Source organism: Chiroxiphia lanceolata, chromosome 2, assembly GCF_009829145.1.
Source record: "Chiroxiphia lanceolata isolate bChiLan1 chromosome 2, bChiLan1.pri, whole genome shotgun sequence".
Lineage (NCBI taxonomy): Eukaryota > Metazoa > Chordata > Aves > Passeriformes > Pipridae > Chiroxiphia > Chiroxiphia lanceolata.
This window is the reverse complement of record NC_045638.1, coordinates 85,254,581-86,348,066: the sequence shown is the minus strand read 5'-3', so window position 1 is coordinate 86,348,066 and position 1,093,486 is coordinate 85,254,581. Positions and strand designations below refer to the sequence as shown.

Below are 1,093,486 nucleotides of genomic sequence, written 5' to 3'. Positions count from 1 at the left end.
TACAGTTAATCAAGTTTAGAGGAATATATTTAAAACTAAAAAATGTGTAAAAGCAGCAATTTAACAGAATAGATGTGTGATTATATATTGTAAACTAACTGTAAAATGCTTGGATAACAACTTACATTGTAGCTAATCATCATGATAACTAAATTTTTCTTAAGGAACTAGTTTTTCTTATGGTAAATTAGACAAAAAGTCTGATTCTTAACAAATAGAAAAAAAAGAACCTAAGCACTCTTTTATCATATCACTTCCCTGGTCATTTGTGTGTGTGTGTGTCATGTTTCATAAAACTGATGGTACTACTGTCCAGCTTCATTCACCAGTCAGTGTTCTGTAACAGTACTGGCTCTCCATTCCATCTGGTTTTATGTTGTGCTTTAAAGCAAATTTAATTCCAGAAAAGAGAGTAAAGGGCTTTGAAAATGTAAACAGTGTACAAGTTGCAGAGGCTGGAACTGCGAAAAAGGAGACTGAGCAGGGGAGGACATGACAAGTCACAGAGTAGAAGAGGCTGTAAAGGGAATAATTGTGGTTTGCTTTACACACTGACATCTGGAAGACAAGCAGTTGTCCTGATTTGTAACAAAAAAGATGGGGATTATGTAGTAGAAAAAGCTGCTAGAACCTTCAAGCACTGAAATCGGATGGTGAGAGATCTTGTGGATATGAGAGGTTATCGGTGCAGGTAGACAGGCATCTGTGGGATGGGTGTAAGCCTGGGTCCTGCACAGCACAGAAGTGAACTGAAAACCTATTAGGGCTCCTCCAGGCTCCCTGTGTCTGTCTGTTCTGCTTCTCAGAGAATTCAGCTGACACATCATGGCTTAACTCCTGCCCTTCAAAGCAATGGCTTGCAGAGCATTTAGCCCTCTGCACTGCATAGTCTACACAAGTCAATCTTCTGGAACAAGAGACTGCTGTGCAACTTCTGTGGTTCAGTGGCAGCCTTTGCATGAGCTATTTGGAGCCCAGAGACCTGCAGTAACACAACTGCAGGTTAACACTGTTTAGTGCAACTGCCTGTCCTCCTTATTTTAGTCCAGTTTTCCTTGGCATTTGCATGTCTGGTTTCCCCTTAACATACCTGAGCATATAATATAGCCTTGTTCTGAGAAATTTGCTGTTGTACCTGTGTAGGAGCTCTCTCATACTGTCTGGCCCATTTCTTGTCTGCTAACAGCATAGAGGTCTAGAATAACACACAACTGAACTGTTCCTAAATTTGTGTTTGCAGGAAAGTAGTCTGTGCAGAGAATTCACCAAGGCTACAGTTAATTTAGGGATGTCACACATTTTACAGTTAATGGAAAGCGAGGGCAACTCAGAATGCAACATTTACTTTAAATATCGTTCCTTGAAAGACTCTCCATTGGCCCAAGATTAATCTTCACAATGTGTTGGCCTCCCTTGTGTGCCAGTCTAGTTGCTAAAAGCTGTAACCCCAGAAACAAACCTGCCTGGTAATCCCTTAAATTATTAACCCTTCCTTTTTTTGTCCCTCTGTTTTCCCTAGCAGGATAGATGATGGGTTTAGGTGTCATGCCTAGTCTCAGGAGCTGTTATTTTTAACCCTTTTGCTTGTTTGTTGTGAATGCTCCTCACACCGGGTGATCGTCACATATGTAATGCCTTATGTTTTTTCCTGAAGGTTGCATAACCATATGCTGCCTTTTCTTCATAGTTCCTTAAAGTCCTATTGCAGATATGAAGAGCCTGAGGTGCTGGGAGCTTTCTGGTTTGTACAGGGACACACATTCCCTGCGTGCTTTCCCTCTGTATAGTCTGCTAGATTAATTTGTGTCTCATGTTGATGTTTATATGTAAATATTTTATGATTGTCATTTGTCTGATAGTTCTCAAGCCTTTTGAAGCATGGGAGCCTACAGCTTGTGTTTTTCTCAACTATCTTAGTGTACTGTTTCTTGCATTTCTTTCTAAAATTTAATTGGCTTTTTTGCACCTCCTCTGTGTATACAGAGCATTGCATATTAGCAACATTTATTTATGTTTGCTGTTGTGTGTGAAGATTAGGAAAGGTAAATGAGTTACTGATGGCTTTGGCTTGGATCAGTCCCAAGGCAGGTTGCCTTGAAATTTTTTATGAACTACTGCATGCCCTCCTGCTTATGTGTAGCAACTTGTTTTAATTTTTTGAGCTTTCTGGAGCAGAGAATCAAATCAAGACAACTTAAAATAATAGAGGCAGAGAACAGAAATGTCTGACTTTTTTGTCAGTGGTCATCTAAACAAAGATGTGAACTCTCCAAAAGTAGTTTTTGAGGTCCTTTTCTTCTAAAGTTACCAAAATTCACTGCGAACACTTCCCTTACTCTCTTTTGTGGTGCTCTGGTTCCATTTCTCACTTCTGTTCTGGCTTCGGTGGTTTATCTCTCCCATCCTTCATGCCTTTTCCAGCTTCAGTGCCCTACATTTTCCAAACTCTGGTTGTCAAAAACCCAGAAAGGGTCTCCTGAAATCTGTTGGTGTGTTTTTATTTTAAAAGTCACTTATGCAGCGTACTTTGCAAGTCAGAAAAGAATCAAAATACATCTTAGGGAAGGGAGCAGATAAAATTATGGAAGAAAAAAAAAGATTGAAATAACAAACCCCTTCATCTTATCAACTCAGTTAGGGTTTAGATCTCAACTAATGTTAAACATCTCTCATTGAAGAAACTATGATATTTTTCATGTAAGTCAACATTTTTCCATATTATTGCACCCCGAAAGTCTTTTCATTCACAAATGCCAATGGGGGGAAAGAAATGTAAATGTCATCCTAAACTTACTGACAGACTGTGGTAGCCTTGATTCCCCGAGAGCCACTGGCTGCCTGATACTGCTTTGTGCTGGTGCAGGACACTGTTAATCAGCTGACTGTGATTTCTTCCAAGTACAAGGCTGAACTTGCTGAGTTTGGAATCATACTTTCATTTTTTTCTCTCCATCTTCTGAGCTACCTTGCTTTATAGCAGGAGATAGGTGACAGGATCATACTCCCATGGAAATTAGTATCAGATCTCAGCAGACTGTGGCTATTCAAAGCATAACAATTTGAGTGCAAAATCAGTGACTAGTCCTGGCTGGTTTCATATATGGGTCCATATAGAGTTCAACCTATATGGCTTTATTGTGGCTGGAAGGAGCTCTAATGTCTTGAAAATAGCCATATATTCATATATATAGCCATAGCAGCATCTGCCTGAATTACCTGGAGCTTCCATTATCTGTTTCTTTGGTTTGAGTCATCATCAATCAACATACCCTGGTCTGAGGACTTTTGAAAATGGAGCTACTAGGAGACTGGTTTTGAATCACTTTTATCTTTCTTGTATAGTTTCAGTTAATCCTGTTAGTCAATTCTTTTCCAAATTAGTTATTGAAATTTATGTATAAACCTATATTCTCTTCAGATATAGTATCTTTAGTTCATCTAAAGGATAAATGGTTTGAATAACATCTGAGAGATGTTTCCTGTATCCTATAGCTGTTTCCTGTATCCTATATACTGTTTCCTGTATCCTATAGCTGTTCCCATAGGTGGCATGCTGTGTGACCTGCCATGTGCTGTGCCATCCTCAGTCACATATGAAGGCACAGTACATATCAAAGATTTTTTAATCAACACAGTCTCCGCACCAACAGAGCTGCAGTGTTTCAGCTCTACCAGGGGTATACTGTAAATGCTGTAGTGAGTAGTTAGAGGAACTCAAACAGCACATAAGTGACCTACAATCCTGCTGCCTTCAAGCAAGTGCATGCAGCTCCCAGGGGAGTTTATGTTTTCCTTAAGTAAATAGTTGAGCACTGGGTCTGCAGTCAAACTAGGGTATAGGTAACTAACTCAAAGTGCACCACAGAACTTGTTCCTCTGTAGTGCTGCAGCTGTGGAGTTTTTTAGACTAGTGTAAAAAGTGTGCTTCATATACTGACATTTTGATTTCACAGCATTTGCATGCTTTTCCTTACTCGGCAGTTGTATGGGTGTCCTCACAAGCACCTGCACCTTTAAGCCTTTAACTTGGTTTCTGTATACGTAACTCCTGTAAGATTTCCAACCATCTAAATCCCTTCATCAAAAAAAAAGTGCTCACCTGTTACACTCTTGCTGAAAAAAGTGAAGCTCAGTTTTTTCTGTCTCCTTGCCTATATGGAGTTTCAGTGATTCTAAAGTGTGCTTGCAAAACGTGAAAGCATGGCAAAGACCCAGAAACAAACTGGCAGAGGAAGGGAATCTTTCTGCTTAAAGGTACTGATTAGTATTGCAAGGGGCTTTCAGATCTTGGATATGGACCCTGAGAAGTAGACAGAATTGATTTTGACATCATTTTATCAAAGTAGATGGGAAATTATTTGCAGAATTAATTTAAATATGTGTAATTATCAAATTTAGTCTTTCTTATGTGAAGCTTACATTTTAAGAGCAATGCTTTAAGAAACAATTTTTAATTGGTGATAATTTAATTTTTCCTGATATATAGTGCACCTTACTCTGTATAGGCTTGTATGTATGGCTTCATTTCCTGATGACAGTATCCCTGGAAAATTTTTTGTCTGTAAGGTATACTGAAAGCTACATTTGGTTAAAATATAACTTGGATTGTATTAACAGTGGATTTTCTATACAGTTTTTGTATTTGTTTCATCAGATGTATAAACATTGCCTCAACAGTTTTTTTTGTTCTATAGCATAAATGTTTACTTATGGAGCTTTAAAAATTGATATCACAGAAAGTTTGTGTCTATACAGTGTGGAGACTATAAAATGTGGAGTATTCTCTAATGTCCCCCTCTAGAATAATAATTCCAAGGAAAGGATCTGCCTTTTTTTTGAGTCTTACATAAATAAATACATTATATTAAGCAGACACTCATTCTGTAGAAGAAAAATTAAGTAATTTCTTATCTGGTAACACTTAGATTGAGAGAGGAAGCAAAGTTTTCCAAAGAAATCCAATAAGCAAAGTTACTCTACAGTTTTGTTTCAGTTTCACATATTTCTGATTTGCTGTATTGTGGCAATTAACCATTCCCTGATCAAAACATAAACCACAAACATTCCTGAACTGGTTAAAAATTATAGAGTGATAAAGCAATAAAATTTACAGAATTATTAGTTAGTTTGGGTTAACTGATAACCTCTTGGACAAGATACTGTAGGACCATAAAAGCCGTTTTATTCCTAAAGAAATTTTTCTTATAATAGTATTAAGATATTTTGAGTATAATTTATTTAAATAATAATTTAAATTTACTGTCTAGAATATGTGTGAGTTTTTGTAGGACTGTATCTTCTGAATGGTTCTTGACAAAGTCATCTTTCAAAGTCGGTAGGATCACTTAAAAATTAGTGTCATAATAAGCAGTAAAAAAACCCTAAAACTTTGTTCAGCACACCTCATGGGGCACAGCTGATATTGACTTTTCAGTGGTCTTTTGTTCACAGACAAAGGACCTACTCAGGATCCACACAGATCCCCACCACTTGGGATTAAGTTGTGTGTTCAGTGGATTTGTGTTCTTACTTGAATTTGGTTTTGGTATCAACACTGAAGAATAGTGTATCATAGAACAAAGATTTTTGGTCGCCTTTATGATATACTCCAACTGTAAGGTACAGGACTTATTTCAGCTGCTAAAAATTAACCGTGTGCTTCACTGGATATTGTAACCCCATTCATACAGTAATCCAGTCCCTCTTGAAAGCCACCAATCTCCCATTCTTCTTGATGAAAAGAATTTGGGGGAATTCAGATTAAGAAACTTCCGTTTAATTTGGGTGGCAGGGAATATGGTTCTTATTTGACTATTGTGCTGCAGTCCAGGCAGTTCATTCTTGAAGCCAAATAGTATTTTAAGTTTTGTAGCTGTCAGACCCAAAAGGCAAAGTACTGAATGCCCTCATCTGCTTTGGATAACGGGAGTTGACAATGGTTATTATCTTGGGGAGAGTACTTAGCGTTCTTCAGACATGCTGTTTCATTAGATTATTTTATATTGCTCTCTGTTGTGCAGAGGTATAAATGTGGTGTGCTGGTGCTGAATAGGATTATGCCCCAGCATGCTAAATACTGTAAAATATGAAGATCTAGTTCTGAGTAACTTATAATCAGGAAAGTTCGTCAAGAAGGGTGAAAGTTGCTTTTTTGAAAGCATAATCTGGTGCCAAATTGACTGGAGGTTTGAATAGTCTCCATAAACACCTTGGCTTTTCAGGAGTGCTCCAGTAGCAGTGGTTACACAGCTCCCCCCCGGCAGGCTAAATATTTTTGGTCAAGATATGATTCCTCTTGATACCAGAACATCAGTGGTAGCTTCCAGCAGAAGCAGGGCAACTGGGGGATCATGACTGGATCTCTGAGCACATGCAACCCATCACAAATTGTTTGGAAAACTAGATACGCTGCTGACGAGGGAGATTGCGTGGGAAAAGGCTGTAACTTGATGCTGGAGCTTAGGGATGGAGTAAAAATTAATGTATCCTATTAAAGCTTGAGAGGAAAATGAGGCAAGGAGATCATTATTTGATCTGGGATTTATCTGGGATTTAGATTTAACACTAGAGCTGTGCTCTGTTGCTGGTTGTTCAGTTTGTAGAGTTTAGGACTCTTTTGGGGTCAACCAAAAGCAGACTTTTTCATCTTGAGGAATTGAAAAATAATGATTTCAGTGAAATAAAAACTCTGCTCATACCCCTAAAGGATACTACTTTTTTGTAGCTGTTTTTTTAGATAGGAACAGTACACTTTAGGAAAGGAGTGCTTAATGAAGGAGGGGGGATTCAGCATGCTTCACCAAGTCACTGAGAAAAAGGAATTGGTATCTCTGGTGTGGAACAGGCGTTCAAATCCCATTTTCCTAATTTCTCAGATAGTCCACTTCTAAGAAATGTTCTCAGTATGGGATGCTTTGCAATGGTTTTCCACCACTCTGCTGCTTCACTGTAATATAAATAATCTTGTATTCATTACGTATGCCTGTCTGTACTTGGGGGAAGGTGAATGACTGATTCCAAGCCATGATTTAAGTTAGTGACTAATTATTCTGTTGAGGGCAGCCAGAACTTCAGTGTATCAACGAAAGTACAGGTGTCACAGGTGAGTCAGGCACAGTCATGAGGTCAAAGATACGACGTGATTGGAATTTTCATGGCAAAAGAAGCTGAGCTCACATGCAGAATTAGTTCTTTATACCCAACCATTTGTGGGGGGTACCCTAACCATATCCCAACTGGATCCACAAGTTTTGATTTGGATGATCTGTGATGGGAGCCCAACCCAGGTACTGGCCTTTAAAAGACCTGGCCTTTAAAAGAGCTGATCCCCCTCTCTCTCTGTGGGTTATAAATGGTCCTAATAGCACTGCTGGCTTTAGGTGGAAACAAAACAATTGCCTAACCCTCAAGGTGGGATTGAAGCAGAAAATTGTGAGCTCCTTCATTATATAAATATCTACGCTGCTATGCTCCCTAATCTTCCTGTGTATGTGATATAACGTAAGGTTGGACTCTATGATCTTGGAAGTCTTTTCCAAGTGTAATGATTCTACGATTCTATATATTTTATATATGTGTGTACACATAATTAAGATGGTGATATTTGGATTTCATATAATTTTTTATGTCACTCATGCTCTTGGCAAGTGACTACACAGAGATAACAGCAGCAGCAGAAACAGAGCTCTGTTTCTCTGGGCTCTTACAGAAAGGCTGGATTGCTCCCTTTGAGCCAGCACATGGATGAAAGTATGCTGTCATAGTCTCATTTAGCAAAGAGGTAGATAGCAATATTATGTATTGAGGGAATAGAAAAAACTCATCATGCTCTTGGACACCTGCCTTTCAGATATGCTTTTGTTATTCAGAGGAGAGAGAATTGAGTTCTGCAGATGCAAAGCAAACACTTTCATGTCTTCTCTGAATATGTTTTAAGGCCAGTTTTCTTGCATGGGTATCCATAATGGTTATTGTCTATAATTTTGTAGCTTCTGCAAGTTGTAATTTCAGCTGGTTTTGGACAAATGAAAGTTGATGCCATTCAAAAGATTATTTTCCCTTTGCAGGGAGATCTCAGATGTGCTGTTTTGTCCAATGTGGCAGTGCCCTAACAGAATGACTGTGAAATGTGGTGATTGGGGACATGGTTGGTGTGGAACATGGTGATGCAGGGTTGATAGTTGGACTCGATGATCCTGTAGGTGTTTTCTAGTGATTTTATGATTTCTATGAACATTTGTTGTAAATGTTCCTACATTGAACAGTGCTGTTCAAATGGTGTTAATATTCGAGAATTTAAATACTTTACAGAGCCAATAAAGACGCTTTGTTATACTTGTTTGTTTTAGATACTGACGAGCATTTTAGTGCTAACTGGAAGAGTATTGTATAAAACTACTACGGCAAGCAGAAGAGCAACACTGAAGAAAGGTGAGCAAGAGGTTTCAGGCACTTCTCGGTAGGTACTAATGTTTAATACTAGATGCATGCTCTTGGAGGCCAGAGCTAGATCAGACCTAGTAACTTTCTTGCTAGTCACTGTTTAATTTGGGTTTACAATGAACAGCATGTTGAGATGATCCTTCCAGGTTCTCTGTGGGGAAACTCATTGTCCTGATATTTCAAAGGTGTTTTCTTACTTATAAAGACAGAAAGAGTAACAAAAAAATCATGCAAGATAAGGCATTGAATTGTTATTCCTAAACCTTGCTGCTTTCCTTTGTTTAATGGAAGATACTGAACCAGAGTAGGATATTTATGCAAAGGAAGATGAGGCCATCTCCACAGGTAAATAGACAAAGTTTCATTGATTTCACCAGCACCAAGTAGCATTTAATTTTACATTAAGCTTTTGGGAAAAGTGTCAGCAAAGAAACTCTAAAACGAGTCAAGACAATTGCTCCATGACACAGTTGAAACTTTGGCAGGATGTTCCCATTCATATGATGTTGCAGTGTTCAAATAGGTGTGCTGGTGTATCGCTCAGTCTTTCTTCCATTTACTTGAAGTTTCCCATTGCACCTTGTAAATGATATTAAAATCAAGTGCTTGGCATTTTGGAGCTTCATATAAAATAATATAATAATATTATATTTTTGAGGTCATGAATGTACCTGGTTGCTGTAGCATCCCTGTTGTTCCTTGTGCCATGCTTGAGCTGCCAGTCATGGGAAGTGGTGGGAGCAACTGTGCATCACCCTTGCTCCACCTTTCTCAGCCCTCTTGCTCACATTGCATTGTCCCCTTGGTGTTTTATTCCTGTACATTTTGTGCAGAACTAGTTTGAAAGGCACATTTCTAAACACAAATGATGTTTGTGGAAGCACACATGCCTTCAAAGTATGGCCATTTAAAGCCAGAGTTTCAATAGTACTTCTTGCAGAGCTACAGTCAGGAGCAGTTAGGGAAAAATTTTGATTATATGTCATGAAAGTAGAAGTACATCAATAATGCACTGTTATTTTGAAGACGATGGAGGTCTGGGAGTAGTTTCAGGAATTTATGAAAAATGTGTGCTACCAGTCTCTTAACATTTCCTGCAACTGGAATTAATTATTGCTAGCGCTATTGTAACTTTTCCCAGCTTCTTTAAAATTATTAGCTTTATTTTGTAAACCCTACTTAATTTTGATTGCTGTATTTGCTTTATAAAAGAAAAATGGATTCATAATTGAGTGGTGTTTACCAAATAGTTGTAAATGGATTTGAACTAAAGAATGAAAAATAAAGATGGGACCTTTCTGTGTTATTTTTATGAAGGTGTCTGTGGATATAGAAGTATGTGCTGAAGAAATACACAGTCATGGAAGTGACATTAGCTGTACATTTACTTCTGCACTACTTTGAAGTATTCCTTCAAAGTGTTCTAACAACATGTGTGCTTTGTGTGTGGCTACACTGCAATATCTGTATATATATTACATATGTCAGAAATGAAAAAGTGATTATAGCTACATTAAGGTTGAATCCAAAGAAGAAATTACATCCTTTGATTTCTGCAATACCAGATTGGAATATGGTGTTATAGAAGTTAGATAGCATTTCAATTTGTGGGTCTTTGGATGTCTTTTCCTTGTTCTAAAATGCTTCCTTTTATAACAGAGATTTGGGAATTCCAAGATGTGTTCAAAGTCTCTCAGTCTTATGTTTGGTTTGTTGTTTGGTTTGTCTCGATTCTGGAACAATACTAAAGAGTGACCTCTCACCAGTATTTTAAGTGTGGTAGATGATGTTATTACACAGTTAATAATGAGATTCTTGCATAATCAGTATTTTAAAAAACCTTACTTCCATGACATCTGTTTTAGCTTCATGTCATACTTTCTCTATTCGCTTATATATCAGACCACTACACGAAATACCTAATGCAGAGCTTCTGGTCTTTTTAAGTTCTGTACTGCTAATTTTTCCTTTGTCTTTTATATTTACAGAATGTCTAATGGTCTTGAAAGCATACATTTTTCTGTGCCTAATCCTAATTAATCTTAATTTTCAGAGTCTGAATGTTCACTGCTTTCCAAAACTCTATCTCATTTACAGCTGTCAAACATTGTTTTTATCCAGAATTTATTGACCTTTTGAATATTTAGGCTGTAACTACTAATGAAAAAGGTGATTTTTGTACAGAATCGTTAACCTGGATGCAGAACTGCACATTCCTACCAGGCATAAAGTTAACGTAATTTTATGTGCCAAATTCAGTTTTTGTAGGTCCTACAGCTTCAGTAGAATTTGATTCCTTTGCAAATAAATTCAGCTATTGTAACCATCCCTGTCCTTTAAGTGTGTGTTCAATTCTTGTTACCTTCCAAAAGGCTTTAAAAATCAGTAGGATGTCTTAAATTGAGTATAACAATAACAGATAAAGAAAACTAATTATTAATAGAGGCAGTTTTCAAATCTAGCATTGTCTAGTTCCTTTTATTCTCAAATTTATGCTTGTGTGATGTGATTCAGCCATCTTTGAACTTGAGTTCTCAGTGTGTGCAAGACTATTTTTATCTTCAATGTGTTTCATAAATATTAAATGCTGACTACTGAACAGTGGAGTAACAGAAAAAGAGGATTCAATATTTTTCATATGTATACTAAACATGCAAGAAGCCACTACAATTATGTAAGAAAAAGTTTTGTGAGAGATTTGCAGAAGGATTATTGAAGGATTGTCCTTTTACATTTTAATTTGGGTTCAAAAGCATTTCTTTCTCCCTTCGGGCTGTTCTTGTTGCTGGACTTCTTGCTAGAGTCACTGTGTTCAGTTACAGCTGAGTTAGTTACTAAGAGGCACTTTTTCAAAGTGACATGTAGAGCTGCAGTCTCTGGAGTCTCATTTACACTCTAGTGGCCCAAACACAATGCTTTGAAAATCCAGCCCTAAGAGGAGGGAGGAGGAGCAACTCTTCAGAAGGAGCATGCAAGGGGAAGAATGTGTTATTGACAAGAAGATATTGACATTACTTTTAAGTTAACCCTGGATTTTTTTCACCAAAAGGGTCTTACCAATTCTTCTCTGTGCAGTGAGGAGCTATGCTGTTGTTATGAGCTTGTAAGGATTTTTGTAGGGTCATCTGTAGCTAGATGATATTAAAATCACAAGGTGCTCTCAAATTGTAGCACATGTTGTTCTGATGTGAACATTTTTAAAACCCAGCAAAGAAGAGGAAATGAAACCTCCAGAAATCCAAATGCCTCATTTGTTGGGATTGTCTCATAATGGGGCATCTTAGAGGCATCGTACTGAAATAAAAAAGGGAAATCATGAAAGACAGTAATAATAGTCATCTGGATGTGTCAAAGCAACCAAACATTTTTTGTTCCAGTTCTGTTCTTCATGAAATTTAATCAGTTTTTATAGTGCAATACGTAGTTTAGTACAATTTATTTCTGGAGACCTCTGCTGTATATTTGTCTAGACTTCATTTCATTAAGACAAGTGCATGATTCTACAGCTTAGAAGGCAGTTCTGTGGAATGAGAATGGATGAAAGAGGTTTATGTCAGGGTTGTTTGGGGTTTTTTTTTGTAGATACATCTCTATAAAACATCATTTTGTTTCTAGCAGGAATTAAAGTGCCACAAATAACTGTAATCATCTTATGCAGTATTAGGTAAAAACTAATCTCAATAGGTTTTTCTAAAATTCGGATAAACCCAATCTGCAGTGGATGACGTATTTCCTGAGGACTTTCAAACCATGTCTTATGTTTTTTTCTCCCACTTGCGTAACTTTGCCTGAATTTTAAAATGGCATATTTTCAATTAAAATCTGCATCACCTTCTTCTTCTTCTTTTTTTTTTTAATGGTATTGTACCATTTCTGCAAAATAATGTGGATGTTCTAAAACTGTCGATCTTAAAAATTGCCATACTAAACATTACATTTTTGCACTTTGATGAGAAAAGTTGAAAATGTTGACCATTTATCTCCTCTCATGGCTAGAAATATGTGTCTAGTTACTATAAGGGTTATAGAATTTACTGATCATCTGTACCACAGCCTGGATTTAGAGACTTAGGATATAATTTTGCATTTTTAGTAAGAGGGATTTTTTAGACTCTTCACCTCATTCAACTCACTTTAAATAAGCCCTGTTATAACAATCCATTTTAAAAGAGTGATAATGTTTTTTAAACCAAAAAAAAAGGAAGCCAATTGATTCTTCTGCAATCACATATTAATTTTCTGTTAAAAGTTTCTATAGATGAAGAGACGGTATAACTAATAATGTTATATTGTTATCCAAACTTCTAGCGATCTAGTTAAATCTTGTGATCTTCCATGTTACTGTAAGGTGCTATAGGACAGATAGGGAATATAACGAGGACATTTCAGAGACCCAAATCAAGTGCTTTACTTTAATTATTTTAGGATATATGTATCTATTAAAAAGTAGCATAGCTTTTAAGAAATTCAAATATTTATTATAGTAAACATGAATCAAGCCAAAGTGTGGTTTCCTATGAATTTGTTTTGGTTTGGTTGACCTTGGTGTTTACAAAGCTGTGAGCTGGAACTGGCATTCTTTTATAGTCAGGCCCATGGTTAAATTTCAGGATAGTTTAGGTATGAATAAAAAACTGGAGAGGAACCTATCATAGGAGTAATGATGGGCTGGAACATGTCACTGTCATAAAAGGAAAACACTAAGAATGAAGAATGGGAAAGATTTTGGTAGACATAGCCAGGCATGTCAGCTAAGAATAATGATGAAAATGTCCCCCTGCCATTTGTAGACTTCAGTGCTGAGAAGAATAATTATGCTGTTGACCATATAGAGAGAAGAATGTAGAGGCAATTAGTCGGAAGACAAGGAATTTGTTTAGGCATGTTGTATTTAAGAAGAAACTCTTTAAATAGTGACAAGGAAATTTGAGACTAGAGGGAAAGGAGGTGAGTCAGGACTGGGGAATAGATGTATGAAAAGCAGGATAAATGGTGGGAAAAGCACACCTGCATCACTGTCCTGGGCTGTAGATGGAGCCTGCACCAAATCGGGTGTGGAAGAACAATTGTAGTTGTCAGAAGAAATGTCAGGATCATTCAGCACCTCAAAAATGCGGTGCTAGTCATACATGGTAGCACTGAGATTTGCACAAAAGGTATAGAAATAATCTATAAAATACTGCAGGTTGTTACTGTCTGCTTCTGTGATCTGTCTTTAAGAAACACTGCTATCATATTTTCAGGCTTTTCTTCACAACCACCAAGACCTCTTTTGTACTTCTTCCTTTGAGCAGACCTAAGATTTATCATTCATGGCACCACAGAAAACAAGGCAGTGTCCTGTTTCACAAGGTTCCTGATAAAGGTGCTAGTGTTGAGGATATCTAAATGGAGAACATGGTTGACAATCACCTTTCTGAGATTATGATGACCTTTGCTACTACCCATCTTTCTCAGTCCACAAGAGGAAGCATGTTTCAGCACATGTATCAGTGTTTCAGGGACCAAAAAGATATGAAATGAATTACTCTGCTGGGAAACCTTTCAGCGGGAAAGTACAACTGGGTGTTACCTATTCATACTTGCCAAAATTGCTCTCGGTAGATGTTTGGTGTGCTTAGCTACTTGCTGTGTAAGGTCACTGATCTCCTTTGTCATCACTCTCTAGACTTACCCTCCATGAGCTAGTTTCTTGTCATGTCAGGCTATTTCACCTCCTGTAACAACGCTGAATTCCTCGTGTGTTCATCCAAGCCAAGCCTGTGCCCAGCACAGGGACATGAGGCAATCCTCTCGCCAAGGGCCTGAGTCCAGCATTCACAAAGAATAGAACCCCCCATTGACTTCACTTGCCGGGGATCATGTGTTGGAGTCATTCTTCCAGAGATTTATATTCAAACCTTCCCTGACTGAGAAATAAAGATTCTTCTATAGCCGTATCTAAAAATATTGAAACCCTCCCTGACTATTAAAAAAGTCAAGGAGCAAAAGAAATGTGCAAAACCTCTTCAGCGTTCTGTCACATTTGAGAGACGCTCAAATGACATCTCTGACAATGGGGAAGCCTGTTATTACTCTGAACAGAGTCCTACTTTCCCAAACTGGCATCTTTCTTTGTTGTGGCATAAATTACAGCAGAACTGAAATTTAAATTCAAGGGCAGCTTTTGTTTTGCCTGAAGACAGCTGCAGCTGCTTTTATTCTTGAAGTCCAATTCTCTTAGTAAGCAAATTTGTGCTTTCTCTCAAAAGAGCTAAAGGTAGCAGTGCTGGATCTTTGGAATGGTTTGAGATGGTTTGAAGCTGTGTGATCTTTTTTTTTTTTTTTTATGAGCTGGGGGCTGGATTGCAGCCAGTTTGGGGAACTAACCCTCACGGTTCTCCAGTGAAAGTTTGGTCACGTGGAGTGAACCATTTGCTGATAAAAAAGAAAAAAGCAGATCTGTTGTAACTGGTTTTCAGTGGATTTTGGCCCACTGCTCTTTTTGCTTCTGTGGCAATGAGATTTCTCCTGCATTATCATAATTTCTTTCAATCTCTTCTAATTATTCCCAATCCATAGTACCTGTGAATCCTTTGGAGGAGATGAGGCTTCTTCACTTCTATCAGGTTACATTGGCATTGGGCAGAGGGTTCAAAGTTAGCTGCTGAGAACTGGCAGGCAGATGCACATGCAAGAAAAAGACAGACGGACATCATGTTACTATAGAGAAGTCTGAAGATACTCAGAGAGGGGAGTTTCACAGAATTACAGAATGGGTAGGATTGGAAGGGACCACTGGAGGTCACCTAGTCCAACCTACCTGCTCAAGCAGGGTCCCCTAGAGCATGTCACTCAGAATTGTGTCCAGACAGCTTTTGAAAATCTTCAGGGGAGGAGACCCACAACCTCTCTGGGCAATGTGTGTTTCACTGAGGTCTGGAACATTACACAGTTTTTCTTAGCTGTATCTGTTGTGGAGGAGCTGAAATATTTCTCCAAATATCTCAGAATTAGGCTGAGATAGCTTTAGCCTTTGGGACTTGCTGAGTGTTAAGGTAATGTCTTTACCAGTTAGAGATGAGGAGCAAATAGAAGAGACAGGGCATGGTGCTCCCGGTTCCTTCTGGCCAACCTGGATGTGGAAGCAGCCATCCCACAACAGCTTCTTAATATTGAAATAATTTGATTATTTTCCACCTTGAGGGAAGATATATATGCAAAGATGTGGATACCCTAAATCAGTTTTTTTTTTGAAAGAATTTAAATGTTAAAAGTTTGTGAATTACCAGAAAAGACCTCAACCCCAAACCTAAACTTTGATACCTCTTACATTTATGAGTATGAATGCAGATGAACTCTGAAAAATACAGAATCCCAGCCCAGGTCTGTATCTGGATTCTCAGCCTGTCTGTGTACAAGAAGAAACCGATTACAGCACTGATACAACCTGGGTAATACATAATCACTTGTAATCCTAATGCAACCCTCTGCTCATGTTTTGTTGCCTTTTAACCCATGAATGATAGCATTTACATCTCAGACAAGGAATTCAGAAGCTTTGGGGACTTACTCAAAATACAAAAGCTGTGCATTGGAAATAAACCATTTTTAATGTGGGCAATGTGATAATTGTTGAGGTTGTTGGTTTTCAGTATCCGGCGAGGAATAAAAGCCGTTTTTTGTTCTGTAGTTGGGGGGGGGATTTTTTTTTTTTTTTATTTAATTTTAAAGTGCATTTTGGCCATATGGATCCAGTGTATAATTAGAATTAATAAAATGCAGTTGCAGCAGCTGTTGCTATGTGGCTGCTGTCCCAGTGTGAAGCCTTTCTTTCTCTTTGCATTAAGTAGGGATAGCCCTTTATTGTTGGTTGGTGATGAGATCTGGAGACAAATTATTAAGAAATTCATTTAGATAATCTGGTTTTATTTTGAATAGTCTCCTTTTTTAAGATGACCGAATATAAAAGAACAATGAGATAGTTGATTTTTTTTGTGTTGAAGGAAGAAAATCTGGATGTATATCTTGCTAATGTAGTTTGTACATCTACTAATAAAATGGAAGAAAATAATCTGGAGCAAGCTGTTCCATCACTAATCCCAATGTTTATTTTTGTCTCTAAAATAGCAGAGCTGTTCTCCCACTCTAATGTTTTGATCTGCAGAGTCATTTTAGGCTAGACTGTGTGTTTTTTTGTTCAGCGAATATAACTTTTTAAGAAACTGCATGGTAATTCTGAAATCACCGAAACATGTTAGCCTTGAAGTGTATTATACTTTATGTTTCTCAAAGCTGTTATAAATGAGCCAAATTTATTTCCTGGTGCCACCTCTGTGGATCATTTAGAATCTCAATACTCTTTTTTCTTAACCCTGTGCTTCCAGTGTCATGGGAATCAGTGAAAAAACCACTGATTTAAGTGACTTAAGTGCAATTGGGATTGAGCACTAAATAATAAGATGCATGAAAGTAAACTAGTTAATCTTACGTATACATACCTGTATATATTTGTGAATATATATATGTCTATATTTATAATACTTATATAAATTTATATGTATATTGTAATAGGAAGCCATAGATATCATATTTATCTCAAACTTCTACTGTAGTTTGTTCAGGTATTATTCTGTACTTTGGAGCTCTGTTAAATATTAAAGTATGTGTTGCGAAGAAATGCTGCAGACTGTGTTGTTCATTCCCATAGCCTGTTTATTCTGCCATGTGGTCCATTTTCTGTGATGGTGTTTGTGCTCTGTCACCTTGCTCTGCCACAGATAATTACATGCTATTTGCAAAGAAGACTGAATTTATGTCTTTCATTTGTTCTTTCCTGTCTCCATTTTGTCATCATAGTTGTGTGGTTTTGAGTTTCTGCTGATGAAGCTGATTAATGCACTATTTCATAAAATCCTAGGCATTAGAAATAGCAAATAGTTTTTGCAAGAATTAGCATTATGTTATGTTACACAGAAATGCTGTAACAGTGTGAAAAGAAGTGATCAGAGGGCAGTGCTATAACTAAGTTGACTTCTGCGAACTGAATTCAATTCCTGTGCATACATAGAGTGTAATACTTCTTATTTATTTAACCTTACACATTTTTTCTTCAAAACTCCTGATTCATCCAGTGAGCAGAAGGGGCAGGACTCATGGGCAAGTGTTGAATTTAAGCTTTTCCATTGTTATTTACTCTGTAATGAAGTGGTTGTAGTTCTGTGTGGCAGAGGTTGTAGTTCTGTGCTGAAGCTCTGAGAAACAGAGGTAAAAATATCTACTTATTTTAAAAGCCTGGTTGGAAACACTTCTGACCTGATACATCACCACATGCACCACTTCTAATGCCTGATCTCAGCTCCAGTTGCAACAGGGAGTGTCACTATTTCATCAAGGCTGTCCTAGTGTCTCATTTTGGGTACTTAATACATGAGGATCATTTGATGGGTAATCATTTTTGAAAAATACTGCATATGTGACTTCTTGACCACAGTGGAGCGGTCAGTAGGAGTCGGGGGTAGGATCTAATTCCCAGGGTAGCATTTAATGCTCTTAAGCTAAAGAACCTTAAAGAAATCTTCTTATTGCTCTCAGCCTTTCAGCTCCTGAGATAAATGATGCAAAGGTTGCTCAGACAGCTTTCCCAGAGCAGGCCCATTCTGTATACTGAACAAAGTGTCAGAGCAGAGGGAAGAACGGTCTGTGACCATATACCTAAAGTATGACACTTTCTAACTTGGAGCTACCTTAACAACCTTATCAGTGTTTTGAAGTTAATTTCTCATAGTGATTTCCTAGACTTTAAGGATAGTAAAAAGAGCTTTTGTTCACAATTTCTATTGTGTGATCATACCGATAACACACATTTTAAAATGAGATCAAAACTGTTGAATACTTTCACATCAGCTTTCTCTGCTTGAGCTGATGGGATGCTAATGCTACCAATAGTACCACTTCCTTTCTCTTAGATCAGATTTTTGTTGCAAATGGTAGGTGGTTTAGATGAATTATGGCTTTCTACTGCAAAATAAGTGTTTTGAAGGCATATTTCTTGGAGGTACGGGGTTTGGATCACTATCATTTTTGATGTGCTATTGATAATAGTAATGTCAAGAGTAGATGGTGTTGGAGCAGCTTTGCTCAGAGGAACCACTTCCAGATCCTGCTCTGCCACTTGCGTTACTGCACACTGGACCAGTCCTCTGCCTGCACTGCAGATATGCCCCTACTGCTTCTCCCACCAAAATTCTGGTGTTTTATATAATATTTATATTTAAAATATTTACATACAAATGACATATATTCACAATATATATATGTGCATATGTCTCTCTATGTGATATAACTGCATATGTCTATCTCGTATTGGCCTCATTAGCCACCAGCGTGCCTGTAATAAATGTGGATGGAGCCTTCCTTAATCTTCGTTCGCGAAGCCCAGCCATGATGATGAATTTACCTATATACATATTCATATATATGGATATGGGAATATGTTAGGAGATTCACTGTCTTCCAAGAATCCAACTACCTGCAGGTAGTAGGAGGAATAGTTGTGGGGGAGTATCTTTTCAAAACAGATAGTATAGATAGCAGGAGAACTCCACCTAATTACTCTGAGACAGAGGGATAGATACAGAGCTGAAATGTTTACTGGCTATTTTCTCCCAAGTCTTGCATTTTCTTGAGTATTTTTGATCTCCAGTGTTGAACTGAACTGTACCTTCATCTTTTTCTCTTTAACGTTTCAAACAAAAGGACTGTTCTGTTTTTATTCTCGTCATCATTTCGTACACAGCCTGCCTTTTGCGGATTTCCCAGTGAATTTTGATGTGGTAGACTGCATTCTCAGTTTATTTTTAACATATAGCAATAATTTATAGTCTAAGTTGTGTAAATGCAATATGGAAGAAAACAATATACTTGGAAAAAGTAACCTTGAACTCTTTTAAAAGCTGAAGTAGTCGAACCCGTCCTCTAAATAAAGTTTAGAGGACATCTTGTGGTAACATTGATTTCAAATGTGTATATCTGTTGGCATTATTTGTTTTGCCCGCAGTAAGCATAGTGGTTCTCTGTTTCAAAATGTAATGAATTCCTTAGGAGAAGTGTATAATGACTTCCACTAGGGCTTTTGTGAGATCAGAGAAACATTGCTATGTGTCATAAGGGACCCTATAGGTATACTTTGTCTTTTACTGCATGAAGTTTATACTGTATACCTGTGAGTTCCCAGTGCTTTGAATTACAATTCAAGATGTTTTAATGCTCTTCCAGCCGTTGACTCTCTTTTGGAATTGCTCAAGAAGTTTCCAACTAGCCATGACGCCAAAGCAAGCGGGAGCACAAATCACTCCGCAACTCTTGTGCCAGTTCATTAAACTATCCAAAGATTTTCTTAGTTTTAAGTAAAGATAAATAGTTTCCTCAGGAAACTAGCATGGAGGATGTGTCCAATGAAGGAATGAACAAGCCCGTTTATGATCCATATCTGCAGTAGTGTATGTGCTTGCCACTTATGAATCAGTTTCCAAGGTACTGGGTGGTGTAATACACCATCACCAAACCTTATCCAAATGCCTAGCACGTGCTTAGACTGCAGTTTTGTTCAGTATATGTAAATGAATACAAATCTTTTCAATGCTAGGTGGGGATGTAGAATGATTTTGTGCTCAGAAGCTTAAAGGACCCAGGAAAAACATGTAAGATTTACTTTCTCTTTTGGGAAACTCTCTGCAGAGATGAAGCAATAGTGGCCCTAGTGAGAACTTTGATTGAGTCCAGGAATGTATTGCCTGGTACAGTCTCTCAAATCAGCCATATGAAGGTCTGTTCCCATTCCTCAATATTGAAGAGGAGAAAGATGCTGATATTCTGGTAGGTCAAGTTTTAGCTACATAAAATGGTAATTAATGTCTCATAGTGCCCCATCTGGCAGCTTGAATACCTGATTGTAAAATTATCTGTTCAATAAAAGATGCTTGACCTTTCTAAGAAATAAATCTTTTTAGGAGATCCATTAGTACATGTCAAATGGAAAGTCCCTCTACCACTTCTTTGTGGTGCATCACTTGCAACTGTGGTCCCAGGTCTGCTGTCAAGTCTTGTGACCATGGGAGGCTGGATCCAGGAAAGGACTCTGTGGCTTGTGAAACTCAGGTTTTTGTTAGAGGTGTTTTTGGTACATGTGAGGGTGCCAGCACTGAACAAATGATTCATGTGATGTGCTGGCAATGTTGAGGATTTTTAGCTTTGTGGTAAAGCACACAAGGAACATAAGACCAGAGAAGCCCAACTCGATGATCCTAAAAGGGCCATCTGGTGACCCTCATTTATTATTTAATGAAAAACAAAGACACAATATTTTCAATTAAGATGGATGTTTGGCTCCCATGCCAGGATTGGTTTTGGTGGATACATAAGTACAAATTAAGCTGTTAATATAATCCTAATACTGAAACTGGAAGCACTGATATAGATTTGATATATCAAATCAAATCAAAAACAAAGCAGGTTATTTGGAGAGCCTCTCAGAATGGTCTATCTGGTTACATTTCTCAGATATAGTTTAGGAAAAGACTGTAAAATTTATATATGAAGTACACAAAGTGTGTTTAAATGACATATTTACTGGGATAGTTCTGGAAATTCCTTGGCAAGTGCCTCCATCCATTCCAGCAGAGGCTATGAACTAATAAAGAAATTTGTAGATACACTTAGGTAGCAAAATAATGCTGATATCTTTTAAATGCCCTCTCTTTTTGTCACAGCAAGAAATGACTGGTGATGATGTTTCACGGCAAAGGAAAGCTGTCTGCCTTTTCTCTTTTATTTCTGCTGCTCAGACAGCAATGTCCCTGTTGCAGTTTTTGAATGGCTGTTTGGCAGAATTTGTCCTGTTATTAATTGGAATCTTCTCTAATAGTTTTCATCTGCCCAAGAAAGAACTTGCTTTTCATGCTGAGACAGCTAGATATTAAGTAGGTGATGCAATGGGAGACTTTGTAAAGAGGTTTCCCCGTAATGCAGGACATGAGGCTGAGATGGCATATACAAACCAGTTTTTTCTGAATTGTGACTTTCCACGTGGTGAATTCTCTGCACTGGCAGGAGATAAACCCATTGATGCAACCACGAGGAGAATTTGGGGCAGAAACCCTGTGCCAGCTGATGACCATTGCTCCCGGGTATGGTACTCCATACTGGATGGGATGTGTGAAAAGAAGGGCAGTGTTTGGGTGGGTGGAATAGCTGTTTGAGGGCTTAATTATTGAATCCTTTGAACTCCAAACAGCTTCTTTCAGCAGCATAACATCTGACTGTGCTGTGATCACACTTAAGTCCCCTGGCTCATTTTGTCAGAATAAAAAGAAGATTCTGGCCATTCTGACCCTGATTTTGTGCCAGTGTTCCCCTCACTGCAGTTCAGAGGTGACAGGCTGCCTGCAAGGTCCTCCAGTATTACTGAAAGCCACAGCAAATTTAAATTTGAAGTGAAGGTGACTGAAGAACAAATTACCTGCAGAGTTTGGGGGCCATGCTTTAAGTAATTGCTATCTACCCAGGTAAATCCTCTGGGACCTCTTTGGATTAAGTATTCCTTACTCTTCTCTAAAACTCTTGTTTAATATTCATGTATGTTGTTAAACAGGCTACTGCATCCTGGTTCAAGAGCAGAAAGAGGGAATGCATTTCACTACCAAACCAAGTGATACTTAAATATATCCCTTACCTACTTCAACACCAGCAGTATGGAAGTTAATTAATATTTATCAAATGCACTAAAGCCCTTGAATGAGAAACACTATGGTTGTGCAAAGCATTGTTATTTTTGAGCTCTTACCTGGCCATTTTGGACCATTTAGTAAATGCACTTTCAGAGCAAGCACATAAAACTTGCTAGAATGCTGACTTGATTTCTCGTCTTTGAATGGGAACAGAATCAGGACAGACTTTCCAAAGGTATAATAATTACAGAAATGTAGGTGTTCTACTTAACCTGAGAAAAAAGCTCTTCACTTAATGAGTTGCATGGCATTTTTTCAATAGATGGTAATATAAAAAGGTTGTATTAACACAATGCAATATAGAGAGACCTTGTTAGATTTTATTACATTTTCTACTTGGTAATTTATTACAATTAGAAAGCCTCATTCTTTTGCTTATCTTGTAATTATAGCAAGGTGTTTATGAGCAGGAGTTCCAGCTGCTTTTCTGTATAGTCTCTCATTAGATGTGGAATTAGAAAGCCCTTTTAGACTGTTAATTTTTGCTCATTACCCAGGGGGCATAAAGCATTCTAAAATGGATGTTATTATATGAGGTCAACATTATATTTTGTGAGTTGCTACCAGAGTTTCAACAAGGACAACAAATCTCATAGATTTAGATGGACTTCGGAGAAAGGCTTCTTTATTTTGCAAGCCACACCTTCAAGACCCTCCTCTAGAACAGGGAGGTAACTAATATTCCCCATTTCATTCAAAAAGCAATTTTAGGTGTCTGTGTGTACAGTGCTCCCTATCCCTGCATCTGGCTACAGTTCAGTGTTTCCATTTGACACCTAAGTGTGTCTGGTGAGAATGAGATGCCAGTGTCCATGTCTAAATAACACAGAGGCCCCTGAGGAGTTCCGTCCTTGTGGTGTGCTGCCCTGCAGACCATGGCTCTGCAAAACCCAGCTGAAAAAAAGCTTTAGAGACTGACCCAAGTCCTTGTAGGACACTTGTGACTGAACACAGAGCTTAACTGAGAAATCCAAAGCTTACATCATATCATAAGATTGTCCAGATTTATGCTGTCAGGCTCAAGTTATAATGGAAAGCATTGCCTGACTTCATTTTCTTGGAGAGAATTTAGGCCAGTCAGGTCCTCTTCTTATTCAGATTTATCTTTGCTGTAGAAGATGGGATATGGTATCCATCTAGAGCAAGAGTGAGCCAGAAAATGGCAGGCAGCAATTAGAAATTGGAACATTTGAAAATAAGAGCACACATTGAGCTATTATTGATGTTCAAATTATTAGTAGTTGTGTGACTCTGTATTTTTACATTGTTCATGATAAATTGTTATTTTTACAAGTTGTTTAATTACTGGAAATAATTTATTTTAACAGTTTGCACAAATGAATATCAGTGGATTGAACTGCCATCTATGAGACTTTTCACTGCCAGTCTTGTTTTGGGTGATACTTGCTCATAACATGAATGATTATGATTGAATAAATAAGCATCATGGACTCTGATGCAAGGATCGATATTTTAATGAGAATACAAAATTGAAACCAGATACTTTATAGATATTTTACTAAACTTGTCATTATCCCAATCCCCTGTGTGTGAGCATCCAGTGATTTATTAGTTCCCATTCTTTAGTGTCTTTTTGGAGAGGAACTTTTTATAAGGGCATGTAGTGATAGGACAAAGGGGAACTGGCTTTAAACTGGAAGAGAGCAGGTTTAGATTAGATATAAGGAAGAAATTTTTTACTGTGATGGTGGTGAGGCACTGGAACAGGTTGCTCAGAGAAGTTTTGGATGCCCATCCATGCAAGTGTTCAAGGCCAGGTGGATGGGGCTTTGAGCAACTTGGTCTAGTGAAGGTTCCTGCCCATGACAGCAGGGTTGGAATTAGATGATCTGAAAGGTTCTTTCCAACCCAAACCGTTCTAGGATTCTGTGATTCTCTGAGCTAAGCTAGGAGCAGAGGTCATCTTAGAAAACTGTAACCAACACTTGTGCATTATCCACAGGCCCAAAGAAACTGAGGGTGAGATTCAATCACATAATTTACACTACAAATGGGTTGGTTTTAGAATGAGGGTTACAGCTCTAAATAAAAGGCTCTGTCTCTCTAGGCAATGGAAGAAGTTGGTGCCATGGAAAGCAGGAGATCCCTTTTCAGCTGAGATGGCCTGGTTAGATTGGCTGAATTCTGTACTAAGAATTCAGGCAAAGCAGAACAATAAAACCAGCAAAAATACAAGAATAGTGAAAACAACTACTGCTTTAAAACACACTTTAAAAAAATCTGTTCTGTGTGGAGCTGGCTTTGTTTCTGAAATATATTTATTTTTCAGAATAGACAGTCTTGAAGGAGAAGGAACCATTTTTTGTCTGGAGGTCATATCTAGTTGTGCAATGGATTTTTTTGCATCAGTTTCAATATTATTTACTTAAAGAACCTGAGCTGGAGACATATGAAGCACCAAGCCTCGAAAATCTGTCCTGTCTCTGGTGCAAAGGTTGCATGTCAGAAGGAAGGACAAGATTGTTTAGAAGCTTTCTTGGTTATTCCTGGCAATTAAGTGAGGTGTCTTGGTGACAGCATAAGAATCCCAGTTGTTACTCCACACAAATTAAATAAATACATATTTCATTGACTATTTGTCTGGGACTATAACCATTGCTACAGTAACCTAAAAACAGGACTCTAAATATTGGATAAGAACATCTAGTATTTTAATGAGATAAAGTAACTGCCAGGGCTCTGGGGAACATAAGGGACAAGCACTCTTTGTTCAGCTTTGCGAAGTGTATGTTTATCATGTAAGGCCTTTTTGGCTTGGGAATTACTGCCAAGCCCCAGTTTCCCATTGGAATGTCTTTCTGTTACTCTTATGTCACTCATGACCTTTGCTTTCAAGATCATTTCTTCCTTTTAAGACTTTCGTTAGAGGAGAAAATCAATTGAAAAGTTAGTAAATTTATACAAGAGATTGTGAATTAAGTATCTTCTTCACTACATTTTCACCTTTGGCCTCTGCAGCTGATATGGTAGGATAGCATTTGTGCCTTTTGGGGCACTTGCCTCTTCTTTGACATATTTTTCCTCAGCCCCCTCAGGATGTCAGTTGTCTCCTGAAGTCCCAGAGTGCTGAGGGGTTTCCTTCAGCACTTGCCTACAGAATTTGGTGTAGCATTAGGATATATTTGAAGGTCCCTGTAATAAGGCGTCTCTTTATACCCTGTTTTTTTGCAGGTTGGCTTACTTCCCCTAAAGAAAGGCCTTGGAAATGAACTCTGGCAGTTTGTCAAACACCAGATTTGTATTTATTCTTTTAGCTTTGTGTATTGATTTTCAGTTGGTGAGGAGATGGATCTCTGGAGAAATAGGGATGACGTTTTGAGGTCCAGTGTAGTAATGCTGTAATATTGTTATGCAAGGTATATTTTGCATTTAAATGGGGAGCTGGCATTAAATAAAGACAATCATAAGGTAGCGAACGACATTTGGGTAAAAAAAGGGCCACTCTTGAACTTTGCTAAACACTGTGGGTGGTAAGTAAAGGACTAGAAATGAAGACAAAGGAATGCTAGGACATGTATACACAGTTCTCAATGGATAAACACATTTTCAAATTGGATTACAAATTTGAATAGACTTATAAATACCTTTTAATAAGAATTGTGTCATATGGTTACACCAGGTTTGTGAGGTAATCTGTGCTGGCAAAATGCTCTCATCCAGCACCACTTTTAAGGATAAATACAAGAACTGCAAGATTTCTCAGTCTAAATTCGTATTCTGCAAGCTGTGCACTCAAATAATTTAGATGTGAAAGTTTCTGGAAGAACCTTCCTTTGATACAGGACTTGTTTCACTGTGGAAGGGAAACACGTGCTAAGCTCTGCCAAAGTATTGGAGATATGGATGTTCCTGCATAAAAATCTCTTCACGAAACTCAAACACATTTTTTAGGATTGTGATTCATTCAAATTGTCAACTTCCTCTAGTGTGTTTAGTGCCAGTTCTCATCATGTGTTTGAAGAACAGTAGTACAAAAAGTCATGATAAAAAGAAAGATGTTAGAGTTTGAGGTAGTTGCTCTGCCAGACATTTTGTTTTTGCTGCAAAACAGAGAATATTACAATTCTTCTTCATTGCCTTCCCTGAAAATCACTGAAAATGAGAGGTATGGTAGTCACCTATTTCAAACCCATTGCTTGTCACTTACTGCTACGTACTAGAACTGTGCCACAAACTGCAATACTTTTTCCCAAGCCAGAAAATGATTGACAAGTGTTTGGCAAAGAAGAAGTTTTTGGGAAGTCTTTCACTAAGCAGTAGATTTACAATAATTCCCAGCTAACGCTTTTTTGCTTGGAAGTACAATTTCCATAGTACAGTGAAAAGACTTCAAGAATTTGCTGTACACAGGTCATGTCCTTAAAGGCTTTTGATGGCACCATGAGCAAATTACAAACCTTTGGTGGGTGACTGGACAGCTGAGGGTGATTCTCTAATCCTTCCAAACTGGATAATACTCTCATAAAACAACATAAAGTGGGGCAGATCTCACATGGAAGCAGTATATGCAAGTTCTGGGACCGAACAGATGGCTCACAAATGTAGAAGAAGCTGCAGTCAGCAGATTCTCAGTAATTTGCTTCAAGTATGGTTACATGACAAAGTTCCTGCAAGACAAGCAGGAAGTATGGGTTTCCTGTAAGTTAATGAACTGCCCATGTGCACACTCTCACTGTTCAATAAACCACTCTCTAAGTACGTACTGAAATCTATTTGGAAATGTCTTTATTAGTGAATTAATCTGGGAACACACATATTTCCAAATGGGGGACTTAATCATCTACACAAAAAATAGCTTGAATGGTTTCTGACAATGTTTTGGCCCTTCAGACTCTTCTTCAGATGTTGCAGGTTGTCCCCATTGATCTTATTTAAGTCTATCATCTTTTATCTAGCCTAAATAATATATCTGATGACAGATACTCAAAACCATGTTTTTGTGGCTAAATTTGACTTTAGTGGATTCAAATAGATCCACTGGCCTATTAGCCTCTGTGGACAAACATGTTTTCTGTGAAGAACCCTGGTTAACTGCTAGTCAGTACATAAAAAATAAAGGCTTATAGATTCTTAACAACTACACAAAAACCAGAACCTTTGGATAGTTGTTATTCATCCTTTTAAAGAATGATGGCTCACAGTCTGGAGTGAAGCCTCAAGGCAGCCCAGAAAGCCAACTGTATCCTGGGCTGCATTAAAAGGAGTGTGACCAGCAGGTTGAGGAATGTGATTCCCCCTCTTTTCTGCTCTGGTGAGACTCCACTAGGAGTACTGCATCCATCTCTATGGCATCAGCACAGGAAAGATGTGATCTGCTAGAGCAGGCTGGGGGAGGGTCATGAAAATGATCAAAGGGATGGAACACCTCTACTATGACGAAAGACTGAGAGAGTTGCAGTTTTTCAGCCTGGAGAAGAGTAGGCTCCAAGAAGACCTTATTGCACCTTTTCAATACTTAAAGGGGGCTTATAAGAAGGATGGGGACAGACTTTTTAGTAGGACCTGTTGCAATAGGGAGGGGGAGGGCGTGTGGTTTGGAGTTAAAAGAGAGTAGATTTAGCCTAGATATAAGGAAAAATTTTTTTTTTATAGTGAGGGTGGTGAGACACTGGCACAGGGTGCCCTGAGAGGTGGTAGCTGCCTCATCCCTGGAAACCTTCAAGGTCAGGTTGGATGGGGCTCTGAGCAACCTGATCTAGTTGAAGATGTCCCTGATCATTGCAGGGGGATTGGCCTAAATGGCCTTTAAAAGTCCCTTCCAACCCAGATAATTGTAGGCTTCTATGATATGAATATTAGTGTTATTGACCATGAGAAAGCTCTCTGGTTTGCACTGGTTTAATTTCCTAAGCTTGTGCAAATTCCTTCCCTGTCAATCCAGTGGGCGAATAATTTGAAGAGCCACTGCTCTTTTCTAATCAAAAGATAAAGAGCACGGCAGCCCTATATCTTTAGACATGGAACTTCGTCTTCTGTACCACCATTTCAATATCATAAAAATCTTCATTTGACCTAACAATCAAATCTGTCCTGACTGCATTATCTCCAGTTCATTAATCCAAGAAATATCATTTCTATTAAACAGGAATACTTTCATTAGGAATTTTCTATATACTGTGCAAAACTTCAACTTTTACAGATAATTTTAGTGTTCTATGGTTTTTTGATGATCTTTTCCCTGCTTATTTGCTGTGTTGAGACCAAGCATAAAAGCTGGCTTTTTCACAGCATCTGCACCACTAGAAAACTTGAATTATTTTAAGGAAGTAAAATCTTCCCGCCCCAAATGGCTGTAAAAGTCCACTTTGTCACAGCAATATCACAATGATGAATGTTCAAGGGCAAAGCTTTGATTAATGACAGCTGCAGTTTGGATTTCACTGATTTTGTATCTCCTTACAGACAGCTGCATACTTACTGCAAGTATCTAACTAGACATATTTATTATGCTAGTTTGGTTAAATAGTCATATAAATGAAGCATATGGATACTTGTAGCATTTGCATATGCAGTGCGTGACTGTTATATGAAGTACGCTTCTAAGAGAAGAGTATCCATCATTCAGCTGAGATATTTCTATTTTGTTAAATTAAGGAAGTCTCTGATTAGGTTACATAGAAGGGAAATTCCAATCTGTAAAGGGTCCTGGGAGTAAATGGATGCAGTTGTTCTTTATTTAAGAGTACATTAATAGACTGAAAGTTGTCCGGTATTTTCACCTGCCCTTTTGAAGTGCTGAGTTGGGCAAAAAATTAGCAAATTTTAGGTAAGCATAACAAACTGTAAAGCAAGTGTACTGCCTTTAAATAAGGTTGTTCTATTAAGTGTTCTCTTTTTTATAACTATGAAGGACTAGTTGGCATTTGTGCTGCTGAAGTTGTTGTGCAGTATTGCAACTGTAAATAGGGAGGGTACTGTGATAACCAGGTAGGAGTAAAGCTGTGGGGAGATCCTAAAATGACTGGTTTCACCTGTAACCTGTTATTGTATTGTAATTAAACTGGTGGTTCTGCAGTGATTGTTGGGAACTTGTATTTCACATAAAAGCAAAGCTGTAGAGAAATAATCAATATGATCCATAACTTGCATTCTGGCTATTTTATTATACAGCTGTTGTAACAACTCCCAGTTGGGTGACGTTAAGCATGTCTTTCTCCGCTTTATGCCCAGGCATCTCCTACAAAATAAAAGCTCCCATCTCCATTACTGTCCTCTACCCATTTCATTAAATATTAGCTTTTTAAGGCTATCCATTTGTAAACTATTTGTTATTTTATACACAGTCAGAAAGTAATATAATAAGATTGATTATACACATTGGCAGATACTAAATAGGCTTCAGGTCTTTGCTGTGCTACATTGCCTGACCTTGTCTCTGACTGAACAAGGATTCCAGCCCTTCTTGGCATGACTGTGCTTGCTCCCTCCTTGCAGTAGGTAGTCCCCCACCAGGTACTGTTACCTGCAGCATAAATCTTAATTTATCTTGAGGAAACCGGGCGAGAGTCTAATCATGCAAATGGAACCTCCCTCTCATTTTTTTTTTGTGATTGTATTCAGCAATGTTGCAATGCAGAGAGAGATGCACAGACCAATTTATGGCTTCAGAAGTAATTTCTTTTGTGAGTTGTTACTAGCAGGTAAGGTGCAAAAAAGCATGTGCTGAAACAGTCGTTTTTTGTTTAAGGACTGCAGTCGTGGGGGTAGTAAAATCCTATGAGATGGTGCCGGAGTCTTACACACCACTGCAGTGAACAAGAAGGTTTCGAGCTAGACAAAGTGCCCTGCTCCCACATCTTCAGCAGATTCTGATAAATTAGTGTCAATTCTCCCTTTTTAATTGGTGTGTTATTAAGTTTGTGCTCTTCAGAAGCTAACAAATCAAAGTGTGTGGTAGTGTCTAAAATGAAAGTATGTTAAGAAATATTTTATTTCCTATTGTTTATTGTTCCTTCTGTGTGTACAATACACTATGCTCCTTAGGACAAGTAATTAATGCAGGTGATGTGGTTTTGGGGGGGGTTACCCTCGAGGGCATGTTTTATGAATTTTTTTTTTCCTTGATTGACAAGGGATGGGAACAGCAAGTAAGACTTGTCACCAGGTGGCACCATTAACCTAAGTTATGTTTCAGCAAGGCGAATGCAATAAAGTTTATGTTCAAAAAGAATTTAGTAGAAATATTGCTCTTTTCACCTCTCTTCAGAGTCTAAGTAAACACACAGCATACAGAATATACCAAGTAATTCTTCTGTTCACTGGCACATTTAAAATTATTTCATGCATTTGCAGTGCTATAACGTGGTAAAGAATCTTCCAGGCTTTGTGTATGGTAAGTAAAATGCATGCCTATATTTCTCCAGAAACCCCCTGCCTGCTTATGAATTTTGCAATATACTGCACATCTGGTGCATCCAAAAGCAACATTTACCCCAGAATCCCAGAAAAAGACTAGGGAATTCTCATATGAAAATGTTTGTGTCTAAATATTGTTTGACCATTTTTAGACTATATTCTATGAACCTAAACAATAAGAAATTGATTTTCCTTACTTACAGTGAGTAGCACCATACGCCTTGCAGGGAAGATGACAAGTCCCATCTCTGGCTGCTGTTCAGAAGCAGTGGTGGTGCTGGTGGTGGCCCCCTCCACATCTGCTGCAGCCTGTATCTGCTTGTGCTGCTTCTTGGCACTCACAGGATGGTGTTGCTGTCCTCTGAAGCAAAGAACAAAACTTTTCCCCTTGCAGACATTTAAATAGCATTAAAAGTTAGGGTTTGTTTTGAAAGGGTTGGGTTCCTTTTTAAATGGCTTTTGGTGAATTTCATCAGCTTGATCCTAAGAGGGTAAACATGTTGGTTTTTTCAGAACAATGATATTAACCTAACGGTAGGAAACTAGAGTGACTTGGGAAACAGCAAATTCTTGTTCTTCTGAACAGGTATTAAAGAAACACATACCATTAACCAGTTCTTTCTGAATATGCTGGAATATTTCAAGTGAACAGTGTTTTAGCTAATGACCTTTAGGATCCTTTAAAACATGTTTATAGGATGCAGGTTGTAGTTCCTACTTATCTCATAAAAGTAAACATGAAACTAGAGATTTATGCTTTAAAGGATTATTTCATTAAATTGTTATTGGAGTGAAACCATGAAATAGATATTGTTCATGTGAACTGTGAATTGTAAGGTCACATTAAAGTAATAGGTTGCTTATACTAGGGTATATGCTGTGGTTACAGTGTTTGCTGGGGCATTGCTAGGTAGGATTCTATTGTACTAAACTGCAAGTCATGCTCTAATTTAAGTTATACATATTTTATGTGTTTTTTTTGCCGTTGCTTGCTTCTCTGGTCAGCTGTGAAAGTCACTGATTATGCAGTCTTTGTGTCAGCATCCAGTTCTTTTGTTGAACAGAGGCAGTGGAGTCTCGTCCTTGGGGATTAAAACCCTGAGCGAATTCAGCTCTGAGGAACTTGGTCTAGTTACCCCTGCTTGGGCAGGCAGGCTGGAGTAGGTGGTCTCCAGAAGTGCCTTCCAACCTCAGCCACTTCCTGGTTCTGTGTCTATGAGAAGAAAGGTCTAGGCAAAAAGAACTTTGGAATTTCTCTGACTAAGCCTGTGAAATGCTCCTTGCGGAAACTGCAGAATTGTTCTCAGGTAGACTCCTTGCTGGTAAAGATAAGAGCAATATTCAGAGCATTTGGAAAGAACAATTCTCTTGAGATTTGCATTACTGTGCAGTTTTCTACTGACGTTTACCCATTACAACACAATAGATACTGTAAATGCCAATTTATCTTCATCCCCTAACAAAGCAGAAAATGTGCATGGTGGCATAGTGAATAGAAATTGGAAAGATTCAGCAATATTGTATCTTAAAGAAAATGCCATTAAGAATCTGGCAAAAATATTGTCAGTTATAAACCCTCAGGTATGTGTGTGTGTTCAAATTTCAGTGAGCGGACTCAGCGAACATTTTAAATAGCAGCAATAATAGTGTTATTACAAAGATAGTCTAAGAAGGAACGTGAGGCAGGGCTTGTAGAGAGAACAAGATCAGCCAAGTAGAGGTTTTCTGACAAAAGAGGGTATTATCTGGAAGAGTTTCTCTTCAATGTTGATTATATTGATTTGTGTAATAAAATCAATCAGGAACAGTGATTATCAAATGCATCTGTGATCCAAAAAATGTTACCTTTTTTAACTGTTTGAAGGATCAAAATGGTGTATCAGGTAACAGGAATATCACTCCTAAGTCACAATACTGTAGTTGTTTATTGTTTTCCAGTTTCTCTCACTTTTAAATGGAGACATGGACATGGCAGCAAAAAATAAATAGATCTGATATGCAGATAAAAGTCTTCATGCTGCCTTCAGTAGAAGTCAGCACTAAAACCCTCATTTTTTGTAATAACATAAATTCTAAACATATATCCTAAAATCCTTGGGGTCATAAAACACTAGCAGTACTTTAAACCATTTGTTTTCACTATTTCCTGGGGGGTTTAATTTTTATTTTTCTTCTTTATTTATTTCTCCACATTATTTCACATCTCTTTGTGTGGTTTTGGTTTTTTTGCTTTGCCTTTTTTTTTTTTTAATTATCTGTGGTCAGTAGCAACCCATTGATTTTGTACAGGGGTATCATCTGGATTTCCAGCAAGTACCGCAAGGACCCGAATGTTTTCTTGGGTGTGATGCTGCAGGCAGCTGCCTGTGCATATAACTGATTCTGTTCCTGACAGCTTTAAATTATTGCTGTTTGCTTGCCTGCAAGCCTTCACTGAAAATGAAATTCTTGTACAAGCCCTGATATATCAGGAAAACTGTGGGCAAACCATATGAAGAAAGCAATTTATCCATCACTGACAGTCTAGCAGTGCATAACAATCTTTCAGTGGCTTGTCAATGGTGAATGGTGGCAGTGGCTGTTCCATTAGGTGTGATTTCGGGTCAAAGTGTCTGTATGACCTGTAGACCTCCATTTGCTTTTCAGAAGTATATCTACACATATACAGACAACCCATGAATAGTTTATATTTCTTCTTCTGCTAGGAGTTTGCATATATGTTATTATTTATACATTACTCCTCTGCAGTGTAGCAGAATTGACAGGTGGTTGCTTTAACTGAAATGCAGTAGATCTGATTTAAACTAACCATAACTTTATATAGGGGGTTTTCAGGAATTCTGATCTGGATTAATTTTTTTGTGAGTCATTTTTCTTTTTTTTCTTTTTTTAAGTGAATCAAATAACTCATGGCCAGGCTTCGCGAACGAAGATTTGGGAAGGGCTCTACCCAGGTTTGTTGCAAGCGCGTTGGTGGCTAAAAGGGCCGATACGAGATAGACACGTCCGGTTGCAAAAGGCACAGCAGAAAGACTCCTTAGGTGGTAAATTCTGCAAGGCACGATTCTTTCTGCGTTGTCTTTTCTCCTCAAGAATGATCCTGCGTGCTTTCTCAAAAGCATCAGCAGTGTTATAGATGGTGTGTCTCCAGACCTCCCGATTGGAGGCCAGAGTAGACCAGTTATGTTGATCAATATGGCCAAGGCTGAGATGTTGTTTCAGGGAGTCCTTGTATCTTTTTTTCGGGGCTCCTCTCTTGCGGCAGCCAGTGACAAGTTCACCATAGAGCAAGATCTTAGGGAGGTGGTGGTCCTTCATCCTTGAGACGTGCCCTGCCCATCGCAGCTGTGTTCTCAGTAACATGGCCTCAATACTTGTGACAGCTGCTTGTTCTAGAAGAGATGTATTGGTCACAAAATCTGACCAGTGGATGTTTAGGACTGTGCGGAGACAGCGCTGATGGAAGTGTTCTAGGAGATGCAGGTGGTGGAATCAAATAGCTAAAATATTTATAAATGGCATTTGTATTTGGCAAGGACTGCTGACTGCAAAAGAATCACAGAATACCTCAAGTTGGAAGGAACAATAAGGATTGCTGAGTCCAACTCCCTGCTCCTCACAGGACTACCTAAAGTAAACCATATGACCAGGAACATCATCCAGACATTCTTTGGACAGGCTTGCTACCCTGACCATAGAATCATAGAATTATAGAATATTAAGAGGTTGGAAGGTATCTTAAAGATCATCTAGTCCCAATGCCCTTTGCCATGGGCAGGGACACCTTCACTAGACTAGGTTGTTCAAGGCCTTATCCAACCTAGCTTTGAACACTTCCAGAGTTGAGGCATCTGCAGCCTCCCTGGACAACCTGTTCCAGTGTCTCACTATCTTCAATGTAAAAAATTTCTTCCTAATAGCTAGCCTGATTTTCCCCTCTTTCAATTTGTAGATTTCAGTTTCCTTTCCAAATACTTGTGGAAAAACATATATTACTGAGCTAGGCAGTAGCTGACTAATAGTTTCCTGTTTGGGGGAATGAAAATATATGTACTCACTTGTTTTCAGTGCATGTTACTGACCAAGCTACCAAGTGACTGGCATAGGTTTTTATTCTACCTCTTTCTGAAGTTCGAATTTTCAATCATCTCCTTAGCTTTAAGTTAATTAATCCAACTTAACTGAATTCAATCAACTGTTTTATCATTAAGTGAGATAGAATGCAACAATACCTGACTCATTCTTGCTTACAGTATGTTTTGATATAGGTGTAAATTATAAATTTGTGTATTTTCTGCTTTATTTATCTATTAGAGATATCGAAAAACTTTCTGGACAAGCACACTTGTAAAATATTCACAGGCATTTCTGTGACTTTAATATCATTGACTTGCTCTCAGTCTTGATTAAGACCTAAATCAAACTTGAAAAGGATACTGATCATCCAAATGATTGTGAAAGTATTTTTCCATGGCTACAGCTAAAAGAGCTTTTAGTATAATGTAAGGAGAGATGGACAGTCCAGGAGAGGCAGGCTCTAAAGAAGATGCACAGAAATGTGGGCACAGTAGTGTTTGACCACATTTTCACAAGATCCAAATCAGTTTAGGCTTATAAATGTGCCAGAGGACTGTATCTTCCTCATGAAAGTTAATAGTTAGTTTGAGTGTTGAGAACTCAGCTACAGTAGTACACAACTATTTTCATGTGGTTACAGAGCACTGACTGTGCATTGAGCTAAAGGGACAATGCAAAGTCAGTCTATGCTCTGCTGGTGCTATTCCTCTTACCGCTGAAAACTGTGTCAAGGGCAACCCCTGGAGCTTGTTCTTCAGAAAACTCTTCTGAATTTGATTCCTTCCTGTGCCAGCAGACATCCTTTCAATCAAGGAAAATATTCTGTCGTCCTTGAACTATTAACTTCTGAGATGGAATAGCCAGCTAGGTGTGTTTGTGTAAGTCCAGTTCTTAACAGTCAGAGGCTGTTTTCTTACCTCCCGGCCAGGATGACTGCTTCTTATCTGCTCTCTGCCCTATTTGTTTTGTTTTACTTGCATCTCTGCTACAAATGAAATTTTCCATGAGTTTAGCTCTGAATTGCCTGAATACACAAACCTTTCTGGGTGTAGTTCACAGGGAAGATCAACACTATAACTGAAAATAAATTAATTGACCATAGCTGCCTGTGTTTCTGATGTGCTGCCCGAGTAGAAGCCAGGGGCAGGTAAGCATGTTCATTGAAACAGATTCCTCTCCAAATTGGATTTGTTAGTATAACCCTAACTATGATGCTGTCTGTGCCACACAGGTAAGAACTGGATAATTCTGTAGAAGCTTGGTAACAACAATCACATCTGTACAGCTATGGATGCTTTCTGTGCATAGTGATTATTTGATGGCTATTTTTCCTCAGACTTATCTTGCCCTGTACTTCTTTACTCAATATATTATATTTGGTCAACATAGACCTATCAAATGAGAGGGCAAAAAATTTTGTCTGTGGTTAACTGGTTCTAACATTCAACATGTCATTTGGAATATGTCATAAGGAGATATGTCATTTAAGCATCTCTGTTTTTAAACAACCTGTCTTTAGCTGAAACACTGGTTTAATGGAGAAACCTAGAGAATGAACGCAAATAAGCCGAAAAGTCCTGGGAAATAAGAGGCAGTATTGCTCTTCTTTTCATTCCTGTTGTCTGCTTCTGGGAATTGGTTAGATTAGGACTTAAGAAAGCCTAAAAGACAGGAGAGGAGAAAGAAAATGAAATACATCCAAAATTTATACTTACATTAAAGGAACAATACCCTGAAAGGGAAATCGTGCCAAAAGTTGCATCTGTGCCTTTTGAAAGATGGTGATAAAAAAGCAAAAGAAATTTCTTCATTTTCAAGATAGCTTCACAAAGAAACCAACCAGATATGGAAACACCCTTCATCACCAGTGGCTCTCGCATGCGATGTCCTTGGATGCCCAAAAGATTAGTCAGTCTGAACCACCTGGCTCATGTAACAGGGATCAAAGACATTTCTCCATCTACAAACTTAAGCTCATGGTAAGTGCATCCTTTCACTAAATCACACGCTATTTTCATAATAAACAGTGTTAGATCCTTTTTTTTTAATTATACTGAAGTACAAGGTTGTTTGCATCTGCCAAACAAGTTGTCATGAATTTGGTAAATGAAGGCTGTAACACTTTGTGATAAATATATCACAAAGATATATTTGTGAAGGCTATTATCATGAAGTATGAGAGTTGATATTCCTTTCTTTTCTTTTTCAGCTCTCTGAAAGTGAAGACGACAAATTGAAAGTTATGGTCTAAGAAAATTAATAGGGACATGTGACTCTTGAGGGGTCAAAATTGTGGACCAGTCCTCTCATGTGGCAATGCACTATAAGCAACAAAAAAGGTATTTAAAATTACTTCATGCTCTCAGTATGAACAGACAGAACACATGCCAATAGGAAATTTATATCCACTTTTTATTTTCATAGATTAGGACTGTTAAAAAATCACACACATAGAGCAAAACAATGTATATCTAATCTGTGACTTGATAGCCTCCATATATTCACCAGTCTGGATTTTCTTCTGCAATATTTTTATTGATTTAATCAAATGACAATTTTTATATGGCGAGTGCATTTTCTTTCTCTCTTGAGGTAAAAGCATTTGTACTCCCAATTACTAAATCTCAGTTACAGTTCATTTACAGTAGAAAGTCAGAAATTGGATGAAGTTTCAGTGTCTCAGTGGTCATTGACTAAGGAGCAGACTAGGCAGAGAATAAGGTCATGTTTTGACAGCTGGAAAGGCATCTGATTGTCAGCTACAACGTGTGAAAGATTAACTCAAAGACCTGAAACCAAACAAGTGTTTTGCACTTGACTGGTGTGAAATTTGTGTTCATGTTTCGGTCTGCTTTCACAGACATTAAATGAGAGTCTACATTTGTAGTGGCACATAGTCAAAATCACTCTTGGCCAGCTGGATACCACATGCCTTTCTTGAATTCAGAGAATTATTACACTGGATCATTAAACCTCTAATATAACACTCATTATACCTGAAGAAATTATTTTCCTCTCTTGGTACTCTGTCTTTTTCTTTTTTTCTTATTGCAAGCTTCATAACTACCAAGCCTTATTGTCCTCTTAAGAAGAAACAACTGGTTTTAATCTAATGGAAAACATGTATTCTTGAGAAATCAGTAATTCTGTCATCTTAAACATGCCATCATCAACACTGAAGGTAGAATTTGATCTCATTTGGATTTCTGAATTACTGAAGGTGTGTGGTACTAAGGTGTTTTCTCTAGAGGCCAAACAGACTTCTTCAGTCTTTTCTTGCTGACTTCTCACAAGTTGTCTATTCTTTATGGCCAGGAAACAGTGGTCCATGAGATATCTGTGCTGACTCTTATTCACAGGCTGTTGGCAGGGTACAGCAACAGTTTCTTAAATTCTTCTGTATTTTTTCTGAATTGTAAGGCTGGCATTTTCTGGATGTATCTCCGTGTAGGCACATCTATATCTTTACTAGTTTCCCATCTGAATGTCTGCTCAAAGTGGATTGATAGAGGTGAGCGTGAATCAAGCACACTACTGAGCACTCCTCATACTCTTCTGTACCTCTAGATGTAGCTGACTGTCATTGTGAAGGGACTTCAGTACTCTTTGCAGAAGATTTAGCCTCTGCAAGAAAAGGGTCACATTCTGAGTAATGAAAAAGAAATCGTCTGTGTGCAATGGGAAGAGTGACGTGAAGATTTCAGTGGCTCATGCAGGCCTTGCTAGAAAGTGGGAGTTTGGGAAGAGCCTGAAAATAGGATTGAGATGCATGGTGATAGGGAAGGCTTGTGGTGCAAAGAGCCTATAAGGACACTGTTACAAAATTCCTGTAAGGTTTTTCTGGTTTAGCTCTTCTCTGTATTGTCTTTTTACATGTCAAAGAGCCTTCCTGATTACAATAATTTTAAGATACTTATCTTTTTCCTACAGCACTTAACATGACCCAGTGCCTCAGATTGCATCCTTGGGAGAAGAATACTCTTGGATAACATGAAAATAAAACTGGTTACTTTTGGATAACATGAAAATAAAACTGGTTACTTAAGACCAAGTGGACTATATAGAAATGAATGTTTTTACAAACCTAAGTGAAGAAATAAAAACAGACTTTCCTCTTCTTACACCCAGATTAAATCAGAAAGGTCTTTGTCTGCCTTTTTCTTGCAGAGTTGATCTAAATGCTTTTGTGATGCACACCTTTTATGGAATTCTTTTATCTGTGCAGGTCTTACATTTCAGGTTTACATGCATCAAAGGGAACCTTTTCCTAGCAGAAAGCATTAGCTTATCAGAGCTGATGTTTAGCAAGTCCCTCAAAGGATCTAAATGGGTTTAATCTTTACCCTTGACACGTGTACTTCTTTTCTTCTCATACTCATTCAATATATTTTCAGTCATTTAGCTTAAATGAGGGGTTTTAATATCTTAGATCAAGTATTATATCCTGCAGTACACTGACTATTCAATAGCTCTTTGACTTAAGGAAGATTACCTTCTCTCTGATTCAGTGTCTCCGTCTATGTAAGTTTATATTTTATATTTCATTATTTGAGCAGCCTGGTCTAGTGGAAGTTGTCCTTGCCCACAGCAGGGGGGTTGAAACCAGAGGATCTTTAAGGTCCCTTCCAATCCAAGCCATTCTGTGACTCTGTGTTGAATATGCTTACATCTAAATGGTGCAGGGGTATGCAGGTCACTGAGAGCAGTTAGGCTAGTAATGAAATAGTTTAGATATCATCATAGATTTGGGATAACTAAGCCTTACAAAATTTCTTTTCCTATGTGACGGCAAACAGCAGAAATCAGATTGGGAGACATTCCTGGGGAAATACTCTCAGAGTTTTGATGAAGGGTACTGGGAAATCACAGAAAGAAGGGCAAAGGAAAAGAAAGCAACGAAAAAAGGTTAAGACAATGGCTCGAGGAAACTGAATTCAAAATTATTCCACTGAGGAGCAGAAGAAACCATGACCAAATTAAAAAAAGGTCAAAAGTAGAAAAGCATAGAAAGTGCAGGAAAGAAAACTGATATCATTAAAACTTTGAAGACGAATGTCCATGAGAAGAGAAGGAGAAAAGGGAAACAAATAAGTGAAAGGAGGTAATAAGAATGATTATATATAAGCCTCAGTTTAGATGATTTGTCTTTTTCAGATTTTTTCTCATCTTTATCTGCAAGGAAGCACAACTTTGTGAAGTAAGATTGAGAGTAAAGAGAGATTCTCTCTCTATATGTGTGTGTAAATAGTCTAACTGCCTTTGGACAGGGTGGAATAATGATGGATAGTGAAGGAGAATAGTATCATCCTGTCACATTATGAGTTTTACTCATAATTGATGTATTTTGAAGTTTGAAGAATATTCAGATTTTTCATTATAGTTGTTTTACATTCACTGTGTCAAATATCAATATCCTATTCCCCTCCCCTGAGACACTCTTCTTGACTTCCTTCCTGTCTTTCTTTTAACATAGGAGACTCAGTAGGGATTCCATTCTTGCAGCTCAGCTTAACAGAAAGGAGAACTAGGACAGGAAAGCTACTGAAGACACCTTGGATAGTATTATATGATTTTCTTGGCATTTAATAAAATTCCAGAGATATTGAATATACCTATTTGTCTAACTGCAGATGCTGCCAAAATCAGATGCTGCCAAGCTCCTTGGTTCAGGAGGGCTGCTTCTTTCTCTCTGAAAATATTTTTTAAAAATACACAAATACTATAATGGTTAAAGTTATTTTGTGAGTCTCTACAGCTTGATATGTTTGACTGACAGTCTGCTTTGGATATTGCCAGAAGCTGGCTGAGCTTAAGAAATGCCAGTTTCCTTCCTCAAGGAATCTGAATGGGAACTGTTTCCTGAGAACACCATCAGAGCTCTTGAGAAGGTTTTTGGGGCCTCCATTGCATCTCCTGTTTGATTGGGGTGCTGGATGTCTGGAAGCTTTCAACAAACAGTGAAAGTCAATGACAGAATAAAAATGGCATAGGAGTATAGCTTACCCTCCTCCCCAACAGTAGGATAGACAAGGATGTGAACCAGACTGTATTTTATACATTATTATTTCTGCTAGAAATCCTTACATTCAGCCCTTCAGAGAAAAATCCATCTTAGTTAAGCACAAGATAAAGTGAAAGCCAAATTTCTGCATTTGCTTGTGACAGAGTTCTCTGTGTAAATCATTCTGGCTTACACTCTCTCTTAATACATCACTTCAGAGTTGTTACTTTTTGTGATGGGTAAAGTGCATTTGGAAGATACAGTGGATTTAGTGTCACAGGTTGTTTGCAACTGCAAAAAGAAATAGAATGTTGCTTCCTTACAAGACTTTTGAAGTCAGCATAATCCTTTGTCGTAGTCCATACTGAGTAGTGGAACATTCACAGTCATGAAAAAGAACCAGGTGTCCCTGTCTCCTATGTTAGTATTAATTCATATCATACAGAATTGGATGTCTGCAGTAAGTTTCTAGATTCTTGCTTATCCCTGTCCCCTTGTGTCATACTGGGGTCTGCCGCAAACCTTCAGACTGCCAAATCACATGCCTCAATTTCCCTAATTGCAATATAGAGACCAAGATACCTGCCTCCCACAGGCAGTGTTGTGGTGGGTGACTGTTTGCACTGATAGCCAGATCTCAGGGATTTGGTTTGCCTGTGTTGTTACCAGAGGTAGATGACAGTTAAATTCCAAGTTTGGGTTTATGGAGAGAATGCCATGAAGAATTGCTGAGGAATTCCTCACTATTGCTAGTGAACCAAGCAGTATTTCTTGAGGACTGACTCCTTCCAGACCCTTCCCTTTATCCCACATTTTTGTGACTATTCTAACTCGGTTTGACCGTGAGTTCCCATTAAACACACATGGGACCATTGCTGACTTTCCATGTTCAACCCTATCCACCTCTTTTCCATTCAGTCTCTGGGATATGTCATCTATAATAATTAGGAAAAATCAGCTAGCTATAGTCCCCCATCTACCTCTCCCTGCTTTTTGTGAGAGTTCACCCTGACCCTTGGTTAGGTGTAACCTTGATGGTTTTTGAATAACTATTTGATGTGAGTGTGGTGGCTCATCTGTTGTGGGGTTGATGAGAGTAACAACGTCAGCCCTGCATGTTGATATAAATGCAGATGTCAGTTTTTACCTCTGTGCCTATGTAGGCTATGGATATATTTTCAGTGTGAGTGTCCTTAAACTGATATTTTCACTCTCTGGTTGTAGCTGGAAATAGAGGAACAAATCATTGTCTCCCTTTATAGTGATATAAATGTGGAACAAGTTCCCTAAGTGCAGAATTACTTGGCATGGGTGACACTGCAGCCTGCACTTGTATCAATTCATCCTGATGTGACCTGCTCCTGTGGTATGCACTATGCTCTTCTCACCAAATATTCAACACTTGGCAACATCAGGCCTTTGATAATTTATTTTTATTTTGCATCTATGTATCTGTTTGCTCAACTGGATGCTCCAAATGGGTGCAACCTTGACATTTTAAGTAATTTAGAGAACATTAAAAATCTGCAAGTGCTTTAATTATTTTAAAACACTTTCTGATTCAAGACATTCCGTTCACATATGCCTACCCCACAGAGATGGAAAGCTCCTTTCAAACGAGTTACTATACTTTTGCTCTGCTATTGAATTTTGCTTTCTGTGATTGCTTTTTCTTCCCTTCAGCCATCCCTATCTTCTGTGAGCCTATTAGTCTTATACTTATAATTCTGAACGTATCCCTCTGTACATTGTAAGTCAAAGTGGCTATGCTCTTACTCTTCAAATGTCCTTTAGTAATAATATATTGTGCTCACGTTCCCCCTGTGTCACTCAGTGCATCCACCACAGGCGGAAACAAAATACAACAAAGCTTGTGCCAGCATCTTCCTGAAAAGATCTTGAAACTCCCTGATAAAATTTGTATGTGGAAAATTTAATTTATCTGTTTAATTTCTTCTAAAAACAACTGAGAACACTATTAGCCACTGTTTAAAATGTCAGCATTTCCCATAACTAGCATGTGATAGTGCCTTGCATTGCCAGAGTTTTCTATTGTATTCAATAATTAAAGCCTGTTAGTGGAAGAGATGGTTCTACTTGGCATATGTTGACTTTTGCACACTTCCTACCTTATCTGTCCTGAGACATAGCTGTTTGCCAGCTGATCATCACTGCCTACCAGCGCCGGTCTTCAAATTGAATTAGACAGATTTGTGCGTCTGTACCGTGTCACAGGGAATGTTTTTCATATCTCACCCTTGTCAGAGCATATGGCTTTGACCCCGAATCTGTTAAACTGGAGGCACTGTGTTGAGTCAACAGTTTTCAAAGTTGTAATCAGGTTAACCAAACACAAGTTCAGTAAAAAAGATTTCGAACCGTGTCATTTACATCTGGGATGATGCTTTATTCTTTCTGAGTCAATCTTTCATGAATGCTAATGATCCTCTTGCTAGTAGTAGACACAATTCTAGTAGTAGGCACATCCCATTGCTTCTTGAAGCTTTCTGTAATCGTGTTATTTCTGTCTCCTGGAAGGCCCTTCTTTACATCAGATTTACATTGGAAGTAGTCCGTTCTTTTATAGCCCCAAAATGGTGAATGACCCTAGAAAGGTGCAGCAAAGATGGTTGCAATACAGGGAAGAGTATCTAGTTGTGAAACTCCACTTTGAAATGAGGTAGCAGCAATGATTAGGCTTGACCAAGTTCAGAAATTGGTATTTCTTTCTGAAAGCCCTTAGAAAACAGAGGATAAAAATCTCAGATTAAATATTCTGGAAACGCTTCAGTTACTTGAGTGAGGCACAGACCTGAGCCCTTTATGAAGTTCACTCTGGACCAAACCAATAGATCATCTTTTCCATTCCACCTCTCATCTGAAAAGTGTCATCTCTGATTGTGATGTGCTCCCTCAGGCAGCTGTTTGCTACTTCATTGTATAGAAACCGTCTCTCCACTCCATGAGCATCCGGAAGCAGTTTGATGTGACTCTGCTCAATCTAGTTCAGGCTGAATTCCAGTGAGGGTCCCTAAACAAGACAGAGCATCTACAAACTTGGTCAGTTAATAACTAACCTACCTGATACTTCGCACACATCTGAGAAACAAACCTGGAGCAGTTCTGTGCATTTATTGTTACTTTGTTATGACAAAGAACTTTGGCATGAAATAGGAGTTGTAGGCCAGATGTACAAAAATACGTAGCTCCCTAAGTGCCACTAATTTAAGCTTAACTCAAGTAGATTTGTGGACTAAAGACTTGACATCTTACATATTTACAGCTTCTGGAATTTTTTGCCTTATAACAAATCATGGCGTGATATATATTGTCTCATAGCAACCTCATGGGACCTCAGTGCAGACTGATGAAGGTGTCTAGGCACTTGTAGGAGGCAGGAGGGCATATACTAGAATCTATAAAATATCTGCACACACTGACTTTTGGTGGAATTTGAATTCTTAAGGTTTACATATGCTTTGGTAAATCCCACTAGCCATATTGCTTGCTTATTTATGTGCCTTCAAAAATTTTGCCTAAGGATTTTCAGTGTAACAAGGGTCATAAATTCCTGCATATATATAATTCCACACCTGTATATATAATATTAAATATCACTGAGTCTACCACTTTGTTCTAAGGGGATATCAGACCCTGTTCAGCCTCGTAATTCAAGTAATCATTTACATCAGCACAAAGCAGGCCAGCTTTTCTTGGTTAATAGCTATGATTTGTCTATTTAAAGACACTAACAAAGCAAATCAGCTTTAAATTCAACTTAATCAGCCTGTCAAGATGCTTTTATGTGTGCTTTAAGTTTTTGGAAGTGCAAAGAAGCTGGAGCATTATCTGATCTAACCATGTGAGCACAAAGGAGGTGAAAAATGCTACTTCTGGGACAAGTCCCTGAGAATTTTAGTATAATCGTGTCTATCACTCACTGCACAGGTTCTGTAGCACTGGACAATGAGTCAGCAGTTCAGGTAGGGAGTGGATAGTGAGGGCAGAGTTAGTCTCTTGACTAGAATTGTTGTCACCCATCAAAAGAATTTCCTAAGCAAATTAAGCACTCCTTTACAGCCTTCCAGTGGAGCTGATGGAACAATGATCCTGGGCATCTACTGTACCCTTTTATTTCTAAATTTTCGGACTGTGGAGAATGTTTTGTGAAGGAAACATCCAGCCAGGCTTTGCTTAATCTTTTCCTCTGTAACTGCAATGCTGTTAACAACTCTGACAAATATTTCCTCACCTGGATTTTCATTGCTGTCAAATACTTGCAGAATTACAATTTTGTATGTATTAATGACTTTCACTAGAGTTTATGCAGCATGGCATATCATTCAGTAAAGTCTCATTCCCATGTTATTAATGACTGTGTATTACTTTATTCTGTGAGTGTTATTATTACATGAATATTATTGCCTGTTTTTTGCTTTTTTCCAGTCGACTAATTTTCATCCTAAGTTTCAAAGTCATGCTGAGTCTGCCCTGTCCACAACTCAGTAAATCAATATAATTATTTCCATTGCCATGATGCATGATACTGCACTTTTAGAATATTATTTAAGCAGTATGGAGGACTCCTGTGCATGTATCATGGTAGAGATAATTAAGATTGTATATAATGTATTGTAGTATTTATTTGTAAGTCATTGTAATATATTCCCTTCCCCGCATTTTGAGTCTGGTGTGGTTGTCTGGAAAAAACCCCACATCTTACACTAGGTTAAGATGTAAGAGGGGGTTTAGACTAGGGAATTAGATTTTGAGAATCTCAAACGTGACAGCATGTGTGATGTGTGTGTGTGCTCTGTGTTTCTTTGTCACCCAATAGTCCTGTCCTAGTCCTAGGTAGTGTTGGGCTTAAAATGGAACAAATAATGCTAGGCTTTATTTTTTCTGGATCTGGTTTATTTATTATTTATTATTTAATTAAATTTATTATTTAATTGAAGTAAGCATGATTATATATTATCTCGTTTAAGATTCAGCTTCTTCCATCAGATGCCCGTGCATAATATCCGAGAAAATTAAGCAGAAACCCCATTTTCTCCTTTTGTTCTCTCTCCCTGTCTGGCAGCTGCTCTTCTTTTGGTAACTTCTAAAAATTTAATTAGGGTACAGGTGACATATCTTTCAGCTCATCTATAAAAAAATAGTATGCTCCAGGAATATCCAAGTTCATTCATCTAGCTATACTATTTTTATATTCTTTTGTACTCAGCTTCTTGATCTATTGTTAGATCAACCAGTAAGTCTTTTGATCAGAATGCATGGGTAAATTCTATATGCTTGTTGCAAATCTTTCCAATTATTCCATAGATTTGCTCTGCTGAAATGTCAAGTTTAAAATAAACCTGTTGCCTTCCTTTCCTTCCCTCTGCCTTGGAAATTTGGATCAGAAAAGCAGAATCTGTCGATAGATTCAGCTGGAGCTGAAGTGCCAAGGACTTGCAAAGTCTGCTCTTGGCACAGCCAGGTGTACAGTTGTAAGCAGGGCCCTTCTTCGTGCTGAACTTTGAAGGGGCCCCAGGCTGGACTGGAAATTTGCAGATATGGTTTTGTCCTTTTACTTAATTGCCTGTATGTTTTGAAGCCTGTAGTGAATATTGGCTTGACTGGCAGCAATAATCAAAGTGCTGAAAACCTCTCATTTGTGTCTGCATCTACAAAGCTGCACCTGCAAAGGCCTCTATAGAGCTGGTTTTTTCCAGTTTCCAGCACCACATGAAAGAAACAAAACCACTTTAAAAAATAAGCTATAAAACATGTTTCTCTCATGTAAATTGGGGGTACAAAGAAACATCTATTTAATAAAGATATTGTGAAGATTAAGTAGTTAAATATTTAAAGATGTTTGAAAGCATCTGTAATTATGTTCAGTGAGTACAGCTTAAATATTTTCTTAGTTCTAACAGGAAGCAGAAACTCGAAGTAGTTACATGTAGCCTTCTTACAAACCCACTTTGTTCCCACTGTGTTTTAGACATAATGCATTAGTAGCCTTCCTCAGGAAGAATCCCTGTTTTCTTTTTATTATTTATGACTTATGAAGAATAATTAATGTTAAATATGTGTGTTGGCTCCTGTTTATTACAGTTACTGATCTGGCAGTGATTAATAAAAGATATGTTACTTTCATGAATAATATATATTAATATATATTATATTATAAAAATATGTAATAATTCTTTCACTCCCTTGAGCTCTGCATTATACTTTGCTCCTTGGTTAAGTGAAATTGTTTACCTGGCCTTCCTAGAGCAATGATTATTGATACATGCATGGGTCAGGGGGTGTTGCTGCCCTATCCAGAGGTAAATTTGCAATTGCAGTCTCTTTACAAGTCAGAAGTCTCAAGCCTTACTTTCCTGTCTCACTCTTGCAACTTTTAATCTTTTCTTTCTCCCTTTCTCAAAGCAAACTGGAAATGCATTTTTTGCCTTGGCTCCTCAGAAAACTTATGAATGTGTGCACTGCTGTGTCCCTTCTAAGCAAGTCGCATTAACAGTTCAGTACAAACAAAACAGCTATGAGATTATTTTGTGATAGTTTGTACCACATATCTAAACATCATTCTTTCAATGTTTCTCGTCATCCAGGCCAAACCTTCTAGTTATTTCCTTCTTATAGTGTCATTTGCTTTTTCTTTCTTTTTATATTTTCTGATGGAAATTGTACACTATATTCTTTCCTTAGGTCTTTGCTTTAAAAACCATCTTCTAGGTATTTATCTTCTATATTCACTCAATAAAAGCTGTTAAATCTGGGTCTTCTTTCTCCTGCCTCTGTACAAAATCAGAGAATTAGTGTTTTCAGGAATTAAAATACAACTCTCTAAGAGGCAGGGGTATGTCCCACTTAGGTGACATCCTATTCACTTCTTAGAAAAGACTACATCTGAAATATTAATCTTCACAGAATTAGAAGAACCTGCTCCAGGAAAAAGTATTCTTTCATTTTGTCTCTTATTATTTGCTTACTGATGTGACATCTTGCTACAGTTCTTGAACACTCACTGTAACTCTAATAGGGTTTACAAGTCCACCTAATTTAAGTCTTCCAGTTGCACTGAAGAGAAACGAGAAGGTCAAATATGCTCCTTCAGGGATGATTGGCAAAACTTTCATAGGCATCAAGTCGTGATCTCATGACCACATATCAAAGACAGTGTCCTATGGTGACTTTCCAGTGACTGATTTGTAATTTTTAGTGGTTTGATATCCACACCACTGAATCAAAATGGCAATAATTGGGGAAGTGCAGACAGAGAAAAAAAAGATGAAATTGTCTTACAAAGTGATCTACTGTTTCAAATCTTTTCCTTTTAATCAATGCTAAGACACATCAATAAGGCAGAATATGGAAACTTAATCCACCTACTGTCTAATATATTCTGTGGCAAAACGAGATTAATAGTCCTGGATTTTTAGAGTACTGAGAAATTTGTATCACATAGTGAGAACAGCTGGATACTGAGAAACACAGAGGTGGGAACAAAGGAGGTAGAAGGTTTTAGGCACTCTATTACTATGTGAAAGAGAAGCAGAAAAGGTCTCTTGAAAAAAAACCAAGCATTTTTCTGTTACCTGCTAGTGCTTGATTTTAGGTGGAGCTGTTCCTCAGAGAAGACTTGTTAGTCAGTGTAATATGAACAGGAAAACATCTTGCTTTGTCTTACTTGTTTGATTACCTTTTATACTTTAAATTCAGTTCTTATCATTCTTAGTAGAATGATAAACTCTCAGGGGGAAAAAGCTTCTTTTTATTTAACATACAGAGTTATATTTGTTAAACTTTCCTCTGTAAGGCACTGTGGTAATTTGGCAGATTAGACGTTTTACTTGTGTTGCTATCTTGGGTTATTTGGCTGGACTATGTCAATGTCATATCTGAGGATGCTCAGTGCTGATTAATTTGTCAGTAACAGAGTGTTGATTATTTAAAAGTCTTTTGTTAGTTTGGCCAAGGTTTCTTCACAAGGCCCTTCACAGGAACAGCAGAGGTCTCTGGTTGTTCTTATGGTATTGTTGGAAGCTCTCCTTAGAAGTGTTTTTCTGGAGCAAGATGGTTGTCTATGCTGTTTGTGTGACTGGAGTCCTAGAAAAAATGGTCTTATCCACCAGGTTGGTTTGAAGTTTTCCCAACAGGCAGACGTGTTGGTGTCACCCAATCTTCTCCTCCTCCTTTCTAAGATTTAACAGGTTTTCAAAGCAAGTATTGAGTGTGCAGGAAGGGATGGATACAAGCATGTGAAACTACATTGCACAGGAGCTGTCATTCATCTTGGGTCAAATACAATTAGTTTCAGAGAAGGGTGCTTAAATTCTTACAAGCTGAGAGAGACAAAACATGTTCCCTCCTCCATCAATGGACCTACCTTTCTTAGGGCAGAAGCACCCTTTTTCTGTGACACACATGAGTGCCGAGCAGATAACTCTATCCCATGACTTGTAAAGCCAAATTCCATTTAGGAAGCAGAGAAAAGGGAGAATGGGAGAAAGCAATGGCTGCAGTCCTTTCCTCTCACAGGTTTGCGGGAGCTTCCCAGGGCTCAGTCCCTTTTCTGAGGTTGCATGCTTGCCAAATGATCTGGTGCTTTAACATGACAATGGTCTTAGCAGTTACTGTCTGAACCTTGCTCTTTGACTGAGGATGAGAAATGAATAAACTAAATGGGAAGAACTTCCACAAGCAACAACAAAAAATAAGGGTGTTCTTTCTGTTCTGCTGGTGCCATTGACTTTCCAAATGATCACTGAAGGTCTAAAGAGGAGGGAGAAGGACCTGTTTTTCATTAGAGCAGTTTTAAAATGGAAAAAATCCTCATTTAATAATTATAAGCATTATTAATCTATTTAAATACGAAATTGTTCCCCTCAGTCAAGTTTCCTATTTTAATTGAGTAGTTTTGGATGTAGCCAGTAGGGAGGGATGGACAACTGGTTCAATAGTCTATAAAGTCATCTTTGAAGAAAACTCAGACTTTTATCCTATCAGTTTTCAGAAAGAATTATTATGTTCCCAGTTCTCTTTCTCGTTCGCACTGCCATAGTTTTATTCCAAATTGGGATGTGTCAAAGTATCACATGAATTTTTTTTTTTCAGATTCTGTCTTCCCAAGTTCATGTAGATTGTGGCTTCTTAGGAAGATGGGGTGTAGGAATCTGGCTGTGGTGTTTCCAACCCTTCTCAAAGAAGGTAGAAAAGGAAGATTAATTAGGAAATAAATATTCTTTGGCTGCAGAAGTCAAGACAACTGTTTAAAAAGGGAATGATTAAATCCTCTCTTAAATCCTATTGGAGCTAATAGGATATAGGGGGTCACAGTAGCACTGAGCAAGATCATCTCATTACCTTGTGAAGTTTAGTTGCTAGGAATAAGTACATAGTGTTCATAAGGGTTTGATAAGGTCTCCTGTTTAGCAGTCTTAGTGGGTTGAATTCCTAGTGAATGGCTTTTTTTTACATAAGATACTAAAATAGTATGCATAATTTTGAATGAACTTATCATATTCATTCTTTGACAGGTTCTTCTACACTGGTATTTTTCACAGTTCAGCTTCAGTCATCAGCCTGCGCCATAGGACCATTATTGACCACTACAGCTGCATCACTTGCACCATGGCACTTTTTGACATCCAGGAGAACTCAATACTTCTGCTGTAAAGAATGTGGATATGAAGACCAGCCTGTATGTTTGTGTTCTTGAATGTCTTCTACTTGAAGAAAAAGCTATGTGCTATTGGATAGGGTCATTTAAAGCATCAGAAGCAAAAAAACCCAAACATCAGGAAGTGGGAGAAAGACATGCTTCTTGAACATTACTCATTTGAATCATGGAGCTGTATAGAAGCAGATATTGTATGATGCAGTTGATGTGTGACAGAGTACCAAACAGACATTCTTCAAGAAGTCAGTTCTATCTTCCCTAAGTCATCAGTATTCCCTTAGTAGGCCATATTTTTTAGGAAATCACTCAGCATGTGTATGAGCTCTCTCAGTCCTAAATTCTTCCAAGCTGCATATTTCTTCTGGCGTAAAAATTTGAGACAGTGTATCCCATGAGTTGCTGTGAAGGCATTGAAGCCACATTCCTCATTTTTAAGGGGCTGGTATGGTGGCATACAGGAATCTAATGTTCCGTGCTATTTATGATTTTCTGCTTTATTGTAGAAATAATTCTGTTTGTAGTTTTTATAAACTTCAAGTCTTGAATGCGCAGTACTGCCGGTCACAATTTTGTTTGTCGGCTGTTCCATCTTAAATGAAGAAATATTATATGTTGTTAACACCCTGATCTCCAAGGGTTTGTGAAAAAAAATAATGGTGTTTAAGTTAAAATGTGATTTTAAAATGTCGAACATTTATTATTAAAATTTCTTCTGTTTAAAAAAGAAAATTATCAGTTTTGTGAATTAATTCTTGTCTGACAGACACTAGAAATGTTTCTCCTGAAAGAGGAATATCTTTAATCACAAGCCTGAGGAAGTGGCTTGCACTATAGATGGAGGGATGCTTTGGATAGATTTGCACATATCTAACTTTTCCTCAATGAAAAGTCCTGCCTGAAAGGTAGAGGATTCTGTATGTAACTTACACGTGAGCCTACATGCTCATACAAGCAAGAAAACTGTCCTGCTGTTATCTTTGTGTCCACAGGGTAACTCTGAAACTTCTATCCTTCTTTGTTCCTGGTGTTGTAGTGGCTGAAGTAGGAGCCTATAATTCCTAGGTTCAGTTCTCAGAGCCCTTGCTGACTTATTTTGAGACCTCAGCAGGATGTGTAACTGCTGTGTGTGATTTTCCAGTCTGCCATAAGAGGTGAATAGTATCTATCTTATGATTGCACTGTGGGACTTCATCCAGTCATGTTTGTGCACTGCTTGGAAATTTTTCTGCTGAATGTGGTAGTACTGTTTCTTCCAATTCCCAATTCACCTGTGCTGCAAAGTAAGAGCTTCTAAAGATCACAGTTACTTCCCTAAAATGCTGTTAATCTCCTGATTGAGATTTAGTGACTCATTTACTGATAGTCAGTTTTTACAAGTGGATTGCCTTAATAACCCACAGACCTAGAAAAATTGTTTTACATCTTTGCCAGCCAGTGGTAGATTATATGTATTCCATGTACTTCAGTTTTTTTCATAGGGGAATTCAAACCTTAGAAATGAAACTTCCTTTACTTTCACTCAGATCTGAGAGAAAGACAAGCTGGTACGCTTGGTGAGGTAGGCTGTTCTTCTTTGCCTAGAGAAAAAGCTGTTTGGTTTCACTTTGTGCCATAGCAACTGTTTTATTTATTGCAAATGAAGGAGGGACAGAATTTAGAAAACACCCAATGTAAAAGATTTGCTTAAATAGAAACACCATTATTTCTGTCTATTTTAACAGCACTGTAACATCTGTGCAAGAGCTAGGCTTTGGGGCTGGTTCATTAGAGGAAGAAGAGACTTTTATGTTTTTGACCTTCCTCTCTGGGCCTCAAAATGAAAATATAATGGCAATGTACAGAAGTGAATTATCTATATTTCAATTTGTGCAATAATTTCCATAGAGACCCTATAATGGACTATTTTGAATTTGTTGCAAGGCAATTAGACAAGCACAATCAATACCCTTAATCATAAAGATGGTTTCTGCCTTTATTAGTTTTTAGTCCCATGCTGAATGTATGGAAATCCTGATATCTTCATAATAGAGGCAATGTAGCGAAACTTCTCTCCCTGTAGCTGTGGTCCATGAAGCTGATAAACAGGTTTGAATCTTTATGAGTGCTTGGAAAAACAGTATCTCTCAGAGATGAGCAAATGAGAGGATACATTGCTTTTCTTTGTGCAGAGATATTTTGTTAGTCCTTTCTGGTCAAGATCAGGTCAAGGTGTGAAGGGATAAATCATAAGCTGTAGGCAAAAGCCATTTGTTACTGAGTACTTATGTTGAAATAATTAGTGTGACTAAGTTAGCAGTCTTAAGTCTACTCTTTATAACAGTAAGGATACCTCGGACAACCCTGTCCACCTATTAGGTAGGCTCAATCCCTTAGCTTCAGTGGTCCTCTGCAATAGATGATGCAGATTCCTAACACCTGTTTTCTCCCAAAGGAAGGGACTGGAGGGCAGCATTAAATGTTGCTTGGGTTATTATGCTTAAAATCTTGTTTAATGGCCAAGAGCAAGCACATGATATATGTAAGTAAAGCCATTGTTAGTATAACTGAACTCTTGAGAGTCTAATCATTATTAGGCTATATTTAACGGTTTAATAAAAAAAAATTAATCAGTTTCAATAGTTAGGCTTACATTTTTTAGTTTCTACCCCTTTTCCTGGTGTTTTAGTCTCCTCTGGGCCCTAGGGTTGGTAGTTTCAGTCTGGTTTTGGTGCTGAGGAGTGCTGGATCTTATGAAGAACCATTAGCATCTGGAATGGTTCGTTGAGAGGAATATGATGTTTATGTTGATGGTTTCTTCTTCCTCCCTGTAGGGTCCTCTTGGGGTGTTTTATGTTTTCTAACACACTTCTATGCCTTTGGTCATTCTTCATTTGCCTGTAGCTCCATGTTATGTCCAAATATTCTATATCTGATGCTCTTTTTTTATCTATTTTTGCTTTATTTTTTATATTACCTCTAAAACCAGATTTGTCCAGTTTTTCTTCGAACTGAGCATGGATGAGTTATTTATAGTGATGAATTCTCCAAAGCCAGCCTGTACCCAATCTCTTTTCATCCCCTGCCTGTAATCCTGTATGCCATGTCTTGTGTCCCCCTTTCTGAAAGTCTCTGCTATTGTGCCAGGCTTGTGTTTCTCTATACCACATCGCTGTGTTAGAGCCATAAATATCTCACTCCAGATGGACTATTTGCTTGCTATTTCTCTCTCTCTAAAACTGTAGTTGTACCACATGAAGATAAACGTAATTAAAACAAATTAGCCATAGACACCTGACCAATTAAAGGAATTGCTATGTCGGCTAAACCAGACTAAAATAAAACTTTAGGCAAGTCAAGAAAAGTTTGGTTGGAGAAAGAGACAAAGCTCAGTCCTGAGGCCTTGAGAACTCAATACAAAGCTAAAGGCCTGTTGCTAGATGCTCTGCCACCTCTGCATATTGTTTTTTTTTCTGTGTTTCCCATTCGTCTTTATTTCTTCTATTTCTGGGTGGGACTTATTGCCCACCCTGCTAGATCTGTCATCTGCTTTTCTTGGCCATCTAGAAGAGGGATATATGCCTATTTTGAAAATATCCAGAGCACGACACAGACTTTGAAAACATAATAGGAGATCAGTGGTAGTACTGCCATTATTCATTCCCCTGTTACAGGTTGGGTCAGCATGGAGGACACACAGTCAGCATTTTGAAGCCTATTAAACAGTAATATTACATGACACATGTATGATGATATTCACATGACAGATCTAAACATCTAGGACCTGGATTTTGCTTTCAGTTTCCTAATGTCTCTGTCTACATTAAAGCCCATTTTCGGTCAGGGTTTTTTGCAGATGCCGAAGCCTAAGGGCTGTTTCTTTACGTCTGCTGCATTGTAAGTACTAAAAGAAAATTGAAGTTAATAGGCAAATTCATTTTGAGAGTTGGCATTAAAGGAAATGTTAGGACATTATAAATATATATATTTTACATTGAGAGTAATTGATGGGTCAGCGATGCAGTTCTGCTTCCTGAGTGTGATTTCCCTTTGATTAGGTTAAGCTTTCCAAATAAAATGTTCTGTAAGGTAACATGAGACATGTCAAATTTCATGTTGTTTGGTTTTGTTAGAAATGGAACAGAGAATGAAAAGTGGGTTTAAAATTGTCCAAGTGAAAGCTTATACAAGTGATTAATATTTTCTTGTTATTTCTCAGCAGGTTGTTGCAAAGATCTGTGTTTCCATTGGGGCAACTGCCATTGAGTCTGAATTCTCTAAATGCTAACAAAGAAATGAGTTCCTAAATATTTATAGATGTAACAACTAACAAATGCTGTTTCACCCCTTCACCCTTCTCACTCTCATTTATAGAAGCCTTTTCCTTTTGAGATTTGTGGCAATTATTGCCATACAATGGGGTTTTTGCCAACAGTTCCAAAAGGAACATGATAGAGTCCACGGGAACTTATTGTACAACCTCAATCACAGTTGTTCCTTTGGCCCACTACTCTGTGAATCCCAAGTTCTAGTTAATAGATTTATAAAGCAGAGTGCCACAAGGGACCATTAGCTTGTCTGGCCTGAATTGTACTTTATACAGTACCCTTTACTAAGCCCAGCAGTGTTTATGTTTGGATAAAGAATCCTTGCCAAAAAGGATTGGCTTCGACACATCAAGGTAGAAAACATCAGCAAATTTCACAGTAGTCTGTATCATTAATCTCTTGGTTAATTACTTTCCTGGCTAAAAGACATGGCTTATTTCTGATTTGAAGTTGTCCAGTTACACCTTCCAGACATAGCTAATTGTCATGCCTTTGGTAAATTAGAATTTGTTTACACCTAGCTTATTGTCACCAGAGACCTTACCAAAGAAAAAGCAGGGTTAAAGGAATGACTATTTAAATAGAACAAACTCTTCAGTTGTCTCTCATTGAAGCATTTCTTTGACAGTCAGTGGTTGTTCTGGCAAACCTAGGTAGTCTACCCTACCTGTGTTAAAGTAATGCACCTATGGCTCCTGCTTTCCTGGTGGAATACCCAACTTGATATAAAAAATTCATGTACTTTCAGTTCCACATCTAGAGAGTTTTTTTTTCAGAGCAAACAGTCCAAATCTTCTGCTGTCTTATTCATGGAATTATTTCAGAAAAGATAATTTCAGTTTTCCTCTTCTAAGATCTCTGAACTCTGCACACTTTAATTTTAGCCAATTTTCTGGTTTATTTTTCCAGACAAGTCAATGGACTTGCTGAGAATTGGATAATGATTTAACATGTCCATCCCGACTGATTTGGCCTTCTGCTTCTTTTTGTTGTCTTGCTTAAACATCACCATTCCAGTTTCTTCAGCTTCTTTTGTCTTTAGTTCTCATTAGTCTATGACACCAGCCTCTGAGCATGCTTGTTCAGGAAATCTTTGTTAAAATATATGGGATGCAGCATGAAATTATAACATAATTTTCTTCCCAGGTGGGGATACATTAATATCAGTGCAGCTCTGTGGGATTGAGCACTTCAGGTAATTCAAGCAGGATCATTTCAGTATTTTTAGTCCTTGGTCCTGCTGTTTGTAAAATAAATGGATATCACATATAAAGTAACTTAGACTTTCGTCAGAAGAACTGAATCACTAATCATAAGCTATTACAAATAAAGAGAAACAATTTATGTCCTGAAAGAGAGAAACCACAGATGGGAGGAAATGTAGTGGTTAGCATAGCAACAATTCTCGAAATAAGTGAATTGAGAAATAAATGTGGAAAATAAAACCATTTGCACAGATTTAAAAGAGTAATAAAACAAAATGGGAGAGAAAAGCAAAGCAAATTTGAAATCAGGAGTTATGGGAAGTATTACCTATCTATGAAAGATGAGCTGAACTATTTAGACATATTCTTTTCAATATCCAATGAACAAGGACTTTTTAAAAAGTTGCCTAATTCTTAATTTCATAATTTAAAATTTATTTTGTATTATTTTCCTTATTCTATATTAATGAACTGGATGCAAGAGTGATGTCATTTATGAGATAGTAGGATGATTATGTATTCTTCAATAACACAAATTGCTGAGTGAACTTGTTCTTGGAAACAAAATCTCTCCTGCTCATCTGATGATGATGCACTTGTGCCCAAGAATTTTATTTGTAGTATTGCCAGTTTTGTCTCACACATGAATACAAGAGCTACCATGCTGAATCAGTGCAATGTCCTATTCATTTCAGTCCTGCACTTAAAAATCAAACAAATAACAATCCTGAAAGAATTGTTTTAAACAAAAATCTTCTGTTTTGTTTCACTGAGCCAAGATCTACAGCTCAGCAGTGTTTTGTAGCAATGAATTTCACAGTCCAATTCTGCTCTATTTAGATTTTTTTTCCTCCATTGTGGAAGTACCAATTTCCAGTTCCAGGCTGAACCTGTGTAAGGTTCATGTGAGTCACAAGAATCCAACAAAAGCTTTGTCCACAGACAAGAGAATATAGTTTTAATTTATGTGAAGTTTCCAGAGGAACCAGGGAACTTACGAAGACCAACAAAACTTGTATGACTGCTGCCCTCAGTGCTTACAGTTTTGCCTTGAAGAACTGTATCAGTGGTAGAGGGTTCCCTTCCCTGGACCTGTGAACTCAGAGTATTGGTTCCTATGTGGGATATTTCCTATTCGGAACCGAACAGAGAGTTCTGTCTTTTCACAGTCTGCTAGGAGAAAGGTATAGATAGTGTCAAGTCTGATTCTTTTTTGAGAAGCAGACAGTTTAGGGATTTTATATTGGCTAAAAATATTGGCTGCATTCTTGAGAAGCTGCAATGGGACATCATGACTGACTCACCAACCTTAGCATATGCTCTTGTTGGGCTGGGTGTCTGCACAAACCCAGACTGCATTCCTGTCCCCTCTCCTGTTGGCCCGTGTAGCTTTGTGGGTAAATGGTCTGGGCCACAGAATGGGGAGGAAGGAAGGGAAAGGGAAAGGGGAAAAGCGATGTCCAGGAGACTCACTTCTGTAGTTCTTGTTTCCATAAGCTGGCTCTCCAGCAGTTGTCTGTCTCAGATATTGCATGAATTGAAGTGGACAGAGTGACCCAATACCTCTTCTCCACCTCAGTCATTATCTTATGTATTTCTTCATGCCTCTTCTTATTTGTTCCTCACAGAGATGCACAGTCCAAACATTTTCATCCTTACCAGCCTTGCTGCCCTTCTTTGAATATTACCTTCTCTAGTTCTGCTGTGTTCCTCTCCCTGAGTGATGAGAGTTGCACACAGTGTTCTGGAGGAAAGAGAACAGTGATTTATATAAGGGCACTGCAATACCTTTGGTAATATTCAGAGTATTCAATATCTGCATCCAAAGGACTATCCCTCCTATCTTAGAGTCCCTGAGAAGTTCCCAGGATTTAATGATGTGGTTCATACATTGCCTGCTTAAATGTGCTGTAGCCCACAGATGAAAGACATCATTTTTATGAGTATTGTGTCTTCCCTTCCTTCTGTCTCTTGTGCCTAATACTGATATGGGGCTGGAAAAAATCTCTTACTTGGTTTTAGAGTTTCCATCCCTGGCAGCTCCAGCCTCGTGACTATGCTCCCTTAGCCCTGCCTCATAGCTGGCTGTTAATCACAAAATAGTACAACTCTGACCAGCCCTGCATGATCAGATCTGCTGAGGGGTCCCTGTGCCACCATGGAATTACATGGGTTTTATATTAGTTCTCAATAACTTCTGCAGTATAGCTCCACATATTCAATGGGAACACTTTTATTGTCAGTATGGAAAAAGGGGCATTTCCAAGGTGAGAGGCATCCACTGTTTCAGGTGCAGACTTCAGAATAAGAGCAGTTGGGCCTCTGAAGTGCCTCTCTTGGACACATTCACACTGTAGATGTCTGGTAAGATGAGTCCTGGTAAGATGAGTCCTGCCCTGACTCATGATCTCCATCTGAATTACTACCGTTCTCTCTGTCCTCCTTTTAGAGTGCAAATCTTTTATTCCTGCCCAGCTCTGTTGTTAAGGTGCATTGGTTTTCATTGGGCATATAGATATAACAGGTATAATGCAGCAACAAATAAGCAATCAAAGCTGACCTTATAGATTTTACTTTTACCTTGTGTTAATCTTTTCCTTCCTGACATCAGGAAAAAGAGATAAATGACCACTGTTCTCTCTCTTTGCATCCACTTTTCAAGTAATGTTGGCTGATTTCATTACCCTTCCCTTTTTGAATATTACATCTTTTTAATAAATTATATTTATTATAAAAGCAAGCAATTAAAGTAGCATCAGATATTTTGTATAGATAAATATGTATACAAAATATGTGTATTTTGCTTTGCATTACTGTCATGAAAAAGGGTATATTTTATGTTATGTTGCTTTCTTAGGGCATTCCTAGCATACTTGTTATCCTCATTTACCTGACACTGGAGATTTCACTGGAAATTTAATTTTTTTTTTCCCCAAGGGATAGGAAAGGCAGTCCAAAAAGCTGATGCAAGATGCATTCATCCATCACATTTGGCTGCTGGAGTAGCTGGCTATTTCTCTTCAGATCTGTAGCCCTTCAAGAAGTCTTATGCTGTTAGCTCTCATTTCAGAGCAGCTTTGTGTCTGGAAAAAGCCAGAAATTCCTGAAATACAGAGGAAGAAACGTGGGGGTACATTGTCTGAGCCTGCAGACATATTTACTCAGTGATGTATTTTGCTGCCCAAGCACATTTCTTAATTTCAGCCTTTTTCTTTCTTCCCTCAGCTTCTCCAAGTTTTGCTCCAACTCCTTCTCACCCTTTCACTGTCAGGGGTGGTCCCCAGCATTACAGTGGGCTTGTACTCTCTTCTTTCTCATCAAGAAACTGAGTTCTTTCTCATCATTCATTGAATGCACACTCAGCAAGTTTGCAGATGACAGTGGAAGTGTTGGTCTGCTGGATGACAGGATGACTTTACAGAGGAATCTGGACAGGCTGGATTGATGGGCTGAGGCCAATTGTATGAGGTTCAATAAAGCAAAGTGCTGCATCCTGCATTTGGGTGACAACAACCCCAGGCAGTGCTACAGGCTGGGGGGGAAGAGTGGCTGGAAAGCTGCCCAGCAGAAAAGGACCTGGGGCTGCTGGCCGACAGCGGCTGACTATGATTCAGCAGTGTGCCCAGGTGGCCAAGAAGGCCCAGTGGCATCCTGGCTTGTATCAGTGATAGTGTGGCCAGCAGGACCAGGACAATGATTGTCCCCCTGTGCTTGGCACATCTCAAATCCTGTGTTCAGTTTTGGGCCCCTCACAACAAGAAAGACATTGAGATGCTGAAGTGAGTCCAGAGAAGGACAACGGAGCTGGGGAAGGCTCTGGAGCACAAGTCTTACGAGGAGTGCCTGAGGCAGCTGAGGGTGTTTAGCCTGGAGAAAAGGATTTCACATTTGGTACCAACAGTCAATAACTGTCTCTAGAAAAATGTTAATTGTTAATCATTCTGGGCAAAACTCAGAAATACCCAGGACAGCTTCTGGGAACAGCTGAAAAGCGACAATTTAAAGAGGAGCTTTAACATGTCTTGTGCTTCTGTGTGGTGTTCTCAGCTGTTGTGTGGGGGTGGTCATCTGCTTCCAGTCTAGGATGATGGGAGATTTAAAAAATAAGTATTTAATACCTTTACTTTAAATCAATGTTGTACTTGAAGGATTTGAACTCTATAACTTTTGTTGTCTGCATCTTTATTTATATTGCTCCAAGTACCTCTTCTGTCTGACCTACCCTGAGAGCAGCTAGTAAGAAAAATCTCTCTTCCTTGGCTAGGGACCATATGGAGCAAGAGAATGAAAACATATGAATAACACTTGAAATCAGTACATCCGGCCTGTCTACCAAAGCACTGACCATCAGTGCTGATGGGAGTTAGAGGAAGATTAAGAAACATCTGTGGCCTCATTGACTCCAATGGGAGATTGTGTAGAAATAGTGAGTATTTCTAGAAAAAAACCTATCTCACGAAGGAGAGCTTTTGATTCATTGAATCACAAAAACAAATTTAGGAGTTCTTTTTGGCTTAGAGTACTTTTCTGCTGCCTGACACCATCAAGGAAAGTGATAAACAGAGGGAGAAATCATAGATGGGAAGGAGTAATGGAAAGAGACTACTGGGATTTGTGTTTCATTTTTGTGGAGTTGCTTCTCTGGTGAGATGTAACGAACTGTAAGAAACACAAGAAAGACAATATCATCTCTTCTCCCATACAGATGACATGAGTGAGCATCTGTAGTTAGCAGGAGGAGAAAAGAGGATCTTGTAGATGCATGTAAATATCTTAAGGGTGGTTGTCAAGAGGTTGGGGTCAGACTCTTTTCAGTGGTGTCCAGCAACAGGACAAGGGATAATAGTCACAAACTGAAACCCATGGACTTCCATTTGAATATGTGGAAAAACTTCTTTACTTTGAGGGTGAGAGAGCGCTGGAAGAGATTGCTCAGAGAGGTTATGTGGTTTCCTTCCCTGGAGATATTCAAAACTGCCCTGGATGTGATCCTGTGCAGCCTCTTTTAAGTGAACCTGCTTTAGTGGAGGGGTTGAACTAGATGATCTCCAGAGGTCCCTTCCAACTCCAACCATCCTGTAATTCTGTGTGATTCTGTGTGATTAGCTTCTATGAGGCAGCTCTATTTCCTTCACACAGATGGGTTAGCAGTCGCAGGGAGTAAAGAGTGGGAGAGGGACCCCCAGCTTTAACCCTCTGTTTCTCTCCAGCATGCCAAAGAGAAGCAAGGACCAAGCATAGAGGGAAAAATAATTTTCCATGTATCTGTAGATGCTAACAGATGCCTCTCATGAGTGAACAAATTGTCAACTTCAAGGGACAGTTCGTTCCTGAGTTTTCTTTCTGCTCAAGATATATTGTATCCCTAAATGAGTGGAGTGTGTTGCCTTGCAAGGAGCTGGAAAGATTAACGAGAGTGGTAGAAAGGATATTAAATGTTAGAAATATGGAATAATAGTAACAGAAAAGTTCCAGCTTGGAAAATGCAGTCTCTTACATCTGGGAAAAATAATTGGAGACTCAGCTGTTCTGCAGGAGAGAGGCACTTATAGAGCACTAGAAATGAAAAAAAAACCCTAGAGATAGCAGTAGGAAACCATTTAGATGTGGGCTTATATTGGCGCTGAAGAGTATGATTTTGGGGCTACACACAGAGGTAAAAACATTATCTTCTGGGGAGGTGATGATCCAGCATGCAGCACAGGTGGAACAGTGTCTCTGGCTCTGGCATATCAATGCCAGACTGACATAGATGAATTGGAGGGAATTCAGAGAAAAGTGTCATTAGAAAGAAAAGGGCTGGAGAGAATTTTATATATATACATATATACATACATATATATATGTATATATATATATAGAGAGAGGAAAGATTAAACATGTATTTTGCATGGCTTGGAAGTGATTTGAGTTGGAAAGAAGAACATTCTACAAAAAGCGTGAAGGCAGTAAATAGCAAGAGGAAAAAATGCATTTAGGGTGGCAGAGTAGGTATGTGTGTATAGGGTAAAGAGGATCAAGGAGCACACAGGCAAGAAAAAATTGAGGACAAGACCGAGATATTTCTGATTGTGAAATACCTCTAAGAGGGAAGTGGTAAATGTCCACAATGGGCACATTTTAGTATCATCAGAAGCATGCAGAAATGCACAGGGTAACTTGAGTGCCATAATAAGTCTGGTCCAGCAGCACAGAGTTCCAAGCAGATATTTCCAAGCAAGACATCTCTGCTGGTGAGCAACAGATGCTTTCTTTGGTTCTTAACCCTTTAGGGGCTTTGCCCCTAATCATCTTCTGGGTGTGACTGCTTACTCATTCATGATTCCTTATATAAATGCAGACCTACCTCTCTTCTTCAGAGTCTTTCAGGTGAAGCCTGATTTGAAAGAGGACATAGAGGACAAGGGTGTCCTCCTTGCAAAGCTACCTGTCTGCTCTCTTCCCTTTGTTTCAGATCCCTTTCTGAGTTGTGCATCATGACTTCTCTTCTGCTTCTTCAGAGAGCAATCCTTCCCTCTTTCCCGTGTGCTCTCTCTCCTGCTTGTACTAAGGCCCATAGAGGTCCTCTGTTTTCCAACCAGGTGGCCAGTCTTCTCTTTTCAGAATATATAAGCTGCTGCTGTCTTTGTCCTGATGAGAGCTGTGCTTCTTCCCCACCTGCCTCCTCAAAACCACTCATGAGCATGAAGGCCTGGTCTCACCATTCAGGGCTCTGTTTTCCCTGCACTGATGCTGTTCATCAGTAATATTTCTGTTTTCCTCAGAAGCACTGGAGGACTCAGTGTTATGTTTGGCACAATTGCGTAAATTCTCATCTTTTGACTTTGCCACTGCAGTGGGATTAGAGACTGGTATCCTACAGCATCTCTGGGGCAGGGACTGGTGGACACAGAAAGGGCTGAAAGGGGGTCCTGGGCCACGGGGAGGGTGGGGGAAGGCTATGGGCCACACCCACAATTCAAGATTTTCAACCAGAGCCCGTTCTGTTATTTGTGATATCTATGGAGATTTTTTTTCAGTTGTTTCTATGGAGACTATGATGCTTTCTTTGATTGTGACTTTTACAGGGGGATTAATAAGAATGTGTGGCCTTTCACTGCAGCTCAGGGGTTGAGCTCCATCACAGTGTAGTAAGTGGAGGTCATTAACATCTGCTAGCTGTGCAGGGACCTTTGTATTATTCAGCAATTAGTATTCTTCACTGATACCAAACCCGCAAAGAACAGTAGAGTATCACTTGGGGGATGAGCAAATTAATGTCATGCAGACTTTAGTGTACTGTTTATCAATGAATGGCAACCCATCTCTGTTTATGAGGACACAATTATTTGGCTCTGTTTCTCCCCTGATCCTTTCAGTCTTATTTTATAAACAAAAAAAACCCACCAACATCCCACTCAGACACAGATTTGACTTTGGCTGCGAACTTGTGGGAGCCTCTGAGCTAAAGCTGATCATGGTAGGGTATCCAATTACTTAGAGGCATGAGCTGGGTAGGGGGCTCAGCCCTAGCAAACAGATCTAGCCCCATTTTGAAATAAATTGCACCCCGAACCCTAAACTGCACTGCAAAGCCCCAAGTATTCTCTAGCAGCAGTGATGGAGCTGCTCTTGACTATGGAAAAGTATGAGCTGGGAAATGGTCAGAAGATATTTCACAGTAGAAAATAAAATACCTCTTGGGTACATGTAATGTTTGTTTCAGAAAGCGTTGCCTGGCTGCTGCAAACAGACCATTTCACTCCCAAAATCCACAGGGTGGAATTTTTCTGTTAAATTTTAACCATGTGACACATTCTGTAAGGCACAAATGAGCAACACAATTATTACAACACATTAAATGCTGAAGCCCAGAGTCAAAAAGTCAGAGCTATCTTCCTCTTCTTCTATTTTTGTACATTTAAACTCCAGTTCTTCAGCAGCACAAGGTCCCGTAACACTGCAGCACACTGTGGATGTTCATTGTGGAGAAGACAAGATGACAGTGTGACACATGTCACCAGGAGGTCACCCACGAGCCAGCCAAGTGGGAGCGTCTGGTGCAGCTTGAGGAGGCATAGAAGAAAATGTGGAAGTTGTATCCACTTTGTCCTATCACACAAACAGCACCTGATGCTGGTGGGCTACAGGATCCACACTGCAAGTATGGGGCGTCGCTGCTGGCAGTGATCTCCACCAGTCTCCTGAGGTAGTGCTTGGCTTTGTTCCCTGTGGCATGAGCAACACACATGGGACAGCCTGGTCCGTGCTGCAGCATCTTCAACAGCACCTCACCTGACAAAAGGAATGTGTACCACTGGATTCGTGAAACCTCGAGTAGGTCATGCTTGTTGTTGCTGCTGTTTAATTAACAGTTCAGAGCTTGACAAGAAATAAACCATTTTCCTTCTGCATATGGGGAACCAGCTGCTGTGGTTGACCTTGACTGGACATCAGGTGCCCACCAAAGCTCCTCTATCCCTCCCCTCCTTGGCTGGGCAGGGGAGAGAAAATCTAACCAAAGACTCATGGTCAACATAAGAACAGGAAGAGATCACTCACCAGTTACCATCACAGGCAAAACAGACTTGAGGAAAATGAATGTAATTTATTGCTAGTTAAATCAGAGTAGGGTAATGAGAAATAAAACCAAACCTTAAGACACCTTCTCCCACTCCTTCCTTCTTCTTAGGCTCAACTTCATTCCTTGCTTCTCTACCTTCTTCCCCCAGTGGTGCAAGGGGACAGGGAATAGTGGCCACTGTCAGTTCAGCTCAAATTGTGTCTGCCACTCCTTCTTCCTCACTTTCTTTCTCTGCTCCAGCATGGGGTTCCACCGATGGGACACAGTCCTTCACAAACTTGTCCAATGTGGTTCCTTCCCACAAGCTGCAGTTCTTCACAAGCTGCTTCAGTGTGGATGCAGGGAAATCTCTGTTCCGGCACCTGGAGCACTTTCTTCTTCTCCTTCTTCACTGACCTTGAGGTCTGCAGGGCTGTTTCTCTCACACTTTTCCCTCCATTCCTTGCCCCCTCTTCCCGTTCTTAAATATGTTATCCCAGAGATGCCTCCACCATCACTGATGGGCTTGGCCTTGCCAGAGTCAGGTCCATCTTGCAGCTGGCTGGCATTGACTCTTGGAAATTGGGGGAAGCTTCTGGCAGTTTCTCACAGAAGCCACCTTATTGTACCCCCACTGTCAAAAACCTTGCCACACAAACCCCATGCAACTGTGAAGAGTAAATGTGTTTTGGGAAGTATAATCTTAAATGCTAATGTGAAGCCAGCAGCTGGGCAGGTCCTAAACCTTGTGATGACATAATGCAGCTTCTTCAGTCAGTGCTGTGGGATTAATAGTAGATTGCCTAGGCTTTGTTTGTTTTTTTCTTTTTTTGAATATTAATGCATATTAGAGACTTTCAAGGTGTTCATTACAAAGACTGGAAATCATAGAAAAAGTAATTATTTAGACAAGTAAAATCCCATAGTTGCAATTGCAGCCATTGCTTGGCACAAAGCCCAGTGGTCATTAAATAGCAGCTTGTATAACATTTTGGATAGATGGGAAAACCTTTTTCATCCAAGTTGTTGAACTAGGTGTTGCTTAGGTCTGTGGTATCAGAATAAGCAAACCATAGTATCACCAGTGATACTGTAATGGAAGAGCAGGTTGGTTTAGGAAGTAGTGGAAGAGGAGGACCTGCTACAGACCAAATGCAGCCCTGAGTACAAACAAAGACCCTCACAGCAGCCTGAAGTTCAAGAAGATACTGATATGGGTTTCCTGTGTGCAGGCTGCCAATTGCAACTATCTGCTCCAGGAAATATGCATGCAGCCCGCTCCATACTTGTAAGCATGGTATATAACATTTGATTAATGAAGAGGAGGGTAAGGAAGACTGTCTAGAGTTTGATTTTTTCTGAAAAACACTAGCCAGACTTCTTGATCCTAAAAAGCACAATGTTTTCCAGTATTTTAAAGAAAAAAAATTAAAAACTTTGATCTGTAATGACCAAAGATAAAATTTGGTTATGTCAATAGTTGTCTTTGCATTGGAATAGCAAATAAATATTTTCTTAGTCACAAGAACTGTACTTGTACTCCTAGATGATGCTGATTTTGGTGACAGGCATCTTAGCATTCATTTTGTTCAGTTTGCAATGGAGCCTGGGGCAGCTGACCCATGAGCTATTTTTTGCTTTGATAAATCCCATCCCTGTGTTCCTCTGTTTTGAAAATAGATATAAAAAGAGATAGGCAGTAATTTAACAAATAGGAACTGTAAAGCAGAGGTAATAGAAGGAATGACTTGAAAGGTATTATTAGTGGCATCCCTGTGTCCAAAGTGCCAAAAGGGTTCAGTCAGCATTACAGCTGTTAAAGCAACGGCCAGGATAGACTTGGCTTCCTACAGCCTTTGTATTCAGGAGCTGTTAGTTCTCAAGCTTTTTCTACCCTCCTCTCAAACATCCTTCGGGGTCCGCAAGAACTGCATATTATTTTAGATATATTTTGTTTTGTCTGTTGCTGTTAGAAAAGTTCTGGATGCAAACAGCATATTATGTTGCATCCAAGGTGCGCAAATGAGCATGGGAAGAGTGGCATTGGTAGGGATCCTTTAGCAACTGCATCTGTGTAAGGACCAATGGATTGACACAGTTTATGCAATGCTGACAGATTTGTAACTATGTTAGGGTTTGCTTTTTGGAGTAGCGCTAAAGATTAGCATAAAATAAAACTGGATGTAAATAATTTCAATTTAAATTCCGTCCATGGCTCCAAGTCATAAGGTATTTACCCTGAACCTCCAAATGATCCTAAATTCTGTGGCTTCAATTCTGGGAACTGTGTTGGAAGGAAATTTTGCAGCTGAAGATCGTGCTGCTCAGTTTCTAGTATCTAAATATTTCTCCATTCAGCACTTGATCTCCTTTGTAATTCTGATCAAATTTTGGAGAAGTCATTTAAATATTTAATGGGTGCTTATAGAAGAATCAATGGAAAACATCAGATTGGGCCAAATATGCTTAAAACCCCTTAATAAGGATTGGAATCTTGTGCCAGGCTCCTGTTTGAAAATGTTGATTAGTAATAAAAGTGACCAATAATACCTTTTATTATGGATTCCAATACTGCCTGCATACACAATCATTAAGTAAACAGATTTTTTCTTCCCGTTATCTTAATCTGAAAGAGGACTGAGCCATTAAACCAACCTAAATAATAACAAAACATGTGAAACTCCCCATGAAAGTGTTTGCAGCTGTGTTCTTCCATCACACATACCATGAGAATTCCATTATAGTAAATTGGAGCTGTTAGTGTCATAATATTGCCATCATTACATGTTCAAAATATGAGTCAGATCCCCAACACTCGTTGATGTTCTAATATCACAAATGTGTAGTGTTTTACTTTCAGATCTGGTTTCTAAGCCTTTAGAGAGGAATCTGCCTGTCCCAATAGAGTGTAAAATTTTAAGGGCCTCTTCTAGCTGCAACAGTGATGCAGCCACTCTCCTCCTTCCTCTTGACCACTGGTAGGGATTCCATTTACCTTCACCTTCAGGGTTTAATGGTTTTCCTCTGAGCTTCCATTTCTCTGAGCCTCATCAGCACTGCCTGCTGCACTTCACCACTTTCTCATCCCTTATAGTCTTTTCTCCCCATGTCCTAACCGTGATTCAATCAATTTCCTGTATGCATCTCTTCTGTCTGTGGCCCTGATTCAATGTGGGAGGCAGTGGTGACCCCCTGTGCCACCTCCTGGTGGACTCTGGAGAATAGCAACTCCCTTTCTGGCTTCAGCTGTTTTAATGATGAAGTGAAATGGTGATCTTGAGGGAGGAGCAACTCATGAATTGATAGCCCTTCATACTGGTACCCGGTGAGACGTAATTGAAAGACACACAAATAGGCAGCTTCTGAGGCAGTGAACAAACTTTATGCTTCCTTTTGTATTAAAAGACTTGGCAAATAGGACTTTGAGCAGGACAAACATGTTTTAGCAGGTACTTTTAGATGTCCTCCTGACTCTAACTTCCCATTACAACTGTTTTCTTTGCTGCTTCCCTGGTTAACAATTAAATTAGTACCTTTCATCTCTGTAGCAAGGGCAAGTCTTTTTGTTTTCCTGTTGAAGGAATTTCTGTGCCATTTCTCAACCAATATAAATTAGATACATTACACATATGTATAGATAATAGATATACATTTGATTAGATATATAAACTAGATATAAAGTCTGCTTCTGAAGGTTTCCTGCAATCAGTGTATAAAAATTAATCAATCAATGAATCAATCAATTGCAATCAGCTCTGGAACCATAACCATAACCATCATAACCACATCTGTATCTGAAATGTGATCTAAACAAAGTGAGATATACAACCATGAGATATACAACGTGCAACTGATTTAGTGTCAAATTCACTACCCAGAAACTATCTGAGGGTGACATGACAGTCATGGATAGTTCTATGCAGAGGGCTAGAGAAGAAGAAATTGGAGCAACGAGCTCATACTAGTGCTTACAGGAATCCTGTGCTGATGGTTTGCTGCATATATCTCTATAAGTCATTTAACTTCCAGGCATGTCATCCTACTTGGACAAGGAAAGGACAGAAAGGAATGGAAGGGGATGCAGAAGATACTCGGATGGCTACTGAGATTAAATCAGAGCATTTGCAAACATTATTTTGTTTCTGATGAAAATTGTCAGTTTCTCCATTACTAGCATCTGAGAAATTAATTTTGTGGTTATCTCTCTGACCACTCCCTTAAATAGAGATACACATGGGATCGGTCTCCATAGACTTTGGTGGCAATATTTAGCTTTATATGAAGTACATTAAACTTTGAAAGACCTTAGAAATCTTATGGATTCGAGCTTCATTCATCTGTTGGGTCTTGTTCTTTTGTCAATGAAATCTCATATCTATCTGATAGAAGTTTCCACAGCCATTTAATGAGTATTTTATGGTTCTATTATGACAGGGCTGTCTCAGTTAAAGGCTTGTCACATTTAAGAAATAACTTTTAATTGCCTATTTGTTCTTGCAATATTTTTCCTTTAATATTTCTTTTTTTCTATCTCAGAAAAGCATTGGTTTCTGTGTGCTGTGAGCACCCACGCTACTTTAAGACTGTAGTGAAGCGAACACTTATTTCTATGAACCATTAAACTGCCATGGTGAGAACATAATTGTAGGATTGCATAGCATTCCTTGCTGGATCAAAGCAGTCCCAAGGGCCCTGATTCATGATCCCCTCAGGTGCAGGTAGGATGCTGATGTGATTCCTACCTCCAGGTTGCAGCTGCTGGAGGAGTGGCTGAACAGGACATATGTATGGATGGAGTATATGAGCTGCAGATTGTATCCCCCCATAGAGTTTGCATTAATGCTCAATGTCTGAGCAAATGATACACGTACTGTTTCTGGCCATCTCTGCTAAGGGGCTTTAACTCTCTACAACTACTTGAAAGGAGGTTGTAGCTAGGTTGGAGTCAGTCTCTTCTCCCTAGCAATAGGACAAAGAGGAAATGTCGTCAAGTTGCACCAGGACAGACTAAATGTTACAAGAAATTTCTTCACCAAAAGGGTTGTCAAGCACTGGAACAGACCTCCCAGGGAAATGCTGGAGTCACCGTCTCTGGAGGTACTTAAAAGACATGTAGATGCGGTACTTAGGGACATGACTTAGTGGTGGACCTTGTAGTATTAGGCTGATGGTTGAACTTGGTGATCTTAAAGGTCTTTTCCAACCTTAACAATTCTATGATTCTGTGATTATAACCTATGAGAGAAGGATGGGACCTGTTGTTCCTTTCCCTTCCACATCTGTGTCTCCTGGTGATCATTAGTAAGACCCATTACAGTTTTCATCTTGACGTTTTTTGTAATCGTCACAGTGTCCTATTCAGTGTATCTGCATACAAAACACCTACCACCTTTTCATCTCCTTAGGATCTAAGGCTCCATTTTCATTGTGCCTACTTATGTCTTGTGAAGTAAGCAATGGATCCTTACATTGAATATGCTTAGTAGGTGGGCCTGTGCATGTGTGAGCATAGTAGATGTATTGCACTGCAACTTTTTCTGTTCTCTGTTGTCCTTTTTGCATATACATTTCTCCAGTGACTTCACTGAATCTTCTCTATGTTTACATCATTGCCAACAGCATGCCTACCATTGCAAACTGTGTGGATTATTAATGGAAAACCAGCTAAGGACTAAAATATAGCTCTATTTATGTTGGAATGGGGGATAATTCTCAGCATTTCAGTAAAGTGTAACACAATTAAGCCTCTCAGTTGTCAAGAACTTAAAGGAGTGGTGTTTAAAAGGGGTACTAATATAGCAAGGGATCCAAGCTCTGTGTTAAATTACACTCATGCCAGTCTGTGGTAACTTTAAATGAGGTCACCTGTACCAGATTTACGCTTCCAGACCTAGAGCAGGATCTGACCTAATCTGAATGAGTGATGCACATCATTGGTGTTGGCATAAAGGCGACTTGAAAAGTGATTGGAAAATAGCAAGAAGTATTTTAAAATCAAGTTTCTGAGCTGCAAAGGTCTAAGGAAAACTGAGATGTGAGAAATATTATGTCTACAGTCCAGGAGTGTTTTACACTATAATACGAAGTTACAAATACTTTCCTCTTAATATTTACAAAGGTTGTGTACTTTCTTTTACTTTTTTCCACTTTAACTTACAAATGCTCTAATTTTGGAAAACATTGCGTACCACACTAATATATGAAAAATGAGGTGTAAATTAAAGGTGTTTGGAAAACTTTGGCAAAATGCTTATATTTGGTCTTTTTTTCTTTACCAACTACAGGTTCAGGTCAACATGGACTGAAATGCAAACAGTCTAAACAGGTGTCAGTACTTTAGATAACTGTGTAACTGCTGTTGAAATAAGTTTTTTCACCACTTTTTTTAAGCAAGTTTTACATAAGAAGGAATGTAAATTCAGACTTGGTGCACATTCATGAAGAGAGCTCATGGCAGTGTTTGTATCAAGATTTATTTGTCGTCATCTTTACTTTTACTTTTTTGAATCTACTGTAAGCAAAAGTGTTAATCAAAAAGAATTACAAGTATAGTGAAAGTACAGAGCCAGTTTTGGCAGGCAGGTTTGTTTTTTTTTTTTTTTTTTTTTTTTATGTAGACTGATATAGTTACCTTAAGGAATTTACTTTTCTAACATAGTTACTGAACATCCTGTTGTGTCTTACTCTACTTCTGAAGCATATAAAGCAGCTGTGTTTCATTAGCTCCAAGTTATTACGAGGGTAGAATATAGTCTTGCTTCGTGAGTGGGAATTATGAATGTTCAACAAAATTTGGTGCCTGTAATTTGCTTTTTTTTCCCATGTAAAACGATATTCCCATTCTCATTCTGCCTGTAGACCTTGTTCTGAAAAATGAATACACAAGATCTATAAATGTTGCTGTGCTGTCAAATGGATCTCCTCTAAGATCTACTAACTTCCTTTGCACTTTGGCATTGTAGATGTTAAGGTTTTCTATTAATAGAGCCTCCATGTCCTAAAAAATAGGGTTATATTTAAACAAACTCAAATTTTTAAGCCCACTTCCAGTGATTGTACGCCAGCTATCAAACAACTGGCAGTGAGAGAAAACAGTTTGTTCAGAGTTGTAGTCAGTTAATGGACATCACTGGGAGGAACACATGAAGTTAGTTCACATTGTATCCTATCCATGAAAAAACCACGTGCAGTGGGTATTTAGGCACGCATTCAGTGCAGGTAGCTCAGGGTGCAGCTGCAGTAAGAGCTGCAGGTTGAGTTTTGGGGGACAGGAGCCAGACCCGGAGACAAGGAGCCGTGAACTGCCGACCCTTTGCATAACAAGGGACGCGAAGACCTGTGGCCCGTTCAAGTGACTGGACACTGAGAGACACATCAGGAGCTGATTACTCCAGACTTTCCCAAACTTAGACTGTGAGGAGATAAAAGCCCCCTCCTCGGAGGCACCAGCTCGAGCTACTGTTTAATTGTTAAATTATTTTAAGGATCGAGATGTCTAGGACTCTGCTAGCCAGTGAGGAAACCTGGTATGACTGTGTGAGTGTGAGGTGTGTAGCTGTGAAGGGGTCTCGATCCCAGCTCAGGTGGTGTGAGTGTGACTGCCAGAGTGGCTCCGGAATGGTCGGACAGGGAATTTTCCTTAATAGTGGATATATCTGTGTGGTGGCTTGGAAGCTATTGTGGATACGTGTTGCTTAGATGTGGAGATACTGTGTGTGTCATGTACTAATTCACTCTCAAAAATACAGCCAGGAGCAGCGTGACCTCTCCTCAAGGTAACTCAGTACTGTTACTACTGCACTGCATAATCTGCAGTACCAAGTGTAATCTGCGCTCCCCACTATTGCCAACTCTGAGGAGGGCCTGACTCCATCTTTTTTACACCCCCAACAGCATTAAGTAGCTGTAGATAGCAGTGAGATTTCCCTCATTCCTTCTACCTTTTCTTACGACCAAGTAAATCTGGTTCCCACATCCTCTTCTCATATCCCATGTCCTTCAGGCCCCTGACTGTCATGATAACCTTCCCTGGATTCCCTCCAGTATATCAATGTCTTCTGTACTGGGAAGCCTGACCTAGACATATGAATCCAAGTGAAAGTCGTGAGAGACTTACAATATTACAGCTAATTACAGTCTTACACCTGAGAAAAATGCGTGAACAGTAGGTAATTCTTGACTGCAGAAATGTTACCTTGGGGGTTTACTGATTTCTGTCACTTTGCAGGCACAGTGAGATAAATAATGAAGGACTGAGATGGGCTTTCAGTGGGTTCATATCCTAAAAAAGCATGTATATTTCATTTAAATGAAGGCACTTTTATTTATCACTAATTCTGCATTTTATATTAGCTATACTTTGAACACTCAAGCACTGTCCTCCATGTCAGTGTTAAAGAGCTAAACCATGGGATAGCAGAGGGCAGGTAGTTAGATCTTGGCTGAAGGTGAGATGTGGGTGAGCCAGGGGTGGTGGCTGGAGAAGGAGCATGGTAATCCTGACGTCTCTGCTATAGGGCATCTTGAAGTTCACCATATGTCACCATACGTAGAAACATAAAAAGGTTTGGGTTGGAAGAGACCTTTAAGATCATCCAGCTCCAACCCCCTGCCATGAGCTCCACTAGACCAGGTTGCTCAAAACCCTGTCCACCCTGGCCTTGGACACTTCCAGGGATGGGCCATCACTGTTGCTTGCATAAAACTGTAATATTAATCAAGCATTTGGAATTAATTAATTAATCTAAGTAGGCACCATGCACTGAACTATGAACCATACCTTGGTTTCTCAAAAATATGTATCATAGCATTCTTACTGGCAACTGAATATTTCCTTGCAATCAGATGCTGATTTAATCAAATATATTGATCCTGTAAACAGCGACTTTTACCAGTCTTCAGTGGTCAGATTTCCTATCACTTTCATGGGTTATTCAAGGAAGTCTTACACTGCATGCTGTAGGATACTGGAAATGACTTGATACCTTTTCAGAAAACAATATCTTGTTCATTCAGGCTTGCAGATATACAGAGAATAACAATTTAATATACCTGATATATATTTGTTGGAGTGAGTGCAAGGATGAGATGGTGAAATACAATGTCCTGTAATATACAGCAGGTCAGGCTAAATGATCTAATGGTCCCTTCTGAATACAAAAATTGCTGGGCTATGTGCCAGAAGCCAGGCAAGCTCCTGGTGTTTCCACAAGTCACTATATTCATCTACCTCCCACTCCTGAATTCTATGGAGAAACATCCACTTGCATGATTTAGAGCAGGATATTGGTATGGGCAATTAATGCTAAAATGAAAAGTGCGACCTCTGGGTTGGGAACCTCTGAAGTGCTGGATAAGGGTGACACAGCTAAGGCTAAATAGATCCCAAATCCTGCTAAACTAGAAAGTTTGCTCTAAGGTACTTATGCTCCCTGGGATCAGTTCTCTTGCTTTTTGCTTCTCAGCTGCCAGTTCCTGGCAGCTCTCTGGCATGAGACTGCCAGCTATGTCTTGCACTCAGCAGTGCACTGTTGAGCAGGGCTTTCTCTACTCTGCTTGGAGGGGCCCCTCCTGACATTGCTATTTGGCACTGAATAGCATTTGCATTACAAGCTGCAGTTTCAAATTCTGATTCAGTTGATCCTTCAATCCCTGGCAGTATAGTTGTCTTCTCCTGCCCCCCTGCTCTTGTGCCAGCACTGCTGCTCCTCTGGATCCACAAGTAGACAAGTTAGTTATAGCCAGAAAATGATTCACTTTTGCTCCAACAAAATAGGCCCTGTGTCAGCTCACCTTAGGGTTAAACCTATGCCAAGGCTGGTACAAGGAGAACAGCAAAAATATAGGACTGTGATTGAGAATAGGAACAGGATTGCCCCTTTTGCAAAGAGGCAGTTGATTAGGCTAATTGTACCATGAAACTGCATTTTCAGGGAGGGAAACTAGTGATGAAATTCCATGCAGCGAGACTTGTGGTAAAAGTGCTGCACCAGGCTACATTCAACTTAGTTGTGTCACCCAGTTTCCTAATTTCTAAGGAGTGTTTCAGAGTTGGACTTGACTTTATTCATTAGGGTATAGGGAAGCAGGTGGGGTCTTTATTGACTTGAGTATTTTTTTCCACTGAAAGTCCTGGTGCTAATGGTTCCAGTCCAGACATCTCTCAGATGTACTCTGAATACAAAATTTTGGCTTTGTATGATTAACTTCAGGCTACAGTTGTGCTGTCTTCTCTTTTGGAGAAGGGGCTGTGACAAACTAGGAACTTTTTATCAGGCATATTTTCCCAGAAAGCTGTTGTGAAACACAGGTGGTTTCCAAACATGTGTGCTGTCCTGAACACAGTCCTCTCTGCCCACTTTGATGAGTAGAACCGCACAATAGTTTAGGCTGGAAGAGACCTTTGAAGGATCTGGTCCAGCCCTTTCTCAAGCCAGAACCAATTTAGATCAGGTTGCTCAGGACCTTATTCACTGGAGATTTTGCATACTCTTGGGTCCCCCTTTTGAGTATTTGACCACTGTCATGGTGATTGCATTGAGTAGGTGTTTCCTGCAGCGCTTTCAACGTGTGAGTCTGAGAGGAGTCTTGGTCCATCCTCTTTCATAACCTTCAATTTAGTTGTTATAGGCAGCAATGAGAGTCTTATTTAGCCTTTTCTTTCCAAGGTTGAAAACCCCAAATCTTTCAGTCTGTCCTTGTAGGGAAACTTACTGTAGAGATATTAAGGAAACAGTAAGCCAAAGTTCAAACTGTCCAATGTGCTTCAGGGAGAATCTTCAGTTTTATTAGAGATTTTTGATTCACTCAGTATCTCTATTTTTCTGGAATTAATATCAGCAACACTAATTTATAAACTCTTAAAAAAATGTATTAAATTTTATAATTTTTTTAACCAAATACCCTTTCTTGTCTTTTACAGTTATCTTTTTTCTGACAAGTATTTTTAAAAGAAACACTGTTTTATTCTGCATAGAGTAGGAGATACAGTATGCCAGGAAGATAAGCATTTCTTCTGTTTATACTGTTCAGAAGACTTTGACTGGGAAAGAAATTACTTTTGATTTCTGGTTTGTTTTTTTTTTTGTTTTGGTTTTTTTTGGGGTTTTTTTGGAGTTTTTTGTTTGTTTTTTGTTGTTGTTGTCTTTTTTGTTGTTGTCTTTTTTGTTGTTGTTGTTGTTGTTTTTTTTGTTTGTTTTGTTTTGTTTTTTGTTTTTGTTTTATTTCCAACAGAAGACTTGATACACTGATAATCTGAGGTGATGAAACTGCTCAGGCATGTTAGGTCTTTGCCAGCTGTTCCTTGTGCAGCTGCTGTCAGGGCTGGGCTCTGTTCTGACTCAAGTCATGGTATAAGATAGTTCAAGTTTTGCTCTTGTTTTCCAGCTTGACAAATGTTAAAATGCTTGACCTCATGTGACACATCAGAAATATCTGAATCACTGCTATGCTTCACTTACAGATATTGTATTTTTTTCTCCTGAAAATACTTGATAAGCCATTCTCTCCAGATTTGTTCACACTGACTTGAATACCTCTAAGAACTTAAGATTTTTACCTCTTCCAGGGCTTGTACATACAAACATTTATTCTCTTGGATCTCTGTTTTTCTTCCCTCCAGTTGTCTATTGTTTACTGTATTTTATTTTTCTTGGGAGCAATATATAGGACTGCAGCAGTGTGGTGGATCGACACCTCATCCACAGCTTTACTGAGAATTTTTACCACTAATTTTCCCTATTGTTTGGTGAGATAAATATTGTGGATGCTAATTCTGTTTGAGCTGAGCGCAAGGTAACTGCATAACCAGTCACTGTCCATTATGCTTTGGGTTTTCTCTGGGTATTTCAGTCTTTTGTACGGAAGGGTGTATTTACCTGTATGTACAGAAAGGTAGCATCTTACTTAAATAAATGAATAATCACTTATGAACTATTAGAGGGCATCAAGAAAACAGCCACACAGATAATGAACGGTCCAGAGGAGCAGCTGTGTGAGGAGTTGTTGAGATCACTTGAATTATTCAGTTATGAGAGGAGACCTCGTAGCTGTCTACAGCTTCCTTGTGAGGGGAAGAGGAGGGGCAGGCACTGATCTCTTCTCTCCAGTGACCAGCAATAGGACCCAAGGGAATGGCCTGAAGTTGTGTCAGGCAAGATTTAGGTTGGGTGTTAGGAAAAGGTTCTTCACTCGAAGGGTGATTGGGTACTGGAACAGGACTCCCCAGGGAAGTGGTCACAGCACCAAGCCTGGAAGAATTCAAGAAGCGTTTGGACAATACTCTCAGGCACAAGGTGGGACTGTTCTGTGCAGGGCCAGGAGTTGGGTCCCTTCCTACTCTGGATATTCTGTGATTCTGTGTGTGATAAAAGGGTTTAATGAATTAAGATACATTTCAGACATACAGCTGAGGCTCTCTGCTGTTGAGGCAACCACTCGTTTCTGACCATACATGTTGATTTTGGCATTCATTGGTCCCTTGCTGGAGTAATTTGACTTTCTGAGCTACAGGAAAAGCAACTCCCCCCACCGAAGTGTATAATTTTCTGCCAAATTAATGAGTTGAATTACCTCAGAAAAATGCCTGACAAGCATGAAAGGTGTTGCAAAAAATGAAGCTGGAAAAGGTGCCTGGTGTGAGGGTAAAGAAGTGTATGGAAAGACAGAATGGAGGAGGCAGTCCACTTGTTTGGGTAGCAGTGAGCTCTTAGGTCAGCTTGAACTCAAACATTGACCAAGTAAAACTGGCCTCTCATTTTTTGTTTCACCAGGTTTCTGCCTTGAATAGGCCAAAACATTTATATATGCATGAAGTTTGCAGATTCACACAGGCTGAGTGTGAATGACTGAGTTTTATTAGTTGTTTTGTAGTAATATTAATATAAATTTCCTTTTTCTTACAAAACCTCCAAAGATACCTTCACATTTCCCGTGCAACCACACCTACAGGCAATACTCTTGCTGTGCATTATTGATGTATTACATACAATCTTTCCAAAACAAATGTCAGTATTAATATATGAATAGTGATCCATCATTTCTCTCCAGCAAATGAAGCACAAATGATCTCATTCTGATCTTGCTTACCCTGGGATAAAGCAGAAGTAATTTCACTGGGTACAAGCATTACACCAGTGTAAAACTGCTGGAGTTAGATGGAAACTGGCATTGACAAAGAGTAATTACAATAAAAAGGCACTAGATCATCCTCTGAATTGTAGAATATTAAAAGGGTCTATTATTGACACACAACTTTTAGCTGATGAGTGTTCAAGCTTGGTGGCCCCCCTCCCCCTGTCAGTATGGCACATATTTGAGAGGATCTTTGTCTGTGCACTGGATTAGTAATCAGCTGTCATTAAGGAGCAATTTACAGTGTAAAGGGTTCCTGGGTGTGATGGTGCACACAAGAGGCAGCTGTGGGGATTAAACTGGCTGGTAGCGAGCATTTGCATTTACCAGTCTGGTTAACTTCAGATCAGCCTTCTAAACATTTCCATGGAAACGAGGGAAGTTTTGGTTCACTGTAAGTGGCTTAATTTACTTTCTAACTGTATTAAAAATAGAATACTAAGCACAGGCAAAACTAACTCAGAAACATATTTTTGATAGTATGATTTTAATAAGTCATGGCATTTAGGGATTGTTTTTCCATGCCTCCTGCCTGCAGTTATAGTGAAGCTTTCACTGAGCAGTTGCTGCTTGAATCTGCAAGGACAGGAATAAAATAAGTCAGGAAAGGAACTGTGGAATAGTTGAGGGTCTTAAGCCTCTGGTTGTGGTAGAAAATAATGTAATGTCTTTCTTGTGTGCTTTCCTGTTTTTTTTCTACATGGCATGAAACTTGAGAGTTAGGAACGTGCTTACATCCTGGAAACTTCTTATATATCTACTATTTTACTGGAATGATGTGTAAGTTTTGATATGACAGAATAGTCCCTTGTGCAGTCAAAGAGATAAACAACATATTGATGTAACATAGAGAAATGTACTAAAACTATGTTTTCCTCTAGCATTGCTGTCTTTAAAGTCACATTATAGACAGCTAGCTGCAAGTAGATTTTTTCCTGGACCTCTAGAAAGAATTTCAGATTTTCATGCAAATAGAGGTGCATCAGACTGGAAATATCCTCAACATGTAAACACCAAAGTGAGGGGAACTGTAAGCTGCCCCACATGGGTGAGGTTCTTGCTCAAAGTGCCTGTCTGTCTCTCAGCACGTATACACCCAATGGCAAAGAGTTCCGATGACTCAGGAGGTGTTTTCCAGTAAAAGTGATTCTTACTTCTGTAATGCTGGTAATTGGTAAATGTGTGAACTCCTTGAAAAAGACCCTAGCTTTAATTATACATGAATACCGATCAGTCTGGAAATCAATTTGGCTGACTCACATTCGAAATTTAGTGTTCTTCTCTGAATTTCAATACCTCTGAATTTTTATCTAAAGTTATATTCTAAGAGTAGTCAGAGGCAGCAGGGAAATTGGCTTTGATGTTTATCTGAGCATTGAAAATGAGTACAGTCTTGCAGCTATAGCATCAGGGAGATGTTCTTTCTCTCCATGGTGTGGAGCTGACAGTGCTGTCCATACTAATGCTCGAGTTCTCAATGGGCATTTGTGCATCTGTCAAGTGGTAAGGTCACCATTTTTCATGTGGGACATTGAGAGAAAGAAATGCTCCATGTTTTTTTCAATGTCACAAAGGCTTTTTGCAGTTGAGGGAATTACGTTCATGTTAAGCTTGATCTCAAGCTTAACTTTTCGCACCTTTCCCATTGCTCATCACTTTTGTCCATGACAGATGAGCTCTATCCATCAGGTCTGCCTAGAGAAGCAACAAAATGTCATCTGCCAAATTCCAGGAACATTCTGATAATAAACCATAACAAAGGATTTCTATTTCCATAGAAAATACAGTCAACCTTAGTTATTAAAATATGTTGTAACAGGTGGCTGAGGTTCCAGCTCTTTTCCATACCTCCCTGGACAGGAATGTGTGCAGCTGACTGGAAGCAGGTGTGTGTGAGCTTGGGGAACTCTGACCCTCTGGCAGCTCTGTGAGTGGCTTTAATCAATAGCAGCAGTGGACGGAGAAATGCAAAGACAATGTGACTGAAATACTCTCCTTGGTAACTACAGAATTTGGAAGAAAACCACTGATGGTATGGTGATATATTTTAAGGCAGAAAACCTGAACAGACTGGCCTCTGATCCTGCTGACATATGCTTTAGAGTGAGCATGGAGTGTAATGCTTTAAAGTAATTTGAGTTTTTGTGTAAACTCTCCTCCAGTTATTGGAGTCAGAGGAAATAACAAAGAGACATTGAGTTCTATGTGAAATGAAAGGTAGGATGCTTGTCTCCTTGAGTGCAAAGAAAAGGTTTGCAAATGGAAATGCAATGTAGAAAAAAGCTCGGAAACCAGAAATCTATAGTGTGCAATGACACTGTGAGTATCTCCAGATGGGATCATTCATGTGTTTAAAAGATACAAGCTTACAGACTGAGACCCATATTTTTTTAACAAAATTTTTAATAAAACATTCTCTTCCCTTCTCACCCCAAAATATAATTTCTTATTTTTAACCTGTGTTGCTATAGTGACTTGTTTCTCTGTTAAATCTTCTTTATGTCCTTACAGACTGAGATCCTAAGCCTTCCTTGATAAGTGTGTGGGTTGGAGACAGAAAGAAAATTATTTTCTGCATGCCACAGTCGTTTGAGCAGTGCTGCTGATGTAAAGGAGAGAGATTGTAAACTTTCATTGTTAAATTGTATCAGAAGCAAAGCAAGCTGAGGAAACACTCTGAGTGGAACAACAGAGCACTGAAAAATTATAGCGGTCCTCAAATAGTTTGGAAATAGAACAACCAGGGAAGGTTTAAAATGTGTGGGGTTTTCTGTGTCAACAACAGGTGTGAGCAAAACGCAAGGCAGTCGGAAGGTAGCTTTGTTCTTGATGATGCGTTTTGGAGGCTGTTGCAGTTTTAATAATATCCAGATAGGCAGGGGCTGGCTGTGAAGTTGTTATATGGAAATCTGAAGTATATCAAGCTCCAAGGGAAATGACACTGCCACTGGAAGGTTTTCTTCCACCCAGAGCAGACCATGAGCTGACAAGAGCAGAATTAGACATAAGGGCTTTTGCATATCGGCAAGGGGCAAGTTTGCAGTTCATTTGGTGAAGAGATAGAGCTTATGTTAGTTTTAAGTGGAACACGGGTAAATATGCAAATGTAGTGGATTGATGAAAAAAGAGCCACGACTGCAATGAAGGTGTACAAAGAGAAGTTGGGTACTGGTTTGTGACCTTACAGAATGACTCTAAGCATCAGGAGTCTTCAGAGGACTTTGTGGTGTCCAATGTCAGCATGGGAAGCTGGATGGGAGAACCTGGGTGACTATGAGGTCTGCTTCTCCTTGTCCTCATCCTCATGGCTCTGGGCAGCCTCATGGGGCACCATCCACGGCTCCTTGGAGACCTTCGAGGAACAGAGGATGCTTTTATCTATTGTCTGCACTCTGTTTTCCTGCCAGTCTGTTTTTGAGACTATAATTTTGAGCCTCTTCCTTTTTTTGTTTTCCCCAGTTGTTTCTACTAGTATTAGTTATTCTTTCTGCTAATGGCTTGTTTTCTATTTAGCCTGCCTAGAGGGGCTTGGAGGTTTTTCTCTGTGAGAAAAGTGTCTGCCCAATTTGCTAGGCATTTGTAACCAAGCCCACTGCTGGTTAGTTCTCATTGTTGATCAAATCAGTAGATCATCCACAAATAAATAGAAGATTGAAACACCTTTCTTTCCTAAATTGGTTTTTGGGATTTTGTCTACTAAAGGAATTAATTTCTGATGGCAATTATTGTTCCAATTAGAAATAATTAGCTTTATCTTCTACTTAGAAAATATAAATTAGGCAGCTCTCTTTGACTGGATATTCTCAAGAGTACAGGCAAGCTAAACTCACTGGTATTGAGAAGATTTTGTATTTATTAGCTTAAAAACTACTTCTGTAATCTGTCTAGGGATGTCTGGGGAAAAATAACAATTTATGCTTATAGAAACCGTATATTTAATTTATTAACAAAATGCATTATTTGATTCTAGCTGACTGTAAGCATGGATTTCACAAGCATGGATCTCAATGCTTTATTTCCTTTTTATTTCATTTAAAAAGGCTTTTTGTTGTTGGTCTCTTTTTGCTGTCATCAAGTGAAAGCACAGCTCTTCTGATTCCCTGCTCCCAGTATGAAACATACTCAATCGTACAGGTCCCCGAATAGGTACAAAGTAAGCTATTACAAAAAGTAAAAATCATGTTCAGGTACTTCAAAGACTTCTTTAAATTTGTTTAAATGTTTTGAGAGCTTCTTTGACACAGGAGTAACCTCTGGCAAAATTTATTAACCTTTGATATACATTCCTCGTTTGATTTGCATTCCTCTTCTAAGTTATCAGTTTCTAATCTGGTTTTTCAGTTTGAACCTCTGAAACAGAGATATGGGGCCAGACGCTTTGCTGATGCAAACTGACTTGTGTTAGTCGCCAGCATCTGAGAATCTGACTTCTTACCTCTTCTATAGATTTTCTCAAATGAGGTGTTATTTTTTTTTTGTTTTAGAACTATATTTTCAGTTGTATTAGTAACATCTGGCATTAACTTTATCTTTCTGTGAGAGGCAATTGCTAGTTCTGAATACATCTGGGAACAAGCACAATACTGTTCACTTCAGCTGAACCGTGTTTGCTTTTAGCATGGCAAGCTGTCAGCGGAGAGTCCAAAAACTGATTTAGGTTTAACATTAATGAGGTGATATTGTGTGTCACTTCACAGCTGAGGACTTTTCAGACAGTATTAGGAAGCTCCTACCTTCCCCACTTGTGTTTGCAAATTCTATAAGGCAAAACAGTCCATCCTTCTTGCCTCTGAAAAAATGGAATAATGCCAAGAAACAGTGAGCTAAGACAAATCTGACAAATATGGAAAGTCTTCTCTCTGGAGGTCTGTCTGTATTAACCATTAATGCTAGTGGTCTCTGCTGTCGGGAATGGATCAGCATCCCTTTAAAAGTCATGACTATACTCAGAAAAATTGCCTTAGGGAAAAAATCAGCCAACAAGCCTTCTTCATAGTACCAAATCTTGTATGTTGAATCATATCTGCCAGTATCTTTTTGTCTAAATGGTCCTGCCAGCAGGAAAAACTTTGAGAGAGGAAACTGAGTTCTAGTTTTTTCCATATTCTGTTAGTGAAATATTTACTAAGTGTCAGCTGCAAGGCCAAGCATTGCATCTGGAAATAAACCTTGATGGCATCAATGGCCCTGTTAGTCTTGCATGGAAGGGATGCAGCCTTATTTGGACTGTGTGTTGAGTTTCAGGACTGACTTTAAAACCAATGGTACACAGTTGTGAAAAGCAAAGTGAAGGACAAAGATGAAAATGTTGAGTAAACATGTGAAGTGATCCCCCACCAGTCACTGACTGCTACCCATGAAATTTTGCTGGGTTAGGTTGAGATGGAGTGAAAAATGGAGTAAAATGGGCAAGTAGGAAGCCCAAAGAGTTAGAGATGATGATCATGTTTTAGGGGAAAAATGAAAACTCAGATAGGGAACATGTACCTAATTTTGTAATATTATGTCCGATATAACACTTGAGGTTTCTTTTTGGAGAAAAGCGATATTGTAGCATAGCTGAAAGTTACAAAACAAGACCAGATGCCCTGTGTGAAACATCACCACTGGAGCAGCAATCTTTACCAAGGATTTGGGTTTCTGTGACATGAAATGGAGCCTGCAACCACTGGTCTGTGGTGGGCATATCCCTAGCAGTGTAGGCTAACTCTGGAGCAATTGAGCCAGGGTGACTTTTGCCAATGGAGCCCCTACAGTCACCCTACAAGTTCAGAACTGAAGTTTTTAACTTAAAAGTATTTTCCCTGTTGCAGTTAGGAGAAGAAAGATGAATGTCTCCTTCAAGCTCGAGGCCTAGTTTTGTTCAACAGTAGGTTTAAATTAACCTCATTATAAGTGGGAGCTTGATGGCTTTTTTAGTGCAGGGATTTATCTGTTTAGTTAAGATGGCTTCTTCTGTTCAACTGCTGCAGATTAGCATCCATCATTAACTGGTCCAGAGCTTGCAGCTCTATTCATTTAAATTATTTTTAATGGGAACTGCACCCCTTGAGACATTGGGTTAAATGTCAGTTTAATGAGGGTGTGTTCATTAGTTCACTGTAACTGAAGCTCTGCTCATCTGTTGAAATAAGTAAAGGTTTCTCTACATTCTCACCAAATTATTTGCTGAAACTGTGATCCTGAGTATGTTCAATTAACAGAAAGCCCATAAACATTAGAGGAATCCATTAAGGAGGTGGGAGTAATAGACAAATAGAAGAATAATCTTTCAAATTAAATTAGTAACGAGCATAACTATTTAGCTGTTAAAGCTGGTTTCTTCTAAAAGGTGCCATTTCCACAGCTCTAGAAAATGAAATCTTTATCCACTGAGGCAATGCAGTGCAGAGAAGCAGCACCACAACTGTGACAGCCTCTGGCTTTGAATGACACCTTGCAGATTGAACCAGGGAGTTCCAGAGTTGAAAGCAAGAGTTGCTACCACATGAGCAGAAGACATTGCCAGCTTGCTTTGCCTGACTTCACAGTGCAGAAGCAGTGAATGACACAAGATCTCAACCTTCCCCTTGATGAAGCCTTACCTTGATGGTGTGTTCCCCTGGAGAGCAGGGGCAGTGTCACTGCCTTGCCACTTCGGCTGCAGTGTTTCTGTAAGGAGTCCCAACAAGTGGCAGTGGGCACATGGCAACTGTATGGTAGCATTTATCCAGCCACAGGACCACAATCCCAATACTTCTTCTCCATCTGTACACTTCTTAGGATTTATATAAGTAGGAAATTGTAAGTGCATGAAGCCAAAAATATGAAAGAATACAGAACAGATGAAGTGAGATATTTTGTCTTAAAATAAAATTTTCTCTTTTGAGTCTGATTTAGACTTTCTTCAGTCCAACTGGCATTTTTATCTGCCTTCAATAAAGTCTGCAGGAGCTCATACCAAGTCAAGTATCTGGATGTGCCTCTCCGCTCATTGACCTTCAGCTGCTTTTGATGCCATTGACCCATTTCCCAGGATGTTCTTCCCCTTGAGTGACTCTAATATCTCTCAAATTACATTTTTTGGTGATCTTATCACATTTGAAATAACGTTTGACCATGTTGTCACATTTTTGCCACATTTTGAATCACATTTTGTCATCTTCTGACCCTTCTCCATCTTTCTGTGAGAATGCCACAAAGGCCTGTCCTTGATTTTCCTTTACCCTTTTTTCCCCTTACTTCTTGGTTCTGTTGTCCACAAATACAAATTTCTCTTATGTCTATGTTGGTGGGACACAGACTTGCCTGCCTAATGCAGGCCATTTTTATTTTGTCCAAACAGTGGTCAGGGGTTGCTTTTCTGATAGGTCTGACTGACATCTAGAGATCAATTCTAGCCACCACTGACACATGACTTGTGCTAATTCATAGAATCATAGAACTGTAGAACTGTTAGAAAACAACCTCTAAGGTCATTGAGTCCAATCATTAACCCAGCACTGCCAAGCCCACTGTGAAACCATATCCCCAAGTGCCACATCCACATGCCTTTTGAACACTTCTGGAGATGGTGATTCCACCACTTCCCTGGGTCATTGATTCCAAAGCCTGACCACCCTTTCAGTGAAGAACTTTTTCCTAATATCCAACCTAAACCTCTCCTGGTACAACTTAAGGCAATTTCCTCTTGTCCTACTGATTCCTGGCTACTATCTCCTTTCAGGTAGTAGTAGAGAGTGATAAAATCCCCTGAGCATCCTTTTCTTCAGGCTAAGAGGAATATTTTCCATTGCTGTCACTTTTGGTCTCTTTTTGAGGGTAAAGTCATGAAAGGGAGCTTTCCTATATCCAGTTTGGTTGGATCTTGGAAATCCTTCTGCATACCTTCTTTTAAGGATGTGGTGTTTTTGTAACTGTAACATAGCTAAAAGTCTTATCCAGGCTCTTGTCACCTGCCATATTGCTTAAGGCAATCTTCTCCAGCCTTCTCTCATTTACATTAATTCAAAATTCATGCTCAGGGACATTGTCCTATTGCAGTACATTGACAACATCACCTCCTTCCTGCATTGTTTCATTAGTTCCTCTGTCTTTGTTTATACAATGTAATTTCATTTTCATTTTGAACAATCTTCTTGTCTCATCCCCACATGGCTTGTCTTCTCTTGTTCGTTTTAAATGTCAGCTCCCATCCTTGATGTGCTGATGATACCAGCTCCCTTCCTCTTGTTTTTACATCTTCAAATCATCACCTTTCCCATGCTTACCCTCACATTTGGAAGGAACTCTCTGAAACAGCAACAAAGCAACTTTCCAGTCATTTTATAAGTCTTTTTTTACTGTGATGCCTTACAGAAACAAGCTGACAAGTTGATAGTGTGCCAAGGCAGATCCTTTTCATGCTGACTGATAATTCTTGTATTCCCTGGCTGTCTGGGAGCCTCAGGTGTTTTCTGTTTCAAACAGGGATGTTCTTTTTGAGTCACCTACCTCAATAGGGCCCTGGTCCATGATCTGAGGGACAATGTAATAAGCACTGCTTCGTTCTAGGCATAGATGAAGAACCACCTCAAGCCTGTGCCACTCTGTCTTTTTCCTTTCCTCCTCTACCCTAGCCTGCCCTAACCTGCCTCTTCATCTCAGCTTCGTAATATTGATGATATAATTAAGAAGAGGCCACATCTCCTAGAAACTAGCAAGTTGGCCATCACCTAATATAATTTCGGTGATAACAGTATTACCAAAACAAACAATACAATTTGTTTGGTAACTGTTTGCCATGGTTTCAATTGGACCCAAGCCAGACACAAGTAAAAAATGGGTTTTGTAGAACAGCGAAGAAGTCTTTGTGGCTTAACTGATCACAGTAAATGACATAAGGGACTGGTTCCTGCAGAGCTGGTTTTCACAAGGACCTTCATCTGCTTGTTCTCCAGATGTGGGAAAATGGGACCTGAGCACTGGGCACACTGTGTGCAGCTCAAAGATAAGTTATTTTCACAAGGTCTGTAGTTGTCCCAAGCAAGCAGAAAAGCAGGACTGTGAGGCAGATAGATAACATGCACCTTGAAAGGTTGACTGCAGAACCAGAAACCCTTTATCTTTCTCATAGAAGAATATAATGGATATAGAAACCTTGCATTTTGTCATAGGTACAATTCAAATACCTTTTTTCCTCAGGTAGCTCTAGCCAGTGATGAGTCTGTCCCTAGCAATCTGTCAGCAGACCCTCATTTCATGGTAGATGCCCTCAACTTCATCGTGTGCTCAAAGCATTCATCCAGGCACGTGTTGGTGGGTGCCACAGCTGAGGGTGTCTCACAAAGGTGCTGATCACTAAAGGTCTAAGGCTGAATGTCAGGATGTCATATTTTAGCCAAAACAATTTCAAGGGGAGCTGGTTTTATAGAGGTTGTGAAAGGAGGGAGGCCTTGATTAGGATATTTCACTAAAGGAATTATAGGAAAAAAACTCCTGAAATTGATACAGAAATACAGCATATGATTTCTGACTGAAGTCAGTGATGAAGAGACTAAATGTTGAAGTTAAAAGAAAGTGCTATTAAAACTGAACTAGAAGTCTTCTTGCTTATTTAAAGTTAAGTCATCTCTTCTTTTTACCTTCAGAGTGACAAAGCCATTTGGGTTTTATTGACCAGTGTGTCTTGATCTGCCTGATGACATTTCCCAAGATTAATATGTCTGTTACTCAACAATGCATATGCTTCATGATGCATCACAATTAACCACTGCTACTTGGTATGACAAGGAGGGACTCTTTTTATCTGCATCTGCATGACTTCAATCTGCATTTCAAATGACAAGTAAACAGACAGGTCCCCTATCTAGTTCTCTCATCTACCTTTTTGAAATGAAAAAAAATTGAAATTCATGCTTAGGTTCCCAGTAAGATGTATAATATTTTGGAAAGGAAATTGGCCTGGAAATATAAACAGGGGAAAAGAACAAACCAAACCCCACAACGTATAAGATACAGAACACACAAGCATCTCCCATCGTTATAAATACTTGACTTTGTAGCTTTTATTTATTTGCATTGGTAGAAATGTCAGATTAATATTTATAAGCTCTCTTTAGCACATTTATAGGGTTCTTTGTTTGTTTTCAGTATAAATTACCAGGCTAATGCTGTTATTCAGGATTGCCAAAGTAAGTGTGTATTTTAAACTCAGTGGGAATTTCACAATTTGACCCAGTTTTTCAGGGATGTACTATTGTGCTTAACGTGAAATTATGAGTGATCCATTTGTCTTTAACATGACTCTTCATATGTGTAAAGTTAAACTTGTGTGTGTTTGGCTCAAGCCACAGAGTTTTTGTTGTAATAAATTAACAAATATCTCAGGAACAGGCTCAGTTAGACAGTTTTACTGTTTTGTTTAAACTCAGTAGCTGAACATAAAACATTAATAGATATTAAAATTTACCTAGTAATTGTTTAAATAATTTTGGCACAATTTCGTATTTTTTGGATATCATATGACATAAGATGAATTTTGATTTGATCAGTGCTTTGTTCCTTTAATGAGATTGCTAGCAGAAGCAGCCACCAGAAATATAGTGTCTTTGAAAAACAGACATATACAAAGTGTCCTTGTGAATATGTCTATTTTCTCAAAGTATTTTGGATGCTGATTCCTCGACTCGTGTTATGGAGACCTCCAATAACTGGGAGATTTAACAAATGCTTTGAGCCTAATTTTGTTAAATTATTTTCTTGCTTTCTTCTTTGTTTCCTCCCATATATTCCCTACGGCCCTTGGTAATTTTATTTGCTTCTGGTCTTTATAAGGCCCCTTGCTGACAGCCAATTTTCCCTTCTTCAGGGATTATTTCAGCTGAAGCTTGGTATTGTGAATGTGTGAAACGTATCTGAATATTATAATCTATGTCACAATAAACCCCAAAAAATGTCGCAACTGGTACGTCTTTAGTAGGCAAGGACATGGCTTCATTGTAGAAGGTATAATGAAGACTTCTGCTCCATGCACATTTGTAGTAAGAAAAGTTGACAGATTGAGAGAGTTCCTAAAAAATGGGATGGTAAACAACACAAAGGTTTTTATAAAGCCTTTTAGATAAATCAGTTGATGAAGCCTATTTTAATGCTGTTCAGGACTGGCCATTTTATTGCAAAAATGAGATATCAGAGCTCAAGTAATATCATATTGCTGAATGAGGTGAAACACTCTGATATGCATAAGGATTGAATCAATCGAGATTTTTCATTTAGAAACCAGATGAATAAAAGTGAAATAAGCGAAAAGATCCAAATAATGGAAAGTGGCCACAGTAAGAAATAAAAGCCACATAAAGTAAACAAAAAGTGAGATTGCATAGCTTATGTGTGCATCACAAACATCCAGTGTTACTATTGAGGGAAGTGATCTGAAATTTCATGCCTCATGGCTTGAGCCTGCCACCAGCAGACACAAGGATGGGGATAGTCTATGCCCCATCTGCCCAACAAGAAGTTCTTATTCTTCTCCCTAATGCGTCTCTGACTGGTCACAGTCGGATGCAGAGTCAGGACTGGGCTTGTTGTTCTGATAATGTATTGTAGTCCCTGGGAATGATTAAAAAGGAAATCCTTAATGTGATGTACAGCTGCTTTAATTGAGTGCTGAAATTTATTTTCCTGTGTTATAAATTAATAAAGGAAGTGTATGTAAATTATTTATTATTTTTGACTGGGTGTCAGGACAGCCCTCTTCTTCAGATAAATAGAAACAAACAAAGTCTTAAACTTTTATTGCAATGAGTTCACTTACTGCTCTATTTAACCAAATATTAAACTCAGAATATATATTCTAAAATAAATAATGCATTTATTTGATCTATATTTTCTGTCTCTGAGAAGTGAGATATGAAGACAAGAACTTAAACAATCTAAGTTCCAGAGCTCCTGAATCTCAGTTCTACCATTGTCTTTTTTTGAAACTTTTTTGAAGCAAATTGCTTCATCTTTGGGCCTGTTTCCCCATGACTTGTATTTCTGAGTTCCAGAATCAAAGACATTGCTTTTTAAATTCAGTATGCCCATTGGAAATCTAAATATAAGTAGCCAGGTGCTTCTTTTTTTTTTTTTTTTTTTTTTTTTAAGCATCCTTTAGGCGATTTTGATATCTTTTCCCAGAAAACCATTACATTGTGGATGATCTGGGTTCAAGGTAATGTGTACAAATATTTGCAATGTATTTAAACTCAGAACAGTTCAAATTGTGACTTTTTATTTGTTATTAGCACATCTGGTATGCCAGCTTCAGGATTTAGTATGTAAAGTCTTTTACATTCTTATGTACATAGGTAAGGATGGAGATTTCATTTTCATATTTTCTAATACTGTTTCTATATAGTGGAAATAGTAATTTCAAGTGAGTGCATAAATATTTCTGGCATGGATGAACACCTTAATATCTGCATAGATCTGCAATTCTTGAATTATCATAATGGTATATATTGTCAGATTGTTTCCCTTATTTTTTCAAGTTTCACGTCAATCTAATATTACTTATTAAAATACCACCTACAACAAGAAGTTCTTTCAGTATTCTTAGAGTGGTTATGATTACAATTAATCGAATAAGGTGTCAATATCTGGTATTATTTTTGGAAGGTCTCAGCTTGTACTGTAGCACTGGCAGACAAAAGCACCTGTGATAGGAAAGTTTTCTTGGCCATGTATACGTGCATTCACCAGTCTCAGATGTTCATTCTACTTATTGGCATTTGTGTCTGAGCACTGCAGGGACATTTGTAGGAACACTTAGGAAAATTCAGTTTCATCATGGAATCCTAGAATGGTCTGTGTTGGAAAGGACTTTAAAGATCATCTGGTCCAACCTTCTTGCCGTGGGCGGGGACACCTTCTACTGGATCAGGTTGCTTAGGCTCTTATCCAACCCAGCCTTGAACACTTCCAGGGATGGAGCATTATCCTTATCTTATATTCTGTTGACAGCTTTCCAATACCATTAAAGACATCACAGAATTGATTTTCTACCCTTATAGCTTCTGTCTTACATCATAAGCTCTCATAACGAGCCTGAGCATTTGCTGTGTTTTCAGCCCTTGAATCAATACGCTCTTTCCCTGAAACAATTACAAACCTTATCTTTTCAAGATTTTTCTTTATCCTTATGTCAAGCTCCTCTAAACTTACAGCTTGAATCATTTCTCCACAGTATAATCTGTGGTTACTTGTCTGTATAGAGTATGCAAGTATGTCTTCTCTTCAGGTGGTTTCAGCTATTGCATTATACCCCCCTGCCATTTTCAACTAATCAGTAAAAGCTCTCTGTGGGTGCTGGGTGAAAATGCCCCTTCAACAATGGCATGGTAAAATTTGCTTCTTTTTAGTATATTTTGGTTTCTGTTTCTCAAAAAATATGGAAAGACTTTCCAAAGGTGACATATTGATTTTATAACTGGTTTTGTGTCTGTTTTGGTTCAGCCCTCCACACTGGTTTTGCAAATTCCTTCTACTTGAGTCTGCAGGTTCCTCTTGACAGATTTTTCTAATTGTGTCTGTTTTGTCTTCTCTTCCTTCCAGAACCTGCACCTGGTTTTTTTCTTGTGATCTAAAATCATGGAATAGTCCGTCTTTTTTTTTTTTTTTGACTTTGATAAATCCCCTTCTCCTCCCATTTGGAGCTCTTGTTCCCAATTCAATCTGATCTCCAGAATTAGGAATTTCACAAGTCCTCCAAAATTGCACATTTGCCTCAACAGTATCAAATCTGTTATAAATTATTCAACTATTTCCTCTTTCCTCCGAGTTCTGTGATGAAATGTATCTCCCTCAATAGCTTCATTTGTGTCTAGGAGCTCAGTATTCATGTTGGTGCTGCACATTCTGATAAATGATTTTCTCAGTCTCAGTCACAAGCTAATGTACAAATCTAGTACATCTGTGACTGAAGTAATCCAAAGAAAATCTTCCTGTTCTTATCTGTGCTTGCCAAACTGGCTTTAACTTCTTTCTGTTTCGTCCTGCATCTCTGGAGAGCTCCAGTTGCTCAGGAATTTTTACAGCTTCTTTTCTTATTCACCACTTGTCTTACATGTAATCTTTAATTTCTGTGGCTGTACATCCAGTGTCAGGTTGTTGGGGGTGCATGTGTCATAAATTTTTAAAATCTGAGTTAGGCTCTTAAATACTAAATACTTAAATATAACAAGAAAGTTAATAGATGCCAGAAAATGTTGTTTCTGCAGAATTAAAAAAGGATAATGTATGGGTTTATACCATACACAAATCAGTCTATATGAGAAAGTGTGTCATGGATGTAATTTCTAACACTGAAAAACTAAAAGGTACAATTAGCAGTGCAAAACAATAAAATGGCAAGAGAACTCTGTATTCATTTTTAATTTGAAATTTTATTCATGGTTTTAAGCAAATCTGTTCATAACATCAAGATTAAAGCTCTTATTCTTACACAGAGGAATTTCAAGGAGAAGTCAATAGTAGAGAGCAGACTTACAGGGAATTTTCAGGAAGGAAAGCTTTTTCTTATAGAAAATATTCATTAGACAGGATCCTGATGAACCAAGTGCTTACTGCTCTTAACTCTTTTCAGCTTAAACAGCACCTATCTATGCATATATTCCCTTCCTTATCTTCCATTTGATGGACAGCAGCTGATACCCAGCATGTTTCCTTGTGTCGCTCACCAGGTTATTCAGCAGGCAGCTCATCCACTATATGATTCCTACTATCCTGCCCAAGAGGAATCAGGGGACTTCAAGGGATTGTGCATTCTACCTGCAGGACAGCAGAGAAGCCAAAAACTGGATTTTGAACCTACAGAATCACAGAGTGCTTTGGGTCAGAAGGGACCTTAAAGATCATCCAGTTCCAACCCCCTACCATGGGCAGGGACACCTTCCACTAGATCAGGTTACTCAAAGCCCCATCTAACTTGGCCTTCAACACTCAGTTATGGGACATCCACAACTCTGGACACCCTGTTCCTGTGTCTCACCACCCTCTCAGTAAAGACTTTCTTCCTTTTATCTAATCTAATCTAAACCTGTCCTCTGACAGTTTAAAGCTATTTCCCCTTGTCCTATCACTACATCCCTCTCCAGCTTTCCAGTACCCTTTTAGGTACTAGAAGGTGCTAGGTAGTCTCCCCAGAGTTTTCTCTTCTCCAGGCTGAACAACCTCAACTCTCTCAGCCTGTCTCCATAGCAGAGATGCTCCAGCTCTGTGGTCATCTTTGTGGCCTCCTCAGGACTCTAATAGATCCACATCCTTCTTATGTTGGGGTTCCCAGAGCTGGATGCAGCACTCCAGGTGAGGTCTCATGAGAGCAGAGGGTGAGAATTATCTCCCTTAACCTGCTACCCACACTGCTTTGATGCAGCCCAGGTCTCTGTTGGCTTTCTGGGCCGTGACTGTGCATCCCTAGGCCATATTTAGCTTCTTCTCAACCAACACCCCCACACCCTTCTCCTCAGGGCTGCTCCCAATCAATTCTCTGCCCAGCCTGTATTTTTCTTGGGATCACCCTGACCCATGTGCAGGACCTTGCACTTGGCCTTGTTGAACTTTATGAGGTTCACATGGGCCCAGGTCTCAAGCCTGTCCAGGTCCCGCTGGATGGCATCCCTTCCCTCTGGTGTGTTGACGGCAACAAATAGCTTGGTGTCACTGTCAAACATGCTGAGGGTGTCCTCAATCCCAGTGTCTGTGTCACCAACAAAGATGTTAAACAGCATCAGTCCTAGTGTGACCCCTGAGGATCACCACTCATTTACATTTTGATTTTCTCTTACTCCCAGCAATATTCTGGCAATCAGATTTTTAGTGTCTTTTGTTGTGAGAAACCATTGCATGTGATGATGGATTTCCATTTTCCAGACAGCTAAGTGCGTGATTGGCTCTTAGAAGCTGTATTTATGTTCTCCCTTTGGCAAAATATTTTGCAAACATCTGTAAAACACTATTTCAAATGTCTGTTTTTTGGCTCATTAAATATGAACGCCTTTGCCAAATTTAAACTGAAAAAACCCTCAAACAGTTTAGGACACAGTAGATTTGTTTGCAAAAAATCAGAAAATATTTGCCACTATTGGGTCCGAAAGAGATTCATGTGATTTTGTGGAGAATGAGAGCTTTTTACACATATTTCTTAAAAAAAAAATATCATGTGTGGTTGAATCATCTTGTTGAATGCTTCCATTACATGGCAGAGTGCTGTTTGACTTATGGACAGTCACTGACACCGCATTTAGAAAAAGTTGCTAAAGAAAAATCTCTTTTGAAATATGAATTGAGGGCAACTTTCAAGCCATAGTTCTAATAAATGAACAGTGTATGTGAAAGATCATGAACTGTTAATAATATCGTATACATAGACTTTGCTGTTTTTCATCTGAGCATGTTTCCAATGCTGTCAGTTTATATTTAACAAAGAATTTTGACAGCTTATCTTTTAGATCACATTATTCTAGAAGAAACATATTTATAATGAACATGATCTGAAATATTAAATGTGTGATAACACCAGGAGTTTTGGAGATTTTGAATTGAGTCTGAAATAGTGGCTAAAGAAGAAAAATAAATGTTATGACATGCTCCTTTTCTTAATAGATACGTTTTCCTTGTCCTGAATAGGTCAGTAAAGGGTCACATTCTTTGTAGGATCAAGGCACACATGAAATAAATTCAGATCTTCAGAGGGAAGAGAAGTGACCACTTATCCTCTCAATTAACTTTGTGCTTTTGTTAGTGCTTGAATTAATTCTGTCTCAGCTCTATTCCAGAGATTCTTGGATTTACATGGCTGCTGCACTAGCACTGACATTTCCGGTTTAGTTTGGAAAAGTAGAATCTAGTGTTAATTAAAAAATTACCAGTTTGCAACCTCTTCCTGCCCAATTTCCTTCAACACATTGTGAATGCTCAATTTTTTTTCCCTGTGGCTCCTCTACAGATGAGTTCTTCCATGCTAAATGTACGTAGTGCTAAGACTATTAACTTTTATTTTTAATCTAAGTAGAACAGCTTTGCAACCCTTTCACAAGTTGCAGGGTTAGCTGCATCTCTTATGCATACAAATGCAGTTCTGTGCGCATTAACCTAAGGGCATAATATAAAGATTCTCCATGGTTTTACTCAGACACTGCTGCCTTATTGATATAGATCCCCAGCAGGATGGGTTTCCTCAGAGTGAAACAAGATTCTGCTGAAAGAACACGTCAAGGTTTACTGATCTATTTTTATAAGTTTAAGCATCACAAGCCCTTTGCGTGAATACTGAATGTAGTTCGAAGGAGCTCCCATAATATTACAGTTTGTGTCTAAAGCCATAGCTTAGTTTACTTAAGGTAGTTGAAAATTTCCCAAGGATTTAATCTTATAAAAGTGAGTTCAGGCTGATAATATTGCCCACATGCACAAATATCTGTTATAACTGAGCCCTAAGATAATATAACGTCAATGAAATGCAAAAGTTTCTGCTATTCTTGTTATTTATTATGTCTATCTCCTGTGGCATAGTTCATAAGTATACTGTGGAAGTGAGGGACCCAGGTTGTGTTAGGATTTGTTTAAAACAGACCCCACCCTCCACCTTTTATCTGTTTTAAATTTCTAGCCATTAAGGCCTGCAAGCTATTCCCTTTTTTTAGCAGGGTAAATCCATAACTTCATTAATCATTCAGCAGCCATTGGTCATGGCTACGGGCAGGCTGCTCTGTGTCACACTATTCTCCTGCTGCCCTTGATTGTTTCCCCAACAATATAAACCTGCTAATATTTGAAGGGGTCCGCTGGTCAGACTATGTGACTAATACATCTCTTCTAGAACAAGCAGCTGTCACAAGTATTGAGGCCATGTTGCTGAGAACACAGCTGCGTTGGGCAGGGCACATCTCAAGGATGAAGGACCACCGCCTCCCTAAGATCTTGCTTTATGGTGAACTTGCCACCAGCTGCCACAAGAGAGAAACCCCAAAGAGAAGATACAAGAACTCCCTGAAACAACATCTCAGCCTTGGCCATATTGATCAACATAACTGGTCTACTCTGGCCTCCAATCAGGAGGCCTGGAGACACACTATTTATAATACTGCTGCTTCCTTTGAGAATGCACGCAGGATCACCCTTGAGGAGAAAAGACAATGCAGAAAGAATTGTGCCTTGCAGAATATACCACCTAAGGAGTCTTTCTGCTGTGCCTTTTGCAACCAGACTTGTCTATCTCGTATTGGCCTTTTCAGCCACCAGCGCACTTGTAACAAACGTGGGTAGAGCCCTCCCCAAATCTTCGTTTGTGAAGCCTAGCCATGAATGAATGAATTTGAAGGGGGCTGAAGTGGTTCCTTATAAGCATGAAAAGTCCCGTTTTCGGTTGTAGTAAAGCGATGTCTCCAGTTTCACCTCTCTGTCAAAGTTTCTTGGGGCTCTGACTCGAACAGGCAGCTATAGCTGGTGGAGATGAGATGGTTACAACCTGTAGGCATGTCCTCCTGGCCCTTTTATCTTCTGGTGAATGCCCATGGGGCAACAGGATGAGATCTGCTCCTGATGGGCAGACAAATGGAGCTGGCAACCCCTTCAATCATTCTGTGTAGAACTTCCCTGGTTCATACCAGGAAGGTGTTGGGATTTTTGCAGGACTTTCTATGCGTGGTCTTCTGGCTTGAAATCTTGCTTAACAGCTACTTTGCTTTTGTGTCGCATCAGTCAAGGCTCCTGAGCAGCCATGAGGGTTTGCCTGATGGCTCTGTTGAACTTGTTCCTTAGTGACTGGGATTATGGCACTTGGTGTTTGGCTCACCAACATCCACTTTCAGCTATGGCTTTTTTTGAGAAACAAACCACTGAGAATAGCAGTCCAACATAATGCACTGCTTTCCATAATGTCCATTAGGTGTCTCCACATGCTGGTGGCTCGTGGGTACTTTAATTACATCTTCTCAATTAACAGCGGTGTGCTCTGCATGCATTCATTTAATGGAGTCCTAGATTTCCATATTGAATATAACACTGTAGCTCTTTTACTCTCTGCAAGGAATTCTCATTACTTGGAAGAACTTGTGCACTTGCAGACCACTATTTGTCAGTTGCCGCATCTGAACCTTAATTAATGTTGCATTTTTAAGTAGATAATATATACAAAATGGTAATTCTGAGTTGATAACCACCTGGCACATTCTTTCCTACCACTGTGCAGCTACTCTCTTTGCAATGCAGAACAGTAAGAGAGATTATAAGTAAATGTAATATACAGGCATAATGCCATCCTTCAGCTTTCTTGTTTGCGGCCAAAGCCACTGCTGGATCCCTTGTTAGAGCACTAAGTTTTTTCCACTTGTCTAACTTGTTCTGCCCTGGGTTTGTAAATATGTCTACGGATTATTTGCTGCCTGAATCATTATCCAGTCTCAAAGGGAGAAGTCAGCTTCTCACAACACCAAGGACAGATTTTTTATGTTTATGTGTGTGTGTGTGTGGTAATAGGAATAATCTCCATCTCCTTTCCTACCTTCCTCATTTTTGTGATCACTTGACCTTTACCCTTACACTGTTGATTAGCATCTGCAGACCTCCTGACAGCACCACATCTGTACTCTTCTAGCCTAACTCACCTTTAAAGGCTGGTTTAATGTGACAAGACAAGATCCATTTTTATTAGTTATAGATCTGTAAGTTAAAATGACAAGCCATCATAAACAGGTGAACTAAATCCAAATTAGGTCTCATTACTAGAGCTTCACTTCATAATCTTCCATGCATTTATCTGCTCAGTATACCTTTGAGACATCCCCTTTTTTAGACATAGTCCAAAAAGGACGTAAGTGTCCAACATGGGTTTTTTGAAGAGTTCGTTGTGCAAAATACTGCCTTCACCTTGGCCAGATTTGCATATTAGCCCTGTAAGATCTTGTAAAGTACCTGCACACGCCAGGAGGTTTGAACATGCACGAGTACAGCCAGTGAGGCAACAGCCTCTTAGAATGTCATAGCATCATTTAGTTTAGATCACTGAGTCTAACTTTTAACCCAGCACTGCTGTGTTCATCACTAAACCATATACCCAAGTGCCACATCAACACACTTTTTGAACAATTCCAGGGATGATGATTCCACCACTTCCCTGGGCAGCCACTTCCAATGCCTGCCCACCCTTTCAGTGAAGAAATTTTTTCTAATACCCAATCTAAATCTCCCCTGGCAGAATTTGAGGCTATTTTCTCATTTTCCTGTCACTTGTTACCTGGGAGAAGAGACTAACCCCCACCTTGCTACAATCTCCTTTCAGTCAGTAGTCTTTCATTGGCAGCCAACGGTGGCACATTCAGCCTTACTTCTCTCAAGACAGGAGGTGAGAATTCTCACCTAGGCAAGAGGAGGTGAAATGTAAATTAAAGCTTAAGCAGGTTCAGACATGAATTCCTGTCACTGGGGAGAAGCTCTCAATTCCCAGGCTACAGGCAGTTCCAGAAGGAGGCAATCTTGTAATGAGCTGCTGGAAAGAGTTCCTCAGTGCATCTAATAGCATACAGTGTCGTGGTCTTGTGCCTTACAGGGACATTTTACTTCATCTCCCAGATGACATACTGTGTTAGGACAGCAGGCAAGGACAGTAACTCTGTCCTCCACTCCTCTGAATGGCATGAAGGGCATTCAGCACCCCAGAGGCGACCACTGAACATTGAACTTGGCTGCAAGGAGCTAAGACTACCTTAGCAACAGGGAGAAATATCTGTATGTTTCTCCATAGGCCTTTGTGAATGTTTTACACCCCTTTCCCAATGCTCTCCATACTTCTGGGAAAAGTGTGGTGCTGTAGGTATAGAAGATCTATCTCTGCCAGTGTCAATAAAGGAGACAAAAATCTGTTGTTGCTTTAAAATTTGTAACCTACACATAGTGAACTTGATATCTGGATACAAGTTTGCAAGTTCTTGTTATGTGTGTCTCTCCTTGGGGAAATTTTCAATAATTTATTTCAGATAACTACTATTTATTTTTATCTTCTTACATTGGTGATATAATTTGAAAAAAATTGCTCTTAATTTTAAAAAATGGAGTTCAATTCCTGACATGATTTTAAATAATGAATTTAATTGTACTTTCTGACAGGATTTATCATTCCAAGAACTGATAGAATATCATTATCTTATTAGAACAGTGCCTGGCTTTTTCCTACAGCAAGCATAGCAAAAGAAATATAATAAAGCAGCTCAGCCCATCATGTTTGGTTTCATCAAAACATGGTAAAAATAATAGAAAAATGATCTTCAGAACTTTAATATCCACAAAATAATTACCTATAACGCATCAAGTGAAATATTAAGGACAATAGAGGGAGTTAGTGTCAGAATCATTGTCAATGCTCTGTTTCCCTGTTATCTGTCTACTTTGCTTTTTTTAGGGACAAAAAGTATTGGTTTTGTGTCAATATTTGCATTGTGCTAGAAACAATACTCAAGTAAAGTTCATTGTTTTTCATGTTTTATGAGTGTTGTTCATGTTCCACTCCAAAATTTAAGATTGTTTTAACAGTAAAAAGAATTAGCAGCAGACTTCTGTAGGTGTACCTGCACTGCCTGTATTGTCCTCAGGCTCCAACTGTGACTTCACATCGTTCATTCAGAAGGTGACTACAAAAATTGTTTTAAAATAAAACTTGCAAAGTTAATTTTGTTCAACCATATTTACTGAGAAGTTGATGTTTTCAGAAGGCTGATTAACAACGGTTATTCTTTAAAAGATAATCCCACATTACTGCAAAACTTTGGAAAGAGAAGACCTACGACACTGAAATTGTTCCTAGATCTTTATGTACTAACAGAGAAAACTAACCAATAAAACTGTGAAAAATAATGCAAATCTGACCACCAGACCTTTGCCCAAGAACAAGTTCTGACTGCAAGGAAAGAAATGCCATCAAAATTCCTTGAGTCCACTCAGGTTTTTAGTACCGCCTTCTTACATGAGGGATGCTCAGATTGGGATGTAGTTCCAGTTTGGGACACCTATGTTTAGTTGTACACATATGCTCTGTTTCAGCTCCCATTACAACCTCTCATGAACAGAGGTTGAGTGAACACAGTTGGCAGAGTAACTGAAGTGTCTGTGTTCTCAGAGTCAGCTGGTTCATCCTCTACCATCCATGTAAGTCAGGAGTCTCATGTCATCTTAAATGCCTACCCAACCTACATTCTCATCTCCAAAAAGGCCCAACTGTTTGTAAGCCCAGTGCCGTACCTGCCAACCTGCTAGCTTTAGCACATAATAGTGCAAGCCAGTCTGCTTCTCCAAATGTCAGCATCTGTGATATCCAGCAGATGAGACAAACTTACTTTATCTCCAGAACACAGTTCATAGCTAGGCTTGATAGAAGTCCTTAAAGTTTTTGTCCTTTGCTTAATTCTCTGGCTGTTTTACTGTCAGGAGGTTGATGATGTTGGCCTTTCTTGCCCCCTCCACCCACGCCCCTCTACCCTACCCCTGCCAAGCCAGCCTGATTTAGCATTTTTATATCTAATGTAGTTGCTCTGAGCTCCTTCTATGCCTTAAATTGAGATCTTCCTCTGTCAGCACTGTTAGCAGACCACCATTATATGGAGCCATATTAATTTTTTCTTTGTTTTCTATGATAAGACACTGGAGCGTATGATATGCCAATTCATGAGCTGTGGGTCACTTCTTCCATTAGCATTTATACAATGCCCTTTAATTAGCATTTCCCTTTCTTCTTCCTTGGGTTTTCTTGTCAGACATTTTAAAAGATGTTGCACTAAAACTTTATGAATTATTTCCCTTTTAAAAAATTGTATTTTGTTAATAAGTACAGTACTATGCTTATAACACTAATCATCCTGTGATAAAGATCAAAATTTGGTATAAAGAGTGGTGAATTTGGGAACATAATTTTTTTTGTAAAACAGTTCCTCCTGCTATCCTGATATCTTCTGTGAGCTTTAGAGCTGAGAGCCCCTCTTTGGGACACATCACAGTATTATCACCCTAGAATAATCAGTGAAAAAAAATTTGCAAATTTATTTTGTCTCTGTCCACAGCAGAGCAGTTGCACTAGATGATCTTTAAAGGTCCCTTCCAACCCAAAACACTGCATGAGTGTATGATTTATGAATAAATACATAAGTTCATACTGAATGACAACCTAAATTACTGAAGTTTAAAAGAACTTATACTGAATCCATAAACTAATCAATTACATGAGAACAGAGATAATGAGAACAACAGAGAGATTTGTGACCTGTAAGAACTTGGATAAGGGATACAAGAGTTTCTTCTTCCAATGGAGACCAGCAAATGTCTATGAATTTGCATGAAGTCTTTTAGCTGTTACCAAACCCGTGGGAACATAAAGTGAAGCAAATTCAAGCATGACCAATGAAGTCTTTTGATGTTCATTGAAACCTGCAATACAAGGTTAGACCAATTAGTGCAATGACTGTAAATGTTAAGTGTAGACAACTAAAGTCGCAGTCACTCCAGTGAAAGGGTTCATTTAAGTTATAATTTATTATATCAGAGTAGCCACCTTAAGGATTATACCACACATTGTGGCAAATATGTTTAAGGATCATAAGCCAGAGTTGATGAAAGTACGACCTGTAATAATTTAAACTTGCACAGAAACATTCATTATAAGTGTTTAACAAACATCAATTAATTAAGCTGTGTAATACCCCACTGTGACCCTATGGGTAAGTCAAAGCTTTTGTATCTCAGTTTTGCAGAAGGTTAAGCTGAAATGCAGAGAGATATATTTGCCTGAGGTCACACAGCAAGTCAGTGGAAAAACTGTAAACAGAATCTGCAATCTGAAGTTCTCATTTCCCTGTTTTCGCCACTTACATTACACTTCCCACTAGTAAAATGAAGGGGAAGAAAGAGGCAACTGAAGTGCTGAGACTTGGAATATAGTTAACCCAGTTTTCTACACGTGTTCTTGCTTTTTTTTTCTTTTTTTTCTTTTTTTTTTTTTCTGCATCTTAGGCACATATCAAAGGAGTAGGTGGGCTTTAAATTATTTGAAACTTTAATTGTTCTCCATCTATGTTTTGTATGCTTTATTTTAGGTGCAAACCTTGAAATATTTGATATCTTCAGCATTAAATACAGTCGGGCAGTAAAAGGCAACCCTCTTGAGTTTCAGGCATGCAATTTCACGCAGTTAGCTTCCATCCCCTGCAGCTCTTGTGATGCTCTGTGTTTGCCCACTGCATGGACATGGGTCCTTCGGTGTGCTCCTTGTCCTCGCTTAGCGTGGCTTGTGGGCGGGCAACCATCTGCCTCAGGAGTGCAGGTGGGAGATGAAGATGAAGAATGTAGCCCCATAGTCACATATGTTTGACTTTACAAAACGCCTCACCAAAAATGAGGACTGAGTTGTTGCTTAGTGACTCTTAAGTTACCTGGGATTGTGTGCTTTGGTAGCAGAATCAAGCTGGTGATTGAGCACAGAAGGTGATGCCCTGCTAAAAATGCAGAGCCTTGAGCTGAGCAGATATGTGCTCTTCCACTAAAAGGAGACTGTGAGGTGTTTGCAGTGAAAGGGTAAGAGATATGCAGAGTGGGAGATGTTCCGAGGTGAGACCTCAAATTGAAAAGATTAAATGAGATAAAGAGATGCTCTGGTAGGTGAAAGACTGGGAAGAAAGGCTGTATTTTAATGTTTTGTCTTACCTTTATATTTAAAGTGGTGTTCAAAAGGGGTTGTGTATGAAGATGCTTCTTTGTAAGGTGAAGAAAAAAAAGACAAAGGACAGGAAGAAATTGCTATTAATTCCTTATAGGTTGCCATGGGATTTTCCTAAAAATGCTCATACATTGCCTTGGGAAAGTGTGTCTGAAATTTCTCTCTGGTTTTTAGAGTTTCAGCAAACTGGGTGCTTTTCGGAGATACGTGATGGAGCGGGCCCTGGCTGGGTTGCTGAGTGTCTTCAGCTCTCTCAAAATCTACAAGTCCCAAGACATGTGCTTCAAGTATTAGATCTTCCATCTAATACTGGAAAAGCCTGTATAAAACTAATTTGATTTAGGATTATAGAATGACACACATTTTCCTGGTTCTGGTCTGATATACAGCATTTCCCTCCATACTGGGAAATTGGCTTGCAGTTGGGTCCTTCTCAAGATTAAAAAAAAAAAAAAAGGTAAGATACAAAATGATTTTTTCTCTATTGCTCTTGCCTCGTAGATGAAAACATACCTGCAGTTTTGATTTGGCATTTTAAAGTCAAATTTTGTCAATTTTTCCTAATTATCCTTATTTAAAGAAAAAATATCTCAAACACTCGAGCAACAAACAAAATCACACAATAAATAAACAAAATATAACTGAACAGTTTCCAGTATTTAACTCAGTTGTTTAAGTACATGTTGAAGCCATTCAGAGAAAAGTCTGTTCATAACTTCTGTGATACAGAGGCTGTGAGATCCTCTGATGGGGTCAGAGTTGCACAGTAACAACTGTTAACTGCTACACAGAAATAAGGGATAATCTCTCCAGCAATGGCTTTGAATCCAACTCTCCACACAATGAGTAAAACCTCATCCTGAATGTATATTATTATTATTTTTCTCAAGCACTGGAACAGGCTATCCAGTGAAGTGGCTGAGTCACCACTTCTGGAGATACTTAAAAGATGTGTAGATGTGACACTTGAGGACACGGTTTAGTGGTGGACTTGGCAGTGCTGGATTAGCAGCTGGACTTGATGACCTTAAAGTTCTTTTCCAACCTAAATTATTCTGTGATTCTGTACTACATGCAGAGCAATACACAGTGCTAAAAAAAAGCTGAAGGTTTCTATTTAAGCTTATAGGAAAACTTGATACAAACATCATTTTTCAAAGAAAACTGTCATTTTCTGAAAGATCTATTCTGAAGCACAGGAAACCTTTCCTTGACCTCTTAGTACTTTCTTAGCTGTAAGTTTTGAACATTTAGTAAAATTATCAGCATTTTCTCTTTGCATAGTTTTCCATCAGAAAATATCCTGGAACAGGTTCAATCATGTGCCTGGCTGTCCAGAGGTACAAAGCAGCCAGTGTGTGCTCATGATCCTGCTCTGACTCTCACAGATTGTGCATTGATCTGCAAGCCCTGGAACAACACCAGCTCTCTCAGCCTGTCTTCATAGGAGAGGTTCTTCATCCTCTGATCATTTTTCTGCTTTTCTCTGGACTCGCTTTAACATGTCCATGTCTTTCTTGTGCCAAGGACCCCAGAGCTGGATGCAATACTCCCAGTTGGGTCTCACGAGTGCAAAGCAGACGGGCAGAATCACCTCCCTCAACCTGCTGGCCATGCTACTTTTTATGCAGGCCAGGACACAATTGGCTTTCTGGGCTGCAGGAACACATTTCTGGGTCATGTCCAGCCTTTGATCCACCAGCAACTCCAAGTCCTTATCAGCAGGGATGCTCTTCATCTGTTCATCCCCCAACCAGTATTAATACCAGGGTTGCCCCAACCCAGATGTGACACCTTGCACTTGGTCTTGTTAAATCTCATGAGATTCCCATGAGCCCACCCTTGGAGCTTGTCCAAGTCTCTCTGGATGGCATCCCATTCTGCAGGAGTGTCAACCACACCACTCAGCTTGTTGTCTGCAGACTTGCTGAGATTACACTCGATCCCACTGTCTATGCCATTGATGAAGACCCTGAATAGCAGTGGTCCCAGTACAGACCCTTGAGGAACAGCACTGTTGTCCATTGAGACACTGACACCTGGGCCTTCACCTGGCTGTCATGACTTTTCAAATATGATGGAGGGTGGCTTGGCAACTACATCAGCCAATTCTATCAGGACTCTGGGATGCATCTTGTCAGGTCCCGTAGACTTATGTATGTTTAAGTTCTTCAAGTGACCATGAACCTGATCTTCTCCTGCAGTAGGAGGGACTTTGCTCCCCCAGTCCCCATTTTGCAGGCCATCTACTTGAGAGGTGTGAGAAGAGACAGTGCCTGCCGGTGAAGACTGAAGTAAAAAAAGTTGTTGGTACCTCAGCTTTCTCATTATCCATTGTTACTCGTTTGTCAGTCTTGCTCATTGGGATGGGGTGTGCTTTCTTTGACCCTCAATCCAGACTGCAATTCTTATTTATGAGAAAGTGGCTGGAATGTGTAGGCAATCAATATCATCACTGAACAGGCTTAAATGCTGACTTTACTCTCTGACTGATTGCCTTCTAGTTTTCGCTTAACATAAGCATTGCTCACATAGAAAGGGCTGAAGCAATTATTTTGTCTTCTCTGTGCATAGGTAACTGTGTTGAATATTTTATTCTCCCTGCATTTTGGACAGCTGCCTTTGAGGCACATAGTCCTTGCTGAGATTTTTTGGAGAGCTCTGGCTCTATTTTGGGTGTATTACAACAAACAAGCATGTTGTTATTGTACTGCAAAGTCAGAAGTACTCAAAGTATGTTTCTTTTTCATACATCTAAATATCTATTGGACATTAATTACTAACCATTTAATTATGTATTACAGCATGTAGAGTGTTTCAGAACTTTTTTTGCTAAAAAGATGTAATTTTGCTCAGGTATGTGCCTACTTAGTAATGACACTTGCCTCAAAGAGCTTACATCCTAGATGTACAAAGGATCATGGGACCACTGGATAATTCAGGTTTGAAAAGACCTCAAAAAGTTATCTAGGCCAACTAAAAGGGATTTGCTGAAGCTCAAGAATCAAGATAGGTTAATGTCAGGAACCGTATTTCTTGCTGCCTACTTTGGTACATGTTCTACCAGAGTATGCTGCTTTTAATAGATTTAGCAACATTTATCAACTGTAGGAAATTGGCAGAAAACTGCTTCCCTGGCTTGCACTGCACTGTTTCACTGCCTGCATGGAATAGAGAACTTGTTCTCTCTTTCTGGAGCAACTCTTGCTGTTGGGTTGGCACTTATGTTTCTCACACACCACAAGCTTATGTCTGTAAACCTTACAAACAGGGTTCCTAAATTTTTTTGACTTGAAATATCTTTGTGTTACCTCTGCCAACTAAAAAAATAAGCCTTGAGCTTTTCCTTTGTTGTCGAATCTCACTCCACCTTTATTAGTGCACACCCAAGGCAAATATGTGTGGAGCCTTGGGAATGAGATACAGATGAAATGGGAAAGGTGTTTTTGACTGCTGCTGCACTGAGGGATGCTAATTGGGGCAGGTTGGAGCTCCCCATGACCGTGAAGCTATGTACCAGCTTGATAACTGGAGCTCTGCCATTTCTCACATGGGTCAGTGCCTTAGTCCTGCTTTAGCTGAAAATTTGCCCAATTTCAAGGTAGCTTTTTACTTCTCTTGCTTTTTGTCTTCTCTCTCTTATAGTGGTTGTTTTTCTCAATATGAAAATATTTTTCTTGAAAAAAACCCCACAACATAATTGCACTGGGTGAAGTATGTTATTTAACCTCTCTTTGGACTGCTTCCAGCGGCAGGGCCACTGAAGCCCTTTACTGGCAGACTGGTACCATCTCTGATCACTTCCCTGCTACTTCTACTCCCTGAATCAGTTTTCCTTCTTGAAAAACATCCTGCACAATTCGCCTTACTCCTACCTAATAATTCAGACCAGATGGCTGAAGCTGACCCAGCATAATCTGCTCCCCAGGATATAAATGATGCCATTTAGACGTACACTGTAATGTTCCCTTAGTTAAAAAAAGGACTTACAGCAAGAGCCTGCAACAACTGACTTTATTTTGATTCATAGTGTTCTGCCAGACAGTAGTTATTTGTGCTGTTACAGAACATTAAAAGGTACATATCAGACACTATCCTACACATAGACAAAAAGGCTGTCCCAAATTTCCCAGAAAGGGAACAGCTTGTGTTTGCGTGTTGCCTTAGACCCCCATTCCACCTTGTCCCTGAATGCCCTGGAAAAACAGATGGGAGTTATACTGCAAAGCAAGTCAGGGCACTGGCACAGTATCGGAAAAATGAATTCTATGGCTAAGGACCTCTAGAAGGAGGAGGAAAAAACCCAACTTTCTTTTTATCCTACAGAATAGTTGTTCCAGTTCCCAATTTGGTGCTATAGGAATATGATGCACAGAGAGCTCAATCCTTATTAAATGGCATTCTATGTCGTTAATGCTGTTACAGTTAATTGCAAAATTGGGCAGCTATCTGCAGCAACAACAGAAAATTACTGCAGATACCAGAATATTGATGCCATTGCTAAATCATCTCAAGACATAAAGTGAAGAGGGGTGGTAGCAAGATGTATGTCACAAGGAAATCCTCCATCATTGCTAAGCACAGATAAAGGTAATAGCTTTTGGAATAGCCCTCAGCACAGCGTACTGTCTTCCTGGAGGTCAACCCATGCTGTAGTGGGTAGGTGTCTGCAAATTCAGTGAATTTTGGATAAGGTTTCGTGCATGGAATAGTTTGCATTGCTCTGTTACAAGTGGGCACATGTACTGTCAAGTCGCTGGGGAAGCAGCATTTGCTGACACATGCAGTACAACTTCAGTCTAAGCGATGTACAAGATTATCCTTTTAAGCTTAATTGTTTGTGTTCTATAAAATATAGATGGTATCAGAAAGCCTGGCATTGTCTTGTTTGTTACTGGAATATAGTCTTTCCTCTTCTTCCCCTTACTTTTTTAAATGCAAAAGAAGTAAGAGATTTTTATCTCCACTCCTGCTCTGTTTTCCTTTGTGCTCCCTGTCTTCTGAATCCTGAATTTGGTGTCTTGCAAATCTATCCAAGGCCAGGTATGATGGGGCTTTGAGCAACCTGTTTTAGTGGGAAGGTGTCCCTTCTGCCTATGGCAGAGGGGTTGGAACTAGATGATCTTTACAGTCTCTTCCAACCCAAGCCATTCTGTGATTTCACCCTCGCCTGTATAGCTGCATTGTAAACCTGCACAAGCTCAAGTTGAGGCTCTCTGCATTTTGGATTTTATTACCTTATTATCTTATTACCTTTATTATCTTTTGATATTCTCCCTCCCTAACCCTTTGCATCAATTTGCATGCAAAATGCAGCTACAGGTCAGCTGGTATTAAAGAGATATGCTGGGATAATCCCAGCTTCTTGGTGCACTGGGATGCATGTGCCTTGATGGCTACATTTCTGAATGTGCATGAAAGTACTGAAATGCATTTGGTACCTGCTAGTGCTTCTCTGTGTAGGTGGAAATCGTACAGATGTGAAAACTATCTCATGTGCCTTATCCAGCCTGGAGGCTACCTGCTGATTAGGCTGATTTACACAGCTGAAGGCAGGTCAGTAGTAGAGAGGGTACCAAGATTCATGAATAGGAACAAATCCTGATCACCTTTCTCTTCTGACTTTAAATCACACTAGTACATATCTTGAATAAAGGAGAAAGCTTGTAGGAGTGAGAGGCTGCTGTCTTGTTCCTAGTACACTGGAGAATCATTCCCAATTTGCTCGTGCAGCTGCCACTACATTTCCTTGCAAAAAGGACTTTTAAAAATGGAATTATGTTTTCCTGAACCCACTGGTGATTCTGAAGCCACAGTAAATGGGTTATTGATTACAAAGGGCTGGACAGACCTAGTGTGCTCATCTGTGGGCCTCTGCAATTCAAACCTGCTGGTTTGCTTCTCTTTGAGGTCACGGGCAATTTTCTCAGCCAACACTATATGCTTGTTTTGCTTTGAAATGAAAGGAAGTATTGGATGTTGTGTATATTGTTATTATGCTCTTCCTTTAATCTTTGCTCAAAAGTTAGACCTCTCAGACCTTTAATCATCTGTCTTTGTCTGACTTCCCCTCAATTTACTTCTATCTTTCTGGTCCTTGACTGCTTACAGAAAAATGAGAAATTGTATTGCTTTATCTCATTTTTCCCTTATTAGAATGCTGGCAAAAACCCATGGTCACAGAAAACAGACCATAGTTTAGGCTATTCAACATTTTTGTCTATTCATATTATTTAGCCCATGTGCTATCAAGGCTCTAAAATGTTTCTATAACAAATGGATATTGTGATGCATGTACATTGGGACAGGAATTGCACTGAAATAATGGCTGTAGGGCTGCAACACCAAACACTCAAAAGTGAAAAAATGGCAAGTTTAGGCAACATGTTTAGCTCCGTCTAAACACAGATTTTTTCTTTCTATGTAGATGCTGTCTGAAAAGAAAGTCACTCATCTGTGTAAGACATCGTGTCTTCTCCAGTTCTTACCCTTTTCCCAAATTATTTTTGTTTAAATTTAAAAAAAAAAATGACATAAGAGTGAGCACAACTCTAACTTGAGCCTAAATGTTGTTTGGTTGTTTTTTTTTTTTTTTTTTTTTTAAACAGTAGTAAAAACACCAGGACTTCAGACTGAGAGGTGTATTCAGCTTTAGTAATGGGCAGTGCTTCTGCTTATATCTATAAAGGTTAGACTCTGCTCATTCCTGCACAGGTCTGTAAGAAAGGAAAAGTCCTTGGAGCCTGCCTGCAGAGAACAAATGCAGTGATGTATGATATACCTGTCCATGGGCAATTGCAAAATGATACTGATATGTTCTCTACTATGTTGATGTAGAGAAAATTTGTTTTCCCACTTCTCCAGTGAGGGAGTTATCCAAAATAAAATAAATGATGGTATCTTTAGAATTACTTCGTATTAGAATATATATATAATTTCTTGTCTGCAATTTATCTTTATGTAGCAGAACTGACAAAATATTTTGGCTAGACTACAGGGAGAGCAAGCAGAATTTATTAAATAAAGTAAGTAATCTCTTAAGAAGTGAATGAACAAATTCTGTTGGACTGGAAATCCAGTGGGGTTCACTGACACTTTAAACAAACATGCATTAATTGCTGAACAAAATGTTTGGAGCAGTACAGAGATTCTAGTTGTTCATCTGAAGAGGTGTTTTTTACTCACAAAGTTAATCAGTAATACTATTGCCATTTCTAAATGAAATCTGAACTTGTTTTCCTGGAAGGGAGGGAGTATAATGCCAAGAAATACTAGATGCAGATTTAATTTGTGTAAGAAATGCCCCATCCCTGGAAGTGTTCAAGGCCAGGTTGGATGGGGATTGGTGCAACCTGGTCTAGTAGAAGGTGTCTCTGCCCATGGCAGGGCAGTTGGAACTATATGATTTTTAAGGTCCCTTCCAACCTAAGTCTGTATATTATTTCTATGTTTTCTATGATAAGGTTTTAGTCTTATTGTTGAATTATTTTCCTGGAAAACCCCACTGGGAGACAGACTGTATTCTGGCATTTTACTTAACAATTACCATGTTCTCATAATTACTTTTTATGACCTTGGTTCTAAGCTTGATTCTGTAGCTGCTTACTCCCATCACCTCCTTTACACCTCTTCTTCCATCCTAAGTAGTATTCAGCTCTTTTCTCTTCCTAGTATGATTGCACCTCTCACGTAGAGGAGACTACTTGATAGGGCATGTTTTACTCAGAGCAAATTACAAATCCTATTTTCTGCTAACCTTGACTGACTGCAAATTTCTGGCTGCCCTTGTTCCATAGAAATGGCAATTTTAGCTTATGGAATAACAAAGCAACTGAGTGAATCCTCTGTTCTTTCTTCTATGACTGCATAAGTACACTGAAATGCTCTTCTCCACACACCAGTGATCATTATTCCAGTGAAAGCAACCCATGGGCTCCTCAGAATAGATAAGGGCCTTTACAAAGAGACTGAGGTTTTAATATTTATTTTGCACATGTGCATACACTTGCAAATGTGGCTCACACATAATTTTTAATGAAAACACTAGGGCAAGGCAGGCTTTAAAGCTAGGACGAAAGCGCTGTTCTACTGTTCCTTGACTGACTACTGTCAACCCAATTAATACTCTGATAATAACAGCGATGCCAGCTGAATGCCACTGCCAGAGGGCAATTTCTAGCTTACTTCTGCAAAGTATTTATCTAGAGATAATTACATATTAGCCTAATATGTTTTACTTGCAGTTGCAATACCAATTGACCTGGCATCGAACCATATATTACAACTGTTTGCAATTGCACTATGAGCATTCAAAAGAATTGTAAAAATGCCCCACATCAAGAAAGCAGAAACTTCCATTCTCATTGCAACTATCCTGTATCTTTTAATTTTAAAACTAGGCTTTAGTTTTAATGGTGGAATGAAATGTTCTTAATTATATGAAATATAAATTCTTACAAGTATATCTGTGAAATAGAAGTTAGTGTGGCAAGGTGGGGATTGGCCTTTTCTCCTGGGCAACTAGCAATAGGCAAAGGAAAAATGGCCTCAAGTTGCGCCAGGGGAGTTTCAGATTGGATATTAGGAAAATTTTCTTCACTGAAAGGGTTTTCAAGCATTGGAACAGGCTCCCCATGGAAGTGGTAGAATCACCATCCCTGGCAATGTTCAAAAAATGAGTAGATGTGGCACTTCATGGTATGGTTTAGTGGGCATGGTGGTATTCGGTTGAAGATTGGACTTTATGATCTTTGAGGGCTTTTCAAACCTTACTGATTCTATGATTCTTTTTTTCCTATTGTACATGACAAACAGAGTACATAATGAGTTGGAAAGTTGTAAAAGGAGTTAGAAGAAAAGTTCAGCTTCAGTTGTTACTCAAGAGAGGGAAGAGATTCTAGAGATCTGGCCAGATCACTTAATGTGAGGACAGGCAAAGACCCTATAAAAAAATCTCTCCTCTGAGGTCCCAAGGCGTATCCAGGTAGATGCAATCTCTTTCTTTCATAACAAGGAGAAAGGCTGTCCATTGTTATTAATTAAAATAATGTGAAGTTTATTTCTTCTTTGGCAAGTCAGTTATCTCGTTAGACAATATGTCACCTCTTGTGTATGACTATTGGACTAAAAACTTCTTGTCCAAGAAAGAGAAACACTTTTTTCCCCTCTCTTTAGGTCATTATGTGCAAAGGTTTCAGTAAAACTGTTTTTATTGATGGATCTTTTATTTCTGATCATACCCCATGGAAATAAATGTGATAGAAAAATCTGAACATAATATTAAGACCTGGTTTCTTGCTTACTCTTGGTTGAAACCAAACATTAACCAGCCACTTCTGAATAGCAACAGGTTGAAGTGATGAAGCCACAAAGTCTTTCTTCAAGCTGTGCACCCCACTTGAAATATTCCCAAATGCACCTACAGATAGGGCTGAGAGTGATTTAGGTACATTGGATGGGTGTCAATAAGTTTCTCTTAAGGTATTTCATATCTGCAAATTTCTGTTTTACTGGTTAAAACAATCTGTGGCTTACTTCTCTCTGTATAAGGGTCTGTTCTGCCTATATTGTTCAGGTGTGCATGTAACATGTTCTTTGCATCTCTTCTTATAACGCTATTCATTTACATTTTTGAAATTATTTCTAAAGACCTCTTTAAAATTGCAATATGCCTCAAGAATCTCATTGAAATTTTAGAAAAAAAGTTGTGTATTGATGCTTTCTACTAAAATGTAGTAAATGTTTATCATTATAATAATAACGTGTAAGCATATATTGGCCAAAGGAAAACACCAGGAATTCAAAACCAATAGGACAAATAATGCCTTTTACTTGTTCCTCTTTACAAACAGATATTCAAGAGTTTTATGAAGTGACCCTGCTAAATTCCCAGAAAAGCTATGAGCAAAAAATAGAAGAAGCAAATCAAGTTGCAGAGAAATGGGAGAAGACAACACCTGCTACAGACTATGAAAATCTGCAGAAAAAACAAGAGGTAATTTAACAGATTAAGAATTAAAATATATATAATGATTGAAATGTCTCAAACCTGAGAAAAGCCATGCAATGGTGTATATAATTGAAAGAATGGGTTAATTAAGGAATTATATTAGAATGTGAAGGATGTATAGCGTTGTCCCTCTGACCTTGATGATGTTGTTAACTTCTTCATCCTTTCAAAGCTTTTCTCTGTCACCACTGGCTCTAATCTGCCTTTGCCTGCCTCCAGATTATTATTAGCTAAATTAGCAATCTAAACTAATTGCCTTCTCCCAGATTTGTACTTCAAAGGCAAAACAAACCCCACAGAACTGAGCTATGAATTGCTCTGTTCTTAAACAGTGAGACAGAAATAGAGTGGGCATGGACTGCAAACTGCAAATCTCCAGACCAAAATCGAAGAAAATGGCAATGTATAAAAATTTCCATTGTTGTTATGGTAAGAAAGGCATTTCAAGTTTTAAAAGTTGTTGGAAAGAACTTCCTATAGGCATGACTATTTTTAAGAGCTTTCCTTTTAAAACGTGTAAAACCCAGAAAGAAATCGTAGTTCTACATGGCATTTTAGATGTGATTCTTTATAAAGATAAATCAGAATTGCAGTCAGCTAGAACAAAACTCTCTGAAGAAATGAAGAAATTTATTGTGAAAATTAATTAGCAAAAGAACACTTGCAGAATTAATGAGAACAAGCATTCCGATTTGAGTGAAATCAGAACAAATGAGTCTTAACATTAATGTAGGATATATCCTGTGAATGATTTAACATTTGAGTCACAGTTTGAGGGCACAGCCAGCTAATATCTATCTTTTTTTTTTTTTAGCAGAAATCTGTATGCTTTAAAATGGTGAAAGTGTATTCCAACCTGTTTTGTCTCAAAGCATCTGACAAAGAAAGTGAACACTCTTTATTCCAGTCTCGTCACAGTATTTGACCCTCAACCCCATCTTCCTTAAACTCATTGCTATCTAAGAGGTGTGCTGCTGGTCTTGTCTAAAGAAATTTGAACTTTAAATTCTGTACTGAGAATAGTAGCATATACAGGGCTAACTCCAAACTTTCCTCATCTTATGAAAGCGATGTTCAGATTTAAAGGAAAACAACAGAAAAATGTAGCATAGAAACTGGCATAACCATTTCAAGCCAGGGTGCTGGCAGTCAGAATCCAGGGTACCCTCATTTTCAAATTTGCTGTCTATCCATAAATTTCATCAGTGTAATGGGAGAACAAAATATTTAGTCTCTTTAAAAATCATATATGTTTTAAGTGTCCAACTGCAGGCAAACCAGACTGAAAGTGTAGGCTTGTTTTTTTTTCCTTTTGACAACACAACATACTATCAGCAGTTCCGAGTCAGAACTGATTAGTACATGCTGAATGTACCAGCTGCTGTACAAGTCCAATACAGTCCTTTGCTCTCTATGAGAAATTACCTTATGAAAATGTAACTGGATAATCTAATGCATCACATAAATTCTTATTCATGGGCTGTTCCTTACGGGTAATGATGGTTTTGTACTTTCCTTTTCCATCCTCAATTACATGTCCCAAATTTGCAAAGAAAAAGCCTCCCTTCTTTCATAGAATCATGAATCAATGAATGGCTTATGTTGGAAGGGACCTTTAAGATCATCTAGTTCCACTTCCTATGCCATAAGCAGGTTCACCTTCCTCTAGATCCTCAGAGCCCTATTCCAACCTGACCTTAAACACTTCCAGGGATGGGGTATCTACAACTTCTCTGGACAACCTGTTCCAGTGCCTCTTCATCCTCACTATGAAGATTTTTTTCCTTATATCTGGTCTAAAGCTATCCCTTTTTTCAGTTTAAAGCCATTCCCCCTTGTCCTATCACTTTGTCCTTGTCAAAAGTCTCCAGCTTTCTTGTAGGTTCCTTCAGGTACTGGAAAGCTACAATTAGGTCACCTCAAAGCTTTGTGTTCTCCACGCTGAACAGTCCCAGTTTTCCTAACCTTTCCTCATAGGACAGGTGCTCAAGGATCTTCATGACCTCCTCTGCACATGCTCCAACGGGTCACTGTCCTTCCTGTTTTGAGGATCCCAGAGCTGGATACAATACTCTGCAGTGAAGGCCTAAGGATAATCAGTCATTCCAGAGGCCATCCCCCTTTCATGTCTTCCACTTGAAACCTTCCTTGACTGTCTGTATGTTATTTTTCTTTTTCTTTTTCTGTATTTGTTTTCCAATTTCTATTGTTTATAAAAAGGAAAGCAGCTTTTACTGCCCAGGTCAAGTGTCGTGTGATTCTGCCTTTGTATGGATGTATCTGCTTTTCTGAAAGTGTAGATTTTTAGATAACATAAAAGGTCTTAGGTTGTTGTTTGCAATACTGTACAAATCTGCCACCTTGCATCTGTGACCACCATAGTTTGTTTGTAGAAAACTATTGCTAGATCTTGCAACATACTGGGACTGGATCTTCATCACTTAATAGAGATGAAAGGGTCATGACTCATGATCTCCCATCATTCTCAACCTTAGAAGAGAGATGTCTCTGAAACTCAGAGACTGTAATTTTGAGTGGCCTTTGCAAAAGCAAGTGAAAACTCAGTTGAATATAAGAGCTCACAATATGTGTTTGAACCAGTTGCATCCAAAGTTATAGCATGAATTACTTCATATAGCACCTCATGGCTACAAACAATGGACTTAAAATGTATTGGGGTTTTAATGATAGTTACTGCTTTTTTCTGCCTTTTTTTTTTTTTTTCTCCACAGGTTTGTTAGGTTTTTTTTACTTGTATGCTTCTGTGCTGTTTAGGTTTAGACCGTTAAGGAGCTCCTGAACCACATGAAATCAATAAATGTTTGGGTATGGCCTATGCATTTAAACACCACATCCTTGCTTTTTGCTCCACTGTAGGTCATTCAAATAACCAGTGACACTAATGTTTGCAGATGCAAAATGCAATATTACCAACGATCACATTATTATTGCATTTCACTCTGTACAGAAACTAAATATATGTGGCAATGTATCTGGTGGAGCTGTAAATATCATAGACCAAAATAATTTAAGTGAGTGGGTGTTAGTGAAAAGGAAGAAAGAAGGGCATATATGAATGGGTTTTTTGTGTGAATTTGTCTGCGTGGTTTTTCCTCCTGTAAATGCAACTTGACAAAATCAACTTAAGTTTGTGGATGGTTTCAGAATCCATGAAACAGTTTTTGGGCCAAGTTCAGTATTCACTAGAAATGTTTACTAGGTTCTATTTGGAAAAGGCTCTTTTTTGTTTCATATATTCATATAGGAAGCAGGGAATGTGACATATTAGGCACTAAATGAAAAAGTCTAACAAGTTTGTCGTGATGTAGGAACTCTAGAACATAACTCTGAAGAAGTTCTAAACTATCCCTGTTGTCTATTCTCTTGCCCTAGGGCAGATCAAATGCATTTGAACTGTTCCTGACACGTTTGTCTAGTCTGTTCTATAAAACCCACAACAGAGAGTCAACAACTTCTTCAGGTAATTTATTTCCTCACTGGTAGAAAGTCTTTCCTGATAACAACCTGGTTTCTCTAAGTGCAAGTACAACCTGTTAGATTTTGTTCAATTAGCAGTAGACATGGAGGACAGTTTATTTAGTCCTGTTCCAAAAAGCATTTCAACATATCACAGAATCACACAGAATCATAGAATGGTACAGGCTGGAAGGAACCTGAAAGATCATCTAGTTCCACCCCCCCCTGCCATGAGCAGGGACACCTCCCACTAGACTAGGTTGCTCAAAGCCACCTCCAACCTGGCCTTGAACAGTTCCAGGGATGAGACGTCCACAACTTCTCTGGGCAACCTGTTTGAGTGTCTCACCATCCTCATCATGAGGAATATCTAATCTAAACCTGCCCTCTGTGAATTTAAAGCCATCATCCCTTGTCCTATCACTACATGTCCTTGTAAATAGTCCCTGTCCAACTTTCTTGGAGCCCCCTTTAGGTACTGAATGAGGGCTCCCTGTTGCCATCTCTTTTCCAGGCTGAACAAGCCTGAGTCTCTCAACCTACCTTCAATAGGAGTGGTGCACCAGCTCTCTGAGCATCTTTGTGGCCTCCTTTGGACTTGCTCCAACAGAGCCACATCCTTCTCATGTTGGGGACCCCAGAGCTCAATGCATTACGTCCTCTTGTAAAAAAAAAAATGCTGGGTTGTAATGAAAAATCTCATCTTTTGGGATAGAAAATATTTAGTTGTCTTAGACTCTTCTCAAAGGAGCTCTACTTAGAGGCGTGAAAGATTTCAGTTTCCAAAACAAAAATCCTTGAGGCACTGTGGAAGGCAATTAGTCTTGACAGCACAGTCACTATATGTCTATCTCTATGACTCCAAGTATATAAAAAAAATTATGGAAACTACTCTGGAAGATTTATTTATTAATGAAAATACTAACTCAGGGTTTGGGAACTGCAGGTTTTAATTCTTTACTGTTCTGTGTACTTCTTGAAGGACTGTATGTGAGGTTTGAGAAGAGAACCTAAGAACTGAGTCACAAAAGGGAACTGGGAGTTACAGTGTCTGAGGTATCTCACCATGTGCAGATATCAGTTAAGGACCATATCTTGTGGTGCACTGCATGGGGAGAAACTGATGTTCAGAATTAAGGTCCAAAAAATGCAAAATACACCTATAAACCATCAAGTAATGAATTAAAAACATGGGACAAGATGCCACTTCCTTAAAATGTGCCTCATTAAGATGTTGATACCTTATCCTGATTAAGGTTCAGAATCATAATCTTGTAAACGATTCTGTAAATAAGACCATAGGTAGATATCTCTTGTAATGTGTGTAAAGGCACTGCTGACACAAATTTCCTTATGAAGAAGCTATTTGGTTATAGTGTTTTCTGAGGATGTGGTAATCCGTGTTCAGCTCCCTTCTTGACCAGAGAAGATCTGCTTGTGCTTCTCTTCTTACCCATAAGAGTGCAAAACAAATTATGCTGCAGGTATTATTTAGCTTTTTTTTTGTTTGGATGTTGTTCATTTATAGGGAATAATTAAATATTTATTGGGTCAGAGTGCTGATGCATGACTCTATAACCTATTACTGCTCTTATGAGTATTGAAGTCTAGCATGTTTTGTCTTCTTCAGCACACCTAAGGGTGGAACCCTCCATCTCCAGAAAGCACCCAAACATCACACATGCAAAACCCTTCTCCCAGTTTTCTCTCCATTCTTCTGCACCTCCTCATTGTCACTATCACATATATTCAAATCTGGAAAGGGAAGATTAACAGAAAAGATTAGGAACTCAACTTTAAATGCCCACTATGTAAGGCACTGTCACAGGATTCCTCTTAAACTGAATTTAAGGGATGTGGGGCGCTGTGTTTGGTAGGAGGGTTGATGACACATAGGAGGAAGTGTATCTGGAGATCACTTAACTGAGCACATTGTGAAGGTATGCCAGGAGCATGTAGTTTGTGGATGCTGACAGTGCTTAGACATTGGGCTGATCAATATGGTTCAGACAAGCTCATTTTGGGAACAAATGCCAGATTCGAGAACATGGCTGTACAGAGGTGACACTAAAAGATAACATACCTCCAGAGTTTCTGAGGATCTCAACGACTTTTGAGCTGAGTTATTTCAAATTGCAGCAGTAAAGCATGTGCATTGGCTTAAACCAAGCAACAGTTACCTTGTCCATGTAACCTGGTATCTGTCTTCCAGTGCGGGCCAGGATCAGATGCTCAGGGAAGAGTATGAAGAGACTAAGACTGTATAATGAGTGCTTTAGCTGTTTTGCAAGTCTAATCTTAGTTTGTTTGGACTACAAGCACAGAATGTGCTTAGTGCTGGGAAAGTCAGCATTACCTTATTTTATAAACATTCAGCATGGTATTCACTGACTGGGGATGTGCCCAGTCAGCTGCTGGAAATCATGAAGACAGGGTTTGTTTGTAATTTGATCTCTGCCAAAAAGCTTCATTACTTCTTTGGACCAAGATTTATAAGACCAGCATTCACAGCTTGAAAGCATTTTCTTGAAATTAGGGCTCTTAAATTGTCTCTGTTGGACAGAGAAAACTGATTTCTTTTCACCCCTAGAAAATGTTAGATCAGGATTGAGGTGAAAGTAGTTTAAATTCAGATCTGCCATGGCTTTGAAAAGTGCTCCTTCCATTCCCAGTTCCAAATAATTCTGGGAAAAGGTGTTCTCCATCCCTGCTCTCTGTGTAGCTGTTAGTGGGTTCCTGGAGGCTAAGAGTGGTTGGGTAGGTTTGAACCTGGCTCCTCAGCTTAGCAAATGGCCACTAGCCTAGGAAAATTTTTTCTTCCCTCCCAGGACTCTCTGCATTGCATTAAACAGTCACTAAACTAGCTAAAGGATGTTTCTTGCTCAAGTGTTATATAGATAGATACAATTAAAACTGTGAGATATTCAGAAAATACAATAATGGAGCACATAAAAGTACCTAGATGGAGTTATCCTTCTGGTAAAACAAAAATTTAATTGCTCTTTAGCTATGGTAGTAGTAATACTGCTTGAAGCCACAGGCTTGTGTTCAGCTCCAGACACTCATTAAAAGACATGATTCTACCCTTATTTTAACCTCTGTTTTCATTAATTTGGTCTTCAATGCTGCCTATTTCTGTTCAGCATTTTTTTGACCTTTATCCTGGTGGAAAATTGAGGTGAAGGAAAAGAACACTCTGCTATTGCGCTTACACATAAATCTGGTAACCAAAGGTCTGCTTGTTCCTGTATCATAGCATGAAAAGACTATTTACTTATAGGGCATATGGTGCAGATACTTTTGGCATATTGAATGAAAATCATTTGCAATTACTGTGCAAGTTTGGTCATCACACCCCGATCTCACATGCACAATCTTCATTCAGCTCAGTGTGTGATCATTGCTTAGACATGGTCCCCAAAGACTCCAGTTCTTCACTTAATTTCTGTTCCATGCATTTCTTATGCTTAGAGGCTTATTTTGCAAATACAGTAAATTGCAACACACAAAATTAATCCTCCTATTTCTGTTTGCTTCAAGAATGCCTGCTATCCTTGTACCCAGCTATTATAAACATTGTAATTACTTCTCTGTCCTTTAAGTGCTGGCTTGTTAAAAGTTCCAGTAGTAGAACCCTTACTTAAAAATCTTCTGCCTAGAGCAATTAGCAAACCATTAATATGTTTCACACTAACAGCTTGTCAAAAACGTGTGGGCCTGCAAGACCCTTCTATATACGCCTATAAAAATTTGGTCTCTTCTCTGGAATTTTGTTCGTTTTCTTTGTTTGTAACTGAGTACAGCTTAATTTGTATGGCTTGGTTTACTCCCAGGAGCCAAATCTGATTTTGTTTAAGTGATTATACTTAATATGCAAGAATCATTAGGTATGATCAACTGTAATGTTTCATTAGAAGAGTTCAAAACACTGAGTTTTATGTGTCTGTTTCTTCACTAGATTTAGCTCCTAGAGTATGTATTTATCTGATCAAATGAAGTTTGTGTCTGTGGGTTGATTTTGTACCAGAGCCAATTCCCATGTAATTCTATTTGGCACTAAGTTCTCCTTCAGGACAGCAGCAATCTTTTTAAGGGGTACAGTGTAAGGGACATCTTGGTTTGTGTTCTTCTAGATATGTTCCTTTGACACCCAAGGATGTGTAAAAACTCTGACTCAATATTTGCTGAACAACAATGCTGAAGCATGACTCCATTTTTTTTTTGTGATGGTGGTGTTTATTTTTAATATACACTAGCTTTCAATTTTGTATTTTTTTGCATTAATAAGGTTTTCTTTACTTGCAGATATTATTTTATACACTTGCCTTTTCAGCTGAGTTGACTAATGTTTAGATATGGGTAACTTCAAAGTCACTGTGTTATTAAAACCCTTATTTATGACTAGCTGCAGCTAAATGACTTTTCCATACTGGGTATCCATGCTGGGTCTCTATTTATAAATTTGTTATTTGTTCTGTAGCTTGTCAATAACTTGAGTGCCAGTGCATCTGTTAAATGTCATTTTAGAGTTTCTGAGTGTGTTTTAATGTGGTCAGGCCAATGTTTCCGTTTTAAACCAAGTTGTATCTATGTAGAACAGTGTTATCCTGGGGATAGAAATGCTCCAGGGTGCAGTGTTCTGGCCTCCATATCCCAAATCCCTGTAGCGCAGTTTTCTGAAGAAGTCATGATGCTGAGAGGAGAGCAACATGCATGTCACACCACTCTCTAAACAGACAATTTCTGTCCCCCTGGACAAGTCTTGGAACTAGACATCATTCTACTTGTGCCATCATCTTGTGTTTGCATAGAGTTAGACATGCTTACATAAAAAGGTTTTGCCTTTGTTTCCTCTCACTTTTCCACAGTGCTGAGGAAAGGGACCTTGGGGTCCTGGCCGATGGCAAGTAGAATTTGAGTCAGCAGTACCCTGGCAGCCAGGAGGGCCAATCATGTCCTGGGAGCATCAGGCAAAGTATCACCAGCCAGTCAAGAGAGGGGATTGTCCCGCTCTGTTCTGCACTAGGGCAGCCTCACCTTGAATATTGTGTGCAGTTTTGGGCACCACAGTATAGGAAAGATATTAAGCTCTTAGAGAGTGTCCCAAGATGGGCAATGAAGATGGTGAATAGCCTTAAGGGGAAGCTGTGTGAGGAGCAGCTGAGGTCACTTGGTCTGTTCATCCTGGAGGAGACTGAGGGGAGACCTCATTGCAGTCTACAACTTCCTCTTGAGGGAAGAGGAGGGGCAGGCACTGATCTCTGTGGTGACCAGTGACAGGACCTGAGGGAATGGCCCAAATTTGTGTCAGGGAAGGCTGAGGCTTGGTTTTAGGAAAAGGTTCTTCACCCAGAGGGTGATTAGGTACTGGAACAGACTCCCCAGGGAAGTGGTCACAGCACCAACCCTGTCAGAGTTTAAGAAGTGTTTGGGCAATACTGTCAGGCACATGGTGTGACTCTTGGAGCTGTTCTGTGCAGATCCAGGAGTTGGACTTTGATGATCCTTGTGGGTCCTTTCCAACTCAGGATATTCTATGATTCTATGATTTTAGCATCATCATTATATTGGTGTGCCTTGCATGAGAGTTTAGAGGACTCACTGATTTGATATGTCCTTCTGACAGGGAGATTTGATTTAGTTTAACAATAGTTTATTTAATTTAATATTTGATTTCTCCTGACATTGGTGGGATGGATCTGAGATGTTGGTATTAAACAAACTATACCCAATCAGAAATGATGAAAGAGTCATATCCTCCACAACAGGTTTATTTGCTTTTATTTTTTTTTCACATTTATATAATATGCCTATCAAACAACTTCTAGGTACTTTTCTAATCTGTGATTTGTTATTTCATCTGCAAAGGATTGGGAGCAGGCCAGAACAGCTGTTAGGGATCAGAAACAATAATTTTCCCCAATGAAAATGTGCCTGAGTATTAACCAGCATACAGAATTAGCCAAACTTTTAATTAAGCAGTGAGTCTCTATTATGATAAGCATTGAGGTCAGACTATTGTGTAAATTCTACTTGTATGTCTCAAGGTGAAAAATTATAGATCTAGTTTGAAAATATAGCTTGACAAAAAGCTCTTGCAATTTTAACTTATTTTTTCTAAAATAATTTTCCTAAACCATGATATGTTCTAACAAAGGAACACCAAGTAATCTGAAGAAGTTGCTAGCATAAAAATATCAGAATGTCCCAACAGGTTTCTTCCACAAGCTACCAGTTCCTTTAAAGAGTATGTGATATAATTCATTGTTTCTAATAAGATTCTGAGAAGTTCTATTTTAACCACCTGCAAAAACAAATACATCAACTCTTAAAATAAAGCTGTAAGGGTTCTGTAAAATTGATATTCAGGGACAAATGTACTCTAGTTAAGATTCACTTTAAAAATATTTCAGAGCAATTTGTCTCACACGTTTATTAACTCTGATTCTTCACCAGTCTGAGCAACTGAGCAAGAGAATTCACTGCCATCTATGTGCGAAGAACACAGGTCTCCGTAGAGAGGTTTAATAGTCCATTATATATTTTTGCACTCTAGCAATACTTCTTTATTAAAATGCTTCCTAACTAGTTCCCAAGAGTAAAGAAAGATATCACCCCAAGACTTCTGGATCATATAAAGGTCACCCTGGGAGTGATTTTCTGGATAGATGCATGTATCTTTGCTCAGTAAGATAAATATATATGAAAGAGAAAATTTCCATCCTCTTTAGTTTTTTATAAACCGGCACAGATACTTGCAGGTTTTAGCAAATAGTAAAATACAGTTCCAAAAGTAACAGCTTGGGAAACTAAAAGGAAGCTGTTTCTCTCCACATTTTTTGATGTATAATACAGTTACAAATAACAATACTAGAAACACAGGACCTTATGCATTTTCAGTTTGTACATTTTACAAGTTTGATTGTGCTTGATTCTTACTTGTACCACTTTGATCTGAACAAGTTATACTGAAAGCTGCCCCTGGTTTAGAGATGAGAGAATTTACTGCTTATTTGCCATTATAATATTTGGCTGGATCGTGAATTAAGCATTCATCTAGACCTTTGTGCACTGTGAAGGAGTGAATTTCATCCTTTGCCATTCTTCTTTTTAAGCCTTTAGGAACATGTTTCTTTTTCCTCTGTAATCTTGATCCATTTACTCATCAAAATGGCTTTTTATAGAGGTCACTTTCTACACTTGTTTCTCTAACTATTTTCCTTGCTGGTGGAAGCCTCTGTTGACTTCCACCTTTCCACCATCTTAACACCACCATTTGTCTTAGTCTTAAGGTCTGTTTCCTCTCTGCATGTCTACTCCTGTACCTCACTAGCTCTTGACCTCCCCATTTGCTTCTTCAGCTCTTCAGCACATATTCAGTGAGGAACTTTCTTGATATTGCCACTTTCAGTGCTCAGAAGCTCTTCAGAGAGAGCTAGTGCACTAGCTCTCTGTTTCATCTTTAAAACTGTGTTTTGTCTGAAAAGATAGGTGGTTGCAGCTGTAACAAGCATTCCTGGTGTGATATTCTTCTCCCGTTGATCAATACTCCAGTTCTTTCCAGAAGTGTAGGGGAGCCTACTTGGTTTTCTGAAATACTGTGCCCTGTCACTATATATATATATATATATATATATATATATATATATATTAGCTCAGAACTTTCAAGTAGTCATGGTGTTGCTTTCTGAGAAGAGACAAGGCAAATAGCTGCTGTACAGGTTGGAAAAAAAATTGAATTAGCAGTAACAGACATAGTGGATCTGAAGTCCATTTTTTCAGAAGGGCTTTTGAAACTCTGATGTAAGCAGCAATGGTAACTTTTAAATTTATGTCGTTTTAATGAACCACTAAAACAAGTTTGATCTATGTGTTTTGGAATTTGTTAATTACAATGAGAAGAATTTAAAAGATCTGCTGAGAGATTTCAGGTCGGTCATTACGTCAGACTTGTGTCTTTTCTCAGACATTTTTTGGTGTTGCGGTGAGTTTGTAGAAAACCAGAGGTAACAAAATGGACAACTTTTTGTCTTCCTGAGGAGTAGGAAGATTCATGACAGACATATGCCTTCACTTATGTAACCAGTATTTTTTTTTTTGAGATATCTTGTACTTTTTTTGACTGTAAATACCCCCAGCGCACCCAGTGGTATCTCTGCTAGGTCAACAACAAGCCTGTAACTACAGCTTTCTGTATTCAGGATGCTGAATAAATTATTACCTGAAACAGTCCATCTTCTGCTGTTAGAGGTGTATTTCTTAATGCTGCTTCTTAATTCGGTATCACTTTATGTCTTGGCTTCCTTGCTTTTTTTTAACATCTAGGGAATATGCCTGATATAAACAGATATCTTTGCACTCAAAGTGTACACTTCTGTTACTTTTGAGGTTTAGAATCATCATATATTACTCTTCACTTGCAATTTGTGATGATCATTTTACTCTCGGACAAGGACCAAAAACCTCCTTATACTGGTGTTCTGTTCTACAGATAGTCATCACAGAGAGGGGAGGACTGATCTGACATCCTTGCTCAGTGCTGAATAGAGAGGAGTGCTCAAGTTGTAGTGAATTTGGAAAACCAGTCTTTGTGCCCAGCTTCACAGTGTTTTTTTGCAGCCCAGCCAAAAGACAAAGAAGGCTTGGATTGTCTTCATGAAGGGTGATCAGGACGTTTTTCACAGATATTCAAAAGAAGATTCCTTGTTAACTGTAGCTAAGAAAATAGACATTGTGATTTTTCCAAACTGTGAAATTACATCACTGATTACAGGTATTTGTCTTAATGGTAAAACTGCATTTTTGCTAGTAGCCTTTAAAAGTGCAATGTTATCATTTACCATCTCTTTTAGGGGCATCTCTTGTGAGCCCTGTTTTACTATGTACTGCACAAAAATGTGTCAAGAGGATGATCTTGCCTAGCTTCATCTTTATTTATAAGCTAGTGAAATGTGAACTTGACCTTGTGGTAGCAATAATGCAATAGGTTGTCAAGAATGGGGCTGCTGTTGTGGTTTAACCTGTCAGGTAGCTAAACACCACACAGCCACTTGCTCACTCCCCTGCTTCCCTGTGAGATGGGGGAAAGAATTGAGAAAAAAAAAAGTAAAATTTTTAGGTTGAGATAAGGCTGTTTGACAGAACAGGAATGGAAAGGAAAATAATAGTAAAAAAGAATTTGGATATACAGAGCAAGTTATGCCTACCAGCCACTGACCAATGCCCAGGCTGTTCCTGGCCAGCAATCCCTGGCCAGCTTTCCTCTCACTTCACATACTGAGCATGACACCACATGGTATGGAATATCCTTTGGATCATTTGGCGTCAGCTGTCCCAGCTGTGTCTCCTCCTAGGTTCTTGTGCCCCTCCAGCCTTCTCCCTCATGGGCTGGTGTGAGAAATAGAAAAGTCCTTGGCTTGGTGTAAACACCGCTTAGCAACAACTAAAACATCAGTGTCTTATCAACATTATTCTCATCCTAAATCCAAAACACAGTACTGTACCACGTACTAGGAAGAAAATGAACTCTATCCGAGCTGCAACCAGGACAGCTACATATACAGAATAGCACACAGAGCTGTGTTCTGTTGGCATTAACAAACATTGATGTTTTTCTGAGGCTTCTGAATACAACCAGAACTGGAATTTGAGCCCCTGCTAATGAGAGGTGAGTAGAGTAGAGTAGGACATACAGTAGATTAGAGTAACTAGGACATAAAGGTGATTTGGGATGTTTCCAGCAAATATTTTCAAATGGTTTCATGTTTTTCATTTGACATTCTCCCAAGCCTACACATACATCGATACTCAAACCAACCTCCTTGATGAGAGATACATTCCAACAAAGGGAGAAAGACTTACCTAAGCTGTGCAGACACATGCAAATGCATAAAGTTGCAGGCAGCTTTAGCATGAGGTGTTGCAGAGTTGACAGTTTTTGTAAGACTGGATTTATTGCCTCATCCAGGCTCCCCTCAATGTCAGTGAGCTGTGACAAGGGCTCTGTTTCTCAAGTAAAGAACTATCAGCTTCAGCTGGTACCTGTGAAGAATTCCTGGTCCATGTAGGAACCATATGGTCTGCATAAGGTAGTATGCATGGAAGAGGCATTATATAGACTGGGAGACTTCCTCCCTACCACCCTTGGCACTGCTTGATACATGAAACATTTTCTCCTTCTCTCAGTGTCAACTACAGTTGACAGTGATATTTATTTAATGGGCTTACAGCAGCCCTTACACTTCTGTGCTTCTACAACCACAAGCTCACAGAAGCTGAAATCCCTGTATGGTCCATAATTTTTTAATAACCTTGGTCAGTGGCTAGTGCTAATAGTTCTTGGAGTCCTCATACAAAACCACATATTTCTACTATCTCTCCATTAGGCAGTGGCAGATTCTTATCCAGCATGGAGGTCAGGACGGCAGTCACAAAGGAAATCATAGAGCATTGGCAGATCCATGGAGCCCTAACTTTCTGCAAAGTATTTAGTGAACGTTTGTTTTCCCTTTCACTTCACTTTGTTGTCTGTTTATCAACATTTAGGGAGTGTGATGATGTATTCTGCAGTTTAATGACCTGATTCATTCTACTTAACTTTTGAGTCCTCTTCCTTTGATATTTTGTAATGCTTTGTAGGAGTGAAGCTGGATTAAGAGATATGGCACTTTGTTTTGCCAAAGGTTTTGTTTAGCTGCAGCCCTTTTTGCATGTCAGCATGAGTATATCAAATTGTCTAGCTCAGCAGCCATGACTTAGCAAGGCAGCTTGCCACTGTAATGACAGCAACTGCTTACTTCCCCTCCCTATGGCTCTGGCTGAAACAAATATTCTTCTACACTAAGGTTTAGGATGCTTCAAGTAAAACCATCTTGAGAAGTAAAAATCATTACAATATCCTTCAAGGCTTTGATTTTATGTTTTTGTTGGTGGTTTGTGTTTTTTTTTTTTTTTTTTTTTTTCTTTTCTTGTCTTTAATACAGGCTTTATGTTCTTGTATTGGTGTAAAACACCTTTGGTCTTTGTGAGTGTCACTTTATGATATATCAGTCCTGTTCTCAAAATAGGACTAGTTTTATTATTGCTATGGAGTAGACTGACTTATTTTCACCATTTCTGGCAAGAACATGCACAAAATTTAATCTTAAGTGAAACATGGATAGTTTCCTCTTCTGTATTTCTCTGGAGGTGTGTATAAATAGGAAGAGACTGTGTGGGCCAGTAGTGGAGACAGGAGAGTGTTTCTGTTCTTGGATTTGCTATGGACCTGCAGCACATCATGAGATAAATCAGAATTCAATCACATTATCTGAGTGACTTCTTATTAAAATATATTTTATACAAGGTTATCATGCAGTATATAGCACTCTTGGATGTTACTCCTATTTTGAGTTGTTAGAATCATTAAATGGTTTGGGTTGAATGGGATCTTAATGATCATCTAGTTCTAATTTTCCTGACATGGGCAGGGACATCTTCCACTAGACCAGGTTGCCTGAACTCCCATCCAACCTGGCCTTGAACACTTATAGGTATGAGGCATCTGCAACTTCTCTGGGCAACCTGTTCCATTGCCTCACCACTCTGACAGTAAAGAATTTTTTCCTGATAACCAATCTGAACCTGTCCTCTTTAAAGACATTTTCCCTTGTCCTGTCACTACATGCCTGTGTCAAAAGTCATTCTCCAGCTCTCTTGTAGCCTTTTTAGGTAGTGAAAGATGCTATGAGGGGTAGATCCCGTCATAAACTGTGTGTGGTAACACACATACACTCCTTTTCTCCTGGGAACTAAGAGGAATACAGTCCTTTGAAAGCAACGATCATAATTCTCCTGACTGAAATAGATACTATTATATTTAGCAGTAAATGAAGAACTGCCTCCAGAAGCCAAGGCAGCCCATAGGAGCCATTGCAGTACTCCTTTTCCATCAAAAACTCTAACGTTACATTCAGAAACGCCCTATTATCTCTAATCTGAGGTCACTTCATGACAGATATATGGAACAATGGTTACCAAGGAGTTCCTCATCTTGCACCTTACTATAATTGTTATTAATTAATACAGTCTCTCTCATTATGGTTGTTACAGGGGATCAGATAAAAACACAACATCAGCAGTTAAGTAATTACAATTTAATTGAAATGGGCCCTTTTGAAGGGGTGCAGAGCTGGGAAAGATCAATAGCCAACAGCAGCCTGTGGTCTGCTGGAAAGAAGGAAGGACAAAGGCTATCTTCCTCCTCCCTCTTCCCTCCATCATGGTACCATTTGATTGTATCTGTAAAAAATGGAGGCCCCAAGAGTTTAGGAATCAGTTCTCCTCCAGGATAAAAGCGAAACTGAGCTCATCTTGTGCTACACCGTGGTGTATGGAAAGTGGAAACTACTCTGTAAGATCCTCCTGACTTGAGAACACTGCAGTGATTTACTTAACTCTTTTACATCTCTGCAGCTATGTTTGCTGCCTGAAATCTATTATAGCTATGCACCTTTCTGAAGAGTCTAGTGCTCATTTAATTTATTTCTGGTTTTCAGGGGAAAATGCACCAAGTAGGGGCTGTTACTGTGTGGGCCTTCTGTTATGATCTTGACCTCAAGCTGTATATCCTAAAGAGGACTACTGGAGTAGCAGTTTGAGGTAAAGGGCTGTATGTATCCTTGGGATTTCTGACAAGCCCAGCACTGAGCCCTGAAATCAGTAGTAAAATTCCCACACTGTGCTAGGAACATCTTTGGAGGAAAATTATATTGGTTTTAAGAAAAACTAAATGCGAAAAGAACAATTAAAAAATACTATGTTATTGTAGCAACCTAAGCAGTTGGAGTTTTTTTTAGTTGTTAAAAAAAAAATAAATCCACACTGATGCAATAAAAAATGACACAAGAGAATAAATGTATTGAGTTGTTATGGCAACTGAAATATGTAGGTTGGAATTTATGTATCCAGAACTTCTATGTAAGTAAAATAAACATTATCCTTGCTAATTAAAACAGCATGCAAATATTATTTAATTTAAAATCATTAGTCATGTTTTCCTTTACAATTAATGACTTACTTTCTGTTTTCTGTTTCCAAGTATTTGCATTTGCTTCCAGCTGTGGTCTGCTTGTATTTTCAGGGCAAGAATGTGATTTCACTAATGTGGGCTTAAATGTGGAGGGACGCCACTGAAGCTAATAAATAAAATATGTGCAGGTGGGCACAACTGGAATCAAACCATGTGCTTTAACATGTTATTCTTACTGCAACTGACCTTTCTGCTTGCAGGGCTTTTGGCAGGTGTCATTACTCCATGCTTGAAGGGACCTCCCTGTGCAACCACATCTCCCTGTGTTTCCCCTCAGCTTGATACAGTGCATATGGAGCTCCTTTCGGAGTCTGTTTCTGCATACAGCATGCTCTCTTCAGCTGTAGATTTAGCCTCCAAGATGTTTTATGATAGCCAATTCTAAATGGGCATTCATTAATTATGTTCAGCCTTTTAATTTTTCTAGTCCTTTTCCTCCAGCCTTCAGAAGAATTCGGTAATAGCTTCTGCTTTATTTGAAAGAAATAGAACTTTAATATCCCCAATTACTCTTTATGTTTCATCTTCTTGATGCTCAGCAAAGTGCAGGCTGGTGTCTGAAAGGTAAAGGAATGGGGAGAATGATCTGACTCTGATCCTAGTGAGCTGTGAGAAATGCATTTATTTGTTTAACATTTTAATCTTATTAATTCTTATGTTTAAAGGCATCTAAATTTGCCTTATGGAGTTTAAAAACATTGCTAGCAAGAAGGTTTTGGAAAATACTCTATCAGAGTAAGAACTCAGCCATACATAAGTTAGTTGTCTCCGTTTCTTATGTGGGTATGCAGCTACAGCTGGGGTGGGTCTTTGCCTGAAAACTGCAACCAGTCTGTCCAGTCTCATTCTTTGAGTGTCATTCTCATGCATCTGAACAGTGAATTATTTACCTCTTCATCCTTGCAGCACAGTTCATCTTTACAGTGGTTTTTTTGCTCATTTTTCCTCTTTGCCACAGCAGGTCGTGCCGCCCACCAGTATTTGGTGTGCCAGGTCTCAGCAGCGGAGACTGTACCCAAGCAACAGCCCTTTCAAGGCTTGTGTTTGCAAGGACTCTGGTAGCTGCACAGTACCCTGATCCCTCTCTGCTGCATGAACCATTACACATGGCACAGTCCAGCACTGCATGACCTTAGTGACTCTGCTGCCTGGGAAAGGAGACACACCAGTGCCTTGGTTTGTACCCCAGCTCGAAAATAAAGCTCTGCATGAGCTCTCCTCTTTTCTGCTGCTTTAATCCCCTCTCCAGAGATCCCACCTAGAGTACTACAACCATCTCCCAACACAGGAAGGATCTGGACCTGTTGGAGTGAGTCCAGAGGAGGGACACAAAGATGATCAGAGGGCTGGAGCATCTCTTTTATGAAGACAGGCAGAGAGAGCTGGAATTGTTCAGCCTGGAGAAGAGAAGGCTCCTGCGAGACCTTAGAGCACCTTCCAGTATCTAAAAGGAGCTTTTAAGAAAGTCAGGCACAAACTGTTTAGCAGGGCCTATTGTGACAGGGCAAGGGATAATGGTTTTGAACTAAAAGAGGGTAGAATTATATTTATATATAAGAAATATTTTTTTTGTTTTAAATGAGGGTGGTGAAATGCTGGAACAGGTTGCTCAGAGAGGTGGTGGATGCCCCATCCCTGGAAACATTCAAGATCAAGTTGAATGGGACTCTGAGCAACCTGATCTAGTGGAACGTGTCTCTGCCCATGGCAGGGGCATTGAAACAGATGACTCTTAAAGGTCCCCTCCAACCCAAACCATTCTATGATTCTCTTTTTTTGATGATGAGCGACACTGGAGATGGAGCCTGGATCATCAAGATGAATCCTGTGTGTGTCTTCAGGTCGGTCACAAGGCTTGAGTTTGTGGAGCCAGCTGACTCTTGCCAGCTTCATCTGAACTCTCTATCTGGGAGGACAAAAGCGGAAGCATGAGCTAGTGTCTCCTCCCTGCCTGAATTTCCTGCCTGGAAAGTGAGTCGTCTTGCCCCAGACCAGAGTCACAGTGCAACTGGACAATTGTGTGAAATGGATACTCAGGGAGATGGGGTTTGAGTATAGGTTTTGTGTTAGTTCAGCCAAAGTGACTACTCAGTAAGTGATAGCCTGGATGACAGCTTTTAGTTGGATGATCAAATCTATATCAGGAAGGAGCAAACGCAAAGTTCACTAGTGACATTCTGACAACCAGAAACACACTGAGAGCAAGACTTGCTCTTGGGAGGGTGGAGCAGCATTAAACTAGATCCTGACCTTTCCGAGACATAAGCCCACAGCCAGATAATTGTTCCTGAGCTATAACAGTCTTTAAGTCTGTCATAAAATTTTCTGAGAGTTTGAATCCATATTAGCTAAAGTGGAATCATAAAAATCCCAGGGCAAAATAAATATTGTTGTGATATTTATGCTCACTTCCAAATACAATAACTTAAAAATTAAAACCTTGTGATGTGATTTATACAGTAGATTCCATGCCCAAATTTGTATTTTTGTTTTCTCTGTTCACATTTACTGGTCATATTGGGAAGACTGGTGCAGAAGAAAGTTTGATGACATTCTTACAGAGCTTAGCCATGAAACTTCGTAGTGATCTGCAACATCACCCTGACTTAAGACAGCTGCAAAGTCTGAGCTAATGCGATGTGATGTGGAGCAAACCTTGATGTTGTCAATGAACCAGAAACCCTAACATGGAAATGGAAATAAAATCCTTTCTGATGTCTAAGTCTTTTTGCCTTTCTACAGGACTTTAGAGACACTGAATTAGGCATCTTCTTTTTTACAGGATTTTGTGGACAAAAAGAGAGCTCTGTTATATTATTTCTGGACTGAAATTTAGGCCCAGCTGAGGCAAATTAAACTGCCTGACTTCTATGGGATTATATTTCTGATTTTAGTTTCTTGCATGGCCTGCTCTGGGATTGTCCAGGTTTTCAGTCATCTGTGATATCGATGAAACTGATACCCTGTCAAAAAATTTGCTGAATAACATTTCTGCCTAAGAGGCATATAAATAGGACTAGCAGGGTACAGAAAGAGCAAAGCACATCTTAGAGTATCTGCATGGCATTGCAGGAAAAACTCCTCAAACCGTCAGTGATGCTTTGTCTCCCACAATCTGTCCAAGATGTACAACTTTTTGTTTTTGTGGTCCAGTGATGCTCACAGCACATTTGGGAGAGCTGTCAACTCTGCCTAGATATGGCAGAAAGGTACAGGCCATGGAGGACAGATCAGAGGCACAGAAGGCATTCTTGCTGTTGCTGGCATGTTGTAACAGATGAACTTGACTTGATTCCAGTTCTAGTTCATACACAGCTTGAACAGAGTGTGAGCAGGTTGGCTGTACCTGGGGTAGAGGTGTGCTCTGTTCTGTGCTAGTAGCAGCATCCTGCTGAGCATCTCAGTTCAGCTCAGGTTGCTTGAAAGTCCAGCATAGCTGCGGAATGAATTAATTTACATCAGTGTCCTGTAAAATAGATAATTCCAGCATATATTATTTTGAAATGTAGCTTTTTAAATGTTCTAATGATTTTCAAATATGCTTACTCTAGAAAAAGTTAATTAAATAAAAGCAGCATCTCTCAGCACTATATGTTCCTTGGAGCATTTGGTTACCAAGATGATAGATTTCTTGACAGATATTGGCATCCAAAAGTTAGCAGATCGCTGAGGTTTTTTTGTACCTTTCCTCTCCTTATGTAAAGCACTTGGGGCAAGCAGGTATTTATTGACAGGCTCTCATGGGACAGGAGCAGAGCTACCAATTGGTGATACAAAATGGCAAAAGACTGATTAGCTTGTGTTTTGAATTTCTCTTGCTAAAAGCATACAGGAGAGTGTTCCCTAAGCTGCAGAAGAAGGCGCATTAGCTCTCTGAACCCTGAGGCAGTTGCACACTTATTTGGCTTCTGGGCTGTAGCTCCTCACACTCCCACCCACCCTCCCATTCCCTTTGTAAAGCTGATCAGCGTTTTCTGGCCACAAAGCGGTGCATGTTTCTAGAAAATATCCCATTCAAGTGTGTGTGTGTGTGTGTGTAAGTATATTCAAAGATCTGGAAGCAATATCCTAGAGAGTGGAAGAGCAGAATAATGTTTGCCTATATATTTCTTGGTGGGTTTTTTTAATATTTTTTATATTCTCCATGTTAAGCCTCACCCCGGGAAGTAATCGTGATAACTATTGTGGATGGCTACAAGCACCTCCTATTGATGTATATATATATTTATATCTAAATCAGGTATTAAGTCTGCAACCTTACAATAGACTGGAGAATTCATCTGCCATTCCTATAGCTTGGCTGCTATAGGAAGACTTTCCATAGAAACTCTTGGAAACCCCATACACCATAATTGCCTGTGAGGGCAGATGCTCCTTCTGTCTGGATGCTGGCTCAGACATAAACTGGAACATGCTGCCTACTGAAAGTGGTATCAGTGACAAGTCTTTAATAACTCCGAGCTATGTACTTTGGCAAAAAATAATCAGCAAGAATTCTGTTGTTGGTTGGTTGTGTCAATTGTATGTGTCCTAATAAGCAATCGCAAAGATGTGTTATATGCACAGAAAAACTTTGCTGAGCACTGTTACAATTAGATAAAATTATCAAGGTAGATAATGTGCTTACTATTTTATTAATAAACATTTAAATAATGCTGTAAGTTTGCACAAAAAAAGAGACATTGCCCTGAAGAGATTACAGTCTAAATAGTACCTGTTATTTATAACCTACATAGATTAGTGTTGATTATACACAGAATTACAAGGTTGCTTTTAGTGTGATCTACAATGCTCATGGTTACTGCCCATGTGAGCAAAGTTACCAAATGAAGTTTTGATCTGCTTATGCAACATTTACTTGTAAAATCTCTTCTGTTTCTCTGACCAACTTGAAGAGAATAAGATCATGTTTTCTTCTGTGAAGAGGAAGGTAGAGTTGTTCTAACTCCCAGCCCTCTAGATACAGGGGTCTGATAAAAAGTCTTTGGCAGCAGTTTTACTTCAAGCTTGAAGTCATTACTTCCACAACCTCCTACAAGGATGTACAAGCGTGGTGCATGTTGTCCACTGCATTTGTACTGTGTCACGCTGGGGCTGCCCATTCTACATCTCAGGTCATGGGTCAGGAATAATGAGGTGTTGTTGAACACTTCCTTTGCATGAGAAGGCAGCTTTTGGCTATAAAGTGTACAGATAATTTTAGACAGTGTAGGCTTTTACTTGGCCTCTAAAGGGAGGATTGTATGTAATCAAGAATAAGAAAAGACTCAGATCAAAGATTGTTAGTTTTTAATAAATCTATCACAACACACAGCAAGTATCCTTTTTGCCCCTTGGATTATACAGTCCCATTTATTTCATAACACAAAATTAAATATCTCTTCACATTCAGAGGGATTGTTAACATATACTTTGTTTCAGTTTGGAAACCATATATTATTTTGCTAAGGCTTATTGAACCTTAATACGCTGGAACAGAGAGATGTTCCTGAGTTATTACAATTACTCTTACTTGAGCTGTTTGAACCTGCCTAATGTCCTTGTTTTGCTGCTCTTTACAATGAATCTGTGACCTGTTTCCCTAAGGAAAACAATGGAAACATTTCATAGCATCTTATGATATTGTTTTATGTTCTTTCCAAATATTAGAGTCAGCTAATAGTGAAAAAATTGAGGAAAAAATATGTAAAATGTAAACAAAGTAAGTTCCTTATCCAATTTTGCAACTGCACTCATTTGATAAATGCTCCCATAGAGTATGTAGTTTTTGCTGAAACTTGTCAGACCCCTTTTGAGAAGTTGCAGAAGCTGAGCTCCTTTAGGATCAGGATCCTTTAGGTCTTGATGATTAGAGAAAATAATAAAGTATTGATTTCCAGAATTTATATTGTTGTGTGTAAATAATAACAATGGAAACCACTTATGTCAGGTATTCAAGGAAAGAAAAGATGAAATGAAATTTTTTATGCGTACTTTTTAGCTCCTTGCAAAACCAATTTTCCGTTCCTGAAAGAAATACTTAGGGAGTTGCTTGGATTTTCTGTAGGCTCAGAGGCAAAACCTGGGTTCAGTTCCCTTCTGTCCTGCAAAATTTTGGCCTGGTTTCCTCGCTATCCCTTCCTCCCTTCCAGATTACAAATGGGAAATAATTCAACACCTTTCGGTGACTAGAAACCAGACAAAGGAATGCATGGTTCTCCATGTGAGAGAAGCTGTAACCTTAGAGAGGACGTGCATGGAGTCCTGTGTACTCAGCCTCATGTAATGCTGAGCTGCTGGGCCTGATCCAACCTTTAAGCACAGTCTTTACTGGAGCACAAGGCTTGTGCCATTGGTTCTAGTGAAGCTAAAAGCACGTGTCTAAGTAGTTGCCTGGATTAGGGCCAGCATTCAGTCTTTGCTGGACAGAGCCCTAAATAAACAATCTAGGATCAGAGGAGAAAACATTTGCACATGTGGATGTGATTTGGCTGTTTCTGTGGCAGTGGCTTGTTGTTTTCTAAGTTGTACTGGCAATGGCTGGTCTACTTAAAATGCTAACAATTTCTTGCCTGTTGTGTTAAAATTGACTGCACTCCTGTTACACAGGCTAAACCAGGATGGGTCTAAAACACTCTGACTGCGTGTGATGCTCAGCACTGACAGATACAAGACACTCTACTCTACTTGAATCTGCCCCAATTTCCTGTTCGTGCTCTTGCAGTGCCCAGAAATATTCTGAGATCCAAGTGAGAGGCAATCATCATGTTTCATTCAAAAGCTAACTCTTCAAGCACATTTTTACAGGGCAGAGCATTGTAAACAGAGATGTCATTTGTAATATTTACTGTCTTAATGTAAAATCTACAGTAATGTATTAGATTTCCAGCAGGAAAATTGAAAAAACAAATACAGCCTTTTACTATATCGTCTGCCAAAGATATTATTTGAAGAAATACTATGTGTTTTATGAGGGTATTGTGTAAGCAATGTAAGATAAAAATCTGTATAAATGAAGGAAAAATAACAAAAAAAAGCATTTGAATTTAAGAGATTTACAAATATGGCTTCTAGACAAGCATGAAACTCTTTAAAAAAGTGTCACCTATGAGAATGTAATGAATTAGAAATAAAAAACCAAATCAGATAATTGAGTTGTTGTCGTGAGGAGATCTATTATATGTTCCTGCAGCTACTCCAGATGAGAACCCCATCATGGTCAGCAGGTCTTTTGGTCAAGGCACTGATTTCCTTCCTTATCTTTACATTCTGATGCTGAGAGCTGCAGAGCACCTTGAACGCCTTCTGAAGTCACCCAAAGATTACGATAAGCATCATTTTGTAGATTTAACCTCTTAAGACTTTCACAGACTTCCATGAGAGTACCTGTAAGATTAAACCCAGAAAGTTTTGCATGACAAAACATTGAAGGGAAAATCTTATGTATAAGCCACCTGATATTTATCTGAATTCAGGCTACCCTTTTGTATGTACATGCTAATCTTTATATTTAGATGTAATAGAATTATAGTGCACATCTCAGCTCCTTTATTTGATTTTTCTTCCCCCCTGCTCTCTAGCCTGCAGCTTCCAATGGATCAGAAGGATCTGGACAATGTGGTGAACACAACAAGGAGAACCCAACTTTTGAAAATTATGTGATAGACATAAAGACAAAGGTATTGTCCACTCTTTTTTGTGATGGAGAATGAAATCCTTATTTAGTGAAGTTTTGCTGGAGGTGAATTGTGTAGAACATATTGAATTTGAGCTCCTGGATTTATTTTTTGCTGCTTATTGGCTGCATGTACATTACCACATCCTAATGAGGCTTATAGCTGCAATTTATTGCTGTTTGTTGCTAGCCCTGTTCATTTTGTGCTGACCTAGGCAGGATATAATTTTTATTTTTATGTACAAATATTTTTAATATTGGTGATGGTTCTACAGATTTACTGATCTGAAGATGGTTTCATTTCAATCTATTTTTGAAGTCCATGTTGCACAGTTCGTAAATTTTATTCAAGGTGTTTTCAGTCTCTCGTGTGTTGTAGTTTCTTTTAGGTTTGGAGTCAGTATGGCGGAATATAAATGTCAGCAAACTGATGGTTTTTGTATGGGCAGTCTAATGATACCTATCATAAAACTATGTTGAACAGTGTAACTTCATGGCTATGGTAAGGGGGTATGTTACATTTCTCCGTCTTGCTACTTGCAACAGAAGCTAAGATATTACTGTGTAGACTTTCAGCCTTGAAGTCATTGTGTATTTTTTCTTTTTGAAGTGAAAGAAACTTAAGTTTTCTTTTAAAGTAAGCAAGCTGGAAACATGATGAAAAAGACCCAGATATTAACTGAGTTGGCGTGCTTGTGTGATGCCTTGTAGACTTCAGCAAATGTTTCTAATAGTGGAAACTTGCAGAGCCTTTTCCATGAGATTTGTTTCCAGATCTAGATTGATTTCTCTGTCCATTATATTTTCAAAATCTAAAGATTTAATTGTCTAGTATGATTTTCTGAATTTCTTGTGTTGTTGTGTTCCCAATTTTTTCAGAAAAACTTTGGTACCATGTGGGACTACGGTGGTACTTAGAAGTTGAAATACAAGAACGTGTATACTCACTGAAATTTGTCTTTATATTTATGAAAGATATTATTTCCCCAAAGCAAGGAATTATCAAAAGCTTGATATATATCCTAAATACATTGTGTCCATGAAAATATTGTAGAAATCATGGGATGTAGTGAATCTCATCCCAATTTCACAACAAAATTTATGTTAGGAATGCTCAGCTGAACAATGCACTATCTTCCCTACTTAGAGTTACTGCAAACTACTGGACAGAATGTTTCTCCATCAACAATTCTATGAACTAAATTTTCGTGCTGTTTGTACTCTCCAGGACAAAGTGTACCTGAGAGTAAAGCAGTTATATTGCCAAACTCTGAAACATTCAGAGCTGTGAGTGGTATTTTCTTCAGTTCCCAGTACCATGGGATAGCAGATAGCAGATGTTTTGTTTTCATTTCCAGGAACTTGTGGTTTAGTGTGTCAGTTCACTTGAAAGAGTCATTTTGTCTGATTTCTTTTTTCAAGTGAGTGTGCTTGAGTGTTAGTGTCATGCTCCTTTGACAGTGACACATAGCTATTTAGGAGTGGCTACATGTTTAAACATATGCACCAGAGCTTTTCAGTTGCTGATGATCAGGTGGTTGTTAGATTTACTTCCCCAGACAGAATGCTCAAGAATTAGAATGAACTCTTCATTCACCATTGATCTTGAGAGTTGAGAACAACTTCAGGACATACTGTCCTTGAGTACACTGTGATTCTCTTTCAGAGTATCCCAGCCCACATAGAGCAAGCAGAGCATTTGTAACTGAAGCATTTCTATTTCATTCTGAATAAGGGATTTGTGGAAAATGAGAAAACAATTATGGCTTTGTATGGGAAATAATAGATACAAAAATCATTAGGCATAAGTTTTAAACTAATGAGGGTCGCGGAGCTTTCAAAAGACTAGCTTATCCAAGGCTCTTTAGAGCTTTAGGATGGCTCTAGGGACCTGTCCCCATCCTCTGCCCCAGACCCTGTGATGATGAATGTGCATTTCCTACAACTCTACGAATCATATTGTGTTCCCAGCTTACCTCACTGCCTTCTTTCTCATAGGTCCCCGAAAGGGTGAGTTTGTGACAATGAGACTACTGGAGAGGTTGTATTGTTTCCATCTGTTGAGATTTTTAAGACTAGACTGGATAACAGCCTGGATAGCCTGGTCAGATCTCACTGCTGAACCTACTTTGATTGGGAGTTTGGAATGTGTACCTTCCCATGTCCTTTACATTGTCACTAACCCTGTGATCGTCTGTTTACATTGACTCCTGGAGGGGCAGAAAGGCCACTGCATTGCTGTCTGACCAAGCACCCTTGTGCAAATGCATTTACACTCCACTAGGTACAGCAACCAGAGGCCAGGTATTACATACAATAATGCCCTCAGCAAAGTGGGCCAGTGAAGTGCCTAGTGGATTGTCTATTAGAAAAACAGAAGTAGTTTTTTTTCCTGCTTTTCTGGGCCATGCTTGGCTAAAGTGGGGCGAGGTCCCATATATTACATAAAAGGGTGGTAGGCTGGGCATGTGTTTGGGGTAAGAAGAGACAGAATCCCCTCCACAACTGTGAAGAAGAAAAAACCCTTTTTTCTGTGGCTGTTGAGCCTGGGGACACCATGGCCACCTGGGTGCAGAGACCTTGTGATGAAGGAGTGGAGCTGCCTGTCCACCCTTCACTTCTCCCTTCACCCATTTTACCATCTACCTGCATGACTCTGAGTGGCAAGGTCTGCGCTTCCCTACACAAAAGAAAATGGTCTGTTTCTTTTCACTAGGAAAACTACCATCTGGAGAAACTGGTCAGGACTCCAACATCAATTGTGCTAAATAGCAGTGAAATTTGCCATGCATGGGTGAAGGAATTATTTGTGTTGGAGACTCTTCTGGACCTGAGGCCAGTTGCAGAGCTGCTGCTGTTAGGGCTGCTGCAGTCAGGAGGGGTAGAAATGCTAATCTGGTGATTTTTAAATTAACACCAGCGCTCCTGAGCTTCCGGTTCAGCCTGGGAACTACATTAAAATTCTTAGTGACTAAGGTATACAGAACTTCATTCCTTCTGAAATTTGTATTAACTTCTCTTCCTGGATGAAAAGGAAATTATTTTGACATTTCATCTGTAATACAGCTCCTTACTATATAACCAGGATCTGCAAGATTAGTAATTTCTCTCTTTTTTTTTTCCTTCTACCATATACTTACTCAGATAACTTGTATCCTGGTTAGCCTACTAACTAACCAGTTGTGTTGCACAGGAATGGGGTTCAAGTGGTATAAATGAGCTCTGACTGTAAGGAACATAAGTTGCCAACTGCACAAATTGCCCTCTTGGAAGACGTAATCAGGGAAGTATTTTTTTGTAGCTTATTTGGGTGCAATATGGAACCTGACAACAAGAAACAAAATATAACCCTATGCAAATGACTGGCAATGTAATACCATCAACAAGAACTCCGTAGTACAAAATTTAAGATACATTAGGAGTAAATAAATCTTTCTCTGTATTTGTAAGAGCATGTGTGTGTTCATGTGTTCTATGTGTAGGTGCATAGAGCTCTAAATAGTCACTGGCTAAATTTTGCAAGATGCTGACATTACTAATGCTGTGTTAGCAATCTGGTTAGATGCCTTCTTTCTTAGTGTCTACTCTAAAACTTGGAGACCTAGTACTCTTGTTTTTCTTAATTTCTACTGTGTCAATAAAAGAAAATAAGCAAGTTTTGCTTTTTTTAATAACCTATTTTTTCTTTACAGATTTTGCTCTATAGTTTTTGGGTTTCAAAAGAATTTAAGAAATATTAAAAAAGGTGCATTGTGAAAAGTTAAAAAAAATAATCAGAGAATCTTTCCTAGTGGTTTTAGCTTTTACAGAAGCTTGTTTTTACAAAAAATTGAATTCAGCTGGATGTTGCAGGCTCTGGTTCTAAATATAGTGGCCTAATTAAACCCTATGCTTTGGTTATCCAAGTGGAAGTACCTGGATACAGTGAAGACTTTAATGCCAGAAAGGAGCATTAAATTGTCCAGTGTAACCTGCTGCATTATAAAGACCATCACATTTTACCCACTCACCTCATATTATTAGTTTTTGTGTGACTTAAAAACAGACACCTTGGTAAAATCAGAGGAGAAGGAAGCAGTCACCTGGGTAGGTGGTTTTCACATGGTGATCCAAGAGCCACTGGTGTCATAGTGGGAAATAGCTGTTATTCTTCCTATATTAAGGTTTCCCAAGAGTCAGAGGTCATCACAGAGGTTATTTTTTACCATCTAAATTGACTGCAAGCAACTATAAACCATGTCTTTTCACCCCAGATGGCTGCTCCTCAATTTGTTTAGTTTTTGGGTCAAGTCTTTGTATAGTAGACTTCAGTCAGGATCATATGTACAGATAACAAGAAGGCTGGAAAAAATAGAACTAAGCAGTAATATGACCTCCAGAAATTAGAGCAGAAGGAGGTGTTGCTAATGACGAGTAAAGCAGTGCCAAGGATTTGAAAATCTTAGTCTTGGGGACAAAAAATGAATGGAAAAAGTATCGAGTTGGAGAAAGAAAATTCAAAAGCTCAGTCTCTTTTTGGGGTTTGGGGTAGGTAGTTAATGGAAATGAGGAACTGTATCTTTTGGAGAAACACTAGAGACCCATTAGCAGTCATCTGTTCCCAGTCACCGATAGGTGTGTGTTAGAGACTTACCAGGAGCCCTGGCAACCAAAATGAGTCTGTGGAAGGATGAAGCTGGGGTCTGTGTCACCAAAAGCATGGCTGTCTTCTGTCTGGGGCTGTGGGAGATTTGGGGGGTAAAAAGTAGGTGGTGATGTTTCAGGGAGCATGCTCCTCAACGATGTGTTAAGCTTGAGTAGCACATGTGCAACTCATGCCCTGTTGAGTGTTCAGTGTTGTATTTTATAGAAGGAGGTGATAGTCAAAAATTGGAGGAGTCCAGGAGGAAGCTTTTTGGTACACTGATGGAGTGTACCAAACATGTAAACATCCCCAAAGGGTTAGAACCCTCTGTTTTTCATATCAACTGTAAGTAGAATCATGAGTTCACTGTGACTATCTCACAGGAGTAGAGTTACTTGCAAATAGAAGCATTTAAAGATCATACACTTAGAGATCAATTTCAAAATATATCTCCATATGCTAGTTTCAAGTCTGAGATGAAATTTTACCTCCAAGTCATTAGGTAATAATACGTATGAAATATTTCACACCTTACTAGATCAGCTTGACTCTACCAATTAGAAAAGAACAAACTGTTGAATGCTTTAAATGCAAGTGTTAAAATATCTACTGATTTTAGAGTTGACTGAATTCCCTTTTACCCTATCATGCTTAGAGCACAAGGGTGGCTTAGGTTAGACCTTATTAGGTTAATTTCTTCTTAGGGAGATGCTTAATTGGATCTTACTTCAAGGATGTTTGAAAGTTCCTCATTTCTTATAATCTATAGCTTAATAAACTTGTCTGACTGTTTGGCTACTGGATTAAACCTCAGCAGGGAGAAAACCTGCAGGTTCTAGCACAGCCTGTAAATGCAAATCACGTTGTTTTGTGCACATGTGGTTGCTCAGAGTGAGTTAAAGCCTTAGACAGAGTTGTAAGCGCTCTGGAGACTTTCTCTTTAAGATGTTATATCCACCAAGACTTTAATAGTTGGAGGAGGGTTGATTGCTCTCTGACCACATATCTGATTCACTACGGATTTTGTAACTTTGGTAGCAGTGACCTCATTTTGGCAAAATAATATGTGTCATTTACTGAGTGTCTAACTGCTCCAGCAATCACAGGAATATTAGGGTTATAACCTGAGTAATTTATGAAAGAGTGATGACTCTTAAAAAAATCTTTTATTTTCTTTTGGAAAGGCTTATTTTATTAAAAACATATTTTACCTCTGAGTGAGAATGAGAGATCCTCAGCAAAGCACCCAGGGGGGTTTGTGCTGTCCAGTGTGTTGAAAAGGTGAATTGTAATGTATGGGTGTCTAGACATTTCCTCTTGTTGCTGTCAACAGTCCAGTTGGCTGTATTTTTTTTTTCCAGTGAATAGGAGCATTGATTTTCCTCTCTCTTTGGCCAGAGCTTTCATTTTACATATCTTTCTCCTTCTCTGTCTCTTTCTCTTTCCCTCCCTCTTTCTTCTCTCTCTCTCTTCCTCTATCTGGAAGAGAGGGAAGACCATAAGAGCTAACAGCAAGCTTTCTAACTCAGAATGATTCGTGTAAGACACCTGAAAGGCAAGCTCTGCACCAGCATCACTGCAAGAAAGGTAGGGCTTTGGGGGCTAAACAGTCTGTAAAACTGAGCAAAACATAGAGAACATGAGATAAATCAATTAAGTCTGTGGATCTGTCAGTGATGCAAGAAAAGTTTGGGAGAAAACTTTAAGAGTTTTTAAGCTCTATTGTTCAAGGTGCTTTCTTTTTTAATTAAAAGTTTGATGTATTTTTCAAAGGTGGGGAAAAAAAAGGTTCCCCTCCATGACTTTGAACAATGTGTATAATGTAGGGTTTTTTGTCATGGGTGGTAAACTATAGTTGTGTCACTGTTGTTCTTGATGTGCATGTGTAAATATGCAAATCCTGTTTCTTTCCCCTGACTGATTATTTGTTGTTATACTTAAAGTTCTCTTTATCCAGCTGTTATTTATATTCACTTCCTGAATCTGAATCTGACCCAGTAATTCTGAGCGATTGTAGCTGTGACGCATGAATTCTCACACACACCTTAATGTTTCAGTCATGCACTTCCAGCAGTATGTGTTTGTAGGAATCATGCTCTTATAAAACCCCTTACGACCCAAAGCAGTTGTTTTGGCAGAGAATATTTGGCTGTTTTGGACAGCACTGTGATAGATGGGCCCGATAGTTGTGCGTCTTGTGCTTGCTCCGAGTTAGTGGAAAAGAGGAGGGAGAGAGCAAGTGAAAGGGGGGAGGAAAAAAAAGACAGGGAAGGAGAGAGCGAGAGAGATTGAGAGAGAGCGAGAGAGAGAGAGAGAGAGCGGGGCTGAGAGAGAGAGACTTGGCAAGGGAAATCTTATGGGTATACTGAAACAGCAGATCAGAATTGTGAAACCAGAGCTAGGGCTGAAATGTGATGCTTTTGCTCTTTTGTGCTTGTTGTGGTTCTCATCTTCCTGTTTAGAGGGCTGCATACCATTCAACAGCATATTTTGATCACAGATTGAACAATGCAGCAATCAAGCCTGATAAGCCACCTGGAAGTTTTGCTTGAGACGATTTCTAGTGGGTTTACTGATCCCTGTGAGCATCATGCCTGCCTTTAGCATTGTGGAGGAGGACTCGAGTTTCTTATGAGGGCCCACTTGGAAAAGCCGGCTGTGCAGATTCAAGCCTCCGGTTCTGTTCATGCTATTCAAAAGCCTTTCCTCACCCTTGCTGATTTATTTCTATGATTTACATACACTCCTGTGGAGATTTACAGAATGGATTGTCTGTGCATTGTCACGACCAAGGTAGGACTGGAAACATTACTGTTCTGTGTATATATTTCTCTGCTATTTTTCTGTTCCTGTAATTAAATAGATTGAGCATGCACTGTGTCAGGTTGCAAGATAAAGTGACGAATAAGCTTTACTTCCATGAGCATTTTGTTCTCTTTATCTGTAGATTATGCAGTTTGTTTCTATATCACTTCATAAATGATATGCTTTTTACTTATTTTTACTAGCAGAAAGAAAAGGATTTTATCTTAGCCTATGCTTGTGTCTATTAATATCTCTAGCAACTAGAGCACTTTCAGAATACATGGTTTACTGCACATATATTTTCAGCTTATCAGTTTATTCTGTAAACTAAAGAATAATAAAGAAAGAGGGCATTATATGGGTCCTAGGATTTTAAAGAGGCCAATCAGATGTAGTTTAGATAGTCATGGTGTTTCTGATTGGAGAGATACAAGTTTCTTGTGGCTTATTGTGGCTTTTTTTGGGGGGAAAAATCATAGATTACTTTGCCTCTCTAGGCCTGAAAAATAAAAATGCCTAGGTCCCGATTCAGCACTCTTATACTGATGTTAGATCTAACCTGACTGTTTAGAAACAGTCTTTCTAAATAATTCCTTCCAAACATGAATATAAAGAGTATCTTTTCCCCAACATCAGCAGCAGGCTAAGGACCTTAGGGTTAAAGACACTTCCCAACTTAAAGATCTGGTGTAGCGATAAGCTGAACAATTCTTTAAGATGTCCTCAAACTTTGCAAACTAACTTAATATTAAATGACAGGGAGATGATGAGGGAACTCCCCTTCTGTTGCTACAGAACAGGCAGCTCAGCACATGTTTGGAACTGCCTTTGCACATGGTGATAGTATTTATGAGGAGCAGTTGGCAGGGGAGGTCTAGACTTTGGGGTTCAGCACAGGTGCTCCCTGTTCTGCTTTATTTTTGATGAATTCCATAATTTCCATAGGACTTCCAAAATGCCTGGGGTAGCCAGAACACCTGAAGGCTGCATAAATGAAAAGGCAAAGCAACGGTTAGCACAGTTGTCATCCCTGCTGTCATTTTTTGCGTCATAGCCACGCAAAATGGGGACAACCATCCGTGACATGGAGGTGGGCAGGAAGACACACATTGGGCACCCATGGGCAGCAGCGAGGGGTGGTGGATGGCCACTGCAGAGAGCAGGGAACACAGTGGAGCCTTGGAAACAGATGCCAGCTGTCATTCCCATCTTGCTGGTGGAGAAACCCATACGGGAAGAGAACAGGAGGTGAATGAGGCCACAGAAGGAGCATAAATTGGAGGAGGCTGTGGCCTCATTCACCTCCTGTTCTTTCCAGGTCCTTCTGGCTTCCACAAGCTGTGCTGGATCTGAGACTATATCCTCAACCATCCCTGGAGCAGAGCAGAGGCACTTGTGGGTGCCTGTTGACGCAGTACCAGTGAAAAGCTCTCAGCAGCGGAGGTGCAGCACTGCTGAACAAAGCTGGGATGCAGGATCATGCTAAACATGCAATTTACACTCCCAGGTGTTGCTTTCCAATTCAAAATAAGGAGAATATTGAAAAGAAGAGCTATGATTAGCCCTACTTCTGGGTGTTTGGTGGTGCAGTGGGGACCTGCAATTGCAACCATCCTTGGCCTAGAGAGTTTAGGAAGGAGGTGTGTAGGAACTGGATTTGGGACAGGGAATATGTTTAATTTTAAGGTGGTATAACTGGGAGAAGAACGTGTCCCAGTACCTTTTTTTTAACATATCGAGAGACATCACTTATTTATTTTACAATTTGGTGATGAAAGTTTCCACTGAATATTTTCCCAGGGCCTTCTGGGAAATAACAAACGTGGATTCACTGCTAGCTCACTACTACTGCTGCCTTGAACAGGGCTCCCAACTCCATCTACATACAATATTTTTCCTTTCAGCTTTTCTGTCTCTTGAATCCAATGCTGAGTGGCTGAAATGATCTGAAAGTCAAGCATGTGAGTGAGCCTCAAATATTCAACTCCAGATATTCAGTCTTTGCTGCCAACATTGATGTTGGAATGAGATGCAATTGCAAATTGCACATGACCTGCTGTTTGGATGCAGGCAGGAACAACATAATATCATATGTAATTGAGTTGAATAATGGCAAAAATCTAGTTTCAGAACACTTTCATATTGCAATGGCTTGAAACCAAATAAATTACAATTATTCACTCATTTTACTTGTTGCTGTATTTAAATAGCTGGACTAATGTTATATTGTATTGATCCATAATCTGCTCTTACTTATTTTCATTGGAGTAACCCCACTTTCCTAAAACCAAAATTTTTTATGACTTCTATTTATGCCCATTTTCACCAATATAATAAGAGCAGTCCTTTTTCAGAACAATTGTGATTTTTAAAAAATTAATTTTGCTAAACATGAGTTCTACAGAGCAGCAGTATGGTCATTTTTGGCCTCAGATCTGTTAATTGTCCTTATTTAAATAGTCATTTGCCTGATTTGTGCAAATAATTGTCATTCTTTGTCTTGAAAAAGTGGATCTTGATGTCAGAGTGAGTAAACACATCAGGTTCATTCTTCAGATCTTAAGTAATAAAAAGGGAGTAAAAGGTAAATGCTATTTAAACTGCAAAATAGGAAGAGTGTTTAAAGAATTGACATTTTTAACACATGGTCATTAAAGTTAGATTATTATTATCTGGAATTTAGATTATCATTAGATTGTTATTGTCTGGATTTTTTGATATTTCTACTGTATAGAAAATGACATAAATGTTGTGGTAGAGTGAAAATGCCTTTCTAGATGATGTACAGTGGACCTACAGATCCTGCTTTGAACTCTGTGTGGTAAAAGATGTCATCTAATAAAATTAATTTCTGATGTACCTTGCCAAATCTTAAATCCTACTAACATTTTTTTCAGCCAAAGTGCAAAATACATTTAAGATAGATTTAAGATATTAATTTGTAAAAACTCTTCCTCTCTTTTCCATTTCCTTTGTGTTTCCATGCATTTCTGAAACCAGGACTACAGAAGTGCTGAACCATCAAGGACAACTTCTTGTGGTCTCCTGGTTTATTTTAATTGATCATGTTTGCAGCATAGCTTCTTTCTTTACTGTCATACAAAGCATGTTAATTTGTGGCATTATTTTATCATTAGGAAGAATTTGGTATAAATAAAGCTTAGGTTGAGACTCCATCCCAGTGGGAGCACCAGGAGTTTTTGAGAAGGAAGAACATTCCACTGTGCCCCCCAACATTTTGTCCTCTCCTTTAGCCACCAGCCTTCCTTCCATCCATCTGCCTTTTACAGACTTATGAATACAATGGTAGCTGCCACTGGGGAAAAAGAAAATAGATAGCTCTGTGTTGCTCACTATAACAGGGGCTACTTCACTGGAATCTTGAGTTCTTGGTGTTAGGTGGTTCAGAAAAGATGATCGGCTTTCCCTGGAAAAAATCCCCAAGGCCTTTCTGGAGCTAGTTGCTAGAAAGAAGAGCTCAGAAGTGGAAAATTTACAGGTCTTAAACCCAGAAGGACAAATGACAGGGTCAGCTAAAGACCTTCTCCCATGACAGAGATTTTAAAACTTCTTGTGCAATCTAGTCTAGTGTTTTATTATCCTTAACATTAGTAACACCCATAAGAACTGTCAATGTTGGTTGCCACTGGTGTCACCCTTTGTTTTGTTTGGGAGTTGTATTCTGAGGTTTCCTTAAGATCTCAGATTTTATCACCTGAAAGTTTCTGTGTTTTGAGAAGAGCTTGCAAAGATGAGATGTACACAAAGAAAAGACACCACTTAAATAATGCGAATTTATTCACAAATCCTAAGCCACTTGCTATTTGTGCCTAACTCTAAGTTCTCAGCACTGAGCACGAGTAGCAGTAGGGTTCCTGTGTCCCAGAACCGTGCCCTCCAGCTTGTAAAACAGAAAACTGGCCTTCTTACCCAGGGAGAACATCCAGCTTGAACTTGGTTTGTTAGCTACAAAAATAAATTTCTGTCATCAAAATATTGAAAATTCTGCAACATTTACTCCTTTTTACAGATTCTCATTACTTGCTTCTGATTAACTCTGTAGTGATTTAAGCCTGATCACTCACTACACAGATTCTAAATTTAATTGAAGTGTCACTGGTATCTGTGGGAACAAATAATAGAAAATATTATTGTTCATGTGACTGAAAAACAGTAAGTTGTAAATTTGGTTTGGGTTTTTTTGAGTTAACGAAAGACTCAGTTCATTCTACTAGTGAAGAAGCTTGGCATTTTTTTTCTATTTTTTTTTAAATTAATTTTTTAAATTTAGTTTAGTTTGGAAAATTAATCTTTCTCCTTTCATGTCTGTCCATCCAGCACCTCTTCCGAGAATTGAATTCAAGTGTTTAAAAAAAATGAAATAAAACTGGAAAGAAAAAAACTATTTTGTAATGGTGCTTGAGAGCAAAGCAGTAAGCTTGTTTATGTTGGTAACCTATACTAAAGTTGAATGTGTACAATTCTGATTGACAAGGTTGCCAGGAGCCAGCAACATCTGTCTATCCTATTTTCTTCTGCTTATCCAGCCATGTGTGTGGAACAGGGGACACCACTGTATGCACTTAAGGCAAAATTCTGAACAGATGTGTGATCAGAACTCATAATATGCATGATGGTCATGGAAAATAAGAAGCCACAATGGTCAAGTACAGGACAAATATCTGGCTTAGACCCTGGATGTGGTATGACTTTTCTATAGCTCTCTTCCACTCCGCAGACTCATCCCCCCACTTTGCAGCATGAATTTAGGAGTAAAGCAGAGAAGAGATATAAAATTTGCACCTTGTCTTTCTATCAGTTTTAGTTTTCCTTTCCCCATAGTCCCAACACGGAAGATGAAGCAAAATTCAGATCTCATCCTCCTCATTAGCATCACTGTGAACCTGAATGAGGAGTTGCTGTAGCCTGGCTATTTCATTTTGAAATTGCATTAAATATGTCATTATAAATCCCTGCTGATAGTGTGCTGTACTACGGAAAGGTCTTGTGTCCCAGTAGGATACTGTGGATTCTCCAAGTAAGGGGGAAAATATCATTCAACACTTAAGCCCACAAAGTTGGCTTCCAGAACCAACCCAGTTAATTTGAAAGGGTGTTTTTAGAACATGCTGAAGAATAGAAAAATGTGGAGGTGGCACTGCTGGAGTAACCTCATTATTACGGCCTCTCTAATTTGCAGTGGCAACAAAACCAGCCTAAGATACTCTGAGAAGGGCAGAATGGTAAATGAGATCAGCTCATCTGCTGGAGATGGAGAGCAGGTCCACACACTATGTGCAGCTATTGGTCTCACTTTGCAGAGGTGAATCCACTAGAAGGTTAAGTTGAATTATCGATTTTTGGGGCCTGATACCAATGCAAATAGCTAATATTTATTTATGTTGAAGTGCCTTTGTCATAGGACTGTTCTACTCCCCCCTCCCTGTTATATTAAGTTAATCTAAAAAACCTCAATATAGATATTTAAAAATGCATATACTTAGAGAATGAGGTTCAGTTTGTAAGACTTCCAACAAGACGATCTGTGTGTGTCTGAGATGCTGTAGAGTCAGTCCCAAAATTAGGAAATTATAAAGCTAGATATGGATACTGAGATTAACCAGGACCTCAGGTGTTATAGATTAGTATAATATTACCAAAACTAGCAGAACTGTAGAGCGCCATACTGCAGGAGGATCTGACTTATATTAGGTGGATATGAAACAAACCAACAAAAACCCCCCACATTTTTAGATGCCTGCATATTGTTAATAGATCTGAGTAACATTTGTTGTTTTTTCTTTCCAAGACTTCAGGCTTTGAATCGTTGCAGTTTGGAATCATAAACTGGGTAGCTAAGTTTTTTTATGCTGAATTTTCTGGCTATAACAAACTCAAAAGAAAGGAAACATAATGATTTCCCCCCCCAAGATTTACATTCAGCTAAAATCAAAATCTTTTTCTATACTCATTATTAGGTGCTGATGAGCACTTCAAAATGTGGTATTTTCCTGCCAGACCCTAAAAGTGTAATAGTGCTGAATCCCTAAAATTTACATATAATTTAGTAAAGTCTGTTCTAAAGTGGTACTTCAGGACAGCTTTCATGACTATGGGTTGGCTGCTGGCTAAACTACACAGTCTTAGAAGAGTAGGAAGATCCTTTCTATGATTACCATTTATCTTAGCTGGAGAACATACTCAGGGATGTTTGACAGATGGGGAGTGTATCTGAGTATTTATTTCAAATCTTTATTTATCAATGTTAAATTTTAGAACAATTATTGTAAGCCTCTAGCGTTTGGATTTCAAACATTATGAATGTAAACTGATGAGGCACATGCTGTCTTTTCTAGAAAAATAAAATCATTTGGGGGGGTAATCTCAAGAAAATTACACAGAACAAACTAATGTGCATTGCATATGTAATGTCTGGTAATTATATCTTGTCAAAAGCTCAACTTTTTTTCTCCTTTATTCTTTAGAAATATGGTAATAGTCCCTTTTCCCTTGTAGTCAATTATAAATTTCAGGAAGAATTAAGTATGCTAAATCTCTTCTTCCCCCTCTTTCCCCTCCCTTGGTCTCTATGGCAGCAGCAGGAATGGAAGGGAATTACTTTGATCTCCATTTCTGAGTGACATTTCGGTTTTTTTCAGAGCATTGACCTTGTTTAGTGCAACTGAAATTTTCAATAGATTTCATTAGATCGTAATTTGGTGATCTTAAGGAGATGTCTTTATTAAGATTGGTTTTAACTATGAAAGGAGAAGGGTGATTTGTTTCATAAATCTATGAAGAGCTCTATAAGCTGAGAAAAGAAAATGCTCAATTAACAGCTGAGGCAGATAAGGCTGGGGCTGGATTCTGCACAACAGTGGCGAGCTGTAGAGGTGAAGGAAGGGGGAAGGTGCTGAGCAAGAAAAAGGAAACAAGAAAGCTTGATCCTGGCTCAAGCCAGGCACTAGTAATAGTGCTGCTTAATGATAGCAGAGCTGTACATCCTTAGCAGATCCCTTTTCTGATATTCAGAGGACCTGGGTAAAGGTGGGAAGACAATTTCCCAGTGGCAAAGTCAGCTGCAGTTTTATTCATTTCACATGGCTGGAGCTGACCAAATAAGTTCTTTGCAATGCCAATAGGCCACTAAAAGCAGAAAAAATCTGTTTTGTGGCTTTCGTGTCCAACATAAACATATATTTCTTTTCTGTGTTAATCTGTTTGATGCTACCGTGCAAATTTCACAGAATCACAGAATCACAGAATATGCTGAATTGGAAGGGACCCACAAGGATCATGAAGTCCAACTCCTAGCCCTACACAGGGCCATCCCCAAGAGTCACACTATGTGCCTAACAGTATAACCTAGATATTTCTTGAACTCTGTCAGGCTTGGTGCTGTGACCACTTCTCTGGGGAACCTGTTCCAGTGCCCAACCACCCTCTGGGTGAAGAACCTTTTTCTAATATCCAACCCAAACCTCCCCTGACACAACTTCAGGCCATTTTTTTGGATCCTGTCCCTGGTCAGCACAGAGAAGAGATCAGTGTCTGCCCCTCATCTTCCCCTGACAAGGAAGTTGTAGACTGTAATGTCTCGCCTCGGTCTCCTCCAGGATGAACAGACCAAGTGACCTCAGCCGCTCCTCAAGGCCCTTCATCATCTTTGTTGCCCTGTATCCATTCACCTGATAGAAGACTTGTGGAAAATGAGAAGATATGTGCATTCAAAGAGAAAGGAATATGGTTATTTACGAGTGAATAATTAGATTGGGGTATGACCTAGTGCATTATATTTTGCTCATTCTGAGACCTCTAGTTGAGCTCTACTATTTTCATTTCTCCAGAGCATCAGAGAAGATAATTTGCAAGGATGTGTAGGAGTAGCTGAGTATGTTCCACTGGTTCTGACTTCAGCCAATGCTTTTGCTAATGAAGACCTCACTCAAGGATTTGTATGCAATTTCTTGTATATATATTCTTGGCCATTCTAGTGGATACAAATGGAATCTTACCTGTGAATTCTTTGAACTCTGATCACCAATATCTTGTCTGAGAAAGAATATTAGTTCAGATCTTACAGGCTGCTGCAGTTCAGTGAGCCCTGAACCTTTGTATTCCTAAAGATCCTCTCTGGATTTTGTTACCTCTTCAAATTTGGTCTTGATATTGATATTTTGTATGTATAAAATCTCTCCCTGCCTACGAGAAAGTTGCAATAAGCTATACATACTTGCTTTTAAAGTCACACAACACAAAAGAGGAACTCTTCATTGAAATCTTACCCAGAGCTTGCTGATGTGCATCTCTGTTACCTGAAACCTCTCTTGTGCAGCGCAACAAAGCTCTCACCTTCTGGTTCAGTATTCAACATGCACTATTTCCCTCTGCAATATTGCAGTGGGCACTGATGCATTACCACTCTGCATTGAGTTAATGCATCTTGCAGATGCATTATACTGATGTTTCTAACCAATGCTCATAGCTGTCAGTTATTTTAACACCTGACTAAGAAAAGCACGTGGGAAAGAAAGTTACTTAAAGGTTGCAAGCTAGGAAGGCAGATGCTGTGCATGCACTCTGAAGAGATTGCAGCTTTGGTTTTCTTTCCTGAGTTTGGTGCTTTTCTATCTCCTGGTTACCTGTGTGGTCTGCATTTCTGGATGTTTGATAAACCTATTGATTTGGGAATTACATGTATCAGTTCCTCCAGAGAAGAAACTTGACTGTCTCTAACTGAATGTGAGGTTAGCATCTCTGACTTGGTCATCGCTTCATTGCTTACTGAGTGTACTATTGCTATGCAATTTTTAAAGGATTTGAAGTGTCAACCCAGAAAAAAAGCTGTGACTGATGCTGAATTCAGCAATGAGAATTGAAATTATGCCTTTGCATCCCAAGGTCTCTTTATATAAAAATTACACAAGCTGAAGATCTTATTGCATGTTTTGAAGGCTCTAATTTCATTAAGCTGTGATAAAGCCTATGCCTGGATGGCTGTGTCTATAACCACATTGGAGCTCTCTCAAGGGTGAAGTTAAGTGCAGGAGTCCAAGTATCCTCACAGAAAAGGAGTAAAACAAGACTGAAGAAATCACTCATTCATAAGCTACAGAGAAATGTTTTCATTTGAGATGGAGAAGACTTTTATTGGAACATATTCTTCCACACAGTGAGGCAAGATATATTTGCATACCAATTTAGTGAACATGAAAAACCAACTAGAGGTGATTCTGTCCTCCCTTGAAGGCTGTCTGAAGAAAGATGATTTTGAATGATGGATTCTCATCCCTTTAAAGATTTTTAACTTTCCAGTGTAGTGGTGGACCAGGGTCTACAGTTTTATCCTTACAAAACTCCTAAGCTGAGGAAAATGTTAGCAGTAATAATCAAATGGAATTAATTCCTTCTACAACCTGCAAATATTTACCAATATATTTATTCCTGTGCTTACTTGTATTGCCTATGCTTGCAGAATACTTTATGTACCGTTGACCTTTTGGCTAAATTTTTTTTAATTAGTGTCTCTAGATGTGACATGTTAGAGCTTTTGGATATTAAAAAAAACCCAAACTGAGTACTTTTATGAAGAAAAATGTTACCAGCAGGCTGATATGCAGCCTTATATCTTAGAATTGTTTCAACTAGGTGAGGGTGTAAGATATGAAAGGTATGAAAAGCATTGTTTTTTACACAGTACCAAAAGGAGTGATCCCTCAAATAAGAAATCAGCTGTAATTTTCAAAAAGAATCCAATGCCAAGTCCTCAAAAAGCTGTAGGAGAAAAGTGTTCAGTCCTAGCCCTTGAACTACATGCATTTCTTGGACAATAGCGGTGCAATGTCACGTTACCAGCACTGTAATTCAAATATCCAGCTGTGAAAGGCCAAATGCTGCAGGTCACTCTACAGCCCAGACAAACTACCAGCACAGCCGTTGTCCTGGAAAATTGGCATCTGCTACCTATGAGCAATTCCCTGTTACCCCTGTCTCTCTGAATATGCACGTGTCATGCGATTCTGAGCCTTGGCGCAATTTAGGTATGAATCTCGAAGTCAAAAGAACTCATACTGTATTAGCCCCTCCTGCTATGAGATCTGGGGCTTTCATTTTGCAAAGTATCCTCTTTAAGAATGTGAGGAGTCTTTTTGAGGAGTCTCCTGACAAAATTATACATAGTTACCTCTGTAAGATCAGGCTTTTCAATCAGAAAAGTATTTTCAGTCCAAAACACATTATTAATTTTCTTGCCTTTAACTCGCCTTCGAATAAAGACTGAAAGCGTATAATTGTTAAAGGAAAAAATAATTACTAGTATTCCATGCAGTCTTTTGATCCGAATTCATTTATAGTTTTATTATTTTGAAAGGATTACATCATTTGCTATTGCATTCATCCCTTCCTTACAGGAGATAATACACACCTGCAGGATACTACTGCTATGATAGCAGTGACTTTTTCAAATACTTTTAAGCAAGGCTTTCTAAACTTTTGTCTAAAAGCACAATGCTTCTTGCTTGCTAGGTGTTTTTCTGAATATTTCTTAAAGTTGTCTAAGTGAAAATTAAAAAGATAAACAGTTTTATGGTTTGGAGAATACAAAGCTGAAACTGATATCCACATTTTTTCCTTTTTAACCTGTAAAAGTAGTATTGCACTGCTTTACAAATGTTTGCTTTTTGGAGATAAAGAACAAAGAACTAATAGTTCTCAAATTAGACTTCCAACTGAAAATCACGTGAAGTCTAATCATTAGTATTTGCAGACGTTGCTCTCCTTTACTCTCAGCATGGAGAAAGGTGTAATGTGGTTGCTTGTGATATATCTGGCTTAAATGAAAATAAAAAGAAGAAAGCTTTTTTATTTTCCACATAACTTCCAGCTTCAGGAACATACATGATTACAAGAGTCCTCCAATTCAAGGAGCTAAATAGTAGTTTGACTCTTATGTTGAAATGCTGAGAGTAATGGTGGCAGACAGCATAATTTATTCTGAACTTATCTTCAGGGAGTTTGACCCAGTCTACTGTGCAACTCATTCTGATGGGCTCCAAACCTTGGCTGAAATGTAATTGAATCTCAGCAAATGCAAGGGAAATTGCAGGAAGATCAGCCTAAAGGCGTGATTGTTGCATCTTGCACTGCCATGTGGAACATTAGACTTTAAATTAACCCCTTGCTCTTTTTGTTCTGCAAAGTTTCAGGAAACTGCAGGAGTCTTGGGTACTTGCTTATGTTCTCCAGTGACCAATCTGGGGAGCAAGCAGAGCATTCTGCTCAGAAAAGAAACACACCCTACAAATTTGGGACATACTTTCTCCTCCTAGAAAGTAGCCCTGGGAGTGTCTTAGGCTGCAGCTATCAGTAGTTTATAGAGGACATTGTGGAAAAATGCAGCCTGTCATGAAATGGGGGAAAAAAAGCCAATTTCTACCTCCTGACTAATGCTCTGCTGTTCTCTGAATGCTCTAGTGTGGAGGAAAGGCAGATGGCACATGCTTGAGGTTCAGAGTGGATGTATGTTCACCCATGTAACTGAGAACTTGAAAGCAAAATTAATGGATAGCTCATGAGGCCATTTTGGTCCTACAAACTTCAGATTATTTCCCATACATGACAGTGGAAAATGACTTTGTGAGGTGTGATGCATACTAGCAAACTTCTAGATGCTCCGTATGGAATAGAGTCCATTGCGCCTAACGATTGCAGCACGTACTGTGTTGTGTATAATGCCATTTTCACTTATTTGCAGCAGAGCCATGGCAGATGCCCATCTCACAAATGCTCAGTCGAAACACCTGCCTGGATACCCATTCAGCACTCTACCGTAAGTTTGAGCCTTTTAATACAAAGATTTGAGAGACTGAATGGTAAGTCTCTGTGTTTGAAGCAGCCCCGGTCGGGTAATGTTTCCATACTCAATGCATTTGAGAAAAAACAGAAATAAGTCCTAAGGCTAGACTAAGCTACTTGTGAAGCCTGAACTGTTGAAATGTTGAGTAGTAGCTTAGCAGGGCTTCCAGAAGTTCAGGTTCTTCAGGAATTTAATTCATTCCACATGGAGCAGTGGTGATCAGTGGCAAGCATGGTATAGTTGGTGATGGGGTCCTGCTCAGGGATTGTGGAGTTACTGTTGATTTCTGTAACTGGACTCCAGCTGACTGTGATGACTGGGAGCCTGCTATTTTTGCCTGATCATGGACAAAGTTTGAGGGAATTCATTCATAAGCTTCTGCAGAGTCTACCAAAAAAAGCTGACATTTAAAGCTGGACCAAGCTGTCTCCAGATCCAGGTGGCGACACAGGGAAGAGGAGATGCACCTTTTCTTCTCCACCTTCTCTTAGAAGAAAGACTGATGATTCTAGATGCTTTTATGGACTAATAAGTGGGAAAATTTGCCCAGTATAGGTAACAACTTTTGGGGTGATGGACAGTGAGTGAAACTTGGTCTGCTGGGTTTATAAGAAATTACTGTTGTAAATGCTTTCCTCCTCTTGCAAGTTAGATGACTTCAGTGACATTTGCTTTTAACTATCAAAGACAGTAATATTTGAAGAGAAAAAAGCCAACTGTGGTCAAGTTGACACTACATTGATTTATATCTTGTCTGAACATAAACTGTAGATTGAGCCAGATCCTTGGATGCTCTAAGTTAGAGGGCTGACTAATAGAGCTGTGATGATTTATTGCAGCTGAAGAGTTGGCAGGATTTAGTTGACATTTTTGTTGGCTCTAGATCATAGCATGATGTTGGTCCACAGCTATTAACTTGTCACGTTTTATGACTAGATGAATGAGAAACGAATTCAAGCTTTCACTCTCCCTCAATCTCTCACTAATCTTGCGAGTGATTGTAAGCTCTGTAGTTTTGGTTGTCCTTATAATATGTCAAAATTAATTATATAATTGTTTATCTGTATTAAAAGAGACCCACTTAAAAGTATTGTTTGAATAGTTGAGCTACCCAATTTTTTGCCAGGGGAGGATCTAGGCTAGTAACTAATTAGTAATTCTTTCTAACTATTAGTTTCTGTTCTCAAAGTATTTGGATCAACTTTCTGGTGTGGTTTACATTGTTTTGTGTTTAATTAAGAGGGTTGTAGCATGAGCACAAGTATGTTAGTGTGGTGCATTTGAGAACTGGAATTGGGCATTTGTAGCAAGTCAAAAGCAGTTGCACTCAATGATTTCCACTAGCACCATGACCTGACTTTTCACATAGTGGCTTTAAATGCCTTTGTATTTATTAGGATATTTTTTGCTTAAACTATAAAAAATAAAAGCATTTATCTTGAGTATTCTTTGTTTGTCTCATTACACCAGATATGTGTACATGCATAGGTAACATCAATAATCCCACTATCTTGCAAACTTTTATATTGTCACAAAAAATGGTAAACTGAGGATTAAACTTCATTGTCTTGGTTAGCATGATTAATTGTCTAAGATCAGAATAACTTCAAGAAGTGTTATTTTTAAACTATTATAGTGAAAACTGGTTCTTAGACCAATACTATTTAATATCTTAATCAACAAATAGACAGTAGGATTGAGTGTACCCTATGCAAATTTGCAATGACACCAAGCTAAGTGGTGCTGGAGGGAAGAGATGCCATCCAAAGGGACTGTAACAGGCTTGAGAGGTGGGTCTGTGTGAACCTCATCAAGTTTAACAAGGGCAAGTACACGGTCCTGCAGCTGGGTCAAAGTAATCACCAGCATTGTCACATACTGTGAGATAAATTAATTGAGAGCAGCCTTGAGAAGAAGGACTTTGGGGTACTGGTGGATAAAAAATTGGACATGACCTGAAAATGTGCACTTGCAGCAACCATATCCTGGGCTGCAGGTTGACAGAGGTGATTCTGACCCTCTACTCTGCCTTCATGAGACCCCACCTGGAGTGCCACATCCAGCTCTGTCGTCCCCAACATAAGAAGGACATGGACCTGTTGGAGTGAGTCCTGAGGAGGCCACAGAAATGGTCAGAGCACTGGAGCACCTGTGCTATAGAGACAGGCTGAGAGAGCTGGACCTATTCACCCCGGAGGAGAGAGGGCTCCAGGGAGACCTTGCTGTGGCCTTTCCCCATTTAAAGGGGTCTTCTAAGGAAGATGGGGACAAACTTTTTAATAGAACCTGTTGCAATAGAACAAGGGGTAATGGCTCTAAACTGAAAAAGGGTGGATTTAGAACAAACATAAAAAAGTTCTTTACTGTGAGGGTTGTGAGGCACTAAACAGTGGCCAGGGAAACCGTGAGTGCCTGGAATTGTTCAGGATCAGGCTGGATGGGGCTTTGGGCAACCTGATCTAGTGGAAGATGTCCCTGCCTGGGGCAGAGAGGGGTGGGACTAGATGATCTTTAAAGATCTTTAAAGGTCTTTTCTAACCCAAGACATTTCTATGAGTCTATGAAAAAAACCTCAACTTACTATTAAAATACAGTTCAACCATTCACTTAGTTGCTATTTTTTTTTGATTCTAGAGTACAACATGTGGTCCTTGAGGTAATTGCCTACTTGAAGCTTGCTATTATGTATATTTTTTCTTGATTATAGAAGCTGAATGGATTGAAAGAAAATAAGTTGTAATTTCCAAGTACCTCTTGCTTTTTTTTTTTTATCAAACAATTTTCTATGCAGCCAAACAGATTTTTCTGTCTATCTTATCTGTATCAGATATTTATAGGCACTTTTTACTATACTTCAGTAGACTTATTTTCTTGGTAGACTAATGCAGACAGTTGGGAAAAATTAAATCAGACAGAAATTAACTTCTAAGTGGTTCCAATATTTCTTCCCATCTGATTTCAAAAGTGTTTTTTAACTGCCTTGTCTTTATCAGAGAAGAATATCTATGAAACATCAGCATTTTGATAGAAAGCTTATTAATGAAATGAAAATTTCTAGTGACACATCAAAGCATATTACCTTCTATAAAAGGATTGTGGGGAAAAAAATGAAGCAAATATATAGCCAGTTGTGAAAACTCCATTAGATGATGACAGCATGTGTTTGGATGTCTCTTAACAGTGGTAGAGGGAACAGTGTCAAACAATGAAGGAAAACCAAAGTGTTAGAAAAGGTATCCTCTTTCATCAGTTTTGCTGTCTGTGTCACTCAGGATGGCATGAGCCTGGGCTAGGTTTTTCTCTCCTTTTTCAGCATTTTTTATAGAAAACACTGTGTCCTCTCTCGGGAGTGCAAAACAGGAGATCTGGCAGCATTGTTGTTATGTAACAGTCTGACTTTTGCCATCCCTTTGCCTATCATTCTCTTTGAATTTGCTGATGATTCTTGCAATTAAGATTCTCAGTTCTGTTTGTCAACTCACCATCTGCAAAAGAGGCCATAAGTGAATACTGCCTTTCTGTTCCTTTACAGTGTCCTTAATTAGATTTATTTTAAGTCTGAGAGGTTTTTTAATCAAGGGAATTACCTAAGGGTGGCTTTGTCTACACTTGCACTTTTAGTTGTGTCTTCTGAAGGATTTTAGTGTTTGATTATAAAATCCTCCAAAAGGAGTTCACTGTACTACTCTGTAGCATACTAAACCTCTCTATAGCTGGGGCTGCTATCTAGATCCATTATGTAAAGATAATGAAGTGTCAGAGACTGCATCTGTGTTGCAAAAACATTCGAGCTTGTCTTTTCTTCCAGCCCCCTTGACAGCTTTTCTTGAGTTTGGCATTCGGGACAAACATTCACCTTAGATCACCCTTCAGCATTAATAGGATCCCTCTGCATTTCCTTGCTGCAGTCTCAGCAGAGCTCTTTGGCCCACTGTCCTAGCCCTCTTCCACCGAAAAATTCTCTTTGGGGCATCATCTGCAATGGAGAAGAAGCAGGAAGGAGCAGTAAAGGGAGTGTGGACACAAAAGGTAAAGGATCTGGCACATGCCTTAAGCAGAGCCTCATTCAGCATCAGCTCTCCCCTCAATGTGAGGAAAAGGACAGTGACTTTAAGGGAAGGTGAACCAAAGTGAGGGTTCTCACAGGGTAAATGCAGCAGCTGTACATGCTGCCATAGCTCATAGGCTGCAGCTTTACATAGGTGCTACGTTCTGCAGAAATTTAGTTGAGATCTTGGGTGCCAGGCTGCTCTGCAGCTGAGCTCTCAATCGTTCTGCCCCTCAATTTACCTATATGCATAGCACAAGGAGAGCAAAAATCACTCCTCTTTGAACCTGCATACATGTGCAGGATTTTATTGCTCTATTTACATGGGATAGATCAGTGCACAGAGGATATAATTACTCTTTCTCTTCCAGTTTATTTAGAACACTGGAGGGGCAGGAATACAGCAACGCCCTGCACAATTCTGATTTTAGCCTGCCTAATCTGAGAGTTAACCCATAAACATTCTTGGTTCAAACAAATCAAGTTTTTTGTATTCAGAGTCACTTTACAGGAGTTGTTTAAAAGAAATTCTCATTTTCGGAGGATGACTGCAAGTTAGTTCTGGTGGTTGTGCTCTGTGTAAAGAATGTTCTGACATGATATGGAGCCAAGCAGAAACATATTGAAACATGAATATTCTGATTTGGCTTAAGGCTTTGAGACTGGAAGAATTGTTTCTGAAATCAGTCTTGCTCTTGTTAAACTTAAACCAGATAAATGTTTCTGTTAGGCTAGAGTCAGCTCTCTCCTGGGACTAGGGTTGTGCCTTGTCATGATGTCCCATCCTCTCCTGTGTAGATGAGCTCTATAAAATAAATAAATAGCTTTGCACTCCAAAAAATACCTTTTGCAGGGTCTCTAAGCTTTAAATCTTTTTCTGTTAAAACCCCATTGGCTAATAAATTTCTCAGACAATATGGGTGGCAGCTAACTTGAAAAATTTTGAAAACAGAGCTATTAATACAGAGCTTCTTCTGTCACCTTGGTGCTGATGGTAATGGAAAATTCTGAGTGCTAAAACTCAGCTTTATTTTAAAGGAAGTATTAAAGTAATGCCATATATATTTCTACTGTATTCCTGCAGATCTTCTTCACTCCAAAGTCTCCTGTACCCTTCCTTGCTCTGTTGCTCAAGGCAGTTTATTGTCCACTTCTTTATGGTTAAAAAAAAATCTATCTGGACCCTGCAATGCTGAGTCTGTCACCAATTGCCAGCTACGAAGCTGCCTTTTAAAATAGCCACTTAAATCTCCCTTCCTCTGGATAACTCTCTGATTCTTCCTTCTCTTTTTCACTACCCTCACCAGCCTTCCCTGGGGAAAAACATGCTGTTTCTGTTGTTGGCAGTAGCTGAAGGTGCTGAAGAGTCTCTTCTGTAATCTGATTTACGGATTCAGTGGGGAAAATTCCAGCTAGACTAAGGCAGTGTTGGATTATCAACAAACCACGGCACATTCCAGCAGGGCAGCAAATGCTTCATGCTTGGGTAGATATAGACAGAGGCTAGCAGAGTATGTGTAAACAGAAGGGATTAGGCTTAGGAGCAAATTTTGAGAGAAATTAGACAAAAAAAGCCATTTACTTCTCTACTTGATCAAATAGTAGGGAAGAAAGGGGAAAGAAGTTTTTTAAAAATGGCAATAGCCCTTTGATAAGGAAATATATATACCTAATTTATAACACATATAGTCCTTCCTCCCATTTCAGTTCATGTGATCCCAGTCAAACCAGTGAAAGATTTTGCAATTGCAAAATAAGCTCAGAAACCCTTAAGATAAGGTGATAATTCATTTAAAAATTCTGTCTGATAAACATTAAGCTGCTCAAACCCATTATCTGCAGACTGACCCACATATCTGCTTAACATCATCATCAGGAAACATTTTGCATGAGTTTTTTACAATGAGTAATCTCATTAAGCACACATTATATATAGGATCTTTATTGCTTTATTTGTTTTATGGAAAGCACCACGATGTTTCTACAGAAGTCTCAGTCACAGAAGTGCAGCAGTGCATAATTTAGAGCAAAATATTTCTAACTTAGTTATAGAAATTTTCTTTAAGCTGAAATTTGGTATTGATCTTTATGAGAGCAATTACTTAAAGGTACTTTTATGGAAAAGCAAATATATATTTAACTACTTAAAATGATTGCAACTCATGAGGTTTATGAGCAAAAAAAATTAAACAACATTTAATACTCTTCTGGACACTATTTTAAAATTCTGTTTTAAGTGCTTATTTAGCCAGGCAGCATTTTGACAGTGTTACTGAAGTTTAAAAACAGTGTACAGATTCAATTTCTACAGTAGTTATTATTTATTATTCCCAGAGGAAAAGCTCTATTTGAGTATAGTCTTTCTGATAGCATATACATATCTTGGGGGTCATATACCAGGGATATTGCTACTCAAAAGCCACACTTTTCTGACATGGGAAATTCCATGCTAAGGTTAAACATGAGTGATTCAAACATTCTGAGTTTATGGTAATATACACAAAACCAAAGTTAGCTCCAGTCTTTATTTACAATGTGCAATAACCAGAAAATATTGTTATTATGACTCTTTAGAAGTGTTTGTAGTCCCTATTAAAGTGAACAAAATTGTTTTTGTTATTTTTCTCTTTGATGTACTGCAACATAAAATGAGGCAGTGATTTAATGTTTTTTTTAGGAAACCAAAGAAGTTCATCGTATAACTTAAAAAAGTGTATGTGTATGTAGCTGACAGGTGAAGGGCAGCTCAAGTGGAAAAGTAGGACAGTTACTTATAGGTGAGTGACTCATGTCATGATATCTGGAAACTGCATGTTAACAATTTTGCCCGATTCTATAGTAAAAATCTACAGAAGAAACTTGTGGGGAAAGCAGTTGTGGAAGACAAAGGATAGAAATTATGCCTTGTTCAGCAGTATTTGATAGTGATGCTGAAAGTGAAATTCATCTATCCATATTTATGTCGTCAGACAGCTATAAACACTTTGGAGCTTACCTTTACACTGGTATGTATGAATTGGCCTATTGAAGGTTGTGTTTCTCTTGACTAATGACAAAGGACACCTAGGCAACCAGCTCTGACACAGCCGTTTGAACTGAAGAGGTATCCCATGGTTTTCTCTGTGTTGCCCAGGTTTGTGGCAAAGTGTTGTTCTACAGCAAACACTCAGGTACAAGACTTTCCTTCTAGGCTACCCCAAACAAGCAGTTTATTATAGTTATCCTTTTGGAATCATAGAATGATTAAGCTTGGAAAAGCCCTCTGAGATCATGGAGTCCAACCGTTAACCCAACACTGCCGTGTTTACCACTTAAACCATGTAATGAAGTGCCACATCCACATGCCTTTTGAACACTTCCAAGAATGGTGATTCCAGCACTTCCCCAGACAGCTTGTTTCAATGACTGACCACATTTACAGTGCATAAATTTTTCCTAATATGTAGTCTAAACCTCCCCTTGTGCAACTTGAATCCATTTCTTCTCATTCTGTCACTTGTTAGTTGTGAGAAGAGATCAATCCCTACCTGGCTACAACCTCCTTTCAGGCAGTTGTAGAGAGTGATAAGGTCCCCCCTGAACCTCCTTTTCTCTGGGCTAAACACTCCCAGCTTCCTCAGCCGCTCCTCATAAGACTTGTGCTCCAGATACTTCCCTAGCTCCGTTGCCCTTCTCTGGAAATGGTCCAGCACATCAATGTCTTTCTTGTAGGGAGGGGCCCAAAAGTGAACACAGGATTTGAGATGCAGCCTTACCAGTGCTGAGTACAGGAGGACGATCACTGCCCTGATCTGGCTGGCCACAGTGCTGCTGACACAGGCCAGGATGCCATTGGCCTTTTTGGTCACCTGGGCACACTACTGGCTCACGTTCAGCCACTCTTCTCTCAGCCTGTATTACTGCCTGTGTTTGTTGTGACCCAAGTGCAGGACCCTGCACTTTGGTTTATTGAACCTCATACAGCTGGCCTCAGCCCATCAGTCCAGCCTGTCCAGATCGTTTTGCAGAGCCTTACTACCCTCAGTAGATAGGTGGAACTGCCACTGATTTCCAAGCAAACTGCAAATGAAAACAGGATTGGATCTAGATATTATCACATCTCATAGAACCTGGTGTTATACCTACTGCCTTTTTCCTTAATACCTTGAAAAGACATCTGTTTAACCATAATAGACCATATGGTTTAGTGACATTTTCATTGGTACTTTTAGATTGCAAGTCCTATTATTCATTCAGTACATACATACTGTATAATATCATTTGCACTTAAAGGGCTATGGGAGCCTAAAAGTCTCTCTTTATCACATAAATGGTGATAAACAACCATCTTAGCGAATGTGTTCTCCAAAGATTTACTCTTGGAAAGTTCTGAATGTCTCCTTTGAATTGTTTGGGGGTCCTCCCTTTGACCCTGTTGGTATCACTCATATGCCACTCTAAATGAGCATGGGAATCCTGCCCTGAGACTAGGCAGCTTATACGTCGGGGAGGTGTTGCACAGGCATTTCAGAAGAAATGGATATAAAAAGCTTCTTTAAAGGCTGATAAAAATTACTCTTCCCTGCAGAACACTCATTTCTCTGCTGTTGGGAACATTTTTTTTTTTTCGGTTGTGAACAGTCATGCGAATTGTGTTTGTTTGCTTTTTTTGTTTGTTTTGGGTTCTCTAAGGAAGCGGGGAATAATAAATGGGAAAGTGCCTGTAAACCATAGAATTGATAAGCTGTTACATGTCACAGGAAGAATATTAATTATAGGTCTAAATATCCTGTGTTTTCAGGGGGTTGAAAACTAAAGCTTCAATTGTCCATGCAAACAGAACTTTTCTGTCAGAAAACAGACCAGTTCTATCATCTCTTCTGGGATTTGAGCCTTGCCAAACCCCAAAGGTGCTTAGCTCTGTTGATGACTCTTGAAGCTTGTGTATACATCTCTATGGGCCAGTGACACTGCATGAATTCTTCTGGGTAGACATCTGCCTTTTTTGCATCAAGAGTCACCATCTTATATGAAGTCACAGGAATAAACATGTACTTGAAGTGTTTAGCATTAATTATGGATTCAGATGCATCCTGTCAATCATTCTAACAGTACCTATTCATCTAAACCACAGTAGGCCCATTTCTTCTCTCCTACCTTGGATGCTTCCCCGTGTTCCCTTAGTGTCTGAGCATCTCAGGATATTAATTTGGTTTCACAAGATCTTTGTGAAAAAGTTGGTAAAAGATGTTATCTCCATTTTAAAAATAAGGGTGAGAAACAGAGAGGTGGAGGAGACAGCTACATTGTGCAGAGACACACCGAGCATGTCAGCTCTGGAACAAGTGCTGCACTCAGGGTAATTAACCCAATTAACCCATAATAAAGCTAATAGTTCAAGCATGATATCACATCTTTGTATTTTACTGTGCCATGCAACTGGTCAGCTCTTGAAACAGCCTTGGGACTTTGTAACAAAGCAGTGAATGACAGAACAAAACATTAGTCTTTTGTGGAAAGGGAAGGGACATTTTTTAAAATATTCATCATCACAGGTATATCTTCAGGAAATAGTTTTGATACATCAATTTGGCATCCCGGGCCACCCCTTTGCTAGATTATTTACCTTCAGTTTGTGAGCTGGACTCTATCTGTAGAGCAATAGGACAGCCACAGTGTGTAGGAGCCGTGAGATCTGCAATCTGCTCTGCCATCACTGTCTTTGCTCAGAGCTGAGTTTCAGGGGCAGCTTCATTTAGAGGCTACACATTCTGTATTCCTCTGAATCGTTTATAATGTATGGTGGAAACATCTAAAATAGGATGCTGTATAATTAAAGAAAAAGCAAAACCACCAAAAAGTTAAAGCTATTCCTCCCACAAGTATATACTATGTATATGTATTTTTACACAGACACTTCAGTATCTCCTTTTTTATGCCTCTGGTATCAGCTCCTGAGCTCACCCCAGTTGTACTGATCTCTGCTGCATAAATAAGTCTCTGTCTCCAGTTAATCTAAACTTGTTAGTGTTTAGCTCCTATTCTTTTTGCTGTGCCACCTGCCTTTCAGTCTGAGTGCTGTGTTACTCTCTTCACTGCCACCAGTCTCAGATTTCTTGAGTGAAGACTGGGTCTTGAATTACTTTGGGAACTGAAGGATGGGTAAGGGAGTGCTCTTCCATGTTTTGGTGCTCTCTTTTCACCCACATAATAGCTCTCACATTTTGTTCTTCCCTGCCATGTCCTTATTTCTGAAGTACTTAGAGAGGGATATTTCTATTCGGATAAACATTTACTATTTTAAAACTGCTTATCCTTGGAGAATAAGTAATCAGAAAAAAATAGCCATGAGTGAAGAAAAGTGTTTTCTGACACTGGATAGCCACCTAGAAATACTTAAACGACATGGCAGTACCAGAATGGCAATATGGGATTGAAGGACAAGGAGTAAACCTTGGCAGATTGAACCCAGTCATCTGCTGTTACAGGAAACACTGTCATGTAAAACCTCACTTAAGAATTTGGAAATGATTCACTGTCAGACACTTCTGGCTTCTGCTGTCACCCTGTGTTGGTCTCTGCTACTGCATGAATGGGATAAGATAAAGCACAAACCACACTATTTAAAGATTGATTTCAGTAAAAACACCAGGTGAATAACTCACCTGAGAATTTGTGGTCTACCTGGATTTGCCTTGCTACTTTAAAACAGAACTGTATGTGCTGACCTGTTGCATCTCTGCAAAGTGGAGCCTTTGATTCTAAGCTTAGGCCAGGTCTGCCTGCTAAAAAGCCAATTTATATCACATTTGGTGTTAGCAGAGTCAGTCACTTTAAATGATTCATAAAACTTTAGGCTGGCCACAGAAAAAAAGAACAAAAGTCCCAAAGGAACTCTGTAGCTCTGCAGATGGTAGAAGTCTGTGGTTGATGGTTAAAGTGTGGTAAGATGTCAAGTACCCAGTGATATTTCCCTTGGAATATCTTTCTTGCTTCCAGCAATCAGGAGTAGTGGCTTCTTAAGTTTGAGATTACAGATGGGCATACTTCTGGTAGACCAGAACTCCTTAAACTATGAATTAGAAAAGTGGAACAAAATTATGCTATCAGAGAACTAAATCTAGATTTGCACCAGTGGAACAGGGCAGAGTTTAATTTCTCATTCTCTTCCTTTCTAGTAAAAGCAATTAAACTTTGAAAGTTCAAACCCTCTCCTGTATGTTTTTTAAAAAAGAACTGGTTTGATAATTGATATTTACTTTATCAGTTTTTAACTATAGTAAAGAGGTTTTTACTTATCAGGTATATGCTTATCAGTTTTCTAGTATAGTATATATTCTACTTTAGTAATATTTGTTCAGCTATGCATTTTCTTACCCTCTCTATGCATGAAGAGTGCCTTTAAAGATTTAAGGGGTGATTTGAATAATGTTTTTTTTTCAGCTATCCTTCATTGAATTCAAATTGCCACTAACTTTCTGTGACATCAATTCTATAGAATGTCAGCATCGGCTACAATAAAAAATGTCTTTGAGCAGATCTTTCCATTTTCTCCTTTATTTCCTATTGCTTTTTGAGTATTTTTGTTACATTGTGGCTTATATGAAGTTTTGAAGCTCTTGTAAAGTTATTCACAGTATTTCTGTTTGAATTAATAGTAGGTCTTTAGATAAGACCTCCTTTTGTTTCAGCAAAATCATTGACAAAATTGATTTTGAAATGAAAGTAGAAAGGTGTCCTCAGTTTATCATCTCTGAAAATGAAAAAATTTGAATTCATAACATTCACAGCAGTAGTTTACCATATTGCATGTTTATTAGGTTCTTAGATGTGCTTAACTGCAGTTAAGCAGTAAACTCTGAGAAAACAGAGCTTATTACATGGTCTATTTAATAAACCAAGCTTGACATCTTTATTCATACACATCTGATTATGTTGCCACCTCCAAATGGTATTTTGGACATGAAGGTTGGGTACTATTTTTTGGTTTTACTTTGTTTAGTAGGGGTAGCTTTGTAGGAGAGTGAGTTATTTTGTGTTCTGGTTAACAAAATGATTAACAAAATTGTCAGCTAATTTCGGAGTCCTTATTACTGTGAATTTACATATAATGGACAACATCATGGTTGATCTGAGGCAGAATGGGATTGGGATAAAGGATCTAGGAATTACTCCAAAGGAAATTTTGAGTTCTGGCTTGCTCTCAACATACCCTAGGAAAAATCACCCTGTCTGTTCCTTGGCTTACACCAAGCTAGATATACAAATACTTACTACTTTCCTTGAGATCTCAGATTTCCGTGAGATCTATTATTGTGTACTGTACAACATAACAGTATGATATGATTTCAAATTCTACATTTTATTTTCCAGGGTCAGCATTAAAACCTTCTTATCTTGAAACTGAGAATGAAAAAAAAAGTTATTGAAAACCACATTTTTTTTATTGTATTAAAAAAGCACTCAATGTTTGAATTATTTTTTAAGTGGGAATCCAGACAGAAGGTAGGAAAAAAGCTTGTTATTTTGGAGCTTCAGTTTTTGGGTGCAAACCCCAAACATGCAAAATAACATATTTTATAATTGAATTTCAGAAAAGAGCTTCAGGAGTCTATGCATCCTAGATACAGGTTGAAACTATCAATATTCAAGGTGGCTTGAATTTCTTTGCCTCAAATTAACATGGCTCAAAGGCATAGAAAAGTAAACACTAATTATTTTCTTTAACAGATGTTCCATAACCTTTTATTCAGCCTTTTATTAAATTGCTTACTACTGCAATCTTTATATCTTTGCTCTTAACTTACTTTTTCTGTTTATTCTGACTAAAGATACTATCACACCTACACCTTAATTTGTCTTACTTTCTGAACAGGAGCTAGAAGACCCCAAATCGAAATGTCATGAAATTGAAAAGGCTGGTGAATGCAAACAGCTTCTTGTTCCCGCCTCTGTCCTCTACTCAGGATAAGCTATCATGAGACACCCTCTCAAACTGCCAGTCTAGCAAACATGGATGCATCATGGGACTATGAAGTCATGCATCCACATAAGCAATATAGTGACTGAAATGTGTGTTGGACAAAATTTAAGTTTCCAAGTCCAAGTAGGCAGTTCATAAAGCCCGTGTCCATTCCCATCCCTCCCTTCCTCCCTGCTTAGATGTCTCCAAGATTTCAGGGATCAGGCTTGCCAGAAGTACAGTTCCCATCCGTTGCTCTGAAGCTTCCTTCATCTTTCCATGTACAACTGGCCACATTTTGCAGGGAGGATGGAGACTTCCTCTTTCTGAACCTTATTTGTTGCTGCTGGTCATAGAACTCTCCTGGGAGGTGAAAATGTGGATTTGACCTCCAGAGTGAAGCATGTGCTGAACTCTGAGTTTCCACTCACAAGAATGCAATTATATTTAGAGCATCTCATCTTCCATCCACCTTTTGAGGGAAAAGAATGAAGCAATCTTCTCTCCCAAAAGGGACAATTTAGGCATGTAAGTAGGGCTGAGAACGTTTCGTGATGTATTGTGATTTCTTTCTGGTGCACTGGTCAAGCAGGCACCTCCAGTAGGATACAGGGGATTTGAAAAATATCCTTTTATCTCCCTTCTTACTGGCATTTGCCCCTGCTTCTAGCCAACATACTGCTTTTCCCAAATTTTATTATTAGCATATTTTCCTGAACTGCATTGCAGGAGCCAGTACCTAAGGTCCAGATTAGGCAGCTCTTCGTGTCACCACACTTTATGGATCTGCAACCAATTCCATTGTGCTCTTCCCAAGGTGTGGCAGAAATTTTGATGACAATATGCAGTGTCATCACCTTACAGGCACCAAAATTCCCCTACCTGTAGAATGTAATTTAATGTACTAAGTGTAATAAAATGGTAGACAGAGGTACTGCTCATGGACTTAAGTTGCCATTTTTTCTGAGTTTTTTTTAAGATACATTACATACAAAAAAAAGGTGTGAACTCCACCTGCAGTGACAAACTGGATCAGCAGCAAGAAACTGAGTTGGGATAGACTTAAGTTGCCATTTTTTCTGACTTTTTTTTAAGATACATTACATACAAAAAAAATGTAATGTATCCTGCAATGACAAACTGGATCAGCAGCAAGAAACTGAGTTGGGATAGAGCCTAATGCCTTGTCAGTCCAGTACAAAGTGGTAGGACCTTGCCTAAGCTTTTGCAGATGGACATTTCTATGTTTGCGGAAGAACAGAGTGAGGAACTACATTAATTAAATTGCATTACTCAGTAAAATCAGGGCAGAAAGTTAGGAAAGGTAGGTAATTTAAAATAATTTGGAAGGCTCAGCAAACCCTTAACATGGAGTTTAACTGAACTGTAGCTCAGTTACTTTCTACTCTCTAAGTATAGTAATATACATTGGCAAAAATAGTCTATTTTATACTGACTGATCATCTTCATTTGACAGATTGGCTGTGAGAAAAGATTTAGGTGTCACTGTGAGTAGCTCATGAATTTGATTTCAATTCCTTATAAAATAATTGAGTAAATAGCCAGAGATGAAATCAGTAAAATGTAGAGGGTAATAGAAGTTTGAGTAAACAAACAGCATGATTTTTATAGGGAACAAATCATACAAGACATACTTAATTGCTTGTTTTTATAGAATTGCTAAATTATTAGCTGCTGCTTATATTTTTTAGAGATAGACTTTCAAAACATCAAGAGCAGTTAGGTGCCCAACTCCTGCTGATTTTAAGAGTTTGCTACATTATCTCCTGAAGTTTTAAAGAAAAGTTCATGCTAATTGCCTTGGGGCTTAGTGTTGCCAGCGACTTTGTAGACCCCCAGGAGTGACTGTTCCCAGATGGATACATACCGAATTGCAGAAGGATGCTGGCACTGCTTCCAGCACCAATATTGTATGCAGACTTGCTTTATATTTTCATTAATGACTGAGAAACTAGGCTCAGAGAAGCATGCCAATGAAATGTAAAGGCAAAAAATTCAGGAAGCCATGAGCATTAATATGATAATATCGTCCTGTAGAACGAAACTCTCTCTGAAACACCTCATCAATCCCTCTGCAAAACAAAACCTAAAGTAGAACTTTTCATGAGAACAAAGATCTTAAATAGTTTTGGTGGGAAATTCCACATACTACCTGAAAAAAAGAGATTGGACAACTCTTGACTAACAGTGGTGCTCTGAAAATATTCCATTATGCTGAGTTTTCTGAATTCTTTCAAATCATCTAGTTGCTCTGTGGACTGAAGCAAATTTAGGGGCTACTAATGCAGATAGATAGAAGACAGACTGTTGTAGCACTCACATCTAACAACACAGCCTCCTAAAACAAATCTTTTGTACTGGGAGATTGAAGAGAAGCCAGAAATTTGGACAAATAAATGCAAATCAGTTAGATCACCTTACGTGTTGGAACTCCTTGTAACTAAATATGGACACTTTTTCTGCCATTGTGTAATTTAAAGCTTTCCAAAGGTGATGTATATTGTATGTGTTCTACTGGAGAAAAGTTGAATTATAGATATTTTTAAGAGGAATCTGAAAGGAAGGGAGATAGTGTAGCTAAAAGAAATGGCAGGAAGCAAGTTTGGCTGAAGTTAACAGCATCTGATTTAAAACACATGTCCTCAGACAGCCAGTGGTCAAGACTGGGAAAGACATGAAAAGAAAATAGGAAGGAGGTGATTCTGGGATGTTCTGTGGGGAAGCAGAAAATGTGTTTAAGAGAGCCATAGGGTTGAACTGGGATCAATCAATCAATCAGATATACTTACAGTGGGAACATAGGGAATGGGGTGGAGAAAATAAGAAGCCCTTGAATGATGAGGGTAGGAGGCAAATCACTATTGCATGGGTGACTAGTGAAAGAGTTTGTATGTGAGTGCCTCAAGAGTTGTGTTTTACTGCTTGACAAACACCTAGGAGTCACATTAAAAAAAGAGAGATACTTATAAGAACAAATTTGGCAGCTCTCTAGGAGCTAATTAAAAAAAGCAGTACAACCCTCCTCCCCGCCCCTTCCTCCTCCCCTTCTTTCTCTCCCCCCCCAATATTTATGCTGTGTCTTCTATAGGATCCTATTTTTGGTAGAATTAAAATGGATGAAATCATGAACTTAATGTAGTCACTGTGAATTGAGATCAGTAGGAACAGGAATGATGCCACAAAGAAAGTAAAGAGCATGAAAAAACCTTTAAGACTGAACTTCAGACATTGAGTTAAATGTCTTATTTTCCAGGCTTCTACTCAAGGGAAAATAAAAGACCCTATGGAGGGGCAGAAAAACATAAAGTTTTATTTTTAAATGAGTAAAAATAATCTCCTCTATCAGTATCATACTCTTAATGAGCTGAATTTTGAAGATGATGTGTATGAGCTGCCAATCATTGATGTAAATCTATGTCAAAGTCATCCAGAAAAATATGTATTAGCTTGACAAGTGTCCTGAAAGGAAAAATTATAGGTAAATATTTTCATACAGTGTTTGTGTAACAAAAAAACCCCCTCAAAAACCCCCCAAAAAACTCAGGACATAAACAAAGGTTTCTTAAAAATTAAAAAATAAATATATGTGGAACTATTTTTGAATAATCATTATTCATTTAAAGCCCATTGTTGTATACCTGTTGTTAGGATTGTATTAATTGATATTTAATTTCACTGAATAGGATAGAATGCCTTTCAGTTGCCCAGTTGTGTCTGAGACATCCCTACAGAAGGGCTCAGGGGGAGATAGTATGTAGCTCTCTTCAAGAGATGTTGCTTGAGTAAGGGTATCTGAAAACATGGAAAGGACTAAAGACACATGATTAAGCAGGTGAATCCCACTCTTTATTGACAAGAATTAGTACAGAATTACCCAGCAGCCCGAGATCCATGTGTGGCTTTACATGCTCGATTTTCATTTTTGTTACTGTGGATAACTCAGTATCCCCATCAAACATTGTCAGCTCTCTGTTATCCTTTTTTCCAGATGGTTTGTGACTATTTGAGTTACATAGGTGCCAATCATGATTCTAAACAGACTTCACTGAAATCTTTCTTCTACAGTGAAAAAGTACCTTTTATTTCTAGCCTGTATTTTCAATTCTTGTCAAGCTGTTAATTCATTGGAGGATCTGTCCTCTTACCTCCTGAGAACATAATTTCTTTAAGAGACTTTGGTAAAGGGTCATTTTCACTTTTTTGGAAATTGAAGCAGAATAACCAAGCTCATCTGTGTGCTTATGGTCTCATCTCAGGAACAGACTTCAAAAGCTTGTGAACAATATCTGTGATGTGTTAAATCCACCTTGATTTTTCTCTGTTTTGCCACTTCTTTGTACTCCATCTACTAAATTATTTCCTTGTATAGTTTCTGTCATTTTATTTTCCAGAACAGAACACAGATTATGTACTCTGTAGCTCCTAAGATCCATCCAAAACCTTTTTAAAAGTTGATGTGATGGCATCACTTTGCCCTTTGCAGTCAAAGCATCAGTTAAGTGATGGGTAGACCATGGTAATTAATATTTTACTGTGTCATATTTGATTTTCTTCAAAATGTTTGGCCTGCCTGACTGTTTAATATGCATTTTATATTTACTACCAGCACTTCAATTTAGGATAGTTCTTTTTAACTGTGTTATGTTAATATGCAACAGGTACTGAAGAGTTTTGGAAAGGACATTAATCCTTATAACAGACAATAGTTATTAGATATTTATGAGATTACAATCGGTTGGAGTTTTTTGGTAATAATGAAAAGTTGAATAGTTTTTAAATGTCTTATGAAAGCAAGGAAGGCCACTATGAAAAAACAAAACCCACCATCTCCCCCCCAGAAAACAACAACAACAAAAGAAACCCCAAAACAGGCAGAAAACTGAAGTCTGAATAATCCTTGGAGCATATATATAAAAAGAAGTAGTGAACAGCCACCAAATGGAATTAAAGGCTGTATAAAATCAAAGAGAAGAGCATAAAGTTATGACAGAAAATAGCGTTTGTATTATACATGCTCATGTCCAGACTCTGCTGTTTGGTCTGAAGTGTGTTCAGTCTACCAGGGTTAATTGCGCATATCCATATCCCAAGGATGATGAAAGCACGACTAAATTGCAGTGTTGCTTTTTAATGAGTGCTCAGCTATGCTAGAAAAACTTCTATTTTCCATTTCTTGTCATGATTGTACCTTTTATTGAAAAACACCTCGAAGCATAAGAGATACAAATATAATTTGCACATCCAGATATTCACTGAGTTACTCTTATACTCTTGGTAAAAACACCTTCAACCTCTCCACTCTGATATATACAAATTATATCCACCTTGTAAGAGAGCATTTTTTTTTTTGTCTGTTCTGGTGCTGAGTGATTTATGCAAAATACACTTGTATGTTATGCCAGTATGTGCTGAAGTTATAACATCATTCTTCAAATCAACCTTTTTGAAATGGTTACTTCTACAAAGAGGGTTAAAATAAATGCATAAAGCCCAGTTCTGCCTGTAGGTATAGAGAAAGAGTCTCAGTAGAGAAAGTTTTATGGTAACACACAGTTTTTTGGCCATTAGCCCAGTGCTGTTACACTGATTGTTATGTTCTTGGGAGGAGAGGCTCGTTTTCCCTCAGATATTTTGTCAGACATTAATTTTAAACCCTGCCTGTTTGGAAGTGCTGCAGCAGTGTTCAATGAGGCCTAAGCACATGTGTGATACCACTTATTGATCCCATTGCTCCTACATACACAGATTTGGTCTAGGCCCTCTGGAAAGGCAACTTCTGCTGTTACTTTCCCACCTTTTATGTTTGTGCAGGTTATATACCAACTTTTATTTAAAAAAGGATTCTTTTTACCTAGGTAGTCCCATGTCTTAGGTTCAGTAGGTGTGAACTCCATTGTTACCCTGTACATGGGCTGACCTAATAAAAAGGGAGATAAGGATTCTTTGAAGGTCTCTGCTAACTGTTTCAAAGATGCTTCACTTCAGTGCAGGAGGAATTCTCTAGATTCCTAAGGTGAAAAACATGCAGAAACAAGAAATGAGAAAAGCAAGATCATCGACTCATAGATTCTTTAAGGTTGGAAAAGACTTCCAAGACCATTAAGTCCAACCTTTGGCCAAATACCACCATGCCCACTAAACCATATCATGAAGTGCCACATCTACTAATTTTTCGAACACTTGCAGGATGGAGAAAATTTAACAGGGAGAAAGAAAACAGAAAGATCACAAGTATATGATGTGTAATTCTGCTGCTGTTACTTGATTCTTACTGCATCTACAGCTTAACAAGTAATAGTTTAATGGCTAGGTAAAGACTATATTTTACCTTGCATTTTATTGTGCTGGCCTCCCATTGATGTTTCCACTTCAGAATATACTGTTTCATAGCTTGATCTGGGAAAGGTCACTAAAAATAGTTGTGGTCATCTTTTGTAGAGTTGTTTGATCCTTTGATGAAAAGGAGGTACCTGCTTACAGGCCCATTAAGGTTAGACATGCCCATTGCAGGACATTCTGCTTGGTCTCTCATATATGGGCAGCTTGAGCTGCTGAAGTGATTTGGCTTCCCTGAAGTCAGTATTTTCTGTAAGTAATACAGAGATACAAGAAGATGTAAAATAGATTAAAACTCTGCAGCTACTAGTATTTTAACTATAAACTGGCTCCAAATTGAATGTCAACATGAAATGTTGCTGTTTACAGATGTGAAGTACTGGTGCATTGGTAAAGGTTTGGAGTGTTTTTACATATGAAGACTCATTATACAGAAGTAAATCTCTCTATGTGGACTTATTCACGATCAAAAATCATAGCAATATCACTCAAATTTGTATAGAGTGAAGTACAGATCAAATACAGGATCTATCGTAGAGTGAGGCTGGGGAAAAGTGTGCTTTTATTAACAAGGAAACTTCTTCTGGCCCATTTATTTGCAGAGAACTCCTTCTTGAGGCAAATAAAAGAGAAAGAAATGGAAGCATCAATGCTGAAGTCATTGAGAGAAGTCCCTCAATAAATTCTATTACCGCTCAAAGCTTGTTAGATAAAATTGCAAAAATGAGATGTGACCAGAAACTATGAACTTCCAGCATTCATATGGAAGGATAGACTGAATAGGTCTTGGCTATTACTGTTTTCTAAAATGTTTGTGATTGCATACTTCATCAATATTGTTACTAATGCTGAAAACTTAGGTAAGACTGATATTTCAGATTTATCTAATGGTGGGTCTTGTAAAACTTCTTTTTGAATCCGTTCCTGGTTCTAAGATTCATCATGGGCCCAACAGTTCTCCCTAGTTACTTAGCCAGTACTTCTCCTTGCCTGGTTCCTGAACCCCCACTTATATCCTTTTCATTGCCATGCATTCCATATCAGGTAGCTGATAATTATATCTGTTAAACCATATATAAATGCTATATAGAGATAAATCTGCATGTGTATGTGAATGTGGGATTCTCTCTGTTGTTGTTGTTGTTGTAATTGTTGTTGATTTTTTGGGGGTGTGTGTTCTGTATGTTCCTGGTGGGCAATGAACTTAGGTAGGAGACGGTTTTATTAATGACAAAATGGTTTATATCTATTAGTTACCTCATGCTTTTCCATGAAAGAGAGTGCTTTAGAAGTAAATATATTTTTCTTAATCTATTTATTTGTTTCTTGTGAATTTCTCCAGAGATTAATTACATTGACTATTTAGTTTATTTGTGCTTTATGTTTTTAATTCTTGTAAAATTGGTAATGTCTTTTTGGAATGCTGGATGATTCAATATAACCTGCTGCCTGTGTGAAGAAGTCTTTCACTTTTTGGTGACAGTCCAAAAAAGTGTGTACTGTGAGTGCTCAGTCCAAATTGTGTATTCTGTTTTATATCAGCGCTTCACATTGGCATTTATGCATAAACATTGTTGTAAAATAATCTGAAGAGTTTCTCAGGAAGATGAGATCATTACTTATACTATGTTGAGCAAAAAATTATTGCAGCACATTTGAGCCTTAATGGTCTGATTTTATCCATTTTATAGAGAAGGACATGGCACTCTTGTGATGGTCAGCGTAACTAAACCACTAAATAGGTAATCCTTTGTTTAGGTTACGTATGGAGATGTACCAGAAATTCTCTTTAACTGTTTTACTCAATTTTCTAAGAAATACCAAGCCCTGGAATACAGGAGAGTGTGCTGGCATGGACACATAACCAACGCGAATCCATAGATCTTGAGGAGGTGGCAAGGAGAAGTCTAAGAGATATTTAACATAGCAAAAAAAAAAGATCTTTTTGTTATTAACAGAATTTTTTGATCCACATTTCCTGGAATGGCAGTAATACCCTTTACGTATTCCATGCAGAATACTCAGGAGACATTGTAAACACGTACTGTAAACCCCTTGATACATCATATAGGACAAGGTCAATTTAAGTGAAACCTGTACATGTTGGTAGAGGCAGGATTAGACCTATTGGCTCCTGGGTCTCATTTCCACGCTTAAATACTGGAAACCACTCTTCCTTAAGGATATTAGACTGCTGAACCCTTATGGAGTCCTTTCCAAGCTTCCCTAATCTCTCTGTGGGTGAAGTAGTTTCAGGAGTTCTGCTCATTTTCATGAAAGTAAAGTAATTGAAGTTTTCAAACTTTAGATTAGCCATTTAATGTATCATGACCCTTGAAGAGAACGACAACTACACATTCTGTCCTGCTCTTCCATAACTAATTAGAGAGTCACTCTGGGTTTCAAGACCTCTCCAGGGATCACAGAACACTAACTTCTGCTGAGAAAATGAGAGCTCAACCTATCACTAGCCAGGAAACAGGAAATGAAAGCCAAAAGTCTGTTTGGGACTGGGAATAAAATAAAATTTTCCTCACCCTGTTTACCTGTTCTCCCAAAGACTATCAAAACAGTATTATGGAATAGTAAACCAGCTGTGGTTAACCATATTAATTTCAATTTTCTGCATAGTCATTACTGCTCTGTGTAAAAGTTTTGCCTCTCTTATTGATCTGGGAAGTGCTCTCTGGTCTGATCTAATGTTCCAGAGAGGATAACAGAACATTCTCCTAGCCATATGAGGAGGTAGAAGTGTTTGACAAAAGACACAGTGGTGTTCTTCTCAATAGGAGGCAGGCAGTGCATGTGCCCTATTTTTCCCACAGGAAGATACCATTAGTTTCAGTAAGCTGCTCTACCTTACCTAAGGAGCATGGGTTCTCCCTCAGAGGTGGGGTTGGAAATTCAGGGAATTCACATCTCAGATCTTTGTTAATAACCACACGTTTCTCTGCATTCTGATCATAGTTATTATAAAACAAGGCATTTGAAAAAGTTCTTAGATACAGGGTTTTTTGCTTGTTCCATTCTGATTAGCCCAGAAGTGCTTGCACTGCCCTGCAGCCATGTAGAGCACGAGTTGCCATCCAAGCCCCAAACACATGATCTTGAGTTTCCTTCATTATAGTGCTCCCCATTAGCTCTCAGAGATGTCTTCAGTGAGTTTTTTTTGAGAAACCTGCTGGGCTTGCTTCTAGATATCTTAAAAAGGGAAAAATGAAGGGGCAGTCAAGGTGGGTGTGCAGAAAGGAATTATTTAGGCACTAGTTCCAAGAGAGGAGATGCCAGATGTGAGTCTCAGTCTAAGCTGGACTTCTGGGAGAAGCTTAAATCTCAGATAGTGTGAGAGTTTGAACATAGACTTTATAGGACATATTGCCCATTCTGGTTTCCTTTTGATCAGGATACTGGCTGCTGTGATTCCCAGCTTAAATGCTTCACTTGTCCTGATCACAGCTTGTGGATTAAGTGTCTGGTTCTGGGAAATCTGTCATCTGAGACCATGGATGTGATAATGCTGAGTGTCACCAGTCACTTCCTTTTCCAGGTATCTCTCCCACTATATAAGCAGATTTAACAGAAGAGTGGCAAAACCCAAAGCAACTCAAAATAGTTCTGTGTATCAGTAGATCCATACATTATTTATCCATGCTTGAATTTTAATGAAGAGGAATGCCATTTACTCATTAGTTTAGAAGCCAAAAATATTCACCACTTACATGTTGACTCTGGGCTGTCTTTTATTCCAGATATTACATTTTTCTTCCATTTCCCAGACAGAGGATATTAAATGTCAGTGTTTGACAGGCATTATTTTTGCTACTGTACCAGTAAGTAATGCAGATCAGCAGTTACTGTAAGGGTTGACTGTGATCCAGATAAAAGGTTCTTTTTCATAGCCCCACTCTGTGATATAGTGAAATGAGTTACAACACAGTGTGATGTGATGTTAAAAGTTTCTAGTCTCACTGTCCAGCCAGGGTGCTACAAAAGGTTTGAAGATAATATTGTAGGCTAAAAGACCCTTATCCTACTATGTTTGGTGAGCAGGGAAGACTCAAGAAGCTTTTTCTCTGAGAACAGGATGATGAACATCTGTATGAAAGTGCATCAGAGATGCTCATATATAATCTAGTTCTGGATGAAATAAATGGCAATATTTTCTTTGGCTTTAGATCAGGATGTTACATTCTAGATTCATTTCTTGTTAGGGTCATTCAGAGTATAGTTCCTTTAGAGCATCTGGGCTACTTCACTCTGCACCAACCAAATGGTTGTGATTTTTCATGGAGCAGTTCATCCTGATTTATTTAGCACAAGAGTAAAAGTTGTACAGATAGAAAAGTATTCTAAGGTGAGGCTGAAAAACTTTTACACAATAAGCTGTCTTTTGTTAATCAGACTTGCATAACTTTTGACAAGCTGAATGTTTCATTTTTAAAAACTGAAAAAATTTGTTGTGGGTAAAATAGGCTTGCCAGAGGTAGAAAATCTTCCTTCTAGCTTCAGACTCACTGTGTTATAAGAAGAAAATACACCTGGGATTTCTTTTAACTTTTCAGTAGAACGTCACAGACTGCCAGAGTGGCTGTCATTATTTTGTATATACATACATAAGTAGAAAAGTATATATTAGACAAAGCAATGGTGAAGTGACCTAGCAAGCACGTAAACCCACTCTGATCACTGCAACCTACAAAGTTTAATTTACTTCTGAAATGAAAATTCAAGGTAGGTCTGTATCTAGTATGTTTAGCTAACTGAGAAAATATACTTTGTTCTTGGAATTCTACGATTAGACTTCTGCAGTTTTTAAGCCACTTGTTACTGTATTTCATTGAGTTTTCCACTTAAAGCACAATTAAAAAGGTGATTATTGCAAATAATATAATATAAAAGTGTAACAGGTTGGTTCAGGACTAAGAGTGAAGGGATGAGTCATTCCCGCCCTAGGCTATGATGGAAGTATGAAAAAATTAAATATTGAGATAGGTAGAAAAGGACAAGATGTCATAAAAAGCATAATGAAATAGATGAAGAAAGGGAATGGAAAGGGCAGAAAAAAGACTGGAAATTAGAAAAGAAATGGTTGAAAGAGGCTAGAGGGGCAGGGAACAAGGCATTTCTATAAATAGCTGATATCTCTTGGGAAGAAGTATCTGTCATCTTGTTATCTCTCTAGAAATTGACACTTCTATCACAGCTACTGTCACTGATGTTCAGCAAATGCTCCACTGCAAAAAAATGTTAAAGACATACTGATGAAAATGTTGTTTTCTAAGTACAAGGAAGGATACCAAGGTTCAACTCCCAACTGCTTATAAATCCCAAGTCTTAGTGGTTCTGTCTAATTTCAATCGCAATATTTATTACTTTGGGGTGAATTTTGAAGCCCTAAGTGTCAAAGTATTGTCCTGAATGAATCCTAACCAGAAGCACTGCCAAGGTCTTCCCATTAAAAGACCGTGGATTTGGTTGTTTTTTACTCCAGTATTTCCCATACTGAATTCCTCAAACAAAATTTCAGTATTAGCCAGTGTGCTGGAGAGGAAGGTATTGTCCTTCCTGAGAGGAGGCTTGCAAGTGAGTACACATCCTGCATGGAAAAAGTTGCTTGCATGGAAGCATGGATTCGGTAGTAATCTAATATCTGAGTATTTGACTGTGTGGCCTTGCTGTATTCTTAATCTATTTTTTTCGTGTAATATTTATATCTTTTTTACTAACTCTTCTTCTATGGAATTCAGATGGCAGTAGGTTCTTTTTACATCACATTAGTAGATTATATATGGAAAACTATGGCAGTTCCAAAAGGAACTGTTTTGCTACACAATGCAGCCTTACCTGAATGAAGTTAAGATCTACTGCCAAAATTGAGTAGAAATTGTATGAGCAGTAGGGTCAGAAGACTCATCAAAAAATTTCCATTTATTTTATGATTACACATTAAAATGGTCTGAAAATTGTCTCCGTATTAGGTATGTTAAAATACTTTTGAATACGAAATGCTTTTGCATCTGGCCATTTGATCATGTAGGTTCATATTTCCATTAAGGAAAGCAAATGAGACCATGCATTTCAGTGTGGGTATTTCATGATTCAGATCATCAGCTCATTTCCTCAGACTGTTCTCTAGTTAAATACAGTCTTAAATTCCACTGCTCAGATTTTCAAGCCGGAGGTTTTGTGTTTTTTTCTGGAGCTGTATCAATTTCGTGTGTACACTTTAAAATATGCCAAGCATCCCTTCCTCAATTATTTGCATGATTGCATGTAATTCTGTTTCAAGATGAAATAGATGTATGAGCAATTGTTTTTTAATGCTGCTGCTTTCTGACAGGCTTTCAGAGACATACTAGTTTTATTAATTGTTACAAAAAGGACAACATACTTAAGGTAATTAAAATCAATGGAGTAAGTATACACAGATAGTGCATATATATAACTTGTGTCAGTTGCCATTACGTGTTCTCAACTAGATATCTTTGAAGATGTAAAACAAGAATTGACAGCATACGAAGTATGAAGTGTTTTGTTTCAGATGGGACAAAATGGAAGAAAAAGAACACTGACAGTTATCATCAGTGAATTGAAAATTTCTGTGAAAACGTAGAAAATAAACACTGTTGCAGGGTTATGCTGATCTTTCTTTTGTTTACTTGAAGTGAGCTTAAATTTTATTGATAAATTATCCTTTTGAATATGCTGAACTCCGTCTACAGTGTATTTCCGTAGTGCAGCACATTAGAGCAAGAACAGTTTGCAGTATTTACATTAAGAAAGGATTGCCAGAGGGAATGAATCCAAATGGCACTAAAATAGTAAAGTTCTTAGGAAACTTAATGTTATAGAAGACAAGTTATTTTGTATTCTAGGCTATGTACTGATGGTAAGTGCTATCAAGAATCTGGAAAAGAAAGAATACAAGAATGCAGCAAAAATACAGATTTGGTACTTAAATTAATTGGAAAAACATGGACACGGTGCTGTAACTTAATCTTTCCTTAGCCTACTCCATGCCTTTTAACTCAAGAAGTAGACTGAATGCTGAAGTAGGTTGAAAATATGTTAGAAACTTTAATTTGAACTGCTAGGGGAATAGATTGTGTTGTGCATGCTGCCCAGATATTTGCCACAATTCTCATTGTTGTCTAAGCACATGCCAGCAGTGCATGGCCATACTGAGGAGAAAATTTCAGACTCTAGGGCCACTTTTTTGAGCATGTCAACTCCTTCCAACACACCACTGACTAGTTCTCAGATATGACGTTTCCAGAGTCTCCAATGCAGTGGTAAACAGGATACTGAACTTAAAAACTGAAGAACTAGCACTATAGAGAATTGGATTTAGGAACTAAGATTGACTTCCAGCAGCACCTCCTTGCTCTAGGACCTCTCATTTTAGCTCATGATGCATAGGCTAATGGATTCCTGAAGAACTCAGTCTGATCCCTATTGTAAGACCCAGCCCTGAAAATCAAACAAATCAAAAAGCTGTAGAGTAGACATATAAAAAAATATTTATCTGCTGTACTATTGGGAACTGTATGACAGGGAAGCACCTTGCTCCAATAATACTGTTATTTCATGATGTTTGGTCCACTCCCGCTTCCACATCAATGTGCTCCGGTGGTTTCTTTGATAATTTCTTTTCTTGCTGTGGACAGTTTTGTGTTAATCTTAAGTCTTAATGTGGATGAAGTTAAGGGTCTAGGAGCACAAAAGCTTTAAGCAGTTTTCCTATAGCAGTATTTCAGGTCACTATGGGTCTGTCAATATCTGTCCCAAACTGGTGCCTCTGAGAATGGTGCCAGGAGCCACAGACACAGCCGCGGGAGAGCATCCAACTGGAATGGCCTAATATCACCCAGCACAGCTGCAAAACACTGCAACAGTTTAGAACATAGTCAAGAACCCTCATGTTCTCCTGCTAAGCTGTTTGTACTTGAATTTAGTTCTGTTCTACTGGCACAATTAGGACTGGCTCAACTTGCTGATGTAGAAACTGGAGAAGCTGTGCAAAAGCAGTATTGTGTACCTGGCAGCAATTTTTACTTTCAAAAGCTCTCAGTACTAACTTTAAATACGTTTTGTTGAATAAAGTCACTGCAACAACAATCTGAGGCACTTTAAGTCAAATATATTCAGGCAAATGCTGTTTCATAATAGCTTGTTGTGCGTCACTGAGGATTTTCACCCAAACATTTCTCTTAAATGGACTGTAGGCATTATAGGCTGACACTCTGATACCGACCATTAATTCTAAAGATGCTTTATTGTTACCTGGGCTAGTTATGCATCCTTGGCTTTTATCTCCTTTTTTTTTTTCTTTTTTTTCTAAGTCCAGAGCCTTTTTATCATTTTTCAGGCATATTGACCTTCAATCATGCAGTAAGCATGCCAAATTTGTTCTTCTTGAGCTAACACAATGTGTCAGTTGTGCAGACCACTCTTCCTTATTCTTATTTGTAGATCAGTTTGTCCTCTGAGATGAGATTTGATGTCCTACTGTTATTTTAAATCTTCTTACCTCTGTTCTGAAGTCTTTACCTGCAGTCATCCTTCCTGACTTTAAAACTAGACAGTAACCCTTCAGTTTGACATTTTGGAATCAACTCTGGAGAAACAGAAGCAAAGTGCTTAGAAGGATGTACTGACATGATTATTCTATGGTAAATGAACCATCCATTCTCCATGCATTTTACATGGTATATATACATAGTATATTCCAGGAAGGCAATACTTAACCGCATATGAAAATCTTTTAAAAAGTGTCTGTGGAGTTGAAGTCAATATATTCTTTTTGCATGTAGTTTAGTTATTACTGACAGGGTGGAAGTTGTATTGTTTGCCTGCAAGAATTAGGAAAGGATGATAAAAATTTGATGTCTTTTCAACTTTTGATAAGTATGGTAAACCTTTAGTCTTTATGACATTGGAAACTCCCGCTATTCTACATGGTGCACTGTTGCTTGCTTGGTATTGCTTAATCATTGTATTGTTAATGAGATTGTTGAGACTAAAGGGGTGTTTTGGCTTCACTATGCTAGTCTATCAATGCGTAACAATATTTTAGTCTTCTACAAACCTATAACAGATGTATTAAAAACATCATGTTGTTGAATCACCAGAGTGCTATTAAGATTTGATAGATTTAGTTTTTATAAAAGAGTAACACACCACTTCAGTGCTGTACAGCAAATCCCAAGAAGCAGTCACTCAGGTCTATATTCAGGCAGGGTTGGGTATCAGTCTGGGATGGAACTATTATATTTAAGTTTAATAGAGTGCTTGAGGACATTGGCTGTGGAGGTCACTGGAGTCAGTGGAGGCATGTAATTGCCTCTGAGAGTTTCTCCTTTAGAAACTTATCTCGAATGTCATCCCTGCCTCACGGCTTCTGCTTACCAAGTGTGTAAGAAACCACATTTCATGGCCTTGAAACAGGTCTCTTGGTCTTAGATGCCCCAACTAAACTATCTGAATGTGGCCATCAAAAACCACATGCCAACCTAGTCCAACCCATCTTGCTCTTACACAAAAGTAGAAGGAGATTACAGTCCTTCCCATGGAAAAATTTAACCCTCCCTATGCAAGCAAGGCGTGTTTTGTAACAACATGCTGGGAGGAGAGCTGGGCTATCCCTGTGGCTGAGAGATTTGCTGCTTGGTAGTTACTCAGAGCTGTTGAGACACTGTACAGGAATTGAATTTATTTAGAATCTGATTTCCAGGCTTGCATTGTGTGAGATAACACTACAGTAAAATAATGACAGCTTTTAAAGTGGGTATTTATCAACAGGGCAAACAATGCTGCAAGGAAGGGTTAAGAGAGTAAATGTTGCATTTCCATCCAGTGCCGGGAATGTGAGAAAAATTTTATGATCCTTGTCATTGAGCATGTGAGGGTTGTGTACCCATTCATCTATGTCTTTATAATTTTGGAGCTGCTTTACCTATGCAAGTGAAATCTAAAATTTAAATTAGAATTAAGTGTCTACCCATGTATCCTGAAGGACCTCAGATTATTTTTGATTCTTTCTAAAATAATCAAACTCAGAATATTTTATAAATATTGAAGTGTAGACAAGGCAAATTAGACTGCTAGACAATAGATTTCTTAAATAATAATGACTTTGATTTCCAGTTTGATTGCAGTTATTCTTGGGGCTTCACTGGGCTAGAGTTAGATATCTTTCAGTGTGTCTGTAGCTACTCAAGACTGCATTTTACCCAAAACCCATTAAATATTGGAAAACTCATGGCAATAAGGAAAAAGAGCTGAAAAGAGAGAACATAATAGGAGTTCTCCAATAACTGTGTAAGTGACCTCAGCCAGGTGGTCTGAAAGAGCATTTGCACCTGCCTCCTGTCTTGAACAGGAGTTCAAGTGGCCAATTCACTTTGTGCAATCCGGATGGTGTGAAAGGAAGTCAAAGAGGAAAGCACAGCTTTAAATGTTTGTTGTTCTCTGGTAGGCTGTTAAAAGGCTATTTTTGAATAAACAAATTGTCAACATTTTTGTGTGAAATATAATTTAAAATATTTTGTGCATTTTGCCTGCTTACCACATTATTCTGTGTTTTATAGGAGAATATAAAATTTTGCTTCCTACTGCATTGACCTGCATGATACAGGAAAGAAAATAAAATAAAAAACATGGGCAAAGCTCTCAGAGTCTAAATTTTAATAATTTTCAGATTGTCTGTAAAGGAAAATCATAATTCAGATACAGGAACATGATCTGACCCCACTAAAAATATATTTTTTTTTGTGAAATGACTTGTCACACAGCACAAGGGCAACTTGAGATGTGCGGTGTGGTTCACAGATCCTTTTCTGACTGATTGTTCTCTGTGCATTTGCATGGCTTGATTTTGCATTGGTCTCTTTCTTTTTTTTCCCCAAGCAAACACACTTTACTTGCTAACAGGATACCAGCTGCTGATCTAATTTAGCACTGAGCCTGCGTCCCAGTTTCACATTTGTGATATGCTAATATAAACTTAGCTGTGCTTCTCCGATGCACATACAGTGGAAAGAAATCTTGTTCCTTTTTATTGGGTTATGTGTTATTATAGTCCTGCAGCTCATACTTCCTTGAACACATATCAGAATGTTGTAGAATATTTTTTACTGATAATTGACAGTGCTAAATCTCTTGTTGCATATATTTCTCTTTCAAATAGCTATTTTGTTTTATTCTGAAGTGTTTACTAGAGATGGGGAAAAACAACCTGTCATATTGATCTCTAATGTATATGATTATATGAATATACTTCACTTTCCTTAATTAGTGCTTTGGAGATCTGTTAGATTTTGTGTTGCTGCAAAATGAATGATCACAGCTTAAAGACATATCAAAATTATTAAAATCAGTAAAAAGAATCATTAGTATCAATGGTTTGTCTTTAGCTCATCCTGCCAAATTGTTATTTTGTAGTGCAAGTATATGTAGGATGGTGGGAAAATATGTAGCACACTTTCACTTAATACCCTTTTGATATGCCTCCTACATCTATTCCCAACTTACAAGCTGTGGCTAAGGAATGGAAAAGTCTAAGTGCTCTGACGTCTGGAATTAAATCTGGCTATAGATTCAGGTTCCTTCCCTTTTGAAAAATAAATGTTTTTAATTGTCCTTGGAAATAAATGTTATTTGTTTTTAGACATATATGACACTGATTGATAATGGTAGGAGTCAGGCAAGAATTCATAAGGTAAGAAAGAAATAGATGAGGTAGGGACAAGTCGGATGCCCAGAGATACATGGTCTGCAGTAGGGAAGCTGCAAAATGTCATAGCTAGTGGTTGCATAATGCAAGTGGGAATAAAACTGGAGGAAAAGGAGAACTGTAAAGTTTTACAGTGTGGACACTAGCATGATTTCCAAGCCATTACCTTAAGAACAAATAAGCAGAGGCTCGTTTGACCATGTGTCCTCTTACTCCATCTTTCTTCCCGTGCATCCAAAAAACCATCAAAGTGGTGCTTGTTTATCTCTGGCTGGCATGTGCATGAAATGAGCTGGTGTGCCTTGCCTGCAACATCCCAACCTGCTTTAGCAGGTGGCTTAGTACAAAGTCAGACATAAGGGAGGTGGGAGCAATTGTGAACTGTGAACAGACATTGAATAGGGAAGAACACTAGGCTTAGTTTTTAGTTTGTTTTTTTTAAATTTGGCTAGTAAAACCATTGTAAGGAAAGGAAGCTGTGAAGGCAAAACTGTTAAAAGTGGGAGTTGAGGAGAGTAATCCAGGAAAAGCTTTCTAAAGGCCAGATCTGTCAATTATATTATTAACATGACATATGTACCCTTTATGAAAAATTGTCAGTTGTTTGGAACTAACAAATGTAATAAGAGGGATGTATAGTTGATGCTTCAATGATCCACAATTTTCAAGTGTTGCAGCAGTCATGAAAATGTCATAACTTCTAAAGAAGCTACTGATACCAGAAGGAAAGTGTTAATTATGGGATAGAAATATGATTCAAAATTCAAAGACCTTTCTGACTGCAGCGTACGGGAAGTATGCTACTTGTACTTCATACCTCATTGCCCAGGGTGCAAAGAAGGGGACGACGCTAAGATAACACATACATGCCCAGATTAAATGCTGATCCTTCAATCGTGGGATAAATGAATAAAGATAAAAGAAGATTACAAAGGTCTCAAGTGTATGCACAAAGAAAACCTTAGGACCACCTAAATATACAGCAGAGCATCAGAGGAGGAATAAAAGTTCAAGATATCCGTGCATAACATACATGTTTAAGCATGCTCCAGGACCATGTCTCGGTTTGTTTTGCTTTTTTTTAGTAAAATGGGCATTTGTCTTTGAATTAGTGATCTAGAATCCTTTACAGTCCACATAGGGAAACAGAAACTTTTTGTGCCTAAACATCATATTAAATATGTTCTAGAAATGCCCATTTCTTTTACCAACCATGAATGGAGCTGACAATGATCCACTCTCCCACTTAGGTGAGACAAATCCAAACCCTTGTTTATAGTACTATGATCAGGAATTTAATTATTTGTTTTATAAAAGAAATGCTGCTTTATTTTATGCCCATCTAATGTTTGAAGCAGTTTGAATTAAATCTGTCAGGCAGAGGGCACCCTGTCTTCTTGATGGCTATAGTCAAATAAATGTAGGCTGCATACCAAACTTTGCGGTACTTAAACCCAAAATCATGTTACTTGTTCTAAAGATCAAATTCTCATAATTATATTGGACCTTGTGACCAAGGCATTAATTGTCTCATTAAACTGCATTTGAAATGATAAACCCAGAAGAATAGAGCAGGACTTCTGAGACCTGCCTCCTGTGAAAATCAAGAACTGGTACTGTCAACAACAAGAGAAAGAAAAGACACCTGCTGCGTCAAACACTGTTAAGTGTCCCTCTGCCAAAGAGTAGACTGTGAGGAGTGAGACCCATCTTATCTTAGAAGTACAGAGTCAATTTATAATATGTGGGCTGTTTATTAAGAATATTCTGTGTCACTCCTTAGACCACAATATGCTCATGCTACAAGTCAGTTTGAGGTGACTGGTAAAAAAATTTTGTTACAATACTTTAGACAGACAGTGGATTAGAATACAATGCATATAAAAAGAAGAAAAAAAAAACCCCACCTAGTGAAAAGATATTGAGTTAAAATAACAAGAAAACAACTGCAAGAAAATAGAATCTTCTTTCATGGAATAATTGAATCGTTTACAGGGAGAAACATAACCACAGTCTTAACATTTAACAGGAAGCTTAGAGCTTGCAGAAAAAGAGTCTCATTTTCTAAGATTTAGAAAGCTAGTGACTTGTACTGAGTGACTTGAACAAAAGAAGTATTTTCACAAAAGTTTTCTTTTTAATGAATACTTCTGCAGATCCTTCAGTGAGTAGCACATGAGCTTATAAGCTGCAATTCAGCCATGCCCATTCCCTTTGGAGTAGCATGATGGAATTTTTACACTTCAGACAGATGAGAAATAAATGGGTTTGGGAAAGGCACATGAGAGATCATACAGTACTTCATCTGTAGCTGCTGGAAACTTGCAGGGAAATGAAAAGGGTCTGGCTGAGATCTGACTCTGCAGACCCAGAAGTCTTGGTAAATGGGATGAAGTAGATCAAGCCGAAACAAAGAGCAGGGATTTCAGTTGTTCCTCCTGCCAAGGGGGAGAGATTCTGGATCATTGATTTGTCACTTGTTGCTGTACTTGGTTGAATCAAACTCCTCTAAGATGTGCTTAAAATTTTAAGCTTGGGGTAGAATAAGTTCTTGGTGGCTTTGTGTGCACATGTGTGTGTGTGTGGTTGGTTTTAAGCTTACTTTGGGTACTGGCTGCATTTAGAAAAACAAAAGTGTATTTCTTTCTGTGGTCTCTTTCAAAGTCTTGGGCAGACAAGACTCTCCAGCCAGACCTTCCAGGGACATATCAAGTTATCTCTGTTTTGCATCTCTGAAAATGTAGGCCAAGACATTTCAACAGAAGAATAGAAATGTGTCTTTGCTTGTGCCTTCCCTCTTCTCAGGACAAGTGACTTGATCTGGTATTTGACCCAACTGTCTGTAATTCATATCTGATTTTTACACCAAAAACTTGATTTTACCTTTGACACATCATCTTCTCACTGTGGCAAGAAATGTGAGTTGTTATAATTTTTCACTGATCACAATGAGAACAAGAGCAGAAGGCTAGACCTGATATTACAGAAGCCCCTCTGTTATCTGTAGATAAAAATGTGGTGAAAGTGTCCATAGCAAATTTGAAGGTACTCAGTTTTTCCAGGTTTTCAGCTGACATCAGGATGTGAGTAGAGCTGTGCCAGACTTTCTTTGGAGGAACCACTGTATTGACCTAGTCTGCGGTTGAGCATGAAAGATGCATACAACTAATTTTTTTTTTTAAGGACCACATATTCATTTTGAGCCTAAATAGTTTGCATCTGGAAAACATTGGTGAGATGAGTCAAGACTAAGTGGCTTTAAAACTTTAAATTCAAGCTCATTTTTCCCTGGGAATCTGCTGATGTTTGAGACTTTTATACCACTTGCTTTCTTAAGAGCTTTGTGCTGCCACCCACAATCATAGTATTTAATCCCAGATTTATCTTGACATTACAGCATGTGTTTATTGTGTGTTCAGGGGGGAAAAATAAGCTGCACTTCATCAAAGACATCTGCCAAGTTAGACAGAAATACCTAGCCATTGTATATTTACAGGTCCTCAAAATATTGATAATTGCAATCAAGAAAAATTAGGAAAAATAAATACGAGCACACATTCTCCCAACAAAGCAACAAAAGAGAGTTGAGGCTGTCTGAAATCCTTTTTTTTTGCAGAAAACTGAGAACAAAATGGCTTGATGATTGTACTGTGACCAAATCCCTTGTAATGACCACTTTCAAACCTATATTTACACATGTTCCTGTAAAGGGAAGGGCTGTCTGACCTAACTGTGCTGAAATGAAAATACAAGAGTAGGGAATTTATTTTTGTTTTGAAGTGTTTTCCACCATCTATCATGTCTTCTTTCTTTCATCAATACCAACGCATTTTTCAGAAATGTTTCTTTTTACTTTAGACACCGGTTTTTATCTATAAAAATGGAAGACAGGACAGAAAAGTTTGTTATTTATAGAATTTTTTCATTCACATTAAAATAGGTAGTTTGGTTTTTTAACCTTGACATCCTCTAATCTCTGTTTTTACTTTAGCAGTTGACTGCCTTCTAAGTGTAACATATTTTTTATTGCATTCATCCCAATAACAGCCAGGATTGGGTGGCTCCAGCATGTTGCTGAGAACAAGAAGATGTGAATGTAACCAGGAGCAGGGCTGCTACAGGATGCTGAGAGGAAAGGATATATCCTAACACATTTTTAATCCCCCATCCAGTAATCCCTGACGGTTGATTAAGGTGGGACTTTCAGGGCTTGACCACTTCATTCACTGCACACAGTCCAGAAAACACTTTTATTGGAGATGGAAACAAGACCTTTCTAATGGTATAGGTTTCTAGGTTTTGGCAAAGAAAGATGAAATTACAAATGAATCATGAAAACATTTTGCTGGATCAGTAATTTGCCTTTTCTGTAATTTTACTTAGCCTCTTATTTTAAATAGCTTTTGTTCCAAGTACTAGAGATGCTTGCTTAGTTATTCAGCGTGTTTGTGCTCTGAGTGCCTCTAATGATTTCTTGGCTTCAGACTGTCCTCAGGAAGCTATTCATAGCAATTCACACATCAAGGACATTCCTCATCTTCAGTTAATTTGAATGTGAAAACAGATTCTAGATTGCACTTATTTATTTTAGTAGACATTTAATGGTCTTCATATGTATTTTATTATTATGTCTCTCTTCATCAATTCATCCACTTTCTCATCAAGTGTACACCTCTTAATCTTACACGCACAGATGCACACACCAAAACATGCTCACGAATGCATGCAGTGTATTGCTTACACAAAATTCTTTTCTGAAGCATAAACTCAGAATCAGACTCTCCCATTCAGACCTTCCCACTGCAGAAAACCAGGTTCAGCAAAATGGTTTTTCTCTTTTATGCGGATATTGTTACTAAGCTTCTTGGCATAACAAGATTGAGATCTCAAGACTCTGTGTCCTTATCAGAATGATTAGCTAAAGCTGATAATGAATCTTCCTTGCTGCCCTGTTACCACATGTGTGTCTTATATTTAGTCAACACAGATAGCAATTTATTATTCTCTTCTTCCCTCTGGCAGCCACTGACATTCTAACAGTAGATCCGGGAGTTTGTGATGACTGCTCTGTCACTTCATTAGATCCCCAATTAGGTGAACAGAGTTACCAGCCTGCTGACCATGTGCCTCAGAGCAGTCAATTAATGAGTAGACATAGGAAGAGTCACCAATTACATGTAACGAGATCAGTCTGGAAGTTGATATTAAGAATATAATCATAAACTGAGTAATTTGGTGTTTGCCAAAATGTTTTCCATTCAGTTTCTTTGCATCCCTCTCCTCACCCCCATTACTACACAAGTTTCTAGTTTTACAAAGAATCGGTGTTGTCACATACTTGGGAAGAATTTTGCCGATTATCTTGCCTCTCTCCAAGGGATACAGAAAGAAGACAACTGTGATTCCTGAGACTTCTCAAGGGATAAGATGCTTGAATTGCTGTTTTAAATGAGTATTTTGTTATAGGTTACAGAAATAGGATGCAAAACAAACTCTTATTGTAAAAAGTAGGAAAGGTAAAAGTCTCCTAGAATCATGACAAAATGTTTTTTCCTTTTTTTTTGACTAGGAGCTTAATTGTATTGTTCTCACTCCCTGGGAAATGCCATAACTTGCCAAGTGAGATATCTGATGTGCAGTTTGCTACCCTCTTTTATACACATAGTTCTTCCACGGTACCTTGATGATACAAAGTCAAGGTAGAAAGAACCCCTTCCACTCTGCCATTGCTTTCTCCATGGTATATGACTTCCTTCACTGTCTTGGGATAACTTTGAGCCATAAAGAAATATTTTCTTTGACTTCCAGGTGATTTTAAGACAATGGATATTAGGCTACTTGGTTGCATAGGTATATATAAAAATATACTGGAGTATTTTCATCAAGAAAACAACCTCTCTATAAGACACCGAATTTCTTGAAATACTGGATGGAATCTGATAAATAAACCTGGGTACTATTTTTTTTAGTCAGTGAGTAGTAGTGAGGCTCTTGAATTTTATTTAGAGGATAAATTAAACAGGAAAGTATTATTACGTATATTAAATTAGATTCTAATTGATTAGTTTGTTTCTGTCCCCAATTTTTTTCCCTCTAAATATGCTTTTTGGCTTCATGCCTCCTACTGCACCCAAGGTGTATTATTATGCCATAATACTGCACATCCTGTTGTGCCGTATGTTCCAGCAGATGTTCTTGGGACTTATTTTTGCACCATTTGAAATTAATTTCAGTTGGCTCCTCAATTACCTACTTTTCAAATTTTCTGCAATTGAAAATGCAAGTCTCCTATGATTTGAATATATGTATATTTTATATATACATACCCATGATTGCATATTAATATTTATGCCCAGTGTCTCTTTAATATTAATCCATAGTCTTGTGATAAACAACAGGAGTGAAACTAGTGGTTAAGCCAAGATCTGTAAAGCAGTAGATAGAAAATATCCAGTATGCCACACTTTAGGCTTTAGGGGAATATTTGTTATAAGTGATCTTATTTCATCTGAACACTTATCAACCCTTTTCATGTTTGATACTAAAGTTAAATTCTTGGATGAATAGAGATAAATAGCTATTTCTAAAGGAATTTATCTTCCAAAAAAAATTTTTTCAAAAAAATACTAGCCAAAATTATGTATCCCAATATACTGATTCATATATTGTTTTGATACTGATTTGGTTGCTTTATTTACAGAAGTTTTAGGCATATCTTTCTTTATTAGTGCTTGTTCTTTTTTTTTTTTCCTTTTACTTTGTTTTTCTTTCAATAGAATGGAAACATTTTGTTATATCTCTTTGGAGAGATTCAAACGTTATTGGTTTATTGGCCAAAAATAAGAATTAACTATAAAAATCTGGTTAATATTACAGATTTTCTATTTTAATAGACAGATATTTATTAATGCAATTTTTTAAGGGTCTTATTCAAAACTCATGGAAGCAGAGCAGAAGCTTTGATGGGCTTGGAGCAGAGCTTAAAGAATAATGAACATATATGGTTCTGCTTAGTACTGGCCTTGCTCTTGTAAATGTTTTACTGGTTTATTACAAAGGAAATCTTACTAAAATAAAATTAATTAAGATCTTTTCTGAGTCTTTATCTGTGATCACAGTCTTCTGTGGAACAACAACTATTTCCATGAAAGGGCAGGCAGTGGGATTATTCTGGATGGGATTTTGGTTTTATGCAGATAGGTTTGCTAGCAGCAGACCCCCAGAAACTAAGTATTGGGTCCCAGGAATAACGCAGTGACTTAACCTTCGTTATGCCTCTTATGAGATGATACATTCCTTGTTTGTCTTTGGGTTTCGAAGTTTTTTGGGCCACCACCCTTGTGTTTTCCAAATATTTTGTGTAACCAGGAGAGCTGGAAAATTGCTTTTATTTATTCATTAAGATGGAAGTTGAAATTCTCATATACTCTATGACTCAAAGGTCTGAGGTTCTGGAAAAAGCTCTTCATATCATGAAGAAATTGCAAGACTTGGCAACTTTGCTCAGGTGAATCATAAAGCTCAAGACTCAACTTTTTTTCTAAGAAAAATATGCTGCCACTTCCCCTTGGATGTACAGACAGCTGGCAGAAGTCTTCACATTATTTATTTAAGAAAAAACAGTTAAGGAGCCTGCTCCTGTTCACCTCAAATGTGTCTTTGCACTGGACCAAAAACCTTCACAATTCCTCATCCTAGGAAATGTGGGAGACCTAAGGCAGAAAAATAAGCTACCAGAAGTAATGTTCTTCTCTGGAAAGCTTCAGTTGTCTTAGTCAGGTTATGCTTTGGGTACCAATGAAGCTCAGAGGTGAGTTGTGAAGGTTATTTCAGTGATTGCTTGCAAACACTATAAACCAATCACCGTATCTGGTGTGCTGCGTATTTCACATATATTTTCTGCGGTGAGGATACAATTTCCCAGTCTTGTTTTTTAATTTGTTATGGACATTGAAAATTCTGCGATTTACTAAAAGTAGCTTTCATACATGCTAGTGATGTTTTCCAGCTTCCAGTGTCTCAGGTGCTTTATTGGCAATGAAGCAAATTCTGTATGTCCCACTGGGAATCCGAGTTTCTCCCTCTGCCGGTTGTAGTCTTGGTCTCCTTTCTGTAGGTGTTTGGTTAATGAAAATAAAACCATTGCAGATTGCAAACTACAAAATTAAGTTCTCAAATTGCTGACAACTTAAATGCTGTCACATGTTAATGTTATTACATCACTGAAAGTCAGAGTTGTCTGTACCCAAAAGACACATTAGATTGTTTGTGCTTTGCTACCCATCTGGAGAGTAGCTAATTATTTGGACCCCTTCCAACAAAGTCCAACAAACACCTGGCAGAGGATGTGCACGTTTCGTTTTACCATTGCAAAGGAGTGTTACAGACCCCTTTTTGGTTATCATTGTTTTATTATGAAATTACATCTGAATGGCAAAGTGAACCTGGGCCAATATCTTGAATAGCACTGTGGAGGTTGGTTATCTATTAAATATAATGTCCCCAGGCTCCCTGTATCATCAGCAGGAAAATGTATGTTTCTGTAGGCAGCCCCTCAATGGATTGGGTCCCTGGGCCCAAGTTAACATTTGTGATATCTCCTTCTTTTGCCGTTATCTAATCTATCAGCAGAATTATCTGAAACACTAGCTGTAAGCATTAGAGCCCAGTCTTACTGATTTTCAAGGCGACTTTGGTTCTGAGTTTCACATTAAAAGATGAACAGGGTATTTACATTTTCATGTCAGTTATACATCTGCCTTGTTCCAAATTTTGTGCTGAAAGAATAATTTTGCAGTTGTTCATCCCCAAGTATTACTTTGAGTATAAATAACTTATACAAAATGACACAAATTCTCCTGGCAGCCAAAACCAGCCCATGTGACGATTCTCTGATTCTTTTGAAATATTTTTCTCCTGTGTAGGAAGATTCAGGCATATGTCAAATGCCTTCTAATGCACCCATGAGACTCCACGTGCTTAGGTCCATCATGTACAACCAGATGGACATCCACAGAAGAAGTGGATTGTTGAAATTGTTGTTGGAGGGTCCAGTTTGTTTTACAACTGACTACCCATGGCCTGATGAATTTAACATCTGGGAATAGATAATTGAAAAGAATGAACTATCCTGTCTAAGAGAGAATGGCTTGAATAATGCATGTCTCAAACACTGTTCATTCAGCTTCTTGATGCAATCTTATTCGTTGCATTTGTGTTTGTAAAGCAAGAGGGGTTTTGTTCACACTATGATTTGGGATTCATATGAATACCCATATTTGCATGTGGACAAGGCCTTCTATCAGCTATGGACAGTGGTATGCATAAGGTCAAGTTAAATAAAACCACTCTTTTAGTCTGAAAAAAATCTACAAAATCTCTCCCAAATGCTTCAGAAATCTTGTGAGGCAATGGGAAGCACACCCTGTGCCTCACATGAGCAGCTACATGCTGTGAATAGCAAGTGCCCAGTGAGCAGTTAAATTGAACTGTATGTAAACAACCCACAAGGTGAAATTTCTCTATGTAAACTGCATGCAAAATGATTCACAAATTATTTAGTAAATAGGTTGTTCTATCATCATCATATCTAATAGAGCCTGTTTGTTTGGTTTTTGGTTGGTTTGTTGTTTTTTCTTTTTTTTTAAGGGTGGCTGCAGAGAAAGAGTTGTTTTGATTTTATTACCAGGCATTAAAGAATTTCTGCTGCAATTAATTCATGGGCTGATGACCAGCTTGCGACCATACACTGGTGGAGAGGTCAGCTGCTACCACCAGAGAAGATGGGCAGTTTTGACTCTTATTTTTCTATTAACCACAGAAATAATAGCATCTGTCCCCTTTACCCAACCATTTATCTTGCTGGAATCTCAGTTGAGTGGCAGACAATACAGTATCTTACAGAATGTGGAAAATTTATTCCATCAGAATGGCACACAGCACATCTGTAGTGCAGCTGTGCCAGGCTGGCTGGTGAAACATCACAGCTGAAAAGAAAACACAGGGCAAGTCTCATGTGTGTCTGCCATATGCCACTAATATTACAACAGTTTTTCACATTTGGTTTCACAAAATTTCTATTTGTATTAGTGGCACTTGCCAAGTGTCTGGTCTCCCTAGTCTTAAATGGTGTCAGTTTGTTGAGCCCTCATAATTGAGAACAGAATTAGGCCACGTGTCTTCAAAAAGCCAATGTGTGTATTGAATGTGCCCCTGTATGCATCCATTTTTCCTAAATGACATAAAGATTGTCTTGCCTTTCTTACATATGCTATGTGTTGAGTATATATCTGCGTTGCATATGCATAGATTACCCAGTAGCATCAGTTCACAAAGTGCTAATGCCATTTATCCAAAATATCTGCTGACACAGAGTATTTCAGACCTCCAAAAGCATATTTTCGTCATAGACATTTCATAAGCTTCTTTGCTATTCTGTCAGTCGTAAACCTTAATATAACTTTGGGTGACCAACCTCCTGCTCTATGGTCCATTCTGTTTTTATGCAAAAATCAAATTGTGTCTTCCATTTCTAGACTTAAGGGCTGGTTTATGTGATTCCAGCTATTGTGTCTTGCAATCAGATGGAGCTGAATCTGAAGAATATCTAATCCTCTTGGATCAACCAAAGTTTCTTCCCATCTGTTGCCGAGGGGGTGGAATGATAGTGAGTCATAAAGAAACTCTGGTTGATGGGAACTGAGGAGCAATTTGTTAAACCATCTCTCGGTTTCTCTTGACTATTCCTATATTTCCTCCTCCTTCCCAATGCAAAGCCAAGCAGGTAGCTTGCCCTGCTAGTGGAAAAAGGCTCACACATGATGCACAGTCTGAGCTCTATGGCTACCAGTGCCCCTGTGTGGAGTTGATGCCTACTCCTCTCCATTTCCATAAAAAGTCAAAAGGGTTTCTTTTAACCTTTTATTAAATTAATTGTTCAGAGGTGGTGAAGAGCTTGAAACCACTGGGAAATCTGAATTTTTAAGAAGAGGTCACAGCTCAATTTGAACATATTCATGACTACCCTTAGGAAGTTGCAGTCAATACCTAAACATGATATGTCTCCAAGTGCTTCTTGGAGAAGCACTGTGTGATTTTTTTTTTTTCCTGAGAAAAAAATGTATAAATCTGGCTATTGTTTCCCTAATCTCCTTTCATGCAAGATATTCTTTCTCTCCTTTCTCCTCTTATCCTCTTTTCAACTTCTTTGGGATCAAAAGTGATTGTTCTCAGATATGGTTCAGAGCATTATCCAGTCCAATCTCCCCTTCACAACAGCTGAGTATGAAAAAACAGCAGCACTTCAGTCCTCAGAAATGGTATTATTAGGACTATCATCAGGAAGAATCCTTTCAGATACACGTACTCCCTATTTCACCATGAATTCAATTTCATTCTTCCTCCTACATCTCTTTTTGTCCCATTCTGAGGGAGTGCAACCCAAGTTATCTCTGTACAAAATCATGGTTTGTTTTTAAGAACACCATCACACTGTCAGCAGCATTGAAAGAGAATAACCATAAAACTAAAAATTTATTTCTAGTTTATATTGCTGGTTTAGCTAATAAAAGACTGAGATATTGCTTCCTTATGGTACAATAGCCTACTTCTCAAGAGGAGACAAGTGTTCTGAGATGAACCCACTGCTTTTCACTGTTATACAACATGTTGGGTGTAACAACAACACTTAAAAATCAAAAATAAATAAATAGTAAGACTCTTTGTAGTCCCATTGCACACAGACTTTTGTGAACCTCAAGCAGCTACTTATTTTTCTGTTAGTAGGGCAGCATTTTTGAAGTCCAAACCCCTCATTCTCTATGTAGAATATTTTGAAATCAATTCTATGTTAAAAAATGAAAACAGTAAATTAGGTGACATACCATGAGTTTGATAACACATATTTCTAGCTTCTTCTTCTTTACGTGACTCATTATTTTATCTAAAACTGGAATATATAAGAAAGAAGAATAGACTATGGGGTAAATGATAGAAAATTCTCCCTTTCTGTGTGAATACAGGAATATCTGTGGCATTCGGTCAGAGCTGTGAAGACAGGTATGTGCCTGAGGCATTTCTACTATAAAATACTAAAAATGAATATCAAACACATCTGATGACAAATTTTGACTGACTTGATTTTCATTATGATTGAAAGGCCTTCCTGAAGCAACAAATATTTATCCAAATATAGCTTGTTCCCAGAAAACATGGATCTGGATTTCTCCTGATTGACTTTGGTCACTCAGCTGAAGTAAAGTAAGAGCACAGATCCCTCAAATATGAAAAAGGAAGAGAGACACAATCTGTGGAAGTTCCTCCTCTTTCCATCAGTTACCAGAACAGCAGAGCAGTATCCCAGTGAAGGTGCTAAATAAAGGTGTGTTGAGTCCCAGTGCTTATACTAGGAGATGTTACAATATGGCTTATTTAGGGGTAAATACTCTTTTAACTAGTAGGAGTATGTTGGAAGAACAATTTGCCAACTAGGACATATAAACGGAGTACTCAGAGCTGAAATAATAACTTAGATCCTTATTAAGTGTCTGTTTTGCATGCTTCATGGCTGCTTTGAGCAGCCATGTGAAAAAATTAGATGTTCTGCTGGGGAACGTGCTACACAGACTTAGCCTTGAGAGTCCAAATACAATTTTTTGTGTATGTTTGTGACTAATAAATTATGTACATAGATACTAGCCTGCTAATTTACATATTAATAAAAGTGAGTTATCCTCAGATTATGTACAATCTACTGTGTCTAGGGGTTATAAAGAATGTATGTAAATATATGTGTGAGAATGAGCTTTGAGGGCTTCAGAATTACAGCAGCAGAATTTGCGCATCCTCATAGGTTGCTGCATAGAGCAGAGTTCTGTTTTTATGTACATAGCTTCTCACTTCTGATGCACTGATGTGCATTCAAACCCTCTGCCTTTTTCTATCTGCTGGAGTACCTTCCAAACCTGGAGGTTCCCAGATGATTTGTGGATGGGATAAAGGCTTCCTGCATGAAAGATGCTTCCCAGGATGGCATTCTTATATGTTTTGTGGGGGTTTTTTTGCCCCATGGCTTTCTGTTGGTGAGACTCTTTGCTTCCACTTGGATACAGAGAGATAGTAAGGCTAAGAGTCAATGGCCTAGATATTCAAAATTCTTCAGAATTCTTCATTGGGTTTACCTGGGAGCCTAAATCTTTCTTGAGTGAGGCCAAAGGGCTTTATTTTCTACCTGAAATGTACCTACAAATCCTCTCTTCTTCTAGCCTAGACAACACACTGTCTTCATGCATTTTGTTGACTAATATGCTTAAATCAAAAGTTAGTTTAAATTACCATAGACATCGGTGTATGCCAATCTCCATGGTGTCTTTTCTTTTTTTAGCATGCCATGAAGCAAAATTACAACTTCCTTTTCCACTCTGTTCAACAGAGAGGCATTTGGCTGTGCTCATCTGGCATTTGTGTTCTGAAGTAGAGCCTTCCAGGGTTATCAACACAATTTCCTGGCTTAAGGAACCCTGCCAAAGAAATATTAGTGTGCTGATAAACAAATATTTTTGTTTGGGTGTATCAAAGTGTTAAGGTTATCCTGTCAATTTGCCCCTTACTTCATTAGTATTGAGTTAGACTGTATTACTTTGGGGGCTTAGATAAGTTCTTTTATTAATTCATCAGGCTGGTAAATTGAAAATAATCATAACATTTGCACTGTATAAGATTTTTTATTTGTTTAATATTTGACTTATAAATATTTTTGAATGTATTGTAAGAAATCCCAATTTTCTACCTCCAAAAGACTTTTAAGTCCATTACTGTTTCACCTTCTTGATATAAAAGAATTACCTTTCAGTGGTTTAATTCTATGGTAAATACCCTAAATATGTTTGTGTAGACTGTATTCTAAAACAAGGAGGAGTTTAGACAAAAACCTTTGGGTTTTTTTCTCAGAGTTCGGTAAAAAAAGTTTCTGGTTTCAACAGTACTGCTGGAGTAGTTGGAAATATGTGTGTATGTGCAAATTTGTGTGTACTTCTTTGCTACTGATTCCAGAGACCATGAATCACTGCTTGTTAGACAGTAAGTTTGCTTGAATAGAGGGTTCGTGTCTGATAAAATTGACCAACTCTGTGTTAGGAAACAATTACCATACTTGGACCTAAAATCCAATCTGGGAAACATTATATTGCATACCTCTATGCTGTTGAGATTTGCCCTTGGCCTGCAACAATTAAAATGCATCACAATGGGTTTCAGTTCCAAATGAATGCCTGGATACATGTATGGGTCCACAAGCATTTAGTACATTTAGGAGTCTTCATGCCCTGTAGGTGCATAAACTCCTCTTGTTGATGAAGAACTTGTCAGTATTGACAATGCTGTCCACCTCTGAAGAAGAAACCTAAGGTTTGGTTCAGGTGCACATACATGACTGCTCAGTATAATCTGAGGTACTCTAGCATGCTTATGACCTGCATGGAGGAGATATATCTTTTGGTGTCATATGAGAGACCTGTGTGGCATTTACAAGTCAGCCAGATAATCTTAAGGTAGCTGGCACTAGGCATCTACTTGTTGGTGATGGAGTGAGAAACCCAGTGGCTGGTCATTTGAATTGCTCTTTAGTCTGTAAACACTGAACTCACAGCTCCATGGGATGGCACATCGTGATACCAATCCATGAAAAACATATTTGCTTAATCTGGGAGTTTGGTTTTCAGTCAGCTCAGTGAATTAAACCAACTAACCCCAAAGCTGCACAACCACAGTATTCAAAACAAGGTCTGAATGGGTAGTGGCAGGGAACTGGAGAAGCAAGGGAAAGTGCACTTATTCCTTTCAGCAGCAACTAGTTGTTTCATGATGTTAAGCACAGTGTGGAATTACACTTTCTACGGTTTGACTAAACTGAACTCGTCAGCCTTAGAGATGCTCCTGCCAATGCTGGAGAAGAGAAAGAACTAGAATGGTAATCCAGAGGCATCTGTGAAGCTTGTTTCAGTGTTTCTGTTGCTGATAACAGAGGATGGATAAAAAACAAATGAAAAGAATAGCCTTATGAAAAAGGCCAAGGCTTTGAAGTTGACTGTTGTTACATATTTCTATCTTTACTTTCATAGAAAAATAAAATGATAGAATATTAGAGTGGTTTGGGTTGAAGAGACCTTTACAGGCCATCTAGTCCAGCCCTGCTGCAATAAACAGTGTTATCTTCAACTAGATCAGATTGCTCATAGCCCTATCCAGCTTCATCTTGAATGTTTCCAGGGATGGGGCATCTACCACTTCTGGGCAACCTGCTCCCATGTTTCACCACTCTCATCAGAAAAAAAATTCTTCTTTATAACTTTTCTGAAGGTACCTTCTTTTAGTTTAAAATGAGTACCCCTTGTCCTATTGCACAATGCCCTGTTAAAATGTTTGTCCCCTCTTTCTTATAAGCCCCCTTTAAGTTTTGAAAGGCCACAATAAGGTCTCACCAGAGCTTTCTCTTCTCCAGGCTGAACAATCCCAACTCTCTCAGCCTGCCTTCATAGGAAAGGTGCTCCAGCCCTCTGATCATCTTCATGGCCTCCTCTTGACTCACTCCAACATGTCCATGTCTTTGCTGTGATGAGAACCCCAGAGCTGGATCCAGCACTCCAGGTGGGGTCTCATGACAGAGGAGTAGCGAGGCAGAATCACCTTCCTTGACCTGCTGGTCACAGTGCTTTTGAGGCAGCCCAGGATACAATTGGACTTCTCCAATTTCTCTCTTTGATTGTTTGTATTTCTTTTGTTCATTATCCAGTATTTGATAGGGAAACCATACATACAATACCGAGGATATAGGTTCGCTTAGCAACAGCCTCAGGAACCGTCTCCATTTCCTTCTAAAAGAAGGCAGTTTTCCTCCATCTCTGCTTGCCCAGTTGCCAACGTCAGCTCTCTTACCATTTATTATTAATAAGGGAAGTAGTTCAAGGATTTTTCCTTAACAAATAGGATCTCCAGGGCAAGAAAAGAAGGAGTCAAATCTCCTCAGGTTATCAAATGAAGATGGGTACCAAGATACTTTGCGAGATAAAAATAGAGATTTTCAATCAGTATCTTGCTTCAGGCATTAAAAGCATAGAGAAATGTCAAGACCATGTCAGAGTAGCCTTTCAGTATAGACAGTGGTTTCAAGAAGAAAAAACCCTTCCTCACTGTCATACAAATGGAGACATTTTCTACCTTCAGCTGGTTGCTTATCTCATTCACTCTGTCACCAGATTGCAGGGAAGGGTTGTTAATGTGGGTGTTAGGGCATGTCTGTATGCTTATGTATATGCTGCTGTACACTTGTAAGCTACTGGTGAATCAGTGTTTGGCTGTGTTAGGACAGCATCATGCCCAGAAGCTTTGCAAGTGGTTTCTGAAAAAGATTTGAAATGCTATCTAGCCCTCAGCCAGGATTAAATTCCATATCGTTTGTCTGATACAACAGTGTGAGCTCCCTGTACCAGGAACTACTTCTGTATTATCTTTCTTTCTGGTGGGCTCCAGGTGACACCACAGTAGGAATATAACCCAGCAGGCAGCACATGATGAGTTTCACAGGGAGAATGTGTCTCCCAAATGTGAGGACAGAATCACCTGAAAGAAGGCAAAACCATAGCTCATTCAGAACATTGACTAAACAGGCTATCAGAGCCTGCCAAGAGGAAATAACAGAGAAAACAAAGGTCCATGACCTTCCTGGCTCTTGGGCACAGAGAGCTCTGAGCTAGCCCTGACCCAAGCAGACAGTCAAGATGGTGTGAAGGTGCAGGTCGGTGCTGCATAGAGATAACCAGTTTGGCTATGGAAGCTATTTCACATTTTTTTATGTGGCATCCTACCTGAGCTACCTGTACAGGTCGAGGACTGAGTTAACTTCCTTGGAAACAGCTCAGGTATTTTCACATTGCTCTTCACAGGTCATAAAGGCAGAAGATAGAAATTGTACAGAGTACATCTCCACTCCTACTACAGATAATATACTTGGCTGTGATCAAAAGCTGATTGCATTATCTCTCTGCCCAGAGAGGGTGTGGAATCTCCCTCATTGGAGATATTCAAGAACCATCTGGACTCATTCCTGTGTCATGTGCTCTAGGATAACCCTGCTTGCGCAGGGAGGTTGGATAAGATGACCCACTGTGGTCCCTTCCAACTTGAACAATTCTGTGATTTCAAAGACAACACTGTTGTTTTGTTTCGGGGAATTTTAAGTTAAAAATGCTTCAGAATTCAGGATTTCCCTTTAATGATGAATTGCATTTCATGTAGATTTTGCTGAGTTTTCCTCTTGAATATCACTCTGATGTTAGAGAAAATCATTTGACATTGCCCATTCTTCCTTAAGGACCATATGACAGTCTATAGGAAAAGGAGAATGAATGTTACGGGAAATTAACTGCGTAGTGGAGTTGTAATCACAGGAATCCTGTCACCTCCACTGTTATGACCCTTGATTAATCTTTATACCAGAAAGAAAATAAGTACTAATGAGTTTGTTTATTAGCATTTACATAATTTTATGGTTGCATTTAATTCTTAGAATGTTAATTGCTATCTGTGATTAGTCCCTCTCATGCTGAAAAGTTTTTACTTGCGGCTATATCTTTAAGACTTTGTGTTGATTCATGTGTAATTTAAGTTGACAAGGACTCCAGCAGTATAAAAGGGAACAAAGAGCCTAGTTTCAATGTCTAATTTAGTTGTGGCAGCACTGACTGGATGTACTTTGATGGTAATATTAAATCTCACCACTCCCTGAGTGAGGATTGAAGTAATTAGCAGGGCTTAGTGCCAGAAGGCAATGCAATTCACCATGGTTGAACCTAATTCAAGATTTATGGAGTGCAAATTTCAGTTATTTGTGGATTTTTAGACTACTGATTTTTCTGCTTTGAAGGCATTCTGATAACCTGTTTATTTTCTTTTATGTGTTATGTTTAACATATACAGTTTCTAGATGGATTCCTGAGACCTCTGAAAGCTTTTGTATTGCAATGTGAGGAGGAACTCCAAAGTTCCAGCTATCTGTTCACTAAAATGTATGCCATGATTTTCCATTCTCTTCTGTGATGGCAAGGAAAAGTAGAGACAGCAGCACCCATTCATGGAAAGACTTAATTTTTTTTTCCTTATTATTGCATATTTTAGTGTATGCTGTATAATTGTTAACAGCAATTTAAAAGTGCTTCCCACAGCTCTAAGAGCCAGTAGGAATGAGTGGGCAGAGCCCCTGGGTGATACTGCAGGTAAAAAAGATTTGGTTACACTAACATCTATACTAGAGCCCATAGAGTGCTGACTCTGCCCTAGCAGGAGGGTGTGACTGCTCAGTTCAGTTTAGTGGCATGCAGAATTCTTGCTCCTAGGGAACTCTGACACTTGTGTGTGAAACAAATGTAGATGTGAAATTTTGCAGTTTCCCAGTAAAATATTTTTGCAAAGCATACAATTCTGGAAATAACAAGAAACCTTCATCCAGGCACCCTTTTTAGTTATTTAAAATACAATTATATAGATTAATATAATAAGGAAGGCTCTGATATTTTTCTGAAAGTCAAAAGAAATTGAAATGATGCCTTTACACTTTTAAAAATCATACTTTTTGTTCTTTTTTTTTTTTGAAAGCATGAAAGAAGTCCATACATTTGCATATAATATTTTTGTTTTGTTGAAGCACCAAAAATTTAAGAACTACGTCCTGAAAAGGATGAAAATGGACACCTGTGCTTAAACAGCTCTGTGGCACCTTTTTTTAACTGTTTGCGAGGTTACTTTCCTAGGAGCCGTGAATGATTTTCCTTCCACATACTTATACACGTAACTACTCAAACATGCAACTAAACGTGACTACAGGAAAATCAATGTGCATATCTTTCAGGGATATGAAAGGAATTTCCATCATCCATGGATTTGGGATTATTTGTGTGATAATCTTCCCACCAGTCAGATGTACATGTGCATTGCTGAGTGATTTTCAGATGTGAGACAGCAGCAGGATTAGGCTTTGTACTAGTCTGTGGGAAAATACTCCTTTGGCTCATCTTTGAGAGCATGTAGGGTTTGATGTAGGGTTATTTGCTTAGAGTCCAATACCTAAATTTTCAAAGATACTTTAGATCAGGACATCCTTATGTGTTAAGTGCAAAAGCTTTTATTTATTTAGCATGAGGCAGTGTTAATAGCATTTAGCTCTGAACAAGAAGGGAGTGGAAAAGCCTGTAGGGAATCTGTACAGTTGTGTGTTGCTCTGCAGGGAAATGTTCCTGTCTTCCCACTTTAAATTGTTGAAGTGCACATCCCATTATTTGGTTGATCAACTAGGATTTTTGGAGTGGAAGAGCTCAGCTGGAGCTCAGTGTGAAGCTGCCGTTTGGATTAGCTCATATATATAGTGGGTATAGGAATATCCTCATGAGAACTTGTGAGGACTATAGCAATTTTGAAAAGTTTTCTTTGAAATGCAATATATCTATTCGAAAATAAACAAATTATGCAAGTCCAAGATGAAATTTCCAGTCCAAGATAAAGAGAAAAACCTATTTCATTAAGGTAGAAATTTCTTTATAGCTGGTTCAAGTCATACAGAGCAAGCTGTAAACACTGGTCTGCAGCACTCAGACCAAATATTCACGAGCTATTTGGGGATCTTCCTTCTTTCTATTTCTCTTTCTTTTAATAAAAGTTTCAGTTTCTCAAAATTCTTACAACTTGAGAATGTGCCCTGCTTTCTCTCTCACCACCATCTAAAGGCATTTGATCTCTCCCACCCAGCTGACTGTAAAGCTTGGTTCTAATGGTTCTCTTTCTGAAAGCTGTTAAGTAATTACAGGGAGTTTGTACTCAATTATGGAGCCAATAACCCAGATTCAGCTGACCTGACTTTTGCCTTCAATCTTAGGAGCACTTATTCCACAGTTATGATTCCTTCAAAAGCCAGTGCAAATGGAAAACTGCTTCCAAAGGATGATTAAACCTATCCAAACCCAGTTACCACCAAGGGAAGACTGTCTTTCTACTCACTATAAGGAAAACCTAGGACTTTAAATGAGAGTCCTAGCTTTTAGATATTGAAATCTAGATGAGTTCTTTACCAAACCAAGATTTCTCAAGAGAGGTAAAACCTTTTAAACTAGCAGAGAAGGGTGTTGCAGGACAAGTAAGTAGCAGGTTAATCTAAATTCAGGTTGGAGATCAAGTTAGCTGATTCAATCCTCCTTCTGAGGAGCTGGTATGTATACTAAGCATAGTAATCTATTAAATAATCTTATTACACAAGCAGAGATAGGAGTTTGGGAATTGATTCGTAGATGCTTAAAGGCAAAACGTTGAAATTACCATAAGGAGTTAAGGGCTTGTAACGAATCTGCCAACTAACATTTCCAACATACAGAACAATGCAGCATTTAAATCTTAGCACTATGATTTGAGAGCCTTCTGACTGAGATGTAGCCCTCCTTCTCAGCTGTTCCCTTCCCTAAGGCTAGGGGGAAGTAAAATTGAAGAAAAATATGGATATATATACATTTATAGGATCCATTCCTGATTTTTCTGCAAATATTTATTTTAAAAAATATTTTTAAATTATTTTGTGCTAATTCAGTAATTTCCAGCCTATGGCTGGCACAGAATTGAAATTGATTAAAATAATTTTTTTAAATCTTACGTTTCATTGTAGAAGGTTAAATTATGAGGAAATCTTGGATAGTTTCTCATATCTAATGAACAAATAATGTATTTGAAAAATAGTTTTTCCATTAAATAGTCTTTTGCATTAAAATTTTTGTGATCAACTAAGATAACTAAGGGTTTTTTTAAAAACAAAACAAAACAAAACCAAACCCACACCTTAAATATTGTCTTGATTCTTTTTATTGTTAATCAGAAAAAAGATCACCTGACTATATCTCAGATGATTTTAGCTGTGTTGCCCTACGTAGGTATTTCTGCATTTAGCTGGAATGTGCTTTTTTACCTCTGCGTGTAAAATTAGGTGAACAAATTAGACACTGTCTTAACTCTGCTTTCTGTGTTTCCCTGGCTCTAGCATCCCTACGACCCTGTGTATAAGAAGCGTCATCTTGTGTTTGTGTTGTGGGGATGTAATTAGTGCACTAAACTATGAAAGACTGGGAGCTTATTTAAAATTAATTCTATCAAAATAGCATTTCACTGGAGTGAGGAAACAGATTTTTATATCTTGAAAAATCTTTAGCTGAAGTAAAAGAAAAAAATGTTGCTCACTGCATTCTTTTACCTACAAGCAAAATGCTGCTTCTTTCATTGACACAGACTTATTTTAAACAGAACAACAGGCTTAAAGGTTTTTTTTTCATAGTGTCTTAGAAACACTGGGCTGTGTCCTGAACACACTGAAATTGATTCTAGAAGTCCGACTGTGAATTATGCTTTAAAGGAGTAGTAAATAGTCACGCTCATGGAAGATAAAAAACATATCTATGTAATGAACCATTCCAAGAAGTAATGGGATTTTAATGGGATTGATGCCGTATACCAACTTCATACTGTCCTCTTTATGGGATGTATGGTTTATTTTATAATTGGAAATACATACATGTGGGACCTGGTGTTCAAATGAAATCAGGAACTGCAACTGGATCCTGTAAAAGCAGCTTCAGCTTCTTTACTGTGGCTTTCTACCCAGTCATATATTAAACAGCAAGACCTGCTGGGTACTGCAGACTTTTGAAAACCTGGTCTTAATTGTGGGAGAATTTGGAAAAAAGATCTGTTTGTAGAAGAGGTGTACAAGAGGATGCATAATCTTCATTGACATTCATGAGAACTGCTCCACTGCAGAGCAAGGGACCTAGACCATGGGTGGAGGAGCTCCAATTGCACAGTTATTACATTAGTGTGAACATTATGACAGCAGCCCATTTCTGTCTGTCCCAGTGTGGCAGCTGGGAGAATCACCTGAAATGTTTTACAAGTGAAACAAAATATACCTGATGTCTCATTGTTTTTACAGACAAGGGGGAAACAGTCTTTATTTTTCTACTTTATCTGCAGGCAAAGCTAGCAGGTATATTTCGAAGGTGATCAATCTTTTTATTATGTTTTTCCTTGTGTCTCTTTCTTCGACAGCTTGCATCTCCTAAACAGATATGTGCTATCCATCACAGTCTTACAGAGATAGGTGAGCCGCTCCATTATTCATTTGCCTCATTTTCATGTATACTATGGAGATGAGTAAGGTTTTTTTGATCCTGCCTAGTCTTCAAACGAAATGGAAGCTGGGAATAAAAAGAGATGAAGAGGACTTACTTCTTACTCTAGAAATGTATCATCCCTGGAGGCAGTGCCAACAGTTTGATCTCTCTAGACATTCACTCCCCTTCATTGTGAGAACCTCTGTTTCTCAACACTTCAATAATATCTGAAGGTGTAAAGCAGGTTGCAGTATTAAGCTTAGATAATCTAGCAACTTGTATTTATTTCCTCATTTTTTCCATTTCTCAATACTAATTTATAAGCCTAGAAATTTATTTTGTAAGATAAAAATCACAAATAAGGTAAATATAGGACTATATGTTGATTCTTTCCCCCTTTTAGTCATTTGACTGTGCCAATCTCTTTTACTTGCTTCTGTCAGACATTTTTGGGAGAACTAAGCCTTTGAGCAAAGCTTTGTGCTCTTTCTACACCTGCTGCTGGCATTTTCTGACCTGAAGTTCTTGTGATTTTTCAGTGCAATAAACCGTTCTCAGGAATATAATTTCGAAAGTATCAAGTGGGCTCATCTGAAAGGGAGCCAGTGAGTTCAAGCAGCATGGGTGTAGTGTGGGACTGTGGTCAGAGACCCAGAATCAAATGTGTAACAAAAGCAATTTTTTGGGCAAGTGTTCTTGACACTGATCACACTTTGGGACCATCTTTATTTTGAAGTTACTCTTTGCTTGGAACTTCTGTAATTCAAGTATTGAAGTATTTCGTAAAAACTCAAATAAAGTAGTACAAAAAGTCTGTTGTGGTCCTGCCCTTTCTCTTTCACCAGCTTTCTGACTGAAATTTCTTTTCTACTCTAGATTTTTTCTTCTTACTGAAGTCTCTTAAGCTATACTAGGACTTAGCACTGTTTAATACAAGTGTTTCCTCCTAAGTTAACTCCTAGAATCATGCATTAACTGCAGATATTAAGACTAAATTATAATAATATTAAGGAAATAAGAGGAGCATTTTGCCCAAAGACTGTTGTTTAACACTCAGTTCTCCATCTGCAGATGCAACAAGACCCCCTCTGAACTATCTCTCTGAAAAATTGGTCAGATTCACCCTTAACAGTGCTTTGTGATTCTCCACAACTTTGGTTATTGACAAGCATTTGGACTTCTGTTACATATGTAGCCGCTAGCTTAATAAATATTTTATTGCATATTCTATACATTTTTCATGTATATTATTTTAGTTTTACTATGATTTAGTAATTTACTGTATTATCTGTTTAAGATATTCATTTACATTCTTTGAAGTCTCTATCTTTTCAGTCAAGTTATCTTTGCATTTCTTCTGATTTGCCTTCATGATAGCAGAACAACAAGATGGTCTTTATTTGACCTCTGGTCTTCAAACCAATCACCATCACTTTATAGTGTTGACTTCCTTTCCTCATAGAGTTAGAAAATTCTGGTGGAAATATTCAGTAACAGTGGGTTTCATGTTTTGATTTCTAAAAGAGATGAAATCTCTTTGAGAAACAAATTATAGTTATTCATGTTCTCCAAATTTATGAGACTATGGCATTCCTGGAGAGTTGAGTATAACATTAATTGCTTTAAACTTTACCAATCAACCTAATTTTGACTAAATTACCTATGGCATTGCATATCTCTCTGCCATGCTTACAATTTCATGTTCTGTACCAAGATGAAACTCATTCTTCTTGAACTACAGTATTGCTCTACCAGTGACAGATAACTGATGGGCTTTCCTGCATTCTTTTAAAAAAGGTTCTTTGAATAAAAACTCACAAAACCAAATTCAGACACATCCACTCCTGGTTTGCATTCTGGCTCTACAACTATGTTCAGCACATTATTATTCAGAACATTTCATGTTAAATCTTTACTTGCCTAAAAGTTCTCCAGTGTAACTTTATTACTAACACTAAGAAATAGTTTATCTTCTAAACTTTATACAGTGTTACAATAATTTTTACGAGTAGTTACATTTTCACAATCTCTAGAAATTACAGTTTTTTCAGTACTAAGATCAAAGACATTTCAATGGAGGGGAAGTGGCCAATTGCATTAGAAAATCTAACTATTATCCAAGAAAAACAACATGCTTCTAATTTTCTAATTTTAAATTCATTTTGATCTACCTTCTATTGAGACCAACCCTATGCTCAAATCACTGACAATGACTGCCAAATTTTAACAGGGCCAAGGGTCACAGGACAAAGACTGAATGCTCTGGGAGGAAGGAAGGCAGAAAGGAAGGAAGATGGTAGGACCCATGTGTCCTGTCCTTCCTACTGCTCAGAGGAGCTGGATTAGATGTGCAGTTATTTTGGGGGAGATGCCAATGCCAGCAGCAGATGCAGCCTTGCTTCGTCCTGTTGCTGGGTGCTGCACTACCTGCACAGCATTGAGACTGGTGCCCAATCAGTTGCTCGTGAGCTGCCTCAGTGCAACTACTTGGTGTTTGTAGGTTGAACCTTGCTGTTGACATCATGCAGAGAGGTATATTTTTCCCAGATTTCATAAAGCACTTATCCTTGGTCTGTTCACAGCCTCAGTGGGAATTCCCATAACATCTTGGGTCAAGGACTAGCAGCAGTACTGATAATAGTCATTATGGGAAGGATTAAAGGCCAGTGTGTGCCCCCTCTGTTCTTTCTTCTTGTCTACCATCACCCAAACCATAGATGAAATTTTAGGTTAGGGGGGGCATCGCATTGCCTCCACTTAGAAACAGAAATTACAGCAAATCACACTTTTTCAGTCAAAAGTATACCCTATTACAGTCAGCACAGACCTCCTGTGAAGATGCAGGGAATATATGGCGGGGGAAACACACAGCAGCGATTGCGGGTGTTGGCTGTGTCTGCAAAGCAGGTTGGCTGTAATCAAGGAGAGGCAGCACCCTCTGCTTGATGTGCAACCAGAAACTACTGAAAATATTCAAGTGGCTCAGAAGCATCAGTAGTACTGGGCGATGCACTCAGATCAGCTAATCCTAAAAGGTGTCATTCCCAATCCCTTAAATCAGCTTGAGCCACAGTAGAAATGAACTGCTGGGTGGCCATCATGCCAGAGGACTCCTCCATCATCCCTGTTGCACCAGCCCTTGACCTGGCCCTGCTGCTGTGCAGCTGCACAGGAATCAGCCTTGTGAATTGACCTGGGAGAAAAATTTACTTTTTGTTTTTCACTTTTTCCTTTCCAGCCAGATCTGTGTGCAGCCCTGCTGGCTGCTCAGGTACATGGACTCTTGTGAAAGCACGGCAGGGTGGGTGGGTGTGCCAGGCTGCTTAATTTGGTGTTGCTGAGTGCAAACCATTTTCTGAGTGAACCTGGCCCATTAGCTAGCAAATAAATGATAGTGTGGCAGATCCTCTTGGGATCAGAGAGAATACTTAGGCTTTTTAAAGCAAAAGACTCCTCTGAATATGCCAAGCTGTCCCACCCTTATGCATTATTGAAAAAAGCTGCTTTTTAACACTAGTTTCTGTTTTATCCTTTCTTTGAGCTTCCCATACGTTTTTGAAATATCCCATGATCTGGTTTCCACTTACAGTTTGTTCTTCACTGTAGAGAAGTGATTTTCAATAATCACCCAGCATCAAGGGAAAACAGTGTGCTACAGCTAAAGCAGATTTAATCTTTGGCCTTCTCCTTCTGTGGTTTTTAAAATAATTGGCATTTCTGGAACAGTATCGTTATCTGTAAAATGTATCATTTGTTTAAATAGAAAACTTCCTAGGTAATGTCCAGCTTCCTGAATAACCTCACATAAAAACGTAGCACGATGGGAGAAAAGTTATATCAAAAAACAATCAACTGAAAGCTGAAGCTGTTCGTTTTATCATGGAAAATAGTTTTCATATCTGTAGGATATTCACAATTGTCAAACTGTATCTGAGGTGTCTGTATTCAGGGTACATGGCAATATGTCCTGTGAAGACAGACTGATAAGAGTTAGGTTTGTTCAACCTGGAGGAGAAAAGGCTCCAGAGAGACCTTTTAGCATCTAAAGAGGCTACAAGAGAGTTGGAGAGGGACTTTTGGCAAGGGCATGGAGTGATGAGACAATGAGTAATGGTTTTAAACTGACAAAGGGTAGGTTTAAATTAGGTGTTAGGAAGAAATTCTTTACTACAGGGATGGTGAGATACTGGAACAGGTTGCTGAGAGAAGCTGTGGATGCCCCGTCCCTGCAAGTGTTCAAGGCCAAGTTGGGTGGAGGTCTGGGCAAACTGTTCTAGTGGAAGATGTTCCCGCCCATAGCAGGGGGGGCTGGAACTAGATGATCTTTAAGGTCCCTTCCAACCCATGTCATTCTATGATTCCATGTATTGGCTGTATTCTGCAGCTGTATAAGCTAAGGCAGATGAAAAGTATCTCAACTGGAATGTAATCAGCCCAGAAATTCATATCAACCAGCCATGATATCTGTTAGCCTGACTCTTCATTAAAGACAAACTCAAGCTTGGCTCTGGGGGTCAATATCACAAGCTCTGTGGAGATGGAGTACCTAACATTTGAACTGGTGAGTGCAGAACCGCAGGTGAAGCTCAGTTAACTCGGAGCAGTCCTTGCCTCACCATCCCACAGGGCTGGGTCAACTGTCAGTCTCCCAGACTCATTTGATTTTAAATACTACTTTTCTTTAGCTGATTTTTAGTGCATTTTACCAGTGTTCTGGTGGTACTTTTTTTGACCATGAGTTTTTACTAGTCAATGACATAATTCCTTCTTTTAGCAGTAGATATAAGACATGCCAGGCATAGCATTTACATGCACTGTGTACATACCTATGCACGCATACACATCAGTGTAATAACGTAATGGGCACTGTAGAATGGAATGAGGTACAGAGGTTCCTGAGCCTTCTCGTGCGGACTGGCCATGCAAGGAAGGGAGGTTTGGCTCCTAAGTCTGAGTAGCTGAGTGAGGTATAGCCTGGCAGAGGGGTTCGTTAGAGGGGACAGCACCACACCAGCACAGCTATCTATATTCAGGAGATCTCTGCACTGACATAAATATATTACTTCTCATTCCAAATTATCTCAATGTCTGCTAACTCAGCATCTCTGTATTGTCCATTACAGACAGACAAACAAAATCCCTCCCACAAACTCTTGGAATTGTGTTTTTTTGCAGTATCACTACTGCAAAAAAATTAAAAAAAAAAAAAAGTGTCTGTGACTGTTGCTGATAGAGCAGCACTTAGCATAATGCCTTCCTTGGCTGGCAATCTCAAGTGAGCAGAATCTGAGAGTGGAGGGAGGCAGTGATGAAGATGCAGAAATTCTTCATCTCTTTTCCAAACTCCAAAAACAAAGGAAAAATGAGAGCAAAACTTTTTCAGTAAAAGAAAAATCAACAAGATGAAGCACTGAGTTACCACTCTGTAATAGTGATAGCAAAATATTCTTCCTTCCCTCACCTCAAAAAGTCTGGAAATAAAGCATGATTTAGAGAGAAATCCAGCAGGACTGAGGGAAGAGGTGGAAAATTCCCTGCGTAGTGCATGATTATCCTGTGGGCTCCTGCTGGCATATAAGGCATCTATGTGTCTCCCAGGTGAGCTTCTTATTCACTGCGGTTTCCCCAGCTCCCTGCAGCAGCCCAGTCAAGCAGAAAAGTTCATCCATAAGACTTTTATAGGTCACCTGGTGCTTGGGCTGCTGAATCCAAACGACCTTAGTGCTGATGGAGAGAAATAAATATGGGTAGGTTCTGCAGGAAAGAATAAAAGGAAATGCCCCATGTGTGGGCATCTCATCATCATATATTTGCAAGAAGGATGGTTCTTTGGGGGCAGGTGTACCCAAAAATGATAGGACATTGACCACAGGTAGGAAACAGAGGCAAATTTAGATAAAATCCAAGCATTCATAAAAGGAGGCAGCCAGGCCAAAAGTATAACTGTTTCTAAAGGAGATCTAAAAATTGAAGGGGAAACTACTGTGGAGGAGAGCCCTAAGAGTCATAATATAATCCTTGGCATTAAAAGCATTGGAAAGACATAAAATCATGTTAGATAAATAAGGTGTATTAAGAAGTAACATAAGAATCATCTGCTTAGGATTGAAATGGATAGAGTTCCATAGCTTCTCATATTTTCTACCTTAGACATCTACTGTAGCCCTGATGCCCATGAGTCTGCAGGTTTGGAACTGGATGAACATTCTAGTTGAGGCAGCACAACTCTCTTCTGGTTATGACTTTGTGGGATTTCAGACATGACTAATGAGAAAAAAAACAGATCATGGACTATATTCCAAAGGAAATTATGTATCATTGGTTCTTCATAAAACCTACTCAGGCTGCAGGAGTACAGAACCTATCAATTATGAATGAATAGATTGCAGTTCCATTATTTACTATAAAAAACTGTGCTCTGTAAGTATGCATAAAATAGCAATAAATAAAGGAAGCCTGGGGAAAGGCAATCCCCGAGCTAAAAGAAATATAAAGGAGCTAGCAATAGGGAAGGTCCTTCCCTGGGTATTTTTAACAAGAGAGTGGACATCCTATTTTGTAGTACCCTGAGGAGATCGACCTAGTCACTTCTATGAGTCAGGGTAAGTCATTCAGTGGTCATTTTCCACTTCAGATCCTCACAATTCTATTAAACCAGAGTATAAATGGTTACCTTTAGGGGTATGATGATGGATGAAATGCCTCTTGTGATGTGTGCTCCTCCTCGATAAGACTTCTGGCATGTCATTTCCCAGGGACTTCACAATAGGCACGTTGAAATAGATTATGTACGGAGAGCATACAAGCAGTGTGGACAATTGCTTTTAGGAATAAGGTTACAGTTAAACATTTATGTCAGTATTAGGTAGAGATTACCCACAGGCAGCACAATAGAAATGAGCCTTCAGGGAGATCTTAATCAAAGAGGTGGCAGAAATCTTGTGACTCAATTTGTAGTCAAAAGAGTGAGTTAGGAAACCAAAAGTTCTTTATATGCTCTACTGGCAAACAATCTGGTCAAGAGTGGCATGGAAAGAAAAGCAAAGGCAGCTGGGGGGAGATAAATAAGAACAGAACTCCACAGGGCTTTGAAAGATACTAGAATGTAATGAGTTAGGGGAGAAACTCAAGGGAATGAGTGACATAATTAAAGCAATAAGAAAAAAAAGTGGCAGATGCATTTCTCAGACCTGGAAGATAAAATGAGAGGTCAGAGAAGAAGATGCTATAGCAGTCAGGACCTCACATAGAAATTTAACTCTAGAAATAGGTAAAGACAGTGAATTTCAATAAGTCTAGGAAGACAGGTAGAATGACTCTGAAAGAAAGATCCCTTTCAAGCTCTCTTTAAAAGGATGGAAATTTTTACTTGAAAATTATTTTTTTGATCTACATATTACAGCATTATTCTGAAAAATATTTAGAGTCTGGAATTCTGATTGCCATAATCACACCAATCTACTGAGGTCAAGTAAGTTTAGGTGGACATGGAAGAAGAAATGCACGTCATGATGTGTACAGTTACTAAGGAAGATCTCAGGGTATTCATGGATGATTTTAGTAAAGATGGTGGTTCAAATGGAGCTCTGGTTAAATAATCTGAATTGAAACTCTGTATTGCTGTTGTATTCCTAAGATGTGGAAGGATAGGGCTATTTGTTTTCCCATGAGAACTGTGAACCTATTTTCCTAGTATTCAGCCTTAGAATTATAATAATGCAAAAATATGACTTTTAATGTACCAGCATAGCTTTTCCTTACAATTCTCCAAATTCTATTAGTTCTACTCCATGGCAAGAGTAAGTGAAAAGCTCATGAGTTGATGGCATAATGCACTATCACTGCCAGATTGTCATAGCTGTACTGCAGTAAAAGAAAATCACAGTCAGTGATTTATGAAGTTACCAGTCTTTTCGATTTACACTGATTACAAAAAAAATAAGAAATAGAAAAATAAAAACAGTAAAAAACCCCTCCAAAAATGGTTTTAATTCTACAGTGTATTCCACATAAAGACAAAAATATATGTTAACTCAGCAAGCTGTATCACTGTGGGGGTTTAGTTACCACCTTTTTTTTCTCATTATGTTTTCCTTAGCCTCTTTTTGTCTGATACCATTATACTGTGGGCATTTCTATAACTATGGAACCACTTTTATGTTAGTTATAGCTCCTACTTTCTCTGCCAAAAAGAAAAAGATGCATATCACTCAGACCAAGGCAGCTGAAGAAAAATGCATCTATTATGAATGATATAAAAGGAATATTAGTCTCACTTTGAAAGGTCCACCTTGTTATCTTTCCAATAGTACAAGTTACTTTGTTATTTACATTATAAATGAAGACTGTTTGGTAATTTTTAACTAGTAGCTGCTTTGTTTTGTTACTTATTGTACCCAGGGAGGAAAGGTTAATATTTGGGCAGGGCACGCAGATCTGAGGGTCAAAGAACCTTTAGTTGTGATGTAAAACAATTAATAGCAGTGGCATAAAGCAATTATTTTAAACTCTGAGTACATTCTTTTTTTTTTTTTTTTTTTTTTTTTTTAGGTTTTGTCAGTGAATTATAGAAGGGACAATATAGGTGGGAAGAGAACAACAGGAGCCGTGAATTAACAGGAGCAGAGAAAGGAGCAAGTGAATGACAGATGTGTTGCTAGTCACCTCGAGGACTTTTCAAAGTTATATTCTTTAGGGCTTGTCTGAATTATAACTAAGCTATTGATCCATACCTAATCACCAAGAGACTCAAGTCTGAGCTCTCCTAGAATGGTGAACTGTTTACTTCATACTCTATAAAGACCTTCTTTGTTTTGATGGGTATGAAATAGTAGTATATATTGTTTAATGTGTTGTCTGCTTCCTCTGATTCTGTGAATTCATAGTTTCTTACAGTTCCCACCTATATTTTTCCTACATTTATGAAACTCATTAAATACAGTTATTCAGTGTCTAAATCTTATATAGGAAGTTAAGGCATAGGGAAATCTGTCCCATTTGGAAGGACTATGCTATTGGAAAGGAAGCAAATCAAGGTCAATTCTACTTAAATCTCTTCTCTAAGAGCATTAACTAATGTTTATCCTGCACTTTTATCCAGTATGATTTTAAAGTTGCATGCATATTTGTACTTTATTTGACTTATAAAGAGTTAAGTAATCATTGTTACAATGAAATAGCCCTTTACTTCTTATCTCTTTTCTTCTTTTTCTCTTCCACGAAGAAAAGAGGAGAATTAGGGTAGATATTGTTGCTTCACTGGAAATTGTTGATCTTTTCCTCAGAAAAGAAGAGGATGTCTTTCCCTCTTTATGGAATAAGCTTAGACAAACATAAAAGAGTAAGGAAAATTAGAAAATACTTTTTTCCCCCCATCTTTTTGTATTTACATAGTTCAATAGCTGCTTAGATATCACAGAGATTATAACTGCATAGTTTGATTTTAATTATGAACAGATGAGTATTTTTACAGTAAATTTCTTGTTAAGGGCTGACCTTTTAAATTAAATGCTCAGAAAGCCCATACTACTGAGTAGCCCTTTTTTTTTTTTTTTTGTAGCTTCTACAACCCAGAAGATTTTGTAGGGGGAGGAAATACATGTAAGCAATCAACATTTTCCCCATTATTGCTAGGAAACTTTTTTTTTTTAAGTATGAAGCAGCATTTTCAGTGGCTAGGATCTTCTGGTGAACTCCTTACCATCAAGCTGTCATTTTTTATCTTGCTTTAATGAATTGTCAGGAAAGATTTTAAGTTTCTTGAAAGTCTAGAAGTTTGGTCTGTGCTTAACAAGAATAACAGAGTTTCTTTATTTCATCAACTTTTCTTTTTCATCATCCATCTCCTGGAACACTACAAAAGATTAACTAAAAAGCACTCTCAGCACATGGAACCGTCATAACACCTCCCACGCTGGCTTTTGGATATGTCGCTTCCATTGTCTCATATCGGTTCTCTCTTTTGTGTTCTTGGTATCATACTAAGTGCTGAAGGTAGATAAATGCCCAAAGCAATATTTCTGCAAAATGTTCTGTATTTTGAACTCTGTGTTTTGGACTGTTAGGAGCTCCGTCCAGTGTTGTTCATAAATGTGGAAGTCATTGTAGCAGGTCTGAGCTAAAAGGAAACCTGTTCATTCCATTCTTAGGAATATCATCTGTACTCAGAGTGGTCCAAGTGTTTTCAGTTTACAGCTTCAGCCATGGGTATAATTAGCCATCATGTGCTATGGCCTAGAAAGCTAGTACATTGCATTCAAGAGCTCTAATTATTTATTTGTATCTTCTCTACTTTATTACTTCTGGAAAAAGTAATTCTTCCAGATGCTCCTGGGAGAATGGGCACATGCAGTAAACAATAATTTTAAGTCTAGCCTTGGCCTGGTCAATATTTTTAGATCTTATGGTCCTCACCTAATAAACTAAGAAGATAGTAATGCCTTAGGATAATGACTTCTAAGCTATAAAATGGTTAGAAAATTTACTTTTCTATTACTTACCAAAAGAGCAGTTGAATTTCCTTGTTGCTTACAATAAAATTCCTGATTTCTTCAAACTATCCTTGTGTGTAGCTAACTATCTTCTTAATACAGGCTAGTCAAAATGTCACAGAATAAAATAATAATAAATCAGAATCAGAATAACAAAAATACCAAGCATAATTCATTTCCAAAACCTGTGAGTCAAGTAGTCCAACTGTGACAGAAGGAGGTTTATGCGGAACACGAAGGACTGTTAAGGTCGAAGGGCTGAAGAATAACGTAAAGGAGACAGAGAATGTGTATCTGGATAAATAAAGAGACAATTTGAGCCATCTGGGATAAAAAGTTTCCAATCTGGGCAGAATGTCTTCTAATAAGTGAAATAAACTTGGTGGTAAGTTAAAAAATGGAAGGAAATGAGATTGTTTTGATAGTAAAGGACAATTGAAAGAGAGATTAAAGAACTTTTATAATGGGAGAGAAGAAAGGAAAGCATACCTCCCCTTTAGTCTAAGTTGAGTGTGTTGTGCTACAATTGCTTTTTCTTACTCACCTAAAGCTGTGTTAATGTTAGAAAGCATTGTAACTTTGTGGGAAAAGTCCTTTTGAAATCAGAATCCCACAAAATAATGTACTAACTTTTCCCTGGATGCCATGGCAGTATTTGAAGGTTGTATTCTGAGTTCCCCAGAACATACACTAAAGTAAGAATATTATTGTGACTGTCAGAAGAAGGGTGATCAGAGAAGACTGATCTAAGTTTAATTCAGAATGAGTAATGAAAGTAACATTTTAGTTTACTTTAGAAACAACAGATGGACTCATCATATGCCTGTTAGTGCTGATTTTATTGTGGGAGGACTAGTTTCCTTGTGATTGCTCCTCTATGTGACACTACTGGACAAGTCACCTCTCAGGAGGTCTTCTGGGATATTTGGAGCTTAGGGCCTGGGACACCTCAGTGCATATGTAAGCCCAGCTAAGAATGAAACTGACTCCAACTTTCCAAGCCCACCCTGCACTCCAGACAGTATTGAAACCATCAAGTTGGTTCATCTTGGTTCTACCCCTCCAGATAGAACTGACAGCACAACTACACCCATGTGAGCTTGTGTATACTTCCAGTGTTGAATTTGAAGACCCCATTTTGACAATTCTTTGGTACCAAAATCTTTACTGAGCACATAGAACACAGTTGTCTTTTGAAGACACACTTTCTGAGACATTTATTGTCTCCTCAATTTTGTCTCCTTTTACACATCAGTGTGATTTTCTATATCAAGGAACCTAGAGAAAAATAACTGCTGTGATGATGAGATTTGTGGATGCACATAGCTAACTGGTTGACTATATTTTATACTGTTCATCTGTTTTTTATTCATGAAAGAGTACTTCCCAAAATAGCTCCAACTTTAGTTTCAAAGGATGAATTTCATGAGAATGTCTATGCAGTCTCCAAACCCTCACAATAAATCAGAATACTTTCTTCAGTGTCTGCATCTTCATAGAGTCCACATGATTTATTTATCTGGAACTGCAAGGTTTCAGCTCCTTAAAAGGCATTCTATTTTGTTTGTGGTCCATAAAATGCTTCTACATGTTCATTTAACACTAAATAAAAGCGTGTCCTTCAGGGGTTGCTAAGACTTCAAAGACAGGAACTTTTTTTTAATTGATAACTCTGTTTCATACTTTAATGTGTATGTCAGAAAGTTGCCTATGAGAAGCGGGGTCAAAGGCATGGATCTAGTGAAGGGTCAAAGGCATGGAACTAGAATGAACTAATAGTTCTCAATCTTTTCTCTCTGACAAAAGTCAGAATGGGATGGATTATCTGACATTGTTCTCTAAGTCAAGTAGATCCTTCCCAAATTCTCATCCTCTGGGAGCTCTTTCTTTTCTGCTCTCTTCAGGAGGCCATCTTCATATCTAAGAAGTTGTTTGCTACTCTTGTTGTCCAAAGTTTACGTGTCCAAACGACTTTTCATGATCCCATGGATCAGAAACCTCTCAGATTACTACTAGTATTCTACCTCTGTCATAAGCATCTGGGAATTCAGGACCTGAGTTATGCTGCATTTTACCTGTGCTCCCATGCAGAAAAAAAAAAAAATGTACAGATAGTGTATATTGGAATGTAGCCCTGCAGTCACTGAAACTCCTTTAGTTTTGAGTGAGTCCAGCACCTTCATGCTGCCTTAACAGAAATATCAGGAGTCTGAAAAGGAATGTGTTGTAGTGCCCACAAAAGGCTGATTGGGACTTTCACAAGAAAGAAAACAGAGGTGCCCGTAATATACTCTTAGTGTCAATGCTGTTCCTCTGTACTTGGGCTAGGCATCTCTAAGGATTGGCAAAAGGAAGATAATGTTGCGAAGGATAGATTTAGTTTAGTGATAGCAAGAAAACAATGGCAGAAAATTTCCAGCCTTCAGGAGACTGAGAAAGGGCAACTAGGTCAGAAGCTGAGAAGAGCACAAGGTGGTGAACTGGACAGGGATAGTAGATTGACAGCTGTGACAGAGAAAGACAAGAACCCAAGAATGAGAGCCTCTGAGAAAAAACTTCCCTGTAGAGTTCTGATTATTTATTGACACAGCAAGTAACCGTGATTGTTTGTAGAAAAGTATTTGTCTTCATCGCTCTCCCAACTGATACACATTGTCCAAGTGGCAGGTGATAGTGGTACAGCTCTAATAGCTTTTAACTATGGTGATGAATCGGGGAGGAAAGGAAGTTCAGTACATTGTGATGTCATTTTTCCTTTTTAAAATTTTTAAAAGCTGATACTGTGAAAAGATAGAGCAGAACCATACCAGAGAGATTAGTATTACACATTTAGATAGAAGTACCAATATGATGTTGATCAAACAAACTTGATTTTGACAATTTATCATCTGAGTACTTAAACTTTGGAACTCGCAGCAACTGAAACAAGAGTACTTTACTGAATTTCTCTGTACAACTTGGCATTGCTGCAATGACTTGGGACTGAGGAGGTTCAGATCTGGTCTTACTGGTAGATTGATGCAGAGAAGAATCTTATACTTTTGTATCTGCTTGCTGTTAAGACCTTATACTTCTGAATAGTTACATTTTTCATAGACTTACTCTTGGGGATTTTTGGTTTTTAATGATTAATGTGGCTCTGGATCACAGTCAGAATCTTAATCCTGAAATTTCCACCTGTTTTTAAGGAAAATTCAGACCTGTGCCTAAATTGTGTCCTGTGTCTCTGACTTGTTACAGGAGAGACAGAGAATGCCATAGTCCATCCAAAGTCTGGAGTTGGTTTGCTTGACCAGAATCACTGTGAGACCCAGAATTTTCTCTGTTGCTCTTGCCATTCAATTTTCTCTCTCTCTTTTTATTTGTCTCTGTCTGCAGCACAGGTTTGTAATACACAGGGCAATTTCTTGATGTGTCCAGCAATCTTTTCTGCCTTTCTATTCCTGTCAGAATGCATGTTCCTTGATCCTTGTGGGTCACTAATTACAAACCCTCTCAATACCAACCAGGTAGGTAGTAATGGTTTGGAGGGATTTTTCTAGAGAGGTGAGGATAAGTGGCTCTCAAGGATCTGTGAAAGGATGGAGAATAAGCTGAGTTTCAAGACATTGTTGTCACAGGGATGTGTTTTAAAGCTTATTGTTTTCCTTCACAAGTAAAATCAGGAATTTTCTTACTCTTTCAAGGAAAGAGAGGGCCCTGTTTCATCACTTGTGTGAGGCTCTGTGATTCCAGCTGGGGTCTTAATGTGCTTTGCCATACAACTGGGCACCAAGAGAAATTTCTGAGGGTGAATGGTTTCATGTATACTGAATTACACATCAGGGAATATTTCCTTTTTCATTGTACTCATGATATGAACAGATGCTAAGAGGTTAGTATACTAATGAACAAATAAAAATGGCCAGCAACCATTTTCTGGCCCTGACCCAGTCTGCCACAACATGGTTTGCATCTAAGTAGTTAAGGTCTTTTACCATCCTGAGACACGGTGACGGTAGTCATGTCCAGACAGCCCAAGTTGGAAGTGGTCTGTGACTCATACTAACTCCCAGGTCATATCCAGGCTGTGTTTGGGAGAATTGTGGTTTGCCAGAACCAAATGTGTAATTTAATAATTGATCAGTATTCATGTGTTTGTGTGGACATGAGCTCCATTTTAATTCCTGATACAAGCATAGCCTGAATAAAGTAGTTTAGATCTGGAAATTATGGAGTCATTTCCATATAGGTATTCCTCACATGAGTGTTCTTCACTATTTCACAAATTTTAGATAATCCTATCTAGCCCCCAAAACAGGAGATAACAGAATCACAGAATCAGCCAGGTTGGAAAAGACCTCCGAGATCATTGAGTCCAACCAATGACTCTACCACCTCCCTTGGCAGCCCATTCCAAAGTCTGATCACTCTCTCTGTAAAGAATTTCTAATGTCTAACCTAAACTTCCCCTGGCACAGCTTAAGATCGTGCCCTCTTGTCCTACTGCTGGTTGCCTGGGAGAAGAGACCAATGCCCACCTGGCTACAACCTCCTTTCAGGCAGTTGTAGAGAGTGGTGAGGTCTCCCCTGAGCCTCCTCTTCTCCAGGCTAAACAACCCCAGCTCCCTCAGTCTCTCCTCATAGGACTTGTGCTCCAGTCCCTTCACCAGCCTCGTTGCCCTTCTTTGGGCCCTCTTCAGCACCTCAATATCCTTCCTGAACTGAGGGGCCCAGAACTGGACACTGCACACAAGGTGCGGCCTATCTAGTGCTGAGTACAGGGGCAGAATCATTGCCTTGGTCTTGCTGGCCACACTGTTCCTGGTACAGGCCAGGATGCCATTGGCCTTCTTGGCCACCTGGGCACACTACTGGCTCATGTTCAGCTTCCTATGGATTAGAACCCCCAGGTCCCTTTCTGCCTGGTTGCTCTCCAGCCACTCTGGCCCCAGCCTGTAGCGCTGAAGGGGGTTGTTGTGGCCAAAGTGCAGGACCCGGCACTTGGTCTTGTTAAAGATCATACCATCGGATTCAACCAATTTATCCAGATCCAATGTATCCTCCCCTCCAGCAGATTGACATTCCCCTCCAGCTTGGGTCGTCTGCAAATGTGCTAATGGTGGACTCAATCTCCTCATCCAGATCATTAATAAAGGTATTAAACATGACTGAGCCCAACACTGATCCCTGGGGGACATCACTACTGAGTGGCTGCCAACTGAATGCAACATCGTTCACCAGCACTCTCTGGGCCTGACCCTCCAGCCAGTTCTTAACCCAGCAGAGAGTGCCCCTGTCCAAGCCATGGACTGCCAGCTTTTTCAGAAGAATGCTATGGGAGATGGTGTCAAAGGCTTTGCTGAAGTCCAGCTAGACACATCCACAGCCTTCCCCTCATCCACCAGGCGGGTCACCTGATCATAAAAGGAGATCAGGTTGGTCAGACAGGACCTGCCCTTCCTAAACCCGTGCTGGCTGGGTCTGATCCCTTGTCCATCCTGTAGGTGCTGTGTGATTGCTCTTAGGATGATCTGCTTTGTAACCTTACCAGACACTGAGGTCAGGCTGACAGGCCTATAGTTTCCAGGGTCTTCCTTTTGGCCCTTCTTGTGGATGGGCATCACATTCGCCACCTTCCAATCATCTGGGACCTCCCCAGTGAGTCATGACTGTTGGTAAATGATGGAGAGCGGCTTGGCGAGCTCTTCCACCAGTTTCTTCATCACGCTAGGATAGATCCCATCTGTTCCCGTAGACTTGTGAGAATCCAAGTGGCTCAGCATGTCACTAACTTCTTCCTCCTGGATAGCAGGGGGTTATTCGACTCCCCATCGCTGTCTACCAGCCCAGGAAGCCAGTTGTCCTGAGGACAACCTGTCTTCTTGCTGAAAAGTGAAGCAAAGAAGGTGTTAAGTACATCAGCCTTATCCTTTTCTTTGGTAACTGTTCTCCTCCATGTCCAACAAAGAATGGAGGTTTTCCTTACCCCTCCTTTTGCTATTGATGTATTTATAAAAATGCTTTTTATTGTCCTTAACAGAAATGACCAGATTAAGTTCAAATTGTGCTATTGCCTCTCTAATTTTCTTTCTACATGACTTAACTACATTCCTAAACACTTCATGAGCTGCCTGCCCTTTTTTCCAAAGGCTCTCTTTTTTTTCCCTAATTTCCTGCAAAATCTCCCTGTTCAGCCAGGCCAGTCATCTTCCCCACTGGCTCACCCTTTGGTACATAAGGACAGCCTGCTCCTGCACCTTCAAGATTTCTTTCTTGAAGTATGTCCATCCTTCCTGGACCCCTTTGTTTTTAAAATCTGTTTCCTAAGGTACTCACCAAACCAGCCTCCTGAATAGGCCAAAGCCTGCCCCCCAGAAGTCTAGGGTAGAGGTTTTGTTGATGCCCTTCAATACTTCACTGAGTATTGAAAACTCTCTCATTTCATGGTCACTGTGCCCTAGATGGCCTCCAAGAACGACACCTCCCACCAGCCCTTCTCTGTTTGTAAACAGCAGGTCTAATGAGACCCCATCCCTGGTAAGTTCATTTATCAGCTGCATTTATCAGATGGACCTTGTACCAATGCTATAGAAACTACTTACAGGTCTCATATTAGTGATACTGTCTGTGATCCACTAGTAGGGATGCACATGGTCTGAAAACTTTTTTTTTTTTTTGATTCTTTTAGTACAAGTCAACAACTAAATCTTTCAAATTTACCAGAGTAATATCAGCCATTAATCCTCTGGAGTCCAGTCTTTGCTGTTTTGTATGTTTTGCTTTCCGTGTTGCTGTTTCCACCAGACTGATGGAGAATAAAGGATGGGAACAAGGTTTAAATGGGAAAGAGGGTCTCAGGCATTCTGAGTTGTATATGGGTTTATTCTCAGGTCCAGACAAAATTGTATTCCTCTGGATCACATTTAATATTGTCATGATTTAATCCTGGTGGGCAGTTGAGCCCCACAACTGCTTGGTCTTTCTCCTCTGGTGGGATGGGGGAAAGAATCAGAAGGGTAAAAGTGAGAAAATTCATGGGTTGAGGTAAAGACAGTTTAATAGGGAAAGCAAAGGGTGCTTTTCAAGCAAAGTTGAATAAGGAATGCATTCACCATTTCTGATGAGCGGGTATGTGTTCAGCCACCTCCAGGACAGCACAGCTTCATAATGTACAAGCGACTTGGGAACAAATGCTGTCACTCCAAATGCCCTTCACTTCCTTTTTCTTCCATTGCTGAGCATGGTACCATATGGTCTAAAATACCCCTGTGCTCAGTTTGAGTCAGCTGTTCTGCCTGTGTCCCCTCCCAACTCCTTGTGCACCCCCAACCTCCTCACTGGTGGAGCGGAGTGAGGAGCAGAAAAGGTTCTTGGTAAGCCCTGTTCAACAATAGCGAAAGCATTCCTGTGTTATCAACACCGTTTCCAGCAAAAATCTAAAACACAGCCCCATATAAACTACTATGGAGAAATTTAGCTCTATGCCAGGCAAAGCTAGTACAAGCATACAGATGCTGAATTTTTTTACCAGAGTAGCAAAACACCTAATAGACCCTAATAGATTATGTCCATTTACTTTGATTTGAATTTTTATTTTTCTTTAATAAATAAAGTTAGGATTCCATTTAATTTTTAAATGGATAACCTAAACTACTGAAAGAACCTTTTGTGCATTACAATTGTAAACATCTCAGTATAATTTCCTAAGCACAGAATCTAAGTGTTTTTCAAGCTGAAATCAATAAAGGTTTAAGAAGAAAACCTTTTCTCTCTCAGCAGAAGGGATGGTAATTTTCCCTGAAGAACTCCTTCAGTCAGATAAACAGAAAGTGTTTGTCCTGTTACCTCCTTTGGTGGTTGTGTGGATTTCACCTTAGCTCACTTGGAGCTGTGTTAGGAGTCAAGAAGAGAGCCAGTGTTCAGAGTGACATGTTTTTAATTTCTGGTAACAAAATCAATACAAGAGACTTTGTCAACCAGCTGCTGATGTGCTAATGTGGATGAAGAAGATAGTTTACCTCTGATATTTTGAATGTTAAGAGTAGCCGAAAGCTGGTTTGACTCAATAATCAGTGGCTGACATGAAGGACAAGAGATCTTCCTCCTAGAGGACAACTGTGACTTGTGCAGTGCCTTTCAGATGGCTGAAGGCTGTCTTGGTCAAATTTCCTGCTTCTGTAAAAGGCAGAAGTGTTGCTAAAATCAATGGAATAGCTTCATTTCACATCAGTAAGCAGATTCAATCCTACACAGTATCTTCCTTCTTCTGGTTGCTCAGAATATTCATTCTCCCTTTTCATGTCACAAAGGTAGAGGGAAATAGCCCAGAGGAATGAACTGGCTATTGTGTTGGCATTGGAAAAGGAGAAAGTTCTTACATTGAATGTACAATTTTCAGGGACTCATCAGCCCCTGAAAGTAATGTAATGGCCAAGAAACGCTTGATTTTGCAAATCTTTTGGGGTGGATGGGTCCCTGTTTAAGTCAGTGATTGTAACCAACACTAATTATATTTTTTATGTACAGGATCTCCTATCTGAAATCCTCTGGCACCTACTGAAGTTATCTCATAATAATTATAATACAATATTATCCACAACAAACACTCTAACAAATAACATCAATAACGTTTATGTTTGGAAGACAGTAATGGAGAACTGAATCTTAAATACAGAAATTAAGGGAACTGCTGGTGGGTGGGACAGATATTTGGGTATGAGATTGCTTTTCTTTCTGTGTTGGAAGTAGGCAGTCAGAATCAGAGTATGTTGAAATCTGTAGGCTGAACAGTCAAGGCTGGTGAATGAGAATGTCTCTGGAGGTGGCAGTGATGCAGTGGCATTCAGAAGAAATGTTACCATGGTATTCACAGACTGATGTGAACATATAAGACATATAGAAGAAAGAAAGCTCTGAAACCAGTGCCAGGATATGGACAGGAAAAGCAAGAGGATGCTGAAATCTCTCATTATCCAAAAGTGGCATTCTGCCATTGTGTCTTAGCAGTTTTCTTTTCCTTCACTGCAGTTTCTGTGTAATGCACTCTTTGGCAGTGACACTCAACCATTTTCAATTTTTTTTAGTTATATCTTCAATAAAAATTGTTATTCAAAATTTTGTCTTTTTAGTATGAAATTCAATAGCCAACTTTTGGTCATTAACATGATAATATGTGTTCATTTCTCTAGGTCAGGACACTCAGGTACTGTATTGCATCAAGGTTTGATTTTATGTGCACCTCTAAGGAAGTTCTGGATGATGATGCAGTAGGATACTGCATCTTGTAGGATGATAATGATGTTGTAGGATACAACACCAGGAGTGCTACAACCAGGATAGGCAAACAGGTCATGGCACAGCAATTTGCATAGGAGGATGTGCAGGATGGATATATCTTCAAAGGAGACTTCGAAGTCTTCTACTGGCCAAGTGGAAAGACTTGCAGTCCACATAACCCAGCAACTGGGTACCACTCTGTGACCACTTGTGCAGGCCAAGGGTGCTCATCCTACCTGCCTCTCAAAGCAGAATGGTGGGTATTCCTCTGAGAGCAAAGGCAAGTCTGAGGGGTCTGTACCATCTACCCCAGTGACAGCTGATCCTTCACACAGGTGGAGATGCAGTGCAGACCTCAGACTGCAGGAATTACCTGGACCTTTCTTCTGGTGCAGGGACAGACAGTAGACCTGCCCACAAAAGGTGTGCCCTAGTGCAGGAGCTACTGCTGGACCACCATTGATAAAACCAGGAGCAGCCTGAGGAGTATCAGGAGGATTACAGACCCTGGGAGCAGTGATAAAAGACCCTAAAACACTACATAACACTCGTTATGACCCATCAATGTGTGCTCACAGCCCAGAAAGCCAGCCATACCCCGAGCTATGTCAGAAGCAGCGTGACTAGCAGGTCGGGGAAGGTGATTCTACCCGTCTGCTACACTGTCATGAGACCCCACGTGGAATACTGTGTTCCCCTCTGGGGCCCTAACGTAAGGACATGGACTTTTTTGAGCAAGTCTTAAGGAGGCTGTGAAAATGATCAGAGAGCTGAACCTCCTCTTCCGTGAAGACAGGCTGAGAGAGTTGGGTTTTTTCCACCTGGATAAGACTCCAGGGAAACCTTATAGCACCTTCCAGTACCTAAATAGGATTACAAGAGAGCCCCATCCCTAGAAGTGTTCAAGGTCAGGTTGAATGGAGATGTGAGCAAGCTGGTCTAGTGGAAGGTGTTTCTGCCCATGGCAGGGGAATTGGAACTAGCTGATCCTTAAGGTCACTTCCAGTTGAAACCATTCTATGATTCTGTGATTGCGCTTTTTCCAGGAAGATACTCAGCTGAAACATCTTGCTCAGTCTGCTTCTGTAGCAGCTGAAGAAGAAAATATGCTACTTGCTTTTTTTGAATTTGTCTCCTATTAATTTCTGGAAACGTCCCATTACAAGTACTGTGTCTTTATCTCATATTGGTACCTGCATATACAGCACCTGATACAAAGGGTTGTGTTCTGTTGTTGGGAACTGTAGTTCCTGCAGGCATACAAATAACCAGTGCTACTGGTCATAATAATCATAGTAATGTTTCTGGAGTTCTTGGGGAAAAATAGGAAATATATTTTTTGCCCGAGATAATATTCCCATCTTAATTAAAACATTTATTAACGTCTAGGTTTGGTTGCTAGCTATTAGTGAGCACATTGTAACTAAGAATCCCTCATAAATATGTAAAGCACATTGGATTACTCCAAGTGTGTCTAGGACTATAAAAATCGTATTTTCTTAATGGCAGTACTAAAATGTAACGTGTTCATAAATCTGTTTATATGAAAAATATGCAGAAACTAATAAACCATCCAAAGCATTATGATTTGTGAAATTCAGGCCTGCCATCTCTGAAGGCACCAATTAAATGAAATTGTGATATGATGTCTATGTTATCACAAATTACATGTGTATCACTCATTCTAATAAAATTATTGAAAGTGTATTGAAAATAAGAATAAAATATCCTGAAAAATATACCATAGCATGTTTTTCTCATGCATCAAACTTTTACATTTCTGTGCAAAGGTGTATCTCACCACAGTTACAAGTAGGTCACACTTTTTTTTTTGCAAAAGTCATAGAATTTGCATCTCAGATAATGTCAGTAAGGTAATAATTCCTATCTGAAAGTTGTTATTAAGAGAAATAATTTCTGAGGGTGTAAAAATATTTGAGATTTCATATTTATTAGACTGATGTATCTTCATATCTCTAGTTTTGATTAACAAGTTTACACAAGGATGGAGCATGTGAATTTCTGGGGTATTTTTAGTGACTGTAATGATCTTTGATAAAACCTGTCCTACAATGCCATCATTGTTATATATAATTCATCTGATAATCCTTTATCTGACAGTGAAAAAAGATCCTTTAAAGGATTGCATAAGCATTTCAACATTTCTAGCCTAAATATATATAAAACTACTCAATTATATAAAGTATTTAACTGATATACGGATTATAAACTCTTTTCTCAAGACTGGGAAAACATAATTTTAGCTGATAAATGCTGTATTCCCTCAGGGATTCATACATTCTATTTACAGGAGTTTCCTATTGGCCCCATAAGAGTTGCATTGCAAAGCTAGACTATATATGAAAAACAGCCAAAAGTGATTGTATGTTGAGCTTAAACATTTTAGTGTTGATCACTAAGAAAGGAATATTATTTTGGATAGTTACAGCCTAACTATTGTCCTGTCCTATTTACAGGACAAATACAGGATATTTGTCCAGCTGCTAAAATGACTCAGATGAATTAGGAAATCTTCGCCATTAGACAAACAAGCAAACATAAAAACCCAACGAAAAAACCACAGAGAAATCATAGGGCCAAGCCCATGGCTTATTTCTTAGAGGGAATAAAAATAGTTTCAGCTAATTAAATTTGGTCTTATGTACTGGAAGAAACTTGGATAGATTTTTATGTAAATGTAATGGGAGTGTCCTCTCCTGGTCATTTGGCCTGGGTGGGAGCTTCTCTGAAGATGAAAAACATTAATGAGGAAGAAGCAGCAGCTTATGCATAAATTAAATCAATTTTCTCCTCTTGCCTTTGTCATACTGAAGTCTCTAGGCATCTAATGGCCTTTCACTTCCTGTCCTCCAATTTTTTATATATATATATATAAAAATATATAAAATTACAATTAAAAAGATCAGGCAATTTAATTAGTTAATGTTTATAAATCTCTTTCAATATGAAAAGAGTTCTGTAAGGGGCATGCATTATTAATTGATATTAATATTTGCTCAGAAATTGAAATTGGTGACATCATTCATGTGCATAAATGAGCTTTTTTTAGTTTAATGTATTTGTTAATTGGCTTTTCAAACAGGAAAGGAAGTTTTTTGCTGTTTTGGTTTACAAGATTCAACTTTTATCAGCTGACAGTGAGTAAATGAATATGTTATTAATGCAGCCCAGGCAGTCAGAAGATATTGGGTATTACCACCATCACGGTGTCTGGTCTAACTTAGGGGAACTCTGTAACATTTCCAATAAGGCAACATGGAAAGAAAATGGTAGAAATTTAGGTGAAACTGTAGCACATCTCTAGCCATACCTAATTCAGGAACTTGAAGGGGGAAGGAGGTGGAATAGAAAATTCTTTCCTCAAAGTGGTTAAAAGTAGATGTCTCTATTGTTTCCAGAATTAAGTTAAGGAACTTGGATGAAGTTTGTGGGAATCTTTATGAAAGAGTTCAGGATTATAAATTGTTCCCAGGAAGGACTTTTATCTGACATTAATATGTGTTGCCTTAAATAATGACCTTTGTGATCACATCTTTTTTTCTCATTCATCATATCACTGAGTTTATGCATTGTATTTTCTCCTGTGCAGTGCATTAGGAAGTAATCTGAGTCCCAAATAACTTTGATGACTTCCATTCTATACCCACCTGATTCACCTCCTTAACATCGATTTCAAAAATTATCAGGACTTCGCAAATGCCCAGTGGTATGTGACACATTGGCCAGCTCCACCTGGAGGATTTGCTTTTTTTTTCCTTGCATTTATACATTTAAAATTGGTACATATGGATGTCTTCCATGGGTTTGTCTCCATTTCTGGAATTGCAACGTATGAGTGCTGTGCACACTTTAAGGCCCTTGAACATTTTCAGGACATCCCTTGTTAATGGGCAACCTGGGGATTTGGCAGCGACATAACACAGGGATTTCTTTTACCATTTGGTCATTTCCAAGCATGTGGTCATTTCCAAGAGGAAATTTAAGTATCCATGCCAACCACTGCTCACTAGTAAACCTAGTTAATGGAACCATGTAGGCTGATTGGGTGGAATTGGAAGCACAATTAATTTCTTACTGTGTCTGCATGTTACTGTTTTTGTTAACTTTTTGAAGGCTGAATGACTCATAAATGGGTTAACTGCTAGAAAATGACCACTTATTACCAAGGAGGAGTGGCAAGACAATTGGTTGTATGAATAATAGGCAAAGAGATGATTTTGGAAGAAAGTAGGTGCCATGGAGCAGTACCTGCTTTGAACTGTAAGAATTTGACATATATACTTACATACTTACAAAAGTTTAGGTTGAATAGGGCTCTGTGCAACCTGAACTAGTTGAAGATGTCCCTGTTCATTGAAGGGGGATTGGACTAGGTGGCCTTTAAAGGTCTCTTCCAACCCATACCATTCTACAATTCTATTACATGCAGTATCTGAGAGAACCTCGCTGCAGCTTGAGATACAAGGATTTTAGCATTCTGTCAACCAATGAGACATCACTGGTTGGCATCCCAAGTGATGGTCATGAGGGACATGATCAAAGATATCTTGTATTCCCTCTTGGAGGACTCGGGAATCTTTTTTTGTTTTTAGAAGTGTTTTATTTCCTGATATATCTATAACTCAAAAGTCAGTGGATCTGCTTTTTCTCCTGTGTGTATTGACATAGATTAATTTGTGAATATTTTAGGTGGGAGAATTGTGCTCTCACCCATGGGTATGTTTTGCTTATGTTTTGGATAACTTGGTGATGCATTTTAAGGATAAAGAGTTTTCTTTTAATATATGAGGTTTGGTTTTGTCCTTACTGCTCTTTTGTTCCAAGATTTAAACATAGATAACTGAGAGGACATAATTGTTGGACTTGGGACTAGTCTTAAGCTTAAACTTAATGCAGCTACTTTCTATGAATTCTGTTAAAAAAAAAATAAATCCATTATAGTGGAAGAAAGATACTTTTGAAAGGGAAGGTTAAAAATGTGAATGCCTGGTCTAGAAGTTTGAAAAAAATAATACAAATATTGTAAGTGAAAAAGAGTGGAATTTATAGAATGGTGAACATCTGGACAGCATGACAAAAGGAGGAACCTTTAAACTCAGGATGAGAGCAAGAGGCACTACTGCCGTTCCCATCCTCCCATTTTGCCCTCTTCCAAAAGTAAACTCAATAGACATGTAGTTCATTACCACAGGTAGTTTAATCCACATTTAAGTGCCTTATCCACCTTTAATTACTTCCCATCCCATCTTCTTTGCTCCTGTTCTCATTGAATATGTTTGGTATTTTTCCTCTTCTTTACAGACTTACTCCTACCTTCTCTCCTGTGGTGTCTCACCCACCTTTCTTTAGAGATAAAAGGTTTTTTAAATTAAAGTAGCTAAATAAGCAGGAAAGGAAATTCAAATGTGTAGATTATAACGACAGATTTTTATTCCGTATTTTATTGTATATTTATAAGAGCTAAAGTGTTGTGAACCGTCTGCATTGCCTATAAATACTCACTGGGCAAATAACCACATGGATTCTGGCTATTTGCTTTTCACTTTCATGTTTGTTTTCCAGTTATTCTAGCAAACATGTTTACTAGCAGGAATCCCTAAGAAATCCAGCAGTTTTTTGAAGGTTGTTAGGTTCCTCATTAGGGAGTTGATCTTAGGAGTTAGACCTATTCTGCTTATAAACAGAAAGTAACACTCAGTCAAAATTAAGCACTGTAGCTAAAAGGTGATATTTTAAAGATTTACAGTAAACTGCTGCTGACTCTTCACAGGTTAAACAAATATCAGCACAAAATATTCATTGTGCAATTGATGTAGAACAAATAATTTGTAGAACCACGTAAGCAATGTGTGGGCAGTTTCAGCAAAAGAGACTAATTAATCAAAGAAGTAATTTGCTACTAAATTGCTGCCTATCCATAACAGATTCAAATCCACTGCTACTCTTACCATAAGAAACTCTTATGAAGACATGGTACTGCTTGGAAGAGGTTGTGTGCAATTGTAAGCCTTGGCAAAGTTTTAAAAGGACTTGAGATTCAAAAAGATTCAAATCTAGTGTTCCATCTATCATGTCACACCGAGGAGATGAGACTAATAAATGATGTTACACTATTTGTCATATATGGCCTGTTCTGTGTTTTGCTTCTGCCTCAGTACAAAAATGATGAGAAAAACCTAGTTCTAATGATGATGTTCTTTTGAGGACTAAATGTTGCCTAATCATTTTACAGGTATATTAATATTTATAGGGTTGTGCACATATGCACTGTAGCCTACTTACAGTGTCTATTTAAACACTTGATTACACAGCAGAACAGTTTGTCCAGTCTAATGCCTTTCTGTGCTGCATGTTGTCTTGGCTGGTTGGAGACCCCCAGGGAGAATGTCATCGCAGGGTAGGGGAAAGCTCAACCAATACTGAATTTACTTATTGCCACTTTCTGCCTCTGGTATGGGACATGTTAGGGCTGAAATGAGCCGCAGAGATCAGAACTATTACATTTCAGTTTCTGAGAGAATTTTTTCTGACATTGTACTGGACAGCAGGGAGGCACAGTCCTGCATGTAAATTGCAGTCAAGGATATGTTTGCTGTAGGCTGATTTATCCACTTGGGAAGAAGCAGTTAACCTGTGGACAACACCATGCTGTTCAAACTAATTCCAGTATATCAGCTAGTTTATATAGAGCTAGAATAGATACCAATGCACTACCCTACAGGCTGCAATATCGACGTATGCTGGAATGTGAAGTCTGAGGATCACTGGCTGAAAGCATACTTCACTTCTTAATATTTCTGTGAAATGAGGCTGCTGGATCACAGCAGATATAAAGGGGTATGTGAGACTGGGAGCAAGACTGGAATGCCTGTCTGCACTGTGTCCTGCACAGGACTGGGGAATAGAGGGGTGGATGAGAACCTGCTCCCCAGACCTTTGAGCCTCTGAAGGGCAGCTGGGTCCTGTGGAGCAAGATGGGTGCAGAAGTGCTGCTTTTCGGGGAGCTGATTGCTGTGGACCACATTTCCTCCTCTTACATTGTCAAGTGGGGAAGGGGCTTGAGGCAGCATGCTGAAGCGTGGGTGTCTCACTATGTTCTTTCTGGGTTTGTGGGAAGAAAATGTCAGTCCTATCAAACTGAAGTGTAATCAAGTCATTAGTTTCCCTTGCCTCTGGGAATACATAGCCAGAAGAAGAGAGAAGAATAAATAGAGGAAGGTATGTTAAGGGTTGGAGAAAAAACAAACCACTGTGATATTTATATCTTGCTGCAGTGATTTGACCACAGAAACTGATTTCTTGATTTCTTCACTGTCTGAAGGGAGATTTGCCTTGTATTTTCATGGTGGATAAATTCACCATGTGGATTTCCTTTCCCAGGAAGTTTTAGAACCACCAGATTTATCTTACAGCAGACTGGTGGATACTGCTTCAAAAAGTGTGTTATATTGGTCATTAGAGTCAAACCTGTTCTTTTTATTGCTTGTGACACCAAAACATAGATCAGTACATATCTAGCTTAATGCTTGAGAGAGGTCAGTTGATTCTGTAAGCTGACCTGGTACTTAAACCAAAGCTAGAATCATTGGAGTCACCATCATATTTGCTTTTGAAATCAAACTGATTACTTAAAATCTTCCCATTAGCATTTGATGTCTCTTTCTAGCTTGATAATTTGATTTTTATATTTTATTTATTTTTATTATTTTATATTTCTTATTTATTCATTAATTTATACAATATCTGTTGCAACTATACCTGGAAGCTATTGCTACATATATGTCTTTTTTCTGGAAACAATCAAGCCTGGCCTCTGGGAACTGTTGATAATGCATCCACAGGAGACAGTTTATGACAAAAGCGGTAGAGGATGAAGTTTCTCTTGCATTGGAAGGTGTTTGGCATGGCAGATATGTGTTCCCTTGCCTTGCAGAGAACTTATAGAGCAGTTATACTGGAAGGCACCCCAAGGCTGCTTGACAGAGGGGTTGAAGTGCCTGGAGCGGCACTATACCCTGACTTGTTTTTGTCGAGCCCAACCTTGTAAATCCTAATATATTAAGAGTGTTGGCTATCTTATCACAGTAGCCACTATGTCTTATAATATCCAGGCCAATTGTGCCTAGAGACATGGATAAATTCAGCAAGTTGCAAAGGTGATATAAAGACAACTTCTCCCTTTCCTTCCCCATTATAGGGGGCACAGTCTAAGTAAACCAGAGAAACAAGTAAACCAGAGAAACTGCTTGAAACCAGTGAACTTCTCTAAGAAGCTCATTGAAACAGTGCATTTACAGATAACTGGAGTTCTCAGCTACCACAGCGTATGCAATTTCACTAGTAACTAGCTCCCAGGCAATACTATTGAGTACTTCAAATTCAGAATTGAAAATTTAAAGTTTAGGGCTAGCTATGTGACCCAAGAAAATTACTTTATCTCTTACACTTATTCCAGCTGTGTTAAACATTGTAAGATACTGGGTCATCATATTGCACATCTACTGAAGTTTCCAAGTATTTGCCGCAAGCAACACCAAGTAGATTGCATTGCAGAGATCTGATCTGATATCTATTGAAACATATTTAGCTGACATGAGCCTGAGTAATACTGTTAAATGGCATTGAAAAACTGCTGTGCATACATTAATTTCAGACAATGTGCATATTATCCTTAAAAACTCCCAGTTCCAGAAAAGAAGATTACATGAAAGATTATTCAGCACTGTGATGAATGATGATGCTTTTCCTGCTTTTGACATGGAATAAAAAGATGGACAAGGTACAAAGCCAACTAACATCGGAAAGATATGCACATATCCTGAATTAATATAGGTCCCAGGCCTTGGTCATATTGATCATCATCACTGGTCTACTCTGGTCTCCAATTGGGAGGTCTAGAGACACACTATCTATAATGCTGCTGCTTCCTTTGAGAACACATGCAGGATCACTCTTGAGGAGAAAAGACAACGCAGAAAGAACAGTGTCTTCTCGATACCACCTAAGGAGTCTTTCTGCTGTGCCTTTTGCAACCGATCTTGACTATCTCGCATTGGCCTCTTTAGCCACCAGTGCACTTGTAGCAAATGTGGGTAGAGCTCTTCCCAAATCTTTGTTCGTGAAGCCCAGCCATGATAGGTCCCAGATGGGTGGTAACATCTACATAAAGACCAGACCCCAGACATTCAGTTGGATGTCTAGGATGTGGTTTTACTAAAGAATTTGAACATTTCTGGCTTCCAGGACATAAGAGACTTTTTTTCACCTAGCAGCCATTGGGTTCCTGAACTGTCATGGTGACTGTTTCAGCCTTTTCTGATTCATGGAAAGTCTTTATTGTCATGACTTTTGAAGAGACAATGAGCTGAAAATGCTCCTGAATGACTCTTCTTGTATATGCTTAGGTTTTAATTTAATGTTTAACATCCTTCTAGTCAAGCCTGATGAAGGAGTGCCAATTACATTCCTCATGGTTGTCCACTCTGTTAGCCAGCTGCTGAGCTCTGCACTCTGGCAGTTCATCACAGGCTGGTTATCAGGTTTCAGGATTTCCCATACACAAATTCATTTTTTTTCTGGTTTTCCATTTTCTTTATCTATAAATCTTGTCTATTTCCTCTCAAGGTTAGGCTATTTCAGGCTATGGACTGAATATCAAAAGGTGACTGAGATTTTGCATTACTAATGGAAAGGAGTTGCTTCAATCCTTTATCCATTTTTTGTAGCTATCTGTGAGGAAAGAAAGAGGATGAATCACATTTTCAGGGAGCATGTGTAAAGATGGGATGCAGTTTTGATTAACCTTCCCTGCACACTTAAAAGAGGTTTTTTCCTTCGGATTCATACACCAAAAAGATGACATTATATGTGAATTAGATTGGTCTAATTTCTATGGAGGAGATTTAATTTATTGAAATTTTGTTTTATTAGCTGAAAACATTTTTGGATTGCTGTCTGTGGACTTAGTAATACAGTTGTGCGTGACTTGTGCCATATCAATAAATACTTCCTAGCATGGTTCCATCAGTTGCATTCAACCTAATTCCAGTGCTTAACTTGGGCAGTCTCCCAGTAAAATTTTTGGCATCTGCTTGAGAGGAGAGAGGATGGCAAGTCTGCCTATGATAACGAAATTTCTTTTCCTCCGCGAGTAATGGGGAACCATAACTAAAATCTACCCACTCCACAACTGAAAATGATGGTGAGTGATCCAAGTGATCCCAAGTGAGTGATCCAAACACAAGGATCTCAGGTGAAAAGATGGCATAATTTTTGTTGCTGCACCACTATCATGATGTAATGGTAGTGTTGACCTCATCTAGATTTTATACTTCTTAGAGATAATTGGACAGAGGTCAAGGAACAATTTAGTCAGGGTTTAAGTGTCTGTCTCTCTCTAAATATGAGCTTCAAGAGGGTTTTAGGTTGGACATAATTACCAGTTTATTAGAATACATGCTTTGAGTATGTATTCAATTCTAATCTTTAATTTAAAGATGATGACAACTTCCAGACTAAATCAGGGGAAATAAATTAATTTAGACATCTAAAACTTCAGAGAACCTGCAGAACTATCAGACTGGGTGGCTCTTTGAGGCTTTAGATAGGTTTTAGGTGTCAGGTGGTGCCCCAAATTAGGTGGGATTAGAGGAACTTGATTTAACATGGCTTTAATTGTGGTTATTTTGGTAGCATCTGATACCAAAACAGTGTTCGAAAACTTAGTCATGCTCATGAGCTAATCTCCATATATAAGATCCTGAGATCTTGTAGGTTGAACATCTTGCTCTTTATCACACTGGGGTGCCTATGGCACAGCAGGGGGTTAAACCAAATCTGAGGAGCCACAAACTGATGCCCAAACCAGTGAACTTGTGACCTGCAAAGGGCAGCAAGCAACTACTGCCCCACTAAGATTTTTCTTATGCAGTTCCTCTTTTTCATGGAATTAAAGTATATTACTTTACTAGTTTCTTTCTGTGTCCTAATTCTGCAGCTGAACCTTCTGACATGTTACCTACATAGCTCTGAATTATGTATCAGGCACAAAACTGTCAGAGGCTTCTTCTGAAAATTTGGCTGGAAGGCATAAATTCCCTTCCTCTCTTCATGCCTTTCACCTTGAACTTGTTTTCTATGGGGACTGTAGAGTAGCTGAAAATAATATAGTAAAATACTATATGTAAGATAATATAGTAATAAAAGAAAGAGTATGGCAGTGAAAGATTCTTCTTATAGGCAAGCTGAAGACAGCATTGCAGGCTTATTCTTTGGTTGCTGCATAGCTACCTTTGGTGACTATGGTTCAGTGGAATGTAAAACCCCATACCAGGAAAACATTAACACAATAATTTACGGGTTATTTTAACAGAGACATGAGTATGTTGATGGTGTAATCTAGAGAGAAGTCCAGAAAAATATTAATAAATGACATCTCATTGATTTTGGTATTTGACTAAGAATATAGAAGTGCTAGAAGCTTGATCATTTTTTTTTTACCATAGAAATATGAGGTGCCAACCCAGAGGTATCTTCAATATGTTCTAGGAGGGTTGTGAAAAAGATCAAATTCCATTCTTGAAGTCAGTTATGCTGCTTGTGATAGAGGAAGGTACAAATAAACGCATTCACATAGGGAAAGATACTTTGGGAAATACTCTAGGTGGTAGAGTTGTGGGTTGTAGAGCACAAAGATTCAATGAGCATGGAGATGTGTTTTCTCAGATTAAGAAAATCAAATATTTCAAATCAATCTCTAGAAGTGACTTGAAAATATTAACCACTGTTACTTTTATTTGTCATTCAAAGCTTTGCACACCAAAGTGTGTCCTTACTGAAAGGTAATATGCAGTTGCAGAGGAGCTAGGATTGGAAGTTGTAATAAAGACACTGACATTTTGAGAGTGATTACTGAGAATGATACTGTAAATACCAGTTTGCAGATGAATAAACTGAGGGGCAGACCTGTTTACCACACCTGGTAAACTGAAAGAGAGATCTCAAGAGTCCTGGCTCTCAATCCAGGCTCTGACTGCTACTAGCCTTCTAGTATAGAAGAACATTCTAAGTTACACTATTTGCTATGCAATAATGTAATAATGAATAAACGGACTTTCATGTAGTAGCAGAAGCCAGGAAATGAAAAGTAAACTGTGGTCTCTTTTGGTCTCAAATGTTTCCCAGTTCTATTTAAGCAAAAAACGTTTTATCTGTTCATATTGTGTAGGACAATATGTAGGCAGAAGATGCTTTATGCATGAACTTCTATTTTCATTCTGATTTTAACAATTGGCATTGAATTCTGTGTTAATTATCTAAAAAAAATTCATAGATGATGGTAGAAATATGAGATCCATGATAATAGGAACATGTTGCCATAGACACAACTGTTCAATGTAACATTGGGACACTGCTGCTTAAAGAAATCCACTGAAGTTGTATTTCACAATGCCCTGAAATTATGCAGTTGTGAAAAATTAATTATAATCCTTTCACTGAAGTACTAGGGTGTTGATTCTAAAATATTTGACAAACTACTTCAGTGCAGAGGGCTGTCAGATGACAGAGAAAGTCAGTGTATAAGAATTACTGAGATATATTTAAAAGTTTTAATTCTAGCAGGTGACCAACATTTTTGAGTATTGGATAGCTTCATTATGAATTTTAACAGCTTCAGTTGTAGCTTTGGAATTTCTACATCTCTTTCAAAAATCCATCCCATTAATTGGCATGAAATGCCACTATTTATAGAAAATATAGGGGAAGAAGAAGAGAACAATGCAAAGCAGAAGTTTAAAATGAGGGCTTTCTGTTACAGGCAGTAACAGGTTTTGGGGTTTTTTTTGGTGTGAATTAGCAGATACATCTGCATCTGGTCCAGAAGACCTTAGCTATCATCTAGCCTGATTTCCTGGCCAGGACTTCACTGAAATTATCAGATGTGTATTTTGTGGTTTGGCTGGTTTTTCAAGAACATCATATACAGCAGCAGCAGCATCCATTAATAAGCAGATTTCTGATGAGTATTTAGAGAAATACATTCTTATCATTACAAAACTAAACTTTTGCATGCACATAAACACACTCTCTGCCAACCATTAAATTTAATTCTCATTACCTTATTACATCACAGGTTTTGTGAAGGACCAGGAGTCATCAAAGGTGGGGAGATGAGCTACATTCCTGTGTTGGTTTGGTGGAGGATGGAAAAAAGCCCTTCCTATGGTGTATGTTTAGTTTATTTATTTCACTTATTTCTTTCTCTTCAGACTAAGATTTTTAAAAAATCAATAGCTGTATTGCATCTCTCCAGCTCACAAAAGACTAACCCAATTGCATTCTTCTGTTTTCTAGACATGAGTCACCTCTTACAACAGATCCTCCTATCCTCTTCCCTTGGGAGAATCTTCTTATAGTCCAGTTTGACTTGTCTTAGTGATTCACTAAAAACTCTTAGTGGCCTTTCCTTTGTTCTCACTGATAAATACAAGCTGAAATATCTCTTGCCCACATGCCCTTCAAAGGTACCTTCACTGAAGACCCACACAGTGTTCAGAATACTGTTTAATATCTGCATGATGCCCTTACACTGTATCCACCGTCCCAGTTATTGTGACTGGGCAAATATTCACAAACATCTCTTACAGAATATTTCAGTAGTGGATTCCACTTTGAGTGTGGTGATGAGCAGGGGATAGAAAAAGATACTTTCAGACTGTATTACTCTACTTTTGTAGAATAGCGATAGTAGCGCTGATAATCTGCCAAAAGAATAATAGGGAGGACCAACTCTTTATAACTGAAGTTTACATATAAACTCAGTATTATAGCATGTGCATTTAAATTTATTTCATACCTTAAAAAATATCAGTGAAATTCTAAGATGGATTGTTTTAGAATTGGCTTTAGTAGACATAGATTTTCATTCAGATATATCATACTTTACTCTGATTTTATTTATTGTTTGGACCAGATTCTCATATTTTATAGGATGGTAAATATTTATGACCCTGTTGGAATTAAAAGGTTACTGGTATTATGATTGACAGTAGACTCTGGCTTTGTTTTTCTAAGAGATTTGATGTTATTTTTAGTTAATATGTGAAATGGGGCATGCTATAACTTCTTTGGGTCAAGGGGACTGCTATTTCTAGAACTATTTAAATAAAGTATTAAGAGAACAGAAAATATTCCTCTTGGATAAATATGGCTCTAGTCAATTGATATTCTGCTGTCAGAATGCATATCTCATTTAGTCTTGTCCTCCATACAAAAGAGATATTGACCCTGTGTACTACACTGGGAGTAATTTTGCATATAGAAATAATAACAAAATGTTTATAGGCAGCCCCATAGCCAGAAGGATTGCCAGAGATTTTTAGTTTTTTTAAATAGTTACAGTGCTAAAGTCAGTTTGCTTGTGAAATATCATCAGATTATAGCAGTAATTTACATTTTATAAGATATTTCAACTGAAGACGTTCTCTGAATTTATCTGATCTCCACTGCATGTGACTCAAAGGAGTATTGAAGTAAGAGAACATTCATGGAAGAAATGGGCGAGGCATGATGTTTTAAGAGGAAACTTAAACTACCTGGAAATAATAGAACTCCTTAAATAATATCAGTAAAAAAGGATTCGTTGACTGCTGTGAAATAATAGATTACTATCAGTGTAAAAAGTTTCTATTCCTATGTAAATTGTGGAAAATATTTTTTTGGGTTGTGATAAAATTTTCAGTGATAAAATGTTGAAGTAAACAACTTTGACATTCTAGACTAATTTTGATTATATCAAAATCCTCTGTTTTGGTGCTGTCATATACATTTGCTTTAAAATATTAAATTACTATTACATTTCCATATTCTATATATTATTTTTCATATAGTCTGCTTTTTTTCTTTGCAGAAAAAAAATCTTAGTGGGTTAAATTGAAAAAGCTCCATTTTCAAATGGATTTTGTGTGCCAAATTCTCCACAGCTAAAGTAACTGAAAAGAGTTAGGTTTACAGAAAGAAGTAATCATGCTTTAACATAGCATTTGAGGTATTTCCTTGAACCTAGAACAGCAAAACATGACAACAGTTGTTCAGTCAGTACATCTTGGGCATCACTACACAGTCAAAAATAAATAAATAATAAAAAAATCCCTCTTCTTTACCATGATGCCATTAATTACAGCCCCTAAGGAGATGAGGTCTGACTGCTGGGATTGGTATTTTCAGCAGAAGTTTTCAGGAACACCACGTGAAATTCTCAAAAGCAATGGTGGATTCAAAACCACATTGCCTGATTAGTTGGGCATGATTTAGAGAATGTGGATTTTTCCACTTGTTGCTCACGAGTACTTTTGCTTTAGGAATCCTGTTTGAAAGAAGATATCATTCGCCTTGTTTTAACAATTTGGAAATAATATTTCAACTGATGTGTAGGTGGCATAGAGGGATGGAATGGAAAGAGGGATGAGAACAAACATCAGTGCTCTTCTCATTATGGTATTATGAATGGAAATTAACATCTTAATGGTTCCAAAAAGTTGATTCTTATATACATAGTTACTCCACCTATATACACATATACATTTTCCCATTTTAGTGGTGCCTAAGTTTTAAAACTTATTCTGAGTGCTTAGTGGAGACAAGTAAAAGAGCATTACACCCACTGTAAGACATCAGCAATAGCAGAGTGATATCAATTTGTAAATGACAGAAAGCCATGAAAGATGAAACCTTTTTCTCAAGTCACTTGTGTTCCTGGATGCCTCACTTGAACAGGGCAATGCAATTAACAGCCATCAAAGAGATGTTAGGATGACATGCAGAAAAGGTAAGTGAAAGACATAGGTAAAAGTGTTTCTGAGAAAGACATACACCCTGAGAATTGGCTATAATTAATCTGTATTTAAAAAATAAGGAACAGACCTATGGTACCAATGGAAGGGCAGTCATAGAATCGTAGAATGGCTTGGGTTGGAAGGGACCTTAAAGATCATCTGGTTCCAACCCCCCCTACCATGGGTAAGAACACCTTCCACTAGACCAGGTTGCTCAAGATCCATCCAACCTATCCTTGAACACTTCCAGGGATGAGATATCCACAATTTCTCTGAACAACCTATTCCAATGTCTCACCACCCTCATCATAAAAGATTTCTTCCTTATGTCCAGTCTAAACCTATACTCTTTCAGTTTAAAATTGTCCTGTCACTGCAGGTCTTGGTAAAAAGTCCTTCTACACCTTTCTTATAGGCCCCATTTAAGTACTGAAAAACTGCAATAAGGTTTTCCTAGGGTTTCATCTTCTCCAGGCTGAACAACCCCAAGTCTCTGAGCTGGTCTTCATAGGAGGTGTGCTCCAGTCCTCTGAGCATCTTCATGGCCTCCTCTGGACCTGCTTCATCAGGTCCTCATCCTTCTAATGTTGGGGCTCCAGAGCTGGATGCAGTACTCTAGCTGGGGTCTCTAGAGAACAGCTTAGATGGGGATAAAATCACCTCCCTTGATCTTCTTGCTGTTCATGCTTCTTCTGGAGCAGCCCAGAATATGATTGGCTTTCCAGGCTGCAAGTGCACATTACTGGCTCATGTTATTTTTTTATCCACCAGTATTCCCAAGTCCTTCTCCACAGGACTTCTTTCAGTCTATTATTCCCTTATACTGGTAATTACCCTGATCCAGATATAACACCTTGCACTCGGCCTTGTTGAGCTTCATGTGATTTCCATGGGATGACTCCCCAAAAACCTTTTTTTATGGCATCCTCTCCCTCTAGCATATCAATTGTACCACTCAGCTTGATATCATGTTTCATAATTTCATAATTACACTGTGTAAGCCACTGTTAAAGATACTGAACAGTACTGGTCCGAGTATCGACCCCTGTGGAGTATCACTTGATAATGACCTTGATTTGGACATTGAGCCATTGACTGCAACTTTTTGTATGTGACCATCCATCAAATCCATAACTCTCCAGTTTAGAGACAAAGATGTTGTGTGGGACCCTGTCAAAGACCTTACCGAAGTCAAGATAGATGATATCAGTTTCTCTTCTCTTATCCAGCAGCACAGTCACTCCATCACTTCATTGTAGAAGGCCAGCAGATTATTTAGGGGTGATTTGCCCTTTCTGAAGCCATATTGGCTCTCTGTAATCACCTTCCTACCATTCATATTCCTTGATATATCTTCCAGGAGGATTTGTTTCATTATCTTACCAGCCACATAGGTGAGGCTGATTGGTTGGTAGTTTCCATGGTCCTCCTTTTTGTTCTTTTTGAAAACTGGTGTGATATTTCCCTTTTTCTAGTCACTGGGTACTTTGTCTGACTGCTGTGACTTTCCAAATATGATGGAGAGTGGCTTACCAAACACATCTGCCAGTTCTCTCAGGACCATGGGGTGCACCTCATTGATTCCTGTGGAGTTGTGTATGTACGGCTGAAAATAATATAGCTGAAAATAGTTTGACTTGGTGGCTAAAAGAGGAGCTGAAGTAAGGAATGAAATAATTGGTAAAACTCTACAGGAAGAGTCCCAATCAGTCACAGGAGTTTTTTTGCTGAGTTTATTGTTGCTGCCAGGATGTTTTTAATATCTTTGTCTGGGTATTATTTTTATGATTTGAATAGTACTAGATGAAAAAGTATCTAGATTGGCCAGGTGTCTTCAAATGTTGGGGGTCAAAGGTCCCAGAATAGATAAAGGTATAACATGCATCACCAGTTTTCACAGAGGTTGGTTGACGACACAAATTTTTGTAGCATTGTATGAATAGTTGTAAAAAATGCCTGATTTATGCACACTTTTCTTAGATTCTATAGACAAATTGGCAAACTGTATTTGTAAAAGCTCTGATTATAAGGGAATCATGTATTTACACCTGTGGATGTTCATCATCCTGGTTTATTTGGCTGTATTTCAAAGAGATTTCTCTGTATTAAGAGATTTTTTTCCTCCTTCATTTTGACAATATACTTATTTTAAATAAATTTTCATTTTTTTTAAAAGAAAAAAAGATCATTATATTCAGTACATTATTGGAATAATTAGATTATCTGTCTATTATTTACTGAACTTTTTTTGGTTTTGACTCATAAGACTTCTAGAAACTTCTTGATTCTTCATTTAAAATCAGTAAAACATAGGAAATACACTAATTGCCTTGTAAATAGTTTCATTAATTATCCTTTCCTTTCAAACTCTCTGCAGGTTTGAAATAACTTTTCAAGAACTGGTTAAATTCAAGCATATTTTTAAAACAAGATGTTTATCTCACTGATCAGATTTCTTGTTGAGGTTTGTTAATATATTAAGCTAAAAATTCTTATCAGTGTAATGAAGAGGAATGCATGGCCAGTAAATGTCCATGTACTCTCTGTTGTAAATTCTAACAATTTTTTTGTTTAATGAAAATACTGGCTACATCAAAAAAAACCCCCTACACTTGTGTTTTCATGGAAGCATAGCTTACTTCCTCTGCTACACAATTTTATATCATATTTCTCAATCTAAAGTTAGGTTGCCTTGAAATAGTTTCCTCAACTAAAATCACAATGCAAAAAGTAAAATCCTATGAATTTTGACACACATGGGTCTTCATTATATACAATGCAAAATCAAGTTGTTCATATACAAATTTATAGTAAGAGATTTAATTTCTTTTTTTTTTTTCATACAAAAAGACTACAGCAATTTCCTCAGTGAAAATTGCTGGAGTTTTATTTTTAAGTACTGTTATAAATGCAATTGAACTTTGGAAGTTCATTCCTTCTTCATTCATGCTGTTACCATGGAAATGTAGATTTTATGCTTAAATGAATTAGCTTAGTTCATAAATTATACTTCATAAATTATAAAAGTAAAATGTTAATTCATAATTGGGGAGTGATGGCAATCATGAAAAGATAGACATCAATTTCCCCAAGTTTCATTTTCCCCCAAGTTTCATTTTTCCCCAAGTTTTTCAAAAAATCATGGTAAATTAGTTTTTGTGGGGAAAATAAGCATAGTCTCCTAATCATTTAAGCTTTTTAACTTGTATTGAGCTGGGGGTGTTTAGTCTGGAGAAAAGGAGGCTGAGAAGGGACTTTACTGATCTCTACAACTATCTGGAAGGAGGTTGTAGAGAAGTGATAGGACCAAAAGAAATGGCCTCAAGTTGCACCATGGGAGGTTTAGATTGGATATTAGAGAAAATTTCTTGACTGAAGGGCTGTTAAGCATTGGAGCACACTGGCCAGGGAAGTAGTGGAATCACCATCCCTAGAAGTGTTTAAAGCACCTGTGGATATGGTACTTCAAAACATGGTTTAGTGGTCGACATGGTGGTGGTGCTACGTTGATGGTTGGACTTGATGGTCTTAGAGGTCTTTTCCAACCTAACGATTCTATGATTCTATGATTTCCATATTAAAAATAATTTACCACCTAAAGCAAAGACTGTATTCCCTTCATGAGAGACTTTGAAGAACAGATTAGACAACCATTTTTCAAGAACAGTCTATGTATGCCTAATCTTCCCTCACCAAGAAAAACAGCCTAGATAATCTGCTGGGGTTTCAGGTTGCTATACCCTTTAATATGACCGTGAATGGAAATACCTTTTTGGAGGAGTTATTATGAGAAGAATGGCAGCTGTCCTCTCATAGTCACAAAATGAAACGCATTATGGAGACATGTTAGTAATCAATTTGAGTGAAATCCAGGAAATTCAACTGTGGATCTTCAGAGCCAAAAAAGTCTTTGCATCCTGGGTTTCTCGACTGAGGCATTAAAGGGGTTATGTCTTCTCCATCCGTCAGATAGGATGAGGTATAAAATAAACTTGATCCATGGGTTACAGGTAGAGGAGAGGAAAAATGAGATTTTGAGTAACTCAAGGTGAAACTTAATCCAATTCCTTTTTATTGTGCCTCTGTTCCTAGTTTTGCAGTATTTTGTTTTACGGTCATCATGAACAATGAGGAAGCCTTTCCTGAGAAATTCACAATCATAGAGAAGACACAGAGGATTAGGATTGTTCACTAATTTTTTATTTATTGTTTGGCCTTTATTTATTTATGTTTGAAAATTGCTTATTATAAATGGTTTTATGGCTGTTTTGAGATACTAATTTCAAAACCTGGTTTATAAAATATGTATAAATTTTAATCTTGAGAAGGAATTATTTTCTAAGTAAATTATATGTTTTTGTTATATATCTGACCAAAACCTTCCTCTGTGCAACCACATAGGACAGTAAGCAGAGAGCTGGGACTTTAGGCGGAAAAGTGTTAAATGCTCAAAAATCAGACAAATGTATTAACAAGATTGTGCAGGAAAAAGGGAACAGAAAGTTTTTGGGAAAAACTGTGGCTTAAGTTAAATCAGACCAGGGCAAGGTCTTTGGCGTTTACTGGCCTGGAACTGAGAAAGAATATTTGACACAGCAGTTTAAGCATCAGAATGCCAGGATGGCAGAGAGCTGTTTACAGCACTGGAGATGAGAGTTTGTAAATAGGCTTCTGAATAGATATTCAGCCTTTTTCTGAAAATTTTGAGGTTTTCTGAGCTCAAGCTGCTGATGTAGTTCCTTTGTCTGTTATGATTTACTAGGCTTTGCTGTAGTGGACAGCCTAAGAAAGCCTTCTTCCCAATTGTGGCTTTGTTCCACATTCTTCTTTCTGCAGTTGTTTCCAGGTACCCCATAGATTCAATCCACTCTTTGTAGTCAACATTTGCCATCTAGAAATTGTAGACTATGGTACCCCAGACCTGTAGTTCATATCAATACTTCCTTCAATATCCCACCCTGCAATGTGGATATCTTCAGAGTAATGAATTTCTTGTAGCTCTGGAAAATAACATTTTTTATGACAGTTTAAAGTCTTATAAATAGGTAAAAGAGTAAAATCACTGCAGTTTATAGCTCTTGTGCTGAAAACATAGTCATTTAGGCAAGGTAGGACTAGTGTGCTCTATAGACTCTATCACTGCAGTGTGCAAAGACAGGGAGTGATGGAGCATGACTGTAGCCATAGTGCCATGATTGCACAAGCCAGTACCTCCAGCATCACTGGGAAAAGAGGGAGAATTACACCCCTGGCTACTGAAAGTCAGTGGTGCGGATTGTCAGTGTTGATGCTGATAAATGTTGCATAGCCAGACCCTACAAATAGCTTTGCAAACCTCTGCCATTATGCCCAATCTCCTGCAGACACACCTGCTCTCCTCTCTTTTGGAGGACAGGAGTGTCATTTCTCCCTCCATCACTGAGAGAGCAATGCACCCTCTTCTTCAAACCTTTCCCCCTCTATTTTCTGTTTTTTTCTACCTAATCTTTGCTTTCTTTGTGATCATCAGAGGGTGATCACAAAATCTCTCTCATTGCAGCGAGTCTTTTTAAGACAACTTACTGTATTTAACCACCAACATGCTGCTTAAGTAAAGTGGGGCACATTGCACTGTCATAGAGCAACACTGAAGAGTGTTGCTTTCATTACTGCATTTTTAGTCTATTGCTTTTATTGTTACTCTCCTTTAAAATATCACCATCATGCCTGGGGGAAAAAAAACTAACAAAACCCAAAAAAACCTCAAAAATACTTAGGCAGCCGAGGATGAAAATATTATTCTGTAGTATGGTTTTGGTGTTCCCCCTAGAGAAGTAGTGGTTGCCCCATCCCTCGCAGTGTTCATGACCAGGTCAGATGGGGTTCTGGGCAACCTGGTCTAGTGGATGGCATCCCTACCCTGGCATGGGAGTTGGAACTATATGATGTTTAAAATCCCTTCCAACCCAAATCATTCTATGATTCTGTGATACTGTCTACTTTATGCATGGCATAGTGGCAATCTCAACCACAGCTTCAGGATACAATGGCAATAGGGCATTTTTACTACTAGTACTACTCCTATTATGCTACTAGGTCCTGTTGCTCTTCTTCTGGACATATGCTGCAAAGGGCTGTCCTTTCCTTGCTCCTCTGAAGCCGATTGGCCTTGGGCCCTCATGAAATCAAAGTCTTCCAGAGTAGCATGTTCCCTCTGCTCTCTTTGAACCTGTGCAGACAACCAGGATTTCCTTCCAAGTGCTCCCTTTTGCCCTTCTGAAGGCACAGCAGCACAAAGTAACAATGAAATTTCACAGCCCAAGGTAGTGGCTCCACTTTCTGTCATCTAAGAATATTCAGGTCATAAGTTTTTAAAGAGGGTCTGTAGTACAGCTGCTTTGGACTACTGTCTCTCTACTGGTTTTGTGTTTAACCTTTTTTTTCCTTTTTTAATGGAGTAACTTCTTTCATCTCTGGGGTTTTTCCTTATGGGGTTTTTCCTCCTATTTAAAGAGGCCCTGAGCACCTCAAATGTTACGCTGTTTTTGGCATGTCTGGCAGACTCGGGCAAGGCTTTTTCCCCCTCATTCTTATCAACTCTATGTCTTTGACTGTAAATATTACAGTCTTTGTAAATGTGATGCTCTTGAGTACCTGTTAGTCATCATAAAAAGATTGTATGCCTTTTATGAGAATGTTATCTTTAACAATTAGGCTGCTGCAATAAAAAGTGTCTTGACAGAGGTGAACAAGCCCTGCAGGGATCTGCTTGTGTAGATTACCTGAAGTAGCCCCTGATAAATGGGTTAGGTTGGTCTGCTAGCAAATACCTTACTGGTGGTGCATAGGTCTCAATTTTCCAGCAAATTTTCATATTCCCCACAGTTATTATAGGAGGCAACTGCCACATGGATGGGGATGTCTCTTCCCTTTTTTTTCTTTCTTTTCTCCTTTCTTTCTTTTTCATAATACTTACAGTGGGGGTTCATAATTACCATGAGGGTTCATAATACTTACAGTATTATAAGGGTCAGTCTGTAATTTCCTAGGTAACTTTTTCTCCTAGGTGCTCAGGAGTCATGGGAGTTTCTTCTGAATGAGGACTTTGAAGTGTATTACTTCTTGTTTTCCTAAATGAGTCTGAAGTATTTTTATCCAGGTGATCATTCAGGAATCGTATCGTTTCTCAGCCCTGATGTCTTTTAATGGCATTTTCCTCATGCTGAGTTAGTTTGCCTAAACCCAAAACCATTAACTTTTTTATGATTGGGAAGAAGAATGTTGTTTCAAAGACTTTGCTGACTGAAACCTTGTGCAATTCCTTTGGCAGAAAGGAAGCTTGAATTTGATTCTCATATGCAACTACATGCTTTCCTGAGCCTTGCCTCACTTTTCAGGACTGTGCATCTTTTCATCTTTGCTTTTTGAATTGCATTTCTGGTGGATCAGAACTCTCCAAGATCTGATATTTTTTCAATGACTAAGACACTTAATTTTAATTGTTAATGTACCGTACTGCAAAATAAACCATGATTCCTTTCACTTTCTGTTCACTTGAAGAGTAACAGAAAAATGCATCAATTAATTCTCCCATGCTTTTGCTGAGCAACACGTTACTATGTTTTAGCTTATTTGATAGATATTGCTGCAGACAAAGTCTGAACCTTCATAAGTTTGGGATATTCCAGCTTTATGATGGCATCTAGACCCTTGTTTCATTACTAACAAAAATGGGAGAATTAGATTTATAAACAGGGTTCATCTCTTTTGTTGTGGAAATTATTTTTTGTGCCAAAGAAGGTTGTGATTACTAATTATTTAATTTGTATGACAGATGGAGCTGGGGATCAAATTAAGTAGCTGTCTTAGGCTACATTGTAGAGCAATATCTAGCTTTAAACACGACTGCCTTTTTCGTTCCTAAAAAAAGGCACAAACAATGACAGGCTAAAAATAGCTGTTCTCTTGGAGTTGACGACAGTTTTTGAGAGCTTGTCTTTAGGAGGATGTCGGAAAAAATCTTGCCGTCTTTTCCCCTCCCCCTTATTCATCTTTAAATGCACGTCCTTCTGTTTAAGCTTCTTCACCCCACTGCCCACAGAAAGATACCCACTGACTTGGATAGGACTTCATTGTTTCTGCAGATTTCTAAGGGAGTTTACATAAAGCATTTAAAGAAATCTTTAAAGTCACTGCAGATATTTCTGTTAAGTTGTGCTTATCCTACACAAATTGCTCTGTGCTGATAGAGAAGGAGGTAGTAAAGCCTCTTCCACTCTTTGCCTCCCACAGCATCTGCTGCAGTGGAAAAAAAAAAAAAAAAAGAGGCTCGTTTCTAGTTTTATTCCTGAAGATTACTTCATAGTTCAGTACTAATATTAGTGGTTTCCGGTGCTATAAACAAAGAGTTGAGTCTTTGACTTTGCGTTCCTGCAGCCTAGTAAACAATCAGTTAATTCGCAGCATCCCAGCGGTTGACAGGAGTGAGAGAAGTGGTTTGATTTTATTTTTGTGCTTGTGAATAAAAGCTTTGCCTTCTGGCTAGGTTCTGAGTTCCTTCCTTCTGGAAGATATTTGAGCATTTTGAATTCAGAATATATAGTTACGAATGTGAGTGCACAGACTTCTTCCAGGATTTTTCTGCTTTCATTTTAATTTTTCTCTGTGTTTCTAATCCCAACAAGCAAGAGAACAGTTTGAAAACCGTGTCCAGTGCCTGAGCTGGGAGCAGAATGCAATTCAGGATCTTTAGAACTAGTCCACTGCATTTTTATTAAATGAGAGTGAAGGAGTAGGTGGGACTTCTTATTTAAAAATAGATTAGCACAGGGGACTGAACTTGCATTTGAGGAAACGTTAATAAGCCCCAGCCATTGTCCTTAATCAGAGACTGTATTTGTAAGTAGAACATGTTGAATCTGTCATGATTGATGACGTTGTCTTTGTTAAAAGGGTTGCTGCATCTTTAACAAGAGCAGACAGAAGCAGTGCAGAATCTACAGTAAATTTGAGACTTGGAAGAGAAACCTTTCTTCATTTTTCTGTGTATAGCGTTTGTAAAATATTGAATAGGCAAACATCAAAGCCAGGGGGAAATATAAGTAACTGTCTGCTTACGTTTTAATTCCTCACCTTTCCCCTCTGGGTGAGTTCCCCCTCCTTTTTCCCCCCTGAATTTAAAATACTGGAAGGAAAAGCAACAGAGGTCCAAGTTGCAGATGCTGAATTCTCTGCTAATTGAAATTACCGGGCATATTTCTATAAATAGTCGCTGAAGAGATATGTAGCTTTCACTCAGTGCCTTCAAGACATGTCTTTTTGTAGTCAGAAAACAGAGATCAATGCATTTTCAAACTGACAGAGGGAACGGATGCTCCTTAGTAGCACATGCTCGGGATCGTGTGTGTACCGTTTGTGCAGAGCAGAGACGCTGAATACTGGTCCATATGCTCCTTGTTTACTGCAATGTTTTTTGCATGTTACTGTGCACTCCGGACTAATGTGAAGGTAAGAGGGGACGAGACAACAATTTGGCAGGAATGTACATGTAAAACCAGCTGCAGAAAATGTCTACCTTGTGTTGCTGAGTACTTTGGAATTGCTGGCTGAACAGGCATATTATTACAGGTGGTTGTAGAGGCTTTGTTTTATCGTTCTCTGGGTGGCTAAAGCATAGAAGCATGTTTGGATTTTACAGTTTAGTGACCTTCAGTTTTTAACTGCTTGCAGTTCAGGTTCTGGGCTTGTATGATCTGATAAACATATTTTGCTGCTGTCCAGGTAGGCCAGAAACAAGATGCCAAAGGCTGTTTGTGCAAGGCTACATAGCTTTATATAGGATAAGAATTCCTATACTCGAGTCCCCCATGCATCCTCCCAGGGATGCTGCTTGCATGCTTTCTTGTTGATTACTTGTCTGAAAACGAGGGGTCTTGCTGCTGTTATCTGGGTCATTTTTTTGTGCTGATTTGTTTCTAACTTGAACCAAAATGCATAAAAACAAATTATAAACAATGTTCTAAGAAGTAAACAAAGGGTTATTACTGCAAAATGCTACAGAAAAATGCCAGCTGGCTACATCGGTCTCATAGTAACTATTAACCAGCATTTGTCACTTATGTCAACATTTGCTTGCTTTGTTAATTAGTGTCAGAACTTCAATATAAGTTGCTGGATATATTACCTTCTTTGCAAGTAGGACAATATTAGCAGACAGGTTCACTGGCATTGAATGAGCTCTCAGCCAAGCTGTGGGCCAGCTGTGGGAATCCAGTTGCATAATTTAAATGAATTACAGTGCTTAGCTAACATATTGGGGAGGTACTTTTGGCATTCTGGCTTTTCCAAGTTCAAATGACTGTGTCTGTCTGGGAAGGAAAACAATTGCAAATGACGGATAATCATAGTTAGAACAGTTTTACCTGGAAAAATAATTGCAAAGGACATTTTGCTTTCAAACTGCTTTAAAGGTGCCTCTGAATTAAAGTGAGTTTTCTGTATTTGCACTTGATTTGCTAATAATGAACTTCATATTTATTTATTAGGTCAAAATATTTTTTGCCGTTTGATTAAAAAATATTTTGCATTAAAAGTTCGCATTCTAAGAGCCTGCTCCTGTGTATATGCTCTAAGTCTATACTGCTGATTGCCGCACTAAATTGTTAAGCTTTCACATCTTATTACCCTCACATTAACTTTTGTAATTCTGATCCACTTCTGAGGAGGAATTCTTTGAATCTGTGAATAACAAGCCAAAACCCACAAGTTAAAACTTTAATGCCATTCTGTCTTCCTAAAATGCATACATTATCTTTTCCTTATGCTTTCCTGTAGTAGTTTTGAAGGTTAGTAAATTATATCTATTTCATATTGCCTGCATTCTATGCAGTAAATTGCCAATATAGAAATGTTTTGATACCAACCATTCTTTTTTGCTCATTTAGTCCCCCAGCCTGCAGTACTGTACTGAAGGTCTTCTGTTGTTGAGATACAATTTCTCAGTTTAAATAAGAAAAGGCACAGGAGAAATTTCAATGACTATTTTTACAGTAATTTCCATGAGATACTTTATCAGTAAGTACCTCACCAATTGTTAGGAGTCTCATGGGTTTAACTTTTGAAATGTCTTTGTTCCCATTCATAGACACAGAAAAAAGTGAGAGGTTTGTACTAGTCCAAATCTGGGACTAGTACTATCTATCCAAGTTTGGATAAGATAGTTTTAGTTTGTTGGAACTTCAACTGTTAAGTATTTCTGGAGTAATTGTGTGATATGTAGTATCTCTTATTTACATTATATTGTTGTAACGATGTTAGCTCTAGTTCTAATTTCAGCAAGCTCATACACTTTCAATGTATACTTTGATCTTCTAATTTCCAAGCTCTGCATTAGGCTACAATAATGTAAGAAAACAATAACAACTTTGCAAATCCCCCCAGGAACTGCTCAAGTACGGCAGAACCAGTACTTGCATCTTCAGTAATACCCTTTTTCCTTTTCTGACGTTGAAGTTTGCATAATAAATAGGAGTTTATTGAAAGGTTTTCCCTATGCCTGGTCATTGTATAATATGTAGCATAGTGTCTCTGAAGAACTCTGCTGCTTTTAACTTGGTTGACACTAACATAAGCCACAGATTTATGGGTGGCCAAAATAAATTAAATACATTATAAAACATCTGTTTTGAGTTTTGCATTTTTTCCCTTTATGGGTGGAAAGATCTTAGTGGTTCTGAAATATTTTAGTCTTTAAGTCATAAGATAGAAGGAAACTATAAGTGCATGCTGTAATGGGAAATAGATTTGCTTGCCCTGGAAAATGCAAAAGAAAAGCAATTGGGTCTGTTTCTGATGGCAGCTGCACTTTGTGGCTTTAGAGAAAGCAGAATTTCCAAGTTTAAGGTAAGACTCTCACTTCTTGGTTGCCAGTCTGTCTGAGGCTGCCCATTGTGAACTTAGCTGGCATATGCAGACTTATCTAAAGAAAAAGAGGTCTACACCATTCATTCTTAATCAAAGCTTATTTTTACAGCTAACTAAAGAATAGTACTGGCCATGTACACGTTCCTGCCAATGTGGATGCTCATTTCTTCCTACCTGAGCAGAAACAAAAACAGTGGTTAAAATAGGCGAAAAGATGTCTGAGAAGTTAAAAGCAAAATATCTTTCTCTGGACCTACATTTTGAATTAAAGGAAAAAAAATGGAGAAAAGAGTAACTATTGATTACTATTGCCTGTTTACTAGATGCAGTGTTATTAAAATGGTATATTTTTGCCTTATCTCTTTCTTACTCTCTCATGTATGCATAATTTTATACCACAGTGGAAGAGACCACAGAAGTCAGGGAATTAAAATCTAAAAGCAGTGCCTCCAAAACCAGAAGTGCTCTTGTGGAAATGTGCAGTGTGCCTGAAAAAGTGAACTCCTGCTGTATGCAGTAGTTAAATATACTGTTGTATTTTCAGCATGAGTAAGTCTCAGGAGCACAGGCTAACTATGGCAGGGGGCTGCCTAGTGTCAAATGTTTGTTGTTTTAATTGAAAATACTGTCTCTATTTATATGCAAGAGATTTTTTAGAGGTTGTCATTAAAAGCTTTCTGTTCTTGGTTTAGGCAAGTATTTTAAATTCCCTAACTATTAGCTGTATTTCTTGTGAAACTATGGGAAACGTTGCAAATATTTAGGTTCCATAGTCTGAGCTAAGCTTTAAAAACTTTTATGTATTGGCTCTGGCTTTTCTTAAAAGTTCTCAGGAATTTTGCCTTCCCCTTGCCTCAATGAACTTATGTGTAGTTCTGACAGATTTCAGCATGAATCTGGGCTTCTGTTTCTGTCTGACTGTTTGAGAGTCTTACTAGGGGCACTGCTGGTTCTTCTGGGAATTTGAGTAGCAGAGCTGATGTCTTCCATTTGTACTTTAGCATGAGACTAGATGTGCATGCTGGGCTCTCTCACCTTGAAGCATCTTCTCATCAACAGTCAGCACTGGCTTTGGGGTCATCAGAGCTTCATGTAATGAATGTTATGAATTCAGATCCAGACCCTTTGAAGTGCCAAACGTTTCTCAGGAGGTTCAGAGTTACTTCAGCAGGAGTTCAAGGCTTTCTTCATATTAGTGGGTAGACTGGGAACCTCACAGAAGTGAGTTCCTGCCTGAACAATGGGTTAATGAAGAGCTTTTCTTTGTTATGACTGCTAACTTTGAGTCACTGTGCTGGTTAGAGAATTCTTCTACCTATCATGGAATCATAGAATATTCTGAGTTGGAAGGGACCCACAAGGATCATCGAGTCATACTTTTAAGTGAATGGCCCATACAGGGATCAAACCCACAATGTGGTGTTATTAGCACCATGCTCTAACCAACTGAGCTAATATGATCCCTTGTATCTCCTGTACTTCAGCTAAAAGATGCTACCTGTGTCAAACAGTAAGCATGAAGTGATTTATGACTGAAATTTTTACCTATGTATTGTCACTTTTTGAGGCTCTCAGATGATGCAGAGGACGTGTTGGGGTAGGAATGAAGCATGGCCAGGGCCTGTGGAGGGTGTTGGCAGCTGGAATCCTTTAAACACTTTCGCTTTCTGTGTTCATCCTCTTTTTTTCCACATGCATTTCAAAAATAAAAATAATTATTTTAATCTAGAAGTTTTCAATTGCCACATAAATTAAGGATTAGAAATAAAGGCAGAGGAATCATAATAGCAAACAGCAAAATATTTCATTGCTCAAAGCTGTAAAATGTCACACATGACAACCAAGCTTCTGATTTCTGTCTACATTTTACACACAGCTGTAATTCTTCCTCTCTGCCACTATATATTAATGATACAATTGCAGAATTAAGTAATATATATCACAGATTTTACCACCTGTACCAAGAGTTGGTTTGGTCTTCCAAAGGAAAATAGCTTATGGATCTTTCAGATTTGGGCCTGTATTGCCAAAATGTGTCCTGCTGTAGTCTTCTTATATTCTTTGCAAACGGGGGATGAAGGCAGAAAGGATTTGGACTTTCAACTCTCACAGACTTCCAAACATGATCCTTGGTTTCTTATGCATATTTTCTTCCTTTAAATGTTCAATCATGCACCATCATCTAGCACTTCTGTATTAAGTAAGGAACAGTTCAAAAGCCATATGAATTACTTTGATGTATCTATTTAAAAGAAGAGGGAAAGATTGGTTTCTCACTTTTCCTAATGTAATTAAGAGTAGATTCATGGGTAATTTTTATTTGTGTTTACTCATTTTTTGTAGTTCTGATTATGTCTGACACTCTGACTTACTTTAGTCATAACTGCATAGACATAACTACAAGTGGCAGGTCAAAGTACAGTCCCTCTGCTACCTTAGGATACCAAAGCAAAATGTAGGTTAGTACTAGAAAGCAAAAAGTTGGTGTGGAATTTCTTGCCTAAGAGGTTTGGGGACAAGGTAAAGGACAGTACTATATAAGTTGTGAATATCTAGTTGCATTTCTGTAATATATCTTGTCATCTGTTTATAAAATGTTTGCCAAGGCTATAAAATAAGCAAGATCTTGAACTTTTTAAGGGATTTATTTAACACCTGTGGGATCTAGTTTCAAGAGATAAAAGCAGCTGAGCTGTTTGTATTGCTGTCTTCCTTTTGCTAAATAAGATGGAATTTTAGTGGAGGCATAACTCATTGCAGAAAAAGGGGTTAATTATCTCTTGGACCAACTTCTACAGAGAAAGGTCTCTCAAAATTACAATGACATAACACCACAGCATTTCTTTCTTTTGGTAACTTGCTGTACTCCCTATGATCATGCTTTGCAGAAAGTCAAAGTTCTCATTTATGGCCTAGTTTTTGCAACCACACCACTGACATTAATAGTTCATCAGGAAATCTGAATCCAGTTTGATACTGTTCAAACAATAGTTCTGTCTGAGTAAGTACATTATTTGGATTTTGAAGACTGATTTTTCCACTTTTGAAGTGGAACTTCAGCAGATTTATAAGCATTTTTAATACCTAAGTATATACTTTACTGCTCCACCCAGATGCAAGTGCTGATTTACAATACATGATCATAATAAGTTCTGAATGAAAGTGGTAATTAGAATGGATTAATAACGCAGCAGCAGCTCTGGTTTTCTAGGTGTGATAAGACTGGGACTATATTTAACCTATAGCCTAAACTAATATTCACTTAAAGGTCATTATAAATATGTGAATAGGTACAGAGATGCTAAAATGACAAGCACAATGTAAGGAATTAAATCCACTACTAAGATTCCTTTAAGAACACTAAGCAAAGATGAATATTACACTATGGGGATAAGGGGCACTTTTCTAAAGTTAGAAGAATTGGTCACAAAAATACTGGTTGGAAAGTACAGAAACTGGGCACTGATTTCTTCATTCAGAAATTTCTGGATAGATATCACTACCAAGAAAAATATTCCTATTTTGTGTCCCCCATTTTAATGTGGGCTCATTAGAGACTATCTGATGAACTATTCTTATCAGAGATATATAATTGTCCTTTTCATTAGAGGAGAATTAAAAAGATCTAGGACTGTAAAAGTGTTTAAATTTGGTGGGTTTTAAATATATGCAAGTAACTAGAATATAATATCATGTCTATATGTGACAATTTTATGTTTACATAAAAATGGTGAAAAGTTAAATCCTCTGCCATTAAATCACTGCTGATTGGCTTGCCCTATGTGCTTAAGATGCCAGTGTTTGTGTGATTTTTATGAGATTGTGTAGAAATTAGATCAACAATCCTGATCACAATGCTGCCTACAAAATGGCAGTAGACCCAGGCAAAAGTAAGGTTTTTTCCTTTGGGAAACTCTTTGACTCCTATCACTCGGATGGGGAGAAGTGCAGGAGACCACTAACTGGTGATGGATGGAGTTGATAATAGGCTTCCACAATTAAAGGCTGCCCAGAGATCTCTCATGGTTGTCTTCTATCTACATTCACTTCTATCTTCATCTGTTTCTCCTACCCTGTTTGTTCATGCTAAGTTTGATAAAGATAATGTGTGGTTGAGTGGCATGTTGTGTCTTCTAAGGCTAGTCTTCACAGGTGTGTACTCTCTTAATGCTACTGCTACTCTTTGTATTTTGGACATGTATATTTTGGACATGCTGAGATGTTTTGTTCCCATGTTTTTGGCATGGGATGAATGTATGAAATGCTTATATCTGTTTTTAGAGGGGCAATCCCCCACTCCTTTCCTTCCATGATATCCTTACAGACAGCTGGAGACAAGGAAAGTGTCTTTTAGAAGTAAAGATGCAAAAGAAGATTCCAAAACAAGAAACGACTTTTTTTTTTCTTTTGTGGACTCACATCGAAGAAATGAACTTTGGAACACATTCAGTGCAGGCACTGCATTCCACCTGTGTTCAAATGCCAAAATAATATGATAGCTATGGATTAATGGCTAATAGAGAAGTTACTGAGTGAAAAAACCCTGTTATTAAAGGCATAGCAATCACTGTTTTCTCAGAGGAGGAGGAAGAGGTGACTGATTTTTCTCTTTGCATCTCCCAACAGATCTAAGTGTTTGAAATAGTATAAATTCTCCTGATAATTGAGTAGCTTCCAGACTTCTGGAAAGACACGTAAAAAAAATCTGAATAAAAGCAAATTTTTTTCAGTCTCACTTTCACCAAAGAAGCAAACCCCTCAAATTTCAAACAGAAATCTCTGCAGAGAAGTAATTAGAAAGGCTTTCCTGCCTTTGATAGCACAGAGGATCATTAAAATCTTTCAAAAGGAAGATTGACTGGAAAAGGAAAACTCAGATAACATGTTCATCCAAGTTGCAGGACAGATGAAGACAGATACTGTAGATACTTCACACATATTAAAAATATTTTGGACAGGATTTTCAGCCTGTTCCAGATTTGTTTTCAAAACTTCAGTTTTCATTTGCAAACAAAAATAAGTGGCCAAGTATTCAAGTGTGGCAGAACAATCACAATTAATCTAGTCTGTCAGCACAGACTGTAAAACTGTGAACTGTTGGAGGAAGGATCCATCTCTGCCATCTCTGCCCTACCTTTTAGAAAAACATTCTGTTTCTGTTGAATAATTTCTGATGAGCAGAACCTCTAACACCTTTACAAATGTATTATTCCAGGGGTTAATTAGTCTGTTGGAGATGTGTGCCATATTTCTAGTCTGAATTAATCTCGTCTCAGCTTCCAGCTTGTGAGTGGTCTTCATTTTTTTACCTCTTCCTAATCTTCCGGACTGAGGATCATGCTGCAAAGGGTTGTGCCCCCATCAGTAGCTCTGGGCTACAGCCAAGGCATCATCTAATCATCTCTTTGATTAGGAAAATACACTGAACTCCTGGCATCTCTTACTGCAAGGCATGATTGCCACGGGTCTCATCCCTCTCATGACCAGCCTTTGAGCTTTCCTCAGTTTCACACCAGGAATCCTGAGCTGTGTCTGCCACAGTTGCATGGAGCTTCAAAGCAGTTGCAGCCCTGTGCAGAATTAGTAAATGTCCTGGCATCCACAAAAGATGCCATGTGTATGTCCAGGGTTGTGCTGGCACCTTTAGCCGCATGGCTGCACTGGGCATTCACATTCAGCCCCATAGACAGCAAGACTGCCATCTGCTTCCCAGTGGACCTTTCTGGAAAGTGCTCATAAGGAAGAGTTGCTTTATTCCCAGAGTTAGGACTTCATTGTGGTCTGTGTTAAAAATTACATTGACCTGTATCAGTGACCTTTCTTCTTCCGCATCATTTGCCCCAATACCTTATTTCTGTCACTGATTAATCTGGGCAGTAGTAAGTGACTGAATTTCCTCCCAGAATGCTCAGCATTTGAAAAGTGTAAGGCCAGGATCAGTCCCTGAGGATCCCACCGAACACAGCTGATCAGCTGTCCCATTCGTAGTTACTGCCTAAATCCTGTCAGTTAGACACTTTTTAATCCATTTAATTTCAATTTTTTTACTAATAAAATGCTATGCAGTGCTGCATTAAATCATTTACAGAAGTCTAAGCATATTATATCTATATTTTTACCAGTGACAGCCAAATTTATAATCTCATCTGAAAAAAGATATGATGATATTTACCTTGACAGGATCTGTTTATCATTGACCTGGCATTATGTGTACTTCTTTCCTTCAGAAATTAATATCTACTTTGCCAGCAACTCCATGCTAAGTGCTTGGCTTGTTGGCCATGAGTAGAACAATAGAAATAGCTAGCTCTTTAAACCTAGTCCTTGTTTAAGTTCCTATTTAGAAATCCATCTCTAGTTGAGCAGTAAGGAAAAGTCAGGAAGAGGGTTGAACTTCTCATAAAATAGAGATCTCCCAGTTAAAACGGAAAAGTGAATTAATTGTGAGCTAAACAAAGATTGAGTCGAAGAGATGGTTTCTTTTATTGCATCATTTCCAGTGGCTGAAAAACAGCAGATGTGCTTCTGGGTACTCAAGGTTCTTTGATGTCACTTATATCTTTAGATTATTATGGTGGTAGTTAGCATCTGACTGACTAGACACTATATAAAACATGATTTTATTAGAAATTAAATTGTACTGAATAGTTCTTTTAGAAAAGGGAAATGTTAAGATTTTGAAAGATGATTTCACTTCTACTAGATGACTTGTAAAGTCAAGAACCTGAATTCTTTCTGAGAAGATGATGAAGATCAGTACTTTCATACACTCTTTGTACAGTGTGCTTTGGAGATATTATTTATTTCTTGTGAAAACCTACTTTTATTGTGAATCACATGATACATTCATACATCCCTTGTGGTGCTTGAGCTATTAAAAATGGTGACACAAAGGTCACCTGCTGGTTTCCAGCCACGTGTGTAAACAAAAGTTGATTATAAGGCATTTTGCCTCTAAAGCAATAAATAAATCTGAAGAGCTCAGGTGGCATTCACCTCACTTAGCTTCAGACATAATATATAGATGTAATCATCTATATCTAGTGATTTCAGGCTCCCTTTTGTGTCAGTAGAGAGGAATTGTCTCTTCTAAGGCATGATTCATATGACCTAGTTTAAATATCTACATGGGGATGAGATTAATTGTGTCCTGAAAGTGCCAGTTTCTCTCCATTTGCCAGAGAAGGCTTAGGTGACTAGCTGAGATGTAGGTCTCTCTCTTCCAGACATTTCCATCTGGTAAAATTAATCCCATCCTTCCAAGCAGAAAAGATGGGATTTTCAATACTAGTCAGGTATCTTTTTTTCTCCTTTCCTTTTGCAAGTAACAAAAGGAAGACATTAAAATGTGGGGAGGAGGAGCAAGTTATTGTGAAGGGTCAGCCAAGGTGCTCTCGAGATGAGGCAGGAGCAAGAGCTTGAGAGACTCTGAGATCATCCAATTTGTTTTCCTTTGTTTTTGTCTTGGTTCTTGCTTCTAAATTACTTAATTAATATACAAAAAATAAGCAGTGAGCAATTGAACTGAGCTGTTTGCAGCATGTTTCCATCTTGCCCAGCTGGTAGATTGGCCCATTATTTAAATGATGCTCAATTGCTGTATTTTATTTTCATTGCTTTAAAATTATGAGAGAACAAATTAAGGGCTGCATACTTGTGTCTGGTTCTTTTCTGAGCACTTTCGCAGTGTAGGCAGGTGCTGCAAAGACATAAAAAAACAAAAAAGAGAGAGAGCACTTAATACTGAGTATTTTTGTTTGAGGCAGGGGGATCTTCATCTGAGCTTGGTCCCTATCAGCCAGCAAATCTAGATAAACAAGAACAAGGAAGAATGGTTTTAAATTAAAAGAGGAGAGATTTAGATTAGATGTTAGGAAGAAGTTCTTTGCTCAGGGGGTAGTGAGGCACTGGAACACGTTGCTTAGAGAAGTTGTGGATGCCCCATGCCTGGAAGTATTCAAGGACAGTTTGGATGGGGCTTTGAGCAACCTGATCTAGGGGAAGCTGCAACTAGATGATCTTTAAGGGATCTTCCAACCCAAACCATTCTAGAATTCTATCAGATACCAGTTCAGCTCACCCTAGATTAGACACACACAGTTGTCCAGCTGAATAGCTATCTCAAGGGTAGGCTTGGGTAGAAAGAAGAAGAAAGACTGAACATGAGCCTAGAAGTGTAGGTGTGATTCTGAAAGACCTGAACTGCTGCCACAGATTCACCAAAAAATGACAATATAAGTAATAGAGTCACTAATGCATCTTACGGGGATGTTTTCTGAGAAATAATTAACAAATATTTGTATAGTACATCCACAGTAAGTTTGCCATATCTCTATAATACATGGTAAATTAGCAAACAGTTTAAGTGTCAGGGACTGTTTAAGATAATTATCAATTTTTTAAAAGTTAGGAGCTGGTTACAGAGGATTTGGGAAGAACTAATCACCATTAGCCATCTGACCATAACAGATGACTTGATCCTGAGAATTTCTCCATGTAGATTTAAATGTTGATGTGATCCTGTAAGCAGATCAAATTTCACAAAAGTTTGCACAGTTAAGCGAATATTTATTTCACACTTTTTCATACTGAAAATGCAATACTTCTCAACCTAAAGACAAGCTCAGATTTACTTGTAACCTTTAGCTTGTTGCTATGTAATTGTTTTTAACAGTATTAAACTAAGGGAGAATGTTTGCTGTCTTCTGGTTTTAGGGGAAGTGATATATTTAATACAGGAAAATGTTTTAAAGATTTCTTGACAGACTAATAAATCATGAGTGTGTGGATTGTCTTCCATCAGGATATAGTTTCACACAGGATAATGAAACAAAGATGCAAAAAGATTTTTTTTTCTGTGATCTGTAGTTGGTGGAATACATCAGCTCTAATGGAAATGGTAAAAAAAAGAAATGAGAGAAAAGAGAAAAGAGAAAAAAATTTTCCCTAGTGGTCAGTCAGAAGGAGAAATTGTGGGTCTATCCCCAGATAAGCATTCACTTCTGGGTATCTTCTCCAGTGCATAAGGTGTTCCCTGAATACCTTTTCCAAAGTAATTTCGTAGATTCTTTGGGACCTTCTCAGTTTCTCCCATTAGTTCTTCTTGCTGTTATGCCAACAGAGCTGGCAGGAGCACTCCTTGCTCACAGCTGACAAGCTTGGCAAATATACCTAATGAGGAAAAAATGGCTGTCTAAAAGACTACTTTTACTGGTATTATCTGCTAACTTCATTTTAATCCCTAGCACAGGATTTAGGGACTAACCAAACTTTAGGGACTGAGTGGCAAAGGGTGAGTGAAAGAAAAAGGAATTGAAATGGCGAAAACCGAGGGCTAGAGGTACCGCCACAAAAACTGGGGGGTACGTAGGTGAGATGTGTCTGTGGCAGAAGCTGACTACAACATGGTACATGAGAGCTTCAAAAGGAAAGCCCTGAGCATTGTACAGATTAAGGCAATGTGCAACCAATGAAGAATGTTGTGTTGGGAGGAGAAAAAAAGAGAACGTAATCATTTTTCCTGCTGGATGACTATGCAGACTGCTTAACCCTCAGTGGACAAAGCCCCTTGGCACTGATCTTGCAATTGACTGGACAGAATACCCATTCAGCCTGCCCGTTACCCCCAGATCCCCAGTAAAAGTACCTCTTCTCTCTCCTTCCTAACTGTCAACAGCAATGAATCACTTCTGGGTTTTCCTAGTTTATTCTGGTCTTACTTATTTCTGTTTTATTATGCCTAAATTGTATCTGCCATTATTCTGTCTCTTCTTCACTCATGTACAATCTCTCCACTGCAGTTATTTGATGCCAGTTCCTGGCTTTGCAGCAAACTTATCTATGTAGCGATACTTTTCAACATGGTTCCTGTGTTTCTGACTCCTCCAGTGATATTTTATCATGAAATACTGCCCGTTTCTCTTGCAGTGCACATCTTTTAGTGGGTACCTTGAGACACAGCTCAAAAAAATTTCTAGCCTTACTGTTTCAAGTCTTCCAGATCTTCTGTCAAGTTTTTTTTCCCTTCTTTTCCTTTCCATGGCTCTCAGAAGATCACTGCTATACCCTCTGAGAGTTTGTCTTTATACAGTGAGTTTAAGGCAATGCAATATCAAAATAATGCTATGTGAATGATACATAATCATATTTGCATAGAAGCAAAGGATAACAGAAAGACCAAGAAAATAATAGGACCTGATTTTGGACCTACACAAATTGCAGGGTGATTTCCCACCACTGTAGTGGTGTTCTCACTGTATCTTGTCTCCATTCTTCCCATTTCCAAATATAGACTCAAAAGTACAAATTAGATAAGTTATTCTATTGTTGTTCTAATTTCTTGCTCCTTCTTTGGAAGCAGCTGGTACTCTTCTCTGCCAGGCACAATTTATGAATAAGATGATTGATGGTAGTTTTGTATTACATGTTTTACTAGTAATTAGGAAAAAAGGGCACCTTATAAACACAGTGCTGAAATTTTATCCTTTAAGAAAGGCCTTATGAAATGAAGGTTTGGACTCAAGGAACAGAGTCTCTCTTATCTTCATTTCTCTGAGGGAATTTATAATCCCTGATATATTTGACCTAAGTTTATCTTTATCTTTCTCCTGTATAAGTATCTGGCAGAGAACTTCTGAGATTTATTTACCTACCATAACCACAATTGGTGAAAATATATTCCCAACCATTAGATTGGATATTAAGAAAAATTTTTTCACTAAAAGGATGGTCAGGCATTGGAATAGGCTGCCTAGGGAAATGGTGGAGTCACTGTCCCTGGAAGTGCTCAAAAAGTGTGTGGACATGGTGCTTAGGGACATGGTTTATTGATGGACCTGGCAGTGTTGGGTTAATGGTGGCAGTGTAGGATTGAATGATGTTAGAGGTCTCTTCCAAGCCTAATGATTCTATGATTCTAAGAAAAATATGCTATCAGTAGGAATACAAAAGAACATGAGTTAAATGTAAGTGGCAGTGTAAATTACTTCAGAGAACAGGCAGGCTGAAGGTGCATTGAATATTCATTGGATGCCTCTGAAGAACTAACTGTAAGTCCATTAAAATAAAGACAGCCAAAGGAAGGCAGGTCTCTCACCTGGAAAAGTGGAATTTGCCTTAGGAAAAAACAGGCTTTCATGTGACAATTATTGAAACAGTTATAATCTGAATGATGTTGATAAATCACTTTTCTTTTTCTTACTGTTGCTGACCATCAGATTTTGCTCAGGCTACTGTACAATACTTGTTCTCTTAGACATTTTTGAGTGGGGTTATATTGCGAGATAGCAGCATATATGGTCTGAAGGCAGACCAGCACTTTGCACATGATTTTAGTACACAGTTTCACACCTGATTTTCTAGTGTGGGTTATTCTGGAAACTTAAATTTAAGGAAAACAATGGGACCTGCATTGCTAACCTTCTCTCCAAGAGAAACCTTTTTTTGTACAGTTTTCAGGGAACCATACTTCTCTCACACTATCTGTGAGAACAATGGTAAAGGAAGTTCTGAATTAGTTCTCTTTCAGTTACTTGAGTAAACCAGATTTTTCCTGCGTTTTCTAAGGCTTGGGGACAGAGGTTTGGTTACTTTATCCAATACTGGTTTAACCACTGATTACAGTGGTCACACAGCATTTTAGACTACAGTAAGGTAAACAATTTATGTGGAAGACATTAAAAGTCAACATCAAAAACTTAGGAATATGGAGGCGAAAAAAAACCAAACAAGCAAACCTACTTTCCTTCATCATGCAGTTCCATGTAATGACTTAAGTTAAAAAAACCCTTTCTAAAAAAACCCTTTTCAAAACATATATTTAAAAGTGACTAGGAAACATTCATGATGGAAACAGTAAATTGAAAGGATTTAACCATAAAAATGCAAAAATCTGCTCTACAAAAATAGCAACAGGTTTGGGAATTAAGTGGTTTGACACTCTATGTAAAGAAATAATGCTTGTAAAAATTATCTTCTCTTACTCTCCCAAATCTTCCAAGGGTCTTCCAAAACATTATGTACCAGTGGAAACTTTTAAAACTCTTGAGTGTGACATCGGTTGTGCACACACATCCACACGTACTTCCGAAGAGCCCAAAATGTTGAACTGGGAGCCATAACACCTTTGCTCATGTTTCAGCTAATTTGCTGCTTTCTCATTAAATCACTAGGGTTACTTTGACTTCGTCTTCTACATTCAGAAAATGTCTTTCTGAAGAAGACAACTAAGACTGTTCTGATCCTTGTAGTCTTCAAATGAATTGCCTTTGTTCTTAAACTAACACATATAGTGATAGCTGTAATTTATGTAACATTTCTATCAACAGAAAAGAATGTTAGGATCAGCCAAACAGTTTTGAGAATTAGAGAAAACAGAAATCTTTCATAGAGGAATTACATGTTTTTGTAGGTCTTATGTTACTTTTCCTGGACCTTGTTCTGTCAGCAAGGTCTGTGTCCTTACATAGCCCAGCAGCAATTATTACTTTTTTTCTTGTAGTGATCTAATCCCAGGACACCTTCTACCACCTTTTACCAGTAAAACAACCATAAAAATGGTAGCTAAACAGAAAAAAATATGTCATGGAAAAATGAAAGCCAAGTGGTGAATACTGACAACAGCTGTGAGAGCCTTTTCAGTTGGAGAGTTTTATTTGGAGGCAGAATCCATCGACCCAGATGGTTGAGATGGGCTATGAAAATGGATTAATGTACTTGCTGCAAGAAATGACAGCAGTAGAAAATGCTCATTATTTGTCTGGGAGAAGATGAAACAAGATTATGTTTGGATGGAACACAAAGCTTTAAACTGTTATCGTGAATGAACTATACAGATCAGCTCTAGAAAACGTTGATAGTAATTGTCTATGGGGAGAGATAAAGATCTCTCTCTGCTAACCCATTTGGTAGATTAACTCCAGTAGAAATAAGGGTGGGTACCTCTAATAATAAGAGTTTAGTTTTACTCAATGGGAAAAATGCCAGTTGTTCCTCAAGTCTGAAACCTAGGTCATTATAATTTTATGAAGAAATGTTCATGAAATTAAAATAAGCTCTTCACAGAGAATTCAAGATGCAGTGTTTCTGTAGGTAAGGAAAAAAAATCCTCTGCTAACCTTAACAATAATTTACTGTGTGATTATAACATCTTTTTAGTGACTACTTGGGTGAGATCTTTACCCTCTCTCTACTTCATAACACACAAAAATGCCACAAATGTTACAAAGCCCTCAAGGCTTTTTTCCCCCTCAAAGCCTTTGTAGAAGACAACTGTAAAGTTTGCAGAAAAACAACTCTCAGCCCTGCAAAGATTTCCAGTAAGTGGTGGTGCATCCTCCACACACCCTGGGCCACTGGGTGGCCGCTGTATCCTACCAAATCCAAGGCTATTAGTTACACCAGGCTCTCTCCAGCACTTTGAGCAGCTTATAGAAATATAAATGAAATCTGCTTTATTGCCCTGATGCTCTTGGGTTTCAGTTCCTAGACTATACCTGTTACAAAATTGGCACATGTTGCTATAATATGTAATTTGCAGTGCTTTTCATTTATTCTATTTTGTATTATTTTGCCTGCTCTATTAGATAGAACAAATTACTGATTTGTCATGAATATTACTGTAACATGCTTCCTATTTTTTATTATTTACATTGTAATTGTTGTATCATAGCTATAGATATACAGCGCTTCACATAATTAATTTCACATGTGACCATAATACAAACAGAAGAAATGAACATAGCCACATGCTTTTTTCAGAACTATGTCTTCTCAGCAGAGGGGATTTGTTCAAGTTCTTTCTGTTCCAAATGTGCATGATTTCATGGTTTATTCATGATGGTTATTCACACAAACATGCCTAATTGTTATGGAGAATGTGTGTAATTCCACATTCCTAATCCAGAAAACGGGAGCAACGAGGACTTATAAGCAAAGTTGACTCAATGGGAATGATAACTTCTAACCCAAGAAAGCTGCTGCTTTGATATGTTCTAAGTAACAGCTGCCCACTTCAGTGGTGCAAATCCATTTTCCACTGCTTCTTGCTCCTGTTAACCTGCTGAACCAACACCAGTAAATGAGAACGAGGAGACATCTCTGCTCCATTTTTCACATCATCAACAGAATTGTTTCCTTCTGTAAATTCCCACTGGAAACAAGGCTGAGACCTGGGTATCACTGAGGCTTAAATGGAAGTTTTTGGGATTGCTCTGGTGTTGCACTGAAGACCTGAGGCAGACAGTAGAACATTTATCGATGAGGTTGAGCCTCAGAGGCCTGAGCCAGAGACAGAAAGTGATTTTCCCCTTTGCAAATGAAGCACGTCTGCTCTGGAGTCACTGAATAAATCATATGGTGATACCACAGCATTTTGTGCAGTCACTTTTCATAATACTTTTTTTGACCTTTTGAAAACCACAGTTTTTTCCTTTTTTAAAATAAAAATATCTCAGTGATTCACTCCCTCTTTTAGTTCATATTACATTTTGAAACTTACTTTTAAAGGTTTAAATCATCATTCATACAAGATGTGTTAGTTAGATAAGTAAATCAATGGTGATAACCATCAATGGCATGTAACAGGATTAGGAATGATGAACATTAGTAGCACAATTTATACATGATTTCGCTTGTGTACCTTGTAGTTATGCCAGATTGAATCTTCCTTAGGATAAGTAATTACACTATGTTTATAAGGTAAGCAATGTTTTAAACAGTCTGTTGTTTAAATTCGTAGCTGTAGGGTAGGCTGAAAGGCAACTCCATTCAACTAATTGCTGCTATGACTCAGACCTTGTAACAGACATGGTTACAAGGTTTGGTTTGCTTTCAAACCCCTTTCAAGCTCCAATTTTACTTATAAGAGAATGTGAAGAGGAGGAAAGGATGCTCTTGATCTGAACAGTAACATCCAGAGCATAGGGAGAATAAATGAAGGGAAACTTTTACACGCAGTACCAGTGTTTTAAGTGAGAAGTTTACACGTGCATTGAAATGACTATATTAAAGAATGTAGGACTATTCAGCAGTAGGACATAGAGTTGTCTGTATTTCTTAAAACTGATCCAATCTGTAGCTTACTATCTTAACTCTCTTCTGATTTTTTTCACTACATTTCTCCCAGAATTGTTTTAAACTTTAAAATTTTATTAAAAAAAACCCAAACAACAAAAATCAAAGCCAATTATTTAAAATTTTGTTCCTCCTGCCTCAGACTTGTAAAAAACCTTACCATTCAGCTTAACACAGTGCTCAGAGCATATCCATTAGTTTTATTCTGTTTATTTTTTCCCTCTGGTTTTCAATTTAAGGCATATTAACTTTGATTCTGCAAATTCGACTTTAGTTCTGAAATTCACTACGAACTGTCCAACCCTTCTGCATTAGCAGTGAAGGAGATTTGATAAATTGAAACTTAACCTTTCAGTTCCGTGAGAAGAAAAGGCAACTCACTGCCCCAGCCTGGGTACGTTCAGCAATGCCAGCAGTGGCTGAGCATTTTTTACTCAGCAGCTCAGTTTGACACTAGGAGTAAATATACTGAAAAAAATATTCTTTTCACCTCATGCATATCTTTGTATTTTACACAGTCCTTGTATTTCACACAGCTATACCTTGGGTTGCATCAAAAGCAGCGTGACCAACAGATCAAGGGTGCTGATTGTCTCCCTTTGCTCTTGTGAGACTCCACCTGGAGTGCTGCCACCCAGCTCTGGGGCCCCAATATGGAATGATGTGAACCTGTTATAGTGTGTCTGGAGGACTCCACAAAGATGATCAGAGTGCCAGAGCATCTCTCCTATGAAGACTGGCTGAGAGAGCTGGAGTTGTTCAACCAGGAGGAGGCTTCGGGGAGACCTTAGAGCTCCTTCCAGTACCTAAAGGAGCTACAAGAGAGCTGCAGATGGTCTTTTGACATGGGCATGTAGTAATAGGACAAGGGGGAATAGCTTTAAACTGAAAGAGGGTAAGTTTAGACTAGATATTGAAACAAATTCTTTGATTGAGGATGATGAGGCACTGGAAGAGGTTGCTCAGAGAAACTGTGGCTGCCCCATCCCTGAAAGTGCTCAAGGCCAAGTTGGATGGGTCTTTATGCAGCCTGGTCTAATGAGTGGAACCCCTGCCCGTGGCAGAGGAGTTGGAACTAGAAAACCTTTAATGTCCCTTCCAACACAAACCATTCTGTGATTCAAATTGCCACATAACGAGCTGATTTTCCCCTTGCTATAATTTCTGTACAAGCACCAAACTGCAAAATGAATTTCTGACTCTTTTTGAAAACTTAGTAAAATGTTTCCAGTATGTAAATCACAATGGGTTTAGAATTTCCTGGATTCTTATGACTATCTTAAGGTAAATCAAACTCTAGGAGACAGTTTATACTAGACCATAGAATGGATAACATCAGGTTTCTTTTTAACTTGGACTTCTCAATTAAGTCTCTAGAGGGAGGTTGAAGTAATTAGGTTTGTTATCAAATGTTTCCCTTTCCGAACCAAGACCTGTCATAGGAAGGTTCTCACTCTCTCCCTCTCAATAAGAGGAGTTTGTGAACTCCCACAGCTTTTGTGTTTCAACTGGATTCAGGCATCACACTTCAGAGAAATAGTGTATTGGTGCCTGCAGCTGCTGTTTGCTTCTTTTGCATTTGCTTGTTTATGTTCTTGTGAAAAGACAGAGCATCAGTTTACACTATGTACCGTGTAGCAAAAAGGAAGCTCCTAGACAGTGTCTGAAGAATTTTGTAAAACAGTATCCACAAGGAAGACAAGTTACAGGGTATATATTTTTTTTCTTCTACCTGTGATGGTTTGCTGAAACTGTGGATGGAATCTGAAATGTAATTTGCTTATTAGGACCAGCTGATGAAGAAAGTTCAGATTCATTTTGTGCAAATGATTCTCAGTGTCTTTTTTGTAAGAAATAGATGGTTATCCCTATGTCATTTTGTTTTGCAAGTGATTTAACATATTACATCCTGCAAAAAGGAAAAGGAGATGGTACCTTTCTACAAAGTAACTTCTGTAAGATAACTAATGCTTTTTCAGGCACTTTGTTCTCCAAAATGAGACTGTGAAATGGAGTAACTGGCAATTGAATTCCCAGCTAAGGGTGTAGCAGTAATTCACTAAAATACAAACCTAAGAACAGATGCACATGATTTATAATTAACAGAGGAAGACCTATTCAACAAGTTCTTGTGGTGGGTGGACCCTGGCTGGACACCAGGTGGCCACCAAGCCACTCTATCCCTCATCTCAGCTGGACAGGGGAGAGTAGATATGTTAAAAGCCTCTTTGGTCAAGATAAGGACAGGGAGAAATCATTCATCAGTTGCTGTCCTGGGCAAAATAGACTAGACTTAGGAAATTAGTTTAATTTATTACCACACAAATCAGAGTAGGATAATGTGAAATAAAATGAAAACTTAAAACACTTGCTTCTCACCCCTCCCTCCTTCCCGGGCTCAACTTCACTCCCGATATCTCTACCTAATCCCACCCAGCAGGGCAGGGGAATGGGAGCTGCTGTCAATTCATCACTCTGCCAAAACTTCCTCCTCAGGGGGAGGATGCCTCACACTCTTCCCCTGCTCCAGCATGGGGTCCCTCCCACAGGAGACAGTCCTCCACAAACTTCTGCAGTGTGGTTCCTTGCCATGGGCTGCACTTCTTCATGAACTACTCCATCATGAGTCTCTTCCAGAGGGTGCAGTCCTTCAGGAACAGATTTCTTCAGCCTGTGCTCGTCTCTCCACTGGTCCACAGGTCCTGCCAGGAGACTGCTCCAGCGTGGGTTTCCCTCAAGGTCACAGCCTCCTTTGGGCATCCACTTGCTCTGGCATGGGTTCCTCCCTGGATTGCAGGGACACAGTTGCCTCACCATGGTCTGCACCACGGGCTGCAGGGGAATCTCTGTTCTGGCATGTGGAGCATCTCCTCCCCCTCCTTCTTCCCTGATCTCAGTGTCTGCTGTTTCTCTCATGTATTCTTTGTACTCTGTCTAGGTGCAGTTGCTGGTTTTTTTCCCCTTCTTAAATACATTATCCCAGAGGCTCTGCCAGCATTTCTGATGTGTCCGTCAGCTGTGTTGGATTTGGCTGTCACTGGCTCTGTTGGACATGGGGAAGCTTCTGACAGCTTCTCACAGAAGCCACCCCTGCAGCCCTCTGCTATCAAAACCTTGCCACACAAAACCAATACAACTCTTCAACAGAAAAAGGTGGAAGACTTATGGACTTCATGGTGGCTGGTTTTTATTGTAGTCTATCTGCAGGAACTGCATGTGAACTAAGCCACGCTAAGCCACTAAGTACTTATTGAGTACAAGTACTGCTTGCATTCAGGACCTGTTGTGGCTTTGGAAATGAGTCCTGTATACTGTTTTGACAACACAAAGAAATTAGAAGAGACACAGCAACAGGCTACTAGAGGAAAACTGAAGGTGTCACCCTCTGAAGGTGATGTACATGAAGGGACAGTCAAGGCAGCATCACTATGTGAGTGCCCTGCTGCTCTTACAGCTACACTGTTTTTGAAGCAGTTCTTAAATGGCTGCAGTTTTCATCCAAATGTTTAAGGAAAATTAGTTTTGGCTTACATTTTTTGGGTCTGAGCTGTCACAGGCTTGGAGTTATTGAAAGAGAAACTCCACAGCCTGTGTAGTGGATTTGGGAGAGACAGCATCCTGCTTGTAAATTGAAGTTAGTGAGTTTGATTTGGTTTTGGTTTGTTGGTTTGGGCTGTTGGTTTTTTTTCCCAGAGAAAAGTATTCCAGAAATAAAATACCATTTCTCTGTGTCATTTTCACATAGCAGTTGTGGGTCACAAGACTAGTTTATTTTAAGGAAAGGTAGAGAGTCTGTATTCCAGAGATTGGGCTTTTGTCATCACCTATGAATGCCCACAAATAGATGAAAAGCCATCATTATCAGATATCATCTTCATGGTAAAAATAGCTGCTTGATTTTCTTCCACAGTGAAAACAATCTGTTGAATTAAATGAAACAAAGCAAGTGAAGTGATATCAGCCTTATTAATGACATCACCCAGTTATGCTGGTCCTGCATACAATCTTTTTATAGAAGTCATTTGCTTTTAACGTTTTTTATGCATTATGAAAGTCAGATTTACTGCTGGATTCACAGCATGAATTTCAGAAAGTAGATGAACCCAAAGGGTATTTTCTCTCCTGAAGTCATCAAGTGGGGATCCACAGCATGCTCCCACTCTTTAAACTGCTACATGCCAAAGTTCTCCTTTCTTCCGCCTACATTGAGGCTGGTGCCGTAGGATTAACCTTTCCAGTGATTTGCCTCCAGTAATTAAAACAACTGCAGCCAAAACCTGAGGACAGCTCTTCTGCTTTGTTTGTTCCCTTTCTACCTATCTCTGCAGGAATAGTCGGAAAAGAGGGATAGTGCTCATCAGTCATGCAGGGAATGATTCTTTCGTCACCCACTAATGACAGGTTAATTCAAACCATCTTTTTTTTTTTAATTTCAGAAATGTGGTTTTCCAAGCATTTATTATTAACACTGCTATCCCCAAAGGTCATGGATTAGACAATTTAGCCATGTTTGTTTTGTCTTTGCTCATTTTGTCTAAACTTGGGCTCATGGGCTGCGTAGAGCTCACAGCAAGGGCATCCACAGTGACTCTGGGTGTGGGGTTTAACTTCAGAGATGTCCATTGATTTCTCTACCTTGCAAGCAAGCTTTCTAAAGCCTTGGGACACTGCCACCCAAAATGATAGCCAAGCAGTCATGTTCAGGAGAAAATGCAAGCCCTGAGGTAAAAGGATAAATGAACGACCAAACGACACTAAAAAATTGTAGAAGATATTGGTGTTTATCTGGAAGGCAGACACTGCCTGCAATGAAAAGGTAAAAAGTGAGAGGTGACAGAATTTCTCTGAATCTTTGATAGAGTACTAGTGTGCATTTCCTCTCCAAAAGTGAGCCATAAACAGGTGTCAGGAATACGTGCATTTTCCCAAGAATGTCTCTAGTCCAGGTCTTTATGGGAAGCTGAAACACTTTCTAGAGAATTATTTTCCTTTAAAAATGAGGGAGGGTGGGACTGGTGTACAGCACACAATTATCTCAATTTTTTTCTTTCCTAGAATAATTTTCTGTGGATAGTAATCTGCTGTGGATCATTCCCTGCCAGCCCATGAACAATTATCTGTCAGCTGAAGATTTTTCTCTGCTTGACAGACAGAACAAAAACATCTTGAACTAGGTGTCCACTTACCTTGAGGCAGGATTTGGAGCTTCTTGTTGTATGAACTCTGTGTTACTGAGCAGTGTGTATCTGGAAAGCCTTCATCTGACTGATAGGGCATGTCTGAGCCTTGGAAGACAGAGAAGGATTTGGATTGCTTTCACACTAGGATTACCAGATGGTCAAGGCCTTGTACCCACAGCTATCAAGCAGCCAAAATTGAATTCCTGTAATAGACTTGATTTTTATTGTGGTTTTTTTTTTTTTTAAATATAGAAGCATTTAAGCAATCCTTTGGTTAAATAAACCATAAATAATATTTTTGAAGTTTGTGGAATTACAATAGAAAATCTGTGTAGTGAACTAGGACCGTGGATTGCTCAATATGATATATGCTGCTCACAGTGAGAGTCCCAAGGCCTTATACATTGAGGTTAAAAGAGAAATCAGCTTAATGGCAACATTTTGCATCATCAGTTCATAGGACCGTTCTCTGTTGCAAATACATACTGTTTCCCTTTTTTTCTTTCCTGGTCTTTTGGTGCTGTCTCTTTTTTCCTCACAAGCTCTGACCGTTTTGTAGAGATTGTACTGCTTTTTTATAAAAAAAGGAAGGTGAATGACTGAAATTAATGGCTTTCATAAACATAGACAGAGCTAGGTTGAAGTAATATGAATTTACTTCTAGAGATGAGCTGCTCAGCAGTCTAGAGATGACATGAGATGTGGTGTAATGCAATCTCTGTATCATATGTTGCTTAGTGGTACTTTTTATTAGGTTAGGAACTTGGATATGCAGCACAGAAGTTACAGCATTACTGTAGTAGAAAGCTGGGGAAGGGCACCAGTCTAAGCTGCATCCCCAGCTTTTATGAATGTCAGCAGAGTCAATTTACTTAAAGGATTTGCTATCCATCTGCCTCATTACTTAATGAGGAGATGCTGAAAAAAAAACTCAGACACAGAGATGGATTTTTTAAATGGAATTTTGCAAATGTATTATTTCTTACCTTTCACAGGTGGTGAGAAAAGCCCAGTCTACCTGGCAATTAATTTACACCTGCTCCTCAGTTTCTTAACCAATCCCATGAGCAGGAGGAGGATATCCATGCAGTTTTTCTGCCCATGCAGCTCTTTTTCCCCTCCTCAAGGCTCTACTAGTCCTGGTTGCATGAGCACTTGTAGGAGTTTTCTCCTTCCAGTCTTAAATGCTGGACGTTGATTGCAGACTGGACAACTTTTCAGTCCTGTTCCTGCTGTTTCTTAATTTAATATCAGGCCACCAAGGGGCTGCTGGTGAGTGAGAACATTAAACAGAACCCTGCTCATGAGAAACTGTGACAGCCTTGCCTGGAGAGATAAATTGCTTATCCCAAAGCCAATGAAACAGTCAGACCAGCAGCATCTGGGAGATGGATTTCAGACTTTCTGCTCGTGGTAGGGCAGGGGCTGTGGTTAAATGATCTTGTACAATGTCAGGACTTCCCAAGGAAGGTGGGGACCTGGATGCAGGTATGTGTATTGAGTGTTGAGAAGAGGATGGAATTAATGGCAATATCTGTCAGTATTGCACATGTGCTCTCAGACTCTTAATCTCAGCTATTAAAGTAAGCAAGCAGAAGGACCTTAATCTTTTCATTTGGTCTTAAATTTATAGGCGTATGTCATTCCATCTCTTCCCACAGGGAACAGACGGTAAAAAAGACATACATGATGGTCTGGCTGCTTCCTCAACATCCCTTTGCTTCCAGGGTGTCTCAGCTTTCTGCTTTGAGAAGGCATGAGCCAGAGGGTGCTTTCTCAAACCTTTTGGCTTTACAGTCCCTACCAAACTTTTACACAATAATATAGAAGGGGAGAGGCCAGCATCAACTTACTGAATGTCAGCATGGCAGGGAAGTGCTAAAGGCGGGAGTGGGATGGAGATCCTCCAGCAGAGTGCTGAGTCCTGTATTGCCAAGGAAACACTGTGAGGCTATGGGAAATTAGGTACTGTTGTGCTCTGCTGTTGTGTGAAATATCTGCTTTTTCTGACAAGAGTCAAATCATACAGTTTGGCAAATATGAAGCCATTAGAGCTAATTTTCTATTGCACTGAACCTGCATAGATGTTTACCCAGTAGCAAATGGATGTTAAACCTAATGCTGAATGTAAAGCCACTTGGCCCTTGCTCTATCGTGGTATAAACAATTATGCCTGATGTAAGGCAACAAAAGAATTAAGACTGCTGATTCTGTTTTTAATCCAAGAATAATAACCTCTTCAAAGCATGCTATGACTAATGCTCGTGGAGTCAGTGGTGCCGGCTACCTAGTAATTTGGAGCTAAATTAGATTTTACACCTGCACTTAAGAAAATGTGGTGAAATTGCCAGTGAGGAAGTGGAATCAAAAGACACAGTGAAAACCTTATCATAAGCTTTCGTCATCTTCTGTTTCCCTTGGTTTTGCCTTACTCTTTTGAAGAATAAAAGACTGGGCTTGGTTTAGCATTAAAGAAGAACTTGCATGCTTTCCCAGACCATAGCACTGATTTCAGTCTTGCATTTGTTTCTCTAATAGGACATAGACAATGTCTTCACAACAACCAATATGGATGTCATCTCTATAGGTTCTGTTTTGCTTTCCTGTGTGTATGCTTTCCTGTATATGCTTTCCTACAAATATTTTGCCCCAGCAATCTTTGAAGGAGGCAAGCTGCCATTTTAGCATGTTTTTATGTCCTGTCTATCTGAAGGACTCTGTTTTCTATTTGTTGTGGTTTAACTCCAGCCAGCAGCTGAGCTCCAGGCATCCACTTGCTCACTGGCCCACCAGCAGGACCAGGACCATGAGAGAATTGGAAGGGCAAAAGCCAGGAGACTCATGGGTTGAGATAAAGACATTTCATAGGAAGGCAAAAACCATGCATAAAGCAAAGAAAAAAAAGGAATTAATTTACTACTTCCCACATGCAGGCAGGTGTTCAGCCATCTCCAGGAGCGCAAGGCACCATCACGTATAACATTTACTGGGGAAGACAAATGCCATAACTCTAAACCTTCTCTTCCTTCTTCTTTCCCCCATATACTGAGCATGAAGTCATATGGTCTGGAATATCCCTTTGGTCAATTTAGATCACTTGTCCCAGCTGTGTCTCCTCCCAGCCTATCATGTATCCCAAAATTCCTTGTCGGTGTGGCAGTACAAAAAGCAGAAGAGGCCTTGGCTCTGTGTAAGCCCTGCTCAGCAACAACAAAAACATCTCTCTATTATTAACCCTTTGTTCAGCACAAATCCAAATAGACCCATTAACTCTACTCCAGCTGAAACTAGCACACCATTTTATAAATATATGTTGCAATTGCTGGTAGTGCCACTTTTAACAAAATTTATCCATCTTCAGTCTTTCATACTACCAAAATGTGGTGAGAGCTTTTGATGAAAACTTCTGTTAAAAACTCTCACCTTTGTTTAAGGCAATTGCCTTTGTTAACAGCAATTCAACCTGAAGTTCAGAGACGCCCCAGGTTTTGGTGTTGACTGTTTTTATTAAAGATGCCTTGTTTGTAACAGGTTGTATCAGTCTTAGTGTGCAGAGCTTTCTGATCACATATCAATAAATGTCATCAAACATGGCTCTGAAACTTATGATAGGGAAGTCAGTTATTATGTAGACCTTGATTTTAACCCTTAGGACTTCAATTCAGATTGGTATAATATTGCTCTTTCCCATCTACATACTGGTGTAACAGCTATGTATCTCTTACTGCCCATTTCTATTGTATTAGCATCGCCTGCATCTAAACCCGTATCACTATGGTACTTTTTCCATTCCCATTTTAGAAGAACTGTTTAAAGAAAGCCAATTGGAAGAGAGAGCAGTGCTTCTTGATTCCTTTTCCAGCTGAAATAACTCTATCATTTAATTTGCAGCTGAGATTCCTGCATGTTGACTGATATTCAGGTTGTGAAAGAATTTATTTAGATGATCTGGAATTTTGGTGCCTTCATGTCTCATCAATATTTTGCCATCTACTGCATTGATGATATCACAATTTGAGAGAGATTTTTTGGGGTGAGTTTTTGTAAATACTGAGAGTGAAAAAACTCTTTGCATTCTCTCTTGCAGTGATCTAATTCTGCCCTCTATTGACATATTCCTGCTTATTGTCTCCCACTATATCTCTTGATCAGGATACTGGTGTTCCTCTTGTGCAGTCTCATTGTGATGTCTTCTTAATGTAAGTATTTGTACTCCAATTAGTTGCTTCTTCATGCATCATTTGCTGCTGTCTACAGGTCATCACTTTGTTCCAAACCATCTGTATCTGCAGTGTTTCAATGGGGAAGAGAGAGGCATGACAGTGTTTGTTTTCATCTTGTTTTCTACTTCTGTGGTCATAGTTTTGGGACTGATTGGTATGTATTGTATTCATCACTGACTTTTGAGTTTGTACCACCTTGAAAAAAAAAATAGTTTACATATGTTTTCTTCACCAGGATGTGAGCTACAGGTATTCCATCTTGGCAGGATTTGGGGATGTTTGACTCCAGAAGAGTGATATCTGGGAAGTCTTCCTTTTCTACGCTCTACTTCTTTCTTCCTTATAACTGTTTGGCCACTTTCTTCAGTTAATTCCATTAGATTGGTTGTTTGTGACTGATTCTCTCTGAGTTGGTTTGGAAGGGTAGCTTTTCAGTCAGTGGACTGAAAATCTGGTTGCTATAAGCTGCTGCTGGATTTTTGGTTTGAGCCAGACCTCCTTCTTTTAAAGCATACTTAGCTTGAAAGTCATCTTACAATTACCTCTTGCGTGTTTTACCTTTCACAACCTCTTTTTATAGTGGTGCTAACTATTGAGAGTTCAGACTGCAACACCTTGTTCTGAAAGCATTTTCAGTAGTTCTTTTTGTTCTAAATAACATTTATAATGAGGCAAATATTCATAAGGCTATTCCAGCAATGAGGTCATCTTCTTAGAACTCCTTATTTTATATTTAAGATATAGGATGTAGTAAAGATTAAAGGTCCATATTCATTTTCTATACACGTACTGACACTGCAAACCATTCCTGTTTGTTGCTGATATTCACATACAAATAACAGTGCACTGCTCACATAAAAGTACAGAAAATTGGAGTGTGAGAAGACCATTAGAAGAGGTGTTCTGGATTGAATTTTTCTCATTTTAAGTCCTTGGAAGCTCATAAAAATTACAGAGGTACCATGGGTTTAAACTAAATCAAAGCTTGAACTACTGTGGTGAATTACTGTCACTCCTTTGAATATATTAGTTCTTCATAGGTAAGATCTAATGTAGCAGTGAAAGATGGGGGAATGGCTCCTCAGCTGCATGGCCAGTCCAGACCTAACAGTGTGTGGGTCAGGCTACTAGCTTCTTGTCCTCTTCCTCAGAGTAAATCTGCCCCTAATTTGGTTAGAGTGATTTTGCTGTGCTGAAATGAACATGCCCAAGGTTATGAAGGCATTTGTATTTGTGCATAGAAGTCCTACAGAATTCCATAAGATCTCAGTGTTGCCTATGACTCATCTCATGTAGAGAGGGTTCACTTTCATTTATAGCTTTCTCAACTTACTTGGATCTGCTTGCATCTCCTTTTGTGCCCGAATTCAGGAAGAGAGAAAACAGCAAGCATCATGCCCCCTGTGGTGCTCGCAAATTTATGCCTTTGTGATAAATTGCAATTCTCTGGGAGAATGATCAGGAAATAGAGCAAATCTTCTGAAGACACTCTCTCCCGCATCAGGAGAGGAACAAAGAAATCCTCCCTATTATCTGGTAAGAAGAAATAGAGGCACTATCAAATGAAATAAATATTTAAATGAAATTATGAGGTAGTAATAATGATGGCCTGGAATACTTAGCAGTTTATCTACCACAGTGCAACATCTCTGCATGATAATTCAGAGCAGCAGTTGCACAGAATCAACAAATGTCATGATGTAATAAAAGGATGTTTTAGTGTAATTATGTAGTGATACCATCTCCGCCCATCAAAATGGTCACTCTTCCAGCAGTTAAGGCAAGCTTAAAAAATCAGGCAGTGCATTTGCATTTGAAGAGATAATCAAAGTCAATCAATGTATGTATTATAGTGCATTCACTATAGCTGTGAACTAGTTTTAATTCTGAGCAGGAAACTACACACATAACAGTCTCAATATACTCAAAACCTATCAACATCACCTATAGTAAGTTGATTGCAGGAATTTGCAATGGAGCTTAATGGACCAATACAAATGAGTAATGTTGCCATTCTGATATTCATTCCTATATAGATTTTAATTTCTACATGACTTCTTTTTGTTTCTGAGTAGAACTGTATCTACACAATATTTTGTCCATGTAAAATCCAGAGTATCTACAATAACAATAGCCCCGTGGATTGCACTTCAAATATGAGTGTAGACAATGCATTTCTTCTGACCAGTAGAACATAAAAATTTACAAGTCAGAACTGTTGTACCCCTTTCCCTTGAATTTTCTGTGGACTTCAATGCCATTTCTTAAAACGTATCAGCAAATGTAAAACTGTTTCTATGACACCAAAAGAGTATTATAGTGAAAATTTATATGAAGAATAAAATTCAAGCACTGAACAGCAAAATGTAAAAAGTAACCAAGATGATAAATGTTCTTTCCAGCCTATACAGCCTATTTAATAATTGTTTAGGATGAACTCAGTCATTCTACCTCTACTTTCTTGTCCTGCCTGTGCTAAGAGTTTACTTACACCAACTCACAACTGTGCATGTTAAATATGGTGGGTCAACTATCACACTCATACATCTGCTGTAGTTCTGCACTTAAGTCTTGTACCCCTTCCAGTTCTGGATATAAACCAAATCTACTTGTTGCTAGTTTGTTGACTGCTTTGGGAGTCAAAGTAGAGCATGAGTAATTGTAGCAAAGTTTGACACTGAATGGTAAGTCCTTTCAGACCTCCAGGGATAAATAAATGGACAAAGGAAATATCTGTTTCAAAAACAGAATGGTAGCTTTCACTTCCTTAAAGTCACAGAACAAGCAACTGCTTGAACCAAGAACAGAAGCCTGGGGTTCACAACTCCAGTGCTGAGTTTAAATCATGCCTAAGTAATACAATCTTGTGGGAGTCATTAATCACTTGCTTTTCTTTCCCCTCAATTTAGAACCCTAGAATATTTGAAAATAAAAGTTATATTCAGGAGTATAAAGGATTAAATTGGAATTGCATGGCAATTAAAGAACTGCAAATAAGATTTTGTGTTGCAACAATGTTTAATGAACTGTGAAAGATCACTGAAGTGTGGAGAGATAGCTGAAAGGGAAGTATGGAGAGATAGCTGAAAGGAGACAGAGTCTTTTGGGGGGCATAGTGGTAATGAGAGCACATAGGAAAGTGAATTCTATGAACCATCCTAATGAAAACTATTGCTGAAGAAGTAATCTTTGTGAATAATGACCTTGTGTCATTATTGGTTTGTTCAATTTTGAAAATTTAGTGACAAAGGTCATGCCAGTAGATTTGCTGGGATTACCATGTGCATCCCACTTTTATCTTGCATTTCCTGTACTTTTTCCAAAGTTTTCTTCACCCTCTTGCTCATCTTTCAATTTCCGTTTTGTAAAGATGGTTGATTTTCTGTCTCAAGGAAAAAAGTAGACAGTCACTGGCTAGGCGCCTTTTCATTATAATTTATGTGAATCTGAGTTTACACTGAGTGTATCGCTGATGAATATTCATGTAATCTAGTATCTTTGAGGAATTGTTATCCTGTTAATCATGCTTTAAAGCTTGTGATCCTCTTCCTGTTGATAATGCTTCTTAGCATATTTCCTGTTGCAGAGAGACTGAGCCACGTCAAAGATGCTGAGCTTATGTGGTGATGTTGGGTACCATGCAGAAGTGGGATTGTTTTCATCCGTTGTGAGACCTGAGGCCAATAAGATGCCTGGCGTTGTCTCTGGGAAGCTGATAAGATCAAATACTCCCTGATGTGGGAAAGCAAAATAACACCATACCAGGTTTTTTCTCTGCTATTAGAGGGCAAGCCTTATTAATATTTTAAGGCAATGTCACCTTCAGCAGCCACTTTCCTTGTCACTCAGGTCAATCTCTAAAGCAGGAGTCCGGCTGTTCTCCAATTTCAAGAATTAATCTTTTGTGTAGGGGGAATTTAGCAAGCAGTACTGAAAGAGCTTGGACCAAATTGTGTTTGGCTTAGCCTAGTTGTGCTGAATACACAAAAGAGCCTCTGTGCCCCTTACCATCCAATTGCCTCCAAGTAGTAATGAAGCTAATTACAGTATCCTGGTTGCAGCTTCTGGGAGTTTCTACATCTCTGTGTGCACACGGTGGAGTTAAGAACAGGCAAACCAGAGATGGGATTCAGATTCTCATGTTACAGAACCTGAATATGATCATTGAATATCTATACTTTGGTACAAGACTGTTGCACCTCTTAGAGCAAAATAAATTCTAGAATAATATAGTAAATATATTCTATATACTATTCTATTTTATAAATATATTCCATAGTAATATATAAACCAGAAATAACACATCACCCCAGGATTTTCAATTTCTTCATGTCCTCTGAAATAGTATTTTTTCTTGTTCTTATAGGTGTTCTATGGGATTTTTTCTGTTAGCTTCTTAGAGGGCTCACGCCTGAAAAATGAACTCATATATGCAAATATTGATTGTTGGAAGACACTTGTTTTGTATCTCCCTGGGAATATTGCAGACATAGGTACAGAAACACAGTTCTAACTTTACTTAACTGATCTCTACAATTCAATATGTGGAGGAAAAAAAATTCCTGATGTTACCTTGGTTGTGTTCTAATAGTTCCCTTGTGCAGTTTCCATTCCTGCAGGCTCACTGTTTACACGTACGCACCTTTTCTATAGCTATGTCACAGCATATGTTTTGTTTGCTATGTGATATACCACTAGTGGGTACAGGTAGATTTTGGGGCAAAACAGTTCTCCTTCAATTTGTCCTTCCAGTAGCAGCTGTACAGAGCTGTGTATTGCAGGAATATTTCTTAAAATTGATAAGGCAGAAGAAGTTCTTATCTGTGACCACCAATCACTTTTAAATCAGTCAGTGTTTTTGTGTAGACGCTCAATCAATGACTACTTGAAGATGAATTAGTGAAGTGTATTTATTCCTCAGGCACTGTACAATGTCCAGACATGGTATTTTTTTATGTTACAGGAACATTGTAAGAGTGATGTGGGATAGCATGCCAGTGTTGCAGGGACTGTAGCAGGAGGGGGCATATATGTCCGATTCCAGCTTTCCTTTGGGTACATACCATTTCTTTGGTAAACAAAATTGAAGGTTCTTCTACTTGTGCTTCTGTTATTTTGAACTTTGGTTAAAGCTGGAGTTTCTGGTGGGCCATAAATACTTTACATAATGATTTCCCTTCAGACTCCTTAAAAGACTATACAGTAGTTTTTCTTGGAAGAAGAGCATAACCCTCATAGCTTTTCTAAATTTGTAAAAAATGGGAATGTTTTAACATAATTTTAAAGCATCAATATTTTTCAGGGTTAGAAAAAGTTATTGCCTTTTCAATTAGCACTTACTGTGTCACAATTAACACTTAATCTCTCATCTCTTTTTTTTTAGGATTATTTTACTTCATAGCTATCTGTTAAAGAGTCTTGTAAGGTTGATGACTGTGATTTATACAGGATGTTTAGATTACTAACTTTTTCCCCCCCCTCTCCTTTACACACAGGACCTATCTGAATCTTCTGAATATTTTAAGGCTAGATTTGTCATGTCTTCTCAATATCACATGGATTTTATTAGTTGATTTTGGCTGTATTAATAATCAATTTTGCAAGAATAACATTAGTCGATTAGCCTGTAAATGTAAATTGGATTTATGGATGGGGATGGGGAGAAGAGACCAATCAGCAGCATGAACGTCTGTTCATAGAGTAAAGGCTGTGCTGAACATTTGGCTTTCTAGTTCTTCTTGGGAGATAATCAAATAAATCATAACAACTCCCCACTTTGAGCAGTGTGATATGTAGGAACGAGAAGAAATTACTCCATTTCTAATGAAGTTTTGGTCCTGGTATAGAATGAAATTAGATTCCTTACTGTAATGGGTATAAAGCTATAGAAGACCAGGAGTATTTTCCATTGCTAGCTCTTTGCTCAACTATTTATATTCAACCATTAAGCGCTTGACAAGATATCTGAGTACATCCATCCCACAGTCATTTAGGAGCCACAAAGACACCTCAGCTTCCGTTGAAACTGGAGAAGTAGTATTTTTGAAAGGAAGAACGTGCTTCTCTGGAGTAAAAGTTTGGCATTCACATCTATTGAAAAATATTCTGTTCTGTCTTTATGTAGTATGCGATGCTCATTACTTTATTGCTCAAGTATACAAAGAATTGAGACTTGGGTGCTGACCCAGATAAGAAATAAAGTTGCTGGTCAGTTCCATTTCAAAATTCATTTTGCTTGATGTAAAATCTATAGAATTGATGATGCCAAATATTGATCTCTTTTCCTCCTATATTTCCATATGTTCCTTCTTCTATTTCACCTAATCTTTCTTAAGCAGATGTAGAATTTGAAATAAAATTTAACTGAATGCTAAGATTTTTTTTTCTTTTTCCTCCTCTGCAGTAATTGTATGAGAAAGTGAATAATTAGTTGAATTGATCATAGGACACAGAGCCAGGAGCTTCCTGATCCCTGCTCTATTGTCAGACACTTGCCTTGGGAAGTCATTTAATTTGTCTGTTTTAAGTGGAAAACTGTACTTACTAATTTCTCAGGAGTATACACAGCTAATGTTAGAAGAGGACAGGGAAGATCTATCCTATTCTGCTTAAGGATGTACCCTATGGCCAGATACATTAGGTCCTTTTCTAAATGCTGGGTTTCTAGCCATTTTTGAGCCTCTCTACTTCCTGCCATGACCTCTCTTGACTGGACGTGTTTTTTTTTTCTCCCAAGCTTGGGGCTCCATGTTTCTGCTTCCTTGGTGTTGTGTCCTGACAGAGTTCTTCCTTCTCAATATCTAGGAAGACTCCACTTAAGTTCTGTTTCTGACCTAGGATTTTCTTTTGCTTGCCCCTTGCCATCCTTGCCCCAGGAGTTTTCTTCCTCTCATTACCTCAAAGATCTGGAGTGCCTGGCCTCTACAGCTGCTAATTATATACTCATTCCTGAGATGTCCTTCTTTCTTTCAATTATTTCTCTGAGTCCTTGTCCTCATTCCTACGAAACCAACTCTCAAGCAAGGTCTTGTTGCTGTTTTAATGACACAGCATCCCTTCACACAGACAATTCATTGGCATTATCAAGGAACTTATTTACATGAATAACTTTGGCCTAGTAACTGACAGACAATGTGACCAATGTTCTTCAATACACTTGTGAAGCAATACATACATGATAACATCACTGTGCTAAACACTATGTACATAGTTCCTTAACTAGGGCATCGCAATTCACAGAATGTACTTGCTTTCTAGTCCCAGGACTTGGACTGGACCAAGCTTCTTTTATTATTAATAGCATCATAGCTACATGCTTTTGAGTTTCCCTGACCAAATATTTGCATAACTGGTGCCTCATTTTTAAAATATCAAAGTACGTTCCCTTCTCTTTTGCCTAAAAATATATCTATAGTCCTTTTCTTAGGGGGCTTCCTTATATTTCTCTATGAAGCTGGTCTACCTTAGCTTTCACAGTGTCCCATGAAACAAGGCAAAACTTGTAGTCATAGTTCACAAAGTACCAGTTTTTCTGACACCCATCTTGGCCTACAGTTCTGTGTCTTTTAAGTTTCCTTTCTAGATAGAAATTTACCTAATCTGTTGTCATGGATTTCCTGCCACTCCAGGTACTGGAGTTGAGATCTTCACTTGATGTGCTACATATACATGCCAACCAGGGGATGATGGGTGACTTCTTATCAGTGCTATCCTTTTTCCTTCTTTTCCCCATGGTGGGAGAGGTCTGCAGATCTTGTAGCAATGAGGAAAGTAGTGATTATTCATATGGAGGGGATCTACAGAGAAAGGGAGGGCTCAACAGGAAAGGTGTCCTTGTCCATGCTTCCCGGTGTCACATCTTCCCTCACCTCACAAAGCTACACCTTGGTACCAGTGATTTCTCTACACACTGACTCTCCACAGCTCTTACTCAGTTATTTAGTCTCAAGCAAATATAAAACCCCACATCTTTGAGTCAGGCATATTGTGAGGAGCACTTTGCCGCATCCAAACAGAGCTCTTGAGACAGGGGTTCTGATGATTTTTGCATTGAAAACTGTCCCATTGAGTGATTTTTCTTTGAAGAACTGCTTGAATTTTATTTGCCCTTCTTATCTACCTTCCTTCAACACATGCAAGGAATAAATGGCCTTACAAACTGCATGGCCTTGAAGGGCCACTGTGAAGCAAAGCTTGCAAGAAATTGGGCACTGTAGAGTAAATTAAGTTTGGATAACAAATTTGCAGACTCCTAGATCTTTTTTCATTACCTATGGGAATATTTGGAATCTAGGCTTCTTCCTGGCATGTTTAGCTATTTTACTTAGTTCAGTTTTACAGAGAAATACTAGTACTCTCTCAAGCTGATTTATGAAGAAAATTTTTCTCTATTACCGAAGCTATGATATCTAATGGATAAGACTGTCCTCATGTTATTAAAAAGCTGGAGGGTAAACTAATCTCACAGTATAACCTTTGACTACACTCTTGACTTCACTGATCTCTTACAGGTGTCACAGAGCAAAAAGTAAAACTGCACAATGTTAAGTGTGGTTCATATGTTGAAATATGCTTTTTCAGAGACTCTATTAGCAGTTGGTTAATTAGTGCACAATATGCACTAATTAATTACAATCTAAAAGAAAAATCTGGACAATTAAATATATGGAGCCATTCATAAAAATCCTAGAAAGGCCAATTTTTTGAAACACACATTTGCCTATTTTCTGTCAGCATGTGCTCACAGACACACAGATGGTCTACACAGGAGCGATAGGTCTGATCCTTCCTAGAAGCATCAGTCACTGTGCAGACTTGATGCTCAATGCATCTATATCTGCTTCTGTCCAGAAACTCCCAAACAGAAATATACTACTCTCACTGGATGCAGCTGCTCACCAGCAGCCCATGATGTACCTGAAAGGTACCTATTTATCAGGATTTTTTACATGCAGTTGGGAGTTTGGTTTTGCAATACACTTTGCAACTAGGTGCCCAGCTGTGCATTTGCATATGGCAACTTCTGATTTCTAAAAGCATGGCCATGGTGAAAGAGAAAAAGGAAGGAAATACTTAGTGCAGATGAGAAGGGTAGAACAAATTCTAAATAACTTCTTTCCTGAAAGACTTCTATGAATATTATCTCTGTTGTAAGTGCTCCAATAACAGTTGAGTTTGAAAAAGTGAATAAAGTACTCCTCTAGAGAAGAAGGGGCTATTGGGGAGGATCCAGAGGGCCAAGGTGGATGTCCACCATAAAGGGCCAATAAGAATAGCATAACATAGCATGGAATAGAATATAATTGAATATTGGAAGAGATCTACAAGGATTATCTGGTTCAACTGTCTGACAAATTCACGGCTGATCACACGAATGCATGTTAGTAAGGGCGTTGTTCAAGCGCCTTTTTAACAATGTCAGGCTTGGGGCATCGACCACCTCTCTAGAAAGCACTGTTTGACCTCATAATCAGTAAAGAAATGCTTCCTTATGTCTAGTCTGAATCTCTCCTCGTGCAGCCTTGAACCATTCCCACAAATCCTATCACTGGATCCCAGGGAGAAGCGATCAACACCCCTCTCTCCTCTTCTCCTCCTCAAAGAGCTGTAGGGAGCAATGAGACTTGTTCATATGCCCTGGGGCAAGACTGGATGGAAAGGAAAATGTATTCTAACAAGTATCATCTGACCTTGTTCTTCAAATGACTGACTCATTTTTATGGTTTTGTTTTCTTTTACATTAGAAAACACAACCTTTTAAAGTTACACATTAATTTATGCCAATTTTTAGGCAGAAGAGCACTGCCAGGAAGAGATTTTCACCTCTCAGACAAAATTCCAACAATTTTAACACTTCAAACCCCTTAGGTTTTTCCTAGTTGAAGGAAAAATGAAGAAAACTGCATTGCTGTTTTCAGTCTGGTAATAATATAAGGTTTTTCTTAAATTATCTGTGCAGATGGCTGTCAGATTTATTGGGTCACTTACTTGCTACTGTATCATCAGTTCAGGTGTCAGAACTCCATGGAAAAGGAAAGGCATGCCCTGTTAAAAGCTTTCATACAAGTTGCTCAGCAATGGCAGTTTATCTCATGCTCAGCTACCCACCACTGCTACTGCTGAAAACCTCCTTTTGCCACACAGATCCTGGTTATCTTGGAGAGGCACATCATAGCATCCTGGTGGCATCTGATTCAATGTGTGAGGCTTGGAAGTCATCACTTCCATAGGAATGACCCTCTGTGAGGAAACAAGATCTGGAGCACTGCAGATTTTCTGGAAAATCCCTGCATTCTCTGGAGGGGAAGGAGGGAAATAGAAAACAGATTAGCCTGTGTTATAAGACTCAATCCTTCTATTGATTGCCTTTAAGGGATGCTTTTCATGGCAAAATTAGCCCCAACTTTAGATGTAATTTTTTTTTAGGCATTTTTAAGCCTGAGTTAGCAGTAAAGCACACAGTTGCTGTCAGCATTTAGGCCAGAGTACAGAAGCACTCTCCAGTCCATCCTCATCTGCTGATGCTGCTGATGCACTAAGTCCTTCTGTGACACTTGTGCTTCTGGTAGAAGTGTCCTCACTCCCAGCACAAAAAGTGATCTTGAACATATATGGGCCAGTAAAACAGTGTAGGTTTGCTGTGGAAATGCTACTTTTAGACTAAGTAAGTGGTTGAGATTCATATTATATGTCATCCACTAAATGCTTTCAGCATGAGACTGTATTGTTGACCCATAAAGATCTTCAGTGAGTAATAAGACACAGCTCTTTAATTCTTCTCTGTAAGGAGAAGCAAAATGTCTGCATGAAGGGGAATGAATAGGTTTGGAACCTCTCTCTGTAAGTAATGTGCCAAGAGTGGGACAGGCTCCTAGACATCCAGGCAGCTGGCAAGCAGGGTCTGTGCTGCATCCCCTGTTGCTGTCTTCCAAGCTATTAGGGGAATTAGTCAGAAAGGCCACCTTAGGATGGGTTGGGCTAGACAGTATCTTACATTGCACCTTGCTTCTGGACAAAGCATTTAGATGGTTGCTATATAGTCACTCCTGATTAAACCTCACAAAACATTAATCTTATTAGTATTTAATATTTATATGCAAATTGCAGTCGGCCAATTAGTTTTCTCTGCAGCCTCAGCAGTTTCCCAAGAGGCTCATGCTTAAGTACCTTAATTTGTCTTTATGATGAAGGTGAAAGTGTTAAAAGGAGTTTTAATTTGTTTTTTAGCTGTCTTTCCAGGGTTTGTAGTAATCACTTGAAAGATTATCAGATGAATTGTGTTTATTTTTCTTTTATTTCCTTCAAAAAGCAGTTAAAATGTTGATATTGAAGCAAAGACAAAGCTTGATAGTCTAAGTAGGTGGTCTTGCTTTGTTGGCATACTTGCGCCTCCCCACAAGACATTTTTCTCTCTCGTAACTTTGAATTAGCTGCGGTCTGTATTAATACATTGCCTTATTGTGTGTAATTACCTTCTACCTATATAGAGTCAGAAGTTAGCCTCTTGCTAATAGCTAGTGTAACTTTTTGCTGTTGTTCAAGGTTATGATTGTAATTTTCTCCCTCATCAGCTTTGGAGCAGATTCAATGCATGATAGCATAGAACAAAGTGTGTAGCAAAATGATACTGTGATCAGACAAAGCAAAAAGTGTGCAGTTTTTATCCTGAGATTGGATAGATGATGTAAAAAAACCTAACAACCCAAGAAAGTTGTCTTTTAAAATACTTCTTCCATCTGGATGAAATAGTTATTTGACACACATCACACTTAGATCTCTCAATTTGCTGATGGTTGCTTAAATATCTGACACAGTGGGAAAATTGGCAGTACTTTTTTTAGTGCTTCATTGCCATAACTACAGAGTTGGCCATAGTCTGTGTGTAATATGGTTAAAGCACTGATGAGTACTGCTGAGAGCAGATTGTACTTACTGTGCCAGCCAAACATGTTGAGCTTATGGCTCAAATAGTCATTACCAAGTTTGATCAGTGCTTTGAGCACTTGGTGTTAAAACTTTACACCAGCACTTTCTACCTTTCTAATGAACCTCATCCCCATTAAGGTACCTTTGTTCTTACCTTCATTTTCTTGCCACCGAACTTCACTTTGCCTCTGATGAGCACCTATCTACTGATTACAGAACGGATACATTACAGAGCTACCACACCCTTATCCATTTGTTTTTAAAGGGCATTAAATGGTTAAGAGGTTATTTGTTGGGCTGTTTGGTTTTTAACTGTTTCAAAAACACAGGCAAGGCACTGCCAGGTAAGGTGCAGAGATTCCTCTACAGACACAAATCTGTTGTCCTCATGTATCACTTGCAATTGCTCAGAAAGCTGTAGTAAAACATCTCACTGTGGACAGGTTACATGACCTCTCTTCAGAATAAAGGCAGAACAGCTTCTGTATATTGTTGATCCATACAGAACAGGGGAAAGAACTGTCAGTGAGGTGCCTTGTTTCATAGGACTAAGTACATTAAAGTCAGTGCTTGGGTAAAAATAATTCATTTTTAAATGCTAACCCATTTCTTGGCTTTTTTTTTTGATATTTCAAGTAATTATCAAGATGCTAGTTTATGCCCTGTTATCACCTATAATTTCTCCTTTGTCTTTAAGGCATAATGTAACTTTTTAGGGTTATACTTGGACTTGCTCAACATATTGTCAGTCCCAGTCCAAATTCAACCTGACATCCCAAATGCAGTGAGGTTAGTGGTTTCATTGTAGCCTCAAGTGCACAGTAGTATGCTGCTGCACATGTAATTCTGCTAAATTTGAACTGTAAGGGGGCTCTAGCACTGAGTTACTATGGAAACAGAATTCTTCTTTTCTTTAGAAAGAAATTCCCCCTAGGTTTAGTGGTGTGAAAAAATTCCCAATATTAGAGCCCTGCGACGGTTCTCTCCATTATCCTTTTGTGCCCACAATTTCTTAATAAGAATTTAAAGATTATTTTTTTGACTTGTCCACTTAATATTCAGTTTGGTCAGTGAGTTTTCGTGATATTTAATCTGAAGGAAAAAGCAGAGCTCTTCTTCCCCCAAAGCTGTTTGGATAGCTATATGTATGAGTGCTGAGGATTTATAGAGGACTTGGCAGAGCACAGACACTCTGTTAGTAGAATATGTAGAGATAGGAAGAATGTCTTTCTAGCAGGTTATCACATAAAGGCTGGAATGGCTCTGCTCATGACATTCACCATTTCACCTGGATCTTGGTATGAAAGATTTTATAATAGAATCCAGATAAAAGATTTGCAAAATGGGAAACAGGAGTATTTACCATCCATGGAAGTGTCCAAGGCCAGGTTGGATGGAGCCCTGAGTAATGTGATCAAGTGGCTGACATCCCTGCCCTCAGCAGGGAGGCTGGAACTAGAGGACCTTTAAGATCTCTTCCAAACTAAACCATTCTATGATTCTATGACTCTATGATTCTTTGATTCCATGAATAGAGAACCATGTCTTCTGCAAGTCAGACAGACTTTGACATAACTACTTTTTCCTCAAACTGTATTTACTAGAAATATTTTTGAGAAGCGGGTTTAGGAGGGGCTGTGGGAAAGTCACACAGGAAGAGAGCTAAGATAAGCATGAATGGAAGGTGCCATGGTATAGAGAGACAGAAGGAGGCAAAACAGGCTGTGTGTATAGGAAGAAACTGTGTAAGAGCACGTAGCATGAGGGAGCAGTGGTGAGGGCTTGAGAAGAGAAGGGAATTAGTAGTCTTTTGAAGGAGAAGGTTTAAAACTTCATTTAATGTGAGGAATAGCAGTACAGGGAAGTGTAATTGTGTTTGGAAATGTGCAGTTTGCCAGTGGATAGACTGAATAGCCGAAGGGTACTCTTCGCTCATGTGTCTGAATGTAAGTGAGGGGGAAAAAAGAGAAATTTTCCAATTTAGTCACAGCTTGAAATTGCCAGTTCTTTTTAAACCATTACTAGTTTGAGCATAACTTTAACTATATTTTAGTATAAATCCATCAATTTTTTTTGTGGTCTTTCAAAGTTTATCTCATCTCCTGTAAGGATCACTAAAGATGAATATTTTTTTTAAAAGCTGTTTTGTTTAAGTAGTGAAAAAGTGCTGAAGAGAAGTATTGAAACTCTTTTCATATAGTCTAACTACTTTTCAATCACAATGTTTACTCATCTTGAAAAGCTAGGTTTGTAATGCCATAGAAAGTAAAAAGAAATGAAACAGTTACACATTTACACTCTGTGAACAATTTCTCTTCATTCCTGTAAATACAAAGCAAATTTAACATTCTTGTATAATACTTACGTAAGGGATATGTGGCACAGAGCAACAGTGCATCCTTGGAAGAACATTAGCATACATATTTTTCATGGATAGAGCATAGACAATGTTCCATTTCCATATAATATGGGGTGTAGAGCTTATGGCCAGGTTCTGTGTGCTGCTGAGGGCATTTACAAGGCTCAGAGGTGTCTTTTCCTTACAAAGGGTGCTGGGGACAGAAAGACAGTAGAAGTAGCTCTACCTCCACCCATGGATGTTACCTCATGAGTAGGTACCTGGTTGAAGCGGGTCTGTTATGAGGCATGAGAGAAGCACTGTATGTTAGAGCAAGGTCCTCTTCTCTTGTTCCTCCTCTACTATATTGTGACATACTAGTAGTGAGGATCGCAATAAGCACTCCTAACTTCTTATGCTTATCCAAGGCTGAATTTCTGGGTGCTGCTGCACACACATATCCTCTGTGTCATGGGAAAACATTAGAGGATGGGAATTGGAGACTCATACAGAGGATTTCAATTATTTGACCAAATCCTGTGTCCAGCTGATGCATCAGTCCTTACCCTTTCTGAGGACTCTATGTTACTAGTTTCTCCAACTAGAGGTTGACTATTGCTGCCTCTTCCAGATTTGGCACAAAAATGTTTTGAGAAACTCACCTCTTCCACCCTACCCCAGAACTTGTTGCACAGTCAAATGCAAATAGAGACATTTGGAGAGATTTTCAAAGATGCAACTGGTACATAGGTGTCGATTTTTCATTTACTAATGATAGTGAAAGACACCTTCTTGTGCTGTTGGTTTTATAATAGCAACAATGTCTAGGACTTTGTGGTGTTTCTGACTCCACTTTAAAAATGGTTTTAAACAATATTTGGAAAGAATAAATCTTTGAAATGACATGTAAGCAGTTAGTGTTCTCTGGCAGTAACTCTGTCACTCCTTTTCTCTTACTGATCAAAGGCAGAGAGCTCTACTTTAACAGGGCTGTACAGTAACCCTGGGGAAAATGACAGATTTAAGAAATTTAATTATTGTAAAAAATGAAGGTGGTTATTATAAATGCTACACTACAGATAACAGGCATTCTTTGTCTATAGAAGGTCTTAGTTTTATTTTGGAAAAAGACCATGAGTATGTTACAGGGTTCCATGTTGCCAATTTATCAGAAAATTGCAGAGGAATATGAGCTTATATAAACTGATTATACCTCTTTTGAATTTACCATTCTAGATATACTTTCTGAATCCTCCTAATCAAGACTTTATTAACCAGAAACTGAAAAAAACATTGCAGTCATAGATATGTGGGTGGGGTCTTTTTTAGCAATGACACTACTATGGCTGTTTAAAATACCATGTATACTAAATTGACTTTTGAAATTAATTTCAGGGATATTAACTTCCAATAAGTGCATAATTTAATTTTGATTCAAGAGGAATTTTGAGGAAGTACCTACCAGAAGTTTTATAACACAGTTCTTTTGAGCTTCATGAAGCTTAGCAAAGGGGTTAGAGGGAGTCAGTTGGATGCTTACACGTTTCAACACATAGTAATTTGCAAAACTTCCAGAGACACTGTTGCATTAGTAGTAATCCAAGTACTTTGTCCACTATGAGTCTTTTCTAACACATTTTTTGAAAATCCTTGGTGTGTTGAAAAATCAGAGCTTAGTCCTACAAGCTTTTGTGCGACAGAAAACCTTACCAAAGGGTATAGATACACCGTCAGCAAAAGCAGTGTATCAGTATAGGATACTACCAGACAGAAGTTACTCAAAACTAGACTAAAATCTTCATTCAGAATCCATTTCTATGTTTCCCACTGGATATTTCCTACTAAATGCTAGAAGACCATTGTTACTTCAGCAATATACACTTCTCTGTATGGCTAGTTGTTGAGCTGAACAGATATGCAAAAGTGACTGTCCCTATAAAAATGGTGTAAGTCACAGCACACAGAGCAGACAGTGACAACTAGAACATCTAGTCAAGCTCCATGAAAATCTGTAAGAACTTTTTTGACTTTCTCAGAGCCAAATAATGATTAATTTGCTTGCAGTCACAGAAGGTCTGTGTCAAAGGAAAATACTTTGGAACCCAATGCCTGAGGATTATTTGGATTAATTACTGAAGCCAGGTCAGTGCCTTTGCTACATGATCATTCTTTTTGTTTCCACTAAGTATGATTTACACGTTTTCTGTTTATTTGGCAGCAGTTCTTGGTACTTTGTAAATATCAAGCTTTGGATTAGACATCCTGAAATAAAGTGTAATGTGCTTAAAAACCTTCAGCATAGTGAAGTGATTGATAATATGTCACAATATGTGCCTAATTCCCTACTGCACTGAGCCAGCTGTTCAAGCATATCTGGAAGAACCGGAAAATGTTGGACTTTCTCAGAAACTGGCCATGAGAAGGTGTCAGAGTACAGAGAAAGGTTCAGGCTCTTACTCTAAAATATCATGACTTTCTGTTGCTCTGTTCTTTAGCTAATTCATTTCCACACTTGAATGGGCTGAAAAAAGGAAAACACACCTGGAGATTTCTTGGCTCTCACTCTCCCCTTGTTCTTATCCTGTGATGCTTAAAGTTGTCATTCAGTGTTTTTCTGCTCATATTGCCATAGCACCCAGGGAGCCTGACAGAGGCATCAGAAGCCCACAGTACAAGCACAGATCAGAAGGCTGTCTCAGTGTCAAAGACCTTACAATAGAGGTGAAAAGCCTGGGAAAACAAAGAGAGACAAGTGCGTAGATGAGGAAGAAAAAAGAAATAAGAAGCTGATGCTTCCTAGGCGGTAGAACCAGCATGCAAGGAGGCAGAACTGGGATTTTTAAATTATTTTTCTTAATATGTAGTGGAGGAAGAAAATTTTTTTGAGAGAAAAAAAGGAGCTGGTTTTCAAATGTCAAGGAAACTTTCTCCCTAACATTAGATACAGCATGAGAAAAGGCACAAAAGGATTATCTGGAGGTTTAGCACTGGTCATTCAGAGGGAGAACTTCCCTGTGTTGCTGAATTAGAGATAATGGCTGAGGAGAGTGCTGACAGTGTAGACAAGCCTCTATTAGATACAGCAAGGAAGTGAAAGCTCATGCTGGGAGTGTGGAGAGAAGGATGATACTGTCCAATTGATGAGCTGGAGAAAGGATCTTATGACAGCATTTAGAATGGATCTGAACAGGCGAAGTTAGGATCTGTTATGGCCAAAGAGAAGATAGTACTTAAAGAGATTATGAGTTTTGAAAAATGATTATCAGTATTGATGGCTAGCACAGACTTCACCTTTGAGACATTGCTCATGGAGAGTTTAACAAGACAAGGGCAGGAAAAGATTTAAAAAGAGATTTAAGAGAGAATGCAGTTTTTCTAAGGCACTCAAAAATCAGTAGCATATTCAAGAGCAGGATTTAGGACTGCTGAATTCCAGCACAGAGCTCTGCTTGCTGGATCATCCATTGCTCGGGCAACAGCTTATTTTTGTAGCTTTGTGAACTTAGTGTGAACTTTGCATGTTTTTACAATACCATAATTTGCAGAGCTCCAGACTGAGAGCAGATGAGTCACATTGTTTAGGCAGAGAGGGATGTGCTACAGAGCCACTTCTGCAGCACAGAAAATCTCCTTTCCCCGAGGACGAAATCCTCTCTCCTCCCACAAAACAGCTAGCACGTTTCAGAACTCCACATCGACTGGCAAGTACATGGCTTATTTTGGCATTTAATTTCAGCATGACTGCTTAAACATAATACAAAGCATTAAGGCTGTCAATACTTTTGAATGACAAAGACAGAACTGTAACTATTACTCTCTTTTTCCCTTTCAAGTGACAAACATAATTTGTGTTATATATCGAGTGTAACTTACTGTACTACAAGGAGAAACCTTTCCAGTTTGCTTTAGCCATATGCCCATGCAGACACAGTCTGTGTTTCTAAACATGTCTTGCAGCACTAGGAGGCCCTAATCCTCAAACCAAATTCTTTTACAGTCATTATTTTGAAGTGATATTTTGAAGAGTAATAGAAGAGGATGACAATTTTAAGAGCCCCTTTAAGCCTCAGTACAGCATAGCAATTCAAGCTGGTGCATTCTTTTCATCTTTTTCCATTGCTTCCCTACAGCATTCTCCTTTTAAAGACAAGTAGGAATTTTCCAAGGAATTGAGCTTTCAAAAATAGCTTTATCTTTGTGCAAGTAGGGGCAGGTCAGGCTCAAGTGCAGAGCTGATGATTCTGTGTGCAATTTCGCTCCATCCTTTCTATCTGGTCAGCTTGTACTCTCCACATCACATACTACCCACACTTTCCCATCTTCAATACCATTCATGGTTTGAAGTATCAACCAGAACAGATCTGTCATCATCAGAAACACAGTCGCTATGCTCAGTGTCTTTCCAAAGGGTGTAATGCTGTGTAAAGCTTCAGTGTGGCAAATGCAAGTTTAGAAGATGAAAAAAGAAGCAGCATATCCCTTGTGAGGTAGAGGATATTGTGGTTAGAGAGGTATACTTAAAGCAAGGAAAGAGGTCAAGGAGGAACACTAAATGATGGGCTCTAGTAAAATACATCTACATCTCCAAAAGGTAACTGTTAGTTTTCTCCCCACCTCTGTTTGCACCATTACAAATATTTTTTTCCCAATGTGAAGCTGATCAGGAAGGGATTAAGCCCAAATGTGAACAGTAGCCACTTTGTGCCACTTGGTTTTCAGGATTGGTGCCTGCCTCACTTTAATTTGTCACTACAGACATAAACACAGAATTCATATCATTATTTAGATGATTCCATCCTGTTATGTTTGATTTCTTGCTCCCAGTCATCCAGTGAGGTGAAGGGTTCATTCTGCTACTACAGTTAGAAATCTAATTTTCAAACTGAATGATTCATAGTCAGATAATATTCTGTGCCTTTTTCTCCCAACTTTTACTTTCACTGCAACTTTCCAATTTGAAACTCTTGTTTGAAGAAAGATTAAAACCATTGTAGTCAGTCTCTTTTATGAGGTCTTGCCAGCAGCATTAGTACTGCTCTATTCTCTAGAACTGTCTTGCTGAGTGTTTTATAGGACTATGATTACCTTCTCTCAAGACTTCATGTTGGAGGTTTGCAGTCAGTCTATAATTGACTTATACACCATTTCTCCTCCTCCCTCATTTTTATCAATCATCCAGTGACTTACAGGAGACATTTTTTTATTAGTCCCTAAAGTCTTGTTTTCCTTTCAAATAGACTTTTTTTTAATTTGTATTTTTATAGTGAAAACTCAATCAGAAATCTGATTCCCATTTTAAAGTATAATATTAATGTTGAAAGCGGTATATGGATCAAGCAGCATTGCTGACACAGCAATCTGATCTGTGAAGTACCAGAAAAACCCTGGAAGAATCACTAACTTATTAAAAAAAAAAAATAGATGAATGAATAAGTGTAGAAAAACCAGCAAATCCCAAATAATTTTCTTGCTAGCCTTGCTAGTTTATACTTTGCTGAGCTACTATTAAGAAAGAAGGAACATGTTGCCAAAACACTGGAATAAAATAATTTAAACATCTTTTAGAAATCTGCTGGGAATTTACAACTGCACTTTGCCTTTTTGAGAGTAGCACATACTTTGACTGTCATTGTGTTCTTCAGGTGGCTGAAGTCACTTCTCAGAACATGTTTACATTGCAGTGATCTCTCACTGTGATCTATTGCTGTACTGTTATCTGCTCTATTCTTCTTCCAGCAAGAGTTCTGCTGATGAGGGTTTATGTGGCTTTGCATTTTTGTGTGACACATGGGATGTACAGATCATCAGGATAACTCTGGAACAGGTTGAATGTTGTTAATTCCCATGGGCAGGTCTTGGAGGATTAAGTACCAAGTAGTCCTGGAAGGGCGGAAGATCAGGGGAGTGATAAAGGAGGAAAAGTAGTTTTTTCAGCAGATGGGAGCATTTGTGGACACAAATACATTAGGAAAAACATGCACTTGACAAAAAGTCTATTTACAATGAAAGCCATCTATGTTCATCCAAGTTTCTCAAAAGTGATTTAATTTTCAGAGATTCATTAAAAGCAAGGGGATGCATTCTAAATATCTGCTTAGCAATAAGGAATAGAAAAAAACATGTCAGACTAAGAAAAGCAGAGATCCATATGAGTGAGTGATTGGCTGATGGGTTGGGCTCAAATAGTTATGGTAAATGGCATTACATCAGGCTGGAGACCAATCACCAGTGCAGTTCCCAAGGGCTCAATTTTTTAAGTCCAGTGCTCTTTAATGTTTCTATAAATTATCTGGATGCAGGAATTGAAAGTACATTAAGTTTGCCAATGACCCAAAATTAGGAGAAGCTTTGGGCTACTTTGAAGGTAGAGAGGCCCTACAGAAAGATTTGGATATACCAGACGACTAGGCAATCCCCAACCATACAAAATGAAGAACAGCCTTGCAGAAAGACATCTGAGGGTTTGGGTTGATGGCAAATTGAATAGGAATCCAGTGTGCCCTGCCAGCCAAAAGGACAAACTGTGGCCTGGGGTGCATCAGGCAAAGCATTGTCAAGGGAGGTGATTGTCCCACTCTACTCTGTGCTGATGCTGATGCAGCCTCACCTTTAAGTCCTGCATGCAGTTTTGGGTGCTACAATACAAGAAAGTTATAAAGCTATTAGAGTGTGTCCAGAGGAAAGTGTCCAAGATGGTGAAGGGTTGTGAGGGCAAGACATGTGAGAGGTGGCTGAGGTCATGGTTTGTTCAGCTTGGAGAAGGCTAAGGGGTGACTTCATTGTGGTCTACAATTTTCTCATGGGGGGCAACGGAGGAGGAGTTGGTGCTGATTTTTCTCAAGAGGATCAGCAATAGGATATGAGGAAAAGGAATGAATCTGCATGAGGGGAAATTCAGACTGAATATTAGGAAAAGTTTCTTCACTGAGTGGAGGGTCAATCACTGGAACAGGCTCTGCAGGGAAGTAGGCACCACACCTGTCAAAGAATAACTGGATGATGAGCTTAGTCCTATGGTTTACTTTTAGGTAGACCTGCAAGGGACAGGACTTGACCCTTAGGGGTGCCTTCCAACTTGAAATAGTCTATAATTCTACATAGAGCAGAAGAGTGAATAAGCAAAATTACACTAAGCTGTTTGCTTTTCATCAGAAATACTGTAAGTAAGAATAGCTCAAGATCTCTTGACAGTTGTGTTTGTCAGATGTTAACCATGCTGTTCACAAAGAAAATACATACTGTGGTTCCTTCTCTATATCGTCATGTTGTCATAAAAAAAACACATATCAACAGAGAGGTAGCCATGACTATAGTTTATAACAACAATCACCATCACCTTGTTCATGTTCCTTTAGAACTTGATTATTTTATCCAGTTCTATAGGACAGAGAAGACAATGGACTATCTAGTGCATAGGTTTAGGACAAACTACTTAGCTTCTTGGTACTTGTCTTCCCAACCTGTGAAGCAGAAACATCAATATCTCCCAACCTCACATAGCATCATGAGGATCAACATATTCACACATTATGGTAGTGAGATCAAAATGGTTATTGTATATAGGTGTGAACCCAGTGACAGCTTGGATTTGCTGTTACTGCTGCACAGTCAGTAAAAGTCTACCAGATTCTTCACAGTTTTCTTCATAATTAACCATTTGGTAGTCGTAACATTTTGTTGCTGAGTTAAAGTGATTCTCTAGTTTTAAGTTCAAGGAATTCACTGTTAATTCTATTTCCTTCAAAACAGACAGTAGGAGGAAAACAGTACTCTTTCCTTTGGCTTTAAACTATGAAAGTCTAGGATAAAAATTACTAAGAGGTGGGAAAATCAGAATCCTTCAAAGCCATACTCTGTTTCAGGCTACAGCTACATTCTGATATTACATTGCAACACTTCTATAAAATGCAGTGCAAGAGAATGTTAAATACTAATTTGCCAGTGGAACTAAAATGTAAAAAAAGTAATTTGCTATTAATAATTTTACCTCTTTGAGACAAAAGATTGTAGGCAGAAGTCATAGAATAAATGCCAGATTGACTGCAAACTAATATTTATTACAGTTCACTGACCTTCAAATTTTTCTGAGTTTTCAGTATTTTTCAAATCCGGTTGTTTCTTTAAATGAGAGAAAGCATTTAACCAAGGATATTGAATGAACTCTCTGCATGATAAGATCAGGACACGTCAATATTTGAATTTTGAACATAGTAATGTGTGTTATAATTTGGTTTCATAAGATGGATCTTATCTATTAAAATAAACACATTAATAAAATGTGGCAAGAAGGATATGAATATATGAATATAAAGCCTTGATAGACATTTTTCTATTGCAAGCTGTTTATTTCTGGAGATCAAGCCTTCAAGATGATTAAACAATGCTGAAGAGACGTTTAAGCCAAAAAACTAATAGGCACAGACTTAAGAAGACGCTGATAGGATAAAGGAATAATAGGAATGCTGTAAAGTAGCAAACAGAGCCAGATTGCCCTTGGTCCTTGTGTGGATGTGCAGTAGACATGGCAGGAACATTGCAGGGAGTCTGCTTTCTTCTTGGGGCTAATGTCCAGGTCTGAGGCAGCTACTGCTCAGGCGTAACACAGGGTGATCCCACCACATCTCAGTATGGGAAGGGTAGGAAAGGAGGTCCTGGATCCCCAGGAGTTGGGGGATCTCAAGTTACCCTTCTTTATGCTGCTGTAGGTCTGTGCAATCCACACAGCCCTGTGAAGAAATTCCTCAGGCTGGACCCAGGGAAACAGCAGCTACAGGGAATGGAGGCCACAACAAGGGGTTCTGCAGAGCCTGTTCTTGTGCTGCATGTAAGCCTGGTCTTTGCACATCAGTGTTCTGCTCTCCCTCAGAAGCACAACATTTTGTTTTTTCATTTGTGAGGATTTACAACAGTGTGTCTTTGTGCCTATCAGACAGTGCACCAGGAGCCCTTGGCGGTGACTTCGCTCCTTCAGGACATCAGTGGGTTTCTTTCTTCATTCAGCCAGTGCCAGAGCGAGATCTAGCACTTTATTTTATTTTTTTTTTTGAGAAGTTCATTATAAAATAACGAAATGAGCTTGAAAAATTCGATGTAGATACTAAGATGTACCTAGTGCTTTTTTTCACCTGTGGTTATTAAAAGGTAAGTGAAAAAACCAGCAAAAAATAAAAAATGTTTTTTATAATTAAATGTATTTGCTTTGCCCAGTAGGAGTTCTTATGTATTATCGCTTCCACTGTACTTAGTTTGTAGTCCTGCTCACAAGCAATCAAAGTCATACATTTACCCTCAGAATCAAAACCAGAGCTTTTTGAAACATTAGACTTTTAGATTTTTCCATTTGCATGCTAGTTAAGAATTGGTGGGATACTTTCATGTCACATTTTCAAGCTTTTCCCTTTAATCAGAAGGGCTATAAAATGTGTCCTTTGTTGGCTGAAAGCCTAAATGCCTCAAAAAATGAGGCATTTCCAGGAGCTAGTTTTAACAAAAGTATCATATGTTACTAAAGCCATATCATGTTACAGGTGTCAGAAATTACTATGCAGCATTAGATTATTAGAGAGCTTGGGGGCATCACTGCAAAATTGAGTCAGTCCTGGGTCTCTGTTAGCGATTCAAAGCACTACAAACAGATTGGAAGATCAAAGCAGCTGGTATGGAATTCCTTAAATCCACACAATAATTGTCTCAAGAATTTTACTTGGGACTAGACTTTGGACCAAAGGTCTTCACCAGATACATAGTTTAAAGGCTGTCAGCTTGAGAGGATATGAATGAATAAGGAGCAGAAAGGAAGTGAGTAGTGACACATGCTAAAAGGGTCTGGGATGTATGCAATTTTGCAATTTTGAAAGAGAAGATTTCAATCATTGTTCTCAATTGAGTCAAAACAGCTTCTCTGTGAGAACCCAGTAACTCAGGAGACAGTTGCCTTTCCCTGGAACTTACTCACTGAGTGCATGTGACAGATATAGGACTTTCCTGTAATAATTTATGAGTACCATATGCTGCCCTGGTTATTTTGGTTTTTGGTACTTACAGTATAAATATATTGTGTTATCCAACAAGGTGTTATCCAGATACAACTGGCAAAAGAATGAGTTGAGATGCTTCTCACCCACTCCTCCAGAGCAATCTAGAGTCCACAGGGGGCCATTGTTTGGGTTTGTTTGGTCTCTAGGGATCCTTCAAAACTGAGAAGTTCAGAAATAGTTGATTCAGCAGACAAAGAAGGAGAAAGAAGTGATGTGGGATTTTAAATATTGTTTTCTGGTGAAGGAAACATCACCAGAGAAAACCAAGGAGTAGGCTTGGTAGATACCTGAAGAAGACAGTCTTGCCTAGGTGAACGCTATTGCGGGGGATAACTGCTCAATTTACCTATAATAAATCAAATCAGGATTGCAGTGGTGTATTGATCTATTAATGTTTTTTAATGAACCGGCAAGCAATAAATTACATGTTCAGGATCTCTCTCAGCAATGTATGGATAAGCTACAATATTGGAAACTTAGGAAACTTTACTATACACCTAGAAATTTCTATACACCTAGAAATTTCTACACACCTTTCTACAACTATTTCTATAAAAATAAGCATACACACGTGCACACACACACGCACACACAGAGTCACTCACAGTCACAGACATACACTCACACTGTCTTCCTAGACAGTGGGTCCCATCCTTGCACACTGTTAAGGCACGGATGCTCGAGCTTCATGGCAAGCCATGCTTCCCTGGAAATCTGCTAATCTACCAGTCAATGAGAAAACCACAGACACACTGAGTACTCACACATCCCGGTGAGGGCACCTGCACTGCACTACAAGCCCACAGTTGGGTGCAGGTTCTTCAGGGTGTCCAGGAAGGAGGATATTCTTCAGGGCACATATGGAGGTTAGGAGATGTTGATGGGACATCTGTCAGTGTCAAATCTGTTTTGTCTGATGCCCTGTACCCATGGCTAAGTCTCTCACCTCTGTTATGGATTTTCATGCTTCTTTTAGTCTTCTTTTCTTTATGACTCTTTTATTTCAAAAGGCTTTGTAATTCCTTTTCTTCCTCCTTCACATGATCCGGCAAACACCTGATGAGGTTTTGGGCGCTCCTTTTACAGAGGCTGTTTATTGGCACCCCCCCCCCCCCGAGGGTGACACATGGTGATCTTACAAAAAGACAAGAAACTCAGTAAGAGAAATGTTTGTGTCAACTCACTGAATTTTTTTTTTCTTTTTAAAGATTTTTCAGCTGGCTAAAAATCTAAATAAGTACATATATAAACTATTATTAAAATTATTTTACTATCATTTGACCTTACAAATATTAATGTATATATACATATATGCACACATACAAAGGATTCTAGAAACTATCAATTCCATTTCCTTCAAAATTCTGAAGGGAAAAAGTGAAGTGAGATAAATTTCATGAGAGTGAAATAAACTGATATGAAGGTTATTAACCTCAAGTTAGAGTTTAAGAGGCCAAGACCTGAGGTAAGCATGCTGAGATATGCTAGAAAAGAGGATAGAGATATAAATAATCCTGGAACCACAGCATAATGAATCTTTCTAACATATAGCAGGATATAAAGGCCTCCTAAAATGAAGTTTGTTGTATGCACATATAGAATAGAATCATAGAATCGTTAAGGTTGGAAAGGGCCTCTAAGATGATTGAGCACAAGTATTAACAATGCCAAGTCCACCACTAAACCATGCCTCTAAGCACCACATCTACATGGGGTTTTTTTATGTGGAAGCAATGACTCTTTCAGGCCACGAACGTCAAAGGAAGAGCAAAGGCACAAACCCGGTAGATTAATAAGTTGCCATTTTATGGAGTCAACAGTAGAGCTTTGGGCTTGCATCTTGTCTGGGTCTCCACAGAACTTTAGACAGCATGATTTGTGAGGATTAGTAAAGTGGAGAACTGTTGGCAAGGAGGATAACATGACCAACTCTGCTCTCACTTGGCTACTGCAAAACTTACAGTAAGGGAGAATATTGTGTCTCAGTGGAAAATTCTGCAGTGCAACTGTGAGTGTTCATTCCAGCTGTACTTCATTATAAAGTTTGCCTGATTATTGCAATCACTCTAAAGATCTCTTAAATGTCCGAAGTGACTCTGTCATTTGTGATTTGTGGCTAAGAGGCAATTTTGAAGTTTCTAGAACAAACAGGAAGGAAATTATTTTTATTTTAGGAGTATGACTCAGCAATGGATCAGCAAAACCGAAAAGGCATTGATTTTTCTAGTCATCAGTGAAGCAAGAGGTGGAGTTTCACTGAAAATTTTAATTTATGCCCTTGTCTTTTTTTTCTATCACAGATACTTTTCTTGTGTTGATATCTTAACATTGGCCAAAATAGCATCTAATACCAATGTAAATAATAGAGCAAGGAAGGTAGTATCGAAATTTCAAGATGTGCAGTAATTTGGTTGTAAAACACTCTTTTCTTTGCTTGTAGAAAACTTTCTTCTTTCTCTAAATTTTCTTTTATTCAGCCTTTGAGACTAGAATAAAAAAAAAAGAATATACAGGGACCTAATTATCTTCTTTTAAATGCTTAAAGACTTTAATCTACATTATGGGTTATTTATCCTGCCCAAGATAAACAAATAAACAAAGCATATCTAAACCATGCTATAGGATTTATATAATTAGAAAATATTTTTCTGGTTATCCAGTAACAAGATCATAAAAGTGGTATAAAAATAGAAATACCAGTTAGTTGGTATTGTTGCTGTTGTTCTGTTTTTTAAGTCCATGTTTCACAATGGAAGCCAAGGTGCATGTAGAAAGTTTTCAAAGAAAAATTACTTCTATAATATGAAATTTGTTATTCATAAGTTATTAATCAGTAAGTCTAGGGACAATGTATATTAGGTAAAACATTATTTTCAGTTATGGAACATATAAAATAAGACTGAACACACATTCACTAATTGTATTAGTGATTTTATTGAAGCCATGTCCAATGTTTAGTGCATGGTGATAAACAGTAGATTATTAAGTTGATAATAACTCACAGAGAAAGTTTCCACAGCTCCATTTTAACTCCAAATTATTTTTAAAAGTCTTTACATTTTCTGCAGATGATAAATCTTTTATTATTGACAGGATCTTGTGGAAGCTGTACTGCAGTAATGTCGTGTCTCAACTATTTTCTTTCCTGAAGCTAACATTAGGTGGCTCGCATTTGTACATTGGATATTTAGACAATGAGAGAACTGAGCTTATCTTTAGTTTTTTAGTCATCCAGACTCTTCTTTAGTGATCAATCTGAGAACTATTCCATTATGTCATCCTGCAGCAACTGTTTAAAAATCTTTGTTGAAAATATGGACCTGGCTAGAGAGAGCACATTTAGTAATTTATCTCCACTTCCAAAAGTATCAATTGTGAGTCTATTTTTCAGATGCTTTTGATATGATTAAAAATTGCATGAGTGACCCTTGAAATCTTCACTTTGATCTTCCTTATTAAATTATTACTCTGCTGTTTTAACACTTTGTATACTGCGTTGTAGGAGTAGACAGCTGTACTGCTCACAGCTGGGCTGGAAGCATGATCTGGAAGCATGTAACAAGGCTATCCCCAAATCTTCATTAGAGGAATAAGCAGGAAGGCAAAGTTATATTTGGTGCTTTTTTTAGGCATTACAAATATGTGAAATGTGTATTTGTGCATTCCACCAGTCCTACCACTATCTCTAGAATTTATTCTTCTTCTTCTCCAGAAGATGAAAAAGAAATGAAGGGGAAGGCAATCACTTCACAGCAGCCCTCCAGATCAGTTTCAGATGTCATTATTTGGATTTTCGTCTTGTGAGCAGCCCCGTGTCCCTTTTTCCAAGACTCACCTAGTTTGATTGCTTTTAAATCTGCATTCAGCAGTCACAGCCTGACAGGCTTAGCACTCAGAATGAGATTTGGCAACTCTTGCACATTACCTCTTTCTGTATAACATCTGTGCTAAGCTCATGATTAACATGGCATAGGCCATCTATGAAATTTTAAGTGCTAGCTGGCAGCAGGATGGCCACACTTTGGCTCGTGTTTCTTATCTTTGACACACAGAATGACAAAGTGATTACAGAAAAACAGTGTTATATTTAGAGAAAGATGGAGGGCTTATTTCTGTGTCGGAAGCTTCAAAATCATAACAGCAGGTCTTATCCCAGCGGAAGAGCAGTCTCAGAGCAGATAGACTGTAGAAGTGCTCTGATCTCTGTTGGACAGTAAGTGGAACAGATTTCAAAGATGCAAAGACAAGACTGACTAAAAAAAGTGTTTGAGCCATAAAGATAAAATTACCTTGTCATTCACAAGGAAAAAATATCTATTACTTAAATATTTAAACTTTAGTCTTATGTTAAAAAAAAAAATAGAGCAGTATTAATGCACTTCAATGTTTTATATCTTGCTGAAAGATGTATGAAATGTATGAAAGGGTATGAGATGGGTGTTATCGATTTCCTTGTGCATTCTGTAAACTATGCCCAAAAGAAAAGATTCAGATGGAAACAGCTGCTCTTCATTAACAACACTTAGGGTACGACTGACATTTGAGGATAAATCCAAGTAAAAGCATGCAAATCCCTCTCAGCCGTAACATATATAGGGTGCTTTATTGATAAAGAATTCTGGTAGGGTTCATACTGAATCCTTTTGATTCCTGGGTCATTTCTTCTGCATGCAAAAATTATTAGTCACATCCAGAAGAACCACACACTCTAGAGTCAATGTCATAGCAAATCTGAAGGGAATGCTCTTAGTTTTCCAGCTGCTGGAGTGGATTATCCAGCTGCATGTCCAACAGATTAATGTGAATTTGCACAAAGATAAACATGTTTATGAAAAGAATTCCTATGGACTTGAAGAAAGAGCATTAGGAAGTGGTCTTAAAAACAGAAATACCTTCACTTTACTGGTTGGGAGTAGCATGGGTCTCCTTTTAGCTACATTCTGGTGTTGAACTTTGTCATGTCTGAATTTGCAAGTGTTACACCATTTTCTAAAACTATGATTAAGTTTTGAGTATGTGGGAGGTAAAGCTTGATCTCATTCATTCATTTTTTCATTTGATTAGTACTCAGTCTTTTCTAATACAATTATCCAATTTAAGATGAGTTAGAGAGACCTGTTTATTCATTCAGTAGGTAAAACAAGACAACTGATTCACAAATATTTTAGCAAATGTTAGATCTGAATGTGGCAGGCTAAATTTTGCCAGGTTTGGTTTTCATGAATATACAACAACTGCTGTGTATTTCTGAAATGGCTTGGGTCTCCAAAAGCTTACTCAATGAGTAATTTGTACTTGAAGCATATGGTTAGTTATTGATTTCACCTTTGTCATCAGTGACGAGAAACAATATGACAGGATGTGTAATATTAGGTGATGTAACACAGAGCATGAACAAATCTCTTGGTTTCTCCTTTGGCTTTTCTCTTTTCTGCAAGTCTTCTTGGCTCATGTTCCTTCGTGTCACTTCCAAACTTTGGGGTACAACAAATGTTTGACTTCACTTCTCTAGTTTGGAAGATAGTAAGCGGCTGACAGCAGGTGAAGGTAGCTAGTACATCGCTGCCTAAGGTAAATACTTGCAGAAATTTCTTCCTGAAATCATTACCCCGACCTGTAGGAATTGGGTTCCTATTGTCTCTTCACTGAGGAAGTTGTCCTTGGTCCTTGCAAGCTTTTAACTCATAAACTAAGGGACTCTTCTTCCCACCCCATTCTGGTCCACTTTACTCCAAATGATACCTGCTATACATAAACTAAGTGAAGACTGCTAAGAGTCTCACATAAAACAAAATCTTTTGACACAGTAGCTCAGAGGAGTGATCCATAACAAATTGATTTGCAGGCTGAGTCACTCAGCAAAAAAAAATAGAAATATCTTCTGGCCACAAAAAGTAATACAAAAAAATGCCACTTTACTGAGAGTTAGAACCTGCCTTCTGTATCCCATCTCTACCTGTTCACCAGGTGGTGGAACTGAAGGATCAAAAGACAGAGGGCTTGCACTGCAGCTTCTCCTTGTGTAAGTATCCATACCAGTCTTTGGTGACTGTCCTCTATACTCTGTCCTGTCAGACTCCCACGTGACTGTTTGTTCCATCATTAATAATTTTGATCATGGGATACATTTTATGTATCCCATGAATTTCTAAGTGCCGAAACCCCAGTTTCCTGCCTAATTGTTGGTGCCTCTAACATCCTCCAGACAAGTTCTATAACTATCTTATAAATTTTTAATTAAAAAAAATCTTCACTATCTAGAAATATAAAATTTTTAAAGGCTGGTAACCTAAAACAAACTTAAATTAAATAAGACAGAGGTACTTTACTCTCTGTATTGTTTATATTTAATGAAAGAGAACACATTTCCTTAATTTATCTGAAGCCAAAATGTTCTCCTGTCTCTTGTACTGCAATGTTGCAGAATTTAGGTCAAGTATATCAAGCTGTAAAGGGGGGTTTGCAAATAATCACATGGAATAGTTCACGAGAAATAGCCCATAGTAATTGCATTAATCAACCACGCTATTGTTTGGCTCCGAATGTAATGCAGTATATCCCAAGGTTCCAAATATACTCCATGCTGTGTGAAGGTGTAAGTAAGTCTCTGATCCAGCAGTTTTAAGGTTAACAATGGGGCCAAAACCAATGGATAAATTGAGAAATGTAACAAGGAGGTGCAAGATGGAAAGTTCTCCAAGGAGAATAAGGTTTCTTCACTGCTGACTGGGACATGCTAGAATTTGACTAGCTCAAGTTATATATTCCCCTGTATTAAAACTCAAATACATGTAGTGGGTTTTGAGGTCCCAGTTCCAGGGGTGATGGGTATTGCATGCTGTGGGATAGATAGTCATTGATCAACTCCCTCCCACTGTTGTGTGTCTGTGTTTGCCAAGAAGCAGGATGCTGCAGTCACTTGCAGCTGCAGAGCTCCTGGACCAAACCTGTCTTGAATCAGACATAGCAGAGGGAGGTCAGATCTGCCTGCCCTTCTCTGTGTGAGCATATCCTCTGATAGAATAAAAAATGCAAACTAGCCATTTCTCATGTCTGATCACTGCAAGTGCCACTAGAAACATCTCAACATCACAGGCAAAACTGAACATAATCTCCTCCTGGATTAAGGATGGGAAGCTGAAATCTTGTCCTCCTGCCCTGGGTAGCCCAGCAGGACTGAGACAGGAGAGAAAAGAATTACAAGATTTGGAGTTTCAGCTTCCTGTTATCCAGGTTAAGCAGCAGCCATAGATGGTCCGAATACTCTATATCTTTCGTTTCACAGCAGCAGTATTTTCCAGCTTGGCCATGTAGAGCTTTGGCTTGGTCAAAATAAATGGAAGAGTCATGGTTATTTTGCCATCTCTTGGCACTCTGTTGTCCTTCACAACTGCTTGTAGGGTCTGTGACTGGAGCTGGTCCCAGTCAGGCTATGTGACAAGACCAGTGTGGGTTTTTTTTTTAAGGGGAAAAAAAAAAGAAAACCCAAATAACTGACATCTTTCAACAGTTGTATTTACAACCTTATAACTATTTCCAAGAAACCCCATGACATCTCTTATATTTACAAAACAGATTGATTTTCATTTGTTACACAGTTGCTTAAACACTCCAGTAACTGAAATAAAAGTGTCCACCTAAGGTGTAAAAAGATGTCATGCTAAAAGAATATTTCAGGTCAAATAACATAGTATGAGAATATTTGCTCCAGTAGAAAACATTGCTCATTTGATCTGCTAGAACTAACAGGAAGGTCTCCTATACTTCCCAATTCCCCCCTAAACGGAAGTGGTCTGGTACAATCAGATTTTAAAACCACTTTCTTTAACCTCTAATTTGGTAAGAAATGCAAAATATTCCTCTCAGTTAGTTTCTGATGCCAGTTTCTGTCCTGATATTTCTAATAATTAATGAAGTAGTCCTCAGGTGTATCAAAGAAGAGATGCTGAAAAATGAACCACTGTGACAGCTATACTTCTTTGGTCAGTACAGTTTGCAAACAGCAGACCACAGGGCATGTGAGCTGTGCACAGAGGGTAACTTGGTTATGTCATGAATCATGTAACAGAGGTGGTATGCAGGAAAACCAAGAGTTTGATCAACAACAGGAAATCCTCCAGAGCCTTTCTTTTGCAAGAAACCCTCCACTAGAAGAGTATCATGACACTGATTCTCTGTTTTAGCCAACAGCAAAAAGTAGGAAAATAATAAAATGAAAAATATTGAAATGTGAAAGTATACCCTGAGCAGATTTCTTATTACTGAAATGGAGATATGCCAGTCATTTCTTAAAATCCATCATGAATATTAAAACCATTATCAGTGCTATGTGACGGGAGCTCTGATAGGGCTTGATGGCTAGTGATATAAAACAAATAGATCATTATGGATAAGGCAAGCCATGGTGATCTTTAATGGAGATGCAAAAATTTCTGCTAGGGTTATAATGCAAAAGTAAATCCTCAGAAAGGCCAGGTCATATCTGTCACTCCTCCTGCTACTTTTAACCCTGTTTACCTCTCTTCTGGTTCTGCTCTGTCTTTGGATTTACTGAAGGTCTTTTTTCCAAACTCCAGGTTTTTTAGAAAATGATGTCTGAGTTTGAAGAGACTCTCGTTTGTGATCTGTGTTAACACACGGTGGCCTGATGAAGTGTCTGCCAGGTCTTGCCCATGGTCACACTTTATTATCTCCATGTACCTTCTAGGACAACAGAGATTGTTTCAAAGCCAACTGAGCCTCACTCCATTTCCTAAGCAGTGGAGCGTGGACTCCCTCTAGCCTCTCTAATGATTTCTGCAGCAGAAATACATTAATTCAGCTTCTCTGAATTTTTATATCTTGCTTGGTTCATTTTCCAGCCTGCACCATGCTGACCCCTTTTCTAGCTTTAGGCAGCCTCCTGTGAGAAGTGGGTTTCCAGGTCAAAACACTGCTCTTACTGGCAATCAAGAGTGGAAGACTCTCTAGAAAAATGCCATCGTTTACAGCATTGTGCATTTTTGGAGTTACTCCCTCAAGGCCTGGATCTGGCCAACTTGAGAGCATTCACTAACAGGATGGGCAGCCCAGCATTTCAGCCTTTGTGATGCTGAAGGCATTACTCACAGCTGAGTATCTCTAAACAGCTGAGCCTTTTGGTTAGGAGAGATGTGCCACACTAGCTCAATTCTAAGCTCAATTAGCAGATAAAAATACCAGAATGACTCCTATGGCTGCCTGGAGGGCAGAGGCTTTTGGCTTGGACAAAGTGCTGAGCAGAGGAAGAGATGGAGATTCTGATTGTCTCATCTCCCTGTGTAGAAATGCTGTTATCAGAAGTTGGAAAAGGCATAAAGAGGTATACAGCCCTTTCAGGGAGGAATTGTGCCCTAGGGGAAGTGATGACACAGTTTGTCTCCCCAGCACCCCCAGACAATCCTGGTGCACTGATGTACACTGGGATAAACTGTCATCTCCACTTACACAAGGATGGTGCTGGAGACAAGTGAAGCAGCAAGCTGCAAGCTGAGCACCAGGAACATCTCACAGCTACCCCAGGCAACTTCTAATGCCAGATTCAATTCAAAGCATTTCAGCATTCACACAACTGAGATGTCCTAGGACACCTCAAGAGGTGCCCTGGGACAGTGAGAAATCATCCTAGCTTTGCCTCAGAAGGTGTTGTTTATGGACACTGCCTATTCGCCTTCACTTTTGCATCACAGATACACTCAGAGATAAATCAAAATGCAGTTTTTAAAGATGCTCTATGCCTTGGTGCTTCAGGGTGAGCTGTCAGGGTATCCTGTTTCCAGCCTTATGGGTTTGCAGAGTGCCTCAACCCTTGAAGTAAACAGGAGAGATGCACTCAGTGCTCAATGCTTATAACTGGGCCACTTATTTAGTTACTTAAATTTGAATTGAGGTATTTAATTTTGGGAACTCAGGCTCAAACATTTGATCTAAAATGTCCAAACCCAGATGCTAATTGTGGTTTTAAAATATTTCTTTCTCCTTTTTTTTTTTTTTTTTTTTCTGGAGCTCCAAATATGCAGGCATTTGGCTTTGAAACTGTGATGTGCGTAAATTTGAAAATACAGCCCTTGTCAGGTTGCTTATGCAACATCTGATACCGATGTTGCCATGGTTAGTGGATGCTTTGGGTGAAGGCTGTGGCAACTAGTCACATATGGTATTTGTGCAGAGCTGTGCACAAGAATTGCATATTAAATGACAAATTTAAGTGAATATAGTCTGTGTCTACCAGGAACTGAATATGCAAATGCTTGGACTGAATTGCCGTTATCCCAGGGTAAATTCCCAATTAGTTCATTAAAAATTTAACCATGCAGCACACTGGCTCCTGTTCCTACTGTTGTTAACAGAGAACAGAGCTAAGTAACAAAGGCTCTGTGCAAAAGCAAACAGAAGTTTCATGGTGGTGTGGAGATATTATAAACCAGCATATATATCTTACAAGGTTATGTAGAAGAAAGTCACTGTTGGTGTCTTTATTTTTGGAGTTTTGCAAAAGTTAATGATGTGGCAAGGAAACTACATAGTTCAGAAAGAAAAGCAAGATATTCAAAGAACATGTGTATGCTGTTTCTATGGGCATCACTTAGGTTTCTTCTGTGTTTTCTTTGTTCTGTACAAAAGTCTGATGGACATAAACTGAACTAAGATAGGCCAGTTGTGATTTTTCCTAAAGAATGGGTGCCTAAACATTGCCTCACTTGAATATCCTTTCCCATAAGCTATGTGGATGCATCAATTTTTTTTAAAAAATATTTTTTTCCAGATTTAAAGAGTGAAATAAATACACAGACTTTCAAAAAACAGAATTATATTTCAGTTGTGAAAAAATGCCTTCTAAGGGGAAACTAATGAATCACTGTCTTTCTGAATTAGCAACTGTAGCTGAGGGAAAAAAAAGTATCAATGCACTTTTTTTCAAAAAAAACTGCAGAAGGGCAAGTATTGAACAACTATACCATAGATAATTAGAACTATGGCTTTACTTACAAGGGACTTCATGGCAGCAATGTTTGAGAAACTCTGCTCTGTGTGAAACCAAAAGCACAAGAACACATATGGTGCTTTAAAGTATGGAAAATAATTTCCATGTGTCTTATAGCTTTGATTGTGATACTGCAACGCACAGCTCAAAGACACTGAGTTATGCTGATTTTGTTAATCTTTGAACCAGGGGTGTGGAAACAGGGCTGCCCCCACCTAACCCTGTGTTTACGCATAATTAGCAGCATGGTAATGGGCTAAGTGGAAGGAGAGAGTCCAGCTCGTGCTTCAGCATTGGTGAAACTCCTTACCACCAGCACTATGAGAATTTCTGGGCCCCATGATTTAAGAGGGATGTGAAGGTCTTCGAGTATGTTCAGAGAAGAGAAAAAAAAACCTGAGGACAGGGCTAGATGGCATGTCCTGTGAGGAGTGACTGAAGATACTGAATTTGTCTATTTTGGAGAAAAGGGGGCTAAGGAGTGACCTCATTGCTTTCTGCCATTTCCTGAGGAGTGAAAGAAGAGAGGGAGTGAAAGAAGATTCAGATCCCTTCCAAATGATATTCAGTATAGGACATGTGGGAATGGTTCAAAACTGCAGCAGGGAGATTCAGACTGGACAATAGGAAGGATTTCTTTACCGAGAAGGTGCTCAAACACCAGAACAGGCTCCCTACAGAGGTGGTCGATGCACTAAGCCTGCCAGTGCTTAAGAGGCATTTGGATAATACCCTTAACAACCCGTTTTAACTGCCCTTAACAACCCGTTTCAACTGATGGCCAGCCCTGAATTGGTCAGACAGTGGGACTAGATGATCCTTGTATGTCCCTTCCAACTGAAATAGTCTATTCTATTCTAATTATAGCAGAGTAAAAAATGGAAGTCTTGCCCTGCTGAAAATAGAAAGGAGGTTCAAGGAAGCAGCTCGGGGTATACTTAGGATGAGCTGCCACAAGTTTTGCAGGTTCTTCAAGAGTAGCTGAGGTTCTCTCACCACTCAGGTCAAGATCTGTGGCTGAGGGATAGATCAAGTATCACAGTAGCCTAAGGCAGCTGCTACTGCGGCACGCTTATTTCTGAGTGCCAATAAAGATATCTGTTTTGTTAAAATAGGCATGGCTGGAAAGGTCTTCAATCTATTGCCAAAGGTTTCACATGAAACAGCCTTCTCTACTGTTGACTATCCATGCTAATAAATTGCATATGCAGTAATAGAAATCATAAAAAGAAATTATGATAGGACCAAGTTAGGAAAAAAAAAAAGAATATTCAGAGTTCACAGAGAATCAGTAGGAAAATTTTGACCAACATTGAATTTTAGTTCTCTTTTTTTGAATTTCCTCCCTGTGTGATTGATAAAAATAGTAGATGGAAATGTTACTATAAATTTGCAAAATTTTATATTGCCATGTCATATTTCTTAAAGTGTGCCAAAGACATTGACCTGTATTTTAAATTTATAGCAGATCTGGAATTGAAACAGAAGCTAGAAATACTCTCTGAGAATACAATTGTAGCATAGAAATGGAATTCTAATTTGCCAAAAAATTCCATGCAGAATTTTCCAAACTTTCTTGGCAGGTTTTGCCTGAGAAGTCTCTTTGCAGAGTCTGTGCACTAAGAAGGGAGGTGTTCACATGGCATCACATTCCTAGTCCTATCACTGCTACTTGATATGTAGGAAGAGTGGCTTTGATATACGAGACCAAATCTTAGACATTTATTTGAGCTCTATAGCATTTTGAAGCTAATTTAGTGATGAATATGTGAAATTTATGCGGCAGGGCTCACATGCAGACTATTTACTTTGATGGCTATGATATAAAAATTATAGCAAATGGACCTAAATCTGTTAGAGATATATTCTTTTGTTCCTATTAGAGTATTGCGAGATATTTGTCAGAGATGTGTATAAATTAACTGTGTATAGGTTACTACACTGTCTTGTGATCTAGATGCTCTATTTTCAAGTACGACTGGGGAATCTACACCCAAAAGAAAATTTTCTTATGCAAATTTTAAATACTATGACAGGCATTTTTCCTTTTCTGTGAGTGAGGAAATCTATGAGTGAGACAATAAGGTTACTTCTATTTCAGTCCAGTGGCTCTCCCTCTGCTTAATTTTACAGCATCGGCTATGAACAGATGCCATGGTTTGTGGAGAGAGCAGAATGCTTTATATATGCAGCAGTGCACTTGCTGAGAAACAATATTTATTAGCCTGGGTGGGTCGCAGCAATGGTCTGTGTATAGGGCTGTGTTATGCTTTGTAGACACACTGTATATGTGTGCGATGGTAAGAGGTACTGAATTGAACGTGGGGGTGAGCAGCAGAGGGGAGGATCAGTCTGCCATTGAAGTTATGCTTGTGCCAAAAGGTTCCAGAACAAGAGCTATTCTGCAGGAGTGACTGGGAGGAGGAGGTATGGTACAGCAAGCTGAGAACAGCCAGATTACAGCTGAAACACTCAGTAATTAACAAACAGGTTGCAGACTTAACGAAATTTGTATTTTTCCTTTCATCTGCTTTTTGATTTTTTTAATCAGATTGAACTGAAAATGAGCTTTAGCAAAGGCTTCTTAAAGGATTGTCTCCAAATAGCTGGAAGAATATCCACTTGCCCTTTAGGGCTTCTGATGGTTGCATAGGCTAAAATATGCAAAATTAGTAAGTTTGAACTGTCATTGTTGCACTGAAAATATTCTGATCTAGTTTATTTCATTATCACAAGCTTATTAAAATGCTTATTCAAAATTAAGCCAAAGCTTCAGAGTTTTCCCTCTGTTGCATTCATTTTTTCCTTTTTCCAAGCTAACTAAAATTTTATTTCCAGTTTCTTCTGTTCTCTTTTTGTATGAATATTTATAGCTGCTCCCAAAGATTAATTTTATTTATTTATGTGCCTTAAATGCCATTTTCAGGTATTATTAACAAAGGGACTAAATAAGACTGAACTCAATACCTGGACAGGTTTACTTCTCCAACCTTCTCCCAAGGCCTGGCACATTGCCTCTCATCTTTGCATTAGATATGAACAGAAATTATTTATTTAGATTATACACTGTAGTCTTTACATTGCAAGGTAAGTTGACATGAAACTCTACATCAGTTTACTAAACTCAGATGTAAGAAATAGCCTCAACCTAACTCTGAGATGACACAGTTACATGAAAATGTGGATTTAGTCCCCTGCAAATATATTTCATTATGGAAATACTGAAACTAGACAACAAAGTATGGTGGAAATATACAAGCTACAGGAGATCCTGTCAATACACCACTGTGGTTAAAGTGCTGGAAGTACAAAGAAATGGATAAGGGAGAATTGGAAGATGACAAGTGAGAGAAGGAGAGGAACAAATATGAAGAACACTGAAAAAGTGCGTAGTGCAGTAATAACTGTAGCAAGGAGCAAAACAGTATGCTCATAAAACCCCTCTATCAACATCCTGGCTCTACAGTAAATGAGAATTTGCCACCCCTTTAAAAAGGCCACTTGTTCTCACCAGAGGCTGTACAGAAAAGCTGCAGACAGCTCATTCCAGTAGTGTAAACCAAAAGTTTATTGATGGGTAGCAGTGGGGAAGCCCACAATGTGAACTAGAGTGATGATCCTTTGTATACCCTGTCACACTGTGCATTTATGAAATGCCGATCATGTCACAGAGTTAGGTGTCTGAACTTAGTTTTCTACTTTCCTGGAGGCAGCCCAAGTTATTATTTAGTATTGCTGTTCACATTTTTTTCTTCTTGAATAATTTCCTTCCTGTCTTGTTTTGTTCTTTGGACTTTTCTCACTGCATGACAGCAGTGGGAAAACTCCGTGAAAAAACAGGGAACCTCTCACCTCTCACACGTGTCTCTTCTGCAAGGCCATAAAATTTATGGCCTGACACCTGTCCTGGTGCTCAGTGTCCTCTTTGAAGTTGAGTGTCAGAGCTCTGCTCAGAGGAGTTTCTCACATTTTTTAAGGCCACCCCTAAGGAGAAAATTGAAAATTAACCTTTACAGCTTGAATTTTATCTTAGAGGCCTTTTCCAACCTTAACAATTCTATGATTCTATCATGCTATTCTAATTTGATGTGATATTCTACAGGAGCCCAGAGTCTGGAGCTCATAATTAGTGGAACAAGCTCATTGCCTGTGAAGTTGTTAAGCCCAAAACTCTTTCAGATGACACATAGGTTTTTGACTAGGTGAAAAATAAGAAAATCAAAACATTTGGAGTGGGGAATGAAGTAAAAAACAGCATTGAGTACCTAGCTGGAGCAGTTGGGCTAGCTAGTAGCTGAAGGGTTGGACTAAATGATCTTTAAAGGTCTTCTCCAACTCAAACTAATCTACACTTCTATGAGTAGGAATTCAAAACTGTGGGTCCCATTTTTGCAAAATGGTCCTGGGTTCCTATTAGTTCAGGATAAATACTTACTAAATCTGCTCTGCATTTTTATTTTCATACCAAAGTCACCTGTATATTTTTAAAGCTTGGTGGCAGTTCCAAATGCAGAAGGGACAAGCCTCAGCAACTGCAAGTGATCTTGAAGAAATCAGTGTCTTGCTGCTAACATGTTTCCAGGGAGCAAATGTCTGAATATGGCAATAGCAGACTGCTGTTGATTTCTGCTGGTTCTTTATTCCCTAGATGTTAACTGACTTTAATATTTGTTTAATTTTCCTAGAAGTAAACTTGCTGGATCCTTACTCCCGAAGCACAAAATATTCTTTTTTCCCCCCTTTAATCTTCATTCATTTTGGAAACATCAGCAAATAAAAGAGAAATATTTCAGAATATATCCAAATAAAATTATGTAACAAGATTGATGTATTGAAAACAAACACAATGAATATTTCAGTGACTGAAATGGAAACTTGAATGGTGGCCTATTTATTACATTTGCTAGGGTATTTAAAAGGTCTTATTTCAATGTATTGACTGATTATTACCCACCTTCTTTCTTTCCTTCCATTTAAGAACCCAGTTTTTCATGTAGAACAGTGTGAGTAACTGAATTTCAATGTTGCTGGCCAATGAAAACAGAGTAAATGATGATTTAAGCAGAATAAAATTTTTCATGTGAACTGAAACATACCAAACAGCTTTAGTGCTGTTTTACACTTCAGTTCATAACCAAAGCCAAAAACCTTTATTCTGCAGTCTTTTAAAACAAAATCTTTCCGTTTTTCTGGATTTCTTTAGATTTGATTGAAGCAAAGCTTGGCCTAAAATTTGTCCTTAAATTCTCATCTATCTCTGAGTACAGATGTGAGATATAAAAACACAACTGCAGGGTATTTGGAAGTGACAGTCGAGTTATCCCTCAGGGCATCTGGCTGGGATACAGCATTTCTTTGTAGCAATCAAAAGAAGTGGGACCAGCAGGTTGAGGGCGGTGATTCTTCCTCTCTTGTCTGCTCTCATGGGACCGCATTGGAAGTATTGCATCCGGTTCCGGGGTCCTCAGCAAGAGACAGACCTGGACCTGTTGAAATGAGTCCAGAGAAAACACTAAGTTGATCACAGGGCTGAAGCACCTCTGCTATGAAGACAAGAGAACTAGCGCTGTTCAGCCTGGAGAAGAGAAGGCTCTGGGGAGATGTCATAGAATCTTCCAGTGCCTAAAAAGGATAAAAGAGAGCTGGAGAGGGACATGGGCATGTAATGATTTGATAACGGGTAATGGCTTTAAGCTGGAGGATGGTAGATTTAGAAAAGAAATTAGGAAGAGATTCTTAACTCACTGACTGGTGAGACACTGAAAAAGATTTCCCAGAGAAGTTGTGTCTGCCCCATCCCTGGAAGTGTTCAAGGCCAGGTTGGATGAGGCCCTGAGCAACCTGGTCTAGTGGAAGGTGTCCCTGCCCATCGCAGGGGGATTGGAATAAAATAATCTTTCAGGTCCATTCCAAACCATTCTGTGATTATATGATTCAATTCCTCAGTAGTACGTGGGGTACACAGACTCAAGTTTTGCTGCCCATTTCCAACTTGGCAGAGTTTCAGATGCTTTCCATAAATTCACTTTTTTGTGTTGTTTTCTCAACACTCACAGCTAGAAGAGGTGGATATGAAAAGGAAAAATAAAAAATAACCAACAGTCCTAGAAATAGCCAAATCAGTGGGATTCAGCCTCTGCATGCCTTTCTCCTGGCAAGGGAAATTAACTCAGAGTTTCATACTGTCAGCTTCCTTTCAGTTTCCAGGCTACATGTCTAAAGTTCGATCTGCCATTCAGACATGACCTTAGTTTTTTTTAAATTGGTCCTGAGTTCCTAAGCTACTTGATTGGTTTTGAAAATTTTGCTAGAACTCTAAAGAGAACCTGGGGGTAAAAAAAAGCAGGTTGTGGTAGTACCAGTTGGGTTATACTTAGCTGGATAATCAGAGATGAAGCCATTGTAAACAAATACACATAGCTCTTTTTTTATTATTACTTATAATCTTACTTCTGTTTGGTTAAAGAAGCTTATGTTTCCAAAGTTGTCCCAACTTAGTTGTTTATCTTCCCTTTTCAACTGCATTCATTTTATGACTCATAGGCAGAAAACGTGTTGCTTTGGCCAAGTTATTAGTCATGCAAATGCTATTGGGGATGCAAGAAATGTCAGTCCAAATTAGGAAACTTTTGAAAAGCCATCCAAGAGTGTAACAACTCATAGTCCAAAAATATTTAAATGAAGCGGCATTGGCAGTTACCTCAGCCACCAGTGCCTTTTTATCCATTAAACCTCTGGAATTCCTGTTTCAATGATACTGTAAGACTTCATAGCTCTTTTCATGTTTTCCATTCACTATTGCTTGAGGCAGGTTGTTTGTCTCTGCTATCAGCTGCTAGCAGTGTTAGTGTGACTTTGATAATTTCTAGTTGCTTTTGAAAGTGTTCTGAGGTTTGGTCCAGTCCTCTCATTTATGGTTTGTCCCACTTCTTGCCCGTTTTGTTCAGGTGAGATTTCCTGGTTGAGCAGGTCTTTTGGGTTTTATTTCTTTCCATTGAAGTGGTCTCTACCCCTTCAAAGTGTAAAAAATGTATGCAACATCTTCGACATCTTCGTGTGATCATTATGAAATCCCCATGCACATCCCTTCCTAAAGTAGGAAAGGGTTTCCAAGGGTGTCCACTGGCTGCTTGTACTTACTTCATGGTACGTCCAGCATGGAAACTCAGGACAGATAAAATTGCATTCCATGACTTGTAATTGATGTTATTCCCAAGAGTCACAATTTTCCTACAGTACCAGAAAGGAGTCTACAAGAAAGATGAAGAGAGACTTTTTACAAGAGCATGTAGTGATGGGACAAGGGGAGTGGATTCAGACTGAATGAGGACATGTTTACCTTTACTGTGAGGGTAGTGACTCACTGGAACAGGTTGCCCAGAGAAGTTGTAGATGCCACATCCCTGGAAGTGTTCAAGGCTGGATGGAGTTCTGAGCAACCTGTCTAGTGGAAGGGGGTTTGGAACTAGATGATCTTCAAGGTCCCTTCCAAACCAAACCATTCTGTGATTCTATGATTTGATGATTTGCTGATGATAGCCCAGTGCATTCAATGCTCTGCTGTTACAGACAACTATTTTGTGTGATCCTAACCATAAATTTCCCTAAGCTTCTTGTCCTCACAGAAGAGATCCTTCTACCTGGGATTTGAAACACCATCATTGCCAACAGTTGCTGCTTTGATATGTGCTTTTAATTCCGTTATAACAAAAATAGTTCTTAAGAATCCAGTTTAATTATAGTTCAAGGGAACAATGTATCTAGCAAAAATTTAGACTTTTAATACTGGAAAAGCAAAAATTAGCTTTATTTTGCAAACCAAAACACTTAAAGGCACAGGGCAAAGAGTTCCACAGCTTAACTAAGATTTTAAAACCTGCAAAATTGCACCAATGTCAGCAATCTCATTCCTCAATAGCATTGAATGTCACCATATAACACAAGAAAATTTTAACTGATCTCTGAGAGATCACTAATTAACAAATATAAAGTCAAAAATATCTTCTTACATATGGCAGGATGGACTCTTCACCACTGTAGCTTTCTCACTGCTTTTGAAGAGGGTCATGAAAGTCACCTAGCCACACTTCCTAAGGAGGCATGGATAAAAGAATACAGTGATGAGAAGGTCAAGGACTGTTATGGAGAGGGTTGGAAAGCAGTTGTGGGCGACACAGTTGGCTGACAGAGAGACTCAGAGCCAGCAATAGGGAGGTAGGTAAAAATGCCATTTGGGAAGAGATGAGGCTTCAAAATTTGTGCCTATCCCATGAAAAAAGTGTGTGTGAAGATGAAATATTTTTTCCTTGTTCAACGGGTGGATGAGCATCAAGAAAGAGATCTCGAAGAGTAGCTAAAGCAGCTGCTTCTTGCCCTACCAGACCTTTTGAGGACAGATTGCCAGTAAATAACTGGACATTAACTAATGAGGTCATTATCAAATCTAGTCTGGGGTTTGCACCTTTTAGAAAAATGCACCAAGTTTGGTTCAAAATCTAACTTTGGGAAAGCTTTTCAGCATACAATTCTGATCAGTAAGGCAAGTGCTAGATAACATTCAAAAATAAGAAGAACAGGAAAAAACCATGCTACACCCTGTCAATTCAACAGTGAAAAAATACAGATCTCTTGTAGTTCTTGCTTGTGAGTTAAAATTCCACAAAAAAAGGAAAGATTATAGATCATGGTGAGTGTTATTATTTGTCTGAAAATACTGTACTTTATTACAATACAATTTATTTCAGTTTGAGTCAAATCATACCAGCAGACTTATATCAGATAATGCTAGTGTAGCCAAAAGTAGAAAAAGGTTCTGTTGTCTAGCAGACATCTTTCAGAGAAAATGAGCATGTGGGAGGAGGTCTCAGTCAGGATATACCTTTCCAAACAGGCAGTGCTTTTCTTTTTTTTGACTATTGCATGGGGTCTATGATTGTGTTTATTTTTATATAGAACTTTTATTTTTGTGCTGAAATAAATTTCAGAAAGGCTCTGAATGTGACCTCCACACAAATCTCACTTAAATTCAATGAATAATATCAAGTAAAAAGGGAAATTACTGAGAATCAAGGGTTTTTGTTTTAAGGCTGTCAATTTTTTTGTGAGATACAGGTCTTTGTATGATGAAAAAATGAATAACTGCTCCGTATTTATTGCCTCTACAAAGCAAACTAAAGGAAATAAAATAAGAGACTGCTGGCAGTTATTGATTACAGTCCCTAGCCCAGTGCTATGGTCCCAGGCTGAAAAGTTTAGAATCACAGAATCATAGAAGAGTTTGGGTTGGAAGGCATCTGTATTGCAGCCTTTCAATACATAAAGCAGCCTTACAAGAAAGATGATGACAAACTTTTTAGCAGGGAATGTAGCAAGAAGAGAGGGGTAATGGTTTTAAATTAAAAGAGGGTAGATAAATATAAGGAATAAATTTTTTATGATGTGAGTGGTCAAACATTGGAACCAGCTGCCCAGAGAGATTGTGGATGCCCCATCCCTGGAAACATTTAAGACCAGGCTGAATAGGGCACTGAGCAACCTGATTTAGTTGAAGATGCCCCTGCTCATGGTAGGACAGTTGGACTGAATGACCTTTAAAGAAGCCATGGCACCACCTACCTGATAAGTCATTTCCTGGTTTTCTACTTTAAATTTCATATTCTGTTTTAATATATGTGTCTTGTGCAGATAGTCAAACTGATTAGCAGCTAATCTTTAGTAACTGCAAATAAAGAATATTATGAAGCTGTACTCAAGCAGTCTACCTGGAGAAGATGCTCTGTTGCTGCTTTACAGGTTTCTGCAGTGCTGTAGGAAAGCTGAGCAGTTGCCATCTAGTGGAAGATGAATTCAAGACTCTGAACTTTCCAGCAGCTGCTGCTCCCTTCTCGAGAACGAGAAAACTGGTTATGCGGAATTGCGAAAACCAAAATAGTGCTATTTTCAGCAAGCAACTGGATTGGAATATAAAACATGAACTGATCAGATTTCATCCATGAGTTACATGGAAACCTAAACTATATTACATTTCTATGTCCAGTGTTTCCCACTTTGACTTAATCTCTATTATTTTCATACATTGCAAAAGTTCAACATAAAAAAAAAAGCTTTATTCAGAAGCACTATAAAGTAGAGTAAGTTTAGTCCCTTTAAAAGCCACACAGTTGTTTTACACTGCATTTTTCACCTGGCTCCTTTTTACTGCTGTCCTGTCCTACTTCATCTTTTAAGGACAACACCTGATCCAACACATCTCTAGCAGTGCCAACACTCACTCTAAGAATACAATTTCCATTTGGCAAATGCCTAGTTATCCCCTTTTAAGGGATTCAGCTTCATTAACAAAGCAAACAAGCCCTGTCCTAAACAGAGGACAAGATCCCCTCTGAACTTGGCTGGGCCTCGATTTCCTCCTTGTGGACTCCTGCCAAATAACTCTATCTGCACACTCCCTTATGCCCAGAGAGGCCATGGGTCTTGATGGGTTAGTAAACCCATATTACTCTGTTCTAGCATGATCAACATCTGGTATAGCGATGAAGTGGCACAGGTTAGTTCCACTGAGACACCCTCTTGTCTCCTGTGCTGATTTCTGTCCTGGTGAACCCCAGTCCACTTCTCCTCGAGGTGTCCAGTCATTTTCTTACTGGATGGAGAAGAAGGAAAGAAAGCTCTAATAGAAGAAAAATGTAGTGAAAAAGACAAAAATAAGCTGCATTTTCCCCTGTCTTCAAGGATCGGTTTAATTAAATTCAGTGCAAAACCTTTTCTGGGGTGGCAGAAGGTGAGTACCCATTTGCAATGAGCATTGCAGTGAGTATCAAACATCCTGAAGTTTGAAAAAACTGCCTTCTCCTGGCTGTTCCTTGTGTTTGAGTGTCTATCTGAGTCTACATTTTCTAATCTGTAGCCTGACACTGAGGCTTCACTTTTCCATTGGTAGTTCTGTTAGAACTAGTCCCTATCCTGTGCTTTCACATACTACATGGTGCAGTGGAGCCTCAACTTCATCGGGAATCAGGAGACGATGTGGAAGAAATAAGAAATAATATTTATATAACAGATATAATATGAACTACAATAACATCAAGACTATTTCTCTTTTGATCCTGTCCCAATTGCTTTTAGACTACACATCCACAGAGAAGAGTGCTGAAGTGGCATTCCCTGTGTGGCTTTGTTATCACTAATGTTTAGGGTGGGATTTGCCTTCATGTTAGCTGTCTAAATAATAAATGTCCAAATCTGTCTGTAGTCAGTGGAGATACAGAGAGAGAAGAAAGAGCATCCTAGAAGCCTACTTATAATTCAAACAGGTGCCCAAGTTAGGTGGAAAAATTGCCTTGTGGAGATGCCTCTGTCTCTTCATTGATTTTAGAGGAGCTGAGAGTAGATGTAACTAAAGAAGCAGACCAAGGCTGTTCTTTGACCCAGAGCCCTAAGCTGTGGAAGAGTTTATAGCCATGCTGTGAAGCTCTACTGATGTCCAAAGTGGTTAGGATGAGTCTAAACTGCCTATGGGGAATGGGACTGGTCTGTTCTATCTACTGAACTATGCCCAGGGATTGTCCAGGCCAATTTGACATGGGTCAAAACCTTGCGAGCAATTTTCATAATGTGACAGTATAGTCAACTGTTTTCTATAATCCAGAAAAATTTGGTAAAGCTGTTAAATTTACTCACGAAGGTATATCCAACGTGACTTTAGAGTGCAAACTGGTATTTTAAAGAACTCAATTTAAATAAGGTTAATTTTACGATTAACAATTGTCATATATGGTATTCTTTGTCTGTAAGTAGAAATGCGACTCTGAATATAAATGTAAACCTATTAATCACATATCTTCGGAGTCAAACTGGGCTCTTTTTTTGAATCATCATCAGGTGCGGAAGCTGCCCAGTGCAAAGATTTCTTTCAAGGACATACATGTTCTCTCATTCCTTCTAGCAAGGTTTTACAAAACAATTTGTTGAGGTTTTGATGATGCTGTACAAGAAGGACTATGATATAGTTGAGATGATAAAGATCATGTCAGTAATCCCACAAAATAATGAATAATCCACCATCTCTGGTAGAAACAAATCTATCTCCAGTTGGCTCTCATTTTTGTGGAAATGGATTTGTTTGTTTCACTCTTTTTCTAGAGGTGAATGTTACCTCATCCCCATGCAAGGAAGGAATCACTAACGTTATTTTTTTTTTCTTTGTGTAAATGAAAAGTCCAGACAGATGTTCCCATGTCATGCCTAGAGGAACAGAGTAGCTCAAAGGTGAGATTGCTCAGTGTCTCAGTACTCCCAGTGCCATATCTCAGCTTTCTTTATCAGTCTTTAAAACCTCTCAATTCCTGTTCTTGGTAATATCTTATAAAACTGAACTGTACAATTAGATCTCAGCTTGATTCTCCCCCATTAAAAGCATGACAGTTGAAGAAATGGATTCCCAGAAAAATTGTGGATGGACCAGCAAGAAGGGAAATAAATACCTGAGTCTCACAAAGATCTAAGAGATATACCTTCTCTTGTAATAACTCTTTTAACCAAGCTTCTACCTTACTAAATCAAGTTCAGTTAAACAAGTTTCATCTTGTTTAGAAAAACTAGACCAAATCTGTGCTTATATATTTACCAGTGGGTGAGCTGGTTTGTTATTATCATGGAATACAGTGGCACATAAACGGAATTTGTTTTCTTTCCATGTCGTTCAGGTTACCAACATGTAGGGGCAGTTCCTGGCTCTGGAGCATATGGACAAGTTTTCTTCCTTTGAGGAAAATTAGGTCAGGAATATTTAGCGATATTCTCCACTTGGCCTAACAGAAAACAGTTCAGTTGATCACTGTCTAGATTATAGCTTAGGGACTGAAAATTTGATAATGTTTTTACCTTCACAGTTCCAAGTTTAGAGATACATTTTCTGACTTTTATTCTTTCAGTGAGTTCATCTGTATTACTGAAAAAAAACAACTTTCAGTGAAGGAAACTGAAACAAGATAAGCTTTTGGGTTTTTTTACAACAGCTTCTGAGTGTAGCATTATAAAAGTTCAGCAAAAAATGGCAGCTACTATTTACTTCAGAAAAACTATGAGGTTAATCTATAGTTAGTCTTTAAAAAACCCAAGCACACTTACACATATCTGTGCATTTATGTTCCTCCCAATGGGCCAATTAGCATCTGCTTCTGCCAAACACTGTTCACATCCTACAAAAATGAATGATCTTCTCCTCTTTCTGACTCTGGTGGAAGTTGAGGGCACAAAAACCCACTATCAGCATCTGGCCCTTAGAGATTAATGGCAGTACGCAAAGAGTATTACTAAACAATATACAGCACAGAAGGCATTTTTGGAACACTGCAAAAATAGAGTTGCTTTTTAAGACTCTCATTACTGTCATATAAAACAGATGGGAAAGATTTGAAAGTTTTAAATTATAGTAAAATAATATTCTGTGCCAAATGCAACTTCTCAGAAAGTTTGCAATAGATTGACAGGAACTAGATTAAAAAAAAAAAAGGCAAGCATTGCAAAAGAGAAGACTGCATGGAATGAGATAACCAGAACTATGGTCTAAGAAACAGCACACTCTGTAAATATCAGAAATATGGAAAAAAATGTTTTACTGATGCTTTCATAAAAAATCAAAGGGAAGGATTATAACTTAAAGACAAATGCAAAATAAGGATCAGAAGCAGGCAGACAAACATTTGCTATTTTTATACTTTGTCCTCTGCAAAACTGGAGTCACTGAGGTCTTGGATGAAAAATTCCTGCAATTCTGTATATTTGTATTTACTTTTTACACTATTGGGGTCCAGGAAGTAGAAAGATATAGAAAGAGTCATCCCTACTTAAATTGTGTCATATGGAAATTTGGTTGTATGATATTAGACTTTCAGTCTCTATTCATTGTCTGAATGAGTGCACAGGGATAATGATAAAGCAGGGACTCATTTTCAAATGTCTGTGCATAAGATTTTGTGACTAAGTCTTTTAAAATGAATACATTAGGTATACATTTTTTGTCACTCACCTCAGCAGATAGACTAATGTTAATTACCTAGGTTCAGATACCCAGGCTTTAAACGTGGGTTTTTATTTGCCGTTCCAATTAATGGACTCTAGTTCTGAATTGCAGGAATTTTCCTTTCTTGACAGATCCTGTAAAAATGACAGGTCTATTTCTGTGTTCAAGTACCAGTGCCTGGTACAGTGTCTGCTTATGCATCTTTCATTCTCCTGAGCACAGGTAATTTGGCTTTCAAAATTCATTTGTAATTAAAGTTTTGGAGAACATTTTTGTCTGCATGAAAGTTGCCAATGCAGAAAAATTCACCCAAACTGTCTGAAAGATTGTGTCCAGTTTTCCAACTTGAGTGGCAGAGGAAAGAAAAACCTTTGCACATTTTAAAGGCGTTATGACAAACAAGCTACTATAAACGGTGGAGGATGCCAACCTGCTTCCTCAGAACCACTGACCCTCCAGGGCCACACTAACTCTTTTCTTTGACCTTTAAAGTTTACAGCAATGGAGGCAAATGACAGGCAGATGGTACCAGAGTCAGCAGCAAAGTCAGTTTGTCGAACATTCTTATTTTCACAGCTCTTAATGCAGATCTAAGGGGTTTACCAGAGCAGATGGAAAGAGGAGTGGAAGGGGAATAGATGGGAGAGCAAAGTAAGGGTCATCCCTCTCTGAGAAGAAAAGTTTGCAAGGTGGGAATGTAATGGTTATAAGAAGTAGATTTCTCAAGGAAGGAGTAGCTCAAAAACATTTCTTCTTTTAGTAGTACTCTCTGTGGGGCTTGAGTTTTTTTCTACCTACTCTTACTTATTACATACTTGGAATGTCTGGATGAGCACGTAAGCTGACTCTCTTCTGTATGAAATTTAGCAAGAAAAAGTGTTTCTAACAGGATAAAGGTACTAAGACATATGAATGGAGGGGATATCATACATTTTAGACAAAGTTTTTTAGAAACGTCAGAAAATCTTGAGAAAGAAGTTAAAGCTGCACAAACAAATGGCTCTTTCTAAATTCAGGTTTCAAAAATACACAGATAGCTTTTGTTCAGGAAAAAACCTCTTGCAAGAATCAGGGTGAGTGTTGGGTTTTCCATGTGTGCTAAAATAGAGGGAAATTTGGACAGAGTTCTTCATGAATTTCCAGGTTATAAGATGTACAAGGTTTTTATTTCAGAGCTTGACAGATAGTATCCAAATTGTTTCATAATTCTTTCCAAGTTATTGATGTTTTTGGCATTGTAGTTACTGCAATCAGCGTTAGTAAGAGCTTTATAAGCCCTAAACTGGTCATATTAAGAATTTTCGATTTTCACTTAGCTCATAGGCTATATTAAGACATTGCTGTTTCTCAACAAGGCCTTAGCAATCCCCACAATCATTTTTAACAGTAAGATCTGTGCTCTCTGTTGGTCTGACATCTCATACAATCAGCAAGGGTCTAGTCAACATTCCATTTAACATGATAACACATATGAGTTTGAACTGCTACTGCCATGGTATTAGTGATCTCCTTTTGTTGCTTAGAAAGCCAATGTGCCCAATATGCTTTCCTTCTGAGGTCAAATCCAGCTCAGTGTGTAGCTCCCTTGGCACATTTGCAAGGATTTAGTTTGTAAATAAACAAAAGAAAGAAAGAGGGAGTGAGCGGGAGAGTGACTTTTTGCACAGGCATGTAGTGATAGGACAAGGGGGATTACCTTAAGGTCACTTCCAACCCAAACAGTTCTCTAAAAACATAGATCTCTCTTTATGCAGTTATTTAATGTCAGAGCATAGCATACAGTGAAATATTAGCAATTTGCATCCCTGCAAAGGTCTACATTCTGTGAAAGCTGGTAAGAAGTGAACATACAATGGGTAGGGTGTCCTTAGGCTGGGAATACCTACTAAACTGAGGGGCATTTTCATCTGTAAAACAGTCACACTGCAGCAAATGCTGTGGGAATCATGAAGGACTACCAACCCCAATGTTTAGCATCTTTCTGATACTGAGGAATTTACTTCTGCATTTGACTTAAAATTCTTGTGTTCTCCATTTTTGTTCAGAATTCCGTGTTTGAAGCAAAAACATGGAATTTTTGCTTGCCATTTACCCCTTTCCATCAAGTATTGTCAATATTTCACTGAAGGAGCTGAGTCATTGGAATATTGGCACTGACTTCCCTGGAAGCACAGCTTGCAGCTGGGAGCAAGATTTATAGACTTCAAATTATCCATTTTTGCTATTCCTATGTCAAAAGAAAATCATGGCTGGGCTTCGCGAACGAAGATTTGGGAAGGTTTTATCCACATTTGTTACAGGCACGTTGGTGACTTATGAGGCCAATACGTGACAGACATATCCGGTTGCAAAAGGCACAACAGAAAGATTCCTTAGATGGTGTATTCCGTAGGACACGGTTCTTTCTGCGTTGCCTTTTCTCCTCGAGAGTGATCCTGCGTGTGTTCTCAAAGGAGACAGCTGCGTTATAGATGCTGTGTCTCCAGGCCTCCCGATTTGAGGCCAGAGTAGACCAGTTATGGTGATCAATATGGCCAAGGCTGAGATGTTGTTTCAGGGAGTCCTTGTATCTTCTCTTTGGGGCTCCTCTCTTGCGGCAGCCAGTGGCAAGTTCACCATAAAGCAAGATCTTAGGGAGGTGATGGTCCTTCATCCTGGAGACGTGCCCTGCCCATCGCAGCTGTGTTCTCATCAGCATGGTCTCTACACTTGTGACTGTTCTCCATCAACCTGCACCTCAGGAAGTCCCCCATCATCCCCACACCACCACTGGCCAATCAGAGCTCAAATCAGTCCAGCAGTTTAATTACCTAGGCAGCCTCATCTCCTCGGATGGTAAGATTGACGGGGAGATAGACAACAGGTTGGCAAAGGCATACAGTGCTTTCGGAAAGCTCCACAAAAGAGTATGGCGTAATAAACACTTGAAGAAAAGTACCAGGATCAGTGTTTACAAAGCCATAGTGTTGTCTACTCTCTTGTATGGTTCTGAATCATGGGTCATCTACTGCTACCACCTGCGTCTCCTAGAGCGCTTCCATCAACGCTGCCTCTACAATCTTAAACATCCACTGGTCAGATTATGTGACCAATACATCTGTTCTTGAGCAAGCAGCAGTCACAAGTGTAGGGTCAAAAGAAAAGAAAGTAGACCAAACATCCACTTCCAAGCCACCAGCCTCCGCCTTTGTGACTCTGGTGTCAAGGTGTCCTTGCCTCCTTTTGCTTGTGAAAATGAGATTTTATTTATTGAGGGATTTCTAGTAAAGCAAGATTGCTTTTGTAACTTCGTTTGTTCCATTTCTCTATTTTAATTGAAATGTTAACCTTTCTGATTGTTAAGTATCATTTTCCTGATGGCAATCTGTTTCTTTTCTGTTCTTTTCTTGGGGTACGCTGGCTTTTCCCATTATTTACTCCCTGTCCTTAAACCAATGAACAGGCTGTAAAAATGGTGTCATTGACATCTCCTGCTGAAGCAGGAAGCAGATAAAGGGAACTTCTGTGCTTCTGACACCTTGATTAGGAAGGGACAACAGCAGCTCTCTGCCAGCACCGCACACCAGGCACTACTTCACTGTGGCTCCAGTGTAGCAAGTCCTAAACCACTAACAGAATAGATATTGATGGTGTTACTTTTTGCACAATCACAAACATTGTGTGGGAAAATGTATTGTACTGTCTACCATAGCTAGTGGTTTTAGTATTTTTAGATTTTTTTTTCTTCTTGATTTTCCTATATTTTGGGATGACATTGAAATCAGATAGCACTCCTCCAGAAATTAGAATAAACTGCAGATTTTGGCATTAGTGTTTTGTGGAAATTAGCAGGCATTGTTACATGGCATTTTAGTCCAGCACAATGCCTGGATGCCTGAGTACAAATTCTAGATGCTCAGTTTCTGTCTATATATGCAGAAAGTGAGGGCCCCTCAGCTTCCAAATATGTTCAGTTCACTTCCCAGGAACTCAAGTTACTGTCTTATGAGGAGCAGCTGAGGGAGCTGGGGTTGTTCAGTCTGGAGAAAAGGAGACTGAGGGGAGACCTTCTTGCTCTCAATAGCTACCTGAAAGGAGGTTGTAGGGACGTAGAGGTCCCTCTCGCAAATAGCAAGCGTCAGGACAGAGGAAATGGCCTCAAGTTATGACAGGGGAGGCTTAGATTGTATATTAGGAAAAATTTCTCCCCTTAAAGAGTGATCAGGCATTGGAACAGGCTCCTCAAGGAAGTGGTGGAATTGCCATCCCTGGAGGTATTTAAAAGATATGTGCATGTCACACTTGGGGCCATGGTTTAGTTGTGAACACAGTAGTTCTGGGTTAAGGATTGGACTAAATCTTAGAGGTATTTTGCAACCTTAACGATTCTATGATTCAACAAGGGATTGTTGATTGCTTTTGTGACACAAAAATGGTTAATTGCTGAACCCAGTTGCCTTGGTAGCAATAATAATGGTCTGGCTATATTTATACAAACAGAATGTCACATCAATGAATAATTATTTTAAAGGAATTATTTATCAAAGATTAAAATAACTCCTGGAACATCTGTGAAAAAATAATATCCTTCAAATAGCAAGTTTTAGGATAACTTGGAAGGGCTGAGCACCCTCAAAGTCGTATCTCAGAAACTTTAGAGAAAACGGCTTCCTACCTGAAAAAAAAAAAAAAAGCAAGCCAGCCAACCAATCCAAATAGACTAAATGGGAATGCAAAGCAGTAAACCAGAAGTGATACAGACCATATGGAATAAAAGACAAGAAATTTGTAGAAGATATGAAACTACTGTTGTTAAAGGAAGCTAAAGGCAGCAACACAATATCTATGACTGAAATGAGAGGCAAAATGTGAATAGATGGAAATGCTTTATACACACTGGCATCCGTGGCAACAAAGGAGCATCCTAGTTTGGATACATGGATGCAAGTCTCAGAGAAGGATTCAAATAACACTATAAGCATTTTTTCCTAAATGTTGTTCTGAGTGCAATACTGTGACTAGCAAATGTGATGTGACCCTTGGGTAAATAAAAAAACTAAATAGAAAGAAATGGAAATGTGGTCTAACATTAGTGTAGCATTTATGAAGTTATGTAGCATTAATCAGATACTTGCTAGAATTTTATTTAAGTCACTATTTTCAGACAGATGTGGAAACAGTGGAGAGCCTGAAAAAGAAGGTGAAAAAATAATCCTTCCCAAAACAGACTAAAAGAGCTCAATCTACTCCATTTGCTGAAAGGGTGGAGGTGATTTGATTACTGGACTCGTGTTCCTCCATGTATGGAATATGAAGAGTTTTTCCCACCCACTAGGAAAGGTTTAAAGTAACCCAATGAGATGAAAGCAGAAATCAGGTAAGTCAGTACAACTTCACAGTGAGAGTAAACATTAGGGCACCTTACCAGTTCTTAAAATGAGATTAGAAAACCTTCTTTAAAGATTTGCCTTAAATGTGACCCCTAGGAGACATCCTGAGCCTTGCACTTGCAGGGGTCTGGCTGCTTTGTTCTTCCTGACCTTGCTGTGAATTAAAAGATGTGTCACATTTACTTATTTTATGGGTTGTAGCCAGAACAGGGTAAGATCAGCATTGCTTTCAACATGCTCCTAATGCTTCCTGGTCAATATGAAGATAAGGATTTTCATCATTGTCTTAATGACTTGTCATCAATAGCTATAATTAAATGTTCATATATATATGTACATATATATATGTGTGTACATATATATATTATATTATATTTTCCATCCCTCCATGGTAGGGGGTCCGGAACTAAACAATCTTTAAGGTCCTCTATGATTCTATGATTCTATGATTCTACGAATGGGCCAGGTTTTTGTTTTTTTTTTTCACATTTAAAAATTTAGTGTATACCTTATGAAAACATGAAGTACCAGGTTTTAAACTAAGAATCGTTGCTCCTGACAGAGTGCATAATTAGACTGCATAAATGTATAATTATAAATATTATGCATTTATGGAAGATAAATCTATCAATGGACATTAAACACTGTGTCGAATTCAAGAAAATATTAGTTTGTGAGAACTGGGACAGTGGTCCAAAAAGAAAGATTATTTTATGTATATATATATAGCAAAATCCTTGCCAAATATTCATTAGCAGTCATTGTAAGAACCAGAAGACTAGATTAGGTGTTTCTGTGATCCAGGACAGTAGCTGTTCTGCCCTTAAACCTCATATTTTGAGCTCCAGTTGATCACAAGGTTCAGGAAAGATTATTGTACTTTGTAAATAAGCTGAATATGTATACTTAGATATTGATACTTTTTTTCCTTTCCCTTAAAACATCAACATTGGATGCAGCTGTAGAAGACATGCCAGACTGAATAGGGGTGAGAGGGTATTGAGGATCCTCTGCTTTAAGTGCTTGGATGGTACATCTTAACCAGCTAGTGAGGATTAAATTTATCATGAGACTTGGGGACAGTGCTAAGTTTTCCACAAGTCAGATTAGAAGGAACCTTGGGGTTTTTTTCAGGTTTTGTTATAGCTTGGAGTATGGATCATTTCTCACCCAATCAATTCTTTGTTATTGTTGAAGCCTAAGGTAACATCTTGTTCTTTTCTATTTCTTGCCTATGGCACTTAATAATTTAGTTTTTCATGGGCTGAAATTATGTAGTTTAGCTCAAATTACTGGGCTCAGTACAAGGTAAATGGAAGAAAATTATTGTCTTGTGCTACAGAGATCAGTTTGAGTTGTCTAATCATTCCTTCTGGTATTAAACAAAAAACTTTGCCTTAGCAAATTAATTTGGTCTAAAAAATCAAAAGTGGAAGGAATTTTAGATGGGTTGTGGGGAGTCTTCCTGCGAACTTTGAAAAAAATGTCTGTTTTTTTGGTTCTATTCTGTGACTAACTCAGTTTGAAATCAAAACTTTTCTCAAATGTTTTCTGTATATTTTTCTTTCAAATTTTTCCTGTAGTTAGTTATACTTGAACCTGTAGGTTCAGAATGTATAATGGAATGAGAAAAACAGTGTAGTTTGGATTTGGAGTTCATTTTAGGGATAATTTGGGACTATCAATGATTGAAGAAGAATTACCCATCTACTCCTGGAGCAGTTACTGCCAATTTAACCACTGCATATAAGTGGATAAGTTTTATCATTGCTGTCTTTCTCTGCCATGACAGTATATAGTTATCATTATTTTGGAAGGGAAGTCCTTGGATACCATAATATTAACCATGCTGACTATGCCTACGAAGTAAAGAAAACCTTGCCAGAGGGAATCCTTGTTCCCAGGCTTGGTGACACATAGTGCCTGACTCCCTAAAAGCAGGTATGTCATACCCACAACTGCACACCCAGCTATTTTCTGGACCTGATGTATCTTCTCTGGGGACCTAGAACGTCATCTTTTTGTTATTGGTTTTTTCAGTACAAAATACCAGTGCACACAGTGTTGTGGTCCAGCAAGCTGAGTCTGTGTGTGGTGTGCTCAACACGTGGAATGAGCTGGAGGACACAGCCTTCTGGCATAATGCTAGAGACCTGATCTAAGATGGTCCTAGCTGAAATTTGAATTTCAACATGAGGAGAACAAATAAGGTTTCCTTTTTTTTCCCCAAAAATTCTGTGTGATAGTTAAAACCTTATAAAATCACATTCTGAGACCAGCAAGTCAGCAGAGGAATTAAGGTATTTAGCAGTAGAGCAGTAGCCAGTGTTGATTGTTTCCCCACTTGGATGCAGGCGACAAGCAGCTGGGGAAGCAGCAGCATTCAGAGATTGCTCAGGTCATGTTTTGGGTTTTGTTTTAATTTTTCTTTCCCAGATCAGGAGCTAAATGTCATATGAGAAACTCAGTGGTGGGCAGAAGTTCTTGGCCCTCACAAAGACCAGTGGCCATCTCACAGTTTGCAAATATTATCTCGATCCTGTATTACAGTGTACCACAGTGAAACACCTTCGCCCACCTTTGCTCCCACTCTCTATCAAGAAGGCAAGCACAGTTTGGGAGGTCAGCTCATTCTCTCTCCATTGCTTGACTGTGAATTTGAATGAAAGTACTAGCTCCAAAATAAAGAGCAATGTGTTTTGGAAGGGAAAGGTTGGAGTTCAAGCACTGGTGTATTGTTCTATTAGAAAATTGCAATGGTTTTGCATAAACAATTCCATTTTAGGATGGACCAAAGAAAGTTATACATCAGAATTGTAATGTAATAGCTAAAAGTTGAAGTACTTTGGGCTTCTATAGCTGTTGTATGAAGAAAAAAGTTATACAGAGTAAATATTTAGGGAAAGAACTATTTATTCTGTGTCACTTCGGAAATATTTGTCATCTTCCATTCTGAAATAATAGTTTGAGCTGGCTGGCTTTTTTGAATGGGAAGAACTAGATGGTAGAAAGTCACAATAGACTGTCTTCTTCTGTTTGAACTCAGCAGTAGAAAAATCGGAGGGGAGAAACAAATCTAAAAGTTCCCATTCCTGCAGAGCATAGGCACTTCCCTTTACAAAGTGAGCCACAGCATCATCTGCTCTGCTGGGTCTGGGCTTCACCCTAGCAGTCCTGAGCCCCAGGATCAGGCAACAAAGTCTGCAACAACTCTTTATTTCACATCTATCTTACTAGAACATGCTCCAGAACCCAGGAGATGCTGCATTCCGTCTCTAAAGGGTAAAAAAATGGAGAAAGGGACATTAAGCCGCATACAGTATGTCAATGTGAATATTTATGAGTATATAGGTATATAAGGCAGTTTAACTCATAATCACTAATCTGTGTATTACTTTGGCAAGGCACATCACCCAGTCCAAGACCAAAGAGTTAACCAAGCTGAGATACTGAATGGGGGCACCTTTTCTCTGCAGACTCCTGCACCCCATGTCTTGCCAAGGTAACTTGGATACCTGAAGGAATTACTTAGAGGAGTCCAGGTCTGTCTAAGGCAGAATGGAGGTATGAAATAAGTAGGTGGGCTTAGTGCAGCATCTAGTGGACAAGTGTCCACATCACAAAAAAACTCGTGTTTCTGGCTGATTATTGCAGGAAAAATCAGCAAAGGACCAAGGGACTGTGAAGAAGAGCAAAATCCCCTTCAGCGGTAAGAGGCATCGCCCTTCCTAATGGGGCACACCGGCTAATGGAAAAAAATCATCCTAATATCACCCGTTTTATAAATATGAAATAGACAAAAATAGGGAACCCCAGGCAATGTAGATCAATTTAAATGAAAGTGAATTAAGTCACTGATTATAACCATGAATTAAATCAAAAGCTGAAAATCTTCAGTTAAACTGTGATTTTTTTACTTTGTTTGCATTTTATGTCCTAAGGAATCTTTCTCAATGACTAGTCCAATGACTTAATGCGGTGATGTGCACACAGACACAGCTTTTAAAAATAACTCGGTTCTCCTTGTTTCCTAGTGGGAAGGATGCACTGAAAAGGATGTGTGATTCTTACACATTCCTTTATTAAATTTTATCATTTATAAGATGTTTTCTGTCTTAATTTTTGAATTTTTACATTGTATCTGAATATAACTGGTTGCTAAGTTAATTAGAGAGATGGTTGTTTGAAAATCTGATGTGTTGGTGTGTAATAGAGCACAGAGGTAATCAGTGGGATTTTCAAAACCACCGCATAGCCAAGCACTTCACTTTCAATAATATAAGTGTAGCTGATCTAAAGCAGAATTAGGACTTAGTCTTGGTAGATATTTTTTGAAGTCTCACATTTTTAGGTACTTCAAAAAGCTGGTCATGTGTTCTTTAAATTTTAGTCACTGTACCTCTCATATTCTCCTATCTGGTTTTTTTTTGTAAATTAGAAGAGGAGAACAGCATGTCAGCTAATTCATTTCTGATTCATTTTCTCAGATTTCAATAGATAATTCACATGAGGAAAATATTCCTGCTGCATCTGATAATAAGTAGAAACTCAAAGAAATGAAGGCAAATGTTTATTCACACAATAAAACCAGAAAGTATGGCCTTTGGAAAACATGTAAATATTTGCATTCAGTCTTTTGTAAGAATTGGAATACAGGATGACATTTATGAAGATTGAGCTGTTCTTAAAAAAGCAGCAATTTCTCAGTTTCAGCTCTGTCATTATGTGTAAAGGTAGCACTCCTTAACTCATTAAAATCTGGAAATGAATTGCTGTTGCAATATACTTTGTTATATCTTTAATCAGATGTAGTAACTTTAGTAAGTCTATGTTTAGCATAAGCTGTTGTGTCTGAATTTTAATGCTTCAGTTTTTTAATGTTAAAATATATTAAATTTGAAATCTTAAAAAATCTGATTTTTAAAAGTTGTAGGGTTTAGTTTTTTAGTATCAAAAAGTGTAACAGCCCTGCTGAGCACTGGGCTGTTATGGATCAGTGCCTTCTTTGCCCCATATCTTGTCCCTGGATGTGAAGCTTCTCCTCACCAGAGCCCCAAGCAAACACCAGACACCATCACCAACGTCCCCCAGCCATGGGCATACACGTTGTCTAGAAGAGGGAATTTGATGATGGAGACTCTATGAAGGTTGAGCCCTGTTTCCTTTCCCTCCCTCTCTCACCTGTGAGTGAGCAGCAATGAGTGATGTCCACTGGTCTATTGGGAACCTCCAGTGAGCAGGCTGCTGTTGCAAGTGCCCTGCTCAGGCTGCCCTTCTGGTTCCTTACCAACATACTTTTAATTCTGTGGCACTTGTACCATTTTTCTTTTCTCATTTTTGCCTTCACCATGCCCCAATCAGTTGATTTTCTCATTTTTCTCTTCTCCTTTTATCCTTTCTCTCCCTGGGAGTTCTCTACGGTGCAATAACAGTAGGACAGTTTGTTTTAAGGAGAGAGCATGTGACCATGGTTGCTTTCTATGATCTTCCTGATCTCTACAAATTCATCCTGGATTCCATTCTGTTCTTAATCCAGCTTCTTCTAGGTCATCCAAACTATCATTAAAATGCAGTGGTGTCCATAGGATTGTTTTTATTACGTCAGACAGGACTATGGTTGCCATAAATCTATGATAAAATTCACATAGCCATGTGAATGAGAAATACCCATGGACATAATTTATTCCAACTCTAGTAAGACTTTTGCCATGCCTCCTCTTGTATCCAGGGTTAGGATGTTAGTGTTTGGATGGCTGGACAGCTAGATGAGAAGCAAACCAGTTGAATGATCAGACTTAGAGGGCAGTGGTTAGTGGGTCACTCTACCTTGAGACTGGTGGCGAGTGTATCATAGCAATCTATTCTGGAACCTTTCCTCTTTATCAGTTGATCTTTATCAGTGTCTGGAGACGAGAAGCACATGCTCGTCAGGTCAGCAGACACTACAATGGGAGGTGAAGTTGACATGCCCAAGGGTGGGGCTGCCATCCACAGAGACCTGGATAGTCTGAAGGATGAGGCCAACAGAAAATTCATTAAATTCAACATGTATGAAGAGGAGAAGAGCCCGACTATCGAGGGAACTGATTAACTTCCTCTTCTCAAAGCTTGTTAGACCCCATGCACTTTCCAGCACAAGGAAGATGTTGATAAATACAAGCAAGTTTAGAAGACGCCCACCAAGATGGTCAGAGCCAGAGCACTTTCTCTTTGAGGGGAGTCTGAAAGAACGAGACTCATTGAGCTTTTGAAGGGATGGCTTCAAGGAAGACCTAAGCACAGACCAGAATGGTTACAAGTTTGTCCTCGAGGAGATGGAGCCAGGCTTTTCACAGTGGGACATGGTGGAAGGATGAGAGGTAACTGGCATAGATTGAAATGAGAGACGTTCAGAACGGATATAAAGGGGAAACATTCACTACTGCAACAGCCAAGTAGTGGGTCAGGTTTCCCAGAGAGCCAGTGCAGTGTCCATCCTTGGGATCTTTCAAGACTTAACTAGAAAAAAACCCTGAGAAACCTCTTTAGCATTCTTAGTTGATCCTGCTTTGAGCGGAAGTTTGGACAGGAGGCTGCCTGAGGTCCCTTCCAGCATGAATTATCCTGAGATTCTGTGGTCTAAATTTCTTCTCGTTAAATAATGCATGGCATAGAACATTACTTGCTCCAAGTAAAAACATCCCAGTCTTCTGTCTTCCTTTCTGTAAAAAAAAAGGAAACATTTTTAGAACTGTCAGATTTTCTTATGGTATGAGAAATGTGTCTGCGCTGAAAAATGGCAATTTATTCTGTTGTGCAAGATAGCTGTAAGAAACCTCTACAGAAACATCTAGCATCAGGAATGGCCAGTTCATAAGAACTATATTTCTTTGTCTCAAGATATTTTTCTGTTTATCTTTCCTTAGAACAGAGTAGTCAAAAAGTTAAAATTAACCCTCCTTTGGTTGCAGGACGTTTCTAACTCACCTAGTGGCAGAGAAAAGCTTTAAAATATGACCCCTGTGCATCCTGATATCTCAGGAGGCTAGTTTCCACTTCTGCTTGAACTCCTCTATAGGGTCAAGTTTCAACTGGTTGATACCTGCCCAGGAACAGTTGATGGGAGACTCCAGATGGACATTTCTGGTTGTGATACTCATAATGGATCAGCAGCCACAGTAGTAGATATAATTCTCCCACAGCTACTGAATCCTGTTCAACTTCTCCTCTTTATGTTCTCGTGCCAAGATGTGACACAAGCTTCATGATATTCTGGCAGAGATGGGATGTGCCAACAGAGAGGGAAGAACAGACTGCCTGGGACATGGAGGGATGGGTACAGGTGGCAGGAAGGAACAGTTGACAAAGCCTCAGGATGTCAACCTGTGTTCACATGACTGCACTATCACCTGCAGTTACAGAAGCCCTGCAAATAGTTCTCTTAATTTAAAGACAGCTCAGGTTTACAGATGTAAAGACCTACCAGATGATTGTCACCCATATGTAGGACGTGAAGTGGTAGGGAATTCTAGGGGTAACCAGTTCGTCCTAGAAAATTAATTTTTACCAGTAGCCAGAAATACCACATGCATGTTAGAGGGAGGTTCATCTGTGGCTTTACAGTCACAGATGAACTGCCTTGGTGATAAGGCAGTTTTCCACCTTCTGACTCTTGTCCGCTTTCCAGCATGCGCCTGGCTCAGCCTGACAACTCCATTTTATAGAATAGCACTCTCTAAAGTTGGACAGCACTTAGTTTCAATCTGGCATTGGTACATGGAATATTAACAAAAGTAATTTCTATTAAAACCAAGTATAGCTGTGTTTGTCTCTGGTAAATTGATTGAGGATTTGACCGTATGAGCATCCTTAAGCACTGAGGGACTACATGCATGCTTCTTGTTGATATTTATTCTCATGTGCTGAATTGCTTACATCTGTTGTGAGGGGAAGCTGTATTTTGGTGTTATCATTAGCAATATTCTTCAAAGAATATAAAAGCATCTTTTTGTGAGGTACATGTACAGGCATATAAATTGTGTACTAATAGTTCAACAATTTCTTTATTAGTTCTCTGCCATGACTATAAAATAACTTGTATATTGCATTAATGCCAGAAAGAAGCACAATTTCAGGTCTAAGTACTCCTCCAGGAAATTTATATAACTTTAGCTCCATCCTATGGTTGAAAATGCAGTAGTCTGCATTTCTTTTTCTTGCATAATCTTTTTATATTGTCCAGACACCAAGTCTCACCTTGATTTAATTACTTAAAAATTCATCTGTATTCTTTAATTTCTATCTAGAGCTAGTGTTTAGGTCAATAGCTGGTAGCAACAATATGATAACCACCACATCTGTAATTCAGAAATATCTCTAGAACCTTCTGGGTGATCACAAATCCATGAGTTCTTTTGGTGATTTTTTTCTGAATTGTACAGTACTTCATTTACAATCATTCCTTAAATGACTTTCATAGTCACCTATTCCATAACAATATATTAGATAGAGGAAAAGAGGACATAACATTTTCTCATTATTCCCATAAAGGAATAATTTACTTAACTGAAAAAAAATGTAGCTGAGACTCTAAGTAATGTGGTTCTTAAGAACCAACCCTAATCTCCACCATGAAGTGATAAATGGTTGCTAAAGGCTAAGTAGATTATCGTAGGAAAGTCTCCTTGAAAGTCATTTAACAGCTAATCATATGTTAAGGTCAAATATTACCAGCTTCTCATAGCGGAGAAGTAGACATCCTACCTGATTTTCCTATTCTGAAACAATGTCCAAATTCAAGGATTCTGAAAATGTCCCCTGAGAAGTACCCCTTCTCTGTCACTTTCCCTGATTTTGATTTTATCTGAATTTGATTTGGCCAGTATCTACTCCAAGGACAACAGAGGCCTCAAATATTTGGGAGAAAAAGGGCACATTGTTTTCTTTTTTTTGGCTCACATGAAGCCTGACTATAGCACCTCCACTGCTCCAAAACAGTTTTGGTTAAGGGGGAAAAAGCATGGAACTCTGAGATACCAGGGCACACAAGTGGACTCTGTTCAGTCTCTAGATCAGTCCATCTTCACTTCTTCAGTCTCCTTAAGCTCTATACTAAATATAACCTGAACATACTTACTTACTTCAGTGTGAAGACAACCTGGGATAACTGTCCTGCAAATTTTAAGCAACTCTGTGAGGGAAGTCTACAGTCTGAGGAGGTGATTTGGGCAGTCATGGAGGCGTGGCTGGCAAAACTGGTTTTCCTTCTTAACTTACTTTTCCACACTCCAAAATATAGTCATGCCTCAGGGAAATCATATTTCGTAACAAGAAGCTGAACACTATAAAAGAGTGTGATTATATCATAATACGTCTTGAAACCTATTTTTTTCTTTTCGTGAATGAAAGCGCTTTCCTTCCAGAGTGGAAAGGAACACATGAATGTAGGCAAGATGATGAGTCACAGCTATAAACTCTCTCACATGCATAACATTCATGAGCACGAAGGTCTGACTGCAGTCAGCATGTGGCTGCAGCTCTTGTAGATGTATGTGCACAAGCCAGTTGTGGCATTGATAATGCTTTTGCTGAGGCAGTCCAGTGATGAGCATAGGCTGCAAAACCTGCTCAAGCAGCAATGCAAGTTTTGGGTGGCCAGCCCTCACTGAATGATGGTTCCCATGTCTATGTTGCTTTCTGTACTTGGATATAGGCATCTTATCTCCCCAGATTGTACCCTTTTTTTTTGCACTGTAGTGATGACTCTGACTGGTACAACTATATTTTCTAAGGTTTTGTTAAAAGATATATTTGACAAGTATTTTGGTCCAGATAATATACAAGTAAGAAGCAAGTGGGAGTTCATGACTTTGCAGAGCTGTGAAGTGGGGCAGGTGGACACCAGAGAAAAGGGAAGTGGGAGTGAGAGAAGAAGGATACTACTTCATCCCTTTTAAAAGCAAATGACAAAATTCTTCACCCGTTTTCCAGATGAAGGAAGGAAATAGGTAGTTTTCACATTATAGGAAGCTTTTAAAATGACATATTTAATCAACAAAGTAACCTTAGGAATCTGGAAAGGAAGAGTGGCATTTTCTGTCTTTGCTGAGGTGGAAGAAGGAGCTGGAAGACCTGCCAGAGTTAATGAAGATCAAACAAGCCATTGCAGCCAGCTAGGTTGTTGTGTAAAACCACATTAAACCACATGGACTTTTCTGTCACACTGTGAGCTGGTCAAGGCAAAGATGGTTGCTTATTTATTTGTTTATTTACTCAATTTTCAAGAGGCTTTGGTCAGCACACTCCCTTAGGGCACGTATAATAAAAACAGTGCATCAATTAAATAGCGATGCTTACAACATTGACAGAATGCCTAACAAAGGACTTTGAATTCCTTCAGGCCTGTCCCTTTGGAGAATACTCAGCCTGTAGCTTTCACACATCTGGAAGGTTTGGAGGGAAAACCAGGCTGCCTGAATACATGGATGTACCTTGAAGCACATTTTGAAGGACAACAGGAACTTCAGCTGTTGTCTTACAGCTGTAAGAGAAGAGAATTCTCCAGTTTGAATCCATACATGAGAGAAACCTGAGATTTTAAAAGCTATTTATGTATCTAAAATTGCAAGTAGGCACTAGTGGGTGTTCTTACTTGCCCTGTTTTTTAAGTTTAATTCCAAACTTGTTCAGCCTACAAGTAAAAATCCCATGAGGTACCAGACTGCATCTACCTAACTTTAAAAATCTGGGCCTTGGTGGAGCATTGCTACAGCATCAGCACACTGGGAGAGAGTCAGCCTCTGAGGTCTCTTTTATAGCTACTCGGTCAAGAACACTTAGAGGTAAAAACGTGCTCTTTATCAAGCCTCTGCCACAGAACAAAAATATGGCCTGAAATAATAAAGAGTAAACCAAACAAACATCCCATACCACTCAGTTAACATCTGCTTCCAGTTAGGTGGCATGCCCCACATATCTTCCTGTTTGCTATCTGTGTTCCCCATTTTCTCTGTTTTGTAGGGCCAATGCAGAGTTAGAGTAGCCAGTGGCTGTGGAAGGATAAATGCCACACTCAGGACAACTGTCCTGTTTTCCTAATGGCGTATTTGTAGGATGGTGGTGGATCCAGACAGGGTGTCCCATCTTGTCCTTCAGTTGATGCAGAAAAAGTGGTCCTGGGGAAGAAAACTTTTGTTTTCCCTCTCAAACCCTGACTCTCTGCCAACAGGTCCGCAGGAATCCATGGGGAGGCCACAGGAAATGGACTGTCTCGATGTATAAAAAGAAGCAGAGAGAGAAAGTCTGATTAAACCTGACTCTAGACTTTTCTTCTTAGATATCTTTAGACATAAAAGCCACCATTATTCTAAGGCTTGGTGATTTGGGGTGCCTGCTTTTTGGCATTTCCAACTTGAAATACCCCTGAGGTTGGCTTTTAAAAACAGATGTTCACTCTTATTCACAAGTGGATTACAGAGATTCTGTGCTGTCAGAGTCAGACAAACCTGCAGATGTTCTGCAACTACAAAATCAGTCCAAGAGCCTTTTGGTCCAGGCACTCTAAAATCATGGGCTACTTCTGCACTAGGTGACATTACCTCAACTTATTTTCTGTGCCTGTAAAACCGGAGGGATGATGTTTAATTGTGCAAAGGGCATTTGCAAAGATCAATTAGCTAATACCTATAAAGTGCTCTGCACACATCCAGCACAACTGCTGCTGGGGCGTAGCACTCCCCTTACTCGCCATGCTCAGTAGGAGCACTGTTGCTTTAAAAAGGGAGCTTGTCCAAGCTCTCCTCCTCCACTGGATCTAAGATGGATGCTCCTGCTGCAGCACAGCCTGTGAGCAGACTTTGCCCAGCCTGCTTTTTTTGTTTTTCCTGGAAGCTTGCTCCAGACAAGTCAGCTGCACTGCAGACTGAGCAGAAGCAGGAGGGCAGCTCTCCCCAGGTAAGCTACCACTGCCCCAAAGCTGCTCATTCCCATACCTGGTCAGGGCAGCACCAAGGATGCTGCCATCCTGAAAATTATGGTTCCCTCCATCCATCTCTCTAGCTGACTCACAACAGCTCTCAACCAGGCAAGAGTCAAACAGCCCTAGGCTTGCACTCTCTTACACTCCTTCCCTGGCTGACTGGGAGTTACAGGGAGGACAGGGAGACTCCTGTTCTGCAACCAAAGCTGAGCTTGTACCTGTTCCTTTGCGTTAGCATCACCTTCATGGAGGCACTTCTGAATGGCATGGGAGCTGCCTGCGGCACTATGGCCCTAGGGCCATGCTGGGCCTGGCAGCAGACGCTTCACTCCATAGTGAGGAGGCGGTCTTCAGTCACTGCAGAGGGCCAAGGGGTTGGCTCAGAAGGGTTCTGCAGGTTCTCGTAGGCCTGCAGTCACGGGGAGAAGTTTAAGCTGTGTTGGCTCCTTTCCCTCAGAAACACATTGATTTTCCACTAAGCTCCTCTTTGAGGCATTAAAAATGTCATCTTTAACAGACTGCAAACTGGGCACTCCAATAACTCTCCAAAGTTTCGCTTTATTTCATCTTATTATTCCCATGGACCCTTTGGAGGACACATTCCCTCTAGATAGTGTCATTTTAGGAAGGTTTTTCTTTTCCCCCACCCTGGGGTGGGGGTGCATTGGAGGTAGGAGACATTCCCAACCAACACAGAGCTGTAAGTGTGCTTTTCCTCGATGACTTCAATTTACAGGACTGTTCTGCTCAGCCAACAGTAACAGACCCCGCTAGTACCCCCCAACCACCAGGACAGAGAGAGCTTGGGCAGTGCTATCGGGGTGAAAAATCCCTGGCCTGGCTTTTAAGGGCATTCTAGAAACAGAAAGGTGCTGTAAAGGAACAGTGGTCAGTGCTGACCAGGAAGAAGCAGAATAGGATTGTTGCCACTAGCCCTATACTTCTCCCTGGACATGCTCCACCAGAGAGGGTTAAGCCAGAACTGTGAGCATCAAGGGAGCGCTGTGCCTGAGACTGCCTGGTTCAGAAGCTCCCATGAATGAGAGAATTTATAAGATTCCCAGGATTAAACTCTCTTCTTCTCCATCTTTTTTCTGTGAGCCACAAAGCTTTACATCTTGTATTTAAAACCATGGTGATGGGCATCAGCCCATAGAGGCAGAGAGAAGCTGCTGTCTGTGCCACAATATTAAACACACAAAACTGACACCCTTCCAGCTTTCACTGGGTTTCACTTTTCCTTTCTCACTGTGAAAAACTGGTCAGGCTACAGAGCAAGATACACAGGAACTGCTGAGAGAAGAAAAACTCTTTCAGAAACATTTTTCTTCAGCCAGTTGGAATCTCTCTATGGGATGGAGTCAAGGGCAGCTCCACCTCCAAAAAGAAAATCATGGACGTTGATGTTTTTTAAATTGTTGACAATGGTTATTTCCCAGATGTGGGATAGATATATCTAACAGAGGGATCTGAGTCTTTTCCCCAAATTTTACATAGGGGGATCGAATGTCTCCAGTGTGTCCAGAGGAAAGATCCATGGTCTGTCCTAAGAATGGTGGGGTTAGAAATGCCAGCCAAAGCAGATATTGTCAGACAGATGTTTTTGCTACAGTTTTGATGGAAAACTTGATGTAGAATTTAGCTTTGACCACAACTATATCTCTTATGTGTGAGTTTTACTTGGTTTGTTTTTGGTTTTTTTCATGGGATGGGAATTTCATAGCTGACAAACCATTGAATACTAAAAATCTGTGAGAATAATGGCATTTGCCAGAAATGAACACAGAATTTCCTGTTAAAAGAATCTGAGGAAAATCACTGACAATCTTCCTGACTGCTGAGAAAATGCTCACTTTTAACAGGAACTGGGAAAATCAATACATTTATACATAGAAAAAATTGGGGAAAAAAATTAAAACATCTGGTTAATCAGGACTTCCTTCTCTAGGTGTTAGGGAGAATTTCTTAGCAAAAGAAAAGCAACACAGAGGAAACCTAAGGTGTTTTCCTGCTTCTAGCACACGTGGTGACAGCCTGGGTTCAACTCTGACATGAAATGTGTGTCTGGCTCTCCCAGCCAGGATGCCTGCACCCTTAGCCAGAGCAAATCTTGAATACAATAATATGGAGCAAGTAATGTAAGACTTTACAGCATAGGATTTGGTTTTAGGCCCAGTCAATTTAGTTAGTTAGTTAGTTAGTTAGTTAGTTAGTCCACCTGCAATTGTAGTTTAGTTTAATGATGTTTTGCATTCAAGGTATCAGAATTTCTTGCAAAGTACTAGTAATGTTGTGAGAAATTCGTTTCTCCAAAGTGCCAAAAAGCCCGACCTTCCCATGAATTGTGATGCATCATCAGTTTTATTTTTACTTCTACTTTCATCAAGCACTTTTTCTTTATGCTTAATATTCCTCTCTAAGTAGGAGTACCATATAACACAAGAAGTGAAGGCTAGTTTCTGGTGGTTCCTTTTTGGAGGTTCCAGCAGCAATCTGAATGTCTCACTACTAGAGATGGTAGTATAGATACTGGTTTTCCACTAGAAGTCAATTATGGGAACCACATCTGAAAATTGATTCCAGGCCCCTATGAAACACTTCCAGGAAATGGTCAAGGTAATAGTAATGATTTTTTTTTGTAGTTTTATTTGTTTTTGATTTTGTTATTTCTTCTGTCTCCCAGCTTTTATTTAGATCATAATAGGATTTCATGTATGACTCTCATAAGATAGACTCCTTACTTTCCTTCAGCTGGGTATAGTCCCCATTGACTTCCCATCTATATGGGCCATTAATGATCACCAAAATTTTAATTCTGTGTGATTTAAAGGCTATGAGGTCTAAGCAGTATATGTACCTTCTCAGTAAGAGAGACATTCCTTGAAAGCGGACTCCCTGTTTGAAACTCTTTTGGGGGATGTTACACTCTGTGCTCCAGCTAGTCTAAGTTCCAGGAAGAGTTGCTTCCAAGTACTTTTTATTGAGGTCATATCCTCTGACCAGAAATTGTCAGAGGAATGGCACGTGTAAAGTTCCACATAAATAAATGTCCTGAAAGCAATAACATGAAGTACAAATATAAAGTGTTTCATGTAGTAAAGGATATCCAATTGCGGGAATATCAAATGTGTATTGATTAACCAGGAAGCAGAGAAGGATGGAATTGGGTAGAAATGAATCCCGGAGTGAGTTTCAATGAAAAATGGGAGGCTATTGCAAAGCTAATGTAAAAAACTTTGACTATATTTAGAGAATTACTGTAAGTGAGAGATGGAAAGAATATTTTGCAGGGCAATGTCACAGTTTGGATGCACACTTTGAGGGGGATGGAGAGATTTTAGAGGAAAACATCAAGGACATTAAGGATTTTAGTGTATAAGCTAAATTTTGAAAGAGTTAAGTAGAACAAGGTGGGATAATCAGTAATCATCTTCAAATATATAAAACCTGTTGTTATAACAATGACTGAGATCTATTAGGCTACAACTTTTCATTATGAAAAAGAGACTAGTGAGAGAGGGTGCAGAACTGGTCTATAAAATCATAAGTGGCATGGAAAAGATGAATAGTTAACTATTCCTTGCTCCTTCCATTGTAGAGACAGATGAAAACGATATCAGGAGCAAGGCTCAGAATAAAAAAAAAAGAGAGAGATTGCCATATAATATGAAGGCCAGAGGAACTCCTCACCAAAGAATATTATGGAAGTAGAATGGATTCAAGGGGAGACATGAAAACAAATGGAAAATTACTACCAATTCCTACTGCTTCTTACTGAGGGAGTCCCACTTGCACACAGCAGGAAGGACGTGCATGCACAGCTGGTTACCATTCGGAGGACAGTGGCCAGGCTTATATCTCTATTCAATGCATATCACAAATATGTGCATGGTGCAATAACTTCAGCACATTGACATAACTGAGCTAGATAGTTTCATGCTAGCAACAGTGTGTTAACACAGAATTCCATGTAGACTAACCCCTCTTTTGCCCCAGCAAATACTGAAGCTCTTAGGCCTTGTTGAGCTGTAGCATGCGGTGGCTAAATTGATCACTTCAAGCTCATTTAGGTGAATGTGTATTACACTATAATCACTTGAAAAAATCAGTACATCTACATAATGACATTCAAGTGGGGCATATATTTTCTGAACATGCTGTGTGCATATTTCCACTCTGAGTCAGCAGGACCAGGCCTTTATTTCAGCTTAATTTGTCATAGAAAACCTTCAAAATTCTGATACAAGGTATAAATAGGAATCTTCAGATAAGTAGAACTGTTTTGTATCTATTGAGGACTGACAGCAATATAGTTGCTTTTTTTCTTCCAACTGATATTTAATTCAAGTATTTTTTATCCTCTCTTTCATATTTCTCTTTTAACTTTTTCCTGGCTAGAGAAGTTACTTAAAAAAAACTATATGCAGTTGGTGACTTTGTAAATGATTTAACAGATCAAAATCATTTTCATAAATAATTCAGACAGTTTTTTACTAGTTACAAATGTGAACTGTGCTGGTAATGTAGCACTTTAGAATGTGTAAACACTTGTGAACATGAGTACTTTTTGTAAGAGTATTACCATTAACTTAAAAATCACTGCTTATAGGATTGCATACTTAGAGATATGGGCATTTAATTGAAAGGCATTATCTCCATCTTCAGGTGGAGAGATTGAGTCATATGATGTTCTCCAAGCTGCCTACCACATCCGAATTCTTGATGCATACAGTTTTTTCAGAGCATCCGATCTGTCCTCTGCCTATCTATCTGCTTCTATGCTGTGATTACAAGGTGCTTGAGGAGAACTTTCTATCTGCATGAGTTTCCCATGTCTTTGTCAGCTCCAGGTGAAGCAATCCAACTCTGGATCTGCCCTTGGCAGGAGCCACCTGGCAACTCATTCCTGTCTATATACAGTGATTTGCGAAAACCAAGTCAGCTGCCATAAGCCACCATGTGAGATGTGGCAGCTGCTGCTCGTGACAGTGGAATAGATGGGTCCCAGCAGTCACAATGGCATCTCACAGAAGTGACAAATCTGCCTCTACCCAGATGTCCCTGGGGCTCTCTGTTCCAGCTCCACCCCAGTGGCACTATTCTTCTCCTTCTTATGGCAGGACTGGCCCAGACCTTATCTACTTCTTGAGCCTTTGGACACAAAAAAAAGTTGCCTTATTCCTATTTCTGAAAGTAGGAGTGAAAATTTAATCTCATATAACCCCTTGGGTGGACGTCAGTGATGTGTGCTCACAGGCCAGAAGATATGACTGTATCCTGGGCTGCATCAATACAAGTAGGACCAGCAGGTTGACAATATGATTCTCCCCATCTACTCCACTCTGGTGAAATACCACCAGGAATACCTGGAGCATCCACCTCTGGGATTCTGAGTGCAGGAAGGGCATGGACCTGTTGGAGCGAGTCCAGAGGAGAGCCCCAAAAATGATCAGAGGGCTGAAATGTCTCTCCTATGAGGAAAGGCTGAGAGAGTTGGGATTGTTCAGCCTGGAGAAGAGAAAGCTCCAGGGAGACTATTGCAGCCTTTCAGTACTTAAAGGGGCCTATAAGAAAGGTGGGGACAGACTTTTTACCAGGGCCTGTCGTGACAGGGCAAGGGGTAATGGTTTGAAACTAAAAGAGACTATATTTTGACTAGATATAAGAAAGATTTTTTTTTTTTTTTCCCAATGAGGGTGGAGAAACACGGGCACAGGTTGCCCAGAGAGATGGTTCCCTTGTTCCGAAGGGAAATGGATTTTCAGGCAAAGTAAGCCCAGGCTTCTGATACTCACCAATAGGCAAATATCAGCAAAATAAAGGCTTGACATCTCCATTCTACTCCCGAAAATGACCAGCTTGTAGAAAGTGTAGACATAGCTGAGGTCCTTGAAATGCCCTAAACATGGTCCCTCCAAATGACAGAACAGCTGTAAATACTTTGGTTTAGAGGTGTGAGACTGTTTTGTTCTTAAGGAACATGTGAGACAGTTGTGTACAATCATTTCTATTTTGAAGGGGGATCTTTCAAGTTTGCTTTTTATTTAAATTTTCTTATTCTTTTGTATGTGCTACCTGTGGTGCGACAAGCCTTTTCCCTTTTTCTTTCATCTAAAACGAGTCTTTGAGAAGACAACTTCTCTTTAATCACTGTCAGAGACAGGTTTAGTTTTTAGGAGGCTTGATTAGCATTCGGGGACTTCTGAGAACAGCTGCAAAGAAAGTGATTTTGAATTCTAACATAAGATTAGAAGAAAGTTAACAATCATATAGGTTGGCTGAGGGTCTATAGATAATCATGATCTTCTGGTATCTAATGGATGTTGTAAGGGTTAGAGGAATTTTTAATGGAACAAAAAGTTCAGTAGTTAAAACAGGGAAGGAGAAATGCATAAATCTATACTATAGTACCAAAACTTAAGCAGTTTTCTCAATAGAAACAGCAGAGAATTAAAAAACTTAAAATCCTAATAGATTTTAATAGGGTAGATACCTAAAAAAAATCTTTGTTACTCTCTAGGTCTTTTATTTTTATTTTTACTCATATTGATATTCTTGATTCTCACATAATATTGGTAGGTGCAAGAATAAGTGTTGCTATTTGAACTAGCTCCAATGCTGTAGGGTGTATATACACATTAGGTGAGGAAGTACCCTGCAAACATGATCGTAATACTTCCTGAAGTGTAACTCAGTTGTTCCAAGTTAATTCATCCATTTCCACAAAATAATGCGCTGTGAAAGGCGGACATTGTTGGAAAACCTGGAGCTGAAAAGTTGGCAGCTTCCAGGGAGGCCAGTAGAGCAGGAGAAATCTTAGCAGCTGAATAGCCAGTGGCTGTGATCAAGTAGTTGGATCAATGCATTCAAGTCCAAAGAAAGCTGGTGGACTCAAAAACCTGAGCAGATCTGTGGACTCTCTTCTCATACAGTAACACCCACGATGTATTTTCTTCTGCGTATCCCATTAGTGCAAAAATGTGGACATAGATTTTCCAAACCATTGCTCTTGCAGTTTGACTGTGATTTAAATGCTTTTCCTGGCAAGCGGCAATTTATTTCTGCGCCTGTGATGAGTGCTGTTGTAAAAAAAAAAAAAAGGTAGAGAAGGATCTCTGAGCAAATGCTTTCTTATGGCATTTTTCTATATGTGACTGTCACTTAATGGAAATAAATGTCTTGGCCAATTGCGAAATGAGTTATTATTCAAATCTGTCATTGAAATAAATCTTTTTTTTCTGAGATTTTCCCAAATGACTGTGGGTCAGGTAACTGTTTTTCATCTGAAAGCAACTATTAGTTTAGGTGTGAAGGGATGAGTTTCGTACCTGGTGCTTGGTGTTTGCTGCATCTTAACTCTGAAATGAAATCACAGGTGAAACCTGTTCTGGTTGAAAATCTGCAATAGTGGCAGGGACTAAGGAAAAAATGGTAATTTTAACATACTCCCTTTTGAGAGCACAAGCCAGCTGAATGCAGTCAGATCCAAGAGGCTAACTGGCTTATTGGCTTTCCCTTCTTTGAAATCTGAATTTGAAAATAGTGTAGGTGATTTTAATTAGGCCCTATACATATTTATTAGAAATCACATTTGTGTGATTATGAATCCAGTTTTCAATCAGGACATTGTGTTTAAAACATTGAGAAGTACAGATGCAATGCATTCTTCTATTAGAAATGCTAATGATTAGTACAGATTGGGAATTACTGATCACTGAAATCTCTAAGATAGGTGGATATTAGAATAGCCAAAATAGTTAAAAGCACAGTTTTCTGGCATTTTATAGTAGCGTCTCCTAAAAATATTGCTATGTCACCCTCATCCCAAAATTAATGCTTCTAAGGCCAGTGATGTAGTGTGTGCACACCTTAAGGTAGCACTGTGATTCATGTTTTAATGATAGTGGCTGCTGGCTGTAACTATGGAATGTATTGTCATGGAAACTACACTTTTCTATATTTACACCAGTGCTGGTTATGCGAGAGACAGTACTTGAAAGAAAATCTGTATAATATATAGCTTAATAACAAGATAGGCAAGCTAGGAATAAACAGATCAAAGATTCAGCAATGTTACAGCTGGTGTTTGTCACCACAGTGCGTTTCTAAACAGGCTCAGTCACTGTTTCAGGTGATAACCAGCACAGCAAGTCCAAAAGAAGTGCTGCTGCGATGTCACTTTGGACTCACAGGTCAGACAAACTTAGATTATTGAATAGCTACTGAGGGGCATCCACGTAGTGAACTCCCATGGCATATAATGCTCATGTCCAGGCTGATAGAAAAATAAGTGTGAATTGAGTGAATAGAGGAATAGAGTGAATAGAGCTTATTGTTTGCAAAAAATAAATATTCAGAAATGGAACTGGGTTGTAATTCTAACTGCAAAGCAGTTCTATCTACCACTTCCATCTAGAAACTACTGTAATTTTACTGAACTTGGGCTCTTGCGAGCTGTAAGTTTAAAAATAGAGAGTGAGAAACAATAATCAGAAAACATTATACCAAGTTGAAATTTAGCCACACACAAAATTTGGTTAAAAATAAAGTGTATGGTGCAATAGTAGGATCAAAGCTGTTCAAGAAACTGGTTCTTTTATGTTTTTGAGCTTTGCAAAACAAAGGTAAGTTATACTGAAAAAATTCTACTTCAAGTTTAGATATATGCATACATGCAACACACATGCACATATCAATATTTACATAAGTATAAAATCTTAATAGAAGAGGTTGCCTAAGTTAGGGTCTGCAGTTTCAGGCAGCTCTTTTTAAAAATTCTGTACTATTCACCCTCTCTACTGCTTGATCTGGCTGCACACAGAGACCTCCATTTCCCATTTTCTCTGTTTTGTTGTATAACATATTTCTACTTTGGATTTATTACAGAAAATTGTTTCAGTTGTGACTTAAGAACTCACTTGCAATTGCCAGGGAGACAAGCTGCTCTCATTTCTTTAGAAAGAGTTTCTAATTTGATGGGCAGAGCTTAGTGAGTCACAGAAAAGCAGGGTCAGGGCATCGTGAAACAACTACTCAGCTTACCTTGCTATCAGCTGTGGAATCATTGAGGACATCACTTTACTTTCTATATCATAGCCTTTTCATTTTGTATTTGTGTGCCTGCCATGACCAAACCTAAAACTGGGGGATATATTAATCCAACTTTTGATATAAATAATCCTCTTAAAAAGCACAGCTAGCGATTTGCTCATCCAAGTGCTTTATTATGCATTTTCAGCTGGTGTTGCTTTAACTGAAGGAGCAGCGACAGCTGTAACTGAATCCAAACCAGCGTTATGCTTCCAAACTTCTTTAATTATTGCATTTCTGGAATACAGCAAGGCATTTGCAGGTTGCAGGATAGTGCTACTAGCTAGAGTGATTAATTATAATACCTCAGAGTTTAAAGAGGGTTGAATTTTTAGCTTCATGCTGGTGCATTTTCCGTGTAACTTCATATCTTTATTCAGTGTCTCCTGCAATCCTTCAACCTGTCTATTTGTAAATTTGTGCCTGGAGAAAGCTCTCATGTGGCAAGCCAGGATTGGATAAATGTTGCTTGTATTTCTCTTATTGCACACTCCCAGCATCTGGGATTTTCAGCTTTGAGTACAGTTTGTTTCATGCTGAGATTCATTTTTTGGGGGAAGCAAAGGTCATCGCTTCTTCGGAGTTACAACTGATTTGATTCTTTTTCACGGGGAGGCGCTGGGAAGGGAATCCTTACTGGAATGCATATTGATAAAGGCTGAGGATTCTGGCTTCTTAGATAAGTAATTTTTTTTCTCTTCTCTCCACACCATGACTATGTATTGCAGCAACTCACTGGCTTTTTACCAAATCAGGAGCTGCAGTATTTTTCTTCCGATGGAATAATTTCAGCCCACTTCAGCTAGCATGACAATCTTATGTGATTGTTATGAGTAGGCGTTTACATCCTTTTACATGCTAATACTGCCACACCTGCTAGTCCCCCTCATTTCCATTTCTCTTTTTTTTTCCTTTTTTTTTCTTTTTTTTTTTTTTTACCCGATGTGAAAACTAATTTCCCAGTGGAAGGGAAATCCTGAAAATCGTGATCAATGCTGCATCGTTGATTCATCAACAAAGAAGGGGATGGCTGAATGGGACCCAGGTAGAGATTCAAGCAGGCTGCTTCTGACCAGCAAGAGAAAAGCTAGCTGTTGAGCAGCGTATGTTACCACTCCATGTGCTGTGTTAGCTACTTGTTTTCAGCCTTCAGTAGGCTGCCACTACTGCAGCACTAAAGGAATGTGCCCTATTGTTAAAAATACTGACTGCTTTACACCAATGATTTGCCACTGCAAAGTTGCATGCACCAACAACACTTTATCGTTGATGTTTGGATGCAAGGTAGGATGTGGTTAATATATTTAAATGCATGCTGTAACTCCTTTGAATATCTGTGCTGTTTAATTTCATGTCTGACTAGAGATTTCAGTGCAAATTATGATCTGTTGGCTATATATTAGGGCTTACAGCTGGTATGTTTTAAATGTTAGGAAAAAAGAGATCACAAGTAAATCTTTCTTGTTTCCCAGGGTTATATGAGTATAGATTTACATGGGAGAATCTAACGGATTATGAAGCATTTGTTTTAGAGTTGATTGTATACTTAGCCAACAGTGCTAAGATTGCTAAACCACTACTCTGCCATTTGCTTGGCTTTATTGATTTGGATGTGTATACTGTTATTACAAAAGCAGAATCCAGTGAGATTGAATATATTTTTTCCATTTATATTGTTGACATGGTTTTTAACCAGAAGGGCAATAGTGAAGTATACAACCCTGCACTTCTCTGTAAGAAAGAAACAAAGTAAGCTCCTGAACCCATTTTTAAGTCTACAGAAATATCTTTAAGTGTGTGTTTTCTTCTTGGGACTGGACAATCATTTAATTTTTCATTTAAATTTAAATCATAAGGTGGCGCAGTTAGCCAGAGAAGTTTCTTTTCTGGCTGTGTAATGCAATCCCATCCCACTTTTTTTTTAACAGAAGTGCTGGATTGGACTATATTTTTCCCCATATGCATAATGACTTGATATTTGAGTATAACCGATGTTGTTTGTCATTTTACTGAAATAATTAAAAAGTATGACATGTTTTTAAAACTTATTGGTTTTGGGTAAACAAGTTTGGTTCTTGGATCACTGGATCAATTCTAATGATTTTACAAGGGGCTTGCAGATTTTGTCCCAGTCCTTTTCTTTGCTATCCTTAGATACTGGATGATATTAAAACTGTTCCTATATTTCTAAATAGAGTAGGAAATGAGCAGTTATATATATATATTAAAAAAAAGAGTGATAGTAATTATTTTAAATAATCTGTGTAACTTTGCTAATCCTCAAAAACCTCTAAGCTGCAAAAATCAAATTCTAGTTATACAGTCCACAAACTAGGGAAGACAACATGATTTTCTGATTTTCAATGTGACAGAGTAACCTAAATAAAATGAAGAAACTTTGTGAAATAGGTTATAGATGACTTAATGCTCCCTAAATGTGGTTCAACTATAAGTTAATGACAGATCATATATTGCTTCATATAATCCACTTTAACTCAAACTAGGTTATAGTCAAACATATACAAGCTATTTGTCTACATTCTGCTTTTCCTCTAACTATGACCTGCCTCCATCTCTGGTTACTTCAGACTTTCCTGAACTAAAGTTTCTTGTTTCTTCACTTCTGTTTTAAACAGGCAAATATGTGTTCTATTAGTGAAAAGGTTATAATTTAATTGCTGTGTCACGATGCTACTAGTGATATAAATAGCATAAAGAGTTTAACAGTTTAGAAGCTTTTTTAATTTGAATTTTTTTATAAGAACAACTTAATTTTTTTTTTACTTTAACTTTAAAAACTTAAATCCTCTTGTTTTCAAATGTTAAATTCTAATTAATAAAGATGAATTGTTAGTCAGAGGGGAAATTAAATGCAAGCCACCCTTCTACAAAGGTAGGCCAGTGACCTAGGGACTAGTATCCAATTTGTATTCCTGCCTGTGAGCGTGATTTTCAAAGGATATTCTTTGATGAACTTAAGTTCTTTCATGATTTTCAGATCCTGTTAGGAGGAAGTAAGAGAATAAAAATCATAAATTTCAAAACTTTTTCCCCTCCTCTTTCTTTAGTGCTTCAGGCTCATTACGTTAGTCACAGTCGATGTTTTATCTTCTTGTGGTGGTGTATGAACTACTTCTCAAATGAAAAGTGGATGTGTGGGATAGTGATCATTTTCAGAGAGATGAGAAGAAGCATGAGTGAACTGATTTATCTTGGGCTGGTTCAACGTGTAAGATTAGTACCCTTTGATACCATTATCAAGCACGCGTGAGCTACACCGGTATGTGTACGGAATAACACCTCACTTCAAATACCTTTTCCTCATTTCTGTTTCTTCTGCAGCCCATATCTAAATACATGACTTTTGCTTTGGACAACATAGGGTTATATTTCTAGATTTATGGGTGCAGATCCATTGTTAACAAGGAAAAAAGTGTCAATAAGAAGTAAAAAGTGTTTCTTTTTAGGAAATCTTTTAATTACGTGTCATGAAGTTGTGGATCTAAGCATGATCATAATATTACGACTTCTACTAACATGTGGTTCTTGAACTCAGGAAAGGGAGTAATATCCTGAAATGACAGTTTATATTATGGGTGACAGAGGAGAAAATAGGTCCTCAGAATAGGAGAGTTTTAAAGTACAGACAGTGGAGTAGACAACAGAGGAATTCAAAGTACAGGCAAATATCTCCAGGTACTAAAATAACCAGGTCAGGTTATTAACTGGCTCCTTCCAAAATGACAGTGCAAGATATAGGAATGCAGTATTGCTTACACTCTTGATTTACAGTTTTTAATTTTAATTTTGTGTTAAATACAGACTTCTATTCCTATGAGCACAGGAGTGAGAGAAATGCACCACATCAGAACCATCACACCCATTTTAATCTGTTCTTCATGCAATAATTTTACAGTCTTTTCACTCCTAACAGGTGGTTCCAGGGAGTTAGTGTTCATGTCTTACTACACCATATGTTGCAAAGAAGGCAGTGGAGGAGCCCTCACTGTGCCTGTGAGAAGCTTTCCTTGTCAGCTTGATTTCCTGGAGTTAGATAGTTGACCTTGTCCTGGACTTTTCCTTTCAATGATGTCCAGTTTTGTGATCCTTGACCTTGAAATTGCAAATAATTCAGAGTAGTTTAATTTGAAAGACAGGGTCGTGTCTACCTGAAATGCCACAATTGCACTTTAACACACTTGAACACTTTTCCCATTTCTAGTAGGGAAGTACCAGGGTTCCCATCACAGCAGTACAGAGCCGAAGAAGAGAGAGGATAAGCAGGTTTTAAAATATGTCCATCAGGTGTCAGGAGATGTATTGCAGAACTATCTTGTTCATAATCTTGCAGGACTGTCACATGCATGTATATTCCCTGAGTCCTAGGGATACTTCACAGCTACCGGACAGATTCATGTCCATACATTGAAGGATGACTTTTGTGTGAGATAGATCTACATTCACAGATCTCTTTTAAGAGGAATGCCCAGACATATATCAGATTCTCACTGAAGATGCTGAAACTTAAATGCATGCTAAAATGTCAGTATGTGCTTACTCACTTTGCTGAATTTTTTGTTCAGTATTACAGAAGATTTATCTCCAGGCTCTTAATATCCTGTTCATTTTGCTCTTATTAAGAGAGCCAGGAAGGGATTTCAGATTGACTGACATATTTCCTAAATTATATTTCAGCCACAATTCTGACTCTCGTATGGAAGTGTTATTCTGTCTTACCTCTTTTACTTCTATATACTGAAAATAGATATTCAGGAGATTCTACTGAAAGATGAATGACTTCTCTGTTTGTTGACCTTGACCAGCTATTTTGATAAATCCTACTTTCCTTTTGATTTAGGTTTATTTTTATATCTGTCCTAGCATAATTTAATTTTTTTTAAAAGGGGTAAGATATACTTACCTCTCTACCCTGTCCCCTTTTTTTTCCTCCTAGCACTTCTATCTCAACAGGTCCTCCAGCACAATAGCTGGTTTTGGTAGCTTTTTTTCCTACTGTTTCTCAGTTTTAGTTGAAGCAGCCAAATAGTGACATATTCCTCTATCCAAGGTGAGCATGCAAGTATGCCCACTTGTTTCTTCAACTGCCAAAACTTCTATGCTTGACATTCATAGTCATTATTTTTATCATTATCAAACTACTAGAAAACTACTAGTTTTCTGTACTGATATTATTAGTCTCTTGAACAAACTCTGGTGTGTTACATAGTTCTTAACCGAGAATAGTCTCTATATTGTCATAGTCTAGAGCTGGTTATTGTAAGAAGCAGCAATTTGAGATGACTGAAAAGTACTTCAACTAGGCATGATACACTGCAGTCCCTTCTCAAGGCCTTCCATGCTTTAGTTTCTTATGTATCCACATGAATGCAAGCACAATGGATGCAACTAGTTGGAATATTCATTCGAATTTTTTTACATTAATCCCTCAGCCCTACCCATGTGTCCCAATTTATTTTGCATTACAGAGTAGGCTTGGAGTGTGAAAACAGGATGCCTTTTTGATGAAACTAAGCAGAAAGATTCACTCCAGAAATACACCAAGTATTCTGCAAAAATCTTATGTATATTCAGTTTATAAAAACAGATTAACACTATTTCAAAGTATAACAGAAAACATATGTGTGATGATGTGGTTGAGTCCTTCTTACCAGTTCTTCATTTTGTGGATCCACCCCTGCTGCTTGCAGATGTGGATATAACCTCTGACTCCACTGATGTATTTAATTTCTGATTTTTTGGGGGCCTGAACTGGAGAGGTGTAAAACTATCGTATATTCATGATTATGATGACTTCTGTGATCCATCTACAGAGACCAATATATTGTATAGGGTTCCAGAACCTTTGAAAGAGTTTGCTGCCTATTCATAGACAATCAGCAGAGTAAGTCAGCTGGAACATTGCTGATATTTGCTATGCATAACATTGACAGTGGAACTGAGAAACGTACTTCCACATATTATTCTTGTTAGGCTACTGTGGTGTTAAAATAAAAATGCTCAGCAATAGAAGGAGCTGCAGAGGAGATGCAGCATTGCCATTGGCAAGAGACTCTGGGTATGATCACTTGAATCACAGAGGATTTGTATATTAGAGTACAATGCTCAAGGCAGGGAGAGTTTTCTTCTCTGGCATTGCATCTATGCAAGCTAGACATGAGGTGTAAGCCCAAGCAAATTTATCTGACTGTATCTTTTTATTTCTGTTAGGCATTCCCTAACCTCCTACAGTTTAACACTCCTGGCTGAAGAACAACTACAAGCTTGCTCCAGCAGTTCCCACCCGTCATTAATGAGTGTGGGAAAAGAACTACATATTGTACTCAAAGGCCATCAGTCTGAGATCTTCTGAGGCCAAAGTAGCAGGTTATAAGGGACCTTGGGACCTTGCCAAGAACCCTTCCAGTATTAAAAAGTTTATAAAGATGCATCCTACTCTTCAGAACTTCTTGTTCCCCACCAGTGAGCAGCATTGCACTGGTGAGGTACTCTGGTGCCAGAGAGGAGTTGACAGTGACTTTGTAAGTCGATCCCGAGTTTATCTTGAACTCAGTGTGGGTGCTGCAGAATATTACAGGAGACACAGGATGGCAGAAGCCTAAGGAGAGGTAGGAGGCAGCACCAGGAGGGTTCTGGTGCAACAAAAGGAGGTAAAGGCATGGGGAGGGACGATGTAAAGTCAGCAGCTTAGGGGTAAGATAAGAAGGCAGTGGCCTGGGCAAGGGTCCTGAGGAGGCAAGAAGAAAAGGAAGCAATACTTTTAAGGTCTGGCTAAATTGAAAATGTAAAAAGGACCTATGTCATGAACTTTCTGAAATTTTAGGCCCATCCCCTCAATCATGCAGGACTTATTCAATCACTGGTTAGGGAATGCAAACAAACGTTACCCTTTTGTCTTATTTGGAGTGAGCTCGCTTGCCAGCTGTCACCCACTGGCAATGGCTAACATCTGAGGGGGAAATGTCAAGGAATGTTTCAAAAATTATCAAAATCAGATGTTAGAAATATTTCTGTTTGTATGAGAGTACCATGTCTCATCTTCTGCCACTACCCTGCCCACGAACTCCCGGCATGCTGTGAAGGAGCTGGATGGCTGGTGGGAGATTCCCTGAGACAGCTCAAATTAAGAAAATAATGCTAAAAGTGGCTTTTTTAATTAAGGTGTTTGTTTGTTTTTTTGTTTTTTTTTTTGTTTTTTTTTTAAATTATACACTGAAGGAAAGTTCTGTTGAAGGTGAGATCCTCAGTCCCTACATCATTTTGAATCACTGGCCTTTTTTCCACATTTTGCCAGAGTATCTTCTAGGTGCCATCAGTAGCTGGACACTGGACTGGATGTCTCACAGTGCTTGCTACCATAGAATCATAGAATTGTTTCTGCTGGAAGGGATCTTAAAGACTATCTAGTTCCAACCCTATCTTCTTGTGATGCTTCTGTCACTGCTGAACCGGTAGTGCAGCAGTGGAGTCTGATTTTCACCACTCTAGATTACTTAAAAATCATCTGAAACCAAAGGACACTATGAATACCCTCTGTATTGTACCTGTGAACATATAGCCATAGTTGGAAATGGGTTTCTTTTTTAAGCTAGTAATAAAGAGCTGATGTGGTTCCTAAGCACTGCAATAAAGTTTACCTATGGAAAAAGTAGGACAGGAGGCACATAGCTAAGGGTTACTGAATGTTTTGAAGAAGTTCAGAGTTCTCTCAGACACTTACTTTTTAAAATATATTTTTCCTTTAAATTATACAAAATAATTACATAAAATGAGGTACTTTCAAATAGAAATTAATTGACGCACAGCTACTTGAGCTTCTTGATTTTGCAAACTAATTATTGACTAAGAGAGGGCTATATATAGATATTCATTTTAGCAGTAAAAGATGTCATAGAAGAGAATGGTTATAAAGAAGTATTATATAAATATATTTAAGTGATAATAGCAATAGAACTGAAAACTGTCACTGAACAGTTCTCCTGATCTTTGAAAAGGAGCTTTTATGTTTCCAATGTAGCTGTCAGAAATATTCTCATTATTAAAATATATATATTTATTACTTTCACTTTTCTGATTATATTTCATTCATCTTTAAGCATTTGATACTAATAATCATTAAGGACAGGATTTTTTAAGAGAGCTTAGCTGGGGGTTGTGCTGAATGTAATGGAAACCTGAATGAGAAGAAAGATTACTGATGGGATTTCCTCTGACTCCCTGTAGAAGTTAATGATCTATAATCCCAGGAGAGATGGCACAGAATGATCTGATGAAGTATTAAGGCAGTTTGTGCTATTCTTTTGAGTCACTTGGCTATTGACTGTACTGAGAGTATCATTGAGAGGTAAAAACCTTCACAGAGCTTCAATGAAGAATTGTACCCATTAGCTACTCAGATGATCCCCACCAAGTTGTACATGACCAGAAAGCAGGTTTACTGGGAAAATGTCTGATGCTCAGTGGAACAGAAAAGTTTTGGTTTTCATTTTTCCTCAAACTGACATTTCAGAAACCTTGATTCTGAGAATCCTGACACGTCGCTTTAAGGAGATTTCCTTTAGGGGATGCTGACAACTATTCAGTGTAATTAAGATGGAATATGCCAAATATGAATGTTCAGAAAGATGTAAGCTGGTGTCAGCACTGAAGTCCACACAATGAATCACCTGGAGGCTCTGTAGTTGTGACAAATGTGGTACAGAGCCTGTGTCAACACATACTTGCCGGACAAGGAATGTAGACACCTCATTTATTTGGAAGATGTGAGCTCATCCCCTATGGAAACAGACCTGTAACTGCAGACCTTGGGCTAGCTGCAGAAATTTTAGAATATACCTATATTTCTAAGTAAAAGAGGACTAATAAGTATAGTCAAGTACTCAACTCCCAACATTCAGTGTTACAAAATTGTTAGTTTTTTTCATTAGCTGTGTTTTGGGCTGATCCCAAGCTCTTTCAAGACAATTTGTAGGCATGGCTTGAAGGATTGTTCATTCCAGAAACTCTTTCCAAGAGGCAATATGGATGGGACTGCATCAAGGAAGATTACTTGCAACCTATCTTCAAATGCCTCCAACTGCCGCCCCTTGCCTTTTTGTGATATTTGGGAGCCTGCAACACACTTCAGTTTCATTGAATAAAAATACCACTTTAGTAGCAACATGGATATGGATATAAGCTTCTCTCAACCACTTGGTCCAGGAACCAAGGATCATGCTAAGAAACATATGTATTTAGCACAGTACATGTAGTATAAGGTCTCAGTCATGATTCCACATCTCAGACTTTAAAAAATCTAACAAATAGGACAGAGGCCATAACAGCTCTGTCAGGCTTGGTTCTTCCTGACCTGCAACCACCGTACATGTGACAGTCCACCTGGAATGTACCTAGGTATATTGAGTTGGAGATCCAAGCCCAAAACTGCAAGAAACTTGTGTTGAACTCATTCAGAGGCAAGAGACCCCATGTCCAGCACAGACAGGTACTCCGCCCTTGAATACTTCCCACCACCTTATATCCATTTACCCTTTACCAGCTACGGGTCCTTTATGTAAGAGAGGAGTTTAAATTTAGTACATTAAAGTGTTTCGTAGCTATAAAGGCATTTAAATTAGTAATACAAACTTGCCTACCACCTTGTAAGACTTATATGGCTTATAACAATCACCTGTTAACAGTATGTTGTTAAACTCTGTTATTCCTGGCCCTTACATTGTTTATGAGAAGTATTGTCAGCTGGCTGTGAGATGACTTGGAATTCTTATATATCCCAGGGAAATCCCGGACTGTGTAAAATATAGTTCCATAACAGGATAATCACCTTCATAAAATATCACAGAAATAGCCTCTGCCAGAGAGGGTTCTGTGACCTTGATTTAGGACAGGGAATGGGAACTCCTTATTTCTATTTCTGGCTCTCACATAGAATTCCTGTTGTGGAATTTTCTGAGGAAATCTGTGCCTTGCATCTCTTTCTAGAAAATCAAGTTGATAATACCTGTCTCAGTGGAATATTGAGAATTAATAGTTATTGTATATAAACAGCACTGAAATGAAATGAACAGTGTAAGTACAATGCACCATTGGTTTAAAGGATCAACATAAAGCAAAGATCAACATTAGGCAAAGATAGGGGAGGATATAAGTGAAAATAGAATGACATTAGTGAGAATCAGAACATTTCCTCCTCCTCCTTTTTTTCTGTCCATCCCTCTTCCCACAGTATTTATTTCAGGTGTACCTTGAAATACTATTATTCATCCATTTTTAAAGTTCTTCCTCTAGGTCTGAGCTTTAACATCCCTTTTTTGTTGGTGGGGATTTTTTGTTTGTTTTTGTGTTTTGTTTTGTTTTGGGTTTTTTGTTTTGTTTTTATTATTTGTTTGTTTGGGGTTTCTTTTGTTGGTTTGGGTTTTTTTTCCCTAGCAAATAGTTGTAGATGAATTGCAAGTCCCTGAAAAAGTGGGTTTGAAAAGAAAGTGCTGACAGGCTTTTATCTCCACCCATCCAAGTAGTGCTACTATCACCTAATTTATTATACAAAATTGCTGAAGGGGAGGAGCAATTTCCAGAACTCTGGTTGAGTTTTTGTTTTGTAAAGATTATTTAAAAATAGTCATAGGATACACGAGGAAGGAAGCTGACAAGCAGATGAACATACACCTGTTGTAAGGAGGCAAATTAGTAACTGCATCACGCAAATCTTGTGAGTGTTCAGGAATTGTGGTTAGGCTGATTGCTAGGAGGGACATTCAGCCCAGTTCAGAGGGCCATATGGCTCTAAAACTACACATTAAATACCAGATTCTGCAGCCTACAATAAATTAAGCAAAGCATGGTAGAGTCCTATCAAATCCAAGGCACAACAATCTGCAGAGCTGTGAGGGAAGGTCTTTTCGATGTTCTTGTAACAGTGTTTTGCATTGTACCTCTGAAATAAATTTATACTTTTCCTACTCATTACATTCCCTTGCTGTGTTAGTATTTGCCCTTGGATTCCTAGTCCTTAGCATAAGATAATAAATTAGCTTGTAGGAACTAATCACTTGATAGCATAAGAAAGCATATGAAATTTTTGCACTGGAAAAGTTAACTGAGGACTAACATTCCAAACACAGTAGTTTGGGATATAAAATAACCAGGACAATATGTTTTCATAAGATAAAGTTTGGTGATACATTTGGAAACATGTATTCCCTCCCAGAACAATTAAGAAAACTCAGGGGAGGAGGCGAGAGCAGAGGAGGGAGAAGAAGATGACCTAGAAAATGCACTTGCGGGTCTAATTTTGTGTGTATGTACGTATTACAGAGGAGACTCTTGCACCTCCTCCCTTAAAGCCCTGGTGTTTTGCGCTCTTTTCTGTATGCATCAACCCCCACGTGAGTTCCAGACATACAGATCTTTAATTTTCCAACATTAAGGGCATGTCTTTTCTGTGTCTTGAAGATCACAGCCCTGTAAAGGTGTTGGAAGCGAGCAGAGAGAAGGAATAGAGACTGTGAATTCAGGGGATAGCAAGATCTGGTTATGAATAAGTAGTTTTTGTATTGAAAGTGTTATTGTTGCAGGGCTTTCATGCTTGCTTCCTCAGGTCAGGTGCAGCTGTAGGGACAGAGGAGTGTCATCTTCCTCACAGAGCTGGGAATTGAACCTCAGGCTATTGCATCATATGCTGAAGCCAGCTTCCTAAAACAGAGGTTTAATTTGCTGTCTACAATTGCCTAATCTGAATGGAACTGATGTATAAAACTCTTACTGATGCTGGATTGCAATGCTTTTTTACAGAGCATTAGCAACTACTACTTTCCCGTGTAATTGGAATAAAAACATTCAGTGTGCTGAACCAGAGAAACGGAGATGCTCTCAAAGTAATCCACATTCTGCGTGCAAACACCAGCTGTTTCTTGACTATTTTTATTCACCAGGAGGGACAGCATAGGGCTCCATGAGTTAATAAAGTTTCAGTTATTAGATGAGACTTAGTCGTCTGATGATTTTTCTTCCACTGTCTTCAGTTATTCATAAAAGAAAGAAGCCCCGATAGGAATGGGTCAGCTCACATTATAAGAATGCATACAAAGTAATCACAGAATCATAGAAATGTTGATTGGAATAATGACCTCTATAAAAGACCTCATCGAAATTTCACCAAAAGCAGAAGAAATGAGAGGTAATTTAGCATGCAGCTGTACACCTCTCTTTGCAGAAGAAATGGTTTGGGTTTTAAGTAATGTCAGGTGAAATTCCTCTTCAACTAGACTAGAAGGAAATATGGAAAGCACAATTCAGTGTTTAAAACTAGGGAAAGGAGGTTAAAAGTTCTGAATGTTAGTCTCTGTTCTTCAACTGATCCAATAGAACACGTGTAGAAAGTTGATTTGGCCTCTTTTGATTAAAATTGAAAGTGTTGTCAGGAGCCACGATAGTAGTGGCTACTGTCACAGGGGTAGGGCTTTACCTTTTATGCCTCAGTTTCTAAGTAAGTTTCTAAAAATGTTCGGGTAGTGTTTGTGAAACTCTAAGGTCAAGATCCTTGAGATAATAAAATACCAACCCCCTTGGCTTTTGATAGGAATTAAGTACCTTCTAAAGATCTGCCCATGCAGCACTTCTCTTCAGTGCTTCCTTCATTCAGCCTATGCCTTATCTCCTTTGCTTTACTTTGCTTCTCTGATATACATATATGCCTTCTCTGCTGTTCCTGGCTCTTACTTAAAATTCTCTGTTAGACCCCAGGTCAGTGGATGTGGTTAGAAGGTTAGGGAAGTTAAGAGGGCGTTTGTAGAGCAAATGGTAGACAGGAACAGGGAAATGTGTCCATACCCTCTTACGTCTGTGGACATGCACACAAACAGGTCACTAGACTCTGCACTTACCTGTCAGATTAGCAATACTCCCACTCTCAATTCTGAAAATTTGTTGACTGTAGGCCTTGGATGCAATGGTGAGTGGGTGGAAGAAGTGGAATGTCTGTTTAAGGCTGTAAACTACATTTGAAAGTGTCAAAAATGTTTGTGATGCAGAGGTCTATTTGCCTTATATAGAAAGTGCACATTGTCACATCCCTGAAATTTCTTATGCAAGAGTGAGAAGTCAAAGAGGTGTTTGAATGCTGCAGTAAATAATAATATGACTTGTTGCCAAAACTCTAATAAGTTAAATCCTACTAATGTATTTAAAGCATTTCTTTCTTAAGAAGGTTATAACTCCTTGAATTAATTGAACTAAATTTAAAATAAGGCAAGAAAAGGAAAGAAAGCAGATTCTGCTTTGAACTTCCTGCACAGTTTATTTCCCTAGTTAGATGGTAAGAAGCTGATGCAGAGACTCAAATTAAGACTGATATCATATCATAGTGACATACCTCCATGTTAGTAATTTCAGATTTGACTAAACCTTTTAAATGATTGATTTAAAGACCAAAGTGCAGTACTTAATATGATTCTATCCCTTGGTGGAGTTTAGCTTCAGAAACCAGGGTTAGGGCTTTTTATTGAGGTGCTTTTCTCAGACCTCAGTCAGAGTTGGTACCTAAAGAAATTTGGTTATTTGGTCTGAACATATTGCTACCTTTTTAAGGGGTGCAAGGCCCCATAATATTGGCTTCTTTTGCTTTTCCTATGATTAAAGAGCTCCACAAAGCATTAAATGAGTATTTAGCACAACACTACAAGTGGTCCCCTGGTATCTGTTGGATTTTAGTTGAATTTAGGGCCATCAAGTTTTGGCACAAAATTTACCGGAGGTGACTAAAGTAGTCATGCATTGGGTGGCTTTTTAAAGTACAAGTTGCAAAAGAGATAAATTAGAGTAAACACAGCATTTCGTTGGTCTTCCTTACCTATTATATTGTTATCTTCTGCATGTGAATAAAAGTTCTGATAATCTTCATTCACCAGCTGCAAAGTAAAATTCATTTTCCTGGTGTGACTAATAAGGAATGGTTTTTTTTCATTCAAAAAGATTACTGTGTACTGCAAAGAAAAAGAAAATAATGAAGCTGTAGCAGGACAAAAGAGAAGATGCTGAAAAGAGTTGTTTTTGAACTTGTTAGTCTACAAATTGCATTTTCTGTGTGTGAAGTTTTGAAAATGAAATTAATTTCTCCTCTTTATAGTAAGTTACTTGAACCTATGGTGTGCAAGTAAAATTATTCTATGTCTGACACACACATGATTATGTATATATTATGTTACAATGCCATTCCCAGAAGTGAAAGACCTTCTAGGCACCTATCATGTTTATGGTTTAACAGATGACATCTCAAAAGAATAGCGAAGCTCTTTATTTTTATTTTTTTTTCATGTGTTATCACTAAATATTAAAAGCTATAAATATGAACAGAGACACCTGAGCTTGACAGCTTTTTTGGTTGGAAAGAGCCACTCTAGGTCCTGGTGACCTACTAGCAGCGTTTGCTATCAACTACAGCTGTTTTCATCTCTTCTTTGACTGTAGATAACCCATTGGCCTTGTCTACAGAGTTGATACAAACAACCATTTAGCAGCTGGCTGCTTGACCCCTAAGATGGGTCCAGACTACTTAGAGACACATTGACTTGCTGCTGTTCCCTGTGCTGAAATGCACCATTATGCTCTACTGCTGTCTACAAAGATCAGGTTCAGGTGCAATCCCACAACAGAAAACACATTTTAGAACAAATGTGCTTTGAAAAACTGGTGAGTGAAAAAGGCTCTGATTTTTTTTAAGGAGCTCTGTAACTGTTGCTGTATATTTTTTTGGTCTGAATGTTTTCATTTTAAAAAATCCTTTAATAAGTCTATTGAGAACTTCTAGTCACTAACCTTAGGGCAAAATTATATTGAGCTGCTTGATATTTGTGCTGAGAATGCCTCTGGAAGTGGGCTGTCCCATCTCTTTGTCACATACATGGTGTGGTTTGAACTAAGAGAAGACAAGGGAACTTGTCCTATGTGTCTTCGTGACGGTTCTTTCCTTCTTCTTGTCTCTCACATGAGTGTAGGTGAGCCTTGAAGAGAGATCTCTGTTTGGGCTACCCGGCTCTTTCAATCCACAAGTCCTGATCTTTTGAGACTTTAGGAACAAAGCCAAAAAGTAAGGTTTTCCCCTTCAAGTACAAAGAGAGGCTTTGACTTACCTAGAAACAAGGTAGCTGTACTGTTCTCAAACGCTTTAGAAAGCCTCATATGAGTAGTATAGAGATAGGGAGGTCTTCAGTGGACATGAAGGGAGAAATATGAAACTGGGGAAATATTTCTAGTGTGGATTAACTTTCTCTTGATTTCAGTTGACAGTTTTGTTGGATTCCAAAGTTTGGTACAAACTGCTCAATGAGAAGCTTAAAGTCTGGGTTTTCCTACCAGAATATCTTTCATGGAATGCTTTTCCCTGTATGTGAAAAACAAACATGGATAACAGTAATGACATTAAAAAATACCTGGTGTAGCCCTTGTATGTGGGTGGTTGATTTGGTTGTGTTTTGTTTTCCTGGCTTGAGGAACTATACACTTCTTCTTTTATCTCAAAAAAAAAATAAAATTTACAAGAGCTCCACTTCCTAAGATACAGTGTATTGTTTTCAAAATAAACAGCTCCTTTTCTCTAGAAAACTTTGCAATGTATTTGAAAACCCAAGAAACCCATGACATTTTCCTATCTTCATCCTATGACGGAATAGTAACCTATGTTCCTGTGCATCCACTTGATTTTTCACGGGCTTCAGTTGGATACTCAAAAGCTGTAGAGCCATTGATTGTCATTTGACCTACTGTGAGTGAAGTCATATTTGTTGTTATTGTATCTTTCAAACTGACTGAACTAAGCAGTGATGTGTGACTGTTTACTCTTAACTGTATAAAATGTTAACCCTTGCCTCAAGGAGACATTAGAGCTCTGATTTCTTTTATTCCTGGCCCTGCCACAGACTTATTCTGTGGCTTCAGTGTATGACTTGTTACTATATATATATGCCAGGTATTGTATTATTTAATGCTACTATCTAGTTCTATTTTCAACATCATGATTGATGCTTGCAGGTGATTCAGTTTTATGCTGATTTCGCCAAAAGCAGTAGCAGTATTGTCATTGTGTGGGCACCCAGGTGAGATTGTATTAAGCAAGTAATCTACTGCAAAAATATTCTTTCAGTCCAGCCAGTAACAGAGGTAGGAACAAAGCAAACACAAAGCTAAGTGAGGAGGTCCAACCAGCACCTTTTACCCCCCAAGTTTCCAGGCTTAAACATCCCCCCTACTAAAAGTATTGCTGATTATCCCTTTAAGGGAAAAATGTTAATATACAAGATCTAATTACCTCTGTCTAAGCTGATACGCCTACAGCACCTTTTACATAACCCAAACACTTGAGTTCCAATTATACAATTATATTTTAACATGTATTAAGTGCTATTCCTTTAGGGAGGAGACTTATACTGAATATTTCAACTAAATTCCTTCCTCAGTGTGGGCAGATATATGGTAGAGTCTGATTTCATTACAATGCCAGAGACTTGGGGGTTTTTAGTTCCTTTCCCCTTGAATAAACCAGCTGGCTGTTCAGAAAGCCCATTTTCCATGTCTGCAGCACTGACAGCAGTATCTGTACATGTATATCAGTTGCAGGCTATGAAGCTCACGTTCTTTGGGTCAGCAGTGGCACTGTTACTGCAATTAGATGTATAATGATCTGTCTGCACTCAGTGCTAGTATACTTTCTTTTGCATACAGCCTGTGGCAAGGGCCACATCTCTAGAGGAAGCGACCTGTTCAAATGTGGAGGAAAGGCCACTGTTTTTTTTTAATATTATATCTTGGTCTAGAGATTGATAACACAATAAATTGTGTCCCTTTACTGAAAAGATGGATGACTCCAAGGACTAGTCTCCCTTTCTGATATCTTCACTCAACGTCTGTAAGGCACAAAAGCCTTCATCTGGATAACTTGTTGAAGGAAGGCTATTTGCTGCACACTTTTAATTGTTAACATCAATGAGGTTTGTAGGTCACCTCTTCTGGAAACCCAGAGCCTAAGTTTAGAGTGAGGAGTCTGAATGTATTCCTATGCTCAGAGCTAACTCAAGTTTTTTTTGAACATCCGGGAAAAGTTGGGACTTAACCTGAAAGAGCACAGGAGAATAAAATAGATGAATCAAGAAAAAGCGAGTGGAGGGAAACCCTAGCAAGCAAGGCTGGGGACTGCTGGTGCTCCCTGTGGTGGATTAAATACTTGTGGGGTAATGGCTCTGTTGGAGGGGAGGAACCAGGTCCCAGAAGTGTTCTGCTTCCTTCCATACCTCAACATCAGCCTATGCCAAAGCTGGAACAACCTACAGTGCACCTACAGAGCTTGTGCTAATTTCATCACTACCATGGAGGTTACCTTATCAGCAGCTGAACCACTCGGTTTAACTCTGGTGCAGCTATTTCTATACTACACTGTAGTAATTCCCGCACAGCGATTAAGTTTAAAATATTCCCTGCTTAGAAAACCAACTTCTGGAAAAGTTGAATGAAGTTATCACATTGGGCTGTACCCATCAGATAAGCTGGGTTCCTGTCCAAAGAAAATGTGAACATAATTAATTACAAGCTAAAACTAAATTATTAAAACATCATACTTATTTTAATTATAAAAATCCAAAAAATCTGGTGGTAAAGTTCCCATGGTAACCTTAGCTCTGTCTCCTGCGCTCATTGGATATGAGTGGATGTTTGTGTAAAATAGGAACACTCATTATCACGGTCAGAGTGATTTATGACTTGCTGATCAGGAAGATGTTAATCAGACCAGAAATCTCATTTTTAAAAGTGATTTATTTTTGCTATTTCTCTAGCCAAGCGTTGCAACACAGAGAAGATTTTTAATTTCTGTCCAGTCTGATAACTATTCCTGCTAAAACATAATGCCTGAACCATCCATATCTTGTCGTAAATCTGATCTATCATTGTTCAAATTTAGCTATGATTGTGACAGACACCCTGCAGTCATAAATCTCTAGAGCAAGTAAGATGAAATTGGCATCCATTTTTTTCCAGTGAGCTCACTAGTATCAAACATTTGATTACACACTGCGCTGTGATGCTAACACTTAATACTGTAGAGCTAATTTCACTCATAAAGTTTTCTTTAAAAGGGTTAGGCACTGTTTGCCTATCCATCAAGGATTATGGAGGATGCAGTGGTCTGATGACGTAGCAGAACTGTCTCCAGTCCTCTGATATTATGATGGCATTCCAGCAGGCATTCCCAAGAGACACTCCCTTAATCTGTTCATTTCCTTCCCCTACCTCCAGTTTTTCCAAAATGTCCACATCAGCCATCACTCTCTGACAGAGCAAGGGAACCAGTGATCAGGGAGAGGAGGTCTTAAGTGCTGATGTGGGGAGAGATCAACAGCTGTAAGAAACTTGAGCTATTTTGTATAGGCAGAGTAAATAAAGTTTTGTGAAAAAACCTCACTTGTGAAACGTGTCTAGATGGTGAAGGCATTAAAGGGTACTATTAATTTTTATTACTGTCATGAGATTCTGTGAATGGCATGTTCCTGGTAGTGAGCTTTACAAGTCTTATGTAAGGTACTTTTCTAAACTACAGCTTATTCTTTTTTTTTCTTTTTTTTTTCATGTGGTCGCCTGTAACACTATTTTCAGTGTGGTAGCTCAGAAAGAGGATTAATACTTTAGAGGAAGAACTGAAGGTGTAAAATTTTTCCTGTACAAATAAATAAACATCCTTGCATCTACTGAATATGACTATATTCTTGCTAACCTGTTGTGTAAAGTCAAAAAAGACATTATATATACATAGCATAAGCATAATGTATCTATAAACATATTCTGAGCAGACACATAGAATAATAGGATCTACTGTTTCTAAAGTCCCCAAGACATAAACCTAAACACAAGTTACAATTCACTGTATTGAAAAGCTGTGAGTATATAAAACAGATGTAAGTATCAACTCACTAAGAATTCATCTAAAGAGAATTGAGAAATATTAAGAAAGAAACCTCAGAAAAATTCTATTCTGTTGTCATTGAGGGGATGGGATTAAATGTTAGAACAATTAAATTTCAGAATATCTTCAGACACTGAATTGCCTTTAAATATAGGAAAGCTGGACATACTGAAGTAGAGCAATAATTTCAATGTTTTAAGTACACATTGTTTTACTGTGAGTCATGAGGTCAAAGTCTAGTACTTAGCATCCTGCTAAAATTAAACAACATAGAGATTTTCTGCCAAAGTCTTTCAGAATTTGTATATTTTATTTATTCAGATATAGCACAAAAGGTAAAATATATATTTATGCCCCTGAAGACACTTGAAAATACAGAACAGTTATAATCCCCAAATGTCCTTCATCATAATTACTTTTCTTTTGTTTGTAGCAACATTTGCTCTATTTTGTTAGAAGGATGGGCTTGAAATTAAACTTTAAAATCAGTAGGAATATATTTGCAATAAGCCTAATGGCAAACTTTTTTAGATTAGTTCTCTCTGATAGAACCAGTGGATATCTCTGTGCTCATGTCAGTAAGACACAGTCTCTGGGTTATGGGAGGTGACATCAGATTTCTGTGGTTATTCCCAGCTAGATGTAACCAGGCATGAAAGAACCCTCTTGCAAGTGCTGTCAGAACAAAGGGATTGCTGAACAGGGGGCAGAGGAGGAGTTAAAAGGAGCAGAGGATATACACAGAGAGTGAAACACTTCAAAGCCAGCCTCATCAGGGCTAGAATTCTCCAGGAAGGTGGAGGATAATGAAAGCAACACTACTCTAGTCTTCCAACCCCTGAATGACAGCCAAATGCAGATTCATTGCTAACATTAATGGGTTGAAAATCTCATTATCTTTGATAGTTTTTGTTGCCTCAGACAAAAAAATTATAGAACTGGAGCAAAGAAGGATAAGGAATGCTCTCTTACCCCATAAGCGTGAAATATGAATAGCAACTTTAATCAGAGATATAATAGGCTGCAGAAACTGTGAGTAGAATATCTGAGGGGTTGAGTGTCTGATGAGAGATCCTGCTGGTTACAAGCACACTGAGACATAAGCATAGTCTGCTGTGCCCCCAACACGACTGATCCTCAGTGTGTACCACAAACATGTGCTGACTCTGTATTCTGTATTACATACACCCTGTGTTTGTTTTCTGCCAGTCATTCAGTTGGAGCTCTTCCAAGAGCACATCAAGCCTTCTTAGCTTTTCTGTGGCAGATAATAGTGGAGGAGGGATTAGGCGTGCCCAAGTCACATCCCAACACAGCTCTTATGACTGGGAGGGTAAAAAAAATGCATGAACATCACTAAGAATTCTGAAAGGAAAGATACAAGAATTTGACAAACAAAAGAAGGGACCAAGTCCATACTCAGAGTAGTGGGTGGACAATTATGTCCTGATTGAGATCCTCAACACTGTAGGAGAAAAGTGTGCAGCATCGCAACTCTGACTGCAGCAAAAAGCATGTGGAGTTTGAGGAGCAGAGTTAGTTAACAGAAGCCAACCCACTGGGTGTCATTAAAGGAAAGATGTGAGAAGGAGGATGGATTATATCACTTTGCAAAATTTGGCAAGAGCCAAAATGTGTGTTGCTCAGATTAATCCTCACAGGAACAATGATCAGCAGTTCATTTGTAGATAAATCCACTATTGAACTGGAAGTAAATGGGATAGTTATGAAGTTGGACTTGGTGCATATACTATTTGTTGCCAAAAATAGTTGTTTTCATTGCTAGGCTAGTAAATTTACTACTCACAGTAAAAGAGTTAAGTGCTGCACTTATTACCATTATAGAAGCACAGACACATCAGTGTGCAAAAACTAAACAAGGAGAGGGGTCTCTGAAGAGCAGAGTTTGCTTTGGACTCCCTACATTAAAGAAGTATTGAACTAACTGGATAATCAACACGTTTCCTTAGTCCTGATCTTTTAATGATACTAAGGAAAACATTTCTTTTACTAGTGGAAAATATGAGAGATCCTTTTCATCATCAAGAAGACTCCTAAAAATGAAGGAAGCAGAGTGGAGGTTGGAAAAATATTCTCTTCTCCAGGAGTAATAAACCTCCCAAAACACAGACATTTATCAGCATTTTAAATGTCATAGGATGTCTGAGACATCCTCCAATATGTCTGTGGTAGATATGTCACCACACCTATAGGAAACCCATGACTTTGTCCAGTGACAGCTGAAGGCCAGACAGGTCTCTCTGGTACTAAAATGTCATAAACACCATCATGTCAGCTGATGAGCATGGTTATAGTCTCCAGAGGCATCAAAAGAGATGACAGAGACCAAGACACCTCCATTTCACACATTTTGGTAAAATATCCCTTCCCTAAGGAATGTGAGAGTAAGCCGTTATTAGCTTTGTTAAAAAAAAAAAAAAAAAAAAGGAATCATGTTTCAGCCAAATTTTATGCCAGATGTTTTAATGAGCTTGATATATCAATAGATACCATAGAAAAACAGTACATTAATGCTTTTTCCACCCCTGGAAGATATTCTTTCCTTACATGTCCATTTGAGATGTGCTGGACAACCAAACTATTTCACTAGGAAGCACCTGTGATATCCTTACAGGCAGTAGGACCCAGAAAGATTAAAAAACCATGACTAGATGCTCTCTGGAGCAAAGTGGGCTGCTGGGTCAGAGCTCAATTAAGTTCTGTTGTATGATATATTTGATTTTTGGGGATACTGATAGTTCATAACATGTTGATACCTGTATCCTCAATGCACATGGTTTCTTTGAGGGAGAGTAACAGAGGGACACTAATGTTTTAGTCTTACTATAGAGTTTGGGAAGCTGAGAGAATTAGAGGATCTTATTTGACGTATGATCTCCATAACTGAAATGCTAAATTTCTTTCAATCCTCTTATTCCACTCTGTGAAGCCTGGAAATGGCTTTGGCAATACAGGTGATAAGGACTGAATAGTTTGTTGCAATACAGAAGATGACTTTCAATTGTAGTTGCAAATATTTCATGCCCCTATTCCTGGGAAATCAATCTAAGCTAATATTGATCACAAACTGATGGTTTGGAAAATCCTCACTTTTGCATAAATAAAAAGCTTTTTGTTGTTGTTGGTAAAATGTATGATTCACAAACTGAATATAAACCTGTAAGAGAGCTGCTGTTTGTAGACAAACCCTTTCATGCATTTAACCAAGGTTTAGTAGAAAAAATTGTCCTAAGCCTAAATTTGTTTCCTAATAACTGAAATTTAATAACCAGTCTGGTCTACCAGAGCATACTCAAATGAAGACACTGGAAAATGACTACATTTGGCAGTGGCATGTATTTAACACATTTTACTAATTTTGGGAAAAATACCTGGAGCACATAGGAGCTGGGCATTAGAAAGATCATCTGCAAAATTTTATGGAAAAAAATATATTAAATTGAAGGTCATTTAGAGTGAACAATCCATGAAAGATGGTGCAAAATATATTAAATTTTCTTCAGCTAAAGAACAGTATTGCTGATTGAAGTCTTGCAGAAGGTACAAGTCTATAAAATACTAAAGAGGCTCAAATTGGTTGGTTGGCTTATATTAGAAAAAAAAAAAGGCTTGCCAGGAAAAAAAAAAGGCCTTTATTTCTTTATCTTTTCAGAAAAATCCTACAATCCTCTGTGTGGCACCAGTTCTGGATCCCTTTCCCCACCCTCGGCGTGGGGCGGCCCAGTTCTAGTTCCGTTTCCATCTGATGTACCATTCCGACGTCTTGAAGGATGGGGAAAGGGAACTCCAGGGGTTTTCTCAGGGTTTTCTTCTGTCCCTGAGGCTGGAGGGGAGAGGTGCCCTCCCCTCCCCCCACGCACGTGGTCCCATGGCAGGCACAGAGACAGCACACCGGCGTGGAGAGGAGGCAAGAGAGAGTTTATTGTTGGAGATGTTACATTTATAGGGTTTAGGAGGATTCACAGGGTAACCAATTAGAAGTCTCAAGGGGCTTACAGGAACACCCAATCACAGGAAGGGGTTAACAAAGGCCAATGGGAAACACCTCAGGACACCTTCCCAGGACATTCCTGCATGGATAACATTACCGTGGGGGGTGTTGGGAAGAAGAAGCATGTGTTTGCAAAGACCACCAAAAGCCATTTTAAGACACATTTAAACAACAGATTTCCCATATAATGCAGATTTACTGCCACACCTTTATTTCTTTATCTTTTCAGAAAAATCCTACAGTCCTCTGTGTTTATGCTTGATGGTTAGCCTTACTGTTTTAGAAAATGCTCCCAGGAAAGAGGAGCTCAAGTATCTCATCCATTTTTGTAGCAGATAGTACAGCTGGCTGAATAATAGCTGAGAACAGATCTTAGTTTACTAAGAATGTGTTTAAGTACTTTTTAATAAAGGTTAGTTTTTAATCATGTAATCTCTCATCCCCATAGTTCCCTGTCTGAATGGCTGGTGGAAATAATGTAACCCTCAAATGACTATTGCAAAATCAATCAGATTTTGCTCCATATTCACTATTTTCAAATTCCAGTATGGCTCTAGTGAAGTGGTCGCTGCTGATAGCTCTGATTATTAGAAACCTGAAAACACATATATTTACATTGCCAGAAACCACATCTAAAATCATTGGACACTTTCAAATGGGAAAAGAAAAAATACATAGTTGATATAATTTGAAGTCTTGGGTGCTCCTACTTCAGGTAATGGTATTGTTCACCTCTGTAGTAGAAAGTGGTAGAAAGTCTGCATGGCCCAACAGAAGGTCTTCTTGCTTATGTCCACACTACTTAAGTCTGACTCCTTCTAGAGAAGTTTTGGCCTGGAAGGGGCCAGTTGGAGTGACCCAAAACATGTAACATCTAATAATGAGGATAATGAGTGTCCAGGGTTGAGCATGTTCCCGAGCCTCCTCTTTTTTTTTTTGCAATACAAGCATTTCCAGAAGTAGTAGTATTACAGTATTCCGGCAGATCAAGCTAACCAGATTGGGGAGCAACCTGAACTTACTATACTCATCATGTTTTCTAATCATTCATTTTGTAATGGGAAGAAAAGGCGTGCTTTGGGGAATGAAAGGCATGCTTTGAGGGCTATTGCTTTAGTGGCTGAATTTCCTGGACAATAGAGCAATCTCATTTCTAAGCCTTGCAGTAGGTACCAGACAAGGGATAAAAAAACCTCTTAGAGGATCTCTGGGGAAAAAGTAGTCCCTGGATGCCACATGAGCATCAGTGAACTGATTTAATTTTATCCATTTTATGAATGGAGTATAATATTAAGATTAGAGAGAAGTGTATTTCCAATAGTTGTATCAATATTTGTTTTTATGGAGAGAATTAATTGGAAAAAGAGGTGGTTTATGGGATGACAGTATAGAAATCATGATTTGCTAGAGTAGCAGCAAAAAGTAGTAGGTTAGCAGCAGAGTAAGCCTATATTTGGTAACCCATGTGAAGGTTCACATCTATGCTCTGGTCTGATACAGTTCTTTCATTTGGTTCCTCACCTTTTCTATCACTTGTTCCCCTACTACTCCCTTTCCCTCCAGCTCATCCAAGACAGTATTAAGCAGATACTGAAATTACAGAGTAGCTAACCAGAATCATCCTTGATATACCTAAGCAAGGAGACACATAGTGTAGGTGTGAACTCCAGAGACTTGGATCCGGTGATGCCCTTTTCCACAGTTCCTCACCAATGCTTTGTCGTAACAGAAGCAACTAGATTAACAGGAGACAGCAGCAGTGATTTTTTTCTGTGTTTAATCCCAATGTAGATTTGTTTACTCTGCCAGGTGCACTCTTTCTTTTGAACCCTTCTCTGTCTGTGCCTCAGTGCATAATTGTGAGTTTAAAAGTTCCAGTTTCATTCCATGTCACAAATATCTGTCAGTCAAGTATAATAATACATGGTAGCAAGTGTAGAAGCTTTAACTTAGTCATAGCTGCCGCTTAATAAAGCCAATTTCTGATGGATTAGGAGACAAATCAGAACTGTTTTAGGTACAAACAAAAAAATTGTTGCCTGTTTTCCTGGGCCTTTGAGACTTCACTTTTGCTTAAATCCAAGAGGGCACGAGACATGGAGGCTGTCAGATCATGACTGCAGAAACACTAGATGCAGTACATCATCCCAGTTCCCACATCCAGATCAAGAATTAGAAAGAGAGGAAATTCCTAGCATGTTTATTATGTAAAACATATTCACAAACTGAGGCATTGGGTACACTGGCATAATTATCCACTGCTGTCAATGGATATGCTGGTGCTGAATGTGATTAACCTGCAAGCACAGCCAAGAACTATTCTTGTTTCAGAAAGCCCATGTTAAACCTGCCTGCTTGTGAAACTGTGCTCAGTGCTGCTGTAATTGCATCCATTGCTGGCACATGTTGTTAATAACAAGCATTTTTGCTGTTGTAGACAAGGGTAAAATGTAAGGATGTTGCAGTGAGCCAAAGCTTGAAAGCCCTCACTTAGCTTGTATGCTCAGGATTTAAACTACTGGGGAAACTTTATGTTTCTGGCTACTTATCATTACATACAACATGTTCTTGGAAACCATGCGACATTTAACAGCAGTTAAAGCCATCTGCTGCTCCTGAATTTTCACTTCATTCACAAGCCTGTTTTAAAAGTATTTTTGGACGTGTCACCAATGTGCTATCAGCTGTTTATTATTCTGTTGTAAATTGATAAGAAGAATTACCAAATTTTAAAAGGAAATTGTAGCCTCCTGTATATTTTTGAGATTTTCATTGAAACTTGCCTTTGTCTCATTGTCTGACATAAATGAAATTTTTAGTTTAAAAGCAATTATCCAACATGAAAGTTCATCCTCTCATGCTAATTGCTGATTTAAGTTACTATTAATTGCATAGGTGTAGATTCTGCAGAATTCATCTATAGTAATTACATCACTGGCATAAGGAACAGACTTGAACTTAGCACTGTGATCACAGATACTGTTCAGTAGATTGAAGTTCCTGTAATTGCAAAAATTTTTCATATCTTTCTCTGTAAATACTATTATAATTTTCTTTACACATGTTTTCTCCCTATGTTCATGTTTTATTACTATTACTTTGCATAGCAGTACTTCAATGCTTTCTACATAGGATTATCAGGAACTTTGATTTTCATGATGTCTTCTTTTGAAGACTTTTTTTAAACAGAGAACTTTATTTTCCTCAGTTTTATTTGTGTGGCTTTTGGTTTTATGATACTGCATGATATTCTAGTATGAAGGTAATTATTGTTGGGCCATGTGACTTCGCAGTATTTCGTAGGTGCTATTTTTTTTCCATGGCAATAAACTGATCCTTCGTTAATCTACAGATTAGCAAGGCTTTCCAGATGATAGGTGTATTTAAACCCTTGTAAAAGTGGAGTACTTCGATACTGAAACTTGTTTGGCTCTAAGTCTTGTGTAAAACTTTTACTGGATTTGGGATTTTGGATATTTAGATTTATGGTAGTTCATAACATTTAAAGTAGCTTGACTTTTTTTTTTTCTTTAATTAAAGAGCAGGAGATTTAGATTTGTCACGCAATAAGCACCAATTTTTATATTTAAACTATATTTTTGTATTTAATAATAACTACTATAAATGACAATGTCTCCTAGAAAATAGAATATCGCCTTAAAATAAAAAGGACTTTTGGGGGTGAGATTCAGTTGTCTAAGATAGGACATTTTAGATGTCCTATAAGATCTGAGATATGCATATGGCTGTCAGAAATGCCAGAAGGAAACATGTACCATTCTGAAGAATCAGCTGGAGACAAAATGATACCTTAATGCATCTAATGACATGAGACGACTCTATTTGGGAAACTCAATCTCACCTTTAAAGTTGCCACATTTGTATTATACAGTTTGATGCTTAAGAAGAATGCTGTTTTAAATGCTACTTCATTTGCATTTGAGTTCATTCAAAAGACTATTTTTAAAAATGAGACTACATTTCTACATCCACTACATCCACTAGTGTCATTTCTAAAATCTTACTTTGGAAACAAGTGTGTATTTATTTTATTTTAAGTTATCAGAAAGGACTATGCCTTTTGCTGTTAGCTGGCTGTTAATCATCTGGTTCCAAATTAAAATTGCTAAAATTACTGGGGAATAAACCTCTCATGGATGAAAGCTATAGTCACAAAATGTAGGACATGGAAAGGACTGAAACTTTCAATGTTTTAGCACCGTAGTAGTTAAGGGGTTTTTTTCACAGCAGCAAATTTATAGTGATTTCTCTGTTTTTTCTCTCAGTGGAGATAACTGATCACTATCCCTATGTAATATCCTGTTTTCAGTCTTTCTTAGGTTATGAGTCTCTTCTTGTGGATTTCTTTTGGCTTTTTCAGTGTCTATCTGAAAACATAGTGCTCCAAAATGATACAGTTCTGCTGGTGTCTTTTTATCAGTGATTACAGCACAATAGTTATAACCCTTGTCCTTATACACAGCAATCATTCACATTTTGAGGGAAGGCCATTTTATAAGAGAACCTCACTCCTGGCTCCTCCTTAGTTAATGATCTCTGCAGAGGTGTTCCTTACTCTGTATTTTTGGGATTTCCTCTGTCAGGTAAATGCTTACTGCTCTGTGTGCATTTATTCTGTCTGTACTTATGGAATTACACATTTCTTTTGTTCAAAAGTCTCCAAAACCAAGTATTCAAAATAAACTACATATACACAGAAACTTACCGTGGACAAAGTGCATCAGCTCCAGCAGACTTGTACATAAAATGCTTCCCAGCTGGCTTGGTGCTTATATTAGGGAATCCACAGCCACCCATCACACTGTAAAAGAAAGTACTCTAGGCGTTTTTCATGTAAAAACCCTGTCCCTATAAGCTCAATTGAATATTCAGACCTCAATTCATCCCACTTCACTGAGGTGAGAATGTATCCTCCGAAGAGTGACTCAGTGCATTTAAGTTCTGAACCATTCTCAGGAGTTTCCTGCATCTCAAAGGACTCTGCTCCTAGCTGACACATCTAAATGCCTGAAGACTGACAGCATCAATAGAAGCCTCAGTTCTTAAGAATATTGTTGTATGATGGCATTATTTCCTTTTAAGCAGAGCCAGAAGTCCCTTTTCCTTAGACTGTACTTAACATTAAAAAGTCTTACACCCTGAGCTTTTTGACTATTATTAGCCTTTCTCTATACCAACAGTGTTTCAAGACTTCCCTGAATGTTAGCCCAATGGTTTCATGCTTGCTGATTTTTATGCTAGCTATTAAAAAAGACTTAATCTTGCAGCTGAGAGTGAAAAACTGTTACTTTTTATACATAAAAAGAAGCGGTTTTATACCTAAAGGGTGTCTACAAGAAGGCTGGAGTAGGTACATTTTACAAGGGCATGTAGTAATAGAACAAGGGGGAATGGCTTCAAACCATCAGAGAGCAGGTTTAGATTAAATATTAGGAAGAAATTCTTCACTACGAGGGTGATGAAGCACCCAGGTCGCCCAGGGAAGCTGTGGATGACCCATCCCTGAAAGTGTTCAAGGTCAGGTTGTATGGGGCTTTGAGGAACCTGGTCTAATAGATGTCCCTGCCCATGGCAGAGGGGGTTGGAAGTAGATGATCTTTATGGCCCTTTCACACCCAAGCTATTCTATGATTTCTCTTTTTTTTTCTTTAATTTGTATTAAAACAGAAACGAAAAGTCACTAAAGTAACTTAGTAAAAGGTGAGGATTAGCATTACATAAACATCATAATGAATATGACCTTTGTAAAAGTGCTTTTCAGTTCCTTAGGTATTAAACATTGTGTAAAAAAATGCTATTGGATGCATAGCTACAGACATGGTAGTTTTGCTGTCAATAAAAACAGATCCTGGCAACAGGTCTCTCCTTACTGACATGGCTCTTTGATACTGTTGTTGCTTGTTAAGAACTCCTGTGTTTTCTACAACGGCATTGACTCATGCCTATGTGGGAGACTGAATTCATTGCAGATTTTCTGTTTCACAAAAAATGGAAACCTGATGTTCAATAAACGCAAATGTATAGCCTCCTTCTGTTAGAACTTCATAAATTTGTAGTGATAATTAGAGTGGGTTTTAAAATTAAGAAGCAACAGGGTTGTTTCTAATTTTAGCTAGAAAGAGGTGGGCTGTCAAGAGAATGTTTATTTATTCCTTATAGCCTTCTTTCTTGATTTGCTAATAATTACATGAGATTGGTAGATGTTACATGCTAAAAATAAACCTAAATAGAGTAGTATAGTGTTAATTCTTGTAAAGAATACATAACGTGCTTTTTCTGCCTTCAAGGATAAATAGCTTTTCCATATATATTTATAATCAGTAATATGCACTCCCATTTTTAATACAATATAATGTAGTGCCAATTAATTTTTGTTATAAAGCCTCTGGGCAATTCAGCGTGTGTTAACACCAATTTATGGCTTCGAGGGCGTGAGTGAGCCCCCTCCCCCAAAAAACAACCTGAGAAGCAAACCCACACAACTGAGCACCATATGCAAAGACAATGAAAAATCTGAGTTTGGAACATGTCCTGAGTAGATGTCTCTATGTACTTCCAGAAAGGCCAAGAGGAAGAAAATCCCACAGGTAGAGGCCTTCAGCTGGGACCTTTTCCTGAAATGGAATGGACTAATGCACAGGTGAGAGTAGTGAATTTGGCTGTGAGAAATAAGTGAGGAAAGCAAATAGTTTCTGAATTGCTGCTTCATAATTTTGCCAATTTTTCTCTGCCAATGCTTCCCTAGATCCAAAAACACCCATTTCAAGTTAAAAAAAATATTTGCCTAAATGCTTCAGTAATTACCAAGATGCTGTGGCACATAAGAAGCCTCAGCTGGTAGCCAACAGAGAGACTTGTCCCGAGCGCAATTCTTTTAACCTGATTTGGATGTCTCTTTTGGATGGAGATGGATCATGCCCTGAAAATGATTGGCTCTCTCCTTTGTCTAGACATTTTTTATGGTCAAATAACTTAGATCTAAGTGTCTAGACTTGGCGATCTCATGCAGTAAGGAAAATTTCACTTTAGATTTTTGAAATTTCTTTTTATTGCCTGTTGGTCCGGCAGAGATGCAATCAGTCTCTGCGTTGTAATAGGCAGGACCAAACTAGGATATAGGACAGGAAGATTAAGTATATTTATGGACCTGAAGAGCCTGACAGACAAAAGTATTGTGGAAGTTGGTTTTGGTGTGGGGTTTTGTGGTTTGTTTTGGTTTTTTGTTTGTTTGTTTGCTTTTTTAATTAAAGGGCTTTTCCAGTAGAGGAGTAGCCATTGAAACAGTAGTACAAAAAACCCCTTTAGGATAGTAACCTCTGTAAATTTCTGTTATCAAAATATTCAGTTTAGTTTATGTTGCATTTGTGTTCTCAGTTTTCAGTGTATGACCTCCTGCCATTATAATAATAGATATGTGAGAAACTTGATATTCTGCCTGTTTGCCAGCTGGGTCCTTTGCAATCTCAAGAGGAAAAGAATGCAGTTTAAGATATGAAGATAATGCACACTAATGGAATATTTCTTGTAAAAGTAGTCTAAAGTGATATATTGTTGATGTACAAATTGCTATCCTTTTTATCCAGAGTTAACAAGACACTGGGATAAACAGGACAGATGAGGATTCTGAGTGATCTTGCGCAGCTCTGTGCCAGCTGGACATCAATTTATAATGGCTTACGATGTCTTAATTATCCTTAATATAAGGGCCAAAAATATATAGTGATTAAGGCAGCAATTCAGGATGAATTCAGTGGCAAGCATAATGGATAAGAACTCATATAGTGTATGTCTGGACACTCAATTTCTGCCTTCCAAGATTCTGAGAAAAAATTGATAAAGCTTATTTCTTGGTTTATTTTGGATGTGAATAGCTAATTTGTGCTGCTTTTTTGTAACGCTAAAATGAAGAAGAAATGATGCCAGTCAATCACTGTTTAATTAATTGTGTCATTTATTCATGCAAAGATGAACAAAAACTCTGATACCTCTTCAATACTGAGTGGCACTCAGTAGGAGGGAAGTGCTGTTTGCTCCTTAACAAGCCCATATGGTGGTAGGAGATCCAGTGTCCCTACTGTACAAACAGCACTGAATCTTTCAAAGCATGTTAAACAACATCTGCCAGTGATAAAATAAGTAAAGCAGAAGGCTCATTACTTGGTAACTTTCACCTAAGAGCTTTAAAAAAGGATGCTGAAAAGATCTGTTGGAGAGTTTTTTAAATTCTAGAGATATGGAGTGTGAGTGTCATGCTATTATTTTCACTTTTTTTTTTTCCTAAATAATGCTATAGAGCAGGTTAGTTATATTGCAGAACTGGAAAAAATATTGGAAAGACTAATCAGGATTTAGCTAAGAATGTAAGCATGAGAATAAATTAATGATGGTCAGCATAGTTTTAAAGAAAAGCAATTGTGTTAGATAAACTTAATTCTAGAATGTGAATTTGCTTGTTGAATGGTCCTAGGTTTTGTTTCAGCTTTTGTAAGGCATTTATGTAATTTTATATTGTATCTGTTATAAATAAATAACAGTGTACTGTATCAAAATAATATTCCTTAAGGACTGACATCTCAAAGTACTAGTCAATGAGAAATGACCCTTGCATAAAAATCTTCAGGGCTCATAGAATCATAGAATAGAATCATAGAATGCCCTGGGTTGGAAGAGACCTTAAAGATCACCTACTTCCAAACCCCCTGCCATGGGCAGAGACACCTTTCACTAGACCAGGTTGTTCAGAGCTCCATCCAACCTGGCCTTGAACACTTTCAGTGATGGGGCAACCACAAGTTCTCTGGACAACCTGTGCCAGTTCCTCACCCCCCTCACAGTAAAGATTTTTTTTCCTAATAGCTAATTAAACCTACCCTCTTTCAGTTTGAAGCCATTCCCTTGTCCTGTCACTGCATCTTCTTGTAAATAGGCTCTCTCCAAAGTCTTCTAGGATTTAGAACTGAGTGTGGAAAACGTATTTCAATACTTTCACAAATCATTTGGGAAGCAGCATGAATTCTTGGATGTTGAAATTTGAAAATGATGCAAAGATTGAAAAAGTAGGAGACAAGGAGGACACAGTAATCAGATAGTGCCACTGAATTACAATCTAGCCTGGAAAACAGAGGCCATTCAAAGAAAATTGTCATTACTGAGAAGTATTACACAGCCAGAGGAAGCAATGCCAGCCATACATACATAGAGGCCCCCTACAGCTGAAATAAGTGATGCTAAGAATGTTCCAGAGGAAAGAATAAAGGACTCAGTGGGTCCTGTACTATGAACTTTGAGTGTAAAAAGCCCACTAAAAATTAAGAACGAGGAGGTGGTTTTATTGGCTGTGCAACAGTGAGGCTATGGAAATATTGTGCCAAGTTTTGGAGTATATAATTTATAAAGGTATTAAATATATATCAAAAGAGAGAAAAGAGACTAGAATAGAGAAAAATTCTTCCAGAGAGAGACATGACTTAATGACAGTGTATTTCTGTGGGATGACTGGGAATAAGAGGATTCTTCACAGTAGCAGAGAAAAGCAGAATGAGTACCGGAGTAAGACCAAACCAAGGCCAGGCAGGTGTTTTTAGAAGTGAGAAAATAGGACAAACCATTAATTAAAGTGGTAGATCTCAATCTTATTATATTTTTTGGATTAAGTGTTTTTCTGAAACAGATGCACATGTTTCAGTTCAAGAGAAACTGTTGTCAGTGTTATGCTTGGCAGCACATTAGGCTAACCTCAGTGATCCAGTGGTGCTTTTTGTCTTGTACCCTGGATCTTTGAGGTGCCTGTTCTTTGCTCTAGCCCAGTAAGCAAAAACCACTTACCTGAAGAGACTTCTCACAAAAAGAAAAGGGACACCTGCATTCTTAGTCATCCCCACTTTTGTTATTAATGTCCCATGGGGAAAAAAAAATCACAGTATGTTATGATGTTCTTATTTTTGCTTTGTTGTGCTTTTTTTGAGATATGTCTTCTTTCTTTCTTTTTTTTTTTACTTTTTAAATTTTTTTATCTCCATAATACAACAGATCATTTAAAAAGCTCAGTACAGCCACCTCCTGGCCTTCACACATGTGTAAAGGATGAAGTTTGAATTCTTCTAGATCATGAATTTCTGAATTAATTTTCCTTCATTGATTTTCAATCTGGAGTCTCTAAATCTTGATTGAAACAGGAAGGTTTGGTTGAGAGGGCTTGATGTTTTTCAGTGCTGTCTGTCTGACATCTACATCTCAGTGATATTTGCTATAACTGGTTGAAGATTGGGTGGTCTTCAAAATGAGATTCTAGACATAAGATATGTTTTGATTTCTAGTCTCTTGAGTCGTGTTGGACAGCTTGCTTCATTCTCTTTCGTTTTGCTTTCCTACTTATAAGAGAGTGATAACATTTCCCCTTCTTTTTTAAAAGGGTTTTGAGAAGTATTGTAGTGGCTCAAGAGTTTTTAGACTTTTTCTATCTGTTTTACATAGTACTGATTCATTATTATACTACCATTACACATATTCTCAGAGCAGGGAATTATATATTCTTGTCTGAAAACACTCTAGAACCTTAGAGGTAAGAAGAAACTGCAACCCTCTAGCCTACAAATCTGTAGGTGCACTTACCAACGTAGAGAAAGTATAATTAAAATGAGCTTCATTTTGTCCCTCCACTACACTGCATTATAACATTTCTTTTTGAGCTCCCTGCTTTGATTTGCACCTAAAATAAATTACCTTTACTGATTCCCACCTTACTTACCCTATATCATTCCCTGGGAGAAAGCTGCTCTCCTGTCTGGTTAGGCAAGGATAGAAGGGTCCATTGTTCAATTGTGAAGTCTTTCAAAAAATATTTTCGTGCTTTTTGCTCAATTCATCAGCAAGGTCTGTCTTTGTCTTAATGTCTAAAAAACTTCAATGTGTCAGTAATGAGGGGTCTAAAACTGGTGAAATCCTAATGAGAACTGTTGAGGAATGGGTTGCATCTCTTGTCTCCTGTTTTATACTCAGCTTGGGAACTCTCTAAAGCTTGGATGCTCCATTTTTTTTCATTCTGGATTTGCTGAAAGCCTTCAACAGTGGAATTGAAGTCCTCAACACTGGCACTGGGATGTTATAGTTATGGATAAAGGGCTAATCAAAAGTTGGCATTCTTTGAATAATCTTAACATTTTGAATGGGAAAAGAGAACTGTGGTCCTGTGCCCCTTACTGGAATTTGAAAAATGCAAGATAAAATGTAGGAAGAGTTTGAGTCTTAAAACCTGATTGTATTAAAATGGAATTTCTCTGATATACAGATCCAATTTTTGTACTCTCCTGAGGGATGTATTTATTAACTAACATAGCTATTTACCTTTATCCACTGTTAAGTTTTCAGAAATAAGTCTTTGCTCTTGACTATATACTCCTATTGAATTATTTCTCTGTGAAGAATTTTTTGAGCTGCAAGTATTGCATGGGCATCAGAAAGTCTTAATTTTGCCTGCAGTACCTTTTCATCGCTTGTACATGTACACTCGTGAGTAGTAGAGGAGTTGTTTTCCCTGTCTTTATTGTGTCAGTTGATGTTCCCTTGTGGTATCTCAATGGGCTTTGTCAGATACTGCTCAGGCACTCCAACTTATCAATGCTATGTAGTTGCCCTTCCAATCTCACAAGCTGAGCAGAAGAATTTGCTTTCCCTCCCACTCAAGCTAACAATAAAACTTCAAAATGTTTGATTTCATCTGAGATATTGCCCAGTATTTCTAGATGAACAAACGCAAGGGTCAACAGCATTTGAGAGGCTTTGTTACCAAATATCTTTCTTATGGCTTGAATTCTGCTGAAAATTGTTGTTAAGAAACAGAAATTTATTGATCTCAAAAAGGGACTGTATTTGTGGACAATCCTTTCAAAGTGAAAGTCTTTAAATTTTTGGGTGGCTTCTATTGAAAATCATCCTGGATATTTCTTATAGTATTAGAAATGTAATTAGGTAAAATGCCTGCAATGACCCCTGCAGATGTATTTTATCTGAAGTGATTTATTCCTATGTTCCACTTTCCTGCATAGAAGAGTGTTCACTAGAGCTTCAAAACTGAAGCCTAGAGTCTTAAACAATCTGGTATTTCCTTTCCAGTCAGCAGCAAAGGTGACTACTGTTTTTAATCATCAATTAAGTAATTCTCATATGCTTCCCTGCAGAGGTTGAGCATTAATATCCAGAATATGTAAAAGAAAACTGAATATACAGATGGTAATTCTGTTCCACAAAGATGAGGAAAATAGTGGTAACATCAGTATTCCATATTTCTTGCCCATGTTATGTAGGGTAAAGTGAGCACTGGAGCTTGAAATAAATTTTAAAACTAGTTATTCTTGGCTTTTTTCACTGCTGTGGTGTAATGCAGCATGAGTTGTTTAATTTACAGCAACAGAATGATTTAGGGTTAAATGTTGTGGAGGCAATGAAGAGTTTGTTCTGCTTTTAATTGATGCTGTGACCTACATTGTTCCCCAAGGCAGCACAGACATTTTTCAGAAAAGTCTCCTGTTAATTATAATTGTACTCTGTGGTGCTGGGTCAGTTGTCATTTTCATTATATAAACTTTAAACTAGAGGGGGTTAGTTCAGTTATTTTAACTCACACTAGGTAAAGTTGTTCTCTTGTATGTAACTGTTTTCTGACATCATGTTGACTTCAGTCTCACAGTCCCTTCTGGACAATTTTGTGGGCTCCAAGAGGTACCTGTGTAGCTGTGGAGTTGCTGAAGGCACTTCTGGCATTCTTAGAAAATGAAGTCAAAAGTTCTGAATATTTGTGTCAGCCTCCTGTAGATCCAGTGTGTGGTCCTGCCCATCCACTAACCCTGGTTTCTGGAGTAAGCCCTAACCTCACTGAAGTACTGAATATACTCCATATTTCCTCCAAGAGGTGGCCACATCCATGGGGACTGTCATGTGGTCCCTATACCATCTGCCTCACAGAAACAGGGACATGTAACTTGGATGAAAGAAGGCTTATGCTCGTGTTTAAAAGTCGGGCCTTTTCAAAGGAAAGAAAATTTATTTCTTATCTCTAGACAGTAAAACTTAAGGGTTGCTGAATTTAATATTAGAATTTCCTGCTATGATTCCTACATTTCTTTTCTTTTATAGGTATGTCATGTGGTCAACTTGCAATATCAGACTGTTCTTCATTTTCTTGAGAAGTTTTCTTGTTGGTGGTTTTTAGTTGTTGGGTTTTTCCCGCCTTCATGGCAGACATAGTATTTATTTTTTTTATTATTATTTATTTAAATATCAATTTTCTCTTGATAGAACAGAAGGTCACTTACCTCCATTACAACTTGCTTACTTGAAACATTTGGGATTTCCTGATTGTTTAGTTATATATAGTTGCTGTCTACAACTCCCAGGCAATTAGTGACAGGACAAAGGAAAATGGCCTCAAGTCATGCCAGGGGAGGTTTTGATGAATATTAAGAAAAATTTCTTCACTGAAACAGTGATTAAGTGAAGAAGCTATCCAGGGAAGTGATGGTGTCACCATCCCTGGAAGTGTTCAAAAAATGAGATGACAGGGCACTTTGTGATATGGTTTAGTGGGCATGGTGGTATTCAACTGAAGTTTGGACTTGATGATCTCTTCCAGAATCTTTAATGATTCTAAGATTGTATGATTTTACAGTAGACTTAGGTTGAATAAGCAGCTAGCCATCATGAGAGCTAAGAGTGCTTCCCAACCCTGAAAGACTAACCCAGCGCTTCTGAGGCCAAAGGCTCAAAAATCAGCAATCTTTGTAATCTCGCAAGTTATTAGACAATCTTCAAATAATTTTGTGAAGTCATCATTACACAGCAGTAAGGAACTGAGAAAGTCAGCTTCTGAAAAATTCCAGAACCTGAAGTCATAAAATGAATTCACAACCTTTTCAGATATTTTCAAAATTTTGCAGCTAAGGGTAATTTTCTTCAAGAAACTTAAGAACTTTTATTGCTTCTGCAGACATCATGCAGATTAAATATATTAAAATCCTATTATTTATTGAAGTTGAGGAGTTGGGATATCCCTGACCATTGGGAATGATTGATGTAATTCTTTTATCTCTAAGCATAAATTCAGAAATTAATCATAATTCAACTTGCAGCTTAAAATAAAATAGCTTTTGCAATGGCATAATCTTTCTGAAAACAGAAGTATATTGTATCTTAAAATGTACTTCTATGTGACTTTACATTGATGCCTGCTGCCTCTGTCAACTGTCCCACTTGATTTTTTTAATGTATGCGTTCTCCAACTAAGGGATTGAAATTATTTTTTTCTTTACTTCCTGCTACAAATCACCAGTTCAGAAAAACACAAGGAGATTGTGAAATATGAGCTATATAAACAGTGTATTTAATGTTATTAGTAATATATGCTCTTTCTGTAGCTGTCTCAAAGCCTTTTGTTTGTTTATATAAGCAGTTTATAGAAGGTTTACAGCTACAACTGAGATTTTTTTTGTATGATATTTGAAAAAATATTTCCCCAGGATAGTAGTGATCAGAGTTGTGTTTCAAGGAAACTTGTATAAAATATTACTTTTCTACTTTTTGTGCAATAGCAATGTAGAATTTACTGTAACATCGAGTGTCTATGTCTCTAAGAAGAAAATGTTTGGTTAAAATTTCATCTCAGTTTTGGAATCTAGTTAAAAACATATTTTATTCAGGTACTTTATTCAGTAAAATACTGAAAAGAGATACAGGCATTAGTAAGGTAACTTGTGGAAATTTAGAGAATAAAAAGAAAGAGTAAAATTAAGAGTAAACTTTTTAACTCACCTGGCTTCAGCTTTTACCATGGGAGAGTTTTTTCTACAGTCTTTTGCACTGAACCCTCAGTAACAAAAAAGCAACACTTTTCTCTTGCTTACAAAAAAATAGTTACTGCATAAATTACAGTTACATACCTATAATCTTACAGTTGCAAGCAAAATACAGCTCATTCTTAAATTCTGTCCTATAATCAAAGGGTTTCTGTCCCTTCTATTGACCTCTGAAAGCCTCTGTCCCTTTAGAACTATGCAGCTAACTCATAACACTAGATTTCCAATAATCAGATTCTTACATTTTGATTAGAAGTTCTGTCAAAAGAGTTATGCTTTTCTTAGCTTAAATTGGCATTTGGCTTAAATCTCACAGAAGTTGTGGATACAAAATTTTCAAAGTTCTTTTTGAATATTTCTAAAATAATAAGGACTTAAAATTATTTCTAAAATACTATAGGCCCTGAGACACCCACTTTAACTTTGAAGTTAGTTCTACTTGGAGAATGAGTTGGAGTATAGGAAACACATCCAGGTCACTTCCAACTCAAATTGTAATTCTATAACTCTATAATTCTGTGAATTTAATTGAAATTTATTAGGGATTGATTCTGAAGAGGGAAATTATAGACTCAGAACTAAATATTGCAGGCCTCAAATTTTAAAATCTCACTTTTTGTTTCCCAGACACATCTCTGTCACTCTTAATGTTTAGTTCAGCTTTTCCTCTGTTTCATTTTCACTTGGTACTAACAAAGTGTGCAAAATCAACTCCTTCTTTCAGGTACTTTTTACCTGTTTTCTTTATATCTGTTGTGAAAACTGGGAACTAGTGTGTAGGGTGATAGTGCCACCAAAACACAGAATGAAAAGACAGGCCCTCTCCTAAATAGTTTCTGAATTAAGTAGCGGAGAAAATAAGAATAGGTGAAGTAAGACAGAAGAGGTACAAAAACACATTAAGAAAGCACCAACTACTGATAATTTTTCATAGAATCACAGAATCATAGAATGGTTTGGGTTGGAAGGGATCTTAGAGATCATCTAGTTCCAACTTTCCTACCATAGGCAAGGACATCTTCCACTAAACCAGGTTACTCAAAGCCCCATCCAACCTGGCCTTGAACACTTCCAGGGATGAGGTGTCAACAATTTCTCTTTTTAAATTAATTATTGTTGTAAAGAAAGATGATAAAGAAGCAGCTTTGTGGGATGTGTCACTGTCAGATTTCAAGTGCCATTATTGGGAACCTAGTGGGAAACTGAATCTGCAGAAGATCCAATTTTATTCTTATATTTGGGAAACATCTGACATCTTCTCTCACATGGAAAAAGATTCAGTATTGATTTAAAGAAGGGGCCCAACAGTACATACTGAAAGTGGCCAAAGGACAGTTTCATATGACTTTAGTGCACCAGATGCTTTGGGACAAAAGGCATAAAACTTCTTCCCTTTTGATTCTAAAGTACTTTTTAACACTGCTTGTACCTCTACAATGCAATCTTATGGAGAAAGACAAGTTCTTCCACTGTGATAGATATAAGTTGTATTCCCTAGGTAGGCCAAGAGCTGATGCACTAGCCTGAAACTAAACCTGTTCTAAGTTCTCATACTTCTGGCAATAACTACTTTTAATATAGTCTGTGATTCTGTGATATGACACAGAGTCCCCATAAACTGCAGAAATACATATATTTTTCATCCTGGCTTAATGTTTATATTAGTAGGCAAACAGAAATTCTCTGTGCCCTAGAGTGGTGTTTGTTGTGTAAATTGTCCTTCCTACATCTTCATATGATGTAACTAATTTTTTTAATAGTCTTTGATTATTTTCAAAAAACAAATTCTCAAGGTAAAAAGTATGTTTTGGAAGTGGGGGTTCAACATGTACTCAGCAAAGGTACTGTATCTGAAAAATAAATATACTGAATATTTTTATTAATTCTGATATTTTATGAATTTTCAGATCTCCTAAACCAGATTGCTTTCCATAACCATGGCCAGGCATCTCAGATTCTGGTTAAATAGCCCAAAGATTTCATTATCAAATCAGTTGTCTGTGGTTTTTCAGTAACGGTGAATTGAAGAACTCAAAACTGATGTAATTCCTATTTTTAAAAGTATATAAGAACTCAAGTCCTCGAGATCGACTTTTTTGCTTTTCAGTGGGTGTGGTTTTGGTGCACAGGCTATGTCAATGTAAGGAAACATTTTATTTTTTTTTTTTTTAATTTTTAATGCACATCAGGCCAAAGTTCTTAGTAATGGAGAGAAATAAGTGTCCTTACAGGCTTGCAGACTATTGGTCAGAGACACTCCTAAGTTAGGCTGACTCTTTCTGTTGACTGTGTAGAGAATGGCTGTTCTATAGATGAATCAATATATAACCTTGTACTGGTAAAGGAGTTGCTTAGTTCAGCATAATTACTCTGATAGGAGAGGTCAATTTGGGGTTCAGTCCAGCACAGTCTTTACTTGAGACTGTCATCTGATGAAAGGAGAAATAATGCAGAATGATCCAGAGCCTTTTACTGATTAATTTTCTCTTAAACAAACAAACAAACAAAACCAAACCCAAAACAAACAAACAAACAAAAAAGCAAATTATGTTTTGAAAACTGTGACCTGAAGTTTATTCATTAATCAATTCTGTGCGTTTGAAACCGACAAACTAAGTGACTAAAGGCTTGATCTTTTTAAAACCTAGCTACTATAAGTCATCTAATCTTATGCCTGAAGCATTTGTCTTGAGCTTGTAATATGTCCTTATTACAAGCTTATATTGCAGAAATTTTCTACTGCACTTCATTTACAGATCTGAGAATTTGAAATCAAATGAAGAATTAAATGGCAATGAAAATGATGGGAAAAGATGTGACTGTAGGTATTACTTGAACTGCTTGTCTTAGGCTAAATAAAGCTCAGATTCTGTTTCCAGGTGAAAGAGAAAATAATCGTTTGCTTTCTTGAAAGATGCTTAACTAAATGTAGCTGTTGACCAATAGTTCTAACCATAGTTCTAACCATAGTTCTAACCAACAGTTCTAACTCGTTCCAGACTTTTAGTGAATTGTGGAGCACAAAATGACATTGCATGTGCACAAACCATCTGTTTGTTGTGGCTGAGTATAATATGTCTCTAGATCTAATGGCATAACACAGTACATTCAGAGGAAGGAGGTTCAGAAGTAACTTAAGAAATAAGATGGGTCAACTTCATAAAAAAAACATGGATTTTCTATTAGTTCATCTTTTTTCAGCTTTTGTATTTCTTAGATTACTTTTTTTTCAGGAAGAGAATCTGGATGATTTTCTTGCCATAGGGGGAAATCTGAAGAGACAAAGCTAAGAAGGGGTTACCTATTATGAAAACCTGTTTGTAAAAGACATCCAGAAGACTGAATTCTCTTGCAATTCATCATGATGAAAAATAGAGTCTAAGGCTTTGGACAAGTGGTGTCAGTGTCTTAAAGGAGAATTCAGTTTTAATCCAAATTAATTTTATGAACCTTTGGCTTTAAATCCAGATTTACCAGGTGAAAAAATGTATTTTTAGAGGTAGGAGTGTCCCACAGATTAAAAGCAATATTTTTATGGGTCCTTGAGTATTTAATGTGAAGGAAGTATAGATAGTTTTGTGGAGTAAGCACAAATTTTACACTATGCACTAAACTAAGTTCAGTGGAGTGTTGCTGAATACTGCAGCTTTGCTAGTTTACAGCCATAAACTGTTCATTTAAAATTAGTCACTGCTGTCCCAAAGCTTAAGATTTTCATACATACTATGTAGAAAGAGATTAGGACCTTCCAACTGATGACTAATTCTAGTCTTGTCCTTTGTTTTCATCTTATATTAATATGCTGACATTGGTTGTTCTAAATATCAGTAGAGAGTTGCACTGCACTGAATTCAGTATTTACTTAGTGATTACTGCACCTCTATTTCTGTACAAAATGACTTACTAGTCTTTAGAAATAATATTTTGTTTTGTTTTAAAAAGAATATTCAGAAAATGGTACCGTGTTAAATATCTCATTCCCAACAGTCTCCTGGAGAAAACTGTGTACCAGAGCCAGGGATGAGAGTGATGCCATTTACAGCACAGCTTTCTTAGAGGTTTGCACTTGCACTGAGCTAAGAAAGCCAGGTCACCTTCCATGCCACTAACCAGGACTCTCTGCAGCTTTTCCTTGCCCACTCATATATCTCATTCCACTTGTTAGCATACAACAGCATTCTTGAGTTATTTTAGCATTGCTGATGTTCAGCTCGGTAAAAAGAAATATATTTCACTCTGGTGAGGTGATCAAAACAACCTGGGTGAAAGCATATTGTGAAAGTGAAGAGGTTAAAAAAAAAAAAAGAATGCTAATTCTGACATCAAATTATATACAGATGCAGAAAAGGAATCAAAGTAAGTCTTTTCTAGCACCTCAAAGCATACTGATATAGCGTCTGCTAATGAAAATTGGTCTAATAACTTTAAATGCATACATATCAAATGCGCATACGCCATGCACTAAAATATTTTAACTAAATGAAGTTTCTGTTGGAAATTTCATTTAATACCTTGTTAAACGTGTTGCATTTTCAGACAGATGCACACTGTTTAATCTGTTCCATTGCTCCACTGGAGCAGAGGTTTTCGTCTTCCTCATAAATTACACTTTAGATTTCGATGAAAGTATCTTCCCAGATTAAATATGTTCGTTGCCCATCTCCTTGTTTTGCTTGAGAGCAGAGCAAACTGTTTCTCATTTAGTTGCGTTTGGGTATTGCTGCAATTTTTTTGGTTTCACATACTGTAATTAAAATAGCAACAAACACTGATTATGACAGACTTATGACCAAAACTTGTGACAAAATTCTTATTAATCCCTTTTCTGCTTACTCAGAGAATTGGTATCATTCTGCCTAAATACTGGTATATACAAATTTGCTCAGCTAAATAAATGCTTAATTTTTATATTGGTTATAGCTGTACAGATGCCCAGGATTTAGTGTTCTTTCATCAATATATTTACATATTCATATATTCATTGACACCTCTGCATATATTATAAAAGAGGAGCGGGATGATGGTGTCCAAATTTGTCACAGAAGACACATGTTAATATTCATTAAAACGTTCAAAGAGCAATATTCATCTTAGCCTCTATATTGACAAGATATCAAAGCAGCTCAGCAGTGTGTTATGAGCATCTAATTTGAAATTTCTTCTCCCTCTTAGTGTCATTCTGTCTTTGAGTGAGATTTTGATCAGCTACAAAATCTCACCCAGACTTACTATTTCTTGTTAATCCTGGGAAGGCACTCAGAATGCATCACTTGTGAATGCTGTCTGTTCATAGTGAAAAAGTTCATAAAAACCACACACCACCAATTCCCCAAAGGATAAGTCAATTAAAATATTTCTAATTTGCTACTGTTGTATCTATTGGTTGAACTAATGAAGATGTATGATTTAATATTAACCTTAGTGCGATTTCAAGATTAAACTAGTGATACAGCTTCTCAGTCTAGTGGCTAGACCAATTTATATAATATATCAAAAACTCCATGTGGTTCCCTAATCCAAGACATAGAAATAAAGTTTTAACACTTTTCAAAGCATCTTAAACATAGAATATTCTAACAGCAACCTCCATCCAGCCTTCAGTTGGTTACCTCAGGATGCCACTGCATTCTCCTTTCAGTGTTGCTGCCAGAAAAACTGGGACTACTATTTTAACATGGTTATGTTAGGCACATAATACTGAGAAACAACTGTGGTAATTAATAAACCCGAACACTCTGATATTTTTAGTATAGTTTATATATAACTATTCTATGGTCCAGAAGAAATTAAAATATTAAGGCTTTTACCCTGAAAATATTTGTGGAATTGGACAAAATTTCTTCTGATTTGGTGCGACTTCTCTATTCCAGTGATTTCTCAAAGGATCTTCCACCTGTGTGAAACATTTTCAGGAGATCTTAGTGAGAGAAACTTTCTTAATGTATTAGTCAGAGAGAAAGGATGTGATGCTGCCAAAAGGAAATAGAATGTAACCTGTATTTGAAAAAATGGAGAATAGCACAAAAGTGCAAGAAAATCGGAATGCAAACTCAACTACAGAAGTGTTCATTGTACTAACTATCTATATGATGTATCATTGTAACTGGAAACATGAATTCCTTCAGAGTCTTGTTTGCTTTTGCAAACAGTGCTTTTTTTTATTTCCTCTTTTTTTTTTTCCTTCAGACATTCCCTTCCAGTATCCATAAAATAGATAAACTCTTTGTACTAAATTTTCTGGATTCCTATTAGCCAGTCTCTGTAATTAATAGACAATAGAAAAACATAGAGAGATACACAAGTACGTGATTAATCTTACTGCGTTTTCTTCCCAGAAACTTGTAGGTGCATCATCCCTGGAAGTGTTCAAGGCCAGCTTGGATGTGGCATTGAGTAACCTAGTCTAGTGGAAGGTGTCTCTACCCACGGCAGAGGAGTTAGAACTAGATGATCTTTAAGGTCCTTTCTGACTCAAACCATTCCCTGTTTAACTTTTGTTGTCATTTTCATTAAAATGAACAATTTTAATACCCACGTAGAATTTAAATTCACACCTTTTTTTTCCTATCTACCTCCTAGCACACGATAATATAATTGAAATCTGCTTCTGTCTCTCTGAGTTACTGCATACTAACAGGTGATGTCATCAACACAAGAACTTAAAGAGACATAAGCATATCTAGAATACTTTTCCAGGCACTGAGAAGCATCTGACAGACATCTCAGGAAGAATCAATCAGCTATTTGAACAGTGCATACAACTCATAACAAGAAATAAGAATAAATGAAACTGACAGGAAAATTAACCGATGAAATTTAAATTTTAAATTAGTATTACACAGGACCCTGGGATTAAAATGCCTAACCTTTCAGAAAATGCTGTTCATTTATTTTAGCAATGCTAATGTACAGAATTATGATGCTGTCCTCAACATCACATTAAATACCAGTCCAATACTGACAGAGGAGGAAGAGACTTCTACCTGCTCAATTGTCATCTCCACCTTCTGTATCTCCTTGACAGTTCTTGCAAATCATCCTGATCTGGTGATCTAGAAAGTCTTCTCAGACGCAAACTGAAGGGTTTCTCCTCTTGTCACTGTTCTGAGTGCTCCTTTGTGTTTGTGTAGATGAATAACATAACCTAGCACTGCTCATCTATCCACCTATAATCTTCATGGCAGGCTTTTGATGTGGTTTTGTTCACTTCACTCTTTGGCACATGCTGCTAAAGCACCAGTTTGTCAGAGAGTCTGTTTAAATAATTTTGGAAAGAAATGTATCCCATGTAAATTAAGGAACTTGGTGTCACTAGATCTTGTGGTAGAAGTGCAACTCAGGCAGTACCTGTGTACTCGCCTCATCTTTATTATCCACTCATCAATCCACAGGAAGAAAGACCCAGGAAGTTTAAGGCCAGGAGGAGCTATAATAGCAGACTGCTCGAAGAATTGTTAGATTTAGTCACATTTCCTTAAGCCTTAACTTGCACTGGAACAAGGTATGTTTGTATTTCAAAGTTTTATATCTCCTTGCAAAGTCTTTAGTCCTGAAAGGTATCAGGTAAGAGAGAAGCCATCCCTTCCTTGGGAAGTTTATTCTGATGGCTCCTTTTCCTAATATTGGTGTGTGCCACCAATGCCACCAATGCTACCAGTGTAGCATTGTTCAGCAACAGTTTACAGTCAGTGGTTCTTGTTATGGCATCTTCTACTATATAAAATACTGCATTCAAATAATTTCTCGGTTGTCAGATGGAAAGTTAAACAGCTTAAGCTTTTAAAACTTTTACTGAAAGAAAATATTTCCCCATCCATTGAATATTTTCTTTTTGCTGGTCTTGATTTACAATGTCCTTATTAAAGTGTAGACACTTTCATTTTATGCAGCATCCCTGGTTCACTATACTGAAGTAAAATTGCTTCTGTACTGCACTTTGCTACTAAATGGATTTATTGCTCTTCAAATTTATACCTGGGAATTAAGTTAAATTTTTCCAAGATAGGCAGTGAATCACAGAATCAAAGAATATGTTTTGTTGGAAGGGACCTTTAAAAGTTGCCTAGTTCTAATGCCCCTGCTCTTGGCTGGGACAACTTCCACTAGGCTAACTTGCTCTAAGCCTCATCCAACCTGGCCTTGAACACTTCTAGGGGCAGGGTATCCACAACTTCTCTGGTCAACATCTTCCAATATCTCACCACTCTCACTATATTTTTTCTCCGATTTTTAATCTAAGCCTACTCTCTTTTAGTTACAACTGTTGCCCTTTGTCCTGTCACTACAGGCCCTGGTAAAAAGTTTGTTCCCATCTTTCTTGTAAGCCCTCTTTATATACTGAAAGGCTGCAAGAAGGGGTCCCCATAGCCTTCTCTTATCAAGAATTAACAACGCCAGCTCTCTCAGCCTGTCCTCATAGCAGAGGTGTTCCACCCCTCTGATCATTATTATGACCTCCTCTGGACTCAGTCCCACAGGTCTGTGTTCTTCCTATGTTGGGGGCCTCAGAGCAGTATGCAGCACTCCAGATGGGGTCTCATGATGGTGGAGTAGAGGGGCAGAATCACCTCCCTCACCCTGCTGGCCATGCTTTTGATGCAGCACATTGCCGGCTCATGTCCAGTTTGTCATGGTTTTCATGTTTCATAAATGCGGTAGGAGTTTATCACAAGCCTTCAATTATTTCCAGAGATCCCATTTTCCGGTATTCAACCCCTCTTTGTATAGACTTTATGTATTTCCTTTAGTTCTAAGTTTGCAACTTATTTGTACTAAGAAAAAAAATTGAATAGGAGTACTTTCAACTAATTTCATGAGTAAGCCTGTGTTTTCTTTCAGAGATGAGAAATAGGCACTTTTTAAGATGTTAGTAATCTGAATTAGCATAGGCATATAAAGGTGCCTATTTCTTTCCTTTGGCTAAAAATATTAGGTGGCTCTTACAGTTAGCCAGGTATCCAAAGATATCCACAAACCAGGCACTTTTGTTTGGTCAGGGAATCCTGTCCCTTTTTGAGAGAATAGACATCTACAACCCAACCTTCAGTATTCCTATCTACACCAATCCTTATGTCATCCAAAATTTTCATCAGAAGTGCCTTTATGTATCTCAAATGATTTCATGAAATGGTTCAGTAGTGCAGGATGTGCTGCTATAGCTACAAATCTACATTAGAGACATTTTCATTCCAATCATGTTGCTCCACTTTTGACTACTTTTTATATTTGTCGTCTAGACAGTTCTTTGTCTGTTAAATCTATGCTTTAATGCTATTTAATAGTGCTAATTTTTTAACTGGTTCAACCTTTCAGATCCTGAATATTTTACATTTGACAGCTATCTTTGTCAGGCAAAGTCAACAGAGGGTGCAAACAGGTTTATCAAGACCTGTTTTCCATAAAATCTAGGGCAAGCAGTTAGCAACATTTGTCTTTAATTTCTGTTCAACTGAAAATCTCTACTTTCTATTGATGGGCTTTTTTTAAATTTCTGAAGAATGACCAGATATAGCAATATACTTATTAAGATCCTTCACATAGTGATCAGCAGTTTTTATATTCCACTATGAAATTTCTAAAGGTTCCTAATAGTTCCTAATCTGAACAGAAGCTGTTGTGACTTGTATTCTTACTCTCAGAGTTCTCTGTAAAATATTTTGAATGCTTGGTATATAAAAACGTATTTTACCCTTTTTCTCAAAACTGTCAGGTGCAATGAGGCATCTTCACTTTTTCTAATCTATTAGTCCAGGTGATGTTGGAGTCATAGCAGCAACTGGTAATAACTGAATGAAGCCATACAGAACAGATATCTCTCCACTTGATTCATCCAGACTTCCTTACTTACTCCATTATGGTTTGTGTTCTGAAAACACCAAACTGTAATGACTCATTGATTTCTATGGCTTGTGAGCAATACCCTTTATTTTTCTTGACATCAGGTTTTATACTTCTGACATCCTTATGTAATTTCATGCTTATGACAAAATTGGTTTTCCTTATTTGCCAGCACAGGTAGATCCTGTTGCCCAAACAGCTGAGTTGTGTGCCAGGGAGAAATTACCTAATCTGTGAAAGATATTTAAATATTCTTCCAAAGTTGCAGAAACAAGATTTTACAAATAATTTATTTTGAGTCTGTGAATGGGCTTCATGTTGGAAAACTATTCAGATCTAAATTCAGCTTTATTTGGTTTGTTTAAAAAACAAAATGCTTTTTTAATTGCTTACTATTCATGTTTTCTCTCACTCTGTAAGATTTTAGTGGCTATTAAGGATTTCTAAAGTCAATAAAAATGATACAGTTATATTATGAATATATGGGAATTGATTTGCCTAAACTCCCACTCCTCAATCAGCATCTCAAATGCAGACCTTTGATTTTTTTTCCTTCTTTTAGGCACAGAGCTTATTTACCATTTCTGAGAAGTGCTTTACAAGTTGTGGCTATAAATACTGCTAGCACTTCCGTTTTCAAAGCCAACACATAATTTACATCTACTTTCTTTCAATGCAGAAATTTCAGTGTGGTTTTTATTTTTCACCATGGTCATATGTGTCTCAGAACTGATGAAGTGGAAGGAACTTTGTGAGGTCTCTGTACCAACCTGTTTCTTCAAAGTAGGGTCAACACTGAAATCAGAGCAGAATTATCGAATTACATCCTGAAAAATTCCAAGAGCTGAGATCCCACAACCTTGCTGGACCCTCTTCCCGTTTTTAATTAACTTCATAGCGATTTTTTTTCCCCTTATATCCAGATAGAACCTCCCCCAGTTCAGTTGATGAAGCACCTGGGTTAAGAGATTGGCTTTGTCTTCTTGGTTACCTCCTTACAGGTATTGAAAAGCAGCCCCTAAAAGTCCCCCTACTCCTTTGGCTGTTCCAAGATGTATATCAGTTTCTCTGCTTTGTTAGACATTTTCTTTATGCTTATTTGCAACCTAATTTGCATGAGGTTCACACACTTGCTCCCCAACCTCCCCCCCAATTATGCTACAGAATTCCATAATTTTAGTTACTTTGGTTTTGTTAAGTCATATAATTTTTTCTTGGAGCTGACAATATTCTAAATGAGCCAAGATTTTCAGATCCTAAATTTTATTACTCATCCTTTAATAGAGCATCTAGTTATCATGTTCTGTTATTCAAATCTTCATTTTGCCTTAATAGCGTAACAAATTTTGGCAGTAAGATGTTAATTATGCTTGCAATAATTGACCTCCACACCCATAAAGTGCAAGTAGGTGCATATATGTAAATTAAGACTTATAAATGTGACAGAATGCCAGCAGCATTTGACACCAACTATACACCTTCTCTTTTTCTTCAGCGTGTTTTGAGCTAATAAAGCAGCTGTTTGACTTGGGCCCATTTGAGTTAAAACATTGCAAATACAAGTGTTTTTTTTTGGCTTAATTACAATGAATATATTAAACCACAAAACTCAAAGAGGTTTTTACTATGTTCCTTAATATTCCACTTTGAATCTGGACCCTTCTCCTTCTCCCTTAGCAATAACATTTTAATTTTTTTCCTTATTTCCTCAGAAAATGGAAATGTATGATGATTTAAGAATTTTTTTCCTTTTAAAGGAGAACTTCTACATACCATAACTGCATGAAAAGACAATGAAACCATGAAACAAAACACCAGTAAATGCTGTTTTGTTTTCATCACTGTTTTTTGACATTTCTGACTTGTTACATTATTTTTAGATGTGGATCTTTTTCTAGTATTAACATATATTAAATAAAAATATCTATTTTATGCATTATTTTTTTCAATTTTTTGCCTGCAACAACCTAGAGAAAATGGCTTATACTGGGCAATTAAAATGGCAGTAATTGTAAAAAAAAGGATTCTGAATATTAAGCTCCTTTCATTTCTATGTTATTTAAAATAATGAATGGAAGAGATATGGCTAATGTTCTTTCTTGTGGCATGGGAAATGCTGGCTTCTGGAGATATGAAAATGATTTTCCCAGTGCAATCAGCTCCTCCTTCCCACATGGCAAAGTTCCAGGCTTTACACTGACAGCAGACTGAGTGCATGGAAACTCAAGCTAAGAGATTTCTGCCAGATGGAGCTAAATGTCACCACCTCAGACATGGATTTGCCCACTGTTGGGGAATCATGGAGGAATTTCATGACAGAAAAATCATGCTAGGGCTACCATCTCCCTCTTCTTCCTCATGCAGCTTGAGCTTTTGCAGAGGTCATTCCTGCATCACACCGTGCACTTCTCTGCCCAGCTTTTCTGGAAGTGCTCCATAAAACGGTCCAGCATTAATGCAATGCCAAACTCAGTGTCCAGGGGTTCAGATGGCTATTGGTTTTCTTCCACCATCAGGTGAACTTGTATAATGAAAAAGTAAACACATAAATTCATTAAATCATCTCTGACAAGAACTGAGACTGTATTCTGGGTAGGTCTGGTAGTGGTTGGCAATTAAATGTTGTCTGCACCAAGGAGGACAGCTTTTGTAATCTGGAAAAGAGAAGATTTGTCTGTGGTGCAGCAAATGTTGGTTATTTGTACCATTGGTCACTAAGGGCATTTTGGTAGCTCAACAAGACTCTCTAGCTCCAGGGCTAGAGAGAAAACACAGGACTCACATTAGATTGAAACTCTGTACATTAGGGAGTTTCATGCATTAAGGCTGTTCCCTCCTTTATTCCTGTCCATACTTTTATTCTCACTGGTTGCATTTTATGTTTGCAGTTTGGTTTTTCCCAGAAGTTAGCGATTGCAGACTGTCACCTGGGCTCTATATTGTCCATCAGAATTGGTGCAGTATGAGCCCCCATCTAAATAGGAAAGAATCTGACATCTATAGGCTGCATTGAACAACCTTCAGCAAAGAAAGGAATATACAGTGTGCTCTGGCCAATAGATGAAGTAAGCTTCTGTAATTCATGATAACACTCTTCCTTCTACACCAGTTCTTGTATGGAAATCTGGATTCAGGACATCTGGGAATTGAGGGAAGTGCTGCATCTGCTTTACAAATATCTGGCTTGCCACTGTTTCTCTGAGGAGATTTTGGCTACCCTGAAAAGCAGTGGTGCAAAGCCTCCATGCTCATTAAGTTGCTCTTGTGTTCAGAAATGGAATTCACTGACTGTTAAAACAATCTGCTAAACTTTGTTCATAAAAGCGACTCATTCTACAGGAGACTGTTTCTTAGGTTTACGTTTTATGTGAAGCCTAGCAGGATATAATTTATGCAAATAATATTTCATTGTTTCCTAAATTTGGCCGGACTGTTGAAAAATTTGAATATCAGTATTTCCAGTGACTCAGAACAATGCTTAAAGTAACGAGAATTTAATTTTTTTCCTCTAATTTTTTTATCATAAAATTTTTTTGTCTTCATTAATATTTGCTCTGCTATGACAATATCACTACCGGTGATACTATGGTAGAAATATATCTATAAAGGATAAAAGGAGCAATGAGTCAAACTTGGAAATATTTTCAGATTTTAAATTCCACTGACAAAGATTTTTTTTCCTAGGATGATGAGGTGATTTTATAACATTTCCCTATTAAAAAAAATTACCAAGTCTATTTCGTAAGGCTAGAAAGACAAATTAAAATTCTTCTTTTCTGAAAAATCCTAGCATTCTATAATAACGTAGGTTGAAAGGGATCTCTAGAGGTTGTCTGGTGCAATGCCCAGTCAAAGTAGAAACAACTTTGTATTCTAAAGTTACATCCAGCTTCAAAGTTATATCAGGTTGTCCAAAGCCTTGTCCAGTCAAGTGTTGAATATTTCCAAGGATTGGGACTTCACAACGTCTCCAGGTGAGCTGTTCCATTTATTGACCACCCCTGTTGTACTTTTTGTCTGACGAATTATGCATTTTTACTCTGCATTTAGGAGATGAGTCTTCCTCTTTCTTCTCCATCAACTCCCATCAGGTAGCTGAAGGCCAAGTTTCCTTCTTTGTCTTTCTTTTGTCAAGGCAGTGAAAGCTCTTCTCTCAACCTCTCTATATCATGTGCTCTGAGCCACTAATTATCTTTTTGGACCTCCACTGAGCTTCTTCCAAGATCTTTCTTGTGGGACATACAATAATGAAACATAATAGCCAGATGAGTCTCATAGCTATCAGGTGATGGAAAAGGTCAAAAGGTCATTTCTTCAGAAATGAGCAAGAATACCTTTGGATGCTGCTTCAGTTTAGAGATGTTTAATTACATTATTATTATTAAAAATACAATGACCTTTGTATATTGTAATCCTCCATTAGTTAAACAGATATAGAAAATCCTACACCTGTGAGAAGCTTTTGGTCGTTTATCTCATGATAATAGAAAATGCTGATGTCAGTTGTTATACTTGAATGAAAAGTTTCTTTTCTTTAATTATCATATAGGTATATATAGGTCCTTCGCTGTTGTTTACAGACACACAAAAATTTTTTTTGTGTGTAGGATTTCCTTATCTCAAAGAGTTTACAAAGAGTGAGCCATACCAGGAGCAGCTGAGATCACTTGGTTTGTTCAGGTTAGAGAAGACTGAGGGAAGACCTCATTGCAGTCTACAACTTTCTCATGAGGGGGAGAGGGGGGGCAGGCACTGATCTCTTCTATCCGGTCACCAGCAAGTAGGACCCAAGGGAATGGCCTGAATTTGTGTCAAGGGAAGTTTAGGATGGATATTAAGAAATTATTATTAGGATATTAAGATATTATTCTTCTTCACCCAGAGAGTGGCTGTGCACTGGAACAGGCTTCCCAGGGAAGTAGTCAAAGCGCCAAGCCTGACAGAGTTTGGACAATGCTCTCAGGCACATGGTGTGATTCCTGGGGCTGTTCTGTGTGGGGTCAGGAGTCAGACTTCAATGATCCTTGTGGGTCACTTCCAACTCAGGATATTCTATGATTCTACAAAATTATTTTATACTTCTTTCCAACAAAAGTTTTTTAAAAAAATCAGTGTTATTCTAGTTGATGTTTAGTCTAATTTGTCTTGTGAAGTCCCGGGAAAAGATCATAAATATCCTTGAACAACTATTTATGTAACATTCCTACTGCTATTTGGTGCCATGTTATCGGCAGTTAATTAGTGCGGTTAACTGAAAACATCTACAAATTCTGCTCTGAATTTACCTTAAGACATCACATCAAGTACAGATTTGAGGAAGTGATATAGTATGTTCACATGTTTCTAACATAGTGATAGTTGGGTGCTATTTTACAGAAGCTGGAACTTAGTGTTAGTTTATATCTTAAGGGGTCTGCAGAAAAAACCCTAAATTATTCCTAGTAGGAATCTTATAGTTTTTGTTTTCTGCCCCTTGTGACTGTTTTAATGTAAGTTATCCCAAATAAGCTCTGATTGCAGGTACTCAGCCTACCGAATTAGAGGAACTGAATCAGCATTGCAACAAAAAAGCAAACTAAAGGAAGATCTTTACTGCACTTTGTACATTAGTCTGAAACTACACTGAGTGTTGATGTCAGCTCTATATAAAAGCAATAAGCATTACTTCTAACTATTGAGTTAATTCAGTCTTTCTTTGGGCAAATGGTGATTCTAATGAGAGTTTTCCTTCTTTCACACAGCAAAATGCTGCCTCAGATAAAGATATGTTCATACCATCCTAGTTAAACATTATTTTCCTCTAGAAACGTTTTAGGGAATTTGCCATCCTGTTAATACTGGACATAAGGTTCCTCTTAATTGCAAAGGAGACTTGAAAAACTTCAACCTGAGAAGTGAGACTTTTGGGCAAAGCTCAGGAGTAATCATACCATGAAGCATTCCTCTAATCTCTACACAGTTTAGAAGAATTAAAAAAAAATAACACCTCTTGCACTGAGTAAAAATTGAAGTGTCAGAAGTTGCACCCTGGTATTTGCACTTCAGATACAGTCTCCTCAAATGCAGCTGATGATTCATTGTACCTCTGTTAAAAGTTGCTAAATATAAGTAAAAACTAATTCTTTTATTTCTTCACCACTTCTGCAAACTGTAGGTGAAAGATCAAAAGACTGGGTATTTTACTTTTATGTGCATTATTATCAGAACTTTTTGTAAGAGACTAGGAGGTTTTCTGTGGGTAAGGTGAAGAGGGGCCAAGGAAACTGCAGCCCAATTTACTACCTAGCTGTCACCTCCTTAAGTAAAGAGTCATACTCTGGAGTGTTCAAAGATGTTTTTCAGCATGTTTTCTTGCTGCTGAAGATGACCATGCTCCTCCCAGATATACCTTGAGGTGGCCTATGCAGATGGCTTTGCCTCCTTAACAAGTGTGTGAATACCAGATATATTTCCGTACAGTTTCCCCTAAGTCTCTATCTTAAACAAACATGGGTTTTTTAAGCCTTTGGGTGAATTCTCTGATAAACTAAGTGTAGCTGACTTTCCCTTAAATATCCCAAGAACACAGCTTCATCTCAAGCATAGGACTAGACACTGTGAAAGGCAAAACACTCGTCAGAAACTAGGTGGATTGTGTCTTTTGACCTGGCTGCTGAGTCATCTCTCTCAATGCTGAGTCTGAGACTGCAGGAGGACCTGGAACAATATATCTGTCAGGTTGTAATGGTCACAGACCCATTAAATTATTAGTTGGAGCGATCAGTAGTCAATCTACAAGTAACTCAATCAACAGAAGACTTCATAAATCAGCTAATTTGTTGAAGCAGCAATTTTCTTGACTGTAATTTCCAGGAATGACAATGTCTGTTGGAAAGCACTTGAGGAAAATTTGAGTATCACATCATCCATTTAGAACAAGATAAGCTCAGAAATAAAGTCTCAACTGCATCACCTTTCTCAGTTACAGAGCTCTGACCATCTTGCTTCTTCTGTAACACAAGAATGCTTTAATTTCTCAATATTTTCTTATTAGAAGCCTTCTATTTTTCTTTATTGTATCTTGAATGTAATGTTTAATATTTGCAAAAAGAAAGCATCAACTTTCCCACACTAAGGAATCAGAGCAAGGGAAAAACATCTGACATGATTCCAACTTGCTGATATGTGTGCACGTAGAGAATTGTAGAATCATAGAACATCCTGAGTTGGAAGGGACCCACAAGGATCATCAAATCCAACTCCTGGCCCTGCACAGAACAGCCTCAAGAATCACACCATATGCCTGAAACCATTGCCCAAACACTTATGAACTCTACCAGGCTTGGTGCTGTGACCACTTCCCTGGGAAGCCTGTTCCAGTGCCCAGACACCCTCTGGGTGAAGAACCTTTTCCTAAGTCCAACCTAAACCTCCCCTGACACAACTTCAGGCCATTCCCTTGGGTGCTATCACTACTCACTACAGAGAAGAGATCAGGGCTTGCCCTGTAAGGAAAATACTTGTCTACAAATTTTCATTAAAAAATCAGACATAAAAGTCTAGGGCTTCTTTTGTTTGTTTGGTTGGTTGGGTTTTTTTCCTGAAAATTAGAAATATTTTATTTAATCTCTTTCAACCTAAATTGAAAATTGAAATTGAGAGGGATATTTATGAAACGTAGCATTCTGACCCAGACAGACCTGTGATCTAAGGAGACTTTGGGGAATTTTATTTAGCAATTAAGATAGTTCAACATTTTAACTACCTCAGAAGTAGCCCAGCCAGTCTGTGGGGCTCTGTGCCTTGACAGACAAACTCTTGTGTGCAGATTTCTTTTCCATATGACATGGTTTGCCTTTTTCGAATGCTACGTACAAAAGAGGACAGTGAGGGGGTTGTGAGCTGTATGAGCCTTTTTAATGGCCTTGATTTGGTTCATGTGTAATAGGTTGGCCATCCTTGAATTGGTTGGTCATTCCTGTCTGACTGTACTCTGTGTAATTGTCAAGTTCTGCTTGACTTGTGCTTAACAGGCATGTAGGGTGTGTGAAGGTTTTTATGTATGAACTAAGACAATATAGGTGACCTTATGAGAAAAGAAACACATAAGCACATTTTTGGGTGAAGGTGTTGGCCCTGAGAATTCAAGGTATAGCTGAGGGGTAGGGGTTAAAGATCCTTTGAATTTTAGTATTAATTAACAATAGTCATGGGGAAGGTGAGACCCTTTCACCTAAAATAGCAGTATAGTCACTGATAAGATGCTTTTGAAGGACAGTGACTTCTGTAGCCTGAGTCTGCTGCTGTTCCAGGTCTCTGTTGCAAGAGTGTGGTTCCTAAACAGATAATTTAGGTAAAATATAGTAGAAAAAAAGGAACTCCTGGTCATCTGCAAGCTGGAAAGGAATTTGGCTCCATGTCTAGTTTTTTAAAAGAATTTTAAAGGTATTTAAATTCAGCTCCATAGGAGAAATAATTCTGCTTTGTTGTTCTATGGAAGGTAACTCAAAGATGAGAAAGAAAAGCTTGTGGCTGTTCACCCATAATTGTGGAAGACAGTGGCTTTGGGTTTTGTTAATGTTTCAGAATTAAAAATCATTCAGACTAGCTTGGTTAGGACCATGTTTATTTCAAAATTACTTTAGAATGCTCAACAACAATGAAACCTGATAATGACCCAACATAAAAACTACTAAGAAAAGAAAGAACCTAGAGGACAAGTGACAGGTTATTTCAACAAAATCTTGCAGGATGTAAAAACGAATATGAAGAGATAAAGGAGACCTGACTCTAGGACAGTGTCTACTGGCCTACTTTTCATTTAATTTTAAAGCTCTTATCCAAAAAATATTAAAATTACCAAAGAATATGGATAATCAACAAATTTTAAAATCTGAAAAGCAACCCAATGTTCCTGAATCTTACCACACTTCTTAACTAATTAAATCTGTCTAAGCTCGATGACAGTATCTCATGCCAATGTAGTGTTGATTCATGTAAAGAATAACAATCTGCTAATTCTATCAGCTCTTCCATTATTTCAAGAAACAAAGGTCTAAAAGCTTCCACTACTCTGAAAAAAAAGACTTTAACATGAGTGATAGCCCATTTTTCTTTTCTTTTCTATATGTTTATATTGTGACATTTATTCATACAAATACTTTCTAAGCAAAATCCTTGCTTTCATAATTCTGGAAATATTTTTCGTACACCTTATACATAAATTGTCAATTGAAAAATGATGATTTTTTGTATACACCATTTTCCTGTCACACTTATTTTTATTGGAAAAAACCCCTGTATTTCTTACATAAGGCTAAAAAGATGTATTCCAAGACATTTTATAGAGCACTCCTGTGAGTTTGGAGAAACTGAATGAGCATCATGGAATGAGAGATATTGCTGACTATTAGTGACATCTTCCTATGGAATTAGAGAAACAATATATACAAGAGAGATACTGTCTTGCTGACCTTTACAATTTTTTTACTCTCTCCCTTTTTTTCAGATTGTGATCAAAAGTGGTAATAAACTCCATTGATTTATCTTTTCATATACTTGCTCTTCGTTGTACATTTGGGGTTTAAAACTACCAAAGGTTCAAAGCCTTAAAGAAATAGAAGGAGGAAAAACCCCTCAGTGTAAAGTTAACAGCTCCAAGCAGTTACACACAGTGTTTCAGTATGAGGAAAGAAAAATTAATCAAATTTACAGATATTTAGGTACATTAAGTCAGATGTGGAGAGACATTTCCTAGGATTTTAGCAAAGACAAACACATCACAGAATTTTTGTTCAAGCTATAATGTGTCCTTGCCAACAGAACCAGCACCTCCTTGGGCATCCAGCTATGATGTCAAGTAATTTGCCAGGAATGTGATCTTTCTCAGCAAAAAGACAATGCAAGACAAGAGAAGCAACTGCCATAGGGAGGGTCCAGAAAAAGTGGCTATGAGAAGTGGGAGGCAGACGGGGCAGTGAATTTCAGCCCGCAGAGAGAGGAGAGAAACAGAGATCATTGTAACATAGCTATCATGGCACAGTATTGGTTAGCATTAACAAAAATTAACATGTATTATTGAGGATCGGGTATTACTGGCTAATTCTGTGCTCATGTGGGGATGTAGCCTTAGGCCATTGCCAATGTCCATGGGCAGCCAATGGGCACAAGGGCTGTAGGAGAGGTTTCAAGTCAAAAGGTGGCAACTGTAGGGCAAGTCTGGGTTGGGTGGATGGAGGATGCCACAAAAAAGCCTAGTACGACCCACTACTGCAAAAAGTTAAAAGTTAAGGATCAATCCTGTAATAGCACAGTTTTTTGGCTGATTGTGACACAGCCTCACCCCATTTATGAAACAGGTAACCCAAAAAACATTGTACCTTAGACAACAGCCTGTCCTCAGGCTTAAACTGTACCCACAGTAGTCCATAACATTAAATTAGAAGAGTCCTAATGTCCTTACTTTCATGCCCATAACAATTCATTTTCACAAAAAATTTCTTTTCGTTGTCATGATGACCAGGGGCTGGACTTGGAACACTAGTCTTCCAATATGCATCTCTTTGCTTGTGTGTATGTAGAAATACACGCACATATATATGACAGAACTTTCACATTCCTCAGAAAATTAATATTCTCCTCCAGTTTTTCTTGCCTACAACTTCTAGTAATGCTACAGCTTCTTCAAGCCTTTCTTCATCCCACGTAATGCTATTTTCATAAGATGCTGTGATGACTAGACAGATAAAAAAGAATTGTAGACAAGCCATCTTTATCTTTCCAGACTTCATATATACTTATTAAAACAATTCATGGCAGTCCATTCTTTCTAGGAAGCCTGATCAGAACATAACTAATTCTAGTGTTAGCAATCATATTAGTTAGCAGTCTTATAGTGTTTTAAACCATGTTTTAGACAGGAAATTTGTTGGGGTTTTTTATGTATGGCTTAGGATAAACAGTTTATCTCTTCATTGAAATTTTCTTACTTTTCTTCTTGATTTACTGTTACTTTCCCTCTGCAACCATTTTTTTAGTTCTTTACAACTGCAAATAAATAGTAGTTTCCATTCTGTTCAATAAAGTCTAAATAACGTACCATAGTTTTCCCTGTTCAAAAAGAAAAATGGTAAAATCTGTGTAACAATTGAAAGAAAAATTGCAACAACTCCTTCCCATATGTTGCACAATAATTTCAGTAAAATACCACATATGTCTCTATAGATTGATTGCCAATGTGATTGAAGGTGCATTTATTCTTTCTTATCGTAGAATGTTTACACTAGAGTTCTTTTTATAGCTAAATCATTATGTTCTATAAAAATTCTTTTTTTTCATAGCCAAGTAAATAACAACCTGTGCCTCATGGCTTTGGATAAATGCCTCTGACTGTATTTTCTCTTTTTCCCCCAATCTCTTTCATCTTTTGAACACTCAAGAGTTTCATTTTTTAAAATCTAAAAGTATGCCACTCATGTTCAACTTTCATAAAAGCATTTTAGCTTATGACTTTTCAATACTCAGTGGATAAGATATAAAGTCAAAATCGTGCATTTCATGACAATCAGAGCTGTCTGTTCACTCTTTTAGATTGATAGTAGTGAAAGAACTGAACAAACTAATGGTTCTGTCACTTCATGCCCAATTCAGAGCACAGACTGCAATAAGCCTTTGCAGTACTTAACTGCAGTCATTGAAAAGCTGAGATGTTGCAATAGCAAATCAACAACCATGCTTGCCCTCGTTAAATTAATACTCATGACTCTTAAGAGTGACTCCTCTCAACAAAACTGACTCATACAGGATAAAGTTAGTACAAATGAAATCGGAGTTTGATTCAGAGACTCCAGGAATCCCATGGTGCCGGTGCCATTTGGAACTGATAGCCTGTCACCACCCCTGTTAGCAGTTTTGCACTGTTACGATAAGCCACTACCATGCCCCTATAAAATTCATAATTGGTACAAATAGATCACCATGGAATACCCTGGATTTTAAAGAGTAACTTACTACAAAGGATTTTTGAAGATCCATTCGTATAAGGATTATGTATTGCATACCTCAAAGAGCACAGATAAAGGGAAATCTGGTGCACTTGATTTAAATATATCTGAGCCAACAGAGTTCCATATTTTTGCCCTAAATGTGTATATTTCCATTAACAATGGAAAAAAATTCAGCTCATTTTGTCTGTTAAATAACTGCATTTTTTAATACATTTATTATCTGGCAAGGCTTCACCTTAATTTGTTTTCTGACATTCTTTGGGAGGTAAAATAGAAATGTTTTTACCAGGAGATGTCTAGTTTAACTTGGCTCATAAATCCATTTACCTGATTTTTTTTAACCCACCTCTGTTGTGTTTTTAGAAGTAATCTGATGCTATTGTATCATATTTTGAACTCTTCTCTGGGATCTAAAAGCTTTGCTCTTGTCCTTAACTCTCTCTCTGTATATATTCCATTTAGGATTAATTTAAGCATGCTTCTGGGAGGTAGCATCTCTTTCCAAAAGCAAAATTTAAATGCATTTCATTGTAAATACACTGAAAACACATTTTCATTGTCCTCCAATTTTGAATAATTTTTCAGTTTATTATTTTCTTTAACTTGTTTCTATAATTGAGGAAGCGATAACAAATACACAATTTCTGTTTGCATAGTGGTGAGATACCCTCCCAACATGAAGAGTACAAAAGCCCTATTAAATAGTTAAATCCTGACTGTACTTAAGTAATATATAAGTATTATGTAAGTTACTGTGGGTTTTCTCCATTGAAATAAAATTATCCTTAGGCTAGCAAACTGGTAGCCTAAATTTTTCTTTGTAGGGATTAAATTGCTTACAATGCTACAAGTGAGTCTTTTACTGTGTTATGAAACTACATTCAGCTTTAAAGTTCAAATAAATATTCAAACCCAGAGATAAGCAGTAAGAGAAACCAGGGAACCACAGATGCAATCTTTTATTGTAACAATTTTGGGGCAATATTTGATCTAGTAGCTAGCTTGGACTTCCAGTCTTTTTTTTTTTTAATTCTGCTGAGTCTATGAAGCTGTATATCAGAATGCAATTTAGAGTTTGGTCCCAGTGATACATATTCTCGTTATGTTTTATGCATTAGTTTTTCAGTGGCTGTGTATGCACTTGATATAAAATTTAATCTACTACAACATAACCTTTCAGGCTTTTCAGTGAGCTTTATAGATCTGCAAGTAAAGAGCAGTTACAAAGAAATTTTATGTTTTACAGTCTAGCTTTTAAAATTCCCATTCTATAAACACCTGCTGGTTTCAGCTGGAATAGAGTTTATTTTCTTCCTAGTAGATGGTCTAGTGCTGTGTTTTGACTTTAGGATGAGAATAATGTTGATAACACACTGATGCTTTTAGTTGTTGCTAAGTAGTGTTTATTACTAGGTCAAGGGCTTTTTAGCTTCTTGTGCCCCTCCCACAAGGAGTTGGGAGGGGACACAAGTCAGAACAGTTGACTCCAACTGACCAAAGGATATTTCATAAGATGTAATGACACACTCATTATATAAACTGAGGGAAAAGCTGTCTGGGGGACTGCTGTTTGGGAACTGCCTGGGCATCAGTATGTGAGTGGTGAGCAATAGCATTGTACATCACTTGTTTTTTATATTCAAATTCTATTATTATTATTATCATTACCATTATTATTATTCCCGTTATTTTTACTTCCTTTTCTGCCCTATGTTTGCTGTCTATCTCAACCCATGAATCTTCTCACTTTTACTCTTCCCATTCTCTCCCCCATTCCACTGGGGTGGGGTGGAGGTGAGTGAGCAGCTGTCTGGGGCTTAGTTGCTGGCTGGGGTTAAACCACAATGTTTTGACATTATGTTCTCATCAAATTTCCATTGTAGCTGACTTGCTTCATATAACTTTGAAAAAAACGGAATACTGGTTGTCTATTATTGTATTTTAAAATATGGTCTTCCCTGGATCAGGCTTTATAAAGAAATAATACTTTAAAATTTTTTATTTGTTTAGATATCTAAAAGTTTTGGCCTGTGGCAATCTTGTATCCCACATGAATGAAATATTTTAGAATATTTTATTCACTGTGTAGACTATGCATCCTGCCTTCTTAACAGAGAGGAGTGCAGATACCTTCCACTGTAATTTGTGTATTTCAATGTCTGCAATTTATGATGTGCTTGATTTGTTTTGTTGAGTTTTAAAATCATCATAATCATCAGTTATCTATTTTAGGCCTTTAACTGTGATGATTTTAAAAATAGCATTCAGTATATGTGTTGTTTCCTGTTTTAAAGGCAGAATTTCTTAGTTGTTTGCTGCCATGGTGGAGACACAGAGGATTCCAAGATCCTGGAGCAAGTTGCTGCCTGTGGGAGATACATTCACTGTTTCAGACCTGTTTCTCTGTAAAGGAGTGTGATAACAGCAGCTTGGACAGACCTGAGCTGCTGAAGTGGAAAGGCATTTTAGAAGGTGCCGATAGCCATGGCCTCTTTCATAGTTTCAGGTTCCAATATAGCATCATGATGTGATGAGAAGAGGCTTTTCATGCCGCTTTTTCTTCTTGTTTGCACTCTTTGCCTCTCACTTCTCATGCACAATGTGTCGGTTATGATCATGATGTTGGGTGAAGGTGTAGTAATCATCACTGTAATCTCAGGAAAGCTTTTTTTTTAACAAGATTTATCATTGTAAATGATTGCATTCCACTTGAATTGTAACACATTTATTTTTTTCTGTTCAAAGTCTGTACATACACTTGTAGCTTCATTTACCATTGGTTTGATTTGGGAAGAATTTGACAGTGATCGGCAGAGCAACTGTAAGCAAATGAAAATTGTTTATCAGCTCTCTGCTGAGAAGAGTTTTATTAGCAAGAAATAAGAGCACAAGCTGAGGCAGATAGACACTTACTTTCATTTTATTGCCAAGCCATTGTGGCTCATAGGTACATAATTTCACACAGAACTGAACAGAACCCAAACATAACAGTCTGAATCAAGCTTAAAGGAAGGGTTTAACCTTGGACAACTTTGGACACTCGAACTTTTTGGTTACATCTTTAGCTTTCATGGAAAGAATTGGTAGCTAGTTTGTTTTTATACAGTGTTGCTGAGGTCTTTTTGTCACTCCCTGCTTATACTTCACAAGGATCATCCTTATTGGTTTCAGTTTACAAGAGGAGTGAACCAATTAGTCTTCAAGAGACAGAGATGGGTGAGCCAGTAACTATTCATCCAGTGAGTATAATCGTGTCACATTTGCAGGAAAAGTGAGACAGATGAGAGCGGGTATCCTTGAGTAACCTTGAAAAGCTTCACATTTAATAGATTAACAGCCTAGTTAAGCTAATCATTTGAGCAATCACCAATTGCTTTCTATAAACCTGTGCATTTTCAAATTCTAGTTGGCAATTTATTGTCATAAATTGCCATTTATTTTTTGTGCTGGCCACAGTACCTCTACACCCCAAATTATGCTAGACTACAAGCTACATGGAAAGATAGAGTTCTGCATGTGGTAAGTGACTCTACTGTTGTCTAGGGAGCAAACCTGACCCTTCCACAGTATCTCTGTGTCATAGCTTTTCCACCTGAATAGCTCTTATGCTCTACTGACTCTAATATTAACTGCACTCCTTGGATAACATATGGTGATACTCCAGGTCCAGAGCATCCCACACTTTACAGCACTGGATTGTCCTCAAAAGTTTGTCAGAAGGCTTCATGACACTCTATAAACTCTCATGTAATACCTCTCCTCCAAGAGGGACAGCACTTATTAGTCTGCAGGGCCAGGGGACCATGATATTCCTCCACTCTGCCTCTGGGAAATGAGATGGAGAACAGGAGGGCACTGCTGGCAGGAGGGCACCGGCAAGGTGCCAACAGGTCATCCAGAGGGCCAGAAGTTTTCCCCCATCACTTCAAACAGGCCATAAATCCCACACATCATTGCGCTGCAAAGTCAAGAGGAACAGTTAGAGTTTGTCGTCCAGATTGCATCCTCGATGTTCTTCAATGAGGCTGGAGAAATTTGATAGATTTAGGTGTATAAGCAAGACATTATGCTGTCTTGCTTCCTCTATTAAAGAAATCCCATTATTGCAATCCTCTGACAAAATTTCATGCTGACGATTCTTTTCTTGCTCATGTTATGGCTCTGCAATGCTGTTACCCCAATGTTTTAATAACCCTGAAGTAAGGCAGTTATTGATCAGATGTGTAAAAGACAGTTTTTGTAGTAACACATTGAGTTGTGCCCCTGAAGTTGCTGCGAAGATAGGAATAGCCACGGTTTGCACAACTATGATGACCCTTTAGCATGAAACGTGCAAGGATTTGTTATAATAATTATGTTATAAAACTTACATGACTGATTCCCTCAAGTCCCTTTGGACAGTCTAACCTCAGTTCTGCACAAATTGAAGACCTCATCACATAGAGTCATAGAGGAATTCATAGAATCATAAAATGGTCTGAATTGGAAGGGACTTTTAAAGGACATCTAGTCCATCTCTTCAGCAGTGAGAGAGCTGAGGTACTTCAGCTGTATCAGGTTGCTCAGACTCCGTCCAGCCTGACCTTGAATATTATCAGGGATGGAGCACTTACCACCTTTCTGGACAATCTGTGACAGTGTTTCACCACTCTCATCATAAAATTTTTTTCCTTGTATCCAGTTTGGATCTACACTTTTTTAACTTAAAAACATTATCCCTTGTCCTATTGCTACAAGCCCTACTAAATTGTCCCAAGTTTCTTATAAGGTCCCTTTAAAGGCTGCAGTATGGTCTTCCCAGAGCCTTCCCTTCTCCCTACTGAACAGCCCCCATGCTCTCAGTCTCTCTTCATAGCAGAGGTATTCCAGCCCTCTGATCATCTTCATGGTTCACTCCAACAGGTCCATGTCCTTCTTATGTTTTGGGCCCCAGAGCTGGATGCAGTGCTCCAGGTGGAGTGTCATGAGAATGGAGTACAGGGGGAGAATCACCTCCCTTGACCTTCTGGCTACGCCGCTTTTGATGCAACCCAGAGTCCAGCTGGCATTCACCATGAATGTCAAGATTGCAATGACAAAACTGTGTAAATAAAACCACTATTTTGAGTCATTCTTTAGAAATATCTGTATTATCATTTGACATTGAAGACGTATTTAAGTATAGTATTCTAGTCTTAAATATATATATATATGCATAAAAATAATTGTCAGAGCATTTAAGCTACAGAATCAATTGGTGTTTTGAATATTGTCAATTCTAGGTCTCAAATAATAGCTTTTTGTATGAGTTCTCAAAACACAGAGGTATATCATTGATACAGAGATGTAAAAGAAGTAGAAGTGTAAAACCAATAAATTTAATTTTAAAAAATCAGCTTTTCCGTTTTTTTAGTAAGTTCGGGTACACAGAAATGATACATGTAGTTGTAGTTAACAGTTGTGGCTAAGTCTAAAAAGCCAAATAAAACTGATTCTGGAATACGCTGCTAAAATTAAAAAATTGGTTCATGTTATTTACCATGGTAAGATTTCAGTGCAAATGAGTAATATGAAATCATTATATATTTCACTAACTTGCAAATATCAGAACATTGGAACAATGTCATATTCATAATCATACTTGACCATTTTCAAATTTACATTAAAATGGATATTGTCAGTGGCTATCGAAAAACAATTAAAGTAAAAATGCACTCACTTGATCACCATGGCATATGATATGAAGGGAGGTGAAATCATTCAGTAAAACACAGTTTGTTGACTTTATTTATTTTTCCAAAGTATTTTTTGTTGAATTGAAAACAAATACTGTCAAATTATTGTCTGTCTATTTTATCACTACATCATGGCTGGGCTTCACAAACGAAGATTTGGGGAGAGCTCTACCGACATTTGTTACAAGTGCGCTGGTGGCTAAAAAGGCCAATACGAGATAGACATGTCCAGTTGCAAAAGGCAATGCAGAAAGACTCCTTAGGTGGTATATTCTGCAAAACATGATTCTTTCTGCATTGTCTTTTCTCCTCGAGAGTGATCCTGCGTGCATTCTCAAAAGCATCAGCAGAGTTATAGGTAGTGTGTCTCCAGACCTCCCGATTGGAGGCCTGAGTAGACCAGTTATGTTGATCAATATGGCCAAGGCTGAAATGTTGTTTCAGGGAGTCCTTGTATCTTCTCTTCAGGGCTCCTCTCATGCAGCAGCCAGTGGCAAGTTCATCATAAAACATGATCCTGGGGAGGTGGTGGTCTTTCATCCTTGAGACATGTCCTGCCCAACGCAGCTGTGTTCTGAGCAACATGGCCTCAATACTTGTGATTGCTGCTTGTTCTAGAACAGACGTATTAGTGACATAATCTGACCAGTGGATGTTTAGGATTTTACAGAGGCAGCGTTGATGGAAGCACTCTAGGAGTCGCAGGTGGTAGCAGTAGATGACCCATGATTAGGATCCGTACAAAGGAGTAGACAGCACAGTGGCTCTGTAAACACTGATCTTTGTACTTTTCAAGTGTTTATTTTGCCAAACTTTTTTATGAAGCTTTCCAAAGGCACTATATGCCTTTGCTAACCTGTTGTCTATCTCTCCGTCAATCTTACCATCCGAGGAGATGAGGCTACCTAGGTAATTAAACTGCTGGACTGATTTGAGCTCTGATTCGCCAATGGTGATATGGGGATGATGGAAGACTTCTGAAGTGCAGGTTGATATAGAACTTCAGTCTTCTTTAAGCTGACTTCCAGCCCAAAGAGCTCAGCAGTGTCTGCAAAGCAGGATGTTAAATGCTGCAGAGCTGCTTCTGTGTGGGTGACGAGGGCGGCGTCTGGGAGAGCTCCCGGACAAGATGGTTTAAGGTCTTGGTGTGGGCCTTCAGTCGCCTTAGGTTGAAAAGGCTTCCATCAGTATGGTATCGGATGTAGATACCGCCCTGATCATCGAGGTCTACCATGGCCCTTTGGAGCATCATGCTGAAAAAGACTGTGAATCGGGTTGGTGCAAGAACGCAGCCTTGTTTCACACCATTAGTTATTAGAAAGGGCTCAGAAAGTGTGTCGCCATATCTGACTTGGCCATTCTGATCCTCATGGAATGAGATGATCATTTTAAGGAACTTGGGGGGCCAACCTAAGCGTTCCAAAATCTGCCACAGACCTTTTCTGCTCACAGTATCTAAAGCCTTGGTGAGATCAACAAAGGTTACATAGAGACCTCTGGATCCCTTTTCCCATATGGTGTGGGGCGCACCAGTTCTAGTTCCATTTCCATCTGAGGAACCATTTCCGACAGCTGAATGGGGGGACTCCAGCACCAGGGGTTTCTTCAGGTCCTGAGCCTGGAGGGGAGAGGTGCTCTCCCCTCCCCCCACCCACGTGGTCCCATGGCAGCCACAGAGACAGCACACCGGCGTGGAGAGGAGGCAAGAGAGAGTTTATTGTTGGAGGGGTTACATTTATAGAGTTAGGAGGATTCACAGAGTAACCAATTACAAGTCTCAAGGGGTTAATAACCAATAGGAAGGGGTTAAAAGGGGCCAATGAGAACACCTCAGGATATCTTCTCAAGACATTCCTGCATGGGATAACACTTGTCATGGGGGGTTTTGGGAAGAAGAAAGCATGAGTTGGCAAAGAGACTACAAAAAGCCATTTGGAAACATGTTTAAACAACAGTTTTCTCATATACTGCAGATTTACTACCACAGAGACCTTTGTTCTGTTCCCTACACTTCTCTTGCAGTTGTCTGAGAACAAATACCATCTCTGTGGTACTCCTGTTGGCTCTGAAAACACATTGGCTTTCAGGTAGAATACCTTCTGCTATGGCAGGTATTAGTCTGTTCAAGAATACTCTTGCCAGGATTTTGCCAGCAGTGGAGAGCAGAGTAATACCACGGTAATTTGAACAGTCTGATTTAACTCCTTTCTTCTTATACAAAGAGATATGACTGCATCACGAAGGTCTGATGGTAGTTCACCTAGTTCCCAACAGCGCACCACAAACTTGTGAAATTTAGCATGGAGAGCAAGGCTCCCGTTTTCCAGATTTCAGGTGGAATTCCATCAACCACAGCTGCCTTGCCAATTTTCACCTGCTGTATGGATCACTATACAGTCTTTTTAATATATTCTTCTAGTCTTGATACAATGGTAATGATGTAGGAAGATTTCCAGTCCTAGTTCAGTTATGTTATCCATAAATTATTTTCCTTTAAAACCTCTGTAGTCTTCCTAATTTTGTAGCAAATGATCTTTATATACTCATCACACCTGAATTTCATGAGTCAGTGCTTCAACAGATCAAGTGTGTGTGCTGAACCAGAACAAATGTTGTGGCTTCAAGTTATGACTTTCAAGGTTACAAATATATAACATGAAAAACATTCTTGAATTTTCAGCCATTGAATCAGTAAGAAAACTATCCTCATCATTGCTATTAACCTTCTGCTTCCTTCTGAAGTCATAAATATTAATTTTTAATTCCCAAACCTTTGAAAATAAATTAAATAAAACCTAGACACTAATAGAATAGGGTCAGTTTCTCAGCTGAAAATGCTTATATAGTGTTGGATTGTGGAAAAAAAAATTAAGCGACTTACCTTGAAAGTATTTAATACATAAAATAAGAGGATTTTTCTTCTATTTTTGTGGATGCATCTTTGTGATCATATCATGTGAATTAAACTGTGGTCCAATCTTGGTTGAAGTTTTTATGCATTAAAGTATACCTATTTTGGAGACGATGAATAAATGTCTACAAATAGCAGTTTGCTTTTGCTACAATGAAAATGTAGCACAATGAAGGTTAAAAAGCTAATGCTGAAAGCCTTCCAGTATTTGAAAATGCTTATGGTCTTGGTCACAAAATTGACCAATAACAACTAAAAAATATTTTAACTTTAAAAAAGTGCAAAAATTGTATACATATTATGTTTTACAAAAAGTCCTACTCTTTAATAATAATATGAAAGTGGAGTTTTACTAAAGTATTTGAAAGACTTAGGTAAGATTCTTCATTTCAATTGTGTGTCGAATCTAACAGATCTTTTATAGTCTCTATACTTTATAAATACTCATGGCTAGCTTTAGCCTTGAACAAGAACAATAACTCATTTTTCAGGAGATTCACATCCATGTACAGTTCTCCACTGTTACAATCTACGTGACAGATTGCACTCTATGCATGACAAAAGAAAAAATGTTACCTGTCAATGTTAGAAATTTTTATTTCATGAGCAAGACTTTTAGAGATAATTTTAGAAGGAAAACCAAAAATTATTATGCTTTTATGTGTTAAATTGTCTTAATATGACATTGCATTCAAAATCCTGAATACATACTGTTAGTGTGTAACAGATTATAAAAGGGGAACAAAGAGGAAAAAAATCAATACAGATGTTAAAGAATAGCATGCCTTAGTATATATAGTATATATTTGTATTTACTTTTTGAAGCATGTCAGCATTATCTCAAACTAGGAGAATCTTAATAAAGCAGCTGGAGCCTGGAGGCCTGCCCATGCAGGCATCTGGAGGAGAAGGAGCGTGGAAGATGGTTTTTACCCTCCTAAAGTAATGAGCACAACAGAATTATGACTAAAACAAAAGTATTATCCTGTTCCTACACACAGTAAGGCCAACACCTCAATGCTTCCAATCTTACTAGAGCCAACCAGATATTTGTTAATCTGTGACAACAGATGGATATAAGGGTGGTAAAGCACAGACAACCCAATTTCAGCACCAAGCAATAAATGAAAACCTTGGGAAGGACAGTGTAACCAATTGTCCATCATACTGCTAGTACTGTCTGCCACGTACTGGAAAACCAAAGACTAATCAGTATGTGACAGTAGTTTTAGGAGGTTAGGGTATCCATGGGAGTTATTAAAATAGATTATAATCAGTTTTGAGGTAATTGCTTGTTCTGGGGACTCCACTGTGCTACATCTACAGTGAAAAGTGATCATGAAAGTTACAGTCACAGGGTACGAAGCTCATAGTTGTACAGAAGGTCAAAAAATTGTATCTAAAACATGAGGAGTTCCCAATGCAGTTGTCACCCCCTGTACTAGCCTGATTCAACTGCAATCTACTGGATATTTTCATTTTTCATCCTGTCATTTTTCATCTTAAAATATGAGTGCGGTCATGTTCTGCAATGGAAGTGCCTAAAACTCAAGCAGATATGAGATCCTTATATGCTTTGTAAACTGCTGCCTGGGGATTTGAATTTTTCAGCTCTAGAAATCTTCCAATAGACTTCCAAGGCAAACTCGACCAATCCCCAAAGATACTGTAAATCTAAAGAGGTCCTGCTCACCATAAATGGAAAGAGATAATTAGAAAAGTGGTAGAAAAAAATGCATTAAATATAATTATGTGTTTTAAGCACTTTACACTGTATTATTTAGCCATTTAATAGATTCTAAGCCATTGCCTGCTAAACCTAAAGTATTTAAGGTATGCATATTAATAAATGGATGTCAGGAAAATAATAAACTTGGATACATTTAAGTACTGGATGTATTAAAAACAGCTTTCACTGGTAAGAAGATAGAATATAAGACCTGTGAGACTTCATCATTGGCATTTTCCAGCAATTATTTAACATAACTTTAAAACAATGGAATATATCAAAATAGACTAGGGGTTAAATTCATCCTTTAGTTGCTGGCTGTTGTTACCTGGTGTCAAATTCACATACCACATTTAATATCCTATTAATTGCTAACTGATGATAACAGTCACTGCCTTACAGAATCAAGTTGCACTGCAGAAAAAATGAGTGAAGAAACACTGTATAAATTAGAGTATTGTGGTACTTGTTAGTGTGATGTCAGCATGTAATGCAACATTTCTGATGGATTTTTGCCATCTGAACCTTTCAAATTAAAGGAAAACTGGAGCTAGTAGAGCTTTTTCCATTCTCTAGCAGATAACTATTTGTTATAAAATTTTGTCTCTAGGAAGGGAAAAAGAACTCCAAATCATCTAAATGCCTACAAGTATGTAAACCTGAAAATCTGTGTTACTGAGGATAAAATCCATGAATTAAAATTTGCCCTGTACTCGCACTGGCTTATGGCACCAGTACATGTGTATATATACTGATAAAGAGACTTCTGTGTGAATTACTCATTAAAGTAATAACACAGGGGCTGCAAAATATGTTTACAGTGTCACTTAAACCCACAAAATAAGGAAACATTTTCCTAAATACAGTAAATTTCAGTAATGTGACTTGGCCACTAAAAAAGAAAGATCTGGCACTAATCTCTTTACTGGAGTAATATATTTGTCGAAAACTACAGAGCCTTGGGAAATTCTTGACAATTTCCTCTCTATCCATATGAAATGAAGCACATTACAAAAACACACTGCTGAGGCTCTCAGCATCACATGACAACAGAAAACACTGCCATAATTATCTCTGCAACATAATGCATTCTGATTACCTATGTACAGCAATTATATAAAATAACAGAGCTGTTTATGTGCTATCACTGAATCACAGAACTCTTGTGAATAACTTATGTAGAATGAAATACAAAAGTGCCCTCTTTTAATTAAAGGTAAACTCTAGAACATTCTCAGAAGAGTAACTCCAAAGATTAAAGTTTGCATCATAGAATAGAGTCATAGAATACTTTGGGTTGGAAGGGACTATTAAAGGTCACGTAGTCTTGCTCCCTGCAATAAGCAGGGACATCTTCAATTACATCAGGTTGCTCAAAGTCCCATTCAAGCTGACCTTGAACATTTCCTGTGTTAAGGCATCCACCACGTCTCTGAGCAAACTGTTCCAGCATTTGATTCCTTCTTTTAACTAATTTGGGAATATATGCATAACTATGGCTTTTCCCTTTCTCTTAGGGGCTACTGAACATGTGGTTCTTGCCTTTCTTTCTTTAAAGAAAATAATATATGTGGCTTTTTAGACAATGTAAAAATGTTTGGTTTTGTTTCCTGCATTATGTGGGTTTACTAGAAAAGCACTACATGTAGGCTTGTTTGAAATAGATCCTACATTTTACAGGAATTAGTTGAATGTCTTGTCAGACTCCTTTGTTCAAGAAAGCCATAGGGATTGAGTGCACCCCCAGCAAATTTACTGATGACACCAACCTGAGGGTGCAGTTGACACGCCTGAAGGCTGGGTTGCCATCAAGAGGGAGCTGGACAGACTCTTGAGAAGTGGATCCACGGGAATCTTCATGGGGTTTAATAAGACTAAGTGCAAGATGCAGCACCTGGGTCAGAGCAACCACTGGTATCAATACAGGCTGGGGCATGAACTGATGGAGAGCAGCCCTGCCAAGAAGGATCTGGGGATGCTGATGGACTAGAGGCTGGACATGAGCTGTCAATGTGCACTTCCTGCCCTGAAAGTCAACTGTGCTCTGGGCCACATTAAAAGCAGTGTGGCCAGCAGATTGAGGGAGATGATTCTGCCCCTCTACTCTCCTGTGGTGAGACCCCACCTGGAGTACTGCATCCAGCTCTGGGGCCCCCAGCACAAAAAAGACATAGACCTTTTGAAGTGAATTCAGAGAAGGGCCACCAAGATGATTAGAAGGATGGAACACCTCTTGTATGAGGAAACACTGAGAGAATTGAGTTTATTCAGCCTGGAAAAGAGAAGGCTTCAGGGTGACCTAATTGCATCCTTCCAGCACCTGAAGGGAGTCTACAAGAAAGATGAAGAGGGACTTTTTACAAGAGCATGTAGTAATAGGACAAGGAGGAATGGATAAAAATTAAAAGACTGTAGGTTTAGGTTAGATATTAGGAGGAATTTCTTTGCTATGAGGGTGGTGAGTCACTGAAACATGTTGACCAGAGAAGTTGTGGATGCCCCTACCTGAAAGTGTTCAAGGCTAGGCTGGATGGGGCTCTGAGCAACCTGGACTAGTGAGGGGTGTCCCTGCCCATGGCAGGGGGATTGGAGCTGGATGATCTTTGAGGTCCCTTTCAACATAAACCATTTTATGATTCTGTGGTTTTATAGTTAGACAAATCAATTTTCCTCTTATGAGGGACAAATCTATGCTAAAAGTGCATTGGTTCTCCTTGTACCAGATCCAGATCAATAAAAGCTTTGGAGATAAGGACTGAGTAGTTGAGGCACTTGTTTGTAGGGAGCAGTGTTGAATAACTGGGACATGTACCCAAAGCTTTCATTGTCTGAATTCAGGTATATCCAGGTACAGATTTTGCAAGACATTTCTGAAGATTAGTGTTTTTAAGCCCCTGTCAGCTGCATTTCTCAACTATCTTTACTGAAAAGGCAAAAGCAGGTACTACAAGTACCTCTGCCCCCCATTTTAGCATATTTTTGCACTTCAGTACAGCCGGTTCAGTACCTCTATTTGTTCATTGCTTACAATTCTTTCAAATTAGACATGAAGTTTGAACGAAAGTCCAAAGAAATGAAAGTCTTTCCACTGACTTTAATAGGTTTTAGGTAATTTCAGAAGTGCTTCGTTTTCTTTTGATTTGAAAGAGGATCAGTTCATCCATCACTACCTCATTATAAAAATGAGGTCCCAGGTTTACTAATGATCATAGGCTGAGTTAAAATGATCAGATTTGCCAGAGTTAGAAACCTAGAACAAGAACAAGTAGCTTAGAAGCAGGCAGCTTTTTCTTGCAACTGACAATGCAAATATAAGTATGTGTTTCTAAATATTGTATCAATTCTGAGCAGTAAAAGCTTTGTTATTCAAATACAGTCTCTCTTAGATCTGGCTGACTATTCCCTTTTCTTTATAAATGCACAATTTCTTTGAGACTAGAGCATTTCATAAGAACATACCCATTTTAATTACCTTTTCCCTTGGGACATGATTACGTTAATTTTTTTACTGTTGTTTCTTATTATATTTACTTAGTTCTTCTAACATTTTTAATGTGTTAATATATTTTCTATTTAACAGTATTCTAATATTTCAAGATTGTAAAACATGCTTCTGGATAATTTTTTGTCAAATTTTATTCAGTGAAAAATTTTTAATTTCCTTCTTTCATCATTCCGAAATGCAGAGTAATGTCTAGAGAATTTCTAACTCTAAACAGTGAGAATTGTTTCCTAAATCCAAACAAAAAGTTTTAAAATTAAAAAAATAAATTAGATTCAGGGGAAAAAAGTAGCTTCATCCTCTGAGAATTTTGAATTCACATTTTGAAGACGCCTTCATAATAATAAATGGGATTTTTTTTTTAATTGGAAAATATTTCAATTTATGAAATGGTGCTATAGATACGTGAGTAAAGCCTTTATGCCACTTTCAGAAAAGAGTCCTTTTTTTTACTTGCTTCTGCTTTGCAGGTGGACATGGGCCACATAGTTTGCCGTGTGTTCATTTTTCCTCATGAAGGAAGCTGATACAACTGACCTCTAAAAAGAAGTCCTTTTAGCTTGTTTAGGGACAAGACTACAGAAAACAATTAAAAATATTTGAGTCTCTATTTTATTATTTTATTCAATATTTTTGAATTGAATAATAATAACCTGAATCCCTTAGCCATGCTTTCAGTAACAGGAAATTTCATAGGAGCTGAGAGAACTAAGATCACCCTGCAGTGAGTGCTAGTCTGATGTTGAATCATTGGAGCTACAATAGCTCATAGGAGTTTCATCAAAATCACAACCAAGGGCTGTCATCTTTTACTGTCTCAGCATTCCATTTCTAAACATTACTAGTGCTCCAGTGATTCAAACCCCATATTATTACTGACAATTTGGGAAAGAAAATACCAGGTCTTGTTGAGGTTCTTCAAATAATGTTGAGAAGAGGATGCTACTATACAGATTTTAAAATTAGGTTATTTGCAGATGGTTTCCAGAATGGTTTTTACATCCAGTAAAATATAAAAAGGCTCATTAGCAATGTAATGCTTCTTGTACCCTGGAGAATTATCTGTGAGAAACAAACAATAAAAAAAAATTGGAGTGTGCTCTTTGCTTTGCAGGAAATGTGTTAGGAATCCTTCACAGACAACAAAGCTTCCTTCCTTATTTGTTTATGACCTCATAGTTATTTGCATTAAGACTCTTCAGTCCACCTTTGTCACCATAAAGGATTGCTAAGTTGGGTGAAAACTATGCATTTCCCCAGTTAAAAATCTTCTTGCACGGGTAGCATGTTATATCACCAGCATGTAAATGAGAATTAGGTTCAAGTTAATGAAATTTGTGTTATCACTGTCTTTCTTTTTTCCTCTTTTCTTTTAACATGCATTTAATATGTTAAGACCATTAGGTTTCATCTGCTGAGAATTTATTTCAAACCAATAATACCCAGAAAATAAATTTTCTTTTTGAAAACTCATGACTAAAACCTAATTCAAACAATCCTTCCTTCACATATTTATATACAGTCAAAATACATTGTTTTCACAGTGTTGATAATAACTTTTGAAGTCAGAAACTGATTGCAATCCTACAGGAGGCAGAAAATAGTTGGTTATTTGTATACTGTTTTTAAAGAGCAATGTTGGGAATGTCCAGCAACACAATTTCCCATCATTAGCGCTATGGCTGCCTTGTGGAAAACCTCTGCTTTCCACCTACGCACATCTAAGAGTTCTGCTATTATCCCAGTGGTATGCTCGAGTGCCAGATTCATACTGTTAGGTTTCCAGATCTTGAAAAAACTGGTAGATATTTTCTAGTCACTTACAGAGTAGTGCAGCGTGATGGCAAAGTTTGTGGCCTGTAGGAGCAAGAATATCACACCAAGGACAAAAATAGCTGCTTAAAATGTGAGATGCCTGGCTGCATGTGCCACTTCCAAGGAAAACTTCCTCCTCCCCATACTCAGTATTTTTTAACAATCCCATCTGAATGTGCAAAATGCTCCTTTTCCTTCCCCATTTCTCTGGGCTTTTTTTCCAATTTCACAGATCCTTGTGGTTCTAAATGTTACAGCTCACGCTTACAAGTGAATTTTTTTGGCCCCTCTCTGTTCACAGATTTTCTCTGAAATAAGGAAAATGATGTGCAAAATGTTGTGCTGCTTATTTCTCCGTCTTCTTTTACCTTTCATTATTTTTAATAATGGAGATATTTTTTCTCTTGCCCACAGCAGAACATTAGGTATTACCATGAAAAATATTTCATTGTGGATTTGAATTATTTCTTTAGGCTTTAAATACAGTTTCTTAGAGTTCTTTTCTACAATTTTATTTTAAGTAAACTGCAACCTACCCATGTTCCCTTTACTAATAATGTCCTTAATCTCATTCCAAATTACAGTGCAGTGCCTGTGATTACTTCCATAGTAAGACTCCAGTGAAATGCAAGTGTAAATAGAACTTGAAGAAAAGGAAATGCATTGATTGGAACTTAAAATGTCAGCTTTGCTTTTTGTGCAGATGCTCGTGGATTTTTGTTTTTAATGTCACCTTTCCAATTCCCTGTTCAATAGGATACAAAGCTGTGTAGTGGATGGACTTGGGTTTTCAGGCAAAGATTCTAGTCTGTTGTATTTACTGGTGTAGACAGGCTTGCTATTAAAACCCTAAAATTTCAAGAACTTTTCAATGTAGTACCTTCTTTTTTACTTTTTTGCTTTCTTTTACCTCCTTAAAAGGAGGTGTCTATATTTACATTTTCAACAGATCCAGGCTCTGGATCATGTGCGTGGCATTAGGAATTTGATTACTTGAGACCTTATTTACCTTTAGTAACCGCAGCGGTAGTGGATCAAGGGTTGGACTTGATGATCTCGAAGGTCCCTTCCAACCCAGCTGATTCTATGATTCTATGATTCTTTCCTCCCATGATCTTGAGTGAAGAATTTTCTGTGAATAAGCATTAGTGTATGATTTGGAGACTTGGTTTCAAATCCTTGCATTGTCATAGACTTTTTTGATGATAACAATTGCAGTAACTTGAGGTATAAACTTTGGCTGTAGGCACTAAATAGCACTTTCTAGGGGCTGCAGCTTTGAACTTTTTCTTTTAATTTGCTGAGCATTAACAAGATTTTTCAGCCTCCAGAAGATACTGGAAAATAGCTTGTTATCCAGAGATAATGAGGAGAACTGAAGGATGTTGCAGAACAGTGGAGTCTCATAGTAGTCTTGTTTCGTTTCTTCCAAAAGCTTTACTTCTGTACTGAAGGATTTGGTTTGTCTTTCATATTTTCGAATTTGTTTAACTTAAGAGATAGATAAAGTTAAAATATAGAAAACTAAATGCTAAGAGAGAGTTATGCAAAATAAATACTCCATGCTTGTTCCTAGGTTTGAAAACATCACTGGTCTCATGAGTATAATGATGTGAGACAGAAAAAGTATAAATACTGTTGATTTATCCAGACTGACCCCTAAATGCTACCCATTCTTTCTTTAATGGAAAACATAAACAGATGAGCTGTAATTATAGGAAGAAGAAAGAAACCTGTTTATAGAAATAATTTCTGTTAAAAAAAAAACATTTAATTTGGTGAGGCTGGTTTCAATTTACTTGCCAGAAGAAGGATGCTTATCCTATTGCTGCTGTTGATACCTGCAAACCTATCAAACCTCTCATATATTGGTATATTGAATAAATATCCCCGGCAACAGAAATATGCATTGGGAGATGCAGGTGTGGATTTAGGCCTGTCACAGATATAAAGTAAAATGGAAGTAAATCCTGTTTACTATTTTATTTAATTTAGAGAAATTTGGTTACAAAATCATCACTTGATACTGTTGTTAATTCTCAACATCCCCACCAAACTGATGCGAGCTTGTCATTGTGAAGTGAAATATTTTTCTATATGAATAATGTTAGTGCATTTGGTCATTATGATCCCACTCTTTTGAATAAACCAGCTATTCCAAGCTTTAAGTTTTGCAATAACAGCATTTTTCTTCATTCTTTAGAAAATACTTTGAATGTCTTAGTGGAACCATTTTTGCTATGACAGTGTAGTCTTCCCTCTGCCTAAGAAATGATAAAGTATCAGGAATGACAGAAAAGTTACAGTTGACATTCCCAATCACTTTTCTTTTCAAATTCAGTAAGATAAATCTACTAATATCCCTTTAAGGCCTTTTTCATGCTGTGTAGCACTGATGTCCATGCAGGTGTTCCAGTGCAAGCTGAGCCTGACAACTTTGGTTAAATTTTAAAATACTGTTCATATGTATTTGTCTGCATATACACAAACAGCTGCTCTGTTGTAAACCTTTTTGGTATGTCAGAACCATAGCATTTCCTTAAGGAGAGAGACTCCCAATCTTTTGGTTTTGGCAGTATTACGTACACTGGTCATGGACCTCTCTGGCCATGTCTGTCTCCATCAATGGTAATTTTTTATATTATCTCCCTATTTCTTACCATTGACAAAGGCATTTTCAGTATTACTACTTTAATTTCCTTTTGTTCCTATGTCAACATAGAGCAATGACATATTTCAATTCTACAAGCCCTGGCTTTCCTCTTGCAGCTCTCCAGCTTCCTCTGAGATTGTTACTGCTATTATAGATGTTAGTATTCCCAAGAGTTGCAAATCCCTTCATCTACTCACCAAATCATGAGTTGTTTATGAAAGACTATATTGAATAAAAAGTACTTGAGTGTGATCTATTTTTTTTTCCATTTCTGAATTCTATTTGACCATTCATGTATTTGTGAAATTTCTGGGTTATATTGCTAGCTGTCTGATGATCTTCTGCCCTAACTCTTCGAGTAGTCTGTACCTCTGATGCAGAATTTAAAAATGTTCAAATCCCAGTGCCTCCTTTATTTGGGATGTGGGAAGGGAGTCTCTCATATCCCCTCCCTGTCTAGCTCTGCTTCTCCCTAGTGATATTTACACCTCTTGGAGGCATCTCAGGCAGTGCTGCAGGGCTGCAGCAGGGCAGAAAGCAGCATAACTCATCTGTGAGGGTCGTTAAGAGGGCTGGGAGCACACGAAACCTCTCTCCATTGGCAGTGATAATTCATATGATGTTGATCACAAATGAGTATATTTGCTGGACACAGCACTGTCTGGGGACTTACTAATAAACCTTGGGAAATTAAGAAGATAATTTCTGCAGGAGAAGAAAGTTCAGCACTCAGTGGTTTCTGCGTATCCGGAGGAAAAGATGTGCTCTCAATGTTCAGTTTGCCACTTGTGTTATTAGTCCTCAGCTAAAATGACCATTTATAAGGGAGAGGGAATTGGGTTCACTGAATATTTCACGTTACTGAAATTAATTGTCACTATGATGGCTTTTGCAAAGCATCTTGCACAAAAAGGTGAATGTAAACCATTGACTATTAAGCCTGTGCATCTCACCTTAGAGTTGTCACATTTTGTGAAGCACATTTCACTGGAAGTTTCACTGGAAGAGAGAGAGTCATTCTTAATCCAATGTGTGTGCTGAATTTCTCCACTTAATGAATTGTAGGTGGCTTAACTAACTTAGAAATAATTTAGCCCCTCCTAAAAATTCTTTTGAAACTTGGAAATATAAGGGATTGCATAAGATATCAGAGAGAGGTTCAAGAAACTCTGCAGTACGCAATTGCACTTTTAGGATAACTATGAATTCCTTAATCCCTGGGGGAAATGTGAGTTTTAACATCATCTCTGAACTCCCTATTTTTTTTAGTTTTGCTTTATTTATAATTCTCTCTTTGAGACTTAAACGGCAGACAGATTATGAATGTCTAAAGATAAAAACAAATTTAATTTCACAGAATGTGTGCTCAAATATTTGCCCACGGTTCTTCAGCTATAGTAAAGCTCTAATAAATTACATTGTTATCCCTTCTTGAACTTCAGGTCTAGTGAATAGTATTGATCTCTTTTCTAAGCCTTCTTTTCTATCATTTTAATATACAGAAATCTAAAATAAGTACTTTAAAGGGATTTTAGGTGAAAATATGTATAGAATGAGCTCTTTTTTGAGAACAGGAAATAAACAGAAAATGAAATTTATGTGAATATATATATGTAGGCTGCTTATGTGATTTGATGTAATGCTAAGGTAGTTGAAACTACTTTAGTTTGTGATAAAGCTCTTTTCCTTTTGGAAATGCTTCATAGGAATGTATCCATCTTTATTAATGGTCTTAAAAATAATTAAAATCATATTAGCAGAAAAGTTAATGTATTTCAAATCTTCCTTTTAATTTTGTTTTGAATTATGTGTTAATATTCTTTTAAAAACTGTCACTCCAGCTAAAGTAAAGCAACTGACTGAGATGTTGATTTTCCTTAGTTTGTTTTTTCAAGGCAATTCTTCATTTAATTCCCTCTGAAATCAGCTTAAGCAGATTTTGAAATAGTAGTATTTAATGTGGAGTCCCAGTGGGTAGTGGTATAAATAAATATAGATACTAACATTAATTCCACTTGGGATATCTTTTGGGTTTTTTATCCTTTTCATTGTCTTTTGGGACTTTTCTGCATACATTTTCTTACCGGTAACAAGTGATATATATTTGACATCTTACTAATGAGGACCAGATAACGATTTCTGATATATCCTAGAAAAAACCTCAGCAAAAATATAAAAATAAACAAACACATGACAGGATGGAAATGTCAGATATAGACTTCGAGAATTCATGTTTTGAAGGAAATGGCTACCCTTTTTTCTTTGTTATATTTTAAAATAATTTCAAAGATGAAACCTGGCAATGGCACCTTTTGCAATTTCACATTTATAGGATACAAAAAAGGCGCTCCAGTTTTTTTTGTGTAGAACTGTAAATATGTACCATTTATATATTTATAGTTTGTTCCAACTCAGTGTGTTTTATATAAAAGTACTACTAGAAATCTGAAGCACTCTGAAGCTGGAAAAAGGAACAGAATGGGTCCAGAATACCTGATTAACCACTTATGCATATGAGGCTGGCTAGTACAGCTTGGCAACGTGTAGCAAATTGCAGGTGTTCAAATTATTTTACAGGCAGGTCAACTCTGAGAGTGTGCAGGGAGTTGTCAGAAGGGATGCAGGGGTATTGGAAAATTCAGGCATCTGACCTATTTCCAGGTGAGAGCTGAATACTTGCAAATGAGTCACACTGATGTGAGAAAGTTAGTGAGGTGGGAGGGACTCATGAACTTAATTTTCATGTGATTGGCATAATAACTGAAACACTTCAGAAATTTTGGTGCAACAGTAGAATAACCTTCACTTGGAAAACATTGGCTCCAACAAAGTTCTTCAGAAGCTTTGAGAACAGACTTTGTCCTGTCAATGTAATGTATTCCAGGGGTCTTATTCATCAAGCTTTTTAAGACATAAACTTGTACTGATTTTATTTGAAAATGCAGTGTGATAAAAAACAAAGGAAATATTTTTACAGTGGTTCCATGACACTTATTAGTTAGAAATTTCAAGAAGAAAAAGTGTTAAGATCCATACTTCTACTAGCTATTTTATTATAATATTTTAAAAAATGAGGATAGTCAGTACAAAAGTGAGATTGTCATCCTACATTTGTTCAGACAACTAACAAATATCTTATAACACTAGTTAATTGTTTGTAAAAGAAATTCTTCAAGACATTTCCTGCTGCAACATTTAATCACTACTTTGGTGGGTAAAAAAACCTATTAAGGACGCAATTTTAATAAACTAATAAAGCTGAAAAATATCTCTGAGAACATGGATGGATAGGGCCAAAATATTGCCTAATGCTATGTTCAGTGTTGAGTTTAATGGTTTGCATGGTAGCAAGGGAAATGAGATGATGCAGTCCTTCCTAAATGAGCTGCAGAAGAATCAACTTAATTTAACACAACCTGGAGATTATCAGCTTTCCAAAATACAGATAGAATCATAGAATCATAGAATGGTTTGGATTTGGAAGGGATCATAGTGATTATTCAACACATAAAGATAATGCAAGGTTGTTAAAGAAAATTATTTTTATATTTTGGTTTCCACAAAAACTTCTGAAGTAATGAATAATCATAGAATGATGGAATCATAGAATGGTTGGGTTGGAAGGGAACTTAAAGGTCATCTTGTTCTAATCCCCCTACCATGGGCAGCGACATCTTCCACAAGCCCAGGTTGTTCAGAGCCCCATCTGAACTCTTTGAACACCTTCAGGGATGGAGCATCCACAACTGCTCTGGGCTATCTGTGTGCGTGTCTCACCACCCTTACAGCAAATAATTTCTTCCTAATATCTAATCTAAACATCTAATCTAGTTGTATGTTCACACGTTGTGGCAATTCCCACATAAGCAGATTTCACTTTGGTTTAGTCACCTAACATTTAGGACAAAGTCAGCACACCAAAAATTAAACACACCTCTCAAAGAAAAGCACACATCCACTGTTTATCTCAAAGTCTGAGAGCTGGAGGAACTTCTGGATGAGGCTCACCAGTGCCAATATCTCAGCTTTTGTGTAGTTAGTGTCAAGCACCATTAAAGGGCAGCCCTTCTGGAGCAGCAGAGATGAGATGAATCACGCAAAAAGATACATTTTCCTTGGTGTGGATAATCATTCACACAATTGTGATTAATGTTGCCAGAACTGTGCTCATGCAGACATGTTTTATAAATAGTAAAATGTGTTTTTCTCACTCTAGACATGATAGTTTGATGTGAATAATGTTATATATATAGCCACTGACTTTTAGATCTGTGATCCAACTGCAAGAAAGGTCAACAACAAGTGAAAGTCATGCTTTCTTTCTCATTGTCAAGATAAAAATGAGCTGTAGCTCTCAGTTTGGTTCCCAGGAAGCGTTTCTCTTCCTCAGCAGAAACTCACAGCTCCAGACTCAATAAACTGTAATACTTCTTGGTATTATCAGCTGAGTAGCAAAGGATTGACAGAAAATGGAGAGCAACTTGTCTGGTCTTGTAAAGGTGATTTATGCAGAGAAAATGATGTGATTTTTACATGAAAACTTTTATTTTGGGGAGTTTAGGTTGCTACTTCATCAGAAAAACAGACAGCGATATAGGTCTTTGGCTATCCATCTAGTACTTAGTCAAGCACTAAAAAAGAGATGGAAAATGAATAATCAAATAGCTTTAAATAGGCTATATTTCCAGATAGATGTTGCAGATTTGGCCCACTGCATATATAAAGTTCTGAAAAATATTGTTTTATATAATCAATCAATCCATTTGTTGGGTCAGGACTTAAAAAACCCTCTCTGCCTAATAATAAAACTGCTGTGTCTAGACCAAGCTATTTGCTTGGGATTGTCTGAGCTTTGTTTTGGGTATAATTTTATCATAATGTCTTTCATTCCAAAGTTAAGAGTACCTCATGATTGCCTTATGATCTGGGCTGAATCTAATTTTAACTGGGATGAGTTTTGCTTTGTCCTAATTTTCTAACAATTAAGAACACAGAAAATGTACCATGACATTGTTATTCAGCTGACAGTCATTTACCCAGCCTTCCTGAAAGCTAGTCATTGGACCAAAGGAATTTAGATTTTGTTTTCTTCATGATATTTTATAAAAGAAATTTACTTTCTTCAGCTGAAAACATAAAGAAATTGAAAAGAAAGTTGTTACAGTATCTAGACTTTTTCAAATAGAAATTCTGATTGAACACAGTAGTGACTTAACCTTTTAATTAAGCTTGCATTGTCATGAAGAAGGATGGCTTTGAAAATTGATAAGGTCAGTTTGCCAGAAAGAAATTTCTGTTGCCTCAGAGATAACATTACTAACTTCTAAGGTATTCAACCTTCCCCTTTGTCTGTCCCTGCTCTTTGCAATTGTAATAACTACCAAAAAAAATCAAGAAAGGCACAAAATTCTGTAGAATTCAGCACAAAGATAGGCAGGCACAATGGTGAGACACAGTAGTTGTATCCAACAGAAGAGTCAGGTAAAACTTTCAAAAGCAATAAAACTTGAGGTTTTCCAGGTTAAGACATGTAGAGTTTTGATTTTCAATGGACTGGTAGTAAATTTCCATCTAAGTCATTGTCTGATGCCCTCAGAGTCTTCTATGCCACATATTATAAATTTGTATTTTATAGCATTTTTCAGCTCTAAATAACTTTTCAGACATTACTAACTCTGCCAAATATACACTATAACATGGTACAAATCAAGTGTCTGATCACTCTCTGCAACTACCATAAAGGAGGTTGTAGCTAGTGGGGGTCAGTCTCTTCTGCCCACGTAACAAGTGACAGGATGAGAGGAAATTACTTCAGATTGCTCCAGGGGAAGTTTAGATTAGATATTAGGAAAGAATTTCTTCATGGAAAGGGGTGGTCTGGCATTGGAATAGGCTGCCAAGTGAAGTGGTGGAATCTCTATCCCTGGAAGTGTTCAAAAGACATATGAATGTGAGATTTGGGTATATGGTTTAGTGGCAGATACAACAGTGCTGGGTTAAGGGTTGGACTCAATGAAGACAGAGATTTTTTCCAAACTTTAGGCATGGACGCTAAGTTTTGGGAGACCGAGAGCCCAGTTTGCTTATTTAAAATATGAGTGCTTAAATCACTTAAAAAAAAAAAAAGTGCTATTCTTCCAACTTGACTATGGAAGGAGAATCCCAGATAACATTAGCTCCAACAGAGAATCACTGTCTTCACCCAGCAAAGATTCGCACATTTAAGCTCAAATGCTTAATGTGAAAATGTGAAAAATGCTTCCCTATCAAATTAAGACAAAGGCAAATTGCAGGTGTCTGGATCTACATGTTCGACAGATAGTAGACATCTGTGCATATATCCCGTAGTTTTCTGAAATTTTTCTTGCTACCTGCAGTTCTATTCACCATGACCCACTCACTGCCTTGGTTCAGGCCCTATGGGACTCAAAAAACTAAGGAAGGCTGTGCTGGCAGGCTTGCTTGGCCCTTCAGAAAATGCAGATGTTATACATTTGTTAGCTTATTTTTGAATAGAATAAATAAATATGATAAGATGTTCCCTCTTCATTTCAGGTAAAGTATGGCCCAAGGATGATAAATTCATTCCCTCTGTGGGCTCAAAGGATGTCAACTCAAGCAATTTTCCCATTACATTAAACTTACCTGCAGGTAGTACAGTTTAATGGGATACTCTTTTACTGCCCAACCCATGACCGGGGACTACTTTTACCCTGATGTGTTGCCATCAGATCATTAAGCTGAAGGAGCTTCCCCTGGAACCGTAGACTCCTTAGATCAGGAATTAGGTTGCTGTGGAGAGGTGAAATGTGAAAATACTGCTTTTTACAAGAGCCTCAGTAAAGCAAATATTCCCTTGCTCATGCAATAGCTTCATGTTTCTCTGTATTCTGTTTACAATGACAGCTACTTTGCCTGTTTGTGCACTAAGAAGGACTTATTAAAGTATCTGAAAGTGCAGATTATTTTACCACAGTTATGCTGTTCTGAAAGACTGTGGAAGTATTAAGACCCAAAGGTCCAAAGCTGTTTTTTCAGTAAGCACTCTACTGTTGAAATGTTTATCTCAATTTTTAGGAGTGTCAAGCACATGCAAATTCACCTGACATAAATGTGTTTTGCTGGCCTATTGAACATCTAGTTAAAATGGATTAAATCCATCTTTCTGTTAGTAAAAATTCATGACTTTTCAAGGAGGGCACTGATAAGAAGACTAGATATTTGAGATTTGTAATAACTTTTTCAACACCAGCATAAATTGGTTTGGTACACAAAGAACGTTATCTTCAAAGCTAATATTCTGGGTTCATTAGGGTGACAACAGTGAGATTGCCAAGTTTATGTACACAAAGAATTTGTATTTTTATTTAAGAAGACCCGGTTTTCCACAAACACTGAAAAATACCTTCTTCACAGCAGAGGAAGCAGGAATGCTATTAAAGTTTATGGGGTTTTTTTATGTGTGTATACATTGTGTTCAAAGTACAGTTAAGGGATGGCAAGGTGATAAAGTTAACCACTCAGATTTAGGAAATGCAAGAATTAAGATGGCCTGAGCAATTTTATTGCGGGCCCTCTGTGGCCATATATTGCAATGTAGTATTATAACATACATCAACACCAATACATTTTTAATTATAGAGTTACTTTTGTTTTCATGGGCTTTCTTCTTCTTTCATACAGAGTGGTACTTCATACGGCATTTTACATTCAGCATATATCTTCATGCATTATTTAATGCAAGCAGTTCAAACTGCACTCCATTATTAGTTTTTTCATTGATTTTCCTCTTACACGGAGGGGACCTTATCAATGTATCTGAAGGGAGGGTGTTGAGAGGATGAATCCGGGTTCTTCTCAGTGGTGCCAAGCAATAGGACAAGAGGCAACAGGCAGAAACTGATGCACGGGAAGTTACACCTGAACATGAGAAAATTTTTTTTTACTGTGTGGGCAACCAAGGGCACAGGATTCCAAGCTCAAGGAACATTTGGACAACACTCTCAGGCACATGGTATGCGCAGGTGTCCTGTGCAGGGCCAGGAGTTGGACTTTATGATCCTGATGGGTTCTTTCCAACTCAGTATATTGTATGATTCTATGATTTTGTGATTTCTTCTGCACAAAGCCCAGCTTCTCCTGATTTCAGCTGAAGAGGCTGTTGCTCAGCACTTCTGCAAAAACTGGCTGTCTGTGGCTACCAAGACCTTTCAAAATGGGTAATATCAAAGTTCTACACCTGTGGGAAGTTAGGTTTTGTGAAAAACCTAGCATTACATGAGAGTTCTGTGGTAAAAGCAAGAATAGAAATAGTTATCTACAATAGCATTCACCCGTCTTAGCCTGAAAACATCCTTTTGCCTCATAGAGCCCTTGGCCAGAATACTCTAATTTCTGTAAAAAATTACACTGGAATCCCACAGACACACAATTCCTGTGTGAAGACAGGGGAGGGGGTTTCAGCTGCAATAGAGAAATGGCTGACTGTGTCACGTGCTGCTGGACTAAATTAAAATGTAATTTTTTGGTACAGAAAATACAAGAGGGGCAAGCCACTTGTTCTGTGATTTCTGTTTGTTTCTCTTTTATCATTTGTTTCAGGTAATAATAATAATATATTATCTATTTATTAAATCACATGATTTCTTCGTAATCTTCTGATGTAAGCCTAGGATGGCTGTTTTGCCATGCTGCATTCCCACCGCAGCCTCAGTGGCAGGGAAACTGAGACACAGTAACTGACTACATTTACCAGCCTCTGCCTCTCCAAATGCTCAGTCGTAACCTCAGCACAGCCATCCCACGCCAGAAGCTGCTCTTCAGGGCAGGCAAGGGGTGGAAAAGGAGAATGTGTGAAGCTCAGTGCCTCCACTCGGAGGAACTGCAACAGCAGGATTAAAGGAATCAATGGGCACTTGTGCATCTAGGTCTGCATGGGGAGCTGCAGGGGAAAAAGGAGGAGCTACCAAGGCATGAAGACTTCTATAGTGGTTGTGGGAACATGGACATACAAAAAAAAATATTTTGAGTGGAAGAGTTGAAGACTATAAAAAAGAGTATACAAGTGAAGTTATTACAGGACAAAGGGATAGAGAGGTGGCTACTACCTGATGCTGGTAAACGGTACGGTTTCACCCACGTTTTTCCTTTGCTCCCCTTAGATAAACAATCAGTATTAGCTGGATTTTCTTTTTTTCTTGTTACTGATTTTTATAGTCTGCAGCCACAGTCACCATTTAATCTGAGCAAAGCCGCCCTCTTAGAATGTCTTTTTTTATATTGGCACTTCAAGTTAAAAATCTATTTTAAATTATTGGATAGCAAGTAGCAGCCTCCAGAGGGCTAAACTGATGCTGTTAACAGGTCCAAAATGTGATGCAGCATATGGAGCTGAATACCTCACGGTACAGATTTGCATGCAGGCGGTTTTAATTAGGATTTAGAATTCCTGGAGGAATGCAGCATTCTGGGCTAGTCTCAATATTGTCAATACATAGTGGTTTTGTTCATGCTAAAGCTCACAATAACTGATAGGTTCCTACTTGCTTGTAATTTTTGAGACTTAAATGATGTGTTAAAACTTTTCTCCAGCTGCCAGCTTTGTGTATGATCATTACCTCTATATGTATACTTACTGTAAAAATTGCTGTCTTTTTTTTTTTTAATAATAATTGTATACCAGGTCAGTTCAAAATAAAAATAGTTTGAAGTTTTATGACGTTGCATAGATACTTATTTTTTCCTTGTATCACTTCATAGTTCAAAGTGAGAATATGCTTTAATTTTATGGTTACAAGATGGTGCCATCTTGTGAGGAAAACGTGCAACTGCCTCCAGCTAATACAAGGAAGAGGTAGTTTGGCTGATGTCCATCTCATTTTTTCTTTATCATGAAAAATAAAATTATTTAACATTTCAAAAAACAGATGAGGATAATACTGTAAAACATATTTGTTCCACTGCATTTTACTTTCTTTTTTTTTTTTTTTTAATAAAATGAACATGTATTTCCTCCAATGGACAAAAAACTGATGCTTTCAATAAGCTGAGATAAGAAATCATAGTCTTTTTTCTCTCTCTCCTAAAAAAAAATAACTTCTTGTTGTATTAAATGGAAAATCTATGCAAATTCTCAGTATTTAGCACTGATTACATTTTTTTCTGTGAACCAATTTGACTCTTACAGGAAATCTCGTCTTCTAAAATTCACTATGTGTTTCTCCAAGAAAGCACACTGTAACTTACCCAAAGCACTGCGAGAAAATTAAATTACAATGTTAGCAGCAAACATACAACCTTGTTTTTAAATAGTAATAATTATTATTGCTATTAAAGTCAGTGTAGTTGCACGTGATCCTGGACTTAGAAGAGTAGACTGGGAAAATCTCCTAAGTTCTACTACTGCTTAATCAACTGATTTTCTTTGTGACCTTGAGCAAGTTGATGTATTTCTGTGCCTAAATTTACCCACCTTTAGATGATGCACATCAACAGGATGTTATCAGACTTGACTACCACTTGTCTTTGCGCTTCTTGGATGAAAGGTATTGCTGTGATATAGTGACAAGCTTCTTAGAAATCTACTTGATAAGCAAAAGAGCAAGTAATTTACAATAAGTATAATTATTCAATAATTTAAGCTTCCTAATCTACTTCCACAGTCTTGGCAAGCAGATTGTGATTTCTTCCATTTTATATAATGAGAAGAGTATTTTTCTTCTTTATACTCTATAGATTGATTGCAAATATTCAGAATTCAAGCTGTGTTGCTCATTTGCAATCAGTTGGATGAGTAACATTATTTCTACTCATGATTGGATGAATGCCCAATGAATTGTGTGTGCAAATTGTAAAGTTTGTTTTCTGAAGATGCTCATTGGTATGACATTGAAATTTGCTGCCTTTGAAGAGCAGTGACAGTAAAATTCAACACAATGAAGACCAAAGAAAAGATGACCACCAAAGGAAGACAAGGTGACATTAAGATTTTTTAGTGGGACTTTGTGGATTAAATGGTTGTCTGAATGGCCCAAGTCCCTTATGATTTTAGTTTTTGTCGTTTGCTGATACTGTGAATGGTTTGGGTTGGAAGGGACCTTAATCTAATTCCAACCCCCCTGCTAAGAGCAGGGACACGTTCTTCAAAGCCCCATCCAACCTGGTCTTGGAGACCTCCAGGGATGGGGCATCCACGACTTCTCTGGGTAAATGCAGTCTATTGAGTTCTGAACCTAATATCATGCACAAGTTGGGTGATGCTTGAACCCTGTTCAAAGGTAGCTCCCATGACAAGGTTGCAGCAGATGACTAGCAGTGGGGCTAGCATACATGGGAGTTGCAAAACAGCTCAAATCCCGGTTCAAGATAAAAGGCAAGTGAGTGTGAAATAAGAAGAAAGTAGTGTTGGGACCCAGTTGCATATGTTGTCTGTTTCCAGATTGCAATGGGACAACTGGATTTGTAAAAGGTCACTGTTTCATGTGGGAAATTTTCTGCAGAAACTCCTTTCCCTCTGGTCTCAAAGTTATATGGGTTATATGAAGCCTCACAGCTTCTAAGGTGCAGAAGTCCAGCCCCTCCCGAAGAGGACTGTAAAAGAGAAATAGTATTCAAGACTTGAAATGCTGATGCGTAAGAGCTAAAACTAGTGGTATTGCTATTGTTTCCTAAGACAAAACATAATATGGTAGCCAGAGTATTTTTATCACACTGGCTTTGAAGAGAGATTGGGAGCAGAATCCACACATGAATGGGTTATCCTCTCATAGTGTGTTGCAGTGCCTTTTTCCACCATTAATATCTATCAGCTGTGTCCACTATAAAATTTCAGCTGAGTGAAAAGCACTACCTCTTTTTTGCCTGTGTGTCTGTTGCATATGTCAGGGTTTTTTCTAGTAGGTCAAGATTCTTTAGACCAGGATTCACTGATTGCTCTTATTTCACAGGACGCTGTAGAGCCTTGTGACTCCTAAAACACTCTTTGCTCCCTCCTTTTGCAGCCCTTCTATTGCAAGCAGAAGTAATGTGTGATGTATTGGAGTGTGGTCCAGCCAAAAAGCCATGTAGAGAAGAACAGGGACATGTGCTTCTAGATGGCAAGTCCAGTCAGACCACATTCAGCAGCTTAGGATACAGGTCAATTCCAACTGATATAAAATGCAATGTTCTATTTGCATTTTCTGCACAGCAAACAGATGGCAACTGCAAAAAAAAAAAAAAATACTGAGGACTTTTGTAAAAAAAACCAGCTCCCTTCAGCCCAAAATTGAATGACAAATTCCCAGCTATCTTAACTCACTGTCGATCTGTAAAAGCAGGTTGTAAGAACATCTGTATTTCCATTCCAGTGCAGTAGTCTGGTTATTGTAACTTAAGAACTACCTTTGTTGAAATTTAAGGCTTTTGACCGTTATGTCCTGCTGGATTCATGTCTTCAGTCGTGTCTAGCTGACATCTCTTTGGCAATCACAGCCTTAGAAATGCTCCTTTAGAGAGTACAATGTGAAGAGCAGTGATGCTGTAATAATCTCACACTGTAGAGAGAATGATCTCTTATAGAAGTGCATGCTCATATTAAAAATTCACAGTAGCACACTCCATTCCCCCATTATAGGTAATTACAGAGGATTTTAAATATCTGATGCTAGTTGGCAGTGTACAATACCCTGTCAGCAGCAGGCTCTGATTTGTAATTTAATTATCATAAGACATCCACCTGTTCTTTTGTCAAATGAAGAGTAGCATTTCCGTGCAATCATGCTTTTCCCTCCAAAAATCTGAACCCTTAGAGAAAGGTTTCTAGGGAATGGGGCAATTTCAAGGACATTTGCAGGACCTCATCAGGGCAGGGTAATTGAGACTAATGATGCATTTCTACAGGAGAGTCTTAATTCTGGTTTGATATTTTCATCCTTACCACTGGCTTTTTGCTGTGTCAAACCATTTTGGTTCACAGCTGAAAGCATTTCAGTGAAGAGATGCTGTGGGAGGAAAGATGTATGAAAATCAATGAGTTTGGTGCTAAGAACATGAGGCAAACCCATAACAGGATTGACCCAGAAATGCTCTAGGCTCATACCTTGTGAAGAAAGAGAAAGCTGTGCTTGGGGTGGGAGGGAGACAAAAGCGAATGAGAAAGTGGAAATCTGTTCTGTAAACTTTCCAGTTTATGGCCCATGAACATGGATATTACTGAATTTGTCCTAGCGATATGCAGTTATTGGATAAATAGATCAATTTAAATTATAAAGGAAGTCTACCAGCAGAGATCCATGCAAGTGTTCTGCTTTTCAGGAGCACAGGACTCGGGGTGAATTAATTTCCTCTGGGGTTTGACTCCCATTTATGCGACAACTACGCTGCAGTGTGGTGATGGGGAAGGGGCTAACTACTGGTCAAAGAGATGTTCTCTCTTTAAGGCCACATCACACTGCTTCTCGTGATGTAAAGCTACATGGATGATCTGGACAGAATAGCATATATGTTTTGTAAATATTTTATATATATATATATAAATAAGCATACGATGTCATAGAATGAATCATAGATTCATAGAACAGTTTTGGTTGGTAGGGACCTTAAAGGTCATCTAGTTCAAACCCCCTACCATGGGCAGGGATGACATCTGTTAGATCAGCAAATGTGATCACCTTAACCCATCGCCTTATACTTTGACTTGTTGAACTTCATGAGGTTCTTGTGGGCCCACTTCTCAAGTTTGTCCAGGTCCTTCTGGATGGCATCCCTTCCTTCTATTGTGTCAACTGCACTGCTCAGTTTTGTGTCACCTGCAAATTTGCCGAGGGTGTACTTGATCTCACTGTCTTTTGTCATTGATAAAAATATTGAAGAGCAGCAGTCCCAAGACAGAACCCTGAGAGACACCACTCATCATTGTCCTCTGCCTCAACATAGAGCCATTAACCACAACTCTCATTCTGCCAATTCCTTATCCACTGAATGGTCTCCCGAACAGATTAGGAAATCTGATAATTATTGTCTACTGTTTGATACTTTGTTATTCTGTAATTATATTAACACATATGAATTGTCTCCTCAAAGCTTATTTGTTCTTCCTTTCTATTTTTTTTGTCTAGAAATATCGTTATCAAGATGAGGATGCTCCACATGATCATACTTTGCCTCGTTTAACCCACGAAGTGAGAGGCCCGGAGCTTGTTCACGTGTCAGAGAAGAACTTGTCTCAAATAGAGAATGTCCATGGATATGTGTTACAGTCGCACATTTCTCCTTTGAAGGTAGGATCGATACTGCCCGCGGCTTTGGTCCTCAAATATGAGAAAACATGTAGCATGAAATGCTTGGGAAACTTATTTTGTTGTCCAAACAGACAAGCTGCTTTTTGAAACGTATCATTGCAGATTGATTGTCCTGTGATGGGTTTTTAAGGCTTGCTGTAGTGTAACAGGTATAGTTGACAAAGCTTTGTGCTGAGATGTGAGCTTTTTGCTTTGAGTGGGGTTTTTGCTTGAGCAAAATAATTCCTGGCAAATAAGCCTATTTTTCTCTACATTGGGAAAGGAATAATGCAGGTTCTCGGCCTCAATATCATCGTGATTTTGAAATGGCAGACTTCTCTTCCTGATTATCCTTGTTTCCTTGTTCAGAAACTGAAAAAAATATTATAACTGTATCCGTCTGATGGAATCCTAGTTTTTTCATCTCTCAAAAAGCTGTATCAAAGTCACAAGTTATGCCTGAAAAAGGAGCTCATTTGACGCTATTCATATCCTTATTGCTCAAGCACTTGCTATTTTCCGTGAAGTTTGATGCAATTCAGAGTGCTGTAGAGATATCTTTCTTTTAATTAAGCCAACTATTTTTAAAATATAGAAGCTTTTTCTGTATGTATGTCTGGTGTCCTCTGATATATCTTCTTGTGCAAAAATGTTCATCTTCTTGGTGAACCTGTATAACAACCAAAAAGAAATCCCTTTACAAAAACTTACATTTGCTCTTTCATAAGACTGCAATAGTTCGAAAATATTCCTAAAATTTCTCTAATGGAAGGAACATAAATGCAGTGATGAGCATAATGAATTTCCTATTTTATTTTCTACTAGGCCTAGGAAGGGGAAAAAAAGAAGAATATTTTTTACTAGAGGCAGTGACCTTCTGGGTAATGGTTTTATTCCAGCAATTAACTAAGCAGCAAACAAGGCAGATGGGCTTTGCTCCTTCTGGTGCTCAAAGCCTGTGAAATGGGCATTGCTTGCCTAATGGAGTGTTTACAGCACGGTTACAAGTGAAAGGAAATGTTTATTATTAAAGATTGATGTGAATACAGCTGGTGTTTATTGAGCCTTCATGGAATAGCCATGTGAATTAATCTTTGTCCTCTGCTCTTGTTGGTCCTGTGTTTAGTTTGCATATTGTTTGTCTTCTCTTGTTTTAGCAGCTTTCTGGGTTACTTACCTAGCTTCTACTGCAGAAGCCAACAGTACCAAGCAAGGATATATCTTATGCTGAGGTTATCACTTTAGTTATTTGGAAGCAACTACCTCCACCGGGCCTCTGTGTAACATCAGGGGACAATCACAGACAAAGCAATTTCTTGCCTGGAAGGGAAACATCCCTGTTCCTCTAGGACTTCTTTAGTATTATGATTACAGTGGTGAAAGTCAAAAATAGATATTTTTCTTTACATTTTGCGACTTTCAAGTAAGGTTATGTAATCCAAGCTGGGGGTATAGCAGTGATAATAAAAAGCTCACTGGGAAGTGAGGGGAAAGGTATCCCCAGACACTTACAGTTCCCTTAAAACAGCTCCCAGTCTAATTTGCTATTGTTACAGGAGAAAGTTGTCTACTGCTGTTTTCTGAAGTGATGGGAAGAGAGGAGCCATATAGTATTTCCTCTTGGAAATCAGTGTCTTCTGCAAGTTCTCTCCTCAGTCTGAGGATTTTTATCTTTGACCCTGTCCCTTTTCTTTCCTTCAGATTCAAAGTGTCTTATGTCTGCCACTTAATAGTATTTCATGCCTGCCATTTAATCTAAATTTAGCAATTTGTCTCTTCAAATGGCTTTGAAGTTCCTGCTTTCTCTCCTCTGCAGTCTATGTCACGTAATTTAACCTTCGGTAGAGAATTACGCCAGAAGCTGGAGAAAACCTACTGGAGCTTGTGGCACTGTGGTACCCTTCCTATCTGAAATATCTGCTTTGGATTCACTTCTGTTTCTGGGAGTTGACTGAAATTCCGGTTCAGAAGCTTTTTATCATAATGATTTCCACATAGTTGAGAAATAGCATTTCAGTACTCCAAAATCTAGTCAGAACTGGTTAACATCTTCAATTACAGACTTTCCATCCTATGATATCATTGAGTAAAAGCCCAGGAGTTCCTTTGTTCAGGATTCCTCCTCAGAGGCACCAGCTCAGGCTGTTTCTGTGTTACTGCAACGTGAATAAATTGCTTTATGGAACAAGACATCTGAGACTCTGCTATGGGAAACCTGGGGTCAAACTAGTAAGGAAACCTGCTCTGCCTATGTGTGAGTCTGCAGGGGTGTGCAGGGGGTCAAGCAGAAGCACCCGTTGGAGCTGGAGCTGCCTGCTGTGAGGGGGCTCCGGTCCTAGCAGTGAAAGTCTCTCGCGCTGGGAGTGTGACTGCCAGAGAGTCTCATGAATGTTCAGATCAGAGTGCAAAGTTTCCTTGACACCGAAACAGGGATCACATTATCTCCTGTGCGTCCTGTGTTTAGTGGCTGCACATTGACCTGATGACAGGATGATTACCCCAATATTTCTGTGTGAAATAATATCATAAAAGAAAAATGTTTGAGCATAAAAATATTCTAGTTAAGATGCTTTGGAACCAAAGTGTTGTCCCAAGACCAAGTCACATGTCCATCTCAATCACCATCACTTTTCCTAAGTGACTTGACTTTGGAAGAAGAAAGAGTTACTTTTTTCTACATATTTGTGTTCATTTGGAAAGAAATCTGCAAAGATCATAAAATTGTAAAGCTTCCCTTTGGGATGGCTGACTCCAGCCCCCTGCAACTGACCAGTGCCCACAGCCATCTCTGGAAGCCATAGATGTTATACCTTGTCAGTACATGTAGACTGGTTGCTATCATCACCCTGCTCCCACATTTTCAGTGAGCATGTCCATTTCTGTCCATAAACCAGCTTATCAGCTTGAGGAAATGCTTGCATCATTGGTTACAAATTTTGAGGATGGTGGAAGTTCAGGCAGAAAAACCACAGGCCTGTCCAAGTAAAACAGTCCAAGGATTCTTGAAACATTTTCTAACACTCAGGTTGGAAGGATTCAGGCCATCTTTTTTTATCATACGTGATTCAAAATGCCTGATATGGACCAAGTCGCATAAAAACGAAGTATCTTATATTTTATATCAAGTTGAAGTACACAAACTTTTAAAGAATTTGACTGTAATTTCATATTCCAGATTCTGTGGTTTGATGTAGTCCAGAAATACCCTAGTGGAAGTTATAATTATTGGATTATTAGATTGGATATTAGGAAGAAATTCTATACTGTAAGATGGTGAGACACTGGCACAGGTTGCCTAGTTGTGGCTGCCCCATCCCTGGAAGTGTTCAAGGCCATGCTGGATGGGGCTTTGAGCAACCTGCTCTAGTATAAGTTGTCACTGCCCGTGGCAGGGGGATTGGAACTGGATGATCCTTAACATGATCCCTTCCAACTCAATCAATCTATGATTCTATGATTCTATGATTATGGATTACTTCAGAAGGACTTTTTGGGAAAGCAAAATATAAAAATAATTTTCTTTAACAACTTTGCACTAATTATATATGCTGAATCATAAGAAATCCCATCCTCAGCCATTCTGAAAATCTCTGAGACACACAGATACTGATTATGATAAATACTGTTTCGAAATGTGAATAGATTTGCTGAAATTAAAGTTTGATTTGTTTTTTCTTCCAAGTACCTAAAATCTAGTATGCACTAGCCAGATTACTCCCTTTCAGAAGATAATAATGAGCAAGAGCAGTTGTGCTGAAAACCAGATCGTCTTTTCTCTGTGTTTTTTACTTCTGCAACTGACGTGTATTTTGCATTAACTTTGTTTTTTACTCTCCTCTAGCATTTCATGTACACTCAAGTCAGTACTGGAAAATGCTTAATTTTTGAAAGCTTCAAACTTTTGTTAAAGGTTGATCTGCTTATTAGTGTGGAGAAGATAAAATTTTCAACTGCTTAAGCAACTGTGAATGTCAAACACTGAAGCTGTAAAGGAAATTTTCAGTTACATGGCTGTATTAACATTTGGGAAAATGCTAACATTGGAGAAGTTTTGTTAGAGCTGCCAAATTAAGATGATAAATGTTATTTGCAATTTATGGAGGTGATGAAATTGTGTTTTATTAATCTGTTAAAGGAAAAAGTATGCAGTGTAATGAAAAGAGTTTAAAATAATTTTCTTGCACTTCCCATCGTTTGACACGAGATGGTGCAGTAAGCTCAGAATCCTTTGGTCTGCATCTATAAAGCTTCATTGTATACTACGGAGGTTTTTCTTAAATGGCTTAGAAAGTACTAATTCAGTAAAAAGTGCTTTGTGAATCTCTGGTGTTTTAGGAAATCTGAATTCAACACAACTGTACCTGACGTCTGTACTCAGACGTGCAAGTTCTGTCTACAAATTAAATGTGCACCTCTTCCCCTTCATCCTAGGAATAGAGCTAATCAGTGTTCATTAAATGAATTATAACTCTGGGCTCCTAAATGAACCTTATTAGTATTATTGTGATGTTAGATTTGCTTTTGCTTTTTAAGTATATTCCACTTCTTTTAGATAAACCGAAAAGTAAAAATCCCCGTAAGAATCTTGTATCTCCTTGGTTGTCAGAACATTTTAAATGTCAGGCTATTCCAGGTATCTTCATTTCCTAATTTAATGCCAGGTTTGACTGTAAGTGTCAATGACAGATGTACAAAATCAAGTAACCAGGTAAATTACTGTTATTTTCTTAACCTAAGTTATTTTCAAACAGAGATGATCAGGAACAAACCTCTTCAGCTGCCTCGTCTTTCATGGCCTCACTTTCTGGAAGGAGACACTCTAGCTATTCCTGCTTTTCTTTCTGTCCTGGGGCATTGTCCTGCAGCTCAGCAGGATTGATGGAATGACTATCCAGTGGAGAAAGGGAAAAAAAAACATCTCCACATGGAGTAAATGGGCTTGGTGGTCTCCAAAGTTACGGTTATCCATGAATTGACATTTGTATCAACTGCTTTACAGAAGGAGGTTTGCATCTCCCAATGCCACAGAATGTTGATTTAATTTCTTCTTTTTCCTTATGGATGGCAAAAATCCCTCTCTTTCTCATTACTTGAATTAGAGAATCACAGATTCATTTAAGCTAGAAAAGAGCTCTGGGATTATCAAGTCCAACCGTTGACTGATCACCACCTTGTCAACAAGGCCATGGCACTAAAGTTCCAACCACATCCAGTGGTTTCTTGAACAATTCCAGGGATGGTGGCTCCACCACCGTCCTGGGCAGTCCATTTCAATGTTGAACAACCCTTTCCATGAAGAAAGTCTTCCTGAAGTCCAACTTGAATCTCCCCTGGTGCAGATTCAAGCTATGTTCTCTTCTCTTGTCATTAGTTTCCTGGGAGAAGAGGCCAACTCCCACCTTTCTGGTAGTTGTATAGGTCACCCCTGGGGATAAAATGGGTCACCCCTTTTTTCAGGTTAAACAACCCCAGCTCCCTCAGCTGCTTCTCATAGAAGTTATCCTCTAGACCCTCCCCCAGCTCCATTGCCTTTCTCTGAACTCATTCCAGCATGTAAATGTGTTTCTTGTAGTGAGGAGCACAGAAATGGACACAGTACCTGTGGTGCGGCCTCACCAGTACCAGATACAGGGGGACGATCACTGCCGTGGTCCCGCTGGCCACACTATTGCTGACACAGGCCAGGATGCCGTTGACCTTCTTGGCCACCTGGGCACACTGCTGGCTCATGTTCAGCTGCTGTTGACCAGAACCCCCAGGTCCTTTTCTGCCAGGCAGCTTTCCAGCCACGCTGCTCCCATCCTGTAGCACTGCATGGGGTTGCTGTGACCAAAGTGCAGGACCTTGTAGAACTTCATACCACTGGTTTCAGTCCATCAATACAGCCTGTCCAGATCCTTCTGCAGAGCCTTCCCACTGTCCAGCAGATCAACACTCCCACCTGACTTGGTGTCATCTGCAAATTTACGTTCAGTCTCCTCATTTAGATCATCAGTAAAGACATTAAACAGGACTGAACCCAATACAGAGCTGTAGGGAGCACCACTAGTGACTGGAAGATTCTCTGAAATTCTCTGTATCTAGTGGGGGAAAGATGTTTTCTGTTTGCTCTAAATCTTCTGGTAAGTGTGTAGTATCCTTTGCATGATTATCATTCTTCTTTTTATTTACTTAGATGCAGGAAGGTCATTTTCTTGTGAAAGCTCCTGGAGTCTGACAATCTTTCTTTTCTGTCCGTAATGGTACAGCTTTTTTACCCATCTCAGAAGCTTTCCCTGTTCAGGTGTGAGTCAGATCTCACTACAGTGGTTGCTATGCTTGTCCAACAAGTTAACAAAGATGGGGAAAAAGAGGCTCTGAAAATGAGCCTGGATGATTAATAATTCTGTGAAAAATGTATTAGCCTGAGCTTCCTGGTAACTGTCATAAAGAGTAATTTTTTATGTCTAAAAATATAGATTAGGCAAGAGCTATTTATTTCATGAAATAACGTTGACTTAAGAAAAATTGGGTTCTAGAGACAATTTGGATAAATAAGGTCAAAACATCCAATAGCAATTTTTTTTTTTCAGACACAGAAGTCCCATTTTTCAATTCAACAAACTTTGGGACTATAAAAACCAAAGTCATGCACTAGTTACAGGTACTGTGAAAATAGCAAACTCGAAGACTCTCCTAATATTGCAGTGGATCACATGAACTGTAAATTAACTGGGGATATTGCTGCACAGAGCTGTAAAATAGCATAAGGAAATACACTCAACAGACCTGTGTAGCTGTTTTAAATTACGGAATCCCAGAATGGTTTGGGTTGGAAGAGACCTTGCAGATCATCTAGTTCCAACTCCCCTTCCTTAGACAGGGACACCTTTCACTAGATCAGGCTTGAGCAATGGCAGGGAAGTCCCCTGCTCATGTAATTGTAAATATCTCTAGTTTCCAGGGAACCAGATTTACACAGGGAAAGGTGGTTACTGCAGCTTTCAGCATTATCATGCCTGATACTCCTGTGTAAATGTAGTTCCTAGTGTTTTTGGGGTGATAATCTAACTGTGATAAGAAATCACATTTATTTTTCCAGAACTGCTGAGACCTCTTAATTCATATTACTAGGGAAGAATGCTATGTTATAGGTGAAGTTTGGATAAGGAAGAGAAAAAGAAAGGGCTGGATTTGTTTTAATTTCTGTCGCTGAGGTATGACAGAGTTGAAGCAGTGCCACAGCACAGGCTATTCTTCCAGAGCAAAGATGCCGCATTTCAGAGGCTCTTTAAGAGCTGTGGAGGACTAGGAGAGGCTGAGGCTTTGTTACATGGCAGGAACAGCAGTCTGAAGCTTTCTCTTGCAGTTATAAAATTAATTGGGGTTATATAGAGGACATATTAATGTATGCATGGATATATTAGCAAGCCATCTAAAATTTAATCTCGCATCCTTTTCTTTGCTTACACTGACTACATGTTATAAGTATAGCTAATCTGCATGAAGCATTTTTTATCCCCAGGGTGGCTCAGCCGAGTAGCGATGATCTTATAAGGATGCTTTTGATCTCTGCCCTGGTAGCTTCCCAGCTTTTGTGTTTTGGAGTTGGTTTTGTTTTGTCTCCCCCCCCCCCCCCCCCCCCCCTTTTAGTATGCAGTTATTGGCAAAGCCCCATGCTGCAGTTAGTCTGTTAGAGAATTCCACTGAATATTCAGTAGGTTGCTTCATTAAGATACAACACTTGTTACATGTTTAATCATGTACTACTTTTCTCTATCTCCTACGGTAACAGCAGATAAGCATATATCATAGATCTGTGTCTGTGATCTATGTTTTTTAATATAAAAATGAAATCAGATTAAAAAGAGACAAAGGAAGCTCACAAATGTGCCTGTGTCTGTTCCTGCTTACAGAAGTGGCTAAAGTAGCTCTGAATTCTGATTTTATTTCATTATGTTTCAAGTCAAAACAAGCAGTTTATAAATTAGCATTTTGAGTAATATTTTGTGTTTCATTTTCACGAGGTCGGGAATGTCTTCCATTTTTGAGTCCTTGTCTTACTCTAAAGAAAGTCCTAAAATGGTGCAAAATTTGAATGTTATAGTGAAGAACTGTTATTAATAAAGGATACTTTCTGTTGGTTTTGTCCTCTTAGCTAAGTCCATTGTTTCGTGGGCTTAATGTTTTACCTTGGCTTTCTGACTGATAGCTTTTCACATGATTTATGTAGTTGCAGGAGAGTATTTTTTTATCTTTCCAGCTTCTGACAGAATAAAAGAGAAACTAAATAAAATTGCTTTTGTCAGTGGGTGATTTAATTGGAGAAATCTCAGCAAGTTAACGTAAACCTCAGGCATTGCAATCCTTTATTTTTTGGCAAAATAAATGATGGCCTCTGATGGACACCAGCAAAACAAATTCTGACAGTATCTACTAGTCCATTATATGTTGTTAGACTTGTCTGAATAATGAGAAGAGGAATTTTCAAAGGAGTTTGAAAATATTTTCAGGCTATGGACCCTGTTTACTTTATATGGGCCTCCTAGGTATTACAGGTCTTTTCAAATGTTAATCTGAATTGCTGTTTCAGGAGATTTTCTCTTTTCTTGATCTACTGGGTCCTTTATCCATTAGTATTAATTAACTGCTTTATCTTTTATTCTTTTTGGATAGCAGACTTTGTTTTAAGGATAGTCTTGTTTCTGAGTATTATTTTTTGGGGAAAAAAAAAAACCCTGATATATTGCAAATATTTTTGGCCATGTCTCTCACTTACAATCAAAAAAATAAGAAATTCCAAGAATCATTTTTTCTCATTATCTTTCTGTAATGTTTTTCATAGTTATTCCTTGCTTCCCTGTAATTCACTGAGCTGTTATTATCTTGATGTGTTAATCATATGAAATACTCACAGAATATGAAATAAATAGATGGGCTATTATAAAGGGGGAGGTTCCATCTGAAATAAATAAAATATATGCAATAAATCCATGGAATAACTACTAGATGCTGCAAACATAAGATCTGTATGTTCTGCCAGTTCCTTTCTTCAAGGCTAGAAGTACCAGAATATCAGTATATTTGTAAAGTATCTGTAATGATGTTTGCCACCTTTCCAAAGTGTTTTGTGACCTACTGCTGAAAAGTGCAATAAAGCATCTTGGTGTTATTAGTCAGACTGTAACAGAAGGGATTTTTCTCAGATATGTCAGACAGGTTTCACACCAGTTGTTTCCCTAAGCTCAGTAGCTGAAATGCCCTTCTGTCAGACTTCAGCTACTGCTGACACTTGGGAATGTACTCAACATTTTAAATGAAGCACTAAACTGCCATAATCCCTTTTCACTGAGGAATACACTGATAATTCACTCACTCAATAGAAGACATATGTGTTTATACATGCAGTGATGTGACACATCAAGAATGTTCTGGCTTTTGTCAGTATCAGGTGTAAAAGCAAACAGAAGTTTACATTTCCAGGAGCTCTGAATGAGTGCAGCCTCCAGGATGAAGAGGACAGAATCTCTCTAGTCAAACTTTATGAAAGAATATCTTGGCAGCCAGACTAAGAAGTGCTTAAGCTAATACAAATGCTATTTCCAACATTTTTAAACTCCTGTTTCTCCTGGCTCTTATTTCATCTCACTGTAATGTAGTTTTGTGGACTGTGGAGCTGTGAAAAAAACAACAGAATCTGGACATTTCAAAGCAAAACACAACTGGCTATTATTTTCCAAATCTTTTTCAAGAATCAAGTGTAAATAAGAGTTTTTGAGATTATTATTGTGCAACATCTTTACAATCTTATTATTGTGTGATATCATCTCTCTTCCCAGGACAGGGGCATTGGAACGAGATGATCTTTAATGTGCCTTCCAACCCAAACCATTCTATGATCCTACAATTCTGCGATCTTGGGATCAATAGCTAATTGAGACTTCTCAAAATAATTTTAAATGCTTTTTGACATTTAGTTCCTTTCAATCTCTCTATTTCAGAAGATCATGTTACTAGCTTTCTAAAAATCTTTAAATATTGCTACTGAAGCTGATGCAATTGGGGTAAATGTCAAAAAATAGTCAGGCGTAATGACTCAGGTGACTTTTTTAAGATCTGCACTGTTTACTAACTTGATTTCTCACAGTACTGTCTTTCTCATTCCCGTCATGTTGTTCCTCTTTTCCGTAGTTAATCAGTGTTCCTTTTTCCTGTTCCTTTTTCTGAATTACCTTCGGGATCCATTCCTGTATTTCTCCTTTTCTTACTTTTCTCTTATATCCATTCCTACGCCTACACATGGATCTTGTTAATCCTACAAGCCACCCATGAAGTACAAGTTTGTACCAGGGAGCTGTTAACGTGTAACGATTGATGGCCTCGTGTACAAGACAATTGCACTCTTATTGATTGTTTTGCTTTTTAGCTCCTTTAGAGAACAGGAGACACAGTTCTCCCTGTCTCTCCTTTGTCATACATGGTCTTTATGGACAATTTCTGTTATTTGTCTTGCTGCTAAAAGATGGGTTCTCCCTGAACAAAAGCAATGTGAAATATAGTTGAATATTATCAAGTCTAGTGGATCTCAGTTTCCCACTGAAATGGCAGCACTCTGGGCAGCTTTTATTCTACTAATACTTACAGAAACTCTGAGCCACATAAAATGCAATTAGTTTTTTCAGCCAACAAACTCAAGCACACCAAATTGCATCTGTTATCTTCCAGATGTGAACAGAATCAGACTTTTCAATACACAAGAGCTAGAAGACAGCTTTTTAGGTTAAAGTGTGTTCTATAGAAAATGACTGCATTCTCAAAGAAAGTCTACATAGCTGATTTTTCCAAAGCCTTCCTTCCTTTACAGTTTTAATAAGCATCTGCCTGAATTGCTGCACTGGATCTAATCAGCCCTTAGTGGTTGAAGTTGGTGCTTCCAAATAAAAAAAATCATTAAACTTGATAATAGACTTAATAAAATTATTATAATTGATAACATGATATTGGAAAGGCTAAAAAGAGTATTGGTGTTTACAGCAAAAAACAAAATTTTTACATTGAAGTCAGTGTCACAAATCGTGTCTTTGATCAAGTAGATGAGTAAATACCAAGCAGGGAAATAGAATTTTCAGTGATAGTACATAGCATGTGAATATAAAGACTTATATTAATTACTGGGAATTGGCCAAAATAATGCAAAGTTAACAATTTAACCCTCTGGGTCACTTAGAGTCATCAACCAGCTTCTGAAGGCCACACTTACATATGGTTTCACATTCAAATTGCTGCTATTTCCTCTTCAGCAGCCATTAGGCAGTTTCTTTTACTATTTTGTAACAAATCTGCAGATTAAGGGGATCTGAACTGAATTAGAGGTTTCAGCAGAAACTGGCTTATTTTCCTAATTATTATTTTCATAATTTTATTTCTGCTTAGAAAAGGCATTATTTTTTCAGTATCCTTGAGATGTTGATATCTACTTAAGGCACATGGGAATGAGTACAGTAGAGTTAAGAAAAAAGCATTTCTGTATTGCTTGTACTTTACTAATACCTGTAATGTTGGAGAATGTCTGAAAAACTGGCTGAAATCACTTTCCTGGGAAGCCTGTTCCAGTTATGTTTCTAAATAGAAGAGAAGCAGTGCTGGGCAAAGTGGTAGAGCATCAATATGTAAGTCCATTATGACGGCTAAACTAGTGAAGTGTTGGGATTACTTTGGAAAACTTTGATTACATCCCCTATTCTCCTTCATCACTTTGTGTACTGGGATTTCCACATTTATACCTTTGAAGGACTGTGTTTCTTTGTTTACGGGCTGTACCTTCCTCCTGTGGAGACTGCAAAGTCAAACTCACTTTACAGTGTAACTGCAGAGAAGCAGGATAGGTATTTCCTAATATTTGGATGTTAGTGAAAACTTCGCCACTGAAAGAGTGGTCAAACATTGGAACAGGCTTCCCAGGGAAGTGATAGAATCACTATCCTTGGAAGTGTTCAAAAAACATATAAATGTAGTACATAGGGACATGGTTTGGTGGTGGACCTGACAGTGTTATGTTAATATTTGAACTCGATGATCTTATAGTCTTTTCCAGCCTTAGTGATTCCATGTCTCCCAGCACAGATTTATCTTTCAGACAAGAATGACTTAGAAACTCTCTGTACTCAATTGGACTATAGAGAGCCATAGGAAACATACATCTATGGCTTTCCACCTTTCATAGACTGACCTTATCACCACACCTTTTCTTCTCATACTTTCTTGCTGAAGCAGGATGACTCAGCAGCTGACCTCCTATGCCAGGTCTTTGTCTCAAACCAAGGAGGATCTGAGCCAGTTTGGAACTACATGAAATGCATCAGGGTAGAGGAACAGGCTGAGGAAAATCTAATTTGGACTTTTCCTCTCTCACTCTGACTGTCTCTGCAATTTTTTTCCTTTCTTGCTTCCAGTACAAGTTTTTTGTCAGAAAATTTATTTTACAAAGACTTTGAGTGTGAGGAACTATGAGAAGGAAGTTTTGCAGTCAGTAGCTGAAGTGCACATAGATATGTGCATCTGGGGGGAAAGAGGAACAAAATGTTAAAATAAGAGGGGTATTTGAAAATAATTTAGAGCCTATATTTTGCTACCTTACAACCTTATTTGACTTTGTAATTATTCAGCTTCTCACACCCGGATCAGTGGCATATCTGCAATGTTGTTTAAATATATTTCTTTTGACAGTGTGGTAATCCTAGGGGCGAGTATAGTAATATTAGGGATGAATAGTAGAGTATCTGCCATAAACCTGCTATAACATGCATAGAGATCATCTTACCTTTTCTGGTTTTTAACTCAGTTATAACTATCTTAATATAGATAATTCTGGCAATTGGAACCCAGGTTTTACTCCAGTTATTCAATTAAGCTGAAATTGCTTGTAATGTAGTACCATAATTGTAGGAGAGGCATCATTGCAAGATGGTAAGTAGGTGAGATACTAATTAAATTCTTCTGAACTCCAGTAATTTAATATTCAAAGGAGGCTGAGCCCATATAGTAGCTGCTCATTGCATTGCCTCTGGGGATGACAGAGGAAAAAACCTAACAAAAATAGCAACCCCCAAATGATTTTTGCTGGACTTCTCTGACTGAAATTTTGATTTTTTTAGTATTACTCCACCATTCTAGATACAAACACAGTGGGTCATATCCCTCTGTGGGTGAATGCTGTGCAGACTTCACTTGGATCATGTGTGGGTGGATAAGTACAAAATTTTCCCAAACACTGCTAAACCCGGGGGTGGCGGTGGTGTTTATATATAATCTTGAAAAGCTTTTATATTCAGGCTTTTGGGAAAAGTAGGTTTCAGCCTAATTTAGGCAGGAGTACATCTCCCTTTGATTTTCAAAGAACTGTAAGTCACAAATCCTTTTAAATTCTTTTTGAGAATCTCATCTGATAATAAAGTGAGAGGTGTGGGAGAGGATGAAATTCATCCATTCTTGGAGTCATCATCCTGTAGCACAGCTCAGATTATTTCATCTTTGCTACATCAAGTTATTGACCAGGTTAGTGCAGTCCTTCCAGTTCCTGAATACATCAAAGCAGATATGCCACTGTCCTTCTCATTATAGCTACCAGTAATGATCTAAGCAAGACTGGTCTGGAAATTCCCCCCTAGATGCGTATTCTTTCCAAGCCTCTTAATTCAATCTGAATGATGATGATGATAATTTAGGTTATAGTATTACCAAGGGGCTGTGATAGCAGTGCAGGGTTCCATTGTCCCAAGCATTACATAGACAAGAAAAAGCTTTAATGTTGTGATACCACAGAGTTGCCCAGGCTAAAACCAATTCAAATGAGCAGAAATTAATAGGAATCCCTGTGTATATTCAAATCTTATCTAATAATCTACCTATTAAAATCAAATTATATCTTTTTAACTACTGTATAATTCCTTTGTAATTTCTTTAGCTAGAGATGTTCATATCTTGAGGCTGAATTACAGACCAGTGCTATCTTGTTACATTTATTGGCTTTTTCTCATCAGCACTGCACTGATGCTTTACATCTCACTGAGTGAGAAATACATGGACCACTATATATTTTGAAAAAACCCCAAAATAACAATCCTTGGTGGATGGAAAATTTTTCTGAGAATAGAGTAATTTTTGAACTAAAGGGACCTAAAAAGTAAGAATCTGCCAGGATTACCTGATATAGAAATTAAGCCCCTAACTAACATACCACCACTTACTTACTGTGTTAATCAATTAATATCCTTGATTTAATTCTCCACATGTGTTTAACTGAGTTGATGAGTGTTACTATACTTTAAATTAGATTAATCATAATGGTTAGTATAAATGAGTTTTCTTAATTATGACAGGGTGAATGCTTTATTTAGAGGCTTGAGATGTAATATAACAAGATTTGGCACATCATCATGGGGACCCTTTTTTCTCAGGGACACCCATCTCCACCTCTCTTCTCACAAACTCCTTCTGTTGGCCTGCTAGTTGTGATACTGAAGACCTATGATAAGTAGACTGTCAAATTCAAATTCTCCATAATTTTATTTATTTGAGTATTCTAATTATTGTTTAATCTGACACACTCTTCCTTCTGAAAGGACTGGTGAATAGCATCATGGTGTACTCTAATTTTTCTCTGTCAATGTCTTGGGGGCTGCAGTGTCATTTTAACCTGTGATAAGATCTTATTAAGATGAAATAAGTTACCAATTTCATACGTAAACAGAAAAACCATTAGGGCAACACATTATGTAATGTTGAGATGCAGAAGTTGCAAAAAGTCCTTATACTCTGGAAATGCTTTCTCTTCTCTGAGTATTGCCTGTTTCTTTGGTCAGGCAGTGTCTTTCCCAGCTTTCCTTTCCCTTTAACACATGTGGTCTGAATGACTGTAGGTAAGGAGAAGACTGATTTGCTGAGGGGCATAGTGGCTACCCAGGCAGCTGCAGCTGCATCTGTGGCAGTCTGGGACAAGAATGACCACGTGAGAAAAAAATGAAAAATGTGGACAAGACTGGAAATCATAGTTTTAATGCTTTTAATCCCACCTCCATACCCAATTTAGCTTTTCTATGTACTGTGTCCACCCTGCAGCTCCCACTTCACACTCTTTTTGCGAAAAAAGATGGAGAAAATAGTGAGGGAATTGGAAAACAATGTTTTGCATTGCTAACATTGGTCAAAGACTAATTAATATAGGTGCAGTGCTAGACCATGTAGACCCTGGATGTTCCTCTTCCAGTGCTATCTATTTTTCTGAAGTGTTAAGGTCACAGAGTAGGAAACTATCACCCACTTGTCCTTGTTGTATTTATTTATATCAGTGTCAGCTGCTCTTTTGAAGATTTGGGTGGGTTTCAGGGGTGGTCTAAATGATTTTCCCCAGAGTTCCCAGAACTGTGGATATGTTTCAGGAACAAAACGTTATCCTAGGGGCAAAGAACTCTATCTGCTTGATATAGTCTGTTTTCCACAGATACAAGTAAATTTGCAGTTGGTGTAATTTAACTCTAGATTTTTATGAGTTGGTGGTGGTGTTGTATATTTGCAAAAGCAAAAAAGTAGACAAAAATCTTTCTCTCTTACGGGTAGTATTAATTAAATAGAACAGGATGGCTGATGGTTAGTTAATAAAAACATGCAGTGTCACAGCCGTTCCATTCAGAGGGCTGGATGGCAGGAAATATTCATCTGTCTTTTCAGAAACTCTAGGGATGATCTTGGGAATTACACATTAAAAAATCTGTGCCAGATACCTTTAATGAGATAAACGTAATGGGATTTGAACAAACAGGAATAGTTTCTGTAAAGGAAAAATGGATTTCTTTTAGCTTAATGGCATCTCTGATAGTGACAGTAAATTAGTAATAAGTGGAAAAGAGGCTGAAGTAATTTATTTGTACTTACTAAATAACTTTGACTAAGTCCTATCACTCTAAGATGCTAAGGAAAGAAAATACTTGTGGAAATAAAATACTAGGGAAGATCAGAGTGTTAGTGATCACAACAACTGAGAAATGAACGGACTACCTGGAATATGGCAGAAGGCTTATGGCTAAGGTTATTCTAAGACAACCTGGACCAGGGAAAATCTATATGCATTTTGAAATCTGTCATAGACAGTGCTATAGAAATACAAACACGGTAACTAGCTAGAGAGACACAGGGAAATTTTCAGATGACATACAATTATTTTGAATAGTGGAAAGATGACAAAACTGTAAAGCATTTCAGTTGAATTAAACAGAACTGGAAGAATAGGTTGATGATAAAATGTAATTTTGAAAAATATACATATATACAATGGAAAGGGATATATAAATTACTCATACGTACTTAGGTAGCTTAGTGTTTTAAGGATTTTGTGGCCAAATCTCTAAGTGACTGAATTCACAACCAAAATCTTTACAAATGAATGGCAAAAATTTGGAACTGAAACATTGAAAGCATTCTCATGTCACAAGAAGCTCTATAGCATAAAGCTTTTAGAAATGGGTAAAAAAGAAAAGGAAATATATGGATTGCAATGGGAAAAGTAAAAAAGTCTTTTTTTATGTTTTCTGGACAAAATACTGCATTACATCATGATGCTAATTTTTGCCACCTTCTCTGACTTTCTTCCCCTTTGGTTATATTGAATCAAATCTGAAAGGAGTCAGTGTTTGCAGAGCAATTCCTATGACTTCCATAAAAAGAGGTAACCAAACAGAGGAAAGATACAGAATTACCTCATCTGGTATAAATGCCAGTGAATCAATACCACCTAAGTATTGGGATTTTTTAAGAGGTGGTGGAGTGAGAGGTAAATAGTAAATGTAAAATTTCACTGCAACAGAAACTTATGTTGGAGCTTATACCTTATTAGCCATCAGAATTTAACAACACAGCTCAAAGCCATAAGAAAAGATGTCTTTTTTTATTCTGCTGCTTATGGGTCTATATATTTGGAATCTGGAAATATTCATGAGAGAACATGAAAAATCAGGACCTTGTAGATAGGAGATTAAAAAGCCGGAAACTGTTTATCATATGGAACTTTGCACATTGATAGGAGATTATAATTTAGGAAGGTTTTCAGTTAAGACCACAATGCATGTTGCTGTCCCATAGTTCTCTGCCTGATAAAACAGGTCTGTGTTTAATAGAACATGATAACCTGTAATACATAACCTTTTCAAGGTTGTGCAGATTGGAAACTCCAGAAATCTGCTAGCTCAGGGGTAATTTCTGGAACCTGCAGAAGGGACAAAAACCAAGCTGCAATGTTTTAAATTCCTTCTTAAGAGGTGACTTAACACTTGGTGACATGTGCTTAAAAGTTGCAACCTGTTATGAAATAATGAAGATTTCTTTTATTTGTTTTACTTTTGATTCCTGGACTCAAAGGTCTTATGGCAACTGAAACTATGAGAATATGTTACCCTGTGAAAAGACTATAACTATATGCCTCTAGATTACCAGAATCTATAAACAAACAAACAAACAAGCAAACAAATAAATAAATAAATGTTGTATTGGTGACGTTATGGTATTTAATGCTTCATGGAAAGGAAATATGATGTATTGTTTTCAGTTCTTTACAATTCACTCATATATAAGACCCTCCACTGCTATTTTACTTTATGTTTTTGTAGCATAAATACATGCTCATTGGATGTATAATCAAAATAAAGTGTTATAGTGCGTATCATTTGAAATTTTACATGTGAATTTTATGATGTACTTTCATCATGCTCCTAACAAACCTTTAACCTTTTTCTAACAAATAGATCATTGAGAACATTTGGATCATTTGAAACATTTCTGTTACCTTTCTCATCATTGACTGATGAGATCAAGTATTGGGAGAAACAAAACATATTTTAGTGAAAGTAGTTTGGTTGTCTACTAATTTCATTTTTATAAAAGCTGGTGATAATCATTTTGTTGAGTTCAAACCCCAAATAAACGGAAGGAGGAATTTTCAGATGTCACCTTAGGGGTTGCACAAGTTAGTGCACAACTTCACTTGCTCCAGAGTTACTGCTATAGAGCATATAAAATTAGTAAGGTTTTTCCTATTGGTTTATAGTCTCAAGAAAGACAATCAAACAAAAAAGCTGATCCTACAAGATGATGGTATCTTGTTGGTTTTGCTGTACAGTTTGATGCTTGCTCCAGAAGCAGACTGATGAAATTAGTGAACATTTTGTGATCTTTCTGAAATATTTAAGGAATTGTATCATCTTTAAATGTGGAGAAGAAGTGATTTGTTTTTCTTGTTTTTAAGTGACATGCCTGCAACAAAACTATACTTTTCAGTACAAAACAAGAAAAAAATCAGAGGTGCATATTTATTGTCAGAAATTATAGCTTTAAGCAAAGAATCTAACTACATGTAATGTTTACCATGAGTACAGCTGGTGACATTTTTAGCAGCAAATTTGACACAAAAAGCTATTTCAGTGTTACCTTAAAACTTCCCAGTCAAAGTCAACAAATAATTTCATCTGAATAAAGAAGGAAAAAAGATCAGAAATTACAGGTTTTTTATTGACATTTTTAATGTAAGGTCTGTTTTGAAAAAGTCAAAACATTTTATTTAAAAGATGCAAAATAATTTTGAACTTGTATTTTTAAACTACCATTCTGAAATGGAACAAAATATCCAAAAGTAAATTAGCAAAAGAAGTAATGTTCCCTCTTCCAGACAAAAACTTTTGTATTAGATTGAATGAAGTATTTCAGGTCTAGCTGACCTGATTTCTGTCTTTGTTCTGTTATTGAGTGAATAATCCATTATTTGCACAGGCAGGTTTATGGGGTGTATGTGACAAAATATGTACAGACTTTCTTGAAATACTTTTATTTTGTAATCTTTCTTTTGATTTATGAAGATAAAGAATAAAAGTTACCTTCACACTTTAAGTACATACAATTTCCACATGAAGGACTGTGAACTCTAGAATAGTAAACTCCGTCAGAGTATGCAATGAATCATCTATGTCTGACGGCAAAATATGCAGTTTTGCCGCATATATGCTGCATTCCCATTCTGCTCTTGGCAGGATATGTTGCGTTATTTGATAAATGTTCATAAGACAGCCCCCCCCCCCAGAAGAACAGCCAGAGACTCACTTATCTTGTCACTGATGTTTAAACCTGATTTTGGAAATGCTCAGGCTGTTTAGCGTTCCCCATCTAACAGGCTTTCTAAGGATAAGTCATCATGTGTCCTTCCAGCACCACAGTCCAAAGGCTAAAGATAATATGGCTTGGAAGGGAGAGATCAGAAGTGCCATTTCTGGCTTTCTACAAATCCAGGGGAAGTGGAACAAGTCTCTTGCCTCCAATATCCTCATAAATAATAGCACAATATGATTAACTGGTTATTTGGGAATGCACTTTAAATATATATAGTTTTAAATTTTTCAGTCCTTAAGTTTTGCAGCTCAGGTATCTGGTGTGCTGACAGCCAGCTCTGAGGTCAGGGTGATATTGCATTCAGGAAGCGCGAAAGCTGTGTAAAAGTCCCTAGTGGATGTCACATATGGTGTACTCCACTGTATCTTGAATCCAAATCCTGGAATTACCAATTCATAGGTCTGTGCACCTCTGTTATGCTGCAATCTACAGTGGCTGCAGTCTGTCTCTCTCTATCCCCACTCACCCCTCAGCAAATGCAAAAAAAGGCAGGATTCAGTCCACTCTGAAGGGCTTTCTAAGGTCCAATCTTCTGTGAATGGTTCTACATACAGTAGTTTAGATATTAATTTTTTTATATTTAGAGTCAAAGTAAGTGACAAAACTTTTATTTTTACATTTATAACATACTGTGTAGTTAATTAGAGAGGATGTAGACACTATTCTCTAACAAGTACTTTATAAAATGTCATTCATAAGCTATTTGTCTGAGTCATCTTTCGTATACTTTGCCTTTCTAAATAGTTTGTTGATTTGCTTTTTTAAAAAAAAATTCCCCTCTATATGATAATCTTTATACGTGCCTGATCTGTCATGACATTTTGAATTAACAATAATAAAGGAAAAACCAAGAATCAGACAGGCAAAATATAACTCTTGTCAAGTGTGAGCAAGTCATTTTGGAATGTGGGGAAAAAAGATGGTGAAACACCAAGTGATGAAAGCGGCATACCCAAAATGTTTAATATTGTGCTTTGCTGTAACTGTGTGCATGCATAGCTGCTATTGGTCATATCTGTATTTTGGCAGAAGTCCTGGTTAAGTCGATGGGGATTTCAGCCTAAAAGCCATGTTATTGTCCATTACTTGGAATATTGTTAAAATTGCATAAACAGTGTGCCTTTTTAATCAGGCATGTGGTATAAAATAGAGTTTCAAAGGGAACTGTACTGATGTGTTTTAGATGAAAAAGCATTTATTGCACAATAGTATATTTTGTTTAGCTACCTTTCACTTTTTATAGATAAGAGAGAAAAAGGTTTAAAACTGGGTTGTCCTGATGGAAAAGCTTAGGAGGATTACAGTTAAGGGTCTTTTATAAGATCTATTTTATATGAATGATTTGGAAAAATGGTGAAGCACTTTATTGTGTTTCAGCTGTGACTTCTTAAGCATTATTCTCAAGTAGCATCCTGTGTTATGTACATGATATTGCATATAATTTATTAAGAATTTCCAATGTATCATCATTTTCAAATGAATGCACAATTTTATTTCCGTCTTTCAGACAGAAATCCCTTTATTTGTTCAAAGCTTTCTATCTTTTCTGACTTCATTAGGAAGGCTAAAAAACAGCTGATAATCATATTTATATATGTGTGAATGTATATGTATTATATATTTGAAAAAAAGTCTAAAAATCTTATTAAAAATATCATAAAATCATAGAATCATTTAGGTTGGATGAGACCTTTAGGATCATTGAGTCCAAATGTAAACATACTGTTGGAGCTATACATTTCTTAGCTTCAGCCTTTAAAGATAATCCATTTTTGTCCTCATTACAGTGCAGTATGTGTTTCTCTTAGCTAAAACAGTTAGATAAGTTTCTTCAGAGACATATTTAGAAAATATACTTTAATACGGTAACTGCTGTAAGGTAGAAAGGAAGGTAGTAGGTAACACAAGATACAGGGGGGGGTGAAGTCTTTTAAAAAAATGAATTAACAGTAGATAAAATGAAAAGAGACTGGAACAAATGAGGAATTTGTTATAAACACTGAGAAGAGAATGAAGAAATTGTTGTGAAGATGAAAGAAGAGATGAGGCACATATATGAGCACACTAGAAGTATTAAAAAAGTAACAACTTCATGCTACAGTTTTAGTTCCATCCTTCTTTACTCCTTCCATCAAAAACCTTTAATAGTTGGACTCAATGAATTTAGAGGTGTTTTCCAGCCTTTATGATTCTATGATTCTCTAGTCTAGTACAGTTTTGATTTTGAAATCTAAATTGGATAAAGTGTATCTTTTGGATAAACATCTTAAATAGAATGAAGCAAAAAAGGAAGTTTATTGTACATTTCCAGCTGAAACACAGCTTCACAGTTTTCCTTTCTTTTGGGGCATTATCTCATTTAGTATTTCATGCAGTAGAATTATGAGAGCACAGTTCATCAGTGAATTACACCAATGTGTAATAGAACTTCCGGTTTCAGATGCTACAAGGGAGGACCATATCCCTATTTCCACAAGCAATATTAATTTATTATTAAATATCAAAAGGGTTAATGACCTATCATATCTCTGTGATTTTATGGCAAATAATCCTGTGATAGGATTATTTGCCATAAAAAAATTTCATAAATTCCGGAATGTGGTGAAAGACCATATAGTTTGCTCTCTGTATCAGCTGCCAAAGAAAATTCATCTTCATTTGTATACTTGCAACATTCTTGTTCAACTAGTGGAGTCCAAAAGGTCTTTCACATGCATTTATGTGAAACTTAGGCTGGTCCTTCACCTATGATGCTTTTCTGTGGTAATTTTTCATAGGCACTAGTCCCTATTTTATTTTTGTAGATTGGCATTCTAGATTAAATTTGTTGAGGTAAGCAAAGTGAACAAGAGATACTCTAGATTTTATGAGGCAAACAGTGTGAAGAGCAGTCACCAAATTAGGAATGTCAGTTTAAGTAATAATAAATAAGTATATTGAATAACTGCATTGACTTACTGTGCAAAATATCGCCTTAATATACTCTAACTACATCTTTTCCAAGAAATTCCAATGTTCAGAAGGCTTAGTTGCTCACTTTAAAAGTGAATTAGACTAAACCAGAATGAAAGTATGCTCATAAATGCTAAGTTAGCTAAATCTGGATGCATAAATTTATGGACACTTAATGGGACCATATAACAGAAAATAAATTTTCGGGCTAACTGCTGCTGGCCATTAAAATTAATATGCTATATATTAGCTAACCACAACACTTGATTTTAAGAATGTTTTAAAAATAGATTTCTAGTTAGTTGATCTCACAACACCACTGCGTAGTAGCTAAGTCTAATGGCATCAATCTACTGGAGGATAGAAAAGTAGGAAATAGAAGTCTGGAACAGACATGGAGATCTTAAGTGATTGGTTAATGCTCTTGATGAAAACAGAATAAAGAACAATGCTGCAAAAATTCTTGACCATACCTTGGCTGGTCATTATACTTTATACAGTGGGCCAGGCAAATAATACACAGATTTGAAAGTAGCACCATACAAAGGTTATTCTCCAACACAATCATAATAGTGACTGTAACCTTTGATTAGGGTAAATCCATTCTCCCCCTTTCAGAGCAGAGGGAGAGTCGAGCACATTAAAAAGCTCATCGATTAGATGTCTCTGAGACACACACTACTGGGTGATATACAAACCTCAGCAAAAGATTTCCCTCTGTTGGAACACTTGGTTTAAAAGATGGTATTTCTAATATAGATGTTTGTTATGAAAAGCATATTTACATTTCTAGTGTCATTGTATGTTGTAATTTAAGAATTAAACTCAAATTTTTTTCTTAACTTTGTCTGTTTACTCTGTGAAAGAACTACTGATGCAGTGTATCCAGATTAAGATTGATTAACAATTCTGTGAATTTTGCCCAGCAGCTATAATCGTTGGTTGCCTTAGCAACTTGGTAGATTAAATCATAAGCTAAAATCCAGGGGGTTCAATTAAAAATTCTTGTTGAATTTCAAATTTTTTTGAGATTGAAAGGACCAGTGATTGAATACCCACTTGAGAATTCTCAGGGTTGGCTCCTTTCTCTTCATTGTATTTTATTAAAAATGAAGCATAAATCTAATATGTTGTTGGGGAAATGTTTGCCTATTCCAATTTACTATTGGTGCTGATACATTAGGACTAGTGAAGCTTTGTGGTTTTGTTGCACAGCAAAGCCCAGGCTAAACTTTATCTTACTCAAAGGATAATCTGATTTATCATATTCTCTAGGCTATTTTTCTTGTATTTGATACTGGACAGAATTTATGCTAGTACTGGTCCTACACATAATTTAAAAAGCAGTACTTGTTAATATTAATTTTGATTATCGTGCTAGGACTTTAATTCTGAAATATACTCCTAAAGGACATTGGTTTGTTGAATGTTGAAACTACCCACTGTCCAGTTTGTGACTGCAGAGTAGAGCCAAGGTTCTGCATTCTGTTCCTGCAGCTCCAGTTTGGATGTTTTCTGTAATACTTTGGTGAACAGCAGGGCCTATTCACCTTCTTTTGACCATACTGATTGTTCTGCTACTGATTTGCTTGTAACTGTGCTGTCTTTACCTCCAGTACCCTGATGTCCATTAGTTCGGGATGCACTTTTCCCACAGTGCTCTTGAAGGAAGTCTCATTTTTCAAAGGCTAAGATAAATTGGGATTTTTCAGCCCAGAGAAGAAAAGACTCCAGGATGACCTTATTGGGGCCTTTCAGTACCGGAAGGGAGCCTACAAGAAAGCTAGAGAAGGACCTTTTACAGGGGCATGGAGTGATAGGACAAAGGGCAATGACTTTAAACTGAAAGTAGGTTTAGATTAGCTATAAGAAATAAATTATTTATTGTGAGGTTGGTGAGGCACTGGAACAGGTTGCCCAGAAAAGTTTCAGATACCCTACCCCTGGAAGTGTTCAAGGTCAGGTTGGATGGAGCTTTGAGTAACCTGATCTAGAGGAAGGTGTCCCTGCTCATGGCAGCAGTGCTGGAACTGCATGATCTTTAAGGTCCCTTCCAACCTAAATAATTCTATGATTTTGTGATAAATTGTTTGTCAGCCTTTCTCAGAAAAGTCTTTGTGCTCCAGGTATTCTGATGTGATGCCAAAAAATATCGAACCATTAACATGGAGATGCTAACTTCACAGAACTCTTGACTTTTGTTCTCCCCCTTGCACAAGAGAAAAAAATAATACCTTACTGCTTTCTATCTTCACTTGTCCTAATGAAAAGGGTTTTTTTCTACTTATCTTCCATTGCTTTGGTCTGGGTCTCACCAAGGACAGACTACCTGCTCAGACACTAAATATATTCCACCACACACAAGGGTAAGCAACATTTTGTGGTTTCTTACTTTCATCCTCCTTAAAGACTTAGCACCTCTTTTTCCTCATTATGTAGTGCTGACTGTCTTTGTAGACAAAAATGAAACGATGAAGATGAGAGGAAAAAAGGTGCTTATTTTTAAAAGAATTAGATAAACAAACTAAATAAAAGAGAAATAAATAGCATAAGAGAAACATAAACGTTCCTGCAATGTTCCAGAAACACAGAGAAAAACAGTGTTGGCCGTTTAGTGTGGTAAAAGAAGAATTCAACCCTTTCATTCTCTGTTTAAGTTGCTCCATCAGATTTTGGGTTTTGGTGCATATCTTACATGTTAGCAAATCTACAGAAAGATACTCAACAGTTATTCTGCAATTATATCAGAATTGTGCTGAATACTAGTGGATTTCAGAGATAAAAATTATACTAATCAGAGAAAGGAAAGTTGATATAAAATGTGATATATTGTATAGATAAACGACCATCACTTGACAGTTGAATATAAAGACAAATCTGAATTCCTTTGGGCCCTCCATCAGCAAGAAATTTTTGAGTTATATTTTATTCTAAAAATTATCCCTTGAAATCTTTTTAATAATTCCAGCAGTTATAAAAAATTATGTTAAATTACAGAGTAGGCCTAAAGCATGATCCTAGAAACCTCCAAATTCTGCATCTAGTTTAAGACATAAAAGTGTAGCTCTGGGAGAAAAAAAATATAGCATAAAGTATAGGAATTAAAGTGTAGTAAGATAAAAAAGAAGCTTGTGACTAGAAGATAGTTCTTTCACATGTGCTAAGTAATCCTCTTAATTATTTTTTTCATGTGAAAACCTTTTTATATGTTCTACCTGGGTGAGAGGAACTTCTGATCATTAAAACCTAGTTAATGAAGTTCAGTGAAAATGAAAGTTCTGCTACCCCTTTCTCTGGAAAGTACTTCCTGGCTTTTCAGTGTTAGTTTTATATTCAACATGTATTTGCAATTTGAGAAACTCATTATTTTCATGTTATTTATTGTTTATAAAGGGTTTTGCAATCCCTACACAGAAATCTTTTGCAGATTTTGCAGAAGTACCCCCAGTAGCTGCACTGAAACGTAGCTTTGCTAAGCTTTGCTGTTGGTGTTGGTGAGATATCTGTTCTGTTGCTGTGTTATCGACAGAGCTGTTCTGCACTTTGAGGCCATTCTGAAATTCCTTTATTTGGTTTTAAAGTCTTCATTCTGGAATCACAAGTGTAAAACTCATACAAGCTTCATCTGTGCTCTACATTTCTTAATTTCAACTACTAATTTAAAATTAATCTATTGGGAGTAGGTTAGAGGGAAACTGTCATGGTGAACAAATGGGTTTCTTTCTTGATTTCTTTATCCTAAAATAGGAGAAGCTGAAGGGAAACAAGGGAGGAGGTTTACAAATAATTTTTTATATATTCTTGGAAATTTAAGAAATTACTATGCATTTATGCATTATGTCCTTTAGATGTAATTAATGCTATAGGGTCTTACCTTTCTTTAATTCTATTGGACTATAAAGCAGTTTGAATCTGCATATTGGAAAGGCTCAGTAGGGATCAGCATTACCACTGTCTTATGATTTGATGAAACAAAGGCATGGAGTGGGGAAGGGAATTGCACAATTTCACAGCTGAGTCAGCAGATCAACTCAGTTTCTCTTTCAGTGCCTTAGCAATTCTGTCCCATCACTAATAATCACTATTGTGCATAAAAAACAGATCTTTTTGTTCCAAAGTAAAGTGTTTGCAACAAGTTAGAGATGCTTTCATAGGACAGGAGGACTTCAAGCATGATGGATGAGTGCTGAAGGAGTCACGTTACCAGACATTGTTGGGAACTTGTCTGTCCTAGCAATAGGGATCACATATTGTTGGAGTGCCTAGTTTAGGAGTTTGGGTAACTCACAAGGCAGACATTTTTGAAATCATATCTACAGAGTGCATGCATTATTTTAATGCAACTTAAAATCATAGAATCATATAATGGTTTTGGTTGGAAGGGACCTTAAATATCATCTAGTTCCAGCCACCCTGCCACGGATGGGCAGGGACACCTTCCCGTAGTTGCTCAGAGCCCCATCCAATATGGCCCTGAACTTCCAGGGATGGGATATTCGCAACTTCTCTGGGCAACAAATGTAGATCTCAAAAACAAACAAACAAAAAAACAATCAAAAAACTCCTTATGTAGAAACACCAGCAGGGGAGGCATACGATGGATTGCAATATTAAATATTTTCTGCTATACATGAGGATTTAAATGAGAGTTATCTTAGCAGATTGGTGAAATACCCAGGCTCTTCAGCTTGCCTAGAGAAATAGCTGGGTAATGGTCATCCAAATTATAACAAAATATATAGTTAGCTGAGGTAGAACCAAGTAGTTTTTCATTTTTGTGCTATTCTGCAAACCTGTAAAAAACCCTTCTAAATGAAGAAAGCATAATTTAAAAACTTGTGTGTACACCTCAAGATCTATTGGCCAGGCTAAAGTAAGGAGATGTGCTGAAGGAGAGAGATCTCTCTTTAAGACAGCTCTCAATGAGAAAGGTGTTAGGAGGAGAGGAGAATGGGTTTGAATCATGCTGTGGACTTTTAACAGATTGCTTTCCAACTGCCTACCCCAAGCAGAGCAATTGCTGGCATGTAGCATGTAGTGAAGATGGATATGTACCACACTGCCTGGCAAGCGTACAAGCAAATAATTGTATCAGCAAGCCAGAAACATGATTTTGATCTCTAAAGCAAGGAGGTAAATGAGGAAATAATTTCAGTTTTTATCTAGGCTGACTAAAAGATTTGTTCACTAAATTTTCTCCATTTTCTATATCCTGTCTAGCTCCAGGTTTTTAAGATATAAATTAAAGACTCAGAAACTTTTTTTATTGAGATTACTGTAACAGAAAAACATTTGGGTTTGGAGGCTTGCTTTCAATTCTCTTCACAGAATTGGTATTAGACTGACACTTTTTTTTTTCCTGTCAAATATCTCTCTGATTTCTGTAATTATAATAACTTCTAGCATTAATGCATAATAAATTCCTGTCTTTTGCATATTTCAGATCAAGGTTTCATCTTAATACTAAAATCCGGGTATGAGTTAATAAAGTGCAGCATCCAACTTAACTATTTCATTGCCTTTTTAGATACTTTTTTTTGAAAAATGAATAAATCAATGCTAATAACCTTCACTAAGATATCCTGAATATATCCTTTGAGATAATGTATAATATCATGGCAGAAAAATCTAGTCTGAAGTCTTGATTCTGCACTAACTGATTCAGAGTTCATGTGTGAAATGAATGCTAATATTGGAAATATGTTTGGTATTGACATGTTTTATAATGCCTTCCTTGAAGCTTGCAAGAGAAAGCTCTGTGGGCTTCTATTCAGCTTAGTGGGGAAAGAAAAAAAGTCTTATGAAATTTTAAAGCAATGCATTTGGGGATGATAGGGTAGTCTGGCAGCACATTAATCTTTATGGGGGTTATCCATCCCTAGTGGAAAACACATAATAGGGTGTCACCCTTTTGAATCTCCTCAAACTGTAGGGACAGAAAGAATGGTGAATGTTTGAACCACCAAGTTCCTGTAGAACTTTAATTCCTAAATATTGTGACCAAGGACAAACTTTAAATGAGACTATCCTGGGTATTGTCAAGTAGCATCTTCAAATACGTGATTACACTTGCAGCCAGACACACTGGTGAAGAAAATAAAACTGGAGGCATGATTTGATTTACAATAAGGGAGGCTTATATTGATGGTCCTGCATAAGGAAAGTTTTTTTCCTCATTAGTTATTGGAAAGTCCAGCAGAATTCCAAAAAACTGTTGGTAGTGCATGGCCCTGGAGCATGAATGTATACTTTGATTTTTAAAAATATATTTACATATATTTAAAGTACACTGGGATGATCTGATGCCTCTCTTAAGTCAACTGAGCATCCATGTCTGTGAAACACAAGCCTAAATATTTTCAACTCATTCTTTTATAAAGCCAGTGGAAGCAGGAGTCAAAAACATATATTGAGACTAAGATATCTTTGAATGTCACCAATCTTATTAAATCAAATGTTCTTCTGAGTGTTACTCTTAACTATCATAATTAATTGTACAGAAGGGATATAATTACATATTCCTGTCAACTCCTGAAAAAATTGCAAGTGAACATTTTCTGTTCAGTAGTGTAGGAAGTTTACAAATGCTGTGTCAAGGTGTGATTTGCCTGGCTCTTAGACATCTGAAAGTGAGGTATCTCAATCCAAGCTTGGTATCACAAGTCCCATGATAGTGGAAAAAAGTAGTCGTGTTGTATTGCTGGTTTTGTGATGGTTAGTCTGAGATTATGTGAGCTCTCAGAAATCCCAGAAATTCTGCATTGGCAGGAGATGGGGCCTGGAGTGAAGCTTATAAGTGCTGATGCATTTTCAGGGACAATGCAGTCCACATCAGGTCCCAGTCTGGCAATTAGGATGGATGTACTACAGGGTGCAGCATCTGGCAGGCATTACTGGCTTTGAAGCAAAACAGAATTTGATTATTCAGGGAGAAACAGCACCTGAAAGAATCTTGGTCTAGGGGTAAATTGTGCAATTTATGACAGCTAATTGCTTTGCAAACATTTCTGAAAATTATTTTGCAGCTATAGCTTAAGATCTCCATCTGTACTATACAATACTGACATGGTTTGAATAACTGTAAAAATACCCAGGAACAGACTAATATGGGCCAAATAAGAGCTCTTCTGGCTTCTTTCAAAAACAAAACAGAAAACAACAGAAAACAAGTAGTAGCTCTCTTGTCATGGCACTTTTCCCAGTGTCATCCATGACTGTCAGCTCTACTATAGTGCTTGAACAGCACTGTGGGAGGTACTAACCTTCCCAAATAATTATGATTTTTACAGAAGGCAATGATCAGGAAATATGCAATAGCAAGGCCTGTATAACACACTAAACTGGCATTGCTTGGTTTGGAAATAGTGCCAAAGTGCTGTAATACTGGTTTATTTTCCTGCACAGTGCTGTATCTGTGTCTTTGTGTGTGTGATTCAGCAGTTGACAAGACAATATTATTGGAAGAATCTTCATAATCAAAACATTTTTAAAAACTAATATTTGTTTAGCAAGTGTAAACTTATTTAAATTTTTAACTAATTTCTGGCGAGGAAATAAGGGGTGGGGATTTGGGGAGGGGGGGTTCCCACATATTCCCAGTATTTCCTTTGGAGAGGAGAGTATGAAAATGCACCCTATGCAGTCAAAAATAAAAGTGTACTATTAAAGCAAAGGAATGTCCCCTCATCTGTTCTTTTTGGATTAATTCTATGTGTCAGGATGAAGAATTTTTGAAGCCAGACTCTCTTTGGTTCCTGCGTCACAGACATAACACATTCTCTCATGAACTGAAAACCTCTGAGGTAGAATGAGATGTTTAAAGAGTGCTTGAAAAGTGACAGATCTTTAATGAATTATAAATATGATATTGACCTTTTTTTTTCTTTAACAACTTAGTTGGTAGATGTTTTGTTGCATTTCAAAAAGTTACCTACTTTCTACTTCACAAAATATTATTGCTTAAGTCTTACATGGTGGAATTACAGGCAAAAGAGTTTGGAGAATAAATGCCAGATAACCTTCTTCAGCTGTTGCGAGGGATCTGTGCTTGAGTGAGTTGGATAATAAAGGTGATGAAGTAATGAGGTGTGTTGGGTGGAGAGGAACCTAATGAAGTTCAACAAATACAAATGCAGAGATGCACTTGGGGAGGAATAACCCCATGCAGCAGTAAAGGTTAGCTGCTAGAAAGCAGCTCTGCAGAGAAGGATCTAAGGAACAACAAACTGTTTATGAGCCAACAGTGTGCTCTGGGGGCCAAGGAGGCCAATGGTATCTGGTGTGCATTTGGAAGAGCACTGGCAACAGGTCACAGGAGGCGACCTGTTTACAGGTCACAGGAGGCGCCCCTTTACACAGCTCTGATAAGACCACATCTGGAGTGCTGTGTTCAGTTCTGGGTTCCTCAGTACGAGACAAGGACCTACTGGAGAGGATGTAGTGGAGGGCCACAGAGATGATGACAGTATTGGAGTATCTCCTTTGTGAGGAAAAGCTGAAGGAGCTGGGCTTGTTTAGCCTGGAGATGACCAACAGTGGATCTCATCAATATCTCAAGGGCAGGTGTCAAGAGGATGGGGCCAGACTATTTTCAGTGACATCCAGCAATAGGGCAAGGGACAACAGCCACAAACTGAAGTGCAGGAAATTCCATCTGACCATGAGGAAAAGCTTTTTTTACTTTGAGGGTGACAAAGCACTGCAGCAGGCTGCCCAAAGAAGATATGGAGTCTCCTTCCCTGGAGATACTCAGAACCCTCCTGGCTATGATCCTGTGCTCCCTGCTCTAAGAGTCTGCCTTAGCAGGTAGGTTGGACTAGGTGATCTCCAGAGGTCACTTCCACCCCCTGCTGTCGTCCTGTGCTTCTATGATTTATGAGACCAGTTTGAAAGGAATGCCACTGTGTCCAGTTTGTATCAAGCAGAAAGACATCACAAATTAAATGAAAAATAAATAAATACATAAGAAAGAATAGGAAGTGAGTAGGGACACTGACAATTTCAGATAGGCAACAGAAAAGAGCACCTGGTCTACACATTTGTAACGAGTTTGTTTTACATGGATGAGTTTGAAAGAGAAGTAATACACGTCAACCTGTCTTTGTAGAATGCTCCATATTGTGTTTCATAGCGCTAATATGCTGCCTATGACCCTAATGATGGAGGACTAAGGAAGAGGAAAAGGAAGGTGGATGCACACTTAAGAGATGGTCTGAACGGAGTTCAGTGACTGGGGACAATTGTCCCTGTTATAGCAATGCCAGGAGCTGTCACCTTGGGTATTATATATTTAATGTTTGTGTATTAAACATAGTAGAAAATAGTAACAATCTATGATATTAATTGAACAGGTGGAGAAGAAAAGAGAGTCATAGTAGCTTGAGACTGTTTTGAGGCCAGGTTAAATGGGGCTTTGAGCAACCTGGCCCATGGCAGGGGAGTTGGAACTAGATGATCTTTAAGGTCCCTTCCAATCCAAACCATTCTATGACTCTAATTTTATGGGTTTTTTTCACATTGTGGGTATACAGAAAATGCTTTGTTTTTCATTATTAAGCCTTTTTGAGTGAATTTCAAATGTAGATTTCCTTAAAAAAACAAAATTAAAATTAGAAGATCCAGCTTACACATATTCTTGAAGACTACAAAGCAGTGCTATTGTGTCCAGAATATAGAACCAGCAGCCTCCAGAAAGGAGAACTTCTTGGAAAATTCAAATATTTTTGAGCCTTTAAAAAATGTTTCAAATTATTGTCCAGACTGACACCTTGTAATGCTGACACTTTTTTCAACAGTGCTGTGTGAGAGGTCATGACATCTATCTTGTGCAGTAACTTAGAAAATAAAGTGACTCACAACTGCATATCTGACACACCCCAGTTTTTGGCCTCTCTCTTTCTACTCCTATTGCCCTGGTTATCTTGCCAGACTGTATAAATTTGTCTTGGAGACAGATTGCTGTTACATGTTGGTTCAACTATTTTATTGTCGTTTTCTTTGATTTTTTTTTTTTGTCTGAGGATGGGTCTATTTGCTTCTGATTTTTGCCAAATATAAGCATTTGAGAAGTTGATAGAAGTTCTGGGCTAGTTATGTGTGAGGCTATATAAACAAGCATAAAGTAATAAATTGAATAGTCTCCTTGGACAAGCAAACCACTTACATTTCTGATTCCTAAAGCAAAATTGATATTTATTAATCAACCTGTCTGCCTCTATAATAAACTAGTATAGCTTTCAGTGTGTGGCCTCATAAAATGTTTTGTAAAAATATGCTCCTCCCTAAGAGATTTGGACCAGCTGTTAAGCAAGCCTGCTGAGCAGCTCTGCTCAGTTCCAGTCTAATTAGAGTTGTGCACATTACTGAATTTTTGCTTTTCAAATGTTTTAGATATAATGCTTCAGTTCACATTAAAAATGTGATCTAGAATCTCTGCTATCTCTCCAGAAATGTTTTATCATATATGAGGATTAAAGTTTGTATTTTAAAAAATAATAATAATGTATATGATAACACAGATGTGGAAAATTATTTAATTGTAAAAAAATATGTGAGTGCTTATAGGAAAAATGGCATCATTCAGATTGTTTAATACCGTGGTCTATGCTCACAGCTGAGCAAAGGAAAATTGCTGGTTCCTTCATAGTTTATCCCCTTTAGGATAAATTACATCAGAGTTAATTCCAGAATCAGTATTTATTTATAAATTAATTTAGAGGTTTTATGGTTGTCGATATTTATTTCCATTGCCCTGTAGTACACTTCTAAAGTACTTTCATGTGTATTGAGAAGCCTAATTAAGTGAAAGCTATTACTTGTTGTGGCTTTCTGAAATATTTTAGGCTTGATGCTTTTTAAAGAAATTAGGTTGGATGAATCAAATGTGCACGACTTTTGCAGTCTATATTTCGACCTTTCTTTCCAACTGAAAAATTATTTGCTGGTTATTTTCTGATGATGACAACAGCTAGATATATTTTAAATGCCTAAACCATTTAGGAAACCTTTAGGTTTTGTATCTAGTACTGTGTGGAACATGGAAATAGTCAGGCTCCCTCTTCAAAGTGAATATTCAATCTTTTATAAATTCTTGTATAGTTTCTAAAACTCTGAAATACATTTAATCAGAAGAACAGAGGCTCTACCACAATGAGAGAGAAAAGATGTCATTCATTAGGCAAACCTCCCATTTAAATCAGTTGAAGAAGAGAATTTAACTCTCAGGAACTGCAGGGGTTTTTTATTTGACGTGAAACATCCTAGACACCACCAGAAGTATAACTTTATCCATCCTGTGTATGAATATGTCTATTTCTTTAAATGATTACTGGGAAAATTGTGGGGCAATCAATTACAAATTTTACAGTAACTAAACCTGCATTAGGAATATACTTCATCTAAAACAATGTTATATAATATCATAGTGGGTTTGAGTCATATTTTACTTAAAATTCTGATTTTAAAGCCTGCCCAAGAAGGACACATAAGCAAAACAGTTATTAAAAATTATATTCAATAGCATTTTAAGACTCTATTGATTGCTCTGACTAGAGCCTATCAATGCACATAAAGCAGACAGGCCAGATGTTTAAATGTAACTCAGATTATATTATATCAGTTTTAACAGCCTCCCTCACACTATGCATAGAAAAGCATTGGGGGAAATTACCTTGCTTTCTGAAGGCCAGAACTTTGTGAGTAATTTGTAATAATGTTTCTCTCAAGCTTTCAAATTTTGGGCCAGTTTCACTTAAGTAACTTCGTTTGCATATATTTCAAACATTGCTTGAAATCAATTTCTTTTTTTTTTCTCCAACCTCTTGAATTTACATTTGTAATGTAGTTTGCCTTGCCACTGCCATATTCAGTGCTTTTGTAACTAAAAATACAGATCTTGTTCAGCAAGGCACATTGCACATTCCGAAATGTACAGCTGTAGAGGCTAAATCCTAGGCAATGTGCCCTGTCCTAGAAACAGCTGAAATCGTCACTTCTGAAGTACTGTCTGGTATTCTGTGTCTCTTTGTCACTTGCAAACAATTGTGAGATTTAATGTGTAACATTTATCCATGATATATTGCTTGAGATGTGCATTAAGCATGCAACCAAAGCCAAAGGATTAGCATGCTCTTCCACACACTTCTCCTGATGAAAATCCCATAGGTGGGAATACTCACGTATTGCTGTGGAGATGTTGCCTTGAAGAATACCAAGGTTATGCATTCATATCACACATTTGTGTTATGATGTTCTGTCCTGACCTTTAATCGTCGTTTACTGTTACAACAGATGAAATAATCAAGTGGTATATTCCTTCAGTCCTCTTCAGACTGAGACCATCTGAGACTGAAAGATTAGGCTGTCTGCTTATCTCATCTTTAAATCACATCGAATTACCAAGACATTTGCATAATACATTTGCAGTCTACCATCTTTTTGTTGTCTTCTACAGCATTACTGTAGGCAGAGTACTCAATAAGTGAATAGTACTTAATCTGTTATTTTTAAGGAACTACAAAGGCATAAATGCCTATTATGTTCTTGAAAGGATAGGCCTGAAAGCAGGAAATAGGCATGTCAGAGGGTATTTTAACAAAATAACAGTTTTGGCACTATTAAGGTCTTAAATGAGTATAATGAGTATGGAAGTGCTAGGCAGCTTAGTGCCAGGTAGGCAGGCAACTGGGAGCACTTACCTTATTATCCACTGCATGTAGGGTTTGGTGTATTAAGGATCTAATCTGGATCAGAGCTGGTGCTCGCAATCACCTAGACCAACAGCCGTCTTTAATAATAAGACTGGTAGGTTGTGACAACCAGCAGTATCTGGGAGCCTGAGCCTGCTAGGATAAGGGACTACTTAGAAGTCCAGGCCCTTTGATGACTTTCACCTTCACTGAACCTTTCAAGACTTTGAACGGCGAAGAGGGGGAGCACGGAGAGAACAGATTGTTTCTCTTAAGATCAGAGCTCTTCTCCAATGCTGGGAATGGGATTTTGGCACATTGCTCATTATTTAATTCTCTGGCTGGAGGCAGGAAGCATTTTAGAGCTTTCAGTTCAGTTCAGTGTAGAGCTGACTCCCCCAGAGCCATAGAAAAATAACTGGAGTCCTTGGAGATACTTTTTCTGGGGCATCACCCTGTGGAGGGCAGAGACATGTTGTGCAAATCTGGGTATATTAAATCTTTTCTGCATTTAGCTGTGGAGAAACAGTACTTCATTCAGCTTTGATTATGCTTCTGGGAGATCTAGGCATGAAATATGGTGATTCCCAGCATGCTTGAGAAATGCAAAGCAGTGAATTGCTTGCTTTTGTGGCGCTTTCTCTCCTAATGATCTTTTCTATAAGTTCATGAGTTCATTCTAGCATCTTCATGTTGTCTCTATGACAGTTGAGAAGACAACCAATATACCTGGCTAGGCAAAATTCAACTTGCAGAAAGGTGTGGGAGAATCTTTGAGGGTGCTGGATCCATGAATCATGGGCAAGTATTTTCACTGAGTTGTGCAGAATAGAAAATTTAAAAATATCTGTTGACTGGGATCCCAAGGGAAAAGAAATATAAATGTAATTTAGACAGCAGTATTGACAGCCCTGCAGAAGGATGAAATGTTCTAATTTTTGATGAAAAAGAAAGATAAATATTTTGACAATTTCAAGGAACATTTTCTCAATTTTCTACTGGTTAGAGAACTCAAAAAGTTTCTGTTTTCTTGAAACATTTAGATTAAATTTTAAAACTTCAAAGTGTTTGGAAAGATGCTATTTTTTATTGTTGTCCTAAAAAACTATCATAAATTTTGTGCGTTTTTTTTTATCAACTCTAGTCCATCTGTTGTCAAAGTATATCTCACTAGCTGTATGCAGCCTCAATTCTTCCCTTGGTTTTTGAAGCGCCCAAATCCTCTGCAACAAAAAATTTCCCTCCACAACTGTGTTTCTCATGTTTCTCCTAAGGGATGGGAGTAAAATGAACTGGGCTTGCACTCGAGTGGTATTGATTAGGAAAACATCGTGTGACAAATTTTCTCTTATCCTTTGTTAACATATAATTGATTAATTAACTGAAATAGGTTAGATAAATCCGTATTTTAGATTTTAATATTTGCTAGATATTTTTTTCTACTTCTGAAGATCTTCTCACTGGTGTAAGAAGAATAACTTCTTGTCCTTGACCTCATATTCCTTTACAGTTCCTTTCTCTTTTGGTCAAAATGGGTATAACACCACCCTTTATGACTGTTACTGCTGAAATGGACCTTTTCATATGTCACATTACAATGAAGCACTTGTGTAATCAGGTTTGGTTTGGACTCTAACAGACCTTTCAGCAGAATTGTGTATGATTCTATATCAACCAGTGGAGGGGTAGATGTTCTGCTTTCTATTATGTTTTCTATCACATTACTTCACATTTGTTAATACTCTTATCTTTAGACTGTCCCAGCGCAGTAGAGCGTTACTCTTTTCTGTTCAAGAGTTAGCAGCTGGCTTGCAAAGAGTAATTAATCTCATGCAGAAGAATTTTAGTAGAATTAAGGTCTGCTGTCCTCCCTTTGCTTTGCTTGAGCAACAGAAATGTGGTGAGTCAGTTTGAAAAGCAAGGAGACGTCTTCCTTGTCTCTGTCCATAGAAAGCAAGAATTGCAGGCAATCCTGGATAAAGACTTCTGTCTTCCTATCACATACTTAGTAGTAGAACATCTTATATTTGGATGAATTAAGTACATCCTTTTCCTTCATGTTTCTTCTCTTTTTCTTTTTATCAGGAATGCATTACTTTGTTAAACCTGTGTTCAGCATCTAAAGTGTTCAGCAATGTTGTCCTTAACAATTTGCCTCTGACATGATTTAACTTCCCAAGTGATATTGAACTGTTGAGCTATAGGATCTCTTCCCATGAGCTGTAAGGATCACAGCCTAGAAAAGCTGAGGGCAGGAATAAAGAGCAAGAACTGAAATGAAAACTGGCAGAAGCCATTATCTGTTGCATTGGTTTTGCACATGTGAGTTGTTCTCTTACAAGCATTAAAAAGACAAGCAGGAACCTCTGGAGGGGAGGGACTGCTCATCTCGGGTATAATCCAGCCAACTGTAGAATATGGCTGGAGACAGTCCCAGCCAAGAGTGAGGACCTGCTGCTTTGGTAAAGGCTTGGGAGAGGGAGAAAAGGCAGTCCAGCCTCTGAGCTGTCTAAGAACAGTGTGCATGGCGTGCAAGTGGACTCTGCTGCCGTTCAGAAATGTGCCACTGAGTGGGCTCAACCTACACAGGTATACGTGCGTCTGCCTGTAAGGAGATGGTGGCATGAGGTTAGTTGATAGCTATCCTGTTAGACCTCATCACTTGTGGTTCTTTAATGTTTCATAATTCAGTGCAACCCAGCTTCATGTACATGAGAGTTTTCTGGAAAGCCTGGACAAAGACAAAGGCTAGGTACACTCGCCTCAAACTGTTAAATGATGCTGGGTTAAAGGAGTCCATGTGATTCACTGATACATTGCCTATAACTTGCAGTGATTCTGCTTAAACTGACTTTTTAATTTTGCTCTTGGGGCTGATAAAGCAAAAGTGAGATTTAAGGATGTCTTTGAAAGAAAAGACATCTTGTCATCAGCAAGGAATAAAATAATGTTTAAGATAGGATGATGTATATTCCCAGGCTTGTGCTTGCAACTGTTTTGGGTGGTTCTTTTGTGATTAGCAATGAGATGAACAGCTCCTTAAAGGCTACCTCACTTGCTGTTCCTAAAAAAAAGATCATATGGAAAGTATATATCTCAGTGGTCCTTGTGGGTTGGTAAATGGATGTTACCAGTTCTGTTTCTCCCTGGATCTGGACAGAAGTGCTGTGACTGGCATTGGACTGAGTTATAGAGAGTGCATGCCACCTCTGCTTGGCTTTGGCCATGGCAAACGTAGTGGTCACATGCTGAGATGGAGATTTTGGGCTCCCAGTCAGTGTGCAGATTCATTGATTTCTCCTGTGTGTATGTTACCAAGTCACTTTGTAGCTTTAACTTTACCCCTTTCTGAAATAAAGATGAGTCCACCATCACACAAAGTTATTTATTAGTACAAAGAAAAAAAATTTGCTTAAATACTACAGGATGGGAGGAATATACACAGAGCTCTAAGTGTTTCCACACTGAATTCAGTTTTGTTCAGGATTATATTTGGCAAGTCCCTTGCAAAATGTACTGATGACACATAAGCACTGCTTGCAGTCTGTAGTTTCTTCTTTTTTGCCCGTCCCCAAGGATAAATTTTGTAGTTTATATTATTTCCCGTGGGAGTACTTGCCATGCAAATGCATAACTGTGCTACATACACTATGCTGTGATTTGATATGAGTCTGAGCAGCATAATGGCACATCTGAGGATTTTATACACAGTTTTGATTGAGATATCTTAACATAGCAGGAAGAAATTTAAAAATTTCTATCAGAAAGGTGAGGTAGGAAGCAATTTGTGCTGAACTAGGGACAAATAGGGAATAAAGTGGCATTTTTCAAACTTTTATTTATTTTTTTAAGGCTGCTAATTGTTGTTATATTACTGCTGTGACTCGCTGGAGTTTCCTATGTACCAGCAGAAACTAAAGTGGAAAATCAATTTTTAAAATCAAAATTAAGTGCTGTAATTAGGTTTTTCTCCATTCCAAGACTTAACAAATAAAAGAGGAAAAAGAACTGCCTAAATTTAAAACATTGTCTGTTGTGCCATTATACTGTAAAGTGCTAGAATATATCCCTGTGTGCAGAGATGTGCTGAGTCTCAGTGTTTAGCATAGCACTTATTTCATTTCCATTTCCTGTCCTTTCATAGTTAAAGCTCTATTTCATGCAGTTGTGTAGCACACTACCTCATCCTCTCATCTCTTGACCTGTTGCACCACAGATAGCAGACTGAGTGCCATCTACCCTATCAAATAACAGAAGAGTAGAAAAATAGCAGTGATAATTGCATGGCAGAGTGCAGGCACACAATGTTTGGGGCCTCACACTTTAGGGAAACCACAGGAGAAAATGCTTGCATTTAATTTCTTTACTGCATTGAAGTCCTGTGACGTTGGGTATGAAATTCTTCATGCATTCTGCTACAAGACGGTTCTACCATACATCAGGAAAGGTGACGGAGGGGATGTATGTATGCATGCAGTATCTTCTGTTTTAAGGGGAAATTAGACCTGCGGCAAACTTGTAATGTCGCATCTGGGTTTCTGAAAGCATAATTTCTAAAGAGAAAAGATTTGGCACGAGAAATATTAAGGGAGTAGAAAAATTTCAATTGGAAGAGAAGAGCACGAACCTCTGTCATCCTTAATATGCAGCACTTCATTTTCACTTTTTTTTTGTCCATTTTTATCCCATCTTTCTTCATCTTCTGCTTCTTTTTTTCCCCTCCAGTTCCCTTCTCTGCAACATTTCCTCGTCAGGATAAGTGACTGTTCTCAGAATCATTGCACTCTATTCTTGCCATTGACTTAGATGTTCCAAGGAAACCTTTAGCTTTTAAGCAAGCCAGGTTTCATCTTTAAAACTCAGGGCCAAGTGGTAAAATTTTAAAATTTTTATTATTAAAAAAATCTTTTATGAAACATCATAACTGGTAGAGAATATCATAAGTGGAAATTTACATACTTGGCACTGATGAGGCCACACCTCAAATCCTGTGTTCTGTTTTGGGTCCCTAACAACAAGAAAGACATTGGGGTGCTGGAGCATGTCCAGAGAAGGGGAATGGAGAAGGGGAAGGATCTGGAGCACAAGTCTGATGAGGGAGCTATGTTTGCTTAGCCTGAACCTTGTCACTCTCTACAGCTACCTGAAAGGAGGTTGTAGCCAGGTGGGGACCTCAAGTTGCACCAGAGGATGTCTGGTTGAATATTAGGAAAAAAATTCTTCATGGTAACCATTGTCAAGCATTGGAACAGACTGTCCAAGGAAGTGCTTGAGTCACCATCCCTGGAGGCAGTTACGACTCATGTAGATGTGGTGCATATGGACATGGTTTAGAGGGATTGAGCAGTGCTGGATTAATGGTTGGACTCAATAATCTTTTCCACCTCAGTGATTATATCCTATGATAAGCTTTCACCTGTATTGTATCTGTAACAGAGTGGGTTCTACCCTGGCCAGAAGAGAAGTCTGAACACCTTTTGGTGGTGCTGACGAGGGTAACCACCCCTTTTGTAAGAGTGGCTATGTGTTTCCTATGAAAATACTACCTGTTGCATTAGGAAGAGGAACATTAGTCCATTTGCCTTTATTTAGAGGAAAGAATGAAAAATCAGGTCCTTAAAAACATGGGGACTTCCATCTACTTGAACTACTGTAAGGTCTGACTGCCTAAAATTTACATCTTCTGCATGGAATAGCAGACATTAAGGTTCCTGTCTTTCTTAGTATTCTGGTCATTAAATAGTATGTCTTGGCATCATGCAACCGTGTAAGGTAATTAATTGTACAGGGGATGGGAAATGGTTGCTTGTACAGTCAGTCAAATCAATATCTGTTGTTGCCTAGTAGTAATAAAAACAAAGCTAGATACCTTAGTTTCTCATCAGCAGCTCTATTCCTGTACCCAGAACTGTGCTGAGTGTTAACAAATAAACCTTGAAGCAAAGTGATTGTTTTATATCTTAAGTATTTCATTTTTAACTTGTTCCATCTCCTGTCCATTTCACTGCAAACAGAGTTCTGCAAACCTTGAATGACTAATTTCCATCCATCTTCCCATTTTTACAAGGAAGACATTATTTATGACTGAACGTATTTGTATTTTAAATGGCCCTGTCATCACGTTTTATGACTACTGTGTGTATATATTCAGACAGAGGTAGGAGACAAACAGAATCTACAGCTAACATCTATCTTCACCACAGGTGTGTGAGGGGGAGGTTGACTCCCCACGTGTGTGCTGTGAGAAGTTATCCCTTAACAAGAGAAAATTAATACCTTGTCTAAAAGCTAAGCTGCGCTTCTTCCTATGTGCTGCTCAAGTGAAACTGCAATATTAAAATTGAAAAAGGAGGCAAACTGTCAGAAATACTGGTGATGCTCAGTGCATACAAACAGTTGGCAAGGTGTTGGAAACAACCATCTGTTTCAGTACTGAGCATCAACTGCTGTTGCTTGCGATGTTGGGGAACCATGTCATAAAAATAATAGGATTCAATAGTGTGCTTGTACCCATGTGTCCACTTGTGGTAACACCAATTCTTCTCATAGAGGCACAAGAATTTGGCATTTAATGTATAGTTTAGATGTGGTTTGGTTTACTGAAAACCACCCATTCGTCTGCGGAAAGAAGCTCCTTGTAAAATCTACTCTTAACTGAGTATCTCCTGTCTGTGATAATATTGTTGCTCAGTGGCATGCATCTCTCTGTCCTTGTAATGTAGCAGTTCAGTGAGCAAGCTAAAGTATATAATAGTCCTGTGAGCAGACAGCAGCTGGGAGTTTCAATTCTTCTAAAGCAGCTCTGCTTGTAGCATTTCTGTAAAGTGCAGCCTTCGTTATGGTTACAGTAAAATATTCATAATCATAAAGTCCCTCAGTACGAGTACAGAGCTAATAAACCTGCTATTGGCAATGTATGGCAGACTGCTGTGTGATGAAGCTGTAAGGAAATGGCTCATAGTCTGGACATTGCTGTACTTGGGGGTTTGGACAGATCTGCAAATGCATGCAAATAGTTAAACTGCATTTCTGATTAGAATTAGAATTAGGTATTTGGCAAGATTTATTCTTTCTGATCTAACATTTTCAGTGGGTGGAGAAAATTACCTCCCTATTGCTTTGTCATTATTTCTTAAATGAACAATGTATTCTATTTTTTTCCTTTAAGTGGGATGAATTGTGGCTTTTTATTACTCCCTATTTTTCTTGAATAAATAGTTCAGTAAAGCTGCTAATGTTGATGCTAAAAGTCATAAAAATGAGGTTTTATTGTTTAATGAGTATTTCCTTCAATTTTCTCAGCTTCTGAATATACATAAGACTATATAAATAGTTGCTTGGGAGAATGTACCCTTTTTTGGTTGTAGTGCAATGATTTCAAATCATACTTATTCTCTTCACAAAAACATGGGAGCAGAGTGGGAGAAGTGTTCTACTGTTTATGCATATAATATGTAAGATTTTTTCCTGTTCTTTTAACATTTATTGTGTTGTTTAAGTCGTGTAATGATGTTGCTTCTTCTTCTCTGTACTTTTTTCCCCCATGATTTTCCTTACAGTGATATCCCAGCTAGAAACAAGATCTCTATTTTCTTCCTAGTTTTTTCAGACCATCTTTCTACCCTCTAATCTTCCCTTCCCTCCATGATATGACACTGTTATCTCACAAGTTGTGAGGCTGCTGCATGGCATAATAAAGGTTTTCTCATCTTGGAGAATCCATTTTACTATCATCCTAGAGTTCAGAAAGTTGGAGTGGTGTTATGGACAGGTAGCAATCATACTCCAGATGAGACATGATTTTACTGTATCTTGTGGTCTTAAAACTTTCTGACTCTCAGGACTAACTAAATATCTGAACTGGAAATAGTTGGAAACTATTTTCTTCCCAGAAATATCACCAGTTACCAAATATTTTGTCAGAAGTTTTCAGATGTCAAGCAAAAACCAAACACACACCTTGGAGTTACCTTGGCAAAGAACTCTCACTGTCTAAGAGTTTCAATTTAGTTAACCAACTTGCCATTTTAAAAGATGTTGAATTCTTTATAATCTTAACAGAATTGAGCAGTATGTGCCTTAAGGCTCAAAGCTTGGGCAATGCCATCCAACTACAGTAACTTGGATGTTCTATGCAAGTTATAAGTGGGAGTGGAATATTTTCCCTTTTGATTTCATGTACCCTGGAGGAAATAGTTTCAGCCATTCTCTGAAAATCCTGGGGAGGGGGGTAAGTGTTTCCTTGGACTCAAGAGCCCCATACTAAATTGCTATGACTGTATTTCCTTTGCTGTGCATCTATTAATTTTGGTTTGCTCTTTACCACAGAACAGTAGAGCAGAAATTATTCTTGCATGTGTGCACCCCAAATCCAGTCCTGAGCACAGGACAGCAGCAGTTCTCTCGCATGTTGGTATCTCCAGTTGTAGGTGGGAGGGAATTGGGCAGGATTTGTCCTATAATACAAGTACTATATAATACAATACATAGGTGTAAACCCGGTAAGTTTACAGCTTTGATACTGTGTCTGACTGGGTGGAACATCTGGTTAGTCATATATATGGAGGCAAAAGAGTGTGTTTCTGCTTATTGTTTAGAGATTATAACTGAAGAGAAGTGCAGGGGTTAAAGCTGAAGTACATGACAAAAGAAAAACAATACATTGCTGTTTTGCTGCAAAAATTGGTGTTCAAAGGTACTTCTGCACTCCTAATGCAGAATAGCTTGCAATTAAAGGAAGGGGGAAAAGCATGCTTAGGTAGGACAGAAGTTTGAAATTTGAAAAAAAAAAAAGATCTATCAGGTTTCTATTTCATGAAGCCATTATCAAAGAAAAAGAGAAGCCCTTGAATGAGTCTTAAATCCTTCAGCAAAGCATGTATGACATCAGCAAGTGAAGTGAGCAGCTATGATGCCTGTCTGTTGCGAACTGAAACTAGGTAACAAAAATACCTCTGAATAGATCCCAAACCACGAGAACAAAGTAAAATCAATTTTCCTTTCATATCTTTATTGCACTGAAACACAAAAAACCCCACCTGTTCCTTCACCTTAACAGTTAATACACATTTCTATTTTTGGCACTTCTGTACCCCTTTGCTTTCCTGCAGCTCTGTGTATCTCATATTTGAACTGCTGCTGCTTCTGTTGCATGCTGGCAAATCAAAGAGAACCAAAGAGTTAAATTTCAGAACAGGAGAAGAGGAGGTGAGCTGTCTGCTACAGTAGTTTACTGCAGCTTCCTTTCATACTGACACATATGTAGTTTGTGGTGACAGTGCTAAAGAACTGCAGACAGGCACTTAGCAGACTGGATGTGAGCTGGATGCAAAGATGCCTCACCCTGGGCTTCCTGCTGGCAGTATGTAAATACACCTGCAGACTGGCCACACTGGGTGGTTTGTTTTTTTTTCAGAAGGCAGCATGAGAGAACCTGACAAAGCAACAGAATAGTTGAGACCTTAACCAGCATTAGATCTGTATCTCAGTTGTGGGGGAAGTTTTTTTGGTTTCGTTTTTTTGGCTTGGATTTTTTTTTGTGTGTGTGCTGCATATTCAGACTGAAATCTTCATCACTACAATGTTTGCCTCTATCTGGTATGCCAAGAAGCTGGGACGCAGGTTTGTGCATAACGCCAGGAAAGCAAAAGCAGAGAAGGTACGTTCCTAGTGGGAATATAAAGCCTTATGTCTCATGCAAGCTGCCTGCTAGCATCCCATCGTGTGTCTGCTTAGCTTTTATAAATACCATGAAAAACGACATAGTGCTTTTCCTGATTTCATGCAAGAGTCCTTCGATACTTTGCATATTATTAAATACCAAGGAGAAGATTCTTTCAAAAAGTCTTTCTACCCTCTTTTATTTGTTTTGTTTTTGGTTTTTTTTCCCCCAAGATAAACAGCTGTACATCTGGTATGTCGTGTGTTAAAGGAGCACTCCAGTGAACTTGTTGCTGTGCTGCATTATTTTTACTAGTACCATATTACGCTCTTAAACAACCGTTGATTGTTTGCTGCTTGTATATTTTTTCTATTGTGGGACCAATGAGGATGTAATAACATGTTAAGCATTTATAATGTTTGGGAATTTTGTTTCATGTTACTTGTTGAAACTGCTTCAGCATGAATCCTTTTTATTTAAAAATATATAGGTATATAAAACTGGTCAGTACTATCTTTCAGTACTTTTCTCCTCATAAAATTGAACTGTGTTTAACCAGTTGTTTTCTGGAAGTCCTTGCAGGTAAGATTCTTTCTCCATAAGCAAAACTTAAGTAGTTTTATAATTTGCAGTAATAATAATTAGGGGATATCAAGACAATTGCCTTATGTTCCACGTATAGAAAACATTTAGTTAGTACACCTGCATTCCATTTTCATCTACATTAACATACAAACCATTTTCAAAATGGGACTAATTCCACTTTTATAAACTCAGCTTTAGATTGGGGGGAAAAAACCTTCAATATAATGTGATAAAGTTACCTCATTAGTCTGGTAATGATGTCGTCCTCTTTTTTTGCTGTCTTTGATGTAGTCAAAGACTTTCTAAATGGGTTGCTTTATTATTTCTTTGATATGTTTTATGCTGTGTAATATAGCCACCAATCCACTAAGTAACTATGCTCTGCCTGAATTCCTCTGTAACTGGAAAAGCTCTTCACCTACAGAGAATTATTATCAAAAATATATTTTATTTGTGGTTGGGGAAGAGAGAAGGGGGATAGATTTGGGTTTTTTTGCAAAATATTCCTAGTGGTTAAAAAGGTACTCTGTGGTAATTTTGAATTTAAATATGCAAGTCATTGGGAAGTTATTTGGATAATAGTAATTTAAATATTTCACATAATATATATAGCAGGAGATAGAAATGCAGATACCTATACATGGGAATGTCAAACTTTCTTTGTCGTTAATCATATTTCCATACAGAGGGCATCTTGTAAACTCTCCCACTGTCTGCGTGTTGCTATGGGAGGAAAAAAAGTTGCAGCCTGGATCTTCATTAGTCCTGAGGGGCTCCCTTCAGAGGAATCTTTGCTCTCAGGCTTCCTCCAAGATGACAGAGGCAGGATGAGTGGACACATTCCACTCCTGACACAGTGGGGCTCACTCAGCAGCTTTAAAAACAGATTTAGTATGCATTGCTCAAAGTGTGTATGGTTAAAGATTTTTCGAATAACCTTGAAAATCTTTATTAAGCAGTGCCAGAGTATTCACTAAGAAAATGTTTTCTTCTCTATGTAGTCTTGTTACACTGACTAAAAGAATGCTTTAACAATTTTGTCTCTTTCTCCTTGTCTTAAGGTATTTGAAATATTTCTGTATAAATCTATCTACTTGTTCAGCTCTATAGGACTTTCAAAATAACCAAGACAACTCAGGTCCATGCTATTTAAGCTTTCAAACCATATATCACAATTAGTACTGAAAAGCTTTTTCTGATCATTGCTTGAGCACGATAATAGCATATTTGTATGGGAATTTTATTTTTGTCAGAAGACAGTATGTATGCAAGAAACACCTTGTAAAATGTTTATTTACTTTCTTATATCAAAAATAAAATTTCTTTCTTGGAGATGAAGCAGCCCACAAGTAGGGCTCACTTTTAATTTTTTATTTTTTTTCCACAAATCAATGATGTACTTCAGCAAAGGCAGAAAATCACATTCTTAGTAGAATGCTATTTCAATAAGTGCAATTGATGATTGGAAGCTGATCAACACTGACATCTTCAGTACAATACATTGGTAACAGAAGAACACAGATAGAAAATAGGTCTATCAAAAAGTAAATTAAAATAAGATTTAACTGCATGCCCTGTCTTATTTTTGTCTGTTATTCATATTATGGTTGAATAATCAAATTATTATGCAGTTTTACCTTTTTTTTGGAAGAATAATTAGAGTTTTTTCCATGTGCATGATTTGAATTAAATAATGTTTTCTTTCTGTGCTTTTAGAGGTAGTAACATACAGCAAAAATTTCTAACAGCATATGGGTGCAAAAAGATTTTCTTAGAGTTAAGATCTGGATAGTGGGGATTAGAAGACCATGGCTCCAAAAGAGAATTTTCTATTATGCTTTACTTCTTTGAATGAGTACAAGTCTAGAATTTTTTTAAGGGGTATTTCTAAGAAACAGAAATTTTGCATGAGTCTATTTGTGTTCTTAGGATGAGGAGGAAAGTGGGGAGGGTCACATGACAGAAGAGGGTTGTAACATGGACTGATGCTTGCACACATACATATGCACAATCTGACGGTGTAGCTCCTCAAAATGTCAGAAGTTTGGGCCTGAATTGTGCAGAGAGAGGACTTGAACTTGGGTCTCTCAGGTGTCTATTTAGGAAGCAGAGTTTCCAAGGTGACAAGTGGTGCCAGAGGGTGCACACAAAGGCAAGGGAAGGAAGGTGTCCCTGCCCATGGCAGTGGAGAGGGGTGGAACTAGATGATCTTTTAAGTTCCCTTCCAACCCAAACTGTACTATGGTTATATGGTGACTGGGGAAGTCCTTGGTGGGAAGAGCTAAGGTGGCATTAATGTGACAGCATGGTGCTCCCCTATGCATGCTCTGCACCCTCATGAGTATGTCTGGTTGTGGTGATATGGGTGGGCTTGGCCCCCAGTGTCTCCAGAGCTCCCCATCTTTTTTGGAAACTTTTCTGGAGTTTCCTCCACTATCCCTTCCACCTCACCATACCTTCCCACTCCTCATCTGATTGCCATCTGAATATGGCAATCTCTGCTCTGGAAAAGCTGGCAAACAAATTGCCCCAAAATGAGTGGGACCTGCTTGTTCTTGGTACTTTGTGACCGCAGCATTGCAGCTGAGGACTAGGGGCTCTCAGGAGCCAAGGCTTGGCCTGTGCTGGAGAAGTGATCTTGAGCCTTGTGGAAAGGGAAGGGGTAAAGGGTACTAGTAAGCAGCAAAGAGTTGGGAGACTAAAGGGAGGAGGTGTTTGGTTTTTTTTCCACTAAGATCTATGGTAGCTCCTGGGCGCTTTTTTCTGATTTCCCTAACCAGTACCTACTGTTGAGTGCAGCACTGCAGCTTCTGTCCTGCCCTTACAGTACTTGTTTCCCCTCCAGCCTGACATCTCCTTGGAGGGGTTTTGGTTAGATGAGTTGGACCCACTGGAAAAGCACTATCTCTTTGACACTCACATACAACTTAAGAATTTCAGTGTTCTAAGCCAGGTTGGAAGGCCCTCTGAGCAACCTGGTAGAGTGGAAAGTGTCTCTGCCTATGGCAGAGGGGTTGGAATGACATGATCTTTAAGGTCCTTTCCAACTCAAGCCATTCTAAGATTCTAGCATTGTGTGACTTCCTATCAGGTATTAGGCTTCTAAAAACCAGACATGAATTCTCACAGAATTTTTATCGGGAGAGTAAAGAAGACTTCAAGGGGAAGAGGATGACAGGCAGCCATAGGTGTGTTAAGCATGTCTTTGGAGTTGAGTAGTATGCACCAGTTTTTTTATTTGAGTGAAATTTTTATGATATATTAAAACCCCTTATTTTAATTCAGAACTGGAAGAAAATATTTTGAAAAACCTTAACGTTTGAAAAGTTGAACTCTTTTTTTCCAATCATTCCTGTCTAAATCTTCCTGTAAGTAGAATGAGATAATGGCTATTAATTGCTCTTTATGTTCTCATTTTGCCATGGAAATCTTAAGCATGTTTCTTATATTTTATTGTTTTTATTAGTATATATCCTAAACTCCTTAAAATATATATTACACTTTTTATCTACAAATTCTATCTCAGTCTGGTTGTCTTGGCTTGATTGTTACTGTTGCTCTTACCCTCAAGTAGTGAGCTATTTAGTGCACCGGGAATGTTGTCACTAATATTACCCGAAAACAACTGAACTCCTTTTAAGTCAGCTCCGCTCTTACCTTTTTTATTAAAGTTATTAAACTGCTTTGAGTTTGTCACATGAAAGGATTATTGTTATGAGAGTAAACGTAATCACTTGAACATTGGAACTAAAATAACTTAGGGCAAAGATTGATGTCTTGAGTTTTTCTCATTAAACCACAATCAAGCAGATATCAAGAGATGTTAACTGCATGTGGTTATGCTACAGAAATAAGTATTCTAAATGATTGGAAGAGGTACAGAAAAGTAACTGAGCAATTAATCATGTTAGTCTGAGAGAATGAGCTAAAGAAGTGTGAAAAAAGTTTCTGGTAATGCTTCACTCTATTGACAGAATTTGGTTTTCAAGGGTCAATATCAAAAGTAGGGAAAGACTTGCCAAAGTCACCAAATCATTTAATTTCAAAGAGGAAGTTCAGTGCTCAATTTTTTGTGCTTGTTCCAACATGGAATGTATTTCAACCATGAGACCCAAATTATAAACACTGTAGGATTAGTCATGTTGGTAGGTTTTTACATCTGAAGATAATAGTCACTTACAAAGGAGGTAGATTATTTTGGGGGAGTAAAACAACAAGGTCCATGTGAAATGTTTAAATGAGTTAACTTTCTCTATTCTGTAACAGAATAACATTTTTAGAATTCTCTTTCTAGCTTTTAGAAACCAAATTACTCCCAAGATGTTATCAGTTTTAAGAACTGATGTCCTGTATTTGAAAATATATAACATTTACCTCATAAGGTTCAGTTTATCCTTTCAGTTTAACTCATTTATTAGTTTAATGATTCAAGACAGAAGCAATTTAACTTTAAAAAATAGGTCTGTATGTAATGATACAATTAGAATGTAGTTTCTGTACTACCCATTGTAAATAAAAATAAAGATTACCCTAAGTCATATTCACAAACTGGACAGTATAATTTTAAGTGAGTAGTTTTAAAAGTACTGTAGTAAAGACTAGATAAGTAGAACATAGACCAGCAAACAGTTTTTCATTCTGTGAACCTGGCTTTAGAGTTGTTTTGGGTAAATCAAGTATCCTTGGCAGACTGTCAGCCTACAATGAAATATTTGCAAAAAAAAACCAGGAAAATTTGCCTTAAGAGGTTAACAAAACTGCCATGTATAACAAAAAGAAATTGTCTATAAATGTAGGCATATTTAATCATTTTTACAAAATTGTCCTGGCAATAACAATTAACTCTTCATATCAAGATGACACTTGATTACTAGATCATTCACATATCTATATTTTAGCACAGCTAACTGCAGAGTGGGCTGTTCTAGGCTGTGTATTCTTGTTTCGTTTTTACTTTGTTTACAAGTAGCTACCCAGTAATCTAATTTGAAAGAGATAAGAAGTTCAACTGAAACTGTAATTACTCACAACATAGAATAGAAACGCTGTGATTAAGAAACCATAAACATAATACCAGATAAATACATTTTTCCTTACTTTTTTTTTACATATATATATATATATATAATTTCAAAGAAGATAAACTCTCTCTTTCAATATTTGCGTGTCTACCTTAGATTTCTTATGTACTGACTTTCAAACCAAAGCTTACCAAGTTATTTACAGTCCACTGGGGTTGTGATGAAGTGATAAAACTTGCAGGTCTAGTTATAGCCTTGGCTAAAGGGGAAGTGACTGCTTGTCTAAGGGACATCTCATGTAGCTACCATAAGCTATAAGGGCAATGGGCAGTTTTATTTGTATTTGGGCAGTGGAGGGCCCTCATTGACCAGGTTCAATGGGAATACAAAAGAGAGTCACTTATTTGCAGAATTACCTGTTCAAACAAATGCTGGAGTTATCTCAGACCCCTGGAGGAATCTTTTCAAATGAACTTTCTAAGTGGTCTATTTTACAGTTATGGAGAGATCTTATCTTTTCACATATAACTGTGTGAAGAAAAATATGCAAGTGTTCCCGTATCCAGAGCTCGCTGTATCTTTTGCTTTAGCACAGCTCAGTTGGAATTCTAAGATATTTTCTTTTATTGTGATTTGATCCAGAAACATATAGCTACTCAAGACTTTTTTTTTCCTCTTTTTTTCTTTGCAGTTGGTTATAATCCCATATGCACTACGATTAATATATAACAGGAGGAATAAGCTGCCTAAGTAGAGATTTATTTTAACTCACAGCCACGTCACAATCACCATAATAGTAATAGTAAATAAATTCAACTAACCTTGAAAAAATGGAAGAATGATGTTTTAAAATAAGATACGGATCAGCAGTAAAGTCCTGAAGTTAATCCTTTGAAATTCTTAATTTTGAAATAATCTTCTTTTTTTATCTGTAATCTTTTTATTTTTTTCATCTGTGAGGATTTTGCTTTTGTTTTGCTCACCCATTGCTTCTGCACAGGGCCAGCACCTACCTATAGCAACTAATGAGCCATAAGGGGCACTTTTGATTAAATTAGTTGGGGTTTTCTTTCATTAAAGAAATATCTGTTAGCCAGATATAGGTGAGCTCTTTGAAAAGAACAGAATATCTTCTTTCTCTCCAATTTAATCTAAGAGGACTCTAATCTTAGCTGGCTGCTGTGCATTGGTGATGCTTCTTCCCTTTCCCCCATGCATTATTCTGGCATGTATTTGCCTGTCGGGTACAACAGAGCCTTTAATTCCTGACCCATGGATATCTGTAGCGTGTCACTGAAAACAGTTTTTACTTGCTGATTTAGCCAGGGTTGTGATCATTTTAGAAACAGGTTAAGTAACTTTTTGGGTTAATTTTCATCTTGCTGTCTTCAAAACAAAACCAGGATGGACAGGAACGTTCAGAAAATGACTGCCACAGTGACTGTTGCATTAATTGCTGCTTTGAGTGCTCATGCTGTGACTCAAATGCAATCAGATTGGGCCTGGCTCTAAAGAATAAGTGTGTTTAATATCATTGGTTACAAGCTAAGATGCTTTTTCAAAGAAAAAATTTTATTTTCTTTTTCCTGTTTTCATTCAATATCAATAAATAATTTTTCATTTCTCCCTTTTTTTATTTTTTAAAGAGAAAAAGTAGTACAACTACTGTATTTGTATTTTGGTCTACATTGTATATCATGTTCTGTTAAATCCCAGTGTGTAGCAGTGTGAATATGATATTTAACTCGTAAGGTACTCACTATTTTATTGAAATAGTTTTATTTCTTTGCATTTATATACAGTGTTCGAGTATATTGTAGAAATGGCTCATGGGATGTGCAAGCCTGATTTCTTTTTTTTTTTTGTCATTACTTGCCTCTTTGTCCTGCATATGCAATTCAAAACAGCTCAAAATAAAATAATTGTTTGGTTTGCGTTCTGAACTGCATTTGGCATCACTTGCTGTGTTTGTAAATAAAGATCAGTTTAAAACACTGACAAGAAACACCCTGTTCTTTGGCATTGGAGTCTCTGGGGGAAACTGAGATGAAAATTCTCACACTAGTTACTAAGATAAATTATCAAATAATTCTCTACAAGTTTTTAATATCCTATAAGGACCATTACACCTGGTACATATGTAACTTGCTCTCACTTTAAGGTACTGTGCCAAACGTGTGTGTAAACAGCTTTAGTAAAATTTAGAATTATTGTCATGTCATATGATTCTCAAGACAGTTTATTTTAAATGAGGCACATTTTTCTATGGTGAAAAAGAATGTCTCTGCCATACACCACTTAAAATGTTGGTGCATATTAGAGAAAGCTAATATATGTTAACAGTTTCAGATGAGTAACTGGAAAGAACCAATGGATTAGCTACTACGTGCAGTCTGAGAGGTTTTATCATCAGGAAGGAGGCCTCAGTACCATGTGAAGCATTTGCAAACTGTTCTGAAGTCTGAAGCTTTCTTTTTCACAGCAGCTTACATATACCTCAGAAAACAGCAAAACAAGGTTCCTCACGTTTCCACCACTCCCACCTTTGCAAGTCTGTTCAGGAATGACATTGTTTAGACACAGAGAAAGTGTGTCCAGGTACATAGCTGGCACAACTCAGCTTTTCTGAGATGAACAGTGATGATACTAGCACTATGCTGAGTGCCTCATTATGTTCAGCTGTTCTATTAGTTAATCAATTAATTAATCTTAGCCAGTATAAACTACTTCAAGGCTATCACATGCCTTTTGCAAAGCTCAACATTGCAATAACTTTGTCATTATTAAATTGGATTTGGATTTCAAGAACAAACTTTGCATGAAAACTTTATTTCAATCCTAGACTGAGATTTTTTCAATTTGCTTCAGTCTGTCTTTCATTAAGTTCTTCCATATTTCATGCAGCAATGTTTAAACTGAACATGGATTGATTAATACCAGTGATATCTCTAATATTCCGTTTAAAAAGTTTACATTGCAGGTTCCTTTGGGAAGCAAGGTATCATTAGGATGCTGCAGTGTAATGAGTGACATCCTACTAAGTGTACACTTTATTGTGCTTAGAGGCTTGAATAGCTATAGTATGCAATTTTGTAAATCTATGAAATATTCTTTAGCCTTGAGACATAAGGAAGATGTATAAAAATTGTTTACTTATACTCTAAATATAATATTCTTATACTCGAAATATAATATTCTTATACTCTAAATATAAGATTCTTTTCCTGTTAGCTGATGCATTGTGTAGCTGTGGTTTTCTTAGCTAACAAATTTTTTTAAGATTTTAGGCAAATTATTTTTGAAAAGTCTGTCATGTATTCTTATAAGGTAGCAAAAGGTCAGGATATTCTACATTGTTAATAAAATTAGCATGCTGGTTAAGTATCAGTTTGCTGTTTTGAAACAGATTTTCAAGATTAGGTGAAAGCAATCCTGTTGCTACCCTTTATTTTCAGGATTACACCTTTAGCCTGATGATTGCTTTGTTTAGTGTAATATTCTATTGAACAGACCTTTCTCCTGAAATGGGACACACCATTATTATTCTTCCTCCAGCCTATCTAGCTTTGCTCTCTCTATTCTTTGCATTCATCACAGTTCATAAGGGTAAAAAACATCCCTGCATTCCTCTTCTAAGGGCCAAGTTATCTGAGAGAGACAACAGGAAGGAATAGTTTAAAAAAAAAAATAAAAAAAGAGGAAGAACTACTCATTCTCCATCTTGCTACACAGTTAACAAAATCTGAAACAATCTGCTACATTTATTGAATATCTGTTTTAGAAAGCTCACCTTAATTAGACATGTTGCACGCCAACATCAGTTGTTCAGGTTCAACACTGGAGGGGATATGTTTATCTTGAGATGGCTTTGCAAAACATCTGTGTTCAATCTCCTAAAGTGGAAATATATATATATATAAATTTTTATATATATAAATCTGGATGCATAAATACAAGTGGATTTAAAAAATGTACCTGGGATGTTTTGAAAACTGAATGTAAAACAAAGAATTGCTAGGTATTCAGAGGAATGTTAAAATACCATTATTCTAATTAGAAATGGTACTGTTAGCAAGGAAAGCATTGAAGCAAGACTACATTGCAAATGTAGTGCCTCAAAGTGCGTTATGTTTTCAATTAATTTAATATGCTAGTTAAAAATCATTTATGTTGAAACTACAGGAGGGAACAGACCTATCAGTAAACAGTAGTCTGGATAGCCAAGTACATGATTCTTCACTTAACTGGTAAGGGAAAACCCCACAGAAAGGAGCAAGTTTCCTATCTTGCTTTCCTTCCTTTTAGAATTTTACCACTACTACCCACAATAAGATTTCTACTGTTTAAAAGATTACTTAATTCCAACAGAACACCTTCAGCTTTACTACCATTTGTAATTAAATATTTAGTTGTGTAGCAAATTAAGCATGTCATGATCTCTGCAAAGTGGTTCTCCGTTTACTGCTGCATAAATGTTTTACAAGGTACTGTATTGTTTCTAGTAAATTAATAATGAAGATTTAGATTTTAACTGATTAATATTCTAATTCACTGTTTAGGAGGAATCTAATTTAGGACTGGAAACAAAATTGAGGTAAACATCTTTGGCAGTGATCTCAATTCCCTAATGAAGTCACCAAGTGATAAGAAAAAAATGAATCATGGTAAAAGAAATTAAGAGGTTGGAACTTCCAGGACAAGTAGCTCTTTCTTGTGAAAACTGAAAATGTTCTCTAAACTGCAGTGTACTTGGACTTGACTTCTCTTGTCATATCAAATCATCAGTACAAATTTTATACAGGAAAATTTCCAGGAATTTGTAAGATAAAGAAAAGAGAATTTGTCATAAGCAAAGAACTACCCAAACTACTGAGATAAAGTAAATTTTGGTGGGATTGTAGAAATATTGTAGTAATCTCTAGAATATTGCTTCTATTTTTGATGACCATAGAACAACAACAAAAAACACATTATGCAATATTCAAAAGTCGAGTGAGCTGGGTAAGTCATTGTGAGGTGGGATGAGAAAAAATCTTCATAACAAGATTAGGGTCATGAATACCTGTGCTGTTGCAATTAGATGTTGTGAAAATATGGAAATGAGCAGGCTATTGAAAACTGTGCATTCTAAAAACTGGTTGAATAGGCTGAGGCTGATCAAGTGTAATGTCAAAGTCAGGTACAGAGGGCAGAAAAGGAAAATTGATTATTAGAAGCAGCTAATAAGGAGAGATGTCTCAAATCTTGCTCTTCCTTCTAAAACTGGATGGCTGGAGGTTGGGCTTGTGCAGTTACAGGATCTGAGAGCCTCCTGTTTTGTGTCTTCTCTAATGCAGTTTGCATTGAACAGATCTGGTTTTGCTGTATGGAGCATATCTTCACTTAAAGTTCTGACTTGAGTCCCTGTAATTAGAGTCAACACTTCGTAGTTTCATCTGGTTACCACCTGATGTTGAGATGAAATTCTTCTCCAAGAACAACTGGCAGTGAGGGTGCAGATTTTTTTCTTGTATTTAGCGTTTTTAATTTTTACTTTCCAAGACATTTTCTGTCAGTAGTCCACTTGTGTCAGTTGTTGTTTTCTGCTTTTAGGAAGTAGAAGTCTATTCCAAGAACTGAAATTCTCGGGTTTAATTTGGGATGTATATAGGAAACATTAAGGTTTGTGTTTTGGAAGATTCCCCTAGGTTCATCCAATAGTCCTTTTTGGCCATTCTTCTATTATGAAGTAATTTAAAGTAAAAATTTGGTTCTTTCACAAATTTTCTGGTAAGAATGACTTAAGTAGAAAAACCATGGTTTATCAAGGATCAGAACCTGTCCTGCTGTGTTTCTTTGTACAAATAGGTCATGTTTGTTGAGTGGAGAGAAGATTATTTTAATTGACATAATTAACTTTTCTTGTGATTATCTTAGGCTTGAAAATGCATTTTACTCTTTCCCAATTACGACTTTTTCTCTGATAGAGTTATACATGCTGGGTGTAATAATGAAGGTAGTTTTGGAAGGACTTAATGTATATAATTGGAAACTAAGATGAGGAAGTCTTTTATCAGCAGGAGGGTAGGAGAGCTGGGCTGTATAATTGAAGTACAGTGTAATGGGATTACCTACAAATTTTAAACATTGCTTTCATTAAGGAAAATAATAAGCATATTTATTAAATATAGCCTCTGCTTGGGACAATATTTGCTATTACGAAAAAGCTTTTGTAATTAAGCTTGGGTCTAAAAATGTATTGAAAACACTACATCAGTTTCTAGAAAATGGTTTTGTGCACGAAATTTTACTGAAATAGAAAGAGCTTTCACAGCAGAGGCAGTTAGCCAGATATTAGTGCAGCTCACTTATAGCATTGACTGTAAATTTTTCTATGTGCTTTCAGTTTAGTCAAGGTCAAAGCAAAGCAAAGTCATAGTCAAATATGCTTAAACATTTATCTTTTTATGAAAGCTTTAAATCAGTCTACTGTTTTTCATGGTTACACTTAGTGGAAATAAAGGCTAGATTTTTTTCTAAGGGTATTTTCTTGCTGAAGCTACCCAAATATGATGTTTTAGGAATTATGGGATGGGTAACTATGACCCAAATTTTGCAGACTGCTACATAAAATTCTCCTAGGAGATCTTCAGATCCTTAAATGTGCATCTATGACAATCTCCATAATAGTAGAAAGTATTTTCAAACCATTTAGAGCATTTTAAATGTGACTGCTATGTTGGTACTTGGGATATAATATGGTGGTCCCTGTGGGTGTGCTTTACTTTCTCTTCATTGTCACTTTCCAGGATTTCTCTTCAGAAAAAGCCTTAAATTAAAGCATGTAACCACTTTCCTTAATCAAAGCCTATATTGAAAGGAACTGCATTCAACAAATGTTGCAAATGCTCCTAGATTACTTTTAGGAGTTCTTCTATGGTGGTGCCTACCACACATTATTTATAGGGCAATAACCTATTTCTTTATCTAAAGGACATATATGGATTAGGATTTGCCTATACCGCAAGTGTGTATCTTAGATTTAAAATTTCTTCTGTCATACTGTCCATATATAAAAATGCTGCTTCTGTTAATTTACAGAAAGAAAGTTGACAAGGTTTCGTTAGTGTACGTTAAAGCTAAATGGATAATGAGATGCTAAGACAGAAAGAGAAAGAGAAAAAAATTAGTTCTGAAAGTTCCGATATACTGCTGTTGCAATTGAATTCTTTTTCCTTTGAAAAAGGTGAACGTATGCAGGAAAGGACAAAAAGAGAGAAATTGCAGCAGAATAGCAATATGGATGAGGTTGGAAGGGATGCCTGGAGATTTCCAGTCAGCATTTTAATATCTCCAAGGATGGAGACTTCACAACGTATCTGGGCAACCTCTTCCAGCGTTTGAATGCCCTCACAGTAAAAATGCCTTCTTATGTTTAAGGGAAATTTCTTGTGTTTCGCTTTGTGCCCATTGCCTCCTGTCCTGTCAGCAAAAGCTACTGAGAATACTGTGCCTTTCCTCCTCTCCTCCTCTGTCTTCCCTGCTCCAGAGCTTCCCATCATTTTCAGTGTCCTGGGATTTCTGAAGGCCAGTGTGAACAATAAAGAGTAAGGTGAGAAAGGCATCGACTCCCTCAGTCATTATTGTGTCCACTATCACTGGGACCCCTGCCACATTAAGAAGTGTCCCCACATTTTCCCTCCTCCACCTCTTCCTCCTGAACTTCCCACAGAAAGCCTTCTTGTTGCCTTTCACATTCCTTGCCAGATTTACCTCTGAATGTCCTATGGCTTTCTTAACCCCATCCCTGCATTCTCAGTGTCTCTATATATTCCCCAGGTCCCTTTCCCTACTCTTGCATGCTTCTTTTTTTATAGCTGAGTTTTGTTGGGAGCTTCTTTTTTATCCATACAGGCCCCCTGCTATCTCACTCAACCTCCTCTTGTTGAGATAGATCATTCTTGAACTTGGGGAGATGATCTTTGAAAAATAACCAACCTCCCCAGACCCTTGTTCTATCCAGGATTTTACCTCATCGTACTCTTTCAAGCAGATCTCAGGAAAAAAACTAGTCATAGGTTTGGCTTGTACGTGGTGCTCATTTTCAAGTATTTTATTGCTAGAGGATGTTCAGGTCCAATCTCCAGAATATTTTGCCACACTGAGAACTGACAGAATGATGCCAACTCATATAAATCTGTACAAGTTGTTCTTGAGGGGAATGTATAAAAATGGAAAATCTAATCTTGCATACTAGGTAAAAATGTGAATCTTTAATCACAGCTCTACCTGGTGTCTTCTCAGATGCAGATTTTTTTCTTTTTTTCTTTTTTCTTTGTCTTTCTTTTTTCTTTTTATCTTTTTTTCATTACGGCCATGGATGATTATATCTCATTTAAGGAAAAATCATTTGGAAGTAGGAGGTGAAGAATTCCAAGAAAATAATGTTATCTTGTGTTCTCGTAAGAGAAGTTATAGGACATCAAGAAAGAGGGAAATATAAGAACTGGAATATGTGGTTTAACACTGCCTCGGTTTTAACTGTCCTAGCTGCCTTTGCCTCAGGATTGTCTCTTTGCCAAGACCTCTCACAAAGAGCCTTGCCTTCATATTTGTAACTTAAGAACAGTTTGCAAAATTTGGCAATACTACACTCCCCTCCCTTTTCCCAGGTGGAAGGTTGTTTAATATTTTCTATCCCAGCTTTCAGCAAGTTCTCCATTATCATGTGCTTGCTAGTGACACTCCTATGCATCTTTTAAAAGTTTCTTTTACTCTCCTGACACTTTCCTTCCTTTCATTATCCTCACATAAATTTGACCAGTAAGACCACATGGTAAAACTTTTCTATTTTTCCTTTTGTATTCAGATTCTGATCGTGGCAACAGAGTTTTTTTTTCCTCTGTTGAAAAGTGTGGAGATGTTCAAGCCCATATTTTAATGAGAAAAAAATGCAATTTTGATTATGGTAAAATTAATGAATTGGCTTTTTTTTTTTTTGACACAGGTTAAAAGTAAGTTATAAAGAAAATATAATGTTGTTGATTCTAGGTTGTAACAGAATTAATGAGGGCAATAGGTCTCTAGTTATTTATCTTTTCTACTTTAGTCATGATATTGAAGGACTAACAACTTTTTATGAAATTCAGTGTCTTAGAAGAAAGACCATGAAGATGGCTTGCAGCTGCTTGACTGAAGTTTGTTCACCCTCCTTCCTTCCATTCTTGCTAATGAAACTCTCTATTCTGACAGTTCACTGGCCCTGATTGAAACACTGCACCCTCTCCCCAAAATAATAATAAATAAAAAAAACCCACAAATTTTATAATATTTTTCAACACATTAGCCCAATTTCTGGGGTCAGATTCTGGCTCTATCAGGAATCTTAGAGACCACTTATTACATCTGTTTTAGTTATCTCCAGCTGGAAGATATTATTTCATGTAAAAGGCTGAAGTGAATGACTTCTGGCTTTCTAGTGTAGGCAACAGTTTCCAGCAGGCTACTGAGTCTGAGAAGTTTGAATGGGTCATGTGAAGGAAAATGAGATGTTTTCAGTAATCAGGGTGAGACAATCCATTCACTGACAAAATATTTTTTTCTAAAAATCTCAGATATCAAAGATGACAAATAGCTGGAATTGAATGAAACACTGACAAGATAGGAAAGATCAGAATGCAGAATCAAACTCACTTGACTGATTATTTCTTTGGATGTGGGGTTTGTTTTCTAAATTTTTCTTCCTCAGTATGAGAAAACATTATGTTCAGGGGTGTAATGTACAGCTGTCGATTGGCCAGATAGTCTCCCCTGTTTTGGAAGCATATTTAGACAGTGCAAACAGATAATGTTTCTGGCATCTGTGAGAGCTGAATTAAAATGAATAAAGTAAAAGCCAGAAGTTAGGAATGGGAAAACTGAGCTTATCTTTGGAATCATGCCAGCTAAATGCAATTAAATAGATTAGGCACTAAGAAGAAGACACAAGACGTTCACTATAGATGGCAGCTCAAAGAACAGGAAAGGGCAAAATATAACCAGGGGAGATTATACAGAAAAGAGCGAGAAAGAGCAGGAATGCTGGAGCATAAATAAACCACGGGAGTAGCAAAGACAGGTAGTCACTAAGGGAAACTGGAAATCCGTAAGGTAGGAGAGAAATGCAGGAAAATGTTTCTGAGAATAAAGATTCTGTGTAAATGCCCTTATATTTATAATGTAGGAGGTTTTTAGTAACCTGACAAAGTAAGATTAGCGAAATTAAAGGTTTGAAACTCCCAGCCTGGGAAGAGCCATGTTGGATCTGTCTGAGGGGAAAGTGAGATGCTGAGAATGCACAGCAGGATGCTGGGTTTTGGGGCTGGTACGTACAATTTCAAATAAAGGACTAGTCAATTCTTATATTAAATTGATTTCTTAATTTTTTTTATTATGACATTAGTTATAACTTTTTAATTACTTATTAATACTTGTTTTCCCAGATATTTAAAATACATCTAAAGAAAAACTTGTAATCCTAAGGAAAAAAAAATACATTTCAGTAAAATTATAAGTAATGATAAGTAATTTTCATGAGTTATGGACAACAAAATTGCATGATTAAATAATACTTCATCCTATATGACAGAATCAGAAACTCCAGTGAGTGAAAGACACTCTTCAATAATTATATAACCTTGTGATTGTTTCCCTTTCCCCTTGATTTTCTGAGTAGACTTAAGTGCTTTTGACTACTTTTGCTCATCATTTAATGGAACAAATGTATTAGAGAGGCTCAGTGATCTTGCTATGAATCCAGAATACAAACCTTGATCTGAGCCTATGCCAAAAAATTCACCCAGTTTGCTGAAATGCTTCTGGGTCTCTCTTCATTTAGGCTGGGCTATTAAAGGACAAAAAAGACCATTGCAAAGATATCCCAGTGCCTACTTCTGACAATAGATTCTGGCCTTCCTTGGTCACAAGAGATTGGGGAAAGATCTTCGTTAGTTATTTTACAGATTATTTGTCACTAGAGATAGTGATTTTAAAAAAGCAGCTATGCTTTGAACTTGACCATTTACCAGATTAGCAAAGTGCTTGCTAAGCAAAGTTACAATGATTGTAAATTGTCATGTACTTCAATTACTTCCACATTCTGATTTGCAAATATCTTCAACAAACCACTTTTCTGTTAAAAAAATATCCTGGTAAGTGTTTTTATTATGTATTATTAGGGTTTTTCCTATAATATTTCACAAGTAATTTATTGAGGCTACTGCTCTGTTATTGGAAGCATCATCAAGAGTACCATGCTGTAGTTGCTGCGAGAATCTGTGATTCACAAAAATCATGTTTCATTTTGGCTTGGAACAAAACCAAATTTTTGAAAAAATGTCTCTTGACAGATGGGATTATTCTGGAGCCAGCTGTATTGAGTAGCAGGATGCCACGCAAGTAAGTAGGTGAATGGTGCATGGTAATGCAGGTCTGCAAGTGGAGTCAGCTGATGAGAACAAATCAGTCAGACCCAATCTGGTGTGCTGCTAGCTTGAGACTCCCAGGCTCCAGCAGTACCTGTTTGCTGACAAGACTTCCTCTTCTGTGCACAACATAAAAAGTAAGAAGTTATTTCTAAAGGAAAACTTTGACAGCTAGATAATATCAGTATGTAAAAGCAAAGGTTGTGGAATTTTTCAGTTCTGTTCCACAACTGATAAACCATGTTTCTGAGTTGTTATCAGGAATATATAGAATGTTGACTGCCTAATGATATTTTCTTACAGAGTGATTTATCACTATTTAAGAAAAGAATAGAATAGACTACTTTGGTTGGAAGGGACCTGCATAGATTATCTAGTCAAACTGCCTGACAAATAACGGGCTGACCAAAAGTTAAAAGATATTGTGAAGGGCATTGTGCAAATGCCCCTTAAATGCTGACAGGCTTGGGCCATCAATCACCTCTCTAGGAGGCCTGTTCCAGTGTTTGACCACCCCCTCAGCAAAAAAACACTTCCTCATATCCAGTCTGAACCTTCTCCACGGCAGCTTTGAACCATTTCCACGCATCTTGTTACTGGATAGCAGGGAGAAGATATTTGCAATAACAGTTTGATCATCCCACCCAGACGTCCAATTCTGATTTTATGGGACTGGGGCAATAACATTTTAACCTCAGCTGGTATCTTTAAAACTGAATAAATATCTTGAGTGTCTGCTTTTTAGGGTTTTATCCTGAAATGCTGAAGTATTGACTTTCCAGAAAGACAGATCCTTTGATGTCATTTACAAGATACTTTGCATTACAAAATGTAAAAGCCAAAAGATTTAATCCCTGTTGGAGCAGGTCGGGTTAAGTCAGACTTAGGAGCTGTACTGTGATGTGAAAAGAAAATTAGTATGAGATGTTACAACTTTTTTTTGTTCGAGTTCTTGTATGATGACAATCAGCAATATAAACACTGGAAAATCTTACTTTAGTAGTGCTTTGTGAAACTATGAACCTTTATGCATCTTTCTTTCTGATAGTTGTCGTGTGCTTTCCACCATGGTACAGAGTAAGTTTTCACTGAATTAGAGATTTACTGAGTTGTCCCAGGCTTCCTGTGTTTTTTGTCTTGCCAGTGCGCCTTGATTCCTTCTGTTTTTTTTTTATTATTATTATTTGTTTGTTTGTTTGTTTGTTTCTGGGGTTTTTTGTTCTTAAAACCACAGTTCATACTACAAATAGCAGAGGTTTTCACTTTGCAGATAATGGAAGGATCTTTAGTAGTCTTGGCACACACTAAAATGTGGGAAGATGAATAGTACTGTCTTATGATTAATCAAGATTCAATAAGAAGACTTGGCATGAGGCTGTTTTCCATAATTGCTAATAAGAGGAACACCAAATAATAATTCTTATTAATAGTCTTATACAGTTAAATTGTGAGCAAAACTTAAGTTTGTTTAATTGATAGAATAATACTTCAAATATGGTAAAGATAGTTACCATTGGATGGCTCTCTTTAATGTGCAGGTATATTTTTTATATATTACTGTACAGAGATAAAAATAAATCCATTATATGGATCATTCATCACTCATCATTTTATTTGCACTGTCACCATTTAAAATTTCTCTTTGCAGACTAGATAATAGGCTATTAGTTAGTAATTTAGGATGACTTCTATCCTGAATGATCAAAATTTCACATAAAAGTTTAAGACTTTTTTTTTTTTAATATGAATTTTGCCATTTCCTAGATAACAAGAGCTGAAATAAATGGGACTCAACATAGTTCTTATTTAAAAAATCCAAATCTAAAGTTGTTTGATATTATAATCAAATTGTTAACGAGAAAACTCACACTTAAAAAGAGTATATATATATAACTATTCAAATCTCATTCAGGTTCTTTTTCATTCAAGTTTATTGTAAACTCAATTTCCCTGTGAAGATCTCATTAAAAAGAAAAAAAACTCCAGACCAAAAGAAAACCCTGAAACATTTAGTATACTTACTGAATTTAGCAAACAGACTTCATTGATTTTATTCTAGAAAATAATTGTCAACATGCAATGCATATGTGCTCACAGATATGAAATGTCAAATGCAAACTTGTGCTAAAAGACTTTACCTGTTGCTTACAGTGAGTAAGAGAAAGACACACTAAGGATATTTGGCAATATTAATTGCACTAAATTACTCTATACATAGGCATCCCTATAATAAAAAACTTACAAGATACCCATTTCTTCCTGTTGTGATTTTGGCACAGAACACAAGAAGCTCAAAATTTGTGTTTGTAAATTTGATGTACACTGGAGAGGCAATTGGTGATGGAAGACATCTTTGGATTTTTCCATCATCCTCTCCAGGTTCTCCTCTTCCATGTCCTCTTCCACTCCTGAGTAGCTATCTGGGAGTCTAGCTTCTAGCTCTTCACAGTTAGAAGTTTCTGTACTGTGAGTCCTCATGATCTTGTGGATGACTACACCTGCAGCTCTGAGGGATTACACATAGAATATGTATTAGCATAAAAACACCTTCATGGCATAAGTAGCCATATTTTATTTAACTAGTTAGAATTAGCTGTTCTCTGGTCACAGGAGAAAATTGTTGCCTGCACACACACTGCTTTGGTAAGATCTGCATAGCTTCATTTTTAGTCACGGACAGCAGCATAGCCTTAGGTATGTGTTCGTCTCAGCCTTAAGGTGGGAGCCCAGTCACACTGGACCCATCAGTGCAGGAAGTTACATTCAGGTATGATTCATATTTACATATGTGGAATTGTTCACTGGAAATGCTTTATTTACCATATGGAGAGGCAAAGTTGACTGGGCTCCTAATATAGGCAATTAAATTAACTGTAATCTGTCCAGATCCTACCATTTACATCTACTCCTCTTTAGGCTCTTTTTTCTTCCTCCCTCACCAAGATGAGACTGCTACAGAGAACATTGTGCTCCTCTGCAGAATTTGGCATAACTCCTGCTGAGCAAACTCCCACCTTTCATGAAGGTTTAGATTCTGAAGCCTTTTATAAAATCACACAGTACTTCTAAGTGCCTGTATAACTAATCCTGGCATACATGTGGTAGTAGATCTTTGTGGTGAATAGTGGGAATAATCTTTCAAACTGGGTTTCCTTTAGAACAAACCTATGTTTTATGACTGTATTTTCCTAAAATTAAGAAGAAAACCCTAGGAATTGATTATTGGTTAGCAGAAAGGCAAAAGGCCAATAGAAAATGTGTTAACATTAGTAAAAAGTGTATATTGGCATCCTGATATATGATGCTGCATTTCTTATGGTACCCACAGAAAATAATGTATTTTGTACTTCAGATAAGGTCATAAACCTCAGCCATGCTGTTCAGTGCTTCTTCAGCAGTTCGGAAATAGGAATAATAATTAGTAGTGAGCTAGATGTTTGTATTTAATGCAGAATTTATTCCACATCTTAGACGGTTTTATACAACTGAACTATTGATTTTAATTGTATATGTCAGAATTTATCTGCTCAGTCACATGTGTGATATACCTTAATCATTTGTAGGCAGGTACATGCCTCTTTAAGACTCATTTCCTCTGTAGATAATATACTGCAGTTCCCTGGAGTTCTTATATGCATATCACAAAAGCCATCAGAAACAGCGAGCTTGCTAATAACAAAACAAGTGATTAATATTAATTCCTATACTCCACTTCTGTCAAAGGTTTTGAAATTTACTTTTTTTTGTCCTGTGAGAAGATAAAATAGGAATACAAATTCTAGGATGCCTATGTAGCAGTCTTTATGTCAGAGGTTGCTAGTTTTTAACTTGCATAATAAAAAAGGTTTCTTCCCCCTCTTGTTTTACTCTTAAAAGTTTTACTTCAAGGAGGAAAAAATATGGCATTATGTAGTCACTACAGATAAGTTGTAATAGCTATTATAGTATATTTTTAAACAATATTTAATAATGGTAGTCAACAAAAATATGTTCTTGACCTTATTTTTATGTAAAACTAACCATGTGCCAAGACCCTCTCATTTCCCATCTCGTTTATTGCATTGCTTCTTTTTTCCTTATCTGGAAAAGTCATCAGCGTGTGACTGAGATGAAAAAAGATTATGTACTCTTGCTACTTGATAAGAAAGGGGGTTTAGTTTTGTAGAAGCATTTTAAGAGCTAATTAGAACAAAGCAGCTGACCTTTACTAAAAATAACGTCTTCAAATATTGCAGTGAAAAGTTAGGTTATACTTGCTGAATGACCATCTGGAAGACTTCCCGAGCAGCACAAATGCAGTATCAAAAGAAGGGTTTGTTGTCATTATGATTTTTAAAAGAAAGAAATAAATACATTATACCCTCCAATCTCAACGAGGCTAATACATAGTTTTCAGCTTGCCAATAGCTTATCTTGTCAGCTCAGTATAGATGTCAGAATCAGCAACAGTGGAAATTCTAGAATTTGTTCCAGTGTGGATCTGTTCCTAAATATTTACAACTCTTACCATCCAGTGATTTTTTTTTTTTTATAGTAAATTTAGCGATTTGGAATTCCCTTTTTATAAACTCATAAAATGTCTACTAAAACAGTTTTATATCCATTTATGATCATGTTTAGCTTTTGATGTCTGGAAACAGTGCTATACACCTCAGACTTTCCCTAATTCTTTAAGTTGTGGATGCCTCATCCCTGGAAGGGTTCAAGGCCAGGTTGGATGGGGCTTTGAGCAGTCTAGTCTAGGGGATGGTGTCCCTGCCCATGGCAGGGGGTTTGAATTACATTGTCTTTACAGTCCCTTTCAACCCAAACCCATTCTATGATTCTGTATTTAAATGTGATTTTCCAGGAGATTTTCACTAACGGAATTTTTCAGATACATTTTTTTTCTTTTAGTGACTACTTTGGAGGGGGGGGGGGGAAAGGGATGTGAGGAATTGAATTTATCTTGTATGAATAAAGTCACTTCTGACTTTTGAGTTGAAAAATTTGGTCCTCAGTCCAGATCATTCTACCGACAGTTCATTGGTGAGCTGAAACCTACTGCTTTTTAGGTGCTATTCTAGCAATTACTGACTTGCCCGATATATCTACTGATACCTCTTTTCTCATTAACCTTTGTTAAAACGGTCAAGTATTATGTGTTCCCTGATCACAGACTACTTTTCATATAAATGACTTCTATAAGGTATTTATACAAAGTACTTGAAATGTAAATTTGAATCAATTATTTTAAAACATGTATAAATTTTTATATCATCTGTTCATTAATTGAATGTAACGCTTTAATGCATGTGGAGTTTAAGTCAATATTGGATCCTGAATTCTTAAATGCTCAGTTGTACAGAGAACTGTACTATTGTAAAGGAAAATCCTTAATTCTGGTTCAGTTGTGAATTAGTCCAACTGCAAGCCAGGTTCTATTTCAAGATCTCTGTATTGGTAATAGCTGACAAGAGAGCTCAAAGTACACACTGTAGACTTTAAGATCACAAAAGCTTTCCTGAGAATTATGTGGGCGTAGAGAATGGAGATTAAACTTTGATCATAAAGCTGGACTTGTTAATAGTTAAAACAAACTTTTTATGCATGGTAATGGAATAAATATGGAAATTGAAAGGGAAGATGAATGCTGAATAAGAAGAAACATAATTTTTACTATTTTTTCCCTAAAGTATAAACATACTAAATTATTAAGACTATAATAAGGGGAGGTAGCATATGAAATTATATCTCTAAATCCATCCATACTATAGTTATGTGGAAGTTATAAGAGCTGAAAGCAAAATCCCATTAGAACAGTATACTAAATAGTTTGGAATATTTGTTAATCTATGGAGTGCTTTAGTTTAGGGTTTTTTTTTTCTTTTTCTTCCCACTGTTAGAAAGGGGGGAAAAAAGCACTGAGAAGGCTTTTATTAAGTACTTGCAGTATGGTATCTAGACAAACAGCTTAATTTTGCATGGTTCACAATAGGTTCAGTCATGGCTACCTGTATTTTACAGATTATTCTTATATTTAGGGTAATGAATATGTAGTAAACTGTTCAGGTAATGAAATTTTGTCAGCTGTGATATTCTGTGGCCTCTACTGGCCTCTTACCAGACTTTTTTGTTCCAACCATGGAGCCTGAAGCAAAACTTTGGCTATTACTGGAAATTTTGTGTCCTAATGACACAATGCAGGACTGTATGTCTCCCTCCTGACCTGGCACAAAGGAAGATCACTGCTATGTTTGCAAAAAACTGTCTTATAAAACCAGTTTTGAGCATTGCATAGTTCATATCAGCCAGGAAATTTCATTGCAATATGGTTGCATTTTAGCCTGTCCTTATTTTCACATTCCTATCTGCATGACATTCAGAAGAGAGGTTGCAGTTTGCAATTTATCAGTACCGTCCTTGGTTTCTAACTCAACTTGTCTTTTAAGTGCAATCCCACTTACTAATGGTAAATTGGTGGTCAGAGAATTTAATGACAGAAGTGATGTTCTATAACTAAGCAACACCAACTGGAAATAGTTGGCAACTGTTTTTTATTATTTTATTTTTGCTTTTGGAACAGAACTTTAAGAAGAAAAAATCTGTCTGACAGCTTATTATCATTATCAAGAAATATGGCTTTCTGATGGTGCATTACTTACATGAGTACAACTTTGCTTTATGTCTGCTCAGTATGTTTTCCTATTGATTCTTGTTGGTACATGATCTGAGAAGAACTCCCCAGATCATTGCAATATGCTTCTCTGAGCATAGCTACAGATATTGGGATTGGAAATATGTACCATGGTGTCCAGCTAATGCTGCAGAATTGGGGAGAATGATCCTTAAGTTGGTACAACATAACATTTCTGTGGTGCTGAAGTTTTCCTTCCTCATCATACTTATCTGTTGTTTCTGAGAGACCTATGATGCCCGTCTTTCTCCTCTTAGAGACCCAGAATATTTTTAAATTTATATTTTTTGTCTGTCCACTTGTTATTCTCATGGTTAAGATTTCTGAAAGCATTGTTTTTCAGAAATTCTTGCCAATATAGAAAATTTGGCTGCATTACTAAGCCAGAGTTTTAAATTCTGACTCTTGCCCACATCATTTGGTGAAATATAAGAGGAGTCAGAAATCTAATCTTAAATAAATTTATTATTATTAGTAGTATTATTTTTTTTCCTTAGAATGCCACAAGCTGCCCACGTTCCTTGTTTTACTGTAAGGAATGCAGTGCTTCTATTACAAGTATTGAATGTAGAGCATAGGAGACAGTTGAAAAGTATTCAACCTTAAAATACTCTCAAGTGAAGTTCAATATATAAATGAATCACAGGAGTGTTTTGCAGGTGTCCTTATCCACCTTTGATTCATTCAGAAGTTTTCACATGCTGAAGGTGAATAAAATATGGCATACTTAGAGTAGCTTAGGATTCTTTTTTAGTAAATAGGTTACTCTTCTCAAGTATGTGATAGAACACTGTCTAATCTAGAACAGGTTATCTAATCCAGAACAGATCAAGTTGGGTTTTATATCTGTAAGAGCTCAGATAGTCCTTTTCCAGGCTGACTCTACAAGTATTTAGTCCCAAATGCAGCCTTTGATACTGAAAAGAAGTTAGAACAAGCTAAAAAATTCACAGGACTGGGCCAGATGGCTCCAATACAGAAGACAAGGTATAGGTTGAACACAGGGAGATGTATGAACTGAACATATTCCCACCAGGAGCATGTGTGCCTAAGAGAATTTTTCCTGATGTTCTGACCTTTCCCTAATGTCCTGTAATACATGGCTGGAAAGGAAGGATCGCCAGACCTAGTTATAGTTTTCTGTTTGTTTGTGTTAGAGCTGAAACGTGGAGGAGATGAGTAAGCAGAAAATTCTGGGTTTTTTCCCCTCCCATTCTATTAAAACCCCCCTAAATACTTTACACTTACAAATGTATAGTGCCTTACATAGTTGCCTTTCCATTAAGTAACCTGCATCCAAAGAGAGAAATGTAGTGTGAGATTTACACTGGAGTTTTAACAGTATTCACCATCTCTAGATAACTGGGAAGAGATGAAATTTCCTAATAACCTTGTGAAGAAAGCTCGCCTCTGTCTGAGGGCTGCCTTGCTACAGCCATCTTTTTGAGCTACAAGCCTATTTCCCCACCTTGCGTTTTCACTCTGTTCTTGTTTGTATCTAAGGACTTGTATTAAGTGCTACTAAAATAAATTTATTAATGAGACGTTCTACTGCACTAATGGTGAAAGTTAACTTTCGCTGCTCCCTGAAGGGGAAAGCATGTCAGTAACTGAGGCATTCCCCTTGCTGTTTTGTGAACCTTGCGGTGGTGTATGAAAGACATCTTGAATTATTCAGTGTTCCTTGTTAGTTATGTTTCTCCTTGGTTTCTCTGTGTAGTTGATGTAATTTTTTGAGGTGAGTTGTTTTTTTACTGTGTGGATAGAGCACAGATTTGTGAAAAACATCCCCTTTTTCATTTTTGTCGTGTCTGAGAGGTAGCGTTTAGTTGCTGACATTTTCTCTTTGTCCACCTTTTAGGCTAGGAAATGTTTGGAAAACTTTGGAAAATGAATATTACTTTGTTTGTTAACATTCCTACACTGACAGAAAAAACTTGCAGTACATTACAATACTGCTGATGCTTGCAGTCCTAACGGTAATTTAATGCTGAGATCACAGAGAATGCTTAACAGGATAAGCATTCAGAGTCTGTTTTATTTTAAATGACCTCTATGTAAAGGTAGGCCTATTTCTGAAAATCCTTTCTTTTACGTTTCACACTTGAACACACATCCATAAAGACTTTGTTTTCATAAGAGTAAAATGCACACACATACAAACACAGAGTTTTTATTTAAAACTGTCTTTTTCTGGAGTTACCAGGCTTCTCTTAGTTTGGCTAATCTTAGATTACTACTAAAGAAAAATAATGAAAGAGAAAGAAAGAAAGAAAGATTGATTTTATATTAGTTACTTAATCCTTCAGCTATCTACAAGGAGGGGTATCAGTGGCCCCAGCTCATATATGCTGTCTCTAAGTGCTGTAGGATAAGCTGTAAGAACAACCCATTCTGGTATGAAAGTATTTCATTATATAAATGTCATGAAAAAAACAAAAAACTTGTCATTTCTGTGAATATGATCTGATTAAATCTTTACTAGTCTTTCAGCTTTGAATTCCCCATCCCACAGGATAATAAATTCTTTTTTTAACTTTAAATAGCTGTGCAGGGTTTAAATCAGAGATCACAATGAAAATGCTGTTATTTTCTATTATGGTCAGTCAGTACCAACCCCACTGGTGTGAACAGCAATATGGCCTCACATTGGTACTAAGCAACAGGGAATGTACAGTTATTTTTGGAAGTGTTTGTCTTTCTGGTTGCTTACCTCATCACAGGTGGAGTGAATGTATTTTCCTGATTTGTCAAGAAAGGAAGATGTGATCATATGCTTATAGACCTTAAGGTAAAGGACAGTGAAGGAACACTTTTCTCATCTTTCAAAAATGCAGAAAACATCCCTGTGTATGCTAACACATTTTTTACTTCTGTGTGGTTTTCTGAGCACCTGGAGGACAAAGGCAGGTTCACTAGGGTGGCTAATCCACTAGAATACATGGAAAAGAAGGCTAAATTTTACCTTTAGACCATTCTTGATATAATCTGAAAAGACAAGAAAACATTCAGTTCTGTAAGCTGAATGTTTCCCAGTTAAGGAAAAAAAAACCCACTTTTGCCTCTTGGCAGACAAAAATATTTCTTGCAGTATAATTGAGCATATTCATCAGTTCATAAAAGATTGTTATAATTGAAAGTCTTATTTCTATCTTTACAAAGTCACCTTGGTCCCTAACAGTGAATTGCAAAGAAAGCCAAGAGACTGAAACACTATTCCCAGATTCTACCAGTGACCTGCTTTTGCAAATTATCTCACATCTCTTTACTTCACTTTTTCATATATGTGTGGATATTTTTACTGTACAATCTCTTGAAGGTAAGATTTTTGTTTTTGTTCTGTTCACTACCTTCAGGCTTGGTTTGGACTTCTTGGGAGAGGTTCAGATATATGTAGAGGTGTTTGCATTTTATGTTAATTTTTAATAGAAAAACTTTTGTGAAACAGAGAAATGCATAAAATCCATGGCTTTGGGCAAAAATCTCAGCTATCATTCAAAGATAAATTCTCCTCAAGTAAATGGTGTAAAGCAACTCTTCTGTTTCAGTCTTAACTTTTTGTAATAGCTAACATTGGCAATCTGATTTTATTATTTTTTTTTAATCTTAGCACTTTTTTTAAACATTATACATCTTTTTATTAGAGGTTTTATTGCATTTCTAATGAACTTTCATCCCAGTTTGTGCCTTCATCTAGAGTGATGATTTAGCTGTATTGATGTGGTAATAGTATGAAGTTGATGTAGAGAGATGTAGGTGTGCCACACTTACTGACGCTGGTGTAAATTGCTTAATTAATGCCCTAAATGCAAGGTTGAGAGTATCCCTTCAAATTTAGGAGCTTACCAGAACAAATTCTGAATCAAACCCTTTTAATTCTTGCCTGGTTAAGCAATTCAGAATCCAAGAGATGTGCAGAAATTCAAATCTTGAAGAAATGCTTTGGAATTTTGGTACAATTGGGTTGAGAAGGAAATAGAACTTTTGGGCCAAAAGGTCATAGAAACCCCAAAACACATGCACATATTTTTCAACCTAAGAAAATAAATTTGAAACTACCCTTTGTCCAGAGAGATATAAATGAAGTTCTGAACAAAAATGCAGCTGCTCCATCGTATAAATGTCTCTACAACTCTGACTATCTATGCTAATAAGATTGAAATCCTCATAAAAAAGTAAAGGACAAATCACTATTGAGGCTCATTCCACGTGAGATGGCTGCATGGACCTTGATCAGTAGTTCACAACCTCTCTCATTACATTCTGCTTTTTATTTACCAGGGAACTATCATGACTGTTTTTCCCTTTGGCAGTAGGGTAACAGCTTCTGGTACCTGCCTCACATTGGCATTTTTAGATGTTTATCCCAGAGGAAAGATGTGTCCCAAAATGTTCCAGTGTTGTAACTGCAGCTAAATTTGGCCAGGCAGCTTTACAAGAGCGAGGTGCTAATGAAAAATGAAAAAAGATGCTGTAAATTACAGGCTATTTTTATGAAAGTAGAAAGTAATGTTCAAATATTTCTATGTCCCAAAGTCCTGAGGCTGCAGAGAGCACATTACAGTATAATATTCCCATTCTGTAATGGAAATAGAGGAAAATAATTTTTAGGAAATTATTACTTCCTTAGACTTTTCCATTTATTCTTTGTGGAGAGACTGTTTCAAGCTACAATAAACTTTTTTGGATGAAATATTACTACATAATCTACTATCACAGGATTGTAGGCATTTTAGAGCATGTTTGATTACAGATATTTCTTTCTCTTATTTATTCTGCGTGCCTAAGGATAATTTGAAATCAGAAGGTGGTTTCTTATCATTATTTGGAGTCTCTTATGAAACACCTTGGTTTGAAGATGCCTATTGTGGTAATTAGCATTATCTACCAATGTGTAAAACAACTGCATTAACTGCACTTTTGATTTCACTCTTATTTTTGAATCTGTGAGAAATAGAGGAACTTGAGCATTCATCTTCAATTCTTACTTTTCCAATGTGGATTTATACTTGTTGGGCTTTGATTATCCTTGTGGGTCCCTTCCGACTCAGGATATTCTATGATTCTTGGGAAGATAGAAACATATGTCTATGACTATCTGCACAAAGGTGGCTCAATACAGAAAATTAGCAAAAAACTGCAATTTTAATAATGTTGCCATTTTAAGCACAATTTCTTGTAAAAGATGAAGTAAGTTAGGCAGAAAATACATGATATGAACACTTAAGGTTGACATTTCAGTTCAAGTTAGAATTTCTGTGTAAGATTGCTTTCTTAGAAGACTGTGGTACTTAGTAAATCAAAGGAACTTTTGAAGAGTAATTTGACACGAAGAGCAATGTGTTCATATTCTGATTTTACAAAGTACAAAAATATCAGTTATCAGAATGGTGTTGATTACATTTCACAGCTGCTTATGCTGATTCCAAGGAAGAGAGTTGAGGGAAATTTTTCCATAGTATAAATCTGGCCTCTTTGGTACCTTTTTAGACATTTTAAACCACTACAAACAAAAGGATTGTCAAAAAATTTTAAAAAAACGAGCCCTTGAATTGTGTATAATTTGTGAATTGAATATCAATGGATGATTTAAGTTACATTGTAATATAACATGCTTAATTATGACAGTCATGAGCACTAGAAAAATTTCTAAAACCTAATATAATGTACTTGAAATAATAATGTAATTAAAATCTTGTGAGGATGAGGACATTAATCATGTTCTAGAGATAGAAGCTGTGCATTTGAAACCCTACATTCCTGGCTGAGGTCTTCATGTAAATTTTTGTGACATATTCAGGGGGTGATGCACCCCCCCATTTGGCTACTGATAATACAAGAATAATTTCCTTCTGCTTTCTAGAGAATTAAAAGGATGACTCAAGGTTTGAGTAGCCTTCACAGTGCCCTATCTACTAAGAATTTTCATTTCATTACCATGGAAATAAATAAGTTCTTATGTGAAATAAAAATTAGTAAGTATATCAGCCAGCAAGCAGTTTACAGAGCATGCACTTTTGGGAACGAAGATAAAAAAGAGTAAAACCGTTTTCTGTCACTGAAATACAAGAAATGTAGCTATTATAAAAGCACAGTCTTAATTTTAAGTTGCTCATAAAGTGCTCTTTAATAGTTGACAAGGACCACTCATTTTATGTGGTTCTTTATACTCTTTGAATACTTAATATTGGGTTGTTTAAAAAGCATCTATAGGATAAAGTCAGTTTTATAGCACCCCTGGCACAATTTGTAACTTGGTATATGCAATTCTTCAATTAAATTATTAACAGACATAAAGAATTATTCATCCTGTATACTTTAAATGTTGGAGGAACCTGCTAATGTGTAAAGTGGCCCAAAATTAAAAAATCATTTAATCAACAGCTTAATTGTTCTGTTGTCGCCTTTTTCCTTTTTTTTTTTTTTTTTCCTTCCATTAACCAAAACTCTCTGACAGAGAATAATGGAAACTCTGTAATTATGAATTGAAACCAGAAACTGCTCCAGTCACATATTCAGGTAATGATCTTGCCTAGAGATTATCAATAATTTATGTGTTAAGAGAAAGGTATTTGGAAGATATGAATATATTTTAGGAATAATTAAGTTATTATCAAACCTTCTCTTAAAGGTATAACTAGAGTCTGTAAGAAGGATGTTCATGCTGGTAGGGTCAGGAAGGAAACATCACACTGAAATTGTAACAGCATTAAATAAAGATAGGTTTCAAAGGAAGGGGAAAGGAAGGGAAAATTTTTCTTATGGCTGTGATCACTGATAAGGCGAAACAGTGGGCAACATTGTGAGAAAAGTCTATCTGTGGGATATGCAGGAGCTCTGAAACAACTCTCAAAAAAAAAAAGATCAATGTTTTAATAGTGATGTTGACTTTGGAAAATGTTCTCTTTAATCCTCTGGAAGCAGAAGGGTAGAGTCTAACAAGTGAAGACAGAGATTCTTGTCTTTGCTCTGAGAACAGGAGAGCAGATGGACAAATTCCAAGTGCAGTCATGTCCAACCTGTTACAGAAGGCTTTTCTGTGTTCTTTTCTTTCTTTTTTTTTTTTCCTCTTTTTTCTTGTGTCTATTCTCTCTTGATAAAGTAGGAAAGAACATGTCAGTTACACATAGAATTTTTATTCATACTTGAATTAGTTAAAAGAAAGGCTACAATATGTCTGTCCATGGGGTCCAATTTGTTCAGTGTCCTACCAGGCAGGTGGGACTTTTACCAGAATTGAGAACACTTATGTGATAGAATTGTCCCAGCCTCCAGCTTTTCAATAGAGAGAATTACTCTGGTTGAAAACAATTCTTTTATTCATTGTTTATTTAATTTTATTTAATTTCCGTTTTTCCTCATTTTTACTGATTTACATATTACCATCTCTCTATTAAGATTTCCTAGAATGGTGCAGAGAAGATCAGGTTTTCAGAGGCATTTTTCACTTTGCGCCTCTGTGTTTTTCCTATCCCTGTGACCTTTTTATTGATTACTTTTCTCCTAAATTAGGGACATATTAACATACTTACCCTAGCTGGATTTTATTTACATGTCTTTGATCTTCCAACTTTCTTGAAAAACTTGTAGGAACTGGTTTCCAGTTACTGTTGGAAGGTGAATTTATTACTTTGCTCATTATACTCAAGAGGAGTTTCTTTCATCTATCTCTTCTTTTTCCCCTCTCTCTTTTGCTTTCTTTTCCATGCTTATTTTAATTTCACTAGGCAATCAAAATTTCTGGTGACATTAACCTTCATAAAAGTGATTTCAGTTACTAATATTTTAGTGTATTCAACTTTAACAGGGACTCAGAAGCTCACTAAGGAATATGTCAGTACTGGTTTTGTTCATTGCAACAGCTTCTGGGCAAATTAATGAGTTTAACACAATTATGCAGCTGTAAAACAGACATAAACTGCTTAAGGGGTCTCAGAACATAATTGGCAAAATTTAGGTGTCTAGGCATCAGTTTCTCATGCATTTTAGGTACCTTGGAGAAACTAAGACATCTGTATGAAGTGACAGATATGACACAGGACCTTTAGAAATCTGACCTTTTACAGAATGGCAGCTCTAAGCTTGGCAGAATACCCTAGGGCATCTGAAATGTTACTACTCTCATACACAGAATCAGCTGAATTCCACCCCAGATCTTTTGCTTCATGTTCTTAACATGCTGTAACACTTTGATGCACAGTCTTACTTATCTGCAGTGTTTGCAGTGTTGTGCACCAAAACTTGTATTTTGGGAAATGTTCTCTTGTGTTTTACCTAATAGCTGGGGTTATCTCAAAAGGTCCTGTTTGCTTTAAGTGTGATACTGGTTTTTTTCTGGTCTCTGGGATGTATATATATACACATTATCTCAACCACTGCCAGATTGTGAGAGACATAATACTGCAATCTTTCTAAAAAAAACTCCTTAATGGTAATTTGACAGTTTTCAAATTCCTATTGTGTGTACAGTGTTAGGCATATTGAACATCAATATCTTTATGGATTTCCAGTTAAGTAGGAAATTAAATAGTGACACCTGTTTTGGAAAAAAGAGTGAGATTTTAGTATCTGTATTGCTTTAATAAACTGTCTTAAGTCTGTGATGCTAAATGTCTAATTGGAGGAGTGGGGAGACAAGCCTTTAATTGTTCTTTTTAAGAAAGTGTATGTTTGAATTTTTATTTTTTTTTTAGAGAAGAAAATAAGTTACTAGTAAGTTGAAAGTAAAAGAAATAAGATAGGAATAACAAAAAAAAAGGGTCACTTTAACCTTTCCCCTGATTCAACACAAGATTAGATACTCCTGATAGATGTCTTTCTAACACACTCTGGAAATTCAACATTTTTCTCTGGTCATGTAGGCAATCTCCTCCACCACACTTCATATTTTTGAAAGTTTCCTTTCTGAATGTTCATTGAAATTTAAGGACTTTGCCTCTATTAACAAATTTGTAGCTCCTTCTTACTACAGCCATCTTTCTCTTTAAAGACTAGTATGCCTCTTAAAGACTCCTTCCCTCACTAGTTTAAATAAATCCATTTTCCACCCATATAATACATTTGCGAGGCCCCTGCTTCTTTCTCTTGTCTCTCTTCTGGACTCTAAGTAGTCATTTCACAGTTTTCTTGCAGTCTTCAACTGAAAGCTCAGTTTGCAGCTGAAGTATTTCAAGCTCTGATTTGCTACTTCTTGTCCCCAACCACCAGCCTTACAAAAGTATCTCACTGAACGTTGTGTAAGTGCCTAGAGAAAGTTCATGAGAAGACTTTTTTACTTTGCACTTGGGGATATTATTGGGAAAGGAAAAGAGAAATGGGAGGCACCACCTTAAAAGTTTGATTCTGACTTAAATAATGCTCCAATGATGTAATCCATGACCTTCTTTTCGCTTTACTGCAAAAATATAATTTCTTATGCTAAAGCAGGAGAAATCTTAGAATTTTCTCAATTACACAATATTTTACAACCAGCATGTGAATTTACTGCTGAAACTCAGCAGAAAATTATTTTAGAGAGTTAAAAAAAATCAATTATACAAGTGTTAAAAATAATGAAGGCAATAAAACACTTTAATCAAGCCTAGTGCTGTGCAAATCATGACAAAAATTAGCTAAGCAACAAAATTAATTTTCCTTTGGACTGTTTTACTTCTCTTCTGATAATAATGACAAAGTCAGTTTGTGCTACTTGACAGCCATTATTGCTTTTTATCTGTCTAGATGCAAGAGAGAGCTTCCAGCTGAAAATTATGCTTTGCTTTAAAGGATAAGTAGAATCTTTCTGCCTTGCTTGCAGTTTCATTTCCAATAAAATGGAGCTGTGATGCTACTCTAGAACAAATGGTACTTGGACATGACAGTCAGTCACATATAAGGTGTATATCCTCCCCAACCCTCCACCCCATGCCTCTGCCAAAACACCAAACCAAAACCCAAACGTATCGTGCATTATAAAATCCAGAAACACCCTTTTGGTACTTCACTCACATACCTTAAATATTTCCTAGTTGTACTGAGTTTGTTTTCTTTGTGGTTCTTTACTTCTAATAATAGAAAATAAGTAAAACAACTGGCAGAATTTCATTTCTGATAGACTTCACAGATTCATAGAACTATAGAATGATTGGAAGAGACCTTAAAGATCATGTAGTTCCAACCCCCCTACTGTGGGCAGGGAACCTTCCACTAGACCAGGTTGCTCAAAGCCCCATCCTACCTGGTATTGAGCACTTCCAGGGATGGGGTTTCCACAGCTTTTCTGGCCAGCGTATTCCCATGCCTCACTACCATCACACTACAGAAATTCTTCCTTATATCTAAACTAAACCTGGCCTCTGTCAGTTTAAAACCATTGTCTCTTGTCCTGTCAGTACACACCCACGTAAAAAGTCCTTCTCCAGCTTTCTTGGAGGTCTTGGAGATCTTTGTGGTCCCTTCCATCCCAAACCATTCTCTGATTCTATGAAGAACAATTCCTGATTAATGATAAATGTCAACTTGACTTTTAGAATATTGAGTCAGAGGCTGCAATTTCTATTTCCAGTGTGTTTGAGGGTGCAGAGGGGGAGAGAAAGGTCAGACAGATTTTTCAAAATTGCGACTTTAGTAGCTATAGCTCCTGCTTTAAGCATTATTTTCATGTTATTGCTTTGGTGTGTAGAGATATGTGTGTCCTTGCATGGGATCAGGCTTGCATGATTGATTTAAAAAAAAAAAAAAGAAGAAGCAGTTCAGTTCATACAGCAGCACTCACAGCCCTCTGGCATTTAATTATGTAGCTCTGCTAACTGTATTCAGGAAGCTTTTTTTCTTTTTTTTTTTTTTCCACACGCTTTTCATAAAGCTACTACATCTTTATTGGCTACATTGAATATGTGTCAATGGAGTTGTTTTCCATGCTGCATGAGTGCGCTGATGCTGTGATATGCATTTGGCAACTCTAAAATAGAAAGCAGTAACATCAGTGCAATACGAGAACAGTTCAGGACAGACAAGTGAGAGAGAGCAGCTACCACATTGCCTGTCTCATATAATAGCTGTTAATAATGGATTAGGATCCTCTCTGAGGCTCTGAGATAGGGCAGATAAAAATGATAACCAATTTTGTGGCATGTACATGACGTAAACTCAGTTTGAGGTTGCGCAATTAGTAGCATTAAGTACCATAAACTACAGCAAAGTTTATAATTTAGAGTACAGAATGCTACTGTATGCAGAAAACAAAAAGACTTTCATGCAGCTTTAAAAACAGATGTGTAAGGGAAACTTTTAAAATACATTACAGGTATTTTGGGATTTTTTGTTTGGTTTTTTTTTTTTAAGTAAGAAAACAGTTATCTGTTTTCAGAAGACTAGGGTTAAAAATGAACTATCTAGTGGTAAATAACTCAGCTTTGATGAATCACAGAGGAAGTGTGCCTAGTGTAAAAGCAGCATCTCATGAGGTTTTGTGCCCACATTACCAAAAAAGGTGTTCTTTGGATGGGCAGAAAGGGAAAGCCCAACAGTCAAGCCAACTGAAGTGGCCATCTCTTCTTACTATTTTTAAATGGAGACAAACTTTGGAAGAGCGTCTACTGAAGAAGCACAAAACTAGATTGAATTGTTTTCAGGTAATGTCTCAGTTACAGAATACCTTGGCTCTTGTAAGTAATATGATTACACATAATCAACAATTGCATATGGTTGTGTCTAAGAGATTAACATTAGATATGCCTGTCATATATTGTTCCTAATTTGTGCTATATTTTCGGAAACTTGTTAGGAATATGTTTTCAGAATTTTTGTTAGTGCGCAGCCAAGAATATGATGTTTTAAAAGGCTAATTCAGTTGTCACTGATGCTTTCTGAAGTGTCAGCATGTATAATTTAGTAGGTTTTGCTGAAAATCATGGAGTCTTTGCAACATCTCAGATGAGAGCTCTCAAATAAGGGATAATTCATTTTACATATAAATATGGATATATGAATTTTATGGTCAATATAATGACTGTTATGTAGTATTATATTTCAGAGATTACAAATGAAGTCTTATTTGCTCTACATTACATTTTTTCAGTTTCATATTTGATTAAAAGCAAATTGAAAATGAAAATGTTTACAATAAGCATAGCAATTTTTATAGAAGAATGTTGACAGTCACTATGTTTGCAAGAGTGTGTGACTTCTCACCACATTTCAACCTCACGGTTTGAAGTCCCACAGTAAACTGCATGAAATAAATATAGATTTGGAAACGGTAAAAATACAATAAAAATGATATCTCAATAAGACTCGGTAAGAATTTCATTAAAGTCAAAGTATTCTGCTAACTTCAGTGCAAGCAAAATTGCGATAATAATCTTTGAAACATGCATTACTAGAAAAGTTTGATATTAATATATCGGACCATATATAATGCTGTTTATATCTGTTTTCAGGATATTGTGTAGTGAAAAATTTCTGCTATTATGTTGCTGCTCTGATTTAAAAAAATTATTCTCGTTTATGCTGTCACTTGCAGTTGGACAGTTATAATTCATGGATATAATGACATCTCATTCTAAGTTAACCTTGAAGCAGAAATCCTTTTAAACTTCAGAAGACAAAACTTAACTGTACAAAAGAGTATAAAGCATTTTTAATGAGGACTGGATTATATTATGGTTCTGGTAGTAGTGCTTGAGTGATAATGGGAAATGGGTCATAACGATCATTCACAATTCCGTTCTTTTCAGAAGTCTCCTTTTTAAACTTAAATGCAGTAAAGGCTTTAGTAGAGGATTATTTTAAAGAATTCTTGTACTTTTCATTTGCAGAATAATCATTTATAGAATGAACTGCTTTGTACTCCTTTGACGGTGTTAAGCAGCAAAATCAAAACACCCTCTGCAGAATTCTTTGTCCCCCAACATTTTCTTGCATCTCTCTTTGAAAATAAGAAAATAAGACCCCAAAGTAAAAAAAAAAAAAAAAAAAAGATAGGAAATAAGATAGGAAATATTTTAAAATGCACTTGTCAAGTTGTCAAGAACTTAAACATAATTCTATTTAAATGTTCTGTAACACACATGACTTTGATTAAAACAAATATGTAAGTGTTTAATCTTTCCAACATTAGTATGTGGTAGTGGAAGGAAAAATTGTTAAAGGAGGCAACTTTGAGTAAATAGAAAATAGAGAGATCTAATGTGTTATCATGCTTAACATAGAAAAATATATTGATACTTAAATACAAGTAGATTGCCACTACAATATAAACAAGAAAAACTTTATTATGTTTAATATTTATTTTCATATTATCATATGTATAAATGCTTTGCAGAATTTGTGTACCAGCTTGGTGTTGACTTTGAGTGTAGGTGACAGATTCTTAGGAGGGGGAAAAGGAGCAAAATACCTTTGTTGCCTCATTTGAGTTTGGAGTGAACAGTCAAGAATTATATTTATTAGGTGATCCTAAACTGCAAATTTATCTAGCAAAGAAACTCTGTGTGATGAATCACAAAAGGATCTTAAAAAACTGTGAGATAAAATGGTTGATGAAATTTAAAATGAACAATCGTAAATCTGTGCATGTGGTGGCAGAGTATGGGTGAACACTTAATAAGATGGGCTTTGTATACTCAGGATAGAGATCTTAGTGGTGGTCATTCCCAGATAAGGTCACCTCAGCTGAAAAGAAAACAAAGACAACAAAAATCCAAACCCCAAACCCCTTCTCCCATACTAGAAATTATTAGGAAAAGCAGAAAGCACAGAAAAAGGCCATGACCAGAAATTAAGAGAATGGAAAACGTCAGGCAGGAGTTACCCTTTTGACGGGGTAACCATGAGAGACAAGAGGAAATAGGACTATGGGGATTTTCACCTCTTGAAGCAAATGCTGGGGAGATGCAGTAGACAGGATATCTTGAGGGCAGTGCACACATAATGGGGGCTACATATCCAACAGGCCATATTCCAGAAAGTCCCTGAACTTGGTGAAATCAACTAAGAACATCCTCAGATGCAACAGCCAAAGAAGAGTCCTGCCCAGTCTAGAACTATTAAGGTGCTCCATCCGAGTGTCTCCGCTGAATAGGGACAGATGACAGAGGTGCACACTTAGCGTAGCTATGTTTTGTGAATAAGTTTAGAGGGCCAGGTGGTAGCACTGAGGCAGCACACCAAACTGTAGAGAGAGATGCTGATCTATTCACCCTGGTATGCAGTGAAAATCCAATATAATCTGCTTTAACCTTTGGTCAACCCTGAAGTGGTCAGGCAGTTGGACCCTGTAGGTCCCTTCCAACTGAACATTACTCTGTTCTATTCTACTCTGTTCTGTTCTAGGTATTTTCATACTACTTGGGCTTGAGGAAGGCTCCATTTCCAAAGTTTGATGTCTGTAGTGGTGCAGGTTAAGGAATTGCAGTAGTGACCTTTCTTTACTCTCCTTTCTGCTTATACAGGAGAGTAGGAGATGAGCTTCTAGAGCAGGAGTCAGCACATCCAGCTATAGAAACTGAGTGACAATTGTCCTTTTTCCTCTTCTGGCTACTTTGGTACATGGGATCAGTATCCTATGTAGATGGCCATTTGATCCAATTGCTATTGCTGATCTTATGTTGTTACATTTGGTTGGGAGGTGGTATCTCTGACAGATTTTTGAGGTTTTTTGGTTTTCTGTTGGTTTTGGCTGGTGTAGAGTTAATTTTCTTCATAGTGACTGGTATGGTGCTGTGTTTTGAATTTGTGATAAAAAGGGTGTTCATAACACAAGGATGTTTTTGTTGTTGCTAAACAGTGCTCACACAGAGTCAAGGTTTTTCTGCTCCTCACAGTGCCCTGCCATGGAGTAGGCTGTAGGTGCACAAGGAGTTATGAGGCTACAGGGCCAGGACAGCTGATCCCAACTAACCTAAGGAATCTTCCATACTATATGCTTTTGTGCTCAGCAATAAAATTTGGGGAAAGAAAAAGGAAGTGGAGAGATTTGGAGTGATGGTGTTTGTCTTCCCGAGTCACTGTAATGTGTGATGGAGCCCTGCTGTCCTGGGGATGACTGAACATCTGCCTGCCACGGGACACGGGGAATGAATTCCTTGTTTGGCTTTGCCTGTGTGTGACTTTTGCTTTGCCTATTTAATAGTCTGTCTTGCAACACATAGGTTTTCTCACTTCTATCCTTCCCATTATCTCCCTCATCCCACAGAGAGGGATGTATGGGCTGCCTATTGAGGTTAATAGTTTAGTAAAAAAACATAGTTAGTTAGTAGTTAGTAAAAAACAAGAGTTTTTTTAGCAGATTATGGATTATATAATGACCTATAATACCTAAGAATGGAAAATTAAGTTTATTCCAGTTTAAGTAAATTTTTTTTAAAGCTTATAATATTATTTGCAGTAGGTTTTGAAGAGTATGAGAGAAGCAAAACTTAAGAAGGAAAAATAGAGAAAATGTTAGGTGAAAAAAGAAACAGGAAGACATAAATAGGCTCATCGTGCCTTAGAGAAAGTATGCGTACAGTCCAACCAGCCCTTTATAAAGATTTCTACTTAAGATTTGTTTGGGGAAGATCATATTGTGGTAGGTGATTTGATTTATTGCTTTGGGAACCTTGGTTAAAGAGCAATGATTCGGATGGGAAATGCACAGTGAAGTTTAGTCTGCTTTTCTAAGACTGGAACAGCTACTTTCTGCTATTTGTCTTGCCTTTAGGCCTTGGATTAGCACTGGAGACCCATGAAACAGCACAAGTGGTGTAATATCTCACTAAACTAGGTTCAGCCTCAAAACTGCCTTAGCATCATAGAATCCTAGAATGGTTTGGGTTGGATCATCTAATTCCAACCACCCCACCATGAGCAGGGTCACCTTTCACTAGACCAGGTTACTCAAAGCCCTGTCCAACCTGCCCTTGAGGCCTTTTAGTGTTCTCTTTCCAGTGGTTGGTTTGGGGTGGTTTTTTTTTCCCCACTGAGCAAGAGAAATTACTATCATATTGACAGTCAAATGAGACTGATATTAATTGTGCTTCAGAATGAGTCTGAAGCCTTTCTCACCTTTCTCCATAGGCCTTTATTACTTGTGCATGTTCAATATGTGATGTTTAAAATTTCTTGAAGTCTGAGAAACCTGGAAGTCCTTCATTGACTAAATTAGGTCCCTTCTGAACCCTTTTACTGATGAACCAGTTTTTTCTTTCACAGATGCTATCATGATAGCATCAATTGTGAGTTAAGGTTCACATGTACTGTGTACATGTCATATTTTTTGCTCCCTTTTCCAGTCTTTAGCTCACCTGAGAGGTCAGTATTCCCCATGGAGAGTGTCACATATTTTGCATCAACTTAAACCAAGAATCTGCCATAAATATTTTGCAAGGTGTAATTTCAACAGAGAGGGGGGAATTAAGCACTTTCCTTTGCATGTAGCTTGCACCGGCTGCATGCTTTCTACTATGCCACCAGTTGTGGACATGTATTGGGTCTGGCTGAGCTGGAGCTCATTTGCCCACAGCAGCCCTCACAATGCTGTGCTTTGCATTGGTAGCTAGAAGGGTGTTGTTAACACACCAGTGTTTTGGCTACTGCTGAGCACAGCATCAGCGCTGTAACATTCCTTCCTCAATCAAGGGCAAGATCCTGGGAGGGGACCCAAGTAGGCCAGCTGATCCAAACTGACCAAGAGGATATTCCATACCATATGACATCAGTTCAGATATAAAAGCTAAGGCAAGGAGCAGGAAGGCAGGCATTCACTGTCTCCAATGGCTCCCTGCTGAGGAAACGTCATGCACGCTGAAGCCCTGCTTCTGGGAAGTGGCTGGACATCGCTGCTGATGGGAAGTAGAGAATAAACCACGTTATCTTTTGCTTCGCTTTTGCACAGGCAAGCTTCCGCTTTGCTTCTGCTTTAATAAACTGCCTTATCTCAACCCAGGAGTTGTTTTCCATCTTACTCTCCCCCCTGTCCAGCTGGAAAGGGGAGTGATAGAGTGGCTAGGTGGGCACCTAGTTTCCAGCCAAGGTCAACCCACCACAGTACAGAAAAAGTCTGAGCTGTTTTGAGGGTGTTCCATGTAAGTTATGTTTGCAAGTAGCCAGATGTAGGTCTTTTCTTCCAGCTATTCCAGTTTCTTGAATGTTATTGTCCCTTATGACAGAATTGAATGAAATAAAAAATATATTCAATTTCTTAATGCAATTTTACTCTAATTAGATACAGAAGGGAAACTACTATCTATAATTGTTTTACTGCATAAATTTTTCATGGTCACAACAAACCCTTGAAGGAAGAAATATGGTCTTCCTTCCCTTTATTCCTGAGTCTTCCCCTGCTGTCATTGCCTTTCAAAGGCAAAGAACAAGAGACAATAAAAGAATGTTTCTTTTGTTTCACACAGATAAAGCAGTTATCTTCTACAGTCTGAAGTTCCCTTAATAACTGGTCTTAATCTACTATATTGAGGTGATTAATTATATAGATATTTCTGGACTGCTTCTGGGCTAAATGAATATAACTCCATGTTACTGTACACCTGTGTTAACACCATTAAGAATGAAGTGAGAAACTGGGTAATTGTGAATAGTGTGCACCAAGTGATTTTCTAAATACTTGTGTTCCCATACCACTTGATCACATACAAGTTGCTGGTGGACTTTAAGAATTGATTCTAGAAAACAATATAATAACCCTGTCCTTTCAGAGTGCAAGAGTTCCACTGAAGAGATTAGAAAGGGTAGGACTGGAGAACAGCGTTTAATCTCATGATTCTCTTCTCTAGTATATGACTGCAGCCTGAATTGTATAAGACAAATTTAGCTTTTAAGATTACTAGGTTTAATAAAATCCCAAACAGAGAAATATTCCCAGAATGGAAAGAAAACACAATATAATTTTACACAAGCTTAGGAATATTAATAAGGAGTAGAGGAGACTGCTCTGGATTGAATTGGAAACCATCTTTTAGAATCCTGTCACTGTGGTAGATAAGCACCACATAAAATGTAGCTTTAATATCTGAAACCTAGAAACACTGCAGCTCAAAAAGATTTTATTATGGAAGCTGGAGTATTGCTTTCCTAGCTCACTTGAAAGGGGTTTATAAATACTTCTCATAATTATATTCTTTGCGTTAAAAGTAAAATTAGCCTGCAAAACACTCAGAAGAGACATTTGGAGCTTTATAGTCAATGTTTATTAGTCCAAAAGAATATCTTGGTGGACATTCTGGTCTAGTGTGAACTATGGCAGAGGCAAAGCTGGTATTTACTTTAAAATTTCTCATATCTCTCTTCTTCAGGACACAGTTTTCAGTGTGTGAAACTGGGATAAATGTGATACCAAACCACTGCATGATGCCAGAAAGTGTGTCTAGAAAAGCTGAAGGAGGAGTTCACACTAAGGAAGGCAAAAAGGATTGCAGAGATGTACTAAAGCAGAAAGCAGTCACTGTCCTGCTTTCCACCCCTCCCACCACTCCTGGTTAAGAGGTGTTTGTTTCGTTTGAATACAGAGTAAAACTCTAGATCTAGCCCTGAAAAGTATAATGAAATAAAATTATTTTTGTTTATCTCAAATATGAGCAGGATTTGGGAATGAGGTCGTGGGAATGGACGTGACTGTCTGCTCATATAAAGTTTCCATGGAGTTGTTCATATCACTTGTCATATTTCAGGTAGTTTCCATGGAGAAGAAAATGTGTTCACAAAACATCAATTTTGTTGGATATTAGTGGTGCTGTAGGACCGAGGAAGACGTGTAGGATTCCTAAATATTGCCTTAGTGGTGAATGCATTTGATAAAAGAATTTGAGAGCTTGGAAGCAAGTTATAGACTATATTCACTGGGATTTACATGTTGTACCTGTGTTTTGTTCATTCCGATAGTTTTACAAATCTGTTTTATTTGTTATAAATAGATTATATTAACCAGAATAGGTCTGTGAGCACACTGCAGTGGGCTTTTAGGTAAATATGAATAATATTTCACTGCCATGGTATGTGTATCCACATAGGGGATGGAGATGAGATTGATGTCCTTGAATTATCTTTTTTCCTGAAACTTCAGTAGTTGCTACAATTAAAATCTCAGACTTTGCAGTCAGAAAATGGAAAATGTTTGTTGTTAAAAAACCCAGACTAATAAAGTTATAGTAACTCATCCTTCTGATTCCTAACACAAGTTTTTATTTATACTATGAGAATTAGGGCACAAACCATGTGCCATCTCGTGGCTTCTGTGGTCACTGCACTTGGCTTAGCAGAAAGACAAGTGTTGGCTGAAATATGTTTCATGCTCTTTCTTTTCGAATGATGACTTGCACACATACCCTAGTTGAGAGAAGAAATGGGACTCTTTTTGGAGGGGAATAACGTTGTAGGCCACTGAAAATGTATTGAGACGAAACTTGGAAATTGGAGAATTTTTTTCTTCCTTCTCCTCATTTCCATCAAATAATGTCATCCTTGAAGCAATTTGCTATAATTGTTCATCACTCATCTTTTCAATGGTGAAGTCAGCTCCTCTTTTTGTATTCTACTTGCACTTTGTAGTTAAAACAATTAACACACTGGCTGCTATGTCTTTTAGATGGAAGGTTTTAGCAGTGTATAAACAGAAGGTCACAGCTTAACTGGATGCATTGTTTTACTTGACTAGTTTCAATATAGACAATAAAATACTTTATTTTTTTATTGCAAACAATGTAGCAACGATCAGGTTTTACCTGCATTATGGAGACAGGCAACATAGTAGCATCCCTCCCAAAAAGAAAAAAAAAGCAACAAAAAATGAAAACAAAAAAGCACACCACCACTGACAAAAAGAAACAACAAAAAAAAGCCAGGAAAAAAAAATCACACAAAAAAACCCCAACAAACTAAAGCAAACGAAAAAAGCATACCACAAAAAAACCCCCCAAAACTGATAACAAAACCAAAACCAAACCAACAAACTATTATTTTGCAGCTCTAGGTCATATTTTTAAGAAAACCTTTGTCCTCCTGGTGATTAATTTTTGGCATATATTGGGAGTTTACCTATGCTATGGAACTGTGAAATAGAATCTTTTGTGGAGAATTAAAATGTATTTTTAACAGAAACAAGGAATTATAGCCAGGAAGGCTCTAGTACAGTGTCAGGGACATACCTCAGATGTACCACAGCAGCAGCAAATGGGGAATGTAGTGGGGCATTTGTGTGAGCAGGAGTTAACCAACAGATCAATTCATCTATTAAAGAACATGCCAGACCACTTTCTGCAGAGGATCTGCTGTTTCCAGGAGAAAGGAGGAGAGATACCATCTGCAGTGGTTCTGAGTATTGCAGAGAGCACAGACAGAAGTAACAGTTTAAAAAAACAAAGGAGGTTGGTAGATGTACGGAAGGACGCAAGCCATGTGCAAGGCAGGGGTTTTGTTCCATACAGCTGCCCCAGAGGCTCTGATGACAATGACCAGAAATACAGCTATGGGGTCCAAGACCAGAACCACTGTGACGATACTGCAATTCTAGGAGATCACCACCTCTTCTAAGTTGAAGCATTTCCCTTGCTTTTAACAGAAGTGGTATATCTGAAGTTGGTGGGTTTTGTTTTATTTTTGTCCTTTTTGAGGTGAGGAAAACCAGCATACATCAGAGAGATAGTGGTGCCAAAGACATAGACCACACTCATAACTGGAAGGACTTACTGATCATTTTTTATGCTTTTTATGCATCAGCTGCAAATTTCCTGCTCACACAATCTCGCCTCAGGTTTTGCCTGTACAAATTAGCTTGATTCACAGATGAGCACTTTTAAGTAACTTTGATTATGTTATTCAGTACCTGCATCCATTCTTTGGTATAAAAATTAACAGGTAACATAGGGAGTAGTAAAATAACTGCTTTATGAACTGACGCTGGGACTTCCAAATTTCAGCATAAGCTGTAATCTATCAACCCTTGAAATGTTTGTAACTGGCAATAATTTATTTTCCTATCAAGGTTTATTTGTGTTTTGTGTTCTTCATCTATAGAACACCTGAATTACAACTTTTTCTTTGTACTAAAATGCCAAATCAAAAAATTCTGCTTGTTCAGATTTAATTGTATGATAAAACTTTGTGTAAAAGGGGTGGGGTTTATCTCTTTAAATTTTAACCAGATTAAGTCATTAGTCTTCCTGTTTACTAAAGCTTTATCATCTCTTGTTTGCATGTTTGGGAAAGTTTGAAATTCATAGTTTAACTGATCTTCTTGGGGAAACCTATTAGAACACAGACTTTCAGTTGCTAAATATTTGCCTTATTTTGAATTTGTTTTTTTGAAGAGGTTGTCTAACAGGTGTATGATGGAACTGTGACAGGTTATGGAGAATTCATACTTCCATGACTCTCAGCAATAAGTTTGTAGTCTCATTGCTTGAAATCATAGAATCATAAAAATATAATGGAAATATAAATAAATAAATACTTATATACTCACAAAATGTTGAATGAGAGCTGAAGATCTATATATATTCACGCTTCTAAGAATGATCCTGTTATGTCGGATCAGAAAAGTAAAATTGTAGGGTAAAGGAATGTTTTCTACCTGTACAAATACTTTTCAGAACTCAGAACTCTGTCTTGTATGCAAAGAGAAAGCATGTTGCACATTTTCAGTCATTCAAACTATTGTGCAAGCACTGGCCAAGTCAGAACATAGTTGGATCTATCTTTGTTTCAGCCAGAATTGAGCACTAAAATTCTTCTGTCTGATGCTTTGACACCTTTGTGTGACTCCCTAGCTAAATTTCTTCTGGATATGTTTTTAATCAGATATCATTTCATTACTGCTAAACAAGAAGGTTGTGAGCTTTCAGATATTAATCTTGAAAAAATAGGAGCATGATTTGGCCTTTATGAACAAATACAATTTCCCTTTAATCTCTGTATTGAATTGAAACACAGAGATTATTTGCAACGCATGCTTCAGTACGATACTTAATATTTGAAAAAAATGTTCTGTCCCAGTGATCATAGTTTCACCTTTGAAATTTTAAAAGGAAGTCACACAACTACTGGGAAACAGAAAGGTAAACTTGCTTATACAAAATACTCGAAAGTACAAAATACAAAAAATTGCATGTAATGAATGGACAAAGAATTGGAAAGTACTTGAGATGCAGTTCAAGAATTTGTAGTCCAAATCAGCGTCAGAAAATGGAAAGAAAGCAGAAGGACAAATATTTGTGTAAATGTTGGAGAGGGGAAAAAAAAAGAGTAAGAGAGATTTAAAAAAAAGGAAAACCAGCAAGGTATAGAAATATATAGATGAATGTATAAAGGTTTCAAGTTCATATATTGGTATTTAAGCTTCATAGCATAAATACACAGTTGTTTAGATTTTAGAGCCCTCCTTGGAAGGACTCTAGTCCACACTCCTGCTCAAAGATGAGTCAGTTTTGATTTCATAGGAGTCGTTGTGGGCTTTGTCCAACCTGGTCTTGGAAATCTTTAAGAACTAAGATCACAGAGCCTCTCTGGACAACCTGTTCTAATGCTTACATTCCTGTAGTCGCTGACAGGATGACAGCCATGTGCTTTTTCTTCTGATTTTTTTCTTTACAAATTTCAGTCTCCAGTTTGGTCCAGTTGGTCCTAGTTGAGCCTAGAAAAGAAAAAAACTGTTGTGAGATTGATATTGAAAAAATATCATTGCTCTGCCATTTAACATATCCCATATATTTTATTGAGTTTATCTAGCCATTTTTAGGCCACTTATTATTATCTTTTCTAATTTATTTGGCATCATTTTTTCTCTGTTGTTACTAACTGGGAACAGATTTCACCCTTCCTTGCACCAATCTACAATGCTTCGCTTAATGTATATTAAGTTACTCTTACCCTTTTTTTTCTGAAGATACTATGTAAATGCAAGTTATATTTAGCTCTTTTGTAGACTTTCCTTTTTTTGAACCACATGCCTGATCTCAGCATTTAACTTCCAAAACCCACCATTCTTGGTTTAAATCTTGCAGGCTGTGAAGGAGCAAGAAGTGAATATAGACAATGTTGAAGCCAAGTGAGGAAATGTAGGAAACAAATTAATAATTGCCCAGTTTATTATTGAGAAAGTATTTAAGAATGTGATATGGGTTTCTAAATTGCTTAAATGTTTTTCGAAATATTTCTGTTACTGTAGAGAGTGTAGCAGTTTAGCAGGCAATCATAATCCAAGTCCAAGTTACTATACTGAAAAATGCAAGTTGATTTTGCTTAACTTTTAATCCTGTTTTGTTTTTTGTGTGTATGTGTGTGATTCTTGTAGTGCTCTGTATTCTGTACAGGTACCTTTTCAAGTATGCAATCACTTGCAAATTTATTTTAATAATGTATCTGTTTTAGACCTGGTTGAGTGTCTGTTACAATCAGTGAACATTAACAAAGGTGACACAAGCTGGCATATGCAGGTATTTATATATGCAAAATTAAATAGACAAAATCGTTGTCCTTTCAATGTTATTGAAAAAATTCTGTGTATTCATCAAAACTGTTTAAGGAGGCTGATAGACTGGTATGAACCTTAAATATTCACATATTTTGTTGACAGGAGAAACAAAAAAAGGACTCTTCAGAAGAGGGGGAAAAAAATTGGCTCACTCATTACAGACACTTCTAAAATAAATTTATAGCAAAGAAAAGTGTTAGGTTTTATATTTTCAATCATTTGAAACTGCTCCTAATGAGTTGTTATATTTGATTAGTATTTTAAAAAATTTATTCAGATTTGTTGTATCCATTATTTTGAGTACTACTTCAAGGCAGGTTTTTAAAATGTATTTGATCGGAAAAGAAGTTCAACAGAAATTTAAGAGTCGGTATATTAGCATTAAAAATAATGAAAGTTGCATTTAAATAAGGTAAATTTAAATGTAAATGCACTTTTTGTAAATAGAACTGTTAATAATCTGCTGTAATTCAGTGACTGGGATCAAAAGAATTTAAGATTACATTTGCATCAGGCCTTAACTGTTTTATAGTAAGGAAAAAACAATTTTAGAAGTCTGGTCTTCAAAGTATTCTTAAATTTCTTTTGTGCAAAAAGCTTGCTTGATATCATGTCGAAACTTGTGTACTACAAGTGCGATAGGCGAAATTTTCCAATTTGATTTTGTAGCTCTTGACTCTGGGTTGACAAGTAACCCTCAGAACTCTGAAAAAGAAAACAACAAGATAGAACTGGTAAAAAAACCCTTAGAATTGATTACACCTACTACTTTTAGAATTGCTTGATTCTGCCTGTACAAAACTCCATATCACTTTTAGAGGGGACAGCATTCCACTGAGCTGTGGAAGTCTGTGAGATCCTAGCGTTGGGGATGCTTGCAAATCTAGCATAAGGAATCTTGCTGAAAGCATGGCTGCTGGAGATACTGATGTATTAAAGTACGTTATCACACACCCAGCATCGCTGTGATCTGCAGGAATTACATGCAGTGTCACTGTCCATAGGATATTACTGCACATGGCACAGATTTTTGCTGTACCAAGGGCTCTGCTATGAGAGAGATTGAATTTTACTGAGGCTAAGTCTTGACCTTATTAATTGTGTCTCAGAGAACTGGGAAACAGCCCAAAGAAGCTCCTGCAGAGTGCTTGGCTCCTTACAAGAACAACGTCATGCCACCTTCCCAGTGCCCTTCTGCAGTTTCCCTTTGACAGTGGGGTTTAACCTGGATGTACAAAAACACTCAGGACAGAATGACACAGGGAGCCAGAGCCAGGCAATTATTGTGCTTCAGATTTCAGCAGTAGCTACTTTTAATGATGTCGGAGCAATGCAGAAAATCTCTCAGAGGCGCAATAAAGGCTTTCATCTCTTGTTTTGTTCTATATTTGCTGAAGTTCAGCTTGTAACACCTACTACAGCAGAGACTTCTCCAATACAGTCTCATTAAATGAAACAACTCTTTGTTTGGAAATGCATATTCCCTTGTTTATTGTTTTTTGTTTGTTACTAACAGCACAATAAAATGAAATCTAATGATGTTGTCATTAAGAATATTCAGTAGGGGGAAAAATTATCATCATTCAAGTGTACCAGTTACAATAACAGAGGCTCATCTGTTTATCTTAGATTGAATTGTAGCATTATCATTTTGCTCAATGTCAATGATCAGCTAGAGTGGGTGGAGCTCCAGCTGGGGGAGCTAACAGGTCAACACAACAAGGCATTACCATTCCAGGAAATTGCTGGAATGCATTAATGATAACTTCCTTCTCCAAACAATAGACAAGCCAATGAGGAGAGGTGCTGTTCTGGACCTTGTTCTCACCAACAAGGAGGGGCATGTGGTGGGGAATGTGAAGCTCAAGAGCAGCCTAGGCTGCACTGACAATGAAATGGTGGAGTTCAAAATACTTGAACGAGGAGGGCAAACAGCAAGCTCACTACCTGGGACTTCAGGAGAGCAGAATTTGGCCTCTTTTGGGTCCTGCTTGGTAGCATACCACGGAATAAAGCCCTGGAGGGCCCAAGAGATCTGGTTGTTATTCAGTGATCACTTCCTCCAAGTTCAGGAGCACTTCACCTCAACAAAGATGAAGTCAGGCAGAAAGGCCTGGAGGCCTACATGGGTGAACAAGGAGTTCATGAGAAAACTCAAGCCAAAAAGGAATCCTAAAGAGGGTGGAAGCAAGGATAGGTAGCTTGGGAGGAATACAGAGAGATTGTCCGAACAGCCAGGGATCAGGTTAGGAAAGCTAAAGAATCAACAGAACTATATCTGGCCAGGGATGCCAAGGGCACAAGAAAAGCTTCTACAGGTATGTTGGTGGTAAAAGGAAGACCAGGGAAAATGTGGGTTCTCTCCAGAAGGAAATGGGAGACCTGATTACCCAGGATATGGAGAACACTGAGGTACTCAATGAATTGTTTTGCTTTAGACATCACTGGCAAGTGCTCCAACAACACAACCCTAGTCACAGAAGCTGCAGAAGGCAAAGGAAGGAACTGGGAGAATGAAGAACCTTCAACTGTAGGAGGAGATCAAGTTTAAGACAATCTAAGGAACTTGAAGGTGCACAAGTCCATGGGACCAGATTAGATGCATCCACAGATTCTGAAGGAATTGGTGGATGAAATTGCTAAGTCACTCTTCATCATATTTGAGAAGTCTTAGCAGTGAAGTTCCCAATGATTGGAAAAGGGGAAATGTAACTCCTGCTTTTAGAAAGGGGAAAAAAGGAAGAGCTGGGGAGCTACAGGCTGGTCAGTCTCATCTCTGTGCTTGGCAAGATACTGGAGAAGATCCTTCTGGAAACTATGCCAAGGTACATGGAAAGTGAGGAGGTGATTGGTGACAGGCACTATGGCTTCACTAGGGGCAAATTGTGCTGGACAAATTTGGTGGCCTTCTACAACGGGGTTACATGGTGGATAAGGGAAGAGCAACTGACATCATTCACTTAGACTTGTGTGAAACATTTGGCACTATCCCACACAACATCCTCATCTCTAAACTGGAGAGACACAGATTTGACAGATGGAGCACTCAGTGGATAAGGAATTCACTGCATGGTTCGCACTTAAAAGGTATCCGTCCTGGTTCCAGCCAGGACAGGATTAATTTTTGTTGCAGGCAGAAGGGGCATGGCTAGGACCCAGATGTTTTTCTATACCACCTCATGTCATTTTCTGGGAATAGGGGAAGGCCTTACTTCTGGGTCAGTACAGCATGGCAGAGGGAGTGGTCAGGTATTGTTTTCTGTGTGAATTGTTCACCTCTTTCTTGTATCCTCTGTCATTGCTATTGTTGCTGTTGCTGTTCATTTTCTTATTTCTGTTTCCAGTAAATTGTTCTTCTCTCAGCCTGTGAACTTCACCCTTTGTGCCTCCAGTTCTCTCCATCTTGCCCCAGTGAAAGGGGAAGAGGGAGAGTGAGCAAGCAGCACATGGTTTAGAGAGTCTTAGTGGGAACACTTAACTGGGGAGTACCATCCCTAAACCACAGCCAATGCCATCAGTGGCTTGATGTCCAAGTGGAGAGCAGTGGCAAGCAACATTCCTCAGGGAGCAAATAATAAATCTAAAAAAAAAATTGGGACCAATGCGATCTAATATCTTTGTCTGTTCCACATGGATACTGGGATACAGAGCACCCTCAGAAAGTTTGTCACAACACCAAGTTAAGTGGTGTGGTCAACACACTGGAGGGAAGGGATACCATCCAGAGAAAGCTTGACAGATAAGCCTGTACAAACCTCACAAATTTCAACAAGGCCAAGTGAAAGGTCCTGTGCTGGGATCAGGGCAATCCCAAGCACAAATACAGGCTGAGAGAAGAATAGATTGAGAAATTCTGGGGAAAAGGACTTGGAGGTTTTGGTGGACAAGAAGCTCAGCATGACCCAGCAATGCACACAGCTTGCAGTCCAGGAAAGCCAACCGTGTCCTGGTCTGTATCAAAAGCAGCATGGCCAGCAGGTTGAGGGAGGTGATTCTGCCCCTCGACTCTACTCTTGTGAGACTCCAAATGGAACAAAATTTTTGGCAGGGCCTCTTCCAATAGGACAAGAGAGAATGGTTTTAAATGGAAAAAGGGTAGACTTGGTTTAGATATTTGAAATCAATTCCTTACTGTGATGGTGATGAGGCACAGTAACAGGTTGTCCAAGTAACCTGTGGATGCCACATTCCTGGCAGTGTTCAAGGCCCGGTTGGATGGGGTTTTGAGCAACCTGGTCCAGTGGACAGTTCCCTGCCCATGGCGGGGGGGGGTGGGGGGTGGGGTGGAAACTAGATAATTTTTAAGTTCCTTTCCATTCCAAACCATTATAGGATCTATGATTTTAAGGTTATTTGATAATGTGTACTTAATGTCAACCATCCTTTATTTGAAGACATTTGAATGTATCTTTAAAAAAAGTTATATTTTAAAGGCTGTAAAAGAAATAATGAGTTTTACACTTAACCCATGTTTACTTATCTGATGTTTTCATTATTATGCACTTTATCTCACTACTTTTAATTTCAACAAGAGTATAATAAATGAAATTCTGTGTTAATTTGGTTCATACTGCCATTAAGATACTCTGGACTGTTACAGGACAGGAATGAGAAGTAAAATTGAAGGCCTGTTAAATTGCAAATCCTGGTTTCTTTAATGAAGTACAAAAATTAATTAACATGAATTTGCTAGATCCAGTCATAGATATACTTGTGACTAGTGGCTGGTTTCCGCTTTTCAGCACTATCCAAGCTGTGTTTAAAAGTGTCTTGGTGAGCATATCTTCCTTTTAATATGTTTATCAACTCTCAGTTGGATGCTGAAACATTTTGTAATAGAACTGCTAACTTAGTTTTCATTAGAGAATCTCTTGGTGAAGGTATGATAATGTATTTCTTAGTATCTGAAATATTGTCTAAGTGAGAGAAAGAAGGAGGCTTGGGAAGTACCTTTCTCTTATGATGAAAATACTTAAAACAGCAGAAACACAATAAATAAAATGTGAATGTCATGATGCCTCAGCCAGGGGAATGGGAGTGTAATCAGAAACTTCATACTGGAGGCTGAAACAAGCGTATGTGGAGTGAAGAAGGGAAGGGTGAAGGTGGAAGAGAGCAGAACCAGTTGGTGTGGCCACAAGGAGGACAAAGAAACTGTACCTCATGCGGCTCTGTCTGGAAATATGAATCAAGTGGATATAGAAAAAAATCAACATTTCTTTTTGTATTACCGATGCTATAACAAAAAAATATATTTTATATAGGAAATCTTATTATACGTGTATATAAAGGAAAAAGTCTGAGATAAATTATAGATTTAGTAAAGCCAAAGATATTTAACTAGAGAAAGTTATTATAATTATTACATCATAACTATCACAGCTGAGTGTGGTATTGTCATGATTGACCAGAAGGCAGCTGAGCACCACCCAGTCACTCACTCCCCCCACCCCATGGGATGGGTAAGAGAATTGCAACAGGCAAAGTGAGAATACATACAGTTTAATAGGTAAAGCAAAAGCTGCTTGTGCATTTAAAGCAAAGCAAGGAATTCATTCACCACTTCCCTTGGGCCGGCAGGTGTTCAACCATCCCCAGGACAGCAGGACTCCATCATGTGTAAGGGTGACTTGGAAAGAGAAATGTCATCACTCCAAATGTCCCCCATTTCCTTCTTCTCCCCAAGCTTTATCTGCCGAGCATGACACCTTATGGTCTGGAACATCCCTTGGGTCAGTTGAGGTCAGCTGTCCTGGCTGTGTCCCCTCTCAACTCCTTGTGCACCCCCGGCCTCCTCGCTGGTGGGTGGACTGAGAAGCAAAAAAGGCCTTGACTTTGTGCAAGCACTTCTCAGCAGTAATGAAAACATCCCTGTGTTATCAATTCCGTTTCCAACACGAATCCAAAACACAGCCCTGTACCAGCTGCTATGAAGAACATTTACTCTAGCCCAGCCAAAACCAGAAAAGGTAGGCAGAACTGATAACATCTATTACTATTAGAAGTGCTCGATTCTATCTATACAATAATTTCTCAGTGTGTAACTTTGAAAAAGTTTAAATGTTAAAGTTTTCCATGTTCTGTGTCTGTCTCAGATTGATCTGACTATTTTTATCTAGAATAATTTAGTCATTTAAGGACTGATATGAGGGAGTAAATAGGCACTATTTATTTTCAAACATAATTAATTACACCTGGAATTCTTTCTTGTATTGCTGATATTTAAGCACTTCTAAAAGAGACAGATTATTTTTTTAATGGTGATGCTTCTGAAAATGCAAGCAAATTTGGCTGAGTTACAATCCAGAATTCACACAGGCTCTCCATATATTTGCTAGAGATAATAATTAAGTCTTCAAAGAGCTATTTTTCTTGCACATGCTGAAGGTTCTCACTGCTTCTACTGCTAACCAAAGTGCATGGGTATTGTTTTCCCAGGGATTAAGCATGATTAGCTTCAAGATGAAGACAGCCTTTTGCTGTAACAAGTCACTCCATTCTTGGATGTGTTTATGTACTGGAACAGAAAGATCAAAATCTTTCTTTTTTATTTCCTAGAATAATAAGCCCAACTGAGAAACAGACTGTATTAGTTTGGGAACAGCATTGTGTTCACACAGCTACATTTGAGTCTAGGTAGCTTTGAAACTGGGCATTAGTGGTTATATGAATCCATCTGTCTAGGTGCATTCTGAGAAAGTGCAGCTGGGAGCCAGGAAGGGAGAGGGAAAACTTAACCACTCAGATAATAAAATCTTGGGCAAATTGGAGCACAGGGAAATAACAAAAGACAAACAAACAAAAAAACCCCCAAACCTAAAACCTAAACTCACCTTCACACTAATCTTGGATGCTTGATTTATTTGTTCTTGATAATTCAGGATTTGCTCAGCCTTGTGAAGCACGTGAAGTGTCTAAGAAAATTCATGTTGACATCAGCTGCATTTTTTGGTGGGTTTTTTGATCTTACTGCAAATTAGACCTGAAGCTTTCAACTTCAATAGTGAGAAAATTAGGCATATGCAGTGACCATGGGTGACAATGTTATTTTAAATGGCTTCCCCAGTGAAACATAGAAACACTTTGGCAGAAGTGGGGGTCAAAGCCAGCAGTCACAGGAATGATTTAAGTTTTTTAGCCATAAGATCTTCTTGATTATCTGCACGCACTCTCTCTTGTGGTGCAGATGAGAGAGAAGTCTTGAAAACCATTTCATCCAGATAACCTTAATTCGAAAGGAGAATGGAAAAACTCCCATATTCCTAGTCATTCCTGAGATATCACGAACTGTATATTTTCTTCAGATCAAGCAATATACTTTGCCCAGTTAAAAGTAGGTACATATGATGTTCCATATGGGTAAGTGACTCTAATGATCATTCTGAAAAGCTTAATCAGATGACAAATATAACATCTGTTTACACATCTCCATTAGAGATAACTAACATTCTTTTCAAAGTCACCCTCAGGGTCTGGGAAGATAATATCATGGCTCATTACTGGAGAAACTGAGGATCATTCTTTTTGTAGTTAACATCAATAACTATAGAATTGCAACAGTTCTTGTAAAATATGGAAATTACCATAATCAGAATTATTTAGAATCTGATGGGATCTGGCTCTAGAAGTAGAAATGTGACTGTAATGAAGATTGAAATACTAAGGACCAGATTCTGAACTGCTTTTGACTGTTTAAATATGTTGTTTATTTTAAAAGTCAGAGCAAATAGAGGCTTTTCCTCTATGAATGAATTTTGCTTATTATAAATTGACTAAGTGGGTTTTAATGTCACACCAAGTTTCTAGATTTAAACAATGAGATGAAATTAATTACTTTTCAGGACTGAAACCTAACTGGGTCTAAGTTGTTACCTCATGAATGCTATGATATGTTTACATTTTACAGGTGAATTGACAACTTTTGTGAGCAAAAAAATGTAATTGAAAATAATTGTCACATTGGCAGTGTTGGCTATCTTGTGGGGACCATTTTCCTTACATGTTAGTTCCATTAAAATATCACAGTCCCAGACAAAACCCATGTGATATTTATTCATCTTTTTGCTGTGTTTGAGCCCATTGGTTTATGCTGAGCCCTCTAGGTCACTTGTGAAACAAAGTTCTCTCCCTAACCTCCTTTGTGATGACTGTAACCTGCTATTACAGTCATTCTATCAAAATTCTTTCATGTATCCTGATATACACCATTTCCAAAGTGCTCCAGACTTGTAGGTTCATTGTTTCACAGTTTTCCAGATGTATGATAGTCAAAACAAAGAGATTTGAACATTGCAAACGAGATTTATAAAACAATACCTTATTTTAAGCTACACTGGCATCTATTTCCTTCCCTCAACAAATGAATACCCTGATCACTCAGTTGAGTCCTATAGTGACATTTCTTATTTCCATGCTGGACCCACACTGAGAGCAGAGGTTTGTCACAAAGTTATTCAAGTAATTAGATGGGAGATGAATGGCATTCATGAATTGGCTGCAGAGACAGAACAGGTGGTCCTGGTGAGCACCAGGTTGACCACAAACCAGCCTTTGCAGCAAAAGATGCCAACAGTCTGCTAGGCTGCAATAAGCTGAGCCAGCAGGATGGGGGAGGTGATCCTTCCCCTCTGTTTAGCATTAGCTGGTTCCTTCCCACCCCAGCTATTTAGGGATTCTGTGAATTGGGTCTATATGAAAGTATGTGCACTGTCTTTGGGTTGCTGACATGGGTAAAACAGAAAAGCATAGCAGCTCAATTGGAGCTCTTTTATTTGTTTGGTAACTTGTGAGGTTTCCGAAAAGCATATTTTTGACTGCCCTTGAACTATTTACTAATTTCAGTAGATTTTGCTGAATGTTTTTTAATCTGGAAAAGGTTCTGGAGGTGCCTCAGTTCATCACACAGGCAGAGGTTCAAGAAAACCAGACAGTGACACATTCTATATATCGACTGCCAGTCACCTATCCACACAGACACATAGAAAACAAAGATGTGTGCCCAAGCATTTCTTGTACTACAGTAAGGACAAGTCAGTTTGGTGACTTCAGGTTGGAGATGAAGTGCAAAGTAAATGTCATGGAATTTATTGATGTTACTTGTTGTACCTAAAGAAGTATAGTAGATTCTGAATCTTCTGTGGTGCTATTAAAAAAAAAAGTCTATAATGATGAATCAACATAATGATTACTGGAGTTTTGATTTGTTCTTTAGTTTCTGTCAAAACTGAAACATATCTTACAGTATTTATTTGTCTGTGTTTTGATGCTCAGAGAAAGAAAGAACATGAAACAACTTTCAGTCTCTCTTTTAGCGAAGCAGTTATGGTAGGAGTCAGATTCTGGAAGATGTGTGTTTGAGAAGAGGAAATCAATGTAAAGTGTGTTCAGCTTTAATTTAGAAGTGACCAGGACCATCAACCTTTGGTTTAAAGATTTTTTTTTTTTTTTTCAGGATTAACATTTATAGTCTCAGAGCTCTGCTATCACATTTATTTGACCTCTTCCATGACACATTTAAATTAGAGTCACAGGCAATTCAATCTATAAGGAACTTTTATCAACCAAAAAGAAGCTAGATAAATTCAGGGAATAAGCATCTGATTGCTAGGCTATTGCTATACTAAACAATTAGTATTAGCAGTACTAAACAAGCTAAAATCAGTTTACGCTAAGATGAACCCAGGCAAGACATCCTGCACTCACTGTCAGACTTTTCCTTCTAATGGTGAGATCAGGTTTTTTGTCTGTGCTGTATCCACTTCTCTTTGAGGACAGGCATTTCAGCACAAAGGGTCTCATCACTGTTGGCTGGGATTATCTGTTTTTGCTGGACAATTTGAGCAGTATTCTGGACTGAGATACACTGAAGAGTGAAAAGACTTGGTTTTAGGTCTAGATAAATTGGTCGAGTCACACCTAGAGTAAACTCAAGAGTGTCTGTTAGATTCCATGGCAACCTTATCTTGGGTGAGAGCCTCAATACATGAGCTATTGTGGATAATGACATCCTACTCCCAGTAGTTTTGTAGATATAGCTTTTATTTTGCTTTCCTTTTTTGAACAGGTAAATCAAATACAATCTGAGTCATGTGTTAGTTGAAAAAGAAGACAGTCTATTTCAGTAAGAAAAAATATTAACTTTTAATATTGATTTAATATGAACCTCTGTTTTAATTGGGTGTGTAGATTACTTTTGGATGGCAAATACATATATATTGGCAAAACACTGCTGACATATCTTTACAAAAGCCGTCTGTCCAAAGAAAAGTGAATCTCAAATGCCTTAGAAGATAAAAAATAATGAAGATGAGTGAAGGTCATAGAAGACATTCATTAGAGAAGTTACTTGCCTGGCTTTATGTAGATAATTGGTTTTTGAATTTTGCTGCCAAAAGTCCATCTATACACAAATTATTTTATGCCTCTAAAAGTTTTGTAAATTATTTTGCTATGATGAGACAAAAATCTCTGAATATTTTCTATATCTACACTGGTTACTTTCAACTTGCAACACAAACAGAATTTGTAACTCAAAAGTGTGCACGTGTGTCCTCAAATATCACAAAACACATGGGAGCAGGTTTGAGGAATACATTCAGTGCAGTAGCTCAGGGTTTGGCTGCAGTGCAAGCTGCAGGTCAAGCTCTGGGGGGGTGGGAGCCTGAGCCCAGACTAGAGGCCGTGAGGTGCCAACCCTTTGTGTAACAAGAGGCACGGAGACCTGTGGCTGATCCAGGCAACCACACACCCAGAGACACAGTAGGAGCCAATGACTCCAGACTTTTGCTGCTTAGACTGCGGGTGGATAAATGCCAGGGTTTCCGTGGTTTGGGGCCCTTCCTCAGAGGCACCAGCTCAAGGTGTTGTTTAGTTACTGTACGATGATTAAGTTATTTTAAGGTTCGAGTCATCTGACACTCTGCTATGGGAAAACTGGAGTCGAGCAGGCAAGGGAACCTGGTCTGACTGTGTGAGTGTGGGGCGTGAAGCTGCGAAGGGGTTCACATCCAGCTCAGGTGGTGTGAAAGTGACTGCCAGAATGGCTCTGGGATGGTCAAACAGGGAAGTTTCCCTAACAGCAGGTCATCCAGGAACTGTATTCATGCATTTCATTCCCTGATTCCTTTAATTTGTGGGTCATGACCATGACTGGGCAGAGCAGATCTGTAGTGGAACTGAAGACCATATACAGCAGGGTAGGCCTGAAGGCTGGACTTGTGGCCCCAGACTGGGGTGAAATGGAGTCCTAGGCTGTGTGGAGAGTGGGAAAGGATGTGAACAAGGTGGACAGGGACAATTAGGCCTCAGAGTCCCCCTGGGCCCTGACACTTCTCTGAGTTATAGATTATTGGTTATAGTTATAGATAACTATAGATATAGTTATAGATTATGGCATTGTCCTGCAAACCACTCCGCAAAGAATAAAGAATTTAGAAGACTAAAGACATTCAGTTAAAACTTTCACTCTGTCAAACAAATACTTTGTCAACACACTTTTAATCCCACGACAATTTAAAACAGCTGCTGACACCAAATGTATTATTTCTTTTCTGAGAGAGAATGGACCATCAGTATTTAATGCAAACTGCTGTTCTCTTTTGCCATGTTGGGTGTCCTAGGATAATTAATTTGAGACTGATTTATTTTGGATATTTTTTAATAGTTTCTTCAGTTTTCTCACATTCTTTTGGCTTGTTGGCAGATCCACACTATGAATTTTCCAGACTGAACTAGTTTATCTTCACCTGCCATGATCTACAGTCAGTATTTTTAAAAAATAGTTGGGAGGAAATAATCAGGTAAATGAGGCTGCGTTGACTCTTGCCAACTACTTAGTTTTGGAAATAGGAAACAATTGCCCCTTCTATGTAACAGCTTAATCTACATTAAGGTAATTTTCTCATGCAGTTTATACTAGCTGGGTGCCTCAAGCAGATACTAAAGAATGACTGACCAGTCAAACATCAAAAGATGTGCTCTACAATAGAGGACTTGAGCAAAGGAAGCACTTGCAGCACTTGTAGAAGCATTAGTGGTTTTTATAAGCTGGGTAACCTGTTCCTATGCTTGATCACATTCATGGTGATTTTTTTTTTTCACTGACATCTAATCACATTTCCTTTGCTGCAGTTTGTATTAACTTGCCCTTTTGCTGCAGAGCTCTGAAGAGTTTGGTTTCTCTATAACCATCCATTTAAGAAGAGGGTCAACCAGATTTGCCCTTTAGAATCTTTTCTGGCCCAAAAGACATCACATGCTCCAGTCCACTGACCCTCTTGATGACTCTCCATTTGCCTCACTTCAGCTTGTTCATATCTTTCTTTTTCTGGATATCCCAAAACAGACACAGTACTTCAGATGTGTTTTCATAATACTCAGTGGAAGTGAGGAATCACTTTCCTTGATATCTCTTCTACACTCTTACTAATGCAGACGAGTACATGGTTTACCTTAATTATTATAAGGGCACACTGCTGATTGCTGTTCAACTTGTCCATCAGGCCCCCCAGTTCCTTCTCTGCAAGCCTGCTTCCAGCCAGTCAGTCCCCAAACAGTTCTGTTGCATAGGATTATTCCTCCCAAGCGCCAAACTTCACATTTCCTTCCTTGAACTTCATGAAGATTCTTTCAGTGTACTTCAGTATACCACTATTTATGGTTTTCAGTTATCAAGATGCCTCCTGACACCATAGTCTTTCAGCAAGGAGAGAGGTCTCACTACAATCCTGTCAAGCTTCCTAAGTACTTTTGGATGCATCCCATCCAGTTCCATGGACTTTTGTGCATCCAATTTACTTAAGTGATCTCTAGCTTCATATTCCTTTGTTGTGGGCAGCACTTCCTGTCCTGGACTGCACTACTCATTGTAGGGACTAGGGAGGCTGGAGAGCCGACCTCACCTATGAACACTGAGAAAGCAAAGTCACTTCACGACAAAGACTCTTCCATGTCTTTGTCATTATGTTCCCACATTTCCCTTTGTCTTGTGGTGCTGCTGCAACCTTTCTTGTTACCCATCATGTCCATCTCCAATTTTAATTTAGGCAGCACTCCAGTAATTCTCTTTCTAGAGAATTTAAATAACAAAGAAAACAGCTGTCAAGTGTCTTTGTAAGTAACACTATATGCTCTGTTCCATTATTCCAAAATATTTTCTGAGAAGCACTAAATATTAGAAATTTCAAGTAATAGTTCCTTTTTTTTCCTAATGATAAATTTTCATTGAACTCTCCCTCTAAAACTTTCTGTATTGCTTTCAGAAGTCAATATATTCTTGAACTGAAAGAAATCTGAAACATTGTTGTTGATATATGCTCCTTTTTCCTGTTGTAATTTTTTGCAGTCATTATATCTATTTAAGAACATATTTAGAAACAGTTATTTTGGCATAAAAGCAAATCACTAATCAGTCATTAGTCATGAAGGAACAAAATTATGTTTGATTGAAATGGTAGATGAACATGTCATCATGAACTAGTTAAAAATACACTTTCACATTTCTGTAAAGTTTTATTTTTAATAAAGACTCATGCACTGTGTTTGGTGGTAGTGGGACAAAAAGTCACAAAAAGTGCTGTCCACTCTTCCAGAGTTATCTGCCAATAGCACTGTTTATTTTTCTTAGGACCATCCAATCCATATCTATTTGTTTGTTTGTTTGTTTGTTTATTTATTTTAATCTCTTCAGCTATAGTTATATATACATTATAGAAGAGTTATAACCATAGCTTCTACCAAGGCTGCCAAATTAAGTCTTGTTTTATCTACAGACAGTGAGTTTTGTGAACTAACAATGCACTTTAGAGGAACATTTTTTATAATTATATTAATTGTTTACCATATTTTTTCCCATCTCTTCCTTTGGTCTTTCCTTGAGACAAGTAATATTATTCTGTTTATGGATTACAAGTAATATGTACATATAAATTATTTTTATGGATAAACTGGAGTCCTTTGTATAAATGAAGATACTGGTGCATCATACTTTTAGGAAATTTAGTACAAAGAAGAAAAGCCAGAGGATATTTCTGTAATCTGCATAGGAATGATGTAATATAATGTTAGTAAAAGCAAACCAAAGATAAAGTTCTCAACATGTATTAAAATGAAGTAAGAAATTCTATAGCATAATATGGTATCAGAAACACACTGTTAACTGAATAATAAAGTTGTGATTTAAGGTGTAAAAACTGATGTTAAAAAAATCAGAAAATTGCACAAAGGTTCTCTTAAATTAATCCTGACATACCCCATGATATTCAGGAAATTAGTTTCCCAAGAATGGTCTTTCAAGGAGTCCAAAGTTACGTGGACTGTTTTTATAAACTTGTTTTATCAATATTCTATGGGCTGTTCATTTTCTTTGGTTTTGGGGTTTTTCGTGTCCTAGGGTTCGGTCACTTACCTATCCCTAACAGCCAGCTATCGCACAAACCTGCAAAGGTCTAATACTCTTTAGACTACAGAAGTTGAAAGAAAAGAATGAAATTATTATGGAATGGAGCTGACTTATGAGGGACTAGTTAATAGACTGGATAAACAGACTAAAAAAACATGGGACCATTTCATTTGAACTTAATGATTTCTGAGAGGGATAAAGAATGATTTAAAGTAAAATTAGAGAATAGAAATAAATTGATGAAAACAAGGAAATGGAAGTTGAAAGTAATTCAGGTAAATGTTTCTCAGAGCGAGAGCTATTTGACTGAAGAGCAGTGTTTTTGTCTAAATGTTGGAATTTGTTGCAATAAATGATGCAAAGCAAAACAAAAACCTTGCAATACACATCATTGCCACTTTTCAGTACACCGACTACTCAACTGTTCCTTGATTTGCTCTTATGTCTCCTTTAGTAATGTAGGCAGTAGATCTGTCACACAATCAATTAGGCTGTAAAAGATCTCTGGGATCATGAAGTCTAACCTATGACCAAACACCACCATGACAACTAGACCATAGCAGTAAGGGCCATATCCAGTCTCTTCTTAAACACCTCCAGGGATGGTGACTCCACCACCTCCTTGGGCAGTCCATCTCAATGCTTAATCACCATTTCTGTGAAGAAATTCCTCCTAATGTCCAACATAAACCTCCCCTCGTGTATCATGAGACTACATCCTCTCATCTTGTTGCTAGTTTCCTGGGAGAAGAGGCAGACCCCCACCTGGCTACACCCTTCTTTCAGGTAGTTGTAGAGAGTGATAAGGTCCACCCTGTGCCTCCTTCTCTCCAGGCTAAAAAACCCCAGCTCCCTCAGCTAATCCTCACAGGACTTACCCTCTAGACCCTTCATCAGCTTCGTAGCCCTTCTCTGGACATCTGGAAATCAACCTTGTCTCCTAATTGTAGAGGTATGGATTTGACAGATGGACCACTTGGTGGATAAGGAATTGGCTGGATGGGTGCACTCAAAGAGTTAAGGTCAATGGTGCAATGTCCAAGAGAAGAGCAGTGACCAGTGGTGATCCTTAGGGGTCACTACTGGGACCAACGCTATTTAACATCTCTGTCAGTGATATGGATACTGGGATACAAAGCACTCTCAGCAAGTTTGTCACAACACCAAGTTAAGTGGTGTGGTCAGCATGCTGGAGGGAAGCAATGCCATCCAGAGGAAGCTTGACAGGCTTGAGAGGTGAGCCTGTGCAAACCTCACAAATTTCAACAAGGCCAAGTGAAAGGTCCTGTGCTGGGATCAGGGCAATCCCAAGCACAAATACAGGCTGGGAAGAGAATAGATTGAGAGCCATTCTGGGGAGAAGGGCTCAGGGGTGTTGATGGACAAGAAGCTCAGCATGACCCAGCAATGCACTCAGCTTCTAACCCAGAAAAGCCAACCATGTCCTGGTCTGTATCAAAAGCAGCATGGCCAGCAGGTTGAGGGAGGTGATTCTGCCCCTCTACTCTACTCTTGTAAGACTCCACCTGGAGTTCTGCGTCCACGTCTGGGGCCCCCAAAACAAGAAAGACATGGACCTGTTAGATTTACCACTTGACAAATATATAACTCTTTTTCCATCAGAAGATAATGTGCTTTCCTTGTGATCATGTCATATAGACCAGATTGTTTTCCTAAGTGGTTCCAAGAGAAGTCGTGTATTTTGTAACTGAGGATTTCTTTCCTGGATTTTTTTTTTTTTTTAAATAATCATCCTTACAATTAGGTCTTCTCTTCCTAAAACTAGCTATGAATAGCAGGCTGTGTTTAGATCCACTGATATAGAGAAACTGCTTTTTATCTTAGCCATTAACTTGCTTTCATTTAAATGTACACTGCTAGCCACACAATTGTGGTTTGTTTAACCTGTTATAATGCAGATAACACGCACTCTAGAATTCTACCCAGTCTATCCCACATTAAGTTCAATAACTTCTAACTGTATCAAAGCAAAGAACAATGTGTTCAGACCTTTGAGGTCACTTTGAGGTGCAGATAAGATGTAATATTATAGATACTCCAAATGTCAATAGATGGTTTTTACTCTTCCAAGTAATGAAGATTGATATTAAGAAAAAATACCCAAAATATATACAGGCATCTTATGTCTAGAGTGACTGTGTTTATGGGTAAAGTTCATTATAAAGCCCCCAAGGGTTCATTTTGCTTATATATCACCCTTTCTTGATTCAGGTATCATCCTTAGCTGTATATAATTCCTCTACAAAAACACACCAGGATACTTCTGTGTGAGAAATATTTTTAGACATTGTTTTCAACTGAAATGAAATCTCTGGGGTGGACAGACATGGACTGTAGAGAAACAAGACAGATTTTCATTGTTCTTTTAATATCCATCAATAAGTTATATCCCAATCAAATGGCTTTGCTTTTGTTGTGAAGTTATATTAGTTAAAACAAGTCTTGGTTTTCCAAAGGCTGAAGAGGGAGGTTAGTAACTTAAATTCTTGGTAATGTGTGCTATAAAGTTTCTCTTTTTTGGCTGTGCTGTGTGATCACATTTTTCTGCTTTCCATTCATCTGCAGTAGAAACTTCTAACTGGTCCATAATAAGGCAGTGCCAGAACTGTGCCAAACTGTTTAAAGATATATTACAAACATAACACAAATAGCTTCATAGGGAAGAAACACTTTCTCATTGTTTGCTCATAAATTCGAGATAAGTTCTTTCGAAGTAACTCTAATAGAAAGTAATCAGTTAGAAAGAAGATATTTTAATAGGCACTGTACCTAAAAAAGACTGCCTAGTTGGCTAATTGACATTTTTATTTTCTACATGGATAGCCAGCACTGGAATAAAAATTCTAACTTGGTTATATTGTCCCCTTTCTTTATACAGTTGATCAATACATGTATTTTTATGTGACTGCAATGTGACTGTAATAAAAACCCCTGATTAATTTATTCAGTGGATATCTCCTGGGTTTTTATGGGCTACTTTTCTGCTTATGTTGCTATCTGGATGGAGACCCAGCATAGTTGAATTTCTCTTTCAAAACCAAAAATCACCTGTCATAAATACGTACACCCCCAGACTCCCTGCCATCATGGCAGTACAAGGAGGAGAAAAGGACTTGGCTCTGTGTAAGCATGGCTTAGCAATAACAAAAACATCTCTAAATTAACTCTATCCCAGCCAAAACCAGCACCACACCTCTACCTGAATACAGCAGGTCCGGTAAAGGAAGTCTCTGTGTGGCCAAGGAAATGCCCTTGTATTTCACTCCACTGAAATTTTATGATTCTTTGATTCACTTGGATGTGAAATTGGTAAACCTGCTGCCCTGTTCTCCACCAGCTTTGACATGATTGACTTTGACTTAATATTCCCAGATGAGGGTTGTTTTCTTCTCTTGATATAGTTCCCTTCCAAACCCTTGTCATTTTTCTTTTCCACTGTACCTTGATTTCTATATTATTGTCCTTATGTTAACCCTAGGACATGCAATGAACACTGAAAATGGATATGTTTGTGTTTGTAACTCCTTAAGATTTTCTAGCCTCTCCTAAAAATGAAAAGAACATGCTCTTGATCATAGAGGCTGATCTGTTGTGCAGGGAGCTGCCTCTCAGGGCTGTGCTGGTATTTTTGTGTAAAACTTCAAAGATTGAGACCCATCCTGTTGTTTAAAGGATATGGGGATCATATAACTTTTTTTTTAAGTAAACAAAATATTACTCTTAAAAGCCATTGATAGATCTCCAATGAAACTTCCTTAATGGTGAAATTTTTAAATACCACCTTTTATTAAATATTTCTTCTGCTGCTGTTTTATTTTTGATTTTGTAGTCCTGCATTCCTCTTGCCTTGCACACCTGGAGGAAGAGATGAGTAGACAGTCCTGAAATAGAAACTGAGCTGTTTCGCTGTTTTATTTCAGCTGTGTTCTTCCCCAGCCCTTATGTTCTGGTTTCAGTTGAGTTGGGTTTTTTTCATTTTACAAATGAATAATTATGGAAATCAAATTATATGTCCAAGATTTCCTGGGAACCCTGTGACAGCAATGAGTTGTATCAGGTCAGTTGGCTCCTGGCCTCATCTCGGACTAATCACAACCATTCCTTCTAGCCCATGTCACCACTGAGATTGTTATTTCTATACAAGTGTAATTGTTCTTCAGCAACCAACCAACAGACCAAACAAGTTGCAAAGAAATTGCATTTGACTTATATCAGTAGCCTTGCTATCATGTTAAAAATTGTTCTCATTATTCTTCTTTCAGGAAAAGTATTTGGAAAAATTTAGGATCGCTAAATAAGTTGGTCCACTCTATGTTTATTACTCTTATTCTTCTTTTATTCTGTATTTTTATGGTTGCATAACATTGCACTATTGGTTGGAGGGAAAAATCTGTTACTATATCTAAATCATCTTTGCCCATGATTCTAGCTTCCCTTCCAGAACTCTATTAATAATTTTTGTTTCCCATATGTACTTTTTGTTTCCCATATGCACATTTTTGCCTGAAGCAGACTATTCTCAGCATTTATTTTTGGTGTATGTCCAACATTACTGTAATCCAGTTACAGTTATTTACTGGTAGAATATCAGCTAAACCTATTTCCTCCATTTTGTTATGCCTACTTAATATTTGAAAAAGAAAATTAGTGAGATTTTTCCACAAAAGTACTGGGTCAAACACAGTTCACATCGTGTATTGTACAATATTCAGTTTTGCTTTGTGCACCAGTTACTATCAAATTAGGATGACAGTTGGGCATGTGGATTTGAGCCATGTGTTAATCCAAGTTCATCCAGAGGTGCGTGCCATCCTCTCTAATACAATGGCTCAGTTACAGTGGATGAAATTGCATTATCTTTTGAATCCATCTTACCATGTTGTCTGGCAATTAGTTGCACGTATATATCCCATATTCAAGTGTTTTTGTCGCACATAGGCAGTGACAACCTTTAAAAAAATTGCTGAGAGTAAAATCATTTATTTATAGGATTTTTTTCATTACAAATTTTATAGTGTGCAATAGCCTAGAAATGTTGGGTAGGTTAAGGGTAAGTTAAATGGTGTCAAATTCTTTTGAAAAAAAAAAAAACTTTTTCCACATTCTGATAAGAGGCTGTGTCAAATATACTGTTTTAACAGTGTACACATAACTGTTACAGTCAAGAGGATGCCTTTGCAGTTCTACATTGTTCTGGGTGGGATGCAGTAAGGTTGCTAAAAGGTCATCTACTGCTTTAAAATATAGGGTTGGGGGGGGTTGTGATAGGCATTTTAGTGCATTTTAGTGGTACAGATGACTTTAGCCAACATTTTGTGTATAGGTGGCCTGCAGACTGTGTCTGGTCACAGAATGTGTAGATTCTTTCCACTCCTCAGCCCTGTTGTAGGTGTTACTTGCCCTTATATATATATATATATTGTTTTGAGTGACCTTTTTGAAATTTATATGTGAGGGTTTTTTTTCTTTAATTCTGCAATTATCCAGATTTCTCCAAATAGCTGTATAGCTATAGTATATATAGTATAGCTGGGACAAGCGCCTTGAATGAAAATACAGTTAAAACAGATAGAAGTTTCACATGTGGCAATTTGAATTACAATGTTGTCAAAATATTTCCTCCATTGTTAGAGCATTGCCATAATTTTTTTTTAATCAAGAATCACTGACTGGTCTTATTGTTATGTATTTTAGCAATGTCTAAGCTTTGAGGAATTTTAAATTAGCAGTTTTGGAGGAATTAAATTACTGAATCAAGTTTTTTGCACCAAAGCATTTGTAAAAATTGATTTATCTCACGTGAAATTATATTTGCAGATTGTCATAGTTGTCTCTTTGAAATCTTTAAAAGTAGATTTGTTTTAGACTTTGGAATGGTAAAACTATGTATATCACAAATCTATTTTAATATTTTGTATACTTAAATCCTAGTTGTACACCACTAAAGTATTCTATCACACAGTATTGTGTTTGTTTTTAAAAATCAATTAATTATTTTCTGTGGTTAAATATACCTGAGATATGCTTAAGGTAAAAGAAAATCTAAAAAGCCCATACATATATATGGGTCCAAGATCCACTGAGTCTTAAGGGCCTAAGGACCTATATACCTGAGCCTAAAGAATACCTCTGAACCTCTCCAGATGCTTGGAACAACAAGCCCAAATTTATACACTTTACACCCCTGTCACTTCTATGAGCAAAAACTAAAAAGAAAATACTTACAAAAAAAAATTTCAGGAAGATTCAAGGAGAAGAGATTGTATTAGTAAGAAAAACCGTAGAGGGAACTTACAGAAAACTCTGTACAGAAAGTTGTTGGCAAGCAACAAAGAATTTGTAAGGGGTAAAATACAGAGGAAAAAAATGATACATCAATCAGAATCTTGAAGACCTTACACACAAATAAATATATTCGCATCTACATATATAAGATGCTGGAGATTTGTTAATTTGTGGCATAAATTCTTTCGAGGTGGCTTTATTTTTAAATTCAGCCTCTTGCTCTCTCTGTTATGTTTACGCACATTGGTTTATACACATTAGCACATACCGACGTTCATGCTGTGGTTTAGCATTTAGGGCAGATAACATTCCTCCCGAACTTGTCATTTGCATCTTCTGATGCAATTTTGTTGACAAGGTCTTTTCAGGCATGAAGGGAAAAAAAACACTCCAGCGTCTGTTTGGATCATTGGCAAAGGAGTATCTTTTTCAGCACTTTGTCTAGATGCTATTTTCACCAGAAAGCACTTTGCCTGTAAAGCTTATACATATAAATGTGCTTCAGCAGGGTGCCTGTGACTTGTGTCAGGGTCAGCTAGAAAAGAAACTAAATCTTCCTGAAAATTACAAGAGTGGTTTTGTCGGATTTTTTTTTTTTTTTTTCTTCCCGTGGTTTGTCATCCAGAAAGGGATGCAGGCGTGCGTCCCAGCCACGCAGAGCATTGATTGCTTCTGCCTGCAGCGGGGATGCTGTCAAGTCTCTGCGCGAGTGGAGTCCGGTATTGACACAGAGCTGCCCAGCGCTGCCCAGCAGCAGCTCCCGCTGCTCCCTGCTCCCGCCATGCCCTGCCGCTAGCTGCTGCCAAGGGGCTGGACAGGCCCCGCCACAGGACCTCACCTCTGCCAGGAGAAGCACTTCCATGCCAGGTGGCCAAAGGCAGCCCCGGGTGCGCCATGCACGCGCACCTTCCCAAGCAGCACAGCTGCGGCAGGGGGTCCGAGGGCTCGGACGGAGGCAGGAGTGTGCCTCCCGTCGCCAGGGATGCCCACTGCGCCTGCCGCTGGCACCAGCATCCTCCGGGCCTCCAGTGTAGCTCTCAAGCGCTTGCCTCCTGGGGACCTGGCAGTGCCAACCAGAGCAGGAGCAAGTTTGTCCCTTTGTGGAACACGGTGCGGAAGAGCCCCCCTAAATCCCCAGCCAAGCCCCAGGGCAGCCCTGGGCAGTGGTGGGCAGAGTGCGCCTGTGCCCACGGCTGGGCCCCCCCCGTGCAGGTGAGCTGATTCTTGACTCTCCAAGCGACTTAGAGGATGCTCCAGGGAAAGAAAGTGAGGTTTGGTAGTGTCGACAACTTTTTGTGATATGTTTTGATGTGTGTTTAGTGGTTTATTCTGGAAATTTTATATGCAAGTGTAAGCTGTTGGGTGGTGATCTCTGTGTTTAAGTATTACTTCTCTGTCACCTGTGAAAATTATGGGGTCCTCCTGGAAAGGTTTTCTTGTTAAAGTGTTTTGGTTTGTGCCTCAAGGTTCTACATACTTTGTATTCCATTATGCTGTATAGTAATGATGTGTGTATCTCCCCTGTGTAATGGATTTTGCCTGCTTCTGTAAACAGCTTGTTTTCAAATATTGCATGAAGTTAAAAAAATATTTTAAATAGATAACATGGGAGAGGGTTGTTAGATTTACTGATAAGAGAAAGTGTGACCTGTTTCTCCTCTTTGGAACTTCAAATGTAATTGAAATCTTTAATAAACATGAAATAGCTCTTTAGCTTTCTCAAATCTATAGATTTTTATTTAATGTCAAGGCAGTGTATTTTCAAATATAAACCATGCAGGGTCTATGATGTGTACAGATACCTTGTAAGCAATGAGACTGAAAATGATCACACACCAGGTAACCCAGCACTGTGAAATAGAAATCACAGTGACACTCGTATGATGGTTAATATTAAAAAGCATTAACGCTACCTGATGCATGTTTTGATTTCTCCCTTAGAAAACTTTAAGCTCATTCAAATGCTTTTGTTACAATTTCACACTAAAACCCAGAATTTATTGTTGAAATAAGTTTTTGAAATATATTTTTATGTAGTATACACTAGAGTTTAGCTAGCCTCAGCCCACACTGAACATGTGCACCCTCTCTGGAGATCAAATCAATTTTCATGGAAATGGTTTTAATATATTTTCACTGTACAGAAAAGCAATATGGCAAAGTATTATCAGATAATGTTGCTGTACTTTATCTTGTCTGATGGTCTAAAAACAGTGATCCATTAGTGACTGAAAATGATTGTTATATATAAAAAGCTTCATTTTTTTTTGCCTCAAATCTAGTATCAGGTGGAAAACCTAACCTTTCTGTTATATTTTTGAGTGACCAAAATGTTGCATGTGATTACAGTAGATTTTATACATTTTTTTCATATACAAAGCACATATAGCCATTTGTGTTGGCATAAAGCCAATGTTAAAATAATATATAAAACATAGAATTGGACTTCATTCCAATTTGAATTCTAAAAAGCTCTAAATATTTTCTTAGGCTCTGAAGATTTTTGATTTGGAAAAACCTTGAAGGAAAAAATACCTTCAAAGAAAGAGTTCTGTGGTTTTCAAAGGTATAGAATTTATAAAGAGAAAATAAAGGAACATTATTAAAAAAAATTAAAGACCACTTCTAAAACTACTTTGATGTCTATGTTATAGATGTATTGTAAAGTTATTTCAGTGCCTTTCTAATCACATCCATATGTGTTTTGATAATGTGAAATTGTTCAGGTTTATGTACTGTTTTATGTATAATTTAGAGCTCTGCTTTGTAAACTTTCTTTACAGTATGTTCAAAATGACAACTACCTTATTTTGTTTAGGAAAGTCCCTTTTTTGGATTTTGACTATAAGTAATCAATTTACCATCAATCAAACTGATATTTTCTGTCTAGGGATGGACTGATGTACTTTGGGATATACTTGGTAGTTTCAGTGTCATAGAGCTGAGAGATAGTTTGTTTCAAATAATCTATTTTTCTCTGTTCAAACTAAGCATTATACAAGCTATGGGAAGAAAGGGAAGAGTGTGTATGTGTGTATATACATTGTTGTATGTACATACACTTAGACAATCATTTTATCAATTATATTGCATAGAAGCAATAAGGGAAAACATTATAGAGCTGTTCTTACTAATTTCCCTTACTTCAGGGATACAATTTGATGTCAGTAATGTTTTTTGGGACATATGTTGACTGACATATGTTCCCTTTCTTACTAAATTAAGGAGAAATAGTGAAACAGTTATATTTGCTGTCCTAAAAAAAAAAAAAGGTGAATTTATTTTAAATGTCTGTCTGATGTGTAAATGTGATAACAAATAAGACACTGACAGTTTCAAAGGCAGAGGGTTTTTTCCCATAAACTTCTGTAAAGATTTTTCTTCTGATTTACTTTTTTGGGAGAGACTACTTCCTTCAAGCACAGGAAAGACATAACAGCTTGTAAAACTGCTTCTTGATCACTACCGTAGTACCAAATTTAATGCACAGGTCCTTCATTCCTAGAATCAGTGGATGTAGATCACAGCTCTCAGTTCAGCATCTTGCCTTGGATTGATCCTCACGCTGCATTCATAGAAGTGAGATCACTGAAACATTGTGAGCAATCTGTGCAGCTGCCATGTAATAGACATGCAGAAGCAGAAATACAAAAGCTATTAGCATGTTCCTTTGGAAGATCAGTGATATTGTTCTAATGATTCCTGTATCTGGTCCCACTGACTGACAGAGGACTCTGAAAAGTTTACAGCGTTCTGGGTAGCATTCAGATCTGATGCTCTCCCAGGACAGCTGCTTTAGAAAACTTTATGCTTGTGCATTCATGTTTAACCTATTTCTTCTACCAAAACCAGGAAAGCATTATTTTTACTGAATTCATAGCATTTAGGTTATGTTTGACCTAAAAAGGAGGTCAAAATTTAGCCTTTGAGTCCTCTGTGTTGAGTCCAGCAATTCTCTTAGTGATGTATGGAACACTCCTGGTAAGAAGTAACATGACATGTGGCATAACAGCCTTTCCAGGGAAGTGGTGGAATCACCATCACTGGAGGTATTTAAAAGACACAGAGATGTCGTGCTTAGGGACATAGTCTAGTGGTGGGTAGGGCAGTATTAGGTTAGTGGTTGGACTCAATAATCTTTGAGGTCTTTTCCAATCTCAGTGCTTCTGTGATTCTGTAATATTTGTTTGGAAATGCGTTTCCGTAGTGTAATGGCTGTTTATGTGACTGATGAATGGTATGCAATGAAAAGACCAGAAACTAAACATGCTGAGGCACATTAGGACTATCTCTGTAACATGAAAGGTCCTTTTTTTTTAAAAAAAAAAAAAAAAAAAACGAAAAAAAAAACCCCTCAGTGTCAGTCATGAGGCTTTGTACTCTACAGATTCAAGAATCAGTCATTCCAGAATTTCCAAAGTGTAAGAAGGGGTCATTTAGCCACCTCTGCCTTGATTGATACTGTGGCGTTGCTTTGTAAAGGCCACTGGGAGTAAAATAAAAGTGAATATTATTTTATTTTGTTTTAATATATAATATTCTTTCTCCTTCTATTAATGTATCAGGTCTTTCCACAGTGTTTTTGATAATACCTATTTTTTTGTTTAATGCATAAATAATATTTTTCATAATACATAATTTTAAGTGTCAGTGAAGACAGTTAAGAAATAGGCAGGATTACACAGATCATGACAGTATTTGTGTGCAAGATGTTCCATATATTTTCATTTAAATACTGAAATGGATATATTATGTACTGTACTTACCAATGATAGTAATGATTTATAGTTTAACTACACGTTATTTGGCTCCTGCTGATTGTTCAGTCATAAATATGTTAATGCATAATTTGCATTTGTGGCACCATATTTAGAATTGCATTTAATTAAACCCGTGTTTCAAAGTTTCTCCCCCTAGATGCCTCGAGAAGCCAAGAACATTTTCTCCCCTTGATATATAATTGGCTTCTGGGATTTTCAGGGTGGGATGAAAGGGGGCATAGAAAGGGAATTGTAGAATTTGGACAGGGATTGTTTGTAGCATTGGTAATTGGCCAAAACTGCACAAGTGGTCTGATAGTCCTCCTGCTATTCATAAATTTCTCTAATACTTGTTTATTCACTTGTTTATTCTCTAAGACATGTTTATTCACCCGTGGGTAAACTGTTCATCATATTTGAAAACAGAGGGGCATTTCTCTAGGACCAGAGTGGCAGAATCCAAAAGGATTCCAAACCTTTTTTTTTCCCATCACTTTTCCCATATTCTGCTGTGTAATCCACTGCTAGGAATTTCCAGGCATTTTCACCTAAGTATATCCTTACCATTACAGGAATTTACAACACAGGAAAGTCCTTGATCTTTCCTGTAGTATTCTGATGGCACAGGCCACACAATAGAATTTTAGTCTTCCTGTCTCTTAGACTGACTTGTAAGGTTATATATTGCTGGATCTCTTTTGTGGCATGTCAAAAGGATTGATAAACTGGATGCCCTCTGTACTAAAAGGAAAAAGGGAAAAAAAAAAAGGATTGCCTTATGGCTTGCTTAATGTGATAGGAATAAGCCTTGATAAACCTGGTTGTGTTTTGTATCTAATGCTCCACTGCATTTACATTAGGCATGAAAAGATGGGAAACCTTTATAGCAACTGAACAAGATGGCTTTGGTCTAATCCAAATAGAAGCAATGAAGGATGATGCCTGACAGTTTCTAGCTGGACACTGAGCAATGGCTCAGACTGAGAACGAATTGGTCTCAGCTGTTTTGGCATGACTTGAAGGTACAAGCTGAAAATTGATTTCTCTTTTGGAAATGACTATCCCTACTGTTCTGGGGTATGAAAACATCAGACTTCTCTCCAAAAAAACCAAAAAACAAAAAATGGGGGGTTTCTAGTTGTAGTAATGACCAGATTCACAGAGTTTGCCACTTTAGCTCTCTGTTTCCTCATGTCTACATGTGGCTTTTGGATGAAGGATAATAAAAATAAAGCCAAAAAAGTAAAAAAAATAATTACAGATTCAATTACTTTGCTTTTAAGAACCGTGTTTGTTTTGAAATAAGCCATAGGTTGTAACAATAGTGTTTATAAATTTAATAACATATATCCATTTACTTTTTTGTATATTTTATAAATTACTGCAGTTAATCAGATTAATTGTCTCAATAATGGCCTAATTTCAAAATCTCCCATCATTTTGGGAGTTAAAAGTAAAGGAATGAAACAGGAATTCTTTATGTATTCAAAATAGAGGTTCTGTAATATCTGAAATGAATATCAGAAAAACAAAAAAAATAATCCTTTTTGTAAATTCCAGTTCTTTCTTTTAAGTCACAGGAGCCAGCTATGTGACTTACTGTGTGACAGTATAAGATCCAGTTTAGCAAAGTAGGATCTGGTTTTGGTTTAGATATAGTGTACTTTTAATACAGGGTTTTACCTTTTTAAGTATTTGTACAAGGAGAAGCAGGTTACTTCAGCAGGTGAAATTGTTAATATTCACCTGGTCAAACAGAACATCAGACGAATTATTTTCATTATGCATTCCAAATGACAGCAGGATGGCGAAGTGTAATAGGATTCCTGTAACTGACACCCTAGAGAAAATATACTGCACCCAGATGTGAAATCAGTTCATACTGAACTGCTATTTGTTGCATTTATGGTCACAGAACATTTTTCTATTTATCCGTGTGCTGGTTTGTCCAAGTTTTTATGTTGCGACCATCACTCACCTGGGAGCTGAACCCATTAATATTAATTGAAAATGTGAGTAAGGTCTAAGCTCTTTTTTACTTTGCATCGTTCTGTAGGGTCTACTTTGTGCAGGGGGGGCAGGAGGGGGAAGGTGTTTGAGAGACAAAAAGGTGTTTGAGAGGCCTATTTCATGGCCCAGTTGATGTCCACTAGCACAGCTTCTAGTGCCAGCACAAGGCTGAGTGCAGAAGCATGTGACAAGGGACACGTCCCAGAAGATAGGGCACAGCTTCCTAGTCCAAAGGTAGTCACACTTAATGTGCAATCTGATGTGTGCAGTTTGGTTTTGACAGTACAACAGTGCTTGGGGACATACCTGTGCTAAGTGCAGAAACTTGTTATCAAGCTCTTTGCTACCTCCAAGAATTCCGAGATAATAAAGTTTCACTTAGGAAATGGAGAGTTCTGAGGACGCCTTGTTGCCTTTCTTCCTATTCTCACTTTCTGCTCAGCAGACATCTGGGTTCTATCAAAATCTGTCCATCTTGCAGTCATGAGCACATAAGTCACTTGTCATGGCTCTGTGAGTCTGCAGTTGGGCACACAGGATCGAACAGCCAGACGATACTTTGGAAGAAAAAAATCTCCAAATTCTTATCGAGATATTCAACAAGAAGGTAGTAAAAATATCAGATTCTAGTCTCATATTCAGTCTGGGGCCGATGCTACCACATTTGCTGTTGTGTTCTCAACGATCTCTTCACCACCAGCTTGCTCAGGCATAAATTTAGAGGTTGGCACCTTAGACATGCTTCTATTGTATTATTTTTCAACAGTTGACTTCTCAAACACAACTTTTTAATGCAATGTTAGTAAGACATAAGTTAGAAAGCAAAAAAAACACTAATCAACTTCAGCAATTAAAACTTACACTATATAGTACTAAAATATTCATCTTCAATGAGTATGACTCCAGTTCTGTGCAGCAGTTTTGTGGCTAGCTGGTATTTCTGCTCTATTCATAAAATGTCTCACTCCTATGATATGAATTCTTTTCAATTTTTTAATTTTATGTTTAAACATAGAAAAAGGGTAACATTGAATGTGCACATTTAGAATATACAAGACATTTATACATTCATGCTTAAATGCATGTAATGTTTTAATACATTTATAGGTAAATTATAGTCTTTTATGCAATTAAGCACAAACTAAAGCAGAACAGATATTCAGGTAACATTTTATAATAATGGGCAAAACAAGGATTTTGTTTTGTTTTGTTTTGTTTTTTATTCCTAGTGTATGGAGTTAAAAATAATGGAGTTTAAACATAAAAGACCTAAGCAGTTTGATCAGCATCATGTTTCCTCAATAGACATCTATCTCTTTATCTTATCGGAACTTAGTGCACAGCTCCTAGTTCCAGACTTGGAGTGATTATAGTACATTCCTCTGTACTTCTTTCTGATATACAGAAAAAACATTTATGGAAGTAAAGCCAAAAGGTTAAACATGAGTATCCATAAAATGTGAGTGAAATCCAGGTTCCACTGCAGCTTATTAATATATTTTTCTTTCTATTTATCCTGCTAATTTCTGTATTTGTATATTAAATATATGAAACATTTTGCAGTAATTAAATTCATTCAGTTATTGACAACTGTATATCCTCAGTGCTCAGTGTTTTAATTAATGCTTTTTAGCATTGCCAATTCAGAGCAGAACAACAGTAACAGGAAAGTGGTTATTGGTAGAAATTGTCTGCAGGTGAATAACTAGTGAAACCTGCCTAGAGATGTAGTCATGGTAAATCTGGGGAGGAGGTGAGAAAGTGATGGGAGAAGAGGATGCCAGATCTTTATAGTTTGAAGGAATCTAATTTTTGGAAACACTCATATACGCATCTACTGAAAATATTAATCATGGAATCATAGAATAGTTTAGGTTGGAAGAGACTTTCAAAGGTCATCTGGTCCAACCCTCTGCAGTGAGCAGGGACATCTTCAACTAGATGAGGTTGCTCAGAGCCCTGTCCAACATGACCTTGAATGTTTCCAGAGCATCCACCACATCTTTAGGTGACCTGTGCCAGTGTTTTACCACCCTCACTGTAAAAAGATTCATTATATCTAACCTAAATCTACCCTCTTTTAGTTTACAGAATCACAGAATATGCTGAGTTGGAAGAATTATTGAGTCCAACTCTTAGCACTGCACAGGATCAAGAGTCATTAAACCTATTACCCTTTGTCCTATTGCTACAGGCCCTGTTAAAAAGTTTGTCCCCATGTTTCTTATAAGCCCACATCAAAGGCCCCAATGAGTTTTCCTGGAGCCTTCTGTTGTCCAGGCTGGAAGAGCCCAACTCTCTCCAGCTGTCCTCACAGGAGGTGTTCCAGCCCTGTGATCACCTTTGTGATCCTCCTCTGGACTCACTTCATCAGGTCCATGTCTTTCCTGTGCTGAGGATGGTAGGCCTGGGTGTAATGCACCAGATGAGATCTCATGAGAGTGGAGTGGAGAGAGACAACCACTTCCCTCAACCTGCTGGTCATACCTAGAATCATAGAATTATAGAATATCCTGAGCTGGAAGGGACCTACAAGGGTCACTGAATCCAGCTCCTGGTCCTGCACAGAACCACCCCAAGAAACACACCATCTCCCTGAGAATGTTGTGCAAATAATTCTTGAATTCTGTCAGGCTTAGTGTCATGATGAATTCCCTGGGAACTCTGTTCCAGTGCCCAACCACTGGATGAAGTTCCCTTGTGTCCTGTCACTGGTCACTAGAGACAAGAGACCGGTGCCTGCCCCTCCACTCCCCTCAGGAGGAAGCTGTAGACCACTATGAGGTCTCCCCTCAGTCTCCTCCAGGCTGAACAAACCAGGTGACCTCAGACTCATATGTCTTCTCCTCTAGGCCCTTCACCATCTTTGTAGTCTTTTGATACTCCCTAATAGCTCCTTTTGATGCGGTTCAGGATACAATTTTCTTTCTGGGCTGCAAGCACGCATTGCCTTTCATCCACCAGTTCCTCCAGACCCTTGTTGGCAGGGCTGCTCTTAATCCATTTCATCCCCTAAACTGTATTGAAATCAGGTGTTGCCCTGATCCAGGTACAGGACATTGAACTTGGCTTTGTTGAACCTCATGACATTCCCATGGGCCCATAGGGCACTTCTGAAAAACCTGGCCCATAGGATTTACAGCAACTTAGAAAAAATTTATATATTTATATAAAATTTATAATTATTATTACAATTTTTAATAAATATTATTTAAAACTTTAATTTTTTAAAGACATGAAACCCTACAAATGCATGAGGAGGAGCAAGACCAGTTTGTTGCAGCCTGATTTGACTGTAACATACTTTTTCTCTATTGTGCCACATGTACATCTACTACACATAACAAGCAGAGTCATGATATACTGCACTTGCCTCTGGGGCAGTTATTAGCTTGCTCAGCCACCGCAAGCATAAAAGTAGAAGCAATCTGATCACTTCTGCAGGCATAAATCTGCAAAAATATTGTCTTTTGTAGTTCTTTTTTTTCTTTAAGTTGTCATGGCAGTATTCTCAGTGGATCTTCTCTTTTTACTAAGATGCATTTAAGTCTATGTAGTCAGCAAAAACCTGGAATTCACACGTTACTTTTCAAATAACTCGTGCTGAAAATTGAGGTGATTACTCCCTAGTTATTTTGGTTTTAAGCGCTGGTTGCTGTCTATCAGCTAAACTAATTCATATACCAAGAAATAAAACATCATGTTAATCATACAGAGTACAGAAAGGAATGAATCAGCTCTTTGTAGTGGATGAAAATGCAGAATTGCAGAAATGTTTTGCTGGATGCACAAAATCTAAAAAACTCTTCAGATTCATGAGTCTTGGGTCCTTGCATCTTCTGATCGTAGGCCTTGTCACATCTAACTGAAAGGTTGTCTTTTGCTCATTTTGTGTAATGCCCTTTCAAAACACATGTAGGTACTGGGGAAATTTAGTATCTGTTTTCCTTCTCACCTTTGCTCCTTTCTGTCCTCTTTTTTAAGAGTTCTATTACTTCTACATTATTTTTCAAAACAACTCATCTGTATTTTCACATTTTTGAATGGTTGCCAAAACAGCAGTGGAATTACTGGGTTTACCTGTATGCTCTTTGTCTTGTTTCCAGATGGAAGTCTTTTTTCTTGTGGTTCACTTGCCAGCATTTGTCCTCAGGTGATAATAACCTTAATGTACTTTCTGCCAGTTTCTATTTCATCATGTTACCTCTTGTACTTGAAGGTTCAGCAAATCTGACAAACCAGCAAAATGCAAAAGACAACAGAATTGCCACAGCAGAAACATTTCATGGCAAGAGGATAAGGGATAGAGGAGCTAGGTTTTGGTGTTATTAATAGTAAAAGCAATAATAAAACTACAAAGATGCAGGAAATTCTTTTTGCAGTCTGAAGTATTAGTTGGTGTTCAATAAACAACCAGGGGCAGAAGAGGTGATGAAAGCAAAATTGATCCTGTTTGTTTTCACCAGATGTCACTTACTGCCTGATGTCTTGACATTTCTTAAAGCACCTCAGAAGGAACAGCTATATGATTCTTTTGTTCTCTGATACATTTGTGAGTTAGGTCAATGTTCATTTCATTTCAGACTGGGAAGGCTGAGGCCTGGAGGTTGACAAACATTTGTTGTGGATTGTACATAGAACAGAGGGGGCCCTTAATTTTCAACCCCTTTGTCTGAGCTTAGTCCTACAGGCAACAGCTGGACTGAACCTATCTGCACCATTTGTTGACGGAGTGTAAGTTTTAACTGGTTTATGTTGGTTTTGATTAACCCATATATGTGGAAGGGTATATGGAATCTTTTCTCATTGGACATTTATGGGTCCTTGCTGCTTGTGGCCACCACTGAGGGGTAGCATTTTCAAAGTTGAATATATCAAATGCCTAGGAAATGCTATTCTTGTATTTGTTTATAATTTTAAATTTGTCTTGTAACCACAGTAAAAAAAAATGGCAGACAAGACGAGGAAAGAAAATTACATTTTTGTAGATATCTTGCAGTCAAATTCAATCCAACAAAGGAGTTTAGAGGCCACAAAAGTAAAAGTTAATTGCTGAAATGACTGATCTTTACTACAGTACTAATGAGAAAAGTAGGGTTTCAGTTGATCTCAAAGTATTATAAAGCAGTATTACTGCCTCTGATTATTAGATGCAAATATTCAGACATTGCGATGCAGGAGTTTTGGGCTGGGACTTAGCCATCACTGTTCTATCCTTACTTTCCTTTGATTGAAAATTCAGTAAGAGTAACTAGCAAAGTCTTTCAGACTTAAACAGCCCACATATTTCTACAACCATAAATAAATAAACCTGTACGTAGAATTGCATGGCTATGTTGTACTTATTCTTCTAATGTAAAATATTTCCCAAATCAACTTCTCAGATATCTCTGTGCTTTGTTCCTAATGTGTTAGAGGCTTGTAAACAACTCATTGACAAAACTCCAATGAAGCTTTATAGAAGCTATTTGCTACTTAAATGTATTTTAAAAATTAAACATCTTAGTGTTTCATAGGAAGGCAGTAATCCAGTTGGAAAGGTTTAAAAAGGTGAGGTACAGTTAAGCAATTTCTAAAATTCTCTGCTGGTTACATAGTGGGCTATTCCCAGCTGATCTGTTATATCACCTTATAAAATGTAATCTTACTGGTTGAATTATTTAACATTTACTTGATTGACAGCAGTGCCTGTTTTCATAGAAATAAATATGTGTTATAAATGGCATTACACATATAAGTGATAAAGGAACATGGAATGCTATTCTTCCTATAAAACATAAAGCCAAAACTGGGAGAGTTCTGTCTTTAATGTATAAACTGTATGAGCTTTTATATGATGTAATTACATCACCTTTTGTGATATTTGATCTTTGTACCATATGAGTTCTTTATTAATGTTTTATCATCGCTGTCTTAATCTGAGTTATTACATGTCTGTAGTGGTTTTTCAGAGATACTGGAAAATCTTTAGGTATTCCATAAGATCATTTTTTTAAATATGATTGAAAGTCTCTTGAAAGGTGCTTTACTTGGAGGACTGGTAGAATAAGTTGTGGTAAGTTGGCCCCAGCTGGCAGCACCCACACAACCACTCACTCACTGCCCCTGCAGCAGTGAGAAAATTGGAAGAACGAGAGTGAGAAAGTGCATGTACTGAAATCTACAGCTCTGGTCCTGTTATTCCCTCATTCTCTCCTCCTTGGCATTTTCTGTCCTTTATTAAATATGTTTTCACAGAGGTGCCATCAGCTTGGCTGGAGGGCTCAGCTAGGTCTGTCACAGTCCATTTGGATCTCTCAAATTTACAGAATAAGGTACTTTGAAAATTAAACGTTATTTTATGAGCTCATTAAGAAATACAACAAAAAACCTAGTTGCAACCATTTTCACAACAAGCGATCCCTTTTATGTCCTAAAAGATAATGGTTTAAACATTAGTTACTCAAATCAATTGGCTAATTATTTATACTCTCACTTTTCAAGTCTTCTACTTTTCTTAGAAACCAATGATACTGATCATGTTGATCCAGGGAAACCTTATAGCACCTTTAAGCATCTAAAGGGGCTACAAAAGAGCTGGATAGGGACTTTTTACGAGGGCATGTAGTGACAGGACGTGGGGTAATTGCTTTAAACTTGCTTTAAACTGAGAGTAGGTTTAAATAGATATGAGGAAGAAATCCTTCACTGTGAGGGTGGTTAGACACTGAAACAGGTTGCCCAGAGAAGCTGTGGGTACCCCATCCCTGGAGGTGTTCAAGGTCAACTTGGATCAGGCTCTGAGCAATCTGGTCTAAAGGAAGGTGTCTAGTGGAAAGGGGTCAGAATTAGATGATCTTTAAGCTCTCTTCCAACCCAAACCATTCTAGGATTCAATGAGTTGATACAAACAACTGTACTGTGTGAAACTAAAGGTTTATTCAAGCTGTTATACCAAATAATGTACTAAGTGTGATGGAAGGAGTTTTAAGGGAAAGGAAAAGCAGCCTGCTCCTGGGTGTATATAGTTTATGTATTTCAGAATTGCCACTAAATGAACATGTTCATTTGGTCAAATAAGATATTTTCTGAAATATGCTTTACAGGGATACTGCATTTTAGTTAATGCTGAAGTGTTTATATAACATTTAAATTAATGTAGGATTTTCTTATTAGCCAGCACAATAGTAGGTGCAGGGGAGAAGTAGCATTTGATCTTCCTTTCCTCATCTCCACTCTGTAAAACTGCATGGGTTTTGTTGCAAAGTCTTCTTTGGGTCTTTTCATTAATTGGTTTTCTTAAAAAAAAAATGCAGTTTTTACCTTAGGGTGAATTCTTTTTCTTTCTTTCTTTTTTTAAAGAATCTGTTCATCCAAAAGGTATTTATGTTGCCTTGTGTTTTATGGCTTTCATGTTTTTTGAAATACTTTCTTCTAAACTAGGCAAACCTGTAGGATTTTTTAATGCTGTCTTTATTTTCTTTTTTTAAATCAGTGTTATTTTCTAAACTTTGCTCAATATGACAATTATTTTGGTCCTTCTGACATTGTTTTTCAATTAAATTTGGTCATGAATGTTTGGAGCCCTAAAATGGACTGTTAGTAGGAGACAAAACAAAAAAGTTTAATACACAGGAAATGACATACTGTTTAAGCCCACTTATTTCCTTGTCCCTTATACTAGGAGTTTTCAATCTCTCTCTTCTCACCTCTTCTTCACAAATAATTACTTCCTACTTCCTTTTGGACATCCATTTTCATGAGAAGGTGATGAATTGGGGAATATAAAAGTTGTTATTTCCTGTATTTCATCCTTCATACCTGATATTTCCATTTCATTGTGACTATGTAGCAACTCTGACATTCGGATTTGCTTTGGAGCTTCTTCAGCAAAAGATGACATCTAGTTCCAGAAAATTTGTGTCATGTCAGTCTTTGTGTGACTTTTCTGAGCAGACAGCCTACATATATGCTATATCCTCCTCCCAAAAAGACATTGTCGCTCAAATCCTGACCTTATTGAAACCTTCAAGATTTCTGTGGGCTCTGGATTTTACCACTGGGTAAAACAGACGTGTCTTTCCTCTGAAGGATGGAAGCCCTTTGATTTCTACAGTACCACCCATAAGTGGAGGGAATATAAACCTGAACAGGTAAAGGGAGCTCTCAGCTGTACTTTAGAAATGGAGGCTGGAATTGCATCTTTTGGGAGAGATAAGAAATCATCTATCAGCTATTCTGTGGTTATTAGGGTAGTTTTCTAGGATGTAGTCACATTAAATGAATCCTTGTAGGTTGATTCTTATGGTTTGTCACCTAAAGTCCTTGTAATACTTTTTTTCACCAATTCTGTATTCAGTTCCTTTCAAAATTTCTCCCTTTCCATGAAAATATTTTGGCTGTGACTTTAAGGAGGTCTGAGATTTGGGTGCTCACTGCACCAGAATAGAAATATAGAAAGGTCTCCTGAGTTCAACTGAGGAAAACAAGCTGTAAACAGTTTAGTCCAAAGTAACACAAAGGGAACACTTTAATTTTCACACATATATTTTCACTTCTGAGTAGTGGAACAAAATCTAGTTAGGCAGTTGCACGATTGTCCCAAAGTGAAACAGCTGTCTCGGCTCTAATCTTGCCCTCTTATTCTTCCAATGAGGCTTTTTGATTAACTTTTTATTCTTAGGATAGCAATTTGTACCAAGGATCTAATTAGAACTTTATGTAACACAGCCAAAGTCCTCCTTTTGCAAGTCTGTCTCACCTCAGTCCTGCTAATCTTGCAGCTTTCAGTATGGAGCATTCTGAAATATCTGATATTTCAAGCTATCTCCTCTGGTTGAAAACAATTTCATCTATTGAGAATCGGGAGCAGGGTTCATTTGATTCTTTTGTCTCGGTAAGGAAAACTGTAACATATCTTTAAAATAAGGCATGTTTTCAAAATTTAAGTTCTGAGGGTTAGGCTTCTTTTGGGGGGAAAATGGCTTAAATTGAATTCTGTTGAGCTGAATGAACTCAGATCTCCGACCATAGGTCTCCTGTGTTTCTTTCTGATAAAAGGATGATGGATAAAGAACTGTCTTTTCTAAAAGCTGGTGATTCTGGGGAGGGAATGTATAGTTCTATATAACTGGAGTTAAGAGATAGTGACAATATTTCAATTTTATCATTACTTTAATGATAAAGAAAAGAGAGAGCTACAACTTGAAATTGAGACATAGCTTTTAAATGAAGCAGTATTTATCAATTGTATATAGTGATATAAATTGAACATACGGGTATTACTGCTTATCACCAAGTGACATACAGTAATATGATACTGTGTATCATGTATAAAATAAAACAATTAAATAAATGATCTCTTCTGTGTTTACATCAATATGTGTTACTAATTTTCATTCAAAATATTTTGAGAAAACAATTTATCTATGTTAGTGTCATGTGCACTGGAAATATTTTAATAGCAGATGCAGGATGATACTTCTGGTGACTGGGTTAGGTAAGCTAGGTGGAATGTGCTAGAAAGAAAAGAAGAGGGTATCTTTCTTCCATGAATCTTCATTTCATGTGAAATATAAATTTAATGGGATTATTTTAAAATGAAAATATGCTAATATTTTGTAAAATATACATATATCTAAACTGTCAAGTATGTTATCAACAATCTGAAGAATTATTCAGTTCTAACTGTATCAGATTAGTATTGAGCTAATAAGTGAGCAAAAGTGTCTTCAATACCAGATGGGCTGATAACAAAAGATGCTTGGCCCCCTGCTTGTGTATGAGTAGAGAGCTTATACTGTAATCAAATAAGACATTTCAAAATGTCTCACAAAGCTTATAGTAGCATGTGAAGGATGGGCTGACTTTAACTTTGGAGTCTCTTGATTTCTCCTTGTTACGGCTGCCCTAAAAAACTTTGTGCTTCCCACAGATTCTGTTCTTCTTGCTGTAATATTTTCTATGTCATTTTTCTCCCATTCCTCTGAAGCACACGATGTTCCCATTTCTTGTCCTCCCAGCCAAACATTTATTTAGTATCAGGGTCAGGTCTGCAGTGGGGTTTTATATGTTAGTACTCAGAAGTGGTGCACCCGCCTGTGAAGTTGGTTAGCTTTTGGAAAGGACCATCACATTAGGTGTTAATTTTTCCCAGACGTCCTATGGCGAAAGTCAGGATTTACAACAGGCTGAGAATGGTAAATGTGATATTTCTGGCAGGCATCATGATTTACTGGATGAGGGGGATATTTTCTTTTGGAGGGTGGGATTGGTGCCTAAAAGATAGGGTAGGAGGAGACTGGATCTGTCCAAAGGGTTCTGGGGAAAGGCTGCCTCATGTCTGAATGTCAGTTTCTTGTAATGGATGTTGAACTGGTTTTGAGGTTGAAACACTGCTGTACAATCGCAAGAGAAATCTGAGTTCCTGAAGTTGAATATTTTTAAAACTGCGCTCTTTGATTCCTGTATTCTACTTACCTCCTGCCGTAAGCAGACAGCTCTGTTTATGTTACTAAATGCTATGCTTAGTCCTTTTACAGGTGTTGTCTCCTAGCACCTGGTGTATAGTGCATAACTTCCACTGCTTTTTTTGTCAGGAAATCTTTTCTTTTTTCCTAACAGTAATCAGAGCTTATTTCTGAAAGTCCTTTCCTGGAACTTTTCCATTAAAAAAAGAGAAACAAACCACCATCATATCAGAGACAGAGGACATAACCAGGAGCTGCTTATTATTGTTATTATTGCTGTTATTACTATAGGAAGAGGCTACCTTGATGTTATGAACCATTTAATGTTCCAGTGTTTTCGGGGATCATGTTAAATTCATGAAGGGTTGCTGTGACATTTGAAGTTCCCCTAATTGATCTTGGTAGATCAGTTCTGACAACTTTTAGGTTTTGTTTCTCTGTGATTGTTGCATCTATTGTTCGATACAGTGACAGTGAAAGGTCAAATGTTGTCTTGTGTACAAGGAAGGTTGTTTGTGGGATAAGTGGCTTTTAATTATACACATTCACACAGCAAATCCAGAGAGCACAGAGCTTTCCTAGTCTTGTCTGGATCACCGCTAATAATGTGCACAAATAGCAGCATCCTAAATGTTTGTGTTTTACAAAGCAGAAAATATGTCTTTATATCAGTAACTAAAAGGCATCTTATCATCTAAGAACATTCATATTTCAAAGTGGTGACCTGTGTTACTTTTTTGCCTGCCTCATAGAAAAAGGGCCATGTTACTTGCTGCTAGATAAGTCCCCGTTAAAATTGCGACCGTCTATTTTAATTCAGTTTAAGATAATTTTTTACTCAGTGTTCCTTTATCCAATTCTAGCCACAATAACACTGTTCAGAAATGACAGAATGCTAAAATGTAATGATGGGGAAAGACCTCATAGGTCACATCACCCATCCGTCAGAATGTGAATACTACCTATGGAACATATTTCAGTGCTTAGTATAAGTTTATACAAGGGCAACAAGGCTTTGATGTCTCCTATAGAGAGACTATACTATAGTTTGTTGAACTTGCCGCACAGTTATATCTGTGTATAAAATCTGCTTGGGTACCCTTCACAAGAAACTGAAAAATATTCCCATGTTAAAATTAGCAAAATATTTGTTGAAAAGCATGCAAGTATAATTTTCCATATATGGATTGTTTTTCAGCATCATTCATAACAGCAAAGATTTGTTGGGGGTTTTTTTACATTTCTTCCTTTTGCTTTTAGTTCAGCTTCTGAAGTCTGTGTTTTTAGTATTGATTCACCTATTTGCACCTATAATCTAATTCTTTTAAGTCCACAAGGCTGCTCTTCCCTTGATTATTTCTTGACAGGAATTACCTTCTTTTTTTTCCAGGCCTATAATTTTGATTTAAGTAAGGTGTATTTTTAAGGTCCGGTACAACTTCTTTGAAAGACTGTTGGTCCTGCTGTACTCTCCAGTCATGTTGATTGTGTTTCTCAGACTTGCAATAACCCCTGGCACTTTCTTTACTTAAGCCATGACTCTATCTAGAGCTCCTTTTGTGGTGCTGTTACTTCTCATCTCAAGTTCAGTCCCTTTACATGGTTTCATTATTCTTCAAACTTATCGTGCCATGTTGTGTTGATTTTGTGTTTTGAAATTTTTTGCTTAATGCTATTTCTAGAGGTCAACAGCAACACATAGTAGACTATATGTTAGGAGAAGAAGGTGTAGCTTTCCTTCTCCATGGAAAGCTCTCAATAGAGGATATGTAAGGATATATATAAAAGAATATGCTACTTTATGTGTTTCTGTTTTTCCACAATAACTTTCCTTGTGGCTGTAGCACTGCTTCCACTTCTTTTTTTATTGAGAGACTTTATTGTGGCCTTGCAGTACTTGAAAGGGTCCTATAAGAAGGATGGGAACAGACTTTTTAACAGGGCCTTTTGTGATAGGGCAAGGGCTAGTGGGTTTAAATTAAAAGTTGATTGATTTAGATTAGATATAAAAAAGAAGTTTTTCACAATCATGGTGGTAAAATACTGGCACAGGTTCCTGGAGAGGTGGTGGATGCCCCATCTCTGGAAATGTTCAAAGTCAGGTTGGATGGGGCTCTGAGTAACGTGATCGAGTTGAAGATGTCCCTGCTCATTGCAGGGGGGCCTAGATGGAGATTAAACATTGGTTGGCAAGCCCCATAGTAAAGTACCAAATAGGTGTAATTCATGTAACAGAGCATCTCCATTGAGAAATGCATTTTATGCCACACAAGGTTAAACCATGTAAAATGGCTGATTCCCCCTCAGCCCTGGGTAGCTGCACTTCACATATGAATGTTTCTTATATTTTGAACCGATGTACTGTGGGTGCAGGGGTCCTGCAGTGATTTAGAACCCCTAAATGATTGCTGAAACAGGTTGTCAGCAAGCGATATATTTGGAATTATTTTGTTAATTTTATTCATCATGTAATGATTCTGGGACATAAAGGGACACTTTGGGACATCAATTAAAACTTCTCCAGAGGACGTTAGTTTAGAAACTTACTTTCTCTGACATAAAAATCAAAACATTCTTTGCTCCAGCACAGATGAACTTAATTTTGAGTTTATTGCAGATATTCAAAATTGAGTTTATTTCTTCAAGATCTTCCTATATAGTTAAATATGTATTAGTTCAGTGAAAGCATTTGGCAAAATAGCTTTACCTCTATATATACTTAGCCAAAATCCATGAGTTACTTTGTTGGATTTTATGAACCACAGTAATCCCCTGCTCTTCTTGTGGCCAATTCAGTACTGAAACAAGTTCAGTGGTGATTTTGTTATTTGTAGTATTAGAACTTTTCCAAAACTCTCTCTTTCTTTTGTATTTCTTATTCTTTTCTCTCTATGGAGAGTTTTAGCTGTGGTACCAGTAAGTCTTCTTGTCTTCTGCTATTGGCAAGCAGAGTTGATCAGTCTTTGGCACTGATTCCATTCTTTCTGGGCTGCTGTTTACAGTGCTCAATGTAATGGATTAGTTCCTAACAGCATGTGTTTCATTCTTTGAAATTTATGTTCTGATAAACCTCTTGAACAGCTACTGAATTCTGTTAAAGTAATTCCCCTATTTCACATTTAGTTTTGCATTCTCTTTTTTTCTTCTCTTCATCTGCATTGTAATTTTTAGTCTATTTGTTTCTGTGTTTTTGAGGCTGGTTATAAAACCTCCACGCAGAAATAAATGTTACACTCAAACTTCAGGTATTTCAGGATGTAGAAAGGTAATGGAATAAGATACTGGATAACTTCTCTGTAGGCTTGGTGTACCATGATTTTAAAAACAAAAAGTCATATGGTGGACAAGTCAGCCTTCGCTTTTGAAGAGAAAGGAGGGAAAGTCAAAAATGAGAAAATACCATAATTAAGGTTGCAAGTGCAGTCCAGATCAAGCCCTTCCATCATTTGTGTTGGGATCACACGTGCATTTGTTTTCCCTCTAGCCCCACTCAGCATTTGGAGAAAGTGTTGGAGTATTTGTAGGTGTGGCTTAGTGGTGGCCTTGGCAGTGCTGGGTTAACATTTGGACTTGACGACCTTAGAGGTCTTTTCCAGCCTAAATGACTTTATGATTCTGTGAAAGAATGGCTATAGTTTTTTGCTTTGCTTTTGTTTTTCTCTCTTGGGAAGGAGTTTTATATTTGTGCACACCAAGGCTGAAAGAAAAAAGGAAAAAAGAAGCATGCAGCTGGGTTAAATAGGGTGCCTAAAATCACAGAATCATAGAATATTCTGAGTTGGAAGGTACCCTAAAGAATCATCAAACCCAACTCCTAGCCCTGCACAAGACATCCCCAAGAATCACACCATGTGCCTGAGAGCATTGTCCAAATGCTTCTTGAACTCTATCAGGCTTGGTGCTGTGACCACGTCCCTGGGGAGCCTATTCCAGTGCCCAACCACCATCTAGGTGAAGAAACTTTTTCTAATATCCAACCTAAACCTCCCCTGACACAACTTCAGTCCATTCCTTCAGGTCCTGTCACTGATAGCCAGTGCTTGCCCCTGCTCTTCCCCTTATAAGGAAGTGGCTTCCCCTCAAGGCCCGTAATCATTTCTACTGCTCTCTTTTGGATGCTAATGTTTGTATGCTTATGGATATCTATATTTATACATATGTACATGTCCACTTGCCACTTAGTTATGATCATTTTGTAAAAGATTAAAATCCAGTTGGACAGAAAAACTATTTTTAAAAAAATGTAAGAAGTAGTCTACACTCACGGATGATGCAACACATTAATATACTAATCAGGTATAAAGAACTTGACAGGTATTTGATATGTAGTGATAGGACAGTGGAGATAGAGCAGAGATCAGAGCTGAGATCTGTGTCATAAATTAATGTTATGCCCCATTCACTTTCAAAAGGCCAAGAATATGTGCTGAAGTGGTATATGTAAACACAGGATTTAGGCCTAGATTTCTGATCAAAGCTGGACCACTGGTGTAAGACACTGCATCAATTTCTTTTGTGAGTCAGTAGAGATGTGATAATGAGACCTCTGTGTGAGTCTTAGTATGGCACTTGGCATCCTAGATTGAGACGGATGGATCCATCCTGTCTAGTGATAGGAAGGTTGTCACCTCAAAATTTAATGCGTAATAACATTTAGTTGAATAATATCTTCACTGGAAATTTTGATGTACCATAATTATCCCTCATTCTCTATAGGGCTTTTCCCATTGACATTTCTGTGTCCTTCACTGGATCTTATACTGAGCAAAAAGTTACCTACTATGTTAATCATTGCTAATTCAAATTGCTAACAGGTAAGAGGAAACCTCCGGGGAAACTTCAACAACTGTAAAGTAGGTGCTTTCTTGCCATTCCCTCTGATAGCCTATGGATCCACACAGAAATGCAAGGTTTTCCTTGGGTCTAAATATTTTTTTAAAATTATGTCAGATAATACAATTTTAAACAGCAAATAATTCCTACATATTAAGTGAAAACCAATGTAAACCCAAATCTGAAAATAAGGCCACCTTCTTTGAAAGGTATAATTTATGTTTAAATTAAGTTACTTTATATAAGGTTGCATTAGATATGTAGGGAGTGGTCTTGAGGATTTCTTGAGGCACTTTGCTTCTATTCTTGACAGCTGCAGCCTGCAAGCAGAGCTGCTTTTGACTTCTGTTTTATGTTTTTAAGTAAAGGTAGGATTGTCTGCTGAAAAGTCATTCTTTAGATGTTCAAAGAGGTTCCCTATCTTTTACATTTTCTGATTAATAACAAGGAAATGACTTTTTATCCTTCTTAGTCTTACAGTTTGTAATTCAGTGGTAAATACAAAAAAGGTTCTGTGTGTTCTGTGATCTTGAGGCCTCATAGCATGCCAGAGAATTACTGTTTTGACATCTAAATTGTCATTTAATCTGTCGTGCCATTGTGTGTAAATGTAAATCTATTTCTTGCAATTGTGAAAGGAAACTGTTGAAAATATGAAATGAATTTAAACTAATTCAGCATTGCTGTCTTAAGGCTTAAACAGACTGACACTATGTATCTGAGAAATGCAGCATGCCCTATTCATGTACAAATATAGGGCCTGCTCCACTTTGTAATATTAAGACACAAAATGCTAACATTTTGAAGTCAAATAAAATTACAAATGTATATTCCAGAGAGTGGTTTAGAATTTAGGGGTAGCTGCCTGGAAAGATAAACCCTTAACTCTGATGTTCACAGAGTCCACTGTCTGCAAAAGATGGCAATAAGCCACTGACAACGCAACTTACTTTTAAAATGGTAATACGTACACTGTTGTATTACTTTAAATTTCATGACCTCTTTATTTTGAGTTTACTTAAATGTAATAGTGCAAGTAATGATGGTGATTCCTTAACAGGGAAATGAGCAATATAGAGTTCTGAGTCAAATGTCCTAATGGCCTCAAGTTGCACCAGGGGAGATCGAGATCGGATATTAAGAAAAATCTCTTCACTGAAGGGTGGTCAAGCATTGGAACAGGCTGCTCAGGGAAGTGGTGGAATCACTGTCCCTGGCAGTGTTCAAAAAAAGGTAGATGGGGTAATAAGGGACATGGTTTAGTGGTGGACCTGGCAGTGCTAGGTTAATGGTTGAACTTGATCTTAGTGGTCTTTTCCAACCTTAATGATTCTATAGTTCTATGAAATTAAAATTGCAGTGAGGAATAAGCATAAGTGGGCAGTTTCAAAATGATCACATACTTGATTGTGTTTTCTAGTTAAGAGGTAGTGTGCTGTGCTCATTATTTATAAAATAGTTACCACATAACTATGCAAGTGATTTCATGGTCTGGTGTTGAATACAGCACTGCATAGTAGGAACAGTTAAAATAAAGAGTTATGAATGCTGAACAAAGACGGAAGTTCAGTATAATATGGATAATCTCTACATCTGTGAGTGCTATAAGCCAAACCAGTCAACCAGGATAACGCTAGCACTTGTGGTAAAGTTCATCTTGTCTGAGAGGCATGAGTCATGTCATACACTTGTAGAGAATTTGGTAGCAGAGTAAATGTTCATGAACTAGACCATGTGCCTTTTTGTTCTCTTTCTGCTGGCTTCAAGTGCTTTTACTCTGCTTCTGAGTTGTGCTTTTGGTGGAAAAGCAACTAGACTGTCTGAATTGCTGCAAGCAGAACAATCTCGTGTATATTTGTGGAAGCAAAGTCTGTTGTGCTCAAGTCCTTTAAGAAGAAAAATAAAAAAAATCTTCCTTTTTACTTTTTTCCCCAAAGCTATTCTAGTTTTGTCTCAGCTATGCCAATCTGTCACTGCAGCTGTCAAGTGTGATGCCTTTTCTTCAAAGTACAGAGATGGTTCAGCTGAAAGCGCTGCTTCTAATCAAGGACAAGAGAAAGGTCTGTGCAGGGAGCAGGAGCTATAAGGCTGACAGCCCACATGATACATTATCAGTTTATTATAATACTTAATATCAGGATGGGGGCATAAAGGAAAGTGAATGAGGAATGAGGAAAACAGGGTCACTCAATTTACTGTACTCACTAATATTCACTCTTCTGGTGATTGGTTTGGTTTTATTTTGCAGCTAGGAAAACCTCAGTAAAGTGTTACTCAATGTCTTGGTTAAGACTGAAGAGCAGGTCAAAGGGCAGAGCTAGGAATAAAGTAATTATTTTCCAGAAAGCTATTTCTTCTTATTCAGTCTCAAACCTAGATAGAGAGTATATATGTATGAGTGGGTATATAGATTATGAGAGATAAGAGGCAATGCTGTCTCAAAGACACAGTAGGCAGAGGTTCTTGAGAGAATCTAGACAATTTTTTGTATGTCTTTGTTAATTTATGCACAATTGGAAGTAGTATAGATACGTTGTGGTTGATAGATTTCTCAGTGTTCTCCATAAGAAATACAGAGATACCTAAGTATCTTTTTCGAGAATTTGGTGAACTGGTACATGTAGCATATTTTCAAGTCAGCATAGATACAGACACATCATCCTGGAAGGTAAAATCTTTCTGACTCTCTGTCAATGCTGATTGTCTCGATTTATCCCTTCAGTAATTTCACTGGGATTACAGGACTATTTTGTTGCCAGTGATTGCAAACTGCCTTCTCAACTTTGCATGATTGAAGTCTCCTACTTTTCTTTAAAGTATGAGCTACAAACAGGGCCCAGCTAATAAAATCATCTCCATTTCCTACACTTTAATCTGATGTTGGAGCTCAGGAGGTCAGCATTCTTCAAATTACCATATGTCAGAGAGACTGAAGGAAAATGTTTTTATTAAATCATTTTTGTCATTAAAAAAAAAAAAAAACAAACACCAAAAAACTAAAAAGACAAGTTATCACACAGATGCACTGTCCCACACATGCACACATACAAACACATGCACAGATATAAACAGGAGGAACAGAAAAGGAAAATGTACTGATGGTATTAGTTGTGAGAGTGGTTGTAGTCACTATATCCATCTGAAACTATTGCTCTGTGAATTTTTTCATGCCCATCTGTCTGATCAGGATAAATGCCTCAGTAGCAGAAAATAATCAGTTTGATAGTTTAGTTCAATTCTTCCAATCAGTAAAAAGTATAATAAGAACAGTGTTGAAATGAACCCTGAGAAATATTCTAGCTTGAAAACTAATTCTTTACCAGCTGTGTAGAAGGGCCAATCAGGGAAGGATCACACCATTCAGAGCAGCTTCAAATTCTCTGATTTTTACTGTGGAAGGGATGACGGACCAAGTGATAACCTGGGGATCAGGATTAGGTAGGAAGCTAACAAATGGAAGCATTCTGGTGAATGCCTCCAGGAAGTCTTATCAAGGCTCATGAAGGACAGAGGAAGGTGATTACACAGAGGGAGGTCAATTTACAAAGGTTAGATTTTGCCTTGCCAACCTAACAACTTTCTGTGATGAGAAGACTAGCTCTGTGGATGAGGAAAAATCAGTAGCTGTCAGTTGCCTTGATTTTATCAAGGCCTTGAGCATGAATTCACAGTTCAGCCATATGAGAGAGAAACCGAATGGATGGATGCACTTACTAGAAGATGAGTGGGACACTGACTAAACCACCAGATCCAAAGGGTAGTGATCAGCAGTTCCAAGTCCAGTCACTGATGGCAAGTTTCTTGTTTCATACAGAGTTGATACGGGTGCTAGTGCTGTTTAACGTCTTCATTAATAACCAGAATGATTACGTGAAGTGCACTGTCAGCAAGGTTTGAAATCATACCAGACTGGGAAGAGCAGATGATACATTGGACAGTTGCTTTCCAAAGAAATTTCAATAGACAGGAGAAATGGGCTGAGAGGAACATCACAGAGTTCAATAAGCAGGAATTCCTGCCCCGGGACAGAATAAAACCCGGAGCGGTCCTAGCCAGGCACAGTTCAGCTAAGCTGCAACTTTATGGAGTGGAGAACAAGTTGCACATGAGTCAGCCATGTGCCCTTACAGTGGTTAAGGCAAATGGCAAATTAGGCTGCACTTAATAACATCTTGGGCAGCAGTTTGAAGGACATCTCCTCATCACCTGCCACACTGCACGGGGAGCACTGTATCCAAATCCATATTCTCCACTGTGTTAAAGTGTGTGGAGGATAGCCAAGATGGTGGCACACACAACAGTAAATGAGTCTGAGCACAGAACGTTCAATAGAAAAGTTCATCTACCTTGGAAAAGAATAGTCTGTGGAAAGAATCTATTTGCTATCTTCAACCATCTGAGGATGTTTAGAGAAGGGTGCAGGATGAAGAATGTGCAGGTTCTGCATCTGCTTATAAGAGGAAGGAATAACTGAGTTTTCAAAAGAAATTACAATTCTCCTAAATGTTATTTTTTTGTGGTGTTTCTACATTTGCTAGTTTCCTATTTCTTTAACTTTACTTCAGAAAATCTGATAAAGATATAAGGCTTTGTTCCTCAATCGGTTAGAAGAGATTGGTGATAATATGATAGTGCTTTGGAAAATTATTTATGAAATATGTTTTTTATTTTAATAGGTTGGGGTTTTTTTTTAAATCAGTGGAAAGATGCTTTTATTCTGAAAATTCCAAGCTTTGTTTATCATTGATAATAGACCAACACAGTTGGTAAAAATAAAAAGAAGGTAGCATCAATACTATAAAAAACCTCAAGCTTTTTATTCCCATAGCAAAGGTAGCGCTCTTTAAGTGTATGGAGTTAAATATTCATGAAAGTCAAAACTATGATTCTAAAAAGGAAATCCTTTGTTAACCTTCAATGATAATGCAATTATAAATAAATCCATATACCTGAAGCAAAAAATATTATGATCATGCAGCCTTCAGCTTTTACATATCACTTCAATGTGTCCAGTGTTATGGGACACAGTGAGAATAACTGGGTATGAGTGTGTAATGTCTTTTCAGATACTAAGCATTTTACTATCAAATTGGACCTTACCATGACAATTGGTACATGCCATGAAATGTAGATACACCAAATTGTATGCATTTCAGTTTTTATTTGTGGCTTACACCGTTGTATAGAAATAATGGCATTAATCAGCAGTAGCTGTCATCCAGTAACATATAATTTCTTTGAACATAGAATTATCTTTCAATAATTGCACAAAAACTAGAAAAAAAACCCTGTGATATTCTCACAGGATTTGAACTGTTGCTCCAATGTCACATTCTTAATTTGGATTTTTACTTAGGTTTTGAAATCCTGCAGTGAATATTTGACAATAGAAATACCATTAGTGTTTTCAGTAGTGCCGTGTTCATGCCTACCATGCTCAAAAAGACCCTGTGGTCTGTATGAGTTTAAAGTACAGACAGTCATTCATTGACAAATATGCACTGTAGATAAATAGAACTGTGCCAAGCAGTAGTATTTTAACCACCCCATGACAGTGCCTGAAGAGTCTTTGCTGCCTGAGCAGGCACTAGTCAAGCAGAGAAGGGATGCCTTCCATCACTTTTGTACAGCACTGACTACATGTTGATCCTTCTCTTGAGTCCTTGAGTTATTAACAATCCCATCTCAGCAGTCCTGCCTCAGTTTAACATTTTAGTGATGGTGTTTGCCTCTGGCCTACACTTTCTCACAACTCTGTAGTTTTCTCCAGTCAGAGCCAAGATTATGCAGCTGCATCAAATCAGAGCTCAGCCTTGGATCTGTACCACGTGGGAAGAGGAAGAGGTTAGGGCACTTCAAATGGCTGGAAACTAGCCCGAATATGAGTTTCGTCAATAAATTAAAGATCAGGTTGGGCAGCTTTGGAGATTCACAAATCTTTTTAATTGGATCTGTATTTCAATCTGAACCTCAACTGAGTGCATATGAACCATCCAGAATATACAGCCTTGACATAAATGTCATGGTACATGTGCATATACATATACCTTGTAACCTATAATACTTCTAAGTACACATTAAATGTTGATGTTTATCCTCTGTAAAGATCATGGTTCTGCCCACACACAAAAGATGGAATTGTAAGGTAGGGAAGCTGAAACCCTCAACCCCAACATCCCCTAATTGTAAGTTGAATACATCAGGTTTCTTATAGTTCTACTAAAAAATGAATGACTGGTATTATATATTCAGGATGTGATCCAAAGCCTAAGAAAGACCACAGTGAGCTGTGGTTTGGAGGCTGAGAATCTATTTCCTTCATCCTTAATTGATTGAACAGTACCCAAATTTATGTACTGCTGTACAATTTGAATTCAATGGGAAGACACGCTTTTAGACTTTTAATTTAATGTATCATTATGGTTATTTCAATATTAATATCAGGTCTTTAAATTTATTTTCCCTTTTTTTTTTTTTTTCTCTTTCAGGCAAGCCCTGCCCCTATAATTGTCAACACAGACACCTTGGACACAATCCCTTATGTAAGTATTAAAGTTTCGTTTATTATTATGCGGAGTTTGTTTATTTTCATATAGAAATTCTGTTCAGTATCTCATAGAAGTTATAAACAGATCTGAAAATTAAGCATGTCTTTTACAGTTACAGAGTTAATTTTTTTTCTAGAAAAAGAAATCAGGAATGAAAATTGCACTCAGGTGAATTATAGCATATTACGTGCACATAATTTGTGGTTTATACTTGAACACATATACTGTAACTTACTAAAACTTGGTTTTCTTTGGAAAAAAAAAATTATTTCATTGAAGCTGTCCTCCTTACCAGGGACATAAAGTAAGAATATTTCTTTTTAGAGCAGTGTGCACCCTGCTAACTTATTAGAAAGATATCTAGATGCACAGTGTAATATTAAAATGATGCAAACAGCTCTTCATTTGTCTGTCTATACTTCTTTTGTAGAAGAAAATTGCTCATGATAAATACCAGTTCAAACTAATTGACTTAATATTTTCTTATTAATGTCTCTTCTTTTGTACTACTTCTAGGAAAAAAGTTGTACTAAAATAAATGCATGTTTTGATTAGAGTTAAAAAAATCTGTTTTTCTAGAAGTGCTTGATATTATTGTCATTTTAGACTGTTAAATCAACTATAGTTGAAGGTAAAGGACACAGAGAAAGACAAAGCAAACACATCACAAAGAGAGTAACAGGATTAAATGACTGGAGGGAAAAAAAGCAAGTAGCACAAAGATAGACTGCCAGTGTCTATTCTTTCTTCTTGCATCATCTTAGTTATCTTTTTAAAGCTCCTAATTAATGTCTCTCGTCTGTCGTGTTTTGTCCACATCTGTTTCTTATGATACCAATGCATAGACCTAATTATTTATCTACCTACACCAATCATGTTACTGGGTTCTGTCTTTCAGAAGACTGTTGATGATGGAGTTTAATAGGGGTTGTCATGACCAGTTTGTTTGTTATTGCCAATTCATAAAACTTAGAAGTTATGGTGCAGAGCACATGTAAAGATCACAGCCAAGAATAATTTAGTAGAATAACAGTGCCGTAAAGCAGAAGAGAATTAAATCCCTTTTTGGGAATATCAACCATTGGAAAGGGTGGAAAAGTTGAATAAAATTTCTCTGTTAATTTGCATTCAGCTTTCTTAAAAGGTTTCCTATCATTTCTGTCTCAGTTTTCTGTCCTGACATCAGAACCATCTGCTATGGTCTCACATTCAATAGGGCCATCTAGCTTTTCTCCTGTTTTTTGATGAAACATTTTATACTTAATGTTCTCTAGTTCTTCTGAGGGATACGGGGAACCACAATTCTCATTTTCAGTGCTGGGCCTGTGCCCAGGATACTCTGCAGCTACAGTGTTAGAATTCCTAAATACAGATGCAATTCCACTAGTGGCAAGATGCTCAATCTATGTGATTTATTCCCATAAAACAGTATATCAATACTTACACACTTTTATACTACTTTTTAGTGGTGTTCCTTTCTCTTAAATAATGAAGAACAAGTAACCAAACACATTCAAGAGAAATATTGACAGTAGACTGAGAAGTGTCTGTGGGCTATTTCAATCTCCAACACATGATTTGAAACTAGATAAATACACAGAAGGTGCTTATTTTAGAAATAGAGAACTCTGAATTAGTCACCTTGCTCTTACCTGATGCCTGGGAAGAATTATTTCTCTTGGATATGACACACAGCAGCGCTATCATAGGACTTACTTAGACTAGCCAATAAGAAAGGTCAAGGTGAAGTGTATCTGCTGAGCCCAGGCCACCATAGTGCCCCACAGGACTTTGGGTCTCTGCCTTACAAATAGGCATTTCCTTATGATCAGTATTTGTATGCTTGAATGTTCTCCAAATGAGACACAAAGACAAACTATGATCAAATTACCTCTTCCTCCAAACTAATATTTGGGAGAGTGGGCTGGGAGACCTCTGTTTTCCTTCTTGCTCCTAGGAGTAATTCAGTTTAATTTATTTTGATTTCATTTTGTGATGTTTCCTTTGCTAGAAAGATGCTGTAGTCACTGGGCCAGTTACGTTTGCTTGTTTGTACATCCTCTCCTCACCCAGGGAACCTTCCCAAAATGGTTTAGTGACAGCATGTGGTGGATTGACTCTGGTCAATAGCCAAACACTCTTTTCACTCCTCTCTGATGTGGGTCAGGAATAAAAATAGATGGACAATCAGAGTTATGTATTGAGATAATGGTAGTTAAATAGGGAAAGCAAATGCTGCATATGCAGGTAAAGAAAAATAAGGAATTCATTCATACTTCCCATAAGCAGGCAGATGTTTAGACTTTTCCTGGAAAGCAAAGTTTCTTCATGTGTAGCTGTTACCTGGGAAGACAAATGTCATAACCATGACCCCTTTCTCCTCCTTTCCCTGAGCTTGTATTGCACACCACCATATGATCTGGAATATATCCCTTTGGTCATTTGGGGTAACCTGTCCTGGCTGGATCCCCTCCCAACCCTTTACTCACCCCAACCAACTTGCTATTGGGACAGGAAGGGAAAAAAATGGAAGGAGAGAAAACCTTTGGCAATAGCCAAAACACTGATGTGTTATCAACATTGTTTCAGCCACACATCGAATCATAGCTTTACATGGGCTACTGTGGAGAAAATAAATTCCATCCCACCAAAACCCAGTACAGCCTATAATATTGTGTGGGTCCTGCAATACAGCCTATTACATCATGGGCTGTTAGGGAGGTTTTCTCTCTCTTAAATATTTGGAAATATAGAGACAAATTTTCCAAACCAGATGAGCTAAGTGTGTGATAATGCAGCCATCATCGTACAATTTATTTTACAGGAAATATAATTTAGCAGATATGCCCTAAAATATTTTTTCTGGACAGATCAGTTCAGAGAGATAACAGAAAGCTAGATTTAATTATGATTTTTGCAACTTGAACATGAGTCAAGCAGCTACTTTTTCAGCACTGTCAGGACTTTCACACATGCCTGGCAGAAGACTGGGGACATCTTTGGTGAGTATCCTTAGTATCCTTAAGTATCCTTAGAGTTAACTAGCTAGTTATTAGCACTTCTGAAAAGTACTATTGTTTTTTAGTTGCCATAAAATAAACATCCAACACTATTGGGACGAATTATTTTACGGATCAGAGAATCCAAGTTAAATTAAAATATTTTCTGTCCAAAGCTAAAAGAAGCCTTGATGTAAATGGGCATAGAGTCACTGATCCTATCTCCTAACTGTAGAGCGTCTAAAACACCCAGAAATGCTGATGTTTGCGAGTATAGTAATCTTAGATCCCTGATATTCATCCCTGATATTCAGCTCCCATTGTCCAAGTACAGATGGAGTCCAGGAATACTGAGGGGAAGAACCGAAAGAATTTTTTAGATCTTAATAATTGGGTCATGTTTCCAATGTTCACATTCTTTTTTTCATATCCTGTCTTTCTCTAGTCTTAGATGGTTGTCCTTTAATTCTTTCCATTGGATGTGCCTTCCAGAAATCTGAGTAACGTTTCTAAATCAACTTGTTAAATAAAATTAAAAGGCAAGTGAATGTATAAGCAAGTGATATGTCACCAAAAATTTCTGACATAATATTTTTTTGTTTCTGACTGTTAGGTTTTTATAAGATGCTTTTCATGACAACTAGTTAGTGCTTTCCAGTCATGTATTTGCAAAAAATAAAATAAAATGCTGCTTTAAAAAGATAAAATATATAATTTTCCTTTTAAGATCTATTTTTTCTTAAATAACTGCAATTTCCATTGTGCTTACCATAACAAAATTAAATAATCCATTTTATACCACGTAGAAATTATTTCCAAATAAACACTGTAACAGGCATGTACTTTCAAATTTTAGTGAATCAAAATGGTATTTTTTTCTGACATTACTAGCCACAACTAATAGCCTGATAAATCCCTAAATAAGGTCAGGCTATTTTTAGTATTGTTCCATGCCAGTTGGAGAGTTCTCATGATTTCATTAGACTGTTGGCTCAGCAGCATGAGAAACCTGTCTTATTGTTTCATTTTATGCAATGTACCTATGATGCATTTCCATTTCATTAACAGCTCTGCCCATCCTTCCCATCATCTTCCTCCAAAAATTCCTGAGTGCTTTTGAGGGAGACGCCTTGCAGTAATGATCAACATTCACAAAGCATGTTCAAATGTCATGTATCCATTTGTCCGCCAGAGATATATTTCCTTTTTACAGTTGGTATACAACTGGCAAACTGAGTAATTTGTCTCATTAGCACTCTAATGATTTAAAATCACATTATTAAGTGTTTTGATACTGTTGACATTCTTCAAACCTTTCTACTCAATAGTTCAGAAAAAAAATCATCCTTTGAGGAACTGGTTTTCATCAGTAGGCTTTTCTTAAATGGGATAAAAGAAAAGGCCTTATTCTATTAGAGTGTATGTTATTCCTTATAATTTGGGCCTGCAGCGAATAACAGAAGAAACAGTTAATTAGTCTTTTCTTAGGTTCAGTCGTTTGAAAACTTTGGCTCACCAAGCTTGGGGAATAAATTTGATAGGAAGCTTCGATGGTACAAAAAGAATTATTCTGTGGCATTTTAAGCACAATTAAACATTTGTGGGAGTTTGTTTGTTCTCTATTCTCTGGCTGTAAATTTTAGATTTCTTTGTATAATGAGAAGCATTAATTTAATAACATATGAATCATCTCATTTTCTCTGTTGCACAGAATAAGCCTTATTTATTTCTTTTTTAGTTTTCAGAAAGCTGTATAGTTCACTAGAAGTAGCTATAATGCTGTTTTTGCTGTATCACTTTAGGAAATTGAAGGGGACCTTTCTATTTATTTCATGATGGAATTTTATTTTCTTTTAATCCTAACAAAAGATTTAAATAAATTCACTCAGGTACCATGGTTACCCTTTCCTCTCCCATCTTGTCACAGTGATAAGATTTGGGGAATATGTACTTTATTCTCCTTTCAGTCACAATGATTTCCTCATATTTCTTCAATCTCCCATTGTTTTTCCAAGTAATTATTATTTTATTATTACTATTTTATTATGAGTTATTGTTACTTTATTGCTGGTTTGCTTTGCTAACCCTGCCACCTATGCTGAGTTCTGTGCAGATACACTCAAGTTGTTTTTTGAAAAAAGTAATTTTCAAACTATGTAGGTTATGTTCTCATGAGTTGTAATCAAATCTTTGGATTGTTTTACACATACCTGAGCGTGGCCATGCAGATGGCTGTGCAGCTGTTTTGGTGCATCACTGCTTAGGGACACTGTGAGCTCAGACCCTTCCTGGAGTGTGACAGCTCCTGCTCAGGCAAGGGAGGTGGGGGCAGGATGATGCCAAAATGGAGAGTTTAGAAAAATTTTCGTCTTTCTTCTCTATCATCCAACCATTGCACCTGGATTTAGCACATTAGAAGGAGGTACATGATAACTTAAAGAAAGGCTGAAAAGAAAAATAAATTCTTCCTGTTCTGATGTCATGGATGGAATCATGCACTTCACTCTCAAGTAAGAAGAAATATTTTATTGATATAAGAGAGTAAGTTAATGAAATCCAATAGTAAATGTGGCAGTAGTTTAACAAGAATCAATGGCAAGGTACATTTGAGTATTTGCTGCATGGAGAACAGAGTCAGATAAAATTTTCAGGGAGATCCTCCCATGGAGTCATGAGATTCAGAAAGGACCCTGTTCCATTCCAGACTTCTCAGAGGGAAGTTTAGGTGCAGCTGGATCCACACTTAGTCTGAGACTTAACTGATGGTTTATGTCTAAAAGATTATGTATGTGCAATCACAGAATCACAGAATCAATTAGGTTGGAAAAGACCTCTGAGATCATCGTGTCCAAGCTTTGACCGAACCACCATGTCACTAGACCATGGCACAAAGTGCCATGTCCAGTCTTTTCTTAAACACCTCCAGGGACATTGACTCCACCACCTCCCTGGGAAGTCTTTTCCAATGCTTAATTACCCTTTCTGTAAGATTGCCAGGTTTCAGTGTGCTTATTCCTAATTCGCTTAGTGAGTATCTGATGTGACAAGGAATCTCTCAACCTTGAGGAGTAACCTTGAGAGGCATCCCAGCCATACAGGAGGGTTCAACAGTCCTTGGGCTGTCCGCTATTCTTGGAGTAAGATGATTGACTCATAGTCATTTTTGCACACTGGCCCAGATGTTACTTTCTTCTAAATTTGCCTTGAGTCGGACATTGACCAACATTTTGGTTGCCCAAATTAACCCTTGGCTATTGTGTTGTTAACTGTCACCCCAAACCCACTTTGAGCCAGATTCAGCCCTCAGGTCCAGATACATCCATGACCGACCATCACTTGTGGTGATCACTTGAGCAGGGTTACTGCTATGGAATATAAAGGTCAGGCTGGGAGGGAGGAGGGTGGAGCACAGAGCCACATCTGACTATAAAAAGGATAGGGAAAATTTGCAAATTTCTGAGAGACACTCAGTGCCATAAGGGTTTTTATTGGATGGTATTAATGTAGGTGCACCCTAGACCTAGATAATATGTTGGAGGAGGGAGGTGGCCTTATATATTTCTTCAATAAAGCATGTCTTTTGCCAGTACGTAATGAATATTAAATGTAATATGTGATTATGGCTGATGAGCAAATTTTTGAAGACAATGGTAATAGAGGAGTAAAAAAAAAATTCTGGTCTAAAAGGGTAGAATCTGATTTTTTTACAAAAGTAGGGAGCACATGGAGTTGGGGGGTTTTATTAATAGTACATTAAAATATATAAAAATATCATCATATAGAAGTATATATTTTTTCCCTTTGACTTCTCTTCAGAATAAATTTGTTCCTTCTTTCTTAATTAGTTTGATCATAGTCTTGAAAATCAGATTGCACATCTTATTATCTCAAATGACTCTTACAGTTTCCAGATTGTTAACAACTAGTTTTTGTTGGTCATTGTTTATACTCATCTTTCAGCCTGTCAGTTAATGTGGATTACAATGGAAAAGCTAAATCTGATAGAACTTTGTGCTAGTTTTTCAAAGCTGCATTGGCTTGTCTTCTCTGTTTTGGCCCTTGAATTGTATTACAGCAATGTTGTTTGCCCTGGCAATCACTGCTGTGTTCTGCATGTCATTGTTTCTGCAGTGGGATAAGAGGTTTTTCTTTTATAATAGCAGTATTGACAGGATTGATTTTGTTTATAAAATATTTTGTGATCATTAGTGAAGAAGGTGCTACACAATACAAGACTAATGGAAATAAAACAACTCCCCTTAAACATGCAAAAATAGAAAATTCTTCATTCTGCTGTTTGATGATCTAAATGGATTCTGGTATGATGGATCGCAGAAAAAATATGCTGCTTCTGTACAGCAAAAGTACAGAAGGGATCTTATGAATCTGATTTATTTTACCTCTATTTCATATCGATTGTTTTTCTACCTGAAAAAAAATATATTTCAAACCTTGTCCTTTAAAATATACAATTATACCCTTTTAAAAAAGGGTCCAAGTGGTATTGAAGTAAAAATGTGATTGTTTTTAATGGGTTTCTCTTTTAAATTCTGCATGTAGTTTTTCATATTTAAGCCTCATCAAAGACATAATTTTTAACTAAGGGAAAAAGCAAATAAGTAAATTACCTTCAAGATTCTAGGGCATTACTTTTATTTTTCCCAAGAATGAACACTATTTTGCATATTTGATATTTTGATTTTTTTTATATTACATAAAAAATCAGAAACCCTTTATTGTGTCTGGATGTAGGTAGAATTATCAACATCCTGTCAATTCAACAAGTAATAACATCTTTTGGTCACGTATCTAATTATTCTTTCAGACTTCCATTCTGCAAAATTATAATACTTTCCATTTTCAATTGCCTGTGAATAATGCTGGACTTAAGATTCAATCAAGAAGTTCTTTCTGTAGATGTTTGAAATGTTGTCATTAGCAGTCGGAGAGAGAGAAGTTTATTGAACTTATGTAGAGAGCACATCATACCCTCATTCATGTCCTTTGCTTCAGGTAGACACAGCATAGAGAACGTGTAATGCTTCATGCTTTTTGGATTTGGACTACTTGGAGCAGAAATACTTTAGCATTTCAGTCCAGATCATGGGTGTGCTTGAGAAGCAAATTCCCTACATTTACCAGTCTTAGTTAACACTGTGAGGTTTATGAAGCAAACCTTTTGACAAACAACTAAACCTGACAACAGGCTTCTGGATACCCTCTACCCACTATCAGGCAGATGGTCCTTTCAGTGACAAGGTAATACACCCCTTGAAAGAGGTACTGTGCTTTGCTTTTGCAAGTCTATTCTTGTTGGGCCACTCTTTTTATCCTTGTAGCCTCTGCTGTAGGGAAGCCAGACAGGCATTGCTCTATCAGGTATTTTTATCACACTAAGAAAAATCATATATGCTATATACACATGGGAGTAGGGGAGTGTGTACATACCCCTCCTCTACACTCAGCTATACTTCATTTTTAATTTGTCCTACAGAATTTTTCCATGACATTGGCACATACTGCAGAATGCAGAGTATGTCTCTTAAGAGTTGTTTGAAGCACTTAGAGAACTGAGTCAGACTAGGATTATATGGCCCCAATTGATCTAAATTAAATGTAGTTTGAATTTGGTTTTTTTTTTCTCTCCATAGCCTTCAATTAGCTTTTCTTTTAGTGTAACTTTTTTCACTACAGACCCACTGCTAATGTTACTGGATGTTTTAGCAGTAGGCTAAAATAAGTTGAGTTGGTAGATTTGCAAACATCCAGTGGCTAACATATCCTCTTGAAAATAAGCTTTTATAATGCAATCCATGGAAGCCATCAAACCTGTTGTCTTTTGCTTAAAATGCTTCATTAGAATATAATTAAGACCCATGGCAGCTGGATTGGAACTAAATGATCTTTAAAGTCCCTTCCAACCCAAACCATTCTGTAATTCTAAGAAGCTGACGAAGTTCTTCAAGCACACAAGACTATTGTTCCACAGTGATATTTTTATTTTGACTTACATTGTCATGAAGTCACAGCTCTGGACTGAATTGGGAAACAGCATAAAGAGTACAAGAGAATTAAGTCTACAGACTTAATGTCCTTGTGATTCAAGAAAATGGCACTTGTAGGTAGATTTCACTGTATTAGAAAGGTGTAGAACTTAACTGAAAGTAGTTGTCAAAAATTAAAGAGCTAGCACAGATATCACCATCTTAATAGTTTCAATTATGCAAAAGGAAGAAAGCTCTCCTATTCCGTAAGACTTCATTTTGGAGGATTTCAGATTAATTAGGCACAATTTAGAGTGCTGCGGTCAGAGACAGACATGTTCCTTTGACCTTGGATAATCTAAGAAGTAAAAAGAAAGTAAGTACTCAGTATTGAAAAGAAAGTTTATTTTGATGAGAAGTAGAAAACAAAATATTGCTTTCATGTATTATTGGAGATAGAATGGTTTGATTTCAATGGTGTTTCATTCCTTTAAGGTGTCTGAAATTTATTTTATAAGAACTCTTCCTTGTAATTTTAAAAATATTCTGGTTTTTTATGTGTAGAATTTTTTTATATTTTGCTTTGCAAGCTACCTGTTAAAGTTCAGCCAAGGCAAAGTTGTTATCCTGGCACTACATAAGGCATCATTAATAATAGCATTGGATAGAAAATATTTCCTTCCCTCATTGTCTTTGATGTATTGCTCTTAACATTATCCACTGTGTTTTTCATAGAAGCATTTTTCATATTATTTATGTTAACTTTTAAAAAATTTGTCTAGCTACAGCATGTTCTTACTCTTTTCCTACAGCAATATAAAAAGATCTAAATGAACACCATTATCTTTTAATAAAAATGCAAAATTAGCCATTTAAATGCTCTCTCATTTTCTTCCATTGTTAAACTATGATTAGCTGATCCATGCTATAAAACTAACACAACTCCAGCACAGTTTCAGCAAATATTTGAAAGTCAAGTCCCTACTGTTGCAAGTTGTGAGTGTAGACTGTTTTGGAATATGACTAATTTCATCCATATTTTACATAATAAAACCCCATGCTACTTTTAATGCAGTGATCTGGTGAATGAACCTCAATAGTAAATTACATTTTTAATCAGTGTTTAGATGACCTTGCTTTCTGCATAGAGTAGAAAACCCAAATATGCCACAGATAATATCTGTTTTCCTGATCTTAGAAATCGCAGCCCTTATTATTTTCTATAGAAGATTGACTTGGTTTGAGGGTAATATAAAGTAGAGATGCCTAAATGAGATAAATTTCCACTTTGTTGAGATTATTAATAGAAGGAATTGACAACTGAAGTGAATTTCTTTTTGTATCTTGCATTAACATATTCAATCAGCTGTTGAGTGATTCGTGCCTGTAAATTGTTCTGTATAAAGATGACAATAGTTTAAAATTTTGGATTCTTTTTAGTCATAAATTATTTGTCCTGAATACAAGATGTTTTATGTTAGCTAGGCAGAAACACTTTATTGGATATTGGCAGGTGGGATTATTTTATTTTTTTCACAGATTAAGTGAGCAGTAATGTGGTCATAATAAAATTAATCTTTTCTAATGTCCAGATCCAGGCCTTAGACTTTGCAAAGGTTCTGGAAAGGTGAGCATAGCACACTGGGGGTTTATCTTGGTACTAACGAGCTATATCAATTTTTCAAATAATGTGCATAGTGCAAGGTTGTTTAATCACTCTGATTCCAACATAGTCTTTCTCTTTAGTAGAAGCAGATATCTGGTATCTTAATAGTGCTCTTTCTTATTCTAAAAATTGTAAAAGTCTTCAACAGTCCATATGACCTTTTTGTTTTCCACCCAAGGAGAAGTGTAATTTGCAACTGGTGCTTTCATTACTGTTTCATTTCTTTTTAGAGGCATCATGTGTTAATTAGAAGTTGGTTTGTAAAATAAGTCAGAGAAGCGCTCTTCTTTCATTCTCGAGGCATTTGATTTTCATGTAGAAGGGCAAAAATATTTTTTAGTTTATAAACATTTTTCCATATATGTTGACACTGTTGAAAGATGTTAATCTTTCTTTCAAAATAAAGACCAATATGCAGGAGTCATTCTCATGTCTTAAGGAGACTGATCTCATCAATAAGATATGTTGATCCTTAGTCAGGACTGGGCACCCCTGTTTCAATTATATGTCTCAAATGAAATTGATTTCTATATGCAGATCTATTGAAGGAAAATAAATTATACTTGACTTTCTCCCCAGTTCTTGATTTCCACATCTTTTTGATTTTTGGTTGTAACTAAAACTTAGTTAATTTATTATTTGTAGACATTCCACTGCTGTAGTAAAATTAAAGCTTTAATGTTGTATGTACTTCACTATGATACACACTTTGAGTACATTCTTATTTCCAGATCTCTTTCTAGTCACTGTTCTTTCCCTGCTGCTTCTTCTTAGTGAAGAATGATTCAAAAAGATTGTGAGATAGCTTTTCTTGTTACATTTTTAGTCTTTCTGCTTTGGTGAAAATAGGAGGTACGTAGCAATAAACATGAGCCTGCAAAGTTAAAGAACTTTTTTTCAGTTTAGCATCGCATAGTGTTGTAGTATGTGGTAGTAAAAAATGCTATATTTGCAGTACGTGTGCATGAATTATTACAAGATGTTAGGGAGTTGCTAAATTTGGTAGCCTGATAGAGGCAAGGCTGTTGCAACTCCATGCCACAGAGCTCAACAGTAGCAAGGCTGAGCCTGTATTCCCAGTAAGGACATGCACAAACAGAACACATATACAAGTATACACATTTGAACAGAACACAGCAGTCAGTGTTCACACAAACAGAAGCACCACCAGTGGCCTCATAGTGTCCACCTCCCCCATGTGTTGCATATATACATTTTTACAGTGTGAAAACTGCCAGTAGCTGGATTTAGACTCAGGAGAGCTGGCCCCAGATCCTTACTGTCCCAGAAGGTGTTCCCTGGGTATGCAAACACTTGAGGCTGCAACCCCTCTCTAGCTGCTGGTACAGACCACTTTGCACAAACCAACATACACACACCCTGTGGGTCTATGATCCCTCTAGCATGATTCTTCCAGTAGCAGAGCTTATACACGCATTCCATCCAGTAGCTGGCCCTGCATCCTTTTCTTACTCCTGTACAGTAAAACACGCACACATGCACACACACACACACAGAGGTGTCTCAGTCAGACACTGGATCCTAAAGTCTTTTGGGCAATTGCCATGGAACCCATGTCCCTTCAGTAGCCAGCTTCTTCAGTTGTCTTACTTCCAGTTACACACACCTGTCCTGCCTTCTGATTGCTTCACCTTCCCCTGCAACTAGTCCAGCTTGATGTTTACTGGCAACCACCCACTGCTACATGCACCCACATGCACTCCAGCTGCTGGTACCACAGACCCTGACATACACTCAGAATAGAACACCTCTACACCAAAAAATGGGTAGAAATGGAATTTAAAAGAAGACATGACCAGAAGATGCTCAGATGGCACAGGGCTTGGACAGAGAAGTGAACTGAAAAACTCTGTCTACATGTTACTGGCCCCTTCTCTCCACTTATCCCTCTGTTTTCCTGTGCTTCTTTCTCTTCAAACCACTTCTGTCCCTACTTTTTTCACACCTTTTGTTCCTCACCTAAAAATCTCCTGTCTTCTTACAGTCCCAAGATGTTTGTTCCCTGTGTCCTGCAGTGTGTCCCACCTTCACAGGCAGTGATACCCTCCCCAGGCTGTAAGGTGCTCTCCAGCTGACCCACAGTGCTGGATGTCACTCTGAGCCCACAGGACTGAGGCTTCCCAGGGAGGGGATGGATTTGTGACAGGTGGGTTCTTCCATCTGCCCTTGTGCCTCTGTGCTCATATGTGTGCACGTGCACCTTTGATGGGCTGATGGCTCCTGTGATGAACCCAGGATGAGGCAGAAAAAGATTAATCCTGAAAAATAATTTGTCTGTGGAACAGACATGCTAGAGCATGTACAATGTATTAAAGGCCAGTAAAATATCTGTTTAGTGGCCCTGTGCATATTAGAGAATCTGATGTCCAGGAGATAATTTATACACAAATCTAGCTATGATGGTCACTGACCGTTAACTTCATTAAGTATTGTTGAGATAATAACCAGCATATTTTCCGTATCTCTGCTGCCAAATAGTTTAGTTTTAGATGTGGAAGTTATAGGTTTCATTATGTCAGGAAACCTATGGAGAACATAGTAAAAGTACTTCATATAACTGGTAATATATACTCTACTTCTGGAGAGAGATGATGCGATACTTGACACTTTAAAGTAGCATTGCATGACATTAAACATTTTCAAAGTACTTCTGGGTTGCAGTTGTGCATTTTAATGTCGTAAAAATATTCTTAGAATGTTTCTTCTACCATAGGTTTTTCCAACACTGCTTTCTTAAAGTGAAGGAGCTTGTTGTGCACTGCAACTTTTTGTGCTTGTTTCAAAGAGCATTATGTGTCAGCATTTTTCTCAAGCTTTCTTTGGCTTTTTCCTCAGTGCTTCAGTAAAGCATCTCTCATCTCTTCTGTTGTATGCAGTAGTTAATACGTAATATTAAAAGGGTTCAGTTTTTCTTAGAATATTGAGGCAATGCATAGAAATTATTTGCAAAGTAATTGTCAGGTTCAACTTTCAATATTTCATTATTATGTTGGAAATTAGACTGAAGGTGGATGAAGTGGTATATCCCTCTCTCCTTAGATTTAAGTTGAAGAAATTTTTATGAAAAACTGAAATTCTCTCAAACTGATGCGAACCAGTTTTTTCCTACCAAGAAATCTTGAGAAGCATTTGGAACAGTTTTCTGAATGTTGGCTAGGTTTAGATTGTGACTGGTGATGGTCAGTCAGGCTGTATTAGCTTCTTCTTAGGGTTAATCCCTGTGAACAACAGTTACATCAATTTTCTTTCTCGGAGCTTAGGATGAAGAGTAGAAAACCAGCAGCAGAATTAATTGGGCATGAGGGAGCTGTTCTGCTCTGGTTTTAATTGCAGAGTGCAAAGGACTGTGGCTCCCTTCCTGTACATACACTAAAGAGTCTTCCAAGATTTTAAGAGAAATAGTGAACCTTTCTGCTACTATAAAAAATAAAGTGAGTCAGGCATAAAAAGATTGTCCTGTGGAATACATAAACATTTATTTTTAAATGCACATGTACTTTATGTACATGAATAATCTTTATTATGCTTTCTTTTTTAATTCGTGCAAGTAGTTTGTTTAGTTTTTCAGGGCTACTCCCTCCTGCTGGTGTAAGTACATCCACAGATGAACAAATGTTACATCAGTTAAACTAGTACAAGCCCAGTGACACCAATGGGGTTGCACCAGTGCTACTGACAGTATAGTTTAGCCTTCAGTACTCTGTCAGAGTTAACATATGAGAACAAAAAAAAACTAAGAGAATTCTTTGATTATGTTTGAGTTTTTTTCATGGAGTGAGAGAGCAGTGAAAGGAGTATTAACTCTCAAAGCTAAACAAGTGTTCTGGGAGACAATTTTAGTCACAGAAACATGAGTCAGAGTATGTTCCCTTTTAGCAAATTGCAAGAGATTAGATTATGTTGGTTGCATATTTATTTGTTGAGGAAATGGGGCATACCTATTAGATCTATTATATATTATTTTCATAATATCATTGCCACATAAGCATGTCATGGATATGAAAGAATGAAGTCAATTAGTGCTATTCTTTCTTTGCCTAGAATTTTGCCAATTAGTATGCTAGTGATTTCTCCCTAAAGCTGAGACACAATTTTATCTTAAGTGTTTAAATGAATCAAACTTAACCCACAGTTTAATTTAATAATTTTTGCCTTTTCAACCCTCTAACTACAGTTACTAACTTTTAAAATTAAGTCGTGCAAATTTTAGCATTAAAATTATTAAATAACCTTATAAGTCCCGAGTTACAAGTACTTTATAATCTTTGTTAATGGAATAAGGTCAATCAAGTAACAGCAATTTTGCATTTTTATGTATCTTGTGCATAGAGTGATAGATTACACAGGAAAATAATTTCTGGAAATGTATGAACTGTTCAAATTTTTCATAGGTTTGATGGATATTCTTCTAAAACTGAAATAGAGGAGAGACAGAAGAACCTAACAAACATTTATGATAACTCATATGTTACCATGTCAGCAATGGCAGAAGCACATTAGAAAATGAAAGGCTAAGTGACTGTGAACTTCTGAAGCTGTATAGTAAATGACCTGAATTGTACCAGAAAGAATGTGATTTTGTGGAAAGAGATTACTGGATCCAGTCTTCTGCTCTGATGCATGTTCTAAATTTAAGATAAAAAAATATAAGGAATTTTCATAGAATTGTAGAACTGCTTGGGTTGGAAGGGACCTTAAGGATTGTCTAGTTCCAAATCCCCTGCCAAAATTTTAAGAAACAATTTTTTAGGATGCAAACCTGGAAGTCTAAAGTGTCTCCATGTAGTCAGTGGGCAGACACAGGTTCTTCAAATGACAATTCCATCCTCTCTCCAGTTCCTGTAAAAAAAAAAAAGCCTAGATGACTGCTTGACTTAGATATCTACTTGTTAGACAGTTAATATAATATGATGACATATGAATTTCTCTTAGCATAAGAGAGAAGGTTGTAAGTACCAAAGCTGAACTGTGCATTCTTCTCTTTTGTTAGTACTAATTTTATACAAGTTGGAAGTGCTAGCCTAAATGGAATTTAACATGGATGTAATTTCATTTCCATTTACTGTGAACCCTGTTTGAAATCATGATCTCTGCTTTGATCTGCTCCATGTGCTATGCTTATAAAACTGGGAGTTTTGTGTTGGGTCTGCGTTAGCTGTATCAAGTGCTTACACTTACAACAATATGGGCACTTTTCTTCTGTGGAGTGTATGGCCAACATCAGAATGTGGACGAAACAAAAAGATGAAGGAAAAAGTGATGGCTCACATCATAAATAACAGTATGTTATTACAAAACATGTGAGCCTCATAAAATAACAAGAATACCTAGGAGGAGGGTATCAAGATGTTTGTTTTTCATACTGTTGAAGGTGTCAGTTCAATGGTGACAAAACTGCTGGAAAAAAAAATCTAAATTTTTGCTGAATAGTGAAAAGGACTGTGGAGAGTGAGAGAAACAAGTAGGAGAAACAAGTAGAGAATCCCTTATTTTGACAAGATTTTGAAACTGTAGTTAAGCAGGTGAAACATTGGTGAAAAGAATCAAGGAACATGGAGTGTATGGGTGACTTAATAGGAGTCATGGGAGAAGATTGTGTTTAAAGTTTAGTTGGAAAACATGAGAAGGCAGAAAACTGGTCATGAATAATGCTTTGGTTGAAAGGGGATTAGATAAAGTACGTTTAAATTAGTACATGTGTGTGTCCATCTGTGTATGAGAGAAAAACAGAACAAATTTGGGAGGTAATAAGAAGGAAGAAACAAGTAAAAAAACTGAAAGGAATTAAAATCAGAGAAAGCAGTGGAGGCTGAGTTGGAGACATGAGAAGTGATTAGAGCTGGGGGATGGTAATTCACAATAGATACAGGAAACATGATTGTTCTGAACAAGATTTGAGGAATGAGGTAGACTAAGATAAAATTATAGATTTGGGAATCAATCAGAGAAGACTGATAATGGCTACTTTCCAAATGACCTTTTTTATTAAGGGGACGAAAACAAGAAAACCAAGAAAACCCAGGGTAACAGGGAGGGAGGTAGAAAGAGGAAACGATGAGTATGGTACACGAACAATGAAGAAGAGGCTAAAAATTAAGTCCTGGAGGATGTAGGAGACATTTAAGAAGAAAAACATGAGTAAATAAAGCACCCTTTGAGCAGAGCACAAGTTGATCATGACTGCACTACAGATTTTTGCAGGTGTTGACCAGAAAGCTGGATTTGGCCTCTTGGAGCTCTGCTTCTTGTGTGTTGAGGTCAATATCTTCCCTAAAGGGTGTACAGGGATGGGTGGTTGAGTGCTCTGTAGGCATCTGTGGAAGGATCCACAAAGACCTATTCCTGATAAAGTATAATTTTCTTTCAAAATCATATGGTCTTTTCACTCTTCATACCAGAACAGTTACATTATGACAAGAAAGTTTTAGGTTATGGTAAATTTTGATTCAAGGAACTTAACATATTGTCCTTGTTGCCTAAAGGAAATATGGATAAAAAGAAGGAAATGGGTTTAGTTATGCACTGTAATTAAAAATAGATGTGGGATATCTTACATAAAAAGTCCATAAAATGTACTCGCTCAGATGAAGAACAGTAGCATGAAAAACTTTCTGGTAGCCTTTTTAGGACAGCTTGAAAACACAAAATCATCACATTTAAAGTCAGAGAAATCAGGAGAGTGTTTTCTATATGTTTATATACAGTAAGAAAAGAAACTTCTAATGCTTTTGGAAAGTAATATCAAAAGAACATCAGCAGCTTTCCTTTGACAATTAATGAAGAAATAACACAAATCTAGAGATGCAAAAAGTCTAAATAAGGATCACTGTTTGGTCTTGCTGACAAAACAGAAGTTGTGAAGGGCTATTTAAATCTTATACTTGTTAAATTACCCAAATGGCCTTGATGTTTCTGAAATGTAAAATAACATGGTCTAGTGAAAGGTGACCCTGCCCCTGTCAGGGAGGTTGGAACTAAATGATCTTTAAGGTCCCTTCCAACCCAAACCATTCTATGATTTCTGATTCTAGGACCATCTCTAAATATACAGCAAATTGGAAATTTTTAAAAGACAAATATATCCTGGCATTACTTTCCCAACAAGAGATTGGCAATCTTGTATTCTGCTGGGGTTTGGGTGATTAGACAACTGGTAAAACCATAAAGCCAAAGGAATAAAATTTGCATGTTGAAGGGTAGTTATCTTCCTATGTATATAATAATAGAAGTAAAAGCAGTCTTCTTTCCTGAAGATGGCTGAAAAACAATATTCAATTAAATATGATTAAAATGAGTTTTGCTTGTAATAAAAGTCTACAGATGTTATTTTCAATCTCTTCTTGAAAATAAGGCTAAGCATAACAAAGAGCTCTAACGACAATTTTTATTAGAAAGGAAAGGGGCAGTGGTTTTGAAATATTGCAGTTGTATAAATTGTACATGTTTTGATGGTGTTGCCACTATCATAATACACTGCTTATCATTAAAATTCATATGATGAAATCTATGTCTTATTGAGTGGGTGGATGCAGTTGAAGATGGGTAGAAGCATGGCAAAAAAGAATTATGCAATGCTTTACTTTTTGAGTGTAAACAGGTCCATCAAATCAAATAATTGTAAAAGTCAAAAAAAATATCAAATTATTATTATGTGGAAAAAATATTATTATGTGGAAAAAAATCTTAAAAAGTCTCCATAAAATGTCACAGTATGTGGCAGAAAATGAAAAAGCCAACAGAATGTTTTTCTCAAGTATTTTAGGAATGTAGCATCTGTAGAACTGATTTTCATTAAGGGACTACTTCAGATGCTTATGTCACCCTTAAACTACTGTAAAGGAGAGACTTCCTGGAAAGTCAGAGTACAAGTCTTCCCATAAAGGAACAAACAAATCTCAGTTTGTCAGGTCTTTACTTAGGTGTTCTGTGTGCTAGGCTTTATTTCAGATTTTTTACAAAATAGTATATAAAAAAACTCTCTTTACCTGTTCCTTATTTTTCATTCTTCTAAAAGTTAAGTGTCATTTGAAGATGACTAGAGCTTTCGTCTTAGAAAGAGAAGAGAACACTAACAGTGAAGAGAGCTCCACTAGGAAATCTCTCTTGAATAATGAAGTCTAGATAGTTACCATACATTACATCTCTTTCTTAAAGACATTTTCTTGTAAAAGTTAGGTAGAGTCCTCCAGAATAACAGGTGCAGCTGTAAATGAAAGGCAACTGTTACCTTGTTTTAAACATCGGCGCTTAATTAAATTACGGTAACTTATTCTACAAGGGCTGGATATTCATCACTCTCTGAATCATGAACATATGTAAGGTCAGGAGACTGAGAAACTTCTTGCATTAGACCTGGATGTTGGCAATGTAACAGAGGCCCTCAAAATTACCTCAAGATTTCATGCAGACCTGCTTCCATGTAGCACTTCTATGTTTTGTCCTGGTCAATAGTATCTTTTTTTTCTTCTGCTGAAAATAAAAGATGTTCCTGGATGAGACACATTTTTATTCTGGACTCTGTGCCTTGAAGAAGGGGTGCAGTTGATGGTGTCCTTCCACGGACCTCATCTAGTGCACCTCTTACCCACTCTTGCTGGAGTCCTGTGGGCCCATTACTGTCACAGGTGGTGTTGAGCACTCTTTCTCAGAAGAGTGGACATCAGTGTCCCAAATCAGAGAGGGAAGCCACAAGCAATGTATCTTGACTTTGAGCTTTTGGAAAAGGGGAAAGACTGAATTGTTCCTGGTGGATATCCTAACTGTTGGGCATGTGGGAGCAGGTGCTGAATATCATGTCATGCATGAGCTGGCAGTTACGGGTCCAGACAAGCCCAAAAAAGCAGTCAGGAAAGCTGCTTAACTTGAGATCTGGTCTTTCACTGGTGTATAATTATAAAGGACATACGGCATCCCTTAAGCAGAAATTTGTTACAGTCTATAGCCAGGAGAAATGCAGAGAAAACAGATTTAAGGCAAGTGCTCACCAAACTTTACATGCCATTTTTAGACTCTGTTTGTACATAGTGAAAGGAGACCTCAGGGCACAATTCATCTCACCTACCTGAGATTTCTAGTGTAGGATGAAATGAATTAATACCTCCATGTGCCTGTTTTTTTCTCACCTGAGTATAGTGTTAGATGACTGCCTCACATTTCAGAATTATAAATACAAAAAGTTACTTGAGATTAAAGATATCTGTCATGTTGAACTTGCACTCCTGAAAGATGAGAAAGAATTTTCCCAAACATCTCGAAATGCTGATGATTTCTTTGACTGTGTAGAAGAGAAAACTATATGAAAATGTTTGGAATTTTTCATAGGTATCTAAAATCATGCAAGCTATAGTAAATTTTGCTGTGTGTTCTTACTGTAATCTGATATAAAAGCAGGATTTAGAAAACTCATATAAGAGAGACAGAAGAACAGGTTCCCACTACTTGCAAGAAATGTAAGTTGCCGATTCAGAGAGCTTGTTTAGTTGCATTGACAGGCCAGAGACTGTCAAATTAAAATGTACAAAAACAGAGGGTATGTCCATATGCTGCTAAATGAGAGGACAGTCAAGCAAGTTCCAGGGCTGGAGCCATGATTCTCTTCCTGCTTGACTGTTGGCTCACTTCTTGGCTATTTGCTTCCAGCAGGCTCCAGACAGAAACAGCCTTAAGCACTGAGAATTGGCTGAAAACTGACTATAATTTAGCAGTGTAGGTGCAGCCAGAGAGTCTGAATATGAAACAAAATGGTGCTAGCAATGAATGGTACTATATACAGCATTGTTCCACCTGCTTCAGGTAGGTGCAATATTTTATTAGATCCTTTACAAAATAATTGGTCTGCTGAACAACCAGCAGGGCAAACAGGGCCGTGAACTGTGTATGCAGACATATATGTTTAAACAAAAGGAGCTGGATCAAGATCAGATTTTTAATTCATATCACCCTTGATGCTGTGGAACCTGATAATGGAACTCTGCTGTGATTAATCACGATTTGAATTGAAGGCATTTTCAGAATTGCAAATATGGAGGATAATAGAAACCCCTCAGATGATCCTAAGCAATATATCGTTTGTGTGTAAATACAAATTGAGTATTCAGCTTGTGTTTTGTCCTTTCATCTTTATACAGAGGTTGCTCGCTTCTCATATCCCTCTTTTTCCCATTTTGCTGCACTAACGAGTTTTTAATGCAAAGGAAAAGCGATTATAAGCAGTGAAGCAAAGACAGCTTTATAGAGCAAGACTGAGGAATTGAAGACATAGATCAGAGCTATCCACCAACTAAGATGAAAGAGAAGTTTATGAAAACAGAGACATATAGATGGCTTTGATTTCATTATCATTAGACAAGAAAGGATGAAAAATGAAATATCTATAAAGCTGTTCGTTCATACCTAGTCAGTTGCCTATAATAATAAAAGACTCAGTGCAGAAAGCAATAAAGTGATAACATAGAACAGGAAAACATCCTGTAGTAAATTTTTTTCATCTCTGGTTTTAATGTAGTGTGATGTGATCACCAGATCATAATAAGTAAAAAATACAAATTTTATGCACATATTAAATACTTTATTCATTGATGCTATCTTTTCATTTCAATGTTAAGCATGGGTTGTTTGTTTGGACTTTTCTCTCTCTTTCCTTTTCAATACAGATTCTGGGGATTGGGTTTCTGTTACTGATTTCATGGTTTATAAGATCTTGAAATGCAGGCAAATTAAATAGTTGGTGGATTTTATAGAAAGCTTTTGTTTGGTAGATGCATGTACCTTGTTATAATATTAATAAGAGAAGTACCTAATTACATTTGAAAGGTGCTTGACTAGATAAAGAATGATTTATGTACAATGTTTTCTAATTACAGTTAGAAATCTAATATAGAAAATTAGCAGTTGGGAGTGGGGAGGCGTAATAAATGTTCTTGTTCTGAGAAATAACAAATCTATTCCTTGAAGATCATGTCAATCCTAATGCTTTGCTTCAGTTTAGATCTTGCAAAATATTTTTTTCATTAAGTAAAGCACTAAAGCAAAACTAGTTTCCAGGACATAGCCTATCATCACAAAAACTGAAGTGTCATGATTCATATTTTTTTTTTAGTTAATCAATACTTTTTGGCCAAGCCAAAAAAATGCTGACTGGTTGTAGCTAAGTGATGCTTTGAAATTCTTCTAAGATTTTAATGAGAGAAGTATTTTCATAGCTCTGCAGTTTACTTACAATATAGTCAGCCTTTGTGGCTTTCTCAGATGTGGTACTCTACCCATTTAAGAAACGACAAAAGTAAGGGATGTTAAGTGACATGCCTAGAGGAACAAAAAAAAATCCATATCAGACTGGAACAAGGTTTCAGAATACTGCTTAAATCAGTGTCATGTCTTCAGCTGATAGATTTCTTGTCCAGTGCAATCCATTTTGGTACTCTACATTTTGTAGCTTAATTTATTTTGACACTGAGACTCAGCATAAGAATTACATTAACATTCTATGCCTTTTTGCTATTTGGCTGTCTATTTCAAAGGTCCTCTGTCATGTTCTTGCCCTAGGTTAATATAATAAACAAGATCTATTTCAGTCTATGTATCAGTGAGTGATTTTTACATAAGTACTATGAGTTTCAGGTCTGTTTTTGTATTGCAGTGTAAATTGCAGCTCATAAGACAACACATGAATAATCTTTCTTCCATTTGTGAGAAAAATTTTTAGAAACAGGTCTTCCATTTTGACATGAAACTATTACCTTGGAACCTATTTAAATATTTGCACAAAGTCCACAAACACATTATGTCAAATATCAATCGCATTACATAAGGGACTTACATATTCATTACATTCTGAACTTTTACTGTTTTCAAGTTTATAGGCTTGATTACATGCCATCCAAGACAAAGGGAGCTAAGTAGTCTACAGTTTAGAAATCCTCACCTATATGTTGAAAAATATGCTTCAGGAAACTGATGATACTGGAAGAGCTGTACAGCATGCCTATGAAGTTACCTTCCATGTGCATTTAAGGAATTTTCTGATTTTATTTTGTTTAGGTCAATGGAACGGAAATTGAATATGAATTTGAAGAAATTACTTTGGAGAGGGTAAGTATAATATATGCTCTCTTACAGGAGAACACTGCAATAAAAATAATGCAATTATGAAATTGAATGTGATTAGGAATAAAATTTTTAATAAAGGTGGCCACTGTTTATTATAAACTATAAAAATGTGAGTGATATGACAGGATAAACCTTTCATGATATTAAGATCTTTGAGGTGTAGATACTTGCAGACAGTATTCAAGATACTTTTCTTCCTCATAACTCTGTCAGTGCTCAAGTAGGCATTTGATTATTCTGAAGAGCCTGCAGGACTTGGTAACTCCCTTTTTAGCTTGTCAACTGGAATTGTGGCATCTTTTCCCTTTAAAGATCTTAGTTTTCCTTGCATATGTGCATAATAGAGGACATGTAGTGTAATGCTATAAAACAAACATTTCAAAAGGGTTTTTAATGTTTAAGTGGCTACATAAAAGCTATAGACCATATCTATGTGTAAAGGATGTGTTTTCTGAAAGGCTGAATTACCTGAGCTATAATCAGGGCTTGCAGTGAAGGCTTTCTTTGTGGTGTGGTTTAAAAGTAGCACCAAAAAAGATATTTAAAATTTGTGCTGCATAATATCTTCCTGGATTTGGTGTTTTTTCCTTGTGTTTTGGTTACATAGCTGCTGTCTTTACACTGTGGACTTTGTTTGACACCAGATCAAGACCAAATGGGCTGTGTATGGGGTGAGAAAGAAAGTCTGAGCTTTGTTATGTGCCATAGTGCTTACAAAGATTTTTAATGGATGCAAGAAGGTCATCACTGAATTCCTTCAGTATTCTACCAGCATCCTGGTAATATGAAGTTTTTCCATCTTGAAGCACAGTTCAACTCCTTCTTACATAAAATGATTGAATGAAAGGCCAGATTTATCAAGATGTGACTGACACCATATGAACAAATGCCTGTAAGGTAGCAAATTACCATTAAATTAGATTCTTAAATTATATAATTCATTGCATTTCTTCTGCATGTTGTATTTTTAATTGTCCAGGATAATGAATTCCATAACCATTCAACTTAAAGGGATACAAGTTTATGTTCTCATTGATTTTGCTCTCTCGGGCAAATTATGAAAGAGCATTATATCTTTTTGTCATAGCCATCCTCATAACAGATAACATATAAGGTTATAGGCACTTTTTATCTACTGCCTCTCAACTTACTCGCGCATCACTAGTTATTCATTGGACTAGAGTTTCCAAAGGTCACTGAACAGAACACATGCCTCCTGGGTGATATTTTGAAACCACTTTATTTTTAACAGATGTGTAAGTTATCGGTGTACATATTGCAGAATGAATGTGATTTACATCTCCTGTACCTGTCAGATGCAGATAATTAGTTGTTCATAATGCAACATGATATCAGTTAAAGACTGAACAAGGATAGCAAAAAGAGATACAGATCTTAATGGAGAATAATTCAGTTGTTTTCTGGATGCTGCTGGATCTGTGGCTTCTGATTATTACTGCTCGAAATGTTCTGTCACATGTATTAGTGTTTTGTCTCAAAGGCAGAATACTGTGTCTGCTGGTTTTTGTGTGAGATATAAAACACAAGTGATTGCCTTTAAATAGCTGTCATTTATGTCAGACTAAAAGCGTTTTCAGAAAAAAAGACATTTTAGATGTTGATTACCCATTTTCTTCCACAAAACTGCTTTTAGAAATTAGATGAGAATCTTCTCTCTGTATTTAATGGCAAAACTGCAAAATGTATTAAGGTTGCTGCTGTTGAGAGAGAAAAATGTAGTTTGCTCATACCAAACAGTTGGTAATAAACTTTACATTTTACTCCAGCTATTCAAGTTACAGGATTCTGCATCCCCAAACCCACCAAATATTTTCTTCATGACTTTTTATCCACATTTTGAAATGGTCAATATAATTTAAAGTATTTTATATTAAAAAAAAAATGGTTGAGGGTGTATTAGGCCTTTGCACTCTTACCTGCTTTTTTTAATAACATAATGAAAGGGGAGGTGGTAAAGGATTCATGAATTCAAAACACTTTGCTGTCTCTATAGACGCCATTAATTTAATTTTAGGAGATCACCTTCATCCATAGGTGACATGAATTTGTGGGATCTACTCCTGAAGAGAGTTCCTGCCTTTGATATGAACCTTGCCTCAGGGTGAAGAGATGTCTCCGTCCCTTGGGGAAAAATAAGACTACTGTGTGCATGTTGGTAGAAAGTGTCCCATGTGGAGCTGAGGAGCAGATTAGCAGAGTCCCAAAAATGCCAAGAGCAAACTCTGCTAATGTTCTAGAGGGAAGGATAGTGCAGAGCTTGCTGAGATCCAGCTGGTATACCAGCAAATGACTTCAAGGATACAGTGAGGAAAGCTTTTTTTTTTTTTAATTTTTGCTCTTCGAAATAATGTTGTTCAGTTGTTTTTATTTAAAATGTTGTGTCTCAGTTTACTGTTAAAAGGCTTCAGGGAGAGCTCAGATAGACAATGAATTTGAGGCAGATCCACCTTAAATCTATGATCAGTGCTGTTCCACGAGTTAAAGAAGTTGTAAGTATACCTCTGCCAGCCCTCCCTGTAGTGAATGCTCTTATCCTCTTCTTCAGTTGTGCTAGCCACTTCTCAGGTACCTTCACCAATCCCTGAGCCCACAAAGACCAGTGTTAAATAAGCATTTCTCATTTAGAGCTCTCATAAGAACATACTTGAATAACAGTTCAGAGTTAAGACAAATTAAAAAGACCAAAGAAAAAAATGTGTGTGAGATTCTTTGCTAACTTACAGGCATAAAATGCAGATCCAGGTGTCCAGGTGTAGACTAAAACTTCATGATTAGTAAAAACCTACAATGCGTAAATGCACAATCAGAAAAATTTCTTTAAAATAAGCCATTTGTTCTAGCTTGAATATTAAAGACATTTTAAAAAGGAAACTCTACATAAGATGATTCATATTAGCGCAGTTATGTTAGTCTTCCATTACTGCAGGACTTGAAAAACGTATCTAGTGCTATCAAGAGACCTATCTGCATTTGTAAATCAGTGTTCAGTGTAAGAGATAATCAAATAGACTCTGGTACAAAGGCTAGCCTAACATCCCTGAGCTGGAGGAAAGTTTTTATTGATTGACTCCTTGATACAGTACCATGCTTGGAGACATATGCTGAAGAGAGGATTTTACTAGAGGTTGATGGAATATCAGCCAATATAAATAGTTACCTTGATGACAACGAAAGAGAGACAGTGGACCACTTAATGATTCGTATTGGATTTATGCCAAGTTCAACATCTGAGTTCAAATCTCAGTACTCTTTTGCTCATCTAACCTTACCTACTCTTTCGATGTTAGGAAAAAGGAGGGCAGTTATGATTAGTAAGGCTGTTTTCATGTTCAGCACATATTTTTTATTTGGTAGCTGTATAAAAGGAAAATTATATTATTTTTTGTGGAATAGACTGCTTAGAAAAATTAAATTCTACCAACACTGGAAGTAAAGACATCTAGTTCCCAGATCATTTACATCATGAGGTTGAATGACCTTGGTATCTGAACAGGTCCACCTCTAACTAAGAATTTTCCAAAGGTTGAGACATGCAGCAAGTGTCTCTACTTCTTTTTCTTTTATACTCCTGTGGATTTTCTGGCTTGTGGTAACAATTCAGATTACACGGCAGAATGTTCCCATTTTTTAATAAACCACGTCATTTTACAAAGTGTTCAGGAACTTGTTGTTTTGTTTCCTGTTCACTTTTTCAGTTTTTCAGATTGGTTGCAATTGTTATTGGTGTCACTACAGCTGAGGGAGAGACAGACATGGATGCTCACATAGTGTAATTTTTTCCTTAGAAAATCAGGTTAAATACATTTGTAGACTCATATTCCAAAAGAGTAAATTCTCAATGATGATTTATCATCTTTGAATGTGCTGTGATAACCCTGATAAATTTAATTCTCTATCCACCACATACCCTGTTCAGTGGAGAGACTAAAAATCTACTCTGCCTCTTCTTTCCTTTGACTTGATAGTTCGGTGACGTCAAGCACCATGAAAAGATTTAATTTTTCTGGTTCAAGATTATAGGTCTCTAAAGGGTAAGTTGTTCACATTTTACCAAATAGAAGGATCTATTCAAATCTCAGTTAAAAAGGCTATAACTAATCATAAGTGAACTTTTAAAATTGAAAAATTCTGAGGAAACAGAAAAAAAATAAATTCTTGCACATTTCAGTAAAGAATTTATTCCAGGCCTGAGTTTTTGTTTACTTTAGATACTTGTAAACCAAAGAAACTGTTTTCATCACTAATTTCCTTTGTGCAAATGTAAAAGTTTGCAAAAATATAAACAGGTGCATTCCACTGAACACTGAAGAGCAGTGAGAATTAGATTGTATTCAATGACTCAAGGATTTAATTTGACTCCATGTCTTATTTTTTAATACTTATTTATATATCTTGTTTTAGTAGAGATCATAGAATCATAGAATGGTTTGTGTTGAAAGTGACCTTTAAAGGCGATCTAGTCCAAGCCTCCTACAATGAGCAGGGACACATTCCAGTAGATCAGGTTGCTCAGAGCCCTGTCCAACATTGACTTAAATGGTTCCAGGGATGAGGAATCCACAACTTCTCTGGCCAACGTGCTCAAGTATTTTACTACCCACGTTGTAAAAAATGTCTTCTTTAGATCTAGCCTAAATCTACCCTCTTTTAGTTTAAAACAGTTACCCCTTGTCCAACAGGTACAGACCCTGCTAAAAAGCAGTCTGTCCCTATGTTTCTTATAAGCCCCCTCTGAGTATTGAAAGGCTTCAATAAGGTCCCTGTGGAACCATCTCTTCTCCAGGCTAAACAACTCCAGGTTGCTCAGCCCTCTGATCACTGTCATGGTCTCCTCTGCACTCAACAGGTCCACATCCTTACAGTGGGGCCCCCAGAGTTGAATGCAGCACTCCAGGTGGTGTCCCATGAGAGCAGAGTAAAGCGGGGGAGAATCAGCTCCCTCGACCTGCTCGTCACCCTGCTATTGATGCAACCTGGTAACATTCATGCCAGGTCATGGCCATCCTCTCATCAACGAAGATCACCTTTTGCTGGTATATGTGGGAAATAAGGTTTTCACTATTAGTCAGTAGTGTATCTTTGTTCTACCTCTTTTTAAGGTGTTAGACAGCAGTTGTACATAAATCTTTATGCTTTGGCCTCTCAGGAATGAGGCTGTAGGACACTGCAGTGCCAGGAAAGCTTTCCTTTAAGTGTTTCAGAAGTAACAAACTGGAAGGGAGTGGTCAAGAAATGGCCACTAGGAAAAAGTATTTTCAAAGTTTAAAAGCATGTGCTGTAGACACATGGCTTATGAGAACCCAGAGTGCACAAATCAATATTCAACCATCAACAGACCAGTGGAGTGGTCTGACATCTTCCAGCAGGAGAAAGTAAATCTCTTAAAGTGAGTGTCCCTCAGGTACCTGCCAAGCTCCTCCAAATGCAATGTTGCTCTCTGAGTGTTTATTTTTGCAGAACTGTAAATGATTTCTTCACAGTTGAAAGCTTTCTGTGCGCCCTTATTACATTTACCTGCTTCCTAAATGGTAGTTATTCTTGGAGCCTCAGACTGAAATAGATTATAATTCAAAGGCAGAATCCTTCTTATTGACTAGTTTATACCAAATTCATAGTAGAATACTGACCTATACGTCTATTGCTATAAAGCTCACCCACGGGATTTTTCTCCCAGAAGATACCTACAGGAAGAGACAGAAGTATCTGGGTATGGAACTGAGTTATCAGTAAGCAGAAAATGAGAATCCCATATTTTTCATTGCTGTGCAGACAATTTGAAATACTGATTTCTTGAGTATCCATATAGAGTCTCTGTAGTGTATTTCTCTGTATGTATATATAACACAAAGTTCTATAAAATGAAAAAAATAAATTAGGAAAGATCCTTGAAAATAAATGTGTAGTGGATGCAATCACTGTGCAGGAAATTCTCTTCTGTGTTCTAATTCCAATCACAACTTAGTTTAGAGTTCAGACTGATGGGCAATTGTGTCAATGGCTGTTTTTTACCTTCAGAGAGGTTTTTAAGTACTGGAAAGGGCAGTTGCCTCTGAATGCAGTGGCTGAAGCAAGGTCTGTCTCCTTTCATCTGTTGTATCTTACCAGATTTTGCTTTGACCTGAGGTTGTGCAGGAGTGAGCTGATGAAAGGAACTGAAGGAGCCTGCTAGCAGTCCTGCTAATGGAATACTGAAATGCCAGGTCAACATTTCCCAAATCAACTACAGAATTTGGTTGCTTTAGTTCCATGACCTAAATTAAAATTCCTTGGAACAGTCTGATTTTTTTTAATATTGCTCACCCAAATCATGTGACTTTCACCTCAGAGCAGCCCTAATTTGGTACCCAAAATATAACTAATCTCTGGAAAATTTTGTTCTTTGTTCTTATTCTGTCACAGAGTCATTATGCTGAAACTATTCCTGGTTGTAGAGCAGTGCATTTCTTGTGGGGGCCTGTTCCACCTGTGCGTGGTAGAGGTACAAAATATGCCAGTCCGGAGTATGGGTGGAAAGACAGAAGAGCTGGGAGATAGAGGGCTGTGCTTTTTGAGGCACAGAAGCTCCTGCCTGGTATTCTTAGCTGTCATTCTCCACATTCAGTGTCTGGGACTGGAAATTCAATAAACCCATGTAACTGTCTTACTGAAGACTAATTGCAGTGATGGAACAGCTATTAAATATTATCTCTCTCTTAGAGATGCGAACAAGATATTTGTATGTATTGTTGTTGCTGTTAGTAGTTATATTGCTAAGGAACAAGGTGAAGCAGAACAACTGAGCTGCCCACAGCTGCAGCATTGATACTATCCCAAAAAGAGGGACAGGGATAGGAGGACTAGTCTGATATACAGATAGGGATGGTCTGGACTGCTTCAGAATCCATGCTGCCAGAAGAATTTGATTTATCCAGGGCAAATGCTAAGAAAGCATGTGGTTTTCCCTTGAATCTTTGTTTATGAGAAAGATTTTCCCTATATTTCATCATTGCTACAGCTCTGCAGAGTGGGCATCTTTTTTCCCAGCTGTGAAGTTGCACCACTTCTGATCTCAATAATCATGACAGGAAATCTGCAAAGCTGTGAAAGTGAAGACAATGGAGAGGAAAAGCTGTAAGTGAATAGGCAAAAAAAATTAACTGCTACACTGTGATTAGGAAAAGAAACTGAAATAACTCTATGTATTTAGGTCCCTCTGGGAAGGATTCAAAGAAATGAATATTTTCATATTGTTTTCTTAGAATCCTTCTTTTAAATCTAAGCATCTGAAAAACACTTCGTGGGTGCTAGCTCGGTTAAATCAGAATAGTGTGTTTATTTGGATGTATTGCTTAAATGCTATTTAAATTCCTCTGAGGGCATTATTACAGTGAAGGATGTCCCCTCCCTTGCATGTGTGTTAGTTTTATAATTCAGAGTAAAAGAAAATACATAATTTGGATTTACACTTGATGATTCAAGCTTTCCAAGGCAAAGAATATTTGTATTACTATGAATTAATTAAGCTTTTATTCATCTGTGTATGTAAATTTGACTGTCTATGTATTCACTGATTTTAGTAATTCATATAATAATTTCTGAATATTTCTTCAGATGAGGGGTTCACATTTGTTTCAATGAATCTTCAGGTCCACAGAAGATTATGGGAGTTGAGTGAGAAATTTTAATTAACTGAATATTCTGTTATGAAAGCTCACTGTGGTATTTTAGTGGTTTCAAAATAATTTGAAACTTTGAAGAATGCTCAAACAGATAAAGAAAATTTGAGATTGTTTGCCATATTTTTTTAAATTTAATTAGGGTCACTTGAAACACTGAGCTATTTTGTTCCCAAGGGAGTAGATTTCATTCTCCAATATATTGAATCTCAGGCCTGAAGTTACTTAGATTCTCTGCCTTGAAAACTCACTGGGAATTTGTTCGGGGAGAGCATATCAGTAGAAAATACAGATACTAGAAAGAAGACACAAGACACTAGAAAGCATTCTGAAAGTGATAGAAACAAAATTAAATTAACTGGAAAATATTATGTGTATCCCATATCAAAAATGAAGAAAAGTCAAAAAGTTAAACAGAATTTATTTAAGAGTTTAAAACCTACCTAAGTGAGTATAGGAAAAAGAATTATTCATGTTCATCTCTACTTAAATGTTTTATCCCTTTAATTTTGTCAAGATCACTGAGACCTTGAGTTACCTATTATTTGAAAAGTTACTTCATGCAAGTCATAGCTGCCTTGAGGCAATGTTCTGCTGCTGTTTCTTTTAAATTATTGTGATATTGACATTTTATTTTTCAGGTAATATCGCTCATTTATTAATTTTCTCCCATTTCCTAACTCACTTGCTCTCTCACCAGATAGTTTGCAGGGATTAATTCTGCTGCTTTTTTGTATTATTTACGACTTTACATGAAAATTGCCTTTACTTCAGATGTAGCTCTTTAGGATGTGGCCTTTCAGCTTATTTACTCTATTATCTTTAGCTCATGAAGTACAAGCTATATATCACTCCTATTCGGTGTTTGGAAAGTGAGCATCTAGTGCAGGCTGGTTTTGAAGCTACCTTGGCAGTGAAGTCAAACCTACAGAATATTCCAGTTTCTGAAAGGAATACTTCAGTGTGCTGTAGTAATGTTGGTCTAAGGGAAGAAAGCTTTGTACTATGAAACAACCTTTGGAGCTGTATCCTAGTCCTTCAGTCTGATGCAGGATAACAGACCCTTCCCTCCAGCCACTGTTAGACAATAATTTTGCCTGGAAATAATTTTGCAGGAGTTCAATCCAGATTTAAGAGTGTTCTCAGTGCTTGGATTTTATCCCAATTTTCAGGAAGTGCAAACAAATCGGTGTTATATTCCACACAGTGTGACTTTTCCAAACTGGCATAAATTAGCCTTTTGGAACAGGCCCATGGAGTCACCATCCCTGGACATGTTCAAAAAGGAGTACATATGGCACTTTGTGGTATGGTTCAGTGGACATGGTGGTATTTGGTCAAAAGTTGGACCTGATGATCTTGGAGATCTTTTCCAACCTTAGTGACCCTATGATTCTATGAAAAGGCCTGCCAGTAGAAATCAGTCTAAGTGTACCACCCAAGCAAACCTGGTGTCCCACTCTGCGATACTCCACATCAATCAGCACTAGTCACTAACAAGCAGAGCTGCAAGTGAGGCTTCCAAATAAACATACCAGTTCTGAACAGAAACTTCAGAAACACTAATAGGAGGGTATGTATACATTAAAAAGTAGTTATATGTGTGTCTGAGATGCTTCTTTTCAAAGAAAGTATGTGGGAATCTTTTTGCATAAAGACTGAGAAAACAGTACAGAAAAAAATATGAGCTACAAAGCACTGGTCTGACTCAGTTTTCACTTAGTTTTGCAACTGGCATTGACAAATAATATGTAGATTTAAAATATGTACATTTAAGTAAATGAGAAAAATGAACGTCAATTTACTGGTAGAAATGAGTCATTCTGGAGATGATAATAATCACCTTGCAACAAAGATGGTCATTTTCAAGGCAGGACTTTAAAAAGCCATCTCTGATATACTAGATTTGTCTCTTAGAAAAAGCAATGCTTTGCATTGCAGAAAATTGCTTTTCATTTTTGTTATAATTTAAAATCAAGTGTAATGCATAAATTAGGGCTACACAGCCTTGAGGAATCAGTATGCCATTTTGGTAGGGAGTGACACTACAAAGATGAAGAGGAATAAGGGGGGAAAAATTTGCTATATTACCCAGACTGAATTCCACAACTATCATTGCTGTGCATCTTAACACAGTATCACAATAAAAATCTCTGATTTGTTCTTTGGATGCAGCATTGCAATTATTTTCTGTTCATATGCATTTGTATTTGAAGCAGTCACAAGATCATTTGTGTTCCACTTATAACTACCATCCAGTTTATCTTTGACTCTGTGAAGGGAAGAAAAGCTTTTCCTTGTCATAGGAGGGCTGAGAATTTATCTGATATGCTTTTTTGCAAAGTAGTTTTACAGGAGCAATGGCCTACTTTGTAGCACGTAAAAGTTCTTCAAAATTATATGATGTAGACCATTTCCTCTCAAATTTGTCCCTATGCTTAAAACTGCAACTAAATGTCAAATGGCTAAGGTACCACCAAGTATTTTGAAGTCATAAGTAGATGAAAAGCAATTGTATGCTGCTTATGCACGTTTTATATTGCAAGTTATTGCTTTACCCTAAGAATTTGACCTAACTGGTGAGACTCAAGCATGGCTTGAAAGTCACCTTATGCAACTTAATGTGATATATGAATTCTGACTGAATTCTATGAATAATTCATTTTTTGAGTGGTTTTTAATTTTGCAGAGTTAACTTGTTCCACATTTCCTATACCTCACCTGCAAAGCAGAAGAGAGCTCCTGGTAGCATATTGCCACTGTGAAAATTTAATAAAAAGATTGCTATTAAACGGAATTCATTTATGTAGCGGGGAAGAAAACAGAAGCCACTAAAATAAATTATGAGCTTGTAATTTTAATCCTTACTAATGCTGAATAAAATGCAAATCTTTTTCTTAACTGTAACAGTGATGATGAGGAGAAGTATGATAATGTACCTAGTGTTTTTGTCATATTTCATGATGGGGAAACTTAAAGCACATAAAAGCAGGCCAGCTGTAAAACTAGCATGAAAACATGCATATCCTAGGATCTGTAGTCTAGCAGCCTCCTTTTTGAAGTCCACGGTGAAAAGTACCTATTCCATTGGTATCAAGGACCTTAATAATACTGCAAAATTTACAGAAGTTTAGGAAATGTGGGAAATAAGATAGCATTTTTGTACTTTTATAATGTCCTTTGAATTTTTAAGAAGGCTAAAATATGTGTACTTACTACTTGTCCATCCAGTATTTGTTTAGGAAAGATAATAAATATTTGACAAATAGATACTTTTATTGTATTTCCAAAAGCAGAAATAGGGCTACATTACACAGTGAGGTACATGTTTTTGTCAATAAACATATAATTGAAATACTGGATATTGAAATCTTAGTTGATTTTTTAAGCAAGAAGAAATGCTATACCTATGCAACTCATTCGCGAAGACTGGCCATACATACATTATAACGAATATGCGTAGAGATTTCATATTAAGCATTCTCATGAGAGAGCTAGAGGTCTATTGTTATAGTTCAAGTGGGAGGAATACCTTTCTGTGAGGAAGCTTAGAAAACGAATATGACATTTTTAGGTGTATTCACTATAATGTGTTTTAGGGAGAAATGAGTGAGTTGAGATTGTGTATGTGTATGTGTGTGTGTGTGTGTAGACCTACAGTAAAAAGAAAATGTAACTGCTTCGGGCTATAAATTTTGAGCTAAAGCAACAAAAGCCATTAAAAATCAATGTCTCCCCTGATTTTCCACCTCCAAACAATGCCATTACTCATTTCTCCCAATAGCAGAGAAATACCCATCAAAACAGGCTGAGGAATACCATGATCTTCCTGAAGCTTCAGTTCTAGTTTAACTAGGTGGAAGGAAATCAGATAAATTCAAATATGGCAAGAACTAAGAATCTAATGTAACTGTATATGAATAAAGCCCCAAACTATCTTTAATTATGGGAATGAGCGAGGACCTTGATTTTCCAACCCAATTTCTAAAGGAGTTAATTGAAGAGCATCTGCATCTGTTACACTGAGTTTTCAAGTGATCTTTGAGTACTGAAGAAATTAGAACATATTGAAAGAGATCTAACACCCTGGTGATGTTTAAAAAGGGTAAATAGATGGAGTGATTCATTATGGTGTCTGTGTAGGTCAGAGAAAAAGGAGTGTCAGACTGTTCTGGGTAAAACACGGGTATTTTACACTGGCCAAATCTGAAGTCATGTGTCAAGAAAGAGAATACAGCCTTTGTATGAAATCAAGGACTCCTGCCTCAAAGCAATGAATCTGCAAAAACGTCCTGGGCCTTATTGGCTGTTATCAGCCAAACACAAATTTTCAGTCCAGTGTTGGAACCAAAGATGTAGTGAAGGCCTACAGTGCGTAAATAAGAGCTTGTAGAGTAGAACAGGGTTTGGGATGTGGAATGTAACAGGATTTGGGAGCTAATGTGTAAAACTTTTGGAATGTCTTGCTTAATTCTACTTGAAAAAGATACTGGTAACAGAAGCGTCTCTAGGGGGACACCTTGAGGGTTATTGTGACCTTGGGAAACACACTCTTTTAGTGAGAGGCCCAGGTACCTTCATAAATTTATTTTTTTGGGGGGAAATTAGGAGGTGATTTGGTGAAACATGCACTTACATGAGAAATAACCTTCAAGAGAATGTTCTCCGTCTTATCTGGAAGGCGATAACAAGAGCTGATGGTTTGATGTTGAATTTAGATAGGTTGAGTGCAAGAAGACAGATGTGTGCTCAATTTCTGTAAGAAGGGGGGAAAATGCAAGCCTATCCTGGCTTTTGTCTCCTTTTTACAGTAATTGCTCTATATAATGAAGAGACATTGTGGAATTATGTGATATTTTTCTCCTGAGATGACTTAAGTAGGTCCTATAGCCTATATTAGGTAGGAGTTCAAGGTAGATGATCCAGTTGTTTCCTCAGTCTTAGATTAACTTTGAGGCATTGATTACCTACTTAGACATAATTAAAAAGGTAACAGTTTTCCAAAACTGTAATTGTAAATTAAATATCTTTATTTCCTTGTTCTGAGGAACGGGGTATTTCAGATGCTATAGCATAATGATTGTTGTTAAATGCTATCATTTTAATGGGGACCCTAGGGTCAGTAGAAGTCAACCCTACAAGTTTTTAGTGTTTAGCAGATGATATCAGTGTTGCCACTGAAAACCAGTCTCCCATAAATGAAGACAGAACTCTTTTTGGCCAAAGTGATTTTTAATAGAATTTTTTAAACCTTCAGGAAAAATAGTCTTTAGCTTGTTCAAATTTGCTTAGGATATAGTGGAGGAGGGACCATAATGTATTTGTGAAAAATACATGCTCACTGAAAACAATTGCCAAGAAAAAATGGGATTGAAATAACACACACTTGAAAAAAACCAAAATTCTAAAATAGAAATAAGCATTAGACAAAAGCAACCTACATGAAGAAGAAATAAAAACAATTACAGCTGTTATGGGACACAATTGTATACTTTGGAAATTGTCAGATTTTCATTCCTGTTATATTATTCTGCTATGCTTAACAAACATATTGCTTGTATTATCTCAGGTAAATCATCTCTCTAGATAGGGCTAACTAGCAAAGGAAATTTATAGATACAAAAGCTCTTGGTTTGCTGAAAAACAGAGTATATCTATGAAAAATGCACAAGTCAAATTGAATAATGAAGCACAGTGCAGCAACCAAGCTGGATCCTGTAGGCTAGCTGCATTACAGAGAGCACAACCACATTAACTATTTCTGAACAGAAACATGTGCAACAATACACTGACAGGACTATGATGCTAAATTCAGTCAATATACTCCTTTGTATACTAGAGAAATAATGTTAGTTTGAAGTTCTTTGCATAGCAATACATTTGAAGTAAAACTGTGTCCAAAAAAACCACAAAAAGCCCTAGCTGTCAGGTGTGCAGTGAAAAACAAACTCATGAATATGTTGTTAGGACATAAAAAAAAAGCTCCAAACCAGGTGGGTTTAATTGAATTTTAGACTGCACAGAGATCTGCAACCTACAAGAGAGAAAGGGTTTTGGAGAAACTGAATGGTAAACCATTAAAGGCTGAGTTGAAAATGGAACTATAGCTGTAAACATTATTATAAAAGCAGTAATTTTATCAAAATCTTAATGGCCCCAAATGCTTTTTCCATCTTCAAATTTTAGAAATATTTTTATATTTAGAATGATGAAAAATGCCCTTGAAAATATTATCAAAAAGTAAACACCACATTTTCCTGTATTTCTTCTATATCCAGTGAGGGTGTTTAATTTTTTCTGGTTTTACGTTTATCTTACTGATGCTTTTAGAAGTCTTTAAAATCTGGTGATAATTGCTTTCCTTCCTTTGGTAAGTTTGTTGGTTTTGGTTTTCTTTGTTTGTTTGTTTGTTTTAATATGTCACAGTGTAATAATTACCTATATAAATAACTTTAAAAATAAATGAAAAAATCAAAGTTATGCATCTATGAAGATACCTGGCAAAGCAGTTATCAGAATTAGTGAGCGCTGGGGTTTTTTTCCATTTGGTTTAAAAAAAAAAAAAAAAAAGAAAGAAAGAAAAAGGGCTGGTTCACTGGATAATATAATAATGATTTTACTTCTCCACATTTGGGAGAAAGGGCGTTGTCGCCTTCCTTTTTTAAGGTGGTATATGTGACTCAGATTCATAAAGGTACTCAGATGGCCGAAAGAGCTACATAGATGAAATGCAGACCTCCAACTCTAACATTGTCCCTGACAATTTAGGCAATACCAGGTCTGTGTGCATGTCAGAATGTGCAGAAAATGATGCTGGGGATCTTAATTCCACTCTCGTGCTTTTCTGGGAGTGTTGCTGCTCATGGATTACCACTTGTCTTTCAACTGGCACCATTCATGAACATGATGTCCCTGGGTTTGGATCACTTAAGAAGTTTAATTGCCCATATGTAATCTGAGCCTGCTCATTTACTGGGGAGGGAAGAAAGGAGATGTGGTGGCTCTTCCTACTCCACCACCATTCCAGTGGAGACATGGATGATTAAAATCTCCTTAACCTGAAGAGGAGCTATGAATACAGTTTCCATTTCCTAAGAAAGCACTTTAGTCACCAGGTAGTTTGCATCCATAGGATACAGAGATGCTTGACTCTTCCTTTCAAAGGAGCAAGAGGAAAGAAAAGCTACTGTGGAGTCAGAAATTCATGATTTTGAGTATCAGGAAGACAATAGATTAGAGGCAATTTGTTTCTGTAGCCTAAGGATGTTGAACTTTCCCAAGGAGACTGGGAAAGTTGTATTAGGGGACTACTAGGATATTTTGCATTTTAAAAAGTTCAGGTTTGCATTTTAAAAGATCTAAAATCCAGAGACAACCCTAGATGTGAACTCAGTGAGTGGATATAAAACTGAATCTCACGTCCCATTATATTTCAGCTGCAATGGATTGCCTCTTCTTAATGTTCTGGGTCTTTTTAGTACTCCAAATATTTGCTTAATGTTATTCAGAATGCTATTTATGATACTCAGTTTACTGACTCCAGGTTTGATATAGATAAAGGAATATTACTTTGTTTTCATTTTGAAATAAGAGAACCTTCATTTGCATCATTGCCAGAATATAGAAGTATCAGCTGGACAGCTAGATGTTTTAACAGGTGGATTTAAGTCTTTCTTTTTGACATTTCTAATATCCCAGAACATATCTGGGAGACTGTTCAGTTTAATTTCAGAGTTTCTGGCACTATCCAAGCACTTTGGGGAAATTATATGAGTTCTTGCATTTTTCAGAACAACTGATCCAAACCTTTCCTGCAACAGCAAGTCCTTTTAAAAGTGCACTGCAAAGCATTTCAGGGATTTGAAGGTCACAGTGTTTGCATCATAGACAATGGTGTGTGCTTCAAAACAAAAGTAGTGCAAGGAAAGCATATATGAGTTCTCTCTGGATGTAAGAAAGGGCGGCTTATCCCCATCACACAACATTTGGGATCTCTAACATTTCTACTGTGGAAAATCCAGTCATTAGACATATATCATTTAATTAATCAATGGCAAGAATGATGTTAACATCAGTTTGAAGAGACTACTGCAGAAAATGGGAACTGATTTTGTAAGTTTTTTTCTCATGGATTTTGAGTCAATATCTGTGTTCTGCAAGGTAGAGTTTGAATTCCATGGACTGCTGCTGGAAAGCAGGTTTGAAGGCATTAGGCACAGGCAAGACTGAATGAAAAAGTAAGTCACTCCTAAATAATTCTGTTGTTGTAGCACTAAATTGTTTGAGAAAACAGTTTATTGCTCTGAAGATACTGAGAAAGAATGCATTAATCAATGAACAATTTAAAGCAGTATTCAAACTTAAATGGATGGAGAAACCATTCTTTCTAATTATTTTGTTCTAGTGTCATAAGGCAAAGACAAGTGCCTGTATCTTCCCTTCCCTTTCTTCTATTTTCATTTGTTTTCTCTATCCTTTCTTTTATCTTGTAATGTATCAATTAAATAGTAAAGCACTTAGCAATAAAGTTTCCTTGAAACAAGCCTAGTGAGGCAATAGTATTGTTTAGTGCTGAATTATAAATAGCACTGCTATTAAACCTGACAAAAATTCACTTGATTATTCTTTGTTGGTGTTTATATGCTCACCAAAACCAATGTCCTCTCATATTTGAAGGAGAGAAGACTGTTGCTGATTGCTCTGTCTTATCTTGTAGTATGTGACTATTTAACAAACAAAAAGGAAGCAAGCTATAATCTGAGAATACTATGAAAATGAGCTAGAGAAATGGTAGCAACCAGTACTTTTTTAACTTAGAGGGATAGTGAAGAAAAGAAGGTTATTGTAGCTGGTGAAAAAGAAAATGTAAAGAAAAAAGGAAAAGGCACCCAGAAGAAATTCTGAAGGAATGGGTAGAGAACAGAAATCCGACCATTGGAGAAAACAGATGTCATGTTCATTTTGCTTTAGGCTTGCACCCATAAACTGATCTAAAGCTTCATGGAGTCAATAGGAGGCTCTTCACAGTCACTAATGGATTTTGGATCTGGCCCTAACAAAGAGGGTGATATAAGCTAATTCTCTTACTTAGTCTGCTGATAAAGCTGATAGATGTATTTTCATAAAAGCAAACAAGTCAGAAAGATTTTTAAAGTCTTTCAGCCAAATCTCTACAGGGTGAAGAGATCACAGCAACCACATCAGGCAGAGGCTTTGTTCTGTCTTTATTTTGTGTTTCAATCAATATAATTATTTGTGTATTCTTCATCTTTATATGCAAATATTTTATAAATAATAAATTTAATAATTTTGTACATACAATGGGAAAAATGGCCCATGGGTTATTTAGCTTTTATGCACTCAGGCTGTTTCTAGTGCGTTATTGATTTTTAAAATACACAGACTAATGTTAGTATAGTAATTATTTTCCCATCTGTATCACCCTGACTTTGCTTATTGATATTCCCTTATTCTCACTGAATTTGGTGATGCTCTCTGCTTACTGAAAGAAAGGGACTGTACAGGAGACACAGCTTCTCTGTTTGGAGGACATGTGATGCTAATAACATATATTAGAAAGACCTGGATTTAGTTGACAATATATTTCTTTGCCAAATTGTAACTGAAACAGAAAGAATTAGTAATATTTAAGATCTCGTTAATAAAGACCTCATAGAAGATCTGAATTCAACAAAGAACTGAGGACCAAGTCATTTCAAATCAATTGTTTAAATTAAAAGAAAATGTTTGAATTGAGTTTCTCTTTGTATAAAGGGAAAATTCGAGGAAACCAATGGAACAAATTATTCAGCTAAGGTTTGGAGGTAAACATTTGAAATGGAGAAGACTTTGAAAGACTTTGAATGAGTTTTGCAACTTAGTAAGGAAAAAAAATGCTGTAAGGAAAGTTCCTTAAGTGGAGGAGAAGATACTTCTGACAGAATATTAAGACTAGAAAAAGTGTGGCAAAAAGTATATCTGAAAGGTCAGTATTTAACAAAGAATGAGACTTGGGAAAAGTCAACTGAAATAGATCTTTAAAAAAAAAAAGGAAATCTAAATGGAAAAGGAACAGGGAGTAAGTTTTGGAGCACTATCTAGTGAGAAAATAGTGATTGGGTTTGTACCATCTACAAACTAGTATTTTGACTCCATGTTTCTTAAGGACCGTAACTTTGAATATCTTGAAAGGCAAAGTAGCAAATTGTTTTAAAATAGAATATATGAGTGAGGAAAACTTCAAGAACCCCAAATTAATTTAAGTTGTGGGAGGACAGGTGATTTCCTTTCTAGAATTTTAAATAAACTGAATGAAGTTTTCAATCCATTCATCAAAGCAGTGGTCACACATTTGAAGCAGAATGTAGAATATTGATGTAATGGGAAAAGAGACAATTTGTTACAGCCCATAGTTTCAGCTGGTTGCACCAGAGTAATTTGATAGCTTTTTATTTTTGTTTTTTAACTGACTCCCTAGGAAAAGAAAATCTATTCTCCCTTTCTTGACTCAAACATAGTAAGCATTGTCCTGGACACTAAGGGGATTAGTAAAAAAGCTCTGAAATGGATAGTGCCTGTTTTTATGGGAGATGACAGATTGCTCTAAAGAGGTAACTGTCAGGTTAGAAGATAATTAATGAGTCCTTCATGATGGTTCCCAAAATGCACTCTGCTTAGTAATGATCTTAGCACAATCATTTCTGCTTGATGTTCTCAGTCTCAGTGAAATTACCTGATGTCACAGCACTGCAAAAAGTTTTCAGTATAGGGAGGATGTAAGTGTTCTAAAGAGATCAGTGGGTAATCTCCAGGACTGATGTAAAAGAAAGATAATTAAATTTAAACATGCCAAGTGGTATGTTAAGTACCTGTAACTAAGAACAAGAACTTGTGCTATGTAACCACAGCTCATTAACTGACAGAGGTGAAAAACACTTTCATGAAGTAGTTTTGTGTAAGTAAATTTATGTTCAGTGGTTGTAAAAAAAGATAAACTGAAAAAGATGTGCAGGCCTAGCAATATCAAAGGAGGTGTTTCCTGTAGATATGAAGAGATATGAAAGCTATGTGCTCAAGTATCATTAGATATAGTGGAATATTGCATTTGTAAATGAAGACAGGTTCAGGAAATGGCTAATAGAATACTGTAGGTACTAGACTGGCATCTGAAAAGACTCTAAAAACTTATCCCATTAAGCCTAGAAAAGCAAAGTCTGAGAGGAGATACTATTGTCATCTATAAATGCAGCTGAAGGTAAAGACCAGAGAGGGAAGATAATTAGCAAGATTAAAGGACATTGTTGATAGAATAAGAAATGAGTCTGAATTGACCCTCTATAAATTTCAGCTGAAAATAGAATAAAGTTACTAACCTTCAAAGCCATTAAGCTTCCCTTCTAAGGCTGACTTTGTGGTATAGTCTTCCAGTAAGAATCATTTTTTAAGTGAAGCTTGACTAACTTAGAGAGGTAATTATTCTATACAGTTGTCCGCAACAGCCGTAGAGCTCAACTAAGAAACGCAAGACCTCTTCCTGTGATTCTAAGGAATGTGCTCACAGACAACACTGTAAGATTCCTGACTCGAAAACCTATCTAGACAGATAAATAAGGCAGATCAAATCCTCATTTACATGCAGAATGTGTCATATAGTAATCTCGTGCTCCAGGGCACCAGGGCACTATGATTTTGAACCTACATCTGCTCGAGATGCATTAAAGCATCCCCTACATTCCTCCTCAGGCTATGCAGAACCATGGTCATACTCTGTTGTCACCTGAGCAGGTGGTTGGATTATGCATTCATAACTTCAGCTGCCCTTACCCACACACCACAACTGAATGATGAAGCAATACAATTTGCCTCTAGTGTTGAAGTGAGGAGAGGAGCGAGCTTGTGGTGCATGAGGACTATATCTGAGTGTTGTGCTTAACACACCCCCACCAGCTCAGGACTGTGCTGAAAGGCAGCGTAGGTGTATCAAACTGTAGCTGTACACGTTTCCCCAAGTTATATTATGCTGCTCTCAGCACCTTGGAAGTGTAATCTACTTCTGTGTTTGCAAAGTGCCAGGATAACCAAGATCTGCTTCGTGACTAGCTTTCCTGGAGATAGAACAATACAGAGGATAAATGAATAAATTGTTATTCATCCAGTGATGGATTCATTTATATATAGCTGACTAGATTTTGCAGAACTACTGGTGATTGTAGTTTTGCAGTATTTCACTATCATTTCACTAATGTTTCTTAACTTGGAAAAGATGTGACAGCTCTGTTCTAACTAGTTTTCTCCATGGCATGCAGGTACTAGATCTGAGCTTTTCAGTTAATGCTATTTTTCTAAATAGTTATTAATGGACTTGAGATAACTTCAGTTATCCCTGAACTATATTTATCAAATAATGAAAACAAATGTCCCTTGACAAGTATAGAGCAGGAGATCATCAAAAGCATATACCGCTTCATTCAAATGCTTTCACTGGATGAACAGAAACATGATTTATTTTTCTTCCTACTTTTCATTTATGTAATTTTAGCTACATTCAGAGAATCCCCTTACTTTCTCTCTAGTCCTCACCTGGAATGAGTGCAAGCGATCAAATCCATCTTTGCCATCGATCATTCTTCTCTCCTGAAAAGGCAAATAGAAAACTAATAGTTTGAATTATGCTTCTGCAACTAGGTATTAGTTATTTTTGAGGCATATTTCACACCTCTCACTGTGTATTCTGTCACAATGATTTGTCCTTGACCTGGCTTATTTTTGCCAGAGATGTTTTTTATCCCATTGCTGTTTTATTTCTTGTCTATAAGTACAAAACAAATTTTTTCTTCCATTAATTGCCTCAGTCATCACTATCTCCAATGCCAAAAATAATGGAATCTTCTGTATGCCCAGAATTTTATTAAAGTTGGTAGAATCACACCAAATTTCAGTGGTAGTAAGATAGTTCCCCTTAGTTCTCACTCTCTTTGGTTAATTTAAAAACTCTACTTCATGTGAGTAGAATTAATTCAATTTATCATTCACTGTTTAGTACATTAATGGACATTTTGGGGTTTTTTCACTTTTGTTTTTTTCCTAATTCCAAGCAGACAAGGCATCACATGTCAGAAATCAGATATTGCAAAATGTCAAATTGGGAGCTCCCTTTCTTGAACAGACTGTTGCAATGTTGTTAACAATATGAAGTTATGCAGTTTTAGCACACAGCTCAGTGCAGCAAAAGACTGTGGGGCTACAGAAGTGCCAGAGCCCAGAGTGCTCACTGTGCAGCAGGCAAGGCTGGAAGAGATAGGGGGGAGGACACTGAGAAGAGTTAAAGCTCACCTCTGCTGATTTATGCAGGATGAATATTTCATTCTGGAAGTTTTCATATTTTATAGTTGAGGAGAAGACAGTTGTGATGAAATTTCCTGAAAGTTGGTGTTAAGTATGTATGAGTTGATTATCCTGGAAATTACCAATAGTTTTTTTCACCACTTACACCAAAACAGGATTGCATCATTGTGCTCTTCCAACTTTGTGTTTGGCATCACTTGCTCAGTAGCACATCCCACTGATTCTGTATATTCATTTGTTTGTTTATACTATCAGTGTTCTATACATTTTCTTACACTTATATTGTAAACTTGTTTGGGATCTGTGTTTGCACAGCACATAACAGAAAAAAATTACATTTAAAGTGCAGTACACATGAAACTTCCCTAGTGTTTATAGTTGTATCCCAGCTCCATAATCCTTTCTCTTTCCTTCCCCAGATGGCTTTTCCATCTAGCAATCTCACAAAATAGAGGAAAGCAGGACGGTGGAAACAACCTGAAATTAGACAATAAGGGTTCAGGACCCTGTGCCTTTTCACGCTTAGGGGACGGTTTGAGCATAGGATTGTAGAATCATAGAATGGTTTGGGTTGAAAGGGACCTTAAAGATCTTCTAGTTTCAATCTCCCTCCCAATGGGCAGGGACACCTTCCACTAGACAACATCGCTCAGAGCCCCATCCAAGCTAGCATTGAACACATCCAGAGATAGCGCATCCACAACTTCTCGAGGCGCAATTTCTCCAATGCCTTACCATCCTCATGGTAAAGAATTTCTTCCTAATACCTAATCTAAACCTACCCTCTTTCAGTTCAAAGCCATTACCCCTTGTCCCATCACTACATGCCCTTGTCTAAAGTCCCTTTCCAGCCTTCTTGTAAGCCCCTTTTAGGTGCTGGAAGGTACCGTAAGGTCTCTCCTCGGAGCCTTCTATTCTCCAGATGAACACCCCCAATTCTCAGACGGTGTCCATAGGGAAGGTGCTCGAGCGCCTGATCATCTTTGTTGCCCTCCTTTGTGCTCATTGCAGCAGGTCTGTGTCTTTCCTGGGCTGCAACACTCCAGTGGGATCTCATGGGAGTGGAGTAGAGGGAAGAATCACCTCCCTCGACCTGCTGGTCACGCTGCTTTTCGTGCAGCCCAGAACACAGTTGGCTTTCTGGGCTGCAAGTGCACATTGCTGGGTCATGTTGAGCTTCTCATCCACCAAGGCCTCAAGTCCTTCTACCCAGAACTGCTCTCAATCCATTGTCCTCCCAGCCTGTATTTCAGTTTTGGATTGCCCTGACCCAGGTGCAGGACCTTGCACTTTACCTTGTTGAACTTCAAGAGGTTCACAGAGGCCCACCTCTCAAACTCGTCCAGGTGCCTCTGAATGCATCCGGGGTGCATCCTTTCCCTCCAGCTCAGTGTGGTTGCCAAGCTTTCTGAAGGGGGAATGGATCCCACTGTCCATGTCACCAACAAAGCTGAGCATCACCGGTCCCACTACTGACCCTTGAGCATATCCATATTGTTCATGACTCTTAGTACTTTTACTGTATGCTAAAAATTGTGGTTAAAGCAGTAAGCAATGTATGTGCAGCAACAAAATTAGGACCACTGAAACAGAAAAGACAATAACAAAATTCCCCCTACAGAACAATTTTACTGGAAGGCTGTGGCACTGTTCATGGGGGTACAATGCTAAGCTCTCCTTTAATTAGAACCAGTTCAGGAGAAGAATGTAGTCAATAAGTAATGAAAGGAAAGCCTTTCAGTTGCCAATTAGCAACTTCAGATCATGCATATTTTATGAAATTCTGAAAACCTGGGTAAACATGCAGCAGCAAGTGTATTAAATTATATTAAATTAATGATGGCTTCAGGGGCAGATGAGTTTGGCTGGCATTTAATCATGTGTTTATTTTGTTATATAAATATATTGCAAGCCATTTTTACACAGACAAGCTTTTATAGGTTTGATTGTGTGCGGTCTTTCATTTGCCAACTGTGTTCCTATGTTTCACCACTTTCTGTTGAGTAATGGTTCAAATGAAAAGGAGTTCCTGATGTGACAAGTTGAGAAAGAGAGGACTATATTTTCCTGTACGCTTATGTGAGAGATCTCTGAAGTGCTTTTGCAAAAAAGAGTTTTCCAAGGGGAATTTTTTCATAAAATTTTATCTATGATACCTCCTATGAAATATTTTACATTAATTGTATTTGCCATTTTGTTAGATCAGAAACATTTTTTCTGATGATTTGTCCTGAAAGCAACTTGCTTAGATAGTAGCATTTCTCCTTGACAAAAAATTTTAAATTTTATCAATTCTAATTTTTGCTAAATCTTATCAGGAGGTTTTCCCAATACCGACTGTAGCCTAATGGCATCCTAGTAAATAAAAAAAATATATATATATTCTTTATATTAATCTCTTCTTATTTTCTCATTATCCTCAACTCTTCTGTGTGCATCATAGCTCAAAATATGTTTTTTAATTCAACCAGCAATAAGGATACCACACAATTTTTCTTCATATTTCAACTGCTTCCTGAGACTTGCTGAACTCTGTAGACAGATTTTTTCTTTCTCTTCCTATCTCATACCTAAGTATCAAACAGAAAGTTATCACTGCTTTTTCTCTCTCTCTCCCTTACACCATTCTTCTCTCCTCAATTTGTTTTATTTCCCTTGATTTAAATGCTGATGTCAAGTTCCTCCTTTTGTGAAAGATGTGGAAGCAAAGGCAATATCAGAAGAGGTTTTCAGGATTGGTTCAGGTTTTTTCTGGCAATATGCCCCTGTTGTTTTAAGGATCAGCTCGGATAAACAAAAGTAGTGTGGTTTCCAAAAGAGGATATTTCTTGGCTTGTCTCTTGTTACACCAAGTTGCCACTTGTTAATGACTGTCACGTTGTAAATGTTAACACTCATAGCATCATTCAAAAGCCTCAAATGGAAGTGGTTAATCTGAGGCTTGCTTATTTCTACAAAGAAAAAACACTAAAAACCCTTCTAGCACTGAGAATTACATTCTTCAATCCTTTTCTCTCAGCTTCCTGATGTCTCATAAGTGACACAACACTCCTCCCTACCTTCTGTCCACTCTCATCTTCTTACTTGCTTTATTCAGCTTCCCAAAGACTTCCTCAGGCTTCTTATGAGTTCACTTCCCCTCTCTCCGTGTGCCTGTGTGTTCATAAATATCCTCTTTGTCCCTCTTTACCTCATCTAATCAGTTCAGCCTTGTGCAGCATCTGATATCCAGTATGTAACCTATTTTGGGGAAAAAATTCCCTTTGCAGGAAAGAATAAGAATTCTCTCTTGGTGATTTTATGGATATGGCTTTAAGTGTATGTTTGTATAAGACAGTCTAACCAGAAAATGTCCAAAGCAAAAAGACTTATAGATATTTTCATTGAATATTTATTAAACCTAAGACTCTAAAATTTAACTTTTTTTCTTAGATTCTAGTTTACTTAGCAACATTTCAAGAGCTGATTGATCTGACCAGATGTTAAGTTCCTTTAGATTTCTGTTAGATTTAATTATACAGGGAATGCAGTTTCTTACGTTATTTTGACACCACAAGAAAGCATGAATTTATTAAAGTCAGTATCAGATAAAATAAGAAACGCAAAATAGAGTAATTGCAGGATTTAGTAGAGAGTTGAGAAATAGAAATATGGTAATGAAATGCTGAAAAATGTTCAAGAAAGCAGAAATATGTTTGTTTTGTTTTTTAAAGGAAATATGAAAAAAAGAATCATGGGGTTATTGAATTGAAATAGTGATACTACAGAGGGTAAGCAAAGAGCAAGACTAAACAGAGAGTCGAGAAGTGCTGCAAGGAGATAAAGAACAAATTAATTTACTTTTCAGAAATGGTTAATACCTAGGTTTACTTTATCAATGGGCAGTAGGACTGGGATTAGGATGGGATTGCTTTAGAACTGAGTGGCTCCACTGCCACCGGTGGCACACCAGTGGGATATGAACAAGAGATGGACCTTTTTAGGAGCTATTAATCATTCTGTTTTCACTTTAGTACTATGACATGCACCTGGAGCATTGTTCTCCCACCAGTGTCCTTTTTGTCGAGGCAGTGCAGTACCTCAGGTACCTCCTACTATTCCTCACTTCTGCCTCAACACTCCTGTTAGCTTCTCCATCCTCTGCTGGAAAAACTCATAAAAAATAGGAGTTGATCTCACAACCTGCTTTTGAGCTGTGAAAGCAGAATGTGACCCAGTATTTTGGGTAAGATAAACTTATAATGGGAGAACTAGAAGTCCTGGGAGAAGAGAGACAGAGGTGTGGTGATATACTCTCTTTCATCAGCCGTCCTCCACCAGGGAGAGTCCACTGCAATGCCTCTAAAAGCTGCTCTCTCTTCTGTTGAAGTGAAGCTGAGCAAAGGAAAAAGTTTTCTGAAAGGTAAGTTCACACTGAACAGTTGTAGGTGCATTCTGGTGTCAGTTGTACCATCTGGAAGAAAGACTTATACTTTTTTATAGTCACTATGAGTTTTCTAAACCTTAAGAGGAAAATCATCATTTTGATTTCTTGCATTATTTGGTCAGAAGAGTGATTTGTTCTTCCACAAGAGGATGTGTTTTAACTGTAGGGTAACTGCAGAAATGCTAATCGAAAAAGAACGCCATGGAAACAGCACGTAGTAGTAGGATTAACTTAGAAGACAAAGTATAAAACTAAAATCTGAAGGGCCAAATTAGTTATACAAGTTGTCAGATAAGATTTCTATATGACCTCAGATAGTGAAAAAGAGCTGAAGAAGGAATTCAAAGCAAAGTAGAATTCTAACTTCTAAATAAAATGAAAGAAGTAATCCTCTAAAAGAAAGAAAAAAAAAAGAAAAAAAAAAAAAGAAAAAAATACTAGAAAATAACCCATGAAAGTATTCTGAGAATAGGTGTAATAAGAGCAAGCTCAGATGAACTAATCTTCTGATTTTTGGTGTTAGAACTACTATGCAGAAGTTGATTGTTTGCTATAAAGGAAAAGTGAAAATAGTTGCAGGCATGATGAAGAAGAATGGACTGATTAAGCCAACACAATTGTCTTTTTAATCACTGGGGAGAGTGTAAAAATTTTGTAAAGCCTTATCAGGGAAAGGTAAACAGAGCTGCAGGCTAACTGTACACTACTGATCAATACTAACTAATCTTGAATTTGTCCTGCTGAGAGAGTAGGTGGGATGCTGTGTGTGTGAAAGATGATATTCATTGTAGGAGCCTGATCCAGAATCTTTTCACCTGCGGAAAATCAATACAATTACTCTCGACAGAAATAGTACGTGTGGAGTAAATAAGTACAGGATTCAGTCCTGAAGATGGAATACCTTTAAGCAGTTTCAGTGAACATTCTGGCTACATTTGACTAGGAAATGTGGTCTGTCATTGATTTAAGTATTCTCATGAGCTTATAAATTTCAGACTGGCTCCATTGAAAAGCTGGCTTACTGTATCCTTGTTGGGTGGGCAAGGGAAAGGCTTTCTGAAAGTATAATATTAATATGGAACCAGGATAACTCATCATTTAAATTAATTTCTTCATTTTTTCTCTATTTTGTGACCACTTTAATAAGAGCTGAATTTAATTTTTTATACTGGGCAAAGCTGAGAAAGAGGGCTATTCTTTTCATCTGTTTGGAGTGACTGAATTTGATATGAAACCTGGCAGAAATCTTTTATGTTCACTGTGGTGTCGTTCTTTGAGATAGTTAGGGATTTAGTCATGTTTCCATGTGCTCATATTCTTCCCTTTCAATTTCATTCACACCCCCCCCCCCAAAAAAAATCCCCCTTTCCATTCAGTGCCTTGTTTGGAGAAGTTTGCAGTGAAATTAAATGAAAACAAGTGAGCCCTTTTATATTATTTCATAAGTTAACACAGTAAATTTAAATTTGAAAAGTTTTATGAAATATAGTTATGAGAGTCTTGAACAACAGATGGTAGATAAACACTCTACACTTTGAAATTTGGTATTCATAGCACTTGTTCTCTTTGAACTGTGGGTTCACTCTTTGTGGATGACTCATACACAAATAAGCATTCACAGAAAAGGCAGAACAAACTTAAGTTCAGATCTGAATTTTTCTTGCTTTCCTGACTGTGTTGTCTAAATGTTTCTAATGAAGCAGTCTGACTTGCTGCTTTGTGTATGCTGTGCTGCTTCATTGAAAGGAAGATGTTTTGTTAACTGTTATAATGATTTTCATTTTTGTGCAGGCATTTAAAAAAAAATCCTAATAATAAAGAATCACTATGTGAAGCCAGGGTGATAGTGAGAAAAGATTAATTGGTTCTTGCAAGTCAGTAAGTTTTAAAAAAGCCATTTCTTTGTGAAATTAGTTATGTTTGCTCAGTTTCACCAAAGTGCTCTTTATTAATTATTGTTAAATTTCACTGGGAAATAATATTTAAAAAATAATTTAAATATTGGTTGCAGAAAGATTTGAATCTAAATGAAACAAAGTTCTGTAAGCGTCTTGTCTAAAACTGAGTACTGAGCACTTTGGGAGAACAGAAGGTGGATGGTGACACCAAACACGTTTCAGTTTTTCTTTGATGTTGGCACATGTGATGGTGGTGTAGGCTCAAAGTTAAGGCATTTGTAAAATTAGGCTTCTTAGAAAGGATCAAGTCAAATACTTTTGCCTAAGTGCTCAGGCATTCAGTTTTGCTAGTGTAATATTAATTTGCATGTAAAATTATATCTCTAAAATCTCAGTATCATGTTGCAGCTTTTGGCACAGATCTAACAGTTGCTTGAGGCAAAAGCTGAAACCTCATCTAGTAGAGTCACTTCTAAAACTTCTAATTCACTTTCAAAAAACTTTAATTCATTTTCAAGAGCTTCAACAATTTATCTTCTATTATTCCAAATTCTCATATAGTTTTTACATTTGTAAAATGTAAAATCTTGAATTCTACAAATAGTTTCTTTGTAGCCACTTGTTACATTAATTGTAATGCACATTGTGGCATATTAGTATTTTTGTAAACTACTTCAATATTGAGTAACTACGTGTCTGTGACACTGAAGTCTAAATCATATTTAAAATTTACTCTCTGTATAACTACATCATTATCAAATATTTTTTTTCTAATTTTATATTTCAGTGTCTTAAAAGTGTTAAATCATTAAATGCATTGACATCTAGTATCCCCTTTGTACTGATGCATATAATTGTAATAATTCAGAATAGGCAAAGCCCATGATGTGTTTCTGAATCTTGAACAGGTGAAAGGGACAGGCTAATACTTGCCCATCATTTTGTGCCATTGTCCTCTTGTACTAACTCCATGTTGTAGGAAAGAAAGGTTTTAAATCTTGTAAATCCTCATGGAAGTGAATACAGGAGGGAAATATCTGAGGGAGAATCATATGGATCAGGATTCTCTAAGTCGTTACAGCTGTATTGGCAAATGTCCCACCCAAATTTTAAAGGAATCAAGAAAAAAGGGTCAGAATATGTTTTACTTACATACACACAGCCACAACCACACATGCCCACACCCCATATTTTCAAATTTCTCATCATAGGAAAAAAAAATCTTTGACATTAATGAGGAATTTTATTTTCTTTTATGGAAATCTTGAGTACACTTGATGTGCAATAACGCTATGGATCATTTCAGACATTACTAAAGCATTGACATTGCTTCATAGAGAAAGCTGAGGCAGCAATTGAAATGAATTGCTACATGTAGAACAGCCATCCCCTTTCCTGTTCATTCATCCCACCACATCTGACTACTGAGAAAACAAATATATTTTAGAAGTTTTTTTCCTCTTAAGGCTAGCCTTTAATAGGCATTTCATCTATCTGCTGAAAAGCTGGTTGTTAACTCGCCGATTGTTACTTTTATTCAGAATCTAAATGCTTCTAAGAGTGTGAGCTTTGGCATAAAACAAGCATGTGCACACCCCAGATATTTAGGCCATGTCTTATATTACCACTATGACTGTACATTCCACATGCTTCCTGTGTCAAAAGTACTGTTCAATGGAGAGATTCTTTTGATTATGTTTGTATGTATCACACAATTTTCTCAATAACAAAAGTCTGTCTTTAACTTTCACATGGATCTTGTTATTTGTTGGATACCTTTGGAGACAATGATGGACCTTAATAGATGCTAAAAAATCGACGTGATGCTTACAATTTTTCTTTGAAGGTATTCTACCTTTCACATGTATTTGTTAAAAAGTAGGTTACATTGCAGTGACAATGTGTAATTTATTTTCTGGCTATAGAGTTTTAATGACAAATCTTATTTCAGCTGGAAAATACAGTCACCTCGTTGGTTTTTTAAGGAGATTGCCATTACTAGCAGTAGATTTATACAAGTATACTTAGGCATGCAAAATAAAATTCTGATACTGAACAGAGTTTTGGATTTTACCAAGTGTAAGGGCAATTTACTGTAGAAGAGGTATATACATGTTTGACTTTAAGTTGATTCATATCAGCAAAATGGGGAGATGCTTAATGCTTAGAATGACCATGTTTGTGCTTTGAATAGAATTTTACAGAAACCTAAAAAAGAGAAAATAAATATTTAATATATATTAATGAAAATAGCACAGATTCCTTATGTTAAATATTTTGGGGCAATACCTACTATCTCTGTAGTGAATTTCCAGAAGGAGTTTTGAGAAAAGCCAGCCAAAGTACCAGCAGTGGTTTCTCCTAATTGTTTCTGCCCTTGGCTCTATATCACTGATGGCAGCATGAGAGTGGGATGTGAAATGTTGTGTCACCAATTTTTTGGAAGTATCTTTTTTTTTTTTCTACCTCTGCTGTACACTGGCAGAAATTTTCTTTCATAAGTTTTCTTGGGGGAAATACATAAAGTGAAAGGAAAAGGATTCACAATCATAATAAGAATACTTATCCAGGGTGTGGGAAAATGGGATTGACATGCCTCCTCTGCCTGAAATGTAGTAGAGATTTGTCTGTGATGAATGCCTAGCTTTGCTCAGGTGTGTCTTTCTCCTGTTGGACCTGTTCCGCTTTGAATATACAATTATATATTCACTAGATCAGAGATAGTGTGCCTAGTGATTAGGGCACTCCTTTGAAATGTAAACCCCAGTGGTGCCTGTTCAGAACAGTAGTTTGGTTCAGGTTTTGCAGCACAGATGAGTTCCTCATCACTGGCCTGTTGGTTATTCTGATCTCATTCTCTCTCTTTCTTGCTTTTTCAAACCCTTTCTTACCTCAATTTTCTCTCTCATTTTAGAGCACAAATTGCATGCAGGACTAAGAAACTATTAAATGAAGGTTGATTGCAACTGATAAATGTATGTGAAACATTTTGACTTGCGCCAATTTGCATGTTGATGAATTGCAATGCAGAAGTGTCTCTTTCTGTACAGCATAGAGAAAGGGTAGGTATATGGTGTCCTTACCCTAATTGAAAATGTTCTACTGAACATGTTTTAAAAACCTGGTAAAATGGATGCCACCTATTTTGTACAGAAAACCCACAATCATCCAAAAAAATGATATGATATTTCCTCATTCTTTCACCTCCATGTATTCTGCTGATATTACAAATCAGGATTTTAGAGGTGTTATTCCTTACTATTTTAGTATGTTGGCAATACTCAGTGCCTCTCTTCAAAACCCACTACAGTTCCTTAGCTCTGAAGGGGATGTGAGAATTCTCTTTCCTTTAGGAGGAGGATATGGGAATTAACAAATCTTGAAGTAGAAATAGTTAATCTGCATGTTCATGAGTAAAACAGAAAGGGAAATCTTCACTGCTAGGGGTACTTATAATTTCTGAGTTAGTTATTATTTCCTTTTCAACTGAAATTGCTTCCTTCTCTGAATTTCTCTAATATCGTTGAAAAGTAAAGTTAGTTTAGGAGGGCTATAGTAACAGAAGCATCCTGCTTGTTTTCTGTGAGTATTTTACAAGTAAAATTTCAAATACACTTGCGTTGCTCAAATACAGTCCCAGTGTCACATACGTCTTTTCACTTTCTGAAGGGTTATTTTCTCCAGGTCTCATTTTGCTTTGTTACTGTCTGGATGATATGTGGAATACATTCCAGAAACACAGTAGAAGCCAACTTAATGTTTTTCATGCTGTGAATAACAGGAATTTGTGCTTTATTTCTGAGTGGCTACCCGTAAAGTGAACCAACACAATAGGTCTTTAGTGACAGAAAAATACTGCTAATACTAAGAGTACTAGATCTGAAATATTAGGAATTAAAATAAAAGATTGAATTTACAAAAAGTGCTTACTTGTAGACTGGCTGTTTCTTTTGAAACAGGTGGCAATTCTGTCAGACATCAGAAGGAATAAACTGGTTATTTTGAAAATTCTGCTCATCAAACTTATTTACTATACTTAAATGGACTTGTCTGTGTGTGAGCTGCATCTGTGTTTGACCCAGTGGCATTTTGGACTGTGTCTTTCCATAGAGGCCGAGATGAAGTGAAAATGTCTTTGACTTATGCATTTCTTCTTAAAAAGTGTACACTGGTCACTTCTAGTCTAATTTCCCTTCTTCTGGTAGGAAATTTGGCTTAACCTTTGCCTCCTCCCCAGCCTGCCTTCCTACCACCTCCGAAAAAAGCAAAACTGGCATCTGTACATCTGGGGAGGAATCACAAACCCAGTATTCTCTGTCAGTGAATCAGTGACAAACACCTTTAAAAAAATGTAACTAAACTTGAAAATTGCTATTAACTTATCCTTGGTATTTTTAATATGACATCAGAAGTAGGACATAGGAACTTTAGAATTCCTTTGAATTTCCAACAAAAAATAATATCTGATATTATGTGTTATTAGATGAATACTGTTGGGGATGGTAGTCTAGTTCTGTTGCAGAGTGTTCTGTGTATTTATTTATATATGTGCCTAGTGCATTCAGAACACTACCAAACATTTTACAAGTGTTGACATAAGTAAAGGAACAGTGAGTCTTGCCTCACCTGATTTCTAGAAGGGCAGGAAAATATTGCCTAGGGAAAGTTTTAGGCAAGTTTGGCAAACACAGACCTGGTAAAAGATTCCTCTTCACTTCTTCCTGCCAGAAGGACAACTGTAAGATTGATTTTTCTAATGTAAAGAACTGTGTATTTCTAATTTGACAAAATTAATTTGTTTAGTTTTAGTATGAAAGTTACACAAGGTAGAGTTTTAGACATGAGTTTCATCTGACTTTTATAGAGACCATGTTAAGCAAGTCTCTGTACTTAAGAATGTACAGGTATAAATCTTGGAAAAGGAATTTTTGTGATGACATATATAAAATATTTCAATATCACGTAATTGTTAAGATAAAATTCAGAAGGGAAGTGTTTAGTGACAGAACTATTCATAAGATGGCAGCAGATTTTGAAACGTTTTCTATTTGTGACTCTTGTGTTTCATAGAAGTAAAGAACAATTCATTTGGGAAGGAATTTGTGGAGGTCATCTAATCCAAGCTCTTGCTCAGAGACAGACAGCTTTAAAGCTGTGTCAGATTACTCAGGGTCCTAGAAAGTCAGGTTTGCTAAGAATAAGAAACAAAATGGACACTGCAATGAAATGTTACAATAAAGTAGGGTTAGCACAAAGTTGGGAAAATGATGAAATTTAGATGTGTGTCTGTGAAAAACAAAGAAGAATGAATTGCATTTCATGTTATTAATCCTTCTTTGTATTTCTTCTCAGTAAAATCTATAATTGAACATCATGGGGCCTGAAAGAAAAGTCTTAAGTGTTATTCAACACATGAGTGTGTTTCAAAAGTTTGCTTTAATTTATAACAAAAAAGTAGGTAATGCTCAGCTCTGCATGCTTAACCACTGGAGTAATGCAGTGATGGCAAGGTAAGTGATACAACAGCAAGAATACTCAGTCATTTGCCTCTGGGATTTGTGCTTGAATTTGTAAGCCCTAAGGGCCTTTTGGTTCATTAATAATTTAGCTTTTTATTCTAGATTACATGCCCTGAAGATCATGATTTTGAATAAGGTGGCAAATTAAGAGTTTTATTCATGCATTTCCTTTTATGTGAAATTGAATTGGAAAGAATTGAATTGTGAGAGTTGGAAAGAAAATATCAAAATCTTATAATGGATGTAAATATTTCAGAATTTTAACCTTAATGATTAAGCATATATATATTTCAGTAAAGAAATATAACCCAAGAAATTGCTGGACTAAAATATGTTAAGAATATGCTAAAAAAAACCAAATTGCAAGATGAGAACAACTAAATATACTCATGTGAATATGACAGTCAAATGGAAAAGAACAATAGCTTAGAGAGCAGCTTAGAACTTGGGTTTAGTCCAGCACTTGTGATACTTCAGGAGTCTCAAATTCCCCTAAGTGCTTTCCACAGCGATGCTATAGTGATCATACAATCTGTACAAATAAACTCATTTAGGCATGCAGCAGTTTTCAACACAAAGACTTAGAGCTACAAACTGGTTTAACCAAGGAGTTTCCACATAGTCCCAAGACATCCATCAGGGTTTTCATAGCACTGAATTATCAGCAGAAAGAGATGAGAGGTGTCATCATTAGAGAGGAACTAAAGTCAGCGCTAGGAGTTTTCTTCTTTTCTTTTAATTGCTAGCACTATGTGCTGAAACCCTGTTGGTTTCTGCAGCTTCGGTAAAATCAAGTTTCTGTTCCCTAAGTCCTTGTACAGAACGTGACTGTCTACTTCTGTCACAGAGTTACATTTAAACATACATTAATTTCCTCAGTTTTTGCAGATAATTGCATTGTGAAAGTTTCAGTGGTGATCATGTCAAAGTTTTATGAGTAGCTTGTCTCTTGAATAAGCTTTGCTGTTCCTTCAATTCCTTTTAGTGTTTTGCTCTGACTCCTGTTCTTTCCCACCCCCCTTATGTCAAATCACTATTATCACTTAGTGGGTGCTTTTGTTTCCTTGATCTGACTTTTTCACTTTTGATTGTGTAGCCCTGGGAGCCAGGAAGCCTGGTTGATGAGAAGTCTAGAGCTGGCCTGTAGTGACATAACATGACAAAGAAAGATTTTTTTCAAGTGATGCAAAACTTTTTACTCCCCGGAAGAACATTTCTCTGCTCCAAAGAGCATGAATCTGTGTTTTGATGAAAGATTTTGGATATTTAGTTTTCTCCCATACTACTTCTCAGCTACTCATCAAACTGCTTTTTGTGACATTTGTTTGCTATCACTGTATGTAGCCAACTAAAGAAGGACATATGTTGCCTCACTTCTCTCTCTGAGGCAGAACAGGCAAGGTCATATGCTCCCATGCTGCTGGGACAGGCAATTCCTACAGATAACACCAAAGTAGGACAAGAAATACTTTGAAGAAAAAAACTAGGCATACATGTCTGTCACAGCTCAGAGACTGTTAATGAGAGCTTAACAGAGGTATAATAGTGAAAAACAAACCTGAGGAGAGTTCATATCTGTTTTTTGCATCAATCTGTGCACAGATAGAGGACACGCTAGCACTTTTTCAAGAGTTGCTTCAATTTGGAAGTGGTTTAATTCTGTGTCTAGATTTTCTGTTTTACGGTGTTGTAGATTTCACATGTATTATGAAAACTCAAATCCCATGGATCTTTTTCAAACTTCATCTTGAATGCTGTACTTCATCTTTGCAGAACTGAGAGAACAATATCACTCTACAGCTAATAAGTGAGAATAAGCACACAAAGCAGTTGTAGTCAAAGCAGGTGTAGCCGTATATTGTGGTTTTGTAATGAATGTGCTGAACCTGATAAGGGGCTTGAAAACAACAAATGGTGCCATGAGAGATCTGAAATCTGTACCATATGGAGCATAATATAACTATGGAGTCTCAAAACTCTGACTCTGAGGAGTGTGCTAGTGTCTGTGGGAGAAGTGAGAATTTCATGAATTATGTTACTCTTGAGTAGATTTGAAAGTACAAAAGAGTTCAACAGCACTCTGATAAATATGCAAATGTTCTCTGAATGAAACAGAAATGTGGCTTTGATGTTTGGGCTTTTGAAACTGGAGCTTTGGACAAAACACTGGAGAGGAAAAGCATAGTACAGGATAGCATGAGCAAATAACTGAAAACATTGCTGGAATGATTGAAGTCTAAAGACGGGATTAGATGTGGCAGGATTGGAAAGTTTTATTGTTAGAGTGGGAGATGGCAAAACAACCACACACTATGGCAGGAAATGGTTCAGTTATTTAGCATGTATCACTCTTTCTCCAGAACAATGCTAGTATAAATGCCAGATTGTGAAAGAATTGTAAAGCAGAATCCTGTCTTAAAGATCTTAGTGTCTTGAGTAGGTGGGTTTAACAAACATTTCTATCAAAATCCTGAATTAGATGGAAGTGTTTTGCATAGTATAAAGTCACCTGTTTGTTTCAGTGGGATGAAACATTAACTTGTTAAGATGTTTGCGATATGGCTGTGTGCTGTTGAACTGGACACTGTTGGGTGACGGGTAATACCCCAGTATATATCTGATGTTAAACTAAGCATGGCTTAGTGAAAGGTAGAAAAAAATCCTGTATAGCTTTGCTGTTGAGTGAATAAAGGAGAGTTGTATTTTTTAGGTGAGAAGTACTTTGTGGAGAAAAATCTTACAGATCAAAGTCTACAGAAGTACTTAGAACCCATTAACCATTACAGCAATCTCACATGATCATCCTCTTTTTCTGCTTGGTGTATCTAGCGATATTTCCTCCATATAACCATCTTAGATGCCAAACTAAGGAACCTTATCTGCTTTAACACAGAGAAAAAGAGAAGCCTATGAAAGATTATTTTAGTGCAGCAGCAAATTCTAGTCCATTCTAATCCTCCCATGACTGCCAATTAGGGTCAGAGTTTTCAATCTTTTGTCTAATTTGTAGACTATGTCACTTGATTCACTCTGCTTGCCCACAGCATTTAGTATTTTTTTTCTCCTTTCTCTTGCCAAAAATATTAATTCCCCATTATTTTCTGAGCTTGTCTCATTCTCAGCTTTCACTTTCTCATGCTGTTGAGTACTTCTTGGAGAAACCTTGTCTTGTAGAACAAGGGTGAATATATGTTTTGGAAGGAGGTGTTATTTTTATTTTTTTTCATGGGAGAAGGTGATATCTTTTTCATCTGAAACGGAAGTATCCTGAGGCAAGCATCCTAAGCCAAAGCTGATAACAGCCTTAGCCAGCACTCAGGTACTGCTGTTCTGTAACAGTTTTTGTTATTTAAAAGCTACCCTGTGAGATATTAATTTTGTACACAAAAAAAAATTTGCTGAGTATTCCAGGCAAACAAGTATTGGTTTCATATTTTACTCTCTAAAAGACAGCTTTGGAAGTATGACTTCATTTAAGCAGAAATATGAAAATTAAAAATGAGTGAAAATGGATTAAAAAGACTTACTAAAATGTATAAAAACCATCAACTTTCAGATTCAAGCGTCTCAGAATATGTTTCATAGTGCAAGGGACATTTTTTCTACCACCTGAAATAAACTCAGCAGTAGTTTGTGAAATAACATTTCCTCACAGCAACATTTACTTACAGGAAGGTGCTGCATTAGAAGACTTGAAAATCAAAACCAAATAAATCTCCTTTTTAACAAAAAGAGCATAATTTCTAAACCAACACCACTAGTAAGTGCCTCACACAGAGAAAGTGCCCTGCCTGTAGCAGCTAAAACTGAAAAGCTTTATCATTTTTGATGCATGTATGTCAAATGTTGAAATTCTGTCAAATGCATGACAAGCCTACACTGTCTTCAGAGGATGTAACTTACCCTTGTAATAAAATATTTTGAAATTTTGCATAAACAAGAGAAAACCAGCACTACTAGGACTAAAGAAAGGTTACTGAAGGTTTACTGAACCTACAAGTCATTACTGCTCTTAAAAAGCTGAAGGATAATTCCCACTGTAAAATTCAATGGACAGCTTTTTTAAGGAGCACACTAATAAGGTCTTTGACAATTATAAGAATGGAAGACAGAAAAAAGTATAGCATATATTTAAGAATGAGTCAGCTATCACTCTGTGAGCATTCTCTTGACTAAGCTTACTCTAACAAAACCTGCAAGTTTAGGCAGCAATTCATACTTTAAGATCATCTGTAAAAGATGCAAGAGAGAAAAACATTCCACAAATTTGGCTGTGGACACCAGAGTAGATGTAGGAAGCTTACAGGGGAAAAAACCCCAAACATCGTCATAGAAAATTATAAGTAGATACACTCAATTCTGCTTACAATTCCACTTCTTATGATCATGTGCAAGACAAATTTTAAGTCTTGAAACTTTATAGGGAAACAACAATCAAAGAAAGATTACAAATCACAAATTAAGTTATTTATTATCTAATTAACAGTATCATCTCAAGCAATCTCATATGATAAAAACTTGATGGTTTTACTTGGACAAAACCCTTGAAACCAACGGAAAGCACATTGAGGTTCTGTCAATTCTTTTATTTATGTAATATTATTTATTATTTGCATAGTTCAGCATATTACAGCTTTATTAATGATAATTTACATTCCTTAACAACTAAGCAAAATGGATCTTTTAAACCAGGAAGCAAAAAAAAATTTTTAAAAAATATATAAAACCACAAAGATCATTTCAGTAATAGAGAGTGTGAGAGTATGTGTCATCACTGAAACAGCTTTCAACCTCTAGAAAACATTCTGGGAAATACAGTTCCTCCTTCTGTCTTGGACTTTTTGCTGACTGATGGATCCAGTAACAGGCTTCTTTCTCTGCCGTGACAGAGTGAGGTTGCAGCAATAGTTAAGTGAGTTCTGTGCAGTTCTCACATTTTGTTTTTTTTTTTAACTTAATGCTAGAGATCTTTAAAGTCATGTCACTTCAAAAGACTATGAGAAGTTATTTTAGGAGCACTGAAGTAATTAGCTCATTCAAAAAGCATCTATGTGAGTTCTGCTGTCACCATATTGATTAGAATTAAAAAGAAAGTAAAACGGAGAGCAACTTCCATGTGATTGTGGTAAGCCTGTTTAATATGGTAAAATACAAATCACTTGGCCCTTATGCAGGGAAGTATTTGGTCTGCTTCTGATGTGCATTTGTGATCTCGTTTCTGCTTCTTGGACTCACATTCTTCTATGATTTTATTAAAGACTGAATGACACTGTGTCATGCGTAATCAAACTATGTTCTAAGCCAAATGCGGCCCTAAAAAAAAAAAGACAAATGAGACGCAATAAGGAGGAAATAATTTGTAGAAGTGTACAGGAGGCTACTATCCATGGAAAGCTGCAATGTCATGGGAAAATAACTTCAGAAGCTCTTGCTGTATACTCTGTTTCCACAGAAGTCAGTGTGGAGCACTTCTGAGCGTTACTCTCTGACAAAATAAAAATTCTGCAGCCTTATGAAGTTGCAGCCTGATATATGGCTGCACCTAAAAGTGTGTAAATGAAAAAAAAACATAAGAGCCTGAGCAAGAAGAAGATGAGTCTCATGGCCTTCTGGCTACCCAAAACTAGTACCTGCTGGGAATTCTTACTTTATTTGGTGATCCTTATTTGGAAGCATAACAGTGTTGAGGGAAGAGATTGAAACTGGCCACAACTTTCAAGTTTTGTTTTCTTTCCCTAGTTGTGAGTCATCCATTATTCTGACCCCAAGTGTTGTTTTCCAGTTTTGGGAGAAGGTATAACACCAGTTATCTGCTGTCATGCCATGTCTCTGCCTGAGGTTGTCTGACCCCCCAGGCCAGAAGAATTACAGCCAGGTCTCTTCCCTGCTCAGGCTGAGCTATAAAGAACTCAGCTGGTCCTTGTGTAGGTGTAAAGCCCCATTTAGAAAGTCATAAAGGAGGCAGGCTGATGTAGTAAACCTTAAGAAATGCTGACCTTCCCTTCAGAGGAGAGTAGAAATGCGGCCTCAGGTGTTGGGCTGGGAGAAATTGTTTTGTTGTGGCAGTTGACCTAATTTTCTATGTTTGAAAAGTAAAGCTGAGCCAAGAGAGAAATTTGAGCTTGGTGGTAAATCTCTGAGAAGCATGAGGTATCCAACATGAACAGGAGGAAACTGAGGCAGTGGGTTTTTTTCAGTCAAACTGGGCATGTTGTGCTACTCGAAGCCTTTTGTCAGGCTGTGTGCATGACTGGAACCTTGCAACAGAAGGCGGGAAAGCTAGTGAGAAACTAAACTAACAATTAAAAAGCACATTCATCCATCTATTGCTGTGCAATTTTATGCAAATCTTCCTTATATCGTCACTAACTAATTATATGAGTTTTTTTTAGTAGTAGAAATTGACAGCTTGGACAAAGACATGGAAAGATTTAGGTCAAGAGATAATTTAGCTAATGAGAATTGAACACAAAATTATTTGGATATGAACCCTCCATAGAATCATAGAATTATATATATTATATATTTGACATGTGAGTAACATTTGAGCAATGCCATTTAAGTTTGTAGGTCTGAGACTTCTTCAGGTTTTTTGTCCCATATACATGTGTTTTGGGATTTTTGCATAGACGATTCTACTGAAAAATCCTGAAACAAAACAGGCAAGCATATTTAGGCCTAAATATGAATCTCGATTAAAAAGGATCAATTGAGTATTCTAAAGGAGGAAGAATTCTGTTGCTTGGCATCTCTTCTCCTCTGTATCAGCTGCTATTATTTCTTACTGAGCATTTATCTGCATTGTCAACACCCTCTGAGCTCATTGTTAACTTGCTTTGTAAGCATCCAAGAGATGTAAGGCTTGGAATAGAAAGAGGACAGTGAATTAACTTGACAGATATTTATGGGGAGCCACTCCCAAACATGAATCAGCATGAGGGAAAACATGAATGTTCCACCTTGGAAAATGCCATGGCTAAGTGATGGTTCAGTCATTGTTTTGGGCTGAGGGGCAGCATTTTCACTGGTTAACGTGAAATGGCAGGCAGACAGATATGCCAAGAAAAGCTGTGAAGATAATTACCACACTTTTTTTCTGGGATGGGGATAAAGGAGGTGCAAAAAGTAAAGGGTGGGGAGCCAACCCTTGCAGAAATGTTCAGGAAGCATTGCAGTAGTAGGCAGTGTTTATTCGGAATTTAAAAGTACATCTTGGCAACTACAAACTAAGTTTTTAATATAGCAACTATATCCTGGTGAACGTGCACACTAGATGCAGAGCATGGAGGAAGCATGAGGGAATAAGAGAGATCCACACATCAGTATTGCTGCTCAGAACTGAAATACAGTAGCTTTTAACCGGAGTATTCCTATTGCATTATTTTTCAACCCAAGGTTCTTAAAAGGCCAATTTACCCATCAGTGATTGTAGATATGCTTTTAGCCTTGTTGACCATGATCTGAAGTAAAAAAACAGAAGATTTTGCCGTGTAGGCAATGCAGACCCTTCAAGAACAACAGTGAAAAAAAAGTGTAATTGCTCTTAGCTTTTGCAACACAGTTTCTGGTGCAGGAAAGCCTTGAAGGGATATACCTAGCTGCCGAGGCAGCTAATGCCTGACAGCCTGTAGATCCTGTTGATCAAGTCAAGGACTGCAGCCAGAATAATTGTTTGAAATTTTCTGGATGCAGAAGTGCCAGTGAGTAGTACTACCCTGTTCTTTTTAAAGGTTACTCCTAAGGGGCAGAATTGGAATAGTCTTGCAGTGTAACAGATGCACATTTATGGATAAATATCAAGGCTAGCACTGATTCTCCTGAGAAGTCTGTAGCAGTTTTATCACATCTTTGCTTACAGTCAGCATTGCTATATTTTTTAGCTCTAAAATGTTAATGGAAAAAGATATGGTAGGAGGAAAACAGTGCAGGGAAAGTGTGAAACCTTTTCAGAAATTATTTCCTGCTAAAAAATCTAATGAATTTTATGTGATGAACTGTAACAGCTAAGCACGCCCCACATAACAGACAGGATTTGATAGTTTTTAAAGCTCTTCAGACACCCTTTTTTTATTTGTGATTTGTTTTGCTTTGTGTTTTGGTTTTGTTTTGTGCTAATCATTACAACCAGATTTCTCTTTGCTGCCCTGCTCTTTCTCCTTTCCTATCAAAAGTAGGTTTTGGGGATTTGGAAATCTACCTCTCTTCAGAAACACAGATTTCTGCATGTTTTTTAAATCTCTTTGAAGTTAAGAAGAAACACAACAATTTTATTTTATTTTTAGATGTTTGTTGGTTTTTCTTCTTGGAAATCAAATAATACTCAGAATTTCTAGAAATTTGCCTTTGGTTTTACTAGCATTTTAAAACTTTTATTTCAGGCTTCCTGAAGTGTGTATCTCTTGAGTAATGAGAACTGCATCTTTTGTAAACGTAGAATACTGATAACAGAACTGAGAATTTGACGTGCTGCAGGCAGGCAACATAAAGTCTTTCACACACAAAATGCATGTCTGATGTACTAATTGAAGTACAGTTAAAAAATGCAGATATGAGATTTGATTTAAATTATTCAGAAAAAAAAAAGTATGGAGGTGCCTTTTTTATTAATAACTTTTCTCACTAGAACAGAACTAGATACTTGACCACAAGCAGCAGTTGAAGAAACAAACTCCTAATAATCTGAGAAGCTGGTGAAATAGAAGTATTTTAATGCCCTGAATATATTTAATTTGCAATAGTGTACATATTCTGTAATAATAATATATATAGTTACATCACTGTGATAAGCCTAAATGCCTAACTATAAAAATACTTCTGGCTGAGAGAGATTTAAAGAATTGAATATTGCATAGAATTTTGTGACATCCACTATGCATAGAGGGTTCATAAACCTGCATTTTTCTTTTAATAAATAAGGGAGAAAAAGAAAAATAAGTTATTTCTTCTTGGAAAATAAGTTAATTTATGCAGAAAACAAGTAATAAATAATATATACATAAGGTTGACTTATAGAGAAAAGCGTAGTAACTGATATATATATACAAAAAAGAATTAGAATTGTTGGTTTCAATTCTATGTGAAAAACAGTGACTTAATTTCTAAGTGTATGTGTGTGTATACATGCCCATTTATCTTTCATGATATTTCCACAAATAATAGAAGCAATAAGGAAGATCATTGAGAAGGCTCTCATAATCTCTTTCAAACATTTAATTCTAGCAGATCACTAAGATGAAAGAAACAGTCTTGTTTTGTGGATTTGTGGGTGGTTTTTTTTGTTTTTAAAGCATGTGAATCTGAGCAATGATCACTTTTCAGCAGAAACTAGTATAGTAAAATACGTCAGAGTTAAATGGTTTTCGCTGTTTCTGTTTATATTATGGTGGTTTGAAAAGTGTTTTTTCAAAGCTCTGAAGTGTTTTTAGCCTCTAGCTTTCATTGACTTGGGTGAATTAATATTGGAGTTCAGATGCTAATTTATGTGACTGCTTTTAAAAACAAATTTAGGTCAAATCCTAATTTCTTTAGGGATATCCATTAACTCTGTCATTAACTTTGTGTTCACAGCCTCTGTTCTTTAACTGACAATTAATTTTTCTGACTGACTCACCTACCTTCAAGTATGGAGTTGGCAAATAAAGTGCTTTCTTTAAGAAGCAAGTATACTTTGCTTGTGCACTGCAAATGAATTCTGTAGAAATCTAGCATCTGGGTGATGGATTTACTTTTTATTATTTTTCCAGGGGAATTCCGGCCTGGGGTTCAGTATTGCTGGAGGAACAGATAACCCACACATTGGGGATGATCCCGGGATATTCATTACTAAGATTATACCAGGAGGAGCTGCAGCAGAGGATGGAAGACTCAGGTAAAAACCAACTTATTATTTATGTTTGGAAATGAAATGCATAATTATTATAATTATTCTCTAGGAGTCAAATGCCAACTGGGTCTTTCATGGGGTCAGGGGAAGTGAATGACATGACTAGAGTCTCCTTTCTGCTAAGAGAGCTGACTTTAGTAGCTTAAAGCAACTGAATAAGTTTAGTTAAGTCCTGTATAAAGGGGCTTTTGATGGTGCTGCCTCCATCTTTGTACCAGTTATTTCCTTTAGTACAAAAGGCAGGATGGGGACAGGAGGAGGAAACCAGCATATCAGCATGCATCCATCTCTTCTTGGTCTTTGTATGTTCATGGCTGAAGAACTACACATTGGTGTTTTACATTAAAGCTATCAAGACTTCCCAAACTACAAAGCTATTACTAAATGACCATAGCTATTTGTAGACATTTCATGTTATTTGACTGCAGTAATGAGGTGTGCTTACCGCTGTTTCCAAGTGGTTTTTTTGCTCCATGAAGATGTGCTGGCTAATCTCTATGTTTTAAGTCATCTCCTGAGTAGTTTATTGCTGCAGCTCCTGAAATGGATACAGAGGTCCCTTGATGTGGTTCTCAAATACATCGTAGTATATCTCTAAAACAAGAGAAACTTTTTGTTTAGAAGTAAATGCTTAGATTTTATTCTTCATTTAGAACAAATGCTTGTGCTTGTCTTTCCTTATGGACTGAATGCAGAAAGGCTTCTGGCTATCACAGAGGCTGCCACCTATCTATTGGTCATGAAGCCTGCTGATGCTCCAAAAAGGCAATTTAACTGGAAAGACTTGGGATAAAATTCTGATGCTTTCATGATCTCAGCACTGGAATTAACTCTGGGAGCCTTTGCCAAAAACAGATGGTCTAAAATTCATGAAATGTAACCAGATGGTAGCAACAACAATTTTTCCCAAAGCCTTTTCCTTTAATTCAAAGTTAAAAGTTGTCCAGTTTTTCAGGGAAGTTTTGGATATTACTTATGCTATGTATGCTTAGCAATTTGATTTTGGAAATGATTCTTTTTTTTTTACTACAATAGTGATGAGGAGTCATGGTGGTTGGCAGTGCTTAAAGAATTTGCATTTTAAATAAGATTGCAGACAAAAGGAGTAGGACCAATCTCATGTAACTTTATGACTAAAGTGCAGCTATCTACCCTTAAGCTTAGAATCTCCTAATAGTCAGTGAAGAAAAACCTAAGCATTTCTAGGTTGTGATTCATCTCATCCTGAAGTCAATGTCTAAAATATAACAGAAGAGTAAAAAAGCCTATATTTTCATTGGTGAGTCAAATAAAAAGGAGTTTCTTTAACTAGTCCAGCTGTAGTGATCTGTACTGTAAATGTCTGCATTAGTCCAGATGAGCTTCATGGAAAAGAGAGCATGAAGAAATAGCAGTATCTGGAAATCGTGCTGTTAAATTTGATAGGATGAACAACATAGGGGGGTCTTAAACATCCAACTATTTTTCTGAAAACAAGAAAAAATTCCTTGCAAAAAACCAATAGTATCTTTATAGTAGAATTTTTTATTAGATTTGAAGACTTTTTTAGTTTAAGCTATTAAGAAGACAGAAGCCATTGCACTATTTTGTCTTGCTATCTTTGTATGAAATCAAATATTTCATAACGCAATCTTTTATTAACCGCTGTAAATTGAACTCGTGATTATTTCTGTTTCATAAATGTCTTAGAAAGACCTTCTAAACCCACAAAAAATAGCATACTAATACAATTACATTATTAAAATTATTAAAATATTAAAATTAGACTTAGCAAACTTTGTGTTTTGTAATAAAAGTGTAGTAGTACAAATATACTTATCTTAAACTAAAACTTAGATTAATATTCTAATTTGCTGTGGTCATTTTTCCAATTCTCAGAGATTTCAGAAAGTTTTCTCCTTTCTTTGTTTTATCTGGTAAGTAGGTTTCACTTTGCTACAGAGACCTGTATCTCCTGTCACATTTTATGAACACCTGAAAAAGTAGTTATCAGTGATGATCAGTGATATACCACTGAAGGGGCATATCCTGGGGCCGTCTCTACTGACTTACATGATAATTAATTTTTCATAATAGAGAGAGTTTATCAGCTAAGGCCACTCTATAGGAACAAAAGCTCAACAACATTTATAAACATTTGCCAAAAATAGTGATAACCTAGGTTCCTAGCAAAAGAACAACTTTTAATTACCTAAGAATCAGAGATTGGTGTTTATGGACTGAAAAATATATACTTTTTTGTGTCCATTTTTGCTTCAGCCTCTGCCTGCAGACAGTCTACATTATATAGCAGTGTGGACTGTCTGAACTGGCTTCTATATCTACTTCTGGTTTTAAATCATAAAAGCCTGTAAAATCACTTCTACTGCATTTTACATGATGCCCCTTTGATCTAACATAGCTAAGTGAAGTTCTTCAAACAGCAAGACTATGAAAATGACCTGCAAGAAATTGACTTAATGCTTCAGACCCTTGCAAATCTTTTACATGTATATATGGGTTGGCAAGGGAGGAGTAGGTCAGCTGAAGTTTCACGTAAATCCAACAGAAGCAAATGCAACCTCCCATACATGTGAAGACTCTTCAGTGGGAAACATATAGTTATAAGTACATAAATATCAGCTATAAATACCTTATGGGAGGGAATGAAGACAAAGGAGCCAGACTTATATCAGTAGGGCCCAGTGAAAGGGCAAAAAGCAATGAACACAAAACACATGATATTTCGTCTTATCATGAGGAAACATTTTTTTACTGGGAGAGTTGCTGACTGCACATAGGTTGCCCAGAGAGGTTCTGGAGTATCTACCCTTGGATGGCTTCATGAGAGGAAAGTCCTGATTATCAAACCTGATTTCCTTCTGTGACAAGGTAACCCAAGGTAATCCTTCTGGACAAAATGTCCAGCATGCAGCTGGATAAACATGTCATGCAGTGGGTGACCAGTTGGCTCACGGGCTGAGCACAGAGGGTAATAGTGAATGGGGTTGCATCAGACTGGGGACCTGTCACTAGTGGGGTTCTGCAGGTCTCTGTCTTAGGCCCTGTGACCTTCAACGTCTTCATAAATGACTTGGACACAGGACTGGAAGGGATGCTAAGCAAGTTTGTGGATGACACAAAACTGGAGGAATTATTGACTTCTTTGAAGGCAGAGAGGCCCTGCAGAGAGATCTTGACAAATTAGAGGACTGAGCAATCACCAACCAGATGAAGTTCAACAAGAGAAAGTGCCAGATTCTGCACCTGGGATGGGGCAACCCAGGATGTACATACAGACTGGGGAATGAGATGCTGGAAAGCAGTGCCACGGAAAGGGACCTGGGGGTCCTGGTCAAGGGCAAGTTGAATACGAGTCAGCAGTGCTCTGGCAGCCAGGAGGGCCAACCATGTCCTGGGGGGCATCAGGCAAAGCATCACCAGCTGGTCAACAGAGGGGATTGTCCTGCTCTGCTCTGCGCTGGTCAGGCCTCACCTTGAATATTGTGTGCAGCTTTGGGCACCACAATATAAGAAAGATATTAAACTGTTAGAGAGTGTCCAAATGAGAGCAATGAAGATGGTGAAGGGCCTTGAGGGGAAGCTGTGTGAGGAGCAGCTGAGGTCACTTGATCTGTTCAGCCTGGAGAAGAGAAGACTGAGGGGAGACCTCATTGCAGGCTACCCCTTCCTCGTGAGGGGAAGAGGAGAGTCAGGCACTGATCTCTTCTCTGTGGTGACCAGTGACAGGACCCACGGGAATGGCCTGAAGCTGTGTCAGGGGAGGTTTAGGTTGGATATAGGAAAAGGTTCTTCACCCAGAGGGTACTGGAACAGGCTCCCCAGGAAGTGGTCACAGCATCAAACCTGGCAGAGTTCAAGAAGCATTTGGATACACTCAGGCACCTAGTGTGACTCTTGAGAGTGGTCTTGTGCAGGGCTAGGAGTTGGGTTTGATGATTCTTTTGGGTACCTTCCAATTCATCATATTTTGTGATTCTGTGATATTTAAAACCTGATTAGACATGTTCCTGGCAACATGTTCTAGCTAAACTTGCTTCAGCAGAGAGAGTTTGACAAGAGGTGCTTTCCAACCTAAATGACACTTTCATTCTGTGATTTGACCTGAGTCAGCAGTGTCCCTGGCAGTACTGAAGGCCAGCATGGAGATCAGCAGACATACACAGAGAAAGAACTGGAGGCAGCAGTCACGTGTTGCAATAAGGAAAATTCCAATTTGGTCTGAGGATAAAAAAAGTTTTTCATGAGGATAGAAAGGCACTGTAACTGGTGATTCTGTGATATTCTGAGATCTCTGTCCTCAGAGAGACTCAAAATTCATATGGACAAACTCCTGAGCAATATGATTGAACTTTCAAATTGGTCCTGCTTTGAGCAGGATATTGGACTAGATGACCTCCAAAGGTCCCTTCCAAACTGAATTGTTCTCTGATTTTGCAGATTATTCTTGTATATAAAATCTGAGTGTGAGACAAACAAAGGTGATTAAGTTCCTAGGTTTTCCCTTTAGTGGAGAATAGTACTTTTACTGACAGTAGGTACAATGCATAGTGTGGGTTTGTATCACTTTGTGACCCGTTTCTCTGCTTAAAAAAACCCAATCGTTATCAGCCACTTAAGACTACATTCATTTTAATAAAGCATTCCTGTTTTTGAAAGACTTCCTGAACCTTCAAATACTAATCATAGCAGCACAGAATAACAGAATATCTCAAGTTGAAAGGGACCTGTAAGAATAATTGAGTCCAATTCCCTGCTCTTCTCACGACTACCTAGAACTAAACCATATGACTAAGAGCATCATTCAGATGCTCCTTGAGCTCTGACAGGTGTGGTGCCATAGCCACTCCATTGGCGAGCCTGTTTCAAGTGACTGACCACACTCTGTGTGGAGAATCTTTTATTCATGTCCAATCTGAACTTTCCCCAAGCAGCTGCATTCATTTTCCTCATGTCCTGTTGCTGGTCACCAGAGAGAAGAGATCAGCACCACCTCCAGCACTCTCCTCAAGGAAGTAATAACTAATATGTTTGCATACTACTCTCTCTGAAATGCACTGACTTCTAGAACTAGTGTAAGAACCACCACACTGCACAACTCAGATTTTAGAAGGCATTTTATACAAGTACACTAACTCTTCATCTTGCAAAATAAGGCAAGCTGTGGAATCTTTTATGAAGTCCTTATAATATATAGAAAATATTTTCATATATAATAAATAATATACAGCAAATAATTTCATGGAATATAAAAAATTATTTTAGATTTAATTATTTATCTAAATGTGAATATAATAACTTTTGAACTAAATTAATTTTTTTTTTCTGAATGGTGCATACCATGTTTTTCTGAAGCTTTGAGTTTCAAGTCAACAGTAGACAAAGAATATAAAACCATTCCCACTGAGTTGAAGGAGAATTTCTCTTAACAGTTTGATCTTTTGAGACTTTTGATGCTGTCATGGTTTGAGATAGCCCCAAAATCCTAATTCCCTAGCTCCATTCCCCCTCCCACATCTCAACCCAATGTGAGATGGGTTTTTCCAGACAAAACACGCCAGACTCCAAATGGGGAAAGGGAATATGTTACAATGACTGTACAAATAAATACTATAACACATTATACACACGATCACAACTATCTCTACCATGACATATAGTATTTACAATGGATCATATCTCTTCTCCCCTCCAAATAAAAGTCCAGGAGGGAAAGAAGGACAGATCCCTTCCAGACTCTCAGAGTAGCAGCTTCTTCAGAGTAGCAGTCTATCTCTCTCTCATGCATGCAGCTGTTGCTGGATTCTGCCAGCACTCACGAGGGAGGTATCCAAGCTCCCTCGGGCCCTTGACGCAGGCAAAGGGGTCTTCCTCTGTGGACTACGTCACCCCAGACAAAGGTCGTTCCACCACGGTCATATCGCGAAGCACAGGGGGTCTTCGTGACGGTCTGGTATCTCCAGGAGATTCAAGCTCCTTGCAGGGCCTCTGTGCCCTGCTGTCTCAGGCTGCGAGCTTCTTTGTAGCTTGCAGCAAGGGAGGGCCCCCAAGGCCAATCTCCCGCACCGTCCTGGCTCAGCTCTCAGGACAACTGAGCTTCTCAGCTCCTCTCTCTCTCCGGTGCTGCATGTCCAAAACTCTTCTCCAAAATAGGAGTCCATGTCCCTCCTTTCCAAGAGGGGTCTCAAGGGAGTTTTGGGGGGTCTGGTATCAGTTCTTACCCCCAAGAACTCTGTAGAACCCAGCTGCTGACTCTCTTTTCCTCAGCTCTCCTTCCAGGAGTCCCTTCCCTGGTGCTGCATGTCTTTGTTGCTTCTTCGGTTCAGTTCTTATCTGTCCTGGCTCTCTGCCACCGTTTCTCCGGTCAGTGCCGGCTGCTGCTCTGCGCCCATGGAGAAAAACATCTCCCGGCATAACTACAGGCACCTAGCCTAGCTTTATGCTGTTCCAGGTCCCCACAGGCCCCCACTGGGGCTGGGGGCCAAAGCCCCCCTCTGGGGCTCTAAGCCCCTTCCTCGTGGCTCTACAACATGGCCACTTCTCCTCAACAACCAAAACTACAACATGTCTCTTCCGGTGCTTGTGATATGTTTACATTTTTTTACAGGAGCACCCATTGGACAGAACTTCAAAACTTCCAGGGGTTTCCACCCCTTGGGGTTTTACCATTTTTCTTAGCCTCTGGGGGGAAAACAAGATCCTAACCACTACAGATGCATAAAAACTTCTGCTTTTATCTCATAAATGTCAGTTGTCCATTGGCAAACGTACTTTTTAATAAAGAAGTTCTGAATTTAGATTTCTTTTCCTCTCTGGAAGAGAGGAGATTCCAGTAATTATAGCTCAGTGCCTTCTTTTGTTTCGTTTGAGTTTGTGTCAGATAAAAAAATGCCTACATAAAGCAAAGAACTTCAATACAATATACAGTAGTTACTTCTATTGACACATTGATCATAACTGAAATTCTGGCTTTCAAAAGGCAACACATGTGTAAACCATTCATCATACTCTGTGAAAATAAGAGTGATCAGCTTATGAAATTAGAAGCACAGTGTAGTTGTACAACTTGATTGGAGGGGGAAAAAAACCGAAAAGAATAATGCAAAGGTTTCAATTATGATCAAGTTTAAAAGAGCACAGGCTCCCAAAATATGATTTCATTTTCAGCAACCATAAACCAAAGCTGTTTTTAGTCAAGAATCATGTTTGTTGATTATAGCTTCACAGAGTCCAATTCTGATCTTAGAGATATTTTTCTCAAAACTCTGTCTACAGGAATGAGAGGGTCATATGAGTTCCTTATCTATTGCTGTCAAAAATACACTATTCTTTCTTGTGAAGACAAGTATGAAAATGTGAATTTTAAACAATCTTGGGATCTGAAAAAAAGCAAATAAAAGAGTCTTGGATAGAACAAGGATTCAAACCTTATGTTATATACCAATCTCTTGGTCACAGGAATCTTATTGAACCTGTGATACAAAAGTCTGTTATTGCATATGTGACTGAATATGAATTAGTTTATTTGCAGGACTGTGAGATAGATTTGGATAGTCTTTAGCTTGAGTTTCAAGGATTAATGTTGGTACCAAAGATTATTTTGGTATTTAAACCTTAGTTGTACTGCAGAGGAAAGAAGGTCAATGTGAGGGGTGAGACAAAGAGAAGAAAGTGGTTGTGCCTGGAGGAGGCATATTGCCCTGGTTAGCTGCCCAGACCTGTAGCTGTTTCATTCATTCTTTCTTCTCAGAAACTGGTATCCAGTCTTTTTACATTTGTGAACCTAACAATTTTTTCCCTTAGGATTGTGGACATTTTTAAGGAGAACTTAAATAGGTTGAGCAAAGTACATTGGTGGAGAGCTACCTTTGACAGACCAACTAGAAACAGCACTGGTACCCCCAGCTAACTGAATATCATAGGTTAAAAAGTATTAAGGCTGTGCAGTGTTCATCTTTCCTTAGTTTATGTATCTTTCTTGATATTATTTTAGTTACTGATTGTCAGGAGGTTTAGGATTGTGAAACTGCAGCATTTTTTAGGCACGCTATGTTGTTCTGCCACCACTATATCAGTTTCTCCCATTAGATTCACCCCCACCCCTTTCCATCTCCCAGCTCTCAAAGTGATTTGAGGAAAGGAATGTTGTACACATGCTAATGGCAGGAGACATTAAATGCCTACCAAGAAAATCAAATCAGATTTGTGTTCCCTTCATTTGTCAACTAACCCACTATGATATGTCAAAGGATTATAAATTTACCTATGTAGCAGGAGATGTATAAGTAGCAAGAGAGGAACTCTGAAGACCCTTTCTCATGGATATTTCTGAATTTAAAAAAAAAGAAAAAAGAAAAAAGTAATTTAAAGACTGCATTCTGATCAGAATTTTAAAAATATGTCTGTGTTTCACTAAAATGAAATAGAGAGGAGAAATTACAACTTCATGCCATTGATTCAAAGCTTGAAAACTGGAATTAGGAAATACTGGTATTGTGTGTAGTTTACCCGAGAAAAGTAAGAGGAAATGGAGGAGAGGAAGCAGAATTGAGTCCTCACCTGAGAGCTGGCTAGATAAAGGACCCTCTTTAGTCGTTTCCCCATGGGCTGAGCTTTGCCTCTGATGAAAAGTCTGAAGTCTAGATCCCTCCAGCAGCAGGAGGCACACAGTTGTTGCCCATTGGTGTCCATTTGTATCTCTAGATTGCTTACTAAAAAGTGAATTGAGAGTGATGCTATTGGGCTTTTTCAGATTAATGTGAAGAGCTATTCCCAGGAGAGATCATGTTCTTTACAAGTGTGTCATGTGTCCCTAATCCAGCTTGGGAACTGGCTTTATTTCACCATAGTTATATATCAAAATAGAAGTGTGTCTGCTTTGTGATTCACTGCCTAAGTCCCTATTTGTTAACTTTTGATCTTGTTTTAAGCCTATCAGTATCAGGTCTATGTGCCTTGCAATGGCATACAGCTTGTTCAGGATGTTATTATAATTACGGTGCTACCACAAAACACTGATTCATATCTGCACTGTTTACAGGCCTCTGACAATGCTGTTAGTTCAGCACATAATTTAGCAGTAAGTTAATAAAGAGGCATTCACCCTATTTGGCAAAACATGCTTGCTTTGCAGACAGTCATAAATTAAATCATGATTTATTGACTGCTCACTCTGTCCTGGTTTGTGTTAGGAAGTTTGATCTTATTAACTCTGTTTGTCTGTGTATCTGTATCATTTTTTGAGCTACCATGGAATTAAAAAAAAAGAATTACCAGAGGGGATCTACATGAAAAAAGGCAGGTCGCAAAATCAAAATCTGATTTTCCTATATTATTTTCAAAGTTGAACATGTCTTACCATAGCTCATGTTTTAAATTAACAACTTATATATCTTTTCATCAATGGAATATGTGATCATGTAATTTTGTTCTCCATTGCCTGCACTGCATCACTTTTCTTTGGCCCAATCCTTCTTTTCTCTTCTTTTCCTATTTGAAGTTTGCATTGCTTGTTCAGTATTGCGGATCCCCAGTGTGTCTCTGAATTTGATTATACTTTATTATTTATCATTATTTATATTATGCTTTTCCTATTTTGAAAATAATTTGGTAGGCTGTAGCAATTCTTATATGTGATGCAAAAAAGGAAAGGGAAATTATGTTTTAACAGCTAAATTGTCAGGTAAAGAGAATAGAATTTAATGAGTGAAAAAGTTACTTCTCTGGCTTGTGGTATTTGAAACTGATGAATTTTCAGGACCTCTTTATAGACATCAGTGATGGACATTTTTATAGAAGTTTCCTTTTGTAACACAAAGGATCAGTTTCTTCCCCCGTATGTTTCTGAGCTGCTTTTCACTAATTGAATTCTACAGCTTCTGAATAACACTTAAGCAAAGTAGTATGATACTAGGACTTTAGGTTATGTAATACTCATTGCACTAGAGATTCCATGCAATGGTACTGAACTGATTAAGAGGTCTCTCTCCCAAGAGTTCCTTTATTATCCGTTCTGCCTGAAACTACAGTCACCCCAGAGTGCTGCAGCAGCAGAACAGCACCATGCAGCCAAATACAAGTGATTATTTCATCAACATTTCTACACTGATACTGCAGTTGTGAGTTTAAATAGCTCAGTGACAATTCATCTGGAGTAAGAAGCCGTCTGCGGTTACATACGTTAGAAATCATGAGCTCTCTGTGAAGTCAGTGTTAGTCAAGGGAAAAATGTTTCTCATCTGTTCTTGTACTCGACAGGTGTTACTGAAATTTTCATTTATTTCAATTTCCACAAAACCTGAAAATAAGATTTTAGGTAAAAAAGTAACTGACTTAGGTTATCATCAAAAAAAAAGTTCCTTTTAACCATCAAAGATCTGATTCTAAAACTTTTAAGAAAAAACTTGGTCATCGTTTTGCTTCTGACAGGCAAAACAACTAGTACACTGTGAGACAGTTCATACGCTGTCAAAACTCTTGGCTGTGGTTTGTATAAACACTTTGAACTTTCAGCTTTTGGCCAAATCATGTTTCCTGACAGTATCTCATCATTGTTGTCACATTCCTTACTCCACTTTTAGTGCAGCTGTTATAGTAGGGGTTCTAAATTTATTTCCCCACAGCATGTGAGTTTCAATAGCAAGCTTGGAAGACGTAGGAATACTTTGTTTCAGTATGCTGCTTATGCCATGCCATCCTGTGTGTTACTCAGAATCATAACAAACAAAAAACAAGCTTTGGGTTTTTTTCTACCTACCTATTTGCACTCTACTCTGAGTTGCAGCTACACTGTATGTAGCCTAATGGTATTGATGCTCTGAAGCTGGTGAAGTTTCTTACTGAACTCGAACGACGTGTTTTCTCCTCCCCCATTCTCTTTTAGGCTATACCTATGTTGGGAATAGCTATCCCAGTCACATCAGAGCGGGAAGGAGGGTTTTCTGCTTGTTGGTGCAAGTGCTGGGGTGGCAGTGCTGCTTCATTTTGTGCTCAACTTGCTGGGCCTGATCTTTGGAAATGCTTTTCTTCTTTTATGCTCAAGTTTCCCCATTTGTAAAATGGATACAGTGATCATTATCTTTGCCTCACGGGGGTTGTTGTGAAGCTGTAACGAGTTCATATTTGCAAAGCCCTTTGAGAGCCACAGATGAAAAGTACTTGTAAAAATCCTGAACCTTGAATTGCCTCCTGGGTTATCTGTTGTAACTGGTTTTCCTGCACAAACCTGAACGCGGTACAGAGAGTGCTGGTGTCAGCTGGGAGAAATTTAACCAGGGTTGAGGAACAGCTGAGTAGTTCAGTGCCTTCAGCGGGCAAAGCACACCTTGGCCCTGAGTTAGAGCCTTGGCCATGCCCAGGCTGGACATGCACGGCCTGGCCTAGGCTGCTGCCATTCCGCTGGGCTCTGGGCCTCAAAGCTCCCCATGGCGCCAAGTCCAGTTGAACCGGAGGGCTCCGAGGGTAAGTCAGGGCTGCGAAGCCGGAGCTGTCCCTGCCCTCCACCACGCCTACAGCGCCTGGCCTGGGGCACTTTCCAGTACCTGCCAAGCAGCCCTGCAGCTGGGAGGAGCTTGGCTGCTTCCTGATGCCCTCATTCATCCCAGGCTTCACAGATATTTGTTTTCTTTCCCTTTGCTTTATCCCAACACCTTCCTCTCACAACACCCCACAGCTACCTACACCTCCTTCTGCTCATTCTTCACCTTTCCACTGTTCCACTTGGGCTTCAGCCATTGACAGGCAGACATGACTCCTTGTCCTGTGAGCAGCAGTTTTCGTTCTGGACTCCATTAGAGGCTGCCAGAGCCACCCGGATCAAGCCAAGCAGAGGCTGGATGCACTGGGAGTTCTAGCACTCGGTTGCTAGTGGGAGTAGTTTCCAAAGGAAAGCATCGTTCATGGCAGTGGCAGGAGACAAGACACAGAGAGACTGAGGATAACTTGGGAGTTAGAGAACGGACGGAGGAATGGAAAAATGTGGTAAGAACCAAAGATACCAAAGATGAGAAATGAGCTGAATGAGAAATGCAGAGGGAGAAGAAATGCAGGGTGGGAGAATATTTTGGGAGAGGGGGAGAGAAAAAGGAAATAGTAGTTCCTATAGATCTTGCAAGATGTTAATAAAGAAAATTTGGCACAAGTTTAAGTCTGCTTCAGGGAAGGCTTGTGGAGCCACTGCTGGCCACAGCATCCTGCTCACTCTCCACGTTCCCCCTCCCTCTCTTCCCTGTCTGCTTCCTTAGCTGTCCCCTTGCTGTCATTAACTTGCCATTGAACACAGACATTTAAACACAGCCATGGGCTGGCCAGAGCTGCCAAGTGGGCAGTGGCTGAGCAGTTTGGGCAGTGGCTGATGAGGCATTCAGGCAGTGGCTGCCAGCTGGGCAGTGGCTGCAGGTGTTACCTGGTGGAGCTGCTAGCCTGAGTCACCTTGCTCCTGTGTCTGTGCTGCACTATTGCAAATCTTTTGCTTTTAGTAAAGTCATCCTTGATTTCCAGTAAGCTGATGGGAATCAGGTCTGCTAAGTACAAAATGGTCTGTGTTTGGAGAATTGTTTTGGTTTGTCTTTTAAACTTGGGTCCCTGGTTCATTCCCAGTCTGGCAACTTTACCTTGACATGTGTTTGTGTATCATGGTTCCTCGACTCTGTTTAAAGAGGATGTGAGTTATGCAGGGAACATTTTAAAAGCAGTAATCTGTGATGTGAAAGATCATAAACTCTGTACAAAATTACCACAGGTGTGGCTTACCTGGCAAAAGAGTTAATTTGCCTTGAGTTATTCTGGCCAAGCAATTACTGAAAGCTTGATGGCACAGAAAATAATTTCATTATAAATGATTTAGAACAGCTGTACCTCCAAAACATTAAACAGTGACAGGATATAATTCTGCTTTCAGGATGTTTGTTATAAAGGAAAATAAATAATAAAAGAAGAGGTCCTCCTGTTGTAGATGTATTTATACTTGGCTTTTATTCTAGAAGTTTATGCTTGAGTCTGTGTGCAGATTAAATGTCTGTCAGCTGCTCTTCCTTCTGCCCCATAGAGCTACACCCTATGAGATGAACTACCATTAATTAATAAGTATTTACCATACTCAAAGTGTGCACAAGGAGATGTGGCTTTTCTGGGAGGCATTAAACCGAGTGGGCTTTAGCTTCTCCTTGCTGCATTGGGTTTGTCTGTGAAGCATCCTTAACCTCTCTGTTTTAATCAGACAGAGAAAGAATGGCACTCCTTTGTAGTGTTGTTGCCTCAGCCTTCAAGTAGATATGCGCAAAATTTTATTTGCTTGGTTTTTTGTGGGCTTTTTTTGGTTTTATTTGTTTGGTTCGTTTGATTTTTTTGGTTTTGTTTTCAAAAGTTAGGATATAGAGAATTACATTTGAAGCTGATTTGGAATTTACTGACATTTTTAGCTCCTGAATATTATTGACTATTTCGCATTCTGTTCTACTGAGTAAATTTTAAGTAATACCAAGTCAATACCTAACCAAATTTTAAAACTAATACTGATTTAGAAATCAATAATATGACACTATTATTATAATTAACATTATAATAATAATTGTTATTATTATTTGAAGCTGAAGTTTCTTAAATTATGTGAATGTTCACTGCATGGTATTAGTTTTAAAATTTTGGTAACAAATTCATTCCTATAGCTAAAAATTGTCATGATTAATGCCTTACCAGGTTAGGGGGTTTTGTGGGGTTTTTTGTAATCAATGATTTAAAATACAAATGTTTAGTGCATTTGGCAGTAGTACATTTTTAAAAGTTTTCAGTGTATGTGTCAATATATTTAAATGATACTGTTTCTTTATTTGGCTTGTAATAATTTAAATAACCTATCTTTTAAGTCTCTTGCCCTTGTGATCATTTCTCAATGGAGTGCTGGCTGCATCACTGCATAAATTTTGCTATCTACAAATTTCAGGTCTAAAAAGACTTCTGGATATTAACTAAAGCCAAGCAAACATATTTTGATACAAAATTAGGTCCAAATTGCTTTTAAATGACAAAGAGAAAAGAGTAAAAAAAGCAGTGTCAAAATCAGCTTTCAGCTCACCTCTGAAGGGAAACCTGCATTCTCCATCCTTCACTCTCTGGGGAACATGAGGCAGCAGCTTCCAGAGGAGTTATCAGACCACTAAACTAGAGGGGCCATGCAATCACTGTATTTTATTCTTTCCTCTCAAAAGTTGTTTCACTTCTTCAAAGATAAGTAAAGGTTACTTGGGCCAGAGCAACCTTGCAGGGAGCGCGGTGTTTTGAAAGCCAGGTAGAGGCTGTGGACCAGGGTCTCCTCTTCATGGGTGCCCTGAGAACTGTTCAGCAGCAATCTTACACGCTCCTGCATAAGTGACTATTGTTGTTACAATTTATCACATAGAATCAATGAATGGTTTGGGTTGGAAGGGACTTTAAAGATCATCTAGTTCCAACTCCCTGTCATGGGCAGGGACACCTTCTAGCCCAGGTTGCTCAGGGCCTCATCCAACCTGGCCTTGAACTTCTCTGGACAACCTGTGAAAGTGTCTCATCATCCTCACAGTAAAGAATTTCTTTCCATATCTGATCTAAGTATACCGTCTTTCAGTTTAAAGCCATTACTCTCTGGCCTGTGACTATGTGCCCTTGTAAATTTCTGTAATATATGTAAAGGTTTCATCGAGTCAAAGTAACAGGCAGAATTTCTGTCTAGTCTTGTGATTGAGGATGCTCTTGTAATGGGATAGTATGACTGCAATTTAAGAAGAGCATTACATTATACAAAGTGCAACAGATTCAGTAATGGAAACAGAGGCAGTGAAAGTCTTCTTCTGGGAGATGATATTGAAGACAGCAGATTGTTTTGATTTTTGTTTCTCTGGCTATCTGATCTTTTAATTTATTCAATTTTATTTTCATTTGAAGCTTCTTAGAATGAAATTTATTTTTGGCTTGACTGGAAAACTTATTCAGCATAAACCAATGTCATTTTTGCAAAGTAAAAAGCATAATAAAAACTAACTTTGACCTGAACTGCATTTTATTTCAGAGTTCAGTTGTAAATCTGTAGGTGTTACAGCCAAGAGGCATTCAGATATATAGAAAGATGGATGGTGGTGTGTCCATCTCTGAAATTAAGTTAGTGTTACCGGTAGTTCAGCTGTATGCCTTTGGCCTGAAGAGTTTGTCTAGCAGGGCCATTTGTGATGAAAAATCAGGTGTGAGATGCAGGAGATTATGTCCTGTTTCCTAACTACAGGAGAGAAACAGAATGACCAGGGAGCTAAGTTTGCTTTCCTAACAAAGGTATTTGAGGACATCAAATGAAACTAATAAGCATCAGGTTGAATTAATCATAAGGAGAATTATTTAGTTGGTTACAAAGCTGTGAGATTCCTTGACAGAGAACACTCTGAATGTTGAAACTTTACGTGAGTTTATGTGAGTTTTGATAACAGTTAAATTTGTTTAAGAGTCTACCTATTAAATTAAAAAAAAAAAAAGTATTTCTGGCTCAGGAAAGTGAGTCAGCTGAAAATGTATTCTGGGTAAAAATTATGCTAATGTTTTCCTTTGCAATCCGGTAAAGGCCACTGTTGGAAAGAAGTCACAGGCTAGATGGAACCCTGGTTTGGATTATCTCTTCATACAGCTTTTATCTTTTAGGTGAGCAAACACCTTACTCTACATATTTTAGCTCCGAGCTTCCCTACAGCATGATAATTCTGGGAACAGGGGCAGCAGTGTTTCCATTGGGCCAAGGGCTGAATCTCTGGGTGAACCACTGGGCCCTTGGTAGGGATGTGGTCAGTGGGTTCAACTGGGCGGCTCCAGTGCAAGCCTCCTTGATGGCTGTCTTGCCTTGCTGCCTCGGTGTGTGCCTGCAGCAATCCTGCTGCCAGGGGCCAAGGTTTTAATCTATTGGATAGGTTTTTGCACCAAAGGGTGGTGACTGCTCTCCTTTCTATTTCTGTTCAGATTGGTAGCCATTAATGGTCCCCTCTTGAAATCAATCACTGCATGGCAGGATGTGAAGGAGCTCAAGGTAGTGCTAAATGAGCTCAGCGTTGCAAAGCTGCATTAATGTGTCTATTTTCCTGTGGTAATTGCCTGTACACACATGGAAGATATTGATTTGTGTGGATTTCCACTCTAGATCTACTCTGTCAGTGACTGAGCTGGTTTGGATGTCTATGCATGGGATTTCACTGCAGCAGTTTTGATGTAATATAAGCTGGTTTTGGAGTCAGATTCTCTTGGATTGTAGATATGAGCTTGGTGGGTATTTTCAGCCAAGAGGTGCATATATACACTCCCAAAGACTCCCTGGGATAAAGGTATACTACCTAAAAGGATAAAAGGGTCTGTTCAGTGTGGCAGAAAGGGTTAACTGAGGGTTAGCCCTTTGCCCCAGCTTTGTCCAGGAAGTTCTCACAAATAGTGTAGAATGCAGAAAGGATCCAAAGTATTTTAAACAATAAATAAAATGATTTTTAGCCAAGTTTGTGTCTGAAGCCTTACATCTGAGTTTAAGACCTTTAAGAAAAAAAAAAACGGGGGGGGGGGAGAAAAAAAAGGAAATGCTGATACATCCTCTATTGAAACTATATGAATAGGAACATATTCAAGTTTCTAAATATATTTTCTTCTAAGAGTCTCAGGGCTGCAGGGACTTTTCCATTCCTAATTATATAGTGCGGTATGCTGTCTGTTTCTGACTTACAACTTCAAAAATAGAACTTAGAGTCATAAATGAATGAAACACAAGGAGAGGGATAAAGAGACGCCATGTATGATAAGAAGCTGCTCTGCTAATATTTTTACTGATGTTGTATCCAGTCATTTGTGTTTCAAAATGCAATGACTGTTATGCAGACCCTTTAATACGCTGACATTTCATTAAGAGGGCTGTTAAAAAAAAAATCCATGGGTAACTAAAGCAGTAGAAAGGGACAATCAATGTAGATGTCTTATGACAGTTCAGTAGCTGTGCTGGTTCTATCTCAGGTCTTAGCAAGGTCATGTCTTTAACAGGGTATGGAAACAGTCATTTCAGACAATAACGCGTTCTGAAATTCATAAGTATTTTCTGAAATCTGATTTATTCCCTGACAATTTGGGCTCCAGTCTCTGTTCTGGAAGTGAAATAAAGCTCGAAGTCTGCTGGTGGCACACCTGCAAATCACACTGTTGTGACCTATAGCCCTCCTTGTTGTGATCTCAAATTTTTGACTCCAAAACCATTACTCCACTCCTGGTATACAAAGGAGGAATTTCATTTCTACTTTTTGATTTCTTATGCAACTTTCTGAAGGACAAGGACCAGGACTTAGTGCTAGTGTGTCCCCACATATGGGAATAGGAAAAGTGACTAAGACTACACCAGTCTAGAGGAAGTGAGCTGGATCCACATAGGCAGGCTTTTTCTGATGCTTTCTTCACATTCTGCCGTTTAGGCAGGAATGATTAGGATCAGATTCTAAGCTAATCAGCATCTGATTAGAAGGATCAACTGTCCCTGGAAGGATAAGTGGCTATTTTCTATGCCAAAAATACTGAAAAAATTCAAAGGAGTGAACTGTGTGGATAACTAACACAATTTCAAGTCACTCTCCTAAACCTTATGCTGGCAGCTGTGGGCTAAAGGCTGGTGGTATGCTAAAGGGCGGACTGGGTGATTTCCACTATGTTGTAGTAAAGTCTGCACATGTACTTAAATGGAAAATATTTATAAGACTTTTTTATTTCAGTCTCTGGGTTGAAAATCATTCCAGTTGCTGCTATGAGTTGTGAGGCTGCAGAAGTACTGTGCTAGGCTTAAGTGAGCACACCCTGCTTTTCAGCAAGGCTGCTTAGCTCAGTCATGTGCCAACCTTCAGGCTCCAAGAGATCAATACACTGAAAGTGGTTTGCCAGTGCCGGATGGGAAAGCATCTGCCTGGGTGTATTTACTTACAGAAATGCTGTGCAAGAGGTTATTTCCCATCTTTGTGCACACACACAGACACACACAGAGCAACCTTTGTGCATGGTTGAGGTGTTTGCATTTCAACTCTCGCTTCTGAAGACTGGTTGCAAGGAAAAGGCAGGGAGTTGCTTTGGCTGGTTATCCATTATTTATGCTGAATATGCCTACAGGCTGCAATGAGGGTTAGTCCCTGTTTGAGATGAGCCAAGAAGGTGTAGAGACTCCTCTGGAAAGTTTATTTAGACTGCAAACAGGATACAAAGGAAGTGGGATGGAGGTGGAGTTTTAATCCTCCATTTGTAGATTGTGAAAGAAAGAACCTGCCGAAGGTTGCACACGAAGAATTGGGGTCCCACCAGGCCAGCATTATTGAGGAAAAGGTTATATTTTATTCAATTTATTTCTTTGTAATAGGTTAATGCCATTTGATTCAGAGGCTTGAAGTGTTTCTCTCAAAAATGAAACATGGTTTTGGTCCTTATTTACTTTCCTTGGAACTAAAGATAATTCTGTTCCTGTTAGAAGCATAGGTTAGATTCAATACTTCAAATAGTGCCTTCATGTTAAATATAGTTGGGTTACCATTTTGCTGCACCAATATTTGCACTTATTTTTAAATCAAAATCACTTCTAGAGTTTCAGATTTTTGTGAAGTTCAGCTCTATTTCTGCTGTGTAAATCATAAATTAATACACCCTTCCCTCCCAAGCATAACTTTTATCAAGTAGTATTTTCAGCTAGCAACTATTCAATGTGATATATGGAATTTCATTATAAACAACATACATGTCAAATTTTGAATTAAGATTGGCTGTTACCTTCATCAGACATTTTTATAAGAACTACCTCCTCTCTAGCTTCCAGAACTAGACAGGAATTTTCTTCAAGTAATAATTTTTATCTCTTTATTTTTAAAATAGACCTAGCAATAGTTTTATACCACTTTAGTATAAAATTTCAATGTCAGATAGGGATCTGAAGGTATATGTAAATTTGGTACAGAAATTGGGCATGTGTCTAAGGATCATTACACGTAAGGAAACAGTATGCCATAAACTACATACATATCACTGGCATTTAGTTTTGGCTATATATTTTGTAATCATAAAGATAGTTCTGAAGACTGATGTAGTAAATGGGAGATCCTTTATTCTGAACTCTTAGTGGCAATTAAAAAAAAAAAAGGTATTATTCCTCTTGGAAAGAAGTTGTATGGGCCAGTATCAATAATTACATTTTTTACCCCATATGCTGTAAGTTTTACTTACTATGGGATAGGAAGGGTGTGTATAGAATCTAAAAGAAAAGCCCACACCAAAACCAAAGTAGGGGAGAGAGAGTCAGCCTTCCCTAACTAATAGACTAGACATATTCTATTAGGGTCAGTTAATATAATTATTTGCTGATCTCTTGAAGAAAAGATAATAATCAGTCCTTTCAGCTTGTCACCTAGAATCATGTATTCCTGCTTAAAGTGCTGTGTTCTTACAAGTTCTGGAAGAAAGAAAGCAACAACACTTTTATAGGGAAACTTTGGCTAAAAAGGTTAGGCAAAGTTGGAGCAAAGGAATAGAGGGCAAGTTTAGTGCTTTTTTGTCTTACTTTTATAGTCTACCTGATACCTCTATGCTGATATATGAAAGTATATATCTACCTGATATATTCCATAGCTTTGCACTCATTCTCCCACAATAACTATTTTTACCTTGATTTCTAAGATGTTATTAAAGAGCAAATAAAGTCCATATCAATTTCAGCTTTTCTGAGAAGACAACTAAAAAAAACCCACTTAACTTTGATTAGAAAGAATCTATTATGTTGGCCATTCAACTATAGGAGGCATGGTAACTCTACTTGTGAAAAACGGGATTGTCCTGTTAATACCAGCTAGCCAGGAGGTGTCTAGGTCATAGCTAAGAACTGTGGATTACTACAGGATTTAGTGTCATGATGTTGACCCACAGAGTACAGATTACTCCCTTGTTCTTGAGTCTATAGTTGTTCCAACTAGCTCTGCTATAAACTGCAAGTGGGGTAGTGTGTGTTGACAGAACCATTTGGTCTTCTGGGGCTCTTAGCTGCCATACTGTGCTGCTTTGGGTTTCCCTTCAGGGCACCATATTGCACATAACAAGTGAACAGAATGATCATTACCAGTTGTCACCTACTATATGTCCAATGAGTGCCTAAGGATTGTACTCGTCTTCTTTACTTACAACTTGACTGAAGAAATTATCAGCTTCTCAAGGATATCTGCACAATTTCTTGAAAACAGTAAAAGTGAAACTCAAATGAAGATAGTCAAGTTTTTCCTTAATCCAAGCCCTTATTTCCTTTGAAGATAGCAATAACTATCCATAAACCTCTGAGTTCCTGACCTTCCTCCTTTACAAACAAAGTATCTCTCATATTTCTTCTATCAGTTGTAACTACTTTGGCATTATTATTGCATGTATTCTGTATTTTACAAGTTAGGGTCCTTCATATCTAATTTATACTACAAAAGTCTTGTAGAACATGTCCATTTTGTTAAAGAACTTGGATGACTCAGCGAGCAATGTGAAGAGCTGCTTAACTTATTTTTAATTAGGTTGTTACCTTCACTGGGGATTCTGCAGACTTGAATATGCATAATATTTGACAGCAGCCCTGAGAAGAATGACTTGGGGATATTGATAGGTGAGGAGCTTGAAATGACCTGATAATGTGTACTCAGCTCAGAAAGCCAGCTGTGTCTTGGGCTGCATCAAAAGCAGTGTGACCAGCAGGTCAAGGGAGGTGATTCTGCCCCTCTACTCTGCTCTTGGGAGACTCCACCTGGAGTGCTGCGTCCTGCTCTCAGACCTCTAATAAAATAAATATTGGAGTGAGTCCAGAGGAGGGCCAAAAGGATGTATGAGATCCCTTCCAGCCCAAACCTTTATATGATTATATGACAATACAGTTTGTATTGGCAAAACTATAAGGATCTCTTCTGTTAGACTTGCGTAGTACTGTCTTGGATTATGAAGTAGATCTTCTCCTTGGCACAAGTCTGTAACCACCGGAAATTAACTTCTACTTGTAGGGTAGAGGCCTTAGGAAGATTCTGAGATAAATGGGAAAAGGAAACATTAAAATAAAGTTTTGCCATATGAATATAAAGCCAGGAAAATACATTGGAGAGCTGTTTGGAAGGGCAGAAGAATAATTTTATCCCTAAGTAAGAATTTTCTTTAACTGGATTTACTGACTTCTTTTGCTATTATTATTATTTTATGTTTATGTTGTTGCAGCATTTATAGTTCACTAAAAGAGCAGAGTTCTGACAGAGTGGGAACTGTACTGTGAAAGTTTAAATGGAAGGAAAAAGTATCCTAAGCCCATGGTTGCAGACTTCTGCCTTTAGATAATAATAACTATACTATTTTCCATGAAAACCTTCTGCATAGATTTAAGAAGAAAAATATGCCATCATAGTCTGTGTGTTGAGATATTTCTTCATCTTTCTTGTTTTACTCTCTTTTCTAAAGTTGTCTCTTTTTCAGTGAATAATGATTTGTTTTTATCTTCCTCATGCACTTTGTTTCTAATTTTAAAAAATATTCATATGTTTCTAGATTAGTAATAATCACATAATAATTTAGCTATTATGGTTAAGGTTAGAGTCATCTCACCAGCCTAAGTTATTTCTTTTCATTGCACCATGGGCCTGCATTTTAGAACGCTGAATATTCTCAAAGAATATTTGTAGACCTCTGAGATCATTGTATTTTCTTGATCTAATACTGGGTCAGTATACTGTACAAACATGGTGTTCTTTAAAGCCCTCAGAACTCTATAGGCAGGTATATGTATGTTCTTTAGTATTGTATTTATTTATTAAAACAAAAAACCTCATATTTTTATGAGGGAGGGAAAAAACCCTATATGTGTAGAAGGATGTAGAATCATAGCAATGTAGATTGGTTTGGATTGGAAGGGATCTTAAAGATCACCTAGTTCAGCATTCCCTGCCACGGGCAGTGACACCTTCCGCTAAACCAGGTTGCTCAAAGCCCAGTGCAACCTGGCCTTAAGCATTTCCAGGAACTGGACACCTACAGCTTCTCTAGACAACCTGTGCCAGTGCCTCACCACACTCATGGTGAAGAATTTCTTTCTAATATCTGATCTAAACTTACCCTTTTTCAGTTTAAAGTCATCTCCCCTTTGTCCTGTTACTACCTGCCCTTGTACAGACTCTAGGGAGGAGACACAAGTCTCCTTTAGCCTCTTTAGGTATTGAAGGCTACTCTAAGCTCTCCCTGGAGCCTTCACCAGGCTGAACAACCCCAACTCTCTCAGCCTGTCTCTATAGCAGAGGTGCTTCAGCTCTTCAGTCAAACTTTGTGTGAAAGTGTATCTACCACCGGATCGGCTTTGTATTCTCTAACTCCTGTATTCATCCTACACTAGAAGTATTAATCTGTGGTTTGGGGTTTTTTTGTTTTATTATTTGGGTAGTTGTTTGTTTGGGTTTGGGTTTTGCTTTTTGTTTGTTTTATTTATTTTTTTTTAAGGTAGTCTTACTGTTTCAAAGAAGAAGATAAGGCAAGATTTCTGTTGGGAGTGTAAATGTCCTTTTCCAAAGGGTCTTTGTTGTTCAATAAATGGAGATGTGTGTCTTACTGATTTTGGCAAGTTAATTTATGTTGTTTATTTAGTTCTCTGAAAGACATTCTTCTTCCTTTAACAGGGACCATCACTAGAGCATTTATGAGAGATTTTAAGTAGAAAGAGTTATCTACTAATATTACAATTTATCAATGCAGGACACAGAGTATATGAAATCAAAATAAATGTAATCCTCCTTTTTAGTGTTTTTATAATCTTTTACCACCTTTTCATCTTCATAACCATCCAATGAAAAGAATCATATATATAGTAATATTACTTCTTAAATGATCTTTCTGAGTGGAAAGCATGTATGAACACAAGCAGAATGTACTCATAATTTATTTACAAGAAAAAAGGCAATTTATGTTAGAGTGCTTATTAGTTTGAAAGACAAACCTCACAATTAAACATTTGGAAAATTAGTAGCTCTGGTACTGGGGGAAACCACCAAACCCGACCAATGAATGAAAATTGGAAACTTAGCAATATAGTACTTTCTCTTAGAAGGGAAGTATCAATTTTATGTCCTTTCCAAGTTTGACCAGTTTCAAATAATTGTGGTCTTTTTGTTGTTTTGATTTGGTTTTGTTTTAAATAGCAGTACAAGAACATGACAAAAATCCATCCTAAATTCTCAGGAGTTCTGGTAAACTTTTGGTAAAGCTTCATTCTCCCTCCATGTGCTAACCAGTTCAAGTATTCTTTTGTTTTAAAGAGTAACATTCAATGGTTTATTTTTTTATATAGAAACGTAGCATAAATGGAATACTTTTAGCAGCTCATATTTGCTTCACTGATTGTCCTTTCAGACATGCAGAACAACACATTCATTTACATATGCCTTTTTCTTCTGTACCCAAAATACTTAGGGGCATCTCACAATAAATGTACTGCACAAGAACAATAGAGTTTCAATTCATCTAGTTCTTTGGAATTTGCTCTTCTCGCTTTCGTTTGCACAGAAAAGATGACTCAGTAGATAAGTCATTAGCCTGCTGCTTTAGAGATGGATTTTACTGCTCTCAAGCTTTAGATTTCCTTTCCAACTAGGACAAATCTGTCAGATAAGGAGAACATAACTCCATCTAACCAGGACATTTTGAGGGTGATTATATGTTCATGTTCAGACAATGTAGTAAATGCTCGAAGTAAGGCTATGAGGGAATTTTACTAGTGTTCTGTGAAAAAAAAAAAGCTATTACCATACAGCAGGTCTTGTAGCCTTCAGTCAGTGTCGGAAACATAAAAAATGAAACTAAAATTACTTAGCATGAAGCATTCTCTTTTAATGTGTCTGCTTTTTGTAGGACAGCATTTTTACTTTGACAACTTGGAATTCTTTGTATTAAACCATGAGATTTCCTTAAGAGCAACCGCAGTGGTAATAACATGCAAACATGAGTGTTTTAAATCAATTATATTGTTTAGTAAAACTGTTTCAATGAAGTCTGTAAAGACAAGTTGTTTGTTACTCATTTCTATCACTCTAGTGGATCTAACCCCAATTTATGAAGGAGGATGGTAAGTGCGAGTGATGAGGTAGACTTCAGTTTGAATCAGGGATGTCTTTTGGAAGGACTAAGTGTTCTATTTCTGTCTCATTGCTTATGAAGCATATTGCATTAAGTCTGGCAGATTTCCCGATGAAGTATTCTTCATTTTACAGCACTACTGACAAAACTCTGTTCTGTCCAAAGTAACGGCTGAAGCATTGAGTATATTTGTTTTTCTTGTAGGGTCAACGATTGCATCTTGCGAGTGAACGAGGTTGATGTGTCTGAAGTCTCACACAGCAAAGCTGTGGAGGCCCTAAAAGAGGCTGGCTCCATAGTACGATTGTATGTTCGTCGAAGAAGACCTATACTGGAGACCGTGGTAGAGATCAAGTTGTTCAAAGGACCAAAAGGTAATTAAGAAAATGAAAAGACATCCATTTCAAACTTGATGCTTAACATCTCTTGTAGCTTAAATTGCACCTGACCTTGTTGACCTCTCAAATACTGAAATGCAGTTAATTTTGGCTGGTAGAACTTGAATTCATGGTTACATGTCTCTTCCTGAAATATAAAGGAGTTCAAGGAGTTGCTTCATTTGATGTTTGCTTTAGAGATGGCTCCTGAAGAGGTGCAGAGATAGTATGCTTTACATTGGCAGCATGTATACTTCCTCTAAAATTCCACTACTGAAACATTTGACTTTCATTTAAGGTACTGTTGAACACAGAGTTTCTGAATTCTCCCTTTCTTCAGAAGGCTTTTTAGTTATCCAGCTTATCCTTTCTACCTTCATGACGGTTTCTTCTAGAGTTATCTTTGGAACATGAAGACAGGAATACTAACTTACCCAGATACATAGGAAAATTTTATTTTATCCTTCAACAAAATTATGTGGAAATCTAGCATGAAACCTTCAGTAGTCTAAATCGGTTTTATCACTTCCAGCAGAACCTTCTGGACACAGAAGAAAAGCCAAATTCCTTTCTAGAAGCATTAGTAAAAATTGTGAATATTCTATTTTTTGCTTTCTTTTTGCAAAAAAAAATTATTTACAGAAATGTTATTTTTTTAACAAGTTTAATTTTATTGTTTTCCTGCTTGTCATTTCCTTCTGGCATTTTTCTTTGTGGCTAATTTCCGGACAAAGAAAATGCATATTTTCACAGTACACGTGAATAGAATGAACAGCAGTATATTTTTGGGTCCATAATAACTATTTCATAAGCAGGTGTTTAATTAATGTATATATATGAAATGAAGAAACTCATGTCTCTTATTGTGTGTTATGCACATGAGGTTATTCTCTCTGTTTTATCTATAGTGAATAATCTATACCTTTTTGAATGTTTTCCCTTACCTGTCATGTCGTGAATATTACAGTATGATTCTACATAGCTTTTTTTTTTATACCAGTAATGGAGTATATTGAGATGTTTTGTTGAGATTGACTGCTCATAGTCAACAAAGATACGGCACTGCTTTCAGTATTGCACTGTGCCTCTTCTACATACACCACAGTTATTTGACACTGCAGTGTCATTATACTCTACTCTTGGAGGACAGTAAGATATATTTAAATATGCATCTGAGGGTAAATCCCCGAAAGTTTGTATTCTTGTGGTCAATTACAATGCTAAATTGTTTTTCTAATAGAAAAGCACATCTAATGGTATTTTGTACATGTATGAACTCAGAGTGGCAGGGCAGGCAGCATTTTTTTAAAGCTTTGGAATTTAATTCAGTGTGTGATATGATAGTCATTCTGAGTAACCTAAGGCTAAAGAAATTAAAATTAATATATCCTTTCTGATTGTGATGAAATACTAAAAATTATTCACCATAACCAAATTTTTGCTACATCGTAGAAACAGACAAGAGAGGCATTCATTATCTAATGATGGATTTGCGTCATGTTTGTTTTCCTTGTATGCCTGAAACTATTTCTATTTACACTTATTTTCATAAAACAGAATGGATATAAAAAAAATGCCTTTTATGACAAACTAAAGAAGCTTTCCTGCTTCCTGCTGCAAACATGATTTTGTAGCTATATTCCTATATAAAGTTTACTACAGATAAGTACTGAATTTTATTGTGAAGCTGATTTTTTTTTTTTTAATTTTCACTTCAATATTATAGAAATAAGTTATCTGGTAACCTGGAGGGAAAAAAAGCCAGAGTTTTTATCTTCATAATTCAGGCAGTGAGGAAACATGACTTTTTATGCTTTCTATATTCCACAGATAAAAAAGCAAAATTAAGAAAATAAATATTTTATAGATTGGATGAAAATCTTATCAATACTAATTTTAATATCTATAGCCATTTGCCTTTGATTTTTTTAAAATCTTCCATGAAAAATAAGCTATCTGTTGAGAAGCATCAAACTCCTAGAAGAAGCTGAGAATAAAATCTGTGACTCTTGGCTGTAGTCACTCCTGTGATGCTTATCTACTCATATTACAGGTGATTTATCTGTGAACTACTCTTCACACCATTACTATACTGTGTAAGAAACATCTAGTATTTATACAAACAGTGTTTCTTACTTCCCAGAGTGAAATTGAGATATTTTGGTGTTCAGAGCAGGACCTGAAAACTAGCATGGTAGTTTCCACACCATTCCCTCCTTCCTATTCAGAAAGTGAATGAAGACAGTAGGTCTGTTTTTCAGACAAGAAGGTTGTTCCATACCCACTTGGAGAAGCAAATCTTTTCAGTTCTTTTCCTGACTGTCTTTGTCCATAAAGGTTAGGGTTTTTTTAATAAAGGTTAGGGGTTTTTTAAATGGGCGTTAATTTTTCTAGCTAGCAACTACTATATAAAAGATATAGATTAATTTGGCAAATCTGTTTTGAACACAAGATGTTAAATACGCATTATGTGGCAATGGCTTTGGGCATATGACCGGGGGATGGTCATGGTAGTGTGTTGCCAAGGCATTCCTTCTGAATGCAGGTCCCTGTGCAGTTGTTCCTGTTGCTTTACAAAAATGCTGTCCTAGCAATTGTTTGATGTAGCATATGCGCTAAACCCTTTATTTTTTGAGCAGAAGAGGTAAACAAAGACACAAATTAGTTGCGTAATAGAAAAATCAAGGATTCAAACAGAACTGCAGCTATGTAGGCGTTTAAAGCTGATCATCCATCAATTTCCCACACCTGATTGATATCATTGGATGATGTCTATAGCCTGTGTTTTGAAGGTAATTGCTAACTGCCATCATCACAGGATCTTCCTCTCTTTCATGTGCTTGGAAGGTTGTCTTTTGTATGCCTCTTGTATGTCTCTTCAGTCAGGCATACAATTCACTGTATGGCTTTGTAAACCATTTAGTAGCAAAAAGTAGATGTTTTATTTCAGTCTCTCCCAGGGCACTGCAGGTTTTAGCAGCCAGTGTCTTTGCAGTGGCTGATGGCTGTAATAGAGGAGGATATTTCTGGCAGTCAGAAACGTAGGTAAACACAGAGGTTGTGTAATATTTTTTCTATCAATACCTAACTGATAATTTAAGGTCTGATATAATGTAGCAGAAGAAAAAAAATTCAGATTATAAGGATTCTTGTAACTATGGCAGTGTTGGATCACATAATAAATTTCTGACCTCAGTTCTACAGGAAATATGGTATCTTAAAAGACAACACAACTGCAGAAATTAAGTTCAAAGTACGTGAAGCAGAACAACTGGGTACCAGGAAACTTGAGGGGAGAAATGTCAGACTTAAAATACCCAAAAAAGGAACAATAAAAAGGACAGCTGATTCTGTCATCTGGATATTCTAGTGGCTTGAGTATAAAGTCATAGAGAAACAGGATTACTTTCCCACACCCTTCATGATAATGCAACAGTAACTATGATTACAATGTTTGAAATGTGTTGGAATTTTGCTGTGATGACTTGAACTCTCCTGTTGTTCACTGCATTTTAGCTGGAAAGGCTCTGGACAGAGTAGCAGCTATGTCACTTTTTTGCAAGCATGATTTTTGTTCATTCCAAATGAATTCATCCAGTAATACATTCTCATCAGGTTCACCCCATCCAGCTTTGAGCACTAAACAAAAAATATTTGGGGGCACTTATTTCTCTCTGTTTCTGCTCTCAGAATTGGGGCCATATCAAAACTTTTAATCCATTTGGAGTGTTATTATATTTTGGAGCTCTAAATTGGGTATTAATGTGTCTCTTAAGCCCTGTTCAGCCCAATTTTGTATCTCCCTCTGGATGGCTATTCTCCTTATCTTAATTTTCTTTTTAATTAGCCAAGACTAAGCTCCTAAACAAGACATCTCAATAAACTACTCAAAAATAAAATGAGGTTAATATAAAGGGCACAATGTTCATTTATTTTGAGAGTTATATATATCTGTCTAAATGTTAGATGAAGTCATTGGGCATAACCAGTTCCAGAGTTTCCATTTTATTGTTTTCTGTGCTGGACTGTAGCAGCTCTGCAGCACGTGGTAGATCTCCTTTTCACACAACTACTTTTTTTTATTCTTGATGACACTGACTAAAGTCACTGGCTGGTAATGAAGCTTTCTTACTACACTAAGAATCCGTTTATTTAAGTAGTGTATTTTTTAACCCTCTGATTAGTTATGCAATTTTCTTGAGAAGAGGCAGAGATTTTCGCCATCAGTATAAGGTATGATTTCACTGTAGATTTATCTTGAATTGTTCCTGAAATGTTCTCTAGTCCATTACTGTCTGTAGCTTCTGAGAGGTTCATAATTCTTATTCATAGAAGTAGACATATTTTAGTTTGGATTGATGACTTTATTGGAAAAATCTTGTGTTCTGTTGCCTAGATAGTATCCCAGCTTGCAGTGACAACTGAAACATTCAAAAAAGTAGAGTAGAATTATATGTATTTCAAAATGTCTGCTAAAAAAAGTGTTCAATTCAAAATAGCAGAACAGAGAGTTGTTTTTATTTAAAAAATCTTGCAACTGCTGCTCTCAGTGTGAGCTTTCAGATCTTACTGTTTGAAAACTGCTTGCAAGTGCTTGCTTCAGACTGGTCATGATATATATTTTTTTATTGATATAGCTATCACTTCTACTACTTTAGTGGTCTATTTTCTCTAATTTAAGAGACACTAAATACAGCCTAGTAATCTGTAGCATGTGGTAATAGGGGTTTTTATGGCAAGTTAGGCAGATAATTTCTTAATTTATGATTACTTGTAACCTTCAAAACATTTTTTATTTCATGCTAAAAAATGTTTTGTTAGGTCCAAAGTGTTTTAAACAAAATTGTTTTTTCACAGTTTGAACAGTACCTAAAACCCTTTCTTATGGTCTTTTGAGAATTTCAGTCTTATGATCTTACCAACTGTGAATTTACTTTTGTTTTTCAGTGTCCTCTTTTGTACTGTGAGCTTTATTGTGAATCCTGATCTAACTCTAACCCTAATCCTAACCCTAACCCTAAAACAGAGAAAAATGGGGCAACTTTAAAAAGAGAGCTGTATAAAATGAGGAAGCAGGCAAACTTTCTCAAACCTAGATTTAACAAACTATTTCAGTTAACTCAAATTTAAGTGTTTCACTTCATATTACTGTAACACTATCACTTACTACTGGTATAAATAGAAAACCACTACAATTGAAAGTAAATTACCATTTTTTGTTAAATGTCTTTGCTTGAAGGGACTCACATTTCATCCAATTAGCAGAAAGTGCTCCATCAAGCACTAATACATAATTTTCCAATTTTAAGATAGTGACTCAAAGCCATCATTTATATGTTAACATCACTAAAAAGCATGACTTCCCTGCAGGCTAGGATTGTCTAATGTAGGAATATGTGAGTATCTAATAGTTTATCGCATGAAAATTGTATTCTCTTGGAACTCATAAAATTAGAAAGTTCCATGATAGTGCTATTAAAGCCTTTGCTGGTTTTCAACAATATTTTGACACATTTGTATTGCCAGTGCCTGATGGGGAAGATTTGATAGGTTATGTCTGCACCTTCATATTTTGCAGACTGAGGACATTGTTCTTTAATTTAAGTGATGATATTTGCATACAGCTGCTATTATCATATTCTACTTTACGGTACAAATAAAATATTAAATGTATTATCTGCCTTTGGTCACTATAGACTTGTCATCTCATCTTTATAAATTACTACATGTGAAGTATTTCTTGAAAAAACATTCATTCTGTGAAGTGGTTCCTTCCATTTTTGAAGTAGTGCTTGTATAGAACTTCACAAAATAGTAGTTATTGTTATTAGAATGGCTCCTCTAGTGTATCAGGCTTTGACTACAGTCTTTTTGTCTTTAGCGTAGAAAGAATGTAAATCTGTCATAGTTTTTGTTAGAGTTGCAACTAAATGGCAGGAGGTGGTGGAATGAATTGTTGTCACATCAGATCAATCCAACTGTCTTTGGAGATTAATAGTCAATCATTAAAGAAACTATTTTCCAAATCAACAAGGATTTTTCAACAATTTCAAATTGAATTCAAAAGTGTTCCTTCTGGCTGGTTGTCTCACCTAAAAGTGGAGCTGTCCTGTGAGCTGCAGGATATTACTTGTTTAAGTCTTTTATTTTCATAACTGTGATTTTCCTCAGTATTTAACTGCCTTTTTCCATTAGCAGTAAAGAAATAAATAACATGACTTGGAAGATTGTGCAGCAATTTTATATACGTGGGGGTTTTTTGTTTTTCCCTTGAAACCATTTAGCTCTTAAGAATCCCATGTTCATATGCAAAACGAACATCTAATCTCATAGTAGATTTTAAGCATCATTTTCCAGAAATCATTCACGAAGTGTGAGGTTTCCACTGAAATGAACAGTGCTTTCTGTGGCTCCATCACGCTAACGATTTCTGAAGTGGTGCAGTAGCAATTTCAAAGTGCAGTGCTGTATTTTAATAGCCAATTGAGATGGCTATAAAAATCCAGCACTATGCATTAAGATCATTACTAAATTGCTTCAGCAATACTTACTGATGAGGTAACTTCAGCAGAATACACTTCATCTTAATGAACTGTGGATGCAGTAGAGCAAAGGCAGCAGCACAGGGAAAGGGATGTGCAGGTAGGCTTGGATGCCAACCAGCTGGAGATTTTGTTTCAAGAAAAATAAGATTTGGCTAGTTGCTTTTTGTTTTCAGTGGAGAAAGGAATCTCTCATCTTGTTTGTTACAATTAGAGTTAAATGGCAGAAGAGGGTGCTATGAAATTGTTGTCACGTCAGACTAAATTCAATCATCTTTAGAGCTAAGTAGATCATTGACATTTCAACTCACAAAATCCTCTGTGCTTGTCCTTTCTGAATTAGGTAGAATTTTCTATTATTATCCAGTTACCTAGATAGTTTCACCATCTCTGAATAGAAACAAGAAATATGGTGTACTGGTGTTACCTTAGTTTTCAGCATTCTGTCGTAAACTGTTGATCCTTTTGCTGTGGTCAAAGTTAGTTCTGTGACTTTTACCGGGAATCGAGAACTGTTAGCATGGCTTTTCTTGTCACTTTAGTGAGTTTAACTCTGTAACTTTTCTCTAGAAATTTGAGGGGAGAAAGATGTTTATTTTTCTTTGTTCACTTCCTCTACTCATATAGAGAGAAAGGGCTTTTAATTTCTGTGCTTAGCTGTTGGATAAGTAATGGATGCATCTCCAGCTTTGGCTCATATGGCGTCCTTCTGGGTGACAATAAAGCAGGTCATTTAAAAATTCCGTATTTGATTTATCGAGTCCTTGTGGAAATGCTTCAAAGGAACTTGCTTGCTAAATGGATTTCCCCGTTACACAATGATCTCCAGCGCACTGCTGAAAAGTTTCTTGGAACATCTTTTGTCTTGTGCTTGTATGAAAAACTGTGATGTGTGTGCGTTGGGATTCTATTTGACACTGCTTCCTTTTTCTCTATGTAATTTTTAAAAATCCCAAGAACTTGTCTCCACCACTAAGTGCTGCCTTTTTTTTTTTTTTGGGTCTCTTTTTTTCCGAACACTATGACAAGTGTTAGGAAAATGCGCAATGGATCTTGGCCAACTTCTTTTTCAATTCTAAAGTTTTCTCTTGACTAAATGTAATACAGTAAGTCTCATAATTTTATCATTATAGCATGCCTTTGTACTCTTTTATTTCTTTAGATTGGAAATTTCTGTGTCAGAGAATAGTTTCATCCTTTCCCTCCACATTCCAGATTGCTTTGTAAGAGTTAAAAGGGGAGTTAGAGAAGATCTCTTTCATTATGTTTGCCATAACTGTTTTCATCAGGTCAACATAAGAGAGGAAGGAGATGCAGCAGACAGTGCAGCAGAGTGTTAATTTTCTCATCAGTATTTCCAAAATTAAAAGATGAGAAGGGACAGTGGCATCATTTGCTAAACTACTGTACTGAGTGTGGAAAGAAGTCTTCATGTAGACAGGAGGCCAACATCTTTTTTCTGTTTTCTTAGTGGAGCAGTGAGAATTTCCTAGGGAGTGGCAGTTGTCCTGGCCTTTTTTCACTACCTATCTGATCCTTGTTTTAAATTCCTCAGGTAAATTTTAAAGAATTATTATACCTGATCTTTCATCACTTTAATAAATAAACAGTTATATGACAACTATTGCTGGAGCCTGTTGTGACATCCTGATGCAACAGAAGATATATTAAGGCTTTAGTCTCCTGTGTGGAATACATTCATTGACACAACATCTGTTGTTTGCACCTGAGTAGTCTGAAAGTCCCCATGTTTCCTTCTTTGGAGAACTTCATCCTTTTTTGAATATAAAGCCAAATGTGCAAATTAGTCAAGTGAAATTACAGAGCAGTGATTACATCTTTTATTGTTCAGTTAATTATCTGTGTAGCACGTTCTGTCTTTTTGATAGTTTTTAGATGTCCAGATCTTTCTCAAGAAATGTGTTGTCTAGAAGACAACACACATGAGGAAAATAGTGTGTTGCCATGAAAAGCACCTTTAAAAGAATAAATTGTATTTAATTAAATTTTTATAGCTTGGGGAGCTGTAGCTCTTCATTTTTCTTCTTTTCTTGTCTTTTTTTTCTTGTAATCCTAAGCACAGGCAGACAGTCAGCATTTTAAATCTTCTGAAAAAGGCATTACAGATTTTAATCATAGTGAAGAGACAAAGCTGGGTGAAGCTTTAAAGATTCAAGTGATATTGTAAATTAAATATCACTCTTCAGCCTATTTTAAAACAATATTCTAGATTTCCAATATTTTACTTTTGTTTCCACTAGTTGGAGGAAAAAAAAAAAGGAAAGAGTTACATTAAAGCATCTCTGAACATCTGAAGGGAATAGCTGGCTTAGTCAGTAGCTGGACATCAAAGTGATTAATTGCAAGTAGTCATTCATCTGGCTATTTCCAATACTATATCCTAGTCCTTTCTGTGGGTCTGTCATCCTCATTTTGCTTTCAGTATTCCAAATTCTAGATAAATCTCTAGTTATCCTTAATGAAACAAAAGAAATACTACACTTGTCAAAAAGAAAGTTCCCTATAGTCTTTTAGCTTTAACTTGCTATTTGTTATTTTAGAACTTTGATCCAAGAGCTTTGAAAAACTGCTTTTCCTTCGTCAGTTGAAGGGGAATGTTGTTTGTTTAGCTTCTTTAAACGTTATATTAGTATTCCTAGAAATGACAGCTATTTTTTGGAGTTTAGGTGGAAGATCTTTTGCTGTTTGACATGAAACACAGAGTCTGTGCAGGTGACCATACTTTCTAATCGTGCTGTCATAAGATATGAGACCAACTGCAGGCTCTGGGACTCCAATGCACAACCCTTCTGGTACTGCATGTGTCACATCAGAGATGTGTACGAAGGGCAGCTGATTTTTGACATGTAGCAGAGGTTCCTGTATTGCAGACCAAATGAGATCAAGCTTCTTCCAGAAGCAAAGTATAGTCTTGCTGTGCCAAAGGCTTGTGCTCCCTGACACATAGACAGCTGCTCTTTAACTCTTCTTCTTTTGAGAGAGCAGTAAAACCACCGATTTATGAGAGAGCATCACTTCTTTTTCTTTGCTTGCAGAGACTCAATTAAGGTTTTTTCATTCGGAGATTCTGCCACTTGGGCCAATGACAAGTTGATATATTTTTCTCAACATAAAACATTTGGTGTGCTTGGTAGATGAAAAGAATTACTGTGACCTCCTCCAGGGCAGATTTTGGCTGTCGTTATGTGAGAAAGGCAAAGAATAGCTTAATGCTTGTATCTTTAGTGGCTAATTTCTGAGAAAAAATGCAACTCTGAAAGCTTGAAAAATCTGTGGAGGGAACCTACATGAAACTGTAAACACTAGATAGTATATCCAAAATATTCCTAAAGCATGAAGCTCTATGTTCATTACCTGGGATGCTGGCTTCTGAATTTTGAGTTGTGATTTATATGAACAAATAAAAAACCTGCTCTTGGATTCCTTAGAAAAAAAAATTGTGCTGTCATTATCGGTTAGAAACAGTTGCAAAGCAAGATCCTAGAGCTGTATGAGATGTAAAAAAGGGTTTAATGACACAAAAAGTCTTTAGGATATGATAAAAGATATGTTCCATAAGCAAAAAGAACAATATCCTCAATACATGCTGAATGTGTTTATTTTGGAAAGTGATAGTGATAGTTGCAAATAAGGACATAACAGAGTTTTCTTTCTTAAAACTGTATTTTGGGGTTTTTTTGGTTTGTTTCTTGTGCAGAAGATTTGTAAGATGTCTTATGAAATTAATAGAAAGACATATTATCCACTCCAACAGAGAGAATGGAAATAAGAAAACATAAAATTACAGTAAATAATTTAGTAAAGTTGTTTATTGTAGGCACATTTACATTTTACGTACTGTAATTGAAAAATGAACTGAGTGTAAATGGTAGGCCGGGGGTAAATCTTATCCATAGTCTGTAGATCAGATGTGTCTAATTTCTAAATTTCTGAAAGTTATTTCTAAATTATACTTTTAAATAACTATTATAGCAAATCACATCCCCTTTGTACTGCAGGGTTGTAGTTTTAGAGGAATGCTTTGTAGTTACAGAGAGATGTTGAGATTATAGGTCCTTTCAAGACAAGGTATGAAAAGTGCCTACCTTTTTGCTAGCATCAGTTTTCACAGAAAGGTCATCTCTGATAAGGTTGCTATAGCGATTAAAACCATAAACAAAGAGGACAAGACCTCAGCCTCATAAGAAGCAATAGGTCTGGCAGCATTTAAAGAAGTTAGATATTCATACACTCGTGGGTCCTGATGGTCCTGATCACAGACCACAATAATTTGTCTGATGAAATGTGAGTGCTGACGATGGTTGGCTTTGGACACCTCTGTGAAGAAGGTAAGGTGAAAAACTGGAAAGAGTAAGCACAAAACTCATCTTCACTGAAGGAGCCAAGGGACTATAAAGACATCAGTTTACTTTCAGAACCCCAGACGAATATTGGAACAAGTAGGAAATCAATTATAAGCATCTAGAAAATGTTTGAAGAGTAACAATTAGCAGAAGAGGCCATACTTCTCTTTTGCAACTCTTCCACATTTTTCTCAGATAACTCCATATGCTGGGAGGGTTTAACACTGAAAATAGTCTGAAAAAACAAAGATGTAATTCAGCAGGGACAACTGCAAGTTAACAGTTAACAGAAAACTGTTGGGAAAAGGATCCTGTAGAAGAATATCTAGATCTTTGTTAGCTGTAACATCTTGTCTATTATGCATCCTGCTGTGATGAAACATTCAAATACTATATTGGGTTTTATAAATTGAGGTATGGTTTATAAGACACAGAAGCATTCCTTTCATCCTTCAGAAGTAAAGCTTTGAGCTTTCTTCTTCAAGAACGGTGTATGCCAGTTGGAGGGACTCCAGGGGAAAGCAGTAAAAATGATCAGACATTTAGAAAACCTATCCTACTATGAATAAATGAGTGATGTGAAGTAATTTATCTGAAATACCAAAGACTAAGGGGGGGACGGGGGAGGGGAGGGGAGAGGGGAGCATTTTATGGGTGCCTAACAACAATCTTCTTGCCTTGCAGCATGTCTTTGAAGAGTGAGTTTGCTCTTTGTGCTCCTGTGGGAGGGAATAAAACAAAATTTATAGACAAATAATAAGCAAGATTTGTACTGGATTTAGGAGAAGTGAGGATTGTGATGTGATAGATTACCAGGCAGGACATCAGATCTGTAGCATGGGAAATACCAAGATATACCAGACAGCCATTTGTTAGGCCTGATGCGACTATAGTTGGTCCTGCCTTGGATTGAGAAGACAAGTGATCCGTTGAGTTTCTTCCAGTCCCCAGATTCAGTGACCATAACATAATTTTCTCATTTCACTGCAGTATGAAGACAAACAGTAGGCACAGGGCTATTTAAATCCTGCACCTGCAGAAATAAAGAATGTATCTTCCAGACAAAAAAAAAAATCTAAACATTTTCTTTGTCTGTCCTTAGCAGTAATAGAGTATTTTTCATTTTCTGTCTATTTTACTTTAATTTTGGCAAGGAGGGATAAAATATTTTGGAAAAGAAACTTCTGCTCATGTGAAGATACTAATGAATATTAGAACAGATAATTTGCAGTCTTAATCTGTATTTCTCTTGTCAAAGTCTTTTCAACTTTTCTGTTGCTCAAACCAGGATCATGCTCCTTAGGAGCAATTTGATCAGATGGGTGGCTGGTTCTTCACCAAAGGGTGTTATCACATGTTAATACCCCTTCTATGGAACCCCTCAAGGGACTAATAGCAGAATCTTGTGTTATACTATATCTCATTAAGACCCCTGATAAAAAATACCAGGGAAACTCTTACTTAAAGAATATCCGTAGTGTAACTCAGGCTTGAATAATCGCATTTAAGTATTATATTCTGAGTCTCAATTTTGCTAAACACAAGCTCTTAGAAAATCTTTCATAGTCTGGGCCAAGTCTGAAAAAAAATCTGTATTTCTGTTTCAAATATGTGTTCACATTATCTTTCTATTTATGTATAATAGAGTACAATTCCCTCAGCAAATATTTGGCATAATTTCTGAGAAGTCATAGAATCATATTGAGTTGGAAGAGAGCTTTAAATGTCATCTAGTCCCAACCCTCTTGCAGTGAGTAAGAACATCTTCAACTAGATCAGATTGTTCAGAGCCCCATCCAATTTGATCGTGAATTTTTCCAGGGATGGGGCATCCACCACCTCTGGGCGACCTGTGTCAGTGTTTCACCATCCACATCATAAAAATTTTCTTCCTTATGTTTATTTTAAATCTACCCTCTTTTAGTTTAAAACCATTACCCCTTGCCCTGTCACTACAGGCCCTACTAAAAAGTCTGTCCTCATCTTTCTTAGAAAGGCACAGGTGTCTGATTTTAGCCATTTTACTCTGTGAGAGTATAGGGTGCTTCTCACCAGCAAATAAAACATTTTCATTTCACTTTGTTTCCTAGAGTGCCGTAAGACAGAATTATCAGTAGACTGAACTAAGGGACCAAACTACAGTTTCAGAGAGAGAAAAAGAGTCAAAGGAAAGGGCAATGACTCATGAATCCATTTTCAAAGTGTCTTCTTATTTCTTCTGTTCAATAAGCACCATCTCTTCTCTTTCTCTGTATCATTTATGTACCTGTAAACTTTTAAGATCAGGGCTCTGTAAATTGCCTTACATAAAAAAGCAAAATTACTTGTACATTTGTGCCGTGATTTTTCGCTGGTTTTTTAAGAAGGAAATAAGTGAATGCATGACAGATTATTTATCGGCTGATTGCAAATAGATAAGAGGCTACATGACGAAATTTGATTTCATTTTGTGTTTTCAAGTTTCAACATAATTGGCAGAGAGCTTTTCAATAAAGCATTTCTGTTCAGCTTTGTAACAGGGATAAGAAGATAAATGTTAAATTCCCCTCGTCAGATGGAAGACGAATAAAAAAACCTGATGAGTCTGTCCCTGACATATATGGTTGTTAAACAGATCCCAAACTGACAGACTGCTCCTTATGTCTCCATTTTATTGGTGACAAATTATTAAATATTTTTCTAGAAGAGTCATTCAACTTAGAAAACAGTGACCCAGCTGCACTCAAAGATATATCACCTAATGTTATGCAAAGCAAATAGCATGTCTTCCTGAGTTGGCATAGTTTTCTCCTGTGCCAAGTCTGTAGATTTCAAAAATTAATCAGAAAAATGGGAGGAAAAACGAAGCTTAATATAGTACAAAGACTTAAAAAAATTAACATCAAAAAGTAATAACTAAGGTGGATCTTGGTGTGCACATCTACACGAACAAATGCTTTTCATTTGCATTATTAGGAGGTGAAACTTGTGCTGCTGTCAGTAATTATAGTAATTTGTGCAGAAAATGACATAGGTACTATTTGTTAATGACTGGCAAACTATGATCGACTGTCAGCATACATTTGGTTCCTACACCTGAAACAGCTGGTGTACTTTGTGCATGGAAAGTGAACCATGTTGCAGGATTTGAACATATAGTGTAAAAATAATAGCACGCTCTCTGTATCTTCTCACTGCAGTCATTCCAGGTTTCTGTAACTGCCTGCCTGTCTCTTGGCATTGCAGAGGAGCCATGGCCTGTTATTTTTTTCTTTGCCCAAAAGTTATGTCTGAATTTTTATGGCATCAGGAATTAAATAAGGTCAAGTGAAATTTAAGTACGTGAACACTGAGTGAAAGGGGAAAAAAGCCTTCAAGATTTTGTGAAATTGTCTGGTGAAGTGAGGAGGCAGTCACTTGGTTTTACACCAGTGTAATCAAGGTCTACCATGTTCATCCCATTTCCAAATACTTCTCAAAGTAAAAACATTAGAGAGCTTGTTGGTTAACAGTTACATATTAATGGAAAATGGAATTTTTAACAGGAGATGCAGTTGAAATAAATACATAATAAATAAATAAGAGTATATTTATGATAATGAGGGTAATTGCCTTAAAAATTTGAACGGTAGAGAAAATTTGGACAGTAGTGATAATTTGTTTTCCCCCTGCTTTCAACCTGTATGTGTAACTGTTCTCTAGCTTAGACATTTTCACAATGCCCACCAAGGTGGTTGAATCCAACGTTCTGAAGCCTCGTGCTTCTCTTGAAAGGGTGAGTTAAACACTTGATATTTGATGTCTAGCCAGGAAAGCTCCATAGTACCAGTGTATCTTCCAAAGCAAAATCTGAAGAAATATTGAATTGTTAACTTCTCTCTCTTTAGCTTAGGAGAACAGTTTTTTTTTTTTTTCTTTCCTGCCAGTAGGGTTCATATTCTGAAGGTGTATTTTTATTGACTTTTGTTCAGGTGCATTACTAGTCTAAACAGACATTTCTGTCCCACTCACTTCAGCTACTTGCTCCTGTCCCTGCATCTTTCCTTCTGGCTACACCCTCCAAATTGAGTTTGCAGAGCAGCAGTGATATAACCTTGCACTGCTCTCCATAGGAGTCACAGTTCTGTCATAAGGTGCCATGTACAGAACCATGCTGCCAGCAAAGGGGATATGTGAGCCCAATAGCATCCTCATCTGCTGACTCTTACTGCTACCGTCTCTGTAGATGCTGGTCAATATACACCTGGTCTGTGATTCAGATTAATTTGATTTGGTCTTCATGCCATTTTCAATTTGCCATTTGGCTAGAAAATTTTCATGGTTAATACAAGGCAGGCAGTGGGAAAAGATGACCAAAGACAGGAAGCAGGTCAGAGTTGTCTCTTTTGGCAGTAGTGAGGTTTTAGGTCAGCATATGACAATCTTAAAAATCCACCATACAGCCTCCCACCTGGCTTTTTGCTGCTTATTAGGACAACTGGCTGCTTAGAATCATGGAATAGTTTGGGCTGGAAGGGACCTGAAAGATCGTCTAGTTCCAGCACCCCTGACAAGGCCAGGGACACCTTCCTTAGACCAGGTTACTCAAAGCCCCATCCAGCCTGACCTTGAACACTTTCTGTGGATGTCTTTATCATCTGTAGTCATGTATAGTCCAGTTGGCTTTTGCCCAAGTGAATAAAAGAGCAAGGGTGAGAATGGGCTTAAAAAAAAAAACAAATAAACAACAAAAAAACGAAGAAAAAGAAAAAAAAGTATAAAAACCCCAAACAAAATCAACAACCTTTTGCTAAGAAAAATGCTGGTAATGCAGAGAAAAATAGAATGAGAAAAAAAGGGTAGTCTTTAGCAGTCCATTTATATCACATTCAGCAAAACAGTCCACTTATTCTGTGTTTAATAGTATTCCCTGCAAGATATATGTGATCTTGTCACACAGGCAGCCAGCCAGATGATGTCTACCCTAATCAAAAATTCTGATTTTTAATGCCTCTGAATATGAGGACTATTTGTCCTTGTGGGTGCACCAAAAATATGCAAAAACTTCTTGCATGAAAAGGAAGTCACCATTCACAGCTCCAATCGTAGGCATATTCAAACTTGGCATAGAAATGTGAGAAGGGAAAAGACATTTAAAAACATCAAATTATAAGAAGTTAATCCTCTTCATAAGTGGCAGATCTTGGATTTTTCTGTTTCACAACACTAATCTTCACTTTTTTAAAAACCTAATTTCACTGGTTTTAGCTTGAAATGTTTAGACTTCGTTTATCATGCAGCTTTACCTAAAAGAAGCAAACTGTTTGCTGTGATTCTTGGAGTATCAGTATATGTCAAAAATGAAATAATTTTCTCTTTCTTGCACTTACACTAGTAAAATTATTACAGTGTGATTTAATATGATTTTCAGTGAACTTGAATCCTCGTTAGTGCTTTTAAAAGTCAGATTATTGTGAATAATTAGGGAATTCCATAATCTTTTCAAGTCAAATTTTAAAGTATTCTTGAGAATTCCTTTTGTGCAATTAGGCCACTGCTCACTGTCTGTGCTTTCTGGGAAATTTATTCCTAATTAATTTGAATTAATGTAAAAACATAGAATTAACACAACTTCTAATGAGGCTCTAAGTGTATTTTTCTAACTTGCTGTTTCCTTTGTTTTCTATTACATCTGAAGAGAATGTGTCTTTAGGGATAAATATATGCAGGGGAAAAACTCATAACAGGAAAAACATTTAACTGCAATACAATAGAAAAAAGGGATTGTTTTCACTTGCTTGTTAGAGAATTTTTACAAATTCCTTAAAATAGCAGTGTAATTTTACAAGATATGTTTTCAAGGCTTTAATAAAGATTACGGAAAGATTAGCTTTACTATTATGATAATGCAAACTGATGCTTTATCTACTGTTCCTACAACATGATTGTTTTTAAACATGCACTCATTGCCTTGCAGCTGTATTAACATTTGCGTCATAATCTCACTTTCTCATCGTTTCCTTTCTGGCTGGAACTGTAAACAATTTTTTTTAAACCAAGGTGTGTAACTCTGTGTCCTGAAAACAGATTACTTTCTTTCATGTCATAACCCAAAAATTTGGCTGCAATGTTTGATTTTGATGACCAAAAGAACACTAAAGTAGTTGCAAAGAGTTTAAGTTGTTTATATTTGTCCTGAGGCTAGAGCAGAGTAACTCAGCATCAAAATCCCTGAAATATCCAGAAAATGTTTTTTCATATTCTGAACTCTTTTAAAATTCTTCTGACTTCTGTGGGTCTCAGGCAATGCTGATGAACCCTTTTGTCCAAAGAGAAGATGTAATATTTTGCACTTCCCTGTCCCCAGCAGAAGAGAAAGCTCAGATAATGCAATGCTGGGCAGGGAGATTTCCAGGATATTTCAGCACAAAGGTGCTTTAAAACAGGTATAAGGAGCTGTGGTTGTCAGTGTGGCAGCCAAATTTTTAAAATTACATATACTGAAAATCTACTTAGATATTCAAATAGCCATCACTACATCACCAGATAGCAGCTACCACCACAGTTTCTCTTCTGAATTTCATCTGGCTACCATTTTTCCAAGCCTTCAGTCCATCAGAGAGCTCTTTAGGATAGTATGAATGTACATATGCACCAGTGTCTTGAAGACATTTTAATCTCTGTGAGATCAATATCTTTGTTCTCATCAGGCAAGCATCAAGGACATGCCTCTGCGTACACTTGCACTGGGATTTTCAGCAAGTTTTTGTTACTATACTGTTCCAAATTTCAGTTACTTTTTTCTTTTTATTAAATCAAGAACAGTTAGAACTTACTATACTATTGAAATTTATTTTAAAGATTTCAGTTTGTAAAGATAAAAAATTGTGTAGATGCAAGCAAATAAATGATGAAAAATTTTACTGTTTACTTTCTAGTCAAACCTTTAACAAAATCTGGCTCCATGGAGAAAAGCTCTAAGTCTTCTCTCCCTGAAGTTATAGAGGTGTCAAATCCCCCAGAGAGACATGCTAATGTTGCTGTGCAATCAGTGCTCATTTGCAAGGAAGGGGTTTTCTTTACCTGCTGTGTAATCACAGCTGCCAAACAGCATCCAGTCATAGCATATCTCATGAACATGCTGGCCATACTCAGTGGAAGTATGGAGTGTGATGTTTAGTTTGATCCTCAGTAGAGGCTATACTGTAATCTGACATCTCTGTTGGTTTGATACTATGGAAAGGTGATGCACAGGCAACCAGAATGTAGGGATTAATGAAAATAATAACTATAAAAATGGCTGTGGGCAAGAACAAAGGAACTGTGCAAAAACAGTTGGATATATACCTGAAGGCATGCATATATAATGACAGATAATGTAAGGGGAACAATAATTTTCTTCTTGTGTAAGGTGGCTTCATAGAATATTCTTCTTACCTAGTGGCACTGTGCATAATTTTTATTCTATCGGACACCAGCTGGGAAATAACTGAAAACACTGGATATTTCTGAAAAAAAAAAAAGTCAAAACAGTAAGGAAGACGCTTGAAGTTTAACCCAAGGCTGTTAGAAACAAACACCAGATAACAATATGCTCTGTTAGATGTGTAGGGTCTTGGACCCTTTTCCTGGTTGAGACTACGATGAAATTGTTGGTTACTAAAAGAGCTCTCTGAAGTTATCTGGGAACAGGGTCTGAAACAGGAATTAATAATGGCAATGAAAGTAGGCATCTTTTAAATATGTTATTAATATTAGTAAAAGTTTTATGAATCATACTGTACTTTAGACTGACTTTTTTAGCCACAGAATAAAATGTAGTTGAATTTTATTCATGTAAGTCCTTCTGGTATAAGGTGTATGAGTCAGGAACAGGAATTGTTCTAAGAACTCACTCAAATATATTGGTACTCAAATCTATCCCAACAACATGAAGGAGATGAGACAGATAAAGTGACATCCTATATTTGGGATTAATAGTTTCCCAGGAATTGATTCATGGTATGACAAAAAAGAGAGAGCTCTGTAGAGGATGATCAGTCCCTCCTTGTAAAATTGTATAATTATTTTAAAACATATTTTAATTTTTGTTTTGTAATGTATTTCATTTTTGTAAGTCCCAAATAAAAGAGGAATCTGCTGTCAATAATGAACACTAATCATAAGTCACAGTTATAATAAGCATATTAAATGTCCACAATTGTGGGATGCTACTTGTAAATATGTGCTATATATCTCCTCCAGGAAACCTAAATTGGCAGCTAGAGGCTTGAACAAAGGACAAGGAGAGATATTCCCTGCTGCTCCTCTGTTTAAAATTAATATTTTATAGTTTGTTTACTCATATAGCACTGGATATAACTGTGGTACCTGTCAAAACAGATCAATCGTTCTATCAGTCAAAGCATTTTTATATTACTCATGTTCCTTTCCTCTCTGCAAGTGGAATTTGATTAGTTAGAAATGTGGATTGGGCTTCGGTGTTCCAGGTTGGTAGATTCATCAGTATCAGTATGATACTTTTCTCCCTTTTGGATACTTACTCTCTTTTGGAGAAAAAAAGATAGATATAGGCTTTGTACGTTTCAGTAGTTTAAACAATAAAACAACACCAAGCTATGTCTTTTGTCACTGAGTGTTGTAGAAGTGGAAGAGCTCCTTGGAAGAGCTGCCTGAGTTTGGGTTCCTCATTGCCTTGTCTGATTGTTCACAGGAGCACGGTCAATGTGGCATGTCCCACACAGCAGCCAGGCTTGCAGTGTCAGGGAAGGTCCTCAGCGGGGCAAGTTGTTGCATGGATCCTTTCTGATGGTATTGTCTGTTTTGCTGCCTGAAACAGTTTCTTAAAATCCAAATTCACACAGTGTTCTGAAGCAAATCAGTTCATTTCACACCTGTAGAAAATGATTGTGGCAAAAAGCAATGAGAGACTGTACAGGAAGAAGGAATTATATTTATTCATGAAATCTCCAAATAAGTTAACTAGTTATGATCTTTCATTCACTCTTCCTTTTATCCCCATCTTCAGCCCCAGGATGCGTGTGCTGAGGTGATCTGGCTCATTTGTGTGTGACACAAAGGACATGGCACATCAAACCCTTACCACATCTCTTTGCATTTTCTTGACTGGAAACCATGGACTGACTGATTTTGGAGATATGATTTATACCCTCTAGGAGTCTAGAGTTGTTATGGGGTGATCCTTTGCACTGAATTGTCATTTCTTTAGTCTCTGAGTCTCTAAGTCTCTTTGCTGTTCATTGCCTGTTTTTATTCATTTATTGAAGACACTGTTTTGTCAATACTATCTGCTTTCCTGTTGGGCTTACAGGCAAGAGAATGGCATATGTCACACACTTTAATCTTGCTGCCAACATTCCACCGTTATGGTACAGGGTCTTCTGCTGACAAGGCACCTATGTTGCGGTCTTCCAGAGTCCAGACATTCTGTCCAGGCATGACAGAAATGACTCATTTTAAAGTTTTATTGCTAGGAATGTTAATACACATAAATTCTCTAACCTTTGTTCTTTCTTCTAGTGCTTACATTCAATTTCATTTGTTTCTGTGATAATATTTCTATTACAAGTCCTATTCATGTTTTGGCTTCACCAAGTTACTCTATGCTCACAGGTCAGTTACGAGGTAAGGCATACTGTGGTATACCTAGGAATTATGCATTTTATGTCTCTGAAGCTCACCTACTTTGGTTAAGCACCTGCAAATCAAACACTTCTTAATTGTATTTTAAGGTCATGACTTAAATGCTACTTTCTTTGGCTTCCCTATTATTGGGAACTGTGAAACTCATGTTGGATTTGTATTCTAAAATCCTTAGTTTGCTGATTTAAAGTAAGCTTGACTCTCTGTGCAGGATAGTATCAAAATACAATGTCCATTTTGGGCTACGACTGAGTTTCTTTAACTTCAGTTCTCATTAGAAAGCTGATATTATCTAGCTACAATTGTTTTTTTAAGATCACTCTTAGCTTACTGCAAAGTGGTATACACATAGCATAATTCATCCACTGTGTCTTAAACAGTGATTCTATTATTATCACAGAGAGGTAACTTTGCTGGACTAATTATAGGGGGAGCCTCCAACCTATGTTTTACCAAAAAAGTAGTTAGAATGTATTTTTTAACTATGTACTTAAAATACGTGTGGTGCAGCAAATAATCTAAAACAGATGTAAATAGAAACATGTTATTATTCACAAGATCAGTGATCAGTGTTTGTGGAACCGAAAGGCAGATGAGTTTTACAAACACATATCCAGTGGAAATGGAAGGAAATAAAGTTTGACTCATCTTCCCTAGTTTACATATTGAGTCAGTCTTATATGGGCCTATATTCTTCAGTGACTTTGAACAAAACTGAATTTGACTGGTTGTTCCACCAGGAATGAATCAAGTTCCCTTTCTCTTTTCCTCTTGGAGTAGTCCTTTCTTTGTAGAACCACAGAATCATAGAATGCTTTGCATTAGAAGGGATCTTATATGTCACCTAGTCCACCACTGTCATTTACTAGACCAGGTAGCTCAAGGCCCCATTCAACCCGTCCTTGAACAATTCCAGGGTTGGGGCATCCACAACTTCTCTGGGAAATCTGTCCCAGTGCCTCACTACCATCATCATAAAACATTTGTTCCTCAGCTCCATTCTAAATTTATCCTCCATCTAATTCCTGTTATGAGGAAATTGAGTGCTCTGTCCAAGCTGAGCTGTTGCTGTGAAGAAGATTGCACATCAGCAAAAGCAGAAGTGATCAACTCCCAATATTCCAAGTTCTGAGAGAAATGTTTTCCCAGCCACGGGAGTCAATAAGAAAAAGATTCTGCAATTAAATATGCTATTTTATTTATTGATTTTTTTAATTCAATGACACTCAATGGAAAAGGCCATTTAGAAAACACCTTGCTTTATTGTTTCCAATTGTTTGAATGATTCTCTGTTTTTAAAACAGAGTAAGAATCTGACATAAGACCAACCTGTTGTAGCTAGTGATGAGGGATGCACACCAGAGTTGTGCCAACCTTTCCAAAGTCTTAAGACAGAAACCTTCAGTCTAAATGGAGGTGAGACTTAACTCAGGTTGTGAACTTTCATAGCACTGATCTTCCCCACCCACGTCTTCCCACATCCAGCCCCCAACCTTTCAGAAACCAAGAATGTGATTCATCTCATCTTTTTCAGATGTCTAGTTGAGATGAGATGAATCATACTTTAAAAGTTCTTAATGAATTTTCATTTATACTGCAGGTAGCATAAATGATTAGCATAGTTGTCTGATGTCATTTTGGCGATATGAATCCTACCCAAAAGTTTTATCGTATTATACTTTCCTTGTGCCCTAGCAATTAGCAAAAGTCATTTAAATAAAATTGAATGGGCCATTGTTCTATTCCCCATTCTTCCCAAGAAATCTTTTAAAGAAGACAAGTATGATTAAGCAACGACACTAAATTATTATTGATAGGAAAGACATGGAAAATCTTTCTGTTCTTCAGTTTTCTTTTCTACCCACTCTCCCTTTGCTCCCCCCAGGTTACCCCCTGTGTTGTTCTGCTCTTCTAAACCTTTTTATACTCAGTGCTGGTTTTTTGGATGCCCAAAATCAGACTCTGATAACAAATACAGTGTAGCCCCATGCATTGTAGCACATCTATATTTTATGTAGGCTGAAGTAGAAAAAGCTACTCCTTTATTATAAGCTTCACTTTTGTAATGGGAGGAGCCTGCTCCTTTCCTTTGTGGTTTCATACAGCTGTTTTGATAAAACCATGCAAACAAACAGCAAGTCAAGCGCTCCACTCAGCACTGCAGAAAATGGAAGTGATCATCCTGACTAGTACTTGCTTATACTGCAGCAGGACCCACTGTGTGCCAAATACAGAGTAGCTGTGTGGCCAAAAACTGTACCTTTACAAGCGTACAGTGCTAATAAAGGGGAAGAAGGAGAACCGAAGCATACTATGACCTAATCTTCTCAAGGTCATGCCCTAGGTGAGCAGTGGAGCTGAAGAAAGCCCTCTTGCTGCAGTCTAGCCCACTTAATTGCTCCCATCATCATGCTAGAATACTCTCAGATCTTTACTTTACAGATAGAAGCTTATACAGATGATGTTTGGGTCAAGATTATTATAATGATGTCACCAAGAAACATTATTCAATCATTGTTCCTTGTCCACAACTAATGTTTTAAAGAAAATTTCCATTCTTGATGTTTTCTTAGAATACTTTTTTGCTTCTTGTTAGTAGTCCCAGGATAATGAAGAAATTCTTCTATGCTGAAAAAATCATAATCTTTTTATCCTTGTAGTTGTCCTGGCAGACGCACATAAATAGTAACAGTGATCACCAGCTTTATCTCGAAATTAAATAAAGCTTTATTCTAATTATCCATATTTCTAAATTAACTTCATGTGTATTGTTAATAGTCATCTTACTTAATCAAGTAGTGTTTCAATTTGAGATATAAATTCAGATATTTCTTTTTGTAATCTGATGGTTTGGCGCTATCCATTAAGTAGTCCATCGTTATCTGACCTCACAACTTTTTGAAGCTGGAATGATGAGAAAATGAAAATAATGTGACAAAAAAAATAAAAAATATTTAATTGACTCAAAAAAACCCTTATCTCTGCATGCAAACAGCTGCTAAAACACCTTGTGCATATTAAATATACCATCCCTTAATTTTTATTGCCCAAGAAGTCTGGCTCTTGAATTTGTGATAAAATGCCAAATTCTAGGCAATTCATTTTTACTATTGCGTTTTACTGCTTTTTCTGTCTTTTATCTGATTAAAAGATTTAAATGTTGTTATAAATTAAAGCAATCATTTGTCTGTTTATGTAATATGTCAGAGGCTAGGAAAAATAGGAAAGGGGAGAAACTATCTTTTTTTCTTCCCCCAACATCTATTTTTTTTTACCTTCCTTTTCTTGATTTGTATCAGCATATATTATTGACATTGTTCCAAAGTTTGACTGTTTGAGTGTTTACTTAGGAATTTCACAGATGACTAGACAGAAGCTATATATGTACAAAGGACTATTGCTTTCTCAATTTATGTATCCACAGCCAAAGATGTTTGTGTCCTAGAAAAAAACACCACTATTAAAGTTCAAACATCTACATCGTTTCTGTTTTACTTTCACTGAGCCTTCACTGTGGTACTCCATAAACTTGCAAAACCTTCAGTAGACCTCTCCAAGTATTCTTCAAATTGTGTGGACAATCAGAACACTTTTCCTTTTGTTCTGATAGGTGGTGATATATTTTACACCAACATTTAACAAAATAAACTTCAAGATTCATTGTTTTATTACTAGTCATCGCAAGTTGGGACATAAATTCTTGACATAGGCTGTACTGACCCTCAGCAAGTGGGTTATATAGAATCATCACTGGTTCAATTATTTTTGTCTCTACCTTCCTACAGTTGTAAATGACAAGGAATTTCCTTAATTTAGTTCTTTCCCTGAACTTTCAGGGAAAGTAAGTGTAATGACCCCACTTATGTTATTTGTATTTCTGTAAAAAATACTGTAAATGTATAGTATATATGCTACTTTCCACTTCTCTTTAATGTTATATACTGTATTGCTAATGTTTTGTTTACAATATCTTCTCCAGGTCTGGGATTCAGTATTGCAGGAGGGGTGGGAAACCAACACATCCCTGGGGACAACAGCATTTATGTCACCAAGATTATTGATGGGGGAGCTGCACAAAAAGATGGGAGGTTACAGGTTGGAGATAGACTTCTTATGGTAAGTATGAGAAATTTAAATCACATTTTATTTGGCTGAAAATTGTTTCATATAAGGACTTTCATTCACCATACATCTTTCTGGAGGTAATGAGTAGAACTGCTGTAATAATTATGAGTTATATTTCCATCATATTCATTTTTCCCATTCTTTTTATATATTTCTGAGGCTGCAGTTAAAAAAGCATTACTCTGGAAAACCAACATTTTATGAAATGAAGGTAATGGATTATATTACTTTGACAAGCTTTTAACAGAGAAGAGAATAAATGTGTTATCCTCATCAGTGACAAGTCATAATGAAACATAAAACTGTGAAAGATTTTAGACAAACTACTTGTTATGGTAGTACTGATTGTACTGTTTGTTGTAAGTAAATTGAAAGATGTCAAAGCATCCCACTAAAGTTTCACATGTAGCCACTGTCAGTGGACTACTACCTACATTTCAGTACATGTAGGAATACTTTATGTATATGTAGATATAGATGTTAAAAAAAGCAAAACATTTTCCAAATTTTTTGTTCAACAAGTGTATTCTTCTGTTGGAACTCATTTCCCACAATTCTTCCTGCTATTTGTGGTGCTGGTATATTGTTTCTTGTAGATAATTCTTTCTCTACATTGAGGGGGTAATCCTGACCCTGGTGAATCAGCACAAGTTAATCTATGTCAACTTGTATTCATGTCAATGCATTTGCGTAGATTTTAGCATGTAGAGAAATATTTTTTTATCAAGTGACATGAAGAAAACATGTACTGTAGTAGCTCTGTTTTGTGATGTGACATTTAAGCAGTAAAAAATTGCCATGACCCTTTGTGCTGCCTGCAAAGCTATGCCTAATTGAGCTTTTCTTTATTTGACTAGTGACACTATGTTCCAGTCACATATGAAGATAACTGGGTTGCTGGGATGGGGACTGACTTTTTTAATTAACCCACGAGGTTAGATAAAACAGCTTAAGGAACAAGTGGTGTTATCAAAATCAAAGCAAAATAAAACTAGAACTTAACATTTCTTTGGCATTTTTTCTTTGCAGAATCTCAGTACAGTAAAATTCAAGTTACTGTTGCATAATGAAGTTTTGGCTTATTTCTCTGTAGAAATGTATATTTATATTTGGCAAATTTACACCTTACTTATTTTGCACATTTTAGCAAATCTGCTTCTGTTCAGCTGTTGTTTGTTTTGGCTTTTTTTTACTGATAAGAATTCCTTGCAATTTTTGTGTCTGTAATTTTTTGTTACTTTACTCTTAATTTTTTTCAATTCACGTGAGTCAGTAAAAAATATATATTGAAAAAAAACCCTAATGAAAAACAACCAAAGAGATGCAAACTCCCCATATTCACCCCCTCCAGTGTAATTTAATCAGGATGAATTTGAATAGAAATTTAATTATTCTATGTACTCTGTATAAATTAATTCTTTCCAGATTTTTATAGGATTAGTCTATTTAGCATCTCAGTCTTGAACCTGTGATTCACTACAGTCAGATATAGATGTTTCTTCATTGTGATGAGTTTATACTTGTGAAAATGACTAGAGGTCATTCTCAGTGTGTTTGATGTCTTTGTTCTTCTTTCAGTCTGGACCATTTCTTTACTTAATGTTATCTCATTTTATCACTGCATGTAAAATGAGCAAAAAAAAAAAATCATTAAAAATACTGCTTGCCTCTAGTTATGTACTTCCAGACCAAGCTTTTCAGTGTTGCATAAGAAAATACTAATCAGTGTACTATTTGTGTACCTTAAACATTACATTTTTGAAGGTATATTTACAAGATCAAAATCTATTTTTAAAATTCATGCAGATTACAGCCACGTTTTCTGGTTCTCTCCAAGACACTCTGATTTCTTCATAACTTATGCACCTTCAATAATTTTCTGTCCTTATTTGTGAATTATCTGTCAGTTTATGACATTAACTTCATGTTCCTTTATGAGTAGTGAGTGAAAGAATTAATTACTTTCTTTTGGCAGTCTATCAACACAATATTACCCTTGTCATCTATACAGTCCTACTTCTGCTTCACTGATTTCTTATTGATTGTACATTTTAACAGTTCTTCTTTTTTATTTTTTCTTCTCAGTAGGGCATTCTCTCTTGATCTTTGTTTTTTTCCATCATTTTTCTATCAGATTTACCAGAATTTGTCATCCTTTTGGAATTCTCATCAGCTGCTGGGGAGCTTGTTTAATTTTTGTATCTGCATTCAGATAAGTTTGTGTGAAATACTTTCAGATCCCAAACAACGTGAAATCAAATTAATTCAAATTTAAGATGTAATAAAAGTGATGCTGCAGAATCAAAACTAATATTGAAATGTAAAATTTTAAGGGGCCACCTGAGCATTTTGCAACCTGATTAAATGCAGATTGCTAATAGTGTGTTAAACATTCAGAAGATGTATTATGTAAATACTGAACATTGTGATTATTGTGAAATCTATACAACACTATGTTATGCAGTTATGTTTCTGTGGCACTAAACCTGCACTTAAGGCTTATTATCCTGAGCACTTGCACAGGAAAATTCTCCATTGTAGGATAATCCTGAGGTGCCCATTTGGAAAATTACTGGGGAAAATTTGAATGCTTAAGCCAAAAACTGAGTGGTTTCTCTAGGTATATATGAAAGTAAAAGAAGAAGACTTACAGCTAGGAGAAAAATATTTTCTCACTGTGTTCTGGTGGTAACGTCTGCTGGTAACGCCCCAGTAATGCCTGCTGCTGGTAATGCCTGCGATGAGAATACCACTGCACTGGTTGCTTCTCTTTGTGCTGGAAGGGAGCAAAAGTAAATCACATACACAGAGCATCATAGGCCAATGTGGTGATTCAAGGTTAGCTATGGGGTCAGACAAGGTTACTTAGAAATTTATCCAATTGAATCTCAAAAATCTGCAAGGATGGATGTTACAGGGCCTCTCTGGGAAACCTGTTCCACTGCTCAGCTGTTCTGAGGAAAATACTTTTCCTTATAACCTGTTTGACCCTCTCTTGTTTCAACATTTGCCTGCTGTCTCTCATCCTGTTACTACATGCCACTCTGAAAGGCTTAGCTCTGTCTTGATGATCTTCCTGTAAGCACTGGGGGTCTGTCATTAGTTGTCTCCAGAGGAACCCCTTTTCCAGGCTGAAAATGCCCAGATCCCCTGGCTTCTCCTCACCAGGCCAGTGTTCCAACCTCATCCCAGCAGCACACCTCCCAGCTTACTTCCTTTTGGGGTTTTTTTTTCCCATAGTGTGGGAATCAAAACTGCATACAGTTTCTAGGTACAGTCTAATGAGTGGCAGCTATTGGGGAATAAGCCTCTGCTGGTTCTCCAGGCTCTGCTCCTGCATATACAGCCCAGGATGCTGTTGACCTTTTTGCTGCCAGGACACACAGTTGGCTCATGCCCAGCTTGCCATCCATCAGGAGCCCCAAGCACTTTTCCATAGAGCTGCTGCCAGGTTGTCAATGCCCAGTCTGTACTATTCATGAACATTAGCCTGTGCCAGGGACAGGACTTATGTTTCTTCCTGCTGAACATCATAAAGTTTTCTTCAGCCCCTTCTTCCGGTCTAAGACTGCCTTCAATACCCTACACTGAAGCATGATGAGAGCACACTTCTAACCTCTTGAGGGTCATTGTTAATGACGATCAGGAAGAGCTGAAAAACAGTTTAAGTTATTACATTTCAGATAATAAATACTTTCTTTTGTCTCATACCATCATCTTACTTTGGAAGAGTTATCTACAGAATGAATGAATGAGAAATCAGTATAAAACTGTGTGGGTTTACTAGTACATAACAACACTAATAGCTAGAAGCAAGGTATTTTTCAGGCAAAACTAAAAACATTACAGTTTATAAGAAAAGTTAATATTTATCTTTTATAAGTATTAGCTTTTCTAAAATATGTCTCTATGCCAAAATAACCTCGTATATTTGGGCCATAACCTCTTGCTTCTTGGTCTATATAGTCACAGAGATGAGTGATTGTACATAACAAGAGATTTAATTTGATTCTCTTTGCTTGGTGAAAACAAGTCACTTTCATTTTCAGAAATTTAGGCTTTCTTTCTGCCTAATTCTGTGCTGAAAAAAAGTATGTTTTTTCTGGTGATTTCATTGGACTGCAGTGGGGTTGTGATTGTGCAGCTGTTGATGTGTCCCTTATGGGATCCCCTACGAGTATCTGTTTCTTTCAGAGTGCATATGAATGCAGGATCACGTTTGTATTAAAGTAATCAGAGCATATAATTTAAGATACATCTAGATTAGCATTTGGTTCTGATTAGAGGTGTTCTTTTAAAAATTATTTCGGCTGTCTTTTTGGGATCATCTTTTGAAAAAGAGTTCAACACCTGCACAACTAACTCAGGAGTCCATGGGATTGCAAGTACTTAGTTAATCCAAACAGATTTACCTGCTTAACTTTCCTCAGCACTGGAAAGCCTTTCACTTTTTGCAGCCTTTTAAAACATGGAAAGTTTTTAAAAAAGCCATCAGCTTTCTAGATTTACAGCAGGCACATTGCAGGTGTTTACCAGCAATATTCACTCAGGAAAATCCATTCTTTTTAGGAAAAGTCAAATAATACAGAAAAGCAAACATTACCACTGGTAGGGTAAAGATCACCTCTTTGTCTCATTCATAGAGTGAATCTAATCTCTCTTAACCTAAGTCAACAGAGGAAGGGAATGAATCCCCTTTAATAAAGGAAAATTAAATAAGACAGACTTATTCCTCCAGAGCTCTTATTCTCATATCAGTTTATACTGTTGTGAATGAAATTATTCTTTAGAGCACTTGTACAGTCATTTTGGGGATTCTAAGCTTTTCTAGCTCCTCCTAGGGTCTGTGTTTCCCAGTATGAATCTAGGAAAACTTCCAAATAAAATATTCCTGCTTAGGTTTATACTTCATTGCCTTGATTATGCTATTTAGGAAGAAGTCCACCCCAGTCTTTTTATATCTCTTTAGTACCATTTCTTACTCATTTCACCCATCACTCAAATAGCTTCTTTGATTGAACTTGTTTCGTTAATTTTCATACTGCTATGTTTTTCCTTTCTCTCATTCTTGTCTCATATTGTCAGTATGTCTTTGTATCACATACTTTCTATTTAAAGAAAAAGCTTTCCTAATTTTTTTTGTTATTTTTTACTTCTGGTACTGTTTGCATTTCTGAATTTTCATGGAACCTTTCCCATTAGAAAAGCCCCACTTGCTCCATGTCTGTTTTCCTTCTGGCTCCTCTCCTTTGGCTCCTGTTGCAGCATTTTGTGTCTCAAGTACCCAGCTTTGTAACTAACTTGATCACTCAGATAAATATCTTTTTCAGCATTTGCCTTAGGAGTTTTTCCCCCTTAATTAATTCCTACTTAAGTTATCCTCTTAGATCTAGAACATTGGCATGCAATGCTTTTTCTACCCACTCAGATTGATGTCAGTCCTTCTACACCTAAGATTCAGCATCTCAAAGGGTTGCATACCATATACACTTTGATTTCTTATTTTGTACACATCTCCCACTCTTTATCTTCTTTACCTCTAACTCAGCTCTTTTTTGCAAACTATGTGCAAATATATAAGGTCATCTCAACAGAAGGAAGTAGAGCTTTGCTATGATGCATTTATTGTGCCACAACAACCAAAAAAGCCATACTTAGTACTTGAAATTCTGTTAAAATAGGCAGCTTTTATGGAAACAAGAAATAGTCTCTATTGGAGATTCTGAGCAATTCTCCTCTCTCTATAAATCTTACCATAAAAACAACTACAACATCGTATTTCTTGATTATTATCATCACCGGCCTGACATTTTGATGATATCCAGAGATTTCCTTATGAACAAAATTAAATACTACAGTCATCCTGCAATAATATCTGGGGCTGAAGAAATAATTCTTCTAGGTATCCAAGTTCTTTTGTATATCAGAATACATACAGATGGCTTTATTTGTGATCAGTGCTTTATGATCAAAGAGTAGAAAATATATTAATACATGCATATGTGATTACTAATGGAAATTGTAGATCCAAAGCAAGGACTACCTTCTGAAGGAAACCTGGAAATGCATAGTGTATTTTATATAGTGCAATTCTAAATTGATGTTGGCAGATGACTAAGTAAAGAGATCTTAGCTCCTCCTCAAAGACCTCCCATTTAAAGGAAACTTTATGGTACCACAGAGGATCTTTGGTTTTATGAATGAATCAACATGTTTCATTGTTTATTTTCTCTTCATGTGTACACTGACTTTATTTCTGTGTTTACTGAGAACTGAGCAGTCCAGGACAAAATTAATTAATAACAAACTTTCTTTCTAGGAGTGTTCTCTCTAGAGATAAGATACCTCTGATTTTTTATACATATAGGATGAGTTTGAGGAGCAATTTTGGTATATGTTGCTGGAATACTTTTCATAGCAGAACTTTTTTCACTTTGAAGGGTCCTTTCATCTCATCAAATTTTCTTTCAGTATTATTTCTCTGAAGTTCTCCTTTTCTGGTTTTCACTAATACATTACCTTCTTTCACGTTATCCCAAGTTCCAGCTCTGCATATTTCAGTTTTCCACAATATTCTGCATACTTAAGCTTATATGCACTAGAAAAGAGAAAAAAAATCACTGTACCTAAATTTTGCAGTGACCTCTAGGATCTTGAATTGTATAAGGATAAACATAATGCAGAACTGCATGGACATTGAATCTTAGTTTAGAATTGTTTTGACTCCTAAAGTCTTAACTTCAAGATTTCAATAACTTGTACAACATGTTGGTAAAATACCTGTCCTGTAAAGTTATTGTCAGAGAAATAAGGTATAGTACCTGTCATAGCGAATATAAGTTTCCTATGTATCATGCTTTTTTTTCTGTTTATAAAATGGCTATTTGTCCTCTGACTGCAAAACTGTGACATCCAAGTGTGTTGTGATGGAAGTCAACAGTCCTAGCCATGATTTTTATCAGCTAGATTTCCAGAAAAAAAAACCAAAACAACAAAATCCCAAAAAACAAAACCAAGCAAAACAAGAAAGCAGAAACAAACAAACAAAACTGCCCCAAATAAAAACTAAACAGAACAAAAAACCCACCAACAACAAAATAACACCACCTTTGGAAAAAGTCACATCACATCAATTTGGGCCTTAGTTGTTTTTAGGCACTCCTAAAAAGACCAAAAGTCAAAATCCAGAAAGTGGTAAGATAATTTCATTTTTTTCTTTTTTTTGACTAAGAACATTTATTTACAGCAGCAGTATAGTGGGTGAGATTATGTGAGATTTTCTCTACTTCAAAAAATCCTTGATTTAGGGTGAAACACAAAAAGATAGATACAATGTACAGACAGTGTGGGAAGGAGAAAAGGTAAAGGATAACCTTGTGGTCATACTTCTAAAAGTGTGAATCCAAAGTGTCTAGCAGTTTTAAATACATAAGCGAGAAAGTCTTAATTTCAGTCACTTCCTCTTTCTACCATCCTAGTAATTTAAGACATTTATTTATTAAAGTTGTATATGTAAGTTACTGCTGTTCATAACAAAGAAAAATAGAGAAATTTATGCAAGTTATATGTAAGATTTTTATTTAAAAAGAAGACGTCAAAATACAGCATACAGCAACTCCCTTCTGAGTGTTAGGCTCTATCATTGCTCCTCATGTCAAATTATCATAACGTACCTGCCGTTGTCTCTTTCAGTTAACCTTAAAACCAAGTCTCAGAATTACAGAAAGAACAAAGTTTAAACAGAATCCTTACATTTAGCAATACAATAGCAGTCATTCTTTCTCGGTGCTGGTGAAATCATCTGGATATGAAGAATCCTCCAGCGATTCATAATAACTGGATTTCTTTTCAGTTACCAGACCCTTTGGCAGTAGCTTATTGTCACATCCAGCTTATTGTTCAGGTTTCTGGTAATTTATTGATACTAAATTCCCTAGAAAGAACAGGGGTTTTTTTTCTGTGATTTACAGTTATATTATAGTTGAGGAGCCACTTCTGCGTAATCTTTAAAAGGAATCCTTGCATTAACTGTCAAAGTTGGAGAATGGCAATTTAAATGACAATAAAATATTGCATATGCAACATTCACTGTGAAATGTAGGTCACTGGAACAGGCTCCCCAGGAAAGCATCAAACCTGCCAGAATTCAAGGAGTCGCTGGACAATGCTTTTAGTCATATGGTTCAGTTTTAGGTAGTACTGCGAGGACCAGAGACTTGGACTCAATGATCCTTATGGGTCCTTTCCAGCTCAAGGTATTCTATGATTCTGTTATTTCTGTTGGCTTACACTACGTCTGAAACCTGTATCTACACAGTTTGCTTCTTTCCTTTTTCCTATAATTTCTCCATTCAGAATGTATTTTTTTGAGGAACATTCACAGTTCTGTTTACAGGAAGACAATCTGTTGACATTCTGTGGATATAGTGGATTTATATGTGAATAAATTATATATGTGATATGGTTTGAAGCTGGCTCCCTGCCAGGTCTCTAAAACTTACCACAAGACATCCCCCCCTGCAAACCTCAGGGAGAAGAGGGAAAAAACAACCAAGAAAACCGAAACGAGAGAGAGATAGCTAAAGCAATATATATATATAAATATATTTACACTTATGTTACAGTTATATACAGTTGAAATATATATACAGTTTTACAAGGAAAAGGGAAAGGGAAGGGGGAAGGGAAAAAAAGGAACAAAACCAAAATAGAATATATATATATATATATATATCTCCCAAACAGTAGCCCAAGATCTAGCAACCAAAAGAGTTAGCAAAGAAATATCTCACTACTCTCTTGGGACAACCGATCCCTCTGGAACAATCACCGGCAACCTCCGCCTCCCAAGGTTGACAAGGCCTTACCAGGCCTCGCTCCCCAACCCGACAGACTCAACAGCAGGGAACCTGCACCTCCAAGCCGCCAGAAGGAAAGAGAGCGAAGGCCTCTCCTCCTTTCTTCTTATAGCCTGGCTTACGTAAAAACCATAGGGAATACTGGGTAAATCTGGACCCTTCCTTGGTTACAAACTGGTCACCAAGGAAGGCCTAGACCAAACTACCACAATATGCTTCTACAATAAACCACTTCTGACACTTTTTTCTTTCTGTGGGAGTAAAGCATAATAGGCATTTACTTCCCTATTTCATCTGTAGTCCTGAGCTCTTATCCTTGCTTAAGTATTTTTCTTTTCTAAAAATGCATAGAACCAGTACTACATTCTCTTACTTTTTTCAACATCTCTTTCCTGTGCTTCCAGAAAACTGACAAACTTTCACATCAAAAAATCCCTTTTCCACTTCCAGAACTGCCCTATTTAATTTTTTGCACCTCATAGATATTCTGTATGCCACTTTGTACCTCTTATTATTTCAGTTGTTAATGTCATATCAGGGATAGAAAGATTTGGGGTGTTGGTATTTCTGAGGTCCCAGCCATGCATGCTAAAAGAGGAATTTGGAAGTTCATCTTGTTAGGTAAAATAACGTACACAGTTTCTGTAACTGATGTGGTGTTATTAATTTATTATTAAACACAGTTTTATGTTAATTATTATCATCATCATGGCTGGGCTTCGCGAACGAAGATTTGGGAAGGCTTTATCCACATTTGTTACAGGCACGTTGGTGACTTATGAGGCCAATACGTGACAGACATATCCGGTTGCAGAAGGCACAACAGAAAGACTCCTTAGATGGTGTATTCCGCAAGACACGGTTCTTCCTGCGTTGCCTTTTCTCCTCGAGAGAGATCCTGCGTGTGTTCTCAAAGGCTTCCGCAGCGTTATAGATGCTGTGTCTCCAGGCCTCCCGATTTGAGGCCAGAGTGGACCAATTATGGTGATCAATATGGCCAAGGCTGAGATGTTGTTTCAGGGAGTCCTTGAATTATTATACCAGTAACAGAACATCACAAAGGACTTTTCTACTGCCAAGACCAAGTGCCTTCTGGAAATGTTATGATTCTGTGTATCAATACTGCTACATCAGTCTTTGAATATGTATGTGCTAAGAAAACTGTGTTTTCTACCTTGCAGCAACACTGCTTCTGTAATCTTTAGTTCTCTTCGTCTACAGAGATTTTCCCCAACATTTTTAAAACTGCAAGGCTGTGCCAGTTTTTGTGTCTATATCTGCATTCCAACTTACCTGTTTGATTTCTCTTTCAAGGTAAATAATTACAGTTTAGAAGAAGTTACCCATGAAGAGGCAGTAGCAATACTGAAGAACACATCAGATGTAGTCTATCTGAAAGTTGGAAAGCCCACCACTATTTACATGACCGATCCCTATGGCCCACCAGATATTACTCACTGTAAGTGACTTCTGCAACTCATTTTGTAGGAGTTATCAGTTAATGATTGTGTTTTTTCATAGCTTGTTCAAAGTACCCCATTAAAGTTTATGAAACACCTTGGAAGGCTACAAAAATGAAATGTTTATTGCCGCTTAAGTACACTCATGAAATATTGCAAATAATATCACTGCTAAAGTATCTTTGCAGCAAAAGTAACAATGTAGATGATGTACAGCTGCGCTGATTCCAATTAGCCATTGTGCAGGTGATCAAACTGAACTGTAACTCTTGTGACAATTACAGAAACAAGTATGTGCAAATTTATTTTGAAATGTGATTAGATTTGTCCGCTGAAAAATTGGAACAAGCAGCAAACTGTCTTGAAAAAACTTAGTGAAAAGCCTGATGCAAATATATCTTTGAATAAAATATTAATTGCAGCATAAAAAACACTGCTCTACTTACAAAACTTTATCTATTTTCTTTGTATATCCAATTCATGGAGTCACTGAATGGTTTGGGTTGGAAGGGACCTTAAAGGTCACCTAGTTCCAATCCCCCTGCCATGGGCAGAGACACCTACCACTAGCCCAGGTTTCTCCAAACCCCATCCAACCTGGCTTTGAGCACTTTCAGGGATGGGGCATCCCACAACTTCTCTGGGCAACCTGTTCCAGTGCTTCACTACCCTCATAGTGAAAATTTCAAAAATTATTGTTCCACTCTGCTTTATTATCAGTTTGCCCATTAACTTTATATATGTTCATCTGATATTTTTCACAGAGGACCAAGGCCTTGTTTGTCCTTGCATTCAATGCACAGTCTGTTGTAGGAAAAGATGTTGAAACAATAGTAAAAATCAGTGAGGTATCCCATAGGAGAGGAAGATTACTTCATTTTAAAATGAACTGATTTCAATCAGACTGTCATATCCATGCACTCAAAATTGTATAGGCTCATATCCAGCATTCAGGTAGAAAGATGTGCATCCAGGTGCATCCCCAGGACTCCCTGAAGTGACGGTGTACAAGGTTGGATGGGTGGCCATGGAGTCCTTATCATAAACATATACCTTCTTATGTTGACAACCTCCTTGCCGATGTGTTTTGTACTTTTATGGAGATGACAGCAATAAGGATCTTCTGTCTCTCCCATCTGTCCTACTTTTGCCTGTCTTCAGGATTTACTCACTTCTCTCTTGTCTCCTTATCTGTGTGTCCTAGACTCCAAACTAGCATTTATCTCCCACCATCATCTCTATATGGCTTGAGTATTTGTTTTAGTTTGGGTGTAGGCCTTCCTGGCAAGTTACATTGAGTATTGATAACCTATTGATTAATCTAGGTTTATCAATACATGTCATTCTTATACCCCTTCTACCAGTCATCCTGGTGTCCATACTCAGGCATTCCCATGCTCTTGTCATTCACAAAAATCTTAACATTTCAGTTACAGTTCTCTGTACCACTGGTGCCCATTAGTCTAAACAGTTCATTACTGAAACTCCCTTTCTTCATTTAGCTGTTCATTAAAAACTGCCTGCCTTGGGTTCAACTACCAACAGGGACCAACTGCACCATCTAACAACTGGATAGCAATTTAATTTTTGACAAGAGCTTCAGCAACTGATCCATACCATCTTGATCTGCCAATAATCCTAGGGGCACTTAAGGCCAGCTAAGGGCAGGAAAGTTGACTAAAAGCAGTAAATGCTAAAGATTTATTTTTTTCTACACTTTTGTATGGTGTTGCTACTGTGGACAGACAAAGTTGAGGGAAAAGCTAAATATCCAAGATCCTCCTCACTCAGACTACTCCATAAAAATAGAAGGGAAGGTTTTGTAATGTGCACATCAGGTGGTATGCTCAACTGTGCTGAGGATACCTATTTAGTTAGCAAATGTTACAACAGATGGCAATCATGTTGTTCAGTAGCAGTCTGGTCTGGATTCTAGCAAAGCCCAGGAAGTAAAAATGCTAAATGTCCCTATAAAATCTCCTGTTTTATAATACTTTCAAAATAATAATTTGGGAGTTCTAAAACAGTATGTTTTATTATGTCAGATTATAGATCAGCAGCATATGAGAAGACAGAAGTAATTCCAGAGGGAGAGTAAAGGTTGAAGAGATTTGCAGTAGCCGTTCCCAAGCTGTTGGTGCACACAGATTCATTTGTCCTCAGGGAACCTTTCATTATACCTACATGTTCTGAGTATTGCAGAAATCATAATGGCTGTTCCCTGTAGAAAGATTTTGCTTTGAAACATTCTGTATCTCAGCATCTGAAAGAAAGACTAAAACTAATAGTAGAAAGTTTAGCTGTTGTCTTCTGATGAGGAAATTAATCATAGCTCATTGCAGAAACATTTTTCATCATTTTTCATATTTATCATTTTCTCTTCTAATTAAATTAACTAGAGACAAAATACCACTATTATGGCATCTTTCCAGTCATACATATCCCAGATAACTTCAGAATATCAAAAAGCAAGCAAGCAACAAAACTTGAAAACTCAATATAGAATTAGACAACACATTTTCGTCATTAATGATTATATTAATATCCATTTTCTGTTTTAAATATATAGATTTACTGTGGTCTAAATACTATCTATGTTGATAGAAAATTTCAATTATACTGCAGATTTGGGCACCTTTAGTAGATCAACTTTGACTCTTCACTATGAGTAATTCTTGCCATACATAAAATTCCTGCTCTTATTCTGCATTGAACTCTTACTATATTACTCCCATTGCTGTATATTTGAGCCAAAAAGAGGAGTGTGCTTTTGATCTTATTCTTTCCTATTTGCATTTGCTTCTTCAACTTAGTCTTAAGTGAAGAAAATGTATCCTGTCTCCCAAACATGAGAGTTTATTCAGATCCCTTATTCAGAAACTGAATATCCTTTAAAGAGTCAATCCCTGAAAATGAACCATTATTATTAATATTAGTCTCATTTTCATGAAAACTCCAGTTCTTTCTTTCTTGTTATATTTTAAGCTCTCTCAGGCAATAATTGTTTATTTTGTTCTTATTTACAGTGCTGTAATGTTCCTGGTACTTAAATAAAAAAAATACGTTCTTGTGATGTCTAATAAAACATGAAACTTGCTAACTAGAAATGCTTATTTTTACCATCAGCTTATTCTCCACCAATGGAAAATCATATACTCTCTGGAAACAATGGCACTTTAGAGTACAAGGCATCCCTGGCCCCTATCTCACCAGGAAGATACTCACCCATTCCAAAGCACATGCTTGTGGAGGATGACTACACCAGGTCAGATGCTTCTCCTTATTTGTTACCTTTCATGACAATTGCAAAGGACATAGGTAAAGCATTCAGTGCATCTGAAATAGAATACAGCATATAGTTCTTTTTACTCATCTTCAAGGGAAGATGAATTGAAACTGTTACAGGTACGAAAACCACTAAGAGAAAGATCACAGAAATGAATTCTGACTGGAGGTCCATGTTGTCTGGGTGCAATCCCACACAAGTTCCTAAACACCATGGCTGCACTAGAACAGCCTGGCACTGAGCAAAATATCCTACTTCTTAACACAACTAGGAGATCTCAGAATCAGTGACTCGTCCGGCTCACTGCACTTAGGGGTGGAGGGATGTATGGCATTTGTACCGTTCTGTGTGATGGTACCAGTCTGTGACGGTTACCACCAAAAGGTCCAGATTGTTTATTTTAGTGAAAGGGAGGTTGAAATATACTGTGTACACACATTGAAATTAATGTTATGGAGAGAAAACACTATGGGAAAAGAAAAAATGTTTAAACGGGCTGCAATTAAATAAAGGAGGGAAACTGTCAAAAGTTTCTGAACCATCATAATATGAAAGAGTTTTCTGTGAGAGCATAGAGGTTAAAAGGAAACTGTTTATGCAGTGGCACTTGATACGTTAATGCAAGGGGTTCTTTGGTGTGATTATCGGCAAAATGAACCTGGAAATTTCTATTAATCTTTAGGAAATACAGTAGCAGAATTGTATCTATGTAGTTGATTTCCACCTAGGAGAGATATATAGGAAAATGCTGGGGAGGTTCTTTTATGCCTTATATTAGATGAACATGAACGTCACTGATGAGACAGTGTGTATTTATCTTTTTGTTTGAAGAGTGCTACCTTCACCTAGAAGACAGCACTTGTTCAGTTTGTAACATGAGCCCTCATTATAATGTCTAATGTCACAGAAAATGAGAAATTATCTCTTTTCTGTGCAAGGAGGGGACTGTTCTGATTCTCTAACCTGACCTGCTGTGTTTCGCAAGCCAAAGAGTCTCATCCACTTATGTACTCGTCAGCTTCATAACTTGTTAATTTGCATTTCATTCTTCTTGTTGCACATGATTACAATCTCAAGCCAGTTAACTTGTTGGATCAGACAGATTCAGACTAACTAAATCATGATACAGTATTTAATCAGGACATAAATGTGCGGAAACCACACCTTGCGTCCCTGTTTTGGCTAAGAGAATTTCTACTTTGTTTTGATTGAGGATGAAAAGCTGCAGTTGTTTTCCTTCAACTTATGAGACATTCAATTAGGATGAATTTTCTCCAAAGGGTTCCAAGAAGTTACATTTTTAATTAATAGTTAAAACATTGATTTCATTAAATTGTGCATCAAGGTTTTATTTGGTCTAAATAAAATAACTTTTTAAACACTCATGTATAGGAAGAATATCAGTATTACAGTATCTGGATTACAATGATGAAGGCTTTGTCAATAAGCCTGTATTGCTGAATTGTCTTCTTCTGCAATGAGATATCAGCACCATTATTACTGAGAAAGAGTTAGCAAAGTTTAAAAACAGAAAAGAAGTACAACCTTAAAACTAAATAATAGCTAAGGAGATCAAGAACTCCCTAAAAGTGAAGGAAGTAATCCTTAAAAGGGATAAGCTGCCCTGACAATTGAAAGACCATTTAAACAATTAAAAGGCTTGTACGGTAATGAAGTAGTCCTGTGTTTCTTTATCTTCCATGTAGCTGATTTTAACTTTTTAATTACTTCTACCAAAAAAAAGAAAAAATATAGAAGGGAAGGCGGTGACAGTCCTACGCAATAATTTAGCAGATATCCAGTAGAAAGCCTACTTGCTCAAAGAACCCTGCAGACGATGTATTGAAATTAGTTAGTGTGTCCTTTTGAGCTTTTTTTTTGGCATTTCTATCTTGATACTTTTAGTATGTTTTTAAACAAGTTAATTCTACTGGTTTAGCTCCTGAGAGCAAAATAAAGTACTGACACAGTCTGTTTCTTGACTGAGGTATTCACACCAATGTCCATTTTGTATCCATTTGAGGGCAAAAATGAATGGCTGAGAAGTTGTGTGTATTCTGTGAAACAATCCTCTCTTACGTTCTTTTTCCTATCTGGTTTCCAAATTAGTGGGTTGTCTAATGAAGGTCTGATATCCAAATTCTTCTTGTGGCATTGGCACTATTGACTGGAGAGACTGACTCTAAAAGCATGACCTTCTGTGTCAGGTGTGTGGCACTGGAAGAAATAAGGGTGTCAAGTGATAGGAGCAGTCTCTGAATGCCACAGAGCAAATCAGATGGAAATCTCATATTTCTGAACAGGTGTTAACTTTGACCTATTGAAAAGGTGGAGGCTATTATGAACTTCATTTTATTAGTGATAATAGCCTATATGCTACACTGATATCCAGGCAACAAAAGCACAAAGAGAAAATTAATGTAGTCATAATACAAATGACACTTCTTGCCATTGCATTTCCTCACTGGACATACATCATACAGCACTCTCGGAGAGACACCCAAACAAGAGCCAGAGACCAGTTTTCTCCTCTGACTACGACAACTAAGAAGCTCTGACCTTTAAAACCAGATGATTTAACCCTTGAATGCTGCCGAGACTGTTTTTTTTTAATGTCTGTTTATCTATTTATTGTCTATTGATTCAAGAGGGACTGCTGAAAATGCAAGTTAATCTCACTGTGATTTTCACAGCTATAGACTGAGAGTAGTGAATGTACTCTCTCTGTCCAACGCCATAGGATTTGCTGATGAGTCTGCCATTAAAATAAGAAGATACTTAGAAAATCTTTGTTGCTGACCAGTTTAGAAAATCTTTTGGTAATTGAATTATCATATTGATAATTTTAGTAAAGCCTATAGATTCCTTAATTGCAGCATTTATAGTTAGGTTTTCTCACACAATGTTTTATAATTAAGATGTTTGCCAGCTACTGCAGTGCTATCCATTAAAACTACCTGGTTCTTGCTTTAATAGGTTTACAGGGCTAATTTAAATTGTGCTCGCATAAGGAAATTTATTACCCATGCAGTCTTGCAACACTTCTGGCATTTGTGCCAGCTGAAAATATTTGGAACAGTAACTTCTCCACTAAAAAAGGCTTTTGAAATTTTGAAATTCTTTGCATAAGTGATTCAAGTGAGGCTGATGACAAGCTTTCTTTTAACTTACTTGTGATAATGAATCTATCAGTAAAGTTTAATGGTTGAACATTCAACTCAGTTTGCCCACTTTCTCTTGCTTTTCTTTTTGCTTTGATATTTTTTGTTTGTTTGTTCCAGTTCTAAGGTCTTTTTACCTAAATACTTCTATTTTGCCTAACAAAAATAAGTGTTTCTATTGATAAAAAATTGTAATTTTTGCTCTAATATTGAATTTGTGTCTGAAAAAAATTCAGTATAAATTTTACTTGGTAAAACTCTGGGGGAAAATGGCCTAATCTGAGCACAAAGGATTAAAAAGTAACAAATCATCATCAACCACAAGTTTCAATGAAACTGGATGTTGTCTTTTAATTACTGAGCTTTTTGAGGTTGTGTGTATTATTGGTCCAAAATGCTATCAGTGATGAGCATAATTTATTTCTTGATTTTCTGGATTTATTTTAAATTCACTCAGGATGGAAATTTTGCCTTCCTGTATTTTTTATAAAAATTGTCACCTTTTCAATTTTAAATAAAATAACACAATTTCAAGTTAGTAGAATGTGGGATCAAAAGTGGATAAAAACTATATGGCAAGTAATTCTATCAGTACAATCATCATCAGGCTGAAAGTAAGATCTTGATTGTTTTAGTTTCTAGCAAGATTAAATTGTTGTGTGGGCAGTGCAGGGGATTCCTTGATTGTGTTTCTGACCATTTCCTGATGCTGCTAGAGGGGAGAAGCAGGATTAGTTCTCTGCTTGACCTGCTGCTTACAGCAAGGGAAGAACTAGTGTCAAAGGTGGTGATAAATAACAGCTGGGATCAGAGTGACCATGAGTTGGTTCAGTTCATGATTGAAAGGGAGTCTGGAAAGATATTCAGCAAGTTATGATTGTTAAGACTTCAGAAGAGCAGACTTCAGCCTTTTTGGAGAGTTGCTTAGCAAAATCTCTTGGGATGTTGCCACAGAAACATAGGGTCCATGAAAGATGGATGATTTCTAAATAAAACTTATTGAGAACTCAGAAAGGAACCATCCTGTTGAGCAGAAAGGAGGGGGATTCAGCAGAAGGCCTTTTTGGCTGAGCAAAGAGCTTTCTGATGACCTAAAATGAAAGATATCAGCAAGCATTGCTTGACTGCTTACTGACAAAATGAGAAAGCTGATTGATGTGAGCTAAGACTTAAAAGTGTCATAAAGGAAAACATAAAGTGGTTCTGTAGGTGCGTGCTACTTTGAAAAATAAAGGTAAAATCTGAGGAAGGAAAAAGGTTTTGAATAGGGGGCAAGACAATGTACTGGCAGATAATATAGAAAAAGCTGAAGCACTCAACTTCATCTTTGCCAGGCACTTAAGGGACCAGAAGGTAATTGGGATATTCAGCATAGATTTACTAAAAGCAATTTATATGCTTGTCTAGACCGGTTACTTTTCCCAATAAAATGAGTAGCTGCTTGGATGAGGTGAGAGGAGTGGCTGCCTATACCAAGCAGTGCCACAGCACAGGTGCTGCTCTGAGCAGGGATGTCTCTTTGCTGAGTGAAAACACAGCTAACTCCAAAGTCATACGTGGCCCATGTCATAACTCCCACAAACGTGCATGTGGAATCTGCTGTGGGGCACATGATGAGTCCTCTTCTCCACTAGTTGCCACAGGGAGTGGCTGCAAAGGTATTTGTCACACTTCCTTTGTGGGCAGGAGAAGCTATAACATAGGGAGCACCCTTTAAAACTCTTCTAACAGCCTCTCATCCAAACATAAGGAAGTGTTGGACGAACATGGACAACTAAGCATAGCTGGAAAGAAGATATGATTTGTAATGGTTTGGAAACCTCCTGGATAGTCTTTTGGGTATCTCCTGGATTGTATGCTGTATTACCTTGCTCGATAGCCTTCTCCCAGCATGGATGTTCTAGTTTGCACACAACGATTTTAGTAAGGCTTTTGACACAGTCTCCCACAGCACTCTGAAAGCTGGGGAAGAGTGGACTAAAAGAAGAGAGTGGGTTGGGAACTGACTTAACCACTAGGCTCAAAGGGTAATGATCATCCCTTGACATCTGTTGGGTGGTCAATGATGAGCAGAGTAGCTCAGGATACCTGGAGTATCAGTGAATATCTTCATCAATGACCTAGATCATGACACACAGTGCACCCTCAGCAAATTTGCAGAGGATAATAAATTAGGAGGGAGTGGTTAACATGACAAATGGTAGAGCTGTATTCTAGAGGGATCTTGATATACCTGGGGACTTGGCCAGAAGAAATCTCATTAAGTTCAATAAGAAGTCTGCATCTCAGGTGAAAGAGCTGCACGTGCTTGTACAGGCCATGAAACAAACATCTGAATTACAGCTTCATTGAAAATGACCTGGAGGTTACTGCAGACACCAAGCTGAACATGGACCCTGGAGCACACTCTCACTACAAGTCAGGTAATCAGCACACCAGGCTATCTTAGGAGAAACATGGTCAGCAGGAAAAGAGGTTATTTCTAGAAGACTGTGACCGATTCACATTCTTTGACTTTAAGAGCTGTGGAGATGGTCCAGCAGGTTCTCAGAGCCCTAGATCACATGGACGTTAGAGGGGTGTTGAGGGAGCTGGGATTTGTTTAATGTTGTGAAGAGGAGATTAAGGGGCAATGTAAGAGCACCCTATAAGTACTCAGTAGCAAAGATGATGCAACCAAACTCTTCTTAGTAGAGAAGAGAAGCACTAATGGCCACAAGCTCTGGCTTTGGGGATTCTGATTTCAGTTTGAGAAGGAATTAAAACACCGGATGGGTGGAATAGTGCTGGAGTAGTGCTTGCTTAGAAAGGTTGTGAAATATCCACCCTTTGAGATTTTTAAGATTTGACTAGGTAAAATTATGGCTGATCTAATGTTGTCAATAATCCTAATTCATGCACAGGATTGAATCAGATGACCTACAGAGATGCTTTCCAACCAAATTTTCTATGGCAGTAGGAAGAAAAAAATAAAAGTTTGTTTGCTTGTTTGTTTGTTTGTTTGTTTTAGTTGTTTTGTGGAACATTTATTACTAATACAGCTGAGAGAGATGTCACAATTTTCCCTTTGGCATATTTCTGCCTTCCTATTTCTAGAAATATTGAAATTACAGCCTAAAAATCCTGCAGCTTTTAGGTGTTCTTTTCTTCTGTCTTTAGTGAACAACATCAGGAGAAAAGACCCATAAAAATAAAGAACTACCATCTTAAGATTTTATTTCCTTTTTAGGTTCATAAAATGGTAGCATCAAACTTCTGTGCTTCAGCTGATAAAAAATTCACTTTAACATTTAACTCTGGTTAGATATTAAAGATTCATAGATGAAAAAGCTGAGTTATATGTTTTGCTGTGGAAAGCATGTTTGATTTTTTTTTCATGCATTTTTGCAAAATAGCATTTTCTAGGTGGGGAGGAAGTGGTGGGAATTGGAAGGGAGAAAAAGCAGAACCAGTAAATTGAAGTCTCAGGAGATCTGTTTCTCTGTATTGAAAGTAGCATTCCTCAATTTTTCTTGTTTACTTGTCTAAACTTGCTAGTTGAATTGACAATATTTTATGGAAACACTTTTAAATTTCTATTCATACACAGATTTGACTTTTCAGTATTAAACCATTACAACTAATATTATGGTTTCTGTGTTATAAAACTGTCAGTAACGATGGTTTTTGGAAGCACAGCAATGGGATAAAAGAACTGCAGCTTTTAGCAATTAGTCCTGAAAACTGTTCTTTGGGATCTTTACTGAGTTGACTTAGATCATCCACTAACAAGATATTCTGCATGTTTTTAAAGTGTACATTTGCTGAAAAGGGTTAGCTGCATTTCCTTCAAGTCTTTGGGTGGGTACATAGTTTAAACTCGTGTCTCCCAGTCAACAAAGATCTTCGCTTGCTGTAGGTAGAACTTTCAACTGTTGAATTTTACACCATGTTTTTGACCTGATGTTACCACACGTGTGATGAGTAAAGATATGTAAAAGTCCACTGTTAGAGCTATATGAACATGACAAGTAATTATGAGCTCTCAACAGTCATTCACCATGCCCTAAAGAAAATAAACTATATGTAGTAATATGGGAAGACTGATAATGCCTTTTGTTTATTCTTCTTATTAAATAACTTGTAAATTTGGCAGATTAAATGTTCAAGTTAATATTTTAATGCTCATGTTTTGCCTGGGGCTGGATTTTTTATCTAGGGATAGCAAAGGTTTTATAACTGTTTTGCTTTAAAATTTAGTGTAAATTATATCTGTTATTTTTAAAGTAATTTTAATTAACGACTATTATTATAAAATTAAATTGCATTTTGTTTTAACCATACCAATTTGGTCATTTAAAGGGATGGAGAGAGAATTATATACCTTAGTTCATGTTCTATTCTATTCTATGTTAAAAATTGCTGTGATATTATATTTTAAATACCGTAATATTCCATGCAAACCTTCAGAGTATTAAATTATGGGAGCTGATGAAACTGAATCCATACAGTATTTCTACTCTATTTATGAAAATCTATCTAAAAGCTGACATATATAAGTCTTTGGAAAAACTGCAGTTCATTTATCCTCCAAAATGTATTTAATATTTTTTAATATTAAATATGTATTTAATAGTTTTATTTGCAGTAAAACTCTTTCAGATTCCACACACTGCAGTATATCAAAGCTTCTCACAATTTTGTCATGCTGACTAGATTGTTTAAAAAAATCCAGCAAAATTGAGCACAGCATTACGTGGCCAAAGCTAATTTTTCTCTCTACTTATTTCTTCCATTCCTTTCTGACACAGAGACATAGTCAGGAGTCATTCTGTTCTGTGCTCTGAATGCCCTGTACTGTTAGATTTAACAATGAAGGGACTGGAGGAATAGGGCTAGTGTGTTTGACAAAAGATTATGGTGAGACTGGGTGTGAAAATGAGGGAGAACTGGTGTGTGAGAAAGGAAATCACAAGAAGGGAAGACTGGTATTTAATCAGGGAAGAAGATTTGGATTTGGAAAGGGAATTCTTAACAAAACAGAACATAACTGAAAAATAGGTGAAGAGGGATGAAGAAGCAATGGAGAAGGGCAGAAATGGATGTCAAGACTACTGAACCAGAAAATCCTTCAGACAGTAGACATGAGGTTTGGAATAATCAATAGTTGTGCAAGAAGACTAGGGCAAGGAACAGAGATAGAGAGCAGGTGGGAAAAGTTGCTGATATGGTGCTGGCAGGCTCAGGCTCAGCCATCTCTTTCTCCAGAAAAATGGAGAAGAACACAAGGTTTCTGGGGTTTGCATGATGCACGTTTGATCCCAGCGGGCTGTCTGTCATGATAGCTCATGTGCATTGTCTGTCTGTCTGGAGGATGCCAGCCTGCTGCTGCTACAGGTTACTCACCAGTAACTCAAAAGTAGAGTTCTCGTGCTCTAGGTGTTAAGTTGGTGACTTTGCTGATGATTACATTGAGTTCAATATGGTGTCCCAGAATAGAATTTCTTTCTTGGTTTAGTCTTTGATCAATCTAAGAACTTATTAAAAAAAAAATTAAAAGAACACTGTTTGAGTTACACATTAAATGTTAAGTTAAGGAAAGAAAAAAAATGGTTTTTTTTGTAAGTCCTTAAATTGTACCCTTGGTGAAATACATTCCTTAGATTGAAGCATGCAATTGCTAACTTGCAATGCAGCTATTTTATATTATGTGTATTTAATACACAAATTTGATTTTAACTGGTTGTTAAACTTTACAGATGCATAATTGTCAGGCTATTTTTTTTGTTATTGAAATTTATTTTAAGCATAACAAGTCTTGACTTGGGAGAATAATTTATATTAAAGTAAAAATTTAGTTATTGTCAAGTCACCAGATAATCTGTTATTCCTGAGTTATCCTTGCATATTTAAACAGGCCTGTCAGAGATCCCCAAGTAATAGGATTTGACTGTTTCTAATACATCTAGTGGAATCTGCTTAGAACTTAACACTTATAAAAAAAATTAATCAAATTTTAGAATCTGCTTTAGTGCTTGTATGGAGATTTTTGAAATGAAATAGTAATATTGGCAGTGATAATACACACAGAAATTGTAAGTAAAATTCAACAGTGCACAAAGGAAAAAGATAACCTTAATTACATACTACATATATCATGTATTGTTTATCATGGACATGAACTCTTACAGCAGTTCTTACCACTTAAGAAAGACACCTTGGGGTGACTGTGATTAGTTCTGTGACATTGTCAGCTCAAGTACTCAAGATCAATCAAGAAGGCAATTAGGAATGAAAATAGGATCTGATAGGAAAGGACAGGAGTGCAAAATATAATAGTTTTCTCTATGAATCTGTCGTGCATCCAAGTCTTGAACACTACATGGAGACAGCTGGAAAAACCTCCCGAAGAGGGTGACAGAGATGAGCAGGGCTATAGCATGGTTTCCAGGGGAAGATAAATAAGAAATAATTCCAGCAGAGAAAAAAGATGTCAGAGAGAGATAGAGCAGATATCTTTGAAAGAACCCATGGCAAAGAGAAAGCAACAGGCAAGTACTATTAGCACTTTCTTACAACTCAGGGATTTTACAATGCATTGCCAAATTTAAAATATAGAAAATGGAAGTTTTTAAAATGTTACCATATGTTATCTATGTCCAACCAAGTAACAGGCTTACAGTACACCAAGGTAGAGCTTTCTGGATGTATCACGATCGATTTGTGAGGTTCAGTGCCACAGGGTGTCATGAAGCCTAAGAATATAAAAATGTTCAAATATGTGTGAGAATAAGACCTGATTCATGGTGGACAGGCTACTGGCTACAATTTCATTGGATTTAGTTTATGGTCCATGTGGTCCTTGGTGATTTTCAGCAGCTGAGCAGGGAAGGGCTGTTCTTTACTGGCCTTATTTCCTAAATAGTCAGTGCAAGGGACTAGGACCTTTGATCTGACAGTCTCACCATTCCTATGGTGAACCTTCTTTTCCATTACTGCAATAGAAAATTTTTTTTTTTCAAATTAGGCAGTCATTTCACTTTCTAATTCCTAATGGCTAAAAACAATGAGTGTAGAATTGGATGTAGAATAATAAGTTCTAAATTATGCTTATGCTTTCTTGTAGACTGTTTCATTTGAAAACTCCATTAAAGTGTTAAAGTAGTATTGTTAAGAGGAACAAGGCAATCCTTACTCTCCAGTACTGTGCTAAAAAATCACTTGTTTTGCTGTTATAGAAAATGTTAAGGCATATGAAAATAAGAGTTAATAATGGAAAAGCTGAAAAATTATTAATCGTAGAATTTTCAGGTAGAAAAAAGGTACTGTACTTCTATATTTTCTTCCAGCTCTTCACATTCCTTTTTTTGTCTTTCATCAAGTTGAAATAAACATGTCATATCAGTCATTTGGTCTCATTTAAATTACCAGGACACAACTTATGGAATAAAATCAACTCTCAGTTCTAATTTACCCTATTGAACAATAAGGTATGTGATTTTCCTAGGGAAAAAAAGGAAGTTGGAAACTTGTAGCATTGGGAGATTTTTTCTCAGATTGAATTTAATGTTTCCTGGCTATAGCCCTGCATACTCATATGCTATGAGAGTTTAGCTGGTTTCTTTCCATGTCATAAAAGGTTTTAAAATGTTTTAAAAACTGAAACCGTTAACGTTTAATGTGCTATGTGTTGGCAACTGAAGCCTTCCAAACGGGATTCTGCAATTAAAAAAAAAAGTTAATTTTAAATTGAGGACCCTGAATGATGGTGAGGAGAGAATGGTTTTTAATAATTCCATTTTCTTATAACTTCTGTTGTGCAATTAAGTCAGCCTGAAACAATAACAGAATGATGATCTAAAGAAGGAATAATGAGGACTACAAACAACTAGGAAGATTTGCTTTCTTTATACAATCTGTTATGAAATAAATAAATAAAACCAGTGTCAGATCAATTTTCTACCTCCCACTGTTACTGTTAGCTTTTCCACCAATTAGTTCCACCTTTCTGTGGGAATTGTGCCTTATTGCTGTTAGGTCTGTAATGAATAATTCCAGCTTCATGCTACCGTTTAAAATCTTACCTTTGGTGTTAAGTGACTCAATTCTCTGTCCTATGAATTGAACTATTTACGGAGGCATGTTCAAGCCATGCTATGCTTACTTTCACAGTTTACATTTTCTGTTGCCTTTCCTTTGCTATTATATGTCTCATTCTCATGCTGACATAATTATTGCTGTACATCCAGACCTACTAGTTGCTGCTTTCACTTATCACAAAACTTGGTTTTTAGCTCACTGATAAAGACAGTGATAATGTATGTTTGTCACTAAATAAACGGTTTAAAGGCAGAAAGGGAGCAGATCTGCTAAAGAAGAAGTTGTGGCAGTAGTTACTTATTTTTCAGAGTAGGCCCATATTACATAATTACCCTTTAAAAGAGATATTACAATTATCCAAGATGTATATTGTTAATATTCACTCATTTGGCATTTTAAGGGGATTTTTTGCATAAGTATTAACAAAAATTAAGATAATGGACAGAAGAAATTCCATCATGTAGTTCTTTGTTCTTCCTCATTATAAAAATTACAAAAACTGCTTAGTGTTTATTTTTAAATAAAACCTCTGAAGCTGTACCTGCTGTACCTGAAAGTGATGCAATTGCACATAAGTTAGAGTGAATCTGTCATTAAATTATTTATATCTAGCCTTTACACTTTTCTTAAAGCATGCTAAATGACCTGTTACGTGTTTTTAAATTCATTTGAAGAATTAATGCATCATAAAATAAGGCATCAATGTTTATGTTCAGTCTGACTCCTTTTTGCAAGAAAAGTTGAGGTGACCTTGACTGTATTTTTTCAGAATAGCACATTAGAAACTCTTTCTAAATAACATTCTCATTATCCCATGCTTTGAGAGAAGACAATCTGTTTCTGTCATAGCACTAGAGAAGATGTGCAAGACAGGATTTACCAGCTGGGCTGATCCCTTTGGAAAAATGTTCTTTCTTCTTTCTGTGAGGAGAAATATAAATGACAAGAGAAAATGCTGCATTACAATTATTTAATGAAGCTGGATCTTTATAATTTTTTTTTTAAATACGAGATTGATGTCTTACAAAGTAGGCAGATACTATTGTAGTTTATTATTACTATTATTATTATTATTATTATTATTATTGTACTTTGCCATAGAGAAGGGGAAGAAAATCAGGAGGATATTTGAAGACAAGCTGTTGCAGCAAGTATCTCGTATTACTTTAAGTGATTAGTGACCTACATGGAACACAGTTTTTATGACCAGGACAGTGATCTGGCCCATATATTTTATGCATTCTTCTACTTTATATTTTTTATCCCAGCTTTCAAATATTTTTGAATTATTTAATTCATATTTACTAAACCAAATTGAGAGAGAAAATAACTTTATACTGATCTGAGCTGGACCCTGGATGTTACATATTGCTGTTTTTCTGTCAAGTTCTTGCTTTTCTGTGCCAATAAAATATGCGGTCAGAGCCCAGCTACGCAGCTGATAGCTGCTAGCATATTCATCTGAATAGTGTGAAGGTATCTGATTAGTATGAAGGGATCTACTAAAGGAGCAGTGCAGTATGGGATCTCAATGACCTTGAACAGGGTAGTATCTGATGAGAAATAGGTGGGTATGGTAATCTCAGACCATTTCATAGGCCTTACAGGAAATGCACTTTTAACTGGAATTAACTGATACCCTGAATCCTATTCTAACTCAAGAGTCCAACAAAGAGTCCGAGTTTTAAAAGGATAAGTATGAATTCATTTTCTTAACCTTAAGACCTCTCTCTTCTACTCAAATACGGGTTATGCTGTTAACTAGGTCATGGTATCACTTATATAATACCAATGAGTAGAGGGTTTTATAATCAGTGCTGTGACTTGTTCCAGTTCCCTGTTATCTTACCACCTGGCAAGAGGGACTTTGTGTTTATATTTGAAGGACTAATTTGGTCTCAGTATCTAGGTAGATGTTGAATGTTTAAGTTCATTTTGCTTTTGCAAGCAGTTTGTAACTGTCAATTAACAAAGAAATCCCTCATATCTCTCCATCTCTCTGGCATGATTTGTGTCTCAGCACAAGGTTGGATTGTCACTCACTGATGACTCAGTGTAGTTTGAGCATTCACGGTATATCCAAGGGGTAGCAACACTCTCATGTCATGTACAACTCAGAGGAGACAGTTAACTTGGATATAGGAAGATAACAAGTTGTTCGTGGACTGGTTAGTGTTTTAAGCCATGGAGAAATCTACAGTTTTTATTCATTTTCCTGCAGCGGGGCAATATTTCTTTAATTTTCTTAGTAGGTATCATTTATATTTGATATTTATACTTGTTCTTTCTTATATTGCTTAAAAGCAAAAGTGGTTTCTGAGGGAATAAAAGACAGTATTGGACAAAAGTGAAATAGGAGTGGTTTTTGTCTCTGGATTTTATTTTTTGTGGTTTTTTTTTGTTTGTTTTGGGGGGGTTGTTTTGTTTTCTTTTGTATTGAAAGCAGCAATTGATTTAGTTAATAAATTATTACATCCAACCCTCTGAAACAAGTGCAAAATATCCTGATAAAAAATGATTGCAACTTTCAATATTTTTAAAGGGATTTTACTAAATGCTTGACAGAATGCTTTATAACCAGATGAGTTACAGCTTTGCTATTTTTCTATTTGGTAATCTTAAATTGCCATTTTTTTGGCTGTAAAGTTTTCCCTGGGAAAGTCAGGCACAGAGAGTTCTCAAATTATGTGTCAGATTGCTATGAATAATGTTATTAACATTGAGTGAGACCAATTTTTGAAGTAGCTACTTCTTTTCCCCCAGAGGACAAACCTAGAAGCTAAAAACAAAGGAAATTAAGTTCTCTGTATCTGCCAGCAAATCCATGACTGTAATAAATTCTGGTACCTGTGAAACTCACAGCACAACCCACACCCATGTGAGGCACAGTGCAGCCAGAAGAACAAAAAAGTTCCTTAACTTCTTGACCTTGTGTTATTTTCAGGCTTCTGAAATAAATTTCCATCTAGCTAATACTGTGTTATGGTGATTAAAGACAGTGGCATACCCTGGATCTTCTGGCAGAAGCAAGCATATGACAGCAATTGCATCTTGGCACTCTTTAGAGCAGAAATGATGAGTCAGGGTTCACTCTGCCAGTGGGCCCTGGTGTATCTGCTGGGGCCAAAAACGTAGTTGGAGAAGTGACATGGTGGAGATGTACTATGTATGTGGTGTGGGTTTTTTTGAAAACTGCTGGATGTCTCCTGTGGATCCCCGGCTGGTTGGTACTAAAGGCTGCGTTCCCTTCTCCCCTCTCCCAGGTGGCTCCTGGGAGGGCTGTGGTAAGTATTGACTCTCCCAGATGGGTGGCTGGAGAGAAATTTTGGGTTCAGGATCTTATTCGTTGTATCTAACTTCACAAGCTGCTGTCTGTAACTCGGAGCAGCATTGCAAGTGCAGTTGCAGTGGCCTTGTCAACGAGATCAACTGTTTCAGATGAGGTCTGCATAATCAGATTTTGAAGGCTGAATCTGAAAAGAGAGCAAAGAACTCTTGAAACGCAACAAATTGCCTGCCAATGAGATTAATTGCTCACACTGTTACCATCAGTGTTATTACAGAATATGGATCAATTTGACCACAACTCTACTTGCAAAGCCCCAGCTCACCGGGGCAGGAGTATGTTGTATTAAAAAGTAATATGTCCTTCATCTGTATCATACATTAATGGGTAAAAAATACTTCTTTTCAGATAATAAACATATTTTCTTCTATGCTGTACTCAAAATTAAGGTCACAGAAAGCTGTGTAAAAATAATACTGTTTGATTTAAAAATAAAAATAAAAAAGCAAAAAGCAGAGTATGTGGGAAAATTCTTCACTTTCTCCTCTTCAGAGATAATATATTCCTTTTCAGTGCCACACTTCCTATAGAGCAGTTTTATGGTCCACTTGTATTGTGTATATCTTTATATGCAGTTACTTGAATGCCATACTACTTTTACCAAATTCTAACGATTCCTTTAACAACACACTTTACTTGTCGGAAAATCCCTGCTGAAAAGGTCTTGACACATTTACTATGCATGCTTTTAAAATGATTGCTGTGTTTGCTCTATGTTCTCAGCAACTAATATGCACCTGATCTTTTACTCTTGTCTCTGTATCACCAGGCCTCCTGAACCTGTTTACAGCACTGTGAACAAACTGTGTGATAAACCACCTTCTCCTAGGCACTATTCCCCTGTCGAGTGTGACAAAAGCTTCCTTCTTACAGCTCCCTATCCCCACTACCACGTAGGCCTGCTCCCTGACTCTGAGATCACCAGGTACTGCATGCGCTTCTTCCTCACCTCCTTTGTTAGAGTGCATGAACATCACTGGATTTATCTCATAGTTTGCATCTTCACCATAGATCTTTTTTCTACAGCTTGTGCTTATTTTTAACCATGCTTTCACATCTGTACCACTGGAAGATATATGCTGCCTTGGTATATAATTTTGGTCATCCAAATCCAGTGATGAACACAGGCAATGTTTTGATCCATTGGAATGGTGCTCTAAAATAGGTTACATAATATGTATCACATTTTACAACTGAATTCGGTGTTTGTTTCTCTGTGAGTATGGAAGGTGACTAAGACTTCACTGAAAGTTATAGTAATTTATTTTGATTCAGTCACTTTATTTCTGTTTCATGCATACTTAATTCACTGAGCATCTTTAGGTTTATAGGGCAGCTGCCTAAGCCATTCAGAAGAAATAGAGCAAAAAATAATCACCTCCCTCATCAAATCAGTTAAGAATGCATCCAAAATTTAGCATTTCCGAGGCTAGCTGTGCTCTGAGAGGACAGTTAGTAAAACCTAAAATGATGAACATTTCCATAACTGAAATAATGGAAGACCTTCCTATAAAATATTCTCAGGGATTGCCTCCTCATAAATATTTAATAAATAAAAGTATGCTATCCAAAACCGTATGCTTCTATAACCCAGCTAATCTTCTATAGTCTACAATGATTGTAATAAATATTTTTATACAATATTTGGGAGATAGAGGAATATTTAGGCAAAAATTTTCAAGAGTATTTCATTTGTTAAGAAAAATTTATTATCTTTTATATTCTAAAGGAAAAGAAAAATAATTGTGTTTGGAGGTTTGATCACAGACATTTTCTACAGAAAATGTTTTTCAAAGCAAAGAGTAGTGTGGGAAGAGAAGAGCAGAAGTGTGTAAATGGAAAGTAAAATGGTAAACTGATGTAAGATACACTAACAGGAAAGAAACCCCAGGGATTAGGAAAACAGCTGTGAAAGACATTTCAATGCTATAAAATAGAAAGCTCCATTAAAAAAGCAATAAGACAAATACTAATGAATAATGTGACAGATGTGGCAAGACCACGCAGAAGATGTCAGTTTATTAGAATGAAAACACTGTAGCTTCTAGAATTTATAAAAGAAGCTTCATCATTGGTCAAAGTGCTTGGTCAAGCTGTTCAGGCCAATGCAAGTTTGAGCAAAATACATTGATTAGTACAATGTTATAAAAAGGTATAAATATTTGCACAAGGGTACCAGGAACTAACAGATCTACTCACAATATTATAATTTCTCTGCAAATATTACCTTAAATGGAATAACTGGGCAGAAATTGTAAAACTACTTCAGGTGTTTAGGTATAGTGTACAGTGACATATGAGTAATTTATCTGTGCATCACAGTGCTTTTGTGTGTTTAGAATGAAACAATGGAAGAGTTCATTACAGAAAGACTCTTAAAATGGTCCCTTTAGAAGGTCCAACTTGAACTAGAAAGTTGAATGAGCAGGTTCTAGGGGATTTTGGGGCCATAGAATTTCATGGCCTGCTAACCACAGAGAGAGTCAATTTGTTGCCAAATGGTTGGTCTGTATAGACATAACTATCACAACTATGGAGATAGGGTGGGGGAAAAGGATGAGTATGTGAGGGCTAATTCCTGCAACCACATACTTAGATGTCAGTAATCAGTGGAGCCCTGGAGAGCTCATAGAGCTAGGCTGTTTTGCCACCTGAAGGTATAATTCTGTATATCCTTTTGCTTTATTGTTGATTGATTGAATACTTGGTCATCAGATATTTGATGACCTAACATCAGGATTTAGAAAGCTGGATATTGTTCTACTGAGTGTCAGTTAACAATTCTCTTAAAGAACAAGGTTTCATTTAACTTCATTCTACTTTGATGTAATATTAAGCTCTAGTCCCTGTATATTTAATCAGTTTGTCTAAATCAACAGTCCAAAAAAAACTGCAAGAAGAGCACAAAATATGGGAAAGGACACAACTCATGGTTAAATGCTCTACACTATGCTTTGCTACATGCTGTGGTAGAGACAACTGATTACTATAATTTGTACTTCCTTCCCACTGTGAAATAACATTCAGATGGAAAATATGACAGTTTTCCTTGTTCTCAATACCATCATCTTTTCCACAGGACTCTGAATAATTGAGCATGGAGGAAGACATTTGGAATATTATTTCACCAAATGCCTTTGTTGAGGAAAGTGACAGCTTTACAATGTATCATGATTCAATTTCCAAATGGATTCAGTATTCACAGTTGGAGAACAGATTTTAGAAATGTATTGATCTCATTTTAATTGTAATCCAAGTGGCTGTTTTTGCAGAAGTGTGCAGTGTTCACAGCCCTAAATTTCACAAAGGTATTGTGTCTCAGGGCTGTATTGTGCTGAGTATTTTGGAGAATTAATGCAATAAAAGACTTCATTTTAAATTGACAGCTGTGGTACCACCATCTCTTTTGGAAGCTGTACTAAAAAAAAATCTTCCAAATATTGACCAGGTATTTTGAAAGGTCTCCCTTTCCTCACCTGAATTCCTCCATATTAAACACTTAAAAGAGCTCCAGTCAGAAATAAAAAAGTTATCTCTCTGTCTTCCTGCAGACTTCCTAGAAAGAGTTTCATCACCATTTGTCAACCTCAGGTTTTGGTAGCTGCAGTTATTGTTGTATCTCAGTGCTCCAATATTTAGAATCTACTGTTGATCTGCAAGAAATTTAGTTTGACAAACGACTCTTCTGAATGAAGAGGAACATGATGCTGTGTTCTCCCAACTGAAATGCTTGTAAGCCAGCCAGCACCTTTCAAATTGCTGCTCCAGATAATTTGTCAGCTGCTCCTCAGATTATTGTTTTTTCAAGGCTCATTAACTTAATAGGTTGAGAATTCATAGGCCAAAGCTTTATTTGCCTATTATAAAATCAAGTTTATAACCCTTGCTTTTATGGTGGCCTGTCAGCTCCTGGGGGATTTGGAGGTCTAGAACAATATACTCACATTTTAGGATAAGTGTAATTAGTTTTTTGATGGAATTATCAGTTCATATGAATTGATAATAACAGGGCTATGTCAGTGTGCAACACCTGAAAATCTGTACCATTGAAGGCACAAGTAGAGAGACAATTTTTGAGTAGCAAGTTTTCCTTTGTGGGAATGAATGCAGAGTATTCATTTATGTCATTATTGAAAGTTATGCCTATGATCAGAAGAGCATGGGCAGTGAAAGAATATCATAGTTCATGGATATAACACTTTCTACAAACATGAACCTTTGTTTCAGCACTAGGTAACACAATATATTGTGTTGCAAGTCTTTTTATTCTTTATATTCACATCTACAAAGACACATTTTAAAAATGCTTCAGTTTTGCCCAGAATTAACTTCCCTGTCTTCACTGAAATCTTTCTGGCACTCTTGTTGCCAGGACAATTTTTGTTAAAGGGCTGTCCTGCTGTTGTTGGCTTTTTTGATTTTTTTTTTATTCTATAGATATTTGCTTTTTTTATAAGTCTTTGATCATGTGATTGAATAATTTTTATTTTTTTTTAGTAGATGTAGGGTAAGGAACTAACAGTTGGATTTCAGACTTTGTAGTCATGGGAGGAAAGCATGACTCCTCCCAAGAAAATAAACATTTTGTACATGTTTAGTCTAGCTTTTATAAACTTGCAGATCCTCCTCATGGTGCTTGGGTAGCTGGATTGAAAGTATCTGGCTTACTTTTAAAATCACTGTTAGTTTCTTGAAGCCAGCTCCAGTTCTGGCTGACACTGTGATCTGCAGTATTAGCAAGGTAGTTAATGATTTTGTGCTTTGTTTCCCAGTCTCTAAAAGAGGTTTAACAATGATCTCATAGAGCTTTTTGAAAACTAATCCTGTCAAAGACAATAACATTGTATTACTAATGGCAGTTTGTGTTATTATTTAATTACATAAATTATTTTAAGGTATTTGATGAATCAGATTAATGACAGCACATTTTGGAACCACCATTACTTTTTTATCAGTGGGAATTAGAGAGAGAAGATAACACTGGCACAAGGCTCTAGAGCAGAGGTTTTTGCAGAAAACAACATTCCATTAGCATAGGTATTCAAGGGTAACTGAGCATTGTGTAGGTCTTAAGAGCTACACGAACAAAAGTGTGCTGAAATGGATACAGGACATATGGCTAAGGAGACTATAATGTCCAAAATCTTAATGATGTGTGGTGCTTCTTCCAGCGTGCTACTTCCTCCAACTGGGCACACAGGGGTCACTACACTCCAGTAGTCTCTGCAACCAGAGTAATGTATCTCTGCAACCCCAAATACTGCTGCTTGTGGTTCCCTCACTTAATTTTAGAGATTGCTGGAGTCCCTCCACAGACTATGCAGGGACCACTGAGGTGGTACTGATTGCTTTTCACTGACCCTGAAAGGAAGTTAAGGTAGCTGCACTTTAAGGTGTGAATAGTGAGTCTCTCTGGTGCTCATTGCTACAGTGCCCTTTCTCATTATTAATATCTGAGCAGCCTTTTTCCTCACGATAACCTGCTGGGAACAAGCTTATTGTCAAAATGATGCATATAACTGTACTTGCATGTGGCTGCCTTCCAGGGAGGCTCTTGTCATCTTTATTGAAATTCACATTGTACAGGAGTACTCATCATCCCCTTTTCAATCCCATGTGTTTAATATGGGAATTATATCTCCCAAAACATATCTAACCATATTTTGTGTTTTTTGAAATGCCTGGCTCCTGAAAATGGGATCCATCAACAAAGCAGTAAAAAGCAATGATATTATGAAATTGAGTCTTCAATTTGCCTTACATAAATACAACCACCTTTCTTGAATTTAAAATTAAATTCTACTGTTTAGTTGTATTCATTTACTTTTTTTTTTCCCTGTAGAAATTTCAAATACTAATTATAAAATGGGATATTAGTCTGTTTGGGGCAAATGGATTTAAATACTCGAATATTTAAAATCAGAGGACTGATCTGTGTTTAATATACAATCCAACTGTAGACAAGAAGCCTATATATAATGAAGAACCACTCTACTAAATAGCATTGTTTAAAGACAGTGAAGGGGAATAAGTACACAATTCTTTTTGTGCATTTTTGAACATAAAAATAGGCAATACTGAGGCTCAGCTTATTCAGTGTCAATGGAAACAAATAAATCTTACAGTCACAAAGGAAAAACATCTTTTGAAAATGTAACACGCCTGGTTGAAATAATTCTTGGTAAAGTAGCCCTCTAAAACCATAGGGTGGCATTTTAAAAAGTAAACATTGTGGCTTTGCCAAATCACTTTGGCAAAGTGATTTTTAAGGCAAACCTATACACAAATTTGGGCATTCAGGGGCACAGAGCACATAGCAACCCTCAAACAATTTAAGACATTAAACTGGTCATCACAAAGGCTGGCTTAGGTGCTAATGTTCATACTAATGGGAACTGAAGTATATTGTTATTGTTGATTTCAGTGAGAATATGTAAGTGCTATATAGCCTTCACTCCCTAAACAACATCTTTAGCAATTCAAGCACCTCTTTAACTCCTAGACCTTTCTAAAAATAAGCTTGGAGACCTTGACTCACACACAGGAACACACATCACAGAAGGTGACAAGATGCAGCCCAGATGCATACAATCACATGCACATTGTGCTTGACAAGATTGTGCTGCTTCTGAAAACAGCTACAGATCTCCAATGTTTTATAGATATAAGGCAAAACAAAATCAGCATAAACTGTGTTGATTAACTGTCTAAAACTTAAATGCAGCATCTCAATGTAGATTTTCCCTGCTTGTAAATCAGCCTCCTGAGGCCTTTAAATTATTTAGGATCTTTTAGAAAAGATAGAAGTTAATTGTAGCTTTTCCTTATCACTTTCAATTAGCAAATTAAAAAGTCTTAACTGGAACAGTTTCCTATAATTTCTATTTAATCCTGACTCAAGTGTTCTCTTCAAGTAAATGATCCAGTCGTATAACTGTGAGAGTTAATGAAAGAAAGATGATGCTGTCTTTCAGCCTCAGCTCTCATGTAATTTTGCATGGATGAATCTCTGACCCTAATAAGCACAAACATTCCTACAGACTTGCTTATGTGCTTTCCTTTTTTTAATGAGGAGTTTCTATTTTGGATGCTATTAATGTAATTGTTAGGAAGATGCAGCTTTTAAAAACTCAGAGAGATGCTTGCAGGAGAATCTTAATCTGCAAAGGTATAACATCTCTACAGTTCAAGTGTTTAATTACATAAAGTTATAGAAGCCTTTCAGATTAAGATGGGGTGCTTCAGGTTAGAGTGCTGGACTTTATTTGCTGTTGTGCTGTTGACTAATTCTCTTTAGTTGAGCAAGTCACTTAATTCTATTTGCTTTTCTATCTATCAGTAAAATAATCTTCTTAGTTATATTGAGAAGGATAACTAGTCTCATTAAACAGAATAGAATAAAATTTTAAAACAAGAAAAATTTAGGTGTTTGTTCCATTCCATCATTTGGGAAATGTTTTATAATTTTTTAATATGGTTTGACATTTAGAGAAACTGTGCTTTCATGTGCTACAGATCTTTTATTCAATTCTGCACCCATGGAAATTAAACTGTATATTCTTAGGTCATAAAAAGGACAGAAATATTAACTCGGTTCAGTTAAGTAGCAGTATTATCTTTACTATATCTTTAGAGAAGAAAAAATATCAATTCTCAGTAAGAAAACATCTTTAAATCACTAGTATTATTTTTTTTCTGCTGTTATGATTACAAACAGAGCCACAGGGGAACAAAGGAAAGATGTCTTCTTTCTTTCCATGTCTATCAGAAAGCTCTGAAACTCAGTATCCAAGTCACAGAAAAAGCTCCCAAAGTATAAAAAGACAATCCCTATCTTTGTTTTTTTTTTTTTAATTAGTGGTGAAGACTGGAACCAGAAGACTAGAAAGGTATCTGACTATTTTTAATAGGTTTGTGTCTGAGGAACTTGGCCAGGGCATTCAGTCATCTAGTATGGGGAGGCTGAGGTGGACCATGACCCTCAAAATTGAAGTTTTACCTGATGTCTGCCTCAGAGGTTGCCATTCACCACTAACACTGGCTACAGCAGTTTCTGGCTAGATGCAAGGTGGGAGTGATGCTTCTGACTATCTTGTGAAAATCCAGTCAGTTCCTAACCAAGTCTACACAATAACTTTCTTGTTTGAAATGGTCCTTTCTGAGAGACACATTACTGTTTTCAGTATATGTTAGCATGCTCTCAAACATCTTGTTCTGGTCTCTCAAAATCCCCTTGAAACAGTTCTTCCAAAATGATAGAGCACTAAAACTCCAGACACAATGTTCAAATTCTTCTGAGTGTTGGGAGAAATTTAAATCCACATTTTTATTATTGGTTCTGTATCTGGTTCAAGTATTTTCAGAATAAATGACAAAAATTTGTCAGAAAGTGTCACTCTGCATAGGGGTGCGACAGTAACAAGCTAATGGACCCATTCACTAATTCAAATCTTGTCCAAAGTGATGAAAGTGGTATTATTACCTGACGACTGTCTAAAGGCCACTACGAGAAATGGGTTTCGAGATTTCACTTTCATTCCTGTGGACAAGTTTCCACATCATAAAAATCATCACTTCATCTGTCACAGTAATTGCTAGACTCTTGGCTCATCAGAAAAAACAAGAATAAATTTAACCTGGAGAACAAATTACTCTTTTTACCCCAAGAGAGGTTATTTGAGCTAAGAAATTAAATATTACTGGAGGCAGGGTAAATAAAGACATCCTATGCTTCCCCATACGCATTCTCCCCAACTCCTCTTGGGAGAATTGTTTCCATGGGTTGTAACTACAGAGAAAAGAGCAAGAAAACTTTCTGGCTAGAGCAAAGAGCTAGGAACTGAGAAATTTGCCTGTGTCACTGACAAGTTGTATGGCCTTGGAAAATCAAGACTTTCCTTCAATTTTGTCCGGTTATGAAATAGGTGATGTGCCCACAGACACCACCAGCAGCCCTTGGAGTTAAAAGATATTTCCAACAGGTGGAAATATGCAAGATTTTCTGCATTGTAGAAAAAAAGAGTGATCATTAGTACTAAGTGGAGTGAAAGGAAGCATCATGGAAAGAGGGTAGGATCTCATTAGAGCAGTGCAGTTTATCAGGGAAATGTGAGACAATTATAACAACAGTAATAATGAATCTTCCCTCAGCCCAGCACTAGTGTTGTTTTGCACTACAGTTATGCCAGTGGAATAATGTAGTGCTGACTCAAGCCCCCAGATTATTTTGTATTTAATTATCACCATTTATTTTTGTTGATATAAGCTCTCTATGTAGATGCTTGCCAATATGTCCATTGCTGTTCATTTTGTCAAGTAAGGTCTGACTTTGAACAGGATATATCTAAAAATGTGTTTGTGATATAGAAATCAGAAGGTAGCAGTCTCTGAGTCTGTGCTAGGCCAATGACACTGCAAGACTATTTGAGGACACTGTTGTGGAAAGCGTTGCAAAACTGAATGAGTTGTTTAAACTTGTAGTTGCTGATTTCACAGCACTTTACTTCTTCTGTCCAAAAAGTATAAAATACTAATTAATGGAATAGTCAGAAGCACAAAAATACTTAATTTAAAAAAAACTTTCTGATATTTACTTAAAAATTATTTAGCTTTTTGCTTTTTTTTTTTCTTGTAATCTAAACCCCTAAATATGTAGCCTGCAGTGAGATCTAAATATGACTTCAAAACTTAAAAATTTCTGTTGTAGATCCCACTTGCACTCCACGTGTGGCCTCACCAACGCTGAGTACAGGGGAAGAATCATTTCCCTGGACCTGTTGACCACACTGTTCCTGATACAGGCCAGGATGCCATTGGCCTTTTTGACCACCTGGGCACACTGCTGGCTCATGTTCATTCAGAGTTGGAAGGACAATTTATATTATCCCAGTGGACTAGGGTTGTGTCTGTTTGCAGTCAGTTTCTCCCAACTCCAAAGCTTCTTTAAAACGGGTTTTTTTTGTATGTTAGTTCAATGTTTTAAAAGTGTCTGTCTGCAGGAAATAACAAAATTTTACTGTGGAGAAAAACAGAAATGTTTAAGAACATTGGTTCATTACTGGAGGCATTTCTGACACCTACTGTGCAACTCTAACGTTGTAGAGCTCACCTACCACTATATTACTTCAATACTTGCATCTAAAATTTTCACCAAATGTAATTTAAAAAACAACATGAAAAATGAAAGCTATTCTGAATTATTATCATTATGATTATTATCAATGTCCCCACACAAGAGGGTGTCTTTCCTACTACTACCTGTGAAGGATGCTGGGACCTGAACCAAAATCCTTAGAAGTTTGAAAATACTGAAACCTTGTTTTCAAACTGAAAAAGTGGAGGGGGGGAGATTTAGAGTTAAAATTTTGGCAGTGTAAGTTCTACTGTTATTGTACCTCAACATAGCTTCTTAAGTGTCAGAGCATTTATACTGTATTAATTTAAGTAGTACAGGTTGATCAGGGGACAGGTAATACAGGTATTACACACAAATAGGGGGGAAATGCAAAATCCTGAGCTTGAGTTTTTGGGATGAAACATTGAAAAGGCCAAGAAGAAAACTGCCCTTGATAAAACATACTTGTGTATGCAGAGGCATTCAGTGCCAATTTGCAGTAGTAGGACAAAGGGACGTAGGAATTCATCAAAAGCCATAGTCATTATAAGCCGCTGTATCAATATAAAGTCCCTGGAAAAAGGTTTTCTTTTTGTTTTGCTAAGAAAGAAATGAAAAAAACCCACACACTAGGTGTGCAGAAAGAGTTACAAGCTCTAAACATCCCTGAATTTTATGAAAGTCTAGTTATGCAACTGACCTTTTTGTGTTGTACTCAAATTTAGCCGATTGTCATTGTTAATTTGCAAGTAGAATTTGTTAATGCTTTGGGATTTAAAAGAATTAATTCTTTAAAAGGTTTTTATTTCATTTTTAAAGAATAGCACTAGAAGCAACTAGCTTATCTGATTTTTTTTAAATAATGCTTATAGTGCATAAAACTACTGAAAAAGCAAAGTCAGTGAAAGATGTTAAAATACATCTTTTTAGCTGAGAAAGAGAAAAAAAGGTTTAGTTTGACTTTCAAAATTAAAATTTCAATATTGTTAAGGAAATACAGGAACAGAAACATTACGGTCCCCTAGGAGATGCATAGACAATGTCTTTTTCCAGAGTATTTCCATACTCCACATACAAAATGCATCATTCCACAGATAACTGGAGGTGCTTGGAGGTGCTTGCTGCATCTTTTGAGGATCATTATAGTTCTTTCTTTTGTGCTGTTGAAATCACTACACTGATGAAGCGGGGAGCAGGGAAAAGAATACAACTCTACAATCTGAGAGTACGTTTGTGTATATGGTTTTGCACATCACAAATTGCTTTTTATTTGATTACACTGATTTCTGACATCAGAATTCTGAGTATCAGTGACTGTATCCACACAAGCTTTCCTAAAAAGCAGATTGGAACCCTCATAATGTGTTACACTGTGTAAAGAGAAAGAATATCAGCATGTGCACCTGAAATGCACTGCAGCCCACATGGGTGGAGTACTCAATGCAGAAGCCAAATATCACTTGCCACTACTCACTGATAGTGTGGTGCACTTGTGCAGCCCAGTGCACGACCATAGTCCTGAGCTGTTCTAACCAAGGTAGACTAGCTGATGAAGCAGTCTAACCTTCTTTCAATAAATGCCCACGTTGATTACAGCTGACTTGGGTGTAATCAGCAACATGTGTAGACAGTTCAGTTCCTGAACTGATGCAGATTGCATAAACTGTAATCAGAACTCTGATCCTGTTCAAAGTACAGTGACTAAGAGTGGCAGGAAGGAGGACTTAAATAGTATCTGTGGCAAGAGCATGGCTGTACAGGCTTGGTTGGAATACAAACTCACATAATACTGTCATTGCACCATGCAGAAGAGAATTTGATTTTGACATTTCAGATTCAGCAGTGTGAGTGAATTTTGCCAATTTTTCATATCAAACGTTTACAACCATTTCCTATATTGTACTATTTCATTCAAAGTGTATAAAAATTCTTGTGTTACAAAGACATCCAAAGTAAGTGATGAATTCGAGTGTCATTGGAATCACAGGTGTGTGAACCTCCAATTGAGGTTCAAATGACTGAGATTTCTTCTGGTTGTTATGTCCACGGCATTTAGAAAGAGAAATATGCAAAGAAGGAAATTTACTCCTGATGGAAATTTTAGTTTATTTTTCCTAGTTGATTTTGCCTGGTTTCCCAGATACTTTTTGAAGTCCTCGCTCAACAATTAGCATTCACATTGGTATGCCATGGATTACAGAACAGGTCTTTCAGCTAGGGTACTCTGAGGTTGTTGTTTGGAACAAAAAATCCAAGATTCACACCATACTGGCAATAAGAACACAGGAATCATGGTCAACTGATTTCTTTTCCTTGGCTTTCCTTTTTTTTTTTTTTCTGATACAATCTTGAATGATACCATAGTGATTTGAATTATTTACAAGAAGGGGGTAGAGTTTTGTGTTTTGACAAAAGTGGGATTATGCAGCGGGTGTCCACAAAAGAAGATCAGTACAGTACCAAAACCAAATCATATCTCAGCAAAGAGAATGAGAATTACATGATTTTGTTAGAGCTAAACCAAGAATAAACATACCAATACAATATTATAACCAGGTTAAATGTCAAGGCCGACTCCCAAACCACATGACATCATGATTTATAGGATCTTAACAATTATTTCTCAATGTATTTGAATGTTCTACTGTGTATCCTTCATAAAGACTAGCATCACATGGCAAATAAATCCTTAAAAGATTGGTAAATCTATTTGCTGTTGACTTTAATCAAGCAGCATGGATTGTTGCTGAGGAATTAACTTTAAAACACAATGCTGCAATATAAGATATGGTTTTAAGTAAACACTATTTAGAAAGAGGTAGGAGTTTTATAAAAATTATTGTAAATATGCTCTTCACTAGGACAGAATATGCTGTAATGTTTTCACATTGGATTTCTTTAAGTTTGTCCGTATATACCTTTCATGTTTACATGTTCAAATTTTCCAGTTCTGCTATTCTTGCCTTACTTTAAAATGAAAAAATCCATTTAGTTAGTGTCAACTAAGAGAAATACAACATTGATGCAACTTAGAAACTTGCACACAGAAGTGGTAAATAGCACAAATTAATTTTAGTCTTGTCTACCTTAATATTGCTCCAGTCATTGTTAGAGTTTGAATATGTCATTTATCTTTGTTTTCTTAGAGACAGGAAGCTGGCAAATGGAGAGAGATCCTAGAGGAAGTCCTCTGTGAGGTTAGGAAGTTTCAGACTCACTTGCCAAAAAGAACAGTAAAGAATACAAATCAGGAATACCTTGTGCAAACTCAAATTTTAGAAGTGAACACATTAATTTAAATCAGTGAAATTATCTTTTTGTAAATTTGAGAGAGCCTGATTTGAGTCGTAAAATTAATCAGTGGAAAAAAGTGGAAGCTACCATCTGAGTATCAGTTTACAGGCTGATTAACCAATATGCAGGAATTTCATAGTATTGTAAAGACCCTTTATATTTCTAACAAGAAAAAGCAAAGGGAATTAAAATAGGTCCTAATAAATTTATTTTAAATTATATTAACATTTCATCACTCAAGGCTTAAACCAGTCTCTATGTAGAGAATAAGAAAAGGTGCAGTGTAAAAAGAAATTATGTTATATTTTCTTCTGTAAAATGATGGCAGTTTTACCTCTGTTCTCAATCCGAGGTGTGCAGAGCGTAACATTTACTGTAGGAATTTTTAGCAGGTCTGGATTGCCATTGACAAAATACACAAATCTTTTCCAGCACTCATTTACACATTCTACAGTCACATTTAAAGGGAAGAGTTTTTGTTTGTGACTGATGTGTAGCAATCTCTGGTCAAAATATAAACGGATTCTGTAGCTACAGTACTTATCATACATTTAATAAGATACAAATTTGAATTCATTTAGGTGCCTGAAAGGTGTAGAATATCTCCGGGCCTGTCTCTGTCCCAGAAGAAAAAAACAGCAAGAAACTGTTCCACTTAACTTGGGTACAAAAATTCGTGTTTTATATCCAGAAGTAACAAGTGAAAGAACCTTCTTTGTGTTTCTTGATGTATATTTACCCAATTTGCACTGGTTAAAAAATATTATTATTTAAACAGGTATTTTCTACAATTGTAGACTTCCCTGATAAGTTGGAAGAGAAGCATAGCTTGGAATAAAGTGATGCATCAAAGGAATTCTAAACACAAGAGCCTACTGCCATGGAATTTCCTGCCAATCTAGTGAATTCTAGATCTGAAAATATGGATGACCATCCAGTGCATGGGCTTATTCTCCATCATTTTTTTGTATCATCTAAGAAATCCCTATTTCATACGTGAAGTGTTCACAGATTTCAGGGTATTCATAGGTTTTAAGCAGAAATGCTTTGTCGTTCAAAAATAACACAGAAGAACTGAAACAAAATGCTGTAATGCTAGCTCAGTTTCTGTGCACAGGATAAATATGGGCACAAGATACTCATGTCAAAAAACAGCTTCCTCATGTGGCTATTTCTTTTTGAAGTGCTAAATGACAATGGAATTCTGGTTTTTGTGCTAGTTAAAGTTAGATGAGTTGCTGGTATAAATCCAGCTGTGACCATTTGTATTGATTGATTTGTGTTTCCTTGTGCTTCTCTGTACGTCTGTTATTCAGATGTTTTCTCTTAAGCAGCAGTATTTTAAATCTGAGTGTACCCAGTGCAATTGGTTCTGGCCAAAACATTTGGGAGTCAAAGTACAAAGGTACTTGCAGAGAGAAATGATTAGTTGGTAGCAGCAAAGAGAGACTTACTTCTAGATAAAACTCTTTATCTAGTAAATGAAACCCGAAAGTAGAAGAAACATGGAAGTATCTTCACACCAAAATAACCTTGAAATAACCCAAGAACCTGGGGTTTACTGGTTGACTGATGAGAAGGTTGTAATTATAAGACATTATCTCTAACCTATAACAAACACTTGAAAAGTTTAGTGAAGGAAACTCAGACTGGTCAGAACTTATGCTAGTAAATATTATGGTGACATTAAATCAGTTCTCAGAAGGATCACAAATTAACTGTTTGTCAGCTCAATCATGTATAAGTGCTTGCTAATTTTGCAAATCTACTAAAACCAGATTCCAATCAAATGATTTATCTATCAAGTTAGTAACTAAACAGTTCACGTTAATGACTACCACAGGTTTAGAGTAAAATTCTTCATAAATTCCTTTCACAGTTCTTTCCTAATTAGCTAAATATCTCTTTATAGATTGAATTTAACAAGCACCTTTAAATAAATTTTTATATTTATATGTGAGTTTACGAGTATATGTGGTTTATATGTGAGTTTAGGAGTATAAGGATTGACATAATGGAACATAAATAATCTATCTACCCTATCATTCATCTAATCCAACCTATGGCCTATAATCAAAGACAGGCAAAATTAATTACTATAGTACTTGGACAATAATACAGTGATCTTCTGTGGGAGGTGCTTATGCCTGACACTCCCACTGTGAGTAACCCCAGAATGAGAAAAAATAGTAGATTTTTAATTTTTTTTATATATCTAGTTCTAGCATATGCTTCATCTTTGGACTTTAAGGCGTAAAACACTGAACATTTCCCATGAAATGCTAAGTCCAGTTTCTATCAAATTAAAAAGATTCATGATTCATGTAGATTAGATTAGAAACAGAAGAGCTTAAACTGTTGAATTTCTTCGCTATTCACCTTTCCTTTTGACAATACATCCCTTATACTTCTACATTTTCAAATTACCATTCCTTGCTGTTTATCTTTATTCTGTTGGAATGTTGTTTATGTGCATTATGTTATTTCTGCATTTGCTTTTTTTCTCTCTGTGTATTTTTCTAGGATTTTTTGGTTTGTGTTTGGTATAGCTGCAAATGCACACTTGCATGCTGGACTGCTTTGAATGACAGAGAAAGTGAGACTAAATAGCAGCTTATGTAGGATTACTTTCTCACATCTGCTGTGTTAAAAAAGACACATTGAACCCATATTCCTAGCTTGCACAGAGATAATGTATATCCAAATAGGAGGGATAACATTATCAGAAGTTATCACACAGGTGCCGTAAACACAGTACCAGGAGTCACTACAATATCGAGTGTGCTGTTCTGGTGGATTTTAAATCACAATCATAAATTAATGCTCTTTCTGTTGTGATAGTTCTTTTAGTTTTAATGAGCCACTTCTGTGGAAGCTGAATGTACTCCTTTTCTGCCTGTTTTACTGTCGCAGTTACTGTAATTCAGTGCAATGCACACATGAAAGTTAGTAAGTACAGAGGAAATAATCTTGTTCTTATACAAAAACAGTATTAAAACTTAAATTTCTGTAGGTTTTTTTATTATGCAAATATGATACAGAATCTCATGACATAGAAATGTTTGTTTTAAATCATTTAAAGTAATTGTTATTTTTCATATGCTTTATCTTGAATGAGTAAAATTTACTGCAATGACTCTAGCATGAAAAGAATTTTATGTACTTGTCTTTCTTTGGATGGAGAGGGATAGAAACTTGTCAAATTAGTTTAATGGGTTGATGTTATTATAAGTCTGTCATTAGGCTTATTTATCTATGATTTCCCTATTCTTTAAAAAACGAGCAGATGCAGTACAAAAGTCCTATGAATCATTATTCAAGTGTCATCTTCAGTGCAAAGAAAGTCAACCCTCCCTTGAAAAGAGAAAGCAAAGCTAAGCTTTTCTAGACACTAAATGCAGTATGGCAAGATCAGTGTAACCATTAAGATATAATCTATGTCCGTTTTACTAATGACAAGATTGTTCTGACAGAGATCTCTGTTAAAATCACATTATACTTTCTTTTTTTTGCATCCTGAATTGGAATTAGGTGTTTCTGGTTCCTGAAGGGAATTTCTAACTATAAATGAACTTCTATGGACTGTGGTGGAAAAGTACATGAAAATGTGAGGTCTTTTAGATTTTTCAGATGTCTGTTTTCTTATCCTCCTATTGAGCACATATCACCCATAAAACTGAATTTTGACAAAAGTAATCCATTTCATCCAATTCTGTTGACAATAATAAACCAGGTCATCTAAAAATTCTGGTCTTAACATTTTCTGAGACTCAAGACTTACTGGCTGTTAGCATTTTTATGAATAATTTACTACGTTACAGTATTTCAGAATTTATGCTGTATTCACAGACTATAGATTGGATGAGCTTTTTCTTTAGACAATAAGAGCAATTTCCTTACTGGAAAACTTCAACAATAATTTCTTTTATTCTTTTTTTCCTTTTCTTTTGTTTTCCACCAATGCAACTGTTAAATACATGTCTGATGTGCAATTTGGTATTTTTTGACTGCAAGTCCTATATGATTCTTCCTATTGTGCCTATATGAATTTTCCTAAAACTGCTGAGATATTCCTTGATTTATATCAAAGTTTTGCCATTCAAAGTTCCTTAAAAGTGGATTTTTTTTTTTTTAAGTCCTTGCAAATGTCTTTCAACATTTGTTTAAGCTGGAAAGCAATATTGGTGCAGATATTTGTGTTGTTACTTGCACAGAAACCCAGTAGGTTTTCTGTGCAACAATATGTTTCATTGTGGAAGCAATGCACAGCTCTAGAAATACATCAGATGTGGAGTTTATGGGGCAGTGGTGAATGCTGTGTGTTGCAGCTGCCACAGAACAGTTACTGATGGAAACTGTGCTACGTACTCTCTGCAAAAGACTAATATATGTATGCACATATTCTTGCTTTTCATTTGTAATAGGAAAAATCCTGACTGTGCTGGCTTTATGTTAGCTGGACAGCAGGTGCCCACATGAGCCGCTCTATCCCTCTCCTCCTCAGCTGGGCTGGGGAGAGAAAATATAATGAAAAGGCTCTGGGTTAAGATAAACACAGGGAGAGATCACTCACCAGTTACCATCACAGGCAAAGCAGGCTCAACTGGGTGAAATTAATTTAATTTATTGCCCATTAAATCAGAGTAGAGTAATGAGAAATAAAACCAAACCTTAAAACACCTTCCCCCCACTCCTCTCTTTTTCCTAGGCTCAACTTCACTCCCAAGTTCTCTACTTCCTTCCCCTGAGCCATACAGGGAGGTGGGAAATGGGGGTTTGCTCATCACATGCTATGTCTGTAGCTGCTTTCTCTCACTCTTCCCTTGCTCCAGCATGAGATTCTTCCTAATGGAAACAGTCTTCCATGAACTTTTCTAAGTTATAGGTCCTTACCAAGGGCTTCAGTCCCTCGCAAACTGCTCCAAACACATGTCCTTTCCATGAATCCTGAAATGTTCAGTCTTTCAGGAACAGGCTGCCCCATCGTGGGTCTCCTGCAGAGTCACAAGTCTTGCCAGCAGACCTACCGCAGTGTGAGTTTTTCATGGGGTCACAGCCTACTTTGGGTATCTATCTGCTCCGGTATGGGGTCCTCCAAGGTGGACCTCTGTTCCACCATGGCTCTCCATGGGCTGCGGGGGCACAGCTGCCTCACCATGGTCTGCACCACAGGATGCAGGAGAATCTCTGCTTCAGCGCCTGAAGCACCTCCTCCCCCTCCTTCTGCACTGACCTTGGGTGTCTGCAGGGTTGTTTCTCTCACAAATTCTCACCTCTCTCTTTGGCTGCAGTTTTTTGCCCCTTAAATATGCTATCCCAGAGGCACTACCAGTGGTGTTGATGGACTTAGCTGGCTGGCACTGACTCTGTCAGACATGGGGGGAAGCTGCCAGAAGCTACTCACAGAAGATACCCCTGTAGTCTGCTATGAAAACCTTGTCATGCAAACCCAATACATATACATAAAATGAGTCAAAAGCCGAATAATTCCTTCCAGCCTTATAGAATGATTGGAAGAAGCCAATGACTCTTTCCAATGCCACAAGCTTTGGCAGTCTGCCTCTGAACTGTTTCAACGTGTTCAGATTATTTAGTGTCTCCAGACAACCCTAATAGAAGGTTTTTTTCTAAAGTACACCTTTCTTTCTGTTATATCACTGAAGACCTGACTGATTAAGACATTTTTCTGAACTGTACTTTGTGTTTTTCTTTGAGGAAGATGGTTTCTTTTTACCCAGGAAGAGTGGCTGTTGTTCTGTCACACAGAAATCAAACCATCTCCAATTGTCTTACACCTTGTGCAATTCATTGGAGTGGCAATGCTTGGAAAGCACTAATGCCAGAGAGAATTAGGAGTGGTAGTGAACAGTAAATGAGGTACAACATTTAAGTGTAGCAGCATGGCAGAAAACCTTAGTGATATTGAACTACATAAGCATCGTGTCAAAGAGTAGGAAGGAAGATGACAGCTGCTTTCTCCGCGAGGAGCTGAAAGCTCAGCATTGTATCAGACCTGGTACCAGATACTACCACCTGTAGGCAATTTGGAGATCATGCAAAGTGCATCAAGAAGTTTTTTGTAATTTCTGAATAAATGCTCTCTATTTAAATTCATGAAAGTAGAGCTATGTTCTCTTCCACAACTGTAATAAAAGCCAACCTAGGTTGTTATGTTCATGGATTATTTCCATCTAGTATTGCTTAAGTGACTGAGAATGTTGGATTTTCCTTCTTCTGCCATTATCCTTTGTTTTTTTCTGCAGACTTGCATGTTTTTCACTTCTTGCAAATACTTTGACATTTAAACCTCAGTCCTCAGCTGGCATAATTTTCAAACTGAATTCATAAGGGAGTATTTCATCTCCCAGAAGGAGCCTTATAGTTCCTTATATTCATTACAGTATCAGAAATAATAATGATAACAATAATAACAACAATAGTAATATTATACCTGAGAGGCTGGTAGGAAGACTTGAGGTTACTTTTTTATAACTGTAATAGAATGTCTTGGAATGATGTGCAGAATTAGGCACCCCACTTCTAAAAACCCAAGTCTGTCCAAAGTAGGAAATGAAGATATGAACAAGGAACATAGTAAGTTGAGGATGGGATAAATGGTAGGAGGTAAAATTTTTAAAAGTAGGTTATAAAATAAATCAGTATATAACAGTGACATCTAGAACAGAAGAACCTCCCAAGAAGCAAGGTCTTAATGATTCCTAAAATTTCTTCCTCTTCAGTTTCTATTAATTTGTCACAGTATTTTTTCTAATGGTTTGCACTTGGTATGCCTGGTTTACTCAATGCTGTGTTCTTCACAGTACTGTGTAAGTTTGTATTAATCCTACATGGGAACTTTAAGTTTGTATTAATGTTATTTGTTTTTTGTTAATACAAATAAGTTTGTATTAACCCTATATGTGGAACTGCATCAAAAGTATATCCTGTCCACTCTACTCCTTTAAACAGCATTTCTAATTACTTTCATTTCCCCTCACTTCATTCCAAATGTCTTCAGCTGTATTAAGTACTATAGTCTCAAGCTGAAATAAAAGTTCCTCTCAAATAAGCATACTTTTATATTTGAAAGGTTATCATTATCTCCTGCAATTACCTCAGCCATAAGGAAGTAGTTTTGAAGTCAGTGGATGTTTCACCACTTTGAAGATAGTTACTGATTTAAGCACATTGCTAACAAAGGTGGATAATTAGCTTTATTCCAGGAGCTGAAGCATACCTATGAGTCACAGTTTCACCTTGCATTCTTTCTTATTGTTGTATGATGCTAGTTTAATGCTGCAACAACTCAAATATTTTAAGCCATAGAATGTAGCTAGCCACTTCTATGTGAATACTGTTTGAGGAAGCAAGAGAGGCAGGGAAGGAAGAAAAGGAGTGAGCACCTAATCTTTCATTTTGTTTCTTTTCTGTTTTCCACGGGGTAGATATTTAGCCTAGCAATGCTGTTTGTAGAACAGACGTACAGATGCCATTTTAAAAATTGAGTTATGCTGCTAAAATCCTCCTTGCATGTGCCTGTGCATGAAAACCACATTACATCTCATGTTTGGCTTTGTTACCTGAGGGTGATCTGAACGTAGCAGGGTTGAAAATCTTATTCTCTGAAGTTTTCTATTTGCATCTGATGGGAGACTGTCTGGTTAGTTTGACACTTCTAACATGGGTCAGTAACTGTCAGTACTGGATATTATCAAACTGTTTGTAGCTGAGATAAAATTAATACCAAAAAAAGCAGTCTCTGGTCTTCTAATTAATCCCATAGGAGAGCAAAAACTCATTTAAGTTAGAAGTTTAGCTGTTGGCAGCATCAGGAAAAGCTGGTTTCACTTCACTGAGCTGAATTAAAACTCCACATTAGTGGTATTAAAGCATGTTGCCTTCTTAAACTCTTTTATCCATCAAAGCAAAGGCTTAGAAGCTTTATAAACAACTGCAGTGCTACCTTCAGTCCTTGACATAAAAAACCAACATGCTGAGAATACATCATAAAATCAAACAGTATTAGCGTTCCCTTTACTGGTCTGCAGTGGAATTTTTCCAATATTGTATTATCACTCCTTTTTCTTTTAATATTGTGAATAACAAAGAATAACTCAGAGCTCTAGATTTATGGGGTGTTTTTGTTTGTTTTGGATTTTTTTCCTGCAGAGAACATATTGATAGACAAATGGAGTTTGTATACTTTTCTTCTGTGTGGCAGTTTCAGAATTGGGACCTGAAGAATGCTGCTCTGGAGCCAGTGTTCAGAAAGGTCTCTACCCAGCCTGTGCCACTGACTACTTCCTGCTTCTTTTTGAGAAGTTGCAGGTCAATTGATTTAGGAGGGAAATAATTTTTAAGCTGTCAGTTTTGACTAGTCAAAATAAAGATATATGAAAATAAAAGGTTTCCTAAATCAGGGCTATAGCAAATAGAGGACAACTGTTCTTTGTTGATAGGAGGTGGGTTGGGACAGGAAAGCTAAAGACTTTTCTAGTACTCTGTTTTCAAAGACAATGTGTCTTGGTTTTTTCCAAATTAAAAAAAAAAAAAAAAAAAAAAAAAAAAAAAAACAGGACAAATTTAGATTGTAAAAACCATCTTCCTTCTACTGTCAGTGCAACAGGCAGACTTTGGGATGAAGTGATTTCAGTGTCATTCGGTCTGATCAGTCTTATTCATGGTTTGTCAGTATTTTTGCATTATAGAAGTTTAAAACACATTAAGTATTTCCCTAACATGACTGTTTCATCCCAGATAGAAGTTTCACTGGTATACTGTGTATTGGTGAAAATATCATTTGGGAAAGCAAGGTGGTAGTTCATGTGGTCCCTAGAGGGGACCTCCTGTTTCAGGATTACCCACACAGCAAAGTGCCTTTAGAGTATCCTTGGACTAGAACATAGTTAAAATTAAGAAGACTCACCTTTTGGTTACTATAATACTTATTTATATTATTATTTTCATACTAAATATTTTAAAAAATATGTGGACACCAGGCTGCTCTAAGTATTTAATGAAGTCATGAAATGTCACACCTTGCCTAAGAAATAGGTTTAAAACAAAAAGCAACTTGAACCCATTACAAAAGAAAGGTTGGATTCTTTGCTTCCAGTTTTGTCCCTTATTATTAATTTATAGTCTCATTCTTTGTTCCTTCACTCTTATGATTTATCTTACAAGATTAGTATATTCCCCTTGTCTCAATGAACTGAAATAAACTGGAATTAAGTTAAAATTGGTATTTTACAGAATGTGGGATTCTTTTCTTCAGGGAAAATCTCCGATTGGATAGCCATTTGTGTCAAGCAATGACTAAACTGTGTTTTGGAATTTTAGGTGTCATTATATTCATGATGATACCTGAGAAGGCATAGGCTTGTGTCAAGCATCAAAATTGATTTTTATAATTATGTACAAAAAATGAGTTTTCATCTCACTAGTTCTGAACTATTTTCATGAAAGAAGGTGAGCCTCTATTTGAACACTGTGTCACAAATCCCTAGGACTGGAAGAAGTTTTTGAATGGGTGGAATATTGCAGATAGCTGAGCCCTCGCTTGAAAGGTGTGGCTTGTAAAGTTCCTTGCACATCTTTGCATGGTGATGTAGTCATTCCAGTGAGGGATGCTGATGGCACCTAGTGCTTAAGAGATTTAGTAATCTCAGGAGAATACTGAATTGAAATAATTGATATAATTCATACTTTTCATGGGATTACATTACTCAGTAGAGCATCTGATGAATGGAAAATATTGCTATCCTAGTCTTTTTTTTCACTCCAGCATTGAAATGTGTTTTGTTTTCCCAAGATCTGCTTTTCCCTTTGAATATTCTTTTGACAGCCTGTCTGGATAATTTATTAATTTATTAATTTGCTGCTTCTTCTTAATAAATAACATTTTCATTAACCTATCTAAATAGAGATAAAATGTTTTAAACAATAATAATTTGGATTTATAAAAGGTTGTCCATTTTTTTAAACATACGCAAATAGTAATAAATTTATGAGAGTCCAGTCAATACCAGCTTTAGGTCTCGACAGTTCTGTGTTGAGAAAGGTAATTTGTTCCATGTTAAAGAAAAGTGTGTGATGTCAAACAGAGATCTTTTATAAAAATCTAATAGTTTTACTACTTCTGTAAAGACTATTGTGAGTAGAAGGTGGCAAAATTTTTAGTTTTATTCATCCATTATGTAAAATTTTTAGAAACAGAGAGGTTATAACCAGGTTTTGCACAATGGCCTCTGTTAAGTATCAATCCTCCAAGGTAGTTGAATTCATCAGTAAAATGCAACATCACTGCGGGACCTGGGAGTCTATAACAGTGATCAGACCAGTTCCTTTCCTCATTTTGAATCTTTGTGCAGGAGCAATAATTCACTGCTCTAAATAGCCTTGTTGAATGTAGTCCCTTTTTTTCTTTAACTTGCAACATCTGAATAGTCACATCCCAAGTGCTTACTACTCAATATGGCTTGATGATCATCCTCAGTTACTAATTCTGTAGATAAATGGGAAATTTTTTGGCTTTAGTATGTAGTAGCTGAAAGTTCTACCTTTATTACTCTTGTAATTTTGCTTATTTGAAGCTGGTCAGAGTTACACAAATAAATTTGCTGTAATAAAAATACAGGGTAATACTGAAATCTTTTTTGTGAAAAGAAAAAAAGCTTTCAGAATTCAAAATAGTTTGGGCAGTTGTGCTTGGATGGATATTTTGGCTCTGGTTGTAAAAGTTATGCTGTAGCGGTAGTAAGGAGGAAATCTTGAAACAGGGAGAGATGGCTTAAAAGCTTTAAGGTAAAGTGCCATATCAGCTGTCATTCCTCTGCTTCCATTTCCTGAGGCAACATTCTTTTGAAAACTGTAACACTACACATTTCTGAAATAAACCAAATTCTCCGTCAAACCTTCGATTGCTACCTTGCCTTGCTTTGTTAATAGATTTTGTTTCCCCACAAAATATGTAGCATCTGTTGCAAGGATATGAACTGTTTGTTTAAAGTCTTGCTGTGGGTTTGGCATCAGCAGCACAGCTCAGGCACAGCTTTTCCATTCTCCTCTTTGGAACAGACCTTGATGTACAGTGTGATTAGAGGCTTGTGACATACGTCGTTGTCCCTCCGCTCTGCTGAGTTTTTGTTCCTTATACCAACCATATTCTTGCATCTCTTCAGCTTCAGGGAATAAAATTTCCAAGAGTCAAACTGCACAGGGAAAAGATGGAGGAGTTATGGCTCTGCTGTGCCACTTCTGACTCATGTGTACAGGGGAGAAATTAAGAGAGGAGGCTGTTCCCTTCCTTATTAATTTTGCACGGGACACCAGTACGGGAACATGAGGATGTATGTTCCCTTCCCAGTCGGGAGAGGAGAGTGACAGAAGACAAACTACAGTCCAAACTTTAGATTTTTAAAAATGCATAAACAATATTTTAAAAGGTAGTTTAAAATACACATCCTGAATAATTTTCAAAATGTAAACTTAATGTGAAATTTTAACCAATATTCTTAAAATATTCTGCAATGTTTGTCCAACTCAACTATTCTGTTCACACCGTGATGCCAGAAACTCATGGTACTCCTGAATATATTTTGTTATAAAACAGATAAAAAGCTCTGTAGCTCTTCTTGGTAGGGCAATATACTTTTTCAAAAGCTTTCTAAAACCTTCTCAGAGTAAGAATAAGTACAGAAGTTTACTACTATAAAACAAGAGCACAATGGTGACAACAGGAAATAGCAGGAAGCAGCAGATCTTTTGTTTGTCCTGTGGCATGATAGCAACTCTTTTGTGTGCTACACATAAAAAAATTACATCTTTTCTGTCGGGTAGTATTGGCTATGCTACAGGATGAAATGCATGTAAAATAGATATGTTGCTCACTAATGTCAGATGAAGTAGCTTTTATTGAAAATAAGGTGTGCTTCTTGTGAACAAACAGCTTGAGATGTATGCAAAGCTTGAAAGCAAGACAAAGTCTGCAGTTGGTAGAATCAGTGATATAAAACTGACCTAAAGATTTATTTTTAATGTGTACTTTGCATTATTAATACTGGGGCCTCACTACATGCTGTAACCATTTAAACTAATCAGAAGATACACCCAGATGCTTCTGATTTTTAATATTTTATTTAAACAGATTGTCTTGGATAAGGAATACAATTTATTATCACAAAACTGCCTTTGACTGATGCTGTGTTGTTATCCACTAATATTTACAATGCTATTATACAATAGTACATGACATTAGTTAACGCATATTGAGTAGTTTTAACATAGTAATTATTTTTTTATGTTTCTTCGTCACATCAGTATAACATATGAGAAGACATTAGACCTCAGGGGTTTCAATCAAAAAGACTTTTCTTTCACAGAGTCTGTGTTTTGCTTAGAAAATATGTTTTTTCTAAATGTTGTGTTTTAGATTGATAAAATTCCATGTGGAAAGACTCAAGCTACTTAAAACCTGACAGAGCTAGTGTTGAAGTTGTATCCTGGTGCAATTTTAAACAGCGACTATCCTCTTCAACTGAGAATTCTGCCTGAGAAACACTGATAATTAGATTGATAATATTATCATTTGCTGTTTTACCTTCTGCTCCGAAATTAAATTTGCATTTTATGTTTAGTATATTTAACAGAACAATTAGCATTTAAGTTTTAAGTTACTAAGCTCTGTGTTTGCATATATACACTAAAAAAAAATAATAAGAAGTATAAGGGGGAATTGTTCTCTTCATTGCCTGCTCTTAATTGCCTGCTCTTAATTGCCTGCTCTTAATGAGAAATAAAAGCTGATTTTAAAGAAGAGAGTTTGTATGGTTGAGCCCTTTTTTGAATAAATGAGCATCACCAAAGTCAAAATTCTTGACACATGTAAAACAGTCTGATTGTTTTATCTGTTTTGCCATTAGCTAAACTGCTAGAGACAATAAGAACATAGGAAACTTCTATTTCTTTAACAAATGCTTTTCTTTATTCTCCCTTGGTCATACAGTCATTCCCAGCACAGCACTGCAACGCGTCCACCCACAGTGAGCTTACAGCGGACCATTTCTGTGGAAGGGTAAGATGATTCTCTGTTGAAGCTGCCTGTAGAGCTCTCAGATACCACTGAACTACCCACATACCCATAGCTGTTCACTAGATGTGATTTTGCATACCACAGTGTTTCAGTCTGTGAGATGAAGCAATAAATAGTTTCAAATTAGTGCTGATCCTTTCTTGATACTTACACTGAAAGATTTGGTTTTCATGGAAATGAGCATACCTGTCATGGTGATATGTTGGATGCAATTTCTTCAGTTCATCTCGCTTGACTAGTGTTAATATTTACTGGTGTTAGCTGTGAAATGGTTCCCACTAATCATGGAAATACCCAGTGAAGTCTTTCTCTGTTTTCTTAATGTATGCATGAGTTTGTTTTGGCAAAGCAGTGTCCAAAACCAAGGATGAAGAAGTACTGATAGAGAATATTAATCCTGTGCTGGTGTATATCTGTGTATGTGAATGTAGAAGCATAGCTCTGGGTACATGGCTGACTCAATTTTAACTAAAATAATTGGGTAAAATGTGAATAATTCAGAACCACAGTTAATATTCTTATGTCTTTACAATATTAGAAAGGCTGGTATTTAACACAGAAATACAGATTTTGTTTGCATTGACTGGCACAGTTTACATAAAACGTCATATTTTTTTCTCCCCTCCCACATAGCAATGTGGAACTGTTCAAAATCATTAGTAGGCAAGGGTAATAACTTGTCATTGGCTGCTCTCAGGTCATATTTCAAAGCATTTCTTTCTTGTGATAAAAGTGAGAATACAAAGTTTCCACAGAGGAAAGATGTTATCTTATTGTATTTTGATTTCTGTTACAACTGTACTGTGGTGCAGTGAGAAAATGAAGTGGTAGATGTGTAAAATAATCCAGTGGAGCCTGAAATGGTTTTCTCAGAATTTTTTTTTCTTATCTAGATCTAAGATCTAGGATTTTTAGTCTTTATTTAAATTACGTAAGACAGCTATGGTAATTATTCATTGAAAATTAGACTGAATAATGAAATTCCTGCAGTAAAGGTACATATGGCTTAAGGGCTGTCATCTGGAAGATAATTTTAAGAATTAAGTCCTCATCATCCAGCCATCTTCCTCAAAACAGGGCCAATTTCAAGGTAGATCAGATTGCTGAGGGTCTTGCCCAGTGAGGCTGTGACTATCACCGGATGTGGAGATGGCGCAAATTCCAGACAACCAGTCTCAGTGCTTAAACACCCTCCTTTTGGATTTCTTTTCCTTTTCTCTCTAATCAACAGAGAGAGTCGTAATAAATTCCCCTGTCTTTTCTTCAAGTCAACTCATGAATAAATTGGTGTTTGAAATAAAACTGAACTGCAAGAACAAGTTTGGTGGTGAAAACAGTGATTTGTTAATCATTATTGAAAAAATAAAGAGGGGAAAGAAAAAAATAATTTGCTCAATTGAGATTTAAGGAAAGAAATTCTATTGTAATGTCTCTGACTTGCTCTACTGTACTTCATAATTCAGGAGGCATCCTGTAGCTTTTAACTCCTACTGAAATTTGGAAATCAATCTGTCTACATGAATTTTTAGATAAATCGCAGAGTCTGTGCTGGACACACAGACAACTTGCATATATTGTGTGTGAATCATTAGAGCACAGAAAATCTGCAGCTGACACCACAGGTCTCCTGCTGTTCAGGAGGTAGAAGAATATTGGCTTGTAATTATTACTAATCAACTTACACAGAATCGTATTTCATTTCACACAGGAAAATGGGACTGTGAACCTATTCCACTGCTGAGCAGAAATGAGTAATCAGCTCAGCCCTAAATATTTCATTATGTTAAAACTTGATTTATTCTAATGATTTTGTGGAGCTTATGCTACCAATTATGTTTATAGCTAACACAATTTTGAGGTCAAAATAAAGTTCTTTTTCTTTTTTAGGAACCGTGTTTCCATCAATAGAGTCCTGTATTTAGGAGACTCATTATATTGCTTTTGAGATTCACTTTGTAAACAGCTGCTTTAACTGCAAGGCATCCCTAGCACATGCAGACATTTGTACCCTGCATGCTGGCTCTGTCTGACTGACTGTGGAGTCACTGAAGTGATAGAATTATTGGATCCTATGAATGAGAAATTAAATTTGGGAGGGTTAAAGAAATACAGGGGAAATTGCGTTCACTGGCATTTAGTCCTTTCCACACTGTTGAATATGTGGTAATTGAGCTGGTCAGAATAGATTTTTTGAAAAACTTGAATAGTTTTTTCAATTAGGTAATGGATTCATACATTAAAAATGTTATCTTTTTTTTTTTTGAGAGGACTTTTGTAGCCTTCATGTACAACAACAAAATTAATAGCAAGGTGGAAAAATAAAGATGTCTTTAAAGATTATTTTTCTTTATATTCAAGCTATATATTCTTTAGAGTGTGATAACTTTACATGAAGTTTACAGATTTATTATGTGTACAAAGGCATGAACTTCAGGGGTGTTTGAGGTCATCATTAATGTGATCTCATTAGTAACTCCCCTAATGGTTTATTTGCATGGTTTAAAAACCAAGAAAACTGTAATGTTTGAATTCAAAAATATTGAGATTTTGAGTTTTCGGTTTTAATGAACAACCTTAGCTGTAAGTATTCAAAGTAGGAAAAATATTGGTTAAAAACAAAGCCCTGAGTTTTTTTGAAATCCTGCTGTACTATTGCACAGAGCTGTAAAGTTAGTGATGTCTGATAGCTATTCTCTCTGCAGCTGATATCCAGATTAAATTGTATTTTGTATGCTACCAGCCATCTCTTAGAAACTGGGATTTCAGCTTATTTGATAAGAGTTTTTCAACAGAAATATTACACCTATTTTTCAATGTGACTGAGTATCTGAAATATATAGAAATATTTATATATAAATAAACAGCATTTGAACCATGACTAAAGGTAAGAATTTTTATTCTGAATAGGACAGATATTGCAGACCACTTCATGTTTCTAAAGTGTCTTCTATAAAGTAATTTTGGATGCTTGCTACTAGCTGTCTGTGTATTGATATTTCAAAACATGGCTTAGGGGCACTGCTATTTTTAGATATTGTCTGAGCTTTTGAATACTTCCTCTCTCCTGATAGTCCAATTGTTTACAAACTGTAAAGCTGGAGCATTCATGGTAAATAGAGCCATTGAATGCTGTAAGTAATAGTTTATAGAAAAGTTGTTTCAATATGGAACCAATAATTTTTAAAAGCAGAATGCAAAACAAACCTTTCTAGTGGAGAGTTGCCTATATTGGGTATAGCAAGTGGAGCAGAGATGCAGTTTTCAGGATTTGTTTTGATTATTGGCATGTAAATCATGCACCTCCTGGAACAGGGAAGAGAGACAAGTGATTATGTGAGACAAAGTATAAATGAACAAGCAGACAGGAATAATCATATCCCTCATAGAACTAAAGAGCATATTAGCTGTCCTACATTATTGCTCTGGAAATCAGTGAGATTTCTCAAACACAGGAGACATACTCCTGTGCATTTAAAGTAAATGTCAGGTGTCATGGTAAGAATACAGACTAGTTTTTCAAACAAGAGATTATTCCTGTACACCGCCAATTCCAGCTTGCTGTCTGCAGGCAGAAAACATTGCCTGGTGTGCAGGCTTTAATTCCTCTACAAAAGACAAAATAAAAGACTGTTGAAGTCCAGAGGTCTTCCTACAAAACAAATACAGTTGCACATGTATAAGCCAGTGCACTCATGCATACATCAGTCAGGTTGAAGCCTGACTCCCAGTAGGTTCCCTTGTATTAAATATACTTCAAAGTTTATGACAAGTTAGACATGATGCTTGCAGAATAAATACATCAAAATTTTAGTCGGTATTAAAACTACAATAAAGCATTGCTTCTACAGTTAATGCCAACATTCAATCAACAAGAAATGCCAAGGAATCCATAGTCAAATAAATGGACAAAATACCTTTTTCAAGCAGAATGGGTAACTGTGGTAAGGAAAAATGATATTTTATTATGTGATATGATAAATAAACATCTGATTAAAGGCGGAATGTTTAGTTGTTAGTATGCCAACATTTACTAAAATGAAATAATAAGTCACTAATCAATTACAGGTAGTGAGAATTAACACTCTGCACAAGGCCAAAGCATTATCTTTATGTCTATGAATGTGATGTTGCCCCCCTTGACTGTGATGGTCAGTGTGACAGCCGTAGATAAAAAGAAGGTTTCCTTATTTTTGTTATTAAAAAATTAATACAGGATAGTACTAATTAACATCACAATCAGGGATCAGACCTCACAATCAGGGTCAGGTGCAACACTGATCTGTATCACTGATGTGTGCAGCTCTTCCAGGCTCTGAGGTGGTATAGGACTGGGAACTGGAGAAAGGAAGGTCTATCAACTCCCTACCACTGCCTGGTCCTGGTGTTTTGGAAACCATGCAACAAAGGCAGAGGGAGGGAGAGGGGAGGAAGGCTAGGGGTAGAGCTGTTTCACATCATAGTGGAAAGATTTTCCCAAGCCTAAGAGGGGAATAACAAGGGGAAGAGTAAAAGCTAAGATGTAATAGAAGTGATATTGCAATAAGACAGCAGATGAGAGCAGTACAGACAGATTTTTCTCTAATTGCATGAAGCAGACTTGTAGAAGGTATGAAAGAAAATCTATATAAGGAAAGCTTGGTTTCACCAGAACTCGATGTCTTTTAAAAAAGTGTGTATGTGTATTCCAGGCCTTCAACCACTTAAGATTTCATATTCTCTTTTCTTTAATTAATCAGATTTTAAAACATCACACATGCTTGAACATACTCTGTCCATACAAGCTTCCTGTGTTAAATGCTGTGAAGAATGATCTCTGTTTGAACTACCTTTTTTAGGTCCTTCCATTATGAATGTCCTTTGGTTGCCAGAAATAAATATGCAGTTATTTATCGGTATTTTTTGAATCATGAGAGGAAAATGAGAAGTATTGTTCTGAAAGAGAAATGGCTGGATTAGCCAAATGACTTAAAGGTAGTTCAGTGCTCACACAGTGAATTGTCAGAAGCCAAACGTCATATTCATACTGCTCAAGAGAAAGGGCTTTGATCCCTTAGATTTGCGATGTTTTTTTTCATAGAATCACAGAATGGTTTGGGTTGGAAGGAACCTTAAAAATTGTCTAGTTCCAGCCCTCCTGCCATGGGCAGGGACATCTATCACTGGACCGGGTTGCTCAAATCCCCATTCAATCTGGCCTTGAACACTTCCAGGGATGGGGCATCTACAACTTCTCTGAGTAATCTGTTCTGGTGCCTCACCACCCTCACAGTAAAGATTACTTTCCTAATGTCTAATCTAAATTATCCTGCTTCAGTTTAAAGCTATGACCCCTTGTAGTATCACTGCACGCTCTTCTTCCTGATGTAATAGTCACATGTGACTTTAACCAACTAATACAATTTCTTGCTACTTCAATTTTCCCTCCTGCTATTTGCTACTTTTAAGTAGCTGGGATGGAGACTTTTGCATTATATATGTGTAGTGCTTTGCACAGAGGTTGTGGAGCCTTAGTCATCTATTGATCCTACGCTGATGCAAGCAGTAAGATAAATATTCTTTTGGGCTTTCTGTGACGTGTGATTGTAACACCAAATCAACATATGCATAAATGTAGGTATGCTTTCAACATCCTTTGTGAAGAAAGCAGCATTTTGAAAAAATCCAAACAAACAAACAAAAAACCCAAACCACCAAACAACCAACCAAACAAACAAAAACCCAAATAAAACCAAACCAAAACAACAAAAATCTGCAGACAAAGCAAGATCAAAGCCATATTTTTAAGTCTCTGCAGACTTGGGATACCTCATTGATTGTACATAACTGAAGTCTCTACGGTCTGTTATTTGAAAGCACACAGTGTGCTTCATATTCCTGTAGATGTTTCAAAAAGCACAAAATCGTGTCAGCACTCCAGTTTTGTAGATGGTGCAAAAGAAACACAGAGACGGAGCTGTGCCAGTGTGAGATGAATACTAAAACTGACTCTTTTCTTTAATGTAGAAAGCAGCACAAAATAAACAAATTAAACATGGGTTTTCTTTCAGTTAATTATTATAAGAATTACTTGTTTTTAAAAAGCTCTTCATTTATCAGTCCAGTTTTAATCTCTTAAATTAAATCTATAATTACTATGCATTCACATCTATAGAAGAATGATATGGATACTCACATTTTTTGTCTTGTCATTTTCTGTTTGTTAAAAAGCAAATTGATCAAATATTCAGTACAAATGTAGTAAATAAAAAGTACTTGCTGTTTTCAAGATAATGAACAAATTAAACAAACACGAACAAATTTATGCACTTCAATTTATTTTCGGTAATTGCATTTTTATGACAAAAGAAATTTTCTTAAGTGTCAACATTTTACCTACTCTGGTTTGTTACTACTTATCAATTTCAAATAATAATTTAGTAATCCTTTGCTCTTACATCAGGCCTGCAGTTTATAATGTGCTTTACAGAATCTGATCTGTTGCATTCCCTGAAGCAAATAACCAAGTCCATCCAAATTGATTCTGCCATTGATTTCTCAGCCTGTAAATTTGTGTGGATCGCAGTACTTTATTTCCTCTGTTGCTATTAGCTCTATTAATGTAAATTTTCCTTTCTTCTTTCCCTACCTTTTTAATTCCTTCCCTCTTCTCTTTTACAGATGCACGGTCTCCCTTTATCCTGCTCTCTCTTTTCTTTGCTCTTTTCTCTCTTTTTTTGCCTTTTTTTTTTTCCCTTCCCTTCTGCTGCCTTCTGTCAGTCCAGGAATGTTTTCATCTCACAATCCTTTCAAATTTCTGCTTGATTTCCCCTGCTGCTCTTCTCTGTTTGTATTTGGTAAAAAGCTGCAGGAGGCTATAAAACATGCACGCATGGAATTAAAGTGCTAGTACACTTTGTTAGCACCTAGAAGCTTACCTTCAGCCCTATTTATCACAAAAGAAATTGCAAATGGGATAAGTAGTTAAAGCTGGAGGCAGAAACATGCAATTCAGAAACACTGGATGTCCGACTCTTCCTTTTTCCAGGGTAGCTACAGAGTGCCATCTATTGTTTCCAAATAAAACATTTTCATGGAATCACAGAATATTCTGAGTTGCAAGGGACCAAGAAGGATCATTGAAGTACAAGTCCTGACCCTGCACAGGACAATCCTGCAGATCAAACCATGTGCCTGAAAGTGTTGTCCAAACACTTCTTGAACCTTGGCAGACTTGGTGCTGTGAGCACTTCCCTGGAGAGCCTGTTCCAGTCCTCAACCACCCTCATTTTAAAATAAGTTGCCCTGAAATTACCTTGGCCTTAGCTGCTGTTTTCTGCAGATAACTACACATTCTTACTGAGTGCATTTACTGCAAGAAAACATCATTCAAATTTAACTTACTTTTCTGTCACTTCTTACTCTCCCTTCCCCATGTCATCTTTAAGTGTTTGATTCCTTACCCTCTTTACAGCATTTATCTGCATTTTGTCTCATGTGTGTTACAACTCCATTAATAAAGATTTTTAATAAAGGCAAAGGAGATGTTGCTCCCTACATATTCAAGAAAAATTGGAGCACCTGTTCTTAGATCTCCTTAAACATCATATTTAGAGTTGACTGTAAACTTTTATACCGGGCAATAAAATTTGTAACATCTTGTCTTCAGCTTTACTAAAGCTAACCTTTGCAGTGAGTGTTGCTAAAGCACTGGCAGATAACTAGTTTCTGCATTACTCAAACATCTCCTGGACAGTGGCTGGCATTGTAGTTTGTTCACTTAAGAAATGTTTTTCCTAATATAACTTCATAAGTTTTTGTAGTACAATCATGGCTAAAGGTTATTCTTGTAATGATGAAAACAACACTTGTGTGTTCTTGAGTTCACCTTTCAGATCCTGTCGGATACTCAGAAATGAAAGAAATATAAAGAAATGTTATGGATGGTCAGCCTCTATACAGCCAAATTTGAGTCATGGCCAAAATGACCTGATTAGACAAAAGAGCAGGAGCTGAAACTCATTGCATTCTAATCACAGTTTCTGACATTTCCTTGTTATTGTCTGAGCTTCCTCTGAACATAATCATCCAAGAGCAGAATGTGAATTTTGCTGTCAAAAGGCCAAAATTATAAAACAGCACTGGCAGCATTTTAGGCATAAATCTGCTGACTTGATCAGAGACAAGGATTAATAACTGGGCCAACATTTTGTTCAGCTGCACAGCTTACTATTCAGTAGATACCCAGTTGTATTGACCTAGTTTTGCCCATAGCGCTGGCTTTCAATTATTTGATCCAGGCTGCCTGTCATATGTGAAAATACTCAGTTTCATTTTGAACAAGATCTCTTCTGATTTCTCACCAGTAGAGCATGCAAATAGATTGGTTTGACTTTGCTGCCTCTTTTTCCTCCATATTCAGGTAAATAATAAATGGCAGTAGCTCAGCTCTTGCAAAGTATTTCTGATGTGTAGGACACAAAGATGACAAGTGTTACCGTATCATTTTGGACATGAGGAGATTGAAGCTGGAAGAACAAATGACTTGCCAAGATCACTCAGCAGCACATGGGCTAAGCAGGGAAGAGAAATCATGCCTTCAGCTTACTGTCCCAATTCTGCTCCAACCCCCAGGCCACACTTCTAATTAAAAACCTGTTTAGACTTCCTAGATCTGGATTACTTTACGTCTACTCTGCATATATTTAAGAAGGTGTTAAAGGGGTTGCTACAAGGCAAATCAACAGCCATGATCCAAAAGAAAAGGAACTCTGTTTATTTTCTGATTATTAAAAATACTTCAAGAATACACAAACTCAAGACACTATATCTTTTTCTCACAGCTGTATTTTTAAAACATTGTTTTCTGACTTCACACTGTTAAAAAAGTTAAGAGATGAAGGGCCATACAGGGTAGGACTAATACTTTGCTTTAGCTTTTTCTTTCAAAAATATTAAGCTTCAAATTAACGTTTTGGAAAGTTGAGATGTTATTTCAAGATCATGATCAATTTGGCGATCCAATTTGGACATTAGCACTGGGCAAAGATGAACAAATGCCTACTGATTTCTGAAGTATCATATCAAGATAAAGTCTCCATGTCAAGATAAAGTCTGCATGTGTACAGCCATAAGACTTAACTTGCATGTAATAAAGCATCACTTGATTAATCTCTTCTCTCCATTTTTTTTCTTTTCTTTAAAAATAAAATGGAAATGAAAAAGCCATTTGTATGATGTAGAACTGCCATATAGTATGAAAGAAATATTGAATCATTTATACAAGAAGCTTTCTGGAAAATGTTGCTGTAAATGGTGTGTATTTGTGTTGTTGGTAACTTTTATTTGTAAAAATAGAGAATTAATAGAACACCCTGTTTCTCTGGGAGTCACAGACATGTATGTGTTTGGGAGTACTTGCAGGGCTGGGCTTAAAATTCACACATACTAATATAACAGCATTTACATTTTTTCTAAAAATTAAATTGTTAGAGAGATTTGAAACAGGGTAAGTACCAATAAAGGTAGCAGGTGTGTGTATATAGGGTTGTGCATGCTTGTGTTTCCAAGGAAGAGCCAGATCTGAGGCCTCATATGTAAAGACTGGGAATAGGAATAATATTTGAGACCCTTTCTCAAAGATGATTGCTTAGGAAGTTATCTCTTTCTGGACATAAATTTTCCCATCAGTAAAATACGTGTTATGTTTACATCCTTTGGGGCATATTTTCAATTTGCAGAAGAAAAGTGCTGTATGAGATGTACTGTTATTATTTATTGATTTCTATCATAATTGATAACTTTTTAAACAAGTACAGCAATAGCAGGTATCCCTTGGGCTGGTTCAGTGATAAAGCTGCAGTGTGACTTTACAATTGCAAGGTCCTGAGAATGTCAAAAAAGAGTTTTTAATTAGATTCTGCTGTATTAGCTTGGTCATATAAATGTTATTTGCTCCAAATCTGTCAGGATCAAACACAACTGCCATTGCTTTGCCTGGAATTTTAAGTTTTTTCTTCGTGTATTTGTTTCAAAAGCAAAACTAGAACTTAAAATAAGAAGGTACCATATAAATATTGATTCTCATTCTATATATAGTATTGCTATAAATTAGATTATTAAATATATTCAGTTTTGGTTTTTCTTTTAATAAATCTGTCACTTAACATAGTGAAGATGAGTCCAATGGGCTAAAATTAACAGAGATGTTTGAATTCAACCATGAGGAAAAAAAATAAAATAATGCTGGTTGATTCCTACCTCATCTGTTCACCAGTTAACAGGCAATAACAGGCAACTGTGTCTTAAGAAAAATATATTATGCCTAAGATGCTATGAAAAATACATACACAATAAGAGGTTTAAATGGATAAACATTATCATTTTGTTTCTAAACAGAGAGCCTCGAAAAATCATCCTGCATAAGGGCTCCACAGGACTTGGTTTCAACATTGTGGGAGGTGAAGACGGGGAAGGCATTTTCGTGTCTTTCATCCTAGCAGGTGGGCCTGCAGATCTCAGTGGAGAACTGCAGCGAGGAGATCAAATTTTGTCTGTAAGTATTTCTGTTGGGCTTTCCTGACCAACTTCTTCATCTTGTTCTTTGTCTGTACTGCAAGGGACACACAGAGACGTCTTTTTCGTTTCCATGTTTTGAAATCCAAGCTGCACAAAACTTATTACTAAATATTTTGGGTTTGTTTTTTTTTGTTTGATTGTTTGGGTTTTCTGTTTTGGTTTTTATAGCATTTTTCAATGTTGTTACTTGAACTTAACTCAAAATGAGACTTTCACTGCTTAATGCTATCTACGGTATGGTGACTCTGCAGAGAGAACCTAAGCACAGTGCAGACCTAAGTATCTCCAGTTTGGCCCTCGATCCAGTTCCATTTTTCCAAAAACACACTACTGACTTCAAAGATATTTCTCAATTTCAGATTTTCTTGGAGGAGAGCAAGCAGTACAATGAAATCATCTGTACTGGGGCTGCCATCTAGTGTGCACTAAACTGCTTAACAGGCAGCTCAATACAAGAAGGAGATTAATTAGGTTATGTTAATTATCTCTGTGCCTCTAATGAATTTGATGATCCCTCTGAAATTCTTTTTCAAATTTTAGTGGATAAAAGGCTTTGTAGCTTGAGGTTATATTTTGCATTCTTAGTCTCAAAAACATCTTTTTAATTTTTCTTTAATGTATATCTTGATACCACACGTTTAAAAAGCAGAACATTTATGTTTTAGGCTCTGTCAAGTAATTGAACATGACTGAAACAATATGAATGTAAAGGATTTTGAATTACAATGAAAACCTTGAAAATGTAGTTAGATATCCATTCACAGTATGCTGCCTTACAGAAAAATAAATAAACTATCCTAAATTAATACAGTTGTGACTGTTTCATGCAAAGCACATCAATAGCCTTAACGCAAAGAGCTGAAACACGGGAATTATTTATCCCACGAGTGATGGACCCACTAGGCTGCAGTGTCACGCTGCCTCCCAGTGTTGTGCTTTCTATCCCTGTGAATCCTGCATACTTGGCTGCACTTTGGTTATAGTTAAGGGTGGATGTGGTTATGCAGCACTTTCCTGATCACTGTTTAAATTCATAAGAAAGCTGAGTATGGTTTTCCCATATTGCTAAGGAGTGACTTGGCCTAGTCTATGAAAAGTGAATTTAGCTTCCACCTGTCAAAGTTTTGGTGTAAAAAGATGGCTGGAGATGTTTTGCAATACAAAGAAAATCTGGTAAGTTATCACTAAAGAGATGCAGTAACATGACCTAGTCATCATAATAGTGTGTTTTATCTAGACCTATTCCTTAAAATTGCTGTAAGAAAAAATGATAAAGTGCAAGTAAAAGATGTTTAGGTGCCTATGTGAGTTGACACGGGCAGGCAGCTTGAACAAACACAAAACCACGGCTGAAATGCAGAGAGTATATTTATTTCACTACCTCACTGACTGGGGGATTCCGAAGCAACACCCAGGTAGAGGCACATAAGTGGGAACACAGGCACTGTTAGGCTCCGTCCATCATTGCGGACAGTGCGCCTGCTGTTTGCACCAATTTATCAAGGACCTGCACACTTGTAGTTTACAATCATGCTGTGATCTCCCTTGTGCTTTTTTGCGATCTCTGAGCTTTAACCTTCTCTCTCCCTAAACAGGGAGCTCAACTATGTCCATGAGACTGTATCCAAGTCTCTCAAAACACCCACATTATCTCTACACAGAAATTCTACTTCTCAAAACAGAGGATAAATGGCAGCAGGCATAATATATGAGGTTTCCCACACTGTTATTCTCCAGGCCTTAGCATTCTCAACTGCAAAGTTACTTGAACCAATCTACCATCCTCCTCACCATTCTTTCACTTTTAACCCTGTCCCCCCAACGGTGCCTTAAAGAGTTCTTCAAGCAGAAAGTTTGTAGGGAACTGCAAGAAGACCAAAATAGACTCTTATAAAGTTATCAATATGAAGAGATAAGGAAGTCAAAGGCCTGTGCCGAGAAGAGCACACACAAGAAACACAAAGAATAAAAATAGAAATTTCTTTAGGACAAATATGCACTTTATTTTTCTTTGGGTAGATGCAAAGAAATAGGACTGACTGACAGAACATTATGAGATCAAAGCCTTTTACAGGCTTTGGAAATCCAGAAGTTCAAATTTAAAAGTCCATTTTCCTTTATTTTTAAGCAAGATATATTTAACACTGTAGCAGTAGTTGAAATTTTAAACTCTGATTTTTTGTCTGTCTCATAGTGATGTTTTCCTTAAATTCTAATTAATGTTACCAGTGTTGCATCATCATTTACTTGTCATGCAAGACTTGTTTATTTGTTCATTAAGTAGAGAGGGATGGAAATTATTACAAATTAGACTGCGTACATATCCCCAGGCACTCACCCAGTCAGGCCCCTGTTACTTATTTAGTCACAAATAACTATTATGGATCCATTTTTCCATATTCAACCAAAACCCATTTCATCCACAGGCTCCATTTAGAGCTCATTAATCTTATACCATTGTCTAGTGAAGGGTCCCAGACACCTTAATTTCATAAGGGCTGCACAGAAAAGGTCTGTTTCTTTCTGTTTGTTCCTCCTTGTGTTATCCCTCAGAAACATTTATTTCCCTGCAGAAATAGTTTTCCCATTAGTTTCTCAAAGCATGACAAGTCTGATTTACAGGAACAAATAGTACCCTTAGAGCTGCTATTTCTAATTAACTGAAGTTTGGTTAAATTTCTTACAGATAGGAAGCGTAGTAAGTGATTTACGCTTCAGAGATCTGGGTTTGATTCTATGATTCTATTTAGTCCTCTAATTTAGCTGGTGTCTTTCTGTGTGACCTTAGGCAAGGTACTTCATTTTTCTAAGCCTCAGTTTCCAGGTGAACAATGAGGATCACAGCACTTTCCTAATTCATACCTGTGCTGTGATTATGGCAAAGTATTGACTGGTTGAAATCTGTGTATGCTCACCTCTGGGAACATATGTATAAAAGTACCTAAAATAGCTGCAAATACGAGTGAGACCCAGCAGAGCTCTGCCTTTATATGCATGACCTTTGAGTGACACACTGGATATATACATAGTCCCACAGTATACATAGCCCACAAGGCTTGGACAAATCCCTTAACTTCTGCTTCTCCTTCTGCCTGACCACTGGGATGGGGTCCAAGCCTACAGTCCACCAGGGGCACTGGGAAAGGTGGTGTCACAGCCTTGGCCCCATGGATGAGTGAAACTTGAATTTATTTTTCCCAGATGCCACCAGGCGGCAGCCCAGGATCAGTAATGATAGCGGTCTGCCTTTTGCTGAAACCTTAGGAAAAGCAGCAACAACTGGGGGTTTTTTTCCATTTTCAGTTGTTTGATTGGAAATGTTTAAAACTTATCTCAGAAAGCAGGCTGGTATTCTCAATGCTTCTGTGCAAAAAGACAAAATGAATCCTATCTGAACTTTGAAGGTCAGTTGAAGAATAATGGAAAATGTTCTGTGTCAAAGACTAAAACATTTCAAATAGCATAAAAATGAATTATAAAGTTACATTTATGAGAAGACAGTTTTTCCCCCTGAAATGTAAGATGTTTTAAATGCTGTTCTCATCTTGCTATAATTCATTATGCTCTTTTGAATTGCCACTAAGCTAAACATTTTCCTTCTAATTTCTGAATGTCTTCAAAATGTAGTAATACATGCATCATCAGCATACGTTCATAACAGAATATATCACTCCCTGTAGTATTTTCCTCTATTAAGTATATTTTAGCTATTATCAAGTGGCATTTTAAATTCTAATTGACATCAGTGCTTGATTTACTACATGCTGTGTACACACAGATTAAATTTCATCTCAGATACTTTTAATCCAAAGTTCAGAATATTAGTGGAAGAATTTATTTCAATTTAGAGCAGTGGAAATGAGGTGCCAGTATGTTAAATGATTTGTTTAAAATCATTTTAGAAATCTGAGCCAAGTCTAGACTTAGAGGCTGCTTGAACTCGGATCTAACCCCAAGTTCTCCATCTGTTGGGAAAATGCAGTCTTCAATAAAAATAAAATGTAATGTTCCCTGATGTCATTCTTGCAGTTTTAAGTTCCAATGCTAAGGAATATATTGCCTATTAAAACAGCAATGGGAATCCAGTGTTGGTTTGTTAAAGTCACCTGCATGAGAACAAATTATTTCCATGAGCCATATGCATAAAATGGCCATAATTGTGCATACACTCCGAGAGAAAGCAGTACAAATGCCATAATTTTAGGAAAGAGGCACGTAGTGAATACACTGCAATTTTTAGGGGAAGTTCCTGAGAAGGCAGGAGAAGCAATATGGTCCTTCTCAAAGAAAAATTGACACATCATTTTTTGCCTTACAATCTCAAATCAAAATCATGATAAAATATAACTCCTTCTTTTAGGTGTCTAAACTCAAGTCTTTCAAAGCACTTTCAGTGCCAAGTGAGAAACTTTATCAATAGGTACAGGACCTGAAGCACAGAGAATTATTTCACACATGCAAATTCAGCAGCAAAATTCAGATTTACAATTTCACACAAATAATTAGTGCATGTTGCTCCTCAAATTCCTATGCCAAAATTACTTTTCAAACAGTTTTATAATTTTCCATAAGGCTGCATCAAGGTGAAATTGTATACAAATGAGAGAATTGAGGAGAATTAATAGCCATAAGCAGTTAACAGCAAGTATTAACACTTGAATCTTAACTTTTGAAATTACTGAATTTTAGGTCTTTGGAAAAGATCAAACCTCAGACTAAGATACTTAAATTTAGACATCTACGTGTTTGCTGAGTGTCTGGTTGCCACTAAAATCAGTGGAAGCTAGAGAACAGTTCAGCTGGCCAACTGTGAGCTGTGTAGAGCAAGCTGAATTGCTCTGGAAGCTTTGTTATCTCTGTTGACTTTAAGCTTATATGCCACATGAATTCATATCTATATTTAGGTGTCTTAAACTGAATCTCTTGTATCATGTGTGTATGCCCTTTTAATATATATTTGCTTTTTCATCTAACATTGTGCTTGCTTAATCACAAATAAAAGCAAAATAAAATTGAGGATCATAAAAGCAGTATCAGTTTTATTTCATTCTGCTGTAGAAATGCTTTATGCCTTGTGGTTCACAATGGCTGGATGCAGCGTGACTTGTAGCCTGAAAGTAGAATCAAGAGAAAAAGTAGCCTGCTTGCTCTGGAACAAGATGAGTGCTCCCAAGCAACGCATCTACAGTTTATCTTAAGGGAATAAAACAAGTTTCCTGATGGTTAATTGCTCAACAGCAACAGGAAAGAGTAGAAAAAGAACAGGCTGCACTGCAAAGAGACACATAGTACACTCTTAATTCTTCAATTTCCCCTCTCATTTAACCTTAAATAGATGAATGAACAGATGAAACCAAGCCATTCTGTATGATGTTCCTGTTGATCAAATGTAGTATCAGGATGCATTTATATATCAGGAAAGACACTATATTTTTTTTCCTTGCAACTTTCTGAGAATGAAACAACAATGGATTGGGAAAGGGCTAGAGAAGATACTCTGTGGGGTTTTCTGTCACTGGTACATGACATTATATATGTTTAGTTTGCAACACCAGTAGTTGTGCATCTCACTTCAGTATTGTCTCTTATCTTTTGTACAAGGTTCTCCCTTGTAGAGGGAAGGTGTTCTCTTATATTGAGCAGATTTTGTTTGCATCTGTGCATCGTCCTGCTGTCATTTTTTGTGACGTTTGCTATCCCTTATGAACAGTTTAAACACTTCTTTCTAGTTAGTTCCTCCCACACAACTCCTACCCACCTTCTCACTCACACCTGTAGCAAAAATACAATATACATTTGAAAAAACAGAACATTCTTCAATTTCTACTCCAAAATGTGTCTGTATAGGGCAAATAGAGTGTAAGGACTCCGTGCTTACTTATAGCAAATATTTATGCTTTATGTTTGCTACAGTTACATTTGACCTTCAGATTGACTTCCCTTGCTTTGATGCAGAGGAGCTTTCAGCTTCCTAATATAAAATGTTTTTTTGCTCATGGTAAAAACAGTAAAAGTACTTAGGGTAAAGAGTCCCATTTTGTTACCTAGTTACAAAACTAAGAAAAATAGCAAATACCTTTGGTTTTCCTTCTCAGATTTTCTTTTTTCCAAAATGCAGATGGCTTGGAAAATGTTTTGAAACATCTCTATAGGACCTGGAATCTTTTCTCCATGGAGCGTCATTTTGACACCCTTATGTAATGGTGTTAGGATTGTAACATATACTCCCTTTGCAATATTATTTGCAGAGGCACTAACTATATCATTAGGATGCTTACTTCCCTGTGGTGATGTGAGTGCTGTATGACTCTGTCCTCTGGCGTAGGACAGGCTGTTAGAGCCTGTGGCCTTTAGCTGTAATTGCCTATAAAGACTCGAGCAATGTTTTTAGTCAATACGTTTGCTATGTCAACTAGCTTTGTAGTAATGTATAGAACATTGTATGGTATATATTGAGAATACTAGTATATAATCAGTGCAGTGATTTAAAGGGGGAGACCAATGCCTGGACTCTAATTTTAAAGAGGTAGAATTTGTTTGAAAATTAAGCAAGAATTTGTTGCTAAACATATCTAAAGGATCAATACTGAATGGTAGTTGATAACTATGACAGATCTGTAAAAAGAAAATCTCTAGAGAGAAAATGAGCTGAGAGTAAAGTTGTTGTCATATATTGATGGGATGACACCAATTAGGACAGCTACATTAAGCTCCTTAGAAGCATAGAGTGGATTAATCTAAATTCAGACTTTGCTCATGCTGGGAAGCACAGAGCCCTTTAGGCCCCCTCTGTAGCTAATGGAAAGATGTAGCCACTTTTGAGTACAACTTACCTTGCCCTAAAGTAGACATTTTACATGGGTCAGATGACCATTTTACAGTAAAAATTTATATTTATTTTCACTGGTTATAGAGAATTTGACATGATTCCCTTTATTAAAATAGATTCTGTCCAAACTGACCAAACATTCATGAATCTTTTTGATGGAGAATAGGGAAAAAGAAGTGTAGATCAGATAATTTCAAATTTTTTCTGACCAGTAAGGAAGAACAGCCTAAAAATGGAAGAATGAAACAATGAAATACAACTTGCCTTTGAGTGACAATATAATGTAGTGGCAAAGTTTATGATTTTGTGCTGAAAGAAAATGAGGGAGTAACATGAACTTCAAAAGCAGTTTGCTCTGCATTCACAGTGGTGAAACTCAAGCAAACAAAAAGTGAAAAAGTAATTGAAAAACTTAGAGCTGATTTAATCACTGTGGCTATAACAACCCAGGTCGTAAAAATGTATGTTAGGTAAAATTTGGGGAAAATTTCGTAGGGCAAGATATAAAGTGGATTGTAAATTTCAGGAATTAGAAAAGGTAGCAAGAAAATATTTGATGAAAACAGAAAAACAAGCAATAAATTAATTTCGCAAAGAGTTGGAAGAAAGACTATTTAAAAGTGTGACCATGAAAGTTCAAACCTTCAATGCATTTTTTTTTTGTTTTGTCTTTAAAAAAAGACGCATCCACTATCATCCAATTAGGGCAGTTATGAGGAACCGGGGAAAAGTCTTTAGAGTGGACTAAGGCAAACCCAAATTAAAACTTAAACAAATTAGCTATTGAAAACAGTCCTTGTATACTTATGGAATGCAGACCGTTCGTAATTTTATTCAAGAACTAAAGGAATATTTGGGAGTATAGAGAAGCTTGCCCAATTTTCCGGGAAAACCTCCAGTAGAAATAATCAATCTATTTGCAAATACTTAGAAAACAGAAGGAGAAGTAATAATCCCAATGAATTTTGCAAGAATAAATTATAAAATATAATTTTCCTTCTGAAAGAACAGCAGCCACGAAGCTGGAGAAGAAGCCATAAATGTCATTTTACCACAAACTTTCTGCCCCTGTAAGCTGCCTATCAACATTTTCATACAAATTCCCCAGAAACACAGAGAAAACTAGAGAAAAGTAAAGATGCTGTAGTGGTAGGATCTCATAGGAAGATCTAGGGCACACCAGCTGGTTAGTACAAGTTCAGACATTGCTGACAACATTGGGAATTCTTGGATTTGAGGATGTTAGAAATGGTAATAGTTCTCTCAGAAACCTCAACCTTTTTATGTTGATATGGGATCATCTGGGTGCACAGTGCTCTCTGCCTTTAGAGATAAACTTAGTTTCACCTCTTAAAATGCATACAGACATATGTTCACAAAACTGAATCACTTACGAAGCTTCCCTGTATAAGAGGAAATATTTAGAGGTACAGAAGGCCACTGGACACCCAATGAAGAGAAGCTGAGTGCAAACACAAATTTATGCTTTTGAAAACCCTCTCTTTTTTATATTTAAAGAAATGGGTCTTTAAAAAAAACCAAAGTCTCTTTTCCCATGAAGCCTTGGAGTTTAGAACTCATGTCAGGAAAGCCCTAGCATCCTAGTTGACAGTAAAAATTCATTTTAATGAACTATATCCATGTTAACACTATCATCTGGAAATACCCTTGGAAAAGGGACCTGTTAGCAAACTGGTTTTCAATGTTATTGGTAAACATACATAATCTGATGCCTGGAAGTGGAACTTAGACATATTCAGCCCTCAAATATGATGCACTTATTTTGTAATCAGGGCAACTGGTTTGCATTGCCATAGAATCTCATAGACTTGCCACTTTATAACTTCAAAATCAAATAGATTACTTTCAAAAATACAAGCTTAATGGAGCTTCTAGGGAAAAAAAATTACCACTGCATGTTCTGGAATTCTGTATACATTGGTGAGTAGAGTTTCCTTTTGTCTCATTAATCTAGAAATTTGCCTTCCAGATGGATTTCTCTCTCCCCACCACCCTCACCCCTATTTTTCTGCAATCCATAACATAACATAACAATTGCCTTGATTTAGTAACTGGTTCCTAAATTACCGATCAGAAGTTAATAAGTTATAAATTGTAATAATCAGAAAATAAATTATACTAGCAGTTCTCATGAATAGGATATGTCTTTTTTGCCCAAAAATGCTAGCTATCAGACCTGTCAGTTCTGTGTCATGCAAAGCTAGTAAATTGGCCTAGACTAAGGGGATGCGTATTTTTGCTGTGATGAAATCATCAGTTGTCTCTAAATCATTCATTTTACAATTGCCTCAGTGAGTAGAAATGATCTGATGCCAGACTGCTTGCTCTTCAGCTCCTTATAGTTTAAGGAGGAATTTACACTGAGTTTAAACATTCTGACTTGGCAAATTTTGGTTTAACACTGTCAAACAGAATTATGTCACATCTGATACACAGAAGACTTGGAATGAGCTTTACACCCCTCAGTGTCGCCTTACTGCCAGCCTCAAAACAAAAAATTGAAAGCCAAACTGCTACTGCTGGACAAAGTGGCTACAGTCCCTGAGCTTTATTCATTCAGAGATTTGCTCCAGGCTGGACCTTTGCCTTGTACTCAAATAAACTAGACTCCAGGAATCATTCTGCTCTACTACCCAGTCAGTTTTGGGTTTCTGAGTGATTAAAAAAATTATCACATGACATGAGCTGCAAAGCAATAGAAATTGGCCATCCATTAAATAGGATATTGGAGGAATATCTGCAATAATCTCTTGGAGGAGAATTTCGAGATCCCTTGGAAAAAAAATATAAGATAGATATGCCCTGTATCTGAACAAGCAAACCACCAGAACAATAACAAAAGCAAAATCACTTAAAGAATACAAAAGCTATTTCCTTTCCACTGTTTATAAAAAGCATGGTTTATTTGAGAGTGCAGAGCATTGTCTATTCAAAATATCTGTGTCGTATAATCCTTATCTACAGAGCCACAAATAAACTATGAATGTTGTGATTCAAGGAGTTTTAATATAAAATGTGAGCTCTGAACACTTACTTCATCTAGAGCTGAAGATTCCAGTAAGTCAAAGGGTCACAGAATCAGAGAATATGCTGAGTTGAAAGGGACCCACAAGAATCATGCAGTCCAAATCCTGGCCCTGCACAGAACCCTCCCCAAGAGTCACACCATGTGCCTGAGAGTATCATTCAAATGCTTCTTGAACTCTGTCAGGCCTGGTGCTGTGATCACTTCCCTGGGGAGTTCCAGTGCCCACCCACCCTCTGGGTGAAGAACCTTTTCCTAATATCCAGCCCAAACCTCCCCTAACACAACTTCAGGCCATATCCTTGGGTCCTGTCACTGGTCACCAGAGAGAAGAGATCAGTGTCTGGCCCTCCTCCTCCTCCTCTCATGAGGAAGGTGTAGACTGGGATGAGGTCTCCCCTCAGTCTCCTCTTCTCCAGGCTGAACAGACCAAGTGACCTCAGTTCCTCCTCATACGGTTTCCCCTCAAGGCCCTTCACCATCATTGTTGCCTTCCTTTGGATGTTCTCTAATAGGTTGATATCTTTCTTATATTGTAGTGCCCAAAAACTGCACACAATGTTCAAGGTGAGGCCTCACCAGTGCAGAGCAGAGTGGGACAATCCCTCTGTTGCCCAGCTGGTGATGCTTTGCCTGATGCCCCCTAGGACATGGTTGGCCCTCCTGGCTGCCAGGGCACTGCTGAGTCATATTCAACTTGCTCTTGACCAGGACCCCAAGTCCCTTTCCGTGGCACTGCTTTCTAGCATCTCATTCCCCGGCCTGTACGTACATCCTGGGTTGCCCCATCCCAGGTGTAGAATCCAGCAGTGAACAGCTTCTTCCAGTTTTGTGTCATCTGCAAACTTGCTCAGTATCCCTTCCAGTCCTGTGTCCAAGTCATTTTTGAAGCTGTTGAAGAGCACTGGGTCTAAGACGAAGCCCTGTGGAACCTCGCTAGTGACAGGTCACCAGTTTGATGTTACTCCATTCGCTATTACCCTCTGTTCTCGATCCATGAGCCAATTCCTTGATGTGTTTATCCAGCTGTGTGTTGGACATTTTGTCCAGCAGAATCCTGTGACAGACAGTATCAAAAGCTTTACTGAAATCCAAAAAGATTATATCAACTGGCTTCCCTTGCTCAACTGGGTGGGTTACCTTGTCATAAAAGGAAACCAGGTTTGATAAGCAGGACTTTCCTCTTCTAAGGAGGCTCTGACCATTGAGTGCATTGTCTTTCAGGTGTTTTTCAATACTTCCCAGAATAATCTTCTCCATGACTTTACTAGACACTGAAGTGAGACTCACAGGCCTGTAGTTTCCAAAGTCCTCCTTCTTACTCTTCTTGAAAACTGGTACAACATTTGCCAGCTTCCAATCAGCTGGCACCTCTCTGGATTCCCAAGACTGCTCAAAAATAATTGAGAGTGGTTTTGAGATTACATCAGCCAGTTCTTTGATTATTCTGGGATGAATCCTATCAGGCCCTATAGATTTGTAGGGATCCAGTGGGAGCAGCAGATCCTGCACTGTTTCAGGGTTGACTGGCAGGTGATCATTCTCACAGTCATTGTTCTCCAGCTCAGGGCACAGATATCCCCTAGTCTGTCATCTGTGTTGAAGACAGAGGCAAAGAAAGTGTAAAACACCTCTACCTTGTCTCTGTCCCTATTTGTGAGGTGACCATCCTCGACCTGTAATAGGCCAATGACATTTCTATACTGCCTACTGCCATTAATATATTTGAAAAACCTCTTTTTATTGTCCCCCACATTTCTGGCCAGCTGCAACTCCAGCTTCCGACATTTGGGAACTACCTGCTCCTGTACTCTTAGGAGGTGATGTTTAAAAAGTCACTGGCACTGATGGACCCCAGCACCTGCAAAAACATTTTTCCAGGGGTCCTTACTTACTAATTCCCTGAGCAGCCTGAAGTCTGCTCTCTCCATGTCCAGAGTTGAGGTTTTACTGGCACTTTTCCTCCTGTCAACAGAGATTTTAAACTTGATGACTCCCTGGTCACTGTGGCCAAGATGGCCACCAATCTCCAATTCTGTCATGAGATCCACTCTGTTGACAAGCAGCAGATCAAGGAGGGTATCTTTCCGATCAGCTCCCTTAGGACCTGTTCCATAAAGTTGTCATCCAGATCTTTTAGGAATCTTCTGGCTCAGGTTGTACCAGTTGTGTGATGCTCCCAAATTTCTGGCAAGTTGAAGTCCCTCATAAGGGCAAGGGCACTTGACTTGGAAGTGTCCCTTAGTTCCTCAAAGAATAATTTGTCGGCATCATTATCCTGGCTGGGAGGTCTGTGGCAGACTCCCATGATGACATCCGCATTATTTGTTTGCCCCTTGATTCTTACCCAGAGGCTCTCAACTGTTTCATTGCCAACTGTGAGCTCCACACATTCTAACCTTTCTATTACACACAGTGTCACCCCTCTGCCTCTTCTGCCCTGCCTATCCCTCCTGAAGAGCCTGTAACCATACAACAGGGCAGTCCAGTCACAGGTCTCATCCCACCAGGTTTCCCTTTTGCCAGTGACGTCAAGTCTCTGGGACGGGGCCAAAGCTCCAAGCTCCTCTTGGTTGTTCTGCATGCTTCGTGCATCAGTGTAGAAACATTTCAGGTGTGGTACATTGTAGCCAATACCTGGTGAGGCAGTGGCGTATCCCATTAGTTCTTGTTTTCTCAAGTTTTAGCACACCATCCCATTGCTCACCTCTGGTGAGCCAGGTTTTGTCCTTTTCCACCTTCCAATCTAGTTAAAACTGTCAACAAGCCCCGCTAGCACCTGTGCTAGAACTCTTTTTCCCCTCTGAGACAGGTGCATCCTGTCAGGTGTCAGTAGACCACATGTTGAGTAGATCATCCCATTGCCAAAATCCCAACATTTTTTGGATTACACCAACCTCAGAGCCATGCATTGACCTGATGGATCTGCCTATTCAATATTATTCCTTGGTACCAAAAGGATCGAGGAAATCACTGCCTGTGCTCCTGATACCTCTATGAATTGTCCCAGGGCCCTGAAGTCTCTTTTGATTGCCCTCGGACTTCTCTTTGTTATTTTGTCACTGCCAGTTTGAACAGAAAATAACAGATAGTAATCAGATGGCCTTACTACACTGGAGAATTTTCCATTAATGTCCCTTATATGAGCCCTGGGACAGAGCAGGCTTCCCTGTGAGTTGTATCAGGTCCACATATAGGGCTCTCCATTCCCCTTAGAAAGGAGTCTCCCAGTTCACAGAGGAGGTCTTGATGTGGGGTACAGGTGGTGTTGTTTTAGGAGGCCCCACTACCCCAGAAGGACCTTAGCACACCTCACTAGTTGTCTTGCCTTCTAGTTCCAGAGCCTCATACCTGGTGTAGAAGATGCCACTCCTACTTATCCGATTCTGGGGAGGAGGAACCATTCTCCCGGTATGTGCAGTGACCAGCGTCCAGCCTTCATCTTTAATAGACCCTTGTCTAACGGTCCTTTGACTAATTACCCAGCAGGGTTCTGAGTCCACCTGCTTCTCCGCTACAAGAGTCTTGAGACTGTAGCATTAGCATCTCCAAAAATAATCGATCTCCCTCTTGCTCGTTTGCTTGAATGCTATGTAGCCTCTTCACTTTTTCCCACAGCTCCTTCACCTGGTGACACAGCTCTCAGTGTCACTCAGTCTACTTTCAGCCATATTCATTGTCTCATGGCCCCTGGGTTGAATTCAGTATAGATTTGGCATGGTACAAGCCGTGGCTATCTCACCTCTCACAGGCCACAATGCCATATTCTCTGGATGTGGAAATATGTAAAAACCTATCAAGCAGAGATCAAGGCAGGGATTTCAGTTTTTGAATTCACCACTGACTCAGTGCTCAAGTTCAGATAAACCACCAATGTCCTTCTGTCTCTAAGCAGCCTCTGAAATTGTTTTACCTTTTTATTTCAGCTCCCGAGTACCCATTGTTTATTGACTTCAGCTGAAATTAAGTTCTTATCGTCTCTGAGGTATAAGGAACTTGTTAAAATGGAAACCTCTACCTCATTTCAGAAGTAGGAGAATTTCAATCATTACTTTTGCTTATACCATCCTTTGAAATTCAAATGTGAAGCAAGAACCCTGCAGTATTATGAACAAAACTGAGCAATGCTGGTTTAGCCATGTCCATACACTGGAAGGAAAAATACCTTTTAGAGCTGTGTGAAACCAAGGTATATGAAATAAATGCTACTAATAGGGAACTGTCTAAATTACTTCAGATGAGAACAGGAGACAAGGAAATCCAAATGCTGAAAACAGAATTAGGGAGGAAGAGGAATATTTCAAAAAGGCAGGAAAGTAAATGGAAGTAAGAGTCATGTAAAGTAAAAGCTGTAGGAGAGAGGAGGGGCAGTTAGGTATTTTATCAATTCTGAGATTACATGGGAAGCAGATCTTGTATCAGAAGAGTTTCTGTACAGTTTCTGTAACTCTTTGCCTATGGTTAAAGGCTTAATAGGTACCATTTGGAATGATTCATGTGGTCTGGTGAGTCGTAAAACTTGTTGGTTCCTACTGTAAATGAGAGTGTGTGCAAGACACATCTTCAATAACATAATATTTTCTTTCTGCTTCAAAACTACTTTGATACCTCTTTCTTTTGGTTTAGCTGCCTTATTAAAGTTCCTGGCGGTAAAAGGCATGACGTAGGTTGTACCCCCACAGTGGTTCTTGTTTTCCACAGAGAGAAGAGTTTGCCTCTAGAACATCCAGCTCATCAGAGCATAAAGACCAGCTTACTAGAGGCAAAAATCATAACTCTAAGGTAGCCAGACAAGGAAAATTGAAAAGGTCACTGAAATTGCTGGCCCATGAAAAGAGAGAATGAGGATGCTGGGTATGGAGAAGAGCAGATAAGCCACGACACTGTGTTTTCAGTGGCGTTCAGAATGAGAAAACTGCTGTGCTTCTGTGTGCTGAACAGTTCTAACAGTTCTAACTAGCTGGAGGAAAGAGTAGGCACAGAACAGATCAGGATAAGTGAGAAAAGTGAGAGAAAAGCAATAAAGCAAGCCCGAAAATTTAACAGAAGCTAAACCAGAGAGTGAAGACTCTAGTCCCCTGTGCATTTGCCCTTTCTTTCTATTTCTAAACACTTTCTTCAGCAGCAAGGCTCTCCCATATTGGCATTTCTGCCTGCTGGGTGCCACCCCCACAGATATGTCCTGGAGTGTCTGTGGCACGGAGCCTGCCCTACTTTCACAGCTCTTCCAGCAGCACCAGGCAGAGCCTTGGCCTCAGGCTGGATGTATGGCCTTCATTTTGCACAAAGCTGGTCTGTCTTAGCTGAAGAAGATCGTTGCTCAAGGGCTGTACTTTGCTGACATGCCCTTGTTTCTTAGAATTATTGTACTTTCTGGTGGATTGTATCAGTTGTCAAGAGTTGTGTGGGCTGTTGTGTAGAATGATTATGCCACCTGCTTGTGAGGAAGGTCTCTTCTTCAGACATGTCCAGGGGAGATCATCCCTAATGTCCGTTTTTCCAGTGTTCCCTGTCTTGCTGGAAGACTATGCTTTCATCACCTAGGGGCTGATACTCTGTATTCCATTTCCAATGACCAAGGAGGACTGCTGAAGAACATGGCTCAGCTTTCCGCTCATCTCTTATTAATATGCTTGAGAATACTCAAGTTGATGGGCAAAGTTAAGGTAGATAAATAGTGTTCTTTGTATCTTCTCTTAATGCGAACAGTGGGAATTCTGGTGGTAAACGGTTGTCTTTATTTAGACTTCTGTTTGCTTTTTCAGGTGCCAAAAGCTCTTATTTTATGAGTTCAACAAATAAAAGAATTTAGACAAAATTTGAAAACTCTGCTCTATAATTTGTTCCAGGGTAAAAAAATACGTTTTCTTCACCATTTAATTTACTGTATAAAAGCATCATCCTATGTCAGTGACAACTGAAAGAATAAATGAAAAGAAATCCTTCATGTTTCCTCCCCAGGGAAGGGAGGTGTTTTTCCTTCCTTTTCCAACTCAACAACACATTCCAAGTGTTCATTTAATCACTGTACAACCACAAAATAAGGTGGATTAAATACAGAAGTTTCTAAATAAACCAGATTATTCTGCCACCCTCTGTTTGACCTACATACAAATCATGCTCACATTCCAATGGAAGACAATCAGACTGTAGCAAGTCCATTTAGGATACAACTAATTTGTCCTAGTATAGGCTACTCAAATATTTTAAAGGAAATATAACTCTTCCAATTTTAGAAAAGTTTGATCTATGCAAAAGTAAATCTTATCTTTCATTTCAACTGTGATTCAGTATAACTGAAGTAGGTCATGCTTTATTTTGAGTCAATGAATGCAAAGGCAATTAGTGTAATTACTGTGAACTATAGTTGCGTCTTTTTCTCCATCTTAGTTTAGTTTTGACTGTATTTTTCAACTACAGTCTTCTATTGCGGCTCTTCTCTTTGTTTGTAAGCTTTGGAACTCCTTTTTGCCACAGCATGCAGAAGAGACAGACATCTGTATAAGCTGCAGGCTCTTCTTATTTCCATTATGTCAAATTCATTTTGAAGTTAAGCATCAGAAATTGTGCAGTCAAGTTCATTCTGGGCCAGGACATCAGGGCTGTGCACTCAAGCTCAGAACAGCTACTTTGCTTATTGTATAATCCTTCTTAAGGGAAGTGAGCCCATTTATAATAGGAAAAAAAAAACCAAAAACAAAAAAACAACAAACAGCAACAAAAAAAAACCCCACCTTTGATATATATTAAACTCTTCTGTCTACACTTGCAACTTTTTCTGTAGGTTTTTTTAACGTCCTTTTATTGATTATTCATAATATAAATTATCTTAAATTAATTGAAAGCAGTAATTGAAATCAGATTTAACAATTTGCAGTGAAATAATATCACTGCACACATTTTCATAGGACACTATAATAAGACATTAGTTTGGAGGAAGAGGCAAGACAGAGTATTATTTGTTTTATTCTTTGAGAATTCTTGTTCATTTTGGTCCAATGGTAAAAATTTGATTAAAACATATAAATTAATGGTGCCTTTCATCAAGATTTAATGTTGCTACATGAATATGCTTTTAAATATTGGGAAAAGATACCCAGAAATCAAGATAGCATCCACTCTTCTTGTTCTTTACAAAGTCAGAGTAGGATATAAGTAATCTCTAAATTTAACACCTATTATTCTACAGTGAGAATCTGTCACTGTTGGTGAGCAAAATAACATGCAAACAGACTTCTGCATACCTATTTGGCAATGATTATTTGATTTTTTTCTTCAGCTCTGCATCTTCAAGAGAGAGATCACTGTTTTGACAACCTAATGTAGTCAGGTCATTTATCTGTTCAATATTACTTAATCTGGTTTGTCTAGCTTGGTTATCATCTAGATAAAACTTGCAAAAGATAGAATTTATGTGTTATTTTTCTCTCTGACATTTCTTTTCTTGCTTTTTTGATTTCAGCCACTCAGATCTGTAAGTCCTCCTCAAGTGTCCATCCCCAACTATGTCCCAACAGAAAAGTGAAATTAATTTCAGAGAAATTCATTCACTACAATGTGTTGTGTTTGCACCTTAGGTAATCATTTTGTCTAGAACAAAGGTGTAAAGGGCAGAAAGTGGCCAGCTGCTATTTCAGGGGCTTCTTGTTTTTCTGTGGAAAAGTGAAAAACGTTTGTGTAACAACTTCAGTGAAATTCCTGTCTTATATTTATAGTCTTGATGCATTATTAGAATTTTACTTATTAGCTCACATATATATAGAATTATTGTTTCTCAGAGGAGAAGGAGAATAAGCAAGTGATTTCCTTATTCTTTCATACATCGTCACCTTTTGTCTATAGAGAGATTATTGGGATATATTAATGATTTTTAAAGCTTCTGTACTATTAACACAATTCTTACAGACCACGGTGTTTCCCTACATTGCTTAAGAAAGGTTTGTGTTCTGAAGACTTCAGTCTTCGAGCTTAAGCCTAAACAAAATTAATCTTTTTTTTTTCTTGGAACTTTCTAACGCTGACTGGGTGACATCATCTATATACATCTCCCAAACCCAGGGGCTCAGGAACTCAGGAGTGTTCTTTAAGCTTTTCTTCTTCTTTCTTGGGACTCTCTCAAACTCCAGTTATGAATGGGAAAAGCACGTAGATAAAAACTAAGCTCTCTATTAAAGGAAAGGTTCCATGGCTTAAAAATTGTCTTCTTCAGAGACGCAGAATCAAGGCTGATGTTTCCTTTATGGCATGATATAGACACTGTGCTTCCTAAATTTAAGGATTCTGTTCAGACTTCCACAAAACTGTGAATATAGTGCTGAGTTACTGAGAAATTGTAGTGCTGGTACATCTGTGCCCAATGCAATGCAGTATCAAATGTCATAGCACCATCACTGAGTAAAAGTAGGGCACAGCACCTCTTTTTCTAGAGTAGTAGCCTAGACTATGTTCCTTTCAGGAAGCTGGTATTCTCCACAGAGGTTGCAAACAAAGTTCTAATTGACATAATCTTCCTCTTCAGGTATTTTCACTGTTGTACATAAAAATAGATTTTATGACTATGAAAGCTCTGATTGTCTTCTTTGTTCTTTTATAATTCATTTAATTGTTGCCCTCTAGGGGGCTACATTCCTTGACTGAATTTCAGTGAATTTTTCCCAGGGGTTTATGTGCACAACTTTGATGAAAGCTTTTGAACGTTTGGCTCTTTTTTTTTTTTTTTAAAGTTTCCTCCAGCCATTAAAACAGCCATTGCTTTCAAACATGGAGATGGGACAACTGAGGACTTTTGTGTATAGACAAATTATGATATTTATTATATTATATTTGCCCTACGCTTAGAATTTCTGTGTACAGTCAAGAGTTCTACCATATCATGTAGTCTGCTGGATCAGAAACTGTGGCTTAATTGACTGGGCTCAATATTATTGCTAACACAATCAGTTTTTCTAAGAGTAATGGTCTAAATGTCTTTCACATACTAGTAAGGACTAGATTTTGTCATGCAAATATGCAGGAAACTTTTTGTGATGAGGCTGGTGAGACACTGGTACAGGTAACCCAGAGTAGTGTTGGATGCCCCATGCTTGGAAACATTCAAAGTCAGATTGGTGGGGGATCTGAGCAGCATGATTTAGTTGAAGATGTCCCTGCTTATAGCAGAGGGCCTTTAAACAACCCAAACTATTCTATGACTCTTATGATTCTATGGTAAATGATAATTGTGTTCCCAAAACATCACATTCTCTTAAATATGAAGAAAGAATCAAATTAAGATGGGCCAGTTTCTAAATGTTATGGATCAAAATGAATGTATTCATAGCAGACTTCATAGCTGTTATTTGTAAAGTTCTATGGAATCAGATTTATTTTTGTAAGCCTTAAAAAGTTGTTAAAATTTAAATAAAATAAACCCCATGTTTTCAATATGGGTTTAGCCATCTTCTGACATTAGTTGACAGATACGAATAGTTGCAATATTTTGGGTCTTGTGTTTTGATGTGTTTGCCTGTTAAATCTATGGCATGGTTTGCTTTCCTTCCTTGACCTTTATTTCCTTTCTTTTTTTCTTTTCTTGAACAAACAGAAATGGATTTCTATCCTGCTGAGGTTGTCACATGTCAAGTTTCCTGTTCTTCACTAAAACGTTATGAAGCGGAAACTTGTAGAAGTGAGAGGAAGGACAGATAAATACATAAAAAAATAAATACATAAATAAATAAAGGAAATCTCACACACTTCAGTATAGCCAGACAGTAAGACTCTCACTGGAAAGCAAGATTCAAGTTATTGGAGCAGTTAATAATTCTGTATATGAATTCTATCTCTTCCTTGGGATACTGCCGACAAAACATATAACATCACAAATACAAATCAGAGTTCTGAAACTGTACCCGAGTTTTAGGGGTGTATTACCTACTTTGTTCTACTTTGTTCCACTTCCATTGCTTATGCAGCAAAAAATTATTAGGAAAACAGAACCCTATGGAAAGATCTGTGAATGTTGAACAGGCAGTTTTGGGGAAGCTGTATCTGATAACTTTATTGCTGTTGTGCAAGATATGGGGATATTTCAGGCAATAGTAGGAGCAGTTGCACTAACAGAAAATAGTAGATGGCATTTTTGCTCTGAAAGTTCTCCAACCAGCAGCTTTTGTTAGGCAAGCTCTATATACCTCCAGGTTTCCCTAATGTTACTGACCGGGCTTGCAGAGTTTGGCTGAAGGAGCGGTTTCCTTGCTCACAGTATTCTACAGTGCCCTTCAAGCACCACGGAAAATTTATCTTTTGAACTTGTATGTTAAATGATATTGATTGATGAAGAGATTACAAAGAATATTAACTCAGTAGAGCAGGAAACCCCCAAAAATAGTGGTCAAAGAATATGCATGGATAAGCATAGTCAAACTATGGTGTGTATGGTACTTGTGCATATCTTCATGGGCAGTCATAGGTAATATCCTCTCAGCGTTTGTGATTTTGTACTTTTGCTGTTGCATCTGGGCAATCTGGCCTTTACATCTGCTAGATATTTACAGAAAAAAACCACTTCTGCCTTTCTGTCTAATGTTGAACTACTCAGACCTGTTTTTTGACTTGCATCTGTAGGTGAACGGTATTGATCTTCGAGGTGCTACCCACGAGCAGGCTGCAGCTGCGCTCAAAGGAGCCGGGCAGACGGTAACAATCATAGCACAATACCAGCCAGAGGGTAAGTAAAATAACAGACTTAAAGACACATGGTAAAAGAGAAATGCTTTGAAGCCACTCATTTAACAGGATGAGGCTGCTGTAGATAGTGAGTTTCCCAGCTATCATCAGCAGTCGTCTGGAATGAAAATTAATGTGACAATTCTGTCCAAAGGAAATAGAATTATTTTTGTCACAGACTTAACTTTTAGAAGTATTTTATGCAACTATAAGAGCTATCTTTAAATGTGGATATAATAAGACAATAATCAACACTTGTTAATCATTATATTCTCGTTAGTGCTTATTTTATGTTCTCTTCTGTTCTCCTCCTGGAGACAGGTAGTGCAAAAGATAGTTTAAGAAAGAACAGAAACACAAGGTAACAGGACATTGATTTTAATCTGACTGAAGCAAAAGATAAATGCTTCCTGTAGAAGGTAGAGAGCTTCCCACTATTACTTTTAGATGACAGTTTCCTTGTACCTTCAGGGCAATTATATCTGGATAACAAGTACTTATTAGAGAAAATGACAGCTTTCTAAATAAAAGCATCAACAGGAAATTGAGCAAAATGTCAGTTATTTAAGGTGGGATGTATCTCATCCAAATTTTCCTGTCTAATATTTAGCTTTCTAGTGGTTAAGCTAGTTTTAGTGGGAAGAAGTAGTCACTGATTGATTTGGAGTCCAGAATTAAAGGGCAGAACTCCTTGCTGTCCATGAGCAGTGACTCAAATGACTATCTGAAGTTCTCAAGGAATTTGTGAGATGAATATTACTTTCTGATGGCAACTAAAGATGGTTTTCCTCTGCAGTCATTGTTACTTTGGAAGTCTTGCCAGATTAATTCAGCAAGTACAGGTATCTGTGAAAACTTGCTGGCATCGTGTTATCGGTTTTCAGTGAACAGTTCTAGATCAATTCACAAGTCCTGCTATGACCTGTTAACGTAAGCTGTTGATTCTGTCTGATTGTGCCCACCCTAGGACACATGTAGGTCTCAGGTGAAACAATAGCTCTAATAACATGCTCATCCAGTCAGGTTTCTTTCAGAGAAGATGAATTAGTACTGCCAGAATTTATCCAATATAATACTTTCGTTTGTTTCTCTGGATCGTGATGATAGCACACAATGAGAAAAACAGCTGCTATTTTAGTCAAATGTACAATTGTGCTTCGGATCTGGAATTGAGCATCCATTTATTAGTTTATCTGCACTTGAGTCACCAAACAGAATAAATTAGGCAATACTAAGAAATGCACAGATAAGAGCAAATGAAATTTAAAATGTCTATCTTTATTTAAATAAACTGAACATATTAATATCAAAATGCTTAAGTAATAATAAGAGTTATTTCAAAGAAAAAGTATTGAAAAGCAATTCCATTACAGATAGCTATCGGCACTGGATTCTGAATGAAACCATGTTCCTATTAGTTCCGGCAGTCTTGTTTGCTGTCTGGTGATTTTATACTGCAATTATCACCACAGTGTCTGAGCACTTGTAGCTATCACTGGCATTTCACAGTTGTTCTATGCCATTGTTAATACACAAAAAAGTACAGTGCTTGACAGCTTTTTCCCATTATAATTGAACTTTTAGTCGACATACTTTTACCCTACATTTTAGAAGCTTTATACTGTGTAAGATTCAGTTTTGGTAAACATGCAATTCAAATGATGCTGATGAAATCCATCAACTGTTATATTGAATATTTATTCCATTTTTTCTCTGACATTCCTCCATTCACCAAAAACCCTGTTGAGGGCAGACTAGTCCCGACTGCGTGACTTCTTGTTAGTAAAGCAAAGCCAGTTTTCTGTTTCAGCTAAATAGCTCGAAACACACAAAGAGAGTGGAGCTTGTGAAGAACAGGGCCCGAAAGTTAACCTTTTTATAGTAAATGATGGAATCTTTAAAGGTAGTGACAGTATACTCAGTAGTTGTCCAGCATGTGTTATCTTACTGTTGAAGTATTTAATTTTAATCTGAGGTGCTGGTTAATGCAAACTGTATAAATCAGATGTGAAATTAATATCTCTTTATTGAAAAGTCCCTAACTTTTCTTTCAGCTTAGCAACTCTCAGATCTCTTTTAAAACATGTACAGGTATGAAGCCAGTACAAAATAAAAACTTGAGCCTGGAAAATAGTCTTAGGGTGGAACAGTGTGTCCCTAATAAAAAATTAAGTAGAAATTAAAATGGGAATATATATATCACACAGGGAAACACATTTTACACTTCCGAGTTTTTATTCGGAACATATTTTGATTTTAATGGCAACAGTTGTAAATTATAGCCCAGCATGGAAGGAGTTAAGAAAAAAAAACATTTTGTCGGTTAAAATTAAATATATTTTTTAAGGAAAGTGAACTTTGGTTGAAATAGTGACAACTTGTCCTGAAAGACACAGCTTCGGATTGGAGCAGACAGAATACTGAAGCTGCTAAAAAGCTTTATTTTAGTCTCAAATGTTGATGTTCCTTCCCCCCTGCAGCAGCGTGAAAGGGTAAAGTGTAGCCCTGAGGTTTTTGCAAAATGTTCTGTGCCAGTGGTCTGCAAGCTGAGCTGTGCTGCATTGCAGTACCTCTGCAGCTATTGCCTCGCCACAGTCCCTGGAAAATTGTTAAACTGATTAGAAGTTTCATGTGCTTTAAATCTTTCAAGTGAGCCAATTAACTAGCTCTCTAACTAGCTTGCATATAGGAAAAACATTCATTGATTAGAGTTTGATTAGTGCATCTGACACTGAAGAGGTTAAAAAGTTATTACAGTGAGAGAGTTTCTGCTTTATCACTTTTTGAGTTAGCTGCTGCTTGGTGGCTGTGCTCTGTGTCTGTCATGAGGTGAGTAGCTGAGCTTTAGCTACAGGAAGAGTATGAGAGGGAGAGACACTGTGATAGGCAGTGTCTGTCCCTTCAGGCATTAGCTAAGGAAATTTTTGAAGAGCTGCACCTAAACATCTCCTTATAGCTGTGATGCTAAATTCACTCTTTAGTTCTTTTGCTTCTGAATCTGTGAGGCTCCAAAGTGCATTGGAACAGACCTAACTTTCATAAGCAGCCCCAGCTTTTATGAAAGCATACTCCTTGTCTTACACATTTGTCTGACCTGCAGATGCATGAGATCTGCTCTTTTGAAAATATCAGACAAAAAATCCAGGGGTCGCTTTTGCAGGTCTCTGAAGTCATAGATAATTTTTAGCTCTTTCCCCCTTTTCATTCCCTATTCCTGCCTCAAAATACAAACACTTGTCTCTTGTTTTGGAGCAACAGTTACATAAATTCCTGATTCAGACATTTAACCTTTCCAGGTGCTGTGGGGATTAGGAAGATAGAAAATATATGGAAAGAATAAATAATTGTATTCATTCATCTTTATCTAGGTTACTTCTATTCTTTGAAATGTGAACAGTCATGTTAAAGGTGCCTTTCCCCAACTGTTGAAAATCAATGTAGCTTAATTACTTGGATAAAGTTGCATGACAGCAGTTGACTTTCATCTGGAAGCCACTTTATCCAATTGTCAAAGAATGTGAGATATTAGGGTTACATTTCATGCATGTGTATTAAAGAACATTGGAACGGCCAAGCTGGATCTGACCAAAGGCCCATATGCTGAGGATCCAGTTTCCACCAGTAGCCGGCAGGTTAGAGAAAGGAGAAAGAACAGGACAACCACATAGGTGCTTGCACTATGTACTGTCCTACTGACCAGGTGGGGTGAAAAATCCTCTTCTTGTCCTCAGGTGGAAAATACCACCACTATAAAGATTAACAAAAGCAAAAAAACCTTAGAGGTATGTTTTGTAGGTTTTCCTGTTGAAGTTCAGTGAGCTAATTTTGTTGAGAATCTTGGTCCATTTTTTTAAATTAGGAAAATTGAGAAAGATGAAGTAATATAAACAAGCAAGTTCAACATTATGGTAATATATTGTTTTGCCTTGGATTCAAACCTTTTTTTTACTTAATACCGCAAGAGAAGAAGCATCATTCCAAAACAGAGAATTTTTTATTTCAGATCCTGATTCGTTGATAACAGATGATAATAGTTTATAATACACCAAAGTTCTCCTATGCAGGAGATAAGGATCCCTGCAAATAGCAGTATTAAAGGCTGGGGTTTTTATCCCTCTTTTTACTGTGGCATCTCCAACTCTACTGTTTCCTTATTTGCCCATGAAGCTTTTTAAGGAGTTACAGAATAGTAAATTGTTTTCTCTAGCTGATGAAATACCAGGCCTATACCTCCCATACTTGTCCTAAATAAGGTTGCTTAGAGCCTCTATCCAACCTGGCCTTGAATGTTTCCAGGGATGGTATGACAGATGATGCTGTCAAAATTAGTCTCCTTATAATTTAAACATATTTTGCTTCAACAAAAATGCCGGAATTCACTTAGCAAGAAATTGCCTCTTTTTTGCAGAGATTTTTATGTACATTAAGATGTTTAACAGGGCTGTGTGACTGCAATGCACAACTTCATGTAATGTACCAAATGATATTTGTGTGTTCAAAATTAATACCCGGCAATTAAACTAATCCTTGAGTGCTCCAAGTTATGTCAGCACTTAATATACAGAGTTAAGTGTTGAGATTGGTATTTGCTGCATTTCCTTCCGTCTAGTAAATACAACTTTGCTACCCTCAGGACAAACGCAGCAGTGCCAAGATAGCACCCACTTGTGTGGCCATGTAAGATCTCTACCTTAGGTGTAGGGGCCTCTGGTTGCTGCATACTATTTAGAATATACTGCTTTTATTTTTACATTGTTGGAACAAAGTCTTTAAGTTTATAATCTCCTTGCAAGTTTCATGCTATCTTGACTTCAAGTAAAAAGCCCTAAAGCATATTTAAAATGAAGAGGATGGTTTAAAAGTCTCTCTGATCCACTTTCAAATTATTTTCTCACATCACAGCATTTCTATTTGCCTGAGCTGTCCTTGCCACGGTTTCCACTCTTCTGCAGATTAACTCTAGTCCCCAAGTGACTCTGCCTGTGTTCATGGGCATTTCCCTAGCACAGATAGATATTTTTGGGGCTCTTCAGATGCCACAGCTGAAGAAGTACCAGGGATTACAAATGTTTTTGTGAAGTCAAGCCTTTGTAGGCTTCTCCTAAGACACAAAAGGTTACATTTTAATTCCTCTGTTAAATTTTGAGATCATGTTCCCAGTAGAGTTACACAGTGTAATCCATACAACACTGAGTATTTTATAAAAAGCAGAATTCTAATCTTTTTTTTTCAAATGTCAAAAAATGTCACTATGCATGAAACAAGTTTTGGATATATTTTCTTAATATTTTTATGCAGATTCATTTGTGTTTAATGTAGTCATCCCTGTCTGCTAGATTGTATTTGCTGTTTCCTTACAGACTCCAGAGCTTTCTCATTTCCCATTTTCATGAATTTTTCAGTTTAACTGTTTATTTTTTCATTCAGTCATATTTGACTCTTGTTTCTATCAACAGGCTTTAAGTTTCCTTGAAGAGTATATTCTTCATTAAAGAACATACAGTTGTCAAAGTCAGCTGTAGGAAACTGTGCAGGGAAGCATGATTTCCTTTAAAAATCCATCTTTCTTCTTTTCGTTTTTAATGTGGTTGGCGGTTTTTTTCTGTAGTTCTTTCATTAAGTTTCATTTATAGTGCAGGTTTAGGTTTTGTTGTTCATATACAGCCTTCTGTGCTTAGTTATATTTATATACACATGGGAGAAGTGTATCTGTTAAATCCTCATGCTGGAGATTATGAACTACTTTTCTTTGACAATATATTAATTAAAGTTTAGTATTTTCCACTTTTTGCTCTTTTGTTAGGGTAATCGTTATAAGTCTTATTGAGAATTCAAATGAGTTGATTTTCTTTTTGCAACAGCTGTTATGTTTGCAGCTGCTAATTTAGCTGTTATATATGGGCTGCAATTTCTTCCCACTTTTCTTCCTTGTTTTAGAGTTCACTAACGTGAAATCCCTTTCACCTGTGGTTTTGACCTTCCCTGGCAGCTTTTTCAGAAAACAAGACCTTCTTTCAATGGCAAAGACATGTATGGATTTGTGTCCTGGCCTTTTTGAAGGGGGTATGCTTCTGAGTGAGCAGTGGGGAGCCCAGGGATAATTCACTTTAGAACCAGCATGAGAGAAAATCTTGGCACTATTTCTGAATCCATTTCAGTGGTTCTTTTCTCAATCTCATTCTTCTTTCAATTTCTTATTGTGCCTTTCATCTGGAAAAAAATGCATTTTGTGAAAATGAAGGGTTTTGTTTACTTCCAATTTTTACTTTTTAAGCAATAAATTTTACTGATACTTTTGCTATTTTAATTCTTTCACAGTGACATCATTTCATACATCATATGACTTGAGAAGCTCATGTTTATTTCTATCTGTTTATTTTAAAATGTATTCTCTTTTCCTTCTTATTGACTTTTGCACTTTGCAAAGACAAAATTTATTAGTCGGTTTGCTTTTTAGTTACCTTCAGTGTCAGATTTTTTCCTTCTTTTCTTACAGTTAATATGTCTGTCCTATCTCATTGCTACTGCCTGTCCTAGTCTTCATAGTGTCTTACACAACTTCAGCATTAGAGACTGTTATGGTATCTAGTAACTGGCCCTAGGTGATTGCTCTATTAAAGATACTGAAGACTCTCCACAAAAATAATTTTTATCCAAACAGTTTAAAATGTTTATTATATTAGAATTCAGAAACCCACTAGAAACCTGCTTTTCTCTGCCTTCAGGTGAATTACTTCATATAGAGGTGACTGAAAATACAAAATACAAAATAGTTCATTACCTGGATGAAATTCCACAATATTACCAATGTTCATGTGCTTAAACTAATAACAAAATATAGGTTCTGTACAATTCCCGTGTGTTCAGCTTATGTCCTCAGAGAATATGAATACAAAAATTTAGCCTTTCTCTGCAGTAATTTATGTAAAAATACTGAGCAAATAAAATGTTTTGGTTTGAAATTAAAAGTATATTCTCCTGATGTTTCTTGGAGAACTACTCTTGAATCTGTTGAAGAGAAAAAAAAAAGTCTAACTTTCAAATCTATCCTGTAAGTTGAAGGTACATTTGCATCAGCGTTTAATTAAAAAGAGAAAAATTGAAGAGAGAATTTCTGGTGTCATGTTCTCTGCTTGCAAAACTTCAGCAAGGGAGAAAGAGCAGCCATAGGAGATAGTGATGAGGCTCTGGCACAAGTTGCTCAGAGAATTATTGGAGGCACCATCCCTGGAAGTGTTCAAGGCCAGGTTGTATGGAGCCCTGGGCAATCTGATCTAGTGGAAAGCGTCCCTGCCCATGGCAGAGGGGTTGGAACTAGACAGTCTTTAAGGTCCTTTCCAACCCAAAAGTTTCTGTGATTCTGTGGTTGGTTCTATGATACAAAGAGATGAAGGTTTCCCAAAGGATGTGGAGATTGTCGCCTGTTTCTGAAAATCTCATGCTGAGGAAAGACAGCAAGTCTGACAGAAAGTGACAGGTGTTATGGTAGCATTGCTAAGTATCACAGGAGACAACAGCATATCGGGGATTTTCTTGGCCTGGTGCTGTGGCTGCTGTCAGCACAAAATTCTCAGTGAGTGTTAGGGACTGTCTTTCATGATTTGTATTTTAAAAGTTTATAGTTCTTGACACATACGGGGAGTTTCTTTTACAGAGCTAGGTAAATACAAACAAAAAAAAGTAATTTTTCTTTCACTAGATGTGGCCTTTGGCTAAGCTGCTTGCCCGAGGACACTCAGGTGAGAGAGGTAATTCTCTCTGAGGTCATTCAGCCTTTGCTGATGAGTCTCTTCTCACCAGCTATAGAGGGAACATCAATTACTCAGACCGGATGGACAAAGTTAAGGCAAGGTGAATTGACTTCCTCTGGTGTCCCTGGGAAGGAGCTCCTAGAAAGTGATATGCAAATAGGAAATGTCTTTCCCCAGCTCAACAAGTGAACCACTAATGAAGCCAGAATTGAGCTCTATATCACTGGCCAACAGTTTCTCTCTGCAATAATTCTTGAGGCAAGTTAGTCAGTCATTAGTTTGAGGGAGGGAGAGAAAAATGGGAAAAATCACAAACAAGTTAAAGTTGTGATTCCAGTAGAAAAATAACAAAACTAAGAGTTTCAAGGCAAGATAGGAAATTGCAAGATAATTATTTATTTGTAACTTGAATTTTAGATAATTGGTTGGTTGATTTCAATTTATTACCTATGGGTGAGAATGATGGCAGAGTGTGATAAATGAAATACAAAGCATACACTATTTAAATAGAAAAAAAAAGAGGTAGAGGGAAGATCGACACAGCTGTTTTGAAGAGCTGTGCTTGCACGCACAGCTTTTTTAAGGATTTCACTTACAACAGTGAATAATTGCCCTGCTCTGTGTGCCTTCTTAACTCTGATTCTGCCTGCTGAGAGTAGTAATATGAGGGATCTTTAGTGAAAGTAAAAATACTGATTTGAGATGCACTTAATGGGTAGGTGACCATGGCATTATTAAGAACAGAAATACTATTGAGTAGACTTGTATGCATGCTCACATACGCACATATACACACAGTCATTGGAAACTGGGGACTCACGGGGTCAGATTCCAAGAGCTGCACGGGGTCCCTGCAAGATATTTCATCACAGCTGTCACATGCTGCACATTCTTAGATTGTAAGTGCATGTGAAGGGTAAGTAAGAAGTTAAACAGCATCAGATCACACGCCAAGCTGTGCCTGAGATAAAACTATTTTTCGGCAAGTCAGTTCAGTACCTCTGAAGGTCTTTACTACTGAGCTACTTCTACAACAAATTCCCCTATTTCCATTATCCTGGTCTACATCATTCTTACATTACTTCCTTTTCAAGGCTGTTAAGATGGCAGTTGACAAAAGAAATAAGAATCAGATTTAGACTTCATTGTCAATCTCAATACTTCACTGCAGACTCATTAAAAATACCTAATTAACTGCAGTCATTGAAAGAATGCCATATGTCATGTCAGCTTAAAAAAACCCCTATTTTCAATACTAATTTTGAGTAAGGGAACCTTTACATGATAGAAAAATGTACTAAAGTTACAATGTATCTTTAATTTTATCCTCTCTCGCCTATAATAGATAAATTAGAGAACTAAGTGAAAGCTGAAGTAAATAGAATTTTTTTAATGAAATATTAACCACAGTTCATGTGAAGAAGTGTTTAAAGATGTTACTTTATTTATCTACAAAGTTAAAATTTTAATATCAGAATTCATTTTCTTTTAGAAACTCTGGTATCTTGAACAGAAGGAATTTTATCCCCTGATTTCAGGTTTGAAGATGGTTTCAGCAATATTATGGTCAATGTCTTCCAAGCCAGGTGCTCAAAATTAAGCTCTGAAATAGAAATATCCTGATTTATGTGACTGATCACTTCTCATAAAATTCAGTATAATCATATTTTGTAGCTTAAGCATGGACTTAGAAGTCTGGCATAGGTCACCTTTCAGAAAAGTTTGTATTAGACATCTCAAAGTACTTTCTAGTGACTTTCTAATTCCCTTTGCAATTTTCAAAGGAAACATCTAACTCAAGCAACAACTCCTTTTAGCAGTTATAAAATTAAGTGCTAAAAATAATTATTATAAGCACATTTGCTTTTAAATGACTTACACAGAAAAACTCAGAATTCTGCAGAAAATTCTTTGAACAACTTTGAACAACATTTCTAACTATTGAGTATAATTGTTGCTTCAGTGCTGTTTTGTGCCTAAATACAGAAAAAAATGTGTAACAAGCATTTTATAACTTAATCAGGTTACTTTAGAATCAGTTAAATACCTATGCCTCCTAGACAAGAATTTACCATTTTCTTGGAGAGTCTCGGAGTACAGGGTTTTGTTGCCGTTGTTTTGTTTGTGTTTTTCCCTGCAGTAAATCTAGATCCTTATGTTTGTCTACATTGGGCCCCCAAAACTTATGTAAAACTCACCAGTTGCTTTTGCAAACCATGCTACACAGCGTTACAGGATATCTTTATGTGATGATAAACTACACGATTATAGATCAGGCTAGGTCTTGCCTTGTGCATACTGGAGTCCATCCCAACCAGAACTTTATAAACCTCGATCATAGAACCGTAGAATATCCTGAGTTGAAAGGGACCCACAAGGATCACCAAGTCCAACTCCTGACCCTGCACAGAACAGCCTCAGGAATCACACCATGTGCATGAAAATGTTGTCCAAATGCTTCTTGAACCCTGCCAGGCTTGGTGCTGTGACCACTTCCCTGGGGAGCCTGTTCCAGTGCCCAACCAAACTCTAGGTGAAGAACCTTTTCCTAATAGCCAACCTAAACCCCCCTGACACAGCTTCATGCCATTTGCTTGGGTCCTGTAACTAATTACAAGAAAGAAGAAGTCAGTGCTTGCCCCTCTGCTTCCCCTTGTGAGGAAGCTTTAGACTGCTGTGTTAATAGGAATATGTATCTTGTTTCCATGTAGACATATATAGCACTTATGCACATCCCAGAGTCCTCATGTATTTGCAGTGCCATGCCTGAGTCTTCCTTCTCTCTTATTCCAAGTGTGGACAGCACGCAAATGGCAGTGACTGAGAATGATTGCCAAAAACTGATTTTTTGAGTTTGCTTTAGCACCACTCTGGGCACCAACACCTCATTGCAATCTACAACTTCCTTGTGAGGGGAAGAGGAGGGCCAGACACTGATCTCTTCTCTCTGGTGACCAATGACAGGACCCAAGGAAATGGCCTGAAGTTGTGTTAGGGGAGGTTTAGGTTGGATATTAGGAAAAGGTTCTTCACCCAGAGGATGAACTGGAACAGGCTCCCCAGGGAAGTGATCACAGCACCAAGCCTGACAGAGTTCAAGAAGCATTTGAATGATACTCTCACGCACATGGTGTGACTCTTGGGGATGGTCCTGTGCAGGGCCAGGAGCTGGATTTGATGATCCTTGTGGGTCCCTCCTAACTCAGCATATTCTGTGATTCTGTGAAACAAAAATTATACGAAAATGAGTCTGTGAAGTAGCCCTCGCTGGGGATTTTGCTGGCTATCCCCTGACTTGCAGAGATAGGTATGCGGCAATGAGGACTGATCATGAAATGAGGACAGGGGAGAGAGCAGAAAAACCTGAACCGCTGGCTTTTCTGTCATTTCATTTGTTAGGTGAGTGCTGGAAGTTTGTTGTACAACTAGGCACTTCATTGGTAGTTGTGAGAAGATTTTTTTTATTTTGTGAATATGTCAATACTTCTCAATGTTGCTTCTCTAAACCTCCCATTGTGTTACATGTGTATATGTGTATTTGTGCAAAATTTCATCATTTGAGCAGCCTCTGATATAAATTACCAAAGCTATGACTCAATAAAAATGATCTGCCAACATGGCTTGGAGGGTTAGACACAGCTTGTGTCCCAAGAGTAATGTACCTGCATTGGTTTTTTTCTCTGCAATTATATGTCCTTCACCTCTGCAAAGTGCTCTGAAATTTGCATCTATCTTAGAAATTCAACTCCTTTATAAGTGAAGACGACTCAGTGTCAGGTAAGTATCTTCTTTATGACAGGTCGCTAGTTGCTTTTTAAACTGAAAAAGGTTTAGATTAGATGATAGAGAAGAAATCTGTACTCAGAGGGTGGTGAAGCACTGGAACAGGTTGCCCAGAGCAGTTGTGGAAGTGTTCAAGGCCAGGTTGGATGGGGCTTTGACCAACCTGCCCATGACAGGGATGTTGTAGCTAGATGATCTTTAAGGTCCTTTCCAAACCAAACCATTCTATGATTCTAATCCTTCTCAGCTATTTCTAAGCCTATCTCAATATTTACTACCAAAAGAGAGTTATGTTCTTATCATTCGTGGACTGGATTCAGCACAAATGTAAAATTACGCAGTCTGTGGTTACAAAAATTCAAAAGCAAAGTGTACCGAAGAGGTCCACAGGAACACCAGAGGTTCTGACAGTCAGTGTGTACTAACTCTGTCCCTGATTTTGCATAACTCTCTCCTGATTCTTTTGTTAACATGTGCAGCCACCTTTAAGGATCGGAAATGCGTATTATGGAATAGCCAGTAATTGTGCTTTGAAAGTAAAGAGAGCAATAGAAGTGTTAATTATTGGACAGAAACTGTAAGTTTCAATGTTGGAAGTCAATGTGCATTCAAAGAATTCATAAATTAATGTCATTACTCAAAAACTTCATACATTTAGGATTGTCATAAAATAACCCAAGGAAAGGAGAAGCATTTGCAGAATCATGGAAATAACTGCTGCAAAGGAAAATGCTGACTATCTTAAGCACAGTAACTGCCATATTCTGTCTTGTTGGTGCATTCCCCATAAATATTTTCTTTCAGATAAAATTGCATCCATTATGTCCAATAAGTAGTCACTTATATGAGATGAGTTTAATGTACTGGGAATGAAACCTCATTGGTTCTGGGCTAAAGAAACTCAGTCCTAACAGCATGTGCGTAGGGGCAGACATGGCTGGAACCTGGGCTTCACCTCCAAACTGTTTTCAAGGAAGTTAGAAGTGTGGTCATCTGTCTTTTGTTTGAATTCTTTCATAATGGAAATTCAAGGAATTTTGCTAAATTGAGTCTTTCACACATTCAGCTGGTTTCTCTGAAAATTTTCATCTCTTGAATGAAACATCTCACTTCAAAATCACAGGAATTCAGAAAAAGTCCAACTTGTTTCCATCTGAAATTTCTTTTGTGGTGTCTTATGTGTTATACAGTTTGGGTATCTCATATCCACACTTTCTGCTTCTGCTTCTGGGATTGTGCTCACTTCTCCCAGGATATGCCCTAGATAAAAGCCCATAATATGCCTCATTGTTTGGTTTTAAAGCAGAGTAGAAGTGTAGGAGCACAGTAGAACTATTTTCCAAATGAGAATATTTTCAGTTGACTGCCAGAAATACAATAATTTTGTTAGAAGTAAGGTAGATAAATCAATTCTGGTAAACATACCCTTTGGAAAAAGGGGTACACCATCAGGAAACAAGTTGAATTCATGCTTTTTAAGTTGCATTTCATTTCCAGACATGCAGCTGTTGTCTTTCTGTGGTGTTTCAAAATAAGGCTGTAGGTGTTGTAGAGAGGCATGGGAAAATCTGAGTGTGCTGAGAAGTTAAACTATTGTAGGTCATAAGCCTGACAACAAGGTTCAAAAAAAGTATCATTTAAAGATAAAATTAATGTTTTACATATTTATTTATGTTCCCTTCCATGTAAACAAGAGGAAATAAGGTAGTGGCTTTGTTGATGTTACCAAATCCATCTCAGAGTGAAAACTGCTGGTAGCACCTTTTTACCAGGAAAATCATATAACATTCCCTGCATTGGGATGTTATGCTAGAAGCCCAGATTCAGGTGGCTTAAAGCCAGTGTGCCTTCCAATGTGCCTACCAATACTATATAGTATACTATATATATATATGAACATTATTATATAAATATTATATATACTATATAAATCATATATTTGTATAAATATATAAATATTATGTTTAATGTTCTCTCTTTGACAATTCCAATACACTTAATAGGAAAGACTAGACACGGGAAAGCTTGAGCCTGTCCGAATCTGAGTCCAAAAGCAGTAACCAAATGGTTGATATTTCTCTTTTGTGTGAATAAAGGTCCAGATGTGAATAGTGTACGGTCTGTTCAGATGTCTGTTATGGTAAGAGACTGATAAAAAACATTACAGAAAAGTCATTATTTACCACTGGCATAGTTGCTCTGCCTCTTTCAGTAGAGTTTTACCTTCTGTGAGGACATGAGAGGGTATTGCACTGTCGCTTGGGTAGGTTCCCTGTGACATAGGTTTACCTGGAGTCTCTCATCTTCTACTTAGGGGAGATTTTGCCTTTTAAATGTCTCAATGTATTTCTCACTTTACTAAGAATGATTGAACAGTAGCACAACATATTTCTCACATTCAAGGGAGGGTGTGTTGTCTCCTTTAGTATTTCTAGATCTGGAAAAAAATGAGGTGAAATAAGTAAGCTGTTGATACTGAGACCTTAACAGCATCCATCAAGTTACAAGTAGTTCACAAAGATGTCCTAGTACTTTTTTTTTTTTAAAAAAAAGCATTAATACTAATGCAAGTGAAAACAATGACTGCTGATTGCTGTTTGCACTTGTACTGCATTCTCTCCTGTCTCTTTACATTGTTTCTAAGTTTGGAAACTGAGTAATATTTAAATTGTTTGCATCAGTACAGTAAATAAAATGGCAATTACTGAGCAATCTGCTTTCTAACACATTTAAGTGATTTATGGGTGCAGTAGACAATATATTAAAATTCTGTCTGTGAAATTAAAAATATAATGGCTGGAAAACAACATACAAGCTCAAAGAAAGCTATAAAACTGCCAAATAATTAATGACTACCACCAAGTGGTGAGTAGTGTTAAAAAAAAAAAAGGTAAGTAAATTTATTCAAAAAGAAAACAGGATTTAGATTGTTTAATAGTTTCTATTTCAAACTCTGCATAGGAAAGAATGCAGTGTTCAATTTTCTATTTCCAGAGAAAAGAATAGCATAACCAGTTTTAAAGTTAGCTCTCATGGAACACTAACACAAATCGCAAATTTTACACTGGGCCAGGGAATCAAGGGGACTTAGAGCATGGAGCAGGCAGTGGGCGTGGAGCAGCGAAAGGACTGAAGAGGGCAAAGGCTGCAAATCCCCTTTGCCTGTTTTATCAGAGCCTTGGAAAGCCATGCAGGCAAGTGCCTCCCTTTGCAGGAGGGATCAGTGTCCCTCAGCTGTTGGTAGGAGGGGTAAGCCTGGCTTTCTGAGGCTCTCTCTTTCTTCTCCACCCCAGTTCTGCCCCTTCTCTCTTTCCCCCTCCTTTTCATTGCAGAACTGGCCTGGGCTTTCATCCCCAAGGCAGAAAAGATTACTTTTTCTTGTACTTCAGAGGAATCAGGAACTTTGTGTTAAAGAAACTGGTCCCCACTCTTCCAATGTGATTATCATAAAGAAGAGCTCTGAGAGGGGTTTTTTCCCAACTCGAAGAGATGCTTTCACATCTTTTCCTTGTTTCCCCACAGATTTTCACTCTCAGTTCATGGTCTGTTGTGACAATGACAGCAGAAGAGGGCTTCTTGACCTCGCGATTAAAGCATAAGATTGACAACCAGGCATCGTGGGTTCTTCTTAACTCTGCCACTTGCATTTGCATTGCTTATCAAGGTTTTGGTTTTGGGGTATTTTGCATTTTTACTCTAGGTTATTCTACTGTTATGGTATTGCAGACCACTTTGGTCCTTTATATGCTATTGTTTGTAAAATGAGGTGTGATGTAGCAAAGGGATAATGGAGCATGATAATAAGATCATTGTGAAATTTGATGAGAAGCCTGTTCAGCACTTCCCTTTCACCAAAGCAGTCCTGCTGAGCTCACTGGATGTTGAAGCCAGGGGGACTTTCAGTGAGTAATATGCAAAAACAGGCTCTTTGACTGTGGCTTAATCCTAAGGTACATTTTGTGACTTCAGTGGAAGCTGTGCATGTCCAACAATTGTCATATCAGTCCATTTTCTTTTGTGAAGTACTTGGAGATCTGCTGGGCAACCAGGCTTTTATTCAAGCTTTAGTATGCACTGCCATAAGTGAGCTAAGCTGAGGCATGTCTTTGGGCATTAGTAATGGTTGTGAGCACCATGGTTAGCAATGTATTTTGGTGACAGGAATCCTGCATTAAGTGTAAGAATAATTCATTATTTTAAGGTGTTTCATTATGTTCATGGATTCAGCTAATTATGTGCAACTTTTAAAAATCTTTTTATAACTTTAGACAATACAGGACTCCTAAGTCTTTTTATTTGATGTGACTTGGGGTCCTATGTCCCTTAGCTTACACTATTTTATAGTGTGTATATTTTCTGGAAAAATAAGGAACAGAGTCTGGAAACACAACTAATTGTTCCATAAGGAGATGAGTTTTATTGACGAAAGCTGGTATTTCACTTCATTTTTATATCAAGACTTCAATACATTATTTAAAGTGACATAACTTACTTCATAAACAGTTTTTCGAGAATTCATAAGTAAACATACTTATAAAACAGTTTTATTAATAGGTCAATTATTTAGTACTTGAAGCCAGATTTATTGAGTGCCTTCTTCAACAGAGGTTGCCATATAATATTTTCATTCAAAGAATTACACAATGAATTTTCCTCTTTAGAAAAATGAATATTTTCAATAGATCTGATGCCAAAGGCATGCTGCCTTCTTTTTCATAATGGCAATCATATGTCACTGTTCTGAGGCAGCTGTTTTCATGTTTCCAATTCTTAATCTCCCTTGGTTTTCTTTTCACTATAACCAGATCTGTAAACTTCCGAGTTTTGTAAATCTTGCTTGGGGCTAAATATATATCCCTGTAATGTATTTGACCTTAAATTATTGATATGTATGTTCAATTGTAACTTTATTTTAATGCAGTTTTTTGTCTGGGAATTATTATATAATGCTATTCAAGAAGTCCTCAATTGTTTTTGTGTAAGAAATTTAGATATTAAATAGTGAGATAAATTTCTAGAGTATTCATTGTATTTTTACTGACTGGGGAGAGTTGCTTCTTCATATCTGTGGTAAAGGTTGCTGGGCTTGTGTAGTTCTTATTTATGGGGCAGGATTGTATTGAATTTAAGATTAATCTTTTGTACTGCTATAGTCCCTGGAAGGCCACGTACAGATGGTATTAAGGCACTGTAAAAACAGAGTATAAGAAATTCTAGGTGTCTCTGACAGCTGACAAAAAGCACTAAAAAAGCCAAAGACAGCCAAATATCCTGAAGGAGCAGTGAGGTGATATTGCCCAACATGGCATGGTGGGAGTCCAACTACATCAGGTTTTACTGCATGCAGTACAGTTAAAGTCAAGGATTTGAAGAACTGTGAAAGTAGTGTATAGGTATTCCCAAATTTTTCCTCTAAGCATTAGGGAATACCTGAAAGAAAGTATGAGGGACTTGTCCAAACATGTGACTGCTCGATATCAGATACCCAGTGTAATGGGCCAGATGCAGATAGGGAGGTCCTCCAGGTTGTGCATGGAGTATCAGAGGACTGTCTCAAGTCCTGCTTTTAGTTATTGTAAGTGCTGGGGTAGAGGTCTGGTGCAGCAAGGAGAGGGGTGCAGAGGGGATCTTGGGCTGACCACAAGCACATTGGTGCTATTCCTGTGTAATGGTCCAGAAGGATGTGACAGCTTTTGTTGAGGCAATAGGATGGCAAAGGATTTCAAGCCTGTGGGACTGTCATACTGTGACAGGTGGGACAAAATGTGACATAGTGAAAGTGTGTATGAAAAATATCTCCAAGTCAATGACAGTCTTTCACAGTGCCCATGGGCACACGAGAAGGGTTACGTGACCAAATGTGAGACATGTGGACACACATGCACATGCCCATGCATATACTTCTTTCCTAGTCCTGATCTCCTGTCTCTCTAAGTGCTTTTTCCTAGCTATTTCCTATAAAAAAATTATCCAATTTCTTTTTATACAATAAAAACATTGAATCCTTGAAATCAAAATTGTAAAAGTTTTCATTGCAGCATATAAACACTTTATAGTCATGGCTCATATTTGATTTTCATAACAGTGGAAAGGTCAAATTTGCAATGAGTAAAAAATGTAAACATGAGTTAAGTTACCCTGATATAATCCCATTCCAGTGTCACTGCTGTCATTAACTCCAGCCTTACACCTCATCATTTTACAGAGCGGATGTATAGATTTACTTCTGCAAGCTGCGGTTTGGAGATATGCCCTGAGACTGCAAGGATCTCTTGATGGTGCTGTTGTGTCAATGGCTTGTCATGCTTTTGGTCACAGGAAGGTTCTTTAAAAGAAGGTTATAAAATTGCAATAAAAAATAAATAAACAAACAACATTAATGAATAACATGCAATTATTGCTTAGGCTTTTTATAAATGAAATTAAATCCAAATTTTCCTATTAAGTAGTCTAAAATTATTTACTGCATGTTAAATGCATTCACACTTTCTCTCTAGACTGTGAATTTTTAATGCAGTATAATCAATATAAAGTTCAAAACCTGTGAGTTTACTTATCATAGTAAGCCTACAGCATTAGCAATCAACAGAAGCAAGATAAAATACAAAACTAGTACTTCCCATATCTCATATTATTTATACAAAAGCTGTGTAGAAAATTGTTTTATCTATTGTTTGTACTATATTTCAATTAATTTGTCCAAATAATTAAAATGCAGTTTCTAATAATAGGATGGTAATGAAAAGAAAATTAAAAAATATGTGTTCATGAATACAAGAACAAGAAAAATACAGAGATAAAAAAATATTTCATTTAGGTTTTATTTTAAAATATTGGAATAAATTATTTTATTCTGAATCCTTCAGTTTCACCAGCAGACTCATTTTCCTTGAGGGTATTTTTTTTTATACTATTCTAAAGCACAAAGATTTTCAGCTTAAACATGTTTCAGATTATAGCCTCATATATTTCCCTTCAAATTTTAGTCTGACTAGTCAAGATATATATCTGAGATAAAACTCAGAAGGGATAGAAAGAAATCTTTTGTAACTTGAGAGAAACTGAATTTTGAAGCTTAGCGAAAGGAAAACCTTTTCTACAAGTTGTTTTAGCAACTGAAAAAATGCTGCTGAAAAAGATATAATTCAGTCTGATATGATAAGAGATTGTGTAACTTCAGACACAAGGATGAACATATGTGTTGATTTTCTTAATGTTACCCCAATATTATCTGAGAAAAGTTTACAGGTCTGCATTGTAAACACTGAATCCTCTGGGCCTTCTGAGAAATCTTCTGTTAAACAGCTCAGTTTATTACTTTGTTATTAAATAATTCCATTTCATGACATTATGGTAGAATCTTTGGGACAGGAGTTCTCATCATTTTGTCTTCTACACAAGTGCAACCAATACATCATAGTTCACATAATAGTCAATAACCCAAATAGTCAATAACCCAAAACTACATTTCTTATGCAAAGCTTTCTCCCACTGCTGGTCAGATGGACTTCCTAGAGAGGAGCAGCCATGAGTTAAAGTTAAGCACTCAGGCTACAAGCCCATGTACCAGCAGGCTCTAAACTCTTTGCAAGATTGAATTCTCCATGAGCAGGGGCAGGAGCTGCAATGTTTAGGTGCCATCATGCCTTGATTGTCTCAATGCAGTTGTGGCATTTTTTCATCGTGCTGCAGTAAGGCACAACTGTAAATCTGAGGGTGAGGCCTGCAATAAAAAGTCAGATTCTTAAAAGTCAGATCCTTATATGCAATAAAAACGCAACAGTTTCTTTGTTGGACAAATGACCTTCACAAACAAATATTGATCATGGTTTAGGCATCACCTCAACAAACATGGCTTCGTCATTCAGCATTTAAAACACAGCCAAACCATTTTACCCTTATGGACATACATGAGTTGGTCTAAAAGCAAGAAAATAATCCGTGGACCACCAGGGTATATATAGGCATAGAGTCTTCTTCTGTAGACGTGGACTTGTATGAGTCATCTTAGTGGCAGCCACTGTACTCTTTAGTTGAGCCTGTATGACTTGCTCTGGCTACAATCCTAATAACAAAATAATAGCTTTTTTTATGATTGCAGTTCTAAACTTGAGTTTTCAATCAATATTAACCTTATGTGGAAAAAAACCAACCAAACAAAAGTAATTCCAAAAAATAAAAATAAAAAAACAAAACAAAACAAAACAAAACAAAACAAAACAAAAACCAACCAAACAAACAAAAAAACCCACACCAAAAAAAACACATAACAAAAACCCCAAACTTGGACAAAAATCTACCTTCTATGGTTACTTTATTCTCACATCTTTTGGTCTCTGTTCTGTATATTCCCCTCTGGCACAAATTTGTTTTTTCTGTTTTTGAGTTTCAGTTCAGTCACTGACCTGTCATTCTTTTAGAAAAATTGCTTCCTAGAGTGCATCACATTTAAGAAGAAGTCACAAAATCATGAGCTAAAAAATAAATTTATTCTTAAGAATACTTAGATCTTTTTGAAACCATGGTGCTTTACAAAATTCAATTAACTTTCCCAGTGTGATTCCTTTAAGCCGAAATAAGTAAAAAGTGCAGGGTAATCATTTTACTTATTGACCAAAAGCTGACTAATTCACTGGCTCTTTCTCCTGCTTTTACTAACACTTGCTAATGTTTGGGTTATGGATTCTACAGTGGATGTTTATCTAATTTTTAGTGAATATTTCTCACAGCTTGGTATCATAATTTTATAAAATAATTTAAATGGCAGAGCATTGCATTGATGTTCTATGTATAAACTCTGTCAGTATTAATTTGGTGATTTGACTTTGAAAAGAATTTGTTACTGCTTATCAAGATGAGATCAATATCATATCACGCTATAAGAACTTTGCATCTAGATGCCATGTGGCTGATCTTGTCTTTGTTTTCTTCCTCTTCCCTCTTCAGTTTTCATTTCCATCTCTTTTATATTGTATCCTGATTTTATACTGATTTGTAAAAGGACAGATTTAAAGGATAGTGCTTATTGTGTTGAGTTAAGCCTATCTTCTTTTATTGAAATCTGGAGGATTTTGCCCTCGGGAATAAATCATCTGAGTTCTTTAATGTACCTTTTATAAATACTACAGCTTTTCTCTGCTTATCATTGAGGTAAAGCTGCTGTTAATTCAGTATTTTTAAATTAGACTTGATTCTCCTCTGTTTAATTAAGAGTAGAATCCAAAGAAAATGGAAAAAATGTTAAGAATTTGACAGCACCGAACTGAAACATTTTTGGTCCAGTCCTGAGCATGGCTCAGATCAGAGACATTACCAGAGAACTGTACCGGCCTTTAGAAGTCTTGCTCAGGTATAACTGCACCTTTACCTATGTAAATAAGCAATCTTGTGTTATGATCTCAGATATCTTCCTTGATGTATTGCTTCTGTTTATTGTCTCTATCCTTATATTTAATTCATTCAAATCCTTCATTACTCTTATTTTATTTGTTTTCCCCACAGTCGTCTAAGAGAGTTCTGTTTTGCCTTTTTTGTTATTACTTCTAATGATACAGTGGAAACTGGTTGATAACTTGTCAGTGGATTAGGTTTTATTAGAAAATGTCAATTGTGCAGAATTGGCTTTTTGAAAACACCATATGACAACTGGAAATTAGGAAAATTGCTTTTACATGTGGGAGTCAGAATTTACAGCTCCCAATTCCCTTATTCCCATACTATCTTTCTCTATTCAGAGTAATCTGTTCCTGCAGACCATTCAATTCAAGTGGCTTCAGCAGTTTCAGGATCAAGCCTGACACTGGAAAAAGAAAAACTTTTTTTTTTTCAGTAGCTTAGTTTCAGTTCCAGATCAAGAGAATTTTGATTCCAAAATTCAAGTCTTTTCTTAAGATGGACAGTATGTTTCTGGCTCTGCAATCTCTCCATCCTGACGCTGCATGGAACTGTAATCTGGATGGGTGGTTCATTCTTCCTCCAGTGCACTGAGAAAGAGCATGCATTGCAGCAGGTGCTAGTGAAGACCCCTTCTGACAAAGGCATGGTCATTTCTATCCCATATTTTCTCTGCACACCTAGTCTTGAGGTATATGTCTGGTGTATGTAATCTGTGTGCCTCAATCCCTGCTCACCTACAGATTTAATTTACCTCTCTTCTGCTCTGCTCTCTTTCCCTCATATTCAAATTCTCTGCTCTGACTTCTTTTCAGTTTTCCTGCTTTGGCACAGTCCTTTACCACACGCCTGTGATTTAACATTCTTAAACTTCTTCCCCCTGCTATGTCTATTGCTTCTGCTGTTAGAATGTATTCCAGCAGATCACGTCTTTCCAAAAGGCTTATCAATGCCATGCAAACCTGAATATCTTCTGAACACATCAACCTGGGAACCAATTACTCAGAACAGTGCTGCTGTGGCAGAAGGATGGACTGGCTAAACTACCCATTCCAGCTCTCGTCTGTTTGTTCCCAAGGTCTGTGGCCCCAGAGTGTGAATGGCTTTTCTTCCTGACATAAAGAGTAACATTAGTTTTGTTTCTGAACCTACAAACTTAAAGGTCTACTGGAAAATAGTTTAATTCAGGAGGAATTTGAACTTTACAGGCACTGTAGCTGATTCTCAATACCTCCTCCATGTGGAGTTTGCTCCTTTTCTAACATAAGACCTTTCCAATGTTGACCTTGTTTCCCAAGTGCTTTGTCTGCATGCCACTATATCTGGTCAATGGTATGGTTTAAATGTATTGCACAATGATGTATTGCATTAAACCAAATCCGAAATTTGTCTTAGTGCTGTATAAACAAATGATGTAGAGCCATTCTCAGCCCCTGAGATCTGACACCTATCTACCATGATGAAGGAAGGATGAGTAAAGCCAGGGCAACAGCAGCATTATGGGCTGGCTTGGTGAGTCACAGGTTGTTGTACCTGCTATGCATTAACAAAAATTAATAGTTCTTAAAATAAATATTATTTTATTATAAAGATTACTTTAGTTGAAATTGCATAGCAACTGTGTGTGTGCCCTGTGTTCACATTATACAGTCCACATGGCATGTACTTGGGGGTAGATGTGAGCTTAGCAGGTGCAAATAGTGCAAACTGATCTCTCTGAAAAGATACTATTATTGTCTTCAGCCCTCCTCCAGAATTTTTCTGGTCTTAAATTTGTAGCTGAGGATCAGCTGGAGTCTTACTGATTGGCATCTGTCACACACATTGACACAACGTGTCTCACAAGTGCTACTGGTCATTGTTTTTCCGGCATGGACTTTCTTCTGCTGTAGGCCACAAGTTTGACATCAACACAGGATCTCTGTGCTGCTAATTTTTTGCCTTTTACAGCATGGAGAACATAAGAGATAATAAGAAAAATAAGGTAGTAAGTTAATAAGGATTCAAATCAGTTTTAATGGCAGTTTTTAATGACTGCGCTCCCTGCTTCTTCTATATTCCGTTCAGTTCACTCTCTTTTCTGTGTTGTTTTGTAGTGCAGCAGTGCTGCATCTCATCTGGCAGCCCAAGCTGATGTTTATTTCATTCTTCTGAGGCTTTCACAAATGCAGAAATTGTTTTAGAGTGGGGATATATGGTTTGTTTCTCTTTGTGAGAGGAGTCAGATTTTTCTCAAAAACAATCAAGGCTTCATTTCTGCTCAACTACATAAATCCTCTAAATTTTTTTGTGCTTTTTCAAAACTCACAAACTTTTCCTTGCTATGGATTAACTTTGGGTGGGTCACACTCTCCTGGCAAGGCACAATGTCATAATGAAATCAATTTTCTGAGCAGTAATTGAGTATCGAAAGCATTTATCTTTTTGGCTGTGCTATGGCTGTGGGACAGAGGGACCAGAAGTGCCAGCCCTCCTCTCCTGCCATTCCCCTGACCTTCAGCATCACCAGGAGCATGATTCCACACCTTCCCTCTGCAGTAGGGTCAATTCACCCCTTTACTTACCTGAGGTCAGGTTTTCAAATGTTGTCCAGCCTCAAGAAGCTGGCACCACAGTTACATCCAGAAATGTGAAAAATCACATCATTCGCAAACTGACTGGGGAAATAAGCCATTCTCAGGGGGTTTGTGCTGGCTTCCTGCATACACATATTTGTTAGGCTGTTATCTTGGGATATGTTTGTTTATCAGAAGAGAACAAGGAAATTGGTACAAGTAGTGAGGGGGGTTATTCTGTAATGTGGAGTTTTAACAACTGCAAGTTTCGGGATTTTTTACCAATTCTGAATGTTAATGTCATGATTCTCCTTTCAAAAATCTGCATGTGCCTTATGCAGTCAATCTGCCACTCATGTAAGTGACCTGAACGAGTGCTGAGCTAACATCAGAGAGGGACGTTACCCACCCCGTAGGGAGCAGCTGACTAGACCAAGTCCAGAAGACAGCTCATCTACTGCAAACAGTGGGTGCATCACAGCAACAAGATGTTCTAGCAGGACAGAGGTATCTGCTATTTTGGCAGCCAGAGCGGCTGTCAAGGCAGAGAAGCCCTAAGATGGCAATGTTTCACTGACTCACCTACCTTAGTGACACCACAGAAACAGAAGCAAGTGAGGATGGTGGGCTGCAGGTGGGCCTGTTAGCATTACTGTCAGGATGATAATAAAACTTTAAGTCGGCAGAAGTGATTTAGACACAAAAGGTATTCGAGTTCATTTACTAACTCCCCAAGTAGTCCAGCTCCCAATCCAGCTATCTCCTCTGGAAACTTACAGAGCCTTATGAACAGCAGTGATAGCTGGAAGACAGTGAAAGATATTGTCAGGAACTTTTCTTGTTTTCCCATGGACACAAGAAAGATTCCCATTGCAGCTTTGCCCTTGGGCTGGCAGGAGCTGTTCATACTCAGGTCTCTTCTGGCATTATCAAAAACTGCGTATATGGGTTGGGAGATTTACAGGAAACATTTCTAACTAGTCTAAAGTTAGTGTCAGTTGATATTATAGCATGATAGCTCTGTTAGAAGTAGAAATCAAGGAATTACAGGGGAGAAAGTGCTATGGCTTGAATATGTGGCTGTCTTGGTATGGGCCATTTCAAACTGAGGCAAAATCACCCTGCTCTCGGTACGTGTCAATACAAAGTAGAAAAGCACAGCAACAGGGTACTGAAGAGCACTTAGTTGCAACACAGGTGTTTAATATTGTTTATGTGGAAGAAAAATACATAACTAACTGTAAAATGTTTGAAACAGTATCGTATTATGTATACTGAATTTAGTTCATAATACAGATGTTTTCTATCAAAGAAGGGCAAAATTAAAATAATGCAAACAGAAATGTAAAAGAAAATCTTATGAAGGTTGCACAAGGTCATGGCTGGCAGATGTTATGTCATGTGTCTGTGCACATGTGCATACTTCTCTAGTTAGTTAAATGGAATAAAGACTCTTTTTGACAGAAGAGGACCCCAGGGTGCTGATCTCATGTACCAGTCATGACAAGGAGCCAAAAAATTGGGGACAAGTGTGGAAAAGGTTTTTGAGAAAGAGTTGTGCAATTTTCCTTGGTGTTTTTAAAATACACAAGGACTTGTCAATGTAGGGAGCACAAAAGGTCACCTAATACAGGTAGTGTTTGCCTATGTGTGAGTTTTATTTCAGGAATGGGACATGTATTCATCACTCTCCACTTCTACTGCAGCTGTGCACGAGATCTCTAGGTTTGTAGTCCTTGTCTTCATTCTAGGACAGACATATAAAAGAGAGCAGTGGCACGGGGGACCTGTAATGTGTAAACTCAGACCTTACTGCATGTTTGTTTGGTGGCTTTTTTTGTTTCTTGATTAGTCTGCAGAGGCCATTGAGTCTGTGAGTAGGTCTTCTGCTAGAAAGCGCTTTCCAGTTCTCTTCTGACACATTTATTGTCCCTGGAACTTGCATGTCCCCCTTGCAAGGCAAACACATCCATTGTGTGTAGTGGTGTGTGTGTGTGAAGTAAGATTAGGGTGTGAGATGCAGAGAGAGTAAGACATTGTAGAGAATTGCATATGAATTATGTTAGGCGGAGTCCAGAAGATAAGAAGGTTGAAAGAGAACTTTAACTCTGGACAATTATGATTGGTTTTCATAGTTATTCCAGTAAAGAAGAAACAATAATGATTCAGCAGCCATTTTCTGTACACAAGCAATGTTTCCATTCATTTTAGAACCTAAACAGACAGATAACGTTTTTGATAAGTTTTTTACCTCTTTTAATAAAGGTTTCCATTAGATTTAATAATTTATTGTTTTTCTAATTGTACAAAATGCTCAAAAGACATGTATCTTCAAGACCTAGTCTTAGTAACAATATTATTTTTACCTTAGTTCCTAGATTATGAAAATTATTTTCATGTTATTTTTCCAGTCCATGTGAATTCAGAAAATTGTCTGGGCAACGAAGGCATTAGATGATATTCTGATCAGTCTCAAAAAATATCCTGATTTTCTTCTGTATCGCTGTACATTTCTTTACCTTTCTTGATGTGCCAAATGAACTGAAGGAATTAAAATTATTAAATACATGAGATCAGAAATGGACCTGCATAATCATCAACCATCAATAATTTAAAGTAACTGTCTTGACATAAAATAACTAGACTCAGAAGTTATTTTCTTGCCATATTGCAATTTACAATAGGAAGTATTTCTCCATACTGACTTTGAAATGGCTTGAAAAATCAGGCTTTCAACAGAACATGACTGATCTTTGTCTATAAGATGTTATTTTCTGTACTGTGTTTTCCTAATTTATTCTTAGTTTCTTGGAGCACTATGAGTGCTTGACTTGTGCTTGGCATCTTTGTCTTCAGTTGATTTTGCTCGTTGTTTCAGTGCTCTTAACAAATATTTCAAAATTAAATATTTTTTCATGAATGTAATGCACAGTTATGACTGAAGATCCTGACTCCCAGAGACCAAACAATAGCATTTTTGTTCTTGTCCAGAGCACAGTTACTATAGTCCCGCAGGGCATGTGTCGGAAGAAGAATGCTATTTCAATGCATGTTCTAAATGAGGTGAGAGAGGGGGGTTGGGGGGTTGTTGGATTAGCTGAATAGTTGTTTCAGGATTAAACACATACTCTGAATTATGAAACCCATCTACAGGAGCAATACAGCATGCTGCCTTTGTAGAAAGAGTAAAGATCTAGATGGAGATTGAGCCTGAAGTGTGACAGAATAAATTTAACAACAGAAGTGAAAAAATAAATCTGAAAAAGGAACCCAAATTTGGTTAAAAACCAAAATTGTGTTCATAAAAATAAACCTAAACAACCTAGAAAAGCTTCTAGAGATGGTAATGACGAGTTGTTTAAAAACAGGGAGAAGCACTGCATTGGTATTGTTTTTTTCCTGTAATATTTAATAAAAAAAATAGTGGAACCCAATGTTCATTTTACATGTGTGAAAAGACAGAAGGGAATTAGCATCCCAGCAGAATCAGTAAGAAACAGAAGAATGGTGAAAGGTTATCCAAATCCCAAAATAAGCAAAGTTTATCCTTACAAATCTAAGAAATTAGACCATTTAGGTATATTTTTTAAAATTAGAAATAAATGTCTTGGAAAGATGGAGGAATTTACCAATGCCCTACCTAAATCTTGGATTCCAAATTTTGGGAAACACAAAATCTTCAGTTTGCAATCACCTGAATAATCAGTAAGAAAGGGAAAGAAGAAAACTCAGCAGTGTGAACAACAAAGTAACATCAGAAGTAAAATTCTCATTACAGACAAAATTTTGCTTAATTGACAATAATTATTCACAAAATGGAGATTTTGTTGTATTCAACAATTTTAAGTAGTAGCAGGATGATGGGCTGGTCATATTGGGAATATGACAAGCTCTGGATCCCGTACAAAATCAACAGTTTATATATACAGGTCGGGGAAAGGATTAAGGGCCTGCACATGAGAGATAGAAGAAAGTAAACAGTGAGGAGGTTTTAGGTTATACAATATTCAGCCAATATTTATCCCAACAGACAAAATATTTGGTGCACTAGTGAAAAGATTAAAAAAAATATAGGGAATCATTCAAATATGGTACAGGAGCAGAAAACAATTGAAGAATACTTCAAAACAGGAAAAATTGTCTTTGCAAGAAGGGTTAACACTGGGAAAGAAAGAAAGAAAAAGTGGCTTAATAATTTTCTTTAGATATTTATTTGATTCATTTTCAAATGTACCAGAATGAAGGAGGGAACGTCTAATTTAAATTCCCAGCTACGCACAAAACAGCAACAGAAATTCTCATCTCACATGGGATCTGTGTTCTCATCTTGTAAGCACCAGCATGGTGTGCAGAAGGTGTCTGTTGACAATAATTCCTTACAACTGAATAATAGTTCTCTAAGTTAATTGTTTATGATAACCAGTTATGAACCTAACAATTGTTTTTATCAACAGCTCATTTAGTAATCATGGACATTTATCTTCTCTTTGCACTCACTTTGCAGGCTGGTCAAAGGTGATTATGAAGTAATGATGTTGGACACTGAATGTGGAAAGGCTTTGGGGATTTCTTAAAGAATGTTGTAATAACACCAAACATAAGAGCAACAAAGAAAATTAATACTTTTCTTTCCAGGCTAATTTAAAGGCAGTAGATAAAAAACATTGTAAACGAGGCTGTAGTTAATCTTCAGTATAAGAAAAGGAATGTTTTAGTGTTCTTAATTTATGCATTTCTGTGAACATACAAGCAAGACTATGAATTGTAACAGGAAAGACCAAGGATTTCTCCAGACTAATATCCTGTCTTTGGTATCTATCAACTACATATATAAAGTGAAAAGGTAGAGCAATTTCTCTAGTTTTAAACAAGATTTTATAGAGCAGGTCTAATTGACCTAATTGAATTAGATGTTGTTGTGTTCTACTGATTCTGCTGTTCCCGTTATTGTATATTTTATAAATCCTCTTTAAGTCTCATGTTGAAAAAAAACCACCTTTAGTTGTAAAAAGAACAAAACAGAAGATTAAATGTACAAGGTGTGTAAAGACTGTAGACTCTCTAGCTGACTCAAAGTCCTTTTCCTTCGTTCCCTACAACTACCTGGTTGTAGGTATAGGTAGGTTGTAGGTTGTATTGAGCTGGTTTTTATTCTACTTTTGTAAGCTCAGGATTGGTTTTTTGGGGTGCTTTAATGATCATACCACACATAAACCTGTCCAGTCATCTTTCATAACATAACATAACATAACATAACATAACACAATATAACAACATAACATAGCATAACATAACATACATAGTATCATGTCTCTCATAATACAAATATATGGTTTAGGTAGTGCCAATACTGCATTAAGTGGTCTGTCCCCTGACTGATTCAGTATAAACTGAACTTATACTATATATATAACTGAACTGTATCAGTTAATTATCCTACCTTACTCATTTTTGTCTCTCTTAGAGTAGATATTCTGTAAATAGAAGAATTGTTCCTGGGATTCACTTGCAGTGTAGCAGCTGTACCTCCACCTTCTCACCACACCAAATTTTGATGGAATAGGATCTGTATGTTCTGAAACTTAAACTAACGGACCTGACTGTACTTAAACTCCTTTCTTTTAATGATTTTCTTTGGTTACCGAAGTAGAAGGAGCACACGTACTAAAGCAGACAGTAATATCTCTGCAGTGTTGAACAGATCAGGGGCTGTCTCAGTCCCACCCAGTGTTTCATCTGGCGGTGCCTGCAGCTTCTTCTGCCATCTGCATGCTCAGGATGCTCAAACCCATCTGTTTCACTTCAAAGACAGAACACAATTTCACAAAGGTGACATGATGGCAAAGCAGGTTGGAGTTCCCTTTCTTTACTAACCCCCAGACACTACTATCCCTTCCTCTTCCCATATGCACCATAATTTATTACCCATGATTACTGATTCATGAGACTGGCGAAGAGATCACAGTTCAAAAAGCAAAAAAAAAAAAAAAAAAAGGGGGGGGAGTGGGGTGGGGGCGGGTTTATGTAACCCAAAAGATTCACAAAATTAGTTTTAGCACAAAAAAAGTTGAGTCAGCATCACTGAAGGTGCAATAACATGTGAGAAGATGGAGAAGGGAAAGGCAGAAAGCTCCTGTGCTGCTGTAAGGAAACTTGGAGGTGGAACTGTACTCTGAACATTGCAAGGGGAATGAGCTCTGAGAGCCAGGAGGGTTATGCTGTTTTTCTAAAGCTTTGAAACATTCTCCTGAGATGCTGTGATGAATTGTCAGGAACTGGAAAATCTCAGGGCCTTGAAAAACAGAAAGGGTATCCCATGTAGCTCATCCTCCTACCACAGAAATTAGATCTTGAATATTTTTTTGCTGTGCATTACTACTCTGAGGATAGAAATGTCCCAGGCATAGGGTTTCCAGCCAGCTTCCCTTAGAAATTGTACTGTGTGAAAGATCCCACAAAATTATTTACCCTACATTTCCTTCACATTGTTTAGGTCAAGTTTTATCCTCTCTTTTTGTCTCAGGCTGCAATGACAGTTGTCATGACCAAGCATCTTGAGGTAGGGAATGAATTCTGAGCTGTTCAGCAATGATTCTTAGCTGGTTACACATTGGTACCTTGATCCAGGATGAAAGGCATAGAGGTAAATCTCAACTTGCCCAGGTTAGCTTTAATAAGAGCTATCTTTCCTAGGAAATAAGAAATATGCTTGCAAGGGTTGAAAGTATATCCAGTATAGGAACTCTGAAAATGTTATGGAATGCTGTGTGTTATTTATGTTGAGATTAAAAAAAAAAAAAAAAAAAAAAAAAGGAAGTTGTTGAAACCTTTCCATCCCACTTTGACAGCTTTTTTATTATGACAGAAGTCCTTTGACCTAAACATGGCATGGTCCAAATAAGTTGACAATGAACCCCACTGGTTTCAGTAAGGTATCTTGGACTGTAGTTTGCCCATCGTTCAGAGGCTTGAGTAGGGTGCAGTAACAGCCAGTTCCATGACCATCTTCTAATGGATATGTTGAGGGTTTGTAGGTCTGAGCGAGCAGACCAGTTGTCACCAAGACATCCTCAGAATATTTTGGACATCACCAACTCAGCCTTAAGAAAGTGAATTAGAAAGTTTTGGTTTAAGCCACACAGTGAAACAAGAAAACCAGGCAGAATAAAGGTAGTGGTAGTATGAGAAAAAGTCTCTTCTCGACACTCTGCTTCAGCATTGCCTTTCGAATGCTATAAACTGGCAGACAATAGAGTTCTTACAGAAAAAGCCTGCAATAGGTGTGAAAAAGGCCACTTGGAAAACTAAACTTTCAGGAGCCAGACTGTCTTCATCTGCCCCTACCACTAATGAAGACAGGCAAACAAAGTCTGATAGAGTAAGACAGAACCGTCAAATTTGGGCTTCTATAAACCAAAAGAAGAAATGTATTCCCTGACTGAGGATCCTTTTCTGAAAATGCCCGGCCTCCGGCTTTCGCAAATCAATACTAAAGAGAGTTAAATGTCATCATCAATTATGTCTTGCATCAACAATTTGCCCTGTGTACTCTAGCCCATATGTAGATGTTATTTCCTTCCATATGGGCATGAAAAACCTGTCTCAGCTGCAATGAGCAGAGATGTTTAACTAAAACATCAGCTGAAGCAGGAGACTCCAGCTGGTTGAAAGGCAACTTATATGCTCCAGCAACTCGTTGAACAGGAGAAATTCATGCATGACCATGGAAGCAAACAGGAATTAAAGGGAATAAATTCCATGACTTGTTTGTATTCACTGTGAGCCATACAAAAATTTAAATCTGAGGACTAGATTTTGGGTAGGATTCATTGGTCAACAGTTGAGTGGGATGGCAGAATGCACCAAACTTGCTCTTTAATAATGTATTTCTGAAAATCAACAAAGTTTCTTCTTCCACCTGGGACCTTCAGAATGGTCCTTTGGTAAAATTTGTCTTTTCAAAGCTGTTGTCCATGTATATTTGCTCTGCAGACACAACTAGCAAGAGAGGCTTCCCCTCTTCAGAGCAAGCATTACTGCTTGGAAGAGGTGGAGAAGAGAGATGGAAAAGTGAGTGGAAAGCAGGGAGAGATTTTTCAGGATTTCTGTGATGTTTGGAAATCATCTCTATTCATGTGAAAAATAGCATAATATTAGATTTCTTTAATTTCTTCTAATTTTTAGAGATGCTACAAAACTATCATATCTACAATTCTTAACAGTATGCTCTATTGGAAACTAAACAGAATTGGTCTAGCTATTCAGTACCATAAAATATACTGATTGAAAGACTAGTTATAATTTTTAAATGTAGCAGTAAAATAGAAATATTTTTGCCTTCCATAATAAATAAAAAGTAAATTAGATTGTATTATATCCTCCCAATTAATGAGCTTTATCTGGCAGTCTTATTGTACCATATAACAACTGTGAAAATACATATAGCAATTAGTAACTCAGTACATTTCTGCGCAAAAAATATTTTATAAGCATAATTACATTTATTTTTCAAAGAAGAATATTCTGTCTTGAGCTATGCCAAGAAGAAAGATTATAGCCTGTGCAAATGGGGCTAAATGGAAACCAGATTATAGATTACTGTGATCTAAATCATTTAATCATTCCCCATTTTTCTCCTCCTTTCCTTAGTCATACTGTGCTTCTCTTGCCTGAGTAAAGGTTATTCATTGGATAAATACTAGTTTTTCATTCTGAAAAGCTTTTCACGCTGTCTATTCACTATTGCATTCTTTTTTTCCTGGTGAATTCATGTTTGATATTAAGAAGAGAATATTTGGGAAGGAAAATATTCAAACTGTAGTCATTAGTGGGTGCTATTAAATTGACACCTTAGTTTGGTCCTGATTATGGTTTTAAAATGACAAAGAAGGCTTAGCACTTTTATTTATTTTTGTTAATTTTCCTGTCAAAATTAGCCAGCTCTTCTTAGCAGGAAATCCTGGGACTGTATGGTGCTCAGATGTCAGAAACATAAGATAACAGTTATATAATAAGCTGTCTAAAATAAAATATTAAATCATTAAAGGCAAGTGCTTTTTGTTCCAAGAAATAAAGGTCTCGATATTAAAAAACCACAATATTTCCAGCAATAGCAGTTGTAATAGAAACACTAGGTATTGTTATTAGTATTAATAGTTTGTAGATAGAGCATTCCTGTAAGGATTGTGCTGGAGTTACCTTGTTGGATTTAAAATTTATTTTGTCAACACCATATGAGGATTTATTAGGAAATTAAACAAAAATGAAACATTGGGGAAAATCTCATAGAAGTATATATTATTGCCCTCACATTCCTTGGGATAAAATTATACCAATTATCTTTAGTATAAAAATTGATAAACAGAATATTACAGCAAGTCTTCATGAGCCTATGTTGCATAGGAAATGTTCAATTTATAAAGGCATATTTCTAACAATGTTTATACAATGTTTAAAAATTAATTTTGCAAGGTAAGAGTAGAGGGTCTTTTTATTTACTTCCCTGAGTACTGTTCCAGACCTTAAATCTGGTCCTGTTTTTGTTATTCAACTGAATGTGGCCCCAGCAGCAGTGGAAAAATTGTGGCTTCATTTGTTCAAAAATTATTTCCATCTCTGCAATGACCACCTTTTGTTGCATATTATAGGCCTCAAATTTTTGTTGGTAAATCTAAGCCAGCTGAGGTTCCTGCTCTAGTAAATTTTTTGGTAAAGGGTAAGATGGTCAGTCACACCATGAACATTCAGACACATTCCAGACCACCTACAGACAGTTTATGGCCAGCCTGGTTTGGGAGTTTAGTGTTTTTAGCCATTGCCTCTGGTTGGGGAGGCTTACAAAGGTTACTCGGGCTAAGTCTTAAGAGAAATCTATTAGAAGAGCTGCACTGCAAAATTCAGGCTTAACCTGGCTGTTTTGAAGACAATGCAGTTGAATAAATTGATTCATTCCATTATCTGTCTTTTCCATAAATATATAATAACCACTTTTAGGAAGCATTAGTATTCTGCCGCTGTGAGAGGTGGGACACCCACAAGCCCTGTGAGGAGTGATATATTTGCACACTGATGCTCATGAGCCATTTCTAAAAAAATGCATAATGAGAATGCAATTAAGAGTAGATTTTTTTATTATGATGATTTTAACTGGTTCATTTAATCGTCCTGGTTTGGGAGGCTGGGAGACAGACAGTTGAATATGCTGCTGGAGGGATCATGGTATGGGCACAAGGTTGGCTCAAGCAGCTAAAGTATCTTTTGAGCCTTCTCAGAATTGGATTATAATGAAAGTTATGACCGTTTTCAGTGGATACCTTCAAAATATTTTTTAAATCTTTAAACATCTTATTATTTTATTTAATATAAAAACTTGGATTACAGGTACATCCCAGCCTACTACCCCAAGTGTTAACCCCCTCCTATAAATGCTGCTTGTACTTCACTTGCATAGGTGACTAGTATAAAATGGAAAAAAAAGCAAATGTTTTAATAAATAAGAGTTTGGTGGCTCTCAGCTTGGGGAAGTTTTATGTAAATCATTCATTATTGCTGTAGGCCTGAGAGAAGGGAGAGCTGTTTAGACTTTTTTGTTGTCTTTTCCTTTGAAATGTGATGAATAGACCACAATCCAAAACATTATTCTAATCTCAGTTTCAGCAGCTGGAAAAAAACTTTTACTGATATTTATCACATTTCAATATTTCTATGAAGCTTAAAATTCATAAATATTAAAATAGAATCTTATCACTTCAATGCATTCATTTTTCAACAAATATAGCTGCTGGTTATCACTCAATTCATTAAGATTCAAAAATATCTGCATAACAAAGAGGGATGGCATTTATTCAGTATGATATGAAATATAAAAATATCTAGATATCTACCCCTTGGAAGATTGCAGTCCCTAAATTCTTGCAGAGAATCTTCGGTGTATTTTTCCTTTAAAAACCCATGCTTTGGAAGAATTTGGTACTCACATACTTTCTACTTAGATTGGATGCTAGGAAAAATTTCTTCACTTAAAAGGTAGTCAACTATTGGAACAGACTGCCCAGGGTAGCAGTGGAGTCCCTGGAAGTCTTCAAAAAACAGGTAGATGTGGTGCTTAGGGACATGGATTAGTGGTGGATTTGGCAGTGATGGGTTAATGGCTGGGCTCAATGATCTTAGAGGTCTTTTCCAACCTAAATGATTCTATGATTCAGTGACACTTTGCAAAATTTGCTTTAGAAAAGACCCACGTTAGCTAGAAAATGTAGCTCACTCCCACTTTATCTTGTTAAAAACTGCAGCTGGGCCAGATTCTGCCCTTGTTTTAAAGAGTGATTTGCACCTTGAGTTGTCCTACCTGTATCCACATGTCCTCACTGTGCAGCGCTATTCCCCACTGTTTCCTCAACAGCCTGTTTAGGAACTGGCACAAGGATGCAGCAGCGCAGTGCCAGCCTGATGCTCTAGGCACTTGCTTTAGAGCCTTCATTTTGTCAACCAGTTCCTGTATTGCCCTGATATTGCAATGCAGCTATTAAAGAGTAGTGGTGAACTTTAATGAGAAAGTGCTTTAGGATGAGGTGCTATATCCTAGCACACTATGCCTCGTTATCTTCCCTCCTACCTTCCTTGCTGATGTCCCCATCCCTCCCTCCCTCACTGTGCACAGCTACACTATATGCTACAGTCGGGGCTTACAAAAGCTCCGGGGTACTCCCAGCGTGTGAGTCAACGTGCAGTGTGCCATCTCCAACAAATACTGTCAGCCTACCCAGGACAGTCTTTATGTAACACTTGTCATTAGAGGAGTGATCTAAAATTTGCTTTCTCAAGAAAGTCTCATATGTTTTTTTCTGCAGTGTCAAGTGGATTTCTTACTGTGTGTTCCCTTCTCATAAGAGTGCATGATTTTGGATTCTGCGGTCCTGTGCATTTCTGAAGAATTAGGATATTAGGAAAGATTTCTTCACTGAAAAAGTGGTCAAATATTGGAACAGGCTGCCAAGGGAAGTGGTGAAATCACTGTCCCTGGAAGTATTAAAAAAAATGGGTAGGTGTGGTGCTTAGAAACGTGGTTTAGTGGTGGACCTAGCAGTGCTGGGTTAACAGCTGGACTCAATGACCTTAGAGGTCTTTTCCAACCTTGATGATTATACGATTCTAGGAATTAATAAACACAATGATCAAGAGTGGTTTGAAACATTCCCAGTGAGATTCTTAAAGATTTCTGCATTGCTTACCCTAGCTCTCATTCATGATAGTAGGATTAGGTTAATTGTGAGTGCTTTGGAAAGTTGATTTAGAGGTATTACACTAGTTTTTACATTCAGGAAGAAAAGTTCTGTAGGAATACCAGTAGTTCTTTAGTTTTTTCAAATTATGTATTTTTTTCCTTCATTATTATTTTTCACATTCCAAAGAATGATTATAAGCAAGAGTTCCTTCTAATATGCTTTATATCAGATACCCTATTTGTTAATTTTTATGTTTACCTAAAAATACATAGAGAGTCAATCAGAAGCAGGAAACCAGAGTATGTTGGTGGTTTTGCTCTGAAGAAAGAATAAATTACTATATTCGGGGCTACTAGAGCCTTTGCAGTAACAAATAATATTAATGTAACTTCATGAACTTTTAATACACCTGCCAGAAAAGGTGAATTACAGAAAGGAAGTTGAACTATCATTATTTGATGTGAAAAGTAGTTGTTTTTAAAAGGGAAAATATGGAAAGATTTCTTTTGTTCTCTCTTTTTTTTTTTTCTATCTTCCTTTTCTTTGCACAGTGAGGAAATATCAAGTGAAGGCAGAAAGGAGATTGACTTATCAGATATTAGGGACTATGTTTTCTGTGTTTTGTGCAAGTAAAGTTTACCTGGAGGTGTTTTTTATGCTGTAAATATTAGATTGCAGATTAAATCTGTACATTGTGCCCATGGAACAACAGGTAAGTTTGAAAGGACATAAAAAACATAAATGAAAAGGTGATTCAGGAAGAAGGAGCCTTACTATTGAATTTTGAAGAAGGGCTATAAGTATTTCTGTGAATTAATGTCTTGATGTGTTAGGAACCAAGTGTTTTTGTGATATTAGCAGTGTGAGCAATAATGGGATTTTTTTCCTGTTTCATGATGACCATAGCAACTTGGTTTTTTGGTTTTCCCAAGCATTTAATTAAAATTAAATACATTTCTGGTTTCTAATCCTGCTTGCAGTAAGCAGGAAACTGTTGATCAATATTACAAATGGTGGATTTTATTCAATTGTTTTCAGTGTTTTCATTATAATCATCTTCAATGGATCTGTGCCTTCTTTGTTAGAAAACAAGACAGGAATTAAGCCCCCAGATGAAAAGTTACTGAAAAAATCCAACAACTTGGGTAGAAAAATCTTTTAAAAGCATTAGGTGCTAGGCAGTTACTCTTCACATTGCAGCTTCAGGTTCATTAATTGCACCAAGAAAATTGGAGTTTATTGTGCTATCAAACATTAAAAATAAAAAATGGAAGAAAGCAAAATATAAATATACAAAAATGAGAAGAACATCTACTACAGATTTTGCTGTTCAATATTTTTTCTTAATATGCTGTGTTCATATATCCTTCATGAGAAATGAGACCAAAATCTCTCCATATAAGGGATCTAGTTTCACACATAACTATGAGGAGGTGACATGGAGGGAGATGACTGCTGATAGCATCTCTCGGAAGTGCTGATTTTAACCCCAGCAGCATAGCTTTGAAAGATGAGCAAATCTGACTTCTTTGCACTCTGTTAAGCTTAATCTTTACGGACAAAATCTGGAACTACAGAGAGAACTATGTAGAACTACAAAGATGAACTTTGAAGAAGAAGGTATGCTTCTTTGGAAAATGAAAAATGTCAGCATATTCCTAAAATGGATACAGACTATATAGTCAGGGAAGGGACTGATGGGGTAATGTTTTTGACATAATTTTACCCATCTCTAGAAACTCAGGATAGATATATAGGAACCCTGTGGAGCAGAAAGCAGTGTTCTGCTGTCCCAGAACATCTCTGTTGAACTAAGGTGCATGGCTGCTTCTGTTCCCTGTACTGGGGTGTGATGGAATAATGTCTGCACCGGCATTAAGTGATCTTTTGTATGGACATGTTCCACAAGGGTAGAGTATGACTTTCTCCATCTTGATGACTGTAAGTCTCCAGGGATGCCCACAACCCTTAAAAATCGTAGTATGACATAGTTATAGAATGGTTTGGGTTGGAAGGAACATTAAAGATCATCTTGTTTCAACCCCCCACCATGGGCATGGACACCTTCCACTAGAACAGATTGCTCAAAGCCCCATCCAACTTGGGCTTGAACACTTCCAGGGATGGGACATCCACAACTTCTCTGGACCACCTGTGATAGTGCCTCACCACTCTCACAATAAAGACTTTCTTCCTGATATCTAATCTAAATCACCCCTCTTTTAGTTTTAAACAGTTCCCCCTTGTCCTATCACTATCTGCTTGTGTAAAAAGTCCGTCTCCTTCTCTTTTATAAGCCCCCTTTAAGTGCTGAAAGGTCACAATGAGGTCTCCCCAAAACCTTCTCTTCTCAAGGCTTAACAGCCCCAGCTCTCTCAGCCTGTCTTCACAAGAGGGGTGCTCCAGCCCTCTGCATATCTTCGTGGCCTCCTCTGGAGCCACTCCAGCAGGTCCACATTTCTTATGCTGCGGATTCCAGAGCTGAATGCAGTGCTTCAGGCAGGGTCTCACAAGGGCAGAGTAGAGGGGCAGAATCACATCCATTGTCCTGCGGGTAAAGGATTTATTGGACTACAAAAGTGATTGTCTTGATTCTCCATGATAGTTAAGTCCGAGGAGTCTAGTGGTATTAGTGGTGTTTGGAGGAGTTCTCCGCAGTTACTTTTTTTCTTCTTTTTTTTTTATTTTCCCCTCATCTTGGAACCAATAGTAAAGATGCATACAGTGCTGGTTTGGGAGGTTTTTTCCTTGATGCCCATAAGCTACCACATGCCTGCTTACAGATGTGTAAAAAACTACAAATGAGAGTTGTTCCTTCATAGTAGAAGGACTGAGGCAGCAGAGCTTGAAGATCTGTGGAATGTTCTGTGCTCTCTTTCCAGTTCCATGTCCTCTCTTCAACCAAAAGAAATAACATTAAATTCAGTGGAATTTAACTGCTATAAAACAATAATGCCTAAGATCCCCAGCAAATGCTGTTAAAGCTAATGTGTCCAGAAAATAATTTTTCAGGACCTTCCTATATCCCAAGAAGATAATATAAGCTATGTTTAGAAAAATAATTATATTTAGTTTGCATGTTCTGGGTTTAGTGAACTCCTTTTTAGCAGTGCAAACTACCTGTAAAACAGATTGCTTTGAGAATGGGTTAGACTTCTGAAGGTGAGGTTGTGTCAGAGGACAGAGACTCAGAATCAAGGACAAACAGTGGTAAGTTTGGAAAGCCCATGCCCTTATACTATTGATCTGTTTTCCACGTTGTTTGCCTGACTTTCAAATTATTATCAATTACAAATTAGATTTTTCCAGTGCTGATAGTTGGCCTTTGGAGAAAGACACATGATTGTCAGTTAACGCAAATTAATCCATATAGAATAAAATTGAAGTTGATGAGTTTGAATTTTAAGTCGCCATTATAATTCACTGTACTGAAAAGTGTACACTGTGCTTCCTGTAGATACTCTGTGACATTAACAGTAATGGCACAGCAAACGTACAACCTTGTAGTGGGAAAATTTAGACCAGATCTTTTGATATAATTTTATGCTCTATTTTTGCCTCTTTTCCCTTGCTTATTTACAACAGTGAATACACAGCAAAGACCCCTAAATTCAGGCTGGTGTTTGTGCCTGTCCATGCTGTCAGTCTGTCTAGGAGCTATTGGAGGACTTAATGGGTATCTGAAAGCAGAGGAAAAAGTAGAAGTTTTTGTGGTGAAAGACCTTACATGTCTCTACAAGAAAGTAGAGATCTGAACACTATATCCCAGTAAGGATACCAGTGTCCCCAGGTAGCAGCAATGTAAGATGGTGTACGGAGAGGTAGAAATTCCGCTTCCACTTATGAACAAGCCAGGAAGCTCATTGTGATGAGGGCCAAAAATGCACAATGATTTTATTAGAATTGACATTTTGATGTAATTAGAGGATATGGTGCTGAACCTTGAAGAAGAATTCAAATACTGTGAAACTTGGGAGAGATTTGGAAGAGACAGCAACTGTGTTCCCTTTGGGATGTCTCTTTTGCTATATTAAAGCAGTTACATGAAGGACTAACTCTGATTCATCTCAGTAGTTCTTCTGTTCATGTTACTTAATACTAAACTAAGCTGCTATTTTGTTGTAGTCACTTGTGAATCACTGAAAATATAAAAGTTTTATATTCAGAAATGCTGTGTCTGACACCTGGGATAGATGATTTCAGAATTTGTTGGAAAATATAAGACTTTTTATTTTTTAATGCATAGCCAGGTTCTATTAGTAATTCTTTAATATTTGGGTTAAACAAAAGGAAATAATTTAAATGGAGAGTTAGTCATCATTAAACAACTCAGAAATCAGTTTTAAAAATGGTTTCTATGGACCCTGAGACTAGCTCAGTTGGTTAGAGTATGGTGCTAATAGCACCAAGGTTGTGGGTTCAATCCCCATACAGGCCATTCAGTTAAGAGATGGACTTGATGATCCTTGTGTGTCCCTTCCAAGTCAGAATATTTTGTGATTATGTGATCTTACACTGCATAACAAGTAACTAAGTTTTTTCACATCAGCTTTTGTTCAGTAATGTTTATTATTACTAACCACTTTGCTCTAATAACTTTGGAGCTATATTAAGAACTCCACAGAATAGATAGTTGGGAAGTACTATTGTTCTAGGGCGGAATCCAGATTAAGGCGTGTGCCTTTGTGTCTGTAAATCAGGAATGTTCTTATGTCCCTTAAATACCCTACTGGTTATGTAGGGAGCACATTCCTTCCCAGTCTGCTCTAGTTAGGTATGCATCTGCCAATGGAAAACATAAGGAATCAATAGGACAGTTGAAGCACTTTATTTATGCAGGGTCCTGTTCAACTGGCATGCTGAAGCAGCCATAGATGATCTTGTTGCCAGCTGGGGAAGTGTTTCAGGAGTTTCAGTGTTTGTCTGGTGAGGCTACTTTAGTCCCAGAAGTAAAATGGCATCGACTGTGACTTGAGATTTATGTCAGTTTAGGTTGTATATAAACTTCCATGGCTAAATCTTAATTTAGATGTATCATTCCTATGAGTAGCACTTATCTGGTATTACTCTTTCACAGTGTATTTTAACAGATGATAGTGGAAAGGGTCTTCATAGAATTTTAAATTTAAATCCCAATCTCTGATCTGTTACTCAGTTTATCATTTAAATGTAATGGGACATTTTCCTATGGAATAGAAAACAATTGAATAACTCACAAAAGAAACAGTCCCTGCCTTCATAATACTAATAAGTAGAAAATGGCTACAACTCCTAATGTGTTCAACTATTTCTATACCATCTTCTCAAATATATGAACAAAATTTATACTTCCACTCACAAGAGAGCAACATCAAGCCTCTCCGAACTGACAAAGCTGTATAAGCAATGCTAGTGGAAGTGAAATTTGGGACTTGTGATTTCAGTTTTGTTTCTTTAGACCACAGCTTTCAGGGAAATGAAGGCTTTGAGGAAAACTGCTTGATAGCTGACAGCTCCCAGAGGATGCTTTATATCTTTCCCACATACTGCTGTCTGATATAACTTGACAGCATCAACACTGCTGATGAGTGTAAAAAGAGGATTCCTATATGCAGCCCAGGAATTGTCACTGATTCAGGTCTGTAAAAAAGAACCTGCAAGAACTGTCCTTTCCCCATGGACGTCTGTAGGGAATGATGCTGGATGTCCGTTTACCTTTTTCACAGAACTGCAGAGAAAATGAGAACATTTTCCCAGTATAGATGATTATTGATGATATTCTGGTGAAACAGTTGTGTCCCTCTATATAAATTAATGTAGAGAGGAGAGCAATTTTCTCATTATCCATGCATTAGGTCTGAAGTACTCACATGAATCTTTTTTTTTTAATCTTTGATGAATTTAAGTAAGTTAATGTTGTTTCTTCATACCTATCAAAGTTATTTGACTCAATTGTCTAAAATCATTAGTTGCAAAATTAAAACCACACAAAATTATCAATGGTACAGATGACTTCAGGCGCTGTTGTTGTGTCATTAAGCCTGGGAAATTTTTGTTTTAATGTATTAGCATTTGTTTTGGTATTCTCCAGAGATCCGTCTTGGGTATTTCTTTTTACTTACAGTGATATTGGTGATAAAGTTTCCAATCTTCTTAAGCTTAAAATGCATAGAAAAAATTAGAGAAATAGTGTCTTAATTACAGGAGCTCTCAAGAGAAAATAAAAGTGTTTTTTTTGTGATAGATGAATGATCATTTTGTCAACAATTTTTTCCTGAAATACGTTTTAAATTATTCAGGCTGGCCCTTCTGTTGAAATATCATTAAATATTTGATAAGTAATAGACTGCTTTTGAAAAGTATGGAGCACAGTCTTCAAAAAATCTGCCTCTGACCATTAAAGAATGATTTTCCCTTTTTATCACCATCAAATGTTTTTTCTCTTTAGCAATCACTACACAGCTGTAAACCCTAAAATCACAGAAGAGGTTGTGCTGGAAGGAGCATCATCTGATCCAACTCTGTGGCTAAAGCAGGGCCTTAGACTGGGTTATCCAAGGACCTGTCAGGTCAAGATTTGTATAGTTTCAGCAAGGGTGATTCTACCACATCTCAGGGTGACCTCTTCCAACATTTAATTAGTCTCATGGTGAATAATTTTTTTCTTATATCCAGATGAATGTACCCCAGAGCAAATCTTTTTCCTTGCCTCTTGTCCTGTCACAGCTCATCTCTTGAAGAGAGCACCTCCATCTTCTCTGTAACAAACTCTCAGGTACCAGAAGTCAGTAACTAGATGTCCCCAGACCACCTTTTCTCTGGGTTGAACAAAGTCAATTCCTTCAATATTTCTTCATGGGGTTCTCCAGGTTCTAATAATTTTTATGGCCCTCCTCTAGGCTCTCTCCATTTTCTTGACGTCTCTTTTGGCCTGGAGGTGGGTTAAATCTTGACATGATATTCCAGGTGTGGCCTAAAAAGTGCAGAGAAGGAGAGGTATAATTCATCCTAATGCAAATCAATTCAGCTGAAACAGGTCTTTCAGAAAACTAACGCTAGAAGCTGATTTTTTGCTAAAAATTGTTGGCTTCAATGTTTTTCCTTTGCTTTTAAGTAGATATATGACTAAAACTAAAATATTCATGTATGTGGCTGGATTTCATTAATTTTAGATTCAGTGTAATTGATAGAGCCATTCAGATCCATTCATCATTTATCACTTGCTTCCACCAGTATTCCTTGACCAAGAGTTTTATCTTTTTACTGACATTTCAGATGCTGATGTAGCATCAGCATCATCATTTTTTTTAAGAAAGGATTGGTTTATACAAGCCTTTTGGACTTGTCTGCATTTGTTTGCTGATTACAATGTGATGTTTCAGAGAAAGGTAAATATGATTTGCATTTTTGCAGAACCTTTCAGTCAGCAGTCTTTAGGTATTTATCCTGGAAAAAAGGAGGCAGAGGAGAGACCTTATTGCCCTCTACGACTACATGAAAGAAAGTCATAGTGACGTGGGTGTCAGTCTCTTCTCCCAGGTAACAAGTGACAGGACAAGAGAAAATGTCCTCAAGTTGCACCAGGAAAGGTTTAGATTGGAAATTAGGTTATATTTTTTCACAGAAAGCGTGGTCAGACGTTGGAATAAGCTACCCAGGGAAGTCATGGAGTCACTATCCCTAAAAGCATTCAAAACACATGAGGATATGGTACTTAAGGACATGTTTAATGGTGAACATGGTGGTTGTACTAGGTTCACAGTTGGACTTCATGATCTTAAAGGTATTTTCAAATCTTAATGGTTCTATAATTTTACAAAACCCCAGGAAGCAATTTCTCATCCACGCACAGGAGATAGACAACAATTTGTGTCACAAGTGAGGAAGCTGAAGTAGTGGGAGAGTGTGATTTGGAATGAAAAGAGGAATAGTTCTGGCATTTAATCTGATTTATTGGATTTCTTCCCAAAGAAGAGATAGTTTTTCACAGAGAGATCAGGCTGGGAGTAGTGCAGTCAAGAAGGTAACATCAGCCTCTGCTAGCCCTTCTCAACTTTCCAACCTCTTCTACACCCTGCTACTTTCTCTCCTACCTCCTTTGGTTTCTTCCCAATTTCTGGCTGCCAGATTGTCTCTGCCCCATGAGACAGCACTGAACTGGGCAAGCTGGAGCTTGCAGAGCATCCCATGATATGGTGAGAGCATATTAACAACTGTAGGATATGTTAAGGAATGATATTCACACATAAAAGGTGAAGTCCTAAACACCCTTGTTATAACCCCACAATTTACACTGAATGCAAGGTGTTGCATAGCCCTAAACATCTGTAAATAATGGCTGCTTCAAGACATTTCTTGGCTTCTTCTCAGGCACATTCCAGAACATCTCCAAGAGTTTCATGTTATATGTTAGGCCTTGTTTTGGTTTTGGTTTTGTGGGTATTTTTAATTAACACGTGATATTTTAAAAACGTAATGTGTGGATCGGACACTTAATTCAAAGGCACACACCATTCATGGAAGCATCAATATCAGGGACAGATTTCAAATGTCAGGATGTGTAGTGATGCACGTAGCAGTATTTTACCTCAGCAGACCAAGGTCTTCAAAAATGTTTTCTTCTAAATTCGGATGCTGAGATCTTGTAAAATTTGGGGCTAAATGCCAGTTCAAGAAAATTGTCAGTGTAGGCATGACAGTTAGCTAGTTAAAAGATCCACAGTGAAAAACTACTTTTCTTCTCTTTAAAATACATAAAACTATCTGAAATTTCTTGAAAGTATAGTCATACTTAAAAATGATTGCTATGCTGCATGTGCTCCATTTCGTGTGAGTTATCATCATTCTGCTTTAATTTGTGGACTCTGAGGAGGGAAAAAATTAGGTGCTGTTAATTAAATATCATATAGAGAAGAGCAATCACCATAAGAAAAGATATTAAGAGCTATTCACAGCAAAATTTTCTTTCAAAAAGACTGTGCTCTGACCAGATACAGAGAGGTTTCATCCTTTATGCTTGTAAATGTAGATGTATATACGGTGCTCGAAATTTTGTGCCTTCATTGATTTTTCACAGACTCTTGGATAAACCTTTAAATTATTTTTCTCATTTGACTAATACAATAATCTTGGATGGACTCAGATAATTTTCTTCACATGAAAGATGATGTTGTATATTACTTCTATAGCTCCATTATCACAAATTTCTGCATGTAAACAGTGGGAAAAAATATGACTTGCTGCTCATCATGAAATGTTTGCAGTCAGATGACAGTGTTTATGAATTTGTTTGTACTTGGTACGGTTCAGTGAACAGATTTTGTGATCACTATGTATTTCTCTATTTGCCAACTAATGACAAGAGGTGTTCAGGCAATTTTATTAAATTAATTGTTGCATTTTGATGATAGGTCACCTGTTTTTCCCTCACTAAGCTCATTAAGTAATTAGCTTGATCTTTGTTTAGCTTGCATCCATCTCCAGAGGCAGCAAAGGGCTTCTCAGCAGGACAGTCAGACTCACTTCTGCTGCCCTACGTAGAAGGGGCTGAGACTGGTGAACATCCAAGGTGCTAAAATAGTGGGATTGGAAAAAAGTAGATATAAGAGTGGGACCAGGATAAAAAAAAAAAAAAAAAAGTGAGAAAACCCCAGCAAAATATACACTCTTGCTGATAAGGGAGACAAATACTGTCTGTATGAGGGAGAAAGAGGAACACAAATATTAACTCCTTGCAGCTGTCATTCCTGTGCTTCAGATCTTGATCCTTCTCTTTCTCAGCACCTAGTAGGGTGAGATCCATAGTTATGGAGACTGAACTGTGGTGAGGGATGAGGCAGATGAGGAGGCAGAAACCTGGTACTGTAGCAAAAGTGGACCTCAAGAACAGGGACAATGAGAATTCATCTTTCCATGAAATTCATGAAATAATTGGCGCTAGGAACGAGGGATTCGCTTGTTGGTGTACACTCCTAGGTAAGATCCACTAACCTTTTACTAAAGCTTTCAGTAAGAACTGCATAAATAAAGGCAGAAATGGCATGTGGAAGCATGTTTGTCATGAGAGCAGATGGGAAACAGTCTCAGCATGACTTATTGTGCATAAATATATTGTTAGTTTCCTACTGTTGTTACAAGTAAATAAGTGATGTCACTCTGCCCAATTTCAACTAAATTGTCCTTATTTTCTGCACAGACATGATTCTTGTGGAAGTCCTGTTTCCTAAGAATACTCAAGGAAAGTATTAATTCCTATGGGAATTTAGAATGGTTCAGGATCTACTCTGAGTAAAGAGGGTGCTGTGCTTGTGGCACCATGTCACCTCACAGGCTGTGGCTTGATGGAATCTGTCTGTAGGGCTCTGGACCAACCCCCTGCTGCAAGATGATATAAAGTGCTGATGTCCTGTAAGGCTAGGCTGCTGATTCAGTCATATTCAGAAAATCTGACTGGTTTTGTGTTCATATTGCACCCTCTGTGCCTGAGTCCTAACTTTATGTCAGATCAAATATCATTTCTCACAGCAGGCATAAAGCCAGCAACAGCATGTAAAAGCAGCAGAAAGTCTGTAGCACAAGCACAAGCTGGTTGGTTGGAAAGGTAAGTGTTTACTCTCTCTTGATCCACAAAAAAAAATTACTTGCTGGTGATAGTGCAGGTACCATTGTATTGTGAGTTCTCTGGATTAGTTTTTTTCCCCCTCAGATTTAGGGGGATTTCATCTTACCTATCAGGTGTATTAGATAGCTGAAGTAAATTTGTAGAGGGCTATACATCTGCTGGCATTAAATATTACTCAAAACACCAGTGATACAAAGCATCCTAGAGCTCATTGTATCAGGTGCATTGATGTCCATTTAGTAGCACATAGTTGTATCACTGTCAGTTAATAGAAATCAGAGATTTAGATACCAAATAACTGTGTTTGGACATGTTTGATGATGGATTTCTTTCTTTCCTTGCCTCTCAAGTTCTATGGGAGTGCCTGAGTCACAGCAGGTCCAAACAGTGGGGGTTAACTGATGGAAGGATTGGCTACATGTCAGATCATAATCTTTTGGTAGCAGCTCTCCAGCTGAAGAGTTAAACTGGCAAAGCTGCAGCTGTAAGCAAACTGCAGGCAGTACAGACTAGACGAGAACAAAGATGCCAAGAAGAGTCCACGTTCTAATGAAGGTATGCTCTTTGGGAACGGGATTTGCTGCTCTTTGACCAGATCTACTTCTCACCGTATTTTTATCTACATTTTTTTTTAGTGTGTCTTTGATTTACACAAGAGGAGCAGAATTTTGCCTAAAGGACACATTCGTTTTTCTAATTCGCAATATGAAAACAAGTTTGCACTTTATGCATTTAATTGCACTATAAAATTCAGTACTTTGGGTTTGTTTGAAATCATAAAATAAGTGTCATCAATGAATCTTTTTGCTTTGCTTCAGTCACAGCATGTGTATGATTTAAAAGTTGCACCACCCACATTGTCCAAAATTTTGCTATGCACAGATGCTCAGTAAACTGCATACCTCCATCTGTGGCAATATAATTAGCTGGAAGAAGGTTTGAATTTGGATTTAATGTATTGTATTCTGATTTTGTTTGAAACTGTTTTCATTCCTTTGAATTATGGGGGTGGGGGCTCTGCCACTGAATATAGTCTGCTCTTAAAGTTAAAATATTTCTCAATTTAAGCTGAAAAAGAAATTGATCTCATTTTAAGTAACAAGAATGACAGTGCCCAGACCTCTTAAACATGCAGTTATTCTTCAGTGACTTAGCACATGCATATGCATGTGTAATGGTTGCCTTCTTTATTCACAGGGAATAATATTTTGAAAAGGATAGAAGTACAAGTAAATAGTACAGTAAATATCTGGTAAATATATTTCTAGAAAGTAAATGGGGGGGTGTTTACTGTAATAACCATAGTGATTAAATTTTCACTAACAGTTTTTTTCTGAACATTTCAAAGTCTTGTAACAACTGCGCAATTAAATTTTGAATGAAGCTTGCAGAACTGTTATTTTATCAAGATAGGGGACGGAAGGACTGTTGTTTGCCCAGATTCGGCAAGAACATTAGAAAGACAATTCAGGCATCCTGTCATACAGCATTATTTTCATCACTCAAATAACACTTATACAAGAAAACATAAGTAAATACCATTTTCAAGAAAAATCTTCGCAAGAAACTGTTGTTATAGTTGCTTGTTATGTTAGTTGCTGCCTGCAATAATAGTGTTCTTCTGAACATAGTAATCTTGACATTTTTGCTTATCATTTTTCTTGTTTTAATTCCCTAAAAAAATAGATTTAAATTTTTTAAAATTCCTGCAAATTTATGCCCCTGTTGGAACCATACTGAATACACAATCAAAACTGTTATTTGATTGTTGCAAAAAATACCCTTTACTGTTAGAGAAAACTGCAAATTCTAATACCTCCATAAAAGCAGAATGCACTGCATTTATCATTCAAGAAAACATTCAGGTCAAATTGTGTTCTTTATAAGGTTGCTCACGCTTGGTACTGTTTTCGCCTAGCCATAAGTGTACAATCAGTCTTTCTCCATCAGAACAGAGAGAGAAGAAATCAGCTAAGTTAACTCACTTCAGCTGAAATATTGCTTCTGTAGAATCGGAATAATTACATTGGAAAGGGCTTCTGGAAATCATCTGGTCACCTTCCTGCTCAAAGTCCTTGCCTTCTAAATTAGATGATGTTGCTAAGGGCCTTGTCCTGCTAGTTTCAGAGACCTCCAAGGGTGGTGATTATACAACCCATTCCATTTTTTGACTATACTAATTACATTTTTTCCTTGTATTTAGCTAGAATTTCCTTTGCTGCAGCTTGTGCCCATTGCCTTTTGCTCTGTCCCTGAGTACCCCAAGAAGAGTTCGACTGACTTCTCTGTACCCACTTATTAGGTGGCTGAAGAAAGCAATTAAACTTCCAGGTCAAACTAACCTAGAGCCCTGAACCTCTACTTGCATACCAAATTCTCCTTCTGTCTACCGTGTGCTCTCCAGTTTATTAATGTCCTTCTGCATTGGACAGAATTCCAGATGTAGCCTCATGAAACTGCACAGCAGGGATTAATTCCTTTTCTTAACCCTCTTGCTATGCTTTTAATAGTACTGCCCAGTATTAATTATATTTCACTAGAAAGGCTCAGATTTGAGCACCATTTATTTGTCTTTTTTGCTTTCCATTACCAGAGCCTAACTGATGAGTTCCAAGTTTTAATCAATTAGTGAAATATGGATGATGGCAGTGAGCTTGCCAGTCTTCTAGCGGGTAAGGCAGATTGCTGTTGTTTAGATGTTTCAAGTAGGATTTTGCACTAAGGTTACTGATGAGACTGTAACACAGAGTGGAAATCTCCTGTTTCAAACATTTAGATGCTTGGCAAGGTATCCATAGCCTGTCTCTTGATATATAGTATTACTGAGTTTCAAGCTGCATTTTGATGCTTCTTTGCTACGAACTGGGCTTTTTCATATACTTTTTTATATGAATGTCCCAGTTGATATTTTTAAGGGTACACTATTAAACCTAAATCAGTATTCTAACTTGATAACACAAATTCTGTCATCTTAATTATTCATCTGTTTTAGAATGCATCAACTCATTATTCTACCATGTTAACACATTGGATGTTCCGGTTGGTGTTGAATTCTAGCATCTGTTTTGGCTTATGTTACTTTTTCTAACAAAATCCATTTGGAACAAGATACACCATGTTTGTTAAACACATCATGTTTTTTGGAAAGATTGATAAACGGTTAAATTCAGCAATTTCTCATCACTTTCTCAAGTTTGAAAAACTACATCTTTCTCTCATGCTTGTTCAGGCTCCAGACATTACATTTAATGAAATTCCCAAGCAACTGAAGTTACAATCCGCAGTGATGGCCGGACGACTTAATCTGACAACATCTGAACTTGAGTTTTGAAGAGGACTTGCTAACCATTTTGGAGCTATTTGTGGTTAGTCATATTAAAACAGAATAGTCTTGCCCATTACCTCATTTTAGATGCTTCTGTAGGTTTAGAAACATCCATAAGCTAGAAGAGACTTCATCACTATTGTGTGAAAAAAATAAGAAGAATGTAATTAGAGACCAGTTGAGTTGCATTTACTTTTATGTTTAGGTAATAGAGGTCCTATCCTACCAAGTGTTGGGTGGAGAAATCTTTCATATAGAAGTTTCTGCTCCTTAGTTCCCGGTGATAAAACATGGAAGGGTAGAAGCAAAAATAACCACTCAGATAACACCTGATCCAAAGGTACTTAGAAACCTGCATGAATACATTGTAATGGGTTCATGGTTTGGCATTCAGCCAAAGTAAACCACTACATACATTCAATCTGTCTATAAGTTCTGCTACCAACTGCTCACCTGAGTTTCACAGTGTTCCTAGGATTTTTCAGGTAAGCTTGCACACCCTGCACTAAAGCACACGTTGCCTCTGCTAGTGGTGAATGAACAGGTTGCAGAAGGATATGTGGATGACAGCCGCATCTCTGCCCTATAGACAGGTCCTGGAGGAACACTGGCATTGATAGGGAGCTCAGGGCATACTTTCGTGAAGTCTGTCTCTCTGAAAGATGTGATAGGTGGACTGGACAGGTTTGGACTGAGGGCTTAATTTGTTTTTTATAAATTAATTACTTTCTTCCCTTTTCTCTTTTCATATCACAAATAGAAAATCAGAGAACATAAATTGTGATGGGTCAGTGCAGGTTCAGAGTTCTCTAACTGTGAATTGCTACAAATGAGAAAATACTATGCAGTTAGAGCAAATACTCCTCCACCTTCTCAGCTGTTCTTTCCGTAACAGAGTGATGGACAGAAGGAAGGGTGACATCCTTCATGCTACAGGAAAAAAATGACAGAAGTGCAAAATAATCTAGTGGTCGTGGTTTTAAAAAATGTATTACATTAATTTACCATCTCTAAGTGGGGTTTTAATGTCATGCTTTTTGAAGCATATGGGTTGCTGTAACATAGATAATGAAGTTACTTATGTGTATAAATTACTACTTCTGGTATTTCACTCTGTTGGAACTTGAGATAGAATCTTTCTGAATACAAAGCAGTGCAGGATGATTTCCATTGTAAGGGGCTTAGCTGCTCTATTGAGGTGCTGAGAACATCCTCTTTCTGAGTGCAAGAAGGATGTCAAAATTCTCAGACTTTTGCAGGATTGTGCCTTAAGACTCTGTATCTCTAACAGATTAACAAGCAAAATAGTAGAAAAACTGAGTGGGGAGTTGCCATGGTGATCACAACATTTGATAACTGCAAATAACACTGCTCCATACAGCAACCATGAACCAGAATGCAAAGAGCATTTATTGTAACCAAAATCTAAATTCCTAGGAGCCTTGACTGATTAACTGTCAGTATCTTGATAGTTAATTTCATTTAATTTTTATGTTTAATATGACTTCACACTCAAAACAAGGTTTGTGTTTTGTAGTCCCCTAATGAATTGTCAGGGACTGTAAAGAGAGAAAACTGAATTCAGAAAATTGTGTGGAGATGGTAGCAAAGCAGATATCTGTCAGAACATGGTTTCATCTCCGCTATAGGTACTGTATTCCTCTCTTACAGATTTGGAAAATACAAAGGATGCGGAAATGGGTTCTTTGGCTAAGCCAGCATGTCATGGAAAGTCATGGAGAACCAAGGCAAGAAGTCATCCATTTGTCTCCTTTTACTACCCGTCCTCTAGATTCATCTGGCTAAATTGAGAAGCAGAGAACTAAGAAAAGGCAGAGTCACCACTCTACAGCAGAACAGATTTAAGCTTTTGATCTGTTACTATAGAGAGGCTGTTCAGTCACCTTTAAAATAATGTTCTTCTAAATATGTAGCTAGTGCAACTCCTAAATATGTAGCTACAATTTTGCTAGACACCAGACTTCAACTAACTGAAAGAAAGATTTAGTTTGTTTGTTCTCACATTAGCTGCTATTCTGTTTCTAATTATCAGTTTAAAGTTTCCTGTTGATTCTGCTCACAAGTCCTAAAGTTAGTCTACTAATAAGCAGAGGACTCGGAACTACTGCCTGAGAGAATGGAGTGAATAATCAGAACATCAGTTAAAGACAACATGATGTTGCATAGGCATCTTGGGAAAAGAGAAGATTTTGTAAACTCATAGAATCCTTCTATTTTGGATAGTCTTTCTAATGCATTATTATAGCATAAAATTGATGTCTGTATGGTTATCAATAGAGATTCTGACAGCCTAACTTAAGGCTTGGTCATATTTTTTTCACAGAGGCATCAGTGACTATCTTCTAACACACAGGGAGATGCTGTCAAGTGCACTTCTGGGAAAAAATGTTTTATTTCCCGTCATCTAACATGGCCATCAAGACCAGCTAAACAGGGCTAATACAGGATTGGATTGACAGTCTGGACTATTGTCAGTCTTTTTTTTTTTTTTTTTTTGCCCCATTCATTCCAAGCTTAGAGATTGTAATTGCAGACTGACTCTTTGAAAGACACTGAGTCATCACTGTCTATTCCACTGCTAAATCTTATTTTTGTATCGCTAGCAAGTCCTTTTGAAGTATCCCTGCTATTGGTTCTGTGCTCTTAGTCTTGGTGAGTGTGGGTTTTATTTGTTTACTGCAATTAGGTGGTGATTGTAAGTTATGAATAAAGCCTAGGGAAAAAAAGGGATAGAAATATTTCTTTTTGGAAAATCAGAAAGTGCACATTGTTCTTTATGTTAAGATATGATTCAGTCAAGAAGGTAGAAGTTTCTGATTCAAGATGTGAATCAGACCATAGTTTTCCATGTATCTGTTGTATTTCTATATTCACTTAAAGTAGTTTACAGATAACAGGAAAGTTTAGGTGTGAGTGCTTAGCAAACTAAAGTTGTCTGTTGACTCAGTTGCCTAAAAAAGACATTACCTGTAACCTTAAGAAAATATGGAGATAGTAAAAACTTTAATGAGGATATAACTGAATTACTTCTTTATTTGAATGCTTTCTTTTGTTTAAAATTTAGTTAGCCCTTGTTTAAAGTGAGATACAGGTTAAGCAGACATACCTGTGCATGCTCTGAGGAAAGAGGTAATTTTACAGGGTGTTTTGAGATTAAAGGCTGCTGGGTGTCATGTGAAATTGGGAAATCTGTCTTGGTTGGGCCTTGTAGGGGAGACAATTGTAGCAAAGCTCTCTGTGCTTCTTTGTAGGAAAGGGATATGTAGCAATACTAAGCCCTAAAAAAAGAATATGAGCAGGAACAAAATAAGAAAAAAGGCAATAATCTAAATATTAAGATATAATGTGGCAAAACAGAGAGGAGAAAAAGGGAGAAGGGAAACAGCATATGGAGGGTGCAGCTTTTCTCCAAGAGATACAGAGATCAGAGACACAGATTTTGAACCTTTCTGTGTGTCTCTACCAGACACACAAATCCTACAGAGATCCTAGCACTTCTCACCCCTGCAAGTGACCTGAACTCTTAAAAACTCCTTCCTATGAGCTGATAGGAAGCAAACAGCAGGATCAGGCAAACGCCAGCTGAGGGCTGGTCCTGCTTGGCAGATGGAGGCTGTAATAATCCACTGTTAGGAACACTGTCATTGATTTCTGACTTCCTGTTTGTGTTTATCAGTAATGGTAATTTCCCTCTTTCATTTCTCTCCACTAAGTTTTCCTAGAGCCTGGTACCTATCAGCAAAACCTTAAATGAATCAGAGTAATAGGATGTTCAGTCTTAACAAGGAAATATGAGAATGAAAGAGAAACTGCAGACAATGGGAGTCCTCCCCACACACTTTATTCTGTGCCAATATATGGCACTGCAAAGCATCCTTTATTGTTCACCTACATTCATATTTTGTCATTTCATGAAATTAATCCTTTCATGATTGCTAATTACTGTATTTCTCATTAATTTCCTTTCTTGGAAGAAAACCAGCCCTCAGAAACACAATGACTGTTTTCAAATTTGCAAAATGGTTATTCACTGTAGAACCAGGATTGCCTTTTCCATAGAAACTCTCCTAATTGTGTGAGCCATGCTATTTACTAGAGCCTTCTGGGAAATAAGTTTTCTTCTGCATGCTGTTGAGAGCAAAAAGCTGGGAAGTAAAGCTAATGAGAAACCACTAATAATAACAACTGAAGATCAAAGTATTGAAAAATCATAGTATAGAAGATAAATCCCAAGTAAAAAGATCAGGATTTTAAGGGATTTTTAAAATGAGATTATCCTAATTAACTGAAACTGAGTCTTTCGGTGAAAATATGTTGCTTTCAAATAGGAACACTTCCAGAAGTTCCCTGTTACCTGAAGAATTACCAACAGCAGCAGGAAAAAAAGGAACTCAGAGGATAATATTATTCTCACCTAATTTTAGCTGTATAAAATATAGGTAACTTAGTTATCTAATTTTCTTTTGTGGACAACAAAGAGATAAGGCCCCACATAGTGCATTTCTACTGATTCTGAAACATATCCAAGGCTGATTCGATTAATTGCCCTGATGCCAGAACAACTGGTTTAGGGCTGAGGGATGCCATTTGGAACCAGTCCAAGGAGCAAAGCCAACACAAAACTAAATTTATTTAGAAAAACATAAAATAAAAATTAAAACCCGACAGAATTTGTTGTTTTTAATGGCTGGTCTCCTGTAGCTTGCCTTGTAGCAATGCTAGTGTGCCTTGGGGTGTCGGAACATGCCAGGATAGAGGGAAAGGTCGCACTGGCTGCAATGGCCACCCCAAACCAACTGGATAGCAGCAAGCTCCAATGCAAAAGCTGTGCTGGAGCATTAGCAGAGCACTGTAGACAGGCAAATAATCCTTCCTCTTAGCAACAGTTATAATTCCCTGGGTGCAGCAGGACTACTAGTAGTTGTTACTTCAGAGCTGGTTCACATCTAGCTAGTTCAAAGCACTTCAAAGCAAGTAGAGGGTCTCTCTGCAAAAGGGAAAAAGCTGGTGGTCAGAGAGGCTGGTGAGCTATACTTGAAATGGTTTGTGCCTCTGCTTCCATGTATGCTCTAGGAAGATCTAAGGATTCACAATGTTTAATGTGGTTGTTTTGCACCTAACTTTTCTCCCTGTTTTCTCCTTGGCTTTAGTAGAAAATTAGTCCAAGTACTGTATTCATCTTTCCTCCTCCCAGTGACTTCACAAGCACTACTCTCAGAGCAGAAAACTCTGTGTTTGCAATACTCAGTACCACAGGAAATCTACTGCCATGATTTTTTCTGAGGAAATCCAGCTTTCATTGTGGCTCTTTGCAGTTTCCAAGTTAGCAGCTAATGAAATCAGACCATGGAGGTAGGAAATACTAATAGTGGAATTGTTTTTGCATGCTCAAGTCATGCCATGAACACTCAAGATGCTTTATAAACCTATGAAACAGGTGCTGGTTGAACCCACAATCAACATCCATGGGGAAGAAGGGCATTGATTGGAAGCATTGGGAAAGGGAAACACAGTAACTGTTAGATTGTGCTTTTCTCTTTTTAAATTCACCAAGTTGAATCAAAACATTTTTCTAGACAAAACCTACCCTTAAGAGCAGAAATCCTAACTACACAGATGAAGAGAAGGTCAGTATAGTTTATCTGTCCAGTCTTTGTATAAAAGTACATGGGAAAAAAAAAATCCCAAATTAGGATGAATAGATAGTCAGTAATAGGTAAAGATGCAGTTTAAGAGGCACCCTAAGGCAGTTTATTCTGGCCAGTTTGTTTCAGGTACGTGTCTGGGAGACACTTTCTTACTGAAGCAGCTTTCTGTAATGAAGGGCTGCTAACATACTGCTTTCTGCTTTCAGCTTTTTTGGAAACATCAGCCGATAATGTTATTTCAACAAGGCTATGGGAATTACAGTTTACCAAGACTGAGTTATTTCATTATTCTTTTAAATGCTATCCTAGGTTTAAGAAAGGAAATACTACCAATACTTTGAAATAAAGTTTCTCATGTCACTGTAGGAAACCAAAAAGGTTCTTTGAAATATGAGAAATACCACTGTTCCTCACTGTGACCTTCTTTCCTTACTGATGTTCCTAGCTGAGGCTCCCTCGTTTTTTGTTATATTGTTTCCTATGGGCTTTGGGTGTCTTTTCAATGTAGTTGATTTCTGGAAACGGAAGAGCAGATGGTTAGTGTTTGTAAATTGCCAAAGCCTCATGTCTTCAAATGGGTAGTTGCCTTGAAAATTTGAGAGGCTAATGTAACTATTTAAAAGCTGTGTAATCCTTTTCTTTCCTCCTCCCTTACTGTCCTATATAAGATGAAAATTGAATCATCTCTATGGACTTCTTAAACTGAAGAGAATCTTTTATTTGCATCTCACATAGTTTAATGATAATATACCTTTTAAGAAATTATTCACATTCTTCACTTTATGCATAGATTTAAATACATATGCACTTTTTATAGATTTTCAAGTCTATCAACATATTTGATATTATTTGAATCTACAGATTCAAGTTCTGTTGTTCAGCAACATATATTCTACAGTGAACATAAAATTATAGTAAAAATAGACAGTATAACTTAAGATTATATTTAGCATTTATTTAGCAAATTGTGATCTAAAAGTTTTGCCTGTGAAATAACTAAAGGATACCAGATTTATCTTGTAGATTACAGTTTAAGAAAAAGACTCATATTTAAAATTAATTTATAAAATCTGATTTAATCTTGACAGTTTTATTGGTATATCTATTGCCAGCAAAGGGGAAAAAAAAAGGCAAAACAGAATTTATATTTTGCAGTGTATTTTAGAGTCATTGTTCTAGCATTTCCTTTATGATAGAAGGAATAAATCAAAACCATGTAACCCACCCTTACATTATTGCAAATAAATCAACAAATATTCCATCTTTGGATGTTTTCTTTGCTGCAAGCAAAGAATAAAGGATTATTTCTGCATGCTTATTAATCTCATAGAGGAACGAGCTGGGGAGTCCATGTCCCCAGCAGCCCTAAGCACTAGGTGGACATCTTAGTCCCCTGCAGGTCTTACAGTTCTGAGTGTGTCTTCTTACCTGCTACCCTCTCCCTGGTCTTTGCTCCAGGATTGTTTGTCTTCCTCTTTAATCCTCACCTCATGCCTCCTTATCCCTTTGAAAGGCCTGTGTATCTACGCTTCTCTGCCCATTAATTAATTTTCCACACAAGAGATAGCAAGAAAATTGATACTTGTTTCTGCATGTTAAGCTCTCTCCACAGCCTGTGCTTTTATCATCTGTTTATCTCTAAGGAGGATGCAGCTATTCTCTAAGTGTATAATTCATAGCACAGCAGCTCTCTACTTTTAGCCAGCCTGGAGCTATTCACTGTAGTAATGAGGTTATTGAGGATAACAGTGTTTTAGAGGTGTTTTTTTTACCTTGTTACTGCAACTCAAGTAGAGGGCGACACTCTTCATCTTTCAGATCATAAAGGGATATAGATCAAAGGAATATATCTCTGGTTTCACATTCTCCAGCAGCTCTTTATTATCCTTCTGTACTAGCCACTGTGTGGACTTAGTGACTGAGTTCTAGAAATTACCTTATTTATAAATAGTTTCTGAATTTGATTTTTATAATTGTTGTTGCAAGAAAAATAAAACTAACAGTATTAATAATTTTTTTTCTTTTTTTTCTTGTGCTATAAAGCTTACATGTCATCTTGGTTTGGAGCCAGTTTCAGAAAATTGATGTTACTCTACTTTTTTGTTGGTACTTGGGTAGCAGTACGTGCTGAAAGCTGACTATACTTTTGATTTGTTTGGTTCTGACACAATTACATTTTTTCCTTCCAGTTAGTCACTGGATTATGTTTACCTTTTCTACTACACTTTTTTGAGTTCAATCACCTTATTAACACCTGGCTAATATCTTACAGTACAATGGCTTCTCATGTGCAGTAATATTTGGTACTTCTCCCTTTTCATTAAACGATTCTCTCTTTCCCCTGAGCTTCACTTCTCCTACTCATTTCAGCAGTGTGGTTCCTATGGCAACACACTTTCCATATACACTTTAGGTTGTGCTTCAGCATAAAAAGACCATAGCAAAACAAAACAAAAAAGCCTCCATCGTATCAGTCTCTCTTCTATGTAATGAAGGCTCAGGCATCCCCAGCCCACCATTTGGTACTACCTGACTCACTCTGGGGTTGGGATCAAACCTGTTTCTTTTGGGGGAATGTGAGTTTTTTTAAGATATCTTCAAAACTAATTATGAAAGGATGCTGCAGAAAATAGCATCTTCCAGAGACCACCAGGCCCTTTCAGGGTCCTCGTTCAGTCTCTCTGGGCTTCAGTCAAGTGAGATGGTCGTTGGTACTCCACATACAGGTACAAACTGTACTCACCAAATAACAATCATCTTCAGTAGTCAGCCTTCACAATGCATCAACAAGTCCACCACAAACAAAATCAACGAGATGTTCCCATTTGTAGCTTTTGGATGGTAATGACAGAGTCTGATAGAAATCCATTGGATGTTTCAGTGCTGGGCTGCTTTGAAAGCACTTCAACACATTGCTCTCCAATGTGATGATTTTCTTAGAGTGAAACAATCTTTAAATATTTGCACAATAATATTTTATAATGTCCACTCGGCTGAACGTGAGAAGATGGGATAAAATATATTCCATTATTCATATATATTTTCACATATGAATTTATATAAAATCAGTTTTTAAAAAATCACTCACTCTTTCCAAGGACCAGATATAGATTCATATTCAACTGTTTGTTGTTATTTCTCTGTACTATCCCAGTGACCCTTCATTATACACTCTTTTTCTGCTACATGGTTTTTAGAAATACAGAGCCTACATGACATTTCTGCCTAAACGAGTTATATTTTAGGTACAAGATGTGATTAGAGATGTTTGTGCAGAGACAGACTAAGAAAAACAATAATGATCAGTAAGATGGACTGTAGCCTAATAATACTGCTACAGTTTTGTATGTCTCACAGAAAAGCTGATCAAAGCAAAGATCTAAGAAAATTAATTTTGGATAGACTTCAGTGAAACAAGATTTCATTTGCTAGTGACAGAGAAAAAGAAATTGCAGTAATTGAAATGTGATATGAAAGCTTGAGCAGAAGATTTAGTTATGTTGAATAGAATTTACTCTGCTAAGCATTAATAATACTACCTAGCTCTGGAAAAATAAGTTTTAACTATCTGTAGTTAGTAGACTTCGGCTAAAATTTTCAAAAACATTCATGAGAACATAGCATCCACAGGGGAATGCTTTCCATTTATAAAAATGACTGAAGCTTTTAGCAGTAATTATGTCTTTGAGTAAAAATACATAAGGCTTCTTTTACAAGGATTTCTTCTCAGATACTTGAAAAGATGTTCAAGGATCCATTGAATAGGTGTATCAAGTAACAGCTATTATTTTCAGGTTAGAATCTACCTACATGTTTTTTACAAATCTTACTGCATCTTTAGACTCTGACTACTTTTCAAACTTTAAGAGTGGAGACAATTTATAATTGTTTTGAATTTTTACCTAATCTTTTATGCCAGATTTGTTCCAGGTTGTGGCTAGGCCATAGAACTACCTGACTATTTTACAAAGCTGGATTCATAATTTCTTTTCTTTTATTATTTTATCAAGCAGCTGCTGTCTTCTCCCTGCAGTTCCCATCAAATGCTCATTACTTCATTTTGTGGTGGTTAACTGACTCGCTAGAAAATTTAAAAAAAAAAACAAAACAAAAAAGAAACAGAAAACGCTCATAAATTAAAGTGTGGTCTACATGGTGTGTTAGGCAGACTAGAATTTGCTCCGCCTGTATTGTGAATTGACTTGTGACTGTCATGTGTTTGAGGTATTCTATCAAAAATGCTATTGTGGAAGCAGCAAGCCTGAAAACATTTTTTCCTAAGCTTTAACAGAAGTGGTGCTGTTCAGACTATGCCATAAAACATTCCATCCAGAAGTCAGGTGTTTACAGGACAATTAATTGGAGGAAAAGTTCTCTCTTAGAATTCTATTTAGAAAATAAATTACTATTCTTACATGTGCTGTTTGAGGTTGAATATGATTACTCAGTTGTATAAAACTTACAGAAAATAATGAGATCATAGAATGGTTGGGATTAAAAGGGACATCTAGTTCCAACCCTTCGCCATGGGCAGGGGCAACTTCCGCTAGATCAGACTGCTCAGAGCCCCATCCAACCTGCCCCTGAACACAGATCTTGTCTCCTTTACCACAGATATGAATTGTATATTATGTATCCAAAGGGCAGGTAAAGCAGAAAGCTTTCGAAATAGAGCTGTTGATTTTATGAAGACTTAAAGTGATTTTTTTTGTCATCACTTTTATGCATTAATTGCTGTAGCAAACATATGCCAGCAATGGTTCTTCTCACCTCACCTTTTGAAGGAAAACAGTGTGGGCAGGGAAGTGTTTTGGTTGCATTTTTAAAATAATCTGTACATGCATATTACTACATACTCATATTATTTAAAGTAAGATGAAAAACAATGTTTAAAGCAAATCTGGTGAGGTATGTGACTACGTCAGTTCTGTTGGGAATTCATTCCTTAGCCGCTGGTTGACCTATCAAAATGGGGTTTGGCTCTTGCATGCTCAGTGTTGAGTTATAGCAATGTAATTCCAGCCATAATAACTTTCATATTCTCGATTAGTGTTTGTTGATCGTATGTATTTGCAGGTCCAGGAACTGCAAATGTTCCTACTCGCACAAATCAGACCCAAAGTGAGTAATTGAGATCTTACATCTCTGGGCATGCTTAAAAGTACTGTCATTACTCTTTCCAGACTACTACACTTCAGAGGCACAATGAGCTGTTTTGGAGAGGCATTTGACTGATTATCATTTAAAGACTTAAGCAAGCAATGTTTGGCATCCTGTTGATTCCTCAGAAAATTAGTGGTGGTGACTGCGATCAGTAAATGAGAAGTGAAGATCATCATCATTTGTGAAACTCTTCAGAACTGACTGTACCAGTTAGCAGCTCGTTTCTTGATATCTTGATTCTGAAAATGTGGAGGTGTAAAGTGAGGAAAAATTTTCTTCTCTTTTCTTCAGATTAGAAGGTTATAAAGAGTTCAAACCTGGGTATATGCCATAGTAACTATAACTATAAGCTGATTTTACATGAGAGACATATCTGGGTTTTTTGTGTTAACTCAGTTTAGTAAAAATGCTTCCCACAAAAAAATCAAGCATTTGGATTCCTACTTCTATCATATTTTTCTGAGAATTTCTGGAACCGTGTATGATTTAGTATAGGTTTTGATTACATCAATGAAAACATGTTAATTTGCAATCACAAGCACAAGTACAGGCTAGGCAGAGAATGGACTTAGAGCAACCCTGAGAAGAAGGTCTTGGGGGTGTTGATTGATGAGAAGCTCAAAATGACTCAAAAATGTGTACTTGCAGCACAGAAAGCCAGCCAAGACCCGGGCTGCATCAAAAGCAACGTGGCCAGCAAGTCAAGGGAGGTGATTCTGCCCCTCTCCTCTGCCTTTTTGAGGCCCCACCTGGGGCCTGCATCCAGCTCTGCGGTACCCAACACAAGAAAGATGTAGACTTGTTTGAACTAGTCCAGAGATGGTCATGAAGATGATCACGAGGCTGAGCACCTCTCCTGTGAAGACAGGCTGAGAAAGCTGGGGTTGTTCAGCCTGGAGAAGAGAAGGCTTCAGGGAGAACTTAGGGGACCTTATGGTACGTAAAGGGGCCTATAAGAAATCTGGAGAGGGATTTTTTTCTAAAGGTATGTAGTGATAGAACAAGGGGTAATGACTCTAAGCTGAAAGAGGGTAGGTTTAGATTAGATATTAGGAAGAAATTCTTTACTGTGAGGGTGGTGAAGCACTGGCACAGATTAGCCAAAGAAGCTGTGGATGCCCCATCCCTGGAAGTGTTCAAGGCCAGGTTGGATGGGGCCCTGAGCAACCTGGTCTCCTGCCCATGGCAGAAGGGTTGGAACTAGATGATCTTTAAGGTCCTTCCAATCAAACCCTTCTATGATTCATGATTTCTCTGTATTTCTTACTTTCTTTCTTTTTTACTTTTTTTATAAAAAGAAAGGAAGTCTTCCAAGTTGTGTAACACAAACCATACAGGAATAAGCTTTTTTTTTTTTAATCCTCGAAATTATGGAGAAAGGGAACTGAAATACTTTGAGCCATTCACTTGCCTCTATTCCAACCGTCTGCTCAAAGGGTGGCGCACATCGAGGCTACTCAGGGCCTTCCTCAGTCAGCCTTCCTTCAGTCAAGTTCTTAGTATCTCCAAGAATGGAGATTCACAGCCTCTCTGAGTAATGTGTTCCAGTATTTCACCACTCTCATGGTGATTTTTTTCACTTTAGGTTTAGTCAGATTTACCCTTGCTGGAACTTTGGGTTTTGCCTCTCATCCTTTCTCTGTGCACCTCTAAGAATGTTCTCTCTCTCTCTTCTCTAGACCCTCCCATTAGGTAGCTGTAGACAGCAAAAGATCCTCTTTTGAGTTTTCGTCTTAAGGATGAGCAAACCCAAGTGTCTCAGACTCTCTGTCTGCATGAATGCTGTGATGGGTTTATTCAAAGTAAACTATAAATGCTAAGGCAGATCTCCTGCTGTGCTGCATATCCAACTCACTCTTTGAGGAGAGGGAGAACTGTGCCAGCCTATTTTAACCCCTCAGCCCTGTGGAGCTCTGATGTGAATTATTGCCGATGGTAGATGACAGAAGAGATGTGTATTGCTTGGTTACAGGAAAACATCTTTGTTCCATGTGACTGCTCCTTTTATTACAAACCTTAGTGTATGAAGGAACAAATCACATTGCTGCTACCTGCTCTTCTCTTCCTTAAAGTTTCATTAATAAGTTCATAACAGCAGCTACACATCTCAAATGCATTTGATTTCATATTCCAACATGCTTCGGAGGACTAAGGATGAAGTCATACTTGCTAAGATACAGAGGTGCAAAGGTGACTAGGATAACACAAAAAACAGAACAGAGCTTGTGCCTGAGAATGATGAAGAGCTCACCCAGAGCACCATTATGCTGGGAAACACCTGGCTGCTTTATTATACTTTCATATATTTCAGAGGTTCTCATATATATTTATATTTTGTGCTTTTTTGCCTGAAATTGCTTGCAATTTAGATTAGATTAATTTAATGTAAGAAATTTTAGGCAGATTTTGAGGGAGTCTTTTTTTTTTTTTTAATCAAAATGCTGCTTTTGAGGCACTAACACTGTCTAAATGTGAAAGAGAATCCTCAGACATTTAAATAAAATCCATATTTGGTGAACTTCTATAATGTCAGAATAGGGCTGCACCAATTATATTTCCACAGATGTAAAAATCTAGGGGAGGAATAGGTCAAAAAGCTTTTCAAATTATACAAAATGTGATCATAGAGTCCTACAATGGTTTGGGTTAAAAGAGACCTTAAAGATTCAGCAATTGATGTGCTAATTATTTCCAATGCTTATTTATTTTAGTAGATATTAAAATATGTGCATTATTTCCCTTGTGGATTTTCTCTCTTTCAATTCCTAATCTCTTTTTTTTATGCCTTTCTAAATGAAGATCTTTAAGTATATAATATTTTGTCCCATGAAAGTGGCCCTACATTACAACTTCTCTATTTTCTCTTTGCCAAACTAAAAACCTTTATAGTAATTTCTTTAAGTCCTCAGCTGTCTTTCTTTGGGACTGTTTTGACTTTTGTCCCAGTGTTTTGCTGTCATTTTTGGGCAACAGAATGTTTTTCAGTGTTTTAGTACCAGCGTGCTCGGTACCCAAATACTCATTTATAGTCTGCATTTTACTCCCTTTTCTGCTTGGTCTAAGCACACCAAACCCATGCAAATTGCCCAGCCATTTTTACTGCAAATTCCTTTTAAAGCATCCACAGCAATGGCTTTCATTTTTTGTTTGTTTATATATATCACATTTGTTGCTTATATTCAGAGAAATTTCATTCAAATAGGACTAACTTAATAAAGAACTAGATCATAAAACAGGACTTATGTTCTCTAATTTTTGTTACCTTTTCTACCAGTCTTTGTTCTAACCTCACATTTAGTCCAAAGAGGTTTATCTTCCAAAGCCATTGATGAAAATGCTGGGAAATGTGTGTTCTTGTATTTAATCCATCTGAAACCCCACTGAAAATATCTTCATTCAGGAATCATTTTGTGCTTTTAAATAACATTTTGAGACACAAACCCTTTCCTTGTCCCTTAAAATGGTCTTAACTGATACTGTATGGCACACAGCCTCTAGTGTTCATTCGGACACCTCCCAGGACACTATTATGCTTAAAGACTTTTTTCAATTGGTCCTCTTTTTAAAGTCAGGAGTGAGGCTTTTTTGAAGAGGCATATTTTCAATGTAATCATGTCAATGGTATTACATTCTCTTTTTTTTTTTCTGTAGTTACTTTAATTGCACTGATAGTAGGCTGACTACTCTGTGCTTACCCAGGCATATTTTCTGTCCAGCTGGATAACAATTTTTTCAACCCGATGGAGTTTCTCTGCAGTTCAAGGTGCACTAAGGAGGAAAATCTATAAAACAGATGTATCCTCATCTGTCACTTCAAGAGCTCTTAGACATTAATTAATCATACCTATTTATATATAATCTTCAATTCCCAGTTAATAATGTTTAGTTCTTCCTTTGTTTTTAGTAAGCATTCTACGAATTACAGACAGGTATTTTATTCCTTTCATGTAAGTGCATCATCCTATTTCCTTCCAAAAGCTGAATAGAAATATTTTGTGAATAGCTCCCTATGTGCTGCAATACTATTAAGAATTTTATTATCTTGAACTAATGATGGATCTACACCATTACTCAGAGCTTTTTTCACTGTGGAACCAGGAAGAATTTTTCATAGAATCACTGAAACATTAAGGTTGGAAAAAGACCTCCAAATCATCAAGTCCAGTCTTTAACCCAGCATTACTCTCTTCGCCACTAAACCATATCCCCAAGTGCTACATCCATACACCTTTTAAACACTTCCAGGTAAATGTGCTTTTGAGCCCATCTTGCCCTTTCTAGAGCCATATCTGTCACTGCTAAAGATTGAACACTAGGTTCTGTGATTAAACATTAGGTTCTGCAGAGCAGTGAGCTGAAGGATCCATTTGTTATCTGAAGGCTCAGCCAACTTTTCAGCCACATGCATAAAAACTTTAGGTGCAAACAATGGGGTCAAACTGTGTCTGTGATCCCAGTGTTAACAGAGAGTCACAAATGAAATTTGCTTGCATCCAGGGCATCAAAAGTGCCTCTTTTGGTGGTATGCTTTTTCATATTATGAAACTGCCTGGCGTTTTTCTGTTTTCTTCCTCTGGGGGCAAGTTCTGCGGTAGTTTTCCCTTGAATGATTCTATGAAAAAAATCACAAAAAAATTCCCAGCAAACCATATGTAAGGACAGAGGCAAAATTATCTCCTGAGCTGAACCCATAAAATCCTGACAACAGAGTCCTGTTTCTTCATCTTGGGATGTCTGAGTGGTAAATTCTGCCCAGAGGCTTGCATGAACAAATGTGTGGCTAGCAAAAAATCATTTTTTTCACTTGAAGGCAGAAGGTGACTGAATTTTCACCAGAGATTTGAGGGAATACAATAATAATAGTTTGTTGTCTTTTAAGTACTCTCTCAGCATTTACCTAGATGCTGACCAATGATACAAAATAATGTAATACATTCAGCCTTACAAGCTGAGGAGTTCAATGTGGAGATTGTGCCTTATGTTAACGGCATGCAGCCCAGAAGAGGATGTTGGTGTTGGATCAAGACTGACTAACAAGGAGAAATTAAATAGCCATATCTATCAGTACTGTTTTTGGATAGTGTCCTAGGACCAGCCCGACTTGATGTGTGCCTGAATTCCTCAATCCATAGGTGTAAAGTGCTGCAATTACTGTACTTAAAGGGAATATGGTTTTGGAAGTGCTAAATTTTTTTACATATTTTCAAGAGGATTAAGAGGTTGATGACTGCTCTGTTTTGGGTTCAGAGAGAGAACAATTTTGAGGAAACAAATCTCACCTTGATACAGATCCAAAATTTCTGAAAACAAGATCATAGGGAATCAGTTTATTGTGGTTTAATTCTGACATTTTAAGAGGCCTAAAATTAGTTCTGGATGTGACAGACAATATTTGAGTTTTTACTTAGTTGTTCACTGTTATCTTCTGTTTCTTAAGAAGACTGGGCCAGATGGAGTCCCTGAGGTGAGATGGAGGAAGCTCCTTCACAGTGGAGAACAGAAGGTGCTAAAAGCTAAGGGAAACTTCAAGGTCTGAGAGGTGAAAGGATCACAGGAAGAAGATGGGAACCTGCAGCTCCTGTGCAGGCTGTAAGAGTTTCTGAGAGGAGGGGACGGAGGGAACAGGAGTGCTGGTATGGGGTCTGCTGCTCCTTAGAGGGACCCTGAGTTAGAAGCAGTAATGGTTTGAAGTGCGGAGCCTGTCCTCCCATGGGGCTGTGATGTGCCAGAAGAAAACTGTGTATAATCCCTGCCTAACCTCTTTCTTATTTGACATAATCACTTTGACGTCATATATACTTGTAAACAAACTGGAATATTTTTCCCAAACTGGAATATTTTTTTCCCTTGCTGTTAAATTGTTGCCAGGGTCCCTGGCACATTTTAGTCTAGCACTACATGATTTGGAAGGCAGCTCAGGTGCACCAACCCCAGGGTCCAGGTTAAACTTTGGGATAGTGGGAGAGTTAGGTCATACAGACGTGAGGTGCTCCAAGCCATCTCAGGGCATGGGAATTATCTTGGAAACATCTGAGTTACTAATTATAGACATAGCCTTTGAGGGTTTTCTAATTAAAAATGTCAGGTTTCTAATAAAACCTTCATATTCTGAGTTCAAGAGTCTTTCAGATCCAGCTGACTGGAAGTCAAAGGCTATTTCTATATCATTAAAGTTTCAAGAAGTACAGAATGTGAACACAGGCTATAAAGATTTTTTTTTAAAATACCTTTTTCCCCAGCAGTCAGAATGTCAGAGAACCAGGACAAATACTCACTTTGAGATCTCCAGGCAGCTCAGTGCTGCTGTGTGTTGAACAACCTGTTGGCACCATCCAGTCTTTGCAGCTCCTGCACTGGCAGCCTGCCAAAAACTTGAGGGTCACCCCTAATTTGCCTATTTATTATGGATTGAACACTGCACAATGTACCAATTTTCATAAATCTATGAAGGTTTGGGGTTTTTTTAATTAATGCAAATTTTTTGCAACTTTTAGTATATACTATTAATCAGTTTTGTGAGCTATGTGGAGATTAAACCAGGTGAATAAAGCCAAAGGAACAATAGCACTTTTTGACCTAAAATCTACCTTTCTTCTAAGTGCTGATGTGCTTTTGAAACCAGTTGTTAGGAAATGAGCTGCAATTTCTGATTGTTCCCATGCTTCTACTCTAGCACAGACATTCCATGAATACCCTTATAGATGCTCATGCAGCTGGAGACAAATCCATTTAACTCCTGTAAATTATTCTTCTCCACTTACAGACCACTCTGATCAGCAGCACTGTTTGTGGTGCCTTTCCTGAGCCTCAGTATCCCTTTCCTGGGCTAGAGAAGACTAGAAGCAGCAGAGCAACCAGATAACCCCCATGTTTTCTGTAAGAAGAGTTCATTTTTAATGATGATGTCAAAGGAGAACATAAATGAGGGAGGGAATTAGAAAACTTACATAAAATACATTGAGAGATTGCCTGGTAATTCTCTTTATTTCTAATATATATGCAACTGAATTTGATTTGTGTTTCCAAGATAGTTAGGATTTGTATAGATATCTGGACTAAAATAGCTGAGGAACCATGCTAAGTCTTCCTCTTCCCATCCTAAAGCCTCAAATGCTGAGAAGTTATCCTTAATATGTTTTTTCTCTTACAGTAGCATTTTCTGTTAAACCAGTAAAATCATGACAAAACGAGCAAATGAGAAATTATGAAAGATCAACTATGGGACTTTTCCACATGTACTCCATTATAATTTTTTTTTTTGGGGGGGGGTGGATAGGACACATGCCATGCCATGTAATAGGAGAAACTGTTCACTAACAATGCTGCATCTGAGTGTTATTAACAGTCACTGTTTGCATGTGGCAGAGTGGAAAAAAATGCAAAGAAATTAACCTTATTACATAAAACACTGATTTAGAACCCATTAGTAGCATCATATCTTGGGCCAGATACATTAATGTATCTGGACATTTAACTCCTGGGGCAGTCGTTGAGGGTGTGGCTTCATTTGCAGAGAAAATCCCAATTGTTCTAATAATCGTTATTTTGTTGACGATATTACTGTTTAGAATAGACTATTTCAGTTGGAAGAGACCTATAAGGATCATCTAGTCCAGCTGCCTGACCAATTCAGGGCTGACTATAAGTTAAAGCATGTTGTTAAGAGAATTGTGCAAATGCCACTTAAACACTGACAGGCCTGAGGCATTGACCACCTCTCCAGGAAGACTGTTCCAGTGTTTGATCACCCTCTCAGTAAAGAAAGGTTTCCTATTTATTAGTAGACACCTATCTAGGGACTTCCTGTGCTCCCAGTAAACCACCTACTCTACTTATTTGTCCTTCATATTAGGAGTAAAGGAAAAAATATTTTGGTAGGGTACATTTTGGTAGGATATTATGACTTTGCCAAAGTGCCAGGATAATCCAGGTGGGTTTCTGGTTCCTAGCAGCTCCATTTTCCTGGTGAGCTCCTTTCCAGGCTATTGGAGCAACTGTAAGCATAATAATTGTGTCATTTTTTTCCCTTCTCATGTATTAGCATGAAGTTGCAGAGGTGGAGTATTTCTTGGCTGAATTAGATCCATGAGTCTTTCAACGAGTTTCACCTGGACTTACCAGGTGTACTGTAAAATTATCCTAATCCTAATAATGTTCAGTACAGGACATGCCTTCACAGAGCAGGTTGCCTTTCAACTGTAATTTAAAGAGTCCTCAGATGTAGAAAATAATTTGAAACATTATTTAGATTTCAGCAGTCCTAATATTTATCACATAGATAAAATACATCATTAGTTTAAATTAATATGGACACTGCCAGTAACATTACTTCAAAGAAAAAGAATGGCTTTTCAAAATGATGTTTTCTCAGCTGTCAGTGCTGTCCTTGGTGATTATATACCGTATGATGGCAATTTTTCTTCCTCAGTACAATACTAAGGACTACTTTGAGTCTTTCAATGGCTTATCCCTCTGTCATTTCTCTTTATAGCATATACTCTTAAATTTTAATTAACTGAACATAAGCTGTGTCTCTTTAATAATTACTACTACATGAGAAGAAATAAGAGGATTTTGGTTTGGTTGGAAAGGTCAAAAATAACTTCTGGCTATAGCGTCCAATGTCATGCCAGTTGATGTTTCTTGCCCACAGGAAGCTGTTAACTGTATTCACCAGGTGTAAAAGGGAAATTAAAGAAAATCAATCATTTAAAAGGAATGTGTTAAATTAATGAATATATTAAGATCCCAAATGGATTTAATTCTTCCAGAAAAAAAAAAAGAGGCCTGAATTTCTGATAGTTTCATTCAAAGAAAGACCTTGAAATTATTCCATGATAATAAATAACATGTTAAATTTTACAAACATTGATTTCATACAGTTAATTGATTTTTCCCTAACTTTCTATAAATCTTCTTAAGTCAAGAAGTTTGTAGTTTAAAACTAGATGCTTTGAAAATTAAGTGCAAACCAAGTAGGATATAAGAGTACATTCTTCATCTTGCATAGCATTGGTACAGAAATTATGTTACAGAAAGAAAAATGTTAATTATGATTTGACTTCCAAAATTATGTTTCTTAGGTTTCTGGGAAAAGCCAAACACGTACCTCAGCAACTGTACAAGAAATATGCATATATAATTGAATAATTCGTCTGAGTTTTTGATCATTTCCATTTAATTTCCATCAAATTTCTGGATTAACTTATTGTTATTAATATTTTTATAATTCATATATTTCATAGGAATATCTGCCCCAGAAATGCAGTGCTAATATTTACACTTCACCAGGCAGGAAACTAAGAAATAGTATCTGCTTATTAAGAAAATTAAAAGTAACAGATAAAAAACCATATATTCACTACAAATTATTTGCTCAGCTCTGCTACTTGGTTATAACTCAGAAAAGCTTTATTTACTAATCTCTTCTTTTTATTAGGATATAGGTAGTGTAGTTTAAATTTATATACAGGATTGACATTTTTCATCCTCCTAAAGTATCCTGTTATTTCAGCAGCTAAGAGCTGAAGTACCATATTCCAATGGAATGCTTACTGGGAAACAAAGTAATTAAATCTACTGATAAAAAACAAAAGGATTTTTTTCACCTCATAAATTTCTGCACAAGCTTATTTTTACATGCCCAGAACTTTGATGATACTTTCAAAGATGTAGTTTTTATTACTTTCCAAGAGAATACAATGGTATCTGTAGGATCACACATTGCTTGGACATCTCCCATTTATTAAGATATGAAGCTGGCTACAGTCTCCACAGGGAGTCATCTTCCTAACTGCCCTGTCCTTTCATGGTGTACTGTACACAATGCTTTCTTTGTAAGGGTCATATTATTTCTTTCAAAAATAGCCCATTTCCATCATCTTACTGCATTTTCATATGTTGTTATTGAAGTCGTTATTTGGTACCAGCACAAAGCAATATAGATTACTCACTTTCCACCTCTTCACCTCAGGATCACTTTGTTTTTATTGTTCTCATTCAAGTATGTCACTTCTGATTATTCTGCCCCCAAATCACATTTTAATAAGTGTATTCTCTGAGAACTGGAGCTGAAAAAGTTCCTTTAATTTGTATCCCTGCTTAGTGACAGTGCTTTTTTATTGGTTGCTCTTGTATCCCTCAGCCTGACATACATTGCTGTCTACTGTGCAATATTACAACTGGGAGGGCCAATATAATTTTTTTTCCAATTGTGGTTAAAAGCAGAAAAAAATACTGCAGGAAATCACTCTCTAACTCTTGCAAAACTATTTGCTTTGAAGATGCTTAGGTTACCTGCAGCATAAAAGTTTAAATACATCATTATTTTTAGTTTATCTTTGCAGTATCTGCATGAAACAGTGCTGAGCTGAGAAAGTGAGTCCATCCCAGTGTCCATCCCAGGACACACAAAACTCCTGCAGCAAATGTCCCAAGTACCCAGCTACTACCATTTGCTCCTGCTTTTCTTTTCCGAGGTGCTTACTAAAATAGCAGTGGAGTTGAAAGCATAAAAGAGAGAAAGCAATCAACTTCCTCCTCCCCACTGCTGCTCTTAACTTTTATCTTTGCCCTTTATTTTCCATATGATTTGCTTCCAGTTCTGGTGGTATCTAACAGAAAGCTGGTCAGAGCATAGGAGTACACAGCTACAAATTAAGTGCTGAAAACTGTACGTCCTCAGCTTTAACATGTGCAGTCTCTCTGTTCCGTTCTTCATCATTCCATGATAAATCCCATGATGTCATTTAAGAAATCTTAGCCAAATGTTCATGTTGTATCTACATAGTGTGAGTTATTTCAGTAGGGCTTCACTCAGAGATTCTGATGCTGTAGTGAGAATAAGTATTTATATTTCACCTCCTTTAATTCTTCAGTTCTTCAATTAAAGGTCTTAGAGCACTTTCTCACTCCTAATTAATCCTCAAACTGTAAGTAGTTCAAGAACAGAGCCCCTAATCAGTGTCCTGGTTCCTGGGTCCCTTCAGACACAATCCTCACAAAATAGTGACTTGTCCTTAAGTGCCCAACTGAGCTCAGACTCTTTGGAAGTTAGTAACCAGATATAAATGTGATAGAATGGCAGACATTTCCCTGTTCATGGTTACTGCTGACCAGTAGATGAATTATCATTGCCATTCATACCTTCAGAGTGCCGAGACAGCACAGAAATACACTGAGCATGACGGTCCCCTCAAAAAGTAAGTTCACGAGGGTACCGTCACCCTTAGCTAACCAAAAGGGTTTCTGGTGAGAGACGAATGAATTGTTCTGACATTAGAGCCAAGATAGTAAATCTGCAGTTTCAGCAGTACCGTGCAAGGCTACAGATGATTCCTGCTGAGCTGAAAGAGGGTTTGCCGTATCCCAAATGAGAATAATTTCTTCCTTTCTTTTCAGAGCAGTACTTCGCTCTGATGCTCCTGCAACTCCATGTATTATTACTTGCTGGGAGGTACTTTCTTGGAAAATTCATAAGTAATGGCAAAAAAACTGCAGAAGTAAATTTGCAAGAATGCTGGCACAGATCTAGCTTGAGTATCACCTGCTGTCCTTCCTTGGCTTGTCTGGATCCTAAACTGCTTTGCGTGTTCAGGCTCCAGGAACAGTATAACCACGGAGTTCAATATGAGTAGGTTAAATTCACTTGTGTTGTCACCTAAGCTAATTCATTTGGAGCTTGCATGGGTATCTCTACATTGCTCTACCATCTGCATTGTAGTTAGTCATCCAGGCTTCAAATTTTCTTTCCTGAAAGAAAACCGTGGGAGGGGAAAACTTAATCTGATAGTGTGTGTGTGTGTGTGTGTGTGTGCGCGCATACTGATTCCTATGTTAGCTCTTTGTCACAATCAGTGCAGAAGGCATCCTCAGGTGATGCTGCTTATTTTTTGCAACCTACCACAAATGCAGGCCTGAATTTCACTTTTCTCATAAAGACTGTTTTGTATGCTTGTGTCCCTTTCCGTGGGTAGCCCCTTGTAGTACTGCCACAGGATTCTTCAATAAAGCAGTAATGCTTTCTGCACCATACATACCATGCCTCGTATCATTCTCTACAGCTACCTGAAAGGAGGGTAGACAGGTGGGGTGTCTCTTCACCCAGATAACAAGCGTCAGGACAAGACAAAATGGCCACAGGTTGCATCAGGGGAAGTTTAGATTAGATATTAGGAAAAATGTCTTCACTGAAAGGGTGGTCAGGCATTGGAGTAGGGTGCCCAGAGCAATGGTGAAATCACCATCCCTGGAATGGTTCAAAAAACAGGTAGTTGTGGTGCTTAGAGACACAATTTAGTGGTGGACTTAGTGCTGGGTTAATGGTTGGACTCAATGATCTTAGAGGTCTTTTCCAAGTATAATTATTCTGTGGTTTTCACTGCGATGTCTGCAGAGCTGTTACTTTCTCCATGTGTCAGTAATTGCTGTAGGTAACGTGAAGGACTATGCCAAGCTGACAGATTTTCATCACCATCCTCAGAGGAGTCAAGTGTATCATTCCTGTGCTACACTTCTTACCCAAATCAGCCACCTACTCCTCCCACCACAGAGTGCACGCAAAGTTAAACTGTGAATCAAAGGAGGATCTTCATGGCTTCACCATTCTTTGCCATACAAAGCTGTTGACTCATTTGCTCCCTGTGTCAGGCTTACAAGGAGTTGATTGTGGAACCTTCTGTTTGTATAAAAGATGCTTGTCTGGTTTGCTACCGCATTTAAACTTTTACTTAATAGAAAGTGGATCTTTAGCTACTTTTCCAGCTCTTGGAATTACTAAGTCCCTTATGATTTGTTTTGGATTTGAATTTAAAACTTCAGACAAATTTAACTCATTTAAAATGGAACGGCAGAAGGAAACACCAAGTTTAAATGGAAAATAAAAGTCCTGAAAACAAAACAAAACAAAAAACCCCAAAACAGTTCTGGATTCTGAACTATATCTTCCAAGTTTCTCAGTTCTTTTAACCACATGAACATAAGCCATAAAGAAAATCAATATTTTTATGAAATCTCAGACTGTTTCTGAGATATCCACTGACTTAAAAATGGGTTGCTGTAGTATTCCAGGTTCATGGGGTGCTATAAAAGGCTTTTCAAATCAAATCAAATCCAGGCAGCCTCTCCAGAGGCTCTAGGGAAAGTGCCCTCTGGCCTTCCTTCCTTTTAGCAGCTCTTCTTTATTACTGATAGGATCATTCATATTCTCAAGACTATGAAACCACCATTAAGAGAGTTCAACCTTCCTAACTAACAAAGTAAGTTCTTATCATTGCCCTTGATCAACTGGAATTGCTCTCTTGGGTGTCTGTTCATTCAGACCTAGCTGACTATCCCCTTTAATTCTTTTTTTTTTCTGTATTTTTTCAATCACAGTCCTCATTGAGAAAGAGGACTTGAGCTTTCACTCTGCACTTGTAGCAAAAAAGATGTCACTTGAGGAAGAAAAGTACTGTATTTCAGAAAAATATTATTATAGTAATAGCACTCATGCAGTCTGTTACATCTTCAAGGCCTTAATTTATCTAAATATACACCTTTATTAATTTGTACTTAAAAAGATTAATCTTAGAAACTGAAACTCTATTTAAAAACTGCTCTTAAATGAAATTTCAAGTGTGCTGCATTGAAAGAAAATTAATTTCTGCATTACCCTGCTGTGGCAATTAAATTATTTTACATTGTCACTGTCGTATATTTTGTAATGCAGGATGTATGTAGGTTACAGCAATGAAATCTGACTCCTTCGGTACTATTTTCCCATATATTTATAAAAGGACAAATTCTCGTTGGATTCAGACCATAGACAGTGGAGTAGTTTGTGAAACTTGTAAATCCTCTGTGGTCTCAGCTGGAATTAAAAGTTTGATGGATTTCTGTACTCAAGAGGAATGATGATTCTATCTCACTCTACTGCCCTTCTGAGTGTATAGGTTGGGAAATTCCCTGTAGCTAGGGATTGCCTTTATCAAGTGTCATAAAGCACCTTTACAAGTATGCTCAGCTGATTTTGACTTTAAAAAAAGGTAGGTCTCAGAATTAACTAAGCTCATACAGATTTCCTGATAATTCTTAGCTGGATTACGGAGGGAGAGCTAAATTAGTACCTTTGCTGGGAGAAAGATGGGCAGGGACTTGCAGCCCTTGAGATTCTTTGTCCTGTAAGGGACCCAGGAGAAGCTAGACTGTTGTAAAGTGATGCAGATTGATGAAGAGCAATGGGTTGAGCCTGAGATGAAAGGAGAAACATCTGTAAGAAACAAAGTGTTTTTACAAACGCTGATCATTGGAAAGCTTAGGTTTCTTGTTGTTACTGTTCTTCTGGATGGTATTGTCTAATAAATGCACAGGCCTTTTTTAAATCCTGCTTTGCTCTTTGGTTTAGAGATACTCTCTGACAGTGCCATCAAAAGGCTATCAGATCAAAGAGTGTAAATCCAAGGTAAGAGTGCATCCAGTGTAAGTATGACAAAAAAAATCAGTGAAGGAATGGAAAAGCCAATTTGCTAAATGCAGGACACCGAATAAATACCTCTTTAGTTTGCAAGATGGTTTCTTAGCCACATGGCAAGGATTACTACCCAGAGTACTGATCATCCATACCATCTGGCGTAGCCGGGAAATTATCTCTGTTGGAGCATGTTTTTTCTCCTGGAATTCTAGATCCACGCTGTGGAGATTCTGGAGATCTAGTTAACAGTATTAGCTAATTTGTGATCTTGACAGTATCAAATCTGCCTGTAGTTATTCTTAATTTGAAATTATCATTGCTTCTTCTGCTCTTGTCATTTCAGCTGAATGCCCTGATTTTTCCCCAGTGTTCTGTGTGCTCACTTTAGATAGCACATAAAATGTTTAAGATGTGTAGTCAATATAGTCCACATGATTATAGAAGAAAGAAGTAATGTTTTGGTAGCAAATGAGAATGCTTTAGTCTTTTCTTTTTTTTTTTTTCCCTTTCATTTTTAGATCATTTCTAGTTTGCAGCTTGAAGTAAAGAACATCAAAGTCAATACTAAAAGTGTTTGTTACAAATGCCTTAAAACTAGATACTCTATATATGTAGGTATGTAGAAATCTGGCAGCCATATGGGATTTTCACACACCTGTCAGTGAAGGGAGTAAGTTTTAATGTGAAAAATCTCACGTTCTGCACCAGAGTATAGGAACAGAACCCAAGGATATGGGTTGTGTGTTGGGCGTATCAAATCACGTAGAAGGTAGCACTTTTACAGAGCACCACATTGCTGAATATTACAGCAGTATCAGCTGTATTACCCATGGAAAGGTAACATGGAAGGTAGGGTAACTAATTAAAAATTTCAAGTAAGTGTGAAACAGGGTAGAAATTTTTCTTGGAATTGTGGCTCTTATGTAATACCGCAGACTGTGGTTTATGCATGCCACCTACACACAGCTATGAAATATTGCTGTGGCTTACATTATTGGCATATTGGTCACTTTTACAAACATTTTCTTCAGTAAATGTGAGCTGAATTTTAGAGTGAATGTTATGTTGGGCAAGGAGATTCAACCAAGCATTGCTTGTGTCTTAATCCCACTGCACCAAATTATTATAAGGCAGTGTCGTGTTTACACAGATCCTTGAGAAGCTTCTTGAAATCTGAATGTTTAAGGCAAAACAAAAAAGAAAATAGGGCATTCTGGCATTCTTGAAACTGTCTTTTTTAAAAAATATGTCAGAAAACCCTAATTAGTGCACAAGACAATGAACTGTTGTAATTGGGCCATTTTAGGGAACCTCCATGATATGCACGTGAAATATGTAAGCCCCTGAGAATAGAATTTGGCTCTAAAAGCCAAATCCAGTGTCATAGGTCTCTTTTCTGCTTCTTAATGAGCCAGGGTCTATCATTTGAAATATTTGCTGTCTATATTGGATTATTCTTAATCAGCATCACTGGAGAATCCAGTTATTGGATCTCAGCTGCCCTTTCTTCTCAGAAAGATGGAGACATCAAAACCGATACTCTGATTGAGTCCTGATATGTCTCTCCTACATTCTGCCACCCAACTCTGAAGAGCTTTTCCATCGTACAAGCTGCTATAGTAAGAGCCAGCAGAACATGCAGAAACACTGCTGGCCTTAAGTGATTTTTTTCTCAGATAGTAAAGGTGCTGAACACAGAGACAAATGAGGAATGGGGTGGAACAAGCAGCTGACAACAGGAGAAAAGGGATATATATATAGGACTAGCTTTTGCTATGCACGAAATGCAACACCCTGTTCCCACATTGTGACGCACATCAGTCGGTCCAGATGGTGAGAAGGGTTGGGTTTCTGCCTGGGGCTGCTGGCGCAGACTTCATTTGCATTCCTCAGCCCAGTTGTTCATCGAAAAGCATCCAGGCAATGCACAACTGCTCACACACACAACTGTGCTCACCTTCCCAAGCACAACCTTTCTTTATGGTACCAAAAACTGGGGGAGTTTTACAGGCATGGGAGCAAAAGGAGCTTCATCAAGTGTTTAGGTTCTAAATGTAGCCCTCTGAGAATCATCATCAGTGATGTAGAAATAGAAAATTCTCTTGAATAAAGGGTTCATTCCCACTCCACACTGACACAAATAGCCTTGAATTTGTGTAAAACACAGACAAAATTCCTGGAGCTCAACTCTGAAAGAGCAACTTCTGCTCCGTCTTAAAAGAATTGCCATACAAACCCCTTTCCAGTGGCTAATCCCTGGCAGTGTTTTACCATTTACCATAACTAGTTTTGCCTGCTAGGGGCTAATTTTGAGTGCTAATTTGTGTCATGTGCAACAATTGTGATTGTTATTGCTGTAATTAATCCCATTTGAAAATGTTTAGTTTAATTGTATTAATGGGTCTAAGCTTTAGGTGCTTGGATCTATTATTCTGTTTCTATACATTGACTATAAAAACAATGCAAGCATATGGGGAAAAGAAAGCATTAGAGAAGTGAAGAACATCACATATACATATTTTTAAGTTTGAGCATGTTCTTAAAACCTGTCAGCATTTTTAAGAGGATTTTAAAATGTACACAGAATTTCACCTAGCAAGTATATTGCTTTTAGCAGTCATTCTGCCTGGAGTAATGTTTTTAGGTTATCCATGCTAATATCCCTGGAATTTGCCTGAATAATTTCCATTCATGATAGTAGAAGTTACGAACCCTGTGTTAGTCACTAAACAAGAACTGTGTCTTTAAGAAGGGAAGATTTCATGAAGATTTAAAAAAAAATCATGAAAACCGTTATCTGGAGGATATTGAAGCTACATTTACTACTGTATTAAGAAATATTTAAGTGAAGAATTTGTATTGGTAGATGGTTTCTTCTCCGAGTTTTGCCTCTCCCCCGAGTGCGGTTGATCATTCCACCTTAACAAGGTGCAGTGATTGACAGGTAGAGATGTTGCACAGAGCAGAAGGTGGGAGTGTGCTCTATTGGTTTGTGCTTGTACATCCTGAGCACCAATTACTGTCACTGCTGCCAGTACTGATGTGTTTATCAGGATGAGTTATAGCAGAATATATGTACACAGGCAGTGTGTATGCTGGATGACCACCCCCTGTGATGTAAAATATGAGAGTCTGGGAGCTACCGTTTTATAATTCATCAGGTTCAGCAACTGAATGTTGTTGGTTGGCTTAGTTATAAAGGCAAGTGTGAACCGAACAGCAGACAGGAGCATCTTGCACTGAGAGTCCTGCGAAGCTGCATTTGGTGACTGGGCTCTGCTTTTGTTCAAGTGAATTCAGTCCTCGGTGAGTGATGGGGGTTCTGTCGAGCTAAAGCTGTTATTATATAAGCTGGGGAAACCTGCCTGCTAGTTTTATGTGTATTTTACTGCTGGAAATCCTTGTCTGTGTTTGGTTTTAGATTTTGCAATATTTTCAGTTGTGTACGTTACTGGCACAAAATGAGATGAAAAGAAAAATGCAACGATGAATTATTCACCATCGTGCTGTGAGGATCTCTTTCCTAGCTAAAGTTACTTTCCTTTAGTGAATGTGTCGGGGGTTCAAAGAAGCTACAAACCAGCAAATCTACCTGTCAGTTAATTGCTTTTATTAGCGGTAAAGAGAGTGATAGCTGTGGCTTTTGTAACAAGAGGAAGGAAAAGAAAAAGCAAATATCAGAAGCATTTACAAATGCCTTCCTGTTTTGTACATGTGCCTTTTCATATGCAGCATTAAATCTTTTGTGTGCAGTGAGGGGCTGCAAAGAATTTGGATAGTAGAGCTTTTTTAATTAGATAATAGATAAAATGGTAGCTTCTCTCTGTTTTTGTGGTAATATGCTTAGTATCACATTAAAATGAATGATTCCCCATCTTGCATAACAACAGTGGTGAAATATGTGTAAGATGAAAGGTAAAGGGAGATTTTGAAACAAACTGTGGGAACATGATATAGCACAGCTAAGCAGGGAAAGGTATATTTCCTATAACATCTGCATGACTTTTTGAATTTCACCAGCTTTAGATTCTTTGCTCAAATTGTCACTTGCTTCTGTTTGACTTCTGTATCTTTTCAAGCAAGCACCGTTAATGTGTTGACATTATCTTGCCAGTAACCTTTAAAGATCAGTATGCCTTCATTTTTTTTTGTTTCTTTAATCAGAAAGGAATTGAAAAGCAGAGTTTATGAAACTGAAATATTAACATTGCTGTACAATACCTGCATCTCTCTTCAGGAGAAGTAAATTATCACAAGTAACAATTTTAATTCTCCTTTTATCAGTAGCAGTATTATAATAATTTCTTTTGTCTCATTGTAGCGGGGTTTTTTTTGTTGTTGTCTGTGGGTTAGAGAGGCAAGTTTGTTGTATCGAAATATCAAGAGGACTTGACAGAACAGCACCTGTTGTCTTATTGCTGTATTATTAGTAGCTGGAGAGAGACACTCTCTTCCAGAGACCTCTCACCTGGTATCAGTTCAAACTGTTTACTATGTAGTGATTTTAACTTTTATTGTGACTTCTGACTTAGAAATGATCTATTCTGTGAGCTATATGTCAAAGCTGCAGGACTGATGCTGGTTTAATTAATAAGGTGTCTCAGTTTAGCATCATTTTTTATTGAAAGAGGAAGACTATTGGCAAAGTGGACTTTGCCACACACTTCCCTTGCAGAGCAGATTTCCACTTACTCTTTATAAATCATAAATATGAAAAAAATCAGAATTTTTTGTGATGATCATTTCCTGGCTGCCTAAAAGACTAGGGCCTATTTCTAGGAAAGAGTATATACCTTTGTCAGCAGTACTTTATTTAAGAGTATTTCACTGCTTTTTAAGCGTTCAGATCTATTTTCAGTGACCCCTGTGCTAGCAAATGCATTTCTTGAAGTGTGAGCTTCTGGCTTTGCAAGTTCTCCTCCTTTCAGAAATCTGTGATACTGCATCCATCTGTCTAGGCATTTATGTTGCGTGCATCACAATGGTGTAATCTCAGCAATCTGAACATTAACCATGTAAATGTATGTACTGTAACTGAGGAAGTATAAATTGGGACAGGAAAAGCAACCCTAAAAGAGAAAGTTATGATATGGGCATATGGGCTCTTGTGGGCACCAGAGATCCAGACTCGCCATATGTTATTACACAATAAATTAAGCTGACAAGTAGTTCAATCTCCAGGTAGTGATATGGAGGCTTTGCAACAGATGAGCTTCTCGAAGTTCAGTCCAAATAAGACCAAGGGAAATAGCCAGAGAACGTAGCAAAAATCACTTTTTATCCTGGATGCATGCCTACTGCTGCTTTGTGGTCCTAGTCCAGGAGGGGTGCTGAAGGAAAAACAACAGTGATTAACAATTGTATTTTAAATCATCTCTGACCTGGAGAACACAGTTGGTTTATCTGGATATTAGCTTAGTACTGTGATCCATTCCTCCCACCTGGCAGCAAGTGACAGCAATGCTCTCCATGGAGTATCATGTCTTGAATACCCTTAGTTACCAGGGCTGGTCCAGGTAACATCTGTCTGTGCTGTTAGTGCTACATCCTACTAGAAACACTCTGCACCATAACTCCAAGAAGTATGTTGGCTTCCTGTTCATTTCTGAATATTTTAGGGTTGATGCATAGCACTCTTGAGTAGCAGAAATCTGCTCTCCAAAAGTAATCTTTCTCTGCTTTTCCTTTTGGTTACAGATAAAATCAACCAAGGCACCTATGTTCAGATTATCTCTTGTATAAAATATAGATGCCGGGGAAGAAGATCTTAAATAAAAGCCTTAGCTCAGGAATTGATTTTTTTTTCTTTTTAATTTGATCTGAAACACCTCAGGTATACTGACCTTCAAGTTTGCTGTGAAGTCCCATGGCAGCTAGTGGCCAACATTTTTTGGTGAAATAGGTTATTGGATAATGCAGCATTAGTCTTTGGAGAGCTATTTTTTGGTTTGTGGGGCATATAGCTAATGTGTAACTGTGTAGTTGTGCAACTGTGCTCTTTGTGTCAAAAGTGATTGGAGATTGTGCAGGAGTGTGTAAACTCATATACTTGTGTGCCTGTAACACTTCTATTTTCCTCTTTCAAGCACACAACACAAAATTGTTGTTAAATTGTTAAGTAGAACAATACATTTATAATATTGAGTCTCAAGTACAGAAATCCCTAGTGCATAGAACTGAAAACTTAATTATATATTAACTCTCTTTAAAAATGGAGTGATAACATTGTATGATATTTTGCAGCATTCTCAGGTTTGAATTTAGTAATCAAGTTGGGTGTGAAACAAAGCCATAGACACTGGAAATCATAGTGATGTGCTTTCAGGGAGAGCACCTTCAGTAGAAAAATGGGTGAAATGATAGGTTAGACATGTAGTATCCTCCGTGTTGTGAATAGCCAACATAACTGTGGCAGGGAAGAGATAGAATATAGTAAAGGATGACAATGTGACAATGGAAAGCAGTAGGGGTTTTTGTATGTCCAGACAGAAACTCCATTTTAAAGGATTATCAAACACTCAGCATAGTACAGGAACAAATTTGGCAAGCGGAGAAGAGAGAGAGCCTGTTCATAAAAACAGCATGCCCTTTGATGTCGGTTTGTTTTTTGTGCTGTGAGTGAAATACATGCAAAGGTCTAATCCTGCAGAAGAGATTTCAGTTAGCTCTTATATGACTGTACAAGCAGGAGAGGATATTCAAGTTATTAAACCAATGAAAGATTCCCTTCTAAGCACAATACATCTCATAAATGCTAAGTACCATTTGTTAGTGGATTCAATTTCTTGGTTTGTTTAGTGGCTCATGGTGTCTTGGTATCTGGATGCATTATGCTAATGTTTAAAAAAAAGATAAAAAACCCCCAGGATCTACTAATACAAGTAGTTTTTGCTGGGGAAAGAAAGTAAAATAAAAGCACATTCCTTGCTGCCAGATGGTTAAAATGACAAACAGATCTGTCAGTCCTTGAGATCTCACAGGTGAAAAGGGTGTGCTCCAGGGTAGTAGAGCTGGTTCTGGAGAATTCAGCATCAGAAATCAGTAGGAGCCAGATGTCAGTGAAATAAAGTGATACAAATTATCTGCTTTCTGCATGGCATTTAATGTAGTTTAGATGATCAGCAACATAAAAAGTATTCTTCAAGAGTCCTTTTCTAGAGATAAGCAGCTCATACCAGCTTTCGGTGGAGTTTCTCCATGTTTTCAGGGGACGTGCATGGTCAGAAGGGTGCTGGTTCCCATAGCTGTGTCTCCACCACAGAATAGTTACAACCTATGGAAAAACTGCCCATAAATGAGGGTGTAGGATTTGACTCACATTTAGGATCACCTCTAGTAAAGGCCCTACAGCTTTGAGTCCTGCAGGCAGGACTTGGATACATATCCCAAGAAAGCTGCACAGGAAGTTTCTGTGCATTGCTCTAGGCGAACATTTTTCATCTTTTTCATATTGTGACCATGAGTAGAAGAAAAAAAATCTGTGGAGACCCCCTTATACAGCCCTACATGAAAGTGACTGTAATCCCATCAGACTGCAGGCTGAAAGCACTTGCAAATACCTGCTGCTTCTCTGGTCCCCCGTTTTCTGTCCTGCCTAGCATAATTGAAGATGGAGAACATTTGTCATTCCACTTGCAGTAAGCCAACAGGAGTGATGCTCCTCTACAGCAGATTCATTTGTTGTCTGAGCAACAGTGGTGTACAATCTTCTGTCCTGTGCAAAGTTCAAGTTATTTGTTTGTGGCCTAAAGCTTAATATTAATATACAAATTTTATTTTGTACTATAGGGAAAGGCTTATGGCATCAACGTACTTCCACTTGGAAATTACCAATTTGCTCCCTCAAAAGTCAGGCTGATAAAGCTGCAGATGGAGTCCTCGTTCCCAGAATACTTTAGTGTTAGCAGAAATCTCCTATTATTTTAGCCAGGCAGAAGAATAATCTGCATTGACAACATTTTTTTTAAATCTTGGGATTAATGTCATCTTTACATCTCACTGGTCAGTGTGTTGTATTTGAAGAACCCGCAGATGACAGACTGGGACATGGTGTGTCCATTCCAATTCATTACTATATTCCCGAGGAGATGTTTCTTATTTGGGAGACAGCAGAAACCCACCACTCTGTAAGCAACATTTACAATACTATTTGTGATAGGTTTTTATGAAAGAGATTAGTGCAGTGTCATTTGAGCTAAGCAAATGCTAATTTAAGAATCCTCTATTATCCCTTTTTTGTATTGTGGTAATAACCTTTAACATTATAAAATAATAAAAAACTGATTGAACTGTGCTGTGTGCAGCCACATGCTGAAACTGAACAAGTGAGTGAGGCAGGCAGACTAATCTATTCACCCTGTTGTGGGTTTGTTTTGTTGGCTTTTCTTTTCCTTTTATAGCTGTTTATTTCTGTATTTTAAGGAAATCGTACTCTCAGAAGCATTTTTGCTGCATTCAGTACTGCATACAAGTAGAAAAAATATTCAGAGCAGCTAGTAATACTAAGGAGAAAATGCTTCTACCTAGTGGTATCTAAGTAAAGTAATGGAAACATTATCAACTAAGGAAAATCTCTACTTTCTTTCAAAACTCTTACTTGTAGGTTTCAAGAAGATATAAATATAAATAAATACAGTATATAGTACCTTTTAATGTAAATGATATCTTATTCTCTCTGTATTTATTTACAGTACTTCTAATCTCAGTTTGTTTGTAATAGTAGGTCTTTGTCCCCTGCTACCTTGTGATTCTTTGTGAAAGGAATCTATTATCCCACATGGAAAACTGGGAATAGGCAAAATCATTATCTGCTCAATGTTCCATGGGCTATCCTTGCCCTTCTCGTGTGGGTGTTTCTGGTAGACATTCTATAGAGAACTGACAGTGCACTGGCTGCTTCTGGCTTTGGGCTGGGCTGTAGCTCAGAAATGCAAAGTAACATTATTAGTAGATGACATTAGGTGAAACTCAGCTGTTCCCTGTAGTTGTCTGTATTTCTTCTCTTTGAGGTGCCACTACAAGTGCTAAAACTTCAGTGAAACATACTCATCCAACACAGAACCAAATTTCAGAGGAGACAAAAATAGAACTCTTACATTCAAAACAGGTTTTCCAGGTGTAAAATTACTTTCATTTCACTATACTTTGCAATTTGCTAGTTAAAAAACCCTAAAATTTTCTGTAGATATTCTAAAATTTTCTTATTTCAATTAAAGAAATTATTCCATAATCCTGAAGGCATTTAGGGTCGTTCCTGTTCATATTTGTTTTCTTCTATCCCAATTCAAATTTATTGTTTTTGAATTACAGTTGTGACTGATCTAGTTTTACAAGATTCCAGAAACAGTTTTGCAGAGGATATTTTTATGGTAGCAATTACATACTGGCCTTTGTAAGTTTATGTGATGCAAATATTTTGCACTCAAATGCCTTCATTTGTTTTTACTCTTTCACGTCTTGCTACTTGCACCTGACCACTGAAATTACAACACTCATAGTCAGCTTTCTCCCTTCTTTTCAGAGATGTGAATAAATTCTACTTTGTTTTTCTTAAATTCATTTCAGTGTGTAGGTATTGAATAGTAGGGATATGAAACAGGAAAAAGTACAAGTGCTAGAGGACAGAAAACAGGGAGGACTACATATTTTTATGCCTTTTCTAGTGGAATTACTATGAAATGCATGTGTAAATTTTACTTCAGGTTTATCTGCCAATCGTAAATTAGTCTAGCTTTTGCCCTACATTATTCATAAGACTTAAAATCCAACATTTTTCCTTAATTGTTTGAGTTATTTAATATAAAGTGTGATTTGGGGGCTGGCCAAAGAAGCACCTAAACTTATCAAGATCGAAACACTGAAATTTCCTCTTTCGGTTTATTTTGGTATGCTTGGTTAATAGAGGAAGAAACAAGCTTAGGATATAGAAGCTGTCAGTAGACCTGTCAACTAAATCCTAAAATATGTTTGATCAAGAATTATTGATTTGTATTTATCATAGGAGGTATTTTTAAGATTTTAAAGATGAGGAAAAATTACTAAGACTACTTTTACTTCAAATGAATCAGCTAGCTGGTATGTTTTCTTGTGAATATATACAACAATAGCATTTATATCTTCTGTCTTTCTTTTACCCCTTATACCTTTTCCTAGTATTAGTTTACCATACCTGAGATCTTAGACTATGCTGAATTTTGGTATAGTTAGGAGTTATTTTTAAAGTATACAGGAAGGTAAAATAGACATGATATTTTATGTCAATGTGAGGTTCAAAATAACAGAAATATGTCCATTTTTTTCAGGCTTATATTCCTAAACATAAACATGTCGAAGACATCAGTGGGAGGGGAAAAAAAAAAAAAAAAAAAAAAATAGAAAATAAAACCATAGGTAGATACTGCTGAAAAACTTCAGTCCAAAACTCTCATTTGAGGGAGGTAGAAAAAAGGGGCAGGAAGAACCTTTGAATATCTCTGCTGAAAAATTGTATCCCTACTGGAAAATTGTATTTAGATTAAAAAGTTCATTTTTTCAGTGAAGAAACATATTTAATTTACTAGTTTTCCCAGCAAAAAAATTAGATAGTTTAACATGCAAGTGAATAACTTGAACTCAAATATTAAAGTCACCTACTCAGTTTAGTAATGGAAATTGTAAGAGTCTAAGCACTGATCTGGAAACATACAGAGCCTGATTGGGATCTTCCTTACACCATTTGCATATAACTAAAAACATGTAAGTCAAAGACCAACCTGAGAACAGAAACGTAGTCAATGTGTGCCTTAACCTCTGGTTAACACCTGTGAGATCTCACTCAGCCTTGCACCTTCTGGTGGATATACCTCGTGCTGAGTGTGACTTTGAAACTATCTGTAGGTCTTTCAGGCAAAGTTGTAGTTAAATTAATCTGCTCAACCTGCAGATCAAGCACCATGGTAATTTAGCCACTGTTTTATTCTTCGATTTACTTGCAGCGCTTCTGTAACTGTGAGTGACACTCATTGCATGGATACCATTGATATATTGTGTTTGTACTGCAGTTTGTGAAACACATCAGAATTCTTTTGGATAATGAGCAATATAATTGTAAATTATGTTAGCAAGTGGTTTGGAAGATCAGCCCTCTTTCAGATGAATTACTTAAACTGCCATATAAATACATAGCATAAACTGACATAGAAAAATAAATTTAATATATAATCTTGAGATATCCATTTTTTAGTGAAGTTCCTTCTCTGATAGAGAAATATCTCAGACACTATGTTACTAACTCCCTAAATTTTTGTTTCAACTTAATTTTTTGTAGGGTTGGTTAATGCAGAAATGGAAGACCACTTGCATGCTGTCAAACCGTATTTGAGCATATGTGGCACATGACATCTGCTGTTGGAAATTATGCCCCAGGGAATTTCCTTAACATTATTTCTTAAATGTGAAATGCAGCCACCTCTGCTGATGAAAGGGCAGGAAGATAAATGCCAAACAGGGTAATATTCTGCATTAGAGGAAAACCAAATCAAAACAATACTCATATTGCATGATAACCAAATATGTTTGTTAGTGCATGTGAATAAATGTGTGTTTAAGTGCTCATCTGAGAGTTCTACGATCTGTACACAGTTCAGAGTATTTAATTCACAAAATTTTAGTGCTTAGTTGATCTTCCCTAGAATTTGTACTTGGACTGCACCAACTCCAGGTATTTCAAATATAGATTCTTAGTCATCATCTCTGGTGCTAAATGCCAGCAATTATAAGTACTGGTTGACTCATTTCTGTACTCCATGAGTTTTTATGGCTGTTATAAAACTTTGAAAATGCTGACAGACCTGCAGCCGTTGTGGGCACTGCCTATATCAGGGTGTTCGATATTAAATATAGTCAGATATTAAACCTTTATATTGCTGTACCCAGTTGTTCAACAGCATTGTCACTAGGGAGGATAACATGAGCCAGGGCACACTAAGTGTAATATTTTATTTATTCTAATAATTGCATTCTAAAGGACTGAAGTTGTTAACCATACAGTATCTTGCCTGTGGGGTTTACCAGCTCTGTGCTTCTAAGCAGAAGAGGATAAAGAGCTTTGCTTATATGTTATATTTGTATAACCACAGAGAATTAGACCTATTGTTTCACAAAACCACAGAATAGTAATGGTTGGAAGGGAACCAGATAATCTATTCCAATGCCCCCCACTCTCACAGGGCCAGCAAGGGCAGGTTGCTCCGGTTATTTAGAGTCAAGCTTTGAATATCTCTACAACTCTCTGGACAACCTGTTCCTATATCTAACCATCCTTAGAATGAAAGTTTTTCCTAATGTTTAAATGGAATTTTCTGTATTTCAGTTTGTGCCTGGTGCCTCTTGTCCTATCACTGGGAACCACTGAGAACCATCTTCTTTGTAGCCCTCCACCAGGAGTTTACACTGTAAACTGGCTAAACTCTTTAATATGCAGCGCTACTGTTCCCTGTTGACCAAACCATTCCCTAGTGTTTGAGATATGACCTCCAATATGCCTTAAACATGACAAGGATTAGCCAGACTTCTCAAAAGACGTGAATCCTTCTCAGTATTCTGAGAGTACTCTCAGGCTCTTCCCAGATATGAGGTCCCAGACATTGCTAATTATCATTCTTGTTCAAAATTTGGATTAGATGTCACTACTTTTGTCCAATACCTTTTCTGCTTTGCACAGACCTGCCAAATGCTTGCTCAGAATTTAAGTTCTCTTTGAAATTCTGGTGTGTAATGAGAATTTTAGATTTTCCTGCTATTCATCCTTCTATAGGTGGTAATTATTTCTGAATCTGCCTGCCAGAAATTAAACAGAATCTCATGCAAACAAAGGGAATCTTAATTGAAAGACTTGCTTACATGGCACAGAGTGTGAAAACAAAAGTGTGCTTTCATAATCTTGTAGCTGGCTTCGGCATGGGGGTTGGCTGATTAAAGGAAAATCCTCAATGAATAAAGTGTGGCCTATATAAAAGAAGTTAAAACCTCAAATTTGCTTGCATTTGTTAACATCCTCTTTAGCAGCCTTTCTACTCCAGAGATTTCCCTTCTTTCCTTTCCATGTAAGTTGTTCTCATTAAGTTCTGTGATTACAAACAAGGCTTAGCAGTATTAAATGACTAGACATTTTTATGGCCAAATGGGATTACTTTGATAATTGGCTCTGATCTGTTGCAGAACTTGTTCTCCATAGTTGCTGCGTTGAGTCTTGTAACATGTACCATCCAACTGATATTTCCCAGGTCCTTTGATTCTGTATCTCTTCAGAAGTTTGGTTTCTTTTCAGCTGTAGGCAGCATATCACAGGCCTCCCAGAATTTTTTTGTTTCTTCTGACATTGTCCATGCTGGTGACTTCAAAACTGTAGTGAAAGTGCGATGAAGAATGACAAGGCTTAAAATAAGGACATCATCACAGCATTCCATGAACCCATTTCTTTCCCGGGTCATCAGTCTCAGCCATTATGTAGCCAGGCTAGATATTGCTCTTAGGTCAGCACTCTTTACTCATGGGAAGTATTTCTGGCAGATCAGGCTTAAGAGAGGTTGACAGAAACTCCAAGCACTGATGGCGTAATGTCATCCACCAGCAATTATGGCATTTCAGATCCATATATCCTTTTTCTTGTGTCATGGTTTAACCCTAGTTGCAAGTCAGTCCCCTGCAACCCCTCACTCACTACCCTGTGATGGGATGGGGAAGAGAATTGGAAGGGTAAAAGTGAGAAAAACTCTTGGGTTGAGATAAAGACTGTTTAATAGGTAAAGCAAAAGCAAAGCAAACAAGGAATTTATTCACCAGATCCCATGGGCAGGCAGGTGTTCAGCCATCCCCAGGGGAGCAGGGCTCCGTCAACCTAATGGTGACTTGGGAAAGTGAACACTTCCACTCTGAAGATCCCCCTATTCCTTCTTCTTCGCCCATGTCTATAGGCCTAGCATGATGCCATATGGTCTGGAATATCCCTCGGGTCAGTTGGGGTCAGCTGTCCTGGCTGTGTCCCCTCCCAGTTCCATGTGCACTTCCAGACCCCTCACTGGTGCAGTGGGGTGAGGAGCAGAAGAGGCTTTGACTCTGTGTGAGCACTGCTCAGAAGTAACAGAAGCATCCCTGTTTTATCAATACTGTTTCCAACACAAATCCAAACCATAGACCCATACCAGAAGAAAATTACCCCATATCCATACCCGATAGCCCCATACCGTGAAGAAAATTAACTCTATCTCTACCAAAACCAGCACAGCTTACAATGACAGATCCCTGTGATAAAGGGTGTCTGACCTTGGAGAAACAGACCAGTCAAACACTCAGAGCAGTCAAAACTTTTTACTCTTGTCATGGCCACATGCTATCTTATAGAACAGAAAGGACCAATATAGTCAGTTTGCATCTACAGGTCTGAGGAGATGCAGAATTTAGAATTATCCTGCACAGCACTTTCTTGTGTCTTGAAGTGAAGAAATATTTCTGTGTCCACACAGACATGTATTAATCTTCTGTATCCACTGTATTGGTAAGGCTGCACCACTTATAACTAAACAGTTCAAATTAATAAATCTGAATTGTAAAAGTTCAGATGTTGCCCTGATGATCATCCCAATTATTTCTTTGGAAAGACTAACAAACACTGACTCAGGCTTGGTGCTATTTATTTAATTTTGGATTCCACAACGATTCATTGAAATAGATACTTGAGAGAAATGGAGATTGGTTTCCCAATAATACTGTGGAATGTGTCGATAAAACTCTGAGATAGTCACAGAAAGCAGATATGCGACAGAAACTCAGTCTAACTGTCCCTGCAATCTGACCTAGGGAAAAAAAATAGTCTTTCACCCCAGATATGGCACTTCATTTAACCCTGAGCAGTACACCTCACCTTAGCCCCATTCTTACAATGTCTGTTCACAGTCACAGGGTACAAAGGTTTTTTTTATATACATATTTGTATATCAAAATTTAGTCAGAAATGCAGAAGTTATGGAGCTTGAAATTATTTATGCTATCTGTATCCCCCAAAGTGTTCTTGTTAACAATGAGAAGAGGATGCTTCTGTATTTCAGAATCCTGAAGTGGTAAATTCATCAGAAATTTGTTATTAGCCCATACAAAAACACCTCTCTGTTTACCAGCAATACTTCGGCAGCTTTGAAAGCTTTACTTGATCAAAATATATTAACCAAAGTCTTTTCTGTGAAAGGTGCAACTGAGTGCCCATAAAACCTTGAATAATCTGTGTATGTTTTCAACTGGCATTATTTTGCGTGTAAGAAAAAGCATGCGTTTCTGTAGCAGCTTGATAGGCTGGGGGCTAATGCATGCACTGTACTTCTGTGCCTGTGCTGTGATTTATTTTGAGCAGGGCATGTTTATGGCAGTGCTTCTCTTAACTAGACAGTGGGTATAATGCTACCAAGTTCTGTTGTCAGTCTGGCAGTAAAAATAATGTCAATAGTAATCAGTCACTGCCCAGTTTCATCCCTCCTGCCTTCTTTGCTCCTAGGGGTAGCCACTGTCAGGTGATGCACATTGCCAGTTTTGCTCGAGCCTTACAGAAAAGGGATTTTCCCCTCCCACTCTCCTTTAGCAAGATGTGACCATTGCCCACACCACTCTTTAATCTCCTATGGGAAATAATAATTAGAAAAAAAAGAAAAAGAAAAGTCTACCTTACAAGCAGCTACTGTTTGGATAAATGTCACGCTTAGCCTGACATTTCTTGATACTAGTCCTTGGATAGCCCAGTAAGCAGGGACTGCAGCCCAGAGGGTAATGGGGGAAGACATGTAAAGGTCGTTGTGATTATAGTGAAGGAGATACTTTAAAGCAGAATCCAAATATAAAACCTTGTAGAGGCTGGCTTGCAAATTAAAATGTAAATAAGGTTGACAAGCTTTCCAGCAAGACATCAAACTGCCAAAGGGCAATTCTGCCTTCTCCAGGCCTTTTCTGCCTTTTGTGAGCACACTACAGCTGTTTCCTCAGCCAGCAACAATAGTAACCTCTGGGGGAAGGAGGAATATGAAAACTATAGTCATTCTTAGCAGCTGTCACATTTGCAATGGTTTCTCTTCAGAGTATTTCATAATCCTTTTTTTCAGAGTACTTGCCTTAGAAATTTAGGTTATGCAAGCACTATAAATGAATAAACAATAAGATGTGTATATACATGCACAAGCATCGAAGACAGTCTTACAGCTATGAAGTTCTTACAAGCTTCATGAAAACAGGGCAATTGTGAGATCCTATTCCACACTTTTAACATAATTAGATATGAAAGAAATTGAGAAAGATGAGGGGAGAAAAGAGAAATAGTCTCTGGTATGGGTCCTTCATTGAATTGTATTTAAATTGTAGCAAAAACTAGAAAAGGTTCATAGGGGTGAGAGAGGCTTTTGAAGATGAAAGAGCTGAGGTAGAAGTGACAAGATATGAAGTCTTGTAATTCTCAGAATAGATTCACCTTCAGCATTCTGATGTCAGAAATATATGTAATTATTATTATTATTGCTTTGAGTCTACTTTGATTTTGTCTTTTTTTTTTTTTTGCTTTTTACTAGAGAATTCATTCTTTTTTCTTTAGTGTCTGGCAGAAATTCATTTGTGTATATTTAAAAACATATGTGCATTTAACCAGCACTTCCCTTGGGACCCCTTTCCGCCCTTTGAAGGGTGCTGCCCTCCTTTCCCGATGTCCTTTGGAGCAGCCACTTGGCATGCCCTGCACAGCAATGCCAGCTGCACAGCAGACCTTCTCCAAACCTGATTTTCGTTTCCCTTTGTCAGTACACGATATTTGCTGCCTGTTGGGATGCTTTTAGAGGCCTCCTGTGCCAGCCGTCTACAAACTGGAATGCTTTGCTGCAGTAATAGTGTCTGCTAATGTCTCATTACAATCAATTTGAATGCTTCAAGTTCCACTGAGAGCTAATAACACATGAAAGTCAAACTAGGCTCGTAATTTCAAAGACGCATATTTTTCTGTAATAAAGTGAACTATTATGCCCTGTTGAAAGTTGACTATAACATATTTTAAAGGTGTGTTTGTAGAGTCATTAGGACCTCCTTTTATGTGTCTTCTAGCTTGGAATAGCAATAACAAAGCTATATCCATTGTCCTTTACAATTTTACACATTTATATTTACATTTTTCATAGTAATAAAAAATTAAAATATCTAAACCAGTTCGACTTACCTGGCTTTGAGAGAGCTTCACATCACATTTCATAGGAAAAAGAGGTTGTTTCATTGCCCTTTATCCACGTTATTGTTTTCACTCCCAACTTAGCTTCCTCTCACTTGATTGTCTTTCAACTCAATGGCCTCGTGAAAAGGAAAGTTAAAATAATGGTAGCAAATTGCACCTGAAATCATCATGGGCAGCTCTTCAGATGGATATCTGATGTAAGAATGAAAACAAATTGGACCCAATGAGTTCAATATGTGACAGAAGTTAGGGAAACAGGAAAAAAAAACCAGATTCATATGTAGAAAGGAAAATCAAATTTACATGGTTCTCAAACAGTTCACGACCCTGCCAGACCTGGAGCAGCTAGGGCACTGAAGGCTTTGGGAAACAGACAAAAAACCAGTGAGGCTGAAGAAAAGGAGGAGAAAGCAGGCTTATGTATTCTTTAAAAACTATTTTACAGGTAATTTATGAAGAATAGTGGAGAGGTGCAGCAGACAACTGAAAGGAGGAAAGAAATGCAGAGACTAACTGCTCTGAATGGGCAAAGAACAAGGCACAGTGTGCAGTGACATATACTGGGTAGTTTGCAAGTAGGAAAAAGAATTGTTGCTCATAAGCCCCTGTGTAGGAGGTGCAGGGAGGATGCCTGGCTCTCAGTTAGACTTTGGTGAGGTTATGGATGGGCCCAAGGAGCAGAAAAGGGAATGGAGAAGCTGGAAACCTGAAAATTTGTGACCTTCTTTCCCACTGCTTATTAATAACAGAGCTAATCTTTAACTCTAGTCCCATCAACAAATGGGAACTGATGGTGTGGTCAGGGCAGAGACACATAGGCTAGTTTTACCATTAAATGCAGTGTTTTGTGAAGTTACATTCTCAGATTGCAACAGAAAGTGTCAAGAGAGGGAAAATCTGGCCTTTGATTTGTTATGTCAAGCAGACAGGATAGAAAGGCCTCAGAAGCCTGACTTTACTGGCAAGGGCAAGGAAGGTTGGTCTACCAGGCGCCTTCTGTACTCAGTGGAGAGAGAATGTTCTCTAGAGGATGGTGGCCTTGAATTGAGTTGTGGGTGTGCCTCTCTTTAGGGTCCCTAGAAGATAAACCCTAACAGGCTAAAATCAGCCCTTATGATTGCCCTGTCTTTTGCCCACCTCAAGGTACTGGGTGAGAGGTCAGGGAACAGGGAACAAGAAGGGATCCAGGAGTGGAACTAGATTGTGAAGGTTCTGCTCTCTTGTCTTCACATTATTGTGATAGCACATCTCTGCAGAAGGATGACCAAAGACTACAGCTTTGAACTTAAAAAGTGATGGTTCTATATGTTCATAAAAAGAACTAGTGTGGGACTGCAAGCCTTTGAAGGAAGGGAAGGTGGAATCACAGAATCACAGAACATGCCAGGTTGGAAGAGACTCACAAGGATCATCAAGTCCAACTCGTGGTCCTGCACAGGACTATCCCCAAGAGTCACACCATGTACCTGAGAATATTGTCCAGACTGGTTCTGAATTCTGTCACTGTGCTGTGACCACTTCCCTGGGGAGCCTGTTCCAGTGCCCACCCACCCACCCTCTGGGTGAAGAACCTTTTCCTAATATCCAACCTAAACCTCCCCTGACACAACTTTAGGCCATTCCCTTGGGTCCTGTTACTGGTCACCACAGAGAAGAGACTAGTGTCTGCCCTTCCTCTTCCCCTCATGAGGAAGTTGTTAACTGCAATGAGGTCTCCCCTCAGTCTCCTCCAGGCTGAACAGACCAAATGACCTCAGCCGCTCCTCATACATCTTCCCCTCAAGGCCCTTCACCATCTTCATTGCCCTCCTTTGGAAGCTCTCTAACAGCTTAATATCTTTTTTATATTGTGGTGCCCAAAACTACACACAGTACTCGATATGAGGCCTCAGCAGTGCAGAGCAGACCGGGACAATCCCCTCTGTTGACTGGCTGGCGATGCTTTACCTGACGCCCCTCAGGACATGGTTGGCCCTCTTGGCTGCCAGGGCACTGCTGACTCATATTCAACTTGCCATCGACCAGGACCCCCAGGTCTCTTTCTGTGGCACCAACTGCAGAAAAGAGAGCAAAAAAGTCTTTATTAGCATTCCTAGCATAACCAGCCACTGCCCAGATAGTACAACAATAGTCTCAGCTACAAGACAGCTTAGTTCAAGCTGTGAAGTTTAATTTGCCCTGTTACACTGGCAGGTGATGACAGTGTTTCTACAGCCTAAAGTTAACATGGAACAGAAATTGTCTGTCCACTGCATATTATATTTTAGTGGAAGAATAAAAAGCAGCAGGTACAGAAACCAGTTATCTTCTCTCTTCCTGTCTCTTAACACTGAGCCACCCCATGATTTGGCTTGACTTCAACCAGGTTCTCTCTCGGTCCTCCAGGTAGTTGTGTTTTTTTGTTTTCCCATCTTGTCCATGACTAAGAAGAGAAGAATGCAAATCTGAATTATCCTACAGTCTCTTGCACTTAAGGTTTTGTACATGAAAGAATTTTCTCTTCTTTCTTGTGTGTATGCAGCACCGTGTTCTTCCCTAGAAGTCAAACATAACCCTTTCAAGATGAAAAGGTAGCTCATCCTGGTGAACAGTCTATTCTGAGGCCAGCCAGCCCCTTGAACAAGCTAAAGAAGCTGCCCAAATCTTTTGTCCCATTAATTTCAATGTCTAGAGCTAGTACATCGCTTATTCAGTTTGGAGTGAGTTTCACAATACAGTTATCCCAAGATTATGGAAAACTATCATAACAGCACGATCACAAGTGAAAGCTAAGATGGATTTATGTGATATTCTTGAAACTTCAGTGCCTTCTGTAAGTCAACAGGAAAATATTATTATTCCATAAAATGCCACTGCAGTCAGATTGGATTGGGCATCCCTGATCTTGTGTGAATTAGCACAAATTAATTTTCACATTAACCTCCTTAAAGCCATGAACCCTGCATTAGGTACTAGGGGATTCAGTTATTACAATAATAGCACTTTTTTGCTAATTACAGGGACACAACAAAAAGGTTTTTGTAGCAATACTAATGCATTTTATAGCAAGTAGGCCACTGGCAGTAATGAGCTTCATCTGTCCCAAGTGGTATACAGTAATTTTCTTTAAGGTCTCATTTTTGACACTTGAAGATTTTTTCAAAAGGTTTTTCCTTGCAAAACCATCCCTGCTTGCCTTTTTAGCTGTGTTCCTCTTTCTCATTACTTTTAGTAATTTTACTACAGTGTTAGTTTTTAAATATTTCAGTTTGCCATATTGTTTTCTTGTACTCATTGTGAATCAGAAGGAATGGTCTTAAAAAGCAGTAAAAAAGCTTCAAATGAGACATTAGGGGGACATGCAGCTGCAGAGAGTAAAGCGTGAGAATAAACTGTTCGGGGTGATTGAAGTGTCTCCATCTCTGAGAATCTTTTAGAACAAATTAGCAGACATCTGTAAAAAGATCTAATTGTGACTTAGGGCCCCTGAGGATGTTCTGCTCACTTGCTAGCAAACTCTTCGTCTCCTCTTACCTCTGAGAGGTCAGGCTCATGCTCCAGTTGCAAGTTTCTGATGCCTGGCACCCATTTAAGAGAGGGCTGTTTGTCCTTGAGAAATGCTAGGCAGTGCAATTTGATACAACCTTTTTTCATTGTAGTCTAAGCTAAATCATCTCCATTTGCTTCAGAAAATGCAGTCAGTTGCCTCAACACAGATGGCATTTAGGAACTTGATCACAAATCCCAGATCATAATACACTCCGAGACAATCTTGCCTGAGTCTCTCATCTGATCTGAGTGCAAATCTTTCTTAGATCATTCAATATTCTCAAAAAATTTTCTCAAGTGTTTATTGTTTTTGATCATTCCTATTCAAACTGTCTCTGAAAGCTGTATGGATGTGACATTTATTAGTGCTAAATGCTGTTTAATCATAAACATCATAAGCATCATAAGTGAAGGGATGATCTTGATCCGCTGCTTTTCCCTACCTGGATCATCCTGAACAGTCACAACTAATGAAGCGGAAAATGAAGGAGCTTTGGAGAAATCAGACTGAGCCAAATATATATGTTCTATTTGCATTCAGTTTATCTATCTATTTATCTATCTATCTATTTATTTATCTATTATACTGACTTTCTGTAAGGCACTGTAAAACACTGATAAACCAATAACACTCACCACATAGGGATAACAAAGTATTCACTTACTCCAGAGAACAAACAACTGGTCCTTGGGAAAAGCTGTTGAGATTGCCATTCTTATTCTGGCATGCTTGTCAGAATCATGAAAGAATATAAGAAGCCCAGATATCAAGTGGGAAGTTTTCAGCACTTCTATTTTCTATTATACTGTAAGCCTTGTCTGTAATGTGGTGCACCAGCACAGCAGGGAGATAGCAGAGATCTGCTTCCTGTAGGAGTGACTCTAATATTTTCTTTATTAACTAACATTGGATTGTCTATTTAGCAAAATGGAAGTTGGTGGGTGAAGTTGTGTTCTCTCTCTAAATCTGTCATGAGAATCAATGTACAATGGAAAAGAGCAATATACACAGAGGAAATGTCCTGGTGTAAAAGCCAATAAATAGCTTCATCTGTGTTTAGCTAGAAAAATGTGTCTACCTATCTGAGCACTGAGTGCTGTGAGTGTTCTTCTAAGAGTTATACAATACCAAAATGGAACTAATTGTAAGAAAATATTTGAACAGTTTATGCACAATATTTTAGGTTTTGATTTTCTGTAAAAGCAGGAATTGGACTTGATTAAGAAGACCTTTTCCAGCTAAGTCTTTTATACCATAAGGGTGGGGGTTTGTGGTTCTGTGAATGATGAGGTCAAGGGTATCAGCAATAATTGCAAGGCATTTACTGGTATTAGTGATTTTTCAGACATTATTCCAATTTTACACGATCTGATGCTCAAGGTAATCAACATTTCAGAGCATCCAGGCCATCAGCTATAGCCTGCATTTCTAATTAGCAGCCAAATGCACAACATACATATTTGCAACCTAGATATCCCATTGTACAGGACTCAAAATATTCCTTATAATAAGCTGAGAGGAATGCAGGGGGCATGAGGTAATATATGTATATGTCTTGTTTAAATTCATTCAAGCCTCTAATGTGCTGAACCATTCCCTATTACCTGTTTGTACTAGAAGCGGTTGTCCCCCCTTAATAAGGAAGCTCTAGCAAACTAATGCAATTCTGTAGCTGCTCTAAATGTTGCCTCTTAGAAAAGATCAATACACACATGGGAATGTTTTCATCCATTTCATTCTTTTCCACATATTTTCCTTTTTTGTTGAGGAATTTGGGATTGGTTTTAAAGGGTTTTTTAAACAGCAAAAATGGATAGTTTTTTTTCCAATCTTTGATGAGTTCTTCTTTTTAATTCAGTAGAGTGTCCCAGACAACCTTAGGAGATGGCTGAAGATATCCTTTACTGGAAGAGCAGCACAGCTGAAGATAGGAAAGTGACATTTATGGGGAAATGTAGTTTTTACCTGGCAGATTTTGAAGTCAAGGAGTAAATAATTTACTAATGGCATTATTCAATGTTAGCAAATGGCATTAATCATAATAATAAAACAGTTCAACCTAATGAGGTATATTCATGTTTATTTTCATAACACATTTGTCAAGATTCTGTTTCTCTTACTGATGGTCTTTCTGATCTCCGTATTTTGGGAATTCTGTGAGGTTATCCTGTTCTATGAATAATTATACCTGGTACTATTGGTATTCTTGCTACTGTTTATTTTTCTGCTTTAGCTTGTAATGATTTTAAATTATTTGTGGGTTGTGGTTTTAAGGTGGTTTTTTTTTTACTGTAGGCTTCAACTTTCATGCTCATTTATGGAATTAATAAAATCACATTAGCTTCCACACCACTCTATTTTTAGTGAGAAACTTTTTTTTCCCCTGAGTCTCTTTTAGGAACCCCTTTTTTATCTCTTCCCACTCTAAATATATCAGAATTTCATGCAGTATAAGTACAAAACTGGCATATGATGTCTTAGCTGTGTAAGTTTTCATAGAAGTTCACTTGGGAATTTTGAGCCCTGATTTAGTGATGTCTTTTTTTTCATTTTTGTCTGAAAATCGGGCAGGTCAGACTGATCTACATTTCCAGTTTTATTTTGAAAAGATTCCCACACAAAGACAGTGGGTCTTTTGCCTCTTTAGTCACACTAAATCGTTATTGATTTGGGAGATGATGAAATAAGATTGTACCCTTTTTCTTTTCACAGCATTGTTTAGTTTAAGGTGGCATCTTCTGTGTACAACAGTGCTGGGGAAGATGCCATCTGCCCCAGTCTGTTCCCAGCTTTTTATCCCTGTGTTCTGTCCTCCTTAACACTTGCAGGCAGTTTTGTGTCTGAGTGCTTTCCATTCTAGATCAATCAGATTCAGACAGGTTAGTGTAAATAGGGCTAATCCAGCTCTTTCTCACTGAAAGAGATTTGGAAACACTCACAATAACCATGTAGCTGACAGGTGGGACACTCAGGAGACTTTTAGAAGGAGGAAATTTATAAACAGCTGAAGGCAGTTAGGAATCATTTGCCATCATTTACAAGTCTGTAAAAGAGGAATACCTACCCAGTATAGTTACAGGGTTAGTCAAGACTACCAGAATGCCTGTCAGTATTGCCATGCCTAGGAAACTCTAGAAGCAATCAACTCTGTATTTAGTTTCTTCATGTCAATTCATGTCTTAAGCAGCATGTCTTCTTCATTAAGAAGATATGGCTAATTAGTGCAACATGCCCAGTTCCCAAGAAATAGAACTACACTTGGTAAAAAACAGAAGCAAGAAAAAAACAAGGAAGCAAAAACAAGTAACAATTGCCCCAGGGCAATGATTTTGGATGGGAAATTGTGGAAATTGAATAATGTCTGAAAATAAGATCTTCCACCACTAGCCTGAAGCAACAAAATAGCTAAATGAATTAGCTTAGCTATTAATGGAAAGTAGGTTTTGTTTCTTTGCAATGTCACACATAAATATTTGTCGAAGAATGAGAATTAAAAGGCAGGGAAGTGGGGTTTTTTTTCACCTTGACAAAATGACAGAGTCACTTTGTGCTTAAAACTCAAGAGATATCTTGAAATGTGTCTGTACTGTACAAAACAGTAACTCCTACAAAGCTATCAAGGTTAATGAGACATAAGCTACTCTGCTGGGCGAGCAGGGCTGTGCAAGTTGGATGCCAGGGATGAAGTGATGTGCCCAGCTTTCCCAAGACTTCACGCTTTGCTGCCAAGGCAGACCATGTGTGATATGGTTGTTTCAGATCTGCATCTCTAGTCTTTATTTGCCTTGCCCCTTCTCGGGCATGTGTGCATACAATGTTTTTCAGAATGTTAACTCAGTGTGAGCCTCGGGTAATTTGAAAAAGTGCCATAAACAGTCCTGTTTAGTTCAGGGTGCATCAATTCAAATAACAAGTGAATAAATTTTTGAGAATGCAGTAAAATTCAGTGCAGGATAAAGCTCTCCAAAATATTGTGAGGGGTTATTTTCAAAAGCTATTGAATTGCTTGCAGTTTTCTTCAATGTTTGGAAGAAGTTGCAAAAAATTTCCAGCTGAGAAACTCCAGGCTGACACTTCATGAACCAAGGATACACTTTAAGGGAGGAGATAGAATAGCACCTCAGTGGGATACAAAGTCCTTGTCACTCACTAGTAGCTTGATTTATTTTAGTACATCTCTTTCATGAAGAGGTATAAATTTTTTGAAACTAAAGCTTCCAGAGGCAATTTGGCTTGAAATTATATTCCCAGGGACTAAAATATAACGTGTTATTAGTCTTGTGAATGTATTGTGGAAGGAAACATATTTTCAGGTGTATTTATATTCTCAACTAACGCAATATGAGGGCTGTATCTAACAGTGCAATATATGGAGAAAGCATTATATTCAATAATAAAGCAAATGAAAATAAAGTTAGTGGTGATATCTAGGCAATGAGGCCAGCTACAGAACAAATATATAGGGTGAAATTTTAATTAGAAAACAGGCTGAATTGTAAATACCTGAATATTGGTAAAGGAAGGCAACTAACCAATATCAAAGAATAAAGACATTAATGGCCTGACTGTGCTGAAATTTTAAAGGGCAAAGCAATCACTAAAAATCAGTAAATATGCCTGTGTTATTATTTTTGAAAGGTTCCTGAAAAGGGGTATGGAAAATATTTCAATAAAAACAAGCAGATATATTCAAAGTAATAAAACTTAATAAAATGTGTATATATCTTCACTTTTTTGGTATTGAAATCTATGTTTTTCATTTCCTTTGAGTGAGCTCAGGAGAGTTATATGACTGATAAGAAATAGCAGCATCACTTGTTCTGTTGCTCAGTGCATCATGAAAGGCTTTTGAGCAACACTTTCTCAAGTCAACAATGACCATTACTGCATCAGAATCACATGCAGTTTTTTCCTGTCAATTCATGAGTTTAGCTGATAATAAATCTAACTGATTGTTTGGACTTATTGAAAGCATAACCTTTGCCATACAATATGAGATCCAAAGCCAACCTTGTACAGAACTATGTCCCTGGCAGTGGCTAACATTAGATATGGCAGAGGAAGATAAAGGAACCAAAGCTACAGTGAACTGTACCTAACCATAGTATGTTAGTGTGTTTATTTCTTATGAAATTACTGCAGACCACAAAGATTTTTCACCATCATTAACCTGCTGTGTAACTGTTTGCAACATCAGGCAACTATAGAACTGAACTCCTAATCGTCCCAAAAGGGTACCTTTAGCAAAAAAAATTGACTCAACATAAATATTAAACAAAAAAAAGTTATAAACAGAAGACATAAAATACTCGTATTATCAGTTCATGTCTTTTTGCACACTCTTTCACATTTTATGTGTATTATAGTAGTTTCAAAGTCTTCCAGGATAGTGGGTTGCTGGGCATCTGGCAGGCATAGCCAAAGACACCATGTTAGTGTAGAAGCCATATCTCTGCCATAGCTGTCATACTATGATGAGACACTTCTTTTGACTCACACAGCTTCCCACTGTAAGTCTGTGGAAAAGCAAGAACCAGATCCAGTGCTCTGAAGTCTTGATGTTGGTCTGCTCACCTTCCTCTCATCTACAGGTATAAAAACAACGGTGACTGGTCAGCCTTCTGTGCAAAGGGCAGAAATGTAAAACACTCTCTGTAAGAGGAAATGTGTTCTATTATTTTAAATCTTAAGCCATTTAGCTAAGACATCTGCTAAGAGGAGGCAAAGGAAAAAATATTTACATAAATAATATTACCATAATAATAGTATTATTCACATATCTATCTCATGTGTCCAAGGCAATAAGTTCATGACTTGCTGTAGAGGCATAAAATTTGTGTTCCCATGAGCAGAACAGAAGAAAATCTCAGAATGTTTAAACTGGCCTCAATCCACTGAAATTATGCCAAATTGGTACTGATAAAGAAGCTGACCTGGCAGCTGGTCCTTTATTTTAGATTTATTCAATATACCCTTTTTGAAGTGATAAAGTTCTCTAATTAATGTCTTACAAGTTTGAGGGGTTTTTTTATACATTGTAGTCTGTTAAAATTGGACAGTTCAGGACAAGTTTGGGGTTTTTTTTATATATTGTAGTCTGTTAAAATTGGACAGTTCAGGACAAGTTTGGGGTTTTTTTTATATATTGTAGTCTGTTAAAATTGGACAGTTCAGGTTTAAGTTTTTGTTTAAGTTCTCATTTAAATTTCTACTCTTTAGTAAATCTATCATCTATAAGCAAACGGTGATTATCCTGACTTGCACAGAAAAGCAAATATTGATACCTGCTGACAGAAAGAATTGCTATCTCTCTAAAGGTGCCAGCACTAAGTGTTCAAGCTAATAAAGACTTGGACTAGGATGCTGAACTATCATTTTCACTATTGTATCATATGTCAGCATTTCAGTTTCTTAGCTATGCTTTACTTGTAGGATCAGGGCTTTTCTGTTACCATGTTCTCTAAATTCAATCAATACTACAATCTTTGTTATAAACATAAAAGTGAAAAATAACAGTAATGTAGCTTTGTAAAATTCTGCAACCTTTTCTTGTAGAAAAGCTGCAGCATATTTATTCATTTATCATAGCTATTCTTTATTGCTATGACCAAAAAGTACCATCAACCCATTAGATATAATATCTCTGTCTTTACTGGTTTTAGATTTAGAAATTATTTGATTTTGTAGTTTGCTTTCTTGCATTCAGTTTTAGTCTTCCAAATGCATCTAAGACTTCCAGGAGTTTTCTTGTATGCTCAAGTATCATAGCCTTTTAGGCCATTTCTGAACTCACTTGGAGAATTTTAATTTAAAATTTCAATATACTGCTTATATTAATAGAAAAAGTACTCCCCACCACGTAGGTACCCACTTGCACAGTTGTTAGAGGGGTTGGCAGGATTTTAGGTGTCTAAATCACTTCATCAGTGAAAATGTTGTCACTGCATCCCCTCAGATGCCAAAGTGGATTAGACAAGATTTTGTAGATCATAGTTGTGATCTTGGCTAGCTAAACATGAAGTTGAAGTGTATTACTCTTTGGGTTTGGGAGTTCAGATCTTTTTGTAATCGGGCTGGTCATTTACCTTGCTTTGATTTCTCAGTATGTGAGCTAAGGAGAAGGTTCAAGGTGTTTGAAGTTTATTGCCAAAGATCTGTCCTGTCCTTTCAACATGTCCAAGTGCTTTGAAAAGGCAAACAATTGATATTTGAAGGTTAGAATATGTATGAGTCCTAGATATAGCACTTGCTAAGGTGTTGGAATGAGGTAGAAGGAAAAGAACCAGCTCTCTGTCCATATGTTCAGTCTAAGGAGTCCTGCATGAAGCAGACAAACATCAGTTATTCAGACTGGTGTCTGTATTGGCTTTGACTGGCTTGGGGGCAATTCACATTGTAGCAACTCAAGCTGACCCTACTTGCTCTCCTGACTGAACAGGGAGTTGAGCAGAGCCAACGTTAGAAAAGAGATTCTTGGAAAAATGAGGATTTGCTTCAGGCAGCATGCAGAGCCCAACATGCCAATGCCAGAGCCCTGGAAGCTGGTCTTGCTGTCCCTGTAACTTGACCATTCCTCAAAGCCTCTCTCACATCCGATGTCACTAGCTCCACCTCTCCAAGGACAATGAGTTGTATCTGTGTCTTCAGGACAGCCAATTTCAGGTCTACCTGCACTGCTATGAGCTCTGAGCCAGCTCTAAAGTGTGGTATGAACACTTCCCTCCATCCCTTTTGCCCTGTTTCTTAGAGCAACAATCCCAGTGCCAAAGGCCAGCACAAACCATTATATCTTCTGGTCTGACTCCAGCGATAATACAGGTTACAGTCTGCTCACCCATTTGTCCTTTTAGTCTAGCATAGCTTTATCAGTTTCTTAAGCTACCAGAGTTTGTTAGATCATTAGTGAATCAAGCAGTAGGTAGGATCTTTGCAGATGGATTTTAATAAGTCAAATTTGGGAATTTTTGCTAATTAAGCATTCCAGCAGCAACACGTTCTTTGTTCTCCCTTTCTTGGAAGAGCATGAAATTAAATCAGCTTTAACTGTATTTTTTTGTCATCATGTCACAACTTTAGTGTCCTTTTAATTGTGTAGGAGCCTTGCAAGTCAGGTCCAATGCTGAATTTGAAGGACGCATGAAGTGTTTTTCTGGACTTTAGCACTACCCTTATTCACACCTAGCAAAGGCAAAGCTATTAGGAATCAGCTCCCCTGGAATGATCACATTCACAAAGAAGTGTTAAGAAAAAAGGACTTTTTCCCAGTAGGCAGAACTACTCTGATGGCAGAGTATCACTGTTTCTTTTTCTGTTCAGATTTCAAATGCAGCTGTCACTATACTATCTAGGAATCAGTAGAACTAGGAGGGCTGAGTTTAAAGAAGTTGACCTGAGCTGGGTTAAATACTGACTGTATTGATGGCTGTACAATTTCTGGTCTAGGTATTTGTCAGGAGGGAGGGAGGAGTTACATTTCAATATTTTTTATGCATAAGTATGAAGAAGGTACTGTGGAAAAATATAGTCCCATAAATTTGGTTATTTTCAAATTATCTATGTATTTCAATCCAAAGGAAAAAATATCTCAAGAACACAAAGGAACAGAATATCATTAGTACTCCAGTATTTTTTTGATATCAAGCAGGGAACAGGAGCTTGAACCCTGAATTTCCATCACATTCTTAGTAGACAATTTTTAAGATGTGTTGTAGTTTCGAGAGGTCTTCTAAAAAGAGAGAGATTACTGAATTTAGAATAAATTTACAGTATGTTAAAATCAGTTGAATTGCAAGTGTGCTCTGACATCAGAACACAGGTGATAATATCATCATCTGACCAAGCTGTAGTCATTTGAGTATCTCATGAGCTGATGTTGCAAATAGCTGGATGCTGTTCTAGAGAGAGTCGGATTTCCAGTCCTCTGTTCTCAGTCTCCAGATTGGTGTCTAAATCTGGGAGTTACTCCTACACCTCACATACAGAGTCAGCCTGGGATGTAATTGTTTATTAAAGGGAAAGTTGCTCTGCTGTAAATCACTCGTATCTTTAGCTTTGCCCAGATGTAAAACATCAAAGAAGCTGAGTTACACTGTATGTTTACTGGTTTTTAGAGTGTATGCACCATAAATGAAAAAGACCTAGTAACGACCCTTAAAATTGTAATATTCTGTCTATATACATAGGATTGATACTGTATGAGGAAGAGAAACATAAGCTTTTGGTACTTAAGATCACCTTTCCTATTTGCAAAGAAGAAATGTTAGGTTTGTTATAATGAAATATAAGCTAAACAAAGCCTTGCTCAGAAGAAGATTATTTAGTAAGTAAATTCTAAAGCAGGGGATTAGAACAAATAGGACTCACACAGAGCAAACATAAATCCTACACTGGGACAAACATTTCAAAACTAAACTCTGCTTAAAAAACAACACGGGTTTGTAGGAGCCTTAGTTCTACTGAGGACTTGGGCTTTTAAATTTCTGAGAAGTTTGAAGATGTACCCTAGGTGAATGAAATGAGCAAGAAACAAGCAACAGAATAAATCTAAAATACCATCTGCATGTAGGAGTGTCTCTTCTTCTGACATACAGAATTTCAGTTGCAGTCAGTGAAATCATAGGTATGTGGGAAGACTGAAGAGTCTTATACCACAGCAGTGGTTCCCAGCTGACTAGCAAAGTAGCCACTGTCACTTAACAGACTGAGTAGGCAATGCCAAGAAAGGTCAATGGAAGATAGGTAAAGGGAGGTAAAATGTGTCAAGGATGAAGAAGGGAAAAAACCCAAACACAAACCCCCAAATCAAATCACTCTGCTAAACCAGCTTGAAGGTAGCTAGTGTTTATGTAAAATGTGGGATCTTGCAAAGGTCAGGTGTTTTTATCCAATGAAAAGTTAAAGTCGTCTGAATAAAATGAATTAGTTATTGCAAAGCATCTACACATTCTGGGAACTGAGCCAGTGGGAACAGCAAATGATCAAACAAAAATAATGTTGAGATTTCTACTAGGAGAAAATGTGAATATTGCTGTCTTACAGTGTTCTCATGTAACTCAAACAGCAGCTAACAGGATGCAGGCCAATGGGTTATAAATGCACTGTAAAGATTTATTTGCTTAAGCTGAGAGGTGGTGTGATCTGGCGGGATGTACCTCCAGCCTTTAAGGGAGGAAACATTGCATTGCTGTTTTACTTGTGCTCTAGCCTTTCTGTGGGGAAAAGAATCCTTCTTTTGAAGGCATCAGTGCAACAAAACATTCAGGTGCAGGAAACATCTCCTCTTTGCTGGCATCAGTCTGCAAGATCTTACTCTTCAAAGTGTCACTGACTCATTGAAATGTATTGTGTACACTCTCTCAAGTTAGTCTTCTAGCTCACATCAATAGATTTCCTGGGCTTAGGTTGAAATATGACTCTCTGTGTGGTTGGAGCATTGCCTGTAGGTTGTCAGTTACAAGGAATTAGAATTTGTCTCCAAAACTTCAGCCTTTCCTCTTGCAAACCAAAACCATTAGGTCACACAACGAGCAAGGGGAACATGCCAGCAGAAGGGACCATTGACCAAGCTGTACAAGGGCTGGGTCCTGTCAGCAAGGAGCCTTACCAAATGATACACTTCTAGTTGAATCTTTGTTCAAGTGCTGATCCCATGTTGCTGGTCAGCATGTCACAACATTTTACAAAGCTGCCAGCAGAGCTATGGAGGAGAACAAGGTGAGGAAGGTAGTTTTGTGCCATCCTTATGCGGCTTGGTTTTGGCATTTTGGGGATCACCCAACCTAAGACCAAGTTGCGGCTCCACCTATTTAAAAGAAACAGAGCCCAAACCTCAGTGGGCAGAGTAAATAGGGTGGCTAATTGCTCATATAATGATTTGACAGCTGCTGTGGGGATAATTAGACTTGGAGATATCTTCTTCAGTTTGATGGGATTTTACAGTAAATTCTTGACTCATTAATAACTTCAGTGCACCATCCCACTGCCCCTAACAACGTATCAGATTGTTTGGAAGGAGGAATGATACAGTGGAAAACTGCTTTCAACATCCTTTCCACAAACTGAGAGATATTTGGTAACACACTTAGAACCTCCTTTCATTTCCTGAAACTGCAGTTCAGTGTGTGTAGCTATCTGACTCCTCACCTAGTCAGTGCTGAAATATTCAGGTACCATAATGAAAAGGACATTTATTTACCTAAAATGATACATTAATGCAAGGTCCTGTTAGACTTCCATTTTCAGGACATGCCTTACATTCATTAATTTAATAGCAATTTGCATTTAGCAGCCCTAATGATTATATAGGTCAAGAAAACTAAAATATCTTTATTCTCTGTGCGTTTCTTATCTCCTTAGAGTACGCTCGATTTGAGGCAAAAATCCATGACCTGCGTGAGCAGATGATGAATCACAGCATGAGTTCTGGGTCTGGATCCCTGAGGACTAATCAGAAGAGGTCACTGTATGTCAGGTAAGCAGGAAAATCTTTCTTTTGGAAATATGTCGGCAGCTACCTTGTCTATGCCGGACCCGTGTTGTTAGTTCAGCAAGATGGGAAAGAAGTTTGAGGAGCTGCATTGAAATGAACTGAGAAATGCATCAATCTTACAAGCACAGCAGCATCAATGTAAAAACTGGATAAAAGCCCTATTTGTCCTATTGCTTAATCTGACCACTTCAAGTAATTTTCAGAGTATTATACCTTTACAGTGACTTGGCTTTATGAGAAAAAAATTTCTTCCCAGTTGTCAGCTCTTTCGACAACTGAAATGGATATTGTGGTATAATGACACTATGTTTCTGTGTGAGGTCTTGCCCAGACAAGGATTGTTCTCAGAAAGAACACTTTTTCACCAAGACCTTTTTCTTAAAATGCAAGAACTGTTATATACTTTTCTAAATGCATGACAGACTGCTGCTATCCTCTTGAGTATGTTTACACTTCTATCAGTCTATGCTGCAAAGAAACCATGCAAGATCAAACCTGCAGATGAAATAGTAAACAAGTTGGTGTACATATATTAAATAGGGTAGTTAATAACATGTGAGTTGCCTAACTGTGAGCAGTGGTTGCAGTTTGACTGTGCAAGTCTATTGCCGTAGTCTTTGCTGGGTGAAAGACTGGATGTTGCCAAGTTGCCCCAGCAAAGTTCTTGCTGTCACTCATACCTTTTGGAACTTGTGGAGACTATGGAACTCTGTGCCAAGTATTTTAATAAACTTTATGATTATGCTTCTCTAGGCTTTCATTTTCATCCCCCCTCCTTCCCCACCCCTTTCCTCAGCCTCCCCGTGCTCAGCATATAATTTGAAATTCCTGACAATCATGAAGTAGAGGGAAGCAATTTGTCAGCCTCTAGGCAGTGATAATTATTCACAGGGGAGCTAATTCAGGTGATAACATTGCAGAGATCCAATTAAGGCTAAATTCTACATTTTGTCATTATGCTCTCAGTGTGAAAGGGTTAGGTAGCAGAGAAGGAAGGGAAAACTTAAATGTTAGCATGAATGATCTTATTCTGGTGAGCAGCAACCACATGAAGTACTAATTGGCACTGTCGCCAGAAGAAGCAAGGACTGAAAGGATATGGATCACTGTTACCAGTGGTCTTGCTGTTGGGCAAGGTCAGGTTGGAAGTGTTCCGGTTTTCAATGCATCTCTAACCTTCTCTGACATGAATTCGGGTTTTTTTCCAGACCAAACACAGAGTGACTTTTTTTTGTCAAGAGGTTTGGTCAGCTCTCTGAATATGCATTTTATGAAAAGCTACAATTGCATGTGTAGAGATAGTCCAAGCTTACTTTGCTTGGGGTAAGCAAGGAAACTAAAATGTGGGGAGCAGTGATACAACAAGTCCAGGCCAGTAGCTTCAGGTTAATTCCGGTTGTCACAGGTATAGAAGGCTTAGACAAAATTTATTAAAGAAGCCCTGCTGTTAAATCATGAGGACTCCCTTGCTTTCTAAACTCCTTCTCAGAGAGGAGTCTAGGTGAAGCTGAAGCCAATCTTAGCCTTGGATTGTGTCAACAGTTTAAATGTAAGGAATTACAGAGGAGTGAGTGAACCGCTTTTGTCCTGCAGGTTTTAATGATTGACAAAATGAGAATATTTATATAAAATTAATCATTTTTTTATTACAAATGATCAGATAAAAGATCTTAATCCAAATTATTTACTACACAATATAAAAGCTAAAACTACGAGTAGTATAGTATAAGATAGGATAGTGCACTATATTGAAGCAATTATTGAAGCAATTATATTAAAACTAGCAAAAAGGAATTAATTATTAGAGATTTGATATAATTCACCCATATCAACGTTCATGGGGAGATCTCTTCCTCTCAGCCTTGAGGAGTATCCTTGGAGGGTGCCCCTACACAGGGGAAGAATCTCTACATCCACACTTCAAGAAGGGTTATGTTAGAAGAACCTGACTGTATGAAAGAGGACTGGACTTCTATAGCATAAAGTAGTTGACTGCTAGCCACACATTTACAGGCCAGCTCCCATCTTACCTGTCATGTCCAACTTCGAAAAGCAGAATGTGCTCTTGGAGTTTGGTGGACCAGGGTGGTTTTAGCATTTCAACACCAAAACAGTACGCTGGTGCCACCAGTAACTCGTCACAGATAACTTGCATGACAGCTTGCATTGTATGCATTCTCTGATTGGATTCTAGGCCTTATTTGGGTAGGCCCTCCTGCCACATCAGTGTACACATAAAGGGCTAACACAGAGTCCTGAACAACTTACTGGTTTGAACTGTAGCAAAGCTCAATTACTCCCGTATCAGTATTGACCTGGTAAGCTCTGCTGAGAACTGAGGCTTTTTAACTTGCACACTGAGCCAAGCTGTACTGCATCTGGACTAGCCTAGTTTTTCTGTACAGTACTGCTCTGTGTGCATCAATGAGCCTGGTTTTCTGCTCGTTTATGAAGTCTGGCTGTGGTTTGCCTCACTAAAGCTGCTATGCCCTGGTGCTTCACTACAGGAGTCTTTGATGTCTTAGCTGCTTATCTAAATAGCACTTGCCAAACCATAAATGCAAAATCTGTTCTTCTATTCCAGAGTTGTTCCAACAAATGCTCCAAACCTCTAAAGCAGAAAACCACAAAAGTCTCAGTCACCTTTGTTAGTATATATTTTTTGCAGTCGAACCCACACAAGCGGCTGTCTGAGCAGTCTGTTTGAGAGGCTTTGTATTTTACATATTATTATAATGTGTTTGTAGTGCAGTAGCACCTTCAGCATTGTACCTGGCACTGTTAGTTCAATTCATGTACAATAATTACAAAGGTAGCTTATGTCTCAGTTAGGCACTAAGGAAAAAATAAATGTTTGTTCAGAAATGTGCTTGTTTTCAAAGAAAATGTTCTCTTTATGGATGAACTCTTTACAGACAGGGAGTCATGTAAAAAGCTGGGATCTAGCATTTGGTTTCTATTCTTACAATTCAAGGCATGTCTCTTTCAATGGATTATTTTGTTCAGCATGTGCAAGAGAACTTGAGGCAAATTACCATATGTTACTGTAAATCTGTAGCTGTAATGCCAAGCTGATGATTCAAGTTTGCTGTTTTCCTTTCTTTGTAGTGTATGTATGTAGTAGTGTATGATGTAGTGATTCTGCTGTCCTTCACTGAGTATGCCAAGCATAGGTTTGGGTTTTTTTTAGCTAGGGAGCTTAATCAAAGTAAATAACTATACTCTAGGCAGCACAGGGAAATAGATTAAGATCTATATAGGTTGCAATAATTGAAAATGTGGCATTATCTGCTCATAGAAAAGCCAACAAAAGAGGATGAGAAAGAGTACAGACATACCAGTGGACATGGGGTTCAGTGAATGCAGGGCTTCTTCATTAGCTTACAGTCTGTGATTTCCCCATCCCTCCCCTACTAAAATAGCATAGCATTGAGATATATAAAAGATATTATATTAAATGAAGTGAAGTAAAATGTAATATGGGTTAAAGGGTTGAATATGAGACTAGAAGTAGATGGCTGAAAGCAATGTAAAGTCACACTTAAGGATTGTATAAAACACAGGAAAGATCAAGAATTACTTGTTCAGAGAAACTGAGTAGCTCTTTGACATGATCTATCTGTGCATACTCTGGTGTTTCAGATTTTTTTTATTTTTTTCTTTCTTTATGCCAGTCTGTCCTTCTGATGCCTCCTGGAATATTTCCCAGGAATTTCTGATTTATTTTTTTTTCAGTACTACCTGTTCCTTTTGTGTCACAGACCCTGTATCTCTGTTTGGGATGTCATCAGAAAGTTCACAACAATAAAGGCAAAGTGTGACACTTTAGGGGAGAATGGAGCAGTAGGAAGTCCTGTTAATCCTTTTGGAAACCCAAAACTTCTTTGTCACTAAATCTCTCTGTTGAGAAAAAGAAATACAGAAAGAAAAGCAGAAATTGAGAGAACTAATATGAAACATGGCAAATGTTATTTTTATGCTTTATTTGGTTGTGAAAGTGAATGAATTTAAATTGAATTCAATAACTGAAGTAATAGGCTAAAAAAATTTAGCTATTATCATTTTGAAGTCATTGGAATTCAGTCATCAGTTCATGATGAACAAGGAAAGTAAACAAACCCATCGCCAGCTAAATGTTGTGCCATATTCATACATAGCAGGATCTTTAGTGGTTCATATGCAAATTCATGTCTTCCTTTTTGTCTTTTTGGCTCAAGGTTTTAAAATCTGATCTTGTGAGATTATATATTTATCCATCTTGAAAAAAAGTATATGCTTTGCTTTATCCTTCTAAATCCATATCAATAGTCAAATTTTTCAGGCTATGTTTGGCTACTGTTGGTACTCTTAGGAAATGCCAGATTGTGTTATTTAACTCATAGCCTATGGATCATGACAGGCTTTTGAAGAGTTAAGCATCAGAGAAGTACAGTCCTTTAAAAAGTTTTGTGAATTTGAGCAGCCACTGAAACTTTAATATAAAATTGTCAAGCTTTGAAGAAAACTGGGAGCTTAAGGGCTTTTCGTGTTGATTTACTAGGTTCCTTCTGAGCTTAAAGTACCTCTGCTAGATTTGTGAGGGTAAAACTAGATACTTCCGTAATTGCTACTAGACCTACAAAGAAAAGGTTTTCAGGAATCATCTGCCTGCTGTCTTAGAGTCTGTTGTTGGTTTATAGAGTCACTGCACCTTTTAAGCCTTATTCAAACTAGACAGCTTCTGAAATAATGTTTATGTTTATATTTAAAAACTCCAGTTGTCCAAAGCCTCAACCAGTCACTGTGGAGATGTATCACACTCTGAAGAAAAAACTCAAAAGTTTCACACCTTCCCCAGCCCTTTCACTGCCACTTCACTGTTTAAAATCTGTTCAGTACCTTCAGTGACCAAATATCATTCATCTCATAATGGCTCCTTGTTGCTCTGTATGAAGGGACTGATTGAGATTACTGAAATGCAGGTATTTCAACTTCAGCACTGCTTTCAAATATATCTGCACAATGTGAATGGTACAGTTGGCTGTAAAAGTGGGGGTGGAAATCGGGGTTGGGGCAGGACTGGATCCAGCTGTAATGTCAGAAGAAGTGGTCCTGCAGCTGCCTCTCCACTGTACAGGGAAAGCTAAAGGGGGATGTGGGCCCCACGGCAGAGCTTGTTCCTAATAAGATGAAGAAGCTTATGATCAACATTTTTGTTTCAGTCCATGCTGCATTATTTATAAATACTGTACACAGTGCAAAGATGTGCCTCTTAGTCCAGTATATTTTTGTCTTCTTCTAGCTGGAACTAGTGTTTCACAGCTTTGTTAGATATGTGCTGTACAAACACATAGTATTATGTGTTAAAAATTAATTTGTTCTGGTTCATTTTTTATTGAGCCAAGAGGAATAAGAATCTGAAGATTTTCCATGGTAACTTAGCAGCAGCAAAACAGAAGCCAAGGCTGAGGTATTTCTGGTTGTTTACTCTGATTCCCAGTACCATGAATTCTACTTAGGTATTAGACACCTTTATATAGATATCCTGAATTTAGAAATTAGCATGTTGCTGTATCATAGAATCACAGAATGTTTTGGGTTGGAAAGGACCTTAAAGATAATCTAGTTCCAATCCCCCTGCCATGGGCAGGGACACCTTTCATTAGAGAGACATTGATTTTCAGCACATCATAGAAATTCTCAGTTATGAAGTTTGTAGAGTTACAACTGAAGTTTGGTTGAGGCAGTTTGTGAAGACTGAATCTGGTATCCGGGACTGGTTTTATGCAATGACTGTTAAAGCCACTGTTCCATCTCCCTGTCTTCTTTGAGGCAGTGAACCCCCACAGGCCACTGAACTTCAGGTTAAAGCTCCATGGGCAAAATTCTCCTGGGAAGCTGCACAGCTGGTTGCAATGCAGTCTGAAATCCACATGAGAAATGCAGCTTTTGGAGACATTGCAGTAGTGAAACCTGAACACGTGATAATATCAGACTGGGTGACAGAAAGCTCTACTATATAGGACTGGAAGGAGAAACGTGATAAAGAGGGGTTTTCAGAAGAAGGTACTGAGAGAAGTGGAGAGACATGAAATGACCATAATTAAATACTCCTCACAAAGAGAGAGAATATTTTTCTTGAAAGATGTATATGTATATATATATATATATATAAAGAAAATCCAAATGGATATGTTAGTTTTAAATACATGCTATATCTACATACACATTGCAAAATTTTTCACTTAAGCTAGTTAGTTCCCTAGTATCTCTCTTGAGTCAGTGGAGTGCACTCAGCACTTTCAGAGTACAATTCATCTCATCCAGAAGTAGACATGGAAAATTGCTCAGGCGAATCATGCCCTAAAAATGTCTATTTCTCCCAGTTGAGTGGAAGGAGCCTTAGGTGACTAGCTGAGATGTAAACATCTATATTAGAGACACTTCAAGTTGTGTGATCTGAATCCCACCCACACCGAAAGTCTTTCTCTTTCGCTCTCATACACACACACAGAGTATTCATATACATACCTAGAAGAAGCTGTAACATCAAACTCTCCGACTGTTGTCTCTGCATTCTTCTGCAATGTAGCTTTGAAACATCGACAGTCTTGTTTAATTAAGCTAGTTTGTTTCCCATATTCTTATCCCCCAGGATTCCTTCTGAATTCATTTGTCACTTTAGTTAGTGCTACTGAGGATCCACATACACTCAGAGCATGGTCATCAAGCAGGATGAGTTTATGACTCCAGCATCTCACTGTAGTTTCTTTCAGTACTCAGTATTGACTGTAGGTCAATCCAGACTTCTGGAGAGCAAATGTGAGTGAGTCTGGCACCTAGACATTATTTTTTTGTTTTAATGAGGAAATAGCGATAGCTTACATAACTATGCCTGTACTTTAATGGCATGATAGAACCATTAGAATTCCCTTTGCTGAACAGTAAGTGGAGGAAAGTGGAATTTTAGTACAATTTGTTCACCTACCCCAAATTCCTAGGCAATTGAACGGTCCAAATTATAGCACAGAGTGGAAACATGCATTCAGAAAATCTGTCATAAGTGGTATAATGCAGACATGTTTGGAAATGGCCAGATAGGTACACACATAAACTACAGTCCTGAAATGGCTTATTGGACTTGAAATTCCTTTTCAGGGTGGAAAATTGAAACCTGCTTGGGACGTTACTCATTTCACACATACTGGTTGAGTTTCTGAATATTCAATTACTACTTTTTAGCAGTTCTTCCTCTTAATATAAATTTTTTTCCAGATTCTCCTGGCATTAGTATTCTCATTGGCTTCAGTGAGAGCTGCTCGAATTCAGAACCAAGAAAATAGTGTAAATCTTTATATTTCAAAGCAAGGAGGGTCATTCTCTGTGCTTGAGAGACCATTTCCCCAGGGGGAGGTTTAGAAGCTGAACAGTATCACTGAAAAACTATTCACTTGGGTCTTCATTAGTTATGAGAAACACAGAAGAACAGCGAAGGATGAGGGATATGCTGGAATATAAGAATCACCTAAGACAATGGGTAATAAATCCAGTAGTTATTATTTATTACTTTGAATGTCATGTTTAGAACAAAAACATCTAAATTGAAGAAGGAAGATGACACCAATTCTTGTCTTTGTCAAAGCAAATGTAATATTTTCTTACAAAATTCAAACTGTTTATGTGCTTAGAGGCATTTACAAAAATTACGGCGTTCATCATTCTTCTGCTAAGAACAGAGTAAAGGAAAAATTAAAAATTTCAACTGAAAATTGAAGAACAGAGAAAATCTGGAGAAAAACTGTTTTGTTGGGGGTTTTCTTAAGGTGACCTCTCACTGATGTCAGGGGGAGCTGTGAGCATTTCACATATCTGTATATTATGGCAGTGAAATTTTGACAGGTCCTTAACTGAAGTGTCTTAACTATTAACTGATGTGTCTTAACAAAGACTCACAATGGTGATGCCACTCTTAGCTGAAAGATGGATGTGAGAATTATTAATCTTGGACTACTCACAATTCGAAGACCTTCAGGCTTATAGTTTGATGGCATTCTGGTGCTAAAAAAAACAGCCTGAAATGTGATGTTATAAATACAACAATATGCCTCACCAATAACCTAGGACTGTGAAAATCAATTTATTTGGTATATAGTCAGTTGAAACTATTAGCCACCTCATAAGCTACTACAGTTTTTCCTAACGCTTACTACATTTCTTATTCATCTGATACTTTTTTGCAGTGTTGATACTAATGAACAGCTAAAGAAAAATGAAGTTTGTTTGCAATTTTTAATAACATTTAGCAGACAAAGAAGAAGCAGTTAATGGAGAGTGAAAACTGAAGATATAAACACATCAGTCAAACAGTCTCATCTCTGCATCTGACACCAGCTCTTTCCTTCACATCTTCATGTTTATCATATCTGCTGCCTTAGGTACCGGCTATGAAATGAGTTCACCCAATTCCTTCCAGAGACGTGGGTGCAATGCAGCGTTAGCTGCAGTATGAACCAGCAGCCCAGCAAGCCTTTTATCAGTGTTTCTCCAGTTGTGTTGAAAAAGGACAAAAAGCAGATTTATTTCCATGTGGTTGTGGCTTTGCAAATCATTGACTATTTTGTGTTCAAAATTGTGAGCTAATGCATGTGGAAATGAGCATCTCAAAGGACTGGCTCAAAGGACAGCCTACAGTAATGTGAGATAATAAGCTCTGCCTAAAGTTCAGAATAGAAAACAGAATATAAAGCAGCTCCTTATCAAAGCCGTGCTTGCCTAATTCATTTTATCTTTATATTATAAGTAAAACTTGTTGGATTTTAAATAACTGGCTGAAACCTGGAATCATGTCCTCAGTACTGAATTATTAATGCCTGCTGAAACAGCTTTTCAGTTAGCAACTTCAGAAAGCATAAGTAGTACATACTTCTGGCCATTTTTCTTATTACTCAGTTTCATAAGTTATTGAAATAATGTCCCAGAACAGGTAATATGCTTGACATGATGTCTGCTTTACAGAAGCAGCACACCTTTTTCTTTTCTTAAGAGGTGCTTTAATAGCTTTTCATTGCAATATATTGTGCTTTCCAGTTCCCTAGAGTGACTGCCTGCTTTCTGCTTCGGAGATTAGAAAGTGTCAGCTAGAATAATATCTAAGCCAGAAGATGATGAGGATGAGGATCTTGGCCACATGTGGGAATATGATTTGTTTGAAATTTTTATAACCAAGATAGACACAATTTCAGCCTCATTTCTAAGCAGAGACTCAGAACATGATCCATCGATGTGGAGGGGGGGAGGTGAAAGCGAAGATAAACTGTCTGTGGCTTAAAATGGCTGAAAGTGAGTCAGCAAAACAGGCATTTAAGCTGTGTCTGTTCTATGTAAAAAAGCAGTCTTATCCAACTAATAGTTGCTTATGATGTTTCCATGTCAACAGCTATAATAGGACACCGTCGGTTTGTGCAGTTCTCAACTGGAAAAGTACAAGACAGTAAGTTAGACCACAAACACAGAGAAGAAAACACTGAAATAAAAGCTTTTGCAAATACAGTCAAAAGTTGGAAATCTAAATATGTGCTTTGGCCCATAGTGCAGTGGCCAGTTTGAGAGAAAGAAGATGCTTAGCTCTATTGAAGAGTTTTCTACCTGAAATCTTCTACAGAAAAGTCATAGAGCCACTGTAGAATACGCTCTCCAAATCAGCAGTGTTGAAACAAAGCTGAGAAGTGTTGAAATAGGACATAACACTGCTGAAAGGGGCAGTGGGAATTCCCATTCAAAGTTTCTTTCAATAAGGATAAATGAGGAGGATCTTTCATCTTACTGCTAGGAAGTCTATCTATGAGAAGGCAGACCAACCAAGTTTAAGTGATGAGGCTAAGTGGGACCAATGGGCTTTTCTCACCCTTTTACTTCTCATTAGAAATAGATACTGCTGTACTAATGCTATGGTGAGCCTGGGAGGATGGGGAGTTGCCAGCCTGTGTTGGGGATCATAGGGAGCTCCTCAGGAACTCCATTTGATTGGTAAGAGTATGGTGCTCGGAACACCAAAGTTGTGGGTTCGATCCCCACACATGCCATTCACTTAAGAGCTGAACTTGGTGATCTTTGTGGGTCCCTTCCAACACAGTATATTCTGTGATTCACTGCCACTTCACTCTTGTAAGAAGGATAAAAGTACTGAATCAGAAAGATAGGTCCTCTCAGGCATAGATAGGTCCTCTCAGGTATCACTGACATCATGTAGAATAGACCCTGGCTTAGATGCAGCTACATTACTATTTTTGCTGGGAGTGGTGGTTGTGTGGTGCTGGTTGATACTTAAAGCTGGTGTCCAAGGGGACCCAGCTCAGCATGCCAGCCACAGTAGGCTGCTGTACCAGTGCAGGCTTTGCACTGCTTACCCTGTCTCTTTCTCTCTTGCACACCAATCTCGACAAGTAGGATTTGATCCTCTCTTAACATGCCTCATATTCAGAACAAATGGAGTAAAACATTATTTCAGAGATTAACATATCACTGTGTGTCTATATATATGTGTGTGTGCACATCTGCATTCTTCCATGTCTCCAACTTCATCTTTTCTGAAGACTCTCATTGTGGCTCACACTTCTCTTGCATATTCTTACTCTTATTGCTTTAGCTACAAATGTAGCAAAGAAAAGAAGACTATCAGTTATCTGGTGAAGAATTTGCCAGATGTTCCTCATTAAATAGGAATTATAATAACTAGTCACCCACTTTCCATAGATTCTATTTCTTATGCTTTTTAATTGACCTTGCAGGCAACCACATTCCTTTACCCAACACACCTGCTTAGCAACACATAATACCTACTCCTATAAAAACCCCTGCTTACAGAGAAAGCAAAAACGTGTTGCAATTTCTGTTCCCACATCTTCCTTCTAGTTGTTCAAAAGAGTTCTGGCATAGTGGGCAGCAGCTGAAAGCTTTCCGAAAAAAAACTAGGACAGAGACAGTTACTTGACAACATAGAAGGTTTTAGGGTTTTTTATAACCTTGTATTTCTAACTGCTCAGATTTTAGTTATGTCACATTGAAATAGTTTTTATCTTCAGGTGCTGCTCGTGATACCTATCCTCCCCATTTCAAAAAAAGTATCAATATTTATTTCATTCTGTGAACCAAAAAGATCTGTAATTTTCCTTTTTCTTTTAAAAAGCACTATCTCTGCAGCCAGGCTTTTTCTTCTTGATGTCCTTGAGACATTTTACAGTCCAGGTAGAGGCTGCAGTGACCCACTGTAGTAATTACTCCTTTCTACAGAGACTGTAAGACAATTTGTACAGAAAAGGATCATAGGTTATCAATGATAAAATGGAAGAACAACCTAATTGCCATTCAGCAGTATTTTGCCTCTTTCTTGCATATGATTCAAGATGCAAAGCCATACTTCAAGCTGTTCCCCTCTGTACCCAGCCAGTCAGATTGTCTGTCATTTTCCATGTTGCTGAGAATACTTCAGAACTATTCTTGTAAAAAGTAAAGTTTAGTTTTAAAAAATGTCTGTGGTTTCTTCATGTATTTCTGTACAAGGAAACAGAACCCATCCTGAAAACAAATTGAGACTAGACAGAATCAAAATCATTTTCAGTAGCACTACAGAAAACAGGGTAGAAGCAATGTTTCTAACACAGTTTGCAGACTCAAAATGCAATCGCCCTTTCAGTATAAGCACTGAAAGTGATTTTTCCTTTTCTGTACTGGCTGTCAGAGCATTGCCACATCCATTGAGAGCTATTGTGGCAAGAAGGCTCTGCTGCAGGGAGAGGTTGTGGATGTAATGCCCTGTGAGATTTCCTGGAAAGTACCTTTGTTCTCTGAGTTATTCTGCCCAGAGTTTCATCCAGACATGACACTACAGACACATTTTAGTAACATCCACTGTTATTCATTTAATAGCAAATTAATCACGTTATTTAATAACTTAGATTTTAATACTCTATATTGTTTAGGACTCTAGTGTCTGGTCCTAATTTCATACCTGCCTTTCTTTAGCAAAAAAAGGGTGAGCTACAGTGACATTAGCAATGTCAGAACTAGGTTCCTAAAACCTCTACCAGGGTTTTGAGTATCAGCATCGCTTCAGTGCACGGCACTTCATCAGATCTGATTCACATGAGTTTCATTCTGCTAAAGTTAGCCCCAACTAAACTGCAATTAGAGTCATCAGTCTTTACTCTGGTTTAAGCCAGAATCGTGAGATGTTCCAGACATAAAAATCAGAATTCTTCCTTCATCATTGATATTTGCATGTGGATTCATATTGAAGGCCTTGTGAACTTTAGCAGATCTTTCAGCAAAGCTGAACTGGTCATGAATTTTCATGATAAGTCTTTGAAAATCTATTCATCTACTTATACTTTAATAATTAATTAGAATATCAGTAAGAAAAACAAAATACAAATTAACAGAAGTGGACGCTTACAAACTTCATATCAATTTCTGTGTTGGGCTTACTATCCAGTCAACATGTAGTGGTTACTGCTAGAAGATGATGGGTCAGTTTTCAGTCCACAGCTCACTACATCTCCTGATGCACTTGCAGTAACTACAGGTTATAAACTTCCATGCCAAACAGATATGAAACCTGGCAGTCAGGTGAGTTTCACTAACACTAATTTAGTGGCAAATAACTGTTCGTTCCTATAAATCTGATATCATTCTCCAAATGCCTGAGAATTTATTTAAATATCTGAAGGATATGCTACCTTTTCACGTAGACCAATAAGTATAACTTTTTATTGTAACTATTGTGTTAATGCAATCATCTTTTAATTTCTTTATGTTTTCAGGGTTGTAGTTTAACCTTAATTTGTATTATTGTTTGATGCTAAAATTTAGATTATGTTTAAACAGAACATAATTAGGCACACAGGGATTTCTTTTAAATTTCTTCTCCTCAGTGATCAATTTATCTGCCTTTGTCTGTTTGCTGCTCCACCAGCACACAGTCATTCATTTGGAAATGTCGCTTATAGGGTCTCTTAAGAATATCAAAACAATTTAAAAATTTGGATAAAATTCAACAAATATTTTTTCCTTTAATGAGAATTGCAGCAGCTTCAGCTGCAAGAAATCTGGAGAAAATAATGTAAAAGAAATAATCAGCAGACAGGATATTTTTCTCCCTGAAAGTATGAAAGAATAGGCAATTTGACTGAATTCATGACGTGAACATTGTCCAGAGTAATGCCAGAACTATTAATGAATTTAGAGCCTGTAGAAAATGGGATTGTTTTCCTCTCAATAGAATATGAAAGTCTGGTATGATGGGTGGGTTTTCAGCTACTTTAGTTTTAATTTGTATGTATTGCCATCTGAAAGACGTCAGGCTTGGACAGATATAAGAATATACTCCCTTTTAATGTGGAGAGTGTGCAGAAGGATCACAGTTTCCTTTCCCTAAACTTCTTAATTGCTATTATTTCCTTGCTTGAGTGCAGCAGCTTTTAATTTTCATTAAGATAAGCAAACGGAAAATCCCTACTTTTTTTATAGGCTTTTGAATTTTTAGGAAAGGACACTTCAATTATACTCAGGTTTCAATGCTGCTTTTTTAGGGAATTTTATAAAATATTAAGTTGCTGCAATTGCACTTTAGGTGTTCCATCTATGGATATGCACTATATATCCCATCACATTACACAAAAGATTTGCATTTATTTTTCTACTAGTTGCCTTGAGCTCTGAATATATTCCAAAGCTACAGTGGGCATCAATTTGAAATGGAATTTTATTAGATTTAGAAAGAGCAGACCAATAAGTATATGAAATATGGGAAATACTTTAGATGTGTTTATTAAACATTCTGTAATAATGACGTCTTCTACAAAATCAATAAAAACCCATCTGCAGTCAATATAACTAACGGTAATGTGGTGTGAATCAAGGAGTCATATGCTGCCATAGCTCAGATAAAAATCTTAGTGCTAGCAAGAATTTTACTTCAGGTTACTGTTTAGAAGTGCTCTGCCTGTTTAAAGAACACAAAGAATTTTCCATCCTATCTGAGTTCTTTCTCCAGGAAGATAAGTGGTATCATTCTGGAATTGAAGAGCTCAGATTCTGCATGGATTTAGGACTTAAAGATACACAGTTATTGTTAGAGAGATATGGAGTGATGCTGAAGCACTACAACGAGCTGTTTGTCCATTGTAGTACACCTACTTACGGTTATTGGAGATAAGCAGATTTTGAATAAATCAACTCAGACTCTTTCAGTCACCAAACTCTGAAGAGTGTGACATCAAACTTTATCTGAAATTTCTGAATTAGATAGTGTGAAAAGCAGTTGGATTTTTTTCTGTTGCAGACAAATGGAAAAGGAGATTCACCAGAGGCAGTTTTTCTAATGGGATCAGAAGATTACTTCTAATGCTTCAGCTTCAGATCAATATGGCTAGGCTCTGTTTGTAGTTCTGATGTATCATAAACAAGAAAACCCCAATAGGTTTAAGAAAAGGATAATCCAGTTTTTCTCTCTGACTTCTGACATATCATTTACGTACTGGAACTACAAATCATGAAGAAAACTCCATCGAAAACACATCACTATGTCCTTTTCTTTGAAAACATGTCACATATCCAGCCTTTCATCCATTTCTGTTATGAGAGGCAGAACAAAATAAAATAAAACTATAGAGTTTGCAGTGCTCTTACTTCTCTGCAGAGCTCTTACTTCTCTGCAGAGCTCTTCTGGAAATGAGCTGATAGCAATTCAAGGTTATTGGAATCTGATCTTAGAGCCTTCTAAGTCAAGGATTTCATCTTTTCAGCCAGGAAAAAGGGAATATTTCTTGTAACTGTGTCTTTATTACATACCAAAAAGGCTACACCCACAGGAGATGTTTGGGTAAACAACACTTGTGCTCTCTTTCAGTATTGCTAGAAAGTAGACTAGCTAATGTTTAGGTCAAATACTTGAGTAGGATTCTCTCTGAGTGATATTTATACCAGAAATAATAGAATCTCTCAAAGTGAAACACTGGGTATGTTTTTCTTGTTGTGCTTTACCTCTAATCACACATTGTACATGGCAATAGGACCTTATGGGGTAAAGAGTATTTATAAAATCAGCTGTGCAGACTATTCTTGGAAGAACGAAGTACCAACAGAAGTATTTTAGTATAATTAGATCTGGAGAAGTGCTTGTATGAAAATATAAATACTTTTTAGATAATCATGATAGTCTGGGACTTAAAGATTCTGTATTTCTGTTAATTATTTTTTCCTAGTGTGTGTACAGAAAAATCTAATCATCTCCAATTACAAGAATAATTGAAACTTTGTTTGAGATCATTAACTAATTTTAGAATTTATTTTCTGATTTCTTAGTGTTTTTCACTGATAAAAGCAGTCATCTACCAGGCAGGCTAAGCTTTCCTCTGCCAATATTTTGCTTGACATAGATTTCACTGATGGCTGATTAATTGGTAATTTTTCTTGGTAAAATAAAAAATTAGGTGTTATTGTTTTGGCTTGCTGACCGATCGTGCTCTGTAGAAGGGGGCTGTTCTTTACATTTCCTGAAGGCCTATCATGTTTTTATGGAGGGGGAGCATTTACAGTTTGACTCCAGTGCATTTGCAGCTTAAAATTACAATGATTTAATAATTATGATAGTCTCATAGAATCACAGAAAAGTTTGGGTTGGAGTGGACCTTAAAGATCTAGTTCCAAGCCCCCTGCTGTGGGCAGGAACGCCTTCCAGTAAATTAGGTTACTAAAAGCCCCATCCAACCTGTTCTTAAACACTTCCAGGGATGGAGCACCTACAACTTCTCTAAGCAACATGTGCCTTACCACCCTCACAGGGAAGAATTTCTTCCTAATCTAAAGCTGCTCTTTGTCAGTTTAAAGCCATTTCCCCTTTGTCCCATTACTACATGCCCTTGTCAAAAGTCCCTCTCCAGCTCTCTTGTAGACCCCCTTTAGGTGCTGGAAGGTGCTATAAGTCATCCTGCTTCTCATATGAGCAAGAGAAAGTAATGTTAGAAAGATGTGCTTCCTGTTTCTATTCCTTCTTAGGTGCCTGGTGAGAATACCTTGTTCCCTGGAGTGGAAATAGTTCTTATTCCCTTTACACAAGGGTTAAATGCCTCCTAGAGCACAGGCCCCCAAAACATACATGGAACAAGAAGGTGTCTTTCCTAAGCAAGGAATGAACATTCTTGTGGATGTGGATAGTCACTGTATATTAAAGGATAGTATACTGCTAAACCTGCCTGGAAGACTTCCATATGGTCACCACTAGAGACATCTAATCATGGATAGTCCTATGGTTAGATCAATAGATTTAGAAAGACAAAGTTTGTTTTCCTTCTCTACCAGGCCATTCCCATGATGTCCTGGGACATTTCAGTAGGATCAGGCACAAGCAATAATCCTTCCACCAATTTTGCTACCAGGGCATATGACCACCTCATGCCTAGCTTGCCATCCTCAAGGGCTCACAGGGCCTGCAGAGAGGTGTGATTCCACGACCTATGTCAATGAGGAGATTAGTCTGTTTGAACTGCAGGACTTTACACTTGTCTTTCTTGATTCCTGATGGCCACATTGACCAGCCATACACAACAGGCATAGACCCCAGGATAGACATTCCATCATAGATCCCTGTGCTACCCTACTTCATGCTGTCCTCCATGTAGAGTATGACTCATTAACCACAACCCCCTGAGGCTGATGTCCGGCCAGACTGTTACCCAATTAGTTGCCATCCATCCAGATCACAATGCCATAGCGTGGATACAAGAATATTTCCAGATGCAAGAATCAGAAGTCTTATTAAGGTCAAGATAAATGGTGTCCAGTGTTCACTTTCATCCAAAAACATAGTCATTTTATTCTAGATGGTTGTCAGGTCTTCCAGACATGATTTACCCATAGTCAGTCCATGTTTGCTGTTCCCAGTCCTCTTTTTGTCCTTTTCTTTAGTATAAATTTGATCCAAATTGGTTTGCTCCTTGACGTTCTGAGGCACAAAAGGAAGGCTGATCTGCGTGTAGTTCCCCAGATCTTTTGGCCTTTTTAGAAGATGGTTTGACATTTCCAGTCATTAGGGACTGCCCCTGATCTCCACAATCTTTCAAAGATGACAGAAGTCTGGCTGTGACATTGGCCAGTTCTCTCCACCCCCTTGGACACAGCTCATCAGGTCCCGTGGTTCTTCATGGGTCAAGTTCAGTCCTCAGCACTACTGGTCATTCCTACTCCTGAACCACATCTCCAAGCACAGCACTCTGGGAGATCTTGTTGGTGAAGACTGGGACAAGGAAGGCATTGAGCTGATCACCCTTATCTGTGTCTGCTGTCACTAAGTCATCCATGCCATTCTACAATGGACTCACATTTACTTTGTTCAGCCCTTCTGCTAATGTAGGTGTAAAAGCTCCTGTTGACCTTGACACCACTGGCAAGCCTCAACCCTAGCAGAGCTTTGGCTTTCCTGAAACCAACCCTTACACGCTTAGGCAATGTTTCTAAATTCCTGCTGTGTAGCTGTCCCTGTATCCACCCCTATATGCTCCATTTTTGCATATAACATGGTGTGCCGGTGATCAAGCATCACACAGTAGTATCTGCCCAGTAACTCTAATTTCTTGAAAAGTCCAAGTTCCATCTTTCTTTTGCTCATATTTTATCTGTTCTCTATAAATTAAATCATAGAATCATTAAGGTTGGAAAAGACCTCTAAGATCATTCTGTGCAACCATTAATGCAGCACTGCCAGGACCACCACTAAACCATATCCCCGAGCACCACATCTACATACTTTTTGAATAGTGATTCTACCATTTCCCTCTTCTGCAAGATATTTTCCATCATGTCATTTTTTATGCTCTAATTGGTTAACATACATGAAATATACATATGAGCTGAAATTATTAATATCACTCCATTCTATTCTTGCTCTATCTGTCTCTTTAATGTTGTATTTGGGTGGTTCCAGGTCTCCACATCCTTCTCCATAGTATACTGAAGGCATCTTGTGTAAATTTCCATTAGTTCTTTGATGAACTACAGGCAACTTGCTCATTAATCAATTATCTAAGACCTCATCAGTCGCGCTTTTCAGCTCTTTATTACTTTCGTGCCACAGCTACAGTCATTCCATTTCACATCCTTCACAGCCATGCTTTTGCGTTGTGTGGAACTGAGAGTGAAGGGGATGGGATTTTGGCTGTCTGGGACACAGGCTGAAATGTACAAACCTAGAAGATGTTCACTGTGATTATATTTATAGCCATCTATTATTTTGGGGGGGTTGAGTGAGAAGCAAATTAGTGAGACTCCACTACTCAGTACTTCTTCCCAGGGCAGAGTTTTGAAATAGTATTGATATACATTTCCACTCTTGCAGTCCAGTTATGTCTTTCAAATGAATTTTTCTAGTTTGATTTCGATTCAGTGCTTTCTGAGTTTCAGAAAGAATGGGATTACACTCTTGTAAAGGATTACTCTGTTCAGGCCCTTGCATCAATATGCAAATAAATGGTAATTGAAACAGTACACCTTTATCAATGATGGATTGTAGTGTTGTAAGAATTCTGCTCAGTTTATTAACATCACAATTCACTTTGATATAAAAGAGCATCACAATAAATTCTCATCCATTCAATGATCTGGCCAGTTTCTCAAATTTCATAAGACATCAGCTAAAACATAATTAAACCATTATGAATACCTTCTTATTCTGGTCTGTCTTCTTCTCAAACAAATCACCCTCCATAATTACGTGTGATGAGAAAAACAGATTAATTTTAACTACTTGAAAACGTATTTCTACACCTAATACGACATACAAATCATGCTGTTTCAGCAGCATTTCTTTTAGATTCATGTTAACTGGAGATGAAGAAATGCTTAAATTGCAGCAAGGCACGGTAGTGTGATAGTCCCCATGTTTTAGTGTTCTGTTTTTTTCAGGCTCTCCTAGACCTTTTTAGTAATACAAATCTTTTCACTGCTGTCACATCACTCCTACCTTATTTTAAAGCCTATTCTCATAATTTTCCTTATGCTCTGTAGGCAAGAGATAATCTTGTTTTATTTGGTAAACCTCTAGGTTTTGTTTTGTAAAACTCAGGGATGAGCAGCTCCTCTTAATGACAGGGAGCAAAATAAGTCAGCTTTTAGATAATGCCATTTGGTGACAGTCTGCGAATGAGGCTAATGCTTTTTTTTAGGACTTTCCCAGTACTTGGTTCATCGTGTTTGCAGCAAGTACTGTTCTTTACCCCTTTTTTTCTTAAGGGAAAGAACTATGAAACCTCTTTCGATGACACCATTTTTAAAGTGATGTGTTGATTTATTTTCATTGATCTCACTGCACAGTGTTTAAGGAATTGATGTTGCCATTCAGCAACATGGCACACTCTTGTTCTCCCTCAAGCCAATACAAAACAGGTCAAACCTTGAACCACCATTCTCCATACTGAATAGCTTTCAATGTCACTCAAGGAGAACAGAATTCTTCGTTCAAGTAGAGGAGTTAGCAGTATGTATAAAAACATTGTTGCTGATTGATGGGCAGAGGAACTTGGAACTGACTTTGCTGAAAGCATTTTCCAAGGTGGTTGTTGACGTAAGCAATCCTCAGGCAGCAGGGTGAGGATGTGGAGACAGTGAGCATAACTGATTCAAATATTACTTATAGAGTTGATAGAAGTGCACTCAACTTTCAGGCCACTTTATGAGCTACAAAAGCCCAGCTTTGGCATCTCAACATCTCATAATACATGGCCCATAGAGGGTGATCCAAGGTGCCTAACTTAGTTACGTAAATTCTATGTACAGTAGATGCAAGTGTTGAATAAAGAATTCAGTCTTGCTGTGCTAAGCAGGGAGTTTGGCCAAATGCATTCTCAATGGAGCTCTTTTACAGAGAGCACAGCAGCACCTTAGGGGTGGATTGGGTTCAATCATGCTCCCCTGGATTTAGTTTACAGGAAAAACTAAATGCTAGAATATATCTGAATTCTCAATCTTGCTAAAAGCCTGGCTTCAGTCTCTGTATTAGGTACCGACTCTTCAGGAATTTGAGGCCAAAGTTGTACAAGTGAGGATAGGCACTTTATTGAACAGCAGTTTTGTTTAAAATGTAAGGAGGAAGAGGTGGTGGTGATGATGATGTTCCTCAGATTTTGCAAAACACTCTGGCAGGGGCATATCCATTTTCCCCACATTATTGCTGTTTTAGTCAAAGCCAATGCGGAATCACTGATGACAATCAGGACAGCTCATTCTCAATCCAGGAACAGCATTCCTCAGCTGAAGGGTCATCACAAAGTTCTTTCTCCTAAACTTTAACTTTTCTGACCCCTCAGTCACACTGCTTTTTCAAGAGAAAGGGTGAAAAATGTCCTTTCCATAAATGGCAACATGGTTAGGGCATTTTTTGAAGATGAGAGAGTTCTAGCTTTGAATCCCTTCAGTGTGCTAAGGAAACTGCATTTATATCTCCCACTTCCTCAGGAAGTGGTGCGGCAAAATATTGAATTTCTCATACTCAAATAAGTGTCTAACCAATAGACTACTAGAAAAAGATAAGCATCATATCTGTGTTTTTGAATGTGAATGGCCTTTCCTATTATAGTGTTTCTGCATTCACTTTTGTTAGTGTTTGTCAGACCTATTCAAAGCATAGTAAGATTTAAATATATAAAATAAGCTTTAAATGCAGTCTGGATATCTGCTGGCTTTAAATGTGAATTCCTTAAATGTTTCTCATAAATTTGGGAGAGCAAATGTAGTCTAAAATACTCAGTCTACTGAAGGGAGCAGAACTCTGAATTTTGCAGTACGGCTCTGGTGCTTAAATCCATCTATGTTCATTTTAGGCATTAAAAATTATCAATCTGAATCTTATTTTCAGCTTTGAGTAACCTATCAGTCTCCAGAAAGTTTTATCATCGACTGCATTCAGTACCCTTTTACCTTACTGTACTTCAAGTCACTATTAAAAGAGTAAGATTATAAATGGTCTTGATTTTCAGGATCTTCTGAAGCTTTCTGAATAGTGATCATCAAAAAAGTCCAAGGCAATTACAATCACAGTCATAGCTACAGCTAAAACAAATCACATGCCAGCCTGGAATTTTACATTGCTGTAGAGATCTCAGAGCTGCCATTTTCTCTCAAAGAAGCCCTTAAACTAGCAGGCCATTTCAAAGATAATATCAATGATTAGTAAAGAAAATATCATAGTTAATTTTGGAGCCACATTCTAGTTATGAATTCATTTCACTCCAAAATAGGATTTTCAGCTGCTGCAATATGACATCTTAGATATGGTCTCACCTTACCAACAAAATTATATTATTTCTAGAAATATGTTTCTGTGGCACAATTCTTTGGGTATGACTATGTAAGCCAGATAATCTAGCAGGCCACTTTGTACCCACTCACGCTACATTGCTCATTTACTCCCAGACTCTCTTTTGGAGCAAACTAATTAGTTTCCTTCAAGGTCAAATGTAGATAACTTGTTTTTACGACAGTTCACTTTGGAGATTTCTTTGGGCAGCATGGATATGACATCCCCAGGTCTGGATCCCTTGGCATGGCTCAGTCTCATGGACTTTAGGAGGTTCCCATACACCCTCGTGCTACTTGTTTGGGACATGTAACACTATTCTGGTGTCATGCTGTAAAACTGTATCACACTGTATACATTGCTTTAGCCACTTTGCAGAGGAAGAATATCCCAGTCATCAACTAATCATTTCTCAGGGCCATAGGAAATGACATAGGCTCAAAGCAGCTCTGAGCCCAGTGCTAAACTGTGTGGATGGTGTGTGCACGAGGGATTAACCTTGGACAGCGAGGTTGCAAACTAGTTGTCAATACTGAGCGCTCTCTGGTGTAAATATGTCTGTGTAAATGCAGTCTAATAATAAGGCCTCTCCACCCTTTTATAATTAATTTATTTTAGGAATTGTTCCTAAAGAAGATCTTCAAGACAAATATCTCAGTCTAGAGGAAATTTGGTAGACAGTGAAACCGTACATCTGGGTTATGTTGATTCAGAAACGTCAGGGTATTTTTACATAGATGTCAAGTGTTACAAGCTGCCTTTTTTCCCCTCAATATAATTATTTCACATATGTCCAACACATTCTGTTCAATCTGTGTCTTGTGAGGATCAATTTCATGACATTTATAGTGAAGATGCACTGTTGTTTCTAATCTTACTTCTCTTTAAAATTCTGCACACATTGCAAGAGACCCAGCAGCTGTTGCTTTAAAATGCAGATAAGTAGGACACTATGCCACTCGCGGGTGCCATCATTACAGACCCATGTTACTGTTTTCTGTCAGTTAGAAGTTAATTACTTCATTTTTTACCTTGTCAATCATTTAGCAAGAGACAAGAACAAAGATATCTTTAGGGCATACGTGGCATCTTTTTTTCTCCAAGTCATTTTTTTCATGAACATTAGGATGATATTTCCCTTATTTAGTTTATTATGAAGGGTGAGCAGAGAAAAATATTCCTTAAACATTTCTTTAGACGTTGTTGCTGCAGCATTTATTTAACATCCAATTATAATAGTTTATTTTCCCTAAAAATTAAACATTTTTAATAAATTTGGAGAAACAGTTTATAAGAAATTTCCCTTCTATTCATATATTTAGCCAAAGGCAAAAGGACCTGGTTTTGTAGTGGGAGATTTTCTCTAAAAATGAGGAATACTTGAATTAACTGCAAGAAGACATTAGATGTATTCAACTGCAAAAATATGGACATTAGGTGTATTCAACAGTTTGGTTAAAAACCTAATATTACTGTGCTAGGTAAGAAAGATGTGCATGCATCCACAATCTTGTAAACTTTAACATATTTAGGTAGGGTTTTTTTAAATCTTGTATGCATTGAGCCTTGTACCAATAAAATTCTGTAACAAACAAAGTTTAGTTTTGCATTGAAACAATGAGTTAGCAAGATTTGTGTTTTCAGGAATATTTTGTGCTCTTAAATCTGTGAAGTGTTTTCTATCCTTATATTAAGTGTAATCATAGAATCACAGAATAGTTTGAGTTGGAAAGGACCTTTAAAGGTCATCTAGTCCCATCCCCCTGCAATGAGCAGGGACATCTTCAACTAGATGAGGTTGTTAACCATGCAACACTACTTGATAGTGGAAAACCAAAAGATTACTCAAAATAATATTTAATAAAATCATTTAAGTTGCTTTGATTTAAAATTCTTAGTAACTGTGCCAAGACTTTCAAATAAAAATTAAATGCACCATCTTTTCAAACCTAACCATCAGAAGAAAGAAAAAGAGAAGGACGTTATATGAAAGAAGTGTTTTGATAAAAATAGTCATATCCACCTCTCAGCTAGGGTTTTTCACATCACTAAGCTTTCTCTGAAGGAAGGACGAGGTGAAGAAACAGAGATATAGAGAATGACTGAAGAAAATTGCTGTCCCTAGGAGTGGATCCCAGCTGTTAATGGGCAGCTGTATGACATATGTACAGATGGGGTTTCAGGTTGAATTGCTTAGTTGATTCAACAAATATGGCAGGGCATAAACATGAAAGTTGTCTTTCATGCAGGTTGTCACAAGCCAAAAGACTACTGTACAGATCAAACCCAAGCCCCAGTGGTGTTGGGTGAATGTGTGAAAGTGAACATGACCACTAAACTCAAGTTAAAAGAGCTCTTGATGGATTTTTCTCTTCCTTGGAATATCTTTTCGGCCCATTTAAATTCAGAGTCCACAACTCCTACTGGTTAATTGCATACTGTATATTATCTATTAGTGGAAAAATTACAATTACAATTCCCTCCATTTCTTGTATAGTGAGAACAGTGAACAAGTGTTCTCTATTCCCTCTTTCCCGATATTCATTATTTTATTGATTTTGTTATACTCTTTTCTTGATCATCTCTTTTAAAGTTGAGGAGGTTCAGTCTGTATAGTCTATTTTTTGAGAAAATTGCCCTTATTGATGTCTCTACTCCTTCTCTGCCTTTTCCGGGTCCTTTTTGGGATGAAAGGGTCGGGACTGTCTGTAAAGTTGTGTGAATGTCTGTATTGTTGTATAATAACAATTATTTATCTTGGGTTCTTTATTCATTTCCTTAAATTGTGTTTACAAATTTGCCTTTTTCATTACTGCCAAGTATTGAATTCATGTTTTCCTAGGAAAAATGCTCAGGGTTTCCAGCACATCTTCCCTGAGACTATTTGCTTAGCTAGTGTATATCAGTATGTAGATTTACTAAGGACAAATATTCCCCATGCTTCCCTTTGCATTTATTCCCATTGAATTCTCTAGAATCATAGAATGGGCTGGAAGGGACCTTAAAGATCCTCTTGTTCCAACCCCTCTGACATGGATAGGGATGCTTTCCACTAGAACAGGTTGCTCAAAGACACATCCAACCTGCCTAATGTGGGTAACCTGTTCCAGTGTCTCACCACCCTTATCATAAAAAATTTCTTCCAATCTCAAACTTCCCTCATTCAGATTAGAACCATTACCCCTTGTCCTATTGCAACAGACCCTGCCAAATGATCTGTCCCCACCTTTCTTATAAGACCCTTGCAAGTATTGAAAGGCCACAATGAGGTCTTCTTGAAGCCTTTTCTTCTCCAGGCTGAGCAACGCTGAGCAAGCCCAACTCTCTCAGCCTGTTTTCATTGGAGAGGTGCTCCAGCCTTCTGATCATTTTCATCTCCTCCTCTGGACTTGCTGCAACAGATCTTTGTCCTTCTTAAGTTGGGGACCCCATATCTGGAAGCAGTACTCCAGGTCAGGTCTCACCAGAGCAGAGTAGAGGGACAGAATCACCTCCCTCAACCTTCTGTTCACACTTCTTGCGATGCAGGCCAGGATTGGCTTTCTGGGCTGCAAGCACACATTGCCAGGTGCGTCATCAAGTGTTTTATAATCCAGTCACTGGACATTTTAAAATCCTTTTACAAGTCTTCTGAGTCAATTTTTGGGTTTTTCACCCTTGATACTTCAGTGTCTCCAGTAAATATTATTGCCTCATTTTTCATAACCCTTTCTAGATCACTTTTGGGAATTACTCTGTTGTGAAAATAAAACCATCTTTGATAACCCTTTTTTCCTATCCTTTAAACATTTACTAATCATTAATTCCTAGACCACTATACATTTTCTTGACATTTTATGTAAGGAAGACTGTTGAAAGATTTCTGGAAATCCAGGTGATATTTCTGGTCCATGACTTTAATACTCATAAGGAAGTTAAGTAGATCTACCTGTTACTCAAGTCAGATTTAATTTATTTGTTGTCTCCCTTTAAAAAACTGGCTCAATATTTTCCACTTCCACATGTTTGAGTCATTCATCTCATCCTGGCAATTTATTACTATTCATTTTATTGATTTGTTATTAAACTTTGTCTACTGACACATCAAGTGCAGATGGCTCCATCAACTTGACAGGTCTGAAAGGCTCTTCTGTGGGTTCATCCTTAAACACATTCTGTACTTGATTGTAAATAATTCATTTAGCTTTATTGCTATGGCCTTTTCTTTCCTCAGCTTTCTTATTACACCCCAATGCCCTGTGTAATTGGTATTTAGTTTCTGAATGCTGCACAATCCTTACTGTAGCTATCCTCCTTCATGGCAGGGAAATGCCATCTATTCTTACTTTATAAAGAGAGAGGCGAGGTCCCAGAGAGACAGATACTTGGTAAAGGAAGCTGAGTAATGAAACACTCAGGTTTGCAGTTCCTCAAAAATGTCTCTAGCTTTGAGAACAGAACTCCCAAGAACTGATTGTGCTGATAAAAATGTATCAGCTTGAAAGGGAGAGATGAATTTGATGCCAGAGACTGGATTCATGGCAGCAAGTACACTGAGTGCTGGGATACCTACAGTAGCCAATCAAAAAAGCTAGAAGAGATGTGTCTGAAGCTCCAGCTGCTGTTGGTCTCTGTGATTCAGAGCTGAAAGGCACACCTTGCTGCCAGGCTTTTTTTCATGCCTGCCTCTTGCTCTAGCAAGACCTTCAGGCTGGTCTTACATGAGCTGCCAACAAGCATTTGAGGAGGTAGAAGAGTATGCCAAAGGTGCTAACAATAATGTCTCAAGGCCAGGACAGCCTTTCTGTGTTCTGTTTTGCACCTTGGTTGTGAAAGGATTTGAGGTGGCACATCCACTCCTCTGCGTCCTTGCAGAGCATGTCAACACAGAGCCATGTCTGTCCCAGGGTCTGCTGCTCTCTGAACAGTGAGTGAGCTTTGCCTCAGGCATAGGCTCGTACTGGAGATTAGCTGAAAGTACAGACATCTCCACTGCAGCATGCAGGAGACCCCTCATCCTTGCGTAAAAGGAGAAACATTAATGCAAATTCTTAAAAACAAATCAAGAAAATGAAAAATCTCAACTCATCTAACTAAAGACCTGTACTGCAATGGAACTGCAGTTAGTGGCAGTAAATTACTGCTACAGCTGTGGGAGATACAAAGATTTTCAAAAGTGGCCCTGCTACTAGGGAGATTTTTTGAAATTATCCCTCAGAGGCAATCGCATGCTGCAATGACGGTTTAAATGCCTCTCAGGTAAAAATAGTGCCTATATCTTCTATTTAAAGAAATAGAAACTCTTACTCTTAAGTTCAGAAAATGATTTTAAGATACAAATTTTCGAGATCATAAAGCAGAGGAACCTTTGAAGATAAATCAAGTTTCATACAGTCTATTTTTAAGGTGTTTTTAAATTCACATTGATTTCATCATATTGTATCTTGTACTGATTTGCTTTTTTACATAAAAAAATGAAAGTTGTTCATCACAACACAAATCACTCCGTTCAGAGCCTTACCACTAACTTGGTCCACTTTACAGAGCTTACTGACAAAACTGTAGGGAAACATCATAGCTATGGAAAAGAAACCTTTCCAACTTTGCTGAAGAAACAGATATTTCCTTAGATAATGTTTGATGGGAAATTCTCAGCTAATGAGACAGACACTGAAGGAAAATTATTTAAAATATGGCATTGGCGCTGCTAATTGGAAATTATGTTAATCAACCAAATGGAGTTTGATCGTATAAGGCCAGAGGTAGAAATGGTAGAGCTGAACATATGAAAAATGTTTGGATATTGATTAAGTCAAGTAATATAAAGATCACACACCTGGAAACCAAGCGCTGTGGTCGATCTACAGAGTTAAGGCAGATTCGCAAAGGTGATTTGAAACTCCTATTTACACTATTTATTGCTGTTCAATGCAACACAGCACTTTATATGCTGTAGCAGCTTTCTCGTTGCTGAAGTAGTACTAATCATCACACATCACCCTCAGTCAAGGAGACACAAGGGTTGCCCCGGTCAAAATTTATTTGATATAACATTGACACATATATGAAAACTCCCCAGCCTCCACAGTAATTGTGCCTCCCAATCCTCTATGAGTTTCCCCAGTTCCCTGAGATGTCTGGCAGTCAATGGACTGCCTGGGCAGCATCCTTCACGCCGGGAATCGCTCTCCCCAGCCCAATTAACTGGTGAGAGTCATCACCTACATGCAGAGAAACCTGTCAGCAAAATAAAGATTTCAAACCTGATTCTCCTTAAGCCACACATTTTCATATTTTGTCACCTGCAGATATTTCAAGTGTTTGATTTTTTTTCTATATGTATTGTTTTATTAGTGTTCTAAACACCGACCATTTTCCATATCCTTTCACCTGTCGGCACTAATGCAAGTCATGCCAGACTATTTCAGTTTCACACCTTCTATACCTATTGTCTTCTATAAAAGTGACATCAATTTTGTTTTGCAACTACCCTGGCTCAGAAGAAAGGTGCATCTAGCCAAGTGTCTTTTCTGTGACAAGTGTCCTTTCTGTGACACCAATTAGCAGATGTTTAGGGAACATATAGGAACCAGGCACATATGGTCTGATCCTCTCCTTGCTGTTCACCATAACCTTCTTCAAAGAGAGCATCCTTACTCAGCCCCTAAATCAATGTATTAAATTCCATTGCTGTTTCCGTGTTGGAAGTGAACTAATACAAAGTTTCTACAGCTTGCAAATGAGGTTATGAAATATTAAAATTCTAAGAATTGGTCCAGGCAAAAAAACTTGTTGATTAATATTTCAAACAATCTCGTACACATCGAGTGAAAGAAAAACCAGTCACAGCCATTTGTTTGTTCTCTTTCTTGCTTGTTTGTTTTTCCATGACTCCCTGGGATATCAGAAGAAAAAGAAAAAAGAACTTATTTCAGGTCCTATTCTGTAAAACTCAATTCATTTTAATAGCACAGTTGTTGTATAAGCAAATGCTAAATAACAGTGTAATTTATACTTCAGGCTTTTCTGACAAAATGTGTAGCTTCAATAGATTCTTCCATCTATTGAAATCAAAACCATTTCACCCTTTATGTTAAATTTATCCATCACAGGCATTTATTTGGCCACTTCACCATACTCTCTGAGCACTTCACAATACTCAAATATTTTTATTTAACAATTAGAGAAACAGGACATTGAATTAGAGAAATGTTCACACCATGTATATCAGCCTGTTTTTCTCATCTAATGTAAATGCTCAGAATTATTCTTTTCCCGTAGGTACCTAGCTGTCTCCTATTCTGTCTAGGATGTTTAGATTCCTCTAATATTATCTGCATTGCAGCTAATTTGTCTTCCCAAATTATGAACAAAAGAATGCCCTCCCTACTGTAAGCCCACAGCTACATCGGCAGTGCCTACACTGCCCAAAGATGGCTCAGCTACTCAACACACTGTAGTTCCCAAATCACTACAGTATACCCTTGTCAGCCATGGTGAGGTACAGCTTTAACATGGCTAGAATGCTTTCGAGATTTCTTTAGTGTCAGTGTATGATTTTGAAGAACATCACCTGAAATTTTACACAGCCTCTGTACCATCCTCAGCTACCTACATCAAGGCACTTTTAAGCAAAGAGAAATATTTTTACCCCCTACAAAAAGGCTGTCTCTCAGACACCAAAGTCGGACTGTCATCTTATACAGAATATATATTAAAAATTCTTGAACTGTCCAAAAGTGATAAATATGGTCTAAATTCCTGTGTCTGAACATATTTTATACTTCAGTCCTTCTGAATATATATTATCATAGGTAATTTAGTTTAAAGAAGATCATTCTGGTGTATTTCCAACCCCTCTCTCAAAGCATGGTCACCTTCAAAATTACTTCAGGTTGCTCAGGACCTTATCCAGGTGAATTTCTAGTATCTCCTAAAATTTCAGAACCTCTGCACTGCCTGCACCAAGGCTGACTTTCCCCAGTGAGATTCTGCCCTCTTCCACATGTTCAGAGGAGCTCCACTGATGACGAACTGATCCCCAAGTAATGCAAATGTGAATGTGGTCCAACACAATTCCTTATTCCTACATGGCTTGTTTTATCAAGGACTAGATTTTCAGAAAAGTTCTTGTCATGCTTTCTATGGATTTCTGTCTTGGGGGAGTGGGTATGCTCCTCCTTCCTGCAGTCAAAACAAGAGTTGACCTCATGCATCTTCCTTGTTAAGGACAAGGCTTCTTGTTCTTATAGAGCTTTTTCTTCCCCCAAAGTGGAATGGAAGGAAAGGAAGAAAATATTTAATTTGGAAAGGACCTGCAAAGACCATCTAGTCCAACTGCCTGACCAATTCAGGATTGAACATAAAGCATGTTGTCAAAGGCATTGAACAAATGCCTCTTAAACATTGACAGGTTTGGGGCATGGACCAGCTCTCAAGGAAGCCTCATCAAATACCTCATCAAGGCCAGCAAGTAAAATAAAATGAGGACATTTTTGTATCAGCCCATGGTGAACATGACACACAAATACCTGTTAAACTGATCTCTTCTACAACTTTTCAAGCTACAAAACTGTTTCGTAGAGGGCATTATTCAATGTTTTTAAAAAACAGCAGAAAGATGACAGCATAACCTATAAGCCAGTGAGGGAATTACTATTTGTTTATAGCTGTCAGAGACATAAACTAGGTTTTTATCATTTTTTCCTCAGTCTTGTATTTCCTGTACACACAAATCTAACATTAAAGAGTGTCACGTTTCAGCTTCTGGTATGACAAAATCATTTGATTCAGGCTTAGGAAATGATAGTGTTGTATGAGGTTTCAAACTGACTTTTACATCCTGAAATGTGCAATTAATTTCTTTAAAATAACTTTATAGAAATTATTTACCTAGGAGTAATATTAGAAAAGCAACTGCATCCATTAATTATTTTCTATTATGTACAATGTGTTATGGCACAGATAGGTCTAAGTAAATCTAATCTGCTTGAAATTGGCCAGATTGCTGGAATGCTAAAGAAAATTTCTTTTAGGATCCTGATATCTTAGGATCAAGATACTGCTATTATTACTTTGCCTAAACTTAAGGACATGGCTTTTAATAAATATTTCCCATCTAAAATTATTTACTCAGTAGAAGTAGGGGTTCATGGTAATTTTTTTTCTACAGGATGTCTTAAAATCAGGGTAAACTTAAGCTAGTATAGGTAAAAATTTTTAATGGTAGGAGGAGGGAGAAGAACAGTCTGGTTTTCCTGGAAGAATTATTTTTAGGCTTTTTATTGCCATGAGACCCATTTCAAATGAAGATAGTAAAAGGAAATGTCCCAGTTCTGTTTCTTAGTGCCCTTGCTTAAATTGGGAATTACACACAGACTGAGGGACTATCATTATGGACAACACCATCAAAACTCTTAGCTTCATTCATGGTAGAAACTTATCCTAGCTCCAGGCTTATCCTAGCTCCTAGACCATCCAAGAGTAAGCAATCAACATGCTTTTGTTACTGCACCAGTACCTTCATCTTGTCAGCCTCAGAGCAGCTTAAGGCAAATTCTGTCAGTCTTAAAGCTGCTTAGGGTAAGGTTTTCAAAGCGACTTAGCAATTCAAAATCTAATCTTCATTGAAAGCCAACAAAACCTACTCTCAGATGTGCCTAATTTACCTTTAAAAATGGGATGCAGGAACTTCTGATGTTAGCCTTAATCCTGCTTTTGAGCACATGTGAGCCAGGGCTCCCAGAGAAGGAGAGTGTGGATAATGCAATGGAGGGAATGACAAGCTGCAAGGAGCTCAGTGCAGCGTGGGCTTAATTTTCTATTTAAAGGAGAGAAGCTAAGAATTTTAGTATCATCTTCTTGCAGCTTTGTTTCAGAAATATTAAAATACATATTGCTGCTGTTAAATGTTTTGGGTAATAATGGTCAATAAGCACTTTTATCTTCAAAGTACATTTCTAAAGAGGATTGACAACCACACGCAGTGAAACCACCAAATCTAGACAATAATAAGAAGAAGTAACAATCACATTGTTTTGGCACTGACGAAGTGACACCAAAGACCATTATTTTAATTTATCATTTTTGTTTGTTTCTGCTTTTGAATATTCTGGCATCTTATTTTTAAGCTTTTCTCTGTTGAGAAGCAGACACTAGTGAAAACTGATGTTGAATTATTCATTTGACTCCAGAAGATGGAGGTTTATAGAAAATATAATCTACTAGGAAAACAATCAACCTTGTCACAGAGTAAAACTTGAGATAAACCTCTTTATGACAAGTAAGGGTTGACAAATAAGAGCTCAAGGAATCCACAGAATTGGTTGACCAAACAGTACATCTCTTCTCACAGCTGCTGCTCTTCCAGGCAAACTTTCTCTGCTATTTGCATTACAGTTTAGAAGATTTCAGCCGAGTGCAGCTTCAAGCCTGTGGCATTGATTTTTGTAGAGTTCCACCTTGTAAATCTGACATCTTCAGAGATTTCATGTTTGGCCTCATGAAGCAGAGGTTATATAGAGACACCTGACCTTTGCACCATAAAAATTCATCTTCGGACTTCAATAGCATTTGGATTTTTGCAAAATCACTCTTCAAAAATCACCCTTTTAAAGAGACAAAGTTAAAGCCAAAAATTAATTGCATTGCTTCCAGTTGAAGTCTATGCTAAAACACAAAGGACTCACTCTATAGGCAACCTCCCACTGATTGAGTGAACCTTTAATGAGTTCCTCGAGTTTTGACCTAGAGACAAAAAGTTTCTATGATTTGTCACAGTTGCATCCAGCAGAGTTTATGGATTTAGTACATTTCTCCACATTAGGTAGGACAATTAATTTCCATAATTTTCAGTGATTTTCCGCAGTGTAGTTCCCATATACATAGAGCATCTCATTATCTCAGCAGAACCTACTCAGCTGACACAATAACAATGGAAATCTGAATTCTGACTCTTTCACTGTCAACAGACAGAATTCAAGGCCAAGCAAAAACTATTAATAAGAAGGAACTATTGCAAACAAATATCTTGACTTTTCTATAATGCCCTTTTTCATCAAAGAGAGAGCAGCCAATGTTCTACCTGGTTAATACTTTCTCCTAGTTTTGCTTGTCTACACTTTTTCATAGCTAGAGAACAAACTCTTTTCCAATATCAATTTCTAATGATTGGAGTGTATAAACAGATTTCTTATGATATGAATAAAATAGCACCTTCATGCTAGGAAAGTCTGTAGAGTTCCTCACCTCTTACAACAAAAGTAAGTAAGAATATTCAGACTGGCAAAGCTCCAGTGCTACTTGTTGATTTCTAGGGGGAAAAAAAATAACATAACAAAACATAACTAACATAACATAACATAGCTGGCACAGTTGTCTGAAATTTGACTGATGTGGTGTTTTTGAGTACTAGAGGCATAGTGCTTAATCCGTTTCTTATGACTTTTTGTTTCCATTATCTTCAAACTGTACAAATCATAAATGTGGAGCATTTTTCCATAGTAAGTTCTCCAGATGTCTAATATCCTTGTCCAAAAAAAAAAGAGAAAGCATCATATATGTGGTCGGTAGTAATAATTATGTTATCAGTGGGGTACTTTTTGTGTGCTGAAAATTTCTTTCTTAAGTATAAAGCAGTGGAAGCACAAGGAATTCTGTGGGCAGACTGGTCAAAATGGAATTTTAAAAGTTGCTAACAGATATGGGTCATGATTAAGTCTAAGAGAAAGCCATTGCAAGCTACAAGGTATCTGAGACAACTACCTAAAAAACCCCATGACCCAAAGCAGATCCTTGAGTTCTATTGTAATATTTAGAACTACTGCAGATCAGTTGCTTTAAAAAATATAAATTCAGTGCTCTTTTACAGTGTATTCTACAGTAGTAGGAAGATACATTTGGGTGCAAGGAGATATGGGGGTGGCTACAGGCTGTCCTAGCAGAATCATAATTTTCCCTTTCAGTTTCATTGTCTTTAAAAGAAACACCTTATTTTATTTTATTTTATTTTATATGTTTTATTATTTTTTTATCTTATTTTATTTTTCCCTGGGGGAAAAAGTCCCTAAATGAATGTTCTCAGACAGAACATGTTACTAGGAGAGAGAATGACTTTTTGTCTCCCGTGTCAATACACGCAACCCGCAGGTTGCAATTTCAGTGGAATTACCCGATAGTTTAAAGTATCCCTGATTTGACATCCAGTCACATATCCTTTCTGGATATGGATAATCTTAAATGTCACAACATAGACATCTGTGCTGAGAAACTGCACAGATGCCTGAGAGAGAAACCAGAGATGCAGTCAAGCAGCAGCTTCACTTTGTATGGGCAGGAAAAAAAAACAAAACCCAAGAATAACACAAATTTCACATCATTTTGATGCATGATGCATAGGCCAGGGCAAGGGCAGTCAGAAATTATTTCATTTCTTTAGAAAAAACAACTAAGTACAAACCCTGCCGAAGTTTTTCAGTTTGGTGTGAAATTTAAATCCCACTCCCAAGTTTGGGATTTTATTGTGAAATTTCACACACAAATTCAGGGGTGCTGAAAAAGCCTTCCAGAATCAAGCTGCTACTACAAATCTTCTCTGGAGTTTGTCAAAACACCTAAGGTTAAATCTAATAAGTGTTCTGACCCAAGGCAGTCTCCTTGTTTTAAAGCAAACCTCAGATCTGCACATCTGGGCTACATTGAATTCAATGCAGATGTATCTAAAAGCTTCTGCGTTTATCACAGATGAAATAGGAGGCCAGATATTCCTCATCAATAAATTATGATAAGGTCAAGGCACATGCTCACAGCTTGATACTGATTTCAGATGTTTGCAAGCAGAAGGGGAATTCCATTTGGCCCTTTTGTGCCCTGTAAAATGCCAAAGAAACAAAAAGTGGGTGTTCCCTGAAAAGAATTTCCTTTCTGCAAGCCCAAGAGAAAACATGAAAGAACTTCACTTTCTTAAGCCACCTTAGAGTTCCTGCTGGAAGGGTTAAGGCCAGGCAAACCTGGGAGTAGTATGAGTTCTATCGATGTCCACAACTCAAAGACTAAAGCTGTCAGTCCTTGATCACTCTCAGATATTTTGCCTTTAACACAGAACATTATATGCTGTGTGTAACAAGCCCATGAAAGTGCAATATACTGGTTGATATTTCTGAAAATAACTTAAATTTTTCAGTTCAGTAGAACCCATTTCCTGCACAGAATATGAGCACTTGCTAAAGACCCAAAAAAGCTCATCATCAAACATAGGTAATGGCTCATAAGAGCTGATATTAAGCATCATGATCGGATATGCAAAATGAGCAAAATATTGCCCAAGGGCAAATAGCAGTCCTCTTTCCTGATGTAAACACCACAAACAAAATATTTCCCCCTTCTTAGTGAAATTTTTCTGTAGCTAATGCTGCTGTCTCCAATTCTTTTTACATTGAGGTCCATGACATAACTCTCTGCCAAATTCCCACTAGGAGGAAAAGAATAAAGAATTACTTGGACTGAATGGAGAAACTGCTGAATGAAATAAAGAAATAAAATGGTAGCAAATGGAAAAGGCTTGAATGCCAATGTGCAATAGGATTTGCTGTACTGGAGGTGGCTTAGGAGCAGCTAAGCTAACACGCTAAACTGTACATGACTGGGATCATCCCCCATGGCTCAGAACCCAAACCTACTCTTTTTCTAATTTAGAGGCATTACTCCTTGTCCTGTCTTTACATGACCTTGTAAAAAGTCCCTCTCCAACTCTCCTGTAGACCCCTTTAAGTACTAAAAGATCATGATAAGTTGTCCTTGGAGCCTTCTCTTCTTCAGGCTGAACAAACCCAACTCTCTCAGCCTGTCTTCATAGGAGAGGTGTTCCAGACCTCTGATCATCTTCATGGCCTCCTCTGGACTCACTTGGACAGGTCCACATCCTTCTGGTGGGGACCTCACAGCTGGATCAGTCCTTTTCTCCACCTTGAAAGGGAGGTGCTTTCAAACTGTTGCTGAGAATGATCCCTGAACTGTGGTAATGTCAAAACGTAACATGGCGACCGTGTCACAGTGCCCTGGTATGACTGATTTTCGTAACACAGATGCTGCTAACACTGTCCCTCTCAGCCTGACTTCAGTTACTAAGGTTGAGGGAATCAGCTTTGTAAAGAGTCACAACACCATTAAGATAGGAGGAAAAAAAAAAAAGAAGAAAGGAAAAAAAAATAAAAGAGAAAAAAAAGCAAAGAAAAATCAGGAATCACGGTATCTATGAGTGATAGGTCAAACATTCAGACATTTTTTGTTAAAATTACATTGTTGTAGTATACTCCCAATAAAAGCTGTTCTTCCAAGCAGTTCCCCTCCCACTCTTTCAGCAGAGTGACAGTGTATGACAGAATCATCCTGCACACAAGGGCTATTCCAGCAGCCTCCAGTCACAGCAAGGAGCATCTCAGATCTTCCCACATCATCCAAGGAGAGAGCAACCTTTTTTGTAAGCTGTACATGTAGGATTTACCTGTCCAGCTTCTCCAGATGGAAACAAAGTTGGGAGGAGATGCTGAAAGTCTTTATTGACATGCCACTATGTGAAAACTTAACCCTTTTAAAAGAATCTTAATTGTGTTGCAGTGGATTCTTCCATCAGAGAGCCACTGTGCTCCCTGTCGTAGCTATAGCAATGAATTACATTAGTATTTCTTTCATTTTCTTCTAATTTTTTTCTTCTAGATGAGCCCGCAAGTGGGTGGAAATAAATCTATTACTGAGAGTGCAGCAAAGACAGCTATGAAACTTGGGATCTGATTCTGACTACAATGCTGAATTACTATCTAAAACCAGGCAAATGATTAAACCTCTGTACACCTGATTTCCCCATCTGTAAAAAAATAGGGCAGGGTTTAGGATAGATGTGGTGAAGAAGGAAAATAAAATATATCTCCCTTATGATGATGCTGTAAAGCCTGATATATGAGAATCTCTGTTAAAGAAATTTTCAGAGAAGAGAGTAATAACCTTAAGTGATGCACATACAGATATACTGGCAGATCACAGAAGAGTTAGGACTATTTACAGAAGCTGAAGATCTCTCTTGCTAAATGTTGTTGTCATTTCATAATCAAGTGAATGACAAAGAACAGTCTGTAAATTTATGTACAAACTCCCATCTGTGCCAGAAGAAGAAGAAAATAATTTCAGAGATGCAAATAAAGCTGCCACGCAGCACCTGAACTGTATCAAATTACAGCCATACTACAGTGATATGGGAGAGGAAAATTTTGGGGTTTTGTACTGAACACAGAGGAGCATTCAACAAAATATATTGCTGTACTCTAAATGCATTAATATCCCTTGCCTTGTCAGGAAGATTATGAAGACTACTAACTTACAATGGTATTTACAGCATTATCTGAGGAAGCTAAGAGGTTTCTCTGTTAAATTCCCTTTTCAGGCTTAGGAAAATCACTTAGTCTTTCTGTACCCTATTTTTCATGTTACAAATGCTGGTAACAATGTAGACATTGTGGGTGTCAATAGGTTGCAATATATGGGATTGCACAATGAATTGATTTTCTATTATGTTAAAGCTGATATATTTTCTCCTATGTCAAACATTTATTACTCTAGCTGCAAGAATAGGTGTCATTAGAAATAAAAATTTACTGCACATATGCTTTTGGACATACCTCAAATGCTGAGATATGCTAAGTGGAAAAAATAAAAAAGATGACCCTGTTTTAGTAGTCTTCACTGCCATGTAGACACCTCCCTGCATGTTGGGCAGTATATTACAGCTTGGCAATGGTAGTAATTTAATTCCAAACAATTTCGGAGCAATGAATTTGAATGCTGTTGTGAAATGCTTGCTTCATGTTTTACGCTGATGTGGCTTCCTAAAAATTATTAAGAAGCACTCAAGCACAAAAATAAAACCTGTTAGGTTCTGCCCAAATTACTGCTGGGATTAGCCTAGTGTAATGATCACTTCTGAAGTCTGGAGTAATGTCAGGGAAGCAAGACTCACATAATCCTAAATATTTGCCACATCCAGCTTGTTCTAAATGTTTGCACCTCTGCTTCACTTCTCAGGACTGTATTTCTTCATTTTCTACAAGCAGGAGGCTTTTGCCAAGAACACAGCAACAATACTTAGCACTTGAATGGCACTTTTCACTTTCAAAATATTGTACAGATATTAAACAGATTTCCCAAAACTCATGCAAAAACTGGGAACTGAGGAAAAAAATTTTTTAGTGTGTTAATGGAAATTTGGTGCATATACCTTATGCCTTTGATAATCACACCAACTCCTATTGCTGTTTTTCTAATAAGGAAGCTAAGATGGCCAAATCATGATTTCACTACATCTGTTTAACTAGTTAGTAGCAAGCTCTGTTCCCTATTTCAGTATTTTATTCACATCTCATAGTAATCACTGTGTTTACTGTATTTGTAACCTCAAAATCTGTTATCCATCTTGTGTAACCCCGAGTCCTGTTTGTGAAGTACACTGTCTAGAAGAGAGTGAACAGGAGTTTTTCTGATGCTGGTGTGGTCATAACATTGATGACAGCTCTAGAATGGAAGATAAATAATTCAAACTGATTCTCTTCATTATTAAAAATTGAGTATCCCAATTCAAAAGTAGACTTAATCAGCTGACTTGGAAAGAAGAGCCTTACTGCCACAGAGAAAGCCTTGTAGAGTTCTGGGTTCTGTCCTATATAATCCAAAAAAGTCTGAACAGTGTACACAAGCAGCTAACTGAGCATGAAGGACACCTGAAAGACAAAGATGCACACAAAGATGTGCTTTAAGATGCACTTTTATGAGTTGTAGAGGAAAAGAAAGAAACTGTTAGTGTTCAAGGCTGTCAAATAAATGCCATTAGAAAGTTGAAAGGTCATTGAGATTATTATTCTTTAATACTGTAGTAAAAGACACTAAACATGAGTTACAGCTCAGTGCCTTGGAGAACTGCCCAAGCAACCTATGAATAAGCAGACTCAGCCATATGAAATTGTATAGTTATATTAGCAAGTTCAGAAATCTCATTAGCTCTGCTGAGCAGGCTCTCCAGTATCTGCACTGTTGTGCTTACATTCTGTGGAGACACCTCTAATTCGTCACAGAGGGAGCACTGTGACATGTCTTCATGGGTTAAATCCTCTGGCTGGTTTGAATAACACTGCCATTTCTATTTGTTACGGGTGGGAGTGGAAGGTTTAGAAAAAATTTATTGAAAAACTCTACTGTTGAGTCACGAGATCCAGAAAGGACTGCCTGGCTTTCTAAACTCCTTCTGAGAGAGGAGTCTAGGCGAGGCTGCATCCAATCTTAGCCTCAGATTATGTCAATAGTTTAAGGATTTACAGAGGTGTAATAGAACCATTTTTGACCCACTGTAACAAAGCAATTATTGAAACAGTTATATTAAAGCTAGCAAAAAGAAATAGTTATTAGGTATCTGATGTAACTCACCAATACCAATGCTCATGGGGAGATCTCTGTCTCTCAATCTTGAGGAGTAACCTTGGGGGGCATCCCCCACCCAAGGGAGAAATCACCACACATACACTCCAAGAAGGGTTACGTCAGAAGAACCTGACTGTATGAAAGAGGACTGGACTTTTATAGTATAAAGTGATTGACTGCTAGTCACACATTTACAGGCCAGCTATCAGCTTATCTGTCAAATCAGACTTCAAAAAAGCAGGGTATGTTTTTGAAGTCTGATGAACCAGGATGGTTTTAGTATAACTAAAACCAAGACAACACCCTGGGTTCAGCATTTGATCTTGCACGATAGGTTGCATTATAACTTGAATGGATTTTAGGTTTTATCAGAGTGGGTCTATTCTGCCACACTATTAGACATCTCATTTTGGAAGACTATTTTTCTGGTCCTTCTCTAACTGAAAGGAAAATACGGTGCTCATCTCTCAGAGAGGAGTGATGGTTGCTCTTTGCAAATGTGTCTTTCTTACTGGATTGGGTTGCTTATGTCCTCTCCTTAATGCACAATATTTAGCAAAGATGCCACTATTTTTTAACCTTTCCACCAATAACACCCATGGCATGGCAGGTATGCCAGGTATGTTATCTGATTGTATGTATGTATACTTTAGTATGTTATCTGGGTAAAGAAGCTTGCATAGAGCAAATAGACTTTGCTGAGGGCTGAGTTTGACTCTTTGATGAAAGTTTCAGTGCTTGCAGAATGCAGCATAGTATCCTGTAAGACTTGGATGTCATCTAAAAACATGAAAGGGCAAAGCAAAAAAAGGCATCTTTTTCTGTCTGCCCTGCCCAGTTCCTTCACCAAACAAGAGGTCTGGCTGCATTAATTTTGTATCACGTCAGCTGACACTCAACACATGCAGAGGTGTTATTTTTATATACATCTGCAAGACTGAGCACAAACAGAACTGGGTGCTGTTCATCAGGTAGAAAATTAGAAATGACACGCCAGCCTCTTAAACTGGATTTTGCAATTGGACATGTAGAGATTCAAATTGCACTTGCAGCCTGAGGTGGTGAGGATGAGAATTTCCAGGTCTCCCTATTGCCCAAGGTAGTCATGTTCACTTCTACATGCATATAACGGTGCCTAGAGTGAGGACCTCCATTTGCTTTATAGTTGGGCCAGCAACCAACTTGCAGAAGTATGTTTTACAAAGCCAGAAATGTTATCAAAGTTGTAGGCAAAAATACGGCTGTGTTACCAGCTTAGACCTGGCTCTTAATTTGAAATGTTTAGGAAAGAGCACTGAAGTCAGCTCTCATGTCATTTTCATTTGCTAATGGAGTAATCAACGTCTGTAGAGCATCAGCCACAAAATCTTTCTTTCAGTGAAAAGTATGCTCAAAAGTTCTCTTGTCTGAGATCTAAAATCTCATTTTAATTAGCATTGCACATGATTACTCCAATCAAGGCAAGTCAGTGGCAAACATTGCCATCTGCATTCGTCAATAACATCAGCTAGCATGATGGCAGTCTGATTTTAAGTTAGCAAGTGGGCTCTGAAGTGCAAATGTCTGTTCAAGGACAAAGAACATTGTCCTACTTTCTTTCTACTACTTAGCTTTTGAAACACAAGCTCAGTCTCAGAACTCAACAAATACAGAGCATTTCCGGTATGGCAGGTGTTTTACACCTGGGATATGGCAGTCTTGCTTATTATCTGCAACAGAAGATACTGTCCTTCATTTTGGGTAATTTAATTGTTCCTGGAATCAGGATTATATGACATCTGCCCAGCAATCAGCACAGCTGCCAACTTTGTGGTTAGGGGTTTTGAGAGGTTGATAGGCTTCCATGGCAAGGTACACAATTATTCCGTGAATTTTTAAGACAGTGACTGTTCAATACAATGGTAAAATTCTGACGATGGCATGCTGAAAAGGGCAACACCAACAAGGTGATACATTGTTTGCCTGTTTGTGTATGCACTGCCATTTTCCAGAGGTCAGGTATCATTAATTGGTTAAGCAGAGGTGTCTAATGATACTTAACTGGATATATAAGGTTCTTCAGCAAATGTCCTCACAGAAAGCTGTGTCTGAGAAGCAGTAGATGACTGATACTGATAAGAATCCTTTATGAATGTAAATATTTAGTAAGTTATAGCCAAGTTTTTAAAGAAACTGTTCCACTGCTAAGCCATCATTTTTTTCCAAAGGTTACATGCATTCCAAGAACATTTACCAAGGAAGGCACAAGCATATCTAAGCTTATGGATTATGTAAAATTCAGCAGCCTTTATCCTTAGAGAAGAGAATTATCTGGGCATTTTTGAAGATGTTAGTACAAGACTGTAAACTCTTTAAAAGAAGACATATTTCAGTAGCATTTTTCTTCCTACTGAATCATACTTTTCATGCAGAATGAGTGTTTATGAGAGTTTTAAATTATTTTGAGTGCATAGTCACAACTCTTTTATAGTCATAACTTCTTTCAAAGTTCTCCTTATTGTGAGAGGTAGCCTTGAGTGTTTTAAATCTACCCACAAAGATGCTATAATCATTCTTTGCAATTACACTACAATGCACAACAATTAATTACATCAAATCCTTCTCAAAGAAGTGTGTACCAGTGAAGAGATTGCCACAGTTTTATTTCTGACAATAAAAGAGTAGGAATTATCAGACACATTGGGATTTTACTGATCTAACATTTCTGTAGCCAGGTTTATAATCATATCTTTTTCCCTATAGGAAATAAATATCAGTTCTTGACAGGCATGATCTTTAAACAGTATTTCACATAGAGGAAAAGTATTTCCAAGTATTTTTTCATGTAAGAAATCAAGATCTGGATTTTTAGCTAGGTAACTCCAATGAGTGACCTGCACTCATTTGCAGTCTTGCTGGGATTCATGTGCAGGGTCTTCCCCTGAGAAACTGGGGTACATGTACCCTGAAGACTGCTGGTGTAGGTGCCGTGCATAGGACTGGATGAGGCTCAGAGTTGGTATCACTGTAACTTGGTAATATGGAGCTCAGGGCAGGCTGAAAGTCTTTCCCAGGATCTAGGTTAAACACTTAGGCAGCAAATTCATGCTGAACTATGCCCAGACACAGTCTGATACCCAGGTACCTTAAAGCTGGCTTTCAGTTTGTGCTTATGGAGTCCCTGGATTTAGATATACATCCTACGTTCACATACATGTCCTATACATGAGGCTTTTTTGTATAGGCATACCCAAGGTGGAGGTCCACTTCAAACCGGTGGAAAACATCTTCAGCATTGAAGAAAAGAGCTAGGGCTGCTTGAGCAGGTGCTGTACTACCAGGGAACTGAATACAGGGAGTGAAATCTGTAGTGCTGTCTGCACCCTAGGTGCATTTCGGGGGTGTATGTCAGACTAGCACTACTCTAGTCAGGGTATCTATCTGTTTAGTTTCAAATTTTAGAAATACGTTGGCAACCCAACACAGCCCCAGGACATCAACCAAAGCACTGTGAGTGGGAATAATCAAGAGATTCCCTTTGAAAGCTCATTTCCAGTCTGATCTAGATGCTAAGATGTATGCATCCATTCACCTAAGGAAATGCATTACACTGAGCATAGGTTTGGTCCCTCATGTTTAGTCCTCCCAATGCACCCCTGCCTGCCAGACAACCCCTGTCTGACCAAAAGAAAGTCTGAAAAAAAAACCAAGCTCAACAGCCACACGTGGCTGTTGGCAAGTTGACAAGAGGGACTTTTTGGAAAGAAGCAAGGGTTAGCTGTAACATAAAATATGATTAGTTCTTCAGAGTAAATGTTTCCAAGACTGATATAATCACCTGTCTTCATATCTTTATTTCCTTTCACAGAGCCATGTTTGACTATGACAAGAGCAAAGACAGTGGCCTCCCAAGCCAAGGACTCAGTTTTAAGTATGGGGACATCCTTCATGTCATCAACGCCTCAGATGATGAATGGTGGCAGGCGAGGAGGGTCACTCTGGAGGGAGACAGTGAGGAAATGGGAGTTATACCCAGCAAGAGGAGGTGAGTGCTGCCTCTTTCTTTTTACATCCTTGGTCATTATGTTAAAATATTTAATTTTTTTTCCAAAGACAGTGTGCATCAATCTACTAAAAGTCTGGAGAAAGTTGAGGAAAATGCCACAGTTATTTCAAGAGTTGGAAGATACAATTTTTGCTGTGAGATTTAAGGAATTCAGGCTGTTTAACTGTACTGAAAAGAAACTCAAAAGGTGACTCAGTTGTAGGGGATTAGTAAGTTCACAAAGAAAGAGGGGAAGAGGAAGAGATCACAGTCTACCAAAGAGCTTCTGCAGAAAGAGGAATAACCAGAACCCAAGCCTGGGAATTGGCTCTGAATTTGAAGTGGAGCGCATGTTTTAATGTCAGGGTGATTAGCCATAGCATCAAACTGTAATGAATGTCTTGACATTTTCAAATCAAGACTCTATGTCTTTCTTTTGAGAGACTAATAGAATTAAACTTCTCAGCCTGTGTGATGTAAAAAAATGATGCTAAATTATATAATGGTCATCTTTAGCTTCAAAATCTCTTAATTTAATCTCTGCTTGCCTGGAAACTGATGGACAATCAATATCACAGTAAATTTTTCATATAATGTAAATGAAGGAACTTTCAGCTGCTCTCCAAGCTAAATCTGAATCTTTGTTTGTCTGTGATGGATTCATGGTGACTGCTGGAGAGAGAACAGACATCTGAATCTCTCTCATTGTTTGTATTGTTTATTCTGTCTAGATGCTTTTGTAAAATTAGCCACAAGTCTCTGATAGTATCAGAAGGAGCACACAAATCAGTATTACTTCCTGCCTCTGTTGATAGTTGCTACAGAAAGGTCAAGAACTGAAAGGGTAGGAGGAAAATGAAATCAGTCAAAACATATTACAGCAATTGCTCTTTTGCAGCAATGCTCTCACACTGAATATAAACTTTTTATTCTTAGCTATTTCAGCTTTAGCATTAATATAAAAAAATATCATGCCCATTTTTTATGATAGAGAAATGGGATGCTTGATACTCTATAGAGCACCTGCTGCTGTTTCAAGAGAGTTGGCCCAGGTACTAATAGAGTTTATGGTACTCATTATTCTAAATCATATAAAAGTAAACTGAAAGGCCATCAAATACCTTGTTGACATGAGCCCTGTAAGGACCTTATTTTCTCTAATCATGACCATATTTGAATAGCAACCACACCTGGTTTTTCAGCAAAGAGCAATTTTGAAGTTGGATAATAGATAGAAATAAAAACTAGGTTATAACTTTTAAGATGGAAAAATGTGCTCATTAACCAGAGTTAGTCTCTAGATATTTAAAACAGAATACTTGCCTGCTACAGTAAACACTGTTGTAATGACATGATTGGATCACACATGGAAAAAGAGGGAAGTTTATTCAGTTAACACTAAGGAAAGTGTGTGCACAAAGCTCACTCACAGTGTGGTGTCTCCTATGAAAAACTACAAAAAGCTGTCTTACATAATTGGAGAACTATACAGGGGGAAATGGCAAAGCGAAGCAGCTAATTAAGATGTGGAATTGTATATCCTGTAAGGTGGAGAGGTTGTATGTGCCTAAAGCTTATTGGGTTACCTGCACAGTGGTGTTTTCAAGGACAAAAGATAGAGGTTCTCTAGTCAAGGTCAGACATATAAGAGAGCCTAGGAATAAGAGGTAGCTTAGGAAATGCCAGGAGAAAACAGAATGAAAAAAAAAATTAAAATTAAAAAAAGAAAGATGAGACAAGATGAAAATAGGTTAGTTAGAGACTAAAAATAAAAGTCTTGAATTTTAAAAGATGCAGGTATAGTTACCATGCTCTCCACTTGTCATCCTGATTCTTTACTAGTGAATCTGAGAAGCTTGGAAAAATCAATGGCATCTGATTTTCTGTCTGCATTAATATAATGACATGATGCACCTGAGCTGGGATGGGAGGACGTTGCTGTTATTTCATAAGGTTTCAGTGTCACAAGGTTATTTTTATCAATGCACTGAAAAGTGAGTATTGTTTCTTTTCTGTGGATTCTGGATGATTCCTCAGAGCCAGTGAGACTGATGCACTCTTGCCAGCACTTTCTGTGGTCATTTACACCACCCAAGGGGAGAATGAGAAATCAATGTGCACAGGGTTGAGTTAAAGAAAATAAAGCTCATCATATTTGACAGAATGTGCTAATTCAGAGTTGAATTTCCTTCGCAGGTATGCATTATTGACTGCAAGAGGCTTTATCTAAAGGCCTGGGATTCATCTGACTAAATATAGGGTACTAGGGCATGGAAACCTTCATTTAAGCTGTTGACTCCAGAATGCTATGCATCTTATAGTTTATATGGGATTATTTCTATAAACATTCTGTTACATGTCATTTAACAAATGTAATATCTGTCAGTAAAATATTGTGATAGAAAGGAAGGAATAAAAGAAAGTCTGTAGCTGTTTCTTGGGCTGTGACTAGTGAAAGCCCAACTTCCTACAATGCTCTAAATTGAAAGGATTTTATATTTGTGTTATATTTTTCAATCTCCCATTCATTTCTGTATCTTTTATTATAGGGTCTGCATTTTCTGGGGAGTTGTATTGGTGGGGTTTGATTTTGGTGTTGTGCTTATATTCCTTTTCCTGCCTGTGGAATACTATCCTGTGGGATTTTGCGCTTTGATGTTTTTTGCACTTTGGGCCAGGGAGAGGCTGTAGAGATCCAGGAATTGTTAGTTCCAGAGTTAGTCTCTTAGTTGTCTGCTTTGCTATCTCAGTTCCTGTACAGAAACAGCTAAGATATAATTACTGCATTTTCCATGAGTTAAATCATTATGGAATAGCTCTGAAAGCCAGTGACCACTTCAGTTCTGTTTTTGAGAGAGATATACACATGTACACAAATATATGTATATATATATGTATGTATATATATAAACACATAAAGCAATAACAAGTGTATTATATTACTTCTCTGAGGTGCGGTGCAATGGTGATTGCTTTCCATGTATTTAGGGTTTTTTTATTTTTTTACCGGACAACCCATCATGCAGTGACATTTTAGCATGAGCTGATTAGAGAAATTTTGAATGATAAATCAAGACTCCTCTATGACATATGTGATATACCAGAAGAAATCATAATTTTAAATTATAGGGGAGCTGCCACTCATTATTGTCTCCAGGATGTTGGATACATTACCAAACTATACCTCTCAGTGATTTAATAGCATTTGAAAGATTTTTTTGTCCTTAGATTTCAGTGCTGCTGCCAACGTGTGGACATGTTGCCTTATTTATGGTTAAATTGAAAAGTCAGGCTTTAAAAGGGAGTTCTGGAGGGCAGCACTGCAGCTAAAGGAGGTTACTGAAAGAGGCAGCACAAAGAAACGGGGATAGCCCCATGTTTCTCCACTGATCTGTGCAAGGACGAAATCTCATGAACCAGTGAGCCAATGACCTCTGTGGAGATTAACAAAAATTAAATTCTCAATACCCTTCAGTTCTTAAATCCAATTGCAACCATTTCTACATCTGAAAACAACATTTTGTCCATTTGTCAGTATGTATTTATTGTCTGATTACAGCTGTTTTTCTCAACCACGAGATTGAGTAGCCAATTGGGTAGGAACCAAATATAATGCTATAAAGGTGTTGTGGTATTGTATCATGTTGATGTTGGGAAGCATAGGACTTCAGCACGAGAGGTTGCAAACCACTTCAGTTGCAATTTACCAGTCACCAAATAGTTATTTATAGTATTAATCAATGAACATTTCAGGCCAAATTTTTCTTGGTTCCACATCTTCCCAAAAGATTTATCCAAGCTATGTTTAAGGTGACAGTAGGGCACAATTATATCAGGCGGGATGTCCAGGGTGAGGAGACATAAATACCAGCTCTGTACCAATGTCTCAGGCAGCCTGCAGTGTTGCCAGTGCACTATGTTTATGTATGTGAATTGCTCCCTTATCATTGAAAATTACTATTTATACTAAAATAACCAACAGAATTAGATTTATACTGGATTTTTGTTACATTTACATGTATATATGTAGAGATTTAGATTAGAATTTCTACATATGCTGTGCTTTTGATCATGAGAATTTTTATTTGCCTCGTTGTCCTTCCTATTATTCATATGAAAAAAAAAAAACAAATTAAGCTTCCCATAAAGAGCAGCAGCAAGCTGAGCAATCTATATCTAAGATTGCCTGCCATGGAAACACTCACATTAGAATGAACAAAATGCACAAAACCAATATGCATAAGTCAGAGTGTATTAAACTCCTAGACAGATACTCTAATTCAGTAGTAAAGAGATTTTAATTTGATGTAGCATTGATTTTCCACCTCCAGTTCTTTTCACTTTTTCTTTACTGAGTCCCTGCACGCAGACAAGCTCCTACATTGCAAGCCCCCCACAACAGCAACCTCCCACCTCACGAATGTCAAGCTTCAGTATTTTCTATGATGTGTGCATATCTGCTTGACTTGAGTCTGTGGGTCTGAAATACAGCCTGAGATTTCAAGCAGATTGCCCCAGAATGGCTGAGCATAAATTCTCACCACTTTTACTACCGCAGACAGTGAGGATTTGGCCTTAAAACACTGAAATAATTACATTAATCTTTCTATTGTCTTTAAGATGTGCAGTCACAAAACTGCTGTCAGACTGGACATCATTCTAAGATACCCATTTTTAGATAGTCTAAGTACATCTGACTGCAAAATGTTATGCGACTTATATCTCTGTTATTACCAGCTGGAGGTATATGATGGTACCAGCCTGATATTTGTGTTCTCAAATACACAACATTCTCCCCACAAATGCATGTAACCATGCTCTTCTTTCAGAGCAAAGTGGGGGGAAAAGTACATACAACTTTTTGTTTCACAAAATGTTTGTTTCACAAACATTTAAGGACAAGAAACAAGAGGTTTTCCCAGCACAGAAGTCCCTGTGGGCAAAAAGCCAGCTTAAATTTGTTATTCTGCTCAGCTTGGCAGAAGGGCATGTTTATCCACTCAAGTGAGTTTTGTGTTTAATGGTTTCCTGTAAATTGTCTACCTTTCTAAACATCCCATAAGATTTTAATCCTTAGTTGCTAAAACTTTTTAACATGGCATAATCATGTAAACTTTGTCTAAAATAAGTTACCTGACTATACCTACTAATCTAATTGGAAAAATTAAGTATGAAATAAAATTGGTATATATACGTAGGTATAAATCTCTTCCTGTGCTCTTGCAATGATGGAAGACTTTTGTGCCGAAGGAAAACAGCTATTAGCTTTTAAACAGAAAAAGATTGTTCTACAATTTTATGAGAATTCAATTCCTAATGTCACTGGGTCTACTCTTTTCATAAATATTGACCAGGTGATGAACTGCTCTCTATAAGCAAGTCACTGACGGTGGAGAGCTGAACCAGAGCACATTCTCTCCTACTGAAAGATACGTATTCCGTTGCAAAAATGCTACTTCAGGAATGCTCAAAAATAATTTTGAGAATGGGAATCTGTTGGTGAGCTCAGACGTCACATGAACAATAGTAAGCAGTGCAAAGGATGGAAGCAATAAAAAGCTATGAACTGAGACCGCTGATTTAAACTATAAATATTATGTATGTATTTTGACTTATCTCTCACTTGATGGGCAGGCAAAACAAATATAATGCAGATGACCTGGAAATGGAGAAGCAAGATAAGAAGAGACATACTAATAAAGATACAAAATATAGGAAGCTCTTTCAAGTACCCATTTTGCATTGCTTTTTTCTATTTGCTACTCTCCTCACTACAGTACTCATGCTGGATTTGGAAATAACTTTCATTGTGCAAAACACCTCAATGCAAAATCTGTGGAAATTAGGCTACTGTTACAATTTTATTTCATCCTTGAAACCAATTTGCAATTTGCATCTGTATTGTACATCAGTGATGGATACTGTTATTGAGGATTAAAGCATGTCTCACTTCATATTCTACATCTCTGCTTTTAGAAAGGCACTGACAAAACCAGTCCATTAACCTCCAACAATGGGCAATCACAGTTCATGTCTTGTTGAGTTATATTTGATTTTTTCCTTGTTTCCAGCACACATGAAGAACTGAAAGTCTCATTTTGAAAAATCCCACAGGCCCATTTTGAATAGCTACATGTGACCAGAAACACAAAAGCAAGTTGTGCTTGGAGAATGGGTGGGAAGATGGAGGTGAAATCCTCATCAGTTGTGCTAGATGGTGTTCAGGATTCAGAGCTTTTCAGCTCCCAAGTTACATTTGAATGCTGAGAGTAGGTTTCTTTCAACATTTCTTGAAATCTCTTTTAGTTTTGGTGACCCCTCAGGCACTTTTGAAAATGAGACTTGAGCCATGAATTTGTTTTGGAAATGATATCTATGCTTTTCTGATCCCTTAGGTGTAGCTGTATCAAGCAAATATGTAATTAGAAAGGGGCACAGCAGCAATGTGTACATCAGGCAAGTCAGGGCTGCATATCTGGGCATCTGCAAATTTGGCAGACAGGAGTCTTCCTCCTTCACTTTATGTTTTTGCATAACTCCCCATAATTCTGCTTTGTGCAGCAGTGGTGAATGAAAAATTGTTTCAGTTTGAAGTGAAATGCTCCTTCCTATATATAAGCAATTTCTTCAGATGATGGATCAAAATGTTGTTCAAGGGATAGTAGGTTTGCTGTCAGATAAAGCAGTGTAAGGAATTTACACTCATATATAGACATTCACAGTATCAGCTGCTGCAAATAACCCTTTGGACCTAAACTACTTTTTAATTTGGGAAATAAAGGCAGTCAACTTTATTTTTTCCTTAAATATAGCAATTGCAACCCTGAAAATTCAAAAGTGCCAAAAATGTTTGAATTAGTGTTCCTTTAAAAAGCGTATTTTCTAAGAGCTGGATCAATGAATCTAAAAGAACTGGTATTCAAAACTTTGTATCTTCATCATTTTAGTTCCCTTTTTAGTTCTGTCTATGGCAAAAGTGTCCTGGTAGCCCAGATGAGAAATTCTGAGAACATCAAAGTTCACTGCAGTCCTGCACCTTGACCATTTCAACAAAGATTAAATTTTTGAAGAACCAAAGCTAAATTCAAACAGAGTTCTCCAGAGCACGTAAAACCAAGGCTTTTCAGAAACTTAGGTTGATTCCTTCAGGAAAAAGAGAGGTTTGTTCCTGCCACTAGACCAACCCACTGCCACAATTCAAGTCCCAAACCAAAGACGTGAAGACAATAGAGAACCTGAGCTGAAGCACTTTAAGAGCATATTATAAATTGGACAAAACCATTTGGTTTGTCCTAGCCTTTTTCTAATAGCTAACCTATTTCTTTGACAGTTCAGGCAGCAACAGTGATGTAAGCAGCCTGAAACATAGAAAATTTCAGCTCGGAAGTTTACAGTTCAGCTAAATTATAAGTAACTGAGAACAGTTTTATTGGGGAAGGTGTCAGGAAAATTGTAATGGGAGGCAACACTGTGTGCTACCCTTAATACGGTGTCAGATGATGAAAGGTTTGGAATATTCAGTAGGCATGCTGAGCATATATGAACATTGTTGCTGTGTTTGCCTGGAGGATTAATGACACTTAATGACACTATTTAAAAATTTCTTAAGGCAATGCAGAATGTTTCTGCAGTTCGTTATCTGTCTGCTATGCCTCTAGAAAGCAGCAATGCCTCCATGGCTGCTAATGCAAGTTTTATAAACTTCATAATATTCACTCTTCGGGGTTAATTTCCAAATTTCTTTATGCAATGAATGTCATGTCAGTAATGGCTAGGCTTCGCGAATGAAGATTTGGGAAAGGCTCTATCCACATTTGTTACAAGCACGCTGGTGGCTGATGAGGCCAATACGAGATAGACATGTCTGATTGCAGAAGGCACAGCAGAAAGACTCCTTAGATGGTATATTCTGCAAGACACGATTCTTTCTGCGTTGTCTTTTCTCCTCGAGAGTGATCCTGTGTGCATTCTCAAAGGAAGCAGCAGCGTTATAGATGCTCTGTCTCCAGGCCTCCCAGTTGGAGGCCAGAGTAGACCAGTTATGTAGATCAATATGGCCAAGGCTGAGATATTGTTTCAGGGAGTCCTTGTATCTTTTCTTTGGGGCTCCTCTCATGCGGCAGCCAGTGGCAAGTTCACCACAGAGCAGGATCTTAGGAAGGCGTTGGTCCTTCATCCTTGAGACGTGTCCTGCCCAACGCAGTTGTGTTCTCAGCAACATGGCCTCTACATTTGTGACTGCTGCTTGTTCTAGAACAGATGTATTGGTCACATAATCTGACCAGTGGATGTTTAGGATTGTACGGAGGCAGTGTTGATGGAAACATTCTGGGAGATGCAGGTGGTGGCGGTAAATGACCCATGATTCAGATCCGTATAAGAGAGTAGACAGAACAAGGGCTCTGTAAACACTGATCTTTGTACTTTTATGCAATGAATAAGAAATAGTTAAAAACAGATGTTTTAGGAAGTTAGGCAGGGCTGGAATGAGTTTAAATGTTAACACAGATTCATAAGTAGAATATTGTGTTCATTTGTGCTAATTATTTCCTCTGAAGGTATCCATCCTATTTAGGCAATTACACAGCCTCAAGTCTTCATTTTTACCGGTACTATCAAGGGACTTCATCTGCTAATTTTAGTTTGAGACTGTTCATGGCTTTTTAATAACATAGATTTAGTTTGAAAGCTGCATTTGAGCTGTTTCCACGTGAATATTCCACATGTACAGAGAAATGCATTTAATCTAAATTTAAACTGTAGCTATAGTAACCAACATTCACTGTTTTTCAGTAGGACATATATAAGCCTACTCAGACAGAAGGAAACATGTTGTGTTAATTATCATTCTATCAAAACCCTTGAGTTTTTATTTTTAAAAATAATTATCAGAAACTCTATATTCTTACTACCCAGACTTAGAAATCAAAAGATTTGCAGGAATGTATTCTATTGACATGTGTGGGAAACTGTGAAAGTTAGAAAAAAGGGCCATATGAGGACCGCTTTGGAAGATATAACAAACCTCACTTTTTTCCCAACTATTTGTTGTCCAATAAAAACACAGTATTGACCTCTTATAAGCTAGCTTTGCAACACTCAACTTAGGTTTCCTAGAGCAATTACCAATTTAGACAAATAGGGCTAGAATTTCAATTTCAGATAGATGATTGGATTTTTTTACTTGAGCCAGTGGATTATCAGATTTTTTTTACTTGAGTCAAGTGATAGATTCTGTAGATGATCTTGCAAAGGTAGGAGATTTCACTTTTACAGTAATGTCCATATTAATCAAGGTAAGGACATGACTAGCCTTATATTAAAGTGAATTGTGGGATTCACTTTACATTATTTGTACGATTTAAAATTTACTCCACCGTAAAGTACACTAAGGTGCACAGCTCATTCTCTCTCTCTCCTTGTTTCATTCCTCTGACCAGAGAATAACGCTAAATTTTGCCTCATTTTTGAACAGCTTAAATTAGAGAGAGTAAATCTGTCCCTGGCATGCTTTTCCCACACTCCCGTGTGTGTTAGGAGGCAGAGCTGTTCTGCTGGTGCAGGGCAGCCAAGACTCCTCAAACCCAGTTCTGTGTTTACCAGAAAACTGGTGCTTGGCTGAGGAAGAGACCTCTCTTTTTAATTTATGAAATTTGCTTTAAATGCTTGCTTTATGTATAGTAAGTCTTGGGAGAGCAGATATCAAATGTATCATATAAAATGCTGATATAATCAACATGTGTTTCTTCGTTTGTGTTTTCTTATTCCCAGAGTTGAAAGAAAGGAGCGTGCACGTTTGAAGACAGTGAAATTCAATGCAAAACCTGGTGTAATTGATGCAAAAGGGGTAGGTAAATAGTGAAACCTTTTGACATTGCACTTTGCAAGTGTTTTATAAGTTTCAGAGTAGAGAAAATTTTAGCATCATAAGGAATATTTAGGTTGTTGCAACAAAGATCTACAAAATAGCAAAATATAGACAGGAGTTTAATATATATTTAAAATTATTTTATATATTCTAATAAGCTGTATATTTATATATATAATATATAATCTTTGAAATATTCAATTATTCTTTTTATAATAATACTGAATGACAGTGCCTCCTAACAGGAAGATACAAAAAAAATTAAGAGCATTCTGTGACAGCTGTGATTTTAGTTAAATGAGGGAGAGGGAAGAAAATACTTGAAAAATTAATGCAGATGAATAACCGTTCAATGAAATAGGGCCAGAAGTGTAAATTCCCTGGTTTCAAAAGCTGTTAAAACTCAAATCAAGGGTTGAAAGTTAAGAAGTCCCAGATGCAAAAATTTAGAGTTTGGATGTTCTACTTTGACAGTTGTGACAGACATTGAGCACTGGTGTGTTTCACAGCAGGCACAGTGGCAAACCAACACAAAAAATGAGAGTTCCCTTCCACCAGTGGTGCCTGCAGAGAACAGCATTCTTGCTGTCACCACTCCCCAGCATTGCTGTGATTGTACCCAACAGTCAGCAGTTCTCACTAGCCTGATCTCTAATATCCTGTGTGTTGCCATCTGGCTAGCAAGCATTACAGCATGAGAAATGCCCACAGTCCTGGCTGTTAAGGTATATTTTTCTTCAGAAGTGTAGCTTGCAATTGTAGCAGTAGTAAATACTTGACATTTGCAGGGATTTATTTTTGAAAACAGTCCAGTTGGCATGCATGGGATTTACAACTAAGGGCTTCTGTGAGCAAACTATGAGACAGAGATTCAGAAACCATCAGGAAAAAGTCCTGTTTGGTTGGAAAAAAAACGGCAGGGCCAAAACTGTGTGATGAGAGGACATGGTCATAGATAGGTGCTAGAAAGGGAAAGAACAAAGTGGTTCAGCAGGTCCCTTCCAGACCTGCTGTTGCTGTGGCCTTTGCATAGTTTGAAATACTCATTCTTAATCTCTTCTTGCTTCACTTTCCCTCTATAATGAATAATTTCTTTATCCCTGTTTATTCCATCCTTTCAGACAGATTAACAGCGTAAGAATTTCCTCTTGCTACGAACACACAGTTCCTAGGGCAGTAGTTTCCAAGCCTCTATATGCCAGCAAAATAATATTTCAGACTTTCAAATACTTTCCTCTTACAGCTCTACAGAATAGTTCCTGAATTCATTTGCAATTGCACTGATTGAAACCAGTTTTCCAGACTTATAAGGCACACAGAATCAGTCTTCAGCCTCTGAATATTATTTGCACATGCAGATAACTTTTGTATAAAATACATAACAAAATGTATTAAGAAAGAACCAATTCATCTCATTGCACTTCTTCAGGAGTCAGAATTCTGGTTTTAAGTTTGAAAGGACCATGCTTTACAACCCTGTAAATTAATGTTGCTGCTTATTTGGGGAGATAATAAGTTTTATATTGCCAATAAAATCACTTGTTAAATGTCTGTTTCCTGTACAAAATCAAAGCCTCAGGGGAATAATTCATTCATATAACTAATGGTCCTTATTCCTGTGAGTCTGTCAAGAATTTAATTAGCTCTTGATTCCCCAAATAGTTTTTCCATTTTTATCATCAGTGTAGCATTAATCTTCCAGCCACTCAACATCATTGTTTGTTTCAGTGTTTAGGAAATTGTGCAATTGCAGACCAAAACCATTGTACCCTTTTGGAATCAAGCTTTCTATTTTAGTATTTGCTAAAAAAAAAAATACATAGATATATATATTTCTATATTTCTATATTTATATATTTATATATATACATATGAAGTCTCACAATTTCAAAAGTTTTGGGGAAAGATAATGGAGGCCTGTGATTGAAAGAGCACAAAGAAAAGGAGGGTTAACTCTTAAACTAAGCATCAACACATAAAATGTTTGAGTACATATTTGAATATACATGTATGTTCATTTTACGGGTCAGCATTTCCATTTGGTCTTTCAGTGTTCAAAAAGAAGTGGTATAAGCTGTCCATGCTTTATTTTTTTACCTTTTTTTTTTCTTCTTCTTCTTTAATCTGGAAGCAATTCAGCCCAAATAAACAGGGCTGCAGTAGGCCCAGGAAAACTCTTTTGTCTCAAAATTAAAATCAAAATTCAGATAGGACTGAGTTTATGTGTGTCTGTGGCACCTTTGGTTCACACATTCATGACTGTGTGGGCAAGTGGAACTGTCTTAGTTTACTCTAAAGATGAAACTGAGAGAAGACTTTTCACGGGATATTCCTAAATTTGGCCAGGAAATATGCATATAAGCATTTCTGAAAAAGAACCAAAACTTAACTGAATATAGAGAATCCTTGGGGGGGTTACCCTCCTGCAATTTTACCTGAATCAGTCCACTGGACACAAGTCCTTTCTTCCCCTATAAAAGCAATGTTCAAAAGCTAATAACATGCAGCAAAGGTTTCCTGAGGTAGTACTACAATTTCTTTGCAATAACTCTGATTTTAAAGTAGAAAATGTCTAGTTATTCTACAGATTTATAAATTCTTAGGCATTTTCATCTGTTTATACCAATTTTTTAATCCCAAATCTAGAGATAAGATGCAAAGTATTATGCATAGTGTGACATTTGTAGTTGATCAGCACTCAAAAGGTGTTAAGAATGCTCAGCAACACAGTTGACAAACCTATTAACAGGGAGAGCTAAAGGATAGTCTTTTCAAAGGCCAAACTTGGGTGCATTACTTCATCTAGAAAATTAGTTCAGCACTTCTTAAAAATGTGGTTTAGAATATTTATATCACTTTAAGTTTGTTTTATTTGAGTCCTCGAATCCATGGCTTGTGAAATTAAAGTCTATAAAATCAGAGTGGATACAAAAACAGTGAATGTGAATCACAGTTAGGGAGATCCAGAGAAACCTTCTGATCTCAGGTTTAAATACGGCAATGGATAGTACCTTTCCATGCAATAATTAAATTCTGATGCTCATTATTACAGGATGTTGTATAAAAATAAGTAGGAATAAAATAAAAAGGAATTAGATACATTAGCAAACAATGGAACCAGTGGTATCTTTTAACATCTGATTTCAAGAAGCAGAGAGGTTATAAACAGGGAAGGATCATGTTTCTTCTATTTTTCCATTTAAACATCTGCTATTAGACTTCAAAAAAAGCTACTGGGCTAACTGGATCTCCAGCTTAACCCAGTCAGGCTATTTTTCTTTCATATTCTGTTTATTTTGACCAAAAGAAATTATTTTGACCAAAAGAAACTTATTTTTTCAGGTTCAGAGACATCATCCAAATCTAGGTCCTATTAGCATTTTTAAAAATATCAAACCAATTACAGATGTTAACACCTCTGTTGAAAGGAAAGGAATATAAATACTGGTATAAACAGTTTCATTTCACCAAGCAAAGATTGTGCTTTTGTTGTGTTGACCAAATTCAGCCTCTAGTTTCATTCACATAATTGTTGTAGCGATCTTCAGCAACTTTTCTCGTTGTTAAATACAGTTATGATTTCCTAAGCATGTACTATCTCAGTCTTTGGGGATTACTGGTCTGTGGATAATCAATGGAAAACAGAACAGCCCAAAGGTTTATGTCTGATATTTATCCTGGAGGAAGCTACAGAAATTATATAAGCACAAACTTAATTAATTTAAAAGTATGTTTTATGCTATGTTGAACTCAAGATCATATCCCAAGTATCTTCTGATGCTCACCTTTGCACCAAAAGGATCAGAACATATAGCAGCTGTGACGAGGGTTATATATCTGCCAAAGCAGCATACTGAATTCTTGGTAACTCCCTACCATAAGCTTCAGGCTGAACAAAAGTAGCCTTTCCTCTCCTAATCCTAAAACTCACAGGTTTTGTTTGCTTTTCAGACTTTTTACTGAATCAAAAAGAGTGTCAAATGATGGAAATATTGCAGAATGAAAAGAGATGAGCCAGTAATCTGCTTTTTTCTTAACTGCTGTAATTATAACAGGTCTTTCAAGAGACAAAAATAGCACCTTTTGCTTTTCTCCCTGTCAGATCATATACACTTCCTTGACTATCTCTTCAAAATATTTTTACAGTCAAACCCATAGCTCTTTGAAAGATCTTTAGCAACATCTCACTTTTACTAATATTCATGGATGTTGCCTGTTTCCAGAGAAGTGTTTGAATATCTGGAAACATAATGTTTAAGTAAAACTTGATTTTATACAGAGAATTGTTTTTTGATACCACGTGCCTTTTCATTTCACACTTTATTTGGCCAGTGACTCCACAATATTGTCTTATGGACAAATACCCAATTTCATTTCCCAAAGAAATGAAAGTCATGTCTCGCACAATCTCTCAATTTTTAATGTGTGTGTCAGGGTTCAGGGAGGTATTCAGCCCATGTTTACTGGGCAACATTTCCAGATGGGTGCCTGCCCTAGTAAGGCTGCTCAGCAGGGTGCCAAATGGATGAGGTGCCTGCCAAGGAAAGGAACTCTCCATTCCTCCAAAATCCCTCCCAGCAGCTCTGCTGCTCATCAGCAGTGCAGGTCCTGAGCTGTGACCCACACCATATTGCTCCATCAGTACCCATTAGGTTTTTTTCTATTCACTTAGATTGTCATCCTAAGTTCTTTTCATATTCCAGTCAGATCACCTACATCACACTCAGCCAGCCTCTTCAAATGTCTCCGAATGCATTTATTATGACAGTCAGAAGCTTGATAGCATTTAATAATATTTCTTATGAGCAGATTCTGTTTACAGATATCACAGCCCTGCCTGCAATGTGAGGTCGTCCTCTTGTCTTGTTGTCATTCTAGCAAAACTGCACTGAGACACGGAAGGAAAAAGCAAAACTTGACTGAGGTAGCAAAATCTGTATCGTGGAGTAAACAAAACTCTCTGCATACTTAATGCACCTCTCCTCCAAGTGACTGACATAGGACCCTTTTGACCATTTATTAACTGGGGGGGGGGGGGCGGGGGGAGAAACAACCAAACAACAAAAAAACCCCCCACCTATTTCCAAACAATTGATGCTCTAAAAAATCATTATATTTTCATCCTTAGTCATCAAATCAGAGCAAAAATGGTCTGTAGGAAACTCAGGTGGCCACCAAATCTAACCCCTGCCCTGTCTTCTATGACTTCCTCCTGTCTCCCAGATTTGTCTAATCTCTGCTTAAAGACCTGCCACAGCAGATATTTCATATTCTTCCCAAACAACCCTTTGGTGCTTCACTCTTGTCATCATTCAAAATGGTTAAAATGCTGCAGTTTAAGTCTGTTGTTATTTCTTCTTCTATGCATGTATACGGAGACTGGATTATTTGTCTTCATTGTCACAGACCAGAACCTGCAGTCACAGCTGTCCTGGTCTCAGGTACAGAGACTGTGCTAGTGGTTCACTGTGGCAGATCTGGGTGTATCAATGCAGAGAAATAGGTGAAAAGCTATTCAACTGAATCCTTGATTTTCAGAAAATATAGCAGTGTATTAGATTGTCTGTACTCTGTCTAATGAAGATTTTTTCTAACATCAGTGTTTTACTAGGCTTAAGTTTTCTAAGTATAAAGCTTCATCATCTTTATGGAGAAGCAGTTCTGTAGTCCGTAATCTAAAAGTTTTCCACATTTGCAGTGGATTTTAACCACCTTTTTGTTGCACTTCTTTGCTAAAGATATTTGACACGATGAATGGATTTCCTAAAGTGTTTGGTACTGGGGTAAAAGTAGAAGAAAATACGCAATCTGAGTACATTCAAAAAGCTGCAATTTCAGAGAGCCTGGTAACACCCAGCCTGTAGTTTATGGTGTCATCCTTCTGGGAGACACAGAGGGGAGACCTCATCACAGTGTAAGACTTCCTCACAGTGGGAAGCAGAGGGACAGGCATTAATCTCTTCTCTGTGGTTACCAGTGACAGGACCTGAGAGAATGGCCTTAAGTTGTGTTAGGGAAGGTTTAGGTTCAATGTCAGGGAAAGGTTCTTCACCCAGAGGGTGGCTCGACACTGGAACAGGCTCCCTAGAGAAGTGATCACAGCACCAAGCCCAACAGAGTTCAAGAAGTGTTTGGACAACACTCTCAGGCACATGGTGTGATTCTTGGGGATGGTCCTGTGCAGGGCCAGGAGTTGGATTTGATGATCCTTGTGGGTCACTTCCAACGCAGGATATTCTATGACTCTATGATTTTATCTCTGTTGGATTTAAGTTCTGTCAAAGGCTATAAGACCTTTGGGGGTAGCATTAGGTGTCATGGAAGAATCAGATCTCAGCATCATTCCTGTTTGTGGAACAGCTTGTTTCTGGTAGAAGACAACTTCTCCCCATATCGGAGGAAAAGCTGGATCTCATTTTTCCAGCTGCCCTCACCCTTTCATGCATTTTCACATCCTCCACAGCTCTGTCTTCATGCTTCATGATAGCACGGTGGCAAGCATTGGATACTGGCTGCATTATTGAATTGATCTGACCCTGCATTATTGGACTGCCCTGACCATTCCCCTTGAGCTGAACATTTTTTGCTCAGCGTTTCTCCAAGGTAGATTAGAAATACTGCTGTCATCAGCATCAACTTCACTCATGTGCTGAAGTAATCAAATGAAATTCAAATGATAAAACAGCACATAGCCAGGAAAACTTAACTGTACAGTGTCTCATTGCTCCAGGATATCTTGAGACACTCCACAAAGACATGCAGTAATTTAATAATAATGTATCTTGGTCCTAGGTCACAATAAAATAAAGGAAAACAAGTGAGTCTTCAGTTTTAATTTATGTCATGGTAGCAGTGTTGACTCTGGCAGGGAACTGGTATGCCTTAAGGAATCTATTTTTTTAGAAAGGTGAAATAGTTCTTGAAATTGTGAAAAATAAGGTCAAATTTGAGGCTTTTACTCATCTGAAGAGAAGAAATATGTTTCCATAGCTTTCTTTGAAAAATCCAGTAGAAGTAGAGTATTTGAAAGAACTTCTTTCCAATTGAAAAACATACTAAATTAGAAAACCTGTGGGCCTGTTTTCCATTTTTCATTTTATTGAGAAGTACAAATTCTAAATATCTGCAATTTGTAAGCATAATGAAATAGAGTAGAAACTATGAGAAATAAAGGATTTGTTGTTGAATTTATTCAGGTGATGAAAAATATTTCTGTCTGTTGGAAGCTTATGAGTCAAAGAAAATACTAATAGAGTAATTTTTTCAACTAATGAGCAATACAAATACATGTATTTTTTAGATTTTACATTTTTTTCATCCTGAGAATTGTGTGGAGTTTCATTTATAGGATAATATTATTTCTTAGGTGGCCTCCTCCTATTAAGGAGTATAGTATCTGTGTTTTCTATCCCACAAGAAGTTTGTGCCATCCCTGCTTAGGTAAGAGAATGCTTAGGAGAGTCACTGACATGAAGATATAGAATGCAATGTTTAAATGGGTCACAGATTAAATATAACAGGGTGAAAATTTACTAGCACAGGTAAAATACAAAAGTTTAAAGCTGGGAGTTAATTGTTTTTCTTCTAAGCTGTTTCAGCAGAAATTTTTGCTGAGTTAAACTTCGTGTGTGTGCTAATTATAGAACTTGCTGTCCAATATCCTGAATTAAATGGTAGGAAATTTGCATGTATGTATAGATAATGCCATAAGTACTTGGCTTTTCTTCTAAAAAATTGGTTGAAAAGAAAAATTTATAGTATTGGCATTAGCTTGTCAAAGAATTAGAAAGAGAACAAGGATTTCTTCTTGTAAGATTTTACACAAAGTTCCAGAAGTGCAGAGTTAAACATTAACACTCATCCAGAAGATACGTGCTCTATATTTCACGTTTATTTGCTGTTCACTTAAATTTAAGCATCTCAGTGATGATTGTCTTAGTAACTCACAGGCCATGTTTGGAAGATTACAGGGGCACAAGAACTGCCGACCTGGATCAAAGACAAAGTCCATCTGTGAGACTGGTCATGTGAGATGCATTACAGGAAGATACAGCAGCTTCAACTCCTATGCAGACCTCAAACTAGTCTCTCGGAGATTGACTTTGGGGTTTTTTGCCCATGCCTTTATTTATTATAATGTTAACTGTAAGGCCTAAATAAATCAATGCTTTAAATGAAAACCATTAACCTGGTATGATTCACTGAGGTGAATCCTGAGCCAGACCCTTGCCGTAAGTCAGCCTGCTACACCAGTCACCTACAAGTGCAAGCACTCTTCCTTTAACTCAAAAGAGAAATTCAAAAGTTTATCTTATCCAATTATCTTTCCGTAAATAATTTGAAAGCATGTAGGTATTTTAAATCTTTCTCCACTCCTACATCACAAAATAAGAATAGTAAAGATCTTTATGCAACTTATTTTTATGCAATGGTCCATTTAATGCAGTAGTTTGCACTTGCACAGGTGTACAGCATTTGATTGCATAAATGATTCCACAAAAAAGAGTAATAAAGGAGCAACCTGGGGTTTTTTTAATAGCACAGATAACTAACACCTTCTGTGTCTTTACTTATTAATGAAAGTAATTCAAAAGACTGCATAGAGACCAAACCCCTCAATTTCATTTTAAAACCAAAGAAACACCAGCAGTCAATGGAAATCAGAGTTATGAAAAAGATTTAAGAAAATAGCTGATCAGAAGTGAGGAATTAAGATCAAGTGGATGAAGGATTTTCCTACAGAATACTGTAGCAAAACCTGTGGGTCTGGCCTCTTTTGACATTGTTGTTGCATAAAGTGTGTTGAGACAGGTTCACATGTATGAGGATTTATTAGTGGGATCAGTAGCTGATTACATTCATCATCTCTAACAGGGAAAGTTACTTTTTGGCAAAAAATATTGAACAGAATAGAGGAACATTTGGGACAACATTGCCAAACATCCAATACACTTTCTGAAGTTAAAGACTTGAGGAAGGAGAGAAAAACCTTCACACTGCCCATGTGGCTGCAGTGAGCTTGGCTAGGTCTAAGCTTGCACTGGATTGCAGCACAACTCCGTGATTCTGGGTCTGTCAGCATCTCATCACAAAAACATGGATATTAGAGCTAGGAGACGCTTGTTGTTTAGCTCTTTGTCTTTCACCACCCCCTTTTCTTCAGGCACTGCAGTGTTATTCCCCACAGTACTTAAGACTAGCAGATTTGTTTTAAATGCGAAAAAATGATCTAGGATTTTCCACTTCCCTTGGGGTAGATTATTCTACATCCAAATTGATTTCACTGTCAAGGAGCTGTCTTATTTTCATTCTATTAATTTCAGTGCTTCTGTTTGAACAATTCCTTCCCACCATCTGTGTACAACCTTCAGATACATGTAAATGACCTTGGCTGTCACCTATGCAAGTTTTTATGTTGGCGTTTTAATCTTGCTAACAACAATACCATCCAAGTTAGCACATATGAGTACTCCCTTCATACCTTGCACCAATTTAAATACATGTTTGCAGAATTGCTTTTGCATTCTTTCTTGAAAGTCTATTCATCCTTCTGTACCCCTGGTAGTTTGTGTTGGTTTTAACTGTCGTTTTATTAGGAATTAAAATTGAGTTGCTGGCAGACAAGTGGCAATAAGTCAGTCTTAGAAAAAGATTATTAAAATTTCTACTCATGAATACTAAGCCACACTACCCTTTCTTGGAGAAGCTATACAGCATGAAGCTTTTAATCAGGCTTGTACATTTTCATTTTTGATTGCCAATACCCAAATCTCCCTGCAGCTTCATGGAAAAACTAATCAAGCAGTTATCTTCATCTGAGCTCCTTCTCACCCAGTTTGTTCTCACTTATCAAAAGAGATCATCATGTAAAAATTCAGTAAGGAATGACTGTAGCCCAGGCATTACTTTTCCCAAATGCTCGAAGTATCTAAGAAAATTTAAGGCTGAACTCAACAGAACAGGTATGTCCTTCCCCTTCCATCTCATAAAAAAGACATAGGAAAGTTGGCAAGTGTTGCTTGCCACCATATATCTGTGTGTTCAGACTGTGAATGAAAGATCTACATCTTAAAGAATATACTGTGGTCACCACACAAACAGGCTTAGAGTTGCCACTACCAACTCCTTAGCTTAGCTTCTGCATGTCTGCATGCAGAAATGCTTTCTGCGTGTGAACCCAGTCCTTGGCCAAGTTTGTGGTTAAACCAGGAAAGCAAGAATTGCTCAGTCGTGTTGGTTTTCCTCTAGACTTGTCAAGTCATTTAACCTCAGTATACTTCGTTCTTAATAAAAGAAACTATCATGGCCTGATCAATAGTATCCACCAGGTCATAGTGTAGTCTTGGTCCCCACAAAGTGACTTTAGGAGGACACTGCCATGGTCCTGGTATTGCAGATGGGACAATGAGGCAGAATGTGCCAAAGTGTGTTTTGGCCCATGTCCCCCATGTTCTGGCAACTTCAAATTCATCATGTGCTTGGTATTGCCAGGTGAAAAAGCCCACTGTAAAACCAGATATGTTTGGAAGGAGAAATAACAGTGAGAATCTGTTACAGTCCAAAAGCTTGATTTCTGGTGTCAGTGCAACTTTTTGATACGATGGGAGAGATCTAAAATGTAGAGGTTTAACAGTGTTTGAGTGCCCAAAACTTTATTAAAGTCAGTATTCAAATGAGTAAAAGAATGTCCCTAATGCAAAAGGTGTCAATTAAGTATAGAGAAAAGGATTGCAGAGACACACTGTTGATAATAAATTTTGTATATTTTTACAGAATGCTGTGTAAGTAAGGGTTTTCATTTAACTTAGGCCAAAACCAAGTATTAAAGCAGAAGAATAAAAAAAAACACATGGCAGATGAGAACCAGTAAAATTAATTTCTCATATACGCTGCTGGACCAATCTCAGAACAAAACTGACATCCATAATCATGTGACATAGAAACTAGGTTAAAGCATAGCTCAAACTGGCCTAAAAATAGATGATATGTGAAATTCATCTACACCCTGTAAAAAAAAAATTTCACAGTCAGTACTCTGGAACAGCTTTCTCACAGGTGATCCCTGAACACTGCTTCCCAGCTCATGACTGAGGATTAGCATTGGTTGAATGAAATAGCAAAAGAAAACATTCCCAAAGTAGTTGGGAGTTTATTGGCTTTTAGAAGACAGAGTTGCTGTTAGAGAACCACAAGAAATCTTTCCCAAAGATATTAGGCTCTTCTGCAAAGCATAAAGAGGACAACCTCTGTCAAGAGCACATTTAAAAAAAATTTGCAAAGAAGCTCAAAGTAAACAACAATATAGATGCCTATTTCAGTATGATGCAACAAGACGCTCACTGTTTTCTGTGACGTTTACCACTACAGAGCAACTTTTGAAATTGGATTGTTTATTTAATGTTACATGAAAATTTTCTTTAAAGACCACTATCCTGTGAGCTGATGAGTAACATATATATGACTGCTGTGCCTAGGGAAAAGCACTTAAAATACAAAACTAACGTTGACACAAAAAAGTACTGAATTGAGTTCTTGAGAAAAAGAAACACACAGTGGTTTAATGTCTGTCACAACCAGGGACGGTTGGTATGTGCGACTCAGGCTTACATAACTGGGGACATCCAGGGATACTTGGTCAAGCAAGAGTGCACATCACAATTATTTTCCTTGGCTTCTTCAAAACAGTCTATACCTAAGTAGTATCAAAGAAGAATTCCAGCCAGTACACCAGTGAAAGCTTTTCTTCACTTTTTTTCTTAGAAGAAACTCATTTTCATCACAGTTCAAACGCTATGAATTATGTCACTGTTTTGTTGCCAAACAGTCCTTGAAAATTTCATTTACCTTTTAGTCTTCAGCCCTTGTCTGTTTAAAGTGCCTACTAATGTCAGCTCCTAGGTTAGTGGTAATCTGTGTGAACTGATGGCAGTGACGTATGAAAGTAATCTATTGCACAGGTGTTTCACTGCCAGTGAAATGCCCAAGTCTTTTGCCATCACAGGTTTGTATATCATTCTTGGCAACAAACTTGACTTGTACAGGAATCCATTTTAAGGCCCTTTTTCACTGACTCAGAAACTCTGCCTGCATAAATGCTGTTGAATCAAGCCAAGCTTGCTATCACAATTTCAATTCCAGTCGCAAGCAACTTCTGCATCGAACAGAGAGATGTAGGTAAATATCTCTGTCTCATTTATCCTACATCTACTTCACAGCTTTCCAGAAAAATAGGGAGCCCATGGCTTCAGAGTATTAGACAGGCCTTGAATTTTCCATCCTATAGGAATAAAATTTCTCATATATGCATCTGAATTTTGCAATTTAACCTTGCCACAATTCCTCATATGCATGATCCTTTCTTAAAAAAGAAAATGTGCACTCGATGTTGGTCTCTATTCCTCCATCAATGGAGCAAAATCTGAAGTTAACACCGTGCGTGCAATAGAAACACGGTTTTATCCTGTATGGCTCCCTCTTCTCTCTTTGCCAAGCCCCTTGTCTCTATACATTAGAGATATAAATTGTGATATCTGTAAGAAGCATTTTGCTGAGTGTCTGCAGGATTTCATATCCTTAGGGTGGAGACCGTCAACCTGAGTTTAATCCCATTTATACTGGATACAAAACCAAAATCAAGGCTCCTGTCTCTGGTGTCTTGTGAAGAAACATGCACTTAATGTCCAAGAAAATAAGCACTTGGTACGCCCATTCAGTTAATACCATGGACTAGTTATTTCTATAAGCTTTCAGAATCAACCCCTTTTTAGTGTTTTATAGTATTTTACAGTTTCTTTCTTATTTTAAAGATGAATGTTGTACTACACTGTGATAGTATATATGGTCATTAACATGAATATACACATTTTTTAATGTAGAGAAATATTTTCACATGCATAAATATATTTTTATGGATTTAATATAACTAGAGTCAGCTTTATTTTAGGAACAAGGCTTTTTACAGGTGCAAATGCCGTGACATAGTTGCACATAGTAGTCATCTGCTATGAATTGCTAGATTTTGACCATCCAAATTGAAATGGAACAATATCTTATTAAAAAGGCAATGCAGTATTCAAAACTGCAAAAGAAGAAAGAGTTTATATAATACTATAGTATATCTGTCTAATTTGGTGTACACTGTTAAATCATGCATAAGTGTGAAAAAAATATATGCTTTTCTGGTGAAAATGTACTTTCTGAAGTTTTTACTCTAGATTGTTGGGGGAAAAATTGAAAAAGAATATATATAAATGTTATTTCTCATATAACCTCTGTGAAACAGAGCATATTTATTTATCAATTTGATAACATTCTTTTGAATTCCAAAGTGAAATGGCATTCTGTAATGAAGTGATTGTCATTTTAAAACCCCTTTGCTTTTTGAAGTGTTATTGTGTACATATAGTTTTTTCCCTTTAAAAGTGTAATGCCAATAGTATTACTATGTCAAATTCAGATGAATCGTGACAAACAACATTTTCACAAACAGCAATTTTAACATCCTTTCTTTAGAAAAATAAAAGAAATTATCACAAAAAACACATTTTAATTTAATTATATCCTTTAGGTCATTAAAGTGATGTAATGTGCATGTCAGTCCTCCTTTCATCCACAGATTACTTTAATCCTTCATGTGCTTTTTTCTTTTTCCTCTGGCTTTCTTTCATATTTGCTTTGTTTTGAAATTGCATGCTATCTGGATTATTTGTGCATGACCTCCACATTAATTTCACATTGAATGTTTACATACTCTGAGAGATTTTCATGGATCATTTATTCTACATGTGCATTTTTTTCCTTTGTTTTCAGTTACTAAACTTTAAATATGCTTGAAATGTAAAAGTGGTATGAAACTTTTGTGACACGAGTATAAAACTATTTTAATGAAGATTTTCTGTACACATATTCCAGAAATACATATTCTAAACCACATTCTATACCATGCTTTCAAAGTGTAAAGAAATCAATTATATTCTGAGACTCTAAATGTATTCAATTGGAAACAAATACTGGTTATATTCAGTTCAAGGAATGACAAACACATGAGATTGGTCATTTAAATGATTTAAGGAGGTCTCTGCTCTGTTGGAGGTGATCATTTGCAAAGCCCAGTGTCTGGGCATTGTATATGTTCAGAGACAGTATAGGACATTGTCTGATTGACAACACAGATCACTTCAGACAAACACTATCTGCAGCTCTGCGTAAGTGCCCTCTAGAAATGCCAGCTTCTTTCAATTGACTGTAGAGAGACCCTATGTCCTTATTTAGTATTTGAAATAAATGTCCCAAGTAGGCATATCCTGCTTTTACATAGTACAGTGCTATGAGACCTTGCAATTGTCTATAAAGTCAAAGGGTTTATCATGTAAAAAAACACAATTTCTTCTATATTCATTCCTCATTTGAAGAATTAAAGAGATATATGATGCTTAACATGCCATTAAATACTGCTTATTAGCAGAATTCTATCTCTAAATCACATAAAACTAAAGTATATACAGAAGAACCTAATGAGTAAATACATATGTATAAAACAAAACAAAGTATTCTTTTAACTATGCCCAAAAAAAAAAATTTAAACACACTTAAGAAGTTGTTGATGAAGAGGTCAAATAAAAAAATTATGAAATCAGCAGCAGCTACCAATAAAGTTTTTTTTTTGTTTTAATTGGCACAGGGCTGAAACCACATGCTACAAGCAAATCAAAGGCTTCTGTTTTCTACTTTATGGCCTATTCTTTTCAGCCAGTTAATTAATCGTGTGCACAGTCTGCTATGACAAAAGATGAGTGGCTTGATCTCAAAGCATGCTGAGCCATCTGCAGCTCTTCATCTGAACAAGCCAAACACGATAGTTTCCAAGTAAGGAGCTGAAGGTTGTGACTTGAGACCTCTGGAATCAAATTGATCCGGTCTCCAGGGGCTTTGCCTTCAACCTGCAGACCTCACTACAGCCACCTCTGATTTGTAGGCCACTTGGTTTGTACTGATTTGAGTCACTACAGTTCTCTCCACTTTTACAAACTAGTTGTTTTGTCAGCATGAGTGTGACAACAATTAGACGTCCCTGTTTTTGCCCCATGCCTTTTCTCCTTCACAGTCATTCAATGACAAGCGTAAAAAGAACTTCATCTTTTCACGAAAATTCCCATTCTACAAGAGCAAGGAGCAGAGTGAGCAGGAAACAAGTGATCCAGAACGTAAGTAACCTCTTGGAGACGATGTCACATGCAGCAACACATAAAATGGGTGACACGCATGATACCAGTATCCCACACATCTAGGCAAATATCTGTCATAGGTAGGCAGGAGAGGTATTACTACTGTGACCAATGTATGACTGCAGTTTGGATCCAGCTAGTCCTTCCATCCCTGGAAAAACCACTTTCAGAAGAATAAAACAGTGACCTTAACTTTTGGAAGTGCAAATGTGGCTCCTCAAAGTTGTTGTGGCACCTGTCATAAATCTAAACTTGTTTCTCAGAAATAATCCTAGATCAAAATTGGCTCAAAATAAGGCAAATGTGATTTCTTTCACAATATTAAACTAAACTATTACTTTTTAAAAGGTCTGTTCTAGTATCTTTTTTGCCTTTGATATTCTACAAGCAAATTGCCATGGGCAACTTCACTGAAAGTTTAAAAATTAAATGAAGCAACTATGCTAACAGCTTAAAGAAGTAAATCAGATCTTGGAATGTGTACCTCCATGAGAATTTACTGCTTACTTAAATTATATAGAGAACTAGCCTTATTAAAAATATATGCTAGTTTCAAGCCCAGATATTCACTTTTTTTCCTTAATAATTCTCTCCTAAATTTACCCAGTGAGGATAGTTTCTGGAACTTAATTTTTCTGGTTGTTCCTTCTTCCTCACAGTTCCAAAAGTCATGTATCATGGTCACTGCCTCTTTCATTAGGTGAATTCCCATAGAACATGGGCCTAAATTTGTTTCAGAAAGAAAAGGCAGGGATCCAGATTGCTCAATCAACATGGTCAGTCATGGTAGTATCCATTTCAACTCCACTGACTTCTTCCTTCCTCTTCTGCGGCTGTTCTTCCTTTCTCATTGCTCTCTCTGGGGACTTCCGTGCAGGACATCCCCGGATTAGGTGACGACGGTTATGGAACAAAGACTCTGAGTAAGTTCCCAGGAATGGTCACTGTAAACCCTTTTTTGTTTTGTTTTGTTTTGGCTTCTGTTTCTTCTCTGAGGACCCTCCACTCCTAGCATGCACAAGACAGAGTTTTATTTGTTACCCAGCTGTGAATGCATTAAAAATGTTTCAATCGTTTTGTTCTGCATGACAGTATTAAATAACATACAGTGTATCAAGCAGACACTTTCACTTCTTTTGTAATAACACCTTTTGTTTCTGACAGTATGTTATTGTTCCCATCATGGCAGTTCTGTAGAGTAGCATACCTAGAACGTGTTTTGCTGCCTAGACTGTTCTTTTCGGCAACAATTCCTCCCTCTCCATCTAAAGGGAAAGTTAAACATTTTAACATGATCACAGCCTGATGAAGTCAATAGAAAATTTGATTATGCTGTTGCTTCTGCATTTTCAGCTTTTTGCATGGGAGTGTTTGTTACTTTGCTGGATTTTAGATTAGTATTTGTTATTAATGGACGAAGTCATTTGCAGGCTAGAGAAGACCATGAGTTCTTCAAAGCTAATTTTGGACCCATTTCACCATTAGCAACCTATTCTCTGTCACACAACCTTAATCAATTTCTTTTTCTGATGCAGCAATCCTGTCTCAAGACTTGGCATTGCGGAATGTGTAACATGTCGGATCATTGCTCAGAAACAATTTTTCTTCCTCGAAATTTAGACCAGAAAATCTGTACAGAATAAAATATTTGCAGCTGATTTCCGCATACATAGCTACATTATGTTCTGTATCCAGAGCTAAATAATTTTTAAAAAATGCCACTTGCATGTGTTTGGCTTCTTCTTCCTCAGTTCTTATTCCTTTTCTTAAGCACCAAGTAATTGGAGCAAAATGTGTGTGAATGTTAATGCTGCATCACCTACTGTTTTGTATGTGCTTTTTAATTGCAGGAATGCACATCCATATACACAGTTTTGGAGATTATTCTGTTTCTGATTTGTTGAAGGGACATTTTAATGGTTTAACTGTAAGCCATGCAGTAGCTCACAATTCAAAGATGAAAGCTTCATCTCTTGTACAAGGAAAAACAGTTCTGCAAGACTAGTTTTGTCAGTGATAGACAGCAAATGTCTCTGCCACCTGAATTTTAACCATTCTGAGGTCATTCAAGTGTCATAGCAGCTCATTAGCAACAAATGCAGATCCTTTCCTGCTAGAGAATATTAAAATACTTCTGATCTGATAGCCCTCCTGAATATTTGTGTCCCTACGAAGACAAATCTTCATAACATTCAACTATTTAAAAGGTAACTAAATTCTGCAAATTGATATGGGACAAAGTAGTACAGATGTATTATTTAAGGCTCTATTTCCTCTATTAATATCACACCTAGTTTTCAATTAGTGACACACCTATAGACATTCCCACCCATTCAAATTTTATTAATATTCAAATCAGATATGTTTTTTAGTGACAGTTCTTGCTATGAAGGGTATTTGTTCTTTTTTAATAAAGTTCTTCAGGGTCCTATATAATATTAGTTTGAGATAAAACTTGTTAATTTGCTATGAAATGCCCAAAAGTCAATATGCTATTTTCTTCAAAATGTAAGTTTAACTTTTTGAAGCTTCTTCCTAGGCCCAAGATCAAGGTTTTCCATTAATGTTTTTATAAGATATCATCCCCTCTCATTCCTGCTGCTCCAGGAGCCCCATCATTCCCAATCTATGAACCCTAATCTATTAAATTGGTACATGGGGGAAATGCAGCACCTTCCAGAGAATAGGCGGTCTTGGCGCTGTTCCTCATTGACTCAGAGTGCTCCCAACTTTATAACCATTATGCCGTCGGCTTCTAAATGTCCTGGGGACCAGCTGAAAAGTTTCAACTGTCAAGTGCTCTTTCAGATGCAAAGTAATCAGCATTTCTACCAGACATACTGTTAAAACCACTGTTGAATATGGTCCTGCAGAACTCCTGGAGATCATATAGCATCGTCTTACTGACCATAAATAGTCTGCTGACACAATTTTGGAATAGCAACATTACATAATATAGATTGCACTTCCTTTCAAGAGTATGATAATAGAAACAGGACACCTGACTTGACAAACCACAAGACTGACCCATTATGATAGTTCTTATAGTCCTATTCACCCATCCAGACTGGTCTGGTAAAGGTTTTAATACTCTAATTCAGACTCTGAGGCTAGACAATGACTGGAAAAAGACTTCTTCCATGGTTTTTTTCTTACTTTTGTCATTGACTTTGTCTTCTTTTTTTTTTTTTTTTTTTTTAATTGGATGGGGTAAAATAGATACAGTTACGATATTTGATATAAAAACAACTTTCATGTTAATTTGTTAACCCTTCAGGATAATGCACAGTGATTAAAGATGGATACAGAAGTTTAGCAGGAATAGTTCCAGTGCATTGATAATGATTAATGATGCACATTACTGATGGTGTAGAATAATATGAGCAGACACTCAGATTTTATTAAATTACTCAAGACATCCAGTGAGATGCAAGTTGACTATAATATACATTGAAATGAAATTATCTGAGATACCATTTACTGTCTCATCAGGAAAAGACATAGCTTTGCCATGACACATATCACTAGTTAATACATATAGTCTCCTTCTGAAATACCACAAGAGAGAAAGCTTTCATTTTACCTCTGTAAATTTTCTGAGCATTTTCAGGTGATGTCACTGCACAGTTTTTATTTCCTCTCTGCATAACTACCTTTGCATGACTGTGGCAGTTCTTTTAAGTTTCTGCTATGCTGTGGTGCTTGGTTATGTTCTTTAATTTGCTGTACTGTTCTTGCAGAACATGTTTCTTCTAATGCCAGCGATAGTGAAAGTAGCTACAGTAAGTTACTGCTTTCGTTAGAGTCCTTTTACTTTGCATTGCTTGTTCTGTTTGTTTCTTTTATTTTGTTTCTCTCCTTGCTACTCTTTTGTTAATGTTAAAAACATGGAGCAAATGGCTTGGAATTCAAATTTATAACCACATCTTGAGTACAAAGCTGTAAAAGAAAACTAGCAACTCTTATAAGAGAAGGGAGAAAGGTTGTTATTTGTGATGTATTCTGGGATGTAAAACTAAACCTGGCTTTGGGTAGCTTATGAAAGTCAGGATTATTTAGTTTAGTGACAAAGGTCTACTTCAGTGGGGAGGGGGAATTCTCTTGGTGATCTTTTAAGAGAAAAATTATTCCATAGCTGTAGTCAAATCTGCAAAAGGCATCCACTTTACAAGGTCACAATTTTCACTTGCATTTCTGCATGCCTGTATGAAGGGCTAAGAAGTAGTCCCAGAATTTTCGTTGAGCCTGTAGTTTTGACAGTATAGATTTCATAATGCATATTGGAGTCTTAAAAAAACAGTAAGATAGACTTTCACTGCTTAGGCACTGCCACTGAATGTCACTGATACCCTGTAGGTGGAGATCCCAACCCTGCAACCTGGTTTGATTGGATTTACAGACTCCACAGGATCATATAAGCAAGAAGCAGATTGTATGTTCTGGGTAATTCTTTGTAATGCCCATAAATTTAACCAATATAGCTATTTTTCTGGAAGTTCTGAAAAGCAGAAAAAAACCAAGTCATTAAATAAATTACAAAAAATGTAATAAAAGGTAACTGACAGATTGCTTGCTAAATCACCCAGTTGTCTCATTTTTTCAAGCCATTTGCTTAACAAATCAAGTTTTCCACCAGTCACTCAGCACTTGTGCCAAGCACCCACATACATTCAGGTAATCAATGGTATCATACATAATATTTACTAGTCTTGATATAAGGCATAGCAGTTGAGCTCTATTGATAAACACTGGTTTGTTTCAGTAAAACAGCTAACCTTATGCTGTTCAGAAATGGTAAATTAGTTTGTATTCTCTTGTATTGCAAAGATTTCCTTGGAAAGCAATTGCCAGAGTCACAAGAAAACAGTAGACACTCTTGAATTGCCAAGATCCAATTCTAAACCATTTTATTTTTAATGTATCCTCTACTTAGGAGGAGAGGGGGATTTTATGTTTGAAATATAAGATGCTCTTTCCAGACTGACTTTACAATCAGGAATGAGTCAAAAGGTTAAATTTTCAAAAGTTTGCATGAGTCAAATCTCATCCAGGTCTGTAAATTCCAGGGTGAGCTCACAGTAAAAGCCCAGAGAATAATCTAGGCTAATGAACTGTCCCAAACAGCAGACTTAATCAGAGAGCCCAGTTGCAGCCAATTATTTTGGGCATGTCCGCAAAAGCTGGTTACCAAATTTCGTCATAAGACAGGACAGGTAGCCAGTTCTTCACTGGATGTGTAATAACTTAAAACAAAGTGTACGTTTTCAGGTGCAAGAAAGGTAGTAGAAATGGTTTGGGAAAGTTAGCTGGGACATAGATACTTGGCAGGAAAAGTAGTGTTGGAGTAACAATTACCCATGGCACTCACTCTCCTTCTAGAGTGGTTTGTACCTGGACAAGATCCTGTCTCACCCCAGCAGCATCCAGTTTACATTCTGCTGGCTGGATCTCCCCACGCACTACTGGTATGTCCAACAACTGCTGCCTGGTGGCGAAGAAGCAGGCAGAGGTTTCTTCTCTGCCTATGGGACAGCTATGCCATTTAGAAGCAGAGGAAGCCAATCTTAGATTATGCCAAGTGAAAGTGGCATAACAATAAAAATACAGGACCTGGTGCCCAAAGGGCCTGATTTTATTTGCTAAGGATTCATGGGTGTGTGCCACGTTGCAAAGTTGTTCTTTACTGTGATGTGGTGTCACCTGGAGGAGAATCTGTGTGTTCAAGGTGAGGCACTACAAGTTGTTTCATGAGGACACCATGTGTGTTCACTTGCAAACTCATCTAGCCCTCAGTCTGTGCACTGGTGAAATGAGAGGAGAAAAAAAGTGAAGGTGGAAAATTCATGGGCAGCATAGAAATAGAAAACTGCTGGAGGAATCAAGGGGTTTGCATGATTTTGTGAGCCTGTCCCCATGCCCCTTTTCTATTCTGTTTCCCCAGCAAATAAGCAAGAGGAAAGGGGTTGCCTACACCACTGCTTTCTGAACTGTGGGAAGTTGGGGCAGAGTGGCTGGAAAGGTGCCTGGCAGAAAAGGACTTGAGAGGGTGCTGGTCAACAGTGGCTGAATACAAGCCCGCAGTGTGCCCAGGTGACCAAGAGGGCCAATGGCATCCTGGCATATATCAGCAATAGTGTGGCCAGCAGGACAAGGGGAAATGATTGTCCCCCAGCACTCAGCACTGGTGAGGCCACACCTCGATCCTGTGTTCTGCTCTGGGCCCCTCACTCCGAGAAAGACATTGACATGCTGGAGCATGTCCACAGAAGGGCAATGAAGCTGGAGAAGGGTTTGGGGCACAAATGTTATGAGTAGTATCTGAAAAGAGGCTGTAGTGAAGTGAAGCCGGTCTCTTCTCCAAAGTAACAAGCAATAGGAAGAGGAAATGGCCTCAAGTTGCACCAGGAAAGGTTTAGATTGGATAGTGGATAAAATTTCTCTACTGAAAGGGTTATTGAACATTGGAGTAGGATGCCCATGGATGTGGTTAAGTCACCATCTCTAGAGGGATTTAAAAGATGTGCTCAGGGTCAGGGTTTGGTGGGGCTTGGCAGAGTTGGACTTGTCCTTTCCAACCTAAATAATTCTATGGTTCTATGAAATCAGCAATTCACACCTTGGCCAGCTCAAAGAAAAAGTGTGTTGGTAAGAAATGACTGGTAACTGCTGGGTGTTTTCCTGCAGACCTTCATATTTGTCTCTGTAAAAACAGGACAGTTGGAGTCCAGAGAGAGGTGTTCTGCATTTTTTCTAGTGGATCTCTGGCAATTGTTTTAACATTTCTCTAACTTTTGCTTCTCATGGTGAGCACTTAGTGAAAAGTAGCTAGTGTCAAAACCTATACTACTTGATCATTCCTAGAACCATTCCAAACCAGGAATGTTAAAGGCTTCTGAGAGATATCCAGGCTGTGACCTGGACAATGATTAATAGGGGGGTTACAAATCAACTGGGCTTTTTCTAGGAGATATTCTCATGCATTCATAGTTTTTTAGAAAAACATATTGATTAAAAATTTGAGTATTTGGCTAAAGGATTGCTTTTGTTTCTAGGGTTAAAAAAACATTTTTGACAGAACTCAGATATTTTTTATTTCATAATAATAATATGATTGAAACTCCTCTTATGTGGTCTCAAGAGAAAATTCTTTGTCCCCTTCTTAGCAACAAGGCTGTTGCAGAAAGTAAACCAGCCAGGTAGTTCTTCTGCCAGTGCCCTCAACACTGGATTTGTTGTGAACCAAAGAGTTGGAGCCAACAGTGGGATTTTCTTTAGCCCAACAGATAACTATCAGCTCCATTAACTTCAGGGGGAACTGTAGAAACATTTGAGTAGAATCTGACTCTTTATAAATAAAAAAAGTATTTTTGAGCCAGGAACAAATGCTGGCTTATCTTAAAGAGACTGAGTTCCCACACAGCTGCTGCTGAATCATAGGACCATGCTATTATGAAGTCTATAACTGTGTTAGTTTATTTGTTCCTGTTCTCAAAAGTAAAACCAAGTTTGAAGAGTGGTATATGAAGTTCTGGTCTGTCAGGAAGTTGTACTTTTTGTTATAAGGACACATACAGCCAGTTTTTACTTATCCCTGAACCAGTTAATCAAGCCATGATTAAAAGTTTATTTTGAGCTCTGGAACTTAAAATTTTGTGATTTCTTTTTCAAATCAAGCTTATAAGGACACATTTTTTTACCTTGGGCTCATCACTTTTTATTTTGCGAGACTTATTTTCATAATGGCCATGAATTTCAAGTTTCTCTCCTGCAGATGTGTTGTAACACTCTTACACTTAGGCCAGTAAAGGTTCTTACAGCTGTCGTCAAAATTACATGCACATTGCTGCATCTATTTAGCCTAATTGTATAACTGGCTGTGATTGCACCAATTACCTAGAGAGGCAATACATAACTAAAAGTCAAAAATAACAAAAAGTGTTAGAAACAAAAATTTTTACTCTCTGTCTGCAAATCAGCAAGTCACTCTTCGGATGAGATCTGAAGACTCAGAACAAGGTTGAAGTAGTCCTGATTATTATGTTAGGCTACTGATTAATAAGAACACTTATATTGGCTTCCCAGAATTTTGATGTTATTCAAGTATACTCTAATTGGCACAAGTATTGAAGTCTCATTTTATACCCACAAAGCTATATTGATCTTAAACATACAGTGCCCATAGATGACTTTTCAGTCATAAGTTCATTTTCAGACTATGATGATCTTTTTATATATTGGATTTCCAGCCTTTCATAGCTATCAATATATTTCCAAAAATCTTGTTTATTCATATAAACAGAAGTACAGGAAAGGGATTTTGAACCAAATAGAGGCTGGGATATTGACTGTCCAGTGCAGATGAAACAGAGCAAGAAATTGATTTCTCCAAGATCTTGCAAGTACAATTCAGGTAACTCAGACATTAGCTCAAAATCTAAATGAATAGTGACAGAAAAATAAGCCTTCCTTGATTTTAGATCCAGCTGAGCAACAAAATTCAGGCAAGAGCTCAAAAATTAAATTAATTTGGCTCATCTACGAGTATTTTGTATGTGTATTGATGGTAACCACCACCATTAGTCCATAAATTTTAATGAACCAAAAAATTCTCTTTGATTTTTCTAAAATCATAAATAATGTCTCATTGGCTTCACTAGTACTACTTTTCTGTTAGTCACCTCCTTAGACCCCTTTACAGAGTTTTTCATTTGCAGGCATTATTAGGATGCCAAAACCCCTGGATTCCCACTAGATGAGGTACTTGATGAGGAAGGGCATCTGTTTACATGGTGGCTGCACCATGGTAGCTCACAGCAGCTCTCCTAGCCCATTACCCAAATGATGTGTGCAGTTACACCAGCACTGTTGAATCTTTGGATGCTGTGCCAAGACAATAGGAAATGGGGCCTTTTTATGGGTTACATGAAACTGGTCTACATTGAAACTGGTTTTGAGTCTTTCACAGACTCTCTGGCATCTAATCAGAAAGGAAAAACAGAGACCCTTTCCGGTATACCCATCTGAAACCCTATAAAATCCTTTGAAAAAATTGAAATTAGTAGTCCTTGTGAAACTTACCTGCCTGTGCAGGACCTCTCTGCCTATTTCATAGAGACTATGAGTTATAACAAACTGCAGGTTATTCTTCTCTTCCCAAGCATGAGAAATCACCAACAGGCAAACAAAGAACAAAGGGAAGCAGGGAGTGGTCCTTGGAAAGTGAAAGCCCTCTAATAATTTAATTCATAAATATATTACATTTAGGAAGGTTTCCTTTTTCTTTTTTCTCTTTTCTTAATTTTTTTTCTTTTCTTCTCCTTTTTGACTTGATGGCATTTTACTGAAAGCAAGAGATCCTGCCAAAATCCTATAGAAAGGTCTTTTGCTTTTTCCTCTTTGTGTTTTATGTGTTAAATGTCACAAAGATTTCCTAGACCAATACAGCTAACCTGTGCTAATTAAGCCATTAATGTGGGTGGTAAATGAGGCTTAGGCAAATGATAAATAAGAGTCTGTGTCCTGATGGATTTCATACTGTGTCTCACACCTCAAAGCCATCACAAGGTTATAGCAATCCGGTTATTGATTGACTCTAGAGCTCTTCACTATGCTTAATACTTTATGGACTGATTCAAAACCATAAAGTACTGACTGAGTAGAGATCATTAAAAAATACTATCTGGTACAGCTAACAGGCATAGTAGCCTCTGAGGACCTAGAGGGTTTTTTCTGGACAGTACTTGGCAGGATTTTATTCACTTACAAATTTGAGCTCCTGAGTCCTTTTTCCAGAAAAGAAAAATAGTGGAAACAGTACAGCTTTCCCCCATACTTGCACTCCATGTTGAGTCTGGAACTTGGGACTGAAGAGGCTTGCCTCAGGAAGATGTCTGTCTTTAAGTCCCTACGTATCACAGTCAGCCTCAAAATTTCTCCTTACTTGATGCAACCCTTCCCAATGGCTTAAACTTCAGCACAGTTGGAGTAGGCTAGAGAATTTTTCTTTGCTTTCAATATGGTCACAACTTTACGAGATTTCTGTAAAACAACAGGCTCATTTCTCTCCCTACTGATAGTGTGGATGTGTCAACAACTTTAGCATGTAGACATGTCTGCCAGAGACTGGGCAAAAGAGAAGGTAAAATCTGTGCTGGCTTATCAGTGCTTGTTATAAAGCTGTGCCAAAGCCAAATATTAGTTTACAATTTAAAAAAAATAAAATTTTGAACAGTAGTGTCATTTTTCCTTCAGTTGCTATTAACAGTGTCACTCCAATGAGATTCTGCTCTTTAAATGTAGGTGTCTGCATCTGACATGTTTTTATGGGACAATGGAGACAAACACACCTTTCTGACTTTTTCTCTCATCACACAGTAGACATCTAAAACAGGTCAGATGACTCATGTCTTAGAATAGGCCCTTTCCTATTTGTAGGTAGCCATTGGCTCCAAAGGGTACCTAAGGACTAGCTCAGACACAAGCACTCATGCCTCATGTTACTGAAATTAGCTGAAATATCCATTGAAACAAGTTTTTTAAACTTTAGGATTGTATTCGTACAAACAGGCTCCCTCCACACGACTGGTCCGTAATGGCTTCATCACCCACCCCAAGACTGACTTTCTCAGGCTGTCAGAAAACATAGCCTTGGGTTCTGTGAGATGGAGGGAAGGCAACGCAGGAGCACCCTCATCCAGCCTGGAGAGTGAATCATTTAATCTCCAGTGGAATGGGACATCCTGACTTTTACATCACCCCTAAAATTTCCAGAGAAACTTAAGGGAAAATAATACATCTGATGTATGAAAAATAGTGTAACAATAATCATATTATTTTAATTTTACAAAAACCCAAAGTTAAGTGATTACAATATCAAAGATATGCAAATAGAGAAGAAAATCCATTATTCACACTACTCATGTTATGTGACCTTTTCCTCAAAAACTGTCTAATCTCTTCCTTTTATTAAAAATTATGTTCTGTCTTTGCTACTTCAGCACCATTGCTGGGCTGGAGTTCATCCTATGTCAATTGTCAGTTTTCCCTCTCTCCTAACACATCAGTACAGGTTTTTTCTTTGGTTTTCCAGTTATTGTCCTCAATTACAACATTATTTTTACTTTTAGTTTCTTACACATTTATCACAGCTGCCTAGATAATACACCACAAAAAAATGATATCCATCAATATTTTAGACTCATGATGTGAGAGTCAGCTTAAGATTAAACCGCAAAAACTTTTATACCTTCTTAGGAGCTGGGCATTGTATCCAACACAAAGCTTTTTAATATAGTTAGTGGAGCCTCAATAGTGACTCAGACAGCAGTCAGACTACTTCAGTGTGAGGTGTACCCACCTCTAGACCCTACATATGTTTCCATCAGGCATCAGGTAGGGCTGTTCCCCTGTATGTGCACACTTTGGTCTGGCAGGAATAATGTAACACAGGCTCATGTGCATGCAAGCAGATGAAATGAGGGCAACCCTGTCTATTTTACAAAGCACTGGTGTACGTTATGATGCTTTTTCTTCTGTAATATCTAAATTAGTTGCAAAATCCTATCTGTGGATCTTCTCCAAGACAAACCCTGAACTGAGTAAAAGTAAAATCATCGTTTTAAACTTTGCTAAGTCTAAATCATATTTAGAACCTACCAGAACCCTCAAGTATGTGGCAGTGACCCAGAAAAAGAAATGTGCATGAATTATTCATGCATTAGGTGAAGAATCCTCCTCCCTTTCCTCCTGCACTCTCTTTCAGGAACTGCACACCTGCACCCGAATTGTAGTCCATGTAATGTCATTTGTTTCTCATGGCAAATTTACCTGCTTTAGTTCCCTAAACATCACCATGAGGAAACAGCACTGTCCTAACAGGGGCAGAGGGAGGATAAGCGTGTAAAATATGATGCTGTGAGACCTTCTCCGAAGGTATTCAAAACCTGCCTAGACATGATCCTGTACAACCTGTTCTGGCTGAACCTTCTTTAGCAGGGGCGATTGGACTAGACGATCTCCAGAGATCCGTTTCAACTCCAACCATTCTTTGAGTCTGTGATTTGTATTCAGGGAAGGGAGAAGGGTCAGAAAATAGCTTGTAGCTAGATTTTAGGCTGTGGATGAACTAGACTGTAGAGGCTATGCACAGAAGAACAGTCAACCAAAATGTATTTATGTTTACACATATGGATTAAAAGTGTTCCATCTAGGTAGCCTTTGGATTTGCTCTACAGCAACATGTTAGGACCTTAACAATAAGACAAGAGAAAGAATTTCGTCTGAAATTTCTGCACTATCCTTGTAAACAGCCTTGCTATCAAATCAATAAATAAAGCCTTGTTGCTCATCATCAAAAAAGCCCAGTTTCAGTAAATAGAAAGACTTGGCAGGGGAGGGAGGGGAAGGAAAAAAATCATTCTCTATACCTGGAAGTTATGATGGGCTTTGGAATGGTTCAGGTGAAAGGCTTATCAGAGAGACGTGTCTGTCTCAGTCTGTCTCCATGTGAAGCATTTTATCAAGCTTAAGTACTCCATGTATTTCTTGTCAGCTTCAATCTGTCCTCTTTCTTTTCTCATCAGGAGGCCAAGAAGACTGCATCCTTTCTTATGAACCAGTCACAAGACAGGAAAGTAAGTTTCATCTGCTTTTCTACCACTGTTCCTTATATATTTTATTTCACAGTTTGGGGGCCAGTAGAGCAGTAAGCCTTGCTGTGCCAGTCACAGATTCTCTGTGGCTTCTTTTTCTTGGACACTCAGCCTATCGCATATGAAAAAAATTATATAAGGACCTTCCTTGAAAGCTCCCACTTCCTAGCATTCCCAGGACTCTCTCCAGTATGCTCTCATGGGCTTTACTAATACATACGTTAATCAATCTACAAAAAATTGATGCAGATTTTCTAGATTTACTGCAATATTGTTACATGGAAGGTCTTTGTTATTTTGCTTTTCATGCGATATGTGCCACTGCCCAGTGTAGATGAACCCATGGGAAGGCAACTGAAACTGGGAGTGCACTCACCCGATTTAATGGGGAATGCGCTCATATAACTACAGGAGAAAGAAATGCTACAACCTTTCCATGCCTCATGGAAGAGTCCATCTGCAAGTATTTGGGAGTGGCCTTCTTGAGCGATAGCAAATATATATGCTTCTACATAATCATTTGACCATGCACATGGATCATCACAGAGCTCTGCAATGGTACTAATTCCATTTCCTTATTCATGTCAATAAATAAAATATTCATCAATAAAATGTGCACCTAAGTTTTTACTTCATATATGAAAACAAAAACTATGGTTAGTGCATATTTGGGTAAATTTATTTATTGTTTACCAGTAAGATCATCAAAATGTGCCTTTCTTTTTGTTGTTCAGTTAATTACACCAGGCCAGTTATTATTCTGGGTCCTATGAAAGATCGGATCAACGATGATTTGATATCTGAATTCCCTGATAAGTTTGGATCATGTGTACCACGTAAGTAGGATTTTAATCCTAGTTCTGCAGCTGAGTGAACTGTATCCCTACAATGTGCTACACATTAAGTAAATTTCTGTGAAAACAGTATGCATACACCATATGTAGTTGAGTTTCTCAAAGGTCATTTTTCCATCACACAGAAAAGGGGAAAAGAACAAATAAATAAAATTTTAAAAAAGGTTGTGAAGGTCTGGAAAACATTTCTCAAAAGAATTGTCTCAAAAGCTCTAGGACTTTTTTAAACAAGGAACTTTCTAGTCACTAACTCAGTTTAGTAACCAATCCATCTACGGTTTCTTAAATAAGATATGTTTGAAATACTGGTAAAATGTAAAATGGTTCAGCTCAATTGCACAGCATCCACCTATAAAAATACGGAATAATCTGTGAATTGTGTGAGATCTAGACTGTTGAATTTGAAAGCAATGTTAGACCCTGAATTAAACAGAGTATTTATAACTTGAATCATTAGAGCTTGCTATCTATTTCGGGCCCTGATTGCAGTTGTACTTCATTTTAAACTGTTGTCTCTGCAAATATGCTACCTTAAAACTGCTAGAGATGAGAACCGAATCAGGCCTATAAATAAGGCTAAATTGATTAGATTATGATTCATTTTATCGTCATAATAACATTAGATTTACAATCTGGAATGCATTTTATATTTGAGGGTTTTTTGTGATCCTGCTGAAAAAAAGTGGAATTCTGGTAAACCGTAATTTTATTTTAGCCTGTATTGATTGGAGGTAAACATTAGAAGGTTTATTGTCATGAGTCCATTGAAAACAATCTGTAGTAGCCAAAATCTACTCTCAGATGTGGAGTGCCTCCCCTTAGAGCAGATCCAGCATTGCCCACTGAGCAAGCCTTCATTGCTGAATTTTTTGCATTAAATGTTTTTGCAGACTTCTTTATCTTCCATCTTTTGTTTCATGCAGATACCACACGGCCAAAGCGTGACTATGAAGTGGATGGGAGAGATTATCATTTTGTCATTTCAAGAGAACAAATGGAAAAAGATATCCAAGAGCACAAATTTATAGAAGCTGGGCAGTACAATGATAATTTATATGGAACTAGTGTCCAATCTGTGAGATTTGTTGCAGAAAGGGTAGGTTGACACTAGTTTTATTGCCTATACAACATGATCTGCTTTGTTTCCATATTGTGTCTCAGATATGATTCTCTGGCAAAAATAGAAAATATCTGTAAAATGGCATCCTAATATTTATAGGCTTTATAATGACTCCACAATTGGAGTCTCTGCTTTGAATTACATCATCCTTGACACTTCCTGTACTTGGATGTAGTGCCATGGATTCAGGGTTCTAATACAGTGCCTCAAGTAAACCCCAAAACAGCCTTTTCTCTTCCTTCTGTAAGACAGGTAGATAAACTTAACTCACTTTCATAGAGGCAAAAGAACAAACCACAGAAAGATTACATTATTTGTCTCCAGTAACATGGAGAGTCTTCGACATAAACAAGAACTTATTTAACCAGTAAGAACATAGACATCATATTAACCTTTATGAATTGATTTTCCTCATCTCAAGAAAATCCTCCTGCCTCTACGAATTTCCTCCCAGGAAAAAATAAAAGCCAAGTTTGTTCCCATATGGTCAGTGTATATTTTGTATTAGCGCCAAAGTAAATGAAAGAACATAAAGTAGTGAAGCGTATTCCCTGGGCTTCCCCCTTCCCTGGTGTGCCAGTAATGGCCCCGTTCCAGGGCACTGCGTTGCAGAATTGCTTCCTATCTTTTGGCTGATCTGCAGGAAACTCTGCAAAAATAAACACATCCTCATCTGCTTCCAACAGGGCAAGCACTGTATACTTGATGTGTCAGGAAATGCTATCAAACGACTACAAGTTGCACAACTCTATCCCATCGCTATCTTCATTAAGCCTAAATCATGGGAGCCTTTGATGTGAGTATAAACTTCTTCAAGCGTTTTATTTTTCAGGGTACAATCTCAAGTGGCACCACACAGGTCTTGAGTCTACATTTTTCCTGTTCTCTATAATTAATAATAATAAGGGAAAGGGGGAACAGTGTAGACTTGTCCTCACAGCCTATCGTCCACTGTTGTCCATTGTTCAAAGCCAGAACTGCCTTTGAACCTTTCAGACTGGGACGTGTGGACTTACGTGCTGGACCATGAAGCACTCCCTGCCAGTGCTCGGTATACTTGCTCCAGCCTGTGCAACAAGTTCACCAAGAACTCGAGTAACATGGCTTATCCCATCCAGCCTCGGGTACTCCTGGGGTGTAGAGTCTGGTCAAGGGCACAAACCAGAGGGTTAAACCTGTGCCAGGTTTGAGGTGCGTGCTTCTTCATAAAAGCCCTTCATTTGCCTGAAGGCCTGTAAGAGGATAGGTAAGGAGCTGTGGGACTGGAGAGGGGCAAATGTAACACTCAAAAGAATGAAAGAAAAGGCACCAACTTCATGCTGTCAAGGCTCACCAAGGTGACATGAACTTTGGAGGATGAGATTGAAACTCAATATAAGATCAGTAAGATGAAATTCAGCACAGAGGGGAGAAAATTAAATGCAGGAGTACAAATGGAAAAATTAAGCTGTAGCACTGCAGAAAAGCATCTGGCAGTTGGGGTGGATTACACAGGAATTTGAATTGGATGGCTAACGGTTGCAAAAAAGGAAACCGCCACTGTAGGCTATATTCATATCGGTGTTGTGTAAGGACACAATAGACAGCTATTTTGTTTTACTGGGTATGGATGAGGCCTCAGCTGTAGTGCTGGCCTGGTTCTTGGTTCCACCCTACTAGTGGAGGAGGAATGAACATTATCTAGTGTCACACAGAGAAGGCTGAGGAGGAAATATGGAATTGATCCTCATACCGATTAAAGCTTAGGATAAAATACATTATTATCAAGTTGTTTTCCATGTACACTCAAGGTAAGGCAAGAGCTATCAGCTTACTTTGCCTTGATAGGAATGAAATTTTGACCTGTGCCTTCCCCTTGCCCAAGGCTCTGCAAAGGCCAGGTAATGCCATACGTATGTGTTTCACAGGTAAAATGTAGGCACCCACCCTCCTGTTACAGATCTGTGTCTAGTAATGGTAACTCTGTGCCCACAGACATTGGTCACGGAGCTGGAGAATGCCAAAACAACCCAGAATGTGCATTCCCCCTGGCCCTGCCTTTTGGCAGTGAGGTTGTTGAATGTCCAGTCACGTAACAAGGAATGATGCACAGTATGTGGTACTTATGTAGCCCCATCCTGACCAAAAGCCATCTTGGACTGGATGACTTCCTGACAATTCTTCAAGCCCTGCAAATCAATTGTATTCTGATTTTGATACTGTACAGAAGAAGGGTTGTCTGATAGCCTACCATCTACATTGGTTGTTTTAACATAGATCTTAATGTACAGTTTTTGCATTCATAAAACATTTCCACTATTTTTTTAATTCTGGTACTGCCTCTGGAAGCATTAAAAAAAAAAAAAAAGTAAATAAAAGTGGCCCTTACTCTAAAAAATACATCAGGCAGAACCAGAAAAGTGTCAATAACATAAAGGCTTCATTGATTTAATGTTGGAACAGCAAATCATTGAACAGATTGACTGAATGGTGTTATGAAGACGCAAAATATTATGACAATCATCCTGTTATTGAACCAAAGCAATAGGCAATAAAACAAGTGTGTTGTTCAAGAAACAACTGGATGTGGCACTTAGTGCTATTGTCTAGTTGACAAGGTGGTGATAAATCAAAGGTTGGACTTGATGGTCTATTGAAAAATAGTTATCAGGGTCCTCTCTTTTCTCCATCCTCTCTCCTGAAGGCACAGGATGGGCAGAGGCATGAATACAATTAGCACAGTTTTATACCCCAGGCAAATCTATAACCTGAATGTGTAAGGCAAATTTGTACCTATTTCAAAATAATTCCTATTATAAACATTTGTTTGTATTTTTATTTGTATTATCTCTTCTGCTAATTCAGAGATCCTGAGGAAGACTTCTCAGAAATTTACCAGAAATAGATCTGGAAGGAGGAGGTTGTTAGCACTACAATATTATCTGAGTGTCCTTAAGATGAAAATGTTAAGTTTGGCTAAGAATTTGCAATGGTATGTCCCGCTTCAAGACAGTTTTAGTTCAGTCACCTAAAGAGATGTTCAAGTAGGTGTAGCTGATAAGTCTGCCTGAGCTCAATTAGATGGCAATCTTTCCACTCAATAGAATAAGTAGTCTTACAAATTTAGCAGGACAACGCACAGATTGGCAAATACTAAACCTATCTATGTAACCTAAAATTACTGTCACACATTTTTTAAGAAATCTTTCTTACCTTCATTTTATAAACCTGCTTTCTCCATTGTTTTAGTACTTTCAGAGAGATTGTTGTAAGCAGTGTTCCCAGTTATATGCTTAGTTATATAGGTAGGCAGCAATAAGCTGCATTTTTGCATCCTAGACATCTTCCAGGGTGTTTTTCAGAAGCCAGGTGGGAGTTAGTTGTAGCAAGTTCATACTGTTGTACCCTTCATAGATCATTTTTTTATGCACCATAATGTACATAATTTCCTACGTGCATCACCCATATCATATTGTATGCAGTCCATTACCACATAATCATATGATTCAGTACAAGGCATTAAGTCAGATTTATGCAGAACACAAGATGCTCCCTCCTCTTGCTTTCCTAGTTGCCTCAGAAAATTTTCATCACATTTTAAGCAAAATTAATCCATGCTGTGAAAAAATGCTAGAATAGGCAAACTCTGTTTATTATTGACAATTACTTTGGACATCTGCAGGCATATAAGTATAATGCTGTGAATAAGTACAAGCTTCATCATTGAAAGTATATAGTGGTATTAAAAGCTGAGCATGCACAGGCAAGACAACTCATTTCTTAAAGTTATTAAATAATGCTTCTGTTGAAACAGAAATGCTCCAACATATAACAAAACAGTAAGAAAATCAGAATGTAACTGGCTGTTTATGTTTTTACAGTATTGGTACCCAATAAGCAGTCTGTACAACATTATTTAGCTGTGGCAGCCAGCTGAATGTGGGAGATGGAGAAGTTTCTGAAGGAGCTTCAGCTCTGGAGGCAGGAGTACTGAGTGCTCAGACAATAGGATGTGCTGGATACCAAACTTACCTATAGTTTCCTGATGTCTCAAGTTTATCTCAGTTAATGGCTACCAGATTCAGGCCTTATATTTTGTTTGCCAATGTAAAGCATTGAACCCAAAACAAAAATTTACTGAAGAAATATGAAATGGAAAGTAGTTTGAAAAAGTAGGTTTGTGCTACATAAGAATGAAATTAAATTGAAAATACAAAACTGTCCCTGAACTGATGGAAGAATTCTACTGGTTGACTCCTGTATCAATCTCAATCTATCTGTGATTCAGTTGAACATGTCTTTTAGAAAGCTGTTCTGTCAAGAATCCAAATTTTTTTATTACTTCCTTTGTGTTTCTAGGGAAATGAATAAACGTCTTACAGAGGAGCAAGCGAAGAAAACCTATGATCGAGCAATTAAATTAGAACAAGAATTTGGAGAATATTTCACAGGTACATTTTTATTAATGCCAATTTTTTCCCAAGATATAGTCTTTTATTGCAAAAGAACTTGATCAGGTCTGTCTCTGGCCTAGAGTACCTATCAGTGTAGTGTGCCCAGAGTAAGGACTTCTGGTTTGAGATTATTGTTTCCTTGAAATTCCAGAGGAGTTGAGGCACTCAACTTCTCCAAAGTTTGATGTCCTAAAGGAATATCTATACCAAGGCCAATTGTATGATGTTTGAGAAGGCGAAATGCCGTGTCCTGCACTTGGGTCACAACAGTCCCGTGCCTCACTACAGGTTTGGGGCAGAGTTTCTGGAAAGCTGCCCAGAAGAAAAGGGCCAAGGAGTGCTGAGTCAGCAGTGTGCCCAGGTGGCCAAGATGGCCAAGGGCCTGTACAAGCAATAGTGTGGCCAGCAGGACCAGGGTAGTCATCGTTCCCCTATACTGGGCACTGGTGAGGCTGCACCTTGAATCCTGTGTTCAGTTTTGGGTCCCTCACTATAAGAAAGACATTGAGGTCCTGGAGCATGTCCAGAGAAGGCAATGGAGCTGGTGAAGGGTCTGGAGAACAAGTCTGATGAAGAGTGGCTGAGGGAGCTGGGGGTGTTTAGCCTGGAGAAAAGGAGGCTCATGGGGGACCTTCTCACTCTCTACAAATGCCTGAAAGAAGGTTGTAGCCAGGGCATCGGCCTCTTCTCTCAGATAACAAGTGACAAGGATGAGGAAATGGCCTAAAGTTGTACCAGAGAAGGTTTAGATTACCTATTAGAAAAAAAAAAATCACAGGAAAGGTTGTAAAACATCGGAAAAGACTGTCCAGGGAAGTGGTGGAGTCACCATCCCTGGTGTTTAAAAAGCATGTGACTATGGCACTTCAGGACACGGTTTAGTGGTGAACATCATGGTGGGTTGCTAGGTTGACAGTTGTGTTCAGTGATCTTAAATGTCTTTTCCAACTTTCACAATTCTATGATTCTATGAATTTGATTCCATCCCTGACACAAAACTGCTTTTAATGAAGTCAGAAAAAATGTTGCATAATTGCATTTGTACAGACCAGAGAAATCCTCACTAGTTCAAGACAAGAGCTCAAGCTATGGATCATAGGAGGGAAAGAGAAAGGCACCTTCTCCCTGACCTGAAAAAAAGCAAGATTTAGGACCTGCTCTTTTAAGACCTGCATTTCCTTTGAGCAGGTTTAAAAAGCTCCTTCTCAGGGTACTGGTGTTTGTGGATAACCATTAGTAGCTTCTAAATCAATTGAAATGTAAGTCTTGACTTACAACAGTGGGAAGCTACCATGCTGCCCTGCCCTAGGACAGAACTGCTAGTTCTCTGAATTAACCTGGCTCAGTCTTCCCAGTACAAGCAGTGGGATGGGTCTCTGTCATAGGCAGGTGCCATTGGTTTGAATTTAGTTGCCATTTGCAGGGGTATGATTTTTCCATAATCAACATCACAGTATGCCAGTTCCTTCTCATTCTGTCGGTATCTATGAATATGCTGAAAATCTGCTGACACTGGATGCTGTATCTATCAATTAAAAGAAGTATTGATATGTTTTCTCTACTGCAGCTATTGTCCAAGGAGATAGCTTAGAAGATATATATAATCAATGCAAACTTGTAATTGAAGAACAATCTGGGCCTTTCATCTGGATTCCTTCAAAGGAAAAATTATAAATTAGCCACTGCACCTCTGATTACGACGGGAGAATATTTAGAAGAAAACTATAATATACTATTTGGAGGCTTTCCTGTTTTTGTTGCATTTATGTTCTTTGCAGTCAATGTGAATTTTGATGAATGTACAACACGAAGTGTTTGAAGCCATGAAGGACGCTGATGGGTCAAAGGGTAGGAACAAAAAGACTTCTATCATATAAAGCAAATCTGTTGTGTGCTCAGAGCACCAGTTGTAGGTATAAACTTTTGACACAGAGACCCTCTGTCAAGGGGAGCTAGCCACCTCCTGTGCCCATGCGGACATTTCGATCGATTTTGATGGCTGAGCTCAGTGTTTTGATTGCTTTAAAGAGAAGTTCCCAGCTCTTGAACCTCATATAGGGCTTGATCCTGCAAGGCGCTCAGCACTCGACCCCAATTCCTACACATGAGTAGCCTATTGACTTGGAGGCACTTGCGATCCTTCCCTCTCTGTTCAGTTCCATCAATTCCAGTAGGACTATTCATGTGCTCAAAGCTAAGCACAGGCTTAAGAATTTTGCTAGATCAGGGCCACACGCACCTTGCAAAATCAAGCTCAGAGTACTTGGTCCACTTCTTACTGAGGTCACTGTTAGGACTCTCTGTGACTTGACTGGGAGGTGGGTCCTATTCTAAGCTTGTCATTGCATATTTGTAGTTGGTACACCTCGACTTTGGTAACTATGCACATCTTTTGATTTCTGAAACCAAGTCAAGCATTTCTTTTTTCCCCTTTGAAAACACTATTACATCAGAAACTAATAACAATATGGTTTATTTTAATGATGTTTGGGTGTGGGAGAGGATGGAAGCATTTCACATCACACACACGTGCACACAAATACATTCCCATGTGGACACACACGTATGAGGTTTCACAGCACCTATGTTGACAAGGAGGGATACAACTGGGAAAAGCTTTAAAATTTTTGATTGTCTATTTTATCATTTATATTGATAGAAGGCACTTAAAGATGGAATAATTTATAAAAATAAAAATATATTGATGTATAGAAACTAATTTCTATAGGTAAAAATGTTTTTGTGAAGATATTTTGTAAAGATTAATTAATTGAAAGATTAAATATTTACACCCTTGTGCGACTGTAAAATGTAAAGAGGACCATCAAGTTGCATTATCCCTTTTCCATAACAGATTCTCTATTGTTAATTATGAGCAAGATAATTCCTTAAATTATAGTTGTCATTTTGTTTTTCCTTCAATTTAATCCTCTTCCTTGCCTCTATTTAATCATGATGAACTCCTGTGGAAAGATCTCTTTAACTGACTGCCCTGTAGGGCTTTTCTGAACACAAAAGGATAATGCATCTTTAAATTGAAATGGACAACTATTCAGAAGCAAAATGTCAATGCTCAAATCTGGTTAATAACGTCTCTCTTGGGAGGGAGGCACCCTTCACCCCCAAATGTTTTACGATTCTTCCTGTTTCTTTCAAGGAAATAACAAAAGTATTTGATCTTTCCTCTCTTTGCAGGCAGGTCACCAACTAACCTATATCTTCATTCATTTCACAGTCAACAAGGGTCTTAAAAGCAAAAACTGAGGCAATGGAGTTTGTGAGGGATTTGGGGAAAGTCTGTGGAATTGCAGTTTGGGATGCATGGAAAAGGAGAAGGAGATATTTCTTTCTTGTTTCACACTGCCCTTCCTCTGTATACTGATGCCATTCTTCACTCTGACTCACAAGGGGACAACTGCAAAAATGCTATGACAGTAAACTGAATTGCCTTTGCTGCTGCTGGACCATGTTCTCTGTAAAACCCACACTCCTGCCTGCTGTACTGCAGGAGTGCAATGCCTATAGCTGGTGGCTACAGTAACCCTAACGCTTAAGGATGTTTTAAGGGCAAATGCTAAATAGACTCCTCTGTGACTTGTCTATTTGAAGCTTACATTTCTACACCCTGTCGAGCTGACAGGTATACCCAGCCAACTTCCGCAGACAGCGTGACGAGCTGGATGTTTGCAAAAGCCACCGGCAGTGACAGGGTTAAAAATACGGGCATTTTAGTGGCCCTGAGGGGGCCTCCTAAGCTTACTGCCCAACTATGGTAACTTTGAGAAGTTCACACTTCTTTAACTACTATTTTTCTTGCCTGGTCAGCGCAGATTTCTAAACAAGGGTTTCAGTTAAGTCTCCAGAAGAGTTTTGTAATCAGAAGGGCTAGAAACATTTTTTTTTTTTTTTTACAAAATATAAATTAATGAATGCTTTGATTTTGGATAATTCTGCAGAAATCCACAGAGTGACCCCAGATCTTTGGAAGCCATGAATTTTTCCATGCTGGCAAAGTACTATTGCCCCAGGTTGGGAAATAGCCCACCAGACCTGAAAAACCAAGTATCCTAAAGCAGGAACTTCATTCTAATTTTCAGCTCTGTTTTAAGCAATCAATCACATCTGCTTCTTTGTTTCTTAGTTCAGCATGCAGCCTTTTATGGCACTATCCTACTAGTAACTGTTTTGCTTTGTCATGTGCTGTGCTTTAAGGTGAACAGTAACACTACGGCTGAGTACAATCAATTTTTCCATCAGTCCTTGGTTACTGTAGTAACATTATTTATTTTTCCCTGTCTGTTGTTCGTGCTTCCAATTTAGAGTTGACATTGCACTTCTTTTTTTTTTTTTTTTAAATAAAACATATATTTAAAAACAAATCGTCATGAGAAGCAGTGAGAGGTCTTATTTCCCTTAGGACTTGTACTCCCATTTGTTTTGTGCGTTGACGTTTTGCGTTTCATGTTTCAGCATCAGCAGAGCTGCAGTCCATTTTTGCATTGCAGCTGTTCAGATCATACTGGGTGGTAGTGGGAGGAGGAAGAGAAACATAAGACTCATGCAAAATTACATCTGCTGCAAAAAAAAAAAAAGTCCAAACTCACAACCCATAGCAATTGGCACCTGAGTCCATATTGGTGCTAACACAGCTTAGCATAATCAAATCCCCTTTCTGTCCATGTAAAAGACTTAGGAGTGTCTAAACATGAGACAAATGCAAATGCTGGACCCTTTAGGAAAAGTGCCAGATCACACCCCTGGTGCTATATTTCATGTTCTGGCACAGTGTGTAGCACCATAGGGTCCAAGCAGAATCAAAATTATCACCACTTTTTGTCCACCCATGAATGATCATGATGACATCTTGCTAGCTTTTTGCAGATGTGCAATATTACAACCTAATTATTTTTCCTTGCCACAAAAAAAAAAAAAATCTTCCATGCACTGACTCATTGAGAGCTTGCTACCAGGGCTCAGTGAAACAGCACTCTTCACTGGTCTTAGGGTCTGAGCATCAACCAGTGAAAGAGCCTCTTTCTTGCTTAATCCCCCTTCCTACAGAGGTGCCCCGTCCATGCTAGCGCTTTGTAATTTCTTTGATAGTTAAGGCTGTTTCTAGATCAATATTCTGTGATGTAATTGTGTTTGTAGCTAGCATGGTTTGATGCTCTGGTGTGGATAGGGTCCTGGGAACCTGTGAAAATCAAGGATAAAAATCTCTCCATTGCACTGAAATGTCAAATCCTCATCCTGGAGAGTAGTGTGGAACCTGAGCTAATAACCACTAGGAGCCAGCAACAGTGTCTTAGGTATACAACATCCCCCTACCTATTTACATTAATTTTCTACAGAGAAATTTTTGGTGTTACTCCTTCACTGTCAAATTTAATTAATTTTTTTTTCTTTTCTTATTTGTTTTTCAAATTGTATCCCTGACCAGAGGGTTCAGTGAGTGACAATACACGAGGATATTTGTAGGAAAAATAGTGTTCATGAAAAAAGTCTCAAGCTTCTTTTTCAGCTGCAGTTTTAAAGCCATAATATCTGCCATGTTCACAGAAAGTGGTCTTTTACCCTTCACAGCTTTTAATCTCAGTATTTTCCCTCTTGAATATTTTGTCTGCCATGTTATGTATGCAGTTCTCTGTGTACTGCATTCAAATGCTCAAGCCAATGCCTTGGTGAAATAAACTTTTTTTCCTATTCCATTAAAACTCAGACATCTTGTCAATTAGTTCAGAAATAAAAATGAGGTCATCATTATATTATAAAAAAAAGGCTCACATTCTTAGGAACAAATCAACATCAAAGCTAGCAGCAAATAATATCTAAAATCTATATAGGATATAGCTAGCCTGCATCCTCAGCTGGTGTAAATCACAGTCACTCCTCTAATTTCAGTGGAGTCCATCCCATTTATATCACCTGAAGTTAAACATCCATCCTCCTCATTACACTGATTTTTTTAGCATTACTGTAAAACACCAAGGCCACCTGATTAAACAGCAGCTCATCACTTTCCTCATTATTTACTGCTTATTTTACTGTAGCACCCAAAGGGCCAAGTCATGGACCAAGATCCTTTTGAGGTAGGTGCTCTGAAATTGCTGAACAAAAAGACAGCCCATGCAGAAGGATTTGCAGAATGCTGCAGCCCCACTGACATCTTACCAAGAGCAACAGGAACCACCACCTCACTGGCCCTTTTGAGACTCCATCTTTAAGGTGAAGAGCACGAGAGATGATCCATCATCTCTCATACCACATTAGCAGCTTACAGCCCTGACCTATGACCCAGGCAACTTTCCCTGATGTAACAGTGTTTCTGGGCATGAGTGGTAGCCAGCATCCCAGGCAAGATTTTTTTTGGGGAAAAAAAGCATTAAAAAAAGAAAAAAAAATAAAGGAAAAAAGGCAACACTGTTGGCTCTTAGTGGGATAGCAACCTTTTAATTTCTGGATTTGTGCTCCTAAATTTGAATTGGCCAGTTTGAATTTCTGAGTGTAGCAGCCTGTACTCACCAAGATGCTCTATCTGGCACACTGGCCGGCACGCATCTCTTTAGCAGGATGTTTCTCAGTCTAGCTGTAGTGTGGGGTACTCAGAATCTGAACTGGAGTTTACAAAACACCCTGTCCAGCTTACACTCCTGTTATGTGTAAATACTCTGTGCATCCATTCCATTTGTGTAAAGAATAAAGCACACACAATTATAAAAACTGAGCTGTATATTTCATACTAGCTGTGTCCTTGCTTATTTATTCCGGTCCAAGCTCTCAGCTGTGGTTCAGTTGTAAATGCTTGATAGAGTGTTTATAAATATGTCATGAATTTTATTATAAAATATTAATATTAAAGCATTTTTACACTTTATAGCAAATGGATTCTTCACAAGGCATAATTTGTCTTTTTTCCTTGAAGTAGGATAGTAAAAAAGAACTATTATGCTTTTACTATGTCTTGAGACACTGTGAGATCTATCATACAAGACAGATACAAGTCTGGAATTAGGAGGGTGGTTTCAAAAACTACTGAAAACATGGTAACTTTTTTCTTTCTTGCAGTACTTTTTTTCCTTCTGACTTCACATTGGTGTGGAATTTGCCACCAAGAAGATTCACTCTGGTGAAGTACAGCCACTTTCTCCTTACCACACTTCTGCTGTGCATTGGGTATCGTCAGCACCTTGTGAATAATTGTCAGAATTTTTTTCATAATTAAATCATTGTTCTATGTTTACGACATCACTGAACAGCCATGGGGATAAGGACTGTAATAATTACATGCTTGTGAGCAGCTTAGTGGAGCATAAACTCAGTTGTGCTACAGGATCCCAACAGCTCAAGAACCTTGAGCTGGGGTTTGACAGTTCCAGAAATGACTGCAGATGGCTCGTGGGCTCCAGGGAGGCCATGTGAACCTTGTCAGTCCCCAGCAGAGACGTGAACACGACAGGGACACTGCTTTTGACACACAGACGGTGCTATGTTCAGTCTGCAGAGGACCATGGAGCCTCCATATGGCTCTGGGAGCCAAAACTGACACTACAGGGAGAAAAACTCTGTCCACAAGAGTTTTAGCTGCATAATCATAAGGATGGTTAATCATCTAAACATTCATTGTGATGCTTAAGATTTCTCCAATAGATTCAGAAGAGGGAGAGAATCCAAACAGTTGACACTGAAATACAGATGAACACAATTTAGGGGAAAAAAAAGTTAGAAAGTTATTTTTGAGATGTCAGTCTGTTTACTGAGAGATTTTTCATATCAATAAGTTACTGGTCAAGCAACCTTAGCAACTACGTAAAGTTGCTTTCCTGAGCAGCACTTAAAAAACAGTCTGTAGGTCATCATTACAGAGCAGGGTCTCTTATTAAAGTACTTTCTTCTTTATTCTATCTCCAGGCCAATTCCCCAGACTATATTCTGCAAAAGCAAGAGAAACTTAGAAAATAATCTTTATAAAATGCATTGGAGACAGGAAATACTTAAAATTGCAGAAAGCTAAACATGCTGTGACGATCAATTCAGGCAGTGGTGGCAAACCTTTCCAGCCTGTTGCCTTGGCTAGGCATGGAGTATGTCCTGAATGGTCACCTTCTCTCATTTGTCCCACTGCCTTTTAATGGTCCCTTCACACAGCCAACCCATTGTCTGGACTCAGTTGTCCAGTCACAACCCACGGCTTGAAAGACACTATGTCTCAGATTGCAGAATTATCTGGGACCAGAGGTACAAGGTAGGTGAGCAGTACTTCTATGTACAGATACCTCCAAGTGCCTAATCCATCTTAAGGAAGTAATTTCACAGAGATTTTCAGAAGAATTTAGGTGTCTATCTGGCATAAGCAAGTTATTCATTTCACTATAATTGTAGCACTTTACAGGTGGCACAAAGCAAGGCAATGACACCAGGGTTCCTAAAGCACCCGTGGGAGAGCAGGAAAATGGTAATACAGTTCTTAAATATCTGACACATAACAGATCCTCTTCCCCAGCAGCAACCCATACAACAATCTTTATTATCAAAAATCCCATTTCTGAAAGTATTCAAGGCCAGGTTGGATGGGGCCCTGAGCAACCTGGTCTAGTGGAAGGTGTCCCTGCCCATGGCAGGGGGTTGGAACTGGATGATATTTAAGGTCCCTTCCAACCCAAACCATTCCATGATTCTATGATCTCAGACAACACAGGAAGAACTACCATAATAGCCCGACCAGAGCAAGACTCACCAAAAGCACCATTACAAAGCAAATTGCTGCAAGGAAGGTGACACCACAGCTGCAGAGAATGGACTGCTTGGCTTGGTTGGCTGGACATGTCACCAGTAAAAGAGACACAGCTGAACTAATCTATAGACCAGTGTGGAAAGCTGTGGACAAAAGCACAGCTGCCCTGCTCGGTGGAGGAGGACTGTACAGCACCCACTGCTGCAGTCTCTTGGTGGTGGAGATGGATCTTCCCTGACACACTGGGGAGCCAAATATCCCAGGGAGACAGAGCATGGTGCCCAGAAGAAAAAAGTAATTTTAGTCAATGAAGAAATTGAATTACTTGCTGCAGAAGCTCATTAACTACAGTCAACTGCTCATTAGTGCTTGATCTAAAGAGAAGCAGGTAGCAACCAGGGAAAATGAATTAGGTCTAATATATCATAACTGCATCAGTAATAGGGCTGTTACACCATCAGTAGGAGGCTAATACACAGGTGGCCCCTACACCACACCAACTGATTAACTAATGTCTCAGGGTACACAACGAGCCTGAGGGCTTACTCTGAAATGTGTGGACAAAGAGCCTTCACTGAAGCCTCTTACAGCTTCCGTTCCAATAGGGACTCCCTGACACTGCCAAAGACTTCTTCTTACAGTAAAATACAGAAATACAGTAGGGCATCAGCTGTAAATGGCAATTTGGAGATGTCTTTAAAATGCAAAAGTCTGGCATGGGCTTTAAACATGTAAGATAAGTACAAAGATGTTAGGAATCTGGAGTAAAATCAGCCGTAACAGCTCATGTGAAGTTACAGTCTGCAGCAGAAACAAATCAGTAGCACCACCAAACCTCTGCCTGACCTACCTACTTCAGCAGACTGTTCTGAGCAAAATTCATGCCAGACTCCAAGGAAACATTTCCTTTATGGTCTTCTTGCTACCTTCTCCCTTTTTCCCAGGAAAGGGTGTTGCCACTGTGCCATTTGCATTTAAAACTGTTCAAGGGGCTGTTCATTACCTTCAAATAAAAGCACAGGGCAAAATTGTCACAATCACCATGTTTAAGTACCATGAGTGTCAAACTTACGTCAAACACCATTTCTTTCTCTATTTTTTAACAGAAATTGTTTTGAATACTGTTGACTTGATGATTCACAGGATGTATCTGAAGGGTACAGGGGAAAATGCTTGTCTTATGTTCCTGTTGTCTGCAATAGAGGTTTTGAACAGGCATTGCAGGATACAGGAGTCACCAAAGCACCCTTTTTCCTCCTCTGGTGGTGTATTTATTGGCTGTACTCCGCTTGCCTGGATGCAATTTGCTGGGAGTCAGTTGCTCAGTAATGACAATGCACCTCCTGTAAAATATTAGACAAATATTTGCTAAGTTTTTAATTCCTTACCTGTATATAATCCTTCTTTAATAGCGCTGGCATTTGCTCTAGGTTAGTACACTTATCAGTTTACAATTTAATCTCACAGGCAGTGTATCCAGAGCCTCTTTTTTCAATGGACACCACACCATCCTATTTTAGAGGTACCAAACAAGAAGGAAAACACTACTCCAAGACTGTATCTGCTAAACAGGGAAAAGCCCTTCTGATCCCCGACTCCAAGGCAACTGGCAAAAGGCCCGTTTCCAATTAAACGAGATTAAGTGTTTGCCTAAGCTTAGTCTATGGGTAGCTGGATTTGGGGAACAGGTAGTGTATGGATGTGAGACAAGTGGATCATGCCTTATTCACGTGGCTGGATTTGTGGTGGAAAAGGGGAGCTCATCTTGTTGACTATAGCAGGTATGTAAGTGAGGCCATAGGCCCCAGACAGAGATAATGGAGAGGTGTAGGAGGGGGAAGGTCTCTCATTATTTAGTGCCTGCTTCACTCCATTAACCAGCAGAGTTACAGATGGAGGCTAACAGGTCTCTGAGCAAGCATAAAGTTAGACAAGGCAAATATCAATTCCAGTGCATTGAAAAACCTGAAGTAAACACTAAGGACAGGAAAGCAGTAATTCATAGTCCTATAGAGGAAGCCGATTGTTAATTGAGCTTTTGCTCATGGGGACCAATCCCCAGTGACCACAAATTTCTGCCATAAATATATCAACTGCCTTCCCTTAAACAAAAATCAAGACACCACAGAACTGTGAGTGCCTGAGAGAGACCCACACAGCCAAGGCATCATGTCACTGCTCACAAATGCTTTCTGAAAGGCCATCCATACGCGTGTCCCAAACCATCACCTTAAGTCAGCTCCACTGGCTCTGCAGAATAGCTGTAGACTTCTTCTTCCCCATGTGCACAGACACACACGCACGCACAGACAGAGCATGCAGGGACACAAATCCCTGACCTGAGCAGTCTGAATGTCTCAACATCAGAAGAGCTTCTGCAGCGCATTCAGCTGTAAGTACTGAGGCAGCAATGCTGTATGTCTCTCCCTGGACTCCAAGCACCACATTCTGCCTACAAATGTCCTGTGCAGAGCCCAGAAACTCTGCAACATTTGAACATTTGAACAGCAACATGGTAAACTTTTACAGGACAACTCTTCAAAGTCCCTCCCATAGGCACTTGCACAGTATGTACCTATCACAGCCCAACCTAGGGCAAGAAATGCATATAACAGATTATCTATATAGCTGTCTTGAGATTCAATGTGATAATTGCCCAGCCTGGCTGGAAAGCTTTTGGGAGGAAAGAGGAGCATACACACACAGGTAGTGCTATCGCATGGAGGGTTTGCCACCTTGGCTGGACCACTGTCATTGAAGTGCTGGAGGCACATGTTGTTTAGGAATTAATTCTCTTTATAGCAGCTAGAGCTCAGTCTTCCCAAGCTTCCCACAGAAACATAGCCAAAGATTTATATTTGCCTGCAGTGACACTTGCTGCCCATTCAGTGTATGAATAGGGAATTCTCCATATGATGTGTGCCCGAGGTGCATAGAAATAATAATGCTACCTCACACTTAACCCACTATCTGCATGATCTCTGTTGTGTGAGGACCATGTAGGCAAGAAATAATTTAAACTATAGAACCTCTATTGCTATTTATGAGCCAGGGGTGCAAGAAGTGCAGGCAGGGAACAAAACAAAACAAAAAAATTACAGGAGAGTGATATTTAATTGCAAAGGACATAAGAAATATCTTTTTTTGAGCAGGGGTAGAAAAGGTGTAAAAGGAGAATGTTAAGGCAAGGCAAATAGAAGAAGTAGGTGATAAAGGAAGGGCTTGGCCACATACAAAGTGGGAGGAAGGGAGTTGTGAAGCCAGCACTCCATAGTGATATCAAGAGCTTGTAGAGAAGTGGGGATTGGTCTCCTCCTGGGTAACAAGGGATAGGAGAAGACGAAATGGTCTCAAGTTGTACCAGGGGAGATTTAGATTGGACATTAGAAAAAATTTCTTCACTGAAAGGGTCATAAGGCATTGGAAAACGCTCTCTAGAGAAGTGATGGAATCACCATCCCTGGAAGTGTTCAGAAAAAAGGAGTAGACGTGCTCAGGGACATGATTTAGTGGTGAACATGGTGATGCTAGGGTAATGGTTGGACTTGATGATCTTAGAGGTTTTTTTCTAACCTTAATGATTCTATGATTCCATGATTCTAAGAGCTATAACCCCTTACAGGGAGCACTGACTCTCTCAGGACAGTATTTCCTTTTGTTTCAATAAAAACACAATAAAGCCACAGTAATGTAGAATCAAAAAAAAATAATAAATGAGAACTCTTCTTCTCCTTCTTCTGCCTTTCTCAAAGAGCAAGAAATATTCTTCTGTATTTTGCTTGCACCTCAGGGTAGAGCTGGTTAATCAACCAGGGTAAGCAGGCAAGGCAACCAGAAACCCCCTCCAGTTAGGGATTAGGAGAGGCTACAAAGCTTCCCTTATGAATCTACAGCTCCCCCTGCACAGCAGCTGGGATGCTTGTGCCTGGCTTGTGGGCTTCTCTATGCAATGAATCTGCTAGTCTCTTTGGCTTGACATGCTCTCAGGTGCAGCTGGACATACAGTTCACAGCACTCGCAAGAAATGTGTGCTGCCCCCACAAGCAGTGACCCAACCATTTGCCATTTGGTGACAGCACCAGTTGCCACCAGGAATAGAGGAGTGATAACAAATAGCTGCACAGCAGTGAGTTCCTTACATGTTATATATCCAAATACCTGACAATCTTACAGAAACCGGAGGAATGTAGAAGAGAAAAAGAACCATCACATCTTGTCTGATTTTGGCCTATCCTAGCACTCTTGAGTTGGAAGGTTGCAAGTTCTTTGGAAATAATTCAGCCTCCATGTCACATAAGTAAAGCTTTACAGGTACTATATTAACACATTAAATTACAGCCATGCTGGAATTTAGCCAAGACAGTGTGCTAAGCATGTCTTCTCTTTCTCTATGTCGAGACCTACCTCCTTCGCTAACACATACTTCATATCACTTCATGCTGTTCCATGAGTGTACAGGTTACAGCAGCACTGTGGGTCACTGTTATATCAAACAACTTACTGCACTAAAGATTTCCTGATCATTGGGGATGAGAGAAAAAGGGAAAAAGCAGACAAAAGTTGAAGTGTTCGTGAGGCTATGAAAAGCTGACTTGACAACAGCATCAAAGCTGCAATGAGAGTTATCCTAAATCCACACCTTTCCCATCCCTTATAGAATTGCATCTTTACTGGATACTGACCCTGCTGGTCCTGGGACATGTGTAAGAACTAAATTACACAGGCAGAATTTAGTAGGAGGAGGATGATGTTGATAATAACAATAACGATAATGACAATAACAATAATGACAGCAACAATGATAACAACAAAAAAAATAAAGACTTTCTGCCCAGTTTGAAATTTCAGGGGTTTGGCTGCATGCCAAAAAGAGATGGAAAGTTGAATGTACTTGAATTTTCCATAAAGAAATAATGCCCTCAAAATGTCAGTTCAAAAATGTCATGTATTTTGACATTCAGGACTCAAAATAGATAATTTCAGACTGACAGACCACAGCAAACCCATACTAGCTGGTGGTTACTTTTTTTTAGTATAAAAACAACTTTAAAAATATCTGTCTTTTGGTCTGGCTAAGATCTCTTAGATAATCCAGCACCTAAGGAGAAAAAAAATGTTTGTTCCAGGTACTGTGACTAGCTTTGCCCAAACCCTTGAGAAGTTTCCGCAGTGGAAATGAATTTTATTATGTGATATGGGCACTGAATTGACAGAGAGAGAGATTTGTGAGCTATTAGTGAGAGACCATATCATACACTTACACAGATCAATTCCCATCCAACAGTGACAGAAGGAGATAAAAGACAAGTGTGTTATAGAGCAGGAACTAAAGACTTTGACCACTCTAATGGTAATGTGTATTTGACAAGTGATCTGGAGCCACATATATCTGAGAAATGCCAAACACCCCAAAATCAAACACGTATTGAAGGGTTTTTCTATTAATTGATAGTAATTTTAACTGTATATTTTCAAAGAGTCTATATTCATACCAGAAAGCCAGTAAGTGCTGCAGAACTATAAATGAAAGAAGAGAAGATAGCTGAGATAAAAGTTTTTGGATATGTTTCTAGTTGCAGGAAAATCATATTTAAGGTGATAAAACAGAGGGACTGATAGAAACCAACCATCCCTGGTGATGGCCCATATAAAACATGCAGAATTAATTATGAGACAGCAAATAGCATTCAGATTAAGGGAAATTAACAGTAAAAATCTGCAAAATAGAAGTTGAAATTAATTTGTTAGAAACCAGCAGGTCAAAAGAGAAAGGAATGGCAGTAGAGAATCAGTCTGCCTAGAAATGGGTCTGTTTGAAGCATAACTCCTAGGAAAAGACAATGTCATGGTTTGAGATAGCCCAAAATCCAATTTCCTAGCTCCATTCCCCCTCCCACATCTCAACCTAATGTGAGATGGGTTTTTCCAGACAAAACACAACCAGACTCAGAATGGGGGAAAGGGAATATATTACAATGACTGTACAAATAAATACTACAATACATTATATACAACCTTAGCTATCTCTACTATGACATAAGTATTTACAATGGATCCGATCTCTTCTCCCCTCCAAATAAAAGTCCAGGAGGGAAAGAAGGACAGATCCCTTCCAGTCTCTCAGGGCAGCAGCTTCTTCAGAGCAGCAGTCATCTGTCCTTTTCTCATGCAGCAGCTGATGGCTGGATCTCTGCCAGCACTCACAAGGGAGGCCTCCAAGCTCCTCTCAGCCCCTTGACGCAGGCAAAGGGGTCTTCCGTGGGCTGCATTCACCCCAGACAAAGGTCGCTTCACCACGTCATATCACGAAGCACAGGGGGTCTTCGTGATGGTCTGGTATCTCCAGGAGATTCAAGCTCCTTGCAGGGCCTCTGTGCCCTGTCTCAGCCTATGAGCTTCTTTGTAGCTTGCAGCAAGGGAGGGCCCTCAAGGCCAACCTCCCACACTCCGTCCTGGCTGAGCTCTCAGGACGACCGAGCTTCTTAGCTCCTTTACCCATTTAGGACTTCTAATCAGTAAGAGTCCACCCCCTCCATTTTTGGAGGGATCTTCAAGGAAGTTTAGGGGAGTTTTGCAGTTCTTACCCCCAAGCTTTCTCTCTGTAGAAACTTAGTTCTGTTCTCTGCTGCCGGTTCTCTACCTCGGCTTGAGCAACTCTGAGTCTTCCTTAGCTGCATGCTGTTTCTGCTGCTTCGCTGGTTCAGGTCTTATCAGTTGGCTTTTAGCCATAACCTCTGGACGCTGCCGCCGCTTCTGCTCTGTCCCTGCTCACTCACGATGTAAAACATCCCCCAGCTCACAGCTACAGACACATAGTCCAGCTTAACACTGTTCCAAGTCTCTGTAGCCCCCAGCTGGGGCTGGGGGGGGGCAGAGGCCCCCCCAGAGGGCTCCTGCCCTCTCCTTGTGGCTTTCACAACATGGATACTTCTTCTAACCCAAAACTACAACTCTTCTCTTCCGTTTGGTTGTGGTATGTTTACATTTTTGCAGGAGCGCTCATTGGACAGAATTTCAAAACTTCCAGGGGTTTCCACCCCTTGGGGGCTACCACTTTCTTAGCCTCTGGGGAAAACAAAATCCAAACCACTACAGACAACCAAAAACTTGAAGTGCTGAGAAGATTTACACTCCTCATTTACAATATGCTGTGAATGCAAGCAGTGCCTTCAAAACCTTCAGAGGACATCATACATGACCGCCTTGCTGTCTAGCAAACAGCACAAAAATCTTTTCAGAGCTATGAATCTTCGCTTGCTCATTTTTCTTTCTGTTCAGGAATCCAACAGACCTTCCCACAGGCCTCATCCAGGCAGTTTGCCTAATTTCATACTACAGATACCACAGTCTGATCCACTTGGAGATACAGCAGCCAAATCTCATTGTTTTGCCTCTGTCTCTCCCCAGCTGAGCCTCTGGCCTCTTACTAATCCTGCTATTTAACATGCACTATTTGCCTCTCCATCCTAAAGCTAAAAGGTTTCTTCCAAAATTTGTAAAGGAGCTTTGCAAAAGATGGCAACCCGTATTTGAAATATTAATCACTATCACTTCAATCATTGACAATGACCACTAGAACTAAGCATTAATCACAGATAGCTAAATTAAGGGATTTATTTTTCATACATAGTCAAAGCAAGTGCCATAGGCCCAGTTGCTGCCCTGTTCCATGGCGCAATCCCAGGTAGCCTCTGCAGAGCAGTGGTGACTCTGTGAAGGACTTGACCCAACAACTCACCTTAAAAGTGTTTAACACAAATTGTCTCTCTTGGAGAAGGGAACTTGTCACACATCCCCTAACCCATCATTGTCTCTGGATTTAGCAATGAGCAGTTCTTCTTACTTATAAGAAATATTTCTCCCTACTCATCAAAGATTACACTTGAGATTTCCCCTCTCTGACTTAAAATCCCGTGGCTTAAAGACTACACTGCATAGGAGTTCACATTTGCATAATGTCTCTAACACAAGCAAATATGCCTTCCCACACTGAATCTGGACATGTTTTCTTGGCTGTTTTTATTTACCCTTGTATTACAGTCATCATGAATAAGAGAAACTAATTGAGAAGAGACCCTAAAAATCTTATTTCGAATTTGTCATCTGAGATCATCAAGGGACAATACCATAAATTTTGATTTCATCATTTTCCAGACATAAATACTGCTAAAAGAATGTAAAAGACAACATTATAGCAGACAAGCACTGTAGATTATGAGAGTGTGAGAGATGCTGATGGGAACTCAGAATCTTGAAAAAACTCTCAAAAATGTCAGCAAGATGTTTTGAAAAAGAAGAAATTGAAGATGACAGGCATAAAAAAATAGCAAAATAAATATCTGTTGAAATATAAAGTGCCATTTTTCATCAGAGATCAAGTGAAACTTAGTCTACGTGTGTATTTCTTACAATAGTACACTTCTACTGTTTCTCACTTGGTTTGCAAGTATAATAGTAAGCTTTTGTGGTTTTCTGCTAAAAATTGCCCAGCAAGCTGCTTCTTTAGATTGGGAATGCATTAAAAAACTACTGTTTACCTATCACACATTTTTAGGAAGCTGAGTTTTTTAACTGGTAATAAAAAGTGTCGATCACATTTTTAGCATGGTCCTGATTGCATTCAGGTTATGTCTTTTGTCAGTTACTGCTTCCCATTAGTGACACATTAGTGCCAAAGCTGCCAGCAGATTTCAAGTTTAGTTAAGTTCACCAGGGAAACTTTCGACTAAAAGTGGTTAGAAATCTAGTTGCAGGCTAAAAAAATCAGGAAAACAGTTTGTTTTGTTTTGATTGCATTAAAGAATTCACTATTTTAAAGGCAATACCAATTCTACTTATTAGTCAAAAAATCCAAATGATCCAGTTTGATATGTGATGCCTAAGCTCAGTGGGCAGAAAAAAAGGACCCTCCCAGCCACCCCTCATGGACTGGTCCTGGCTGGGCAATTCAAAATAATTCTGATGTTTTCCTCTTGCTTGCTCTTTAAAACATCCAGTCCTAGTGAAAAGTCACAAAACACTGGTCAGGTGATGAAGAACATGGTCTGGTTTCTTTCCATGTCTCAGGTTCCCCACATGGAACATGAGGATGGTAAAACTACCCTTCCTGAAACAGGAAATTCATGCTTGAGAGATGATGATGAATTGATACGTGATACAGACAAAAGCAAAACCTAAATGATTTCAGGCTTTATTCAGAAAGATGTCTGAGCTTCAAATTCACAGCTGTGTAAAATGATGCTGAGTAAGGAGAGACAGTGGGTTTTTTACCTTTCCTTGCTCTGTGTGCAAGATCACATGTCCCAGCTCTATGCCCTTGAATGAATCTAAACCTGTTGCATTTGGTCTCAGTATTATTAAGGTTTTTATCCAGTGCAGAACTGAGGGTTTCTGGCTGTCAAAAGCTTATTTGCTATTCCTCCATGGACCCATTAACTTACAAAACTAACTTCCACAAAAGAATTGTCCCAGTCTTCAAACACTAAGCACATTATACTTAGCATTTATTAGCCAGGCCAACTCAGTTGCAACAGATTTGAAACATAATTAACTCTCACCAGATGTAACAATTTTATTTTTATCTCAGCACCATCGAAAAAGATACGAAAATTCCACCCTTGAAATATTCTGCCCTCAAAATATCAAGAAATATGACCAAAAGCATATGCAAGCTGATCTAGTCAATGGTAAACTCTTCTGATCAGTATGAGCGGAAGGGATCATCTCAGCAAATGTGTGGGGTGGCTTTAGAAATTAAAAATCTGATCTAAACAGCCAAATAGTCGTTGTAATTGGAGATGAATTATTAAATAGATTAACATGAATAACACTGAACTTGGAGAGATACAGACATTGAGCAAACACATAGTCTGTATATTTTAGCTTGCAGAGAAGAACAAAAAGAAATGAGATCTTGGGATAAATTCTCAAGACCTGAGTCAGCAGAAATTCAGCTGGAAATTTCCTGCAGCTTTTCCTCAAACATATATTTTTTCCAAGGAAAAATATACAAAGAGGAAAAATAGAAAAAAACGTGTGAGGATGTAATATAGCCCTACCATTTAAGAGCTGCTGAGGTTATTTTCTTCATTTGCCTCAGTCCTTATGGAAAACTTCATAAGAGCCATGCACATTTAGATTGACAGATGATGCATGTCTCTGCCTGACCAGGTGGGTGCTCGTGGTAGTTGTATGCACTCATGTTCTTTTTCACTTGCTGCATTACATTGAGGGAAGCCAGGAGTATGTTATGTATGCAAGTCCAATGGCTTCTAGCCTTGGAAGAGTAATAGATACTGCTGTTCCTGTTGATTGGTGAGCAGGGTAAGCAATGCAGAGGTTTCTGCAGCCTCCCTGCAGCTCTTCCCAGAGCGCCTTTGAGGGTCCATGACTGGGTGGCCAAGGCCTTTTCTGCAATCAGAGTATGTTGGAGACCATCCAAAAGGCTACATGTTTGTCCAGATTTGGAAACAAACGTGCTGGAGAAGCATACCCAGTATGCATGGTGTGCTGCAGTCTGCAACACTGGAATGATGGGACATGGGACAAGGAAACAAGGGTAAGAAAGAGGGACAGACTCCCTCCAAAAATGCCATCTTCCCATCATTAGGAATCAGTTCCATTTCCATTGTCCAAAGCACTGCAGAGACCGAAGTAAGCAGTGAAGTGGAAGTTACCTGGTTATACCTGGGCTCCATTTCTGCTGGCCTAGGCCAGGAAGTGCCCACAAACTGCCACTGTCTCTCTGAAAATAAAATGGACCCTTTAAAGTCCCTTCCAACCCAAACCATTCAATGGTAATAATATGATGATGACACCTCAAACCCAGGCACAATCAGGTATGACATGGCTAGGAGGATAGCTTCTTGCTATCCCAGAAGCCATTCACAGCCATGGGAGAAGGATTTGGTTAAGAATTTTTAACCCACAATATCCTGAGACAACAGTAACAGCCTCACTGCTAATTTATAAATACTGTTGAGCACCTTTATGATCAAATTTGCTTTCTCAGGTGCTGGCGTGAATGTTGCAGGACTGTCTCTCAGGTACATCAGTATAATCAATAGCAATTGATGCTTGTGGGTTATACTGATGGAAGTATTTGATAGGAAGGTTACAACTATTTTCCAATATTAATCTTCTGTGTGCTGTAGTGCTTCTACGTGCTTCTAGGTGCTGTAATTTCTATCAATTGCCACCTTATTAGTGGAAGTCAAGCCAGAAGATGAACAAATGTTCATAACTGGAAAATGGGGGGGTTCTATAAGCTGAGTTATCTATCTGTAATTCTGCTGCACATTCCAGAGACACTGATCCTTTACAGAAATACTTTCCATATTTGTACCTCTCATTTCAACATCTAATTTATTACACATGTGACAGCTCAAAATGTCATAATAAGGCAATGTGACATTTTCGGTTTTAAATGCGATTGCTGTAATTTCGTACTGCACTTATTGATTTTTCAAGCCCTTCTTACATAGGTAAAACTTTGTACATTTAATGCTGTGCCACTGATCTTATTTTTGAAGCTATTAATGACTCACTCATTTTCCCTTTACCCCTGCTCTTTGTCACTACCTACCAATGCATGTCCATCAGTCTGGCTGTATTTTGTTTCCAAGGTGGACTTTAGGGGGTTTTAGAACACTTGGTAGCATTCTCTGTGCCTTTTTTTTCCTCCACCTCCTCCCTATAAAATGATGACATCAATACTAAATTTTCTCATATCTTCAGTTTTCTTATATAAGTACACAAACACTGTAATAGAGACAGACCTTTATCACATATTTTCGTAGCTCCAAGTAGATGCAGCTGTGATCTCTACTAGGGCCAGAAGACAACGCTGTTATAGAAATGATAATGTTAATGCACTGCCTGTGGGAGTGTTATCTTTCACTGAGAGAGAAAAGGCTTATGAAAACTGGCTGAATTATTATTGCTTTCTTTGTATATTGCAGTACTACCTCTATGCATTGTATAAATGCAAGGGCAATGGAATATACCCAGGCAGAAATAACTGGTAAATTATGCTGACTTGTTAACCTCACATCCACATCCATGCTTATCTCCTCAACATTTGTCATTCCTAAAGGTTTAGTAGGGGACCTGCTCATCTCAAAGCAATTCCCACCAGACCATCTCTGATTGAGCTCATGCTGCTGCACTCCTGTGAAGCAGGGAAATAGATGATAGCAGGGAAGCAACAAGAGGAAATTTCAGTTGTACAGTGAGTTTCTTTGGACTGTGATTCAGTTTCCAGGCTAATATTGTAGATGAATTGCTTGATTTATTTAAAAAGTGCATTGGATAGAGTAGTGTAAAATGTATCAGAAAAGAATTCTGTTCCTAGAGGATGGACTAGGGGAACAATGAAGTTTGCTTGAGCTCGGACTCTTTCTGATCATTTTTGTATCTTCCTGTCCAAAAATAGGGCACTATTGCTACACTTCATCAGAGGAAGACTCAGAATGAAAAATGTTCAAGAAGCAGTGGAATTTCTTTTTACTCTAACGATAAAAGCTTCCGAGTGAGCAACTTGGGAAAAAAAGAGAGTTTCTGAGAGTGACATGAACAATAAGTTCAGATTGTATCTGCTGGCCTCATCTAGCACATTTACCTAGTTGTGGTTTCCCTGGCTGACAGGGAGTTATTCCTAATTTAGCACCAGCATAACTAAAAGGGCTCAGAAATAAACATGATACATCTTGAATACTTCTTTTACCAGCTCAGAATCCATACCATTTTTTTAATCTCATTGCTCATATTTGGCAATATACAAAACAAAAATATTTTTATTCCTACACTGATATTTTGGTTTGGTGATATAAATCAAATTACCTTTTCAGAGTTTAAGGATGAAATTTTCAACATGAGCAGGAAGAACAAAGATTTCCAAAGCAGACCTAATGTGCAAAATTACCTGTGCTGCTCCTCAAATGACGACCACTGAGGTCACTTTAGTGACTTTGCATATGTGGTGGCAGCCCCACTCAGGAGAAACTAGTAGCACCAGAGAAGCACAAGGGCCAAGCAAGCTCCCTGTTTCCCAGGGTATCCTGTAGTGCCCCTCTGGGAGGAAGGGGAAGGTTGGATCACAGAATCATAGATTAGTTTGAGTTGGAAGAGTCCTTTAAAGGCTATCTAGTCCAATCCTCCTGCCATGGGCAAGGACATCTTCAACTAGACCAGGTTGCTAGGAGCCCCGTCCAACCTGGTCTTGAATGTTTCCACGTATGGGTCACCGGCCACAGCTTCTCTGGGTAACCTGTGGCAGTGTTTCACCACCTTTATCATATATTTTTTTTCTTGAATGTAGTCTGAATCTACCCTCTTCTAGTTTAAAACCATTGCCCCTTGTCCTGTCACAACAGGCCCTACCAAACAGTCTGTCTCCATCTTTCTTTTAAGCCCCCTTTAGGTACTGAAAGGTGCTATAAATTCTCCCCAGAGCCTTCTATTCTCCAGGCTGAACAGTCCCAGATCTCTCAGCCTTTCCTCATGGAAGAGGTACTCCAGCCCTCTGATCGCTTTTGTGGCTCTGCTCTGGACTCACTCCAACAGGTCCACATCTTTCCTGTACTGAGGAAACGAGACCTCATTCACCTAACTAAAGCTTAACTCAGTCACATTGCTTAGCATACATTCAATTGCAAACACACATGTAAGAAGTTTGAAGTAATATAACCAAAGATCTTGTATCTAGTGTCAAGAACTGCAGTGAAGGAGGCACCTAATCCAAAGCAAACCTTACTTTATTTTAGGTACCAGAGAAGGGAGGGGTTAAAAGGAGCAGGCCATAAGTTTTCACTTCTCTCTGAAATGAAATCCTGTAAATTAGTTTGTCCTCTTACAGTCATGGAGCCCATTCTTGCTGCTTCAAAGGTTCCCCCATGATCTGCTGGGCAATGTATAACTGCCATCTAGTTTTAACCTGCTCCTTCAGATCTGTCAGCATCTCTCAAATATTTTCTTTTTTTTTTTTTTTAAAGTGGGGAAAAGTTCTGTTTAAGAGCATAATGTAACAGTTGCATCAGAAGCACTAAGGGATGCTGACAACTGTCTGGGACAGGGGTGCAGAGACAAATGAATAGACAGAGTTCAAGAGAGCTTATGAAAGGAATAGCAGTGTGCAATCCCAGTGCAGAGGTCAGTGGAGGGCTGTCACTTGTATAAATTTATGAGGTTTCTTCACTTTTAGTGTCATCTGCAAGTCCAGGGCTCTGTTTCCAAGCACACCTGGTACGGTTCTCCCACCAGTATCATGGATGAGATCTGACAAGGCACATTTAGGGAGAACAGCTATCTGCTTTCTACTCTTCCATAAGACCTGTACAGGCAGAAGTCTCCTTTTAACTTCTGCATGGCAAAGATTTCACCCAGGCAACTCTGCAATGCTTCTCATGTGTGGGTGGCAAAGCCCTTCCTGCTCCTATCAGCTTCTCCTGAGCTCCAAATGACAACTACACTTCTCGACCTTCAGTTTGCAGATGAGAAGTGAAAAGTAGGTGACGATCAGCAGAATTGCCTGTCAGCCCCTTGTACGAGGACGCTTCCTTAAATAGTATTTCTTTTCAGAAATAAAAGGTTCCTCAGAAAGCAGAAAGCTTTTGTTCAGAGATATTCTTCAATATCACTAAAGCTGTAAGGAAAAATGCCTCAAGGGCAGAAAAGTCCAATATTTTTTGATTTAGCAAGCAGAAATAATTCCTGTTCTTAATGATCTTGCTGCCTTCTCCAGCTAGCTAATAGAATATCATAGAGAAGATGGAGACAGACTCTTCCAAGAGATGCACAAAGATATGTAAAAAGTCAATGGACACAAGTTGCATCACTGGAATCTCCAATTAGATATATGGAATTTTTTTTCACCACAAGAGTGGTCAATCACTGGAGCTGAGACACAAATAAGACTGGACTTAACAGAGCTACCTGGTCTACGGGGACCCATTCTGAGTGGGAAGTCAAACCATATGACTTCCAGAGCTCCCTTCCTACCAAAATTATTTCATGATCCTGTGATACTTAAAGTCACATACATTGACACTGTGGGTTCCATTTATTTTTTTTCTGACAGCGATGTAATATGCCATTCAGTTTCCCGGTTTGCAACTCAAAATTTAAATTTTGTAGCTGCCTTTTGGAAGGAACTGTAGATGCACCTACTTAATCTCTACTGGAACACTACTAATTATTTGTGTGCATCACTATAGGACAGATTTATTCTGTATTGCTGTGTAGTCTGGGAAAATACATTTCTACCCGAATTAATCCTACTTTAAATAAAGGAAGATAACAAGAAAGAACCAAAGTAAGTTCTCTATAATATGCAGTGTGCAAATAGAGCTAAAATCTCAATGTAAAATGTGTGCCAGACGAGATTCAGTCCTCTCTGCTTGGCAGCAGAGGACTGAATCATCCAGCCCACCTTAGGGAGCCCACACAGCTGTCTGCTGTGACTTTTAAAGCCTCATGTTGTCCAGAACTAGGCCAGTAGCTCCAGAACGAGACTTTATAAAGACTGGTTCCTAAACTATGGGCAACAAGATTAACTAAGTAATGGCCCTGGATCCCCATCCCTTATACTGCTTTTATTTTTCTGACATCCATATGAGGATTGGGAACACTAAATAGTATTCAGACTATCTACATTAGTTTCAAAGATTTAGGTGGAATTTATTGCCTAAATCCAAGAGCACTACTTAAACTAATGGCTGCTCAGGGCTCCCTAAACTTGTACAGTACATAAAAATCTAATGGCACCCTGATGTTAACTGCAGCACTCATTAAATACCTAAATATGCCTAATCAGCTAAGTGGAATCTCCCACCTGAACTCTACAGCATCTCAGAGAAAGAAGTGAGCCCCTGAGGACCTTCATCCACTCAGTACATCCAAAGAACTCTTAATGCACTTGAACAGCTTTGGCCAAATGAGGTCACCTCTCCCATAGCAGCTGAAGGACAAGAATTGCTGATGGAGTTTGAACCTTCTGCAAATGAAAGACATGCTGAAGAAAATGAGCCTTTTTATAAACACAAATGCACATGTTCATTATCAATCACAATAGTAAATTAAAAGAATGAGAAAAATTTTTCTACCTGTTAGCTATGAAAAGTATTTACGAAAACACTTCTCTGCTTTACTGCCTTGTTATGAAAAATTCAGCTAGATTAGGAGGAAATCTCTTATTGGCAGTTTAGCTTACTTAGCTTATTCCAGGGAGCCCTTAGGCAGGGTCTGGGTATTCCACAGTGTTTTTTTCCAGCAAGAACATAGTTCCATAGATGTATGGAATTGTATAAATTAGTGGCAATAATAAGTCAGCTACCTGTGGTAAAATTTTACTACAGAATGTTTCTGATTAATAAATAAATCATACTGGTTAAGAAATTAAATAATTAGAAGATATTTTACAGCACATTGGGGATTTAGAAGTGAACTGGGCAACAGCAAAATTATTGATGCAGACACCCTACCACTGCTCCATTTGAAAGTCAAAAATTTTGCCTCTGGCTTTCCAGGGAACAGAGCAGGTTCAAACTATTGTCACATGCTACTCTCCTCCTTGATAACCTAGAAAACCCTGCTGCTTATCAGCTTCTGACAAAGAGAAGATTCAATTCAAAATGGTCAGGAATCGATTCTGGGAAATATTCCAGCTATATGTTATGCTTGCTTCTACAAACAGATTTTTTGGGAGAACTTTCTGACCAGTAATGTTTAACATGTGGAAAGATAAGGACAGTCAAATCTCTTCCTTCAGGCTATTTGTCCCGGAAGCAGAAAAAAGACTCTTCCCACCCATCACAGCACAGCTAACACATTAAGGAAATTTTCCAGTACTTCAAAGCATCATCTACTGCTAGGTTTGGTAAATTAGTAAATGATGTCAAACATATAGCCCCATTCATCAACATATACTGCTGTTTTCTTCTGGTAGGTAAGAAAAATTAAGAAAACAAGACAGCCTGACAAGGAAAGACAGCCCCGGTGTCTACTCCTATGGGACAGGCCCTCATTTTGCCCTGATATTGCAAAAATCCAACTTAAAATCTTGTAAACCAAGCTTACAGAGATGCTTGCTGGCAGCACACAGCAAAACACTGCAATCACTGTGTCATTTCAGAAGCAAAAAATCCGACTGGCAGCAAAGGAAGTTTCCTTTGTCTACTAGTGAAACATTCTGCCATGACATTTGCAGTAGGTTGCTGTATTATAAAAGTTAAATTGAATTCCTACACTTGTTAACAAAATAGCACACCTTTTATTTTGCTTACAAACTGCCAATTACATGATTCACGGGAAATTATTGTATATTGCAGTGTCTTTCCATTCTGCATAAAAATATCTTTTCATTCAGTGCTTCTTTCCTGATTCCACATGTTGTGAGCATGTGTGCCATCAGATCATAGAATCGTTTAGACTAGAAAAGACCTCTTAGATCACAGAGTCCAACCTTTGACTGATCACCACCTTGTCAACTAGACCATGGCATTAAAGGTTGTGTCCAATTGTTTCTTGAACATCTCCACGGATGGAGACTCCACCATCTCCCTGGGCAGCCCACTCCAATGTTTAACAACCATTTCTATGAAGAAATTCCTCTGGATGTCCCACATATCCAACAGATTTTCCCCACTGATACATAATGATTTATAAGCCCTCTCTTTTATTGTGTCCTAAAATGCACTTACATCCAATTTGATCAAAATCTAAAATGCAGTGTCTCAGCAACTTGTGCTGCAGAGTTAGAATTGAAATCTGTCCTTAACCTCCTCTGGGAACACAAAGATTTCCACACACACTATCATCATGCTTTTGCCTCTGAGCAATCTGGGCTGTACAAGACTGAGCTGAACCTGGATTGCCTAAAGGAGGTTGGGGCAGGTGAGGCAGGAGATAAAACAGCCAGGAAAAAAAAAAAATGACATTTAAATCAACTACTTAGTGCAAAAATTTAGGATTTCTCATTAATAGAAAGCCACAAAATGTCACAAAAATTCTATGCCTTTGGAAATGTAAAAATACTGCATAGTTTGGTGTGGTATGGTGCTCCCAGCACAAAGTAACATTCCACTTCTATCACCAACCCTGGCACATCTGGATACATCATCATGAAGAATCAGACAATATACAAGGAAATCCACACAGGACTTGAATCACATCATTGGCACATTAACATCATTTGCAGTTTCAAGCCTCCTGGTAACTCTCAAGAGAGCAGAAGGGAATTTCCATCAAAATATTTTCAATTAAGAAAAAATCAGTTTCTGTGTAATCTCAGTTTTTGTTGAGAAGATTTTCTTTTCTCACTGGGACCACTAATGTTGAACATGTTTTGAAATCTTTGACTGCCTGAGCTGCTGCAGTATCTCTTAAAATCAGGGGAGATTCAGATTAGATATTAGAAAGAGTTTCTTCACCCAGAGGGTGGTTGTGCACTGGAACAGGCTCCCCAGGGAAGTGGTCACAGCACCAAGTCTGTCAGAGTTCAAGAAGCGTTTGGACAGTGCTCTCAGGCGCATGGTGTGACCATTGAGGAGGGTTCTGTGCAGGGCCAGGAGCTGGACTTCATGATCTTTGTGGGTCTCTTCCAACTCAGCATATTTTGTGATTGTGTGAAAAGACACAGTGCAGCTGATTTACCCTGTGGGCTGGATCAGAGCATACATAATTCAACGACGTCTCAGCTCATGCTGGAGCATGATGGCACATCCCAGGACATGGATCTAGCAGAATCAAAACTCTCTACAATCAGCTTTTCTCCCCTGAAAAGTCTCCATCAGTTGAAAACTGGTAAAAGCAAATGTTAAATAATCAAATATTTATATCAATTTAAAAATTTCAAATAAAAAATATCAAATTATTTGCATTTCCAATTTATAATCAAGTCAATTGACTAAAACTTTAAAAACAAAATTGGGATTTTCTAAGGGACCAAAACAAAAAAAATCAAGTCAAATTGCTACAAATATTCAAACACAAATCATTAACAACCTATTTCACTAGAGCGAGCTGTTGCAGGTAAATGTACATTATAGGTAGGTGTAGATTTTTTACCAAAAATTAGTGCACCGTGGAATGAGATGCTATGGGTGAGCAGAATATTATGAAGCTAATGTGGCAGAGGGGAGACTGAGGCAGCTGCCTCCTTCTTCAGTTTCCAAACCATGGTCGAAGCCTTTTCTTTGGAAGGTGATGAAATAAAACTGAATGAGTCTGAGAGAAGAAAGTTGGCAGTTTGGCAACTAATCAAGACTGGGTAATAACCACAAATGGTTACAGGAGATAATTGTACAGACAGTGAGTTCTACCCCCATCCAAGCAGATATTTGATGTATTGTCTCACCAAAATAGTGAGAGCTGTACAAACTGGGTGTCTGAAAGTTCCTGTATGAAATTAATCCATGCTCCTTTACTGCTCAAATAAAAAAGTGGGCTGTCAATAACTAAGCGATCCCAGATATGGGATAGAAAACTGGAATCCTTTATTGAACACAAGAACAAAATTTAAGGGCCTTTGATGTTGGACATGTTAATGAGGAGGACAAGCTATGTTAATTAGGGAATTACACAAGTTTTACTGCAGTTTACCCGATAGGTTAATATTTCCCTCAACCAGGATTATGTGGTGGAGAAGGATTAAGGGGTTTAGACATGATTTGATACAATCATCTCAAGAGTCCTTTCTTATTTCTGCTGCAGGAGCCAGGCTAAATCCATAAGGTTGAATCTAACAGGTCTTGTGAGAAGAGTTCAGCTCTTCAGATCACAGGATTCTTGTCAGCCCTTGTTGCCCAAGGTTTATAGCTCAAGCTGATTAGACTCCTTTTTGCTGACAGCTGTGTTTGGGCCCCTTCATAAAAATGCTACCCATTTCTGAATGTAACTGCATTGAAATTTGAAGTTCATTGAATCTTTCTTAGTGATGGCTGATGATCCACAACAAGTTTAGGCCCTACTGGAAAGGCCTCCACACTGAGAAGTATGGCATAAAATTTAGAGGATATCCATCAAAGCAGACTGCCTCCACTATGGTATTATTTTTCTCTTGTCATCATTGATATGATGAGGCTGACAGGCCTCAGTGAGGAACAAGTTCTCCATTAGGCTGAGCACCATATAAAGGAAGCACAGTAGAACTAAGGAAAGAGGAGTGAGATTTGTTACATCTACCTTTAAGAGAAGGATTTAATTAGACACTCAGTCATCTCCACTTAGGTGGCTACACTTTTGCAGTTACTCAAGATAGGTGTCTAGAAGAGTCATTTGAGACACCTTATGGCACCTTACCTGCTAGCTATTTAGCTGCTGATTCAGAAGGGCACAGCTGTTCCATAGTCTCTGTGTCATATTATCCAACCCCATGCAGATGTCTCAGATAACCTAGAGCCCCTTAGAGACCACAGGTATTTATGGGCGGACAATGAACTGAGATCTTTTAATTCCCTGACAATCAATGAACAGTGATTCCATATAGTCAATGGCCCCTGAAGAGTGATTCAGTTCACCAAATACCAAATATCTGCTTTGAGGTGAGATGACTCATTTCTAGGATCCACTGACTGTGTTAACTAGGGCCAGGGTTCAGTTCATCAGGATGTCATTTGTGACTTGACACACCTAGGGTGCCTGAGACATGCAGTGATATGATCCAGCATTTACACATTTTTGGAAGGCAGTTGGAGACTAGGTGGGAACCAGTGGGACATCTCAAATGGTACTGCATACCTATGTATGAGCAGCTGTGCTGAGTTTTTATCATAGAATCATAGGATTGTTTGACTTGGAAGGGACCTTAAGGTTCATCTAGTTCCACCTCCCTGCAATGGGTAGGAACAACTTCCACTGCACCAGGCTGCTCAAAATCTCTTTTAACCTGGCCTTGAACACTTCTAGGGATGGAGCACCCACAACTTCTCTGGGAAACCTGTTTCAGGGCCTCATCACTCTCACAGTGAAGAATTTCTTTCTAATATCTACCCTGCTCTCTTCCAGTTTGAAGTCATTACCCTATGACTATACGTTCTTTTCAAAAGTCCCTCTCTATCTCTCTTGTAGCCCCCTTTAGGCACTGGAAGGCTACTCTAAGTTTCCCTTGGAGCCTTCTCTTTTCCAGGCTAAATAACCCGATCTTTCTCAGCCTGTCCTCATAGGAGAGTTGCTCCAGCCCTTTCATCATCTTTGTGACCTTCCTCTGGATACACTCCAAAAGGTTCATGTCCTTCTTGGGAATCCCAGTAATGGGATCATTACTGGATAGTAATGATTTGCCCTGGGTTCCCAAGCACTTGCCTGAAGACACAGAAGTGCCTTAGGCTGGAGCTGTGCCTCACCCAAAGGGCCCTATTCAGTCTCCACTATCAGCACTTTGTGCCATTTGAGATGCCCTCTGCAACCTAGCCTCACCTGGCACTCTTGAACGACATGTCCTCAAGGACTCCCGACCTCATGTCACTGCTGTCAAGCCCATGCAGCTGTCTGAGGTCCCTAGAGCATCTCAACTTACACTAAAAGCCTCCATCTGTTTAACTGAGCCATGGAAATGTCTGTAATATAGTTGTCTACACTAACAAAGCTAATGATTCAAGACTTCCTTTATAACCAGTGGAGGAAAATTGGGGTTTAGGACATGTTTCAGTTGGCTTATTTTAGAGATTTACTTTAGAATGAGATATACTGTATCCAGAAGAGTTGGTTTCTCTCTATTCTTAAGAAATGGAAGGAGGTCAGCTCAGAAGCAGACACTTACAGTCAGGCAGCTTAATCCCAGCTCTCAGGAGTGACCCAGACCACAAAGGGAGCTCCAAAATGAAATCAGATCAACTGCAGAAACACAGCCAAGTCACCAAGGTTTGATGGATCGCTGTCACCTCAGTCAAGCAGCACAACTGGGCTGGGCTTTAGTTATGAGGCAAGTTCAGATTAAAATCTCAGTGCAAGAGCTTTAAAATGAAGGTTTTAACGTGCATTTGTGATGGAGTAAGAAAATAATCTCAGCCATGTGCAACTCAGTAGCCATTCAGCTGAGGTACAGCGGTTGTGTGCCTGAGCCCAGAGCCGCAATCTTCCTTTAACCCACTACTGCTGTTTTTCTGCTAATATTGCTTAGCTTTTCCAAGAGGTGCCATGGTAACAGGCACCTTGGAACTCCTTCACAGATTATATAGCATGTTATGCAAAGTGGCCTGGCAGGTTTTCTGCTTTTTTAATATTCAAAGGATAACCTTCGAGGTAGCCCACATATCTTCAAATCCTTAAATCCCTTGACACCTGGACACTTTGTATGTACCTCTGAATATAGCGCAATTTTTCTCCCAGATTTCAGAAAATCATTTAAAAGTAGATCAAGCATGAGCAGCACAAGGCACTTCTGTCAATTCCTCAGACAGAGAGGTTACAAGAGGCAAACAAATAAAGACACAGGAAGGAAAATAAGCCATAGCTACCCGAGAGAAAGAGTCTGGCTAAAGTAAGGCATCAAGTCAACAAAGGAAAATTAGTGGATAAAGAATGCTATTTCTAGCTATGATTGCCACTAGCCAGCCTCATGTTTCATTCAAGTAGGATTAAAGGGTTGTGCTGTGCATTCACAGGGACCATTCCCCATCTCCCCATCACATCGTTTCCTCCCTTTCCACTCTTAGCATGTTGCTCGTCACCATGCATAGGCCCACAGAGCTTTGTGCAGGAGATGGGCACTACACTGGTCCCATCATGCCACATTTCCCCAGAACCCTTGGGCCACAAAGTGCCACAGCCCATGTGAGAGGACACAGCAGGCAGCATTTCTCTGCCCTCCCCGCTGCAGGGCAGGACATGTGCAGAGACACACACCCCTCACCCACCTCATCCACTCATCCACACTTACAGCTCTCCCTCTGCAACCCTACTCTGGGCTGAGATGCTCCAGAGGACATCAGGGACTACTGGAGCACAGTACCCGCCTGCCAGCCCACTCCTGCACACCTGGTGTTACTCTCTTTATGAGAGTCCCAATAAATTAGACAAGAATTCCTACACAAGGCTGTTACAAAAGCGATGATATATGCCGGCCTAACAAATAGGCACTTGGATGCTGTGGTAATTAGCTCTGCGAAGGAAAAAAGAAAAAACCAAACAAACACACAACAGTTTTTCTTCTCTTTTGTCTGATTTGTGAATTCTCTAGGGAATGTGCATTTTTGCATATGCACATACCATATGGACAGGCAAGGGCAGAGACACAGTCTTTCTGAAATCCCTGATGCTCACCTGAATTATAAGCAGTATGGAAATCAGAAAACTCTCAGTCAGTCTCACCTTTATTAAGTGTCCTAAACACAGTTCTTGAGTGACAGGCAGATTTTCTGCACCAAATACTTTCAGTTGCCCAGACTTGCAAGAGTAAATACTCTAACTTGATAAGCCTTCTATTACCATCTCTTCCCTCAGCCCCGGCAATGACATTATCCTCACCACTGGCTCATTGCTTCTCTCCCCACCATTGCTTCTTCTGTTTATCTGCTGCATTAGTGGCTTGGAATAACCTCCAAATTCTCTTGTCTATCCTCCACACCTCTGCTACTTAATTCCCTTCCAAGGAAGAAGCTTGGCCATCTTCTACCTGTAAAACTAAAGCTGTTTGCATCCAAACTCCAACAGTCAGTATCCGCAAGGCTTTCCCCACTGCCATACTTTGCTCAGGGGCAGGCTTTTCCTCTTCTAAAAGTGCTCATGCAGAGAGTGACAACCCCTTCAGTGGCCTGACTTTGCCTCTGCATGGACCCTCTTTCCTTCCTCTGTCCTCACACCTTTACAATAGGGGACACTAGGTTCTGTATATGTTTGGACTGATATTTGGTGGGCACAGAATACAGATTACAACAGAGTTAGTTGCAAACCACCAGGATGGAGAAGTACACTGTCTTGTCCATCTAGAGAAAACACATTTGCAGGTTGTATCTCTGCAAAGGCCCTGGATTCTGAAGGTGAAAACCTATGGGTCAGAACTGGGTGCTACTGACAGATGATCACCATTATCCCTGGAGTCATCTGCCTCTTTTCCGTTTCAGGATAACTGGAAGGACTAATCTGGAAAATATATGAGAAAGGCTGTCTGAAGAGGCTCCCCAGGGAAATTGTCACAGCACCAAGCCTGACAGAGTTCAAGAAGTTCAATGCTCTCAAGCACATGGTGTGATTCTTGGGGTTGTCCTATACGGGGCCAGGAGTTGGACTTTGCTGATCCTTGTGGGTTCTTTCCAACTCAGGATATTCTGTGATTACATGAACACGCCTGACCAGCTGCAATGGTCCCGCAGTCCCTACAATAGAGGGGACACATCATTAGGAGCTGATAAATAATCAAAGCAAAGACACGGAGTTTCACTTGGAGTAGGTTTTTTTATCCCTAGGAAAAACTGCTTTGGAAAAGAAGAATAAGCAGGTGAATTTCACCAGATGGGACTGTGGGATCTGAGAAAGGAAAATAAAAATGGAAATAAACAAAAGGCTTTGATGACGATACTCAGCCCAACCTCTTTCTTTCTGAGATCCTATACCCCTCAGCCATTGTTCCATCTCTTAATCTCCCCAGGCATCTCTAAATTTTGGTCCCTATTCTAGATCAAGCCTAGAAACTGCCCACAGCTGATGAACTGTCTTGAAATTGTAAGCCTCTTCCCCTCGACATAAAATAAATGTGACAATAACTGTTGAATAGAGTCACAGAATCATAGAACAGTTGATGTTTGAAAAGACCACTAGGATCATTGAGTCCAACCACTAACCCAGCACTGGCAAGTCCACCATGTTTCTAAGTACCACATTTACATGTTTTTTGAATAAAGACCAAGACATCTGGCAGGATAGACAAGTTAGATCCAAATGTTTTGCCTTTAAATAGATTTTGTTTTCTTCATGCCCATTTTCTAGCTGCAAGAATTCTTACAAGTCATGACCAATTTTCAATTTTCACAGGGTGGATAAGTAGTTTCTCAAACTCTGGATTATGCACAGTCCATGCACAAATAATTCTGTTAATAGCAAAGGGATTATATAAAAAAAGTAAAGGACTGAGAAAGCAAATAGCTCCTTATTAAAAATATGAACGCCTCTTGAGTTTTAACACAAACATTTCCTCTTGAGTGTCTATCCACTTGAATCATTTACCTTTTTGAGGAAGTGGTTTGTTAAAGTTAAATGGTCCACAAAGGCACAAAACACGACAGTGATTTAGTGATATGTGCTTGTCTATCTATCTGGCCATCACCTATGCCTACTTATTTGTTGCTGATAGAACCAGAGCAGTCCTGAAGATTTTTCCAGATGTGGTTTTCTTTGAGAAGAGGCCAATTAGTAACCCATTGTCAGAGGCACTATTTCTTGCCGCCACCCCAAAAATGGCTTTCTTAGAGATCTACTCATTTGAAAATCCTGATCTTTAGGTTTATTTCCCCCATGAGAAGTGCAATGGTTTACATTAATGCCATTTAAAAACAATTTAGTGTTCTTATTTTTCTGCTAAGCAGTGGGTTATGTCTTTTTAATTTGAGTATGGATTTGACTGAAATCAATGTGTGCTTCTGTTCTTCTGTTCAATGAGTTCATTCCTATTAAAAACATACCTTTATTAGGTTTATGGATGTTTCTTGTATAAGTCAGTCTTCAGAGCCTCTAAAGGACTCTAAGATGCACAAACGAAAGATAATGCTTATGTTTATTTCCTTCTGCACTAAGCTACCCAAAAACACATTGACCTATCTCAAATAGCACTATTTCTGTGGTCTTTGGGCATCTCCAAATGCACCTGGGAAGCAGAGAACAATTTTCTCCCAACTTGCCTACAAGAAAGTGAGCTGGAGAGCAGCCCTAAGCTCTGACCGTACATGAGCTGGATCTTGTGCAAAGCTCACCAGCCACTAATCCATGAACTGTTCTGCTTCTTTCACCATATAGTTCTCTCCCAGTTCCTATAATGTACCTGTCAGCCCTCAAGATGATACAAAGTCTCAGACAAAACCATGGGGCCACGACACCCACATATCTCATCCCCCACTAAAACTGAGAACCAACTAGATCATCTCCTGCTTTCTCCAGCCACAAAGATGCTCTTCCAAAGTAAAGGGATATGACATCCCTGGGTCCTAGCCTGACTTTTAGTCTGGAGACCACACCAGGATCTTGAAGAAAGGAAATGCTCTTGGGCGCTGGTAGCTTAAACGTACCTTAAAACCACTTGCACAAACCTATTCTTGGCAAACAGCTTCCCCCCATTCTGACCAATTGGCTTCATTAAAGTCAGATGCAGTGGTTTCAAGGGGCCTAATTGCCAACACAATCTGAGCTGAGAGAGCTTCTCCTGCAGCTGCCAAAAGAGGTCATGTGAAAATCATCACAGCAGAAGAAATACACTGAGTGCATCAGGGAGCAGGAAAGACAGAGATGAAGATGAGAGGAAATGCTCCAGTGCCAGATTTTAAACTGCACACAAGGGGCATTTGCCCTCCTTCTTTCTTATACAAAACTCAGAAAACAACTGTAGTGCTGGTCTTTCGGGAAGCCTTGAAAAGAGACTTGGTGGTATGAACATTCAGCAATCTGGTGTCCATTCTTTTTACTTGGACTGGAGACCTTCTCAAAGAAAATCACACTTGATTTTTAGGAAGAAAAGTGTATACAAGAAAGGAGGTATGATCCACCTAATGTTACAACCTTCCAAAGCCAAATATTTTATTTATATATGCACAGTATGTTACGTAGACCTCTTGCTGGCATAAAAACAACCTGTAATACTGTGAAGCACTAAAGATCTCATCTGGAGGTGCAGTCAGGAGAGAAAATGAAGAGGGGAATCTGTAGGCAGATTTCTGACAGAAACTGCTGTTTATATCCAGGCGAGGCTAGGAGATGAGTGCCAAAATTCCTGCAAGGTTTTTCCAAACTTCGTGCCCGCAGTTTGGCTCCCACATTCATCATTTGGCAGATCTCTGGAAGTACAGAGCACCCAGGCTGCTCTCCTCAGGATGTGCAGGGATGCAGCATGCTGACACTGCTCTCTCTGTGCTGGAAACCTCACCAGCCCCATGCATCCCTCTGTTGTTGTCTAACACAGATGTGTTTCATTTGGAAGGGGGGGCAGATGGCATGAATTCATTTATTTCTACTGCACAAACAAAAAACAAAACCCAAAACAGGAGGTGCAAGAAGAGGTTTTATTCTGCGTCCTGATTGCGATATTCTCACAAATACAGATCAGTCCTGCAAGATGCTACCAGATGGAGACTATGGTAATTTTAAAGAAAAAAAATACAAATACCATTTTGCGAGGTGGGGGCTGTACATTTAAGTTTGCGTTTGGCAGAGCAACAGACCTTATCTGTCTGAAATACACTACGTAGAGTGGCACTCCACAAAAATAAGCCTTTGCTTCTACCGCCCCCGCTGCCCACTTTTTTACTGGAGCTCAGAGCTTGCGTAGGGTTTTGGGCAGTGGAGCCAACCCCCTCCTGTATCATCCAAAAGAGGAGAGCAATTTATCTACCAGAAAGAGGAAATTCTACGACATTGACAGGAACATGGGCACAGCAGTGAGCTCCCAAAATCCATCGCTTCATAAAAAAGACAAAAGATCGGTCAATAACTGCTGGCAGGTGGGACAACAGTTTTAAGCCACATTTTAAAGATGACATCATCCTGGTGCTATGCAGGACTTACTGCTCCAAGCCACACTCTCACCCACCTAACCTGGTGTTTTCCTTGGTAGTCCCACCCCAATGATGACCAGCCCTGGAACTATTCAACCATTCCACCTAAAATAAAAGGCAAAGCTCTCCTATTACCAGTTCTTCCTAAGTTTTCACAGTGGATCGTATCTATTTGCATACACTCATTTCTGCAGTCTAACAGAGGGATTTTTTTTTTCCCAAAGGCAAAAAAAAAACCCCAAAACAGCATGAAGAAATATTATTTCTATAATCCAACACTCAGGAATGCCTCACATGGTACACTCGGTGTCTGGAGACACATGGAGTCTGCATCTGAAGTTGCACCAATGCCACCCCTACGGCAATGATTTCAAGCTCAAATTTGCTGGCCATTTTCACCACTTGGCTCTTGAGTCCATCTGTGCCCATTTTCTGCACGCACTCCAGTTGAGCCACCAAGGGAGACCCCATCAGGGAGGGTCTCCTGGCACTGAGAGTCCACAGGGGCAAATCACTAGGTCACCTATATCTCTTGTGCACCCAGGCTCCTCCTGCCCCAGCTTGGAAGTCTGAATACAGCCCTATTACCCTGCCCACTCCAGGGCAGAGGACAAGGAGGACCAGACCTGACTTAGCTAGGCACTTCTTCTAGAACTAATCCTAGGTTCTACTGAGAAACAGTAGTGGAGGGCGAGTGAGTCTGTCTTTGAGTTACTGGTCTTTCAGATACTTTCACAAGGCTGATGGTTTCACAAGCATGTGCTGCACAAACCCTGTGCTCAGGGGCGCCCTACACCGGCCACAAACTCCAGCAATGGTGCTTATCAATGCAAATATCTTCCAAATAGCAATTCCATCATGGGACTGGACAGGGATGAACGTGCCATCACTCCATCAGCTTCAAACCGCAGGGAACAAAGATGACTTTTACCATCTGTGGAACATAACTAAAGTATCCAGCCTTGCCTGTAGCTCCTTCCCTGAGCTATCCCTCTGAGATGGCTCCCGCTCCCTGTCACCCATCCCACAATCTGAGCTCTTACTTACTGGCTAGGGAAGGTTATTCCAAAATGCCCTTATAGAGCTCAGTTCTTGAACTCAACTGAGGACAGCGAAAATGTGCTCACAGAGGCCAATGGCAAAGCAAAAACTATAGCCTTACCTCATTGCCAAAATGCAATAGTATAAGAAAGAAAAACCTGGTCAGCCTGATTAGGAAATATTTAACATGACACATTAAAATGAGCTGCTGGCAAAATAAAATGTGAAAAAAAAAGAAAAAAGTCGCTCAGAAATCGGTATGAGCCAAATACAGACAAGCAATAGTTCCTGCCTTGGGTCTTAGTGCAGCATCAGCCTGTACACCAAAAAAGGTTGGAGTCCTGAACTCTGTATTACAATATCTGTGACCTTCCACTGCTCTGAGCTATGAAAGATCACAACAGCTCATGTCACAGCCAGTTCTTTCCTGGGCACTCAGATGTCTGCTGGAGATCTACATTGACCTGAGGATTATCACACCTGAGTACCACAGGGTCCCCATCACTCTAAGCCCCACAAGCACCAAAACTCCTGTGTAGAAACAAGATTGTCCCGTCAATCACTCAGATACACTTTTGTGCCCAGCGTGGCAGTCATGTGGTTGGGTCTATCTGACAGGTTGTATTGCACTTTTCAATGTATTCAGCATTAATCCAGCCCTCTGACTGTACCTTGAGATAACAGGCATGACAAAGGGATCCACCTGAATGGATGCCCTTAGCCAGCTTCTGCAGCCTTATGAGAAGACAAAGTAGTATTGCTACCTTCAAATAGGAAATTGGGCAAGATCTGACCTTGGGTCTCCAGTTGTATGATTGTACAGAGTTATATTCTGATCCAAAGTGTAAATACAGTGCCCAATTCAAAGATTTTTCAGTTTAGGTGAGAAATGCTGAGGTGTCTTCATTCATATGTAATGCTTCATGGTAAGACAGAGAGAGGAGCTGGAGGGTTGGTAGGATAACAGTGAACAGCTTTTCTCCATCAGTGACTCCACAGAGTCCACACTCACTTCTTCTTTCCTTCCTTCCCTACATTAGGAACCTTCCATGAGGTAGTAAGGGCATTACACTGATGTTGTGGAAGAGAGACATTTTTAGCTACATGGCTTTCAAAGGGCATGCAGAAACCCTGAATAAGTGAGGTTTGCAAAGCTGGGATTTGCAGAAATAATCTGTCAGTAAAAGCAGAGGAAATTACTTTCTACTTCTAATCTGAATCCATATGAAGTGTAAATATTGAGGTACAGTGAGCCTGATTCATAAAAGATCACAAGGGAGCACAAATATGATTTATCACTTGCCTTCCAAACCCAGCCACACTTGGCCTGAGAGACAGAGCTACTGAGAGCAGATCTGGAACTGCGTGGGTCAGTCTGTGTTAGAGACTGCTTATTGACCAATCAGATTCATCACAATAGCCATTAAAAATCTCAGCAGGTTCTCAAAACTGCTGTTAAAAATCCACTTGTTGAAATCTCTTATTTCACCTCTCATGGAGGCCGTTCCTAGTCCTCTTCCTATCATCTGCCCTTCATCTTCCTGACATAAGTTTGGCAGCAGGCTGCAGCCTGCCTTTTTCATCCAGTTCTGCTCTGTGTCCTTGTGATTAGTCCCGCCAGGGTAGAACCAGCTCCACAGTCAGACAACCAGTGGCATTGAGTGCTCACATTTAAGTAGATGAACCACATCCCACATCTGCATTGCTGATAATAGGTGGTTAGGTCCCCCGTCCCCTGTAGGCAGATGTGTTTAAGCCCCTGAACCAAGAGCTGATTCCAGCCTTCTTTGAGTGCCTCAGTTTCTCCATCAATACAACTGGGATGATATTACTCTGTTTATGGTGCACCTTGGAGAATGAGATGAAAAAAATATTATCAGATCGAAACAAAAGCAGTCTCCCTGTGGGCTGTCTCACTTTCTTCACTGGTTCCCTTCCTTTCACCTTGTCCCTGAGCACCACAGCAGGTCCCCACAGTGTGCAAGGATCTTCTCTGAAGTCCTGTGGGCAGGTAATGAGGTCTTACCAAAAAGAGGTGATTTTGTCAAGCAAGATCATAAAGAATTATCTTATTTACCATGTGTGTAGGAGAGATGTTATTATCCCTCGCATAAACTGGAACAGCAAAGAGTTCATTCTGATTTTTTTTCTCTCAAAATATGACATCGTTCTTGTATATGGTTACTAGGGAGAACATTAGCTGCTAAAATATGAGTTGCTGAAACTATGAAATTATAATGTACTGAATTTCAGCACTTCAAAATGGGTTTCCTGTTGCTACTGCTGACTTCTTGGCTGCTGCTCTCTCATGGATGTCTTCACCAACAAGGTGTTACATTTTTAGACATCTCGTACCAAAAATTATTTTCTTCCTCTATCTTGGTTACTTCCATTATATTTGTTTTCTAAATGAAGCTGCCTTACACATTTTGAAAGCAGTAAATAATCTCAAAAAGGGGTGGCTGTCTCTTCCATATCCTTCTCCAGTCTTCATCTCTTACCTGCTTGCATTTGCCTCCATTGCCCACATTCACCTTTATTTTCCTTCTTAACTGGGAGAAAAACCTATTTTACTGCTATCAGTCTCACTCTCCAAATAGGGCAGAAGATCTCTGTGTGTCCGTATTTTCTGTGTTCATCTAACTGCAGTCAAGGAGCACCTTGTCTTTTGGGTAAGGACTCAGACAGCAAACTGACTCCTTCAATTAATGGCTTAAAGCTCACAGCAGAGTAGATGCCACAAAGCATCTCCCTCTAAACTGAAATCAGAATCTCTCTGTACTAAAAAAGAGATTTTTAAGAGTCAAAAAAACTTACTTTTGCTACTTTTTGAAGGACAGATTTTTTCTGGCATTTTTTGTCCAAGTGTATTAGCTTATTGCAATCCTTCAAGCTTTTCAGCTTGCTAAGTCTAGGAGTCCCCTTTTTGGCTCTGCATGAAAGTAAATATAGACATGGACAGCTCTAAAGTAGTGTTTCTGTGCTAATGCTTTCACCTAGCCATTTTCCACCCCAGAGGAAAATGTTTCTAAGCAAAGAGCGTTACAGCATGAGACACAAGCTGTGATCTCTGTAATGAAATGTTACATTTTATTAACCTCAAATATAAAGCCTCTCTGTTCTGGCAAGAAAACTGTACTGTTCTAACCAAGCTTTTTTTTAATAATTATTGTCACAGAGGCAGTGGCTGTGGAAGGTGAAATAACCTCCCAGTAAAACTCTACTGGTGTTAACAAATTGTAAATTAGATGCTGTGAACACCTGCCCACTACTATAAATTGTTTGCTTTTGAAACAGTCTGAATCTTCTTCTTCTGTATGAAAGGATAATATGACTTGATGTTATAGTCTCATTACAAAAAAAAAAAAGAAGGAGAATCTAATAGAACAATTGCAAGAAGCTGGAGATGAATGTCGTGGCAATGGCCATGAGGTGAGAACCTGGGAGGTGCTGTCAGGTGATTATGGGTCACCTTCATCTTCTGTAAGACAAGACCATATGGTACTGTGATGAGATGAAATGAGGCTCTTCAATCCAGCCGAGGGTGGTGCCTGTCAGTAAACTGCTCATACAGCAGAAAGCGGAAAGCACAAGGACTCCCACCATATGTGGGGGACAGGCTTGAGGACAGGAACTGGCAGGATGAGGAGCAAAGAATCATACAATCACAGAATGGTTTGGGTTAGAAGGGTCCTTAAAGTTCATTTAGTTTCCGAGTCCCTGCCAGGGGAAGGAACATCATCCTCTAGACCGGGCTGCTCAGGGCCCTATCCAACCTGGCCTTGAACACTGCCAGGGATGGGCATCCACAACTTCTCTGGGCAACCTGTACAACTGGCTCACCACTTTCATATTAAAGAATTTCTTCCTAATATCCAATCTAATGCCTTTAAACTCTTTTGGTTTAAAGTCATTACCCGCTGTCCTATCACTACACGCCCTTGTGAAAAGTCCCTCTCCAGCTCTCCTGTAGCCCATTCGGGTACCAGAAGATGCTTTAAGGTCTCCCTAGAGCCTTTTTTTCTCCAGGCTGAACAGCCTTAACTCTCTTAGCCTGTCCTCACAGTAGAGATTCTCCAGCCCTCTGACCATCATTACGGCCCTCCTCTGGACTCATTCCAACAGGTCCACCTCTCTCTTGCGCGGAGGGTCCCAGACCTGGAAGCAGTGCTCCAGATGGGATCTTATGAGAGCAGAGTAGAGGGGCAGAATCACCTCCTCCTCAGTGCTTTTGATGCAGCCCAGGACACAGTTGGCTTTCTGGGCTGTGAGCGCACATTGAGTTGAGCTTCTCATCCACCAACACCCCCAAGTCTTTCACATCCTTCTGAATGGACAGACAGGGAGTGCTGAGAACAGGCAAAGTTCTCAGTGCTACCGATGGCTAGGGCCTTCAGAAGCAAATGAGTACTGCTGGGTCATTACTTAGCCAGGTTTCCAGTTTCACTTGAAAGTACATAATTACTGCAGTTGCTTTGCCTAGTGCCTCGAGGTAGTCAAAACGAAAAAACAGGAAAAAAATCAAAACAAACAAAAAAGAAAACAAAAAACCCACAAAAAAGCAAATATTCCCCTGAGAAAAAAAAAATAAAAGGGGAAAAATATATAAGTTCCTTTATATAACCTGATGCACACCCCCACCTGAAACACTCTGTTCTTGTCCAGTTCTGCTATTTCAGAGAATGCAGCAGAAAGTAGAGCAATTAGAGACAAGCAATGAAAATATTTAATGGCATGTAGGAAGAGCTGAGAAGACTGGGATAGTTGGGTTAGGGAGAAGACAGTGTGTACACAACACGATGTAGCTGAAATGATGACTCAGATTTCAGCAGGTAAATTTATCTCGAGAGTGTCATAAACTGGAAGAAGGGAATGTCTGATGACATTTGTGGAGCATATCTGAGAAATGGGCTGTTAGTGGCACAAAGCAAAATTAGTTAAAGCTAAAAATCCCAGGAGAAACAACTCATCATGATTTTCATACGCTATCAGCCACAATACTTACATTTATATTAAGTTATAAAACTAAAAATAGGTTGGAAGATAAAAACAGAAATAATTTAAATGGAATTGGAAGTTAAAATACATAATAAAATAAAAATAGAAGAAAAAAAATCTTACCCGGTTAGGGTACTAGTGTCTCTCAGGATGAAAAGATTAGGTGGAAATCAGAGTTTTGAGTAATTATTTTCATGTTTTCCAATAGTGGATTTTTGTGATAAACTTCGGAATTTTTCTTCCAGAAGAAAGTAATTACAATGTGTGGGGCTAGTACTATCAAAATACACCACTGAGCTTGGCTATAGAAGACATTGCTGGGTAGTCAGCTGTAGTGCCTTTTGATATGTGGCTTTCAGTAGCAATTTTTCTGTGCTGCTGAGCCTCTTTGTGTACAGTCCTTTTCTATAAAAAAGCAGCTGAATACATGATACCTGCACAGGCACAGAAAAGTGCCTCTCATCCAAGGTGATTTCCTCAATTGCAATGAGATGTGCTGGAAACAATGGTTGCACAGCTCTGCTCTGCTATATGGAAGCTCAACAAGAGCAAATCTGCCCATATTCCCTCTACTCCAGGACACCAAGACTAAAGGCCTTGCACCACTGCCCCTGCAAATCACAGCTGCTTCCCAAGTAGTGGCAGCACTGCTCACCCTATAGACATGCTACAGACAGAACAACCTTTATCAGCCTTGTCAACGCTGTGTTTCTGAGCTGTGACCTGTGACACTGTATTTCCATGATGTGGCAGATGAGCAGTACCATTCCTTAGGTTTCAGCTCCCAGGTAATGTCTTTCTAACTCTCTAGATTGAGTCTTTTCAGAGAGCCACCAAACTGCAATTAACAGTAGTAATAATAATAATAATAATGATAATAATAATGAAGATAAAAGCAATTGCCATTGCTAAGCAAAAGCAATCAAGACACTGATGCCTAATGAACTGCTGCTCATGAATCAGCCATACTCTGATGGATGGTTCTCAGACCCTTAAAAAAATACGAAGTTAAAAGTGCTTGTTTAAACCCCTCTAAGATCATTTTCTTACATAAAAGCTGGTTTGTGCTAATGGAATTTATTTCACACTCACAGTGATCTGAGAATATATATTTTCTGCAGCTTATCAGATGAATAAAATCTTGGCAAGTCAGTCACCTAGTGCCTTGTGACAGCCCATGCACACTGTGCAGACTCAGACTTGGCTCTGGCATTTGGATGTCCCAAAGTCCCCTGATGCCTCAGTCTATGTTTTGACACTAGTTTCAACTCAAAATTAAGCAGAACTCAATTCTGATTTGCACTAACACTCCTCTTTTATTGCTTTTGGAGATGTTCAGATCCAGGGTTCTGCTTCAGGTCCATTTGGGAGAAAACATAAGGAAGGATTTATCTAGAACTGCTGTTAGCAGAACTGGCAGCAAGACTAGCAGGATTCTTCTGCTGTCACTAAGCTTTGACAATTTGGCAGAAGGCAAGCGTAGCTGTGATCAAATGACAAAACACAGAAACTCCTTTTTCGCTTTAACCACTGAATTTCATATTGCAAGCCTAAAAGGCACCCAAAGAACAGTTCCTCTCTGAAGGACACTGTTTCAACAGACCGTGTGGCTGCTGTAGGTAGAAAAGTCCCATCCTACCAACCCTGTGCCACAAAGATTTCAGAAATGGAGGGTGTGTGAATGTCTGGAGGTCAACCACCTCAACCAGAAACACCAAAACTGGTCTTTCTGAGACAGGGCAAGCAAAGAGTAAGAAGAGGACTAACCTGATTTGTGCTTAAATAAATGACATCTGTCATTCAGCATCAGTCACAGAACACAACAGATTTATGATTTACATGGATTACTCTATTTCTTCAAAGTTAGTCACCGGCTGTGCAAAAAGGTAGCTCAGAATCCACTATTTTTTTAAAGAATTCTTACGATTGGATTATTCTCAACATGAATTACTCACTAAAAGTTTCCTTCCCTTGCATAAGAGTACATTTTTCTTCTGCTCACTGCCAGTAAATAAGACTCAGGAAAATATATGAATCTTAAAGGAAGTGAAGGAAAGCGGAAAAGAAGCTCTAGCCAACTAGTTTGGATCCAGACTTGAAACAGCCTGAAATACAAGCATGTCTAAATTCAGGATTTTCATGCGTGCTCATCCACTATAGCAATATTCCTTTATTTGAAAAAGAATAGAAGCAATTTGGATGAGAAAAAGCCTTCTTGAAAACTATTTTTAAAATGACCCTTAAGGAAGAGTAAATTCTTGCTGTGCAATTTGCAAGATAAGTGCATTTGAAGCAATTCACTGATAAAACAGCATGATGAAAGGTGGCAGTGAGTGATTGACTTCACACTAGCCTGCAGTGACAGCAGCAGCTCAGGTAACTATAAATATATTATTCTAGAAGAATAAATATAGGAGAGAATTAATTTGCAGAGACAACATTTTTTCTCCAGTTGCACACAGGCACACAGAGCTGAGAAACATTAGAAACAGTCAGAAGACAAGAAGTCCCCCAGGGAGTGTTCCAAAAAACCTTTCCCATCTTGCCTTGGGCAAGGTCAGAACAGTCAATGAGGAGATCACAGTAGACCAACAAGAACTAAGGCTTCTGCATGTGGCTTCAACATGTTCCAGTTCACTACACCACTACGACATGTGGGATCCAGCCATACAGCAGCACTTGGGACAGGGAAGCTTCCCACTTGGACAGGTGACGCTGTTTACAAGTGCTATCTAAAACAGTGCTACATTTACTGATCACATCCCATGTTGGAAACAGGTGGACTCCACTTGTGGACAATGTCTGGAAGCAGGGCCATTGCTACTTCCCTCCGACAGGGAGGGAGTGCTGCTGCTCTCCAGCTGCTGCAGCTGGGTTAGCACCAAAGCAGGGGGAGACCAGCTTCATGCCACTCACTTCAAACCAGAAAGCCACGTATCTAAATACAAATTTCAGTGAGGAGTGACTCCATTTATTTGTGGATTTTTTTTAGCCATATACCACTTGCCTGATGAGTTCCTTTAAGTGTTAATCATGCCATGATCTGCAGAGGTGTCCCAGCACAAAACTCAGATCCCAAAAACTGTGACACAGGATGGTTACCCTTCACAGATGGAAGTTGAGGCTATAACTTGTCTGCTCGTTTATAAAGAGACCATGACTTGATGTGTTTGACTTTCATGCCTTGCTCACAGGGTCGCTGTTTCTTCTGACTCAGTGAATTTCTGGAACCAATTGATTTTTCTAAAGTGCAGCCTTGCACTAAGTAGGTTGGTTTGATTTGGGACTCTTTTTCCTATTTTGGGAGTTGCATCCATTTAAGCTGCATCCTGGTGAGATTTATAAACCCCACATGCTACACAGAATGAGATATTTGTTTCTCTTCTGAATGCCTTCGCGAGACAATCACAGGTCATTTTCATCCTTGGTGCCATTGCAGGTCTAAGCACAGTCTGACCTTGACTTCTCAGTCATGTCTCCGAGACACTCCTTCATTTGTGGCAATACACCAAGTACAGGCTGCGTGGGAAACCCAGCCAGTGAGCTGAACATCCACCACTGAAGTTTTGTGGCCGCACAAATAATTGCCAGCACAATGCAGACATAAGGCTGAAGGAAGGAGCTCTTGCAGCTTCCATGGCAGCTCAGAAATCTGTAGCAGCAATAAAACCGGAGAGATCAAAGGCTCTTTCCATGCTTTGCAGGAATACTATTGTACACTGTACTGTGTGTGCCACACCCATATGTAACGCTACCATCCCATCGAACAGTTGGACCCTACTGAATTTCAATTTTTAATCCACCAAGAGATAAGCTGCACCTTATTAACTCCAAAGTGTTTGTCAAATTTCAGTCTTGGTAGAGAGAAGATTATAAAACTTCAATTCCTTGGAGTTTCAGCCCAACATAGAAGGTATGAGAGCAACAAATAACCGTGTGCATCAAGTGGAGCTATGCAGTATGCCACAGACATGGAAAAAGATCTCTTATGTCCAAAAGAATTAAGAAGTTCTATGCAGACAGTCCCAAAATTGTCATGCAACTTAGAGGAACCTTTCCATTTGACTCATTTCCAGAATTAGAAAGCAAAGCTCTGATTCCACCCTGGAGGATTTGTTCAAAAGACAAAGAATGTCAAAATCAAACTGATTTACTAGATAGGAGATTAATGGGTAAAGGCCACAGATAATAGATAGGGCAGTTCATTGATCAGACAAGGGGAAAGAATACACTGCTGAAGGAATCCTTTCTCGTGCTGAGGACAGGAAGAAAGACAGACCTTGCAGCTATTATTCTTTCCTTTAAGTACAAATACTTCAGTGTCAAAATATGTGAGCAGGGTAATTTTCAGCCACAGGCCTCTCCAGAGAACTGGAAACTGTTGTTAGGAGATGACTCTCAACCTCCTCCTTCAGTTTGTCTAACACAACAGAAGATAGAATTAATGTACATTTTAACAGGACACTAGCTATATATAGCACCTTATAGACCTGCATGTGCATCAGAAATTTTCCCTTACAAATTTCTGCTTTAAAACTCTTTCCATGACAATCTAATATTTTTTACCACCTATGGCATTGCAGATTTGTGTGAGCTGATTCATCCTTATATGTGTACACATGTTTATATGCATACACAAATATTTATAGAGGAAAACTTCATATTCATCACACATGTACTGTGGTGGGATAGCAAGAAATACATCATATTCCTGGAAACCACTTACAAACATACATATGAATGAAAAGACTGCAATTGGGAGTAGTCAGCCTGGATTTAGGAAGAAGAAATCATATTTGACAAATTTCTTGGAAAATCCAACAGCCTTATACAATGAAACAATCAGCTTGGTAGCGGGAGTGAAGGAATTGACACCATTTAATCTTGACTTTAGTTAGACTTTCAACACTGCTTCTCATAACATCTTCATACACAAACTGATGAAGCCCAGGCTAGATAAATGGGTGAGATGGACTGAAAACTGGTTGAACTGGACTCAGAGGGTTCTGACAAACAGCACAATGTCCAGCTGCAGACCAGTCACTACTGGTGTACCTCAGGGCTTGACATTGGGGATAATGCTGTTTAACATCTTCATCAATGTTGGGACAGGCTGTACCCTGAGCAAGTTTGCAGATGGTAAAGTGGGAGAAGCTGCTGATAACATCAGCAGTTGCACTGCCATTCATACAGGGACCTTGACAGGCTGGGGAAATGGGACAACAGAAACCTCATGAAGTTTAACACAAAGGAAGTCGTGTCCCTGGGGTGGGATAGTCCCAGGCACCAGCACATCTTGTGGGCCACCTGGTTGAAAAGCACAACACTCCTGAAAGGTGACTAAATATTATGCCCATAGTAAAGATAGAAAAGCTGAAGCAGAACAAGGACAGCAAAAGGGCACCTGGAGACTTCAAAACAGGATGAGTTCTGCTTTAATGCATAGACAATTTCCCTCCATTCACTGGATATCAAACAGAATTCGATTTTTTCTTTAAATGTGTTATCTGATCAGCAAAAGAATTACAATGACTACTTAAAAATTATAAAACAGGCTGGTAGGAGTGAGAGTGCAACATGACCTGAATTTCTGCTTAATCAATTGGTCTCTCGAAGGGCCTTAATCCAGTGTTGCCTCTCTTGCCATTAATTCGACTTTTGCTATTGACTCTGTTCTGACCAGGCCACTTTAATTAGAAAAGCAATCTTTTCTTTCCTTTCTGTAGACAAAGACTAGGATATATCAGAAAGGATATTTCACAAGGACTTGGAGAGCATTCAAATTAATAATAGAATAACTGCTTTTGAACTGGATCAGTGTAATATAAAAGGCAGATCTGAAACGATTTTGTTTTGCTTTCTATGGTATTGAGTTGCTTAGGGGATTGCAATTATGGCTTAGATTAGATAGACATTAACAGAGCTGAAACCAACCAAATGGTTAACTTCTTTTTAATATAACAATTTATATTTCTTGAACTATCAAGAATCCAGTTGTAAGTCTCATATTGTTAATATTGTTTCTGCCTCAGAAGGAGCTGGAACCCTTTGAGGAGTTTACTGAATGGAAATCAATCTTAATCATGAAAAATCAGCATAAAAAATTTTCTGAGACAGAAAATATACACAAATACAAACACGTGACTTTTAGTTGTGAAGGGACTCAAATCAAGTGTCTTTGAAAACCTCCCAAGAATATTTGCTTGCACAAATCCAGAATTAACAGGGTGTCTTCTATTCATTGCACATTTGAGAGAGCAGAACAACCAAAAAGAAGAACCTTCCAAGATGGCTTTAACTGCTTTCCTGTTTTGGTCCTTCGAGCTTTGTTTGTTATGCATGTCTTCCGATTTTCATTGTTCTCTGAGTTCCAGGAGAATCCCCATTTGTCTATGAAAAAGCACAATGCTTAGGCTCTAGAGACCAGGGGCAATGCTAGGTTAGCACTTGTATTCATGTCATTGCCAGAACAGGGAATTTACTGGTTTGCATAATGCTTCCCCTAAAGCCCTTGCAGTCTGATGCTGCACTGAATTGCAGAAGGCTCAGGCACAGAAGGGCTGGGCTTCACTAACTCAGCCTTCAGATCACAGGACTCAAGAGGTCCTTCAAGCCATTAATGAAGCAGATGCTTAAGAAAGGAGGTGATGGAAGAAGCAATATCTACCCCAGCCAATCAGGAGTTCTTCCTCTACAAAGGAAGGCATGACCAGGTCAGGCCTGGCTGCTAAAGATTACAAACAGGAGGGACTGGTTTTCTATGGATCTTCAGATTATCCAGCATTTTGGTTCCTGGTCTGATTAGTACTTTTATGATCATAAAATGCTGTAGCTGTTTGCATTGTAAGAATTTGTATGAACAACATGTCACAGCATTAAATGGTATTGTGTTCCTATGTATTTCTATTCTGGATGAAAATGACTTGTGAAAAGGGCTTAAGAGTCCTCTGGTGACTTGTCCTTGTTGGTTTTGCAGAGAAATACAATGAGAGATTTCATGCAACTCTTTTGAATGCAACTTTTTCTCAATACTGTGATATGGTCAATTAATTTTTAAAACTGCCACTAATAGATCTTGCCTGTAAGCTAGATATTACTCTTGGGGAAATAAATAGTAACAAGTTTTTTTCAATTAACCGAGGAGTAGCACAACAATTAGTGTATCAGTATTTGCTGTTGTATTGCACGTCCTCTGATGTCTGAATCATTCTTCTGGTTTTCAGTGTGGATGTCTGCAAATGATCTCCAAGCACTCACTGATCCAGATAATAAACAAAACATTAGCTTGGAAGGAAAATTTGGATTTTATTCAAAGTCCTATGTCTGCTTTGTTGTGTTGTGAAGCTGTTCTTTCAGTTTTCAAATACGTAGCTCACTCATGGACATTACTATCTACTGGCATTTCTGAGTAAGAAGAATTTTTTAGTATAAAAGGATTATTACAGTAAGTGAAGGAAAGTATATTGATTAATACTATCTTCCGTAGATCCAAGAATGAGGATGCTGATAAGAAATTTACTGAGTAATTTAACCAGTCCTCAATACTATTCCCACCAGTATTACTGCAAAAGAACTTGCCTAACTACTGGCCTATCAGTCCAGAAGAAATAAAAAGAAACAAATTCTGATCTTGGACATGCCATTTTGTATTAGCATAATTCTATTAATTCCATTCTTCTAACCTTTAATGTATACCAGCATCAGGTAAATTATGAGGAGAATGTCATCTGCAATGTCTCAGATTGTTTTGCGAATACTGCTGAATCACAGAGAAGAAGGTGAAGAAAATATGTCTATAGACACTATCCTCTCTTGCAAGCACTACAATGAACACAGTAGATATTAGGAATACAGTAGATATAGGAACTACAAGGTGGAGAGGTTAATTATAAGCCATTGTAGCCATTAGTGTAGTAGCATTATGCAACTTTTGTGCTCAAAGTGTTTTAAACTCTCTTGCCTCCCTTTATGAAAGTTCATGATCACAATTTCAGAGCATGAAATAAAAATATTAAAAGAAACCTAGCAGCAAATCTCAATTCCAAAGGTCTTGCTGAACATTGCCAGGACAGGTCCTGGGGTCTAGCTTTAAATATCCTTAGTATCAATAGCTGTATCTGAAATACCCCCCACTGGCTCTCTTTCTACTCTACAGGGAGAAGTATTCATTTGTAAGTTGTGCTACATCTGGCATATTTTCATCAATATTTTCAATCTCAAAGTATCTATTTTGGAATGAGCTGAAGTGCCCATTACTCTCCTATTGATTACTAAAGTAGATGAGATGATGGGATCATATGTTTAGGTGTCTTCATTCAGTCAGATGAGGCTCACCTTTTAAAAGTATTTTTGAGAAGGGAATGTGGAGAAGTAATGGTACCAAAATTGTTTGAATCTAAGCTCTGAGTAACTCATTAGCATGGGGATCAGTCTAAGTTGTCCTTCACCAAGAAATATCAGTCAAAACAGCTTGGTCCTTGCAGTGTTGTTGAAGAACATCCAGCAAACCCAAAGAATGGCAGCTCCACACACCCAGAGCAGACTCACTCTTGCTAACAACGTTCACCTCTTGATAGGAATGGTGCTTCCTTACCTTAAACACATACCTATGTTTTATTCAGATGAGATTTAGGGCAAAAGAATGTATATTAGTATATTAACCTAAGGATTAAAATGGAATGAAATGGTGCTAATTGGAAGAGTCATACGGGAAAAGTCCTGTGTGACCTACGTGGAAGGTTCTTAGACATAGGTATTGTTTTTATTGTCATCTGGATCTCCCTTATCCCATCTATAATATAGCAGTAGAGACCAAGATCTCCAACTGCTTTTCTTGGCATGGGTCTTAAACTTCCATTAATTTTTCTTTTCTAAATGTTCTAACTATTGATTTTCCACACAAAATACAATGGTACTAAGTTCCATGAGAGCGTATTTCTTTTCTTCACCTACAGCTTTTTTTTTTTTTCAGACACTTCATGAGGAAAAAGTGGTATAAATTTGCATTTCAAGGAATATATCAGTCTATAACTACCTGAAGTTAGGAATTAAATACTTCTCTTCAGTCCCAATCCCTACCTTCATCTCCCTCTAGTACATAATTAACCCAAGGGTGGGAGAGAAGATTGAGAATAATATGGAGCTGATTCACCCTCTACATTCACTAGCTAAAGTAGAGATTATTACTTCATGCATCAGTGGAATTAAAGAATAAATTAGTCTGAGATCACTTGTAAACAGATCCAGTCAGACATGACTGTTGCATGAATGGGAACGCATAAATTAAGCTTTGCCAAAGGTTACTGGTAATTTATAGTTTTGGCTTTTTGGAAGCTCCCAGCATGATGCTATTTACTTGCATTATTTATTGAACAAGTATGCTTAACAAGGCAGTCACAGTATCTAAATGCTACCTTGTCTCTTGAATATATCTTGATTGATGAGTACGTCTGCGATGTCATAGGTCAAACACTGCCTTTGAAGTTGGAAAACATCTATTGATTGATGCTTTTCTGAAGAGCTGTCACAGGTAACATGGAAGAAAGAGTAATTGTCATAACATGCCTAATATTGAAATGTGATGAGTTTCTTTTTCATAACTTCCAAAACAGAGTAAATTGAAAGACGTTTGATGACAAAGCATTTCAGTATGGTTTTTTTTCAACACATGTGTGGAAATAACAGGTGACTTTGATTTAAGTAAATGCTAATAAGTAAAAGAACTAAAAGAAGTACAAAATAAATATGTTTGGATACCTTTGATCCCCTGCAGTCAGTGGGGAATTCCAAAATTCTGCCCTGTCCAGGGTGCTGATTAAGAGTACCTCAAATTATTCCTCGAATATGAAGCCATAATAGGAGCTGAACAGGAAACCTATCTAGTGGAAGGAGTGGTTTAGATTGAAAAGATCACATTCTTCCTTCACACCTATGAGTGCCTCAGCTCTTTGCTGAGATCTCGTGCTTTCTTAAAGATAGAGAGAAAAAAATTGTGATCATGTGTTAGCCCCACCAAGTCATGAAAACCAGCACTCTTCCAACTTGAGCACTGATCGTATTTCAGCAAGATGTGAAGTCAATCTCTGAATTCCCCCTCTGATCTCTATTTCCTGTCTTCACACACCTCCTTCCTGCTCTCCTTTGTCATATCCTTGACTCGATGGTCTTCAAGCCATAAAGTTGGCTGCTTCATTATTCGTCTTCACTTAATTATGAACTCCACTGCTAGAGTTGAGTTTGCTCTGAACTCTCTTACTCCATCCTTATATTCTGACTCCTGTAGGATCAAATTTAAATACTTTTTCCTTATTATTTCCTGTATTATTTCCTGCATTATTTACAGTCACATTTTGGTTCAGTTCTCTACTGCAGTGATCTCATGTCCTATCTGGAACTGGGGTTTTACATTTCATTTCAGTTACAACTGAAAAAACCTATGCATGAGGTCATTTAACTTGCACAGAAGGTAAGATGAAGAACATCAGCAAACCATTATGGAGCAGCACAAGGAAAAACATGAGGGAGATACATTAGCAAAGCAGGTATCATTGTCAAAGTAAATGAAGCTCCCTCACTCAAGTGAGAAGAAGGAGACCCGGCAGTACGCCAGCTATGTGGAAGTCCTTTGTCTGTGCAGCCAAACCTTCAAAGTAAGGTCTTCTAGAGCATAACTTTTTGCCTGAAGAAACTGCATGTCCATTGTCCCGCAGCATCTCTGCTGCATTTGCCAGCACTGACTGGAGGTTACAGGTCAGGAACCTTCCCTGGTCCTGTCACAGTTGCTGTCACATTACAGAACACATCAGCAGCAAATGGAAGACAAAAGTGATATGCTGCTTTATGTAAAGTTTGTTGCCTTGTGCTAGATGACAGCATGTCTTTGATGTGCTAGTCTTCCCTGTCTCTTCTTTAATAGCAGAAGAAACATGCTGCTGGAAATACTGTCATAAATCTTAGTGTAGTCATTGAGGAACAAGAACTGATGTTATGTTGAGCTGAATGTTTTCCGTCACATAAACAACAGGAGGAAAACTTACCTCGGCAAAGAATTGAATTCATCCCTGACACACATAGTGGCAACTCAATTAGTTAATGGCTTTTTAAGGTATTTAGAGAACGAGAAATGGAAAGACAGAGTTTCTACTATACTCAGTAACATTGAGCTGTTTTCTATGAGTCTACATATTTAGACTGATGGAGAGACAACATCAGTGGACAAAGGGAGAGCTACGGGCGTTATCAATCTGGACTCCTGTAAGGACTTTGACACTGTTCCCCACAACATCCTCCCACTCTAAATTGGAGAGACATGGATTTGATGGTAGGACTGTTTGGTGGATGAGGAATTGGGTGGATGGCTGCATCCAGAGTGTAGTGGTAAATGGCTCAGAGTCCCGATGGGCATCAGTGATGAGTGATGTCCCTTGAAGGTCTCTGTTGGGCCCAATGCTATTCAGTGCCTTCATCAGTGACATAGACAGTGGGATGAATTGCACTCTCAGCAAATCTGCAGACAACACCAAGCTGAAAGATGAGGCTGACACACCTGAGGGATGGTATGCCATCCAGAGGGACCTGGACAAGCTCAAGACATGGACCCATGGGGACCTCATGAGGTTCAACAAAGCCAATTGCAAGGTCTGGCATTCACTGGGCTGTGCCAAAATCAGCATACTGTGAAGTACAATGAAGCACAGGTTGGCTACCAGCATTCATGACATCAGGTGCATTGTGGCTGGTACAATGCACTATATGGGAATTAGGAGGAGGAGAAATGACAGATACATGATGTTGTCTGCAAGAGTGCTGGGAAAGCAGACACAATGCATGTCATGGCTCTGCAGCCCCAGCCTTTCCACTTGGGCCTTCGTTCTCACTTGCCATTGCTTTGTTCTCCCAGCAGCTACCTGAAAGCATGAATCACCACAGACCCTGGACAAGACACAACTGTTCTATTTCACGAGGTGCGTGATACGAGTTTCTGCTGCTGGTCATTCTGAGTCTGCTCTACAGTACAAAGCTCAGATAAACCATACGTAATCCAAGACTCTCAAAATAAAATTTGTGTTTTGCATGTTGTCCCAGGCTTTGGTGATGGGATGACCCTTATTTTTAACAAATTGGCAAGCCTACAAGTCAGACAGTGTTGACGGATTTGCTCTGTGTATGGACAAGCGTGTGTGTGAGAGATGGGTGAAGGCTGTGGGAGAAATGGAGGCAAGAAGGCTACATAGAGTTCAAGGGAAAACAAGTGTCTCTACTCCACATGCAATGTCATCAACCTGGCATCAGCAAAGTTACTTAGACAGGAGGCATGTCCTGGCCTCTTAAGGACAATTGAAATGTTGTCTTATCTTTCCTTCTTTATTATTTAAAAAGCCAAAAAACTTCATTTCTTCCATTCTGGAGGTGTCCGCAAGCCTCTCCTCAGCTGGTTTCTCAGTGAACAAAAGGATGTAAAAGAACAGCTCGAGGAGTAGCTTGGAGGAGCTTCTTCCTCCATGGTTTTTGACTATTCCAAAAATAGAGGCCACAAGCCATGTATTGTCATGGGAGGCATTTCTGCCCATGTACCATTCACCTTCACACACTCACTGCAGCAACACAGATCAACTCAGGAATCTCAAAGTACAACTTTTGAAATGAAGTTTCTCCTGAAGTTTCACCTCACTGCCCACAATGGCCATGTGCAAGGTCAAGTCCCACTGCCAGCAACCTCCATTCTTGATTTCTTCCTACTGAACAATAGCCAGGAAGGGCAGAGACCTGACACCCGCTCTGGGGGACTTTGTCTTTCACTGGCCTTTTCCCTTCATTAATACTAGAGCTGTGAGTCTCAAAAGCCTGACCATGATGTCTCAGCCCATCTGAACTGAAGGTAACAGAAAATAGGAAGCCAGGGGACTATTTATTTGTAGGACAGTCAAATTTGATCACAGATGACACATCCCCACTGACATGGATGTTTCCCATTGTAGCTAAGATTCAAAGGACTCTGCTATAATCTTTAAATTAAATGCAATTTTTTATATTGGAAGACAATTATCCTATTAAATACATCCAATAAAAGAATAAGCCAACCACATGCCATACACATCTGTTTAAACTCTCATCCACCATCAAACCCAGGAGGCGCAATGAGCTCTTTGCCAATTAATTAGAGACCAACTATCACTCTGGAATTACTCATCTACTTATTTTAAATATGGAAAGAACTCTGAGAAAATTGTTAGCAAGCAGCACGTAAAACCAGTAAAGTCCATTTTGAAGTTCCATATTAATTCCTTGCTCAGCACTGTTATAGTGCCAGGGATGAGTAGCTGGAAAATGGAAATAATTAGTGAGGAACTCTAGGATAACGTATTTTTTACCTGAAACCCATTTTGGAATTTCTTAACCATGGGTCTATCCAGGGAGCAGATCTTGCTAAGTATACTCTGCAAGAACTTTGATTTTTACTGCATTCTAATGTGATTTTAAAGCTCATTAAAGCAACTCCTTTTGTGCTGCCAGCAATGAAAGCCTTGATGGTAAGTGTCCCCTGGAGTCCAGAGTACAAATAAGTACTGTTGTTTTTCACTAAGCTCAGCCTCTTAAGCTACCAGCTGACAGAATAAAACAGAAGCTTTCACCCAGCAGTAACCTGAAAGCCAGATTTCTAGGTGATGTGCTTGCAGCAAAGACATAGTCCTTTCTGAACAAAAATGCTTTAGTCATAGAAAATAAGCAGCTGTGTGTTGCATGCTGTCCAGGGGGTAACACAGAATATGTGCTGGGCATTTGTTAAAATCTCTTCTTCCCTCTTTTATTTACTAAGAGTTCAGAGGAGAAATATCCAGGTAAAGTTATAGTTGCTTGTACATTTGCAATGCAATTATGACTGCACGTTTAAAAAGCCACTATTAAATTTGAAATGCAATGCCTCTCTTAAAAAACCCAAGTCTTGGAGTCTCTGTACTTGATCAATTACTCCACATCAAATCTGTCCAATTTGCAAGTAAAATCAATTTGGTCTTATTCCTAACTGACAGCATATTCAGCAGAAGATTGGGAAGTCAGTTGGTTGGTTTTTATTGACTTGTAAATCATCCACTAGTAACAACGATTTTGCGATACAAAAGCTAAAATAGATTCCAATGCATTCTCCTGTAGTGTGTGAATTTTCCATAGAAATTATCAGAATTAAACTTCAGAACCTGCTTTACCAATTAAAAATATGTCAATAGATGTGGGCAGATCAGTTGAGTCAGCAAGGGTGTGGGTTAGGGTTTGTCTATCCATAACTGCACTAAAATGAATAATTGCAAATTTAATTATTGTACAAACTGCTGTCCAAATAACAATTTTACATTTTAGCTAAAACATAGTGTGAATGCCTGAATAATGCATTCAGCTAACATTTAAGGAGACAGTTTCCACAGGTGAAGTTGTAAACTACTAGGGTCTCATTCTCAATGAAAATTAGATATCTGCGCTGACTTACCCTGTAATTCTGGAAAACATTTCATCCTGCCTTGTCTATTAGATTGGAAGCCAGTACTACTCTTTTAACCTTTGCAGGTGCAAAGGACCACTTGAGTCAGCAGAAATCTTAAATGGAAGCAACAAGATCTTTTTTTTTTCATTGCACATGCTGCAAAATTGAGACGGTGCCCTTACTCCAAAAGTGAGAGTTATTTTATCTTTCACCTCAGGCAAACCATGTTGTGTAAGCACCTTTGCGATATGCAGACAACCTGGCTACCCTGGCAGAGTTATTCAGGCTGTGTGGGCTCAGTGTGATCCCAGAGTCAGGACAATTCTGCTTATCTTCAGGTATTCTGCAGGGATAAAGACAATGTAGGCTATGGGCAGTGTAATGACATCATCTACGTGTGTCGGCACAGCTCCGAGCTTGCTTCTGACCATGGCCACTTAGCCCTTGATGTCAAAAAGATGTTCTCATGCAGTTTCTTGATCATCTCATTTAAGAAAAATCACTTTGGATTTTATCCCAGGAAGCAAACACATAGGAGACAACATATTTGTGATAGTTAGAAGGTCTCCAGCTAAGGTCTGGCCACTGGTGTGGAGAACCTCTTTAACAGCTTTTCCACTAAAAAGATAGTGGACCTCTTCAGGACATGGATAGCTGGTGAAAGCTGTGGTGATTTATGGACTGTGCTCAGCAGTGAGGAGGTATTTTAGTCTGAAGAATGGTTTTGGAGTGTCCATTCCTACCCATCATACCAGACTCCCATAATTTCCTGGATCCTGGACCTCCAGTCCAAGCAAGCATGTGTCAAAACAACCCTCATATTTTTTCACTGTGTGTTGTACTACCAGGCAATCCCCAGGAGCTAGATGTGAGAATTCCTTGTCACCAGAGCAGACTAATACATGCCTTTTCCCATCAACTATTGGACAATAAACTTGCTGTTGCTCCTTGATCACTCTTCAGAGTTAAGTTCCTGAGCCATGACAAGAGGCATTTAGACATCTTCCAAGTGAAGAGATACTCCAGTTGAATTTCATAAATGCAAATGTCAATGTTCCTGTAGCAAGCAATATTGCACAATGACTATCCCCACTGTAAAGCTAAAGTGAGAAACAGTTTACAACCAGTATTAATGCTGCCTTTCTGAAAATCAGCTTACAATTCCCAACAGGAAAGCTCTTGTTATGACTGTATTGGAGAGATCCAGCTTATCAGGTCTGTTTGGATTGCGAAGTTCCCCAGGCGCACAGAACTCTGCATATTCCCCCTCTCAGTGCTTTGGCATCTATTTGTACTCAACCCAGACACAAAAATTCGGCGAAGGAGTGCACAGAACCCCGAGAGGTCTTGTCAGATCAGCACATGCTCTCACAGCGTGCCTAACACCCCAAAAGCCTACTCACAAGGTACAGGTGTAATAGCTTAAAACACAGGAGGAAAGAGAGACAGTGATAGCATATCACATTTTATATAGCAGCCTCGTGTTTCTGCTTTGGGTGAAAGACCCCAAAACACCTGCCCAGATTAGGCTGTGGAAATCATTCTCTTATGAGGTATGTTTTTTGAGTCCCTTTAGCCAACCTGAACACAGACCTCCTACATCCTCATTAACCCTTCAGCTGTGCTAAGAAAGGTCATCACTATCTCTTTTATAAGACTAGCTTTTTTCCCACAAATGATTATGGGAGTATCCATCATATGCGCAAAACTTCAGCAGAAGAGAAATAAATGTAAGACCTTGAACATAAGGGTGGAATAAGAAAGCATATATTTTTCTTAATTGAGTAATAGGATCATTAGCATTAATAACAGCATTACTGTAGACATGAATATGTTAGGGTTTATAATGTCACTGTACTAAATCACAAGGGTATTTTAGATTAAGATGCGCTCACAGACAGTAAATCTTACAACTGCTTGCAGTTGTGACTGGTGCTATGGATTGTAAAAAAGAATGAATGTAAGCATGCTAAAAGCTATTGCAATATGATAGTCAGAGAACAGACTACACTATACAATGCAGTATATAACTATTGCATGTAATCTACAAATTTATATAGAAAATGTATTATTTAGTGATTAAAATTATATTCTTAAAAACTTAGAAAGAGAGAACGCAAGAACTTTATGAAATTAAAAAAATAATCACAAAACCAAAATCTTGCCCCTTGAAGGATGAGCTTGGCATCCTACCAAGTGGGTGTTTGTGCAGTGGTATGGGAAAGAGGGAGGGAAAGTTGCCAGAGGCCTGGGAGGACATGGCTACCTTGGAAAAGGGTTACAGGGCTGTGGGGGTGGATACGGGAAGGGAAGGGAAAGGGAAAGGGAAAGGGATACTAAACACTGGGTTCTCTCTGTCACTATAGCCTGTCCACAAAATGTCTGCTTTGAACACTTCAGCTTTCTTGTGCACTGGGTGGGGTTCAGCCCATGGGCCTGGCTGTAGGGATGTGCTGCTCTCTGTGATGTGATCATGCCAGTTTTCCATATGTCTGTACCACGTCTGTGAGTAAAAGGCTTTTTAAAATACACATACATATATATATATTTTAAAAATAACTTGCATGAAGGAAGGAGGCTTGGATTGGATATTAGGATAAAATTATTCACTGAAAGAGTGGTCAAGCACTGGAATAGGCTGCCCAGGAAAGTGGTGGAATCACCATCCCTGGAAGTGTTCAAAAGGCATGCGGATGTGGCACTTGGGGTCATGGTTTAGTGGTGAACCTGGCAGTGCTGGGATAATGGTTGGACTCAATGATCTTAGAGATCTTTCCCAACCTTAGCGATTCTATGATTGCTGTTGTTGCTGGACTTTTTTTAAGACTTTTTTTTTCCCACTCCCTCTTCCTCCACCCCACTTTCAAACTGAGCTTCACAACATCAACCATCTAGTGAAGCAAATTTGTTCCACATCTATAGACTTTTTCCAGAGTCAAGGAACAAGTTGGATAGTAATACAGTGGTTAATTCATAAATACATGCGCTATCTGTCATTATGTCTAACTTTGTATATGTATAGGTATCTCAATTATGCAGCAACTATAATTTTAACCTCTTGTATTAAAGTTTTAACCTCTTCTGTGATCAGCTCATCAATTTAATGGTATTTAGCATAGATGCTTCCAGTTTATGAGCAATATGCACATTTGCAAGGGGATTGTAAGGGGTTGTAACTTACAACCACAGTTAAAAGTTATGGCTGGTAGATGAGCCACAGTTGCTCTTGTTCTGAAATTCCCAACATAAACTGTATTAGCAACATCTATAAGTAGACGCTGCACTGAATATATCCTTCTCTTCTTTTTCTGCATTTAAACAGCATTCCTAAGGCTGACTTACATCTGTCACACAGCTTCATAATGGGGAGGGGAGAGGGGGAACTAACTTTTATACTAAATAATAACACACTATTTTACATTCTTCCCTGCAAGCAGGAAGAAGCCTTCCTGTCAATGCTTACAAAGGCTGCTGAGCTGCTCCTGCTGAAAACTGCTGGGTGAACTAATGAGGAAATCAGCTCATCTTAAGAGTTGCTCCTTGTAAGCCCTTGATGCAATCAGTACTTAGGCTAAAGCTGTGCTTCATTCTGCATTATCTAGCAGCGGGGATGGCCACAAGCTGCACCTATATTCAACAAACAGAAAGTACAATGTGTGAGTTGTCACATTGTCTCCACAGGCTGGAAGCAGAGGGAGCCTGCAGACCCAGTCTTCGCCTTCATTCTGAGAGCACACCATGGAAATTGTATAAATTTCACTTCTGTAATCCTACAATTATGGAACAGATTTGCACTCCATTAATTTACTGAAGGCCAAAAATGCCTATAAATCACAGCATCCATTACCTCCAGAGAAGCTAAACGAGGAGGGAGCTCCCTGGGACACAGGGAGCACAGTCCTGCAGCAGAAGTCAGGCTGTTATGCTGGGATGTGAGGATGGCCTTGCTATCCTTTCTGATGCATAAACAATGTCTGCAACTCAGACCCAGATATACCAGTCCTGTGCTCAAGTCTTCTGAGCAGATTATTCCACAGGAAAAGGGGTGTTTTGCTGTGTCCAGATCTATGCAGAAATAAAATTCAAGTGTTCTAAGCAGCCAAATTTTCAGATACAAAGTACCTGAGCCCGTCTGTCCCTTTTGAATTCTAAAAATTTTTGTGTGGTTATTCATCTTGATAAAAGTAAATCTGAGAAATCTAGGCTCATGGGAATAGGGAATAGCTCTCCTTTGGTAAGGCTTTGTGTTCAATAGAAAAAAGTAGATCTTCTCGTCAAAGAACATGGCATTTTCTTCTTTCATACCCAGTAACACCTGCATTGGAACTCTTTATGAATGGATATTACTGATTCTTACCAAGTCGGTACTCATTTGTCACAAAATGATGGCATCGGAAAAAAAGATGCAACACATATTCCCTACTGCAAAATGCCAGTCTTTCCCATTTTATGGCACTAATTATCTCAACTGTGTGACTAACTGCTGCTGAGTTCTGTTCATTCTGGACAGCACCAACTTCATAGCCAGTTTGGAGCACCCAAGTTCAGACATCCCAGGAATGGGATGATTAGTAGGCACCAGCATATCTTCACAAGAGAGCAACTGGATGCTCGTACTGGGCTGCTAAAATTAGCCAGACTTACGACCTTTTGAAGTCACAACTCCTTGCCTTTATTTGGTTTACTTGTTCAATGTAATTGTGTATCAAAGTGAGCCAGGAACATTGATCTCAGCTCCTGGGTGCTGCAGAGCTTTGCTCTCATTCTGACCAGAGGAAAAAGGCTTAGGTCCAAATGCCTATGATATTTTGACATGTTTTTTCAAAAAAGGATTTCACAAGTTGAATATTTTTTAGCGAAGGCTAACTTTGGTTTACATTCAATGAAAGCTTTTTTAAAGTTTGCGTCCTTTTTTTCCTGTCCAGAGCTGATTGTTTAACCATAGATTTATTTTTGCTTATCTACTTGCTCAGGTGGAGCTTACAGATCAGTTTTTTCCCAAATTATACTTTTTTAGTAAATGTATCTTGATTTTGACCAAAAAGAAACCTCTTTGCAGCTGAAAGAACAAAAGGGAGAGGCAGAAATAGAAACACCGCTATTTCTTCATCAGCCTTCTCTTTTCACCACACTGGGGAGAAAGTCAAAATGAAGCAGGGTTGCTGTTTAGAGGGACCCAGACAAGCGGGAGAAAGGGAACAGGAACCTCCTGAAATTAAACAAGGACAAAGTCCTGCCCATTGGAAGGAAGAGCCGTTAACAACACAGGTAGAGAACTGGCAGGCTGGGGAGCAGTTCTGCAGAAAGCTCCTGGTGGTCCTGGCAGGCACCAAGTCGGGCATTGGCCAGCTCTGTGTCCTGGTAAAACAACCTCCTGGGCTATTTGGACAGAAGCAGATCCATGAGATCCAGGGAGGTTATTATCCCACTCTTCTCAGCACTCATTGGACCACATGTTGGCACTGTATTCAGTTTTGGGGTGATAAAGGGAATACAGGAAAGACATTGACAAATTGGAGCAAATTTGGGGAGGGCCACTAAAATGGTTGGGGTTGGAGCACCTGATCTGCAATGGTAGGATGGGGGAGCTGGACTTGTTCTGCCTGGAAAAAGAAAGACTTCAGGAGACCTAACAGCAGCCCCCAATGTTTAATGGGAGTTCATGAAGGAGGGCTCTTCACTGTGGTGTGTGGCAGGAGGATGATACACAATGGATGTAAATTCAAGGAAAAAAAGTTCACACTGGGTATAAGGAAAACTTCTTCTCATGAGTACAGTCAAGTACTGGGACAGGTGACCCAGAAAGACTGGACAGTCTCTATTCTTCAAGGTCTTCAAGACTCAAGTGGATAAACCCAGAGCCACCTGGTCTAATCTCATAGCTGACCATGCTGTGAGCATGAAGCTCAGCTAGAGATCTCCTGAGATTTCTTCCAGCCTCCCTTACCCTGTGATAAATCACATACTATAGACATAGACAAGGAATACTGGAACTGCAATATAGACAAGGAACTACCATATTTGACCAAAGAAATTATTTACCCAGTCTGGGATCTTTTTCCTAACATATACAGGCTTTTGAGGAAGATCCAAGAAGCCTTATGGGCTTCTGGCAGGGAATAGATAGTACCCAGGAGAAGTTTCTTGCAAATGTTAAATACAGTGTCATGGACAGCCCAATGAGCAGCCTTCTCATGAGATCTGTGAGATGAATGGCAGCATAGTCACCAAACAGACCTCTCATTACACCAGATCATAGAATGGTTAAAGGTCATCTAGTAGAACACCCCTGCCATGGGCAGGGACACCTTTCACTAGATCAGGTTGCTCAAAGGCCTGTCCAATCTGGCCTTGAACACTTACAGGGATGTAGCATGCACAACTTCTCTAAGCAACCTGTTCCAAGGTCTCACCACTCTCATTACAGCACTCAACTTGTGAAAGCCTCTCCTGGAGCCTCCTCTGAGTGTCACAGTCCAGGGGCAGCTTTGTTGCCCTCCACTGGACCCATTCAAGAACTTGAACATCCTTTTCAAATGATGGGGCATTGAGACTCTGTAAGGCATCATTTAAGATGTCATATATTAGAGCTAAGACTATAAAGAAAGAGAGAATAATACAGCTAACCTTACACCCTTTGAGATGCTGGGAATCCCAAGTGATGTAGCATCAAACAGCCCCAGAATCCACACCCAGCTCTGCAGATCTCATCCATGAAAGAGCTTCTCCCATTTTGATCATTTCAACTATTACAGTCTTTACTCACCAGGAAACAATTTAGTTCCTCATTTCTACTGTCAAACAGGAAGGATATCTGCATGAAAAGTTCTTGCTGCAATTTTTGATAAAGAAAAGGCCACACAAGTGGTGCAATCACCAATACCAACAGGGGGCTGCCTGCAGACTACTCTGGTACAGTCAGCTGGATCATGTTAGGGGCTCCTGCAGCACAGCATATGCTGCACGTGCAGCACAGCACAATCCATAGCTCTCCACACCCAAGAGAGCCCCTCCATTCACATCAGCTTGCTTTAAACATGAAGGCAATACCTGACAACCCTGGGACAGACTTGCTTTTCAGCCCTCCCTGCAAGTATTACTGCATGGACTACCCACGTTACAAGGAAAGCACCACACTGCCAGTGCTCATTCATCTTTTACAGGCCTCTGTCTCATTTGTACTGCAGTTTCCATTTGCATGGACATTTTCCTTTTTCTCTTGTGTGGTGGAAGGATTGTTTAACAGTGCCTGCTCTGACATACAGAAACCTGTCCCTTTGCAGCTTGTAGCTCCACTACCAGACTTCCTTGAGCAGAGTGGCATGAAATGTTTTGGTGAGACAGTTTGTCATAAATTACAAAGTCAGATACTCTCAGCTACTAGAATTGTCAACTCCTGTTTCCATTTCCTTTTTCTTTTTTTTAATGGAACATTAGGATTTTTTTGTTACAGAAAAAAGTTTTTCCTAAATGTATTTTCTCAACTGTTAAAAAAAATATTGAACTGTTCCAATTAATAAGAAATCCATTTGGTTTTACTGTTAGGTTGTTGTTTGACTTTTTGCTTTGATCAAATCCAAATAAATTAATTTTACTGATTTTCACTCAGGCCATGAATACAAAAAATCAGCTGTTTCCATAATTCTGCCCCTCAGGATAACAAGAATGGTTTCCTTCAATAGCAGGAATTGACCACCAAATTTTCACACTCCAGTTAACTCCCACCAGAGTTAAATGAAAATTGATTTTTCTCTCGCTCCACTTCCTTGCCATTTTACCTTCCTTGATTTGCAAGCTTTGCAGCATAAAGAAGCTGTTCAAACTTACTTGCTATCAGTGACTTAGGAAATTGTTTTATGATGCAACACTTACAGTTCTCCCTGCAGAGTCGCTCCAATTCTAGCTAGTTACCTACCTGGCCTTCATATCTGCAAAGCCAGAACGCTCATAATTGATTTTCAGTTGATACAAATTGAAATAACATTAGGTCTGTTTGTCAAGCAGAGAGGTCTCTGCTGATGTATCAGTCTAAGAGACCAGAAGGTACCAGGAACTCCTTGGCTAGGAAACACATTGGAAAGTGCTTTCTGACAGATTCATGGGGAAATGGAAGTTTTTAACCAATTTGCCCATGTTACATCTACTATGTAAACCTATTATCTATGCCTAACACAGGAGTGGATGAAGATATGTTTGACTCTATAACACCAGTAGGAAGTTCACCACATCCTTTTGAATTGTTCACTCTCCCCCAAAGTTGCCTCCTTACTGCTGATGACTCACAGTTGACCCATCTGTTTGGCTGATCTGCCCAAGGACAAGGCAGTGACCATCATGTCCAGCCTCATAAATGCATTCCTAGAAACAACAATGTCCACCTGCTTATCCTAGTGTCCCCAGCGTGTCAAAGGTTTCCTGAAGAAGGCAGGTGATAATTTCAGCCTACAAAAGGAGAGGCATTTTAATTGCCTCCAAAAAGGGAAAGTAGAGAAGAAGGAAGCTATAACTGTTTTAACTCTGTGCTTCTTCACATCACCAACCCAATTTTAAGGAAGGAAAAAAATCACGGCTTTAAAGCTAGTAAAAGCTGTAGTAAGTTCTACTTACATATCTGTCATCAAAAAATGTGAGTCTTGGCTCTGGTACATAAAATCCCAGCAATCCAAAAGGGAAATAGGATCTCTGGTTAAGATACCGGTACAGATTTTAAGAGATATCAGTTCAAGCCACATAAGCATCTTATCTGTGTCTAACTGATTGCCTGAGCCTATGCTCTCCTTGAATCCAAACTATTTCGATATGAAATTCTCTTTCAAGTATCAGTTTAGAGCATACTTTGAGAAAAAAAATATAAAAAGGTTTAGACTAGTCTACTTGTTAGTGAAAGCCCATGCATCTCCTTCCTCATCGTTTAGGTGCCCGTAAGTGTCCCAGGCATTATGTATGACACAGGCTGATGACCTACCTGTAGGCAAAGCAGACAGGATGGTGCATAAGTGAGGATGTACCCTGTGCTTTATCTTGCACTCCAGGTGTTTCCAAGGACAAAAGGAAGTGTTCAGCTTCTCTGTCTGTGCCTACTGTCTGTAAGCCTGGTCTTTAGCTCCTCTATGGATAAAGTTGACAGACAGGAAGGAAATATCCCATGTACGGCCAGCTGGGTACAATTCTGACTTAGTACTCACAATCCTAGACCCAGATTAACCTTTTCCTCTGTAAGTATTTTGCCTGGCTACAAGAATTTCTGTAATGCAAATGCTAACAAAATGCTATCTCTATATCAGGAACATGATAACAGCCATTTAAAATATTTTTTTTCAGCTGAATCATACACACATGCATGTACCTTTTCTGGTTTTCAAGGAATCAATACGCAAATAACAAAAGGTATTTCAAGGGTATTTGAAATAAATAAAAAGGACTTGCCTTAGTTGAAAACAGGTGTATTGAATAGCAGCCTGAAATCCTTGGAAGTCTAGGAGTTCTTCCTCTTACCTTTGCAAACATGACTCACACAAATATTCGGACTGTGCTTTCTCCAACCTCTCTTTCAATTCATGATCATTCTGTTCAGAGTCAGTGGCAGAAGAAGCCCACCTTTTCTCCAGAGGGGTGATTTATAAGAGTAAAGTTGAAAAATTTTTTGTTCTTTTTAATTGTTTTCTTCCTGCTAAATTAAATGCATCTGCAAAGAAGACAGGAATCATTAAAACTCTGAGATGGAAAAGAACCATTAGATTTAATTCCTTCCCATGTCAAATTTCTCTACTGTGTATTTCCTAAGTGATTCAATGTCAGGTGATAAGCTTTACTTGTCAGGTTATTTGAATCTCATCATCAGGAAATTTATTATAGTTTCTTTTTCCACTCCTTAACTTAATCCTATTACTTTTTAATTTAATCCTATTACAACCAGGATTGTTGCTGCTAGCCATGTCCACACATCAGCACTGAGATGAAGAATTACTTTAAAATGTGGAAACTCAAATAATTTTATTAAAAGTCCCAGAGCAGCACAATTTCTAGGCGAGGTCTGTTCTACAGGGTGATTCATCTCATTCATAGAGAGGACAGCACACTAATGCTAGTTTACCTATGCCTGTTAATTGGTGTTCATCAGTTAGGATTGTTGAAGTAATTTTCCTGAGCCTACAGGAGAGACTAGACCTGGCACAGAAAATCTACAGTCATAACAAAATAAAGCAAAATTGCTTCTTTGCACTCCATCTGAATATTTCAGAAATTCCCAGGGCTTGTTTTAACTCTGAGGTATGATCTTGGGTTAATAGTTTTGATTAAGGCAAAGGAGGAAAAGAAAAGGGGAACCAGAACAGAAAAAATATCTCAGATCAAAACAATCCTTTCTGCAGCTTTATTTCACTGTTCTGTGTAATTTTCCATTGCTGTTGAAACACAGTTGGCTTCTTTTCAATAGCAAAGCTTAAATATATATATATAGTGTGTATAGATATATACATGCATAAATATATATTACACATATACTATTAAAACTGCAAAACCAAGCATACTCAAGTATCATAATACCAGATTTAAGGATACTCATGCTGTGCATGTTATGACTCAGCTCCAGGTGACATGATCACATGATATGTTCATTCAGTGCTTAAGTCTGTACCTATGTGGTTCACAGAAGTGTGGGTTAACCCCTCCACTTGCAGAACTGTGATGAACTTGTAGCATCTTCTAAACTCTTCACTATACAATATACAGATAAAGGAGGAAGAAAAGGGTTTGATCCAAATACATACCCTTCCAAAATTCCTATGTTGCTTCACTGTGCAGGAGTACCAGAGCTGCCTGCTCAGAAAGACCCCAGTCATGTTGCCTTAAGTTTTCAAATTCAGGTCATGGACAGATTGGAAAAATTCAGCCCAAATGATTAAGCTGTAGTAAGGAAAAAGATATTATACCATGAATTGACTAGACCCTGGTACTGGACCCAGAAGGGCTCTGTGCTACACTTACCTTTGCTGCAGAGCAACTACAGGCCTCTGAGCAGTGTCATGCCCTTGTTCCTCAGTTATTCTCTCTGTAAAGGGTACAAGCAAACAGCATTTGCCCTCTACTTCTGACAATAAACCTCATCTATTGTATAGAGCCATGCCCAAAGTTCTTATTTTACTACAAAGGAGTTTGAACTCCACCTCAAGCCCATCACAAATCAGATTTCTCTTGCAATCCTCTTATACAATCTTTTTGCTTTTTTGATCTTGAGCATCATATTCCCTCTCATAGATGCAGGCTGGAACTGATGATCTACCAAATGTTTATTCAGAAGTAATTCTCTTGCCACATCAAACCTAGGAGGTTTATCACTGAATCATAAAATGGTTTGGGTTGGAAGGAACCTTTAAAGATCACCTAATCCAACTCCCCCACCATGGACAGGGACACTTTTCACTAGACCAGGTTGCTCAAACCCCATTCAGCCTCAACTCAAACACCTCCAATGATAAACACCTTGAACATCTTCTGTAAGTTTTTTATTAGAATTTTCTGTAGGGGTAGGAGAAAGTTCAGGTTTGCATGTTACCCGTAGATATGGAGAAGAATTTAATTTCTGAGGAAGGAAACAGAGATATCTTAAGAGAGTCTGAAACTCTGATTCAGGTTTGATCTTGAACTGGTGACTGGGAGTCCTGTCTTTTCATGGTTAGATGTGTTCCTCTTGTCCTAGGACATACATAGATGGTGTTGATAGGAATGAGACAGCAGTTACCAGGTGCTTCATAGCTTCAAGTTCTTCCACAACTCCAAAATCTGGGTTTTTTTCATTTTAGAAGGAGCTGAGATTGCAAACCAGAAAGGGCAGATGACCGTACATTTGAGTTTCTAATACTCAAACTCTCATTTGGCCTGGAGAGGGAAGCTGAAATAGCCAAAACCTGGTTATTAAAAAGATTTATTTTTAGGGCCCATAAATCTTATCCCTTGTTGAGACAGACCTACTGCCCTTAATGTGAGAAAGAGCATAACAACCTCATCAGGGAAATTGATGTCATTTTCTGCATATCTGTTACCTAAAGTCAATAAAACTGTGGAAAAGGAGCATTATAACCTTAAATTGGATTGACTGCTGGAACGATGAACTTCTGCTCCTTTAGTAGAATAAAACCCAAGTCTATAGTATTTGCTTATTCATCCCCATTTACAATCCCTGCAGCAAACCAACCTGGAGGTCACCAGTGCAGAAGGCCTTTGTTCACACGGTTTGTGTGCTCATGGCCAGGAACAAAAGACTTTTTATTCATGTATGGTAACAAAACAGGGGTCAGATTTCCTTTTGGGGAAAATGATCAGAACTTGAATGACATCAGTAGAGATTTGGTTTCAACTGAATTTCAACTAGCATAAAGCACTTTTAAGACTGCCACCAAATGAGTCAGATAGTTTTGCAGTAAACCCACTTCTAATTTATAGCCGTGCTAATGGGAACCAAATTTACCTAAATGTGTGTATGTTTGCATCATAAAGTCAGCAACTCCATAATTCAGTGATCTACTGAGTAAAAGTGGCTTCTGGGGACTGAAGGTCAGGCGTGGGCTCTCTTATTTTGGCAGTTTAGACATTTCATGTTTAATTAATAGTCATGTAAGATGACAGAGCTCCTCAGTGTAAACTGCTGTACCTGGAACAGGGGAGAAAAATGACCTCATCTAACTCCATTATACAACGGCCCATATGACTCGCTGCAGTCATTTCTGAAGGTCTGTGGCATTTAGCAGTTGGCTGTAGCGTGTCTAACCATTACAGCATCGCTGAGGAGACAAATGTCCTTACAGGCAAATGTAGTTAACAGCACGATGGGTTGCAGGGCAGATGGATGAAATGAGCATCTAAAAATGAGCAGCTGCTACAGTGACATGTCTCCCTTGACACAACTTTGCCAGTCCAGGATGACTGTACTCTGCGTGAGAGGGAGCTCTAAGTGGAGATGTCTCCACGTCTCCACTTGTCTTGAAGTAAGCAGGGTACCTTTTTGAAGCTCGTCTGTTAAATTTTTTAAGGTCCCAGATGGATTTATATAAACTTGCAAAGAAATATATTTCCTCTGTTTCCAGGCTTGTAAACACTTGCCCACTTTGTGAAAAGCTCTTAGTCCTGGTATAACCTATTCAAGCAAAAAGACCTGTGAAAACAATGGTCTGCAAGTTGTTCCCATGACACAGAACTCTGGAGTTAAGTGGGTGCTGTTCGTGCCTATGTGGAAATGCATCGATGTCTACGTGGTCTCAAAACACTAAAACCACACTGTGTAATCCAAGGCAAAGTATTCTGGACTCCATCAGAATTTCTGAGCAACTTCAGGAGACCCATTTCCATAATAACTTGTAAATAAGATCAGAGTGACTTTTATGAACTTGTTTATGAAGGTGTGCCAGCTTCTCTGGTACATCTGGCTCCTTCAGGATCTTCGCTAGACAGGTATACTGGATCTGGCTGGGATGGAGTTACCTTTCTTTCTAACAGTCCATATGGACCTTATGCTTTGGAGCTGTGGTTGAAACAATGTTGGTAATACATCAATGTTTTGACTGTTGCTGAACAGAGCTTACACTGCATCAAGACTCTCTTTTTTTCACTCTTTCCTCCTCTGCCCACCCTACCCAGCAAGTTGTTCTGGGGATTGGCAAGGGGCTAAGAGGGGACGCAGCCAGGACAGTTGACTCCAGCTGAAAAGAGGGATATTCCCTATCATATGGCATAATGCTCAGCAACAAAAGTTCAGGGAAAGGAGTAAGAAGGGGTCATATTAAGAAGACAATCTTCACTGTGAAGGTGTTGAGGCACTGGAATAGGTTGCACAGAGAAGCTGAGGATGCCTCGTCCCTAGAGGTGTACAAGGCCAGGTTGGATGGGGCTCTGAGCAACCTGGTCTATTGGAAGGTGTTCCTGCCCATAGCAGGGTGGTTGGAACTAGATGACCTTTAAGGTCTCTTCCAACAGAAGTCATTCTATGATGCTACGTTTGTGGTTATGGTATTTGTCCTCCCAATGAAAGCTGAGATCGTCCTTGCCAAGAAGTGGCAAAACATCTGCCCATCAATGGGAAGTAGTGATAAATTCCTTTTTTTTCACTTTGCCTGCACATGCAGCTTTTGCTCTCCCAGTTAAACCACCATAAGTCTCATCACCTTCTTTCTGTTTTCTCCCCATCCCACAGGAGAGGGGAGTGAGTGAGCAACTGGGTAGCTGTCTGGCTGTTAGTCAGGGTCAACCCACAACAGTCTTTTTCAAGCAGAGCATGTGTTGATTTAAACAGGCTATAAACAGTTAGAGTTGTTAACTGCAGGGTCCTGTGTTAGTCATGGAGCTTGCATGCTTTATAGTATGTTAGAGTCTGGGGCTGCTTCTGCTGTTTGCTGTGGTGCTTATCACTTTACTCCACTGTGCCTGAACACCTTTTGATAAAAGAGCAGTGGCCATGTGCCAGGGCTGGCGTACGGCCCTAGCACTGATGTTCTTCTTGTACTGTGTGAGCTACCTTGCAGGAAGTGTTAGAGATTACACCTCCCTGTGCTCCTCTGGAATGGACACGTGCCTGCTGTTTGACCAAGTTCTCTACACTGTTGGCTTGTTGGGTGTGTGGAACCTGGCTTGGTCCTGGCATAAGAGTAAACAACTTGTTGGTGAGGTGACAAAGAAATATGCACCAAGGTGGTCATTCAGTGGTGGCAGGGTTTGTGGGAGGATTTGGGCAAGGACCTAGAGCAGTTATCACCTTCAGTAGCCTGCTACTTTACACTTGAACAGGCATATAAGCCTGTTCAAGTGTCACACCACTCGAAGGAAGGCACCTTGCCTAACCCAATGAGACTCATGACTTCTGGCAATGTTTTGGGTCTTTTTCTGTGCCTACTGAGCCTCTGCCCAGCACCATTAGAGGAGGCAGGATGAGAAAGTGGCAAAGTCACCAAGGAGAAGGAAATCACTCAGGCCCTAAACCCCAAAGTTCTAAAGGAGATGCAAGATCTGTGGAAAAACTATGGTCACAAGCCAGGTCAGCAGATTGCAGTCCGGTTGCTTCAATTTTGGGATACTGGGGTCTTCTTTTAGGATTTAGCAATCAAGCCAGGCAGCTGGGATTCCTAGGTATTGACACTGGGATTGACAAAGGGAAGTGGAACCCATAGCCTTTGGACATGGTTCCTCTTGACAATGAAAGCCAGTTACTCCCTCAAGGATGACCTGGTACACTACCTGGGCAAATGGACAACCACTGAAAAAGGCATGCAACGCTTGAGGGAAGTAGAGGTGGTGGGACTGCACCCAGTGCATGTGCAGAAGGTGGTACATAACTCACCAGTGTCATATGCCAACACCATGGGGCTGATGCACTGGCTGGACTCTGAACCAGAAAACCACAAATTGTGGAGTGACTGTTCCAACAGCTCCAGGGGTTTAAAGAGAACCTCCCCTCCTCCCCCTGACCATGAGTCTATATCTTGGCTGTCAAGGACGCCCCACAGAGTCAGCTTCATCCTGCCAGAGGGAAAACGGGAGCCAGGGCATATCATGCCAGCCTGTGGTTCCTCCTGCACAACCAGGAGCAGGACATGACGAAGCAGGACAATGTGCCCAACTCAGATCTAGAAGCCCACATACACGAACTGCAAGCAAGACCACTGCTACAAACCACACATCCAAGAAGGCTGACACTCCAGTTACCACCAAGATAGTGGAAGAAAATGCAGAAGAGCTGAGAACACTTCTCCTGGTCTTGGTGGAGGAACTTCTGGTCTGAGCCCACAGGACTCAGTGAATACTCCAACCAGGAATAGAGGGTCTCTGTCTCTGGCCAGGCAGAGAAAAGGGGCAAACTGGACAGTTTGGATTTGATGGCCTGGCACATGCAATCCACAGAACTAGAAGGCTTTGGTGGACATTGATGTACAATATACCCTAACATCATCAGATTCCAAGGGAGCAGAACTTATCTGGATTTCTGGAGTGATCTAGACTGGGAATGTCAGGGTGAGTTATCTGTAGCTTGGTGAGCCTATCAGGACATCTAGGGAAAGTTGCAACACATAGATGGACTCATGATCAAGGGATGAATCTGACCACAGGAGCTATGGTACAGGTGGTAAATGGCAGTTCAATGAAGGGCAGACAGAGAGTAATTCAGAAAGATGGACAAAAGGAGCATCAGGCAACTCAGCACTGAAGCCTTCTTTCCCTAACTAATTTCCACATTAGAATTTTATTTCCTTCATCTGCACACAGAATCTAGAGATTGAGATTTCACAAGCATGAGATATTGACAGAGGATTTCAGCTTCTCAGTACTACAGGATTACAAAGAACAAGTAATAGCTTCTGCTAATACAAGACAGCATGGTTCCATTGACATTGACTGCAGCCACCTCATTGGCTTAGACAAGACTTAATCGAATACATCACACATTTTATTTCAGTCTTCTATTTTTCCTTCCCACTGGGGTCTCAATGTTATTCAAGACGCTGACAAGGATGAAAATCAATATAATGTCAACCACAGCTTCAAAGTCAGTGTGTTCACAGCCCATACTCCATCTAAATTTAATTTCGTAAGATTTATCTGGGCCTGATGTAAACAAATTAATCATGCAGAGCACTGACCTATCCTACCCCAGGCTCCTGTGCCCCACCTCGCATGTTTATTTGAAAGGTAATCTAATTTGCTCCAAATGTACTTATCTAGCTGGAAAGCAAACCGTGATAGGTACCTCAGAAGGAAGAAAGGTTTCCAGAATGCATGGCTCAGTGAATCCCTTTGTCTAAGGAATATAGAGTCTATTTTATTATTGTTGTTGATCTGCACTGGAATTGTTTGCCGGCTCCCTGCTCTTTGTCTCAATATATTTCTGAAGCACAGTTAAGATCCTAAGTTCCAGTCTGTTTAAAACCGAGTAGAATGCACCAGCCCTTTTCCTCTGGGTTTTCCAGAAAGACCTTAAGCAACTATGGAGAGCTGCTGGTAACAACCTACTGCCTGCAAGGTACCTTTGGCAAATGAGAGTGAAATCCTGACAGATGTTTGCTAGCATAGTGCTGAAGTACAAGAGCCCACTGAGCAGCCAGCAGTGGTATAGCCCAGCTTCGTAACACAGAAGAGTCAGAGCATGACACGTTGCCCTGAGTAGCAATAGGAAAAGAGACACTGTGGAGGTCTCATGTTCCTAAATATATACAATCCCAACCAGTGTTGAAATTATTAGAGAACAATCCTATTATTAATAGCAACTTTCTTCTAGACATCAGCTGTCTTCTGTTCCACTCCAGGCTGTTGGGCCTCGCTCACCTTTGCCTCCCAAGCCATATCTTGCATTTTGGCTTTGTTTCAGCACTGTGGTGAGGGAAGGATCAGAGCCACTTCTGCTTCCCATGCCACAGTCCCTAGCAACACTCCCCTCTTATCCCATGAGGTGTAGGAGAATAGGGCTGAGATCAGGTGTGTGCAGGTGTTCATTGGGGCAGGGACGGCAGATGGATGGTCCCAACCAGGCAGAGGATGAGCTGGGAAAGGATGAGGGACTTGTGCTGAACTCAAGACATGTGGCCTCTTTGTATCATGGCAAATTCCACAGGTCGGGTCCCAGCAGAGATTATTTTACAATGGATGAAGGCAATCCTCTTTGAAGTTCCCACCTGGCCTCTTTCCCCCAAGGCTCAGTGGTGCTGCAAGACTTGGTGGTGGTATGATGTTTCCTTTTTCCAGTTTCAGGACTGGGGTGGAGTCCTGAAGGACTGAAGGACTCATGGACACAAGCATCACCAATCACGGCTACCAAAGCTCCCTGTCTCCTTGACTAACCCTTTCCATGCTGGCACATTTAGTAGTTGAACTGTTACAAAGCTACTGAAATGACCAGAAAGAGTGCCAGAGACACTGTCTATGAAAACACAATACTGGAACTATGTTTTAGCAAAGAATGTGATGCTTCCAGAATTCAACAAAAGCTGTGTGACCAGTATCTGTGACCACCAGGGACTGACAAAATGCTGACAGCAGAGAATGGACTGACAAGGGCTGGATTCTGCCTGACATCCATGGAAAAAAAACTATATGAGGCCTCTGCCCATTAGCCCCAGCTTTGACAGGGGCACAACTTAAGGCATGTAAACAACCACTTGGACACTTCTACCATTTTAAACTTGTTCTCCTATACTCTGTTCTGTTTGCAGAGATTAAATAGTATCTTGTTTTTCTATGGTTGTTTGTACTGTGTTTGACACAGGTCACAGACCCCAGAAAAGGTTTGCAAGGGCTGAATTCAGGGCCCTGTGCTCACTAACATGGCCAATATAGAGGTTGCCATAGCCCTGGCCTCTTCTAGGGTGGGAGCCTCAGAAACATGCAGAAACAAGACACCAGACAGAAAGGGAATTCGGTACTCAACATCCCTGAAAATCCAGTAGCAGATTACATTTCTAAATGTAGTTCAGAGGATACCTAGCTTTGATCATCTTTGGCTCACTTACAGTCAAGAAAGGAACTTGTTAGTGATTCAGTGGGAAAATCAGCCCTCGGCTGGGAAAGATCTCAAAGAAAACAGGGAGAAAACAGGAGGTATGTGTGCTCATTGTTTGCAGAAGGAGTGGACTCTAAGATACACAGCCCTTTCCAGCCCCGCATACCGATGACTGGATAGCTCCATCACCATTGACAATACTAAAATTTTGGTCTGTATCCTGAAGTCAGCAGGGACCTCCCATGAAGGATGCCAGATAGCCAATAATATATTCTGCATGAAAAACAGGGACGGAAGGTTGAAAAATCAGTGATATTGTCTCATTATTTTCCCTCTTTCCAACCACCTCATGGGTTTCAACACTGTCAAAAATTGGAGATTGTACGGTAAAATATATGCAGGTATTCTTCCCAAGAATGTCAAGGCAGTGGAAGGATTAAAAAAAAGGTTTATTTCAGATGCAAGGACCACTTTTTTACAATGCAGCTCATCGGACCTTCAGGGGCAAAAGGCAATGCTCCTCCTCCTCCAAGGCTTTTTGTGTCTTCTCTCTCTCCTTCCCCACTCTCTCTGGCCCAAGGAGGCCTTGTACACATCTGCAAATATATTATCTCTCTGCATACCAGAGAGCAAGGCTGAAAACTTCTCTTGTTACGCAGAGGTGGGAAGAAAGCACTGAAACTGCCTTCGAGAAGGAGCCACTACCTCAGAAGAAAGGCTTCCTAGCAAATGAGTTCTAACTTTCCGTCACATATTCTTCCAGAAATATATCTATTCCTACAGGGATCTACATCCACTTGCTGTCCCTGTTTTCACCTGCTTGAGAGGAGGTCTTCTACCATACAGCATCTTTGCAGAGTATGACTACATGAAATAATCCCTGCTGCAGCCCTCATCCGGACAACTGGACTGACAATATAGACATGTGTGACTTGTGTGCATGCTAAAGCTGCAGGATGGCCGGCTGAGGACATAGCAATAGCTATCCTCCACCGTGTTTGTACAAATAACAATAATAAAACAGAGAGGAAGGGTGAGCTGATCAAAATAGACAGTCCTATCCTCAGCCCGCCTGGCTGTAGGCTGCTGCCCTCCTACGGCAAGCTGGGGCAGTCATTCTGAACTCCAGATCAGCTCTCTGTATTACTAAAATGGACCGAGCTCAGCTGTTGGTTCTGGCTGATAGGAATTGCAGCTTCCAAACACCCAGTTTGCCATTTTGTTGTCTGTCTGAAGTAGAAAATCAGCACCCTGGGGCACTCAACCTCTCTGTCCTGCCAGGAAAGCCTTTGTGGAGGGAAAGGACTGTGTGCTGCTCAAGGAGCAATTGCCATCCTGAGCCTGCGTGTGCCACTGTTGGTGTTGAACAATACATCCCTGCAGAGAGGGTGCAGATCTGCGGCTCTTCTCCCTTAGTGACACCTTTTGGTTGCTCTTGTTGGGGGTTTTTTCTAGTATCTGTATCTTGGCAACACAGCAGCTGTTGACTCATGGGCCCACGAGATCTTCATGAAGTTCAACAAGTCCCAGTACAAGGTGCTGCACCTGGGTGGGAACAATCCCAGGCACGAGTAAAGACTGGGAGAGGAAGTCAACAAGAGCAGCCATATGGTGAAGGACTTGGGGGTTCTCATGGATAAAAAGCTGGACATGACCCAGCAACATGCTCTCAGCCCCTGCAGCCAACTCGGCTGCAACAAGAGCAGCATGGGCAGCAGGTCAAGGCAGGGGATTCTGCCTCTCTACGCTGCTCTCACCTGGAGTGCTGCATCCAGCTTTGGGGGCCTTGGCATAGGAAACACATGGACCTGCTGGAGCCAGTCCAGAGGAGGCCACAAAGATGGTGAGAGGACTGGAGCATCTCTGCTATGGAGACAGGCTGGGAGAGTTGGGGGCATTCCACCTGGAGAAGGGTTAGGGGGAACCTCACTGCAGCCCTACAGCACCTTAAGGTGGCCTATAAAAAGGAAGGAGAAGGATATTTTATACCAGCATATAGTGACAGGACAAAGGGCAGTGGTTCTAAACTGAAAGAAGGTAGGTTTAGATGAGATATTAGAAGAAATTCTTCATTGTGAGTGTGGTGATGCACTGGCACAGGTTGCCCAGAGAAGCTGTGGATGCCCCATCCCTGGAATTGCTCAAGGCCAGGTTGGATGGGGCTTTGAGCAACCTGGTCTAGTGGAAGGTGTCCCTTCCCATGGCGGAAGGAGGTGGAACCAGATGATCTTTAAGGTCACCTCCCCGCGCACCCAACACGCCCGCGCGGTGACGCCACCGCAGGGCGGACACGGCGCGGCCGCTCCTCCCGCCCGCGTGGGGGCGCTGCCGCGCGGCTGTGAACTACAGTGCCCAGCATGCCGCGCGGCTGTGAACTACAGTGCCCAGCATGCCCCGCTGCCTTACCGGAAGTGGTGGCGGAAGCGGTGGGTGGGGGCGCCATGAGGGGTCGCGGGAGTGGTACCGTGATCGGTGCCCCGATCCGCGCCTTGGCCGGCCTGCTCCACATCCCTGTACCGATCCCGATCCCGATCCCAGCACGGCTGCCCCCAGCTCCTCGCAGAGGTGAGAGGCGCCGCAGCGCCGTGCTCGGCCCGCTGGCAGCCCCCACGCATGGGGGCAGCCCCCGCGCTCTGTGAAAAAGAATGTTTGGAATTGTTTTTCATTGTTTGTAGTATTCAGTGCATCTTAACTCTAAATACAGACATTAATTCGGGTGCTGTGTCTGGTTTAGTTAGAGCCAGTTTTTTAGAGCGCACGTAAGGTAGCACATGATTTATCTGGCAGTGGCACAATGTAACTTCCCTGTTGTTTAAGTGGTATAAAGCTTTTCAGTAGATAAGGTTCAGAACAAAGTTTTGCTCAAGGCAGGCAGCCAGCAGTGTGTAAGGTTCGAATAAGCATGGATTTAGAAGTAAAAGGGCTACTTAGAGAACAAAGAATCTTTTAGAACACAATCTGTAATATTCAAACCCCACAAAGATAAGGTGCAGAGAAAGATGTGGTTGAAATAGAAATAGAAGTGGTGAAACATCTTCTGGGAAGGCACTCACATAATAAATAGAGAGGATCTTTAGTATCTATTTATAAGATATTAGGTGCAGGCATCATATAGCTTTGTTGCCTAGTTACTTTCCTGATGAACCGATAGACCCATTCTGAAAGTTACATTTGTATAGATTTCTAAAAAATAAAAAAAATCTGTAGCTTTATCTTCACATCCTTGCTGGAAAGGATAGTGATAGAAGAAAATGTAAAAAGAAAGCGATTGAGGAATTCTTTGAAAATGAGAGATTTAGATTGGATATTAGGAAGAAATTCTTTACTGTGAGGGTGGTGAGGCACTGGCACAGGTTGCCCAGAGAAAGTTGTGGATGCCCCATCCCTGGAAGTGTTCAAGGCCAGGCTGGATGTTGCTCTGAGCAACCTGGTCTAGTGGAAGGAGTCTCTGCCCATGGCAGGGGGTTGGAATTAGATGGTCTTTAAGGCTCCTTCCAACCCAAGCCATTCCATGATAAGATAAACATCTGTTGGAATTAAGGCTCAGCAGTTTAAATAAAATAGCAATGAATGCCTAATTGCATTAACTCACTGAATATTTTAAAAATAAGAAAATTATTTAAGGGATGTTTCCCAAATATTATAAAACAATTGGCTGTGGTGGGTTCGTTTCTGTTGTCTCAGGATGCTTGTCCATTGCACGGTTACACGGACACACTTATCACTGATATATGAGTCCTAGTTGGTATAGATTTCCTGTGGAAAAGGGACTGATGGTTTCTGGTGTGTGCTGTAACCCAGTCTTTTGTTGCAACATCTGTGCAGCTTTTCTATGATGAAATAAGTTAAAATTAGTGTATTGCATGATAAACCAATCAAGTTAAGTTTTAGGCATGTTTTGTTACTTCCAGGTTTTGCTGCCACGTTCATTAGGAAGTCATATGATGTCAGAAGAGTTGATATCACTCCCCTGGAGCAGAGGAAAGTAACTTTTGATACCCATGCTTTAGTGCAGGATCTGGAAACCCATGGTAAGTGATATCTGATTAGTAATTCAAAGGAAAACTTTCAGTTTTAAATACTGTAACTTTGAGTGCTATCAGTTTTCCCACAGTACTGGTACTCAGTGGTATAAAATATTTGGCAGCCTGTCTAGGAAGCTGGTGAAGGAGAGGCATCTCACCTGAGGATCTGATACATTACATTCACCTCATTACATTTGCCTCATTAGGCAAGTTTATATAGTGTCTTCCAGCTGAGGAACATAATTCAGTTAACAAATGTAAAGTAAATAACAGTTAAAGACTGTTTTAGAGCAAAAAGGAAGCTTTAATAGAAGTTCCTGCTATGTGCCTGCTAATAGTAATTTAAGGGGTTTTTGTCTAACTAGAAATATTCTCAGCAGCACAGTGCTGTGATACATTCTTAATGCCTGCACTTTCATGTTGTGAGTGTGACTGGCTGAAGTTAGGTGAAGGGTCCATCTAGCCCTGGGTTCTCTCTCCTGACAGCAGTTGTGAGTCAGTGCCTGCAGAGAGGTGTTAAAACAGGGTACATATCTGTCACACATCCCCTTTTACTTTCTAAGCCTCCACTTGCTGTCACCCTGGAATTTGGGTCAGGTGTGAGTTTTAGTAACCTTCGCTGGAAATCTTTTCACAAGCTTATTCAGTCCCTGAGCCACTGTAAACTGATTAGTACCCAAAACATTCTTTCTCATGGAATTTCAGGCATCCAGTCCTTTTGTTTATGCAGAATCTGGCTTCTGTGAGGTGAATTTGCTGCCCACTCATCTCTTTTGTGGGAAGAGGAAGTGAACATTTGATCTTCCATGTCACTCATGATTATGCAAACTTCTGTCATATGCCCCCATCGTTCTCTTTCAAACAGAAGAATCCTAGCTTATTGCATTTTTCCTTGAGCAATAGCTTTTCCATATTTTTGATCATTCTCAATGTCCTTAACATTAAAAATTTTGACTTCTATCACATTTCATTTCACAGGGGAGGGAACAGAGCTGCTGGCATTACTTGAGAATTGAATGTCCTGTAGATTTGAACAGTGATGTAAAGTTGCATCTGTTTTGTTCTCCGTTCCTTTTCTTAGTAATTCCTAAGAGTTTGGTTTGCTTTATTGGTCCTTACTAAGCCTTGAGCTGATGTCTTCATCAGACTAGCAACCATCTTTTAAAATCCTAAGTGACAACAGAAACTTAATACAATTGGAGGTTGGAACTTCATACAATTGGAGGTTGGGATTTTTTTCCATTATTTGGGTCTAATAATAATATGTGTTAGTAGTTAAAAGACTATTAATAGTCTGCTAACACTGTTTATTTTTTTCTTGCCTGTCAGACTTGACAGCCTGTAGTTCCCTACATCTCCCTAGAACTGCTTTTAAAAACTGGCATTGTTATTTCCCAGTCCATGGGTAACCAAGGTAGGCTAGGAAATATTACTTCCACCTAGGACTATTTCAGCTATTTCTTCATCACGTTCCTTTGGGACTTGTGGGGTGAGGTCTATCTGGTGCTGGTTGTTACTCAGTTTAATTTGTTCCATAACTTTACAAATATTTCAGTACCACAGTGGCAGAGCTCTACAGGTGAAGCCTGTACACACCACAAAAGTGAGAAAGCATTTTAGTTTTTCCCAAGCTTGCTGCAGACAGTTTTCAGGCTCCATTCTCTTGCTTATAGGAATTTTTCCACATATTCTAAACATCCATGCAACACGAACAGTTCCTGCTATAGAGGAAGAGTGAAATAAGGAATTGGCAAAAGCCTAAGTAACCCTGAAGATTCAGAGGAACTGAAGCAATACTATCACACCTCTTAGTGGAAGGAAGCTGTCATAAAGCATGCATAGCTTCTTTAGTCATGTAAACCAATGGTGCAGCTTGACAGTACCAGTATTTTAGAAGGGAGCAGTGGTATAGTTCTCTAAATAATTTGCCTTGAAAGTCTTTTTCAACAAAATGTTAATTGAACCCATTTTTTTAAAATGGTCCAGTTGAAACACATCAGTGGGATTGCTGGAAATAAACCTTCAGGGCAAAAGCTCTCAGCACTTGACCAGATGAGAGCGATTTTTTTATTTATTCTTTTTTTACTATTCACATCATACAGTACTTCAAAATTGCTCCAAGCTATGGACAAAGTGTAATTTTTATCATCAGAAAGCAAAAGTCCCAGTTTGAGTTCATTGTACAAGCAATGGATGCAGCAGTTTTAAAATCAGTTTTGCTTGTGTTCATATCTGTGCAGAACAATTCCAGTATGTGCAGAATTACCTGTTATTACTCTGTAGGATGCATGCTTTGTAGCTCAAGGTAAATTTGGCTTTAACAGAATCTGTGGCAGTTCATTATGAAGTAAAGTTTTGCTGAATTATTTTTATAATGCATGAACAGTTAAGCTTTGAACAGAAATTTGATCTTTCTGTCAGCTGCATCTATAGACTTTTAGTATATTAAAAGTTAACGTGCTTCAGATTTTTGCAGTCTGTGTTTTTTCTAGTTAAAAGTCACAGGGTTAAAAGACAGGCTCCTGGCTGTCAGTTTTCAGGAATTGTGTGAATTCCCATGTGCCACTGTAGTTAGGTATGGCATTTGAGTGTCCCGGGTTATCGTGTAGCTCTTGCTCTTCATCCAGATTTTTGATAGCACCTTAACTTGTCATACTTCTGTTGTCCTCTAGGCTTTGGGAAGGAGCAGGCGGAGACCATCGTGTCAGCACTAATAACCCTGTCAAACGTCAGCTTGGACACCGTCTATAAGGACATGGTCACACAGGCTCAGCAGGTGAAAACCAATCTGTGGTGTGTAGCTGTAATGGCTCATACTTGAATCTTTAAAGCACAAGTGAGCAGCTCTTGTTAGTACTATAAAGACCTCACTGTGCCAGGTTTTCCTAATTTTCACTTGGGATTTTAAATGATAGTTAAATGCCCTGACCTAGCTTCTGCTGAAGTCTGGCTGCTTCGTTGAACACAATGTTGTTTTTACAATTCCTGGGAAAACTTCAGTTGCATTTACACTGAGGAGCCTCATCCCATCTTGAAATATTCAGTCTCAACACTGACTACACTATAAAAATCAATGTTTCTGCCTGACACAATTCCGTGCAAATTATATCTGGGTTACTGACTTTCTTTGCGTATAATAGGATTTCCAAAAAGAAAGGTTTCCATTTTGAAGGAAAAAAAAAAAAAAGAGACAGAAGTTCTTGTCTTCTTCTGAGATTTAGAGGAAGAAAAAAATTTAAACAACTTTTATTAGAAATAAATGACAGTAAGATAAAAATCTGTTGGAAGAAAGGCTCAGCAGTTTAAATAAAATAGCAGTGAATGCCTAATTGCATTAAGTAATTGAAGAATGGCACATGATTTCAGCTTGCACAGCATTCCCAAGTAATTATTAACGCCATCACTGTGCATCAGAGCTTTGTTATCCCACCCAGATGTCTACTCTACAAGAAAAACTAAGTTCTTTTTATTTTGTCAGTTAGCTAAAGCAAAACCTCACCACCTCTACTGTCAGCAGGAAAGCCAGCCATGCTACTTAACTGACCTGCTGCCTCCAGGTATGTCCACAGACATGGACTTGAATACCTCAGTGAAGGAAACACCCCAGTGCTTTGCTGGAGTGCAGACCAAGGTGCTGACCTGGTCAGCACAAACAACCAGGTTTATACCAACAACTGAGTCGTGCAGAGCCCACCTGCTGTCCCCAAGGGCACATGACACAGCACAGACTACATCCAGGTGGCTAAAACCTCTGCCTCCTAAATCAAGGTGGCTCTGTCCACCCCATCTGGTGGGATAGTCCTGGCCCTGTACTTTCACATAAACTATGCCTAGGTCAGGGAGGCAGAGCTGCCACAGGTCAAAACCAAACCACACTCCAATAGCTGTGGCCAACCATGCTGCTGAAGTTTTCCCAGGAGTTGTAACAATTTCATTGTGTTCAATGAAGTAGTCAGACTTCAGTGGAAGTTTGGTCAGGGCATATTTTAATGAATTTAGTTCTATGTAAAATCTGAGAAATACTGTTGGCTTCTAGTCTGAGTGAGAGCTTTTTATTTTGCTGGCTCTCAGCTTTAAAAGACAAATCCCACAGTGATATGTCATTGTCATTATGACATTTCCATAAATAATAGGGTAACTTCTTATGGTGACTGAAGGAGTATTATTGCTTTCAAGATTCTAAAGTACTGCATTTCTTCCTTTATTTTCTGGAGGTTTTTTTCCTCTATAGTTTATAAGTAGGAGTTGATTTCTGAACTTGTTAGGTCAAACCCCACAAAGACTTTTTTCAGTGCTTTTTTAGCAGTGTTTTTACCTGTGTCTGACTTCACTGCTGAGAGGATGGTGTGATACTTGTATCAGTAAGACCTGGGCTTTTGATCAGTTTGTGGGCAAGCAGTGGAAGTGCTTATTAGGAACTGCATTCAAACCAAAAATTAATATTTCTGAGGCTACTGAACATTCACTGAAGGACTAACTTGTAGTTTCAGGTATATTTCACTTCATAATTACTTGGACTAATACTTCGGGCCTTTTTTCTTAAATTCAAAGTTGGTGCATTAATTAAAGCAAGAAAGAGCACAAAATGCAAACCTCTTGAGTCTTCCAAACAAATTGCAACTATAAAATTCTGTTTCTGTCACTTCCTTGTTGGAGAGACTTCCCACTTTTGTGCTTTGGAGTAACTAATTTCATAATTTCAGACCTAAAAATCTTTCCTTTACTTGCCAGAAAGTGTGCAACATAATCAATGGCATATTTTATTGTTCCAAAGGAAATAACTTTACAGCAGATAATGGCACATTTGGACTCCATTCGAAAAGATATGGTCATCCTGGAGAAAAGTGAATTTGCAAACTTGAGAGCAGAGAATGAGGTACTAATATATATTTTTCATTAAGCAGTTTAATTCCAATATATGTTGGGGCTTACATGTTGTACATTTTTGTGGAACAAAGTATGAATGTAAAAATAATTCTAGATACTTCCATCAGAGTTGAAAAGTTTATAGATTACAACTTCTGAGATCACATAAAAATATATTTCACATAAGACTTGCTCAGGTTTTCTGTAAAGAAAAAAATCTACAGATCTTACAATCATCTTCTGTAATTTTATTTAAAGGTAATTCTGGTAGTTTGTGGCCATGAAACATATACTGCAGGGAGAGGAGTCAGCCGTTTCTTTGCAACAATTTAATTAAGCTGGTAATTGAGATACGTTTTGCTTTTACTTGATGGCATTTTGGTATTTTTCTGCTGTCTTTAGTCTCTGAATAACAAGATCATCATTTTTAGAAAATAATCTCTTTATTTTGAGCAAAATTGCCAGCAGATGATATGTGGCTGTACAATTGAACGCCTTATTGAGGATATTTAATCAAGAAAAAATTGCCCCATTGGGAGAAAAATTAGGGAAGAATAATTGCATGCATGCAGTGGTAACACTTACATGACTGATTAATTTGGTTAGCAGCTTCCTGAATTTGTAAAATCTTTCTTTTTTTCTCTCCTCTGCACTTAGAAAATGAAAATTGAATTAGATCAAGTTAAACAGCAGCTAATGGTAAGTAAATAGCAAGTACCTACATGCCCCTATTAGGGAAAGTAAATAGTTATTTTCATAATCTTTATTTTTTTAAAGAATGAAACTGGTAAAATCCGAGCTGACAGCAAGCTAGACATAAACCTGGAGAGGAGCAGGGTGACAGATATGGTAAGCTGGTCTGTGAAGATGCCCTTATCAGTTCTGTGTCGTGTTTCTGTTACTACAGTTATAATTTACCTTTCATCCACAGTTTACAGATCAGGAGAGGAAACTGATGGAAGCAACTACAGAGTTTCATAAAAAAGTAAGTGTTGAGTAAAGCTGATTTATAGTCAGCAGGATACAGTTACACACTGCATTTTATGTACAAACTTTCGTGGAAGTTAGTAGGTTTTTGGATGTGGTTAAAGAAGAGGCTGGGCTGTATCACTCCCAGCTGTTGCAGATGTTTTTTGCCTTAGAGATGAACACCAGTCAGCAGAGGGAGGCATGCAAGCCTTTTCCCTCACTTCCCAAGTACCTTGTTGCTGGCTGTTACAAGTGGGATGTGTGCTGAAATGCTGCCCTTCCCAGTATTAACTGATGAGCTGTACCAGAGGGATGGTCCAGGTGCCTGCAGCCAAGCATTTCAAGGGCTGGAAGTCCTCAAAACCTGCTAGATGGCACCAAAGTCTAAGAGGCTGAAGAGGGACTTGGCCCATCTTCAGCATCTCCTTCCTTTTTGGGATATGGCTTGTGAATGCTTAAACCTTTGTTTTTCAAAAATGTTGGAATAATGTTCTGTGTGCTGTAGAAGGTCTCCTTTAGGATGCACTGGCATATCAGACAAAAGTCTATATCGTGAGGGTGGTGAGGCACTGGCAGAGGTTGCCCAGAGAGGTTGTGGACTCCCCATCCCTGGAGGTATTCAAGGCCAGGCTGGATGGGGCTCTGAGCAACCTGGTCCAGTAGAAAGTGTCCCTGCCCATGGCAGGGGAGTTGGAACTAGATGGTCTTTAAGGCCCCTTCCAACCCAAATCATTCTGTGATTCTGTGATCATCAGAGTTTTCTCTCTGTCACTTCAGTATTCTTCTTGGATTGTATTAAATGGTGTTCTGTGTCTTCTAAGGTCTCTTAGCAGTTAGTAATGTTTTACTTCAGTGATAGGCTGGAAATTAATTTCTTGTTGCTAGTAGCATAGTATTTTAGTGCAGCTTTGCAAAGCTGAAAGGGTTAAACACCATTGTCATTATATGCTATCTTTTAATGTTTCAGGATTCAAGTACCAATAGCGTTATCTCAGAAATCAGTAATAAAATTGACACTGAAATAGCTTCCTTAAAAACACTCATGGAATCGAATAAACTTGATACGATACGTTATCTGGCAGGTACGTGACAGGCAAGGAGGTGAGTGCTGGCACTGTATCTTGGATGTAAAACATTTTATTCAGGAGTATATGCTGAAAGAAGTCAGTAGTAGGAGCAGACAGCTGGGATTGCAGGGGGAGATTTCCCCCCAGCTGGATAAAGTGTGACACAGAACTCAGAAGAGGTGGGAGCATGCCACACTAGGACTAGGATTGTGCCCAGAACTGGGATTAGGAGGAATACGGACATGATCTAAAAAAAAAAAATAAAAAAAAAAAAGCTTAAATACCTTATCCATCTGACAGTACCTCTGCTTGCTGCAGCAGTCACTGACATGGCAGAGTTGCTACAGAAGTTCTCCTGAGGTCATTTGGGTTACCCTGAAAGTTTGCTGTCATTCGGGACTGGTCTGAGAGTGACCAGTTCTGCTTCCCATTCAGTCTCCACAGACATACAGTTCAGTGTGACAGCACTTGTACTTTCCCCTGCCAAGCAGAACAAATCTCAGTCTGAATTGAGATTGTCTTCTCAATATATACATAAAACCAGTGAAGTTTTTACTGTGTTGGAGCTGGATAAAAAGAGAGTAATGCAGTATATTTGGAAGCGAGAATAAATTCAAAGGGAAATGTAATTAGCTTTATTCTAACACTAATTGAAACAGCAGCATAACAAATCCGAAAGACAACTTGTCAGGGGTGCTGCTGGGATATCCCAGTGTTGTGTCAGGTACCTGTATCGTCAGTTCACTGTCTTTGGTTCAGTGGCAAATCATTATAACCACATCTAATGCAAGACCTGGTACAGCATCCCCTGTAATACAGCTTCCAATAGTAAAAGTTCCTGTAGCCTGTGGTGCACTGAGTATCCAGTGTAGCTGTTCGGATGTGTCCCTGAAAACATGCTTCCTTAGGCTGCTGAATTCGGCCCCCATGTCACCACCACAGTGCTGCTGTGCAGGGTATGACATCTAAGGCAAGCCACTGTCTTCTCAAATTGCTCTGTCATGCCTGCAGCAATTCATGAAGTGTAAGGGGCTCTGCTCTAGTGTCGTTACCATTTTCTTCCATCTGTTTGCAGCTAATTTCCTGTATGTATAAAGTGATACACTTCAGCATTCAGCTAATTATTTCCTTTCTTTGGGTTTGTTTTCTTTAACAGCTTCAGTGTTCACTTGCCTGGCAATAGCACTGGGATTTTACAGGTTCTGGAAGTAGATCTGAATGGAATGACTGCATCTAATACAGACAGAGAAAAGGCCACCCAGGCCAAGAGTAGTTTGATGATCATGTTTGCACTGTAGATAACCTTGTTTCCTTTTTGTTTTTATATTCTTACTGTATAAGAAAAATGTTTTCTGAATATGTAACACTAAAGATCAAAATAATTGGGGGGAAGTAGCCAAATAGTAATTTTGTTGTCTCTTGTTCAGTAGTGTATTAATTTTAAAGTATTTCTTATTCTATACCACAAAGTGTTTCCTAATATTTTTTATAATTAAATTTGGTTTTCCAACATTCTCACTCTCAGCTCCTCCTAAAATGGAAATATTAAACATTTTATAGGACCTTGAAATGCGAATACAATTCTCAAATTAGTGTTCCCAGTATGGGGATACTAATACCAGATATATCTACTCTGATCCAAGTACATTAATCTTAAACATAGGTTCTGGATTTTTGTCTTCAGTCTGTTCCTCACTTTTCTGATGGATTGAAGCCTGGCCCTTTGGGGTTTTTATCTACATACATAAAAACGCACTCCAAGGCCTTTATTAAAGAACCCCTTTTTCTTGAAAACTAGTTTACATAAAGTTAAAATCTTATGTACAACTAAAATGTCTCCATAGATTTATTTTCTTTAGTATCTCTTTCAATGTCCATAACCCCAGAAGTCAGCAGAATGGGGGAACTTCTCTGTCTTTGTCTTTCCAAGGGGAAATGCCACTACTCTGAGCAACCATGCACAGCAGATCTGGGTCAGATAAGTACTCTTAATTTCCCCCTTTCAGGTAGTGCAGAGTATTTCTAATGAACCCAGACATATTTTCTGGGCATAGTAACATGGAAATACTCAGCATCTCAGTAGTGCCAGTGTGGTGGTGGTGGTGGTGGTCATCCTCCTCCCATCTCCACACTCCTTGGGATTGTTCTGTAACACACTGACTTTCCTAACCCATCTACCTTCTGCAAGGACTTGAAAACTTTTGTTGCAGAGATGCAACATAGCAGGTGGATGCCTTCAAAACTGAAGCAGTCACATCTCAAGTACAAATGCATACGCTTGGTTTGACTCTTGTAGTAAAATAATAATTTTTAAAGAAGTCCTTCTGGATTAACTTTGAAATAAGAATGGGCCCTTTATGGGCCAAGGACTATGTGGTAGTGAGTAGTGGCAATTTTTTTTATTGAGGTTTTATTCTGTTTACAGTTGAACTTGCTGGTATTCTGCTAATTCTTATATTCTATGCATTAAATTATTTATTATCTTCATTCAAGAAAATAAAATTAATTTCTTATATTTGCCGTCTGACTATCTGAGTGTTCCTACATTAACATTTAGCACCAGTGGTGAGGTAGGAAAGAGCTCATCTATTGCAGCTTCTCACCATCATCACCTCACACACCCTGAAGTGAGCTCTTGAGACTGAATTTCTGCTCTTTAGCTCTGATACAAGGCTTATGCTGTTAGTCAGTGTGCCTCTCCTTCAGTGTGCACAGAAAAACATTGATTTTTATTTTCCAGTACCTCTGAAATTCTCAGAGATTTGTTTTCTTTAGTACTTAAGGAGAGGACATATCAGGACTTGAGCACTAAAAAAAATAATCTCAAAATGAAACTTCCAAAGGGAAAATAACTTCACAATAGCACACAAATGAGAGAAAAAATTTTATAGGTGTAGTAATCAAATGTTTTCTAGGTATGGAGGAGAGGTCAGGGTTGCCATTTCTAATCACAACGTGCCCCATAAGCTAGTAAACTCTTCAGCCCTGAGCTAGAGGCCTGCTGCTGCAGTTCATCTGGCACCTCACAAAGGAGTCACTTCCTGGCTTCTTTAGGAATGACTTGAAGATGAAAATCAAGGTGCCTGGTACCTGTCTGCAGCTGAGAAGTAATTCTCCTGGAGACTGTGTTCTGCTTCCACACTGAAGGTCCTACCTGAATATTCTAGGAGGTGATGTGCACTTTTTCCTTTCTAAGGTCACAGTACAAAATAGATCAGGAGACAGAGGTACTTCTCTCCGAACTATGAGGGCCTATGACATTGCTGCTGTTAACTCTTGAAATGTCAATTTATAATTTGCAAAGCTGTTGCTAAACTACATTTTCTGCTGCCGCACCAGAGAACTGGAGAACTAAAGCCATAGTTCACTGAAAGGCAGAGGGCCACAACTCATCTGTGCAGCTGGGCCATGCAAACTTTGCATTGTCTGGAATATTGCCTTTCTACCTTTGCAGTCTCCTGCCCCTCCTTGGAGGGTCGTTCCTCAGCGTAGCCTCACAAACACTCCTCCTGGGCTGCAGGCTGGCTGCTTCTTTATTTTCTTTTTGTCTTTGCAAGACTTGGCGATTGTCTCAGCTTCCTGAAACAAAGGATATTTCAGCCATTAAACAGCAATCACTGGAAGGATTTAAAATCTATGGCTGTGAGTAACCTCAGAACACTGTGTTCAAACTGAAGCTGGGGGCAGAGCATAGTCCCAGGGCATGGGATGGCAGCACAGCAGTGTAAGTGGAAGGCCCCTTGGCTGTAGCAGTCACTCAGAGCAGTTCTTGAAAATAAACCTGCCTTGGTAGTTGTCTCCAGTCCTAGCCAGTAAATCCAAAGCTCAGCTAGACTTTTTCAGACTGTTGTGGATAAAAACAACTACAGCCACTCTTCCACCCTAGGAATGGGGCACTCTGTGCCATAGTTGTTCTACATTTTTAAACCTGCCAGGGAAGTACAATGAATCATGTCTTAAAGCAAGCTGTTGTTAGCCCGGGGTCAGATGATAACAACAGAAGGACTAAAATTCTTGGGATGAAAATTCCTGTCCTTTTTCGTGAACCCTAATAATCTGCTTAAAAAGCTGTTTTCTATGACTCACTCCGTCTGGACTAGTGAATATTGAAATACAGTGGTTACACTGCAGAGCTGCCCACAGAGGAACGAATATGGCTCCATCTCACAAGAGCAGATGTTGGGCTGCTTAGAACATTCCTCCAGGATGGGTATTCTTCACTCCTCTAAGCAGACGAAGGACTTAAATCTGCGTTGCCCGTGTTGCCAGTGATGAGTCCTTGCCTGACTTTTATCCTGGATATAGCAGAGCCATGCAAACAGTTACATAGACAAGGCAGTGCAATGGCCAGGGAAGTTAAGCAGAGCTCCAAGAACAGCCCTGCCACGTGCCTTTTCCACCGGCATCTTTTCCTAAGAACCAACAGTGTTACTGCACACCAGTCCCCACACCCATAGGAGAAGGAATTTAGGTGCTTCATCCAAAGCTGACAACTTGACTGGATGATAAAAACCTAACAAACGGGATTTTGATTGTCACATCAATTTTTGACAGTTATATTGGGCAGCAAAAGGTCTGAAATGCCAGCTCACCTGTCCCCAAAAATTAGCATGTGAACTTCTGATCTATCCTCAAGATTTCATTGTTTGAAAAGCTACAGGTTTTCTGTCTTTGCCTGCTAAGCCAACCAATAATTCATATCTGTGTGTATATTCTTTGCTGTGAGAGGGCTGGATAATTGGGATGATAGCAGATGGCATACAAGAACACTCTCTGCAATCAGCCACTGCACACATCAATAAAGTCCTGTACTACAGTCCTCCGTCAACTCACTTCCCAGTCTGGTGTAAAAGAGAGAAAAGCAAACCTGTTTTGAAGGAGTTTTGAAGCAAAAGAAATATCCTAAAGTATAAGCTGCAATTGCTACAAAACCTGCCAGCCAGGGGCTGGAGGCTGACACAGCAGGTTGACACCTAATGTGAGTAGCCAAAAAGCTGACCTGGTTAGAAGGGGAAAATTACCAGGAAAAAAAACACCAGCTGAAAAATGCTGACAAAGAAAATATCTGCCAGCTAGGGAATTGTGAGGCTGAGAACCAGAAGCATCCTTGAAAAGTGCAGCTGGCCTCTTTGAAGTACAGCTGCGGTACCTAGAATTCAGAGCCATACCAAGATACCACCAATAAGTGCAAAAACAAGACACTGTAGGAGCAATTGACTGAAAAGGTGGAAAATACTCTGGGAAATAAAAAATGGTCTGAAATAATAGAAAACTCATCATCTACTGGCTATACAAGCTATGCAGGTGAAAAGTAAAAAATTAGAAATGGAAACATCAGCATCTATTGGCGGCTTACAGTGGTGGTGTCCTCAAAATGGAGCCTCTCTGTCTGAGAACTTCCTGTGACGCACGTACTTTTCCTTTCCTAAACAGATTGAATTCTCTGCACAAACTTTCTATGAGATCCTGGACTCTCAATCAGGATGTCTGGCTGATTCCAGACTCTGTGACATAGATCATTTTTGTAGTGAGACTGTTATTTTCTTTGTCCCCCTTTGGGGATCCATGGATATGATCTCTCAACTCACAGGCTGGGTAACCCTCTAGGTCATGACACCTCTCCTGAGGCAGCAGGCCAGTCTCAGGTACCAGGTACCAGCCAAGAGGAACTGCCAGTCACTGTATATGCATGTGGAAGTACTCAGGGATCAGTACACTTCTTTTACTATTATGCAGAATATTATTGGTGCTTCTCTGCCAGGGTACAAAGAGAAACTGATATCCTTTCACAGCAGAGATACTGTTAGGACAGACAAAGGCTCCTGCTCACTTCCATGTCCTAAGCTAAAAGCTGCTAGCACATTTTTCTCTAGTATTTCCTAGCACCGTGCCTGGGAATCTTAGAAGGAAAAACATGCACAAGCTACAGGCAGTAGCTTCTGTCCCACACACTGGGGGAGTGTGGCACTCACCATGGGGACAGCAGGGGGGATGCAGGTTTTCTCCAGGCTCTCCCTAAGGTGGCTTATCTCAGCACGGTGGTCATCCAGCTGGCTCTCCAGCTTCTCCCGCCTGACTCGCTCATACTCCAGCTGGGCCTCCAGCTCCCTCACAGCCCTGTCAAAAGCAAAGGAGACAAGCAGAGCATGAACTACATCCAAACCTGCCCTGGCCACTCCACGTGGTACTGTGCTTTTGCCAGGGAGCAGGTTAGTCACGCAGAAAGCAGTGCAGTACTCTTCACACCAGCTGTGCTCCCGGCTCCAGATCCTTTGTAACAACTCTACAAACAGCTCCGCTGCCAGCTGTGCTCAGCGCAATTTGACCACGAGATGGAGACATCTGCCCACACACCGAGCCTGGGGCTCGTACAACCTGTGACCGGGTCCATCTCCAGCTGTGGGAGAGGAAGAAGTGCCCAAGGAGCAGCTAAGTTATTACGAAATAGAGAAAAAGCATAAGGCTGGGATTCTGGAAGGGTCGGGGGCAGCTTTTTCGTTTACATCTGATGCTGCTACATCCTTCCTACTGATTGGCTTAGGCACGAATGAGGAACACTCAAATAACAGCTTGCATGACCCTTACTCAAGGGAAACTGATGCACTGGTTTATACACAATTGCACAAGATCTCACTGGTCACATCCACAACAGCTCCTAATTACTTGAGATTCCGCAAACTGTTTAGCTGAGACATGATTCACATATATTCTAACAGCAATTGACCTCAGCAACTGAGTCATCTGGAATTGAGCTGGCTCTTTTCTAAATCAGGATGAAACAGCACAACTACAAAGATGGAAGATCGGTAAAAGGAAAAGGGAGACATCTGTCCTATGGATTCAAACAGCATGGCAAAAAAGCTCTCATCAAGAGCTAAGGCATTTCCTGGAGTGAAGAATTCCTGACTCATGGGCCCAAACCAGCCTCAAAGACACTGCAAGAGTGGCCTGTGCTCAGTGTTCAGGGGACAGCCAACTTCTTGCACACTTCAAATTAAAGAGCCACAGCTCAAAAACTCTGTGGCACACACATGGTGGCAATTTTTTCCATGCAATGCAGCCTGGTTAAAGCACTGTGCAGTGGTTCACACAAGGCCTCTTACAGCCAGAAAACATGGACCAGAGCAGAAATCTTCAAAATCTGTTACAGTGGCCTTCCCAAGTAGCAACTCCTGCTTTTAATCAAGCAAAATGGTGTTGTCATTAAATATTTTTAAGTAATAGGTTTTCTGGCCTATGTTACAAGCATCTTGGTGTTTACCCACAGATAGGTACCCTGAGAAGGGTAGGTAGGTATGCTAAGAAGCACTATTTCCATTTGAAAAGGATAGTTTGGGGCTAGGTATGCTTTCCAGCCTCCACAGGTGAGAAAGACTCTTCAGAGCCTCACAGTTTTTCTAGTTTAGCCATCCATGCCCCAGAAAGCAATGACCCTTATAGAGCCTCATCAGAGCCCTCTAATAGGCACTGTTCTATCCAAAATGAACACTAATGTATGCCTTTAGTCAACAGTGACTTTTCCATCATTAAAAACAGATTTCTCCAACATAGGTATCAACACCTCAGCTAGTCACCCTCCTCCTTTGAAGCCAGGAGAGACACTCCTAGAAGTGATGAATCACACCTGAAATACATGTCTAATTATGCCCTGAAAGTGCCTACATCTCTCCAAGAAGTCTAAAAAGGAGCTCAAGGTCACTAACTCAGATGCAGGTATCTGTTAGCTATAGCAGACATATCAAGTTAACAAAGATGGACTTTCAGCCTGGGCTGAGTCAAAGGGTGACCTGGAACCAAAAGAAATCCTGTCCTCAGTTTCTTGGCTCAGATATGGCTGTAAAACAAACTACTTAATGGCAATCTGTGACACCTATTACCTGCTCCAGATCTACACAGACTGGTAAGTCTACTGCCTTCGTGATGGCAAACAAGCCCTCTGGACAAGTCTCCTCTCAGTAACCAAATAAAGACAGTGATTTGGGGTGGTCCAAACACATTACGGAGGTGGTTATCTACAGAGACTGAGATCTGTGAGTAGCCAAATCTTTGACAGGTAGAGGTGGAGACAGGCCTGTCTTTGGACGCTGCATTATTGTTTAAGCTCTAAATCTTTGATAGACAGAAGGACTTTTCTTTGAAATATAGACAGTCTGTCCATCAAATCACCTGACCAGTCTAACAGAACCCTTTGATTTAAAGGAGACACTGAGAATTAGACAGACATTATGAATAATGCTTCACGGGCAAGGGTAGGTTTGCTCATAGTTTGGGGGTTTTTCTGTGGTCTGGATACAAGCTAACGCTTTCCTGAGCATAGAAATATATTACCCTTGACACAGCAATGTAGCAGGTCACTGAATAATCTCTGCTGTAAATGCACTTCCATGCAAGCCATGGTAAGACTAATGCCTTTTTTCAGGTTTATTAAAATGCATACACATCTTTGGCATCCTCAGTGGAAACAAAACAGCCAGGACTTATCAGACCTACTGCACATACACTGTAGGAAAACCTGAAGGCCAAATAGATGATCTTGCCCAAGAAGTGTAGACCTATCAAGCACTTCTGTTGAGCTGGTGGTAGAAGTTTAGAAATGGTCAGACAAATTGCTGCAGACAGACTGGGCAAAGCAAATTTGAGTGTATGTCAGCCTTAAAAAAGGCTTTAAAATGGGCCCCACGAAGTTAAACATTAGGAGGGCAAAATGACCTTACTTCTCAGCTTTCCTTTCTTCTCTTTTCATCTTCCTCTCCTCTTCAGTTATCCCTCCCAGCTGTCTGTAGTTGCTGTAGGCAATTTCTAGAAGTTGCTGAAGTTCTTGAATCTTGTGATAGGCCCTTACTGTAAGACAGAGTTCTCCAGGTAGGTAAAATGCATGGACAAGGCAGTCATGATGGAATCCAATAGTCTGGAAAACAGTCTCACAAACAGAGCAGAAATCACACTGCTCAGCAAATACTGAGCTACAGCTGACACCCACACTGCAAAGAGATCTCAAAACCAAGTAGCAATCCAATATAGTTTCACCAACATGGATTAAAATGGTGTAACAATTATGTTCTGATTGCCCCCTGCTATGCTTTCTAATTTTCCACAATTTGTTTGAATGCTCAGTGGTACAGATATCCTGTCAACTATCACATCTTACAACAGAAAGGTCCCAGCAGTTAGCAGGAACTGTGAAACTATGACTATAATGTCTTTATATCAACTTTTTCAAACAAGGAATGATGGGAATACAGTGCTTACTCCGTGCATTCCTTTTCTCTGCTTTATCCAGGGTTAAATCTTCTTTGCTATCTGTACTCCCTTCCACACCATGTCTTTCAAAAAACTTTATGTTGTTTGCATCTAGTTCTTCATCACTAGAGTTACTGTCTCCAGTTCTTGGTATCAAAAGTTCCACAGCTGCCAGATGGGCACATCTGCACAGAGAACAGTTAAACCAACACTGAAATATGCCCATCATCCGGAAAAACACATGTGATAGAAACTCTCTGAAACTGTCCATGTTCCCACTTATCAGAGGGGTTTCAGGATTAAAGCAAGCACTGGTACTCACACTATGAGCAGCCATCTATCTGCTTTTTGTAATATTCTTATAGTGTGAGCTCTGCCTCAATGGAATCTTACGGCAATGACTCCTACATCAGAGGTATCTTTTTCCTTTGCAGGATTTCTTAATTGGATCTCATCAGAAACTGCATTATTTTTATTAATGCAAGAATCAGCTGGCCTCCACTACTTCTCAATTACTTTGTATGGCAAACTGTGACCAGACTTGCTCACAGCTCTCCTTTTTCAGATCAGCTGGTTTTCCTTTTTTTGTCTGAACTTGCTGAAAAGAAAATTAAAATAAAATAAGGAAAAAGTAAAACCTTTCAGAGCTACAATACAGCTTTGCTTATCACTCAGCTGGAATTCATGGGCCTGATCTGTTCTTTCTCCATCACTGAAAATCAGGATTAATTCCAACAAAGCTGACATGATATTGATATACAAATAGTAAGTAAATAAATGTCAGAGCTACAGGATATGTACTGCTACCTCTTAGCTACATCCTTTGGAGTCTCTCCAGCATCATTTGTAATGTCACAGTCAGCTCCCATTTCAATCAACCACTGTAAGCAATGGATATGCCCCTGTTCAGCAGCTAAAGGAAGGAAGGTGCACACAAGTCAGTTATGTACAACTGAAGGGTTTCAAACCTAAAATGTCCTCCTCTTGTCATTCTTTGACATGCCAGAGGTTGGGTTCTCTAAGACACCACAGGGGAGATACTATTTCAAGAGAAGCCTATGTGTCAAGATGCTCAAATCACACGGGTACACACAGTTTTGGGGAAGCGTGGTTTGGTGACTCTTTCTAGTTCCAGAAATGTACTGGCAGCTCTTCCTGGACATGAGTTAAACTAAACTTGCCCAGTTCCATGCGCTGAGCAAGAGACACACAAATCACTGTTGTCTCACACTCTCTTGCAGTAAGGCCTGTGTATCCTAGTTGGCAGCAAAGTGCTGTCACCTCTCCCTGGCTTTAGGCTCCCATGTACCAGACACAGCTGGCTGCCCAAGCTGTGGTGTGCAAAGCTGTCCCATGGAGGAGAGAAGTAGGGCTTTGTGCTGGAGCTATGGGCGCATCATTTCTTAGGGCAGACACTCAAGGCAACACTTCTCAGCAGCAGCCTCACACAAGCCCAGTCATATGATCTGGCATGGCCACTGCTCATACCAGGTGGTGCCAGGAACGATGTCTCACATATGGAAGATGATTTTTGGCAAGTCTAGTTGAAACTGTACACTATTTTTCTCAAGGAAGAGTAAATTCATTTCTTGACAGCACTCCCTTTTGGATATTTGTTATATTTGTTTTCTTACTGAGATAGGGAAATGAAATTACAATATCAGGATGTAAAGTCTGGGGATGAAACAATTGTAGGTTAGCACCATTCCAAGAAAAGAAAGTGGGAAAAAATGTAGAAAACATTTTAAAATCACTACATATCTTTTTTTAATGAGAACTTCAATTATGTTTTTTAAAATTCTATCATTGTATCTAGTAAAAAACAAATGTGGGAAATAGCAGTAAAAGCATATTACAGAAATGCCTCCCTGTTTCTTTCCTCTCCCATTTTTCTCTTTCAGACATTATTATGAAACCCCAAACACAAGATGACTATTTTTTCTGTAGTGCTAGCACTCCACTACATGTCAAGGTGTTGGATACCCGAAATTTACCTTCCTTCGCAGCACCCTACCAAATGACTTTGTTGTGATTTTTATAAAACATCCCCATTTTGTTGTGATTTTTACAAAACATCCCCCCAGTACTGCTATGTTCAGTAAATAAAGGCCCAGGCCACAATACAGACCATTCTTATACCTGATCAGGCAGACGTTTCTAAACCCCACATTTTGCCTGATTAAAAAAAAAAAAGCTAAACAAACAACCCTACTATTTAGTTTTCCTTTTAGATGTTGATACCTCTCTATTATAAACTCTTTTTTCTTGACTTCAGCTTGGTGATTTTGTCTTTAAAGTGACACCTATACACAAATACATCACAAAATATGTTTTTTGGGGTTGCACTTCTGAGCCCTCACAAATGAGATGCTGTTTTTCATGAAGTTTATCTGATGAGCAGCCACTTGAAAAACAAAGTAAACACGTCAGCAACAAACAGTAACAAGCTGAAACACAGATCGTAATTACTGACCTTTGTGCATGAGAGTGTATCCCTTATCATCCCGCTCATTGATATTGATTACTCCACTTCTCACTAATCTTCTAAGCACTAACAAGTCCCCTTTGAAAGCAGCGTCATGAGCTGGGAAAGCTAAAACTGAAAATGAAATGCACATGTTTCCAAACAGGTGCCAGTAATTCTACTAAAAGTGTTGGTATTTGTCTCGCACAGCTGGCCTCTCTCATAGCAACTTATGTATGGATGCTTTGTATTTAAGGAGGCCAGTGCACCTTAATTGGCAAAATGCAGCTGTGTAACTAGCAGTGTTCACCACAGACTTGACTAAACATGTCTTGGTTATGACTACAGGCATCTCACACAGTTAGGAAATTAATTTCATAGACCTGAAGTAACAAGTATAGCTTTGTTTTACGATTGAGACTCTACTACTGGTGGTAACTGGAGTAATTTGCATGTTTTGAATTCCAAATATATAAACTATTGTCCTTCTCATACTCATACAGACAATTTGATTTTTCTAATTATATTTTATAGACAGGGACTACAGACAATATACTTTTATGCATAATGAAAAAAGACTAGCAGATAAGGACAGTAAGTTCCCAGAAGTAGAGAGGTGAAGGTGCAGTTGTCATATCCATGTTCTGCTGAGGGTTCTCCTTAGAGACCTTGCCATATTTGCATCCTTTGGCTGTTCTGACTACCACAGTATTGCTAGTTAGCAAATAACCTTCATTTCAGTGGTACATTTTCAGGCTAAGTTGCTATTCAATGCAAGTAAGAGATTCTGTGCAGACAGATCTGCAAACTAATGAAAATTATACAGGTTTTTCTGGATCTTTGCTGGAGTCTAAAAAGAACGTGGGCAACTTGGTATTCACAGTGCAACACAGCGTGATCACGGATAAACCTAAGACATTTATAAAATCATACTGAGTATCCCAGCCTTTAGCTATCAGTAAATGTAGTAAGCATTAAAAAGAAGTTCTTCCTTATACTGATAATTAAAATGTTATACGTCTGCTCACACAAGTTTTCAGAATCAAGCATTTCTACGGAATTATTTATAATGCCTATTTTAACTGTATCTTGATCCATACTCACCTTCCTGTGTCTCTGGATGCTCCCCCTCTTTTTCCATACCATCAATATATTGCAGGATATTATCTTTAAAGAACTGTTCAGCCAAGTCCCTTGGAGTCTCTCCTTGGTCATTCCTGGCTTTCAGCGTGTGTGTGACACTGGCCATTTTCCCAACCAAGAACTTAAAGCAATGCAAGTGTCCTTCCACTGCTGCCAGGTGGGCTACAGCACAAGGTGAAACAAAGTGTATTAGAGCAGAGCCCTGCTGCCCATGGAGAAAGCAGTGCTCTCGCCACTGGTTAGATCTGGATCATCCACCAGCATTTGAGCCATCCAGCACTGCACAACAAGTAAGAGCAGCCTCAGTTCCATTGGGCATGTTCAGCTCCTATCCAGGACAGAGATGAGCTCTATGCAAAGGAGGTAGAAGAAAGGTGTCAAGGCTAGGATCTGCAAAGGAGATTCCCTGGCAGAGCTGACTGTAGGAAACAAAACAACACTCCCATCAGACCACTGGGCACTAGCTAAGAGAGTGCATTGCTGGGGTCTCATCTTCCCCATGAACACAAATCTCAGTCTTCAGCAGCTGTCTGACCTCGCTGTCCTGGGATACCCATAATGGAGCAACAGCAAGCGGTGTCCTTGATGAGGTGTTAAGGCCATTTCTGCTTTAGGCCCACCTCTACTGTGCCACCACAAACAAGTTGCATCACACCCTCAGTCACCTCAACTACAAAAGGAGGACACTGACAAGCACTTTTTTGGGTGAAGTAGTCGAAGGTACATTCCTCACCTGACCTTCAGGTTATGAAGAGGTTTAGTTATTTATTACTACTAGAGTGCTGGGCCTATAAGAAAGTAAGATGTACCAAACACAAGCTGATTATTTTGAAATGAGTAATTATTCTCTAGTCCCATTAATGGGAAGAACTTGCCAAATAATGCTTGTTATGTGTTCTCCATGACAATGCTCTGTAAAAGCTGGCTAATGTTCTAGAGGCCAAAGGATTGGTTTGCCTCCAGGTAAGAATCCCACTATCTTCACAGTCAATAAAAAATGTACCCAGGATCTAGAAAAACCATGTCACTTCATTTGGGGCACACACAATTCTCTACAGCAAACCATTCACAGCTTCTCAGAGCGTAATTGCTCTAAAAGGTGATGGATATTGGTTTTACAGCAAGATGACAATACTTTGGTACAGATGATTGCTCAAAATCTGAGCTTTATTGAAATCAGAGCCATTTTTCCCATTGTCTGAATTTTATTCAGTGAGTGAGTTACTCAGGGAGAAGGGAAAAGAAGAGGTACCGTGCTAAAGGTAAGTACTGATTAATAGTCAGCTACTGAAAAACTGACTCAACCCTTATGAATCCATTTTCAGATACCTAAAATCTCCAGGATAAAACTTCACCTCTTGGAATTAAACTTTTTTATCAGATGTTTGTCCTGTGCAGAAAGCAATCAAAAAAGTTCAACATTTTCTGCAAAGATGGCAAGGGGAAAATAGATTAAAGAGCTGTGCTCTGTTCAAGTCTTTTTGCACAGTTTCAGTGGAATGCTGTGGAATACACATAAAGGAACTTTTCATAGGTGGCTTAACCTACGTGTGTCTTAGTAGCCAGTACCCAACATGTAACTGTGCCATCCCATCCTCAGTCATGCTGAGCACCTGCAGTTGAGACTAAAGTCAAAGGGTACTGTGATATTAACACAGTAACATCAAAACATGCAGCTTAGTGCCAAGAACTTTGAAAAACGTTGTCTCAGGCATCACAAATAGGCAGTGGTTAGTTGGTGTTGGTATCGCAACTTCTCTGTGTTTTATCTTGCCTTTCATTAAGTGAGGCTAATGCTACTCATCCTTCTCAAAGCCACAAGTGAAAAAAGAGTGTGAAAAATATTTATAATAGGTCTGACTAGTGAGCAATAAAAGAAGTATGGATATGGCCCAAAATTAATACAGAGAGAAAACGAAATGTTGAATTAATAATCACAGCCCATTCTGTACATTGAATGAGCCACAAGATTTTTTTCTCCCAAAAAATTAGCATGCAAATTAGCAAAGGCAATAAGACCCTCTTCTCTAACACACACAATGCAAAAAGTGCAGCCAGTTTTTAAGTTTTAGATGTCTAGCACTGCAACCTCAGAAAATTTCTTTCAGTATTCTCTTAGGAAACATTATAGCACTGTTCAGCTAATCTTGAAGCTGAAGCATGCAAAGATAATCTAAGTTCACTTCGCTGTTATACAAGCTGAGGCAAAGTTGTTCTGTACAGTGTATCACTTCTACTAATCTTTTACCAGCCATGTTCCAAAGCTTTTCCTTTCCTTTGGATAACAATATGATCAAATGAAACAGAACAAAGGCTGGAAGATCAAGCTTCTGTAGGATGTCAAAATACAACATAACCAATTCTCTACTAACCAGTATATACAGAGCATTGAAGTAGAACTGGGCTGGCATCTGCTGTATCTCCACAGAAGTCTGTTATGGGAGAAGTGTTCCCAAACGCAAATAAAGCTGCCTTCTACACTGCCACCAGGGTGCCTAACATCATGACTCCTTCCTGCTAATGCACCAGATCTCCTGCTGAGATGCAGGAGCCTCATATCTTCTAAGGAGACCTAGGTTTGCAAAACAGAACATAGCTCTCCGCTTCCTAGGTAAGTAGCTCTTAATAGAGGGTAAAGGATTTTAAGAAGGGATTTAAAACAAGAACTCCATACGAGTTATAGAGAAAAGAAATATGGTCTTTGCAACAAATAATATGACAAACCATAAGAAGGAAAATGCTAAAAGGGAAAGGATGCAATGAGAACCCGAGACAGGAACAATACCATTCAGCTTACAGAGGATATTGAGGCAGTGGCATGGTAGGCAGAGGGACACTGGAGAAACTATGAAGAGCAAGGAATAAACACTGCCCATTTTTTTATGCCAAAATGAATACACTCATGATTATGAAAAGAGAACATACTACAGACAATACAGAAAGATCAGTATTCCAGAAATCAAGATGAACGAACACACCACAACCTGATCACAGTGGCACAGCCATTAAAGCCTGGCACAAATTCAAAAACTAGCACTTAGAAGCTGAAACTGCCTCCTGCTGCACCCACCCATCTCCTGTGACCTCCACTGGCACACCTGCTCTATCATGCACATAGGAGATGCTGCACTACACAGTGCTCTTAATCAGGCTCATTCTGCTCCCTACTCCAGCACCCATGAGCTCTGATCCTTGCCAGCAGCAGCAAGAGGTGAATGGGATACTGTCAACAACAGAACTATACTTTGGATTTAATAAATCATGAGAAAAATGGACTATCTATGCTAACTGCATGGAATCAAATATTGCTGCTGTGCATTACTTGAAATTTGCTCAATTATCACAAAACACAACAACTGCAAACCAAAGGCTTAAAACCGTATGATTTATCTTGATATACCTGGAAGGTTTCCACTGTTATCCACATCATCAATACATGCTCCCCATCGAACAAGAAGCTGCAAACACCCCAAACGACCATGAAAAGCAGCATAATGAACAGGTTTCCAGTCATTCCTGTCTGAAACATTTACGTTCTAAAATGAAAGCAGCAGGTTAATTCATTCACTTCTGAATTTTAGAGACAAGAGAAATTTTATATATAGTAATCGGCTGTGCATTGTGTTATATTATTTAAATCAAATCAAATAATATTTTTCGAAGTTCATGCCATATATGCAGTTCCCATTCCAAGACTTTTCACACTTTTACTTAATACACTTATAAAGGGTGCATTTTTAGACACATTTCAGTATCATTGGTCATTACTCTGTAAATATGCAACTGGATTTTTTCTTTTTTTTTTTTTAAGTTTATGTTTCCTTTACTATAGAAGATTTGTACAACTGCACAAAATGACCACCACCCCAGCACCTGATCTTCATTTAACGACATCCTCAGTGGAATGTGATTTACTTACATTATTGATTCTCTCTAGATTTTTGAATCATTTTCCTAAATGTATATTACAATTTAAAAAATGGAAATTTACCCTAAAAATAAATTCACCAACAGTAATTAATCTACAATCTTAAATCTCAGTTTAAGCTAGGGAAAGTTTTGTTTGGGAAAAGCTGCCTCCCTGTCTCTGCACTAGGGCACTGTAGGTAGAAGTGTCTCACCGCTCCACTTCTCAGTATGGTCTGCAAGGTGTAGGACTGCCCGTGGGCTGCAGCCAAGTGTGCCGGCGTGCACCCACGGTCATCCTGAGCTTCTGTGTTTGCTCCATTTATTAATAAAGCCTAAAAGAAATGCAAAGCAGAAGTTCACAAGCTGAAAAAGCAAACACCGCCTAGACGAACAGGTTACGATGATCAGCAGGATAACTCTGGGTTGACCTCAAGGTCCTGGCAGTGCACAAAATAATCTGTTTCTACAGACAGTGCAAACGAGTGCACTGGTTTTAAAATGAGTGACTTCATCCCAGATGCCAAGACACCAAGATGAGCTACTCATAGTTCCCTTAGGAGCTTCTTCAACTGATCTTCATAATGAATTGGTCCAAAATTAAGGTCTGCCCTACATACTTTTGCTTGAGAGTGAATATTTACACATACCTGCATGCAGGCATCCTGCCCTCGGATGGCCGCAAGGTGAGCCGCTGTCCAGCCTCTGACAGTCACATGAGTTGTGTCAGCTCCGTGCCAGAGCAACCAGTGAAGGCACTGCTCAACCAAAACCAAAGTAGCTTTTATTTAGCTGTTCATACCATGTCTCTGAGGCACATTTTAACTAGAATTTATCTGTCGATGTTACATTTCAAAACAGTACTGGAATACTTCACTATGGAAATGAGAACCCAGAGCATGCCTTAGCCAGATATTTGGGCATTAGAAACTTACAGGTAAGTTATACTTTCCAGGTTTCACCCAAGGGTACAAAATGTGCAAATAACCTACTAAATCAGAGTCTAGCATTGATTATATAGTATGGGTTCTTAATTTTACTCGTTCAGATTTAAAATGTAATCTGTGAGAATATTCATGTGGCGTGAGGTAAAAGCATTGGAAAAAACAATGCAAACGTCCTCACATGAATTCCAGCTAAAATTGCTCGTAGGCAAAATACCATGAACTAAATTCAAAACCTCATTTAATTTATTAGGCTCCTTAGGTCTATGTAATCCCATCTCTCTTCTCACTCTTCCATGGCCTAGTTTTGTTTTATTCACTTCTTCCAGCAGATACTATTGCTTGCAATGGAAAGCTTTATGGACTATCCAGAGACAGCTAGAGGGACACTTAAAACTTTTTATTATATATTATTATAATTTATTATCTTGTTTCAGGCCATACTTCAGCTCTGGTTCCTCCACTATTTCTACCAAGGAGCTTAGAAACAAATAGATGACAGATAATTGAAAAAAGTCAAATATATCAGTTGCAAAGTAGAAGAGTCAAATGAAAAATGACAGAATTTACAGAGGCAGAAAAGGGTGGATAAGCAATCCAGTTTTGGGGTTGACAAAATGATGATTAGCATTTTCTTGACAGTTTCTCCACATGGAAAAAGTAGCACTGCACTTATTATTTCTTGAGTTTAGCAAGAACTTTACATGCTTTTCTTCAGGACATGAATGGCCTTGTTGCTTCAAGGTTAGATTGCTATGAAGACTGAACAAGAAGGCTACAAGAAGAAAAGCAGTGTTGTGTTGAATACAGCAGTTCAACCTTCCTGGAAGTTCAAAACATTCATGCAAGCACCTGCTGATTTCTTCATCATTATTCAACATTTTGATTTATTAAAATAAAATATATTAAGACTACTTCTACAGAGAATGAGGCATGGGACATTGGTAAACAGAATGAACATGTTTTCACATCACTTTTTATCTGTTTCAATCACCTTCAGAACATTTTACACATTCTGTAGGATTTTCCAGGTCTCTCAAGAGAAGAGGAAAACACAACAGGGACAAAAGGAGGTCATGAGTCTGGAAGGGAGGCCATAAGGCACATTTTGATGAGTAAGAAAATCAACGATTTAGTAAAATCTGACAAAGTTGATTAGGTGAAATGCCTGGGGCTTCAGAAAAAAAAAGAAAATAAAATCTAAAATGCTGTACTTCTGCTCTAGGTGAATATATCTAATGAGAAAAGCAGCCAGAGATTATTGATTCAGTTTGACTCAAGATAGCAATGTTGTGTTCAGCCTCTCCCAAAGAAGGAAATATGAACTTACAAAAACCTGGCTGTGACTAAACACCAATGTAATGTTTTACCTCCAGACTTCCGGAGTGGGCAGCACAGTGCAAGGGTGTGAATTTGTGGACTACATCCACCTCGTTAACACCAGCTCCACTTTTAATCATCAATGCAAGCTGTTCTACATCACCAGCTTTCACTGCTTCATGCACACTGGCATAATTTTGCTTCTTCTCGACAACTAGTGAGGAACAATAACAGGGCATTAGTCAGTTGCTTAAATCAGCAACATATAAGAGACAGATAAGTGATGAATCAAAGAAACATCCGAGTGATAGCTTCACAAAACCAGCTAAAATGTCCAGAGTAACATATGATTGAGATTCACATCAGTGGAACTCCTAAGTCACTGCTGTTTGTCAGGAACAAAACAATATGCCAAAACCTGAGATATGCATGGCCCTTCAGCCCCAGTAAAGGGCCCAGGAGTAAAACCCAGCAGAAAGATGACAAGAAGCACAGGAAGAGCAGGATGTGGAGATACTCCATGTTAGCAAGTGCCAGAGCAGGTTCACCCCAAAACTGTCTCTCTTCTTAAACTGTGGGTGGGCATCACAAACTCTTTCATTAATCACATTTACAAATATAACACCAGGAAGGCTTCTCACTTGGGCAAACGAGCTCTCAGCCATCACTTCCCAGGTGCTCCACATGTTGCTGCCAGTTGCCTAAGGACTTAGCACAGCATGGCATATCACACTGGAGGGCACCAGAGCCTTCACCAAGTGAGCATACCATGTAACTGCTCTTGACTGAGCTACACAGATCATCTTCAGGATAAACTGATGTCAAAATTAAAGGCAGTTCTTTATACAATATGTTAGTCATCCTGTGTTGCTCTCTTGATGGAATTACAGCATTGTTCTGTCACAGCTCACTTTTCAGCAGCCTGATATTTTGCTCCCACCAAAGTCAATATCATTTTCAGTGACCTCAGTGGCACAGAATGAAACTCTAAATGTAGAAGCAGTAGGGTAAAAAAAATATTCTGTCACCAGGCCATGGGATCAAATAACCTATGTCCTCCCTTCAGGCTTTTCCACTGATTAACTACATGACTGGAAACAATGGGAATTACATATCCAAATCCCCTGGCAACATCTTGATATCTTGACAAAACTTGTAAATAGAAATACGAGATGTAAGCAGATCTAATGGCTGAGGGGACTAGCTTCAGACAGCCAGGCATGAAAGGAACGTAAACCAATTAGTATTCACCTTCTACAGTAGTCATTATTCCAGTACCAAAATGTACTAACACTATTTGATTAGGTTTCACGCTGTTAGAAGTCCTGAAGAGGTGGGCTACTGTTTTGCAAGTCAAGCAAGCATAAAACTGTAGGTCTTAAGTTATTAAGTGTCTCAGCTTCTCCACCTGTGGAGAAGAAATGGTAGAAGTAGATTGTTACACAATTTGAGGCAAAAAATATTAAATAATATAAATGTGATATTGCATGAACATGTTTGTAATATATGTAAAAAAGCACTAAAAGCAGCCTGTGCAGTTTACCAGTGCCTATTTTCACATGCTCTGTGGAGTGATAGTAGTGCTCAGGCAGATTTGGGTTTGTAACAGAGAGGAAAGAATGGCTGAAGCTGTTTCAGTACTCCAGGCTGACAGGAACACACCCTGTGTGTGCTATAACACACCATCAATCTTGTGAGCGCGTGGAACTCCACTTCCACCTCCCCAGCTCCCCAGGCTGCATCACTGCTTCACTTAGAAACTGTGACTCCATCCTGCAAAATACTGTTTGAACAAAGAGCAGCAGCACAGAAACACAGAATAGGTTGGGCTGGAAGGGGCTTTGGGAGGTCATCTAGTTCATGTTTCTGAATAATATTTAAGAATGTTTTGTAGTTTGAGTTGTTTGGTTTGGGTTTTTTGTTGTTTGGTGGTTTGGGGTTTTTTTTAAGAAACAGTATCACCAGGATATAATTTTCCCATAAGTGAGAAATTTCTCATTATAACAAGTGAGGGTTACAGATTGCAGCCCAATTATACAACTTTAAATCACAGGCAGATCTGGCTGATTGCACTACTTGGTAAAGTACTAATGTGTTTAACACAATGTTACAGTGCAGCAACTTCAAGATCTTTTTTTTTCCCTTTTTTGATTTTGTCCAGAAGAAAGCAAACAAGGCCCACTAGCAGAAGAAATATTGTCTCCCCTCCCCCTCTGGAGACCTGCAGCTGCATGGAGACAGATGCCCAGGGTGGATGGCTGCATGGCTGCTTGACACAAGACAAAGGCAGCAGTCCTGGGTCTGAAGTGCAATAAACAGCTGTTAACATCAGTTCTGTAAAAAAATATACTGATTTTCAAAGTGAAGGGCAGGCTCCATAATTTTAGTGGAATTTCTATTAAAAAAAAAAAGTATCAAAGGTATCAAACACTGGACGTCCTAGGAGAAAACTTTGTGGAAAAATTTAACTAAGGATTTTGAAATCAGTACCTGCCCAAAATTCAATTAAAGAGATTAAGGGAAGAAGAATATGGCTCAGAACAGGAGGAAGACGCACTGTTAGGTGTTGCGACGTTCCTGTAACACACAAAGGCAATCCCGCACAGCTCGCCTTTGGCAGCAGCTCCAGGGCCGCGGGAGCTGCCAGCCCAGCCCAGCCCAGCCCAGCCCAGCCCGGCCCGGTCCGGCCCGGTCCGGCGAAGCCCGGGGGCAGGGCGGGCGAGTCCGGCCGGCCAGCGCCGCTCCCCGCCTTTCCCCGCCCGTCTGGCGGATATCGGAGCATCCACGGCAAAGGGGGTGTGTGTCTCGGCGGAGCCCCGTGCCACAGACCGGGGAGTGCCGGGGAACCCGAGCGGAGGGAGCGCGGCGCGGACGAGCCCGTCCCACCCCGAGCCACTCGGGGGCCGCCCCCTGCCGCCGGGCAAGGGAAGGGGGAAGGAGGAGGAGGAGGAGGAGGCGCGGGCAGATCAGTCTCACCAGCCGGAGCGGGGGCACAGCGGCCCCACGCAGCACAGAGGACCGGGAGCCAGTCCCTCCTCCTCCTCCTCCCCGTTGCTATGGGCACCGCGTGAGCTTCCCCCCGGCTCGCCCTTCCCTTTCCTTCCCGCGGGAGGAAAATGGCGGGCGGGGCGGGAGAGGAGCGGGCGCCGGGCCGCGGTGCCGCGGACAGGGAGCAGGACGGGTCCCGCCGTGTGAGCTGCACTGCAGCTGGCTGTGCATGGCTGTAGCCGCAGAATGGTGGCTTTTTGCACCTCTAGGCAGCCCTGGGCTAGTGCCTTCATGGCATTCCCCAGGGAGAAGGGTAACAAGTACCAGTTCTCATCTCTGAACCCGCCAGTGATACATTGACCAAGACGTATTTAACCTGTGCTCTCCCCGCTGCATGATCAGTCTCCAGTCAAGTTGTGTGTATCTTTAATCCCCTTCTTTGCTTTTTTCCCAACAATGACACGCCTGCTCCTCAGTTCCCTTAGCCAAAACCAGCAGGTGCCCAGAAGGAAGCTGGGTTCCTTTGATGAGACAGAAAGGACCCTGCATTTCCAGAGTTCTGCTTGGAGGCAATATGAGCCCAGTCAGATTTACAGGTGTGCAGTGATAACTACATGGACCAAGGGAGGTACATTTAGAGCCTAATTATCCTTGTCATTAG

At 38.1% G+C, this 1,093,486-nt stretch overlaps 3 protein-coding genes and 4 long non-coding RNA genes across 40 annotated transcripts; 4 read left to right on the top strand and 3 right to left on the bottom strand.

The window, feature by feature from the left end:
* The first annotated feature begins 36,394 nt into the window (after positions 1 to 36,394).
* On the top strand, positions 36,395 to 50,991 carry LOC116782136. Its single transcript, XR_004355148.1, has 3 exons — positions 36,395 to 36,640; positions 36,871 to 37,000; positions 50,196 to 50,991. It is a non-coding gene; the product is annotated as an uncharacterized LOC116782136 (long non-coding RNA).
* Positions 50,992 to 143,319: 92,328 nt separating this feature from the next.
* On the top strand, positions 143,320 to 991,220 carry DLG2 (discs large MAGUK scaffold protein 2). Of its 24 annotated transcripts, XM_032678093.1 has the most exons (26): positions 357,238 to 357,377; positions 357,658 to 357,978; positions 386,248 to 386,328; positions 448,776 to 448,937; positions 589,828 to 589,881; positions 612,597 to 612,647; positions 655,272 to 655,396; positions 679,748 to 679,917; positions 704,427 to 704,563; positions 714,745 to 714,889; positions 718,017 to 718,155; positions 733,532 to 733,687; positions 759,174 to 759,242; positions 769,635 to 769,791; positions 790,295 to 790,397; positions 897,420 to 897,534; positions 940,158 to 940,334; positions 950,106 to 950,181; positions 965,306 to 965,405; positions 969,167 to 969,208; positions 978,008 to 978,058; positions 978,811 to 978,912; positions 979,854 to 980,026; positions 980,737 to 980,846; positions 984,389 to 984,480; positions 986,051 to 991,220. In XM_032678093.1, the coding sequence occupies exons 2-26, from the start codon at positions 357,877 to 357,879 to the stop codon at positions 986,155 to 986,157; spliced, it is 2,796 nt and encodes a 931-aa protein (XP_032533984.1). In that variant the 5' UTR covers positions 357,238 to 357,377; positions 357,658 to 357,876; the 3' UTR covers positions 986,158 to 991,220. The 24 variants fall into 24 exon arrangements, with proteins under 24 accessions (XP_032533989.1, XP_032533991.1, XP_032533996.1 ...); XM_032678098.1 differs by lacking the exons at positions 357,238 to 357,377; positions 357,658 to 357,978 and adding an exon at positions 143,320 to 143,840; XM_032678100.1 differs by lacking the exons at positions 357,238 to 357,377; positions 357,658 to 357,978; positions 386,248 to 386,328 and adding exons at positions 143,320 to 143,840; positions 155,605 to 155,679.
* Positions 194,386 to 197,416, bottom strand: LOC116782058. Its single transcript, XR_004355109.1, has 3 exons — positions 197,261 to 197,416; positions 194,775 to 194,896; positions 194,386 to 194,498 (listed from the first exon to the last, which is right to left on the bottom strand). It is a non-coding gene; the product is annotated as an uncharacterized LOC116782058 (long non-coding RNA).
* Positions 201,099 to 242,197, top strand: LOC116782059. The gene is made up of 3 exons (XR_004355110.1): positions 201,099 to 201,189; positions 241,878 to 241,971; positions 242,099 to 242,197. It is a non-coding gene; the product is annotated as an uncharacterized LOC116782059 (long non-coding RNA).
* Positions 915,221 to 919,532, bottom strand: LOC116782060. Its single transcript, XR_004355111.1, has 3 exons — positions 919,522 to 919,532; positions 919,189 to 919,194; positions 915,221 to 915,330 (listed from the first exon to the last, which is right to left on the bottom strand). It is a non-coding gene; the product is annotated as an uncharacterized LOC116782060 (long non-coding RNA).
* Positions 991,221 to 1,062,300: 71,080 nt separating the features above from the next.
* CCDC90B (coiled-coil domain containing 90B) lies at positions 1,062,301 to 1,073,340 on the top strand. 4 transcript variants are annotated; one of them, XM_032678878.1, is made up of 9 exons: positions 1,062,301 to 1,062,458; positions 1,063,805 to 1,063,924; positions 1,066,591 to 1,066,694; positions 1,068,693 to 1,068,794; positions 1,069,442 to 1,069,483; positions 1,069,562 to 1,069,633; positions 1,069,716 to 1,069,769; positions 1,070,721 to 1,070,835; positions 1,071,977 to 1,073,340. In XM_032678878.1, exons 1-9 carry the CDS (start codon positions 1,062,335 to 1,062,337, stop codon positions 1,072,030 to 1,072,032), a joined length of 789 nt encoding a protein of 262 aa, XP_032534769.1. In that variant the 5' UTR covers positions 1,062,301 to 1,062,334; the 3' UTR covers positions 1,072,033 to 1,073,340. The 4 variants fall into 4 exon arrangements, 3 of the variants coding, with proteins under 3 accessions (XP_032534769.1, XP_032534772.1, XP_032534770.1); XR_004355213.1 differs by having other exon boundaries at positions 1,062,317 to 1,062,458; positions 1,069,716 to 1,069,773; XM_032678881.1 differs by lacking the exon at positions 1,062,301 to 1,062,458 and having other exon boundaries at positions 1,063,904 to 1,063,924; positions 1,066,591 to 1,066,754.
* Positions 1,071,429 to 1,092,935, bottom strand: ANKRD42 (ankyrin repeat domain 42). Of its 8 annotated transcripts, none has more exons than XM_032678873.1 (13): positions 1,092,814 to 1,092,935; positions 1,091,089 to 1,091,245; positions 1,089,888 to 1,090,051; positions 1,088,224 to 1,088,331; positions 1,087,789 to 1,087,908; positions 1,087,068 to 1,087,203; positions 1,083,629 to 1,083,829; positions 1,082,534 to 1,082,659; positions 1,080,868 to 1,080,973; positions 1,080,070 to 1,080,245; positions 1,079,535 to 1,079,661; positions 1,076,793 to 1,076,937; positions 1,071,429 to 1,074,399 (listed from the first exon to the last, which is right to left on the bottom strand). In XM_032678873.1, exons 2-13 carry the CDS (start codon positions 1,091,102 to 1,091,104, stop codon positions 1,074,304 to 1,074,306), a joined length of 1,521 nt encoding a protein of 506 aa, XP_032534764.1. In that variant the 5' UTR covers positions 1,091,105 to 1,091,245; positions 1,092,814 to 1,092,935; the 3' UTR covers positions 1,071,429 to 1,074,303. The 8 variants fall into 8 exon arrangements, with proteins under 8 accessions (XP_032534764.1, XP_032534763.1, XP_032534765.1 ...); XM_032678872.1 differs by lacking the exon at positions 1,092,814 to 1,092,935 and adding an exon at positions 1,091,381 to 1,092,146; XM_032678874.1 differs by lacking the exon at positions 1,092,814 to 1,092,935 and adding an exon at positions 1,091,500 to 1,092,146.
* Between the last annotated feature and the right edge of the window lie 551 nt (positions 1,092,936 to 1,093,486).

Excerpts from the sequence above, each read along its gene's own strand:
- DLG2 (XM_032678091.1), top strand. The coding sequence starts at position 253,945 with ATGCTCGGGATCGTGTGTGTACCGTTTGTGCAGAGCAGAGACGCTGAA. Across the intron at positions 759,243-769,634 it reads CGGACCATTTCTGTGGAAGG|AGAGCCTCGAAAAATCATCC; the intron begins GTAAGATGATTC and ends GTTTCTAAACAG. Across the intron at positions 980,027-980,736 it reads TGAGATTTGTTGCAGAAAGG|GGCAAGCACTGTATACTTGA; the intron begins GTAGGTTGACAC and ends TGCTTCCAACAG.
- CCDC90B (XM_032678878.1), top strand. The coding sequence starts at position 1,062,335 with ATGAGGGGTCGCGGGAGTGGTACCGTGATCGGTGCCCCGATCCGCGCC. Across the intron at positions 1,063,925-1,066,590 it reads GCAGGATCTGGAAACCCATG|GCTTTGGGAAGGAGCAGGCG; the intron begins GTAAGTGATATC and ends GTTGTCCTCTAG. Across the intron at positions 1,069,484-1,069,561 it reads AAGTTAAACAGCAGCTAATG|AATGAAACTGGTAAAATCCG; the intron begins GTAAGTAAATAG and ends ATTTTTTTAAAG.
- ANKRD42 (XM_032678869.1), bottom strand. The coding sequence starts at position 1,090,076 with ATGCCCTGTTATTGTTCCTCACTAGTTGTCGAGAAGAAGCAAAATTAT. Across the intron at positions 1,088,332-1,089,887 it reads CCCACTCCGGAAGTCTGGAG|TGCCTTCACTGGTTGCTCTG; the intron begins GTAAAACATTAC and ends TTGGTTGAGCAG. Across the intron at positions 1,076,938-1,079,534 it reads GAAGAAAGGAAAGCTGAGAA|GGCTGTGAGGGAGCTGGAGG; the intron begins GTAAGGTCATTT and ends TGCTTTTGACAG.